The 1,153,433-nt window shown below is 43.7% G+C and overlaps 1 protein-coding gene, 1 non-coding gene and 1 pseudogene across 2 annotated transcripts; all 3 read left to right on the top strand.

Moving 5' to 3' along the window:
* The first annotated feature begins 254,833 nt into the window (after positions 1–254,833).
* LOC124622516 (zinc finger protein 236) lies at positions 254,834–1,101,052 on the top strand. Its single transcript, XM_047148276.1, has 14 exons — positions 254,834–255,455; positions 382,417–382,510; positions 644,153–644,407; positions 657,755–657,997; positions 670,102–670,536; positions 670,650–671,042; positions 683,514–683,846; positions 690,354–690,568; positions 701,590–701,950; positions 709,955–710,286; positions 888,615–888,800; positions 919,944–920,097; positions 1,076,656–1,078,106; positions 1,098,029–1,101,052. Exons 3-14 carry the CDS (start codon positions 644,165–644,167, stop codon positions 1,098,162–1,098,164), a joined length of 4,482 nt encoding a protein of 1,493 aa, XP_047004232.1. The 5' UTR covers positions 254,834–255,455; positions 382,417–382,510; positions 644,153–644,164; the 3' UTR covers positions 1,098,165–1,101,052.
* Positions 640,084–640,201, top strand: LOC124556810 (annotated as a pseudogene).
* On the top strand, positions 931,565–931,639 carry Trnaa-cgc. The gene has a single exon. It is a non-coding gene; the product is annotated as a tRNA-Ala (tRNA).
* Positions 1,101,053–1,153,433: the final 52,381 nt, after the last annotated feature.

The following is a 1,153,433-nucleotide window of genomic DNA, read 5'->3' as shown; positions in this document are numbered from 1 at the left end:
CATACAGTATGTACAAAATCAAGAAGGAACAACCAAGAACGAAGTACTTGGATTAAAAAGGGTGGAACACACGTAGGCAGTCTCTCACCCCAATTGCTCAATCTATACAGCGAAGAAACAATGGCGGAAATAAGAGGAAAGGTTCAAGAGTGGAATTAAAATTCCAGATGACAGGGTATCAATGATAAGATTCGCTAATGAATGGTGGCAATGTGAAGAAGAATCACAGGATCTGCTGAACTGAATGAACAGTCTGATGTGTACAGAATATGGATTAAGAGTAAATCGAAGAAAGATGAAAGTAGTAAGACGTAGTCATAAATGAGAACAGCGAGAAAAACTTAATATCAGCGTTAGTGATCACGAATTAGATGAAGTTCTGCTACCTAGGCAGCAAAATAACCCATGACGGGCGGCGAAAGGAAGACATAAAAAGCAGACTGTTACTGGCAAAAATGGAAGTCTGCTAGTGTCAAACATAGCCTTCATTTGAGGAAGAAATTTCTGAGAATGTAGGTTTGGAGCACAGCATTATGTGATACTGAAACATGGACTTTGGTAAAACCGGAACGACGGAGAATAGAAGCATTTGAGATGTGGTGGTATAGATGAATGTTGAAAAGTAGGTGGACTGACAGGATAAGCAATGAGGAAGTTCTCCGCAGAATCGGCGTGGAAAGAAATTTTTGGAAATCATTGACAAGAAAAAGGAACAGAATGGTACGATCTGTGTTAAGACATCGCGGAATGACTTCAGTGGTTCTAGAGGGAGCTATAGGGGCTAAAACCTATTGAGGGAGACATTGGAGTACATTCAGCATATAAATGGTTCAAATGGCTCTGAGCACTATGGGACTTAATATCTGAGGTCATCAGTCCCCTAGAACTTGGAACTACTTAAATATAACTAACCTAAGGACAACACACACATCCATGCCCGAGGCAGGATTCGAACCTGCGACCGTAGCTGTCGCGCGGTTCCAGACTGAAGCGCCTAGAACAGCACGGCCAGTGCTGGTCGCAATTCGACAGAAGACGACGGCCGATGTAGGAGACCAGCATCATCCATTACAAGCGGCAGACACTCGAGCACCCGCCCTACAGCCCTCATATCTCAACACGCGATTATCACACCTTCTCTCTCTTAAGAAAGCCCTTGAAGGCTCGACGATGGCGATTACGGACTTCTTCACGAAACAGGTCTAGGTGTTTTACCAAACCTGGTGCGTCGGTGGGATGAATGCCTCAATGCTCACGGTGATTTTGCCTGATTGGTACTCCGATTCTGGACTGTACGGCTTCTGAACGGAAGTTTTTTGATCGCCCCTTATGCCATGAGGTCACAAAAGGCACGGGATAGCGATATGCACATATACAGAGGGCGGTAGTATCGCTTACACAAGGTATACAAGGGCAGCGCATTGGCGAAGCTCTGATTTGTACTCGGGTGCTTCGTGTGAAAATGTTTCCGACGTGATTATGGTCGCACAGTGGGAATTAACAGACTTTGAAACCGGAATGGTAGTTGGAGCCACACGCATGGGACATTCTATTTTGGAAACGTTTAGGGGATTCAATTTTCCGACATCTGCTGTGTCAAGAGTGTGCCGGGAATGCCAGATTTCAGGAATTACCTCTCACCACGGAAAACGCAGTAGCCGACGGACTTCACTAGACGACTGATGGCAGAGGCGTTTGCATAAACAGTAAGTGCTAACATACGAGCAACACTGTGTGAAATAGCTGCAGAAATAAATGTTGGACGTACGACGACAGTGCGGCGAAATTTGGTGTTAATGGGCTATGGCAGCAGACGACTGACGCACCTCTGCTAACAGCAGGACACCGCCTGCAGAGCCTCTCCTGGGATGGTGCCCAAGTCGGTTGGACCCTAGACGACTGGAAAAACTTGGTCTGGTCTGATGAGTTCTGATTTCAGTTGGTAACAGCTGATGGTAAGGTTCCAGTGTGGCGCAGACCTCAAGTTGTCAACAAGGCACTGTGTAAGCTGATGGTGGCTCAATAATGGTACGGGCTGTGTTTAGATGGATAATTGATTGGAAATGGTTATGTTCGGCTACTTGAAGGTCATTTGCAGCCATTCATGGACTTCGTCTTCCCAAACAAGGATGGAATTTTTTTGGATGACAGTGCGCCAAGTCACCAGGCCACAACTGTTCGCAACTGAAGAACGCTCTGGTCTATTCGAGCGAAAGAATTGGACACCTGGATCAGCTGACATGGGATATGATCGAGAGATTAGTTTGTGTATAAAATCATGTACCGGCAACACTTTCAGAGTTATTGGTGGTTATAGAGCCAGTATGGCTCAGTGTTTCTGCATGGGCTTCCAACGACTTGGTCAGTCCGTGTCACGTCGAGTAGCTGCACTACGCAGGGGAAAATGAAGTCCGATACATCAGAAGGTGACTTTTGTCACAGTGTAAATAGCGGTCGGCGTGGAACGGTAGCTATGGCAGTCTAGTGACGCCCACTGCAGATGGTGTGAGATGTAAATCTTTTAGATGCAGAAATAGGAAAAGGAGAGTGTGCGGCCGAATAAGGCGTAGCAGGGTGGAGGTGGACAGGCAGGGCCAGAGGGGGCGCTCTTGTTCGCAGGCGGCTGGCGGTAGCAGCGGCCGGCGCGCTCTAACGAGGGAGACGGCAGGTCGCGGCAGTAAAGTTCACCGGATCACGCATCCCTTTGTCCCCGGCGCCCCTCCCGCGCCCACGCCGCCTCCTCCGGCGTCGCTCTCCTCCCTCCCCCCCCCCCCCCCCCCCCGGCCACTACCGCGCTTCTTTTTCCCTCTCCGCTCCCCGCGCAACGCGGTCGCAGGCCCGGCCGGCCGCGCGTTTTCGTTTCTTTCTCTCTCCCCCTCCTTTTTTTTTGTGCAGCTTCTCCTCTCTTTTTTAGGCCGTCGCTGACGCCGCTGCCGCGACTGCTGTTGGCCGCCAGCACGACACCAACTATATCAGCATCGAAACCACCGACACGTAACTATAAACACTCTAAAAAGGAAACCGGTTTGACTTAAAGACTGAAGAGAGCGGAGAGTGAGGCGAGGCCGGAGCGTCGCGGCCGTAAATCGCGCGCCTTCCTCCCCATCGTCACCAGCGCCGGTCACCTGCCCCCTCGCTTGTTACGGCGCGCGCCCATTAATGGACACGGCCGACAGGAATCCGGCCGGCTGGAGGCCGCGCCACGCCAGTGTCTTATGGACAAAGGACCGGCCCGGAGCGGCGCGGCTCTGCGCTGCGGACCGCCACCCATCGGCGTACGTCCTCTCCACACTAAAAGTTGTCGCATTTGTGCGAGGCGGCACCAGTAACTCGCGCACAGTGGTGTTGCTTGAAGCAATCTCTCACCTCCATTATTTATCACTTTCTGTAACAGCGACACATCGAAAACAATGTGCACCGAAATAAAATCTTAAATATATGGGATGGTTTTGTGATGGCGTTCCAAACATTCAGGGCTGATGGGAAAGAGCCCGGAAACGACCGAGTCGAAAGTTATAAAAAATGGTTCAAATGGCTCTGAGCACTATGCGACTTAACTTCTGAGGTCATCAGTCGCCTAGAACTAACAACTAATTAAACCTAACTAACCTAAGGACATCACACATATCCATGCCATTCGAACCTGCGATCGTAGCGGTCGCTCGGCTCCAGACTGTGGCGCCTAAAACCGCACGGCCACTCCGGCCGGCGAAAGTTATGAGACAGCATTGTTCTCATACCTCTACAGTGGAATACATGTAACTGAGCTATTGTTGCCAGGGTCGTAGGGTAGCCAACTTTCAGAGGTGATACTACGTGCCAAACAAGAAAAAAACTTCTAATAAACAAGGGCTCTAAAATGCATACGTTAATAGCTATGGGCACTTGTTCAGCAGAAGAAATGTGTTTCAGAGTAGCAAAGATGAACAAGTGGTCATAGCTCTTAAGGTAGGCATTTTAGAGCCCATGTTTACTAGACCTTTTCTTTTTGGCCATGCTATCACCCCTGAAAGTTGCCTACCCTGCAATGATAATAACAACAGTTATAATGAAATGAACACCCTTAGCTGCTTACAGGCGTTGACATACGTCAACGGGGACAGATGAAAATGTGTGCCCCGACCGGGACTCGAACCCGTGATCTGCTGCTTACATGGCAGACGCTCTATCCATTTTTCTTTTTTTTCATTTTGTCGTTGTTGATCGTTCTGTTTGGTTGTTGCGGACGTCACATGATATCCGTTCAAGTTCGTTTTGTTGATCCTTCTACTCAGTTATCCATCTGAGCCACCGAGTACACAGAGGATAGCGCGACTGCAGGGATTTATCTCTGGCACGCCTCCCGCGAAACGTATCGTCCCGCACTATATTCGTAGTGCCCCCGCCCATTATACTCATTACTCGCGGCGCGTCTGCCATGTAAGCAGGAGATCCCGGGTTCGAGTCCAGGTCGGGGCACACATTTTCATCTGTCCCCGTTGACGTATGACAACGCCTGTAAGCAGCTAAGGGTGTTCATTTCATTGTAATTTCATTCTAACGAGCTGCATGGTGACCGATGGTATCTGTTCTTTCGGACATGTCGGAAAGAACAGATACCATCTTAGTATATATAATAACAACAGTGCCACGTACATAAAGGGTAATTCTTACTGTCGTTTAAAAACACCTGAAGCCAAGTAGATGACGCTGAGACAAATAATTTAACGTACGACATATCGGGTCGCAAATGTTGGGAAGAACCCCAAAAATGGGTGAAAAGTGTTGAACATGCGACGTCACAAAATGACGTACCACGCCACGCGCGCAGTGGCTGGGCTTGGGCGTGACGGGATGATTGAGCAATTCAATAACTGCGTTCGAGCAAACAGTGCAAATTTCGATACATGTGACCTATTGTAAACTTAAAAGTTTCAAAATTATAGCTCTCATTTTCTTGTGACGCAAAATAGTAGGTTTTTGTTGTACTTTACTTTGCAATAAAACTGGTGGCCGCGAGACCTGCGTATAAAAATAATAAAACTTACCTGAATGTAAATATATAACTGTCTAATGCAGTAAAAAAAAAATTACTACCTACCAGACGCAAGACTCCAGCACTGTGCCCCTCGTCCTAAAGTAGTACGCGAGGGCCCAGGGCCACAGCGATGTGAATACTTGACTTGGGATGATCAGATGCGCAGACTGAAAAGGTCATGCGTTGCACGTGCGCCGGTGTACGCCATCTTGCGACGCCAACACTTGTCATCTACTTTTGCGGTATTTCCAAACGTTTGCGGCTCCACGTGCCTTACGTAAACTACTTGCCTTAGCGTCATCTACATCGCTTCGGGAGTTTTTAAACGTTAGTAAGACAAACCCTGCATGTACCGGTACTGTTGTTGCCCACACTGCAGGGCAGTCAACTACCTGAGGTAGTAGTATAGACCAAAATTTTAAAAAAATGTCTAGTAAAGATGGGGTCTAAACTGCCTATCTTAAGACCTGTGAGTACTTGTTCATCTTCGTTACTGTCAGAGACATCTCTTCTACTGAACAAGTGCCCATAGCTCTTAAGGTATGTATTTTAGAGCCTCGGACATTTTTTTCTTGTTTTGGTCCATATTACCACTTCTGGAGGGTGCCTATCCTACGGTCTCAGCGACAACAGTACCGGTACGCGTATTCCACGTACCAGGGTCCCTTACCTCACATGGATACATTTAACCTTCTCCATCAGCCTTGAAACTTAGTATCATCATCATAAATTCTCCCTGTAGTTTCAGACGGTCCAACTAAAGCCCCACCGCTTCACGGCACGTTTCGAAAATTTTGTCAACCTGTTCATTTTGACATCGTTTGCTTCTTTTGAATATGCAGCCTGTGTCATTAACAATAGGGTGAATGTATAAGACAGAGGAAACAAAAACGTTGACAGTATACGTGGGTCTGCCAACGAGCCGTTTGTGAGATAACTGCCAATCGATGGTTATGAGTTATATGAGGATAGTCAATATCTACGGTATAATCCAAGGGATGTTCTAAAGAACTGGTAATACACAGTAGAGACGAGCGCATCCAAAGCCAGGGTGAAGCGTGAAATACCTCTTGCAACACGTACAAGAATACAATAAATTGTAATGTGCTGCAGCAGTACTGAATTTCATATTATGGCAGGCGCTGGATGAAAGACTAAGGGTTAGCCACTGAAATCCAGTTTCGTTACTCACAGTAGTGGAAATCGTATTAAAAATTCAATATTATGAAGACATGCAAGACGCCCTTGATATGGAGAACAAAAAAATAAGTAGATAGTTTGAAATCAGATCATCTTCGGAGACCGACATGAATTCTTGGGCCGGGTTCCCGGGTTCGATTCCCGGCGGGGTCAGGGATTTTCTCTGCCTCGTGATGACTGGGTGTTGTGTGATGTCCTTAGGTTAGTTAGGTTTAAGTAGTTCTAAGTTCTAGGGGACTGATGACCGTAGCTGTTAAGTCCCATAGTGCTCAGAGCCATTTTAACCATTTTATTTGAATTCTTGGGAAGCGAACTGTCTCATCGAGATGCACATTAATCGCCCACTGAAGTTCCAGAATTGACGCCAAAAATTATCTTTTTTGTGTATTTCTGTTGGTGTTTCTGTTTATCATTGGAGGATACACTTGACTGGCACCGCCTTCAGGAAGCGGGCTCTTGATCAATTCAGGGTTTCTTTGTAGCTTTAGCTGCTATCTTTTAACAGAATTCTTGCCGTATAAGCTCTGGACGACGAGGGGGAATAACGTTTCTCCAAATGGCCAAGGTCGACAATCATTCTCTGTGTCCCGGTAATGGTCAAAATTACATCAAATGTGGACGGTAATAACCTGGAAGAAACAACCCGGATGTGGGTTTCTACGTTTATTGGACGATAGATTTGACAATCATTCGAGGCATGTCACGTAATTAGGTGGTACGGTATGAAGGATCTGATCCCGGCTTCGACTCCCGGTTCCAGCACCAATTTACAGCACTGAACAAAATTACGACAAATGATAAAATGGTTTACTGTATTTCTTCAAAGCAGAAATGAAAGGAAATAACCAAAACAACGACTAAAAACTTCACACGATGTTAACTTATAATTCTTAGCAGTCTGTTAATCTAAATTCTTGACGTAGATCACGCAACCCTTTTATGAAAGAGGATTTTAGAGTAATGGCTGGTTATATCATACAGAATCTAATCAAGACTACGATCTCAAAAAATTGTCTCCTCAGTTGTTACTATGGGAAACAAATGTGTATACAGTCGTGCTATTGCTGTTTTTTATTCTGTGTTTTACTAAAAGACAATAAAAATTCTAGCTGGAAAATGTAGCGATGGCTCCACATACATATCTAACTTCGGTTGTTCACGTTAGCTTGGATAATTAAGCAAATAAGAGACACCGTACGTCCGCAGAACCTTCTGCTACCGTAAATTTACGAAGATTTTCTTTTAAGAGAAAGTGAGTATAAATTAAAAATGTTCAGTGCAAGTACGTTTCACACTCCAAGATTATTCCGTGAAATTATTTTCAATCTCTTTCTAGAGAGGACACGAAGAGCCAATAAGTTGCTCTCCTATGCAGGCGTTGAAGTCTCCGTCTCGCCTGCGGCTTCTGTGGGTCGCAACCGTCTCTCGGAAAACATAATTTTCAAAGGAAGCCATTTCAAGGACAAAATACGTTTGTAATGGTTTTATAGAATAAGATTTAACATTTTTTCAGTACTCGTAGCAACATGAAGGCAATTATTATTTAGCAATAGTAAAAATGTCGAAACCAGCAGCAATTTATTAAAAAATGCAATTTCGCTAAAACAGACTACCCGTATCCCCCTTCCTTCATTCGCACTACTTGTGCAATATTTTCAAGTTCGCTGACAGGAGGCAACAGGTTACGACTTGGATCCAGTTTCATAAATGCCATTAACAAGGAGTGGTGTCCAATAAACGTATAGAAATGCTCAAGTAAAACGTAACGGAAGGTCGACGTTGACCGTGCGTTGCTTTCCTGCAAAATCGCTTAGAGCGCTCACTTCTTATACAACTGCACAGTAAATGGATCACCGTCACGTAACATTAGTAACTATAAATCTCCAGTTACCTGCGAACTTAAAACACAAACAGTAATTTAGCAGGACTTAAAAACAGTTTCATGCTACAGTAATAATTAGTGTCTACGAAAGAGTTTTTAGTTAACATTTACGTGACTAGCTAATTTTCATAACTTTTATTTGGAACGATTTGAGAAAAAAAAAGGTAGAGAGAATGTCGTACACATCGAGGACAACAAATGATAAACTGCCATCGTAAAATACAGTACCCATTATGCAGTAGTAAAATAGTGGGAATTCTCATCACTGAGTTGATTTATTCCTCATACATGAAGGTATCTTTCATCTATAGATGTGTTTACGAGAAATATTTTTGTTATTATTTTCATGAATGTATTACCGAGATATCTTGGAACTGAATCTATTTTGAAATCACTGGGTATGTCAGCGCGCGAAATGTGCGCATGTAAACGGCACGTGGGAAAAAGGCAGTTTTTTTAGCATGTCTACAGAAATCTAAAAACAAAAAATTACGGACACAGAGGTAACAATGGCGATTTTTGCGTATGGCGCCTACACTATTGTCATGTTACAAACTTTTGTACAGACTGAAGTTTGTAGCATTTGAGAAAAAATCTCTTTCTGCCTTCAATGTCAGTTGAAAGGAGTCTCTGACGTGCAATAAATCGCTAGAGAAATTAAATACCGACAACAGATGTTTTAAGGTTTCTCTGTAAAATCAAGATACGACATTTGAAATAAGTACGTAAAATGAGAGTTTAACGTCGCGTCAAGAACGATGTAACAATAAACGGAGTACAAGCGCCAATTTGATAAGAATGGGGAAGGAAATCAGCCGTGTCCTTTTCGAAGTAAACATCCTGGAATTTGTGTTAAGTGATTTACGGCAACTATGAGGAAATTAAACATAGATGGGCGGACGGAGATCTGAACCGCTGTCCTGTCGAATGCGAGTCCACCGCCTGACCACTGCGTCACGTAGCTCGCCTCAGCTAGTTTTGAAGCAACCTGTCGGAGACAAGAGTCAACAGACAACTGAAATGTAACGTACCGAATTTATGCCCTGTAGGCCCACGTTACTAATAGGAGCAGCCTATATAATTACAAGATTCTGATCACGCAACACTGCTTCTCAAGCACCCTGCCCAGTTACGGCAGAGAGTAGTTCGACTCGGGAACTGGGTTCGTATCTGCGCCTGAAGCGATTTCGCGGTGTTGAGCTGAATGCGAACGGTAATAAAACGGCCGTCACTGCAAACTGTCAATTAGATTGGGCAACGCGACCGGGAAAGGCGCACCAGCTGCCTGAAACGCGGAGGATAAACGCGTTCCTTGCGCACGCTGTTATTAGCGAACGCCGCCAGCAGCAGCTAGACAAATTAATGCCAGTACAAATGTCAATGTATGCGATATAAGCGGAAAGTATGGTGACAGATGTTACAATGAACACACCTGGACTGCACAATATCTACTGCGAAGAAACTGAACCGAAGTAGATGCTGTATTACAAATAGGTCGGGAACGGCAACAAACCTGGAAGAGAATATCGTACGTAGAATCACTTACGTTGAGACTTTTAAAGTGTAACAGAGAAGGAAATACGCAAAAGAATGGGCTATCAGTTTACAACGACTATTCCTTGTCGCTGCAATGTTCCGCGATAAATTCTGCATTTCTGCATCATTGTGAAATTTTGTTACCTCCAACAAATCGACGACTATTTTCTTCTCTGGTTTCCCCTAGTTTTTCTTTTTCATATCTTTTCGTACAATATAGTTGTTAAAAATTTAAGCGCAGGTGAAAGATGCGACAACTGACATATAAAATCATTTCCCCGATTAAAGATCGAATTCACTGCGTGTGAATAAATACACAAAAGGTTCTTGCTTTCTTTTTTGAATAAGAGCAAGAGGTATATCCTACATACGTTTTTGATTAACTGCTATTAGGGCAATGGCGGAAGTGGATGACATTCTCAACTGCAGAGAAGGCGGAATGGTCTTTTTTCCTGATGGCGGAAGCAATCCCATTAGTAACAGCAAAATGCAGAATACATGGTCGTCGTGACTGAATGCTTACTGACAGGTTCGGAACACGAGTCGCAGTAAAGTTACGACGTAGAAGGCAACAGGGCACCACCCCATCATTTCGTAGGTACAGTAGCCATGTAGTGTAGAAAGAATAAGACTAATGTGTGACATTTTTGAAGTATAGAATGATAAAACGAGACACATTACTGTAAGTCTGAAAATAAAGCATTACGGAAGATACTGTGGAACAAAAGCAAACTGGTGCTTTTCATTTATCATTACGGAAAAGATCCAAAAGTCAGGAATACATACAACGGAATAATTGGTAAGTGAACACTAAATCCAAACCAAGCAGAATGTGTTTAAAAAATATAATAATTTTTTTTAATAAATGAAAAGTGTTAGTTTGCTTTTGTTCTGCAGTAATACTTTTATTGCGTTAACTGGTTTTCGGCTTACAAGATGTGTAGCTTCTTTTCCAATGCTGTTTACAAACATTGTAATTTCAAAATGGCTCTGAGCACTATGGGACTCAACTGCTGAGGTCATTAGTCCCCTAGAACTTAGAACTAGTTAAACCTAACTAACCTAAGGACATCACAAACATCCATGCCCGAGGCAGGATTCGAACCTGCGACCGTAGCGGTCTTGCGGTTCCAGACTGCAGCGCCTTTAACCGCACGGCCACTTCGGCCGGCATTGTAATTTCTTTAGTGACAATAGTAAATGTCTAAAGACGGCCTTATAAGCTGACAACCCGTAACACTATAAAAGTAATACTGCACAACAAAGCAAACCAGCGCTTTTCATTTATTATAATGCTGCACTCATAGAACCGACGGAAAACTGAGTTAACATTTTTTTTAGGTAACAATCGAGATTTCTCTTAGAGGTATGAGCAGGAACGCAAGTACATATATACAAGCCGAATATTTACACACATTCTACCTGCAGTCAGAAGAAAAACTATAGAAAACACCAATACTTATGCTAAATGGAAATAAAGCAGCGCAAAACCCCCGTCAATGCAAAGAAATAAAATACACATAAAAAGAAAAAGTAAAGTTAAAAATTTAATTACTTTCCAGTCTCTGTCGTTTCAAAGGAAGAATGTGCAGCCCGAAATATGAAATGCGCAATACAAGCATTAGAAGGTATTAAGAGAATGAATTCAATATTCTGGCAAGAAAGGGCTCAAATGGCTTTGAGCACTATGGGACTTAGCTTCTGAGGTCATCAGTCCCCTAGAATTTAGAACTACTTAAACCCAACTAACCCAAGAACACCACACACATCCATGCCCGAGGTAGGATTCGAACCTGCGACCGGAGCGGTCGCGCGCTTCCAGACTGTAGCGCCTAGAACCGCTCGGCCATCCCGGACGGCCTCTGGCAAGAAACTAGTGTAAAAAATTATATATTAGCTCAGCGACTGTTTTTGGTCATCCTAGTGTTTTACCATACATTTTTCCGTTGAATGTTATGTGTCCCTGCGTTACTCCGTTCGAGGAAATTAGGTAACCCATTTCGTTACGGGAGGGTGTACATTTTAAATAGTAACTCGGCCCTTGGTGCGATTGGGCATTAAAAATGAATCCGGCTACTCATGCGAAGAAATATGTTATGTAGAGAAGGAAAAAGGAAACATGAAAGTACAGGTTGAACAAGAGATATAGGTGAACTATGTGGGACGAAGGCGTAATTGTTTCAGCTAATATAAGGAGCGTTGGAAGAAGATATTACGAGATACGTGCAGGAATATCCGGAAGAAAGGGAAAAAATCTAGCATTGGTAATGCAAAGATATTGTACCGCTCTTGTGGCCATCATCTCGTTCGAAAAATAACATCTCAGATAATAAATGCTATGACCTGAAAATCCCCGTCGTTTGCTGTTTTTGCTAGAGAAACGAAAACAAGCACCAGAATTTCTCTGCAAGCCGTGTAGTCACGGACGATCTATATATGACGACGTACAGGCACTGATTCATTGTAGTTTCGCTCCAGCAGTTGCTGGTGTGAAAGCGGCATTTCGCTCGCATTTATCAAAAGGAAAACTGCATTTCAGTAAGAAAGCAATCACGACGTGATTTCATTTATAATATACGACGGCACAAGAAATAAGCCAATGCATCAGATAAGGACAGGGCGCGTTACGAAATCTCTTTCTCCTAGGGCCATTTCCTCGCATTCTGTGATAATTAATTTACAAGTAATCTAGCCACAGAGCAGATCGAACCGATAGGCGACCACGCTTAATCACAACGACCCGGCGCCTGTAATTCTCAAATTATATCACGGCCAGTTGGTTTCAAAGTTTCTGTTCGCGTGTGGCCAATGTTCTCGGTGATTGAAAACTTTACCGACTACTGCTTATTGACCTCCCTTCAATCTAGTACATCAATTCTTTTTTTTAATTTTTGTGTATTTTCGATTTATATCGGCTAATGTGCATTTTTCTTAACGGTGCGTGTCCTATTACCCGTGCGTTAATAACGCTAAATTTCACTCAGACCTTTTTCTTAGAACAAAAAAGGATCTTGCTATCAATCACTTCTGCAGTTAAACGCGGCGTGTGTCAGAAAAATACGCCGTATATGCGAAATGAACTTGTTTTTCTGATCTTAATGAAACTCCAATATCTTGTTCTCCGAGTCGGCTTGCGTGATATAAATTATACACTGCGAGTGACGAAGCCTTTCAACACAGAGCGTAAGGGGCGTCAATATGTTGAATGCTGATCGCTTTTTAAAATGCCTTTGATACTGCCGGGCATAAATATTCGGGAAGGTAAGTGGTATGGTAATCGGGACTGTTATATCGCTGTCGCATATAAGAGGTGGTTAGCCAGCTGTGGACAGTCCTGGTACAAGAATATGTACCATCTCGACGTCGGTCCGCGCCATGTCTGGGGCTGGGACGACGACCGCGCTCTGCTTTATAGCGCCATGTAATTAACCCTCATTTTCTGATTTAACAAAGCACTGCGATAAAGTATCTTCGCCTAAAATTTTAACCGAAACCGTAAATAGGCGGCTATCTGTGAATTACGATACAGTTTAGATTACCGTGAGCAGCTTCTTGCCGCAAGCGGACCACTTACGTCGCTTAACAGGGACCGGCTAACGCTGCATCCGACGTTCGTTCACTAACGTACGCGTGGCTTCTTCGACGGAGAATTGCATCGAGCGATACGTCATGAACATTGAAGGGGCTGGTGCAGTGAACTGTCACTGCTAGTAGTCGTTCTGTATACATTAGGCCATTTCAAAAAAGTCTGCCAAATGCTGTGTGCCGTGCACTTTTCAAAGACTGACGTATTCGGAGACATTCTGTCATCACTTGTAAAATAAACTATGTTGTCTAGCTAGGGTACTTTAATTATTTTTCATGAAAATGACTGAATTCTGTTCACCTAAACCGCCCTCAGGTCAGATTATATAGGTTACAAGAGCTAACGCTCCCAACTTATCAACGAAAGTCTTGTATCCTGTGACATAGCATGCTAAATTCTGCTGATAAGTTGCACGGGTTACTCTTGTAACCGATGCAGACAGATCTGTGACTGTTTCTAGTGAACCGAATCCAGTGATGTTAGTAAAAAGACTAAAGCAATCTAGTCGGACAATTGTTTGCTTCCGCTTTAGTTTCAGAGCGACAGAGCAAAGACTTGCTGCATTAGAAATACTGGACTTTCGCAATACCTCTGAATTGACTCGCTCCCGTTGGAACACTCAATACATCTTTGAGTGAAGTCCTCCTTGGAAATATTGTTAGTTAAATATGTTTTTAATTTATTGCCACATCATATTCGTTACTAAACTCAAACTTTCAACAGCTTACTCCGTCGTCAGCGTTAAGAACGTACTTCTTATTACTAGGCTGTGTGGTGTTCCTTTGAGGAAATGAAAATATATTTCCCGCGCGTCTACCTATTGTGATTCTGTCATCGCATAAGGCGTTGAGATCAGAGTGTACTATAACAGTTTTATCTGGGACAGCGATTATAACCTTACTGGTGCATGGAGATGAGCGCTCGATGCATTAAGGGTACAGAGAATTAGCTTGACAGAGGTCAAGACATCACATACTTAAATCCGACGTCAGATATTTCAGTTGCGCCAAACATTAGTTTCTGGTGGAAGTCTTTTGATAAAAAATGCCAGCTTGCTTCATTTATGGGTGTACTAACATTCACTATTTAAAGCAACTATTGCGTGCACGCGACAGAAATTAAAACAAAAAGCAATCGCAAACAACAGTATGCTAATGTTTTGGAGCATCTGTAGAGCCCAAGTCTGTAGCTCAATCTCTCCTTATTATACCTCCATGTCCATCTCAGACATCGACATAAACGCATACAAAAGGCAGGTGACTTCGTATGCCTCCATGACATAATTTCGCTAACTAAATACACAAGTATCACATGATACATTAGTACGAGAGACGACAACAGAGGAAGTAGTTGAGTTTTGGGTTAACCAGGAATCTGACGCGGCAATTATCTGGTAAAAATTTATTCAAACATTTTTATTGAAACTTTTTGAAATATTAACGCCAGTTGACTTGTTCCCAAACCAAATGTGATGCATTTTGGGCACTCCTGAACATACACACAGCGAATCTGCCATCATTTGCACGAAACACAATTATTCACACGGGAATTACGATATTTTGAAGAGTCATAAGCACCTTCTTGTGTGTATATACTATTTTATTAAAAAGCTTGACCTGAACATATCATTGCCAGCATCCGACATCTTGCGAAGCGATACATCTGCAGTGTTCCGTAGATCCTGTCGAACGATATATATTTTTGCTTTCGGAGGTAGAGTAGGTGAAAAAGAAAGATGCAAGAGAAACACAGTAGCAAAAATTCCACCAAGTAATAGGGCTTACTAAGAATTAAAAAAAAAAACCTTGAGACCCGAAAAATCTGGCGAACAAAAGGATTGTTGGACCACAGTTTTTTAGCTAAAGAAATATTTCTTGAAGCGCCGAAATCGCGAGACTAACTATTCGCAGGACGAATTGGGTGTTAGTGATAATATAAAACGTGTAGTTAACATTATTGGAAATTCTACGGACGTTTCTAGATGGAAATCTTTTAAGACTCCACACACGGGGAAAATATAGTAAGCAGCATTTGGTCTCATTAAAATGTCACATCGTAGGATTCATTAACCAGCACATTATTTCTCACTAGAACGATTCTGTACAATGTAATTCACCGCATATGCCTTTAGCAGTTCTCCAGAGGTGGAACAAATGCAGCTAACAAATTGTTTATATTTGGCAGGCATGAATGTAGATCCTCTGTAAAGAATTATTTATGCTTAATACCTCGAGTTCTCACCTGTCTGATCCATCTTAATTTAATCTTATCTCTGACACTATCAACCACATTTGTCATGTGGGCACAGAAAGAAACATCAGAACATCCTACAGAACAGGAAAGCCACAACTTTAATGAATTTTGCTTGGTGTGATCCATTTTAGTCTTCTTAAGATTTGGAATCTCTGCAAAGCAAATTCCACATTCGACACTTACTTTGTAAAATTCGTCGCTTTTTTTCGACTAAACGCTACAACAAGTGAATGAATCACATGCTTAACTGTTCTCGTAGAAGTATTCTGAAAAAATGAGAAGTAAAGTGAATGGATATCTGCTAGCGCCTCTCTACCTGTAAAAAAGGTTTCGGAATTTCCTAACAGCTATATTGCATCCACTTGGGTTCAAATGGCTCTGAGCACTATGCGACTTAACTTCTGAGGTCATCAGTCGCCTAGAACTTAGAACTAATTAAACCTAACTAACCTAAGGACATCACATACATCCATACCCGAGGCAGGATTCGAACCTGCGACCGTAGCGGTCGCTCGGCTCCAGACTGTAGCGCCTAGAACCGCATCCAATTTGCTGAATCACTATTTGTTCCTTTTGTTCATGAGCTCAATAACAGGCCACCGTGTGGTGCAGCTGATTTTCTTATTTCTAGTACGCTGGTATAAAAGTGCGTTGTCACAGTTTGCACCTGTTCCAGACAGCTTCATTTAGATTGCTTTTCGGCAGCTTGAAACATTAATATAACTCGGGATGAGTACACCTCATTTTAAAAACTTTCAGGACTCCAAATCCAGGTCATCATCACTGATTGCTCAATTTCGTTTCTATAGTTCACCAGCAACATGAGTATTAATTGCACTTTGGCCTATTCAGTGATACAGAGGCGAGCTAGATTTTAAAATATGATAGCTGAGTCATTAGCGACAGAGGAGCATGGGAAACCTTTCTCTTTCAACCAATAAATTTTTTGTTCCTGTCCTTGAAGGTGCATATATAACATTTTGGGTCCAAAGACTAGTGACAGGGGCGTCCAAAAGTTTAGCCAACGTATTACTTGCATCGGAACTCGCTAACTGGGAGAAATTCACGATTACGTGACCTGGTCTGACGCATTTCAAGCCAGTTAAGCACCCGTCCGCCCATCTGGACTGCTATAAATTAAATATGGCAAAGTGTACGTTCTACTTAACGCCTTCTTTCGACAAGAGAAATCCTGATTAAGTGTAATGAGATTCAGCGGAACTAATGCCGCTCGTCCGGCTCAGCTTTCTATTTTCTGCGCGGTCAGTGTGTGCTCGCTGACGTCGAAGGACATCTGAAGACCTCTCGATTTTGCAGCTCCAACATGAACTTCTGGACGACCCATCTGCTATGACTATAGTAACACAGAATAACCTGAGTGGAAGCGTCGGAAGACAACAGTGACTGCATATGTAAATTCCGAAAACTACTCTAGTTTCATTCTTTTCTCCTTCCTTTTCCTTTGCTCATCAGTTTTCGAAGAGAAGTGGATTTATCCCCACGTACTTATTATAGCTATTCAAGTTCCAGTTTTGAGACTAATAAGTCTTTTTTTGTATTATGCTTCAATGATGATAACTTTTTGTGCTACATTTCATCCAGTATTCATTCGATCTCTAGTGGTTTCTACGTATTTTTTTCTACTTTATAGTTGCTTCATAAGAAGGAAACAGGCAGGTAACTAGAATAGCGGTAGGTTTGAACACACCAGCGCCTTGGCAGGCGTCATGGTTATAGTTTGGCTTGCTGCCACTTATGAACTAGTATTTTCTAGTTTCTGGAAGAATAGCAGTTTCTGTGCCTAAGATTCAAGTGACGATGCAACTTTAAGGTTTTCTTTAGATAATACTGCGTCAAAAATATAAGTCATGTAAGACCAGGAATTTCTACATATTAGGTGCCACAAACGTTAATCGGATGATTCAGTAAACCCCACAGGTCGAGCATCCATCTCATTCTGGCGTACGAGCTTAACAGTCTCTGTGTTCTGCAGAATTCTCGCTTTATAATGGACGGCTAGATGGATTCCGGTGCCTTTGTAAAAAATAAAAGATTTTATACCAGTAAAGTTGATTTACTGAGGGTTTATTGCCCCATCTTAAAAAATCCTCGTACTGAAACGTATTTGTTCTTCAACAACTGTAGTACATTCGGTGAAAAGAAACGAATGAATGACATCATTGAACCTGCGTCGTTGTGAATATGCAGGGCGTTCGGAAATTCTTGTCACAAACTTCCAGGACTTTTAGAGGGGACTGATTAGGTACTAGTTTGGACTGGAACTCATGTCTGGAAGCCTACCGTTTCCGTGCTTCAGTCATTTCAAAACATGTTGGAAACGCGACTACATTTACAAGTACGGTAATTCATTATTTATTAGCATGCCTCAGTAAATCACTTGTTTGACAGTTCCACTCATTAATAACAAAGAAACATAAAAGAAACGCAATCAGTTTTCACAAACACTACTTTTTACAGTTAAATTTCCAATTCGGGTGTGCGGCGTCTCATTGTCACATTACAGTCACGCCTGCTGAAGGTCTCGAAGCTGTTGTGTAATTGTGGCGAAAAGAGCATTCGATGGAGTCGGACGTTGCGGATAACGATCTCTTCCATTACCACAACTTCGCCCTACGGAAGGATCATGTCGGTGTATTCAGCAAACGTGTACTTAATCATGTTGTACTAACACTCACAGACAAGTGTGAATGAGACTAACCATGTCAGAGAGGTAGGATGGACGTCAAATGAAACGAGACGATCTGATGTAAGCCTCCCCCTTCCCCTCTCCCCCCCCCTCCCCGAATCATGTCTACACCCTTGTAGGACTGTAGAACGGAAATGGTACGTTTCCGGACATGAGAAGTTTGTTACGGGAAAGTTTTGATTACGACAACTGAACAAACAGCGCTATCAATTTTTAAAAACACCCTGAAGACCACACGAAGAGAGAAATACGAATCAGATGCAAAATCTGTAGTACCATGTTAACAAGAACAGCATTTCTCCTAACTTTCTAGTCAAGAAACCTTTCAATGGTAGCGGGTTCTCTTCTTGCCACGTGTTGCTGACTGGCAACAAGATCATTTAGTGAATACAACAGCACGCCGATCAGCAATAGTTAACATGGCGCTGAACAGAACGGGGGATGGTAACATAGATCAAGGGTGGTATCCGAGGATGAAGACACCGGCGTAGTACTATAGCAGCTGCAGTAGAAAGATAGATTACGTTATAAATATTTTTGGAGGTGTTGTACAGCTTTAATGAATGTTAACAACTGCATTATGCTTAGCAAAGCTGTAACGATATGTTTTATTAGACATGATCGATTTCGGTCTGTAATGAGTATACCACGATAAACATCTATTTGGTTAAATTGACATAATGTTACGTAGGTGCTGCTGATATAAATGATGGAACAATGTAATCTGATAAACGTTCTCCAAATACGCAAATGCACAGCAGAGACAGTTTTTGGACCAGATAATAGTCTGATCTTAACCCGAAATCGATCGTCCGTAGTAAAACATTCCGTTATAGCCGTTTATTGCATAATGCAGTTCTTAACTTACGAGGGCTATTCGGAAAGCAAGTTCCGACTGGTCGTGAAATGGAAACCACTGTCAAAATCAGAAAAGGTTTTATTTGTAATAGTTAGTTATACCTTATAGCTACTTCTCTACATAGTCGCCGCCCCAAGTTAGACATTTGTCGTAGCGTTGTACCAACATTCCAATACCCTCGCCATAGAACGCAGCCCTCTGTGCTATCCGCCAATTCCCTACGCTCGTCTACAGCTCGTTAACTGGCTGTGCTGTGGGTGATCAAACACTTCCCACAGATAACGCTGCGGGAGAAACTTCATTGCCCCTGCTGGCCAGTGTGGCCGAGCGGTTCTATGCGCTACGGTCGCAGGTTCGAATCCTGCCTCGGGCATGGATATGTGTGATGTCCTTAGGTTAGCTAGGTTTAAATAGTTCTAAGTTCTGGGGGACTGATGACCTCAGATGTTAAGTCCCATGCTCAGAACCATTTGAACCATTTCATTGCCCCTGCAGACCGAAAGTTGTCATGAAGAATGAAACGCACGACAGTTAAATTATCTGGGCTGCACGACATCAGGAGAAATCTTTCACCAGGCGCTCATGCTTGGAGGGAAACTATTTTCTAGGCATCTCTGTCTACATCTACATCTGCATGCTTCCTCTGCAATTCACACTTAAGTGCCTGGCGGAGGGTTCATCGAACCATTATCACACTACTTCTCTACCATTGCACTCTCGAATGGCGCGTGGGAAAAAGGAACACCTAAATCTTTCCGTTGGAGCTCTGATTTCTCTTATTTTATTATGACGATCATTTCTTCCTGCTTAGGTGGGTGTCAACAAAATATTTTCGCATTCGCATGAGAAAGTTGGCGACTGAAATTTCGTAAATAGATCTCGCCGCACAGAAAACCGCCTTTGTTTCACTGACTGCCACCCCAACTCTTGTATCATATCAGTGACACTCTCACCCCTATTGTGCGATAACACGAAACGAGCTGCCCTTCTTTGCACTTTCTCGATGTCCTCCGTCTATCCTACCTGGTAAGGATCCCATACCGCGCAGCAGTATTCCAGCAGAGGACGGACAAGTGTAATGTAGGCTGTCTCTTTAGTGGGTTTGTCGCATCTTCCGAGTGTTCTGCCAACAAATCGCAGTCTTTGGCTCGCCTTCCCCACAATATTACGTATGTGGTCTTTCCAATTTAAGTTTCCAATTTATGTGCTCACTGTACGCTCAGAATTGAAAAGAACAACGCGCCGCGATCGACGGGCATACTGGAGACACTACCCAACTCATATGGGCACCACTTCATCGGATTTTCATAGTGGTTTCCATTTCGCGACCGATCGGAAATATCTTTCCGAATAGGTCTTGTAGATGACTTTGCATACTGGGCACGTCTCCCTCCATGTACACGTGCAGCAGACGGGTGGTGGGGGCTCGTGCAGACGAGCACGCAGCGATTCTCCGTTACGGCCAGTGTGCTGATCAGGAAGCGTGGACACGGGTGATACACGTAGCACGGAGCAGCCGCCGCGGGATCACAAACAGACACCCCCGCAGCCACCGGCGCTGTGTAACGGCAGCGGGCGGCGGCGGCGGCGGCAGTGGCGGCACGTACGCCGCTTAGATTAGCATCACATTATTTTGTATTAGAACACATTTTTAGAGCGGAATACATCACGCCCTGCTAGCCAGCCAGGTCCGGTCATGCAAGTCGGCGCGCACACCTGCCGGCCGAGCAGCGGGCGGCGGACAGCAGGCGCCCTCCGCCCACGACGGACCGCCGACGCCGCCGACGCCGCCGGGCGGATCCGCTCCGCGACTTTCTCCACGAGCCGATTCCGGGGCGCGCCTCTCTCAACCCCGTCACAGTCACGCTCATAAAAGAATAGTCCCTTCAGTGAGACAATAGCACTCAGTCGTCAGGCCACGAGTGACCCACCGGGACCATCCGACCGCCGTGTCATCCTCAGTGGAGGATGCGGATAGGAGGAGCGTGGGGTCAGTACACCGTTCTCCCGGTCGTTATGATGGTTTTCTGTGACCGGAGCCGCTACTATCCAGTCGAGTAGCTCCTCAATTGGTATCACGAGGCTTACTGCACCCCGAAAAATGGCAACAGCGCATGGCGGCCTGGATGGCCACCCATCCAAGTGCCGACCACGCCCGACCGCGCTTAACTTCGATGATCTCACGGGAACCGGTGTATCCACTGCGGAAAGGCCGTTGCCCAGTGAGACAATAGGGATCATGAAAAACAGAAAGGGTCCAGAAGAAGATGAACTAAATACGGAGCTTATATAATATGCCAGCGACAATGTTATGATTTAGCTTCTGAACTTTATAAATCTATGTGGAAGAATTCTAAATTTTATAAATCTATGCTAGAAGAATGGCCATGTTGGTGCTGTATGAACCAAACAGTAGACAACCACAGAGAATTCAATCTCCCAGCGTATACATCTTTTGTGGAATATGAAACGATCTGTAACAATTACAATTATGAATAACTTAAATTGGGAAGATAACATAACACCGAGAGACGTGGCGTAGTGCTTAGCACACTGGATTTGTATTCGGGAGGACGACGATTCAAACCCGCGTCCGGCCACCCTGATTTAGGTTTTCCGCGATTTCCCTAAATCGCTTCAGGAAAATGCCAGGATGGTTCCTTTGAAAGGGCACGGCCGACTTCCTTCTTCATCCTTCCCTAACCCGATGGGACTGATAACCTCGCGTTTGGTCCCCTCCTCCAAATCCAAATCAACCAAATAACCATTGTACTTCACGTACTACTTCAGGAGAAAGACGGCTCAAACCCGCGTCCGGCCATCCTGATTTAGGTTTTCCGTGATTTCCCTAAATAGCTTAAGGGAAATACCAAGGTAGTTCCATTAACAAAGGGCTAATCCGAGCTTTCTCCGCCTCTATTGATCTCTTTGTCGACGAGACATTAAACACCAATGTCCTCCCTTCCTCTGAAAGGTCACATAGGTAATGTCGCGAGGAAAGCAAACTAAAGACTGCGATTCACTGGCAGAACACTCAGAAAATGCAAGACGTCTAGTAAACAGAATACTTACACTAAGCTTGTCCGCTCTATTCTGTAGTATTGCTCTGTGAAGTGGGATTTGCATCCGATAACATTGACAGATGACATCGCTAAAGTCCAAAGAAGGGCATCTCGTTTTGCGTTATCGCGAAATAGGGCAGAGAGTGTCACAGATACGATATGTGAATTAAGATGGGCATCATTAAAACAAAGGCGTTTTTCTTTGCGGCAGAAACTTACCATGAAATTTCAAATATCAGCTTCATCCTTCAAGTGTGAAAATATTTTGGTTCAAATGGTTCAAATGGCTCTGAACACTGTGGGACTTGACATCTCAGGACTTCACACACATCCATGCCCGAGGCAGGATTCGAACCTGCGACCGTAGCGGTCGCGCGGTTCCAGACTGAAGCGCCTAGAACCGCTCGGCCACCAAGGCCGGCTGAAAAAAATTTGTTGGCGCCGGCCTGTATAGGGTGAAATGATCATCATTATAAAGTAAGAGAGATCAGAGCTCACACGGAAGGATTTAAGTTTTCATTTTTCCCGCGCGCTCTTCCAGAACGGAACGGTAGAGAAAATAATTAGCCTTCAGCGAGACAGTTAAATTGTGAACTTTAAAGTAATCATGTAGATTTAGAACTTCGACAGCGTGCTGGGAACGAATTTACGGCTAATTTTAGGAGAGTACCGCATTCTTTAGCATTTAAGGTCAATTCAGAGTTTGTGTGCTGGTAAAAATATCAAGATATATTATAAGAATTTGAAGAATCACATACGCAGTCGGATAAGGGTCCCCCATATAACTGACATATATGTAAACAGCATTCGCAAAAAATTACAAAAGAAAATGGAAAATAGCTCCTCACCGAGTTGTACAATATTTAATCCACTGCTTTTTTGCAGATGACTAGGTTAGACTCCAGGATGCAGAAGATAACCTTCAACGAGCTGTATCGTCCTTACATGACAAAAGAATATAATTTAATCATAGCCATTACGAAAATTAAAGACATGGGCTTTTGATGAAAAGAACATCTTAGAGCTAAAATGATGACTGAGAATAACATATTGGAACAAGCCCAAATACTCAACTGCCTGGGGCTGTGATATCTCTTATCCTTATGACAAAGATCCTGAAAGGAAACTGCAAAACTAGTTCCACATGTTCGATACGATTGAGAGAACGCTTCTGAACAAAACCAGGAAAGAGACAGTACTTAAATTTTATAATCCTATGTACCTTTACAGAATTATGGATCCGAATTACCGACTTTAACGACCAAACATTTACAGAGAATCGAAGCGCCAGAAATGAGGCTTCTGAGACCTTTGGCAGAGTACAAATTAGAATACAATAAACGTAACAGTGAGATAACAGGTAAGACCAATGTTGTAGGAAAAGTATAAAAGTTGTAACACTACCGAAACGAATGGTATGATTGTCTGCTATTTATAGATCTAAGCCTGATACCAAGGAAAAACTACGGCGATATATCCAAGGGTAGTAAAAGGATAGGAGTACCGCGAAGAAGGTGGTACGATTAACTTTAAATTGCAAAGATGTTTAGCCCGAGAATGTGCATAATGACGAAGTAGGTACGTGTCAGGCTTCAGATACAAAAGTCTGGAGATGTAAGAAAGAAGACTGCAGTTTAACGTCCCGGTGACGATGGAGTCATTAGGGACAAGCTGAAATTGGGGAAGAAACGAATCCCTGTATTTGGCTTAAGCAATTTAGGGAAATTTGGATGGCCGGATGAGGATTTGAACCGCTGTCCCCTCCAATGCGAGATTAGCATCTTAACCAATGCGCCACCTTCAGATGGTTCACATAGCTCTGAGCACTATGGGACAACATCAGCGGTCATCAGTTCCCTAGAACTTAGAACTACTTAAACCTAACTAACCTAAGGAAATCACACACATCCCTACCCGAGGCAGGATTCGAACCTGCGACCGTAGCAGTCGCGCAGTTCCGGACTGAAGCGCCTAGAACCGCTCGGCCACCGCGGCCGGCAATGCGCCACCTCTTCGGTCAAAATGTCGGGGGTCAATCCTGAATCGTTTCTGGGATAATTTCAGTCCCTTACAGTTTCTCTTACGTGTGACAACGATGTGCATATATGTGACGAATGTCGCATGGAATCGTAGCTTCGAGTCCTCTTTAAAATGTATGCTCCTGTACAATTAGCTTGACCATCTTAACGTTTCTCTATTTATTTTATTAACCCAGTCTCGGACTGTTTGGGCTGTATTCCTCGATTCCTCACTCAACTCTTTTTCTTCAAACCTTGTGGTATACAAGGATATCAATGACGCTCTCCCAAGGATCAAACGAACGTGTCATCATCCGTGCTGTCCTCCATCGTTCAGTGTCCCCTGGTCTACTTGGTATAGGCCCCACACACTTGGACAATATTCTAGGATGGATCGGACGAGTGTTCAGTAAGGAATCCCCTTTTTAGATTCATTGCACTTTTCCAATATTCGACTAATGAAGTCTGCCACTTGCTTTACCTAAGACTGAGCCCCAGCAGAGAGATTTCTATGAAGTCACACAGATGGGAGGAAGACGTCCGACCAGGAAGATGTTGGTGGCTACTTGCGGCAGCAGTGTCCAGCGGTGACAGCTTTCTCCGCGTTACGACATCGCCAGACGAACATCTGTCACCTGCCGCGTCTCTCCCGACAGTGCTGCGTTCCGGCGGCGTTATATGGACAACGCGTCTCGACTGCGGAACCGAATCCGCGTGCAAAAGCGACGAGCGTACTATAAATGAAAGCTTCGCCCTGTCTAAAGTGGACTTAGTCTTGGTCTCAAAGACGATACGCTTATTGAATCGGATGTCTCCGTAGCAGACAACACTCAGGATTACATGAAACGTATTCGAAGTTGCCTATTACATGCCCATTATTGAGGTAGTTACCTCTACTACAGTAAACTATAAATCCTTAAAGTAGATTTATTGCAGGATCGGGGAGGGTGGGGGGGGGGGGGAGTGAAAGGAGGGAACGGGAGAGGGTTTGTAGCGTCTGTTAAAGCTGGTGACACTTTTGTACGACTAGCCTCGTTACCTTTCGATTCGGTTAAGAAAAATCGTACGTTTCTGATAGCTAAAACTTATTCCAGCTCATAACGAGGTTGGTAAAGGAGACATGAGAAAATGAGCGCTCTTGTTTGCTGTGTTAACTTTTTTTATTGTTTTCCAGTGACGTGTTTCATCTTTATTTAGGCATCTTCGGATTGTCTGATGTTTGGTAGCGTTGGGTACATGGGATACCGTGCATAAAGTATCCCAGCAGGTAAATGCCCCATGTCAAAGCTTTAAAAACACTGCACGATTTCCTTATCAAGGGATGTGGCGTAGTCCAATCCAAACCAAACGGGATCACGCCTGCAGTAATGTCTTGCATTATAAACCTGCAGGTGATGTAGTGCATATTCTGTATGTACACGTCACTCTGGATATGAACACTTCCGTAACTGCTTTTCTCATTTCGGCACTCTAATTCTAAAATATTGCATTTTACGCAATAATTCACATTATACCGCCGTACATATTTATTTGAGAATGCAATACGACAGTCAAAACAATTTTTGCTTGCACGGGAGTAACACTTTCCCGCTACATTCCGGCAATCAAAACAGTCCAACGACTGAGAACAATGAAACGGCGCTCTTTATTAGGCTCACTAACATGGCCGTCGCCTTCGTTCAGCAATTCAATTATTTTAATGCGAGAGAGTCTATAATGTTTTATGGTATTGATGTTTTCACGTCACCAAGTTCCACCAGAAGACATCCATTAATGGTTTCAAAAGGCGCACTTCCTCTTCATGTGCAGACATGTGAGACACAACGCCACAAAATAAAAATCGTAATACATCTTAAAACACAGTTATCTGTATCATTTCATATGCTGGCACAGTAGTTTTATCTATGGCAGAGGGTAACAATTGGACTTTATGTGTTGATGTAGAGCCGGCTGGAGTGGCCAAGCGGTTCTAGGCGCTACAGTCTGGAACCGTGAGATCGCTACGGTCGCAGGTTCGAATCCTGCCTCGGGCATGGATGTGTGTGATGTCCTTAGGTTAGTTAGGTTTAAGTAGTTCTAAGTTCTAGGGGACTGATGACCTCAGAAGTTAAGTCCCGTAGTGCTCAGAGCCATTTTTTTGTTGATGTAGAAAGAGAGATGTTGTATCTGCCGAATTAAGTTTGACCCTGATTATGGCGGTAATCGAAACGTATAACACTGTATTGGTTGTTTTTAAGAAAAGCGCGATTTAAAACGAAAATTGGTATAAGTTTTTTTATGGTTCCACCGACGATGTTGTCGTAAGGAAAGGCATCTCGGTCAATTCATAGGGGAGGAAGTGACCGTGTCTGTTTCAAAGGAATCGAACCCGCATACGTGATGACTGTTTTACGGAAACCTAAATGTAGACGGCCGTACGATCATTTTAACTAGGTTTGTGGTCCGATATTACGTATCTTTTACGTCACACTTCTTGTAACAGTATCTGTGTCTAGAATGCTAAACTCTCAACGGCAGCCAGTAACAATTTCCTGCAAAGATTCACTTAAGGAGTCATCTTTCATTTTCTACAAACCTTTGAGGCTATTATTTCTCTGTAGGAAACAAGTCAGTATCAAACTTTAACAGAAAATTGTTCAGATTATGTCGAACAATCAGAAAGCGACCTTCCACAACAATTTGAAGAGAAGAGTACGAAATCTAAGTCACATCTTCACGCTGGATGTTAGCACAGCTGGTATTTTTGCAACAAAACTGATAACTAAAAGGAATCAGATCAGAATCAGCCAATATAATTCAGGTGGTCAAAGTAGCAGCACCAATCACAAGGCGCACGAAGACAGCGCCAGCAAAAGGAAAATACGCCGAAAGTTATCGAACACTGAAGCAGGAAAAGAGATTATTAAATAAGCTCTTACGATTTTTTTTTATACCGAAGTCGGTGCTAGCTTCGTAAAGACACAACTTCCTGAACCTTTTTAAGCCGTCTCTCTGGCAGTAATAACGACCTACTGTACGTATAAGAATGAGGACGAGTGATGAAGTCCCGGCAGTAGCTGCTGTCATGGCGCACATAACGCCTTGACAAATTCGAGCGCCAACAGAGCCAAAATCGCACGCATTCTGGGTCAAAAATAAAAAGCGGCGTTTCTTCTGGCGCCAGGCCCGGGTCACCTTGCGCATGTGATGTGGCTTAAGCGTATAATACATGGCTGTCACCTCTTCTATTTTTATAAACACACAGCTCCACTTGTCGCATACTTCTAGTGGCCAGCCTGTAATAAAAGTATCTGTGACTGCTTCCGTTAAGTTCCACGACCTACCGCTCAACTTACCACAAATGTGGCGTATGATAATACGGCAACTCTTGAGGCAATGAGGAGACACGTCGTACACACAAAGTACGCCGCGTAGACTGGAGCACAAGTTAATCTCTTTTCGCAGTTGAGAGCTCGGGGAATGGGCGGCTTCGCTTGGAAGGTAGTTTGTGATGCCGCGAAGAGCAATACTGCGAAGCAGTGGCTTGACTGGTTCCCGTTCGCGCCGGCTAAGCAGCAATTCCCATTCAATGACACCGCCATAAAGGATGCGATGACCTCATATTTACACGAACAGGACGCGAACCCACTTACGCCTCGGCGCCGACGGAAAAATAAGAAACAGGAGCGCCGTATGGAAATGCTCGTAATTCGTCATCCAAATAGTGACATTATGTGCCAGCGGTAACAACTTCCCACTGCCAGACGATTAACTTAACTGTGGCTCCCGCCAAAGCAAGTAACAGAACGTACAGCTTTCTCGCGACTTGGTCACAAGCGAATTCAGATCAAATAAATTATTGATGATATAGACCAACTTATCTGCCTTTGCAGGGCAGACATGATGAAAAATTTTGAAGGCGCAAGGCTATTTTACATTCCAAGAGCCGCAGTGAATATATGACAGCTCTAAGTGCTGTTATTTGACAAGCCCCGTATACAGGACACCATAAAATAAGAGTAGTCGTGAAGCCGTATTTGTACTTTCACAGTGCGGGATTATTCCACGAAAGAACTTTTGATTTCCAGAACAAGTGAGCGAAAGGCGAATAAAAGAATAATAGTAATAGAAAAAATAAGAAGAACAAAAGTCGCAAGGACCGAACGGCCACTCGTAGCAGCAACGCAAAAAAGGAACCATTATCGCAGCATCTGGTTACCCACTATAACGCTAAAAAAATTTAAGGGTTAATATTGAGCCGCGATGCTGGCTGCGTTCCTAATTAAGGGTTAGAAATCATTTATTGGCTATTTTAATTATACTGAAAATGCATTCTGATTAACAACGTTATGGAATTTCGCTCTTTATGTGGGAATTCTAAACTCTAAGAGTGTATTATATATATGACAGAAAACTCCATTATAATTCTGTCGTCTAATAACATATTTCTTTTCTTGATTCTTTTATCCAATTCACTCTGCGTCATATACACTGTGACTCCTATTTCTCCTGAATCTTCAACTATGTACATACTTTGTGAACCATTGCATAGGGCGCACTCGTCCCTTTTTCTCTCCTTTATCGCAATGTAAAGACAAAAATATCTTTATGCGCCATTACGAAGTTTACTTTTTCTTTTGTCTTATGTTCTTGAGGAAAAATTGCGTTAAAGTCATTAAAATCATTTCCCCAACTGTAACTATCCTTTACTCTCTAATCTCAACAACCAGTCATCGCAATTAAAGTATTGTTTTCTTTCAAAAGATTCCACTCATCTTCCCCGAGCATCTCCATGCAATCTGCTCATTGACTAAGTAGTCTAGGAGCCCAACTTTCATATAGCCTTCGTACGTTCGATTAACAGAAGTTCTTACACAAACAATCCGTTTTAGTCCGAGAGAAACGTAAGGATTAGAAATATCGAACTGAAACTGCATAGGACTTAACGACAGTTCCACTTCGGATTGTGCTATGGATGAGTAGAAAATGACGGATATGACTGTGTAAAGTATAATTGTTTGCGTAGTCTGCTAATGTGTGTTCCTCCCTAAAGTGTGAGAGTCATCTTCGGATGTTTATGAAGGGAGCTAGGTTCTTGAACTAACGAATGAGGTCGTGGGACTTAGTGGTAGATTTCGTATGAAATTTGATAAGTTTCTGATGATTTGATGTTTGTAGTAAGTAAAAGGTTATAGCGGGGAACGACCGTTGTAACCCTGAAAACTTTATTCTGAGGAGCCTAAAGTCGCTTCAAGTGTGGCCACTGATCACATATTCTGACCCTAAGTAATGCAGTTGATAATAATACTGGTTGTACTCTTCACATTTATGATTGAGATAAAGAAAAGAGATAAAGAAAAGAAATAAAGAAAAGTGACAGAGCAAAATATTCAAAGGAGGAACAGACCTACAATTCAGTGAAAAATGTTCACCTTTGAATGAAGCGAGGCTAATTTCTCCTGTTGTTGGCAGGCTAATGCAGCAATCTATAGGCTAACGCGTGGGTCATCAAGCAGACAAATGCTGCCAAATGTAAACGGACAAAAGTAGTTGCATAATACAGGTGTTATGAGAAAGCATTAAAATAATAAAATTGCTTCAGAGTGAATAAAGATGGAGGAAAATGCTCAAGGCACAAAAAAGTTTATTACATACACATTGTCTTTACTTCAGAAGTAGGACATACAATATGACGCAAATGATATTGAAAGCAGATGGTGCCAAACTGAGAGCTCTCAGGTAAAAGAAGGGTTGGCCGGAAATGATATACAGCTTTTTTATTCAGACGAACAACTTAGACATTCTACGTGTAGCATCGACATATGGTTATAGTAACTGCTAGAAGTGTCTTATTTCATTACAAGATTGTGTACTGACAGAACTGAACTCCGTAATTGCGATTATTTGGCCTTAGTATTTGGACACATTGTTTATGATAAATATGTAACCATCGAGTGAGGTGCCGCAGTGGCTAGCATACTGGGCTCGCATTCTGGAGGACCTGATTTAGATTTTCCGTGATTTCCCGAAATCGGTTCAGGAAAATGCCGAGATGGTTCCTTCGAAAAGGCACAGCCGACTTCCTTCCCCATCCTTCCCTAATCCGATGGGACCGATGACCTCGCTGTTTGTTCCCCCCGCCCGAATTAGCCAGCCAACCAACCAACCAACCAAAGATGTAACTTCCAACTAATAGCTATTCTGCATACTATTATTTTATCCGCGAGAATTGTGGGTAAGTTCCATGGATGGTAATTAAATTACTTGAAAAAAAATACAGCAACTGCCTTTTTTTGTATTTATACTGAGAAGTGTTTTGGGTTGGCACCTACCACCAAACGAGGTAAGACAGCATTTTGAATGCTTGATATATCCATTTTCTGCCAACAGTTTCGACTGGAAATATTCAGCTTTGGATTTTCTGTCGTCAGTAGGCCTATAACATGAAATTAGTGGTTTGGACATGCAAAGAGAATGGAAGATGGAAGAATACCAAACCGAATGATGGTTCAAATGGCTCTGAGCACCATGGGACTTAACATCTATGGTCATCAGTCCCCTAGAACTTAGAACTACTTAAACCTAACTAACCTAAGGACAGCACACAACACCCAGCCATCACGAGGCAGAGAAAATCCCTGACCCCGCCGGGAATCGAACCCGGGAACCCGGGCGTGGGAAGCGAGAACGCTACCGCACGACCACGAGATGCGGGCAAACCGAATGATGGAGGCCAAATTTGAGGGCAGTAGAGAGTCCTAGAGCAAAATGTATTGACTCAATAAAAATGATTTTAAGAAGAAAGAATCTAGGCTGGAACAAAATAATTACAAAAGAAGGACGTTGGATAGACAGAAGAAAATCGGGAAGTAATTAAATTACTGGTGCTGAATAATGGGAAAATGAAGACGACGGTGGTTTCGAGCACTGTGCGTAGATTTAATTTCTTTTTCTTTTTTTCTTTTTTTTTCTTTTTTTTTTTTTTTTTTTTTTTGTCCTGAAGAAGAAACGCGTCAGCTGTATCTACACAAACGTGCTAAGTATATTCCAAAAATTCGTGTAGAAGGTCCGGAAACTGGAATATGTTTTGTGGTTGTCTGCTCAGTTTTTACGGGATAACTTCGAGCAGAAAACATTTAAAAAATTTTAAAACTGCGCGAATCTCTAAGACAAACTGACGTCTGTGCCTGGCATGTTCTTCGTACAGCCAAGATACTCCATCACCTTGGCTGCTCGGCTACGAGGTCGGCGCGTATCTCATGCGCGGACCGCTATGCACCGTAGAGAGCTTTCAAACCAGTAGTAATAAGCGGTCTTGATAGAATCGGATAAAATAAGAGCAGGGGCAATGTCCTTGTGTGTGGCGATCTGCCACGGGCGGTCCGCCGTACGTGCCAGCGAGAGCACTACGCGGAACCTGCACGGCAGGCGCATCGGGAGCAAGCTTCTTGTACTAGATAGTCCGCCTCCCCTCTCTTTACCCAAGCCCCCTCTAAAAAAAAAGATAAATTACCGCAACATCATATCTACCATGCGACTCACACGTTTGCTAGCCGAAGAGCTACCGGCAAGTCAGGCGTGCCAGGGTAGGCTTCCAAGCTGACGGATTCGAATTAATCCGAGTGAAAAAGCCCGGATCGAAGCCACACCCAAGCCGATTTATGCTCGCTAGTCGTCTTTGTCTTATTCAAATGACCTGGCCGAAAACATTCTCGGCAGCCGCTGTAGCCGACGTCCCAAATGAAAGACCTAAAAACAGAACCAAAATGTCCTCCTTCGGAGACCTAATGTGGAGAACTCGAGAATACAAGGCATCACTCACGCGTCCTGCCATGGGAAACATTGGAAGGACATTTCACGGGACTAAAAGCCGGAGTAGGAGTAACAAAAAAGGGAAGGGGTGGGGAAAAAAGAGGGGGAGGAGACAGAAATAAAAGCGAGAGAAAGGCGCAGGAACGCGGCTGAAACTGGAAGAAGCGGAGCCGGCGGGCAGAACAGGTTTCGGTGACGTGTCGGGGACCGCGACGCCAGTCCAATCCTTCAAGCGACAAAACTGCCAATTAAGTGTAGCTGTCAGCGCATCGGGCATCGCAGGGCGCCGCTTGGCGACTCACTCAGCCCGCCCTTCGAATCCTGGCCGCCGTCTTGTCACGGAGCGGGAAAATAAAATAGCGGAAAATGGTGAAATAGGGTGAGAGATAGCCAGCGCGGGTTTCCTCTACCTCAGGACACTTGCCTATGCCTCCTTAGCACGGACCAACGCTACTACTCTTCGAACTAACATTAACTTTGGCCTGGAAACTGCTTTGAACTCTTACTTGTGTAATGGGCAACCAAAAAGTTTCCGTTTGAGTGGGTTGCTCCAGCGTATATGAAACATAGTCCGAATTCGATGATGATATAAAAGCACAGATATGAGGGCAAAGGATAAGCGTAGCATTCGTGTCTTTCCAACGCGCGTGCGATAAACACGGAAACGTAAACTATATCGACACTATTACCAAATGCATCCAAACAAAACGAACGTGCTATTATTGTTTTCGTAGCTGCCTTTGACCAAACACCGGTAGACATCCATCGGAGAATGAAGAATGTGTGTATAAGTATTTTGGAATGGTGCGCCAAGTTCCGTACTGATTGCGATTCGGAACAAAACGGCGGTCGATCTGGGAGGCTAATCTAATCGATTATGGAGATACCCGAGCACCCGCCCTGTAGTCCTGATCTCTGATGGATGATGGATGGATGGAGAGGGTTGTATGGGCGCACGACGGCAAGATCTTCAGCGCCCGCTCAGTAACAGATTGAGACGGGTGTCAAGAAAACACTCAGAACAGTAAGATAAAACAGAACGTAAAACACAGGTAACGATCTTGGAAAAATATGTGCCTACCCACACCGATGCGTTGGACGAAGCATGCCGCCAGCAGTATTACATGGACAACACAGGAAGAAAGTGATAGAGAGAGCTAAAACAATATAGCAGATGGAAGTGGCTGGTTGACCGCAAGGAAAAAAGCGACGAGCCAGCCACTTTGCAATACACTAAAACATGTCGCCTAAAAGTTTAGGCCAGAGTCCAGACACTTTTTTTTTTTTTTTTTTTTTTTTTTGTCGTCAGTCTACTGACTGGTTTGATGCGGCCCGCCACGAATTCCTTTCCTGTGCTAACCTCTTCGTCTCAGAGTAGCACTTGCAACCTACGTCCTCAATTATTTGCTTGACATATTCCAATCTCTGTCTTCCTCTACAGTTTTTGCCCTCTACAGCTCCCTCTAGTACCATGGAAGTCATTCCCTCATGTCTTAGCAGATGTCCTATCATCCTGTCCCTTCTCCTTATCAGTGTTTTCCACATATTCCTTTCCTCTCCGATTCTGCGTAGAGCCTCCTCATTCCTTACCTTATCAGTCCACCTAATTTTCAACATTCGTCTGTAGCACCACATCTCAAATGCTTCGATTCTCTTCTGTTCCGGTCTTCCCACAGCCCATTTTTCACTATCATACAATGCTGTAATCCAGACGTACATCCTCAGAAATTTCTTCCTCAAATTAAGGCCGGTATTTGATATTAGTAGACTTCTCTTGGCCAGAAATGCCTTTTTTGCCATAGCGAGTCTGCTTTTGATGTCCTCCTTGTTCCGTCCGTCATAGGTAGCAGAATTCCTTAACTTCATTGACTTCGTGACCATCAATCCTGATGTTAAGTTTCTCGCTGTTCTCATTTCTACTACTTCTCATTACCTTCGTCTTTCTCCGATTTACTCTCAAACCATACTGTGTACTCATTAGACTGTTCATTCCGTTCAGCAGATCATTTAATTCTTCTTCACTTTCACTCAGGATAGCAATGTCATCAGCGAATCGTATCATTGCTTTCCTTTCACCTTGTATTTTAATTCCACTCCTGAACCTTTCTTTTATTGCCATCATTGCTTCCTCGATGTACAGATTGAAGAGTAGGGGCGAAAGGCTACAGCCCTGTCTTACACCCTTCTTAATACGAGCACTTCGTTCTTGATCGTCCACTCTTATTATTCCCTCTTGGTTGTTGTACATATTGTATATGACCCGTCTCTCCCTATAGCTTACCCCTACTTTTTTCAGAATCTCGAACAGCTTGCACCATTTTATATTGTTGAACGCTTTTTCCAGGTCGACAAATCCTATGAAAGTGTCTTGATTTTTCTTTAGCCTTGCTTCCGTTATTAGCCGTAACGTCAGAATTGCCTCTCTCGTCCCTTTACTTTTCCTAAAGCCAAACTGATCGTCACCTAGCGCATTCTCAATTTTCTTTTCCATTCTTCTGTATATTATTCTTGTAAGCAGCTTCGATGCATGAGCTGTTAAGCTGATTGTGCGATAATTCTCGCACTTGTCAGCTCTTGCCGTCTTCGGAATTGTGTGGATGATGCTTTTCCGAAAGTCAGATGGTATATCGCCAGACTCATATATTCTACACACCAACGTGAATAGTCGTTTTGTTGCCACTTCCCCCAATGATTTTAGAAGTTCCAGACACATCACAAAACCTTAAAACCCTAGACACACACATTTCATCATTAGCTAAAACATAGCGCAGATCCCCATCAACTTGTGCTTCTGCCCTTGCATCGAGGTATAAAATGCAGTCTGTTAAAATTTGCCGGACAGAGATGTGGACACCACAAGCATCACAAATCGGGGCATACTCCCCCCGTAATAGAAAGCTATGTGTGAGAGGACAGTGCCCAATCCGAAGACACGTGAGGGTCACTTCTTCCCGCCTGAGCAACCGGCAGGAGGAACGCCACGGCCGAGTTGTTGACCTCACCAACCGCAGTTTACTGGCCGTCAGCGCCAGCCATTCTTCCTCCCATAACTCCATGCACTTCTCTCGCTATGCGACCATCATACCTTCGGTTCCCTGAAATGGTCTAGAACGGTCGACGACTCTTGCCGGATGAGGATGTGCAGCAGACAGCTACGGACTTCACCACGCAGCAGAACAAGATATCTCAACAAACGGGCTTCTTCTAATCTGGTGCGCCGGTGGGATGGTTGCCTCAATGTTCACAACAGTTTTGCCTAATTGGCATGCGGCTTCTGGATTGCAAGGCCTTCGAAAGGAAACTTTATGATCGCCCTTGCGAATCGAAAGTCCGCAAGACAATATCCAGTGTGCTGCGAAGGGTACATCTGTCGCTGTTAGTTCTATTCCTCCCGTTCGGCTCGGAAGGGCGACCGGGAAGAATCTGTTGCCAAGCCTCTGGTCAAGTTCAGAGTTTACCATCATGGTCATACCTCGAGAAATATCTAAAAGTAATGTTGTCGGAATCTTCTTGGGACGTTTATTCCCGGGAATTTAGCATTAAATCCCTATATGATATGTAATGTTATTCTTGTAGCGATTGGCTCAAATGGTTCAAATGGCTCTGAGCACTATGGAACTTAACTTCTGAGGTCATCATTCCCCTAGAACTTAGAACTAGTTAAACCTAACTAACCTAAGGACATCACACACATCCATGCCCGAGGCAGGATTCGAACCTGCGACCGTAGCGGTCGCGCGGTTCCAGACTGTAGCGCCTACAACCGTGTAGCGATTGGAGCAGGATCTGCATGGACTACTCTGTGACTAAACAGACCAGTTACGGTATGGGCAGACAATATTCGGAATATCTTTGGGCCAGACATCAGTCGTCTATTCTACCGATTTCAAGTGTTCGTTCCATTTTATCTTTTCTCTAAACGTAAGATTCAAGATGTGTTGTGACTTTTACAAGAGACTGACTAGTTTCATCAAACTCTAATGGATTACAGCCCCTGTTAACGTTCCATGCATAACTTTTTTTATATTACGAGCCACTTGTAAGCCTTTACTAATTGTTATACAAATCTTCCTACATCTCGTTACAATTTTCTGACGTTGTCTCTTTCCTACGTGCAACAGACTCAACCATGAGCAGTTTCATGGTGGTCCGCATAAAATTCAGGAAACTGAGGCTACAATTCAATTTTTGATGCTGACAAACAATGCTAATATTCACTATAGGCATGATAATCTCTGCTATCTGGAGGTCAATTAACTAAGCGTAAGTTAATACATATGCAGTAGGCATAAATTCATAATCAAATAGAACAACTGCGCTCATCCTGACGGAGTCGATTTCAAGGTAAACTGCTTTCCCTCATCCAGTGACTTGACTGATTTTTGATCAACGCTGTCACAGCTTACCACAGTTAAAGACGGAAAAGTATTAACACACTAAAATGCTGCGAAATATAGTGTCTTTGTGACACGAATAACTTCGTTCGTCTTGTGTCGCACTAGTATGCGTAAAGAACGAATGCTATACACTGTACGTTCAGTAATGAAACATACAACAGAAAAATATTTTAGATAGCAAACCATATTTCTGTACCCCCACCCACCGTAGGTCTCTAGAAGAGCGTAGCGTTCCAAAGGATTGGAAAAGGACACAAGTCATCCTCGTTTTCAAGAAGGGACGTCGAACAGATGTGCAGAACTATAGACCCATATCTCTAACGTCGGTCAGTTGTAGAATTTTGGAACACGTATTATGTTCGAGTATAATGACTTTTCTGGAGGCTAGAAATCTACTGTGTAGGAATCAGCATGGGTTTCGAAAAAGACGGTCGTGTGAAACCCAGCTCGCGCTATTCGTCCACGAGACTCAGAGGGCCATAGATACGGGTTCACAGGTAGATGCCGTGTTTCTTGACTTCCGCAATGCGTTCGATACAGTTCCCCACAGTCGTTTAATGAACAAAGTAAGAGCATATGGACTATCAGACTAATTGTGTGATTGGATTGAAGATTTCCTAGATAACAGAACGCAGCATGTCATTCTCAATGGAGAGAAGTCATCCGAAGTAAGAGTGATTTCAGGTGTGCCGCAGGGGAGTGTCATAGGACCGTTGCTATTCACAATATACATAAATGACCTTGTGGATGACATCGGAAGTTCGCTGAGGCTTTTTGCAGATGACGCTGTGGTGTATCGAGAGGTTGTAACAATGGAAAATTGTACTGAAATGCAGGAGGATCTGCAGCGAATTGACGCATGGTGCAGGGAATGGCAATTCAATCTCAATGTAGACAAGTGTAATGTGCTGCGAATACATAGAAAGATAGATCCCTTATCATTTAGCTACAAAATAGCAGGTCAGCAACGGGAAGCAGTTAATTCCATAAATTATCTGGGAGTACGCATTAGGAGTGATTTAAAATGGAATGATCATATAAAGTTGATCGTCGGTAAAGCAGATGCCAGACTGAGATTCATTGGAAGAATCCTAAGGAAATGCAATCCGAAAGCAAAGGAAGTAGGTTACAGTACACTTGTTCGCCCACTGCTTGAATACTGTTCAGCAGTGTGGGATTCGTACCAGATACGGTTGATAGAAGAGATAGAGAAGATCCAACGGAGAGCAGCGCGCTTCATTACTGGATCATTTAGTAATCGCGAAAGCGTTACGGAGATGATAGATAAACTCCAGTGGAAGACTCTGCAGGAGAGACGTTCAGTAGCTCAGTACGGGCTTTTGTTAAAGTTTCGAGAACACACCTTCACCAAAGAGTCAAGCAGTATATTGCGCCCTCCTACGTATATCTCGCGAAGAGACCATGAGGATAAAATCAGAGAGATTAGAGCCCACACAGAAGCATACCGACAATCCTTCTTTCCACGAACAATACGAGACTGGAATAGAAGGGAGAACCGATAGAGGTACTCAGGGTAACCCTCCGCCACACACCGTCAGGTGGCTTGCGGAGTATGGATGTAGATGTAGATACCAATCTTCAACCATCCACCACTCACGCCCTTCTCATCCATGTTAACGAGACTGCACAGTCTAAACTGTTAGTTGGTTGTTAATTGTTCGCAACAACACAGTGGCCAAAACGCATGAGAAGGCATATGGTGTGTTGCCAGTAAACGACAGCTGAAGCCTATGCGGTGAATTTGTCTACGGACATTTCTGGTGGCCCCACCACCAAATCACGTCCTTCACTTGTTAGATAACTTGATTAATTCCGACGTAAGTGACACGCACCGTTGCTCCCCTAGCTGAACGAAGTGGTTCTATAGTGATGCATCACACGTGGCGGAAAAGTGGAAATTGTGCCTAGCGTAAATTCCGACAGGGTATAAATGATCTCCTCACGCAAACGAGCAGCGGTAGGCAGCTCGTAATACCAAGTACTTCACTGACCGTATCTAGAGGATAGGTCGATACCGCCCTGACATGTGCGATAACAGAATGCGCTACGTGGCTGTACTAGAACTGCCGGTGCAAGAGCAGAGGCAGTCTGAGCGGCTACAATGGCGATACCGCGGTCAGCTGGTGTCCACTGCGACTGCAAAAGGAATAAAAGGATTTGTCATCCATTTCGGAAGAAGTGACACAACGTGACAGACGCTTCTCGCACGACACATCGTGCGCCTGAGGTAAACAGCTCTCTCCCTCTTCGCAGAAGAGCTGTCATGTCATTTCCGTATTGATGAGGAAGTTTGACGTTCGCGACGTCCCCGTCACTTTCGAAACAACTCTGTGTTTTCTTCTGTGGGTACATCTAAATGGAGCGTACTAAAGAGGTGAACATCAAAATAGTTCCTCAAAACGTGACCTTTGTTTACAGTACAAGTGTCTGTACAAGTCAGTGTGTTAACGAACAGCATAGGGCCTCCTCGTTCGTAGGAGTAAGAGTTGCTCGTATGTACAACCGAGTCCCTTCGCCGGGTGGGGATCCTACGGAGAGAGAATTCTGCGTAGCCTGGAGTTCTTGATAGCATAAGTGGCATTTGGCAGGTAGCCTCAAGGAATATTTCTTCCCTGTCTAGCAGTGCAGTGTACTTTTACTAAGAATTAGTTTTAGTCGATTTGAAAAGGTGGAAACAACTACAACCTGTAATTTGTGTTAGAGTACTTTATTTTGATTTCCCCAGTTTCGAGTTAGTCTGACCATCTTCATCTTCAGACAAGGTCTAGGTTACGTTGGAATGTGAAAGTTTGGTTGTCAGTTGGCGAAGACAACGAATATCGAAACTAAAAACGCAGTTTTGGTGACGGGCTGACCTGTAGCTTATTGAGGTCTAGGTTAGCTTGTAATGTGACGGTCTGGTTGTGAGTTGGCGAAGCCAGTGAACGTGAAAGTAAAAAAAGTAACTGAACTGTCTTGCGCTTTGCAGAACTGTCAGCACCTTCGCACAAGCTTCACTACCTACAACGTTCACATGTTCCACAGGGTGTCCCTGGCGAGTAGGATATCTATTCCCATTTTAGCTAGAAGATTGTGGCGAGGACTCTTTTGGAAACCAGGTTGTTTAGCCGAGGTCCTAATGTACCTCGTGATGAGTAGTTAGTCGCTCTTAGTTTTGCTGACCGGAGGCTAGATAAAATTCCGTCACTCAGCTCTGATTTAGCAAAGTGTTTGGGAGGTGGCATCCTCACTCGTAAACACGGATACGGGCCACGCCTGTCAAATTTCGGCGAGTGTTCTGTCAGTTACCGTCGATGCGATGACAAACATAAAAAATACAGGACTGAGGTATTCGGGAAGAATAGCGAGAGCTGTCAAGCTGAACGCGCAATGAATTAGTTTGGAATCACTGTCTGACGCGTCCGGTTTACTGAGAACGTTGAAAAAAACGTGTAAACGCTCTCATTCCACCACCATATAGTTCTTTTCCTTGGATTAATCTCTCCTAAGTAAGGTGTACAGAGTGAAGAAAAACATAGCGTTTTCAAAAAAGTTTGCTGGTTGCGACTTTTGCTGAAGTAAGCGTTACTGTGATAAGCTTGGCAACACATTCGTGTTTAATGGAGCGTGAAAACTGCTCCGTTAGCCTTTTTGTGTCCTCCTCGAAGTGACTTATTCAGTAAAGCTACAGTGTCACGAAGAGTTCAGTCACGCGCTTAGCACTCCTGTTTCATTCTTTCGTGTTGCAGGACATATATTAGGAGGAAGTCTTTGATATGTCCTCGAATAACTCACTCAGCTAATGGCCTTCTAGGGCTATTTCCAAGTATTCTTCTACTTGCGATAATTATGGCCAGTAGGGTGAGAACTTCGAGTCGCTTTGTCTTTTCGAATATTTGATGTGACTAGCGTTGACATGTTCGAACAGAATCATCCAGGAATCCGTGTGAAGATCTGCCTACGTAGACATCATATGTCATTAGTTCCAAAGCAAAGAACGATACAATCACAGATTTCATTTGCGAAATTGTTTCCATACAACTTGTATATCACAATACAGACTCGAACAGCGGCCTTCTTCATATTAGAGTACAGCATTATTGCATCCGATGCTTATTATAAATAATCATTAACATCAAGAAATGAAATGATTAGAGAAACTTTGATGTGCCTTTGAATGATGCTCGAAATCGTGTACAGCAATTGATATGTTAGTGATTTAAGGAGATGACCGAGTGAAATTACACCAGACAAATATCTTATACTACCCTAAAATTCTAAGATTATAAGTTAAACATTGCAGTTTAAACTCTCAATCGGCATCATTCGAAGGCAACTCAAATGTTCCTCTAATCTGTGTTATTTCTGGATTTTAGACAAATCACTACACAAAAATATGACCTTTTTCAATTTTTTATTTTTCAGTTTAATCGTGAAAGTATAAAATATAATATATTTATATATCGATCGGTATTCTATTATATTTAAAAATATATAGATCAAGAGAAAGCAAGGACATTTCAATTTATGCTGTGATTTGATATATTTGACACAGTAGCAGGTGTTCGTGAAATATTTCAAATTTCCCTCAGATCACTAACTAAGTTTTTCTTAGTATTTCTGAGCATTTAAAAGCAATTAAATTCTCCCCTTTTTTCTGAAAAAAACTGGGTGCCATGCTGGTCAGTTTGATAGCCAACTATCCATTCCACACTCTTCGTTTGGCTATGAAAACTCGGACAAAAATCCATTGTGTAGTTTCTAGAGAGTCGCTCCCTCATACATAAGACGAGAAAGCAATCAATCGCAAGTGATGTTTAAATCTCTTATTCAGATATTCTTATGGTGATAATTGATTCTAAGTGTACAGTTACAGCAGAAGCTTTGTATAAACGCGATACGCCGTTAGTGCTGATTTGAAGGTATTAGGTGAGTAAAGCTGTCCTTTATGACCACAGAGCTTTGCTAGCTATGGTTCTATTATAGGTGCTATACCACTGTCTTCCTCCGACCTTTGAAGCGACTCACTCAGCATGTTATAAGACTAACTGTCGCCTATATAACGGCAGTCAAATGAAAATGAGACACGTGGATAAAACGCAGATAAATTGTTTATTATTTCAAAAGTAATCGCCGTAACTGTTAATACATTTATCCAACTGTGAGACAAAATGGTCAATGCCTTCATGGAGAAATGTTTGCTACTATCTATGGAGCCATGTTTGTACCCAAGCGTGCACTTCTTCGTACGAAGCAAATCGGCAGCTACGAATGTCTTTCTTCAGCGCTAGCCTACATTTTGGCAAGGCTGTTTCGACTGCGCTGCAGAGGTTTTACTGGGAAGCCCTTACACATTTTCTATACAGTTCCGATGTATCCCCGTGTGATTTCCATTTTGTGGAGCCCGAAAAAAAAAAAAAGATACTGGTGACCGTCGACTTCGGACGAAGAGGTGCACACCTCTGTACAATCATGGTTCCGTAGGCAAACGCAAACATTTTTCCATGAAAACATTGACGCTCTTGTCTCACGGTAGGATAAATGTTCGACAGGCATTCAGAGAGTAATGCAACACTTTTTTTCTCGGCCAATTTCCGTAAAAAATTCTAGATTTGTTGTGGGAAATCGTGGAATATTCCTGCTTCACTCCCTATAGTTTCGTGAGGTTCCCATCGGTGGCGGAGCTATACGTTGCCTTCACACTGGCGTCTGTAGCGAAGGTGCATTCCAAGCAGAGAGCCGTCACTGACTTTCTTTTGGCGGAGAATCAGGGCTCCGTAGATATTCAAAGCGCTTGCAGAATGCCTACGGAGACCTGGCAGTGAACAAAAGCACGGCGAGTTTTCGGGTGAGACCTCTGTCGTTACCGCACCAAGGTCGCACAAACCTGTCTGATGTCAAGCATGCCGGCCGGCCACACAGAGCTGTAGCTCCTGCAGTGTTGGTACGTGTGGACACTCTCATTTGAGACGATCAACAGATCACAGACACCTCGCTGCTCAACTAGTCGTCTCTGTTTGTGTTGTTGACACACTCGTCCACGAGTTGGATACTCAAAGCTGCTGACAGAAGATCGTAGAAAGCAACGAAGGACTATCTGCGCGGAATTGCTTGCGAGTTACGATGCTGACCGTGACAATTTCTTGTCGAACATCGTCAGGGGCGATGAATCATGGGCTCATCATTTCGAACCGGAAACAAAACAGCAATCCATGCAGTGGTGCGACACCACCTGCGCTTCGAAGAAAAAGTTCCAAGCCGCACCCCCAAACGGTGAAGTCATGGCGACGGTCTTCCGGGCTTACTAAATTTAAAATGCATTTACCTGTACTTGTAGTCTGTACTAGAGAACTGTGAAAGTTCTGAAGTTTTGTCATCATTATACAAAAACCACTTGTGAGTCATCCACAAAGCTTCTAGTTGGCTGGTTACTGAAAACGACAACTAGATACCAGATGCCAAGAAGAGCGCTTTGGGAAAGGTATACCCATCAGTGGGCGCGGACTGCGGTGGACAACCCTGGGCGGGTATCAGACGGTGATCGGAATGTCGCGCGCGTTTTTGGAGCGGGCCAAGGCACGCTGGCAGGAAAGACCCGTACCTGCCGCTAATGAAGACAGCCGGCAGCGATTCTACGGGATGACGCGCAAACAGACCTGGAAGCGCTTACTAGCACAAATGTGGACATAATTGAGGGTAAGCAGTCTCCTTAGCCGCTTCATCGACCATCTAAGTGAGGCATGATAAATTACCGGGAATCCCAGCTGAGATACTACTCAGATGCCCAGCCCGCTGGATTAGTTGTGGGCATTATACCTCGTCAGTCAAAAATTGTTCGGAGACTGCATTAATATATGACACAGAAAATTTAAGACGTAGGTTTTCATGCTTCAAGTGTTCTACTTACTACCCCCGACTACTTGAGCACGACCCACAGGACGTGCATACGACTACGTTAAACTGCCGGAAACGTCCTACTTTTGGGATGTTGTTCAACTCGCGCTTTACGTTGTATTGAATGTCGTTTATGTCGTGAATGCGTTGCCCTTTCATGTGAATTTCTGCGCTTTGTCATTTTATGGTAGCTTCGTACTGGTAACACCAAGTCGCGTCACCCGTGATGGTTTTTTGCAACTATGAGCTGCTCGCGGTTTGCATTTCAATCAACCCACGACAGACGTCCAAGAGCCTTTTTTGTTTAGGAGTCAAGGTGTGTGGAACAAAATCTGATACTAAAATGTAGACTTTCACGGCCGGAAATATCATGTCCATTATAATTAACCGGGCTGTTACGCCGTGGTCGGTTGATGAATTTGTGTCAATTCCCAACGTTTCGTCTCCGACTGCGGGAGAATCTTCAAGGGGGCTGTAGCTACAGTCAGTAGCGAGCCAGTGGGTGTGTTGGACCTTCCACCAAGCTACGGACCCCTTTGAAGATGTCTCCCGCAGTCGGAGACGAAACGTTGGGAATTGACATAGAATTCATCAACCGACCACGGCATAACAGCCCGGATAATTATAATGGACATCGAACAAAATCTGCATACACGTTTATCTCCTTCAAAACATTCTGGAGATATCTTGAACAGCTGATATAGATATCTGCTCCATAGAGGCTTATGACACAAGAATGGTTGCACGTCAACTATTTAACACTGCCTGCTCACGACTGAAGGGTCGAATATACATATGTTGTTTATAATTGTTAATTCAAACAGCCACCGTAGTCGCTGCTCTGACGACGCTTATACGCCAGGAATAAAGTCAGTGTCCCTACCTTTTGGACGGACGGTTCAGTAACCTTCCAACAGTGAAACAAAGTATGAAAAGTAGGCCTAATTCATCAAACGAAGGTTTGTTCGTGACGAGAATGTATAATTAAATGCACTATCAGGCGCCACGGAGGTCCTTTGTTGCCTACAACAAAATCGGGTTCTGAAAAGTCAATTTTATTAAAGTTACAGGGAAACAATTGCACGCCAATAAAGCCACAATAGTAGCCGTTATATCTAAATTAGCTGTTGCGCCCTTGTGGATTTACTTGGTTGACGGCTGATGATGTGACGTTGATGCAAAACACACTCACAAGGTGAGGCTGAAATTAAAATGAGGCTGAAATTAAAAATATGGGGATCGCTGTTGCATGTAGAACAGATACATGGATGGTACAGTCGTTCGACAAGCGCAAGACTCGATGTGATTTCGGAGATTAGCGACTGTAATTGAGCAACTTGGATAGATTTCGCGTTGCTGGATACCGTGATAAATTCATAGCACTTTCAAAATGATATGAAGTGTTTCTTTCGATAAATTTAGCTTATTTATGTAACTGGCAATGCTTTTGACATTTGCGGTTATATATTTCCTTTAGAACTCTACTGTAATTTCGTTGCTCTGCAGACATTCTCAAGCGAATGATTATTACCCTTTACAAATAGTTACACTGCATGCAGTAAGACATATCACGAATATTATGTTCATAATTTATCATATAGGTTCAAAAAATGGTTCACATGGATCTGAGCACTATGGGACTTAACATCTGAGGTCATCAGTCCCCTAGAACTTAGAACTACTTAAACCTAATTAACCTAGGGACAGCACACACATCCATGCCCGAGGCAGGATTCGAACCCGCGACCGTAACGGTCGCGCGGTTCCAGACTGTAGCGCCTAGAACCGCTCGGCCACCCCGGCCGGCTTATCATATAGGGGTGATCATATCAACGCTAGTGGAAAATAGTAACAGAGCAACGACATTGCAATACTGTCCAAAAGAAAAGAAAATAACATTCAAATGGCGAACTCTAGATGACTGTGATTCCTAATAATATGAAAATCAACAGATGTTATTCAGTTATAATATACAGGCTTTTTGGTTAATTCCAGAAGTTTGATACGTTGTAAGACAATGTTTAAGACAGATCATTCGATTATTGCATCGTATCGTAAAAATGTAATGCTTAATAATGATCTTCATAGTTTTCACAGTGTGCAACAGCTCAGAATTGCTACGCTAATTGCCGTGCTATTAAGACAGTGGAACAAGAAAATAAGATGCGCAACACAGATATTTCGAAGCTCCCATTAAATATCAAATTCCTGCACATGGTAGCATATAAAGAACAGTTAACTACATAAGAATATGGAAACGTATTGAAAGTTACATGCACGAGTAATTCGTATTGACATCAACATTGACCAAATGGAAAAAAATGAAAGGATAAGTAAAAAAGGAAGTGAAATCAACCGATAATTAAATGAAAAATTCCGTCAACTGTCTTATAATTCCGCATTTATTTCACGAATTTACATTTTGGAGCACAATTTTGTCTTCAGGGCTTCACAGGACTATAGCAGTTAGCTTCATCATCATGCCAACGCTGTGCAAATGTGAATGTACTGTTAGTAACGTGTCTTTAAATAAGACATCGCAAAATAATATGTCAAGTCACTTCAATTTAAGGGATTGCAAGCATACCATTTTGCACACGCTTTTCACAAAGAAGACACAAAAAAGACTGGTTAATTTATTGGAATATATATACATTTCCAAAAAGTAGCTTTAGAGAGGTGGCATCCTGCAAGCAAACAGAAAAAATAACAGAAATCACTGGACCATTTAGTCGGCGCGAAAAGTTACGGAGATGCTCAACAGACCCCAGTGACGAACGCTGCAAGAGATGCGTTGCAATTACAGAGATAGCACAGATAGATTCTGTGCTGAAATTTCGCCGGCCTTGGTGGCCGAGCGGTTCTAGGCGCTACAGTCTGGAACCGCGCGACCGCTACGGTCGCAGGTTCGAATCCTGCCTCGGGCATGGATGTGTGTGATGTCCTTAGGTTAGTTAGGTTTAAGTAGTTCTAAGTTCTAGGGGACTGATGACCTCAGATGTTAAGTCCCATAGTGCTCAGAGCCATTTTTTTTTGTGCTGAAATTTCGAGAGCATGCGTTCGAAGAAGAGCCTGGTAACACACTAGTTCCTCCCTTTACGTCTCTCAAAATGACCATTACAACGAAATCAGAGATATTAAAGCTGATACGGAAGTTTAACGACCATAATTATTCTCACGTGCTATTGGCAGATGCAACAGGGGAGGGAGGAAAATGAGGGGAGGGAGGAAAATGATATCGGTACCAGAAGTACCTTCCGTTACACAGCGCAGTCCAGATCTTGTTCAGTGGTTCGGCTAACGTCCGCTTACCCCCTCCACTAGCACCTACTATAGCTTGTTGTCACCCCAAATTATGACGTGAGTCACACTTCAAAGATTTTAATACAATAACAATGGAACTTATAATATGTCTCAACACAATAATACACTACTGGCCATTAAAATTGCTACACCACAAAGATGACGTGCTACAGAGTCGAAATTTAACCGACAGGAAGAAGATGCTGTGAGATGCAAATAATTAACTTTTCAGAGCATTCACACAAGGTTGGCGCCGGTGGCGACACCTACAACGTGCTGACATGAGGAAAGTTTCCAACCGATTTCTCATACACAAACAGCAGTTTACCGGCGTTGCCTGGTGAAACGTTGTTGTGATGCCTCGTGTAAGGAGGAGAAATGCGTACCATCACGTTTCCGACTTTGATAAAGGTCGGATTATAGCCTATCGCGATTGCGGTTTATCGTGTCGCGACATTGCTGCTCGCGTTGGTCGAGATCCAGTGACTGTTAGCAGAATATGGAATCGGTGGATTCAGGAGGGTAATACGGAACGCCGTGCTGGATCCCAACGGCCTCGTATCACTAGCAGTCGAGATGACAGGCATCTTATCCGCATGGCTGTAACGGATCGTGCAGCCACGTCTCGATCCCTGAGTCAACAGATGGAGACGTTTGCAGGACAATAACCATCTGCACGATCAGTTCGACGACGTTTGCAGCAGCATGGACTATCAGCTCGGAGACCATGGCTGCGGTTACCCTTCACGCTGCATCACAGACAGGAGCGCCTGCGATGGTGTACTCAACGACGAACCTCGGTGCACGAATGGCATAACGTCATTTTTTCGGATGAATCCAGGTTCTGTTCACAGCATCATGATGGTCGCATCCGTGTTTGGCGACATCGCGGTGAACGCACATTGGAAGCGAGTATTCGTCACCGCAGTATCGTGTTGAAGCTGCATGGGCAGCTGTACCTGTACACGCCATCCAAGCTCTGGTTGACTCAATGCCCAAGCGTATCAAGGCCGTTATTATGGCCAGAGGTGGTTGTTGTGGGTACTGATTTCTCAGGATCTATGCACCCAAATTGCGTGAAAATATAATCACATGTCAGTTCTAGTATAATATATTTGTCCAATGAATACTCGTTTATCATCTAAATTTCTTCTAGGTGTAGCAATTTTAATGGCCTGTAGTGTAGTATGTCTCAACACAATAATAATTTCTTTGCATGAGTGCTTAGCGTATTGCTTTAGTCTAACTTCAGAAACAGTTACTAAGAAAAATGCACCACGTAAAAAGCGTTCGTCTGAGTATTTGAGAAGTACATGTAGCAATTTACTGTTTTAAGAGCTACAATAGCAACAAACTGGAACAATTTTGACAACATCACAATTTAAACGATTTAAAATTGAAGTGAGCACCCACCATTGCATGTGTTTCACTCTGTATTACAGTAAATGGTCGTGTTGCTAGCAGGTAAAGTAAGCCTGTGAATGGGAGGTTGTTTTTCTTTTACCATGTGAGCTAGCCCTCAGGGTCTGTGCTCAGTGTAGATCTAGATGTAGGTCAAACTTGCAGCAGTCGTAATACGTGACGTTAAACGGTAATCCCAAAGATTTAACGATTACTGTTTGAAGTTGTGCAATGTCATACATGGTTGAAAGTATGCATTAGTTTATCAGTTTACCTTAGCGGTTAAGTGGTGCTAAAAACGGTGCGCCGTGTTTCAGAATGGTTGCGATATATACAGCTAACACACAGATTATCTTAAACGTTTGCGCGCGGCAGCCTTCGGGAAATTAGAGGGCACTTTGTGGGTTCCTATGGCGGCGCTTTGCGACTAGAAGTCGGCCGCTGCGCGGCGATGACAGCGCGTAGCTGTCTGCAGTCAGGAGATTACAGACTGACTGACACGGCTGCCATTACGCGCAGGCAAGTTTCGGCAGTGCCGGCTTTGCGTGCCGACTGGGAACTAACAGCGTGCTACCGAAACCTACTGCCATTAAAGGTGCGATTCCGGACACGGCGACAGCGGCTGACAACAATTCTGACGCCAGGCGGCAGCGCTGTCTGTGTGCAGTGGGTGCGTTGCGGAACGCAGCGACAGACAAGCAGTACACTCGCTTGTAAGCGTAGCTAGGCGACGTTAACTTTTTGATTAACTTTGCTGACCGTTAATCCGTTACTGGAAAAAGTTCGTTTCTTTAAACGTCAAGCTCTCACTTTACAGGAAATTTATCGGAAGTTAAACGTTAATCGTTAACTCGTAATAGTAAACTCTATGCTCTGGGTATAGTGAAATGAGCCAATGCATCGAACGCAGTTGCTCAACCAAAAAGTTTTTGGTTGGGGTAGTTTAGGTATGGTATCCAAACAGTTTAATCGTTTAATCATATATGACGATAGTATCTGTTCCCGAAAGAACAGTTAGCGTTGATGACCATTCAGCTTTGCTAGAAATGAAATGATGAAATGATACTTAAATGGACGCCCTAGCTGCAAACAGGCGTTGATGTACTTCATTGGGGACATGTTGAAAATGTGTGCCCCGCACGGGACTCTAACCCGGGCACTTCTCGCGACTGCTACGGTCGCAGGTTCGAATCCTGACTCGGGCATGGATGTGTGGTGTCCTTAGGTTAGTTAGGTTTAATTAGTTCTAAGTTCTAGGGGACTGATGACCACAGATGTTTAGTCCCATAGTGCTCAGAGTCATTTGAACCATTTGAGCCATTTTCGAACCCGGGATCTCCTGCTTACATGGCAGACGCTCTATCCATCTTTTTTTCTCTCATTTTGTTCGTTTTCGTTCGTTGTATCTGTTCTGGGCGGACGTCGAAAGACACGCGTTTCAGTTCGTTGTTGATCCATTAACTCAGTTTTTTTTATTACAGAGGGCAGCTAGCCCTCTGACCGAACACGCTGAGCTACCGTGCCGGTATCCAGCTGAGCCACCGAGGGCACAGAGGATAGTGCGCCTGCAGGGTCTTATCCCTTGCACCCTCCCCTGAGACCCACATTTCCAACATGTCCACACCACTACATTCGTAGTGAGCCTAATAGACGTTTGCCCATCATTCATTACTCGTGGAAGATTAATCTACCAAGTCCCGTACGAGTTCGGGCATAGCGTGTGCGTTCGCACAAGAAGGTCAACGGCCGGGAGGCCATATTTTAACTATATATGACGGTAGTATCAGTTCCCGAAAGAACAGTTACCGTTGATGACCATGCAGCTTTGCTAGAAATGATATGATAATTAAATGGTCACCCTAGCTGCAAAGAGGCGTTGATGCACTTCTATTAGGCGCACTACAAATGTAGTGGTGTGGACATTAAGTTGGGAATGTGGGTCTCAGGGGGAGCTTGCAAGGGGTAAGTCCCTGCAGGCGCACTATCCTCTGTGCCCTCGGTGGCTCAGATGGATAGAGCGTCTGCCATGTAAGCAAGAGATCCCGGGTTCGAGTCCCGTTCGGGGCACACATTTTCCACATGTCTCCTATGATGTATGTCAACGTCTGTTTGCAGCTAGGGTGTCGATTTAATTATCATTTCATAATCATTTAATCACTTATTTTTATAATTATTTACTTATCAATATTACATCACGGGAGGATCAAAATACAGGAGCAAAAGACAGTATCTGATTCTCGGTGCACATTTTTCTTCATAAATGTTGCTTTAATCGAATATACTTATCAACGATGCATTTGCCCAGTATTCTACTCGAAATTGAACTTTTAAAATTTTTATTAATTTCTCAAATGATTTCGATTCGTCGACGTGTACAGAAATCATGTTCGTAACAACAAAGCTTACTATGTACTGCTCCACACCGCTACCAACTGCTGCAGTGTCAAAAGTCATTTGAATGCTTCTCTGTCGCATTCTTCTAGTCGGATTACTGCTACAGGCTCCGCTGCCGACATCTGAATTCCCAAGACGGATTTCTCTTTTTGGCTTTTCTCGACCGGACGATGTCTTCACTATTTCTTCAAACTGTACAAACAGCGATTCATCTGCTCTCCTTATGTGTTGTTTCAAATTCCTAAGGCTTGAAGTGTGAGCCCTAATTTCTGATATTTTGCAAAGCCCATTTTACACTCGAAAAGAATTTCTCTCGTTCTTGATACAAAATTACTATAATCATTTTAATACGCCCACGAATTTTCGTCGGTTGTAGAGCTTGAATGCGACTCAACGATTTAGGTTCCACAGTCAATCCACTAACAGAAAGTAGTTCTTAACGAGAACTCATTAAACAAACAACAGTAAGCAGCCAACGCCAGTAGCAATTCTCGCTCGCATTCGATTTTTTAGATCAGGCGCTCAATCCCGTTGTAACCACACACGTACGTGATCCGAACTTTTCAGAACACAATTTCCGCGGGTGACTCGGCGTCATTTTTGTTGTAATTAGTAGATACCCAATAAACGGTTAATGTAATCCAAGAAAGTTCACGGCAGTTAAACAGCCCGTTAACGTTTTTCAAAATTAACTTGAAAGTTAAACTGTCGCTCAAAAAAAATGGTTCTAATGGCTCAGATCACTATGGGATTTAACTTCTGAGGTCATCAGTCCCCTAGAATTCAGAACTACTTAAACCTAACTACCCTTAGGACGTCACACACATCTATGCCCGAGGCAGGAGTCGAACCTGCGACTGTAGCGGTCGGGCGGTTCCAGACTGTAGCGCCTAGAACCGCTCCGGCCGGCCCTTTTCCACACTTCAGTACACATTCTTTCTGATTTCGAGCTTTACCTGTGTTCAGTTTTTGACGGGCTATCCGCTGGAACGTTCTAGGCGCTCAGTCCGGAACCGCGCGACTGCTACGGTCGCAGGTTCGAATCCTGCCTCGGGCATGGATGTGTGTGATGTCCTTAGGTTAGTTAGGTTTAAGTAGTTCTAAGTTCTAGGGGACTGATGACCACAGATGTTAAGTCCCATAGTGCTCCGAGCCATTTGAACCATTTTTTCCGCTGGAACATCTTACCACTAAATCTAAGAGGTTAGGGATGGTGAGGTCCTCCTGTTGGGTTGGGCCGACAGAGATGTTTGTTGAGCTTCCTATGATTAAATTTCAGCCGTGCTATAATTGACGTTAAAGTCTTTGATGTTTGTGTCTTACTATACTACAGTACTCTTTGAATCGTAGGACGAATTAAGGCGTAGTGACTGCCCTTAATTTTAGATGTCCGTGACCATTCCTCTCGCCAGCATGAAGAAAGCTTTCTGACAAGGGAACCTCCCCATCGCATCCCCCTCAGTTGGCACAGTGGATAGGCTTTGAAAAACTGAACACAGATCAATCGAGAAAACAGGAAAAAGTTGTGTGGAACTACGAAAAAAATAAGCCAAATATACAAACTGCGTAGTTCATGCGGAATATATGCAACATCAAGGGTAATGTGAGCTCAGGAGCGCTGTGGTCCCGTGGTTAGCGTGAGCAGCTGCGGAACGAGAGGTCCTTAGTTCAAGTTTCCCTCGAGTGAAAAGTTTAATTTTTTATTTTCAGACAATTATCAAAGTTCAGGCACTCACACATTATCAACTTCGCTCTCCAAAATTCCAGGACATGTTCAGATTTGCTTGGACATATGCAGGAATTGACGGTGTACACGCGGAAAAATTTGAAAACGTTAAAAACATATGTTTTGACAGAGCACAGGGAAAACTGTGCGACTGTGAAACTGTTGAATTCGTTTGTTGCAGTTTATGTGACAAACTCTGATGTTTTCATCACTTTTTTGGGAGTGATTATCACATCCACAAGAAAAGCTAAACCGGGCAAGGTAGAAGAATCTTTTTACCCATTCGCCAAGTGTACAAGTTAGGTGGGTCGACAACATATTCCTGTCATTTGACGCACATGCCGTCACCAGTGACGTATAGAATATATCAAACGTGTTTTCCTGTGGAGGAATCGGTTGACCTATGACCTTGCGATCAAATGTTTCCGTCTCCCATTGGGGAGGCACGTCCTTTCGTCTACTAATCGCACGCTTTTGCGGTGCGGTCGCAAAACACAGACACTAAACTTATTACAGTGAACAAAGACGTCAATGAACGAACAGACAGATCATAACTTTGCGAAAGTAAAGAAAGAAAACTTTTCACTCGAAGGAAGACTCGAACCAAGGACCTCTCGTTCCGCAGCTGCTCACGCTAACCACGGGACCACGGCGCACCTTTTTTTTCCATTTTTATTCGATATAGTTCGTTGCGTTTGGTCTGGGCGGACGTCACAATACATCCGTTCAACTTGATCGTTGATTCCTTGACTCAGTTTTTTTATTACAGAGAGCACACAGCCCTCTGACCGAACACGCTGAAGTACCGCGCCGGCATCCTGAGCTCATACTATCCTTGATGTTGCCTATCTTGGGCATGGACTACTCAGTTTGTATATTTTGCTTACTTTTTTCATAGTTCCACAGAACTTCTTCCTGTTTTCTCGATTGATCTGTGTTCAGTTTTTCAAGGCCTATCCACTGTGCCAACTTATAACTAAATCGGAAGGGGGTGCGATGGAGAGGTGCCCTTGTGAGCAGAGATGCCTGCTCTGCTAGAGCATCTGACTCGTGGAAGTCCGTCGTCGAAGAGTCGGACCACCAACGATCGGCGCTGCCGGGTGATCAGGAAGCGCGCGGACTGCCGCCTCGAGGCCGGCGCCCCGGGCGCGTCCGTCAGGGCTCATTAACATGTCGCTCACGTAAACATGCCGGCGCGGCCACCCGGTAAGTACTGTCACCCGAAAAGGAGAGCGGCCAAGTAGGCCGCGGCTGGCCCGCCGCCAGCGCCGCTAATGGCTATATTAAAATACTCGCCTGCCCGGGCCCGCGACCGGGACAACGCCCAGGTGGATGCGCGTCACCACCCCTCACCAGTGCGTCCCCCGTCAGCTGCCGCCGAGAGGGACGGCGTGGTAGAACCGTGAGACGGCAAACCGCAGGGCCGGCCTAAGCGCCGAGTCCTGGCCTCGCCGTCTCTAGGGCGACATAAGGAGAGCGCACATAAATCGGACATCAGTAATTTTTGATACGGAGTGACTCAGAAGAACGTGAAATTGTTGATCGAAAATACGAGGACAGTTCATTAAGTAATGCAACACATTTTTTTTCTCGGCCAATTTTGATTGAAAAAACCGGAAATTTCTTGTGGAATATTTTCAAACATTCCCGCTTCGTCTCGTATAGTTTCATTGACTTCCGACAGGTGGCAGCGCTGTACGGAGCTGTTAAAATGGCGTCTGTAACGGATGTGCGTTGCAAACAACGGGCAGTGATCGAGTTTCTTTTGGCGGAAAACCAGGCCATCTCAGATATTCATAGGCGCTTGCAGAATGTCTACGGTGACCTGGCAGTGGACAAAAGCACGGTGAGTCGTTGGGCAAAGCGTGTGTCATCATCGCCGCAAGGTCAAGCAAGACTGTCTGATCTCCCGCGTGCGGGCCGGCCGTGCACAGCTGTGACTCCTGCAATGGCGGAGCGTGCAAACACACTCGTTCGAGATGATCGACGGATCACCATCAAACAACTCAGTGCTCAACTTGACATCTCTGTTGGTAGTGCTGTCACAATTGTTCACCAGTTGGGATATTCAAAGGTTTGTTCCCGCTGGGTCCCTCGTTGTCTAACCGAACACCATAAAGAGCAAAGGAGAACCATCTGTGCGGAATTGCTTGCTCGTCATGTGGCTGAGGGTGACAATTTCTTGTCAAAGATTGTTACAGGCGATGAAACATGGGTTCATCACTTCGAACCTGAAACAAAACGGCAATCAATGGAGTGGCGCCACACCCACTCCCCTACCAAGAAAAAGTTCAAAGCCATACCCTCAGCCGGTAAAGTCATGGTTACAGTCTTCTGGGACGCTGAAGGGGTTATTCTGTTCGATGTCCTTCCCCATGGTCAAACGATCAACTCTGAAGTGTATTGTGCTACTCTTCAGAAATTGAAGAAACGACATCAGCGTATTCGTAGGCACAAAAATCTGAACGAACTTCTCCTTCTTCATGACAACGCAAGACCTCACACAAGTCTTCGCACCCGAGAGGAGCTCACAAAACTTCAGTGGACTGTTCTTCCTCATGCACCCTACAGCCCCGATCTCGCACCGTCGGATTTCCGTATGTTTGGCCCAATGAAGGACGCAATCCGTGGGAGGCACTACGCGGATGATGAAGAAGTTATTGATGCAGTACGACGTTGGCTCCGACATCGGCCAGTGGAATGGTACCGTGCAGGCATACAGGCCCTCATTTCAAGGTGGCGTAAGGCCGTAGCATTGAATGGAGATTACGTTGAAAAATAGTGTTGTGTAGCTAAAAGATTGGGGAATAACCTGGTGTATTTCAATGCTAAATAAAACAACCCCTGTTTCAGAAAAAAATGTGTTGCATTACTTATTGAACTGCCCTCGTAGATGAGCACAATTACTTCACACACCTTTATGTCGACGTAGACTACTGAGAATGATATTATTGAATGTGCCGAGCTTCTTTATTTCATTACCGAGTGAGGTGGCGCAGTGGGTGGCACACTGGACTCGCATTCGGGAGGACGATGGTTCAATCCCGCGTTCGGCCATCCTAATTTTGGTTTTCCGTGATTTCCCTAAATCGCTCCAGGCAAATGCCGGGATGGTTCCTTTGAAAGGGCACGACCGATTTCCCTCCCCATCCTTCCCTAATCCAATGAGACCGATGACCTCGGTGTTTGGTCTCTTCCCTCAAACAACCCAACCCAACCCTTTATTTCATTGATATCACATCCGATACATGACCTCTCCCTTCGCACATTCCTACAGCTTTTGTTGTTGTTGTTGTGGTCTTCAGTCCAGAGACTGGTTTGACGCAGCTCTACTCTATCCTGTGAAAGCTTCTTCATCTCCCAGTACCTACTACAACCTACATCCTCCTGAATCTGTTGGTGTATTCATCTCTTGTTCTCCCTCTGCGATTTTTACCCTCCACGCTGCCCTCCAATACTAAATTGGCGATCCCTTGATGTCTCAGAATATGCCCTACCAACCGATCCCTTCTTGTAGTCAAGTTGTGCCACAAATTTCTCTTCTCCCCAATTCTATTCAGTACCTCCTCATTAGTTAAGTGATCTACCAATCTAACCTTCAGCATTCTTCTGTAATACCACATTTCCAAAGCTTCTATTCTCTTCTTGTCCAAACTATTTATCGTCCATGTTTCACTTCCATTCATGGCTACACTCCATACAAATACTTTCAGAAACGAATTCCTGACATTTAAATCTACACTCGATGTTAACAAATTTCTCTTCTTCAGAAATGCTTTCCTTGCCATTGCGAGTCTACATTTTATATCGTCTCTACTTCGACCATCATCAGTTATTTTGGTCCCCAAATGGCAATACTCATTTACTACTTTAAGCGTCTCATTTCCTAATCTAATTCCCGCAGCATCACCCGATTCAATTCGACTACATTCCATTATTCTCGTTTTGCTTTTTTTCATGTTCATCTTATATTCTCCTTTCAAGACACTGTCCATTCCATTCAGCTGCTCTTCCAGGTTTCTGCTGTCTCTGACACAATTACAATGTCATAGGCGAGCCTTAAAAAGTTTTTATTTCTTCTCCGTGAATTTTAATTCCTACTCCAAACTTTGCTTTTGTTTCCTTTACTGATTGCTCAATATACAGACTGAATAACATCGGGGAGAGGCTAAAACCCTGTCTCACTCCCTTCTCAACCACTGCTTCCCTTTCATGCCCCTCGACTCTTATAACCGCCATCTGGTTTCTGTACAAATTGTAAATAGCCTTTCGCTCCCTATATTTTACCCCTGCCACCTTCAGAATTTGAAAGAGAGTATTCCAGTCAACTTTGTCAAAAGCTTTCTCTAAGTCTTCAAATGCTAGAAACGTAATTTTTCCTTTCCTTAATCTATTAAGATAAGTCGTAGATCGTTATTTCAACATATCTACGGAATCCAAACTGATCTTCCCCGAGGTCGGCTTCTACCAGTTTTTCCATTCGTCTGTAAAAAATTCGTCTTAGTATTTTGCAGCAGTGGCTTATTAAACTGATAGTTCGGTAATTTTCACATTGTCAACACCTGCTTTCTTTGGGATTGAACGTTATGCAGGGCTCTACCTAACATTTCAGTAGGAATCCTAGAGATTTCCTGTCGTATTCTTACTTTAATTTCTTCGGTGGTAGCAGATCGAGTAAGGTAAACCACCCCACAAAAAAAAGATCATACACCTGTTATGTCAGGCGATCTTGCAGACCATGCAGTGTAACGGTGCCTTGAAATGACACGGTTATCAACCAAACGACGCACGGCTTCTGTCGATATCGGTGCCGTATGTGTCGTTGCTCCGTCATGTTGAAATCAGCGGTTGGCACCAAAATGGTGCAGTCCATGTGCAACAAAACTTTCCATCTTGGCAACATACCGAACAGACATTATGTTGATATTTCGGTATTTATTATTAAAAAATTAATAAATCTCTTACAACCGGGACCGAAAAATACCAGTTTTTCAGAACTAAAATACCGGTATCGGTTTTTAACAGATCGGTTTTCCGCACCCGTAACAGAGAGGCAGCAGACGGAAGATCGCGGAATGTAGCAGCCTGCCCAGTTGGCTGCACCCTCCTCTGCCGTTCCTCCAGCGGTGTAAGACGGAACGGAGCGGAGCGGCCCGGGAGGCGGCGCCATTGGAGGAGCCAGCGACGCCTGTAGCACCGTGTTTATGCGCCATTACAAACTCCCGCGGCGGCCGTAAACCGCGCCCATTAACACTACAATCACTGCCTAAGGTCCGCAGTCGCACTGTGGCGGCACAAAAAGTCAGCCGACCGATCGCAGCCTGGCAGGGATGCGGCAGACACGGAGCATCACACGACCGTTCGCTCGCTTTTCTAACTTTGATGCAGACTTCATTCAACTGCCCTTAGCGTCCTGATGCAGGACTGAAACAGCCACCATTCAAGATTAATTATGAAGCAATCCAGATCGCGAAGGCACATTTACTAGAAGGTGACCGGTTTCGATCCTCAGGTGGTCATCTTCCCCCGTTCGAAACCGTAATATCATATAGGATATAAATGAGAGAGATACATAAAAAGAAGTTAAAATTAACTATAAAATTACAAAACATAGATATATCGATATTGAAGGACAATGTCTGTACAAGGAGAAGAAACCGCCGAATGACGATAGTCAACTGCTGGAGAGCCGCGCGGGGTAGCCGCATGGTCTGCCTCCATGCGGAACGAGCAAATTATAGCACACAAAATGCTTTCTCCGCCTGATTCGCCGCCATTTTCAGTAACTATAGTAGGTGGCGAAGCTCCTGGCGTTTTTTCCAAATTAACTTGCCCGCGCTATGTTAAAATCAACAACTACTTTGACAGTTTGACTTTCACGTACTATATCATTGGTTACGTTACGTTTATACATATTTTTGAAACGTTTCATGGGCTACATGTTATTTACCAAATTTAGTGATGAGCAGAAAAAGTTTGCTGGCATTCAGGAAGAATGTTGTTCAAATACTTATCATGTTATCTAGATGCGAGTTTTCTAGGGTTTTCGTAAACTACTTAAGATGAATAGCGGGAAGGTTCCTTAGAAAAGGTCGCGGCGATTTTCTGCCCATATCTTCGTGCAATTCGTGTTTCTGTTCCGTCACTAACAACCTCACCGTCGACGACACGTTAAAACCTGATGATCAGTTTCCTTCCTGTAGCATGTTTGGATACAATAATTAAGTTTTGCTTGGAGATAGAATCACAGTTCCTGAATAGTGTGAGAGTTTATGTATTTTGAAACTGTGAAACTTAGCTGGTATTAGAAGAATAAAAAGACATCTCAGGAAAAATGGCACACTTTTATCATTTAGTCACACACTCAGCACAATCGATTCCGTACTACACCATCCTGGTTGGGATATCGAATCATTTACTGTTCCATCACTCACACTAATACGTTGAATCAAAGGACAGAAGCCAATTAAACCTCAGTTCACCGTACAACATAAACTCGAAACCGAGACCTGTAACTGATATGAAAGTCGCTTGGACTGTCTACAATCACTTACTGAGAACTACACATGACTGACGAACTCAAGACACACGTTCTGAAGAACAAAATAATTTCATTCAGGAATACATACCTGGGGCTACCCGCCAGCTCCGATGTACTCGTAGAATTTTCCCGAGAATTATAGTTACGCAGCATCCTTTAAGTGCGCCCGAGGTCAAACTGAACGGATAGAAATCAGTGGGTGTAGGAAGTTTCTAGACACTTCTCAATGTGTGGAGGCGTTATTATCAGAGGGAGGTGGGGGTTAACTCAACTGTAACAGTTTCAGACGAGAAATCCACGTCTCCCGGTTCGACTCTGGGTGCGGCTCGTAATTCTAGCTTGTTACAAGTACCAACGCATCGGACTTGAGAAGAATTCAGTTTTAAAATCTTCAATAATAACTTGCAATAAATGGCTTCACAATTCCTTTACCTGTTAATAATAATGCTTGTACGTTTTTAGTGACGATAACAGTTCCTCTACTACTTCGCGTGAAAAATAAATTGTTATCGGTAGCAAAATCACTTAAGAGAGATAGATCTTTTCAAATATGACGCAGAAAACTAAGCTTTGGTGATTTATTAGATAATACCTGTAATACACGTAACAGTGTAGTGCATGTGGCTTGCCGTCGAGTCGAGTCATAGATTAGCCTAGGTAGAACAGGTTGATCAAGTGGTCTGTGCGGTCGCTTCGCTTAGTGAACCGGACCAAGCAGAGTTTCTCTCTCTCTCTCTCTCTCTCTCTCTCTCTCTCTCTCTCTCTCTCACACACACACACACACACACACACACACTCACACACACATATATATAATTGTATCTGCTTTCATTAAAGTACCATAAATGAAAACTGAGAAAGGACAGTTCATTCAAACTCTGTTTCTATCGTGACAGTTGGTTTAGTTTGACATAGAGATTCCTTCAGAAAAACTTACGACTATTGAACATCGTCACTAAAAGAAATTTAAGATACCTTTCGATGTCATTTTTGCGTTGCTCCCTTCGTCCCAGTTCTGATATTAACTACTACAATCAGGCATAAGGGCGCTTCGTATTTCGTGTGACGGCTCCATGACTCTCGTCAATGCTTCGTGTATACTGTAGGCGACAGGTTTCACAATGATTTTGATTCCTCTTTTATCTGCTAGTCTCTTCAGAGCCCGTAGGGACGTTCCTAGGAAAAGGGAATAAAAACAAAAGCGTAGTGACACGAACATAGTACAGGCCACTGCCGGTCTTGTGTTGACAGAGCATTATTTTTGTTTTGTTTCACTGTGGTGGCTGCACTGATATGGAACGTTGACTGTTTGATTGTACTCCTGTAACTTGCATGCGACATGGTTTTCGCTGTGGTTCTGCAACCCAGTTCTAGCATCATCACGCTACTGAACGTTTTGCCGCGAAGATACAATTTTCGCTACTGAATTACGAATAGGGTGGACGATGATTTCGCAGCACAAAACCCGCATGGAAATACTGAACCCAGAGAAGGCTCCAGAGGTTATTCGAATCCAACATTAGACACCATCGAGTAAGCCGGCCGCGGTGGCCGTGCGGTTCTGGCGCTGCAGTCCGGAACCGCGAGGCTGCTACGGTCGCAGGTTCGAATCCTGCCTCGGGCATGGGTGGGTGTGATATCCTTAGGTTAGTTAGGTTTAAGTAGTTCTAAGTTCCAGGGGACTTATGACCTAAGATGTTGAGTCCCATAGTGCTCAGAGCCATTTTTTTGAACACCATCGAGTAAACATTTTTCGTGACAGACAGCACCGACTTATCTTCAGACTGGTCGACTGCGCAGATCATAGAGGCGGAAAGGGATAGCAATAGTGCCGCTGCCTTACCTGACACGCGATGGGTTATTTCATGCAACGTGGGCAGAGAGCCGGTGATACAGCATTTCAGGCAAGGCTGATTCTGCAGTTCTGTATGAGCTACTTACTGCACTCGCAGCCATCGATACAGGAGCGTCTCTACGGGTGCTGTCCTGTGGCAGAACATGAAATACACTGGCATGCACCTGAGTGTCCTTCCGGTCACACTTCGTGCTTTTGAGAATACAGAGGAGAAACGACGATGTTAATTTTTTTGCAAAAAAAATAACGAACAAACAAGTGAAGAGAAAATGTACGTTAAAATTGCCTCTGTGACACGAAAGATGATTCTGAAAAATGTCGAGAGGATCCTTCGAAAAATTTATGTTGACTGCAGTCGTCGTTTCCCACTGCGTTATTAGTAATAATCCTCTACCGTCCGTGCTCTCGTGCGACTATTGTAGCCATAGGAAAAAAAAGGGGCTTTGCACTCAGCGAGATGGGGAAATGGGAGTAGCAGCGTACGAGTCCTCTTCTGGCCATCTAGATTTGGTTTCGCTAAATCCATTCAGCCGAATGATGGGATGGTTCCTTTGACAAGAAAATCACATTTCGCTTCCCATTCTCCTTCTATAACAGACTCGTTGTCGAAAGTAAGTCGACATTCACAACTTCACCATTCCTTCCCCTCTTCTAAACCTATGCCCATTTACGTTTAAAGAACGAAACCATACCTTTCATTTAGTAAACTAATGATGGTACTGGGTACAGCCTTCTTACAAATATAATAAGAAGTTTCAGATGGCATTATCTTAACCACAGATACACTTGTGATAAGCTAGTGAATGCAGCCTCTGCGCTCTCTTCTCGTCAGATCCCAGTATGGGCGCTAAACACCCCGACGTCGTGCGCCAAAACAATGATCAGCAGCAGGGCACCCTGTGTGGTAGGCGGATATGATGTCACACAGTATTTGCTGGAGAATCTGGAGAACAATAATTTCAGCTGTTCAGTTTCGCCAGGCACGAGAATGGCACTATAGTTGCTGTATGGGCGATGTAAATAAACTGATGGGACGTTTTTCGCAGAGTGGTCTTTTTATGCTGCTGACGTCAGTTCTAGTAAGTCAACGCCAACCACATAGTACGAGATGATTAAGCCACAACTGAAATAACAAGATATGAAATAATTTTGTTCTTAATTAAAGATTTGTTCGACATTTTTTAACTATGTTAACTTGGATTCAAAAGAAGAACATGTATTCTCACACTTTCAAGTGCTGTAGGATCTAAATACGCATGAATACAACTGACTCTTCTGCAGTCATCTGCATTGCCATCGCTAGGAAATCGCAAAATAAATCTTAGTTACATGGCAGACCATGTGAAACTTAAATTGTATAGTATTATAATTTTCTTGGAGGCCTTGTTCAGACTCAGTCAGACACTCAGTACATTGTTCACACCGCTTTTTGGCAATAGGGGACAAGTTGTAGATGAAGACATTACATTGAAGGGTGAATAGTACATGTGCTTCAGGATAAAAGGTATTCTTCACCAATGTATTTTCCATTCTTGGAGGTAGGTCCTACAACACTTGAAGTGGGGATAACGCTGTGGCGTGAGATATCTGGTCCATTTAAACGTTTCAGCGCAGACATCTCTGGAACGACTAATTATAGTTATTGAAAAACGACTTTCACGGGAATGAATGCAGGGGGCTCACGAAAGTAAATACTCCGAGACATCCTAAAACGTAATCAGTTATTATTTTCAACACAAACTTAAGTTTCTTTAAATGTAATGTTGTTGTTGTCCAAAGACTGGTTTGATGCAACTCTTCATGTTACTCTATCCTGTGGAAGCCTCTTCATCTCTGAGTAACTATTGCAACTTACATTCGTCTGAATCTGCTTAGTGTGTTCTCCTCTTGGTCTCTCTCTATCATTTTTACCCTCCATGCTTATCTCTAGTACTAAATTCTTGATGCCTTGATGTATCAAAAAGTGTCCTACCAACCGAGCCCTTCTTCTAGTTAAGTTGTGCCACAAATTTCTCTTCTCCCCACTATTATTAAGTACCTCCTCATTAGGTACGTGATCTTCTTGTAAATGGACACCTCATATTATTTCTAGCACAATCAGTAACACGAAAAATCACTAAAAGAATGGCGTTTGTTGCATCCCAATACGCCTATTAGACCCCGAGAAGTTTCAAAGTGAACTGAATGCTCGAAAAAAACGAAACGCGCCGCTATTGCACACCCCCGAAACGCAAGCGTAAAAACCAACTTGCTCCTAATCGCGATGTGAGTGACTTATTACGATTCAACGGTAGCTGCATCTGTTGCTATTTACACTATTAAGTGGACTGGAAACAGTACAGATGTCCAGCCACACAGCTACGTACAACTACTATTTACCCCTCTCGTTAGATCCTTGGCCAGCCATTAATTACGTTTGCCCTGGGAGGTGATATCCGGTTTTTCGTTACCCGTATGTGCATCCTAGTACTTCAGTTATGATCAATAAAGCACAAACGGGTAACCCCTTTCCTTATTTGTCGTTGTGTGCGACTGGACATCTGTTTTGTTTCCAGTCCACTTAATAACAGTTTAAATAGCAATAAGCACAGCGTTTGTTGCATCGTGGTACGTCAATTACATTGTAATTACGAGCAACGTGGGGTTCACTCTTGTATCTCGGGATGTGCAATAGCGGTGCATTTCGTTTATTTCAGGCATCAACTTCGCTTTGCAATTTCTCGCGACGTAATTGCAACCAACGCCATTTTTTGTGATTTTTCATGTTATTGATTGCGTAAAAAATAATACGAGGTGGCCATTTAAGAAAAAAAATATAAATCTGTGTTGAAAATAATATTTGCTTACGTTTTAGAATGTCTCATAGTATTTACTTTCACGAGCCTTACATTAATACCCGTGAAAGTCGGTTTTCAACACCTATAGTTGTTCCAGAGATATTTGCGCTGAAATGTTTAAGTGTACCACCCTATGCATTCTCCTATAGAATCTACGCACAAGGCATGGCTTCTTGCCTGACACGGCCGTTGACCAAAGACTGAGGATGCGTGTGATACAGTCACTTGGCAAGTACCCAGTGTAATCGAGAATGCAGTACCAATGAACTGCGGTACAGGATCGAAACAAGCGATAAGCAATGCTCCAACACAGCCACGCTTCAATGCTTTCACGCCACGCCCCATAATATATGCGACTGTAATTCTGAAAGACAATTTTTTTTTTTCTTTGCGATGTGGCCGAACTGATATAAGAAGTCAGTTGTCTGTTTGTACTCCTACTGGTTGCACGTAGCGTGGTTGTTGCAATTTCCTCCAGGTTCGTTCATCGCAATGATCGTTTTAGACTACAAATGTTGTAGTTTCATAATAAGTTATGTGGCAAGCTGCTTCTGAATACGTACCGCATACGTTTGTATTCTCAAAGCTTCTATATGTGCCTCTCCGCACGTGCGGCTAGCGTCCATGAATTATTAACAACGACAGATTGAATATTTTGTTTCGTGCAATATTACGTAGCTAATGTGAAGAGCAATCGAAAGTTCATCACTTACACTGGTCCACAGCTGAACTGTACAAAGAAATCCTCAGCGAAGGAGCGATGTATGTTCACAATCCATTAAGAAGTCCTCTTATGTAAGAAGAGAATCGTGAGACGATAACACACAGCATTTATTCTTAGTTCAGGGCTCTCTTTCTCTCTCTCTCTCTCTCTCTCTCTCTCTCTCTCTCCCTCTCCCTCTCCCTCTCCCTATCCATTCATCTATCTATCTCTTGGCGAGAAAGTTTGTGGAGAGGTGAACAGTTTCAGTACTGAAATACTGACCTGCCCCGGCTTCGCACCTGTGGCCCCACGACTTGTCTGGTGTAGAGGTAATAAATTACATACACAAACTTCTTGATGAATCAGGATAACTTAGTCGATAAGGGCATCGCCCGCGAAATGCAAGGAGCCCAGTTCGGATCCCAATATGGCACACAGTTTGACCTGCTAGGATCCTTGCGTACAGTTTGCTACAGATACAAAGATTCATTCTGGACTAATTTATTCACTGCTTCATTTTCCCTGTGCTCCGGTACCGGAATAGTCTTCCTGTCCCTGTTCAAACGATAACAACATGGTGCTGCTCTCATCGTCAGCCAGACACTTCGTTTGCCCGAATTACAAACAAGTGCTCTTCGTCGTCACCGACACGCCACATCCAAATGAAAGCATACGCCCTTGGGTAATCAATGGAGAGGTACTCAATCGAATTGGGAAGAAAATTCACCACATAAATGGACTAAAAGGACGGGTTGGTTGATACGACACATTCCGATGCTTCAAGGTTTCGCCAATTTAATAATGGATGTGAGAACAGGTACGAGAGGGTGGGGGGAATGTAGACGAGAACTATGTCTTAACAGTACTCAGCTGTTTCAAATGGATGTACACTATTGGCCATTAAAATTGCTACACCACGAAGATAACGTGCTACAGACGCGAAATTTAACCGACAGGAAGTAGATGCTGTGATATGCAAATAATTAGTTTTTCAGAGCATTCACGCAAGGTTGGCGCTTATGGTGACACCTACAACGTGCTGACGTGAGGAACGTTTCCAACCGATTTCTCATACACAAACAGCAGTTGACCGGCGTTGCCTGGTGAAACGTTGTGGTAACTTGTGTAAGGAGGAGAAATGCGTACCATCACGTTTCCGACTTTGATAAAGGTCGGATTGTAGCCTATCGCCATTGCGGTTTGTCGTATCGCGACATTGCTGCTTGTGTTGGTCGAGATCCAATGACTGTTAGCACAATATGGAATCGGTGGGTTCAGGAGGGTAATATGGAACGCCGTGCTGGATCCCAACGGCTTCGTACCACTAGCAGTCGAGATGACAGACATCTTATTCGCATGGCTGTAACGGATCGTGCAGCCACGTCTCGATCCCTGAGTCAACAGATGGAGACGTTTGCAAGACAATAACCATCTGCACGAACAGTTCGACGACGTTTGCAGCAGCATGGACTATCAGCTCGGAGACCATGGCTGCGGTTACCCTTCACGCTGCATCACAGAAAGGAGTGCCTGCGATGGTGTACTCAACGACGAACCTCGGTGCACGAATGGCAAAATGTCTTTTTTTCGGATGAATGCAGGTTTTGTTTACAGCATCATGATGGTCGCATCCGTGTTTGGCGACATCGCGGTGAACGCACATTGGAAGCGTGTATTCGTCATCGCCATACTGGCGTATCACCCGGCGTGATGGTACGGGGTGCCATTGGTTACACGTCTCGGTCACCTCTTGTTCGCATTGACGGCACTTTGAATAGTGGACGTTACATTTCAGATGTGTTACGACCCGTGGCTCTACCCTTCATTCGATCCCTTCGAAACCCTACATTTCAGCAGGATAATGCACGACCGCATGTTGCAGGTCCTGTACGGGCCTTTCTGGATACAGAAAATGTTCGACTGCTGCCCTGGCCAGCACATTCTCCAGATCTCTCACCAATTGAAAACGCGTGGTCAATGGTGCCCGAGCAACTGGGTCGTCACAATACGCCAGTCACTACTCTTGATGAACAGTGGTATCGTGTTGAAGCTGCATGGGCAGCTGTACCTGTACATGCCATCCAAGCTCTGTTTGACTCAAGGCCGTTATTACGGCCAGAGGTAATTGTTCTGGGTACTGATTTCTCAGGATCTATGCACCCAAATTGCGTGAAAATGTAATCACATGTCAGTTCTAGCATTATATTATTTTTCCAATGAATACCCGTTTATCATCTGCAATTCTTCTTGGTGTAGCAATTTTAATGACCAATAGTGTACGTAGTAATTGTTGTGCAAAGCTGAATCAAACCAGTATTTGGGCTGAAGACCTCTATGACAACTAACACATCACCGATGTATATCTGCAGAGTGAAGTGACACAACATAATTTGTACCAAGGCTGGGTTTCGAACTCGGTCTCCTGCTCACTAGGCAGATGTGCTAACCACTACACCACCCTGGCACAGTGGCTGCGCGGACTACCCTAGCACGCCTCTCTTCTCAGTCCAAATTCCTATTTACGCCTCAGCCCACTTTATATTCACCCCTATACTCGAACAGCCTTATAGATTGAGGAGGGAGCTGCGCTAGAGTAGTCTGTGTCTGTGAAGTTGTGCAAAGCCACTGTGCCAGGTGGCATAGTCTTTAGCACATCTGCCTAGTCGGCAGGAAACAATGGCCGTCGTACACATCTTAATTCGTCGCTACAGTCATATACATCATAGGTGTTTCAGACTTGATCTCTGGAACCAAACAGGCTCATTTGATTAACACCTAAATGTTTCAGGTAGCCCAAAAAACACACGAACATGGATGAACTAATGTCGACGCTAAAGAAGTAATTGTGCGTCACCCTGACGAGATACTTGTCACGGAGCCAGAACTTACAGCATAGAGGCCAAGCTATCGGATGCGCAGCCATAGTTCTGCCGCGCGACCGTCTCTAAATTTTTGGCGCGGGTAGGCCGACAATAAGTGCAATCAGCGAGCGGTGGGGATCGCGACCGCAGCGAGAGTAACGACGCTTTGTTTCCGACGAGGTATCTTTAGGGCCAGACCGCAGAACGGCGCGCTTTGCACCTGTTACAACTAGCCGCCGGCTAGCATAATTACAAAATATATATCCCCAAATACAAACGCGAATTTTTGTTTCAATTACCCGCTCGGTAATAACGTAATTATCGGTGCGGCGCCCGCTGATTTACGCATGCGCAGCAACCAGTGATAGGCACCGCACATAAAACCGCTATTACGCGACTGTTGAGCACACATTCCTACCTCTAATGGTGAAATATGGGCCTTGCCGCGCCGTACACAAACCGCACACATGTCAATTGCGATGATTAACAAGTGCAATATAGGCCTTTAATGACCAGAACGTACACCCGCGCGTCCTGGGCACCGCAGTAGCTGCTGCGCGCGGGGGGGGGGGGGGGGGGGGGGCGGAGGGGTTGAAAAAAGCAACAACAGCATTCCACCCGCTAGCCACTCCCTCTCATCGAAATTTGAATCATGCGAGAATATTGTTCACTTGGTGCGGTCGATTGTTATATTAAAAACCGCCGGCGCATTCAGCAGTCGCGGCGACCAATAGATTTTTTTTTTTTTTTGTTGGTACGTCTGTTTGGGCCGCAGCCATTCGCTGCCAGTCGACAGTCAGTCTGTATATTACCGTAACTGGCGCACATGCCCCAATTCAGCTGCTTGCTATTACAATTATACCAATTGACTCTGTATCATTTTTATGTCTTTCCAGCATCCTCTCTCCTCCCTTCCACACCACTGTATCTATTCTCATTTAACTGGGTGGCTCAGCAGAGCATTTTTGAAAGAAGTGTTTCAAAACTTTGACATCGACACAACATATATTAGGTATTAAGAAAATATAATTTTATAAAGTCCAGAAGACATTAACTATCACCAGTAACACTGGAGACTAAGAACAAAGATATTGAAACTAATGCAGAAATACAAATCAACCTCTTAGAATAAATACCCAAAAAAGCAAGTTTAAGTATTTTTGTAGCAAAAAAAAAACAAATTTATGGAATTGATTATAGCAGTCAGGTTCAGATGTACGAGGTGCGGCTAGAAAAAAACCGGACTGATGCTGGAAAAAACATTTATTTACAATTATTTACAATTTCATGTTATCTCCTTCAATGTACTCTCCTCCTCGGTCTCTACACCGCTCCATACGAATTTTCCACTGTTCATAGCAATGCTGCAGATCATTTTCGGTAAGTCCATACATTACTTCCGTCGCTTTTTCTTTTACTGCTTCGAACAGTCTCAAATCTAGTTCCTTTCAAAGCTGAACTTGACTTTAGGGAAAAGAAAAAAGTCACAGGGGGCCAAATCAGGTGAGTAGGGTGGATAATCTAAGATGGGAATGTTGTGTTTTGCCAAAAACGTCTTCACTGACAACGCACTGTGAGCTGGGGCATTGTCTTGGTGAAGGATCCATGACTTTTTTCTCCACAAATCGTTCCGTTTTCTCCGTACTCGCTCACGTAGGGTAGCCAGGACGCTAATGTAGTAATGCTGATTCACTGTTTGTCCCTCTGGTACCCAATCAATGTGCACAATCCCTTTGATGTCAAAAAAAAACAATCATCATTGCCTTGAATTTCGATTTTGACATTCGTACTTTTTTTTTTGTCGTGGAGAACCAGGAGTTTTCCGATGCACCGATTTTGTGAGAAGGTGGTATCACTTTCAATGTTTTCCAGGATGTCAGAACAAATCATTCTTCGGCGTTCCTTCTGTTCAATTGTGAGACACTTTGGAACCATTTTTGAACACACTTTGTTCATGTTGAAACTTTCATGAAGAATCTGCCTAACACTTTTCTTGTCAACTCCTGTTAACTCAGACGCTGCTCTGAATGTTAAACGGCGATCTTGTCGAACAAGTTTACCGATTTTTTCAATGTTTGCATCAGTTTTTGCTGACAATGGTCTGCCAGTGCGAGTGTCATCACTGGTGTCTTCGCGGCCATCTTTAAATCGTTTAAACCACTCAAACACTTGTGTTCGCGATAAACAATCATCGCCGTACACTTGTAACATTACAAACGTTTCACTTGCAGATTTTCCTAGTTTGAAACAAAATTTGATGTTAACACGCTGTTCTTTCTGTACACTCAACATTTTCCGACGCACAGACAAAACGTCAACTACTTAAAACAGACGCCACGGGCAGACTGAGTGCAGGAGGCAGATGAAACTCGAGCAGTAGGCGGAGCGAGAGTCACGTGACAGACCACGCGACTTTCAGCCTTATTGCGTTTGTTTTATTGTTTCACCAGTACTAGTCCGGTTTTTTTCTAGCCACACCTCGTATGTACTACTTATGCTGAGATGAAGAATTTTGTCCAGAGTGGACGAGTGTGGAGAGCTGTTTCAAACTTTTTCGAACTGGATAGAACAACAACAACAACAACAATAACAGTGGAAATCGTGATTTCATTCCACCGTTCTGTTCATTAAAAACCGTCAGTTTGTTTCAAACAACGAGATTTAGTTTCGCGAATGATGTAAGTCACAGTCGCTATTGTGACCAATTCTCCAGTAAAAATCCAGCGTTCAAGTCGTTATAAAATCGCCATGAGAGCAGAAATCGAACTAATTCAGAGACGCTCTGTTAGGAATTATAGAGCCCGGAAAATATTGTGGGAATTCATGGGAATTCTTGGAAGGAAGGCAACAATGTCCTCGCGAAACAGTGTCGTAAATTCAGAAAACAATTGTTAGCATATGACTGTGCGACAAATTTGCTGTCACCGAAGTCTATCTCGCGTAGGGACGATGAAAATAAGGTAGGCATATAGACAGCCACTTGTTCCCACGTTCAATACGAAACTGGAATAGGAAAGAATTCGATAATATTGGTACAAAGTACTCTCAGATTTTTTTTTCGCGTTTAGTCTATCAACCCAACTGCATAACCCTCAACCCACGTAGGACCATATATTTTGTAATCGAAGACCCCCCCCCCCTCGGCCCCCAGCCGTTGGTGAATCAAAACCCCTACAGAAAGGGTACCTACTTTAGTTGTATGAGCCATGGTGTGTGTTTCTTGACTTCACTTTCCCTCCTCGGCGGTTGTAGCCTTCACTGCAACCCCGACAATGGGCCCTTACCAGGTGTTAGCAGGTGAACCAAAGTTTTTGAAAGAGGTGTTACTCCCCTCCTCCCTTCTGAAACGGGCTTGGGAACGGCTATGGTGGAACAACACAAACAAAACAGGAACATCTGGAACGACTGGATGAAACAATGTTTCGATAGGCGGCCTTACAGTACATAGCAAAAGGAAAGAGGAACATAGGACAGAAATACGGTCAGAACAGGCGGATAGACCTAATCTGTGAAAGACACGAGAAAAAGAACTACAGTTTTCATAACAGAGCCTTGACGGCTTGTCTGTGCATGAATGAACTGTTCACTGAGCGCTTATGAACGGACAACATAGCTGAATTTTTAGCGGCAAAGAAGGTGACTTATTTGAGTGCGACAACTAAGAATGTGGTATAGCTTGAAACTTTATTGACATGGGAAACTCACAAATGTAGGTTTAAAGAAGTCGTATAAAATGAATAAATTGGAATCATTGGTCTTGCAAACGTAAACACGCAGAGCGTGGAACGGCACTTACATTTGTAGACGAAGTTGTCGAGAGACGCGAGAAGACCCTGCTCCATCCGGGACGCGGCATGAACTCCTTTTGCTGGGCTGGTGCGCGTCCGCCGCTTCACGGCTAATTACGGTTCTTTTGTTCTCACAAAAATAAATCCATATACTCAAGTTGTTTGCACGTGTCTCAAGCACGTCTGCCGCGGCTACAGAAAACAACCGCGCAGATAAAGAGGCGAGGCTCAAAGTTTCAGCGGCGACATCGCGGCTCTGCGGGCTGCTTCGCCTGCTGTTCCCCTCAGCCAGAATGTAAACATTCTTCTTAGCCGCTACCTTATCACAAGACTACGGCGCATTAACACAGTAGATTATCTGTACACTTTCAATAAAAACCTCGTGACTGTACAGAGATTGCTATCGCTGAGAGAGCAAAAATTTCTATTCATTTCGTTCAGAGACCTCTTCTGTAGGTTCTTACATTCCGCCGGATGCACAAGTTACACACAGTCAAATGTCTCGTACGCTAGACAATCAACCTCACAGGAATGAAAATAAACAGAGAACGAATGACAGAAAGAAAGACAAACATATTTTCCTCTAGACGAGGACAGACACCTTCCCCATTACTAGCACTCTCTGGCTGCAATATACATTCTTCGCGATTACCATCTATTCCACAAGGATATTTCTTTTTTTAACACAAAGCAGAAGGAGTTGCTTCAAGTCACCTCCCAATTTTTCTAAATTCATTTAATCGAAGGCACGGCTCAGATATTTCGTCCTAGAACGTCTTAAAAACTGACTAAAGATTCGAAATATAACAGCCACGATGTACTGAAAATTCGAAAAATGTCATATTATCGCCTTGAGCTGCTGGGAAAATACTTTATTTACACTATGGATTTCAGTCGTCTGACCATCATCACGCTCATAGAAGTATTCACAGCATAATGTTAGGCGAAGTTCAAAATAATTATCGTCAGGTGATAAATCATGAATAATACGTTGTTATCTTATCATAATATAAATTACGTCTTCAGTCTACATTTACAGTTTTAACGTGAATATGTATACCCCCTAGCACAGATTTTATAGATTGACGACGTAATTTATATTACGATATGATGGTTTGATCACCTGGTGATAACAATTTTACATTTCGCCTAATATAGCGGTGTGAATATTTTTATGAACCTGATGATGATCAGACGACTGAAACTGGTTGTATAAATAGCAACTCAAAGCGATAACATGAAATTTTTCGAATATATAAGAGCTGCAGGTTACCATCTCCTGAAAATGTATTGAATGTGCACAAAAAGACTTTCGAAACGAAGTGGGTGTTGCGGGAGTCCAGTGCATTGAAACTGCAGTACCGAGTTTCAGTTGGAAACTGTTACCTAATACCACCAATTTAAGCTTTTTTTCAATTTGTCGGAGATATGACTACGAAAAGAAATAAAATCAACAAATAACAAGACCGTTCTACACTGTGCACACGACCTGACAGCTTAATGAGATTTATCTTCCTTTAGTAATTTGAGAGTAGCGCCGCTACAGTTGCTCCCGCGAAGGCCAAGATGTTACTCGGAGACGTTATGAAATCCGCTGCGGGAACCGACAGAAACCGGTTACGTGTACTACTCCTAAATCAGTGGGTGCCTTGATGTAGCAGTTCCCACTAGTAGGTTCGTCTTGTTAGTTACATTACCGCCTAATAAATGTTACTCATTATGTTTACTATTTTAAAAAATGATACTACTATCATTGACTTTGTAGTTCACACGGTCGTTATCAATACCAGCATTATTGTTTTTTATTGTATAAGCCGTTTTGTCTCTCACATACGAACGCTTAAACATCATCAAAGTGCAATGATCTGAAACAGCTCTTCGACTTCCAACAAAGGCTTATATTGCAATTAACTAGGTAAGATAATTGCGACCAATCCTCTCTATAGATCTCCTGGGGAATCTTATGCTTTGTGTTCCATAAGAAAGATGGTTCGTCAGGGTAAACTGGTTAGGTTCGAACCCCTTTCCCAGCTCTCTCTCTCTCTCTCTCTCTCTCTCGCTCTGTGTGTGTGTGTGTGTGTGTCTGTGTGTGTGTGTGTGTGTGTGTGTGTGTGTGTGTGTCGCGCGGAGTAGCCGCGCGGTCTCGGGCGCCTTGTCACGGTTCGCGCGGCTTTTTCAGGCTTTACAATGAAGTAAGGTAGCATAAAGTGCCACAGAGGTCATAAGCCGCCCTCACTGGTCTTACATTTAAATGAGATGATATTCCGAAGGGCTTCATATAACACAACCGTGTATTTGAACTAACATACGTTTCGTCTCATCATATTTTTGGCTCTAACGTAGGGGTCATTACAGATTTTTAAGGAAGTACATTTTAAACAATATATTTGAGGAAAAATGTTGAAGACCACAACAACAGTGACACTGCACAGGACATGGACACAAGGTAGGTTTTTCATAATCGAAAGAGGTCAGTTACTCCGATGACATAGTCTCAAGTCATCCATTAGCATATAAAAACTAAAAGCATGTGGTGAAATACTAATAAAGTTACAACTAGTACACACCAATTTATGTTCAAAACAGCATAGAATACGAGGGAACAATCATTTGGAAGACAAAACTGAGACTAGATTAAATGCAAATAACCTGCCGTTCTGCTGTATAAGGGACGGGCTACGGATTCATTAAACTTTTAACTTATGGGTCGAGCCGCCTCTTCTTTTTGACAAGGTGGTCTTCAAAAAGCTTCCAAAACTGCAAGACCATCGAACAGATAGACGCCAGAAGATCTATGATGGCAAAAAAAATTAGTACCGATGATACTATGGAATAGCAAAAATCTAGATCTGATCCAGTAAATGACAGATTTTGCGACTGATTGCTGTCCTAATACTCAACGGTCGCTGCGCACACAAGGACCTAATGGATACCAACTTAGTTATTCTTCTACGTGTTATCCACGGATAAATAAAACTATTGCTACATTTCTCGTGATCTTCCCGAGTCGCTGTAAACTAATGGTGAATTGAAACTTTCTGGCAGATTAAAACTGTGTGCCGGACCGAGACTCAAACTCGGGACCTTTGCCTTCCGCGGGCAAGTGCTCTACCAACTGAGCTACCCAAGCACGACTCACGCTCCGTCCTCAGAGCTTTACTTCTGCCAGTACCTCGTCTCCTACTTTCCAAACTTCACAGAAGCTCTCGTGCGAAACTTGCAGAACTAGCACTCCTGAAAGAAAAAATATTGCGGAGACATGGCTTAGCCACAGCCTGGGGAATGTTTCCAGAAAGAGAATTTTCACTTTGCAGCGGAGTGTGCGCTGATATGAAACTTCCAAGCCATGTCTCCGCAATATCCTTTCTTTCAGGAGTACTAATTCTGCAAGTTTCGCTGGAGAGCTTCTGTAAAATTTGGAAAGTAGGAGACGAGGTACTGGCAGAAGTAAAGCTGTGAGGACGGGGCGTGAGTCGTGCTTGGGTAGCTCAGTTGGCAGAGCACTTGCCCGCGAAAGGCAAAGGTCCCGAGTCCGAGTCTCGGTCCGGCACACAGTTTTAATCTGCCAGGAAGTTTCATATCAGCGCACACTCCGCTGCAGAGTGAAAATCTCATTCTAATGGTGATTTAGTTCATTCAAAGAAGCCCCGATAGTTTCGTTAATTCTTCGATGCAGAAGTGAAACTCTTTTTTTATATACGGCAACTGGAGCTTTTTATCCGCGGGGAAATGAAATGGGCAAGATGTATCGTAGGGCCTAGCTGGTTCGCCGCGAGATGACAGGCCTAAGCTTACGCGAGGCCAGCGACTTCTGCAACAAGGAGGGCCAAGGTCGCGCAAGGTCGGCGGGAGGCCGCGTCCCGCCCGTGCAGTGCTCCAGCTGCGGCCGGCACAGGCGCCGCTGACGCTGACCTGGGGCTCACCGGCTTGCAGAAACTCCTAACTTCTTCCTCAGCTGGCAACAGGTCACAAGTAAAGCTAAGGCCGCGATTCGAATCCGGGTCTACGCGAGTGGGAATCTGGATTGAAGAGGGAGGCGTGCCAGTGTAGTCTGTGCAGTTGTCTGGTTAGCGCATCTGCCTGGTGAGCAGGAGATTCGGGTTTGAATCCCGCTCATGTTACAAATTTTCATTCGTCGCTTCAGTCTGCATGTATAAATCATAGACGTTTGAGACTTGGAAGTTGTGCTGCCGTAAACTGTCGCCGGCACACCGCTCGGCAAAGATGTAGCATAAAGATCAATAGTAGGCGCTGGATCAGATCGACAGTAGGCGCTGGATCAAGCGCGCCTATCAGAAAGCAGGCCAGACAGACTCGCAGGCAACGCGCCGCCAAGGCGCTCTCGACTGCAAGTATTTAGATCCCCACAGCTGACCGGTGGGCTCAGTCTCAATTTCAGTCACTTAGTCTCAGTCACTAGCTCAACCACTATTCTAGTTGGCGTCTGTCAGTTCACATCACCGGCTACAAGAGTGTACAGTGACCGGAGTAGTGTTTATAGTGGCACTTGTACTTCAACAACAGTGAGGCTAACGTGTCTTAATACTGTAGAGTTCATACCACAACACGTGGACTCTCTTAAAGATAAGTAGCTTCCTGTTTATGTAAATAAAGAACCCTGTTAATACCTGTGAGCAAATGTGTTGTAGATAGGGGATACCGGCCATCAAACAACATCTTCTCTTTTGATTCCTATGGTACAAAACAACAGTGGCGACGAGGACACGGCGGAAATGGTCTCTACAACCATTTAGTTTCACTTGATTACAAGTATAACCTTCAGTTAAGAAGTGGAGAGTTCGTGAAATGACAGTGACTTCCATCAGCGGGTGAACACTCAACGGAACAATGGTCCGTCAGTAGCCCAGACCCTCGTCCACCCCGCCTCCCCTCCGTCTCCAACGATTCTTTAAAGAATCGACGTATCATATATGAAACAGCTTCAAACGTCCTGCAAAACTGGTACTAAATAGAGTTAGTAGCAAAGAAACACTAAATTAAACGTAATGTCTGAAGCTCAAGTTTTACCACACACACGACGAGCATTTAATAAGCGACAAACTGTTTTTTTTTTCGCTAAATTTATGAAGCTGTGAGCGACAAAAAGTTTACGAGTTGTTGGAAGTCGCTAGGTGCTCTCATTATCAAACACTTGATAAATATAGACCGGGTAATTTGCGCGCTCTGAGTTATGCAGCCTCACGATATACAGGCTCATTCCATGATGATGTTACAACTTACAGGGATGACGAAGAAAGATAAATATATCAATCTTAGGTACGGGACCCTGGTCCGGAAACGCCCGAGTCGAAAGTTAAAACTGAAATCAGTTCTGATACTTCTGGCAGTGGTATACATGTATCGGTGCCGTTATTGCTAAGACTGTAAGGTAGGCACTCGTGGCGAGCATTTAGCTGTAGAGGTTCCAACATAACGGAGCCTCACCTTACTGGATTGACGGTTCGTGAATGTCTAGATCAGACATTCCTCGAAAAGTGGATGGGCCGACGAGGTCCGGTTTTGAGGCCAGCACATTCACTTTGCTTTCTTCTTGTGCACCCATTTGAAAAGTCTTGTGAACGAGTAGCTTGGCGAGACAAGATGATCTCCCGGCACGAATTACCATCGCGCAACTCGTAAACTAAGCCCCCCCACCCCCCAAAATTCCGAACCCCGATCAAATGGTTCAAATGGCTCTGAGCACTATGGGACTTAACATCTATGGTCATCAGTCCCCTAGAACTTAGAACTACTTAAACCTAACTAACCTAAGGACATCACACAACACCCAGCCATCACGAAACCCCGATCATGCCGCTGAATACTCTCCAATACCCTCAGATAATTACCTCTGTTGATAGGCTAGTAACAGCGGACGAATCCTAACGTCGGAGAAATCAGAAATCCTAAATTTGCATTATAGTAATAATGGATTCCATTTACCTGCTAAAGTTATAGTAGCGGCTACATTTACAACAGTTGTAATGCAGGTATGGCATCGTCGCAAAATTTCTTTTGTGCCCTATCTAATATCCCCAGTGTCGTTTAAACTATGTCGCGGCAACACCCTGTATACAACGTTTCGAACTTTAACGCTTTCACTATGACTGGGTCGTCTGTGTCCCATGATAGGTTATCGTAGAACTAGCGAGAACTTGTTGAATGTTATTGCTGTGTATGAAAATCCTATTCGTAGAGGCAAGCATAGTGGAAACGTGTGTTCTTAAAACTCCTGATGGCGTCACTGGTGAACTCTCGGATTATATTTCAAGACATAGATAGTAAAAAAATCGCCAGTGATTCATTTTTTATCACACTTAGTAAAGAAACACGTGATTGCCGAAAGAAAGAGAGTTATTGGACGCCCTAGTGATGCATACAAATGTTGCTGAATGTTGGCGACCATCTAGCAGCTGAAGTTACAACAAGAAGATGGTACGCCGGATGAATTAAAACAAAAGAGAGCAAGAGCAAAGACTTTATGCACTAACTGTCAAACTGTTTTGCGCAAAATCTGTTACCGCAGCGGCACATATATTCTACAGCAAAATACCACTGGGGAACACGTTCCCACACCCCTGTACGTTGAAAAACGAAATGGCGGGAAATGTTTTATCGTACTGTTATTTCCGTCAACGACATTGCCGCGCGTGGTAGCCGCGCGGTCTAAAGCGCCTTGCACGGTTCGCGAGTCCTTCCTTGGGCATGTATGTGTGTGTGTGTGTGTGTGTGTGTGTGTGTGTGTGTGTGTGTGTGTGTGTGTGTGTGTGTGTTTTGTCCTTAGCGTAAGTTAGTTTAAGTTGGATTAACTTAGATTAAGTGGTGTGACAGCAGATTGGTCCCATTGGGCACTTACCTCAAAATGCAACAAGAGACGGCGCAACTTTGTGCGGCAGATATTAAGCATCTCGGACAACGCCGGGCGCTGCAACTAACACTGTATGTATGCAAAAAAAGTGGAAATGTCATTTGCAGAATAGCGCGTTCTTCAAAGTTGAAGTAGTCATATGTTTGACCTCAAAATAGTCAGATCCGAGTTCGAGTCTTTTATACCGACCGTCATGTCTTTGCGGTCTCTCTCGACGGCCCTTTCTGAGCAAAGCCAGATACAAATCGTGCATATTTCGACGAAAGGAAAGGAAGATAGGGTTTAACGCTCCGTCGACGTCGAGATCATTGCAGACGGAGCACAAGCTCGGATTGTGTCAAGGATGAGGAAGGAAATCGTCCGAGCGCTTTGAAAGAAACCATCCCGGCATTAGCCTGGAGTGATTTAGGGAAATCACGGAAAACCTAAATCTGGATGAAACTTCTTGGCAGATTAAAACTGTGTGCCGGACCGAGACTCGAACTCGGGACCTTTGCCATTCGCGGGCAAGTGCTCTACCAACTGAGCTATCCAAGCACGACTCACGACCCGTGCTCACACCTTTACTTCTGCCAGTACCTCGTCTCTTACCTTCCAAACATTACGGAAGCTCTCCTGCGAACCTTGCAGAACAAGCACTCCTGAAAGAATGGATACTGCGGAGACATGGCTTAGCCACAGCCTGGGGGATGTTTCCAGAATGAGATCTGGATGGCTGGATGCCGGTTCGAACCGTTGTGCTCTCGAATGTGTGTCCAATGTACTAACCACTGCATCATCTCGCTCGCTGCAGATTCCGAAGAAATCATAAATGTGGCCGACGAGTGTCGTAGAACTGTCGGTAATAACATCATGGCGAACCATTATTACCGGTCTGACTTTCTCCAGTAAACAGAGTGAAAGCGAGGGTGGACGACACAACAGCACCGGCCTGGACAAGCGGAAGAGAGATTTTTTATTGCAGGAGCGCAACAGCAGCGACATGCAGCGGGCGAAGCGGCTCTCAATTACCGCTTGGTGTGTCAGCGCGGGTCCGCGCGCAGAACAACGGTAATTACCGGGGCAGGAGAGCGCTACGGCGCTGGCCGGCCCGAATCAAAGAGTGCACTCGCTCACGCAGCCAGCAAAGCGCAGTGCACAGATCCGCAACGCGCGCGTGCGAGCACGCATAATGAAAACCTGATTAGCTGTATGGCTGGAAACACTTAATTCATTCCAGTCAGTGTTAATTAAAATTGAACACGGGCACGTGGAGGGGAGTGCGAGGAGTGGTAGTCAGGGGGGGGAGGGGGGGGGGGCTGTGGAGGGAATGGAAACAAAAAAAAACAAAAAAAACAGGCGAAAAAATGCGGATATCTGGGTATTTGGAGCGGAGGACGGGTGCGGTACGGCTCCAGTACACAGGGATTACGATTCGGCGCGGTCGGCGGTTCTGATGTATAGTAGATCACTTAACCGTATGTGGCGATGCGGCGCGCCGCGCACTCTAGCCGCCGCAGCTGGTTTTATTTTCAATTCTATATTACCGAGAATTGATGGGATTTGCTTCGCGGTTGTACAATATTAGCACCCGTATTGACGTACGCGTCCGCTCCTCACTCCGGCGCGGCGCGCACACCCCCAAAGCCGCGCCAAGCTGCTGCTGCCCCAGCTGCCGGCACGCCGGATGCTAATAATAAAAATTACAAAAAAAAATCGACAACAAAAAAAATTAAAAATGAAAAAAGCGCCCAACTAATGCGCGCTTCACAAATATAAAACGGCCGCGCGCCAGAGAATTGGTGGAAAAACGACGCTAAATATATAGTTAGCGGTGACGCGTTAAGTAAAAAGAATGAAAATTTGTGGTCGTAAAGTTTTACTCTCAACCGGCGGCCGATATCTGGCCGATAGATACGTTAATCTAAACGTCAACATTAATAAATTCGCGAGTGCCGTGCGGATTCATAATTGCCGGACTGCAGTCTCCCGAATTTTATTCCTCGCAAAAGCTGGCGGTACAGGCGCGGCTGAGGCGTTATTCCCTTGATTGATCCGACGACAGTAAACATTTATGGTGTATCGATGGAGATAGTGAAACAGTACACATTTTTTGTGAACTTAATCATTTTTTGAGAACCGGGATACACGTGTTCGTTCTTGCTGAACTAAAAGTAAAGCTCTTCCTATCATTTAGGAAAAATACTGCAACACGCACTCACTACTTCAAAGTTTTCGTCCCTCAGAACACCCGCACTATAGAGAACGTAACAAGCACATACTGCCAACTACTACGGCACAACAGACTCGTCACAAGTTGTTTTGCTCACTGCAGAGCGGCGGACTCCATGGACCAAGAGTTCAAAAATGGTTCAAATGGCTCTGAGCACTATGGGACTTAACAGCTGAGGTCATCAGTCCCCTAGAACTTGAACTAACCTAAGGACATCACATACATCCATGCTCGAGGCAGGATTCGAACCTGCGACCGTAGGGACCAAGAGTCTCCATTCCGGAAGGTTACCAGCTGCTCTTAGAACCTGCTGAAGTGGTAGATCCAAGATCCTGATTTGGTCAAGCCATCTGTTCAGTGCTCTTCCTCTCGGGCTGTTGCCCTCGATCTTCCCTTCCGTGATTATTTTCTGCAAGCTTTCTCCGTGTCCTCTCACAGTATGGCGAAACAACTAGAGAATTTTTGGTTGACATAAGAAGAAAGGTGAGTGTACACAATGAGGTGCTCAATCATGGACACATTTTTTCTTCTTTCAGTCAATTTATTGCGCACAATCCTGCACCAGCACCAAACCTCAAATGCATCGATGCGATGTTTGTGTCTGGTCTCTACATATCTCGCAACGTAAAAGAAGCTTGTCGTTCAGACTACGTATACTAAAAAAAAAAAATAAACAAAAAAAATGAGGAAAAACTGAGACTGCCATTGTGTTAATGGAATCGAATTGATTTAACCGCTGTAGAAAAATGGCGTGTAAAATGTGAAAAGCCATCATCACGCAAAGTACATTAAAAACTCCAGTTTCAGACAGTACACAAAAATCTAGAAAAGTAATAGGTCCCGTAATGCAGAGGTACATATAAATCAGGACTTCCTGTAATGTTAAGGGATTGCCTCATACAGATATGTGAATGGTCAAAGGCCGTGACTCCGTGGTAGAAGTGTAAACATAAATGGGCATGCTGAAAACTAATGCCTCCGTACTATTTGTGTGAAAACTCTTAAACCTTTTTAAATAAAACAAACGTTGTTAACATTCTACATTTTTATTCTTCACGTCTCCATATTTGTAGCTGACTGCCGCTGGAGGGCTCTGAATTGAAGTGAGTAACATGGCTGTGTATAACGTAACAATGTCGGTGCGTGAGAAACCGCGTTCTGTAATCGAGTTTCCATTTCGAAGAAGGGAGCATCCTCTTCTTCAGCGTGACAACGCCAAAAGACACACGAGTGCTGTCACATCTGCAACAGTCCGACGCCTTTGGTTCACAGTCATCGATCACCTCCATACAGTCCCCGACTCAGCCCCATCCGATTTTCATCTGTTTCCGAAATTTAAAACACAAAGCCGAACACTCTACAGTGATGCTATCCACAAACTGGTCTCTCGTTTGTACAAATGTGTTCGGAGAAACAGATATGTAGATATAAAATCCACCAACAAGTATAAGACGTTTGTTGCCAGTAATAAGTTCAAAGTTGCGAAAGAAGTGACAGATGCACAGAATAAATCAGATCCTTTTATGAAATGCGGGATAGTTTCATGACTCTTACGGCATTAGTGCACCTTCCATCTGACATTTGCGAGCGACGACACGCGTTCACATTTAACGCCTGAGAATCCATAGTAAGGGCTTGGGGTCAGGTGTTAGTTTCCCACATACGGAATGAGCAGAACTGGGATGTCGACACTCCATCGTGATTATCAACTCTAGTTTCTATACCAAGCTGAACACTGACGCAATTACGTAGAGCTCTTATTTCTGCAACCACTTTGCGGAATCCCTTCTATGGAGACGCAAGATATTTCTGTACGTGCAACCTCCACTCCCTTGGACAGTATCACAATACCTGTGCCGAGACTTTTGTCGAAACGCTATTGTAGGAGCATGTAGCCCACGTCCACGTCTTTATGACGGTTTCCGAAAACATACCACTAACTTCTTAAAGTAGCTCCTTTGTTATCTACATGAGACTGGGTCCCGTTCCACTACGGAAAACTGTCGCTGCTGCCATCGAATCAGGGTCTTCAGTGAAGCGTTCGGATTTGTTACTTAAAAACGGCAATACGTGTTGTATTAACAGTTAGTTTTTAGTCACAGCGTATTGGCGAGCATCTGATTTCAACCTTGACCTGCGCTGAGATATCAAAATCTGCCCATTGACAGTGGACGAGCAGAATTTTAGAAAAGTTTCCTAGCGAATACTCAGCCTCACAGAAAACATGCCGAAATATTTTGAGCTGTGGAAAGGAAGAATGCCAATGTGTGTGGAATCAGTTGGTCTTACCTTGAAAATGGCTGCTGTTAATTTAACATATTTGTCAAGGACGTAAATGTGCTGCTTCAATCGGTTTCGTTTGTGTCAGAACGAGCATGTGACATTCTGCTGAGGAACACAAACCAGGGTAGTTTCTTCAAACCGATTGCGCACTACGACAAAGATTTCAGTGTCCGGAGCCGACTACGTTAATAAAAATGCAAGGTGTATAGCTCATGATCCCATTGTGTTAGGTATTTGTTTCTGGCAATAAACTTTCCGTGTGAAAAACAATGACGAAACTTACTTTCGGAACGTCCCTCGTACACGCCAAAGTGTGTCCATAAAAAAAATAACTTTATGAATTAAGTCAACGATTGCAACAAACCTCATAGCTGTATCTAATTGACATCCTTGGAAATTTTTTTTTGTAATTATGGAAGGACACACACCATTTAAAAGATGCACCAAATCCACAATATTGATGATACAGCCACGAAATTTAGTGCCATGCTTTACATGACATTAACACGTTTACTGTTAAGTTCCTTCGATTATACTTTTATGAAATTTTACTTTTTTATGGAATTAAAAAATTATTTTCAAAAAATAATAGAGGTACTTTTTTCACAGACCCTATTTTAGAGATGTCTACACAATTTTCTCTGGTTAACCTGATTGCAAATAGTAAGCTTCTCTCATGAGGTTTCTTGACTATATCGAATAGAAGGATTTTAATATTTTTAATTCTAATTATGAAAGTATATCACAAAATCCATGAAAAATTTCAAGCGCTTTCCCTAATCTCTCACCTTACACTCAGAATTTCAAAATTTACTCATGAGACAATGTTTATTGGATTTATAGAAATAACTGTAGAAAATTTTATAAATCTAGCCTTCATAGATTGTGGGAAGCAGTACGTAAATTTTAAACCACGTAATTTTCAAGAAATGAAATTTAGAGTACAACCTAATGTTTTTTCTTATGTCATCCCTTCAGAAGGCCCCAGATTTGTACTCAGGGTCCTTTTTCCCTTTAAGGCTTCTCTTCTGGTTTCTTGTTTTCTGGCTTATTTTCTTTACCAGGTCTGCAACAAACTTTTCACCAGCAGAGAGGCGCTGTAAATCTATTTTTCTCAAGACGTCTTCAGTAAAATTACCTTTCTTAACGCCCACTCCCTCTAATACCTTCGTCCTCACTGCGTTCCAACTGTTAAAAACAAGAGCTGAATCATAAGCTGCAATTTGACAACTGTTGCAGATGAAAATATGGTTTTCGGGCACCGTTTCCACATGAGTGAATTTAGTGGCTCATTTGGATTCTGGGTTTTACCGTGAACACTCTGTTAGAAGTTCAGGATAGGCCAGAAACCTGGAAGTGAGCTTGACAACATGGAGGATACACTTTGAAAGCCTCTACTTGTGAATGCGGGGTTGTTATCGATATGAGCCTGTAGGTATTTACACCAGCTAATGTGACACGATGTGTAAATATGTAGCCCTTACTACACTTTTTATGTCACTAACAGTGGACAGGATCGATCTGATAGCCTTGTCATAGCGCAGCTGAAGAGAAGAGAGAGCACAAGGCAAAACAAGAATTGTTCCTTTATAAACAAAGAAGATATTTGGTATTGTTTCTAGGATACGAAACAATCACAGATGATGTATAATACGTCTAGGTTACCATCGTCGCTGGCGGCGCAGTGTACCTGTGTACAGGTCGTTGAAGGCCATTAATATTGATCTGGCTGGGCAGTTTTCCAAGCAGCAATTGATTGGTGGACCAAGTGTTTTTCGTGGACTGCATCTGAACTTCACTTGTGATGTAGAAGCTGTGTTTGGAGGTTCGACATGGTTTACCTTGGCTGTTGTTTGGGGCAATCATGCAGACTATGGTGGCCTCGAAACATTTCCAGATGCTAACATTCTGGCCTGGAAGACTTGGAGTATAGCTGAGACAGCTGGAATACTTGCAAAAGTCGCATATGATACTCTTGTTCCCAGCATGCCATTTGTTCTGTCTATGAGAAGAAAGAAGAAGTTGAATGCTGATGAGTACCTTTTTATATGGGCTAAAGTGGGCAATAATAACTGTAAAATAAAAATAAATGGTGACTGTATGTTGTACTACAGACAATAAAAATTCCTTATCCTCTTTCCTTATCTCCTCTTTTTAAAAAAAGAATAACAGTTATCATATTACTGGTCTGGACTTGGTGTCTTGCTAGGCAGTGCGTAACCTTGAAGTGCATGTAATATCTCTGACTTCGAGTATTTTATCTGTGGCGTTGAAACTCTTTGACCAAGATGGCGGCGCCCACGGCGCGCGGGCTGACGATGCTGGTGCTTCTCTGCCTCGTGATAACTGGGTGTTGTGTGCTGTCCTTAGGTTAGTTAGGTTTAGGTAGTTCTAAGTTCTAGGGGACTGATGACCATAGATGTTAAGTCCCATAGTGCTCAGAGCCATTTGATCCTGGTGCTGATTCCGCATTTAACATTTGACGATGCCACTATGGCTGCTGTAGATTAGGACTTTGTTTTTATGAAACAGGTATGCCTCTTCATATTTAAAGCGCACATACGCAAATTTTGTCAGTACTCCTTTTCATTATGGTCTATGTATTGTTCTTAAGCTGTATACAGTTTGCGAGTGTATTTATGTTTTTCCCACTTTTGCTGCAGATCTGATGATGGTCATTAAAGACCGAAACCGGTAATCTGTTAACAAAAAGTTTGTGACCATAGACGTAAATTAAATAAATAAAAAAATTGAAAATTGACATTTTCGATCAAATTCATGAAAATCCCCGCCTAAGCTCATCCTCTACTATACCCAGGTTGCGTCTGTCGATGGGTTTGGGCATACTCGTGAGCACGGGCTACCGCTCATTCCCGTGGCGCGCCTTTACTCTCGGACGGGAGCACTGAGCGGAGGACGCGCCCACTGCGGGTTAGCCGGGGGCCAGGTGCAGTAGCAGCGACTCCACGGCGGCTGCACACGTAGACGGCTCCGTGTGTCGCGTAGCGCAGTAACGAGGGCGGCCGCTCGTCAAACAGCGCGCCCGCAGATGCGGCGTCGCGTATTCACGATTCAGCGGCTCGAGGCGGCAGGCGCTACAAATTACACGCCGGCCGCGGCCCTGCGCCTCCGATAAGAAGCGACCGGGCGGCGCCGGACGTCTCGACGCTTTTTGCTCGGCCCGCAGGGATTTGTATGCCAGCCAAAGCCTGAGTAATAAGTTTTATTTACGGCCGCGCCCTATCACGGCTCTGCAGTGTCTGTCCCCTTGTCTTCTGGGTGTTATCCACAGAATGGTGTAGTGTACAAGCTAGCTATCCGAGAAAAATCACCAGGCACTAACATGCATCTACCTCTCTGAAAGTAAAAATTGCAGAGGAAAAATGATTCAATTGGATCACCAAAGAGGCAACTACAAAAAAAGCACTCCGTCTTCAGGCCACGAGTGGCCTACCGGGACCATTCGCCCGCCGTGTCATCCTCAGTGGAGAATGCGGATAGGAGGGGCGTGGGGTCAGCACACGATCTCCCGGTCGTTATGATGGTATTCTTGACCGAAGCCGCTACTATTCGGTCGAGTAGCTCCTCAATTGGCAACACGAGGCTGAGTACACCCCGAAAAATGGCAACAGCGCACGGCGGCTGTATGGTCACCCATCTGAGCGCCGACCACGCCCGACAGCGCTTAACTTCGGTGATCTCACAGGAACTGGTGTATCCACTGCGGCAAGGCCGTTGCCAAAGAGGCAACTATTCTCCTGTTTATTAAAAGACTCTGGCTCAAAAGAGGAGAACCTTCTGCCTCATTCTACCTTCCTTAGCACCTTTAAAAATTCTCCCAAAAATTGTGCTCTGCGAACACACTCACGCTCTTTCAACATGCAACTCAACGCCCACAAGCTCCCCCAAACTGTAATTCGCGCTAGCCCATCGCTGTAAGTCACCCATATCCATCACCTGCCACTTGCACATTATCACTAACTTATTCAGCACAACTCACTGTCATTATCTCTTTGTGCCTCTCTACGTCGTTGTCCCGTGTCTCACAGCCACAATCTCCTTCTGTTAAACTACTAATGTCTCCTCTCAATGTCACTGTTTCCCTTGCTCTCTCTTACTGCTACTATCTCATTCGTCCCTCCCCACTGCTGTCGTCTCTTACCTTTTCACCATCTCTCTCTTCCTTGTCGTCGTTGTCACAGGCTCTGTCTCTCATTATCACTGGTTCTCTTTCACCTCCGCTTAATCTTTCTCTTTATTCCTCTCTCTTTGGCACTGTCCCCTTCACTCTTCTCTTCGGACTGTTCTTTCACCGTTAACTACGTGCCACTGCTACTGTGTCCCTCTCTTTCCCTCACACTACCAGTGTCTCATTCCCTGTTTCTATACCACAACCACTGTCTACTATCTTCCAGTTTTATTACTTTTCCGTCTCTTTCCCACTGCGCCTGTCTCCTTCTCTCTTAGCATATAAAAGCGCCATTTTTAAACGTTCTGAGGAAGGCGGAATGAGACAGCTGGTACCGCACTTTTCTGTCATCTTCTTTTAAAGAGGAACATATTCGCGTTTTTTGTGCTCCGATAGGAGAATTTTAGCTGGTTCCTACTTCTCGTTGCTACAACAGCGCATGCCATATGAAAAAACTTTATGGGTCAATAAAATTTTGATAGTGTACTTACGTGAAATTGAAATATCGCAGAACTACATAATCTTACACTGCAGACTCGATTCTAGGTAGACAAAAATTTTCCATGTGTTTCAGAAAGCTACTACATGTGATTCCCAAAAACCTTCTCACGATAACGGAAACACTTTATAGCATATTCCTCTGTGTTATGTCGATTTACAACTACGTTTTCGCCTCACACAGCATTTTAAGTGCGTATTTTAGGTGTACAAGTAGGATAACTTTGAACCTTTGTTTCTCGAAAACCTATAATTTTCAACATCGTTCGTGATCGGACTCTTAGGAATATAAATTAAAAATTTCAGCCATTTACTGCGCATAGCCGTCTTGCTATCTGCGGTTCGGCTTTGGTACAATCCCCCACTGCGAGCGCCTGCAGTAAACGATGGACAACGACGCCTGGCTTACGAGATTGACTGACACCGCGCAAAGACTCGGGACATCTTTATACTGGATAAGACGGAACACTTTTATTTCGTTAAGGGTTCAGTCTACCGAAATGAGATTTTCGGCAAATGACAGGACGCAGGAGAGGCACGTAGTTTTGTTTATAGTTAATATTCTTAACTGCAACAGAAATACTGAAGCAGGTTGGTTTAACAAATTGGCACACTTTCCCAATGCCATTATTAAGTTCTTAGAAAGCCGACTGCAAACTCTTGTTAATGCTGGCGTTGGAACTTTTCACTACAGTACCTGACAAATTTGATAAAAGTAGGGCTCCATCGTTACATGCAGCAAGCGGATAAGCGGACTAAAAAAAAAAAAAAATGGCTCTGAGCACTATGGGACTTAACATCTGAGGTCGTCAGTCCCCTAGAACTTAGAACTACTTAAGCCTAACTAACCTAAGGACATCACACACATCCATGCCCAAGGCAGGATTCGAACCTGCGACCGTAGCAGTCGCGCGGTTCCGGACTGAAGCGCTTAGAACCGCTCGGTCACCGTGGCCGGCTTAAGCGGACTCCGACTGCGTTCTTTCTCAGTCTAATAATCAGTAGGAGAATGCCACTGAACGTATTTGCTGTTGGTCGGTTACAGGCCAATGAACTCGCACAGACGGAATGGCGTATGTCTCTGACTTTCCTGTTTCTGGTGTAATTTTCATTGACGACTCGGCACTGTTTCAGAGGACAGAGAGGACAGACCGCGTTGCTGAGGAATTGGAGAGGGAGGCCATCAGACGAATGGCGCGGCTTGATCTGTAGAGATGTTGGGCAGAGGGTTCCATGGCCAAGGATTCTTCAGAAATTGTAAATCCCACCGAGGAAAGGATAAAGTGTGTATAGAGTCACTGTAGAGGCTCTCGTAGTAGGTCGCATGCACTCAGTGCTTTATTGTCTGCAGTGGAGATTCGCCACTCCAAATAATGTCACCATCACACGACAGTGTTCCGACCATATCTTTTGTTATTATGTAACAGTCTACAGTGGTGAATTTATGGCTCTTCCTCCCTCCCTCCTTTCCTCCCTCCCCCCACTCTCTCTCTCTCTCTCTCTCTCTCTCTCTCCCCCCCCCCCCCCCTACCTCTCAAATCTCCCGTCGAATGGAGACCACTGTGTACACGATATGCCAATTTTTTTTTTTTTTTGTAGCCGCCGGTTAGTGACTTCCTGGCTTTTGGTGTAAATACAGTTGTTGTAGATGTTTATAGAACCTTCACGTTCATATTAACACAATTCGATCGACACACTCTTGTTCCTTAGCCACCATCCAGTAGTGTGTGTCTCTGTGCGTCACTGCCTAATCAAGCAAACCGTAACTGTAAAACCGGCTCTGCAGTGTTCATGTTTCTTGCAACTTATAAGGCAAATTTTGAACAAACAGTAGGCATACGAGCTCTTCTTTCTCATATATGTCCATACGCAACGGAACGCCAGTGGCTGACGGCAGCTGAGCGACGTAACTTTCTCGTGGTAAGCTTCCTCCATCGGCGCCCGCCTTCAGCAGCGACTATTTACAAACTGTGCGAAAGATACTGTGTGCAAACTTGACACAAGATTTTAGCACGGAGTTCTCAGATACGTCACCGGGGGACTTAGAAAACACCATCCATTATGATATCGAGACAATGCAAGCTTGTAAATCACGCGCGCCGCAGGCGTCACGTCAGACCGCCGTGCTGGCAGCGTCACTCTACTTTCATTGTTTAGCGGCGAGGCGCGCCAAATATATGGCTGCCGCCTTACCGCCCGACCTCTAAACTGTTGCCCGTGATTAAATTACGGCCAAGTCCACGGCGGCGTTTCGGCGCCCGAGCCCTGCGTGATTCATCAGGGACTCTTTCTAGCTTCCTAGAAGATATAATCTGTATCGGTTCAATACATACGAACCACGTACGCCTCGGCGTGGATCAGATTCGAATGCAGGGCAGAACAGTTTTACTCGAAGTTTGTTCTGAGATCAACAGAGACAAACATTGCACTAGTTCGTTAACAGGTACGAAGCTCTATTTTGAGAATGTAGCCTGTACGCCGTGAACTTCTGTGTTTGAACTTGCCGGTGTTGAGTATGCGCAAGTCACTGTATAGTGCAAGGCGCAAGGTACATGCTACCAGTATCTGACATCGTATCGACAGTGGCAGCAAAACTGTAGAACAGTCTTCCTTGAATACTGCTTCTCTGAATTTCCCCCTAGGTGTCAGGGAGAGTGGAGAGAAAAATTACAGTTGAAGTTCTGCGTGCATCTGTATTACACTTTCGTACGGACTACACCGCCATGATGCAATCCCAGCAGCGAGACTGCCATCATGCCTACTTGGTTTCTCCCCAACCGCTGGAACAGTACTCTAGCATTATTCAAAGATTTTCAGCGACGTTGGCCGCAGACACTGATATGAATCAACGGCAACAGGTGAAAATTCGTGCACGACCAGGACTCGAACCCGGATCTCCTGCTTAACGCGAGCGGTCGCCTAAGCCACCTCGGCCATCCGAGCACGCTTCCCATCAGACCCAAATTCCCAGCCTGTTGAACGCTAGTAGCGTAGACTTATCTACCTACCAACACCTCACTCGCAATTTCGGATTCCCGTAAGAGATCGTGCTTTGTACGCATCTGCACTGGAAGAATGGATCATGGGTCATCGCACCATAGCGCACATGTCCGAAAGAACAGACACCACATACACATGGTGTAACACGTATAAGCACAGATATTTTTATATGTGCTACCTTAATATGTACACACATCGGTGTTCACAAGCTGCGACATCGTCGCGAAAAAACAATGACCCGTATATGTAACAACTTTCCTTTAATTTACATCTATGGTCACAAAATTTTTGTTAACAGATTACTAGTTTCGGTCTTTAATGACCATAATCAGGTCTGCAGCAAAAATGGAAAAAACATAAATATACTCGCAAACTGTATACAGCTGAAGAACAATACATAGACCATAATGAAAAGTGGTACTCACAAAATTTACATTTGTGCGCTTTAAATAAGAAGAGGCATAGAAGAGGCATACCTGTTTCATAAAAACAAAGGCCTAATGTACTGCAGCCATAGTGGCATCGTCGAACCTGCGACCGTAGCGGTCTCGCGGTTCCAGACTGTAGCGCCTAGAACCGCTCGGCCACCCCGGCCGGCCTCAAACAACCCTCAGGTATTACGGAGATGCTTCGAGAAGTCAAGTAGGAATCCCTGGAGGGAAGGCGACGTTTTTCTTTTTTTCAGAATCATTCTAAAGAAAACTTAGTGAACAGGCATTTGAAGCTGACTGCAGTACGGTTCTACTGCCGCCAACGAGCATTTTTCATAAAGACCACGAAGGTAAGAGAAGAGGCTCGTACGGAAGCATATAGACAGCCGTTTTTCCCTCGCTCTATTGGAGAGTGGAACAGGAAAGGAGGTGACTAGTGGTGATACAAGCTACCCTCCGCCATGCGCCACACGGTGGCTTACAGTGCATCTATGTAGATTTACGAAAGGGTTGCCTTTTCTTCGCTCAGATGAGACACTTTTTACCTCTAAAATCCTGAGGTTTATTTGTGTGTTCTGTTGGCGTGCCCTACTCGCGATACAACGAACCCTCTAATACTGCTTCGTATACAGGAAAAATACAAAATCTACTGGAGAGACTTATATGTAACAGAATAAGTCCAGATATCCTAAAGTGTATCCCTGTGGAACAAGCAGGCTTCCGGCCAAACAGGAGCTGCATAGATCAAGTCCTCTCACTAACTCCCTACATAGAGGCAGGCTTCCAAAGACAAGAAAAAACATCCGTGGTATTTATAGACCTGACAGCGGCTTATGATGCTGTACGGAGGCAAGGCCTGATTTACAAACTACTCCGCATCGTGCCATGTTTGAAAATGGCTAACCTTATCAACGAGATGCTCTGCAACAGACCATTCCAGGTGATACTTGGAAATTATAGGAGCAAAACAATGAAGCTCAATAATGGCTTGCCCCAAGGATCAGTCCTGGCACCGCTACTTCTCAGCATGTATATAGCCAATATGCCTAATACTAAATCTGAAAAGTTTAGATATGCAGATGACTGGGCCATAGCTACACAACATCGAGATATGGAGCATACTGAGACTGTCCTGACAAGCGACTTGTCCTTGCTAGGAACGTACTTTCGTGAATGGAGACTACAACCTAGTCCAACTAAAACTGAGGCTATGTGTTTCCACCTGAATAATAAATTGGCTAACAGACGGCTTAAGATATATTTTGATAACAATACTCTGCCTTATAATAAAAATCCAAAGTACCTGCGAGTGACATTAGATAGAACCCTGAGCTACAAACAACACCTCATCAACACTGCTGCAAAAATCCGTACTAGGAACAATATTATTCAGAAACTATGTGGTGCTAGCTGGGGCTCCTCCGCCTCTACCTCGCGATGCTCTGCTTTGGGACTTGTCTACTCTGCGGCAGAGTACTGTTCCCCTGTTTGGCCAAAGAGCGCTCGCACCAAGATGGTGGACACAGTACTGAACAAAACTATGAGGATTATTTCAGGTACAATAAAATCAGCCCCCATTCACTGGCTACCTGTACTGAGCCACATACCGCCACCTCACTTACGAAGAGAACATGCGCTTCTCAGAGAATTTAAAAAAATACGAGACAACCCGCAACTTCCGATTCACGCTTTGAGCAATGGCATTGACAGAGATAAATTGCGCTCTAGACATCCACCTCTTATAAGGGCCAAAGATCTGGAGGAAAATGGTTTCTATCTTGAAGAACGCTGGAAAATGGAATGGGAAGAATCAGCACCACCACAGGTAAACACCTTACTGAAACCGTCGAACAGACCTCCAGGCTTTGGCTTACCACGTAAAACCTGGACCATCCTCAACAGGATCAGGACGGGCCACGGTCGATGTGCGGACTCTCCACACAAATGGGGAAGAGCACCATCCCCAAAGTGCGACTGCGGCGCTGAGAAGCAGACGATCCGGCACATCATTGCAGAGTGCCCTCTGAGAGCCTACTCAGGTCAAACAACGGACTTCCTGGATGCGACTAGAAGTGCAGTTCAATATATTAAAAACCTAAATGTTAATTTGTAATTATATATATGTTGTTCATGACATAACTGTATTTAATTCTTTATGTCTTGTTTTTAGTGCCAAAGTTATAAAGTTATTGTAGCAGCTTATTTCTCTATAAACGTGATTTGTACTTTCCATACGCTAAATAAATAACGAAATGAATTGTGGCATCAGCCAGAGATCTAAGAGCGAAACTGTCGGACGCCTTCTCAAGGAGGAGATTGACGGCTTCTTTTCCAATCAGCAGTGGCGCAAGGCGCACCTGAGAAATATGCAGGCAGGCAGTGCCGTGTGTCGTTGGGCCTCCCGGATGTGACCCCGTGACCTCGCGTGGCTAGATTTACGACCGTCCTCCGCCGCCCAAGCCGCAGGCCCAATGCCATAATCCCGCCAGCTATTCGGGCTGGGACACTGTTCTCTCTCTCCCTCTCTCTCTCTCTCTCTCTCTCTCTTAATTACTTGAGTATTTTCGCTGCGAGAGGCGCAACTCCGCTTTGACACCGTGAATCATACAAGTAACATTATCATTGGCATCATTAATTTAAGTAATTCATAGTCGGATCAGGCTTTTCGCTAAAACCACACACACACACACACACACACACACACACACACACTGCGGAAGATAAACTACGTCTGCATTGGCACTACGGTGAAAAACAGCCCTTCATCTGTTAGAAATCCTTTTCAATGGTTTATATAATTGTTGCAAAAAGAAAAGAATTAGCACGACTTTGCTATTAATTTAGGGGCTTGAATAAAGATCCGGTACTTTCGATATCGTCACATTAGTTGGGCAGGAGGAAGGCGTGGAGGGAGGACGTTATTAATACTAACTCAAATGACTTATTTCGTCAGCATCTCGAATATCTGAAATGAATTTAATCCGCCCCCAGAATAGAATGAAGGTGTACTGCATCTAATACGGTACAAGGAGAAGTGATGATTTCATGTGAAACTGTAGATCTCACAAGAAACATTGTCAAGCTATTACTGCCTCTCATATATGCCTATATTTCACAATATGACCACGATAAATTCAAGACAAAAATCAGCCTTACAGTCGATCCTTCCGCGCACGTTTTGCAAGTGGAATAAAAAAAAGAACGAATAAGGGGGGAGATATTGGTATATGATTGCTTCCTCCCCACCCTATGATGTCTCCTTCCGTCATTGAACGTGCTGCACAGAAATTTTAACAGAAGGACTTTTCGCGATGATCTTGTAACGTCCGAGACGCTAAAATTAGAGAAATTCCGACCTATGCATTCGACTGCTGACAGAATTTGTTTCCTCGTACATCGAGGAAGCAGCGACGGAAATGAAAGCAAGGTGAGGAGAATTGGCATTAAATTCAGCGCGAAAGGAAATCAGCGACAAGATTCACTGATGACACTTTATCCTCGGTGACAATAAAGAAGAATTACAGGATGTGTTGACTGGAATGAACATTCTAACGAGAAGCCACTGTGTACTGAGAGTAAACCGAATAAAGACGAAAAGAATAAGGAATAGCGGAGATTAGTGATAAACCTGACATCAAAATTGATGAGCACGAGGAATTCCGCTATCTTTGATGCAAAATAATGTATGGCGTATAAGCTAGAAGGACATTAAAAACAGAGGATCAAAGGTAAAGAGGGCATTTCTGGCCAAAAGAAATCTGCTAGTATCACGCATAGGTCTTAAATTGAGGAGGAAATCTTTGAGGTCGTACTTTGCAGCGCAGTACTGTATGGTAGCGAATCATGGACTGTGGGAAAGGCCTTTCAGATGTGGTGCTACATGAGGATGTTGTATTTTATAACAGAGATGCATGAGCGTTTCCAAGACGCTCTTGCTCTTTCTAAACGGGCAGTGATCAAAGGAGCAGATCTTTTCAGGACTGTTATCTTCTGTTACGAATCGTACTTGATAGGTGACCGGATTTATCTTCTTTAATGAATCGTACCTGATAGGTGACCGGACTGAGATGCATATTTCGAACCAACAAACGTTTTACAAGTTATCGTATTCATGGACGAGTTACATTTGCAGCAGAATTCTTCTCATGAACCTGAGTTTGCCATTGCCTAAAGCTAGATTTATGTATTTGTTCCGCTTCAAATTGCACCGAACGCCCAGCTATTAGATATTTTACAGACGGATTATTTCCAGTGACCGGTTGCGAAAGAAGCAACGACGCCATAATGTCTCTTTTCAACTACTTACGCGCAATGAATTACATTGTTTACGTTGAAAGTCAGATGCTGTGTCATTTAGCTAATGTCGATCGTCTGCTAGCCTAGTATTTTCGCCACAACTTTCAGGCCTTGCAACGACTTGCACAAGTATATCCCGAATATCTACAATGAACTTCCAACGCTATTCACCAGATTATAGACACATTTATGAAATCCTCGGCAGCTTTTTCGCAGCTGGATAGAGGCCTCCTCTAGACTTCACGGTCGTCAGCTATGTGCACCACGGTTGTTATTCATCCGTAAGGTCGCCCTCATCTCTCAGAATTCAACAAAAACCTTAAGTGCTTCATCTGCCGTCCTGCATGCTCCACCCAACATCATTTCATTACCATTACGGCCATAATCACGCTCTGCGCTGAAATCTGTAGCCTGATACACCAGCCTTTCTCGGTGATTATTAACATTTTCCCAATGCTCGCTGACTAACACTCAGTTTTTGAATGGTTTTCGCATTACCATCAGTCAAAACGCTATTAAATACAAAATGTTATAGTCTGGTTCTGTGACTTCACTGTTAATTTTTACTATTAGTATTTCAATCTGTACATTACACATTATTTCAGTCTCACTGTAATTTATTTTCTAGTTTTAGATGACTTCACCACATATTATTTTAGGCGTACGTTTACGCAGAGGGTTCCACAATTCCTATCAATGGCTTTCAGGCGTTGTAAAGGGGAGACAGTAAATGAAGTTTCGAGAAGTAACCATGTCCGAAAAAGTACCATGAGGATGTAAAATAAGTTTGAAGATCAGATAACTTTCAAATTTTACGCAAGAAGTTACGCAAACAGTGGAGATGACGAGCTCTACCGGAAACCACGGTTTGGGCAATGTTTAGAGTACTCGTCTAGGGTTGTCTTCTACGTGACGAAGGACGTTGTCTTCCAAGTCGACAGCACGGCGTGTCCGTGGAGCACCACAGCCAACCCTCCTGGTTGCGAGCGTACCAGTTCCTCGCATCCGTTGTTGTAATCCGACGAAATTGGTGTGTGAAGTCACTATTACCTAGGGGCTGAAGACTGAGCCCTCTTCTCAGTTTGTGTGCGTAGCATAAAACGCGAGAGGCGAAAACGAATCTGTCCTCTAATCTATTTTACATTTCCGGAAAATGGTTCCTCATCAAAATTTTATCCACTGAGTACTTTCTACAGCCCCTAGAAACCTGTAATAGGAATTGTGAAACTTACTGTACAGATACCTGAAAATAAACTATAATAAGACAAAATTAATGTGCCATGAACACATTGAGAGATGAACAGTGTCAATGAATAATGAAATGACTAAACTAAATGAAATATTTGAAGACAACTGCGTGGAAAGCAAGAAGTTGGCAGTGGACTTTTAATGTGAAAACCATTCGAATAAAGTCAAGGAGAACACGGCAAGTGCCCAAATTCGATTTTCTTGAAACTTTGCTCAGTGGAAGAGAAGTCAAAATACGCGAAACGTGTCTCGGCTTATCCGTAGACACTCAACCGTTTCTGATAAAACGACGGTTAAAGGTTTCGACCATCTTAGATGCCTTTTGGCGCTCAATAATCTCATCTTAAGTGGTGGCACATTGGCTAGCGTCACGGTCTCTCAGTTTTCGGCCCCGCGTTCGAAACCCGACTACCATTTTTGTTTCTCATTTATCTAACCATGTCCGTAGTAGATTACTGCACAAATATTTTCCAATGCATACTGAAATAACTGTCTTCTTATTCGTCTATAATTGATTTTAAAAAAAGGAATAATAAATGTACGAGAAAATTATTTGAAATTGTTTTCGGTGAAATTCCAGTAGTGTATCTTGATTCATAACCAACTGCAAGCGCTAATTTTCGGTAAAGTGATCCATTATGCGTCGTTTTCTACGAAATTATTGGTATTGTGTGAAATCTTCAGCAATATTAACGGCGTTTCTTTCCGGAGTGAGATTAATACAAGAATTGTCATAGTGGCAAACTTGCCTTCGAGCGAGGCAAGGTACTCCAATTCTCTGTGTCTCTGCGATCGGTATCATCCAAGTGAATGCACCAAATCTTCCTGAACAATAAACATAAGTATAAAGTACAAGAATTGATATAAGAATGAAATATAAGAATACTAGAATTTAAAAAGAGTGTAACCCCCTGAAAATACCATAAAGACATATACAATAAATGTATGACACTTATTGTGAAATCCAGTTGTAATTTTACAATTAATGTAACGCTCTTGTATTTAGTAACTTGAAAAGAAACATTCGCGTACTGACCTTCTATGGACTTGGGTAGGTAAATGAAAAAAAAAACGAAATAATATAAAATAAATACACACATAGTTCGGTATCGAATGCGAGGCGCAAAACTGAGAGTCCGTAACACTGTGCCATCATTTCAGCAAGAAAGATTGCGCCTTACAAGGCATTTAACTAGCGTCGTAAACTTTGACCGTCGATTTCTCAGGAACGGTCGAGTATCTACGCAAAAGCCGAACCACGTGTCGGCATATTTTGACTCCTCTTCCTCTGAGCGAAGTTTCTGGCAAACTGATTTGTGGCACTTGCTGTGTTCCCCTCGTGGGTGTTGCTCAGAAAGCGACAGATACATGTTTGCAGCTGACCGGAAAACAAACACATGTCAATGACCTGGTGGGTGAAGACAGATGTTTATAGCAAACACGGGAAACGTCACAATAACTTTAAAGAACGTAAAGACAACGCGCCTATTGCTGCAGATTGTACTGAAAGCAGCAGGTAGCAGAGCGAGGCGGTGTGAGTCGTGCGCGCGCTGGCCAGCAAGTGGCGCTGAGAGGGGCCGAGCTTGGAGCAACCGCCGACAAGAGCGCGCTGCAGTCTACTCGGAGCGCCGCTGATCCGCCGTGTTATCAATAGCAATTTGTCGGCGGCGGGCAGCGACAAAGCGACCATCTCCATATGAATGCACGCCTCCCGACCCCGGCGTGCGCCTGCTTCAGAGTGCTTACGCTCGCCAGAAGTTCCTGCGGCCTTTTCTCCCTACAGTTGTGCGCTTAACAGTTGTTTGGACAGTTCTCCGAGAGTTAAACTCTCTGCGTAACGTCTGTACTGGCTCCTCTCCGCTGATGAAACTATCAGTTTAGAAGTGAAAAATTTATCCTCGTAATACATAGAGGTAAGTATCGCCTACGAAACGTCGTTCTCGACAGGAGGAGAAGCCGATTCGGAATCTAGCAATTTACATTTTGCGGAAGGAAGATGTCGAATTTATTAGAAACGAAGCATAAGTCGGCCTGAGCGAGGACGGAGAGGGAAATCGGTTTGTTCTCTCCGAAGAAAGAAACACGTTTCATCGGCGTTTGGCTTGGCGGAGGGGGGGGGGGGGGGGGGGGGGAGGGAGAGGGGGGCGGGGCAGCAATAAATCTAAATAACACGGGGATTTGAACCCCGCTCCTTTCGAATCATGTCGAGTGTCTAGTCACTACCGCATTTCTCACTGTTCAATGTAGCGTCTTGTTAGTTTTAAGCAAACGACCACTGAAGAGAGCACATGTTGTTGTTGTTGTTGTTGTGGTCTTCAGTCCTGAGACTGGTTTGATGCAGCTCTCCATGCTACTCTATCCTGTGCAAACTTCTTCATCTCCCAGTACCTACTGCAACCTACATCCTTCTGAATCTGCTTAGTGTATTCATTTCTTGGTCTCCCTCTATGATTAGTTATGTGATCTACCCATCTACTCTTCAGCGTTCTTCTGTAGCACCACATTTCAAAAGCTTCTATTCTCTTCTTGTCCAAACTATTTATCGTCCATGTTTCCCTTCCATACATGACTACACTCTATACAAATACCTTCAGAAACGACTTCCTGACACTCAAATCTATACTCGATGTTAACAAATTTCTCTTCTTCAGAAACGCTTTCCTTTCCATTGTCAGTCTACATTTTATATCCTTCCTACTTCGACCATCATAAGTTATTTTGCTCTCCAAATAGCAAAAATCCTTTACTAATTTAAGTGTCTCATTTCCTAATCTAATTCCCTCAGCATCACGCGACTTAATTCGACTACATTCCATCATTATCCTCGTTTTGTTTTTGTTGATTTTCATATATATATATATATATATATATCGGGATAAAACATAAACAGACTGTTCGTTGTATAAGGAGGAAATTCTCTCCAGTTTTCCAGTACGGAAAGTAAGAAGAGCTACAACATTCAAAAGATAATTATTAACAAACAAATTATGATCTGCTGAAACTGGGTATCTGGCTGCTTTTTTATATTTCGACCAAGATAAATTTGGGTTATACAGGATGTTCCAGGAGGAATGGTCAATAAAAAAATGCTGACCTTCAGAGTTTTGAACACTTCTACGTCTTCGCTACTGCGAAAGACATCTCTTCAACTGAACTAGTGCCCATAGTTCTTAAGGTATGCATTTTAAAGCCCACGATCACTAGACGACTTTTCTGCTTCGAATGATCGGTCTTCTCATATTCCAAAATATTGACAATTCCTCCTGAGAGACCCTGTACTTACATTCTGATAGCACTGAGGGGAAATTCTAGCAGCCGCTCTAACCGGACAATTGACATAACTTCTGAGCTCGGGTTTCTGATTTGCAGGGACTTTCAGATAACACACGTGTGTTTTTTCCTTCGCGCAGAACTAGAAGCGATGCTGTGAAAGGTGGAATAATTGTTTATTAACCTCTTCCGCCGAAATTCTTCTCCGTGTATAACCTCTCACGTTGTCCAGATACGACGTTGTGCGGCGTTACGCTGCCTGCCGGATTGGCTTTAAATAAAAACAGTTTTAGCAGACGTCAAGGCGTCAGTTTGTCGGTAAAAAAATGTCGTAGAAATTGTAAGTAGGCTGTTTAGGTTTTTATGCTGGTAACGCCATGTGGCGCTCAGTATGAAAATCACTGACTGTGCTGTGTGCAGCCTGTGGCTGCTTTGTATTGTTGGAATTTGCTGTTGTAGTGTTGGGCTGCTGGATGTGAACAGCGGGTAGCGTTGCGCAGTTGGAGGTGAGCCGCCAGCAGTGGTGGATGTGGGGAGAGAGATGGCGGAATTTTGAGAGCGGATGATCTGGACGTGTGTCCATCAGAGACAGTACATTTGTAAGATTGGATGTAATGAACTGGTATATATATTATGACTTTTAAACACTATTAAGGTAAATACATTGTTTGTTCTCTATCAAAAATCTTTCATTTGCTAACTATGCCTATCAGTAGTTAGTCCCTTCAGTAGTTTGAATCTTTTATTTAGCTGGCAGTAGTGGCGCTCGCTGTATTGCAGTAGTTCGAGTAACGAAGATTTATGTGAGGTAAGTGATTTGTGAAAGGTATAGGTTATTGTTAGTCAAGGCCATTTTAGGGATTTTTGAAAGTCAGATTGCGATTTCCAAAGATAAGCCTGATTCTGTAGGAAGTTAAACTCATCACTTAAGGTAGGAATGAGCTTTCACTTCAGTTCAGGGGACGTGACTAGCAATATCACGGCCGGTACGACAGTTTTAAATCATGTATTCCCACTATTACGAAGGCTTTGACAAGAGAAAAAGATAGAACTGTCGTCTCCGACGTGTCGTAAGCACAGATGCAGTCAACGTCGTGAATTAGGGGAGAATTATATAGTTGGATCCACACCTACGTGCTAAGAAATTAAAAGACTTACAGTAGAAACAATGCAACACCACGAAAGAGTAATAATGCATTTATAACCATGCTGTAACTTGCCTTGAGTAATACATTATAATACCCATAGTAATTTAATTAGATAATGAGATGCTATTAAACTATCTGTAGAAGGACAGCCATTCATCAGCTAGGTGTCGATACTTGTTAGGAAACAAATGCAAATTATTTCAAGACATTATGAATGACAAGTTCACCCTCTCGTCAGAGAAGCCTCCTATTAGCGCGTTGAATACTTAGGAGCGTGTAAGTCATTTCTGTTTTCATTGTCTGCCCCGTCCAGCGCGAACGCTTTCTGCTTTCCTTCATTATGAGATGTATTACACACCTCTCCCCGGTAAATGAACTGAAAATTAATAATCCGAGACCGGCTGAGCACTGATCTAAACACAAGACTTGTATTCGGAAAGGGCTTTTCAGATTCCTGCCTAGAGGTCCCAAACCGCTTTAAACCTCTTGAGAAAAAGTTATTAAAAACATAAAATCAGACAGGGATATATACTAATTCCTGCTTGACGATGACCCTGCACCTTGCTCATTTGGCATCGAGCACTGATGGTGCATTGCGAAGAGAAAAAAGAATGGAGAGTGTTCACCTCTGGGACTAGATATTTTATAAGTTTTCTTGCTCCTTAAAACTGTTCTCTTCGTGCAACTCCAGAAGGGGTGATGTGTTCAGTATCCATACATGTTGTCCAAGTTTAGTCTCTCGTGTCGAGGCAAATTCCTCAGAGGCTTCATCTTCTTTTTCATGTTTCGCTAGCTACGACAAAAAGTCTGAATTTCACTGCTCTTCGGAGTACTTGAAGACAAATAAACAGCCATTTATTTAGCCGCAGAGGCGTATCATATATACTGAGTAGTCAGTAATAACCATTTTCTTTGCCACATTTCCCGCTCCCCTTTCTCATGCTGAGAGGACCTCTCTTAGGTAGACTTGAAGACGTGACTATTTCATTTCAGAGTCCAACTAGTATAACCATTTTGCATCAAAAGTTAAAATAGTAAAAACTGTTTTGAACACCTCGCAAATCACTTTTTTCCAGCGTCCGATGCCAAAAATCAACGACTGTGATTTCGGCTCGATGGAAGATGTCGTATAGAAGCACCAGTAGATTTCTACATCTGAGACTCCAAGCAAACTCTTGTAAACCGCTTCCGCTCCCATCCAAACACCACTAAAAATGGTTCAAATGGCTCTGAGCACTATGGGACTCAACATCTTAGGTTATAAGTCCCCTAGAACTTAGAACTACTTAAACCTAACTAACCTAAGGACATTACACACACCCATGCCCGAGGCAGGATTCGAACCTGCGACCGTAGCAGTCCCGCGGTTCCGGACTGCAGCGCCAGAACCGCACGGGCACCGCGGCCGGCAACACTGCACTAATCTTGTTGACCGGTGCAGCAGGAATCCTCATCAACGATGCTCGTACCATTCAAATACAAGTTATCCGCGATTTCCCTGAATCACTAAGACAAATTTAGGGTGTGGTTCCTTCGAAACGGAGACACGGACAGTTTACTTCTCCATCCTTTTCTCTGTTCTCCTCAGTGGCAGACCTATATTAAGGTTCAATGAAGAGAGAAAGAAAGGAAGAGTGATGAAATTTTAACCTCCAGTCAACGATGTTGTCATTAGAGACTGCACACTGTCTCGTATTCGGAAAGGAATTCGGACGTGTCCTTTTCAAAGGTTACATCCCCAGAATTTGTCCTGGCGATTTAGGAAAGCCAGTGGCACCATATATCTGGATGACAAGACGGGGAATGAATCGCCGACATGCCGAATGTGATTCTACGAGTAGTAGCTTAACAACCTCCCCCCCCCCCCCCCACGCCCCTTCACTGCTTCTTGGGATCACCTTGTGAGCTTCCCGAAGGAGGAAAAGTGACTGCAAGACAGAGGTCTCCGCTTATTACAAGAGTAATTCTTGGCGAAGTGGCTGATGGGAGTTGCAGAATCGAAAGAAGTCGAATGACATCGAAAAGTAATGACTGCTTTCTGGTCGGTTTCCAGCTGGCATAAGACATAGTGTTTAGCGCATCAGAGCCGACAAACTATGAGTTTCATGCGGAATGAACGATTGCCGAGCTGACATTTGTAATTAGTTTCAAATCATCTTATTTATTGGCTTGTTAGGGATATTAAGCACAGCTGTATCTGCTAGCTGAAGTTAGTTGCAACAGGCAACCAGTCAATATCGATCAAGACGAACTGATTTCTGTATTCCTGTCAGACACCTTGCCGATGATCTTAGAGAATCTGTTGTAGCACTATGGAACATGTTTTATTCACCCGCATTAAAACATTTGGACGAAAACCTCATCAATAAATATAGGTCGCGCCAACATCTCACTATTCGTCTATAAAATTCAGACCACTATGTTACTTGAGACCCGGAAAGCATTCGGCGCAGTTCCGCACCGTCGTTTACTGAATAAAAATTACGAGCCTACAGTATATCGGAGCAGATTTGTGACCTGGATTAACGACTTCTTAGCAGACATAATTAAAAATGTTGTTTTTGACTGGCCGAAACCGACAGTTTTAACTGTAATTTCCGGAATACCCCAACGAGGTGGTAAATACCTAAATACCAGTAGTTTGTCTGCTACTGATGTGCGGATTAGCAGCGACAGCAGCTAAAACACCTACTTGGGCATCATCATTTGTTGCAGGGCGTGGTTGACATTCCCCACGTGGCTAAACTCTTCCTGTTTCCTTAAATAACGTAACTATCCGGCGAACGGTCCGGACACTTGGATGATGTCGTCCAGGATACCGAGCAGCACACATAGCACACACCCGTTGAGCATTTCGATCACAATAGCCATACATCAACACGATATCGACCTTTTCCGCAATTGGTAAACGGTCCGTTTTAACACGGGTAATGCATTACGAAGCAAATACCGTCTGCACTGGCGGAATGTTATGTGATACCACGTACTCTTTACGTTTGTGACTATTTCAGCGCCATCTATCACAAAGCGAAAAAAGTGGTCCAACTAAAACATTCATATTTCTTTGCGTACTACACGAATATGTAATAAAAAATGGGGGTCCCTATTTAAAAAAACGCAGTTGATATCCGTTTGACCGATGGCAGCGCCATCTAGCGGGCCAACCATAGCACCATCTTGTTTCCCCCTTCAAACTAGACGAGTTTCGTTCTTTGTAGCTTTTTCGTTTGATGCTTATTTCGTGAGATATTTGGCCCGGTCACTATCAATGGACCACCCTGTATAATAAGAGGAATAGCTCTGTACGAGACCTATGACAACATTCAGTGGCATCCAACATTTTACTGCCACTTGCTGCCGAAATTCGATATGTTCATTACACATTGCACGTGGTACGTGCACTTGCATTTTCCGTGGTTCCGAAGCGAGCGGGAAGCAGTGATTATAGACCAACATCAATCGATTTCTGGTGATTTAGCCACTCCGATAAATCACCTCGCCGAGTGTGATTTTAGAATGCGCTTGCGGTGCGCGAAACGGGACGAATCAACAAGTGACGGTTGAACTCGTATGCGGACGCTGACCTGTGGCAATCGACAGGAGCGGCGCTCCTCGGTCTCGGCAGGAGAGGAAACCGGAGGAACAAAAAGCGAGGGCGAGGGCAGATGCCGTCCGCGGTAACGAGCCGTCATTAGCACCAGGTGGCCGCGGCGCAGTCATATTTCCGTGAGGTAAATAACGCCGCGCAGCTGACAGCGACTGATTCCCCGGCGGGCCCTCAAAGGAGCCCACCGAACCCCGCGCACTAAATATTAATGTTAACGACAGCCGCGCCGTGTAAAGCACTTACTCCCAATTATGTATGTGCTTTGCGTGCCGGCGGTCGCATGTTATTAAACATGCTCCGTTGTCCAGATACTGCCGCGCCGCGCCGCCAAACTCCCTTCAAAGCTCTGCTCATCGTCGCCGGCGCTGTCCGACCAGATGGCTGTCAGGCCGCGCTGTAATTGTTGTTTAAACACAGGCCAGACAGTATTCCTCACTGAAAGCACAGACGTAAAAAACGACTGCGCGCCGCGACGTGCGACAGAGGCACGTATTAACTCCGGCAATAAAGCGCCGGCCGAGCTTCGTCGTTCCTCCAGTGCGCCAACGTCAACAACAGCTCTGGCAAAAGCACGCTTCTTTGCACGGCCCTCGCGAAACGAAACGAAACTGCATTCTGCATGTAACATCAAATGAATGGAGGAGCACTTACCGACACAGAGAAGCTCTATCAGAGATGGTGTACCCTTATCTTCTCCTATTTCAGACGAGGTTCATCCCGTTAGTTAAAGCAGAATTTATCATGCACTGAAGCACCAAAGAAACTGGTACAGACATGCGTATTGAAAAACAGAAAAAGAAACAGGCAGAATACGGCGCTGCGATCGGCAACGCGTATATAATACAAAGTATGGCACACTTGTTAGATCGGCTACTGCTGCTACAATGGCACGTTATCAAGAGTCATGTGAATTGGAACATGGTGTTATAGTCGGCGCACGTGCGATAGGACACAGCATCTCCGAGGTAGCGATGAATCGGGGATCTTCCGGCACGATCATTTCACGAGTATATCGTGAATATCAGGAATCTGGTAAAACATCAAATCTCAGACATCACTGGGACCGGGAAAAGATCCTCTAAGAACGGGACCAACGATGACTGAAGAGAATCGTTCAACGTGATAAAAGTGCAACCCTTCGCAAATTGCTGCAGATTTCAATGCTTGGCCATCAACAAGGGTCAGCGAGCGAACTATTCAACGAAACATCATAAATATGGGTTTTTGGAGCCGAAGACGTGTACCCTTGATGACAGCACGACACAAAGCTATACGCCTCGCCTGGGCCCGTCAACACCAACACTGGACTGTTGACGGCTGGAAACATATTGTCTGGTCGGACGAGACTTGTTTCAAGTTGTACCGAGCGGATGGATGTGTACGGGTATGTAGACAACCTCACGAATCCATGGAACCTGCATGTCAGCAGAGGACTCTTCAAGCTGGTGGAGGCTCTGGAGTGGTGTGGGGCGTGTGCAGTTGGAGTTAAATTGGACCCCTGATACGTCCAGATGCGACTCTGACAGGTGACACGTACGTAAGCATCCTGTCTGGTCACCTGAACCATTCATGTGCACTTGGGCAATTCCAGCAGGACAATGCGACACCCCACACGTCCAGTATTGCTACAGAGTGGCTCCAGGAACGCTCTGAGTTTAAACACATTCGCTGGTCGCCAAACTTCCCAGACATGAACACTATTGAGCAAATCTGGGAGGCCTTGCAACGTGCTGTTCAGAAGAGATTTCCACCCCATCCTAATCTTTCGAATTTATGGACAGCCCTGCAGGGCTCATGGTGCCAGTTCCCTGCAGCACTACTTCAGACATTAATCGAGTCCATGCCATATCCTGTTGCGGAACTTCTTCGTGCTCGCGGGGGCCCTACACGATATTAGGCAAGTGTACCAGTTTCTTTGGCTCTTCAGTGTACGACGTGGAACCCAAGGCACGGTGCAACTTACGTGCTTTCTTTCTTTTTTTCTGTGAACAAAAAGAACTGCCAGAGGTGAAAGTCACGTCAAAAGCCACAAAATATCTGAAACTGTGACTCTAGAAGTCACTCATTCCACTTAAATCCAATAAGTACCTACATACAGAGTTAATTTAGTTAAATTTCTTATTGGGGTATGTTTTCGCTGGAGGCCATGGTGTTTAAGGGTCACTTTTGTAACTTTTTCTTAAATAATTCGAGAACTATGGCCTCTAGCAAAAACTTATCCCAGTACAAAATTTAACTATATTAAATTTCCTTCAAAAATGCTTGATTCATTTGTTCTATAGGACTAACAGTTTTCACGCAGCGAGCGAAAGAATATGAAAATCTTGCACGTGGTATTTGAAAGCGTTGCAAGTTGTATAAAACCCACAGGTAAGAGTAGCTGAATCATCATGGTATTGCAGGGTAGGTTGTGCTGAGAAATAATTGTCGAGATTCGATACGCTGCGTCGTTTTCAACTTCATTAGCATTGAAATTAGCCAGTCAGATAGTCGCGCGCGTAAATTCAAGCGGCCCGCCAGAGACGGTGTCGCCAAACGTGTCCTCCGTTTGGTTTCCTAAAACCGAGAAAGAGAGCGATACAGAAATTAGGTGTGGGTCGGTGGTAAGGATAGAGCCCGAGAAACGAGCTACGGTCTAGTATCCGGGCTCCGATTCCCCGTCTGTTGAGTAGTTGAATTCCGACGGTGCCTTAGTACTGCCAGTGCTGGTTCCCATGCCTTGCTTAGCTGAAATCCCGTGTCTACGTCTCCCTGTAGTTCTTGCTGTGTCTCGTGTCAAGACAGTGTCCAGCCACAGCAAAATTTTCTGGCTGACCCAGTCTGGCGTGAAGTCTTTGTTCAGCGCATCTATCCTTAACAAGGCGACACGTCTGGTCAGAGTATGTCTTCCTACAATGGCATATGACTTTATGTACTTTATTTATCAATCATTTACTTAGAACTACGTTGTCTGTAACAGAACCCAGCATCGTTTGCGCCCGCGCTAGATGGCGGAAGACACATTTTATGTGATGTTTCTTGAGCAGCCTGCCGATCTTGAAGGACACGCCACCAACATAGTTGTTCGCAAGCACACTTCGCCGCTGTTAATACATGATAGCCGCAACATGTAACCCACGTAAATCCACATGACTACGCATGAATAGTCTCGAATGGTAACTCGGTAATTTGCAGAAAATAACATTAAAGAAATCAGTGGTAACAGTTTATCAGATCTCGAAAACTTTCCAGTATCCTCTCACATCTCAAGAAAATTTGGGCAAGATTACACTTGGAAGTTCATCGCTTTTGCAGCGAAGTAACTGTCTGATTTGTTTGTTCATTCGGAAGAATAAAGGAAAAGGAAGCGCTTCAATTATTGTCTCTCACTAACTGAATAGCACTGGAATAAGGGTTATAAATCAAATCACCCCCTAGTTAACAATGTTATATCCAAAATACGAAAAAGGAAACAGAAATGTCATGCATGAGAACTTGCAGGAAATGAAAGGCAAACCCTATCGGCAATGCAGCGCACAGAAACGTTTTGGGTCACTTATAAACTCACCTGTAAGCGAGAATGATAAATAGTGGCAATACCACATCCACAATTTTCGCAGGTAAACCAGCATCTTAAAAAAACTGCGAAACTGGTCCATCAATTAACAGCGAGATATGGTATTATATCAGCAGAGGAAGGTAACAACGTTATGTGTCTGCAACTTTTCACCCAGCTGACAGCCATATGGCAGGCAAACGCGAAATGGTACCATATGTTACTTCGCTTACGTACGGGTGAGACGTCATCCTTCAGAATCTTGCTTTATTTGTCGGTGGTAATGCGAGCCTCCTTGTTTTCCTCTTATTCCAGCATAGCACAATTTTCAGGAAGCCTACGTCATATGTTGCAGTCTTTACAATTATGTTATTCTCCTAATGCTTTCATCGGTTATTTTTCCAACACCGACTTCCAGGGGTCGATCAGGACGACGCTTGATTTTGGAACCGATACGATGTTTTCACCAAAATAACAAAAAATTACAAGACTCACTTACTGCGTTTATCGTACACCCTTAATATTGTATTATGTATTTTTAAATAAAAACCTTGCACCCACAGCACGTTACACGACACCGACGGAAGGCATTCGGAGAATGCGAGGGCGGTTGGTGTGGGTATTGAATATCTGTGGGTTTATTTAACGATTGTCATTTTTTATTTGTAGTTCACTGTTGCAGTTTGATTTACATATTGTCATTTGGAGATAGTGAGTGGAGCTGTGGACACTAGAAAATGTAGTGTCAAATGAAGAAATCGGAACACTTTCGACATGTTCTTCTGTTAGAGTTCAATAGAGGGATGACAGCCAGAAACATTTGTGCTGTGTATGGGGGAAATGCCATTGGACACTATCACGGCACGAGATTGGTTTTCTCGTTTTAAGGAGGGTCTTTTAACATTAGTGACGCTCCACATTCGGGAATACCTTCGGGGTACGATGAAGATCGTTTAAATGCATTAATCCACAATATCACGTCAGTGCACGCGAGAACTGTCAAATGTGATGAACTGTGGTCGTCCCATCAACGCGTGGCAATTGCATGCAATGAGGAAGATTCAGAAGTTGGATGTATGGCTACCGAATGCTCTAAGCAAAATCACAAAACTCGGCTGGTGGTCATATGTGCGCTTGCTCGTCATCAATTGGATCGTGAACAACACCGATCATTCCTACCATGTATCGTTACTGATGACGAAGAATAGTGTCTTTATGTTAATATAAGGAAGAAAAGGAATGTTTGAGCTCAAACGAAGCAGCGCACCCACAAAAGATAATGCTACGCATCTGGTGGAACAGCGACGGTGTCGTGTAATATGAACTGGTTCCCCGAGGAGTACCTATCACTGCTCACATTTATTGTCAACAACTGAAACGTCTTGCAGACACAGTCCAAGAACAACGCCCACTATGATCGTGTGACCTGGTGCTATTCCACGATAATATCCGCCGCATTCTGCTAGACTGACAAAAACTCTATGCAGGAGTTGGGTTGGAAAGCGATAGACCCCTAGATTTTCACCTTTTCCGGTCTCTGTCGAACAACTTTGAAGGGATTTTAGATGGTTCAGTTGGTTCTGAGCACTATGCGACTTAACATCTTAGGTCATCAGTCCCCTAGAACTTAGAACTACTTAAACCTAACTAACCTAGGGACATCACACACATCCATGCCCGACGCAGGATTCGAACCTGCGACCGTAGCGGTCGCGCGGTTCCAGACTGAAGTGCCTAGAACCGCTCGGCCACATCGGCCGGCTTCAAGGGATTTCCTTTCCGGATGAAAATGTGCTCCAAACATGGCTTCGCCTCAGAACCACGTGATTTCTGCTGTGGTGGGATGGAAAAGTTGCTCCAGCGTAGGCAGACTGTTGTAAATAGTGAAGGAGAATATGTTATTGACGACTAACGTCTCTCTTACGCGTATCTGTTGTGTCTGTTAAACTTACGGAAAAAAAGCCATGAACTTACGCATCAATCCAAGAATGGTAACGTGCTAAGTTGCTGCAAGAGAGAGAACCAGAATGAAGTGATAAAGCGAATCATGCCTCCCTTATTTACAAATGACTGTCGTAATTCACATCAGCGATTGCTGTATTAATTTGGTAGCAACATCTTAGGTTCACTTTGATAACAAAATTCGAAATATTTACTTACAGTGAGCTCGAGAGCATTACGGAAAATGCAGATCAAATGACAGACGTAACAAGAGACGCGTTGTGCATCACGGAGAGGTTTGTCGTTAAGATTCCGAGTGCGTGCCTTCCAAGAAGCGACAGGAGACTAATCCTCGGGTATAGATTCCCCGAAATGGCCACGACGGGAGAATTAGCGCTTTTTTTACTGCCGTCTTTTCATGTAATAATTGTGAATGGATCAGGATTCGTGGTGGGGGTGTTGAACAGAGGGGGGGGGGGGGGGCAAAAGTACCCTCCGCCACACACCGTAACGAGGTTTGCGGATTGCAGATGCCGACGATGATACTCAGCGAGAGCAGCCAGCGCTAGTGGATCTGATGTTTGACGGAGCTCCTTGGCGCGGTGTGGGTGTGTGGAGTAAGCAGCAGAGAGGCCGTCGCGGTCCGCAGTTAACGTAGCAGCCTCAGAGGTCAGCGGCGATGCGGCGATAGCCTTCGGGGTCAGACCGGCCGGTCCCAAACCGCCGGCGGTCGCCGCGTTCCCACCTGTTCCCTCCAAGTCTCGCGCACGCTGTCTGCAGACACTGCGGCAACCCTTTCGGATCCACTAGCTTCCTCTAGCCGTTGCGGTGTGCAAGTAAGAAAGCACGTGAAACTTCCTGGCAGATTAAAACTGTGTGCCGTACCGAGACTCGAATTCGGGATCTTTGCCTTTCGCGGGCAAGTGCTCTACGATCTGAGCTACCCAAGCACGACTCACGCCCAGTCCTCACAGCAAAGGTCCCGAGTTCGAGTCTCGGTCCGGCACACAGTTTTAATCTGCCAGGAAGTTTCATATCAGCGCACACTCCGCTGCAGAGTGGAAATCTCATCCTGGAAACATCCCCTACGCTGTGGCTAAGCCATGTCTCCGCAATATCCTTTCTTTCAGGAGTGCTAGTTCTGCAAGGTTCTCAGGAGAGCTTCTGTAAAGTTCGGAAGGTAGGAGACGAGGTACTGGAAGAAGTAAAGCTGTGAGGACGGGGCGTGAGTCGTGCTTGGGTAGCTCAGATGGTAGAGCACTTGCCCGCGAAAGGCAAAGGTCCCGAGTTCGAGTTTCGGTCCGGCACACAGTTTTAATCTGCCAGGAAGTTTCATATCCACACACACTCCACTCCAGAGTGGAAATCTCATTCAAGAAGGCACGTGCTTGATGCGTTCTACGTAGACGGGCGGAACACACTTCCCTCAGTCTCCGCCCCACGCCACGCGCTCCAGCCTTTGACTACACTGGCATAGCTGGGTAACGTTATCAAAAAGTTAACTCCACTAATCATTAATCCGCTACTAAAAAAGACAACTTCGTTAAAGGTCAAAGCGTTACTTCACAGATTTATCGGAAGTTAACCATCAATCTTTAACTCGTTTTCTACTCGTTGGTCCGCACTAGCTTGAGACGTGGCGCTGCCAATTGCTGCAATGCCGAAAGATTCTCCAATGATTCTCTGTTGTATTCTTTCAACCCGACTGTTGCTACAGGCTCCACTGTCGATATCTGAGTTCCCAAGATTGATTTTTCCTTTGCCGGCCTTGTGACCAAGCGGTTCTAGGCGCTTTAGTCTGGAACCGCGCGACTGCTACGGTCGCACGTTCAAATCCTGCCTCGGGTATGGATGTGTGTGATGTCCTTAGGTTAGGTAGGTTTAAATAGTTGTAAGTTCTATGGGACTGATGACCTCAGATGTTAAGTGCCATAGTGCTCAGAGCCATTTGAAACATTTTTGATTTTTTCTTTTGGCTATCCTTGACCAGTCCCTGGCTTCAATGTTTCTTCACTGTTTCTTTCTCCGCGATTCATGTGCAGTCCTTATGCTTTGTTTCAAATTGTTAAGGCTCGAGGTGTGAGCTTTAATAGTTGAACTTTTTTGCAAGCACAGTTTGCTATCGAAAAGTATTTGTTCTCCCGATATGAATACAAAATTAACTAGTTACTTAATGCGGCCACAGATTTTCGTCAGTTGTAGAGCTAGAGTCCGAATAAACGATTTAGTTTCCACAGTCAACAAACAAAAACTAGTACTCAACGCGAACGCAGTTAACAAGTGGCAATAAACAGACGACACCTTCTTATTCTCGCTCGCACTCGATTGTTTATGTCAATCGTACATTCTCCGCTGTAGCCACACACCTACTTTACTTGAACTTGTCCGAAAACTATTCCTGCGGGCGACAAGGAGTCATTTTTGTCATAAATAATAGGTAACTAATTTACGATTAATGGGTCGTACGATTAACGGATTAGCAGTCCTGTGTCCAGATATCTTCACTGGTAACCGGCAGCGCTGGTAAGTGCTACGTCCGACCACTGTTTCTGGTTCTGACTCTCTCTAGAACTACTTACGTGCTTGCAAAACTAACGCTGTCGCCTCTTCTACATCTGCACTTCGCAACACACCTTACGGTACATGGCGGAGGGTACTTTCCGTACCATTGTCATTTTCCCCCCTTTTCTGTACCAGTCTGATTGGTTCGAGGGAAGAAAGATTCTTGGAGCTAGTTCGAATTCTTTGATTTTATTTCCATGGATATTCCCCGAGATATACGCAGGAAGAAGCAATATAGCGACGTGAACTCTCGGAACTTCAACACTAAACCACACTGCAATGCAATAATCAAGTACGAGGTATGTTCAGAAAGTAAGTGTACTAGATTTTTATATTTTTCAGGCAAAAATGTACACACATCAACAAACGTTTTGCATCAGCCCGGTTCCCAGAACTCCTGAAGACAGACGTTGACTGTGGACATCATATCACGGACACAGTCCCTTTGACTGTTCGCAGATGGGTCCGACGGCCGATCAGTTCCAGTCATTCCGCCAGGAAGGAGGTTCACGGCTCGTGTTGCCTGTAGATCAACCATGCCTAGACGGTCAATACCGCGGTTCGATCGCGTCCGCATTGTTACTTTGTGCCAGGAAGGGCTAGCACAGGGTTACATTGATGTTTTAAGCACCTTCTTGCTTCCCACAGTTGAAGAGCAATTCGGGGATGGCGATTGCATCTTTCAACAAGATCGAGCAGCTGTTCATAATGCACGGCCTTTGCTGGAGTGGTCACACGACAATAGCATCCCTTTAATGGACTGGCCTGCACAGAGTCCTGACCTGAATCCTAACTGTGGGATGTTTTGGAACGCCAACCTCGTGCCAGGCCTCACCGACCGACATCGATACCTCTCCTCAGTGCAGCACTCCGCGAAGAATGGGCTGCCATTCTCCAAGAAACCTTCCAGCACCTGATTGAACGTATCGCTGCGAGAGTGGAAGCTGTTATCAAGGCTAAGGGTGGGCCCACACCATACTGAATTCCAGCATTACTGATGGAGGGCGCCACGAACTTGTAAGTCATTTTCAGCCACGTGTCCGGATACTGTTGGTCACATAGTGTATTTTGTTGTTATTAATATTAAACCATAGGCAACTGTGGTACGTCGAAAGTAAAAGTGGCAGTAAATTATGTTTGCAGGAGAGGGGAGGGGAGAAAGAAACTGTGAGCCCTACCCAGAACCCAACCCTGTATCCGAGCCTACAATGAACGACAGCAAGGAACAGTGCCAATAGAGGCATTTAGCGTTGATCTTCATTTAGTGTTGGTATGGCGAGGGTACTTATCCATTGCAGTGTTTATGGGGACATTAAATGAGCACAAGTATTATGTTAAGACAATGTGTTGCTTCACTTCCAGAAGACGTTCGATACAGTCCCGCACTGCTGTCTAATGAACAAAATACGAGCGTAGGTAAAGTCAGGCCAGCTGTGTCACTGGACGCAAGAGTTCCTAGAAACCAGAACATAGCGCGTCATTCTCAATGGAGAGAAATATTCACACGCAACAGTAACATCGGGCGTGCCCCAAGGGAGTATTATAGGACCATGTACTTTACACCAAACACGTATAATCCCTAATGGTTACTCGTCAGGCGAATAACTGTATAACTCCATTGAGGTAACTACTACATCTGGAGCTTAACCAAAGTTAGGTAATCAAGATGTCGGCACATCCACACGTGCTGCCGTTTCTAGAATCTTTGCGTCACCACGATTGGCAGAGCCAGCTGCCGGTCGAACCCCACCGCATAAACGCAATCTAACGACCCACCGGTGGGCGGTACTACAGAACGGTTATGAAAACTCGGACCGTGATAGCGACTGCGCTTAACGGGGTGCCTAGCTCTAGGCTGAGGCGGCACTGCCATTGCTGCTAAGACCGGAACTGCCTTGCCACGGAATGATCGAATAGCCAGGTCGAACATACTAAAGTCTTTGGACTGAAGGCGCATGTAAAACTGTCGTCGGACCAGTTTAGAGACTTTCTCTTTTATGCACAGCATCGAAAAAAACTTATTTTTACGAGGATTCCGTGAAGTTCTTACCGATAACTGGCTGACAAAGCAAGTTTAGCTTCCATTGCCCACGGAAACAAACAAAAAAAGAAAACAACATAGTATAAAATATTTTCTGCGTGTCGTTCCTTGCTGTAAAAAAAAAAATGAATGTATCTTGAATGAGCTCACGTTATAGTTGCACCAATATGTTATTTATCAAGAATCGCATATGTTTCGTTATGAAATCAATATCAGCAACCAGACAAGGAAACATCCAGGGTCAACCAGTTTTTGCATAAGACGTCATGGTTCGTCTCAGCCATATTACAACGAAAAGCAGAACACCTGTCAAGTAAGTACGCTCAGTCATTAGCTTGGTACGAATTACCGAACACACGGAACAAATTAGAAATGATTAATTTTAATGAAAGTTAAGGCTTCGGCGTGTATAAGCAGCGTAATAATAACAGCGGGAGAAATTAATACTTTATTTTCCCTCCTTTTCTACGCTTTCTTAACATTTTACTGCTCTCATATTTGTTAATCGTCTAAAAGTGAAATTAAAAAAAAATCGTTTATGCACCTGTAGACTTCGAACAATGGTTTTTTTAGTCAAAATGCTGTTAAGTGAAAAAATCGACTTAAAACTCGTAACGCGAGAACTAGTATTATTTCCTTTTACGCACGGAATCAGACGATTATCACAAAAAATCTTAAAAAAATTCAAAGAAAGCTCATTTACTAAAAACCAGAAAAAGCTTAAAAATACTGAATAATAAAAAGTTAAATACTTAAACATTTTCAATTTGTTAAATGGTGTGACCCGAGAAAAAAACTATTTCAAATATGTTTTCTATGTAGTCACAGAATATAACACAATTTTCCTAATACCTAAATAGTTCGGTTAAGGTTTGGATACCTTCAGACTGTTACTGATTACGACAAGCTATAAAGCAACAACAAAAATATTAGCTCTTGTATTGTTGTTCAGGAGGCTGTATATAGACTGATGGTTTAGTTTCTTACAGAATAACAATCGCTACCACTAGTTTCATTTTTCTTTATTTTTTGCACGAAGCGTTCCGGAAAATAATTACTATTATCAAGTGTGTTCACCGTGTACTACGACAATGTTAAGCGTGATGTTTGCAATGCGAGCGGGTGCTTTATTCTGGTAACATTACTGTATTGTGAAAACGCGAAATTTTGTAAATGCTAATATATAGTTAACGGCGAATTTCGAAATAATTTCTGGCTCCGGATTGTTTGTTGTCTTCTTATGTAGAAGTACACACACACATCCTGCACTATTTACGCAAACGACAGGTTCTACACAAAGGGACAGCAAGAAATACGTAAGTAAGATTTAGTATCAAACTTGTACAGAAGGATACATCAGTAATCACAAAATTACGAGTGTTTCTGTTACGGTAAAGTCATCAGAATAACGCAGCAGCTCAGAACACACACATAAGGCCACAAGGGGCATTATATATGGAAAACACACTTGATAATGGGAATTATTTCCCGAAACGCGTCGTGCAGAAAACAATGGAAAATCGGACCTGACAGCTGCAAATGTTATTTTATAAGAAACAAAGCCATTTTTACAGCCGCAAGCTTTCGCTACAATTTATAATGGATCAAATAGAATATATTACAGATTAGAGGCATTCTCTGAAATCAGATTAGAGTCCCGATTTGTTAGTTCCAGTACTTGAAAAAGGTTATAAATGTACACCAGTAACAGATAATAAACAAATGAGATAGATGACCATTTTTAAACATAACATTTTCAGTGAAAAGTTATTAAAAAGGGTATTAACTATTTACCAACAGATCTTGGTAGTTGTTCCTACCAGTTGAGAATTCTGCAAATAGGTACAGCAAACTCATAATAAGAAACTATAGAAAGACTTTTAAAAATTCTACTTCAGCCAAGCCCGAATTATCGGTTCGTTATTTGAAACATAAACTGCGTTACAAGAAGAAGCAGATTTTAGTTTTGGAAGCAGAATTCTTCGCAGATCTCCCGGGAGAAGGTGAAGTGTCGAGTGCTATCGTTAGAGACCCGCGGACGGTCGTAAAACGGCCAAAGTATTTCCGCGAACCGGTTGCCGCGCACACGGCACACGGTAAGGCGAGGTATGCCGATGAGCGGAGGGGCGGATAATTCCAGCAGTTCGACCGCCCTTCTAACCTATAGTCTCTCGCAGGCAAGGCACAAAATTGCCCGGGTGACTTTTTACACCGAGGTAACCCCACAATCTCGGACCATCATAAAAATATTTGATGGTTCATCACACGCCGGAAAAGCGAAAAAAAGGCACTCGCTGCCAACCGGCGCAACTGCCAATTTGTCATAATCGAGGCGGATATTATATATCAAAAAGGCAGCGCGGACGAATGCCCGCGCAATTGGTCCAATGTGTAATAGACGTGAGTTCTGGTAATTGGACAGTTCTCGGTTTTGCTATCCAGGGGAAGGCATGTCGCCTTCGTTTTTCCCTAATATTGTCTTGATCGATAGTTCATTAACGGAGAAATTGATATGGCAGCGCGCGGCCGGCCGGCCGAGCCCTCAAGGTCGCCATGATGGCAGTTGGCGATAGCTGGCGCGTCCTCATGTGCGCCGCCATCTTACCGCCTCCATTGTCTCGGCAGCCACCCGCGCGGCGCGCAAACCAGCACCTCCTCCGGTATGCGCCACTGTGGTTAGGGACCTTTCGATAGTACTGACATCGATACCACACTCTAACAAAACAGTCTCGTTTTTGTTACCCGTGGTGATTGCAGCGCCCCAAGCGGCTAGCAAACGACACTTCTGAATATGTTTACTATAGGGAGTGCATTCAGTGTCATAAAAATCTTTGATGAATAATATTCTTTCCCTTAATAACAAAAAATTGCTAATAAACACCAGAAGACCTGATCTGCAGAAAGACGTCGTATGTCTACCCAATAAAGCAGAGTTCTCTACGCTTTCAGCGAAATCAGTGAATGTGACACGTGGGAAACCTACACGGGATGTAATACCTACATTATTTAACGTATCAGATAAGCCATCACAACTGTAGCTTAAGGAGAAAACCACGCAGACGTAATAATAAATCGTCAAAAGTAGTAAAGAAGAAATCAGTTCCGCAATTTTTGCTAAACCTGAGCCACAAACGGTAAAAAACCTTCAAAACATTCGCTTATGAAACAAAAGTAATTATATTTACAAAAATATTCGTGTATTAGAAAGTCAAGTGAAGTGTAAGAGTGGGCGGATCATTAGACTCTTTAAGACCTTTAGTGTCAAGGAAAGTGCCTATGATAACAACAACAGACACCAACAGGTTGGTGGTTCTGAGCACTATGGGACTCAACTGCTGAGGTCATTAGTCCCCTAGAACTTAGAACTAGTTAAACCTAACTAACCTAAGGACATCACAAACATCCATGCCCGAGGCAGGATTCGAACCTGTGACCGTAGCGGTCTTGCGGTTCCAGACTGCAGCGCCTGTAACCGCACGGCCACTTCGGCCGGCACACCAACAGGAATGTGTGTTTGTCATACATGAAATATGTGTTTATATTGTCTTGCTTTCAGTGAAATAATCTACAAATATAAACATACCGAGCGAGGTGGCAAAGTGGTTAGCACACTGGACTCGCATTCGGGAGGACGACGGTTGAAACTCGCATCCGGCCATCCTGCTAGACATTTCCCTAAATCGCTTCACGCAAATGCCAGGATAGTTGCTTTGAAAGGGTACGGCCGACTTCCTTCCCCATCGTTCCCTAATCCAATGGGACCAATGACCTCGCTGTTTGGTCCCCACTCCCAAATGAACCAAACAGCCAACCTATACACTTATTCGAAATTTTTTGTTCATGAGTAAATTGTAGCTTATGTCAATGAATCAGTGTGATTCGGATTTTTTTAGGTGTATTTCGCAATATTTCGTGTCTCTTGGTAATTTACTAACGCATGCAACGCAAAACATAACAACTGTTTCGTTATTTAAGTAAAAAATAATTAAAAAGAAACACTATCCTTAAGATGCATGTGTCTGTCTGATTTCTCGTCGCTTGCCGTGCTTGTGTCGCTCGAGCTATCAAACGGCGAGTACTTTCGCAACAGTGTGTGTCATGTCTGTATGTATGAGACTGCGCCGATATTTTTGTGCCTCGAATCTTGATGGGACAACAAAAGCCTTCAGCTACTAGCGTAATGTGAATTCTAACTATTTAGTACACACCGTGACTCTTACTAACTTTTAAAAAACGTGATGCGACGTAGATTACGCTGAGACAAGTAATTTAATATATGACACGTGATGTCACAAATTTCGGGAAATACCCCAAAAGTGGATGAGAAATGTTGAACATGTGACGTCACCAGATGACGTAAGTCGCCGCATATGCAGCGATTGGGATCGTCTATACTACCCTCGCCAGTAAGGGGCAGTTTTACACATCGCTCCGCTAGGTTAATCTATTTTCGAACATCTTTTGTAAATGTGATCTGTTGTAAACGTAGACTTTACGAAATTGTAGACCCCATTGCAACCAATAAAAAGTTGTCCTTATTTTGTGTTCATTTCGTTTCGTCCCTTCTTTTTTGTTTCAAGATTTTATTTGGTAAAGAACATGTAGGTCATTTACTGGTAGTGATGCAGTTCTGAAGTTTATACTTATTTACTTGTGATGCAATATGAGAGGCTTTTGTTGTGCTGTACTTTGCAATTAACCAGCGGAGGCCGCGAGACCGGTATATAAAATACTGAATACTACCTCAAAGTAAACACACAGTTGTCTAACGCAATGCAAAAAAAATACTGTCTGCCAGACGCAGGACTCGAACCCTCATCCCCACGCACTAAAGTCGCGCACGTGCACCCAGAACTACACCAAAGTGAATACTTGGGTTGTGATGATCAGGTGTGACAGACCGACAGGCTCAACCGCATCTGGTGACGTCACATATTCAACATCTGTCATCAATTTTCGGGGTATTCCCCGGCATTTATGACCCCATATGTCTTATATTAAATAATTGTCTCAGTTTCAACTACGTCGCTTTGGTTTTTTTCAAACGTGTATAAGAACGACCTTGTATAGCAGACACGCCTTCACACACCATGTGCAGTCGATAATCAACATACCACAATTCAGCAGCTTGCATCAGTGATGTTTCTTATCTGCCCATTACATTAGTAAAATAGTTCAAGTACTGATTGTATCCTCAAGTTGCGTCATGCAAAAACAGCATAATTCCAATAATTCATCTTACAGTCAAATACGTCCTTTTGTGGTAAAAATTTAAAAATATTTAATGATGCAGTCAACGCCCAACGATACCGTTGGTATCGAAACAGTGGTTCCGATATTACTGCCGTAGTGAAAAAATGCTAGACACTGGCATCGATGTAAAGTGCCGTATTCCGTCTAGGACGAAGAAGGAGGACATAAAAGGCAGACTAGTACAGATAACGACGGCAATTCTGGCCAAACGAAATCTTCTAGTATCACACACTGGTCTTAATTTGATGGCGAAATCTCGGAGAATGTACGTTTGGAGCATCGTATGGTAGCGAGTCATGGGCTGTCGGAAAACTGGGACAGAACAGTAATGAAGCGTTTGAGATGTAGTGCTACAGAATGATATAGAAAATTAGGTGTAATGATAAGATATAAAGAACGAGTGAGGCTCTCCGTAGAACTGGCGAAGTGAGGACCATGTGGTGACAGGGAGAAGGGACAGGATGGTAGGGCATGAGTTAATACATCAGGGAATAATTTCCGTGCTACTAGAAGGTAAAAACTCTATGGGAAGACATGGATCGGAATACATACAAAAAAAAAGCGAAATGATCGTATGGCATTACTTGTGTGGTAGCCTAGCGCAAGTCTGTTTAATGGGCGCCATTTAGGGCGACTTTCGCGTCGATGATGATGAAATGATGATGAGGACACCGCAACAATCTGTGCCCGACCGAAGAAAATCTCCGAACCCGCAGGGAAACGAACTCGGGACCCCTCCCACGATAGTCAGCCGTTCTCATCACTCAACTACGGATGCGGACTACTTACAACAAATTACTGAGAACATTGGTTGCAGATGCTACTCTGACGGGAAGAGGTGGCGTAGGAGAGAAGTTGGTGGCTGGCCGCATCAAACCAGTCAGAAGACTTATGAGAAAAAAAAAAAAAATCAGCACGCAGGACGCCGATATAAGCGTTGGAATGTGCTCGTCATTGTTACAATCCAATCCAAGTACATCTATACAGCACATTTGTATTCGACAAGCCACTAGATGGTATGTGACGGAAGCTGCCATAGTTCTTTTATATTCTTGCTGGTGCATTCGCGGAAGGCACAGGAAAAATACGAGTAAAATGATCGGTACACTTCTGCAAGAGACCGAACTACTCTCGTGGTCATCAGTCAAAATGTATGTTACAGTAATTAATTTATTTTTTTTTGCCTCTTTTTGGAACCAAAACCATCGCAGTCTTGGGAGTAACGACGTATGCGATGCACAATGCCTAATGTAAAATGAAGCAGTCATCAATACGAAGATTGTTTTGAATACCACAGTGGTTTACCAGGCATAGTCCTGTTGAAGATGGTATGAGGTTGCCTTTTTCCGACCATTGACCTAACTTATCCATCCAGTTGTAGGGGGACCGACGCTTTAACGTAGATTCCCGAACCACTGTATTCCTAGGATTGACCAGGGCACTTTACCACTGAGCCTCCGAAATACATTGAGGGGTAGATCTCTCTTTCTCACTTGAAATAACGAAAATGTTCAGTGACAGATAATAAAAACTTGTATATGTTAATAACGACGTATTTTAGAGTATTTTTAACTATGGTAAACGGTGTAAAGTTCGGGTAATGAGCTGTCCAGCACTATACATTAATTATGATGTATAATTTAAAAATAACTATCTTCTACTGAAACATGGATCGTTTTGTCATCTGTGCGCCCATTAAAAGGTGTAGATGAACCGTGATCAGAAGAGTGAATCATATGAGAAAGCTGGTGCAGGTGTCCATTGGCCATGATTCGAACGCGACCTTAACAGGCCCTGTAATGATCACTGTGGTGCACAATGCCATTACAACTGAATTAAAATGGAAGCGTGCACTCTTACACAGAACAATGGTGCATCTCATAGTCACTCTCCATGCGAGAGTATTGCAAATGTGCTCAACAGATCTGCCCGACTTGAACAAAGGGGGCAACGAGGTAACTCAGTGGCAAGACGCAGCACTCAAATTCGGAAGAACTGCGGTTCAGATCCCCGTCCTCCCATCCAGAAGTACGTTCACCGTCGATTGACCAAATCTCTTATGGCAAATGCCGGGACTGTTTCTCTGAATATGTCATGACCTATCGCCTTCGCCCCTATTATCTTCAGCATCGTTACTAATGACCTAATTGTCGACGGGATGCTAAAGCCTAAAGGTTCTTCCTTCCAATCATTTAGTCGAGGGCACTGACAAAATTGCAAGAATCAGTTTTCGATGCAGATTAAAAATACGCAAGAGGAGATTATGATCATCATTCATGTTTACATGAAAATATAAGTTAAATAACGAAAAACACAGCCATTTTCCTAACACATCAACCCAGAATAATCTGAAAAGTGCATTTTCCGGTCCTGAAATAGAGCCACTATCTTCGAAAACTCTCATATCGGGTTTTCGGTCGCTTCTAGATGAAAACGGTAACTTAATTTCTACATGGCTACAAATTTTGCCTCTTTTGTTCACAGCTAAAAAAATGGTAAGGGATTAAGTCCTTCATTGATTTGAAAATCATAATCCTTAAATAAAACAGCTAAAATGTCCGATTCGTGCGAGATAACAGGATAGTTGCGGCAAGTGCGAAGCCGTTACTGTAGCACGCTGTACACCAAACAGTGACCGATGTAACATACTAAAGACTCAACTGAATACCGGACCCATTTTCTTCGACTGATTGGTCTACCCTTGGGTTATGATAAATTTTCCTTATTACCTATTGTTTAATCTATATTTATGCTTGGTTATCACATGAAACTGCTGAGACTATCCTTGAAATGAGGGTGGCAGCCTGTTGTACCTCTTCCATTTACCACCACACATTGTGAATATAACATGATATTATTACCTTTAGTACATAAGTGGCACCGAAAGACAGATGCATGAGCTATACCAGAAAGACAGGGTTTTGTCTGGCGGCGAGAGTCGGTAGTTTAATGCAGAGATATTTCAATGTTGGCACTGTCTTTGGGTGCAAGGAAGGCAAGTAAGGGATAATTAATAAATCTTACTTAACCGCTTAGGTTGTACCTATTTACTGAAATTACCTACAGTAGAAACGTTTCGCAGAGCTACAGAATACACGTCAGTTGCACACTTTTCGAATGTTGAATGTAACAGTGATTTTACGCTTATGTCTTTTCGATATAAGAAAACAAAGAGCATTCACGATTCAATGCGTAAAACTGCTGCTGGGTTATTTTCTGTCGTCTGAAAATCCTCCGCCCAAAATTAAATTGATGTTGACGGGCCGTTAATCTCTGACCTTCGGTTGAACGAGGTTTTCACGATTCAAAAATTAAAGTCTAAGATTATAATAGGATGCTAGCTAGACATATTCACGAAGCTAATGTTGGTAGATTAAGCATTTCAACAACTAAAATAATAAAAAAGCTCTTTGGAAAAAATATCGTGGTTTATATTGAAATTAAAATGTTAATTAAAAAGTATTGGTAATTCTTCAGTGTCAGGCTAAATACAACAGAGGTATCAGGTTCAGATATTTAGCGCCAACGTCATAGTTAAACTATTTCGCGTAAGTAGTTTCAGTGGAAAACCACTTATTAAAATAACTTTTGGTATGTCGCTGTAATAAAAGTGAGTATATGGAACGGGATTTTTCTTAACTTTTTCTACAGCACCCTTAACCGGAAGGAGAAGGCAGCGGACGTGAATGCGCACTTTGCATGACAAAATTAAAGTCCTTTCTTTCTTCCCGCAATCAGCAAAATCTGCAATTTATCACTGCCGAAGTCACAAAACTGGAACGACAATATTTCAAGCACAACGTGAAATATGCTAGTGGTTTTAATTACAAAGTGACCGCTATCTGGCAACTACCCACCGTCAACTAAGAATGATGGATATCACTCACGATTGTTTTCTCAAGTAATTGCTTTCGCTTTCCCTGTTTCGAACGCTCACTAAATGGCAAGGTCGCATAGCTACATTTTTTTTCGAGTATTCTTTCTCTAGTGCAAGTTACCGGAAAACATTTTCCTCCAGTGGGCAGAGCTAACTGTACCCGAATTCTCAAGTAAACAGCTTTGTTAGTCTTTTGCCTCTTTTGCTTCTTTTATCCAGCTCTTCTTTACTTCACAGGTCTCTGGTAGATCACACAAACATCCGTTGGAAATCTCTTTTCTTTCTTTTGTTACTAGAACTAACATATTCTATTGTCACGCACGCCACCGAACTCTGCCATTCAAGCTTTCTTTTATTCGTTTTCCTTTGCATTCGCATTTTATTATTATATTGTTGCTCTTCTTTCCTAAACCATCGCTAATGGCTGCAAGTGCATTTGCATACCTGCATTGAATACGAAAAAAGAGCACAACAGATATCTTAAGCGACTTCCGAAAATGGAAGCAGTCTTACTTGTACTACACACAAAAGTCACAGGCACCTACAGGAATAGGAGATATGTCATTGCAATAATCAGTCTTATAAAAGCGTACACTACAGGAAAGGAGGTTCAACTCAGCAGCAATAGCGCACTATCGATAAATCTAGAAGCCACTCAACTATAGGACTGTGGTCCGTAAATCAGTAAGTAGAAAGAGGTGGGATGATGAAAATCCCCGAATATTTTCACTGTTAATTCTAATATTGTTCGAATCATTTGTAATTTATTAAAAACATCACGTATCACAAGAAAACTAATTTTTCTTATCAAAAGCCAATTACATAAAAATTACCATGGTAAGTAACGTCACAAAACAATTAAATATCATTGGAATGTTGTTAGCAATAAAAAGAGTCACAGCAAAAGGCGACGCAGATAATCGTGTTCAGAAGATTTTACTCTCTGACACACGTATGAATTTGGTATAATTTTTGACAGCATTAATACCACATTGCAATTAAGACACCTTCATTAATTATAGCTCAATGGTCATGGTCACTCGTAGATTTGTGTGCTCAAGAAACACCGGTACTCTAGGCAAAAATCCGCGTGTGATTACACAAATACAGAGCCCAGGCTTGGACAAAATTAAAACTGGCATGGCGTAATGCCTTCTACATCGAAACCGGTTGTGAGCTGAGATCGATACAAACAGGTTTCAGCGACATATGCGAAGTGCTTTTACTAGAAACGCCAACAAGTCGGGAAATGCGCCCAGGAAGCGGACGAATAAATAACTGAGGTGCACAAAAACGGAAATCTCTACAAAATACGTTTATGTATAACGTCCTGCCGTACGTGAGATGAAACCGAAAAGAATACAATGTTTCGGCACGTTGCAGGAGAAAGTGGTAATTTAAAACAAACAATAAAAAAACTACAGTAGAAAATAAAACTACAGTAGAACTGTACCGCTTGTGGTCCTCCTCTTTTTAATTTTCTTTATTTCTACGAAGACATCTTTTTCGGCGTCTGTCTTCAACCTTCTGTCTCTCATTTAGTTTTTACTATGTTGTGTTTTACCATACTAAACAAAGAGAAAGATTCCATCAGTAACAGGAAAAAATACCTGCAATCTTGCCAACTAATGAGAAAGAATGAGGCATTTGATTGTCTCCTACAGCTGTGAAGTTACTTCTCGTTTCTGCATAAAACGAAAAATTTTTCACTCTACAAAATACGCCGTGTCCGTAATTTTCCACTAGCAGTGCTATCGACGTTTTCAGAGTTTTTGGCATTCTGACTGCATCATGTTCAAAAAAATGGTTCAAATGGCTCTGAGCACTATGGGACTTAACTACTGTGGTCATCAGTCCCCTAGAACTTAGAACTACTTAAACCTAACTAACCTAAGGACATCACACACATCCATGCCCGAGGCAGGATTCGAACCTTCGACCGTAGCAGTCGCGCGGTTCCGGACTGCGCGCCTAGAACCGCTAGACCACCGCGGCCGGCCCTGCATCATGTGTCTGAATAAGATGCCCACAGACTGCATGTTTCAAATCTTGGAGCTTTACGTTTTCAGTAATTAATTTATGTTAATCTGCACCATTGTGTGTGTCGCATATTTAAATATCTAATTTATTTCTTTATTTCGATGTCACGGGAATACATTCTTATCTGGCACACAGAGCACAAGAACAAACACAATGCCATCACTTCACACTTTGTCAGTTCTGTGCATGTAAACAACTCTATGAGAGAGTATGAAGTGATGGCGTAGTGATCTGTGTGCTAAATAAGGATATCAGACACACAAATAAATATATCTATGAGATGAATTTCCGGCCTAAACTTCGCACTGGAATTCTTTTTTGTTTAATATTCCACGATCGTCGGTCTTAGAAATGTGTTTTTACTTCCGTTACGTACTTCGGGGCGAAAGTTCCATCGGCAAGGTTTCCAAGATTCACTCGAAGTTTTTCATCGTAACCTGGTGAAGAAGTGCCACGTGCATACTGCGAGAACCTGCTTCACTGCTTCTGTAAAACCATGACGATGGAGCTTTCACTCCGAAATAACGCTTCGGGAATAAAAATCTGAAAAACCGAAATAAAGACAATCGACAGTTATTCATAAAATATATATATCTTTCAGTGTCTGTGTGCCACAGGAAACCGTTACGGTTTTGTTAAAAAAAAAAAAAAACTAAATTTTGGTTCGAGAGCATCAGATTTAAAGATTACGGAAAGAGCCTAAAATTCCAAAATAAAATTATTACTATTGAAAAATAAGAGGTATGTCCAAAAAGTAACGAGTATTCTTAATTCAACGTATTGTATTAGTCCGATTCGCGAGATTTTTTCGTGTTCGTTTTGGTAAGCATGTAAAAAGTGTTTGTACAGTGGTAGCGATATCGGATATTTAGTCTGTTGTCAGGTATCGATCCCAGCAGGGGTATGGTCCACTTCTTAACATGACAGGGCTCTTATCCCACGCCCACATCCCGTGGTCGTGCGGTAGAGTTCTCGCTTCCCACGCCGGGGTTCCCAGGTTCGATTCCCGGCGGGGTCAGGGATTTTCTCTGCCTCGTGATGGCTGGGTGATGTGTGCTGTCCTTAGGTTAGTTAGGTTTAAGTAGTTCTAAGTTCTAGGGGACTGATGACCATGGATGTTAAGTCCCATAGTGCTCAGAGCCATTTGAACCATTTTCTTATCCCACGCACTTCAACCGCGTGAGTCTGAGGAAGACACCAACATCCACATGTGGGGAAGAAGGCTATCCAGAACACATCGTCTTTTTCTGCGGATGATACGCCAACATCAGACACACAGTATACTTAAACCTCAACAGTATTCAAGGCATCACACACGCAATGCTAAGACGCGAAGACCAATGGATCATGTTAACACAATCACTGACTATATATCCAAAGCGACCTATAGAGAGTATGTCCGAGCCAGACAACAAGTCTATATGCAGAGACAGGAAGGAATCCACAAGCTGGAAAATAGCGCTGAAACTGACATGGAATCAGGTGATAACACTGACCCCGACGTGACCGTAAATAATCAACACAGCAGCCAAAAAATTTAGAGTAGATGCTTGATTTAGATGAAGAGCTGTGATCGGCATCGGTTGCTTGATGGACAATTCCAAGACACTCACCGTCATACACACTTGGTGAAGGGACGTTCTTCAGCTATCATCTTTCATTTCTTCTGTTCTCATTCTTCCTAAAAATATGTTTATGGTTTATAACTCGATTTTCCAAAATTTAGTAAATTTCATAAATGTTTATTACCTTTCATCTATCCTTCTTAAATGTAAGAATCTTGTTTATTTTAGAGAAAATTTTCCGAATTTATGACATGTCTTAACGTTATAATATGTCGTAACCTGTTCTCTGTCTTCATAAATTCCTATCTTCCATTCATAAATCGCTAATTTTAAGATTTTAGTTTTTTAATTACTTTTAAATTTATAACTATTTAAAGTTGCAATATTACTAATCCTTTTCAAAAATAAGAAATAACGAAATAAATAACACATTCTGTACATGTACAATTTCGTATTGTGTAAGTGCGACCTGTCTTTGCAGGTCATTCGTAAATGGCAGCAAATAAATAAATAATAAATATCAAGAAGGTTACGTATGTTTTAACAGTATCGCTGATTATTTATTTTGTATAAAAAATCGGAATATTTACATAACATTTTGCTACGATTAAGAAATAAAGCGCAGAATGTTTTATAAATATTAAATATTTCTTCTACGAACAAAAATAAGGCTTCGCGTGGATAAGCGTTTCGAACAAGGCAGTAAAGTGGTTGAATATGACGAGTGCCTTCGGCCCCTCAACATATACCGGCTGAAGAAATTGTGGAAAAAGTGAAAGAAATGGCGACCTACCGCCAGGTCACGGTTCAAGAAGTAGCTACTGATGCTGACATATCAACTGGCTCACAGCATGAAATTCTTTCGAATGTTTAGGGTTTGAACTGTGTGACCGCACTACTTGTTACATATTTGTAGAATTCAGAACAAAAACAGCGGCGAATACAAGCTGCTCAGACTCGCTAGCTGAATTTAACAACGATGCATCACTAATGAAACACGTCATAGCCGGTGATGAAACATAAGTTTACGGATATGACGTCGAAACTAAGGTTCAGTCGTCCCAATGGAAGCATTCCATCTAGCCATGCAGGAAACAAGCTGGACAAATGCGGTCAAATGCCAACGTTGTGCTGACTGTGTTCTACGACTTTACCTGTGTAGCGCATTGTGAGTTCTTGCCATAAGGTCGAACTATTAGTAAGGAGTTCTACTTACAAGTTCAACGCTTGAAGCGGTACGAAAAACAAAATCGCCAGAATTTGTGACAAAATAAAAGTCGTGGTTTTCGCGCTTTGGTTATAATGTACCTGTTCGCACTTCGTTGCTTATTCGTGAATTTGTGGCCAAAGACAAGGCTACACATTCTCCATAACCAGCAGACACGGCCCCATGAGAATTTTTTGTTCCCAAAACCGAAGTAAATCTTACAGGGCCATCGTTTTAAAAGTACAGATGAGATTAGAAACGCATCGCTGAGAGAGCTAACAGGTATTCCAAGGAACGATTTCAAGACGTGATTCGGAGATTTGAAAACACGCTGGCATAAGTGTATCATATTGAATGAGAACTGCTTTGAAGGCGGATAACAGTAATGTAGGGGAATATATCAAATTCTTATAAAAAACACAAAAATTCTCTATTTTATATCCTCTGGAAATGGCAACGCCTCCGGTCCAGATTGTTTTGATAGACTAATGCGGAGAACTGCTATGAAATAGTAGTGAAGCAGCTTAAATCACTCAATAAAACCATGTCTTCCGGTCCATATAGTATACCAGTTAGGTTCCTTTCACAGTATGGTGAGGCAATAGATCCATACTTAACACTCATATTCAGCCGCTCGATGGATGAAAGATCCGCAACCCAGGACTGGAAAGCTGAACAGGTCACACCAGTATTCAAGAAGGCAATAGGAGGAAGCCACGAAATTACAGGTCCATAGCATTAACGTCGATATGCGACAGAAATTTGAAACATATACTGTATTCGAACATTATGAATTGCCTCAAAGAGAACGGTCTATTAACACGTAGTCAACAAGGACTTAGTAAACATCGTTCTTGTGAAACACAACTAGTTCTCATGAAGTAATGAGTGCTGTTGAGAGGGAACGTCAAATTGATTCCATATTTTTAGATTTTAAGAAGGCTTTTGACAGAGTACCTCGCAAGCGACTTGCAATCAAAATGGGCGCCTATGGGGTATCGTTACAGTTGTGAGACTGGATTCGTGATTTCCTGTAAGAAAGGCGACAGTACGTAGTAATCGACGGAAAATCATCGACTAAAACAGACGTAATATCCGGCGTTCCCCGAGGAAGTGTTACAGGTTCTCTTCTTTCCTGATCTACATGAACACTTAGGGGGCAATCTGAGCAGCTCTCTTGGGTTGTTTGCAGATCATGCTAACAAAAAAAGAAAAAAAATGGTTCAAATGGCTCTGAGCACTGTGGGACTTAACATCTGAGGTCATCAGCCCCCTAGACTTAAAACTGCTTAAACCTAACTAACCTAAGGACATCGCACACATTCACGCCCGAGGCAGGATTCGAACCTGTGAACGTAGCAGCAGCGCCGTTCCAGACTGAAGCGCCTAGAACTGCTCGGCCACAACGGTCGGCTGCTAATATTTAACGTGTTATAAAGTCATAAAGTGATAAAAGAATTGCAAAATGATTTAGACATATATCGGTAAGGTGCGAATAGTGTCAATTGACTCTCAGTAATGGGAAGTGTTAAGTGATCTATATGGCTACTAAAAGGAATACGCCAAATTTCAGTTACACGATAAATCACACAAATCTGAAGGCTGTAAACTCAACTAAATATTTAGGGATTACTATTGCAAATAACTTAAATCGGAACGATCACGTTATTAATGTTGTGGTGAAAGCAAATCAAAGACTGCGATTTACTGGCAGAACACTTAGAAAATGTGACAGGTCTACTAAAGAGACTGCTTGCACTAGGCTTGTATACCCTCTTCTGGAGTATTGCTGTGAGGTGTGGGATCCATACTAGATACGATTGGCGGAGGACATCGAAACAGTTTGAAGGGGGGCAGCTCTTTTGCATTATCGTGAAGAAGGGAGAGAGTACCACGGATATGATACGCGAATTGGGGTGGCAATCAGTAAAACAAAGATGTTTTTCGCTGCAGCAGGACCTTCTCGCTCATGAAATTTCACTGAATCTTCTCATTATGAGAGTATTGCAGGGCGCTCTGTTTTAATTGTTAAAAACCATTCTAAAGCCAAGATCGTACAAACTGTTTTTATTCAAGACAACCGTTTCCAACAGTCTCAGCTGTCATCTTCAGGTGTTAAACATTTTTCTGCAGTAAAACACGTTCATTTTACGCTGGAAAAGATCTTGTACATGAGGTGCAGCGTATGATGAACATGTTTTACTACAAAAAAGAATGATTAAGACCTGAAGATGACAGCTAAGACTGTTGAAATCAGTTGTCTTGAACACAAAAAAGCATTTTGTGTGATCTTAGCTTTTGAATGGTTTTTAACGTGAAATTTCAATCACCACATTTGATCTCAAGTTCAAATGGTTCAAATAGCTCTGAGCACTATGGGACTTAACATCTGGGACTGCTGACCTTCGCTGTTTAGTCCCCCTTAAACATCCCAACAACAACTTAACATCTGTGGTCATCAGTCTCCTAGAACTTAGAACTACTTAAACCTAACTAACCTAAGGACATCACACACATCCATGACCAAGGCAGGATTCGAACCTGCGACCGTAGCGGTCACGCGGTTTCAGACTGAAGCGCCTAGAACCACACGGCCACACCGGCTGGCTGTTCTCACGTACGAAAATATGTTGTTGGTGCCTACGTACGTAGGGAGAAATGATCATGATAATAAAATATCAGCTGGCCGGAGTGGCTGTGCGGTTCTAGGCGCTACAGTCTGGAACCGAGCGACCGCTATGGTCGCAGGTTCGAATCCTGCCTCGGGCATGGATGTGTGTGAAGTCCTTAGGTTAGTTAGGTTTAATTAGTTCTAAGTTCTAGGCGACTGATGACCTCAGAAGTTAAGTCGCATAGTGCTCAGAGCCATTTGAACCATTTTAAATAAAATAACAGAAATCAGAGCTCGCAAGAAAAGAAAGTTTTTCCGGCCGGACTGGCCGAGCGGTTCTAGACGCCACAGTCTGGAACCGCGTGACCACTACAGTCGCAGGTTCGAATCCTGCCTCGGGCATGGATGTGTGTGATGGCCTTAAGTTAGTTAGGTTTAAGTAGTTCTAAGTTCTAGGGGACTGATGACCTCAGAAGTTAAGTCCCATAGTGCTCAGAGCCATTTATTTGAAAAGAAAGTTTTCGTTTCTCGCCTGCGCTATTGGTGCGTGGAACAATAGAGCAACAGCTTGAAGGTGGTTCGATGAGCACACTTCCAGGCACTGTGAACTGCAGAGTAATCATGTAGATGTAGCACTCACCCCGTATACTTAATCAACGATGATATACTTAGCGTAGAAGCTTGTCACTATTCTGACAGATACGATGTGTCGTGACCAGAGAAAGAACAGTGTTTGGGTGCAGCGCGGGCACCTGTGCGTGCCCCACAAATAGACCCACTTTATGAATGGGGGTTGGCCGCTTGCGGGTCGGCGGCCCTTGACTTCCCCGGCTGTGGGGCAGCGTGCGCGCTACGGCTGCGCTACGCCTCGGAGGGAATCGCTCGCCCCGTAGGCGAGGGCGGAGGGTAAAGGCGGCAGGGGAAAAAAGAAAAATATAAAAGGAAGGCCGCGGCACGGCGCTGAGGAGGCGAAAGCCTGTTGAATGGCCACGCCGGGGCGCGCGCGCTCCTCCGCTATGCGGCAGCGAGCATAGTGCGCGAAGCGGGCGCCGAGCGCCTTGCTCCCTCCCTCCTACCCCCACCTCCTCGCTCCCTCACCGTTCTCCACTCACGATACCTCCGTCCGGGTTTGATACTTCAATCAACATTCTCACAGTAGTGCAGGATTTTGTAACTAAAAGTTGCTACAGTCCGATCGAAATCATTTGACACTTTACACTACACGCGCTGCAGCTGCTTTCCTCCAATCAGAGCACTCACTGTCACTGCGAACCTCTCGCCGTTGGTAAATTGCCACAACAGTTGGTCAGTTCACCTTGTCCGGCTTCCTTTCTTGATGTGCTTGGATCCCGAATCCTGACGGCCAAACTTTCAGGAAACATTCCTCACACACAAAGAAAGAAAATATGTTATGTGGACATGTGTCCGGAAGCGCTTAATTTCCATGTTAGAGCTCACTTTAGTTTCGTCAGTATGTACTATACTTCCTCGATTCACCGCCATGATTTCATACGTGCTGCTAGAACATGTGCCTTTACAAGTACGACACAACATGTGGTTCATGCACGACGGAGCTCCTGCACATTTCAGTCGAAGTGTTCGTACGCTTCTCAACAACAGATTCGGTGACCAATGGATTGGTAGAGGCGGACCAATTCCATGGCCTCCACGCTCTCCTGACCTCAACCCCCTTGACTTTCATTTATGGGGGCATTTGAAAGCTCTTGTCTACGCAACCCCGGTACCAAATGTAGACAGTCTTCGTGCTCGCATTGTGGACGGCTGTGATACAATACGCCATTCTCCAGGGCTGTATCAGCGCATCAGGGATTCCATGCGACTGAGGGTGGATGCATGTATCCTCGCTAAAAGAGGATATTTTGAACATTTCCTGTAACAAAGTGTTTCAAGTCACGCTGGTACGTTCTGTTGCTGTGTGTTTCCATTCCATGATTAATGTGATTTGAAGAGAAGTAATAAAATGAGCTCTAACATGGAAAGTAAGCGTTTCCGGACACATGTCCACATAACATATTTTCTTTCTTTGTGTGTGAGGAATGTTTCCTGAAAGTTGGGCCGTACCTTTTTGTAAGTGCTAATGATACAGACGCGTTTCATAGACAGCATTAACCAAACACTACTGCATCCTTTCGCACAAGACGCGATTCAGTGTCACGTAAGTCCGCCCCTGGTAGCTGAGTGGTCAGCGTGACGGAATGTCATACCTAACGGCCCGGGTTCGATTCCCGGCTGGGTCGGAGATTTTCTCCGCTCAGGGACTGTGTGTTGTGTTGTCCTTATCATCATCATTTCATCCCCATCGACACGCACGTCGGCGAAGTGGCGTCAACTCGAAAGATTTGCACCAGGCGAATGGTCTACCCGCCTGGAGGCCCTAGCCACACGGCATTTCCGGTGTCACATATAAAGTTATTATAATCAAAGAGATCGGCTTACTTCAGATAAGCTTCGCACTACATTACGTGAAGCTGCATATTTGAAGGCTGCAATTCACAGTTGCTACTGGGGCGTCATAGTCGTAAATGATGGTGTTGGATGGTGATGGTTTGGACTGTGGGGCGCTCAACTGCGCGGTTATCAGCGCCCGTGCCGGCCGCGGTGGCCGAGCGGTTCTGGGCGCTTCAGTCCGGAACCGCGTGACTGCTGCGGTCGCAGGTTCGAATCCTGCCTCGGGCATGGATGTGTGTGATGTCCTTAGGTTAGTTAGGTTTAACTAGTTCTAAGTTCTAGGGGACTAATGACCTCAGCAGTTGAGTCCCATAGTGCTCAGAGCCATTTGAACCATTGTGAACCATTTTTCAATCAGCGCCCGTACAAATTCCCAACCCAAGTTTTGCTCAGTCAAATCTCACCACTTGCATGAATGATGATGAAATGATGAGGACAACACAAAGACCCAGTCATCTCGAGGCAGGTGAAAATCCCTGACCCCGCCGGGGTCGTAAATGTAACAACCTGACACAGCATACTGCCATAGAGCAGTGGTTAGCGTATAAACCTGTAGAGAAGAAGGTCGCAGATTCGAAACTCTTTAAATAAACCTAAATCCTTTTATTTATAAATCTAACAAAAAAAATCCGTTATCATTTTTATTCGATTAATTGGTTTAAATTTAATTTTTTTATTTATAATATTTTGCCGCATCGTTCTTACATCGTATTGACTTTGACTGTTTATCGATTGGTAACTCGCGTGTAGCAAGTGTGAGGATAGTTTCCGGTAACCAATGACAGCGAGAAACTAGTTTACATTTAGCGAGGAAGCTCATATGTTTCTGTCTGGAGCTCGCTCTTGGAGATTAGCTTCAATCAGTGTGAACAAAGCGACCGTGATTTTAGTTCTGCCGCAGACTGTTCGCCACCGTTTGCACATTGCACATCACGTTGTTAGTGTACGACATGAGTTTAAATTCAAGGTTACAAAACACGTTACCTGCCGCAATTCAGTCATTGGTCTCTTAGAATCAGCTGTCCACAGAGCATCTTGCATTTCCGTCACACATCGCGGTCCGCTGTTTCCAACACTGCTCAGCGTTATACATTAACCGCATTTGTGAAGTGACCCGTTGTGTAGGTGTGTCGCCTGTTGGCAAGCGATAGCCGGCAGCCGATGTGGCAACACTACCGCGGCAAGTGACAGACGTTAACTATAAAGTACTTTTAGTCGGATTAAAGTCATCAGCTTGGAACTGCAGTTTGCCCGTAAAAAAATGTATGACACTGAGTTTTATTTTCAACATTTCAGTACTAGTCTACAGAATTTAAAAATTTAAAAATTAATCTACTCATTATCAGGTTTAAACTTTCGTTGATGGTTTAACACAATACGTCAAGCACTACAATTACAAATTGTGTGTATGCCTTGATGTAGCGTAATTCACTATGCGTAAATCACACATCCAGTATTTGAGAATGATAGCCTTAGCGACTTCCAATGAACTTTAAAAATAAATTAAAAAAACTTTTCGAAACTTTTTCTCTCTGACTCCACACACAAAATAAAGAAAAGTTATAAAAGTTTGTCGCTTACTACCGGATTGTTGTAATTACAGTGCAACTACTACAGAGGTCCAGTGTTGGCTGCAATTATCGTACGACAGCGAAGCTAGTTAGATATTCTGATGTGTTAATACGAAACAGATTTACGCTGGAAAAAATGCAGTCCCAACTTTGGCCACCAGGGGCAAATCTGGTGCTGTGAATGTCAGAAAGACGTATAGAAAATATGGTTTGATACGTAATGGGTTAGTGAGAAACGCATAATGTTGATTTTATTGTTAACCGCCGCTTACACAGTGTGTTCAATATCAACACGAGAGAAATCGACGAGATACTGAATAGCGCCAGATTTGCACCTGGTGGCCAGAATTGAAACCAATTTTTTTGGCGTAAATCGGTCCCGCATTATCTCATTGTGATATCTACCAAGTTTCGCTGCCACAGACCTCACTGGAACTCCGTGAGTAGTTTCCTTTTAATTGTAATCACCCGCTACATTTTCACTGTTCATACATTAAAACTTTGGCATCAGGCATGACGTTTTACTTTATTACTTCTTCACTACTCCGTTCGCAACGGATTTTGCAGATGGTATCCACATATACTACTTAACGCACAAGTAAAATTATATCATTGTACGACATGTAGTTCCTTAGATATGGCATCATAAATGTTGAGATGCGTCAACAACTATTTGAGTATCTATAACCTTTCTTTTTAATAAAGAAGAAGGAAGCATAAAGAAATGGTCATTATATTACTAATTCAGCCAGCCGGAGTGGCCGAGCGGTTCTTGGCGCTACAGTCTGGAACCGCGCGACCGCTACGGCCACAGATTCGAATCCTGCCTCGGGCATGGATGTGTGTGATGTCCTTAGGTTAGTTAGGTTTAAGTAGTTATAAGTTCTAGGGGACTGATGACCTCAGATGTTAAGTCCCATAGTGATCATAGACTTTTTTTTTTACTAATTCAGCAAAGCAACATAATTAGGGTTTTGCATCTTCAGCCATAAATGTTTTACATGCTTAACGTGAAATATTTAACACATTCACTCATTTGTGAAGCAGTAAGACGTTTGCAGCTATTTTACTCAAGAAAGTTCCATTCTTTAAAGAATCGCGGTTTGGAGGGAGAGGGAGGAGGTGGGGAGGGGTTACTGGCTGGGAGAGAATAAAGAAAATCAGCCGTGCGCTTTCGAGTGAACCAGCACAGCATTCTCCTTTAGCGATTTAGAAAAATCAGGGAAAACTTACATACAAATTAGTGGGCTGGGATTTGAAGTGGCGCCGGCCGGTGTGGCCGAGCGGTTCTAGGCGCTTCAGTCTGGAACCACGCGACCGCTACGGTCGCAGGTTCGAATCTTGCCTCGGGCATGGATGTGTGTGATGTCCTTAGGTTAGTTAGGTTTAAGTAGTTCTAAGTTCTAGGGGACTGATGACCTCAGATGTTAAGTCCCATAGTGCTCAGAGCCATTTGAACCATTTGAAGTGGCGTCCTCCCGAATACGAGTCGAGTTGTGTATCGCTGCTCCATCTGGCTCGAAGTGAACTGTTGGATGGACGTCACATTGCGTATAACAAGTAGAAAACATAGCTCTCCTTGAATTTGCTGTCTTCAAAAGAACTTTCGAAATAATTATAGCGATAATACCGATGTCCTGGATCTTCTCCTGAATAGGTAATCAAATGAACATCGCAAACAGCTCACATATAAAGAAAAAAAACGTAGCTCTAGTGTGTCACAATAAAACAAACGTTAGGAAATAGGTGTATGTGTCATTAAACGCTATGCGTGGGGAAGCAAAAATGCTTTAATGACGAGCAATTTCTGTCTTTTAAATTTCAAACCGATAAACCGTTTAAAAATAGGCACACCTCGAAAATTTATTGTCGTTTCATATTAGGAAGGGAGTTTGCGTCAGTATCGTTCTCACATTCGTGACGACCGAACGTAGCGAACTGTTCACACTCCGAGTGAGGCCTATGAGTCTCGAATTTACGGTTATTTTATTTATTTTTTATTTCTGTTATCGTACGATGCCTCGTACGCTGCTAAGGCGTTGGTTCTGTGTTACCGATTTCTGTTTCCCGACGCTAACAAAACGAATTATCTTTTCTTCATATATTTTTTGTATTAGAAAACCTAAAGTTTTAAAACAGTAGAAATCGTGAGATCACATCGCCTCGACCATGGGTGAAAATTCATACTATCCTTAAAAACCGTACCCTTAATGTTTTAAGCAAAATATTGTTATACTTTAACCTATGCAGACCAGAATTGGGAGAGAGCTGTCAACCATGGCGTTACTTGCGTGTTTCATTTTCAAATATATGAGGCCAAAGAGCCAGTTGAATAGCAGAAACTCAGATGACAAGAGACACCATTTCATCAACAACACTTCGTGAAATAAAAAAGAACGTGGCTTTGCAGGTAATCAAGACTGTGATGGAGTACATGGTATCCAAGAACGTTGATGGAGGACATGGTATCCAAGAACGTGCAACAAATTAGCTAACGGACAACCAAGCTGATACTTTTGCACGTGCATCTGTTTTACGTTTTGATGATTGCATATTAGAATCTCATTTGTTCAGGTCCTAATAACTTAAGTTTTCGGTGTATACTACCAACTTTATAAAGTATTTTTTCTGTAAAAATGTTTTATCATTTGTTAATATTGTTTGGATGATTAACCAGCCCAGCATTCGCTTGGACGAGTGATACCGCAAATAAACCATTGTCAGATTAGCAGGCGGAACCGACGAAAAGACTACACACAGATTTCACCTGAAAAGAAAGATTGAATAATTCAGTCAATGTGCAAAACTAGATCCGACTGAATCGACTGCTTTCGTTTGGTTGCTATTATGGGGTAGTTTCACCCGAAAGGCATTAAGTAATAACAATGCAACCCATACGTGAAACAACAACCGAAAGAGTCAATTGTTTTATAATGACTGACTGAATCGATTGTTTTCATTCGATAGTTCCCATCACAATCAGCTCCAGAAGGTATTTGTAGGGATAATATGGCAAGCTCAATGTGCAGAGACCTTTCCGTCGTTTATGCCGAGTGTTTTCGAAAAACAATGGGAAATGCGAGCGAAGATAACGAGCAGGTGCGACAACCTGGTTCACGCCGCTCAGTAGGTAATCCATCGCCTACTGTACTATAGCAAAGCACAGCGCAGGTGCCGATACGCCACTACTCGCGTGCCGTACGCTCCCGCCGACCAACTAATTTTTAGTCCACACGCTTTTACGGCTAATTAAATATCTCCCGAACAATTAGTCACGGAACACTTAGGAAATCGTTAATTTACGTCCAGGTATTAGTCTCCGCGAGGTCCCGGAACCAGAAGAAAGATGATAATGAAAGTTTAAGCACGCTACTGACGGCAGTAACAGAATCCCCGGCTGGCGCGCGGCGCGGCCGGCGGCAAAAAAATGAAAGAATAAAAAAACGAAGCGTGGCCCATCACCTGGCCGTGATGGCGTGAATACAGATTGAGACGGGGTCAGGACCTGACCCGCTCGCCGGGGAATAACCACACTGCCACAATGGATCAGTCTATTACCCTGACATAATGGAGGAAAACTCCTTCCTCGTAAAACGTGACCACGTCGCAACTGCCCTCTAAACGTTTCCCAAAAAAGTGCGCCCGCCAACGAAAATTCGGTCCCACGGGTGGCGCAAGACTCTGTGCGTGAAAGGAAACGTCTCTAAATGCGCCATATTTCTGTCACGCTAGAATGTAACGACGCACGGCAGCAGCTGCGCTCGCCATCCCTGCGAGGCCGCATGCGGGGCACAGCTTGATACTGGATAACGTTAAGAAAAAGAAGAGGAAAATTGCTAGGTATCTAAGATCGTAAGTTATGCTGTTATCCCATGACGGTGCAAGCATCTCCAACGGGTACAATATATTTCAAACAACATTTATGTATAAAAAAGAGGGAGATACATTTGGCATCTAGAGTGTGTCTAATGACATACAAGAGATCTAACGAAATACCTAAAATGTGTGTACGACGCAGCGATCGCTTTGCACTTTTTATTGATGAATTAAGTCAAAATTTTAATTTTTATTGCTTCACAGGTTACTACTTTCACCATATTATCCCGTATGTTGATATGTGATCAAGTATACTGTAACGACATGTGACGAAATACACTGCATCAGATGACGACCTATAAGACGATGAGATCACGGCAAATGCCGAAAATAGTAACGCGGGAAACACGTACAGATAAGATCTCGACTGAACTTATTAGTCAATAGACCCGAATAATAACAACTGCAATTTTATCACGTATACAGATACCAAAGCTACAAAAATGCTCTGAAGGCTGACTTGCGACATCGTTTTCATTTACTGTAGTACCAGTCTCCAATGGAAACACATGTACAGCGAGACACGGGCAAAAAAACAGAAAAGATCATTCACAAGAATACGATTTGTATCTTCAGTATGAGCGTGTGATCAAGTATACCTCATTTCATAGTTACCGGTGAAATGGTGTTGTGGACATGACAAATTCCTTCTTATAAGGGGCGTTCTTTTTAGAAGATTGAGTTTATTCAGGATTCCAATAACACACTTTCTTCCCAATTCTTTTGACCACAAAACCCTATTTTTCAACATAATCTCAGTTCAACGCGACGGCCTTACGTCACCTTATTGGGAGGGCTTGTATGCCTCCATGGTACCACTCTACTAGTTGACGTCGGAGCTAATGTCTTGCCGCACCAATTACCTATCCATCAAGCATATAGTGCTTCCAGTGGAGTAGTGCTTCTGTTAGGCCCCGAGGAACTTAAAGAGAGACGGCCAGAGTGGCCGAGCGGTTCTAGGCGCTACAATCTGGAACCGCGCGACCGCTACGGTCGCAGGTTCGAATCCTGCCTCGGGCATGGATGTGTGTGATGTCCTTAGGTTAGTTAGGTTTAAGTAGCTGTCGGCAAGACTCAGCGGAGCAGCGCCTCTGAGGAAGTCCAGCGCAGCCTGGACGTAACGTAAGGAGCAGAAAAGTTCTTGGACCACGACCTCACATCCCGAAAAGTATATCAACAGCTATGTCATCCGGTCGTGAAAGCCTTCATTCTAAGTTTAAGTAGTTCTAAGTTTTAGTCGACTGATGACCTCAGAAGTTAAGTCCCATAGTGCTCAGAGCCATTTGAACCACTGTTTACGAACGGCTGTGCGAGTCGGTGTATACCATAAGACTTCTAGCAAAATAATGCAAAAGTACCTAACGAGCGGTTAGTTACAGAAGCGATTTTGAAAAGCAGAGGGTCTTTGAAGTTGAAGAGGAAACAAAAAATATCGTAAAAAAAATTAAAAATGGAGACTACACTGTTTACTTTTAAAGTAGGGAATATACTGGAGTAGGACAAAAATCGACCGCTGTGAAGATAGATGGCGGTCTTTTGTGGAGCCGGAGACGTCGAGAGGAAGGCAGCATGTACAGCTGCAGAAGGTTTCCCGTCCTAAGGAGGTGCTTCGAGAGCCTTTTCCCGACAGTGAGCCGCGCAAGGCTCTGACCGACAACCCCGGCCCGGCGTGGCAGCTCCCAACACGTGTCCGAAAAGCGATTCGAGGAGGAATCGACGACCCCGGCGATAGCGCGCCTCGGACGCCGCGGCCAGCCGTCGCGCTCGCGTCGCCGGCCGAAGACGTATTTGTTGGCGTCGGTGGACAGGTCGGATGCGCGTGCGGCCCATACGCAAGCGGCGCTGGCGCCAGGGAGGCGTGCGTGCCAATCAGACCCCCCACCCCGCCGGGCGGCGCCGGGGACGGCCTACCCAGTGGCGCCTCCTCCCGCACGCTTCCGCACCTCCCGTTCCAGCGCGCAAGTTCCTGATTGACAAAGGAATACCAACTCTGAAGTCCAATTCCTGCTTTTTCAGCACTGCAGTTTCCATGTCGCGTTAGCACCTGATTTTAATTCCCGGCTTATACTTTATCATTGGACACTGCATTCCACGAGCCGTTCTACCTAACCCTTTGAGTATCAGTAGTCTCTGCCTGAAACTACGATTTCAGCAATTTTTTTTAAAGTACTAGTGATGTTAGCATGTGGTTGCAAGACAGAGACATCTAGTGGTACGCTGAGGTACTTCTACGAATGTAGTTCATTGTAGCAGTCACTTACGGCGTTCAAAGCAACAGTCGGCGCAGACATTGTGCTAAGTGACTGTAGGAAACTGTGACATTTTTACAGCAACCATACTGAGGAGATCACTGACAATGAAAGTAAGTATATCTAATGTTACTGTATCGTTGGTCGGTCTGGTACACTGGTCAGCATGAATTTTCCTTGTAGGTGATTTTCCACGTTCACGTAGATAAATGCAGGGATAGTTCCCATCTCCACCTTTTAGAATACGGTAGACAAACAGTTAAAACACCCATTTCAAGAAATTATGTATATGATGGGAGGAGAGATTTCAGAAACATATTGTCATAAAATTTTCGAACGCTTCAATAGTCCTTCAAACCATTTCATCGCTAACTGCTTTATAATGAGTTTAGCACAATCTCGTCTTTGTCTCCTCTACAGCAGTTGAATTCCATTGCTCCTTTCTTACCTTTGGCCAAGTGTGTTAGGTCGTTAGCATTGCTATCTGTTTCCTTCCAACTTTTAACAGTCTCCTGGTAATGTTGTTCTCTTCCTTTCCTACTCATTCCTAAAGAAAGTTAAATCACACGAACGACAAACAGCAATATTACCCCTTTCTTTCTTAATGTATTTTTTTTTTTTTTTTTGAAGTCTCCACATGTATTGTATAAAAGTTCCTAGCAGTTGTGTAGTGCCTACTGTTGTGATCTGCAATTTATTTTATTTTATATATTACTGCCAATTTTTGTTCTCGTGTTTATAATTTTTTTACCACCATTAAGTGAACTACGCAGTAATTGTCCCGCGACAGATTACAAAGGGTGACATTTAAAATGAGAAGAAAAGTTTAAAAAATAGCTGGAACGAAAGCGATAACGTGTAATGAAAAAAAGGAAAGTGACAATTTAAACGTCAATTTATGGAAGGCAAAGAAGTGAAATTATACTAACCAAGGAATCTGTAGTACACGACGTTTCCAATCACAAATGTACTTATGTTAATAAATTCGATAAGGAAAGAAGATTGGGGCCTACCGTCTTGTCAATGACGTCGTCATAAAGGGAGGTGCACCAGCATGCAGCAGACAGCGTTAGGGAAGGGAAGTGAATGTGTCCTTTCGAAAGGAGTCGTCTCTACAGCCCCTTTAAAACAATAAAGAAAACGTAGAAACGACAGAATCGGGATGGTCTTGATAGAGCTTATTTTTTTCGTCCTTCACTGTCACGTGTGTGTACAAAATAAAAGTTTGTTACTCGAAAGTGAAGCAAAATACAAAAAATAGTATTCTACATGAGGGTGGTGGTTGTGAAAATCCCACTATGTAATCCTTTATGCATTTCTTGCTTGCCATTGTTTTATAGCTACTGTAAACGTATCCTCTCTAAATACTAATTTTTCATACTGGACAGACCAGTTTAACAGTTTGAATTATCGCTGAGATGCTGCCTGGCATGCAATCCTTCAGGCGTAACAGAAGGCTCTCCCATTCTGGCATCGCCGTCACGTATCCTGAAATTACTTTCGCGAAGTCGAGTCGCATCTATCACCCATAAATCAGGCCCTCGCGGTCTGAATGACAACAACGGCAGAATTACAAAACCAGTGGATAGAACGTGAATACAGTTCTTCTCAAGTCCAAAACTACAATGAACTGGAATCTTTCGGATATCAATACTTCAAAGTATACTTAGTGCGCAGCACGGAGAGACATTTGTTGGAACGCAAAATAGAAATGGATTAAATACAAAGCTAAAATGATTCCATGGCTGACAGAAACATCGCCTTCACTTCAGATGCAGATCGTTAATAGGAAAGTTCCTTGCGTCTTTAGAAACCTTGCAAACCTTGCATGGTTTTGTTCTATCAAACTGTATACTGCTGGAATGGGAAGCAAAGACAAGTATTTCACCATAAATTATGCCTCTGTAAATTAGTCTACGCTACTCGTGACCCCAAAAGAGAGCCATGAGGTGTAGTATCGCTCTACCTGTCTTCAAACAATCAATCAAATTCCCGGGGAAACGCCTATGCGACGTAAGAACTGGACATCTATTCCAGGTATCTATCTCGAGTTAGCAATTTCATGTTGTAGGACTGTTCACAACTGGAACGTTGCTAATGATGTTAGTACATACAATTAACACACCATTCCCAACCTTTTTGGGCAATACGACTCTGCGCTGATTCTATAAATGTGATCTGTCAACCCCTCTCCAATATTCCTTTCCACATGAGTGTCCTTACCAGTGTCGAAAGGATTCTAATCGTCCGCATATGTATTGCGATATTTACACAGAAAATTGCAAAACAGGTACACATTACTAAAAGGGCCTTTTAAAATTTCCAAAATCTCCATCGGATACGGTACAAAATCCATCCAATCTTCATGTGGTTACCTTTTTGAAAATTAGAAATTAAATGGCTCTGAGCACTATGGGACTTAACAGCTGATGTCATCAGTCCCTTAGAACTTAGAACTACTTAAACCTAACTAACCTAAGGATATCACACACATCCATGCCCGAGGCAGGATTCGAACCTGCGACCGTAGCGGTCGCGCGGTTCCAGACTGAAGCGCCTAGAACCGCTCGGCCACGCAAGACTTCCCATTTAGCTTCTACACTGTAACGTTTCCTGTAGAAGAGTTCTCTTTCTGTTTCTGCATACAACCACCTCACTTCCAAGTATCTTGATCCCCACATTCTTCTTGTAATCTTCCATAGAGCTTAGTTCCCAAATGTGTCATAAGGCTACCGCAGCGATCCTCTAACTTCATTTCTGTCTTGGCCATTCTGCCGAAATCTTCCGGGTTTCCCGAAAAATTCAGGCGATATGGGTTTCAACACTGATGTTGTAGACGAGCGATACACTCGCCATTGCCTAATTAATGACCTAGGATGTGATTAAAAAGCTTCCTCCACCACATCTTTATTTATTTCGTCAATAATCCTCAAAAGTCATCAGAAATGCATCTGCAGAGAGTGGATGAGAACTGAAGAGCTGGAGTATAGTGGAAGTGATCCGTAAGGCGTGTTCGAAACGCTAAACTGGAAGAATGGAAAGCAAAGATCTGATTTAAATTACTGTTCTAGCACACACATGTAACAAAGAAATCTGATAGTAACAATTTCTGATAATGATATCCTGACACATGCTGAGTCTTTAACGGGTAACCGGTCTGTTTATAGTCATCCAGTTTGGTCATTGGTTTCAGTCATATTGACAACTGCCCGAGTATTCACTGGCAGGTGCTGAAAGCAATAAAATTGAAATATTTTTTTTCCAAAATATGTACCCGTTTTGTATGTAATCGAGACAATATATTCAAACACTGATTTTCACGTCAAACAAAGAACACATTTAAGGCAAGAATTAAATAATCATGGCAGAGTTAAACATTTAACCCACATGTTCTAGATTCCAGGCCAGAATTTCTTTTCCTCCTTTCACCTCTGGCAATGCTTCGCTAATGTCAACAATGCCATTATTAATTTGTTTGGTTCACAATTTAAACTGTAAGCACCACTTACAAATTGGTGGACTGGGGAAGGAAGAAGATGATTAGGCTTTAATTTCCCGTAACAGACGATGATCTTAGAGGAGGAAAACAAACTCAGATTGCAGAAGAAAATCAACCGTGACTTTCGCGAAGGAAGCATCTCGTTATTAGCCTTAAACGACTTAGCCAAATTACGGAAAACGCAACTATGCGTGGATGGACGTAGATTAGCGCCGCCCTCAGTTTGAATAAAATCCCTTTGAATGTCAGGTCACGTCGTTATGAAACACTAAAATAACTGCACTCAACGTTTCGATCGTCTACGCAGTGGTCGTCTTCAGGGCGACATGACTATAGTTTATTTTGAGACCTTCACCAAATACCCCCGCCCCCCTCCCTCCGGTACACATTCAGTTCTTTAAAGATTCGAATTCCCATGAACAGCCAAAATGTAAAGAGCGATAAACTTTCTTTCTTTCATTACTTTTTCAGAGTTTCGAAAACGTTGGGAATTACGTGTAAAATTTGCTAGGTCTCTAAGTGGTTTCCTTCTCAAACACTGCATGAAGTGAGTTACACTGACTGAAATTTTAATACTTGTACCGGGTCAAGTGTGGACTATAATTATCGTATGGCAGCGACACTTGGTAGAAATGCAAAAGCGTTAATGTGGACTCCGTTTACGCTGAAAAAAAAAATCAGTTCCAATTTTGGCCACCAGGTGTAAATCTCGTTTCTTGTCTCCGGTGCTCATATCGAACAAACTGTGTAAGCGACAAGTAATAATAAAATCAATATTATACCTTTTCCACTTGACTTATGTGCTCACGCCCACTCCTAATCAATTGCGTTTAAAGTGTCATGTTTGCACCTGTTGGCCAAATTTGGAACTAATATTTTTTCGCGTAAATCTGTTCAGCATTAACGCATCAGAATATCTACCAAGTTTCGCTGCCATACGTGCTACTTCACGTATTGTGATAAGCCTTTAACGTAAGATTATACCGCTTAACTAGTTGATTATGACATATTTTAAATTTTCTAGACTGGTCAATAATTACATGAATTAATCGAAATCAAATATTTCTTGCCCCTGGAAGCACTTAGATAGGCGGCCTTCAACTGGCCGTTTAGTAATAAAAAACGGATAATGACACGGGCTAACACGCAAACGTATTTTATTCAAATGTGTCGGTTGCACTGAGCGCAGCGCCACCTCGCTTTATATACCAGGGGAAGGAAAGTGTGTACGCCTCCAGTTCGATCGTAACTAGTAAAGCACAGTGGCGTTAAACTATCTTATGGCATACGATCGCTTTATGTGAACGCTCGTAAGGGCGAAAAAAAAAAAGACAGCTCTTCCTCAGAACTCAAAGAGAGCACACTCTGAAAAGGCTACAGAATTTATGTCGAATTCGTCATTATCCCAGCGCGGCGTGCGTTGAGGGAAATCCGAACCGAAGCGGAACTGTTGCGGCGTCGCGTCCGCGCCGGCACAAAGCGACCGCCGATCGGAGGTGAGAAAGCTGGGCTAGAGTAAACCCGGATTTATTGCCTCAGTTCTGTACGCCTGAAGGGCCCCTCTGACAATGGCGCCAAGGTGGGGACATATTTTGTGCCGCTTTGTGCCGCCGCGGTGAACTATGAGCTACAGATGTCGAGCACTATTTCACTGTCTTCCCTCCCCTCGCGCCGAATGCAGCTGTGCGTCAGCGGCGGAGATACGGCGCGAGCGACAGCCGAAGTCGCGTCGTCGCCGCGGAGAACCGCGAGCCAACTTCGAAAACTCGGGATGGACGCCACAGTTAAGTCAGACGGTTCCAGGTTCTATCTAGCAGAAGTGCTCCACGGCGGAAGTATAATAACGTCTGACATATATGCGAATTTCAGTGATGATGCAGGCGAATAAGTTGACTCAGTCTTTCTAGATGTGGAGTGAGTGTTCGACAGTGTGTTACAATCAAAGACACGATCTTACGGTGTATCTTAGCACACACGTGATTTGTTCGATGACTGGCTGACTAACAGAACCCTGTAATCTACACTGGACGCCGTATGTTTTACATAAACAAAAATTATGTAAGCTGTGCAGCAAAAGAGCATACAGGAACAATCTTTTTACAGATCAGTGCAAAATCTCGCCTCTGCCCATGACATCCTTATAAAGAATGTTGCACAAATCAAGTTACACACTTCTAGGGCTTGTAGAGGGGACTTAGCAGATCAAGTTTTGCGTAGGAACCCATGTCCGGAAACGTCATCCAACAGCGCTACACAGCGTCGAAGTTATAAGCGCCGGCGCAAGTAAATGTATATATACCGGATGATCAAAAAGTCAGTATAAATTTGAAAACTGAATAAATCACGAAATAATGTAGATATAGAGGTACAAATTGACACACATTCTTGGAATTACATAGGGTTTTATTAGAACCAAAAAATACAAAAGTTCAAAAAATGTCCGACAGATGGCGCTTCATTTGATCAGAATAGCAATAATTAGCATAACAAAGTAAGACAAAGCAAAGATAATGTTCTTTACAGGAAATGCTCAATATGTCCACCATCATTCCTCAACAATAGCTGTAGTCGAGGAATAATGTAAACAGCACTGTAAAGCATGTCCGGAGTTATGGTGAGGCATTGGCGTCGGATGCTGTCTTTCAGCATCACTAGAGATGTCGGTCGATCACGATACACTTGCGACTTCAGCTAACCCTAAAGCCAATAATCGCACGTACTGAGGTCTGGGGACCTGGGAGGCCAAGCATGACGAAAGTGGCGGCTGAGCACACGAGCATCACTGAACGACGCGCGCAAGAGATCTTCCACGTGTCTAGCAATATTGGGTGGAGCGCCATCCTGCATAAGCATCGTACGTTCCAGCAGGTGTTTATCAGCCAGGTTGGGGATGATCCGATTCTGTAACATATCGGCGTACCTCTCACCCGTCACGGTAGCAGTCACTGACGTTTTGCTGTCCAGCGCCATCCGTCGTATATTTTGTGAACTTTGTTTTGTTTGGTTCTAATAAAACCCCATGTCATTCCAAGCATGTGTGTCAATTTTTACCTCTCTATCTACATTATTCCGTGGTTTATTAAGTTTTCAAATTTATACTGACTTTTTGATCACCCGGTATATAGGGTGACTCCGTGATGACGTTACAAACTTTCTAGGACGGTGGAAAAGGATAAATGTATCAATTTGAGGTACGAGTCCCTGTACCGGAAACGAACAATACAAAAGTTATAAGCGTAAACCGTTCTGATACCTCTGACAGTGGATTGTATCTGTCGGTACTGTTGTTACTAAGATTGTAGGGTAAGCAACTTCCAGACGTGGCACTGTGGACCAAAACAAGAAAAAACGTCCAGTAAACATGGGCGCTAAGATGCGTACCTTAAGAGCTATGAGAACGTCTCCGGACATGGGTTCCTATATAAAACTTGGTCTAGTAAGTCCCCTCTACAAGCTCAAACTGTAACTTGAATTGTGAAACACAATGTAGATATAGTTGTAAGAACTCGGAAGACAATGGAGGAGGCATTCAGTACAAGCGGGATACATGGGACTCAATAAAACCAAAAGAAAACAAAATATATGCTGCCGGGAAATCACGCAAGGAGAAAATGTCACCCTCAATAACACTGGACAATTAACCTTTTGAGAGAGCTGAGCAACCTACATATCTGGGATCGAGAATCTAGTCAAATGGCTCCTCTTATGAAATTAAACAGAGATTAATAGCAGCCAAAAGAGTCTATTTTGCTAAAAAGAAGACCATTTTCCTCAAGGATCTTACCTGGTATCTCCAAATTAACATTTAAAAAAATACGTATCGTACCAATGCTTAACATCGGAACATACTGGAATGCTAGATATCTTTTAGAGAACGGTTCCACGAAGAATCATGATCCCAGGCTGTGAAAGAGAAAGATAGAGGATGAGGTACAATTATGAAGTGTACATTGTAACAGCTATTTCTTTTTTTCATTTATTTTTTATTTTTTCAAGAGCGGATCGCTTGCGAAATGGAAACCATAAAGAAGATCAAAAATGTTTTATGTGCAACATGATCTTCCAACTACTTCTCTATATAATTGCTGCTCCAACTTAGACATTTTCAGAGCTTGCTATTAACTTTCCAATACCCTTGTCATAGAAGACAGCTGCCTGTGCTTTGCGCCAATTCCCTACGCTGTTCTGCTGTTGTTGCCTGTGCCAGTATACTGTCATAGACAGTAGTTAATGTTTCATGTGAGCAAAGGGATGAAAACCAGAGTGAGCCAAATCCGGGGTGTATTGTGAGTGACCAAGCACTTCCCATCGAAAACGCTGGTGGAACATTTTCACTGCCCCTGTAGAACGCGATCGCGAGTTACGTTATGTAGGCTGCATGAAAAGATTTTCCCTTGGTACAATGCTAACACCATCCACCCCCGGAAAGAAGAAATCGAATAACAGCACTTGGCGGAAGATTCTATTGCTCTAGGCATCTTAATGTGCTCAATGTGTGCTTAAAACTGTAAAATGTGACGCATTCGATGGGCGTACTAGAGACAGCGCGCAACACACCCGCGCAAAGCTTCATCTGATTTTCACTGTGGTTTTAACTTGACGAGCGATCGGAGCTTGAAAAAAAAAATATTCCCTTGGTACAATGCTACGAAGTTGTACCTATTAGAAGAATAGCGAAATCAGCCAGATTCAGATGGGCGGGGCACGTGGCAAAGATGAGTGATATGGAAATAACTAAAAGTATGTTAGATGAAAATCTAAGGCATCAGAGTGGACGGAGTCAACTAAGAACCAGCTGGACGGATGGATTCACAGAGGACCTGCAGAAAATAGGCTGTACAGGATGGAAAGCTGTAACGTTGGAGCATGATAACTGGTGGAGAGGCTAACGTTCACAATGAACTGTACAACTATAGGAGAAGAATAATGTTTTCATGGCGTATACATTAACGATTTGTCGGACAGGATCAGCACCACTGCAAGCATGTTGTGTACGAAATGTATAACCGTTGGATATCAAAAGGAAATGCAGAAAGATTTGCATAAAATTTTCACTTGCTGTAATAAATGGCAGTTGACTATAAATGTGTATAAATTCAAGAGATTGCCTATAACGAAGAGCAAGAATCCGATAGTGCCCGATTACAAGATGAGTGGTGAAAAACTTGAGCACGTCATATATTGTATATAGTGGCAATGCTAAGAAGCGATATGAGATGGGCCTATTACGAAATATCGGTAGTAAAGAAGGAGAATGTAAGACTTAGATTCGTCGCATGGGAAAATACAATGCTCCTGTGCAAAATATCGATTCCCAGACGCTAGTGCGATTAACTATTGAGTATTACTCCAACGTATGGAGGCCTTATGAGGTAAGTATGACAACAGACATAGAATTAATTCAAGCACGTGCTGGTAGGATTGTTTCAAGTCGGTGCCGTATTTCTCAGTATTACAAAAGAAATGTCTTAATTACAGTCTAGGGGTGTTCCGCTGGACAAGAACTACTGAAATTCGCCAACTATTGCAAGAGAAATACCTCTAAAGATAATAAAAAAAACGGAGCACACAGACTATCGAGAAAACTAGACGGTACCAGGCACAATATCTGACAAATCGAAACTACTACAAGGTCAATAGTTCGTAGGAGATGGTACAGGTACAAAGTACCCAGACCAATAGCAACAAATGGCAATATCTAAGATAATATCAAAGTAAAACAGACTCTTCATGCAACCCTACAATAGGTAAACCTAAACAATACAGAGTGGTCAATGACCCACCTGTGTGACCAAACTACCTTTGAAACTACAAATAAAGATAAAACACGCCTCCGCCCATCAGCCTAGCCTCATATATTTCGCGTAGGGGGCTTGACGACAACGTTAAGAGAGACTGTCTTCAGGTTGCAATTTACTGACACGAGACTGTCAATGTGCAGAATTATTTAGCAATCGAAGACCGCAGTTAGCCCGGGCAATCGCTGCCTCCCCGCGACTACATCCTTGGATTCGTCCGCTGCGGGCAGTAGGAAGCACTAGTGAACTTTCGTGCAGAATGCAGGGGAATTAGAGAAGCGTGCTCTTGGGCTATGCAGATTAGCCCTAGACAGTAGGCGGAGGCTCACGACATCTGGGGTCGCGCGTCAATGAACCGCGGAAAGGTGACGGCCGGCACCAAAGATCATTCATCCTCAGCATCCGGCTCAAGAAATTTTATTATTTCCCGTCCTCGCAACAGTGAAAACAACAACTGTGTCCAATCTTCTTACATATATCTTTTCAACTGGCGAAATATGCGACTATTAGCGCTACATTCCGCAGATTTCCCCTCTCCAGCCCCTTCTTCTGGAGTTGCAGAGGAACGTCTCAATCGGTGCAGGAACACATGACATTTTGCAGACCGTGAACATGTAATAAGATAATTGACGATGAGCACAGTTGCCACAAACCAATTATGACGATAATATAAAACTTGTTCATAAGTTTTTGTGGCTGGTTGCGGTACAGTAATATTTAAGTTAACTACGGCCATGGAGTTCAACAAAATTCACCGGGAATAAGATAATTGTTTTTCCACTAGAGCGACGAGGAACAATAAATGGAACCAGCTATTTTTACTAACACTCAAGCATGTTTCAAAGATTTGCAATCTCATCTGAATTTCTACATGACAGGTGACATCAACACATGTATTTCCAGCGGAAGTTATTCGTCTGGGAAATAAAAAAATTGAAGCGAGTTACTGAGCTACTTCGCTATCTCCTCACGTCCAACGTGGACGAAACAAAGCGAGCAGAAAACTATGTTTCATCATCACCGAGAAGGGAAGGATGCACCCATCCCGCTAGCAATTTTGCCCATTTTCCACACGATTGCAGTGCACACTTAGATGACATAAATGCTGCTCTACTGCGATCCGCTTCTCAAGCGTTTTCCAGAAATCGAAATTTCACCAACCTGTTAAATACCGTATGGGAGCACCAGCCATCGGGAAGAGACTTTAGCACTACTAGCTAAGGAGACAGACCAGAATTCTGCGTGCACTGAGTCCAACTCCCGTACTTTTTTTCTTTTTTTCCCCTAATCTTCTACCAGAGTCTTGTATCACTATATCGAATCTGTTTTTTTTTTCGGAAAGGAGCAATAATAATGATAACGACAATCACAGGTGACGTACACTGAGGCGAGAAAAGTCATGGGATATCTCCTAATATCGTGTTGGACTTCTTTTTGCCTGGCATAGTGCAGCAACTCGACGGTAGATTAACTTCTCATAGTTGGGATTCACAGTCATATAATATCGGATCTTGTGGGACTCCCACAGTCAAAAGGCTGCATTTTGACGACGACATGTACTCATGTCAGATAGTTTTATATTCTGACAGAATGTAACTTCGCAGTGTTACTTGAAAATGGCCATAAGGCCGAAATTGCAATAGTAATGTAAGTAGGCTGTTTAGGTTTTTTTATTGGTAACGCCACCTCTGTATGAAAATCACTGGCTGTGCTGTGTGCAGTCTGTGGCTGCTTTGCATTGTTGTAATACTCGCGATTGTAGTGTTAGGCAGCTGGCTGTGAACAGCGCGTAGCGTTGCGCAGATGGAGGTGAGCCGCCAGCAGTGGTGGATGTGGGGAGAGAGATGGCGGAGTTTTGTAATTTGTCATGAACTGCTACATATATTATGACTATTAAGGTAAATACATTGTTTGTTCTCTATTAATATCTTTCATTTGCTAACTATCCCTATCAGTAGTTAGTGCCTTCCGTAGTTTGAATCTTTTATTTAGCTAGCAGTAGTGGCGCTCGCCGTATTGCAGTAGTTCGAGTAATGAAGATTTTTGTGAGGTAAGTGATTTCTGAAAGGTATAGTTTAATGTTAGTCAGGGCCATTCTTTTGTAGGGATTTTTGAAAGTCAGATTGCGTTGCGCTAAAAATATTGTATGTCAGTTTAAGGACAGTCTTGTATAATTGTTCAAAGGGGACATTTCATATATGAATTGTTCAAAGGGGACGTTTCATATATGAAAATGACAGCTTCGCCAATGAACTGCCATTTTATACCTCGTGTGTGCGGTAGTACCCCCATCTGTGTATGTGCATATCGGTATCCGACGACTTGGTCATCTCAGTGTATGTTCACTACTGGCCATTAAAATTTCTACACCATGAAGATGACGTGCCACAGACGCGAAATTTAACCGACAGGAAGAAGATGCTGTAATACGCAAATGATTAGCTTTTCAGAGCATTCACACAAGATTGGCGCCGGTGGCAACACCTACAACGTGCTGACGTGAGGAAAGTTTCCAACCGATTTCTCATGCACAAACAGCAGTTGACCGGCGTTGCCTGGTGAAACGTTGTTGTGATGCCTCGTGTAAGGAGGAGAAATGCGTACCATCACGTTTCCGACTTTGATAAAGGTCGGATTGTAACCTATCGCGATTGTGGTTTATCGTATCACGACATTGCTGCTCGCGTTGGTCGAGATCAAATGAATATGGAATCGGTGGGTTCAGAAGGGTAATACGTAACACCGTGCTGGATCCAAACGGCCTCGGATCACTAGCAGTCGAGATGACAGGCATCTTATCTGCATGGGTGTAACGGTTCGTTCAGCGCCGGCCGCAGTGGTCGAGCGGTTCTAGGTGCTGCAGTCTGGAACCGCGAGACCGCTACGGTCGCAGGTTCGAATCCTGCCTCGGGCATGGATGTGTGTGATGTCCTTAGGTTAGTTAGGTTTAAGTAGTTCTAAGTTCTAGGGGACTAATGACCTCAGAAGTTGAGTCCCATAGTGCTCAGAGCCATTTGAACCATTTGATCGTTCAGCAACGTCTCGATCCCTGAGTCAACAGATGGGGACGTTTGCAAGACAACAATAATCCGCACGAACAGTTCGACGACGTTTGCAGCAGCATGCACTATCAGCTCGGAGACCATGGCTGCGGTATCCTTGACGCTGCCTCACAGACAGGAGTGCCTGCGATGGTGTACTCAACGACGAACCTGGGTGCACGAATGGCAAAACGTCATTTTTTCGGATGAATCCAGATTCTGTTTACAGCATCATGATGGTCGCATCCGTGTTTGGCGACATCGAGGTTAACGCACATTGGAAGCGTGTATTCGTCATCGCCATACTGGCGTATCACCCGGCGTGATGGTATGGGGTGCCATTGGTTACACGTCTCGGTCACCTCTTGTTCGCATTGACGGAACTTTGAACAGTGGACCCTACATTTCAGATGTGTTACGACCCGTGGCTCTACCCTTCATTCGATCCATGCGAAACCCTACACATCAGCAGGATAATGCACGACCGATGTTGCAGGTTGGTTCAAATGGCTCTGAGCACTATGCGACTTAACTTCTGAGGTCATCAGTCGCCTAGAACTTAGAACTTATTAAACCTAACTAACCTAAGGACATCACACACAATCAGGCCCGAGTCAGGACTCGAACCTGAGACCGTAGCGGTCGCTCGGTTTCAGACTGTAGCGCCTAGAACCGCACGGCCACTCCGGCCGGCTGTTGCAGGTCCTGTATGGACCTTTCTGGATAGAGAACATGTTCGACTACTGCCCTGGCCAGCACATTCTCCAGATCTCTCACCAACTGAAAACGTCTCGTCAATGGTGGCCGAGCAACTGGCTCGTCACAATACGCCAGTCACTACACTTGATGAACTGTGGTATCGTGTTGAAGCTGCATGGTCAGCTGTACCTGTAAACGCTATCCAAGCTCTGTTTGAGTGAATGCCCAGGCGTATCAAGGCCGTTATTACGGCCAGAGGTGGTTGTTTTGGGCACTGATTTCTCAGGATCTATGCACTCAAATTGTGTGAAAATGTAATCACATGTCAGTTCTAGTATAATATATTTGTCCAATGAATACCCGTTTATAATCTGCATTTCTTCATGGTGTAGCAATTTTAATGGCCAGTAGTGTACTACGATCGTGAAAAAGATGTTGGATGTAAGCTTTCCTTGTACGTTTCTAACGGTGCCATGGGAAGTCTGTAAGAGAAATTTTGGTTCGCTTCCTTTAGGGAGCCAAGTTCCCTGTTTCGGCTTTCTAGGAAACTGGCCTGCGACCTCCCTCGCTGGGTGGTCTGGACTCAGCGGTCCAGCCCCTTCAATGGCGCGGAACAGCGCAACGCTGGAAAACGGCGCGCTGCACTAACAAAAGGGAGACAGTGTGTCCACTTGACTCGGCCTCGCACCATTGTCACCCTGGGCCGCCGTTCCCCCCGCCTAGCAGTAAATTAGGCTGGCCGTTGTTTGAGCGACGCGTCGCGGCGCGGGAGCCGATGGCGCCGGGGGACGCCGCGCCGCTGCAGACGACATTTCTTTCCTCGGGCTTAAAAAGAACCTGGCCGTAATAATTCTTACTAAGTATAATGGCCGCCGGCTGACAGTGACGCGGGTGAAACGCGGGCTGCAGTGACAGAAGGACAGCTGTCCCGGCGTGAGGGGTGCGGGGGCGTGATGGATAGGACAGCACCGCCGAGCCGCGCCGTGCCACGTCTGGCGTCGGAGACAGACACCACCTCCCGGGGGAGGCGGGCGGCGGGGGCGGGCGGGCAGCGCAAACTCTCGCACTGCCGTTTCAGACGTGGCCTCACGCACCAGCCAGCCCCCGCTCCTACTTCAACGATCCGTATACAGACGCTACCATTAATTCTTCTAATAATTTCCGGGTGTGCAGCCGGAGATTCGACAAATTCGGAATAAATACCGCGACTGCACCTGGGCTCTTCAGTAGTTGTGTTCTCACCTGATGGTGGCCGGATGTCTCTGGGCCGAAATATCGCGGCAGAATGTCGACGGGATCCGGCTGCACACCCGGAAATTATTAGAAGAAGAAATACGCCGGGAAAATTTCAGAAGCTACCATTAATATTCGGTCAGCTGCTGTTTTCAATAGTTTCCGATGTCAACTGAGCAATTAGACGTCAGTAAAGACACATGTTTTTCCTGATGATGATGATGAGGTCCCATACTCCGAGGAGCGTAGGGGACGATGCGGGAGACCGCACCGCCGACAAGGCAAGGTCCTAGTGGAGGTGCTTTGCCATTGCCTTCCTCCGACCGTAATGGGGATGAATGATGATGATGAAGGCGACACAACAACACCCAGTCATCTCGAGGCAGGAAAAATCCCTGACACCGTCGGGAATCGAACCCGGGACCCCGTGCGCGGGAAGCGAGAACGCTATTCCTAGTGCGCGAAATTGCGAAATTTCAAAAACTTCTGCTCAAAATGCGAAACTATTTATCTTTAAGCAAAATAGCGGAATAATCGACGAAATTGTGTGGAATTACATCATGTGAAGTTAACGCCGGAAATTCGATTCTAGTTATGGCAATTAAATCTGAATATCGATGTCAATCGGTTCTTCACCACACCGATATTAGAGAACAAGAGATCATTAATTCATGTTCTACAATCTAAGATGAGTGACCTTTCAAACAGCTTTACATTACTAGAGGATACAATTTTTCAGTTTATTTATTTATTTTTTGAGACAACCTCGGATAAACTCAGTAAACAGCTACATTTACGATGGTTCAGATGGCTCTGAGCACTATGGGACTTAACTTCTGAGGTCATCAGTCCCCTAGAACTTAGAACTACTTAAACCTAACTAACCTAAGGACACCATACACATCCATGCCCGAGGCAGGATTCGAACCTGTGACCGTAGCAGTCGCGCCGTTCCAGACTGAAGCGCCTAGAACCGCTCGGCCACTCCGGCCGGCTACATTTAAGATCCCGGTTCCAGTCCATAGGTAGCGCAAGCCTGATAAAGCTGAACCACTTAATGGAATGTAACACACGAAAGAAATAAACAAAGGTTGAAATCTCGCAGCTAATGGAGCAAATTCCCATTCTACAGGAATTTTTAACATCAGACTATCTGACCCATACAGAGTGTTCTAGGGATTTAGTTGCTAGTTCTTGTAAAGAACGTAAAGATGTTGATGTGATTTGCTATGCTTCTTTCCCTGAAATCAGTTTATGGGCATTTTTGTGGTTGCAGTGAAGGCTAAGTGGCTCCCCGCCGGTTATGTTGATAGTGGGATGTCATTTTCAACACAATGTAATACAGTATCTGACACGAGAAAAACTCAAATTCCCGGTAATATGGAATTCTCGGTATTCCAGTTTTTTCAGATTGATCCGGGGAATATGTACACTGGCTTGGCCCTACTTATTAATGTGGCAGGGTTAATGTTTTCAAAGGATTCATGCTTTGCTGCATATGTTTTCATCGGATGTTTAATTTTAAAGCTTTTTAAATTTATGTAAAAGCAAAAGATGTTTCATCGCAGATGTGCTATCAATAGTTTTTGCTTTAGATTTTGCTGCTGGAAATAAAATGTAGCGAAATTATTAATGCAATGATATAAAAATAACGAAAAATATTCCGAAATAGTTTTTTTTAAAGGACCAAATCACACAAAAATTTCACAACAAACAGGTGCCTCTGCTCATCAGACTTGCTCAAAAATTCTTGGGACTAGTAGAGAGATGATTGCCACAGTACAAAGCGTCACTGAATCACTGTAAAGCCGCGCGGTTAGAGGAGCCATGTGACGCATTGCACGGCCCCTCCCGCCGGAGGTTCGAGACCTCCCTCGGGCATGGGTGTGTGTTGTTCTTAGCATAAGTTAGTTTAAGTAGTGTGTAAGTGTAGGGACACATGACCTCCGCGGTTTGGTCTCTCAGGAATTCATATACATTTTTTTGAATCGCCGCAAAGTGTTAAAAAGACAGCTTTAAAGTAATTTGGTTGGTTGTTTTGGGGAAGGAGACCAGACAGCGTGGTCATCGGTCTCATCGGATTAGGGAAGGATGGGGAAGGAAGTCGGCCGTGCCCTTTCAGAGGAACCATCCCGGCATTTGCCTGGAGTGATTTAGGGAAATCACGGAAAACCTAAATCAGGATGGCCGGACGCGGGATTTTAAAGTAATTTATTTGGAAGGCCCGCAAAAGATTAATCTATAATACTCGATCACGTAAGAACAGGACTTCATATCACTTCTGTAAGTGCGTATTTTGCATGATGTAATACAGTCTGTTTCCTCATATCCAATCGCTTGTTAATATTCCGTCCTGCCGCGTGGTCTACGGTGTCGCAATCAGACGTAAGGGAACGAACGCGACGTTCCAATAGCGACAACTCAACTTTCACTGTACGAAAGATGGCGGTCACAGATATATTGCTAGTTTGCTGAGTACACCCAGAAAGTACAGTTGCAGATGTTTTAACACTCTGTCCCATAAAAAGGGCAGCCAAAGAAGCTGAAATAAAGAAAAGAATGGTTAATCATAAGAAATATTAAGTGTAATCATCGATTAAGTGTGCCTAAAATTGTCATCTAGCTGCTGTGAGAATTTGGTGAGATAGCAAGTGAAGCAACTGGCTGGAGGATTATGAAAGAGAAGAAGGATGGAGCAGTGGCGATGAAAAAGCCGTTCATGAACAAAATAAATCGAGGAAATCGGTGTCTGTGGGCAAGGGTCCCCATGAACAAAGGGCCAGAGCGGTGGAAGAATTTTATACTTAAGAATTGCGCTGTACAATATACAGTTGCACTACCTTATTTTTATTTGAAGACAATCGATTACGCTCCTGCGTCAGACCATCTTCAGGCCTCAAAATTCAAATTAGTCATGCACTGTCCAGTTGAAATGAGAAATATAGCTTTCAGAATGTTCCGTTATTATCATTATTAATCGCTTATGAGTAACGGTTATGCTCTGACAACACAGTGACTAGTCCGTTTTCTCACTTTGAATTGCTCAGGACCGAAATTGATTGCCCTTAATAGAAATATAGTAGTACAGTGTATATTCTAGAATTCAGTTCTTGACCTTCCTAACAGCAGTCCAGCACCGCCTACACAAAATGTTATATTTGCTGATAACAGCACATATCCAGTGTCTTTCGTACCAAAAGCCAAATGTCGAGGTGCAAGCAAAACGTCTGCAACCTACTGCAAAATACGGTGAGGGAAATATTTTGGTATGGGGATGTATTTCGCCATCAGGTGGGAGATAGATTACTTTCAATGACAGTACGTTGAACCAGGAGGGATATCTCAACATTCTGGAACAGAATTTGCGCAGAAATGCAATACATAATTGGAGATAAGAGCTACATTCATTTTTTTTCCAACGAAAGGACCCGAAATACCTTCTAAAACAATGAAATAACTACCCCACAGTTATTCAGGCAACACATCGGTCGCCAGTCGATCAAGCCCAGCAAAAATCGTTGTTAACTTGCAAGACCGTTTGAAAGCGCAGAAGGTGCAACAAATGGCTCTGAGCACTATGGGACTTAACATCTGAGGTCATCAGTCCCCTAGAACTTAGAACTACTTAAACTTAACTAACGGAAGGACATCACACACATCCATGCCCGAGGCAGGATTCGAACCTGCGACCGTAGCGGTCGCGCGGGTCCAGACCGTAACGCCTAGAATCGCTCGGTCACACCGGCCGGCAGACGGTGCAGCCAACAAAGTATTGGCGTTGCACCTTCGACGACGATGGATACTGTGGTGTCACCGCCAGACACCACACTTGCTAGGTGGTAGCCTTTAAATCGGCCGCTGTCCGTTAGTATACGTCGGACCCGCGTGTCGCCACTGTCAGTGATTGCAGACCGAGCGCCGCCACACGGCAGGTCTAGAGAGACTTCCTAGCACTCGCCCCAGTTGTACAGCCGACTTTGCTGGCTGTGGTTCACTGACGGATTGCGCTCTCATTTGCCGAGACGATTGTTGGCATGGCCTTCAGCTGCGTCATTTGCTGCGACCTGGCAAGGCGCCGTTATCATTTGCTGTTTATCTTGTGGTGCATGTGCCGTCAGACCGATGTTCACCAGTTGTGGATCAGAGTTGAGTATTCCAGAAGCTACGTACGTTTTTTGCTAGTCTCTATTCCTTTAACTGTTCCAGACCTCACACCAGCCTGCATGGGCTTGAACGCGTGCCTTTCGGCTGCCTCACGGTGGCTTGGCTGTCTTGCCAAGTCACAACAGAGACAATCATCGAAAGCTTAAGATGTTATCCTTGTTTGATGCGACAAGTTAACCGAGAACTTTTTATCCAAGGACCCAGTCGCGAAAGACGTCATTTCCATATATTATGTGAGACGCGCGCATCGCTGAAACCTTATCACATGATGAAAACTATTATTTAAATTTCAGTCAGAGGTTTCTCTAATACTGATACAATCTTATTTACTTTCCAAACACAATTTAGTTTTCTAGAAAACTCTCAGCACGTCAAGCACTCCAACTGCCGTCCTAAAACTGGTTTCACATCTTCGTCTATCTCACAGCGTTATAACCGCATATTTAAACGCGTGGAGAGCTACCTCAAATGAGTCTTCGGAGTGGGGGCCACATCTGAAAATACACAAACTTTGTTTTCTCGTATTGTAACGCTGAAACCACAATTTAAATTAAGCAAAATCTGAGAAATTGTCAAAAAAGAGTGCAGTCGGGAAACATATACTACTGTAAGCATATGTTTCAGTAGGATGCAAGACTTCCAAAAAGAAAACATACGTTACTTCATATCACTATTACTGCAGCACAAATGGCTTATTTCTGTTTCTTTCTTGCAACGTCGAAACTAGTAAACAATATTCATTAGAACTGAAGAGAGTTACGCCCGCAGTGACGGAAATGAATTCTGCGGACTTAGGAGGAACGGCCAGGGAATTCCCAGCCACAAAGTTGGCAGCGCAAGGCACGTTGTAGTTTTACGGCGCGCTGGAAGAACTGCCTCCGTGCGACACTTTATCCCTCCTCCCTGCCCCCCCCCACCGTCCCCCCTACAACCCAAGCCAATATAAACGATCGCCGCGGGCGAGTAACGTAGACTTCCCCCCCACCAAGTCGTATCCCTCTCCTCCGCAATGTCGAGGATCAGAGATGTGAGCGTCGCATGTCCTATACGCGGTCACAAAAGGCTCCTCAATGACGATGCATTAATGAAAGGAAAAAATACCGATAACAATATTTTATTTTCAGTGATGCAGATTGTTACAATAATCTACATCCTCTCACATCCAACCAATCGTGTCCAATCACCATTTTAATCGTAGGGGCATTGTGGCAGTTACAATCATGGTTCACACATCCACGGAAATACTGAAACCAACCCTGCTATACTAAGGGGAGGGGGGGGGGGACAGAATGGTACATTGTTACTTAACAACCGTAAGTTTTATTGTTGCATATTTTATTCAGTATAAGATTTCGGTAGAAGCCGACCTCGGGGGGCTTGAATTTGGATTCCGGAGAAATGTAGACACATGCGAAACAATACTGACCCTAGGACTTACCTCAGAACATAGGTTAAGGAAAGGCAAACCTACGTTTATACTATTTATTGACTTAGAGAAAGCTATGTTGACTGGAATTCTCTATTTGAAATAATGAAGTTACAAAAGGTAAAATACAGGCAGTGAAAGGCTCGTTACTACTTGTAAAAAAATAAAATGAAAATAAAAAACTGACAGTAACTATAAAGAGTCGAGGGGCATGATAGGGAAGCAGTGGTTGAGAAGGGAGTGAGACAGGATTTCAGCCTATCACCGATGTTATAGTCTATACGTTGAGCAAGCAGTACACGAAACCAAAGAAAAATTTGGAGTAGGAATTAACGTTTAGCGAGAAGACATAAAAACTTCGAAGTTTGCCGATGACATTGTAATTCTTTCAGAGACTGCAAAAGGTTCGGAAGGGCAATTGAACGGAATAGACAGTATTTTCAAAGGTGTAAGATAAATATCAACAAAAGCAGAACAAGAAAAATGGAATGAAGACGAATTAAATCAGGTGATGCAGAGCAAATCAGTTTAGGAAATGAGGCGCTTAAAGTAAAGATGAGTTTTGGTATTTGGGCAGTAAAATAACTGATGATGGCAAAAGTCTGGGAATGGCAAGAAAAGCATTTCTGTAAAAGAGAAGTCTGTTATCATCGAATATAGAGTTAAGTGTTAGGAAGTCTTTTCTGAAAGTATTTGAGTGGAGTATAGGCATGTATGGAACTGAAACGCAGACGATAAATAATGAGGAGGTGCTGAATAGCATTGTGGAGAAAAGAAAATTGTGGCACAACCTGACTAGAAAAAGAGATCAGTTGGTAGGACACATTCTGAGACGTCAAAGGATCAGCAGAGAAATGTGGGGGTAAAAAATCGTAGAGGAAGAGCAAGAGATGAATACAGTAAGCAGATTCAGAAGGATGTAGGATGCAGTAGTTATTTGGATATGAAGAGACTCGCACAGGATAGAGTGACATGGAAAGCTGCATCCAAACCAATGTTTGGACTGAAGCTCACAACAACAACATTTTATTCAAAGGAGATCATAATTTACAGTTTAGGCATTAGTTAATTACAATTATAAGGTCTCCAATGATGTCACATACAGAATAAGTACAAAATGCCGTATTAAACCGTGCACTACAGTATGAAATTGGCGGGACCTGCGAATTTGTACCAACTGCAATCGTAAATTTTACGACGGTTTAGTACCGCAGGGTTATGAACGTTTTCAAAATCTTAAAGTTTCTACAATCTCTACCTGTTTCAGTCAGCTGTTGAAAGTTGTGTCTGCAGTTTTGCAGAATGTTGGAATGTTCTCATTTTCCTGAAGAAGCGAAACATAATTTACTTCTTAGATCTGTAGCTGTACTGGCAGCAAAAATCGTCGTATTTGCACAGTCTTGGCAACACATCGACACAGTAACTGCTTAAAAGCGTATGGACAGCGCAGCACTTAATACGAAAGTTGATGTTGATTTTTCGTGGCAACTCTGTCTAGGTGCCGGATGGTTTTCAAAAGAATGTTCGAGGTAAAATAATTCATGCGTAGGCAAACGGCAGTACCACCAAAGCTTTGCCGTGAAAGCTTAGCTTCATCTGCAGAAACTGCAAAACTATGACAGTGTCCCAGGAGCTTAACCACACATACATTTTCAATTCCTTCCTATGTTCTAAACATAGCTGCATGTCTTAGACGGTAGTGCTGTGCAGGGGCGCCATCGTCCTTGATTTTCGGCGGAGTGCCAGTACATAACGATATAATGAACTGCTCGTCCACTACCACTCTGACGAATACATTTACATTATTTTACGCTTTTATTTTTCGAACAGCACAATGTATCCCGATATTTTGGTTTGTGCTGTTGTATTTCTACAAATTTGTAGAGGACAGATACGTTGGGATAACTGAAACAGAATACCGTCGAGAACAACAGGTTTTCTCAGCTGTATCCTTCCTTGTCATTCACAAGCAGCGAGAAGACGCCACACTGAAAAATGCAAGCGAATGCTGCAGCTGCGCTCAAGTTATTTTAGGACACAAAGGTCCATATTACTCGGAAATGCTATAAAATGTGATGGATGTGAAGAATCTCAACGGTTGCCAGCAAGTGGCTCCTTTGCTGAGGAATAGCTCTCACATCCTGTGTTCCTCGTTCTCCACGTCGTCTCGCGTCTCCGTCTCTTCAAGGGTGGCAAGTCGTTCCTGCGGCAGGCACTCGAGGTGGGGGTGGGGGTGGGGGTGGGGGTGAAGGACGGAGTACTCGCTGAGTCATCGTACAAAGCCCTTTTCTCCACCCGGAAATTTCATAAGCGTAGGGTTTCGGCCGAATTCGCAAATTTGGAAGGTACTAAACGCAGCTGGTGCATGCTAAGCGTCCCATATGAATTACTACCGCCTTTGGTTGCATTTTAAGCACTCAACCATAGTCATTTAGTATATAGCTAACAATTTCAATGACATTTCTTGTGCCATTCTATTGCGCATAAAGGACAGAAGAGCCACATATGAGTGGACGTACAAAAGCCTCCATCGATATAGTGTACTGGCGAAATCCCTACACGGTCATTCACATTGTTTTCCATCTTTTCTTCAAATCATTTATGGCCACAAATGACCTTCGAATAGGTCACACGTATCGTCCAGTCCTGCTCGAATGGCCAAACCGTCGATGAGATTTCAAATACTAATTTGCTGTTTTTGTTTGTACGAAATGCCTTAACTGGACGCGCTTAAGACAATGAATTGTGCTGTTGTAAACGTGCGACAAATACGTAATCCTTTGGCGATGTCACTTCTTGAAGGACGATTTTTCCTTCGACTATCTGCCTTATTTCAGATACGTAATGGAATATCGCTGAAATTCAGGGTGGTCCGAAACAGTCTGAAAAGCTTATAAGGGTGCTGCAGGGTATATTTTGCTGAGAAACAACAGTTAAGAAAAAACTTCGATATGTTGCGCCTTTTCCGAGTTAATGAACATTGAAGTTAGCCAGTCAACTGCTGCGTGCGCAGAATTCAAAGGGCCCACCAGAGACGGTGTAGCCAAACATGTCCTTCACAGGTTCTCTAAAAGCGAACAAGATGCCGATACAAAAACTGAACGTGGGACGGTAGCAAGCGTCGAACCCGAGCCAAAAGCTGAGCAGTCTACGAGAAAAACTGCCACTAAATTTGTCTGGCGGTCCGCTTGAATGTGCACACTAAAGGGCCTGATTGGATAACTACAGTGCTAGTGAACTCGGAAACGGCGCAACTTATCTAATTTTTTTCTCAACTGTTATTTCTCCGCACAGCCTACCCTGCAAAACCCTTACAAGCTTGTCAAACTGTTTCTGACCACTTTCGATATCAAGTAACAGCGAGGGAATTAGATTAGGAAACGAGACACTCTAAGCAGTAGATGAGTTCTGCTATTTTGGCATCACAGTAACTGATGGTGGGCGCAACAGTGAGGGTATAAAATGTGGACGGGAGATATCAATAAAAGTATTCCTGAAACAAAGGGACTTATTAACCTCTACATCAATTTAAGTTTTCTGAAGTCTTTTCTGAAGATCTTGAGTGTAACCAGGTGCGAAAGGGACATGTGGACGACAAGCATCTCAGACAAGAAGAGAATAGAAGCTTTTTAAATGTGGGGCTGTTGAAGATAATATGGGTAGATCGAGTAACAAATGAGAAGGTACTCAACCAGACTGGCGTAAAAAGAAGTTTATGGCGCAGCTTGACCGTAAGAACGGATCGGATGATACTACACATCCTGACGCGAGAAGGTATTGTCAGTTAGTTAATGGAAGAAAGTGTGAGAGGCAAAAATTGGAGACCAAGGATTTGATACAGCAAACAGGTTCAAATGGGTGTAGGTTGCGGTACTTATGCGCAGAAGTAGAGGCATGCACAGGACAGACTAGTGGAGAGCTTCATCAAACCAGTTATCTAACTGACGACCACAACAGCAACAGTAAACCTGATAAAGGTGGAAAACCAGTGACAAAGTTTGTAACCGGCCTGGAGACGTACTGAGGTAAACTAGCGGTTAAGGCGACTGCTCACCAAAGCAAGAAACCCGGGTTAGAGTTCCAGTCTAGCACACATTTGCAATTGTCAATTTGCAATTTCGACGTAGGGTGATTTTCAGGTGAAAGATTTAGTGTCTACGCACACATAAAAAAATTTAAAAATTGTGTGGCACACAGAAAAACATTACGTGTCATAGTGAACACGGTTCAAACAGCAGAATCCAACAACATTACCGCAGCAACTTTACAAATCTCATCAAGCTGCTTTCGTGAGATTTGTTAAGTAGGATTCTCCTGCTCCAGTTGTGTTGACTGTGTGATTACCTGAAGTCGTACGTGGGCGAGACACCAACAGAAACTGTAGGGCCCCACAACACAGCATTTGCGAGTTGTTTAAGTGATAAGACTTTTACTGTTTGTTCTCTTACTTTCTTTGGAACACCATTTCAAGTTCGCTTTCCAAATATTTCATTGTTATGCTACGGTAATTAACCGCATTGCATGCTATAGCACACAACAGTAATTACCATAGAATTATAATGAAATACTTGAAAATGGGTATAGAATCGGAATTGCACCAATGCGCAATAGGCAATAAAAGGTCGAAAGGCGAAAGTACTATCATTCAGAGAATTCTATAAGACTGTGGCTTTCAAAAATGGGAAAATCATATTCGAGCGAATGTCGTAAAATTTTTTGCACCATCACAATCCTGAATAGTTTCTATGAGCTTAAGTTGTTGTTATAAAGCGTAAGTTGTTTTAAGTCCGCAAAAAACTAAATATTGATTTCCTACCATTCGTATCAAATTATTCAGTGTTGGAGCTGATATCGTTAGTATAATTTTGACCTTGTATATTAATTCAGATTTACGTAATACTAGCTCAAGTGTCCAGTGTTTCCCGGGATGTTTAATGTCTGCCACACAAAGCGATTGGCCGTATGTCCTGTCCGCCCAAATGTTCATTAGAGGAGCTACGAAGTAAGTCGGCCAAGAAATTTTAGAGACTTTTTGTTCAAAATGGCTCTGAGCACTATGGGACTTAACTACTGAGGTCATCAGTCCCCTAGAACTTAGAACTACTTAAACCTAACGAATCTAAGGACATCACACACATCCATGCCCGAGGCAGGATTCGAACCTGCGACCTTAGCGGTCACGCGGTTCCAAACTGAAGCGCTTAGAACCGCACGGCCACACCGGCCGGCTGAGACTTTTGGTAAGTCAGATTACGTAATTTTATGCAGACAGTGTTCTTCCTCTTTTCTTGAAGGTAATGTGCAAAATTTCATCAAGACTGGAATAAAATTGCAGATTTGTATGAATTACAAACAAACAAACAAATGGGCGCTCTCACCGCCATATCATTATGTGATGAGTATGTGGAAGGTAGTTGGTTAGTAGCAAGTAGCATGACTACTTTCGTAATGTATATTTCCGGAATTTTAATTTTGAGAGTAATCCTTTCTGTGCCGCTCAGCACCATAGTCTAGTCCTAGCCTACACCATAAGAATCCGCTGAGCGCAATAGTGAGACACTAAAACAGTGAACGGCGCACCTCTTCTTTGAACGTTGCGTGAATCTCGCTAAATAGGAGATGGTGCTCTTCGCGCAATGTAATCCAAGTACCTACCGCTTTTCTGTGCGTCCTCTGCTATTAGGCCGCGTCTGTTGATGGCAGTGGTGGGAGGAATTGGGCTGGGGTGGAGGGGAGGGGAGGGGGGGAGGTGCCATGTGGGAAGGACGCCGCCAAGGACGCCTGAAAAGAGCACTGCGGGTAGAGTAGTCGGAGGGGGGGAGGGGAGGAGCTGTGGCGCTGCTGGATGCGGAGAGACGGAGAGGAGGCGTCGGTTTCAAACACATCACGTAAAGAAGACGACAACGATAGTGGCCATCTAATAAATCCTGGTTAGAATGGGAGTGAAGCGGCCGTGGCCGCGGCCGGGGTAGGAGGCCAGATAAACAGAGCGAGAGGGCTGCGCCGATAAGGGCTGCCCCAGACCAGGCGGGGCAGGGCGAAGCAGCGAAGGCAGGCGAGGACCGCCGCTAAAAACCTCCACGGGAATTGACGGCCGCTGCGTCGCGTCGCGGTACCTAGCCTAGGCGCCCCGCACCAGAAATGCACGCCTTTATTCCTGGAACGTATCCAAAAGATCACGCGCCCGTCACGGTCTCTCTCTCTCTCTCTCTCTCTTACACACACACACACACACACACACACACACACACACACACTCAAGCGCATGAGAACAACAACAAGAAAACTGGCTAAAAGAGGAAGCAACTCGAGGTCCGCCTTCCGTAAATTAAGCGGAGAGCGCAGATGACTCTTTCGACATAGCCCGTAAGGAAGTGCACTATGTTTCTTAATTTTCTCAACATACATCAGCGAAATATCAGACACGCCCAGTACCACCCAGATAGTTAGCTGCTAACTAAAAGAGAGTATGGCCACTGGACGACTTTAGCAAATTGCTGTATTGAAAGGCAGGTCGACTTAAATGTTGATCTTTTCGTTATGGTATCTCATCAAAAGTCTGATGCAGCTCTCCACGCTAGTCTATGCTGTGGAAGCCTTTTCATATCTGCATAACTACTGCAACCCACATCCACTCGAACATGCTTCCTGTAATCAAGTCTTCGTCTCCCCACGCAATTTTCAGTCTCACACTCTTCGCTTCATCACATAATTAACTATTCTTTGAGGCATCAGAATTTGTCCCATCAACCTGTAACTTTTTTTCATTCACATTAAGCCATACTGCTCTTTCAAGAAATGTTCAAATGTGTGTGAAATCTTATGGGACTTAACTGCTAAGGTCATCAGTCCCTAGGCTTACACACTACTTAATCTAAACACACATACCCATGCCTGAGGGAGGACTGGAACATCTGCCGGGACCAGCCACACAGTCCATGACTGGAGCGCCTCAGACCGCTCGGCTAATCCCGCGCGGCATACTGCTCTTTACTTCCCAATTTGTTGCCGTATTCCTTCATTAGTTACCCAACTATCCAACTAGTCTACAGCGTACCTGTAACACTACATTTCAAAAGATCGTCCTCTATTCACGTCTGTACTTATAACAGATCACATTTAAGCATATGCATATATGAAAAAAGATGTGTGCACGTATGTGTGTTTCCAGCATTTTCTCCAAGACCATTGGACTGATTCCAACCAGATTTGGTGCACACAATACTTATTATCTGGGAAGAAGTACTGTGAGCGTAAGAGTATCAGAATGTTTTCCAGGAGGAATACGTGTGGATGGAATGGGTGAGCAGGGAGAGTGGGGAGGATAGTGAGAATGGGAGGATGAGACGGACAAAGAAAAGGGAAGGAAGAGGATGTGTAAGAGGCAGGTGGAAGCTGAAGAGGCGTGATGGTCAGGTGGAAAAGGAAGAGGAGGGAAAGGGGATGGGGTGGTGGGGGAGATGGACAGAGAGAAGGGAGTATGAGATGGACAGAGAGACATGGAGGAGAAGATGGGCAGAGAGAAGTGGAAAGAAGGAAATGGGAAGAGAGATGGAGGAGGATGAAAGAGGGGATAGTGAGATGGACAGAGAGATGGGGAGGAGGAGATGGGCAGAGAGATGTGGAAAGAAGGAGATGGAAAGAGATGGAGGAGGAGGAGATGGATGAGAGAGGGGAGGGTGAGATGGACAGAGAGACGGGGAGGAGGAGAAGGGCAGAGAGATTTGGAAAGAAGGAGGCGGAAAGAGAGATGGAGGAGGAGGAGATGGAAATAGAGAAGAGGGAGGAGTAGATGTGTGTTATAGGTCTTGTTCGCGTCCACAAGCAAAGATGTGAGTAAAAGGTGAGTTTCCATTTAAACCTATACTCCATGCTGACTCTTTCAAAAAACACTTTACATTTATATTCGAAAATGCAAATGCGTCAGAAATGTTAACACATTATATCATATTCACATACTAAACACATGAAAATGGCCTTCGCCGCCAAAATCAGTTGACTTTGTGTGGCAGGTATAGTCAAAAAAAGGATCAATGACTTTGCCTTACAACTTTGTACAGGCTGTGCAGTCCACAAGGAAGAAAATAATTCAGATATCACTTGCATAGATGTGGTCAGCTGCTTCGGCATCACAGAAACAGGCAGGAGTAATAATGTTCTTAGTGATTTCGTAGCCCATCGAATGTCCTGTACTCAGTCGGCAGAAAAATAATGGAAGAAGAGAAAAATAAAAGAGAGAAAAAGACAAGCGGAAAGCAGAGACATGTTAATGGCAAGATTAGTAACGTCATTGAGAGGAAATAGAGCTTAGCATTTTCTTTCTGGCTGAAGTTACACAAAAAGGTACAACAAGAAAGCGTAGCAAATCTGCACCAGTTGACATATTAGCGTGGCCATTATTTCCTCAAGAGGCCATAGAAACGATCTTTTCTGTAGGCAATCGAAACGATTGTGCCGGAGCTCAGGTGTGTCGCCCAGTAGTGACCTAGTCCTTGTGTTGTTTCCGGGTAAAGTAGAGCGCACACCACCTTTTTTTTTGTTTTAATCTGAGCTACTCGATGCGAGTGAAAGCACTGCAGCTCCTAAACCGTATCGTTATGGCTCAAGCGGCGGGCATAACAATGGAAGGATAAATCAGGTCATAAAACACGTACAGAAGTCATGTCGCCGGCCGGTGGTGGGACGTCGGCGCTGCGCTGACGGAGAAGTAGGCCGCCGTCGCATAGCTCATCGGGATCAGGCACGCGCGCGCGCTGAGTCATTGCGCGGCTCTATTCCTAGCGCAGGTTCTTAATTACGGGCATTCGTTAGGGCGTCGGTGCGCCTTGTTATTGTGTTTATGTAACGGCGCGGGCGATCGCGGGGCGCTGTGCTGGGACGCTGCCAGGCGTCGCTTGTCCCCCGCCTTTGACACCGGCCGCCGCGACGCCGCCAGCCGTCCATCAGTGTCCGCGGACTCAGAGCCGCTCTGTGCGCCGCGCCCGAGCTGCGGTAGAGCCGCCGCACACAGACAACCGAGCCTTATGTGCTCCCTGCCCTGTGCGCACCTGCCCAGACGTCGCCCGACAGATCCGTCGAGAAACGTCAGTTGTCTAACACATCTAAATTTTCGCAACTGGGTTCGTACTCAGATAGCATTTTTTAAGCGAGTTTAATAAGTCACAGCTGCAAAATACTGACGCGAATTCTCTACAGACGAATGGAAAAACTGGTAGAAGTCGACCTCGGGGAAGATCAGTTTGGATTCCGTAGAAATACTGGAACACGTGAGGCAATACTGACCTTACGACTTATCTTAGAAAAAAGATTAAGAAAAGGCAAACCTACGTTTCTAGCATTTGTAGACTTAGAGAAAGCTTTTGACGGTGTTGACTGGGATACTCTCTTTCAAATTCAGAAGGTGGCAGGGGTAAAATACAGGGAGCGAAAGGCTTTTTACAATTTGTATAGAAACCAAATGGCAGTTGTAAGAGTCGAGGGGTGTGAAAGGGAAGCAGTGGTTGGGAAGGGAGTGAGACAGGGTTGTAGCCTCTCCCCGGTACTATTCAATCTGTATATTGCTCAAGCAGTAAAGGAAACGAAAGCAAAGGTCGGAGTAGGTATTGAAATCCATGGAGAAGAAATAAAAACTTTGAGATTGTTAAGCCTTTCGTGGCTACTTGTTGACAAACTGCCTATTGGCTTCTGTCTCGGGTTCTTCGGCCGACGTTCATCTAACGATTTTTGTGACGTTTCGCCAGCACGAGTGGCTGGCATTGTCAAAGCTTCACCCTCCATTGCCGGTGGTGAACTGGCAATGGAGGGTGAAGCTTTGACAATGCCAGCCACTCGTGCTGGCGAAACGCCAGAAAAATCATTACGTAAACGTCGGCCGAAGAACCCGAGACAGAAGCCAATAGGCAGTTTGTCAAAAACTTTGAGGTTCGCCGATGACATTGTAATTCTGTCAGAGACAGCAAAGGCCTTGGACAGTGTCTTCAAAAGGAGGATATAAGATGAACATCAACAAAATCAAAACGAGGATAATGGAATGTAGTCGAATTAAGTCGGGTGATGCTGAGGGAATTAGATTAGGAAATGAGACGCTTAAAGTAGTAAAGGAGTTTTGATATTTGGGGAGCAAAATAACTGATGATGGTCGAAGTAGAGAGGATATGAAATGTAGACTGGCAATGACAAGGAAAGCGTTTCTCAAGAAGAGAAATTTGCTAACATCGAGTATACATTTAAGCGTCAGGAAGTCGTTTCTGAAAGTTTTTGTATGGAGTGTAGTCATGTATGGAAGTGAAACATGGACGATAAATAGTAGGACATGTTCTAAGGCATCAAGGGATCACAAATTTAGCATTGGAGGGCAGCGTGGAGGGTAAAAATCGTATAGGGAGACCAGGAGATGAATACACTAAGCAGATTCAGAAGGATGTAAGTTGCAGTAAGTACTGGGAGATGAAGAAGCTTGCACAGGATAGAGTAGCATGGAGAGCTGCATCAAACCAGTCTCAGGACTGAAGACCTCAATAACAACAACAAGCGACTGCAAAACTATAAGGAGCAATCAAAAAGTTTCTGTTCGAAGACCGTACAGTCCGGTATCGGTACGGCAATCGGGCAAAATCGCCGTGAGCTGTAAGACAATCAGCGTACAGATGCACCACGCCGAAGTACCCATTTTGTGTTGTCACTTATTGAAACCACCCCATAGACTTCCGGAAGGCGTTCGATACAGTTCCGTACTGTCGCCTGATAAACAAAGCAAGAGCCTACGGAATATCAGACCAGCTGTGTGGCTGGATTGAAGAGTTTTTAGCAAACAGAAGACAGCATGTTGTTCTCAATAGAGAGACGTCTACAGACGTTAAAGTAACCTCTGGCGTTCCACAGGGGAGTGTTATGGGACCATTGCTTTTCACAATATACACTCCTGGAAATTGAAATAAGAACACCGTGAATTCATTGTCCCTGGAAGGGGAAACTTTATTGACACATTCCTGGGGTCAGATACATCACATGATCACACTGACAGAACCACAGGCACATAGACACAGGCAACAGAGCATGCACAATGTCGGCACTACTACAGTGTATATCCAACTTTCGCAGCAATGCAGGCTGCTATTCTCCCATGGAGACGATCGTAGAGATGCTGGATGTAGTCCTGTGGAACGGCTTGCCATGCCATTTCCACCTGGCGCCTCAGTTGGACCAGCGTTCGTGCTGGACGTGCAGACCGCGTGAGACGACGCTTCATCCAGTCCCAAACATGCTCAATGGGGGACAGATCCGGAGATCTTGCTGGCCAGGGTAGTTGACTTACACCTTCTAGAGCACGTTGGGTGGCACGGGATACATGCGGACGTGCATTGTCCTGTTGGAACAGCAAGTTCCCTTGCCGGTCTAGGAATGGTAGAACTATGGGTTCGATGACGGTCTGGATGTACCGTGCACTATTCAGTGTCCCCTCGACGATCACCAGTGGTGTGCGGCCAGTGTAGGAGATCGCTCCCCACACCATGATGCCGGGTGTTGGCCCTGTGTGCCTCGGTCGTATGCAGTCCTGATTGTGGCGCTCACCTGCACGGCGCCAAACACGCATACGACCATCATTGGCACCAAGGCAGAAGCGACTCTCATCGCTGAAGATGACACGTCTCCATTCGTCCCTCCATTCACGCCTGTCGCGACACCACTGGAGGCGGGCTGCACGATGTTGGGGCGTGAGCGGAAGACGGCCTAACGGTGTGCGGGACCGTAGCCCAGCTTCATGGAGACGGTTGCGAATGGTCCTCGCCGATACCCCAGGAGCAACAGTGTCCCTAATTTGCTGGGAAGTGGCGGTGCGGTCCCCTACGGCACTGCGTAGGATCCTACGGTCTTGGCGTGCATCCGTGCGTCGCTGCGGTCCGGTCCCAGGTCGACGGGCACGTGCACCTTCCGCCGACCACTGGCGACAACATCGATGTACTGTGGAGACCTCACGCCCCACGTGTTGAGCAATTCGGCGGTACGTCCACCCGGCCTCCCGCATGCCCACTATACGCCCTCGCTCAAAGTCCGTCACATACGGTTCACGTCCACGCTGTCGCGGCATGCTACCAGTGTTAAAGACTGCGATGGAGCTCCGTATGCCACGGCAAACTGGCTGACACTGACGGTGGCGGTGCACAAATGCTGCGCAGCTAGCGCCATTCGACGGCCAACACCGCGGTTCCTGGTGTGTCCGCTGTGCCGTGCCTGTGACCATTGCTTGTACAGCCCTCTCGCAGTGTCCGGAGCAAGTATGGTGGGTCTGACACACCGGTGTCAATGTGTTCTTTTTTTCATTTCCAGGAGTGTATATAAATGACATAGTAGATAGTCTCGGAAGTTCCATGCGGCTTTCCGCGGATGATGCTGTAGTATACAGAGAAGTTGCAGCATTAGAAAATTGTAGCGAAATGCAGGAAGATCTGCAGCGGATAGGCACTTGGTGCAGGGAGTGGCAACTGACCCTTAACATAGACAAATGTAATGTATTGCGAATACATAGAAAGAAGGATCCTTTATTGTATGATTATATGATAGCGGAACAAACACTGGTAGCAGTTACTTCTGTAAAATATCTGGGAGTATGCATATGGAACGATTTGAAGTGGAATGATCATATAAAATTAATTGTTGGTAAGGCGGGTGCGGGGTTGAGATTCATTGGGAGAGTCCTTAGAAAATGTAGTCCATCAACAAAGGAGGTGGCTTACAAAACACTCGTTCGACCTATACTTGAGTATTGCTCATCAGTGTGGGATCCGTACCAGATCGGGTTGACTGAGGAGATAGAAAAGATCCAAAGAAGAGCGGTGCGTTTCGTCATAGTGTTACATGGTAAGCGTGATAGCGTTACGGAGATGTTTAGCAAACTCAAGTGGCAGACTTTGCCAGAGAGGCGCTCTGCATCGCGGTGTAGCTTGCTGTCCAGATTTCGAGAGGGTGCGTTTCTGGATGAGGTATATTGCTTCCCCCTACTTATACCTCCCGAGGAGATCACGAATGTAAAATTAGAGAGATTCGAGCGCGCACGGAGGCTTTCCGGCAGTCGTTCTTCCCGCGAACCATACGCGACTGGAACAGGAAAGGGAGGTAATGACAGTGGCACGTAAAGTGCCCTCCGCCACACACGGTTGGGTGGCTTGCGGAGTATAAATGTAGATGTAGATGTAGATAGGCATCGTAGCAACGGAATTGCAAGTTTCCGTCTGACTCTGGCAGCCGTCCCGCGGGATCTGGTGGACACAATGGTGCACGCCCAACGAGCCACACCTATAATGGCTCCGTACCACGGGCGTCCTCTGCCGCCGTGGTATAGGATGGTCGGCAGCAGCGACACAATGCACTCGCTCTTGAAGCCTCTTCACTAAGGGACGCTACGCTGACGCCGCGTAATACCTCATCCGTCTTGACACTGACAGCTGACTTTCTTGCTGCAATATTTCTAATGAGTCTTCGATTCCAGAATGAGATTTTCACTCTGCAGCGGAGTGTGCGCTGATATGAAACTTCCTGGAAGATTAAAACTGTGTGCCGGACCGAGACTCGAACTCGGGACCTTTGCCTTTCGCGGGCAAGTGCTCTACCAACTGAGATACCCAAGCACGACTCACGCCCCGTCCTCGCAGCTTTACTTCTGGCAGTACCTCGTCTCCTACCTTCCAAACTTTACAGAAGCTCTCCTGCGAACCTTGCAGAACTAGGAATCCTGAAAGAAAGGCTTGCAGGAGAGCTTCTGTAAAGTTTGGAAAGTAGGAGACGAGGTACTGGCAGAAGTGAAGCTGTGAGCACGGGGCGTGAGTCGTGCTTGGGTAGCTCAGTTGGTAGAGCACTTGCCCGCGAAAGGAAAAGGTCCCGAGTTCGAGTCTCGAATCTTCGATTGTTTGGAAAAATGCCGGTTAAGTAAATCTTCTGTGCACTGTGATTTCTTTGCAAATCATTTCTGCTACCGTACAGCTTTCCAGCGATGACTGTTACTACACCACTACTTATAGCCCACCTCTCCTTACTGTTGTGTACGAAGTGATACACAATGTGTTTGCTAAAACATCGTGTCCTGCTGTGTGAAGAAGTCCGTAAATGTTACTGCACATTCTTGTCAGACAGGAATCGTCGACCTTTCAAGGCTCTTTTTAAGGGACTCAAAGCTTCATAATCGCAGGGGAAGAGATCAGAACTATAGGTAGGTTCTCGAGTATGTTCTACTTGAGTAGTTGTTGTCCGTAATGGATGAGGCGGCCTGCATCGAATCGCGACCAGCAGGACACTAGGGGTACTATTCCACAGTTTTGGCTTCAGGCACACATGTTCTCAAATGGTGCAAATGGCTCTGAGCATTATGGGACTTAACATCTTAGGTCATCAGTCCCCTAGAACTTAGAACTACTTAAACTTAACTAACCTAAGGACATCACACACATCCATGCCCGAGGCAGGATTCGAACCTGCGACCGTAGCTGTCCCGCGGTTCCGGACTGCAGCGCCTAGAACCGCACGGCCACCGCGGCCGGCACACATGTTCTCCACACACATTCTTCATTCTACAATGCATGTCTACCAGAGTTTGTTGTTCTGCAGCCAATAAAAGAAGAACATTTACCACACACACACATCAGAGAGACACAAATGCTACACTAATCCCTTGATTCAATGTCGCTGCTTATGTACCTGCAGATTGTGGTATCGATAACTACTATGCCACGCCGTAGGTACACGTTCTTAGGTTGGCACTACGACACCGACACCGACGACAGCGCCCTCTAGCCAGCGCTGTGCAGCTCTACGAGCGCCGCTGCGGATTCTACGATTCCGAGCCGACGACCAAGCAACTTAGATTCTACTTCATAGGAGGCTAGTCATTACAGACTTTGTTACTTCAGTTACTTCAATGATAGTTTGTCCAACTACGAGTTGCTGTTAGCATTGATACCTGTACGGCCGCCGCGCGGGATTAGCCGAGAGGTCTTAGGCGCTGCAGTCATGGACTGTGAGGCTGGTCTCGGCAGAGGTTCGAGTCCTCCCTCGGGCATGGGTGTGTGTGTTTGTCCTTAGGATAATTTAGGTTAAGTAGTGTGTAAGCTTAGGGACTGATGACCTTAGCAATTAAGCCCCTTAAGATTTCACACACATTTGAGCATTTTGAGCAACTACGTGCTCATCTCAGCCAAAGTTAACCAACCATTATGCAATCATAATTTTGACCACAGTAAGCTTGTAAAATCTACAAGCAGTACCGAAGTACTTCACCTATTCCTGCTCCTGTTCGCTTCCTACATCCGGCCTACCTTTCAATTTACAGGAGCACACCCACCCGCCGCCTATCCGGGCGGGATACAAAACAGATGAGTCGCGCTATGTTGCATATACGCTATAGCAATGCGCTCAGTCCAAAACTTTTCGAACATTTCTTATATTTCCTCATACAATCCACTATTGCAGCCGGCCGGGGTGGCTGAGCGGTTCTAGACACTACAGTCTGGAACAGCGCGACCGCTACGGTCGCAGGTTCGAATCCTGCTTCGGGCATGGATGTGTGATGTCCTTAGGTTAGTTAGGTGTAAGTAGTTCTAAGTTCTAGGGGACTGATAACCTTATAAATTAAGTGCCATAGTGCTCAGAGCCATTTGAACCACTGTTGCAAGTTCCAGCCCAATGGCCACAAGAAGTGGACAACTGGGAGAATTTCACTTCACTACATGTCACTGCTTTAATGTGTGAATCTTAATTTTCACTGTACCCCATTCGATTATTACTACATGGCCAAAATTTTAATAGTGGATTTTTTTAAAAAGTATTCTTTATCCATGTTGACCTTGTTCAACTCGTTGACCATTATTCGCGTAAGGATTGTTCGTACATGAAGCAAACAGTTAAAAAGTTTTATTTCATTTATCATCCATCAAGGATTCTTATGAATAAATAGTTTTACAGTGAAAGCTTTCAATGATTTTCGTTAAAAAAACACTTAGTTTCCTACATTTAGCTGTCCCACAAAAAAAATTGAAAAATCGTACTCTGGCATTTGGGAATCAGGAAGCTGTCTAGTAGAAATTTCTACCACTCATAATTGTGCGATTACTCTTTCGAAGCCGACAAACTTGGCGAGGCTCAGCTATGGAGGTGTAACACTCGATGACAGCAGATTGTGTAGCGTTCATCTTTTATGTGATACTTAAAGCAGAGAGAAAGTGCACATATCTGGGCTCTCCTCCCAAACCCCTAGATCTGCTTCAACCAAATTTGGTTGCCAACAGCCAGCCTCACAAGTATCAGCAGGGTGGGTTTATAACCTCCTAGCTCCAATACGGACAGAGACATGGGCAAAATGTGTTTTTCCCGCCTCTGGCGTATAGGCAGTCCTGCACAACAGACATGTTGCGTAGTAGTAGTATGGCAAAAAAAGTGGAAATTTGTGGTAAGGTTTTATGGGACCAAACTGCTGAGGTCATCGGTCCCTAAGCTTACGCACTACTTAATCTAATTTACACTACGGGAAACACACACACACACACGCACACACACACACACACACACACACACACACACACACACGCCCAAGGGAGGACTAGAACGTCCGACGAGGGGGGAGCCGCCCAGACAGTGACAAGACGCCCTAGACCTCGCGGCTACCCTGAGCGGCCAATCAGGAGCAAACAACAATTTTCGAGCCCCTGATCTGCAGGCTGCCCTGCACAACTGATGTGTTGTGGGAGTACCACTGGCCTGCTTTATCGATCTGTTGTGCAGGGGTTTCATGTGCAGTTGGGCATGGTTAGTGAAAGGCTGAGATGGAGAGATGAGGGAATGAACAGAGAAAGGGGCTAGTGAGGTGCGAGACAGGGAGAAATGGGGCAGGAAGCAATGGACAGAAATAGAGGAGGAGGAGAAAGATAGAGACAGGGAGAACAAGGTGAGGACAGAGAGAGGGGAGAATGTGTGGACAGAGAGAGGTGGGTAAAAGGGGATCAACAGAGAGTGGGGGAGTATGACACATATACAAATAGTGGGTTGAAAGAGATTGACAGAGTGTGTGGAGGAGGATGAGGAGATGGGTACAGATTGGTGGAAGGTTGATGTAGACAGACAGGGTTAGGAAGACGGGGAAGGGGGAGATGTGTGCAATATATGTGTATAAAGAGTATGAGGGCCGAGCCACAGAAAAGGCAGGTAATTAGTAAAACTGTCATGCAGGGCATTTTCTATCTGAAAAGATCTGCCAGTATTTCTCCCTCTGCTGCGTCTTTACCTGTCCTGCAATGTGGTCGTCTCGAACACAGACGATCCACTCCTTCGCTCTTCAGGCTTCTTTGGAGATGTCTGCTGCCATCACCATCACCCTTCTTTAAATGCGAGTACTCTTATTGTGCCATGTACACCGAAAAAGTGTCATCTTGACCTCCGAAAGCTGCTAAGTTGAATCACTTTATCTTACTGCCATTTTCAATCACAAACTATTGTCGTCATAGAGAGCATTCATCAGAACTTCGGCTACGAGTTAATGTCGATGCACGTCGCACCACAGTGCTGAAACGTGTATGGTCAATAGGGAAATAAATGAACCGTGCCTTGAATTATGTGGAAATTTTCACCAGCCAATGCATTATTTAATGATTTAATGATTTAGGAAGAAGACCCTACGAGGATTAATAAGTAACGTTACAGTGTAAACAGATAATAAGGAGAACTTCCACATAGGCTCTTTTGTTAATAAAGCTAATGGGAATTTTTCTGTTACTCGCTCCTGTGAATGGGAACGCGTTATGCAGATCTTGGTGTCACTCGCGTCCATCTAGAAAAGTTTTTTCTGAGTTTAACGAAGGCGATGTTGGCTTGATATATTCTACGATGCCCTTTCGCTACACTGACTAAAGGATCCTTCTAAGAAATACCAAATTAAGGTAACCTGAAGATACCTAAATAAGGCGAAACGCGTAGTTGAAAAATAGAAAACTAAAATTGCAACCAAGACTGTTTTCAACCAATACTGTTAAGCACTGGTTTGCTGTATGCCACACATAGATTGGACGGAGCCGGCCAGTGTGGCCGAGCGGTTCTAGGCGCTTCAGTCCGGAACCGCGCGACAGCTACGGTCGCAGGTTCGAATCCTGCCTCGAGCATGGATGTGTGTGATGTCCTTAGGTTAGTTAGGTTTAAGTAGTTCTAAGTTCTAGGGGACTGATGACCTCAGATGTTAAGTCCCATAGTGCTCAGAGCCATTTGAACCATTTTTTTGATTGGACGGACAAAATAGTGCACGCTAATGTACTAATCATTGTGGAGAGGGGCAACCGTATTTCGGAACATTACCTCATTAGCACATGCAGTCCATGTTTAAGAACTGATGGATACCTAACACACACACACCGTTGGGTGGCTTGCGGAGTATAAATGTAGATGTAGATGTAGATCTGATCGTGCCACAATGCCGCTGAAACGCGTCACGCCGTTAAGTATTGGAAAACAAACGTCACTCAAGCTGAAAATATTTTTTTATATATTTGGTACTGCACCTGCAGATCTCAAAGAATTCCATTGATCTTGCACTAAGTTTGGAAATAATAGTAATACACTACTGGCCATTAAAATTGATACACCAAGAAGAAATGCAGATGATACACGGGTATTCATTGGACAAATATATTATACTAGAACTGGCATGTGATTACATTTTCACGTAATTTGAGTGCACAGTCCTGAGAAATCAGTACTCAGAACAACCACCTCTGGCCCTAATAACGGCCTTGATACGCCTGGACATTGAGTCAACTAGAGCTTGGATGGCGTGTACAGGTACAGCATCCCATGCAGCTTCAACACGATACCATAGTTCATCAAGAGTAGTGACTGGCGTATTGTGACGCGCCAGTTGCTCAGCCACCACTGACCAGACGTTTTCAATAGGTGAGAGATCTGGAGAATGTGCTGGCCTGGGTAGCAGTCTAACATTTTCTGTATCCAGAAAGGCCCGTACAGGACCTGCAACATGCGGTCGTGCATTATCCTGCTGAACTGTAGGGTTTCGCAAGGATCGAAAGAATGGTAGAGCCAAGGGTCGTAACACATCTGAAATGTAACGTCCACTGTTCAAAGTGCCGTGAATGCGAACAAGAGGTGATCGAGACGTGTAGCCAATGGCACCACATATCATCACGTCGGGTGATACGCCAGTATGGCGATGACGAATACACGCTTCCAATGTGCGTTCACCGAGATGTCCTCAAACACGGATGCGACCATCATGATGCTGTAAACAGAACCTGGATTCATCCGAAAAAATGACGTTTTGCCATTCGTGCACCCAGGTTCGTCGTTGAGTACACCATCGCAAGCGCTCCTGTCTGTGATGCAGCGTCAAGGGTAACCGCAGCCATGGTCTCCATGCTGCTGCAAATGTCGTCGAACTGTTCACGCAGACTGTTGTTGTCTTGCAAACGTCCCCATCTGTTGACTCAGGGATCGAAACGTGGGTCACGATCCGTTACAGCCATGCGGATAAGATGCCTGTCATCTCGACTGCCAGTGATGCGAGGCCGTTGGGATCCAGCACGGCGTTCCATATTACCCTCCTGAGCTCACCATATGCTGGCCGGCCGGAGTGGCCGTGCGGTTCTAGGCGCTACAGTCTGGAGTCGAGCGACCGCTACGGTCGCAGGTTCGAATCCTGCCTCGGGCATGGATGTGTGTGATGTCCTTAGGTTAGTTAGTTTTGATTAGTTCTAAGTTCTAGGCGACTGATGACCTCAGAAGTTAAGTCGCATAGTGCTCAGAGCCATTTGAACAGTCATTGGATCTCGACCAACGCGAGGAGCAATGTCGCGATACGATAAACCACAATCGCGATAGGCTACAATCCGACCTTTATCAAAGTCGGAATCGTGATGGTACGCATTTCTCCTCCTTACACGAGGCATCACAACAACGTTTCACCAGGCAACGCCGGTCAACTGCTGTTTGTGTATGAGAAATCGGTTGGAAACTTTGCTCATGTTAGCATGATGTAGGTGTCGGCACCGGCGCCAACCTTGTGTGAATGCTCTGAAAAGCTAATCACTTGCATATCACAGCATCTTCCTCCTGTCGGTTAAATTTTGCGTCTGTAGCACGTTATCTTCGTGGTGTGGAAAATTTTAGGTTGGTTGTTTTGGGGAAGGAGACCAGACAGCGAGGTCATCGGTCTCCTCGGATTAGGGAAGGACGGGGAAGGAAGTCGGCCGTGCCCTTTGAAAGGAACCATCCCGGCATTTGCCTCGAGCGATTTAGGGAAATCACGGAAAACCTAAATCAGGATGGCCGGACGCGGGATTGAACCGTCGTCCGCCCGAATGCGAGTCCAGTGTCTAACCACTGCGCCACCTCGTTCGGTCGTAGAAAATTTCAATGGCCAGTAGTGTATTTTCGTGACATAACCAGCTCCTGATTCAATATTTGGCTGCTACCAGCCTTCATCTTTTCGCGGCATTTCTGAGCTACAAAGTCACAGCAGCTGGCAGGCCCTTCAGCTCGCCACAGTTACAGACTGCGAACATTTTCGGGGAGCCCCTCCACGCCGCGCCGGGAGGCGGCAGACCGGCCGACCTGGCAACCTCCGGGCAGCGGCGGCAGCCATCACGGCCGGCGGCCGGCGCGGCCCCCACGATCAGTTTCCGAGCCGGCTCACAAATCAGCGCATCTCGACAGCGCGCCGCGGCTTAACAGAATTTTCCTTTTCCCCACTCCCCGCGGACGAGAAAAGAAAGATACTACAGGCGCGCCCCGGACGGGACGACGGACGGCCAGACAGGACAGAAGAGAATCGAGGTCTAGGACGTTTCTCACGGAGAGGAGGGCAGAAATGAGCATTAAGACGGGGGCTGCTGCTTTGTGTCTAGGACCACAAATCAAGCCGGCGGCCGATAACAGCGGCAGGCAGCGAGGCCCGGCGTGGCTGCGCCGCAGAGGGAGGAGAGAGAGACTGGCGTGCTTTATGACGCCTGTTCATCACGTCGTCATAAATTAGAAACCCGAATCTCGCTCCGCCCTCTGTAGCCGCACTTCCCCTCCTGCGGCCGAGAGCGCACTCTGCCGACAGCCGCAGTAGCCGCGCCAGCGACGCTCTTTTCTCTATTCCTGGCCGCCGAGCTGCGGCTTCGGTGAAAGACCACGCAAAGGGCCACTCACCGGTCACCGATCTGACATATCACACATCCAAGCTACTCTGAAGAGTTAAAGACCATAGGTTTTCAAAGTCTCCCTACTACGGTCTCATCGAGATTCCAGTCACGTGCTGAGTGTCTAGTATACGATGGAATATGTCAGCCTTCCGTTGTCTAACGGTTAGCGCTATTAGCTAATGACGCCGAGTTCGATTCCTGGTAAACTAAAGGCCAGTATGTTTTCATATTTCCCAGTACTATGACGTTACCGAAATGGTGAATACAGGTTCCAGCCACGCACCGAGTGTCTAAAACGACACCGGGAGAACATCCGTATTTTTTGTCTCCGTACTCAAGTGGTTAGCGTAATTGGCAAGGTCTACAAGAAACACAGGCCGCGGCGCGTACGTCACGAAGGTGAACCTGAGAGCGCTCGCTCGCTCAACTCAGCAGACAAACTATGTTTCTATATCTGTTAACTCGTAACTAAGTGTGTACGTACAAACAAGAACTGCATTTTCTACTGGAATCCGCTATTATGGACTCTTACTGTTATTAATCCTACAATGATCGGGAGTCCATAGGCCTACATATAATTTGTTACGGCTGTACTGGGGTACAATAAACTTAAAAAAAAAATGTCAAAATGATTATCAGCTGCGTAAGGCATCACTTCTTGTGTGAAATGAGGACTTTTAAGCAGAAGAGACTGAATGCTGTAAACCAGCCGTTATACCATTCATATCGAGCACTGATCTTAAATTAAATTTTGTTGTAGTACTGTTATCAGTAAGACTTTACAATAGCAGATTCCAGTACAAGATGCAATTCTCTCTGCGAGTTAACAGCTTTAGAAACGCATTTTGTCTGCTGAGCTGAGCGAGCGAGCGATTTCAGGCCTACCTTTGTGACGTACGCGCCGCGGCCTGTCTTTTTCGTTGGCCTCGGTTATTGGCTAGTGACGTGATGCTTCCGGGTTCGGTTGACGATACCAATATCAGGTTTTTTTATGATGGTAAGTGGTGAAATAAGATCCGCTTATTCTCTCGACGCCAAATCGGTAGCTACTTGAATGATAATAATAAACCACCAGCGAAACTGACACGCAAGTCGCCATAGTGTCGTCGATCGAAAGGCACGCATATTACGATCTTCCTCGTGTCTCACAGACGCACGTTACAACTTAATATTAGCTTTCCATTTAGGAACGTTTGGAATTTCTTCCACTGTCCAACCGCTCGTCGTCTCAGCTTCCGTAAGTATACGAATTCGTTAAGTAGTCTATTAATTTACAGTGTCTTCCTTCCAGCAACTTTAAAGTGCCAAGTCGATATATAGTGAATGCCATATCTACAATGTCTCGTTCGAAACATTTGATTTACAGAAAAGATTTTATTTCTTTCAGTCACTGTTGCTGGTTTTCGGAGTATTCTCTGAGCGGTTCTTTTCTTCATCGAAAGCGAAGTCACTATTAGAATAATATAATAATAATATATTACTATTAGAATAATATATCCATCGACAAGCAGCATGCTTCTGTGAAAAATATGAACCTCTTTGATAACAATACTTTTTCTGGTAATGTTTAACGTCTTGGATTATATCTAAATCAAACTATTTATTCACGATGCAAATAAGTAAAATAAAAAATACTCACGAAATCTTCAGAACATGCCAACGGAGGCAGAGACATATTTTTGCTTCTCCCTCTAATCTTCAGACGCATAATTTAGAGAAATAATGTGTTATCTAAGAATGGATTGGCCGGCCGCGGTGGTCTCGCGGTTCTAGGCGCGCAGTCCGGAACCGCGCGACTGCTACGGTCGCAGGTTCGAATCCTGCCTCGGGCATGGATGTGTGTGATGTCCTTAGGTTAGTTAGGTTTAAGTAGTTCTAAGTTCTAGGGGACTGATGACCACAGCTGTTAAGTCCCATAGTGCTCAGAGCCATTTGAACCATTTTTTTTAAGAATGGATTCGAAGCTAACATACAGTTTCAAGCAAGCCTTCCCTATTGCTGCAGTTGTACGCACATTAAACTATGCGTATAGCGTATATTTCTGAATAATGTTGGCCGAGGTAACGTGGTGCAACATGCAATTAATTTGCATGACTGGGTAAAATCATGGAATTACTACATGGAACTAAACAAGTAGAGTATACACGTCAACATTTTGACCGCAAATATGGGTAGGAAATATGCGATAATGACCTTGGGTAGGAAATATGTGTTAATGACCTTGGGATTACACTGAGCGATAAAAAACACTGCAAAAGCCAAATCAACATGACTCCCACAAAAATGTAAGCTGAATCTAATAAAACATAACAGATTCACTTATCTACAAACATCTCATTTTTAAGAAATAGAATCTGTTACAAAAGTATTTTCTGGTCTTGAGTCAATCAAGGGTCGTGTCGCTTCTCCCGTAATACCAGTCGCAGAAAAATGCGCCGATGCCTGTGACTCAGCACTGTTGACTGCCACACTGCATAGCAACTCTTCGGCGAGCGGCGCGGCCTGCTCCAGAGGCTACTATTGTTTGCGGCAGAAGAAATATTGGCGTATGGTTACTCATTAATATTTCCAGGTATCAGTTTGCCAAGTAGATCAGTTGTGTTCTGTGACCAACTTTTATCGCAGTCGACTTTTTTAAATGATTACCCATTAGAGCCTAGAACGCTACTAGAGACGTAACTACGCACATTGGTCAGCAGAGACAAGATCGATGATAACAGAAGGCATGTTATTCTTCTTTAGAAAAACACGTCATCAGAAGAAAAACATCAAGATCTCATTTACCTCCATATTTCACTGCTACAAGAGTGGTGTCTGACAGGCCCAGGCACCCCAATAACTACGATAATTCTGGAATAATGCCGTCTAACTTTATTTGGGAAGAACTGTAAATCTATCTTCAGCTACAAACATAGGCCGGCTGTGGTAGCCGAGCGGTTCTAGTCGCTTCAGTCTGGAACCGCGCGACCGCTACGGTCGCAGGTTCGATACTGCCTCGGGCATGAATGTGTATGATGTCCTTAGGTTCAAAAATGGCTCTGAGCACTATGGGACTTAACATCTATGGCCATCAGTCCCCTAGAACTTAGAATTACTTAAACCTAACTAACCTAAGGACAGCACACAACACCCAGCCATCACGAGGCAGAGAAAATCCCTGACCCCGCCGGGAAACGAACCCGGGAACCCGGGCGTGGGAAGCGAGAACGCTACCGCACGACCACGAGATGCGGGCTGTCCTTAGGTTAAAGTAGTTCTAAGTTCTAGGGGACTGATGACCTCAGATATTAAGTCCCATAGTGCTCAGAGCCTACAGCTACAAACCTTAAAAGCAACTGTGAAAGTTTCAACGCACATGGATACTACATTAATCTACATTTCTGATGTTTTCGGCTCTTCCAGAATTCCATTTATTAATAAACCAGCTGGATAAATAACTGGGATTTGAAATATTTGTCAGATGATAACGACTTCTCTTCATTCCAGAGGAACGTTGGGCAGTAGTGCCACTATGGATTCCTATAGTACTCATTAGCTCTTTATCTTACGCGTATGGCATCTATATCCGAATGCCGTAGCGTGTATAACGGAATGACATTGACAACTGAGTACACCAAAACTCACTTCCATTCTGGTCACGCCTTATGTAGGACAACTTGTGTATTAATATCTAGGTTCTTGTATACGGCGTCAATGTTCTCTCTCTCTCTCTTCTCTCTCTCTCTCTCTCTCTCTCTCTCTCTCTCTCTCTCTCTCTCTCTCTCTCTCTCTCTCTAGTACATGCTTTTGGACTGCATTGTATGGAGCCAGTTTCTGTACAAAATTTCTGTTCCGCCACTCATCGGTAAAATAACGTGTAATTTAGGTCACAGGATTGCTGGGAAAGATTTGTGATAGTAACACATCCATGTCACGCATCTCAATGTTTATTACGCAATACCTCTTAAATTATGTGTCGTATAATGATATATTTTTGCTTGTACTTCAGTGGTATGTGTGGATACAGTATGCAAAATATGTGTTGCGAACAGAGTTAGCAGTTAAGACGTAATAAACTAAAACGTCATACCTGATGCTGAAGTTCTACTGTATGAACATCGAAAATGTAGCAAGCGCTAAACTTTTTCTGTTCAGTATTGTGCGTCCGTCTGTTGGGAAATGGGGAGGGGGTGGGGAGGCTGTGTCACCGAGAAAAAGTCGTCTAGCCCACTAATTACTGTAATACTGTATGAATATCGTCTTGTTAATTTGCGCGGCATGAGTTACTGTCCTCAAGACACATATTGTTTCTAACTTAATACTTGACTTATTATCATAAGCCTTTAAGGTAAGAGTATACCTCTTAACGAGTGGATTGTGGCAGCATTTTAAATTTTTAAATTCGGTCAGTAATTATATAAAATACTGGGAATTAAATTTTTTGTGACTAGAAGCCGATAGACAGGCAACCTGCAACTGGCCATATCTGACCGTTTTAGCCGTTTAGTAATGTAGAGTATGGTGGAGTACAACAATATTTACTGCTGCCATCTGAGAACTTACGTCAGGTTGCACTGTGTCCTGGTGTTCGCATTAAATTGAGGCTACCATTGTAACTGGCTGGGTAAGCCAGTTCAAGGATCAAAGGAATGCCTGAGCATTCCATAGTCCATGCCTGTTGCAGTGCCTTGGTGGTTGAACCAATCCGAAGGTTAAGGTGGACTTTAGTTTTCATCTCTCGACGCCAGCTTCTACCTCGCTTAGAAGGACAAAAGGTGTAGAAATATACACCATTCAGCGACGAATTTCTAAAGGTACGTTCGAGTTCAACGCCTCGGCGTCAATCACATAATTAATTATGGGAAATTAGTTCAATGGAGTAGGATGAGGAAGTGCTGTGGCCTTATCAAAGCATCACCTCAAGTGACAGTAGAACCAAGGGAAGCCTCCACCGTAGTAAATGGAGTGGGATCTGAACCGCGTTCCTTTGAATCCAGAGCTCTGACTGCAGCGGCACTTAGCTCTGTACAAATGTTGCACATACAGGATGTAACAAAATGGTTCAAATGGCTCGGGACTCAACATCTGAGGTCATCAGTCTCCTAGACTTAGAACTACTTAAACCTAACTAACCTAAGGACATCACACACGTCCATGCCCGAGGCAAAGCGCCTAGAACCGCTCGGCCACAACGGCCGGCCAGGGTGTAACAGAAATAAGTACAGATACTTCTACTGGTATCTGAGGTCAGTGTACTGAACAACATTACATCATCATTTACACCATTTCCAGTTTAATCATTACAGCTATTCACAAGTCGTGTGTTTTTATGTCGGTTAGCAGCTCCAAGTACATGTGGCAAGAAGAAGCCATTACCGCTTACTTTCTCCTGGGCAGCAGGGCAGGTGTCGAATTACGGACACGTGCACGCAAAACAGTTAGCGTATACTGCCAGACGACATTCACTTGGTGGCCCAGGTATAGCCATGCAGAATACACTACGTCATACAGTCTGCGACGTATTTGGGGGAAAACTGTTCGACGCAGAGAGAAACAACCGACACACTGTTATATGTACATATTACAGTACCACATATACAAATATCTACATTCATATCCGCTACATACTGTATGGTTCACTACGTGTCGTACGGTGTCCCGTCGACACAACGTGGTCATTAGTGATGCAGCACAAACTCGTGTGGGGAAGAATGGGAAAGGGAATCAAACGAATCATGCCGTCATTTCCATAGAGCGATTTGTTGGAACCACGGAAAGCCTAAATCTGGATGGCCGGGCGGGGATTCAACCAGCCGTCCTTCAGTGTCTTCACCACAGGTTGCGTGGTAGAAGCTCTAGCAGACACTTGCGGAGTGCTGGCGCGGTAGGGTGGGGGCAGGCAGGTGACGGCCGGGCTCGGCCAGTGGTCGCGATGCGAAGCCGGCCCCAGGCTGGCCGAGGTGAACGATCTGGGGCCATAAAGTCGCTAACGGAACCCAGCCGCCAGCTACTCTCACTAGACGCCGGACGGGCCGGCACCAAGGCCGCGGCGCCGAACGCCGCCTCCGCTGCCCTTGCCGTATTCTTGGCAATGCCTCGTTCGTTAAAAAAAAAAAATTAAAAAAAAAATCACACACTTTGATTATCAGAAAGATGCACCAGAATAGCTGCTTATAATAATTAATCTTTATTAACGACAGACTGTTTCGACACTTACCGGCATTGTCAAGCACCTATGAACACACTTCTGGCGAGACTGTGTATAAATGTGAGCGTCAGTTATCTTTTTCCACCTACATGGTGAACTGAATATTACTGTTGATTCCACTGAGGTGTTGCAAAAACTCGTCTAGTTTCTCGCGTCCGTGTGGCCAAATGACGAACGTGTCGTCAACGTATCGAAAGAAACACTTCGGCTTCAATGGCGCAGTATCTGGCCACACGGACACGAGAAACTAGACGAGTTTTTGGAACACCTCAATGGCATAAACAGTAATATGCAGTTCACCATGGAGGTGGAAAAAGATAATGCATTGCACTTCCTCGACGTCCTTGTCCACCGTAAACGAAATGGGTGTCTTGGTCACAGCGTCTACAGAAAACCCACCCACACAGACATGTACCTGCACGCCACCAGCCATCATCGTCCAGCACAGAAGCGCACAGTATTACAAACATTGGTGCATCGTGCAACAGTAATACCAGACGACGATAACCTGCCCCACGAACTGAGCCACCTACGCAAGGTTTTCAGGAATAACGGCTACAGCGCCGATCAAGTGAAAGAAGTGATTTCTGGGAAATATCAGAATAAGACCACCGACAAAGAGCAGGAAAAGAAACTTGCTTTGCTGCCATTCTGTGGCTCTGTGTCGGGTAAGATAAGCCGCCTGTTGAAAAGACACAAGATCAAATCAATCTTCAGGCGTCCAACGAAAATCCGTCAATTACTGAGACCAGTTAAAGACGCAGTAGGTCTCAGAACACATAGAATCTACGAAATAGCTTGTGAGTGTGGCCAGAAGTACATCGGACAAACAGTGCGCACTGTGGAACAACGCAGCAAAGAACATGAGAGGAATTATCGCCTACACTATCCAGAGAAATTTGCGTTAGCTGAGCATGCGTTAGAAAACGGTCACCACATAAAATTTGACGATACCTCTGTCGTGTGGGTAACGCCTTCTGGGACAGTTTAATAAAGGAAGCTATTGGAATAAAAATTACCGCAAACACCCTGAATAGAGACGGTGCTTTGCAGCTCAGCGCTGCGTGGGATCCAGAGATCGCGCGGTTGAAGAGGGCACATCGAACGCCGACTCAAAAACATGCCCATATATGGCAATGTCACGGGCACCAGTGACGTCACAGCCGGCAGCTAGCGTATATAAGGGCGCACCAACAGCCCACTGGCAGTTATACCACTTGACAATGGCCAAGGAGTGCTTGGCCGAAAGCTCGTGTAGTTTTAAGCAGTTGACGCGGTTGGAAACCCGAGAACATTTTATTCAATGTCATCGCCGCGAGATTCTGCATTCATACGTGGTTTGACAGTAGTTTCACTCCTTCGACCTTATATATTTATAATGATTATACAGATATTAAATTCTGTCACGATTATCTTTGCCTGTTGCTTATGTTATTTATCACTTATCCTTTCTCGTGTTCTAAAAGTTCAATAAAGTTTTTGAGATAGTATCTCTGTCTAAATTCTATACTGTATGTTCGTTTAATACGATACCTCAAATGCTTAACTTTTAGAAAACAAAAAAGCAAAATCGGAATTAACATGTGCAACGACCAAAGATACTCGTAACAAGATTTAGTTAATAAAATAATATTGCTGTTCAATAACGTCGTAAAAGTAGAACTGTCAGACTACCGTTAAACCGTAATTAATGAATTATTTTCAATATATTCACATCATTGACCATGCGACGGAAACACTGACAGTTAAAGACAGTTCACTAACGCCATAATATGCACGTCACATCATTCTAGACGTGAGTACAATATAGTCACTTAAATATAAATGATATTCACAGCTATACACGGTCTCACCAAAAGTGTATTCGCAGGTACTTGACAATGGCGATAAATGCCGAAAATTCTCATGTCATTAATGATTAATTATTATAAGTAGCTATTCTGGAGCATCTTTCAAGTAGTCATGGCATTATCTGACCTATTATGCTGCTGGTCCTAAAGAAGAAAACATACACTTTGATTATTTCTGTCGTATCCTTTAGTCCGAAAACTGGTCTGATGCAGATCTGCGCGCTATTCTACGCAAGTTTCTTCAGCCCTGCTAACTACTGCAACTTACATCCTTTAAGCACGCTTACTATCATCATGCCCTTGTCCCCTTTTGCAGTTTTTACCCTCCCACTCTTCCTTCATAACCAAATGAACTATTCGCTGGGCCCTCAGAAAGTGCCCTTTCAATCGACTTCTGCTATTAAGCTCTTTTCTTCCCGATTTCACTCATTACCTCCTAATTAGTCATTCGATCTACTTATCTAACCTTCAGCATTCTTCTGTGGCGCCACATTTCAGGGCGTTCTCTTACCTTCTTGCTTGTATTGTTTATCGTCCACGTTTCGGTTCCAAGTAAGGATACTCTCCAGACAAATATTCCCCTAAAACAGTTCCTAACAGTTCATTTTATTCTAAAATCATGAACATAGCTGTAACGTACCCTTCCTACAGCAGAAGGTGGGAAAAAAACCAGCCAAATCAGTTGCAATAGTACAAGGTTTATTGGAAACCCCTTGACCTAGGTTTTGACGTCTTTAAAAACGTTTTCTTCAGACAGATCAGTGATTAACACCTCATCTAATTCCCCTAGGATCACCTGCCTTCCATATAATTCAGTTCACTACCCTCTGTTAATCAATTAACTTTATGAAGAAGACTTAAAGACGTCGAAAACTAGGTCAAGGGGTTTTCAATAATCTTTTGCAAAATGATTTGGCTGGTGTTTTTCACCTTTTGCTGCACGAATACTTAATTTTGTATACAGTGTTACATACTGCTTTTATATTCCAATTTCCTAATCTAATTCCCCTGGCATTACCAGTCCTCCATACAATATCATTCGATTACACTCCGTTACCAGTGTTTTATTTTTATTGAGCTTTATCTTATATCTTTTTTCAGGACACAAGCACTTTCCCGTCCCCTGAGACCATTACAAAGTCATCGACAAACATTAACAATTTTATTTCTCCCCCCTAAGCTTTAATTCCTTTGCCAAATCTTAGTTTCCAAATGCTTGCTCAATGTACTTATTTGATATCACTATGGTTAAAAGACCGAAATAAACAGCTGCATCTCCGTCTCGACGCCCTACGCCTTCGGTACGAAAATAGTGTCGTATCGTAGAAAAATGGTTCAAATGGCTCTGAGCACTATGGGACTTAACATCTGAGGTCATCAGTCCCCTAGAACTTAGAACTACTTAAACCTACCTAACCTAAGGACATCACACACATCCATTCCCGAGGCAGGCTTCGAATCTGCGACCGTAGCAGTCGCGCGGTTCCGGACTGAGCGCCTAGAACCGCTAGACCACCGCGGCCGGCTCGTATCGTAGCTTATCGTTATTGCCGGAGCTGGTGCCTTGAGGAATATTCCTACGGACACTGTGAGCGGCGCTTTGAACATCAGTACCAATGGAAAACCTCCACGCCGCCGACCAATGAAGACCGCCAGGACGATGTTATAAGCGGCGGGCACCTGGGCACCTTCTCCTAATTCGAGATTAGTTCCGCGTTGCTAGTTGGTGCCGAACATCATTGCACAGAATTGTTGATAGCTAGATCTATCGGCAAACGTTGTATACATAGACGCACGCCCGTGTCGGGGCTCTTTCTATAGATATTCGCGTCTCTCACAAGTTGTCAGCCGTGCAGCATTTCTTCACCCCACAAGTTGAGTTCAAGATATTTATTTAAAGCGCACTTGTGTCAACTAATCTTTTGCTCGCCTGACCAGATCACTAAGTCGACAGATCCCTTTGTCCAACTTATCCATTTATCATTAGCAACGAGGACATAACATTTGGTTCTTCGGAACATAACTGTGGACGACTCACATCGTAACAAATAGCATTTTTATTTTCCTTAGCCCTGCTGTTGCAACAATTGTGTGTGGATTCGAGCAGCGGCACATGTAAGCCAATTAACAAGTTCTTACTTGAGTTACTCGTAATTCTTTTTTAAAATAAGTATACGTGGCGCAACAAGGTGATAAACTCAGCATGCAGAGTAACGAAGGAGTAACAATCCAAGGATCAGAAAAGCAACCGCATCGTAACAATGTTAAATAGCCACATGCAGCACTTAGGGGTAACCAAATTAGATACATTTCTAGAGGTCGTTTCAGCAAAAGCTCTGCATTTCGCCGTTTCTGTATCGAATACACGTCTCGCATATATTAAAGACCACAATATGTATTTGCACGAATATCCTTATGAACTAAAAATGAGAACAGAACTTCACTTCGCCCAGTCGAGGGTCTAAAGCTTCGCTAACAGATTTTTGCTCGAGTTCATAAGTCGTTTAGTTTGCACATCTTCATATAAATACCTGTATGGACTTCACACTTAATTTTATTTAACCGAACCCTAGCTCTACGGTTCGATGTAAATGGGTGGAACATATACTGTTAACATTTTAAGAATATCACCTACACGTCGCACAACAGTAAAATCGTGTTTGAGCTTCACCTGAATTCAGCGTACATGTGTAGCTTCATTAAAAACCTGTAGACAGACACCGTAATTATTGGCAGAATCTCGCACTGAAATTGCTGTAGTTAGTTTCCTCACCTGCATGTTTATTGTTGCTTAGTGAAGAGGGTGTGATTACAATAACAACAAAACACAGCGAGAAAGGTCGAGGGTCACTTTGAAGCGTTACAGTAAGAGGAAGAAAGAAATGGGAGAGAAGAGAGATTTTCCTTTGTCACCTTTTGACAAGTCACCATTATCAAGCATGAGATATCCTTAGTAGCAACTACTTCAGTGAAAAGAGATGAGTTTTATTAACGTTCGCTATTGTTCGATAATCTCGCATTCTTGTCAGGCAGCAGCGATGTCCTCTGATGCTCGCGAGGTGCCTCATCTTTAATTTAAAGCGCACGTGTTTTCGCTAAAAAGAATGTGACATTGACACAATGCGACAATGGCAGGTGGGGATTTTGTCAAGTCACGGTATGTTGGCATACAGGCCGCACTGTCGCTGACCACAGGTGTTTCTAATTACGGATGCGCCGGGCGGCGACCGTGCTTATAGCAGGGGCTGCGTTGTGCGAGACAAAATACTCTTTAATACTCTCCTCTAAACGATCGTACAACATTATACTTCAAAGTCACGTTTGCGCTAAATTATTTATGACGCCTGAAGGAAGTGAGAATCCGTGTTCCCGATATGCTCTTCGCAATAAGAAATAAAGGCAGGTCCAGCAGCAAGCTCCACTGCGGCCCTAGCCTGTGTCAGTACACTTTTCACAGAACTATTGCTATGATGTCGTTTGTAACTGGCGTCTCTACAAGTCTACAGTACGATAATGGGCATGAGAAGGTTTTGTATTCACACTTTATTATGTTAGTTTGGACAGCAAGGTACACTCCCTTTTAACGCCTTTTAACGAATCCAGTAACAATAACTTCATTATCTTTGAAATCGAGAATTCAGATGTGCAACTTTTCATATAATGTTTACTTGTATGTTATGGACGTCGACTGAATACGATCTGAGAGATCCATAATTATTTAGTCGTGGTGAGGACTGCGACTGTTATTTAAATATCAATAATACAGTTTACTGTGGCGTTCACATTTCGATTGTACCATTATGCATTTAGATGGTTCACACCATCACTCTTAGGTCGAAAATTACATATTTACGATCTTCAAGTTAATCCAAAGCACTGACATCTCTTCACAGCACACTGCCGCCACTGCTATGAAGAGGCGTCTGTGATCTATACTAATACCAAGAAAGTTAATACGAAACCAAGACAATATAGACAGGCCACTGATGCGACGCACACGAAAGGTTGTAGTCTGATGGATCAGATAAACGAAGATATCAGAGCTGAGTTGGGAATTTATTTGGTTAACGAGTTAATAAAACAAAAGAGTAAAATGAACAGAACATTTCGAAGGATGCCAGAAGGAAGGACAACGAAACAGATACTGAACTATACAACACAAGGGAAACGAAATCCTGGAAAACCACGGGAGAGTGTTTAAGTCGAATGTCAAAACATGTTTAGCCATTATTGTATAAAATTTTATTGTTGTTATTTCCTGCACTTTGTTGCCTAGCGTTCTTAGTAACGTACGACACGTCACCAGATATTTATTTCATTTCTTATGTAGGTCTCTTAAGTTACTAGTTTACATCGTAATCTAAGAAGTTGGAACGAGGGACTTGTTCTAATGCATGACCATTTAACATTATTTTGTAACGTACAGGGTCTTTTCCTTTAAAACACATAATCTTTGTCGTTCTGAGAGCAATATTGAAACCGTAGAGTTTCATAACCAGTCCAAGCACTATATTGCCACCAGCAGATAGTCCTCACTCTTATTTTGTCATCAGGGAATATCTTGGTGTTTAACCATTTGCCTGATTCTGTTTTAATGCTTCGTTTTGTCTTGGTTTCCCACTGTCTAACAACATCGTCAATACAGATATTAAAAAGTGTGGGCGACAAGATACACCCCTGTTTCACACATCTATTAAATTTTGTGGTTCCAGTCTTCTACGCAAGCGTATTTTTTCGTGTTTTAATTGTCACTTTTTATAAATTTTCTAAACAGCACAATGTGAAGTATATTATCAGATCAAAAGTATCTGGATACCGCACTGTAATGTGCAATTGACCCCTAGATATCACGATAGGCGGATTCACCGCTATAAAAGGAGGTGGGGAGTATCATGTTGTCAGCAGAAAAGCAGCAACGGCAAAATGGATCGGCAAGGAGAGGTCAGTGACTCCGAATGTTAACTAGTCACTGGGTGTCACGTGAATAACAAATCCAACAGGGAGATTCCAACCCTTCTAAAACTGGCCAAGTCGACTGTTGGCGATATGACTGCTGAAGTGGAAACGCGAGGGAACAGCCACAGCTAAAACAAGAGGAGGCAAGCCCCGTGTACTAGGGCACAGGGACCGTCGAGAAATGCGCAGTGTGGTTGTAAAAAAAGAGCATGAACTCGGCGGAAGGAATCATTAGTGAGGTCCAAAGTGCTAGCAACAACCCAGCTAGCACAATGACTGCGCGTAGGGTGTTGAGATGAATCGGGTATGATGGTCAAGCAAAGTCGCACATTCCTGTAGTCATTGTTAAATGACACTTGAGGCCGGCCTCTGTGGCCGAGCGGTTCTAGGCGCTTCAGTCCGGAACCGCGCTGCTGCTACGGTCGCAGATTCGATTCCTGCCTCGGGCATGGATGTGTGTGATGTCCTTAGGTTAGTTAGATTTAAGTAGTGACTGATGACCTCAGATGTTAAGTCCCATAGTGCTCAGAGCCATTTGAACCATTTGACACTTGAGGTGGTGTAAAGAGCGACGGCACTGGGTAGTGGATAGCTGGAAACGAGTGATTCGGATTGATTAATCACACTGTGGCGATCTGATGTAAAGTTCTGGGTTTCACGTACGCCTGTCAGAGTCCCGAACTGAACCCAGTGGAGAACATTTGGGATGAGTTATAACGTCGACTACGCTCCAGATTGCATGGTCCAACATCACTGCCTTCTCTGGTTTGAGCTCTTGAAGAAGAATAGGCTGTCATTCCTCCACTGAGAGGCAGAAACCTCAGTGAGAGTGTCCCCAGCGCAGTTCAAGCCTTCGTAATGGCGAAGGATGGACATAACTCATATTAGCTTCCAGATACTTTTTATGAGTCGTGTATGTACTGACTCATTCTGTGGTCAAGTAGCCTTGGCTCGGCTATTCACAAAAAAAAGTAAAAAAAATGGTTCAAATGGCTCTAAGCACTATGGGACTTAGCATCTGAGGTCATCAGTCGCCTAGACTTAGAACTACTTAAACCTAACTAAGGACATCGCACACATCCATGCCCGAGGCAGGATTCGAACCTGTGACCGTAGCAGCAGCGCGGTTCCGGCCTGAAGCGGTTAGAACCGCTCGGTCACAGCGGCCGGCAGATCGTCGCACAGAACGTGATAAATAAACAAATAAATGGAAGAGAAGTAACATATGAAACAGCTTTCACATTTAGGAATAGAAAGGAAATGAAACGTTTGTTGTGGTCGCGACTTCGCCCACCTGGCGCACGCGGAACTTCACAGGCGTGGATTGCACAGTCGTCCCCCGCGGGCTCCGAGTCACAACAGTGCAGTAGGCTACAAACGCGTATGGCTCGTGGGCGCGTGGCGTTCAGGTTTCATCAGAGGTGGGCCGAGCGCGCTAGCTGGCCAGTGTTTGCCGGGCCGCGCTGTAGATTGGTATCTGCGCCGGTAGCAACGACACGGTTATTAGCGTCACGCCGACGCGGCTGGGGGAAGGGTGTCGCGCGCTTCGATGTCCGGGCCGCGCCAGCCGAGTTTCATTAAGTCCTCGGGAATCTAATTACATAAAGTGGCGAAAACTGCTGACGGCCATCTACTAATACCGGTCTGATCCTAGAGGGCAAAACTGGCCATTGTGACACGCCAAAGAGGCCGGATGCAAAAGTCTTATTTATGGTACATATTTCGCGTACACTACAGTAAACTAAGGATGTCTTAGATGATGATCAGCTTGGCTTTAGGAAAGGTAAACACACCAGAGAGGCAGTTCTGACATTGCCGTTGATAACGAAAGCAGGACTGAAGAAATATCAAGACACGTTCACAGGATTTGTCGACTGGGACAAGCATACGACAGCGTCAAATGGGGCAAGCCGTTCGAAATTGACAGAAAAATGGGGGTGAGGTTAGGGAAAGACGGGTAATATACAATATGTACAAGAACCAAGAGGGAATAATAAGAGTGGAATGCCATGAACGAAGTGCTTGGATTAAAAGGGTATAAGACAGGGATGCAGTATTTCTCCCCTGCTGTTGAATCTATGCGTCGAAGAAGCAACGATGGAAATAAAAGAAAGGGGCAATAGTGGGATTAAAATTCAGCGTTAAATGATACCAGTATTAAGATACGTTGATGACATTGCTGTCCTCACAGAAAGTGTAGAAGAATTACTGGATCTGTTGAATGGAATGAACAGTGTAATATGGACTGAGAGTAAACCGAGGAAAGATGAAAGTAATGAGAAGTAGCAGAAATGAGAACAGAGATGATGATCGCGAAGTAGATGGAGTTAGGAACTATGCTACCTAGGCAGCAAAATAACCCGTTACGGACGGAGCAAGGAGGACAGAAAAAGCGGACTAGCACTAGCAAAAAGGACATTCCTGGACAAAAGATATCTACCAGTATCAAACATAGGTCTGAATTTGAGGGAGAAATTTCTGAGAAATGTACGTTTGGAGCACAGCATTGTATGGTGGTGAGACATAGACTGTGGGAAAACCGGAACAGAAGAGAACAGAAGCACCTGAGATGTGGTGCTACAGAAGAATGTTTGAAATTAGGTGCACTAATGAGGTTTCTAATGAGGACATTCTCCGTAGAATCAGCGAGGAATGTAGTATATGGAAAACACTGACAATAAGAAGGGACAGGATGATAAGACATCTGTTATGACATCAGGGAATAACTTCCATGGTACTACAGAGAAGTGTAGAGGCTAAAAACTGTAGAGGAACAAAGAGATTAGGATACGTCCAGCAAATAACTGAGGGTGTGGGTTGCAAGTAGTACTCTGAGATTAAACAGCTGACACATGAGAGGAAAAAAAACAAAAAAAGCATTGCAGAAAAAGACCATGTTCCCCTCATATGGTTAGCTGCTCTGGTGTTTGTGGCCTTCATCTTCATCATTCGAGCCTCTCCATATTCATGCCTATTCATTTGAGGCTCATACTTGCGGGTTATAGGATGAAAATCAACAAAAGTATCATGGTATCGTTGGTTGGGAGACTCCAAATGGTAGGTTCAGATCCCTAATGGGAAAGAGTTCCCTTTCTTTGCGCCAATGACACCTTCCCTTCACGAAATGTGAGTGGTGTGTGCTAAGAGTATATAACGAGTATAGTTAACTGTAGTGTGTGTGTGTGTGTGTGTGTGTGTGTGTGTGTGTGTGTGTGTGTGTGTGGTTTAGAGTTGTAAAACTACCATAGGCTTCCATAGATTACCATAAGTAAGTGCAGACGACAGTAGTTTTCCTAGTCTCTTTGGTCAGTTAATGTCATACCCGTGATACCAGTATGTTGGTTGTGTTGCATACCTATCGGGCGTTACCTCATAACGATTGTTTTCCTTATGTATACGATTAGTGTCTTACCAGATTGCCATAAAAATCGAATGTAGTGAACGGTCTAGGAACTGTGTGAGGATATATAAATGGCCAGGTAATCTATGGAACATTTTTGTTCTGCGTAGTTATCCTCCTATCCGTTATTTAAAAATAAACACTATTTATAGTATAACTAAAATTGTTAGTGTTTAATTCACATTTTATTCGACAATTCTTGTTTTGTCATGTGAAACAGAGGGATGCTGTAAAAAAATAAAAGAAACAATACACATTTATAATATAGTGCTAGCAAACGAAATTTCCCCAGTAAAAAGGTAAAATAAAACATCATAAAACAAACCTATATAAAACATCACTTCAGTACTTTCTCGAACTTATATAAACATGTTCCCGTTATTAGTAACACACTTTCCCGTTTATCAGTAATAATAGAAAATTCTTCCCTTTGATCATGATGAAGAACATTGCATTGAATAAAAAATAACAACAATAATTACAAATACTCTTTATATTTGTGCATGTAAACTGTAGTTGCATCAAAAGTAATTGTTTTAGTTCCATAAAAGCGCAGAAGTTACGGGATCAATTAATTTTTGTTACTTATAATACGCAATTCAATAAAAACACAATTCAGTTACTTATAAAACGCAATTCTGTAAGGACATAAAATGCACAATGGACTGAATGATGTGCGGTTCTAATTATGTGCAAAACAAACGACCAAACAAACAAACAAATAAAGGGAAGTCGTCGGCTCCCATTTTCTCTCTCACACATTCATTTATGTTTCTTTTCCTTCAAATTCTACCTATTCTAATGATAATCCTACTATTTACTACATCATTTACGTAGAGTACGAAAACTGCCGAACCACAGTTTTAGTAGAAATTAATATTTCGTTGAATAATATCTGCGAACGATCGATGTTTAGCGCAGAATGGAAGTTGGTTCTCAGCCAAAGTACATACTGCGCTCAAATAGGAGAGAAGAGCCGTTATTGTTTGATTACACTACTAGCGAAAAATCACTCGAAAAATGACAGCAGTAAAATCCCTGCGTAAACGTCCAGAATGATCTGAAACAGAATAACCACACAAAACTAGCCTTTGTAAAAGGTGACAGACTGAGATTCACTGGAACAATTCTAACGAAATTTAATTTACCCACGAAATCCGTAGCTTGCAAAAACCTGGTTCGATCGGTTATTGAGTACTGCTCCTTGGTCTGGGACTCTTACCAGGTAGAATGGGTACTAGACACAGAAAAAAATCCGAAGAAGAGCAGCACTTTTCGTACGGGTTCATTTAGAAAGCGCGAGAGCATCACGCAGTTCAATGACGGCAGCTACAAGTGGGGCGTTGTCCATAATGGAGAGATTTTCAGGTAAAATTTAGAGAGCTTACGTTCCAAGACGAGTCCGACAACTGTTTATTTCGTCCCACGTGCGACTTGCGTAATTGCTATGACGGGAAAATACGGAAGTGTTCACCATTCGCCAACAGAACAGGAAGGCTGTCGGTACAAGTCCCTTCCGCCACAAACTGTAAAGTGGTTTGAGAATTGTCGATGTAGCTGCAAATATAAATGAGATAGGAATTAATATTTATAAAACAATGGCACAATCAGCATTAATCTAAAGGGCTTTTTGTTTCACAACTGCAACCCAGAATCCTATATATGACGTACATTACTTAATATCACTTGCTCCCTTTATTGCTTCATATCGGATATCTCGCAGGAAAAACTGAGTTTTTAAGCACATTGTCCAAGGAAAATTGAAAAGCATGTATACAGCTGGATGTTACTCATTTCGAGTAGTCTGCTATGCTTATTCTTTGAACACCAGAAGGGCGTTTAATTTGGAGCCCAGTCAGTGTATTTAATGGTTCAAATGGCTCTGAGCGCTATGGGACTTAACATCTATGGTCATCAGTCCCCTAGAACTTAGAACTACTTAAACCTAACCAACCTAAGGACATCACACAACACCCAGTCATCACGAGGCAGAGAAAATCCCTGACCCCGCCGGGAATCGAACCCGGGAACCCGGGCGCGGGAAGCGAGAACGATACCGCACGACCACGAGCTGCGGACTGCCCGAGGCAGGAATCGAACCTGCGACCGTAGCGGTCGCGCGGTTCCAGACTGTAGCGCCTAGAACCGCTCGGCCACACCGGCCGGCTCAGTTTATTTAGGAAGTGTATATTTTTGAGGTACAGTATCAGACGTGAGGTACTAACTTTTAAGCAAACCTTATTTCTGAACGGTATTACAAGCGTTTTGGTCACAGTGCAGCCATGTGGCTAAGGAAATTTAATTCAGATTATGGCTACGTGCTACGGATACTGTCAGATGATTATCGAACTGGAATAGGTAATATCGAAGTGCAGCTAGTTGAAAGGCGGCAAAGTAGGATGCTCAGTACATAAGCCTGTAAAAAATTATCAAGCCACATATTCCCTCCCTAAGGAGGTTACAATCTACTACGCGGAAGCCATCGCAGTTAAGATAGCGGTAAAGTATGGAGCAGTATAGTGCTATTAACCGACTCACTAAGTGTACTGAAGAGCCCCAAAAAACCAAACGGAACAGAAGTGTGTGGCCTATAATCATAGACACTATTAAAGAAGTCGCTACAACTAAGCAAGCCAGAATAGTATTTAAGTAATTGTGGATTCCAGAGCACAGTGGTATCTTTCATCAGGATACAGTAGATAGAATAGTGAAGCGAACAATGAACATAGAAGAAAACTTAAATGAAAATGCTATTTTGTCGAAAACAAACATTCTGAGCCCATGTCTGTGTACAAAATACAGGTTGACTCTCTCAGAGAAGACAACAGCAACCAGCCAGTGGCTGACGGACTTCCTTACCAAGAAAGGCTGAGATTAATCAAGGAAGAAATGAGAAACGACAGACAGATGCAACAATGAGATTCGAGAAATATTTCTAAAGTTTTGCTTTCGGCCGGCTGCAACTTAAAATTATATTATCTCTTCTATTTATCGATTGGAATAGAAGCAGAAAATTCGTAACAACGATTACGCGCGTGCGCTTAAACCGAGGTAAATTTCCAACCCACCTGCTCCGAATAGGATTGAAGGAATATCCATTGCGTGTTATATGCAGTGAACAGGGAGACGTGAATCGTCTTCAATTCTCGTGTACCAGGTACAAGACACAACAAAATCCTTTTATCCGAGCACTGAGTAACGCAAAGGTTCCCCTTCCAACATCAGCTTCAACACTGCTGTCAACCCAAAACACTTGAACTAGTATTAAATGTAATGATAAAGAATTTAAATGTGTGTGTCTGTCTAGATATACTGTGGACAAGATGTCTGGGTATGCTATGTTGTTTCTTTCTATGGTATAATTACTTTATTCGTAGTTTCTAGTGGTATAATGTTAATCTGTATCTTGTGGAAAGAGGACGTGTTGCTAGGCCGTCGCTCAGAACGTATTGTTACATTTATTGAAAATTGATATTCTAGTGATAAAACCGAGTAAAGTATGTGTAAGCCGGCCAGAGTGGCCGAACGGTTCCAGGCGCTACAGTCTGGAACCGCTCGACCGCTCCGGTCGCAGGTTCGAATCCTGCCAATGGCATGGATGTGTGTGATGTCCTTAGGTTAGTTAGGTTTAAGTAGTTCTAAGTTCTAGGGGACTGGTGACCTCAGAAGTTAAGTCCCATAGTGCTCAGAGCCATTTGAACCATTTTTTGAAAGTATGTGTAGGAGTTGCCAAACATTTATGTATACAAATTTTCTGGAAGTGAAGAATAGAAATATCTTCTTTTTGGAAAAGGAGGTGAACTTCATTGTCGTCGTCGTCTGTCAATCGACAGAATGGTAAGTGTAAAGTTCACTAAAATACAGGAAAATAAATGCATTCTCTATAGTTTTCATTCAATAAAAACAACCTCTCATAATTTCTTAATTACAGTAACTGGATTATGTTCTTGTACAATAGTATGGTGCTGAACTCCACTGACCAATTTTGATGTAGCAGGGCCTGTAGTTTGAAGGAAGTTTGTGTGCCAAGCAATCTCCTTTTCTCACCACAAGCAGATTGCTGTTTGATCTTATTTACTCGTACTTACAACAGTGGTCCCTTAGGTATGAAAAGCTACGGAAACTTGGGTTCAAATGTCTCTGAGCAATATGGGACTTAACTGCTGAGGTCATCAGTCCCCTAGGACTTAGAACTACTTAAACGTAACTAACCTAAGGACATCACACACATCCATGCCCGAGGCAGTATTCGAACCTGCGACCGTAGGGGTCGCGCGGTTCCAGACTGTAGCGCCTAGAACCGCTCGGCCACTCCGGCCGGCTACGAAAACTTGGGCTCAAAGCTATCCGCAGTACGGCCAAGTAACTAACAGAGTCGTATTTTAAACCTTAAAGAACAATAACTTCTTCCAAATTGTCACCAACTGGTGCAGAAGCTGATCATTCAAGGAGGCAGCAACCAAAATTCAGGTACCAGTTACGACTTAAAGTAAAAATCACAATCAAAAATCAATCTCTCTCTCTCTGTCCAAGAGATAAGTCACTTTATAAGAGGAATTCGTGACCGACCGCTTCGAACCAGTCAGGAGACTGAAAGAGGAAAATTCGCTCACTACTAATACATCGACTATATTGGAGAGTATTTACTTGAGGCGAGGCGGTATCCAATAGTGTTGGCATGACATCTCCTGGGGGATGACTAATTTTTTGTCTGGTGAGCTTATCAGTTGTCTTGGAGTAACAGAGGTGAAGCTGGAAGCTCTGACTAGGTTGAGGCGGTGCGAGTGTGCGCGACGGCGATCTTGCGAGCGGCAGGGACAGCCAGCCGAGCCCTGCTCCCTGCTCTGCTCTGGAGGGGCGAGCGTCCGGCGCACTTGGCCCTATCTCTTAGCGCCGATCCTTCTATCGAGCTGTCCGTCACCCACAGTGCTCCCATTGTGCCTGCCGGATGATTGAAATCGTCCCTGCCGGACCGACCCGCCGACGACGTCTTCGCTGTGCTGCGCTGTGAAAACACGCCGCCTACAAACAAGTGCTCCGCAGAGCGTAAACAGTGGGCGCTACACAAAGGTGTCTGTGGAGGGCCAACTCAATCTGACAACTTGCGCGAGCGTACGAGATGCGACCTATACGTAGCATCTTGAAAATATTCAAGCCATCCACAGTGCTTAGTCCCAAAAGTATCACCATTCCGAATTATAACGTGTCCAATACATTTCAAGAAGTAGAAAACCGCATTTCTACAATATAAAGCATCTCAGTATGCTAGTGACGTCAAAGAGGCTATATACGTTCAAGCATGCTTGAACAGCACGCTTGCACAAGCATGCTTGAGCATATGCAGGATAAAGTTGTTCAATCATCAGACTTGTGCAAGCGTTCAAGGGTGAGTCTGCGCAATGTGTCTTGTGCCATAGCCAGCGCACTGTCGACTGAGATCGACATTTTCCAGCCTAAATACACAGCTTCTTTTCTATATACATTCAAGCATGCTTGACCAGCAATCTTGCACAAGCATGCTTGAGCATATGTAGGATAAAGTTGTTCAATCATCAGACTTGTGCAAGCGTTCAAGACTGAGTCTGCGCAATGTGTCTTGTGCCATAGCCAGCGCATTATTGACTGAGATCGACATTTTCCAGCCTAAAAACACAGCTGCTTGTGCAAATATACTTGACCCGTATGGGAGCGAGCGGATTTTGTGCATGCTTGCGCAAGCACGCTTGTCCAAGAGTGTTTGTCAAGCATGCAGTTACGTGTGTAGCCGCTTTAATATCCTTCATTTCCTTCGGCACGGAAGCAACCAGATCTGGCAAATATGGCTCGAATCCACAAAGGGCCGGCCGCGGTGGTCTCGCGGTTCTAGGCGCCCAGTCCGGAACCGCGCGACTGCTCCGGTCGCAGTTTCGAATCCTGCCTCGGCCATGGATGTGTGTGATGTCCTTAGGTTAGTTAGGTTTAAGTAGTTCTAAGTTCTAGGGGACTGATGACCACAGATGTTAAGTCCCATAGTGCTCAGAGCCATTTGAACTTTTGAATCCACAAAGACGATACGATGATAGGTTGCCTACAGCGTCGTTGATATGATCACGACGTCGGCTACAGGGTCACACTCCTTAATATGTTATTATACCGTGGTCGGATGAATTTCTTGTTGAAGCGAAGCAAGCCAGGGTGAGCCTCGTGTGGTATCGTCCGCAGAACTAGATCTCATGCAAAAGTTGGTACGACATCACAAACAAAGACAGTCGCTGCCAGACCCATCAACGAATCGGCGACGTCGGAGTAAGCACGCCCTCATATGTTTCCTAATGTCGCCGCAGCCGGAAAACTATTTATCTCCGAGCACAGTGCCGCTCAGCCCAGTCTCTATGTAATCAGCGACCTCTTGTAATCACTGCTAATGATGACAGTATCGTCTTAGCACAGATCTGGCTGTGTGCCAATAAAACAGTTACTCAGGACTTTATACAGACAATTGTACTCTGATGTGAATTATCATTCTGCAGTGACGAAGTGTTAAATGTTATAAGTGTCAGCAGCAGCCTCACATACATGTCATCTGTGTGGACACTAATTGTTACCAAAGGTAAGTCTTTACCACGTTCAAGTTTTAATATATTACTAATAATTTGTGTGTGTGTTTGTGTGTGTGTTGTAGTATCTGGTCGACCTCCTACTGAACTACTTTAGTTGCTACAATACACCACAGCTCGGACCGTCTAAAGAGCTAAATACCCCTCTTGACGATGTCCTCCGCAGGGGGGACGAAATGTTCGGTTTCAACAAGAAATTCATCCGACCACGGCATAAAAGCTTGGTTCAAATGGCCCTGAGCATATTGGGATTTAACTTCTAAGGTCATCAGCCCCTAGAACTTAGAACTACTTAAACCTAACTAACCTAAGGACATCACACACATCCATGCCCGAGGCAGGATTCGAACCTGCGACCGCAGCGGTCGCGCGGTTCCAGTTTGTAGCGCCTGGAACCGCTCGGTCATCTCGGCCGACTAAACTGCTGAGGTCATCGGTTCCTAGACTTACGTACTAATTAAATTGACTTATGCTAAGAACAACACACACACCCATACCCGAGGGAGGACCCGAACCTCCGACGGGTGGGGCCACGCAAACCGTGACGTGGTGCCTCTAACCACGCAGCCAGTTCGCGCAGCCCAACAGTAGGGAATGCATTAATTCCAGACGTGCTCCAAAAGGGTGACACCAGATTGATAATCGCAAGTATGCTTGTCATGCAACAAGTGGAAGGTACACTGAACATATTTTGAATAGTAGATGAGCACTTCGATCCTGAGTGTAACCGTAAGTTTAAACACATGTAAGGGATATAACATTCTAAAATCGAATGATTCTTTTGAAAATTAAAACCTTGTAGATCAATGTGTAAGCCAACGGCTTGCCGCAGTGGTAACATCGGTCCCCGGCAGATCACCGAAGCTTAGCCCTGTCGGGATTGGCTAACACTTGGATGCGCTGTTGGCAAGCGGGGTGCACTCAGCCCTTGGGAGGCAAACTGAGGAGCCACTTGATTAAGAAGCAGCGGTTCCGGTCACGAGAACTGACAACAGCAGGGACAGCGGTGTGCTGACCAAGCACCCCTCCACACCTGCATGCAGTGCCGCCTATAGGCTGAGGATGACACGGCGGTCGGTCAGTGCCGTTAGGGTCTTCCGAGACCTGTTTGGACTGACTTTACATTCAGTTTGGTTCTATACGTAAGCTAAAATTCATCCAAAGTCACTATCTTCATTCATGTAGAAGACACAGTCTTGTGAAACCGGATGAGTCTTTTTGAAACACGATGTAGTTCTTTGTAGCCTCTCTGCGCCGAGCACCCACTACCACACGTTGTTGAGTTAGAAGCCCTAAAACAATTATGTTTGGTGACGTACAGTCTGACTTCCATAGCCTCAATAACTGCTGAACGGTAATAATTTGGAAGTGTGTGTCGGAATTCGTCTCTCCTCAACTAAGATCTACACTATCTGATCAAAACTAGCTGCGCACCCCTATGTAACGTGGAACTGACCGCTGGATGTCAGGGAAGGTCGACCCGCCAATATAAAAGGAGTCGGGGAGTCAGTAGATAACCAGTAATAGCAGAATTGGTCAGTCAGTTAATTAGTCACTGGACGTGAAACGAGTAACAAATTCGTCAGGGACATTTCCACCCTCCTAAAGCTGACCAAGTCGACTTTGGTGATGTGATTGTGAAGTGGAAATGCCGGCCGCGGTGGTCTTGCGGTTCTAGGCGCTGCAGTCCGGAACCGCGGGAATGCTACGGTCGCAGGTTCGAATCCTGCCTCGGGCATGGATGTGTGTGATGTCCTTAGGTTAGTTAGGTTTAAGTAGTTCTAAGTTCTAGGGGACTGATGACCTAAGATGTTAAGTCCCATAGTGCTCAGAGCCATTTGAACCATTTGAAGTGGAAATGCGAAGGAAAAACTACAGCAAGACTAGACCTTATCTACTTGCACACACGAATCGTCCAGTATCACGGACGGCGACTGTAAAAAATCGCATAAAATCCGCAAAATGCAACCAGCAGACCAGTTAGCAGGACGAATGCGCCTAAGAGCTAAAAATAATGTAGTACAATGGCTGAGCAGTTCGTAACAACCCACACATTTCTGTAGCCAGTGCTAAGGAAAGTTATTGCGCTTAAGAAACCGCTGAATGCGGACAGGTGTGAACAATTTTACAGCACTGAGTCCTGGTTACAATAGAGGAACAGGTCGGAGACGGTGAGTGTTTGCATCAGCATGACAGTACACTGTTCATAATGCAGCATCTATCTGGCAATCGTTTGTCGACAATTATATTTCTAAAACGAGCTGGCCTGCCCTTAATTCCAATCTAAACCGAGTGGAACACTTTTGGGATGAGTAACAACCTCGACTTCGCTCCAGACCCCAACGAGGAACATCACTACCGTCTCTGGTTCCGGCTCTTGAGAAAGAATGGACTGCCATTGCTCCACAGACATACAGACACCTCACTGAAAGTGTTCCCGGCAGACTTCTGGCAGCCATAAAGATGAAGAGTGGAGGCACTCCATACTAAAGGTATGCGGATACTTTTGATCATGTAGTGTAGTAATTATTACTAAGCATCCGTCTAGACATCACAGATTTTTCCCAGTTTTCTGTACAATGTGTCATGCTGGTGTTTGATGGCAACGCCGGGAAGCGGTGCGACTAACCTGTTTCATGTAACTACTGTAACATTCATACGGAGCATTATAAATACTTAGTGCTCTTTGGGCAAGATTGCCATTCAGTATTTTCATCTACTTTTTGTAGGAGGCTATTCATGACGCAGAACATCTCCATATTTTACATAATTCTTTATTACTGTCTGAACATGAATAGTTATGAACATTTCAAAAGAAATATGTACCTACATATCTATTTACAAGTTTGTGAGCAAATACTTGTTTTGATATGATAGCAAATATGGCAGTGAATTGTCATCAAACAAAAATATTTATTTTACAACTAACGACATATTGGCAAGCTGTTTGCTGTCATAATGGCTACTGCAAAGCCGTTAACTTAGTTGACAAATGGAAGTTCTGCATACAATCAAATATTGTATTTATTTTATCACAATGGATCGGCAAGCTGTTTATTCACTGCTATAATGGTGAGTGTAAAATGATTACTGCAAGATATTCCTTAGCAGTCTGTAATAACAATTCTTGACGGATCTGTATCAATCTGCTTAAAGTAACTTTAGAAAAACGTGAGGATGTGACACTTATTCCCAAAAGTCATACAGAGCTTGTGTGTTATCTGGCGTACAAGTTTTAGTTCAAAAATGGTTCAAATGGCTTTGAGCACTATGGGACTTAACTACTGAGGTCATCAGTCCCCTAAAACTTAGAACTACTTAAACCTAACTAACCTAAGGACATCACACACATCCATGCCCGAGGCAGGATTCGAACCTGCGACCGTAGCGGTCACGCGGTTCCAAACTGACGCGCTTAGAACCGCACGGCCACACCGGCCGGCAGTTTTAGTTCCTACTATCCTGGACAGTCGTATTAAAACTCGTTACTAAATGGCTGGTCAACTTTGAAGCTTTAAGTTTAATGTCATAATGCTATTCTATCTCCTAATATCGTGTTCTGATACATGTTAAAACAAAACAGTAAACAAATTAGGAAGTAATCTGTTCGACTGGGCTGTCAAATGTCTCTGGATATTATATGCCACAAATAAGAATACTCAGGAAGACAATAGACATTATTCGCCATATAATGAGGACTCCCGTAATTTTCTCACAATAGAAATAAAAACTGATTAACAGCTTGACATTATGTCCAAATAAACCTTAGGAAAGTATTTCAATATAGACTTAGTTCGCGCAAGTAAAAAATATCCATTTTCACAGCTATGAGACTGTAAATATTAGACTAGAGGCAATGCGTCGGTGAAACGTGAGACGATCACATGTAGTGCAATTGTTAGATCTTATACCTAAAATGCAATTGTTAACCTGAAAAGTAATACTAAACTGAGGCGAATAGAAACAATATATTAACTAAAAGAATATTTTAAACACATGTATGTAATTAGAGCGGTGTAACAAAATCCATTTCGACAACCATACAATGGCGGGCAACCGATTATAAGGCGATGTACCCCTCGCAGACCATATGTCACAGACTAGGGCTTGACAAAACATTTGTCAAAAGCGACACAGGTCATTGTAAAAGGCTCGCCTGATTTATTTGGATTGCCGTACCAATAGCAATAAATAATCAGCCGCTACGAAACGAATATACTAATTAATAGCACGGAGAGACATTGCTCATAGTTATTTGACAGCGGAAAAGCGCGGTCGATACGGCACACCGTAATCAGTTGGCTCCAAAATATTTTGTTATTGCCGCTAAAATGCACTTATTCAAGCAACATTGCATTACACGAATACTTTCATTTGAATATTCCAATTAGGCCGTTATTCGCCCGCGTGACATCGAAGTGAAGACCACCCACGTCGGTGAGGTACGCCTGTTGCCGTATGCAAGACAGTAATTACGGGAACCACTAACGAGCCAACAGCGACCATCGATGAACTGCAGAAGTAATATCACTATGTTTGCTGAAGACTCGTGTAAAAACAGCCTCCTGTTGGCTGGCTGGTAACCCTTATCAAAGCACAGAACAATGCAGAGGTTCTTAGCGCAAGTTAACAAGGAATTACGTTTGAAATGAAAAAACAACACTATTCGCGGATTTAAGGCAGTCGCCCTGTTTGAAGTTCAGAGATTACATAAATTTCCCCCGCTTTACATCGAGTCACGCTCCCGGTGTTTTTATTTGCACGAATCCTGGTGCGCTGTTTGCCGGAGGATATTTATCTGAAGAATATACGGGATCTTGCATTACATTATTGCGCACACACGGGCTCCAAAATCCCGCCCGTCGCCACCGCTGGGATTTCCGCCCGGGGGGGAAAATAATTCATACGCTCTTTGTCTGCCTGGCCGTCAGCATATGAGGCCTTATTTAACAAGGAACTATAATTTGCCTCCCGTATGCTCGTGTCCTACTGAACTCGTACATCCGAATTAGCGAGCTCAAACAATATAACAATTGTATATTCAGCAAATGGATTTCGTGACGCAATGTCTGCGCAACTTTACGTAGATGAATTCTGCAAACAGACGTAGCTACAAAGCCGTTCTTCAGCTCCTGCGAATTAATTTCCCTGTAAACAGGAGATGTGTGCCCCAAAATTAACTCTGAATTCGTGTAATTACAGTTCCGTTCCGCAATTACCGAGGTACGACACCAGATGAAACCAGTTAACAACAAGTCATGACAAACTTGGCACAAGAATTGCATTCATTTGACGCTAATCACTTATTTGTCGTGGCTCCTACAAATCCGTGATAGCACTAAAGTACTCTACAACGCCTCACTTTTCACACTGTAAAATTCAATACACATGTTGGCAAAAGAAATATGGCGATCCCCTCGTCGCCAACAGGCAATGTACAGACGACCAGCAGATTTCAGTCTGTCATTCTGTTCGAAGTCAAGCACAAAGGACGATACAATTCAATACGTGATCTCTCAATTATTCTTACATTTTGCTTGGTCCCCAATTGCCTCAGTTTGTATTACTTTACAACTAAATTTTATGTTTGCAAGTTAACGTTCGGAAGGTTCATGTGCGAATGATTATAATTTGAATTAAGATTGTGCCACCGTGAATAAAGTGACAAAGTTTTCTCCAAAACACTTTAGACGAGTACCGAAACTGTGCCTTATTGAAGATTATGATCTGTTTGTTCTCCAAGCTTTAATAAAACTAGAGACAAGCTTCTTTGAAAATATGGTTACGAACAACAACAGGGAACACGAAGCCTGGAAGCCGTACCTTTTCAAATGAAATGCTGAAGGCTTGTTGGTAGAACCTTGTCAGTATTTCGTTCCATTATATTCTGCCATCATGCGGGAACACGTTTCTGATGGAGTGAACACGATCGACATAGGTCCTTCGTGTGCAGATATTTCTTCTGCAGAGTACATAGAACAAACGCGAAAATCTGCTCATGATAAGAAAATAATTCTTAATATCAAAACGATGTTAATAATCAGCATGTATGGTTTGGTATTATAAAAAAATGCTGCTATGTTACAACGCAGTCACATACACCTTTATCAAAATGCCAGCACGAGAATGATGACTGGAATATCTAGTCGCGTTTTCAACGCAACGGTTACTCTTAAGTACAGCACTCATGCACTGTAGAGACCTGCCGGATTCAAATCGAATGATTCTTTGCCTTTCTGTTTTGCTTAGAGAACAGCTGATACTTGTATTTTGCGTTTTGACCTCGGTAACGTCTGAATACGATGAGATTTGAAGAGCGCTCTACAACATGATGACAAGAAAATATTTACTGTTAATTTATAAAAAGACCGACCTCTAGTGGCAGTGTATGAGAGTATTATCTGGGATCTAGGACATGAATCAGACGTAGAATATGCGACGTAACAAATGCAGAACACTCTCGCGTGCACGCAGAAATATATCAAACGTCTCATAAGACGGAAAACATGGGAGATTTTGCATTAAAAATCAAGACAAAGATGTGGACATACAGAATAGTTATGGTGAAGAAGACAGAAATTGTTCAGTTAAAAACAAATCTCTGAAAATTTTCACCAGCGTTGCAGTTTTCTTCTTTCGCTGCCTAAATCTCCTATAGACAGTCTCTCGAAAATGCAAGAATACATAGAAGACATTCATTATGAAATCCATGTTTTCGAAAAGCTGAATTGCAGAAGACAGAAGCACTGTCTTCGGTCTCACTGGAGAGCAGCATTCTCAGTTAATATAAATTACGGAAAAAATTGTTGTTTGGCTTGCAAACTAACGCATCTCGTTTACAACAAGAAGCAATATCCACCATCTAAGTAAGGCACTAGAACGCAATGAGGATGCCAGAGGCACATGACGCATCCAAATGTCTTAATTCACAATAAGTAAAAGAAACCATGGAGCTAAGAAAGGTCTAGAGGTGAACACTAAGGAGGTTATTTGGCCCCTTAAAGGAGGGCGATTTTTGGATGAAAGGGCAAAATAAGAGGCTATACACATGTACCAATGAACTAATAAACAAAATCCTTAAAAAAAAAGGGGAATGAAGTCTGCAGGGCAGATGGATGTAGATATCTATATGACGCACAATAGCAGAATGACCACGAGGATCTGGGAATACAGCAAGAAATGCAAGACCAACAGGATATGGATGAAAGAAGTTATAGAACAATCGGAAGAACTAGGCTTAAGGACAGGTAACATAATAGATAAATGCGTGTACATAAAAGTGACAGACGTTCATCAAGAGTTAAAAAACAGAACAAAGAAACACCAGCGTAACTAAAGGACCGAACGAGGAAGGGCAGAAGACAGATGAAGAGGTTTTTGGAGTGAAAATGGTATAAAAATTGAAACCATAAACGTGGATTGAAGAAACGCACCTATAAAATGTATGACTGATCAAAGATCATGTCAGTTTGTAACGGCGGCCAAGAAGGAGATGTGATTGCGACGTAACGCAGAAGCAAATTTGCCTTATTATCAATGACGCCACAATTATTCCGTCACCGGCCGCAAAAGAGGAATACGACACCGTTAACAAATGGGAAATCTTTCTAAAAAATATGTTCTAAGATTTGCTGCAACGTGTACAGCGTATTAAGGAGGACTTTACAAACAGGGGTCATGTACGGGCAATGGTAGACAATGTAAAATACCTATTACTTTTTTTATGGTCACGCATGAATGATTAGCAAGTAATATTTTCTACATTAGCATGGAGTTCTTTTATTAAAACAACCCATCATAAAACTGTGCAGCTTCGCTTCGCTACAGCGAGTGCTCAATAACTCTTGGGCATCTGGTTTCTTTTTACAAAGTAGATAGTCCGATGGCGAGATGCAAATCCTTTGTATTTCTAGCATTGCCTGGTGGATTGTACAACAAGACAAAACATGAAAGAGGAATTGTAAATGTGTCAGAAATATTATTTTCAAATTATCTGTCGACCATCTGTTACTCAGACAGGTCGCTTAAATTGTAGTTAAGTATCTCTCCGACAGCTAGAACATAGAGCCAACATCAGGTTCCAGTAATTAAAGGCTTCTGCACATTGCTATTTAGTCAATTTTCTGTGAACACTGACAGTTGAAGCTTTACTTTTTCTTTCTCTATTGGAAAAACCTTTTAGATACGTTCCGCAAAAAGTGTTAGATATGGCCTATCAGCTGTAGCTGTTAAGTGCATCAATGAACTGGTAATTAAGATGTGACGAATGTTGAAGGATCAAAAGTAGCGTGTCACGAGCAACAATTCTATTACCATTTCTATAATTTGCCTCTTACTACTATGCTTCAGTTCCGCGACGAATTTTGCACATTCTTAACGAATCCGACTAGCCTACGAGTGTTGCACACATTTTTTAAAAATGACTTAAACCTATGAGTCAGCAAACTGAAGTGGAATATTATTATTGAAAATAATTAATATTTCACTTTCACACGTCAGCCCTGAAAAATTAAGTCCATAGTTTAAAAAGTTTTGTCTCTGAGCAACTCTGGTCAAAAAAGAGTACCCGTGAAAGTTTGAATTTACAAAAAATGTCATTATTATTATTATTATTATTATTATTATTATTATTATTGCCTGAAGATTACAAAACAGCAAACATATATTTTTATAATTCACAACCTGAGTATCAGAGCTGAGAAAACATGCAGGTTGAAATTCGCTTCTGACGTATTTACTTTTACTATCGTATTTACTCAATTATTCCATAAGTCAATCGTAATTTTACCTGAAGCGCTGCCTTATAGAAGGTGAATAGTCAAGAGGGGTCCACAAGAGTCTTGTAAGTTAACGTGTTGCGCCACCAAAATGTAATGCTCCTATCGATATGTTACAAAACCGTAACTTGCGAGGTATTAGGTACGTGCTGAGGAAAGTGACTTGCAATGCTGCCCCGTTGTAAAAGGTCTGTAGGGTTTTAAAAGCACAGACTGGTCCTGTAGGATATGACTATTTTGTAGGGTTTTTGGGGATCGGAAATAAAAACCATATGAAATGGCGAATCCTGGCGCAGTCACGGATTTGTAGAAACTTAGAAACTTGTAAACAAAAACTGTGCTCGGATGTTTCTTAAAGCGAAATAATGAAAAAATGTCTTCATTTTGAATCTAATTCAGAAAACGAGGAAATTTCATGGTTAGGAACCAAATTTGCTTTGACTTAGCCAGAACGATACTTGGAAATCTGCAAGGCAGAACAGGAGTGTTTTCGATATCTTTAAGCAATGTTTTGTGCTAGGGAACGCCATTTTCAACACGGCTTAACAATGCTGAAAAAACCCTAGTTCTTCTGTATACACTTCCAAGTATCATTCTGGCGGTGTCATAGCGAGTTTAATTTCTTTCCAAAAAAGTTTATTTATTCTAGTTCATAGTTTCCGATAAGCCGAAAAGCTCGTAGTTTTCCACAATCTGAAAGGAGGAATTTAATGTCAGAGTGGGCGAACAATTTTGCATGATGGTCTGTCCCTCTTCCTCTTCCAGCGACAGGATCCAGAAGAAAGTAGTGATCGTTGATTTCATACAACAGGGCGCCACATTTTAGGAGAATGATTGCTAACGACAGGGCAAAACATAGTTTCGTTAAGCGCTTTTTCTCTATTTTGAGCTATGGTAATGTAAAAACCTAATTTGGGGCGTTTCTTTCCATTTCATGACTAAAGTGTTAGGAACTGATATGTACTGATATTCAGTCAGTGAATCTACCAGTATATTCCGTTTTGGGAATGTTTAATAACAATTGCCCAATATTTCTACACTGCTCACTCGATTTATAGAATATTTCCTACTCTTCTTTTACTACTACTACTACTACTACTACTACTACCATTGGTATTATTACAATAAACTGAAAGTCTAATTTTAATAGACCTTGTTAATTCCCGAGTCATTCTGCATTTCATCCCAACAACAGCAACTACTGTAAACTTTGCTTTTCGAATTCCGCCGGATATGTAATGGTATGGATCACGCACGTTATGTGTTAAATGAGTGGCTGTTCCACCATCTACCAGAGGCTGAGCACCATGCAAAGTTTGTTACATTAAGCAGAGCGCTGTCCCCTGTACGATCTACTCGCTGTGGTAGTTCAAATGGTTCAAATGGCTCTGAGCACTAAGGGACTTAACATCTGAGCTCATCAGTCCCCTACAACTTAGAACTACTTAAACCTAACTAACCTAAGGACATCACACACATCCATGCCCGAGGCAGGATTCGAACCTGCGACCGTAGCGGTCTGTGGTAGTTCTCACTATGGTTAGTAAGGCACTGTCATACTCAAACCTACCTCCGCGACAATGCACTTTTCTTATAATTGAATACGAATAGGCATAATCTTACAATTTTGGTTATTTCTCCTCCTCTTGTTAGAGACGGCCTTCAACTAGAAAGCAAGTATCTCCAGTGTCTTTGTATCCCAGAGGGGCTATGTTGCATGTTTACATATACGAGGGCAGTTCAATAAGTGATGCAACCTTTTTTTTCTGAAACAGGGGTTGTTTTATTCAGCATTGAAATACACCAGGTTATTCCCCAATCTTTTAGCTACACAACACTATTTTTCAACGTAATCTCCATTCAATGCTACGGCCTTACGCCACCTTGAAATGAGGGCCTGTATGCCTGCACGGTACCATTCCACTGGTCGATGTCGGAGCCAACGTCGTACTGCATCAATAACTTCTTCATCATCCGCGTAGTGCCTCCCACCGATTGCGTCCTTCATTGGGCCAAACATATGGAAATCCGACGGTGCGAGATCGGGGCTGTAGGATGCATGAGGAAGAACAGTCCACTGAAGTTTTGTGAGCTCCTCTCGGGTGCGAAGACTTGTGTGAGGTCTTGCGTTGTCATGAAGAAGGAGAAGTTCGTTCAAATTTTTGTGCCTACGAACACGCTGAAGTCGTTTCTTCAATTTCTGAAGAGTAGCACGATACACTTCAGAGTTGATCGTTTGACCATGGGGAAGGACATCGAACAGAATAACCCCTTCAGCGTCCCAGAAGACTGTAACCATGACTTTACCGGCTGAGGGTATGGCTTTAAACTTTTTCTTGGTAGGGGATAGGGTGTGGCGCCACTCCATTGATTGCCGTTTTGTTTCAGGTTCGAAGTGATGAACCCATGTTTCATCGCCTGTAACAATCTTTGACAAGAAATTGTCACCCTCAGCCACATGACGAGCAAGCAATTCCGCACAGATGGTTCTCCTTTGCTCTTTATGGTGTTCGGTTAGACAACGAGGGACCCAGCGGGAACAAACCTTTGAATATCCCAACTGGTGAACAATTGTGACAGCACTACCAACAGAGATGTCAAGTTGAGCACTGAGTTGTTTGATGGTGATCCGTCTATCATCTCGAACGAGTGTGTTCGCACGCTCCGCCATTGCAGGAGTCACAGCTGTGCACGGCCGGCCCGCACGCGGGAGATCAGACAGTCTTGCTTGACCTTGCGGCGATGATGACACACGCTTTGTCCAACGACTCACCGTGCTTTTGTCCACTGCCAGATCACCGTAGACATTCTGCAAGCGCCTATGAATATCTGAGATGTCCTGGTTTTCCGCCAAAAGAAACTCGATCACTGCCCGTTGTTTGCAACGCACATCCGTTACAGACGCCATTTTAACAGCTCCGTACAGCGCTGCCACCTGTCGGAAGTCAATGAAACTATACGAGACGAAGCGGGAATGTTTGAAAATATTCCACAAGAAATTTCCGGTTTTTTCAACCAAAATTGGCCGAGAAAAAAAATGTGTTGCATTACTTATTGAACTGCCCTCGTAGAACAAAGGTTATGGGTACTGGAAAAAAAATCGCGTCTGTAACCAGCAGTTCCTTGTAGGCAGTGGTTTACTTTCCACTTCAGTTGATGGTATTTCACTTGTAACGATGAGAGTACAGCGGTCCACGTTTTTCAAAAGTTGCTGATGGTCGCGACTGCCAGAAAGGCCAGAGCCTGTAAAGCAAAGGCGCTAGGGCAGCAGAGGCGGCAACTGCAACCGTCGGCGAGGATCTTGCCGGCCCCAGTCTGCAGGCTGTCGCGCCTAAGTGGCGCTGTGACCGATAAGTAACGGCGTGATTGATAGCGAGCGCGCCTGTCAGATACGTCAGTGTCGTGAGCGCCCGGCCACGGCCAGCCCTCGCCTGCCAGGCTCTTCCCCAAATTTCTAGGAAACACCGCTGAACATAATTATACACACTACTTCCCAGAACGGCCGCCGTAAGATCTCGATTCTTTCGAAAGACAGTCTTACCAAGAAAAAATTATTTATTTGACAGATTATGCGGAAAGCCTTGCAGCCATTACAGGTTAGGAATATAATTTATTGCTACGGTATAAGGAACTACAGCCACCAGGAACCAAACCGTAAAAAGAAGCCAGTTATCGCAATGCAATAGAGACTGTCCATTTATGGTCACGCTCTGCTGGTCTTATACGCTTTACATCACCCATACCATACGAAACTAAACGAAAACCTCCTTATAAGTGTTATTTGAATAACTACGTTGTTGCTGTTTGCCACGTCTTTGCATGTGACTAGTTTTATCTTAGTTCTGGCAGGGCATACTAAACATTTTTCGTATATGGTACAATTAATTGGCTCTTACTATACTGTGCTAACGTCACATCAAAATAAAATGTCTTCGGAACACAAAGCATTCGTTGCAAGGAGTTTTATCTTAAAATGTTCAGGTGCCAATTCACTGCTATATCCACGTGTTCAAGAAGTAAACACAAGTATCTCTGGAGTTACTTGAGTGTTTTAGTTGCTCATTTTAATGTTAGGGATTGCCCTAAAATATACGATTAAGATATTTATTTATCCACGCAATTATTCCCCTTGACAAAGATTACGGCCTTCAGGTCCTCTCTTATTACATCTAAGCAGACTTCCTCAGTGAGTTAACATTACAGTCTGTAACATTACAGTCTGTATGGTACCTGGGCAATATATAGTAATAGCAATAATAATAATAATAATAATAATAATAATAATAATAATAATAATAATAGTGACAATATGGTGTAGTAATGAATACCAGTGGCTTAAGAAATGTCGATCTTAATAATATTACGGAATTTATTCAACTACGTTCTTGTCGAATGTAAATAGTCACATCAGAGACGTGTAACAGCAGTGCAGAAGGAATCACTGTGGAGCAGTTGATTGGTCAGACGAAAAGCGAGAGATATTAAGGTAAGTTTAGCAAATGAATAAAATAGCAACAGAAACGAAGACAAAGTTTTAATCTTCTCTTATTGCGCAGCGGTTGTCAATAAGCTGCATGTTAAAGGGAAATTTGTTTCATAGTCGTAGCATTGAAATGCAGAAGGAGACGAAGAAAAATTGCCTGTTGTGCTAAGGTACAGCCAGGTTGCTACGCATATCAGATATAGTCTATCTATAAAATTAGACGGGCAATATCACGGTTCGGTCGCGTCCGCATTGTTACTTAGTGCCAGGAAGGGCTCTCAACAAGGGAAGTGTCCAGGCATCTCGGAGTGACCAAAGCTATGTTGTTCGGATGTGGAGAAGATACAGAGAGACAGGAACTGTCGATGACAAACCTCGCTCAGGCCACCCGAGGGCTACTACTGCAGTGGATGGCAGCTGCCTACGGATTATGGCTTGGAGGAACCGTGAGAGCAACGCCACCATGTTGAATAATGCTTTTCGTGCAGCCACAGGACGTCGTGTTACGACTCAAACTGTGCGCAATAGGGTGCATGATGCGCAACTTCACACTCCCGACGACCATGCCGAGGTCCGTCTTTGCAACCATGACACCATGCAGTTCGTCGGCACAGGTGGGCCCAACAACATGCCGAATGGACCGCTCAGGATTGGCATCACGTTCTGTTCACCGATGAGTGTCGCATATGCCTTCAACCAGACAATCGTCGGAGACGTGTGTGAAGGTAACCCGGTCAGGCTGAACGCATTAGACACACTGTCCGGCGAGTGCAGCAAGGTGGAGGTTCCCTGCTGTTTTGGGGTGGCATTATGTGGAGCCGACGTACGCTGCTGGTGGTCATGGAAGACGCCGTAACGGCTGTACGATACGTGAATGTCATCCCCCGACCGATAGTGCAACTATATCGGCAGTATATTGGCGAGGCATTTGTTTTCATGGACGACAATTCGCGCCCCCATCGTGCACATTTTGTGAATGACTTCCTTCAGGATAACGACATTGCTCGACTAGAGTGGCCAGCATGTTCTCCAGACATGAACCCTATCGAACATGCCTGCGACAGATTGAAAAGGGCTGTTTATGGACGACGTGACCCACCAACCACTCTGAGGGATCTACGCCGAATCGCCGTTGAGGAATGGGACAACCTCGACCAACAGCGCCTTGATGAACTAGTGGATAGTATGCCGCAACGAATACAGGTATGCATCAATGCAAGAAGAGGTGCTACTGGGTATTAGAGGTACCAGTGTATACAGCAATCTGGAGCACCACCTCTGAAGGTCTCACTGTACGGTGGTACAACATGTAATGTGTGGTTTTCATGAGCAATAAAAAGGGCGAAAATGATGTTTATGTTGATCTCTACACCAATTTTCTGTACAGGTTTCGGAACTCTCGGAATCGACGTGATGAAAAACTTTTTTTTGATGTGTGTATCTTCAAGACACCTTTTTAAGTAATATATACAACTGCTTACACAACAATATGTATCTCAGCTTCGGTATTACTAAACTGAAAATTTACAGTACTGTATATAAAACGGCAGTTGTAGCCTATACCCTGTTTTCAAGTTACTACCGCGATTCCATACCTGCCAACGCAAATGGCACAAAGCGTACAATGATCACTCTTTCCCATCAGATGATGCGTATAATTACGTGCAAAACAGCTTTTGTTACTGTGGTTCCAGTGCGATGAGGCAAAATTTAGATGTAAAATGTATGACTACCATAAAAATACCAATGATTCTTTAATGGAATTATAATGAGCTTCAATCAAGGTGTATTTTTGGAGTAGAGGTACGAAGAAAACACGTCAGAGCTGATCGCGTAGTTCTCGAGGAGATCTTGAAATTTACTACAGGGGAGTGAAAAAGTCAGTGGAATCACTTAGGATTAAGAAGATTTGCAACGCAAAACAAACAGGAATATATCCAATCGGAGTTACAGCTGGACTGACATGCGTAAGGGGATAGGCTATTTATGGCTGGTGGGGAAAGCTGGAACATACCTCCCTCAACCCCCACCCTCCACCCCACCACCGCCCGCCCGCAAACTACAAAAATCGAATATGTAAGCAGCGAAATCAGTGAGCCTGTAAAAGCCTTGTTAATATGCCCACAGCAACCATCGCGATAGATCATATGTCACTTACAGTAAATGAAGCACGTGGAACAAAAGTGACAAAGTAGGTGTAACCTTCTCGCCATACCACAACAATTTCTATGATGCCACTCTATCCAGCCTTCATTCCAACTGTACCACTTGTCCTCCCCTCCATCTCCTCCACACACACACTCTCAGTTTGAACTAAAATAGCCAGCTGCATGACAGCCGACACTGTTTCTGAAAACATGGGTGACGTGAAGTTTAGTATATCAATTGAGATCTGTTTCATGTCATACAAATACTACGGGTAACGTGACAGGGGAAAACGATTTCAGTAGTGACTGAGACAAGTAGCAGTGCTAGCTCCAATGGTTGGACAGTGGAAAACCCAAGTTCCTCAGCGAAAACGTTTTTTAATGAAATTAACGTTCCATCTTAGTATCGTTGGAAACAGTCACAGAGGTAAACGAGACGGTCAAATACCGACGGGCGTCTGTCCGGAGCCAATTGGTGTGAAACAACCCTATCAATCTATGTATCAAGTATCAAACTGAGATCTGTTGAAAGTATACATCCATCCTATACGCAACTCTTGTCCGACTAATTCTCGAGCATTGTTAGTCAGGGTGTTCCTCCGTTAACTCAACAAAATGTAGAAAATTCAAAGAAGAGTTGGAAGACTGGTGAAGGTTTGTTTCGTCACTTAGTCTCCAGTGGGAGTTTCAGCTGGAAAGTAGACCATCTGAACGTTTTTTTTTTTTTTTCTTCGATTAAATGGGCAGACATTCCAGGATTAGTTAAGAAACAGATACTTCCCTCTCACATACACGTCGTTAAATGACCGTGCCTTAAAATTCGAAACAACAGTCTTGTTAACATGAAGGACTATCCACAGTCGAACTTGCCTCGTCTCCGTGAACGGCATAAGAAGGAGGGGATGGAAGACGATGTCAATACGAACACGAGTGAGAACAATAAAAGCGAAAGGTCAAGAGAAACAAGTTCGTGTTGAGAAAGATGTATTTGGGGTACAGATGCCCTACGGGTTTCTGTTTTCAGGAATATCCCCACCTCCTGTTCCAAGATCAGAGCTCTCCTGTACGTCTAGAATAAAATTCTCAAGAACGCTCAGCCATCCATTCATCAAGATATTGCGTAAGCAGAACACGAACGCTTGAAATAACGGAAATCATCGTGGCTCACAGTAAACTATCTTGTTGTGTCCTCTTCCAGTACCAAACATTCATGGAAAATCCAGTGTGAGCAGTCATCAGAAATCAACGAACATCTAGTTCAGAACTCTTCCGTGATATGGACTTGATCGCCCCAGGCGTCAATGGAGGATCATGAACTGTATTCAAACAAGGTAGATGTGGTTACCTAATGCACAAGTAAGAATGGAATGGCTTTGCAGACGGTGACTGTGGTGCCTTCTTACAGCCCGTCCATCACTTCGTTGATGACTGTCATTTTCCAGCGTAAATAGAACGATAATGGACAATCACCACGCATCGGATGAAGCCATCGAATGGATCAGAGAACTTGGTTTGGAGATGTACGATTCTACGAACATTTGATTGTATACATTTGTCTGTAAATTTTGTGTATCTATATTTGTTTTCGTCGTACGATAAATAAATAACCAATGTTGTTCAATTGTACGTCGAAGAAGCAATGAAGAAAGTCAAAATTTCAGAAGTCGAAAAAATATGTAAGGAGCACATCTGCAGCCATAAAGTAAAGCTGACATAGCACTTCTTGCCGGATCTAAGAATGACTTATCTTTAAAAAATATTTGACAGCATCTGTATCAAAGAATATGGTTTACGGATAAACGAAGCAAAGATGAAGGTAATGAAGAGTACAGTAACGACTTGTTTAACATCAAAATTGGGAAAGAAACAATAGAAGCAGTGGAGTAATCTTCCTGTCTGGTGAGTAAAATTACACAGATTGGCGGAAATAAGGGAGATATCAGACGCCGACTGATACAGTCGAAGAAAGTTTTCATAATTTAAGGGAGCTACTGGTACCAGGTTTTGATATGGAAATGAGGAAGAAGCTGCTAAAACTGTACATCTGGAGTACAGTACCGTATGGAAGTGATACCAGTACCACAGGAAATCTGGAGAAGAATAAGCTGGAACCATTCGACATACGACGTGTTCGAAGAATGGCAGATAAAGTATTAAACGAAAAAGCAAAAGAAACAACTGGATAGCGAAGAAATCTATTGAACGCTTTTGTCAGGAGGTGGATTAGATTTGTGGGACATATGCTTCGGCATCCAAAAGCCGTGCACGACACTGCCATCAAAATTTCTTATCACTTACCCAGGGGCATAAAATGTTTGGCAGATGGCAATGTTAAATTTGAAAATAAATTGAAAAAAATTCTCCTCACTAACTTGTACTACGTAGAAGGTCTACTTTTGTAATCTGTAGAAGGTGGTGGGTACGAATTGTCAACACCGGCACAGATTTACACAGAGTTGTTCTAGTCTGGGAGATTATCGCAGAAATGATTAAAAGTAGACATTACCTTGCAATAACTTCCAAGGAAATATTTCCAGAGCCAGTTTTGATATGGAGGACAAGCCTGACACAATAACACCTGTAGCAACATGAAGATAAGGTGAGACTAATTATACATACACGTAGGCATATTAACAATGTCGGCCGAGGTGGCCGAGCGGTTCTAGGCGCTACAGTCTGGAACTGCGCGACCGCTACGGTCGCAGGTTCGAATCCTGCCTCGGGCATGGATGTTTGTGATGTCCTTAGGTTATTTGGGTTTAAGTAGTTCTTTTAAGTTCTAGGGGACTGATGACCTCAGAAGTTAAGTCCCATAGCGCTCAATATTAACAATGTTTCCTTGCACGCTGCATCCGTGAATAGCATGGGCACGTCTTAACACGAAATAAAAAAAAAATGCCCTCCGCAACACACTTTATTGATTCAGCTGTGGACATAAGGGCCAAAAATAGAAAAAAAACATTGGATTTTAATCAGATAAAGGAGTAAGCTGGCATTAGAAGTGCATAAAGCACAACAGGCCAAAATCTGTACCAGCAACATTTTAGAAACGAGGTATTCATTCAACTTATGTTTGTATATTGGAGAATGTTTACATCAATGTTACAGCGTCCACTACACTTCATCTGGATAATGAGAAATTCAGAATTGAAAGAGAAGTCAGGCTACAAGATGCAGTATCACCAAAACTTTTCTTGACGGCCCTAGATGAAGTTTAAATTGGGGAAACTAAGAAGAAATATATTTTAATGGAAAACATCTCAACCGTTTTTCGTTTTGTCCATGACATTGTCCTGTTTACCTCCATTTCAAGTGAGCTCCAATAACCTAACCTAACAAGAATATCTTGACGGACAGAGTTTGAAAGTTGGCTTGAAAAACCGAGTTCATTGAGACTAAAATAATGCATAGCGAATAGACTGAAAAGAAATTACTACAATTTATGAATGAAGTTATAAGAGCACTGGAGACCCTTTTCTAATCGGGGCGCACCAAGGCAGCGACTGGGTGGACTGGGAAAGAGGTAAACAGGTGAATAAACATGTATCGGAACTGGTTTTCGTAAAGTAAACACGATTTTCAGAACGAAGTCTGGAAAGGAAAGCTTACGACGAATTTGAGTTGCCGATTTTGATTGATGCCGGTGGGGATTATCCAGCGAGCAATGGTGAGATGTTTGTTGAGAATTATTAATAGAGACAGGGAAACAGACAAATGGCGCAAGCAACAAACTGGAGTGGAAGGCATAATTAGGGCCGTAGTGCAAATCAAATGAAGGTGGGAGGTAGATGTAACAGAGCGACATAGTGGTAAATGGACCGAGATTGGTGGGGAAGACGCAGTATTTTATCCTGCGTGGAGAGTCATCACAGATGTATGAGTGCCACAGAGAAGTTTGTTGGGACAGTACTGTTCGTGCTGTGTAGATCTGGCAGACAATATTAAATGTAACTCTAGACTTTTTGCAGATAATGCATATAATAAACTTCGGTCTGAAAAACAGCATAAAGAGGCAGATATTGATAAGATTTCACATAGGTGCAAAGATTGGCAACTTGCTTTAAACGTACAGAAGCATAAAACTGCGCACTAGACAAAAATCAGAAATGTAGTGTCCTATACAATACCAATGAGTTACAATTGCAATCGCTCAGTTCATGGCAACTTGCTTTAAACGCACAGAAGCAGAAAACCGTGCAATGGAGGAAAATCATAAATGTAGTGTCCTATACAATATCATTTGGAATCACTCAGTTCATACATTGGATAGGTAGATCGAATCACAAATGAGGAGGTACCTAATCGAATTGGGGAAGAAAGAAGTTTATGGCTTAATCTGACTAAAAGAGCGGATCGGTTGAGAGGACATTTTCTAAGGCATCAACAAATTATCAAACTGGTAATGGAATGATGTGTTGTGGGTAACAATCGAAGAAGGTTTGAGTACAGTAAACAGGTTCAAGTGGAAGTAGATTGCGGCAATTATGTAGAGATAAAAAGGCTTGCCCAAGATAGTCTAGCATGGAGAACTGCATCAGACCATACTTCCGACCGAGGATCACAACAATTCGCACAGATACCTGGGGTTTTCAGTTTTCATTGGTATGAAATGGAATCGTAACGTAGACTCAGTCGTAAGTAAAACAGATGGCAGATTTCAGTTCGCTGGTGGGAAAATGCAGTCACTCTACAAAGAAGACTGCTTGCAAATAACTTGCGCTTGCTGTGTGGGATTAATACCATACAGGATTAAGAGAGTACGGTCAGCGTATTCGAAGAAGGACAACATGTATGATTAGGTTACATTATTGTTTGACTAATGGGAGAAAATCACAGAAATACCGAAAAACTTGAAACTGGCTATCGCATTCGTTACCATGTTTCGATATGCGTGGTACACCGCAAAATGGCGTGACGACCCAGAACCGCTTCTGAATGTAAAACAGTTTTGTTTTGCAAATAGGCACATTGAAAAAACCAAGAACATGCAAAAAGCGGGCGTCATTATTTGTGTTGTATGTCGCATAATGATTGTTTTCTGTGCTTTGCGATCAGTATCATCCTGATTTGCGCAGAGCTCCGTAGATTACACATTGTACTTGTCACAAGGGTAGATACAATAATATAAATAAAATGACTATATGAATTTGACTCAAAGTTCTCGTGTATTATTTTTCATTTCCAAACTCCTTGAGAGAAAAAACTCTCAATCCTTTTTTCATGCTAAACATTAGGTAAATAGTAAATGAATGATTAAATATTCATACTTTGCACAGTCATAATAAATCTATTCTTAGAATTACGTGGGGGTGAAAGAAAAATTACTGACAGCGAGAGTCGATACAGAGACCTCGCCCGTATCAAACCAAGCGCTTACTCACTCGGCTCCGGACTCCTCGAATAATACCGCTCCTACAAAGAACACAGCATAAGCAACATTACAGTTTTCAAACTCTATTTTCTCAAAAATAGTTGAGATAGTTTCTTCCTGCTTACATATATTACAATCTTAGTCGTGCACTGTGCACACTGTCAAATCGATGACGGGAAGTTCGTATTGTCCCCTCGTAAGTACTTTGTGTCATGCATTTGACAGTCCTGCAAAGTATGGATGTAGGTGTAGAAGCTCGCTGTTAGATTCCAAGAGAAGTTCGAGACAACGATCTAGAATGATTGCATGACGTCAGAAAACATTGGACGTTACAACTGACACTATGATCAGCCAATTTATAAGTTTTTTTTTTTAAAAAAAAGAAAAGACCTTCACTCTTCCATTGGCTACCTTTCCAGCCATATCAGACCCATCCTCAAATGGTAGGCCCGGGAGGTGAAAATATTTCAAGTTTTTATATATTGTACCACTTTATGCAAATAGATAAAGGACTTTGGTGTGATCTTATTACTTATACGTTATGTAATTTCCTAAGTTGTAAGTTCAGCACTTTAAGGCGTCGCAGTATTCACCAGCGAACAGCACTTAGATGCACATGGTTTCATAGCTTCTGTACAAACAATCGACTTAAGCGCCAAGGATTACAAGATGTGAGATGCGAGACTTAGCAACATAAAGTCCTTTGGCATGTCAGGGTCACCTGTCGAAAGATACTCAGCATAGTTACGCCGACGTCTTCTCTTGAGCGCTAAAATGAAAAAAGAATATGATTTTGCTACCCAAAATGTACGGACAGATGCAGTTGGCTTAAGTACTACAATAATGTTCAGGATACATAAATAGTAAATGAGAGTTTCAACTAGGTAATCGTGATTAGTATATTGTACTCCATCTCAGGCAGAGATATTCAGGAATGTAAATCCAAGTAATCCACTTTGCTCTTAACACAATTTTTTTTTAATATTTACTTTTTAGTGTTAAGGTGTGACATAACATACTTTTTTTTGCCAACACATAGCAAAAGAAATAATGGGTCACATAAAGGTACAAGATACATCGCAGATATAAAAATTGTCAGGTGTTTGCAAACTTGATAGGAAGGTATAAGTAGATAGCTGTGAGCTGATAGAACAGGGATCATTTTCTACAGCAGGGGTGTCCAACCCGCATTTCAACAGCCGCGTGTGGCCCAAAGCAAGTTTCAGTGCGGCCCAGGAAGTGCGCATCTGCCAATAAACATAAATAAAATTACTTTTATGTAAAGTTATGAAAGTAATTTAATGAAAACTCATATATAAGATGTCAAATTAATAGCGTCTTGCTTTTCTGGAACACAATTTTTTTTGTTCAGTTGTTATTGTGTTAAATACATTACATGAGGCCCAAAAATACTCGTTCTTTTTCAGTGTGGCCCATGTAAAGCGAAAAGTTCGACACTCCTGCTCTATAGAAATAGTTGTAGAAAGGGTGGGAAGGACGTACCTTGCAATATATTAACTGTATATTCATCATTAATTCCACGAGATTTAATACAATTAAGTTGGGACTACTATCCCTGCACTACTGCTTTTATTGGTGCTATTTGTTTTTTGTTTTTATTTTGGTTTCAGGATCGTAGCTCTACTCTCAACCAATCATTCCTGCCCCCAGCCAGTCCAACTGGCTGTGACCCGGCGTCAGCACTGGTCACAGCCAATGGTGGTCCCTGACGTCTTGGCTGCTGACAATGAAAATGAAGTTACAACCCCGAAACTAAACTACGAAAGATAAAAAAATGCAACAAAATCCGTATATGTGTACCGGCTCTTTCCAGAATAAATGATGAGTTGCATTAATGTGTCTTACGTGTATGATATTCACTAACGGGTGATGCCTTGTAACCTTTTTTTTTTATTTGCATCACGATTGCAGCCAGTAGGTTCGCCTCGTATAAAACAAGGTTTTGGAAAAAGCCACGTTTTAGTCGAGCTGGAGACGCACAATGAATGGTGATTTAACGGGTAGCACGACCACAATAATTCCAAACGAAATGACCAGTTTCTGCTATTGGCAATAGTCAAAGTGGTTTCAGCAGTGATGGGACTGAACCACGGCGTGTGTTTTATGAACTGCGGATAGTCGTTGCGCCGGACAATAAATTATTTATAAAACAAAACGTCTGCAGAGTCCTCTGCTGGAATATTGTTGTCCGATATGGGACCCTTACCAGCTAGTATTGACGGAGCACGTCCACAAAGTTCAAAGCAGGGAAGCTCTTTCTATACTATCGAGAAATAGGGGAGAGGGTGTCATGGACATGATATGCGACGTTGGGTGGCTATAATTAAAACAAAGACGTCTTTCGTCGAGGTGAGGTCTTTTCATGCAATTTCAATCACCGGCTTTCTCCTCCGTATGCGAAAATATTTTGCTGGCGCCCATCTACATAGGGATAAATGATCATCGCAAATAAAATGAAAGCAATCAGAGCTGGCACGGAAAGAGCTAAGTTTTGGTTTTTCGAGCGTGCTGTTCGTGAGTGGAAAGGAAAAAAAAAGCATTATGAAGTGACTGAGCACAATCAATACAAAGCATCCGACATATGATCCAAAGTCGCAAGTTCACTGTTCATTATGGATAAGATAAAATTGGAAGTAGCACGCGTATAGCTGAAGAAATGAGTGGAAGTGAATAGAGAAGACCTGTATCTAGCAATGTAACATAGTTAGTGATGGTGATGGTGGTAGTGGTGGTGGTGGAGGTGGTGGTGGTGGTGGTGACGTCATTGAAATTCGCAGCCCCAGATGTGACACTGGAGACACAATGGTTCAAATGGCTCTGAGCACTATGGCACTTAACATCTGAGGTCGTCAGTCCCCTAGAATTCAGAACCAATTAAACCTAACTAACCTAAGTACATCACACACATCCATTCCCGAGGCAGGATTCGAACCTGCGACCGTAGCGGTCGCGCGGTTCCAGACTGAAGCGCCTAGAACCGCTCGCCCACAGCGGCCGACAGTAATCTTGTTGCTGTTGCAGATGTTCTCTCTGCGTTCCGTGCAGAGGGTGGCTGTTGTTGTGGCTGTCCTCACCATTTACTGATGCCTGTGCTAAGAGATGGCGTTCCAGCCAATATGAAATACTTAGCATCCGCTTTAAAGAAAACTACAGGTGTCAACTAAGAAAATTATTTTTGCATGTTTTACAGTCTGATCTCTTCTCTCGATGAGTGACTGAATTTCTTTCCGTTATCTGCCATAGTTACTGTTCAATGTTTGTGAATTCCTAGGGGACCAAACTGCTGAGGTCATCGGTACCTCGACTTACACACTACTTAAACGAACTTATGCTAAGAACGACACACACGCCTATGTCCGGAGGGAGGGGCCGTGCATTCCGTGTTATGGCACCTCAAACCGCGCGGCCACTCCGCGCGGCCCATAGTTACTGCGCTGCATCAAATTAAGCGGAACGTTGCGCGAAATTTTCAAGATCTTCCAAAGGTAAAAATGCATTTTGTAAACTTAAGCTCATAGATTTCTGTAAATGAAATGTATATGAGATATAGAAACATTATTTAAATTTGAAAACAGAACGATACCTCATTTCGTCCTCGAGTTATTGGATTTTACATCCGACGGAGGGTCGCGCGCGACGCGCCATTTCACCTCCTCGCGCACTGCAAATCATGTGGTCATAACAATCGTCATATTTCGTAAACGACTAAAGATATCGAAATGTGGTTTTTTTGCAAATGGTAGCACGCAATGAGGTACATATGTTGTACGATAAATACTCGAAACTTTCTCATTCGCCGAGTTAGGGAAGGAACTCGCCCGCAGCAGTGAGAGATCGGCGGTTCTGGATCCATACAGACGTCCATAGCACTACAGGGAAAACCAAGAGGCGCGCGTGTACAGGTCCACAGCACCTGGGGAACGGCGTTGCAGGATCGACAACAGCGAAAGGGTGAAGACTGTCGACGTGGAGGCAGGTTGTGCCCACTGGACGCGAGCAAGTAGCGAGACGAGTGAAGCGCCCGGGCAGACTTGGGCCGCGCCGGCAGGTCGCGTCCTCGGCTGGGCGGCGCGCCTCGCTTCCCACCTGCGGGTGGGGCCCCTCGCTCCGCGGCTAAAATTAGGCGCCCTGCGCCGCCCGCCGCCCCCACTCGCTGCCGGCTCCTTTTGATGACACAAATTGTGCCGAACGCGCCAATTTACATCGCACACGCACTCGCCATCGAGATCCTATCTCACGGCGGGGACAACCGGCGCGCGTGTGTTCCTATTAAAATAATTTCCAGCGATGGTATCGGTAGTCAGTTACAGCTAGACTTTCTGGCGCGACTGCGAATTACCATTTGACATAGGAAATTTGCTGAACGGCCGTTACGTGTACATTGCTCTCACAGTAAGTTCCGTATATTATCACCGAGGTGGTGTGTCCAGGCCCTATGCACGGCACCTTATACCATTTTGGATGAGATCTCTGATTGCTTTCGCTACTCAATTTCATCGTACGTGAACTTCATATCGTCATGAAAATTAAGCATGCGTTCACAGCCCCTTGCAGGAAGGTTTGATCGAAACTTTACGATCGGCGGGGCCACCAGCTCTGAATAGACGCTAACAAAGTTAAGAGGTCTAATTATGTAATTTGGGATTTTCGGATAACTGTTCTTCCACCAGAATAAAATGAAAGAATATAGTATCCCGTTCCTGCTTACCCCGTTCATAGCATTTTCTTTGTGAAATTTTAACTTCATCTTATTTTACACCTATTATGTACTAGGTCGCGTCTTTGACGGCACGTGAGTCTCTGTTCTGTTGTGAAACTGAAATTGTTGCCTTTCATTTGTGAAGTTTTAACTTTATCTAATGTTGTAAGAATGTGTGTCGGATGAGCAATAACCCGTGAACTTTTACTTTGTAATGAAAATGGAAATGTATTTTTGTGGTTACATAGCCAATTTGTACTGTGACAGATTTCAGTTGGTCATATCTTGATAATTTGACGTATGTATACAAACAAAAAAACATTGTATAGAATTTTATATGCTGGTTTCATGATAACATGTCACTTGAATTTTTGTAAGTTAGGGTTATTGCCTGTGTGTGGGCAAGCAATTTTTAAGTGTTTGTACATTGACACGCACTTTCCGCAATTGTTTCTTAAAAATTTAAATGTAATACTTTCATGGGCCACGAAACTGTTTGGCACTCTTTAAACCTGCACCGACATAGTTATGCCACCTAATGTGAGTGAGCCTTCATCCCAGCATACGGTGGCACTGAGATTACGTGTGTGGTACTGCAATAGTTAGGCTCGAACGGTGCAACTAATAGCACCACCTGTCATTCTGCATATCAGTAATGGCAGTATTTGACGTCTACCTCAAATTCTCATGTATTAATATCTAACATGATATATATTTCTGTATCAAAAGGGGTTTTTGTTTTTGACTATTGTTCGTTTAGAACTGACTTTTATTAAAAAAAATGCGTTTCTGTAAAATTTGTGACATAGCCTCTGTTACTTTTGTCTGTTTATAGTAGGTCATCAGATGATGCGTCAAACCAGAAACGCATCATTGCAGTTAATATAAAATTCAAAGAAAACCAGAGACTCTTTTTAAGCAACCGCACAGCTTTTTTAAATTCCTTCCAGTAATTATAACAGTGGTAGGCAATGAAAACCTCGTAACTCCATTGTCTGTGAAAACTCGTAATTACAGTAACCAGTAACTCCATAATCAAAAGGAGGTTTGAAAGGGCATGGATTTATCTAATCTGTCAATAACTAGGCTTCTACTAAACAGTTCCACATGTAGCAACTTTCTGTATCACTTAACATTATTTTTTAAGAAGCCATTTTTGTTTCCCCTGCAAAATTTAACGAAAAGGAGTTGCGAGGTTTTCATTGCCTACCATCGATTATTCCTAATGGTTGCATGCATCTACAATGATTTTCAGTCTGATTACGTGTAATTCTCCACATCCTCCAACATACGAATGCCGCCAGAAACCAAAATCAAACCTTTACCATACATCTGCACAGTTCCAGGTCACTATCGGTATCACACAAATTGTTTACAAATTTTTCAAAACGTTGCCCAAAATCCAAGAGAATAACTGAGTAGTACTGATGCGTTTTCTATAGTTTTTGCCAATACTACGAAGAAACATTACCCATTTCATACAAGAACAACAATGTCGGAAGACAACTTCGTTTAATAAGAATATCAACACGATGGCTACTCTAGTGAATAAGTACAGTGAGGAAGTTACAGGAGCAACACTGAATTAGAGAATATGCACAGGTAATCAGCATACGTGGGCAGTTAAGACTAACAGCACGCTATCACACGAAAAAAGGTTACACACTGATGTGATTAGCATACAGCACAAAAAAAGAACGGAAAAAGCAAGTTACGTGGCGATAAAACCTCGAATATACATCATTGCTCTAATGCCAGGAAACTGCTACGTACTTAACACGTAATTGTTAAATACTTACATAATAAAATCCTCAAGAATGTCACAGACGTCTTAATAGCTTAAGAACAGTCCCATCACTGAAGCTGCTAATCGACATGCAATCTGTTGTAGAACGCATGAGACTGTGACTTCTGTTCTTGCACAAGTATTCGCCTTTGGCTTTCCAGCATCTACCTCAGGAGAAAATAAAATCTAAGTCGATTCTAAGCCTGATTTAGAACACCGGCGTATAGGTAAACGGCGTTATCGCTAAAATCTGCATAACTCTCGATACGGACTTAATTAAGTCTTGATCCGTGTTCCTATCGACGCAGAATAAGACATATGGGGGAAAGCATGGTATGCTTGTAACTTCAGTGACAACCTCAGATCGCTTGTACGATCAGTAGTATTTTCACAGCTGTTAGCACTATCGCTCGAAGAGGAAAGTTGGCGCCTTCCAAGAGGCAGAAGCGTGAATCTACCAGCGATTGCTTCAGAGACGGGTTTTGCGAAGGCCGTGCATCTGAGTGTCTTTTTCTCTAACTTATCTTTAAGAGACGTGTTGTAAGGTGACTTCCAACGAGATCGATGACATTTCAGTGTAGTGGCAGCCAAGGGCAACCGAAACATAACTTTATCAGACTGTACGAAACCCAGCACTCCAGCTGCTGGTAGTTCAGACGATTACAACGTTCATTCATACGATTTTTTTTCACAGAGCGAAGTTGCTATGGAAACAAAGAGTAAGCTAGTTTAGTAACTAGTAGTTTTCTAGTCACAATAATGACAAATGTGTACTTGGTTCCATACAGTTTTCGCATGTGGACCAGACTATAAATTTCCTCTCCAGGACATGTTGTATAATCATGCGAAACACTATATACATACAGGAATAAGATTGCGAAACGCATGCACACACTGCACTCGCGCATGGTCACCATGTTGAACGAACTTCTCCTTTCGTGGAAATTTGTCAAAATAAATTCCGAAAGAAACAAAATATGAACTTTAAAATAATGTACAAGCTTGAAAGACTTTCTTTGTCCAAGTTGTGGGCGGAGATATATGCAAAAGACATTTTTATGTTTCCCGTTATCGTCACGTAAGACAGCATTTTTTAAAAAATAAATAAATACAAAAAGATAACTTGCAAACGGTGCACTGCAGATGTAACATTGTCAGCAACTGTCAGCGTAAACGTATTGTGGCAGTTTATTATTTACTAAATTGGAAAACTGGTGTTCGGAGAGACCGTACGGCAATTCTACAGTCTTCGACGTAGTTCCTGAGTAGAAATAGCAAGAATAAAGTGAGAGAGGGCAGAGGTAAGTCATTCTTTCCTAGCCCTACACACGAATGAAATAGGAGAACAAATCACTAGTACTGGTAGGAATTACCAGCACTGTAAAGTGACTTGCGGAGTCTGTTTGTAGATGTATGGCAGGAAAAATGTTCCGATCCTTCTGGTAGAAGCACCTGACTAGTATACATCTCCAGCAAAAACACCATCTTCTCACAGTACTCTAAGTAGTCTCGGAAAGAAAACAGTCTTAAGCTACTGAAGTAAGCTTTTGTTATTAATTTTTGACTAATATGCTAATTACTATGTGGAATGCAAAGGTACAAAAGTTAATAAAAAGGGGCAGTAGATAAAAAAACACAGCGTGAATTATAGTCATTGTGAGTTTCACTCTTAAATAGGAAATTGTTTTACGACAGAATTATGCAAGAAAATATCAACACATCTGTAAAAAATGGTGAATAAGACGACAAAAGGCCAATGTATTCTATGAAGGGACGCTTTGATAACATTGATATAAGTATTGATAGAAGGCTTTTGATAATTTCATACTTTTGCAAGAAATATCAGAGAATCGGTGACGAAGTTATCGAATAGTGTGCGGGAAACAATAACTTGACACTATATTGATGAGAATTGTATACAGCGTCTGTGTAATATATAGGACACAAGTGCAGTAGTAAAGCCTGCATGACATAAGCAGCTCATTGCGGATGTATCAGACTTCAGCAACAATACCGACAATATAAAGTACACACCCATTAACTTATAAAATTAGTTTGAGTACTCAAAAGGAATTTATGTACTCAAGATGGCAAGTTCAACTTTACTGTCATGTGTATATCTTTGCTCGCAATTTGGAGCCAGAGTCCTTGAACAGAGTATTCAGCTTCATGGTAAACATCTAGAAAAGTTAATTTTTTTAGGTAGTTTATCAGAGAAAAGAATAAATGAATTAAACGTGACATTCCATAGCAAAAATAGTTTTGTTTGTAGTAACGGTACATGGGTGAAGCATAAATTTCAAAGTATGACATGTTTTGTATTTCCTGTTGGATTATGTCTCTTTTTAATGCTTGTGGTTGCGGAAACAAAAAAACCGTAGTGTCCAATGAACGTAATTTCAGTGAATCGCAGTTGGAGCCGGCCAGCTCATACAAATACCTGATTCTAACATTTTGTAGGGATATTAAATGGAATGATCACATAGTCTCAATCGTGGGTTAGGCAGGTGGTAGACGTCGGTTAATTGTTAGAGTATTGGGCAAGTGAAATCAGCCTACACAGAAGATTCCCAACAAATCGCCCGTGCGATCGGTTCTAAAATACTGCTCACGAGTGCGAGACCCGTACCAGATAGGGTTAACAGGAGATATTGAACGTATGCAGAGAAGGACAGGTTTGTCTGATCTGTGGGAGAGTGTCACAGAGGTACTGCTCTGGAAGACTCCTGAAGATAGACGTAAAGTATCACGAGAAAGTATATTAACAAAGTTCCAAGAACTGACTTTAAATGATGTCTCTCTAGCAATATTTTACAACCGCCTGCGTAGCGCTCTCATAAGGATCGTGAGGATAAGATTAAAATAATTACTGCACGCAGAGAGGCATTCAAACAATCATTCTTGCCGCATTCCATACGTGAATGGATCAGGAAGAAACCCTAATAACCGGTACAATGGGACGTACCCTCTCCCGTGCATATCGCGGTGGTTTGCAGAGTATGGATGTAGATGTAGATTTGTTTTTAAACTCAATTTGATTCATAATTTTCATATTTCAAAAAATGGTTCAAATGGCTCTGAGCTCTATGGGTCTTAACTTCTGAGGTCATCAGTCCCCTAGAACTTGGAACTACTTAAACCTAACTAACCTAAGGACATCACACACATCCACGCCCGAGGAAGGATTCGAACCTGCGACCGTAGCGGTCGCGCGGTTCCAGACTGTAGCGCCTAGAACCGCTCGGCCACCCCCGGCTGGCTTTCATATTTCGTTTTGTAGTCTAAATAAGAACTTTTGCGCTAAAGTAAGTTCAGAAATATGTAAAAATGCAAACAGTATCTTGCAATATTGTCGATATCGACACTTTTGTTCCGGTATTATCGAGGTATGGATAGAGCGTTACGTATTACTGTCGATACCAAAAATATCGTTCCGAATCAGGTACTGTAGCGTCCTTATTGGTGAGGGGCGATTGTCGGGTTGTGAAGGCCTGTAGCCCTGAAGGAAGAAGTAGCGTTTCATTCTGCGACAGAATTACGAAACAGGGCGTCCTCTGCATTCCGCCCCCGCGCTAGGAGGGCGCCGCCACCGTTTGGTGGGTCACTATGTTTTGACGTCTTTATTCAGTGAAGCCAGCCTGCTTCCAGACGGGGGGAGAATATGCAGCGGGAGAGGGCAAGGAGAAAAGAGTGAGAGCTCTTTGGACAGAGAGAGATGCGGAAGGGGAGGAGGTGGAGGCAGAGCGGGAAGGAAACGTCGGCGTGTCCAGCCGGCTGGAAGTGAGGCCCTCGGCGTGCCGGGACGCAGGAATGTCGCCTGGAGTCCAGCGGTGCGCCAGGTATGACAGACAGGAAAGGGACGTCGGAGGTGATCGATCCGCGATACCATCTCGGTACTGCACACGTCACCGCCCACTATTTTTTTCTCTTCCTTCTCCTTCCGTTCCTTACCATTTTACCCGCTCTCCCGTTCTCGCACACTCTTCCCCGCGGCTCGGCGGCGGTCTCAATGAGGGAGTCCTCTGGTCTCGGTAGCCGCCGCCTGCCCACGCACACTTTTTGGTCGATAAGGCACAGCGTGGCGGGCGCTTGTTGAATGAGTGTGCCGCCGCCGCCGAAGAAGAAGTAGTAGAAGAAGACGGCGGCGGCACGGGCCGGCCACAGGAAAGTGGGAGGGGGAGCACGCGAAGAAAGGAGACGAAAGGGAGTCGCCGAGGAGAGGAGAGGAGAGGACTTTGGGCTTTCAAAGAGCGGCGCGCGCGCCTGCACAGACAGCTCCGGCTGCAGCGTGCACCGCACCGCACCGGCCCCTGTGAGGACCGAAGGGGGGGCGCGATCCGGGCTGCAGGCTCCGTGCACCCTTCTGGTCAGGTACACAGCCGCCGCGCGCCATTCACCCACCGGCGCCGGTCTTTAAAAATATATTACGCGGGAACGCCGCGCCACGGGCTGGCACCGGGGAGGGGGGAAATTGTAAAAAGGCGCGAGGCTTGGCGCTGCCGGGACCCACTTCTTCACGGAGCTAATACACTTACTGCGACAACACTTTTATAACCGTGAAATGATTCTGCTCCCGCAGCATGCGTGAAACCCCGCCCCAACCCCCTCCCCACGGAAACTTCTTCACACTTGCTAATCCGCACTGACAAAGAACTCGTCCGAATATCATAACACTATTTCTTTCTTCCCGTACGTAATTTATTTATTTACTGGTTCGCTATAACAAATGCACCCATACATTTTGCAGAGCATACAATGTAGCATAAAATGCACAATGAGCGAGCAATAAAGGAAATCAAATTGATAGAAGCTGACTTCGGGGAACACCAGTTTGGATTCCGGAGAAATGTAGGAACACGTGACTTCACGTAGAAGATACTGTAGGTTAAGGAAAGGTAAACCTACTTTTGTAGCATTTGTAGAGTTAGAGAAAGCTTTTGACGACTTTGACTGGAATACTGTCTTTGAAATTCTGAGGGTAGCAGAGCTGAAATATAGGAAGCGAAAGGCTACTTAAAATTTGTGCAGAACCCATATGGCAGTTATAAGAGTTGAGGGGCATGAAAGGGAGACAGTGGTTGAGAAGTGAGTGAGACAGCATTGTAACTATCCCCGATGTAACTTAATATGTACATTGAAGAAGCAGCAAAAGCAAACGAAAGAAAAATTGGAGTAAGAATTGATGTTCAGGGAGGAGAAATAAAAACCTTACGGTTTGCTGATGTTCAAAAATGTTCAAATGTATGTGAAATCTTAAGGGACTTAACTGCTAAGGTCATCAGCCCCTAAGCTTACACACTACTTAACCTAAATTATTCTAAGGACAAACGCACACACCCACGCCCGAGGGAGGACTCGAACCTCCGCCGGGACCAGCCGCACAGTCCATGACTGCAGCGCCCTAGACCGCTCGGCTAATACCGATCGGCAAAAACCTACTTTTCTAGCATTTGTAGACTTAGAGAAAGCTTTTGACGACTTTGACTGGAATACTGTATTTGAAATTCTGAGGGTGGCGGAGCTGAAATAGAGGGAGCGAAAGGCTGTTTACAACTTGTGCAGAAACCATATGGCAGTTATAAGAGTTGAGGGGCATGAAAGGGAAACAGTGGTTGAGAAGTGAGTGGGACAGCATTGTAACTATCCCCGATGTAATTCAATCTGTACATTGAAGAAGCAGCCAAGGAAACGAAAGAAAAATTGGAGTAAGAATTCAAGTTCAGGGAGGAGAAATAAAAATCTTGAGGTTTGCTGATGACATTGTAATTCTGTCAGAGACAGCAAAAGACTTGGAAGAGCAGTTGAACGGAATGGGCAGTGTCTTGATTGGACGATACAAGATGACATCAACAAAAGCAAAGCAAGGATAATAGAATCCAGTCGAATTAAATGTGGTGGTACTGAGGGAATGAGATTAGGAAGCGAGACACGTAAAGTATATTATAGGTTTTGCTATTTAGGAAGCAAAATAAATTATAACAGCCGAAGCAGAGAGGATATGAAATGTAGAATAGAAGTGGCAAGAAAAGCGTTTCTGAAGAAGAGAACTTTGCTAACATTACACATAGTTTTAAGTGTTCGGAAGTATTTTCTGGAGGTATTTGTCTGGAGTGTAGCCATATATGGAAGTGAAACGCGAAAGAGTTTAGGCAAGAAGAGAATAGAAACTCTTGAAACGTGGTGATACAGAAGAATGCTGATGATTAGATCATTAGACCACGCAATTGAGTGTTTCTGACAAGATGACTCTTGTATATACCTTTATTTATATACATTTGACGATGCTGGGGCTGATTTTATGTTTAGCACTTGACGATGCCACTACGGCTCCAGTATATTAGGACATGTTTTTATAAAACAGATCTGAAGATGGTCATTATATACCAAAACAGGTAGTCTGATGACAAAAAAATTGTGACAGTAGACATAAAGTCATGCAAATTTATTCTCTATTCGGGTCAGTGTTCAATTCGCGACAATGTCGCACCTTGTGAGACCACGTAATTAATGATTAAGTACTGAATAGAATTGGGCAGACAAGGAATCAGTGGCACAACTTGACTAAAAGAAGGTATCAATTGATAGGACACATTCTGAGGCATCAACAGGTCACCAATTTAGTATTGGAGGTAAGTGTTGGGGGTAAAAATTGTAAAGGGAGACAGTAAGCAGATTCAGAAAGAAGTAGGTTGCAGTAGTTATTCGGAGATGAAGAGACCTGCACAGGATTTAGTAGCATGGAGGTGTAAAACCAGTCTTTGGACTGCAGACCACAACAACAAAATGTAACAATAGGAAGATCCAGTTATTCTATAGTATTGCACCCGTTTTCTCCAGCCAGCACAGCGTCGTACTTGCGAACTAAGGTGATGGTTATCCATCCAGTCTGTATACGGAGCACGCTAGTAATGTCCTATGTCTCATTCACTGCAATCATATAAATAGTTGTTTTGTAAGCTCCACACCACCATCATCTCCATCCACCGCCATCTTTATTCGGTTCCCCTACGCCCATAGCTTTCTATTGAGTTTGGTCCTTCAGGTGATACAATTTAGGCCACGCTACATGATAGGTTATGTTTCTTAGGATCGTTTTGTGCCTTGCTATCATCTTCCAATCGCATAAGAATAATACACCAAAGAATGAAGAAAATGCTGGACCAATCCAGACGGTTAAAGCAAACTCAAACTGCATTACATAAATATAAATGCTCTTCCGCGATGTTCGACGAAAATGGTATTAATTGGGGCCATTTTTATGCTCACATTCAATTTTAACAATAGCCTGTTAGTGAAAACTTGTCAGTACCATATTAGGATTTATTGGAGTAAGGATCGACGTCAAAATCATTGGACAGGGGATGTGAGCTCAGTTAAAAAATGATGGCAAAAATCGCGGTCGTGATAAACTATTCAGTCATTCGCTGAAGTTACTTGGTGAAGCCCCGAAAATAGTATGATCAGACGGATCTTTAAACTCCACTTTTGCATTATGCGAATCCAATATGTCAACCGCTCCGCTGTTTCACCCAGTCCGGCGTAAGTACACTGATAAGCCTAGTAGACATGCTCCGAACGGAAAAACTAAAATTATTATGGAGAGCTTCTACTTGTTCAAAGTGTATTCAGAGCCGATCGTTTATTCTCCGCTCATTGTGCCATTAAGAAATATCATGTATTGAGGTTAGGGAATTTACTGAGTGTTATGTGAAAAATGTTCTGCAACACACTCTACGGCAATAAAGTTCAGTCACCCCATAAGCTGGCAACTTGCCGTAAAATAACCGCGTTTCTGCGTGGCTGTTGAGCTATGTTCAGGAACAGTGATACAACACACACACACACACACACACACACACACACACAAGAAAGGAAACAGGCTCTCGAATTTCTGGAGTAGAATTCCACAATTATCCGTATCTCTTACCACTAAAAGCTTAACAAGAAATATTATTAAAATGTTCTTCGTTATTTACATGGAGTAGAATAATAAGAAAACGTTAAATTTTGCAATGTCTTCGAGCTTAATAATGAAAGAATTCCACCGTCAGCATCATACTGGAACTGAAGTCCTTATGGAAAATACATAGAAATATGTACACATGATGAGCAGAAAACGATTACTCAAAACAAAGGAGCGTTAGAGTTTTATACTGAAGAAGTACAAGAGTAGCATTTTGCGGGACTTAAAATTGTCTTTCTTTCTTTCTTAAGGTAGAATAAATAATTGTGTCTAGTTTTGAGCTAATTATTACTTCTTTCTGTTGTCGACTAAGAAAATCGGAAACAGACTGATGTATCAACCTCTAATATCTCGTTACTTATTACTAGTTTTCGAAAGTAAGAGGTACATACGCAAGTGGAAATTTTTGTTTACGTCAAATGAGTCTTCGATGCTTTCAATGTACATTTCTGCAAACACTGAATCGCTTGTATTGTGCCCCACATATTTATTTTCAAACATTAACAAATTTATATATTTATTTGCTGTGATGTTCTTCTATTTTTTAAATAAATTTACCTTTCTTACGCGATCAATAACGATTAGCAGCGCATCGAAATTATTGTACCAATTCGCTATAAAAAAGTAATATTTATGAATGGGCAAATTCAAAATTTTGTATCCCATTGAAGAATACAACTTGATCTGTACTTTAGAACAGAGTTTCCCAAACTGTGTTCTGCAGTTCTGAGAGAAGTGAACGAATTCTCCTCGAAAAACTATAAATAACATGGCGTTTTTTTTTCTTTGACATTTGGCCGATACTAATTATTATTTAAAATTTCATTATGGTTTCTGTGTTATTTGCTATGATATAAACTGAAGTAATCATTGCATACAACGAGTTTTTCTTATTTTTTAAAATTTTATTAACCTTCAATATAAAAAAAAGGTAAGCAACTCATTATATCAGTGTTCTCAAAGTATTCCGTCAATAGAAAAGTTTGGGAACGCCTGCTCTAGGCTTAAGGGGGCTGTGATGTCAGAAATCAGATTATTTATTTAAGTTGCTCTTTATTGTTTCGATTTGTGCGTCATTTTTCTGAGATCTGGACTGTAAGCTGACACGAGGATTTCGAAACCAATCTCTAGATACAATTTTTTCACCTTCTGTTCAATATTTTTCGCTTCCTGGTAAAGAGCAGCATGTTTGGAATGCGGTGTAAATCCTCCTGGGCGCTGCACAACGTATTTGAACGAACGTACAAATAAATATCTGCCACAATTGTCTTAAATTATGACTTTTCCACAGCTTACCAAAGATTCATTAAATCCTTGAGCATTAGCATTGTAGCTTTAATTGTTTGTCTGTTTTACGATATGTATATATTAACCACACATTGAATTCTCTGCAAGTGTTACGTTTCTACAAAATTATGTCTGCGCTTGACGCTCCCAAAGCTCAAATCCTTAGAAGTTCTGAACCAACAATATTATTTCCATTCTCTCGTAACTGACGATACTAGTGAAATATTTCAGTCCTATTCTGACTCTCCAGAAGAAGCCGAATAATCATAAAAATACCTGACGAACTTCCAAGACGAAATGAAGACGCTGATGTTCGAAATGACAGTGGTGAAATATTTAAACGAAACATCATTTGGTATATTACATGACAGGTTTGCAAACAGTGGTAATGGACCTTAATGTGCGATGATTGAAACCCATAATATAAATGCCGTTCAAAATTCTGGTCAGACTTACAAACCGGAAACATAAGATGAACAATTACAAGCGGACCTCAGTATATGAAATATTCTTTGCAGTTAAAACTAATGGGTCGAATATAGTAGGATTTCCATAACAATAAATTAATTAATAAAGATGATGAAGATACCAGTTGTGAAAGAGACAATGGTGGCATGCAAAGTAAAGAAAATCGAGGAAGATCTACACAGAAAAAATAAAATAGGAATACTTGTTAAATTTTACCGAAGCACTATTTTACATGACCTACAAAGGGGAAGGATTATGAAGATTGTTCCTAATAGCTTCGAGCAGAATTCGCTAAAATAAAGAGTTATAGTACCGTTTGAGGCGACTGTGACTCAATGAATAAGACGAACGTAACCGCTCTATTATACAGTGCCACTGAAGTTACAAAACAAAACTAAGAAAATAAGAAATAACAGTTTGGGAGAAAAGCTTGTAGAGTCGAATATTTTGGGCTTAGAAACTGTTCGACATTAGCTTGTTCATTGAACAGGTTGTTGAATGATGTAATTTGAATATAATTCTTGATGAAATAAAAACCGTACTTGCTTTTATGCTGGAAATGTTAACTTGTTTTAAAAGTTCGGCAGACTCATCAACTGATGATGTTATCCGCAGTAGATAAAAATGTAAACATTTGAAAAAAGCTTCAGTACTTTGTAAAATACGTTCAGATGGAGCCTGATACAAAAATAACGACGTAAAATTTGGAGCGGAATCGTTCTAATCATAGCAGTAACAAGGAAGTGCGAAATTCATAAAGTCGGAATCATCGCTACAAAAATGTAATATTTTAAATCTTTGAAAGTTTTCTAATGTTATTCTTGTTTCTATATGGCGTAATGAGAAATAATACTTCTGATCGGAGCCTTCCGTGATTGTTTCGGTGGCTGTTTTAAAAATCACAGTTTTTGCCCTGATTTACTTGTTGTCTACTCTCTGTAGTTTACTCTTAATTGTCATCATCTGATGATGAAGAAAAAAGCATTTGGAGAGAAAAGTCGCAACTGGTCTCGATTTTTTTTCGAATTATGCTCAAAGGTTGAATTTTATTGCATAATACGGAGCTGTTGAGCTACCTTTTATGTTAAACTGCCTTAAAAATCTAATGAAAGGGAGAAAAGATATATCACTAGATGCAGCGTTATTAGTCCTACGAGGATGATTTTGAGACCAATATTTTCAGGGTTGGCAAGTTCCAGCTTCACATATATCAGCCTCAATTCAATTTTATTACTTGAATGGCAATACTGCATCTGCGACTTGTCTCAGAAGATCGTCTGAAGAAAGGAAAATCCACGTTTATAGCATCTGCAAATTTAGAGAAACCTTTTGACAATATTGATAGGAATACACTCTTTTGGATGTGACAGGGATAAAACGCATGGAGTGGAAGATTGATTACATCTAGTCAAAAAAGAGAACAGTAGCTGAGAAGGGGGTGAGACAGGGCTGTGGCCTGTCCCTATCTGATATATGCCGTGAATAAGCAGTAAAGTAAACCAAGGAGAAATTTGAAAAAAGAATTAAAATTCGGTGGGAAAATTTTTATAAAAAGGTAATCTGTCATGGACGGCAAAACGACGTGGAAGATCAGTTGAAGGAGACGGTTAGTGACTTGAAAAATATGTTATAAAATGTACGTCAGCAAAAGTGAATCGAGGGTAACGGAATGTAAACAAATGTAATAAGATGGTGGTAGCAGCATTAGGTTAGGAAATTGAAACACTGAAAGTAATTGATGAGGATTGGTACCTGGACAGGAGAAAACTGATGATAGCCCAGCTATAGCAGATATCAAATGCTGACTATCAATGGCAAGAAAAGCGTTTCTAAACGAGAGAAATTTATAATATCAATAGTAGGAGCCTCGTATGGAAGTGAAACTTGGACGACGAAAGTTCACATAAGTCGAAAATAGAAGCTTTTGAGGTGTGGTGCTACAGTTAGATGGTATGCCTAAGATTAGATGTGACAACAGAAATTAATTGCACAATTTGACTAAAAAAAAGGGATCTTTGTGTCCAACGTTCCACAGATGGTTGTGGGACCTCGACTGTTCAGTACAGGATGTCAAATCGAACATTTTGCAGTCGTATGTATTTCGAAATTGTTATTTTATTGGACGACCAGTTTCGGCGATACATTAGCTCATCTTCAGGCCCCATGGCAGACGTGTAAAAAGATTCACACCTTTCGTCGGGTCAAAGTAGGGGCCCGCTTTCCAAGACCGCTTTTTGAGGCCATGATCACTTCAAAGTCACCTGCCGACAACAGTCGACAGGTGTTTGACATTCTGAAAAGAAAGTTTCGGGGATGGGACAGATTTTGAAACAAAAAGGAATAGTTAATTCCCTTATGGAGGGGTAAACAGTGTAGAGGGGACAACCGCCTGACTCCACTAAGCAAATCCAAATGGATGTAGGTTGCGGTAGTTATGCAGAGATGAAGAAGCTTGCACAGAATAGGGTAGTGTGGCGTGTTGCATGAAGCCAGTCTTCCCACTGAAGACCTCAACTTGAGCAAACACAAATTCATCCTGTTTAACAACCAACGTGCTTCGATGAAGTTTCTCAATCGTCAGTGGGCCCTTTCATCTTATTAAAATCACATAATAATGTTTATGTGGCTGTCTGACATCTGTAGTACAGACTATTTTTTAATTACGGCAACCACAGCTTAGATTATACATTGTTACTGTAAAGAAATCTTCAAATCTTCTCCAAAATAAAGAAATCCTTTCTAAAACTCGTGGTCGGGACGCGTTCAGCACGTATTAGTGCCTCTCAGCGATCTATTCTGCTGTATGACTGTCATAACAACCCACTGTAAAGGATACACAAGAGGGACTCCCAATAGCCTGGTGCAAGAACCTACCACCGAATGACCACTCCAAACTTCCTTCAGCAATGTTTTAGCACAGTTGGACTGGTAAGTGTCCAAAAAGCTTTTTGTTATCATTTCTTCCCGGTTAACAAGATTGCGCTTGCTGCCCCATTTTTCCCTATTTGTGCTCGCCTACGATCATTTAAAAAGAAAATCGGTTCATGTTTGTCTGTAGATGATTTACAAGAACTGTAGTTTTATGCACGCGGCGGAGGAGATGTTGTGTGTTCTAACTGCACTCCTCGCGGTCCGCATTTTAGCTCTACATTTAATGAGTCAACATTTTACTGCTTGAGTCAGTCACAACACAGTCTTGGGTGAGTGACATTTTTCACTAAACGGCGTCCATTACCACTGTTTCTGCTCTGTATGTTTTAATGTTCAGTGATTTGCTCTTGTTCCTTATGCATTTTTATTGGAGTATGAGTCTCCAATGCCACTGTTTTCGCCTTATATGCTCTTATTTGCAGTGGTTTTCTCTCGTTCCCCAGGTATTTTATTGACGCTTTCGACGTCCGTCTTAGAATAGTGCAAATTCCAAGTTTAGCCATTCGATGATTAGCCTTTTGAGGTTAGGCAATTAATCGATATACAACTTTAACGTTGGGACATGACATATTCTCTCTAGCCTTATGAAGTGAAAGGTTGTCAGTAAAAACCTGTTCCTTTTTCTCGCTGTTATATACCAGCAAATTTATAAAAGCACTTTTTGTATTCAATACAGATTATAACCTGAAGATGCACCTGTAATGGTCTAGAACAGGTTGTGTTGCCTAATGAAGGAACATGTATGGAGCAAATGAGGCCTTGAAGAATTTTCATTCATTTTTTTTAAGGATGTTTTAATATTGTTTTGGAGAATCAATGGGAATTTATTCATAGTACCAATTTGCAGTACAGTTGATATTTTGTTCTAGTATGTCATATTCTGTGGACTCTGCAATTTCATCCACTACAGGGAATTCACTTGCGACAGCTCGAGATAGAACCGTACCTCTATAATTATATGTTAAATCAGACACGGACAAGCCACAAGATGAAGAGGGGAACAGCTGTTCTGCCTAATATTTTTTACACGTTCACGATTTTTCCCAGCGATTTCTATTTTATTATCTTCGTATCTTAGAAGGTACTGAGATTGGAGATTGAAATCAGAGGGTGAGAAAGGGAATGACAACAAATGATCTAGAGTGCGGGCATGGAAGAAAGCAAAGAGGAGAAGGCAAGAACAGTCGTGTTTTACCGTGGTCGCCGTTTGTCCTAGGACGGCGCTCCCTTTTCCTAAGTCGGTGGCCAACACGAGCGGGGGCGGGCTTGGCCCGTGCTACTAGCCGTGCCGAAAACATGCGGCGGCGCGGTCCATTTCACTTGGCGTGGCGCCTCCGCCTCCACTCCACTTCTCCGGCATTCCTGCCGCCGCTCCATGTAACACAGGCGCCGCTGCACCGCCACGCACCTGCGTGTCGCATCGCTCGCTTCCCCCGCACAGATTTCGGAAAGCCTACGGGCCTTATCTGACTGCCCGGCTCTCCGCCTCTACGCCAACTCCTTGCGTCTCGCCTGCATCGCTACACCAGCATTTTTCCTGCTGGGCTGCGCATCACTCGAAGATTCCTCGAGATTCAAGTTCTTTTATCTGAGCGTGGCAGTGCTTCATGCCCTAAGTGCTAACTGCCAGAGGAAAAATATAAAATTTTACCATGTAAATCAGGGATGTCCAGCCTTTTAGCTTATGTATGTCGCCCTGGAAGGTGACGAGTATTTTTGTGCCGCCCATAATATAATTAACTCTAACAATAACCGCTGACACGGAGGAAAAAAAAGTGTCGACCAATGAGAGAATAGCACTGTGTGGCTGGAGTTTCAGACTGAAATTATTCAATTCGTGATAACTCTAGATTAACGGAATTTCATGGAATTTTTTTCCCCTGACGGATCGTGTGATAGATGCTCACTTCTTGGGCCGCATGCGGTCCACGGGCCGCGGGTTGGACACCCCTGATCTAGATGAACTAGACATGAAAGGAAAGTTGGAAAAACGCAGAAGCAAGCAATTTTGCGAACTAGATCAACTGCACATGCTAGGAAGGGACTACAAAAATTGTGCGTGGCACTGCAGTTTCTTGACGCTTATGTCATTTCAAGACCATAATATTTCCGCAGGGTCTTTTCCTCTGCTTTGAGTTTTATACTTCAGTGACTAACTTTCTTGTCAGACCTATTAACATAATACTGTGTTGTTCGTCGAAATGTTACCGCGGCTTCAGTTTTACACTAAGCTATGTGTTTTGCTGTAACTGCCGAGAGAGCTGATTCATAGCTCTAAAGAAAGCAAGGGTATACCAATCCAAAGTAGCAAGCTACCTAGTGGCTGACGATTTTTTCTCCATTTTCTCATACAATAATGCAATTATGATCGGAAAAGATAAGCAACGAGTGTGGCTTCGAAAGTACATAACTACGACGCTTTGAAAATGAGATACGCATGTGGCGGAAATTTTACAGCCTACAGCCCTAAACTATAAATTTTAAATGCATGGAATCAAGCGGTATAATCGTAATAGCCTTCATGATATAATGACTCTTTTTATTCTGTGGGCGACCGTTGATAAGTTACGTATATTTTAGAAAAAAACCTTACAGATAATTTTTACTTGCTAGCATCTTTTTGAGAGCCACGAAAAATTGTAAGCAACTATAATACCAGAAGTTATCTGCAAAAGTGTAATGGTCAGGTGATGTTTCATGACGTACCGTTTCATAGCGATATTTCTACTGACAATATGCCTACAGCGCAACAATAGCAACAACTTTGTTTCCTTAATATTACTGATTGCAAGAGTACCAGTACGTACTGTCATCACACTTTCGTAAACCACCTACCCGCCATGTAATTCTACGTCAGCAGTAAACTAGAAAAATTCCTTGTTAACTACTTTGTGAAAGCCTAAAACAAGGACTCTTCGGTATAGACATGTACGCAACGCATAGTTTTACTGATTCACGTTTTGGCGATATTAATTACATTTAAAAATGTAGTAGATGCAGTTGTCCACAAAAATTAGTTGCTATAAATATCAGTTATTATTAATTATGACAAAGCTGAAAAGCAACAAATTAAGATATAAACGTAATGTAATGTAAGTAAAAATGCTAAAATGTACTATGCCATATAAATATCTTGTTTTAAATTTTTATTCACATTTCAAATACGTGGTTTTAATCAAATTAATTATTTCATTAACTTATTTCTAAAAAAAGTACGACATTTGATTGTACAGTACTTCTCTTCACGACGCATATTGTCAGGTATGTTACTTTTAGTGTTAAGAATTATGGAAAAGTCAAACAGCATTCGTGAAAACAGAAACAACTGCAGTTGTGAGAAGTCTAAGAATATATTTTGCGTGCTTTTAAGGCTCCACAATTGTTATTGCCAAAAGACTTTGCTGTTTTAAAACAGTTAAGTCGCAAGGCTAAATTTACCGCCGTTGTAAATGGTTGACGTATTTTAATCTGGAAAAGTTCCTTATACGATCCAGCGAGGCTGTCTGTCGTCTAATAATGCTCTGTCAGGTAGTGTGAAAATAAATAATCCCCCAATTGCTACCAGTAAATTGCATTTTTTGGTAGAACACGCGTTCTCCGTAAGGCGTTGGCTATGAATTGCATTGTAATGGGAAAATACTTTTTCTAAAGTCGAAATATTGAAAATTTCATCAGCGACGTGATGCATAGAGTATTGTCGTATATACGTACTAATCGAACAGTTCACCGAAGAGCGTGTCCAGTAGTGTTGTCACTAGCATTTACGTCATTACTTGTTTTTCTGTTCCCCTGACGATTCTGGGACAGGACAGAAATGCTACAAAATTAACGTCGTTATTGTGCTTTATGTACCACCAATATTACCAATAAAATAGTATTACTAAACTATGCCACTAATGAGCTTAAAATGGCATTTGCGCCCTTACGAAACTAAGCGAAAAACCTGCCACTCTACCGCTGCTAGATCCATGCAAAAGCCTCAGAATTCCACAGTACTTTTTTACAGAAATTTACACAGGAAGCTAGTGACTGTGCAAAACAATTTCTTTCGTCTCCACTCAGCTTACCATACTTGTACTTTATAATGGATTTGTATAAAGATTATGTTTCCTTAAGTGGCGCGAAGAGACTGAGATATTTGTTTCAGAGTGTTTGTCTCCAGTCTTGGCGATATTTATTACGCGTGGTCGACGTCATAGAGAAGTCAATTGTGACTTATGTGGGCAGGCTAGAATCAGATTGCTTCTCTTGAACAATCGTATGCAGTCAATGTAATGTGTCAGAGATATAATTCCTGTCAAGTCACTGTTAGTGCTATGTCAGAGCAAATAATCTCAGCGTGACAAACAGTCTTTACAAACATTTCTCTAAATTCTATTTCACATAACGCACAAATTTACCGTATATTGGCGCCTAAGCACATTCAAGCTGTACGCGAATACGGAAGACAGCTTCTCTCTTTCGCACTTGCACGCTTCTTTCCCAGTACAGTTGTGATTTCCCATTAAGCACCGCTTTCTGCGTAGCTGAACAAGGCATCAGTAATTTTGTTTGTTCTAACACGACACTAAAACCTAAAATTTGCTCACAATGCCTGTCTGGAGATTCCTTCAGCACTCTACGATGGTTACCAGAGTTTCGTTGTACCGGTTCAGACTACTGACAAAGTGAAACAGTTTCTGTAGCTACTGCTGTAATGACAGCCACACAGATTAGTAAAGGCAACATTTTTAGTCTTTCTACATTATCTTTTTCAAATTTTGGATGAAACAGCGGTAAATCACAGACGCGCTTACGGCTACGATAAGCTGCCTCATTCGTTTCTGCTAAGTGCGACATATATCAGTACTTGCTGCTAAGTGCGACATATATCAGTACTTGAGAGATGACAGCGATGGAAAAATAAGAGCTTTCTCCTATCACTACTGCGTACAGTGTTTACTATAATTAAGGATTAATTTCTGTTGTCGGTACAATGGCAAAAATAAAAAAAGTGTCAAATTGTATTTTAGATGGTTGCTACTGCTTTATATCGCATCGCGGACGATTTATACCGAAAGTGAGTGATATCTTAAGGGTCTTAGCAATTTGAAGTTGATAGAGACGCGACGAAGTCTACCACACATTGTGATTATTTCTTCTTTTTCGTCCGGTCCAGCAGTAACTTCACATAACAGTAATGCTCGGCCAGCGTTCATAGGAATCCGCCAGTACCTTGACTGGACCTATCAGGTGTAGTACTGATACAAAGTACTGACAATGTAAACGGTTTGTGTGGCTATTGTTGTAATGACATCCAGATGGCAGATTCATAATGACAACATTTGCAGGCTCTCTACTCGATTTGTATTTAATTATGGATAACGTAGCTGTGAATCATACGCGCTAGCGGTTGCGAAAAGCTGCCTCTTCGTCTCGTTTCTGTGCGACATACATACAGTAATTGAGAGATGACAACGAGGAAAAATTAAGAAATTCGTCCTGAGACCACTGTGTGCAGGGTTTGCTGTAATTAAGGTCTGAATTCTATTTTCGCTACAGTGGCAAAAGTATACAAAGTGTCAGATTGCATTTTAGATGGTTGCTACGCTTTTGTATCGTATCGCGGACGATGAAAGTGAATGATACCTTAAGGGTCTTATCCATTTCACGTTGATAGAGATGTGATCTGTCACACATGGTGATTATTTCTTCTTTCTCGTCCAGTGTACCGATAATTTCACGTAACAGAGTATTCCTCGGCCAGGGTCCACCGGAGTCTGCCGGTAGCTTTTGACATTGGCCCTATACGGCGCAGTTGTCGCGTATCGCCGGTGTTTCGAACGCCTGGAGCGGGGTCGCCGCGAGGCCCGGGGTTTTTGGCGGCAGCTGGAGCCGTGTTAATTCGGAGCGGCGACAAGAGATGGATGAGGAGCGCCCGCCACAAAGACAGCGGCTGACACCTGATTGGCAGGCGGGCGCGACTGATGGATGGACACGTGCGGCGCTTATCTGGTGCGGCCTTTTGTCCACGAGGGCCTCCAATTTCACGGCGCGCGTCTTCTCTGGGGGCGAGCAAACAGCCGCCTTCCCGGAACCGACGACTGGAATGCGTCGCGACCCGCACTAAGTTCTCCGAGTGGCAGGAACAGACCAACTAACAAGGCACTCGCCTGCTCTATTCCACGCCGTGGCCTCCTCAGAAAACGGCAATATTCAACGCGGCAGAAGTGCCATTCAGGACGACACGGGAACGAAATAACCATTGTCACCCTCCTCTCCAAACTGAAAGGAAAAAGAACGCGATAATGTTACTTGTTCAAAGACTAGAGCATTATTGGCGGTATCTACGTTATCTTGAAGAGGCAGTCTTCGTGATACAACACAGGAATGCGTTTCATGAGGTAAATTATACAGCGATTTGACTGTAGAAAAAGTTGCTGGTAAAGGTATTTATTCCTCAGCAGAAGACGAACTGTACATCAGCGTAAAATATGAATACCAGAAATTAAAAAAAAAATCCTGTTTCTTCCAATAATAATCGCTTCAGTTTATTTGGCAATGCCAATCTGGAGATTCCTTCAGCACTCTACAATAGTTCCCAGAGTTTCGTTGTACCGGTTCAGAGTACTGACAATATGAAACAGTTTCTGTAGCTACTGCTGTAATGACACAGGAATGCACAGTAGTGGGTAAAAAATATGCGTTTCATGAGGTAAATTATACAGCGATTTGACTGTACAAAAAGTTGCTGGTAAAGGTATTTATTCCGCAGCAGAAGACGAACTGCACATCAGCGTGAAAGATAAATACCAGAAATTAAAAAAAAGAAAATCCTGTCTCTTCCAACAATAATCGCTACAGTTTATTTGGCAATGCACTGTGATGGACTCGAGGAAACTAACGATGCTAAAACTCTTGATCTCTTTGATAGGGCACAAAACTAATATGCAATGACTCGCAGTAAATATAAGCACCAGGAGAAAAGCAAAGATTCATCTGGAAAGCGGAATCATGTATACATTGCGACTTTTTCTTGTGCTCTCAAGAAAACTTAACAGTTCTCAATAAAGTACGTCTCAGTCCACAATGTAGGTATGATCTGCCTGGAAATATTTTAGGACGCGATAAAATGAAAAGCAGAAGAAAAAAACTGGTTGAAGTGCTCAGGCATGAAAAGACGACTGTTTCAGCAGTGACAGAAAACTGAAATTTCACAGAGATTCACTGGCCCGATGTTGTCACAGGTGTTGGCCTAAAATGCGACAGATGTTGACGGTGTAAGGAAATTCACGAACAGTTTGGGGCTTTATCTGCAAGTATTTGCGTCCTTAAAGGAGGAAAGGGTGGCGAAAATTTATTTAGTGCGGAAATGAGATTTGGTACATAGTCGTGACGATTTCTTTAGCTACACACGTTCGAGAACTTGTTTGGAATTTCCTCCTAAACTATGTTTGTATTACAACGTATACAGATAGAGGAGGTGGTGCGGTTACCAAAATTACCTACGAAACCCACGTGGTAAGCTTGAGATGACGTACAAACATGAAGGGAGAAGGTTCATGACACTTTTTATTTTTGTTTTACTCACACCACGAGGGCGATCACGTAGATTCCAATACCTACAGTAAAAAGTAAGATTTTTCCAGAAATATTTTGGTATAAACAAAGGTAAGGTTGCCAATACTGAAACACGACGGAATACGAAATGGGCAAATACATCTGTTTTATTTCCTTTTTTTGCTTTTTTTAAGGTAAGACTTAAATTGGCAAGATTATTAAAATTTTTGGGATGCTCTAGGATGTAGTAGGAGCGAAAGAACTTCAACAAAAGAGGACTGGCGAACATTTGCCTTTTTTTTGCCGGGAAAAGAGTCCGTGCTCACGACGCTGGTTGTGTATCGTAGCTACAGAAAAGCAAAATGCCTTCTGTACAGTGAAACCGTCTCACGTGGCGCGGTTTATTCTGTCGCACTCACACAACGTAAATTTCCGTGTCGTTGCGATTATTGCCACGTTTACCTAAGAAAGAAAGTCGTCACGCGTTTTGCATTGGATTAGGGGTTATCTGCTTAAGATCGCCGACGGTAATCGGCAGTTTACGGCAAAGCGAAGCGTTCCATTCCCGACTTTAATTTTTGCTGTTTGACTAAAACTAATAAGCATATCGCGAGAGCTGCTAGGCATGTTGGGGCGGAATTGACAATATTGCTAAAATTATTAGTAAGTCAGAAAAACAACGATGTAGAAAGATTTCGCCTGTGAACTGTAGAGGCGCATTTTTATAGTTCTTTTTTGTTTGCTTGAAAACGGGAGTATATTCACGATGCTGATTATAAATCTCAGTAGCTACAAATAAGCAAAATGTCTGTCTATAGTAAAGCGGCTGATGTACTACAATTTATTCTGGCCGGTTTCGCACAGCCTAAAATTCTTGGTTGTCGCGGTTATCAAAATGATTGCAATGACGCGTATATCGAATAGACAACGATGTCACGAGGGTTGTGTTGAATTAGGGTTAATTGCGTTACGCAATCCATCACCCTTGCACCTTTTTAGTTTACTGATATGAACTTAGTATATATCAAAATAATTGTCTAAGACTTCTCCATTATCTAATATATGTTTTCTGGAATTTACCTTGCTGTTTCAGTTTTTATGACGATAAGTGCGTTAAATATGGCGCAAACGTAAACGTTAGGTTACGCTACCGGTCTATCTGTTACAACAACCTAAGTTTGGCGATCGCATTCGTTGGCTTTGCCAACTCAAAAGTCAGAGCTAACGTAAGTATCGGGCTATGCTACAGACGAGATTGTCATCACAACCGAGATTTCAGGGGGGATCCAATATCAGTATCAACCTTCTAGCCAAAACGATGGCAGTGATAGGCAGCAACAGAAAAGCGAAGCGGTCTCCGAAAGTAGAACCGGTATTTTTTTTGTTTGCGAAACGTATCCACTCAGTAAAACTACATCGCGTAGCTGGTTGGTTTCATACGATCTAAAATTCTAGGTTGTGGCAGCTGCAGAAAGCTTTGCAGCGCGACAGACGTCCAATAATCAACGACATTACGGGACTTGCTTGTCAGCGGTATACAGAAAACCGAAGAGGTCTTCAGCAAGTAAATTGCTCCGTACTCGAATTTATTTTTAGGAATTTGATGGAAACTGAAGAGCGTGTGTAGTGGAGGGCTGGGTAAACGTTAGAAGACGGTAAAGACCGGTCTTTCTTTGGCGTCACATTCGTTGGCTTCGTTAACTCACAAGTCAGAGCTAATCTAGATCTCGGGCTATGCTACATATCAGACTATCACCACAACCGAGATTTGAGGGGGATCAAATATCGCACTCCAGCCAAAACGACGGCTGTCATGCAGCTACAGAAAAGCGAAGCGGCCTCCGAAACCGAGAGTACTTTGCTGACTGTATATCGCTGGCAACAGTCATGCAAAATGCGTTTACACAGTAAAACTGCCTCACATCGCACGTTTTACACTGGCCGGTTTCGTACAATCTAAAATTCTAGGTTGTCACGCTACTGAAAGCTTTGCAGTGCCACAGATGCCCAATAAGAGACGATATCACGCGGTTTGCTTGAAAACTACAAAGGTGGTCAGCGGTCTACAGAAAATCGAAGCAGTCTACAACAAGTGAATCGCTCAGTATCCGAATTTACGGAAACTGGAGGGCGTGTATAGTGGAGCGCTGGTAAGCATGTGGCGTGTGGCGTGGCGTTATCGCCGGCGCTGCGCCGCGTCTCCACGTGAGCGGCGGTCCGCACGTGTGCGCGCGCGCTACATTGCATCGACCTGCGCGACCTACAGCTCCCAGCCATGTGCTCGGCGCGCGACAACAAAAGGGCCCGCCCGGTTCTCCCCCGTGGCCCCGTCACTCAAGTGTCACTCACAGCACAAAGAGGAAGCCGGCGGGCGCGCCGCGCCGGGCCGGCGCAAAAATCGAAACTCCGCGCCGGGGAAGGAACACAGGGCCGCGTACTTACATTTCATGCGTTTCGGACAGTCCTGCTTCCTCCTCGGCATGGCTGCAGCGGCGGCGACGACGACGACCTCCGGCACTCGGGCAGCTGACGGCTGTCGGCGAGCCAGTTGTGACGGCAAGTGTCAGTTTCAGCAGCGCTTCATCACCATGACGACGGACGCCCGCGACAAACACTGAGCTGTGTAATTACTCTTCCACTCTCCCCTACACTTTTCGTTTCTCTCTCTCTCTCTCTCTCGCTCTATTTTTGCCCCTTTTCCCTGCCTCTCCTCTAGTTTTCACCGATTTGTCATAGTGACGCCACACATCACGCGTCGCTTCTCACTCGCGCGGGGAAACCCCCCCACTCCGCAGAGAGCGCGGCACGCAACAATCACATTAAAGCACAGAGCGCGCCGGTGGTGGTGGTAGTAGCTCCTCCTCGGTCACCTGCGCGCCGACAACTGAGCGGCGTGGCGTGGCGACGCAACGCTGGCCGGCTGTGGCGGCGGCGGCGGTGGCGACGGCGGGGCGAAGCGGTCAGCCAGCCTCGACAGACACTGACTGACTGACTGACACGGCTCCGCTACAGTAGACAGGCGGCCGGCGGGCGGACAGATAGACCCAGGCCGGCCGACCGGGCGGCGCAATCACCAGCCACTCCGTAGTCCGCGCGCGCGCTGTCTCTCTCTCTCTCCCTCCCCCTTTCTTTCTCTCTTTCTCACTCGCACGCCCTCCCCTCTCCCTCTCTCTCACTCTCGACACCTTCCCCCCTCTCTCGCTCACTTCGTGCTCCCTCACGCTCCGCGCGGCTCCCGCTGTCAACTCCTCGTCACCGAGTATTCCGAAAATCTAAACGTCGTCGCGTAGCAAACACCGCCACCGCGCGCTGCCGCGGTGCGAGTAACCTCATGGGTCTGCTGGTGACGTCACGCGTGCTGGGCGGAGCTTGCGCCAGTCACCGCCCATCCCTTCCCCTCCGCTCCCCTCCACTGCGCGGCCAGTCCATTCGATCACAGCGAGAGGGGGTTAATACAGTGCTACGAGAAGCATTTCCCCGAGTTTTTCCTGACCTCGAAATCACAGGTAAGTGATACTACATTATTTCTGGTGTCACAGTGATCGCAGTTAGCGTATTTCCTCCCTGTGAATCTTTCTGCTGCTGACATACGTCGTGTGAAACGTTACTCGTGTCATTTCACTCGCTAGCGGGCGTCCATGTTGGGCACCGTATATTGCTCCGCAAGCGAAACAGATAGCTTCTGATAACCGGTGTTTATCATTTATTCCGACAACACCAGATCATCAACTCAGTTCAATTTTTGCTCGTTTGCCTTGAAAGACGACGTTATCTCTTTTTACTAAGCAGTTAGAGGCAACATAACCTCAACTCGTAGCAGCCTGGGTTGGTCGGAGCGGCGGTAGGCGGCGCTGAGAATACCCGAGCTCCCGCTCGCGAGGCTAGCGCTAAGATTTATGTTGTGTTTGCCGCGCCCGGTGCCAGGTGGCAGCAGCGTCCGAGACAGAAGAACATTTAGAGGCGGGCCCGGGCCAATAGCGGCGCGACGCTCCAGCGGTGCATTGATTGGCGCACGTTTGGATTACGATTGCCTTTTTTTTGTTAAGTGCACATGTGTTTTACTGTCACAACAATACACATCTTTCACCAGTATGATTACGATACTGTAGCGAAAGAAATAATTCGTGAATGTCGGAACTGACGTAGTTTCATGTGTAAAAAAAGTGTGAAAGTTACTATAAATGTGCTTTTAAGCGAAGTGACATTAATAGTGAGCACGGTGTCGAACTTGTTGGACAGTTTCCGAGCATTTCTTCAGTTCTTGTCATTCAGATACTGTTTTCCGTGTGCGATCGGAATGACGTGATCGTTTTTGCGTGTTATTCATATGGTGTATTTTGTAATGTTTTTATTTTCGTTGTCTCTAGTTGTTTAAAATGCGTCTTTACCAGGGTTTAGTAATCTGTAGCTTCGGAGTTAATATTTTCGTCACACACGAAATCACTGCAATAATTAAAATCTCTCTTTTTAAGAAAAGTGTATCACGCTGCGTCTATTTGCATTATTTTTGTGTATTAGTACGTTTGAAAATATCCGCTACTAAGAATATTTGACTTTGAAACAGCTTTACCACAATTAAGAAATAAATTAGAATTTATAGTTTCGCGCAGCATCTTCACGTGAGCAAACTTTATACCAGTAATAATTTTGTTTTGTTTTAAGAAACTTTCATAGAACAAAGCGGGTTATGAATCAGATTATTTGTCATGCGTTGCAGTGTTCATCGCATTATTTCGTGTTGAAACTGTTTGCATTTTTAATATATCATGATTAGTTACGCTTCATAGTCATTCTCACATTTTAAACGTATGGGGTTTTCCTTTCCTAAAGTTTTTCTTTAAATTTGGATACCAATAGACGTCTTGTCAGAATCCTTAACGTGTCATAAATTTAGAAGCATTGCCAACATGCGATAATCGAAACCAAAATATTCAGAGAATGAACCAGTCCATTGTTTGTGAATTATGTTGGTTGATCTTACACAGTATAACGTACGGCCAAGAATAAATTCTTTGTTACGGCCTATTTTCCCAAAACCACATGCTCGTGCATGGTCCTTGGTTAGTACTTAGACCTTCACGAAAAGAAGTTCTTTCACTGTAAAAAATAAATAACAACATAGCCCGTCAACAAGGCAGGTGAAGTTTTTCTTGGGATATTTTGTGGTGAATCACGTACAAATGTGGTTATTAACGTCTTCTGTGAGAACAAACATCTCAAATTGTGGTGTATATTTATGCAGGATAATCTTGTGGATCAACTGTCAAAATTTTATCAACGGAACGCGACACTGGTCACGTGTGGAGCGCTTGCGTTGAAATTTATATTCTAAGGCTCATAGGAAAGATCTTAATTTTTCTTTGCGAACTCTGATTTTTGCCGTTAGCTTCTTTTGAATTGTAATGTGTTCCTTTTGTTGCCAAACCAAAGGACGTGATTGAAAACTTTAGTATAAAATCTGATGCAGCTCGCTAATTATTATATTTTTTTGTTTGTGTGTTACATTGTCTCCCAGTAAGGAAACTGAAGCTTTTTCTCAACAGTGCTTTCAATAGAGAGCGCTTGCACACGCATTTCTATTTCTCAGAAAACTAGACTCTACGCGCTTTCTCTCCTTAAATTTTTCTAAATGGTGTGGTTGTGTTACAACAAATGTTGCAGATAATTATAACTGCTACTAGACTGTTGTCGAACAGTTTTACGCTGGAGGTGGAAATAAAAATATTGAAACAATTTACCGTCTGCATCGAGACCACGCTTGGAGTGAATGATTACTTCAATCGGTGGAGTTCTTTGCTTCTCAACAGGGGAAGAGCACCACATAGTTGACACTGGAAGAGTGTGTATGATACACAGATACAATGTTGGTGACAACTCTCAGCAGTCGTATACACAGGGCGATTTTTACTTTTCTAAGTAAGCATCGGTTGAATTTTCTTAGTGCAGTATTGCACAGAGAGAATGTTGGGTTATCCGAATTACACAAATATATCTCCTGTGCTGCTTGAATCATATCTTGGCACCGTCATCGGGCATGAACAGCAAACCAGATGCCTTTCATACCAGAAAAGCAGGTATTTTTAGTGGTAAGAAAATAGGGTCGTTTGCCTCTCTGAAGGCTCCTCCAGAGAAGTCATAATAGTATTACACGCGGAATGTATAGCCTTCCTTTTGGTGTTAAGTATTTACTGCTGAATTAGTGTACATGGGCTGCACGACGAAAACAAATTCACAAATTTATCACTTTAACGGGAATATTATAACATTATACGGTGCTACAGAAATGACAGCTGTGCAGTAAACAGCTAAAATAAATCCAGTTTTTTGTTTACAACGTCGACGTTTTGAAATAACGATTTCTACTGGGAGGCTGTGTCCGAATTCTTCCATTACAAATGATTCAACATCTGCATAATTCATTTTGATAATGATAAAAAAGAGAATCAGTGAATTTAAACTTGAACTGCCAAGTATTTATCCCGCTGCTTATCGTGAAGTCGATGTTCGTCAACAGTTCGGAAGCATTACTATATTGCTTGCAAAGGGAAACAATTGATACCACTGAGCATTTTATTTTTCACGACTGCGGCAACATTTTTGTTTTCGGTTTGAAATTTGTGGCATCAGTTTCCTGTAATTCCAAAATAAAATAATATGATTTCTCATTGTTTGAATATGTCGACAAAAATTGCTCTGTACCAGGTTTCAGAAAACATGTCTGTGAAGAAGAAGTAAGCTTCCACTAAGATAATTTTGCATGCAGCTACTTCAATAAGCGGGGAGGAAAATATTAAAGGTCTTCGATTTGTTAGTTCTGATTTCTGTGCTTTAAATTAAATTGGAAGAACAAAACATCATCAATAGACTTTTTGTGTCAGAAGTGTACAGTAACAATGCAAATCATTGGGACAAATTGAAGAGACCGACTTCGTCGACGAATACCGACATAATTACGATAAAAATACACTGTTTTGCGAAGAGATTGCTCTAGACGTAAGCACGTTTATATGAATGTAGTGCGTGACTTTAACCCGTAATTGTTTAGTGAGAATAGAAACAATAACCAATACAGTCGCCGTATCTTTTATTCATACTGTGTTTCGAATCCATGCTCCATTGTCAAGCCATCATAAGTATACGTAGCAGCATGTAACAGAAGCGGACGACGATGAATAGAATTCTACTTTCATGATCTGTCGACGCACTATCAATACAAAGCGATATCAAAATTATTTTTATCTCAGTAATAAGCACGAGTCTTACGATGAAATATTTTATTCAGTGTAGTACACACTTTCAAATTTATGATTGGAAACCCCAGATCTTTATCAGCATTCCGTCGACAGGAGGATTGTTTTTCACTATTCATTTCACGCTACAAACCACCTCGCTGTTATTTTAACGCTAAGTGTGTTTGAGCAAAGGAGGTTATAAAACCGGAATTCATCGCTGGACAGTATTTCTAGGAATTCACCAACTATACTTTTATGTGGTGAGAGGTACCTGTTGGACAAATTCTATAAGACCATCGTCCGTTTTTGCGATCGACGTACTGTTTTCCTTATATGCATATTTTTTGCGTGGGTGGGGGGGGGGGGGGGGGGGGGAGATGCGAGGCACATGCCTTGCAGGAGCTATGAACTGGTACCGATGCCTTGTGAATCCTTATCTTACAGTACAGACTGGAATGCAGTCCTGTCTTCACAGACCTAATTCAGTTGTTATATTTAACAGTCGATCAATGAAGAATGGAATGACAACTTAGGTTACATACCAGTTCCGATACTTGCCTAAGTTATTTAATGTTTAAGCTAGGCTCAGGCCGAATCTTCTGCTCCAGATTTTAGCAAGTCTTCACTGTTCAATTCATAACAGAAACTCTCCATCTAGAATTGGCATTGGAAATAAATTGTGCTAATACACAGTCTCATATCTGGTCTTACTAATAATAAAATACATAACTGCCTTACGCTCTACGCTGTTGTGCGCTGTATTTTTCCAAACCAAATGTTGTTCTTCTGATTTTCAGTCCGAATACTGATTTGATGCAGCTGTAGACGCCAGGCTATTCAGTGCAAGTCTCCTGCATAGCCCGGTGCAACCGAGATCAACTTGACCTTCTTACTGTAGTAAAGCGTTGGTCTGCCTCTGGTATTTTTACCCGCTCCCCCACACTTTCCTCCATACTTCCTACCATCTATTCTTTGACGCATCAGTATGTATCCTATCAACCGATCCATTATTTTAGTGAAGCTGTGCCATAAATTTATTTTCTCCTCAACTCTATTCAGTAGCTCTTTAATTAGTTATCCGATCTCCCCTCCTAATCTTCAGCATACACCTGTGTCACCGTGTTTAAAACACTGTATTTTCATCCAGTCTGTTTTGTTTGTAGCCGAGGTTTCACTTTTGCTTAAGGTACATTATAGACAAACACTTACAGGAAAGACTTTCTAACACTTAAATTTATGTTATTTAATTCTTTGGAATGTTGTACTGGAAACGTCAATAATTGTTCAAATGGTTGTTTTGAAACTGACAAATATTTATTTCATTTGGAAAAGTATTCTTACTACTGTCAGCCTCCATTTTTCTTCTGGTATTGTCATTTTATTTTGCTGCCCAAATGCCGGCCGCGGTGGCCGAGCGGTTCTAGGCGCTTCAGTCTGGAACCGCGTGACTGCTACGGTCGCAGGTTCGAATCCTGCCTCGGGCATGGATGTGTGTGATGTTCTTAGGTTAGGTTAGTTAGGTTCAAGTAGTTCTAAGTTCTAGGGGACTGATGGCCTCAGAGCCATTTGAGCCATTTGCTCCCCAAATAGCAGTACTTGTCTTCTACTTCCAGTGTCTCATTTCCTAATTTAATTTCCTCAGCACTGTCCGATTTAGCTCGAATATATTTCATTACCTTTATTTTATTGAAATTCATCTTATTACCTCCTTTCAAGACTCTCACCATTCCGTTCAACTGACTCCCTAAATCTTTCGCGGCCACTGACAGAATTTCAGTGTCATCGCTAAACTAGGATTTTTTTTCTCCTTGAACTTTAATCCCCCTTCCAAACTGCTCCTTAGCCTCCATTACTGCTCTCTTTCATGTTCTTCGCATCTTATATCCGCAGTTCGGTTTCTGCACAAGTAGACACCGTTCCGCCCTCTGTATTTCATCTTTACTACCCTTAGGATTTCAAAGAGTGTGTTGCAGTCATCGTAGATAAAAATTCTCTTAATTTAGAAATGCTGTAAATGTAAGTGTGTAATTCTCTGCCTCGTGATGACTGGGAGTTGTGTGATGTCCTTAGGTTAGTTAGGTTTAAGTAGTTCTAAGTTCTAGGGGACTGATGACCATAGATGATAAGTCCCATAGTGCTCAAAGCCATTTGAACCATTTTGTAAGTGTGTAAGATAAGTCGGAGTCAGTATTGTCTTACGTGTTACTACATTTCTACGGAATACAAACAAATTTTTACTGAGATCGGTTTCTGTTAGTTTTACCACTCGTCTGCAAAGAATTTGTGTCAGTGTTTCGCAACCATGGTGTATTAAATTGACGGTTCAGTAACATTCACACTTGCCAGTACCTGGCTTTTTTGGAATTTGTGCTATTACATTCTTGTTGAAGTCTTAAGCTATTTCTCAAGCTCAAGTATTTATGGTGTTAGTTTGCCATATTCTGGGACCCTGAGTCACTTGAATGCAACTCACTACCATCTGCGCATTTCACTTACATTGCATATCTCAGCACCTTTTTCTGAAACCATCTGTCCGGTTTGCGCCGGTACTACTGCTGTTGTTTTTGACATAACATTTTTGTAGGTTTAAGCTGTTTATTACATTTTCTCTCCGCAGCGTGTGGAAGGCTTTCCGTATTAGTACTGTAATTCAGTCAGACTGAAGTTGGATGGCATGGAGTTAAGGAAAATTCCAGCTTTGTAAGCTTATCTATTTAATTCTACCATACCGGTCACATCCAGTCATTCCTTGATTTATTTACTCTTATTTGTTTTCAGTAACTGTTGTAGCATTTTAGCCCTCGCAAACAGGTGCCCTCCTGGTGACTGTCTTTTCTAAATTGCAGTATCAGTCACAACTGCCCCTTCCCATTCACCCAACTTGTCGTATTTCCAGCTGCCACTCTCGTTTTCATGCCCTGCTGGGACAGCAGAGAGGCACGTAATTAACTGGCATTAAGGTAGGTTCCGGTTAGCTTTTTTTAGTGGGAGTTTTGAGGAAACACGCTATATGCACCTCGCAAAAAGTGTCTGCACTGCGTGATTGGCAGGGATTGTCATGACGCGCAGTCGCGCCGTGCATACTATCTTCTGCCCGCCACTAGAGGCCGGATTCCCACGTGAGGGAGATGTTCACTGCAGGACGTATGTTTACATTTAATTTTGGAGTAATCACGTTAAGACATCTTGAATGTTCAGTTTTCAAACATGCGCGTTATTTGGTTCTTCATCAAACGCTTAAACATGCGGGTGGCGTGTATAGTAAACGTTTGATATATATCGCAAGTGATTTTCGGCACGTTTTGATACTACTCCTTATCGAATGATGCTTAACTGAGCTTTTACGTTTAATACTAACTTGATGAGAAGGGACTACCTAAAGAAGACTGACTAATACAACTGTTTTCTTCTTCTTCCCATTAATCGATGACATTCAATTATCAAGAGAGATAACTCTGTAGTCTGCTCATTGAGTTTAAATCCCATTTTGCCTTTCTGACTAAACACAGCCCGACTTCTACTGATAAAATTTCGGCGGTAGTATAGGGATATTTTCTGAATATTTTGATATATGGGACCCGTTGTCTCTGGTGACTCGTTACAAAGTAATAATGTATGGTCAAATTATGATTTATTGGGTCTTCTACCCCAGTTACATAAATTTCTGTGAGAATACCTTCGAAACAGTTAAAAAGCCTGTAATATGCAGTTACCGTAACATACGACACAAAATACAGAGGCCCCATCTCGTGGTCGTGCGGTAGCGTTCTCGCTTCCCGCGCCCGGGTTCCCGGGTTCGATTCCCGGCGGGGTCAGGGATTTTCTCTGCCTCGTGATGGCTGGGTGTTGTGTGCTGTCCTTAGGTTAGTTAGGTTTAAGTAGTTCTAAGTTCTAGGGGACTTATGACCACAGCAGTTGAGTCCCATAGTGCTCAGAGCCATTTTTTTTGAAAATACAGAGTAATGCAACAACCTACAGGCGAAACACACACACTTTTATCACAGGATGTTCAATCAGCACCGCAACTGTGCAGTACAGTCGAGACAAATGCAGACCGGTTCCCTTAGAAATATTGTTCACCAGTTGACCTGTCCATACTGCCATTCGCTTGTCTGATGAGTTAGAGACCCCTATTTGTCTCGAAGGATCGCATCTATTTACATCCATACATTTTATCTAACACGCGGGGTCGCGAAAATGATTTCATGGTAGGGTTATGATTATACGAGGGTTGGAACTTTAATAGTGGCAAATATTTATTTACAGCTCGTACAAAATATATGTGTTTCAAAGTTTTACTGACCTTCAGAGCAGTCACCAGCAATGTGCATAACCCGTTGCCAGCGATGTGGAAGTCGTAGGATGCTCTTAGCAGTGCCAGTTGTGTTGACAGTTCGAGCGGCGCGGTCTATTGCCTGACGTATTTGTAGCAGTTCTGAAGCGAATGCCGTGAAGCGTTTCCTTCAGTTTAGAAATCGAGTTGAGCTCATGAGGGCTTAAGTCAGGGGAGTGCAGTCGGTGGCATAGCACTTAGCAGCCCTGTCAGTCAAACAAATCAGTAACAGCTTGCACTGTACGTGCTTGAGCGTTGTCCTGCAAAATGATGGTCAGGTCCTGCAGAAAGTGTCATCACTTCTGTCTCTAAACTGTTCATTTATGCAACACAACCTACGACCAGCTTAGAGACAGAAGCGATGACACTTCCTGCAGGACCTGACCACCATTTTGCAGGACAATGCTCAAGCACGTACAGTGCAAACTGTTACTGATTTGTTTGACTGATGGTGCTGCTAAGTGTTATACTACCTACTGAACTCCCCTGACTCAAGCCCTCGTAAGTTCAACTCGATTTCTAAACTGAAGGAAACACTTCACGGCATTCGCTTCGGACCTGCTACAAATTCGTCAGGCAATAGACCGCGCCGCTCGAATTGTCAACACGACTGGCACTGCGAAGAGTAGCCTACGACTTCCACATCTCTTACAACAGGTTATACACAATGCTGGTGACTACTTTGAAGGTCAGTAAAACTTTGAAACACTTATCTATGTTGTACGAGCTGTAAATAAATAGTTACCACTAGTTAAGTTCCAACCCTCTTATATACCTGACATTGTATCGGCTTGTGGCGATTTGCGGTAGTGTGGACTCTGAATAAACTTTCAAACGCCAAGATCGCTAATAAGGCATTTATTAGGCCTAGATAACCGGTTTCGGCAAGGCTATTTCGCCGTCTTTGGATCTTATGTTTTATAACATACATCATTTTTTTCATTGGCACCTCAAGTGGTGTTACAACACGCTCACACGTGTCAGTGTATTAAATTTGCGTTTGACAAGCCGATCTCTAGTGACGTGTATACGTCGTGTAATACACCTGCAGCACAGATGCAAAAGATGATGTAGTCTTATAAAACATTAAGACCCGAAGATGGTAGTATAGTCTTCCCGAAACCGGTTATCGAAGTCTAATAAATAAATTCTTTAATACCGATCCTTGCATTTGAAAGTTCCTTCAGACTCCATACGGTCGTGAGTGTTGCGTACTGTGTTGCTTATTGCTTCATTTGCAGAATATGAAATATGCTGGTTGGGGTCATTTTGGGAAATTTTGCTGTGGGGTCTGATTTACTGATTCCATTGTTATGCTTGAGCTTCAGAGGACGGTAAGGGAGTTGTGTTGAAAATTTTTCGTCGCTATGCCTAAATGATATGAGGGATTTTGTCAATGTTTACTGTTTTTCATTGCTGTCAACGTACAACTAATGCTTCAGGAAAAACAAAACCAGTTGCAGAACTGAGCTGTACCGAATGAACGCGTGAGGTCGAAGAGTAAAGTGACTGGAACAAACTGGTGGTTAAACAAGACACACAGCGTTTACAGTCGACACTTCTACTGTTGTGTGGATATTTTCAGCGCAGTACGCTTACAAAAGTAAATGGGGTTCAGAATGTTCAAATATGTGTGAAATCTTATGGGACTTAACTGATAAGGTCATCAGTCCCTAAGCTTACACACTACTTAACCTAAATTATCCTAAGGACAAACACACACACACATGCCCGAGGGAGGACTCGAACCTCCACCGGGACCAGCCGCACAGTCCATGACTGCAGCGCCTTAGACCGCGCGGCGGTAAATGGGGTAAGAGATCAAAGGAAATGCAATGGCTCAGAAACAAGCTGCAGGAGACACGTCTTCCTTATGCTAAAATACTCTGAAGATACCACTGAACAACCTCTGAAATTGTATTGGTGGAGTCCGGGCCACACACAAGACCTGTACGTACAAAACAACACATGTACAATAACACGTACCGAAAACAAACAGAATAGATACAAAGTGAAACACCAAAATAGTTCACGTCAGTATTGCGTACCAGTTTCGGTGAAGGTCGTGCATGTAGCTTCCCGTCAGTTGAGCTATGGAAATGCCCCCCCCCCCCCCCCCCCCCCCATGGCGGCGCTAGAAATTACTTTTATGAAGCAAAAAATATTTTTAGCTAAAGCATCGAATAAAATTCTACAGTCCTCCAACGAAAACTTATCGATCCATTATCTTACATCTATTGGGACTATGCTGGTGAGATAGCTATCGACGGGAAAATGCATCAGGTAACAGCAAGTAATTTGAGTAGACATATGCAATGTCAATAATCGGTCTTGTACTGTCAGTCTCAGTGAGGTAAATGTTTAATAAACAAATGTCGTCGTCGTCGTCTCCTTTTCAAGAATTATGCTATTGCCCGTTCCGATCTCACAAACAAACTGTAACACGTAAAATATAACCAGCCACTTTATAATGGACTGACTGTTGAAATGAACGACTTATAGACTGAAAGTATAAATATTTCACGAATATTCGATACTTTGTGCTTCTTGTTTGGATAACCCTATTATAAAAAATTAAGCTGTAACGCTTCGAACTGGAGCTCGAAATTGTGTCGTCGTTTATTAGAAGAATGTAAGGTAAGGTTGTCTTCAACTCCAACGGTGGTTTGGACACCATAGTACTTTACAAGACATTGTCGCATACGAGGTGGTAAGCCCAGAGCCGGTCGGAGGTCCAAGTGACACAAACCGCGGCTTGGGGCGCAAAGTTGGGACGGGGCGACCGAGTACAAGATTTGTGTAGAGTGCGTATGGTGTTTAGCAGCGAAAACTGACACAGTTTTAAATGTATGAGGGAAAAGGAGGAGGGGGGGGGGGGGGACACCAAATGATAAATCGCTTTTCTGGAAAATACTTCCGAACCGGCCTTGGGTATGCTTTTGCCTTCATGCGACCTTTGATCTTATTTAAATAGGGAGACCTACAGTTTAACGTGGAGTCAGACCCGTAATGCTACTTGGTCTTTTCATACGTACCAGACATTGGCAGAAGTGAAATAAGTGGTAAGTGACTGAAGGAAACCCCCGGAGCGACCGACGATTGGACCGCAAACCTTCCTTTCCTAGTCATGTCTAGATATGACAATTTCCGTAGTAGCTTATGGCTCTCACTGTCAATGGGGTGTTGGTTCTTAATATAATACATAGTACCTTATACAAATTGAGTGTTGATTTTATTAAGTTGAAGACTAAGCTGAGCTAATTCAGTAACATATTGAGGGGATTAACTGATTTTCTCGATAAACAACCAGTTGTAGATTATTCTTACAGTGGAAAAATGTACGCCTACACCGAATAAATGACGGCGGATTCTTGTAACGACTCACTGTTTTACATTGGGCCTTGTCGGGCAATGTGTATGCTTGTGTGTGTTACGTACAGCCTTGCAGAGCGAGAAGGGGCTGTGTTTAAAACGCTGGGTCGGTGTAGGAGAGAAGCACGGCTGAAACAGCCTTTATTCATCCAGATATACTCGTAGTTTTTCCGTAATTTCCCTAAATTAATCGAGGCGAATGTCGGTGGGATGGTCTCTGTGAAAATGAAACCGCTGATTTCTTATATCATCCCTTTCCTAACGGAGCTAATGTTCTAACTCTAATGGTCTTGATGACGACGGTACTTTAACCCCAATCTTCCTTCCCTCCTCTTTTCAGTATATACAATAAGCCATTCAAACGGCCGGATTTGTAAGAAAATTGCCGGCCGGGGTGGCCGAGCGGTTCTAGGCGCTACAGTCTGGAACCGCGCGACCGCTACGGCCGCAGGCTCGAATCCTACCTCGGGCATGGATGTGTGTGATGTCCTTAGGTTAGTTAGGTTTAAGTAGTTCTAAGTTCTAGGGGACTGATGACCTCAGAAGTTAAGTCCCATAGTGCTCAGACCCATTTGAACCATTTTTTTGTAAGAAATTTTTGTTGCGCCATTTGGCGCTGTCCCCAAAGCGCGAGACAGTGGAAGGAAGAGGAAAAGCGCAGTTACGGTATACTGTGGAGGTGTTGTTCTTTACAACATTTGGACGAGTTATGTTTTTCGGGAAACGGGAAGAAGGATGAAGTGTGACGACTGAAGCGCATGAGAACAGATTAGTCTGAGGAATGATTCTGGGCGTAACCTCATATGCACCCAGGAGCATTGGCGTAGTTTTGGTGGTCCAGGTGCTGCATTATAGCGAGGCATAATGTTGCATGGCTACCGACCTCTAGATGTTTAAACACTGCACATTCACCGGTCAACGTTATTGTCACACTGTGCTCCTTTCCCGTGTGCGTCTTTTCAGGAATGCACTTGGCCTTGACGTAATTTTTAAGAATGACAATGCGCGGCCCCAACGACGAGCCCAATTCGAGGAGCTCTTGGAACGATACAATACTCGGTTAATGGACTGCCCTACCCATTCCCCCGACTTAAAGCACATCGGGTGCTTGTGGGGTGCGTTCGGGAGATGTACTGCAGCACGTTCCTATGCACAAACGACCATCCAGCATTGCCAACCGAGCTGGTGGAGAAATGAAACTCCCTGCCACAAGAACTCCTTACCAACCTTGTGCCCAGTATGAGAGGACGTTTCAGAGCATGCATTGCTACCTGTGGTGACCGCACAACCTGTTAAGAACCATGACCTGCCTTTCGTAATGCCAAGGGAACCATCATGAATCGCGGTCACTTCAGTGCACTTTTTGCCTTCGAATAAAAGTCTCATTTCTGTTCGTTTCATTGCGTATTTTTTTCAGTTACCTTCTGTACTGTTCAGTAGCACTTGTTTCTATGTATGGTCCAAGCTTCATCGAGTTATATTATTTGGCAATTGATACATCATGTGAAAGCTCCTTTCGTCCTCAAGTTTTGCACACCTGAGTAATTAAACCTTATCTTTTAGCTCGTGTTCGCACACGCCAGCGCAGTCCGGCAGACATATGAATAATTTTAAGTGGTTGTCACTTATTCCATTGTTTTCGTGCGAGCGTATACTGCACTGCCGATCGTTCATATGTCTGTAGCTAGCTGCAGATATGCAAACTTACGCGCTAAGCATGCCTAATCATTGAATTTTGCATGTGTATCGACTCTGTAACAACAAAATAACGGTACTAGTATTCTACCATACAATAATTGTGTTACTGCAAAGACAGAATAGGGGGTTCTGTAAGATGAACTACTGGTGTTTGTTCCAAGGTAACTTCTGGCAATATGAAGTTTTTTTTTAAATTTGTGGTAAGGTCTTATGGGACCAAACTGCTGAGGTCGTCGGTCTCTAAGCTTACACACTACTTAATCTAACTTAAACTAAGGACAACACACACACTCACTCATGCCCGAGGGAGGACTCGAACCTCCGACGGGGGGAGCCGCGCGAACCGTGAAAAGGCGCCTCAGAGCGCTCGGATACCCCGCGCGGAAATACGAAGTTTAACAGATCGCGAATGCGGTAACGCTCTACCGGAAAGCAACCTGCTTTAATTCCGATCATGGAAGAAATCTTCATCGCAGATTTTTGAGTCGCATCGAGCAGGGACTGGGACGTACAGCTGCTTTTCGCAAAAGGAAGTCTATCAAAATCATGGGTGAAGCCCCAAGATTCTTCGCTGTATCTCACGGAGTGAGAGTAGGTGACGCTGTCGACAGTACTTCATTGAGTGGCGTTGTTAAATCAGGGGCCTGGTTGATGCTATTCTAGAAGAGTAGGCTATGTGCTGGCATTGTCCCTGCCCCGCCTTTCTGTTCCTTTAATTTCCATAACAATACAGCATTGCACTGCAAATATTATCGCACTCGTCAATGCGATACAGTTACACTTGCGATACATCCTCAGATAGAAAGCAACAGCAAACAAGCCAAGAGAATAAAATCACTCCCTCTCCCCCTCCCCTATTATCTAAACTCTCAATAATTAATGCATGGATTTAACCATCGTGATAATAACGCATTTTGTGTTACTCGTAGCATTAACGAAAGTGTGACGTGACCCGCCCGGATAGCCGCGTGCGTTAACACATCGATTCTGGGTTTGCGGAGGAGCACCGATCCCAGCGGATCAACAACGACTGCCAGTATGCCGGCCAGCCTGTACGTGGCTTTTAGGCGGTTTCCCACATCCGACGAGGTGAATACTGCGTTAGTTATACGATTCGCAATATTTAGACAACTTTGGATCATTTTCACGTTAGATTCCGGTCCGAGAGGGGGGATGAGACTGGCGGGGGCGGGGGGGGGGGGGGGAGGAGGCAAGGCGTGGCTACAGGCTACAGGAAGAGCGTCCGACCACCCTCTACCACTAACACTGCCAAATCCAATAATTAACATGCTGATACCGTGTACGAAAAAGAGAAAGTTAAACAAAGCAGCTGTGACGTGGCAGTGCTGTTGCAATCCTCGACTGTATTATTTTGCAAGTAAATTTGCTTATATTATCATGTAAGTCTCTTTTCACTCTCGGTACACTAATTTATTGGCCATATCATACCATAAAATAAGGTACCGCTACAAATTTACGCTATTTGCTGGAAAACGGGACACTGTCTGCTGTAAGAAAGGCTACGTGAAATGTAATAGACTGCAATAATCCAACTGAATAAGATCCATGGCAAAATCCGTGGGAATGTTGCTCTGGGTGCTGGATCGATGATAGAGAGTTGAAACCCCTTTCCCCTACCCATTACCTCCAGGTCAATGCAAGGACCCTGAATACAGTACTGAAGCTAAAAGTTTTACCTATTTACTTTTCGCGTGAAAAGATTAAAAACAGAAAGATTGTAATTTGAGATTGCACCAAGTGAAGGCTCTCCTGTCTCACCGAAGATGAACTGCCAAGTGGATTCTTAAACAACCGCCAGCAAATTAAATGCTGTCACTCTGTACGCGCTTTAATACTGGTCACATTGGTTTTAAAGCAGTCACTCTACATCATAGTGAGAAAGATTATTTGGTGGTAAATTATGTCGGCGTCTTCCACAAGCATTCATAATTTATACCGCAACATGCTTTTAAAATTTACCGAAAAATGGTCACGTAGATGCTACCGTCATTCATATACATTAGGATAATTTTAATTAAGACACATTCCTTCGTTAGGCCAAAATGGGGAGTAGAACGAACACAGCGCCTAATAAAACTGGAATAATTTGGGCAGAGCAACGTCAATACGACAAACTTAAAGGCGTCGTATTTTGAGTTTTTGGAGTCATATTTTTCTATAGAGCAAGAAGAACCGGAGAAAGAGATAAATAGGAGATATTCAGAGAGAAAGAAGATTAATATTTAACGCCTGGTCGAGAGGTTCCGAAGCTAGTTCACGAGAGACAGGCAGTGCATCAGTGGGAAATGCTGTTCAACTGGTGTGCTGCTCGCCTCTGCGTTTCGTAGAAATACGTTTTAATTCTTCCCATATCCATTAGCAAAACGAGGATAATGGAATGTAGTCGAATTAAGTCGGGTGATGCTGGGGGAATTAGATTAGGAAATGAGACACTTAAAGTAGTAAAGGAGTTTTGCTATTTGGGGAGTAAAATAACTGATGATGGTCGAAGTAGAGAGGATATAAAATGTAGACTGGCAATGGCAAGAAAAGCATTTCTGAAGAAGAGAAATTTGTTAACATCTAGTATAGATTTAAGTGTCAGGAAGTCGTTTCTGAAAGTATTTGTATGGAGTGTAGCCATGTATGGAAGTGAAACATGGACGATAAATAGTTTGGACAAGAAGAGAATAGAAGCATTCGAAATGTGGTGCTACAGAAGAATGCTGAAGATTAGATGGGTAGATCACATAACTGATGAGGAGGTATTGAATAGAATTGGGGAGAAGAGGAATTTGTGGCACAACTTGACAAGAAGAAGGGACCAGTTGGTAGGACATGTTCTGAGGCATCAAGGGATCACAAATTTAGCATTAGAGGGTAGTGTGGAGTGCAAAAATCGTAGAGGGAGACCAAGAGATGAATACGCTAAGCAGATTCAGAAGGACGTAGGTTGCAGTAAGTATTGGGAGATGAAGGAGCTTGCACAGAATAGAATAGCATGGAGAGCTGCATCAAACCAGTCTCAGGACTGAAGACCACAACAACAACATATCCATTAGTCTCCTGATAAAGAGCTCTAGCTGTGAAAGCTCGAAGTTGGCGCCAGTAACATTCCATGTTGCTGTCAATTTCGACCTGTTGTTGTTCTTCTATAGCCTCGTAAGGAAATTTATTTAATCAATTACTACTAAACCCGAGACCGCAACTCGTGGTCTGGAGGCCGGGTCGGACATCATCACCCCTCTGAGACTGGGTGTTCGTGTTGCCCTACGGGCCAACAATGTCTGACCACCAGTTTCATTTTCACTGAATCGTATTTAATCAATTTATTTGATCACCGCCACTCCCCCAAAGCTCTCCCACACCCCTCCCCCTACCTCCTCCTGCATCCCACACACTGACATGCGCATACACACATTTCGTCCCGTAACCGAACGGACTATTCCTTGATGGCTGAGGATGTCAAGAAAGAAATCCAGACAAGGAAGTGAACTGACCAGTCGTAGCAGTCTTGCAAAGCCGAATGGTTGGGGCGTGTCGTTGAGCGTTCTGACTGGAGGAAACCAGCTCCATCGCGTTATGTGTCAGCTATCAAGTAAACGCATTCATTTGCCCGAAGTTAGAACTGAATTGTATTGAACACTGGAGTGAAGAGAAGCTGCTCAAATACATCACTATCATCCACTAAATTAATTGATATTACATGCCTGAAATTCTGTGTAGCTAGTGCACTTAGTAGAGACATTATTGGCGCGAAGATCTATAAAGAATTAGTACATCACCTACCACTTAACATATGAATTTAGCTGATACAACATCAATAAGTATCTGAATGTGTGATTGTCGCAACAAGTAACTACGCATTTTTTTTCTACTTTCAGAAACTTTCTCGCAGAACAACAACTGTGTTTTTTACCAGTCGTCTGTTTCGGTAGTGCTGTGCACTACACACCTTAAATAAAAATTCCTCTGTGCACACATTTCATCTCATCCTTGTGTTGAAAATTTGTTGATAGACATAGTCGGAGCTACAAATTTGTGCATGGCTATAGAACTGGAGGTAGTAATGACTAGAAATTATATTATATGTCAAAGATACCGTTTGGTAAATGTCAGGTATTGTCTCCCTTTTTTAACTGTTTATGTTGAATCAAAAAATTCCTGTCAACACTGGAAAGAAGATGAAAAATAAAAACGGGGGGAGAAGTCTGGAACCCTGTTGCATTGGTATGGTTGAGATAGCTTTTAAATGACTGTTCATCACAAAAAATACTAGCTTGGAATTTTAATCGCCGTATTTGAATCATGACAGTCATAACTGGTTCAGGTTTAATTAAGAAAGACGTCTACATATCTCATTCCGTTCGTCGCAGGCATTAGCTGCTAGAAAATGGTAATTAGACACTCCGAGTCGGAAAGAATTTTAACATAATCTCTGATGTCTTCCAATGCAGGTTCAAGCTGCGTGCTCACACTGGGTTTCGGCAGAACCGGTTAGCACACCAGAGAACATTCTCGCGGCTGCGTTGCGTAGCTTTCGTAGGGGCATGACTTAATGTGCCGCATGTTCAGAAAAATGTTAGGCGACCTTGCCAGTAGCGTAGGGAAACTATTCATATTACTCCATGTGTGCTGATTAGAGGTACAGCGTTTTAAGAGATGATGATTTACCTGTGAAATCTTATTTCTAGACTTCCATACGAAAATAACAGTTATTGTCTGACGTACGGAAAGTGTCATATAATTAGCTTCAGTAGCGTAGTTTTTGCCTTAGAACACTCAGTGATATAACCAAGCTAATCGGTGCCGAGGGCAAACTTATACACTGCACCCCTTCCCCTTCTTTCCTATTTCTTTGTTTAATATTCATCGCTGCTTCACCTATTTATTCGCTAATTGAGATCAATGCAATTTTACGAGGAAGTAAGAGGTACACATTTCAGCAATTCTTTTTTGTGTGATACAGTTTAGGTGCTGACGGTATTAATATTACAGAACCTTAAGTTTAATAAATGAAGATAACAAAATACTAATTCGAAGTGTTTGCAGAAGACTTATAGAAGTCGACCTCACCGAAGATTAGTTATGGCGCCGAAGAAAAGGAACACTCGTGGCAATACTGGCCTTACAAAAAAATGGTTCAAATGGCTCTGAGCACTATGGGACTTAACATCTATGGTCATCAGTCCCCTATAACTTAGAACTACTTAAACCTAGCTAACCTAAGGACATCACACACATCCATGCCCGAGGCAGGATTCGAACCTGCGACCGTAGCGGTCACGCGGTTCCAGACTGAAGTGCCTAGAACCGCACGGCCTCACCGGCCGGCCTGGCCTTACAGTTTATCTCCATAGAAGATAAGTTGAAGAAAAGCAAAGGTAGCAGGGATAAAATAATAGGAAGCTAAAGGTTGTCTACAGCTTATACAGAAACCATATTGCAGTTACAAGAATGGACCGACGTAACAAGTGTAAGTAGGCTGTTGGTAACGCCGCGTAGCGCTCTGTATGAAAATCACTGACTGTGCTGTGTGCAGTCTGTGGCTGGTTGGCATTGTTGGAATATTCGCTATTTTAGTGTTGGGCAGTTGGATGGGAACAGCGCGTAGCGTTGCGCAGTTGGAGGTGAGCCGCCAGCAGTGGTAGATGTGAGGAGAGAGATGCCAGAGTTTTGAGAGCGGACGATCTGGACGTGTGTCCATCAGAGAGAGTAAACTTCTAATACTGTATTTCATGTACTAATATATAATGATGACTTTTGGATATTATTAAGGTAAATACATTGTTTGTTCTCTATCAAGATCTTAATTTGCTAACTATGCCTATCAGTAGTAAGAATCTTTTATTTAGCTGGCAGTATTGGCGATCGCCGTATTGCAGTAGTCCGAGTAACGAAGATTTTTGTGAGGTAAGTGATTCATGAAAGGTATAGGTTATTGTTAGTCAGGGCCATCATTTTGTAGGGATTTTTGAAAGTCAGATTGCGTTGGCTAAATATATTGTGTGTCAGTTTAGCGATTATCAGAATAAGTAAAGAGAAAACTGTTTGAATATGTTGAGTTTTGCTCAGCTGTTTGAAAGCAAATAACGTAGAAGTTTACCAGCACAGTCATGTTCAAGTTTTCAAAGGGGACGTTTCGAAAGGAAGCAGCAGTTGAGAAGGGATTGAGACGCTCTATCTCCAGTGTTATTCAGTTTGCACATTGGGCAAGCAGTAAAGGTAACCAAGGATAAATTTGGAAAGATAATTTAAGTTTAGGGAGAAGGAAGTGAAACGTGATGATTTGTCGACTACATTGTAATTCTGTCAGATAGCACAGAAGTTAGGTGTTCTGTCGAACGGGATGGAAAGAGGTTATGAGATGATCATGAATGAAAGTATACCAGAGGTACTGGAATGGAACTGAATCAATCTATTCTGAGGGACTTAGAGACGCTGAAAGCAGTCGATACGGTTTGCTGCTTGGGCAGCAAAGTAACTAATGATGGCAGAAGCAGAAACGCATAAAATGCAGATTTGCAATAGGAAGAGCAGAATTTCTAAAAGATATAAATTTGTTGGTATCGAACATAAATTTAAGTGGTAGGAAGTCTTTGCTGAAGGTGTTTTTCTGGAGTGTTGCGTTGTAGGGAAGTGAAACGTGGATGATAATCAGATAAGAAAATCTTTTGAAATGTGGTGCTACAGAAGAAAGTTGAGGAATGGATGAATAGGTTGAAGAGAAATGAAACGATACTTAACCATATTGAGGAAAAAATAAATTTATGGCACAAGTTGACTAAAAGAAAGAATCAGTTGATAGGACATATCCGGAGGCATCAAGGGGTCGTCAGTTTCGTAATGGAGGCAAACGTGTGCGTGTGTGTTGGGGGAGGATTCTAGAGGAGAGGCACGAAACTTGATACACTTCATACCGTTTGAAACGGACGTAGACTGCATTAGTTACGCGGAGATATAGAGGCATATACGGAATAAATTAGTATGGACAGCTGCATAAAACCAGTCTTCGAACTAAACACCGCAACAACAAATTAAAACACGGAGCAGCACTCAGTTCATTGCGTAGTGTTTCCAACAACACGTTCGATTTTCATTGTTCGTTAACGATCAGTGCGAAGCGTGTTATATGTCGTGTGAAGCGTCATGCGGCCAAACGTTCCAACTTTTCGGCCGATATGGCAGGTACCCTTCAGCATGATATTCAATAATGGGCGAAGGGAATAATTGGTACATTTTTGCCGTATGACGAAATCTACGGCCCAGATATTTTTTAACGGAATTAGTTCCGTCCCTCAAGGTATTGGCCCGTCTGGAATAATGAGAGTGACTCCATCTGAAAACCGAAAAAAGAAGCAAGTGTCTCCGTATCGGGGAGAACTATGTCTATTGAAACTGTTCTTCAGCACAGTCCACTCCGTATTTCTACATAATTTTATTTCTCTGCCGTCTTTTCCCTTCTTCTTGTACTTATTCTTCCTTCTCGCTCTACTACGTCTTCCTCCCCATTGTCTTTTGCTCTTCCTCATTTTTTCGCCTCTCACAAAACTACACTCCAGGGGAGGAGGTACACGGGGCATGTGTACTTGTTGTCATACGCTAGTTATGCTGTTAAGTACACCCAAATGAAGATCACTCTCCACATATTGCTCCAAAAGAGCCCTCTTCATTTCTGTGATTGTGTACATCTTGTATTGCTTTGACAATATACACTAACATGAAAGGTATTTCGTAAGGATTACGATCTTTCCTGACATCTTCATAATAAATGAAAAAAATGACGAGAGTCCTTTCTTGGTCATTATGGTCCACACATCCGTTATAGTCGTGTTTTCAGTATTAGGTCATAGAGCGCAAGATTAAGGATATATTCCTTCTGTTTCGCTGTACCGTCCAGTACGGACACGTTGCGGGAAATAATCCACCCTTAACTTTTTAACTTCCTCCTCTGCTCTTCCTTACAGAGGTTTTCGCTTTTTTAACGTATTTGCTGTTTGTAATAGTTTGTATATGCTTTCAGTGACGTAACACCAGAAAGCATTTCTCACCTACTTTGGAACTAGCTGATACCTACTATGCATTTTATGCGTACTTGTAGACCCTGTATTGTAAAAACTAGACATCGATAATTTCCGGACAAACCCAGTAAGTCAGAGGTGAAAATGTGCAGAATTCGCAGTATTTTTATGCTGATGCCACAATGTCAGTCTCAAGACGTGTACATTCGATTTTAGTTTACTTATCAAGAAGCACAAATTATTCAACATGTGTATGTTGTTAAATAAACGGATAATTGTCTGTTTTTTCAGTCTACTACAGTTAAGAAATACTTGTAACATGATATCTGTATGTAATCAATGTCAGTTCTGAAAATTTTCAGACTCGACTGTTGATAATGGGTTTGTCCAGACGTGTCTTACTCAATCATGTTAGGTTCCACAGTCAACTGAAATTTCTTGAAAGACATCAATTCTCCCGAGACTCTTATGTACATAGAACAACATTTACTGAAACCACTACTTGCCAGTTTCGCTAATACAGCCGTTTGCAAGTGGACAAATCCACCAATGCTCACCATCTGATCGAAAGTATCCGGACACATAATAGTGGACATTATTATGGGGTGAGTCCACCCATAGTCATTATAGCGGCTTGAACTCTGCCGGAGACACTATTAATGAAGTGTCTGAATATCTGTGGAAGAATGGCAACTTATTCTTCCTCAAGACCGAAGTCGACCCTCTACCTCATCCCAAAGGTGTTCTAATGGACCGAGCGAGGTGGCGCAGTGGTAAGCACACTGGACTCGCATTCGGGAGGACGACGGTTCAATCCCGCGTCCGGCTATCCTGTTTTAGGTTTTCCGTAATTTCCCTAAATCGCTTCAGGCAAACGCCGGAATGGTTCCTTTGAAAGGGCACGGCCGATTTCCATCCCCATCCTTCCCTAACCCGATGAGACCGATGACCTCGCAGTCTGGTCTCCTCCCCAAAACAACCTAACCTGCATGCATGTTCTAATGGGTTCAAGTCACGTCTCTGGGCAACCCAGTCCATTTCAGGAACGTTGTCGTTCACAAGCCATTGCTGCTTTATGACAGGGTGCGTTGTCATGCTGATGCAATTATTGCCTTCAAAGTGTTCCTCTACTCTATGCAGCACACGATGGTGTTAGATATGTTCATACCCGTCAGCATTTACTCTTTTTGGTAGCACAATAAGGGGACTACACACTAACCACTAAAAACATCACCATGTTTTAACACTACCTCCTTCGTGGTTCACTGTTGGCGCTACACGTGGACGGCAGGAATCGTTCTCAGAGCTTTCATCAAATCCAAGCTCTTCCATCTGATTTTCACAGAGCTTAGAGGAATTCACCGCTCCAGATCTCTCGCTTCCAGTCATCCATTGTCCCGTGCCGTCGTTGTTTACACCACCTCAAGCGTAACTTAACCTTGAGTGCTGAAATGTTTGGCTTATGAGGAGGTGTTTACCCATTGTACTCCATTCCTTTTAACTCACTACGCACAATTATTCTGCTAGCTGGTTGCTGGTGCCACTTTGGATTTCAAATGTGATTCATTCCGCTTATTTCATGCGATTTTTTACAATGGCCCTACACAACGATCGAAGGTTCCTTTCCGTCAGTACATGAGGTCTGAGTGGTCTTGGTGTAGCTGTTGTTGTTTATTCACCTTTCCGCTTCACAATCCCATCACCAACAATCGACTCTGGCAGCTTCAGAACGGCTGAAACGTCCCTGATGGATTTGTTACTCAGATGGCACCAAACGAGTTGTCCACGTTCGAAATCACTGTGCAGTCCTGACCTACACAGTACTCCTCGTGTCCTTTTATACTGGCGTGTACACCTTTTGTGCCACCCAGCGGTCAATTCCCCATTACATGGGAGTGTCTGGATGTTTTTGATCAGACAGTATATATCATATACATCCGTCCATGTAGCAACCAGGCCATCTAATCATTCGATACATTACACAGTATTAATTGCACGTCAAATCATAGGACAATAGCTACCATACATTCGCTAAACATGTAAGTTTTTGTTTTGCAAAACTGAATTAGCACTAGTTTTTGTGTCTTGCCACATTTTATAGGTAAGATTTCTGTTTATTGTTCCTCACGTTGCTTGTAATTTGTGCAGATTTTCGTCTGTATCATTCCCTGAATCATACATCGTGTCACAGCCCAAATATTTATAATGTGACACTTAGTTAGTTACTTTGTTGCTAATTAGTAATGTATGCTGTAAAATGTTGGAACCGATACTATATAAAACAACAATCAACCGGAATATTTCCACCATCAATATGTCCTTTATCACGAACGATCTATAAACTTCTCGATCTGGTAATTAAATACACTACTTGTTGAATATCACAGTCTTCACAAACATATATTGAAGCCCCACTATTATGTGGAAGAACTCCACAGCGCACCTCCATTTTATCAGTAGACCGCGCTACTTTTCTTTGGTTCCCCTAACAGGATGCTACGTACTATGCCGCGGGGTTTCACTGCGCGCCAGTATTTCAGACATAACCTCGAAACAAACAAAAAATTAATTCCGTAACTTTTAGACGTGATGAAATTTTTTGACTATCTATCGTATGCAAGTACACTGACGGAAAAAAACCGCAAGACCAAACAGGAGATGTCCAAAGAAAACGAAAGTTGTATGCATGTTTCTATATTTGACAGGTGATGTCTATTCATATTCGCGCAAGTCGCGTAAGAGTGGCGCTGGCAACACCATTATGAAGATGCAAATCAGGTTTGCCTTAAATACACGGTGTAACGGTCGTGGAGATTGGACGTGATCACCTGATGTTAGTCAAGAATGCCTTTAAGACGACAAAGACGCTATAATCAACACCTCACAATTCGAATGAGGTCATCTAATAGGTCCACGAGAAGCTGAATGTTCCTTCTGCGATACTTCTGAAAGACGTGGCAGGAATGTAGCCACTGTACATGATTGCTGGCAGTGGTGGTCACGGTAATGTACGGTCGCACTCTGGACGGCCACGTGGCACTGCATAGACGGAAATTTGGAAATTTGTGGCAATGTTTTATGGGACCAAACTGCCGAGGTCATCGGTCCCTAAGCTTACACACTAAACTGAAACTAACTTACGCTAAGGACGACACACACACACACACACCCATGCCCGAGGGAGGTCTCGAACCTCCGATGGGGGGGGGGGGGGGGGGGGGGGGAGCCGCGCGGACCGTGGCAAGACGCCCTAGACCGTGCGACCCTAGAGGGAAGATCGTCTTTTCGACGTGTGGGACTGGCGCATCGTACTGGACCTGCAGCAGCAATTTGAGCAGCAGTTGTCTTCACCGTGACACAGCGAACTGTTACTAATCGGTTACTTCAAGGGCAACTCCTAGCCAGACGCCCTGTTGCGTGAATTCCGTTGGTATTCACAATATACATAAATGACCTTGTGGATAACATCGGAAGTTCACTGAGGCTCTTTGCGGCTGATGCTGTGGTATATCGAGAGGTTGTAACAATGGAAAATTGTACTGAAATGCCGGAGGATATGCAACGAATTGACGCATGGTGCAGGGAATGGCAATTGAATCTCAATGTAGACACGTGTAATGTGCTGCGAATACATAGAAAGAAAGACCCTTTATCATTTAGCTACAATATAGCAGGTCAGCAACTGGAAGCAGTTAATTCCGTGAATTACCTGGGAGTAGGCATTAGGAGTGATTTAAAATGGAATGATCATATAAAGTTGATCGTCGTTAAAGCAGATGCCAGACTGAGATTCATTGGAAGAATCCTAAGGAAATGCAATCCGAAAACAAAGGAAGTAGGTTACAGTACACTTGTTTTCCCACTGCTTGAATATTGCTCACCAGTGTGGGATCCGTACCAGATAGGGTTGATAGAAGAGATAGAGAAGATCCAACGATGAGCAGCGCGCTTTGTTACAAGATCATTCAGTAATCGCGAAAGCGTTACGGAGATGATAAACTCCACTGGAAGACTCTGCAGGAGAGACGCTCAGTAGCTTGGTACGGGATTTTGTTGAAGTTTCGAGAACATACCTTCACCGAGGACTGAAGCAGTATATTGCTCCCTCCTACATATATCTTGCGAAGAGATCATGAGGATAAAATCAGAGAGATTAGAACCCACATGGAGACATACCGACAATCTTTCATTCCACGAACAATATGAGACTGGAATAGAAGGGAGAACCGATAGAGGTGCTCAAAGTACCCTCCGCTTGCGGAGTATGGATGTAGATATAGATGTAGACACCAAACCACCGCCATCTGCGACTTCAATCGTATCAAGCAAGAGCTCCTTGGAGGGTAAGGTGGAGGTCTGTTGTGTTTTCTAATGAAAGCTGGTTCTGCCTCGGTACCAGTGATGGCTTTGTGTTGGTTAGAACGAACCTGCAACTAACCTGTCTGCGTGCTAGACATACTGGCCCTACACGTGCAGTTGCGGTCTGGGGCGCGATTTCGTATGACAGCAGGTTCATTCTCGTGGTGATCCCACGTGCTCTAACGGAAAATCTGTACGTCAGTCTAGTTGTACGACCTGTTGTGCTGCCATTCATGAACAGCATTCCAGGGAGTGTTTTCCAACAGGATAACGCTCACCCACATACAGCTGTTGTAATCCATACGCCCTACAGAGTGTCGACATGTCCTGGCCGCGTGGAGTGACAACGTGGTTAGAGCTCCCATCACGAAATGCGCCCCCCCCCCCCCCCTCCTCGAAGGTTCGAGTCCTCTCTCGGGCAAGAGTATTTGTGTTGTTCTTAGCATAAGTTAGTTTAAGTGGTGTTTAAGTCTTAGGGACCGATGACCTCAGCAGTTTGGTCCCTTTGGAATTGGCACACATTTGTTGTCTTGGCCTGCTTGATCGCCAGATATGTCTCCAGTCGAACACATATGGAACATCAGACGACAACTGCAGCGTCGTCCGCAAACAGCATTAACCGTCCCTGTATGGTTCGACCAAAAGCAACAGGCATGGAACTCCATCCCTCAAACTGACATACGGCACCTCACAACACAATGCAGGCATGCTTGCGTGCTTACTTTCATCATTCTGGCGGTTAGATCAGTTATTAATGTACGAGCGTTTCACAGTTGCGATGGCTTATCTGGGGGTTGCTTTAACTTGTGATCTTGCAATGTTAATTATTGAAAAATGTTTCTTAAACAAATGTATTCCTGAAATTTCATTACACTACATTAATAATGTTTTCGTGTCGCTGTTTTTTCCGTCCGTACAGTATTTGCGAAGACGTCATTCAATAACTAGTTTATTAATTACCACTTCGTGCAGGTTATAAATAGATGCTGATTGAAGGCGTACGGAAACAGGAAGGACCACCTGAATACAGTTGGCGAGCGGGATTTAATCAGTGAAGTGCGCGTGTGATACGCGGCTGAAGTGTCTAATAATGAGCAGGTGCTTTATGTAACACGTACGTTGTTGGAACGCGCATGTCTGCAGATCGCGCGCGCGTCATTCCGCGCAGCGAGTCGTGCAGAGCGGGCGCGCCCGTAGGCAGGTAATTAACTCGCGACAACAAGTGCCTTACAGGCGCCACGAATAACATGTTTTTCAATCATCAGCGCGCAATATATTGGTTGGATTTCACCGCAAAGGGAGTCGACATTTTGTTAGACCGTGTTCGCCGTAGCAGTAATCAAAGTGTTCGGCAAATGTGTAACTTGTGATTAATTTTTTACGACCAGCTGAAACAAAAAGCCTCAGTGTTATTGCCAGTAGAACAATCCAATGACCGCCGGTGTATTTCTTTCATCAAAGGGACGAAATTTGATACATTTTAGAGCTTTGAACGTGTATATGTGTTTCCACGTGTCGATATGTCCCCCTTCTCTTTTTTTCCCTTTTTTACACCCATACGCGCAAACGCTGTTTTGGGACCGAGCTGCGTCTGTTTTGGTACTGACGGCGTTTAATGCATCTGACGCTGAAATTCACAGAGTTTCAGCCACGGGGCATCATATGCTGCCAGTAGCGGCAACATGTTTCTTTCTTGCTTGGTTCTATGAGTTCTTGGTCACAGCTAGCACCAAATATCAGATCATAGGAAGCCTAGTGTTCTTTCATGAGCAAACAACCTATTATTTTAAAGATAAGTGGCCAAAACAATGTATAACGCTTAAAGATAACTTGTACACCGTTGGTATATTGTTGTTAATATACTGTGAAATTCTCAGCTCATAATTTTTTATTGTCCTTCACTGACACTTCAAAAATGGTTCATTCAATATGGAGAGGGCTCCTATTTTTGATTCTGCCTTCGGATTGTCATCTCGTTGTTGTTGTTGTGGTCTTCAAAGTCCGGAGACTGGTTTGATGCAGCCGTCCATGCTACTCTATCCTGTGCAAGCTTCTTCATCTCCCAGTACCTACTGCAACCTACATCCTTCTGAATCTGTTTAGTGTATTCATCTCTTGGTCTCCCTCTACGATTTTTACCCTCCACGCTGCCCTCTAATAATAAACTGGTGATCCCTTGATGCCTTAGAATATACCCTACCAACCGATCCCTTCTTCTAGTCAAGTTCTGCCATAAATTTCTCTTCTCTCCAATTCTATTCAATACCTCCTCATTAGTTATGTGATCTACTCATCTAATCTTCAGTATTCTTCCGTAGCACCACATTTCGAAAGCTTCTTTTCTCTTCTTGTCTAAACTATGTATGGTCCACGTTTCACTTCCATACATGGTCACACTCCATACAAATACTTTCAGAAACGACTTCCTGACACTTAAATCTATAATCGATGTTAACAAGTTTCTCTTCATCAGAAACGCTTTCCTTGCCATTGCCAGTCTACATTTTATGTCCTCTCTACTTCGACCATCATCAGTTATTTTGCTCCCCAAATAGCAAAACTCCTTTACTACTTTAAGCGTCTCGTTTCCTAATCTAATTCCCGCAGCATCACCCGATTTAATTCGACTACATTCCATTATCCTCGTTACTATTGTTCTATTGCGATCCAGACGACGAGCAACTGAGTATCATCTGCATCAGCTCCATTAAGTGATGGAAGGTTCTTTCGTATTTACTTATCACAACAAAACGAAATTTAGATACAAACTATGCAAAATAGAAATGTGTTTAAGGTTATACAGATTTTCGAGACTGCTGTTGCATTATCTCTTTTTTACATCAACTTTATATCAAAGCTCTTTTCACATCAGCTACACATGAAAGTGATTCTTGCTAATTGTTACTGCGTTATTTGATATTTTCGAGCTAGTTAATTTACACGAAGCTGCAACTGCATAAATAAGTAGCAGTATCTCAGAAAATAGTAACTGCATCAAACAGTGCTGAAACAGTTAAAGCGAATAACTATGATGTAAATTTGCAAATTTGCGGGCGACGGTCAGGTTATATCCAGCGCTGTCTGGCGCGCCTCCAGACAAATCTTCGCCGGTTATCGGGGTTCAGTTCCCAGCGGGTCTCATCAGTGAAGAGAATACTACTCCAATCAATGAGATTCCAGGCCGAAGACATGTCTCGAGGCGCTCCGGGTGTCAGTGGGGTATGAACCTGACTGTCGCCTGCCATACAGCCCGACAACGAGGAGTTGGGTTCGATTTGATTTCATTTCATAGCGGGACGCCTTTCGTTGCCATCCGAGACACCCTTACAGCACAGCCGTACGTCGAGCATATTCAACGTCCCGTTTTGTTGTCCTCCATTGCGAGCCATCCTAGCTTACCTTTCAGCAACATAATGTCCGCCTGCGCAAGGCGATTGTCTCTATTGATTAACCTCCTGCTTGCCAGACCCTACAGTGGCCAGAAAGGTCTCCAGATCTAATTGAGGACATTTGGAGCATAATGAGCATGGCCCTCCAACCAGCTCGGGATTTTAACGGTCTAACGCGCCATTTGGACGGAATCTGGTGCGATTTCCCTAACTAGCACATCAAACAACTTTGTCAATCAACGCCAAGCCGTATAACTATTTGTGTAAGGCCCAGAGTTTGACTAACGCGTCATTGACTTGCACGATTTGTGAAGCTTTTTCTCTTGAATAAATCATCCAATTTTTGTGATATTGTTTGTCTGTAGATGTACGCCACATTTACCTACTCCCATCCCATTGGAATAATTCCTTCGTGTTGCGCCATTTTTTCTATATTTCTTTTTTTAGCGTAGTTCTGAGAAATCAGCAGAGAGCGGACGACTATTTATCGGGTCAGAAGGTAATGACAATTTTTTGGGATTGTTATGACGTAATCCTGATGGAATGTTTGAGTCAGAAGTAGGTTAAAACAGTCTAAATTGGCGCGGAATAAAATGCTCTTTCATCGAAGTTTTCAGTCTGCCCTTCTAATTTCTATATTAGTGTAGTTGCCCTCAAATTCGTGCGCGAGCCTTCTGTGACCAACTCAGGTTATAAAAAAAGCCATAAAAGATCAGTAAGATATAAAACCTACATCTGCATCTACATAACTACCCTGTAAGACACAGATGAAGTCATGGCAAAGCGTTCATCGAACAACTGTCGAGCTATTTCTCTTACAATTATTATTCGCCGTATATAGGTGGGCGCCAAAGAAATACTTTTGCATTAGGAGGGGAAATTTGGTTACTGATATTTCTTGAAAAGATCCTGCCGCAACGAAAACCGCCTTTGTTTTCACGATTGCCACCCCATCTCGCGTATCATATCTAGTGATGGGAACAACCGAATGAAAACAGTCGATTCACTTGATTGTTGGAAAATAGTCGACTCATTCGGTTGTAGTTACATGTATTGGTTGTATTATTTATTCATTCTGTTGGGTGAAACTAGTTTGTGGGAGCAACCGAATGAAAACAGTCGATTCAGTCATTGGACTGCTCATTCAAACTTTTGTGTGAAACCAGTATGAGGAAGCAACCGAATGAAAGCAATCGTGTCAGACAATTTTAGTTTTTCCTGTCGGTTGGGTTGTAATTCATTTACCTTTTCCTAGTAGAAGCAGTCAGTGGTAGCAATCAAATTAAAAGATTCGACATCGTTGAAGTTTTGCGTATTGAGTTATTCATTTCTTTATTTCAAATGAAAAGAAGTATTAATTTTTCTGTCGGTTGAACCGAGTGTGCATGCTTTTAACTGAAACCACTCTTCAGGGTTTTAGATGACGGAGCGATCCATTCATTCTTAGGAGTGAAACCAGCCTGCAATAATATAATTAGTTGAACTAATGCAGTGCTACATTATATTGACAGAGGGTGGTCCTAAGTGAAGACGTGTGTCAGCCGTATGCCAGAGTTAAAATAAGCAGTATACATGTTCATTTAATTATGTACTGGATGGAGTAATTTTTCTTTTCATCTTTTAAAACTGATTCATGTATTGTTGTGGATTAAACTGTTCCAGGTGCCATTAACGCGTAACTAATAAACCTGAGTATCACTGGTGTAGGCCTGCCATCACCTAAATTGCCGCCGGCAGGTGTGGCCGAGCGGTTCTAGGCGCTTCAGTCTCGAACCACGCGACCGCTACGGTCGCAGGTTCGAATCCTGCCTCGGGCATGGATGTGTATGATGTCCGTAGGTTAGTTACGTTTAATTAGTTCTAAGTTCTAGGGGACTGATGACCTTCGATGTTAAGTCCCGTAGTGCTCAGAGCCATTTGAACCTAAATTGTCGACCCCAGACAAAAACTTCGAAATCGAATTATTTTCCTGCACATAAACAGCATGTAGACGATAAGGTGGTCCATGGTCACGATGTTGCGCAGAAAGCAGGGACATGAGGGGGGGGGGGGGGAGGGAATGTTTCCTCGCTTGCGTTTCAGCGCCGACAACGCCAGCGGTCGCACGCCTCCATCCGACCAGCAGATATAAATTACACCTGAGAGTAACAAGGATTTGTGAAACGCGCATTATAGAGAAGTTCATGTTCAGACGTAATATGAATTCGCAGTAACGAAAATGATGGTAAATTAATTCCGTTCTATACAGCTCAGTGAGTGGAAGGCAAATGGTGGCATTTTAGACATTCAGTTATCTGACCGGGGGGGGGGGGGGGGGGAGGCGTATGCGATCGCCCATTGTCGGCGACTTCCCTTTGCCTCAATAAAAAAGTATGGAAAATACAATGTTCCAAAATTGCCTTTGCAACTTTGATCACATATATTTAAAAAATGGGGAAAGGTAGAAAAACGCCGTTTGCTTCATGATGTCCATACGTACCCAAGGTTCTAGTAGCCGCTGAGCAGAGTTGAGTGTGTTAAGGTGACCAGATTATCTAGAGCCAAATTCGGGACATTAAAAAATTTTGATATTTAAAAAAAGTCTTAATTGAATGTAATAAATGCGAACTTTCACTTTAATTAATTATAAAAAGTACATTAATTTATATCTTGTTAGTACCTTCTAAGATGAAGGGGTGCGAGCAGACATACAGTATTCATCAGCGCTGTCAATTTTCTTCAGCTTGTCTGTATTTTTTAACACCGTTATGAAAACATTAAACTAAAGTTTCACCATAATAAACTCTCGTCATTGATATGGCTGTCGTAGTGTCTACAACAAATTGCGTTTTGTCACTGTTTCATACATTACTCATTTGGGAAAATAACCTTTCAGTAACAGCATTCCGATACAGGTGAAATGAACATATAATTCCGGGTAAGTATTTTTATAATAGTTAAATCCCGGGCAAATAGATGTCCCAAATTACTTTCGAAAAAATTCGGGACAGAGCTAGGAAAATCGCGACTCTCACGAAAACAGGAGGGATGGAGGGACGGATATCCGCCTCAAATGTGTGCGTCGTCTGTAGCACGCAGCTTAACGAAACGACATTCCAGTTCCATGACTGGCCTAGGACGGCCTCATTAGAGTGTGCTGTGAACAGACAGGAGTACCGACGAAGAAGTAGAAGATTTCTGTGAGAAACTAGATGACACATTAGAGAGATGTCAGTCACCAATAAACCTACTAATAGGAGACTTCAACAGTAAAGTCGTCCCCCGCAGTAACGATGATGGAGTCCCAGTCGGACCACATGGCTTTGGTACAAGGAACAGGAGAGGAGGAGAAAGAATGGTACAGCTTGCTCAAGAACACAAAGTGGAAATAACCAACACCTTCTTCAGCAAAAATCAAAAGCAAAGATGGACTTGGCGCTCGCCAGATGGCAAGACGAAAAACGAAATAGATTACATTCTAAAGGAGAAACAAAACATAATGAAGAACATCCAAGAAATCTCACAATTAAAATTTAGTACAGACCATTGAATGGTGAGAGCAAAAATAAAAATTCCAAAGAATCGAAGAAACGTAGGAAAAGCAAGCAAACCAGAAATAGAAAAACTGAACAGAGACAAATTAAAACAAGAAATACAGAAGCAATTACAACAAGTAAAGATCAGTACAAAACAAGACACTCAAGAAATGTATAACGCACTAGAAAAATGCATATACCAAGCTCATAAGGACACAAGCAAACACGAGCAAATGAAAAAAAGTCGAGGCAAATTAAGCCAGAGTACCATACAGCTAATCGACCACAGATCGATAATGTTAAAAACTAGAGATATTTCAGATCGGAATAAAGAAAAATATGTATAACTATAAAAAAATTCGAAATGGGAAATACGAAAGATATCCGCGAGCACCAATCAGCAGCCGGCCGGAGTGGCCGTGCGGCTCTAGGCGCTACAGTCTGGAGCCGAGTGACCGCTACGGTCGCAGGTTCGAATCCTGCCTCGGGCATGGCTGTGTGTGATGTCCTTAGGTTAGTTAGGTTTAATTAGTTCTAAGTTCTAGGCGACTGATGACCTCAGAAGTTAAGTCGCATAGTGCTCAGAACCATTTGAACCAATCAGCAACAACGAGACAAATACTAGGAACAAACAAGTCAATTAGAAAAGCGAGGATAAGCGCCCAGGCCGGGAAACATTGAATACTAGGAACGAAGAATCAGGCGGGAGAACATCTAAACACAAGAGAGGATATAATCAAATCAGCAACGGAATTCTACAAAGCAAGTTCTCTACCAAACAAAGCCACAGATCGCAACCCTGTCGATCAAGACCCAATCACTGAAACCATACCCGTTATAATACACAGCGAGGTTAGAACAACCATCACTGAATTGAAAAATGGGAAGTCACCTGGAGAAGACAACATGTACAATGAGCTCTTAAAAGAAGCCCAAGATCTCCTAACTCCAATCATCACAGAAGTATTCAAAAAATCGTGCAAACTGAAGACATTCCCTATCAGTGGAAAACAAGTACGATTGTAGGCCTACTTTTGCACAAAAAAGGTACGAAAGATGACATGAACAATTATAGGCCCTTAGGCCTGATGCCTGGCCTATATAAACTGCTCACGGAAATACGAACAAGGCGATTAACAAAAACACTAGACGAAAACCAGCCCTCAGTACAAGCAGTATTCCGCAAAGGATTCAGCACTGTGGACCATATTTAAACCATTAATCAGGTAACAGAAAAATCGGAAGGTCGCCGCTTCAAAATATACCTTGCTTTTGTCGATTACAGCAAAGCATCCGATACCATCGAACACCCCAATATACTTCAAGCACTAAGAAATCAAGGAGTAGAAGCAAAATACATCCAATTACTAAGAAACATTCAAAACCACAGCTTCGCTAGAGTTAAAACCGAAAAGATGGATCAACCTTTCCGCGTGGAAAGAGGAGTTAGACAAGGGGATCCCATCTCCCCAAAACTAATTTCCTGCATATTGGGGCACATATACAGGAAACTAAAATGGAATATGAAAGACGGAATGTGCCTCAACGACAAGAGACTAACAATTTTAAGCTCGCTGACGACATAGTCATCTTTGCCAAAATTGCAAGGGAACTGCAACAATGCTCCAGGAGCTTAACACACAAAGCAAGATGGCAGGACTCACAGTGAACAAAGCTAAAACGCAGGTAATGACAAATGGATTAGAAACCCCAATATATCTTGAAGGAAAGGAACTGATTTATGCATCACAATAGATATAACTAGGCCAAATAATTTCCTTTAACAACAAAATGGAAAAAGAAATAAAACGAACAGTTTTCTTAGCTTGGAAAGCTTTCTAGGTCTTAAAGTTCATATTGCTAGGCAGAACCATGAATAGGAGGCTCAAAATGGAGGCATTCGAAAGCTGCGTTTTTCCAGTGTTATTATATGGTTATCAGACATGGGCTCTCAAAGGCAAAGAGAGGAACACTTTGCAGGTATGCCAAAGGAAAATGCAGAGGGATATCCTTGGCATCTCCCTGAAAGACAGAATATCGAACACCTCGATACACAAGATGTCAGCAACAATAGACACAGCACAGCAGGCTACGAAGACCAAATGGAAATGGGGCGACCACGTAGCGAGGCTGCAAGACGACAGATGGAAGGCACGAGCTACCATATGGGACCACCAACATCGACAAGAGACTCCCAGGCAGACCAAGAGGCAAATGGCCGGACTTATTCAGAAAAAAATGGTTCAAATGGCTCTGAGCACTATGGGACTTAACTTCTGAGGTCATCAGTCCCCTAGAACTTAGAACTACTTAAACCTAACTAACCTAAGGACATCACACACATCCATGCCCGAGGCAGGATTCGAACCTGCGACCGTAGCGGTCGCGCGGTTCCAGACTGTAGCGCCTAGAACCGCGCGGCCACCTCGGCCGGCCCCCACTTATTCAGAAAACAAGCAGGAAGACAGTGGACCAGCATAGGCTGAGACAGAAAGGAGTGGAAAGAATTAGAACTGCAACTAAGTGAGCAAGTGTAATTCAGTGTGTAGTGTGCATTAAGTGCTGTGCCCTCTTATGCGGACTAGCTCACCGCGTGATTATTTAAAAGCAGCTACCCCTACTTGTAGGAGGCCTTTGCCCTCAATGGGACAACGCAGGCTATTTTCATTGTTTCATTTTAATTAATTAATTTTCATTCATTCATTCATTGCTGCTGTGATGTGAGCTCACACGTGGTGCAAGTTTCGCCTGAAGAAAAAAATGTAATGTGGTTCCGCAGGACCTGGGTGTTAAATCTGGTCTCTACCAACCATTCCACACATTGTGTCAACTGCTGGAGGGTAGCCAGTCAATAATTAACATGGGAAAATAAGAAAAAAATCAGCTTTAGGTGTGTGTAAATATTATGCCACAAGCCGCACCTTTCTACCTACTACCATATACGTGAAAAAAGTTGTAAAGATCATTTTTCAACTTACTGTATGCGTATAGGACAGCATGTAAGGGTGCTTGGCGTTGCGTTTTTAACAGATTAAAGCGAAGAAACTGTCTCTGCTTCGCTCCTCCTATAATAAATTTTACTTAAATTTTATTATCATCTATTTTCAGTCAATCGAATTTCCACAGACACGGAAGAAGGTCCAGCCTTACCCGGTCAGTTATATTAAAATTCCTGCAGCACGCTTCTGGTCGCCTACAAGATTAGGACCAATCCGCGGAAATCCGGACGTATTACAGCCCTAACTTGGGATTCAAAGATGAGCGCAATGGTTCCCTGAATAAGAAAGGAATCTTGACTCCTTTTAGCGACAGTTTGCATTCCTTTTTATAGGCAGTGTTTAACGATGTCGACGAATGCTGAAAAATCATTTGAATATTCAGCCAGTTATTTGTGTGGAAGATAAATATTTTGTACAGAAAATCATGTCAGCTACATACACGCCCCCTGAATTTTTCCGGTTTACAGGTAGTGTCATAGCTATAAAAAATTCGAAAGCACAGATTTTCAGTGCTACCCGTATGACGTTAGGAATCTGTAAGGGGCTAGGAGAGATTACTTAATACTTATTAGGACGTTTTAAAATAAACTTCAGGTTTATTTCTTTTCTTTCCAACTGAGTCAATCAATATATTGCTTCCTCATAGACATATGTCGCCAAAAGACCGCGAATGTAAAAATGAGAGAGATCGAGCGCCCAGGGAAGCTTAGCAGCAGTCGTTCTTAACTGCGAAACATTCCAGACTGGGACATGACAACAGGGAAATCGCTGTGGTACACCAAGTACCTACTCTCCGCCACACACAAAAAGAGAAGGCGTGTTAATATTACATTGTCATCCACTTCTGAGCTGAGCTATAAGTTTTAGTCTATAGCTGATCAGGAAGTTAGTTTAAGATCAATTGTAAAATTTGTACTGTACAGACAGGCAGACGGACAGACTGACAAATATACCGAAAATTAAGGTACGCTCCGCAACACACCAGAAAGCGAGTTAATATTGCATTGTCATCCAGTTCTTGGTTAAGTTGAAAGGTTCAAGTCTGTAGCTTACCAGGAAGCTAGTTTAAAATCAATTGCAAAATTTGTAGCGAAAAAAAAAAACAGAGAAGAAACCGACCAAATAAAAACGTATTAAACTAGCTTCCTGGTTAAATCGCTTTCTGGTGTGTTGCGGAGCGTACCTTATTTTTCGGTCTCTTTGTCTGTCTACCTGTCTGTTCGGTACAAATTTTGCAATTGATCTTAAACTATATATATAATTGAATTCAGAACCGTTAGATTTGTGTCATCCATTTAGCGGATTCCTTTTGGTACTCATGTAGATGACTTCACACTTTTCATTATTTAGAGTTAATTTCCACTTTTCACGCCGTAAACAAATGCCGTTTAAATTAATTTGGAATTCTTTTTGATATCGTGATGACTTTACGAGACGGTAAATGACGGCATCATCTACAAACAATCTAAGAGCTCAGGTTGTCTCCTGAATAGTTTATAATAGATTAGGAACAGACAGTGCCTGTAAAACGTGCTTGGTGAACGCTAGCTATCATTTTATTTTTCTTGATGACCATCCGTCAATTACGACGAAATTTAGATTAGGATTAAGAGAGTGCCTTTAGCACTTACCTGGAAAACGCCAATTATCACTTACGTTTTTCTCGACGATTTTCCGTCTGTTACTACGATTACTACGAACTGTGACCTTTCTCTTCTGGTAAACCTTCCGGGATGTAAGGTCGTGGTCCATGAAACTCTTCAGCTCCTAACGTTTCGTCCAGAGCTGCGCTGGACATCTTCAGAGGGGGGATTTTCCTCCGGTGAGTCTTTCTGACAGGAAATCACGAATGCAGTTGGCTGTAGGCACGCACGTTGTGGTTCTAAACGCTGCAGTCCGTAACCGCGCTGCTGCTGCGGTCGTAGGTTCGAATCCTGCCACGTGCATGGATGTGTTTGATTTCCTTAGGTTAGTTAGGTTTAAGTAGTTCTAAGCCTAGGGGACTGATGACCTCAGATGTTAAGTCCCATAGTGCTTAGAGCCATTTGAACCATTTAGTAGGCACGAAATTTAATTAGAAGTCGCTTATGAGTAACGATGTCAAAAGGCTTCTGGAAGTAAACAAAATATGGAATCAGTTTGGGTTATCCTGTCGATAAAACCCACTGCTTCGTGTGAATGAAGAGCTAGATTTGTCGAGAAAACTATTGCCTTCGTGTCTGGCAGGTTTCCATGGCATCCACAAGTCATTCTAGGTGAAACAGTAGTTCTCAAGCAAGACACGAGCCCACTGAAGTTACATCCGAAAACACTTGTGCTGCTGTTGCCACGTCGTTGTGTACGGAACGCTAACTTCCTGTGCGCAGCTTGTCATTTGCTCACCATGTGTGTATCACAGAACACAGTGGTAGCACGCGGCGTCTCGTATTTCCTTTCCGCTTCACGCTCCCAGTGCTGGACAATGCACACGGTACATCGCAACAAACGCCAACGGACAAGGCGGCACGATCGCTCGAAAGAAACTACTACACTCCGTAGTTGGTGCATATTTATTAGTCCCCTTGTCACCGCGGCGCTGGCGCACGCAAATGAACATAATACCGTACGCTGTTACCGACTCGCCACATCGGTTCTACTGCTGTTTTATGACATTATTTGCGCCTCTACAGTCGCCCGTTGACAGGATCTTTACCTTCAGTATACAATACGGAGTCCTACTGCAAGCAGTCTGCTTTGTTTCTGTGGCATAATGAGATAGTACACTGCTCTGGTATGCTAGCTTATCTCCGTAACGGACAGACCTCAACTTCTGTGAAACCATCACAGAAATGAGAATTCAGTTGCAAAGTAATTAGCATACGAGGAGAAATCAATAACCAAGGGCAGTTTTTTTCTGTGTTCTTTACGTTGAAACAACTGACTCAACCTTTCTGTTGTTCCTGTGCATTGGTTGCATTGATTCAGTGAATTTCTCCAATCTAATTTCGGAGGTTTTATTTCTTATTTTTTTTTATTTTTTTAAATTTTTTTATGGGTCCTCCGTTGTCCGTGCGCACCAGAGAAGAAATGATGGAGTGTTTCCTCTTCTGTACGCTGAACGGACTGAAGTTCGGATATTATTCGAAGAAAGCAGCTATAATAATTGTAGTGGTAGCTGTCTTGGTGAACGAAAAAAGTACTGGTGGATAAATCACTTTAAAACTGGACGAGTACCTGTCTTCGACGAAAAGCGTTCGGATAGGTCATCCATTTCGAAAACCGGCCACATCATCGAGACAGTTAAGTGAATGATTCGTGGCCGCGCCAGGATTGATTATATTGACGGGAGTTCAGCAGTACCTAAAGTTTTCATTTGCTAGCTCCAAAGATATCGAAACTATCATTTTTTGTACTTGTTAGGGACGGTTTGAGGAAAAAGTCGGATAGTTCATAGTCCATTTCTACTAATGACACAATAACTATACATATTGGATAATAACCGCTCGGCTGCTCTTATAATAATTTATTAACGACCGGTTTCGTAGCCTAGGAACCACATCACAGGTTAAATCCATTAAATTACAAAAAGTGTTCGCTACAGTTTGGGTCGAATTAAAGTTACAATCGCTAGTGAGAAATAGAGCAAATTACTTACATGGTCAATCATGAGATTAATGTTGCAACATGGACGGCACTGAACATTCCATGTCTATGCATAAATGATGCCATTAGCAGATCGTCAGATAAGCGGGAAGTATGGGTCCACGATTCCTCCAGCGTACCTAATTTTTTTTAACTATAAAAACCGATATGAAATATGTGTTTTTAAATTTTGACTGAGTGTTCTATTCTAGTATTGGTTTTTTGCCGCGTTAGGTTGAGAGGATACTTCATGACGGTTCTTATACCTTTTTTTGTAATTTAACCGATTTAACCTGTTGATGTGATTTCTAGGCTACTAAAACGATCGGTAAATAAATTATTTACAAGAGCAGCCAAGCGGTTATTATTCAAGGTGTCTGCTTACGACTGTCGTTGTCCCTCACACAAGCCAGTGTGTGGTAGAGCATGTTGAGGAAAGATCCGTCTTCGTCTACAGCATTCAGACTCAAAACTCAAACTTCTGCAAGAAAGTTGGTGACCATAGTGCGTATTTTGGGGTGTGAAATGTCACACTGCTGATTCATTACACCCCTAATGGTCGAACAGTTAATAGTGACAGTTGGTGTGAGCTGTTGCGATATCTGAAACCCAGAATCTTAACGAAGGTGTGATTTTGCTTCAGGATAGTGCCCACACCCACACTGATGGGAAAACAATCCAGTGGATTCAGAATCTTGGTTCTGAGTTACTGGAACACACACCATACAGTACTGACCTAGCTGGAAGTGAGTTTCACATTTTCGGTCCGATGAAGGAGCAACGCATGAATCCAAGTTTTCGTCCCATGACGACGTTGTGGAGGCAGTGCAGGATTGGATATGACGATGCGATAAGGCCTCTTCCAGGACGGAGTTACGAAGCTTGTCAAGATATCAACCAAGTATACAGGGTGGTCCATTGATAGTGACCGGGCCGAATATCTCACGAAATAAGCATCAAACGAAAAAAACTACAAAGAACGAAGGGGGAAACCAGATGGTGCTATGGTTGGCCCGCTAGATGGCGCTGCCATAGGTCAAGCGGATATCAACTGCGTTTTTTCAAAAAGGAACTCCCATTCTTTTTATTACATATTCGTGTAGTACGTAAAGAAATATGAATGGTTTAGCTGGACCACTTTTTTTGCTTTGTGATAGATGGCGCTGTAATAGTCACAAATGTATAAGTAAGTGGTATCACGTAACATTCCGCCAGCTCGGACGGTATTTGCTTTGTGATCCACATTACCCGTGTTAAAAATGGACCGTTTACCAATTACGGAAAAGGTCGATATCGTGTTGATGTATGGCTATTGTGATCAAAATGCCCAACGGGCGTTTGCTTTGTATGCCGCTCGGTATCCTGGACGACATCATCCAAGTGTCCGGACCGTTCGCCGGATAGTTATGTTATTTAAGGAAACAGGAAGTGTTCAGCCACAGGTGAAACGTCAGCCACTACCTGCAACAAATGATGATGCCCAAGTAGGTGTTTTAGCTGCTGTCGCGGTTAATCCGCACATCAGTAGGAGACAAATTGCACGAGACTCGGGAATCTCAAAACCGTTGGTGTTGAGACTGCTACATCAACATCGATTGCACGCGTACCATATTTCTATGCACCAGGAATTGCATGACGACGACTTTGAACGTCGTGTACAGTTCTGCCACTGGGCACAAGAGAAATTACGGGACGATGACAGATTTTTTGCACGCGTTCTATTTAGCGACGAAGCGTCATCGTGATCCACCGACAACGGCTGACAACATGCGTCAGCGCATTTCAATGCATGTGCGAACATTACGGAAAGCGAACCACTCGCTGTTGAGAGGAATGTCGCTACACGTATTGCCAAATGCATTTATTGCATTAATGTGGTATTTACAGGTAATCACGCTGTAGCAGCATGCGTTCTCAGAAATGATAAGTTCACAAAGGTACACGTATCACATTGGAACAACCGAAATAAAATGTTCAAACGTGCCTACGTTCTGTATTCCAATTTAAAAAACCTACCTGTTACCAACTGTTCGTCTAAAATTGTGAGCCATATATTTGTGACTATTACAGCGCCATCTATCACAAAGCGAAAAAAATGGTCTAACTAAAACATTCATATTTCTTTACGTACTACACGAATATGTAATAAAAAATCCGGTTGCCTATTTAAAAAAACGCAGTTGATATCTGTTTGACCTATGGCAGCGTCATCTAGCGGGCCAACCATAGTGCCATCTGGTTTCCCCCTTCAAGCTAGACAAGTTTCGTTCTTTGTAGTTTTTCTGTTTGACGCTTATTTCGTGAGATATTTGGCTCGGTCACGACCAATGGACCAACCTGTATAGAAGCTGAGGGAGATTGTGTATAGAAATGTTATTTATAATGCTATTTTCCCAAGAAAAAGCTTTTTTTTAAAATTTTCTTAACTTTCTAACTTGCCGTGTTTCCCTCTTGCTATGCTAATGCTCATTCCTTTGGTAATATCATTATTTCTAACCCTGACTGTGCTTTTGAGCGTTTTGATTCCACTTAAATAATATTAAATATGGCCGCTTCGTTCCAAAAGTTTCAAACTTAACGATTAACTACCCAAAACACAAACTTCAGAGCGCTGTCGTTTACGAAACCTTAATCATTCTACATTTTAAGCGCAATGTGTCATGCAGAGTCTGTCGATAGTGTTTTGTAAGTGTGTGAGTGTGTTTCTGGTAGCTACAGTCGTGGACAAGCAGCGTATTCAGTTTATCATGAATCTCCAGTAGTGGCGCTGGGGAGCGCGAGTGCGCGCCGACACATTTGCACTTAAACGAATGTGTGGCGACATTCACTCTAGGCGCGGACCGTTTCGAGTTGAGCGGATTAAAGTGAAACTGGCGCATTGTCCGGCGCAAACACTACAGCGGCTTGCAGAATTGAATGTAGTTGGTACTAGTCCTTAATTTGAGCGTCGTAAGTTTGAGAGCAGAGCAGTCCCGTGAATTTTATTTTGTGTCTTTCATCTGTCAGCCCGCATCTCGTGGTCGTGCGGTAGCGTTCTCGCTTCCCACGCCCGGGTTCCCGGGTTCGATTCCCGGCGGGGTCAGGGATTTTCTCTGCCTCGTGATGGCTGGGTGTTGTGTGATGTCCTTAGGTTAGTTAGGTTTAAGTAGTTCTAAGTTCTGGGGGACTGATGACCATAGCTGTTAAGTCCCATAGTGCTCAGAGCCAGCCATCTGTCAGTTGTTGTTCTGGCAGCTATGTGTGCAGCCACAAAGGTCCACGTTGTCTTCGAGCTGTGACTTCGAGAAATATGCTGAAATATGGAAACACAGATAGATAACTAGACAGACGGAGTAAACGGATATCAGAACTTAATTCTCGGAGTTATTGTTGCGTCTCAGGTCCCTGGAAATGAACTTACTTGCGAATTTCAGGAAGTAAGTTTCACATGTCGACCCATGCTAAGACAATTGCGCCCAAGAGCGGTTCATTGTCAGAGAAGAGTGCGTGTTCCGTGTTTCCTTCAACCAGGGTTATGCTGCGGTACGGGTAACGGGTAATAAAAATGGCGCAGGAAATGGGAACGCACTCCACAGCTGAAGAACGCGGGTCAGTACGATGCTTGTGAGCAAAACGTCTAAATTTCAAACAGACTCGCCGTGAAAATCTGGCTGTGTATGGGCCAAATGCAAAGTCGCATCCAGCGTACTGAAACGATGCCGACAATCTGACCAATGTAACATGGCTGATCGGGAAGTCCAGATCTTCCACAAGGTGATTTCTATCTCTTCGGCAAACCGAAACAACATCTAGTGCGCAGTGGGAAGGGCGGGTGGGGGGGGGGGGGGGGGGACGAGAGATTTTTCAGTGGTGACAACATTCACATAGCTGGGCTCGAATGGCTCCGTCACCAAGGAGCGAATTTTTCCCGTCAAGGAACTGGACGACCAATAGCATTGCATGGGGGCTTAATTAAATATAAGATGGAAAATATTTTCCTTTTTTTAGTAGCTGTTTGTCCGATTACGCAGTGTCTCGTAATCGGTTGGCCCTGTCTAGAATTGTTACGCAATCTGACTGCAACAAACAATGTAAGAAAATTTTCGTAAACACAGTTAATTAATTAAGTCCCCAGCAACTATAAAACCTACAAAATCCAAGCACAAATGTAACTGTTCTGTATGTGGGAGTGTGACTCAACGTCCACATCTGGCACGGTTCTTTTCCAACAAGACAAGAATTTTTAAATATCAACTATGCTGACGTGACAAAAGAAATTTAGAAAAACTATAATTACGCAAGAAAACCAGAATTCACTCTAATACAAGAACACAAGCCAGATGCTTTGTTGACTGAACCTGTAGTGACGCATTATTTCAGACACACAATTAATAAAAGAACATTGTAATTTTTACCTTCATATATATTGACGAAATGCACTCATTACAATAACATCTGCTATCTCTCCCATCAAATAACTGCATAAAACATGGAACAACACTCTTTACTACCACATCTCACTCCGACTTCACGACAAGCAGTGCCCACTAGCACATCTCGGTACGACTGACTACAACGAGCTCTCAACAAGCACTGACTGCTACGAACTCTTAACACGCACTGAGGAGGCGGCTTAATAGTACTCTTTGGCGCAATCTCTGGCGCAGTGGCACAGTGTAGCCACCTTTCATATGCCCCTCCTCCACAGGCCAGAATTTGATGGTATTTTTGCCAGCATTGGTGCTGAAAATACCACCAAATTCGTCCAAAAAAATACAGACAAAAATAAAAGATAATATTAATACCTAAATATCACATAATTAATTAAAATTTTGGCTTTGCACTGACCTTTCACTAACCTAATATATGAAATACAGTAAGCAATACAACTTCTTTTCATACATGTGACTTTACATAATAGTTTACACAATATACAAAAAATCAGTTTATACAAATGTTCACATAAAATGCTTTCAATGATTAGTTTATACAAAAAAAAGGACACCAACAGGTAACATCTTTTCAGTAAAAGCAGTCCATCAGTGGCACCCAGTAAAGTTTAGCAGGTACACCCAGCAACAAGTCACATTAGTTCAGTAGAAGCAGTTCATCAGTGGCACCCAGCAATGTTGAGTTGGTGCAGACAGCAACAAGTGACATCATTTCAGTAGAAACAGTTCATAAGTAACATCATTTCAGTAGAAGCAGTCAACCAGTTGCACCCAGCAATGTTGAGCTGGTGTAGACACCAACAAGTGACACCATTTCAGTAGAAGCAGTCCATTAGTGGCATCAGCAATGTTGATCAGGTGCACACAGCAACAGGGGACATCTCTTCAGTAGAAGCAGTCCATCAGTGGCACCCAGCAATATTGAGTAGGTGCAGACAGCAACAAGTCACATCTCTCAGCAGAAGCAGTTCCATAAAATTCACTAGCACTGATCACACTGTTCATCAGAGTTTATGAGCGGAAATTAAACATGTCCTAGTGGCACCAATCATGAAGAAAAGGTACAAGTAACAGTCCATAATTTTTTTACAATTACTGATCACACAGTTCATCAGCAAAAATTAAACACGACCAAATGTCACACATCATGTTGAAAAGTGCAGGTAACAGTTCAGAATATTTATCTTCACTAATCAGACAGTTCAGGCATGAACAATAGTTTGAATGCACATACAAATGCTTTTACAGTAACATACAAATCATAACAAACACACAAATGATGTCAGATAATTGTCCTATTAACTATTACAATACACAAATACCAGTAAACCTATAATATTCATGGGTGTCAGTGCAAGCCACTACCAACAAATAAAATAATATTTAGGAGATATGTGGGTAGGATTAGGAAAGGAAAACACACAGAACACACTCACTCATCTTTCATCCACATTAAGTACTACTGTGTAACTGAATAGTGTTAACTGTGTAAATGTAATTCTGTCAAAATCTGATGTTCATCATGTGTATCAAGTAGTACTGGCAGCAATGTATAATAGTCAATAATAGTTAGGTCAACGTCATAGTCATCATGTCAAAACTAATGTTTGCCAAGCCAGATCAAAATGTACTGTTGTTGAACAACTGTCAGTGACCCAAGATATGCAATTACTTCCTTTCTCCAAAAAAAGTATATACTGCTTAGTGATTTAACAAAGTGTGTGTATAGACTATCTTCCTTCTATTTTAGTGTTCTAGTCTGCTATCTTCATCCTCCTTGTTCCATAAGACCAACAAAAAAAATATGCTCCTCACTTACTTTACCTCTTATACACCAAAACTCCAACAATCATCAGCTTCACACAATCTCAATAATACCTTAATAATACCTCTTCAATACGTCTTATCATCAATATCATTTACCTTACCTCTTGTCCACAAAAACTCCAATAATCATCAACTTCATATAATCTCTATACCTCAATAATACGTCGATAAATATAAACCTCAGCACCAATATCATTTCACTTCCATAACAACTCTTTCCTCTAGTCAGTCTCCTCGAACAAGTACAGATAAAATCCTAATGCAACTTCAATTCAGCATCCCATACAATCCGAAGACACAGTGTCCACACACAACCTCTGTGTAATCCATCTGACCCAAATTTTCTACTCATTATAAATTATAAACAAAGAAATGCATACATGACCTCTAACAGACTTAGTTCGAATAACTCTCAGTAATTAAGTACGATTACGGAGTGTGAATAATCATAATGTTTCACAGTGTGTACACCACTTCAAGAATCATAGCAGAAGCAAACATGTGGAGTATTTTTGTGTCAAGTGTCACTTCCTATTTCAATTGCTCACAAAGAAATGCAGTGTAATAACTGTCAATGGTCTAAACCTAGCTTTGGTCTGTCATGTCGTTAGCTTCCTTCCTATTAGCATAAAGTTATACAGCTTCCATAAAACCTCCAGCTCATGTGACTTCTATGACTTTCTTGTACTAATGTCGTTCGTCGAATTATAGCAGTTAATTTTCTTATCTTAAAACTATAAGGCACTGAGCGTAAGCAAAACTTGCAATAGCGATTAAATATACCAGTAGAGAACAGAATGTCAACAAGTGGATGCAGCACAATTCCTACAACGAGGCTCTGCCAAGCGAGCAATCTATAATTAATACAGTAGCGTGACCTAAACTCTATGTTTATACACAGTATATCAGCATTTCTATACACCAAATTAAAGAGCTGTTGTGACGACAAACAGAAATGTGTAATTATGTAATCCATACGCATAGCAGTAAACATATATCTTACGTAATAAACACGTCATTATCATCATATCAGCATAAGCAAATAAATGTTCATATGTCATCTTAATAAGTAAACATGAAGGCACAAGCAGATAAATCACAAAGTATAACTTACATACATAATCACAGTCAGCACCATTAATCAGATGACAATTATAATTTAAATAAATAAGCACAGCAGGCACATAATAGAAAAATATGACATCAGTGAAAAAGCAGTGCAGCCAAGCGATGCAGAATATATACAAGTCACAACCCAGTTCATTAATAATCATTGTCAAAATCAGTTAACGTACGCAAGCACGTCGCTTCACACGTAAATTCATAGAACATGAAATTAGCACAAAGTATGAATCACGTAATCGCGAGCAGCAAATTACGTCTAAAGTACGTACCTAAGTGGAAATAGGTTACCTGTAAAATGAACTCAATTAATAGTTACCTTTTTTAGTTAATTAGTTTCTTCTTCGAAATTACATTCTTCCTGAAAATTTTCTCGATAGCAAGTCGTCTTAACGTCGGACACGCACAGAATTTACCTGAAGTTCTTAAATATTTTATACAACCGTATCCTGCAAAATACTGAATGTTAATAACACAATTCAACAAGTCCTTATAGCTTTATACAGAATTTAGTTGGAGAAATTAGACTGTGTATTTGTTTACGTCTGTCAGTGCATTCGCACTGAGCGCTCGATCAGCTGTAGGCGCGTGACGTAGGAAGCTATTGTTTGCGGTCAACGACTGCCTTGTGCGGCGCGCAGACTTCACTGTTGCTTTGAGTATGTGCCGCCGCCAAAACACAGCGCGGTATCCTTGTGCTCTCCGCATGTTTACATCTAGCTGTTGGTTTCTCAAAAGTATGTCATTCCACAAAAATCTTTACGTTTGATATATGATGTACTCCCTTAGAGCGTCGTGATTTAAGAGTTTCTACTTCAACAGTGTTATCATGTATAATTTTACGAATTCTATATGGACCGTTATAAAGCAGAAAAAATTTGCGACACAAGCCTTTTCCTTTGTGAGACAAACGATGAGACTTAATTAATACCTTTTGACCAACTGACAAGATTTTTGAACGACCAGGACGTTTGGCTGATTTCTCTCTTCTAGCAGCCGCAGATGCAATATTTTGCAGAGCCAGGTTGACAACTTCAGAATGTCGCAGTTTCCGTGAAGGCGGAAAAGGAACTATTTCAGAAATGCGATTTGTCGGTGCTTTGTTTTTTAGTATCAATAGAGGCGGTAAAGAAGTTGAGTCATTAGGAAGTTCATTCAGAATGTTTTGAAAAATATGAAGATACTGATCCCAAGTTCTGTGATTCTGATGACAATAAAGACGGCACAATTTATTGATTTCCTTCATCCATCTCTCTGAAGCGTTAGATTGAGGGTGAAAAAGTGAAATGAAAATTGGTTTAATTTTACGACGCTGTAGAGTACGAAGCCAAATTTTAGAACGAAACTGTGATCCATTATCTGATATAACCTTATCAACGTGACCGACTTCTTTAAGAAAATGTTTGATAAAAGCGTTAGATACTGAACGAGCTGTTGCTTTGCGTAAAGGTGTAAAACACACATATTTTGACGTCAACTCCACTGCTACGAAAATGTACGCAAAACCATTAGTAGAACGAACCACTGGACCAAACAAATCGACTGCAGCCATCTCCTTTAATTTCGCTGGAATGATGGGAAACAATGGTGCTCTGTGAGAAATCGTTGGAGGCTTAGCCATTTGACATAATTTGCATTTGGCAAGAACAGATCGAATACGTTTTTCCATATTACTGAAGTAACAATTTTCTCGTAATTTATGAAAGCATTTTCTGGGACCAAAGTGCGCATAACTGAAATGCGTATACCAAATCAATTTATTGACCCACTCATCAGGAATACAAACTAACCAAACAGAGTTGTCGAGCGATTTTCGTTTAAAAAGAATGTCATTGCGAACTAGATAATGCTGTCTAATCGCTACGCTTTCCTTTCTCCTCCACTTCTCCTTAATGTCCTTCCAGATTGGATCCTTATTTTGCTCCTTAGCGATGTCCTGGAGCGAAGACGAAATAAAGTTCTCAAACGCAACACCTTGAATATACATCAAACAATAATTGTTTTCCTTGCAGTCCTCTTCAGCACTTTGTTTCAAACCCATAGGTGCACGTGATAAAGCATCGGCAACAATATTTGAAGAACCCTGTATGTAAACAATACTAAAGTCAAATTCCTGTAGGTACAACGCCCATCGTGACAATCTGCCGTGAGTTAATTTTGTTGACATAAGAAATTCCAGAGCTCGATGATCGGTGTAAACCTTAGTATGTCTGCCAAACAAAAATGTGCGAAATTTTGTGAAAGCCCACACAACAGCCAAAGCTTCAAGTTCCGTAATCGAATAATTCTTTTCTGATTTAGAGAGAACACGACTTCCAAATGCAATAGTCTTCTGTACTACAACGCCGTTTTCTTCTATCTCTTGAAATAAATGTGCACCTAGGCCCTTGTATGATGAGTCCGTCGCCAAACAAAATTCTTTCGATAAATCCGGATGTGAAAGAAGTGGAGCAGCAACTAAAGCATCACGAAGCTGTTCAAATTCTGACTGAGCTTCCTCATCCCAACACCAATTAGATTTCTTTCCAGATAGTTCACATAAACGAGGTGTGGCCAAATCGTCTAATCTAACAAAACGTCTAAGAAAATTACAAACACCAAGGAAACTACGAACATCACGTTTTGTGTTAGGAACAGCATAATTACGAATAGCGTCTAGTTTCTCTGGATCAGGGAGAATACCTTGTGTAGAAATAATATGACCGAGAAATTTCACCTGAGAACGACCAAATTCAGATTTTTCCAAGTTCACTGTCATGCCAACTCGTGCAAAAATACGTAACAATGAGTCCAAAATTTTGTTGTGCTCACTCCAAGAACGTTTAGCAATAAGAATGTCGTCAACATAAGAAGTAATGTTGTCACGAAGATAAACAGGTAAAATTTCATTTAAACTACGAATGAATGCTGCTGAAGATACAGTAAGTCCAAACGGTAATTTCCGAAATTGGTAACAGTTACCAAAGGCTAAGAAGGCGGTGTATTTTCTACAGTCAGGGTGGAGTTCTATTTGCCAAAAACTTGCGCGCATATCAATCGTGGATAAAACTTTAATTCCATGGAAATGTTGAAGAAGTTCATCTAAATTTTGTGGGCGGTCAGTTTCAGGAATGATGATGTTATTTATCTGTCTGGAATCCAGAACCAGACGAATTGATCCATCCTTTTTAAGAACAACGTGTAATGGGCTAGTATAAGGACTGACTGCAGGCTCAATAATGCCCTGATCTAACATGTACTGAAGTTCATTCTTAACCTTGTCTCTGTAAGCCAAAGGAATAGCGTACGTTTTTCCGCGAAATGGTGTGTGTTCTTTTACTTTAAATAAATATTGTAAGCCTTGTATAGTTCCTGTGTGATGACTAAACACTGTAGCATGTGAAGTCAAAATGTGGTGCAGCTCTTCTCTTGCAACGTCATCTGGCACTTCAGCTTTCTTAACCTTTTCGTTAATTAATTCTTCGCTATTAATTATATCATCCATCGCGTCTCTGTATCTGTTGTCATTATCATGAATAAACACATTGTCGTCATAATGCTCAACGAAAACATCAGAAGTAAGAAACCTTAAACATTTTGTATCTGACTCAGATCTTGTTAAACACTCGAAAAATTTTAAACATTTCGGCATTCCAGCAACAGTCAAATTTACACTTCCTTCTTTAAAGTTCAAAATTGCCTTATGTGCGTTAAGAAACTCCATACCTAATATAATTTGTGTACTGAGTAATGGAACAATAATAAAATTAGCAGAAAATTCGTATCCTTGACAAATGAAATTTAAATTGGTCTGTTGTTTGACTTCCACACTTTTTCCAGAAATCGCACCTCGAATTGTAGTTTTAGAAATAGGTAACACAGGACAAGCAATAGTTCTTTCACATATACGAAAAACTGATTCACTAATGACATTCAATGGGCTCCCAGAATCTAAAACTGCAGTGAACTTATTCTTACCCACACATACTTCAATAACAGGATGTAAAAATGCGTCTACATTATTTTCCTTTTCATCTAACAAAATGTCTCTCATGTCTTCCAGGCGTACGTAGTGTAAAGTCGTAGTGTCATTACTTTCTGAACCGTCTATATTGCTGCCAGAAGCCGAAGCTGCAAGTCATTGTCGATTGTTTGCGTCACGTCTTTGATTATTCGCGTCATTTCGCTGATCAATTTCTACGATTTGCACTTGTCTCTCAGAAGTTCTGTCACGTGGAGGATGCCAATTAGGTCCCTCCTGTCTGTTGGATGCAAATTCTTGGCTGTGTCTGTTATTAAAATTTCTGTTTTCCTGTCTGTCTGCATAACTACTCCTTGTGTAATTTCGACTGTCACTTCTGAAATTATTGTTGTATCTACTACCCTCATTGTTTCTGTAGTAAGAATTTCTATTACTGTTTGAATAATTTCTGTCTTGATAATACCGATTACTGTTTCCGTATGATTGATCATTCCGATACGAATTACCGTTGTTATAGTTGTCTGTGTAATTTCTGTTAGAACGTCTGTTATTATCATAAGGCTGGTATCTGTTGTCCTGTCTGTTACGTCTGTCATTCTCAAAATTACCGCTATAACGTCCGTTCCGACCACTATCACTTTTCTCTGAAAATCTATTGTAATTACTGTTACTGAAAAAGTTACAAGAGGTCCCGTCGTCGTTGTCATACTCCAGTTCTTGCAACAAAGTCTTAAAAGTCTCAATGTCATCTTTACATCTTCCGGCCAAAGCAATTTGTCTTATGGATTGTGGCAGCTTAGTTAAACAAATGCGAATTAATTCAGTCGGGCTATAAGGGTTGGACAAGAACTGATTCTTTCGAATCTTCAAAGTACTCTGCCGGCGTGCGGAACTCAGACTGTTTGAAATTACGCTGCATAATAAGACTGTGTTTGACTCTGTCTTGCGTGTTTTCGGACCAATATGCCGATAGAAATGCATGATAAAAATCATTTAGATTATTACAATCTCTAATGAGTGCGCGCATCCGCGTCGCTGGTTCGTTTTCTAAATATCCACACATAAATTCCAGTTTGTGACTTAGTGGCCAATTTGGTGGAAGTGCGTACATAAATTGATCTAACCATGCACATGGATGTATGTCATTCTTAGAATTGCGGAAGATCTTAAATTTCCGGACAGTCAAAAAGTGTTTATAGTCAAAGTTTTCGCCTCGTGGCGACAAAGACCTACCGCGTCTGTCCCAGTCCGAATGTCGATTATTGTAAAGTTCGCGCGCCTGGCGCTCTCTTGTTGCATCCCGTAAATGAAACAAATTATTTTCTTCAAACCCTTCTGCTACCTGTAATTCTAAATTTCTTCTGCTATCTTTTCCTACAATTTCGCCTTCGATCTGCTTGACTTGCTTCCGTAATGCCTCAAATTCCCTTTTCACGCGTTCATTAAATTTTCCCTGATTCTCAACATGCTTATTTATGTTCTGATACTCTTCGGTTTCTGCAAATGGTAATGGAGCTGTATCATCCGAATCTCTGTCCCCATGTAAACTAAGATTTGTCAGTTTATCTGAAATTTCCTCAACTCTTTCCGATAAGTCACCTATTTTTTCTTTCTGTTTATTTACGTCTTCCGTAAGTGTCGCGACTCGGGTTTCAGTACTGACACATTTGGTAGTTAACTGTTCATATTGTTGTGTTAGGTTATTTAATCTGTCATTTGGCACGGATTCCTCGATTCTCTCAAATATTTCTTCCTTATCCTTTGCACGTTGTAAATTTAACTCTGAAAAATTCTGTACTATCACGCGATCTCTTTCTTCCTGTTCTCTATCCTGTTCCCTTTGTCTGATTTCTACTGCAATTAATCTATTATTGTGAGAATTCAAAATCGGTTGTACTTCCTCTCTGATTTCTTTCTTTAATTCATCTTTCATATCTTTGAAACATGTCCCTATTCTTGAATCTAACCGTGTTTCCAAAGTTCCCATCTCTGTTTTAATTGTTCCTATCTCTGTTTTAATTGTTCCTATTTGTGAGTCTAACCGTGTTTCCATACGTGCTCCCAAATTTAATATAGCACTCATCAACTGCTCCATATTAAATTGTTCAGAATTCTTTTCGCCCCTAACATTTCCCGCAAAACTAACTTCCTTCTGCATAGCCATAAGGCTATCTGTGTTCGATACTATTCCAGAATCTTCTGTCGTTAATCTTAGATTCTGCGAATTTTCTGATTGAGAAAAATTTTGAAATGGTTCCGGACTATTTTCCCGACTTATTACATTGTTTTCCACCTCATTATCCACCATACTGTTTTCCTCTGTTGGCGAGTTCGCCATGTCAACAATTTCGTCATTCTCACTATTCATCATTTTTCCCTTTTTCATCGATCGCGTAATCATTTGCAAAACATACAAAAAATTCGTCACTGTACGAAAATTACACACAATGACTCTTTATCTCCAACAATACCATTCAAATGCAATGACTCCCTCAAACACGATCAATCGAACAATTGAAATAATTGCACTAAATTGTCAAACCCGTTGACAAGACAACAAATTCAATTCTGAGAAAAAAATACCATTAGAAGAATGACAATTACCAAATCTACACACTCAATACAGACTACAATCACTAAACTCAAAATTACTACAACAATACTACAGTCTACTATTTTTACAGTCAGAAGATTCCAAGGGACGATCCGAAGCAGCGGTCGCCACGTGCATGGGGGCTTAATTAAATATAAGATTGATTGAAAATATTTTTTGTTTTAGTATGTCTGTCCGATTACGCCGTCTCGTAATCGGTTGGCCCTGTCTAGAATTGTTACGCAATCTGACTGCAACAAACAATGTAAGAAAATTTTCGTAAACACAGTTAATTAATTAAGTCCCCAGCAACTATAAAACCTACAAAATCCAAGCACAAATGTAACTGTTCTGTATGTGGGAGTGTGACTCAACGTCCACATCTGGCACGGTTCTTTTCCAACAAGACAAGAATTTTTAAATATCAACTATGCTGACGTGACAAAAGAAATTTAGAAAAACTATAATTACGCAAGAAAACCAGAATTCACTCTAATACAAGAACACAAGCCAGATGCTTTGTTGACTGAACCTGTAGTGACGCATTATTTCAGACACACAATTAATAAAAGAACATTGTAATTTTTACCTTCATATATATTGACGAAATGCACTCATTACAATAACATCTGCTATCTCTCCCATCAAATAACTGCATAAAACATGGAACAACACTCTTTACTACCACATCTCACTCCGACTTCACGACAAGCAGTGCCCACTAGCACATCTCGGTACGACTGACTACAACGAGCTCTCAACAAGCACTGACTGCTACGAACTCTTAACACGCACTGAGGAGGCGGCTTAATAGTACTCTTTGGCGCAATCTCTGGCGCAGTGGCACAGTGTAGCCACCTTTCAGCATGTTCCGGACATTCTTTACCGAGACTTGGCGACTATGATGAAAAATAATGTCATGTATCTGTTTGGCTGTGAAGTGAATTTCAGTTTTCAGTCAAAGTTACTCGGGCAGCATTGATAATGTGTAAGTTTCTCTTTTTGAACTCCTCTCTTAGTTGGAATTACCAGTATATGTATTGAATACAAACAAATAATTACATGATTCTGATTAAGTGGATTAGATGTCAGGCAAGCAGATTCCATATAGACAGACCTATTCTCACCAATCAGAGATAACCGTTTATGATTATAAAATCAGGAAACAAAATAAGGAATACTTGCTGATGGAACATATCTAAACCACTTTAATTTTGCTGATCACTTTGGATACTTTGGTTCTTTCGGAAATATACTTCATCAACCAATGGAAAAGCGTAATAGTTACACGGGCATTCGGCTGTGGTCTAAGGCATGTTTCAATGGTTAACATTTCGTCTCCTAATGCTGGAGTCACGGTCAGAGACTACAAAGACAGCGTTAGTTGATTTTTTGTCTCAGGCAATGTGAGCAAGCCGAACCGTTTATACGTAACCGCACAAAGCTCTGATCGTGAAGTCGTTCGACCGCTGACAAAGACCATGGAGTCACGTCGGCGTTGTTACTGAAGTTTTTACTGCAGGAAAGTTGCTAGTGTTTCCTTTGTTTCGCACCAAGTTCGGCCACTTTTTCTATTAAAATTGTTTTTGTGTTTTTCTATTTCTTTGGCCTTTCTGTTCATTCTGCGTTTCTGTTGCAGATAATGGCAACTACACCGTTCGTTGAGAATTATGTTTATGAGCTTCAAACCGAAGCGATTTGTTTCAGTTATCTGTTTGGATACAAGTTTAATTTTTTAAATTTCTTGCGTGTTTGTTTGCTTACTAGACATAGTTTTTCGTTTTAATGCCAGTGTAGTGTAAAGCATCCTGCTTCCATCGACCCTCATATCGTATAGGTTTTTGTTTATTTGTTTTAGTGAGATCAGATCAGTGTCCGTTAGACCTACAGTGAGAGAGGACAAGCGTTCCTGCTGCACACAAAGGCGAGTACGCCGTTCGTTTGAGAATTATGCTTACGAGTCCTGTAAGTTGACACAGCTCTTCATTAGAAGCGACTTACTTTAAATTGCATCAATGTTCCTTAGTTTCAACTCCAATATTTTGTGCGTATGTGTGTAGTTATCAGGCCGTCTTTAGTACGGACAGAAAATGTGATTACTGTGTTCAGCTGCGAGCCTAGTTGGTGACCCATCGCTCACAAATCCAGACGGCGTTGGCTTCGGTCGCGCAGCTTGAGGCTGTTGCCAATGGGCATCATTGTGGGGAGCCGGTCGAGGCGATCCGAGGGTTGCCCAACACGATCCACGTGTCCCCCTATCGGTCCACTACCGTGGCCGCCCCGGGTGCTGCCCGCACTAACGTTGGCCCCTCGCTCGTGGCCGAGTGAGAGGTCGTTCCAAGATACGACCGGCAGCGAAAGACTTTCTGAGGGGCCGATCGAAGAGCCTCGTCTGACGAACGTGTTACACGCGCTCTGTGGCTGGCGAAGTCCCTGAACCAAATGGAATCGTCACCCTGTTCCAGGAGAATCATCTCGGCCTGCAAGGTGTGGGCATATACAGAGGGTAACATTACTGGTAATTGGGAGTGTCAACGTTAGATGGGGCCCCTTGGGCATATAGCTGCGAAGGAAGGGAAGGAATGCAGTGTGCATTCTGTGCGCATACCAGGAGCAGTCATTCCAGTTGTGGAATGGGTGCTTTCGGATGCCATGTAGAGCACAGGGTGCAGCCAGTTGCAGGTGGTGGCCCATGTTGGGACTAACAATGTGTGTCGCTTTGGATCAGAAGATCTCTGGTTTCGGGCGACTAGCTGAAGTAGTAAAGACTGCCAGTCTTGCTTGCAAGATGAAGGTGGAGCTCGTCATCTGTAGTATCGTCGTCCTCAACGAAACTCCGTCTCGAAATCTGGCAGAAAACCCAGAGAGATCCTGGTCGTACGTACACCAGAACCAAGACGCACTGCATGATAATAATGGTGATGTTGGTCCTTTGCTACAGAGCCGAATGGAGGGTCTGAATCAGGGGCTCAGACGGTTCTGCGACCGTATAGATTGCAGATTCATCGACTTGCGCCGTAAGGTGGTGGGTTTTTAGGTTCCGCTAAATAGTCAGGGGTTCACCACACACAGGAAACGGCTACACAGATAGCGGGGATTGTGTGGAGGGGACTGGACGGTTTTTTTAGGTTAGAGGGTCTCCGGAATACGCAGAAAGGGCTCCAGTTTCAATGGGTGCGGAAAGAAACAATAAATATTGTTGTTGTAAACTGTCGTACCTATTTTCGGAAAAGAACCAGAGCTTCAAGCGCTAATAGAAAGCACTGAATCTCAAATCGTTATAGGTATGGAAAGCTGGCTAGAAGTGGAAATAAGTTCAGCTGAAATTTTTACAAAGGGCTTTATCGTCTTCAGAAAGGGTAGGTTAAATATAGCTGATCAAATGGTTCAAATGGCTCTGAGCACTATGGGACTTAACTCTAAGCTCATCAGTCCCCTAGAACTTAGAACCACTTAAACCTAACTAACCGAAGGACATCACACACATCCATGCCCAAGGCAGGATTCGAACCTGCGACAGTAGCAGCCGCGTGGTTCCGGAGTGAAGCGCCTAAATGTAGTTGACGATGGGGTGTTTGTTGTTGTTAGAAGTAGTTTACCTTATAGTGAAATTGGAGTAGATAGTTTCTGTGAGATAGTATGGGTAGAGGCTACACTTAACAAGCGGAATAAATTAGTAGTTGGTTCATTTCAGCAACCATCCATCCCCCCCCCCCCTCCTATACAGATGATATAACTGCTGAACAGTTCAAAGGAAGCTTGAGTGTCATTTCAAATAGGTGCCCCATGCACATAATTATAGTTCGCTACCCTCGATGGTAGGCATAAAACGTCGTCCGAAGTCATACTGAATGCCCTCTCAGAAAATTTTTTAACAACTAGTTCAGGAGCTCACTCGAAGTAGAAATGATTTCGAAAACATACTTGACTTCTTAGCAACAAATAATTCTGATCAAATAAGGAGCATCATGAGAGAGACAAGGATTAGTGACCGCAAGATTGTTGTGGCTAGAGTGCATACCTAACATCCAAACCTAACCAAAGCAAACGCAAAATACATCTATTTAAAAAAGCTGATAAAAATTCGCTTGAAACTTTCTTAGGAGACAGTCTTCACTTCTTCCAATCTGACAAAGTAAGCGTAGACCATATATGGTTTAAATTCAAAGAAATAAAATCGACGGCAGTTGAGAGATATGTTCCAAACAAATTAATGAATTAATGAGAGATGGTACTGATCCTTCATGGTACACAAAACAGGGCAGAACACTATTGCAGAAGCAATGAAAAAAACATGTCAAAGTTACAACAACGCAAAATCGCCATAATAGGCGAAGTATTATAGACGCTCGAAATTTAGCGCGAACTTCAATGTGAGACGCTTTTTAATTAGTTTTCTCAACGAAACTCTGTCTCAAAATCTGGCAGAAAACCCAAAGAAATCCTGGTCGTATGTAGAGTAATATTCCAGTATTGATGAAAAGTAGATCGAATGTAGTGGTTCTTTGGTCCCCACGCAGGCCTCGCTGTTGCCGATTTATCCGTGTCTCCTAAACGACAGTTTCTGTATTTTTAAGGTACGAGTGATGCTTCTTCTGGTCGTTCCTACATACACCTGATCCCATGTACAAGGAATTTGCTATACTCCTGCCGCGATAAGCGTTGGGTGCAGGTCCTTACAATACTCAAATATTCGTGTAACTTTCTTGCCCATTTAAACACTGTGCCAATTTTGTGTCATAGGACTGAGCTGATGCGATCTGTGACCGTTTTTAATAATGGAAGGAAAACTTTCGCATTAGCTGTTTTTTAATTCACCAGAAGTTCCAGTTATTTTAGGGTAGAGTATCCTATATTTTTTGTTTCTGCCGCACAACAACGTCCCATATCATTCTGTCCAGGGCATGCTGCTCCCTCTTTCATCATATCATCCTGAAATGGCGTCCAGGGACTTCTTCGTTCCTTGAATGATGACAGCATTTAGCGACAGATATTTCTGAAATGACGACGATGTAATTTTCAAAGTTTAACGTTTCATGGACACCTAAAACGCAGACTTCTACGCCTAATGTCTGCGTCAAGTAATGTACGTTTGAGAAAAATTTGTCGCATTGAAGAGTAAATGTGCGGGGAAGCACAGCATCACTATCAAGTTTCACTCTCGCATTTTCATTTTTTTTTTTTCGAGGTGATAGTTAAAATTTTTCGGTTTCCCCGTCCTCTAACTGAAAACAGTATTGCTTGTAAAAGCCTGTCGGTCGACTTTATCCATTACTTCTTTATCGTAATGTATATCTACAGACAAAGAAGAGATTCCAATTTCAGAAAAATTGCTTGATTCATGCAAGAGAAAGAGCTTCACAAATTGAGTGAGTCAATAAAGCGTTGGTCCACCTGTGGCCCTTATGGAAGCAGTTATTCGGCTTGGCATTGATTGATACAGTTCTTGGATGTCCTGCTGATGGTTATCGTGCCAAATTCTGTATAACTGGCTCCTTACATCGTCCAAATACCGAGCTGGTTGGAGGGCCCTTCAAAATGGTTCAAATGGCTCTAAGCACTATGGGAGTTAACATCGGAGGTCATGAGTCCCCTAGACTTAGAATTACTTAAGCCTAACTAAGGACATCGCACACATCCATGCCCGAGGCAGGATTCGAACCTGCGACCGTAGCAGCAGCGCGGTTCCGGACTGAAACGCCTAGAACCGCTCGGCCACAGCGGCCGACTGCTGGGCCCTGTTCATAATGCTGCGAACGTTTCCAATTGGTGAGAGACGTGGCGACCTTGTTGGCCAAAGTAGGGTTTGGCAAACACAAAGAAAAGCAGTAGATGGAGGTATGCGCGAAGGCATTATCTTGCTGAAATGTAAGCTTGAAGTGAAGGGCAACAAAATGGCACGTAGAATGTCGTCGATGTACCGCTGTGCTGTAAGGGTGCCGCACATCAACCAAAGGGTCCTGCTATGAAAACAAATGGCACCGAGACCATCACTCTTGCTTGTCGGACTGTATGGCGGGCGACAATTAGGTTGGTATCGCACCTCTGTTCGGATCGCCTCCAGACACGTCTTCGATCAGGAATGTCATTTACGGCAGTAGAATTGTCTTCAGTGATGAATCCCCCTTCGAACTGACCCCCGATGACCAGCGAAGACGCATTTGGAGACACCCCGGACAGCAGTGGGATACTATCCTGCTGTCGCCCATCATATGGCGGTATCTGGGGCGTAATTTCTTTTCATAGAAGGACCAACCCTTCTGGTTGTGATCAGCTGTATATCGGTACGTCGACGATATCGGTACGTCGACGATTGTTTCCATTTACGGCAAGCCATCATTGGCTTGAATTTCAGCAAGATAATACCCGCCCACACGTGTCGTGAGTTTCTACTGCTTGCCTTCGTGCTTGTCAAACCATATCTCAGCCAGCAAGGTCACCTGATATCTCCCCAGTTGAGAACATTTGCTGCATTATGGGCAAGATCTAGCAACCAGCTAGCGATTTTCAAGATCTAACATGCCAGTTACACAGAATTTGGCACGATATCCCTCAGACGACATACAACAACCCCAGTCAATACCAAGGCGAATAACTTTTTGCTTGAGGGCCAGAGTGGCACCAACGTGTTAGTGACTTGCCCAATCTGTGAAACTCTCTCTTTTGAATATATCATACAACCTATCTGAAACTTTAATTTCACTACTGGCCATTAAAATTGCTACACCACGAAGGTGACGTGCTAAAGACGAGAAATTTAACCGACAGGAAGAAGATACTGTGATATGGAAATGATTAGCTTTTCAGAGCATTCACACAAGGTTGGCGCCGGTGGCGACACCTACAACGCGGTGACATGAGAAAAGTTTCCAACCGATTTCTCATACACAAACAGCAGTTGACTGGCGTTGCCTGGTGAAACATTGTTGTGATGCCTCGTGTAAGGAGGAGAAATGCGTACCATCACGTTTCCGACTTTGATAAAGGTCGGATTGTACCCTGTCGGGACTGCGGTTTATCGTATCGCGACATTGCTGCTCGCGTTCGTCGAGATCCAATGACTGTTACCAGAATATGGAATCGGTGGGTTGAGGAGGGTAATACGGAACGCCGTGCTGGATCCCAACGGCCTCGTACCACTAGCAGTCGAGATGACAGGCATCTTATCCGCATGTATTCGTCATCGCCATATTGGCGTATCACCCGGCGTGATGATGATCGTGCAGCCACGTCTCGATCCCTAAGTCAACAGATGGGGACGTTTGCAAGACAACAACCGTCTGCATGAACAGTTCGACGACATTTGCAGCAGCATGGACTATCAGCTCGGAGACCATGGCTGCGGTTACCCTTGACGCTGCATCACAGACAGGAGCGCTTGCGATGGTGTACTCAACGACGAACCTGGGTGCACGAATGGCAAAACGTCATTTTTTCGGATGAATCCAGGTTCTGTTTACAGCATCATGATGGTCGCATCCGTGTTTGGCGAGATCGCGGTGAACGCACATTGGAAGCATGTATTTGTCATCGCCATATTGGCGTATCACACGGCGTGATGATATGGGGTGCCATTGGTTACACGTCTCGGTCACCTCTTGTTCGCTTTGACGGCACTTCGAACAGTGGACGTTACATTTCAGATGTGCTACGACCCGTGGCTCTACCCTTCATTCGATCCCTGCGAAACCCTACATTTCAGCAGTATAATGCACGACCGCATGTTACAGGTTCTGTACGGGCCCCTCTGGATACAGAAAATGTTCGACTGCTGCCCTGGCCAGCGCATTCTCCAGATCTCTCACCAATTGTTAACGTCTGGTCAATGGTGGCCGAGCAACTGCCTCGTCACAATACGCCAGTCACTACTCTTGATGAACTGTGGTATCGTGCTGAAGCTGTATGGGCAGCTGTACCTGTACACGCCACGCAAGCTCTGTTTGACTCAATGCCCAGGCATATCAAGGCCGTTATTAAGGCCAGAGGTTGTTGTTCTGGGTACTGATTTCTCAGGATCTATGCACCCAAACTGCGTTAAAATGAAATCACATGTCAGTTCTAGTAATATATATTTGTCCAATGAATACCCGTGTATCATCTGCATTTTTTCTTGGTGTAGCAATTTTAATGGCCAGTAGTGTATCATCCAACCTTTCTGAAACTTTAGCTATTTGTTTGTCTGTACATGAACGCCACGAGTACCGCTTTCTGTCCATTCGATTAATCACTTCGTGGTGCGTTTTTTTTTTTTTCTTAGTGAATTCAAGTTGGTATGACTGAAGTGGCTGTTAGCTTGCCAGGTACTCTACGAAAGTAAATACCGAGCCTCCGGCGGACACAGACGCGGTTTCGACAGACGGGGCCGAAAAAATAGGAGCCGTCCCTGAGATGAGATAAGGCGAGCGCTGTGTGGCCCGTTGTGTGAGAGCGGCCCTTAATTCTGCCGTTGGCAGGGGCGAGGCAAGGGACCGGCGGCGGCCCCCGGCCAGGCCGATGGCTATCTCCGGCGCGGACGCCTCGCGCACCGCCGCGGCCGCTGCCGCTGCCGGCATTTGGCGAGCGGCTCGCACTTTCCCGGCACGCCTCACCTGGTCACGATCGCCCCAGCCCGCCCACGCCCTCATCCCCCGCCTGCCGTCCCTGCTCGCCGATTCACGTCTTGCGACGTCCGCCTGCTCGCCTTGCCTCATTCCTCGCCTCGTCATACCACCCTTGTCTCCTACAAAGCTGTCCTCAAACGGAACGAAACGGCTAACGTTGACGCCGATGCGAACGGGACACCCGACTTCACGAGCGACTGCGCCGTTGGTACTCTGGACGAGCTGGGTAAAGTGATGCGCTTTTGGCGCTCTGCAGCGGCCGTTAACGGCTTTATTTGGCTCACAAACCACGCAGTTTTCTTACGACAATGAACGCCCGTAAAATAGCTGCGTCAAATCTATTAGCGATTGTCAAAGAAGAGCGGAGAAAATCGCGAAGCAGATTCTAGACTAGCCGATGGCTTAAACAGCGATCTGCTGGCTGATGATTCAAATGGCCCCGAGCACTATGGGACTTAACTGCTGAGGTCATCAGTCCCCTAGAACTTAGAACTACTTAAACCTAACTAACCTAAGGACATCACACACATCCATGCCCGAGGCAGGATTCGAACCTGCGAACGTAGCGGTCGCGCCGTTCAAGACTGAAGCGCCTAGAACGGCTCGGCCACAGCGGCCGGCTGCTGGCTGAGGAACACTACATAATGCTGCAGAGAAATTTGAGATACATACTAGTAGAAGCTATTCGCTAACTCCACTGAATTTTCACCCCACATTCGGAAATACTTATCACATTTTCAGTGAATAGTGTCTAATGCAAGTTTGCGCGTACTTAATAGCCATATTCAAAAATGTTCAAATGTGTGTAAAATCTTATGGGACTTAACTGCTAAGGTCATCAGTCCCTTACACACACTACTTAACCGAAACTGACAAACACATACACCTATGCCCGCGGGAGGACTCGAACCTCCGCCGGGACCAGCCGCACAGTACATGACTGCAGCGCCATATTCGAGACGTTGCATTGACTACCCACACTCCGAAGTAACGTATTTTATCAAATAGATTTCAAGATCGAGATTCGTTTCGTTGGTTGCTTGATGTGGGGGAGAGGACCAAACACCGAAGTCATCGGTCCCACTGGATTAGTCAAGGAAGTTGGCCGTGCCATTTGAAAGAAACCATCCCGGCATTTGCCTGAAGTCGTTTAGGGAAATCACCGAAAACCTAAATCAGGATGGCCGGACGCGGGTTTGAAGCGTCTTCCTCGCGAATGCGAGTCCAGTTTGCTAACCACTGCCCCACCTAGCTCGCTGATCCGTTTCGTAATTTCATTCGAACCGGGGAGGAGATTTCTCGAAGCTGCTCACCATGATTGAAAAAGATATTTACCGGAAAGATACAAACAAGAAGCAGCACATAAACGCAGAGGTAGGTACTTATATTTCACAGAAAGTTTCATAATAACCACTAGGGAAACATTCCAGATGTTGGTCTTTGTAACCAGAATAGTAGCAAATACATTATTTACGATAAATAACATCCATTTTTGAGATAATATTTCTAGTAAATGAGTAAGAAACATACAGAATCTCTTAGAAAAGGAAAGTTGAAAAAACATTTTTTTGGTATACGGTGCACACGAACTTGCTACGTTGCGCTCTTCAACGCAGTGTTCACGGTGCTATGCACTGCGCTACAATATCGACATTTCATATATGGTTTAGAGTTTGTAGATACTGTATCTACAAATGTCATTATCTTATATTTAATATGCAAATTGTACCAGAAAGACGCGCTTGTGATTGATCATCATTGTGCCGTAGAATTGAAACGGTATATTTTCGTAGACACAAGTTATAACAGTAAAAGCAAATACAGGAAGTCTATGAAGTTTTCCTTCATTTTATTATGATAAATCATACCTAAAAGGACGCGTTTTCGACAGATCTTCAATTTTCTGATGCTTCGAAACGGCTTATATCTGTACCACATTTTGTGAGAGAAAGAAAATCCATGAAATACGATGTTCAACGCCATACAGTTCCGCGGTTCCTACGTTGTGCTTTAAACGTAAAACGATGTCGCATCTCATTTGGTAACGTTCCTCTGCACGACGCTAACCTCTGACAAACCAGTCTTTATTTCGCGTTCCACAGTGCAGTGGAACGTGGAATTACACGCCGTGACGTCACCAGCTCCTCGTCCACGTGCCTTTTCACGTTCCGTGAGAGGGTGGCTTAAGGTCGCTTTTACACGACAGCTGATACATCTGGATACCTGCCTGCCTGCTTCTTTATTTTATTTTTGTTTAGGTCAAAACTATGAAATAGTTTGCTATGTTGTTAATATTTAGGTATGATACTATTCTATTTCAGATTTTATTAGGTGAAAAAAAAAACACTTAAAGAAACCTGAAATTTAACACATCTCGCTCTTATAAATAAATAGACAAATTTCACACGCACTAGACAGAAAAATTATTACTGAAATAAAAATAAATTTTTAATATACCACGATTTTAATGTGGACCAAAAAGTATAGTATAATTTCTTCTAGCCCCATACTGATTCTTAAACACAATCAGGAAGTCCTGAAAATTATGGATTTTTAACAGCTATGAAAACACTTGTGAGATTTAAAACGACAAACTTGGGGCGCTTGCAGTACATACTTCATGCAACAACAATTCACGTCCTTACTATTATTTACTGCATGCACATCACGTTTTTCGTTTGAAATCTTACAACCCTTTTCACAACTATTTCAAAATTTGTTGAAATTAAAAAAAAATATTTTTTCACAAAAATCTTTTTATGCCTAGCCCGCATTAACATAAGACAATTAACATATGATTACTATCTAGTTTTGGTTGTAATTAAGAACCATCTTCAGATCTGAATCAAAATATAGAAACTCCCCTTAGGTAGCCTTTTTACAACGTAATATTTAAGATGAAAATGTTTGGAGAAAGTACAAAATACAAAGGTGAAACCTAGTACTCTAGTAAAAAATGGCACTGTGTAACATCGTATGTAAAAAACCATCATATGTAAAAAATAAACGTGCTTCACAACGCCTTTACAGTGTTATATCGATAAAAGTTTTTACAGGCTTTTAATATAACAAACCATGCACATATTTAATAGGGGTTGAATACAAACTGGATGTACCAGCAATAATAAGAATTCATTTGTGTAGAAAGCAACATGAATAAGAAATTTGTTGTTAAAGAGCAACAAGAAAACTGAGCCAGGCTGTACACCAGTTTCCTCCATACCAGATAATTTTAAATTTCTTTAAAAAAATTGTTGTTAAAATCGACTGAAGGATGCATTATCGCAGAGCTAATTTTTTTTTTCTTTTTTTTTTTTTTGAACGAATTCCTCAAAGATAGACACAGATTATCTTTGTGGGGATAGTGGTCTGAACGGGGCTAGGAGAAATTATTTTATAGTTTTTAGTCCAATTTAAAATGTGGTATATTACAAATTTATTTTTACTCAAATAATTATTTTAACTTGTTTGAATAGTCAAGTAGGGGACTGTCCCGCAGTACTAGCCCAGATTGAACTTCGAAACTCTCTACACCGAGTAAGGCCACTATTTACTACATAGTCAGATACATACAAAAAAAAACCTTTATTACACAGTACGCTAGTGATAAACAGTGGGCAATGAGTGAAAAGAATACAACTGCAGAGTCGATAATGTGACAAAACGGCGCGAGAAGGGCGCTCCACTATCTTCAAGCTGCTCACCGCCCCCCTCCCCTCCCATGCCCCCCATGTGATGGGTCCCATTTGTTGACTCCGTGTAAATCGAAGAGCAGCAAATCACTTGAAAGCAAAGCGGCATGGCGGCCACAAAGGCAGCTAGACGAAGTTTTGCGACTCTTGTGTGAAAGGGCCCACGAGGTTCTGTGCACATCTAATCGCTTCGGCACACTGAATCAGGCTGTACTGCGTCCTGTGTGAATGGGCCCCAAGCCGAGAGGTTGCCCTGTTTCCGTTACGGTTGGCTTTAAAAGTCTAGACAAATTTTGCGGAACTGGTAACTGATTGCACATATCAAAGTATTTGGAATTTACCATTATCATCATCACTATCGCCATCAGTCGTGGGTATCATCTGCTGTAAAGACAAGCTGCGCACCATTTTGTATCTTCCCATTTCTTTTTCTCGTCCTTCACCACGTTCCATTTCCTTCCCTTCCTCTCTAGACTTTCCTGTACTCCTTTCAGTCCTCTATCCCTCCGTCTTCCTCTCGATTTCGTTCTTGACGCTCCACTTCGAACATCTTTCTTGATATTTATCTCTTTCCACTCTTCTCATGTGTTCATATCACTCTTTTGTCTTGTAGGGGTTATCTTCTGTGTTCAAGTTCTCCGCGATGCTGGCAGAGAGCTTCATTTTTTTCCTTTATTGTCATTTCACTCCCCATAATGGGGCAGGCTGGCAGTGGCACAATACGCCTCTCTGCAGTCAAGAGAGTTACAAAAAACATAAGGACATGAGAAAAGAATACATAAACGGAAATGGTAAAAATGGGTGAATAAATGATAACAAAAACAGATGAGTATAAAAGGTACATTTAAAAACATAGATAAGAGCCACACACACATGTGGAAAATGAGCACTGTAGACCGAAGCGAAAACAAAGAAGCACCACAGGGGGAACACAAATGAGTGACAGTGGCGACACTGTTGTGGCGATGTAACATAGCACTGCACATGGCACTGGAGAAACACTGCAACACCCCAAAAACGTAAAAAATCACTGCACCGAAGGGGGGGGGTGAAGAAAAGGGAGGGGTAGAGACGGTAAGGGGAAACCAGGAGGGGGGAGGAAGGGGGCGGTGGAGGGGAGAAGGAAAGGAGCCGGAAGCCCCCAGGGGGGGGGGGGTGGAAAGGAGAAAGAAGGTGGGTGGCAGAGGAAAAGGAGAAAGAAGGGAAGAGGGAAGTGGGGGAGAAGGAGCCCTGAGGAGGGGGAGGGGTAGAAGGGGGGATTGGATTTGGTAGGACGGGTGTATGGAAGGCGCGAGGACATTATCCAGGAGGGGGAATTGGTGGAAGCCACCTTGGGCAAGAGTATGGAGTGTGTGAAGATGGAGACCAGGTGGGACACTGTGGTACAGGCACAGCAGCGGGCTGGGGTGGGAGAGGATGGGGGAAACCAAAGGATGGGGAGGATCCAGTTTGCAGGAGACATATAGGATTCCGTTCAAGGAACGAGAGGAGATGGGGGAAGGGGATCAAATCGTAGCATGGGGGAGACGGATGCAATAAGCGAGGCGGAGTGCATGGCGCTCAAGGATTTGGGCAGAGAGCTTCAGTGAGCGCATTACTTTAATAAGGGGCGATCAAAAAGCTTCTGTTTGAGGGCGTTGCTGCAGCCTATGTGCAATGTAGCGCGACACCGATACGGATATATAAGCTCCGACATGTAGGCAGAGGATTAGTGCGGTATTCGAGTCTTTCCAACGTGCATGCGGTAAATGCGCAAACGCGAACTGTGACGACGTTATTACCATATGCGGCCAATTAGGACCAACGTGCTGTTATTCTTTTGTTGGCTGAAAGACAAACACCGGTAGACATCTATCGGAGAGTGAAGAACGTGCATGTATGTCGAAGACCACTGTTATAGAATGGTGCGCCAGTTCCGTGCTGCTTCATGATAACGTACGCCCCCATGTCGCCGACGTCGTAACTCGGAAGCTACGCCAACTCAAGTGGGTGACACTGGAGCACCAGGCCAATAGTCCTGATCGCTCCCCATGCGATTATTACGCCTTCAGTACCTTAAAAAAGGATGCGCAGCAGGCAATTACGGACTTCTTCAGTCAACAGGATACGGTGTTTTTCCAAACGGGTATCTTCAACCTGGTCTATCAGTAGGATGATTGCCACATTGCTCACGGCGATTGCCACATTGCTCACGGCGATTGTGTCTGATCAGCGTACTGATTGTATGATTTTCGAACGGAAACATCACCTCTCACAGTATGCTATTAGTACTACACTCATGGTCATAAATTAAGGATAATTGCAGAATCTGGTGCCACACAACGTGGCACTACACGAAACTGGCGCTAATAGCATAGGCACGTAGGGAACACAAACGACACAGATCTGTAAGTCCACGACCTTGGTGATAAGTTAAGAAAACAGTCCCGAAACACATGTGCTACAAAACGCCACTGTTTCCTGCGCCTGTACCCCGACATCAATATGGGATATGATCGCTATGCACGCATACACAGGCCGCACAACGGGTTGGCATACTCTGGATCAGGTGGTCGAGAAGCTGCTAAGGTATAGCCTTCCATTCTTGCACCAGTGCGTGTCGGCGCTCCTGAAGTGTCCTAGGGGTTTGAAGACGTTAAGCTATACGTCGACCGAGAGCACCCCGGCGTGCTCGATGGGGTTTAGGTCTGGAGAACAGGCAGGCCATTCCTGTCGTCTGATATCTTCTGTTTCAAGGTACTCCTCCACGATGGCAGATCGGTGGGGCCGTGCGTTATCATCCATCAGGAGGAAGGTGGGACACACTGCAACCCAGAAAAGGCTGACATACTGATGCAAAATGACGTCCCGATACACCTGACCTGTTACAGTTCCTCTGTCAAAGACATGCAGGGATGTAAGTGAACGAATGATAATCGCACCTCGCACCATCAAACAACGCCCTACATACAGGCCCTTTTCAAGGACATTTAGGGGTTGCTATCTGGTTCCTGGTTCACGCCAGATGAAACCCCGGCAAGAATCACTGTTCTGACTATATCTGGACTCGTCCGTGAACATAACCTGGGACCACTGTTCCAATGACCATGTACTGTGTTCCTGACACCAGGCTTTATAGGCTCTGCTGTGACCAGGGGTCAGTGGAATGCACCTTCCAGGTCTCTGGGCGAATAAACCATGTCTGTTCAGTCGTCTGCAGACTGTGTGTCTGGAGACAACTGTTCCAATAGCTGCAAAGTAATTCCATGTCAAATCAACACACTTTAAATAAAAATTTTACCTCACCCTCTTAGATTTTGCTGAAAGTTGGTATACTTATAGTGGGTGCTGAAACTAAGAAAAATACCAGCTTTCAATTTTTTACCTCAAAACATTCCTGAAATATGGCATGTAAACTTTTCAAAAACTGGCCAAAAATGTGTGAACGGACTTTATTTAAATTGCCCTAGGAGCTGCTCTAATTGAGCTAGAGAACTGGGAAAGGTGTCATTTTGCAGCATTTTTCATGCTGTTTCCAGTGATAGACAAAAAAAAACATAGCTTCTAATTAATAACCTTTTTCAAAATGGTAATTAATATTTTGATTTAATTTTTTTACAAAAAGTACATAATGGAAAATTTTCAAAATATTTCCATAACTATTTCATACTGTTGTAAATCACATGGCAAAATATAAATGTGGGATGATGATGGGTTCATCGTTAAAAAAAAAATTATTCCGGCCTCTTGTTTTTCACTAACGGCCCTAGTTTGACCAAACTGACCTTTAAGGTAGTACGTCAGTAGAGGACCGTATACGTAGTAGGGCTTGATGTCTGTACAATAATTCAGAGACTGGAGCCATTGTTGAGATGATGTAGTCTGCATTGTTACCTTCTAAGGCTTTGTGTGCCTACAGCATTATTGTGCACTGTGGTTTTAGTGCAAATCAATTGTTACCTCTGTGTTGACCAGTCTGTATCTATTATATTTAATAGTTCATTTTCAAGTAAATCTATACATTGAAGGACAGTTTATAAGTGGTTTTTGTATACATATGGAACCAAGTAAAAAGTGCAGTGCTGTAAGAGTGAAGTGTTGTAATCCATTGAAGAAGTCAAATCATTTTATCAGAGACAGAAAAAAACTGAGAAATGTCACAACATGGATGCCCAAGTTATTTCCTCAAATACCAAGTGGTGCCAAGATTTGTGATAAATGTAGGAAAGATGTAACCAAACTGAAAAATACACCAGAGCCCATCAGTGATGAAAGTGTTGAAGAAGAATCTTCTGGATCAGAGATAATCATCTGAGACCAAGACCCTGACTTCACTCCAACTTCAGTAGCTGTTAAAACATTTAACACAACACTTCAAGAACTAGGTGAGTCCCCAATTGACAAGAGAAAACTAACATCTAGGCACGCCAAATCAAAAGTGAAGAAAATCTCATCAATGACATGTAAACTTTTTGTTGCTCCTGAAACTTCTTCGTCAGATACTGATACTGATGAATCTGTTCTTGAAAATCTTAAAAGAAACTTTAAAAATTCTATAAGTATAGCAAAAAAACTAATGATTCTTACAAGTTTACCTGAAAAGTGGAGTGTCAGGAAAATAATGAGGGAATTTAATGCTCCTAATTACATTTTTCGGCAGTCCAAAAAAATTTTGAAAGAGAAAGGATTCATGGAAGGTCCAAACCCAAAACCAGGGAAGTGTTTACCAACAGAAACTGTCAAAACTGTACATTCATTTTATGAAAATGATGAAGTTAGCAGGGCAATGCCAGGTATTAAAGACTGTGTGACAATTACAGAAACATGTGGAAATAAAACAAAAATATCAAAAAGACTTATTTTGTGTAACCTTAAAGAAGCTTACAAGCATTTTAAAGGCAAGACTAACATAAAAATAGGTTTCTCTAAATTTGCAGAGTTGAGACCAAAACATTGTGTATTAGCTGGCCAGAGTGGCACACACACTGTCTGCGTGTGCACAACTCACCAAAACATAAAATTAATGATAGAAAATGCCAAACTAAATACAGTAACAAACAGCCGCTTAAACAATTATAAGCAGTGCATTGCAAAAATGCTTTGCAGCTCATCGTCAGTTGATTGCAACATGGGGAAACCGTGAATACTGCCCAGGAGAAACTGTCACACGTAAAATTTTAAAAGACTCTTTTCATGGAAACTTAATTGAACAAGTTCAGTTCCGACAGTGGATGTCAGTTGACCGATGTATTCTGGAAATTGTTCAGAAAACTTCTGAAGAATTCATAGATTTATTTTGTAGTAAGATGTCGACTTTGATTCGGCATGACTTCATTGCCAAGCAACAACGAACATTCCTAAACTTCACAAGAGAAAACCTTATGGAATCTGAATTTGTTGTCATATGTGATTTTTTCAGAAAATTATAGTATAGTTCTACAGGATGAAGCTCAGAGTTTCCACTGGACAAGACAACAGATTACCATTCATCCTTTTGTTATATATTACAAACAGGAGGACAAAATTGAGCATATGAGCTTTGTCATTGTTTCTGATTGCCTGGAGCACAATACAACTGTGGTTTACACCTTTCAAAAGAAGCTAATTTCATATCTAACAAATAAATTTCAAAAGATTCCAAAAAAGATATATTATTATTCTGACGTTTCTGCCGCTCAGTATAAAAATAAGAAAAACTTCCTGAACCTTTGCCTTCATGAGGAAGACTTCAACATAAAAGCTGAGTGGCACTTTTCAGCCACAGCGCATGGGAAAGGGCCTTATGATGGAGTAAGGGGTTCAGTAAAGAGACCGGCATCTCGTGCAAGTTCGCAAAGGCCATACCAAAATCAGATCCAAATCGCACGAGATCTATTTGAGTGGGCAGTAGATAATATCACAAATGTTGATTTTGCATATTCCACTCAAGAAGACTACGCTGCTGCAGAAATATTCTTAAAAAGCCGACTTGAAGAGGCATTGACAACCAAAGGAACACAGCAATTTCACGCTTTCATTCCCAACACTACATGAAAATTAATGGTCAAATACTTCTCAGGTGATATGCAGAGTTGGGAGAGGGAAGTAACTACATCACCAGACCAACTGAAGTTACAAGATGTATCAGGCTATGTCACCACTGTATTTGGCAGAAACTGGTGGCTTGGGTACATTTTAGAAAAAAACAAAGAACTTGAAGTGAAAATAACTTTTCTTCATCCATGTGGACCAGCTAAGTCATTCTCGTATCCTGCACATGCAGATGTCCTGTGGGTGTCAGTTGTAGATGTTCTCACAAAAGTGAATCCACGTGCTCCGACAGGGAGAACATACATTCTTAATGAAAGTGATGTAAACCAAAGCCAGTCAGCTTTATTAAAATGTAATATGTGAAGTTCCAAGACAATTTATTGGGAAACTGCTTTCAACTCAAAACTTAATTTTTGTCTCAGGTTAGTGTTAATTTATATTTTATAGAAAGTTGTTTCAAAATTATAGTTAGTACCTATTGTGTTAAATTTAGCTGTGTACAGATACCTGTTACTAAAAAACAAGCATTACGTATTTAATTTGTTCAAACATCATGGACCAGAACTATTATGTAAATACTTGTACTTATTCATACTTTATTTCAGTTTGTAGGTAAGTGCTCAATTTCTTGTTTTTGTTATATCGGTTAATATACTGTTAGTGAAGTTGTATGAAATTAAAATAAGCAATCAACTTAATTATAAAATATGCTGATTAGTTTTCGTTTAATGAGGTGATGTTTTGATATTTCTAATACTTTTTTTACTTACCTTTCAGTATATTTTAAAGAAATTCCTGTTTGTTAAAGGTCAATTTGGTCAAACTAGGGCTGTTAGTGAAAAACAAGAGTCCAGAATAATTTTTTTTAACAATGAACCCATCATCATCCCAGATTTATATTTTGCCATGTGATTTACAATAGTATGAAGTAGTTATGGAAATATTTTAAAAATTTTCAATTATGTGCTTTTTGTAAAAAAATTAAAATTAAATCAAAATATTAATTAGTATTTTGAAAAAGGTTATTAATTAGAAGCTATGTTTTGTTGTATGTCCCTGGAAAGAGCATGCAAAATGTTGCAAAATGAAACCTTTCCCAGTTCTCTAGCTCAACTGGGGCAGCTCCTAGGACAATTTTAAAAAAGTCCGTTCATACATTTTTGGCGAGTTTTTGAAAAGTTTACATAGCCATATTTCAGGAATGGTTTGAGATAAAAAATTGAAATTTGGTATATTTCTTAGTCTCAGTGTCCCCTATAAGTATACCAACTTTCAGCAAAATGTAAGAGGGTGAGGTAAAATAGGTGTGTTGATTTGACATGGAATGACTCACGTGGTAAGGTCCCGGGCAAGGCTACCTGCAGTACTCCTTGGCCATCTGCGGGCACTGATGGTGAGATATCGGTCTTCTTGTGGTGTCGTAAACTGTGAACCGTCCTGTACTGTAGCGCGGCTTGACACGTTTCCTGTCTGCTGGAATCGTTGCCATAATCTTGAGGTCACACTTTGTGGCACACGGAGGGCCCGTGCGACGACCTGCTGTGTTTGTCCAGCCTCCAGTCGCCGTGGTATTCTACCCCTCATAACGTCATCAATATGTGTTCTTTGAGCCATTTTCAACACACAATCACCATTTGCACGTTTGAAAATGTCTGCACACTTACTCTCTGCACCGTACTCTGACATGCACCATCACACCTCTGCGTATGTGGACTGCTGCCAGCGCCACCGTGCGACGACTGCAGGTCAGATGCACCGCATGTTCATGCCCCGAGGTGATTTAAACCCGCAAACCGCCCACCAGAGCGTTGTTTCACCAAGTATCAGCATTATCTTTAATTTATGAGCATAAGTGTAAATTACGCATCCTGTAAACCTCTACATCATCTACAAGTTTAAACATGTGCTCTTCAGTATACGCATAAGAACAAAAATTCGTTACTGCAATTTTAACACATTCAACAGTGCCGTCTTTTAACACATTCAATAGTGCTCTTTCCTTCTCGACTGCGGAGGTGAACTGGCGATTTTCTACCAAACTGAAACAATAATAACACAATAGCATCTTAACCCTATACATTACAGATGAAGGAATGCGCTAGCATATATATATGTACTCGCGTCAGTGCTGGTGTATTGGCGTTGCCAAGAACATGAATAAATTTCCCCTGAAAAAAGTTTAAAACTTCATAGGTGCATAATTATTTCACTTCAAAAAATGATTGCATGTAAATTATACAAAATGTAGCTCCAAGTTGTAGTCTTCAAAACATTGTGATATACAAAGCCCAACGTTGCAGTCTTTGTATACCCTTCTGCTGCCTGTCTTTTTTGTTCCTGCCAGTCTCTTTCTGTCGTTTGTCAGAACAAACTTTACAGTAGCATGTGGCGTTTACTTTCTTGGCAGTGGGTGGTATATTTTCTGGAAAATGGCTCGTGTTGGTTGCAATTATCGAATAGATCCCCCTGCAACTACTAAGTTCATGCAAGCTTTTCTTATAAATTCCAGTAGAGCTGTCTTTTGCTTGGTGATATGTTTGTACAAAATTAAGCCATCCGCAGCAGAATTGAAAAAGGAGAAAGATAAGTTTTTTCCCCCAGTTCATTGTTTTCTTGACAATGGATCGGAGCTGTAAAGTTGATTGACACTGTCTGTACCAGTCTTGTTCAAGTTAGACTATGAAAATGTTTGGCTTTATTATCATTCTAAAACCTCCTTTAGAACATATTTTGCGAGGACGATATATATCATGTATATTTTTCCATTTGGTCGCTAGACTAGGATCCTTCATTAGAAGAAATAAATAAATAAAAACCGAATTTTTAAAGCCAATACATTTTGCTTCAGCTTCGTTGTTTTGAAGCTTGTTGGTAGGCTGTTTTGGTTCTCAATGACACTCCTACAGCTAGTCTCCGATGTTCTTACAGCATGTTCAGTAAAGCCACATTTGTAAATCAACTCTTGCTGCATCTAGCAGACAAAATACACCTCTCTCCTACAGCCGGCAATCGTGTAGCATGCGAAGAAACACATTTAGACGAATGGAAAAGCTGCGCCCATACATGTTGTTGTTGTTGTTGTTGTGGTCTTCAGTCCTGTGACTGGTTTGATGCAGCCCTCCACGCTACTCTATCCTGTGCAAGCTTCTTCATCTTCCAGTACCTACTGCACCTACATCCTTCTGAATCTGTTTAGTGTATTCATCTCTTGTTCTCCCTCTACGATTTTTACCCTCCACGCTGCCCTCCAATACTAAATTGGTGATCCCTTGATGCCTCAGAATATGCCCTACCAACCGATCCCTTTTTCTAGTCGAGTTGTGCCACAAATTTCTCTTCTCCCCAATTCTGTTCAGTACCTCCTCATTACTTATGTGATCTACCCATCTAATCTTCAGCAATCTTCTGTAGCACCACATTTCGAAAGCTTCTATTCTCTTCTTGTCTCAACTATTTATCGTTCACATTTCACTTCCATACATGGCTACACTCCATACGAATACTTTCAGAAACGACTTCCTGTCACTTAAATCTATACTCGATGTTAACAAATTTCTCTTCTTCAGAAACGCTTTACTTGCCATTGACAGTATACAATTTATATCGTCTCTACTTCGACCATCATCAGTTATTTTGCTCCCCAAATAGCAAAACTCCTTGAGTACTTTAAGCGTCTCATTTCCTAATCTAATTCCCTCAGCATCACTCGATTTAATTCGACTACATTCCATTATCCTCGTTTTGCTTCTGTTTATGTTCATCTTGTATCCTCCTTTCAAGAGACTGTCCATTCCGTTCAGCTGCTTTTCCAGGTCCTTTGCTGTCTCTGACAGAATTACAAAATCATCGGCAAACCTCAAAGTTTTTATTTCTTCTCCATGGATTTTAATTCCTACTCCGAATTTTTCTTTTGTTTCCTTCACTGCTTGCTCAATGTACAGATTGAATAACATCGGGGATAGGCTACAACCCTGTCCCACTCCTTTCCGAACCGCTGCTTCCCTTTCGTGCCCCTCGACTCTTATAACTGCCATCTGGTTTCTGTGCAAATTGTAAATAGCCTATCGCTCCCTGTATTTTACCCCTGCCACCTTCAGAATTTGAAAGAGACTATTCCAGTCAACATTGTCAAAAGCTTTCTCTAAGTCTACAAATGCTAGGAAAGTAGGTTTGCCTTTCCTTAATCTATTTCCTAAGATAAGTCGTAGGGTCAGTACTGCCTCACGTGTTCCAACCTTTCTACGGAATCCAAACTGATCTTCCCCAAGGTCGGCTTCTACGAGTTTTTCCATTCGTCTGTAAAGAATTCGTGTTAGTATTTTGCAGCCGTGGCTTATTAAACTGACAGTTCGGTAATTTTCACATCTGTCAACACCTGCTTTTTTTTGAGATTGGAATTATTATATTCTTCTTGAAGTCTGAGGGTATTTCGCCTGTCTGATACATCTTGCTCACTAGCCGGTACATACGCACCCGTAATGCGTACGGGCTTAGTGCTGAAAGTGTTAATGACCAGCAGCGTAGAAAACAATGAAATTTGGGCGTTACGAGTCCATCCCTAGTCTAACGATACATAATTACGTTATATTTTGCCATCCAGTTGTGTCGAGAAAACCCGAGTGGCATTTGCGAGCTGCACGCAGTGGCGAAGATTCCCGTCAGACACGACTGTCTATACTCTATGTGGTCCGGAGGCGGGTTGTGCAGCTGTGTCCGGCATCCGGCACGTGCGGGGAATGAGCATAGCTTCCGTCTGGCTGGGGCGTGACTGCCCACAGAAAACGCGCTCATCAGACGCCGCGGGCCATGGCAGGCGCCGACCGCTTCGTCTCAAGGCCGGCGGCACATCGCCACGCTTCGCCACGCCTCACTTCTGGCCTCCTATCCCTCCCCCTCATCCTGCCGCCCTTCTTGGGAGGGTTGCTTCCAGTGTTCCCTCCTATGTGGAATTTTCGTATACGACTACGAGCACAGGTTTGTCAGTGTGACCATACTGCTCGAATCAGTTAACGCAGAGAAGGGCGTCAATGGTCATAAAGCTGCTGAGAGGCTCCTATACCCTCACGCTTCATAAACGTCGCTTTTGTCATTTTACTATTGAGTTCATTCTGCGTATATTGTTATATCTCTCTAATCGCGCAGCACAGATAATTACGATGCGCCGAGTGCTAAAATTACGTTGAAGTTTTTATCGGTATTTTTTACTGAAAAATATTAATCTCTTCACTGTGTAATTAGGATTTTCCCAAGGCAGCTGTGGAAGAAGGTAGATCGACGGTTGTCGCTGTAACTTCTTTCAAGAACGCGGAATTAATATGTCACCGTGATCCTTACAGGTGTTATTATACTGCATCGTAGGGATTAAAAAAAATTTTTTTTGGCGAAATTATAATTATCTGAAAAATGGCCATTTTTGGACCCCTCTTTTTGTTGGCAGAAAAAAAAAACCTAGACAACATCATAAAAACAAATCGGCTGCGACAAACTGAAGAGAATTCAGTTTGCTTCAAGGGCGACCAAAAATCATTAAAATCGGATGAAAATTGCAACGTCGGCGAGGACAACCATGCCGAAAAGCATAGTTTAGAGCGAAACGCGTTTAAAGTCTGACAAGTATTTTTCGTATAAAAAAAGGACAAAGCTTTAAACTTGCGGGATATTACTGATGTCTCGTCATGTAGCTATCGCCCCGGATACTGGATGGTTGCTTTCTGCTGCTTTGACCTGACAAGCCCTCATTTTCATCCTCAAAGCCCTTTTCATCGCTGAGCGCGTCACCGCTGGCGTGTCTATTTTCACTGAATCGGTGTATTTCAGCGCCGATTGTGATTTGAAGGGAATTTGCCCCGTGCGTTAAATGTAAAAATACCAAGAAAAATTGATTTTCACTTTACGCCGAACAATAAAAAAAACCGACGTCTCTGAATGACGCCGACTGACGCTAACTCGGCCACGAAACAGCTGTCTCAGCGTCTGCCAGGCGCCAACGAGAAAAAAGTCGACTATGTGTTCGTGAGATTAGTAAACATTTGCACCATTAGAATCTGCCCTAAGAATGTCACGGACTCAACGAAGGGAGCGTGAGCGCGGAACCCGTTCTCTAACGCCGAGGCATGCCGTGCATGCGCGGCTTCAAACGCTAACGCTTTTTGGAGTTCGTACATAATATTTTGGGGAATATTTCTTCAATATATGTACATTCAAAATCCGTGATTAAAAAAATTCGAATTTTTGCGATCGTCATCCTGTCGTTCCCCGTTAATCGTTGTTGTTAGCGCTGTCCGCATGATAGGAGTCTGTAGCGAGCTGGGAGTCGTAACTTGCAGTTTATTGCATTCGTGACATGTGGACCCGTCGATTTGTGTCGTGGCACCTTATACTATCGATTATTATTCCAGATAAAATACTCGATAGTAAATTAATTAACTGCGACCGAATTTTGGTCTGAGTTGGTGTTTCAATGTGAAAAATTGTCTGGGATTTCGTGACGTTTTGGCAGTTTTCAGCCATTTCATATTTCCGTTATTGGTGTTCGTATAATAAACGAGAAAAATGAACTCGAAGTTTTTTATCCGTAATTGGTTATTTAAAATTACGTTTTCTAAAATCTACGTCGTCATCCGATCCTAACTTCAAAATTCGTAGCATTACTGAAGCAATATAATCATATCCAGCAAAATACGGACTTTGACCTACTATTTGGGAATGGATGAGATAAGGTAGGAATAGGGGAAGAGAATTAATGCAACAGAGACGTGTGGGAGCGGATGTTACATTTTGATAGCATTATTAAGCTCAGGTGTTATAAGGCATGTTAAGAAAGATAGGAAAATAATTTGTTTACAAAGAGCGACAGTACACAAATTGCACAGTATGTAAGTAGTCCACATCCAATATTTAGCTGCAAAGACGAAGATGTAGAGCACATATCTTAAGCATTCAAAAGCATTGATCAATACGCCTCAGAGCAGTACGTCCAGCAGGTTTGTGAGGGCTGGGAGAGACCCTCCGTGTGTGGTAGCCGTGTCAGATAGTTGCTACGAAAGCAAAGAGAGCTCCGTCACAGATATGCGTGAAGTCAATGCCAACCTGACAAACCAACGCTGAGCGACGACAGAGTGCGTAAGACGAGCAATATGCGAAGCCTTTGATGAACTCGAAATTTTCTCATTAAATTCACGTTTTTCATAAAAGAATAGTTGAAGTTTTATTAAAGTATAATTCCAAAGAAACGATTTAAAGTATTCAGCCTTGAAGTTTGTTCTTAATGAAATCTCAGTACAGTATTACAGCTATTTGCAAAAACTGTCATCATTCTTAAATACTGGCTAGTAGACTTCGAGGGCCAACTTAAGGATTAATTATTGTGCAGATTTGGAATTAACTTTATTTACATTAGTATTTACATTCCTGTCAATGAAATGTTTTTCTGATAACTGAGTACTGTTTGTATCTTCAAGGAGCATTCACTTATTTGTACTATATAATTCAAATAGGACATGTGATACCTGGATCCAGTGTAGTTTGAATATTTCTAGCTATTTGCTTATTATAGTAAAAAATGTTAGAAGACTGGCAAATGCACTTTATTAATGCTGCAGTTGTACTGTGACATTGAAATCTAGCTCAACAATTAGCATGAGGACCCAGAATCTAATCTGTCAGTACTATAATAAGCATATAGCTACAACTGTTCAAACTATGCTAGATCTAGGTATCGCATGACCCATTTGAGTTATACAGCAAAAATAAGTGAATGCTCCTTGAGGATACAAATAATAAGCGTAACAGAGAAATTTATTATCAGAAAACTATTTCAGTGACAGTGTTTTCCAATAATTAAACTGGTAAAAGAACCGTTTGTCCAAGTTCGTACTTCCCCACCATCACTAAATCATTTACTTGTTATGTTCGTCAGTATGCTGCTTTAATATACAGATAGCTATCGTTATTGAGAGCTAGTTGTTGCCAAAACGTGTTAATATTTCTCCTGTGTAGTTCATTTCAGTGGTACATTACTTGCTAAATTGCGCTACTATCTTATATCTTACTTGCAAAACAAAATTTCAGTATCAAGTAAAGTCAGTCTTAATAGTTAACTATCTTCATGAACGGTGTTAGTACTTTGCACAACTTTGCGTAATTCGCCTGGCAACCGTTTCCTTCTGCGTAATTACAGTTAATTTATTACTAATAGGACCTTTGTTCCATTCCCGTTAGTTTTACTATTGGTTCCTTTCAACAGAAATCTTTAGAGAGACTTAAAACAGTCCAATCCCTTTCCATTACACACCGTCACTGTCAAAAATTAAAATATTTTCAAAAAATGGTTCAAATGGCTCTGAGCACTATGGGACTTAACATCTGAGGTAATCAGTCCCCTGGACTTAGAACTACTTAAACCTAACCAACCTAAACATCACACACGTCCATGCCCGAGGCAGGATTCGAGCCAACCTAAACATCACACACGTCCATGCCCGAGGCAGGATTCGAGCCTGCGACCGTAGCGGTCGCGTGGTTCCGGACTGAAGCGCCTAAAATCCTTTCACAGGAGGAACATTATCGGTGTATTGCTAAGTCTGTACTAACCGACAGTGTTATATGCTCAATGAACTCCAGTGGTAGACACTAGAAGAGAAGCGTTACGCACCAAGAAGAAGTTAACAGTTTAAATTCCTGGAGTGTACGTCTCTTGCGAAACAACCACGACGAGAAAATCAGAGAATTTGAGCTCATACGGAGGTTTTCCCGCAACCATTCTTCCTACGCACCATTCGCGAGTGGAACAGTGGCAGGGGAGGGGGAGGCAAAATAGGGCCAGCAGAAGTATCCCCCACCACACACCACAAGGTGCCTTGCAGAGTAGCAAAGAATTTTGTGTCAGCACAAGAATCTTGCATAGACCAGGCAGCCTTACATAGACTAAGTAGTGAATAATGTAAGAGAGGGATATGGTGATCGTATTATTAACAGAATTATTTTAGTATATTTTTCGAGCCGCGGAGTGTACAAATTTTATCATATCCGATTTCTGTTTCTTACAAACTCGTTATCAGGTGGTCTGTTCAAAAAGAAAGAGAAAAGGAGTATAGTAAACTACCAAGAATATTACGTAACACAGCAATAAAGTAAATTTTTGAAAAATAAATCGTGAACGTAATGTAGGACGCATAAATCTGTCACTATTTCTTCAAGGATACCATTTCCAAACATTTCAACAATTACTGAATTACTGAATTAAAAAGAGAGAGAGATAGTCACGCCAGTTGCTAAAAATGAACAGAATGTTTTCAGAAATATTTTCTCATCTGCTATGACATATGTTCTGTCTGTTCATTGCCTTTATCCTCTGTTGCCGTTCTTATGCCGGTTTAGCCTATTTTTGTAGTAATTTGACTAACAGATGTTTGATATCGACTGTTTAGTGCACACTTGTGGACGCCGGTGTTCACTTTCCCACTCCTGGGTTGTGTCTAAACGCGGTAGTTATCTACCACGCTTCCAATGAACGTCTAGCTTACCTACACCAGTTTTAACTAATTTCTCTTAATTCATACTTTAGGAAGTGTGTATCTTACAACCAGTTTTATATTGTAAATATTTTGACCTTATATTTACGATTTAAGACTTACACTGCTGCCGGCCGGAGTGACCGTGCGGTTCTAGGCGCTATAGTCTGGAGCCGAGCGACCGCTACGGTCGCAGGTTCGAATCCTGCCTCGGGCATGGATGTGTGTGATGTCCTCAGGTTAGTTAGGTTTGATTAGTTCTAAGTTCTGGGCGACTGATGACCTCAGAAGTTAAGTCGCATAGTGCTCATAGCCATTTGAACCATTTCTTACACTGGTTATGCTATTATATAGTTAAATGTAGCCTTCAGTTCATTGAGGGCGCAGATAGTTTTCCTTAGTGAGTGCTTCTCTAGCCGTACGTCTACCATCGTGCTGTACACATTTTTACGCTTTGCAATTCAAGGTATTCGTGTTCGTGTTGGTTTAAGCTGTAATTTAATTTGTTATTATTGTTATTATTATTATTATTATTTTACTTCATTTAGGCCTGCAGTCGGCCACGCCATTGTTAATTCTTGCGAGCTTTCCTCAGCTTTGGCAATGGGTGTTTTTACAGTCTTACGTCCGTAATTCTCCACTCCGGGAACGCAATTTTACTACTGTTAATGACTGGCGAGAATCTGATGTTCTGATAAATATACTACACTGCTCCCAGTCTGAATGTCATTATGGTCAACTTTTAGCTGATCGAGGTCTTTCCCAAATAGTCCTGGCCATTTATCGTTAGCCAATTCCCCTCTAGAAACGGTGGTCACGACGTGTGTCTCGGGTTGTCCTTCCTGGCCTCATGACTGTAAAAAATTAGCCTCTTCTTTCTTGTTGCAGTTGTAACGCGCTCTAGGTGTTAGTAGAGTTCTGATACTGTATACCCATCTTCTTTGATGAGGCCCATAACTTCTCTCAGAGTATTTTGTGTTCTGAAATTCTAGTTTCTGAGTTGTCCTTTTTGACCATGTTCAGGCCTTCTCAGGCGTATTGTAATGAAGCTTTCAGTACGATATTATAGTTCCAGAGACCAGGCGACAGCAACTGAAAGAGTAATACCATATGGGCTTTTCTCTGTTTATTTATGTGTGTTTGCTGTATATGCCACTTAATTACATAGTTGGTACATTTTATAACTGAAACACTTTTGTACGGACTTGTGGGGCATATAACAACTATCAATAGATCTTAATAACACATCTTGGTAACGTATATAACAAATACATTTCTTTTAGATTATTGCACAACAAAGATACAATATAGTACAAATACACGAGCGGTTCTAGGCGCTACAGTCTGGAACCGCGCGGCTGCTACGGTCGCAGGTTCGAATCCTGCGTCGGGCATGGATCTGTGTGATGTCCTTAGGTTAATTAGGTTTAAGTAGTTCTAAGTTCTAGGGGACTGATGACCTCAGAAGTTAAGTCCCATAGTGCTCAAACATTTGCTCAGAGCCAAGTAAAAATACACTACGTCGCCACGTAATCTCTTAGTCATACGATGGATTATCTAAGCTAAGGATTAAACAATGTGCAGATATGGCTTTAAATATTCGAAACCTGTTTGTGGAATATACTGTGAAAAATGTCAAGCTGAGACGCAATCACGCATGTGAGATGCCGAGGAGATACCACGAGAGCATTTGTTATTTATCATTGTCTTGCCTGACGTCGCTTCCAATACTGCACGTACGTTTAAGCTCGTGAACCCGGAAATACTTACAGCATATATGTTTCATAGTTTATGAAGACAAGCTCGCTATTAATAATGTGTGTACGTCGACAGTTATGGAGGAGGCTTGTTAGTAAGAGACTATTGATTGAAGCCAATTCGCTTTACAATCTTAACTATTGTCAAGCTCTGTCGTAAATCACCTTTACGTAACGTAAGGACAAGACGACAGTGCTGATAAAATAACTCTACCCAGACATAACACAGTGCTATTGCATTGTTGGTTAGACACTGCAGAAATTGTTATTTTCTTAGAATTTGCCTTTTTGTCTTCACAGAGTGAACACCTGCGGCTACGAGGAAAGCTAATACATTGTCATACATGAGCGTAAGATGTTTTATGTAAGGATGTTTATTGTATGCTGCCACGGCCTCTCATCTAGTGGTAAATGAATAAACAGCAGTTTGGGTCTCTTCAGGCCGACGCTAAGACACTGAACCAGCATTCGAGAATACGACTGTTCAAATCGCCGTGCGACCACCCAGATCTAGGTTTTCCGTGATTCCCCTAAGTGCCAGGATTGTTCCTTTGAAAGGCCACGGCCCATAACTTGCCTCATAGTTTCCTTATCCGAGTTAGTGCTCCGTATCCAACAATCATCTCATCGACAGGACCTTAAACCATTATTTTCTTTCCTCCTTCCTACCATTCCAAACAAGTTAGGCACGACAAACACACGTTGGAAGAAAAAAATCTAGCCCTTCAGTTCTCTGTAGAGGTCGGAACGAGACAACGCCCTGACGTCGATTTAGTAGCCTTTCGTCCACTTAAGCCACAATGATGTCGCCTTCGATGTACCACGCTCCCCAAATAATGAGGCGCATAAGCCACTTCGCATACTTCAGCCTGCTGTATGTTAATAGAATGAAACTGGTTATGCCAATGAAATAATGCCACCACTTCCCAACTCGATCGCTGCAGTCGATCTGGAGGCCGTGTTCTGATTATGAACCGATATACGTTTTTAATTCAGGTTTAGTTAGTTAGTAGCAAGGATATCTACATCAGCGATCATAGGTCGCTACTTTACGGTGTATGGCGGAGAGCGCATGGTAAAAGCGTTACTTATCCGTTTCATCCATTCGTGGAAGCTGTAAATGCGGTATAGTTGTGAAATACGGTGTATCTCCTATAGTGTCGTCACACCTCAACCATTAATTTTACTTGTAATGAAACGTAATATCCACATTTACTGCTGAAAATCGTCGAGGCTGTGTGGTACAGAACGCGTTATTGGGAGCAGTGGGATACAAAGCTTGCACTGACTTAAGTTTCCGTGTTTTCCCTAAATAATCACAAGGTGACGCCGAGGTGATTCCCTCTACCGTCCATGGCCGAGTGGTTGCTTTGAAAACTACGCTGTCAGTATCCTTTCACTACCTATCCAATTCAAGCTTGCGTTACGGCCTCGCCTTAAATGGTCCATTGGATCTTAACCCGTCCTTCCCTGCCATTCAAAATCGTAAAAAATATTGTTTAAAAATATGCAGGTAGCTTCTGAAAGCAAGTAAAAAAATGAAAAAAGCTACCATTGGATTATCTTTTCATTGAAAAAAAAAAAAAAAAGCACCGTTACCGATTTAGAACCGACAAGGTCATCTTCGGACGCTTGTTCACATTTATCTTATGTCATTTATATAATGATAACGATATATAGTATCTGTTTCCAGATATGCTGGTGCCTTATAGCGAGGAACAAAATTAGAAAAAGGATTATTTTTATATTTGATTTTTAAAAGGCCAGTTAACCTGTTCGGTTACTTATTTTGCGCGTATTTCGAAAATGTTCCGATATTTTTGCGAGGGTGACGTCTGCTGTAGCAAGGCTTCATATTATGCCGAATAGTAGTCCATGGTATAAAATTCTTCTGATTTTGAAGACACACTTCGTGGATAGCACCACTCCACGAAACTTTTAATCATAGCCGGTTACTGATGACGTGATATGGTTAGCACCATGTATAGGACACATGATAAATGTAAATAGTCATCGGAAGGTAACATGTCCTTTCGAAAAGAATAACAGCACAATTTGTTTTTATCAGTTAGAATTATTAGTAGTGTCTGGTACTAGTTTGTGCTTCCTGTAAAAAACCACTTGTACTTTCACACCAGCCAAGGTTTCACAATGTAACTTTATGCTAGAAGGCTTTAAAGATACCCGATTTAAAAAAGCCAGTACACCCATAATATTTGAATATATTTTCTTAAAAATCTTATCCCTGAAACACGTCAGTTGCGAAGGATGGAAGATTGTTGACTCTTGTTCCATAATATTTTACGGATAGGCAAAATGGTTTCTGAAGTTCTTGGTCAATAAAAAAATTTACTAATATGTTGGCTTATCTGGAACCATTAACGAACCTAATTTTCTACTTAAAAATTGCTGACTTACGAATTTCCAGTAGCTGTTAAAATTTTACTGAATCGTGCAGTGTTTCGACTGCAGGAAAAGTATGATACCTACCGGATACTCCGTGTTTGTAGTTACTACGCACTTATACTCTTTTTGAATTTTTTTATTGGTGTTTAAAAAAGTTATGAGCAGTGGTGCTGTTATAGAATAATGATATTGTTATATATATATATATATATATATATATATATATATATATATATATATATATATATGTATATATAATAATAATTTACAGCAGCTGCTTGCTGTTTTTCCTTTCTGGAAAAATGCATCTTATTTTCAGACAGTATGGAACACACGTCCATCAACCTGTCCCTTTTTCTAGTCCCTGTCTTCTGCACAGAACATCCTCTATTTTTGTCTTACCAGTCCATTGAATTTTCAGTATCCTTCAGTAGCCCCACATCTCAGACTCAGTGTTTCTCTTCTTTTCCGGTTTTTGCACAGTTGCATGTTTCGCTCCCGTAGAATGCTGTGCTCCAAACGCACATTCTCAGAAATTTCTTCGTCAGATTAAGGCTAATGTTTGATACTTCCATTCTTCTTCTTGCCTTTGCCTTTGCTAAACCGTTTTCTAACTGTTCCTTGCTTCGTCCTGTGAGTTAACGAGCATTTCGCTCTCATTGAAGTATATGGCCGTAAGAGCCAGCCTTCAGGAAGTGTAAAACGAACCTTGTCGTCCAGGACCGTGTGCTACAAAGGGCGCAGATTCACCACGAGATGGGTAAACTCACAGGCGTCTACTGTCTATAGAGGCCTAAGCGCTGTAGTGTGTGAGTGAGACGGACGAGAACATACGTCATAGGGAAACCCAGCAGAAGGCTTTTGTGGCCAGGGATACGTAGCAGTGTTAAATATGGCGGACGTAAGATCGGCCACAAAGGGAAATATTTATGGGAAATATTTAATTCTGTAGTAATTCAGGGAATCAAGCCGCAGTAATTTTGACCTGCCATCCTCCATAAATTTTCGTAGTGATCCCAATAAAACTTGAATATTGATGATATCTATAATAGTATAGGATTTACTGTTAAAGTGTAATTAACAAGTTTTGTAACAAAAACCTGAATACTAAAATCTGAACGCTTTAGTCGATCTTAAGGATCGACATTTCATATAGAAGCGCACCATTGATATGACAAACGTTGTAAATATCAACTCTGTAACTTTATTTGTTTAAAAGATATAGTAAATTTAAATTATCAGTATTTTCAGTTAAGCGCCGGATAATCATTTCCTCCACACAAAACACATTGAACGATGACAGCATGACACCTTATTGAATCGTTAGGTAATAGAATATTTGTTGTAAAGTTTAGTGCATAATAGTTACTTTTGTTCTTTATTTATTTATCAGAAAGCACATTGATGCAAGGGTACTGGCCGTGGCATTCAAAGTTAAGAAGGAAATTGTATTGGTTTTATCCAAAAGAATTTAACGTTTATTATGTAATGGATATTATTGTTACTTTATTTAGAACGTGAAAGTGGTCAAGCTTTGATTATTTAAATATGTTAAAATGTAAAGTAATGTATAATAAGCTGTAGCCAATCAGATGGACGGCTTCAGGAAAGGGAACTGCGCTAGTCAGTTGCGCGAGGACGTTCGGCGCGCTGGAAACGCGGTCGGAGAGGGGCAGAGAGGGACAGTTCTGGTCGAGAAGTCAAAGGTTACAGTTCGGTTGGAGACGCGAAAACGGACAGTTCGGCTGGAGACACCAAAGTGTCTAGTTCGGATTGAGACGCGAAAGCGGACAGTCGGTCTTTAGGCAGTTAGCAAGTGAAACGACTTAGAAAATTTCGCGTTATGTGGTAACGCGGGACTTCGTTTCTGAGCGGTGAGCAGTCGCGCACCTGGTGTGAACTCTTTAACTTTTCGGGTAAATATCGAGGTAGAGTGCTTGTGCTTCGCGATGACATTGTTAATGATGGAACTGTGTCAAATGGAAATACGCTCGAGTGTAACAGTAACTCTAAATACGACCACTTTCGCTATTAGTTTGCTTTCTGAATAAACATTATTCTAACCAAATCCCTACTGTGTGGCCTACATCATTTGTGGATCGTTAATTTAGCTCCCTATATTATTATTACTGTTGTTATATGTTATATTAACGTTGTGTGATTTCATACACTTTCTCGAACTTGCCATCGGCCAGACAATTTAAGCAAAGGGTAACAAGTGTCTAATTTAGGGTGTGTAATACGACACGTGCTGTTCAACCCCTAGTCGAGTTTGAGCCAAGACATTTCGACGAAGAGGAACCGCATGTGAGCCCGAACATGTATGGAATGTTAGCTCGCAGTCCGTCATGGGCTATATTGCTTCCAAGGGAGCAGCATTCCTCCACTTCGTCTCTTACTGGATCCCTCAATTTCACGTTTGACGCTATTTTCATTTCAGATGTCGTCATTACTTTCCGCTTTCTTCGATTAACTGCCATCCGTTTGCTGTGCTCGTTAGAGCATTCACTCCTTACTTTGCCCGCGCATTGTAGCTGAGTGGTCAGCGCGACGGAATGTCATATCTAACGGCCCGGGTTCGATTCTCGGGTGGGTCGGAGATTTTCTCCGCTCAAGGACTGGGTGTTGTCCTTATGATCATCATTTCATCCCCATCGACACGCAAGTCGCCCAAGTGGCGTCAACTCGAAAGACTTGCACCAGGCGAACGGTCTACCAGATGGGAGGCCCTAGCCACACGGCATTTGCATTTTTCCTTACTTGCACCGAGGTTAACAATGTGATCAAATGCTGTATCATTTTAAAATGTGGCCGTCGAGTCCCTTTCACCCTCCGAATTCTCCTCGCCTATAATTCATTATACGAGGGGCGATCCATAAGTAATGCAACAGTTTTTTTTCTAAAAGCACATTGGTTTTATACAAGAATGCAATACACCATAATATTCTCCACTCTACTGGCCACAAACCCTTTTTTCAACATAACCTTCGTTGAATGCGACGGCCTTGCGCCACCTTATTTGGAGAGCCTGTAAGCCCACATGGTACCACTCTACTGGTCGACGTCCTACCGCATCAAAAATCTCACCATCGTCCACGTACTGCCTCTCGCCGAGTACTTCCTTCATTCGGCCAAACAGGTGGTAGTCGGAAGGTGCGACCTCTGGGCTGTAGCGTGAATGAGGAAGTACAGACCAACGAAGTTTTCTGTGGTCCTCTCGTATGCGCACAGTTTTGTGAGGCCTTGGGTTGTCATGTTCTAAGGAGAAGTTCGTTTGCATTTTTGTGGCGACAAACACGCTGAAGTCGTTCCTTCCGTTTCCTGATGGTAGCACAACACACTTCAGACCACGTCATTTCGATAACACAGCCGGCCGTTGTGACCGAGCGGTTCTACGCACTTCAGTCTGGAACCGCGCTGCTGCTACGGTCGCAGGTTCGAATCCTGCCTCGGGCATGGCTGTGTGTGATGTCCTTAGGTTAGTTACATATAAGTAGTTCTAAGTCTAGGGGACTGATGTCCTCAGATGTTAAGTCCCATAATGCTCAGAGCCATTTGAACCATTTTTCGATAACACACTCCAGCTTACCGAACCCAACCACCGTGAAAGACGCCGAGGACACAGTGCACTTCAAAGTTGATCGCTGCATCATGTGGGATGACGTCAAACAGAATAACCGATTTAGAGTCCCAGAAGACAGTCGCCATGACTTTACCGTCGGACGTTGCGGCTTTGAACTTTTTCTTCGGAGGAGTAATTGTATGGCAACATTCCGTGAATTGCCGTTTTGTTTCCGGTGCGAAGTGATGAACCCAAGTTCATCGCTTGCGAAGATGTTGGACAAAAAACTGTCACGATCAGCCTCGTAACATGCAAGCAATTCCCCACACATGGTACTTCGTTGCTCTTTCCGGGCTCCTGTTAGGCAGTGAGAAACCAGTGGGCACACACCTTTGAGTTCCCCAGCTGTTGGCCGAGTGTGTCAGCTCAGAGCCGTCAATTTGAGCAGCGAGGTGTTTGATTGTGATACGTCCTGTGTGCGGCCGGCCGACACGCGGGAAAGTGAACGGGACCTTGTTGTGATGATGACAGACGCCTTGCCTAACGACTCACCGTGCTTTTGTTCACTGACAAGTTTCTGTAGACACTCTACGAGTGTCTATGGATATCTATGATGCTCTGGTTTTCCATGAAAAGGAACTCGGAGACAGCTCTCTTCTTGGGAGGCACCTCCGTTACAGACGCAATTTTGAAGGCTACGTATAGCACCGCTACCTATCGGAACATCATGAAGCTGCAGGGGCTGAAGCGGGAATATTCCACCATGTTCCACAACAAATTTCGCATTTTTTTCATTCGAAACTGGCTGAGAACAATATGTGTTGCAAAACTTATTCAACGCCCCTTGCATCAACCCTCCATCTCTCTCTCTCTCTCTCTCTCTCGCTCCCTCTCCCACTCTTCCTCTCTCTCTCCTCTCTCTCCTCTCTTCCCCCTCCCCCTCTTCCTGCTTCTCTCCTCCTGCGACCTCCGTTACTGACTTTCACTTGCATTTTTAATCAGTTTTCCATAGAAAACCAAGCAGATCACAAAAACGCTACTGCTGTGAAGCGTGAATTTCTCAGTACGCCCCACCGTGCTCACCGTTCTGCCGACACCCACACGCAATATAAATGTCCGTGAGGACCTCCAGCAACGTGTTAGGCATTACGAATAAGCGAAACTCCTCAGTCGTTACTGCAGGAATGATGCTCACGGACGTTTGCGCAGTGACGCAAGACGCCTTTTGGAGAACCGATGGTCTTGTCTTATACTGTTCCCTGACTTGTGTTAATGGCAATTTGCCAGTCGTGGCACGAGAAGAGGGAAGGGTGTCCATAAACGAGGACGATTCTGTTCTACCGATGTAAGAATTCGTTTCCGTTCCACCCGTGATAAAAAGTCTGAATATAGTGTCGGAACTCAGGAACTCACTACGATCAAATTTATTAATGGCCAAAGCAAACTTCGTAGCGGATATTCTTGATTTGTTGATAAATTGCTGAGAAGTGAAAAAAAAGTTTCAAAACGTCGACATTTATTTGAAAGCGAATATAAATTTACATACTAACACAACAAGCACTATTTATAAGAAAATACTTAGAGCCTGTTCACCTCCTCAGCCGTTATGTTTTTGCCCACGAACCAAATAACGTCATAAACGACTGTATTTTTATCTTTCAATAGAACTGCCTTTTCCACTTAATAAAAGGTTATTTAATGAGAATTACTTCATCAATCCGAATCTAATTGGTTACAATACGATAAAACACTCAGGGCGGATGTGCAAGATACACAGGTGATAATGTCTAACCTGTTAGAAATGTAGACTTGCTACAGGATGCAGTAACGTCAAGAAAGAACAGGAAGACTCCATGGTGTGATAAAACCTATACAGAACTGATAAAATTTGCATCAAATATTGCGAAAATAAGAAACCCCGATGTCGTGAATATGTACTGGCAAAGTGCTCATATACCTGCAGAGTGGCATTTATCCCAGATATGCCCAGTTTATGAGAAAGTAAACAGACATGAATGTCAACTAGAGAGGTATTAGCCTTCTGAATTCATGGTATAAACTGTAAGCTAGAGTTTTAACAAAACGACTGTCGCCAGTTGCTGAACTGTACTATCTGATGCCCAGCATTATTTTCGAAAAGTCGGATCATGTTCGGACTGTATCTTCACCCATGACACAACTAACAGAAAAAAAAAAAATCTTGAATTCAATGTACCAATTTTTCTTGCATTCATTGACTACGAAAAGGCGTTTGATAAAGTAAATCGGAACAAGTTGTGGTAAATTTTAAGAAACAGGTGGATTTTATGTCAGCATATAAGACCTGTACAGAGTTTATATATGAATAACAAATTACAAATAAAAATAGTTGGCAGCGACATAATATGGCTGAAATAAACCAAGAAGTTAGACAAGAGTGTCCCCTCTCACCCGCTGTTTGCCGGCCGAAGTGGCCGTGCGGTTAAAGGCGCTGCACTCTGGAACCGCAAGACCGCTACGGTCGCAGGTTCGAATCCTGCCTCGGGCATGGATGTTTGTGATGTCCTTAGGTTAGTTAGGTTTAACTAGTTCTAAGTTCTAGGGGACTAATGACCTCAGCAATTGAGTCCCATAGTGCTTAGAGCCATTTTTTTTCACCCGCTGTTTATAATATGTATATCGACGATGTAACCAGAAATTTGGTAGACAGTACAACATTTTAAAATTAACATTGTGGATGTTAGTAACCTACTTTTTGCTTACGACCAGTTAATTATTAGTCAGAATGAAAATGACTTACCAGAAGCTGCCTTCAATATAAGTAAAATAGCCAGAGAATACAATCTGAACGTCTCCATCACAATGACAAACTCAATTGCACTTGCAGGACGCCAGCCTATGCGATTTAAGATTGAGTTTGACAGGCAGATAACAGAGCAAATTAATACATTTAAATATTTATGGTGCGTTATTGCATACAGGACAGACAATGAAATACAAAATAAGTTAGACCTATTTAACTGTTACTGTGGAACTTCACGCAGAACATGGGAAAAGAAAGTCCACAGAGATACTCTACTAAAATTTTATACGGTTAATGCTCTACGACCACTGCTCCATGGATGCGAAAAATGGACCCTTAAGAAGAGAGATGAAAAGAGAATATCACCGTGCGAAATGAATTTCTGTAGGCACGTGGCCGGATATATTTTGATGGATAGAAAGATAAATGATGGCATCCAAGCTGATCTGAATATGGAAAACACAATTGACATAACAAAACAATACCACTTAGGATGGAAAGAACATATTGATCACATACCAGACGCAAGAATCGCTAAAGCCATAAAACAGTACAAACCAAGAGGCAAAAGATCTCTGGGAAGTCCAAGGAATAGATGACCTGACGAATTATGAAGGAGACGGAACGGACCAGATGATCCAATTTTTTATGCAGATGTGTAGATTTTCTTCACCAGTTTGTGTTCTTATTTATAAACTTTGTAGGCGTGGGTTCTGTTCTGTTATTATAAAACCTACAACATTTTTCGCTTTCAGATTTATGGCCTCGTGTATGGAAGAATGCTCAATGGAAAAAAATCAAACTGGTCACTGAAAATTTGAAATTTGATACGAAAACAGAGTAAAATGATAACACAAAGATCAAGAAAACACAAAAGTATGAAATCGACTACTTCAAAATTAGTAAGTGCGGCGAAATATGTTCAATTCCGATGTTAACAGACATCGACACTGTTCCTCTCACTAATGTCCAAGACAAAACTTCTTTCCCGAGAAACGATGGCGGTGTTGTGACGTGACGGATGTGACGCGACGTGACGTTCTGTGCCGTTGCTCGAAATGCACTGAGCAATGGTTTCATGTTACGTAAAGTGGCATGACATTCCGTTCCATCAAGTGTGAATCGACCTTAAATGTGTCCTCCAAAGTACTACATACATTACGGTCTTGAAGAATACATGTACATGTTCCTTAACGTCAACTTTTGAATTCTCCTTGTGTGATGGTCCCGGTGTTTTCTTAGCCTCTCGAATCCGTAAAAACTTTTTTGATTCCTCTACCAGACATGTTCCGCTTGGCGCCATTTTCTTTTTATTATGGTCATAATTATGTCTTATGTAGAAGCCTGTTCCGTGATCGAGTTGTTGGTTTTCTCTGTTTCGTTTCGTACTTGCCAATATTCGTATCTTCGTTTCTCGCCGAGCAAGGACGGGGCGTGAGTCGTGCTTGGGTAGCTCAGTTGGTAGAGCACTTGCCCGCGAAAGGCAAAGGTCCCGTGTTCGAGTCTCGGTCCGGCAAACAGTTTTAATCTGCCAGGAAGTTTCATATCAGCGCACACTCCGTTGCAGAGTGAAAATCTCATTCTGATTTTTTTTTTATTTCTGGCTGTCATAACTCAAAGCTAATAATGCATAGTAACTGTATACTTTCTCTCTCAAAATACGTTCTTAGATATCTTAGTTTGGTGCGTCCTGTATTTTTCAATATTTTACTGTTGTATGTTTGCAAGGAAACTGTCAGTTATATGGAGTATTATTCGAGAATCAGAACATTCCCTCCCTCTTTTTGGCTTAGGTCGCAGAATATTTTGAAAGCATTCACTTTCTGGTTACAGGGCCGACGTGAAAAGAAAAAACAAATTGAGGTAGGGGTAACAGTATTGCACGGACCCACTCGTCGCCACGTATCGCGGGAAACGCCGAGTTTCCTGCGGGTGCTCCACGTCATACGCGCTAATCATTGCGCGGGGGACACGATTGCCTTTTGTGCTGGCCGAGTAGCTAACAGCACCGGAGCGCGGTGCGCATCGGTAGACTTGGAATTACAAGACTGGCCAGGGTAGGGGGGAACTATAAACAGTATCGGATAAGCTGAGTCGTTCTTTATTATTTCCTCCCCCCACCCGTCCCTCTCTCGCCCGTTCTTTTTATTGTACCTGCCGGGTTTCTCCTTTTCACATTGCTCGCCGGCTCGCATACAGACGTCAGGTGCGTCGAATAACGTACGCAGTTCGGCGGCCGATAATGTGCCGGACGCGAGGGCCGTCCGCGCTGTCGCGTTGTCGCCTAAAGTCGAAGAAATACGGCGCCGGCCGCGCCTGGAAAAAGGCGCGAATACCGACCGATACCCGCTCCGACCTCCGATGCGCTCGCCGTCTTTGTTCTTTCGAGTAATTTTCGCAAACAGCGAACTGCCGCGAGAGAGACGGTAGTGGACAGAGTTGGGGGGGGGGGGGGGGGGAGATTGGAAAAGAGTGGAGAGGGGCGCGGGGGGCAGGGCGAGCTGGCCGAGGGGGCAGGGAGGGGGCTGGAGAAGCGAAAAAACCTTTTAGCATGTTTTGTTATCAGCGCGTATAAATCGGCGACGGTGGCGTTGACGCGCGCTCTTAAATCGCGCGCGAGTGGGGGGACCGAGGTAATGAGCTGGCCAGCGGCCGGCTCCCGGTAAATCAGTCGCCAGTCGTTAGGCGGCCGGTCGGTCGTTGTCCGGAGGAAGCTCTCGGCTCAGCCGGCCTCAGCGCCGCGCCCTGGAGCTTCTGTCCGCCGGAGACCTGCTTCCGCTCTCATTACCACAGGCTGCGGAACACGCGCCGAGCCAGGGCTCTGTTCTCTTCGTCATTTGAGATGGGTTTCCGAATATGGTTTTCTTCGCCGTTTCTTTTGGAAGAGTGTGTGTGTGTGGGGGGGGGGGGGGAGGGGTGTCATGTGATTGTGCTTTTGTTGTTGATCAGTATGCAGTCAACTTTCACTGTCTGTCACCCTCCCCAGTTTTGACATGTCATAGGTAGTGTATGAGTCCATTCCCTGATAATCTCCATTCTGCAACTGAAGAGCATGCACGAAAAGCCATCACAGTCTCTAACTTGTGTTTGAATGGCGAAAGTTTTACAGAGCTCACCTCTAAATTTGACTTTGGGGGTGGTGTTTCTCAGAATGACCTGGACTAGTCTGATGGTCTACTTACTTTGGCCTATTTCTCGTACGACGGAGATCAGGCCCTTCCTGTCTACCGAACAATATGTATTTTGAAAGTTTGCTACGATGGCTACCCCGAGATATCCACCGTGCCTTCAGTATGTAGGGATGATCTTGGGGTTCCGTATTTGCTCTGTGCAAAATATATCAATTCGAAAGCCAGCCGCCCTGGGCATGGATTGACAGTCTGTCTTGCTGACCACTCAGCTACCGGGGGCATGGATATGTGTGATGTCCTTAGGTTGGTTAGGTTTCAATAGTTCTAAGTTCTAGGGGGCTGATGACCTCAGAAGTTAAGTCCCACAGTGCTCACAGCCATTTGAACCATTTGTCTGGGTTTGTGATCGCATAGTCAATATGTAAAACTACCGACGTTTCGGTCTCTCTTGCAGGTGACCTTCTTCAGGGTGTGCCATGCGGTCACAGATCCAAAAAAATTTTATTGACAAAAATGTTAATGTTCGTTTGTTCAGAACCGTTACTCTGAAAGTTCTTGACCGATTGCTTTGAAATTTTTACACAATGTTGAATTAAACAGTCATATTTTTAGGTACTTAATTCCATTTAGACCTTCTGGTGACAAACAGACCCGAACTATTTGAAACAGTTAACGCAGAACAGGGAATCAGCGATCATAAAGCGGTTAATGCATCGATGATTTCAGCCGTAAATAGAAATATTAAAAAAGGTAGGAAGATTTTTCTGTTTAGCAAAAGTGACAAAAAGCAGATTACAGAGTACCTGACGGCTCAACACAAAAGTTTTGTCTCAAGTACAGATAGCGTTGAGGATCAGTGGCCAAAGTTCAAAACCATCGTACAATATGTGTTAGATAAGTATGTGCCAAGCAAGATCGCAAGAGATGGAAAAAAGCCACCGCGCTACAACAACCGAGTTAGAAAACTGCTGCGGATGCAAAGGGAACTTCACAGCAAACATAAACATAGACAAAGCCTTGCAGACAAACAAAAATTACGCGAAGCGAAATGCAGTGTGAGGAGGGCTATGCGAGAGGCGTTCAGTGAATTCGAAAGTAAAGTTCAATGTACTGACTTGGCAGAAAATCCTAAGAAATTTTGGTCTTATGTCAAAGCGGTAGGTGGATCAAAACAAAATGTCCAGACACTCTGTGACCAAAATGGTACTGAAACAGAGGATGACAGACTAAAGGGCGAAATACTAAATGTCTTTTTCCAAAGCTGTTTCACAGAGGAAGACTGCACTGTAGTTCCTTCTCTAGATTGTCGCACAGATGACAAAATGGTAGATATCGAAATAGACGACAGAGGGATAGAGAAACAATTATAATAGCTCAAAAGAGGAAAGGCCGCTGGACCTGATGGGATACCACTCCGATTTTACACAGACTACGCAAAGGAACTTGCCCCCCTTCTTGCAGCGGTGTACCGTAGGTCTCTAGAAGAGCGTAGCGTTCCAAAGGATCGGAATGGGGCACAGGTCATCCCCGTTTTCAAGAAGGGACGTCGAACGGATGTGCAGAACTATAGACCTATATCTCTAACGTCGATCAGTTGTAGAATTTTGGAACACGTATTATGTTCCAGCAGCCGGCCGGTGTGGCCGTGCGGTTCTAAGCGCTTCAGTTTGGAACCGCGTGACCGCTACGGTCGCAGGTTCGAATCCTGCCTCGGGCATGGATGTGTGTGATGTCCTTAGGTTAGTTAGGTTTAAGTAGTTCTAAGTTCTAGGGGACTGATGACCTCAGATGTTCATCCCGTAGTGCTCAGAGCCATTTGAACCATTTTTTATGTTCGAACATAATGACTTTTCTGGAGACTAGAAGTCTACTCTGTGTGAATGAGCATGGGTTTCGAAAAAGACGATCGTGTGAAACCCAGCTCGCGCTATTTGCCCACGAGACTCAGAGGGCCATAGACACGGGTTCACAGGTAGATGCCATGTTTCTTGACTTCCGCAAGGCGTTCGATACAGTTCCCCACAGCCGTTTAATGAACAAAGTAAGAGCATATGGACTATCAGACCACTTGTGTGATTGGATTGAAGAGTTCCTAGATAACAGAACGCAGCATGTCATTCTCAATGGAGAGAAGTCTTCCGAAGCAAGAGTGATTTCAGGTGTGCCGCAGGGGAGTGTCATAGGACCGTTGCTATTCACAATATACATAAATGACCTTGTGGATGACATCGGAAGTTCACTGAGGCTTTTTGCGGATGATGCTGTGGTATATCGAGAGGTTGTAACAATGGAAAATTGTACTGGAATCCAGGAGGATCTGCAGCGAATTGACGCATGGTGCAGCGAATGGCAATTGAATCTCAATGTAGACAAGTGTAATGTGCTGCGAGTACACAGAAAGAAAGATCCCTTATCATTTAGCTACGATATAGCAGGTCAGCAACTGGAAGCAGTTAATTCCATAAATTATCTGGGAGTACGCATTAGGAGTGATTTAAAATGGAATGATCATATAAAGTTGATCGTCGGTAAAGCAGATGCCAGACTGAGATTCATTGGAAGAATCCTAAGGAAATGCAATCCGAAAACAAAGGAAGTAGGTTACAGTACGCTTGTTCGCCCACTGCTTGAATACTGCTCACCAGTGTGGGATCCGTACCAGACAGGCTTGATAGATGAGAGAGAGAAGATCCTACGGAGAGCAGCGTGCTTCGTTACAGCATTGTTTAGTAATCGCAAAAGCGTTACAGAGATGATAGATAAACTCCAGTGGAAGACTCTGCAAGAGAGACGCTCAGTAGCTCCGTACGGGCGTCTGTTGAAGTTTCGAGAACATACCTTCACCGAGGAGTCAAGCAGTATATCGCTCCCTCCTACGTATATCTCGCGAAGACACCATGAGGATAAAATCAGAGAGATTAAAGCCCACACAGAGGCATACTGACAATCCTTCTTTCCACGCACAATACGAGACTGGAATAGAAGGGAGAACCGATAGAGGTGCTCAAGGTACCGTCCACCACACACCGTCAGGTGGTTTGCGGAGTATGGATGTAGATGTAGATGTGGATGTAGATCAGTATGCAGTCAACTTTCGCTGTCTGTCACCCTGCCCAGTTTTGACATGCCACTGATGCCTAGGATTTTTATAATAACAATAATGGCTTCCGAGGCCATTGTACAGTCAATAAATTTTTTCTGGTTTGGGACCGCATAGTCAATATGTAAAACTACCGAAGTTTCGGTCTCTGTTCCAGGTGACCTTTTTCAGGGTCAAAAAATTTTATTGCCAAAAATTTAAATGTTCATTTGTTCAGAATCGTTACTCTGAAGTTCTTGACCGATTGCTTTGAAAGTTAGACACAATGTTGAATTAAACACAGTCATGTTTTTAGGTACTTGATTCTAAAGGAAAACGTAGTTACCAAAAATTTCAAAATGTAGCTTTCCGATTTACTTCAAATTTTTACACCTTACTGTAATAAACTTTCAGACTCATATACACTACGTACTTTTTAGTGAAACGTTTTTAGCAAACTGGATTGTTGTATTTATGGCTTATTGGTTTATGATTAGAATACTATTGCAGAATCTGAATTTGTAATGACAACAAACAAGGCTCAAGATCAGGGAGAGTGGGGAAGAGGAGATGGACAAAGAGTTGGGAGGAAATGGACGTAGAAAACGGGAAGGAGGACATGGAGAGGGAGGGCAGGAGCAGACGGAGATAGAACGGGAGAAGGAGAAGATGGACATAGAGAGGGAGAGAGTGGGGTTAGAAGGAGATAGAGTGAGGAGGAGGAAGTAGAGAATGATGGGTGGAGATGATGGACTGAAAGAGGGAGAGAGAGAGAGGGCAGGAGGAGATGGAGAGAGAGGGGGCAGGAAGTGTTGCACTGAGAGAGGAGTAAGGAGGAGGAGGAGATGGACAAAGAAAGGAGGAGGGAAGATGGACAGAGACAGGGGAAAGAAGGAGATTAGGACGTATACTTAATTTCCATACATATTAGGACATATGCTTTCTCCTTTCTTTCTTTTCCATTTGAGCAGACTGAGCCACAGAAAAGTGTGGCCAGGTATAGCTAGTAAATAAATAAATACATAATAATAATAATAATAATAATAACAGTCTCTACAGAGTATCAGTCAGATTATAGAGGACGTATGGGAAACAGACACCTTACCAGAAAGATGGACCTCAGCTGTGACCCATCCTCTTCACATGAAGGATCGTAAGACCGACCTCGACAATTACACCGCCCTATCTCTGATATCAGTCACCAATAAGATTTATTGTAGAGACCTGATACTAGATCCGCCAACAAACGACACTCAAATGGTTAAAAGGCTCTGACGACTATAGGACTTAACTTCTGAGGTCATCAGTCCCCTATAACTTAGAACCACTTAAACCTAACTAACTTAAGGACATAGCACACATCCATGCCCGAGGCAGCATTCGAACCTGCGCCCGTAGCGGTCGCGTTGTTCCAGACTGTAGCTAGATGAATATCAGAGTGGCTTTCGAATTGGTAGATCTTACACAGAGCAAATACAAAACCATGAGATCAACCTTACATGCTGAAGTCATGGCGGATATCCCAGGGTAGCCATCGTAGGGAACTTTCAAAAGGCATTTTGTTTGGTAGACAGGAAGACTCTGATCTTCGTCGTACGCGAAGTGGGCCAAGGTAAGTTGACCATCAGACTAGTCCAGGTCATTCTGAGAAACGCTTCCATCAGGAAGTGGAATGAAGAGTGGATACAATAAAGATCTACATCTACATCTACATACCCACTCCGCAACCTACCGAATGATGTGTGGCGGAGGGTACCTTGTACCACAACTAATCATTTCCATTCTTGTTCCATTCCCAAATAGAGCGAGAGAAAAATGACACACACTATGTATCACAGCTAGAAAACGAATACTTTCTGGTTCAACAAAAAAGACACGGAAAACCCCTGTAAATAGTCAAAACGAACCGTGTGGTCCTAAGTAGGTCCAAACGTGAAGAAGGAGTAAACGAAGAAGAAGAATAAATAACAAAACATACACAAAACTGTACGTTACAACACAGTCTTTAAACCAACGTGTGTTTATAGTGCTGAAACACTCTGAAACGTATAGAGAGGTATCGAAAAAACCCAGAAGAGATATCTAAAACTAATTAGAAAAATTTTCGGGCCAAATTATACGAAAGAAGCAACATTAGACGAACAGAAAATAGTGAAATTAAAAAGTGTACCTACATTTATTCGGATAAGAAAAAAACGCTAGCTAAAATTTTATGTGTATGTTAAAAGAATGGAACCAAGCAGATTAACTAGGCAGGACGTGGCAGTAATGCGAAAATTGAAACTCAAAAAGGGATCGGTGCAGTAACAGAAGACGTGAAGGAAGAAGGAATACCACAACTTGATATATAAGACAGCAAAATTTTTAGGCAGGAAATCCACGACTAGGTCTGGCAGAGAAGCCCAAGAAGACCGGAACAACTTGATCTGACGAGTGGAAAAGAGCCCTTTCTAAGAGAATGAATGGAAGGTAGGCACAAAGAAAAAATGTAACAGAGCTTTGAGAACATTTTAATGTAATAACAATAAATTATTAATTTGTTTACGTCAGTGCCTATTAAATCACTGTAACATAACTTCAAGGAGTTTGCAAATCAGAGGAATACAACACTTGGAGTTTTGAGAAATATGCGGGTCACGCAACTGGTGTAAGAACCCTGATCTTTCACAACAGTGACAACATCATAATGACCATGATGTAAAAATCAAAGTGTGCACTCACCGTTATCAGTATTTTACCTAGCACTACGATAGTGAATACTGGTGTGCGTACATCGGTTTTTAAAGTGTTGACTGGGGGAATACTGGTTGTTTCTGTCGTCTCTGCCCACTTTTGATAGCGCTCAGTTTTTCTCGTTTTTTTCCCCCCCTTAGTGTAAAGTCTTTCCCTTTAGGTCCTGGCCTACTCAACATTTTGGACTCACGAACATGTCGCATATGTTCTGGGCTGTAAGTATCGTCAGCTTGCAAATGGGCACCTTCAGCTGGCTGGAACGTCCTCTGGAGCCTGTCACGCTGACAGTCCCCAGGGAAGTAACTACAGTGTAACAATTCCCTCTCATTTTCTAGACCTTTAGTTTTCATGGTACATCATAGTCCATAAGTCGGATATAAATTTGGAAACTGGCATACGTAAAAATATACATTGTTTTGGTTGGTTAGTTGATTTGGGGAGGAGGGGACCAAACACCGAGGTCATCGGTCCCATCGGATCAGGGAAGAAAGCCGGCCGTGCTCTTTCAAAGGAACCATCCCGATATTTGCCTGAAGCGATTTAGGAAAATCACGGAAAACCTAAATCAGGATGGCCGGACGCAGGTTTGAGCCGTCGTCCTCCCGCATGTGAGTCCAGTTTGCTAACCACTGCCACCTCGCTCGGTAATGGTTTTGGTAAATTTTCTAGAAGAGGAGGCGGGGTGGCGGGGTGGCGGTCATCATCACCATAACCTACGTTTCTAGCATTTGCAGACTTAAAGAAAGCTTTTGACAATGTTAACTGGAATACTCTTTCAACTTCTGAAGGTGACAGGGGTAAAATACAGGGAGCGAAAGTCTATTTACAATTTGATCAGAAACCAGATGGCAGTTATAAGAATTGTGGGGCACGAAAGGGAAGCAGTGGTTGAGAAGGGAGTGAGACAGGCTTGTAGCCTATCCCCGATGTTGTTCAGTGTGCGTATTGAGCAAGCAGTAAAGAAACAAAAGAAATCTTTGGAGTAGGAATTAATATCCGTGGAGAAGAAATTAAAACTTTGAGGTTCGCCGATGACATTGTAATTCTGTCAGAGACAGCAAAGAACCTGGAAGAGCAGGTGAACGGAATGGACAGTGTCTTGAAAGGAGGATATAAGATGAACATCAACAGAAGCAAAACGAGAATAACGGAATATAGTTGAATTAAATCATATGATGCTGAGGGAATCAGATTAAGAAATGAGACACTTAAAGTAGTAGATGAGTCTGCGATTTGGGGAGCAAAATAACTACAAATGGTTCAAATGGCTCTGAGCACTATGGGACTTAACTTCTGAGGTCATCAGTCCTCTAGAACTTATAACTACTTAAACCTAACTAACCTAAGGACATCACACACATCCATGCCCAAGGCAGGATTCGAACCGGCGACCGTAGTGGTCGCGCGGTTCCAAACTGTAGCGCCTAGAACCGCTCGTCCAATGCGGCCGGCTAAAATAACTAATAATGGTCTTAGTACAGAGGCTGTAAAATATAGACTGGCAATGGCAAGAAAAGCGTTTCTGAAGAAGAGAAATTTTTTAGTAACGAGTATAGATAAAAGTGCCAGGAATTCTTTTCTGAATGTATTTTTATGGAGTGTAGACATGTATGGAGTTGAAACAAGGACGATAAATACACTCCTGGAAATTGAAATAAGAACACTGTGAATTCATTGTCCCAGGAAGGGGAAACTTTATTGACACATTCCTGGGGTCAGATACATCACATGATCACACTGACAGAACCACAGGCACATAGACACAGGCAACAGAGCATGCACAATGTCAGCACTAGTACAGTGTATATCCACCTTTCGCAGCAATGCAGGCTGCTATTCTCCCATGGAGACGATCGTAGAGATGCTGGATGTAGTCCTGTGGAACGGCTTGCCATGCCATTTCCACCTGGCGCCTCAGTTGGACCAGCGTTCGTGCTGGACGTGCAGACCGCGTGAGACGCTTCATCCAGGTCCCAAACATGCTCAATGGGGGACAGATCCGGAGATCTTGCTGGCCAGGGTAGTTGACTTACACCTTCTAGAGCACGTTGGGTGGCACGGGATACATGCGGACGTGCATTGTCCTGTTGGAACAGCAAGTTCTCTTGCCGGTCTAGGAATGGTAGAACGATGGGTTCGATGACGGTTTGGATGTACCGTGCACTATTCAGTGTCCCCTCGACGATCACCAGTGGTGTACGGCCAGTGTAGGAGATCGCTCCCCACACCATGATACCGGGTGTTGACCCTGTGTGCCTCGGTCGTATGCAGTCCTGATTGTGGCGCTCACCTGCACGGCGCCAAACACGCATACGACCATCATTGGCACCAAGGCAGAAGCGACTCTCATCGCTGAAGACGACACGTCTCCATTCGTCCCTCCATTCACGCCTGTCGCGACACCACTGGAGGCGGGCTGCACGATGTTGGGGCGTGAGCAGAAGACGGCCTAAGGTGTGCGGGACCGTAGCCCAGCTTCATGGAGACGGTTGCGAATGGTCCTCGCCGATACCCCAGGAGCAACAGTGTCCCTAATTTGCTGGGAAGTGGCGGTGCGGTCCCCTACGGCACTGCGTAGGATCCTACGGTCTTGGCGTGCATCCGTGCGTCGCTGCGGTCCGGTCCCAGGTCGACGGGCACGTGCACCTTCCGCCGACCACTGGCGACAACATCGATGTACTGTGGAAACCTCACGCCCCACGTGTTGAGCAATTCGGCGGTACGTCCACCCGGCCTCCCGCATGCCCACTATACGCCCTCGCTCAAAGTCCGTCAACTGCACATACGGTTCACGTCCACGCTGTCGCGGCATGCTACCAGTGTTAAAGACTGCGATGGAGCTCCGTATGCCACGGCAAACTGGCTGACACTGACGGCGGCGGTGCACAAATGCTGCGCAGCTAGCGCCATTCGACGGCCAACACCGCGGTTCCTGGTGTGTCCGCTGTGCCGTGCGTGTGATCATTGCTTGTACAGCCCTCTCGCAGTGTCCGGAGCAAGTATGGTGGGTCTGACACACCGGTGTCAATGTGTTCTTTTTTCCATTTCTAGGAGTGTAGTATCGTCATAAAGTGTGAACACACTGTCAGGAAGAGAAATTCGTGACTAGAAGTTTTGTGGTCAGGGGTGGCGGTTCATCAATCTTCAGACTAGTGTGAAGCAGCCCGCCACAACTTGTCCCCCGTCCCCCTCTTCAGGTCAGAGTAACACTTAACACCGAACATCCTCGATTATTTGCTATATTATTATTTTTATGTATACCAATATCCGTCTACCCTAGCGTTTTTGCCCTCTACGGCTTCCGCTTGTACCATGGCCTATTATTTATCCTGTTCCTTCTTTTAGTGTTGTCCACATCTTTCGTTCTCCGCATTTCTATCAGTTTCCGTAATTTTCAGCATCCAAGTGTAACACTACATCTCAAAAGCGTCGATTCTCTTTCGTTACTTTTTTTCACAATATACGTACGATTGTCTTCCGTGCAGTGCTTTCCTCCAGGTGTACATTCTCAGAAGTTTTTTGCTTAAATTAACGTCTTCGCTTCATTCCTGTAGACTTACCTCAGCGAGACTCTTTCTCTTTACCTGCTTATGTCTCCTTCTTATACCCTTCTTTCTTCGTCCATCATACATTATCATGTTTCTAAGGTAGCGCAAGTCCTCCACTTCGTGGGCTCCAATATTTGTGTTAAATTTATAATGACGCTCATTTGTGCTATCCTATATTACTTTCTCCGTTCTTTGATATACTCTCAGTGATTATTCTGTGACCATTAGGCTCTTCATTTATCCTGTAATTTTTCCTTACTTTTCCTGAGGATAGCAATCTTATCAGCTAATGATATCATTGATATCATTTCACTCATCATCATCATCATCATTTAAGACTGATTATGCCTTTCAGCGTTCAGTCTGGAGCATAGCCCCCTTATAAAATTCCTCCATGATCCCCTATTCAGTGCTAACATTGGTGCCTGTTCTGATGTTAAATCTATTACTTGAAAATCATTCTTAACCGAATCCAGGTACCTTCTCCTTGGTCTGCCCCGACTCCTCCTACCCTCTACTGCTGAGCCCATGAGTCTCTTGGGTAACCTTGCTTCTCCCATGCGTGTAACATGACCCCACCATCTAAGCCTGTTCGCCCTGACTGCTACATCTATAGAGTTCATTCCCAGTTTTTCTTTGATTTCCTCATTGTGGACACCCTCCTGCCATTGTTCCCATATACTAGTACCTGCAATCATCCTAGCTACTTTCATATCCGTAACCTCAACCTTGTTGATAAGGTAACCTGAATCCACCCAGCTTTCGCTCCCATACAACAAAGTTGGTCGAAAGACTGAACGGTGCACAGATAACTTAGTCTTGGTACTCATTTCCTTCTTGCAGAAGAGAGTAGATCGTAGCTGAGCGCTCACTGCATTAGCTTTGCTACACCTCGCTTCCAGTTCTTTCATTATATTGCCATCCTGTGAGAATATGCATCCTAAGCACTTGAAACCGTCCACCTGTTCTAACTTTGTTCCTCCTATTTGGCACTCAATCCGTTTATATTTCTTTCCCACTGACATTACTTTCGTTTTGGAGATGCTAATCTTCATACCATAGTCCTTACATTTCTGATCTAGCTCTGAAGTATTACTTTGCAAACTTTCAATCGAATCTGCCATCACAACTAAGTCATCCGCATATGCAAGACTGCTTATTTTGTGTTCACATATCTTAATCTCACCCAGACAGCCTATTGTTTTCAACATATGATCCATAAATAATATGAACAACAGTGGAGACAGGTTGCAGCCTTGTCTTACCCCTGAAACTACTCTGAACCATGAACTCAATTTACCGTCAACTCTAACTGCTGCCTGACTATCCATGTAAATACCTTTAATTGCTTGCAAATGTTTGCCCCCTATTCCCTAATCTCGTAGAACAGACAATAACTTCCTCCTAGGAATCCGGTCATATGCCTTTTCTAGATCTATAAAGCATGGATACAATTCCCTGTTCCACTCATAACACTTCTCCACTATTTGCCGCAAGTTAAAGATCTGGTCCTGACAACCTCTAAGAGGCCTAAACCCACACTGATTTTCATCCAATTGGTCCTCAACTAATACTCGCACTTTCCTTTCAACAATACCTGAGAAGATTTTACCCACAACGCTGATTAAAGAGATACCTCTGTAGTTGTTACAATCTTTTCTGTTTCCATGTTTAAAGATTGGTGTGATTACTGCTTTTGTCCAGTCTGATGGAACCTGTCCCGACTCCCAGGCCATTTCAATTATCCTATCATTTCACTATGGATTTGGTGCTCCGGTGTTTGCACCAAAGTCAATGACAAAGCAAACTACGTTGCTAATTACTGGGAAGGGAAGATATAATTGGTGCATCCGGATACGGAAGAAGAAGAAGAAGAAGAAGACTATGGATTTTAATCCCACTCCTGAAATTTTCCTTTATTTCCGTCATGTCTTTTATTATAGTTTAAAGTCGTGTTTATTGTTTGGAGTGGTAACCGATTTCGCTCAGTTACAGAACACCTCCAGATAAGAGCATGGAACATACCCTAACTTCGGGGCAGGGGCGAGGGCAATTCGTTAGTTTCATGGAAGGGGGAAGGGACGAAGGAAATGATGCACTATTTCTTACAAAGTGAAATGCAGAACTATTGAAGAGCTGCATTTACTAATCACCGATCAGAGTAATGTTACTACTTTATAATGAATCCCCGTACACCCTACAATGGACTTAACTGACAGGCAAGTTTCTACGGCTGTAGCCTCCTGGCTTTCTTCATACTGATACTGAAATGACACGTCTTTTTTGTGGAGGGCAAGATGTGAAATTCTTTTATGAAAGTAATTTTTTCCCTGTAGTCGAGGTGATGGGGCAGTAGCCTTCCCCTGCCCCTTGCTGGGTATTACCTGTCTTATGATCATAGTAACTGCTGAGTAACAAATCATTTTCAGGTGCTGTGTACAGCTACCATGACTCTCACAGGTCACTAAGATGGTTCATGAAAGCTGTACACAGCACCTGAAAATGACTAGTTCAAAAAATTGTTCAAATGGCTCTGGGCACCATGGGACTTAACTGCTGAGGTCATCAGTCCCCTAGAACTTAGAACTACTTAAACCTAACTAACCTAAGGACATCACACACATCCATGCCCGAGGCAGAATTCGAACCTGCGACCGTAGCAGTCTCGCGGTTCCAGATTGTAGCGCCCAGAACCGCTCGCCCACTCCGGCCAGCAAATGACTAGTCGCTCTGCAGTTACTATGACCTTAAGATATTCTGCGGTTCATCGAAATCGGTTATCAATTTGAAGAAGCGCGACTTTAGACTTAATAAAGCACATTTTACTAGTTCTCTATTAATTTGGTAATATCTACAAGATTCGATGTAAGATTTCACATCGCCCCGGCGGCGAAGTAATCGCAAGAATCAAGAATGAAACAACAGTGAGAAAGCTTAAAAGTGTCAACTGCAGTCGCCAGCCGAGACAGTGCATTGGTTTCCGTAACATAAAAAAAAGTCGCGTAAGTAGCGAAACTTACAAGCGTGGTATGGTTAATGTGCTACAGGTTAGCCAAAGTGTAGAATATATAACACGGTACCAATAAAGAAAAAAAATATTTTAGATGGAAGATATTCATCCATCGGACGACACTTCTCTGGTCATTTTGTAGAATGAAATCGTTATCCACGGCACAGCCGGAAGAATGTACATAAGCACATCCATAGATCTGCGTAATTATAGATATAGGAAGATGTGGAAGCTTGTCATCTACCTCGAGATATTCCATCACTCACAAAGACACTATTTCATCCAAAAAGTATCCCTAAAATTACTTGAACTGTGTCCAGACTCCCGCAGATGTGGCGCAAATGTTTTCCGGCATAGGAGTAGAGAAGCTGCACCTACTGTCCTATCTGATTCTCCTACACATTAACCTAAATGTGATACACAAGATTATCATTGATAGTTCAACATTTTTTTCTCTTGTAGCTGTTTCTGTTCTATCAACATTCTACTCAGTTTAGTACAAACGTAAAACCTAGGCAAACATTTTTGAGATGTTTCTGTATGTACATTACATTATAAGATGATGATGTTTAATAAGTGTAGTGTACCATGGATAGCTGCACGGTATATTTAATACCAAATGACAAAGAACGGTAAATAAATTCTTCCTCTAGTTACAGTACTGAATATTTTGTTTACTTTGTAGGGGCTCGGGAATTTCAGAATTTGTTAGGGGTCTGCCTCTAAGAAACTTACATTTAATTTCAGCAGAAGGTATAGACTAACATCGAGCACCGCAGTTGTATTGTGGCGATAGAAAAGTTCCTTTTTTCGACTGTGTTGCAATTTTTATTTGGGAAAAATTAATTACATAAATTAATCAGTAGTATGCTCTATATTATCGGAGAACGTCTATTGAGCCAGATGGAAAAACAGATTCTTTATCGAAAGAATTCCTTCTATACGTTTTGCATAGAAAACCAAGAGACGCAAACCTAAGGACTGAAGTATAGGAAATGAAGAATCATGCGTTAACTAAGCTCTTGGGTACCTGATTTCGTCGTGGTAATGACGTACAAATGTGTAATATTGTACGAGTATTATGGTATGCGACATTCTCAGTCCAGTGGCCACCCCTAATTGCTTCGCGCCCACGTCAACAACTCAGTCGAGTTTCTTTCAGTGGCGTAGCTACATATACCTTGTTGCAGGTTCTCTGTTACGTTACTTATAGTTGCTGACTCAGAAGTTTAATTGATTGCTCCAAATTACAGGACCGTTATGTTATGGTTGATTAACTTAGAAAGTATACAAGCCACACTGTACAGATGAGCTCTAGCACCCGCCACTACGGATTCTCTCACACCTGATCCAAATAGCTGACAGGCAAGTAGCCAACATCAAGATTGCTAAAGAGTATTCCTCTAACAGTCGGTGACAAATATCACAAGCAGCATGTGATCTAGTCTTCCCGGTCGTTTTTTCTCTACTGCGGCTGAAAGGCATTTGGGTTGGTAAGAACATATGACACTGCTTATCCGATTATCTGTTCGTAGAACGTGGCACGTTTTTTTCATGCCAAATGCGTAACACCATCTTTTATCAACAGAGGGAATGTTTTGTAGGGAAATGTTGTCTTTTTGACACTGCTCTGCGGTATTTCCTGTTTGTGAAATTTACAAGTGATACCATTATTTTTCACTGGTAATGTTTTTCGATAGAGTCGATGTTGGTTTTTGGCAACAAAAGTCATTGCTATACATGAACTAATAACCGATAAAAAACAAGCAGAGACTTACGAAGATACCGCAGATTTTTTATTTTGTACTTAAAGGACGTGACACATATAAACGAGTATTTTAACCTTGCCCATGAAATGACTGATCAAAATTAGTCATATCAACTAAATAATGGCTTGACCAGCGTGAGTCATGATGGTTTAAAATGTTAGGAATGCCTCCATCCATTTAATATGCCTGAACGTGCCGTACCTTGCGTTAAAAGTGATCCTTTTAAAAACGATGGAATAATTTTCTTACTTTTTCCAAAATCGTTATCTCTGAAGAGGCTGCAAATGTTTTCAGCGACTTTCTCTAGTTTTGTTCACTAATTGTGGAAAAAACGAAGAATTCGTCAGGAGATTTCACTTTTCCCTCAACATACAATTTGCATATATTTTCTTCAGATTTTCGAAATCCATGGTATATTTCTGTGCACAGTGCTCCAAATACCAAATGAGTGACAGTAAACTCTAGGCAATGTGCTATCAACGCTTAACTATCTAACGGAAATAAGATTCGAATTTATGCAGCAACCTAGCAGTCCAAAATCAACTACAGAAGGATCGATTTATTGCTCTTTATTACATCGCTTTAAACGAAAGACGTATCGAGACAGACTGTACATGGTCTGTATCGGATATACAGCGTGATCTATTACCAACGTAAACAGTAACTGGAAGAGGTAAAAAATATTATTTAGATAAAATCGTAGCGAGGTGCAACTCTTACGAATACGTGGAATTTTTAGCAGAAAGCAAAATCTACAAAACGCTTACCTCTGTTGTGCAAAGCGACAATAAGGTATCGTCAAGGTCGCTGGCGACGTGTGTAAGACAGAGTCTCGGGGGATTCTGAGCCATAACTTCAAGGTAACAGCAAACTTACAGCTCTATATGTTGAGTAGAAACAGCGACGACAACCTACTGAAACATAATGTCCAGTCCCAGTCCATCGGATTTTACGGAAATTTTTGATCGTCCTACTGGAAAACACTAAGCCTGGGCCTTTGTGAGAGGCCGTGATGCGGGTCGATAGTTTCCCAGTAGTAACTGGGGTGACCTGGAGACTGCTCAACGGATTAACTTAGTGGACCACTGAGCATGCCGTTCATCGCAGGTCGTAACAGTTGCGAACGTTTTTCGGCCGCCTGTGTCCAGTAATAATAAGTTGTTTAATGTTAAAAAGGCTACAGATCGAGATACTTTGGAACTTAGTTGTTTAACCAGTTTTCCTCACGATTTACAACCCATACGGCATTAATGACACGAGCGTGATCCTATCTCCAGAAAGCGCTCTGTTTTAGCGTAAACCTGTTTGAGAACAGTCTTCAATAAGGAACTGCGCCCAAGTTCTTATGCACACCCACAAAAGGAGCTCTCTCCGTTGAACAGTAAAATACGCATCAAGTACCACTTAAACTTTTACCCAAGGATTCCCGGTTACGTATATCTCAGTATGGCATGTTCATCTGAGGCATTGGATATATTGTTCACGACATTACGGAATATTGGGCGTGCTTTGTGACTGGATTTGGGACTTCGCAGCAGAGAGAAGTCCACACGTCATCCGAAATGGAGCGACATAATCAGGTAAAAGCTTTTTAGCGCCCTTACTCTTGACCATACTCAACAGTGGAAAACGCTAGAAGCTCTCGTCGTCGAGAGGACATTGAATCCTACGCCTCCTTCCATTGTGGGGCTGTTCGTACATCAAACTTCTAAAAAGTAGGAAGTCCTAACACCAGGAAATTGCACCAAAATGTAGAAAAACATGCAGAGGATCAATGTTTTGTACGGGAACTGGCAGTCAATTTTCAACGACGTAACTGTAACACATTGCGCAAAAATACGCTTAAAATGCTTGGTTGATCGATTACACTAATGGCGATCCATAACTGGAAGCAGTTAATAACCGTTAAAAACAAGGTGACAGTTACTGAACTGTATGAAAAATGAGTAAATTAGTTACAAACCACGGCGTGCACACACTTTATTCGTGTTGTAAACGTCACTATAGATATTCGTATTTAGGTTATGACATGTTCGACATGCCTGCCATCATTGGCGATGATGTGGCGCAGACGAATAGTGAAATTCTGCATGACCCGCTGAAGTGTCGGAATATCGTTGCTCTCGATGACCTCCTGAATGGCTGTTTTCAACTCAGCAATGGTTTTGGGGCTATTGCTGTACACCTTGTCTTTAATATAGCCCCACAAAAAGGAGTCGCATGTGTACATACCAGGAGAATATTGCGGCCAATAGAGGCCCTTGCCAATAGCCTCTGGGTACCCCAGAGCCAGAATGCGGCCCCAAAGTGCTCCTCCATGACATTAAACACCCTCCTGCTTGGATGGGGTGCAGCTCCGTCTTGCATGAACCACATCTTGTCGAAATCGGGGTTACTTTGGATAATGGGGATGAAATCATCTTTCAGAACTTTCACGTACCGTTCGTACTCACCATGCCATCAAGGAATATCACATCGATTATTCCGTGACTGGACACTGCACACTACACATCACCCATTGAGGGTGAAGAGACTTCTCCATCGCGAAATGCGGATTCTCAGTCCCCCAAATGCGCCAATTTTTCAATTTTCACGTGCAACTGGCTGACAGCAACGAGGCGCGTGCGCATGCGCAAATTAATTCCCATCATGCCCCGCGGCTTGTTACGGGTAGTCACGTTTCTTCCTCCTCAGCGCAGTACTAATCTGATGTGTGGAGTAACCATTATCAGAAGTTATGACGATTTTATTTCATATAGTTCAATAATTGTCACTGTGTATGTCTGTGAAGAAATTCGCGAGGCGTGAATACAGTCTAATCTTCGCGGATGTCTTTCTACATAAGAACGCAGTGTGAGCACGGAGTCTCCAGAAGGCTACTCCTTCTCTTTCCAAGTTCCATTTTCTCCAGAAGATGGAAGAACAGATATCGCCACGCTATGCTCGACGGCCTCTGTTCGTCAGTACATGAGATCTGCCTGGTCTTGCAGTAGTTTTGGTTGTTTCTTCGCGTTTCCACTTCACAGTCACATCACCGCCAGGCGAACTGGGCAACTTTAGAAGATTCTATAAGGTTTCGGAATTGTAACCGACTCATGTTGACTTCTTGCCACAGTATTTCGGCAGGCAACCGTCTAGACATCTTCAGGTTAGTGTCTGCCAGAAGAGACTACTAGTCCACGGTGTTGGCTTTTTAACAAAACTTTGTGCAGAAATGCATGCGCAATGGCAACCGTCACAGGAGCATCCTCTATCGAAATCTACGCCCTTTGTGAATACTATGCGCCCTCTTTCAGAAAGCGCGCTCGCATCGCTAAAAACAAATGTCGCGAGAGGTGTCAGTGTGTATAAAATATTTTGTCTCAGAAGAACTTAGAGACATCACCGGGTCCCGAGCCTTGTCCAGATGAAAGCCACCGTCACAATTTATAAGATTTTGTACTAGATGTATTTCCATAGATTCTTGAATTATTGAATCCCAAATAGATCTCGCCGGGGCCAAGATTTTTACGGCTGAATAATCCCCAGAGCGTCGCGCCATGCACTACGCCTCGCCTTCCGCATACGCCTCCCGCCCCTCATGCGGATCCTCTACGACCTGATTCCTTTCCCCCATCTGCTCTTTTTCCTCGAACATATCCATCTCCTCTACACCTCCCGCCGACGTGATGCCCCTCATCCCCTGGTTGCTCCTCTCCTCTCCTCTCCAAACCCCTCCTCCCCCTTGCCACGCCTTCACTCTTATGTCCCCCCTACCCTCCACCTTTACACACTTCAACTCCTTTTCCAAGGTGGCTTCCGTCGACTCCCCCTCCCGGGTGATGCCCTCTCTCCTTTCATTTATGCCTCCTATCAACTCTGATCCTCACCTCCCCCTCCCTTCCTCAGTCCTTTTCTGGGCTTCCTCTTCTCCCCCTCCCATCCTGTTTTTTCCCCTCTTCCCTGCCTACACTCCCTGTGACTCCCTTCTCTCCCCAGAGTCCTTTTGCATTCCCCTCCACTGCCTTTCCCCACTCCCTTTCGTGTCTGCCCTGCCCCTTCCTTATGAGTCCTCTCTCCCTCTGTCGCCCCCCCCTCCCCCACCCCACTGCGTTTTTCCTCTACTTCCACCTTTTTTCCCATCATCTGTCCAGGTCCCCCCTATCTGCCCTTGCCTATAGTGTGTCATCTTCGTGCCAACTTTTTAGTGCAGTGTGTTAAGTGTTGTGTGCCTTTTCCGAAGTGTTATGAACAGAAATCATACTGTCGCTGGGTGTGATTTTTGACATCACTTGTGAACAGAAACCAGACTGTCGCCGTGTTTTTTTAATTGTCTGTCTATTATTTTACCTGTCAGCTTCCTGTGTATTTTAATAGTATCGCCAAGCCTTTGTTTTATGTTTTAACTTCCACAATTTTCCACCATTTTACAATTTAAGTCACCGTTTTTATCACCTGCTTTTATTGTGTATTATCTTTTTCTTAGGTTTTAAAAATTCTGTAGGCTGAAGAGCGGCGTACTAAGCTGCTGCCAGCCACCCCTTTCGGGGGGAATCGAAACTCAATAAAAGAACAAAAAAAAGCTCAGAGTGTATTGTGGTAGTACAGCGCACAGCTACTGCGGACTTACTGAGCACGTAAGGCGAACTGTGGCGTTCATGTGCAACGCACCTTTAATGTACTGTGCGCATCGTCTGACCTATGTAAGTTGTGCCACACTGGAAGGTAATTTTGTAAAAAGCGGCACTAATCTTCGCCGGTGGCCGGAAGATTACGTTAACTTGATGTTGCCTTGGGATCCTGCCTACTTTAGACGAAAGGTTGCCGAGGTATGGAAGGAACGTCCTGGACTTGACCAGCTCCTTATCTTCTAGGTGTTATGGGTGGTCACGTTTCTTCATCCTCAGCGCAGTACTAATCTGATTTGGGGAGTAATCATTATCTTTGAACACCGGCTGTAGATGTTCTAGCTCCTTCAAAACCAATATGAGCTTGATGCACCGACGTTCTAAGGACGCCTGTAGCTTCTGAAGCGTGATGGCAGCTCGACCTTGCAGGTAAAGGTGCGTATGTGTGGGCTTAGGGTAGACAGAATGCCATAATAACCCATCCACTCTCCTTGTAAACAAGAAGTCCAAAAACGGTAAGCAACCATCCTTCTCTATTTCCATCGTAAACTGGATGTTCTTGTGGATTGAATTCAGATATTGGAAGAAGCGTGGCAGTTTTTCTTCACCATGGAGCCACACTACAAAAGAGTCATCTACATATCGCCTGAAGACACCTGGTTTCAGTTCTGCCGAATCAAGTGTCCTTTCCTTAAAGTCTTCCATAAGGAAGTTTGCTACCAGAGGGGAGAGAGGACTGCCCATGGCAACACCGGCAGCCTGCTCAAAATATTCGTTGTTAAGTAAAAAGCAGGATGAGGAAGTGACACGATGAAAAAGTGCTGTTATATCGGCTGTGAAATTATTGCTGATGAGTGACAAAAAGTCCGTAAGAGGAACTTCAGTGAAAAGTGAGATGACATCGAAGCTCACCAGTAATTCAGTTTCACTGAGTTGACTTTAGTCTATTGATAAAGTTAGCAGAGTTGCAAGAACCAGCTTTAGACGAGTTGAAATGTGCCTGATGGATTTGTTACTCTGGTGGCATCCAATTAATAGTCCACGTTCGAAGCTGCAGAGCTCTCCTGATCGACCCCTTCTCTGCTTACGGCAGAATGCTCGCTGCCTCTCTTTATACTAGCGATTCCGCCTTTCGTCACGCCTAAGGATCAGTTCCGTATCGCAGGGATGCCCGGGCTCTTAAGAAGATAGCGTATATTACGTGTTGGCAGTTCCAGAACATTGACAAAAGTGAGTGTGAGTGCTACTACGGGTTTCTTTCTGAAAGCTCCGTTCAAACAAGAAAACAGCATAATGTCGTGATTGACACTGTTTTCTATTGCCTCTCTAAATGGATGTTCGTAATAGGTCACTTTTACAAGCTAGTTGTGAGGAAGCGCATTAGGTCTGTTAGGTTTGCATTACTTGCGACGTCCTGCAGCTAACTCCTGTGTTCCAATTTCCACATCTCTCTCGTGTCAGGAAGGCATAGAAAAACATGTTTCAAAATTTTCATTAAAGGACATCTTCCACACTCTGTGAACTGCACTAGAAATGTTTATTTGCGAAAACCGGTTTTTGGGTTTATAACCCATCATCAGTGGCATCTGATATATAATTTACATATATGAATGCATGTCACAGCTGTACATTAATATGATCTTAGAAATAACGAAAGATAGGTATTGTAGACTGTTCGACCTGTCAGTTGCATGTTTACACTATATGACAGTTAAATAAAATGTGATCAGGGATTGTCACTGCCTAAGATTTGACAGCAATAACACACGACAACCTGTGTACTGTACGATAGGACAGATTTCATATACTATGGTATTAACTGACACGCATGTCATGCTGTAGAGGTACATAATGTAAATAGACAGACGTCCGCTACTGAATACGAGGTGCGACAATAAAGTAATGAGACTGATTTTCTTTGCGAGATGTGGCAACCCTGCAGGCTTGCGTAGGCACAATATCTTTGACCTTGGTCTATAAGCTGCTTCTAATCCAAGCAGTACATCGATGCAACTGCTCAGTCGTGAGTTGTGCTGTAATAAGTTAACACGTGTTTGTGTCTCTCGTCACAGAAATGGAGCCGCATAATATAGCGCATCGGTATGCCATTTCTTTTTGCGTTAAATTGGGCAAAAACCCCACGACAATTTACGGTAAGCTTCAGAAGGCTTTTGAAGAGGAGGTTATGTCAAGAGCTCAAGTTTTTCCTTGGCTTAAAATGTTTGGTGAAGGCAGAACGAATGTTGAAGATGAAGACCGCAGTGGACGACCAACAACCTCACAGACATATGTCAGCTTGGCCAGGGTGCATGAACTCGTACGATCTGATCGAAGATTCTGCGTGAAAATGATTGCAGAAGAACTGAACATCAATCGATAAACGGTTCGTCTAATAATAACGGAGGATCTTAGTATGAGAAATATTTGTGCAAAAATGGACCCCAAAAATCTCACACCACAGCAGCGAGAAAAACGGAAAAATGTGGCAGCCGAACTGTTAGAGCAAACGGAAATAAATCCAGAATTGTTGAGCCGTGTTATCACTGGTGATGAAAGTTGGCTTTTTCAGTACAATCCAGAGACAAAACGCTGAAGTTCGCAATAGTGCTCAAAGGGATCACCCAGACTAAAAAAAGCTCGCATGTCAAAGTCAAAAGTGAAATGCATGCTTGTGTGCTTCTTTGATTCCAAGGGAATTGTTCATAAAGAGTGTGTGGCTCCTGACAAACAGTTAACCAATATTACTACAAAGAAATTTTAGAAAGACTTCGTAAAAGAGTTCTTCGTGTCCGTGCCAACATTGCTGATAACTGGATTCTGCATCACGATAATGCACCATCCCATACTGCTCTGTCAGTACAGCAATTTTTAACCTCAAAACAAATTTCAGTACTACCACATCCACCTTATTCACCAGATATCGCTCCGTGCGACTTTTTTCTATTTCCAAGAGCCAAAACTGCGGTCAAGGGACACCATTTTCAAACGACACAAGGTGTCCAAAAAGCTGTGATGAGGGTCTTGGAAGATATTACAGAAGATGAGTTCCAGAAATGTTACCATCAATGGCAGAAGCGCTGGAAAAAGTGTCTGCATTCAGAAGGGAACTACTTTGAAGGAGACGATACTAAACTTGACTAAAACGGTAAGCAACATTTTTTTTCACATCAGTCTCATTACTTTATTGTCGCACCTCGTGTACAGTTGACGTTTTGTAGAAATCGATGTACACAGAATTGTTCGTTTCTTTGTATCAGATGCCGCTATGATGCGTTGTCAGCCCGAAAACCGGCTATGACACATAAACTTTTCTAGTGCAGCTCTATCCTTCAATACATATCTTAAAGCTGCGAATCACCCAATATTCAAGATTTTTATGTTTCGAGATTGAGAACGTCTTAGTTATAACATTTCAATGAAGTTAAGTGGCCTTGAATGTTCACCTCGCGGTTGCTTTGCAGTGTAGACTCCCTTGGATGTCAAAGAACGAAATAGCTTACAAACGCCTCTACAACCGATTGTTGGGTATATCTCCGTCAGTTTGTCATCCTTAATAGGTAAGGTTGTAAGAGTAAATGCAAAAAAAAGTGGCACATTTCGTCGCGGGATCATTTTGTAAACACGAAATAGTGTTTCAGAGGTGCTCATCACGCTCCAGTGATACAAGGAGAGGCACCGGGTTTCACAGAAAGTTTGTTGAGAACGTGCATTCTAAGAAGAGGCAACCAACATTGGTTTCTCCCACATACACCCTGCGAAATGACCTGGACGGTAAAAACCAGAAAAATCTGAGCTCGTATGGAGTCTTAAACGTCGCTCTTCCTTCGCGTTATTCTCAAGTGGAGCTGAAAATGGGAAAAAATAACGGTATCACAAGCACTTTCCGAGCCACACACCGTGGCTTCTGGAATAAGGTGTAGATTGTACTCAGAAAAATTCGAGCTCATACGGAGCCTTAGCATAGTTCTCTCTTTGCGCTCTTCAGAAGTGAAAGAGAAAAAGGACCAAAAAAATGATGTTAGTATCAGAAAGACTCTCCGCCACACACTTTGGCTTGCGGAGGAAGAAGCAGATTTGGATGTAGACTCCCCTAAAAACAGAAGACAGAAGCAGTGCAGTCGTATTTGGTCGTTATAAAACGCACTGCGTATACGAGTATAATTTCGGATACTACTCACAGTATAGGAAGTTACGGAATTTTTTTTTACAGTTAAAAGTTACATAAATGCTTACATGTTGACCTTGGCAGGTTTCTACTATTTAGCGGAGTGCATGTTGCGACGAAGTCTTCTGACAAAACTTGAGCCCGATTAACTTTCGAACCGAGATCGCTGCCTTTCTTACGCTATCAGTCTCACGGACTGCGTAAAAACTTCATCGTATCTTCTAGTTCCTCTCCATATCACCTAAACTTCAAAGAGGCTCTCCCATTATTCCTCAGGATTAACACTAAATCAAATAGATTAGCCTTAGGCTTGCCGTATATCCATTTTTGCCCTTGCAAATTTACGTTCACAGGTTCAGTAAGATCTAGAGCAAAACTGGGCTTGACTCAGCCTGACTGTAAAGCCATGTCACAAATATCAGCTTGCGCATATGCAGCTGGGAATGCAGACTGGTACTTGCTGGCACACACATGTACTGTGATGTACGGCGACGTTCGTACGTCGCGCTTAACGTAGTAAGGTCCTTAGAATTACCACAGATGCAAGCGTATGTAATGTAATTTGTCTGGCTGCCAGTCTTGGAGGGATAATTACGAGTATATCACGAGGATAGCAGAGAGCACTAAGTCCTTGTCTCCTGCGACGGGAATGCGGGCCAGAGCTGTTTCGATTCGGCTAACCCGAGTAACAATCGATATCTGTCTGGCCGCCGAGGTTGATTGCATTTATTATGCGGTTGTCGATGCGTCTTAGGCAGCTGTGATCTGTTTCCGCCCCAACCCGTGCTTCAGATCCTCAGACAGCATGAGAGAAGCAGAGAACAACTCTACGTGTTCGCAGGCCGATGCAGTTAACGCTCATCCCCATCGACAGAGGAAAACAAACATAGAAAAAAAGTGTTGAACACTAAAAGCAGGTTACTTTAAATCACGCGAATTAGACAGCCGCAGTCGCAAGACGAGCTCTTGTTCAATGAGAATGGCGATTCTGGAACACCTTTGGCTACCCAGATTTAGGTTTTCCGTGGTTTTCCTAAGTTGCTAAAGGCAAATGCTGGAATGGTTCCTTTGAAAACAACACAGCCGCACCCTTTCCACGTCCTCTCTCTCTCTCCCCCCCCCCCCCCCCCCCCCCCCCTCCTCGCCCATCTGATCTTGTACTCCGTCTTTAATGACCTCATTGGCCATTTAATATTAACTTAACTCCTCCCGAACAGACCACGAAGGCCCAATGGTACCGACCAGCCGCCGTGTCGTCCTCAGTTACAGGCTTTACTGGATGCGGATACGGAGGGGCATGTGGTCAGCACTTTCTGTTACATACGTTATGCAAGCTCGGACTGCCTCTTTACAGGCGACACACCGTGACAGCTTAGCTGATAACTCGTCAACAATGAGGATGGAAGTAACTGCCGAACATGAACTGCAAGTAAGATGGCACTTTCTGTATAGATAAATATTCAGATGAGCCGCAAATTACTGAAGGCGTGAAACACGGGTGAACAAATTTTTTTCCATTTCTCAGTTGCATGAGATTTTTTTTTACTGATTCTTATTCTTTTTGATCTATTGATTTCAAATATGAAATCGGTTTTGCTCTACATGCTCTGGTTTTTATGCAATTCTAACTTTTCCATTCCAGCTGTCTGCGGTTAGATTAATTACTTAGAAGGGAGATGGAACAAACATATGATGGTACACCGTTGCTGGAGTATTAAACGAGATCTCCCAGAAGTTGCTCACAACGGAAGAGTTTGAAACGAAACTGTGTCTTCCCCATACTTGCAGTTGAAGTGTCAGCTTCTGTCATATTATGTCATAAATCTGTTTATTGCCATAACGTCTGAGGTCTTCTCCAGGAATTGGAGATTACATTGTACAGTCCTGATGACGCGTTTATTTATAGACAGTTCAAAAAGCAGTTCATTACATAATGGAAATATCTGTGCACCTGTTCCGATTAGTCATTTTGTTTATTAATGACATTAAGATTTTGATTACCCCACTAAAATACCAAGAGCACTCCTGGACAATATTCGTGGACCTCAAAGTGGTTAATTGGCAGAAAGTCTAACAGGACAGGTTTGCAAAGTATTCCTGCTTTATTTGCACGTAGGAAAGCGACGGACGAGTTAGGCACTGGAGCTAGAAGGATTAGCCTAGACTTGAAACTCTGCAAGCCGGTACACCAAATGCTCTGAATGATCCAATTCTCAGCTGAGAAAAATAAATTTTCCGTCCACTCCATATCATATTGGGTTTGATTAAAGAATTTGTTTAAGCATTTGATGGTGACGGTGAGTGCTTCCAAAACATGGTCTGCTTTGTCCCTTGAGTAGATCAAGGCAGGAGTGTTTAACGGACGCCAGATTCAGGCACTTGTACCTCATGAAGAATTTACATCAAGGAAAGAGTTTCATCGGTGTCATCGTGGCGCTAATGTAAAACTTTCTTGGTAACAAAAAAGCTGCTAACTGTCAAAGTCTCATAGCTGATTTGTTTTCAGCTTTTCATGTCCTACGATGTAATGAGTGTCAAACTCCAGCTCCTGTACAGTCATGTAGATAAATTCCCTGATAGGTTAGGAGTCGTCGGTGACGACCAAGGCGAACGGTTCCCTCAGGACCTCGCGACAATGGAAGGAAAGTATCGTGGGAGTTAGGACCAGCATATGAAGGTAGACTATAGCAGGAGTGTTAAACGAGATCTCCTTGTAGTAGTCCACAAACGGAAGAACTTGAAACGAAAATTCCTCCATCAATGGAATGTCTATATAAGTCACTGTTATCTAACTGTAACTTTCTTGATGGTGGTATGCTTTGCAGTTTGTATCACTGAATATATTTAGGCTGTGTTTCTATTCGATTTTTATTTAATTTGTGTTACCTAGCTACGTTCAAGACAGTTAAATCAAATATTTATACGTCCACATTATGATTTAATGATAGAAATATGAAATATTGGCATTTGGCGATTGCGAAAAAAGGAGCTTTCAGCAGAAAATCGACCTCAGATCTGAAATAACCACCCTTAAATGTAGGAAGAACAATTACTGATAGCAATGCAACAAAAATGTTGTTGTCTAGTAGCGTAACCCATTGGTACTGCCTCATCTACATTTACATCTAAATATATACTCCGCTAGCCACCAAGCGGTGTGTGACGGAGGGCACAATTCGCGCCAAAGTCATATTTCTCCCGTCTGTTCCACTCGCCGATCGCGCGAAGGAAATACGACTATCTGAACGCCTCAGTACGAGCTCTAATTTCCCTTATCTTTCAAAGGTGATTATTGCGCGATTTGAAAGTTGGTGGTAATAATATATACTCTACATCCTCGGCGAAGATCAGATTTCGGAATTTAGTGAGCAGCCCCTTCCGCTTAGCGCGCCGTCTATCTACAAGTGTGTCCCACTTCAAACTTTCTATGAGATTTGTAACGCTCTGGCGATGGCTAAATGTACCAGTCACAAATATTGCCGCTCTTCTTTTGACCTTCTCAATCTCTTGAATAACATCCAACAGGTGAGGGTCCCATACAGACGAACAATACTCTAAGACTGGACGAACTAACGTATGGTAAGCTATTTCCTGTGTTGAAGGGCTGCATTTCTCCTCCTTACTCGAGGCATCACAACAACGTTTCACCAGGCAACGCCCATCAACTGCTGTTTGTGTTTGAGAAATCGGTTGGAAACTTTCCTCATGTCAGCACGTTGTAGGTGTCGCTACCGGCGCCAACCTTGTGTGAATGCTCTGAAAATTTAATCATTTGCGTATCACAGCATCTTCTTACTGTCGGTTAAATTTCGCGTCTGTAGCACGTCATCTTCGTGGTGCAGCAATTTTAATGGCCAGTAGTGGAGGTTTCCTGACATTTATTTTGATAGACTCCTTAATTCTGGTGCCCCAAAAACTTAGCGTTTGCGCCACGTTGCTGGTCTCATCATATTTCATTTCATGATTACACTCGAGGCAGTGCTCGGTGACAGCTGATTTGCACGGTTGTTTTAGTCGCTTGTGTCGCTGCTGTTCCTTATACTTCCCCTGTTCTGATAGTCTGCCCCAAGTAAGACATGCCACATTCGCATGGGACACCCAGCGTTAGGAGACCTAGATCGCCTTTAACGTTACAAACAAAATGACGGGAGCGAAATACACCGGATGCCATGTTTCCGTATGAGTTTACCGATCTTTCCGGATATTGGGCCAGCATAAGGCAGACAAGCGATTCCGGGTTAGTTCTTTTGAAAGGGCACGGCCGACTTCCTTCCCTATCCTTCCCTTCTCCGATGGGATCGATGACCTCGCTGTTTGGTCTCCCAAAATCAACCAACCAACCAGATAAACGATGTTTGAATTCTCTTCTTTGTTCTCTGTCTCAACTTTTCTCTCAGGTGTTCTTTATCTTAACTGCATCGCTCGTTCAATTTGAGGCTGTGAATACCTATTCCTTTGCAATATCAGGCTCTCCTTGTCTGGAAGTTTCGAGCTCTATGGACCAGAATCTTTAGCACCGAATTTCTTTGTGATGGACAGTGAGGTCGAGACGTGGAGATAGAGGTCAGTGTGTGTAGGTTTTATACATGCACTGTGACCCAGAGATCCGTCTAGTCTCTTAACTAACACGTCGAGGAATGGTAATTGGCCCTCTTTCTCAGGTTGTATCGTGAATTTTATGTTACCACAGATGTTTTTTAAATGTTCCATGAACTCTTGAAGCTTTTCGGCTCCATATGGTCACACGACATACCAGCAGAAACACGTGGGTTTCAACTTGCCGTATTCTAATGGCTTCGTTCCTAAGTGTCCCATGTATAGGTTCGCCACGATAGGCTATGACGGGCTATCCATGGCCACGCCATCGGTTTGTACATAATATTTTCCGTCGAACAGGAAATAAGATGATGCCAGAACGTGTCTAAAAAGTTCTGTGAAACAATCTTTGAACTATCCCGCGAAGAGTTCCAAGAAACTAGAAAGTGGAAATCTCCTAAAGCGGGAAACTACATCAAAACCGGCCGTAATGCCGGTAACCTGGAGGCGGAGTTGACAGGCGGTGTACAAACTCGGCGGAGTTGCGAATGTAGTGCTGACACTTCTCCTCATATCCTCTGAGAATGCGTTCGACGTATTTCGCCAACTGGTATATAGGAGCACGAATATTACAGTGGTTCTTAGAGGAATTCTTTCTTTGTGTGCCTTAGGAAGGCCATGCCACATTTGCAGACTGTTTGCATTTCGGATTTATCTGCATGTTTAGTAACATAACAACCCACTGGCGATGGCACAGATATACCGAAAGACGTTCAGGGGACATAAGTAAGACAAGAAGAATTAGTGTTTTGCATAAACAGGTGGGTACTAATTGTAATATAGAGGGTACTGTACACGCCTATAACCAGTTAATGTACTTTTAACGTTCGTTCAATATCTCTGCCGAAGTGGTTCCAGATTTATTAGAAAAGAATGTAAATTGTAAACTGTCTGACTGTGAAGACTATACAGGTAATTGAAAGTGAGGAAAGTAGGAAGGGATCTATCCCCTCAGTTACGGTGTAAGAAGGGGAATTAACAGTAATGAAGAAATTAGAGTAAGCCGCTTTTCACTACTGACAAGGAGCATATTGTGCATGCAGATAGAGGGTTGCTCTCCAGCTGAAAAAATAAAAGCTACGACTAAGAAGGGAGCAAAGAAACGGAAGAGGAAGATCACTTAAAACGAAGAAAACAATGCCGCCGATCCGTTGTGATTCCTTATAAGTTATTAATTTTTCACTTCTATATAAAGTGCTTTAGTTTCAGTTTACCTTAACTTTGATTTTCACTACTTCAGCTGCAGATTACACTAGAACTACTCGTGATAAGCTTCTATAACTAGTGTACTGCTTCATCCATTGACAGACTTTGAAATGAGTAGAACACTTTTCCGCAACTGTTTCTAAAACTGTATCCGGAAGTATAATGAGTATTTGCATACCACATATTTTGTTTTCTTTTCGTCGTGTCCTCTTGAATGATCGGACGTAATATCGTTCCTTTTGTCGTTTCTTGTGTTGTTATTACTTTGTGTAAATTTCTTTATTCTAATTGTGCAGTTTCTCCTGTACAGCTAAATATAATCAAGTCAATCAAAGTTATAGGTTTCGGAGCAGTGTGAGCTAGATAAGACATAACTGTTTCAACGTCATCTCAGTATTTTTGTGAGTGCAGTAGCTTCTGTTAGTTACAAGTGAAAAAGTTTGTATTATGCAAATCCCTCAAAACCAATGATCTAAACTTCCCGATGCCCCCCCTCCTCCCCCCAGATTTTTGCCTGACTTGAGAAAGTGCGGATTCATGCTTTTGTGTGTGTGTGTGTGTGTGTGTGTGTGTGTGTGTGTCTGCGCGCGTTCGTGCTTGCACGTTCTTTTACATTTGCAGAGAGAGGCGATTTACAACTTTAATAGGAAGCCGAGATAGAAGAACTTCCACTAACGATTTTTCAGTGCCAAGGTACAGCAAATGTTGGAGCCCTCAAATAAAATTTCTGGCTGTGAAATGGCTGTTAATCTGTTATTATCGCATTCAACCCATATAAGAACGTCTGTAACACAACTCGAAGTTTTGCTCTGCGCCGTAAAAACATGATTGTAGATCGTTACGTTTCTTTTCGTCTCCAGTGCCTTGATTTGATGTTCAGTCGTAAATCCAGGACCCTCTTAGCGGCATCAGTGCCAATGACGGTCCTTAAACCAGTTAAAATGTATACGCAAATGCCTATGCGGCTTGATAACAGCGGTGCCTTACATAGGGTCAAATCGTCCATTACGTTGGAGATACATGACGTGTCTTCTTGACCCGTAGCGAAACATGTCTTCCGGAGTAGCGTAGAAGGTGTAATACACTCGTACATAATATTGCTCTAGTGTTACGTCAGCGGACTCTGTGACACCTTTTTCCAAGGTAATCCTGAGAATTGAAGGTCGGCTGTTGACCGCGATAATAACGCATCGCATTTATCTATCTTCTGTATTGATGATGTATAACTGTTTCTGTTTTCTCCTCTTGTTTGACTTATGTGGCAGTGGTCCAACATTTGTCCTATTTTTTTTTTACAAGATCCGACCAAAACTTTTTATGATACCTGAAGTAAAGGAGTCCATTTTACGGGAAAAATATTTGTAGCATGAGTCCGTAGGACACCTGTTAATAAAAAGGTAAACATCTTAAACGTGGGCATATACTCGTGATAGTGTCATACTAGTTCATATTTCTAACTTGCCATGTGTTGCATATTACTTGAAGTTTCGGCAAAGTAAACGAGTGCCAACTAATGATGGCAAGGGATAACAAAACATCATATTTACGCGTTTAAGATCCACTGCTGGATCGATGTTTCACTGAAACATGTTTAGGTTTTTATGTAACAAGAAAAACATCTTAAATCAGTCGGAAGATTTTTCTTTTCTTATGTAACTCAGTTTTCAGAAAGTACGACTTGAATGTTAAGCAGAATCGAGACGCTAGAAAAGTTAGATGTTTTCCAAATACCATGTTATCCCAACTCCAAAAATTTAACAAAAAGAATGTTATCGTATATAATTTACAAAATTAAATGTTACTGTACTTTTCATATCTTGGGTAGATACTTTTCAACAAGCAGAGAAAGAAGCTTTGACGGCCGGTGTGGCCGAGGGGTTCTAGGCGCTTTAGTCTGGAACCGCGCAGCCGCCACGGTCGCAGATTCGAATCCTGCCTCGGGCATGGATGTGTGTGATGTTAGTTAAGTTTAAGTAGTTCGTAGTTCTGGTGACTAATGACCTCAGATGTTTAGTCCCATAGTGCTCAGAACCATTTGAACCAAATAAGCTTTGGTACCGAGTGCATAACACTATCGAGAAAGAAAGCATATCAAAGAAAAGTGAATGTGCTGTGACGATCAACAAGTCAATACTGTAATTTTAAATGGGAACATTTTAGGCTAGGCTTTATCGTGATTGTTATTGATATCGAATGAAACAACCAGTTTACTGATACCAGCCACTGTTTATTTGTATCCACGACGCGTTTCGAAGGTTCAAATCTCCATCATCATGTAGATTTGCATGTGTTAGTGTTTCATGTGTGTGTGTTGTGTTACGACTTTGGGGTAACTTGTAGCACTGTGTACAGTGGTCACATGTTCGTTTCACTTTCTTAACACATTACCTGCAAAATATATTTTGTAAACAAAGGTCGATACTGGTTGTTATTTTCAAGTTATCGCAGAAATGAAGAATCAAGTAACTCTTGGAGGATGAAGTCCTCAGTGTTGTGGTACTATTATAATAAACAGGTCTTTGAAGCACACTGCGTTGTCGGTAAAGTAGAACAGAAGGTCTACGAAGTGCTTGGTAGGGAGCATATACATTATGAAACGAACATAGCGTTATTTGACGCACAGAGCTGAAACTTGTCGCCGAGGAAATATCTCTCGAGTTTCTTGCCCGTGTGAGTCATTTAAACTCTGTGAAATATGACAACTTCAAATTAAATGAAATGATGGTGTGGCACTGATGGCCGGGAGGCCTCATCCGGAGACGTTCGACCGCCGGGTCACAAGTCTTCAAAATGGTTCAAATGGCTCTGAGCACTATGGGACTTAACGCCTGAGATCATCAGTCCCCTAGAACTTAGAACTACTTAAACCTAACTAACCTAAGGACATCACACACATCCATGCCCGAGGCAGGATTCGAACCTGCGACCGTGGTGGTCGCGCGGTTCCAGACTGTAGCGCCTAGAACCACTCGGCCACTCCGGCCGGCGTCACAAGTCTTATTTCAGGTGACGCCACATTGGGCGACTTGCGTGTCGATGATGATGATGAGAGATTGTGATGACCACAACACAACACCTAGCTCACGAGTATAGTAGTCAATTACTTTATCAATCAGCTAAGCAGGTGGACATAACAGCTTCAAATTTAAATAGTCTGATCAGATTCCGTGCGCAAAAGACGGATGAAAAATTAATTTTTTGAGGTTGAATTCCATTGGGAACCATCTGCTCGACAACCCCAATATTAGTATTGTAAACAAGAAAATTGGTAGCTTGGTCGTAAGACGTTTAGAATCATTTAGTATATCTGACTTTATGTCTTACATTTTTTTTAGCACTGAAGATGATTACACAGTGATAGAAATCGATTTGTTGTAATAAATAATTTCATATCTCTTAAGACCGATGTTGCCAATTTTCTCGCTTACAAGAAAGATCATTGTTATTGTCCTGTAGAAGATGCGGTGGAAAAGATCGGAATGCAAGATATGAAGCAGGAAATCGGACGTGACCTCTTCAAGGGACCTCCAGGGCATTCTTCTTAATGAAAAGAAACAGCGGAAAATCTAAATTTGAGTGGTCGGACGGGGTGGTAAATCTGCTTCTCCCAGACGTAGTTCCGTTGCCTTAATCAGTGCATTACCCCACGCGGTCAAGCTCTTTGAATTAACGATGTTTTGTGGCTTCAGTAGTGCGACTGCTGTTTCACTACAGAATAGGTTTGGCCCGTTATCACCCAGAGAGTAGAGAGAGATTTTTTTTTCTCTTACGGCACCTTTTATTTCATTGTTTTATTGCAGTTTTTCTTACTTGGGATTTCTCTTCTTACAGGACTGAAATTTCCCCCTTGGTGTGATGGAGTGGTGAATTGCCCTGACAACAGCCTGCCAGCTGAGAGAAGTGCACCTTAAAAACCACAGTTCAGGTACGTCATGAGTTGCTTTGTTAATACCTTTGTGCTCACAGTGCTCTGGTAACATTCCTTTTTTCATCTTTCTTTCCTGAAGCATGAGAACAGATCTTTGTTCTTTTTAATACGACGCTACCGAGCGTCGAAGTTATAGGAACCGGTGTCTGAGACTAGGCCATCCCTTTGGCAGCAAACGTGTCTGTGTATATTAACCGAATGTAGGGGAAACATCTGGAAATGCTGTTTATTATTCGGTGACTGCGAATGAATACTACGATTGGCAGTGGAGTAGCTGTTGCGTAGACAGGCCGTATCTCCTATGAATTTTGTGCTTCTGTGACTTGATGGTAGACTGTTTAGGACACGGGTTTCCATCTGTAGTTTATTTTTCTCCTGTGTAGCAAAAAACAGGAGATTTTTAGAGTGAACGATGAAACAATCGACTGGCCACCAGTTGTTGAAATGAGTCTGTTACCCCATCTCTAACCAATCGCCCTACGAGTTAACAAACAGCCTATTTATCAACAGTATCGGGGTAGCCACACGGGGAGAAGGGTTTGCTAGGTAGACGCGTAATGGACCCCATAGGGAAGCAGCGTTCAGGATTGGAAGAACTTCACTGTGCACTTGGTACATCTGCCGGGTACCTCATCCGAGATGTGGAAGAGGCCCTGCATGCAGCTACTGAAGATGCAGGGTGCAGTCATCTTCAAATTATGGCCCATGTCGGTATCAGTGACTGTTATCGCTTGCTTTCTTAGGTCATCCTCAGTTCGTACAGGCGGCAGGCGAATTGGTAAAGACTTTGGTCCTTGCTCGCAAGCTTAAGTAGAGCTTGCAGTTTGCGGTATTGTGTGTGTGTGTGTGTGTGTGTGTGTGTGCGTGCGTGTGTGTGTGTGTGTGTGTGTGTGTGTGTGTGTGTGTGTGTGAGTATATAAAGGGTGAACGTACGTTGTATTTAGCAAAAACATCCAAAAGTACTTGACTGATTTACTTCAATTTTTTACACAATACTCTAATAAACATTCAGACGGACGTAGGCCATATATAATGAATGAGTGTAATATTCGAAATTCGAAGGGGGAACCGTTGTTAGGAAAACCCTCGGAGAGTTTTTGACCGATTTACTTCAAAATTTTCACACGATTCTCTAACAAACTGTCGGACGGACATAGGTGGTATAATTTTTTATACAATGTGCAGGTTTTCTGCTAAAACCGGCTGCGGGAGGGAGACTGCAATACTGTGCAAATATGCAGCTTCGCTCTCTTTCATTTAGTTGGTTGTAATTAATATAGTGGGGCGTCTGAACCATTAGACAAACTGTTTTCTTATGTATATTGTTTTTCGTAGATATAATTTTATACAAAAACTGTGTACACAACAATGTGCTATTTTGTTTTGTTCCTGGCAGTCAATTTTAACAGAGAACCTGTATATTAGGAAAATTACGTGTGTCTGATACTAATGCGTATTCTGAATCTTCAGAAACTTTGTGATTCTACCCGTTCGCGGATTGAAACTCGAAATAATGTCGTTGAAGCTACAATATCGACAGACCCAGCAGCTGGAGAGGTCTCTCTCATACCCCCTATTCTAGTTACTCCTATCGATTTACCCATTCAGTTTAACCGAATCAAGATTTTGGTTTCAGTAACAATAAAGAATGATCATGGTCGGCCACTCAGATTCGTTGGAATCGATTTACGATAAGTGTGTTTTTATCGTGGCCAGTTTTACGCTGCCGTTTCACTGGTTCGTTGTCCGCCTGCTTAGCTGGGTGGTAACGCGCTCATGCAAGCGGGCCCGGGTTCGATTTCCGGCCGGGTTGGAGATTTTCTCCTTTCGGGAACTGGGTGTTGTGTTGTACTCATAATCATTTCATCCTCATCATCGGCGCGCAAGTCGCCCAATGTGGCGTCGGATGAAATAAGACTTGCATTTGGCGGCCCAACTTCCCTGGAGGGAGCTTCTCGGCCAACCACGCCATACGCTCATTTCATTTCACTGGTTGTCACACCGTATCTAAAGCGGAAAAATTGACTGTGTACAAAAAATCTAAAAAACCTTAAAAAGGAAATTAAATATCGTTTGTCTGGAAATACAGGGTGTCCATAAAGTCCCTTTACAACTTCAAAATTTTATTACAACGGCAGTTGTTGACATTTTTAACAACATTTCTTTTATTGTAATAAGTGTTTATAAAAGGTTTTTTGACAGTGTTTAATAGACCTCTATATGGGCGCCTTTAGTTGCACGAAGCACGTCACGACGATACTCGATTTCTTGGCATGTTCGCTGTAGCATAGCGTCATCAGTGGTGGCAATGGCATTACGAATCCTTTGCTTCAAGTCAGCAATGTTCCGTATCTGTGTTTGATACACGATATCTTTTACATACCCCCATAAAAAAGTCCAAGAGAGTGATATCTGGCGAACGCCGTGGCCAAGGAATTGGCTCATCCCTCCCAATCCATCCGCCTGGAAATGTTTCATTGAGGAACCGACGAACATGCAGTCCCCAATGTGGTGGTGCACCATCTTCCTGGAAAATGGTAGTTGGTTGTAAGTCAGTCAGTTGTGGTGCTACATATTCGGTCAGAAGGCCAAGGTAAACATCTGCACTAATTGTTGACTCGTTGAAGAAAAATGGACCACTTATTCGGCTGCACATGATTCCATACCACATGATTCCACACCACACATTCACTTTTGGACTATCCCGGTGAAGCTCCCTAGTGACATGGGGGTGTTCACATCCCCAGTTTCTCATATTGTGTCTTTTTAATGTCCCAGAAACATGAAAAGTTTCCTCGTCTTTGAAACAAACTTGCTGGAGGAATGCTTCATCCTCCGAAAGGCTTCCCAGCATGTTGAGTGCAAACTCTGTCCGTTTTGGCTTGTCATTTGTCTCAAGTGCCTTTAACAGTTGCAGTTTGTAAGCGTACAACCGTAAGTTCTTGTGGAGGACCTTAGGCACAGTTGAACCTGGTAGTTGCAATAGTTTGGCAGCAGTGCGGATGGACTTCGTAGGTGAACGAGTGAAAAGGTTTAAAACGAGATCGATATTTTCCTCGGATGTTCTTGTCACCCGCTCCTCCCTTTATCCAACACTGTCCCTGTCTCCATAAATTTTGTGCCATGCACGTATTGAAGGGCGCGGTGGTGGGTCTCTTCGATACTTCGTTCTGAAGTTTCGTTGAGTCTGAACATCCGATTTTTTCTCAATAAACCAGGACACGCATTGTGCCTTCCCTTGAGGAGTTGCCATTTCATAGAGGTTCAGTTCCTTCCATAACAGAGTGTCTGAAACACAAAAATGTAGTATATATAAAAACTTTTTTAAACAGTGATTACAATGAATGAAATTTTGTTAAAATATTTCAACAACTGCCGTTGTAATAAAATTTTGAAGTTGTAAAGGCACTTTATGGACGTTCTGTATGTTCTCGAAGCGGCCCTGGCCCTGTTTATTATAATTTCGAGTTCCATACCTCAAAATGTGCCAAGTCGCAAGGAGGAGCCGAAATGTATGTCCTGACACAATTCCCAGGGATACTCCAGATTAAACCGTATATCCAATTCCCACACATATTTAGCAATTAGCCAAACATTACTGGGTTCGCTAGTGTGCTGTATGACTCAGTCATTATAAAAGCTTTGGAAATTACTACCGCACTGCGTGTACACAGAACTAAGCCGAATGATCAAAGTCACGTTCCACTTGAAGATGCGTATGACGCGAGCATACACATGGCAGGAAGGCCAGTGCCTTCATGAAAAAATGTTTGCGGTTCGTACGAAATCGTAATTGTAACCGGGCGTGCACCTCTTCGTCTGCAGTAAATCGACGCCCACTAATTCGGAGCACCAAAAATGTGGAAATGAAAGGGGGAGAAATCGGTTCTGTATGGTTTCCCAGCGAAACTTCAGCAGCGCAGTCGAAGCAACCTTGACAACATGTGGGCAGGCATTGCCTTGCAACAGCATGACGCCGTCCCTCAACATTCTACATCTACATCCATACTCCGCAAGCCACCTGACGATGTGTGGCGGAGGGTATCTTGAGTACCTCTATCGGTTCTCCCTTCTATTCCAGTCTCGTATTGTTCGTGGAAAGAAAGATTGTCGGTATGCTTCTGTGTCGGCTCTAATCTCTCTGATTTTATCCTCATGGTCTCTTCGACACTGGACTCGCCTTCGGGAGGACGACGGTTCAATCCCGCGTCCTGCCATCCTGATTTAGGTTTTCCGTGATTTTCCTGAATCGCTCCAGGCAAATGCCGGGATGGTTCCTTTGAAAGGGCACGGCCGACTTCCTTCCCCATCTTTCCCTAATCCGATGACCTCGCTGTCTGGTCTCCTTCCCCAAAGACCCCCCTCCCCCCCCCCCTCTCTCTCTCTATCATGGTCTCTTCGCGAGATTTACGTAGGAGGGAGCAATATACTGTTTGATTCCTCGGTGAAGGTATGTTCTCGAAACTTTAACAAAAGCCCGTACCGAGCTACTGAGCGTCTCTCCTGCAGAGTCTTCCACTGGAGTTTATCTATCATCTCCGTAACACTTTCACGATTACTAAATGATCCTGTAACGAAGCGCTGTGATCTCCGTTGGATCTTCTCTATCTCTTCTATCAATCCTATCTGGTACGGATTCCCCACCGGTGAGCAGTATTCAAGCAGTGGGCGAACAAGTGTACTGTAACCTACTTGGCGTTTGGATTTTGTAGTGCGCTTCAATTTTTGCGAAGTGTTCGCGTACCGCTGAACGTTCATTATGCCGCCGTGTTCCAGAAAGCCAATTAGCAGCGGTCCCTTGCAGCCAGAGAAAAAGGTCATCTTGATTTTGGCAGAGCTGCATTAGTTTCGCTGTGAAGCCCGTACACATCCTCCATACACTCCCTGTATCTCCCCAAGTGATTTCAATCTTTTTGGTGTCCTGAGGAAAGACATTCACGGCGATCTATTTCCTCCGGACAAAAAGGTGCACGCACGCCTGGACATAATCACGGTTCCGTAGACAACCGCAAACATTTTTCCATGAGAGCATTGACCGTCCTGTCTCACACTGGGATAAATGTGTTAACGGTTATGGTGGCTACATTTGAAATAATACACAGTTTACTTACTTTTTCCATATATCTCGTTTTCATTTGAATGTCCCTAACAGTACGAGACGATACAGGAAATGTTTATTTAGACGTGTAACAGGTTTCATTACTAGAAGGAGCTGTAGATGTACTATTTGAAGTTTCCAGAGTGAGCGCGCCAAGTTTCCATCACTTCCGACAGAAGGCGTAGCTGCAGGACAGTTTCAAAATGGCGTCTGTTGGTGATGTACGTTACAAGCAACCTACCGTCATTGAATTTCTCACTGCAGAGAAAGAAATTGTGGAGAATATTCATAAGCGCTTGTACAAAGCCTGTGGAGCATCAGCTGTCGACAGAGGTACAGTTAGCCGCTGGGCACGGAGGGTGAGGTCATCAGAAGACGGTTCGGCGGAGCTCCACGATTTGCAGCGGCCGGGGAGACCATCCATGGCTGTCACACCTGACTTATTGCAGCGAACTGATAGTGTCCTTCGCGAGGACGAACGCATTACGACTCGGCAGTTGGCGCTGCATCTGTTAATTAGTAAAGGAAGTCTGGAAGCAATTATCCACCTGGACAACGGTTAGTACCGACAGGGCATACACGCCCTTGTTTCGCGCTTGTTGAAGGCCATAGAACGGAATGGAGATTACGTGGAAAAATAGCGTGTGTAGATAAAACACTGTTCTTTCGTGTGTGTAGATCTCATTATGTTCAATAAAGAATTGTTGGAAACAAAAAATGCGGTGCACTACTTTCTGAGAAACCCTCGTACATTCAACGAATAATTGAGGATGTAGGGTGGAAGTGCTGCTGTGAAATGAAGAGGTTGAGACAAGAGAGGAATACGTGGCGGACCATACCAGACCAGTCAGAAGGCCGACGAGTCAAAAACAAAAGTGTCATAGTAGACAGAATTCGCTGTAACCATACAATTTTTGTATATGTTCTTTAAACTTTTCCATTAACACTACAAGGCATTACTGACTGGAAGACATCGAGCAATATTGAGAGTACATTGTATAGATACATGGTTTCTCCAGCGTTATGAACGATGATGACTCTAAATGCGTGTTGCATAGGAACCGCCACTTTCCTCTTTTTACTACAGCATTATTTCCTGCGTGCAGGGACTTTGTAACGTCCCCTTTGGAAAATTATAAATGACAGTGCTGGAAAACCTCTACGTTATTTGATTTTCAAACAGCTGAGCAAAACTGAAAGTACTGACTTTTCTCTCTTTACTTATTCTGATCATCGCTAAACTGACACACAATATTTTCAGCGCAACGCAATCTGACTTTCAATAATCCGTACAAAAGAATGGCCCTGACTAACAATAACCTATACCTTTCATGAATCACTTACCTCACAAAAATCTTCGTTACTCGAACTACTGCAATACAGCGAGCGCCAATACTGCCAGCTAAATAAAAGGTTCTAACTACTGAAGGCACTACCTACTGATAGGCATAGTAAGCAAATGAAAGATTTTGATGGAGGACAAACAATGTATTTAAAAAAATGGCTCTGAGCTCTATGCGACTTAACTTCTGAGGTCCTCAGTCCCCTAGAACTTAGAACTACTTATACCTAACTAACCTAAGGACATCACACACACCCATGCCCGAGGCAGTATTCGAACCTGCGACCGTAGTGGTCGCGCGGTTCCAAACTGTAGCGCCTAGAACCGCTCGGCCACCGCTGCCGGCCAATGTATTTACCTTCATAGTGTTCAAAAGCCATTATATATATATATCAGTTCATAACATACAGTCTTACAAATTTCCTTTTTCTGAAGGACGCACGTCCAGATCATCCGCTGTCAAAACTCTGCCATCTCTCTCCCCACATGCACCACTGCTGGCGGCTCACCTCCCAACTGCGCAACGCTACGCGCTGTTCACATCCAACTGCCCAACACTACAATAGCAAATATTCCAACAATGCAAACCAGCCACAGACTGCACACAGTACAGTCAGTGATTTTCATACAGAGCGCTACGTGATGTTACCAACATAAAAACCTAAACAGCCTACTTACAACTATAACACTCAGCATTTTTAATATACCCTACGACAATATTGAATGAAGCAGTATGTTCTCATTAATTTAGAAACGCTAATAAAATCGGTTTTTCGTTGTTAACACACATAACTCAACTGTATTCTGTAAAACGGGAACAAAATGGTTCAAATGGCTCTGAGCACTATGGGACTTAACTACTGTGGTCATCAGTCCCCTAGAACTTAGAACTACTTAAACCGAACTAACCTAAGGACATCACACACATCCATGCCCGAGGCAGGATTCGAACCTGCGACCGAAGCAGTCGCGCTTTTCCGGACTGCGCGCCTAGAACCGCTAGACCACCGCGGCCCGCACCGGGAACACAAGAGGAAATTTAGAAAAGTGTTGCGATTAATCGAGCGAGTCAAATGTCGATCTTTCACTTATCTCTACTCTAATGTTATAAGATCTAACCGTATGATATCGAACAACTTCGGTCTCCGCGTGGTTTCTAGTTGAAATTTGAGATGAATACCTCGTGTCGTTAACATAGGGAACTCGCAGTTTAGAACGAAAAACATTTACGTTACCCTGTTAACCGTGTTAGATGGTTATGCGTGAACGTAATATTCATAAAGATGGCATGAGGATTCCAGAAAATAATGGCTTGCTTCTTAACAACATGTAATTTGAGTTAAATTTCACGACGGTACTGATAAACATTTCTCGAGCGAATTCGCAGAAGACTGCTAGTGCATTTGAGTACAAAATTACTCGTCATTGCTGCCTTTCCGAGTGTTCGAAGCTTCCTCTGGGCAGTCATAACACGTGTGACTGCGGGTTCCGTTTTCGGCTGCACTGTTTACGATCTAAACAGGAGCAGTAAAATAGTCAATTCCCTCTTGCCGACAGCGGTCGAGCAGTAATTTACACTCGCAACATCAGGTTTGGAACTCGTTTATCCCTTAGCTCGTGTGTTCTCTCTGGGACATAAAATGTGTAAGAGTCCATTGGAAGACGGAAATCCAGTGTAGCCAACGTTGTACAATGAAATCCGGCATCGATAGTTAGAGCTCTCTTGTTGGCCGCGAGACACCCACACTGCTGCTCTGCTCATTTTGAGAGGCAGCATAATATCTGGCACTAAATTATCTGCTGCCCTCATTCACAAGGGGAAAAAAGAGAATGACGCAAAGCACCAGGATTCATTGATCACGACGGCGAGGGACACTATTGAAACGGCAGTCCTGGGCTGCTTGCTGTAGGGTAATGTAATTCAGGCGACAGTTAAAACAGTTATATGAACTTCCTTTCTTCCAGAATCGTGTAATGAACTTAAAAATTATGTGCATCATATGTCAACTGCGTATTTCACTCACTACTGGTCATTGCCGTTGTAATGGCAGCACTGAAACTGGTCACGGAAGAGTATGCTGTCCCCCATGAACGATGTGTGTGTGTGTGTGTGTGTGTGTGTGTGTGTGTGTGTGGGTACGCGCGTGTATGTGATCAACTTACCAGACCTACTCATTTACGGCGACCAAAGTGGTAAAGTTGTAATTAGAGGACGGTATTCTCCACGTACTAAACCGAATTTTTAAAAGTACGTTGGTGTTTCTCCGATCGTGCCTTCGTCTTAGTTCAGTCAAAGTATTCGTCTTCTAACGACGTCCCTCTCAACTGAACTTAAACTACTATGAAGACAGAAATGAAAATTCAGTTTTTTTCTGTACTAATCCCATAAGCATCTTTGTTCTTTGAATGTTGACGCCCCACTGTTCGAGTAGAACGCCGCACCATTAAGGTCTCAAACATTCTGTTACGTGCACAGGCAAGTCAAAAATCAGTGCTGACTATGTTAACTGCTATACATAAATGATTATTACCTGACAGACCGGCCAAAGAACAAAGTGAAAAATTGTTACAAAAAGGTATGTAAAGGTTAAAAAATCGCTTTGCAACAAATATTTTCCTTTAATTTCATTTCCGTTATACACAGTAAAGGCATAAGTTGAAAGTAGAACCTTAAAAAAATGAAAAAATACACGTATTTCGGTTGCCTGTTGGTATAAATAATTTAAATACGATGTTGTAATGAGCGAATTTCAAAATAGCAGCGTTTATATTTCACGGTCAGCTACTTCTTCCACATATAATGTGAAGGCTGGAAGATCATGGGTAAACTCGCGTCGACGACTATGTCACTAGAGACCAGCACGAGCTCGCCTTGCGAAGGGATGGGGAGGGAAATCATCTGCGTTCTTGAACCATAACGACTTTAGCCTTAAGCGATAACTCGTGGAAGACCTAAATCTGGATGGTATATTTATCCTTTACTCAGTTTGTTTCAGGGATGTGATGGGACAGTTTTCACAAAAAAAAAACGACTTTATTTTTCCATTTTTATATCCTTCAAGATGATTTGAATGTGGAATTCTGCAATGGTTGGGGTGCAACTTGGAGGGCGTACTGATTGTGCAACGTCTGTCTCACTTGTTCGCTTGCAACTGTTGCTCTTTATCCAGTCAAAAGAGTTCACAGAATAGAAATGAGGATTTTTTTACTTTGGTGTTAGATTTATCAAATCAGTACCAAACTAAAAATAAAATGTAGAAGCTCTCAATCTGTTAAGATGGCATCTTGTTGCTGTATCATATTAATCACAAAACTAATTTCTATTTGCAGCACATACAGTATACACAGAGTTGTCGTTTGGAAGTTCACACTCCTTCCCACACTCCCACACAATCGCTGTCAGTTTTGCAGATTTTACTTCAAGAACTACAGTACACCTTACGATGATATTTTCAATATTACTATCTCTCTTCCTTTTGTCTTTTCTAAACCGTCCACTGTCTCACTTACACATCTGCGACAGTAAGGAAAGGTTGCAGTAGTTGGAATACCGAACGTGAGCGGTAGATAGATCTTTTTTGGCGATGCAAGTGTTGCAGAATCTGAACTTTAGCTTTTGTTTAATAGTCCGTGAGTACATCAAAGAGCTACTTCAAAATTACAATGCTGCCTTTCCACAGAAGTCATTAATCCTTAATCCTCATTCATTGTTCCCTCCAGTTGCAAATTTTTAATTAGATTACATGTTTCGATCACTGTGGGTCATATTATGATCCAAGTAGTGGCGTCAGCAACCCGTCTTATCTACACAGAACCATATGTCAGAATACCTGATATATAGTCCTCAGTAGACTCAGATCTGAAGATGTTTCAGAGTGGTAGACACATTTAATCTAATTAAAAATTTGTACAATGAGAACAAAATATCAACACAGTTACTGAAACTCGCAAGACGATTATGTCAACTGTAATCGTTAGTCTGTCTTTTCCGTTTATAAATGAGTAATTTAAAACACAAATTTCAGTAAAATTAACGCTAACACTCGTAGTTCAATAAGTTTATTGACTAAAACGTCTCTGCCTCTTAGATTGTTCAAATGTGTGTGAAATCTTATGGGACTTAACTGCTAAGGTCATCAGTCCCTAAGCTTACACACTACTTAACCTAAATTATCCAAAGGACAAACACACACACACACACATCCATGCCCGAGGGAGGACTCGAACCTCCGCAGGGACCAGCCGCACAGTCACATCTTAGATTAACAAAGTACTTTCTAAATATTTGTGATTACCATAGGCATACATCACACACACACACACACACACACACACACACACACACACAAATGAATTACTATTTAATGCCAACGTCTAACAGGAATTTCACGATCAGTTTAAAAATGTCTATTATTCTCTGTGCCAAGAGTATCAAGACACTGGAGCGAAACTCTTGTCTTATACAAACCAGCACCGTTAGTGGCCAGTCAGATTCCTTTCTGTGTCTAGAGCAGCCATTGTATATAAATGAAATGATAATTGATTCAAGACCCAAAGCTGCCGATAGGCATTGATATACATCAACGGGGACAGCTGAAAACGTGTGCCCCGACCAGGGCTCGAACCCGGGATCTCCTGCTTACATGGCAGAAGCTCTATCCATCTGAGCACCGAGGGCACAGAGGAGATTGCGACTACAGGGATTTATCCCTTGCACGCTCCCCGTGAGACCCACATTCCCAACTTAATGTCCACACACTACATTCGTAGTGCCCCTGCCAGCTACACTCATTACTCGCGGCAGACAACCTTACCGAGTCCCGTAAGAATTCGGGCAGTGCGTGTGCATCCGCACAGAAGAAGAAGGTCAATGGCCGGTTAGCCTTAACTATATGGAGATGGTGTCTGTTCTTTCGGACTTGGTTGACGTTCTAGATCTCCCCACAGTCGCAGTTTAGCGATGGTATGCCGTGAGCTCTAACGATTTGTTGTCGGTAGCTGGTGCGTTTGAATTTCAATGTGGGAATGGTTAACGGTTCTTACTAACCGTCTCTTGTTTCCCTTGCCTGTGCGGTTATCTCACTTTTCAGCGCACCACTGTGCCTTCGGTGTATGTGAGTGGGTTTGCCTGTACCAGGTGCTGCTGTGTAGATGTCTGCCGCACCTTGTTCCGTTCGCTTTTGGCCATGTCTCTGAATGCAGCTACTAATATAGTCGCGGTAAGCGTTGACCGCTGTCGGAGAGGCGAGGAGCACGGTAAGAAGAAATGCGTACAGAGATGGCCTTGCATCACACGTCTCATTGTTAGCGAGCTAAAGTAGGCCCATGCTGGTAGGTCACTGTAACATCGGCGTCAATGACAACCCTAAGCTGCTGCGCATCTAGTGGCGCGCGCATAATAGATCCCAGCTGGGATGCATCTGTGTTGTACTTCGTTCTTTGCAATGTTCTTTGCCATCTGGTCGGCCTCTCATTCCCCACAATCCCAACATGACTCTTGGTCCATGAATAAGTCATGTTTGTTGACATAGTCAGCATTGGAGACGAGCAGTGTGTCATAATTTTTTGTTATACATTAAGGATTAAAAATCCTCGAGGCAACATCACAAACTAATTTTATTGTGATTATTAGTTTCACCTACACACGAGCCATTTTCAAATCATAAAAAACATTCTTGATCAGTAAAACTGCCATAACGACTTAACACATCGTCATAAAATTTTAAGTCACAGTATTCATACATAAAGTACAGCTCGAATAATTTGACATATCGTTCATGTACAATCAATTAGAACGAAGATCATAAAATTACGGCATTATTTCGCTAAAGCTTAGTAACTGACACACATAATCCGTAATTGTGTTCTCTAGTTGCAAAGATCATTGTGAGTGCGTTATTACAACGTGGTACTGCAGCTGACGGCCAATACAGCGGTTAAGTAATTTATTTATTTATTGTTCATAACTACACCACATTGTCTGAAAAGCTAAAATAGGCCATACGAATCACAGTTTCTTGGATACTATTAAATTACGTATTAATTATTTATTTCTGATACTCTTAAGGTACTCTCTATATTTTTGATACATACATTCATGTAATATATATATACTTCAACTATTTTTTCTACTACAAAACTACATTAATCACTTAACCAACTACCCAGGTACTAATCTACCAAAGTGTAGTGCATTTAACTTGTAAACTGTTGTCTCTGCTACTGGATTCCGCCTCATACTACCCTGGTCAACAGCCATAGTCTGGAGGATTCCTTGGGCGTCGGGCAGCACGTCAGCAGCGTTTCCACTGTATCATAAAATTTCACCCATCACTGTTACTTCTTAAAGTCCACACTTCCATGATCACTTGCACCAAAGCAATGTAGATTCTTTGGGCCAGTATTTCACTCTATAGTCGCCGACCTCAGTTATCTTCTCTCCATCTGCAGAGTATGTTGTCTAGCCTGAATAGCAGCATGATGACTTATGGTTGAAAATACCTCGTGAAGTCTTCCTGTATACGTGGGCTGCAGTATCGTTCAAGGTGCGCCAGGTAGACTCGCTCCTTAGTGCTGCTTTGGGATCCAATATCCTCAATACATGACGTCCATTACCCGCTGCATCTTCATAGACCGTTCAGTCCCACAATGTGTATTCTGATGTGCCCACACTGCCACAGGCACAGCTATCATTCAGATGTCTTCTGATGTTGTATAGATACATGGCATAAGGGGCGTGGACAGTTTAAAAATGTATTAGTCCACCCGATGGGGTAAGAAATCTCATTTTTAACCTCTCCCTGATGTTAGGGAGACATTCGCATGTTCTCTTGCCTGTGCCTTAAGTGTCCTATTCAAACCATCAAGTAATATAACATTTGTAGTACACACCATGTAAACGTGTGTGGCCAGGTCTGCAGTGAAAAGGAGTTCCGTGTCTTGGCGGTCTTCAATGGCCGACATCAGCCGTGTAAACTGACACCTCTTTCGGTAGATGTAGCTTGAACAGTGGGCAAAGAAAGATGACCATTGTGTGTTTCTGTCGCCGCCATGCACAAGCCGCGTGGTTCGTACCCTTTTATTCTCCCCACTCGTGGTCAAAGTTCAATATATAACGTCCTTTCGAAAGCAAGCTACTTATAAGATAAAGCATAGCCCCGGAGTGAAGACTTTGGCAGAAAATTTGCTTTCGTCTTGTTTGAAGAAGCATCTAGGTGTTCACCAACCCGAATAGATAAACCACATAGAATTACACGATGATGCTATCCAGTGTCTCAACTCAACTACTATTCAGTACCGGTCATGCATATGCACTGTGTCACGTCTCATTACTAGCTCGGTCATTCAGACACATAATCAGGTAATTTCAAACTGTGAATTACCCTCCAGTATTACAGGGTATGTTCAGACAATAGTGATACGAGGGAATATCTAAGCTAATTTCGTGAGTACTTCAAATGAGCCGTTACTGTTTGCAATATACGAAATGATCTAGTATAATAATTATAACATCGAAAGCTCCATTAAGCTGTTGTCTATTGGAAATTTGTGACTCCAGAATATTGGAGCGAAATGTAGGAAGACCTGTGGAGGATCAATAATTGATGCACGGACTGGCAGTTGATACTGGAGGTAAAAAAATGTAACATAAACTCCTAAATAGGCGAACAGATCCATTAATATTTTATTACGCTATTGATGGAAAATGCCTGGAAACGGCAACTACCGTATCATACTCACGAGTAGCCGTCTTGAGCGACCTAAAGTGGACTGATCACATAAAATTAATAGTAGGAAAAGGACATGTTAGGCTGAGATTAATTGGAAAAATGTTAAGGAAAGAAGTGGCTTACGGAAGACTTGTTCGACCGACTCTTGAATATTGTTCATCATTCTGGAACCCTTGCCAAGTTGTCAATAGAAGAGGTCCAGAAGATGCAACGAAGAACGGAACATTTTATCAATGGTTCGTTTAGTAAGCTCAAAAGCGTGAAGGAGATGCTCACGAACTTAGTGGCAGACGCTACAAGAGAGGCGAAGAGTACCGCAGACAGGTTTATTGTTCAAATTCCGAGAGCATGCGTTCTAATAAGAGGCGGGTAACATAGTACTCCACATACGTGTCCAAAGTAACCGCGATCAATACGGCAGAGAATTCAGAGCTCATACGGAGGTTCACGGATAGCTGTTCTTCCTATCGTCCAATGATGAGATGGGGAAGGAGGAAAGGGTAGTGTTACCACATGTACCTCATTATTACAGTTAAATGGTAGTCGGAAATGGCATGTTATTTATGAGATTTATGAGGGGGGTGGGAGGCTAACTGTGAACCTCTACCAGAACCGAACCCAGGACTCATGCTTGATAGTAATGTACCACGCTCATGAACCTAAATCAGTTTGGTTCTACATCTACATCTACATAAATATTCCGCAAGCCACCATAAGGAGCGTGGCTGATGATACCCTGTACCACTTCTAGTCATTTCCTCTCCTGGGGGGAGGAGCGAGGGAAGAACGGTTGTCTGTATGCCTCCGTATGAGCCCTAATATCTCGCATGTTATCTTCTTGGTCCTTACGTACAATGTGCGTTGCGACAGTAGAAGCGTTCGGCAGTTAGCTTAAAATACTAGTTTTCTAATTTTCTCAATAGTGTTCCTCGAAAAGAAAGTCCATTTGAGCTCCCAAAGCATCTCCGTAACACTTGCCTGTTGTTAGAGCCTACCGGTAACAAATGTAGAAGCCAGCCCCTGAATTGCTTCGATGGTTCCCTCTAGTTCTAAGTTCGAGGGGACTGATGACCTCAGATGTTAAGTCCCATAGTGCTCAGAGCCATCCGAGTAGCAATCTAGAATAGGTCGCATCAGCGTCCTATATGCAGTCTCCTTTACAGATGAACCACATTTTCCCAAAATTCTCCCAATCAATCGGAGTCAACCATTCGCCATCCCTACCACAGTCTTCACACACTCGTTCCATTTCATATCGCTTTGCAACGTCACGCCCGGATATTTAAACAACTTGACTGTATCAAGTAGGACACTGCTAACTTTGTATCCGAAAATTACGGGTTTGTTTTTCCTACTCATCCGGATTAACGTACATTTTTCTACATTTAGTGCTAGCTGCCATTCATCACACCAACTACGAATTTTCTCTATGTCATCTTGTACCCTCCTACGGTCACTCAACTTTGATACCTTACTGTACAGCACAGCATCATCAGTAAAAATCACTGATTACTATCCGCCCTTTCCGCCAAACCATTTATATACAGAAACAATAACAAACGTAAGTGAAATCTGGGTCCGTGTGTGAATTCTATGCGTCGTAACGTGGCGAGCGATGAACGCTGCTGACGACAAAGGATCCTGGGAGCGGGGCGCAGAAGCGGCGGAGACTGCGTGGGTTCGGCGGCTGGCGGGATCCGATTTAATTGCCAGCTGACGCGCCGCGAGACGAATAAACAGCGTTGCGAAAGCGCCGTCCCGCGGGCCGCCGCTGACTGATGCGCCGCTCACCTGTTGGCGCGTGACGTCACACGGCCGGCGCTGCGCAGACGCGCTATATATAGCCGCGCGACGGCAGCGCCACCGTGGCGGGGGCGTCCGCAAACTCCGATCCTCACTGTTTTCATCCGCAAACTGTGGACAAGAAGCTGAAAGATATTTGTAAATTTAGCCCGACACTCTGAGCTGCAATCCCTTGCAACCCCAGTTCGGTGGAGAGCCTGTGACCATCGTACGTTGGCTGGGGCGAGGCAGCACACGCAGGGTTGAGATAAGTAATATTATTGACTTGGTACTATGTACCGTGTATTTGTAAAAAAATTTTATTGGGACTTGCCGCTGTAGGTGTTGATTTTAGCGGGTTTAGCGTTTGACTAGGCCTATTTAGGCATGCTGTTTCATATTTGTTCTGAAGAAGGCGTGGTTACCCACGCTGAATCCTAGGTAAACACCAGGTAGATTTATAAATATCTGCGATGCTCAGGTTTTCCGCCAAAAGAAACTTAGTGACAGCTCTCTGCTTGGAAGCCACCTCAGTGACGAACGCCATTTTGAAGGCTGCGTATAGCGCTACCATCCAGCGGAACTTCATGAAACTATAGGGACTGAAGCGGGAATATTCCACTATATCCCACAACAAATTCCACTTTTTTTCGACCGAAATTGGCTGAGAAGAAAAATGTTGCATTACTTATTGAAAACGCCTCGTAGTTACAAGTAATGGCATCTACATTCTGTACCAGCTGTTTCACTATTCCTGTTGCAGGCGTCTAGGGGTTATAGAAGGGACTTAGTAAAAAATGGCTCTGAGCACTATGGGACTCAACTGCTGTGGTCATAAGTCCCCTAGAACTTAGAACTACTTAAACCTAACTAACCTAAGGACAGCACACAACACCCAGCCATCACGAGGCAGAGAAAATCCCTGACCCCGCCGGGAATCGAACCCGGGAACCCGGGCGTGGGAAGCGAGAACGCTACCGCACGACCACGAGATGCGGGCAAGGGACTTAGTAGATAAAGTTTTGACAAGAGACCATCATTACTTAATTGTGATCTGACTATATCCGCTCCTGAGCACAGCAGATTTCAAAAATCGCTGACGGAAATCGCAAGCAAACGACTATTCAAGTTGGTGTGTAGATTCAATGATGTGTAGATTCAATAAGCCTGGCGAAGAACTTTCGGAAAAATAGCAATCATACAATTCTGAAGATTATAAGGGTACACAGGCGCGAAAACTATTGCACTATGATTAACATCTCACGCATCCAAGCTGTTGACAAGAACAATATACACATGAATGGAAAATAAAATTCAGCATCTGTTAGATGACGATCAGTTTGGCTTTAGGAAAGGTAAAGGCACAAGAGAGGCGGTTCTGGCCTTGCGCTTGATCTTGTATCCAAGAGTGAAGGAAAATCAAGATATGTTCGTAGGTTTTGTCGACTTAGACAAAGCGTTCGATAATGTGAAATTGTGCAAGATGTTCGAGATTCTGAGAAAAATTAGAGTAAGCTACCAGGAAAGATGTGTGGTATGAAATATGTACAAGAACCAGGAGCGAACAATAAGATGGAAGACCAAGAACGAAGTGCTTGTATTGAAAATGGAGTAAGACTGTTCAGTCTATACATCGAAGAAGCAATGGTGGAAATAAAACAAAGGTTCAAGAGTGGGATTAAAACGTGAGATGAAAGGCCATCTTCAGTGAAAGTGATGAAGCATTACATAATCTCTTAAATGGATGAACAGTCTAATGGTTACAGACCATGAACTGAGAGTAAATCGGAAAAAGGCAAAAGTAATGAGAAGTAGCAGAAATGAGAACACCAAGAAAAACTGGTGTTCACAAAGTGGAGAATTAAAAGAATTTAAATGGCTCTGAGCACTGTGGGACTCAACATCTGAGGTCATCAGTCCCCTAGAACTTAGAACTACTTAAACCTAACTAACCTAAGGACATCACACACATCCATGCCCGAGGCAGGATTCGAACCTGCGACCGTAGCAGTCACGCGGTTCCGGACTGAAGTGCCTAGAACCGCTCGGCCACCGCGGCCGGCTCCAAGTGGAGAAAGTTGATGAATCCCAATACCCAGGAAGCAAAATAACCCACGATGAACGAAATATGGCATGGACATATGTGTCAAGTATTAGTCGTGAGGTTCACTTCTATGTGAGGAAGAACGTCTTCTTCAAAGTCCAGACTGCAGCGCGTCCGTAGAGGATCACAGTCAACCGTTCTAGTTGCGAACGTACCGGTTTCTCGCAGGCATTGTTGTAGTGGAACGAAAATGGTATATTATGTCATGACTGTCTGTTACGATATAATCAGTAATGTTCGCATGCTGAGTGATGGTGAGTAAGTCAGCTGTGGTGTGTACAACAGCGTCAGCTGCTATCAAGTGTCTGGCTGTTTTGGTAAGCATAGCTCGTGATTTCTGCCATCCCCCTACTGCCCAACGCACGACGACGCAGCACTTACAGCATCGCTGCTGATCGGCCCGTGCAGACGGGCGTAGGGATCTATACATTATACAATGTGTACATAATGCAACAAATTTAATCTACTATTATGGGCTACAGCAGAGAGTGACGACGGCGCTTTCTTCTCAGACTGTGTGCGTACCGTGAAGTGGGAGATTTGAAAGTGGTCTGATCTTACAACTTATTTTAAATCCAGACGGTAAGTTTCTACTAAGTTCCTAAGTTCCCTCTACGACCCTTACACACCTGTAATTGGAAATGTGAAACACTCTATATATGAGGAAAGGTTACGCAGCGGGTTTCTCATTTAGGGATCACATTTGAATGTTAGTTTTTTGTGAGAAGATTGTGTTATGGATCGTGTAAGAAGAAGAATCGTTTACCAGCACATGGAAGGATTCGATAGCGGCACGATCGTCGCCTATTGGCACTGTGGTTTGTCGTTTCACGATATTACTGCTTGCGTTGGGCGGAATTACACTACCGTTATGCGGATATGGAATCGATAGGTTCCAGAGGGTAATACTCAAAGCCATGCAGGGAATTAACAGCCCTGTGCATTTAGCGCCAAAGAGGACGGACGTTATTGATCGCTCGGCCATGCGGGGTAGCAGCCACGACATGTTCCTCGAATCAGGAAGTGGGGTTGTCTGCAGCACAAGTACCCATCCAGACAGCCCGCCCGGCTAGCCGCGCGGTCCAATGCGCTGCTTCCCGAACGGGAGGGCGTGCCAGTCCCCGGCACAAATCCGCCCGGCGTATTAGTGTAGAAGTCCGGTGTGTCGGCCAGCTTTTCCATGTGCCTCGGCGAATGCGGGCTGGGTCTCCTTATTCCGCCTCAATTACACTATGTTGGCGATTGCTACGCAAACACTGACTCACTGTCTCCACGTATACGTACACCATAATTACTTTACCACGGAAACATTTGGGGTTACACTCATCTCGTATGAGACATGAGACGTTTCTGGGAGGGGGGCGGGGGCGGGGGGGGGGGGACACTGGGGGCCGAACCGCACAATGACCCTGGGTTCGGTGTGTGGCGGCGGTGGGGTGAGTGGACTGCTGTAGCCTGTTGTGGGGTTGTGAACCACTGAGGGTTACGGCGGGGACGAAGCCTCTCCATCGTTTCTATGTCACTGGTTCAATACGCAGTACACAATACACACCCATCCAGACAATATATAAAATGTAGAACAACTGTAGACTGTCAGTACATTTACCATTGTTCAGCTTCCCTTTATGCGACAACAGAGAGAGAGACACGCATCTATATTTGTGCAATTCACAACAACAGTGAACACAGGATTAAATTTTTTCATTATGAGAGTATTGAAGGGGGATCTGTTTTAATTGTTAAAAACTTATTTGAACTGTTTAGTATGTGTCTAGCGTATGTAAACATATGTACTATTGTGTACCGTATTTGTATCATGTAACAAGCATCTGTGAGCAATGTGCGTATGGACATGGTCTTTTGCAGAAGATGCTGTGCGTTTTTAAATAAATTAGCTGTGACAGACGTTTTAATGTGCTGAGTTTTATCCACTTGACATCACTTGCATGAGATCAGCGTAAAATGATCGTGTTTTCCGACAAAAAAATGTATGAGACATGAAGATAACAGCTAAGACTGTTGAAACCGGTTGTGGTGGTGGGGGTGGTGCGTCGTCACCTTCACTAACATCACCATCATCATCATTATCATCAATATTACCACACAAGATGTCCAAGACAAGTTGGCGGAGGCAAGTTTTTTCGGCATTTCCTGACAACGTAGCCTTAACAGGAAAGAGATCATTAGAAAACTATTCTGAACCGATTTAGAATACAGGAAAGCATTGCGTAACTGGAAGCACGTAGAGAAATTGAAACGTCTGCTAACTGTGCAAGTGGGAACTGAAAGTGCTAATCTTCAGTTTAGTACGTATTAGTCTGATCACTTTATCTATTGTATATTCCGATGCATCACTTGCAGGTAATAAGTAATTCAACGCGTAACTCTAGAAAGTACTGTTTTCTCTGCAGTCTGTGTGTCTGTGAATTAAACCAAGCATATAGCATGAAGTAACTCCAGATACGCTCGTGTGAGTTCAGCACTTTATCCGCCGACCCCTCCAACTTACAATATAGTTATGCCAGAGCACTATCAAAAAGAATCAGCGCGTTACTGTTGTGCGTGTGTTTAAGTTTCGAGACCAGCCTGCGCGTGTTGAATTCTGGCACTGGTTTCTGGATGAAGTGGTATTGGGGCATTTGGAGCCTCAGTCTTCTTCAGACTCAAAATCTCATGTATGGATTGTTGCTCTCAGTGATTATAATACAGCATATTCCACTCTTAGAGAGTTTACAGCATTTCAGCTCTCATGTGAAGGTTACATTAAATAAATCAGCACCTCTCCATAATAGGTATGATAACGTCCAAAACAAGTGAAGGAAATAAGGTGAAGATGAAATGCGAAGTCGTGTCTGCTTGTTAATCCTCTCATAAAAAAATAGAAAAAATAGCAATTAGCCTGCGTACATAACAAAGAATGTTGTCTCAGTTGATACTGCTTTTCGTTGACGACCTCCACGAGATTGTGAACCAAGACGGTTGGTAATGGGCACAAGCACGTTTCCGAAGGTCACATAGAGTTTTTCGAACGAAACTGGACAATTTTTGGAGCAGATAACGACGTATACCGCACTGTAGACGGGAAACTGCTTAATAGTTGCCCAAGGGAAACCCCGAAGAGCTAGGCTCTAGAATCGGTCGAACTAGGATTTTCAAGCACCCTCTTTGATGAAGCAGTTACATTTTCTGAAGATTCTTCCAATGAATTGCAATAAGTTGGGCGCTTCAGATGCATACTGATAAATATTTTACGTTGATACTCTTTTCAGTGGTTGATTGTCAGTCGTGTATCGAGCAAGAATGGCTATTTTAGCTTACGTAGCCGATTTTTTAGGAATTTTTAGGTCATCATTCGTTCGACTGGTTCGGTGCTGTCTTCCACCTTTTCCTGCTTTGTGTTGATCTTGTGATCTCTGCGTATCTGTTACACCCAACATCTATATTACTAAACGGCCAAAACTGTCACCCGGTGTCTGTTGCAGGTTGCCTAAATAACGGCTTCCAGGGACAACAGGATGTAGATTTTCAGTATTTCACATAATTATTTATCGAAACATTTAAAATGGTGTCATAATCTGGTCATTAACAGGTATAATCTTACTTTAAAGGTTTACAACAGTAAGTCAGGTATTACATCTACATCTACGTGATTACACAGTAAATCACAGTTAAGTGAATGGCGTAGGGTTAATTTTATTATAATTATTATATCTCCCTATGTAGGTGGGCTCCAAAAAATATTTTCACACTCTTGGGAGAAAGAAGGCGATTGCTCCTGCCGCAAGGAAAGACGCCTTTCTTTTAATGATTGCCACCCAATTCGGGTATCAGATCCGTCTAACTCTGTCCCCTATTTCGTGATAATACAAAACGAGCTGTTCTCCACTGAACTTTTTCGATGTCCTCCGTCAGTACTATCTGATACGAATCCCACGGCTGCAGCAGTACTCCAGAAGACAGCAGACAAGCGTAGTTTTAATCAATTTCTTTAGTAGATCTGTTGCGTTTTATAAGTGTTCTGCCATTAAATCACAGTCTTTCGTTTGCTTTCCCCACAACATTATCTGTGTAATCGTTCCAACTAAGTCATTCGTAGTTGTAGTCCACAAGAATGTAGCTGAATACTCAGACTTTAGATTTATCGTGAAACCGAAATTTAGCAGATTCCGCTTAGTACTCACGTAGATGACTTCGCACTTCTCATTATTTAGAGCCAGTTATTACTTTTCGCACCATACAGTTTGCAAATGGTTTTGATTGTGTGTTGACTTTAGAAGACGCTAACTGACAGCATCATATGGAAACAAAATAAGAGGTCTACTCAGATTGTCTTCTGAATAGTTTATGTAGATCAGGAAGAATAGAGAGCCTATAACACTTCCCTAGGGAACGCCAGATATTACTTCTATTTTACTCGATGACTTTCTCTCAGTTCCTGTGAACTGTGACCTTTCTGACAGGAAGTCATAAATCCAGTCGCACATCTTAGACGGTACTCCATAGGCATGCAATTTTATTAGCAGCCGCGCGGGGTAGCCGCGTGGTCTGAGGCGCCTTCTCACGGTCCGTGCGGCTCCCCCCCGTCAGAGTTTCGAGTCCTCCCTCGGGCATGGGTATGTGTGTTGTCCATAGTGTAAGTTAGTTTAAGTCGTGTGTAGGCTTAGGGATCGATGACCTCAGCAAAAAATGGTTCAAATGGCTCTGAGCACTATGGGACTCAACTGCTGAGGTCATTAGTCCCCTAGAACTTAGAACTAGTTAAGCCTAACTAACCTAAGGACATCACAAACATCCATGCCCGAGGCAGGATTCGAACCTGCGACCGTAGCGGTCTTGCGGTTCCAGACTGCAGCGCCTTTAACCGCACGGCCACTTCGGCCGGCCTGACCTCAGCAGTTTGGTCCCATAAGACCTTACCATAAGTTTCCAAATTTCCAATTTCATTAAGAGCTGCTTGCGAGGAACGGGGTCAAAAGCCTTCTGGAAGTCTAAAAGTATAGAATCATTTCCTATCGATAGCATTTATTACTTCGTGAGAATAAAGAGCCAGTTGTGTTTCACAAGAGCGATATTTTCTGAATCCGTGTTGGCTGTTTGTCGATAAATCGTTTTGAAAATGTGTACATGTCTGGAGACAACTAACTCAAGGGGCAAAATTTCCCAGATTACATTCATCCAGTCCGCCGCTCGTGGTCTCGCGGGGTCCCGGCTTCGATTCCCGGCGGGGTCAGGGATTTTCACCTGCCCCGAGATGACTGGGTGTTTTTGTGTCGTCTTCGTCTTCATCATTCCTCCCCATTACGGTCGGAGGAAGGCAACGGCAAACCACTTCCATAGGGCCTTGCCTAATACGGCGGTGCGGGTCTCCCGCATCGTTCCCCTACGTTCTCTCAAGAAGCATGGGACTTCATTTCCATATTCATCCAGTATTTGCGAATGAGAGCACTTAGCGACTTCCAACAAACTTTACATAAATTTCAAATCTTTACGAAACTTTTTCACGCTGACACCCCGCACAAAAAATGAAAGGGAAAAAGTAACTGGTTGCTTCGTAATAGGAGAATTTCCTCACTTCTTCCAATACTATGTCGTTCGAATTTTTATATTAAGCAGGTCTTCTTCTTCCTTTCTTCCTCGATTGAAACCTTTGTTCTTCACTACTTCGCAGTCTGTTTTGAGGTTGTCATTGTTCACTACTTCTCAGTCGGTTTTGAGGTTGTCATTCCACTTTTTCCTTAGATGGCTTATATTTCTTTCACCAGCTGGTGATTTATTTCTTACGATTTTCACAGTCTTCCGTTCATCCATCCTGTCTATGTTAAATCCATTTATACTTTCTCTTATGCACCCAATCATTAATAGGGCCCACTTTATATCCTTTTTCTAATGCTTTCACATTTCTCTCTATCCCTCAATGTCTTCCCTGCAGTCCTCCGCAGAATTTTCATTTCCATGGTTACCAACAGTTTCAGGTTTTCTCTCAGTTGTGTATATCGTAATTGGTCTCACTATTGTTTTGTATATTCTTTCCTGTGCATCCTTTTTCTTATGGTTCATGTCTTGTCTCTGCTGTGTATATCTTAAGTGGTTTCACTATTGTTTTTTATATTCTTGCCTTTGCATCTTTTCCTATACGCTTTATTTCCAAATGGCTCATTTAAATACCCCGCGACTTTGTTCGGTTTTGCCACTTGTTCGCTAACCATTGCAGGACAATTCAGTAGCAAGGTTTTTAAATGTCATTACGTACTGAGTACTTTTTTAAATTTTTTAAGCGTTCGTTATTGTTTTTTATACTATCCATCATCGCCTTTGTCTTTGCCCTGTTGATTCTCAAGCCACATTCTGTGCTAACTGTGTTGTCCATTCCTCTCAAAAGTCCTCTAAGTGTCCTTTATATCCAGTCAGAAGCGCTAACTCATGTGCAAATATTATCATTGATTTCTGTTTACCTTGGACTTTTATTCCACATGCAAAATTTTCAACTTTTCGCATTGCTTCTTCAACGTACACATAGAACAGCAGTGATAGCTGCGATGATTCCCTTTAGCCTTATTAACAAGACCGTTACATTTGTTTATGTTGAGGGATCTTCAGTGTAAGTCGTTAGCCACCCCATGCACCAAGCTTTGATCCACTGTAGATTCTTGTTCCGATGTTTTCTTTGTACAACGACATCACGTTTCATGAGCTGCTGTTCTGGCTCTGATACCCTCTATGTTGATGGGATGTTAAATCTAACATCCTTTTTTTCGTTCCAGTCACATATGAGGTAGTTTTTATTCTCTGTGGTTGCAGTCTTACTGCTGTGGTCTTCACAAACATGATAGTAATCTAGCTGCCCATGTGCCGTAGTGTGGAGCATATGAGCATCTTATTTATTGGCTATCATTTTAATAGTAAGTTTTTACTTGCAGATCAAGCGAAATGCTGAACCAAAGATGGGAATGTATTCGTCAGATAACTTGCTCCTACTGCTAAAAATTTTAAAATTTTTATATCGTTGGCCAGTGCGGAAAAAGGTTCATTCATGAAGGCTTTCATAAGACGATCGACGGCGTGTTATCGGCAGAATTATCTCCAACTGGCATCAGTACTGAGCAGCGGTACTCACTGCAACACAATGGCAAATATCTCCTCTTAGAGCGTACACGTGTGCCAGTCTATGGACGGAGATGTGTACTTGGGCGTTCCGAAGTGACAGTTACTAGTTATAAATTACTGCCCACTCAATTACTCCGATGAGTTGGACAGCCTTAACAGTGACTGCTGCAGCATACTCCAATTAACTATGAGCGTTCCCTCTTCTTGTGGCGCTCCCACATCGGCCGTCAAAAAACCACTCGACGCAGCGTGTAATTCTTCTGGCGGTGCTAGTGTTATCTTGAAGTCGCTATAACATTTGCTTTCTTTGAAATAAAACATAGTAACTCACGATTTACCGCTTACGCGGTGTCAACTGTTGCTCGTAAAACAGCAGCTCATATTTATGAATCGAGACCTAAACGACTAAACTCGAAAATGACGGAAAGGTTTACCGTATCTCAACTACAGCTATTTCAAGGCTGTTGTCTCTGTTCGCTGGCTAAGAATAATTTTTGACTACTTCTATACCTTGAGACTGCTTAACGAAGAAATAAACATCCACCGTTTACTTTTATTGTGAAGTCATATCCGTTTCAAATAAAGCAGAGGAGAGAAACACTCATAAATGCTTTATTTCTTGAGGAACAAGGCACTGCTTTAACAACAATGGATTTAGCAGCAATAAAGAATAGATTTGTGATTGATAGCGTAGTTCATTTCGTCAAAGAAAATGCAGTTTTATGTTCGCTTCTAAACCGAGTGGCGAGTTAGCCATTGGTTTAGTATTTGGGTTGCTCATCAGGTTGTCCGCCGTTGGTTTTATTTCTGTTTTCCATAAATTACATGGTGAAGTCTGATGCTTCCTTCAATAAAAGCAAAGAAGACTGAGTTATTTGACTGTGCCGTTGTTATTGGTAGAATATTTTACGTATTCTCAATGAAGAAGCACGCGACACAGATACAAAATTCTACAACATTACTATTTTAAAAACCGGTGTGTGATTGTGAAATTTTTGTGGGATCTAAGATTTAAAACTAGTGCGTCTACAGAGTATCTCAGATCGTTGCCAACGATGACAGTTGTTAATTTTGGATTTAGGGCTAAAACGAGAGGAATTATTACAGTAAAAATGAGATTTAGAACTATTTATCTTGGATAAAACACATTAAATATTAAACTACATGAGAAATTACAACATTAATTCTGAGAAGAGAAATAAGTTGAATGACACAAGATAAATTGATATTCCACAGATCCAATATTACAAAGAGGTAAAACATAACAAGTGAGAGGGACGACTTTTCGAGCAACATCTCTGAAACAATAATCATCACTCGAAAGTTTGAACATCGTCTCTGATCATCAGTAGCGTCAAAATCTTCATTGATCCTTAGAGGGAAAAGATGCACCTGTGACTTTTTTTATCACATGAAAAAGTTTCTTTTTATCTCCGCTAAACACTTTAAAATTTTCTGTATGTAATTTTTTTTTTTTTACACTCTATATGTTGGTCACTTGAAATGTGCGTTCAGTAGAATTGGGAACTTAAGAATAGTAAGAATATGGAACTAAACGGAGTTAGTGGTTTACTGTTCTGTCGGTATGTGAATAATCTTACACAGCGCTAAATTTGGAAATGGTTAAAGTTGTAGGAAGAGAATGAGCAGTTTACTCAAACAATAAGCGCTGTGATGGGCAAAAATTAAGTATGACGTGCATGAAGACTTGTTTTGCGTGGACGGTTATTCGCAGTTGGTGGACGAGTAAACCAACGTTTAAAAACGAATCGTTCATACTGTATTTAAGGCGAATGACAAGCTTTTCTAATGAAATCTTCCGGTATGGTACCAACATAGATTCTTTTATTTATTCTGTATTTTATAATTTCATTTTTCTCCTGCGACCAGTTTTCTGTTGCTCATGTCCACAGTTATATCAATCTGCATATTACGGCAGAGTAAGCTAAATTTCGTGTTTCCACTCTTGACTGATGTTACCTTTGTATCTTATCATATTTCCGTGTATCAGGAACCACGATTCACATTATGTCTGAAAGCAATGTGCATCCTATTTTGCATTTCAGTTTCGTAAAGTAACTTCGTTTCATACCTAGTAACCTATCAGCAGTTTCTTCTATGAAGTAAAAAGATCGTTTTCATGTCAGGAGCTTGCACTGGAATTTTTTTGACTTCCTACACATGTCTCGTTGACAGAACTTCGCTGCACATTGATAACTCAAATCAAATATGGCTGTCAAAGAATATGTCACGCCAGCAAAGGACGTATGCAGGGAAAAATGTCGTGGAAATTATTTGTCGTTATAGGCAGTGCAAGAAATCAGGACAGTCGTATCATTTAACATTCATAGTTCCTGGTTTGGGTACTCGAATTTATTTCCATAGTTAATTTGTATACAGCGCACGACCTACAGTCAGGCTGACCGAACTGTCAGATATCGATTTCGAGCCTTTCGCTGGTAAAATAGTCTGGTGCTACCTTAAAACGACGTGATATGCAATAAATTCAGAAAATATGTTTTCTCAAATTACAATAAACTACAACGAAACGGTCATAGGACACTTTCGCAGTTAATGTCTTTCCTCATACTTGGTTACGTTCATGTTACGATCTACTTGTAAATTGTGATGCGTTATGCAATTTTTTTAGGCGAGGCAGTTATCTGTGCAAAGAAAAGCAAACTCTGCGCGAACATTACAGTTGTGCATACTGCCTAACATTAGTGATGATATTAAAGGGAATCCATGAGCATGTTAGCGATGCGAGGTGGTTCTCTATTTCCGTTTCGGACGCAAATCGCGCAGAGATTTTACGTAAGAATCCTTAGAATACCTGTTAGATGGGTCAAGTACATAATCCCCAAACTAATTTTATTTATAAATCTGTGGACGCTACATATTAACTGGCTAGTCGTTATATCAGCACGCATCATATGGACCGTTATTCAAAGTTATTCAGATGTTGAGACTGAAAAAAGTAGTTAATTCAAAAAGATATTTTGTGATAAAATATGAAACGCATAGTTACGTAATAAATTGCCCTGTGTAGATAATGTGATTAATATAACATAAATCTCAAAGGTCTTGTACGGAGGATTTTTATAGTGAAGCATCAACCAGCCACAAATTAGTTGCAAATACCTTAATTAAAAAATAGCACCGTCACCAATTTCGAATTGCAACGGTTCTTCTTTAAACGACATAAATGCCTTAAGTTAAAAGCTTCATGGTGCTTCTTTTTCGCGGTAAACAGAAATAATAGGATTTCAAATTTTAATGCAAAAAAAGGACGTGCTTGCTTTTGAACAGTATATTTTAAAAATACTTCGTTTCGCCCTCAAAAATATGACACAGCTTCGTCCTTTTCCTTACTAATTCGTAAATTTTTCTAGATTTGGCATGTAAATCTCGATTTGCTCCAGGATATTGATTGTGTGAAATGTCATACTTGAAGGCAACCAGACGTGCAAGGAAACTTATACCAGTTGTGACTCTTCGAAACTGATATTGATAGTTTTTTAAATAAATGATTTAAAACCTTTGAATAGATGATTTTTTTACATTACAAACACTTTGTATAGGACATGAGCGCGCCCACCTACGCAGACACACATATCGCTTCAGCATTCCTTCAACCTTTGATTGTGAATATAAAACTTGGTTTTGGGCACAATTTATATCAAGTGTTTAACTGCAACACTCCCTAGAGGACTGATTGTCAGCAACTTCAGCATCAAAAAGCCATGGCGATGGCCAAATGCTTTACGTACGATGCTCGAGGCCTATTTAGTGACAAGAAGATATTGTAAATGCATGCGCCGTTTTTCCACTGATTGGTCAAAAGCTAATGAGCAAGTTCCAGTTCCGAGATCCTTAAATTTCTTACTTAATCATTTTGGGGAAGAGATTGCGCGTTTATGGACCAACGTAAAAGGACTTACCAATGCTGAAACTAGAGGAGATGTGTTTTAAGTACGAGTGTGCGTCCAGACAATTTTCATTCAGCGTCCGTGTGTGGGAGTTGACGCCTCGGTAACTGTCGGCTGATGGTGCTCCTACTGCTTGTTCAATAGCCTCTGGAAGGCATGTCAGGGGCCAGGGCAGCAGCGGCCGAGAAAACGACCGTTCGAGGCGGCCGTGAACTGCCGGGTGGGATATAAACACCTGACGGGAACACCAGCACACGCCTGCGTGCCTACATACCGTCTCCTCTGCTTCCGTGGCTGCTCACCTTGTCTTCCCGCTTACTTCCCATGAAAATTACGATACCCCTATTGGCACCGTTCGAAATATTTAGTTCCTTTATTAACCAGTTCGTACGATCAAAAATGTAGACTAGTTTTAATGGTAATGCTGTAGTTGTGACCTTCAGTCCGAAGGCTGTTCTGTTCTGTGTAAGTCTCTTCATTTCTGTATAACTACTGCAACAGACATCCACTTGAAACTGCTTTCTGTAGTCAAGCTTTCGTCTTTCAGACGCCCGCTAAACCCGCTGGGCAGAACAGGTGATTAGGATTGTGGAAAGGGCCAAATAAGGTTGGGGTCAGTTTCACCTTAAAATTGTAATTTGTTGCAATTTAATAACACATTTACAACAAAAGCGGCACATAGCCGATCTTTTACAACTATGAGTTTCAAACTCCAAATCTTTCACGACTGAAGGCCTCCAAAGAAGAAATCTTAAAAATCAACAAGGTAAATTTCAAGTGGCTGAAAACAGGCAGTTACAATTAAAAATAAAATAATTAAAATATATATATCACAACTAGGCTGAAAGCCTCAAGCCAAGGGCGGATAGACAAACGTAAACAAGATGCAATACAAACGGCTGAAGGCCCACAGTATAATTTTCAAGATTTTAAAATAAATTACCACAACTTTTCAAAGGTAGAAGGTTTAAGCTTGAAAGTTAATTTTAAGAATAAGGTTCCAAGCCGCAATGTTTAAGCTTGAAAGTTAATTTTAAGAATAACGTTCCAAGGCTGAAGGCCCACAATTAATTTTCCAAAATTAAAAAGTTAATTTTAAGAATAACGTTCCAAGGCTGAAGGCCCACAATTAATTTTCCAAAATTAAAAGAAAATATAACCATAAGCCTTAAGTTTTAAGTAGCTGAAACCGGACTAAAAGAAAACACAGCGCAGCGGCAATAGCCTTTCAGCAAATATCCACTTGCCGGAATACAAACTTACTTACATAAAATAAAGTTAAACCAAGAATTTTTCTTTTATCATTGGGTATGATAGATTATAAACAGACAAACACCGGTGAGAAAGACAGTAAAGACAACAGCACTCAGAAGCCTCCAGGGGGTCGGTCTGCCCTTGTTCACGTAGGTGAGACAGGAGTTGAGCCCAGCTACACTTGATCCGTCGGAACCCAACCAAGGGACAGCCACGGACCGACCGACAAACGACTTGCTTGCCACCAATCGGTACATGAGAATTCAAACACAAAATGTTATGGGCGTGATTATCCACAATCAAATATGTATATGTATTAAGCTGTCAAAACTACACACCGTGTTGGACAGCGACAACACGTGAGGAAAAGACACTGCCTGAACTTACGTTGGCGGCCACGGGAGGTAAACGGAACACTAACGGCCACAAGGCAGAAAAATTCCGCTGGTGCACTTGAATTGTGGTCAACCAATATAGTTAATTCCACCGCATGGTGGCTAAATTTCAGCGGTACAAACACCCGGTGTTGCTCACAGAAAGACCTCCCCAACAGCGAACCACCGGAAGAACCACACAATATGAATGGACGTGGCTTGGGCAACTTGAAACCACTACTGAACTTTGACGTCCTGGGTCGGTGAACCACGAAGCTCGTAGCGATCGGACAGCTCCACACACGCTCCGACACTACGCAGGGACGACCAGCGGACCTAGCCGACTTTCCATTATGTAATTTACTATTCCTTGATGCCTCAGGATGTGCACTATCAGCCACACCCTTGTTTTTGTCAACTTATGCTATAAAGCTCTTTTTTTCTCCAATACAATGAATTACGTCTTCATTAGTTGCTCAGTCTGTCGATACAATCTTCAGCATTCTTCTATCGTACTTCATCTCAAAAGCTTTTTTCTTCTTGCCTGTAATATTCATCGTCCACGTTTCGCTTCCTTATAAGGCTAAACTACAGACAAAATTGTTTGTTTTGGAAATGTTTTTCTTACTATTGGCGCTCTAAATTTTATATCTTCTTTATTATTTGCTATCGTTGGTTATTCTGCTGCTCAAGTAACAAAACTTATCTACTACTTTTAGCATTTTATTTCGTAACTTAAATCCCTCAGTATGACGTTATGTAGTTGGACTATAGTCCAGTAGCCTTTTCTTAATTTTGTTGATGCCCACCTAGAACTTCTTTCCAAGACACTATCCGTCCTTGATCAGATTGACTAACATTGGGGATAAGCTGCGACCCTGTCTCATTTTCCTTTCTACTATTGTCTCCTTCTATGTTCTTAGACTCATATCTGCAGTCTGATTTTAGTTTAAGTTACAACTCAACTTTTCCTCCCTCTGTTTTTTCTCTAACAGTATATTCCACTCAGCATTCCCAAAAAAATGGCTCTGAGCACTATGGGACTTAACTTCGGAGGTCATCAGTCCACTATAACTTAGAACTACTTAAACCTAACTAACCTAAGGACATCACACACATCCATGCCCGAGGCAGGATTCGAACCTGCGACCGTAGCAGTCTCGCGAATCCGGACTGAAGCGCCTAGAACCGCACGGCCACCGCGGCCGGGCAGCATTCCCAAAAGCGTGTCTAAATCTAAATGCTATACATTTGTGGCTTTCTTTCTTCAACCTATCTTTCAAAATAAGTGTAGGGTCGTTATTACTTCGCGTCTTACTACACGTTTATGGAATCCAGATCGTCTTCTACCAGTAGCTCTATTATTCATTACATAATCCAATAATCCTGTAGAACCAATAACTTGAAATTTGGTCTTCATAATACTGGTTCGAAATGTCGCAATAGACATCCAGGAATAACCGGCAACGAAGCCCCAAAATGAAAGGTTTGCTTCTGATTTCAGAAAATTTATGTGAGGAAATTCTGACGTTTGAGTCGCAGACTGAAACTGATATTCTGAAGAGCCTGAAAACATCAGTAGTATTGTTGGGTTTACCGAGATTTTCATCTACTCTCCTTCTCAATAATTTAAATCGTTCGACTTCAACGATTATTTGATCACTCTACACTGGTAAAATTTCGCTTTTACGGAATTCCCGCATTAGAAGCTATTTGACCTGTGTTTATTTTAGTTAACCCTTTCCTGCCCAAACTATGAAACTCTGCACCAAAGGATTTAGTATTTGGAGACCATGTTACGAATACAGATAAAAAATAGAATAGTACATTGTAAGACATATGTTTGTTTTAATTTATGGACAAAACACAGGTTGAACTTCTGAGTTCCGCCAGGATATATTCATCGTATGTGATCGAGTTATACACTTATTGCATTAGTAATATCGGTTTATATTAACTGAAACAATACAAAACTAGATTATAACATCAAAACACAATAATGTCCTTTCACGTCAGCAGCACCTGTAAACTCTTTCGGCAGCGGTACGACAGTCTATTAATTTTTTTCTATCTTCTATGGGCAGAAATACTGAATTATCATAGCCAAATTATTTCCTGTGCTACAGTAGAAGTACACAGATGTCCCAACAGGATTCGAGTGTCAGTATTTAACTCTGTGCTGTTTTATGATTCTAGAAAGTGGATAGGATTCTAAGCACTGTCGGGCATGAAAGAATCTATGCCCTGTAAATGGAGAGAACTGATGTTTTCTGAGCGACTTCGTTCGAGTATGATTACATTTCCTTATGATTTTTCCATTGAGTCTCAGGCTGACAGCTGTTTTTCCTGCAACTGGTTTAAGTGGTAGTTCACCTTTAGGCTACTCCGGATGTTTACTCCTAGATACGAGGCGTGTACCGTTTTGAAATTTAAAAAAAAGAAGTGCTAAGATATCTCAATAATTTTATTTTTACATTAAAGCCTGTATCTTTTCTACATAATTTCCGTCAATATTGAGGCACTTGTCATAACGTTGTACCAGTTTTTGAATACCCTCCTCATAGAAGTCTGACGCCTGACTTGTTAACCACTGCATCACCACTGTTTTGACTTCGTCATCGTCTTGAAGACGCTGACCGCCCAGGTGTTTCTTCAAGTGCAGGAACAGATGGTAGTCACTGGGCGCAAGATCGGGGCTGTACGGAGGATGATCTAGAGTTTCCCATCGAAAAGATGTGATGAGATCTTTGGTCTGATTCGCCACATGCGGACGGGCATTGTATTACAGCAAAACGATGCCCTTGCTCAATTTGCATGGACTGTTGCTTTGATTCCGGCGTGACGTAGGCCACCAATGTTTCATCGCCCGTAACAATTTGGCTTAAGAAATCATCACCGTCGGTTGGCACCGCTCAAGGAAAGACAATGCACTGCCTAAACGTTTGATTTTTGTGCACATCCGTCAACATTTTCGGTACTCAACGTGCGCACAATTGTCGGTAATTCAAGTGCTCGGTCACAATGCCATACAAAACACTACGAGAAACATTAGCAAAGTCATCCTGCAAGGAGGAAATCGTAAAGCGTCTGTTTTCTCTCACCTTATTGTCCACTTCCTGCACCAAACTTTCATTAACGACCTAAGGACGCCCACTCCGTTGCTCATCATGCACATTTGTGCGGCCATCTTTAAATGCTCTCACCCACTTTCTTACCATTCCATCACTCATAATGTTTTCTCCGTAAACTGCACAGATCTCACGATGAATATCGATCGCTTTTAGGTCTTAAGCACTAAGAAATCTTATAACAGCCCGTACTTCACAGTCGGCGGGACTCACGATTATCGGAGGCATCTTAAACACTCAGTACACAACGTAAACAAGGAAGAATCAGACTGTAATGACGTCAGTACGTAGATTAAGGTACAAGCTTTCATGCAAAAATAAAATTATTGAGATATCTTAGCACGTCTTTTTTTTTTAATTTCAAAACGGTACTTACTTAAGAAACACGCCTCGTATTTTGTAGTTAATGATTTGAAAATTAAGCGTTGGGTGAGTTACGTTTTTGACGTTTCGGTAAATTGTTTCCATTTTCAAGTACTATGGGACTGTAGTTGATTAACTGGTGCAGTACCGACATTCTTCCCCAATACGAGCTTGTGCTTCGTCTTTGAGGACCTCATCATTGACGGGATGTTTAACCAAATCTTTTTTCGTACTTAGCATCGTTTGATGTGTAGCTGCGGGGAATTGTAAAGGAAATGGCAACTATGTAAATAAGCACGCAGGCATTACTTCGGAAAGCGATTCGAACAGCACTTGGAGGATTCAAAGAGGACATTTAGCTAAACGCTGTTCAAGCAGGAATTCGGCGCAATCAGAAATTTCCGTGCAGTGATGAGCAAAATCTGAATAACCACAGTAACCCTGGATGTCATAGGGGACTATAATATATTTTGCTGTTTGCGCATGAATCCAGTAGCACTTGGAAAAAGAAAATAAATTCTTGAAACACGTTGTGGTATACATGTGAAACGGAACAGGTGAAGTACTTCATTATTTCAATTATTAGTGACACACTTGCAGGCTTTCGAAAAAACCATGTATGAAAGACAAAATTAAATATTTTATTGTTCTTATTATTACCAGTGAATTAAAGCCAGTAGTGTTATCGATCAAGAAAAAGAACTTCACAGTGTGAAATGGTGCAAGATATTGAAAAGATGGGTCATATGCAATATGTACAAGAACTAATAGTGTATAATAAGAATGGTAGGTGAGAAAGAAGTGCTTAGATTAAAAAGGGTGTAAGGCAGGGATTCAATATCTCTCTCCTAATGTGCTTCGAAGAATCAATGACGAAATTAAAAGAGGGGTTCAGTGATAACATATGCTGATTACATCGCTATATTAGGTGAAAATGTTGAAGAATTACAAGACCTGTAGAATGGAATCAACAATTTAATGAACTCGGAATATGAATTGAGAGTAAACTAAAGAAAAACTGAAGTAATGAGGAAAAGCAGCAATGAGATTAGCGATAAAATTAACATCAAAATTGGCTACCACAAAGTAAACGAAGTGAAGGAATTCTGCTACCTTGGAAGTTAAACAACGCATGACATGTATCGGTACTACTCACGGTAAAGCCTAACGTGTTCGCTTTTAGCCTTGGTTTTACTGAAGGATGCTGAAAATTAGATAAACTGATAATATAACAGATTGGGGGGGGGGGGGGGGGGGTGGAGGATTCTGCGTAGAAGGAACACGATGATAGAACGTGTTTAAACTCAGGGAGTAACTTCCACAGTACTAGAGGTAGCTTTAAGGATAAAAACTGTGTGGGAAGAGAGAGATTGGAATAACTGAGGACGAAAGCTGTTACTCTGAGCTACAACTCAGAGAAGTCATTTTCACGAGACACTTAACCATATGTGATGTACATGGGTCAGTTCTATTGTGGTAGATACATGGTAGGAAGTATGTATTTAGCGAGTAGACTATGTGGGGAAGATTATTGTGCTGTACGGAAGTACACTCGCTGGCACAACGGTGGGTTCTTTGGTTTGCTCTGCAAGGAGACGAACTGGAACTATAACATGTAAAATACACTCCTGGAAATGGAAAAAAGAACACATTGACACCGGTGTGTCAGACCCACCATACTTGCTCCGGACACTGCGAGAGGGCTGTACAAGCAATGATCACACGCACGGCAGAGCGGACACACCAGGAACCGCGGTGTTGGCCGTCGAATGGCGCTAGCTGCGCAGCATTTGTGGACCGCTGCCGTCAGTGTCAGCCAGTTTTCCGTGGCATACGGAGCTCCATCGCAGTCTTTAACACTGGTAGCATGCCGCGACAGCGTGGACGTGAACCGTATGTGCAGTTGACGGACTTTGAGCGAGGGCGTATAGTGGGCATGCGGGAGGCCGGGTGGACGTACCGCCGAATTGCTCAACACGTGGGGCGTGAGGTCTCCACAGTACATCGATGTTGTCGCCAGTGGTCGGCGGAAGGTGCACGTGCCCGTCGACCTGGGACCGGACCGCAGCGACGCACGGATGCACGCCAAGACCGTAGGATCCTACGCAGTGCCGTAGGGGACCGCACCGCCACTTCCCAGCAAATTAGGGACACTGTTGCTCCTGGGGTATTGGCGAGGACCATTCGCAACCGTCTCCATGAAGCTGGGCTACGGTCCCGCACACCGTTAGGCCGTCTTCCGCTCACGCCCCAACATCGTGCAGCCCGTCTCCAGTGGTGTCGCGACAGGCGTGAATGGAGGGACGAATGGAGACGTGTCGTCTTCAGCGATGAGAGTCGCTTCTGCCTTGGTGCCAATGATGGTCGTATGCGTGTTTGGCGCCGTGCAGGTGAGCGCCACAATCAGGACTGCATACGACCGAGGCACACAGGGCCAACACCCGGCATCGTGGTGTGGGGAGCGATCTCCTACACTGGCCGTACACCACTGTTGATCGTCGAGGGGACACTGAATAGTGCACGGTACATCCAAACCGTCATCGAACCCATCGTTCTACCATTCCTAGACCGGCAAGGGAACTTGCTGTTCCACCAGGACAATGCACGTCCGCATGTATCCCGTGCCACCCAACGTGCTCTAGAAGGTGTAAGTCAACTACCCTGGCCAGCAAGATCTCCGGATCTGTCCCCCATTGAGCATGTTTGGGACTGGATGAAGCGTCGTCTCACGCGGTCTGCACGTCCAGCACGAACGCTGGTCCAACTGAGGCGCCAGGTGGAAATGGCATGGCAAGCCGTTCCACAGGACTACATCCAGCATCTCTACGATCGTCTCCATGGGAGAATAGCAGCCTGCATTGCTGCGAAAGGTGGATATACACTGTACTAGTGCCGACATTGTGCATGCTCTGTTGCCTGTGTCTATGTGCCTGTGGTTCTGTCAGTGTGATCATGTGATGTATCTGACCCCAGGAATGTGTCAATAAAGTTTCCCCTTCCTGGGACAATGAATTCACGGTGTTCTTATTTCAATTTCCAGGAGTGTATTAGTTCACTTTTTTGCAGTATAGACTTGACGATTTTCTTAACTTTGTATAACGCATTTCCATGGGAATGTTCTGGGTATTTACAACTGTGACTGAATATTAAAGTCTCACTTGATGCAGCAATTTTACGACTCTTTTTGGTCGTAGAACACCTGACATAATGGTCACATAAATGCTGCCTAAGACAATACTCTGGTGGCATATCTAAGACGATGCTGGCGTCTCGATCGTTGACTGTGAAGACGGGCGAATGTTCCTCTGCTCAGCCGTAAGTAGACCATTATGTGTATTGAACTGGTGACCTAGAAACGACGGAGAGGCTTCGTCCCTGCTGTAGCCATCAGTGGTTCACAGCCCCACAACAGGCTACAGCAGCCTACTCACCCCACTACTGCCACACACCGAACCCAGGGTTATATTGTGCGGTTGCCCCCCCGGCAACGTCTCATACCAGACAAGTGGAACCCCAAATGTTTGCCTGCTAGAGTAATTATGGTGTGCGCATACGTGGAGACAGTGAGTCAGTGTTTGCGCAGCAATCGCTGGCATAGTGTGACTGCAGTGGAATGAGTTCTAGAAGGCGTGGCAACACTGGTATGTCTCATTCGTCGGTGCGGCATGCAGCGAAAATACTTTCTGTGGTTTCCTTGCGAGTTGCCAACCTTGCTTTCGCAGTCTGCCTACCATTCGATTACGTTTTACCCCTCATTGTGTAATTAAGCCTAGGTTTGGAAAACTGGCCTAGACGATGAGTGATAACACGTCAGATATCGCCAGAACGATGTATAGTAAGACGGTAAACTACGGTGGAAGCGAGAGACGGCGTTACCTGTAAATACACTGCTCATAAGAATTAGTGTAACATAAATTTAGCTTCTGCAGTACTCCACGGAACAATAATTGAGGACTGGATATGTTAACCAAATTATATCTTTATCTTTCACAAATTAATAACGTGATTATATCCTAGTTCATTCACGTAATGTTCGAAATGTGTCGAAAACAAGGTGAAAACATCATTCAACCCGTCATCCTGGGTGCTTTTCGTTGGCCTTTGAGAGCTTAAGTAACGTATTTGCCCTTCGTGAGCTTTTATCACCACCTGACACTTGCGCGCCATGCGCCGTATAGGTCTACAGAGGTCACCCTGTAGTACCTGTCCCCCTTCTTAAATGAGAGTCCATGAGAGTTCCTGATCTATGGTGGAACACATCTGTCGAGCATGTCCCACACATACCCGGTGGACTTTAGGTCAGGACTCACTGCTCGCCATTCCATTACTTCAATGTGCAGGCTCCGCAAGACAACCCTGGTGACGCCCGACACATAGGCCTTAGCATTAAAAGGAAATCAGGGGCACCTCCGTACGCAGCACCCACCACATTTCCCAACTGGATCTTTCTGATGTACTGTCTAGCGGTAAGGCGACGGTGGACAACGACAAGATCCACACGGCTGTCAACAACGATGCCTCCCACGCCATCACAGAACCGTGGCCGAATATGTCGATTTCCCGGACAACATTCGGCAGGTAACACTCAGCACGGCGTCTCCACACACGAGCACGGCCGTCACCTTGTGTCAGAAGATCCCTGGACTCGTCTGTGGCTACAGTGGCCCTTTTAGCAACTGACGAAGTTGCCATTTAACATGGGGAGGGTGGAACTGAAGGCGAGCTGCTACATGTAGATACTCGAACAGGACGTCTGGGTAGTATGGTCCTTTCTAGTAACCTGTTCCTTACAATATGATCGGATACAACGGCTACAGTGACCCTTCTGAGACCGTCTAGCAGTGCAGGGTAGTAGCCGTACGACACCACAACGCAGAGATGGCCAGTATGAGTCTTCGCGTGGGTTATATTGCCTCGGCGACCTTCTGTATTCACTTGTCTCCCGTAGTGTGTCCGTAACCTGTGGATGACTGACGGAGAGACATTGGCAACTGCAGCAACGTGATAGATGTCCATCCTCTTTTGGACCAAACAAAATGTCTTTACAACTTGCATTGCATTAAGATGTCGCATTGCGTGTGTTTGATTGAATGCAGTGTCCACAAATGAGAGCTACCGTCCGTGTACCTCACTAGAGAACACTGGGTCATCGATGAGTCCTTCCTTCCGAAGAGTCACCTGATACTGTAATGCATAACACGGCCAATAGATGGCGAATGATATGAATGTGTGGTGCACACAGAATCCACAGCTGTGATCCATTATATGTGAACTGAAGGCGGGTAGCGGGGAGAAAGGAAAGGAAACAGGGGGGATCATTCCTGTCAGCTGCATTGAGACATCACGGGGAATCAGCGGCGACAAGTGCACCGGACTGGGGTTCGAACCCGGGATCTCTTGCTTACTATGCAGGTGCGTTAACCACGGCACGATCCGGGACACAGTGTTGTCGCAACTGCGCCGACTATCTCGGCTAGCGCCACTTATCCGCAGCCCCTGTCCATATAAATAATTAGCCTGTCTGGGCAACGGATCTACCTTCTTCTGTGCGGTTGCACAACCACTTCCGACCTCCTGTGGGAATCTCAGAGCAGCGATCTTGGAGGAAATGGACAGGGGCGTATAGGTGGAGCTCGAAGAGAGTGTGCATCGGCCGTGAGACGGGCCGAGATAGTTCGCGCAGGTTCGATAACGCCGTGTCCCGAAGGCACATGGTTAATGCACCTGCCTAGTAGACAGGAGATCCCGGGTTCGAATCCCTGTCCAGTACATATTTGCACTCGTCGCCATTGATTCCACGTAACGTCACAATGCAGCTGGCAGCAATGATCCTGATCCTTTCCTTTCCCTTCTCCCCCTATGCACCTTCAATTTACATAAGACGGCGAATGATTTTAATTGTGGCCTAAATTGAAAGCTATGCAATAAGACGGGCACCGCCTGTACCAAAATAGATTTAACATACCGGACGTTGATATTTGCGTTCCCGTAATTCTTTCGAGGAGTGTATACAAATTTAACATCTAGTATGAAAAGATGGCGAGGGCATTTATCGGAGCTCGCGAGCTACCACCCAGAGCCGCTTTTGCGAACGTGAGCGAACAGCTTAGGCCTGCGCGCTTTAAAGCCGGAAAGCCCACAGCGCGCGGCATTTCCCCCGCAAAAACGGGAGGACTCCAGCCAGCGTGACGGACTGGGACGGCGGACAGCTGAAATAAAAACAAAGGCCGCGTCCTTGGTGCTTTAGCACTTAATTAAAATGTACAAAAGGCAGGTGGCGTGCCGGGGTCAGCTTGTTTAGCGGGCGGCGCGCCGCGGGCTGCGGCCCGCTGACGTGGGGGCGCGCAGCGACAATCTGGCCCGCCTCTGCCTCTGCCGCTGCCCGGCGCGCCACTTGTGAAGGATTAACGTCAAGTCCGGCCGCGGTATTCTTCCGCCTCCTTCCTGGCCGCGGGCGACCCGCCCGCTCCCAGATTGCTGCGCCTGCCGCCAAATAAAGCGGACCGTCTTGAATACACCCGTCCGTCACTTCGTGATGAAGCTCCAGCTCGTCGCCGGGACTTTTACTTTTTTTTTTCTTTTTTTTTTCTTTCCAGATTCACGTGTGGGGAAAAAAGTACTTTTCTGCTGCTAGCCGTAGTGGCTGTTCTCGGCAAAACGGAGACTGTTAAATGACAAGGAAACTTAATAATAAACTCCACCTGCTGTCTTTCCAGTAGCGAGCGATTTCATTTCGCCAACGCACATTTCGAAGTTGCAGCTTCAGGGCTTCGTTCACTATGTGAGGACTTTACCTGTCATGTAGGATCGACCTTGAAAACTGTGTAAACACCATGGTGAAATTACTTGACTTTGATGCCTTGCGAGACAGAAATCAGCAAAATTCGCAGATACGCATTTCGGGGTTTTAAAAATCGTTATGAAACTTCCTACATACGAACTCGGGCCATGATGAGTTTGACATGTACACTGACGAAGTTAAAACTCTATTGATAAGACAGCAGGCGCTTTTTGTTATTAAATTTTCTAAAAAAAAGTACTGTTAAAAACGACTATGACTATCCATTTTCCTGAGAAATTAAGTGTTTGTTGATTTAAGGAAACTTGTATATCAACAGGTAACATTTTCACCCCACAGTTTGAGAATATCTTACGCCTATTGTTATTTATTTGTATTTTTGCTACCAGTAACTTTTGTTTTATGTTTAATTCAACATCAACGCGTTTAGAGCACGTTCTGACCATCTTTTTATGCATAGAGAAAATTTTTTACTTAAAAGTAAATTGTCTTAAACTAGAGTAACATACAACTCTTTTTTACTGGTAGCTGCTGGAGATGGGGAACTGTTCCCGTTGTCTTACGACTGACACCACAGCCTGACGTGCTAAACAACGAGATTAATCTCCATAACAGCAGAAGATATCACTGGTCATCAATTTCATGCCAGACACTGTCAGCGAACAGTGAATAAAAAGTTCCATATTAATTTATTTCAAGGTCACTTATTTTTAAGTAACAGTTTTCTGTATGCATAAACACCCGAAAATGGGCAGAACATGCTCGAAACGGGTCGCCTTATGTTATAAAACAAATAAAAGTGACTGGTAGCAGAAAATACAAATAAATAATTACTCCACAACTTCACGGTTCCATTACGTAGCCAGTAAGGCCAAAATTAAATAAATTCTTCTTGGTCTCATAAGACCTAGGACGTTGCGATTTTATGTCAAATAAATTGTCGTTACTTACTTATACTACTTGATCCGTCTGTTACGTGAAATAAATTATAGTTATTTCGTTAGTTATACTCCAAACCACAACATGTGAGGCACAACATATACTATGAATGTTGTGAGAAGCCTAGCACATTTTGAGTGCCATTACACACATTACGCCCGAGATAAGGATAACGAAAGCGAAAAATGCCTTCAAATTAATCTTGTAGACAAATTGTAATAATACGTGAACTATCATAGCTAAATCATTGTCTGCATTACTGAATGCCTAAAAATGGGAGCCTAATCACCCCTTCACCTAATCAAAATGGTTCAAATGGCTCTGAGCACTATGGGACTTAACATCTGAGGTCATCAGTCCCCTAGAACTTAAAACTACTTGAACCTAACTAATCAAAGGACATCACACACATCCATGCCCGAGGCAGGATTCGAACCTGCGACCTTAGCAGTCGCGCGGTTCGGACTGAAGTGCCTAGAACCGCTCGGCCACATGGCCGGCTTCACCTAATCCAATTTGCTAGCTGCCTACCTATCCGCTTCAAGGGAAAGTTAGATGTTGCGTATATGCCTTCAGACAGCGTAACTCGTAGCTCGCAAACCAGCCAGACTACATCCATCCAGTATTTGAGAATGAGACCACTTAATGACTTCCGGTAAACTTTACACGTAATTTGAAACCATATCTAAACTTCTTCTCGCTGATACCTCCCACAAAACAATGAAAGGTGAGAAAGAGGTAATCGCTTGTCACATTTTCGCTGTTTATGCGGTATAACTTCGACATCGGACCTGCTATTTTAATTTATCACTTCTTTATTACTAACACTATTCGCAACATATTTTCCCAGTATGTACGTATACCGCTGAATATACTTGCAAAATTATAGCACTGTAAGAACCATAGTTAAGGAAATATGATGTCATAAACATTAAGGCGCGTGAAAAAGTAACTTTTATTATAACTGAGCGCAAATTGCCCAGACTATACTCATCAAGTGTTTGAAACTGCTTTATACACTGGGGTCCGATTCTTTAAATGACTGGATGTGGAGGCCTATTGGTAATTTCTAATACTGCTTTACCTAATGTTAATGCAGTGTTGATATAAAACCACAGCATCCTAGATCGAGAGTACGAAATTTCAAATGTGTGTGAAATCTTATGGGACTTAACTGCTAAGGTCATCAGTCCCTAAGCTTACACACTAGTTAACCTAAATTATCCAAAGACAAACACACACACACCCATGCCCGAGGGAGGACTCGAACCTCCGCCGGCGCCAACCTCACAGTCCATGACTGCAGCGCCTAGACCGCTCGGCTAATCCTGCGTGGCTCGAGAGTACCGTATTGTCATAGTATGTCTAGGCGGTTTTGAATATTTTCTGGAACTTTTGAAACTGCATTTTATAATGCGCGACTGTACTGTGGCTTTACTGTAAAAATCGGTTTCAGTCCATACTGCGCCCATTTTCGGATTATGTGTTCTTCAGGAAAGTATTTAATATCAAGTGCATAAGATTATAGACGGTCTTTCAGAAACGAGTCTAGGATATGACAGGAAAGACTATTCGAAACAAAAAAGTCAAGTAAACATGAGCTCTAAAACGCATACCTTAAGAGCTATGAGCAATTCTTGATCTTCAATACTCTGAAACAAATGTATTCTACTTCAGGAAATGGTAATATGAACCAAAACAAGAAAAAAAATCTACTAAACAAGTGCTCTAAAATGCATATCTTAAAAGTTATGAGCACTTGTTAATTAGAAGAGTTGTGTTTCAAAATAGCGAAGATGAAGACGTTTACTGGACATTTTTTTCTTGTTTTGGTCCATACTACCGCTTCCAAAAATAAGGAAAGCAACGAGCTTGCAGTAGAAGAGATTTGTTTCACAGTATCGAAGGTCAAGAATTGCTCATAGCTCTTAAGGTATGCGTTTTAGAGCCCATGTTTACTCGACTTTTTTGTTTCGAATAGCCTTTCCTGTCATATCCCTAAATATTGATCACCACTTCTGCAACACCCTGTATAGTAAACTGTGCTTCATAGAAACAAACTAAAATATACTTGCAGGACTATCAGTCAGCTGTGTATCCCATAAATGCAACTGGTTTAACATATTCCGGAATATTCGTAATTTCGCGCCATTATTATGCGAAATGCGGTTAGCATCCCTGCACACGCCTGTATACAGGGTGTTACAAAAAGGTACGGCCAAACTTTCAGGAAACATTCCTCACACACAAAGAAAGAAAATATGTTATGTGGACATGTGTCCGGAAACGCTTACTTTCCATGTTAGAGCTCATTTTATTACTTCTCTTCAAATCACATTAATCATGGAATGGAAACACACAGCAACAGAACGTACCAGCGTGAGTTCAAACGCTTTGTTGCAGGAAATGTTCAAAATGTCCTCCGTTAGCGAGGATACATGCATCCACCCTCCGTCGCATGGAATCCCTGATGCGCTGATGCAGCCCTGGAGAATGGCAAGGTTTAACGCAATACGCCAAGTGCCAAAGTTAGATTTTGCGTATATGCCTTCAGACAGCGTAACTCGTAGCTCGCAAACCAGCCAGACTACATCCATCCAGTATTTGAGAATGAGACCACTTAATGACTTCCGGTAAACTTTACACGTAATTTGAAACCATATCTAAACTTCTTCTCGCTGATACCTCCCACAAAACAATGAAAGGTGAGAAAGAGGTAATCGCTTGTCACATTTTCGCTGTTTATGCGGTATAACTTCGACATCGGACCTGCTATTTTAATTTATCACTTCTTTATTACTAACACTATTCGCAACATATTTTCCCAGTATGTACGTATACCGCTGAATATACTTGCAAAATTATAGCACTGTAAGAACCATAGTTAAGGAAATATGATGTCATAAACATTAAGGCGCGTGAAAAAGTAACTTTTATTATAACTGAGCGCAAATTGCCCAGACTATACTCATCAAGTGTTTGAAACTGCTTTATACACTGGGGTCCGATTCTTTAAATGACTGGATGTGGAGGCCTATTGGTAATTTCTAATACTGCTTTACCTAATGTTAATGCAGTGTTGATATAAAACCACAGCATCCTAGATCGAGAGTACGAAATTTCAAATGTGTGTGAAATCTTATGGGACTTAACTGCTAAGGTCATCAGTCCCTAAGCTTACACACTAGTTAACCTAAATTATCCAAAGACAAACACACACACACCCATGCCCGAGGGAGGACTCGAACCTCCGCCGGCGCCAACCTCACAGTCCATGACTGCAGCGCCTAGACCGCTCGGCTAATCCTGCGTGGCTCGAGAGTACCGTATTGTCATAGTATGTCTAGGCGGTTTTGAATATTTTCTGGAACTTTTGAAACTGCATTTTATAATGCGCGACTGTACTGTGGCTTTACTGTAAAAATCGGTTTCAGTCCATACTGCGCCCATTTTCGGATTATGTGTTCTTCAGGAAAGTATTTAATATCAAGTGCATAAGATTATAGACGGTCTTTCAGAAACGAGTCTAGGATATGACAGGAAAGACTATTCGAAACAAAAAAGTCAAGTAAACATGAGCTCTAAAACGCATACCTTAAGAGCTATGAGCAATTCTTGATCTTCAATACTCTGAAACAAATGTATTCTACTTCAGGAAATGGTAATATGAACCAAAACAAGAAAAAAAAATCTACTAAACAAGTGCTCTAAAATGCATATCTTAAAAGTTATGAGCACTTGTTAATTAGAAGAGTTGTGTTTCAAAATAGCGAAGATGAAGACGTTTACTGGACATTTTTTTCTTGTTTTGGTCCATACTACCGCTTCCAAAAATAAGGAAAGCAACGAGCTTGCAGTAGAAGAGATTTGTTTCACAGTATCGAAGGTCAAGAATTGCTCATAGCTCTTAAGGTATGCGTTTTAGAGCCCATGTTTACTCGACTTTTTTGTTTCGAATAGCCTTTCCTGTCATATCCCTAAATATTGATCACCACTTCTGCAACACCCTGTATAGTAAACTGTGCTTCATAGAAACAAACTAAAATATACTTGCAGGACTATCAGTCAGCTGTGTATCCCATAAATGCAACTGGTTTAACATATTCCGGAATATTCGTAATTTCGCGCCATTATTATGCGAAATGCGGTTAGCATCCCTGCACACGCCTGTATACAGGGTGTTACAAAAAGGTACGGCCAAACTTTCAGGAAACATTCCTCACACACAAAGAAAGAAAATATGTTATGTGGACATGTGTCCGGAAACGCTTACTTTCCATGTTAGAGCTCATTTTATTACTTCTCTTCAAATCACATTAATCATGGAATGGAAACACACAGCAACAGAACGTACCAGCGTGAGTTCAAACGCTTTGTTGCAGGAAATGTTCAAAATGTCCTCCGTTAGCGAGGATACATGCATCCACCCTCCGTCGCATGGAATCCCTGATGCGCTGATGCAGCCCTGGAGAATGGCAAGGTTTAACGCAATACGCCAAGTGCCAAAGTTAGATTTTGCGTATATGCCTTCAGACAGCGTAACTCGTAGCTCGCAAACCAGCCAGACTACATCCATCCAGTATTTGAGAATGAGACCACTTAATGCAGTGTTGATATAAAACCACAGCATCCTAGATCGAGAGTACGAAATTTCAAATGTGTGTGAAATCTTATGGGACTTAACTGCTAAGGCTTACACACTAGTTAACCTAAATTATCCAATTATTTGGTAACCGTGATAGCGTTACGGAGATGTTTAATAAACTCAAGTGGCAGACTCTGCAAGAGAGGCGCTCTGCATCGCGGTGTAGCTTGCTCGCCAGGTTTCGAGAGGGTGCGTTTCTGGATGAGGTATCGAATATATTGCTTCCCCCTACTTATACCTCCCGAGGAGATCACGAATGTAAAATTAGAGAGATTAGAGCGCGCACGGAGGCTTTCAGACAGTCGTTCTTCCCGCGAACCATACGCGACTGGAACAGGAAAGGGAGGTAATGACAGTGGCACGTAAAGTGCCCTCCGCCACACACCGTTGGGTGGCTTGCGGAGTATAAATGTAGATGTAGATGTAGAGCCGTCCACAATACGAGCACGAAGAGTATCTACATTTGGTACCGGGGTTGCGTAGACAAGAGCTTCCAAATGTCCCCATAAATGAAAGTCAAGAGGGTTGAGGTCAGGAGAGCGTGGAGGAATTGGTCCGCCTCTACCAATCCATTGGTCACCGAATCTGTTGTTGAGAAGCGTACGAACACTTCGACTGAAATGTGCAGGAGCTCCATCGTGCATGAACCACATGTTGTGTCGTACTTGTAAAGGCACATGTTCTAGTAGCTCAGGTAGAGTATCCCGTATGAAATCATGGCGGTGAACCGAGGAAGTACAGTACATACTGACGAAACTAAAATGAGCTCAAACCTGGAAATTAAGCGTTTCCGGACACATATCCACATAACATCTTTTCTTTATTTGTGTGTGAGGAATGTTTCCCGTACCTTTTTGTAACTCCCTGTATAGTGTGTAGCTGCCGGAAGTTTCATTGGTGTGTCTCTTTGTTATTGTTCAGTTCTGTACTGAGTAGAACATTGGTCGCACAGTTTGTGAGTTTCGAGGTAGCCGAGTTAGAGGAGGAAAGCGTCTGCATTAAATTTTGCGTGAACCGCAAGAAAGCCTTTACAGAGAAATGGTTCAAATGGCTCTGAGTACTATGGGACTTAACATCTGAAGCCATCAGTCCCCTAGAACTTAGAACTACTTAAACGTAACTAACTTAAGGACGTCACACACATCCATGCCCGAGGCAGGATTCGAACCTGTGACCGCAGCGGTCGCGCTGTTTCAAACTGAAGCGCCTAGAACCGCTCGGCCACCCCGGCCGGCGTTTACAGAGTCACCAAATGATGCAGGAAGCCTATGGTGATGAGTGCTTAAGCCGTATTAGATGTTATGAATGGTTCGTACGGTCTAAAAAAGGCCGGACGGAAGTTAAAGATGACCCTCGTTCAGGACGCCCTTCGATATCTTCCGACGACGCTCATGTCAGGAACGTCAACGAAATTGTGCGTGCCAGTCGAACACTGAGTGTCCGAGAGATTGCAGAAGAATGTAACGTTTCAGTTGGATCATATCATGATATCCTGTGAGAAGGAAACGGTCTGAAATGTGGCGAGGCAATTCGTTGCTCTTACATCACGATTACGCACCTGCACATTCATACCTGTTGATGCGTGACTATTGCACAAGAAACGAAATCACTGTGCTGCCTCATCCTCTGTACTCCCCAGACCTGGCCCCTGCGGAAATTTTTTTATTTCCATAGTTGGAAAGCCCGTTGAGAGGGCGAGGATTTGCAACGACAGACGAGATAAAAGAAAATTCGCAGACGGCGATCCAGCAAGAGGCGTACCAAGATTGCTTCCGGAAGTGAAAACGTTGTTGGGAGCGGTGTATAAATAGTGGAAGAGATTATTTCGAAGGAGACCATGCACAATAAGTAAAAGATAACCGCAGAAATTTTTTTTGGGGAAAGTTCCGGAATTTTTTGAGCAAACCTCGTAGGTATGAAATGTACTGTTCTAGGAAACTCTAGAGAAAATCTAACGTCCCACACAATATCCACTACTCAGTGTACAACATGAGTGGCATTAAACCACGTGACGTATCTACTGCCGTCTGTGGACTCTTCTTATAAAATAGGGATTTGCTGCTGAGTTTCAAAAAAATGGTTCAAATGGCACTGAGCACTATGCGACTCAACTGCTGAGGTCATCAGTCGCCTAGAACTTAGAACTAATTAAACCTAACTAACCTAAGGAGATCATACACATCCATGCCCGAGGCAGGATTCGAACCTGCGACCGTAGAGGTCACGGGGTTCCAGACTGAAGCGCCTTTAACCGCACGGCCACACCGGCCGGCCTGCTGAGTTTCACCCTTTGCCTCAGATGGAGACGTTTTTTATGAAACTAAGATAGTTTGATATAGCGGGACAATCGAGGTACAATAGGGTAAGCGAGTGTTAGGCATACGAGGAAAGTGTGCCTAGAGCCCCGTGAACAAGACTACTGTTATCTCGCAGAAGGCCCATCCTGTTAGTTGCTGTGATACTTTCTGCCACTGGTAGCCTATTCTCTGCTTGGTACAATCTTAATATTTAAAGGCGTCTCTGCCTTCAATACTTCAAGAGTCAAGCCGGTGTATTCAGTTTATGATAAAACGTTGTTTTTCAGATGTACCAATGGTTACTTAAGTTTAATCAAAGACTCTTTCCATTAACACAAATGACCGTGTTTATCGATAGGACCACGTCTCATACGAAAATTTCTTTATAGGTCATTCATATCTTGTTTAAGGAGAATTATATTCCTATTTGTTGTTTCTTTGTGTATATCAGATTCGTGTGGTCTGCCTAATTGAGAAGGGACTGTTTTAAATTTCTAATAAATCATCTTAGTAGTGTAAATATTGCTTTTTCGATTCTCTAAAACAATGGCACATCAACTTGACGAAATTCGATAGACCACAGATATTCTTTAACAGTTTTTCTGCGGAACGTTACAATATATTACTTTCGATTACTCTCTCCTTATATATCGATCGATAACTGATTAGAAACAGTAAGAATTATTCCTAATCTAAATTTCTATGTTGAGTTTCCCACCACACACCTCTTTAATCTCCAAGGTCAAATTTGAAGTTAAGCAATCAAACGAAACTATTTAGCTCATTGTTTAGAGTTTGCCACTTTACAGAAGGTTAATTTTTTCAGTGATATAACACTAACCGAACCTAATTGCTCCGCTTTTCACAAATCTTGCTCTATGTTCCATCGTGCATTAATTTACAAAATAGCTTTGCCCGTTAAAAACGTCCTTGCAAGAAGTTCAATTTCAGTAACTTCATTATGTTTAAGCGATACAATTACTATGCTAATCAGTAGACGTAGTTGACATAAATTTAGTTAACATTCAGTTTATATTGCCAACGTTGATAATGTGGTAAGGTCATACAAGCTCAAGACTTTTATCTGAACTGAAAAATTTTCATATATTCATTTCATACATCAGTTTTTAACATTGTAGAAAGGTGATGCTGACAATAGTGATCCGATGTTCTCACCCTCGCGGACCGTCGGCGCTCGTGTGATTGATAACCCGCACTGAAAATTTGCTGTGTCGGTGAAACACCCATGAATTACCTGCCAGGATCTCTTCCGTGCAACATTAAACGCCGGCCGGGGTGGCCGAGCGGTTAAAGGCGCTACAGTCGGAACCGCACGACCGCTACGGTCGCAGGTTCGAATCCTGCCTCGGGCATGGATGTGTGTGATGACCTTAGGTTAGTTAGGTTTAAGTAGTTCTAAGTTCTAGGGGACTTATGACCACAGCAGTTGAGCCCCATAGTGCTCAGAGCCATTTGAGCCAACATTAAACAGACAGAAAACGCCAACATTTCAGTACACACATCGTACAAATAAATTTACATAATTAAAGCATATACTGATACAGCTTACCTGATGTTGCTCTTGCGAAAAATAAGGACGCTGCTGCTCATTTAATTTGGAGCACCAAAGTGATCGCTGTAATCTGAATAAGCGGGCCCAATACAAAACACGAGCAACACCCCTACAACATTACAGAACCTAATCCATTCAACGTGGTTTAAAACGCCTCTTAGGGTCTTCCGTGAATCGACGCCTTACATTATTTGAAAAGAGGCAAAGTCGCGATTGGTTGGGCCGCACTATGTTTCCGTTGAACTACTGTCCAGTTTCTGTGTTATTTGGCCCGTTGAAGACGTGCGGGGTATTCGATCCCAAAGATTAATTTCAAACAAATGTTCGCCCGGAAAGGGTTGAGATGGACCTCCATTCTCCGTCGGTAGCAATTCCTGTTGAGTATGGAAGCGACTGTTATCAACTCATCGGTTAGGATATTTTTGCGACGATTTTTCCTATGCCACGTTGCAGCGTTGCGAGTGAAACCAATCCTTGCAGATATACTGGACATTCACGTTGATACACTAACAAATCGAGGAATGTATTACGTTGTCGTCAGTGACACGTCCAAACCTCACAGCGATCTTTTGCTATTCGGTCACGTTTCCACGGTGACTCACGTGAGTTTGCCCAGTCCACTCATTCGACTGTCACATGTACAGTATTTTACTGCCATGACTTGCGTTAGAGGTCACATGATCGCCAAATCAACACCGTTTGGGGAACCAATGTGCTGGCTAATGTTTTGTCTGGTGAACTAACCATATCGATCGTTGCGTTCATCGACACGGAAAGGGAGATAATTTCTTCAATGAATCGTCAGAATTGACAACTATTTCGGCGAAGCGAATAGATTACAAATAAATGCACGTTCTCCACGTTCGGTAAACTGTATAAACATATAGTCCCCGGCTATGTTATTAGACGCACCCGATTTTTTGACAAATTCATTTATTTCTGGAGTTTGATTATGTAAGCTGGCTCACTAATCACTGTTCCTAGGTCGAATATTGTTAAAGAACTATTATTGAATGAAATGAGCGCATTTTTGTGCTGTATCATCCTTGTGAGAGGTGATAGTTGCCAGTTACAGTTTGAGGACATTAAGAGCTCATGTCTTTAAAGTGTGGGTGCATTATTAACATTTAATACTGTTGGTTTCCTGGTGTATTTACCATCTGTAACCTCTAATGGCAAGGTTTGCTGATTAATGAGTGATTTTACATACAATAAGGTACGAAAATAATGGGTAAAGTAAGTGATTTGATGCTTCGGAAAAAAAAACTGATGGCACTAATATGGATTCAAATCGGCAGACTTCTCGAATGTTGGGCAAATCAGAATCATCCATAAGGCGTGTAAAGAGGAAACTTGATTTTGGTGAAGAATTAATTCCTCAAAGGAAGAACAGCTGTGGCAGGAGACCAATACTCGTATTTTCATTGAAAAAGGCATGCCGTGAGAATCGGTGTGTTTGTACGAAAGAAGGTGAAACTCGAACACAGTGACGTTATTGCATCTGAAAGAATTCTAAAACGCAGAATTTCACAAATGAACTTAAAGGCTCGTAGGCCTGCCCGAAAGCCAAAATTAACTGCTGCTAAGATCTCAAAATGTCTTGCATGGACAAAGAAGCACGAGTATTAAGATTTGAACTTCTGTAAGTCGGTGAGTATCATTAAATTACACAGTATTTGCCTTCATACGGTAGTGATAAATACGTTTTCAGAGTTCAAGGCCAATCCTAAAGCAAATCTTAATGGTTTTTCCATTTCCTTTCAGGTTTGCTTTAGTGATGAGTCTACATTTAAAATTTTGGCAGATAAATGTCAGTTCGTACGAAGGCACTCCGGTGAAAAGTACAATCTCGTCTGTATTGTGCAGACTGAAATATGCCACCTAGGTTATGATATGGTCTGTCATCAGTGGAAAAGCCACTGGACGTCTATACTTGGTTGAGGGAACGATGCGGCGAGACCGGTACAAGGAGGTGTTAAGGAGGGTAATACCTCAAATAAAAGAATTGTTCATTAAAGGACAGCCTTTTGTATTTATACAGGACGTAGCTCCTTGCCACACAGCACTGTAAGTAAAAACCTTTTTGCGGCAAGAAAACGTCCCTTTGGTACGGAAATCCGCCCTACTTAAACCCAAATGAAAATGTTTGGAAGCTGGTGAAAAGGGAAATGCAAAGGAAACAAGCACCACAGAAATTCGTCTTACTGAAAAGATAATTCGAATGTGGTGTCATCACCCACAATGCAGAACACTGTACAAGCCTGTATTAACAATATGTCAAAGCGAACTGAACCATTAATAGCTGAAAAAGGCGGCGAGACAAAGCTTTAAGCAGACAGGCTTCGTTCCGCTTATTGGACATTTTTTAAAAACAGCAAAACTTACCATTTAAAGTGTGTGGTTTATCGATGATTAATAATCTATAATGTTTAAAGATATTAAATCCATTTAGACTGCTCAAAATAATACTTGCAGCATTTTCGTTCCTAATCTCGTATTATGTTAAAAAGCCAAGATGCACCTAATAATGTGGCCAGAGACTGTACATTAATTTCAGTTCGCCAGCTTTTCTCAAAACAGCTTCCACCGTTCCGTTTACGCTGAGGTGACAAAACTCATGGGATAACCATTAATTAAAATTTCCTCTTAGGCCTTGGTCGAACAGTAGAAATTCTTCCTCTTTAGGTTCCGTTCCCAACTGCGGGTAACATCTTCCCGCAGTTGGCAACGAAACGTCAAGAGGAAGAATTTCTACTGTTCGACCAAGGCTTCTAAGCCCGGAAATTTAAATTAATGAAGACGCAGGCCGTGAGAGCCTAACGTTATGATCATGGGATATCGTGTTGGAGCTCGTACTGCCCAGTGTAGTGCAGCAGCTCGACGTGATATGGACTCAGCAAGTCGCTGGAAGCCCCAGCAGAAATATAGAGCCATGCTGCCTCTATAGCCGCCAGTAGCTGCGAAAATGTTGCCGGTACAGGAATATATCCAATAAATGCTCGATGATAATCTGGGTGGTCAAACCATTCGCTCGAATTGCGCAGAATGTATTTCAAACCAATCGCGAGCAGTTGTGGCATCGTGACGTGGCACATCGTCATCCATAAAAATTCCATCATTGTTTGGGAACACGAAGTCCATGAATAGCTGCAAACGGTCTCCAAATAGGCGAACATAACTATTACCAGTCAATGATCCATGAAAACACAGCGTCCACAGCTCGTGGTCGTGCGGTAGCTTTCTCGCTTCCCGCGTCCGGGTTACCGGGTTCGATTCCCGGCGGGGTCAGGGATTTTCTCTGCCTCGTGATGTCTGGGTGTTGTGTGATGTCCTTAGGTTAGTTAGGTTTGAGTAGTTCTAAGTTCTAGGGGACTGATGATCATAGATGTTAAGTCCCATAGTGCTCAGAGCCATTTGAACCATTTTTTGAAAACACAGCCCCCGCCATTACGCAGCACCACCAGCTTGCGCAGTGCCTTGTTGACAACTAGAGTCCATGATTTCTCGGGGTCTGCATCACACGCGAACCCTGCCATAAGCTCTTACCAATTGAAATCGAGGCTTATCTACGCAGGCCACGGTTTTCCAGTAGACCGATATGGTCACGAGCCCAAGAGAAGACCTGGAGGCAATGTCGAGATGTTAGCAAAGGCACTCGCGACGGTGGTCTGGTGCCCTAGCCCACTGACACTCAATTTCGCCACATTGACCTAACGGATACGTTCGTCGGACGTCCCACATTGATTTCTGCGTTTATTTGACACAGTGTTACTTGACTGTTAGCACTGACAGTTCTACGCAAATGCCGCTGCTCTCGGCCGCTACGTGAAGGCGTCGGCCACTGCGTTGTCCATGGTGAGAGGTGGTAGCAGAAATTTGCTATTCTCGGACACTCTTGACACGGTGGATCTCGGAAAATAGAATTCCCTGCCGATTTCCGAAATGGAATGCCCCTTGCGTGTAGCCCCAACTACCATTCCATGTTCAAAGTCTGTTGGTCCCCGTCGTGCGGCCATTAGCACGTCGGAAACCTTTTCACATGAAGCCCCCGAGTACAAATGACAGCTTTGGCAACGCACTGCCCTTTCATACCTTGTGTACGCCGTACTACCGCCATCTGTATATGTGTATATCGCTATCACATGACTTCACTGTACATAGTCTTGACGAAAATTCAACCGCCGCCATCTGGGAGAACACAGGGACCACGGGAGGGGGAGTAAGGGCTCAGACAGAATGCTTGGCGCGTGACAGGTCGTGATGCAAGGTACAGCGGGACCCTGGCCGGCGCAGGGCAGCATTCGGTGGCTAATACGCACCTTGATTTACGCCGCATTCCAGCGCCGCGGGCGGCCACAGTAAAATGTTGAAATATCGTCGGCTGGCAGCTGGGCCTCTGGGAACACGAACCTCTCTCGTCACACGGGCCGCTCCTCTCTCCCTGCATCCCACACCGGCGTGTCCTGCGTCGTCCGCTGCTTCTTGTACTCTTCATCACTCCGAAACAGAAACAGTCGAGCTCACTGATAGGGGAGGCATACACCCAACGTGTCGCGGATTCTGGTCTTCTTTTGCAGAATTGTGGTAAATTTTTTATTTTGTTTATCGTATAACGTACAACATAATACACGTATCGAGTGTGTCTACAAAGAGCCGTCAGGCTTATTTTCTCCAGCATTTCGGTAGATGTTCGCAATTTCGTTTTTGAAATGTGTAGCTGGAATAAGTCCGTCCAAATACTGCTCATCATGTTTTTCATGCGACGCCCAGTGCCATTGCAAAGCGTCGGTTTGTTCCCGTTACGAACAAAAAAATTTTTAACGCGGAATTTTACGCTCCTTTCGATAGACGCCCCAGATTTTTATCGATATGTACTAAGAGGGACAGTAAAACAGGTTCTAAAAACCCTACCACAACAAAGGTCAAAAATTAATTCTAATTGTAGTGTTGCTCACGCTGCTAAATATTGCATTTTCGGGCAACAACCAAGTTATATCATGTGGCAGGTGTCATTAGAGCACAGTCAATAAAATCATTTCTTGAAATAATGGATAAACTAGACATTCATCTTTTCGTGTTTCCCACGCTGGTCTCGTTGTGAACTCATGGCTCAATCGTCGAAAATCTAGGTAGTGATGATTCCAAGCTCGGATGCAAAGAGGCCTAGGTGTTATTCTGCGATATTCAAAAGTTTTATAGATGTGCTTCATAAACCGTTCTTGAAGATTAAACTTTTGCAAGTTAGTACAATGGTGATATAAAAAAGTAATCAGCACTCCGTGTTTAAGTTACACTACTTTGTTATTACTTTTGTTGCAATATCACGTAACTCACAAAACATCACTTCACAATATAAAACATACTTGAAAATATCTTCCTCACTGTTAAAGTTCACATTTCATAAACTGACTACAATTTGCGTCTTTTTAACATGACGACAAAAGCTTGACTCTCTAATAACCGCTTACACGCCCAAAAATCAGAGTTACAAGTACGTCAAAGATCATAGTGACAAAAGAAAGAATACACATAAGAATAATATCATTGCAATATATACATATCGATGTATCGAAGTACCTCTACATTAATGAAATCAAATTTGAATGTTGTCACAGAAATATGTTAACTATTTTACAGAAACACAGTAGAATATTGCTGGTATCGAGAGGTTGAGGAGAGGTGCCGTAATGGTTACGTTGTTCAAGTACCATTACAAGGTTACACCAGCAACGACTGAGTGGCGCTGCTGCAAGGCTGTAGCGGACTGCGAGGCAGGGCGGCACACGTGTCTCTACTGGAGTACTGGTAATTCTTCTAGTTTTACTGTCCCTGTTAATATGAATCGACAAAACAAACGTCGCATAGGAGTGTTCCGGGAGCGCTCTATCGAAAAATTCACCTTTAATAATCATTTTGTTTGTAACATGAAGCAAACCGAAGGTTTCCTTTGATCGCCCGTCGTGTCTACCTCTGCCAGTGGCATCGTTGTATGCGATTGGAGGAGCATGAGGTCAGCTCTCCCGGCCGTTTTTGGCTTTCTTGACATCGGAGCCGCTACTTCTCACTTGGTTATCATCTCAACTGGCATTAAGAGGCTGATTTCACACCATTCCACTTTCCCCACCGTGGAAAAATCCTTGGCGGTACATGGAATCGAACTGGGTCCCTCCTGATAGCAGCCTGGCCCACTGACCACTGAGCTACAGAGGCGGTCGCTCATAGGAGAGATGCCCTGTATATCCAGATAACAACTAACTCAACATAGATCATGTGCACGTGTACACATTATGTACCAAACTTAATTACAAATTAAACCCAAGCATTGGATGTAATCAGTTGCTGCAAGGAAATCGGTGAAGGCTCGTCGTGGGCTCGCTATGGAAATTCTCCCACTGAATGTTACATTGTTTGCATTTCGGCTCCGCAGTCACATATTGGACATGGTATCTTCACCAATGTATGCAGAGCGTCGGCATTTCTACTACGGCCAGAGCGTATTCGGTTTAATGTTGTCAGCACATTACGCAAATGGTTGAAACCTTGTTTCTCATCATAAAGCACGCCAAAGGTTGTTTCTATCGTTGTTGATGTCACGAGCTGCTACATCACAAGGAATGTGCTTCTCATCGTGAGTGGCGCCTGCAGCAAACTTCGGCGGCAGTTGACGGCTGTAGCAGGCGTGTACACCACACGGTTTGTGACGCGCTTAATATTGCTACGACAGCGCTATTAAGACGCACATTTGTTTCCTTCTCTGTATGATTCCATGTTGTTCTGTCTGTGGTTTACGCAAACAAAAACTTCAGTATCCGTGAACATGATACAAGGCAAACATAACAGTTCCATATCCAGTCAGTAAGGACACCATTACAAATAGTGTGATACAACTTCACAATAATCTTCCACGTTACATAAAAATTATTACATTATTCTAATTTCTTAGTAAACTTCTACAAACATTTCTGTTAGATCAATTCTTCTGTTCAGTAGCACGTTTTTAGAACTTGTGAAATACAAGAGAGTTGTAATATAACGCAAAAACTCCTACTACAAGCCGTGCACACTTTCCTGTAGATGGTAAAAAAAATCATTCATTTATTGTAATTTTATTCTTAAATTACCTGTACTTTGCGTGTGTGTGTGTGTGTGTGTGTGTGTGTGTGTGTGTGTGTGTGTGTGTGTGTGGTGTGTATGTGGTGTGTGTCACAATCTGGTGTGATTTTTCGATGAATAAATACACTGAAGAGCTAAAGGAACTGGTACACCTGACAATATCTTGTAGGGCCCCCGCGTGCAAGCAGAAGTGCCGCAATACGACGTGGCATGGACGCAACCAATGTCTGAAGTAATGCTGAATGAGACTTACACCACGCATCCTGCAGGGCTGTCCATAAATCCGTAATAGTTCGAAGGGGTTGAGATCTCTTATGAATAGCACGTTGAAAGGCATTCCATTTATGCTCAATAATATTCATGTCTGGAAAGTTTGTGGCCAGCGGAAAAGTTTAAACTCCGAAGAGTGTTCCTGGAGCTACTCTTTAGTCATTCTGGACGTGTAGGGTGTCGCATTGTCCTGATGGAATTGCCAAGTCTGTCGGAATGCACAATGGACATGAATGGATGCAGGTGATGAGACAGGATGTTTACGTACCTGTCACCTGCCAGAGTCATATCTAGACGTATCGGGGGTCCCACATCACTCCAAATGCACGCGCCCCACATCATTACAGAGCCTCGTCCATCTTGAACAGCCCCCTGCTGATACACAGGATCCATGGATTCGTGAGGTTGTCTTCATACTCGTACACGTCCATCCGCTCGATACAATTTGAAACGAGACTCGTCCCACCAGGTTTCCAGTCATCAACAGCCCACTGTTGGTGTTTACAGGGTCAGGCGAGGCGTAAAGCTTTATGTTGTGCAGTTTTCAAGGGTACACGAGTTGGCCTTCGATTCCGAAAACCATATCGATGATGTTTCCTTGAATGGTTCGCACGCTGACACCCTTCGATGGCCCAGCATTGAAATCTACAGCAGTTTGTGGAAGGGTTTCACTTATGTCAGGATGAACGACTCTCTTCAGTCGTCATTGGTACCGTTTTTGCAGGATCTCTTACCGGCAGCAGCGATGTCGGGGATTTGATGTTTTACCGGATTCCTGATATTCACGGTACACTCGTGAAATGGTCGTACGGGAAAATCCCCACTTCATCGCTACCTCGTAGATGCTGTGTCCCATCGCTCGTGCACCGACTATAACATCACGTTCAAACTCACTTAAGTCCTGATAACCTGCCATTGTAGCAGCAGTAACCGATGCAACGACCGCGCCAGACACTTGTCTTATAAAGGGTGAGTCACTAACTGTTGCCACAAGAATAACGCCGGAAGTATGATAGTAGCTGAAAAGTTTGTGGGACAAATGATGCATGGAACAACGGGGCCCATAATATGACGCTGGTTTCCTGTTGCTAGGTGGGGTCGCGTCAGAGGTATGAAGGTCAATATTGTTTTCTTTTTTTGGGGATGCTGTAGTTTGATACTTATTTTCTGACAGCGGCTATCGAGACGAATCGAATGATGTGTAACAGTAAGGTCTTTGAAGGCCAACGAATTTCAAAAAGGTGGTATGAATGTCCATCTGCAGAAGGTGTTCGAAGTGATGACCATTGGTACCAATGCAGTGCTGCAATATTCTTATCATGGATTGAGTAGTATTCCTTATCACTTCGGCGCTTATCGATGCACCTGCTCTGAAAATTCTCTCTAGTATATCTTGCAAATAGTAAATATTCGCCAAATACGGTGTATCCATCTAACGTACCATTGACATGTAAACACCATTCGACGATTTCGCAATACAACACTAATACGAACAGTGAGACTAGTATCTTCGAATCAAGCGGATATGAATGATGTATTCCTTCGAAGAACAAGTCGATATGCTTCTCATTTACGGCGAATGCCAACGAAATTCAGTGAGAGCTAGAGACTTATACGCTGAATACGCTTGCCTATACCAGTTTCTTTGACTCTTGCATGTAAATACTGAATTGCTAGCGAGTAAGGTAGCAGTGTAGACAACAGTCCCGAAGTTCATTGGTCGATGTTCCCAGGTTAATCTCGCTCCTGAACAGAGGGCACATTTCTATAGCTTCACATCGAATATCGCAGATCATATTTTCCTCAAACTGACAAGAGAGTCCTGTAACCTTAAAGAAATGATGAATTTGAGAAAAATGTGTTTGGGAAGCAGGGTGCTGACCAGCAATCTTTCACCCCGCAGTGCACGCCTCTGTCCAGTATCCCGCAGTTAACGTATGTCAGTTTTAGTCTCTGTGATCTTGCCATGTCCTCAAGGCTTTAATCACCGTTTACTATTAATAGACATCGGAGTACAACAAATCGTACCAAAAATGACGAGTTTTGAGTGCCAGTGTCTTAAAGCGGCATACTTTCATAGCTCGGGGTTGCAGTACTAAACGTATCAAAGACGAAGAGACTTTACCACCATTACGTGGTTTCCCGTCACTCTATTATAATAAACCGTGCCAGAAACGAAGCGTTTTCAGAGATCCACAATGTGCTGAATCTTTGAAACGACAGATATTCATAAGATGTGAGTTACAGCATAAACCCACCCAGTTGCAAAAGGCGTAATCCAGTACGGCGTCTCCTAAGTTCTGATTATCGTTGACCACTTTCCTCTCAACGAAACATAAAACTATTGTCTCAATCTGCTTTTCATGCTTGACAATGCTCTGAAATGTGAAATTATTCGCACTGATGTCACCATATTCTACCATTTCCTCGATCACGTTGGTCCCACGTTTCGGGTGAGGACAGCATAACATTGCATCGCTAAAATGAACCATGTTTCTTCGGAGGGAACAATTATAATAATAATGAGTTACTCAAATGACTTCATGCCCTCTTCGACTGTTAATTTGTAATAATAATGGTACATTCTTGACGAGAAAATAATAAGGAATCATGAGATTGATACATTCATACGCGTATTAAAAAATTATCGCAGTGAAGTCTTTGCACATATGAATCTTCGTCGTCATTGGAAAGTCGACTGCGCTTGGCAGTGTATCTATAATAAGAGCATGAAAAAAGTAGTACTGACTTGCACCGAGCGCAGTTTATAAATTTCACTTTCTGACACAGACACTTCAGTTTTGAATACCGGAGCTGTCAATGTTGTGTCTAGACAAGACAGCCTAGACACAATGAGAGGAAGCCGAAAGGCACGCGCTTAAACTCACGCAGGCTGGCGTGAGGTCTGAAACAGGATACGTAATGAATGCTATAAAGAAAAGTACGTAGCTTCTGGAATACTTAACTTTAATCCACAATTGGTGAACATTGGTCTTGTTGATACAGTATTATCATCTCAATATAACTTGGTGATGGCGCCTTGCTAGGTCGTAGCAATTGACTTAGCTGAAGGCTATGCTAACTATCGTCTCGGCAAATGAGAGCGTATTTGTCAGTGTGGCGTCGCCAGCGAAGTCGGCTGTACAACTGGGGCGAGTGCTAGTACGTCTCTCTAGACCTGCCGTGTGGTGGCGCTCGGTCTGCGATCACTGACAATGGCGACACGCGGGTCCGACTTATACTACCGGACCGCGGCCGATTTAAAAGCTACCACCTAGCAAGTGTGGTGTCTGGCGGTGACACCACAGTCAACTTCTGCAGCACCAGAAAGTGGTGAGAAAAGTGCAGTCTTCACGAATCGATCGTTATCTTTGGCCCTGCAAGAATCTAGAAGCGTTCTGCAAACGCTTAAGGAAATTTGTGACCGGTTGTGCTAACGCTGATGTTCGACGCTTGACTCTCTCGTATGGTATTCAACAGGCTCGTAAAACTTTGAGCCTTCAAAAGACTTGAAAATCTCATCACACCAGAGTAACATTTGTCAAACTAAAAACTGTATGTATTACAAATGAAGTAAACACGTGTAAAACACTCAGCAGCATAATTTTCCTTGACATTTAACAAAATGTGCTTGAAATAGTGTATCAGACTTAGTCTGATTTTACTTTTATTATTTGGCAACATCTTAACTCAAAAGGCAAGTGTCCAAACATTTTCAAGTACAAGAACAAGGTTAAGTTATAGATACTGTAGACTATTTTTGTTCCCAGTGTTAAATTTATGAAATCTGCTCTTATTTTTTAATTGTGCCTGATTCATCACAACAAACTTCTTTAGGGAGTAATTGTATTGTGAGACTGCTATTAGCATTCCTAATTTTTTAAACAGTTGCCGAAGATGGACGCCAGATATTATCGTTCCAGCACGTTTCTGTCAACGAATGCGTTATGTCTTTGTCTGGAATTCCCCTAGAAAGTTATTCTATATGTAATCAGGGAATGGAAGTATGCATCGTAAGATAAATTTCTAATACTTTCGTCGTAAAAAGCAGCAATTACGCCTATATGTACAACAAATATTGCTGAATTCAAACGTTTGATAACGCCCGTAGTAGGTGATTTCCGATACAACTTCTGATCAATATATCATACAATCCTGTCACACGGATCGTCTCTATCATCGAGTACCAATTAACTGAACTTTATTTGCTTAAAGATCAGCTGATTACTTGACGTTTCTCAGTTACGTGTTTACCACACTGTTGTTCTAAATAGGAAAAGGAACGAAATCTGTCTCTAGAGTAAGAGTTGTCTTATGCAAATAATTTATTTGTATCGGTACTGAATCATGTACATCTCAAATTTTGTTGAAAGTGCTCCAGGATCATTCTTACAAATCAAAATGTAATCATAATCGCCTCGACTCCCACAAGATAGGAGTGCTAGAAGCGTCTTACCCGTAGGCCTAAAGTATTATTTTCCTAGATAATAAGCCAGTACGTACTAAGTTTTGTTGAAAGTCCTCCAAGTATTCTGGAGGTATACTTACACGTCATCCCCTTATGTTCATCCCCATCCCTAGGAGTTCTGGGTACGTTCTAGCCCACACTATGTTTTTTTCTGGGTAGTAAGTCATATGTGTAGCAAGTCTGGCTGAAATTGCTCTAAGCGTTTTAGTGTTGTACTGATCCCCGAAAACTATGGACTCGGCAGTAATATTCGTTTCCATTAATTCTACATTTCACTTGTTTCACACATTTTGATGCTATTATGGCTGCACACACAAACACACAAGCAAACAAACACACACACACGCACACACACACACACACAGATATTTCTTATTTTTAATTCATTTTCCCAACACATTGCGCGCGGAATTTCATCGGAACAAAACATCAAAGAACACTTTCGTTAGTATGACACATCTAGGTAATTACTGCACAAGGAAAGAGTAATTTAATAACCCAATGTGCATGTGAATCAATGCAGTTTATACCCCCGTTATCATTTCGTCTTTGTATACGGTAGCAGCTGCTGGAAAACTGTTGTGCTATTTAGACTCTGCCATGAAGTACTTATTTCTGTCTTTCCCACTTATAGGTAGAGAAAGAACTTCAAGCTCAATAATTCCATGAATTCTGGACAGAAATGCAGCACTTCTTTTTTCCTTACATTTTACATTTATGGTTAAAGCGCAAAGCAGTAAAGTAAACTTCTACAGTTTAAATCGTATTACTCACGTACCCACTGCTTCCGACGACAAACCCGCTTGAGTGTAGAAAAGGGGCACTAAAAGTCTGCATGTTGATAGCGGCATTGGCGGACTTGTGCTTCATAAAGACTTGAATATTCACTTACACAGAGATAGTGATGAGTACTCTGTGAACAGTAGCGCTTTTTTTTTTTTTTTTAATTTTCAGATAGTTTCGCATCTTTGGCGCCTTGAGTTGTAATCTCTGATGCTAACACTTTTTACAGATTTCTTTGAGAGCCATACGACCTTACTCCCATATTTATTATCATGTGTTCACTTAATGAAAACTTGTTTGTCTGTAATATTAGTTTTCCGTAGATTCCCTCATTACATCACTAGTATCATTATTAGCGATACGCTGTTTTGTTAGTACATAATATAAAGATCTGCATCCCATGATAGTTAATAAGTTAAAAATTGTTTTATTAATTATTTCTCTGCAGCAGAAGACTCCTCTTTATAAGTGATAAAAAACGTTTTCAGCGATAGTAAGAAATTCATTTTGCACGACGTTTATGACTCATCGCAATGCTTAGTCCTCACCTTTTTGCAGAATATGAAGCCTAAAAGTAGGCAACTAGGACGCTTGTATATTACATTTTTACAATTATGCACCCGTTGTTAAATACATAACATGTGATTTATAGGACCTGATGAAGTCGATTCATTCACATTCTGTTTATCATACCTGTTAATTCTGAGTAGCTTCACATGTACATTTCATGATATATACAGCAATAACAAAGAAACACCGCGGGGAAGGGGGATATGCGAGTGTTCTGGGGAAAACATTTCATAAAACATTTTACGCAGTTTTAGCTTATTCTTAGGAAAATCTTCATACAGTGTGCGTTAAACCGAAGGAAAAAGGTGTTTTGATATTGTTGCAAGCCTTTACTGCAAGCTGGCCGCTGTGGCCAAGTGGTTTTAGGCGCTTCAGTCAGGAAGCGCAGCTGATACGGTCGCAGGTTCGAATCCTGCCTCCGGTATGGATGTGTGTGATGTGCTTAGATTAGTTAGGTTTAAGTAGTTCTAAGTCTAGGGGACTGATGACCTCAGATGTTAAGGCCCATAGTGCTTAGAGCCATTTGAACCATTTGAACCTTAGTGCAATTACACAGCGGGTTTAGTTGTGTTTCCGACTGCACCAACAATCTGACAACACACTGCGTTAAGCAATATTGGTAAGTTGCCCGTGTGTGCTGAATAACAGCTAACGTTGTTTGTCGGTTCCACAGTCGCTGGATTCTGTACAAAGCCTAGCATTCTTCCATGCCAGCGAGACGCAAGATATACCGCAACACATACGCCACCATTGCTAGGAGCAGAGAATAGTTACTTATCTCCATCCCCCATTCCTCTGCCCCCATCATTTCTCCCTTCCCCTTCCCGCGCTTTTCCACTTCACCTCTCATTAGCAGACAGCAGCACATGTGCTAGGCAGCGATCGCGTGCTTACAAACCCAGTGTCCCCCGGGGAATGTGACGTGTTATATTGTGCGTATAATAAGTGTCTTTGGTGAACCGAAAATATCTGGGCATGACGCATCCTTCCAACGAGTGCGGTAGCGCAATGGATTCATATTTCGCAGGAGATACGTGCAAATTCCAACCTGGCTATCCACGTGTAGGTTTTCCGTGATCTTCCTTAAGCAGACGTCACATGAGCCGTGGCATCCAACGTGTAACGTGCTAACCTGATCTCTACCGTCCTGCTGAACGCTCAGACAACGACCTAGCTTCTGCGTATGTTACGTGTGCTTCAAAGTGATATAAATAATCGCAGCACGTTCGAACGGCAGTTGTCGGCTGTATCTGGCTCGCAAATCGCACAGTTTGTTTACGAAATGGATTCGCTAGCTGTATGAAGCACACATATCCCGCCTTGTCCATATGCTAGTCATGTTGTTCTGTCTACAGTACACATAAATACGAACTGCAGTATCCATGACCATGCTATAAGGCAAAAAGGGAGGTTCCATATCCAGTCAGTAAGCACAGCAGCTTCTGAAAGTACCATTACAGATAGTGCGATACAAATTTACACTAACTTACAATAGTGTTCCACACAGGATAAAATTCAACTTTTGTAGTCCTGTCTTCCTCAGTTGCGTGTAATATTACGGTATATTGATAATTTTTACTTATGGACCGTCTGACAGCAACTGAATAAAACACAATTTTAGTGCCATACGCGTTTCGCCTTTATTTTCTGCAAGGCATCATCAGTGGCCTGGAATAGCTAACATATGTACATATTCCAGGTCACTGGTTCAAATGGTTCAAATGGCTCTGAGCACTATGGGACTTAACATCTATGGTCATCAGTCCCCTAGAACTTAGAACTACTTAAACCTAACTAACCTAAGGACAGCACACAACACCCAGCCATCACGAGGCAGAGAACCAGGTCACTGGTGATGCCTTGCAGAAAATAAAGGCGAAACGCGTATGGCACTAAAATTGTGTTTTATTCAGTTGCTGTCAGACGCTCCATAAGTAAAAATTATCAATATACCGTAATAGGATAAAATTCTTTCATCATTCTCAAATTTTAGTAATACCCGAAGGTTTATAACTTTCCATTCAGTAGCAGAAGCTTTAGAACATGCGAAATATAAGACTTTAAACCAGAAAGTGCAAAATATCCTGTGCAACAGTGCAAGCTCTCTTCTTGATGAAGCCAGTCGATCAAAGAATATTATCGAATACGTTTCTATTACATTAGTAATAAAGTTTCAGAATCTGTTGAAAAACGAGTAAAAATAAATTGAGAGTGAGATGCGAACTAGCTACACACGACACAAAACTTTGTAACTCTATGTCCTATTACTTACGCTTCCCTGAACTTTATATACTATAGGAACTTGTGTTGTACATTACTGTCTTCTAAATGCTTTAATCGCAGGTCTGTTACTAACTGGCATTTAACTATCACAAATAGTACCAAGAAGAATGTGTTTTTGAAGTATCTTCAATGTGCGTTTGCGCTGCAACGGCAGACCTTCCGAGCATGCAAGTAACAATTCAAAAATTCTGTAACATCGATATGACGTCCCCAGTCCTTTTATTACAGCAGATCGAACCAATTACGGACCGGTTTTCGCGAGGTCCTCAATCTGCTAGTGCTCTGAAACAGCATAATTCATAGAACGTAAATTATAAACCCACCAATAATTGGCTTTAACTGAAAACCAATATGGCGTCTCCTGTCTCTGCACTGAAAAGAGATGGCGTGTATGTGACGTAGTTAGCGTTCTCCGCTCACATTGGTCTACGTTCAGATACACGTCCAGAATATCTTTCATGCTCGATATAGCCCCAAGCCAGTGCTCGTCAAACTCTGGCCCAAATCAATTGTTCTAAGCCATATTTTATAATAATATGGATCTAGCAATTAACAACCGAATCCCAAAAACGTCACCTAACATTAAGAGCTTCTGAAGAATGCGTAACAAACAATAATACTTGCAGCGACAGTAATATTACATGATGGACTTAATTGTAATTGACGTTGGTGAATTCGGCCATGAGCTAAGTGAAGTTCGCCGTTTACCTTAGGGGCAGAATGATAAGTAGCTCGGGCACTGTGGTGTTAAAGGATGTGACAAGGGGAATGTGTTATTGTTTGTCTTCCAGTACTGACAATTCGCGGGCGTGTGCGTCTCGTATCGATCAGCTGTCATTGTTTAAATTTGAAATAGAAGGAGCATATATTCCTGAATTCGCATCATGGATACGGTCATCTTCAAAGGCGGTACATATTTGTAGCAAGAAATGTGGAATTAAATTAAATGTGTTGTGATACAATGCACTGAGTGGAAGAAAAATGAGGTTAAAAACATTTAGTAAACATTTGTGATCGTGTGTCATATTTAAATGCATTATGCAATGTTAGTACAGTTACTGGTATTCAACAGACAGTCATGCAGTCACTCAAACAACACAACACTTCGTCAGGCAGTTGCAGTCTTACAATTTTGGGGTCGCTGAGCCTGGCAGCAATCTGAAACAGAGAACAGCCGACACGAAGTGTTACGAATAGACCGTCTTTTAACGATCAGTACTTGGGCATGGGTGTCGGCGGCCATCTTACCGCGCCCTTACAATAGTAGTCTATTGAGGGCTGACAACACACTATTTTATAAACAGTTTTTGATGTTGGTGAGCAACAGTCATACAGTAATTTTTAAATGAACCCACCGCCATTTGACTATATTGTTGTTTATTTAATTACGACCTATTTTTTTATTAAATGTGACAAACTCCCACTATTATTTGCTGAAGTTTTTACAAGATGATGATTTTGCATCTGTCTTCTGAGACGGAAACTGGAAACTAGCCTAGCGTCTGGCTAAAGCAGCGTGGGAAACCGCCCGAAAACAACAGGCAGGCTGGCTGTGCACCGCCCACGCTGGTTAATCTGGCGCGCAGATCCGACCCTGGTGTGGGTTGCCATCGTGTCTCGCTAGCTACGCGTTACGCCATAGGAGCAGGTTCTTCTGCCCCATTTGTACAACATTTACAGGGGAGAATCTTGCAGTATCATCCGGCTTACGCTAGCGACCACTACTGTTATTTCCCTTTCCGCGTCCAACTAACAGAAGTATACAGTTAAGTAGAGCAAGCCTGTGTATCCATGTGAGACGTATATCTTCTTCCCTCTGTTCAGTGCTTTGTCTACTCAGGGTTCTTGATGATGGTTGCTGGAACTCCTAGTGTACGGAAGATTTTTCGAGGTCTGTGCTACCTCTTAAGGTAAGTGATTAATTCCGACGCTATGTTTCGGGTATCTGTGTTATGTAAGGACTGACAGCTAACAAAAGTTTCATGACAGTCTCTATAAAAAGAACGTACAGTATGAATAGATCCTACGATGTGTTCGTCGTGAGGTACCGGCCCACGTCTTTCAGTATCGACCAGAAGTAATTCCAATTTTCATATTCCTCCTTCTTACTTATTTTCCGGCTGATTTGGCGGAAAGTGAAAAAAAAGAAATGGAATGAAAACTGCATAGAAATGGCTGTGAGCAATGTTTTTTGTAAAGAAGTGACCGCGAGAGAGGCAGCTGAACCGTTTTCTGTACCTCGAAGCATACTTTGAGACAGGATGAGAGGAATTAAGCAAAGTAATTCCGCAACGCTAACTCCTCAAACGAGCAGATTCAAGAACACTTTTGATGAAGAAATTGAAAAACACCTTGCGGACTATATGAAAGATTTAGTTAAGAAATTCATGCTCCCCAATAAAAAGCAATTCTTGCAACTTTCGTCTGCTTTGGTTCAACATCTGTAAGTGCCTCGCCATTTCAGCAAATGGAATAAGTTTGCTGGAAACGAATTTTACTACAATTTCATTTCGAGATATCCTGATTCCTCTCTAAGAAAGGCAGATTCTTCAAGCCTCTAAAGAGCTATATGTTATATAAGGCTCCAAGTGAGCTGAAATTGGTGAACTGAGCTGAAATATTAATTTCCCATTCATATGTGTTCTGTTATTTAGCAGCAAGCATCAGTGTAGTGAATCATTAACAACCGTTATTACCAAAGAAAAGGCAGTGAGCGGCCAATACTGCAAGACACCTTTTACAAGCCTAGTAAGTCTAGCTCTTCTATTTTCGATGTAATTAAGTACTATAAAAAACCATTGCACAGTACAATTCATGGGACACATCTTCAGGTAATAATAAGAGGAGCGTGCAATAACTAACTCATTTTTTTTCTGAAAGCACTTTGGTTTTATTGACGATGCCAGTACACGATATTTTCCTCCCTCGTTTGGCTACAAAGCCCTCAACATAATCTCAGTTCAATGCGACAGCGTCATCCCACCTTACTGGGAGGGCCTGTATTCCTGCATGGTACCATTCTGCTGGTCAGCCACGTACTCTTTCCCTCGGAGTGCATCCTTCATTGGGCCAAACAGATGGAAGTCGAGAGGTGCGAGGTCGAGGCTGCTCAAAATGGTTCGAATGGCACTGAGCACTATGGGACTTAACTGCTCAGGTCATCAGTCCCCTAGAACTTAGAGCTACTTAAACCTAACTAACCTAAGACATCACACACATCCATGCCCGAGGCAGGATTAGAACCTGCCACCGTTGAGGTCGCGCGGTTCCAGACTGTAGCGCCTAGAACCGCTCGGCCACCCCGGCCGGCGTCGAGGCCGTAAGCTCGATGAACAAGAACAGTCCAGTGAAGTTTTGTTAGCTACTCCTGGGTGCGCAGACTTGTGCAACAGATGTCCAATTGCGCAGTGAGGTGTTTGATCGTGATCCGTCGATCGCCTAGAATGAGAGTGTCTGCACGTTCCAACATTGTAAGAATCACAGTTGCGTGCGGCCGGCCGGCACGCGAGAGATGGGACATGTTCGCGTGACCTTGTTGGGATGGTAACAGACGACTCACCCAACAACTCAGTGTGCTTTTGTTCACTGCCAGGTTCCCATAGACATTCTGCAAGCGCCTGCGAATGTCTGCGATGCTCTGGGTTTCCGCAAAAAGAAACTGAATGACGGCTCCCTGCTTGGAACGCACCTGCGTTACAGAAACGTTTTTAAGGTTACGTATAGCGCCGCAACCTATCGGAACTTCATGAAACTACAGGGGTTTCAGCGGGACTATTCTCATGTCACACAAGTTCGCGTTTTTTCAACCAAAAGTGACCAAGGAAAAGACAAATGTGTTCATAACTTACTGAACGCCCGTCGTACACGGTCCAGTCTCTTTCATGTAACCACCGGCAATGTTAATGCACAATAACCATTCGGAGACGGCAGTAGCAGCACTAGCAGTGGAGGCTACACAGAGCGTCTGGAGGATCTCGGAAAACAGTGCAGTCGTTGCCGTAATGCGGAAACAGTGCCATTTAGCTCGCGTCCAAAAGGCACGGTAATTGGCTCTCTGGCAAAGTGTGGAAGCATTTCTGAAACGGTTAAGTTTGTTACCTGTTCGCTTGTTTCCGTGGTTAAAGTATACCGTGCGTGGGAAAAACGTGCTATCCAAAACAGGTGCTGAGGCAAGTTTGGCGCACGACAGGCCATAGATGACAGGAGTGACCGACAGCTGCGGAGATGTGTAAGGGCGAATAGACGCGCAACTGTTGGGCAACCGAGCGCCCAGATGAACCTATGGGCTACCAACAGTATCTCCTCAACGACTGTTCTGCGAACGTTGTTGCGTATGGGCCTCCGCACCAGGTGCCTGGTTCATGCACCCATGCTGACTGTTGTTCGTCGGCGACGAAGGCTGGAATATGTGCGCCAATGCCGCAACTGTATATCCACTGAGTTGCGACGGACACGGCATTGGAGTTAGCATGGCTCCACATCCCTGTCGGTACCACCCGTAACCTCACTGACTTAATTATTTTCGGCCATGATGGCTATGTTTGTGAACCGTGACTCTGTGGGATAATTATTTATTTCTAATTTCCGCTACCAGTCACTTTCTTATCTTGTTTTTAATCTAACATAATACAACGCGTTTCGAACATGTTCTGTTCATGTTCAGTCGTTTATACATAGATCCATAAATGCAGAGAAATGTTACCTAAAAAGAAACTATATTAATCTAGAACTCTTTGTCCATTGTTTGTTACTGTAGCGACTGGTGTAGCATTTGGGGGGGAGGGGTGCAATGTATGGCTAGAAATCGAAATCAGTGGTGTCTTCTGCTGGTTTCCTTCCTTGTGGTTGACTATGTATGATATGTAACACATAACTGATGCAAATCTATCTGCATCTTATACAGGCTGTGATATCATACATACAGGCTGTGATACCATACGTAGTCAACCAAAAGGAAGAAAACCAGTTATGTGTTACGTAACTGATGCAAATCTATCTGCATCCTGTAAGGGGTCCGTAGGCCCTTACTATAACTATGCACTCGGCACAGGTCGAAAGGGCGAACAATCGATTGTGTCGTGTTGCGAGAGCGAGTGTCGAAATGCGCCAGAGTGGTTGGCGGGAATCGTGTGTGTGTGTGTGTGTGTGTGTGTGTGTGTAGGCCATTATTGGAATACAGGGTTTTTAACCGAGAAGGGTGTCACCATCGCCGTGGTTAGGCGCCTAAGTAATAAATAAATACCGGGAAAGTGATGAAGTATCTTTATAAAAGTGATCAGTGACGTTACTAGTGCCGATATTTAGTTTCGCGTCTACCGCGACGGCCTAACCTTGGATTGCAGTGTTGGATGATGCAGTGATGGATTAGCGTGTGACGGTAATGGCAAATGAAGAAAGCCTGTGCTGAGATTAGCCGTAATTAGATTGTATGACGAAGGCAGTGGCTGTCTCCTTTTTGTGTTTTGAGAAGAATATAAGTTCGTAATTAGTAAAACTGTGTTGGTGTTCCTTATTACCATACATTCAGTATTATAGTATTGAACAGGACGAACTGGGAAGTAACAACTTCCGTAGCAGTCAATTCCGATTACCAGCCCCATTAGGTTCATGGTCATGTTAATAATAAATATTGGGCTGCTATTCGATCAGATCAGGTCGGGATAAAAACGGAGGTGTTACAATCCTATACAGGATGTGATATCATATATAGTCAGCCACAAGGATGTAAACCTGTTATGTGTTACATAACTGATGCAAATGTATCTGCATCCTATACTGGCTGTGATATCATACATAGTCAACCACAAGGAAGAAAATCAGTTATGTGTTACATAACTGATGCAAATCTATCTGCATCCTATACAGGCTGTGATATCATACATAGTCAACCACAAGGAAGAAAACCAATTATGTGTTACATAAATGATGCAAATCTATCTGCATCCTATACAGGCTGTGATATCATACATAGTCAACCACAAGGAAGAAAACCAGTTATCTGTTACATAACTGATGCAAATCTATCTGCATCCTATACAGGCTGTGATATCGTACATAGTCAACCACAAGGAAGAAAACCAGCACATAACATCACTGATTTCGATTTCTAGCCGTACACTGCCCCCCCCCCCCCGCCCCCACCCCAAATGCTACACCAGCCGCTACAGTAACAAACAATGGACAAAGAGTTCTAGATTAATCTAGTTTAAGACTTTCTTTTTAAGTAACATTTCTCTGTTGTATGTATGTAAAAACGCCTGAAGATGAACAGAACATGTTCGAAACGCGTTGTATTATGTTAAATTAAACATAAAATAAAAACTGACTGGTAGCAGAAATTAGAAATAAATAAATACTCACTAAGTCTCTCTCTGGACGTCTCGCGCTGCGAAAGGTGGTTATTTATACAGACTTTTGACAGAAGATCGCACGAATTTGATAGATTTTCGCGACGTGCCGATGGAATAAAGTCTTCTCGGGATACTTCAGTAAAACACGGGAAGAGAGACTGTGCGTACCAGGAAATTGAGGATATCCCAAAGATTAACGCGGTAAAAATACCAAAATGTTTTTGCTTCATCAGACAGATGGCCGTTGTCGTGTACGGCGTGAAACGGTACTGGAGTTGCCACTGCTCCATATCTTTGTCGGTATCTTCCGGAACCCCACTGACGCACTTCCTGTACGTCTCGAGCTGCAAAAGGTAGCTATTCAAGCTTTTGGCAGGTCGTCACATTAATTGGATAGATCTTCGCGACGTCCCGACGGAATAACGCCTTCTCGGAATTCTTGAGTAAAACACGGGAGGAGAGGCTGTGCAACCCAGAAAACTGAGGACATCCCAAAGATTAATACAGTAAACACCTCAAAAGATTTCATTGATGAAGGTGTTATTATCTTATATTTTCATTGACATTTTGAGAGTAAGGGGAAAAATTCATATTTTTACCGTTAGATTTGACTTTTTACTTGAAAAATTACCACGTTATTTATTTAGTGAAATCAATATAAAAATTACTGTGCTAAGGGCTGCTATTGTATTTAGTTTTGCGTGGTGCCCCCTAGTAGATACAAACTACTCATGGCAATAACTTAATCTCTACGGCAATTCTTTATGTGTCCGTATCTATTTGGCACTTAAGGTCGATAGGGATAATCAGTGTACAATTTACTTAGGCAGGTGTTGAAAACCAGCACTAACACGTATCTAAACTTACTGTCTCAAATAATCGATCACGGATCCAGAACGATTTTTTCATCCAACTCTGATTCGCTTCACTTTCACGAAAACACGTACTAACTTGTGATTTTAACCAATCTAAAAAGGAGTCTTTGAAATTACGTCTACGACGTCTGTCTTTACGACACCGAAAACTGCGCCTCGAAGTATTCAATCAATCATGACCTTCATTTCAAAGAGGACCAGCGCATAACCTTGTGAAATACCGATAAGACACTTTCACAGTAATGTAAATTTCTGTTTTGAAATTCAATTTATGTGACAGTTTGAGTCTAATGCAACTCGATATCCTTCGTCACACTCTGTGAAATGTTACCATACTGGTCTCTTGCGGGCGAGGCCGATTATTAAGAGGTAGAAGTAGTGAAGCAGGATAAGGATTAGTTTTTTTTAGAACCTGACCACAACATTAGTGTTGCAAATGCATGTTCATATGATAGGAAATGCTAAATTATCTAAAGAAGTCCGCTACAGACAGAGCCCTGGATATATATCTGGTTACGTCAGTAACGGCTCATTTGGTTTTCTCTTCTGACATATCTCGTGGTCGGGGCGCGTAACTTCTCGTTAAATGCAATAGAAATGACTGGGGAATGTGTCAGTTACAGCATGGCTTCACGTCACTTGCCTTCCTTGTTCCTCTGGTCTGCTCACTCTCTCTCTCGCTCCTTCCTAACCTTCCCATCCCCTTCTCTCTCTCTCTCTCTCTTTTCCTTCCCTCCTCTCCTCTCCTCCCATTCACACACACACACACACACACACACACACACACACACACACACACACACATATATATATATATATATATATATATATATATATATATATATATATATATATATATATATATACACACACACACACAACACACACCACACACTGATGATGCTGTAGTATACAGAGAAGTTGCAGCATTCGAAAATTGCAGCGAAATGCAGGAAGATCTGCAGCGGATAGGCACTTGGTGCAGGGAGTGGCAACTGACCCTTAACATAGACAAATGTAATGTATTGCGAATACATAGAAAGAAGGATCCTTTATTGTATGATTATATGATAGCGGAACAAACACTGGTAGCAGTTACTTCCGTAAAATATCTGGGAGTATGCGTAAGGAACGATTTGAAGTGGAATGATAATATAAAATTAATTATTGATAAGGCGGCGCGTTTCGTCACAGGGTTATTTGGTAAGCGTGATAGCGTTACGGAGCTGTTTACAAAACTCAAGTGGCAGACTCTGCAAGAGAGGCGCTCTTCATCGCGGTGTAGCTTGCTGTCCAGGTTTCGAGAGGGTGCGTTTCTGGATGAGGTATCGAATATATTGCTTCCCCCCACTTATACCTCCCGAGGAGATCACGAATGTAAACTTAGAGAGATTCGAGCGCGCACGGAGGCTTTCCGGCAGTCGTTCTTCCCGCGAACCATACGCGACTGGAACAGGAAAGGGAGTGTGCCCTGCGCCACACACCATTGGGTGGCTTGCGGAGTATAAATGTAGATGTAGATGTAGAGAAGAAACGAGAGGCATACGAGGAAATATGTTGCAGTAATAGGCAGTTACAGTTCTCTCTCTCTCTCTCTGTCTTTCAGAGCTCACAGTCGGGAGTAAGACGGTTCAAACCCTCCTTCGGCCATCCAGATTTTTGTTTTCCATGATTTCCGTATATTGCTCCTTGCAGATTTTGGGATAGCTCCTTTGTAAGGGCAATACCGATTTTCTTCCTGATCCTTAACAAAAAAGAAACCGCCCTTCTGCTCCAGCGGGACGTTGAACCGTACTCTTCATTCCTTCTCTCTCTCTCTCTCTTTCTGTTCTTATTCTCCCTCCCCCATACCCCACTCTCTCCCTCTCGGGATGGGAAAAACGTATCGGTTAAAACCAGTACCAGTATTTTAGTTCTGAATAACCGGTATTTTTCGATATTTGTTTGGTCTCGGTTATAACAGTTTTTTTTTTTCATTTTGTACTAATAACCGTGTAGAAAACAGGTATATCAGTTTGCCACAGCACCAGTGCTAAAATATTTGGTTTTCAAATCAAACCGTTTTACGACCGAGGTATATATATTCGTAAAGTTTTCATTACTTCGAAATATTGGGTTATTATAGGAAATGGGTAAAGTGACCAGTGCTATTTTAGTAACGACTCCAACAGTCAGAACCTAGCAATAAGCACATGACGTAAGGATCGGTACAGCATTGCTGAGACAATGATGTACATGTTGCTATGTGACGTGGCCTATCAGACGGTACGTGCAGGGAGCAAGCGCTGTTTCTTACTGTCGTTATCGGACATCAGTTGCGTTGCAGAGTAATACGAACCCTAGGTTGGAACTATTTTACGAAGTGCGGTAGCCATGAAGTACATTGCTCCATTTGTTCTAAAAGATTTAAAACTGGAGGAAGCACAATAGACTTGTGACACATTATAAGGAGAACGCATCCACAAAATTCGTTGCAAGTGAAGGCAAATTTGATCGATGTACCTGTAATTTTACTGCCATGCTATAAACTTCGAATAATAAGTGAACTCTTAATTTTGTGGTTGCTTCAGAACGAAAAATTGATACCGTCCAAAAGTGACGAAGCAGGAAGGTCATCAATCTATGTTCTTTCGCTCTCACTATCGCCTCGCCCAGATTAGATTAGATTAGTTTTTCGTTCCTTAGATCCGTGTTGAGGAGATCCTCGTGGATGTGGAACATGTAACTTTTTTTTTTAAAGCTGAAATAACAGTACTAATAGTATGAATATATACAATACATCATTTGTTTCTATTAAAAAATTCGTCAATGGAGTGGAAGGAGTTGGCCACTAGTAAGTCTTTCAGGCTCCTTTTAAACTGATCTTTATTTGTAACTAAATTTTTTTATGTATGCTGGCAAATTATTGAAGATGAGTGTTCCTGAGTAGTGGACCCCTTTTTGAACTAAAGTAAGTGCTTTTAAGTCCTTGTGCAGATCATTTTTGTTCCTAGTATTGTATGTATGAACTGAGCTGTTTGTTGGAAAAAGAGATATATTATTTAGGACAAATTTCATTAAGGAGTAAATATACTGAGAGGCAGTGGTTAGTATACCCAGTTATTTGAAGAGGTTTCTACAAGACGTCCGTGAGTTTACTCCACAAATAATACGTATTACACGCTTTTGGACTCTGAAAACTTTCGTTTGACTTGAAGAGTTACCCCAAAATATTATACCATATGACATTATGGAATGAAAGTAGGCAAAGTATGCAAGCTTTTTCACTTTTATGTCGCCTATGTCTGCTAACACTCGAATTGCAAATACAGGTTGTTAAGGCGTTTCTGCAGTTCTGTGGTGCGCTCCTCCCAACTGAATTTATTGTCAAGTTGTAATCCCAGGAATTTAAGACTGTCAACCTCTTCTATCTGCTCTTCTTCGTGCTTTATGCATATGCTGGGTGGAAGCCTCTTGCAGGTTCTGAATTACATATAGTGAGTCTTTTCGAAATTTGATGTCAGTGAGCTGGCTTTAAACCATTTATTAATATCCACAAAAATATCATTAGCAGATCTTTCTAGAACTACACTCGACATACTATTTGTTGAAATACTTGTGTCATTTGCAAACAAAACGAACTCTGCTTCTGGCAGTGTAACTGATGAGAGATCATTAATGTACACAAGAAAAAGCAATGGCCCTAAGATGGATCCTTGTGGGACACCACATGTAATTTCTTCCCATTCTGATGATGACTGATGACTTAATTCGCTAGTCCCTTGCACTGACACCCTTTGTTTCCTATTAGCGAGGTATGACTTGAACCATTTTGCAGCACTGCCCGTGACACCATAGAATTCTAATTTATTTAAAAGGATGTTGTGGTTTACATAATCGAATGCGTTTGACAAATCACAGAAAATACCTGCTGCTTGCAACTTGTTATTTAATGAATTAAGTACATTTTCACTGTAGGTGTAAATAGCCTTTTCGATATCAGAACCCTTCAGAAATCCAAACTGTGTTCTTGATAATATGTTATTTGTGGTCAGATGGTTGAGAAGCTGCCTGTACATTACTTTTTCTAAAATTTTTGAGAATGCTGGCAATAGTTTAGTCGGTCTGTAGTTTGATGGCATCCCTTTATCCCCTTTCTTGAATAGAGGCTTAACATCTGCATATTTCAGTCAGTCAGGAAATGTACCAGTTATAATTGACTGGTTACACAAGTAACTTAGAATTGTACTAAACTCACAAGAACATGCCTTAATTAACTTTGTTGATATTTCATCGTAACCACTAGAATGCTTTGTTTTTAAAGATTTTATTATGGAAGTTATTTCTTTTGGTGAAGTGAGTGACATATTCATGTACCTAAAGCTATTTGTAAAGGCTAGTTTCAGATATTCAAGGGCATTATTTACTGATCCTGACAATCCCATTCTATCAGTAACGGATATAAAGTACTTGTGAAATAGATTTGTCACACTATGGCCATCGGTTACTAATGTGTCATCTACCCTTAGTGCTATTTGCTCCTGTTCCTTTCTGGTTCTACCAGTCTCCTCTTTCACTATATCCCATATTGTTTTTATTTTGTTCCCTGACATTGCTATCTTCTTCTCGTAGTGCATTTGTTTAGATGTCTGAATTACTTTTTTTAATACACTCCTGGAAATGGAAAAAAGAACACATTGACACCGGTGTGTCAGACCCACCATACTTGCTCCGGACACTGCGAGAGGGCTGTACAAGCAATGATCACACGCACGGCACAGCGGACACACCAGGAACCGCGGTGTTGGCGGTCGAATGGCGCTAGCTGCGCAGCATTTGTGCACCACCGCCGTCAGTGTCAGCCAGTTTGCCGTGGCATACGGAGCTCCATCGCAGTCTTTAACACTGGTAGCATGCCGCGACAGCGTGGACGTGAACCGTGTGTGCAGTTGACGGACTTTGAGCGAGGGCGTATAGTGGGCATGCGGGATGCCGGGTGGACGTACCGCCGAATTGCTCAACACGTGGGGCGTGAGGTCTCCACAGTACATCGATGTTGTCGCCAGTGGTCGGCGGAAGGTGCACGTGCCCGTCGACCTGGGACCGGACCGCAGCGACGCACGGATGCACGCCAAGACCGTAGGATCCTACGCAGTGCCGTAGGGGACCGCACCGCCACTTCCCAGCAAATTAGGGACACTGTTGCTCCTGGGGTATCGGTGAGGACCATTCGCAACCGTCTCCATGAAGCTGGGCTACGGTCCCGCACACCGTTAGGCCGTCTTCCGCTCACGCCCCAACATCGTGCAGCCCGCCTCCAGTGGTGTCGCGACAGGCGTGAATGGAAGGACGAATGGAGACGTGTCGTCTTCAGCGATGAGAGTCGCTTCTGCCTTGGTGCCAATGATGGTCGTATGCGTGTTTGGCGCCGTGCAGGTGAGCGCCACAATCAGGACTGCATACGACCGAGGCACACAGGGCCAACACCCGGCATCATGGTGTGGGGAGCGATCTCCTACACTGGCCGTACACCACTGGTGATCGTCGAGGGGACACTGAATAGTGCACGGTACATCCAAACCGTCATCGAACCCATCGTTCTACCATTCCTAGACCGACAAGGGAACTTGCTGTTCCAACAGGACAATGCACGTCCGCATGTATCCCGTGCCACCCAACGTGCTCTAGAAGGTGTAAGTCAACTACCCTGGCCAGCAAGATCTCCGGATCTGTCCCCCATTGAGCATGTTTGGGACTGGATGAAGCGTCGTCTCACGCGGTCTGCACGTCCAGCACGAACGCTGGTCCAACTGAGGCGCCAGGTGGAAATGGCATGGCAAGCCGTTCCACAGGACTACATCCAGCATCTCTACGATCGTCTCCATGGGAGAATAGCAGCCTGCATTGCTGCGAAAGGTGGATATACACTGTACTAGTGCCGACATTGTGCATGCTCTGTTGTCTGTGTCTATGTGCCTGTGGTTCTGTCAGTGTGATCATGTGATGTATCTGACCCCAGGAATGTGTAAATAAAGTTTCCCCTTCCTGGGACAATGAATTCACGGTGTTCTTATTTCAATTTCCAGGAGTGTAGTTTACAGTATTCCTGTATTTAGCTAAATCATCAGCATTGGAGCTATTCTTGGTCGACAGATACATTTTCCTATCTGTCTTACAGTAAATCTTTATTCCTTGTGTGATCCGTGGTTTTATTATAGACTTCGGTTTAATTTGAGTAACTTTTAGAGGAAAACAGTTTTCAAACATGGTACTGACATTGTTCATGAATGTGTTATATTTTTCATTCATGTCATGAGCACTATAAACATCTCCTTCGTATTCAACATCTTTACTGGAAACACTGAGAACGATTTCTGCTACAGCCTCAACCTCATATCGATCCTTCACCTTCATTAGAATAATCCAATCTTTGTAGGAAGCCTATGTGTATTGCTGGAAATAATAGCAACAAAAATAAATCGAAAATCGGTTGTTTCGGAAACCGGTCCTTCTGATCATTTTTAACAGTCAGGTCAAATCGGTGATGAAAAAATTCGATATAACTGAAAACTCGTTGTTTCTACTGTAACTGCCATCCCTATCTCCCTCCCTTCGTTAAGACTATCGGTTTACCTTCCGTTGATAATGACGACATTAGGGTCGCAATCTAGCTTAGTTGGAAACGTATAAGGAAGAAATTGGAGCCAGTGCAGAGTTCGCCTGACGTATTTAAAAGGAGTCATGGAATAATGACATAACCGTAGCTATAAAGAACTGTTGAAAGAAACGGAAGGCACAGGAGTACACAATCATGTTTAAGGATCAACAAAACAAAGACGAAAGTGACGACATACGGTGGAAACGAGAATAACGACGCAGAAGTTGGGCATGAAAGTTGGTGGAAGAATTCTTCCCTCAGAAAGAGATTGGCGTAGACGAATAAATTGTTCTTCAACAAAATTATTTCTCAGATATTGAAACAGAAATGAGGCAGATATTGAAACAGACATGAGGCATAAGCCCCTGACGGAGTACGTTTGGAGCACAGCGTCGCACGGGAGTGAAACGTGGAGTGTCGATCATCTGGAGAAAAAACTGGAAGCATTTGAAATCTGGTGCTACTGAAAAAAGATAAATATTAACTGTATATATAAATGTCGAAATGGAGAAGTGCTGAAAAGAATAGGCGAGGAGAAACTGTAACCGGAAGAAGGATCACTTTAGTGGGGCATGTGCTACCGTCCGCAGAAACAGTTAACGGGCGATAGAAGGTAGTGTCGAGGCTAGAATGCATAAAACAAATTATACAGGATGTTGGTCTTAGTAATCTCGTTGATATGAAGATATTAGCATGCGATGGGAAAAGATGGACGACGCTTCTGTCAAGTCGAAAGACTGGTAACTCAAAAAATTAATGAATGAATCTTACCGGTGAAAACCACTGCATGCGAGTAAAATCCGTTAGGGCCAAATTGATGAAGGAATTTTCGACCACTCTCCAGAGTAACTACGTACGTTGTAATTGTGGAGCGAGAGACAACGGAAGTCAGTGAGAAGAAGGAAATCGTCCGTTGGGATTTCCAAAAGAGATGCCGAACTGCACACAGTTGCGGGGATACTCCTTGTCTACATCTACATTTAGATGGATGTTATGTTAACCGGGACTTAGAAACGACGGAGAGGCTCCGTCCCCGCCGCAGCCGCAGTGGTCCGCAACCCCACGACGACTACCGCAGTCCACATCACCCCTCTGCCGCCTCACACCGAACCCAGGGTTATTGTGCGGTTCGACCCCCGGTTGACCCCCCAGGGAACGTCTCACACCAGACGAGTGTAACCCCTATGTTTGCGTGGTAGAGTAATGGTGGTGTGCGCGTACGTGGATAACTTGTTTGCGCAGCAATCACCGACATAGTGTAGCTGAGGCGAAATAAGGGGAATCAGCCCGCATTCGCCGAGGCAGATGGAAAACCGCCTAAAAACCATCCACAGACTGACCGGCTCACCGGACCTCGACACAAATCCGCCGGGCGGATTAGTGTCGGGGACCAGGCGCTCCTTCCCGCTCTCAAAGCCGTGCGCTAGACCGCACGGCCAACCGGGCGGGCTTTAGATGGATACTCTGCAAATCTTAAAATAATTCTGTATTATTCTTCTCTCGAACAGCGCCCGGAAGAAACAAGCACCTATATCTTTTCGTGCGACCTGTGATTTCCCCTTTTTAATTATAATCTTTTCTCCCTATATAGGTCGGCGTCAACAATATATTTTCGCATTCGGAGGAGAATGCTGTTGCTTGAAATTTCGTGAGAAGACTCCGCCGCAACGAAAAACACCTTTGTTTCAATGGGTGTCCATACCAAATCCGTGACACTCTCTCCCCTATTTCGCAGTAATACAAAACGCGCTGCCCTTCTTTGAAATTTCTCGCTGTATCCGTGAATCCTGCCTGGTAAGCATCCCAGACCGCGCAGCTGTAGTCCAAAAGAGAATGGACAAGCGTAGTGTAGGCCGTCTCTTTAAAAGACCTGTTACATTTTCCAAGTATTCTGCCAATAAAACGCAGTCTTTGGTTAGCCTTTTTTGTGGGTTCTTCGAATTTAAGTTGTTCGTAAGTGTAATTCATAGGTACTTGGTTGAATTTGATTAGATTAGACTGATTTATCGCGTAGCGGAAGTTTAACGGATTCCTTTTAGCAATCACGTGGATGACCTCACACTTTTCAATATTTAGGGTCAATTGCCAGTTTTCACACTATATATGTTTCTTTTCTAAATCGTTTTGCAATTTGTTTTGATCTTCTAATGACGTTTACTAGACGATAAACGACAGCATCTGGTATCTGTTCTTCCGGACACGCCCGAAAGAACAGATATCATCTTCATGTACAGTTACGGCTACCTGGTCAGTGACCTTCTTCTTTTGTGCTGGATGCACACGCATTGCCCGAACTCTTACGGGACTCGGTAAAATTGTCTGCCGCGAATAAAGAGTGCAGTGGGCAGGGGCACTAGGAATGTAGTGTGTGGACATTAAGTTGGGAATGTGGGTCTCACGGGGAGCGTGCAAGGGATAAATCCCTGCAGTCGCAGTATCCTCTGTGCCTTCGATGGGTCAGAAGGATAGAGCGTCTGCCATGTAAGCGTGAGGTCCCGGTCGGGGCACATATTTTCAACTGTCCCCGTTGATGTATATCAACATCCGTCAGACACTAATGCTATTGATTTAATTGTAATTTCACTGTCGTAGGATGTCAGCAGTTGAAAGACGTGCCAGTGAATGAGAAAGAAACGCACGTCCTTTCGCATACACTAGCAAGCCTTTCACATTGTCAAAGATTGCGAAGAAAGATGTCCTGATTGAAATATTTTCCTCGGCCACCCACAAGAAACCTGCGTGATTTCAGCGCTACGCGTTACTGAACTGAATCGCAGAGGCGTAAAAAGAGGGGGTGAAATGTGGGTAAAAGGGGGTATGACGACCTTCTCATCGTGTGATGCGTCCACGGTGGTGCTGGACTCAATTGTGGTGATATTCGGTACCAATGTGACTTCACTGGTCCTCGTTACACTTCACATTAGTTTCTGTGCTGTGGCCTTTTTTCCGGATGTGTAGAAGCCTTGCTGTTTGAAGCGTCGCAACGGGAGAAAATCGCGGAGTGTCGAAAATGTGACCATTTTATTGTGCTGCGCAGTTAATTCTGTCAGACACGCCTTGTGTTCGAATACCAGCCACTAGCCTTGTAGAGTAAATAGCTGAACAAGTAGCAGAATTTCCGCAAGTACACCTACGCATGTACAGGGCTATTACAAATGATTGAAGCGATTTCATAAATTCACTGTAGCTCCATTCATTGACATATGGCCACGACACACTACAGATACGTAGAAAAACTCAGAAAGTTTTGTTCGGATGAAGCCGCAACTTCAGGTTTCTGCTGCCAGAGCGCTCGAGAGCGCAGTGAGACAAAATGGCGACAGGAGCCGAGAAAGCGTATGTCGTGCTTGAAATGCACTCACATTAGTCAGTCATAACAGTGCAACGACACTTCAGGACGAAGTTCAACAAAGATCCACCAACTGCTAACTCCATTCGGCGGTGGTATGCACAGTTTAAAGCTTCTGGATGCCTCACGGTTTAAAGTTTACGACCCCCTCTTCTTCTGCGAAAAAAACGTTGCAGGACACGTGTATCTGGACATGCTGGAAAATTGGCGCATGCCACAACTGGAGACCGACAGCGCCGAATTCATCTTTCAACAGGATGGTGCTCCACCGCACTTCCATCATGATGTTCGGCTTTTCTTAAACAGGAGATTGGAAAACCGATGAATCGGTCGTGGTGGAGATCATGATCAGCAATTCATATCATGGCCTCCACGCTCTCCCGACTTAACCCCATGCGATTTCTTTTTGTGGGGTTATGTGAAAGATTCAGTGTTTAAACCTCCTCTACCAAGAAACGTGCCAGAACTGCGAGCTCGCATCAACGATGCTTTCGAACTCATTGATGGGGACATGCTGCGCCGAGTATGGGAGGAACTTGGTTATCGGCTTGATGTCTGCTGAATCACTAAAGGGGCACATATCGAAAATTTGTGAATACCTAAAAAAACTTTTTGAGTTTTTGTATGTGTGTGCAAAGCATTTTCAAAATATCTCAAATAATAAAGTTATTGTAGAGCTGTGAAATCGCTTCAATCATTTGTAATAACCCTGTATATGCGGCTGCAAAATAGACACCGTCGGACGAGCACATTGCATCTTTCATTTCAGTATCAGGGACAATACTAAGCGAAATAGTTCCGAACATTCTGTGGCGACCGCGACGTAACTGTGGCGTGTGTCACAGGAAGATTCCGTGACAGTGCTCCGCCGCCGCTTCAGTCACGGAATGTTTGGACGGCACATTCATCGGCTGTAACGGACTGAATCACCCTTGCGCGTACAGCGTGGAGTAGGACAACAGCCACGTCATCATTGGCCCCCATCTGCCACCGCAAGGGAAATCGTTTGCTTCAGAATGTAGTGAAATCAATACAGCAGTTACCCATTAGTGTGAAGGCACTGTTAGCAGCTAATAATACGGTGATATAAATCCGCAGATGGATTTAGCAACTGGACAAATGATGTAATTTTGTGGTATCTAAAGACACTGCCTGACAAAAAAAGTGAAGCACACAGAAGACACGGTCGGATGTCAATGTAACCTTCGTGCGTGTACACGTCATCAGTGGGTAAGTAGAATTTTAGAGCTGCAGTTCTCTGTGACAGAAAGTTCGACAAAGTGCGTTAGCGTTTTTCGGGTTTAGTATTGTTTTCACGCCTGGTGGGGTATATAAGGAGAGTGAACGGTGTTACATGTTTAGTCACTGTGAAGGACACGGAGACGCTGCGTACTTGTGTGAGTCGGCGTTACTAGCGCCTGACAGTATCTGAGAGGGGGCCTCATTGTGGGACAGCATTTGGCCGGGTGGTCGAGTCGTGCAATATCCAGGGTTGTGGATTGGACTGTTGATATTTTTAAAAATACCGGGAATTCGATACATCGATATTTAAGAAGTATCATAACTGGCTCGCGATATATCGAGAAAATAGTCGATACATGGATACATCGACGGAAAAAGATTGACGTACCGCCCTATAAAAATATAGGCTGCACATTGTAAATATACTACCGGTTTTAGAGTTGTATATTTAAGTACATCAACAGGTTAGCAGCCTACCTTTCCCCATTAGAGCCAGAATAGAGAGGAAAATTATGGACGTTCACTCTTGGCGATAACCACTTTGCTAACTATAGTAACTGTATGTTAGTGACAAGTTAAAAGATGTCCTATGGGTCCGTCGTTCGGTTTCGTCACATATCAGATTTGTCCGGAACACTTCGTATCGACTTCCCTATTTTTCCATTTATGCCAACGCCAATGACCTAGGAGCTGTAGTGTCAAAATTGCATGGTGAAGCTAAACGTTACAGTCTCTGTTAGTAGCCCGAGCACCGATTACGTCAGCGTTTCACCTCATACGTCACCGCCCACCAGAAAGACCAATCTTATCATCTACAGTTTTGCTCATCATTTTCGGCAACTGTTTTTGAAGAATGCCGATGTGAAGAAATAGCACACTAGTTGCATTGAAACTGTTTTTTAACGCCACTGGTGCGCTGTTTTGTCACATCGGAAATATTTTTATTCCGTTCAGACCGCCAGCCCCCAGGACAATCGGAGTTCTTCATCTTTTGTACCACAATTACTTGCTTCACTCAGTGAAAGTGAAAGATTGGACGTGATGAAAGCTCAAAAAGTAGTAAGACTCCTTCACACAGTGAAAGTAAAATTATGTTCTACTACAATTTCTAAAGGAACAACTTCAAATGTTTGCTGAAGACTGTGAAAAAATGTAAAATAAAGATATTGGCACTCAGTATTTCTATTTTGATATCGCTGTCTACGTGGGCAACAGAGTCGCCGACATGTATACTTATTTTCATATAAAATATCGATAAGTCGATATTTTATCTACAGCCCTTGTTGTGGGGCGTTCAGATGCGATAGCGGCTCGAATTTGGGCTAAACGGAGCGCGAGCGCAGGCATATTCGTCGTCAAGATGCAGGTGGACCACATTTGAGCACCGCCGTATTGTTCACTAGGCAAGTCCTAACTCCTTCAACTTGAAATTTCCTACCGATACAAAAAAATCTGGACTGACTTAAAAAAAAAGCTAATCACGTATTGGGTAATAACATTATCCCTTTACGAACAATTCTGTTCACTGAACAGTCACTGTTTTCAAACAAAATATTCACAGTGTTATTTGGAAAGCTTGCTGCGGTTAGACTGTATGCTACGTGCGGCAGTACATCATTTTGTGCTTCTTACTAAAGGCGCCAACGGACGCAGCGAAATGGGCTCTTTGTACTGGAACTGACGCACTGTTTCCAGTTATTCTCCATTGTAGGCGTCTAAAGAGAAAAGACTCACTTTTAGTTTTAATTTTTAATTTTTATGTATTTTTTAAGTTTCATTATCTGTTTCCTTTCTATAAGGCTGTCGGATTCTTGGGAAGCCCACGGATGCGAGTAAGGATTCGACGAGGAATAGATGGTACTCATTATACAAAGAAAGAAAATTAACTTTCAGATGCAAATTTTTATCTCTTCAGTTGACTAGTCTGGGCTTTCACAAAGTCTTAATCTTCAAATTATTGTATTGGGTAACCCCGAAACGCGTATCTGAAGAAATAAAATTTGCATCTGGAAGCTGACCTTCATTTTTGTGTATTGGTGAAACAAAGCAGGTGCATGATAAGCCCTGAAACCAGTACCACTGCCAAGATTCTCAAGATGTTCCGCAGTTCTAATAACTTATGCACCTCATGATTCTTACCGAACACTTACTCTGATTGAAATGACGCATTGAAGTATCAGTGTTTCATAAAAGTATGTTACAGAGACGTTTATGCACATCTGTGAGGTAAATAAGAACGTGGCAGCTGCTTTTTGTAGACCATTTTACATTTTAACACCATCGGCCTTGAGTCCAAAGTTACGCCCTCCAATAACGTACAGCTCGTGGTGAAACACTAACAAGGGAACCTCCCCATCGCACCCCCCTCAGATTTAGTTATAAGTTGGCACAGCGGATAGGCCTTGAAAAACTGAACACAGATCAATCGAGAAAACAGGAAGAAGTTGTGTGTAACTATGAAAAAAATTTGTAAAATATACAAACAGAGTAGTCCATGCGAAGATATGCAACATAAAGGACAATGGGAGTCTAGGAGCGCCGTGGTCCCGTGGTTAGCGAGAGCAGCTACGGAACGATAGGTCCTAGGTTCAAGTCTTCCCTCGAGTGAAAAGTTTAATTTTTTATTTTCAGTTTATGTGACAAACTCTTATGTTTTCATAACTTTTTTAGGAGTGATTATCACATCCACAAGAAAACCTAAATCGGGCAAGGTAGAAGAATCTTTTTACCCATTCGCTAAGTGTACAAGTTAGGTGGGTCGACAACATATTCCTGTCATGTGACGGACATGCCGTCACCAGTGTCGCATAGAATATGTCAGATGTGTTTTCCTGTAAAGGAATCGGTTGACCTATGACCTTGAGATCAAATGTTTTCAGTCCCCATTGGAGAGGCACGTCCTTTCATCTACTAATCGCACGGTTTTGCGGTGCGGTCGCAAAACACAGACACTAAACTTATTACAGTGAACAGAGACGTCAATGAACGAACGGACAGATCATAACTTTGCGAAAATAAAGAAAGTAAAATTTTCAGTCGAGGGAAGACTTGAACCAAGGACCTCTCACTCCGCAGCTATTCACGCTAACCACGGGACCACGGCGCTCCTGAGTATATTTACTCCGTGATGTTGCCTATCTTGCTCATAGACTACTCGGTTTGTATATTTTATTAATTTTTTTCATAGTTCCATACAACTTCTTCCTATTTTCTCGATTGATCTGTGTTCAGTTTTTCAAGGCCTACCCACTGTGCCAACTTATAACTAAATCGGAGGGGGGTGCGATGGGGAGGTTCCCTTGTAAGCACTTGACAAAGTAAAGGTGTGTCCACACGAAGCGTCTTTCGTCGTGAGGAACAAAAGAGCATGCACAAAAATTAGTAGAAAGAACTCACGTAGTTGGGCGCTCTCGTGTCCAAACGTTGCCTCAATGAGAAAGTGGTATGCTGCCCATTTATTACTTTGCTCGGCACTTTGTGCTGCATTTATTTGAAAGGCGATAAAAGATGTACACACACAAGACGACTACGGATAAAATAGTATCTAAACAACGGCGGTACGAGATACAGAAAGTGACGCTGACGTTTTGCTCGCATTTCACCAGGAAGCTTGGTCATAGCGAGATTTAAGAATTTCTGCTTAGGGAAATTAGCGATAAGGCTTACTTCCGTGCGAAATTTGACCTTAGCAGGCTGCAGCTCATCGGTACGAGAAGGGCTAAGTAAGAAACCCGTCAGTATTTCCCCTCTCACGTACGCTCTCCAGACATGGACTAAAATACTTCCCTTCTACACCCCGTTTCGTTCCTGAGGTACGTCTTTATAGGCCTACTTTGCGTATGCAATGGTGACGGACATATACAATGTTTTAAATTTATACAGTTTTGCAACTTTTTCTTAAAAATTTATTATTTTGTAGTTTTTCTTTCTTGTACAAAAAGTCCCTACGTTTTACAGAGAGATCGGAAATCCGTCCTACATACTTACATTATGGAAAAAGAACCAAAGTTATTACGCGCAAAGATATGTCCCTACGGTTGGAAACTTTGCTCTCAGTGGTCTGGTGTCTCAGTAATTCGGCCCACATCATGTCTTCTAAAAGGAAACACATTGCGCTATACCTCGAGCAGATCTTTGGATTTAATAAAGTATACCCCCCCCACCAATGTTCTTAAAATAAATTTCAGACACCCTCAATAACTCGGCACTTCCGCTGCCCCTGTGCCTGTATCTCAGTGCTTCCCAACTTAAGGGTAATTACCCCCTAAGGGATAGAATTAAGCTCTCTGAGGGGAACAACCAAAATGGGTTCATTGATGATTTAATAACCACTCAAAATGATTTTTTGAAAATAATCGCTGTTGTCGCTATAAAGGTACACTCTGATATGTAACTGAGGATGATCATCAGCCATTTGACATCCACTGCTGCATAAGGCTTCCTCTAGATATTTCCACGCACTGCGACTCTCAGCGATACGAATCCTTGCGTCTCCTGATTATTTTCTGTTCCCCTCTACCTATCTACCTTCCGTTTGTTGTTCTCAGTCTTCGGTTATTTCTAGGAAACCATAAGAGAATTTCGTTTAGCCGGCCGCGGTGGTCTAGCGGTTCTAGGCGCTCAGTTCGGAGCCGCGCGACTGCTACGGTCGCAGGTTCGAATCCTGCCTCGGGCATGGATGTGTGTGATGTTCTTAGGTTAGTTAGGTTTATGTAGTTCTAAGTTCTAGGGGACTGATAACCATAGATGTTAAGTCCCATAGTGCTCAGAGCCATTTTTTTAGAATTTCGTTTGGCCGTGTACCATCTACCTTCCTGTCTGCTATCCACCCCACATTTTTCTATCTCTATCATAATTACATCTTCGACTTTAGTCTGTTCCTAAGCCATTTTTCTGCTTTCCTGTCTTTCCCAGAAATAAGCAACGTGCATCTGTCCATGTGTCACTGAGTAGCCCTTGAAGTTTTATTGGTTTTCATATTAAAAGACTAGGGCTCACTGTAAAGAGTCATTTGCATTCGAGACCATTTTAAATTTCTGTATATTTCCTTTGCTGTCCATCCAGTGGTAGTAGTTATTACTCGCCATCATTAATTAATTCTAATAGCAACTTATTTTTCTAATAGGGAAAACTGGTTTTTTAGGTCAAATTCTGTGACTGACGGAATATTTTGAGACAATGAAATTCGTACGAAAGCACTATTTCTTGCACCTCGAAAAGGCAATACGAATCTAACAGATTTCCTTGAAACGGAACAGGTATGAATTTAGTGAAAGTTCGGTGATTAGTAATTATTATTAGTGAATGAACTCTGAAGAACACCGATTCCGTCGCAACATGCAGGTGTGAACGTACACCTTCGACTACGGTAGCATCGGAAACAAAAGCTTAGAACTGAATTAACTGTATTTCTTTATGCAGTGAAAAACTTAAGGAGAGCATGGGAGTTTCAGTTGTTTGAACATTAGCTAAGAATTGAAAATCATTTGTTATTTTCAAAGACGAGTGTTAATTATTTACAATTTAATGTTCATTTACGTCCCAAGCCATGTGCATTTACGTCCCAAACTTTGCTTAGGGCATAGGATATCATCTGATCTCGTTCAGGGGTAATGGTCCCAGAAAGATTAGGAAACCACTGCTCTAACTAGTACCATAGAATTTATTCCCTGATGCTATAATACCTAAAGTAAATACGAGCCACTTCTGTAGCTTACGGCTAATAAGAGCGATCGGAAGTCTCAGCAAGGCTGGAGTACCCGTTATTGTCTTATAATTTTCATTTCATAACCTATCTTCGTGTCACCCTCATTCTTCTTGCGTAGTGCTGCTGTTGTTTTCACGAACTACGTGAATGAGTAGTGACAGACCGGAGAAACTCTCTTTCAGTTAAAGTGAACGTGTCGAGTACTGCCTCCTAAATTTCATCAGCATGTGATGCGCCGCGCTCCGGTGGCGGGGGAGAATCTCATTAAAAATGGCGGTGTGCTGCCGTGAGGGTCACATCGCGATTAGTGCCTGTTTCCGAAGTGATTAACGCCGAAAGAGATTCGCACTGGCAGGCGGAAAATATTGCGGGACATTGATCCACATTACACTACGTTACGTCGAGCTGGTGGGCGGCTGATTCCGAAAGCTGACAGCTCGCGATACAACCTGCGACGCAAGTTGCGGCAGACGTGGAATCATTATCACGAAAAGCGTCAGCTGCGCCGACCTGACACCACAACCGTTATTTGTCGACACGTTTCGGATCCTACTACCAGCGTTGCCGCCTAGTGAGATCTGCGAGGTGTAGTTCGTTATTGTAAACAACTGTGATAACAACTACTGACATCTGAATTTTCGGGTTTTCACCTCACTGACGAAGTGGTGTTTATTAGTTTTCAATATAACATTATTAGTTTACAATATAACATTGTTATTCTCCTTTCGAACAGATTGCACGGACATAGTAAGACCAATCGGTAGTTAGGTCAGTAGACGTGCTGTTTCGAAAATGATGTTCAAAACGAATGGAAACCTGTTGCAAAGATTAAAACCAATATTGTACGCTGAGGGGTTGGTAGAGACGCAGGCGATGGAGTAAGGCAAGGGAGTGGTCTCGTGACCAGAACCGTAATTCTAGTCTCTACATACAGAAAGGCTCGATGCACCATATACAGCTCACCTTACTACAATTACAGTATTTACTTCGAAATTTAAGATTGTTATAGAGTTTAGTAAGGTGGGTTATTAATGGCTAACTAAACGGTATGTCGCATTAATATGACCACCGCCCTTGTTCGACGTTAACGTGCAATAGCTACTGACAGACACAGGTGGCAACGCTAACAGTGGAGGGTATATAAAGCTGGTAGGAGGAGGATATGGAAAACAGTGCAGTCCTCGCTATATTGCTGATACGGAGTGATATATCTGACGTCCAAATGGCAAAATCATTGCTTTCGGGTCATGGAAATGTTTCCGAAATGGTAAGTTTGTAAAATGTTCGCTTGTCGCCATGGTTGAACTACATGGTGCATGATAAAATGGCTCTATCCAAAACCGACGCAGGGACGACTGTGGTGCACCACAGGCCATAGATGACATGGGTGAACGACCACTGCGGAGATGTGTACGGGTGAATAGTCGTGCAACTGACGGCCCACATGAACCAAGAGGCACCAACAGTGTCTCCTCATCGACCCTTCAGCGACTGTTGCTGCGTATGGGCCTTTGCAACAGGTGCACCCATGCTGACTGCAGTTCACAGGGACGAAAACGGGAAGTTTCACGCCAGTACCTTATCTAGGCGTCCGTTCAGTTACGAGATGGCCTTTTCAGATGAATCACGTTATATTCTCCGTGGGCGTTAAACGTCCGAAAGCAAACGCGCTGCAACAATCGTCTAAAGGGCCCAGGGAGAAAGGAGCGTTATGGTCTGGGAAATGTTTTCGTGGCATTTCCTGCACGATCTTGTCATTTGGGGAGGCACAGTGGACCAACACAAGTATGCATCTATTCTGTGGGATCATGTTTTCCCTTCATGCAGTTAATTTTTCCTTGGCACGATGGGCACCAAACTCTTCGGGATTAAACCCTGGACTCTCAACCGAGAATCCTAGCGTAGCTGCCCATGGCATTCGGATTGGTATGGTTCCACATCCTTTTCCGTACCTTCCAGAACCTCACTGACTCTATTCCCTATTTTAAATGTAATTACGCAGCCTTTGTAGACTTACATTTTAATATGCAACTGAAGATGGGACATATTTCCTGAAACCGAGTGGTGCTTTCCTTTTTAGATAAATTTTTACGACTTTAGCGCATTTTATCACTGACAGTTAATAACACTTGCGAATGTCCCATGAAGAGAAGCGTGTGGTACAAACGTGTGGTACATTTTCATTATTTCGTTTATGCTGTTCTATTCCAAGTTAGATCAGTATTACTGAAAGTACAATTTTCCCCACAAATCGTTACAGATGATTAAAAAAACTGTAATTTGGTGAGCAACCAAGATACCAAAGACCAACATGTACACTAAACTGATGTTACAGATAACAGCACAAATGCAGTAAACGAAAATGTAACACGTGATGATGAAGGTTCCATTATGATTTTCATCGTGAAACTAGAAAGCAAGTTTTTTCTTTGTTATAAAATTGACTTGCTGTCAGTGTTCGTGTATATTCATAAAGATGAATTATGGCTGTAATGCACAGACATATATGGACCCGTGAGTTATCACTTTTTTCAGATACTCATTACCAGTTAAAATGTGCCTTTTTCGGAAGTGATAAATTTAAGTTAGTAGAGCAAAAGCGGAATTTCTTCAGTTTGACGAAAGCAAACGAAAAACCAGTTTGGGGACACAGTCTCTGACAGGCGCACGTTGACTTGATTGACTAATAACACCAATGCTAAATGGCTCGGAAAGGGCGCAAGGTATCGATTTTTTTTGTTAGCAATTATTTCTTAGCACAGTCTCTCCTACAACACCCTACCAAGCTTTCCAGACCGTTTCTGACCACGCTGTATACAGGCGTTATTACACACTATGTAGCCAATACCTTATTTGTTGAGACGGTACGTGTGATGTAAGAAAAAGTACTGCGTAAAGAGTTAATAGAGCAAATAATAGCTGATGACAACACATTATTGACGCAGATAGTAAATGATATTTTTTAAACAAGTGAAGACAAAAACTTTGTTATTAGACGACTTTTTAAGACGAAGATCGAACAATACATAGTCGAGGCACTGTCGCCTTCGTAAGATTGTACAAAAGCTGCCCTTGGGACTATGCATGTGCATACATGTGCAGCTTGCAATACCTTGTAAATTTCGTGATGATTCTGTAACCTGTCGCATTCCCTGTTGCTGCTGATAACAAACTCTTAATAAACTAATGATGATTCTGTAAGTTGTTTTTATTTTACAATGCGACAATACTGATGACACTAGTGGAAAATTGGTGTTTCAGCTTGGCTAGCATCCACTTCAGGGTAGCACCACCGCTCGATCGAAAAGATGGGATGATTTAATAAACTATTATTGATGTTGGGATTCATGACAAGTTTTGAATCTCTGATAACTATCCTGCGGATCTGACTGGGGAACTCGCTGCTATGGAAACGCATACCGGCGCTGGATTGGAGTGCAGGTTCCTGATTGTGGTACTATCGATCTCCGTCCCATCGTTTTTCTTCTCATTCGTACAATGCATGCCCTCGCTTTAAGATCACGGATGAAGTTGGATGCATTGAAATCAGGGATGAACGTGAACGGGTTGTGTATTGCATGCTTTGCGAAGAAGCCAAATTATATTTTTTCGTGGGTGCCTTGATGTGCTGGAATCCAGAGATAGTTAGGTTTAGTTGTAGACTGCTGCAGCCGAACTACGATTTGCATTAAGGTATTTTTCAGTGATTTGTTGCCAACAGCATAATCGAATAGTAATGAATCCCTTCACTTATTAGTACATAATACAGATTTGTTGACATACCGGGTCAATTGCCAGTCCCAACAATATTCGTCGATCATTTGCAGATCTTCCTGCATTTTGCCACAGTTTTCGGACGTTGCAGTCTTACAGCTCGATCTGTTCCTCAACGAGAGCCGGAAATTAATGGACACAGGTGCCCAAGTGGGTGCCTGTCCCTTGATCTCCGGAAGGTATTTGATACAGTTCCGCGTTGCCTCCTGATGAAGGAAATATGAGCGTACAGAATATCAGATCAGCTCTGTGATTCCATTCAAGAGTTTATAGTAAACAGACCTCAACATGTCATTCTCAACGGAGAGAAATCGTCGGACGTAAAAGTAACTTCTGGCGGGTTCCAGGGGAGTGTTACAGGACCATTACTTTTCACAGTATATATAAATGACCTAGCAGATGACGTCGGAATTTCCAGGAGGCTTTTCGCGGATAACACTGTAGTACACAGGGAAGTCGTGAGGCTAGAAAATTGTAACGTAATTCTGGAAGACCTGCCGAGGATTGACCTTTGGTGTAGGGAGTGGCAACTGACCCTCAACATAAACAAATCTAACGTACTGCGAATACAGAAATACCCATTGTTATATGATTACACGATAGCAGAAGAATCACTAGAAGCAGTTAGTTCCATAAAGTATGGAGCGATCTCAGATGGAGAATTAAAAGTGGGTAGTAGGAGAAGTATTCTCAGGAACTGTAGTCCATCAAGAAAGGAGCTAGCATATAAAACACACGTTCGACCGTTACTTGAATATTGCTCGTCGGTATGGGATCCGTACCAGATAGGACTGATACAGGAAATAGAGAAATTACAAAGAAGAGCCGCGCGTTTCGTTACAGGTTCATTTAATAAGCACGAATGTGTCACAGGGATGACCAACCAATTCCTTTGGCAGAAGGTGCAAGAGAGGCGTTCAGCATCACGATATGGTTCCGAGAGCGTACGTTCCAGAAGAGTCAACAAATGCTACACTTCCTATTACGTATATCTCACGATAAGCACATGAAAATAAAGATAAAGACAATCGAGCCTACACGGAGGGTAACTGGCAATCCTTCTTCCCGCCACTATTCCCGACTGGAACAGGAAAGGGGGGAACTGACAGTGGTACACAAAATAGTCTCTGGAGTATAGATGTAGAAAATGGTTCAAATGCCTCTGAGCACTATGGGACTTAACTTCTGAGGTCATCAGTCCCCTAGAACTTAGAACTACTTAAACCTAACTAACCTAAGGACATCACACACATCCATGCACGAGGCAGGATTCGAACCTGCGACCGAAGCGGTCGCTCGGTTCCAGACCGTAGCGCCTAGAACCGCTCGGCCACTTCGGCCGACTATAGATGTAGAGGACAGTATCGTCTGCGAACAGCTTCACGAAGTTCCGACGACATCTACCAGCTCATTTATATGGTGGAACTTCAAAAAGTAAGTTACACTTTATTATGAACACTCAGCTAACTTCAACTGAATGATGCACTGCACTTCAAAGTGACACGCAGATACATGACTGTATTTTTCAGCAAGGTCACCATGTCAGCGCAAACAACGGTCGGAATGAAAATTTCACTCTGCAGCTGTCTGTGCGCTAGTACGGAACTTCCTAGCAGAAGTTTGGAACATGAGAGATGAGGTACTGGCGGAAATGAAGCTGTGAGAACGGCCCGTGAGTCGTACTTGAGTACCTCAGTCGGTAGCGTACTTGACCGCGAAAGACAAAAGTCCCGAGTACGAGTCTCGGTCCGGCACACAGTTTTAAGCTACCAGGAAATTTGAACGGTCGGATGCTCAGCCGATCACACAGCCTCGAAGATAGTAATCTGCTCCCTTGCACGCAGACATTGGAGAAGTTTGAAACTTCTTAGTATAATATTTTTTTTATTAAACTTCAATAACTGAGAAGGTGAAACTTGTACATTATTTAATTCTGAAACTGCTGAGTGAAACTGGCGTACTGTCACTTTGCTTGTCTTTATCGTTTCATTTCAACACTGACCTACAGAATTTTCTTTGACAAATACAACTCAAACTTCTCCTATTCATTAATTACCCACAATATTCAAGGATAACGCGATCTGACTGCTTTAAAATTAACTCAAAAGAATAGCCCTGAATTAGAAGAAATCCTAACAATAACCCATACACTTCATAAGTCACTTACCTCACAGAAAAGCACCAATACATCCACCTAAATAAAAGGTTCAAATGCCTCTGAGCACTATGGGACTTAACATCTGAGGTCATCAGTCCCCTAGAACTTAGAACTACTTAAACCTAACTAACCTAAGGACATCATACACATCCATGCCCAAGGCAGGATTCGAACCTGCGACCGTAGCGGTCTCGCGGTTCCAGACTGCAGCGCCTAGAACCGCTCGGCCACACCGGCTGTCTGAATAAAAGGCTCTACTCTAGGCTCTAACTACTAATATGCATGTGGTTAGCAAAGGAAAGATTTTGTGGCAGAGCAAACAATGTATTTAGCAGATCTTACCGTAATCATGTGGCATCTAGTTCAAAACTTATATAATCGTCCGTGACGTCCAGTTCCAAAAATTATATAATCGTCAACAAAATTAAATTTACATGACGGACACACGTCCAGACCGTCCGCTCGCGCTAGCACTTCAGACCTCTAACTTCCACCACTGCTAACTATTAACTTCCAACTTCCATCACTGCTGGTTATTCACCTCCAACTGCGAGTCCGACCAGCCACAGAGTCTCTTACAGAGGGCAGACAGCGCTGTCAGAGTTATTAATGCAATCTATGGCGCTGCATAGCGCTGCCAACACACAAACACATAAACAGGCTACTTATATGTTATTTCAGGTTGCCGAAAAGATGAAAATCGAATGCTGCAAGATGTGGTCTGTATAGTGGATCAGCATCACCTTTTCTCCCGGACTATTCCTGCGTGGGATGGGATTCGTATCAGATACGATGGACGGAGGTCACCGAAGAAGTTCAAAGAAGGACAGCTCGTTTTATAGTATCGCAAATTAGGTGAGAGAGTGCCACGGATATGATACGAGATTTTGGGTGACAATCATTAAAACAAAGGTGATTTTCGTTGCGGCGAGACCTTTTCAAAAAGTTTCGCTCACCAAGTTTCTTCTCTGAACGCGAAAATATTTTATTGGCGCTCGCCTACACAGGGAGAAGTGATCATCGTAATAAAATAAGTTAAATCTAAGCTCGCACGGGAGGATTTAAGTTTTCAGTTTTCCCGTGCGCTGTTCGAGAGTGGAACGGCTGAGAAATAGCTTGAAGGTGGTTCAATGAATCCTCTGCCAGGCACTTATTTCTGAACTGCAGAGTAGTCATATAGATATGAATGTAGATGTCTGTCGGGCTATGGTGGAATTGTTGGTACCATTTCACTATTTTTTTCATTGCATTTAGTGCGTAAACCGCGAGAATTTTGCGGTGAATCTGTGTACTATTTAGACATTTTGCTCACAAGGATGTACTGTTCCGCGTACTTCAGCCTGAAAGTTTCCAGTAGCCACGCCATCTCAATTGCGCACTCTGATGCACCTGTTATCCGCACCGGAGCAGAGCTGTATCTCTAGGAAACTCGTTACGTGTACTCTCTTCTGGCAATGCGCCGCTCTTTTTTTCAGTGGTCTCTGCTTGGAACCACATGTGTAACTTATTTTCTAAAGTTTCTGCGTATACAGGTTATCCCAGAAGGAATGGTCACTATTCATGGATATGACAGGAACGATCATTCGATGCTCCAAAATAGTACCTTAAGAGCTGTCAACACTCGTTCATCTTCACTCCAGTAAACACATCCCTTCTACTGAACAAGTGTTCAGAGCTCTTAAGGTATGCATTTCAGACCCCGTGTTTGCTACATATTTTTTCTTGTTTTCTTGTCCATACTACCTCCTCCCAAAATATGGAAAGTAAAGAGCTTGTAGCAGAAGAGATTTGTTTCATAGTACGGCAGATAAGGAAGTGCTCGTAGGTTTTGAGGTATGCATTTTAGAGCCAAAATTTAATAGCCCTTTATTGCTTCGAATGATCGTCCTTGTCATATCCGTGGATACAGATTATTCCTCCAAGGACGCCCTAAATATTGTAAACCAGAGCGTTACTCAACCTTTTATTACTCGTGACCCTATTTTCAAATTTTCATCGCGCTTTCCCCACTCCCCACTCGCCCCTCTCGACATCGCTCGTCCTCTCAATTACCCCCCCCCCCCCCCCCCCCCCCCCCAAGCCCCGGCCCCCGCCCCTAGACACCCCCCCACGAGTCCCCCCCCCCTCACTTTCTCATACGGTAACAATATAAACATAATAAAGTATTGTGAATATCTTGACGCAAAGCTATGCAGGTACAAATCTTACATACTACCAGTAACCAAGAATCAGTAAATTTACTGTTATTTGGCAACATCGACCCGCTACATTGACAAACCCAGAATCGATAGCTCTCTATTGCTCTCTGTCTTGGAGGCAGCGCGCAAAAGGATGATGGAATGCATCAAGGGAGTGCGGGGTTTACAGAGAAGACAGCTGCCTTCGGAAAAGTTTGCTTTGCGAACCAGACCGAAAAGAATTACCAGTAATTACTAAAATAATTTTTATGCCGTATTGAGAAGTTTAATTACTGAATGCATTGTGCCGTCCTACTTGTCAATGCACTAGTCTAGCGCTCGCGTAAACTATACTGCCTGCAGAGGTTTCTTTTGTTTTTATTTAACCGAATGTTTTATGTTGTTCACAAACTGCAATACTTCCTAAGCTTTACATTCTAATTAAGGCCATATAATCAAGGTCTTCTCCGAATGTACTTCTGACCAAAAAGCGATTCTGGTAGCTGGAGTCCAAAGCTTTCGTTAATCATGCCTTTTGCGTTCTTTTGCAAATATTTCCACAGCAACTTTCACCCCCTAACCGAGAAGTGAAATATCAATTTTTGTAAATTTAGCTTTAAAATTTTTTAACGTAACGAAATATTTACTTAAAAATTTTCTTTCCCAGCTGCACTCACTCAGGGGCTTAATTTCCAGAAACATTGAAACATGTATTTTTTAAATCCCAAACCGAGAAATCAAATATTAGTTATCATAGATATAGTCTTGAAAATCCTTTAGTAGTTCTTTAGCAACTATTTATTTTCAAATAAGCTTTCACCCACTATTTTACTTCCTTAGTGGTTAAATCTCCAAAAATTCCGAAACACGTATTTATTTTTTGACTTAGAAACCAAATACCAGTTTTCGTAGTTTTAGCTTCAAAATTCCATTAATAGAGACGTACTTTCAAAAAACCTTTCAGCCTCTATTTCACCCCCTTAGGAGTGGAATTACGGATAATCGCTTCTGAAATCATGCCTACAGTATAAGTCCCGCATCTCGTCCAAACTTCAAGTACCTATGCTTAGCGGTTTTAGGTGGGCGGTGATGAGTCAGTGAATCACTGTTTCACTCCCTTAGGGACTGGATTTCCAAAAACTGTGAAACACGTATTTTTTCGTGTCCAGCGGAGAAGGCAAACACCAATTTTCAAAAATTTTGCTGTAAGAATGCTTTCGCAGTGAAATATTTTTATAAAACTTTTCACCCTCTACGGTTTGTATTTCCAAAAACAGTGACATGTGTATGTTTTATTTCTATCAGAAAATCCAAATACAGATTTTCATAGATTTATCTTAAAATGGATGCACAATGAAATATTTCCATATAAACTTTCATCTCCCATTCCATCCCTCTATGGGTTGAATTTCCAAAGGCAGTGAGACTCGTATTTTTTTTTAATTACTAACTCAGAAGCCAAATTTAAATTTGTCATAGATTCAGTGTTAAAAATGCTTTGATAAGAAAATATTTTCAAAAAAAAATCTCATACCGTATTTCAGCCGCTTAAGTATTCGATTTCCACAAACAGTGAAACACGTATTTTTTAATTTGTAACCAAGAAGTCAGTTACAAGTGATACCATACATGCAGCTTTAAAAATACTTTAGTAGTTCTTCAATAATTATATACTTTTTAAAAAAGCTTTCACCCCCAATTTCTCCCCCATAGGCTTAAATTTTCAAAAATGCTGAAACACGTCTCTCTCTATTTCCGACCGAGAAGCCAAATGAAAATTTTTCTAGGTCTAGCTTCAAAATTACCTAAATAGCGATATTTTTCAAGAAAAAAAACTCATTTCCCATTTCACCCCCTTACGGAAGGATTTTCGAAAAATCCCTTCTTAAACGACGCCTACAGTATAAGATCCACACCTTCTCCAGATTTCTAGTTTTTATCCTTAGTGGTTTGGGCTGGGCAATGCTGAGTGGGTCAGTCGGTCAGTCAGGACATTGCATTTATACAGGGTGTTACAAAAAGGTACGGCCAAACTTTCAGGAAACATTCCCCACACACAAAGAAAGAAAATATGTTATGTGGACATGTGTCCGGAAACGCTTACTTTCCATGTTAGAGCTCATTTTATTACTTCTCTTCAAGTCACATTAATCATGTAATGGAAACACACAGCAACAGAACGTACCAGCGTGACTTCAAACACTTTGTTACAGGAAATGTTCAAAATGTCCTCCGTTAGCGAGGATACATGCATTCACCCTCCGTCGCATGGAATCCCTGATGCTCTGATGCAGCCGTGGAGAATCTACATCTACATCTACATTGATACTCCGCAAGCCACCCAACGGTGTGTGGCGGAGGGCACTTTACGTGCCACTGACATTACCTCCCTTTCCTGTTCCAGTCGCGTATGGTTCGCGGGAAGAACGACTGTCTGAAAGCCTCCGTGCGCGCTCTAATCTCTCTAATTTTACATTCGTGATCTCCTCGGGAAGTATAAGTAGGGGGAAGCAATATATTCGATACCTCATCCAGAAACGCACCCTCTCGAAACCTGGCGAGCAAGCTACACCGCGATGCAGAGCGCCTCTCTTGCAGAGTCTGCCACTTGAGTTTATTAAACATCTCCGTAACGCTATCACGGTTACCAAATAACCCAGTGACGAAACGCGCCGCTCTTCTTTGGATCTTCTCTATCTCCTCCGTCAACCCGACCTGGTACGGATCCCACACTGATGAGCAATACTCAAGTATAGGTCGAACGAGTGTTTTGTAAGCCACCTCCTTTGTTGATGGACTACATTTTCTAAGCACTCTCCCAATGAATCTCAACCTGGTACCCGCCTTACCAACAATTAGTTTTATATGATCATTCCACTTCAAATCGTTCCGTACGCATACTCCCAGATATTTTACAGAAGTAACTGCTACCAGTGTTTGTTCCGCTATCATATAATCATACAATAAAGGATCCTTCTTTCTATGTATTCGCAATACATTACATTTGTCTATGTTAAGGGTCAGTTGCCACTCCCTGCACCAAGTGCCTATCCGCTGCAGATCTTCCTGTATTTCGCTACAATTTTCTAATGCAGCAACTTCTCTGTATACTACAGCATCATCCGCGAAAAGCCGCATGGAACTTCCGACACTATCTACTAAGTCATTTATATATATTGTGAAAAGCAATGGTCCCATAACACTCCCCTGTGGGACGCCAGAGGTTACTTTAACGTCTGTAGACGTCTCTCCATTGATAACAACATGCTGTGTTCTGTTTGCTAAAAACTCTTCAATCCAGCCACACAGCTGGTCTGATATTCCGTAGGCTCTTACTTTGTTTATCAGGCGACAGTGCGGAACTGTGTCGAACGCCTTCCGGAAGTCAAGAAAAATAGCATCTACCTGGGAGCCTATATCTAATATTTTCTGGGTCTCATGAACAAATAAGGCGAGTTGGGTCTCACACGATCGCTGTTTCCGGAATCCATGTTGATTCCTACATAGTAGATTCTGGGTTTCCAGAAATGACATGATACGCGAGCAAAAAACATGTTCTAAAATTCTACAAGAGATCGACGTAAGAGATATAGGTCTATAGTTTTGCGCATCTGCTCGACGACCCTTCTTGAAGACTGGGACTATCTGTGCTCTTTTCCAATCATTTGGAACCCTCCGTTCCTCTAGAGACTTGCGGTACACGGCTGTTAGAAGGGGGGCAAGTTCTTTCGCGTACTCTGTGTAGAATCGAATTGGTATCCCGTCAGGTCCAGTGGACTTTCCTCTATTGAGTGATTCCACTTGCTTTTCTATTCCTCGGACACTTATTTCGATGTCAGCCATTTTTTCGTTTGTGCGAGGATTTAGAGAAGGAACTGCAGTGCGGTCTTCCTCTGTGAAACAGCTTTGGAAAAAGGTGTTTAGTATTTCAGCTTTACGCGTGTCATCCTCTGTTTCAATGCCATCATCATCCCGAAGTGTCTGGATATGCTGTTTCGAGCCACTTTCTGATTTAACGTAAGACCAGAACTTCCTAGGATTTTCTGTCAAGTCGGTACATAGAATTTTACTTTCGAATTCAATGAACGCTTCACGCATAGCCCTCCTTACGCTAACTTTGACATCGTTTAGCTTCAGTTTGTCTGAGAGGTTTTGGCTGCGTTTAAACTTGGAGTGGAGCTCTCTTTGCTTTCGCAGTAGTTTCCTAACTTTGTTGTTGTACCACGGTGGGTTTTTCCCGTCCCTCACAGTTTTACTCGGCACGTACCTGTCTAAAACGCATTTTACGATTGCCTTGAACTTTTTCCATAAACACTCAACATTGTCAGTGTCGGAACAGAAATTTTCGTTTTGATCTGTTAGGTAGTCTGAAATCTGCCTTCTATTACTCTTGCTAACCAGATAAACCTTCCTCCCTTTTTTTATATTCCTATTAACTTCCATATTCAGGGATGCTGCAACGGCCTTATGATCACTGATTCCCTGTTCTGTACATACAGATTCGAAAAGTTCGGGTCTGTTTGTTATCAGTAGGTCCAAGATGTTATCTCCACGAGTCGGTTCTCTGTTTAATTGCTCGAGGTAATTTTCGGATAGTGCACTCAGTATAATGTCACTCGATGCTCTGTCCCTACCACCCGTCCTAAACATCTGAGTGTCCCAGTCTATATCTGGTAAATTGAAATCTCCACCTAAGACTATAACATGCTGAGAAAATTTATGTGAAATGTATTCCAAATTTTCTCTCAGTTGTTCTGCCACTAATGCTGCTGAGTCGGGAGGTCGGTAAAAGGAGCCAATTATTAACCTAGTTCGGTTGTTTAGTGTAACCTCCACCCATAATAATTCACAGGAACTATCCACTTCTACTTCACTACAGGATAAACTACTACTAACAGCGATGAACACTCCACCACCGGTTGCATGCAATCTATCCTTTCTAAACACCGTGTGTACCTTTGTAAAAATTTCGGCAGAATTTATCTCTGGCTTAAGCCAGCTTTCTGTACCTATAACGATTTCAGCTCCGGTGCTTTCTATCAGCGCTTGAAGTTCCGGTACTTTACCAACGCAGCTTCGACAGTTGACAATTACAATACCGATTGCTGCTTGGTCCCCGCATGTCCTGACTTTGCCCCGCACCCGTTGAGGCTGTTGCCCTTTCTGTACTTGCCCAAGGCCATCTAACCTAAAAAACCGCCCAGCCCACGCCACACAACCCCTGCTACCCATGTAGCCGCTTGTTGCGTGTAGTGGACTCCTGACCTATCCAGCGGAACCCGAAACCCCACCACCCTATGGTGCAAGTCAAGGAATCTGCAGCCCACACGGTCGCAGAACCGTCTCAGCCTCTGATTCAGACCCTCCACTCGGCTCTGTACCAAAGGTCCGCAGTCAGTCCTGTCGACGATGCTGCAGATGGTGAGCTCTGCTTTCATCCCGCTAGCGAGACTGGCAGTCTTCACCAAATCAGATAGCCGCCGGAAGCCAGAGAGGATTTCCTCCGATCCATAGCGACACACATCATTGGTGCCGACATGAGCGACCACCTGCAGATGGGTGCACCCTGTACCCTTCATGGCATCCGGAAGGACCCTTTCCACATCTGGAATAACTCCCCCCGGTATGCACACGGAGTGCACATTGGTTTTCTTCCCCTCTCTTGCTGCCATTTCCCTAAGGGGCCCCATTACGCGCCTGACGTTGGAGCTCCCAACTACCAGTAAGCCCACCCTCTGCGACTGCCCGGATCTTGCAGACTGAGGGGCAACCTCTGGAACAGGACAAGCAGCCATGTCAGGCCGAAGATCAGTATCAGCCTGAGACAGAGCCTGAAACCGGTTCGTCAGACAAACTGGAGAGGCTTTCCGTTCAGCCCTCCGGAATGTCTTTCGCCCCCTGCCACACCTTGAAACGACCTCCCACTCTACCACAGGTGAGGGATCAGCCTCAATGCGGGCAGTATCCCGGGCAACCACAGTCGTAGTCCGATCAGGGGATGCGTGGGACGAGCTGGCCGTCCCCGACAAACCCCCATCCCGACCCCCACAGTGATGCCCATTGGCAACAGCCTCAAGCTGTGTGACCGAAGCCAACACTGCCTGAAGCTGGGAGCGAAGGGATGCCAACTCAGCCTGCATCCGAACACAGCAGTTGCAGTCCCTATCCATGCTAAAAACTGTTTTGCTAAGAACGTCTGAACTAATCTACAGAGAGCGCAAACAAATCGACAAAATTTAAACGGTTATTAAAATACAAGATTGCCTAGTAAATGCAGTAATGCTGCTACTTGCGCACTGCTGACACTGCTCGGCGGCGGAAGGAGACTAAGCGAAATTACACTATTCAGGTACTAAAACACGATGCTACACTCTCAAATACTATAATACGCTCGAAATTTATGAATGAAACAATGCAAGTACCAAAAACACGCAAAGAAATTAAGAATTAAACTATGTAACAAATGAGTGAGCTAGGAGTATACGACTTGCTGCTCAGCTGCTTATCCAACGGCGGCAGGGAGCTATTGCATCACAGCCGTCCACAATACGAGCACGAAGAGTCTCTGCATTTGGTACCGGAGTTGCGTAGACAAGAGCTTTCTAATGCCCCCATAAATGAAAGTCAAGAGGGTTGAGTTCAGGAGAACGTGGAGGCCATGGAATTGGTCCGCCTCTACCAATCCATCGGTCACCGAGTCTGTTGTTGAGAAGCGTACGAACACTTCGACTGAAATGTGCAGGAGCTCCATCGTGCATGAACCACATGTTGTGTCGTACTTGTAAAGGCACATGTTCTAGCAGCACAGGTGGAGTATCACGTATGAAATCATGGCGGTGAATCGAGAAAGTATATTACATTCTGACGAAACTAAAATGAGCTCTAACATGGAAATTAAGCGTTTCCGGACACATGTCCACATAACATCTTTTCTTTATTTGTGTGTGAGGAATGTTTCCTGAAAGTTTGGCCGTATCTTTTTGTAACACCCTGTATACAAGCTCTACCTCCCCCGTCCTCCCTTCTCTTAATTGAGTGTCATCAGTCCCCCTTAGGGAAGCGCTGTAACACCTCTTTGGCGTACTACCGAAAATACGTCATCTTCTCGATGCGATCAGTACTAGTTCATTAATTACCTGATCTACCAATCCAGTCTTCAGAATTCTATTGAAGCACGACATTTCAAAGACGTCTAGTCTCATATTACCTGTACTTTTTATCGCCCACTATTCATTTACATATATGGGCTACAATCATGAGATATACTTTCATGAGAGGGTTACCAACACTTAAATTTGTATTTTTCTTTGCCAGAATCGCTTTTATTCTTATTGTCAGTGTGCACTACTTACTTCTAGCATGGTCAGATTTGCAAGTATGTCTGTCGAGATTACAAAACTCGTGTACTCGAATTAGCGTCCCGTTGTCTAATAAATTATCGCTGCATCACCGCACTTAACTCGACACCAGTCCATTACCCTTATTATATTTTTTAAAAATCTTTTACGTCTTTTCAAGAAATTGTCCATTTCGTTGAACTGAATTTGGAGTGTCTTTGTTGCCTCTAACAAAATTCGAATGAAAACAGGAACTATTAGCATGGAAGACTAATTTTTAACAAGACATATGATGAAACTTCCTGGAAGCTTAAAACTGTGTGCCGGACCGAGACTCGAACTCGGGACCTTTGCCTTTAGCGGGCAAGTGCTCTACCAACTGAGCTACCCAAGCACGATTCACGCCCCGTCCTCACAGCTTTACTTCTGCCAGTACCTCGTCTCCTACCTTCCAAAGACATGGTACTGGCAGAAGTAAAGTTGTGAGGACGGGGCGTGAGTCGTGCTTGGGTAGCTCAGTTGGTAGACCACTTGTCCGCGAAAGGCAAAGGTCCCGAGTTCGAGTCTCGGTCCGGCACACAGTTTTAATCTGCGAGGAAGTTTCATATCAGCGCACACTCCGCTGCAGAGTGAAAATCTCATTCTGAAAACAAAATGGTTCTTTTTTTTTCTTTTTTTTCTTTTTTTTTTATGGGACTCAACTGCTGAGGTCATTAGTCCCCTAGAACTTAGAACTAGTTAAACCTAACTAACCTAAGGACATCACAAACATCCGTGCCCGAGGCAGGAGTCGAACCTGCGACCGTAGCGGTCTTGCGGTTCCAGACTGCAGCGCCTTTAACCGCACGGCCACTTCGGCCGGCCAAAATGGTTCAAATGGTTCTGAGCACTATGGGACTTAACTTCTGAGGTTATCAGTCCCTAGAACTTAGAACTACTCAAACCTAACTAACCTAAGGACACCACACACATCCATGCCCGAGGCAGGATTCGAATCTGCGACCGATGCGTTCGCGCGGTTCCAGATTGTAGCGCCTCATTCTGAAGACAAATGATATTTCCTGTGGGGCTGTCGTGAGGGAAGCGTATCAGTACGCTGCAGTCTAGGTGCGTATTCAATTCCCAGACCACTAACTTCTGAAGGAGGTCATGTAGACCAAGCTGCCAGTGTAAGTTTTTATGTTACCGGCCTTCGGAACGTACCCATACATCCATCTCAATAGTCAAATGAGAAATACGACTGTACGAACGTGAAGACAACACAACACCCATTCCCCGACCGGAGAAAAATCTCCAACGCGGCCGGGAATCGAACGCGGGTCCCTTCGGTTAGCAATCCGTTGTGGGGACGACGCCGCTACCGAGGCGGACAGTGTAAGTTAATCGCAGGTTTGCGCAGAGCAATTCTGACGAACGTTACCGCAGCATCACCGGACTTAATTCAACACCAGTCCATTACCCTTATTATAATTTTTTTAAATCTTTAACGCCTTTCAAGAAATTGTCCATTTCGTTGAACTGAATTTGGAATGTCTTCGTTGCCTGTAACAAAATTAGAATGAAAAGAGGAACTATTAACATGGAAGACTAAATTTTAATAAGACAAATGATGTTTTCTGCGAATCCTGCCTCGGGCATGGATGTGTGTGTTGTCCATAGGTTAGTTACGTTTAAGTAGTTCTAAGTTCTAGGGGACAGATGACCACAGATGTTGAGTCCCATAGTGCTCAGAGCCATTTGAACCATTTGATATTTTCTGTGGGATTGTCGTGATGGAAGGTCATGTAACCAAGTTGACAGTGTAAGTTTTTATGTTACTGGCCTTCGGGACGTACCCGTACATCCATCCGAATAGTGAAATGAGAATTACGACGATACGAACGTGAAGACAACACAACACCCATTCCCCGAGCGGAGAAAAATCCCCAACTCGGCCAGGAATCGAACGCAGGTCCCTTCGGTTAGCAATCCGCTGTGCGGACGACGCTGCTACCGAGGCGGACAGTGTAAGTTAATCGCAGGTTTGCGCCGAGTAATTCTGACGAACGTTAACAACGAGGCGAACCCGTGCAGGAATTTAATAGGACGCGTAGTAACGCGGACAGCGGAAAGACTAATGCCGATTCGGCCGATCGACGCGGGGTATTCGCGCGCTTAAAACAAACAGCGGGATACGCGCGGGAGCGCCGCGCGGGTTGACACGGCACAGATAGAGGGCGCCGCGGTGCGCTAACGACCGAGCGGTCGAGCGTAACCCTGGCCGCGATAAATCGCAGGTGGCGGCGCCGGCGTCGCGACGCGTCCGACGGACAGGCCGACAGGCGGGGCGCGGCCGACGCCAGGCATTATGTCAGCCGTCGTGAATTAATCCCGGCCGCCGTTTTCGCTCTCTCGCCGCCGCCGCTGCGGTTTATTTGTGCGGCTATCCTTGTGATGTCTCCGGAGACTAATTGAAACCGGATTGACTCGTATGCCGCGATGCCGTTAAAAAAATAACACACACACACACACACACACACACACACGCACACACACATACACACACTCACACAGTGCCGTGTAAAAAAGTTAGGCGAGTGCGGGGGTGGAGAGACTCGAGCCCCGCGTATCAAACGTAATTGATTTATCTCTCTCTTTCGCACTGACGCGGCTCGCGGTGTTGTTTTTAGCGATTCCGCACCCTAATGTCTCGTTAACATGCGAAAATGTATCCTTCCGCGCGCCGGAGCCGCCGGCGGACAATTTCAGGTGGAACTGTTTTACAGTGCGCGTATAATAACTGTAACGACGTATGGCGTTTTATGTCGGAGCAGTTTCCAGCCGTAATGTCCTGACGTGGCGTGGAAAACAAGAACAGAAAATCCGCCGCTGCTGAAATCAGTTGCCGCCGTAACGGTCGCAGTTCTGAGGACGCGTATACACTTTGCTACTCTCAGCGGCAACGTAGCTTTTTTTTTTTTGATAAGTCCATTACGACCTCGAACTATGTTTCCTGGATCTGACGCGCGATAAATAGAACCAACTTTGTAAGAACATCGCGCACTCTCAGTTTCGTGTTTGTGAGGCGCTGCATGTCCATTTCTCGCATCATAGTGGTCAGTGAATCATCCTCTAAATTTCAGCCCACTCTCTTTTTCAGTTCTTTTAAAATGAAATAACTTACGACCTTAAAAAATGGTATCCTTGAATATAAGTTTTTTTAATTTATTATTAAAATATTGCAAAAATTACTTACTCGTTTTACGGTTACCAGCGAATATCAGTCAATTGCCTCTTTCAAATCTTTGAAAATAGAATATCGTTAATTCGTAGACAAGAATGTCCAGTTTTTTTAAATTCAGGATGTCACTGAGAAAGTGCAATAACTGTTACCCACGCAGTTTAAAATTGCCGACGCCACATAATACTTTCGGCAAATCATTTTGTCTCGTCTGTCAGTTTGGCTCTAAACTATTTCCACTAATATAGACTGCAGTGATTATTAACTACTTTCTGCTTGCTTCTACTGAATCGTAACCTTTTATGTATTCTGAATTCTTCCTCATATCCCTATGTTTTACTGTTAAAAATCGACGGTGTCAGCAATTCTATATATAAACAGTAAAAGTCGTCTTTAGTAATTGTAATTGTACACGCAGTTTTCCCGTATCTGGGCACCAACATTTTCGGAAACAAAGTTTTTGTTATTTAATACATAATTTTGTTTTATCTTCACCAACCACGTCTCAACATTGCTGTACCGGCATCATTACATTTTTACACACTGATTACAGAATACACACTGTAAGACAAGAAAAAGGCGCACCACGAAGGAATTATCCGAATGGGACGGAAATTGGAAGATTTGATGTACACATAGGGACATACAAATAACCGTAATTTCAGAATCTCACTCCAGTTGAGAACTTTTGTAGCATTATGGGCAGGTCTCTCCAGACATCGTAGGATTTTGACTGTTAAACGCGCCAGTTGGATAGAATTTGACGCGATACTCCTCAGGAGAAAGTCCAACAACTCTTTCAATCTTAAAAATATCGAGTTTTTCTGAAACTGTAATTATTTGTTTGTTCATCCACATCGCATCTACCGATTTCCGTCCCATTCGGATGATTCCTTTTTTTTCTTAAAATATATTACAAAAATGGTCCGCTGGTGATACTACAGCATTGAACAAATATATTTGGTGGAGATGATGCGAAACTGTACCAAATTTAACTGACAGCAATTTACAAAATTGCAGTGAGAAACTCTGAAATTATATTGGTTTTCCGTGAAGTTCAAGTTCAACATTGCCGCGCGGCTGCAGTTCTCGACGTAAACCACACGAATATCGGTAATTTAGTCATGAGCTGTGAACGGCAGGTGACTTATTTGTAAACATGAACAGAATCAAGACAGGTAGCACATACAGGCACTCATTGATCGTTTTGGAATCAGTTAACGCAAGCAGCAGATAGTCTTAGAAGTGAAGTAAGACGAGGCCATGTGTGAATAAATCATTCGTAGCTGGGTGCTACCCGTGGTCTAGGGGTAGCGTCTTCGGTCCCGGGTTCGATCCCCGCCACTTCCTAAATTTTGATAAATAATCAGCATTGGCGGCCGAAGACTTCCGGCATAAGAAGTCAGCCTCATTCTGCCAACGGCCTTGTCAAAGAGGGCGGAGGAGCGGATAGAGGTTCAGGGCACTCTCTTGTCCTAGGGGTGGGAAATTGCCCCTAAAGGCGGAAGAATCAGCAATAATCAACGACATGAGGATGCAGAAGGCAATGGACACCACTGCATTAAAGACACGTAACGTGTATCCACAGGACATGTGGCCTGTAATTGAAGAAGTGTCATGATGATCTCTCCATTGGCAAAAGATTCCGGAATAGTCCCCCATTCGGATCTCCGGGAGGGGACTGCCAAGGGGGAGGTTATCATGAGAAAAAGATTGAATAATCAACGAAAGGATAACGTTCTACGAGTCGGGGCGTGGAATGTCAGAAGCTTGAACGTGGTAGGGAAACTAGAAAATCTGAAAAGGGAAATGCAAAGGCTCAATCTAGATATAGTAGGGGTCAGTGAAGTGAAGTGGAAGGAAGACAAGGATTTCTGGTCAGATGAGTATCGGGTAATATCAGCAGCAGCAGAAAATGGTATAACAGGTCTAGGATTCGTTATAAATAGGAAGGTAGGGCAGAGGGTGTGTTACTGTGAACAGTTCAGTGACCGGGTTGTTCTAATCAGAATCGACAGCAGACCAACACCGACAACGATAGTTCAGGTATACATGCCGACGTCGCAAGCTGAAGATGAACAGATAGAGAAAGTGTATGAGGATATTGAAAGGGTAATGCAGTATGTAAAGGGGGACGAAAATCTAATAGTCATGGGCGACTGGAATGCAGTTGTAGGGGAAGGAGTAGAAGAAAAGGTTACAGGAGAATATGGGCTTGGGACAAGGAATGAAAGAGGAGAAAGACTAATTGAGTTCTGTAACAAGTTTCAGCTAGTAACAGCGAATACCCTGTTCAAGAATCACAAGAGGAGGAGGTATACTTGGAAAAGGCCGGGAGATAGGGAAGATTTTAATTAGATTACATCATGGTCAGACAGAGATTCCGAAATCAGATACTGGATTGTAAGGCGTACCCAGGAGCAGATATAGACTCAGATCACAATATAGTAGTGATGAAGAGTAGGCTGAAGTTCAAGACATTAGTCAGGAAGAATCAATACGCAAAGAAGTGGGATACGGAAGTACTAAGGAATGAAGAGATACGTTTGAAGTTCTCTAACGCTATAGATACAGCAATAAGGAATAGCGCAGTAGGCAGTACAGTTGAAGAGGAATGGACATGTCTAAAAAAGGGCCATCACAGAAGTTGGGAAGGAAAACATAGGTACAAAGAAGGTAGCTGCGAAGAAACCATGGGTAACAGAAGAAATACTTCAGTTGATTGATGAAAGGAGGAAGTACAAACATGTTCCGGGAAAATCAGGAATACAGAAATACAAGTCGCTGAGGAATGAAATAAATAGGAAGTGCAGGGAAGCTAAGACGAAATGGCTGCAGGAAAAATGTGAAGACATCGAAAAAGATATGATTGTCGGAAGGACAGACTCAGCATACAGGAAAGTCAAAACAACCTTTGGTGACATTAAAAGCAACGGTGGTAACATTAAGACTGCAACGGGAATTCCACTGTTAAATGCAGAGGAGAGAGCAGATAGGTGGAAAGAATACATTGAAAGCCTCTATCAGGGTGAAGATTTGTCTGATGTGATAGAAGAAGAAACAGGAGTCGATTTAGAAGAGATAGGGGATCCAGTATTAGAATCGGAATTGAAAAGAGCTTTGGAGGACTTACGGTCAAATAAGGCAGAAGGGATAGATAACATTCCATCAGAATTTCTAAAATCATTGGGGGAAGTGGCAACAAAACAACTATTCACATTGGTGTGTAGAATATATGAGTCTGGCGATATACCATCTGACTTTCGGAAAAGCATCATCCACACAATTCCGAAGACGGCAAGAGCTGACAAGTGCGAGAATTGTCGCACAATCAGCTTAACACCTCATGCATCGAAGCTGCTTACAAGAATAATATACAGAAGAATGGAAAAGAAAATTGAGAATGCGCTAGGTGACGATCAGTTTGGCTTTAGGAAAAGTAAAGGGACGAGAGAGGCAATTCTGACGTTACGGCTAATAATGGAAGCAAGGCTAAAGAAAAATCAAGACACATTCATAGGTTTTGTCGACCTTGAAAAAGCGTTCGACAATATAAAATGGTGCAAGCTATTCGAGGTTCTGAAAAAAGTAGGGGTAAGCTATAGGGAGAGACGGGTTATATACAATATGTACAACAACTAAGAGGGAATAATAAGAGTGGACGATCGAGAACGAAGTGCCAGTATTAAGAAGGGTGTAAGACAAGGCTGTAGCCTTTCGCCCCTACTCTTCAATCTGTACATCGAGGAAGCAATGATGTAAATAAAAGAAAGGTTCAGGAGTGGGATTAAAATACAAGGTGAAAGGATATCAATGATACGATTCGCTGATGACATTGCTATCCTGAGTGAAAGTGAAGAAGAATTAAATGATCTGCTGAACGGAATGAACAGCCTAATGAGTACACAGTATGGTTTGAGAGTAAATCGGAGAAAGACGAAGGTAATGAGAAGTAGTAGAAATGAGAACAGCGAGAAACTTAACATCAGGATTGATGGTCACGAAGTCAATGAAGTTAAGGAATTCTGCTACCCAGGCAGTAAAATAACCAATGACGGACGGAGCAAGGAGGACATCAAAAGCAGACCCGCTATGGCAAAAAAGGCATTTCTGGCCAAGAGAAGTCTACTAATATCAAATACCGGCCTTAATTTGAGGAAGAAATTTCTGAGGATGTACGTCTGGAGTACAGCATTGTATGGTAGTGAAACATGGACTGTGGGAAAACCGGAACAGAAGAGAATCGAAGCATTTGAGATGTGGTACTATAGACGAATGTTGAAAATTAGGTGGACAGATAAGGTAAGGAATGAGGAGGTTCTACGCAGAATCGGAGAGGAAAGGAATTTGTGGAAAACACTGATAAGGAGAAGGGACAGGATGGTAGGACATCTGCGAAGACATGAGGGAATGACTTCCATGGTACTAGAGGGAGCTGTAGAGGGCAAAAACTGTAGAGGAAGACAGAGATTGGAATACGTCGAGCAAATAATTGAGGACGTAGGTTGCAAGTGCTACTCTGAGATGAAGAGGTTAGGACAGGAAAGGAATTCGTGGCGGGCCGCATCAAACCAGTCAGTAGACTGATGACCAAAAAAAAAAAAAAAAGCTGGGTGCTGTTGAGTCGTTGAGAATGACGGGATATTTGCGACGGTTTGCGAAGTGGACAGCTGTGAAACGGACCTGAGGAACCGACAAGATGGTTTGGCCGATTGACCAAGGACTATGCGTGTTCTTATGCCTACATACATACTCCGAAGCTCATTAGCTCATTGTGCAAGACGTTGCGGGGGGGGGGGGGGGGGGGTGGAAGACTTTGTCCCGCGTCCGTCATTCAAAAAATCATAGAGGAGGTCGCATATTCTAATTTACTTCATATTGTGATATCTCGGTTGTAAGTCGATGTGCAGTCACATCTTTTTACTATATACTCCGCAAACCATTCAATGGTGCATGGTGGACGGTATCTTGTACCACTACTAGTTATTTCCTTTCCTGTTCCACTCGCAGATACAGCGTTGATCGAACCTGCCGGTAACAAATCAACCAGCACACCTGTGAATTCTTTCGATATCTTCCTTTAACCCAAATCGGTTCAGATCCCATACACTCGAGTAATAGTCAAGAATGGATCGCACTACTGTTCTACACACATCAAAATAAGTTTTGCATCACCCCGGTTCCCAGAACTCCTGACGATATACGTTGACTGTGGATACTGTATCACAGACACAGTCCATTTGACTGTTCACAGATGTCGCTAAACCCGCCCAAAGATGTACACAACCATGCTTGAGCAGCGCCTACTAGACGGAGGGGGTCCGAGAGCCGATCAGTTCCAGTAATTCCACCAGGAAGGAGCTAAACGGCTCGTATTGTCTGTAGTTCAACCAAGCCTAAACGGTCAATACCGCGGTTCGATCGCGTCCGCATTTTTACTTTCTGCCTGGAGGGGCTCTCAACAAGGGAAGTTTCCAAGCGTCTCGGACTGAACCAAAGCGATGTTGTTCGAACATGGAGGAGATAGAGAGAGACAGGAACTGTCGATGACATGCCTCGCTCAGGCCGCCCAAGAGCTACTACTGCAGTGGATGACCGCTATCTAAGGATTATGGCTGAAAACAACGCCAACATGTTTAATAATGCTTTTCGTGCTGCCACAGGACGTCGTGTTACGACTCAAACTGTGCGCAATAGGCTGCGTGATGCGCAACTTCACTCCCGACTTCCATGGCGAGGTACAACTTTGCAGCCACGAAAAGATGCAGCGCGGTGCAGATGGCCCCAACATGCCGAATGGACCACTCAGGATTGCATCATTTTTTTTCACCGATGAGTGTCGCATACGCCTTCAACCAGACAATCGTCGGAGACGTGTTTGGAGGCAACCCGGTCAGGGTGAACGCCTTAGACACACTGTGCAGGAGTGCAGCAAGGTGGAGGTTCCCTGCTGTTTTGGGATGGCATTATATGGGGGCGACGTACGTCGCTGGTGGCCATGGAAACGCCGTAACGGCTGTAGGATAAGTGAATGCCATCCTCCGATCAATAGTGCAACTATATCGATAAAATATTGGCGAGGCATTCGTCTTCATGGACGACAATTTGCGCCCCCATCGTGCACATCTTGTGAATCACTTCCTTCAGGATAACGACATCGCTCGACTATAGTGGCCAGCTTGTTCTCCAGACATGAACCTTAGCGAACATGCCTCGGATAGATTGAAAAGGGCTGTTTATGGACGACGTGACCCACCAACCACTCTGATGGATCCACGCTGAATCGCCGGTGAGGAGTCGGACAATCTGGACCAACAGTGCTTTGATGAACTTGTGGATACTATGCTACGACGAATACAGGCATTCATCGATTCAAGAGGACGTGCTACTGGATATTAGAGGTACTGGTGAGTACAGCAATCTGGACCACCACCTCTGAAGGTCTCGCTGTATGGTGGTACAACATATATGTGTGGTTTTCATGAGCAATAAAAATGGCGGAAATGATGTTTATGTTGAGCTCTATTCCAATTTTCTCCACAGGTTCCTGAACTCTCGGAACTAAGCTGATGGAAAACATTTTGTGATGTGTGTATATGCGCCTCCTTCAGAAATGTGTAATACTTTCCTAAAATTCTTCCAACAGATCAAAGTCGACCGTTCGCCTTCGCTAGTGGCGTCTGTACGTGCACTTTCCGTTTGATATCGCTTTACAGGCGTTACACCTAGATATGTAGTCGACGTGAGTCTGTCAAGCAGTACACTACTGATGCTGTATTCTTACATTACGGCCTTGTTTTCCCTTTTCATCTGAATTAACTTACATTTTTCTACATTTAGAGCAGGTTGCTATTTATCACACCAACTAGAAATTTTGTGTAAGTTATCTTGTATCTTCCTACAAACACTCGACGACAACGGTGGGGATATACAGTGTCGAACGGCTTTCAGAAACGGAAGACGACGATGCCTGCCTGTTAGTCTACAGCTGCTGCTCGCAAGGTATCATGTAAGAATGATAACACTGGTGATTCCATGATTAGGATGAAATGGAAGTTATTGTCATTATCTGTTTACTATAAAAGGAGGAACACAAATGGATTCAGAACGAATTTTCTCTGGAAGATGATTGGACTTCCACTTTCTCTTGAGCTTTTGTTCCTTCTCCAATGACCTCGATATAGACGGGACGTTAAACTCTAACGTTCCTTCCTTCTGATTTTTTTCTTGATATCACGCAGTCACATCAAGCGAATACTGGACTGATTCCCTAGTCTTGCTCAGTCCGAGCTTGTGCTCCGTCTCTAATGAGCTCAACATGGAAGGCAAACTCTAATACTCCTTTCCTGTGCGTTACAATAAATACCATCGTTAATATTGCTTTGTTTCATTTATTTTGTATCAAATGGCTTCGGAGTATGGCATACAACGAAGTAAAGAACTCAGCCACGTCAGATAGCATTAAATTGAAGTTATTTCATATATAGGACATGAAAATTCTGAAATTTGTAATGTATTTTCTGTACGCTTCATTATCACGAACAGATGAAGACATTATGTTATTCAAAGTTACAAGTTGTTCCACTCTTCTGGCCAGCGCGTTCGTTGCCCATTATGCGAATGCGACTTGTTATCCACTGGAGAGAGATCGATGTATGGAGAGTTTTAGATATCGTAATATGTCTTTAAATTTCCCCGAAGCAAAGGACACTAGAACATTCATGGGATCGGTACATATGAAGTCTCTGCCGAGTTGTAGCTGTGTTTCTTGTGGTATGGCCTGTAAAACAGCAAATGACTCAGCTGTTAGCACTGATGTTTCTCTTGGTAGCGAGAAGAATTGATTATGAGCATCTACCTCGTGATATTTATGCTGCAAGTCAAAATTATGTTGCGTATCGGGATTCGATCTCTGGTCTCCTGCCTCTGACCACCAGTGCACTACTAAATAGCGGCTACGAGCACGCCTCGAAGACCAGCTGAAATCAGGGGATGCTTCCAATTCGTTCCAAACTCACCAGGCGATCTCCCACAATGCTGTCAGGTTAACTCACGAGGGAAAATTGGTTCAAATGGCTCTGAACACTACGGGACTTAACTTCTAAGGTCATCAGTCGCCTAGAACTTAGAACTACTTAAACCTAACTAACCTAAGGACATCACACACATCCATGCCCGAGGCAGGATTCGAACCTGCCTCGGGCTTGACCTGGTAGACTTCACGTACTAATGGACAGGGACCGTGGGCTACTGCCGAGGGTGGTAGTAAAATAATCACATGAAATCAGCAGGAGGGATCATTCGCCAGTTCCAAAGTGCTACCAGTACTCCAAATGGCACAACGACTGTGTGTGGGGAGTTCAAAAGAATGGGTTACAGTGGTCAAGCAGCTTCTCATAAGCGTCACACTTCCGCAGTCGTTCCTAAGTGAGGCTTGAGGCGGCGTAAAGACAGACGCTACTGGACAGTGAACTATTGGAAACGAGTGGTCTGGAGTTATGAACCACGGTATACTCTGTGGCAATCCGATGGAAGGTCTGAGTTTGGCGACTTCCTGGAGAACTTTACCTGTCATCATGTGTAGTGCCAACAGTAGAGTAAAAGTGACGTGGTGCTATTGTACAGTTTCTTTTTCGTCGTAAGATGTAGCCTCCCTATTGCGCTTAAGGAAGCGCTAAATACGAAAGAATATGAACACATTTTACGGCACTGTCTACTCACTCTACTGCGTGCAGTAGGGAAACAGTTCGGAGATGCTGCGCGGGATTGCCGCGGGGTCTCATGCGTCTTGTCACGGTTCACGCGGCTCCTCCCGTCGGAGGTTCGAGTCCTCCCTCGGACATGGGTGTGTGTGTGTGTTGTCCATAGCGTAAGTGAGTTTAAGTTAGATTAAGTTGTGTGTAGCGTTAAGGACCGATAACCTCAGCAGTTTGGCCCCATAAGACCTTACTACAAATTTAGAATTTTTTTAGTTCGGAGATGAAGATTGTTTGTATCAACATGACAAAGAGCCCTGCCATAAAGCAGCAGTTGCGAGACAACGGTTTGTGGACAATATCATTCCCCAAAGAGATTGGCCTGTGCAGAGTCCCTACATGAACCCAAAGGGACACCGGGATCAATTAGAACGTCAGCTTCGGTCCAACATCACTATCTTCTCTGATTTGGGCTCTTGCGGAAAAATGGGCTACCATTCCTCCACAGAGATTCAAACACCTCACTGAAAGTGGAACCAGCACGGTTCAAGCCGTCATAAAGACAAAGGGTGGAGCCAACCCATACACTAATAGGTGTCCGGATACTTTGACCAGACAGCGTAATATTGTCACTGCTCGCTTTTGCGCAAACGTTACTTACTTTCTGAGTGATGAGTGACCTCATAAAATTATTCCATTAGACATTACTGAGTGGAAATAGACACAGCATATTAGGAGGTTGCTTGTAGCCGAGACTAACAATCACACTAAGAGCAAAATTAGCTGGACTCAACTCTTTCAGGATTAAAATTTATTTAGCATGTACCGGAAAAATAAGAGGTCATAACTTGTCTTCCTTTGTGATAGTACACTACCAAAAAAATTTTAAGCTGGCCAATTTTGAAAATCCGTGAAGAGGGACAGATGTGTCTCATGAACCTAACTAGATCCATGTTTTCATGTGAAACTGGAATTTTCAGAGTTTAATTTTAGAAAGATTTTATCTGAATCACGATTACGGAAAAAGTATAAAAAAACAGAACCAAAACACATTTATTCTCCTGACAATGAAAAACATGAAGCATCCCACACATGTTTTCAATATAACAGTTGAAGATGGTTTAGATCTTCCACACACCAATGTTTTCTACATTCTATAAAGTTTTATTGGTCATATATGCGCCGCTATATACAAATTATGTACAGTCCAGCAGAATTACCGTGGTATGTAGTAATGTTTCACAACAATGTGTATGATGTACATGCTGTTTCACATTTTGTTACTCACTTCTAGATGTTGTAGAGGGGATTTAGTAGGTCAAGTTTTACATAGGAACCCATGTCCGGAAACGTCATACAGCGACGCTAGACAGCGTCAAAATCATAGTAGCCGGTGCCTGTAAGTGTGTATATAAGCAGCGTGATTCCGTGATGATCTTACAAAGTTTAAACGATGATGGAGAAGGTTAAATATATCAATTTGAGGTAAGGGTTCCTAGTTCAGAAACGAACGAGTCCAAAGTTAAAAGAGAAAATAGCTCTGACACCTCTGACATTACATGTAGACCTACAGGTACTGTTGTTGCTAAGATTGTAGGGTAGACACCTTTTAGAGATGCTGGTGTGGACCAAAACAAGATAAATGTTTAGTAAACATGGGCTCTAAAATGGATACATGAAAAGCTACGAACACGTTTTCAATAGAGGTGGTATGATTCACACTAGCGAAGATAAACAATTGCTCACACCTCCTCAAGCACGCATTTTAGAGCCATGTTTACTAGACGTTTCTTCTTGTCTTGGTCCCTACTGCCACCTCTGAAAGTTTCCTACTACATTCTTTGGAAATCTGTGGTAAGTTCTTATGGGACCAAACTGCTGAGGTCATCAGTCCCTAGGCTTACACACTATTTAATCTAACTTCAATTAACTTACGCTAAGGACAACACACACACACCCATGCGTGAGGGAGGATCTCCGACGGGAGGAGCCGCGCGAACCATGCCAAGGCGCCTGAGACCACGCGGCTACAACATTCTTAACAACAACAGTATTGTTACATGTATTCCACCGTCAGATGTGTCAGAATGATTTTCACTTGTAACTTTCGACTTGTCCGTTTCCGAATTAGGTACCGTCTCTCAAATTGATACATTTATCCTTCTCCATCAACCGTGAAAGTTTGTAACATCATCACCGTACCACCCTGTATACAGTATGATTTTTTTTTTCCACCGTGTACAAATTATAGGGATTGATCGTTGAGAGGATACGGAACAAAGAAAGTCTAACGAACTTATGTCCGGAAATGCATGCTACAAATCATTTATTCAGTCATACATCGTTACATAGACTGCGGTCTAATATGCACTCTCGCACTCTACCAAGCAACCACAGTTACAGTGTGTGTTGAAAATGATTTCCATGTCCCTCAACGTGTGCGTGTTCGCGCCGTAGCATGTTCTGCCTCACACGTTGATATCGGCCAGGCTACATCCGAACAGTGTCAAAGGCAACATGTGAATACGCTGCTCCAGTGTCTCGACATCAGGAATAGACTCCGCGTACTCGATACTTTTGAGACAAGGGAAGACACTGTTGAGATGCGTCCGTACCTTAACGGCGAAGCACTGTCACGTAGCAGCCATATAATCTACATTGTATGATCAAGCCACATAATCCAATGAAACATCAAAGACACTTCTTCCAGCAGGGGAGGCAAAGTCACTTGCAAGAAACGGCGATAGTTCCGGCTTCTTAGGCGATATGAGAGGAAGGCTGGTCCCAAAAAACGATCGCCAGTTATCACGGCCCACACATTCCGGCTACACCGATGCTGATGATTCGCTATCGTCATACCATGGGAGTCCTGCGTATTGTCCCATAGATGACTGTTATGAAATTTGATGATACCAGTCCTCTAAAGGTGATCTGTGAACAGGATCGACGACACAAATACCGGAATCGTGGTTGCCTGGTGAAGAAACCAGTGAGAAAACTGCTCCCTATGTGGAAATTCTATCGCTAGTAAACCCTGTTGTAAGTGATATGGTAGTAACAATTGTGATGGAGAATGTTTCACATGTCGTCTGGCTAACACTGTAGTGGCGGGCCAACTGCCTAGTACTGACACGGTGATCGTCTTCCACCTTGTTAACCACATTTTCCTTCAAGTCTGGTGTCCGAACATTTCGGGTACGCACTTCATGATTTCCTGCACCCTGAAACGACCCTCTCTCAGACACACGGCGGAACGCCTTTGCAAACATTGAACGCTGTGGTTGTTGTCGGCGGGCATAAGTAAACACCATATCGGGAAGCTCTCGATTCGATAACGGAATCACTGTGTACGACGCTGTGTCACATCCACTACAAGGTAAATCGGCAAGAGAAGTGAATTGGACACAACATTACCAGTTACTATGGTAGGAGAGGGCGGTAGGTCGTGACGTATGAGGAACAGTACCACCCTCTAAGAGAAAACCACTCATACGGTTAACAGTGGCTGCATGGTACAGTGCGTATTAGACCTCAGTTCCTGTAACAAAGTTTGATTGAATAAATGGTCTCTAGAATGGAAACCATGCATTTCCGGACGTAAGTTCATTTAGATCTTTTTTGTTCCGTATTCTCTAATCGATCAGTCCCTAGAGCTTGGAAACAATAACCCTGTATACATACACTTAGAGGCGCCGGCGCCTGTAATGCTGACGTTGGATGACATTTCCGGACACGGGTTCCTACGTAAAACTTGATGTACTAAGACCCCTCTACAGTCTCTAAAAATGTGTAACATGAATTGTGAAACATCCTGTATAAGAAAACAAAATTAGTTGCTTCAAAAATTCTTGAAGGAGCAAGATAGTGATTTGATCTGATTTCCGTGAAAAAGACACACTATAAACACTCACCGTCCCATTTGATAACTCACAGCGCTCTATACGCCCACCCCATGGTACCTATTTTTCTCCAATTTCCGACTACACCTCGCTGCGTCCTGTCACTAGACAGATTTGCCAACGCTGAAAACTGCTCATTACTTCAGTGCAGTGGTTCCCTACCTCGGTTAATTACCCCCTGAGGGGTAAAATGACATTTTACAAGGGGTGAAAACTAAACCATTCGATTCTATTTCAGTTACGAAACTAAATTATTTTCAAAAGATCATTACTATTACCACAATTTTGAAAGACTCTAAAATTGATTATATAAGTTATCAATAATTACATTTTTTTAATTAGTAGCATTAATGTGGTGGAGGTCACAAGTTACTCACATAGTCCACACACGACACACATATGTTGTGCTTTGTCTCGTACATCGCTGATGATAAAAGTGAGACTTGCACGTAACAAGCGCTCAGTATCTCAAGAAAATGTTTGCTCCAAGTTGTAGAAAGTCCCTGCAGTAGGTCAGAAATTGCTTCATGACTTCTGCGAAAGAGGTAAATGAATTAATTGACAGCACGACACAGCATTAACAATGTAAGGGCTACTATAGTGCTGTACACACTGTTATTATTATTGTCCTTGGAGTGGTTAGACACAACGCATTAACAGCCTGAAGTCGTCCAATTTTTGCCAAGTCAGAAGTAACAAGTGCAGCACTCAATTGATTTACAAACAGTAAGTATAGTGCACACTTCAGAACTTTTTTATTTTAAATGGGGTTGCAGTGTGCAGGTCAAGTAAGTGCCTCAGTGTACAGGATTAATGCAGTGCATGTATGTCTTGGAACAAATATCTGCCCTCTCTGTGGATAGTTAGCTTTCTGATCTGAGAGTCACGGGTAGCACTTGCGATACACCATGGTTTCCTTTGTCATTCACTCACTCACACACACACACACACACACACACACACTAAATTTCATTAATCTTGCATCATTTTAAAAATAAGTCTTTATTTCTGCAGTTTAGTTAGGTGCCGTAATTGGTGACACTGTGGGGGAAAGGGGGTGCAACAGACGGTAGGGGGTGGAGAGGGTAGGTGGGGAAATGTCTAATGTTTGATTGCACACAGGGTAACGGTATAAGAAAGTTTGGGAAACACTGCTATAGTGGGACGTATGTATCCCATCAACTACGAAAGAGGTAATTGTTTGAGCACCTAATTTTTGTACACTGAAGCACCAAAGAAACTAATATAGACACGTGCGTATTCAGATACAGAGATATGTAAACAGGCAGAATACGGCGCTGTGGTCGGTAACGCCTATATAACTGTCTAGCGCAGTTGTTAGATCGGTTACTTCTGCTACAATGACCGGTTATCAAGATTTAAGTGAGTTTGAATGTGGTGTTATAGTCGGCGCAAGAGCAATGGGACACAGCATCTCCGAGGTAGCGATAAAGTGGGGACTTTCCCGTACGACCATTTCACGAGTGTACCGTGAATATCAGGAGTCCAGGTAAACATCAAATCTCCGACAACGGTGCGGCCGGAATAAGATCCTGCAAGAACGTGACCAACGACTACTGAAGAGAATCGTTCAGTGTGACAAAAGTGCAACCCTTACGCAAATTTCTGCAGATTTCTATGCTGGGCCACCACTAAGTGTCAGCGTGCAAACTATTCAACGAAACCTCATCGATATGGGCTTTCGGAGCCGAAGGCCCACTCGTGTTCCCTTAAGGACTGCACGACACAGCTGCGCGGGATTAGCCGAGCGGTCTCAGGCGCTGCAGTCATGGACTGTGCGGCTGGTCCCGGCGGAGGTTCGAATCCTCCCTCGGGCACGTGTGTGTGTGTGTGTGTGTGTGTGTGTGTGTGTGTGTGTGTATTTGTCCTTAGGAGAATTTAGGTTAAGTAGTGTGTAAGCTTGGGGGCTGATGACCTTAGCAGTTAAGTCCCATAAGATTTCACACACATTTTTGAAGTGCGTGACACAAAGCTTTACGCCTCGCCTGGGCTCGACAACACCGACAATGGACTGTTGATGACTGGAAACAAGTTGCCTGGTCGGACGAGTCTCGTTTCAAATTGTATCGAGCGGATGGACGTGTACGGGTATGAAGATAACGTCATGGGTCCACGGACCCTGCATGTCGGCAGGTAGGGGCTCTGTAGTGGTGCTGTTGGAGTGATATGGGACCCCTGATATGTCTAGATACTACTCTGGCAGGTGACACGTGCGTAAGCATCCTTTCTGATCAGCTGCATCCATTCATCTCCATTGTGCATTCCGACGGACTTCGGCAATTCCAGCAGGACAATGCGATACCCCACACGTCCAGAATTGCTACAGAGTGTCTCCAGGAACACTCTTTTGAGTTTAAACACTTCCGGTGGCCACCAAATTCCCACAGAAGAACATTATTGAGCATATCTGGGATGCGTTGCAACGTGCTGATCAGAAGAGATTATCACCCCGTCGTACTCTTACTGATTTATGGACATTCCTGCAGGATTCATGGTGTCAGTTCCCTCCCGAGTTCATGCCACTTCGCGCTGCGGCACTCCTGCGTGCTCGCGGGGGCCCTGCACGATATTAGGCAGGTGTACTAGTTTCTTTCGGTCTTCAGTGTAGTTCAAGTTTTCATCTGTGTGTTACATCCAAGGATTAGGGAAGTTTAATACGAAACGTAATAGGAGTGACAGGTGTGATGCGGTAGGTGGGGAGAGGGTTTGCCGAGAATTGTGTGGTGAAGGGTGGCGCCGTCTGTAAATCTGTCTCCAGTGCTGGTCGGCCTACTGCTGTGACGCAGCGCGACCCGGGCCGCCCTGCCAAGGCAATGCGACGCGACGCGGCCTCGGGGCCGTACGGCCATTATCGCAGCGGCGTCTCGTCATCCGAACGCGGGCACGCAAACGCGGCCGTTACTTACGTCCGCCCTGACGTCGCTCTGACTTGTACCAACTTGGCGCTGCTGCCGCCGCCGCCGCTATTTAAAACTTTGTTCTTGCGGACACCGATCCAGACATGCAATAAACCCCGGGCGCATTCGCAAACCGGCGTCCGGGCCGCTACTTTCATTACGTGCATGCGGGCATTAACTAATCCGACTTCGCCACAGCGGGCGGTCGAACTTTGCGTCACTTGTACCGTATACATTATACGACCGGGTGCTTCCGACCGGAGTACGGTGTTCCAGATCCATCTGCGCGTTTAGGTCGTGTAAACGCGAGAGCGCCGGCGAATGGATTTTTATCGAACGTGTAACTCGTTAATGACTGCCGCAGTATTCTGCGCCTACGTTTCGCTGCGTGCGATACCAACTTCGCCTCCGTCTCTTCCGTTACCGATATTACCTCGCCCACTGTTAAAGGGTGTACCTTTGCGTGTCGCTGTGGAGCGAAGCGTGTATGAACATCTTAAACGGCACTACCAACTGATTCCGCGTCAGTCCTGTAAGAGATAGAACAATAAGGAAAAAGTTAATTTTTACGCAGAACGAGCAGAAAAATAAAAATTTATGCAAGAAGTGTCGTTTCGTGTTTTAATGCGCAATGGTTGTAGAAAATAGTGATTTCGAGGCAACGATTTAGTCATCCTCGCCTGAGAATGTACGAGGGGCGTTCAGTATACGTGGGGGAGTTGGAAAATAAGTTTTCCCTGTCGACTGCGGTTAGAGTTGTGCGTGATAGGAAAAAAAGAGAATGAGATATTAAAGATAAGACATATCTTTATTTTTCTACATAATTTCCAAGCACATTGAGACATTTCTCATACCGCTTTATAAGCTTCAAAAAGCCTTCCAGAAAAAAATCAGGGCGTTCCATACGGAAGCAGCGTTGAACGGCTTGTTTGACTTCAGCATTGCTGCCAAAGCGCCTTCCGCCGAGAGTCTTCTTCAAAGCAGGAAACAGATAGAAGTCACTTGGTGCGAGATCCGGGCTGTAAGGCGGATGGTGTAGCCGCTCCCAACCAAGAGTTTCAATATGGTTTTGCGTTGCCGTCGCCGTGTGTGGTCTCGCATTGTTATCCAACAGCAGAACGCCAGATCTGAGGAGGCCAGGCCGCTTTTTCCGAATCACCTCTTTCAGTTTCGACAGACTGGCACAGTACCGCGCACCATTGATGGTTGCATCCTCCAGAGAGTCTAGCAGCAAAACTCCTTTAGCGTCCCAGAAGACGGTGAGTAGCACTTTACCTGCAGACGGAGTGCTCAAAAAATGGTTCAAATGGCTCTGAGCACTATGGGACTTAACAGCTATGGTCATCAGTCCCCTAGAACTTAGAACTACTTAAACCTAACTAACCTAAGGACAGCACACAACACCCAGTCATCACGAGGCAGAGAAAGGACGGAGTGCTTTTGAACTTCATTCGGACAGGTGATGACAGATGTTTCCATTCCATGGATGCGGCCTTCGATTCGGGCATGTAGTGGTGGATCCTCGTTTCATCCCCCATCACAATCCAAAACAGAAGGTCAGTGCCAGATTCGATTCCCGGCGGGGTCAGGGATTTTCTCTGCCTCGTGATGGCTGGGTGTTGTGTGATGTCCTTAGGTTAGTTAGGTTTAAGTAGTTCTAAGTTCTAGGAGACTGATGACCATAGATGTTAAGTCCCATAGTGCTCAGAGCCATTTGAACCACCAGTGCCAGATTTGTGGTAACGCACGAGCTGTTCCAGGCTTGACGCCATGCGTTGTTCCACGTGTGTCGGTGTCAGTTGGCGGGGCACCCATCCTGCTGACACCTTCCTGTATCGAAGAATGTCGTGGATGATCTTGTGAGCTCGCTCATGTCCGATTCCAAATTATGACGCTACTCCATCGATGGTGATACGACGCTTCGCTTTAATCATGTCATCCACCTTCCTTACATTTGCATCTGTAGTGGCCGTGCGCGTCCGTCCAGGTCTCGGTATGTCCTGCACTTGCTGACGTCCATCACTGAATTGCTGGCACCATCTCCGCACCATTTGCCTCGACATCACACCTGACCCATACACCTCAACAAGGCGGTTATGAATTTCTGTACCAGATAATTCACGTGCCCATTCATAGCGGATAACAGCTCTCACTTCCGCCTTTGACCACGACTCCAAAACGCACCTTCTCTCCATAGCTCCGGGAAAAGACTGAGCGGGTGGCCTCCGCTTTGCTTGATCGCAGTCGACCTCTACCCAGTGGTATATCGGTGTCTTGCACGTGCGCGTTTACCTACCGTATCGTCTTTCGCCCATATCGTACAACTCTGCCCATAGTCGACAGGGGAAACTTATATTCTAACACCCCCTCGTATAATGCAACATTTTTTAAATTAGGTTCGCTTTATTCACGATTCCACTAACACCATACTAGTTCCCACGCTTTTAGTTACAAAACCGTGTTTTTCAACATTATTTCTGTTCAGTGCGACGGCCGTACGCCACCTTATGGGAACGGTTTGTATGCCTGCTCTACTACTCGACGTCGGAGCCAACGTCTTGCCGTATCAATAACCTCCCATCATCCACGGTGTGTATCCCTTATTGGGCCAAACAGATGGAAGTTGGAATGTGCGCTATCCGGGCTGTAGGGTTAGTGAGGAAGGACAGTCCGAAGAAGTTCAAAATGGTTCAAATGGCTCTAAGGAGGTCACACACATCTATGCCCGAGGCAGGATTCGAACTTGCGACCTTAGCAGCAGCGCGGTGCCGGACTGAAGCGCCTGGAACCGCTCGGCCACAGCGGCCGGCTATGAAGTTCGGTGAGCTCCTCTCGGGTGCGCAGATTTGTTTTTTCATGGAGAAGGAGAAGTTCGTTTGCATTTATGTTGCGACGCACACGCTGAAGTCGTTTCTTCAGTTTCCTGAGGGTAGCACGATACATTTCAGAACTGATCGTTGCACTATGAGGGAGGACATCAAACGGAATAACCCCTTCAGAGTCTCAGAGGACCGTCGCCATGACTTGACCGATGGTGCGGCTTTGAACTTTTTCTCCGGAGGAGAGGTGGTATGGCGCCACTCCATGGAATGTCGTTTTGTGTCAAGTTCGAAGTGATGAACCCATATTCATGGCCAGAATATTCTCTCGATCAGCCTCGCAACGTGCAAGCAATTGTACACAGATGTCCCGTCGTTGCTCTTTATGATCTTCTGTTAGGCGGCAAGGACTCCAGCGGGCACACGCCTTCCTGTACCCCAACTGGTCGTCGAGTTTATCGACACTTCCAAGAAAGACGTCCAGTTGAGCAACAAGGTCTTTTATTGTGATACATCGGTCAGCTCGGATGAGAGTGTCCGCACGTTCCAACGTTGCAGGAGTCACAGCTGTGTGCAGCCTGTCGGCAAGTGGGAGATCGATCAGGTTTGCGACAAATGCCTCGCCCGACGACTAACTGTGCTTTTGTTCACTGCCAGATCTCCGTAAACTTTCTGCAAGCGCCTACGAATATCAGCGGTGCTCTGGTTTGCCGCCAAAAGATACTCAATGATAGCTGTCTGCTTTGAACACACCTTCGTTACATATGCTTGCGTCATATGGCTGCGTTAGTAAAATGTTGTGGCGTGAATGGGACAATGTTATCGTTTATTGGTGGATTGCGTAGCAGAATTTCCGTGTGATGTCTAAATGCGTTTCAGATTTCGATAATCAGCTTGCTGTTTTGTTTGCTGTCTGCATGGCATACTGCGTGGCGAATAGAAAGCTACTAGCACTCTTCGCTTTAAGGGGAACAAACATAATGCAGACTCGATAGTTAAATTCCTAGTATGAACTGCGGAGCTGAAGTAGATTTTAGAATATGAAACATGCAAAATGCTGTGAGAAAAAAAATGTAAAGTACTTTCTTTCAAAATGGAAAAATTATGGAATATCATCTCTAGCCGAACAAATTCTTAATTCGTTTTTACGTAAAACCATACCTCATTGTCAGATTTAGCTACATATGAAAATATCTAGCGTATTTTTTTAGCAGGTGCGCCCGAAATGTCAACAGTAGGACTGTAGGTAATGCTAAAGTAAACAAGCCCCGAAAAAAGTCACATGCGCAAAAAGTTGCTGTGCAATATCTATTGCAATTTGCGAAATACGAGGGCAGTTCAATAAGTAATGCAACACATTTTTTTTCTCAGCCAATTTTGGTTGAAAAAACCGGAAATTTCTTGTGGAATATTTTCAAACATTCCCGCTTCGTCTCGTATAGTTTCATTGACTTCTGACAGGTGGCAGCGCTGTACGGAGCTCTTAAAATGGCGTCTGTAACGGATGTGCGTTGCAAACAACGGGCAGTGATCGAGTTTCTTTTGGCAGAAAACCAGGGCATCTCGGATATTCATAGGCGCTTGCAGAATGTCTATGGTGATCTGGCAGTGGACAAAAGCACGGTGAGTCGTTGGGCAAAGCGTGTGTCATCATCGCCGCAAGGTCAAGCAAGACTGTCTGATCTCCCGCGTGCGGACCGGCCGTGCACAGCTGTGACTCCTGCAATGGCGGAGCGTGCGAACACACTCGTTCGAGATGATCGACGGATCACCATCAAACAACTCAGTGCTCAACTTGACATCTCTGTTGGTAGTGCTGTCACAATTGTTCACCAGTTGGGATATTCAAAGATTTGTTCCCGCTGGGTCCCTCGTTGTCTAACCGAACACCATAAAGAGCAAAGGAGAACCATCTGTGCGGAATTGCTTGCTCGTCATGTGGCTGAGGGTGACAATTTCTTGTCAAAGATTGTTACAGGCGATGAAACATGGGTTCATCACTCCCTGCCGCCGTTGGATAAGCAGCTGAGCAGCAAGTCGTATACTCCTAGCTCACTCATTTGTTACATAGTTTAATTCTTAATTTCTTTGCGTGTTTTTGGTTCTTGCATTGTTTAATTCATAAATTTCGGGCGTATTATAGTATTTGAGAGTGTAGCATCGTGTTTTAGTACCTGAATAGTGTAATTTCGCTTAGTCTCCTTCCGCCGCCGAGCAGTGTCAGCAGTGCGCAAGTATCAGCATTACTGCATTTACTAGGCAATCTTGTATTTTAATAACCGTTTAAATTTTGTCGATTTGTTTACGCTCTCTGTAGATTAGTTCAGACGTTCTTAGCAAAACAGTTTTTAGCATGGATAGGGACTGCAACTGCTGTGTTCGGATGCAGGCTGAGTTGGCATCCCTTCGCTCCCAGCTTCAGGCAGTGTTGGCTTCGGTCACACAGCTTGAGGCTGTTGCCAATGGGCATCACTGTGGGGGTCGGGATGGGGGTTTGTCGGGGACGGCCAGCTCGTCCCACGCATCCCCTGATCGGACTACGACTGTGGTTGCCCGGGATACTGCCCGCATTGAGGCTGATCCCTCACCTATGGTAGAGTGGGAGGTCGTTTCAAGGTGTGGCAGGGGGCGAAAGACATTCCGGAGGGCTGAACGGAAAGCCTCTCCAGTTTGTCTGACGAACCGGTTTCAGGCTCTGTCTCAGGCTGATACTGATCTTCGGCCTGACATGGCTGCTTGTCCTGTTCCAGAGGTTGCCCCTCAGTCTGCAAGATCCGGGCAGTCGCAGAGGGTGGGCTTACTGGTAGTTGGGAGCTCCAACGTCAGGCGCGTAATGGGGCCCCTTAGGGAAATGGCAGCAAGAGAGGGGAAGAAAACCAATGTGCACTCCGTGTGCATACCGGGGGGAGTCATTCCAGATGTGGAAAGGGTCCTTCCGGATGCCATGAAGGGTACAGGGTGCACCCATCTGCAGGTGGTCGCTCATGTCGGCACCAATGATGTGTGTCGCTATGGATCGGAGGAAATCCTCTCTGGCTTCCGGCGGCTATCTGATTTGGTGAAGACTGCCAGTCTCGCTAGCGGGATGAAAGCAGAGCTCACCATCTGCAGCATCGTCGACAGGACTGACTGCGGACCTTTGGTACAGAGCCGAGTGGAGGGTCTGAATCAGAGGCTGAGACGGTTCTGCGACCGTGTGGGCTGCAGATTCCTCGACTTGCGCCATAGGGTGGTGGGGTTTCGGGTTCCGCTGGATAGGTCAGGAGTCCACTACACGCAACAAGCGGCTACACGGGTAGCAGGGGTTGTGTGGCGTGGGCTGGGCGGTTTTTTAGGTTAGTTGGCCTTGGGCAAGTACAGAAAGGGCAACAGCCTCAACGGGTGCGGGGCAAAGTCAGGACATGCGGGGACCAAGCAGCAATCGGTATTGTAATTGTCAACTGTCGAAGCTGCGTTGGTAAAGTACCGGAACTTCAAGCGCTGATAGAAAGCACCGAAGCTGAAATCGTTATAGGTACAGAAAGCTGGCTTAAGCCAGAGATAAATTCTCCCGAAATTTTTACAAAGGTACAGACGGTGTTTAGAAAGGATAGATTGCATGCAACCGGTGGTGGAGTGTTCATCGCTGTTAGTAGTAGTTTATCCTGTAGTGAAGTAGAAGTGGATAGTTCCTGTGAATTATTATGGGTGGAGGTTACACTAAACAACCGAACTAGGTTAATAATTGGCTCCTTTTACCGACCTCCCGACTCAGCAGCATTAGTGGCAGAACAACTGAGAGAAAATTTGGAATACATTTCACATAAATTTTCTCAGCATGTTATAGTCTTAGGTGGAGATTTCAATTTACCAGATATAGACTGGGACACTCAGATGTTTAGGACGGGTGGTAGGGACAGAGCATCGAGTGACATTATACTGAGTGCACTATCCGAAAATTACCTCGAGCAATTAAACAGAGAACCGACTCGTGGAGATAACATATTGGACCTACTGATAACAAACAGACCCGAACTTTTCGAATCTGTATGTACAGAACAGGGAATCAGTGATCATAAGGCCGTTGCAGCATCCCTGAATATGGAAGTTAATAGGAATATAAAAAAAGCGAGGAAGGTTTATCTGTTTAGCAAGAGTAATAGAAGGCAGATTTCAGACTACCTAACAGATCAAAACGAAAATTTCTGTTCCGACACTGACAATGTTGAGTGTTTATGGAAAATGTTCAAGGCAATCGTAAAATGCGTTTTAGACAGGTACGTGCCGAGTAAAACTGTGAGGGACGGGAAAAACCCACCGTGGTACAACAACAATGTTAGGAAACTACTGCGAAAGCAAAGAGAGCTCCACTCCAAGTTTAAACGCAGCCAAAACCTCTCAGACAAACAGAAGCTAAACGATGTCAAAGTTAGCGTAAGGAGGGCTATGCGTGAAGCGTTCATTGAATTCGAAAGTAAAATTCTATGTACCGACTTGACAGAAAATCCTAGGAAGTTCTGGTCGTACGTTAAATCAGTAAGTGGCTCGAAACAGCATATCCAGACACTACGGGATGATGATGGCATTGAAACAGAGGATGACACGCGTAAAGCTGAAATACTAAACACCTTTTTCCAAAGCTGTTTCACAGAGGAAGACCGCACTGCAGTTCCTTCTCTAAATCCTCGCACAAACGAAAAAATGGCTGACATCGAAATAAGTGTCCAAGGAATAGAAAAGCAACTGGAATCACTCAATAGAGGAAAGTCCACTGGACCTGACGGGATACCAATTCGATTCTACACAGAGTACGCGAAAGAACTTGCCCCCCTTCTAACAGCCGTGTACCGCAAGTCTCTAGAGGAACGGAGGGTTCCAAATGATTGGAAAAGAGCACAGATAGTCCCAGTCTTCAAGAAGGGTCGTCGAGCAGATGCGCAGAACTATAGACCTATATCTCTTACGTCGATCTCTTGTAGAATTTTAGAACATGTTTTTTGCTCGCGTATCATGTCATTTCTGGAAACCCAGAATCTACTATGTAGGAATCAACATGGATTCCGGAAACAGCGATCGTGTGAGACCCAACTCGCCTTATTTGTTCATGAGACCCAGAAAATATTAGATACAGGCTCCCAGGTAGATGCTATTTTTCTTGACTTCCGGAAGGCGTTCGATACAGTTCCGCACTGTCGCCTGATAAACAAAGTAAGAGCCTACGGAATATCAGACCAGCTGTGTGGCTGGATTGAAGAGTTTTTAGCAAACAGAACACAGCTTGTTGTTATCAATGGAGAGACGTCTACAGACGTTAAAGTAACCTCTGGCGTGCCACAGGGGAGTGTTATGGGACCATTGCTTTTCACAATATATATAAATGACTTAGTAGATAGTGTCGGAAGTTCCATGCGGCTTTTCGCGGATGATGCTGTAGTATACAGAGAAGTTGCTGCATTAGAAAATTGTAGCGAAATACAGGAAGATCTGCAGCGGATAGGCACTTGGTGCAGGGAGTGGCAACTGACCCTTAACATAGACAAATGTAATGTATTGCGAATACATAGAAAGAAGGATCCTTTATTGTATGATTATATGATAGCGGAACAAACACTGGTAGCAGTTACTTCTGTAAAATATCTGGGAGTATGCGTACGGAACGATTTGAAGTGGAATGATCATATAAAACTAATTGTTGGTAAGGCGGGTACCAGGTTGAGATTCATTGGGAGAGTGCTTAGAAAATGTAGTCCATCAACAAAGGAGGTGGCTTACAAAACACTCGTTCGACCTATACTTGAGTATTGCTCATCAGTGTGGGATCCGTACCAGGTCGGGTTGACGGAGGAGATAGAGAAGATCCAAAGAAGAGCGGCGCGTTTCGTCACTGGGTTATTTGGTAACCGTGATAGCGTTACGGAGATGTTTAATAAACTCAAGTGGCAGACTCTGCAAGAGAGGCGCTCTGCATCGCGGTGTAGCTTGCTCGCCAGGTTTCGAGAGGGTGCGTTTCTGGATGAGGTATCGAATATATTGCTTCCCCCTACTTATACTTCCCGAGGAGATCACGAATGTAAAATTAGAGAGATTAGAGCGCGCACGGAGGCTTTCAGACAGTCGTTCTTCCCGCGAACCATACGCGACTGGAACAGGAAAGGGAGGTAATGACAGTGGCACGTAAAGTGCCCTCCGCCACACACCGTTGGGTGGCTTGCGGAGTATCAATGTAGATGTAGATGTAGAACCTGAAACAAAACGGCAATCAATGGAGTGGCGCCAGACCCAATCCCCTACCAAGAAAAAGTTTAAAGCCATACCCTCAGCCGGTAAAGTCATGGTTACAGTCTTCTAGGACGCTGAAGGGGTTATTCTGTTCGATGTCCTTCCCCATGGTCAAACGATCAACTCTGAAGTGTATTGTGCTACTCTTCAGAAATTGAAGAAACGACTTCAGCGTGTTCGTAGGCACAAAAATCTGAACGAACTTCTCCTTCTTCATGACAACGCAAGACCTCAAACAAGTCTTCGCACCCGAGAGGAGCTCACAAAACTTCAGTGGACTGTTCTTCCTCATGCACCCTACAGCCCCGTTCTCGCACCGTCGGATTTCAATATGTTTGGCCCAATGAAGGACGCAATCCGTGGGAGGCACTACGCGGATGATGAAGAAGTTATTGATGCAGTACGACGTTGGCTCCGACATCGACCAGTGGAATGGTACCGTGCAGGCATACAGGCCGTCATTTCAAGGTGGCGTAAGGCCGTAGCATTGAATGGAGATTACGTTGAAAAATAGTGTTGTGTAGCTAAAAGATTGGGGAATAACCTGGTGTATTTCAATGCTGAATAAAACAACCCCTGTTTCAGAAAAAAATGTGTTGCATTACTTATTGAACTGCCCTCGTATATTCTCCGTTTACTCTGTGTTTGCATTTGAAGAAGGATTCATTCATACTGTAAATGGTATTTTTTGCGCGTAAAATCATGTAAAATTTACCGCATTTTGTCACCCTTATCTGATTTCGAGATGTATTTGCTGGGCTCTACTTAAAATCTGATGACTTCTATGGTACGCAGAAGAGGGATGTAAGCATAGAAAGGACTGACACCTGGCGCATTGTTGAGTTTCATTTATGAATGGTCTGTCGCTTTTACTCTCTCTCTCTCTCTCTCTCTCTCTCTCTCTCTCTCTCTCTCTCTTCATAGCCTTGGACCAGGTTCATTCAGTATCACTATTTTTTTACCTTTGATAATCAGCTCATCTTATGGCCGACTCTATCACCAATCTCTCCAATACCCTGTCCGTCCTCTCGTAAACGTTTTTCTAAGTATTCCTCCATTCCTCCCTCCATTTCCAAATAAGATGCTGATGGATACTTTTTGGATAACGTTGTAGTTCTGTAAGAGATGGTAATGGACTAGTGTCATCATTTCAATGGAATGGACTGTGCCTCTTCAGAGAAGCTATAAGATAAATATCAACGAACGTTTAAAGAGGGTAACATATTGTACTCGAATTAAATCAGGTGCTGCTGAAGGAATTAGAGTGAGAAATGTTTTAAATGTGATTTTGCTATTTGGTAGAAAAGTACTGATGATGGCCCGAAGTAGAGAGGATACAGAAAGCAATCCGTTCATTAAAAAGAGAAATTTGTTAAGTTCGAATACCAGTTTACGCTCTAGGAAATTTTTTTCTGAAGAGATTTGTCTGGGATGTAGCCATGTACGGAAGTGATACCTGGAAGCGAAGCAGTTCATACAAGCAGGGAATAGAAGCTTTTGAAATGTGGTGCTACAAAAGAATACAGGAGATTAGATGGGTAGCTCGCATAACTAACATAAAGGTACTGATTCGAAACGGGGAGAAAAGGAATTAATGAAACAACTTGACCAAAGAGAGGGATCGGTTGATAGGACACATCCTTGAGATACCAAGGAGCCGTCAGTTTGATAATGGAGGGAAATATGGGAGATAAAAGCTGTTGACGATGAGGACATGATTGCAGCAATCGTGTCCAAATGGACGCTGGGAGGCGTACTTATGCATGGAGAGGCCTGCACGGGGTCTACTTCCTTGCAGAACTGCATCAAACCCCTTTCCTTCTGCCTGTACACCGATAAAGTAGTATGGTGACATGAACTGCTGTGAGTTTGTAGGATTATAACTCACTCAAACGCGCTTGCTGGACACGCAAGAATAATTTAAAAAACCATTGGGATTGATACTGACTGCTGTGTTCCTATCCTTCCTTGTAATATACAGTGCTGTGCACGGCGGGTCGGTATGGAATCAAAGCCGGTGCATCAAACCAGTTTTTGGAGAGGAGACCACAACAGCCACTTCTGTGGTATTATGCAGAATCATGAAGAAATACAGGATTTTAATTAGCACTCTGCGCTCTTGAATCTCAGACTGATAAATTAAAAGCTGCGTTGACGGATCGAGTCTCCAATTTCCTTTCCAAGGAGCCTGCACCTTGCATGAGGAAGAAGAGCGACATATTTTATTTTAAGTACAAGTTTTTGCTGCACTATTTATTTATTCACTCGTAGTGATACAAGTCACACGAAGAGCTCGTTTTGGTGTTTTGCCCTTATCAAGTGTACCTTCGAAGATGGTATAATAGATACAATATTATCCGTTACGTCTATGGTAGTTTGTCTGTACATATCGCACCTTATGCTTACGACTTTAGGGTATGACGTGGTCCGTATAACGTCTTGGAGCATAAATGTCGGTTGTCTTTTTGTTACGAAATGATCATATCATTTGTATGTTTACATTTTTATTTGGGTGATTTTGTAAAGTTATTTTTGACAGATTCGGCTGCAGCGATGCCGTATGTTTCAGTGGAATTGCTATTTCGCGGAAAACCAGTGATTACATTTAACTTTTCATAGATAGTATTTTGTAGTTTTGACGCAAATGATGAGAGTTCTATGTTTTCTGTTCATTTATTTACCCTTTCTTCTTTTATAATTCGATTAAAATTTTAGAGTTAATTTAAGAATACCTCGAAAATTTTATCTGCATTATAAAAGCAAAAGGTAAATTATTTGCGATAAACACAAAAAAATAGAATACTTATCATTTACTTAAAAACATGGACGTAAAAAAGGAGATGGCACTGTAGACCGTGGAAGTTGAAAAAAGAAGGGAGAGAGCACTATAGAGATATGCTGTGCGTGGTTTTGGAGCCAGAGTGGGCGAAGCCTGCCGCTATCTCAAACAGCCCAAAACATTAGCAGACTACTGTTTACGTTTGCTTCTTGTTCATTATTTCTGTCGTGTGCACGCAACAACTCTTTCATATACTAAAACTTACAGTGCTTACATGAATAACGTAGTGTCAGGAATACAATTTCGAACGTTTTCCTGTTCTAAAATGAGTATTTGCTCTAGCAATACAACACATTTGGTCTCGTTAATGTAACTTGTTTTTTGTTGATATTTTTCGAACAGCCTGGAAGAGAAGGAGGTGAAACGCATGCTTTCATAATCCATTTAATTCCAATTTGATGTTTTTGAGACGAAAGCAAATGAAGCTGAAACTCCAAAACCAAGCTTGTTTGCTTAATGGCACTGCGCCTTGTTCATTACATTTTCGGCTGTCAGCTCGTTCGCACAACAGTTTTAATGTTCCATTTGCAGAACACTTTCCTACGTGTTCTTTGCTAGCCCATAGATGTGTGCAACGAGGAAAGAAGCAAGGTATACTATCGTGTCTTGTGCATGTCCACAAAGTGAACGATTATTGAAAAATCAAACACACAGAACTGCTTAGAGGTATGCCTCCATGCAGAATAGAGTTCCTATTTTATTAGATTTTGAGTGCATTAGTTTCACTGTAGTTTACACATCTTCTCACTTTGAAATCTTACTTAGGATGTATCATTCAGTATGTGACCAATAATAGTGATTTACAAGGTAAAATAGCGATATAATTTTTTTAAACATGTGCCAGTATTATGCAATACTGGAAATAAGATTAGGGAAACTGTCTCAAACGCTTAGACCCCGTAAAATATACATTTTTCTTTGACAAGTAAGCAAATCATTTTTTAAGTAATTATAGCCTAACCCTTGTAACGTATAGGCCTACCTTTCCATCAGTAGACTATTTACTTTTTGCTGGAATGTTTCTGGACAGTATGTCTGTCAGTTTCACAGGAATAACCAAACATATCAAATTGTAATGTGCGTCTGTTTTGATCATCTGCTTCGTTTTACTTTTGGATTTCATTTTGAGGTTCTCTAAGTATATAAATATATACCACGCTTCATGAGACCTGTAACTAGTTAGTTGTTTGATGTTCCACGTATCATTTGTACGATAACTCGTAACGATGTGGAACGAACCATTTTATAATAACACCAATTTTTTTTGTAAATGTGGCTCTATACTGATCTTTTATTAATATTTTCGTTTTTTAATTAAAAATAGAAGTGTTAGTCAGGGATTCCTGACCATCGCCATTCATACGTTGCGATAACAGATAGTCTACTGCGGAATAGAAGGAGTTGTAAAGAGAAATGTTTTCCGTTTAGTTTCAACTTTTACTTTGCTGTCTGTTTGGGATTTTATGTTACTGGGCAGTGATAAAAACTTTTGATTGCAGCATTGTGAACTCCTCTTTGTGCTACAGACGACCTTAATGTGGCGTAATGAATGTAACTTTTTTTCTTCAGACACTGCAATTATATACATCATTGCTCCTGTTGAAGTGCAGTGAACTATTTACAACAGACTTCATGGGGGAATAAATATACTGTGATGCGGATATATTATACTCACACGCCGAGCAGCAGGCAGGCACGACGAAAAGAGTGTTCACGTAAGTCTTTGGCCAAACCCTTTTCTCAAGGAAGCAAAGCGCGCGCGCGCGCGCGCACACACACACACACACACACACACACACAATCATGGACACGAAACTTACACACACACATGACTGCTGTTAAAGCGAGAATACAGTAGTTTTTAAAGATGGAGGAAATGTGAGCAATGAATAATTATCGGCCGGAGGAATTTAGGGCATGGATGCTACACCAACAATCAGCGTGGTAACGCGGTGTTGTGCGGGGACGAGACCGTTACTACAACGTGACTCGGATTCGGAGGGTTTGCTGTTTTGAAGATAATGAAAAACACAGGAACGAAAAAAGTAAACGGCATAACTATAGTTGATTTGTACAAAAGAAAATATTGTTCAACGGCTCCACTTATGAACGAAATGTGATTCCTTTTTAACTGAATCAACTGAGAGTTCTTGGTGAAACATTGTAAATTAACTGAACACACACTCTTTTTTGCCTTGTTTCACAAATTGTATTATGATTACTGCGCAACCTAGGTTTCGGGTTATAAGCACATTTTCAAGTATAGCACTGCTTTCATAGATTATTAAGCATAGATAAACATGATGATAAGGCAAAAATACTCATCTCAACTTCTTAATGTATCGATCCTTGGCTTAATACAAACTTACTTCAATGAGCATTTTTGACAAATTACATATGTAATTACACAATTCAGTAATTACAATAACATCACTAAAAATACCTAGGAATAAAGTTGTCTTCAACCTAGAAGTTTTTTATCTACTGGTGGACTGAGACCCCATGTTTTACTTCAGTGCCGGCCGTAATGGCCGAGCGGTTCTAGGCGCTACAGTCTGGAGCCGCGCGACCGCTACGGTCGCAGGTTCGAATCCTGCCTCGGGCATGGATGTGTGTGATGTCCCTAGGATAGTTAGGTTTAAGTAGTTCTAAGTTCTAGGGGACTGATGACCTCAGCAGTTAAGTCCCATAGCGCTCAGAGCCATTTGAACCATTTTTTTACTTCAGTCTAGGAGTTGCGATGTCTAAAAGAGGTGCGTAACTGAATAGGCTTTGCTCATTTAATAATATGTGTGGAGACACTTTTCTTTTAATTTCTAGAATTTCTAACATTGAGTTTTGGCCTCTTTTCCTCTGTGTGTAAGAATTGTACATCTATTATGTATTTGTGATTTTGGTTAAGGCAATGTTCCGCAATCTCCAGCCTCTATGATGTTCTTTAAGCCCAGTCGGTCCAATATAGCAAGACTGACTCTCCCAGCGTATGATATTATAAATCCCACCTTTTCGTTGGCTGGCTGTTTGTCTTTTGCATTGAACAGCCAACTACCGATATTCTGAGGGATACAGAAAAGCGCTGAGAAACCCTCTGCCTTCAAAATGTTAGTTACCGAGTTTGACGTTTTCACTATAAAAGGTAATCTCCACCATTTCATTTCCAGTTGGTCAGTGTTGTTCAGTGGGGACAGTAGAGACCTGGCTTGCTTCTGCATCTTTTTACTTAGAATTTTGTCTATGATGTTGGGGTCAAATTCGTTATTTGTGGCTTTTGTTTTTATTATATTAAGTTCCTGGTCAAAGTCTTCCTGGAACATGGGGATAGAAAGGAGACGGTGGATCATGTGGTGGAATGCCGCATGTTTATAGTCTGTAGGATGTTGGGAGGGAGCCAGGATGAATGTGTCAGTGAAAGAATCTTTCCGATAAATTTAAATTTTATGGCTGCTGTCTATCTTTAAGCTAATGTCCAGGAAATTAAGCTAGATCCCCCTAACTCCACGCTGACCTTTATATTATAGCGCCACTGGTTCATATTTTCCACATATTTGTGGAATTGTCTATTGGAGCCTTTCCACTTACCAAGAATATCATCAACATATCTGCACCAACATACAATACGTTTTGCCGATGGCTCCTTCTTAAAAATCAGCCTCTCACTTGCCCATGAACATTTCTGCTAGTAAGGGGAATGAAGGTGAGCCCATTGCCAGACCATCTGCTTGCTTAGAATAGCTCCCTTGAAAACAGAAATAATTTTCATTTAAACAACATGCCACTGTACTAAAGATGCTCAGCTGTTCTTCTTGATTAATGTATTGCAGATAGAATGACTGTGACACAATGTCTACACAGTCTTTCGATTGAATACTTGTCATCAAGCTCTGAACATCAAAAGAGAATAATTTTACATTTGTTGGAGACTTAACATCTGTTAACTTATTAAGTAAATCTAAACTAATCTTAATGCTATATTTCGATTTGAAGTTCAGTTTCTTCTTCAAGATGTTGTTGATCCTTCTGGCGATACTGTGTACCAGAGCTTTTGCAGATACCACTGGAGGGATTGGCACTCCTGGTTTGTGGAGCTTGGGTAAACCATACAACTAGGGTGCATTTGCAAATGATCTTACAGGCCGAATAGAAAAGATGTTGGAGCACTTGCTTACTGTCTGCTTAGCCTGATCATTGTAACTAGCTGTTGGATATTTCAGTAGTCTTTGTAGCTCCACTAACTGGAATAAATCTTCTACTTCAATTGTGTAATATGTTTTATTTATCAGCACTACAGTCTCTCCTTTATCTGCCTTATTCACAATGACGTTATTGCTTTCAGTCCTAAGTCTCTTCATGGCTAACAACTCGTTCTTCCCATATTGTGCTTGTTGTTGTTGTTTCTGTGCTTACTTAATTTCTTGTATACGTTGCACTTTCGTTACTATATCTTTCTGTACGGCTAATTCCAGGTCTACACGTCGATGGTCTAACACTTGGGGTTTTGTTAACATGTTTGGAGCCTTTTGACAATAACTTTTCTTCTAATTCTGAAAGGGTTAATGCTGATAAGTTCGCGATTCTCTCTGCAAACTGGATCGACATTTTTGGGGGTTAGGGTTCTCTTCTTAATAGATAGCAACTGTTCTAACTTCTTCTTTTGACAAAAAACTTATTATAAATGATGTTTGACACTGATTCTCTAACAGTATTGTCCAACCACATAAATTCACATGGATCTAGCAAGTGACTAAGCTGCATATGTACTAATTTGAGGTGCATACTCACATTATCATGAACTCTGTGCTAATTCGACATTTATTGTTGTATCCATAGTTTTTCTGCTGCCTTCTCCACATGTCTTATGGATGCTGAGGGCTCTTTGATCTTGCTGGTAGCGTATTTGGCATAAGTTCGTAATTTAGGCACTGCTTATTAAACCATATACGAGGGCTATTCGGGAAGTAAGTTCCGATTGGACGCTAAACGGAAACCACTGCGGATATAAAAAATGTTTTAATTACAATAGTTAGCTACACCTTACAGCTGCTTTTCTACATAGTCGCCGCTCCAACTTGGGCATTTGTCGTAGCGTTGTACCAACTTTCTAATACCCTCGTGATAGAAGGCTGCCGCCTGTGTTTTCCGCCAATCCTCTACGCTCGTCTACAGCTCGTTGTCTGTGCCAAAATGTGATGCTCATAGCTAGCGGTTCATTGGAGCAGAGCTGAAACTCGGGAAGACCAAATTACCGGCTGTACTGTGGATGATCACATCCCATCGAAAACGCTGCAGGAGGATCTATATTTCCCCTGCAGAGTATGGGTGAGAATCATTATGAAGGACGAAACGCATGACAGTTATGTAATGTGGGCTGCAGGAATCAACCGAAATCTCTTATCAGGTCCTCATACTTGGCGGGAGACATTATTCTCTACGTATCTTTACGTGCTCACTATGCCCTCAAAATCGAAAAGAGCGACGTGCTGCGGTCGACAGGCATACTAGAGACACTACCAAACACATCTGTGTAAAACTTCATCAGATTTTCACAGTGATTTCCATTTCGCCACCGTTCTGAACTTACTTTCCGAACAGCCGTCGTATATTGACATTTTTTCGCCTTCGCCGTCTATAAAGCACCGTTAATGTTGATTGGCTTGCTCTCAAAATAATTTTAATGGAATCAACCGCAGGTGTTTGTGAAACATTGTAAACCACCTGAACAAACACGCTTTTTGTCGCGTTGCACAAATTTTATTATGATTACTGCACAACCTAGGTTCGGGTTATAAGCCCATTTTCAAGTGCATTACTAATTCCAAAGGTGATATGGGAAGGAGAAACATGATGATAAGGCAAAGATATGTTTCTAAAATAAACATGTCGACTTCTTACTGTATCGATCTTTGGCTTAATCTAAAAGTACTTCAATGACCATTTCTTTTTGACAAATTATACATTGAATTACGCAATTCAGCAATTACGCTAACATGACTAAACATACGTAGGAAAAAGTTATGCATCAGACTAGAACTTTTTTATTTACTGATGGACTGAGACCTCAAGTTTTACTTCTGTCTAGGAGTTGTGATATCATCTAAAATGCTACGGTCGCCGGTTCGAATCCTGCCTCGGGCATGGATGTGTGTGATGTCCTTAGGTTAGTTAGATTTAAGTAGTTCTAAGTTCTAGGGGACTGATGACCACAGAAGTTAAGTCCCATAGTGCTCAGAGCCATTTGAACCATTTGAATCATCTAAAAGAAGTGAATAATTGAATTGTGTTTAGTCATTTAATCTCCACATTTATCCCCACATTTGTTATTAAGTGAGCAAACTCAATTCTCCTCTTTTAGAGGATATGACAACTACTAGAGAGATGTAAAACTTGGCGCCTGAGTCGATCAGTAGATGAAGTCCCAGGCTGATGATAACTTTATTCCTGGGTATGTTTAGATATATCTGTGTAATTGTTGAATTGTGTAATTCCGTATGTAATTTGTGAAAAATATGATCGTTGAAGTAATTTTACCTTAACCCAAGGATTAATACATTAAGAAGTTGAGATGTTTATTTTTGCTTTATCATCATGTTTATCTTTGCTTTATGACGTTTTGAATCAGTAACGTACTTCAAAATGGGGTTCTAACCGGAAATCTAAGTTGTGCAGTAATCATAATAAATTCTGTGAAACAAGGCAAAAAGGAGTGCTCGTTTAGTTAAATATGATTCCTTTAATCCTTAGCTTATGGTCGGACCGATTATCATACCCTTAAACGACGCAAGCTGACATTTTTGATGAAACAGCTACGTTTACGTCTCCACACAATCACAGCACCAGATTCTATTTTAGGATACGACCACAAAAGTCGATAGATATCCCCAACTGGAGAAACTGGGCACATACACGTTAGAGTGACATCACAGGGAAGTATCACTGCGGCGAACCGTGTAAGTATAAATGCTGTGAACCTAATATTTTGGGCTATGTAAGATAGTGGACGTCGGCTTCAAGTTTGTGACGTAATGACAACTCCCTTTTCTTTTACTTCCATGTGTAAAAACGACAAAATATTGTCTCTGAAAAACAACGTAATTACTGACTTCCCACGGTTTACAAGTTGCATAGTAAACATATAGGTTCGCTGGAGCCGAAATTGTCAAAAAAGCTGTCGAAAATAATTTTACAAGCTACGCATGCTTCTAACCAACAGACGACCAGCGCTGGCGCCGAGGGAGATTAAGCTGTCATCAGATCCCCACCGTCCCCTCCAATGAGATCTCGCTTGACACCACTGAAGTCGCAAGTGGCGGTGGTTTGCACGGTACAGGGCGTTTGGCTCGAAGCTATCCTTGAAGTAACCAATCTGTGACAATTCGTTGTGTGACTATGCCGCAAATTGCTGTTCAAATTGCTGCTGCAGATGGAGTGGGACGCACCAGAGCTGTACCCCGAAGACGATGGTCTTCCCTCTCGGCAGTGCCACGTGGGCGTCGGGAGCCCAGTCTTCTTGCGACGATACTTTGTCGTGAACACCGATGCCAACAATCAGATACATTGGCTAGTTTCCTCCCAAGTCATCCCGCATTATTGCAGCAGGAATATCCAGCTTCTCGTAACCCAGTTGCGCGATCTCGTCCAAACTCATTGAGCTGTTTATAATGGCGTTTTTTTCACCTTAGAGGCATTCTTGGCCAACATCAAATCACCACGTCCAGTCTCAAAGGTACACTACTGGCCATTAAAATTGCTACACCACGAAGATGATGTGCTACAGACGCGTAATTTAACCGACTGGAAGAAGATGCTGTGATATGCAAATGATTAGCTTTCCAGAGCACCTACAACGTGCTGACATGAGGAAAGCTTACAACCGATTTATCATACACAAACAGCAGTTGACCGGCGTTGCCTGGTGAAACGTTGTTGTGATGCCTCGTGTAAGGAGGAGAAATGCGTACCATCACGTTTCCGACTTTGATAAAGGTCGGATTGTAGCCTATCGCGACTGCGGTTTATCGTATAGCGACATTGCTGCTCTCGTTGTTCGAGATCCAATGACTGTTAGCAGAATATGGAATTGGTGGGTTCAGTAGGGTAATACGGAACGCCGTGCTGGATCCCAACGGCCTCGTATCACTAGCAGTCGAGATGACAGGCATCTTATCCGCATGGCTGTAACGGATCGTGCAGCCACGTCTCGATCCCTGAGTCAACAGATGGGGACGTTTGCAAGACAACAACTATCTGCATGAACAGTTCGACGACGTTTGCAACAGCATGGACTATCACCTCGTAGACCGTGGCTGCGGTTACCCTTGATGCTGCATCACAGACAGGAAAGCCTGCGATGGTGTACTCAACGACGAACCTGGTTGCACGAATGGCAAAACGTCACTTTTTCGGATGAATCCAGGTTCTGTTTACAGATTCATGATGGTCGTATCCGTGTTGGCGAGATCGCGGTGAACGCACATTGGAAGCGTGTATTCGTCGTCGCCATACTGGCGTATCACCCAGCGGGATGGAATGTAGTGCCACTGTTTACACGTCTCGGTCACCTCTTGTTCGCATTGACGGCACTTTGAGCAGTGGACGTTACATTTCAGATGTCTTACGACCCGTGGCTCTAGCCTTCATTCGATCCCTGCGAAACCCTACATTTCAGCAGGATAATGCACGACCGCATGTTGCAGGTCCTGTACGGGCCTTTCTGGATACAGAAAATCTTCCACTGCTGCCCTGGCCAGCACATTCTCTAGATCTCTCACCAACTGAAAACGTCTGGTCAATGGTGGGCGAGCAACTGGCTCGCCACAATACGCCAGTCACTACTCTTGATGAACTGTGGTATCGTGTTGAAACTGTACCTGTACACGTCATCCAATCTCTGTTTGACTCAATGCCCAGGCGTATCAAGGCCGTTATTACGGCCAGAGGTGGTTGTTCTTTGTACTGATTTCCCAGGATCTATGCACCCCAAATTGCGTGAAAATGTATTGACATGTCAGTTCTAGTATAATATATTTGTCCAAAGAATACCCGTTTATAATCCGCATTTCTTCTTGTTGTAGCAATTTTAATGGCCAGTAGTGTAACTAACGCTCACGACCGTCACAGCGTGCATTTAAAGCAGACGTGATTTCCTGATTTGCATTCTCATAGTGGCGCTAGTAGCGCCACTCTTATGCAAGTGGCGTGAAATTTTTAGGGACATCATCTTCCAGATGTAGAAACACGCCTACCAACTTCGTGGCACAACTCCTTAGTTCTGCGATTTTTGTTCCCGCCAATGTAAATTGGTTCTGCTTACGACATAAAAATGTTTATTCAAAAATGTGTACCCGTTGATCATTATGTTGGACTTTCGATACAAATAAATAAGCAGTGGCAGGATATCGCTGTTTATGCGCAGAGCGTGGCTTTTCGTACCTCGGACGCTTTAGAGAGCCAGGGACCCGGTGTCCGGCGGGGCTCGGACGCATTCCCTTGAACGCAATCCTACTTTTATCGAGTGGCGGGGGCAGCGGCGGCGTCGCAGCGCGGCGCCCCCACTCCGCCGCCTCCGCCGCCCCCGGCGCTCCTCCGCCTCCGCCGCCCCCGCGCCGCCCCTCCCCATTGTATTGCGAGGCGGGAGCGGCCGGGTCTCCCCCTTACAGGAAAGCTATTAAGGTGCGTAATGGGTGGCGAGTGGTAAGGCAAAGCGGCGCAGACACCGCATCGATTAGACGGCGGGCCTCGGCGCGCCGCGCCGCGCACAGCCGAGCAGCGCGGCTCGAGACGCTGGTCCTCGCGGCCTGACCTAGCGTAGCCGAGCCGGCATCCGCGCGCCCACACCACACAGCACCTGCTGCCTATAAAAATGTAAACATCCTCACTTCAGGGTCGCCTTTCCTACCGAGATGCCGCTAAGCAAGCGACAGCGGTCGATTAGCCTTTTTTGTGTTTATTTATTGATTTACTATAGCAGCCGGCCGGGGTGGCCGAGAGGTTCTAGGCGCTGCAGTTTGGAACCGCGCGACCGCTACGGTCGCAGGTTCGAATCCTGCCTCGGGCTTGGATGTGTGTGATGTCCATACGTTACTTAGGTTTAAGTAGTTCTAAGTTCTAGGGGATTAATGAACTCAGAAGTTAAGTCCCATAGTGCTCAGAGCCATTTTTTACTATAGCAGGGATGGTGGTTGCCGCAGAAACAACAGGTTTCCGGATATATCAGTTTTTTACCACATCAATTTTACCTGATGTTAAAACCGCTCAAAATAACCATTTCTGAAATAACAGACTTTCGATTTTTTATTACTAATATTTCCTGCAATAAACACAGAAATAGAATAAAGACTGAAAAATCAAGACTTTCAGTTTCAAGATACATAGAATCAAAATATTAAATTAAACAGACAAATAAAGGAACACTTATACCGTCCACCGTTCACTGCTTTTCTCGAAAAAAGTGGCTGAATATGACAAAGAATCATCAGTATTCTCCTATCGATTCTAACTTTTTGAAACAGGGCTCAAAAATCATGTTGTAATCGAGCATCGTACCACTATTGGGCCGTTGGGAATATTCAGTGTTAAAGGGTGTAAACTGAGGCTGAAGACCTCTGTTTTTCGTGTAGGTAGATAAAGGCGTTTATGTAGACACAGGCAACAGATTACCTACTTTCTATTTTTATTGTTACTTCATTGACAATACACTTCGTAAAATACTTCCAGACTAAGGGTGGTTCACAATGGTTCAAATGGCCCTGAGCACTATGGGACTTAACATCTGAGGTCATCAGTCCCCGAGAACTTAGAACTACTTAAACCTAACTAACCTAAGGGCATTACAAACATCCATGCCCGAAACAGGATTCGAACTTGCGACCGTAGCGGTCGCGCGGTTCCCGTATAGACCAGATGGGGCAAGTCCTCCACACTGCATGTACACATCTACCATCAAATACACCATGGTACGTGGTAACAGGTACATTATTCTCACAGAAATGGTGTACCAATTCTTATGTTATGTGTTTGTTGCTTGTTTGTATTGGCAATGTTACTAAAGTAACATTGATCGCTTTTCCCATTTTCTGTTACAAGGCAACATTTAAGCCATGTTTATATTACGGGTAAAAATTACTCGTTTTTTTTAAAAAAATATGTTTCTTTAAAAACAAAAAATTTTAACACTGTCGCTAGGACAACTGATATTTCGTTTTTTTACGTGCTATTAACGTCATAAAAAACAAACAAAACACTTATTATAACCAAGGCCATACAAATACCAAAAAATATCGATCTTCAAAACTAAAATATCGGTTTCGGTATTAATCGGTCAGTTTTTCGTATCCTCACACGTTGCAGCTGGTTTCCTCCAATTAGAGCGCTCTACGTCACCTCCGAACCCACCTCTGTTGCCAAACTGCCACACAGTTTACTTCCAATTCGTTGTCCGGCTTTATTTTATTTTATTTTTTTTTCGTGATGTGTTTGGATCCCAAATCCTGGGTCTGATCCCTTTATTTTGTATTTCACCGCACATAACAACCACACCAAAAACAATACACACACACACACACACACACACACACACACACACACACACCATCGCTGCTAACGAAATACACACCTTTCACAAGAGGCGATCAACGTCACATATACAGTTACTATAATCACAAAGATCGTCTGACATTAGATAAGTTCCCCATGACACTGCGTGAAGCCTAATTTTTGAAGGCTGCAATCAGTCATAAATGCAACAAACGTCTGCAGTAAAATGGCGCAGCGCAAATGTTATCGCATAAGCGTGGTGTGGGAGGTCGTGGTTCAAATTTCGTCACATGCAGTGAAATTTTTGATTTTCTAAAACTTATCAAAACACTTTATTATTTGCCCGCATCTCGTGGTCGTGCGGTAGCGTTCTCGCTTCCCACGCCCGGGTTCCCGGGTTCGATTCCCGGCGGGGTCAGGGATTTTCTCTGCCTCGTGATGGCTGGGTGTTGTGTGCTGTCCTTAGGTTGGTTAGGTTTAAGTAGTTCTAAGTTCTAGGCGACTGATGACCTCAGAAGTTAAGTCGCATAGTGCTCAGAGCCATTTTGAACCACTTTATTATTTGTATTCAATTAATTAGTCTAAATGTCGTTTCTTTCTTTCTTTCTCTGCCAAGTCATTTTTATCATCGTGTTGACTTAGTTATTTCTTGTTTTTCTTCCTGTCTTCTTTTTTCGTTTGGAATCCTATTGTGTCGCCTATGATCTGCAACCTGATGCTATCCAGGACTGCCCATCGATTGATAACGCGGGAGCCTGTGTAGCCAGCGTGAGGATAGCTTCAGGTAACCAATGACAGCAAGAAATTACAGTTTGCTTTTACCGGTGAAATGCTCGCATAGCCTTTCATTAAACGCCTTGAACAGAGAGATCGTGATTTTACTTCTGCCGCAGACTGTTGATCGAGGCCTTCTCGGATACGTTGCGTAACACGAGGTTGTGGTTAGGTTAAGGCTACAAAAAGCGGCCTAAGCCGCAGTCCAATCATTGGTCACTTTAAGTTGGCTGTCGACAGAGGATCTCGCATTTCCATCATAAATCGTGGTGGCCACTTCCAGCATTGCTCCGGTTACACATTAACAGCATTTGTGAAGTGACTCGCCGTGCCCAGATTTATGCCACAAGAGTAGAGACAGCGACTTCAGATTGGAGGGCTTTTCGCAATTTTGGAACAAATTACTTTTTTGGGGGGGGAGTTTTGGAGAAACGAAAACTTTGGGGAAGTTTCTGGGGAAGATAATTTCGGTATTGCGGAAATTGGGGAAGTATTTTATTTTTGTAGCCTTACTGCTACTGCCCTATTTTAGTTCAAACAGCACATACTCCGTTTTCTAGATATCCACTAGATCCTTCAAATTCATCGGTACACCTTTCGTTTCGTGGGAGACGGTAGGTTCACCGCAGTTGTACCTCTCCATGATATCGCTATGCCGTGTACAGGCCCAGTTTCGATCGTTTGAGATGTCTATCGACCTTCGTGGTCGTACCGAGCTTTGAGGAGACACCGTATTGGACTTCGTCGTTTGATTTGAAACTTTTATTTAGTGGGTTTTATACGTCATATAAATATATGCTGTTTCAAATACTGAGTATCACTCGCAAATGCTTTCATACTTTGTTACTACAAAATGTAAGTAATGATAAATTTGCGGTTAAGAGACTCCAGGAGATGTAAGTGAAAATCACAAACGGATTTTATTTGCTCACAGTAATGCAGCGGATGAAGCTGTCGAGATCTAGGTGGTGAGATAATGGTAAATCAATAGAATAATGAAAAACCCACGAATAAAGCAAATGTGGCGATCCTAGAGCACGTTTGTTTTATTTTCTGGTCAGACTATGTCCTTTTATTTACAAATTTAAAAAAAGATTAAGTTTATGTACTATAATGTTTTGAGTTGTACGACGATTTTGTGGCTCTGAACACGCAGCTACCCTTCTTCAAGCTGCTAACACTGTTAAAAAAATGGTTCAAATGGCTCTGAGCACTATGGGACAACATCTGTGGTCATCAGTCTCCTAGAACTTTGAACTACTTAAACCTAACTAACCTAAGGACATCACACACATCCATGCTCGAGGCAGGATTCGAACCTGCGACCGTAGTGGTCACGCGGTTCCGGACTGAAGCGCCTAGAACCGCACGCCCACAACGGTCGGACACTGTTGACAAATAATAATTTATAGTAATAGGCATGTCTAAGATATTTCGTGAGAAGTTACTGAAATGCTATAATTTTGGAGAAGTCTTTTGCCTGCTGTGGGAAATTTCGAGAACTCAGTCTGAAACGCTGAGCGGAAGAGTAAGCAGTCAGGCAAGATAATGACTGGTGCAGAAAAAGCATATGCAGTGCTTGAAATGCTTTCACTTTTATCTGCCGTAACAGTGCGATAATAAAAATCCATCAACTGCCAACTCCATTCGTCGATGGTATGCACAGTTTAAAGCTTCAGGATGCCTCTGCAAGGGGAAATCAACGGATGAGGAAACAGTTGATCGCGTGTGGGCGAGTTTAGCACGTAGCCCATAGAAGTCGACGAACAGAACAAGCAGATACCTGAATATATCACAACCGACCGTGTGGAAGTTCTTAAAAAAACTACTCAAGCTGAGACCTTACCGCCTGCAATTGCTGCAAGCCTTGACTCCCGATGACAAAGTCATACGCTTTGAATTTTCAGCACAGTTGCAACAGCTTATGGAAGAGGATGGATTTTGTGAACAACTCATCTGCAGTGACGAAGCAACATTCTTTGTGAATGGCACAGTAAACAGGTACAGTGCGAGCACCTGGGGGACAGAGAATCACCATGTTATCGTGCAGTACGTTCAAATTCAAATGACTCTGAGCACTATGGGACTTAACATCTGTGATCATCAGTCCCCTAGAACTTAGAACTACTTAAACCTAACTAACCTAAAAACATCACACACATGCCCGAGGCAGGATTCGAACCTGCGACCGTAGCAGTCGCGCGGTTCCGGACTGAGCGCCTTAACCGCTAGACCACCGCGGCCGGCTGCAGTACATTCGATATTCACCAAAAGTTAATGTGCTTTGTATAGTCTCCTAGTTTAAAGTTTATTGTCCTGTTACAGGAAACGTGTAGCTGGACATGCTGGAATATTGGCTCATGCCACAACTGGGGACCGATAATGTGGACTTCATCTACCAATAGAACGGCGCTCCACCCCACTTCCATCGTGATGTTCCTGTGTTCTTAAACAGGAAATTAAGAAACCAATGTGTGGGTGTCGACGATCAGCAGTTCACATCATGACTGCACGCTCTCCCGACCTAACCCCATGGTTTTTTTTTTTTGTGTGTGCTTTCGAATAGCTCGATAAGGATATGCTGCACCAAACGTGGGAAGATCTGGTTTATGAAGTTGGTATCTAAAGACTCAATAGAGGAAAATAAGTCAACAAAGTTTTTGAGCTTTTCTATGTGTGTGAAAATCCCTGTGTCAATATGTCAAATAATTAGCTGCAGCAAATCTGTGAAATCGCTTCAATCGTTTGTAATAACCCGTATATTTTTGGTCTTTCTGTCTTGTGCAAATTGAGCATGCAACACATAACTGAAAATATGAAAAGCATAGATTTTCCGGATTTAATCCGCACACTTGAAGCGATTGCTCACGAACAGGGAACTGTAGCTGTGTGAAATGAAATGGCATGTTGGTGGGAACGATAGGACTACGTGGAATGAGAACATCTTCTCGGTTGACGTGCTGTTCGTAAGTACTGCTTCAGTGAAGTTTGACATAAGTTTCGTGACGGCGAGCCTAATACTATTGCAAAATAGAGTGGGATTAACGTTCAGCGAAATAAATACCGATGCCCTCGATTTCGACTGACAATGTATTTGGTGGGACACCAGGAAGATCCAAAGAATTCAAATCTCAACTGGATAACTTAAGATACTGTATGTCTTCAGGACGATGTCAATCGACTTGGGAAGCAGGTTCGCCAGCATTTCGTTCATGGATGGCCCAATTGCTTGCAATGACATCGGTGTTTGTTCTTGCCAAAATAGCGTGTTTGCAAAACCATTGACACTTTTTGAACTGTCGAGAATTGCAGCATTGTCATTCTCGCAATCCGGTTTAACGGAGCACCGATACATTAATGCTGGAAAACATGCAGTTAATGTTGATATTTCTCTGCCATAAGGAAAGCGGTATTGCGACAACAACCGGTTTTTAGCTATAACTTTGTTTCAACACCAGTTTAACCTGACAATAAAAACAATCGTTTATCGGATATATCTTCTTTTTATTTTTTTAACCTAGTCAGTTTAATTTGATTTTAAAATCGATCAAAATAACCGACTTTCGGTGTTTTATTCTCACTATTTCCTGTAATAACTGCACAAATCAATCAAAGACTGAAAAATTTTGATTCTCAGTTTAAAGATACACAGAATCAAAATATTACGAGGTTCATTCAAGTTCTAAGGCCTCCGATTTTTTATCTGATTAACTACTCACCCGAAATCGATGAAAAACTGGCGTTACTTCTCGACGTAATCGCCCTGCAGACGTACACATTTTTCACAACGCTGACGCCATGATTCCATGGCAGCGGCGAAGGCTTCTTTAGGAGTCTGTTTTGACCACTGGAAAATCGCTGAGGCAATAGCAGCATGGCTGGTGAATGTGCGGCCACGGAGAGTGTCTTTCATTGTTGGAAAAAGTCACTAGGAGCCAGGTCAAGTGAGTAGGCAGCATGAGGAATCACTTCAAAGTTGTTATCACGAAGAAACTGTTGCGTAACGTTAGCTCGATGTGCAGGTGCGTTGTCTTGGTGAAACAGCACACACGCAGCCCTTCCCGGACGTTTTTGTTGCAGTGCAGGAAGGAATTTGTTCTTCAAAACATTTTCATAGGATGCACCTGTTACCGTAGTGTCCTTTGGAACGCAATGGGTAGGGATTACGCCCTCGCTGTCCCAGAACATGGACACCATCATTTTTTCAGCACTGGCAATTACCTGAAATTTTTTTGGTGACGGTGAATCTGTGTGCTTCCATTGAGCTGACTGGCGCTTTGTTTCTGGATTGAAAAATGGCATCCACATCTCATTCATTGTCACAACCGACGAAAAGAAAGTCCCATTCATGCTGTCGTTGCGCATCAACATTGCTTGGCAACATGCCACATGGGCAGCCATGTGGTCATCCGTCAGCATTCATGGCACCCACCTAGATGACACTTTTCGCATTTTCAGGTCGTCATGCAGGATTGTGTGCACAGAACCCACAGAAATGCCAACTCTGGAGGCGATCTGTTCAACAGTCATTCGGCAATCCCCCAAAACAATTCTCTCCACTTTCTCAATCATGTCGTCAGACCGGATTGTGCGAGCCCGAGGTTGTTTCGGTTTGTTGTCACACGATGTTCTGCCTTCATTAAACTGTCGCACGCATGAACGCACTTTTGACACATCCATAACTCCATCACCACATGTCTCCTTCAACTGTTGATGAATTTCGATTGGTTTCACACCACGCAAATTCAGAAAACGAATGATTGCACGCTGTTCAAGTAAGGAAAACGTTGCCATTTTAAGTATTTAAAACAGTTCTCATTCTCGCCGCTGGCGGTAAAATTCCATCTGCCGTACGGTACTGCCATCTCTGGGACGTATTGACAATGAATGCGGTCTCATTTTAAAACAATGCGCATGTTTCTGTCTCTTTCCAGTCCGGAGAAAAAAAATCGGTGGCCTTAGAACTTGAATGCACCTCGTAAATTAAATAGACAAATAAAAGGAGACTTAGCCAGTTCACTGTTCGCCGCTTTTCTCGAAAAATGATAAGTATTTCAGTATTAGCAAGAATCACCAGTATTCTCCTATTGATTCTAACTTTTTGAAACTCCGCTCAAAGATTTTGTTGTAATTGAGTATCGCACCACTATTTTGCCATTAGTGATAGTGCTAAAGGGTGAAAACTGAGGTTGAAGATCTCTGTTTTTAATATAAATTTGTCCGTTTTCAAGGGCTACAAGTAGATAAAGGCGTATTATGTATAAACAGGCAGAAGATCAGCTACTTCCTATTTTTATCGTTAAGTGTGAAAGAATTTTTAATTATTATGTTTTTTTAAAAAAGTTTATTTAAAAACCAAAAAATTTAGCCCTGTTGCTGTGGCTAATTGATATTTAGGTCTTTTGCCGGTTGTTTGTTATAACGGATGCCAAACAAATACGGAAAAATACCGGTTATTTAGAACTAAATTCTGGTATCGGTTTTACTGGTCGATTTTTCCTATCCATACTGTGAAACAACTGCGCGAAATCGACCCATTCCTATTTGAAATTGTGAGTTCCGAACATACAGACAAACATATATTTGTGTGTAGATAAGAATCTACCCTGGTAAGATTCAGGCCAACAGTCCATCTCTTATATCGAACCAGACATTCTACATTAATTGCATTAGGCCATGCAGACGCACTTGTTGTAAAGAGACTACAATACGTAGCAATATTTATAACCTAAGTAGTGCAAAATAGTAGTGTATTTTGAAATTTCCGTCTGCAGCGGAATGTGCACCGATCTGTAACTTCCTGGTAAATTAAAACTGTATGCTAGATCGGGTCTCGAACCCAACTTTTTTAAACAGGATGCACTGTGTAAACTTACCCTCCCACACATCACCAGTAAATTTTCAGTCTCTTCATTAGTTTCAGAAACTTCGATAGGTGTAAGATATACAAAAACTTTTCTTACTTACCTTCATTTTCCGTTATCTGCTGCAGCACGTCTAGGGGTAGGCGCTTGAGGTTGCAATTTTGACTTTGTAGGTTCCAGTTGACATAATAATTGACGAATTACTTTCTGTTTCTATGACTTTTTTAATTTTATCACATTCTTCTATATCACACTGACATCACAACCTCCGTTTTCATAAAACCAAAAGTCACATTATTATTGCAAAATTAAAAACACGTCCGTTTCCATCAGAGCCATGCCTACTACTACTAACTCAGTCTGCAGTACTAACACGTTCCAGAGGGTTTAGAAAACAAAAGAGTTTGCAAACTTTCCCGACAAAAGAAGAATCATCACTAAATTATATCATTGTTTTGTAAATGAATCCAGAAATAAATTTAATAATTAACGTCAGATTGTGCAATCAACAATATGAATTTTAAGTATTCCAGATATTTAGTAATTTCAAATGTTTCTAAAATAAGAATAATTTTAGCTATACAAACAGAGCTAGTAAATATCGATTGCAACAAATTAATTTCTTTTTATACGTTTTAGCCTGAAATACAACACATCGTATACAAACTAATATGAAATTCTTTCAGTGAAATAGCCTAGATAATGTTCACCTATACGAGAGATCCCTGGTATTGACTATTTCTATAAAGAAAGATAGTGTCAGAGGAGGGTGTCGCATTACAACTGGCAGCAGTGGGCGTGAGAGATGGGGTCGGAGATGGAGAGAAAGAGCAACGTTATCGATAAACTCATTCCAGAGGCGCACAGCACAAGCAGAGAACGATTTTGTATAATTATTTTCAGCCGTAATGGCTATGTTTGTGAACCGTGACTGTGTGGGATAATTATTTATTTCAAGTTTCTGCTACCAGTCACTTTTTATTTTATGCTTAATTTAACATAATGCAACGCGTTTCGAACATGTTCTGTTCATCTTTAAGTGTTTATACATACATACATACATACATAGAGAAATGTTACTTAAAAATAAACAGTCTTAAACTAGATTAATCTAGAACACTTTGTCCATTGTTTTTACTGTAGCTGCTGGTGTGGCATTTGGAGGGAAGGAGGGGGGCAGTGTATATCTAGAAATCGAAATCAGTGATGTCTTCTGCTGGTTTTCTTCTTTGTTGTTGACTATGTATATCACAGCCTGTATCGGATGCAGATAGATTTGCATCAGTTATGTGTTACGAAAACAGTGTTAAAGGCTTTTATATGACAGTTGATCACTTACAACTTCATCTTCTTGCTGCTTCACTTGCATCACTGGTGTAATGGCGGAGCTGTTGATTGACATTACACTATTGCACATTATATTTTGTTACTGATTGCCACTGCACAAATTGCTTCGATGTTATACACACAACACAAGATGGCAGACTGTAGCATGTGAGTCTGTATCAATTATTGTATCGATATTCTTGGCTCTAGTCAATTATTTACATTGACATTTCTTGAATCTATTGAGTTAGAACTGGCCTAAGACTGTTGAAGAATTTTGAGTTTTTGAATACAGTTATTTCATTAAGAATTTTACCTCCATGCTTTGTGTTATGTATGAAAATTTCCATTTCTTCCATGATATCCATTCTTTTAATTTTTTCTTAAAATTTCGAGATCGTCTTCGATTTTCAAAGGGTGGCCTTTGTCTTTAATGTGAGTTGCTACTGCTGATTTGTTACAGTTATCAAGCCTGTAGCAGTCTAAATGTTCTTTGAATCGGGTTCTGAAATTTCTGCCTGTTCGGCCGATATAATATTTATTACATTGGCTGCAGATAATTTTGTGCTCTAATCTCTTAAGCAAAGCATTTTAGAGCTTATGTTTACTATGCAATCTTCTCTTGTTTTGGTTCACACTACCTCATCACAAATATGACAAAAAAGAGCTTGCAGTGGAACAGATTTGTTTCACAGTATCGAAAATGAAGAAATATTCATAGCTCTCAGCGCATTTTAGAACCTGTGTTTACTAGACTCTTTGGCTTCGAACGATCGTTTCTATCGTAACCCTGAATACTGCCTGTTCTTCCTGGGACACCCTGTATATATGCCATCTTGTGTTGAGGTTATGGTGAGTTGACAGGTGCTTAATTCCTGATGTGAGATAGTATTATGGCAGCACACAAAGGAGCCAATGAAGTAGACGCAGCGTTTGGTAGTTTCGAGAATGTTACAGATGTAATTCATGGTCGGTTCTAACAGCCTAGAATATTTACCAATCACGCTGCGTTCGATTACACCCCAACAGTGGAGGCCCAGCAGTGTACTTATCGTATCTTGTGGAAACACACTGCCTAACAAAGAAATAGAAGCACCCGAAATGGGAAGAGGAAACAAAATGAAATTTCACAGGTTGAGAGCTATGTGATGTTATTTCAGTGATCACAAAATAAAGTCAAATTTACAAAGAAATTAGGAGTATGACAACACTTTTCAGTGTGACATTGCACCCGCTTTGCCCTGGCTGCAAGCACCGATTCGGTTGGGCAGGGTTTCACAAAGCTGTCCTACTCTCTCATGGGGCATGCTTGCCCACAACTGTTGTAACTGGTTCTTTTCCTGAGTACTAGCACTGAAACGGAGTTGTCATCCGAGCTGGTCGCACATAGTTTCCATCAAAGGCAGATCTGGGAACGTTGGTGACCACGTGAATACCTCAGCATCAGGCAGACAGTTCGTAGTCACATGCGCCGTGTGTGGACGAGTATTGTCCTGTTGAATAACGACAGCACGTTACTGTCGCTTTAGAGGTAACACCGAGAACGCAGGAACTCCGTGACAAACCGTTGCACCCTCAGAATTCTCTCGATCATTACCAGCCGTGATCTGAGTTGTACCCGATGGTTGCCCATATCATGACGCCAGGAGTAACAATGGACTCGCATTCGGGAGAACGACGGATCAAACCTTCGTCCGGACATCATGATTTAGGTGTTCCGTGATTTCCCTAAATCACTTAAGGCAAATGCCGGGCTGGTTTCTTTGAAAGGGCATAGCCGATTTCCCTCACCATCCTTCCCTAATCCGATGGGGCCGATGACGTCGCTGTTTGGTCCGCTTCCCCAAGCCAACCAACCAACCAGTAGTAACACCGCTGTGTCCCGTCAGAGCATTCAGACAATGGAACTTCTCTTCAGTTCGCCGCCATACTCACCGACGATCGTCATCCGCTGTAGTGCAGAACCGTAAGTCACCTCTGAACACAATGCGGTATCATTCATAAGCAGTCCATACTTCCTGCAGCCATTTCTGTTGTGGTGTTAACAGCGTACTACATATGGTACGGTAATTCGCTGGACCGGCTGCTGCTGGCCTACGGCGAATGTTGTGGGATGACACAGAAGCAGGGTGTATGGCAGGCGCAGATGCGAATGTGTTGGGATGTAATTGATGCACAATCCGACAATCCTCTGTTGTGGTGGTCGGGAGTGGTCGACCGAAACCTTTGCGATGAGTACGTCTGTTTTCACGTTTCCAGGCAGTCCAATGTAGGGCCACTGTCACATTCGAGTGCTCCACAAAGACAGCACGATTCGACTAGCCGGTCAAATGGAGACGTACAATGACGCCCCTTTCAATCCCTGTCAGGTGTTGATAACGCTGTCTCACACTAATACGCGCATTTCCGTGTCCTTCACAGTGAACATCTGACGCTTTTCACACCCTTTATGTACCCTATCTGACGTCGTAACAACACTAAACACAAACAACACTGATGCACTATGGCGGCCGTTCTACCTGTCACAGAGAACTGCAACCCCTAATCATTTACATTCCCGCGATGGTTTGTTCGTATACGAAATTACATTGACATCTATGTCTTCCGGGTGCTTAAGTTCTTTTTATTTCAGGCAGTTTATGTTTCGAAACTTTTCGAGATCATAGAGGCAAACGAAAGTCTTCCTGCTCCTAGATACTGTATTAACTGCTCAGCTGATATGTAAATCCAAAGTTGCATCCAAGTTCTTCACAATGTCCTGATGTAGCATTGGGATACCATCGAGAATAATGGGAGGCAATTTTTCGTGGAAGTAATAACTAATTAAAGTTTCTCAGGATGCTAAAATAACTTGAAACTTCTTCGCATTTAGTTTAAGTGTTAGGTTTTGCTACCATCTGACCACTGAAGACAGATCTGTATTTATCTGAACAGTGGTAGTATTGGTATGTTCAGTTCTGATACATAAGTAAAGATGCAGGTCGTCGGCAAAGAAATGATACTTACAGGAGAACAGAATCGACGAGATGTCCTTGACGTATGAGAAGAACAATAGTGGACACAGGACTGACCCCTGGGGCACTACAGTGAAAATATGCTTCTGGACGACCTTTCATTCCAACAGACAATACGCTGTTGTATAATTCTCGAGTACGTTTCAAACAATATCAGCGGGCTATATGAAAATGTAAGCTGTACATTTCTCGGAGCAGTATGTCAGAATTGGCAGTATCAGATGCTTTTGTTGAAATTTAATAGAGTCATTATATAGTCTCACGGTTGTCTGTGACATATTTCAGTTGAGCGGTTTTCTTAATGAGAGCAGTGTTAGCGTTATGATGTTTAGGAAGACCGGACTGATAACTGTCATGTACGTTTAATTAATGTTTGAGTTTAGTAATTTAGTTGTGAACATTATATTCTAAGGTCACAAGGCAATTGTGGATTTTCGTTCTTAGAAATAGCTCGAACTATACTTCTTTTACAGTAATGAGAGACTTCCCATTTATTATTAAAATTAAATTAGTCTCTCAAGACTGTTACTAAGCAATCTGCAATATTCTTTATCATGGTAATGCTGATCTCGTCGCTGTCTATCGCTTCAGAAAAGTTTCTCATTTTTGCTTTGGTGTTGTGCATACTGACAAAGTGCAGCGTGTGTTAGGTGAGTAGTGGCATGGTTAGATGAGTGATGTGGGTACACTTCTGGTGATGGTGGGGGAAGGGGGGTTTGAGTAGCGCGGAAAAAAAGTTAAAGCAATTTGTCAGCTAATACCTGAAAATTTGTTTCTAATTTTGTCTCACTCATTTACAAACAGCGGAGATTCTTAGATAGAATCACAGGCTCGTAGAGCTGTACACAACGGAAGGAGAGTGCCTGATTTTGAGTGACAAAATTCAGTTTTCAGCCACACGGTATGAGTTTTTCTAATTCGAATTGTATGCATAGCTTTCGGATTAGGATTATCCAAACAAGGCTTAAATATTTAATCACCGAGTAAACCTTTTAACTACGTGTAGTGCTGAGCATTTTTAGTAGATTTCTGACTATTGTTATCGGTAAACTGTCTTAATACATAGCTAAGTAAAATAAAGGCAACCTACAAATAAAGGCAACCTACAAATAAAGGCAACATTTGAAACATTATTTCTGAAAAAAGAGAGCAGGTGTTTTTGCCACATATACCCCATCCCCTCCACACACACACACACACACACACACACACACACACACAGCAGGCAGAAGAGCAGACTTCTTCATAAACATCTTGAACTACGATTTTTTGCATTTATTTGTTTACATCTTTTGTTTGCTGAGACCCTTGAAGTTGATGTTTAATTATCATGGGCCGGGACACAATGGAACTGCACTAAAAATAGCAATCAAAGGCAGATTCGTTTAGTGTTTGATGCTCATAGGAATTACTTGACTTCTCATATTCTTGGCTATTCCTGTGTAATACTAAATGTCTCCATCTCCTTCTCCATTTAAGTCATATGACTGTGGAACACGCTACCCTACAACTTTAGTCTTATCCAGGAGCAATCTTTGTTCAAGAGGTGGTTCAAGTTTTATCTGTCATCACCGGCGTAGCTTCCCTGTTAGCACATCCCAGCTGTTTCCTTCTAAACTACCTATGCTTTCCTCATGCCCTTGCATGTCTTTTTTAATCGTTCCATCTATTCTGCTAATCTTACCCCATTATTTCTCGCACTTCCTCTGACGAGCCACCTTCTTTACCACATTGATTCCTTGTGTATCTTTGGCGCACGCTTCTGTTAGCTGTCACTACTCACACTCGACAAGAGCATAATGAGAAAAATGCTTAATTTTAATAAGACTGAAATTTTAAAATTCTTTCTTTCTTGAGCCTCTGTCCCGCTCCAACGCGGGGTCGGCTTTGTTATGACCGATTTGGCAGTGTTACTTTCAGAGGGTGGCCATATGCCCTTCCTCCCGCCACCCTTAACCCCACCCCTCCCCTCCCCTGGGACGGAAGTAGTGTACCCCAGCTGTCTGCATCTAGAGTAAGTCATGAAATAGTGCGAACGTTTTCAAATGTCTGTGAGTCGTGTAACTGAGGCGGAACTTGGGGACCAGCCCGGTATTCACCTAGCGGGATGTGGAAAACCGCCTAAAAACCACATCCAGGCTGGCCGGCATACCAGCCCTCGTCGTTAATCCGCCAGGCGGATTCGATCAGGCGCCGGCGCGCCTACCTGAGTCCAGGAAGCAGCGCATTAGCGCTCGCGGCTACCCTGGCGGGTTTCAAAATTCCATGTATACTCATTACTAATACTTTTTTCATTGTAATAATAATATTTTATTGTTACTGTAATTCTCATATAGTAAACAAATTGTAATTTTGACTCATTAAGCATGTCTGGTTAGATGTGAGAGTGTTGCTAAATAAGTGCATAAATAAATAAATAAATACACTGCCTGACAAAAAAAGTGAAGCTCCCAGAACAAGAGAAACAACAGAATGAAACTTAACAGCCTGAGGGTGGTATATGGCGTTATTTCAGTGATTAAACAATCGAGTCCAGTTTACAAAGAACTTGGCACTATGAGCCCAGTTATCTCTATGATGTTGCACCTCCTCTGGTCTGGATGAATGTACTGATTCGGTTCGGTGACATAACGCCTTTGTACCCTGTCCTGAGACCAACGGGCCCACAATTGTTCTAACTTACCCTTCATATCGTGCGTACTAGCATTAGAATGGAGTTGACATCCGTGCAGTCCCACACATGTTGTATCGGAGAGCGATGTGGAGATCTCGATGGCCACGGGAGCACCACTACATCACACAGACTGTTCATAGACACACGTGACGTGTGCCGACGAGGATTGTCCTGTTGAAAAATGGCACCGCAGTACTGCCAGTTGAGAGGTAACACATGAGGACAGGACGTCCGTGACGTACCACTGTGCCACCAGAGTTCCCTCAATCGCTACCAGCCGTGACCTGAAGTCACATCCGATGGCTCCGCACACCACGATCCCGGAAGTAGACCACTGTACTTCTCGAAAGCATTGGAAGATACTCGCCGATGATGGTCATCCGGGGTAGTACAGAATCGCGATTTATCGCTGAACACAGTGCGATATCATTCATAAGCAATCCATGCTTCCTCCAGCCGTTTGTGTTGTGGTGTCAACAGCATACTTCGCATGGGACGGTAATTCAGATTTTTTGCTTTCAGCGTCAGGCTAACATTGCTTATGAAAGAAATTTATTTTCATATAGGAATGTTTTCTATCTCCGTTACTTAAGCCTTTCGGGATGTGAGGTCGTGGCCCAAGAAACTCTTTTGTTCCTCACGTTTCACCCAGAACTGCGTTGGACATTTTCAGGGGCGCTCTTCCGCCGAGTCTTGCCAACTGATTGGTTGGACGTCCGAGAGCGACATATATACTGTAAGAAAGGGGGCGTGTTGAAGTAACACGTGATAAGCAGAGATAATCCTTCTCAAAGAAAAAACTTAACTATCGATTGTCGACTCGACAAAGACAAAATTTTCTCTCCAATCTGCAGAGCTAGACAATTTTATCTTTGACAAGACGGCAACCGATAGTTATGTTTTATCTTTGAGAAGGATTATCTCTGCTTATCAGCGGAGGAGGGCCTCTGAACATGTCCAGCGCACTTCTGGACGAAACGTCAGGAACAGAAGAGTTTCTTGTAACACGACCTCACATCCCGAAGGTTTACCAGCAACTGTGTCATCCGGTTGTGAAAGCCTTCATTCTATGATCCGTTACTTAAACTTGTTGGATACGTTTGATACGACGGGTATTCAATAGGTAATGCAACACATTACGCAATTTTTGTCAGCCACTTTCAGTTGAAAAAAACACAGTGTTTGTTGTGGGAATATTTGTGCTTCAGCCTCTATAGTTTCATGAAGTCCGATAGGTGGCGGCGCCATATGAACGCTCCAACCTGGTGTCTGTAACGCAAGTGCGTTCCAGGCAGAGAGTTGTCATTCAGTTTCTTTTGGGGGAATACCAGAGCATGGCAGATATTCATAGTGAGTCATTGTGCAAGGCATCTGTCATGATCGCAAGGTCACAGAAACCTGACCGATCTCCCACGTGCCTTCTTGCCGCACACAGGTGTGACTCCTGCAGTGTTGGAACGTGCGGACACTCTCATTTGAGGTGTTACCAACCATCTTCTTCTCCATGACAACGCAAGTCTGCGCACCCGAGAAGAGCTCGAAAACTTTAATGGGGCAGATACAACAAACAGACAAACATGTAATAATTTGGCAGCGAAGAAATAACAAGCTAATGGAAGCAACAATGGCGAAACAATCGATGATGATGTGTAGAGAGCTGGAGAAGAGAACATGAAAATCTCACGCGACGCGCATGGGCTACAGCACATGTCGTCTTGTAAACCTGTTGGTGGCTGTTTCCCAACTTAATAGACCACAAGTGTCTTGTATAAAATTCTGCGTTTCGACTTCCACTACATAGCTATGCTACGTTGTAAACAATAATCGTTTACACCCGATATATACTTCACGTTGTCTCTGAGTTCGTAGGTGAAGTAGACTTTATGGAAGCATAAAATAAAATGTGGTTTTCTCATCATACTTGCGTAACACGCGTAGTAAAAATTAGGTTTTTATGTTGCATTATGAAAGTTAATGCAGCAATAATAATAATAATTAAGTTTGCAGTAATAAAGTTTTTGGTTTGAAAGATCCTTCTGAACAAATGTTTTTGAGATAATAAGTAAATATGATTTTATGGCAATCTATGTCTTTTCAAATGGAGAGGCACCGCTTTTCCTACTGAGCCAAAATGACCCACAACCCACTTTTTTTTCAGAGAAACCAAACTAGCAGGTAACGCAAATTGGAAACAACCAAACTTAAAAATGATTAGAGCCTTCCTAAATATGTTTTGTGTATGAAAGATACACGAAAATCGTTTTATATGAATTTTCTTACACTAAAAATTAAGCAAATTATTGAAAGTTAGTTGCTAAATCAAGTTGATGAAACCAAAAAATATATGAGTAACAAAAAAGCTTGCCTTATTATAAGTATGTCTTCTGCTGTTCATCGATATAATGAAGTGAGCTGATATGCCCTTTTGTTACCCCTGAAAAGACGTACCTATTAGATACAACGTAATTTTTATGTAATTTACGTAACTATAAAATACTTTTTGATTACCGGTCGTGGACGCTGAATAGCCAGAACCAAGTGCAAGAACACTTTGGAACACATGTAAGATAGGCGCGCGCAGTGAACGAAACGAACACCTGGATAATGAACTAACTAGGAGCAGTCGGCAGTGGAACAGAGACAGGTGGTCATGAGAAGAACGACGGGTGCGGCCGAGGGAGACCGAAACTGAGACGACCACGCGACCGAGGCTGGAACGAGAACTGCCGAAGTGACCGCCGCGACCGAAGTGAACTAGTGAACAATGAAACGATCGTTCCTCGTTCCCGGGAACTATAAGTAGACCGCCGCGACCGAAGTGAACTATGAACCGATCGTTCCTTGGAATTCGTTCCTCGGTCCTTCCGTTCATCTTGGTGAACCGTTCCTTTGCACCCGTTCTTTCTGGAACTACCCATCTCTAGTGTAGAAGTCGTTTTAGGTGTAATTCCTCATCGCTCCAGCACACGCAGAAGAGGGAGGAGTTGAAACCAGCAGCCCGAGCAACACACGGGCTGGGAGCGGGTGTTTAGCAGGTGGCAGTGGAGGCTGTGTGTGTGAGAGGTGCCCCAAGGAGGGGCGGGCAGCTCGGCGTCGCCCGCGGCCAATCGATACACTGAGAGCGGGGCGCGCTGACCCTCCCAGGTGACACGTCGGCGAGGCGCCTCCTTAGCGGCAGGCCACGCCGCAACACGCCACTGGCCGGGGCGTCGCCACCGGTCCGCGTCGACAGTTGGGGCGGCTGGACGCTGCCTGTTATAGGCACGGACTGGAGGCGCACGACGGTGCCACAATTTGTATCATTCTATAGGCCCCCGTAAACGATCAAACAGTTTGTCAAATTTTCTATGTTTGTCAGCTTTTTGACCGCGTATGGCGCTGTTTTAAATGTTTGTCAGACACAGAGCGTATTTAATGTGTTTGAGGGAAATTGTGGCTGACGGGAAATTTGACAAGATGGCAGGTGTTTGTGGCGATGTTTCGCTGCATATGTTTAATTAAAGAGAATTCTGTTCCGCTACCTGCTTTTGACCGCATGTGGCGCTGTTTTAAATGTTTGTCAGACACAGAGCGTGTTTGATGTGTTTGAGAGAAATTATGGCTGACGGGAAATTTGACAAGATGGCAGGTGTTGTTTGTGGCGATGTTTCGCTGCATGTTTTCAATTAAAGAGAATTCTGTTCCGCTATCTGTTAAAGGCGTGTTTTTTCTAGGTTTGTCAGCTTTTTGACCGCATGTAGCGCTGTTTTAAATGTTTGTCAGACACAGAGCGTGTTTGATGTGTTTGAGAGAAATTATGGCTGACGGGAAATTCGACAAGATGGCAGGTGTTGTTTGTGGCGATGTTTCGCTGCACATGTTCAATTAAAGAGAATTCTGTTCCGCTACCTGTTAAAGGCGTGTTCTAGAGGTGCAGGACGGTGCGACAATTTGGAACATTCGAAAGACCCTCATAAATGATCAGTTTATCGAATTTTTCTAGGTTTGTCAACTATTTGACCATATCCAGAGCTGCTCGAAATGTTTGTGAAACACAGTGTCTTTGAGAGAAATTCTGACTGATGTAAAATTTGACGAAATGGCCGGCGTTGTTTGTGCCGAATCTTTCGCTTCGTATGTTTACTGAAGAAGTTTTTATTCCAATTTATCTCAATGTATCGCAAATTTCCACAACTGTTCAAATGGTTCAAATGCCTCTGAGCACTAGACTTAACTACTGAGGTCATCCGTCCCCTAGAACTTAGAACTACTTAAACCTAACTAATCTAAGGACATCACACACATCCATGCCCGAGGCAGCATTCGAACCTATGACCGCGCGGTTCCAGACTGAGGCGCGTAGAACCGCTCGGCCACAACGGCCGGCTCAACAACTGTGGAAACCACGATCAAGGATGAAAACAAAATAGCACTAGGAATTACCAAGATAGTAGAAGTGTAACATCTTTCCCATATGTTAGGCAAGAAGAGCTTAAGAAGAAAATCAATATTCTACCCATAACATAAAAGCGGCAGTGCAATAAAATTTTGAAAAATCAAAGCTCTCCGGTTCTTCAGTGGACGATGTAGACTAGATGCTCCCAAGTTGTGGTATTTCAATGAAGGGACCAAGTAGGAGAGAATAAATTTTCGCATACTTGTGTCTTTCTTTTGCAATGTGAGGACGAAATAACTCTAAACAACTTATTGAAAATTTCGCTGTCTGTTGGGAGAAAGTTGATGAAATTGTCGTGTTCCGAGTGTAACTTTTCCTTTAACAGATTTTCATGCGTATATTTTTCTCTCTTTTGAACCATTCCCTGGGCCACTCTCGTGTTGTCATCTTCAACTTCTTCTTCTTCTTTAAACAGTCCCAGAGTCAATGTCCGAAATGTTTTACCTGCGTTTGTAGCCATTCCCACTAGTGACAAGATACAGGATACACGAACAGCGTCTGATTTTGAAGTGAGGTTACATCGAAAGACTTTCTTTGTTTGTGTACGGGCTTGTTGACAAATCCGTGCGAATTTGACAAACAAGTTTGATCATTTACGAAGGCCTTAAAGGCTTTTCATTCGACACTTATTGTAGGAGCCCCCGTGGCACAAGTCGGCTTAATGTCGTGCGCCATAGAGAGCCTGTATACAGAGAGAGTGGCCATAGGTGAAGTTGCCCGTGATTGGTTGATTAGCTTTGGCAGAAAAATGGCGCCAAACGTCTCTCGCGTTTCGTATGTTCACCGTGCTTTTGAGTTGAATTGGAGTTCGGAGGACTTTTGGAAACGATTAAAAGGTATTTGAATTATTGAGAGACATGTTATGCGTTGTGCATGCATATTCGATTTAATTGTATATCGTTTTTAGTACGTAATTAGCGTTTGCGATCTTAAATACGAGTTGAAATAATGAAGCATTTTGTGATGAAGTCGCTAGGCCTACATGTTTGAAGTAAACACGTCAGTAATTGTACAGTATTGTTTTTGACATCTGTAATTCGTTCTGCATACGGTCGTAAACGATGCCAGGTTGTGCTGCATTTGGTTGTTCCAATAGAGGCGAAAGTGGATTTCGCATGTTAGCATTTCCACGCAATGAAGAAAGAGGAAAGCAGTGGGCAGTTGCAGTCAACAGGGCTGACATAAATCAAACAGGAGCCTTGTGGAAACCAACTAATTACTCTATGCGAAGTAAGTCGTTTTTGCTTTTTACTACATATAAAACAACTTGCAATATACATAGTTAAATGTGAAAACAGACCTGCAAATTGGCTGTGCGAAAATTATTATAACACATTATTCTTATAAACAAAGGAATTTAACGAATGATTCCGCTATATTGTCTTGTGCTTTTGATTCGGTCATTCAAAAGTCCCGCCCGCAGTTTGGCAGAAAAATGGCCGCCGTATCGTCCGGTTGGCCACTCTCTCCCTATACTGGCTCTCTAGTGCACCACGGTGCTGCGCGCCTCACCACACGTCAGCCACAGCGCTGAAATATTGCCGTGCCCGGTATCGGTCATTCGACTTAATTTCATACTTCCGTGCGATGCGGTTTTAAGGTGCTTGTTTTCGTGCAGAGCAATAGCGTGCTTGGAAAATAAGCACACTAAACAAAAAAAGACACCCACAGTAGTGAATACGGTAATATCGTGCAACACTGCCACTAGTCGTTATAACGCTCTCACTTTGGCGAGGAAGATGGTCGAGGTATGCCATTTCCAGTTGAAGCCGCTCGATTAAATCCTGTAGACGTACCAAATTGCCGAAGTTGATTATTGCACTGTCTCATCAAAAGCGTCCGGCCACCTATTCGTCGACATTAATATGGGGTGTTTCCACCATTAACCTTTATGATGGCTTGAACTCTGCTGCGGATACTTTCAGTGAGGTGTCTGAATGTCGAGGAATGGCAGTCCTTTCTTCCTCAATAGGGGAAACCAGAGAAGATACTGATGTTGGGCGCTGGGATCTGGAGCTTTCTTTGTATGCAATGTTATAGTGGGTGCACATAGGAGGACGCATGGGAGGCGATGTAGAGTATCAAGGAAATAGTGTACCACGTGACACACCAGCTAAAAGCGTCACTACTGCACGTTCCTTGTGCCTGTGCTTCGGGATGCACGTACAGCGTTTAGCGTTGGTCTATGTACTAGCGTAGGTATGGCGAGGCTCGTTAGCCACTGTGCTGTTGACTGTTGGTGGGCCCGGACTTAACAAGTATTAGCGGGAGCGCTGGTTTTCGATAGAGTCAGAAGCAGGCGCAATATTCTCTTGTGCATCACAATCCAGTCATGTCCGAAGGAACAGACATCACCTATATAATTAAGGCGAGGCTGGCCAATGATACCTCCAGGGCGATGCACACCACGCTGGAACTCTTGCGGGAATTGGCGAAACGCTGCGAGTAATGAGGATAATGGGGAGGGTCATTAGTCAGTAGTATGTGGATAAGTTGAAAATTGGTGTTGCTGGTTGGCGTACTAGGGTAGTCCGTGCAGTTGCAATGATCACTGTGTCTGGATGGCATAGCGGTCAGGGCGTCTACCTAGTAAGCAGACTTGCGTTATACTACCGGTTCGGCACAAATTTGCAACTTCCTCACTAGAAGCTAAATGTCATTAACTCCTCTGTGTCTGTTTCATTGCGTCAGTGAACTGAATGACATTTCCAACTTCACAATGACATTTTTAGTGAAGCAACAATAATATTTATCTTTTTTCCTGTACCCAACTGTTATTCCGTTGCAGCCTCCTTTCCAACCCGATATTCTTCATTCCAGTGCTCTTAGCTGGTGTTGTCTACCTAAATTTCTTTCCATTAGAACCCTCCATGGGTATCACTTTTGTACACCCATCAACACCTTTTGTGTCTGCCACTGTTATTATTATTACAGCAGCGATAGCAGCAGTCCTGCTGACTTTAACTTTATTAGTTCTTAGAACTGTTTATTCACGTTCTCTCTCCATGCATTCAAATAATTTTCAACTCTATTACTACAAATTTATTACTATATATCATATTATAATTACTGTGGCTGCTGCTCGTGCTGATATGAGTTTAAGGCGAATGAATACATAAGGTCATCAATCCCCTATTCATTCCCCCCCCCCCTCCCACGGAATCGGCGTACTACATCTGTCAGCATCTAGTTGTAAACTATATGTGCAAGAGGAGAACATTTTCTAAATATTTGAAAGCGAGGCGGACGTAGTTGCTAGCCCGGCATTCACCTAGTCGCATGTGGGAAACCACCTAAAAACCACATCGAGGCTGATCGAAACACCGCCCCTCGTTGGTAATACTCCGGGCGGATTCGAATCGTGGCCGGGGCGCCTCCCCGTCCCGGAAGCGGGTGTCTTTTTTTCCCTTCATTTTCATCGTCGTTGTTCTACGTATTTGGCTCGTCTCCAGCTCAGCGTTGTTCTTCAAGTTGAGCGTTGTATTTTTCTTTTTTTACTACTTAATGCTCACACGTAGCCGGTTGGGTGAAATTACTGTTACTTCTTAGATAACGATGTGGTGAAAAAAGTAGTGTACGTGTGAAACCGTGGTCAGATATAAAATAAAGGCCCGATGGCCCTAATCTGATCAGGTTAAGTAAAACAATCAATCAATCAATTAATTAATCTCTGCGCTACATCGCGCGGTAGAAGTACAGTGGGACCCTAACAAGGTCCGAACTGGACAGACAGAATATTAGGTGTAATTGATCGTCCGCCTCCGGCCTGAATCTGCAGGCAAAGTGACAGACAGGTCTTTCACACTTAGCTGAGGTCCTTCCACGCTCAGAGAGCCACTGCCCCTTCGTGCGGAAACAGCAAGTGGGAGGCGTACAGACAGAATGTGCCGGCAGCCGCCTTGTTACCTGCCTGTTTTAATATTAGAGCGAGTCCACAAGTCCGCGGGCGGCTGCTTAATCAAGTCGCACTTAAGTTTCACGGCGTCTCATCGCTTCAAACTTTAATGAAATGGCACTCTCCGAACACGAGTTCGTCTGGAGCCCTACAAAAATTATTAATAAATGTGACTTCCATAATACACTTCCAAAGAAAGTTGCCACCATTGCGTGTTTACTTATTGCGAGAGAGTGGCCAATATCGGGGAAAAACTGTCGAGGATCCAGCAGCTGTTACCTTTCTGTTTCCATCTCAGATTATTATTGCGAATGGAGTTTGTTTAATAGTGTTAGATCGCAATTTCAAAATTCGCACATAGTAATAAAATTTTCAAGTTATGTACCAACTGTGTTTCAGCTTCTTAGTTTCAAAAAAACATGACGCTTTTCCCAGGGTTACATCGCTGATGGGTGGGCATGAGTCGTATGGACACTTTGGCTCGTGAAAGCATGATTTATAACCGCATCAGTGACAGCATACGAGTGCGTAACTTACGTCATAGCCAACGAGCATCACCATATACCATTGCACAACTTCGAGGCACAGCAACCGAGACAGATTGTAATTTCCGGTAACGCGCACTCGTCTACATTGTTTAGTTGGGAAAGTTCATTTCTTCCGACTATTTTTCGGGATGCGCCAGTGATATGTTTCATTTAAAAATACTTAATGTGATGTCAGCGGATTTATTAAACCAACAGTGACCTGAAATGAATCTTACGGGAATTAGGTACAAATAAATGGAAAACACCTTTTAGCAACTTTTCTGTTAGGTGCAAATAAAAATTGTAGCACTTGTCCTGTAGATATTATACGCACTCATGAGCAATTTACTTAGACATTATCATCTTGAGTTTGAAGCTCTTCTGTCCTTGCTGGCCGGTGTGGCCGAGCGGTTCTAGGAGCTTCAGTCTGGAACCGCGCGACCGCTACGGTCGCTGGTTCGAATCCTGCCTTGGGGCATGGATGTGTGTGATGGCCTTAGGTTCGTTAGGTTTAAGTAGTTATACGTTCTAGGGGACTGATGACCTCAGATGTTAAATCCCATAGTGCTCAGAGCCATTTGAACGATCTTCTGTCCTTGTCTGCTTGTAAATAGATTTGTTTTTTGAGAGGGTCCGCCTTGAGCAAAAGACAATTTCTGTTTTTCTTTATATTCCGCGGACATGTTTCGCTGAAGTTTCAACATCATCAGTGGTTTTTTTGCTACTGTCTATAAAACAGGGTTGGCTTGTTTTTGGGGAAGGAGACCAGACAGCGAAGTCACCGGTCTCATCGGATTAGGGAAGGACAGGGAAGGAAGTCGGCCGTGTTCTTCCAAAGGAACTATCCCGGCATTTACCTGGACCGATTTAGGAAAATCACCGAAAACGTAAATCAGGATGGCCGGAAGCGTGATTGAACCGTCGTCCTCCCGAATGCGAGTCCAGTGTGCTAGCCACTGCGCCATCTCGCTCGGCATTTGAAACAGGAAAAATGCTTTTTGCTACTTGTACACATGTAAAATTGAGTTTTTAAGACAGTATTTACATATTTGAAAAACTGACAAATTTTTTATGGATATACCTTATTATCACAGGCTGTGCATTTCCGAGTTTTTATGTGATTTAATGCTGTTTTTTTTCACAATTTGTCCTCATACAGAACTGAATATAGAACAATTATTTATTTCGACAATTCATGACTGCGCATGTTACGGTCATGCCTACCATTAAATAATACTGTGTAGAAGACTCTGTGTGTTTGTGTGTTTTACAATGTATTTCACTTACTCTTGCTGCTTTCCCCATTATCTTCACTGTGAAGGCCTGCGCTAAGCCACTTATTATGTCACTGTTTACAAACTGCAGTAGCAAGATGGCGGAAAGCTGTACAAAATGGTTCAAATGGCTCTGAGCACTATGGAACTTAACTTCTAAGGTCATCAGTCCCCTAGAACTTAGAACTACTTAAACCTAACTAACATAAGGACATCACACACATCCATGCCCGAGGCAGGATTCGAACCTGCGATCGTAGCGGTTACGTGGTGACAGCTGTACAGTTGAATGGTTTTTGGGCGGGAGTTTTGAATCTTTATGAGGTGTATCTGTCATTTTGTGCTATATATATATATATATATATATATATATATATATATATATGTGTGTGTGTGTGTGTGGGTGTGTGTGGGTGTGTGTGGGTGTGTGCAGGTGAATGGGTGTGAGTTTATTTAATTTTTTAAAATTTTTATTTCATTATTTATTTATCTGTTGTGTGTGTGTGTGTGTGTGTGTGTGTGTGTGTGTTTTACTCTGGCGTAGAGCGAGCATTCCTGTGCCACGTCGAATACATCAGCCCTCCGTGTAAAGGGAGTAATAAGTCTGCGTGTAGGAGAGGCAATACCAGAGCGTCTGAAGGTGGCTGGGTCGTGTCCGCCTATATACATAGAATTATCCATCTATGAAGGCGAACCTCTATAAGGGGCGTTCAAAAAGAAGCGAGCCGGAGGCGTAATTACAGAAAGCAGTACGTGTGTGTTACAAGTATTGACCCTGGCTGTTGAGACACTTGTCCCACTGTGACACTAGGTGGTGAATGGCTGTCGCATAAAATTCCTGGGTCTGCGACGTTAACCAGTTCCGCACGTACAGCTGGACGTCGTCGTCCGAGGTGAATCGTTTGCCCCTTAGAGGCTTCTGAAGAGGACCAATCACAGGGAGAGAGGTCCGGACTCTATGGAGGGTGGCCGATAACCTCCCATTTGAATTTCTGCAGGAGTGCGGCGACTGTGTTGGCCGTACGAGACTTTGCATTGTCGTCGAACAGAATGACCCCATGGGTGAGTTTGCCTGGTAGTTTTGATTTGATGGCTTGGCGAATTTGTGGTCAGGGTTTCACTGTTTCACTGGGCATTCACTGTTGCGTGCTGCAGGAAGTGAATCAGAAGGGTCCATCTTGGTCAAAGAAGAACGTCAGCATAACCTTTCCTACACTCGTGTGGACGATGACATCCAGCTGTACGTGCGGAACTGGTTAACTTCGCAGACCCGGGAATTTTATGAGACAGCCATTCACCACCCTGTGTCACGGTGGGACAAGTGTCTCAAATGCCAGTGTCAATACTTCTAACACACAGGTACTGGTTTCTGTAATTGTGCCTCCGGCTCTTTTCTTTTCTTTTTGAACGCCCCTTATACATGCATTGGGTGTCTCAGGAGAAAGGTCAATATCCAGGGATACGACAGGAACGATTATTCGAAGCAAAAATGATCTAGTAAACATGGGCTCTAAAATGCGTACCTTAATAGCTATGAACATTTCTTCATCTTCGATACTTTAAAAGAAATCTCTTCTACTGCAAGGTCTTTGCTTTCCATGTTTTGGGAGGTGGCAGTATGGACTAAAACAAGAAAAAAGGTCTGGAGAACATGGGTTCTAAAAATCATACCTTAAGAGCTATGAGTATCTGTTCATTTTCGCTAGTATGAAACCCATCTCTTCTACTGAACAAAGGCTCATAGCTCGTAAGGTAAGCATGTTAGAGCTCATGTTTACTGGACCTTTTTGCTTCGAATGATCATTCCCATCATATCCCTTAATACTGAACATTTTTCCTGGTACACACTGTATACTTCGCAAGGCACCATATGGTGTACGGGGGAGGGTACTTTCTAACCCACTTCACTTGCCGCTATCTTGTTCGATATGCGAATGGTCTGCATTGGGTTCAGTCTGTCAACTTTACTTCGTGGCCGTTTCGCGAGATGTATACAGGAGGAAGCACTATATTGGTTGACTCTTCTAAGAACATACGCTCTCAGAATTTTGACAGTGAGCTACACCTTGATGCAGAACTCGTCTCTATTAGCGTCTTCTACTGGAGTTGGCTGAGCATTTGTGTGACGCTTCCTCGCTTACCAAACGGTCAGTGACGAAACGTGCTGCTCTCTTTGTACCTTCTCTATTTCCTCTATCAATGTTTTCTAGAACGGGTGCCAGAATGACGAGCAGTATTCAAGTGTCGGCCGAACGACCCTTCATGTGTGGACTACATTTCGTGGTAATTCTTTCAATGAATCTCAGTCTGCTATCTGCCTTACCTACTATTCGTTTTATATGCTCGTTCCACTTTAAACTGGTCCGTACGCATACTGCCTGAGATTTAGTGGATCTGATTGCTTTCTGTGATTGTTCGGCAACCATGAAATCATACAATTACGGGGATTTCCTCCTATTTATCCGCATTCCTTTACGCGGAATGTCAAATTCCAATCTGTGCACCAAGCATCGATCCTCTGCAGGTCTTCCCACATTTAACTACAATTTGCTAGTGTTGCGACTTACGTGTCTGTACACAACAGCGTCATCTGCAAAAAGCATCATGGAGCTTCAATCGGTATCCGCCAGGTCATTTTTATGAACAGTAACGATGCTATAACACTCCCGTGGGATAAGCCCGAAGATGCGTTTAAATCTTGCAATGGGACATCCTCCTCTAGCATTACTATTCCTCAACAGTGGTTGTCGATACCAGTATTATTTTTCGAATTTGGACAGGTCAGTATTATCTCAGCTGCTTTTCTGAAAATTTCATGTAATTTTATACGCAATACGGTATATTTCAAGAAAATTTATAAAAAGGAATTACTTTATTCGCGATGTTACGGTCGATAAGTACTTGCACTGAATGTATAGTTAATTTTTTTTGAAACATTTGAAATTACGAATTATTTGGTACACCTCAAATTTGATTACGCAATCTAGTACTGTTTACTACGTTTATTTCTGGTTTCATTTGTGAAATAATAATCGAAATTAATAGAAATTCCTTTGTCAAGAAAAATTGTAAACTCTTTGGAATATGGTTATTACCACAGAGTGAGGTAGTAGTACGCTTGCTTCTGATGTGATCGGATTTATTTTTGTATTTTGGACGAACAATATAATTTCGGCTTTCTGTATGTGAAAATTCAAAAGACTGTATAATATACTAAAATGCGACAACATATAGTAACGTAGCAACAAAAATTCTACAACAGTAATCTTCAAATTTATTTAGATCAAATCAACCACGAGGACCTAAAATGTGAGAATTTCAGCTTCAAGAATCAGACCCCTACACAAGAAGCACTGGAGCCAGCTCTACATGAAAAGCCAAGTAAACTAGAAAGTTTATTGAAATCGTCGGGCATGTTATTGTGGACAATAGCTGGAATTAGGAAGGAGAGGAGAGATTACAATCTGAAGATTTCTGTCACATACGAATGACATTCTGTGTTCTTTTGTCAGAAATTCTTTTAGGAACTCTTAAATTCAGTATGTAAAACTTGTCAGGTATTATATACGCTCTTGTTTTATTTTATTATTATTGGGCGACAGCACTGAAACGCATCTAACAATCTCCAGATGTCAAGGAAAACCATCGATTTCGGCGCCATTTTCTACTGTCATCTTGCAGAGTGAGCTCGGTTTCATACGATGTTTGCGGAAATCTCATCGACTACTGAAGAGGTAATGATATGCGAGCATAAAACGTGTTCCAAAAATGCACTCTGTCCCGCAACCCTTCTCGAAAAGTGGAAAGACATTTTTGCTGTCAGTAGGAACGCTTCGTTCTTCCAGTGACCTACAATAAACAACAAGAAGAGGAGCAAGTAACCTCGTGTCAAGGGTGTATCGTGAGTTCTTCGACTCGAGGAAATTCGCCACTACCATAGTCGTGCAGGAGAGCCAGATGCTGACAGGTGTCGCCGCGGCAGTTGAAAGAAGATTCAGTGGACTCCGCTTCCCAAAAGCGTACCGTTCAGGAAAAATGATGGAATACTCTCGTGTGGAGAACGTTTTATGTGTGATAATATGGGTCCAGTGAGTCTTCTGTATCCTATCTCGCCAGTGAACAATACAGGAACCCAATGTACGATCAGCTAAAGCACGCCATAGGCAGCTTATACTTTAGAAAGAAATTACACCACTCCGTCACTCCTGAAGTGTCTCAGGATGGTCTGATGTACACATAATGAGGTATGCCTATGGCTTCATATGCACTTGGATGCAGTCGTATTAAGTTCACATTGGTCGCCTTCGGACGAGATGGGCGCGTCTTCGACCCAGCATCGACCAGTACGTGTGGACTGTGGGCGGTGGTTGAGGGTTAATCCCAAATGCTATGGATGTCTTCTGAAGTCCATGCCGGCAAGCCACTGCCACCGCATTCAGACGGGTGCTACATGGTTGTGGGTAGGTGTCTCCAATTCAGTAACTGAGAAATGAACAACGTTGCATAATGTACGAAAGTTTATACATAAGAATCAGCTCACAGACCTCTTCCACGAAGATCCAAAACTATAGTCCGTATGGCGAGAAAAGATCCCTGACAGTTAACGTAGCTAGTTACGGCTGCTTCTCGTGTCTGTCGTAACCAATCATGTCTGTCGTAACCAATCAAGTCTGTCGTAACCAATCACGTCTGTCGTAACCAATCACGTGATGCGATTTTATTTATGTATCTATGGTAACGTCTCATTGTTGCGAGGCTCCATACGACTGTGGTTTAGATCGATTACTGACGGCAGCCTTTTGCGCCTCGTAGTTGAAAGCTGGCGTCACGGCTGCCACCTGTACGAATTTTCTTCCACTGTCTGGAATAACGTCAAGGTACTATTCATTCTGGAAACTGTTTTTTCTTGTTTTCGGTGTCAATGTAATACTCTCCAATTCTTATATTTAATTTAATTACACATGAAAGTACCAGTTTCAATGAAGACCCAAAGAAACTGGTAAACCTGCCTAATATCGTGTAGGGCTCCCGCGAGCACGCAGAAGTGCCGCAGCACGACGTGGCACAGACTCGACTAATGTCTGAAGTAGTGCTGGAGGGAATCCTGCAGGGCTGTCCATTAATTCATGAGTATGGTTGGTGGAGATCTCACGTTGCAAAGCATCCCAGGTATGCTCAATAATGTTCGTGTCTGCGGAGTTTGGTGGCCAACGGAAGTTTTCCTGTGAAGGGCATTTGCTTGACTGAAGAGTGAGTTTGGAGTTCCAGCTCGCCCTGCAATTGCCTCCTTATGGGGCTTTCTTGGCGTTAAACTCAACCGGTATTCACTTAGGCGTTGTTTTCAGCTTCGATACGGTGCCTCCTGAAACACCAAACACTTCAGCTCCCTTTGTCACGGAAGCACGCACCATACGAGCGCCGACAATTTGCCCACTTTCGAATTCACTTGACTCCGACATAATGCACTCACAACTATACGGAGCATTATTTTGACGTGGCCGAGTGGTTCTAGGCGCTACAGTCTGGAACCGCGCGACTGCTACGGTCGCAGGTTCGAATCCTGCCTCGGGCATGGTTGTGTGTGGTGTCCTTAGGTTAGTTCGGTTTAAGTAGTTCTAATCTAGTGGACTGATGACCTCAGATGTTAAGTCCCATAGTGCTTAGAGCCATTTCAACCATTTGTTCTCGCGCACTTCGGAATTACGTGTAGGTTCTGTTCATTCTTGAAATCTGAGAGATACCTGGTGAAACAATTTCGACTAGAGCGGCTGCAGCTCTGTACTCCACGAGGAGAATGCAGAAGGTGGGGTCAAGCTACGACCACCAACTCTTTTGAAGCAGCTAGTCCATCGAAAACACGAAGCTCTCGAGAAGGCATTGCCAAGCCGATATTAGCAATATAAAACCGTTGCTCTCTGCAGAGTCTGCGTTGGCTTACTGCAGAGTCACCGGGAAGGAAGACAGTTTCTTGTGGCTACTGCTGTGGCACTGTTTGGCACCGAAGGACCCGTTGCTTACATCACCTCTGACTGAATGTGGTTGAAATGGGTAGACAAAAACGGCTTTTCGATAATGGTCGCCGCTAACTACTAAATCAAAATCTGAAACGATAACCATATACAATATTACTGGGGAATTCTCTTTGTGAGTGATCTTATAACTTACCGTCACCTCCAACAGGAGCATAGACTGAGTGGCCCAAAGTCACGGGAAGGGTGGTCAAATTTGAAATATGACTTATATGACACCCGAATGTTGCAGCTACAGCGGGTGGACAAAAACACGGAAACACCAAAAATACAACACATTACCATGTGTAATATGGTGTAGGGGAATGAATGACAGCTTCTAGTCTTCCCAGAATGGATAAATACGGATCCTAGGTGGTTTTAAAGAGGAGCTTATAGCATTCTTCCAGCAATACAGTGGCAAGTTGAGATAACGATAATGGATGAGGATAGTGACCATGCACCCTTCTCTCCGAAGTACATCACAATGACTCAGTACTAGTGAGATGTGATGTCCAGGGGAGATGCAACAATTCGTCGTCGTGCTCACAAAACCAGTCCCGTACGATGCGAGCTGTGTGTATAGGAGCCCTGTCCTCTTGGAGCATCGCGTCAGCATTGGGGAACAAATATTATACCATGAGATGGACCTGTTCAGTCAAAATGGACACCTAATCCTTGGCCGTAATGTGACGTTGCAATGTAACCATGGGGCCCATGGAATACCACGATATGGCTGCCCCAATCGTCACTGAATCCCCGCCATGTTGTACTCTTCGGACGTAAACTAGGCCATAAGTTGCAGACAGTGAGAGTCATCTGCCAAATCACATTCTTCCATTGCTTCATAGTCTATATTTTATGGCTTCGGCACCACGTTTTCCTGTGAAGGGCATTGCCGTCACTGATGAGTGATTTTGGAGTTCCAGCTCGCCCTACAGTTCCCTCCCTATGGGGCTTCCTTGACGTTTTTTTCAGCTTCGTTACGGTGCCTCTTGAAACACCAATCACTTCAGCTACCTTGGTTAAGGAACACCAACAATTTGCCCACTTTCTAATTTACTTGGCTCCGACATAATGCACTCACAACTACACGGAACACTATTTTGACTTCTACTTACTCTTTCAACATATTGAGGATATTGCGTAGGCACCGTTCATGGTCAAATACAAAAGAGAAACCTGCAGGCTTGGCTAACATCTACCTTTATGTTGAAGTATGCATTCCTCGCGGTGTCTCCTTATTGTTCTCCAGTCCCTGCAGATGCGGCGTACGGCACTAGTGTAAAACGATTTCTGATCCGTCTGTTATAAGCATGTTTGTAGTGACGATGGCAGCACATTGGAAATTACATAAGAACTCGAGTTTCCTAGGTCAACAACGTCGAGGGGTGTATCGTCAATATCGGAGAGAGCATGTTTCTACATGCGTAAACCGTCGCGTAGAACGACAGGTGTTTGACGATCGGGTGTCACTTCAACTCCCCAGAATCATACGGGGTGACCGACGGTCTACTCTGTGTGAGTCAGCTCGCCGCCGATGTGAAAGTGGGGTTGCCAGGAAGTCATATCCACCAGAACTGCTCGGGCACAATTGCATCGCAATGGCTTCAGCAGCCGGCGACCGGATGTCTGATCCAGTGCGTACCCATGATTTTTGGACACTTACCGTCAGTTAAATTACGTTTGAATATTATGCATTAGGAACAGATTTGCCTAGCAAGTTTGCAGCTATCTCAGTATCATCAAGAAGTCTACATCTACATCTACATTTATATTCCGCAAGCCACCCAACGGTGTGTGGTGGAGGGCACTTAACGTGCCACTGTCATTACCTGCCTTTCCTGTTCCAGTCGCGTATGGTTCGCGGGAAGAACGATTGCGGGAAACCCTCCGTGCGCGCTCGAATCTCTCTAATTTTACATTCGTGATCTCCTCGGGAGGTACAAGTAGGGGGAAACAATATATTCGATACCTCATCCAGAAACGCACCCTCTCGAAACCTGGACAGCAAGCTACACCGCGAAGCAGAGCGCCTCTCTTGCAGAGTCTGCCACGAGTTTGCTAAACATCTCCGTAACGCTAATCACGCTTACCAAATAACCCTGTGACAAAACGCGCCGCTCTTCTTTGGATCTTCTCTATCTCCTCCGTTAACCCGACCAGGTACGGATCCCACACTGATGAGCGATACTCAAGTATAGGTCGAACGAGTGTTTTGTAAGCCACCTCCTTTGTTGATGGACTACATTTTCTGAGGACTCTCCCAGTGAATCTGAACCTGGCATCCGCCTTAACAACAATTAATTTTATATGATCATTCCGCTTCAAATCGTTCCGTACGGATATGCCCAGATATTTTACTGAAGTAACTGCTACCATTGTTTGTTCCGCTATCATATAATCATACAATAAAGGATCCTTCTTTCTATGTATTCGCAATACATTACATTTGTATGTGTATTTGTATGTGTATCAGTCGTGAAATTTGGCAAGAAAAATGTGTCGCTGCAAGAGGTTGTTGCCCAGAGCGCGATGGTGAAAACGCCAGCAGAAGCAGCAGCAGATGTTGGGGCGCCGTTAAAATTGGCAGAATCTTTTTCGTATCGACGCGGCGGCCATCGGACGCGTTCCATCATCTGCCGGCAGCGCGGGCTCCTCGTATAATTCCTTTTCTGCCGAGCAGCTTCGTCGCCGCTCAAGCGGCCATCCACCTCCGCCTCACCCCCCCCCCCCCCCCCCACCACACCTCCGCACCGCGCTCCACCAGTAGATACGAGTGGAAGCAGGCGTCCTTACGAGATGACCGCGAAAACTAATTTCTACTGCTAGATATATCCGAGGTTTCTAATAATTACCGGCCTGGATCTCCTGACAGGACCAAAGTAATGGATCCATCATCCCGAGAGAGGCTGAGGAGTCGTAAGAAGAGCAACCGTAGAAGGCAGAGAGAGAGAAAGAGACAGGAGGAAAAAGGAAGCGGTGTGTCGGCCAGGCCAGGCCAGCTGCCTCTGCTGCAGCGCCACTCGGTTCTCTGGCAGCCGATTCCCAGCCAATCAATCAATCACCCGGTGCGGCGGATGCGCCAGCAACAATGGAGAGCGCGGTTCGTCTGCGGCCGCTGTATGGCGACAGCGGTGGCTGGCGGCCCCCTCTCCCGCGCCTTCTTCATCATCCCAACGACTTGTTTCTTCACCTATTGAACAAGTCTTTTTTCTCGAAACTATTTCTTCCTTTACACTACTGTTTGTAACGAAACACTCAGTAGTAATGGTCTGCTACGAGCCACGATAAGAGGACGTGTAGAACAGCGGAATCGTAATAAGTGATTTAAATGGCTGAGAGGTCGAGCGCACTAGGCCCAAAAGCGCCCTCTGTGTGAAAGAACAGCAGGCCAGTGTTAGGCAACACTCAATCGTTGCGAAGCCGTCATTGTAACAAGGGAAGTATCTTGTCTCGAACAGGAATTCAGTGTTCCAATTGTATTTAGAAGCTTTACGTACCCCTGTGATTAGGATTTTGTTGCTCTTAGTTTGCAACTAGCAGAATTTAAAACTGTACATGACGCTCCGCGACCAAATGAATAAAACAATATGCAGAATTATTATAGGCACATTTGGCGAAAGCAGATCTGGACCATCTGAGTTGTATTATGTACAGACTGGAGCAAGGCAACTGTTGATTTTTTCCGTTTTTTTAGAAGAAGCTAGTCTATAATCAAATCCACTTTGATACAGTGTAACTATATCGGGAACTTGCAGGTTCCTGGTTTACTTCTTCGACAAAAAAGACTCCCTCGATTCTCTGCCTCGTGATGACTGGGTGTTGTGTGATGTCCTTAGGTTAGTTAGGTTTAAGTAGTTGTAAGTTCTAGGGGACTGATGACCATAGATGTTAAGTCCCATAGTGCTGAGAGCCATTTGAACCATTTTTTTGAACTCCCTCGATTAGTGAATATCGTGATTTCCTGCACATCTCTGGCTCTCATGAAAGCGGTGATGTGTCTAGGGCACAATCTGTATTATATGAAGGCGAGGTGTCTGTTCTTTCAAACATGTCCGAAAGAACAGGCGCCACCCATTCATAAATTGATTTGCGTCAGTGGGAAATGGATCAACCACATTCAGTGCGAATGCACTATTACGTCTGAACTCTTGCGGGAATCTCAAAGCAGCGAACTTGGAGGACACGGACAGGGATTGTGGACAGGTGGTGCTAGTTGAGAAGGTGGGCCGGCTGGGATGCGTGCCGAGATAGTCCGCGCAGTTGCGCTACACGCTGTGTCCGGGTGGCGCAGTGCTTAATGCAACTGCCCGGTAAGCAGGAGATCCCGGCTTCGACTCCCGGTCCGGACTCATTTTCACTTGTCGCCGCTAATGCCGCATAAAGTCCTGACGCAACTGGTATCAATTGTCCTTTCCCTTTCCTTTCCTTTCTCCCCCACCTCTTCTTTCAATTTACCCAACATTCTGTAATCTTTTTTGAAGTTCGTGAGGCCGGCCGGAGTGGCCGTGCGGTTCTAGACGCTACAGTCTGGAACCGAGTGACCACTACGGTCGCAGGTTCGAATCCTGCCTCGGGCATGGATGTGTGTGATGTCCTTAGGTTAGTTAGGTTTAATTAGTTCTAAGTTCTAGGCGACTGATGACCTCAGATGTTAAGTCGCATAGTGCTCAGAGCCATTTGAACCATTTTGAAGTTCATGAATCACGAACTTGTACCCTGAAAGGTTTAACAGCAGCAGTGAAATATCCTGAGAAAGACCTTGCAGGATAACATCGCTGTAATCAATAATCGGAAGCATAAGTGTATGTACAAGGGAAAGAGCTTTTCACATTTTTGTGGAAGAGATGGTGGTACCTTCTTGCACTTTGCGGTTACGTGCTGAGTCCAATTTAGATTTTCAGCTATTATTACTTCTAGGTACGTTGCTGTGGGAGAGATGATGATATCTGTCCCATTTAGCGTTAAAGAAGGTGCAGATTCCCGGCATATCAGGATAATGAGCTTACAGTGATCAGCCAACATCGCTTGGGTTTTGGATGGGTTGAGCTTTAACCCTCTGTCCTGCTCCCATTCTGACAGTGCGAGCATCTAGGTATTGAGATTCTCAGTAGCTGTCTTCAGGTTTACTGGTTTTGCACTTAGATACAACTGGAGGTCATCAGCGTACGTGTGGTGTTTGCAGTAGGACAAAACTGATGACACAGCACTGACATACAGTGAAAAAAGTGTAGGAAATAATACAGAACCGTGGGGAACATCTTATACTATCTGTCTCCAACACATTGTTGGCGAAACATCTGTTATGAGCGAAACAATTGCACTGGACTTTGCGAGAAATTTAGTCTGCTACGTTTAGGAAGTAAAATGTTGAAGTCGACAGTGTCAAAGGTTTTCCTGTAGTCTAGGGAGTTCATGATAATCGCTCCTTGTGCATCCATGACAACCTACAGGTCATCTGTTATCTTTATTAAGGCAGATGTTTTTTGGTTTTAGGGCGCAAAACTGCTATGGTCATTAGCGCCCGGAGGCAGATGTGCTGTGATGTTTTTGGAAACTTTGTTGATATTCGTTTAGGAGTTTGCTTGTAGTCACGTTGTTTGTTACGTGCTCGTGGGATATATTAAGGCCTTAGACAGTACAGGAAGATAGGCCACATTCTGAGACATCAATGAATCACGTACTTGGTAATGGAGGGAAGTGTCATCATCATCATCATTTTCGTGGGTCTTTGTACCACTTCAACGTGGGGTCAGCCTTGTTACTATTGATATGGCGATGTTAGTGTCGGAAGGCGGCCAGATGCCCTTCCTGTCGCTATCTCATACCTCCCATGATGGAAATAGTGTACCCCAGCTGTCTGCATATAGTGTAAGCCATGAAAGAGTGCGAACGTTTTCTAATGTCTGCAAGGCGTGTAACTGAGGCGGGACATGGGGACCAGCCTGGTATTCACCTAGGGGTGTGTGGAAAACCGCCTAAAAACCACATCGAGGTTGGCTGGCACACCAGCCTCCGTTGTTACTCCGTCGGGCGGATTCCATCCGGGGCCAGCGCACCTACCCGAGTCCAGGTAGCAGTGCATTAACGCCATCAGCTAACCTGGCCTGCTAATATCGTTCCGGACTCTTTTTCCCCGGCGTAGCGCAGCAGCTCGACGTGACGTTGGCTGAAGAAGTCGCTGGAAGTCCACCTCAGAAATAGTGAGCCATGCTGCCTCTATAGCCGTCCATAATTGCGGATGTGTTGCCAGTGCAGGATCTTGTGCACGAACTGACCTCTCGATTGTGCCCCTTAGATGTTCGATGGGATTCATGTGGGACAATCTGGATGGCCAAACCATTCGCGCGAATTGTCCAGAATGTTCTTCAAACCATTTGCGAACAATTCTGGCCCAGTGACATGACTCATCGTCACCCATAAAAATTCTATCGTTGTTTGGGAACGTGAAGTCCATCAGTGCCAGCAAATGGTCTCCAACTATCCGACCATTTCCAGCCAGTGATCGCTTCAGTTGGACCAGAGAATGCACTCCATTCCTTGTAAACATAGTAGACATTATGGAGCCATCGCCAACTTATACGGTGCCTTCTTGACAACTTGGATACATGGCTTAATGGGGTCTTCGACACTCTCGATCCATACCATGAGCGCTTACCAACTGAAATCAGGCCTCGTATGAACAGGCCACACCTTTTAGGTCATCCGGGATCCAGTTGATATGGTCACAAGCCCAGGAGATGTCGTGCTGTTAGCAAAGGCATTCGCGTCGGTCGTCTGCTGCCATAGTTGACTAATGCCAGATTTCGCCGGACTGTTCTAACTGATACGTTCGTTGTGCGTCCCACCTCGATTTCTGCGATTACTTCACGCAGTGCTGCTTGTCTGTTAGCAATGTCAACTCTACGCGAACGCCGCTCCTCTGGGTCTTTAAGTAGAGGCCGTCGGCTGCTGGGTTTTCCGCGGTGAGAGGTAATGTCCGAGATTTGGTATTCTCAGCACACTCTTGATACTGTGGATCTCGGAATATAGAATTCCTTAACGATTTCTGAAATGGAATTTCCAGTTGCGTCTAGTTCCAACTACCATTGTGCGTTCAAAGTCTGTTAATTCCCGCCGTGCGTCGGTAATCGCGTCGGAAACCTTTTCACATGAATAATCTGATTACAAATGACAGTTCCACCTTGTTTATGCGATACTACCGCCGTCCGTATATGTGCATATCTCTGTCCCAATACTTTTGGCACTTCAGTGTATAGAGTCATGTGGATGTGGGTAGCAGTAGTTCTGAAGGGATGAAGATGCGCGAAAGGATACACTAGCATGGAGAGTTGCATCAGACCTGTTTTTGGAATGAAATGAACTGCAACCCGGACCCCCTCCCTCTTCCCATCCAGCCGCCCGAAGTGGCCGAGCGGATCTATGCGCTACAGTCTGGAACCGCGAGACCGCTACGGTCGCAGGTTCGAATCCTGCCTCGGGCATGGGTGTTTGTGATGTTCTTAGGTTAGTTAGGTTTAAGTAGCTCTACGTGCTAGGGGACTGATGACCTCAGAAGTTGACTCCCATAGTGCTCAGAGCCATTTGAACCATAAAACTTTGAACATAGCTGCTAAGGTTCAGTGACCGTGTCAGAATTATATTAGAACAAATAAGCCCTCGGTCACAAATATTAAGTCAAAATTGACCAAGTTTCGACGCTACTATGAGCGTCGTCTTCAGAATTAGTCTAACTGTTCTAAAACATATTAAGTTCTAAAACATATTAAGTATATAATACATTAATAAAATTAAAGTTTGTACTGACTGGAAAAAGATGCAGTACTTACAAGTCACATATTAAAAAAGATCTAAGCAGGAAAGGCGACGTCATGAATAGTTGTAAGTAAGATGGCGAACCGCTAAGGGCTGCTCGTACTTGTTCACTAAAGTACGAACAGCCCTTAGCGGCTCGCCATCTTACTTACAACTATTCATGACGTCGCCTTTCCGGCTTAGATCTTTTTTAATATGTGACTTGTAAGTACTGCATCTTTTTCCAGTCAGTACAAACTTTAATTTTATTAATGTATTATATGCTTAACATGTTTTAGAACAGTTAGTCTAATTCTGAAGACGACGCTCATAGTAGCGTCGAAACTTGGTCAATTTTGACTTAATATTTGTGACTGAGGGCTTATTTGTTCGAATACCATTTGAACCATTTTCTTCCCGTGCACCGTAAAAACACACGCTGCAAATGGAGGTCAGTGCTGTACCCTGTAGCTCGCGCGCACAACTGTTAGATCTGTGCACTGTCACTTGCTCCAGCAACAAACTCTGGGTTCTGTTTGCAACCCTGGGGTAATGAAAACGTAGAATCCTTACGCATCATACATTTAGACAGAGTTACTCGTGGTGTGTCACAGACTGTTGACAGAAAAAAGGGTTAATTACGAGGCATGCTCAAGCAGTAATTGCCGTCATTCGAAGCGAAAGAAGGCGGTGCAGCAGTCGCGCCTGGGCGTGCTGCGTTCGAGGCGGCGATGTTAGAGATGTAATTGGGAATGGACGCGGCGTCACCCGCAGACACAGACGGGACACGATGGCTCTCGAGGACAGGGTAGCGGGCGGTATCCGCGTGCCAGCGTGTTGGGCTGATTGATTGATGCGCCGCTAACCGGTGACGAGAGCCGCGAGCCGCGCTCAACGACCTCCGAGGGCGGCTCCATCGACAGCGCGTGTCACTCACTGTAGCTGACTGACGCCGGCGCTGTTAGAGTGATGTGCTCCGGGGTGCCGCGCGCTCCGATACATAATTCAGACGCTACCAGTCCGCGTGCACCAGCCAGCCGTGCGTGCGAGCCGCAGAACACTGCGGTTCACACACAGGTTACCATTCCCGTAATGTGCTCCCTGAACGCAGCACGGCAAGAACTTTATGGATCCTCAGGGTGAGAAAGCGAAACAGGAGATACATGTTAATGAGTGATACCAGAGGCAGTGATACAGTTTTAACCCTCCCCTCGAAAGAAACGAAGTTTTGACACTCTAACTCGGAGTTAGTCTTTCCTTACATATTCGCACTTGAACGTCACACATTTTCAACAATGATGGGTGATTGGCGCAGAGAAAGGTTGTAGACGTCTGCATTCTACACTACTGGCCATTAAAATTGCTACACCACGAAGATGACGTGCTACAGACACGAAATTTAACCGACAGGGAGAAGTTGCTGTGATATGCAAATGATTAGCTTTTCAGAGCATTCACACAAGGTTGGCGCCGCTGCCGACACCTACAACGTGCTGACATGAGGAAAGTTTCCAACCGATTTCTCATACACAAACAGCAGTTGACCGGCGTTGCCTGGTGAAACGTTGTTGTGACGTCTCGTGTAAGGAGGAGAAATGCGTACCATCACGTTTCCGACTTTGATAAAGGTCGGATTGTAACCTATCGCGATTGCCGTTTATCGTATCGCGACATTGCTGCTAGCGTTGGTCGAGATCCAATGACTGTTAGCAGAATATGGAATCGGTGGGTTCAGGAGGGTAATACGGACGCTGTGCTGGATCCCAACGGCCTCGTATCATTAGCAGTCGAGATGACAGGCATCTTATCCGCATGGCTGTAACGGATCGTGCAGCGACGTCTCGATCCCTGAGTCAACAGATGGGGACGTTTGCTAGACAACAACCATCTGCACGAACAGTTCGACGACGTTTGCAGCAGCATGGACTATCAGCTCGGAGACCGTGGCTGCGGTTACCCTTGACGCTGCATCACAGATAGGAGCGCCTGCGATGGTGTACTCAACGACAAACTTGGGTACACGAATGGCAAAACGTTGTTTTTTCGGATAAATCCAGGTTCTGTTTACAGCATCATGATGTTCGCATCCGTGTTTGGCGACATCGCGGTGAACGCACATTGGAAGCGGGTATTCGACATCGCCATACTGGCGTATCACCCGGCGTGATGGTATGGTGTGCCATTGGTTACACGTCTCGGTCACCCCTTGTTCGCATTGACGGCACTTTGAACAGTGGACGTTACATTTCAGATGTGTTACGACCCGTGGCTCCACCTTTCATTCGATCCCTGGGACACCCTACATTTCAGCAGGGTAATGCACGACCGCATGTTGCAGGTCCTGTGCAGGCCTTTCTGGATCCAGAAGGTGTTCGACTGCTGCCCTGGCCAGCACATTCTCCAGATCTCTCACCAATTAAAAACGTCTGGTCAATGATGGCCGAGCAATTGGCTCGTCCCAAAACGCCAGTCACTACTTTTGATGAACTGTCGTATCGTGTTGAAGCTTCATGGGCAGCTGTACCTGTACACGCCATCCAAACTCTGTTTGACTCAATGCCCAGGCGTATGAAGGCCGTTATTACGGCCAGAGATGGTTGTTCTGGGTACTGATTTCTCAGGATCTATGCACCCAAATTGTGTGAGAATGTGATCACATGTCAGTTCTAGTATAATATATTTGTCCAATGAATACCTGTTTATTATTTACATTTCTTCTTGGTGTAGCAATTTTAATGGTCAGTAGTGTAGCTGTTCTCAGAACATTCATATCTAAAATCACCTCGTCGTCAATCTTGAAATGGCCATCAGAAATGGTTCCTTCATCTGACGAAAGGGGAAGAGGAAGATGTCAGGGGACAGATTAGTGGGGGGGGGGGGGGAGGGGGGGGCTGAGAGCGTGTGAGCTGAGGCAAAATTTCACAGCCCAGACAGGCACCATGTGTGACTGTGTCCCGTGCAGAATGAGGTGGGACGTAGTCGTTAAGCAATAACACATCTTTGGATGCTTGTCTTCACATCCTCCTGTAACCTGCTGCTCTGCTCCTGCAATCATATTGAGCTTCCAGTGTCGCATACTTGGCCTAGACTGTTCAAAAGAATTAGGGGGTGTATCAATGTCCGGTATATTAAACCTGTATTGATACAAGCAGTACCTGTGATATTACTGCATGACTGGAGATCTTCGCTTTGAATGTAGGCAACAAAATGATTCGCCATCTGTTGGCTGCGTTATGCATTAAAGTATCAGGTGACCACACACAAGGAAGTTAGTTCAATTGTCCCAGTGTTCCCTAGTGAGCTACACAGATGCCAGTTGTCATTTGTGGGCGTTGCATTCACTCAAGCGCATGCAATGCGGCGTCTTAATGCAGTGCAAGTTGCAAGGACGGTCTGTTTGATCCAAAAAGGATGGACTTTTGGTCGTGTTGCTGCGGATTCCAGTACTCTATATGTGTCATCCACAGGTTGTGGGCACGCTACAGGGAGACAGATAAGTACACAAGGCGAGTTGGGCAAGGTCGCCGACCTCTGGCCATCTCTACTTTGCGGCGTCATACGGATACCGCCAGAGCACTGCAAGACAGTCTCAGAAGGGCTGTGTCCGATCAGACTGTAATGAACAGTTTATGACCGACATATCCTGTTCGAGTACCTCGTTTGACACTACAACATCTTGCAGTTCGTCTTCAGTTCTGCCTTTCCAAAGTCAGTTGCTACTTAGTCACTGGCGAAACGTGTTATTCGCAGACAAGGTTGCCCGTGCGATAGTCTGTAGCGGGGGAAGGAAGGGGGAAGGACGGTACCTGGTGTATGGAGTACTTAGATATTATGGAAAATGAATGGCGACTTATAAGTAGCCATAAAATAGCTCCAGTTGCGGTCCTGTTAAAAGCTACGTAATGCTGAATTTTGAATCATCTTCGTGAAAGAAAAACACCTCATTACGCTAATTTTTTTCCTTTCCCTGAGCGACTGTGGGGGGAGGAGGGCAGCCACCCTCCCTTTGCTCACGGGCAAAGCAGAGTTACTAAACATAGTCTTTCGAAATGCCTTCACAAAAGAAGACGAAGTAAATATCCTCGGAGTAGGGAGGCAACTTAAATCACTTAATAAAAGCAAGTCTTCTGGTGCAGACTGTATACCAATTAGTTTCCTTTCGGAGTATGCTGATGCATTAGCTCCATATCTAACAGTCATATACAACCGTTCGCTCGACGAAAGATCCGTACCCAAAGACTGGAAAGTTGCATAGGTCACACCAATACTCGAGAAAGGTAGTAGGGATAATCCACTTAATTACAGGCCCATATCGTTAACGTCAATATGCAGAAGGAGTTTGGAACATATATTGTGTTCGAACATTATGAATTACCCCGAAGAAAACTGTCTATTGACACACAGTCAACATGGTTTTAGAAAATGGTTCAAATGGCTCTGAGCACTATGGGACTTAACTTCTGAAGTCATCAGTTCCCTAGAACTTGCAACTACTTAAACCTATCTAACCCAAGGACATCACACACATCCATGCCCGAGGCAGGATTGGAACCTGCGACCGTAGCGGTCGCGCGGTTCCAGACTGTAGCGCCTAGAACCGCTCGGCCACACCGGCCGGCCATGGGTTTAGAAAACATCATTCTTGTGAAACACAACAAGCTCTTTATTTACATATAGTGTTGAGTGCTATTGACGAGGGATTTAAGTTCGATTCCGTATTTCTGGATTCCGGAAGGCTTTTGACACTGTACCACACAAGCGGCTTGTAGCGAAACTTCGTGCTTATGGAATATCGCCTCAGTTATGTGACTGGATTGGTGATTTCCTGTCAGAGAGGCCACAGTTCGTAGTAATTGACGGAAAGTCATCGAGTAAAAGAGAAGTGATTTCTGGTTCAAAATGGTTCAAATGGCTCTGAGCACTATGGGACTTATCATCTGTGGTCATCAGTCCCCTAGAACTTAGAACTACTTAAACCTAACTAACCTAAGGACATCACACACATCAATGCCCTAGGCAGGATTCGAACTTGCGACCGTAGCGGTCATGTGGTTCCAGACTGAAGCGCCTAGAGCCGCACGGCCACACCGGCGGGCAGTGATTTCTGGTGTTCCCCAAGGTAGTGTTATAGGCCCTTTCCGTATCTGTATAAACTATTTGGGAGACAATCTGAGCAGCCGTCTTCGGTTGTTTGCAGCTGACGCTGTCGTTTATCGACTAATAAAGTCATCAGAAGATCAAAACAAATTACAGAACGATTTAGAAAAGATATCTGAATGGTGCGAAAATTGGCAGTTGACCCTAAATAACGAAAAGTGTGAATTCATCCACATGAGCGCTAAAAGGAATCCGTTAAACTTCGGTTACACGATAAATCAGTGTAATCTAAAGGCCGTAAATTCAACTATATGCCTAGGTATTACAATTACGAACAACTTAAATTGGAAAGAACACACAGAGAATGTTGTAGGGAAGGCTAACCAAAGACTGCGTTTTATTGGCAGGACACTTAAGAAATGTAATAGATCTACTAAGGAGACTGCCTACACTACGCTTGTCCGTCCTATTTTAGAATACTGCTGTGCGGTGTGGGATCCTTACCACATATGACTCACGGAGTACATCGAAATGTTCAAAGAAGGGCAGTACGTTTTGTACTATCGCGAAATATGGGAGACAGTGTCACAGAAATGATACAGGATTTGGGCTGGACATCATTAAAAGAAAGGCGTTTTTCGTTGCGACGGAATCTTCTCACGAAATTTCAATCACCATCTTCCTCCTCCGAATGCGAAAATATTTTGTTGACACCGACCCACATGAGGAGAAACGATCACCACGATAAAATAAGGGAAATCAGAGCTCGTGCGGATAGATATAGGTGTTCGTTCTTTCCGCGCGCTATACGTGATTGGAATAATAGAGAATTGTGAAGGTGGTTCGATGAACCTTCTGCCAGGCACTTAAATGTGATTTTTAGAGTATCCATGTAGATGTAGATTTGGAGAGTAACCACGTAGATGTAGATGTAGACGCCCTTGTTCGCAGACAAGTCCAGATATCCTTCGACGCAATATGATGGCCGTGTTGGTGTGCAGAGACAGGTGTTGAGCCGTACTTGCCAAACGTTGGCCAGGAAATCGACAGATTCGGCCAAGGTTCCCTTATGGTGTGGGAAGACATTCTGCCAAGGTTCCCTGATGGTACGAGGAGGTATCAGCGTTGACAGTCGTACTCATCTTGTCGTAGTCCATGGTCGCCTTACCGCCAGGCAGTATATCCTTGTTGTCCTTTCGTATTATACTGACGGCACTAAACTTAATCCAGTGACCATTTTCAACCACAAAGCAATGTCAAAAACTTCTGAAATACCGCCAGGTATTGGTGTTCACGTACATGAAAAGGTTGGATGGACGAGGCTGGTATGAAATTACGAGTTAACGGAGTGTGGGAGAGAAGGAAAGGTGCTTTATCGAAGAAGAGTTCTGTTCTCGTGCTAGATCAGTTTAGTAGTCATTTCAAAAATTCTGTGAAGGAGAAAGTTAGACAGGGAAATAGAGAGCTTGCTGTTAATCTGGGAGGATTTACTTCAGAACTGTAACCTCCTCATGCCTTGATGAATAAACCATTTAAAGTGTATATGAGAGGGAAACGGAACAAATGGATGGTGAATCCAATCGAACATGAATTCAAGTCGAAGGGAGCTTTAAAACGACCTACAATGAAACAAGTGTGTTAGTGGATAAAACAGTCGTAGTCTAGAGTGAGAGGAGTGCGGCGTAAGTAACGCTCTCGGCGGCAGTGAAGACCATCATTTATATGAAGAGGACAGAGACGATGACGAAGAGGAAGAACAAAACAAGAAAAAGAAGAAGAGTGTTCAGATGACAGTTTTCACGGATTTTAAAGGTCAGTCCTGTTTTATAAACTAATAATTTTCTTAAATCTGGCTTTGCAATCTGATCATAAAAATGGTAAAATTTTATTTAAAAAAAATTAATGCTTGAGTATTAAGTGCTTGCTAGAGTCAGAAGCGTATTATAGTCGGTAAAATACAGTATGTACCTATGAGGCTACCGATTTTTTTTACGTTTCAAGGATTTTATACTTACCCTGTACTCCTTCAGTTACTAAACTAATTATTGTTTTCTGTGATGTGAACTCATCTATAAATCTGTATCTGTCAACAGATACGTCTTAAGGTTCACTAACCGCCGTGCAGTATGTGGCGGAGGGTAACTCATATAGTGTATCAGTGTAATTATTGTGCCGGCCAGAGTGGCGGTGCGGTTCTAAGCACTTCAGTCGGGAACCGCGCTGCTGCTACGGTCACAGGTTCGAATCCTGCCCCGAGCATGGATGTGTGTGATGTCCTTAGGTTATTTAGGTTTAAGTAGTTCTAAGTTCTAGGGGACTGATGACCTAAGAATTTGAGTCCCATAGTGCTCAGAGCCATTTGAACCATTTTTTGTAATTATTGCTGTTCCCATTCTATTCCTGAAGTTACAGCGTCTAGTTATTACGCGATTTTTGTGTTGAAGATCGTAATATATTCCTTGACTCGTTCGGGAACGTGAATGCTTGGAACTATTTGAGCATGTTTCTCCACGATATCGCGTTATTTCTAGCGACTCCCTCCCCAGATTGTTCATAATCTTTCTGATTCTCCTTCGCTGACGAAACGAGCCTGTGGCGAATTGTGCAGACCTTCTTTTGAGGTTTCTTGTCTCTTCCACTGCTCAAAAATCAGCGATATCTATATGCAAATTAAGTTAATTATCTTAATGAAATCGTCTTGGAATGCAAGTATCGTCATTTCGAAAGCTTGCGAGCACACAAGTTACACTGAATGGAAACAAAAAAAGAAAATGCCAAGCACCCAGAACACGAAATGATGACGGTTTGCGAAGGGTAGAAGACGTCATTCCAGTGGTTACAAAATCCAGTTAAATTTACACAAAAAAAAAAAACCTTGGCAGCAAGGGGTCACTTATCATTGTGACCTTACTCTCGCTCTGACTTGGATGCATGCACTAATTCGGTTGGGAAGGATGTCGTAAAGCCGGGGCAAGCTTTCCTGCAACTACTGTAACTGTTGATTGGCATCATGGATACTAGCAAGGGACGGAGTTGACGCCTGAGCTATGTCCCACACATGTTATATCGGAGATAGATCTGAGTGTCTTGCTGGCTATAGGAGTAGCTCAGCATCACGCAGACAGTTCATAGATACTCGCATCTTATATTGAGAATCATAGTCCTGCTGAAGAATGACGGTACGAAACTGTCGCATGAGAAGTAACACATGAGGTCACAGGAAGCCCGGGGTGTACCGCTGTGCCATCGGCGGGACGTACCGTTGCGCCATCAGAGTTCCCTCAACCACTACTGGCTATGACCTGAGATCATACCCGATAGTTTCTCACACCATGACGTCACTGCGCTTCCTCAAAACCCAGGAAGAATGGGGCCTCTCCCCAGGTCGTCGCCGTACTTGTCGACGAGAGTCATCTGGGGCGGAGAACAACCTCGAGTCATCGCTAAACAGAATGTGATGTCATTCATCAGAAGTCCATGCTTTCTGCTTCACGGTACCATTACAGTCACAGCCGTTTGTGTTGTGGTGTTAACGACAACCAACGCATGGGTCAGTCCTGCTGTTAGTCTCCCGACAATGGTACGGGATGAGACAAAATGCTGCATGGAGTCCATTACTACTATTTGGATGGCAAGTACAGGTGGGAAGGGATTACAATGTGGCTGGTGCACAGTACGCCGATCATCTCTTGTGGTGATCAGCCGTGCTCGGCCGGAACCTTGACGACGAGTAAGCCTGCATTCACATTACCATCCAGTCTAACACAGAACCAAAGCCACATCCGAACGCATCGCAATTATAGATATTGCTCGATATGGGCAGACGACCAAATTGAGACCCGCAAGGAGTCCTCTTTGAAACTCAGGCAGTTGCTGATTACGCTGTCTCACTCGAGTACGTAGCATCTCCTTGTCCTTCACAGTAGTCACTCAATATCTGATGCTACGCTAAAATTACAGTGATGTCATTAATTTGTTAAGATCACAAACTGTTCCACAGACAGCACTATCGTAAGGTATTCGACTTGTGGCTCTGCAAGGAAGAAAGTCCCGCCGTTATGGTTTCAGGTGGACCAATCGGGAGAGACCGAGCGCCGTGTTAGCCTATGCCCATGGCGACATTCGGCTGCAGTATGGAGTGACGTGGCGTCAACGCATCGCTCTCCCGACCGTTGCCGGTTTAGCAGATCCTGGAGCCGCTACTTCTCATTCAAGTAGCTCCTCATTCGCCATCACGAGGCTGAATAGACCGCTTTCCAACCCTCGCATCTAGGAAAAACCTCTGGCAATACCTTGGAAATGAATGCGGGCCTTCCGTATGGCTATACTGACCACTTATAAGGGAAACTCCCCAACGCAACCCCCTCAGATTTAGTGCTACAGTGGCCCGTCAAAAACTGAACGCAGATCAAGCATGAAAACAAGAAGAAGGTGTATTGAAATGTTGAAAAAGAAGCAAAACGGAGACAGTGAACAGCCAAAGTGCAAGATCTGCGACATCGAGAGACTTCTGGCAACGGCGGCGTCGTGGTTCTGTGGTCACGGTGTTGGCCTGTAAACCGGTAAATCAGTGTTCAACCCTCCCTCGTGCCCAATTTTTTTTTCACAAACTCATCCTGTCACTGACGTGTCTGTTCTCCTTCTGTAGTCTTGGCAATTGTCATACTATACGTTGGTTATAGAATATGAGACATGTGGTAAGGCTATTTTACCGTCGCAAGTAAATGTGACGAACAGTGAGAGCAGGTGGGATGCCGCATAGACCTCTCACAGAAATGAGAACAACAAAAATAAACGGGTGTGAACTGTGTTACAATGAAGGAAATGGTGCAAATGGCTGTGAGCTTCAAAAATGGTTCAAATGGCTCTGAGCACTATGGGACTCAACTGCTGAGGTCATTAGTCCCCTAGAACTTAGAACTAGTTAAACCTAACTAACCTAAGGACATCACAAACATCCATGCCCGAGGCAGGATTCGAACCTGCGACCGTAGCGGTCTTGCGGTTCCAGACTGCAGCGCCTTTAACCGCACGGCCACTTCGGCCGGCGGCTGTGAGCAATATGGGACTTAACATCTATGGTCATCAGTCCCCTAGAACTTAGAACTACTTAAACCTATCTAACCTAAGGACATCACACAACACCCAGTCATCACGAGGCAGAGAAAATCCCTGGCCCCACCGGGAATAGAACCCGGGAACCCGGGCGCGGGAAGCGAGAGCGCTACCGCACGACCACGAGCTGCGGACTACAACGAAGGAATTCAAGAGTCAAAACTTCCTAAACGGAACGCAAGAGTCATAAAGTGTGGTACTTGTATAGAACGAATAGGAGAAGTTGCAAACGGACGTTACACACAAGTTTGAATAAGCGAACAGTCACATCAATGACCGGACGGACAGTTCATAATTTTGTGGAAAAAAAAATTAGGCACGATGGAGACCTGGACTCGGCTCTCCTCCTTCGCGGTCCAACACCGTCACTACATTATTAAGACGCCACGGCCGTTCAAGAATGCTCGATCTTGCACATGGTAAAATTTGACCGTTCACTCTTTCTGTTTTGCTTCTTTTTCCCATAATTCAGTATATCTTCTTCCTGTTTTATTCTTGATCTTTGTTCAGTGTTTGATGGGATGTCCTATGGACTGCTTACTGCTAAATGTGAGGGGCTGCGATGAGGAGTTTCGTTGTTAGCTACGGAGGTGGGTAGTGGTACTGTAAGGTACAATTTTACTAACAATGAAATCGAAAAGCAACATATTTTCATTTTTGCTAATTTACGCAGAGCACGAACGAATTTATAGTCTAACAAGTATACTGGATCATAAGTGTGAACGAAGACTGATACTCTCCTTTTTCTTCAAATCAAAATTTTGGCAGAAAATGTTCGAAATTTGTGCGTCCAACATCGCTACAAAGTTGATATCGTCGAGGAACAGTTCAGGCTGCCTCCTGCCACTGAGGGACAGGACAAACCCGATTCGGTTAGCGGACAAACTTCCGCGCTCGTCGCTAATTGGCTCTGAGCACTATGGCACTTAACATCTGAGGTCATCAGTCTCCTAGAACTTGTAACTACTTATACCTAACTAACCTAAGGACAACACACACATCCATGCCCGAGGCAGGATTCGAACCTCCGACCGCAGCAGTAGCCCGGTTCCTGACTGAAGCGCCTAGAAACGCTCGGCCACAGCGGCCGGCCGTCGCTGATTGGCTGTTGCTTTATGGTTACACAACAGTGCGTTTCTAACCTGCGTTTATTTGGAAAATTTTCCTCGATTTGAAGTACCGTAGATTGTCAGGTTGTTTTTCTCTCACCAGCATTCTTGAAGTGAAGCATAGAACTCGCAGTTATGAGAGGTGTTCAGTAAGTCATGCAAATCATTTTTTTTGTTGTTGTTGTGAAAGTTGGTTGATTTGATTCGGGATTCCACTACATCGTATTGTTCCCACTCCTTTGGGTAGAAAGCCAATTTTTCAACATAATCTCGGTTCTATGCGACGGCCTTACGCCAAATCACTGGGAGAATCTGTATGCCTGCGTTGTACCACTCTGCTGGTCGACATCGGAGCCAGCGTCTTGGTGCACATATTGTCCTCTGCTGCTCTTTATATTCTTCTGTTAGGCGGTGCGGAACCCTATGGGCACACAATTTTGAGCTCCCCAACGGGTGGACGAGTGTATCCCCAGTTGTTCTAACAGACTTAGGGTCTTACCATTGGATTCGTTATGTAGTATTACCGAATTGTTTTCTAGAGTGTTCAAAAAAATGGCTCTGAGCACTATGGGACTTAACTTCTGTGGTCATCAGTCCCCTAGAACTTAGAACTACTTAAACCTAAGTAACCTAAGGACATCAAACACATCCATACCCGAGGCAGGATTCGAACCCGCGACCGTAGCGGTCACGCGGTTTCAGACTGAAGCGCCTAGAACCGCACGGCCACACCGGCTGGCCTTTAGACTGTTGATGACATGTTTAGTTTCCAACATATGTTGTGTAATGACTGTTTTTTGAAATTCTTGAGCCTGAAAGCATATACATGTTCCTGAAAGCAGGTCTTGAAGTTTGTGTCTGTTTTCCCTGCATAGTAGGCAGGACAACTGGGGAATGATACTTTGTACACTCCATTGTTGCGATGAAGACAGACGCCTCGGCTAGCGACTCACAGCGCTTTTGTTTACTGCCAGTTCCTTGTAGACATTCTGCAAGTGCCTACGACTATCTGCGATGCTCTGATATCCCGGTAAAAGACACTCAGTGACAGCCCTCTGCTTGGAAAGCAACTCCTTTACAGACGTCGTTTTGAAGGCTTCGTATACCGCTGACACCTGTCGGAACTTCATGAAACGATAGAGGCTGAAGCGAGAATATTCCACGATGTCCTACAACAAGTTCTGATTTTTCAGCAGAAATTGACCGAGAAAAAAGTGGTTGCATTACTTACTGAATGCTGGCCTGCCCGGTTAGCCGTGCGGTCTAACGCATTCCTTTCCGGGCGGGAAGGCGAGCCGGTCGCCTGAACGAATCTGCCCGGCGGATTAGTGTCGGGGTCTGGTGTGCCGGCCAGTCTATGGATGGTTTTTAAGGCGATTTTCCATCTTACTAGGCGAATGCGGGCCGGTTCCCCTTACTACACTTTGTCGGCGATTGTTGCGCAAACACTGACTCCACGTACTCGTATACCATACTTACTCTACCACGCAAACATTTGGGGTTACACTCGTCTGGTGTGCGACGTTCCCGGGGCGGGGGGGAGGGGGGGGGGGAGGCGAACCACACAATAACCCTGGGTTCAGTGTGGGGCGGCGGTGGGGTGAGTGGACTGCTGTAGCCTGTTCTGGGGTTGTTAACCACTGAGGGCTACGGCGGGGACGAAGCCTCTCCGTCGTTTCTAGGTCCCCAGTTCCATACAGTACAATACAATACAATACAATACTGAACGCTCCTGTAACTAGCTAGGCACTAGAAAATCGAAACACAATATAATTGCTAGAGGGCGCTAACACGTTGCTCAATCTAACGTGCTTCTTGACAATTACTTGTCTTGCATTGTAAATCACACCTGTGAAAACTTTGGTCTCACAGTGCCGAAAAACCCAGACTTACGCCGGAGATTGAGTATTCCAGTAGGTGCGGAAAGAAAAGCAGTGAGGAGGACGAGGCTGGCTGGCCCCGTATCCTGCCAGAGAGCGGCAGCCGTGACGTCGCAGCTCGTGGCTCGACGGATGTTTTATGGCTTATTACTTCCTCCCGGCCAGCCAAAACTTCCTGATTGGGGTCGCTGCGCTTCGTGCATAGCCTGTGCTGAAGGACAGGTTCGATCACAGGGCAGTTAGTTATGACAACCTACGTTTGGCAGTACACTATGTCTTACGGGATTAATCTCTGTGTACTTTGCTGGTCACTAATACTTTAGCATAATGAAAGCGGGGTGTATCATGTACAGTGCACGCTTGGGCAAGCAAATGGCTAGAATTTCAGCGCAACCACAGAAAGCAGGTAGCGGTAACGCCATGTATATGCAACGAGCGATTACGCAGTGTTTTTCTCATTCATAAGTAGCATTTCAATGTTACTTGTGAGAAAATCGTGCTATGCCTCGTGTAAGAAAGGGCAGGATTATGGTCTGTTCAAACTGTGGTTTACTATTCCGTGATATTGCTGTTCCTGTCGGGCGTAACGCTTTGACTGTGATGCGAGTATGTAGTCCAGGCGTTCAGTAGGGCCATACCAAACGCCATGGAGAATCTCATGCTCCCTCGCGCAACCATCACGCGAGAGAACAGGTATATTATTCTCTCAGCTGTGCAGATCCTACAGGCATGTCACTTACCGTGAATGTACATGCACACCTAGGTACAGGGTGACAATTATTGAACAGTATGAAAAGAAACGTAAATTAGTTACAAACTACGGCGTACACAAACTTTATTCAACATGTAGACGTCACTACAGATATTCGGATTTAGTTTATGACATATTCGATATGTCTGCCATCATTTGCGATGATGTGATGCAGATGAATAGCGAAATTCTGCGTGACCGCTGATGTGTCTGAACATCGATGCTGTCGTTGACCTGGCTGTTTACAGCTCAGCTATGGTTTTCGGGTAGTTGCTGTACACTTTGTCTTTAATAAGGCCTCACGAAAAGGAGTTGCATGTGTTGAGATCCGGAGAATGGCGGCCAATCGAGGTCCATGCCAGTGGCCCCTGGGTACTCCAGAGCCAGAATGCGGTCACCAGTGGGCTCCTCCAGAACAACAAACATTCTCCTGCTTCGACGGGTCGAGCTCCGTCTTGCATGAACCACATTTTGTCGAGATCAGAGTCACTTTGGACAAGGGGGATGAGGTCATCTTCAAAATCCTTCATGCACCGTTCGGTGATCACCGTGCCATCAAGGAATATCGCACCTATTATTCCGTGACTGGACATTGCACATCACACAGTCACCCGTTTAGGGTGAAGAGACTTCTCGATCGCGAAATGCGGATTCCCAGTCCCCGAAATACGCCAATTTTGGTAATTGACGAACCTATCCAGATGAAAATGGGCTTCCTCGCTAAACCAAACCATACAGCGCATACTGATTGGCCGCGCGGGGTTAGCCGAGCGGTCTAGGGCGCTGCAGTCATGTACTGTGCGGCTGGTCCCGGCGGAGGTTCGAATCCTCCCTCGGGCATGGGTGTGTGTGTTTCTCCTTAGGATAATTTAGGTTAAGTAGTGTGTAAGCTTAGGGACTGATGACCTTAACAGTTAACTCCCACAAGATTTCAGACACATTTGAACATTTTTGAACATACTGATTGCCATCGCGCCCCGCGGCCGGTCGAGCAGTTTAAACGTCGTAACGCAAACCGTTCAGAAGTTATTACGATTTTATTTCATACAGTTCAGTAACTGTCAGTCGGTACATACTCCACAAGCAGCCATTCGGTGCATGGCGGAGGGTATCTGTTAACACTTCTAGTCATTCCGTTTCCCGTACCACTCGCAAACGGAACGAGGGAAAAACGACTGTCTGAGTACCTCCGTGCGAACCCTAATTCATCTTATCTTCCGTCTGCGGTGCTTACGTAAAAGTAAAATGGCGGCATTAGACTCATTTTGCAGTCAGTCACCGTATAGAGGTTTTCTACATTTTCTCGATTGTATTACGGTCTGTTGATTTTTTTACTTTTATACCGTCTATTTATAACTGAATGAAACACAATTTTTGTGTCACACGTTTCGCCTTTATTCTTTGCAAGGCATTTTCTATGGCCTGGAAAATGTACATATTTTTGTTTATACTATTTAGTTTATATTAAGGACGATGTCTATATAGGTTGTAAGTAGTTCTGGCAGTTTGTTTTTTTATGGTGTAGTGATAATTTAAAGTTCTACTCAGAGGGCCGGCCGCTGTGGCCGAGCGTTTCTAGACGCTTCAGTCCGGAACCGCGCTGCTGCTACGGTCGCAGGTTCGAATCCTGCCTCGGGCATGGATGTGTGTGATGTCCTTCGGTTGGTTAGGTTTAAGTAGTTCTAATCTAGAGGACTGATGACCTCATACACTCCTGGAAATTGAAATAAGAACACCGTGAATTCATTGTCCCAGGAAGGGGAAACTTTATTGACACATTCCTGGGGTCAGATACATCACATGATCACACTGACAGCACCACAGGCACATAGACACAGGCAACAGAGCATGCACAATGTCGGCACTAGTACAGTGTATATCCACCTATCGCAGCAATGCAGGCTGCTATTCTCCCATGGAGACGATCGTAGAGATGCTGGATGTAGTCCTGTGGAACGGCTTGCCATGCCATTTCCACCTGGCGCCTCAGTTGGACCAGCGTTCGTGCTGGACGTGCAGACCGCGTGAGACGACGCTTCATCCAGTCCCAAACATGCTCAATGGGGGACAGATCCGGAGATATTGCTGGCCAGGGTAGTTGACTTACACCTTCTAGAGCACGTTGGGTGGCACGGGATACATGCGGACGTGTATTGTCCTGTTGGAACAGCAAGTTCCCTTGCCGGTCTAGGAATGGTAGAACGATGGGTTCGATGACGGTTTGGATGTACCGTGCACTATTCAGTGTCCCCTCGACGATCACCAGTGGTGTACGGCCAGTGTAGGAGATCGCTCCCCACACCATGATGCCGGGTGTTGGCCCTGTGTGCCTCGGTCGTATGCAGTCCTGATTGTGGCGCTCACCTGCACGGCGCCAAACACGCATACGACCATCATTGGCACCAAGGCAGAAGCGACTCTCATCGCTGAAGACGACACGTCTCCATTCGTCCCTCCATTCACGCCTGTCGCGACACCACTGGAGGCAGGCTGCACAATGTTGGGGCGTGAGCGGAAGACGGCCTAACGGTGTGTGGGACCGTAGCCCAGCTTCATGGAGACGGTTGCGAATGGTCCTCGCCGATACCCCCGGAGCAACAGTGTCCCTAATTTGCTGGGAAGTGGCGGTGCGGTCCCCTACGGCACTGCGTAGGATCCTGCGGTCTTGGCGTGCATCCGTGCGTCGCTGCGGTCCGGTCCCAGGTCGACGGGCACGTGCACCTTCCGCCGACCACTGGCGACAACATCGATGTACTGTGGAGACCTCACGCCCCACGTGTTGAGCAGTTCGGTGGTACGTCCACCCGGCCTCCCGCATGCCCACTATACGCCCTCGCTCAAAGTCCGTCAACTGCACATACGGTTCACGTCCACGCTGTCGCGGCATGCTACCAGTGTTAAAGACTGCGATGGAGCTCAGTATGCCACGGCAAACTGGCTGACACTGACGGCAGCGGTGCACAAATGCTGCACAGCTAGCGCCATTCGACGGCCAACACCGCGGTTCCTGGTGTGTCCGCTGTGCCGTGCGTGTGATCATTGCTTGTACAGCCCTCTCGCAGTGTCCGGAGCAAGTATGGTGGGTCTGACACACCGGTGTCAATGTGTTCTTTTTTCCATTTCCAGGAGTGTATTTTAAGTCCCATAATGCTTAGAGCGATTTGAATTTTTCTACTCACAGGTTCCATGGATATTGTTCTATATGTTGTGTTTTTGTTCCGTGTGAGTGTGTGTGTGTGTGTGTGTGTGTGTGTAAGAGAGAGAGAGAGAGAGAGAGAGAGGGCTGTAACTGGACGTCCAAAAGTAAAAATTATGTACATGCCTAATATTATACGCAACTCAGAACGACAGCCCTACAAAAGTTGAAAATATTTGTCGCTAGTGTTTCGCGAAAGGTCTTCATTCCAGAGATCCCCCATTGAGTTAACTGAGTATTTCCGTAATACTAGCGTGATGATCGAACTTACCGGTAAGCAATCTAGTAGCAAACCCCTGAACTACTTCGATCTGTTTCCTTATTTTGATTTGATGGGTATCCGAAACACAAGAGCAATATTCAAGAATGAGTCTCAGTAGCGTTCTATACGTGGCCTCCTTCATAGATGAGCTACAATTTCCCAAAAATTCTCTCAGTAAACCGAAGTCGACCGTTCACTTTCCCTACTACCTCGACCATTCGTGTTCTCTACTTTTGACGTTACGTTCTAGTTCAAATTCATATCACTTTCCATCGTTACGCCTAGATTTTAATCGACGTCACTGTGAGAATCACCACGTCACTAATACTGTAGTCCAAAGTAACAGGACTGTTCTTCGTACTGATCTTCACTAACCTACATTCTCCCTTATTGAGAGCGACTACCACGCATCACACCAAATAGAAATTCTGTCATCCTGTATGCTTCTACTGTCACTCAGCAACGGAGTATTAACGCACTCTATAGCGCCATTAGCGAAAAGTCACAGATTTATGCTCACCGTGTCTGTCATATAGTTAATGTTCATAGAGATCAAGCGCGGCCTTATCACACTTCCCCTGGGGCACTCATGACGTTACTCTTCTCTCTGACGAATAATTGCCGTCCAGGACAACATGCAATTGGTTTGTTTGTAGAACGAAGAGTATCCACACGAACAGAGAGCATATAGAGCTTCAAGGGCAGTCAGAAAGGCGACCATTGCTGGATTTACACTTTACGTGACACCAGAGACGGCATCACGGCGGACCACTTGGAGTGTGGAAGCTCCCAGCAGAACGAACGTTGCCAGACTGCATTTGTCAACGTGATACGGGCACTGCACCTGGAGTGATGGTGTAGGGGTGCAATTACGTACACGCTATCACTTAAGGTTTGCATAGCCGATAAGTTGGAGGACAGCCGTTACGTTCCTGAAGTGTTAAGGTTAATGGCTGTGCCCTATCTTAGAGATCTCTGTTACATTCTTTCAACTAGTAATGCAAGATCACATGTTTCTCGTGCTGTCCTGACCCACCTCGATATAGAGGTTGTTCGACAGTTGTCTTGTCCAGCACGTTCTCCAGATCTCTTAAAAGTGGTTGTTATCTATGGCTGGTTGATTATATGAAGGTGGCTCACTATACAAAAGTAGCCAGTATGTGTGGGTTGCGATGCGTGTGGCCGGCTGAGACAAAACTGAATAAAATAAAACTGTCTGCTGACGAGAAGAACACGGCAAGTGCAGATCGCTGCAAGTGCCATAACTCGATTTATCAGAAACTTCGCTCTGTGGAAGAGGAACCAAAATAAACGAACACGTGTTTCGGCTTATTTGTGGTTACTGGACCGTTTCTGAGAAAACGGCCGTCGAATGGTTCAAATGGCTCTGAGCACTATGGGACTCAACTTCTGAGGTCATTAGTCCCCTAGAACTTAGAACTAATTAAACCTAACTAACCTAAGGACATCACACACATCCATGCCCGAGGCAAGACTCGAACCTGCGACCGTAGCGGTCTCGCGGTTCCGGACTGCAGCGCCTAGAACCGCAAGGCCACTTGGGCCGGCACGGCCGTCGAAGTTTGCGGCGTAATTTAGATGCTTTTTACCGCCCACTCAGTTCAATCCAACTGGTAGCATGGGGGCTACCATCGTGGTCCCTCACTTTTGCGTACCGTGTTGGTAACCCGATTATTGTTTCTGTTAATTTCATTTCATTTTATTTTTTCCTTTATTCACCTATGTCCGCAGAAGGTTACTACACGATTGTTTCTGATCTAGTTAGGGAACACAAGGGCGTTATATTAATTGCAAAATTACAACTGGTCTACGCAGTAACTTTTACATATTTATTATATAATTTTTGTGTGTATGGTATTTTCAGGAGCTATAATCTTTTAAATTGTCGTATCTTATATTTCATTCTTATAACAATTTTTAATTTTTATATTTTATTCTTATGTTTATTCTTCAGAAAGATTTGGTGCATTTCCTTGGATAATACAGATCTTAGAAACACTGTTAACATAGAAATTCCCACCGAGCGAGGTGGCGCAGTGGTTAGCACACTGGACTCGCATTCGGGAGGACGACGGTTCAATCCCGCGTCCGGCCATCCTGATTTAGGTTTTCCGTGATTTCCCTAGATCACTCCAGGCAAATGCCGGGATGGTTCCTTTCAAAGGGCATGGCCGACGTCCTTCCCCATCCTTCCCTAATCCGAGCTTGTGCTCCGTCTCTAATGTCCTCGTCCATAGAAATTCCCAACAGCACGAGCATCGCACGAAGAGAAGTTTGCGCAGTGGCATTTCTTCACTTAAATCTCACTCGAGAAAGAAATGTTGTTAACATTTCTGAAGATTTCAAGCGTTATCAATAATTTTGCGATAAACTGCGCATAAGGATCACGTTTCTGAAAATGGCGCTTGCAGTTGATTATGAGCCAAGATAGACTATAGGTGAGACACGTGTTCGCTTATTCTGACCCCTCTTCTACTGAGCTAAGTTTCTGGGAAATCAGGTTATTGCATTTGCTGTGTTTTCCTCGTGAGCGGTCAAGCCTTTCATAGCACTCTATGCTATATGGTCATAACATCAAGTAGCACAAATTAACGATTGAAAGTAAATACCAATACAGCCACACTACAGTCTCATTGAGAAACACTTAAGAAGCTAATCCTCGTTACACCCAACCACATCTAGTAATCTATTGCGACCCCTTCTGGCGAGGTCGAGAGGAGTTATAATCTTAATTTGTCGATGTCGTATAGAAGTTCGTCGTTGCCATTAAAACCATTACCAACTTCAGCACATTTCAAGTAAATCGAGTAATTTCTCAACAAAATATAAGACACTTACATTCCCTATCATGAATTGCTGAGACAAATTGGGATGTTTACAATGAACATTTACTTGCATAAAAACTGGCATTAGCATACAAGAAAGAGCAACCTAAACCTAACGGTTACTTGTGCCTAATTTATTAACGAGATTACCTTAAACTGAAATCACTATAGATGCCGAAAAGAGCTACTGTTTGTTGAATCACATATGAAATTCAAGGAAAGGAAAGAATAGATTAGCACACTCATAACTGGATTCATAGAGAAAACATGAAGGATAGGTACACGTTACACCATCATCGTAGACACTGTTGTGGCGAAGAGTTTCGTACCGACTAATCTCTTATTGACAATAAATAAAACAAGCACAAATATGGAATGTAATAAGTTTTCCGAAATATATTCACACGCAAAAACAAGTGAAAGAATCCACGTGGTTGAGTAACTTAACAAAGGTGGCAAGCACATGAATTATCATACAAGTTGAAAATTGACTAAGTAAGCAACACACGTTCGAAAAAGATTAAGTGAAATGCAATAGTGCCAATTAAATAATGAGTAGGGAAAGCTGAGTATTCGACCAGTTCGTAGTAACACGTGGTACATACGAAAAAAAAAACAAGTTTCAGAAACACAGAATCCTGGATTAATTTTACTTGGAAAACAGTTTGAACACTGCATTCAGTGTAACGAGAGATTAACACAGGAATTAGGAAAAGATGTTAGAAAAACACTTTAAACATTGCATTCAGTGTAACGAAAGATTGCCATGGGAATTAGGAAAAGATGGAACTGAAGAATCATTGAGGGAAATGTGAATACAACTGAGCCCAGTGGAAAAAAGGCACCGGATAGTGTATACAAAGAAAACTCAAATAAAATTTGAAGGTACAGCATGAAAATAATTACACACACACACACACACACACACACACACACACACACACACACACACACGAAGACACAGTTACTCGCATATTCACATTAAAAAGAGTATTCTTCTCACACAACTTAAGTCTCACTAGGTATCTCACAGTTTCACATCTCAAAGTTCCAATAGAGCAAAGCAAATCCCTGAATAAATCAATAAGTCAAGGAAATTGCGTCCGGCCATCCTGATTTAGGTTTTCCGTGATTTCCCTAAATCACTCCAGGCAAATGCCGGGATGGTTCCTCTGAAAGGGCACGGCCGACTTCCTTCCCCATCCTTCCCTAATCCGATGAGTCCGATGACCACGCTGTCTGGTCTCCTTCCCCAAACCAACCAACCAACCAACCAAGGAAATCTTATCATTCCTTACTCTAAATAAATCATGGAGTATGATTCCGAAAACCTAATTGCGTAAGAGGATGATTAAATCCTTCAGTAATACCGAAGACTTATTCACCCTCATCACGATTCTAAATTACCAAGCTCGGTCTTGACCGACAATGCCGACAATGTTCACTCACCAAACCCCAGCAGCAGAGTGCGCGAACACTGTTGCTGACCAGAGAACCGCGCGGGTAAACGGAAGTGACCAAAGGAGTCCCTTCCTCCACCAATCTAACAGTCGAATGACTTCCGCACAGAGGACCAAACTCTTTGCCTCGGTCAAGTTACTCGATAAAAACCATTCAAGAGCCAAGATCACATAAAATATTTTTTATTTAAGACAACCGGTTTCAACACACTACTGGTTATAAAATCTTTTGCTGTAAAACATTTTCATTGTACGCTGACCTCACACACAGGATGTTAAGTAGATAGAAACAGCACATTATAAAAGGTTTTTAAATATTTTAGCGATGAAAAACCTTCTATAATGTGCTTTTTATCCACTGGACATCTTGTGCGTGAGGTCAGCGTAAAATGAACATGTTTTACAACAAAAGATTTTAAGACATGAAGATGACAGCATGATCTGTTGAAACCGGTTGCTTTAAATAAAAAATATTTTGTACGATCTTGGCTGTTAAATGGTTTTTAACAATTAAACAGATTGCCCTTCAGTTCTCTCAAAATGAGAAAATTCGATCAAACTACTCGACGTTGGTCATACTGTCATGGTAGCTAACGTAAAACGGTACACTACAACCTCCTGGGAAATACAAAGCAGGCACGCACTTTCACTCAGTCTTTCATGCAAGAGGGGAGGAAAAGTAAAGAATGTAGGGAATATAGGAATAAAAGATACAAGTTATATAAAACAGACGTGTGGATTACGTGGGAAACAATGGATAATTGCTACATATACATAAATATGTTTTAAATTGATGCGCATCGAACATGTCGTTTGCGTCATAGCGTTATCTATCGCTGAAATAATTATTCCACTGCTCAGTCTTCTCCCAGGTTAAGTTAAGAAGCGCACCGTAAAACAGAGGTACTAATATGAGATGGGATAGTAAAGTAAACCAATCAAAATATGATGAAACGGTTACAAAGACTGGTTTCACTCTTACCCACTGAAAACATGGGCAGTGGCCGAGCGGTTCTAGGCTGCAGTCCGGAACCGCGCGACTGCTACGGTCGCAGGTTCGAATCCTGCTTCGGGCATGGATGTGTGTGATGTCCTTAGGTTAGTTAGGTTTATGTAGTTCTATGTTCTAGGGGACTAATGACCTCAGATGTTAAGTCCCATAGTGCTCAGAGCCATTTGGACCATTTGAAAACATACGGTCATGCATTTCAGAGAGACTACTTCGTCACCTCTCGCTATCCACTGCGTTTGATGAACTACGGCACAGACTTAAAGCAGCGTGGAATGACACGCCCTTATCTTTCATCCAAGGTCAGTTCGAGTCGATGCCCAGACGGATTAGAGCCGTTGTTGCTTCAAGAGATTGCCGCTCTGTCTATTACACTGCACACCCTATAATTTTACCCTCAAATCACCTACAAACGTACACTGAGGCGAAAAAGTCATGGAATACCTCCTAATATCGTGTCGGACCTCCTCCTGCCCGACGCAGTGCAGCAACTCGATGTGGTGTGGACTCAACAAGCTGTTGGAAGTTCCCTGCACAGATATTGACCTGAGTTACCTCTGTAGCCGTCCATAATTGCGAAAGCGGTGCCGATGCAGGATTTTGTGCACGAACTGACCTCTAGATTATGTCCCATAAATATTCGATGTGAATCATCTCGGACGATCTGAGTGGCCAAATCATTCTCTCGAATTGTCCAGAATATTTTTCAAACCAATCGCGTACAGTTGTGGTCCGGTGACATCGTGCATTGTCATCCATAAAAATTCCACCGTTGTTTGGGAACATGAAGTTCATGAGTGGCTGCAAATGGTCTCCAAGTATCCAAACATAACCATTGCTAGTCAGTGATCGTTTCATTTGGAAAAGAGAATCCGTTCCATTCCATGCAAAAACAGTCTACGCCATTATTGAGGCACCATCAACTAAGAAAGTGCTTGTTGATAAGTCTGCGCCACACTCGAACCCTACCATCACCACGTACCAACTGAACCATCTGTCCAGGCCACGGTTTTCCACTCGTCCAGGGTGCAACATTTGTGGTCAAGAGCCTAGGAGAGGCGCTGCAGGCGATGTCGTGGTGTTGGCAAAGGCACTCGCGTTGTTCGTCTACTGCCATAGCCTATTAACCCCAGATTTCTCCGGACTGTCCTAACGCATACGTTCGTCGTCTGTCTCACTCTGATTTCTGCAGTATTCCACGCAGTGTTGCTTGTCTGTTAGCACTAAAGACTCTACCCAGACGCCGTTGCTCTCGGTCATTAAGTGAAAGCCGTTAGCCACTGCGTTGTTCGTGGTGAGATGTAATGCCCGAAATTTGTATTCTCGGCACATTATTGACACTGTGGATCTCGGAATATTGAATTTTCTAACGATTTCCGAAATGGAATGTCCCAAGCTTCTAGCTCCAACTACCATTCCGCGTTCAAAGTTTGTTAATTCCCGTCGTGCGCCGATAATCATGTCGGAAACCTTTTCACGCGAATCACCTGAGTACAAATGACAATGCACTGACCTTGGATACCTTGTGTACACAATAGTACCGCCACCTGTATACCTGCGTATAGCTGTCCTATGACCTGTACATGACTGCAGTCATGTACAGGTATTCTTCCTACTACATTGTGTACCCATAATAAGTAATATTCCGTTATTTAGCCGGCCGATGTGGCCGTGCTGTTAAAGGCGCTGCAGTCTGGGACCGCAAGACCGCTACGGTTGCAGGTTCGAATCCTGCCTCGGGCATGGATGTTTGTGATGTCCTTAGGTTAGTTAGGTTTAACTAGTTCTAAGTTCTAGAGGACTAATGACCTCAGCAGTTGAGTCCCATAGTGCTCAGAGCCATTCCGTTATTTGCTCGCTTCCCTCCTGTTCCAAATTCAATGTCCGGCAATGTAGATAATGTGGAAGAAAAACAATTGTGGTAAGGTCTTACGGGACTAAATTGCTGAGGTCATCGGTCACCTAAGCTTACACACTACTTAAACTAACTTACGCTAGTGACGACACACACACCCATGCCCGAGGGAGGACTCAAACCTCCGACGGGGCGATCACGCGGACCGTGACAAGACGCCCTAGATCGCGCGCCAATGTGGAAGAACATGCTCAAATTATAGCAGCACGTTGATGTAGAAGCGCTCCAAATGATTGGAAAAAGGCGTAGGTCATTCTAGTTTTCAGAGGATGTCCTAGCACGTATTCCCACAATCGTAGGCTTAAATCACTTATGTTAATCTGTTGCACAATTCTGGGATACATTTTAGGTTCGCGTATTAACGGTGCCCAGGCTGTATTGCGTGACTTATGGAAGACCAGCGATACAGGTCGCTTCGAAAACAAGATACGAAGTTATGCAGTATCCGACAAGCTTTGTGACTGCATTCAAACCCGTCTACTAGGAAGGAAGTTCCCACATCTGTTTAGAGAGGAGAGATCTTCAAATGGAAAAGTAACTTCAGGAATAACCAAAAAGTTCGTTATATCACCGTCGTTAAAAAATATCGAGACTGCGTTGCTAAAAAATATATATATAAACATTAAGATGTGTTCTTCATAGTATCCCTCCACATGAGTACAGTGCGCAGAACGTTCGTGTAACGGTAAGAAACTGTCCGCATCACATTGACTTGAATATCGATTTTGTCGTCAAAGCGTTGACTCTTCATGTGAATTTCTACACTTTGTAGCTTTGTGGTAGGTTCGTATTGGTAACTCCAAGTCTTGCCACCCGTGACAATTTTGACCTGAAAAGAACTGTCCGCGTTTTTTATTTCAGTCAAGTCGTGGTAGGCGTCTAAGCGTCATTGTTTTGTTCGAAAGTAAAGGTGTGCGGGGACCAACTTAGTACACTCTTTTCTCTTCTTCAAAATATTCTGGAAAATGTCTCGAACACTTGATTGAGATGTTACTGCACTGCGATCTGTGACACAACAACTTCGACATACTATGTCAGCACGTCCACTGTTTATCGCTGCCTGCTCACAACTGTCTTGTCGAATGTACACCTGTTGTTTAAAGTTAAGATATGTCTACACGAGGCTCTTTATTCGTGCGCAATCGTTGACACACGGAAACAAAAGCGCATGCACAAAAAATAGTGGAACGAACGCACATAGGTACGTGTTCTCGTGTTCACACGTTGCCTCATTGTGCAAGCAGTCTGCTATACGTAAATGTTTCTACTCGGCAATTTGTGCTGCGTCTAGTGTCATGAAAGGCGACAGAAAAAACTTCAAGCGATCATGGGCAAGGCAGTATCTAAATAACAGAAGTAGGAGAAACTCAGAGTGATGGCGACGTTTTGTTTGCCAACTTTAGTAGGAGGTAACAGCGAATATTTAAGATTTACTGCTTGAGAAATTGCGGTGATAAGGTTTACAGTAACATTTCGTTAGCTGACAATCGGCGACTTAAATATAACTATGAGGTAGTTTTTTCGTATTTCGAAACAAAGCATTTCAGCGATTGTTCCAAAAACTGAGAAATACTTACGGGAAGTACTTAGATATTTTGTGAAGCTTAATTAAGTTTCCCAATTTGTTTTATAAAAGGTTGTTTATGCAGATTGAATCGTAAGAGATTGCATATAGTTTAACATCCTTGTTCTCCACAACTCCGGTATGTTTTCCGATTCTGAATTCAATGTCAGCCAATTTCAAATTCCAGTATTTTATTGAGTAGCTCTTCATATGCCACCTTTCCTTTTGTTCAGATGCCAGGATTACCAGTTGTCGTGCTATTAAGTCGTCATTTGATGAATGTTCACCCACAGCTTTCATACGCACTTTTCAATAGGTTATCAGATTCTTCTTCTCTGTTTTTCTACTGCGATACTTATTCTTTATTGTGATAGGTTCGAAGACTATTCGTATAATTCTCGACTCTCAGGGCATTACATCCCAATTTTTCACTCAAATAATTTCTAGAAGCCTCATTCCACATGACTTCTCGTTGTTTGTAGTTGTCTAGAAATTACGGCATGCTTTCTTTGGAGTCAACAGAAATTATTGCACATAAATCGTCTAATAGCATAACCACAACGCACTACACAGCGAAACACACCAGTTGCCTGTCGTTTAGTAAACATTGCAAGAGACTTCCACCTAGCCTCGGAAAAGAATGCGATTGTACGCACGGTCACAGTGTCTAGGAAATCACGCATGCGTATTTGCACTGTTGGAAATGTAAGTGCGTGCGGGAAGTTGAATAGAAAAAACCGCATTGGTGGACTAAGTTTTAGTTTCAGCTGCCACCGTAGTTACTGCGCTTACGTCGATATACGACAGGAACGAAACCAGTCTTGGAACTTTATATATAAATATATATAAATAATCAGTTGGCCGACGGCAGTTCCGTAAGGTTGTTTGCGGATGATGCTGTGGTAATACGTCATCGTCACCAGTACGTTCGCAAGCACGTGAAACAATGCATTTTATCACATTGAGCACTTTTTAATTTCATTTTTAGTCATCAGTCTTCTGACAGGTTCGATGCTGCCGGCCACGAATACTTCTCCTGTGCCAACCTTTTCGTCCCAGAATAGCACTTATAATCTACGTCCTCAGCTTTTGTTGGATGTATCCGCCGGCCGAAGTGGCCGTGCGGTTAAAGGCGCTGCAGTCTGGAACCGCAAGACCTCTACGGTCGCAGGTTCGAATCCTGCCTCGGGCATGGATGTTTGTGCTGTCCTTAGGTTAGTTAGGTTTAACTAGTTCTAAGTTCTAGGGGACTAATGACCTGAGCAGTTGAGTCCCATAGTGCTCCGAGCCATTTGAACCATTTTTTTGGATGTATCCAATGTCTACGTTGTTTACCCTCTAATACTCTCTCTAGTACCATGGATCTCATTTCCTGATATCTTAACGGATGTCCTATCATCCTGCCCCTTCCTCTTGTCAGTGTTTTCCATATATTCCTTTCCTCGCCGATTCTGCGCAGGACCTTCTCGTCCTCTATCCTATCTTCCCACCCAATTTACAACATTCTTCTGTAGCACCACATCTCAAATGCTTCGACTCTCTTCCGTTCCGATTTTCCCGCAGTCCATATATCACTACCACACAATACTCTGCTCCAAACGTACATTCTCAGAAATTTCTTTCTCAAATTAAAACCTCCATTTGATACTAGTAGATTTGTCGTGGCCAGGAATACCCTCTTCATCTATGATAGTCTGCTTTTGGTGTCCTCCTTGCTCCGTCCATCGTGGATTATTTTACTGCCTAGGTAGCAGAATTCCTTAACTCCATCTACTTCGTGATCACCAATTCTGATGTTAAGTTTCACCGTGTTCTCATTTCTGCCAAGTCTCATTACTTTCGTCTTTCCTCGATTTACTCTCATTAAAATTCTGCACTCATTAGACGGTTCATTCTGTTCAACAGATCTTGTAATTCTTCTTCACTTTCACTGTGGTTAGCAATGTCATCAGCGAATCTTAGTTTGACATCTTTTCACTCTAAATCTTAATCCTACACTTGAACCTTTGTTTTATTTCGGACGTTGCTTCTTCAAAGTTGGATAGTTGGGGTGAAAGATGCGTCCGTGTCTTTACCCTTTTTAATCAGAGCACTTCGTTGTTTGTCCTCCAGCCTTATTATTCCCTCTTGGTTATTGTGCGTGTTGTACACCACGCCTTCTCTAAAGCTTGCTCCTATTTTTCTCAGAATGTCGAACATCTTGGACCATTTTACATCGTCGAACACTCATTCTAGATCGACGAATATGATCGTGTCTTGGTTTTTCTTCCGTCTTGCTTCCATTATCAAGCGCAACATGACAACTGCCTGTCTGTTTGCTTTACCTTTCGTAAAGCCAAACTGATCGTCATCTAACTGATCCTCAATTTTCTTTTCCGTTCTTCTGTATGTTATTCTTGCCAGCAACTTGGGTACATGAGCTGTTAAGCTCATTGTGCGGTAATTCTCGCACTTGTCAGCTCTTGCAATCTTCGAAGCTGTGTCGGTAATGGTTCAAATGGCTCTGAGGACTATGGGACTTAACTTCTGAGGTCATCAGTCCCCTAGAACTTAGAACTACTTAAACCTAACTAACCTAAGGGCATCACACACATCCATGCCCGAGGCAGCATTCGGACCTGCGACCGTAGCGGTCACGCGGTTCCAGACTGTAGCGCCTAGAAACGCTCGGCCACTTCGGCCGGCTTGTGTGGGTAATGTTTTTCCGACCTGATGGTATATCGCCAGTCTCACACAGAGACACATTTATCAAAGTAAAAGGTAGCCCGCCCGGTTAGGCGAGCTGTCTAACTCACGTCTTTCAGGAGTGGTCCCCGGCACGAATCCGCCCGGCGAACTTGTGTCGAGCCTGTCGATGGTTTTTAGGCGGTTTTCCATCTGCCTCGCCGAATGGTCCCCTTATTCCGCCTCAGCTACACTATGTCGGCGATTGCTGCTCAAACAAGTTCTCCACGTACACGTACACCACCATTACTGTACCACGCAAAAATAGGGGTTACACTCGTCTAGTGTGAGACGTTCCCTGGGGGGGGGGGGGGGGTCCACCGGAGGCCGAACCGCACAATAACACTGGGTTCGGTCTGGGGCGGCGGAGGGGTGAAGTGGACTGCGGTAATCGTCGTGGGGTTGTGGACCACTGCGGCTACGGCGGGGACGGAGCCTCTCCGTCGTTTCTAGGTCCCCGGTTAACATACAATACATACAAGTAAAAGTTATTGTTTTTTCTTAAGTTCTTCCCTTATTCGGCTTCGAAGTTCAGATGCATATTTTCAAAGAAGCATTACAAACGCCACGGCCTGGAACAGTACGCTTGCTTGACAAGCGCAGGATGTGGACGTATCACATCATTTTCGGTGTATGTGTACTGTGGTGGTGGAGTATCAAGAACCACAGTGACTACGTTCCCAAGCCTCTGCGACGAACTGTTGCATTGCATTGCGTTTTAATCTGCATTTGAACATCTACAACTGATAAGGTAAGGAGGTACGACGATACAGGAAAGAACACAGCGTAAAACCAGTGTGCATTCGGACGAAGACGTGCTGGCGCAGCACGTGCAGGCCGTCGATCCCGGCAGAGGGCGAGGTGACGGGCACCTGCCTTATCTGCGCCGGGAGGCGCCGGCGGTGACGTCTTTCCGGGCGGGCGCCGCCATGTTGCGTCTACGGGCCCTGAGACGGTGACGCGGCCACGTCCGCAGGAAGTCACAGCCCGGCCGGCGTTTACAAACAATCGGAACCGAACGCGCGCGCCGCCGCAGCCACACCGACTTCTACCCGCAACTGCCATCTCCGGGGGGGCTTCCCTGCACTTCGCACAGTGCTTGTCTAAAGTTTGTTTTAGAATTTGATGTGCCCCGGTTAGGGACGTCTTCTAAGGCAACGGAATAGACTATCATTCGCCAGGACGTTTTTCTAATCGCATTTGGCCTTCAATGACTACTACCACGTGCGACTCTCGTAATTAGTCCGTGTGATTGCTTAGATGAGTTTACAAGAAGGTAGAAAGAACAGACCAACTTCGCTGACATTCGTCTATTGCAGTATTCTAAGCTCAACATTCCTGCAGGATAAGAAACTTCTCTCTAACAGAACGGGTATGTATAAAAAGATCATTTATATATCCACGGTAAGAAGATACAGATGAACACGTAGATATGGTCTACCCAGATTCCCGAAAGTCGTTCCACGCTGTACCACATTTTCGAGTCCCAAGATATGTCCATTGACTGTATGTTCACATGTACAGTTAAGAGCCAAAGAAACTGGTACACCTGCGTAATACTGTCTAAGGTCTCCGCGACGTGGCATAGACTCGACTAGTGTCTGAAGTAGTGCTGGAGGGAACTGACACCATGAATCCTGCAGGGCTGTCCATGAGAGTACGAGGGAGTGGAGATCTCTACTGAACAGCACATAACAAGGCATCCCAGATATGCTCAACAATGTTCATGTCTGGGCAGTTTGGTGGCCAGCGGAAGAGTTTAAACTCAGAAGAGTGTTCCTCGAGCCACTCCGTAGCAGTTCTGGGCGAGTGGGGTGTCACATTCTCCCGCTGGAACTGCCCAAGTCCGTCGGAATGCACAATGGACATGAATGGACGCAAGTGATCAGATAGGATGCTTAGGTACATGTCACCTATCAGAGCTGTATCTGGACTTATCAGGGGTCCCATATAACTCCAAATGAACACGCCCCTCACTATTACAGAGCTTCCACCGGCTTGTACAGTCCCCTGCTAACGTGTGGGGTCCATGGATTCATGAGGTTGTCTGCATACCCCTATGCGTCCATCCGCTTGATACAATTTGAAACGAGACTCGTCCGACCAGGCAACATGTTTCCAGTCATCAACAGTCCAATGGCGGTGTTGACGGGCCCAGACGAGACTTAAAGCTTTGCGTCGTGCAGTCATCAAGGGTACACGTGTGAGCCATCGGCTCCAAAAAGCCCATATCGATGATGTTTCGTTGAATGGTTCGCACTCTAACACTTGTTGATGGCTCAGCATTGAAATCTGCAGCAATTTGCGGAAGGGTTTCGCTTCTGTCACGTTGAACGATTCACTTCAGTCGTCGTTGGTCCCGTTCCTGCCGATCTTTTTCCGGCCGCAGCGATGTCGGAGATTTGATGTTTTACCGGATTCCTGATATTCACGGTACACTTGTGAAATTGTCACTTCATCGCTACCTCGGAGATGCTGTGTCCAATCGCTCGTGCACCGACTATAAGGCCACGTTCAAACTCACTTCAATCTTGATAACGTGCCACTGTACAGCAGTAGCCGATCTAACAACTGCACTAGACACTTTTTGTCGTATATAGGCGTTGCCGACCAAAGCGCCATATACTGCCTGTTTACATATCTCTCTATTTGAATGTGCATGTCTAGTCCAGTTTCTTTGGCGCTTCAGTGGTACATGAGTAGCTCGGTGCATATTTGTCTACTAGATGACAGTACTTTTTGTTTGAGGATAAGACCGCTTCAGCTGCAAGTTCTTTATTTATAAGGGCGACCGGTTTAAATTTTTTGGGGGATGAAAGAAAATTTAAGATCGAATAACGGGGGTTTATACCAGTATGTTTGTCAATTCTCCTTAGGAAACGATGAACCGTGAGCAGCATATTTGTTCATAATCCTATATATATGATCATACGTGGTCGGTTTTTTTTTCACTTTTTCAGTACACGGGAACCCGTGATACCTTTTTTTATTAGCAATTTCTTATATTTAGCTTTTGTCCTTTCTACGAATCACGGGAGCCTTCTACGTTATTTCATGTTATTTTATATCTGACGTCCGCTGCTTAGCGAAAAATTGCTGACTATGAACGCTAGGGCATCCCTTTTGTCTTTTCTCGATCGGAACATGACTTGACTTTGTAAGTTTGTTCATCCTGCATTTGTTTTGTTTGTTTTGTTATTTTTTTTCATTTTATTGTCTCACATGACCTTTTGCCTATTAATTTGTGCAGGTTGCACCTGATAACGCAGCTAAAATGCTGCGAAAACGGTCGAACTTATAAATAATGGACGTTTCGCCGATGTAGTCTTTTCTTCGAAATGATATATGCAGGTTATGGCTACCCTGACTACGAAGTTTTCTGTAGTATCCAGCGCGTTCTGTAGTCAGAAAATGCTGAACAGAAGTGTAGGTAATATTGGGGGTTCCCAATAATTGTAATTTCGCCTTTAATGTTATCAATATGCATGATGTAAGCGGTAACTGTTTACTCCGCACCACGGCGCTGAAGAGAAAGTCGAGGCGAATAATTTGATTTAGGATGTCTGATGTATTAAGTCAGGAAACTACCTCAAACTGGCTCACATAAATCACGTTAACTACGGCGCATGTGCATTGTGCGAAATTTTCAGTATTTTGTAGCTCTCATCTTCTAAAGAAAAAATGAACACGGCTTTTTTTTATAGAACATTTAATGTAGATTCATTTTGTACTGAGATACGTTTTCGCTAGACGCCGCGATTTCTGATTTATTCAAGAAAAACGTAAAGAGTGACCTTCACACGCAACCTCTCCACCACACACTCACTCCTCCTTCCCCATCTCTCCTCCTCCCCCCCCCCCCCCCCCCATGCCCCCGCTATCGATCAGGATTTCGTGGCACTCGCTCCTACCACTCTGCAAAAATTTACGTCTACACGAATTATTTCTCATATTCGATATTTTTTGGTTCTGATTGACTAGGCTATTATACCTCCTGTTTACTCTTGCACATACAAATTGTAAAATTGACATTTCTCAAAATTTTGCATAAAAAACTTGTTTTTGCGGCTGTCGTACTAGAAAATCACTGTGTCTCTACGTTTAGATCGAAATGCAAAGGTAACTAGTTTTGCATAACGTTTGCAAAAGATGTTTTCTTTCATTATCTTCAAGGGGAAGTTTAAATTAAGAACGTTAACGAAACAGCCGAGTAGTACGATCCGTTATTGCCAATCAGTCAATATCAAAAAAGGTCGAACGTGGGAAATAATTCGCGTAGCCGCAATTTTTAGTACAGTGGTAAGTCGGAGTGGCACGAATAACATACCAAAAATCCTGATCGGTGGTGTGTGTTTGTGTATGTGTGGAAAGGGGGGGGGGTGCTTCTGTAGGTCACTTTTTTACTTTTTTCTTGAATGTCTCGAAAACCAAGGCCTCAAACAAAATCGTATCCGAGTATAAAATTAAACTACGAGTATACTGAATTTCCTACAATGAAAGTTTTACTCAATTTTTTCCTCTAGAATTAATTGTTTGCATCAAAAGAGCGACAGGTAATAGAAAATCTCGGGGGAGGTGCATGCGCTGTAGATTAGGTCATTTTTGTAGGGCAATGTGGATAGCTCGATAGACCACCAATCGTAATCGTCTGGTATCAAATTATTGGCCTCGACCTCGGCTATGCCTGTGTGGTACATTGCAAACAGTTATCGTTTATAGAGCATTTATGTTGCGCGACCAAATTTGTCTGGCAGTGTCTTCGTATACAAAGAAGTATCGCGTTGGGCGATCATAAGGAGGTACAGAAAGAGCTGGACAACATTTCCACTTGGTGCAGAGAATGTAAGCTTGTTTTAAAGGCAATGCACAAAACTAAGGGAAAGAAACCGATAGTATACGATTATAAAATCAGTGGAAAACGCCTTGAGAAGGTCACATTGTTTCAGTATTTGGGTGTAATAATTAAAGGAAGTATCTGTTATACTGTACGAAATTACACTCGCCGGCAGAACGGTTGATTCGATGGTTTGCTCCGGGAAGAGACTGAGCAGAACTATAACAGATACAATATTGGTTTACTCTATTATAATATAAATACGAAGATTTATTTAACATCGTACAATCCATTTCTGCAGGAATGTTTCCAATATTTACAACTGTCTCTGAATATTTAAGTGTCGCTTGACACAGACAAGTTTACAACCATCCTCACTTGAAGAAGTGACATAACGTTCACAGTGATTTCTGCCTGAGCCACTTAATGTACTGATGACGATTTTAAGACGTACTGGTCGTTGACTGCGAATTGGGTCTGAACGTTTTTCTGCTCAGAAGTAAGAAGACGACCCTTTGTAGTGGCGAAGAAAAGTTTTAGGAGGCGTGGCTACAGATGGCGTTTCTCATTCGTCAGTGCGGCATGCAGCGATTATATTCTTCCTCGATTTCGTTGTGAGGTGCCAACCTTTCATTGGCACCCCTTATAAAAAATGAAATTATCGTATGGCATTGATGGCTGGGAGGCCCCATCGGGGAACTTGGGCCGCCGAGTGCAAGTCTTATTTCAGTCGACGACACACACAGTCTACGAGCGGAGAAAATCCCCAATCTGGCCGGGAATCGAGCCCGGGCCCGCTGCATGGAAGGCAAGCACGTTACAACGCAGGTATGCAGGTGGACGGCATCCCGATAATCGTATGACACCACAGTATGGTTCAAATGGCTCTGAGCACTATGGGACTTAACTTCTGAGGTCATCAGTCCCCTAGAACTTAGAACTACTTAAACCTAACTAATGTAAGGACATCACACACATCAATGCCCGAGGCAGGATTCGAACCTGCGACCGTAGCAGTCGCACGGTTCCAGTCTGTAGAGCCTAGAACCGTTCGGGCACCCCGGCTGGCACACCATAGTATCCTAGCTCGAATGACTAAAAGCGAACTTTTTTTCTTTAATACGAAGATGCGACTGTTGTCTCACCCGTCAAGTTGATTTATCGGTAAAACTTTGCATATTAGTACAATCGACCTCTGAAGGCGAAAGACTCCCCGACAATACGGACACAAATTGCTGAAGAAACAATACCTCCTTACTGGCTGATTTCATTCAGCAGGTTCACAAGAGCCACGAATGAGGCTTTTATTAAGACGTTATATTCTGGTGCTATATTCTGTATGAATATCAAGAGCTTAGATGGAAACCCAGTTCTAAGCAAAGAAGGGAAAGCAGAAAGGTGGAAGGAGTATATAGAGGGTCTATACAAGGGCGATGTACTTGAGGGCAGTATTATGGAAATGGACGAGGATGTAGATGAAGATGAAATGGGAGATATGATACTGCGTGAAGAGTTTGACAGAGCACTGAAAGACCTGAGTCGAAACAAGGCCCCGGAAGTAGACAACATTCCATTAGAACTACTGACGGCCTTGGGAGAGCCAATCCTGACAACACTCCACCATCTGGTGAGCAAGATGTATGGGACAGGCGAAATACCCTCAGACTTCAAGAAGAATATAATAATTCCAATCCCAAAGAAAGCAGGTGTTGACAGATGTGAAAATTACCGAACTATCAGTTTAATAAGTCACGGCTGCAAAATACTAATGCGAATTATTTACAGACGAATGGAAAAACTAGTAGAAGCCGACCTTGGGGAAGATCAGTTTGGATTCCGTAGAAATATTGGAACACGTGAGGCAATACTGACCCTGCGACTTATCTTAGAAGCTAGATTAAGGAAAGGCAAACCTACGTTTATAGCATATTTAGACTTAGAGAAAGCTTTTGACAATGTTGGCTGGAATGCTCTCTTTCAAATTCTGAAGGTGGCAGCGGTAAAATATAAGGAACGAAAGGCTATTTACAATTTGTATAGAAACCAAATGGCAGTTATAAGAGTTGAGGGGCATGAAAGGGAAGCAGTGGTTGGGAAGGGTGTTATTCAATCTGTATATTGAGCAAGCAGTGAAGGAAACAAAAGAAAAATTCGGAGTAGGTATTAAAATCCATGGAGAAGAAATAAAAACTTTGAGGTTCGCCGGTGACATTGTAATTCTGTCAGAGACAGCAAAGGACTTGGAAGAGCAGTTGAATGGAATGGATAGTGTCTTGAAGGGAGGATATAAGATGAACATCAACAAAAGCAAAACGATGATAATGGAATGTAGTCGAATTAAGTCGGGTGATGTTGAGGGTATTAGATTAGGAAATGAGACACTTAAAGTAGTAAAGGAGTTTTGCTATTTGGGGAGCAATATAGCTGGTGATGGTCGAAGTAGAGAGGATATAAAATGTAGACTGGCAATGGCAAGGAAAGCGTTTCTGAAGAAGAGAAATTTTTTAACATCGAGTATAGATTTAAGTGTCTGGAAGTCGTTTCTGAAAGTATTTGTATGGAGTGTAGCCATGTATGGAAGTGAAACATGGACGATAAATAGTTTGGACAAGAAGAGAATAGAAGCTTTTGAAATGTGGTGCTACAGAAGAATGCTGAAGATTAGATGGGTAGATCACATAACTATTGAGGAGGTATTGAATAGGATTGGGGAGAAGAGAAGTTTGTGGCACAACTTGACTAGAAGAATGGATCGGTTGGTAGGACATGTTCTGAGGCATCAAGGGATCACCAACTTAGTATTGGAGGGCAGCGTGGAGGGTAAAAATCGTAGAGGGAGACCAAGAGATGAATACACCAAGCAGATTCAGAAGGATGTAGGTTGCAGTTGGTACTAGGAGATGAAGAAGCTTGTGCAGGATAGAGTAGCATGGAGAGCTGCATCAAACCAGTCTCAGGACTGAAGACCACAACAACAACAACGCTTATTTTGCTTCCATGGCTGTTTTCGAGCTTCCTGCAAACGTACAGAGTTGTTAGTGCATCTATGTACGTCTATTCGTAACAAATAACAGTTTTCTGTATATCTGTTGCAGTACTTACCTCCATGGCACATCGTTAACGCTATTGGTGTTTAATACCGTCGATTGCTTCGTTCTTAGGTGTAGCGCAGACATAATTGTTATTATATAGATGCGTTACGTCTCAGTAGCTGAATTTGTTGCTGAGCAATATTCGTTACAGTTTATTTAACATTTTCGTAAGTTTCAGTTGACAGCTAAGTTAACGATGTTCATGAGTAAAGACTTTACTACTACCACATATAGCTCCTTAAATAAATAAGACAACTATGTAACCATATAAGATCGTTGATTTAGCTGCTAATGGAAACGTAGCAAAATATTAAATATGTGTTAGTGAATATTACTCAGCAACAAATTCCACTACTGAGACATTACATAAGTGCAGAATAACAATTATGTCTATGCTACACCTAAGATACGCAGCAATACAAGGTATTAGATAATGACTGCGTTAACGATGTGTCATGGAAATAAGTACTACAACAGATAGAAACCAAATTTTTTATTAGTTGCTGACAGACAAGGATGTATGCATAAACAACACCATATGTTTGCAGGAAGTTTGAGAATGGCCATGGAGCCGAAATAAGTGTATAGCACCAGATAATAACATTTCAATAAAAAGTCTTCAGTATAGCTGCGTTTTGTCTTACTGTATATATACTGTCCTTACAAGACATATATAAGACTGCAGGCCCAGAAGAATTAAAAATACAAATGAAGTATTATTTGGAAAAGCAGATAACTTATTTGAAACAAAGTATGTTAATAGATGAACTACTTACAGAGTCATATCTCCCAAAATACGTTTTTTTTAACGATACGTTAAGCAGATCTTCAACCAAAGCTGTCATAGAGAATAATTCAAAACATCATCTAAATGAACTGACGTTTTGGAAGTTATTAACATCTCGTGTCCTGCTCTCCAGCGTATACCCTGAAGAAGTAATGGAGGAGGGGCATTAAAGAGTAGGATAAAATTTTAGGTGAATAGATGTCAGTGATAACATTGATTTCGTCAGCGCAAGTAAGAGGAATTGCAGGACTTTTTGAGGGGAATGAACAGTCTAATGAGCACAGAATACAGACTGAAAGCAATCTGTAGAAAAGCACGATAACGAGGACTAACAGAAACGAAATTATTGTTAAACTCAACTCCAAAATTGTGAACCATGTAGTAGTGGAAATGAAGCAATTATGCTACTTCTGGGGCAATATTTTGTCGAACTAACCAAGGAAGATATAAGAATCAGACTATTACAGTCAAAGAGGGCATTTTTCGTTAAAATAAGTCTACTAAAATCAAACAGGATTGATTACAGGAAGAAATTCCGTAGACTAAGCATCTCGCGCATGGCATTGTATGGTAGTGAACCATCTTCTGTGGGAAAACTGGAACAACGAGAATCGAGGCGCTTGTATTGTGTTGTTACAGAAGGCTTCTGAAAATACTGATAATGTAATAAATGATGATGTCCTCCACAGAATCGATGAAGAAAGCAATATTTAAGAGGATGAAAGGACAAGTATTAAGATATCAAAGAATAACTTCCATTGTACTGGATGGAATTGTAGAGGCAATAATTGTAGAGGAAGACAGGTATTGGAATAAATGCAACAAATAATCGAGGACGCAGGTTGTAAGTGGTACTGCACACTTTAGGCCAGTCAGGAGACTGACTAAATAAAATCCCTAGCTTTACTGGGAAGCGGTTGCCACATTCGTTGTTACTGTGGCAACTCCAATAAATATCTCGAATTCTGACGATGTGGAGATGATGTTTTCGAATCACGTGGTAGTTATTAGAGGATAGGAATGTGATGTGCAGGTATATCGAAGTTTCCGAACATTGCTACAGTTTATATTCCGAATTAAATGATAAAGGTTGGTCTAACACGATTTTAAGGAACATGACGAGCTATGACTAAACTCATTTAACAATACAGTTGTTACCTGTGATTACATGAACGTCGTTTAGAGATTTCGCTGGCTACAAGTATCCCAAAGTGACTACCAACATTCGACTGTGCTGCTTCAATCTACGTATGTAACTTTCACAGAAATGCATTGGACTATTTTACACAGAATGATTAGCACTGATGATATTACATCGCAACGAGGTAGTCACCAAACTTTATTTTGTCGTCTTGGGTGGTTGATTTGGGGGAGGGGACCGAACAGAGAGGTCATCGGCCCCTTCGGATTAGGGAAAGATGGGGAAGAAAGTCTGCCGTCCCATCCCGGCATTTGACCGAAGCGATGTAGGGAAATCACGGTAAACCTAAATGAGGATGACCGGACGCGGGTTAGAACCGTCGTCCTCCCGAATGCGATTCCAGTGTGCTAACCACTGCGTCGACTCGCTGGGTTTATCGTCTTCGATCGTGTGTTTTAATGGCGACTCTTGTTTGTCCTGCTACACTCCAAAATTTATCTACAAGGTTTCTTCAGACCATTCATTATCTTTTTATTAATCTTAATTGGTTATTTAACCTGATCTGATTAGAGCCATCAGGCCCTCTCTTACGTCGGACCTGGGGTTCACACATACGGTACCTTTTTTACATCATAGTTACCCTAAGAAATAACAATTTTAATATGACAATTAACATTAAAGTGATTTGAGTGTCTGAAGTGGCAGTGTAAGTACTTTATACTGACTATGAACTAACACTGACGTTACTTGTATTACTGCAGCTGCAGTCGCTAATAACGATAATAGTAATAGTAATAATAATAATAATTTTATTTATTTGTTTTATGGCCTACATTGGACCACATTAGTCAATATTATTAACTATGTTCTGTTTTTATGTTGATCCAATACTTTTTCAGTCTTTCAGATTGTGCCCTTCTCTCCTCATCCTAAATCACCCTTCCCATTCTCTGTTTGTTAATTTTTATTGGTTGTGTGATTTGTTTGTCCTGAAATATCTTTAGTGCGTCTGCCTTGCCTTTCAAATCCTCCATCGTAATCTGTAATTTGATCCTGTTTTCCTTGATCTCTGCGATACATCTAATGCCCCTCTTACTGTTCCGTAACTTTTCGATTATTCTCCTGCTAATTCTGTTTTCTGTTGTAATCATCAAATGTCCTAGGAAAGAGATACGTTTGTTTTTCACTGTGCTTGTCACTGGTTCTATTTATTTATAAGCTGTTTCGTTTGAAACTATTCTCCACTCTCCGTCTTTTTGGAATTTTTTATTTATACATGTTCTGATTATCCTTCTTTCTATTTAGAGTAAACTGCGTATTGTTAAAGTATTGGTTGTTTTAAATATAGTTTCGGTAACATTCGTTGTTTACCTGTGTGGCTATTTTGTAGTGTTTCAGTTTTGTGGCTGTTGAAAGGCATTTTTTGTTATAAGTGTTCTTGGTAACACAACGTAGTAGTCGTGGTAGTAGTGGTAGTAGTAGTAGTAGTAGTAGTAATAGTAGTAACACCAGCAGTAGTAGCTTTATTCATCTGTAGATCTCCTTCTGCAAGGATATAGGACATGTCAAAGTATTTAAGAGTTTAGACCAATTTAAAATTAGCTAATTCGTACACACATATATTTACAGACTTCTAGTTAGAGACAGTCATTAGATTTACTCCTGATATACAATACATTTTTTTTACAAATAACTTATTAAATAATGTAATGCCACACTGTTCACCCATATCTCACTATCAGTCACTGCATACACTATACACACATTGTTTCATAACACTTCACTCACTACACACACAAACACACACACACTGGTGATATCTGGACCATTTTCTGTACCACAACCTCCTATTTGCTACCCTGAAAAACTGAGCATCCCTCTATAATAAGTGAGATGTTGAGCTCAAAGAGAGGAAGAGGTGCCAGCATTGTGCAATGCATAGCTTGGGGGTAAGTTTTTCTAGAAAAGGAAAAAAGAAGGAAAAAAACTTAGTATGAAGGCGTTATGTGGAATATTGGATGTTTTATAATCATTATTATTATTATTATTATTTATTTGTAATACTTTTTTTATCAAACCCCTACTCTGTTTTATCTAAGTAATCCTTTAATGTATAAAATGTATTGCATAACAAGTACTTCTTAGGTGCGTTTTTAAGTAGGCGTATTTTTGCAATTTCTTTAATCTCTTTTGGTAATTTATTGTACAGTTTTATTCCTTGGTAAAAAATGCTGTTTTGAGTGTTAAGTTTATTTTTTCTTGGCAAATGTAAGTTGAGTCTAGCTCTTGTTCCATGGTCATGGACAGAACCGTTTGTGCAGTAATTATCAATGTTATTTTTTATGTGCACAACTGACTGGTAATTGTATTGACTCAGAGCAGCTAAAATCCCCAGTGTTTTGAACAGATCTTTACAATGAGCTCGACTACCATTTTGGGCTATGATTCTTATGGCTCTTTTCTGGTTTGAAAATTGTGTTCGTATTTAATGCAGTTGTTCCCCAAAAAAGAATGCCATAGCTAAGAATTGAGTGTACATATGAATAGTATGTAACTAAAAGACACTGCATGTTTTATACTGATGTTTCATACTGATGACAGGATTCTAAGGACATAACATGCTGATGACATTCTGTTTGCAAGTAGCTTTGTGTGTTCACACCACTTCAACTGCGAATCGATATTCATTCCTAGAAATTTTGCATTTGTTACACAGTCTGTAGATGTGCCATCTATATTTAATTTAACATTGTCATTTTTCCTCTTCAAACTCTAATTAATGGTATTAGCTTTTTTTATGTTCATTGTCACTTTATTGCTTATTGACCAACCATAAATTTCCTTGAGAGCTTCATTTGCTTTCTCTGCAAGGAGTTCTCTTGTTTTCTCAGTGACTATAATATTGCTGTCATCATCACTTTAGCTGTAACGTCCCTCTTGTTCCTGTAACTCATGTTTTCGTAGTCAACGAAAATCTGTAGAGGTCTTTCGTCTTAATTATTCATTTCAAACACGATAATAGACATGAAACTTGCTACGCTTGGCGATAGTTCAGGACTGCCACAGCAAAGGACTGAGAGTAAGGCAGAAACCACCTCTGCACTCAGTGCTACCTTAACTCTCGACGGTGCCGCTAGATTGCAGCATAAGCCGCGTCGCATTTCGCTAGCTGCGAAAACTTGCGCGCTACGTGCAAAAGTTCACTCGAATTGAGTCAGTATTTTAGATCTCAACAATGACTCACATGGAACGCACATATAAACGAGTGAATAGAGTCATAATAAGCACAGCGCTGAATTTTCCGCCAAATACAGGACATGAAATTGAAGTAATTGTTTCAGTGTCTTCGTAAATGAGTGTTTCTATTATCCTGGTTCCCTTAAAATGCGTATGCAGAAATAGCAATAAGCGAATTTGTATGTGTAAAACCCGGGTCCAAAGTAAGAGAGTGCCTGGACCTTCTATTCTGGTTAGGTTAATCAACAACATGCGACACTCAGAGTACGTCTGTGAGGTGATTTATTTATTTTTAATTCTTGTCAATGACACGATTATAAAATTCGTCATATATATCGAGAACTCGTAGAAATAGAAGATTACAAAAACGAAACGTGGTCGTGTGAAAGGTCAAAATGAATATAAAAATAATAGCAGTTTAACCTGCACACTATGTGTGTTTCTGTATGAAATTTAGCCCAGAATTACCTCCCATTCTATAAAAAAAAATCTACATATTACAAAAACTATGCACCCACAAACTGTTATCCAACTCAGACTCGTATGGTAACCTTTGACTAAACGGAAACTAATTTGAACTGAATTGTAACTGGACTGATAACAACAAGTCTTTATATTAAATGCGCAACTGAAGTAAAGCAATTGTCTGGCCCTAATCAAAATTTCCACTTTACTTCCGTCTGACGACTTGTTGCAGATTTCTCGAAAGCACAGCAGCAGACAGGAAGCAGGCAGTGGCTAAGCTAGATTTCTATTTCTAAATAAATATCCAAACTGTTGCGTACCACCGGCCGGACTGGCCGAGCGGTTCTAGGCGCTACAGTATGGAGCGGAGCGACCGCTACGGTCGCAGGTTCGAATCCTGCCTCGGGCATGGATGTGTGTGATGTCCTTAGGTTAGTTAGGTTTAATTAGTTCTAAGTTCTAGGTGACTGATGACCTCAGAAGTTAAGTCGCATAGTGCTCAGAGCCATTTCGAGCCACTGATTTTACGTAAGACCAGACAGATTGACAAAATTTTACTTCCAAAGTGACTGAACGCTTCTCTTGTTGATCTCCTTATGCTCATTTTCGTTTCGTTCAGCTATTGTTTGTCTACTAGGCTTCGACTTCTGCTGAATTTGTGATGAGGCTCTCTTTGTTTACGTAGCAGTTTTCTAACACGGCTATTAAGCCATGGTGGGTCTTTCCCATCGCTGGAGATGGTGTGACCCTAAGATTCTTTCCTCTCAACATCCTTCCGCTACAGTTTTCAGCAAAAACTAATGCCATAGTACGTATGATTCCATCTTCTCCATTCCTTGTGCTTTACATTTTTTCTTGTTTACTCGTTGCAAGCCGTCTTCATTTATTACTCGATCAGTCCATCTTATCTTCGATAGTCTTTTGTAACAGAACATTTCAATACTTTTAATCGTTTCATCTCTGTCTTCCCCATTGACACCGTTACCCTACTATACTGCGCTCCGCTCCAAACATAGCGTTTTACGGAATCTCTCTCCAGTCTCATAGCAGCAACCATCTGGCGTTTGTTTGGAATGATTTGAGGACGTCTATGGAAGCCCGAATAAACGGGACCGGGTCAGGTAAATAAGTCTCATTCCTCTTTACATGCACAGTTTTTGCGGAATGACACAGAAGTGGTCTACACAAGGAAATGAGCTCTCGTCAAAGCAGGACTTTTTGGAAATTTTCATTGTTTGGCGGCACTTTTCTGAGACCAAACAATTAAATGATGTAGATTAATTGCATGTTGGTTATAAGAAGAAGTGTCATAGCGCACTGATGTTGTTCCAGTGGTTGCCAGATACTCCAGAGTAATCTTGTGGTCCGAATTTTGACAAACGTCCTTTGCCGCTCTCCGTACGCGTACCGGAAGCTGTTAAATGATTTTTAACCAAGGATATCTTTATTTCGCGTTGTATGTTTCACTCTGTCACAATCCTATTGGTGCCGATAATACTCTATTATTTTAGATACTTCAGACAAATATTTTGTAGTGCCTATTGTGCGCTTTAAATTACAGAGATGCTGAGCACTAGCTGTTGTGCTTACTAAAGAGTCAATTGTCTTGCACGTCACTTGTAGCGTCTGCAGAACACTCCCTATACGGGCCGTGTGGTTTCCTCGAACGAATCCGCTAAATTTTAATGAATGCCGCCGCCTATCTGCTTCCTGTCGTCGTTCTTGTAAACATGAATTAGCATACTAACGACACGTTACCCAGTCGGACTCGTGAGCGTTCTGCCTACGCGCTTCAGAACGTCACGAGAAGCTCGCACATGTCAAATGTACATCCGGAGTATGTCACCGATTGTCAGAAACTGATTCTCATTCGCTATTTTCTGTCTGTGGTTTCTTTCAAACAAACGGGATAAATATCATTTAAAGCTGTGCCTAATGAAAATGTTCCAATTTGTGCAAACTGCGGCCGCGGTGGTCTAGCGGTTCTAGGCGCTCAGTCCGGAACCGCGCGACTGCTACGGTCGCAGGTTCGAATCCTGCCTCGGGCATGGATGTGTGTGATGTCCTTAGGTTAGTTAGGTTTAAGTAGTTCTAAGTTCTAGGGGACTGATGACCACAGTCCCATAGTGCTCAGAGCCATTTGAACCATTTTTTTTGTGCAAACTGATTTACAAATACCAAACAAGTTCTGGCTTCTGAGTACGGTAACACGTAAGCAAACTGTGTATTTACGTGTGTATAGCTCATTCATAAAACAATACATAAAATGTCTTCCGAATTTAAAATTTACTTTAGGACGTTCTTATTATAAATGATGAAATCAGGTGTGCATAAGAAAAATACGCAATTTTAAATGGACCTCGTGAAAAGATCGAGGCAGATCCGCGACATTGTTCCATGTACGCTGATGCCTCACGCTGCAACGAAGTCTGTACTGAGGTTTAATGTTATCAGAGAAATGCTCCATTTTTCCCCCCTGCCCCCCTCCGTATGCCCCTGAGCAGTAGAACAGTAGATGTTAATTGTGCAAAAACGTTATTCTGTTCGAAAGCAAGGAAGGAACGAAGGAAGATTATAGTTTATCGTCCCGTCGACATCGAGGTCATTAGAGACGGTATTCTGCTTAGATAACCACTAAATGGGTGTATGAGTGTCAAACTATTTGCTTTATCACATGTTGTTTATTCCTGGATACAAAACTTCAAGAAACTACTATATCCAGTTGAAAACTTAGGTGAGATTTGCACTCAATGTGTGCAGACTGTAGGAGCTGACAAAGCTAAATTCTTGGTATAACGGCTTGCTAATAATTCTAGTTGGTAGGGATATTTCACGAGACTACCTAAACCACTTAACAGAGTCCGAAAGCGTATAGTACTACTTAGGTATGGTGTCCTCCAGAACGATGTTCAAAGAACTGTGTTCCCAAACTGGTGTTTTTCAGTACATTTACTCCTTAATCAAATTTAAATGATGTATCTGGCTTTTAACAACTCCATATACGGAATAAATTCGAGGGTTTGAACTTAAATAGTGACAACTATGTATTCACAACCGATACAAAAAAGTTACGTGTCTGCACCTGTTACTGTCCGTCAAAGTAGTCACCAGCGTTGTGTGGAACCCGTTGCCAGCGATGTGGAAGGCGTAGTATACCGTTAGCAGAGCCTGTTCTGTTGATGGTGCGAATGGAGCGATCTACTGCCTGTCGAATCTATGGAACAGTTCTGAAGTGAATGCCACGAACTTTATCTTCGGAATCAAATCAAAGTCACAAGGACGTCCCAGTCCCATCGACCGAACAGAGCAGCCGCGCATTGTCGTGCAAAATGATGGGTGGGTTGCGCAGAAAGTGTCGCCGCTTCTTTCGCAAAACTGGTCGCAGGTGATGCTCCAAAAACGAACAGCAATACTGTGCATTGACGGCCTGTCGTAGAGGAACGCAATGTGTTAGGATAACACCATCACAGTCGTACACGAGAATCAACATAACTTTCACCATACTGGGGCTCTGACGCACTTTCGACTTTCGCGGCGACCCATGTTAACGCCGTCCGTTGGATTGGCGTTTCAGTTTTGTCTCTTACGATGTGGCCCATGTCTCATAGCGCTCCAAGTGCGTCTGAGCAGCGTCGTAACGCATCCATTTCTGCATTTCCGCCAATTCATGCGGAACCCATCGTGATGCAATTTTTCGACTGCCCAGGCGTTCCTTCAGGAGGCGAAGCACAGTCGTATGCGCTAATCCGGTTTCGTGGGCGAGCTCACTGATCGTATAGCGTCGATCATTGTCCACTAACGCGGCAACACCATGCACTTCTTCTTCAGAGACGCTAGGACTACCTGCCCGATGCATGTCTGCCACAGTTTGCCGACCTTCGTTGAGGGCTTTTACCCAACGTGCCACTGTTCGGCCGATTCCCGGCACGCCTCTTGAAGACCTTGATGACACTGTCGTACTGTACGACCTCTGGCACATTCAATCTTGATCCAGCTCCGTTGTTCCTGTTTCGAAATCATAGTGACGCCGTTACGTTAGACCGCTCGCTCACAAGTGACTGTGTTTCCCTCGATTGTGCCCACGTCTGTGACGTGGGATGGGCGAGTCCATTATCTCAGAGGTAAGATAGGTATGTCAACAACGTGTTCATCAGCGACAATAGTAGATTTCATTGCATAGTGTCTTCATAGCAGTTTTTCCACCATTTAAGTTCCAACCCTCGTATTAGGATTGAAAACTGTCTACATGAAAGTACTAAATCACTGCCTTTCGCCTAGAAATTTGGCTATTATTCAAGAACATTGTTTTCAATAACTTGTACGCAGTTAGTTGCTTATAGAGCAAAGCTGAAGAAGAATTAAAAGATTTATAAGTGGTCAAATCTTTCTACTCCTACTTAGCAGAGACAATTGAGGTACATTGGGTGGACAATAATATGGGAACACCAAAACCACAACACGTTACCAAGGCCTAATGTGGTGCAGGTTCAAATAGTTCAAATGGCTCTGAGCACTATGGGACTTAACTTCTAAGGTCATCAGTCCCCTACAAGTTAGAATTAATTAAACCTAACTAACCTAAGGACATCACACACAGCCATGTCCGAGACAGGATTCGAACCTGCGACCGTAGCGGTCACGCAGTTACAGACTGTAGCGCCTAGAACCGCACGGCCAACCCGGCCGGCAATGTGGTGCAGGAAAACCATTGGTATTCAAAGCAGCTTCCAGTTTTCTCGGATTGTACAGGTATAGGTCCTGGATGGTTTTCAATGGAGTCATACCATTCTTACTGCAAATCAGTGGCAGGTCCAGCTACCGATGATGGACATGGATAGCGATCACATACGCATCTCCCCAAAGTAGACCAAGAAAGCTGAATAATCTTGAGTTCTAGTGACTTCGACGGTTAGGGGAAATACGAAAATTCATCCACGTGCTGACAATGAGAGCTTTGTCAATCGGGGCCCTGTCGTCTTGGAACACAGAATCACTTCTGGGGAACCAACACTGTAGTGTGGACGAACTGATCTGCCAAAATGATCACACAGTCGTTGTCAGTAATGTGGCCTTGAAGGGAACACTGTGATGTGGTTGCCCAAATCACCGAACCCACGCCATGTTCCAATCTTGGGATGTAAACGCGGCCAGAAGTTGGAAACAGTGTGAAACAAGAAACATCCGATCGAATGACACTCTTCCATTACTCCATAGTCCAGGTGCTATGGCTTCGGCACCACATTTTCCTGCTATGGCCATTTTCATCACTGATGAATGATTTTGGGATTCCACCTCGCCCTGCAGTTATAGAGTAACCTTGCTCTTTTGGAGTTCTCTTCTTGTTGTTTTGTTGCTGACAGGGTTCGCGAGTCCGACGTTCAGCTCTGGAGTGACTTTTGCAGCTGTCGTCCTCTTAATTTTTCGTTACAATCCTCTTCAGTGATCGTCCTTGCGGATCATTCAACACCCAGTTTCATCCGCATTCTGACTTAGTGCATGATGCTTTTCCGCTTTCCCTGTATGTGCTACAAATCTTCGGTATGCCGTCTCTTGAAATGTCAAACACTTTGGCTACCTCCTCTGCGAAAGCACCCACCATACTAGCACCAACAATCAACCCACTTTCATATGCGCTAAGCTCCAACATAATGCACTCATTACTGCACAAAACACTGTTATGACCATGGCTGATGCTTGCAACGTGTTGAGGACATTCATTGTACAGATGCCACTCGTGGTCAAATACAACAGCCTAGCCTGCAAACTTGGTCAGCATCTGCATTTATGTTCAGGCACGCATTTCTCGCGGTGTTCCCATATTTTTGTCCAACCACTGAATACACTGTACTGTTGTTGTGAATTCTGTGTGATTTCTAACATTCGCGCATTTTTAGCTCGTTTTAAGTTATTTCGGCGATGCTTGTCTAGAATTGCCTAGTCATGCTTTGTAGTGACAGAACTAAACCAACTCATTGTCTGAATTTTCATTTAACAACAGCGGTGATACAGTTGCTGCAGTCCTATTACTGTAAACTCATTTTTTACATTTTCGTGAAAATTTATATTTGCTTACAACAAATGGTTATTTACAATGAGAATTACCATCAGTTCCACGTAACTAACCTACACTACTGGCCATTAAAATTGCTACACCACGAAGATGACGTGCTACAGACGCGAAATTTAACCGACGGGAAGAAGATGCTGTGATATGCAAATGATTAGCTTTTCAGAGCATTCACACAAGGTTGGCGCCGGTGGAGACACATACGACGTGCTGACATGAGGAAAGTTTCCAACTGATTTCTCATACACAAACAGCAGTTGACCGGCGTTGCCTGGTGAAACGTTCTTGTGATGCCTCGTGTAAGGAGGAAAATGCGTACCATCATGTTTCCGACTTTGATAAAGGTCGGATTTTAGCCTGTCGCGATTGCGGTTTATCGTATCGCGACATTGCTGCTCACGTTGGTCGAGATCCAATGACTGTTAGCAGAATATGGAATCGGTAGGTTCAGGAGGGTAATACTGAACGCCGTGCTGTATCCCAACAGCCTCGTATCACTAGCAGTCGAGATGACAGGCATCGTATCCGCATGGCTGTAACGGTTCGTGCAGCCACGTCTCGATTCCTGAGTCAACAGATGGGGATGTTTGCAAGACAACAACCATCTGCACGAACAGGTCCACGACGTTTGCAGCAAAATGAACTATCAGCTCGGAGACCATGGCTGCGGTTACCCTTGACGTTGCATCACAGACAGGAGTACCATCGATGGTGTACTCAACGACGAACCTGGCAAAATGTGCACGAATGGCAAAATGTTATTTTTTCGGATGGGTCCAGGTTCTGTTTACAACATCATGATGGTCGCATCGATGTTTGGCGACATCGCGATAACGCACATTGGAAACGTGCATTCGTCATCGCCATACTGGCGTATCACGCGGCGTGATGGTATGGAGTGCCACTGGTTACACGTCTCGGTCACCTCTTGTTCGCATTGACGGCACTTTGAACAGTGGACGTTACATTTCAGATGTGTTACGACCCGTGGCTCTACCCTTCATTCGATCTCTGCAAAACCCTACATTTCAACAGAATAATGCACGTCCGCATGTTGCAGGTCCTGTACGGGCCTTTCTGGATACAGAAAATGTTCGGCTGCTGCCCTGGCCAGCACATTATCCAGATCTCTCACCAATTGAAAACGTCTGGCCAATGGTGGCCGAACAACTGGCTCGTCACAATACGCCAGTCACTATTCTTGATGAACTGTGGTATCGTGTTGAACCTGCATGGGCAGCTGTACCTGTACATGCCATCCAGCTCTGTTTGACTCAATGGCCAGGCGTATCAAGGCCGTTATTACGGCCAGAGGTGGTTGTTCTGGGTACTGATTTCTCAGGATCTATGCGTGAAAATGTAATCACATGTCAGTTCTAGTGTAATATATTTGTCCAATGAATACCCGTTTTTCATCTGCATTTCTTCTTGATGTAGCAATTTTAATGGCCAGTAGTGTCTTTTCGACTACCAGATGAAAAGTCCAGATATCTTCAACAGTTAAAAAATGTGCGACATCTATAAATTATAATAATTTATCAGACAAATCTTAGGCACTTTCGTGTCTCTACATTCATATGTTTGAAATGTGTTCTATTAATTTGTAAACGGAAAAGAGTTTAAAATTTTTGTTTATTCCGCATAATCAAGTATTATTTTACTTTGAGATACCCTAAAAGAACATTAGCATATTAGTTATTTTGTAATTATTTTTTCGTATTTTACTGTTTCTGAACTTGTATTCAATGGCCCTAGAGTATCTAAAAGTATGGATATCTGAAACGAAACCGCGTATCTAATGTAATGTAATGTGTCTCACACTTTGTAGTGACAGAACTAAATTAATTCATTGTTTGGTTTTTCACTTAACGACAGCGGTGATACGGTTGCTGCATTCCTATTACTGTAAAGTCATTTGTTAATATTTTCCTGAAAATTTATATCTGCTTATTACAATAAATGGCTACGTGGATTGCGAAATTAATATCAGCTCCACATAACTAATGTATTTTAGATTACTAGATGGAGAATCCAGCTATATGCAACAGTTTAAAAAAGTTTGACATTTATAAAACTGTTATACAATAACTTATCAGATAAATCTTCGGTCGGTCCAATTACAACTACAGAACACGTTTCTTTCGTAACATCTTCAATAACTGCCATAACACTTGACGTTAATTGATGTTCTTTATCTAACTAAGCAATTGTTATTCTCTCCTAACATTGTATTCAAATACTTACGATTTCATGACTTTACAACCTTGTGGTTCGTTAGTCAATCGTTCTTCTATCCATTATAGTGTACTGTGAACTCGTGGCATGCTTGTGATACACGACCCGATTGCAGTTACTCGTTTGTCGATGCAAAACCATGTCAAAAACGAATGTACAACGACTGTGGTGGTTATCATTTACTTCATGTTTTTATTACATTAATTGACAAAAATGAATTTTCCTTATATTCACAATTGTAGTGATCGCAGAACTCCAGTTAGCCACTTCGAAAGAAAAGCAATTGAATCGTCTGTAGCAGTGTCCTTATGTTAACTATAAGAAATTCATTAATGCATTTGTAGCAAGGAGGAGGAAAACAACTCTCTGGTTATATTGACTGGCTTATGATGGCATCGAGACTTGTGAATAGTCCAATGGTTATTGTTACATCATATGAGTGAATATGGTAATCTTCTAATAGAATAGCTCCGATTTCCACAGACTTGTGTCTGTCTATTTAGTAAGCGCGCTGTACTTTTCCCGTGGAACTAAAAGAAATCTCGATATCGTACATCTTTATATGGAAAAAGCACTGCATATCGCATCTTTTCATAGTAATTTTGCAGCAATGGCTGCAATAGCCATTATCCCGATATGACAGCGAATCGCTATGAAGAGCTCCTAACAGAAAATCTAATATTCTGTTACCCGTGCACATCGAAGAAAAACGTCAGATTTAAGTACTGTTCTCGAGGTTTCAGTAGTACCACTCTCAAGACTACGTAAATTTATATTTCTCTCCGGAAGTCTTAACTGAATTACGCAGCCACTCTGTATTTCCTGCAGTAAATGGCATTGCCATCACTCAAGAAAAATTTCCTCATATCGCGCCACACGTATATTAGTGCGTCCAGCCCTTATTCCTTGCTGCTAACTAAATATGGAAAGGTGGCGTTATTTCGAAGTTACCTTTATGCAATGCAGTCACTTATTCGGAACCATTTATACTCATTTTCATTTTTAGGAGTGAAGATGAAGCAGTGAACGGTTCTCATTTCCTTCGTTGCTTTTACCGAATACGACACTTACTTTTCAGTACAACGTTTCATTTTCTTTCCGTTGCGATAAAAATTATTTCTGTTACCAATGGATCGAGGTCTTTGCGGAAGTCGTTTTCAAGACAAAAATAGATTTTGAAACTACAAATATCTTCTGTAGAACGTTAGAAGAATAAGATTTTTAACGGCAGACGAGTATCGTAAACTTAAAGCTATAAAAAACGGATGACAAATGTAGGAAACCTTTCGTTTGTGCATAGGTTTGTGCATGTGCTTGTGCATTGTTGTGCGAATCTGTTACGAAAGACGAGGTTACCGTGGAAGTCGTATTGGAAGTGTAATGCAACAGTTGTGTGTATTCAAAGAAACCCACACCGGATTTTGACTTTTGCAAATAAGTACCTCTCATTGAAAAATGATGTGTATTGCAAAGTTAAAATATTTTCAGCAGAAATTGCTTCAAATACTTGTCATCGGTAGCTGGTAAATGCACGTATGAATCCACCAGTTTCACTGGATGCAATTTGATATATTCGTTTAACAAACTATTTTATTTACTGCTTTTTTTAATTTGCTGTGCAAAGGTAATCCATTGACGGATTGGAGAATAATAGGCTAGGCGCTTTCTTTTCATTTGCAAGCTGAATGATTTGTACAACGATCACTCAAGTTCATCCAGGCACACGGGCGACATGTACGCCATCTCTGACCCCTTTACTGCCATTTTTGTTATGTTTACGTCAGAATCTTCTACTTGGTGAATTACTCACATAGTAAGTCCAGTTCCGCAGAATGCTGTTTGTAGTACGGTTTAGGAAATAACATACGATTATCACAGGTAAACATCGAGCAGAATTCGTATAAGACATTGAACGGATTGCATATGCTTACAAAGTAAATTTGCGCTATTGATTCTATCGGTTTCAAGTTTTTTTTCCATATAGAGTTTGGACTGCTACAGTTACCAGAGCGGGCAAGTATGAAAAGAGAATGAGTTTTTTTAAACTCGAAGTAAGAAATGTTATTATTTAACTTTCCATTGGTGTAAATGCTGTCAAGGGCGGAGAAACAACCGACTTTTATTTTTTCTAGCATTTATTCTGTCCATCCGCACAGACATCTTTCTCAGTAATTCTCGATATATTGTTGGAATGTTTAAGGATAATGTTAGAGTTGTTAACAATTTTGTTTCTGTTTTTAATTTCAGTGCATCAATTTGTTATTAGAAGAAGTTGATTTTATGTTATCAACAGTTGTAAAACCTCTGTTTCTGTGTTTTACATATCTTACGTGCGAAGAAAATGTTACGCCATCAAGTCCACAGTAAGATTTGTTTGGGTGCAGGAACTGCAGATTAAAGCGAAAGAAATAGCAAACAAGTAGGACACAGGAGAAATATGAACAAATTGGAGGAACTAGAGGATGCAGAGAGGAAAAGAAGACAACAGAAGACGGATAGTTGTCTTTGAGAGTTGATATAATGAAGGCAGCAGAGGATTAATCGATCTATACATCGAGCAAGCAATAAAGGAAACCAAGAAAAAGGGGGAAGAAATAAAAACTTTGAGATTTGCTGAAGACATTGTACTTCTGTCTGAGATGCGCAAAGGACTTAAAAGAGTGGATGGTGCCTTGATAAGAGGTAATAAGCTGAACATGAACAAAAGTTAGAAAGTGATAATCGAAAGTAATCGAATTCAGTCAGGTCAAGCTGGGGGAAATAGGTTAGAAAATGAGACAGTAAAAGTAGCAGGTGACTTCTGATATTTAGGCAACTAAATAACAGATGGCGACCGATGCAGAAAGGATATAAAAGGAAGACTGGCAATAGCAAGGAAAACATTTTTGAAAATATATTTGATATAAATTTACGATTTACGAGTTTGGAGGCCTTTTCTGAAGGTATTCCTATGGACTGTAGTTTTGTATGGAAGTAGAACGAGGGCAATAAGAAATTGAGACAAGAATTTAATAGAAATTTTTTGGAATATAGCACTGCAGAAGAATGTTGAAGATCAGATGGATAAATCTATTAACTGATGAAGAAATACTGAATCAAATTTGGGGCATCAAGAAATTTATGACTCGACTAAAAGAAGGGATCAGTTGAAAGGGCACGTCCTGCGACATCAAGGAATAGTCAATTTGGTAACGTTGGGAAGCGCGTGGAGTAAAAATTGTGGAGTGAGACCTGGACATGAAGTTGTCAAATAGATTTAAATGAGTGTAGGTTGTAGCAGTTATTCGGAGGTGAAGACGCTGTCACAGGACAGAAGTGTGTGGAGAGTTGCATGAAACCAGTCTTCGGACTGAAAACCGCAACAGCAACAACGGCGGACATGACTGGAAACGTCCGTGATTAAATCTCGTGCGTTATTGAACTTACGTATTTCTTGTATTTATGTACAATATTTTCGTTCACTTCTCTTCGATACCGCTCCTAGTGCCTTGATAATAACGGTACTGAAAGAGATTCATGAAAAGCTATGTTTGGAACTGTTGTGAATAATGGGGAAGACAAAAATGAAACGACTGAATCCTTTGAATTGTAATGTTTCAGGAAGCTCTTGAAGATCTGATGGACTGATCGCGCAGGGAATGAATATATTGTAAAATGTATGAATGGTAAAAAAATTGGCGAGGAATCGAAGAAATAGAATGTATGGGCACATATTGCTACAGATAGCTGATTAGTGGCAGGACTGGATGAAATGCATCGACCGAAACAGCCAAAACAACCAGTCTTACTACCATCACCAGGAACGGTTTCATACAGGCATTATAAATTAATGAGAGAGCTCAGAGGCTATTGCCTTCTTAAGGGGCCATTCGGAGGAATTATGGTAGAGTTAACGGCCGCTTCCCAGCAGCTGACAATTGTTTTGTGACAAAAATTTGTTTCGTGGGTGACCTTTTCTGCCACTAGTACAGTAGCAAAGCAGGACGTAAAATGTGGAATAAAGAAGGTCTAAAAGTGTTGTTAATTAACTGCACTACTAATGCTTGTGTAAAGTCCGAATGAGATTTTCATTCTTTTCAATCGCTTAGCGTATTAAAATAGAGAAATGCTATTAAGTTTGGTAGCAAAAATTCCACGTCAACACTTCTGTGCCCGATATCTAAATTCTAGTCTAAACTGTGTTGACGAAGGAGGTTACGTATATCAACAGCAAAAAATCAGACTAAGAACAGCCGACCAGTTGCAAAGGATAAAGTAATCTTTACCTAGGTTTCAATAGATATAAATCTATCTTCTTCAGAAGACGGCAGTATTATAACATGAAGTGATATGTCCTTATCGTTTAGGCAAACATCCGCATAGTTACATTAATCATATAAAATATAGCCCTGAAAACAGGGTTTGTCAAACAAATAAAATAGGTACATAGAAGTTGCAGAGCGCCTAAGCTCTGCAACTTCTATGTACCTATTTTATTTGTTTGACAAACCCTGTTTTCAGGGCTATATTTTATATGATTAATGTAACTATGCGGATGTTTGCCTAAACGATAAGGACATATCACTTCATGTTATAATACTGCCGTCTTCTGAAGAAGATAGATTTATATCTATTGAAACCTAGGTAAAGATTACTTTATCCTTTGCAACTGGTCGGCTGTTCTTAGTCTGATTTACGTGGAACCGTTGCTGTAGCGCAGCTATGTTTAAAGTACTATATCAACAGCTGTAGCACGTAAGAAGTAGTATACTACTAGCTTTTAGCCTTGACACACGCACACACACACACACACACACACACACACACACACACACACACACAAACACACACACACGGTCGTCATTCTAACTATCGACACCGCTACTGAACAGTCATACCAGTATCAATCTTAAATGGGGTAATTCTGAATTTTACCGGCTTTTAGACGTTCATGTTTTCGTTTTTGCTTGCATAAAGTGAAGGACGAGCCCGTCAAACAGTGTTTACAAGAAAAAGCACAGTCTGCAGCTGACGTATCATGCGCGAGACTCTGTCATTACCCCTCTGCCCTCATGAAAGGAATTCTCGTTAATTTTCGTCGTTTCTCGAATAAATACCTAATAGTATGAAATGAGGATCTTCGATGCATATTTCTGTTAATATTTATTGGATTTTAGATAATTCGTGTCAGACACTCAGGAATCGAACCTAGGATCTTTTCGCTACTGCCAACACCAGGAGTAAAGAGCGGAGGCAGCCACTGTGTCATTACGACAGTAACATTATCCTCGACAGAATTCCGGTAATGAGGGGCGTCATCAAATCTCTGCAGCGTTAAACGTGAAATTCACAGTGTAGGTATTTCGATTTGTGTGTATATTAGTCTGCTTACTGAAACTAGGAGCTTCTCGTTCGTCTACATTAAAACACATTTTATCTTAGCAGCATTTTACTGCTTTAGCAGGGAAGCGTGATAGGACCTTTATTGTTTACAATATACATAAATGACTTAGTTGACAACATCGGTAGCTCCGTGAGGCTATTTGCAGATGACACGGTTGTCTACAAGAAAGTAGCAACATCAGAAGACTCGTACGTACTCCAGGAGGACCTGCAGAGGATTAATGCATGGTGCGACAGCTGGCAGCTTTCCCTAAACGTAGATAAATGTAATATAATGCGCATACATAGGGGCAGAAATCCATTCCAGTACGATTATGCCATAGGTGGTAAATCATTGGAAGCGGTAACGACCGTAAAATACTTAGGAGTTACTATCCGGAGCGATCTGAAGTGGAATGATCTCATAAAACAAATAGTGGGAAAAGCAGGCGCCAGGTTGAGATTCATAGGAAGAATTCTAAGAAAATGTGACTCATCGACGAAAGAAGTAGCTTACAAAACGCTTGTTCGTCCGATTCTTGAGTATTGCTCATCAGTATGGGACCCTTACCAGGTTGGATTAATAGAAGAGATAGACATGATCCAGCGAAAAGCAGCGCGATTCGTCATGGGGACATTTAGTCAGCGCGAGAGCGTTACGGAGATGCTGAACAAGCTCCAGTGGCGGACACTTCAAGAAAGGCGTTACGCAATACGGAGAGGTTTATTATCGAAATTACGAGAGAGCACATTCCGGGAAGAGATGGGCAACATATTACTACCGCCCACATATATCTCGCGTAATTATCACAACGAAAAGATCCGAGAAATTAGAGCAAATACGGAGACTTACAAGCAGTCGTTCTTCCCACGCACAATTCGTGAATGGAACAGGGAAGGGGGGATCAGATAGTGGTACAATAAGTACCCTCCGCCACACACCGTAAGGTGGCTCGCGGAGTATAGATGTAGATGTAGATGTAGATCGCGTCTTTGATGGGCCTCTTTCTGATTAAACCCGGATCAGTCACCGGGTACAGGTTTATTAATCACGTAAATAGCAAACGCACAGTACATCCACCAAAGTTCGGAGGAAAGGAAGAAAAATTAGACTGCAAGGTTCCGTCGATGGCTACATCTTTATTTATTTATTTAACCAGTTCTGATTAGGACCATCAAGCCCTCTCCTACATCGGATGACGGTTTCACACATGCAGTACCTTTTTCACATTACAGCTGCCTAAGAAATAATAATTTCAGTATGAAAAATAGTGGTAAATGGTTTGAGTGTGAACAGTGAAAATCTGAGTAAGTGATACTGACTTTTTGTACTACTGCTACCAGTAATAGTAATAACGATAATAATAGCATTAAAAGCAGAGCACAAGCTTCGATTGTTTTTTTTTTCCCCTTCTCAAGCTGTTGCCCCCCCCCCCCCCCAGCTCCGTTGCCCGTCTCTGGGCACTTGAGGCGGACTTTGTCTTTATTTTTTTTCTTTATTCTTTATGTGGCACTTATTCCAATTTGATTAACAAAAATACACACGAATTGTGAAATAGGAAATTATAATAGTTGTTTTTAAGAATAGAAAAAGAAACAGATGATAGGATAAAGTATACAACGGAGTTTAATTCCGCCACTTTGGCGTCTGAAGGTGAAACCATCGGAATGTTTCCGCGAGCCATTGACGTCCGGTCTCCTTTAATTTTCCTTTGTTACTTTGTTTATCCTAAGAGTTGAACCTAACTGCGTTACTGTGTTTAGAATTGTCATTATCTAAATCTAATATATACGAGGGCGAACTGAAAGGAAATACCTAACAACTTTTAATGTGAAAATTCTCAAAGCTTTTTAAATGGAACTAATGTTATTAACATTCTACGTCTTTATTCTTCATGTCTACGTATTTCGAGCCCACTGCTGCTAGAGGGCTCCGAATCCTACTTGTAGTGTGTGACATACCGGTGTTTGACGTAACTACGTTCGGTGCGTGAAATACAACGTCCTGTAATCGAGTTTCAAATTCGAAGAGTTCGACCACACCCTCACCTCTCTCCAGCAATCCGACGCCTTGGGTTCACTGCCGTCGATCATCCTCCATACAGTTCCGATTTGGCCCCGTCCGATATTTCCATCTGTTTCCAAAACTTAAAGTACACCTTCGAGCCGGCCGTTGTGGCCGAGCGGTTCTAGGCGCCTCAGTCCGGAACCGCGCTTCTGCTACGGTCGCAGGTTCGAATCCCACCTCTGGCATGGATGTGCGTGATGTTCTTAGGTTAGTTAGGTTTAAGTAGTTCTAAGTCTAGGGGACTGATGACCTCACATGTTAAGTCCCATAGTGCTGAGAGCCATTTGAACCACAACTTCGAGGACTTCACTGTAACACTGTTGAAGCAATGCAAGCAGATATGTGGCTGTGGCTCCGTCAACAAAGTCAAACATTCTACGGTGTTGGTATCGCGAAACTGGTCTGCCATTGGGAGAAATTTGTTCATCGCAGTGGTGACCATATTGAGAAATAAATATGCAGACATGACGAATAAAGACGTTAAATCTCAATAACGTTTGTTTTATATAAGAAGCTTTAAGAGTTTTTACATAAAAATTCAGAGGTATTACTAACTTGTACTTGTAGGTACAAGTTTTGTGGTGACGCCAAGTACAATACCGGTCGGTACCTATGTTTGGCGTATACGTCTATTTACACGTTTATAGCGACACTTGGGAACAATACCTGTAACCGGTCATTGTCTGTTTCTAGATTACACCTATTTATTTACAAGGAGAGACCACGACGTTCGGAGCAGGGATTTACTACAATCTTTATACACTTTTAGTAGTCCATTAGGACCATATAATTTGCAAGTAGTAAGGCGTACTACATAGGCGATTTCGAGAAAATCACAAGAGAAGTTTTACGCTTCAATGACATAGAGATGCATTGCTACCCTGAACACGAAATGGCGGCGGTCATATGGTTCGAGTTACAGCTCCGTAATCGATAGATCGCTGGATCGAGTCCCGCTCAAGTTACATTTCTTATGTTTTTTCAACGCTAGTCATATTATTTAATAAATACTACATTTGAAAGGTAATAAGATGAAAAGACATGTCTATTTGCGTGAATGTTTATTGAATTCCCAATATTATTTGGTTGTTTGCTAGTGTTTATTATCACAACAAATACTGTAACTATCGACAAGTAGATGACCAAACACACAAAGTTTCCTGAAAATGTATGCCTGTCGTGATTTCTGAAATCCCATAACCTGTAATCGGGTAAGGTACCTAGAATTGATTCTCACCTGGACACTACGTTCTGCAGACACAGGTTTCAAGGGCGAAGAACAGACTTGGAAAGTCCAAATCAAACATCAATAAATAAAGATGTAATTTGTTCAGTAATGCAATAAGTTAGAGTATGCCAGAATATGAGGGTAATGTACGATTAATGGTCGGATGCGCTTTCGACATTCCTAGTTGCAAGCTGATATTTTTCGTACAAACACAGAAAAGATAAATTAAAACCGCACGTGCTGTTTCGAATGAATGCAATTTTCCCGTATGAAAAAGTACTCTTCGGATTTTCTAAGGAAAAACAAAGCTCTTTGAAATTTGGAAAATTTATCTTTCTTCCGACAATTTGGATGCAAACCATACGTAACGCATTTTCGTAAATATCAGTGCCGAAAATTGACGATGTACGATTGACTGAATTTTAGTATCACGTTCACGAGAAAAAATTTCTCGTTCGTTTTCAGTCAAATATGAACAAGCTTGTAAATGCTTGATAAAGTTTTAAACTTGTCTACAGAAATATAAGTCGCATACTATTTGCTGTGGTAATAAAAATTAATGGCTCTGAGCACTATGGGACTTAACATCTACGGTCATCAGTCCCCTAGAACCTAGAACTACTTAAACCTAACTAACCTAGGGACATCACACAACACCCGGTCATCACGAGGCAGAGAAAATCCCTGACCCCGCCGGGAATCGAACCCGGGAACCCGGGTGCGGGAAGCGAGAACACTACCGCGCGACCACGAGCTGCGGACAATAAAAATTACTAAGCAGCCAAGTAACATTGGAAATTCAACGAATGTTCGTGCAAATAGATTTGTCTTTTCATAATATTACATTTCACATGTAATATGTATGAAGCAGTGTTGAAAACTGTGAAATAAAAATAAAAAAATTCGAGCTGTTCTCGGTCCAGCGATCCACCTATTACGGGGCTTGAACTCCAACCACGTAACGGTCTCCAACTCACGCACAGGGTCTCGACACATCGGTACATCATTGAGCCGTAGAACTTCTCCTGCGATTTTCTCGAAATCGCCTGCGTAGTACAACGTCACATTATGTTGTCTGAATGGACTATTAAGTGTACAAAGTCTGCAGTAAATTTTTGATCCGAACATCGTGGCCTTGTAACGGTCCTAGGATTCACCAAATTCAACAGGAATGTTTTAGATAATATACGGGAAATCAAAACCTTAATGGCCTGGACCTTGCTATCGCCTCTGTAGCTCAGTCGCCAACATGTCCAACTGCACTGATTGCAGTGCGGAGGGCCTGGGTTCGATCCCCGGTACTTGGTGAAAAGACTAGAACTGGGTGCATTCAGGTTGGAGGTGCGTACTGTGGAGATACTTTAGCGAGAAGTAGCGGCTCCAAGGTCAAGCAAACCGACGACAGCCGGGAGAGCCGTTTGCTGAACCCCCCCCCCCCCCCCTCCGCCAAAAGCGCATCCCAGACGCCATTGGCAAAGGAAGACACGGCGGTCGGTCGGTCGATCCAGTTTTGTTCATTACGGCCAAAACCTGGAGCTTCGCTTTACATGTTCGCTACTTCACGTGATCACTGCCTGACCTAATGCGCCATTTAGGTCGGTACTGGGAATTGAATCCAGGGCTTACATGGTCGTATCTGGAAACACTGAATATTTGTAACCGTTAAAGCAGTCACTTTACATTTACTACGTCACTATAGACCTTAGGAAGTATATATGCTGACTGAAGCGATGAATCGAAATTTGTACCAACTCCGGGATCTGAACCCAGGTCACCCGCTCGCTAGGCAGATACGCTAACCACTACACCACCCTGGCACCGTGGCTTTGCAGAACTGCACAGAATACCCTAGCACATCTTCCTCCTGAAACCAAATTCCCATTCATGCGCTGGCCGGTGTGTCCGAGCGGTTCTAGGCGCTACGGTCGCAGGTTCGAATCCTGCCTCGGGCATGGATGTGTGTGGTGTCCTTAGGTTAGTTAGGTTTAAGCAGTTCTAAGCTCTAGGGGACTGATGACCTCAGAAGTTAAGTCGCATAGTGCTCGGAGCCATTTTTTTCAACCCATTCATGCCTCCATTTTGCATACCCCTGTACACTCGAACAGCGTTGCACAGGCTCTCCAACTGTATGGGAATTACACCTCAACATCGAACGGAATGGGCGATCCTGCCTAAAACCCAGACATAGCTGCTTTAATCAAATGGAAATATATGGCTCCAGAGACGTTTTCAAATCTCAGACATCTGCGATTTTCATAAATGTTTGAGACATGAAAATGTCTCTGGAACCGTGATAGATTCATTTGCATTAGGAAGTCCTCTCAGTACTTTCTTGCAATTGTTCTGACATTTCACGATCTTCCCTTCTCGTGCTGCAGACCACGGGCGCCTCTCGCGTATGTGGATGTGGCAGAGCAGTAGAAGGCGGCAGCAGAAAGCCACGGGCGCGAGAGAGTGGGGACCCGCTTAAGCCGGCGTTCCAGCGCGTGATTTCGCGGCAGCGTGTGCAGGCGACAGAAGGAGCGCGTCCTCGCCTGGCCTGCGTGAAATCCTCCGAGCAGTATATTTCACGCCCACCTGCATTTGGTCGTTGCTTAAATCCGGTAGCTCGAATTCTGATAAATAGTCGGCGGCCGATATTTTAATGCTGGCTGGCTGGCTTGGAGGGAGGGAGGGGGGGGGGGATCGGGTCGCGCCGAGGCGTCCGCAGCACTGCGCGGCTTTGTTTGGGCGGCGGACAATGGGCGGCGCCGCCCTAATTGTGGCGGCTGAGTTAGGGCGCAGGTGGGAGAGGGGGAGGCCAGCGGCGTGCCGTATCGCGGCAGCCATCTGGCGCGCGGGCTCGCAAATCATTAGGCAAGACGCGCCACAGGACTCGCTCGCCAGCCCGGCGCTGCCTATCTGCGCGCATCGCGGCACCTGCCGTGTGCTCCGCACCCAGCGCTGCCAAGTGCACGACTGCTCTGCCACTGCAAGAGGCGGCTGGCACCTTCCCGAGGAGCCTACTGACCGAGGTCGTCAGCGTAGTTCTCTGCACACGTCGATGTCCCACGTGAAGTTTACATCCGTCCTCCGCAAACGAAAAGTGTTCATAGCATCGGGAACTTCCGATCGTACCACGTATCAGGGCGCTCACACTCTGGGGATTTGCTCGCGCGATTAACACGCAGTTCCCACAAGGTACCACGTATCAGGATAACGTCAACTTTGCTATTAAAGAATAACGTCAGCTTTGGTAATAGTGCCCGAGCGGTTCTAGGCGCTTCAGTCTGGAACCGCGCGACCGCTGCGTGCGCAGGTTCGAATCCTGCCTCGGGCATCGATGTCCTTAGGTTAGTTAGGTTTAAGTAGTTCTAGGGGACTGATGACCTTAGCTGTTAAGTCCCATAGTGCTCAGAGCCATTTGAACCATTTGGTAATAATTATTTTGACAGCCCGCCGAGTATAGTAAAACAGAGTAAGTATACTCATGTCGCAGTTCCATGTAGCGTTCAGATGGCGATCCAGTAACAGTAAAAAAGATGAGGAACAGTTTTGGGTTATTGCAGGTAACGACTGATGGCCACGACAACGACACGTTCTATGTTTCGTCGAAATAATCAGCAAATCACTTTTAATAAGCAGCATTTAAATTTGTATGCGAAGATTGTGCTTATTATTATTGAGAAAGAGAATTAATTTCAAAGAGAAGATTTCATTTGTTATTATTAAGCAAGAGATAGAAATCCTAAGGGAAGGTTTCATAGGTTTTTTAGAAGGGAAGGTTGCGTACCAAAAGAGATATAGAGGAGACGGGAAGGTTTCACAGAGATCGGGGGTAAACACTTTCCGACTCGCGTAGCTGTGTTGCATATGTCGTTTCTTAGCGCTTTGTGAATCAACTGCAGTTTTTTCCTCTTTTCTGCTGCAAAAATGACTTTCGACCTGGAACATCTTTGATGTAATTTGAAACTCAGGAAATAAGGATATCAGCTAAAAGATAGAAAAACGTAATTCTTGCAAGGAGATTTGTAAAACATCTGTTCATGGTTTAGAAAATAAACCAACTGATATAGTCATTTTTGACAAAATGAATTAAGAACTGTGTTAGATTCTATACATGCGTACGTGAATACACCCTTCTGCATGAAAAGGGCTTTGTTCCTCACGTTGTAAATGCGTCTTTGCGGCTTCGTTACAGCGACGTAATTTCTGAAACAGCTTTGTTTCTGTAATAATGCCCTTTCAGTCGTGATCATCTTTGCATGCCATCTATGGGATACCTAACCCAATGTGCGTCACAGTCCGCTTTTCATAGTTCAGCTGTTGTTATTTCCGAACAATGTTGTGGAATGTAAAATGACGAAGTATTGAATTGAAACGTAGTGAAAGTAACAAGGACTTTTTATTTTCGGAATCTGTTGCTTCTAATTTTGAAAAGGCTTGATGATCAGTGAAACCATTTTGTTTGTAGGCCTACCTCGATTAGAGTTACAATACTATGAAAAAGTATGAGGAAAAAATAGAAACGACTTGAAACACTACTGAAAACGTAACTTGACCATGCGAATGAACCATTTCCTCAAGAAAATGACCTCCTTCCAAGATTTTGGATTTTTTTTTCAAAGTGAATGCAAAACTTAGCAAATGGCAAAATATCCATTTCATTCTTTGGTTTAGACATTGGAAATCCAATCCTGTTACATACCAAAATTATAAATTTTTCTTTTCTCTGTCAAATTACACTCCTGGAAATTGAAATAAGAACACCGTGAATTCATTGTCCCAGGAAGGGGAAACTTTATTGACACATTCCTGGGGTCAGATACATCACATGATCACACTGACAGAACCACAGGCACATAGACACAGGCAACAGAGCATCACAATGTCGGCACTAGTACAGTGTATATCCACCTTTCGCAGCAATGCAGGCTGCTATTCTCCCATGGAGACGATCGTAGAGATGCTGGATGTAGTCCTGTGGAACGGCTTGCCATGCCATTTCCACCTGGCGCCTCAGTTGGACCAGCGTTCGTGCTGGACGTGCAGACCGCGTGAGACGACGCTTCATCCAGTCCCAAACATGCTCAATGGGGGACAGATCCGGAGATCTTGCTGGCCAGGGTAGTTGACTTACACCTTCTAGAGCACGTTGGGTGGCACGGGATACATGCGGACGTGCATTGTCCTGTTGGAACAGCAAGTTCCCTTGCCGGTCTAGGAATGGTAGAACGATGGGTTCGATGACGGTTTGGATGTACCGTGCACTATTCAGTGTCCCCTCGACGATCACCAGTGGTGTACGGCCAGTGTAGGAGATCGCTCCCCACACAATGATGCCGGGTGTTGGCCCTGTGTGCCTCGGTCGTATGCAGTCCTGATTGTGGCGCTCACCTGCACGGCGCCAAACACGCATACGACCATCATTGGCACCAAGGCAGAAGCGACTCTCATCGCTGAAGACGACACGTCTCCATTCGTCCCTCCATTCACGCCTGTCGCGACACCACTGGAGGCGGGCTGCACGATGTTGGGGCGTGAGCGGAAGACGGCCTAACGGTGTGCGGGACCGTAGCCCAGCTTCATGGAGACGGTTGCGAATGGTCCTCACCGATACCCCAGGAGCAACAGTGTCCCTAATTTGCTGGGAAGTGGCGGTGCGGTCCCCTACGGCACTGCGTAGGATCCTACGGTCATGGCGTGCATCCGTGCGTCGCTGTGGTCCGGTCCCAGGTCGACGGGCACGTGCACCTTCCGCCGACCACTGGCGACGACATCGGTGTACTGTGGAGACCTCACGCCCCACGTGTTGAGCAATTCGGCGGTACGTCCACCCGGCCTCCCGCATGCCCACTATACGCCCTCGCTCAAAGTCCGTCAACTGCACATACGGTTCACGTCCACGCTGTCGCGGCATGCTACCAGTGTTAAAGACTGCGATGGAGCTCCGTATGCCACGGCAAACTGGCAGACACTGACGGCGGCGGTGCACAAATGCTGCGCAGCTAGCGCCATTCGACGGCCAACACCGCGGTTCCTGGTGTGTCCGCTGTGCCGTGCATGTGATCATTGCTTGTACAGCCCTCTCGCAGTGTCCGGAGCAAGTATGGTGGGTCTGACACACCGGTGTCAATGTGTTCTTTTTTCCATTTCCAGGAGTGTATTTCCACTGGACTGATGTTGTATGAACAAAAGCTTCATCCCCGACGAAGCAACGAAACAGAATGGAAGAGCCTCACCTGAGTCAGAGAAATGTCGAGACTTTGACAAGTTTAACTCAACAAGAGGAAAGCCTCAAAAAGTGGTTCTCCTGTATAATCAAAATATATGCACATATATTCTTTGATATGCTACCTTCCCTTTCACCGGTAGTTTCCACTATACCTAGGAGAATGCATATTGATACAGAAAATGATTCTGATCCTCAGGATTTTCATATGAAACAAAGGATGACAGGAGGGGGGGGGGGGGGAATCGTTTCAGTAAACATCAAGAAAAAAAATCATAAAAGCCCAAAGCAGATAACCCTGATAAATATTTTGTACTATTATTATTAGCTGATTTGAAATCTGTGTCACAGCATCTGAAGATGAACTCAAAATTTGGAATAATGTAATTTTGTGTAAGTGGAACAGGTCTTACAGTTCACTCGAAAACAAATTTTCAGTTCACTCCACACATAACTGTATCTGAATATTCAAATCCATCCATCCAACCCCAAGTACATCAAATTGCGATGCCACACTTTCACTTACATCATCGGATTCACCAGTTGTCTCTGATTTATTCTCTGGGTAGCGTAAATATTAAAGAGCTGGTTCATCATATTTTAATGATACATCGGAACAAATTACTGTTAAACCTACCTCAAAAATAAATTTATATGAAAAATAAACATTTTATTTATGTAGTAAAATAATTTTACAGAGTTTTTTCCAAAGTCCTTATAAAGTGTAAAAAAACATCTCCGTGTTTTTCTCGAGTGGTCAGCATAGGATGAATCCAGTATTTTCGTTGACATCGGTGGCATCTGTATTTCCTTTTCATGAATAAAGCGAAGAGCAACACTTCCCCGTCAGAATTCGTTTGGTAACTGCGTCGCACAAGTGCACAGACAGCTCTCGCCACAGAGCTTCTGGCGCGCGGTTCAGCCGCATGCTCGGCGATTCAGTCGCGCGGCTCAGAGGCGTGATAGTCGCTCACTGCAGCGATTGAACCGCGTGGCTGAAACGCCGCGATGAAGTCGCCAGTCTGAGAGCTGCGTTAAGGGTTTCTTTCCAATGGATCCGCGTATGAAGCGCGGGAAAGCTGACTCCGTGCACGCTGCAACAAGCCTATTGAAGTCTTGACAGCCCCTACAGGAACAATTCAGGGAGGGCTCTAGTCTATTCCTAGGTTCCTTAGTTAATACTGACGAATTCAGGAGGTGATTGCCTGTCTGACGATTACCGATGCAGCGGCAGTTAATTATATTTCAGTTAACTCTCTGTTAACATTGTCCTCTTCTATCCTACTTCTTTTAATCTGCTTACCAATTTGGTCATAATTACTTATTGTTTTCAAATACGTTCCACCATGAGCAAACATATTTTTTCTCGTTTTTCTCCCCTGACGTGTTTCGCTGACACTGGGCCATCATCAACTTTTTTTAAATTTTCTTTGTACTTTGCATTATAGCTGTTTATCTTTTGAAGTTTGCTGTCAATAGCCACACAGAACACAATATTCAAAATTTATGACTACGAATGTGAAAGTGTTGTGGTTAACATTATTTTATCTGAAACATTTCGTGTGTGGGGGGGGGGGGGGGGGGAGGGGCGCAATATATTTACTCTTTTACAGGTTTCCATGTTGTCTTCACACTGTGAAACTGCATTTTAAAACACTATCTAACTCTTTCCAAGTTAGGAAAACAAGGTGGCGAACAGTTTCATATCTTATGGGCAAGAATTTCGAATCTTGTTTTGCCTTAGCCTTTGAGCGGTCTCTCTATCTGTCTCTTCTTTTTCTCTGCGGTACGACTACGGCACCTGCCCGAAAGAAACTAACAGAAATATTTGTTTCTTTAACGTGGTAACATTAAGGCACTAAACCCCCTTCTCTTTTATTTGTCCAGGCTTTCACTATAGATTGTCATTACATATAATGTCATACGTCCTTGTGGTATAATATCAATAGCCGCGCGGGATTAGCCGAGATGCAGTCATGAACAGTGCGGATGGTCCCGGCGGAGGTTCGAGTCCTCCCTCGGGCATGGGTGTGTGTGTTTGTCCTTAGGATAATTTAGGTTAAGTAGTGTGTAAGCTTAGGGACTGATGACCTTAGCAGTTAAGTCCCATAAGATTTCACACACATTTGAACATTTTTATAACATCATTAGTGACATCTGTTTTCCATGGAAAGTGGCTGGAGTTCGTATGAATACTGCTAAATAACATTAAAACTTCAGACACCACAATCATGTAACAGTTTTCAATCGTCTCGCACTTGCACGACCAAAACATCATCCGGGCAGGTATTCCGCTGACATAAAGCAGTTTGTGACTGATGGGAAGTCGATCGTGAAGTGACTGAAACGTATGTCGACAGTTGAAATCCATGAAAACGAATCCAAAGGAGACCCAGCTCACGAGAAGGTTGGGGATGAGGGGGAGTGACTCACGATTTCCAATTTTCACCCACATCTTTAATGCCATACATATGTCTATCCTTACTATTACATAATTGCAAGTCGTTTAATATTGTACCAAAAATCTCGAAAAGCGATTGACCAATTTACCTCATACTTTTACGTGATACTCTAGTGAATATTCAGGCGGACATAGGCTACTTTTTTTTAATATATACGAATACACACGCAATATATAAAGGGGAATCTCCAGACTGTAGCGCCTAGAACCGCACGGTCATACCGGTCGGCTGTGGCTAAGTGACCATTTGAGTGGGGGAGGGGTAGTGCTGCATCTTTAGTTACTTGCCAGTACTTTCGGGGTAGTCAGTCTTCCTGCTATAAACATACATATATATTTTCCTAGTGAAGGGTGTGACGGGTTTCTTATCGTCAGTCTATACCGTCAGCCTGTGAAGTGTCCCTTTTCGTGGTTCCAGTCTTGACTGCAACCAGTCAAGCTGCAATCGAATGGGCTAGCCATCAGAAAAGCAACTGAAAAAGTATCCTCTGTTAAGTGAATTGCGCAATAAAGTAGAGTTGCTTGCTGTTTTCCAGACTCTTAATTTTTATGATGCATCATTTTCTAAACATTGCCCTACTAATTTGGATATCAACATAATGTAAAAATATAAACACTTCAGTGGAATACCCAGAAACGCCCGATTCTTTAAAGAATCGAACTCCCATGTGCACTGAGCCATTGCAAACAGTGGTTGCAAACGCACGCGGAGCATTTCTATACAGAGGCGGTATTGAAAAGCTTGTGCCACGATATGGTTCAAATGGCTCTGAGCTCTATGGAACTTAACATCTGAGGTCATCAGTCCCCTAGAACTTGGGAGAACTACTTAAACCTAACTAACCTCAGGACATTACACACATCCATGCCTGAGGCAGGATTCGAACGTGCGACCATAGCGAGCGCACCGAGCGAGGTGGCGCAGTGGTTAGACACTGGACTCGCATTCGGGAGGACGACGGTTCAATCCCGCGTCCGGCCATCCTGATTTAGGTTTTCCGTGATTTCCCTAAACCTCCACAGCGGCCGGCGCCACGGTATGGTAAGTGCCGTAGTTTGAATGGCGTTTATGTAGAAAAATAGCTGAAGAGTGTACCTTTAAAATGTGTGTAGTAAAATTTGGTGTTCGATACCCTTCTTTTATTTTAAAATTTTGTTACTCTCTGGATACCCTCGTATTCGTACTCTGTTTCTAGTTTCTTGTGTCCGTAGTCGTAGAGTCCTCGTTCTGCTGAGATGACGTCGGCTTACTGGATACAGAGTTGTTATGTGTGCGAGTGTTACATAACAATGATTCATAGTTCAGGTACTACAGATTTTCAATATCATGCAGATCAGCGTTTGCAGTTGCTTCGTAGAGTATTTGCGGCGATTTAGGAGTTATATAACCCAACTCTTGTGATCTATAATCACGGCAGATTGGTGAGCTACAAAAGATAAGCGTTCTTTCAGAGGTAAATGAAATGTCGTGTTTATTTACTCTGTGTGTTAATTCATTAACTGTTCACCATGTCCAAACGTTTGTGTAAAAGAAATGTACAGCAGTATCAGTATCGGTCATCCAACTTCAGTTTCATCCTACACTCCTGGAAATGGAAAAAAGAACACATTGACACCGGTGTGTCAGACCCACCATACTTGCTCCGGACACTGCGAGAGGGCTGTACAAGCAATGATCACACGCACGGCACAGCGGACACACCAGGAACCGCGGTGTTGGCCGTCGAATGGCGCTAGCTGCGCAGCATTTGTGCACCGCCGCCGTCAGTGTCAGCCAGTTTGCCGTGGCATACGGAGCTCCATTGCAGTCTTTAACACTGGTAGCATGCCGCGACAGCGTGGACGTGAACCGTATGTGTAGTTGACGGACTTTGAGCGAGGGCGTATAGTGGGCATGCGGGAGGCCGGGTGGACGTACCGCCGAATTGCTCAACACGTGGGGCGTGAGGTCTCCACAGTACATCGATGTTGTCGCCAGTGGTCGGCGGATGGTGCACGTGCCCGTCGACCTGGGACCGGACCGCAGCGACGCACGGATGCACGCCAAGACCGTAGGATCCTACGCAGTGCCGTAGGGGACCGCACCGCCACTTCCCAGCAAATTAGGGACACTGTTGCTCCTGGGGGTATCGGCGAGGACCATTCGCAACCGACTCCACGAAGCTGGGCTACGGTCCCGCACACCGTTAGGCCGTCTTCCGCTCACGCCCCAACATCGTGCAGCCCGCCTCCAGTGGTGTCGCGACAGGCGTGAATGGAGGGACGAATGGAGACGTGTCGTCTTCAGCGATAAGAGTCGCTTCTGCCTTGGTGCCAATGATGGTCGTATGCGTGTTTGGCGCCGTGCAGGTGAGCGCCGCAATCAGGACTGCATACGACCGAGGCACACAGGGCCAACACCCGGCATCATGGTGTGGGGAGCGATCTCCTACACTGGCCGTACACCACTGGTGATCGTCGAGGGGACACTGAATAGTGCACGGTACATCCAAACCGTCATCGAACCCATCGTTCTACCATTCCTAGACCGGCAAGGGAACTTGCTGTTCCAACAGGACAATGCACGTCCGCATGTATCCCGTGCCACCCAACGTGCTCTAGAAGGTGTAAGTCAACTACCCTGGCCAGCAAGATCTCCGGATCTGTCCCCCATTGAGCATGTTTGGGACTGGATGAAGCGTCGTCTCACGCGGTCTGCACGAACGCTGGTCCAACTGAGGCGCCAGGTGGAAATGGCATGGCAAGCCGTTCCACGGGACTACATCCAGCATCTCTACGATCGTCTCCATGGGAGAATAGCAGCCTGCATTGCTGTGAAAGGTGGATATACACTGTACTAGTGCCGACATTGTGCATGCTCTGTTGCCTGTGTCTATGTGCCTGTGGTTCTGTCAGTGTGATCATGTGATGTATCTGACCCCAGGAATGTGTCAATAAAGTTTCCCCTTCCTGGGACAATGAAGTCACGGTGTTCTTATTTCAATTTCCAGGAGTGTATATCCAGCGAGGTTAGAGCCAGTACTATGTAGCAAATTTCGCACCCCGCATTACCAGAAATGTAATCACATTTCTTTCGTATATTCTGTACTAGCGACCCTACCAGGATTCACACTGCTGGCGCTAGAAAGGTTGACAAAAATATGAAAACAGCGCGAGAAATGCGTGATTGAACATAAATGCATGTGCTACCCAAGCGTGCAAGTTGCGCCGTTTCAGTCGACTTCGAAAAAAAATCAAACCAAAACAACAATTTTGTAGTGTCTCAATATGTTTCAGTATGTTACAATTATCAGTCGTGGTCATAACAGTTTTCTGTGTTGTCGTAAGAGCGTTATGTCGAATGTGGACAAACTGTAACTGTTCGTGTGGTGGGTGCTTCTGTACCCAAGGGAGTCGCGGTGTTCTGTGTTTGAAGAGGCACAGTGACAAACATTTACACAGAATACAGACAAACCGGACAAACGTCGTCCGCTAAGTCACAATGCGGATGGAAGTGTATGCTAAGTGCTCGTGATAGACGTCACTGAAGAAGATTGTGACGAAAAATAAGGGGACGACAACTGCAAAAGTCACTGCGGAATAGAATTTTGCACTCGCGAGCTCTGTCAGCACTAAAACAACGCGAAGGGGGCTCCATTAGCAGAGTACCGCAGTAATGCAATTGCTCGTAACGTGAAAACGTGGTACTGAAGCAATAAGACCTGGTTTATGGGGCATTGGAAAAATGTTATTTGGTCAGATGAGTCATGTTTCACAGTGTTTCCAACTTCTGGCCGAATTTACCGCGAAGAGTGACATCTGGTAGGGTTTCGGGGATGATTTGGGCAGACACTGGGTCTCTTGTGCACTTTGCAAGGCCGCATTACTGCCAATGATTATGTGACCATTGTTGCTGATCAGGTCCATCTCTTGGAAGAATGTTTGTTCCCCAAGACGACAAGACCCCTGTTTATAGAACTTGTTTCGTCCAGGACGAGGATGAACTGTCGCATCTCCCCTGGGCACCACAGTCGCCAGACATCAGTATTATTGTGCTTTCAGGCGTAATTTGGAGAGAAGGGTGCGTGATTTCTGCCCACCTCCATCATTGTTACTTGAACGTGCCACTGTTTTGCGGGAAGAATGGTATAAGATTGCCAACGGCCTTGTCGCAGTGGTAACAGCGGTTCCCGTCAGATCACCGAAGTGAAGCGCTGTCGGACTGGGCTAGCACTTGGGTGGGTGACCATCCGGTCTGCCGAGCGCTGTTGACAAGCGGGGTGCACTCAGCCCTTGTGAGGCAAACTGGGGAGCTACTTGATTGAAAAGTTGCGGCTCCAGTCTTGGAAACTGAGATACGGCCGGGAGAGCGGTGTGCTGACCACATGCCCCTCTGTATCCGCATCCAGTGAAGACTATGAGTTGAGGATGACTCGGCGTCCGGTCAGTACCTTTGGGCCTTCATGGCCTGTTCGGGAGGAGTTTAGTTTTAGTTTTTATGGTGTAAGATTCCTTTGGAAATCGTACAGAACCTGTATTTATCTATTCTGAGATGACTGGAAGCTTTTTTGAATGCTAACGGTCTTTTATGCCGCATTGAGTATGGTAATGCATTGTGTTTGTGGCGTTTCCACATTTTTGTCTACTATCTGTAAGTATTTACGGCTCGACGACTCGTTTGTAATATGTAGTCGTAGAGAGAAACTTCATGTTAATCGGTGTATCTATCAATGAAAACCGTATCAGTATACAGCAGTTCCTGAGATTAGCTAAAACATTCAGAGACAAAGACAAGGCAAGGGAGTTTACAATAGCCGCAAGCAAAATTTCGTCATTTGCTATGGTCCTAGTATTGCAATTTTAACGGCTAACAATATACTTTTGGTAGTCCACTATACACTGTACTGACAGAAATCATAGGACACCTCTTAATATCATGTCGGACGTCCTTTATCCCGGCGTAGTGCAGCAACTCAACGTCGCAGGGTCTCCATAAATCTTTGGAAGTTCGCTGGAGGAATATTGAATCATGCTGCCTCAATTTTTTTATTTATTTACTTTGGCTTTGGGTTACAAGGACCATACAACCCATAACGGTTATAATGTGCCAAAGAAACATAATCGGAATAAATCAGAATAGTACAAAATTACGACGTTAGCATACGAACATATTCTTAAAGTTAAATAAAGGGGCAGTTAGACAAACACCAGACAGCCAGCGGAAGTTATATCAATGACACTGGAGCATAATTACAAACAGCAGTATACAGCAACATTATGACAAACATGCATATGCTCTTATAGTAAAAGACAAAGCATGAAAGGGCAAACACTTAACGCTATACAATAAGTACAACAATAGGTAAAGAACAAAATTGCAAATAACACATATAACAGTGTCAAAAGTGTAGCACGCAGACAGACGCATTTAAAATAAAAGAGAAACCCGAACTGACAAACACAATACAACCAACGATATGTACAATAGCACCAGTAGAACAGTGACATAAGGTGCACAAAGGAGCAATAATCAAAATTTAATGAACAAATAGAGGTCTGTACGCAAATTAAAACACAAAATTACGCACCGGATTACGAACAAGGCTGATGCCATGCGAAAATGAAGAACTCGGCAACTCATAAATGTAATGTAGATGCCAGTGGCTTTCAAATACTCTGTGTGCAAGTTATATTTATCAAAATGGTAGCGTACAACAGCAACACCGGTGAGGAGGGGGTGAACTCTGGCAACCAATTTCTTATACAAGTCTGATTGTGCAGTCGTGTACTTGAAACATGCCAATATGATGTGGTTAAGACCTGCTACTGCAGTTGTGTCCTTGGCACAGTGCCCAGACTTGATAATCTTCAACCGATATAGGTGCGCGGGGTAATACCGATGTCCCAGCCTCATGCGAATGACAAAAGTCACATGACGTCTACGAAGCTGCGCCGAGGCGAACCGTGGTCGAAAAGAGATGTTAGATTGTATGGCCACCAGGTGGCCGCCCTTAGAGTGCTGAGAGACATGCCATTCACAGTTCCAAGCCTGATAAGCAGCCTTCAGTATCGTCGATGTGAGATCCGTATGAGATCGACGTTCGGCATAACTGGCCCTCTCTAATAGTCCTCTCGGCAAGGCAGTCGACACAATCATTATGAAGAGTGCCATGATATCCTTAAATCCAGAGTAATTGAACGGCAATGCCCAGGAACTGCGCCTCTCTTACGGTCAAGACGTCCAGAAGATACCTAATGGTCTGTTTATCAAATGCGGGACGTTCTACGAGGGCTGGAACTTTAATAGTGGCAACTATTTATTTACAGTTCGTACAAAATAGATACGTGTTTGAAAGTTTTACTGACCTACAAGGTAGTCACCAGCATTGTGTATAACCCGCTGCCAGCGATGTGGAAGTCGTAGGATACTCTTGGCAGTGCCAGTTGTGTTGACAGTTCGAGCGGCACGGTCTATTGCCCGACGAATTTGTAGCAGTTTTGAAGCGAAAGCCGTGAAGCGTTTCCTTCAGCTTAGAAATCGAGTTCAACTTACGAAGGCTTAAGTCAGTGGAGTGCAGTAGGTGGCTTGGCACTTAGCAGCCCCATCAGTCAAATAAATCAGTAACAGCCTGCACTGCACGTGCTTGAGCATTGTCCTGCAAAATGATGGTCAGGTCCTGCAGAAAGTGTCATCACTTCTGTCTCTATGCTGTTCATTTTTGGAACACAAAAATTGTTCAAATGGCTCTGACAAGGGAACCTCTCCATCGCACCCCCCTCAGATCTAGTTATAAGTTGGCACAGTGGATAGGCCTTGAAAAACTGAACACAAATCAATCAAGAAAACACGAAGAAGTTGTGTGGAACTATGAAAAAAATAAGCAAAATATATACAAACTGAGTAGTCTATGCTCACGATATGTAACATTAAGGGTAGTGCTACCTCAGTAGCGCTGTGGTCCTGTGGTGCCAACTTATAACTAAATCTGAGGGGGGTGCGATGGGGAGGTTCCCTTGTGAGCACTATGGGACTTAACAGCTGTGGTCATCAGTCCCCTAGAACTTAGAACTTAGAACTACTTAAACCAAACTAACCTAAGGACACCACACGTATCCATGCCTGAGGCAGGATTCGAACTTGCGTCCGTAGCGGTCGCGCGGTTCCAGACTGTAGCGCCTAGAACCGCTCGGCCACGCCGGCCGGCACCTTGTTGACAAAATGGGTCCATGGCTTCGGGGGTCTGCGCCACACCCCAAGCCTAAACCAACTCTTACCAACTGATATTGGGTCTCATGTGAACAGGCCACGGTTTTCCAGTCGTCTAGGTTCAACCTATACGGTCACGAGATGAGGAGAGGTGCTACAGGCGATGTCGTGCTGTCAGTAAAGGCACTCGTGTTGATCGCTTGCTGCCATATCCGACGCCTTTAGCTTCAAGTATCTGTTAGCAAAAGAACTCATGTCGGTAGTTTGCTGCCGTAACCGACGTGTTTAGCTCCAAAAGTACCAATGCGCGATCAAGCTCTGTTAATTCCCGTCGTGCGGCTATAATCCCGTCGGAAACCTTTTCACATGACCACCTGAGTACAAACGACAGCTCCGTCAGTAGGACCTATACTTGAGTATTGCTCATCAGTGTGGGATCCGTTGACGGAGGAGATAGAGAAGATCCAAAGAAGAGCGGCGCGTTTCGTCACAGGGTTATTTGGTAAGCGTGATAGCGTTGCGGAGATGTTTAGCAAACTCAAGTGGCAGACTCTGCAAGAGAGGCGCTCTGAATCGCGGTGTAGCTTGCTGTCCAGGTTTCGAGAGGGTGCGTTTCTGAATGAGGTATCGAATATATTGCTTCCCCCTACTTATACACCCCGAGGAGATCACGAGTGTAACATTAGAGAGATTCGAGCGCGCACGGAGGCTTTCCGGCAGTCGTTCTTCCCGCGAACCATACGCGACTGGAACAGGAAAGGGAGGTAATGACAGTCGCACGTTAAGTGCCCTCCGCCACACACCGTTGGATGGCTTGCGGAGTATAAATGTAGATGTAGATGTAGACTGCCCTTTTACACCTTATTTACGCGTTAATACCGTCTTCTTAATATGTGGATACTGCTATCGCGTGACATTTTTCACCTCAGTGTAGCGAAAAAGCGCGGAAGTTTAGATGGAATGACAATGCCCCCCAAGTGTGCGACTGCGACTGCAGAGGCCGGTGTTGTGTTGGCAGTGAGCAGCGCGGATGGAGGAGGAGGACGACGACACGCACCTGTGCCTCAAGTGCCGGGCGACCATCACGGGGCTGGACAACTACGTGCAGCACCGCAAGGCGGGCTGCCCGCCGCGCCAGGGCCAGGAGCTGCGCGCCGACGACTTCTTCTCCTCGTTGGAGCTGCAGAGCTCCGCCAAGAAGGCCGCCGCCGCCTCAGCCACGCCCGGCACCGCCGCCGCCAGCAACGAGCGCACCGGCCGCGACACAGACGAGGTACTCACCCACCAGTAGCCTCCACTACTGGGGCTGTTAGCTCTGTTTCTAATCCATTAACAGTGGTTAACTACGCACTCCTCGAAGCGTCGGAATTCTACATCTACATCTACATACATACTCCGCAAACCATCATACGGAGCGTGGCGGAGGGTACCTCGTACCACAACTAGCATCTTCTCTCCCTGTTCCACTCCAAACAAAACGAGGGAAAAGTGACTGCCTATATGCCTCTGTACGAGCCCTAATCTCTCTTATCTTATCCTATCTTTGTGGTCTTTCTGCGAAATGTAAGTTGGCGGCAGTAAAATTGTACTGCAGTCAGCCTCAAATGCTGGTTCTCTAAATTTCCTCAGTAGTGATTCACGAAAAGAACGCCTCCTTTCCTCTAGAGACTCCCACCCGAGTTCCTGAAGCATTTCCGTAACACTCGCGTGATGATCAAACCTACCAGTAACAAATCTAGCAACCCGCCTCTGAATTGCTTCTATGTCCTCCATCAATCCGACCTGATAGGGATCCCAAACGCTCGAGCACTACTCAAGAATAGGTCGTATTGGTGTTTTATAAGCGGTCTCCTTTACAGATGAACCACATCTTCCCAAAATTCTGCCAATGAACCGAAGACGACTATCCGCCTTCCCCACAACTGCCATTACATGCTTGTCCCACCTCATATCGCTCTGCAATGTTACGCCCAAATATTTAATCGACGCGACTGTGTCAAGTGCTACACTACTAATGCAGTATTCAAACATTACGGGATTCTTTTTCCTATTCACCTGCTTTAATTTACATTTATCTGTATTTATAGTTAGCTGCGATTCTTTACACCAATGACAAATCCTATCCAAATCATCTTGTATCCTCCTACAGTCACTCAACGACGACACCTTCCCGTACACCACAGCATCATCAGCAAACAGCTGCACATTACTATCCACCCTATCCAAAAGATCATTTATGTAGATAGAAAACAACAGCGGACCTACCACACTTCCCTGGGGCACTCCAGATGATACCCTCACCTCCGATGAACACTCACCATCGAGGACAACGTACTGGGTTCTATTACTTAAGAAGTCTTCGAGCCACTCACCTATGCTCGTACCTTAGTTAGGAGTCTGCAGTGGGGCACCGATTCAAACGCTTTCCGGAAGTCAAGGAATATGGTTCGCAAGATATCATGTGAAAAAAGGGAGAGTTGCGTTTCGCAGGAGCGATGCTTTCTAAAGCCGTGCTGATGCATGGACAGCAACTTCTCTGTCTCAAGGAAATTCATTATATTCGAACTGAGAATATGTTCGAGAATCCTGCAACAAACCGATGTTAAGGATACTGGTCTGTAATTTTGAGGATCTGTCCTTCTGCCCTTCTTATATACAGGCGTCACCTGCGCTTTTTTCCAGTCGCTCGGGACTTTACGTTGGGCAAGAGATTCGCGATAAATGCAAGCTAACTAAGGAGCCAATGCAGTAAAGTACTCTCTGTAAAACTGAATTGGAATCCCAACAGGACCTGGCGATTTATTTATTTTCAACCCATTCAGCTGCTTCACAACCCCATGGGTGTCTATCACTATGTCCTCCATACGGGAATCTGTACGAGACTCAAACGGCGGTATGTTTGTACTATCCTCCTGCGTGAAAGATTTCACAAATGCTAAATTTAAAATTTCAGCTCCCGCTACCGTTGAATGCATGTCAGTTGAGAGCAAAGACTGCAGTTGTTGAACATCTACATCTACGTGATTACTCTGCTATTCAGAATAAAGTACCTGGCAGTGGGTTCAATGAACCACCTTCAAGCTGTCTCTCTACTGTTCCACTCTCGAACGGCACGCAGGAAAAACGAGCACTTAAATTTTTCTGTGCGAGCCCTGATTTCTCCTATTTTATCGTGATGATCATTTCTCCCTAAGTAGGTGAGTGGCAACAGAATGTTTTTGCAGTCGGAGGAGAAAACTGGTGATTGAAATTTCGTGAGAAGATCCCGTCACAACCAAAAACACCTTTGTTTTAATGACTGCCACTCCAATTCACGTATCATGTCTGTGACACTATCTCCCCTATTTCGCGATAATACAAAATGAGCTCCCCTTCTTTGTACTTTTTCGATGTCATCCGTTAGCCCCACCTGATGCGGATCCCACACCGCACAGCAATACTCCAGAATAGGGCGGACAAGCGTAGTGTAAGCAGTCTCTTTGGTAGACTTGTTGCACCTTCTATGTGTTCTGCCAGTGAATCGCAGTCTTTGGTTTGCTCTACCCAGAATATTATCTGTGTTATCGTTCCAATGTAGGTTATTTGTAATTGTAATCCCTAAGTATTTAGTTGAATTTACAGCTTTCAGATTTGTGTGACTTATCGCGTAATCGAAATTTAGCTGATTTCTTTTAGTACTCATGTGAATAATTCTACAGTTTTGCTTATTCAGGGTCAATTGCCATTTTTCGCTCCATACAGATATCTTATCAAAATCATTTTGCAAGTCGTTTGGATCATCTGATGACTTTACAAGACTGTAAATGACAGCATAATCTGCAAACAATCTTAGACAGCTATTCAGATTGTCTCCTATATAGTTAATATAGATCAGTAACAATGGAGGGCCTATAACACTTCGTTGGGGAACGCCGGATATTACTTCTGTTTTACTGGATGACTTTCCGTCTATTACTACGAAGTGTGACCTTTCTTACACGAAATCACGAATTCAGACGCACAACTGAGGCGATACTCCGTAGGCACGCAGTTTGGTTAGAAGACGCTTGTGAGGAACGGTGTCGAAAGCCTTCTGGAAATCTAAAAATATGGAATCAATTTGACATCCCCTGTCGATAGCACTCATTACTTCATGAGTACAAAGACCTAGTTGTGTTTCACAAGAACGATATTCTCTGAAACCGTGCTGACTATGTCAATAAATCGTTTTCTTTGAGGTACTTCATAATGTTCGAATATATTATATGTTCGAAAACCCTACTGCAAATCGACGTTAGTGATACAGGCCTGTAATTCAGCGGATTACTCCTACTTCCCTTTTTGGGTATTGGTGTGACTTGAGTAATTTTCCAGTCTTTAGGTACGGATCTTTTTGTTAGCGAGTGGTTGTATATAATTGCTAAATATGGAGCTATTTTATCAGCATACTCTGAGAGGGACCTGACTGGTATACAATCTGGACCGGAGGCTTGCCTCTGTTAAGTGATTTAAGCTGCATCGTTACTCCGAGGATATCTACTTCTATGTTTCTCATTTTTGGAGTTGTTCTTGATCGGAATTCAGGAATATTTACTTCGTCTTCTCTGGTGAAGGAGTTTCGGTAAACCGTGTTTAATAATTCTGCTTTAGTGACACTGTCATCGGTGACTTGTTGTAGTTTTCAGAATGAATGTTTCAATATGCAGTGGAGTCCGCGCGGATTTGGAACGGCGCACTCACCGTTGCAGAGTGAAACATTTTGGAAGCAATCGCTTAGGCTGTGGCTAAGCTAATTCTCCTCTTTGCCTTTGCTTCCACGAGTGGTAGTCCCGCAATATATACAGGCTACCTTCTGTGTGATTCGGAAGGCAGGTGAGAGGTACTGGTGCAAGTGAAGCTGTAAGGGCGGGTCGTGAGGCGTGCTTGGATAGCTCAGTCTGAAATGTGCTTTCAGCTTAGAGAAAATTGCATCATAGGATAATCCTTCAAGCGTGCGACATTTATAGATGGGAGAAATTTAGGGGTTTCCCGTACATACACTGCTGGAAAAAAATTATTACACTATTTTAGAGGTTTCCGATTCACTCAAGATTCATTGTTGCAACAGTGCATATGGAGCACAAGTTATGATTACATTTCCAGACCAATAGTACTAGCGGTTCCGAGATACCAGTTATCGACCCATACTGAAACACACATATTACTGCGTGGTGTAGCGTCCATAGGCTTCAAAGCAGTCGCTGACTCTGGCATCCAGTCGATCGTATAAATGACGAAATTTGTGCTGGGATATGTTCGATCTGTTCACGTAGTTCTGTAAGAGTGCTTGGTTGACGAGTCGCACGAGTCACTTATCGTTCCATCAAATTCTCCATTAGAGACAAGTCCGAAGATCATGTCGGCCAGAGAAGTTGCCGTACGTCTTGCAGAGCACGTTGAGTTTCACGGGCAGTTTGGCGGAGCAGTATCCTGTAACACATCACCTTCCCGTAGCAACAACGGCAAAAGAACAGGTCCAACAACCTTCTGTACGTACGGAGCCCTAGTTACTGTCCCCTCCAGAAACACCAAACAGAACGACAGTTGTAGGTTACCGCATCCCAGACTATAAGGCCTGGCGGGGGGGCCACTGTGTCTTGCACGGATGCACTCAATGACACAGCGCTCACCAGGTCTACGTGGCACGCACAAACGACCATCGCTTGCGGAGAGACAGATTCTACTTTCATTGCTGATGATCAAGGCGTGCCATTCCATCTTCCAAGTGATCCTCTGACGGCACCACTCGAGTCGTGGTCGTCGACGCTGTGCCTGCTCGTTGCGCCACATCTAATAACGTATTCGCAACAGTACATGTTGACACGTCTGGGCCCAAAAATGGTTCAAATGGCTCTGAGCACTATGGGACTTAACTGCTGAGGTCATCAGTCCCCTAGAACATAGAACTACTTAAACCTAACTAACCTAAGGACATCACACACACCCATGCCCGAGGCAGGATTCGAACCAGCGACCGTAGCGGTCGCGCGGCTCCAGACCGTAGCGCCTAGAACCGCTCTACCACTCCGGCCGGCGTCTGGGCCCACAAGCCGCCTTTCTGTGCTGTGCTGCCCGTACGACCTGCCACTGGTGTCCTTACAACACGACTATCCTGGCGGGCGTCTGTGCTGCGTGGACTTTCAGAACCGCGTCTGCGGATGAAAGGAAGATAACATGACCACTGACACGAGCATCGTTGCAAAACTGACCCAGCGGGTTCAGCTTGTGTGGCAGTTCTCTGAAAGGAGCATCCCGCCGCTCCAAAAGAATGCTCAAATGTGTGTGGAATCTTATGGGACTTAACTGCTAAGGTCATCAGTCCCTAAGCTTACACACTACTTAACCTAAATTATCCTAAGGACAAACACACACACCCATGCCCGAGGGAGGACTCGAACCTCCGCCGGGACCCCGCCGCTCCCAGGCCACAATTTGACCCCTTTCAAACTCGCTCAGTTGGCTGCAGGAAGCACGTTGCGTCTCTGTGGCATAGTTGCCTGCTTGCTTCACACGTTTGCGCCACACTAAGCCTTCTGGCTGTGAGCCTTCCATATTAAAGGGTAGACACCGGTGACGCTCTGGTACCTATGCCACTACGCTGTCTCTTGGCGGACGATGTTAAAGCAATTTATCAGTAGATCTTCTATAGCCCAGGTGACATACGCCGTCATCGGATCAAAATCGACGTCGTGTTTCCAGGTGTAGTACGTTTTCTCCGGCATTGTACACTCCTGGAAATTGAAATAAGAACACCGTGAATTCATTGTCCCAGGAAGGGGAAACTTTATTGACACATTCCTGGGGTCAGATACATCACATGATCACACTGACAGAACCACAGGCACATAGACATAGGCAACAGAGCATGCACAATGTCGGCACTAGTACAGTGTATATCCACCTTTTGCAGCAATGCAGGCTGCTATTCTCCCATGGAGACGATCGTAGAGATGCTGGATGTAGTCCTGTGGAACGGCTTGCCATGCCATTTCCACCTGGCGCCTCAGTTGGACCAGCGTTCGTGCTGGACGTGCAGACCGCGTGAGACGACGCTTCATCCAGTCCCAAACATGCTCAATGGGGGACAGGTCCGGAGATCTTGCTGGCCAGGGTAGTTGACTCACACCTTCTAGAGCACGTTGGGTGGCACGGGATACATGCGGACGTGCATTGTCCTGTTGGAACAGCAAGTTCCCTTGCCGGTCTAGGAATGGTAGAACGATGGGTCCGATGACGGTTTGGATGTACCGTGCACTATTCAGTGTCCCCTCGACGATCACCAGTGGTGTACGGCCAGTGTAGGAGAACGCTCCCCACACCATGATGCCGGGTGTTGGCCCTGTGTGCCTCGGTCGTATGCAGTCCTGATTGTGGCGCTCACCTGCACGGCGCCAAACACGCATACGACCATCATTGGCACCAAGGCAGAAGCGACTCTCATCGCTGAAGACGACACGTCTCCATTCGTCCCTCCATTCACGCATGTCGCGACACCACTGGAGGCGGGCTGCACGATGTTGGGGCATGAGCGGAAGACGGCCTAACGGTGTGCGGGACCGTAGCCCAGCTTCGTGGAGACGGTTGCGAATGGTCCTCGCCGATACCCCAGGAGCAACAGTGTCCCTAATTTGCTGGGAAGTGGCGGTGCGGTCCCCTACGGCACTGCGTAGGATCCTACGGTCTTGGCGTGCATCCGTGCGTCGCTGCGGTCCGGACCCAGGTCGACGGGCACGTGCACCTTCCGCCGACCACTGACGACAACATCGATGTACTGTGGAGACCTCACGCCCCACGTGTTGAGCAATTCGGCGGTACGTCCACCCGGCCTCCCGCATGCCCACTATACGCCCTCGCTCAAAGTCCGTCAACTGCACATACAGTTCACGTCCACGCTGTCGCGGCATGCTACCAGTGTTAAAGACTGCGATGAAGCTCCGTATGCCACGGCAAACTGGCTGACACTGACGGCGGCGGTGCGCAAATGCTGCGCAGCTAGCGCCATTCGACGGCCAACACCGCGGTTCCTGGTGTGTCCACTGCGCCGTGCGTGTGATCATTGCTTGTACAGCCCTCTCGCAGTGTCCGGAGCAAGTATGGTGGGTCTGACACACCGGTGTCAATGTGTTCTTTTTTCCATTTCCAGGAGTGTATTTTTCTGCGTCACGAAAGCCCGTTCCAACAGCGATGGGACTGTTTCCTATTATCTGAGTAAATGCTGCAATGAGAAAAAGTGCGTGTGTGAATTTCTAAGGGACCAAACTAATGAGAAAACGTATTTGAGTGTTAAGTAATTAAATTTTCTCCTGTCGCTGAATGTTATGGCAATGCGTGACAGGTATCTCGCGACACTGTTCAGTGAGCTTTTGACCGCGAGACATTCATGAAGTTCTTACATCATGGGAGTGTAAAAACGAAGTTAATATGATCGGACTTCGGCTTACACATAGATAGGTTCTTTCTTTAGTGAGTGAATAATTAATGAAAAAGGCAAGGATGAGACTGAAATCGTTTCGACACTGAAGAATGGCTGTCGCAATCCTTTTGAAAACGGCGTCCTATGAAATAGTAGCTTAGCATTGCAAGATAAAATCATACGAAAAATAAATGCTTCAAACATTTATGTTAAATAAAGCATTGCTAAGAAATTTAACTAAATAATTGTTCGAAAGAACTTTTTACATGAGCAACACTTACAATATCCAAAACGAAGACGGAGAGACAACTGACACCAGTCAAGGCAGAAGTAGTACAATAGCCTCTCATTGTTTTAACAGATAAATGATAAAGATATGCAAGGAGCACCTTAGATTTCGGGAACCAATCTCTGCTTTACAATTTCTTTATATTACGTAATTGAGTAAGCAGATACGTCGTCTCTGCTTAGGAGCCGAAGTGAACGCTGTTTTCAAGCAATACGGTAAGAAAGAACGAGGTTTGACTACAAAAATAATCGCATCGGTGATACGTTCTTTATTGTTTTCTGCTTCACAAGTGGTCCTTTATCCCCTTCAAAATACTCTTCTCCACGATCCTTACACGCTCCATGCGAATTTTCTAGTTCAAATAGTTCAAATGGTTCTGAGCACTTAACATCTGTGGTCATCAGTCCCCTAGAACTTAGAACTACTTAAACCTAACTAACCTATGGACATCACACACATCCATGCCCGAGGCAGGATTCGAACCTGCGACCGTAGCGGTCACGCGGTTCCAGGCTCAAGCGCCTAGGACCGCACGGCCACTCCGGCCGGCGAATTTTCTAGTGCTCAGAGCAGTGTTAGAAGTTACCTTCTGAAAGCATGTTTATGGCGTCCGTCGCTTTTACTTTCACGGCCTCAAGTTGCTCACTACTAGTTTATTTCAGTGTAGATTTCAATTTCAGGAACAGAAAAAAGTCATACGGAGCAATATGTGGCTCCAACGCAGGCATCTACATCTATATCTATATAGATACTCCGCAAGCCGCCGTACCGTGCTTGGTGGAAGGTACCCTGTACCACTACTAGTCATTTCTTTTCCTGTTCCACTCACAAGGAGAGGGAGGGAAAAATGGTTGTCTGTCTGCCTCCGTATGAGTCCTAATTTCTCATATCTTACCTTCATGCTCCCCACGCGCAATGTATGTTGGTCGCAGTAAACTCTTTCGGCAGTCAGCTTCAAATACCGGTTCTCTAAATTTTCTCAATATACTAAATCCAACGCTACATCAGCATCAACTAACATTTTTCTACATTTAGACCTAGCTGCTATTCATAACACCAACTAGAAATTTTGTCTAAATCGTCTTGTATCTTCCTACAGTCACTCAACTTACACGCCTTACCGTACACCACAGCTACAAACAACCGCAAATTGATGCCCACCCTGTCCGCCAATTCATTGATGTATATAGAGAACTTATCTTAGAAGAAAGATTAAGGAAGGGAAAACCTACGTTTCTAGCATTTGTAGACTTAGAGAAAGCTTTTGACAATGTTGATTGGAATACTCTCTTTCAAATTCTGAAGGTGGCAGGGGTAAAATACAGGGAGCGAAAGGCTATTTACAATTTGTACAGAAAGCAGATGGCAGTTATTAGAGTCGAGGGGTATGAAAGGGAAGCGGTGGTAGGGAAGGGAGTGAGACAGGGGTGCAGCCTATCCCCGATGTTATTCAATCTGTATATTGAGCAAGCAGTAAAGGAAAGAAAAGAAAAGTTCGGAGTAGGAATTAAAATCCATGGAGAAGAAATAAAAACTTTGAGGTTTGCCGATGTCATTGTAATTCTGTCAGAGACAGCAAAGGACTTGGAAGAGCAGTTGAACGGAACGGACAGTGTCTTGAAAGGAGGATATAAGATCAACATCAACAAAAGCAAAACGAGGATAATGGAATGTAGTCAAATTAAATCGGGTGATGCTGAGGGAATTAGATTAGGAAATGAGACACTTAAAGTAGTAAAGGAGTTTTGCTATTTGGGGAGCCAAATAACTGATGATGGTCGAAGCAGAGAGGATATAAAATGTAGACTGGCAATGGCAAGGAAAGCGTTTCTTAAGAAGAAAAATTTGTTAACATCTAGTATAGATTTAAATGTCAGGAAGTCGTTTCTGAAAGTATTTGTATGGAGTGTAGCCATGTATGGAAGTGAAACGTGGACGATAAATAGTTTAGACAAAAAGAGAATAGAAGTTTTCGAAATGTGGTGATACAGAAGAATGCTGAAGATGAGATGGGTAGATCATATTGAATAGATCGTATTGAATAGAACTGGGGAGAAGAGGAGCTTGTGGCACAACTTGACTAGAAGAAGGGATCGGTTGGTAGGGCATATTCTGAGGCATCAAGGGATCACAAATTTAGTATTGGAGGGCAGCGTGGAGGGTAAAAATCGTAGAGGGAGACCAAGAGATGAATACACTAAGGAGATTCAGAAGGATGTAGGTTGCAGTTGGTACTAGGAGATGATGAAGCTTGCACAGGATAGAGTAGCATGGAGAGCTGCATCAAACCAGTCTCAGGACTGAAGACCACAACAACAACAACATATAGAGAACGACAGCGGTGTTGTCATACTTCCCTGGGGCAGTCCTAAAGATACCCTTGTCTCTGATGAACACTGTCCGTCGAGGATAACCTACGGGTTCTGTTACTTTGGAAGTCTTCGAGCCATTCACATATCTTTGAACTTGTTCTGTATGCTCGTACCTTCGTTAGGAGCCTATAATGGACACCGTGTGCAACGCCTTCCGGAAATCTAGAAATATGGCATCTGCCTGTTGCCCTTCATCCATAGTTCGCAGCATATCATGTCGAAAACGGGCAAACTGAGTTTTGCAATGCTTTCTCAAGCCACGCTCATTCGTGGACATAACCTTCTCTGTCTCAAGAAAGTTTATTATATTCGAACTGAGAATCTGTTCAAGTGTTCTGCAGCAAATCGAAGTTAGGGGTGGCCGCTGTGGCCGAGCGGTTCTAGGCGCTTCAGTCTGGAAGCGCGCGACAACTAAGGTCGCAGCTTCGAATCCTGCCTCGGCCATGGATGTGTGTAATGTCCTTAGGTTAGTTAGGTTTAAGTAGTTCGAAATCTAGGGGACTGATGACCTCAGATGTCAAGTCCCATAGTACTCAGAGCCATTTGAACCATTCCGAAGTTATGGATATTGCTCTGTAATTTTGCGGGTCCGTTCTTATACCCTTCTTAAGTACTGGAGTCACCAGCGCTTTTTTCCATGATAAATGCAGGCTAGGTAAGGGACCCATGCTTTGCCAAAAACGAGGAGGTGGAGGAGGAGGAGAGTGGTGTTTAATGTCCCGTCGACAACGAGGTCATTAGAAACGGAGCGCAAGCTCGGGTGAGGGAAGAATGGGGAAGGAAATCGGCCGTGCCCTTTCAAAGGAACCATCCCGGCATTTACCTGAAGCGATTTAGGGAAATCACGGGAAACCTAAATCAGGATGGCCGGAGACGGGATTGAACCGTCGTCCTCCCGAATGTGAGTCCAATCTGCTAACCACTGCGCCACCTCGCTCGGTGCCAAAAACGACATAACAGGGCTCGTGCTCTTGGGGAACAATTTTGAACAAACTTCATTCACGTAAAAATGTTTATGTGAAGTCTGCAAAGTATTTCTTTGTCGAATCTTACAGTAACAGCAACCACACGAATACTCAACCGACGGTTCAAATGGCTCTGAGCACTATGGGTCTTAACTGCTGAGGTCATCAGTCCCCTAGAACTTACAACTGCTTAAACCTAACTAACCTAAGGACATCACACACATCCATGCCCGAGGGAGGATTCGAACCTGCGACAGTAGCTGTCGCTCGGTTCCAGACTGTAGCGCCTAGAACCGCTCGGCCACTCCGGCCGGCTCAACCGACGGTCTTTTCGGATTAAACCTCCAGGTTTTTAAATGTTTTCACTTTCTGTTGTCGCCGAGTGTCGCTAAAAACGTGGCTCACTTTCAATGTTTTCTCGTCCCCCCATCAACCGCTGAAACCACTAAGAAACATGAGTGCGTGAAACACGTCCATCACCAAAGCACTGTTTCAATAAAGAATGGCATATATATGTGTGGCCTCAGTTCTTCCTACATATGCATAAAAAAACTCAGTTCAGATTCACATCAAGTTCGAACTCTTAAGGGAATTGGTATCACGCTGGTAGTAATAAGGCTAATGAGCTAGGGCACTGCATCAGTAGCGTGTGGTATAAGTTGAGGATTTGGGTCTGACGGGAGGCGTGTTGTGGTAGTCCGTGCGGTTGTAGTGACCACTGTGTCCGGATTGGCGCAGTGTTCAAGGCGTCTGCCTGGTAAATAGGAAACCCGGATTTGAATCCCGGAACAGCACAAATTTCAAGTTGCCCCGTTGATACACACTACTGGCCATTAAAATTGCTACACCAAGAAGATATTCAGATGATGAACGGGTATTCATTGGACAAATATATAATACTAGAACTGACATGTGATAACAGTTTCACGCAATTTGGGTGCATAGATCCTGAGAAATTAGTGCCCAAAACACCAACCTCTGACTGTAATAACGGCCTTGATACGCCTGGGAATTGAGTCAAACAGAGCTTGGATGGCGTGTACAGGTACAGCTGCCCATTCAGCTCCAACACGATACCACAGTAGATCAAGGGTAGCGACTGGCGTATTGTGACGAGCCAGTTGCTCGCCCACCATTGACCAGACGTTTTAAATTGCTGAGAGATCTGGAGAGGCCAGGGCAGCAGTCGAACATTTTCTGTATCCACAAAGGCCCGTACAGGCCTGCAACATGCGGTCGTGCATTATCCTGCTGAAATGTAGGGTTTCGCAGGGATCGAATGAAGGGTAGAGCCACGGGTTGTAACACATCTGAAATGTAACATCCACTGTTCAAAGTGCCGTCAATGCGAACAAGAGGTGACCGAGACGTGTAACGACTGGCATCCCATACCATCACGCCGGGTGACACGCCAGTATGGTGATGACGAATACACGCTTCCAATGTCCGTTCACCGCGATGTCACCAAACACGGCTGCGACCATCATGATGCTGTAAACAGAACCTGGATTCATCCGAAAAATGACGTTTCGCCATTCGTGCACCCAGGTTGATCGCTGAGTACACCATCGCAGGCGCTCCTGTCTGTGATGCAGCGTCACGGGTAACCGCAGCCATGGTCTCCGAGCTGTAATCCATGCTGCTACAAACGTCGTGGAACTGTTCGTGCAGTAGTTGTTGTCTCGCAAACGTCCCCATCTGTTGACTCAGGGATCGAGACGTGGCTGCACGATCCGTTACAGCCATGCGGATAATATGCCTGTCATCTGGACTGTGATACGAGGCCGTTGGGATCCTGCACGGCGTTCCGTATTACCCTCCTGAACCCACCGATTCCATATTGTGCTAACAGTCATTGGATCTCGACCAACGCGAGCAGCAATGTCGCGATACGATAAACCGCAATTGCGATAGGCTACAATCCGACCTTTATCAAAGTCGGAAACGTGATGGTACGCATTTCTCCTCCTTACACGAGGCATCACACCAACGTTTCACCAGGCAACGGCGGTCAACTGCTGTTTGTGTATGAGAAATCGGTTGGAAACTTTCCTCATGTGAGCACGTTGTAGATGTCGCCATCAGCGCCAACCTTGTGTGAATGCTCTGAAAAGCTAATCACTTGCATATCACAGCATCTTCTTACTGTCGGTTAAATTTCGCGTCTGTAGCACGTCATCTTCGTGGTGTAGCAATTTTAATGGCCAGTAGTGTAAATTAGTGCCCACTGGCAGCTAATCCTTTAATTCTTTTGTGTCTTGAATAAAGAATGGACCTCTGCGACAGTATTTACAAGTTCCACTCTTAATTCCACATTCATGTGTTGCTCTTCCAACCATTTTCGACGGGCTGCGAATACGCGGTCTGACACAATAGGAGGCCAGCGTCCGACTGAGTGATCGGCGGGTGAACAAGCAGCGGAAATGGAGAGAGGGGATGTCACATGACTCGACCGTATATCGTTGAGCTTCGAAGGCAGTGGTGTTTGTTAAGTGGTGAGTCGTGTTATTTTTTAGCCAGACCTCGCACACACACAACTGTAGTGACGTGTTGATGGTTTCAGGAGGAAGAGGAGGAGGAGTACAGTGACGGAGAGGAGTTCGCGGACTTTGAGGAGGAGTGTCCGCCGCGCGGCCACACAGGGGGCAAGTGGCGGCCTAGCGCCTGGGCTGGGGGCGGCGCCGCGTCGCCCCTGCCGCCCCCGCCACCGCTGGAGCCGCCGCCCTCCTTCACCGGCGGCAAGTGGAGGCCGCAGCTGTCACCCCAGGAACACCGACCGGGCTCACCTCCCCATCACCAGCAAGAGGTAGGTATCGTAGCCAACTGTAATAAATCACGTTTCGTGGACGAAGATACACAGCGTCGTTAACATCATCCCACCGCACCGCCCCCTATCCACCCCCCACCTGAAACGAGAAAGACAAATATGCCAGGATGCGATACTTAAAAAAAAAAAATCCACCCCACAGGGTGGTTGAAAAGTCCAGAAGTACCCTCACAAAATCCGAACGGAGTAACAAGCAGTAAAACTACATCCCTTCTCGCGTCCGTAATTAAATATATTATTATTCTTTATTTTGATTGTTGCCGACTTACGTGGTAGGCCTTAATAAAAATGATATTTCATTTTGTTTTGATTTACGATTAAATGCTTTTGTGAAGCTTGAAACGTCCCCTCAGAAATATTATTGAATTACTGTGCTGATAAACCTCTTACATTATTTGATTTTCAAACAGCTGAGCAAAACTGAACGTACTCAGACATTTCGCTCTTTACCTATTCTGATCAACACTAAAATGACACACAATATTTTTTTAGCGCAACGCAATCTGACTTTCAATAATCCCTACAAAAGAATGGCCCAGACTAACATTAACCTATACCTTTCACAAATCACTTACCTCACAAAAATCTTCGTTACTCGAACTACTGCAATACATCGAGCGCCACTACTGCCAGCTAAATAAAAGATTCTAACTACTGAAGGCACTAACTACTGATAGGCATAGTTAGCGATTGAAAGATTTTGATAGAGAACAAACAATGTATTTACGTTAATAGTGTTCAAAAGTCATAATATATATAGCAGTTCATGACATCCATTCTTACAGATATCCTGTCTCTGATGGACACACATCCAGATCATCCGCTCTCGAAATTCTGCTATCTCTCTCCCCTCATCCACCACTGCTGGCGGCTCACCTCCAACTGCGCAACGCTACGCGCTGTTAACATCCAGCTGCCCAACACTACAATACCAAACAACAATGCAAACCAGCCACAGACTGCACACAGCACAGCCAGTGATTTTCATACAGAGCGCTACGTGGCGTTACCAATAAAAAAACCTAAACAGCCTACTTACAAGTTCTCCTTTTTAACAATATTAATCTTAAATTATTTGTTACGTTAATGAATGCTAGACTCGCTGATTCTAAAGATTTGAGCATACAAGTTGAACAATGGAATAAACTTTTCACATTAATTTCCTCGGCTAGTCAGTTCACTTTAAAGCAAAAATCTTTAGTTATTAATTACAATTGCGGCCCACACACACGCGAGAGTACTTTTTCTTACCTCCGTTAACCATTGTATTGTAGTCGGAGTCCTGGCTCTGGCTCTCGACTATAGTACTGAAAATAAGAACCTTAAAGCTATGTATTTTCTGCAACGTCCGGTGACTGTGGAGATAAATGTGTATTCTGTCAATAGCGGGCGAGTTTTTCGCTTCTGCTAAATTTTATAAGTTAATATCGCCATGTAATGGCGTCGTTGGCTACATCGGCCGCTGCGATTGTTGAACTGTAAATTACTCGAATGCAGGTTAATTCAAGGAAGGCGGACATGAAATCGGGATCACCTCTTACAAATTAAAAGTGAACAATAATATTAAATCAATATATTATCTTCTTAATTAGTACAAATATGCTTACATTTGCCAGCACTTGCAAGATGTCCGTCTACACGCAACCAAGACAAGAGAAGAAGTGAAGACGACTAAAAAATTAACAAAAGAGCGTATCTTGTCGTCTCTTTAGATCATTTTGTTACATTTCTTTGCTCTCAAAACTTACAAAGAGAAATTATTACAATATGGAGAAAAATTTATGTTCGCCTGAGCGGCTAGTGTCCACTTATTATTCAAATTTTAAATGTCTCTTCTTTATAAATACTGTCTTTTATTATTATTATTTCGCTGGGGACGCTATACCCTACACATAAGGAAGCGAAAGGGGAAAAATCTAATAGGCTATGTCACCAATATGGCGGCCATCTTGAAAGCCAACGTCTTGGAGTCAACTCAAAATTTCCAGTGGGAATGTGGTCATATCAGACACAGAGAATTTTACCAAAAAAACGATGACGTTGTTGTTTTGAACATAGCTTTATTCGTTGTCGAGTTATGACTAATTACGTGTGGCAGCCGTGATACGGTCGGCAGCGTGAGTATTACGTTCCGCAATGGCATTAAGCCGAAGTTACACACTCCCGAGAGAACACCAACAATCACATGAACGGTTCGATATGCTGTCCATTATGGCAAAGTGTTAATGCCATTCTCCGAACCCAGTGCTAATGAATTTTGAGCACCATATCATGCTGAATTTGCCCGCACCCGTCAACGGTGAGCTGCTTAAGGTGAACCAGACCCCGTACTTTCACGGTACAAAACCAGAGCTTTGACGAGACCCCACAGATATAAATCGAAAGGAGTTAAATCTGGTGATCATGATGGGCACTCCATTGCATCCCAACGACCAATCCATTTCTGGAGAATCTGAACATCCAGGTACGCCCGCATACAGCGTCCACATTGCGGCAGGGCTCCATCGTGTTAGAAGAACTCCAGAGATGTCCCGTCCTCCATTAACAGCGAAGGAAACACTTCGTCATCCAACAACCTCAGATAACCGTAGGCTGTTGGGTCGCGGCTGACTTGCCAGCGGACCTGCCATCTCTTTTAGGCAACACTCGGACGAATGTGGCTAAGGTTTTAAAGTTCTGTGCCCTGTCAAATGTTTTTACAAAGATTGTAGGGGGAGGATTTTAATTTGCTCACTGTGTGACAAGCTCGTCCATATTTTATGTAAGTGGCCAGCCAATAACAATATCCTGTGACATTCTTGTTGCTATGTTTCCCCTTTCCTTAGGTTTTACTTTTTTAGGTAGCATTTTCCTTCTTTTCCTGCTTTGTTTGAGTGTGTGCTTTAGTTTTCGTAGGTCTGTCCACATTCGTTCCTTTTAATGTGTCAGGGCGCTGATGACCTCGATGTTGAGCGCCCATAAGCCCCAACACACCACACCACTGAACCCCCAATGAAAGAACTATCGCACCACTTGGGTACCCCATACACCACACCATACCATCACCTTTTGCTAGCCGAAAGTTTTAGATGCATCAATCCGGATTTGTATCTGATCAGTGATCAGTACATGTGATTCTACTTGTTCACCTCACCATTGATAAAGAAATTGTTTTCATCGCTGAACAGTGCTTGATAGAGAAAACGAGGGTTTATCTGCAGTTGCTGCGGCACCCATTCTGCTAATTGTACCCGACGGTCTTGTTCATCCTCGTGGAGGTGTTGGATGAGTTGAATTTTGTACGGGTGCTATTATTAGTGCGGTAAAATTCGCAGAATTGAGATTCGGCTTATCCCACATTTTTGCGTTAGGCGACGAATGCTTCTTTTTGGATTCTTGCTAAATGATGCCAGCACACTCACTGTTGTTACTTCTACATCTACATCCATACTCCGCAAGCCACCTGACGGTGTGTGGCGGAGGGTACTTTGAGTACCGCTATCGGTTCTCCCTGCAATTCCAATCTCGTATTGTTCGTGGAAAGAAGGATTGTCGGTATGCCTCTGTGTGGACTCTAATCTCTCTGATTTTATCCTCATGGTCTCATCGCGAGATATACGTAGGAGGGAACAATATACTGCTTGACTCCTTGGTGAAGGTATGTTCTCGAAAACTTCAACAAAAGGCCATACCGAGCTACTTAGCGTCTCTCCTGCAGAGTCTTCCACTGGAGTTTACCTATCATCACCGTAACGCTTTCGCGATTACTAAATGATCCTGTAACAAAGCGCGCTGCTCTCCGTTGGATCCTCTCTATCTCTTCTATCAACACTATCTGGTACGGATCCCACACTGGTGAGCAATTTTCAAGCAGTGGGCGAACAAGTGTACTGTTTACATACTTCCTTTGTTTATCGGTGGTGGATTTTGGTTTTCCAGCTTTCGGTTTATTTTCGATGGAACTTGTTCCCCGAATTTGGTGAAAAGCTTGGCAACTACACTGTGACAAATGGGTTGTCTGGTCGGGTGGTGGCTGTTGAAATCCTCAGAAAAGACCCGTGTGCTTTGTTCTCCAGACATCACAATGATTTCGATGCTTTCTTCTTGTATTAATGAAATTTTCGTAAGCTGTAAATTTGGAAACAACGGTTAAAGGGTGAGAATGAGTAAATATTACGTAACATTTAAACACATCCAACAAAACTGCATTTGATGCCTTTTTGGTACGTAACACTCACGCTGCCGAGTACATCACTACTGTCAACCATAATTAGTTATAACTCTAGAATGAATAGACTATGTTCAAAATAACAACGCCATCGTTATGGTGATGAAATTCTCTATCTGTCTGATATGTCACACAGCCAGCTTCCACATAGGAGATTTTGACTTGAATCCAAGCTGGCGACTGTCAAGCCAACAACCATGTTGGTGAAATTACCTGTAAGGATATCCCCCACTCCTTTCCTCATGTGTACGGTCTGCTACTGATTTAATGAGTGTTTCCGAGCGTTAGAATCACCCTGTACAGCGTTACCATTGGTAGTATGAATGAGAATGATGACACTATAGCAAATATATTTAGTGATGTGGAAGATGTGACTGCGAGTGATGCGTTAGAAAATGTGTATGCGGTGCCAGGATCACAGCACCATAACAGTCAGAACCTACAGTACCACATAAGCCACGTGCGTGCACAACATCAGTTGCACCTTAGCGACTGTGAAAGGGAGCTAAGCGTCAGAGGAAAGGGCGTAACACATGAAATATAATACAGTCCTGCAAGCAGTCCCGTTGCTTTTCTCAGAATGGCTTCTAAAATAGCAGAGGTAGAACGGGAGTGTGCTCTGATGAAATTCCAATCTGTATTCAGAGAGTGTCAGGAGGTATAGATAATATTCAAGAGTATGACAGGAACGATCATACAAAGCAAAAAGTGTAGTAAATATGGGCTCTAAAACGCATACCTTCAGAGCTATGAGCACTTGTTCTTTTTCGCTACTGCGAAACAAACTTCTTTTAGTGAATAGGTGGTCATAGTTCTTAAGCTATGGATTTTAGAGACGATCTTTACTGGGCCATTTTTTTTTGTTTTGGTACATACTACCTCGCCCAAAACAATGAAAAATTGGAAATTTGTGGTAAGGGCTATGGGACCAAACTGCGGAGGTAATTGGTCCCTAGGCTTACGCACTACTTAATCTAACTTAAACTAACGCTAAGGACAACACACACAACCATGCCCGAGGGAGGACTCGAACCTCCGACGTGGGTAGCCACGCGAACCGTGACGAGACGCCCTAGACCGCGCGGTTACCCCGCGCGGCCCAAAACATGGGAAGCAAAGATCTTGTAATAAAGAGATTTGTTTCACAGTATAGAAAGTGAGGTACTCATATCTCATAAGGTATGCATTTTACAACTCATGTTTACTAGATTCCTTTCTTGGAATGATCGTTCCTGTTATATCCGTGAGTATTGACCATTACTAATAGACAACAGGCGCATTCGTTCTAATGTTTCGTCAGGTATTTGCAATTTTGTTCTTGCAATGTGTAGCTGGAGTCAGCACAAACAAATACCGGTTATCATATCTTTCATAAGACGCCCCGTGTCTACAGCAAGTGGCGGCTTGTTCCCTGTTAACAACAAAATTATTCTTAAAATGCTATGCTGAAAGTGGAATTTTATATGCCGATTCGAGAGATCGGTCCCAAATTAGTGTAGTGCGATATCCGTTTCATCGATGTATATTAACTGCGTCAGTAAAAGAGGAAGAACTACTGCTACTCCAGCAATAACGACGCAGCGTCGCTGCATGGTGGTAGCAGGCAGCGCGGGCCGCTTACCGTCGACACTGGGTTCAAATGGCTCTGAGCACTATGGGACTTAACATCTATGGTCATCAGTCCCCTAGAACTTAGAACTACTTAAACCTAACTAACCTAAGGACAGCACACAACACCCAGCCATCACGAGGCAGAGAAAATCCCTGACCCCGCCGGGAATCGAACCCGGGAACCCGGGCGTGGGAAGCGAGAACGCTACCGCACGACCACGAGATGCGGGCTCGACACTGGGTGTCGTATGCAAGATGTGATCGGCCGTATTTATTTGGGCGACTCCGGCTACGCATTGCAAAGAATAAATTACATATCTACATCTACATCTACATCCATACTCCGCAAGCCACCTGACGGTGTGTGGCGGAAGGTACCTTGAGTACCGCTATCGGTTCTCGCTTCTATTCCAGTCTCGTATTGTTCGTGGAAAGAAGGATTGTCGGTATGCTCCTCTATGGGCTCTAATCTCTCTGATTTTATCCTCATGGTCTCTTAGCGAGATATACGTAGGAGGGAGCAATATACTGCTTGACTCTTCGGTGAAGGTATGTTCTCGAAACTTTAACAAAAGCCCGTACCGAGCTACTGAGCGTCTCTCCTACAGAGTCTTCCACTGGAGTTTATCTATCATCTCCGTAACGCTTTCGCGATTACTAAATGATCCTGTAACGAAGCGCGCTGCTCTCCGTTGGATCTTCTCTATCTCTTCTATCAACCCTATCTGGTACGGATCCCACACTGCTGAGCGTTATTCAAGCAGTGGACGTACAAGCGTACTGTAACCTACTTCCTTTGTTTTCGGATTGCATTTCCTTAGGATTCTTCCAATGAATCACAGTGCGGCATCTGCTTTACCAACGATCAACTTTATATGATCATTCCATTTTAATCACTCCTAATGCGTACTCCCAGATAATTTATGGAATTAACTGCTTCGCCGGCCGCCGTGGTCTCGTGGTTTTAGGCGCGCAGTCCGGAACCGCGGGGCTGCTACGGTCGCAGGTTCGAATCCTGCCTCGGGTATGGATGTGTGTGATGTCCTTAGGTTAGTTAGGTTTAATTAGTTCTAAGTTCTAGGGGACTTATGACCACAGCAGTTGAGTCCCATAGTGCTCAGAGCCAATTAACTGCTTCCAGTTGCTGACCTGCTATTTTGTAGCTAAATGATAAGGGATCTGTCTTTCTATGTATTCGCAGCACATTACACTTGTCTACATTGAGATTCAATTGCCATTCCCTGCACCATGCGTCAATTCGCTGCAGATCCTCCTGCATTTCAGTACAATTTTCCTTTGTTACAACCTCTCGATACACCACAGCATCATCTGCAAAAAGCCTCAGTGAACTTCCGATGTCATCCACCAGGTCATTTATGTATATTGTGAATAGCAACGGCCCTATGACACTCCCTTGCGGCACACCTGAAATCACTCTTACTTCGGAAGACTTCTCTCCATTGAGAATGACATGCTGCGTTCTGATATCAAGGAACTCTTCAAGCCAATCACACAATTGGTCTGATAGTCCATATGCTCTTACTTTTTTCATAAACGACTGTGGGGAACCGTATCGAACGCCTTGCGGAAGTCAAGAAACACGGCATCTACCTGTGAACCCGTGTCTATGGCCCTCTGAGTCTCGTGGACAAATAGCGCGAGCTGGGTTTCACACGACCGTCGTTTTCGAAACCCATGCCGAAACACCAGAGAAAATGCGCCTCACAACTTTCAGGAGGGAGATCCTGCACATACTCGTATACTTTAACAACCGTCTACTCAAGTGGTGGATTGGAAGGGCGTCAACGACAAGGTCGGGTGGAACCCTATCGGGGTAGTGTGTACCACAGACCAGCCGACCTCTTCAGTACTACGGGCTAGAAGGATACATTAGCTGGGGGTGAGACCTGAGCTACATCGCGCGTATGCACTAAGGAAAATATGGCCGGGGTGGTTTTCCATCCCACCTTGTGGGCAGAGGCTTAAGAACAAGCTTTATAATGTTCGTTACTGTTCAGTTTTATGCATCTAGTATTTACCAGTGACACCCCCACCTATGTTATTTTAAAGACAAGAACTCCTCTGATGCTCTAGTTCTATTGCCTAAACAGGAAAATTGTAGCAAGGGACAACCCTTTTTCATTTCATTGTTTTGTGTGATGCGTCAGCGAAAAAAAGTTTCGAAAAGGTTTGAAATGAAGTGTAAAGTTTGTTGGAAGTCGCTAAGCGCTCTCATTCTGAAATACTTGATGAATATAGTCTGGGTAATTTGCACGCGTTTAGTTACTCTGCCTCAAGACATAAGCACTGTTTCTAACTTAAATATTTGATTTATTGCGTTAAACGTTTGACGTAAGTTTATACCTCTAAATGAGCAAATTTTAACAACTTAAATTGTTAAATTTCGTCAGTAATTATATGAAACAAAGTATATAAAATCCAATTTTTATTGCCTCTGAAGGCAGTTAGATATGCAACCAAAATCTGAAACGAGGTGTTTTTAGCCGTTTGGTAAGATATATTCTTCTTTTTAAAATTTCATTCTCTTTATATTCAGGCAATACTGTATATATATTCCCGCAATTAATATTGCCAATAATAATAATTAATATGGCTACTAACAACATTTTCACTATTACTTTATTATTATTATTATTGTTATTATTATTAGTACTATGCTGAAACACAACTTTCTAGTCAGTTGCAGTATGTTAAAGAGAGTTATAAACACGACATATTATATACAGGGTGTTACAAAAAGGTACGGCCAAACTTTCAGGAAACATTCCTCACACACAAATAAAGAAAAGATGTTATGTGGACATGTGTTCGGAAACGCTTAATTTCCATGTTAGAGCTCATTTTAGTTTCGTCCACCTACGCTCAATGGAGCACGTTATCATGATTTCATACGGGATACTCTACCTGTGCTGCTAGAACATGTGCCTTTACAAGTACGACACAACATGTGGTTCATGCACGATGGAGCTCCTGCACATGTCAGTCGAAGTGTTCGTATGCTTCTCAACAACAGATTCGGTGACCCATGGATTGGTAGAGGCGGACCAATTCCATGGCCTCCACGCTCTCTTGACTTCCACCCTCTTGACTTTCATTTATGGGGGCATTTGAAAGCTCTTGTCTACGCAACCCCGGTACCAAATGTAGAGACTCTTCGTGCTCGTATTGTGGACGGCTGTGATACAATTCGCCATTCTCCAGGGCTGCATCGGCGCATCAGGGATGCCATGCGACGGAGGGTGGATGCATGTATCTTCGCTAACGGAGGACACTTTGAACATTTCCTGTAACAAAGTGTTTGAAGTCACGCTGGTACGTTCTGTTGCTGTGTGTTTCCATTCCATGATTAATGTGATTTGAAGAGAAGTAATAAAATGAGCTCTAACATGGAAAGTAAGCGTTTCCGGACACATGTCCACATAACATATTTTCTTTCTTTGTGTGTGAGGAATGTTTCCTGAAAGTTTGGCTGTACCTTTTAGTAACACCCTGTATACGTAGACAATAGCACGGAGGAAGTAAATAAAATCTCCACCATGCGAAAGCTTGAGCGGGGAGGAGAAGAGCCATTCAGCAGTCCGAGCATGTAAACAAATACACAATTGGACAAGTTGGAGAGGAAGGTCTGAGGCTCTCTGTTTCAGGAATCTTTACAGAACTAATATCACCTGATGTAGTGCATTAAAGCACTATCTATAGGGGGCTGGGAAGATGACAAATTAGGACAGCATTCTTCCCATACACGAGACTCATTAAAATGTTGTCTTCACCCATGTGGTAAGAGAGGAATGGTGACTACTGAGCTGAGCCGGCCGCTGTGGTCGAGCGGTTCTTGGCGCTTCAGTCCGGAACTGCGCTGCTGCTACGGTTGCAGGTTTGAATCTTGCGTCGGGCATGGATGTGTGTGATGTGCTTAGGTTAGTAAGGTTTAAGTAGTTCTAAGTCTAGGGGACTGATGACCTCAGATATTAAGTCCCATAGTGCTCAGAGCCATTTGAACCATTTTGTACTGAGATGATGTGTATGTCTCCTCGACCCAGTTACCAGACGTAATCATCCCATGAATGACAAACAGACCACCTCTGTGTCCATTAGATTTTGTTAAAAAGAGTTGGCAGCCACAATTTGCCCCACATACCGTGGTATAACTAGGTTACGGCCGCCGGGGCGCCTAGCCTCTGTGCCTTTTCCGGGGGACTTCAATGTGTGATAGTCCTTAGATTGCAGGTTATTTGTAAACTTCACAGTATATATTTTTTAAAAAATCCCCACCATCAGCTCTTCTCACGGCATAGCTTAATGAAGGTTGCAGCTCCCTCGCTCGCCTTCATGCAAGCAAACTCTGGCTGAGTGCGATCCAAAAGGTATGTGCTCCTTCCACGTGGCTAAGGAAACAAGAAGGCTGGATACGTCAAAAGACAGTGCAAAGTAGTAGTGAGTAGAGGAAACATATGGCATCTGCGCTCTCTGAAACTTCAGAAGTGGGTTCATCTTGGTGAGTGCTGCATGTCCGTACAAGCCCAGCACGCAGCTATGTCATTAGGCGAGGCGCTACCGGTCATCTTGGCGAACTACCACCAAGCTATCCGATGTTTCTTCGCCCTGTCTCTCGCGCACTGCAGTCGACTCAGCACCATTAGGGCCGGTCTCACACCTGCTGTCCTTAGGTTGATGGTGGGATTATGTTATCTTTGTTGAGTTCTTCAACACTTGTGTATGTGGGACATAAAAAAAAAGAAGTCGAGATGGAGGTTTGCAAACGAAACCTTTAACTTTATTTCAAAAGTATTGCCAGACCTGTTGTGGTATCTGTCCCACTGCGACACAAGGCGGTGAGTGGCGGTCTTCTAAAATTCCTGGAGCTGCACTGTGAACCAGTTCTGAACGTACTACTTGGCGTCCTCGTCTGAGCGCATTTGCCTCTCAGAGCCTTCTTTAGCTAATCAAAAATGGCATAATTGCAGGAGGACAGATCCGAACAAAGTGAAGGGCGGAGCACGATGAGTCAACTATCTTTGCAGCAGTTCTCTTCAGGCAGTTTCAGTCGCTCTGAAGAGAACAGCTCCAAAGAAGGCCGAAGCATCGGTTTTAATGGTGGTTGTACGAGGAGTGTTCAATAAGCAATGCAACAAATTTGTTTGTGAAAGAAAGTTGGTTTTATTCAGGATTCCGACATCACCAACACTCGTTTAGTTAGAAAACCCTTTTCTTTGAAGACAACCTCCATTCAGTGCAACGGCCTTATGCCATCTTCCTGGGAGGGCCTGTAGGGTACCACTCCATTGATAGATATCAGACCCAGAGTCTTGCTGCATCAGTAACTTTCCCATCATCCACGCATGCAATTCTGGACAGGTGGCCCTTCGTTGCTCTTTGTGGTCTTCTGTTAGACGGCGAGGAACCCACCGAGGATATACTTTTGACTATTCCAACTGCTGGTGGAACGTGGCAGCAGTACCAACATGTAGTGCCTCCACCTATTGGAAGTTCATGAAGCTACACTACATGATCAAAAGTATCCGGACACCTGCCTGAAAATGACTTACAAGTTCGTGGCGTCATCCTTCGGTAATGCTGGAATTCAGTATGGTGTTGGCCCACCCTTAGCCTTGATGATAGCTTCCATTTACGCAGGCATACATTCAGTCAGGCGCTGGAAGTTTCCTTGGGGAATGGCAGCCCATTCGTAACGGAATGCTGCACTGAGGAGAGGTATCGATGTCGGCCTGTACACTTTTGTACTGTACGTGTTCCTTCATGTTTCCACTTCACTATCACATCGGAAACAGTGGAACTAGGGATGTTTAAGAGTGTAGAAATCTCGTGTACAGACGTATGACGCAAGTGACACCCAATCACCTGTCCATGTTCGAAGTCCATGAGTTCCACAGAGCGCCCCATTCTGCTATCTCACGATGTTTAATAACTACTACTGAGGTCGCTGATATGGAGTACCTGACAGTAGGGGCAGCACAATGCACCTGTTTTGGGGTGTCCGAATACTTTTGATCACATAGTGTATAGTGACTGAAGCGGGAATGTTGCACCATGTCACACAATAAATTCTGCCTTTTTCAACCGAAATTGGCTGAGAAAACAAAATATGTTGTATTACTTGTTGAACGCCCCTCGTGGTTTCAAAACGACACGGTCTAATTTCCAAATAAATTTTATTCAAATTGACACTGGCTGTGGAATCCTTTACATTGTCGGTTGTACTTTTACACGTCAACGTCGTCTGCAGGCTTCCGGTGGCAGCAGCGCCAGCGGTCGTTGGCCGGAGACCGAGCAACCCAAAGAGCAGCAGCAGCAGCAGGCGAGGAGCCGCCAGGAGCCGGAAGATGACGACGAAGAGGAAGAGGGCGGGGGCGGTGGCCCGCCGCCGGGGCACACGAGCGGCAAGTGGGTGCCCGGAGGCCGCGCGGTGCGCAAGCAGGGCAGCACTGTGCAGTACTGGTGCGGCGCCTGCTGCCGGCGGCTCAGCTCGCGCGCGCTCTACCAGCGCCACCTGCAGTCCGAGCTGCACTTCAAGCGCACCCTGCTCGAGCGACAGCTGGAGAGCAGCCGCCCGCCGCAGCTGCAGCCGCAGCAGAGGCCGCGCGCCAAGCGGGTCGTGCGCCGCACCGCCGCTTACATCAACAGCCACCTCTGGGCGCCCAGCAAGCGCCGCCGCCTACAGGTACACACCGTGCTGCAACAGTTCTAATCTTTCTTCCCCTCAGCACGCAAGCAAGTGCCGACACTTCCATTCCTGGTCTGGAGAGACATGATGGCAGCAAATATTGTGTGCAGGAAGAGGCAGACCGCCAGGCGGCGTCGCAAGCCGTGGCCCCCTCGAGCCCTCCGCCGCCTGCCACCACCACCGCCAAGCAGAGGCCAGCAGCAGCTCAGGAGCCGCGGCCGCAGCAACACCAGCGCCAGCGACAGAAGCGGCTGGCGCAGTGCGAGGCGTGCCGCGCGCGGCTGCAGCGCCACCAGTGGGGCCAGCACCTGCTGTCGCACTACCACTGGCAGCGCGGGGCCGCCGCCGCGCCGCAGCTCCACCGCCAGCTCGTGCTGCGCCACATGCCCGCCATCGCCAGGCTGGCGCCCTTCCGCTGCCAGCCCTGCCACTTCTACTTCAACACTTCCCACGATCTCGAGCAGCACGTCCGCTCCCGCGAGCACCGCCAGCGCGACACAGAGGTAAGTCGCTGCAACTGTCGCTTCTAGGTTTGTGGTGTGTAGTGGTTCTTTATTGTACTGAATGACTGACAAGGAACCCCTTGAGTGCAGGGTCTCAATTTAGTCTTTAGTAAGGCTCTTTCGAAGTGTTGTGTTCACAATTATGACATGAAAAATATTAGCTGCTAATGACTCACCATGTCCATCAGGAAGACAACAGGAAATGAGTGTCCAGGAGGTGCAGAGATCAACCTTCTATGGGATGTATGTATTGCACTACACTAAATGGACATCATCAACATTCAAGAAATGTTCAAAACAAACCTTTAACTTGCACCATGAACACTGAATGAAAAATGGCACGCCACAGTGAGCAACAGATTTGCACCATCAAGATCGAAGGCAAACTCCTTGGGAGTTACAAACCATGTGGGACGTTCAGTTGGATGTCCACTCCTAAAGAATCCATATACAGACATCAAAAAAGTTTTGCATCACCTCAGATCTGAGAGTTCAGGAACCTGCACAGAAAATTGGAATAGAGATCAACATAAACATCATTTCCGCCCTTTTTATCGCTAATGAAAACCACTCATTGCATGGTGTACCACCATACAGGGACACCTTCAGAGGTGGTGGTCCAGACTGCTGTACACACTGGGGCCGGCCGCGGTGGCCGAGCGGTTCTAGGCGCTACAGTCTGGAGCCGAGCGACTGCTACGGTCGCAGGTTCGAATCCTGTCTCCGGCATGGATGTGTGTGATGTCCTTAGATTAGTTAGGTTTAATTCCTTCCAAGTTCTAGGCGACTGATGACCTCTGAAGTTAAGTCGCATAGTGCTCAGAGCCATTGGAACTGTTTTTTGTACACTCTGGTACCTCTAAATACCCTGTAGCATATCCTCTTGCACTGATGCATGCCTGTATTCGTCGTGGCATACCATCCACAAGTTCATCAAGGCACAGTTGGTCCATATTGTCCCACTCCCCAAGGGCGATTCGGCGTAGATCTCTCAGAGTGGTTGGTGGGTCACATTGTCCATAAACAGCCCTTTTCAATCTATTCCAGGCATGATCGATAGGTTTCATGTCTGGAGAACATGCTGGCCACTCTAATCAAGCGCTGTCGTTATCCTCAAGGAAGTCATTCACAAGATGTGCAAGATGGGGGCGTGAATTGTCGTCCATGAAGAATGCCTGGCCAGTATGCTGCCGATATCGTTGCACTATCGGTCGGAGGATGGCATTCACGTATCGTACAGCCATTACGGCGCCTTCTATGACCACCAGCGGCATAGGTTGGCCCCACATAATGCCACCCCATCAGAGAACCTCCACCTTGCTGCACTCACTGGACAGTGTGTCTAAGGCGTTCAGCCTGACCGGGTTGCCTCCAAACACGTCTCCGACGATTATCTGGTTGAAGGGATATGCGACACTCATCGGTGAATAGAACATGATGCCAATCCTGAACGGTCCATTTGGCATGTTGTTGGGCCAATCTGTTCCGCGCTGCATGTGCCGTGGTTGCATAGGTGGAACTCGCGATGGATGTCAGGAGTGAAGTTGCTCATCATGCAGCCTATTGCACACAGTTTGAGTCGTAACACGACGTCCTGTGGCTGCACGAAAAGAATTATTCAACATAGTGGGGTTGTTGTCAGGATTCCTCCGAGCCATATTTCGTAGGTAGCGGTCATCCACTGCAATAGTAGTCCTTGGGCGGCCTGAGCGAGGCTTGTCAATCACAGCTCCTCTCTCTGTATCTCCTCTATGTCTGAACATCATTTTGCTTCACTCCGAGATGCCTGGACACTACCCTTGTTGAGAGCCCTTCCTGGCACAAAGTATCAATGCGGACACGATCGAACCGCGGTTTGACGGTCTAGGCTAGGGTGACCAAACATCCTGGAAAACCGGGATTGTCCTGGTTTTCGTTCCTGTGTTCCGGTGTCCCGAAAATTTGTTTCGGGACGCTCAAAAGTCCCGGAATTCAGTTTTTAAATACATTTCCTGAAACTTTCTCACATTTTTGGGATTTCACTATATTAAAGGAAATACAACACAAGAAATTGATATATTTTAGCTTATTTGTCTCCTCCATTGTCCCATACTAGTAATCACAGTATCAGTATTGATACACTCAGGCAATAATTTACTTTGAGCGGTACTTTGGCCAACAAGTAGTAAGTTGTATTATTGTAACAGAGCTATGAAACCGTCCGATTGTCGCGCCACTTACTCACACACTCATTGTCAGAACCGTGTAGTAGTTGATGTTTTGTCAGACAAACTGCAATAGTTTTTTCTAATATTAGTGGTATTATTGCTGCAGCACTGTGAAATGCAATGCCGAAACATGCCTGCAAGTTCAGTGACTATTATTCCAAGGAATGGAATTTCATTAAGAAAGGTCGTTTTGATTATGAAGCAGTGTTTTCCATATGTAACTGTTTTATTAGTATAAGTCATGGTGGACGTTCCGACATAGTTGATCACATCAGGTCAAAGAAACCCATTAACAGATACAGTGCACCGAGCTGCAGTAAAACTCTACAAAACTATTTTGTGAAACATCAATCAAGTGAAGAGACGGAAGTTCGAGCAGCCGAGCTTACACTAGCCTACCACACGGTAAAACATCACCAAACTTATATATCTAGTGATTGTGCTAATAAGCTTAACAACATTATGTTTGATGATTCTTCCATTGCAAAAAAGTTTAGTTCAGCAAGAACTAAAGTGTCAGCCTTAGTGAAAGGAGTTATTGCTCCCCAGACTGTAAAGGAAAGCCTTGAATACATCAAAAAGTCTTCTTTCTACGGGATATCCACTGATGCCAGCAATCATAAGGTCACTAAAATATTTCCGTTTGTTGTTCAGTTTTTCGATATTAATCAGGGAATTCAGAACGAAATTTTGAAGGTGAACACAAACTCTGGTGGTTTAAAAAGACAAGGCAAATGCAACGTATTTACCAAATTAAAGGCAACATTTCATGAAAACATTGAAGGCATAGGGTGCCCTGCATATGTTTTACACAATAGCGTTCAGACATCTGCTGACAGTTTAAGCTGTGATGTTGAAACTGTCGTCATGAAGGTATACTCACACTTTTACATATATACTGTTAGAACAGAGAGGCTAAAGGAGTTCTGTGATTATGTGGGAGCTGAATATATGAATGTAATGTCACTCGAAAACTCGCTGGTTATCACTGTTTCCAGCAGTTGAAAGAGTAATCCGCCTGTTTGAACAGTTAAAAGATTTTTTCCTAAATGAAGACAAAGCCCCCAAAATATTGGTTCAGTTTTTCAGTAACCCTTTAAGTGAAGCCTACTCATGGTTTATTCACAGTCAGCTTAGCACTTTGCAGCATGGGATAAAGGAAATTGAGGGAAGCACGAAAAGTGTAATAGAGGTAAATGATGTTTTGAAAAATACTCTGGAAACTGTTACTAAGAGGAGAGAACAGCAGTTCATTTCTCTTAATGTTAAATCTGTCCTTAAAAGAGCAGAAGTATCAAAAGCAGCGGAAAGGAGTTTTAGAGAAGTAGTTAACAAGTTTTATGACACTTGTGTAGAATATCTCAGCAAGTGGAGCGCCTCATATTTACCCTCATCGCCGGTGTTTGATTGGATGTTACTGAAGAGAGTGCCAAAATGGGAAAGTGTTGAAGAGACAGTTTCTTATTTGAAGAGTAAGGAGATTGAAATGGATGATTCCATTCTCTTTGATCAGTTCGGCATACTGACAAATTTTGTTGAAGAAAGTCTTCACAAGTGGAATGATGAAAAAAAAACACCATTGGAATGTCATGAGAAGTGGGTGAGTTTTTTTAGAAGCTGTGACTGTCTTCATCATTACTCTGAGCTGCTTATAATTGCAAGGTATTTATTTGCAATCCCAGCCCATAATGCCTATGTGGAAAGAATATTTTCGTTCATGAATATCCAGTGGACTGATGAAAGAAACAGAATGGAGGTGGACTATCTTGAAGCAATCCTGCAGATCCTGTACAACTAAAAAATGGATTGTGCCGAGTGTTATCACTGTGTCTCAAAGAACAACGACATGATCAAGAAGGCTGGAGGCAGTGAAAAATACCCTTTTCCAAAATGTATCAACAAAACATGAATATTTAAAATTGAGAAACCTGGGTACATGTGGAATGAGGTGTCCATTGGCACCCGGGTGAATGTGTCCCGGTTTTAACCGAACATAATTTGGTCACCATAGTCTAGGCATAGTTGTTCTGAAGACAACACGAGCCGTGTACCTCCTTCCTGGTGGAGTGATTGGAACTGATCGGCTGTCGGACCCCCTGCATCTATTAGGCGTTGCTCATGCATGGTTGTCTTCGTCTTTAGGCGGGTTTAGTAACATATCTGAGCAGTCAAAGCGACTGTGTCTGTGATACAGTATCCACAGTCAACGTCTACCTTCAGGAGTTCTGGGAACTGGAGTGATGGAAAACTTTTTTTGATGTGTGTTGAATCATATTGGTGTAACAGAGTGATGAGAAATGATGGAATGTACTGGCATGCAACCGAACGCAAAACAGACTGCATGGATCTTATCGTGAAACTGGCTATACTTTAAGGTGTAGCTGTAAATAGTCCGAAAATATGTTTAATGGGCATGGAAAAACAAACATCCAGACGCTGAATCTGTCCTAGGGATAGTTTGCTCTAAAGGAATGTAATGTTTATATGTACCCCAGGAATCAAGCAAACGGAAGTTATTTTGACCGGCTATTGACCAAAAGCAGTGCTCATACCATAATTGTAGTTTTCTTACTCCTTTTTTCCCACTCATGCTTGCTGTGACGTAAGTATTCCGTACTGTGCTTGCAAGATCACGCACATGATAAAGAATGGTAGGGGACAGGGCACCATCATTTTCTCACTGCACAATAAATAACTTTCCAGTCAATTTACCATCCAGATTAACAGACGTAATTGTATACAAAGGCATTAAGGCATTGATGTTAGTTGACCTCGATACAACTCTCTGTACCTCTGATGCCCAGAGTTCATTTTGTATGCGTTTCTGTGCATTTCCTGTTCAAATCCCGATTGGTCGGAGCAGAAACCATACTCCTTAGTGAACGATGGGATAAGTTTTTTATCTCATGTACAAATTTTTGTGCCGATTCTGCAGTTTGCTGTCCATCGTCAAATCGACGCTTTGCTTGGAACTTCGTCGTCCTACGTCTTCCAATTCTGTAGCACTATTTGAAGTTATGCAACTATCCACTGGTTCCACAGAAGTCACTGTAATCTACCTTGCACAGTTTGATGTGCATAACGTAGCAGGCCAGTCATGCACATCCTACAAATTGTATCCAGCATCCTCAAACGCGCAAACTCCAGTTTTTGTAGTAAGTGCGCCTTGTCATCCCTTGAATATCCGTAGGCTTCCTTATGCACTACGTGGTCTTACTGCTGCAGACATATTCGAAATCTATTCATAATGTTGTTTTTTTTTTACTGTGTTGCAGGTGATCGTCCATGAACCTAACTACGTTTAGTACCCGCTTCTTGCTCAACGATTGTCCTTTAATGTGTTTCACTGGAGATGCGATATGTGGCTCCTGGTCCGACAAGGATGATGAGCTACAGGGCTCGACACCTGTTCCAGTATCACTTGTATTGTTGAGCACTTATTGTAATCATTGTACCCCTCATGTACATTCTCCACACAGTCTAATGAATACGATACCACACTTTCCAGTGACTCATCTTGTAGAAACGCTAATATTTCATCTGCCACTTCTTTCTCACTCTGCCAAATTCTTTGGGTTCCTTTCTGACAAAATGTCAGCTTCTGCAGTTGTTGCTGTAGGTAAAATGCAATATTTTCTTTGTTTATCGTTGCTGTTGCTCTGGTTTGTATCAACACCACTAGCACTGTAGCACTGTTGTGAGTTACGCGTCATTTAAGCAGTTCAACTACACTTCATAGCCTCAGGCCGTGCTCACTACTGGAAATCTATAGTCTCGCCGCCTGTTGCCATTGGCCGCCAATATTGCTATTGAAAGGTAGACAATATGTGGGGTGTTGAGTATCGTAAACATCATTGGTCGTTTGCGACCTCACACACGAGGAATTCCTTATGAGTTTATTAAAAAGTACTTCAGCTTACACTTCGAGAGTGTATCATAAAAATTAAAGTTTATCTCACGTAAAGGTGTACATTAGGTACTATTCGTAAAAATACCCTAAAAATATTAATGTTCGATGACTGAACTGATGATTGGGGCCCCAAAATATGCATATGACTGCGTAATGGACTTGCCAACTCCCTACAACGTTCTAGTTCCACCACCCTGGGTGTGACTTGTAAAAACAAAGAATACTTTGTCACAAAACTACTAATAAAGGAGTGTCACAGTTTCATACAGCAGATACTAATTAAAAATACTTCACTGCACTCAGTTGGAAATGAAATAAAATAATCTCAGTTTAACTCAGTTTCGTAGGTTTATAAAAGAGACGATTGACTATGGAATTAACAATGAATTATGTTACCCCTCTTCGTAATAACTTATGTCATTTAAAAGAATTAAATCAGTATAAGCTTCAGTAGACCTGGATTGGTGGAAAAATATAAAGTCGTCAGTCAGCAATGAATAGAGAGCAAAGACTGACGGATACATTTTGTAATATTCTTCTCAGAAGCTCTTAGCCAACGAGAATATGAAACAGATATTCACAAAACGCCGAAAAAATATTTTGTTCCCATTTCCCGCCCTGCCCTATCATTCAGCAAACGTTTGTAGTACATTATGTAGTCTTGCGTTTGGAATTAATACCTTAGGTGGGAAAAAGGATCTAACTGAGCTGATGCATGTTTACTGTCAGATGAGCACATTGTACTGCCCAATGTAAGCATTTAGTGGTTATGGAATTAATTTGGACTTTCCTTTTTCATAATCAGAGTGAACCGGTACCACAGCTGCAGAGAATGAGAATTTCAAGTGGATTGGCATAGATAGATTTGTGCTAAGGGATGACTTGTTCTGTACTGCATGTATGTACACATAATCACCTTATTTTATAGCTATATGTAATACTTGCACTAAGCACTTTGATGCAGTTGAGGAAGAAGAGACTTCAGTAAGGAAGGAAGGAAGATTCTTTAACATCCAACTAATGACAAAGTCATTGGAGTTGGAACACAGATGGGGAAGGAAATTGGCTGCGTTCTTCCAAATGGAACTGTTCTGCATAGAGTAACGCACAGTGCAGTCTTCAACTCATCCAGCTCTTATCTCAAACAGTGGCCCATACAGGCTGCCCCTTATCCCACCAGGCAGCTGAGCTGTATGCAGCCTTCCATACTACAGGCAATGGGTTTGCAAGCCAGCCCATCATAATGTCGGCTCACCAGCCTACAGCTCAGTATTCTCTGTTTATAAATTACTGGTCCTCTCTGGCCTGTACTGCAGCTTGCCTTGTGCCTGCCCCAACTTGCTGAAACTCAGAGGAGAAAGTATGTGTTTGACATCTTGTACTATCTGATTCCTGCTCTGTGTCAATGGATTCTTACACTGTGATTTCACCCTACAAGAAAGAAACGTATTTTATTTTTGAATGTGTGCTATTAGAATATTAGATATTATAATATTAGATATTATAGTAGTTATTGCTGCCACATGCGTTCTTATAATCATTTACATACCAACAAGGATACTGTATCTGGTTGGCTCTAAGAAAAACCTTGGGAACTGGCACTTCAGTGAGTATTGCAGGCAGAAAGATTGATTGAAGCCGCTGCCAACTTGCCTTTCGAAATTTGATCAAAGTAAAAACAAGGGAGAATAGATACAGCGCTATAAGACAGAAGCAAAATTTACACCAGCAGAGGCAAGAAGCTGGCCCACCAGATAACCAACTCAGCGGGCTGAGGAAGCGATGAGCAGGTGAGAGATGTCAGTCTGGCCTGGCTAACCCAGGAGGCTGGACATCGCTGTGTGATCTCGCAAGAAATCTCTACTGAACCAGGACGCAAAATACTGCCTGAAGAAGGTGAAACATTCACCATGAACGACTCTAATCCTGCCTCAAGCGTTTTAAGAAAACTACAGAAAGTCTAAACCTGAGTATCTGGATAGGTATTCGAATTCCTCCCAGTTGTGGGTCTACTGTGAGAATTACTCTGGGAGATTAATGTCACCCAGGTTGCATATGAAACTGAGCGCTAGCGAGATGTTATATTGTGTGGATAAATCAGATGAACCTTCATACAGCATATGCTTTTGTTTACAGATTAAGGTAGAATAAAAAGAAGTAAGGTGTACAACCTCAGTGCAGAGCCCTAACTCCAAGAAAGTCCCCAGGTCCTACATTTGCATCAAAGTCCTAAATTTTTTATCAAAAGATTCATACACTTTCGCTCCACAGGACACTACAGAGAGCTTTATGCCTTAACAGTGGAACATGGCACAATGCCTGCTGACTAGAAATTGTACACTGCCAACTGTTCTCTCTATGGTGCCTAATTGCAGGTGATGAATGTACAAGGTATTTTTAAAAAAAAGACACATATTCCTACAGGAGATATTATTGGTCAAAACTAGAAAAAAAATCCCCATAATGATATACACCTGTTGAGATATGGACCAATCTGTCCCTTCATTCCCATTTGTGTTGTTATCTAGAAGCAGACACTATAAGAAATGTTGCTTGTGGCTACCATGCGTCCTGACACCAGATTTGGCCCCTCTTTGCAATCAGTTACACACTCTTTTATATACTTCTGACGCCATACCGACTGCCATATATGGACTGCTCACTTGCTCCTGTAATGGCTGCACATTATTGATGAGTTGGATATTTAAATTTCCCCATACGCAGAAACCAAACGGACTCAGGTCTTGTGAATGGGAAGCCCATGATACCAGACCTCTCTGACCAGTCCATCACACATAAAATGGTGTGGTAAGTCTACCTTGCGATCCATAGAAAATGAGATGGTGCACCATCGTGCATACACGTAAATCACAAAATTGTCTTTCTGAAAGGGTAACGTTCTTCATTAGCACTGGTAATTGATTTGCAGAAATCAGCCACATATTGGGTCTGATAATATCTTTGGTAAAATGTATGGTCCTATAAGTCTGCCACCAACAGTTGCTGCCCATACACTGATGTGTATTGTGGTGATCTGCTATGCTGTCTCTTGTGATGACTGAGTACTACACATTATTCATGACAACTTAAGTGGCTCATATCTCAAGAGGCACTGGCTCCCAGATATGGAGCTTCTCTTTTCAAGTTTTGACCAGTACTACTTCCTGTAGAAATGTGTGACAGTTTTTTTTTCCACACACAATATATTCTACCACTCCACCACCAGGATATGGACCTGATACCAGCAAGTCAAGTTCCCAGAGTGTACTTGTGTGCCTCTTACCTCTTGTATGAAGGAAGTGACTTAAAACAATATAATTCTCATTGGCAAGTTCTGACAGTGTAGTTCTTTTGGCTGTGTGACCACATCCATTACCAACACATCAGCTTCTGTTGCAAGATGATTTCTTCTAGGTAATCTAGTTGTCACATGACAAGACATCTCAGCATCTTGTGTGTTGATGGGAAAACAATACAAAAGAGGGAGTGTGGAATCACGTATTGTAGCTAAGTACCTGGAACAGACACTTTTTAGTTTGCTCATCATACATTTAAATATGCTGTCAATCAATTAAAATGACGGTTTTGCCAAGTCATAACTCAGTGTGAGTAAACAGATTCTATCATGATAATGTTGATAATGTTTATGTAAATAATTTTTCAGTTTTGTGGAAATAGCTACTGTGCAACTAAACGCTCACATGAAGTTTTAATTACATTGAAAATAATTTTACAATTTCGTTAAGAAAAGCTGTCATGAAACTCAAGGTTAATTTGAACACCCCTTTGCATAACTGGGCTTGGTTCTATACACTTACCATCCTCTGATGTCTGAACTGATTAACCCTAACAGTTAATGAGAAACCAGTAGTTAAACATGGACTCTGACACACAGGGTAACTTTAAATTTTTCACTTGTTTCTGAATTTCCACAAGAGATAGAAAAAAAAACTTATAGGCCTCAATTTAATTCCAAAGCTTTGGTTCTGCGGTGTTACAATTGGCCACCATTCCAAGCATAAATTATTCTATATTAGTTAAGTTTATGTCAAGTAATGTATCTATTATATCGATTCATAACCTTTAACTCTTTTATTTATCTTCTGTTATAAAGTCCCATCTGACGGAACTAAGACAGCGTTGTGTACTAAAATTTGCTTCTTCAAGATGTAACCAACACTGCTGACATTTATTGTGAACAACTAAGTCATCTTGCAGACGCAATCCAAGAACAACGACCAGGAATACTGCATGAAGTGATGCTTCTCTACCATAAGTCTACTCGCATTCTGCTATGTTTACAAAAAATACTATTTAGGAGTTGAGTTGGGAAGTTACTCCACACCCACCATATTCACCTGATCTTGGCCCTCAGATTTTTCCCCTTTTCGGCTCTCTATTGAACAGCCTTCAAGCAATTTCTTTGCTGGATGAAACTGCTCTGCAAACGTGGGTCAATAGGTTCTTCACCTCAAACCCACATGATTTATACAGTCGCGGAATCGAAAAGTTATCCTAGCATTGGCATTGTAAATAGTAAAGGAGAATATATTATTGACGACCACAGTCTCTGTTACACGTAACTGTTGTGTATATTAAACTTATGGAAAATGCTATGAACTTACGGACAAACCCACTACATACACACTACAGACATAAAGAAATGGAACATGTGCCTAATGTCATGTAGGCCCCCGCGAGCATGCAAAAGTGCTGCAACACCACGTGGCATGGACTCGACTAACATCTGAAGTAGTGCTGGAGAGAGTTGACAGCCACCATGAATTCTGCAGGGTTGTTTGTAAATCCGTAAGAGTACGAGAGAGTGAAGATCTCTTCTGAACAGCAGGTTTCAAGGCATCCCAGGTAGGTTCAATAATGTTCTGGGTAGTCTGGTGACCATCGGAGGTGTTTAACTCAGAAGCGTGTTCCTGGAGCCACTCTGTAGCAATTATGGACGTATGGGGTGTCGCATTGTCCTGCTGGAATTGCCAAAATCCATCGGAATGCACAATGGACATGAATGGATGCAGGTAATCAGACAGGGTGCTTACGTGTATGTCACCTATCAGAGTCGTATCTAGATGTATCAGGGGACCATAACACCCCAGTTGCACACGCCCCACACCATTACATAGCCTCTACCACCTAGAACGGTCCCCTGCTGACATGCAGGGTCCATGGATTCGTGAGGTTGTCTCCATATGCGTAAAGGTCTATCTGCTCAATACAATTTGAAACGAGACTCGTCTGACTGGGCAACATGTTTCCAGTCATCAACAGACCAATGTCAATGTTGATGAATCCAGGAGAGGCATAAAGCTTTGTGTAATGCAGTCATCAAGTTTACAGGATTGGACCTTCAGCTCCGAAAGCCCATATCGATGATGTTTCGTTGAATGGTCCACACGCTGACGCTTGTTGATGGCCCAGAATTGAAAGTTACAGTAATTTGCGGAAGGGTTGCTGTTCAGTCACATTGAACGATTCTCTTCAGTCATCGTTAGTCCCGTTCTTGCAGGACCTTTTTCCAGCTGCAGCGATATCAGATATTTTATGTTTTACCTGATTCCTCATATTCACAGTACACTCGTGGAACAGTCGTATGGGAAAATCCCCATTTTTATCGCTACCTCAGAGATGCTGTGTCCCATCGCTCGCACGCCGACTATAATACCACGTTCAAACTCACTTAAATCTTCATAACTTGCGATTGTAGCAGCAGTAACAGATCTAACAATTGCGCCAGACATATGTCTTATATAGATGTTGCCGACTGCAGCATCATATACTCCTTGTTTACGTATCTCTGTTGAAAAAATTTGGAAATTTGGGGTAAGATCTTATGGGACGAAACTGCTGAGATCATCGGTACCTAAGCTAACACACTATTTAGTCTGACTTAAACTAACTTATGCTGGGACAAGACACACAAACACACACACACACAACCATTCCCCGAGGGAGGTCTCGAACCTCCGACAGAGGGAGCCCCGCGGACTATGACAAGACGCCTTAGCCCGTGCAGCTTGCCAGCCGCTGTAGCCGACCGGTTCTAGGCGCTTCAGTCCGGAACCGCGCTGCTGCTACGGTCGGAGGTTCGAATCCTGCCTCGGGCATGGATGTGTGTGATGTCCTTAGGTTAGTTAGGTTTAAGTAGTTCTAAGTCTAGGGGACGATGACCTCAGATGTTGACTCCCATGGTGCTTAGAGCCATTTGAACCACACGGCTACCCTGTGCAGCCTTGTATTTGAATACGTATGCGTCTTCAGTATAATTAATGAATTCAAAAATTTTTCTGATAAAGGGTTAAATCGTGAACGAGAGGGTGATGTGAGAGGGGTGCCGCACAGTTGCAGGGCGACTACTGGTGCTCGCTGTGCCGCGCCTCGTGCGACAGCGCGGCCGCCCTGCTGGGGCACCTGCGCTCGCAGGCGCACGGCGAGCTGGTGGCGGCGGCCGCCGGCTCGCTGCCCGTCGAGCTGCGGCGCCGCCGCCTGCCCTGGTGCGCCGACTGCGGCCGGCGCTTCCAGCTGCGCGCGCAGGTGCTGGCGCACGCCCGCCGCCGCGGCCACTTCCGCGCGCTGCGGCTGATACAGAGGGTGGCCAGGCCGTGCCTCCGCAGCTGCGCCCAGTGCAGCCTGCGCTGCCAGTCGTGGGCCGAGCTTCAGCGACACGTCAAGAAGGTGAGCCGCCCCCCACCACTGCAGCTGTAATACAGAAAGCTTTAGATGTGGAGGAGGCCCTCGGTCGTGTTTGACACGATGGCACAATACACAAGCTACATTAATCAGATATCCCCTTCACATAATCAAAACTCTGACGACTTTCTTAGGCAATAGGAAATTTTTTCTTGCATCAGACTAGTGAAAAAGTATCATTAAGCCAAGAGATGCAGGGGAACCCCAGAGTTCTGTCCTGGATCCCAAGCTATGCAGCATTTATACTAACGATATCCCAAAGAAAGCAGGTGTTGACAGATGTGCAAATTACCGAACTATCAGTTTAATATGTCACAGCTGGAAAATACTAAAGCGAATTCTTTACAGATGACTGGAAAAACTGGTAGCAGCCAACATCGGGGAAGAGCAGTTTGGATTCCGTAGAAACATTGGAACACGTGAGGCAATACTGACCCTACGACTTATCTCAGAAGCTCGATTAAGAAAAGGCAAACCTACGTTTCTAGCATTTGTAGACTTAGAGAAAGCTTTTCACGATGTTGACTGGAATACTGTCTTTCAAATTCTGAAGGTAGCAGGGTTAAAATACAGGGAGCGAAAGGCTATTTACAATTTGTACAGAAACCAGATGGCAGTTATAAGAGTCGAAGGACATGAAAGGGAAGCAGTGGTTGGGAAGGGAGTGAGACAGTTTTCTAGCCTCTCCCCAATGTTATTCAATCTGTATATTGAACAAACAGTGAAGGAAACAAAAGAAAAATTCGGAGTAGGTATTAAAATCCATGGAGAAGAAATAAATACTTTGAGGTTCGCCGATGACATTGTAATTCTGTCAGAGATAGTAAAGGACTTGGAAGAGCAGTTGAACGGAATGGACAGTGTCTTGAAAGGAGGACATAAGATGATCATTAACAAAAGCAAAACGAGGATAATGGATTGTAGTCGACTTAAATCGGGTGATCCTGAGGGTATTAGATTAGTCATTGGATGTCAATTGAGTAACAGATCCATCAGGGACATTTGAACCCTCTCAACGCTGCCCAGATCAACTTTTGGTGATGCGGCTGTGAGGTGGAAATGCATAGCAACAATTATGGCTAAATGAAGACCAGGCAGACCCTATGTACTGACAGACAGGGAGTGTAGAACATTGTGGAAGGTGGTTGTAAAAAAAAAATTGCATGAGATCGGCAGGATGAGTCATTCATCAGTACCAGAGTGCTACCAGCAGTCCAGCTAGCACTATGATTGTGTGTAGGAAGTTTTAAAAAATGGGATACAATGGTCGAGCAGACCCTCTTAAGCAATACATTGGTGTCATCATGCAAACTGACATTTCAGTTGGTGTAAAGAGCGAAGCCACTGGACTAACCAGAAGTCGTATTAATGAAACAATCAGCTGATTTGATGCTAGTAGCTTACACAGAGAATACAGTGTGAATACAAAACACGAATAGTGGTTGGATACAAATAAATCTTTGTTAGATTACGAGTGACTTTGTGCCAATACGAATTCTGTGTCATTTCAGTTATCACATGGTATAATGAGTACACTAGGTGATGGTAATTTAACTATATGAGAACATCGGAACATGGTTATAGACAGATTTATTCTCTGTCACTAGGAAACTACGAGTTTGGACCAGATAATATCTTGTGAAGTGATACGGTGTATGAAGTTCTTGAGAAAGTAGGACTTTTATTTTACATTTTCAGTCGCTTATTTCTACAGCTATAGGTGTTCAGAACCATTCTAAAAGCGCTCGAGTGTAAAATGTTATCTCATTGCAGTAAGATCTAATGCTGAGCAACAAATCATTCTTCTGTTCAGCTGTCATATTTTGTCTGCCTCCACTTAGCTAAACTTCCGAAAACCCACATTATATGCAGTTCAAAGCTTATAAGACTTTCACTCAGCTTATGTCTGTATTGTGGTGATGAGCAAATAAAGTGGTTGACAGTATTAAATTCTTGGGATTACGACTTGATAAATTTAGCGGGGACGAGCATACCACAGGAAAAGCGTAAAGAATTACGTATATGCAGTGCGGATGTTATCAGACATATGTGACATAAAAATAAAAAAGCTAGCGCACTTTGTGTATTTTCTTTCCATAATATGGGAGCATGTGTGGGGTAGCTCATCATTTCAGACGAAAGTCGTGCGGTTGCATTATCGTGTAATATAAATTATTTGTAAGAATGTATTGCAGATGCCTGTTCAATGAACTGGGTAACTAAATACTGCTTCCCAGTACATTTATTATTTAATGAAATTTGTCACAAATTAGATATCCGTTTTTGAAACTAACAGTTTAGTTCATGGAATCAATACTAGAAATGAGGGTAGTGTATACAGTGCTTCTCAGAAGAAATGATTAATATGCAAGGATATTACAGAAATGATCATTCGAAGCAAAAAAAGTATAAACAGGTGCTTTAAAGTGCATACTTTAAGAGGTAATAGCACTTGTTGATCTTCGCTACAGTGACACACATCTTCTCTACTAACGTGTGCTCGTAGCTGATAAGGTATTTTAGAGCTCATGTTTACTAGACACTTTTTCTTGTTGTGGTCCACACTACACCCTCTCAAAATATGGAAAGCAAAGAACTTGTAGCAGAAGGGACTTGTTTTAACGTATCGAAGATAAAGTGCTCGTAGTTCTTAAAGTGTGCCATGTAGAGCCCACGTTTACAAGACTTTTTGTTTCGAATGTTCATTCTTGTCATATCCATAATGTTGACCATTGCTCTTGTGACACCCTGTATAAAGATCAGAAGTCACCTACTTAGCGCAGTTAGGGTTTCATCATGCAGTAACACTTATTTTCAAAACTTGCATACAGCCATAAGAAGTTTAACGACTAGTAAAGTACAAAACCTTAAGGATTTATCGGTCTCCATCGCCTACCTTATTGACTAATTTCTTTGTAGATCCAACTGACGTCTCTCTTTCTTTGTATTTATGCTGCATATACGTTGGAATTTATATTTATCTCAGATGTCAACTGTCGCCTGTCTCTACTTGAGCCTGCGTATCTGCTGGCTTTCAGAATGGTCTTCACAGTTTGAGGTGACTGGATGCTAGGTATTTAAAATGCGTGGTCTTTTAATAGCGTTGATAACTGATTTGATAGTACTATTGTTGTATGTATTATTAATAATGTGTGTTCTGCACATCTGCAATACAGTAATGCGGTCTGTATAAGTAAGCATTGCAACTGTTTGTGCATTGGCCAGTTTACGACAATTTTGGTTTAAAATTTTAAATGGCAAAATGTTTTAGATTTTTGGTGTGTTCTATTTTCTTAAGGATTTTTCCCTGTGAATATGTGGAATTACAATTTGCGTATCTCTTCTGTTGTAAATATATATTATGCATTTGGTTTTAGGATGTACTGCGCGTCTTAGAGGATCTCCTGACTATGGATGTGTGTCAGGAAAAGCAAATCCATCTCTCGATCTATCTGTCTGTTTACCTGTCTGTCTATATATCTAGCTTCTAACTTGCACAGTGTAAAACATATTGTAAGTTTACTGTATATGTCAGTGTGCCTTCTTCAGAGTTAGTTGTAAATTAGCAATCTCATAGGTTAGAAATGTTTTCTAGCAATACATCTTCACTGAAAACATTTTATTTTAATGTTTTAGTCCAATGTTTTTTGGAACAACTCCAGCCCTACCGTGATAATATTGATTCACGAGATATTCAAATGTATACGTTATGTATTCATCAACAGAAATTGGAAAAATCGTAACAATTAATTTAGGAATATTTTTATTAATGGTGCATATCTTCAGTGAAAATAATTCGTCTTGCTCTTTTAGTCCAACATGTTTTGGAACTTCAGCTATGATATTGCCATGATAATATTGATTCATAGGGTACCCTAATGTATAAATTATATACATATCAATGAAAATAGCAAAAATTGGGGCGAGTAATTTAGGAATGTTTTTATTAGTTATACGCCATATTCAGTTAAATTATTTTATTTTACTGTTTAAGTCCAACGCGTTTTTGAACTACAACTGCAACTTTAAATTGATAATACTGATTCATAAGACAGTCAAATATATAAATTATGTATTTGTCAATATACGTAACAAAAATTGTGACGAGTAGTTTTAGTCAGACACTGTGCTAGTAAGCATGAGAAATCATGTGCAAGAATGTAAAATATTTTTAACTGTCACTGATTTGAATAACTTTGTTCAAACTCACCTGTTATGCAAACAGTGATATTACGAGCTCTGATTCTTTAATACACTCTAGATTCACACAAATTTTAATGTAATACAGTCATAAAAGTGTTACATTATTTGAATGTGAAAGTTTTTGACCGATGGAGGAGACAAATATTTCGTGGGCAGATGAACAACTATCATTTAAAAAATGTTCAAATGTGTGTAAATTCCTAAGGAACCAAACTGCTAAGGTCATCGGTCCCTAGACTTACACACTACATAAACTAACTTACGCTAAGAACAACACATAAATGCATGCCTGAGGGAGGACTCGAACCTCCGGCGGGAGGGAACTACACTACTGGCCATTAAACTTGCTACACCAAGAAGAAATGCAGATGATAAACGGGTATTCATTGGACAAATATATTATACTAGAACTGACATGTGATCACATTTTCACGCAATTTGGGTGCATAGATCCTGAGAAATCAGTACCCAGAACAACCACCTCTGGCCGTAATAACGGCCTTGATACGCCTGGGCATTGAGTCAAACAGAGCTGGATGGCATGTACAGGTACAGCTGCCCATGCAGCTTCAACACGATACCACTGTTCATCAAGAGTAATCACTGGCGTTTTGTGACGAGGCAGTTGCTCGGCCACCATTGACCAGATGTTTTCAGTTGGTGAGAATGTGCTGGCCAGGGTAGCAGTCGAACATTTTCTGTATCCAGAAAGGCTTGTACAGGACCTGCAACATGCGGTCGTGCATTATCCTGCTGAAATGTAGGGTTTCGCAGGGATCGAATGAAGGGTAGAGCCACGGGTCGTAACACATCTGACATGTAACGTCCACCTTTCAAAGCTCCGACAGTGCGAACAAGAGGTGACCGAGACGTGTAACCAGTGGCACCTCATACTCTCACGCCGAGTGATACGCCGGTATGGCGATGACGAATACACGTTTACAATGTGCGTTAACCGCGATGTTGCCAAACACGGCCGCCACCAGCATTATGCTGTAAACAGAACCTGGATTCATCTGAAAAAAAAATGTCGTCTTGCCATTCGTGCATCCATGTTCGTCGTTGAGTACACCATTGCAGGCGCTCCTGTCTGTGATGCAGCGTCAAGGATAACCGCAGCCATGGTCTCCTAGCTGATAGTCCATGCTGCTGCAAACGTCGTCGAACTGTTCGTGCAGATGGTTGTTGTCTTGCAAACGTCTCCATCTGTTGACTCAGGGATCGAGACGTGGCTGCACGATCCGTTACAGCCATGCGGATAAGATGCCTGTCATCTCGACTACTAGTGACACAAGGCCGTTGGTTGGTTCAAATGGCTCTGAGCACTATGCGACTTAACTTCTGAGGTCATCAGTCGCCTAGAACTTAGAACTAATTAAACCTAACTAACCTAAGGACATCACACACATCCATGCCCGTGGCAGGATTCGAACCTGCGACCGTAGCGGTCGCTCGGCTCCAGACTGTAGCGCCCAGAACCGCACGGCCACTCCGGCCGGCCACAAGGCCGTTGGGATCCAGCACGGCGTTCCGTATTACCCTCCTGAACCCACCGATTCCATATTCTGCTAACAGTCACTGGATCTCGACCAACGCGAGCAGCAATGGCGCGATACGATAAACCGCAATCGGGATAGGCTACAATCCGACCTTTATCAAAGTCGGAAACGTGATGGTACGCATTTCTCCTCCTTACACGAGGCATCACAACAACGTTTCAGCAGGCAACGCCGGTCAACTGCTTTTTGCGTATGAGAAATGGGTTGGAGACTTTCCTCATGTCAGCACGTTGTAGTTGTCGCTACCGGCGCCAACCTTGTGTGGATGCTCTGAAAAGCTAATCATTTGCATATCACAGCATCTTCTTCCTATCGGTTAAATTTCGCGTCTGTAGCACGTCATCTTCGTGGTGTAGCAATTTTAAAGGCCAATAGTTCTTTCTCTGAGTCGCTTTTTCGCGGGAAAGTAGCTACTGTGTGGTACATTTGCTACTGAGTCATTAACTGAGGAGGCAGATATAACCCTAAATTGTAGTCCGTGAGAATGGGGCGATACGTCCGAAACGCATTGCTTTAAAACAGAAAATATTTTCGCTGGAGACGGCATATCACAAATAAAAATACTCCTAACCGGTAAGTTATCTCAGGAACAGCTGTTGAGGAAATGTCTGTTAATAACGTATCAATCTCTCGTTTGACAATGTCACCCAAGGGGAGGATGTCGTCTCAGGTAGCAGGTGGTACTACCCCTGAAAGCCTACCATGCAGGTGTCGATGTCGGTCTGCGCAGGCGCACGGCCGGGAGCTGTTCTTCTGCTCGGCGTGCTCGCTGGAGTTCGGCAGCAGCGCGGAGGCGCTGGCGCATCGGCGCTCCACGCGGCACCGCCACACGGCCATCCAGCACCTGGCGGGCCCCCGCCGCTGCCACTTCTGCCCGCTCACCGTGGACGGGCTGCCCAGCCTCCAGCAGCACATCCGCGCCGTCCACCCCAACCTCATGAGCGCGTGAGTACTCTGCACTCTGGCCTCTACACGTGGGTGGGTTCTTAAGCACAGAAGCGGGGTGCGTCCAATAAGTATGTTGTTGTTGTGGTGGTCTTCAGTCCTGAGAATGGTTTGATGCAGCTCTCCATGCTACTCTATCCTGTGCAAGTTTCTTCATCTCCCAGTACCTCCTGCAACCTACATCCTTCTGAATCTGCTTAGTGTATTCATCTCTTGGTCTCCCTCTACGATTTTACCCTCCACGCTGCCCTCCAATACAAAATTGGTGATCCCTTGATGCTTCAACACATGTCCTACCAACCGATCCCTTCTTCTAGTCAAGTTGTGCCACAAACTCCTCTTCTCCCATCTAATCTTCAGCATTCTTCTGTAGCACTAGATTTCAAAAGCTTCTATTCTCTTCTTGTCCAAACTATTTATTGTGCATGTTTCACTTCCATACATGGTCACACTCTATACAAATACTTTCAGAAACGACTTCCTGACACTTAAATCTATACTCGATGTTAACAAATTTCTCTTCTTCAGAAACGCTTTCCTTTCCATTGCCAGTCTAAATTTTATATCCTCTCTACTTCGACCATCTAAGTTATTTTGCTCCCCAAATAGCAAAATTCCTTTACTACTTTAAGTGTCTCGTTTCCTAATCTAATTCCCTCAGCATCACCCGACGTAATTCGACTACTTTCCATTATCCTCGTTTTGCTTTTGTTGATGTTCATCTTATATCCTCCTTTCAAGACACTATCCATTCCGTTCAACTGCTCTTCCAAGTCCTTTGCTGTCTCTGACAGAATTACAATGTCATCGGCGAACCTCAAAGTTTTTATTTCTTCTCCCTGAATTTTAATACCTACTCCGAATTTTTCTTTTGTTTCCTTCACTGTTTGTTCAATATACGGATTGAATAACATCGGGGAGAGACTACAACCCTGTCTCACTCCCTTCCCAATCCTAACTGCCATCTGGTTTCTGTACAAATTATAAATAGCCTTTCGCTCTCTGTATTTTACCGTTGCCACCTTCAGAATTTGAGAGAGCGTATTCCAGTCAACATTGTAATAAGTAATGCAATAAGTAATTGTAATAAGTAATGCAACACTTTTTTTACTGAAAGCAGGTCGGTTTCATTCAGGATTCCAGTACACCGTAATACTTCCCACTCCTATGGCTACAATATCTTATTTTTCAACATGATATCCGTTCAATGCGACGACCTTACGCCACCTTTCTGGGAGTGCCTGTATGGCCGCATGTTACCACACACCGATCAACGTGAGAGCCATCGTCTTGCTGCATCAATAACCTTCCCATCATCCACGTTATGCTTCCAGCTTGGGGTCAGAGATACAGAAGTCGGAAGGTCCGAGATCCGGGCTGTAGGGTTGGTGAGGGAGAACAGTCCGATGAAGTTTTGTGAGCACCTCTCTGGTATGCAGATTTATGTGAGGCCCTTTGTTGTCATTTGCATTTTTGTGATGACGAAAGCGTTGAAGTCGTTCCTTCAGTTTTTTGAAAATAGCACAGTACAGTGTTGACAGTTGCACCATTAGAGAGGACATCAAACAGAATAGCCCCTTCAGAATCCCAGACGACCGTCGCTATTTACCAGCTGAGGGAGAGGTGGTGTGGCGCCACTCGATGGACTGTAGTTGTTTCATTGCCTGCGACGATGATGGACAAAAAATTGTCACGATCAGCCTCGTAACATGAAAGACAGATGGCCCTTCATTGCTGTTTATGGTCTACCGTTAGGAACCCAGCGGGCGCACATCTTTGAGTACTCCAACTGGTGGACGAGTGTGTCAGCGCTACCAACACAAATGCCCCGTTGTGCAGCGAGGTGTTTGATTGTGATCCATGGATCACCTCGAATTACAGTGTCCGCCCGTTCCAACATCACAGGAGTTACAGCTGTGTACGGCCAACCGGTTAGCGGGAGATCGGACAGATTTGCACGACCTTGTTGCGATGATGACGAACACTTCGCCCACTGCCAGTCTCCGTAGACATTCTGCAAGCGCCCATAGATATATGCGATGCTCTGGTTTTCCACCAAAAGAAACTCAATGACAGCTCTCTGCTTGGAACGCACCTCCGTTACAGACGCCATTTTAAAGGCTACATAGAGCCACTTATCGGAGCTCCATAAAAGTATAGGAGCTGAAGCGGGAATATTCCACTGTGTTTCACAATAAATTTCGCATTATTTCCACCGAAAAAAAGTGCTGCATTACTAATGGAACGCTCCTAGCACATTCATGTTCTGCAAGCTACTGAGAAGTGCATGGCGGAAGGCACTTCCTATTTTACCAGTTATATCTTTCGTTTCCATTCTAGTAGGAAGCACGAGAAGACTGACCGACTAAATGCCTCTGTGCGTGCTAGCTAATGGTGTCCTCACGACCCGTACGAGAGAGATAATGTAGGAGTTGTAGTATATTTCTAGATTCATCAATTAAAGCTGTTTCGTGGAACTTTCTAAGTAGACTTTCTCCGCATACTTTGCATCTATCTTCAAGAGTCTGCCGGTTCAGTTTCTTCAGCGTCTCTGTAACACTCTCCCACGGATCAAACAAACTTGTGACCGTTTGTGCTGCCCTTCTCTGTATACTTTTAGTATCCCCTGTTAGTCCTGTTTGGTACGAGTCCCACGCACTTGAGCAACATTCTACAGTGGGTCGCACGAAGGCATTGTAAGCCATCTCCTTTTGTTGACAAATTACAGTTTGCTAGTAATGTACCAATAAACCGAAGTTAGCTACCTGCTTTACCCACGACTCGGTCTCATTCCGTCTCGTATCCCAAAAAAGTGTTACACCCAGGTATTCATAAGAGATGACCAGTTATAAGTGTGATTCGATGATATGGCAGTCATAGAAGATATTCAAAAAAATGGCTCTGAGCACTATGGGACTTAACATCTATGGTCATCAGTCCCCTAGAACTTAGAACTACTTAAACCTAACTAACCTAAGGACATCACACAACACCCAGCCATCACGAGGCGGAGAAAATCCCTGACCCCGCCGGGAATCGAACCCGGGAACCCGGGCGTGGGCATAGAAGATATTCTTTTTCCTTTTGTGATGATCAGAATTGTACATTTCTGAACATTTTGTTACGACTTCTGCACCACTTGTTAGCAGCAGACACAGTGGCTGCGCCATAGACTGAGACGGCTTGGAGTTTTACAATTATTTATTGAACTTTCTTTACAATTTCTCCCTCGTCGCCGCTGCCCATCCCTGCAGATCCCTCTGCCTGGCTGCTGCTGTGTAGATTCTCTGACAATGCGCGCAACACGCGCCGCTGATCGCACTCGGGAGCCTCAGGCCACCAGTGATCCGTTGAAGCCAGGATGCCCTGTGGTTGAGATAAACTCGTCGCCGTGAGGTCAGCCGCCGACGCCTGCTGCACCGGCGGTTGGGAAGCCATCAGTCGCGATGTCCGCGAGGTCCCGTCACGGACGGACCACGCGCCGTGGGGCCAGGTTGCCGTGAAGTCTGGGCGTCAGTCCCCGGAGGCGCCTGTGACCAAGACCGCGCTGCGGCCGGTCCTGCTGGAAGTTCTCGCTGTAGTTAGTCAGCCATGGTGCCGACCGAACTCGGGCCGACTTCCAGAGCTGAAGTTGACATCTGGTGGCGAACGGATGACTCCAGCGAGCTGGAACAGACTTCTGGAATCGTCACTTACGAAGATTGAACATTCGGACACAGACCACGTCTGTCCTCAGATCCGAACTGCTTCCTAATGGCTTCTGTCTGTTGCTGCCTGCACTCTACTATTTATATCCGGCAGGAGGACGTTTTTTACCCTCGGTGTTAGCTTCTTGTTATTACTCCCACAGTATATTGCATGCTGGCCTCACTTCCCCATACTCAGCACTCTCCAGGTTTCGCTCGGCGCTCGGTCTGTGTGCATCCTTGCGTCAGTCTGTTGGTAGACTGCTGCTGTCAGCCAGGCTATCTGTGCGTGCTTACTTCGCAATGCCTCAGTCGCCGGCGTGCCTCTATTTTGCCATTCTCCACTGCGTGAAGCAACGCTTACTACATGTGGCCGCAACAATTTAAAGCATGGTACCGATCTTAGTACTACAATGAAATCTTATTAAGATCTGACTGAATATTCTGCAGCTTCTTTGAGACTGAATTTTACTATAGATATCTGCATCGTCTGAAAAGAAGCTATTAATATTGCCTGCAAGGCAAGAAAAAAGACGCACCGCGAAGGAATTATGCATATGGTACGGAAATCGGTAGAATCGATAGATATGATTTACGTGTACAGACAAATAAAAGATGACAGTTTCACAAAAATTGGATGATTTGTTCAAGAGAAACAGCTTCATATGCTGAGCAAGTCAATAATTCATTGCTCCACCTCTGGCACTTATGCAAGCAGCTATTCGACTTGGCACTGACTGATAGAGTTTTTGGATGTTCTGCGGAGGAATATCGTACCAAATTCTGTCCAGCTGGCACGTTAGATAGTCAAAACCCCAAGATGGTATAGGGCCCTGCTCGTAATGTTCCAAACGTTCCCATATGGGGGATAGATCTGGCGACCTTGCTGCTGAAGGTGGGGTTTGGCAAGCACGAAGACAAGCTTTAGAAATTCACACCGTGTGCGGGTGGGCATTATATTCTGAGATGTAAGCCTAGGGTTAGTTGCCATGAAGAGCAATAACACTGCATTGACTGATACAGGGCGTAGAATATCGTCGACGTACTGCTGTGCTGCAAGGGTGCCGCGACTGACAACGAAAGGGGTCCTGCTATGTAATGAAATGGAACCCCAGATATCACTCCTGGTTGTCGGGCCATATAGTGGGCGTCAGTCTGGTTGCTGTCCGATCTCCGTCCGGGGCGTCTCTGGACACGTATTCGATGTTCTTCGTGGCTCAGTTCGAAGCGGGAGTCATCACTAATGACAATAGTAGTTCTGTAAATGAGATTCTGGGCCGAAGGTGTTCTGGAGCCGCCCCAGAGGGTAGTGGGATACCGGTCTGTCTGTGACTTTCCATATAGCCTGGCAACCAGCAGTATTGGTCTGAGGTTCCATTACACTTCATAGCAGGACTATAGCCTACAAGTGAACTGTGTACTTTTATGGTCGTCCGGGCTGTTTCACAACAAAATGTACGCATGATTCTGGTCCTGCAAGAGAATGTTTAAGTTTTGAGTGTAGGGTGCGAGAGATCTCACTGCCCTCCCCTTATTTCGCTCCACAATGACGAGACAAAACACAACTTTTTATATAAAAATACTTTGTTCTGTAATTATTATAAATAAGTGTGTCCGCTGCAGTGCTTGGCTGGCTCAGACGTTCTCCATGCGCTACAGTGTCTCCAGGCTACCTGCGCGTCAGCTCACTGCGGGCGCTTACCAGTACCTGTGTACACAAAGGAACCGACAGGCCCCGTTACGCACACTCAGAGTCACATTTTCCGACAGGGAACACGTTATACTGGACAACCTAACATGCCAAATTTGTAAAATGCCACTAGATGGCGCTTGGAGTGGCAAAGTGAGTTACGGAACTCGACGCACTAGTCTGAAAAGAGATGCTTTCTACCAGGATTTTCAGAATTTTATTTCAAAGACCAGCTGAAAAAAAAAACGTTCCTTCATGGGCAAGGCACTCGCTCTTAAGCATCTATAATATGCACCGACCATAATGGGTTTACAGAGATTGTGGAAAAGTTGACCACCTTGTCCAGCTGTACAGAAAACAGCGCTGGCGTGCACAACAGTCACGACGACAAGCCGACGAACATGGTCCGAAATGATACTCGTATGTTACAAGCTGGGGCACACCCTCCATTAGTTCGTTTTCTCGAACACAATGACGTTATGGTTGCACAGCTGGTCAGCCTATAGATTTCAAGTTTCTTTAATTTTTCGTCAGAACCACAACCTTCGTCGATGGTAGGCGTTGGGAACGAATAGAATAGGATATTTTTCACTTTTGAACTAGCTTGAATGCAATCGGCGTCCTCATATAAAATTTATATACACTTGTATTACAACATAAAGTGATTTTACATGAATCCTTATTTAATTATATTACAAGGCGACTTTTACCCGAGAACCTACTTTAGGGAAGTACTCTTTGCAAACCTAATAGAGTAGACCACAGTGAATCAGCAAGTCACGTTAATAGTTTTGTTTCTATACAGGGTGGTCCATTGATCGTGACCGGACCAAATATCTCACGAAATAAGCGTCAAACGAAAAAACTACAAAGAATGAAACCTGTCTAGCTTGAAGGGGGAAACCAGATGGCGCTATGATTGGCCAGCTAGATGGCGCTGCCCTAGGTCAAACGGATATCAACTGCGTTTTTTAAAATAGGAACCCCCATTTTTATTACATATTCGTGTAGTACGTAAAGAAATATGAATGTTCTAGTTGGACCACTTTTTTCGCTTTGTGATAGATGGCGCTGTAATTGTCACACACATATGGCTCACAATTTTAGACGAGCAGTTGGTAACAGGTAGGTTCTTTAAATTAAAATACAGAACGTAGGTACGTTTTAACATTTCATTTCGGTTGTTCGAATGTGATACATGTACCTCTGTGAACTTATCATTTCTGAGAACGCATGCTATTACAGCGTGATTACCTGTAAATACCACATTAATGCAATAAATGCTCAAAATGATGTCCGTCAACCTCAATGCATTTGGCAATACGTGTAACGACACTCCTCTCAACAGCAAGTAGTTCGCCTTCCGTAATGTTCGCACATGCATTGACAACGCGCTGAAGCATGTTGTCAGGCGTTGTCGGTGGATTACGGTAACAAATATCCTTTCCCCACAGAAAGAAATCCGGGGAAGCCAGAACCGGTGAACGTGCGGGCCATGGTATGGTGCTTCGATGACCAATTCACCTGTCATGAAATATGCTATTCAATAGCGCTTCAACCGCGCACGAGCTATGTGCCGGACATCCATCATGTTGGAAGTACATCGCCATTCTGTTATGCAGTGAAACATCTTGTAGTAACAGCGGTAGAACTTTACGTAGGAAATCAGCATACATTGCACCATTTAGATTGCCAGCGAGTAAATGGGGGCCAATTATCCCTCCTCCCATAATGCCCCACCATACATTAAATTGCCAAGGTCGCTGACGTTCCACTTGTCGCAGCCATCGTGGATTTTTCTTTGTGCAATAGTGCATATTATGCCGGTTTACGTTACCGCTGTTGATGAATGACGCTTCGTCGCTAAATAGAATGCGTGCAAAAAATCTGTCATCGTTCCGTAATTTCTCTTGTGCCGAGTGGCAGAACTGTACACGACGTTCAAAGTCGTCACCATGCAATTCCTGGTGCATAGAAATATAGTACGGGTGCTATCGATGTTGATGTATCATTCCCAACACCGACGTTTTTGAGATTCCCGATTCTCGCGCAATTTGTCTGCTACTGATGTGCGGATTAGCCGCGACAGCAGCTAAAACACCTACTTGGGCATCATCATTTGTTGCAGGTCGTGGTTGGCGTTTCACATGCGGCTGACCACTTCCTGTTTCCTTAAATAACGTAACTATCCAGCGAACGATCCGGGCACTTTGATGATGTCGTCCAGGATACCGAGCAGCATACATAGCACACGCCTGTTGGGCATTTTGATCACAATAGCCATACATCAGCACGATATCTACCTTTTCCGCAATTGCTAAACGGTCCATTTCAACACGGGTAATGTATCACGAAGCAAATGCCGTCCGCACTGGCGGAATGTTAATTGGTTCAAATGGCTCTGAGCACTATGGGACTTAACATCTATGGTCATCAGTCCCCTAGAACTTAGAACTACTTAAACCTAACTAACTTAAGGACATCACACAACACCCAGTCATCACGAGGCAGATAAAGAATGTTAATTGATACCACGTACTTATACGTTTGTGACTATTACAGCGCCATCTATCACAAAGCGAAAAAAGTGGTCCAACTAAAACATTCATATTTCTTTACGTACTACACGAATATGTAATAAAAATGGGGGTTCCTATTTAAAAAAACGCAGTTGATATCCGTTTGACCTAAGGCAGCGCCATCTACCGGGCCAACCATAGCGCCATGTGGTTTCCCCATTCAAGCTAGACGAGTTTTGTTCTTTGTAGTTTTTTCGTTTGATGCTTATATTGTGAGATATTTGGCCCGGTCACTATCAATGGACCACCCTGTGTAATCTGTAAATAATTGTAATAAACTTTATCTCTGTATTGCCTTGTACAGTATGGCACCGTGAATGAATATACTGCTCTGGTAGGTGAATGAATATACTGCACTAGTAGCCTCATAAAATATTACAATTTATAATTTTGTATAGTCCCATCTCAAAATTCCGAGTCATCTATTGTACATTCTTCAAATTATTTCACTGTATAGAAGGCTTTACTTTTTAACCACTTTGTTACTGCGCCTTTGAACGTACTCAGGAGTTCTGGGTGGGCATTTTTAGGTAGTTTGTTAAAGTGTTGAGACCAAGATTGCGGACCTTTGCTAGTCTGGCTTGTGGCTTGTCTGTTTGTGTCTGTCTAGTGCTATGACGGTGTATTGACACCCTAAGGTCAAAATTATTCAGGCATTTGGCGTATAGTAAAAAAAAAATAAATAAAAGCGGACAAGCCTTGAAGGCCCAACGTTACGACCAGCCGCCGTGTCATCCTCACACTTAGGTGTCACCGGGTGTGTGTATGGAGGGGCATGTGGTCAGCACACCGCTCTCCTGGCCGTTGTCAGTTTTCGTGCCTGGTATCGCTACTGCTCAATCAGGTAAAGCTGTAAAAAAGCGCTGGTCATTCCAGTTTTTAAGAAAGTCCGTAAGACACATCCACACAATTATAGACTTATACCGTTGACAAATATCTATAGTAGAATTATGGAACATGTTTTATGCTCAAGAACTATGGAGTTTTTGGAAAATTAACAGCTCTTATATAAAAATCAACATGGATTCCGCAAACAGAGACCCTGCGAAACTCAGCCCTCTCTGTTCCTCCATGAGATCTACAGCGCAGTGGACAACGGCGCTCAGGCTGATGCCGTGTTCCTTGACTTCAGTAAGGCATTTGACACCGTCCCGCATTGCCGTTTAACGAAAAAATACGAGCTTGCGGAGTATCGCAGCAGACCTGCGATTGGATTCAAGACTTTCTTGCAGATAGAACTCAACACGTCGCTCTTAACGGAACTGAATTGACAGAGGTAAAGGTAATATCCGGAGTATCACAGGGAAGTGTGAGAGGACCGTTGCTTTTCACAATAAATGTTAATGATCTACTAGAAAGCGTCGGATTCTCTTTAAGGCTATCCGCAGATGATGCAGTTGTGTATACCAAAGTAGTAACGCCAGAAGATAGTAAGAATTTGCAGAACGACCTGCAGAGAATTGATGAATGGTGCAGACTATGGCAGTTGATCCTGAACGTAAATAAATGTAACATGTTGTGCATGCATAGGAAAAGAAATCCACTACTGTACAGCTACACTATTGATGACAAACAGCTAGAGACAGTGTCTGCCGTAAAATATCTCGGCGTAACTATCCAGACCGACCTTAAGTGGAATGACCAACTAAAAGAGATGGTGGGAAAAGCAGACACACAGTACCCAGATTCATCGGAAGAATCTTAAGGAAATGTAACTCATCGACGAAAGAAGTGGCTTATAAGACGCTTGTTCGTCCGATTCCTGAGTAGTGTTCATCTATCTGGGACCCCTGTCAGGTAGGGCTGATAGAGAAGATAGAGAAGGTCCAACGAAGAGCGGCGCGTTTCGTCACGGGGTCGTTTAGCTGGCGAGAGAGCGTTAGGCAGATGCTAAACAAACTCCACTGGCAGACGTTGTGCATCACTGAGAGACTTACTATTGAAATTTCGGGACAGTACTTTTTAGAAGCACTCAGACAACATATTACTTCGACCCACATACGTCTCGCGTGTTGACCACGAGGAGAAAATTCGAGAAACTAGAGCCAGTACAGACGCTTACCGACAATCATTCTTCCCACGCATTATTCGCGAGTGGAACAGTGTTGGAGGGATCAGGTAGTGGGACCGATAGTACCCTCCGCCACACACCATTAGGTGGCTTGCATAGTATGATGTAGATGTAGCTCCAGCTCCTCAACTGGCATCACACGGGATGAGTGCTCCACACTTGCGTACAGCACTCAGCAGAACCTAACAGTGACTAAACCAATTGCTAACCAAGCCCGACAGCACTAAACTTAGGTGATATGACGGGAACCGGTGTTACCACTGCGGCAAGGCCGTTGGCACTTTGGTATATGGTAGACAACTACAATTATATATGGAACCGCGCGACCGCTACGGTCGCAGGTTCGAATCCTGCCTCGGGCATGGATTTTTGTGGTGTCCTTAGGTTAGTTAGGTTTAAGTAGTTCTAAGTTCTAGGGGAATGATGACCTCTGATGTTAAGTCCCATAGTGCTCAGAGCCATTTGAACCATTTGAACAATTATATAAACTAGCTACTGTAATAATATACATTTCGTTGAAGTAGCGTCCACATGATTCTCCTGGTGTGAGCCGCGCAATGTGTATGATGGGCTTTTTTGCCATTTAAAAATGGCCTTAGACGCAGGTGAGTTTCCCCATAGCAGAATTCCATATGTCAGATGGGAACTGAAAAAAGCAAAGTGTGTATACAACACCAGAGTTTCATTTATACGGAAAATTTGGAAATTTGTGGTATGTTCTGGAGCACCAAACTGTTGAGGTCATCGGTCCCTTAGCTGACACACTACTTTATCTAACTTAAACTAACTTACGCTAAAGACAACACACACACACACACCCATGCCCGAGGGAGCACTCGAACCCCCGACGGGAGCAGCCGCGAGAACCATGACAACGCTCCCTAGACCGCACGGCTATCCCGCGCGTCATTTACACGACCTCTTAGCTTGTACAGCAGACATATCACAAGTGTGAATCCGTACGTGTATCCCAGCTTAGACTTTCGCTGTTCCAGGTGCGCGATGTGCGGCATGAAGTTCGCCCTGGCGCAGCAGCTGGCCCGCCACGTGCGTGACAAGGCATGCGCGTTCCCCGCCCAGGGCGCTGCTGCAGAGCAGAGCAGCCAGCAGCAGCCGGAAGCAGCGGAGGCGGCGTCGGCCGTGGCAGACGCGGACCCTCCTCAGCAAGTCACCGAGGAACCTCAGCAGGCCCCAGAGGAGACGGCCGGGTCTCCGCCTGCCTCCGCCGCAGACCGCGACCCGTTGTCCACGGCAGTCGCTGTCGAGTCCGAGGCACCGGAGGGGCTACTCAAAGAACACGCGTGCAGCCAGTGCCCGTACCGCTGCTCCACGCGGGTCGATCTCTTATTCCACACGGTGAGTAGCCTACCTCCGGCCAGCGTTACTCGACTCTTCTGCCAGCAGTCTCCATGCTAATAATAAATCTGTAAAACTGTCGTGCCTGTCTGCTTGTGTGTTTGAACAGGCTAATCTCCAAAAGTACTAGAGGAACTTTAATGACGTTTTCCACGGTAACTTGAGCATAGCTTCGGGTAGCGTTAGACATTGTTTAAACCAAAATAGGATCACGGAAAAAAGGTATCATAACTGAAAACTTTATCCATACTACACTGAGGTGAGAAAAGTCATGGGATTGCGATATATTCCGGCCGGTGTGGCCGAGCGGTTCTAGCCGCTACAGTCTGGAACCGCGTGACCGCTACGGTCGCAGGTTCGAATCCTGCCACGGGCATGGATGTGTGTGATGTCCTTAGGTTAGTTAGGTTTAAGTAGTTCTGAGTTCTAGGGGACTGATGACCATAGATGTTAAGTCCCATAGTGCTCAGAGCCATTTGAACCATTTTTTGAACTTTTTTTTAAATTGCGATATGTACATATACAACTGGCGGTAGTATTGCGTACACGGGACACGAAAGGACAGAGCATTGGCTGAGCTGTCATTTGTAGTCAGTTGATTCATGTCAAAACGTTTGCGATGTGATTATGACCGCACGATGGGAATTTTAAGGCGGGATGGTAGTTGTAGCTAGACGAATTGGATGTTCCATTTCGGAAATCGTTAGGGAATTCTATATTCCGAGATCCACAGTGTCAAGAGTGTGCTGAGAGCAGCAAATTTCAGGCGTTACTTCTCACCACGGACAACGCAGTGCTCGAAGGCTTTCACTTGACGACCGACAGCAGCGGCGCTTGTGTAGGCTTGTCAGTGCTAACAGGCAAGCAAGACTATGTGAAATAACTGTATAAATCAATGTGGGACTTACGACGAACGTATCCGTTGGGGAACTGTGGCGAAATTCGGTGTTAATGGGATACGGCAGCAGACGACTGACGCGAGTGTCTTTCGTAACAGCACTACATCGCCTGCAGCTCCTCTCCTGGGCTCATGAGCATATCTGTTAGATCCTAGACTTGGTTACGGGGCTTCCTTATTAGATTAACAGAAAAAGTTTTTGTAATACTCAAGGTTATGGGAATATAAGTGGGCTTCATCTCAGGAGTCATTTGTCTTATTTTTGAAATTTTATATGATGTCGTTGTTCACTGGACATGGAACTCCGTTTTTGTCTTATAACATGTTCATGGATATTGAATTTTTTATTTATGTACTCTACAGACAGTACAACATGATTAGAATATGGACAAGAAAGGTTAACTTCCATGAATGTAGTCTGTTCACAGAAAGACCTTCAGGAAAGACTTCCTAACACTTACATTTATATTAGATGTTGTTTTTTTGGAAATTGATTACTTACTATTGCATTTTATTTCCTTTCTACTTCGGCTATTACCAGTTATTCTGCAGCCCAAACAGCAAATCTCAAGCACCACATTTAGTGCCTCGTTTCCTAATCTGTTTCCCTCAGCTTGGCTTTATTTAATTCGACTACATTCCATGACCCTTGTTTCACTTTTATTGATGTTCATTTTAAGCCCCTTTTCAAGCCACTATCCATCCTGTACAACTGCTGTTCGAAGACTTTTGCATTCTCTGACAAAATTACAGTGTTATCGGCAAAAGTCAAAGTTTTTGTGTATTGTTCCTGAACTTCAATTCGCATTCCAAATTTCTCCTTGGTTTCCTTCACGGCTTGTTCTGTGTACAGACTGAGTGACATCGGCGGCAGGCTGCAGCCATGTCTCACTCCATTGTCACCTACTGCTTCCCTTTCATGTCCTTCGACTCTTACAACTGCAATCTGGTTTCTGTACAAGGTGTAAATAATCTTTTGCTCCCTGCATTTTATCCCCGATACCTTGAAAATGTCAACGAATGTAGTTCAGTCGAAATTGTCCAAGGCTTACTTTACATCTATGAATGCCACGAAAGTATGTTTGTCGTTCTTCTACTTATCTACTACGATAAGTCGTTGGGTCTGTTATATGTATGTTTTATCTCATTCTGTGGGTAAATGTATTTTCACTTATATACTTTTCCAGTATTTCCAGTCATACATGATCCACGACTGGAGTTTCGATAGAACAAGTAGCGTACCTTATTTTAGAATAACGTAAATAAAAATATAGTTATAAAAATTAACTATTTTAATTTTTTTAAATTTGTGTATTTATTTGCTTCAATACATGTTTTTCGCACTTCTGTCACTGAATGTCAGTGTTTGGTTCGTTTTAAAATTTTGATGTTTGTTTCTACATTGTATGTTTGTGTTTAAATAAATAAACAATTACTTTTTTATTTAAATTTATTCAAGCCGTGTATCTCTCAACCCGCCAGTTTACTTTGATCACCCGTAATTCTGTTTCTGAGGGGACGTGAACAGGAACCATAGAGGAAACATTTTTTCAGTTGTTTGGTGGCTTAATCAAACTGCCTTTTAAGCACCTAGTGCCACCTGTCGGAAGTATTTTTGCCACGATTCGTTACTTTTCTTTGAACTTCCCTAATTCAAAAAAATTTGACAATGTTAATTTCTTCCTTGCTTGCACCTCAGGGAAAGTTAACACTCAACTTTATGCCCCCAGCGATTCATCTGCTTAATTAGTTATACATTAATTGCTCCTGGATCAATTTAATCAATAGCAGTATATTAATTGGTTTTAAATGATGAAAAGAAGAATTAATCTATTCAGTGCATACTTAAATGAACATGTATAAATGCTTATTTTTACTATGATGGACCCCCTGAGATCTCTTTAGCTACCGCAGGGTGTGTGGGTTCCCTTCAGGAGTATGTGTACCCTGTTGTGAAGCACTCGATAAGTTTTACCAGTGAAGGTACAACAGACAGCTTTCACACAGATGAATGAATGAACGGATATCTCGGTCGACTAATAGGCTAAAAAGAGTTACCGTTGAAAGAACGAATATATGGTTCAGTCGACTAAAAGTCTGTAGACTGCTTTCACTTGAAAACAAAAGAATGAATAATTTAGTCAATATGCAAAACTACAGCAGACTGTATTGACCATTGTCATTCGGTCGCTCCCACAGACTATTTTCACTGAAATAACGGATGGCTAAATCAGTCAATACGTAAAACTACAACCGAATGAGTAGCTGCGGTTATGAGCACTTTCGCGACGAAGTCCTTGGATAAAAGTTCTCGGTAAATCTGCCGCCTCCAATTCTAATAAGATCCAAAGCTTTGCATAACTCCCTCTGTCACTATCGTCAGGGGATGCCTGACTTCGTGAAACTGGCGAGGCTCCCATTTTATGCCAAAAAAGACGGCATCTGATTGTCTTAATTATTTAATCATGACGTTTTGAAAATGTCGCTTACTGATGTGGCGCCCTCTTTCCATTAGTCTGGTCCTTACTTTCTATTTTATTTATTTATTTACTTTTTGAATCTAGTGTTTCTTCACACATGCCCCCTAATTTTTTTCCTTTTACTTCAAGAAGAATTTTACGGCTTGCTTCGTTGAAACTGAAGGCGAGTAACCCATGCCGCAGTGCCGAGCAGTTGTATCACGTAACTACATCCTGTTTATTACAGCTTATGTGTGTGATTAACTGCTTTCAGCTGATAGTGGTCCATTGAAATCTTACATTAACTTCACTTTCTGCCGTAATGTATATCACCTTCAGACTTTTCGTAGCCTCTTTGTCACTAAGACAGGAATTTTCTGAATCCTAAGAAAAAGGAACCTTGTTTAAGAAATCTAACTCTGTGCTTAACTTATTCGTAATGTCCAAACTCTTGACTGAAGAGAACTCATCACTTCGCCGCAGAGTGAAAATTTTATTCTGACAACATTCATCAGAATGTGGCTAAGCCACGTCTCCGCTGTATCATTTGTTCAAGGAGTGGTAGACCCGCAAGTTTCGCAGGAGAGCTTCTGTGAAGTTTGGACGATAGGAGACGAGGTACCGGCAAAAGTAAAGCTGCAAGTCGTGCTTGGGTTTCTCAGTCGGCTGACAAAATACATGAATGTCGCAGGTGGGCGGTCCCCTAAAACAACGGGGGTGCCTATTGACAAAGATCCCACAATCCAAAATTTGGAGGTGCCGTTCAATAAGCAGTTTTCGCCGCACAGCGGTAGCTACGTACCGCCGACTACTACACCAGACACGCGCTGTGTTGCAGAGCAACAAACTGCGTCGAATTGACATGCTCCTACGAACACGTTACGTCAACACGTCTCAAAAATGAACCCTTTCGCGGACGTCCTTCCCTTGACGGTTCCGATGGCCGATAGATTTCAAGTAGCATATGGACATTCCGTGCCGGCCAGTGTGGTCGAGCGGTTCTAGGCGCTACAGTCTGGAACCGCCGACCGCTACGGTCGCAGGTTCGAATCCTGTATCGGGCATGGATGTGTGTGATGTCCTTAGGTTAGTTAGGTTTAAGTAGTTCTAAGTTCTAGGGGACTGATGATCTTAGAAGTTAAGTCCCATAGTGCTCAGAACCATTTGAACCATTTTGGACAATCCGTGAGCGCCGGTCTCTTTTTTGAAGTCTGATACGCCACCCTAACACTGCTGCAGCGGGTGGGCGGTATCGTTTAATTCGTGTCTATAACCGTGTGCGAGAGCTGTACCTAAACACTGGGTCGCAGGTGGACCTCTGCACTCGCCGGTCTAACGGGCACCATGATAGCTGAAGTGGCACTGTGCTCTCTAGATCTACCGGTTTCTGTGGAACATGTTTCACCGCCACTCACCCACATCAGAAAGTTCTTGATTGACCTCATTTACTTACCAGTGGACCTTCCTATTATCGCCTTTACTAACAGAAACAACCCATCAATACGGTTGCTCAACGGCACCCCGATGTTGGCTGGAACACGGTGTGACGTACGGCCCAAATGGTTCAAATGGCTCTGAGCACTATGGGACTTAACTTCTGAGGTCATCAGTCTCCTAGAACTTAGAACTACTAAAACCTAACTAACATAAGGACATCACACACATCCATGCCCGAGGCAGGATTCGAACCTGCGACCGTAGCGGTCGCGCGGTTCCAGAGTGACGTACGGCCTACTCGCCTTTCCTACCTACGTCGGTGCGTTCGTTGTGGAACGTGGCTGTGAACGGGAAGTTCGCTACTCGTCAGCGGCTACAGTCCATTCATCTGACGGACGACCCTGTGTGTCTGAGGTGCTCATTCGTTGATTTGAATGCGCACCGCCTGACCCGTGACGCGACTGGCGGTTGCTGGCTGCACACGCCGGCATTACTGTTGCGTAGATTGCCGGAGTCTGTCTGATGATATACTGCACCCCGTTAACTCGCTAAAAGGCATGGCCCTCTACTAAATATTTCGTGATGCACACACTAGTTTTGGTCCATGCTGATGGGGACACACGCGGCTTCCAGCCGCCACCCGAAGTACAGGACCCACTCCACTAGTTATTTAGGTTCTTTATTCGCGGACCCACGTGTTCATTGGAGCTTTCCAGGCACGAGACGCTGTTACAGAAGAAGATATCTAGAGCACATTGATCCCCTACGGATGGAATAGGGGGTGAACCCCTACCAACAGACGAGAAGACGGCTCAGACGCTCGTCACGGCAGTCGTGACGGCGGGATAGCCAGGCCTCGGGTGTCAGCCGGTGCCCTACCCACCGTCCTGCTCTGGGAGGTTCCCTTTCAAGAAGACAAAACAAACAAGACGAAAACAAAAGTCAGTTAAACGCAATTATGCGGTGACAGAGATCCTGAGTTCGGGTTCGAGTATCGGTCCGGGGGACAGTTTTAATCTGCCAGGAAGTTTCATATCAGCGCACACTTCACTGCAGAGAGAAAATTTCATTGTGGAGTATGACAGCAGTCAAGCACGCGCAAAAGCAGTAATAAGCAACGCGTAGTGATGTGATGTAGCCCCTCGGCCACTTCGGCATGGGTTCCTCGTCTTCTGTTCCAACAAAGTAGGTCCTAAAATTCTTCTTAAGACAAAAGGAATGAAGCTAGGGGGTGTGCGTGAAGAAACACGAAATACGAGAAAATAAGGACCGCGCTAGTGTCAATACAGTGAGTTCGTGCACTCTATCCAGTGTTTGTCAACTGCACCCTTCCATGCATCGCTAAGTGCGTAACCGGTGTCTGTATTAAAATTTTTATCACAGACTCCTAATAGTCCGGAACACGGGATGTTACGTAAATACAAGATTATGTTTGACTGTACGAGTATTGCGTGCCCGTGCTTCACTGACGTCTCTGTTCACTGTAATAAGTTTAATGTCTGTGTTTTGCGACCGCACCGCAAAACCGTGCGATTAGTAGACGAAAAGACGTGCCTCTCCAATGGGAACCGAAAACATTTGATCGCAAGGTCATAGGTCAACCGATTCCCCCGCAGGAAAACACGTCTGATATATTCGATACGACACTGGTGACGGCATGTGCGTCACATGACAGGAATATGTCGTCGACCCACCTAACTTGTACACTTGGCGAATGGGTAAAAAGATTCTTCTACCTTGCCCGATTTAGGTTTTCTTGTGGATGTAATAATCGCTCCCAAAAAAGTGATGGAAACATAAGAGTTTGTCACATAAACTAGAACAAATGAATGCTACAGTTTCACAGTCGCACAGTTTTCCCTGTGCTCTGTCAAAACATATATTCTAACAACGGAACATCACCATCGCACCCCCCTCAGATTTAGTTATAAGTTGGCACAGTGGATAGGCCTTGAAAAACTGAACACAGATCAATCGAGTAAACAGGAAGAAGTTGTGTGGAACTATGAAAAAAATAAGCAAAATACACAAACTGAGTAGTCCATGTGGAAGATAAGCAACATCAAGGATAGTGTGAGCTCAGGAGCGCCGTGGTCCCGTGGTTAGCGTGAGCAGCTACAGAACGAGAGGTCCTTGGTTCAAGTCTTCCCTCGAGTGAAAAGTTTAATTTTTTACTTTCAGACAATTATTATCTGTCTGTCCGTGCGACCGATGCGAGGTAACTGCGCCATAGTATGGGGACGCTACACCTAAACAAACCTCGAAACACACGACGTCAGTCGACTACAGCGCACAGAAGTATTTCTGCTAACGAGGCTCCCTGGCTGGCAGTTGACTGTTAGCCACTTTGGACGAGAGTGCATTAAATACGTGAGATGTATTCCGTGGGCAATATGAATCCAGCAAATACAGCTCGCGACTTCAATAACAAGGTCAATGAATATTTTCCTGTGGAGGAATCGACTGACCTATGACCTTGCGATCAAATGTTTTCGGTCTCCATTGGAGAGGCACGTCCTTTCGTCTACTAATTGTACGGTTTTGCGGTGCGGTCACAAAACACAGACACTAAACGTATTGCAGTGAACAGAGACGTCAATGAACGAATGGACAGATCATAACTTTGCGAAAATAAAGAAAGTAAACTTTTAACGTGAGGGAAGACTTGAACCAAGGACCTCTGGTTCTGCAGCTGCTCACGCTAACCACGGGCGCGCCTGAGCTCACACTGTCCTTGATGTTGCCAATGTTGCGTATGGACTACTCAGTTTGTATATTTTGCTTATTTTTTCATAGTTCCACACAACTTCTTCCTGTTTTCTCGACTGATTTGTGTTCAGTTTTTCAAGACCTATCCACTGTGCCAACTTATAACTGAATCTGAGAGGGGTGCTATGGGGAGGTTCCCTTGGAAGTATAACTCTGTGATAAAAACAGGAACCACACTGGTGCTACGGTCGCAGGTTCGAATCCTGCCTCGGGCATGGATGTGTGTGATGTCCTTAGGTTAGTTAGGTTTAAGAAGTTCTAAGTCGAGGGGACTGATGACCTCAGACGTTAAGTCCCATAGTGCTTGGAGCCATTTGATATGTGGAGACATCGGTTATGAGCTGTACGATAGTCAGACATGGCCTCTGTCGACGACGACGGAGGTAGTCGTCGAAAGCTTGGAATTGTATCCGAACTTGACGCAGCTCTTCGCCTGCGCAGGTGCTGCACGGCGCGCCGTCCAAGTCGCAGCTGCAGTGCCCCGAGTGCGGCGCGGTGGTGTCTAAGCGGGCGCTGCGCTCGCACCTGCGCGTGCACACGGGTGAGCGGCCGTTGTGGTGCGCCGACTGCGGCGGCGAGTACCCCAGCCGTGCCGCGCTGCTGGCGCACCAGCAGCGCGCGCACTCCAAGTTCGCGGCGGCCCCGGTCGCGCCGTGCGCCGTTTGCGGCTTCCGCGCCGCCAACGCCGTCACCATGCGGCGGCACGCGCGCCTCCACGCGCCCCGACCCAGGAACTTCGTCTGCGCCAAGTGCGGCAAGGCCTTCTACGACAAGTGAGTACGCCAGCCTGGCTGCGGGCATTCATTACAGCATTAAGACCATCAAACTTGTTTGTCAAATTCTTTGTCTGCTATCCACAGGTTTGTCAAACAAGCGCTGACGTATCAAAAATGTTTGTCAAATGTAACCGCGTTTTTGAAGCAGCAGTCGCTAAGTACGAGGGTCACTCCAAAACAAATGCACACTATTTTTTTAAAAATCCATCTTTTATTCTACATGTTTGAAAGTTTTACAGTGTGTAGATACATCCCTTAGGAACAATATTTTCATTTCTCCACATAATTTCCATCCCTCTCAACTGCCTTACGCCATCTTGGGACCAGCGCCTGCATACCTGCACGGCAAAACTCTGGACCAACCTGTTGGAGCCACTGTTTGGCAGCGTGCACAAGGGAGTCATCATCTCCAAACCTTGTTCCACGAAGAGAGTCTTTCAGTTTCCCAAAGAGATGATAGTCACATGGAGCCAGGTCAGGACTGTAAGGCAGGTGTTTCAGTGTTGTCCACCCGAGTTTTGTGATCGCTTCCATGGTTTTTTGACTGACATGTGGCCGTGCATAGTCGTGCAACAGCAAAACATCCTGCTTTTGCCGATGTGGTCGAACACGACTCAGTTGAGCTTGAAGTTTCTTCAGTGTGCCGGCCGCGGTGGTCTAGCGGTTCTAGGCGCTCAGTTCGGAGCCGCGCGACTGCTACGGTCGCAGGTTCGAATCCTGCCTCGGGCATGGATGTGTGTGATGTCCTTAGGTTAGTTAGGTTTAAGTAGTTCTAAGTTCTAGCGGACTGATGACCATAGATGTTAAGTCCCATAGTGCTCAGAGCCATTTGAACCATTTTTTTTCTTCAGTGTCGTCACATATGCATCAGAATTTATGGTGGCTCCAATTGGCATAATGTCCACAAGCAAGAGTTCTTCAGAATCGAAAAACACTGTAGCCATAACTTTTCCAGCTGAAGGAGTAGTTTTGAATTTTTTTTCCTTGGGTGAATTTGCATGATGCCACTCTATTGATTGCCTCTTCGTCTCTGGTGAAAAATGATGGAGCCATGTTTCATCACCTGTCACAAGAAATTCATCTCCACCATTCTCGTACTGTTCGCTGCATACCGTTTTCTTTGTTTCTTTGTGAGCCACTGTCAACATCGTGGGAACCCACCTGGCACAAACCTTTTTTAATGCCATCACTTTCAGTATTCTGCAAACACTTCCTTCTCCTATCCCAACGTAGCGTGACAATTCGTTTACTGTGATGCGTCTGTCAGCAGTCACCAATTCGTTAACTCTCTGCACATTGTCTGGAGTGTGTGCAGTACGAGGTTTGCCGCTGCGAGGACAATCATCAATATTGCCGTGCCCGCTTTCATCACGTTACCTGCTTGCCCATCGACTAACTGTACTGCGATCGACAGCAGCATCTCCATACACCTTTTTCAACCTCTTGTGGATGTTTCTCACTGTCTCGTTTTCACAGCACAGGAATTCTATGACAGCACGTTGTTTCTGACGAACGTCAAGTGTAGCAGCCATCTTGAAGACATGCTGTGACGGCACCACTCACGGGAACAGGTTGAACTCAGTTTGAAAACAAGCGGGAAGGATTTATCTACATACTATAAAACTTTCACACATGCAAAATGAAAACTGTATTTTTACAAAAATAGTGTGCATTTCTTTTGGAGTGACCCTCTTATTTCGACCAGACTTGTGCTGTGCCAAAACTACACGTCAGTAGTTTTAGTACCCTACACAAATGACGTAGAAAATGGTAGGATTACCGGTAGTATTGGTACAATGGTTGGAAAAGAAATATAAACGAACACGTATGATAGAAAATGGGTGCCGATGACTTCTCATTCTCTTTTTGTTTTTTTTCTGCTTTTTTTTGGTTGTTTGTTTTCATGTAATTAGAACTGCACGTCGTTCAGTGTTAGTTCATTGTGTATCTTACATCCTTAAAGAATATAAATTGCATTTTAAACCTAATAAAAATTAGGTGATCACGTAACTTTTACGCTTTTGTGCAACCAAAGCAATTACTTTTGATGCATGTACTGTTTACTTGCACAAACATAAGAGCATAAATATTTATTGTTATTTCGTACTCAATAGAATGTTCTCGTCACTATGAAAAGCAAGAGTTGATAAATGCAAAAGCTTTGTATCAATAACAGAAACATTAGTTCGTCGAAATATTGAAGCGATGTTTGATATATTTTGGTTTTGCGTTCTTTTTTAATTTTTTTGTTGAGGAGATTGCGTTTTTTCTAGCGCTACATGATAATTTGTATCTTTTTTTCCTTATTTTTACTACAACATCCATCTGTTTCATATTATGAATCAACAATTTTCGTATAAAATCTGTATCAAACCTTGATAGTTTCAGTTTCGCTAAAAATTCTCTTTATTCTTCAATAACAGACATTAGGTTAAGTTTTCAGAACAAAAATGTTCCGTTGGTTACTTGGCCCTTTGCATATTCTCACTCAGTTTCTAGACTGTTCACTACTTTCAGCTTTTGGCGAATTCTAGTAAGAGACTGGTCGCATAGAAACAGATCGTTATGACGTAACGCCTGATAGGTATGCAACACACTCAGCGCACAGGTAACACAATACGACCTTAACTGACAGAAGCTACTAGGAAAGCTATCATAGTCTACGCATACTTATGGCAGTCTACAGAAGCTAACAGTAGTTTTACAACTCCGATTTTGATGGCAGTGGGAATGACTACCAATGCAGACGAGACATTTCTTGTATTGAATTTTGCACTGTGTATAAATAATAAAAAGAAAAAAAATGACGCTGGTCCAGAGACTGGTTGAAATTGAGATAGAAATATACTCCTGAAAATCTAAAGAAATTTCTTTAAAATGTCACATCGGGGTAACATATACACTTTCTGATCAAAAGTATCCAGACACCCGTATGTTGTGCGGAATTGACTGCTAGGTATCACAAGAGGCGGACCAGCCAGTATAACAGAAAGCGGGGAGTGTTGTTTTGTCAGCAGAGAATCGGTAGCATTGGTCGGTTTTGAGGGCTCAGTGACTTCGAACATGGACAGTGTCACCTGAGTAACAAATCCATCACGGACCTTTGAACACTTCTAAGGCTGCCTGAATCAGTTGTTGGTGATATGACTGCGAAGTGAAAACGCGAAGGAACAACCACAACTAAACGAAGACCACGCAGTGGTCGAGCAGCTCCTCATAAGCCACAATTTTCTGTGGTCCACGCCTTGCGACAGTTGAGGTAGTGTAAAAAGCCATGCCACTGGACAGTGGATGACGAAATTGAATGACTTGAGTGATGAATCACGCTGAACTCCATGGAAATCCGATGGAAGGATTTTGGTTTAACGAATGCTTGGAGAACAGTACCCGCCATCATGTGAAGTGTCAATATCGAAGTACAGAGGAGATGGTTTTACGGCATGTGCATATTTTTCTCGGTTAGGGTGTGGGGCTCTTATTGAGCTTAAGAAAACGCTAAATGGGGAAGAATATGAACACATTTTACAGGATTGTGTACAGTAGAGGAACAGTTCACATACCATGATTGTTTGTATCAGCATGAGAATGCACCCTGTCATAAAGCATCTGTGAGGCTGTGGTTCGTGGACGTAACAGTCCTGGAATGAACTGATCTGCACAGAGTCCCGTCTTGAACCCCAAGGAATACATTTGGGACGAGTCAGAACGTCAACTGCGCTCCAGATCACAGCGTACAACGTTAGTACGTTCTCTGGTGACGACTCCTGAGGAACAATGGGCTACCATTCCATCACAGACATTTAGCACCTAGAACGATTTCTACCCATCTTCGATTAACACCTTCTCCTCAATGGTCAGGTTGAAACCGAGCCAGTGCTAGTTTGTACAGAGTGGGCATCAGTTAATTAAATTTGTAAGTTGATACACAATTGAATCAGTCAAGAACTATTGGAGATAGTCAAATAACAACCACTTAACTAGTGGAGAGTTATGTCCCAGATTAGCGTTTGATTAAATTAAAATTAAGAACAGTCATATTAACACACTAAATAAAATACTAAAAATCAAATAGTCACTGATAATGAATTAGCTCTGAAGAAGCCAGACTGGAAAGTTGGATGGAGTGCACTAACAAGGGGACCCTCCATACTGTAAATCACGGATTTGATGCGCTTCACATATGCTGTAGAGCTACTTACCCTGAGTACCTGGCTATCCGTTTTGTTTTTTAGCGACGGGCCTTTGTATCTGAGAAAATCGATTTTGAAGTTCATTACGGGCTTTGCATACCCGTAACATTACATATATTCCAACAAGTCTGCGTAGCGTAGTGGTAAAGGTTCACGGATACTGCGTTGGAGGTACCATGTTCGAATCCTGCTCCCATTTTTTTTATTTATGCAAGAACCGTTCGGAAAATTTGGTCCTAACGTTCAAAAACGCGTAGACGAATTAACTCGGAAGTACAGAAATGTAGTCGTGTTCTGCACAAAATTCGGGAAGTTCACGAAACTGGTGTATGAAGAATTTTCGCGTTCTGTAATTCTTCCGTATGTGGAATAGAAACATTTTTTCTACATTATCGATTCGTGGGGAGGGCAAACCGGTTCAACATTATACAATCATCTATTCACTGATGACAGGAAAGCGAGCACCTGCACCCTAAAAGTGTCCCATCAAAGTGCACTCCTTATTGCCAGCCCTGCGATGTCTGTTTTTACCGACAGGTGAAAATCTTCACGAAAATTATTCTGAATGTTCTCGACTTGCTGAAAGACAATAGAGAGATCGCTTCTAGGGAAGATTCGATAAAATTACATTCGCTAACTCTACATCAATTCAGCGCACCTAATTTTGAAAGCATGATTAGATACGCATTGTTCGTATCGAAATTAGCGGATGAAAGAGAAATCTTTTTGAATGCAAAAGAATTGTGTTTCCCGGTATCGCTCTGAAAGAAACCGTGCGCCTGCAGGAACGTTGCTTTCATAAGATGAGCGTGGTGCTGCGAAAATTTGTGCTTTGGTTGTTTCTAATCACCCACAATATTGATCTGGCACATCAAGCAATGTGGACGATGAAAAATAAGATTTTGCAATATTGTATGACAGAAAACATTAATAACTGAATATATCTTTATAATTTCGCACACCTTACATTGTGTTGATATTCTTTGAAATAAAATTGAAAAATTCGGTCGATTTTTCAAAAAAAAAAAAAAAGTACACGAGCAGGATTAGAACACGGTACCTCCAACGCGGTAGCCGTGAACTTTTACCACTGCGCTACGCTGACAGGCTCGGAATATACCTAACGTTACGCATATACAGTTCGCGCAATGAACTTCAAAATCATCGATTTTTCTCAAAAACCAAGACCTATCGCTAAAAAAACCGAATAGCCAGCTACTCAGGGTAAGTGCCTCTAAAACATATTTGAAGCGCATCAAAATCCATGATTCACAGTATGGAGGGTCCTCTTGTAAGTTACGTTGAGATCACAGTGTAGAAACCAGGGAGCATTTCTCAAATCCTTCTGACAAGGGAACCTCCCCATCGCACCCCCCTCAGATTTAGTTATAAGTTGGCACTGTGGATAGGCCTTGAAAAACTGAACACAGATCAATTGAGAAAACAGGAAGAAGTTGTGTGGAACTGTGAAAAAATAACCAAAATATACAAACTGAGTAGTGCATGGGCAAGATAGGCAACATCATGGACAGTGTGAGCTCAGGAGCGCCGTGGTCCCGTGGTAGCGTGAGCAGCTGCAGAACGAGAGGTCCTTGGTTCAGGTCTTCCCTCGAGTTGAAAGTTTATTTTCTTTATTTTTGCATAGTTATTATCTGTCCGTTCATTGACGTCTCTGTTCACTGTAATAAGTTTAGTGTCTGTGTTTTGGGACCGCATCGCAAAACCGTGCGATTAGTAGACGAAAGGACGTGCCTCTCCAATGGGAACCGGAAACATTTGGTCGCAAGGTCATAGGTCAACCGATTCCCCCACAGGAAAACAAATCTGATATATTCTATACGACACTGGTGACGGCATGTGCGTCACATGACAGGAATATGTTGTTGACCCACCTAACTTGTACACTTGGCGAATGGGTAAAAAGATTCTTCTACCTTGACCGATTTAGGTTTTCTTGTGGATGTGATAATCACTCCCAAAAAAGTGATGAAAACATAAGAGTTTGTCACATAAACTGAAAATAAAAAATTAAACTTTTCACTCGATGAAAGATTTGAACCAAGGACCTCTCGTTACGCAGCTGCTCACGTTACCACGGGACCACGGCGCTTCTGAGCTCACAGTGTCCTTAATGTTGCCTATATTACCCATGGACTACCCAGATTGTATATTTTGCTTACTTTTTCACGGTTCCACACAACTTCTTCCTGTTTTCTCAATTGATCTGTGTTCAGTTTTTCAAGGCCTATCCACTGTGCCAACTTATAACTAAATCTGAGGGGGGTGCGTGGGGAGGTTCCCTTGTGAGAAAGAACATGTGCGGTGGGGCAAGTATAGGTTATGTACAAAGATATGTTTACATGTAACATATCAATTGTAAGTAGCCTGTACTACGCACGTTCGGCACATACAGAACAACAGATGGATGCATTAGTAGGACAGAAGATGAGCGTAAGTGAAAACCACAACCATATAGCTGTAAATATAAATAGCTAGATTGAACTGAGCTGCCAACAATCACTACATATCTCATATCTAAGTGTGTATAATTAAATATTTTTGTTTCTATTGTAGACCACTGAAGATGCCTAGCGTGAATAGGCGAAACGTTTTTGGTACACACAAATCAGTTCAGTGGAAAAATAGGGAATTTTCTTATCTACATGATAATTTGTACATATTGTTTTTATTTTTTTATGCTTGCTGTCCTGACGTAGTGACAGTAAGGGATTTGCGGCTCACTAACAAGTCTGTACGCCCCTGCTTTACACCATATAGTCTGGAGACGTTTCTTCCACAAACGATAGAGTTCACCAAAACTTTTAACAAATAGTCAAGAGAAATTAAAAAGTAAAAAAAAAGTCTTATTTCTCGTTAATAATTGAAACAGGAGCCGAAATTTCACATACTGACCTTTTTTAAGAGGATACACGTTATATTTCGAATTGTTACCAGTGTCCAGAAATCGAGACACAAGGAAATCCGTGTAAGGATTATGCAGAACGAGTCATGACATTCCAAAAAATCGGAGCTTCACGCTTGGCCTGGACACGCGCAGTCGGAAGGGCAACCGTGGGCAGTGCGGAAGTGGTGGGCGTTACAGGCAGGCGATCGGTGCGCTATGTGGGAAATGCCAAGCACTGGAGCGGAAGTGCCGTTCTAAACTGAACCCTACGCTCATATTTTTCTGCAAATATTAAGTGGAGCATCCCTACGCCCACACCTGCATCGTAACCATTCAAAAACATCTACTGACTCCCCTGCTTTGGTGAAATTCCGCTGGAAGCAACAAGAGAAGCGATTTATTTTCACCTGGCTTGTTAACAATTTCGAACTTTCTGAGAAGCGTCACGAGGGACGAATTTTGAGGAAAAAATACATTTCTCTTGTTGCTATGTTAAAATTTGCTTTCTTTGCCAAAACGCACCGGAGTTTACGAATGTCACTTCACTAACATGTTTATCAAGTGAGAAACTAACAAGGGAACCTCCCCATCGCACCCCCACCCCCCCCCCCCCCCCCTCAGATTTAGCTATAAGTTGGCACAGTGGCTAGGCCTTGAAAACCTGAACATGGATCAATCGAGAAAACAGGAAGAAGTTGTGTGGAACTATGAAAAAAATAAGCAAAATATACAAACTGAATAGTCCATGTCCGAGATGGGCAACATCAAGAATAGCGTGAGTTCAGGAGCGCCGTGGTCCCGTGGTTAGCGTGAGAAGCTGCGGGAAAAGAGGTCCTTGGTTCAAGTCTTCCCTCGAGTGAAAAGTTTACTTTCTTTATTTTCGCAAAGTTATGATCTGTCCGTTCGTTCACTGACGTCTCTGTTCACTGTAATAAGTTTAATGCCTGTGTTTTGGGACCGCACCGCAATACCATGCGATTAGTAGACGAAAGGACGTGCCTCTCCAATGAGAACCGAAAACATTTGATCGCAAGGTCATAGATCAACCGATTTCCCCACAGGAAAACACGTCTGATATATTCTATACGACACTGGTGACGGCATGTGCGTCACATGACAGGAATATGTCGTCGACCCACCTAACTTGTACACTTGGCGAATGGGTAAAAAGATTCTTCTACCTTGCCCGATTTAGGTTTTCTTGTGGATGTAATAATCGCTCCCAAAAAAGTGATGGAAACATAAGAGTTTGTCACATAAACTGCAACAAATGAATGCAACAGTTTCACAGTCGCACAGTTTTCCCTGTGCTCTGTCAAAACATATGTTTTTAACGTTTTCAAATCCTGCGTATGTCCAAGCAAATCTGAACATGTCCTGGAATTTTGGAGAGCGAAGTCGATATTGTGTCCCCATACTACGACGCAGTTACCTCGCATCGGACGGACGGACGGACGGACAGATAATAATTGTCTGAAAATAAAAAATTAAACTTTTCACTCGAGAGGAGACTTGAATCAAGGACCTTTCGTTCAGCAGCTGCTCACGCTAACCACGGGACCACGGCGCTCCTGAGCCCACGCTATCCTTGATGTTGCCTTTCTTGCGCATGGACTACTCAGTTGTATATTTTGCTTATTTTTTTCATAGATCCACACAACTTCTTCCTGTTTTCTCGATTGATCTGTGCTCAGTTTTTCAAGGCCTATCCACTGTGCCAACTTATAACTAAATCTGAGGGGGAGTGCGATGGGGAGGCTCCCTTGTAAGAGCAACTGAGATCAATAGCTTGTGAAAAAATACATCGTCGGTACAAATATTAACGTGTAATATCTTCACTAATGGTGAAATTCACAGCATTTCTCTTTGGACCAGTTATCGATATCCTTTAGAAATTACATTCCTTCTTCGAAAAAATCTGTACTTAGTGGAATAACACCAAGTTTCGCTTAGTACCCATATGAAAAAATACTCTCCTCATTACGTGGTCTTTTGCCAAAATCCCGTTTAGATATCCCAAAGCGTTTATGTGATACGAGGAATTTTATGGATATTTCATTTTGGCTTTATCGCTATCGCAGATGAGTGAGCTATATAAGATCAATTTTATCAAGACTGGTGACAGATAGAAGGAAGGAAGGAAAATTGGGTTCAGCATCACATCGACATCGAAGTCATTACAGACAGACCACAGACTCGGATTGTGTCAAAGGTAGGGAAAGAAATGAGCTGTGCACTTTCAAAGGGACCTGGAGCGATTTAGGGAAATCACGGGAAACCTAAAACTGGGGAGCAAAACAACGGTCTTCCTGAATGCAAGTCCAGTGTAGTAACCACTGTTCCATCTCGCTCGGTGGTGAGAGGTAGACCTCCATCCAAGTCTAACGAAAAATTCAATATTTTACCTGAGCTTCAAATAGCTCTGAGCACTATGGGACTTAACATCTGAGGTCATCAGTCCCCTAGAACTTAGAATTACTTAAACCTAACTAACGTAAAGACATCACACACATCCATGCCCGAGGCAGGATTCGAACCTTCGACCGTAGCAGTCGCGCGGTTCCGGACTGAAGCGCCTAGAACCGCTCGGCCAGCGCGGCGGGCTATTTTAGCTGAATTTCATAAACAACAACATATTGGGTGGGGCAAATAACAGTTCCAAGATACAAAGAAAGATGGTAGAGGAAAAGAAATATGGTACTAACTTGACTATAGCAGATGTTGCAAGTGACCACTATCTATCTCTTAGCACTTTTGGGCCCTGGTCAGCAATTTGCTGAAAGCAGGTCAAAGCTGGAATGCAGGAATTTCTGCAGTGTCATCCGATATGTTCTGCTGCAGTTCTTGTTGCGACTGACCTTAGACTTGCGAGCTCCCCATACAATATAATCACACACAGATCATTTAAGCTGGGTGGCCAGCTAAGGCCGCGAACAGACTGACCCCTGCCAACAACTCTCTCAGGTGTGAAGATTGCGTAAATGTGCTCCGTTGGTACGACCGGTTGCTCCATTCTGTTGGAAAATGATCACTTTCAGCATCTCCTATAGTCAGGTTAGTAATGTATTTCCTTCCCTCCGCTGTGTATTTTTTGCATCCTGAAACTCTGTTCTCTGGGCCATTTATATTGGCCCTACCCTGTTTTATGTAATATGCACCAAAAGCAAAATCATGTTGTTGTTGTTGTGGTCTTCAGTCCTGAGACTGGATTTGATGCAGCCCTCCATGCCACTCTATCTTGTGCAAGTTTCTTCATCTCCCAGTACCTACCGCAACCTACATCCTTCTGAATCTGCTTAGTGTATTCATCTCTTGGTTTCCCTCTACGATTTTTACCCTCCACGCTGCCCTCCAATACTAAATTGGTGATCCCTTGATGCCTCAGAACATGTCCTATCAACCGATCCCTTCTTCTAGTCAAGTTGTGCCACAAACTCCTCCCCACTTCTATTCAATGCCTCCTAATTAGTTATGTGATCTACCCATCTAATCTTCAGCATTCTTCTGTAGCACCACATTTCGAAAGCTGCTATTCTCTTCTTGTCCAAACTATTTATCGTCCATGTTTCACTTCCATACATGGCCCCACTCTATACAAATACTTTCAGAAACCGCTTCCTGACACTTAAATCTGTACTCGATGTTAACAAATTTCTCTTCTTCAGAAACGCTTTCCTTTCCATTGCCAGTCTACATTTTATATCCTCTCTACTTTGACCATCTAAGTTATTTTGCTCCCCAAGTAGCAAAAGTCCTTTACTACTTTAAGTGACTCATTTCCTAATCTAATTCCCTCAGCAGTATTTAAACTAATTTGAATTTCGTGCAGTGTCTTACTTAAATGCGAATATCACAATAACTTTGAGCATTAACGAAATAATGAACACTTCATCATGAAGCTGACATTCAATGCTACAAGTAACATACAAATGATTTTTTGAGCGGAATATTATCTGTAAAATCGTTTGACGAAGATGGCAGGGCGTCCACCTCGTTTCTGCTATCGCAACCTGTCGAAAGCGGGCAAAAAATGTCGGGCTCACCTTCTGAACAAACGAATGAACTTGCCCAGCGCATCGGACGAAAAGTGGACACTGCACATTAGCCACCGTATCCTGCGTGGACACTACGGTATGTAAAAAGTATCACCTCCAGCCCCCTGCTCCCCCACCCATCCCTACACCACTTGTAACGAGTCGTGCGATAGCTCGCGGCGTACAGATGTAATGGTGGAGAGCATTTTTTGGTTTTTGTTTTTCGGTACAGGCTGGACACCACAGCCATGAAGTTTGGGGAAGAGGCGACCGCGTCCCAAGGGCGCAGCGGCCAGAGACTGCAACGCCTTTGCGGCCGGCTAATGGCGGCGGGACGGATACAGAGTAATGGATGTTGCGTTTTATTTGCCTCGAGCATACTTAACGGCGCGCTGCCCGCGCTAATGTATCAGCTCGATTGCCGGCGCGTCTATAAGCTGCGAAGATCTAGCGATTTATTATTTTGCACATTAGGCCGTAAATAAGGAGACGCTTTAGCCCTGCCCTGCGCCGTGCCGTGCTGCCGCGCCCGCTATCGTTGCCACAAATTACGACGGCGGAAGAAAAGACTCGGCCAGATACTAATCGAAGTATCCCGTAGATTCTCCGCGGCTGACTCTAACTCTCGCTAAATGACGCTCCGGCGTGAACGGCTGGCGGTACGGGTGGTCATTAAAGCGGCGACTTGTGGGTGGGAGACCGCGTTCTAACGCGCGCCGCCCCCTCCGCCATGCACCGCTTTTACTTTCTGTCAAAGTGAGAGAGCGTAGGACGTAAACCACTTTTGGAAATTTAATTACGATTCACCATAGCTGCGCTACATACCAGATAAATGTCGTTTAATTATGTGTTGAACTCAAAGATTACCAGGAATATTTCAACTATTGCCACGCAATAATGGGTGTTGATCATGATGGTGTTGATGATGATCATGATGATGATGATGAGTTATCACGAGCACATGGTGGTCTTTACAGGTTGATCAAAGCAAGGGGACAATTTTGGCTTCCTATTACCTTCCCTCATTCTGTTATTAAAATCCGCCTACCAAAACACTTCTCTGTGTACTACGCAGATGTATGGACAATCAAGGAGGCATTGGAGCATATGAGTCTTCTTGGTGGATGGTAGCTTCTTGTCTGCACTGATTCTCTTAGTGCTCTGTTCCCAGAAGATAGGATATCTCAGATGGTCCAGCTCACTAACCACCTGCTGCTTAGGCACAAGAAAAACGTGGACTTCTGCTGGGTTCCTAGACAAATGGGAGTGGAAGGGAATGAGGAAGCTGACAGAACGGCGAAAGCAGGTTGCCAGGAAAATACCAGAGTTCACCGTAACGTCCTCCAACAGCAGGGCCAGCCACGGCGTGCCAAACGGCACGAGTGTGTAGTGCGTACGGGCTGCAGGCAATCCAAAGTTTGGCCTGTTTCGGAAGTTCTCGATACAGCACGACATTTGCCGGCCTGAGTGGCCGAGCGGTTCTAGGCGCTACACTCTGGAACCGCGCGACCGCTACGGCCGCAGGTTCGAATCCTACCTCGGGCATGGATGTGTGTGATGTCCTTAGGTTAGTTAGGTTTAAGTAGTTCTAAGTTCTAGGGGACTGATGACCTCAGAAGTAAAGTCCCATAGTGCTCAGAGCCATTTGAACCAGCACGACATTTCATTTAGTATTCCGGAGTGGCATTTTTCAGCCGGCCCAACCTCTGTTCACTTCGGCAGAGTCACAGCGCTGTTTTTTGCTCTTCGCTATTTGTTCATTGTATGACGGACGTCCACAGATCTAGTGGCTGTTTGCACAAAAAGAGGCAGTCTATCGATCTATCGTCACCAGGCTTTAGAAATGAATGTGAATGAAAGAAGAGAGGGATGAGAATTCTTAATATCTGTTGTGCAGTAGCATAATCGATATGTACTAAGTCTGCCCCGATAGCTGAGTGGCCAGCGTGACGGATTGCCGTCCTATGGGCCCGGGTTCGATTCCCGGCTGGGTCGAGGATTTTCTCCGCTCAGGGACTGGGTGTTGTGTTCATCATCATTTCATCCCCATCCGGCGCGCAGGTCGCCCAATGTGGCGTCGAATGTAATAAGACCTGCGCCAAGGCGGCCGCACCTGCCCCGCAAGGGGCCTCTCGGCCAATGACGCTTATCGCTCATTTCCATTTCCATCCATATGTACTGCAAATTTACTATGATACGACGTTACAGCACCATGCAGAGATAATTAAAAGACCTATGTTACAATGAAAGAGCAAAAGACTACGACTATCGGCAGATGTGCTTTGTTATTTTGTGCACCAAGAAACATGCAAAATTTCGCGGGCGTCGAGCACATGAAGAAACTGAATTTAATTTCTGCAGTCGCATGGTTTTTCCACAGTTGCAATACTTTTCGAGGAACTGAACGAAGAGTATGGAGATTTTTTATGTTACTGCAAAGTACGCTGATTAAGTCAAAGGCATGCCTGGAAAGGCTTTACTGGAAAGTACGTTGATTAAGTCAAGGAGCATGTCTGAAATGATTTTTCGCTTAAAAATCCGCTATTGTTTAATTTATGAAAGCAAATGGAGAGGAGGAACGAATATTAGAACATCCGGGACGGATTGCAGACTTTGTATTTTAAACGGACTTGAATGGGCACTGCAAGGTGAGAAATAACGTACTCCTGATATGATGCGGATGCATTTAAAAACAAAATCGCATTTCAGAAGGGACAATTCTAACAAGAAACACAATCCAGTTTTCTCAGCTCTCAGACGTTAAAGAAAATACGAAGTATGAAGTATTCATTGTGGCCTTTGTAAGAATTACAAGGACGGTTTTTCAAACGTGTTTGAGGACACTGCCAATATTACCTCTTTCTCGAATTGTTTGTTGAAAGCGACCCCGTGCTTGTGCAGATGTAACTGATGGATCCGGAATTTAATTCCCCTTTTGAAGACAAATCTTTTTAAGTCAAGACTGTCCAGGACACCCATATTGTCTTCCTCAGGCAGAGTTTCGACGTATCCATAGTGAGTATGGAAGTGTCATAACATATTTTGAACAAAATATGGGCCGGCTGGAGTGGCCGAGCGGTTCTAGACGCTACAGTCTGGAACCGCGCGATCGCTACGGTCGCAGATTCGAATCCTGTATCGGGCATGGATGATTGTGAAGTCCTTAGGTTAGTTAGGTTTAAGTAGTTCTAAGTTCTAGGGGACTGATGACCTTAGAAGTTAAGTCCCATAGTGCTCAGAGCCATTTGAACCATTATATGTATGTGGAAGGCTTTTTTACTATTGTGAAAGTAAATGAGTCACGATTACGTGGAAACCTGAATACGTAATTCTGTGATATTGTCTCCGTCTGTCTGTATGCCAACACTTCATACCAGATAAAAATTATATTAGGTCTTAAGAGTGTCATAAATAATAGTAACACTGAAAGATTCTTTCGGTTGTGATCTCTGTTGTTGACAAATATGAAACCAAGTCATATGCAGCACGTCTACATTGCCATTCAAATACAGCGCGTTCGCCGTTTACCCCTCTTCCTCCTCTTCGCGCTCAGACTGCGTGGCTTGGCAGTGGGGGAAATGTGTAGTCTCGGTGAGCGCTGTGGCACGCAGGCCAGGGCACGGTGCGCGAGCCCAATTCTTGGCCACCCCTGTCCCACAGGCTATCGTCTCGTGGGTTACAACGAGAGAGGTGTATGAATGGGAAAAACGGTGGTGGGAAGTGGCCAACGACAAGCTACGTGCTATCAGCCCATCTGTGCTACCATGGCGCACTTCTATTCAAACTCAAGAAGATATGAAGCGGTCCTCACGCGGCCTTGCCTCGGACACTGCCCAACGACACATGCGTATCTTTTGCTGCATGAAGACCGACCAGAATGTAGTGTTTGCGGCGTCACACTCACGGTGAGCAGCTTTAACGCCGTGTTTTTTGTAAGCTGGTCGGAAGGAAGACTTTGGTTTACCGAGACACGTATCATCAGTCTTAGGCGCTGACGAAACAACAGTAAGAAAGTTGTTGACTTATTGTGAGGCGTCAGGACTCTTGCCTGATTGAATAAGACGACGGTTTTAATGTGTTTATGGATGGTGGACTGTTCATATTATTTTCTCTGTAAATCAGGCATCTTAATGCAATCTATTGTTATGTTAATACCATTAGAGTATGACAGCGGTATGAGTAGATATTCCGGAGATTGTGTGTGAAAATTTTTATGACCGAGGCTGTAGTTACATGGTTTTTGCTTTTCATTCTGTGAAGAGTAATTATTCATACACCAGTACCACGATGTTAAAGCGCTGTTTAGCAGCCAACAATTTAAAACCCTTTCAATCATTCTGTGGCTCACCTTTCGTAATTGTTGGGGATTGCGTGCCATGTTGTGACACTTCTTCAGTTACGGAAAATGTGTATATTTTTGCGGAGCCCAATACACTTCAAGTAGCTTTTTGCTTTGGCATTCGTTGGCTACCTACGAAAAGCCGGTTAACCCAGCAAGAGCTCCAGGCTCCGCAGAAATTCCTATACGCAGAAGACTCACTACGCACAAGAGTTCCAAACCTCTGCCAGCTTAACGTCCCCACCCCACAGAGGATCACCGTCAACTGTACCACATTCCTTCATTCTATGAGACACTGCGGAGAGGACTGGCTTAGGGTCCGGTCATCAGTAACAGTTCATCATCTCCTCCCCACACCGCCCGAATACTGCCAATGAAAACTGCGATTGCAACAGCGATTCCGACGATGATGATTGCCATATCACACCACTGGCGCCATTCCGTTCTCAGGCTTGCACAGGAACCGATGCCCCATGCAGCAGGAACACCGCTCGGCGCCAAGTACGAGTACATTCACATGGCGCGGACCAGTAGTCTCCAGGGCCGCGTAAGAACCCTCCCACAGCGAGTTTCACCAGATTTCTGTACTTTCACCCTTAATCGTTATTAGCTACGATCCGAGCGCTTCTTCTAGAATGACTGCAGCTACGTCTAAAGCCGTTCTCTCACGGGACGTGAAAAGGCACGTGGACGAGGTGCTGGTGCTGTTGCAGCTTGAAATTCCACCGTTCACTACACTGCGAACGTCCATTAGTTACGTGAGGGTCTTCTTTTTTTTAATTTGGACCGCCATCCTTGCCCCCTTGGTGAGATTTAGTGAGATGTGGTGGGACGCTCCCCCCTCCCCCCCCCCCTTCTCCCACGCTTGGTGTTTACCCTGTAATTTTTAAATAATTAAATTTATTTTATATGTTCATGTTTTTGGTTCATACCATTAGGTTTTATGAAACAAAACGTTATCCGTTATAATAATGGACATTATCTGCCATTTGGCAGCTTTCAAGGCAGCTAATTTAATTAAACTCATTATAGTACATCATAGTGTTATCATTTTCACCTCTAATTTCTAGCCGGCCGCGGTGGCCGTGCGGTTCTAGGCGATGAGTCCGGAACCGCGGGACTGCTACGATCGCAGGTTCGAATCCTGCCTCGGGCATGGATGTGTGTGATGTCCTTAGGTGAGTTAGGTTTAACTAGTTCTAAGTTCTAGGGGACTGATGACCTAAGATGTTAAGCATAGTGCTCAGAGCCATTTGTCTAATTTCTAATTTCAAAGGATAAATGTAGTACCTACATTCACAAAGCGTATTAACAATATTTTTAACCCGTAATTAAGAACACTTTATTTTAAACATGACAATCTTGAGTGGTGTTCGGACGGACAGGCAGACTTAGACAGACAAATTGGTTGGTTGGGGGGAGCGCACCAGACAGCGGTCCCATCGGATTAGGGAAGGATGGGGACGGAAGTCGTCTGTGCAATTTCGAAGAAACCATCCCGGCATTTGCCTGAAGCGATTTAGAGAAATCACAGAAACCTAAATCAGGATGGCAAGACGCGGGTTTGAACGGTCCTCCTTCCGAATGCGAGTCCAGTGTGCTAACCACTACGCCACCCCGCTCGGTAGGCACACAAACAGACGGACGAAAGGCTGCGCGGGAACAGCATTAATCGTTTTGATGGCTTCCTAAGAAAGTGACCTCTATTGATATATTATAGCCACTAAATGTCACTGAACCTTTACATATTTTGAAGCTGAAAGACAACATTGTCTCTATCTTCCTTCATCAGACTCAAACACTTAGCTGCTCAACTGGTCGTCTCTATTGGTGGTTCTGACGGTCTTCTGGGAATCTGAAAGAGTTATTCTGTCTGGTGTCTTCCCTCATCGTGTTCCAATTAACACTGAAGGACGTTGTCCTACAACCAAGAAATTGAAGACACGACTTCAGCGTGTTCCTCACTGCAAAAATGCAAACAAACTTCACATTCTCCATGACAAGCACACACATAAGTATGTGCATTCAGTAGGCGCGCACAAAACTTCATGGACTGTTCTTCTTCATCCACCCTACAGCGCGGATCTCGCACCCTCCGACTTCCGTCTATTTGGCCCATTGAAGTATGCACCCCGCGGGAAGTTTTGCGTGGATGATGGGGAGGTTATTAACGCCGCGAGACATCGGCTCTGACGTCGATGAGTAAGGTAGTGCCATGCGGCATCTCTCCCTATAGAGGAAAGACTGCGCGTCCGCTCAGTGACGTCACGCACAGTGTCTGGTGCCGGCTCTCGCAGTCCGTTTGGCCACAGCAACATACTGTAAAGGGATACAGATGTCGAAAATTCGTAAAGAAATCTGATATACCTCTCTCATGAAACACAAGATTTCATTTCTTAAACGACTCAGTTCTTTTGACTGTAACTTATTTTATATACTGCTTCACAGTACATTTACTCAGTAATGAAATTTTTTCTCAACAACGTGGACCAGTTTAAATCAACAGCGACATTCATGATTATAATACCAGAAAAAAGGAAGACCTACACTATTCTTTACATAACCTATCTTTGGCACAGAAAGGGGTAAAATATGCTGCTATAAAACTTTTTGATAAATTACCAGATGAAATAAAATGGTTCAAATGGCTCTGAGCACTATGGCACTTAACATCTGAGGTCATCAGTCCCCTAGAACTTTGAACTACTTAAACCTAACCAAACTAAGGACATCACACACATCCATGCCCGAGGCAGGATTCGAACCTGCGACCGTAGCGGTCGCGCGGTTCCAGACTGAAGCGCCTAGAACCGCTAGGCCACACCGGCCGGCGATGAAATAAAATGTCTGACAACCAGCAGTAATAGTTTCAAAAACAAATTGAAATCATACCTCCTTGACAACTCCTCCTATACCATAGATGAATTCTTGAATATGAGTAAATAAATCTGGAGATATAATACACTCCTGGAAATTGAAATAAGAACACCGTGAATTCATTGTCCCAGGAAGGGGAAACTTTATTCACACATTCCTGGGGTCAGATACATCACATGATCACACTGACAGAACCACAGGCACATAGACACAGGCAACAGACCATGCACAATGTCGGCACTAGTACAGTGTATATCCACCTTTCGCAGCAATGCAGGCTGCTATTCTCCCATGGAGACGATCGTAGAGATGCTGGATGTAGTCCTGTGGAACGGCTTGCCATGCCATTTCCACCTGGCGCCTCAGTTGGACCAGCGTTCGTGCTGGACGTGCAGACCGCGTGAGACGACGCGTCATCCAGTCCCAAACATGCTCAATGGGGGACAGATCCGGAGATCTTGCTGGCCAGGGTAGTTGACGTACACCTTCTAGAGCACGTTGGGTGGCACGGGATACATGCGGACGTGCATTGTCCTGTTGGAACAGCACGTTCCCTTGCCGGTCTAGGAATGGTAGAACGATGGGTTCGATGACGGTTTGGATGTACCGTGCACTATTCAGTGTCCCCTCGACGATCACCAGTGGTGTACGGCCAGTGTAGGAGATCGCTCCCCACACCATGATGCCGGGTGTTGGCCCTGTGTGCCTCGGTCGCATGCAGTCCTGATTGTGGCGCTCACCTGTACGGCGCCAAACACGCATACGACCATCATTGGCACCAAGGCAGAAGCGACTCTCATCGCTGAAGACGACACGTCTCCATTCATCCCTCCATTCACGCCTGTCGCGACACCACTGGAGGCGGGCTGCACGATGTTGGGGCGTGAGCGGAAGACGGCCTAACGGTGTGCGGGACCGTAGCCCAGCTTCATGGAGACGGTTGCGAATGGTCCTCGCCGATACCCCAGGAGCAACAGTGTCCCTAATTTGCTGGGAAGTGGCGGTGCGGTCCCCTACGGCACTGCGTGGGATCCTACGGTCTTGGCGTGCATCCGTGCGTCGCTGCGGTCCGGTCCCGGGTCGACGGGCACGTGCACCTTCCGCCGACCACTGGCGACAACATCGATGTACTGTGGAGACCTCACGCCCCACGTGTTGAGCAATTCGGCGGTACGTCCACCCGGCCTCCCGCATGCCCACTATACGCCCTCACTCAAAGTCCGTCAACTGCACATACGGTTCACGTCCACGCTGTCGCGGCATGCTACCAGTGTTAAAGACTGCGATGGAGCTCCGTATGCCACGGCAAACTGGCTGACACTGACGGCGGCGGTGCACAAATGCTGCGCAGCTAGCGCTGTTCGACGGCCAACACCGCGGTTCCTGGTGTGTCCGCTGTGCCGTGCGTGTGATCATTGCTTGTACAGCCCTCTCGCAGTGTCCGGAGCAAGTATGGTGGGTCTGACACACCGGTGTCAATGTGTTCTTTTTTCCATTTCCAGGAGTGTATATGCATTTTGTGCCATTTAAGGGAATGGGATAGATAATAGAAATATTTAGGTATAACACTATAATGTAAACAGAAAATCTTGTTTCCTGTGCGCATTTCTTGTGCATTTAACATGTTCCACATCATAACGGTTTTTCCGTGCTATTGATCAATGGAACACGTAACTAACTAACTAACTAACTATATTTTTTAGCTTCGACGTGAAAATTGGTTGTAATAACTTTCACTATCTGAGGCACCAGAACACCCAAATGAATGGCCAGCCGCGGTGGCCGTGCGGTTCTTGGCGCTTCAGTTCGGAACCGCGAGACTGCTACGGTCGCAGGTTCGAATCCTGCCTCGGGCATGGATGTGTGATGTCCTTAGGTTAGTTGGGTTTAAGTAGTTCCAAGTTCTAGGGGACTGATGACCTCAGATGTGAAGTCCCTTAGTGCTCAGAGCCATTTGAACCATCTGAACCCAAATGAGTGGACTGATCTGGTTGTAGTTTATTTTATTCTGAAGTTGCTTTAATGGGGATTGTTACTTGTTTGATCACAGTCTGGTTAACCGTTCAAAGATCGTCAGCTATATAAAAGTAAAAGTATTTGCCGCCAGTGTACTCTTTTTCCAGTATCATTCCTAAACTGTAAGTGCTACATCATTCGCTGTAGTATAAATTGTAGATCTCATAAGGACATACCTAAACATCTGCAACAGTATAGATTTATCTTTGTGGTTGACCACCGTTCACCATTCTTCCGTTTTGTAATTGCTGTGAATGACGACTTTTAATGACAAAAATTTTGATTGAAAGCCAGCCGCATAAGATTCTCGTATGCTCTCGCGAACTCTCTATTAGGTTTATTGAAAATTTCAATTAAATATTGTATCATTTTGACGCAGGTCTAATGGTGTGGGCGGGGTTTTGCAAAATAGCGCGGCTAACATTTTACGGACTTTGTTCACTGTTATTGCCGCTGCTTGTTCCTTATGTTACGGAAAATAGCAAAATCTATTTTAAAGCCCGGTCAGAGAATATACATGTGAATTAAGAAAAGAAACACGAAAATTGTGCAATGGTGGTCGAGATGTAATGCACCCCCTATAGAGGGATGCTGGTTATAAGTAATTGTAAGAGTCGTTTCAAAAACCAACACTGCCATGAGAGAAATGTTCTACAAGCCGTGTCTGAGAATATACATGTGAATTAAAAAAAGAAACACGAAAATTGTGCAATGGTGGTCGAGATGTAATGCACCCCTATAGAGGGATTCTGGTTATAAGCAATTGTATGAGTCGTTTCAAAAACCAACATTGCCATGAGAGAAATGTTCTACATATGTTGTTAGTCCACTATTCAGCAAGCTTGTATTTATGCTTTTTTAATTTGAAGAAATTCCTCCTGTTAATAGTTTTTAAATGAAATACAGTTGTAATAAATGATTGATATGATCTCTCTTCACAGTTTGTGCACCTTTCACTAAGAAACTTTTTTTTTCATTAAGAAAAGCTCACTGGCTCAAGATGAGTATGTAATGGTATTGCCAGAAAGTTTCTGCAAGCAATTACAAATTTCAATAAATTCTGTTTTCTCCTTAAGTTAACTAAATTTCAATCAATGTATTCAAGTGATATTAGGTCTCGAAATACAGATTACCAGGTTAGAGTTTCCCTGCTCTAAACTGAACACCTTTGAAGAAATAATGTTTTCTCATTTTTAAAACTGTACTAAGAAATACATACTTTTGAAACAAACTGTTTGCGTGAGTTAAGTGTAAATAAATTTCAACTACAAAGTTAGCTTCCATTTCATATATTAAGAAGTTTTGTCAAGTGCTGTTTCCTGTGATGAAATAATTGCTAAAAATGTACACTTACATATATTTGGCATCACATCTGGGGTGCACTGACCAGTGGCTTAGATACTACTTCCTTCCATAAGTTGGGGAAGGGGGTCAAGGTGGTGGTTCAGTTCTGTTTAGTTGAAATACATTATCAGATCATCTTCCTAAAATATATATACTTGTAAAATATCAGAAACTGTTTTATTGTTTAGAAGAGGAACACAAATTGCATCTACTGGCCATTCTGACATGAATGAATGCAAATGAAAGTACAAAAATTCTGTGTATGAATGAATTTATTTATTTCTTTTATTCCTCTTCCATATACCCTTGTTGTCAATAATCACTAACACGTGCAATGAGAAAAATTTTAGATTATAGTGACATACAATAGAAAGTTATAGATGTACAGTATGAACACTATGTAGGTACAAAATAGTTAAGTTTTATGGACACTAAGTCAAAACATGAACAATAAGCACATTCTTGAGACAGAACTTTCATAATTTTGGGAATAATAATGACAAGTTTTGAACAATAACTAATAAACCGCCATTTTATAACGTCCAGGGTAGTAATGGAAGCTCTTTAAGTAACTGGGACACTAAACGAATGCAAATAAAACACTGCAGAATAACGTTTTGTGTGGGAGGAATGCATATGAAAGCACTGTAGTATGGCAATGCATATAGACATTATAGTAGGACACACTGTAAATTGCAAGTACTTACCATCTATAAGTGTATGTTACGTGTGAAAAATGTGTCAAGTGGTATTGGAATATGCTCAATAATGCACAAGTTGGATCTGGACACATTACTCAGATTATGTCAGTGAAAAGCAGTTGTGTTAGATTTAAGCTTTTTGAATATTCAAAAAGCCAACAGGAGGGCATATCTGCCAGTCCACCTAAAATGTTTTCCTTCTCAACATAGATGAGCCAGAAAGAAAGCACTTTATGGCACAGAGCAAGCATCTGAATGAAAGAGCTCAATCATTAGTTAGCCTGAGAATTAGTGGCACTGAATAGTGCTTGTCCTAGACATGAGAGTTGTTTCACAATTACATTACCATTAGATGAGGAGACCTGCCAATCATCATACATAAAGGCGGCCATCAAATAACAAGAAGCCCTCCCCTACTTCTCCATTTGTAATGGTAGTAAAATGTTCACAATCATGATCTACAGAAGGAAGTGTTCGGAGAACAACAGTTATAACAGCTGTAGAAAACCAATAACCTCAGAAGGAAAAAGAGGACATTGACACAGCATGCACATCTGCACTCAAAATAATGACACTGGAAGAAGACAGAGGAACACCACAAACAAGAGGAAACAACAGCAAATAAAATGTGCAATCTAAAATACAGTGCCTACACCCCATTTTAAGGAATTTTTATCCAAGAAGAGGAAGCCACCACATTAAGTAAAACTAGATTCTTAACAGTCTTTCAACAAAACATAAAAGCTATACAAATTAGTGTTTAACAACTAGATATAGAAACACTAGTTCAATTGTCTGTATCAATGACGACTTGTGCAGAGGGAAGTATATGAAGTTGTATTTTTAATCTTAAACTCATGTATTTATATGAGGACAGGTATTTTAATTCTACATAGAAACGCGTGTATTGCATTAAATGGGAGTAAATATTTTGGTTTATTATCTGTTCATATAATGGATCATAAGTTGTCAAAAAAATCATTTTATTTTGGATGTACTGATACCCAAGAAGTAATTTGAATTTTTTTTGAAAACTCAGAATGTAGGCAAGGTATCTAGCCCAGACACTATCACACTCATATGCAGCGATGTAAAAATCAATGCAAAGGGTCAGGTGAAGTTAGTAATATCTATATACCTATTTTGTTGGGTTGTGACATATCTCAGCGCCTCCTAAATGTGGTGCTATATATCTTCACACGCAAACAGTCAAACAAGAGAAAGTGAATCATCTTCTTCAGTTAAGGGCGATTATCAACAGTTGTAGACTTAGCAATATTTTGTGTACATGCTCAAACTCTGTGTGTATTAAATCATTTCTGTCAGATATTAGAAAAAAGTTATGTTGAAAACACTGTTAATTTGAATACATAAGAAAATCATCTCAAAATGAAATCTATGAAAGTTTAAATCCCAGTTAGGACATGGAGAGTGGGACAACATGGGGGTAGAAGCAAATGTGAACAAAATGCTTCTTAAATTCATGTCAGTATTTACACTAAACTTTGAATAAGTAGTTCCAGAAAGGCTGTATTCCACTGGAGCATAAGGACGAAAAATATATCGGTGTTGAAAAGTATCAAAAACCCTCTGAAACACTTAGCGAGGCTGCAGTAGTATTTAAGAAATGCACTGCAACTGAAGGCAAAAGCAACTCAGTTCGGAATATTACTAAATAGTAGACACCAAATGTCAGGCAGAAACATCTGAATTCACAAAGAAAGAACGGGTGTATTTAAATAAACCACCCAAAGCAATTAGTTAAATGCATCGCATCACTGCAGACCGGAAAGAAATTAAGAAGAAATCTCCAGGCATCAAACAAAATGGTGCTCTATCCAACAACTTAGAAAGATCTGGCATATGTACTATGTTAATTAAAAAACGCACATGACTAGATGAAATCAAAATTTGTCTTCTTAAATAATGCGTAAATACTATAATAACTTCTTCAACAGTAACAGTTAATGAATCATTACAAATTGGCAGATTTCTCACTTGTATCACAATGTAAAGTAATAACTTCAGTATACAAAAAAAAGTCAGAGAATGTAGAAAACTGTAGACCAATTTCGCTCTTATCTTCCATTTCCAGAAGAATGTGAATTATAATTAATCATCAAAACAAATTAACCTTCTCTGTGAAAGAAGTGGAGTCTGCTGTAACACAGTTTGCGTAAATTGTAGTCAAGGTGATAAAAGAAGCTGATCAAAATGGCATTTTCTTGGTTTTGTCAAAGGCATAAGCCATGTTGGGTCACATCACTTTATTACACAAATTAGAAATACTATGAATAAGACGTGCAGCAAAGAAGCGATTTAACTCACACTTGGAAAACCAAGTGAAATGATTTTTAGGTTTCACATACTATAAAGAGATTGCTATTGGACCTCTCTGCCTGCCACACCCCCTCCCCTCCGCCCTGTGTGTATGGTTTGCCACCCAGACTTTAACTGAGAAAGAATTAGTGTAATATTCTTTACATTAAAGATTAATACTTTCGATAAAAATTTCAAGTTAGGCTATCACTGTTGAACTGTTGATAGCTGGATTTGGATTGTTTTGGGGGAAGAGACCAAACAGCGAGGTCAGCGGTCTCATTGGATTAGGTAAGGCCGTGTCCTTTCAAATGAACCATCCTGGCATTTGGCTGGAGTGATTTAGGAAAATCACAGAAAACCTAAATCAGGATGGCCGGAGGCAGGATTGAACCGTCCTCCCGAATGTGAGTCCAGTGTACTGTTGATAGCTGTTAGCAACTGTATGTTAAAATATTTATTAAAACCCTCAGCCATAAGTTGCAATTTGGTAAGTTTTATTGCTTGACTAGTTTCAGATTAGCTTAAGTAGTTCAGTGTAAGAAGCATTTGTTGATGTGGCTATATTATTGATGACAGGGTGTGTATTAATGATTTAGAAAGAATGCAAGACAAAAATTTCAAAATTCCATAGTAGGAGTTTGCAGTTTTTGCTGAGTGTTTTTTGAAATTTTTTCTGTTAACCTTTTTACAGTATTTATTAAAAATTTGTTGACTCCAACCCAAACAACACTTTTCATCATTGCCTGGGATGAATGTCCATTGCAGCAAAGCCTGTCATGCAATAAAAAGTCATTTTCTAGCAAATGATACTACTCAGGCAATAGCACATTGATTTGTATGGCAAGAAAATCGCTTTCATGTTCTTTGAGAAGTTTGCTGATGACAATGTAAGTGTAGACAATCATATTGAAAATAGTGTCTGCTGGGTATTTCAGTCCCCCTTCGTCAAGTCTTTGTATCAAACTAAAATGTTCATTTGTTTCCAGCTCCTTTTCAATCACAATTTCATTAAGACAACACTGACAGTTCAGCTTCTTAATCATCGCATGATCACAGTAGCCTGCAATGAAAGTTAAAGGTGTTGCAATATCTTTTACTGAAAGAACATCATCTACATTTACACTGACTTCAGTGTCTAATGTCTAGGTCAACATCCGAGGCGGATTCTTTATATTATTAAATTATTCACGATTGTTGACGTACTGCAATGTTAAAAGTTCTCTAATGTGTCTGTTTCTTCAACTTCAGAAAACATAAAAATTTTTGTGGCCCCCACTGTGATATTGACATAGGAATGGGAACATAAAGGCATTACTCTCTGAATGCAAAGCTTCTTTTCTGCTTCATAGACTCGTGTCACTGAAACGTTGTATTGGGAACCTGCAAGCTGTCTACACTTACCAAAACGCCGTTCAAGCACACCTATTTGAAGCTTGGCTGTCAGTAAATAGCTCGTACGTAGCTCTTCGCTACAAAATTCTACACTGGCATATGTTGCATGCTGAATAGCAAAAAATGTTTCTTTTGTAAGGACCCCACTTGGCAGACCCTTTGCTTTCCCCACGTCAAGCCAGTCTAGAAAATCTAGCAAAAACTGCATAGATACACTATCAGTTATCACCGGATTCATATAAAGATTCTGCTAGAGTTTCCCATTAAACACGGATTTCTCATTCATGACATCTAACTATTTTGTTATTATTCGAATGTATTCTGCTGTTGATGAACCATATCTGAAATCAAATTTATCACTACCTACCGCAAGGCCCTTTGACACATGTCGATGGAATATCTGCAACACCAGTTCCATGCTCTGTTTCTTTGATCACGTAGGGCAAAGTGATTTGGGAGAAAATGTGTGACGATATTTTACTAAAGAGTTGGAATCTATGTCATAAATCTGTTTCGGCGTTTTAAAAGAAGCTACACAAAACATATTTTCTTACACTCATTTGCTAGCTGAAAACTAAGGATAAAACATATTTTTAACAATGTTTATGGCATCAATTAAAAAGAAAAGTGGGCGATTAGGAGCAGATAGATGTTTAAAAACCATTATCAGCAGCCTTATCGACAGAAAACATGGACATAGTTTTGCTGTTGATTTTGTTGTTGTCAGTTATAACACAAAAAAGCCTATGGCCTATTAGTTCAAGTCCATTTATTATGACCAATAGCACATCATATAATAAATTAGTTGAAATGGTTTTCTCTGGTAAAGTACGAAGACTTGACACTCTGCAACATAAACTACAGATGCTGAATTTGCAGCATATCCCGAGTTATATGACATGCCTAAAACGCTGCCTCCTCTATATTTCAAATAAGAATTTAGATGAATTTCATCTACAATCAAAAAACATTGACATCATCATTGTTCAAGTACTGAAATTTCTGTCTTGCATACGACAGGAAATTACTTCTCCCAAGACTTTTCATGAGATGGATTCACATTAAATCTTCTGCAGATCTTACGCAGAGTGCTTGGTTGTGGCGTTTTTATCAATGAACTGCTACTTAAACATTTATAAGCATAAGAGGAAATCGAAAACAGCAAACACCACAGTATCACAAATGTAGAACTAAATCTATGATTTAATTTTTTTGACATTTATAAGACCAACTTGTTCATATATAAAGTCTTCCATCTCCTTTTCACACTTCTGTACATTGTCTTTTAGCACTCCTAGACTTTCTTTCACTATCTCTACAATGCTGTCTATACAAGTTTCTGAGTGCCCACAATCTGTCTCTGAAAGCACTTGCAGTACACTGACAATATCATGAATATTAGTTATAATTAGAGGAAAAGACCTTTTTCCTAATGTCTTAATTAGTGCCTCTTTCTTAAATAACGACCGAATGTGTCATGAATGGTGCTGGTTTTCTTCTCATCTTCAAAAATCACACAAAATCACTGTTTGTTTTTCAATCGCTTTCCACTCGTATGGCGATTCCACTTCCTTGGTACGCAACATCAACTCTTCTGAGGAACTGAAGTTGAAGGTGTCTTCATAGCACCTCTGGGAAGCTAAATTATATTGTAATGCTGCAGCTAACCGCTCGTTTTCAAGCCTCTGCTTTTTCTCCTCTGGCCCTTCACGTCTGCTTTCTTCCATTGAAAGGTAGGAAGGACAGTTTGGGAGTAGTGACGGAACTATATCTAGTCCCAAACGTGGATTTCCAAGGGGGCACTTAATAACTGGCCAGTTCTTTCATCCACAATTTGTATTTCCCGAATAACATCATCCTTGTGGATGTGAACATGGCATACCTGTAATTAAAAATGAATAAAAGATGAAAAGGTGCCGATAAATGAATGTAATTACAATACTAATAGTGTGAAAACAATTTATGTATATAAAATTAGTTTCTAGTTGTAAAATACAAATAAGACTCCCAACAACTCAAATGCTAAGAAATACTCAAGAGAGAAATGTGGCCATGGCGCAGTAACTCCATAAAACAGTAGCACTGCAAAATCATGACACATGCAATCACACATCATGGCAACAAGCTCTTCAAAAGGTGATGAAATGAAGAAAATACTTGTCCCATCAATAATTACAAACACTGACTAATGTGTGAAGCATAATTCAATATCATTGATAATTTTTTTATAATTTTGCGTTCATACTAATATATTCACAAGAGAGGTGGGATTTTTGCTCAGTCCTCTGACTGTGGGAACACACACACACACATACATTCCCTCCCCCCCCCCCCCCCCCCAACACATGCCTCACATACACGAAGGCATGACGACACCAAACTCACACAGGTGTGTTCCATAGCAGCAACTGTGCAACAAAGAATAATTTGAAGTAACTCTCAGACTTTGTGTATCCTGTAGAGCCATGAAGTACTTAATGGTAGTGCTTTTTATGAGATAGAGACTGTTTAGCATCTGTATTTCAGCTGCTATTCCCTATTCGATACATCACGTCATAGCTTACATAAAAACTGACAATATAATGAAGCTAATAAATTGCCAGTTATCTGCTGTCCATTAGGCTAAACTTGAGGACACAATTGTTTTCAAGTACGTGTTGTGTATTTATAAGACAGCAGTGTAGGCCAGTAGCATATATATGAAATTCCAGACCCAGAAAGTAAAAATTTGTAAAATACACAAGAATTTTTTTTGCCTGTGTTTTCACAGTTTCTTCCTTTGTATTTTCTGATGGCTTATTAATCCATTCATGTACTCACTCATTTCTCCTTTCTATGATTTTAAAGCAAAATATTTATGTGTGCATTGTAAAGTCGGAAGCTTACTGTATTCACTAATAGTACCATTCCGTGCATTGAACTTCAAATTCACATCAAAAATTTATTAAAAATAAGTGAATGAGACACTGCTTTTACCACGGGCAACTTCCTGAAAACTTTTACAGCAGAAAGAAACAGACCAGAATACTAGAGCCAGAATACATCGAAACTTGTCAGTATATTATGTGTATATACTTTAACATAAACCGACTTTTATTCCTATCAACAAACAGCACAAAGAGAAAGTATAAAGATATACTGAAGTATTAATGTACTTACCTATGACTATGCTTAGGTTATACAGCTTGAACCTGCAGAATACAGAATTCATATAACCTAAACCAGCTAAACTGCAGAATCGCCATGACAAGAAAACGAAGCTTTGTTTTCTTCGGCACTTACGGAGCTACGATCGATCTTAAATATTAGTCAAAATGCCGCTGACCTTGCACAATGCCTATTCTTTGTTAGCGCATTTAACCTCTTTTAAGAACTAAACAAAACAAATACTCACCCTTGAACTTGAAGGAGTAAAGTTATCTCTGCGAATACTAGACAACCATTTCCTCGTCGTTGCTTCATCCTTCGGAAGTTTAAATACAGTTACTTTTGGTCCACCGTCGTAATTTCCTCTACAATTCGGCACAGAGCAACGAAATGGCATTTTGCAGGCAACGAATTTTTTACAGGCAAGAAGAACAGATCACCAATATGGTGCACAGAAAGTAAACAACTAAATCACGTACACTAAATCAGGAACACCATTCACTATAATAGTAAACTGACGTGAAACTCACTGCACGACTGTTCACAAGCTCACAGAATTACAATGTCATGGACAAACTGGGAAGCTTTTATTTCTTCTGTCAGAGTTTTAATGCCCTTTTCAGATTTCTCCTTGGTTTGTTTTACAGCTTCCTCAACGCACAGATTGAATAAGACAAGCTTGTCTCACCCGATTCTCAACTGCAGCTTCCCGTTCACGTGTTCTACTTTTTATAACTGGAGTCTGGTTTCTGTGCAGGTTGTAAATAACCTGCCATCCTTTTTTCTTGTCCCTACTGCTTTCAAAATTTCATACAGTGCACGGCGTAAAAGGCATTCTCTGAATTTGCAAATGCTATAAACGTAGGTTGTCCGTCTCTATAGCTGAGTGGTCAGGGCAGATAGCTGCCATTCGAAGGATACGGGTTCGATTCCCGGTACTGTCAACGACTTTTTCCTCGGTGAGAGGACTTGTGTACGTGGTGCTGGTGCACATAACCTCGTGTGCCGATTGAGGAACTGTTTGCCGTAGAAAAAGCGGCTCCACTTTGTGGAAATCCGGCGAAATGGCCAAAGTGCAGGTCATACGCCCCTCCGTACCGCATCCGCGTAACGCCATAAGACACAGGACGACCCTGCGGCCTGTCGACATCCCTTGGGCTTTCAAGGCCTGAATGACGATCTCGTATAAACCTAGGTTTGTCTTTCTTCAACGTATGATCTAAGAAGTAGCGCCGACGTGTTCCTACATTCCTCTCGAACCCAAAATAATCTTCCCCAAGGTCGGGCTCCCCAAGTTTTTCCATTCTTCTGTAAATCCGGCATCGACGCGTATAAGGCGCGAATGGCGTCTGTGATATATCCGTCCGTGCTGCATTCATCTGGTTCCAAAGTTCATCTGTGACGGGGTTGGCACTGTCACACATCGTTTCACCATATCCCACATATTTTCGATTGGTGACAAATCTGGTGATCCGGCGGGCTAGGGCAAAAGGCTGACACCAATAAGGCAAGTGTTCGTGCAGCAACATGCGGTCGTGCGTTGTCTTGCTGCAAAATGGCGTCTTGGGTGTTGTGCAGAAAGGGTAGGGGTACGGGTCGCAGGGTGTCATTCACGTAGGTCACACTGGTCACAGTGCCCTGCTCATGAATGATTTGTGGTTGTGCCCAATAGAACCCCATACCATAAGGTCTTGAGCTGGCACTGTAAATCTTGTGCGAATGCAATCACTGTGATGCCGCTCCCATTGTCTGCGGCGAACCAAACTGCTACCATCATTTTCAAACAAACAGAACCTAGATTCGTCCTAAACTCTATCTGATGCCATCCCTGTCCCCAGTGACGTCATTCCAGACACCATTACCGTCGAGCATGTTCTGCACATTCGTCTAAGGTTGGCGGAAAAGAGGACGACGCCCAGGTAACCCATGCCTTAATAAAAGGCGTCGGACTGTCACTCTTGATAGTGTTCGATGTGTTACAATGTTGTACTGTTACGCCAGAGTCGAGGAGGACGCAGATCTGTCGTGCAATGGCATTCGGACGGTGTGTCGATCTTCTCGGCGGGTTGTCTGGGTGATGCGACTTGACCCATGTCGTCGTGTTCTACGTTCTTCCTTGAACCGTTCTGCGCGCATCCGTTAGACTGCTTAAACACTTCGTCCCACATGAGGAGCAGTTTCCCTAATGGATGCATCACATTCTCTCGTGTCAATATACGCCCTCTTTCAAACTCTGTGATTTGACGGTACATTTCGAGCATTCGTTTGAGAGGCATCCTGTACGTCTGCTCAAGTCACACTGACCCATTACCTTTGGCTTGTATCGGCAACGAGATCCACAGGCATATGTTACCGGTAGTCCGTGATCCGCCGCTATATCTATGTTGTGCTTGAACCTGCTGGCCGACATGGTTCAAATGCTGTTTATTTCTGCAGAACATACTAATGTACCTGTCCTGTGAACATGAACGTCCTATCTCTAGTCGTTCAAAGTGTTCTGTTTTTATATAAACATGAGTGTACTATGTATTGGTTGGGAGAAACACTAGAAAATGACACAGCGCCGAAATCAGCTGTGCACGCAATACAAATGACTGTGCTTAAATAATAGCCAAGGTGGAAAATGAGGTTGGCTTTTACAACTGTAAATTACCTATGTCAAGCAAAAATACCCTCCGAAGCGCATGTTTTAGAGAGGCAGCACAAGCCCAGCGTGGGTGAGATAGCCCGTTCATTGCTGAAGCAACCTCTGTATGTCGCTAACTCAGCAGCACTTAGCTTCTTCGACAGATGTGCGAACCACAAAATTTTGTGCGAAGTATCATGGATGAAGAGTTTATAGAGGACGGTCCGTTCTGATTGACTGATCGCTTGAAGATATTTATTTCTTACGTGTCGTATTACACTGTGAGTCATAGCCGCTCTTGTCTGTCCGTGACTGCGACTAATGTGTAGCTACCTCCGCCCATAGCAGTGAAATATGACTTCACTGTTGTATTGAATTTGCACCATCAGTGGCTCTACCTGTCACTGTTAAATGAAGAACAGACATCAGCAACTGTAAGCAGACTGCTACAGTAGGTTAAGGTAGGATATGACTTATTCAATACAACCGGACAAATAAAAGAAAAACACTCGTAAGGGGAAAACGAAATGAATCACAGCTTGTGAGGGTATGGGATATTATTTCAGTGACTCTAAAATCAAATAACAAAGTACTCGGCTGAGTGAGCTATCAGTAAGACATTCTCCCCTTTCCCCTCCCACTCCTGGCTTGGATGTATGCAGTTGGGTGGCTGTCATAAAGTTCTTGTATCCTGTCCTGAGGCAAGCAGGTCCGTAACTGTTGTTACTGGTCTGTGATATCCTGAATACTGGCACTGGGACGGAGGTGACGACCGAGCTAGTTCCACAGTAGTTGTATCAGAGAGAGATCTGGAGATCTTGCTCACCACAGGAGCGCCTCAGCATGACGCAGACTGTCCGTAGAGACAAGTGCCGTTTGTGAACGAACACCGTCCTATTCAAAAATAGCACCGCGGTAATGTTGCATGATAGGTAACACATGAGAACGCAGGATGTCCGCGACGTGGCATTGGTCTGTCAGAGTTCCCACAGTCATTACCGGCTAACATCTGAAGTCATACTCCAGGGCTTGCCACACCACGTCACCAGGAGTAACACCGTTGTACGTCTCGACTGTAGTGGAAGAATGGAACCTGTCCTCATGTCACCGCCATACTCGCTGACGGCGCTTATCAGGGGTAGTCCAGAATGGCATTTCGTCGCTGAAGACAACACAACGCCATTCACCAGCAGTCCATGTTTCCCAGTCACGGCATCACTCCAATCGCTGCCATTTGAGTTATGGTAACGGCAGCCTACGCAAGGGACGGTAATCCCCTTGTCTGGCTGCTGCTAGTGTTCGACGAATGGTGTGTAAAGACACAAAACGTTTCCATTGCTTGTTGAAGGACGTCAGGTGGAGATGTGGAGCGGTTACCATCTGCTTCGTGCGAAGTACGGCGATCCTGCCTTGTGGATATCACAAGTGGTCGACTGTGGCCTTGTTGACCACTCCTGGCCTCACATTCCCATGCAGTCCAAAAGTGCGCCACTGTCACAACCGAGTATCCAAATGGATACCCGCAGTGAGGCCCCTTTCAAAGCCTCTCACGTGCTCATAACGCTGTCTCACTCGACATCTCCTTGTCCTTTACAATGCTCACTCAACATATGACGCTATTCACTCCTCTTACATACCGTACCCGGTGCGGCAACAACACTAAACACGTACGGTAGTAATGCAATCTGGTGTCAATTCTACCTATCACAAGGAATTGCCACTCTAATCAATTACACACCCGCCGATGTGTAAGAAGTTTTATTGACATCTGACCATGTCTTTAATGTATTTTACGTTATGCATAAGTGTTTTGTGTTAGTGTCATGCAAACAAGGCGCCATATGATGGACGGAAGTCCTAAAGGAGTAATGCGATATCCACATAAGCAATAAAAGCCTTTTAATTAGTAATTTTATGTGACTTATGTGGGTCCTAAACGTAGCTACACTTCCATACCCTACTAGTATAAGAGGAGTGAATAGCATCAGATGTTGAGTGAGCATTGTAAAGGACAAGGAGATGTCGGGTGAGACAGCGTTATGAGCACGTGACAGGATTTGAAAGGGGCTTCACTGCGGGTATCCATTTGGACCTGCTGGGCCAGTCATGCAATGTCCAGATTTCAAAGGTACCCGGTTGTGACAGTGGCCCAGCTTTGGACTGCATGGGAATGTGAGGTCAGGAGTGGTCGACAAGGCCACGGTCGACCACTTGTCATTTTGCAGCTTTTCTGTGACTCTCTGTGACTGTGTGCTTGAACGGAACTCGAACCCAGAACCTTTCTGTTCAACGGCATTGCATTTACCGATCAACATATTAAATGACGACTCGCTGCCTGGCGACACAGCTTCAGTTCAGCTAATAACTCTTCACCTACCTTCCATACTTCAGAGAAGATCTTCTGCATGCATTTCTGGACTAGATAGGATTATTGCGATAAATACTTAACAACAGCATATGAGTTGCTTCCAGAGTGAATCTCTCACTCTGCCGTGGAGAGAGCGCTATTTTTAATCTTCCTGACATTTCCTGGCAGGTTTCTGTCTTTCAAGAGTGTTGATCCAGCAAAAGCGTAATGGAGCTTCTGTGAAGTTTGGAAGCTAGCAGAGAGATAATGGCTGACGTGAAGCTGTGGGTTTTGAGTCTGACAAGGAGTTCTATTCCACACCCAGTCCCAGTATCGACAGAGAGGCGCGGTCAGAGATCTTCGCACTGTACAGCCACCGATGACGCTCGGTTGCGAGGAGAGCGCAGACGGCTTATGGGGTGGGCGTGGCTGCGAACGTGATGCCGCTGATAAATACCGCGGCCAGCCGCTGGTCATTCCCTCCCTCGTTTAGTCTGTGGAGCCATTGCCTACGCGCCAAACGATTATTCTGAGCTCGACGTTGCGTGTTCACATTTCTCAATTTCGATTACTCTGTGGACGGGTTTACCATGTTTTCCGTAAACATTTGCTGTATTCGATTCTGGTCATCCATTCCTTACCGAACTGTTTCGTTACCGACCACCAGCAGGTGCTTCTTTATTCTCTCTCCAATTCGCTGACTGTACGAGTGACCTCTCCCTTTGTTTCTACCTATATCTCAGTATGACAGAAAACCGTCTGATAGTCGTGCCTGGAGAGCTGTGTCGTACATAGCGTTGACCACAAAGTCAAAATTCTGAGTTCCTGCTCCACGCCAGCATACAGTTTTGATCTGGCACGCACTGCACTGCAGAGGGAAAGACTTTTTTTTGGGATGCTTGACAATTTTGGGTTCTGTACTGGTGGACAGCGTCGTCATTCTTTCACCAATTAAGAAGTGGCTTTGTGACAGTTCTCAGGACGATCATGGACGATTGGTCTTCTGCTTCTACCAATAACATTATTACATGGTCTACTAGTTATTTTCTGAAGAACTTTGCCGCAGCAAAGATCCACTGTTCCTGCCATATTCTCCAGACAGCTTCTCATTATATGTCGTAGATTAATTTATTCGACATTATGCCCATTATAAATTGTTTTATGACAGTCAGAGGCATATGCAGTGCTGGTCAGAAGGAGAGCAGAGAACGAAACCGTGGTTATCGTTCGTGTACAGTATGCAAGAAAATAGGATTAAATTTTTGTATCTGATTTGAGGGTATACAAGATGTGAATTGGAGTACACAGAGTTACCACCACTGGCAGTAACAGTGGCTCTAAAGTGTTAACGCATAGAGTCAAACTGAGCTAGAGTAACAGGTACAGGCAGGCCATTCCATGATGTTTCCACTCTATGAAAGAGTTCATGTGTCACAATGCCTGGCGAATGGTTTGGTGCCAGTGTCCCGCTGACCCTTGCACAGATGAATTCAGTGGGTGAGAGATATGGAGAATGTGTGGCCAGGACAACAGTCATATAGCCACTCTACTCAGTGGGTCAGGACGGTATGGGAACATGTGGGCTTGCCTTATCATGTTGATGGATAACACCCCGGAGAACTCGACGTTTGGCGCAGCCAACGGGCTTAACATGTCAGAAATGTAGTAGCTACTGTTTAAATTACCATCTATGCGCACCAGAGATGACAGTGTTGAGTATTTACTAGCACGCCATACAGTCACACCAGGTATTGTACCAGTACGATAATGACAAATGCAGTCTGGTAACGTTTCTTCTCCCATGGAACCGATATTCTCCTGGGAAGACATCGTGCTTCCACTCTTGTGTTCAATGGGACAGTTAGCCCACCACTGTCTGTGCACCTCTTGCCCTGCTGCGATCAGGAAAACCCAGAACAATCGTCGCTGGACTGGCGACACATGGTACTCCACACGTCGTCGTACTGTTCGTGTGGGTACTTAGCTTGCTGTAAACAGGTCCATTTGCTGAGTCATGGTGTGAGCGCAGCCAAACCGGGACCGTGGAATGGTTCCATTAAAAAATAATCACAACACGCCTTACGACATTTAACCCACTGGGAGATGAGACGATCAGTTCCTGTTTCGCAGAGCACGGTCGGCCGCTGACGGATGCACAACCGTATCCACTCTTGCACTTTCTCGTCCGACTGAAACCGACCTCCACGAATGTCTTTCTTCAGGTCACCAGAGATGTGAATTTCACACGGTGAAAGATCTAGGGTGAACAGAGAGTGTTGCAGTGTTTCCAACCCAACTGGTGAAGTGTACCCTTCGTCAGATTGATGTTGTTGGGGCAACAAGACGATTCCATCCGACAACATTCTTGGGCGTTTTGGCTTTATGGCGCTCCGCAGTTTCTGCAAAAAAATGGTTCAAATGGCTCTGAGCACTATGGGACTCAACTGCTGTGGTCATAAGTCCCCTAGAACTTAGAACTACTTAAACCTAACTAACCTAAGGACATCACACACAGACATGCCCGAGGCAGGATTCGAACCTGCGACCGTAGCAGTCGTGCGGTTCCAGACTGTAGCGCCTTTAACCGCTCGGCCACTTCGGCCGGCGCAGTTTCTACAGAGTGTCTTCAAAGTGATGAGCGTTGATTATGATTTCACGCTCGAATAACTCGATGAGCAGAGAGCCCTTGCAGTCGAAGAAGAATATCATTATGGCCTTAGCGCATCGTGCGTAAACAAATTTTGATTTCTTTGGTGGGACAGACCTGAGATGTTACCACTATTGGCTTTGCTGTTTGCCCTCGGCCTGTCGGAACGATCGTCTCCCAGTGGGATGAATATTTTAACACATGTTCTGACTACTTTTGAAAAGGAACCATTCCACGATTCTGCTGTGACAAGTGTTCGGTTTTCATTTGACTACCCCTATTACGAGTCGTGCAGCCAGGTCTATCCTCTCGGGCGCTAGTCAAGTGAATTTTTGAGATTCTGCATGGGATTGAGACACGTTTCTAACAAACATCCAACATCCAATGCGATTTTTGAGTGATAAATCCGCTGCGTAATGTTTCCTTATAAACAGAAATTTGATGACTATACGCCAACCTGCTATGTGCGGTAGCACAGAAAGCCGTCATTTGTACACCCAAGCACTTAGTACCCTACATGCCAATTTGACGCCTGTTGCTTCCCGACTTCACGTTGCTGCACTTTTAATGGCCAGTTGTGTAGTACAAAGCTGATAGGTTCGGAGGTCAGTCACGAACAAAGTATTTACCTCCAATTGTCTGGTAGGTCCACGCTTGACGTCGCTAGCTGTCGCCGACACAAAGCTCGCTAGCGGGCACAAGCAGCGTGGCGGACCGCAACGGAAGCCGACGGAGCGCAAGGCGCAGGCCGCACTCGCCGCAGAAAATCCCAGAGTGCGCACTTAAAGCGCCGTAAATTGCGGCACACAAATACTAGCGACGTTTACTGTCTGTAACCGTAAAACGGCCGCTGCACGCCGCGAAGCGCTGAAAGAGATGGCCGCACGGCGCGCGCAAACTATTAACTCGTAATGATTTGCCAGGCGGTGCGGTGCGCTAACAGAGTGCTGATAGCTGCGGTTTAACTGTTCGCTACCTGTTCGCGCCTGCCCACGGCCCCCGGGTTTCCGCCATCGCCGGGCGCGGGGTGCGCCCGCTCTGGCGGGCTGTTAGCTGCTCCCTTAGGATAATATCGCCCGCCGGAGATCTTGGCAGCGGCCATTCGGGTTTTACGAGCTGTAGGGTTGTCCCCCAAGGCGGTGCCGGTCCCCATCGTGCTCCTTGACTGTTGTACGCGAATACATAGGCACTGAAGTGTTCATATTGGGACTGGATCGAATGTTGCAGTGTCCTGTATGCCAGTGGGTTTCCGCCACTCAATTTCAATAACAATCATCCGCGCGTGTGACCACATCGTAATACTCCAACATAAGTCACCCATTATTGCGTTATGCTTCTCTAATGTGCTGGTGTATACTCTTTGTACACTGATGAGCCAAACTGCTACACCTGCCTAATATCGTGTAGAGCCCCCGCGAGCCCGCCGAAGTGCCGCAATACGACGTGACATGGATATGAGTGAAGTCTGAAGTAGTGCCGGAGAGAACTGACACTATGAATCCTGCAGGTCTGTCCATAAATCCGTAAGAGTACAAGTGGAAGGAGATCTCTTCTGAATAGCACAATAGCAATTCTGGACGTGTGGGGTGTCGCATTGTGCTGCTGGCATTGCACAAGTCTGACGGAATGCACAGTGGACATGAATGGATGCAGGTGATCAGACAGGGTCCTTACGTATGTGTCACTTGTCAGAATCGTATCTAGACGTACCAGGGGTCCAATGTCACTCCAGCTGCACACGCCCCACACCATTACAGACCCTTCACCAGCTTGAACAATCACCTGCTGACGTGCAGGGTCCACGGATTCGTGAGGCTGTCTCCATACCCGTACACGTCTATCCGCTCGATACAATTTGAAACGAGACTCGTCCAACCAGGCAATATGTCTGCAGTTATCAAGAGTCCAATGTCGGTGTTGACGGGTTCAGGCGAGGCGTACAGCCTTGTGTCGTGCAGTCGTCAAGGGTACAAGATTGGGCCTTCGACTCCGAAAGCCCACATCGTTGATGTTTCGTTGAATGGTTCAAATGGCTCTGAGCACTATGGGACTCAACTGCTGAGGTCATTAGTCCCCTAGAACTTAGAACTAGTTAAACCTAACTAACCTAAGGACATCACAAACATCCATGCCCGAGGCAGGATTCGAACCTGCTACCGTAGCGGTCTTGCGGTTCCAGACTGCAGCGCCTTTAACCGCACGGCCACTTCGGCCGGCTTTTCGTTGAATGGTTCGCGTGCTGACACTTGGTGATGGCCCAGCATTGAAATCTGCGGAAATTTGCTGAGGGGTTGCACTTCTGTCGCGTGAACGATTCTCTTCAGTTGTTGCTGATCCCATTGTTGCAGAACCTTTTCCGGCCGCAGCGATGTCGGAGATCAGATGTTTTACCGGATTCCTGATATTCGCGGTATATTCGTGAAATGGTCGCTACCTCGGAGATGCTGTGTCCCATCTTTCGTGCGCCGACTATAACACCACGTTCAAACTCACTTAAATCTTGATAACCTGCCATTGTAGCAACAGTAACCCATCTAACAACTGCGCCAGACACTTGTTGTCTTATATAGGGGTTGCCAACCGCAGCGCCATGTTCTGCCTGCTTACGTATCTCTGTATTTGAATGCGCATGCCTATACCATATTCTTGGTGCTTCAGTGTATGTATCGTGAACCACTCACGTGTGGTCAGATGCAGATCCTCGAGCAATCATGGACATAAGGCATCATTGTATAGCAGAAACCGGTTAAAGACTCACAGGTGCAAACACAGTACCAAATTCTTACTCTGTATGAAAGTAGTTTGATACTTCTAGTAAAAAAGAAAGAAAGAAAAGTTTCTTTAGTAAACAACTCACCTTACTTCTCGACATAGTTTCCTTTGAGGGGTATGCACTTGGTCCAGCTTTTTCGTCTCATTGGAAAAATCTATTCTGTCAAACTCTGTAAAACACTCGTTGAGTGCATCTATAACTTCATGCGATGAAAATTTCTTCCCAGCAAACCAAAGTTTCAACTTAGGGAACAACAAGAAGTCGCTTGGGACTAAGTCTCGTGAATAGAGTGAATGAGAAACTAATTCTAACCTGAATTTATGCACTTTCGCCATTGTTATCACTGATGTGTGGGATGGTGCATTATCCTGACGAAGGAGCACCTTTTTGCGCGTCAACCTTGATGTGTTTTCAGCTAATGCAAGTTTCAAACGATATAGCTAAGAAGCATAAGAGGGTTCGACTTGGTGCTGCCTTTTTCCAAGAAATCTACGAGAATTATTCCTTGGCAATACCAAAAGAGAGTAGCCATCACCTTACTGACTGACAAAATTGTCTTTGCCCTCTGCGGTGCACTCTTACCAGCCTTTGTACTTTCTTGTGACTGTCACTTTGACTCTGGTGTGTAAAAGTCACTTTTAAATTCAATAATCAAAAATTAAATGGTCTTCAATATTATGCAGAATCCGCAAGATGTCTTGCAAATTGCAGATAAACATCTCCAGCTATTGTGTTGAAATGTTCTGCCAGATGCGTTTTTGGTCGACTTATGCACTCGCTCAGATGAAATACCTGTAGTCTCAGATATCTCACGAATTTTAATTCAGTGCTCTTGCATTATCATATTCGAGTTTTGTCAATGCTTTTCTTTGTGGTGACATCAATTGGACGGCCAGAGCGCTCTCCCTTTTTTGTGCTTGCACGACCACATTTAAAATCCAGTTGCAGTCGACACACTGACCAACTCAGACAGCTTTCAACAATGAACCGTACGCTGTAGATTGCTGAAATTCCTTACAAGATCCTTGGAATAATCAAACTTATCAACCATGAAGGCAGAACAAAAATGTTGCATTCTTTCGTAGATATTTACCAGAATCACCCTCTTGTATGCACTCGTTTCTCTCACATCTGGATTTATGGGGTCGTTCCGGTATTGATATTTCTGGATATTTCACGTTTGTGATTGTGCCCTGTTAATGATCGGTGATGGTGTTATCAGAAATTATAATACAAGTGTTTCGCATCCCATTGATGCCATTACTAATAGAGCCTTACCTTGGGATGGGCAGGTATAGGGCAAAATTGGCCCTAGCCGTGAAAAGTATATTTAATGATTTGGGGAAGTTAAGGGGTTTTTACAAAATTTTGGGGATCTGAATAATATCGGGTCACTTCAGGTAATATGCGCGCGTTGTACCAACTGAGACGTCAGTATTTGCTCCGAGTATCCTTCATCTGCTGTTCCACCTTTCCTTCGCAAGAGTATTCTGATGCCGTGACTTCGTTGTATGCAGCTGTATCGCCTTCTAACACAACATAACGGACTGACACGACCTAAATAATTCTGTTGAAACTACAATGCTGTTTTTATTCAAGAAAGCTACAGCGTCCAGCCGCAAACTGGAATAAGACATACATTGTTTTTGCTACGGGAGGCCAACAAAAAGCTTTGTGTTGGTAGTACCCCCAGTAAATCCTTCAGACATACCATTTCAATGCACATGTTAGTCTATTCGTAAGTTCTTATAGCACGTTTCGATGAACGCACGAATAATACGAAATTTAGAATGAACCTAGGAGACCAATAAACATAAAACTTTGTCTGTACATACCTCTAAAATGAATTTTATTTAGTTGTTTCTCTATCAATTTTGTTCTGTAAATTTAACGATCTTGGTTAACTTTGTCCCACAGTGTCTGCCTCTATAGGTAATTACCTGCTTCGTTGCTGATGAATAGTTCTGCGTAGCGTCTGAATTTGTTTTGAAATATTAAGAATGGACCGGAGATTTTCCAAATCTTTAATTTTTTATTGTGCGACACTCTTATATAGGTCGGCACATTTGCGTCTAAGGATTTTAATGACGTCTCTGATAAAGGCAGTGTTGAGTTTCCTAGTCACACGGTAATCGTTTCCATCATCTGTAAACTCATGTTATCACTACTGATAAGCTGTCACCTGTGACGAGGGAATGACACTGTAGCATTTACAGTGAGCCTCTGCATGCCTTTGTAGCTACAGAAGAGGTGTAGGTTTCTTTCAAGTTCCTAATTCGCATTCAGTTCATTTCTTATTTTGTTTGATTCAAGTTAATATGAACTTCTCAACCAATAAAACACTCCACATACTTATTGGTAGTGGTTGCATGCATTGTATTTTATTTGTCTTTTAATTTGTAACAGTCGTTTGTAATAGCCGCAGCTTGATAGTAAACTCCAACACTAATATTATTAAAAGAAGTGCACATTAATTGAAATAAAAACCATAAATTACCTTAAAATAGAAATTGCAGAGAAATAATCAGCGCAAAAATTACTGAGGTCATCAAAATATTCCAGGAAATAATTACAATTACGCGTTCCTTGCTGAGAATATTATGATGGATCATTTCTGTGAATAAAATAAATGACTCACTATTCTGCTTGAGATCTGAATGCAGAACGAAGTTTAGTTTGTCCCAGTGGACTTTCAGAGGGCAGCAGGGCCTACAGTGGACTCCTCCCCCATGTTCTTTCATATCTTTCCTAGACTCCTCTGTAGTAACTGAGACTTTTCATCTCGAACAGTCGGACTTCCAATGCGGTCAGCTCCGTTTTATCTGAGGCTGGAAGTCAGAACTAGCAATTGAGGCTCCACACCAATAATGCAGTAGAATCGTGCAACGAATGTGCATTCCATTTTCACTACACGTATACTCTACATACAGAAGCATCGAGCCAGCGAGAGAGAACGCTTGCAATAGGAAGAGCCCGCTGCACTCCGTGGTGGCACTAAATGCTGTCATAGGTGCTAGCAATGTTACTGGAAAATGGCCACAGCCACTATCTCGCTCTAAAAACATCGCCTTACATTCTAATCTTCGCTAAGGCTGTCACCTGACGGTTCCAAGAACACAAAGAGATGGCCAGAATACCGCGAGATCACATAGTCGAGTCTGACTTCCTTTTGTAATGGGGTGGCTAGCAGAAACCAATGTTCGCCATCTTTTAGCGAGTAAACAATTCTACGATGACTATTTTTCCGCTGGTGGCTTGTAGACGAAACTTATATGGTAATGATGGCAGAGTAAGAGGTTCAGAGTAAGAGGCAGGGCAGAGTGTCGGGGATTCAGTTTGCAGCAGGGATTAGAGCAGATAGGTGCGGGAGGAATCAGAAAAATTATGATGCAGGTGTTATATGGTGGAATATATAATGCCAGTGTGATTTAAGTCGGAGAGTGGTGGTAGAGCTAAAAGTAGACAAGGATCGATGGAGAGGATTAAACATTTTTAATTTCTCTTCTGGCTTTAGCTCAGGTGAAGTGAAACTATTAAGTAAAATACACGCCTGGAAATGGAAAAAAGAACACATTGACACCGGTGTGTCAGACCCACCATACTTGCTCCGGACACTGCGAGAGGGCTGTACAAGCAATGATCACACGCACGGCACAGCGGACACACCAGGAACCGCGGTGTTGGCCGTCGAATGGCGCTAGCTGCGCAGCATTTGTGCACCGCCGCCGTCAGTGTCAGCCAGTTTGCCGTGGCATACGGAGCTCCATCGCAGTCTTTAACACTGGTAGCATGCCGCGACAGCGTGGACGTGAACCGTATGTGCAGTTGACGGACTTTGAGCGAGGGCGTATAGTGGGCATACGGGAGGCCGGGTGGACGTACCGCCGAATTGCTCAACACGTGGGGCGTGAGGTCTCCACAGTACATCGATGTTGTCGCCAGTGGTCGGCGGAAGGTGCACGTGCCCGTCGACCTGGGACCGGACCGCAGCGACGCACGGATGCACGCCAAGACCGTAGGATCCTACACAGTGCCGTAGGGGACCGCACCGCCACTTCCCAGCAAATTAGGGACACTGTTGCTCCTGGGGTATCGGCGAGGACCATTCGCAACCGTCTCCATGAAGCTGGGCTACGGTCCCGCACACCGTTAGGCCGTCTTCCGCTCACGCCCCAACATCGTGCAGCCCGCCTCCAGTGGTGTCGCGACAGGCGTGAATGGAGGGACGAATGGAGACGTGTCGTCTTCAGCGATGAGAGTCGCTTCTGCCTTGGTGCCAATGATGGTCGTATGCGTGTTTGGCGAGGTGCAGGTGAGCGCCACAATCAGGACTGCATACGACCGAGGCACACAGGGCCAACACCCGGCATCATGGTGTGGGGAGCGATCTCCTACACTGGCCGGACACCACTGGTGATCGTCGAGGGGACACTGAATAGTGCACGGTACATCCAAACCGTCATCGAACCCATCGTTCTACCATTCCTAGACCGGCAAGGGAACTTGCTGTTCCAACAGGACAATGCACGTCCGCATGTATCCCGTGCCACCCAACGTGCTCTAGAAGGTGTAAGTCAACTACCCTGGCCAGCAAGATCTCCGGATCTGTCCCCCATTGAGCATGTTTGGGACTGGATGAAGCGTCGTCTCACGCGGTCTGCACGTCCAGCACGAACGCTGGTCCAACTGAGGCGCCAGGTGGAAATGGCATGGCAAGCCGTTCCACAGGACTACATCCAGCATCTCTACGATCGTCTCCATGGGAGAATAGCAGCCTGCATTGCTGCGAAAGGTGGATATACACTGTACTAGTGCCGACATTGTGCATGCTCTGTTGCCTGTGTCTATGTGACTGTGGTTCTGTCAGTGTGATCATGTGATGTATCTGACCCCAGGAATGTGTCAATAAAGTTTCCCCTTCCTGGGACAATGAATTCACGGTGTTCTTATTTCTATTTCCAGGAGTGTATTTATGTACTGCTGCACAAACAAATGAGCAGAGTGTCAGTTATGGTAGTCCTTGAGCACGAACTCAAGTAAACATCATTGACAGAACACATTGACAATACTACAGATTGTCTTTCTAAGCGCCGCGCCACAGGCCTGCTGGCGGAGATCTCGTCAGCGGCAGAAGGCCGGCATTCTCTCATCTTGCAGTACCGCCTGTACAGCGAAGCGTCGGGTGGCGGCTGTTACGTCCCACTGCGGCTGTCGACCCATGTACTCCGGCAGCCTCCAGCTCTACATATCTATCTCCGAAGTGCACTCATTGACGTCGAAGATTTGAAGTCAGGAGTCAGGCTCCAGATCTGCCTGAAATACTTGCTGGCTCACAGGGTCCCGCTCTCAGCCCCTGTTTAGCGGACAGGAACTGATAGCATCGGTGGGTTAGGACAGCATCCAGGTCATGCATCTCAAGCCTCCAGCAGACGTGCAGGATGATGGCGGCCACAGCGCCCCATAAGTGTTGCCTCGGAAGTTGGCAGTGAAGCAGGCAGCCGCGGAGTCCTTCCAGCCAGACTCGTGGTTCCGTAGACCATTGAATACAACTACGCGTTTTGAGGGTCGACCTCTCAGTGGATAACTGAAACTGACACGAAGGCTGAGACTATGCACTGGGCAGTCACCAATCGGCACTCAACAATCCGACACTTTTTAGGAAGGGTAGGGTATTTTGCCGCTTCCTGTGTGCTCTGCGGCGTTGCGGATGGCTTTGACATCATGTGCCCTGGTTTGTCCTCGCTCTCAGCTCTCCTAGTGACTTCAGACTTTCGCAACTTCACCTTTCAGAGGCTCTTTTCTGCTGTTTGGGCACCTAAAGATTTGTTGTGGCGTTGTACTTAGCCTTCCTTATGGCACTATGGTTTGTCACTAGCATGACGGTATTCCTCTGCTTCCATGATGTCGCAAGCAGACTTGGCGCACTGTCGTTCACCCTTGCTATGATAGCTTCCGTGTTTGCAGCAACTTGCCCAGCATTTCTAGCTAGCTTACAGTCTGTTGGTTATTGACACAGGCGGTGCGGAATCTGGGAGTGCAAAGGTAGAACCAGGACGATTTTTTGGTGTCTACCGGGGATAATATCCTTGGCGTAACACTTATAAGAGTAATCTACGAGAGAAGAGTTATGAAAGTGAGGCAAGATTCCCTCGCGGTCCTCACGGCATGTTCGGACCCATAGAGAACTACTGACAAGAGTCTGGCGTATCAGGTAGACGCAAAGAGAGCAGCATCAGAAGTCCTCGTACTTAGCTCATCACTCCTGCAGTACTTTTTACGAGTGATCGTTCTCGATAGAGGCCCCTCCTAAGACGTCCTCTCTGCTTGTCCTTGAGGTAGAAACGATAAAGATACGTGATAAGGAACAATCATCAGGCAGCATCTTCCATTGTCATATGTTTTTGAACACAGCAAGGACAAACTAGGACAAAAACTCTCTAAGTACCTGCAGAGTATGTGTTTTGACTGTCGCCTCGAAAAATAAATTTACGTAACTGATTTTTTGTTTGATTCAGACGTATACCTGCAGTCGTGATACACACTGAAACCCCGACGCTAGAGGAGGCGAACAGAAAGGGTTCAGCCCATTTCTAGTTTATCACTTTGATGTACTTCTCCGCGAGGAGACTGCCGACTGCCGACACGCAGCTACAGTCACACAAAAAGAATCGATTATGTAACTTTATTTCGAGGCGAAAATTATCACTTTGTAACTAATCCTACTATTTTCTGCGTCGATTATACACTGGTACACAAAAAATAAGAGCGAAAGTTTCGCATGAAGTGTGACTACCAAGTAACACAGCTCGATGAAACTAGGAACGTACATAGAAAGGACTGTTTTATTACAGTACAAAGGTAACCGAAAGAAATACGCAATCAGACGAACAGAAATGTCACCTTTATTGATAGACATTAGTTGCACTGAAGCCACCTAGTTTCATGGTGCTGTCGTCGATATTACACAAGGCAGACTATGGCGTTAATAGGGTGTGTGATCACCAAGAACGACAATGCATGCTCTGGAATGTGCTCACATGCTGGCCACAAGGGTGGTTAGTAGTCCTTGCTGTATCGCATTCCATCCCTTCACCAGAGAGGTTGACAACTGCTAGTGGTTGTCGGTGCAGGTAAATTACGCTTCCCATCCGACTCGTGCTCCATGGAATTTACGTCGGGTGAACGAGCAGACCTGTCCGTACGCCGTATGATCTCTCGTTCCAAGGGTTGCCCTGTATGCGTTGATCCATGCGGTCGCTCATGGTGAACCATAAAAGTGAAGTTAGTACCAAATATACTTCTGAAAAGAGGCACAGGGGGAAACACCGATCGTGTGAGACCCACGTCGCTTTATTTGTTCATGAACCCAGAAAATATTAGATACAGGCTCCCAGGTACATGCCATTTTCTTTGACTTCCGGAAGGCGTTCTATACAGTTCCGCCCTGTCGCCTGATAAACAAAGTAAGAGCCTACGGAATATCAGATCAGCTGTTTGGCTGGAATGAAGAGTTTTTAGCAAACAGAACACAGCATGTTGTTCTCAATGAAGAGACATCTACAGACGTTAAAGTAACCTCTGGCGTGCCACAGATGACTGTTATGGGACCATTTCTTTTCACAATATATATAAATGACCTAGTAGATAGTGTCGGAAGTTCCATGCGGCTTTCCGCGGATGATGCTGTAGTATACAGAGAAGTTGCAGCATTAGAAAATTGCAGCGAAATGCAGGAAGATCTGCAGCGGATAGGCGCTTGGTGCAAGGAGTGGCAACTGACCCTTAACATAGACAAATGTAATGTATTGCGAATACATAGAAAGGAGAATTCTTTATTGTATGATTATATGATAGTGGAACAAACAGTGGTAGCAGTTACTTCTGTAAAATATCTGGGAGTATGCGTACGGAACGATTTGAAGTGGAATGATCATATAAAATTAATTGTTGGTAAGGCGGGTACCAGGTTGAGATTCATTGGGAGATTCCTTAGAAAATGTAGTCTATCAAAAAAGGAGCTGGCTTATAAAACACTCGTTCGACCTATACTTGAGTATTGCTCACCAGTGTGGGATCCGTACCAGGTCGGGTTGACAGAGGAGATAGAGAAGATCCAAAGAAGAGTGGCGCGTTTCGCCACAGGGTTATGTGATAAGCGTGATAGCATTACGGAGATGTTTAGCAAACTCAAGTGGCAGACTCTGCAACAGAGGCGCTCTTCATCGCTGTGTAGCTTGCTGTCCAGGTTTCGAGAGGGTGCGTTTGTGGATGAGGTATCGAATGTATTGTTTCCCCCTACTTATTCCTCCCGAGGTGATCACAAATGTGAAACTAGAGAGATTCGAGCGCGCACGGAGGCTTTGCGGCAGTCGTTCTTCCCGCGAACCATACGCGACTGGAACAGGAAAGGGAGGTAAAGACAGTGGCACGTAAAGCGTCCTCCGCCACACACCGTTGGGTGGCTTGCGGAGTATAAATGTAGATGTAGTAGGTGGAGTACAGTGTCACAGCAACGTTGATCGGTGAGAGATCTGGAGATCAACATTATGCCTCCCCACATCATAAGACCTGGACTAGCGAAACGGTAATGTTCGACAATGTTGCTGGAAGCATTACGTGTCCACTTCTCTCCCACATGAGGGTGCGTCCAACATTACCGGCTATGATTGTTTTGGTGATCTAGGTGTTACGGTGCAGGAAGATATAATATTGAGCACGACACACTCACTGATTAACGTTATTGTGAATCCCATGCAGCAAGTTTGGGATGCATTGAGGAAACTTATTGCATGACGTCTGTATGTACTAACAAAGGTCCAGCCGCTGTCATCCTCGCTGGTGGAGGAATGGAACGCCCTACCTTAAGAACTACTTAACACCCTTGTCGCCTGTGTAGAGTCTTGTGCCGTAGGGAAGCAAAGGAAGCCAGTATGCACAAGCGCACACATGGATTAACACTGTTATTTATTTACTTGTAATATGTACTTAATTTGAATGGGGTCCAAGTTCGTGCTACAAGCTCATCAGTAATAGTCCTCTTGCAGACAATATCGGTAATCATGCTATTACTAACTTTAGTCTCACTGCTTGTCCTGCTGTGTCACTAATCTGGTCGCTATGTACTGTCATAGCCTGAGTGAGTCAGGGAGTCGAATGAACTGAGCCCACACTGAAATTATCTGACAGACGCCGACTGGAGTGCGAGTTATTGAGGCCCTCCAGTCAGCGGCGGCGGCCTAAATACTTGCTGTCGAGAGTGCGTTGGCGGCGTGTTGCTTGTCGGTGTGTCTCTGGCCTCTCTCGTGAGAGGCGCGCTTGATCCTGCGCCTGCCTATCGTTTTGAGCTTCATCTTTGCCGACCGGAGTGCTGGCGCCAGCTTACGCCAGCACAGCCAGCAAAGGAGTACTGATGACACACCCTATTAAGAACCATGTCCTGCCTTTTGTAGCGTCCAGGGACCATCATGAATGGTGGTGATTTTAGTGTAATCATTGTCTTCAAATAAAAGCGTCCTTTCTGTTCATGTTACTGCGTATTTCTTTCAGTTACCTTCTGTGCTGAACCATACAGTAGTGTAAGAGTTCTCTCAATGTGCAGTCCAAATTTCTCAAGTTATCTACTTGGCAGTGACACATCGTGCTAAAGTTACTTTCGTACTTAAGTTTTGTAAACTAGTTATGTGACAAATTGAAGAGGTTGGGCAGACTGATATCTTAACATGGTAGTTGATATTTGTACTGTCCTCGAAAAACAGAGAATGGGCTCGAATCACAGTCAAATTCATAGTTTTATCTTGTCACTCACTCCGTCTTTGGGCCACGGGTGGCCTACCGGGACCATCTGACCGCCGTGTCATCCTCAGAGGAGGATGCGGGTAGGAGTGGCATGGGGTCAGCACACCCCTCTCCCAGTCGTAAGATGGTATTCTTGGCCGAAGCCGCTACTATTCGGTCGAGTAGCTCCTCAATTGGCATCATGAGGCTGAGTGCACCCGAAAAATGGCAGCAGCGCATGGCGGCCTGGATGGTCACCCATCCAAGTGCCGACCACGGCCGAAAGCGCTTAACTTCGGTGATCTCACACGAACCGGTGTATCCACTGCGGCTAGGCTGTTGCCGCTATCTTGTCACACATAAGAAAAAATTGTAGACAGACCACGAGCGTAATTAGAAAGTGATTTTTATTCCCAAGATATAAGAGATAAGTATTCTGAAAAACCATGTGATATTTCAATCACTTATTCCGTCTCTCCCTCCGCCTTCCCCTCTCACTCATATCCAAGCCAGCCTTTGCTTAGTTCCACGCGCACTCCGTAACTTGTTTAGTCGACTCGTTTGTCTTAACGTCTCACGCTATAAACATTGCGAACAAAATTTATCCGGACGTACTCGTGTTCGTGGTCTTAGCGCGATCGTTATAAAAAAGTGTCCAAATTCAGTCTCCAGGTCGCTTTTCTTTATTTCCACATAGTACGGATACTTTTTCGATATAGTATGGAAATAAAGGAAAGCGGTCTGGGAACGTAATTTGGACACTTCTTTATTACTAAACGTGTAATATTTGCGCCGAAAGTTGCCGGCCAAGACTGACTGCGAGAGATAACGGTAATGGCCTTTTCGCACTCTTGCGGCGTTGCTCGGAAGCTGAATTCCGCCGCGGGACAGAGAGCGGCCGGAGAAAGTGAGTAATGAATATTGTCTCAAAAATAAAAACGTCGCGCACACTCCTATCGCATTCCTAACTGTTTAAACATATCTCTTCCGAAAAGCTGCCGCGCCCGCTGCCCTCTGCGGTCGCGATATTTCTTACGGAACAACTAGGAGCGCGCGCTGTTAGCGCCGGCCACCTTGGCGGCCCGGCCGGCCGGAACAAAAGCCGACCCGCCAGGGCTGCTGCTGCATTAGAAACGCCACGTCCCGCAAGGTGGTGGCGCCGGCCATCGCTTATCGATAACTGCGGCGCGCGTGTTTAGCGCAATAACGCCGGCGACCGCTGCGCGGGGGCGGGGGAGCTGGGGTGGATGACGCCGCTGGCGGCGGAGGCGGCGGCGGCGGCGGCGTTGGAGGCGGAGGAGGCCGCCATAGATCGCCGCTGCGCCGCGCTGCGGTGGCCGTAAGCCGGAGCGCCTCGCTTTTGTCCTGGTCGCCGCTGCCGCTGTGGTGCGCGGCCCTTAACCGCAAGCCTGTTTTATTATATGAAACGCCATATATCTCCCGCGCGCGCGCGCACGACGGTAGCGTACCGCCGCCGCCGCCGCCGCCGCCGTCGCCGCTGCCGAGTGCCATTCTTTGGCTAACCAGAGGTCCCCCTCTCATTCCCCGTGACGAGAACCCCGCCCCGGGATTTACTACCGCCGGATAGAATATTGCGAGAGCTGTTTGGCTTTAGCGGTTTACTTTATGCCGACATTGCTCCTGTTTCCGCCTAAAATATTGGGCGCCGCTAAATGATGTAAAAAAATGGGTCCCCTCCGGCTCGCAGTGGCGCTTCTCGGCCGCAGCGCCAGCGGCCTTGCTTTTTTTTTTAATCTACCACCCCCTCCCACCCCCACCCGCACCCCTACCCATGTGTACCGACGACACACAAGTTACAGTAAGAATGCGCCCACTTGCGCAATGTTTCCGCCGGCCGAATATTGTGCGCCCCTACATCGCGGCGGCGCGCCTCGCCCCGTCGCAGTAATAACGTCTGCGCGCACTAAATGAAGGTGGAAAGCTGTCGCCGGTCGGAAATTATTTAGAAAGCACATTTTTGTAATTCCGCCGCGTCTCCAACGTAAATACTTGGGCGGGAGCGCGCGCGCCCCGCCACCGCGACCGCCTCGCGCGTATCAGCGCTGGCTCGGCGCTGTCGCTGAAGCGCACGTTGTGTGCTTTCGCGTATATCAGTCTCGTACTAAAGTTCCCCCGTGCCTGCTGCGCGTATGTGGAGTGCAGCTATTTTTCTTTCGCAGCGCTGCTTCTTTCTGAACAACTACACTGGGCCGAGGATTCATTCACATAAATGTTCACTATCTACGGCCTGTATTTGCTGCAATAGTAAACTGGAACGTTAGCTGATTTGAGACAGCGAACATATGGCCCCTGATGTACTGAGTAAAGCTATCCTGAAACGTTTGTTAAGCGGTACCGTGTTTTCCTGCGTGTAGTTCTGCTGGAGATGGTTTGTCCTTTCCTTCTACGTCCACATCGACATAGATACTCCGCACGTGGCGGAGGGTTCCCCGTAACACTGCTAGTCATTTCCTTCCCTGTTCCACTCGCAAATAGAGCGAGCAGAAAACGACTACCAATATGCCTCCGTATTAGCCCAAATTTCTCGTATCTTATCCTCGTGGCCCTTACGAACAATGTGTGGTGTCACCGCCAGACACCACACTTGCTAGGTGGTAGTTCTAAATCGGCCGCGGTCCATTAGTACATATCGGACCCGCGTGTCGCCACTGTGTGATCGCAGACCGAGCGCCACCACAAGGCAGGTCTCGAGATACGGACTAGCACTCGTCCCAGTTGTACGGACGACGTAGCTAGCGACTATACTGACGAAGCCTCGCCCCTTTTCCGAGCCGATAGTTAGAATAGCCTTCAGCTAAGTCAATGGCTACGACCTAGCAAGGCGCCATTAGTAACATTGCATGTATCTAAAGAGTCTCACTTGTATCGCCACAATCTCCAGATGTACCAAAAGGATGGATTAACGTTAAGTATTCCAGAAGTTACGTACTTTTCTTTATAGCATTCATTACGTATCCTGTTTCAGACCTCACGCCATCCTGCTTTAGCTTAGCGCGTGCCTTTCGGCTTCCTCTCATTGTGTCTAGGCTGTCTTGTCTAGACACAACACAATGTATGTTGGAGGAAGTAGAATAGTTCTGCAGTCAACTTCAAATGCTGGTGCTCTAAATTTTCTGAATAGTTTTCCTCGAAAAAAATGTCGCCTTTCCTCCAGAGACCCCGATTTGAGTTCCCGAAGCATCTCTGTGACACTTGCGTGTTGTGCAGTTACAAATCTAGCAGCACGCCTCTGAATAGCTCCGACGCTTTCTTTTAATACGATCTGGTACGGATCTCAAACACTAGAGCAATACTAAAGATTAGCTCTCACTAGCGTCCTATTTGCGGCCTCCTTTACAGGTGAATCATTCTTCCCTAAAATTCTCCCACTAAAACTGAAGTCGACCATTCGTCTTCCCTACCACGGTTCTCACATGTTCGTTCCATTTCATATCGCTTTGCAGCGCAATGCCGAGATATTTAAACGACGTGATGATGTCAAGCAGGACACTAGTAATACTGCATCGAAACAATACAGGTTTGTTCTTCCTACTCATCCGCATTAAGTTACATTTTTCCATGTTTATAGCTAACGGGGATAGGATTCGTTATGAATGCGAAGGTAGGGCAGAATGTGTGTACTGTGAACAGTTCAGTGATAATGTTCTTATCAGTATCGACAGCCAACCAACACCGACAACAATATTTCAGGTATACATGACGACGTCGCAAGCTGAAAATGAAGAGATAAGGAAACTGTATGAGGATATTGAAAGGGCAGTACAGTATGTAAAGGTGAAAATGGGGGACTAGACTGCTGTTGTAGGGGAAGGAGTGGTAGAAAAGGTTACAGGAGAATATGGGCTCCGGACAAGGAATGAGACATATGAAAATGGTATCTGTTCTTTCGGACATGTCAGAAAGAACAGATATCATCTTCATTAGTTGAGGCTAATCGTCCATTAGCCTTCTTCTTCTGTGCTGGATGCACACACATTGCCCAAACTCTTACGGGACTCAGTAAGATTGTCTGCCGCGAGTAATGAATGTAATGGGCAGGGGCACTACGAAGGTAGCGTGTGAACATTAAGTTGGGAATGTGGGTCTCACGGGGAGCGTGCAAGGCATAAATCCCTGCAGTCGCACTATCCTTTGTGCCCTCAGTGGCTCAGATGGATAGAGCGTCTGCCACGTAAGCGGGAGATCCCGGGTTCGAGTCCAGGTAGGGGCACACATTTTCAACTGTCCCCGTTGATGTATATCAATGCCTGTCGACAACTTAGGGTCTTGATTTGCTTATCATTTCATTCACAGGAATGAGGGAGGAGAAAAACTAGTTGAGGTCTGTAATAAATGTCAGCTAGCAATACCGAATACTCTCTTCAAGAATCACAAGAGCAGGATGATTGGAAAAGGCCGGGTGATACGGGAGGATTACATTTAGATGACATAATGGTCAGGCGCAGATTCCGAAATCAGATACTGGATTGTAAGGTGTTCCCAGGAGCAGATATAGACTCGGATGACAATGTAGTAGTGATGAAGAGTAGGCTTAAGCATAAGAGATTAGTTAGGAAGAATCAGAACGCAAAGAAGTGGAGTACGGAAGTAGTAAGGAATGACGAGATACATTTGAAGTTCTCCAAGGCTGCAAATACAGCAATAAAGAATAGCCCAGTAGGTATACAGCTGAAGAGAAATAGACATCACTAAAAAGGACATTCACAGAAGATTGAAAGAAAAACATAGGTACAAAGAAGGTAACTGCGAAGAAACCATGGGTAACAGAAGAAATACTTCTGTTGACTGGTGAAAGAAGAAGGTACAAAAATGTTCAAGAAAATTCAGGAATATAGAAACACAAGTCGCTGAGAATGAAATAAATAAAAAGTACAGGGAAGCTAAGACGGAATGGCTGCATGAAAAAGGTGAAGAATTCGTAAAAGAAATCATTGTCGGAAGGACTGACACATCGTATTGGAGAGTCAAAACAACTTTCGGTGAAATTAAAAGCAAGGTGTAACATCAAGAGTGCAACGGCAATTCCTATGTTAAATACAGAGGAGAGAGCGGATTGGTGGAAAGAGTACATTGAAGGTGTCTATGAGGGGGAACATTTGTCTGATAGGATAGAAGAAGAAACAGAAGTGGCAACAAAACGACTATTATGTTGGTGTTTTGAATGTGTGAGTCTGACTACGTACCGTCTGACTTTCGGAAAAATATCATCCACACAGTTCCGAAGACTGCAAGAGCCGACAAGTGCGAAAATTATCGCACAATCAGCTTAACAGCACATGCATCGAAGTTACTGACAACAATAATATACAGAAGAATGGAAAAGAAAATTGAGTGTTTGTTAGATGATGATCAGTTTGGTTTTAGGAAAGGTAAAGACACCAGAGAGGTAATGCTGAAGTTGCGGTTGATAATGGAAGCAAGGCTAAAGAAAACTCAAGACATGTTCGTAGGATTTGTCGACCTGGAGAAAGCGTTCGACAATGTACAATTGTGCAAGATGATCGAATTTCTTCGAAAAATATAGGTATGGTTTAGGGAGAGAAGGGTAATATACAATATGTACAAGAACCAAGAGATAATAATAAGAGTGGGAGACCAAGAACGAAGTGCTCGGATTAAAAAGGGTGTAAGACGGGGATGTAGCCTTTCGCCCCTACTGTTCAATCAGCACATCGAAGAAGCAATAATGCAAAATAAAAGGAAAGGTCAGGAATGGGATTAAAATTCATGGTGAAAGGATATCAATGATACGATTTGCTAATGTCACTGGAAGTGAATTAGCATTACATGATCAGCTGAATGGAATGAGTAGTCTAATGAGTACAGAATATGGACTAAGAGTAAATCGGAGAAAGACGAAACTAATCAGAAGTAGTAGAAGTGAGAAGAGCTAGAAACTTAACATCAGGATTGACGGTCATGAAGTAAATGAAGTTAACGAATTCTACCTAGGCAGCAAAATAAACAGTGACAGACGGAGCAAGGAGGACATCAAAAGCAGAGTAGCACCGGCAAAAAGGGTATTCCTGGCCAAGAGAATTCTACCAGTATGAAACGTAGGCCTTAATTTGAGGAAGACATTTCTGAGAATGTACATTTGGAGCACAGCATTGTGTGGTAGTGAAACGTGGACTGTGGGAAAACCGGAACAGAAGAGAATCGAAGCATTTGAGATGTGGTGTTACAGCGAATGTTGAAAATTGGTGGATTGATAATGTGAAGATTGAGGAGGTTCTGGGCAGAACCGGAGAGGAAAGGAATATGTGAAAAACACTGACAAGGAGAAGGGAGAGGAAGATAGGACATCTGTTAAGCCATCAAGGAATGAATTCCATGTTACTAGAGGGAGCTGTAGAAGGCAAAAACTGTAGAGGAAGACACAAATTGGAATACATCCAGCAAATAATTCAGGTTGTTGGTTGCAATTGCTACTCTGGAATGAAGAAGTTGGCACAGGACAGGAGTTCATGGCGGGCCGCATCGAACCAGTCGAAAGACTGACGACTAAAAAAAAAATTTTTTTTGTTGCTAGCTGCCATTCGCCTCGCCAACTAGAAATCTTGTCTAAGTCATCTTGTACTCTCCCGTAGCCACCCAACTTCGACACATTACTGGTATAGGCATGCGTTTTCAAATGCGATGATATGTAAGCAGGCAGAATATGGCGCTGCGGTCGGCAACGTCTATATGAGACAACAAGTGTCTGGCGCAGTTGTTAGATCGGTTACTGCTACTACAATGGCAGATTATCAAGATTTAAGCGAGTTTGAACGTGATGTTACAGTCGGCGCACGAACTATGGGACACAGCATCTCCAAGGTAGCGATGAAGTGGGGATTTTTCCGTACGACCATTTCAAAAGTGTACCGTGAATATCAGCAGTCCGGGAAAACATAAAATATCCGACATCACTGTGGCCGGAAAAAGATCCTTCAAGATGGGGATTAACGACGACTGAACAAAATCGTTCAGTGTGTCAGAAGTGTAAACGTTCCGCAAATTGCTGCAGAATTCAGTGCTGGACTATCAACAAGTGTCAGCATGCGAACAATTCAACGAAACATCATCGATATGGGATTTCGAAGCCGAAGGCCCACACGTTTACCCTTGATGACTGCACGACACCGCTACGGTCGCAGGTTCGAATCCTGCCTCGGGCATGGATGTGTGTGATGTCCTTAGGTTGGTTAGGTTTAAGTAGTTCTAAGTTCTAGGGGACTGATGGCCTCAGAAGTTAAGTCCCATAGTGCTCAGAACCATTTCAACTGCACGACACAAAATTTTACGCTTCGCCTTGGCCCGTCAACACCGACCTTGGACTGTTTATGACTGGAAACATATTGCCTGGTCGGACGAGTCTCGTTTCAAAATGTATCGAGTGGATGGACGTGTACTGCATGTCAGCAGGGGATTGTTCAAGCTGGTGGAGGCTCTGTAATTGTGTGGGGCTTGTGCAGTTGGAGTGATGTGGGAGCCCTGATACGTTTAGATACGACCCTGACAGGTGACACGTACGCAAACGTCCAATCTGATCACTTGCATCCAGTCATGTCCATTGTACATTGCAACGGATTTGGGCAGTTCCAGCAGGACAATGCGACATCCCACACGTCCAGAATTGCTACAGAGTGTCTCCAGGAACAATCTTCTGAGTTTAAACTCTTCCGCTGGACCAAGTCCCCAGATACGAACATTATTGAGCGTATCTGCCCCTCCAGCACTACTTCAGACATTAGTCGAGTCCATGTCACGTCGTGTTGCGCCACTCCTGCGTGCTTGGGGAGGGGGAGGGGGGGCGGCGTTGAGTCTAAACGATATTAGGCAGGTGTACTAGTTTCTTTGGGTCTTGAGTGTATACTTCCGTACAGGAGAGACATTTTACTTGAAAGTCGGTTTCTAGGTGTCGGCGGATAACCATAAACCGCCTCGATCGGACTGTTCGCTCTGTTGATCCTCAATCGAGGAAGCTAGCCCGGCTGGTCACGGCACTATAATATCGTAAGGTGATAGGGGTGAACGATGGCTGCGGAAATGTGTATTGGGGAATAGACGGGTGCAACTGTTGAGGAACTGGCCACCACATAAACCAAGGGACTACCAACTACGTCTCCTCAATGACTGTTGAGCGAACGTTGCTGCGTTTGCGCCTCCTTAGCAGGTACTTGGTTCATGTACCCATGCACGTTCGATGACGAAGGCTGGAATTTGCACGGCAGTACCGCAACTAGATGTTGACTGAGTAGCGACAGGTGTCCTTTTCAGGTGAATCTTGTTTTGCGTCCCATCAGACAAATGGTCGATGGCGTGTACGGCGTGAAACGTCTGGAAGCAAACAACCTGCAGCAATAACAGTATAGGGAATCTTTTCGCGGCATTCCCTGGGTGATCTCATCATTCTGGAAAGCATGAAGGATCACCACAAGAATAAATCTGTCCTTGGAGATTATTTCCATCCTTAAACGTAGTTTGTTTTTCTTCGGCACGATGACGTATTCCAACAGGACAATGCAACGTGTCCCACAGCGCGTGTGGTTCAAATGGCTCTGAGCACTATGGGACTCAACATCTGAGGTCATCAGTCCCCCAGAACTTAGAACTACTTAAACCTAACTAACCTAAGGACATCACACACCTCCATGCCCGAGGCAGGATGCGAACCTGCGACCGTAGCAGTCACGCGGTTCCGGACTGAAGTGCCTAAAACCGCACGGCCACCGCGGCCGCCGTGTGTGGTTCGAAGAGCACCGTACTCCTCTGGCTAACAAACTCTCCGGATTTAAAACCAAACGAGAATCTGTGGAACTATTTCGATCGGGCTGTTCGCACCATACCGAGCCGAGAAACTTAGTCCGTCTGACCTCGGCACTGCAGTCGGCTTAGCTCCGCATACCAGTCGGTACTTTCCGAAACCATATTGTCTTCCTGCATGTCTCGCAGCAATCCGCTCTGCAAGAGGTGGTTATTCAGGCCTTTGACAGATATGGTCACGTTAATGTGACTGGACACAGTATTTTCTGCCGAAACGTTAAGCTGCTTTCCGGAACCTGTGTACGGTGAGTCAGGCATTCACGCCTCACGAACAGCTGGCAGCGTAGCTAGCGTGACAGATCTGCCATAAAGACGGACGCTGCCACGTCACGTGCGCGAGATAGGAGGAGGTGGCGCTTGGCGGCGGCTTTGCGTGCGTCCGCCGGCCGGATTGATGGCCGGGACGAGTGCGGGAGGCCGTGCCGCCTGACGGACGGCGCTCTATCAATCCGCCTTAGCGTCGCAACGCATCCCGCCCACCACGGCGGCCGTGGCGTTTCAGGCAACCGGCGCCCCCCCGCTGACGCCGATAAAGCAAGTAATCGCCGGCCTGCTCCCGCGCTGTTCAATCCACTGCAGGTGCCTGCTGTCCGCCCAATCGTTCAAACGAACCGCCAGCCTCAACGGGTAGGTTCTGATTATCTTTGGTCGTCGCTGGTGACTCTCTGATACGTGTCACTGTCAATTTATATATTCCTTAGCAATGAAGTTATTCGATGGTGCTTTGTACCCATGTACAGAGTATGAGTACCTATTTATAAATCCTGAAAAATGAATTTTTTTGCGAAAAAATTTTATTTCACCACACAGCTTAACAGAAAGCGCACAGCATCAAGCAGGAACGGAATTGTATTGTATGTATTGTATTGTATGTTAACCGGGGACCTAGAAACGACGGAGAGGCTCAGTCCCCGCCGCAGCCGCAGTGGTCCACAACCCCACGACGACTACCACAGTCCACTTCACCCCTCCGCCGCCCTACACTGAACCCAGGGTTATAGCACTGTTCGGCCCCCGGTGGACCCCCCCAGGGAACGTCTCACACCAGACGAGTGTAACCCCTATGTTTGCGTGGTAGAGTAATTGTGGTGTGCGCGTACGTGGAGAACTTGTTTCCGCAGCAATCACCGACATAGTGTAACTGAGGCGGAATAAGGGGAACCAGCCCGTATTCGCCGAGGCAGATGGAAAACCGCCTAAAAACCATCCAAAGACTGGCCGGTTCACCGGACGTCGACACAAATCCGCCAGGCGTATCCGTGCCGGGGACCAGGTGCTGCTTCCCGCCCGGAAAGCCTTGCGTTAGACCGCACGGCCAACCGGGCGGGCAGGAACGGAATTAGTGAGAAAAGACAAAAGAATTAAAAGTAGCTGGAGAACACGAACTGGTAGAAAACAAATTGAAGGGAAGTGCCCTCCCAAAGTTTAGCACTGAGTAGAACTAGATTGTTGCAAACACCTGCTTTAAAAAATCATGAAAGAAAGTTGTGCATGTAGAAAAGAGCTGTAGCCACCAAAGGGTTTCACCTATATCATACGACAATAAGGCAGAGATTACGATAATAGATTTCAAAATACAAAACATTTCCAGTGTGTGATGTGGACTCTTAACCATAATTTATTCATTATGCAGATTAAAACTGAAAAAATTGTAGAAAGATAGGAGATGGGCTCTGATAAATTGAAAGAACCAATGGGTGTTGACAGAGATTATTATGATACGATTGGCCTCGGGGGAAAGGACTACAATAGGAGACAAATGGGTAGCTACAGCAAATGAAATGGTGGATGCATCGCAGAATCAGATAGGCGACAGGACGAGACTTACTACAAATCCCTAAATAAAAAATGAAATAATAAGGAGAAAACATAAAAACGCAGCAAATGAAAAAGGCATAAAGGAATACAGAAGTCTAGAAATGAGAGTGACAGAGAGTGCAAAATAGTTAAGTAGTATGGCTAGAGGAGAACTGAAATGCTGTTGAAGCATGTAAAGCTATGGGATAGGTAGATGCCGAGCAAAGGAAAATTGAAGAAACCTTTGGAGAAAAGAGGAGCAGATGTGTGAATTTCTAATATTGTAAACACGGTTCTGACTTTAGCAAACACACATTCTTCTTGTTTAACACATAAACATCTTTTGGTGAAGTTTCACCATTTTTGACGTGTAACATGTAAAGAAATTTTGCGTGATAATATACACAGTTTCGAGATTATGAGTTTTACGTTTCTAAAATTATGAACAGAAAAATATGCAGCTTAGTATCGCATAGTCAGTTTTATGTAGTTATCTGAGATTTGCAGTAATATTTACCAAAATGTTAGGTCTAAAACGAAACTATTGTATATTTCTGCTTACTAATGTTAGATTGTAGTACTGCCATTATATTACATTCTGCTGTCAACACTGATCTGTTGATTTGTTCATTAACTGTGGGCAGTGTATGTAAGTTGAGTATACTAAGTTTTTTGTTTTTTTTGGTGCTTTTTCGTGCCTCCAAAGGGTAGGTAAACCGTGCCTTTTAACACGCCCTGCCACTGTTCACCAGAAATTCACTTGTTCCGGCGTGTTGTTTTGTATGTTCTGAGCGCAAATTTTGTGTGTGTGTGTGTGTGTGTGTGTGTGTGTGTGTGTGCGCGCTAGAGCGAGTGTAAGTATATGTGTCTGTACGTGTGTGTTTGTGTGTTTTTTGTGCCTTGACCTTCTGACAGATCCTTCGGAGGAGAGAACAGGTTTCCAATGCATTCATTATTATTTTATTTCTTTCTGCTATATGGCAATTTGTTTCTATTATATGTTTTTGTGGAGGCCTGTTGCAGCATTTGAGGAGTTTTAGGTCAGTGTTGATATCTGTTCAAATGTCTCTGAGCTCTATGGGACTTAACTCCTGAGGTCGTCAGTCCCCTAGGACGTAGAACTACTTAAACCTAACTAGCCTAAGGACATCACACACACCCATGCCCGAGGCAGGATTCGAATCGGCGACCGTAGCAGCAGCGCAGTTCCGCACTGAAGTGCCTAGAACCGCTCGGCCACAGCGGCCGGCTTGATATCTGTTGATATGTACATGTCCATAAGGTGCTCTGCAGATTAGAACGATTTCTGTTATTGTTAAGTTCAGTGCAGCTAATGCTGAAATTTGTACGTGCTTCTCCGATACAAACTGAGTTGCATGCTTGTAATGTGAGTTGGAAGATTCCAGATGTGTCGTGTTTGTCTGTTATTTATCATGCATTTACAAGAATCTGATATGAGGTGCTATTGCTGAGTTAATAAGTGAGCAGATAAAGTACAAAATGAGGAGCTAAGAAGAGTACGTGATATAAGGTGTCTGTAGATGACCCTTACCAGCACTTGTCACTGGTCGGTGGAATGACTGTTACGGTACCCGGTAATAATTAATTTGAACGTAGAAGAAGCAGTAAATGAGGATAATAGAAGCAGGGATAGGATACTCATACAATTTATAGAGGATATTGGGGGTAGTAGGTACGTCGATATGGAATCAAAGGCACAGGATAGGACGTTGGTTTTGACTCGTGTCGTATTGATCTGACGTGTGACGTAAAACGTGTGCTAACAGAACGAGAATCGAACACTGGCAATATCTGTTTTTCGTGTATATTATTTTCTTGCAAGTCGGTTGTTATGAGAGACTGATCTGTATACTAGCCCCACATATGGATTAGACTGACATACAACAGTTTCGTTCTGAGTTAGCGAAGGCAACGAATATGAACAGCAGATTTTAGTTGAAATGAGAGTCCGGTCTATTGCGTAGACCGAGACCTGCGTTATGTTGAAAGGTGACGACTTCATTGGGATTTGGCGAAGCCGACGAGTGTGAATATGGAATCTGCATTGTGGATACATACTGATCTGTAGCGTAGCGCGATGTCTAGGTTAAGTTGAAAGGTGGCAGTTCCCGGCGGAGCGGATTCGAAGGCTTCAATTTACCGAAATCCAGCCCTAGAAATAGCGCCATCGCCACGAAACTCGTGCAGACAAGAGAAATCGGCTGCGGGCTGCGCTCGCAGCAAAAGAGACGTTGCCGGCGGATGGAGGCGCGCGTACTAACTGCGGAACACCTTTTAATATGCGGCCTTCATATCTCGGCCGTAAGTTAGCCGTGTTAATCTGGCACGCCGGCCGTTTGGTCCGGGGGCAGCCCTGCGAGGCAGCATCGCCCTTAATCGTCGGTGGTGGTTAACGAGGCCGCTAGCTAACGCCGCTAACGGGGATGTACGGCGACGCGGCGGGCGCGTCTTCTGCACGGAGGCTACGCCGGCGGCTGGCTTATGAAGGCGCGCGGTCTCCAGAATTTATGGGGGCGCTGCGCTACATTTCATTTCGACATAATTAGCAGCTGTAAGCGCGCTGTTGATTGGCTGTTGTCATGGTAATGCGTGCCCGCTCCTCCTTTTGTTGCGGCTGCTGCTGCTAGTGAGCTGCTGGAAGAAGCGCTATACCGCCCATATCTGCTCCGTTCCAACTTGCGGCGTGGCGCCCGTCCAAAAACGAGCCGAGCGAAAATGCTCCATTGTTCTCCGTAGCGGGACCTTTCAAAGCGCCCGGAAAGCAGCTGGTAACGCTAGGCGCTGACATATATTGGGGGCTCACATAACGTCGTTCTGAGGTCCAGCAGAAAGCGGAGAATCTGGGCCTCAGACAATACTTACACCGCAAGTACCAAATTTTTCGCTATCCTACCCATGACGCGTCGGTACGGTGTATCACGACCAGGAGCTAAGATACTCGTGCACACACACTCACACTCACACACACACACACACACACACACACACACACACACACACACACACACACACACGACAAAGAGTAACTAGTGAATTATTCCTATCTTACCAACAGAGCAAAATGGGCAAGTAAATTTTGTAGCTAATCTCCTACATCTAAATCTATACAAAGCTACCGTAGAGTATACGGCGGAGTTTGCTTTTTCCCCTTCAATTTACATTCACGGATGACACGCGGAATGGAACACAGTCGACGCCCCATTTAATAAGTCTGAATTTCTACCGTCGCGGTCGTTAAGTGGGATGTGTTTTGGAGTAAGAAGCATGTTACAAGACTAATTCTGGAACATCGGCTCTCACTGATGTTCACAGCAACACACACACTTCCAGTAGCACTCGCACGTAACTTTTTTGACCACATCGAATAAACCATCAAAAAATATTCAGGAATTAGTCGGGGGAGAATTCTGTAAGCGGCTACGTTCACGTATGAACACTACTGGCCATTAAAATTGCTACACGAAGAAGAAATACTGATAAACGGGTATTCTTTGGACAAATATATTATACTAGAACTGACATGTGATTACATTTTCACGCAATTTGGGTGCATAGATCCTGAGAAATCAGAACCCAGAACAACCACCTCTGGCCCTAATAACGGCCTTGATACGCCTGGCCATTGAGTCAAACAGAGCTTAGATGGCGTGTACAGGTACAGCTGCCCATGCAACTTCAACACGATACCACAGTTCATCAAGAGTAGTGACTGGCTTATTGTGACGAGCTAGTTGCTCGACCACCATTGACCAGACGTTTTCAGGTGGTGAGAGATCTGGAGAATGTGCTGACGAGGGCAGCAGTCGAACATTTTCTGTATCCAGAAACGCCCGTACAGGACCTGCAACATGCGGTCGTGCATTATCCTGCTGAAATGTAGGGTTTCGCAGGGATCGAATGAAGGGTAGAGCCACGGGTTGTAACACATCTGAAATGTAGCGTCCACTGTTCACAGTGCCGTCAATGCGAACAAGAGGTGACCGAGACGTGTAACCAATGGCACCCCATACCATCACGCCGGGTGATACGCCAGTATGGCGATGACAAATACACGCTTCCAATGTGCGTTCACCGCGATGTCGCCAAGCACGGGTGCGACCATCATGATGCTGTAAACAGAAGCTGGTTTCATCCGAAATAATGACGTTTTGCCATTCGTGCACCCAGGTTCGTCGTTGAGTACACCATTGCAGGCGCTCCTGTCTGTGATGCAGCGTCAAGGGTAACCGCAGCCATGGTCTCCGAGCTGATAGTCCATGCTGCTGCAAACGTCGTCGAACTGTTCGTGCAGATGGTTGTTGTCTTGCAAACGTCTCCATCTGTTGGCTCAGGGATCGAGACGTGGCTGCACGATCCGTTACAGCCATGCGGATAAGATGCCTGTCATCAGACTGCTAGTGATACGAGGACGTTGGGATCCAGCACGGCGTTCCGTATTACCCTCCTGAAGCCACCGATTCCGTATTCTGCTAACAGTCATTAGATCTTGACCAACGCGAGGAGCAATGTCACGATACGATAAACCGCAATCGCAAAAGGCTACAATCCGATCTTTATCAAAGTCGGGAATGTGATGGTTCACATTTCCCCTCCTTACACGCGGCATCACAACAACGTTTCACCAGGCAACGCCGGTCAACTGCTATTTGTGTATGAGAAATCGGTAGGAAACTTTCCTCATGTCAGCACGTTGTAGGTGTCGCCACCGGCGCGAACCTTGTGTAAATGCTCTGAAAAGCTAATCATTTGCATATCACAGCATCTTCCTGTCGGTTAAATTTCGCGTCTGTAGCACGTCATCTTCGTGGTGTAGGATATTTAATGGCCAGTAGTGTATTATACAGTCCTAGGATGTCGAGGTAAAGTTAATTGCGCGAGCACCCTGAAGGAGTGTAATAGGGTTGTTGCTGTTTACGATACACATAAGCGATCTAGTGGATAGCGTTTGAAACTGTTTAAACTTGTTCGGAGGCGATGTTGTTGACTATAGGAAGTTTGTAACTCCAGAAATCAATAGCGAAATACAGGAAGACCTGCGGAGCTCCTATGATAGGTGCATGTAGAGTCAGTTTGGTCAACGTAAATAAAGGCAAAGTGGTATGCATAACTAGACAAAGAGATCCATTAGTGTTCGATTACAGTATTGGCAAAAAGTGGCTGGAAACTACTGTAAATTATCGAGCATCCATGAAACGTGCAAATAACAATTTAAGTAGCAAGTGCGCCTTTCCTCCCTTGATCCCTTGAATATCCGTAGTTTTTCTAATGCACTACACGGGAATATTGCTGCGAAATCCGTTCATAACTGTCTTTTTGCTACGCTGAGGATGATCTTCCTTGTACGTTATTACGTTTGGTATCCGCTCCATGGACAACGACTGTCCTTTACTAAGTTTCACTGGAGACTGGGTTTGTGGCTTCCTGTCCAACACCATTGATTAACTAGATGTGTCGACACCTGTTTCAGTATCACTTTCATTCGTCATGACCGTATTCCTCAAGTAAAATGTCCGCGTAGTTCAACATATACGACATCGCACATTCCGCGTGCTTATCTTGCAGATCCGCTAATATTTCGTCTGCCAGTTCTTTTTCACTCTGCGAAATTCCGTGGGGTCTGTTCTGACGAAACGTCAGTTTCGGCTACTGTTATTGTAGATATAATGTATGTTTGGTTTGTGCTTTAGTACCATTGCTGTGCATTGTCTCAAGACTTCTAGCACTATAGCACTATTGTGAATTACTCGTCGAATAAGCAGTTGCCGCTGTGGCCGAGCGGTTCTAGGCGCTTCAGTCTGGAACCGCGCTGCTGCTACGGTCGCAGGTTCGAATTCTGCCTCGGGCATGGCTGTCTATGATGTCCTTAGGTTAGTTAGGTTTAAGTAGTTCTAAGATCTAGGGGACTGGTGACCTCAGATGTTAATTCCCATAGTGCTTAGAGCCATTTGACCCATTTGACTAAGCAGTTCAGCTACGAAATGGTTAAGGCTTTCGTTGCCACTTGTTGACAAACTGCCTATTTGACAAACTGCCTATTGGCTTCTGTCTCGGGTTCTTCGGCCGACGTTCATCTAATGATTTTACTGACGTTTCGCCAGCACGAGTGGCTGGCACTGTCAAAGCTTCACCCTCCATGACAATGGCAATGGAGGGTGAAGCTTTGACTATGCCAGCCACTCGTGCTGGCGACACGTCAGTAAAATCATTAAATGAACGTCGGCCGAAGAACCCGAGACAGAAGCCAATAGGCAGTTTGTCAAATTTTACACAGATATGTGCCGCGAAAGTTGTGAGGGATGGAAAAGAAGCACCGTTGTTCGACAACTTGTTAGAAGGCTGCTACGAACGTAAAGACAACTTCACTGCAAATTTAATGTTAGGAAAAGCCTCATCGATAAACAAAAACGAAACGGAGTAAAAATTGATTGGAAAAAAGCTCTGGTCATTCCTGTTTTCAAGAAGGATGGTCGAACAGACGCAGATACTTTTGAGGCCTATTATCTCTGACATTGGACAGATGTAGAATTTTGGAACGCGTTTTATGCTCGCGTACTGTGACATTTGTGGAGACCGAAAAATTCTTCTGTAGGAACCAACACGGGATCCGAAAACAAAGACCATTTGAGAGTCACCATGCCGTTTTCGCCCACGAGATCCAGAAAACAGTTGAAACAGGCGCCTAGATAGATGCCGTGTTCCTTGACTTGCGGGAGGAGATCGATACAGTTCATCACAGCAGCCTAATGAACAAAATACGGACGTAGGGAATATCACACAAACTGTGTGATCGTGTTAAAGAATTTCTACCAAACAGAACACAGCATGTCATTCTCAGCGGAGAGAAATCTTAAGATGTAAAATCAACTCTGAGCGTACACCAAGGGAGTCTTACAAGAATATTATGTTGCATGAGGGTTTTCAGGGATGCTGTCGCATACAGAGAAGTCGCAACATTAGAAAATTGTAGCGAAATGCGGGAAAACCTGCAGAGGTAGACACTTGGTTCAACATAAACAAATCTAACTGATTGCGTATACGTAGACAGAAAGACCCATTGTTCTGTAAGGACACAGTTTCAGAACAATCGCTAAAGCAGCAACTTCCATAAAATATCTAGATGTATGCGTACGGAGCGATCTGAAATGTAACGACCACATGCAATTAATCGCGAGTAAGGCATATGTTAGACTGAGATGTACTGGAAGAAGCCTGAGGAAAAGTAGTTAAAGTGAAATGCCTTGGTTATTTACTTACATTTTCACTTTACTAATATGTTTACGTCGTTTAAAATCGTTGTGAGGCAGAATTACAGTTAAATGGACATTTTCTCACATCAGGTTTTGATTGTAGTCAGCACCACCACAAGGAAATTTCGTCAAATGCGTCAATAAAAAGTGAATACTAATTTACAAAAAATCTGTTGTACTGTGAGCAGTCCATCTGGTGGACCTGTCGCTTCTAAACCAGTGACAGCGCTATTTATATAAATAAATAGCGCTATGTTGCTGTTATCTTCTTTGCAAGAATCATCCTGTATTTTGTACACAGCCAAAGACTCAGAATTTCAGTTTCTGACAAAATAACACTGAGGAAACCTCAGAGATCAGGAGTTTTATAAGTTAGTGAAGACCTGATTGGAATCTATACTGACGCCAGCAGTATAAATATTGGATAAACATTGGTTGGAAGTATTGGAATGTGCTGGAGATGGCACTCGATGCGAATATTTCTGCACAAGGAAAGACACTCGCCAGCAGTACACATATGGCTTGAGTGTATTTGAATGTGCTCGAGATGACATTCGACGCAAATAATGTTGTAGACAAATAAAAACTCATTCGGGATACGTGTAGGGACAGCGTTCCATGTTCCTCAGCGATGCTGCTATCACTCTTCGCATCAACTCTTTTGTTCGAGTCATACCGCTGCACCCTAACTTGCTCGCCCATTCCGATCTGTCCGCCCTCACCCTTTCATTTCCTGTTCCCCGTCTCCTCCTACAGTCCCTCCCCCCCTCCCCCCCCCCGACTCCACCCCCTCATCGCGCGCTGGCGAGCCCCTCCTTCCACGCACGTCCTGCTTCGCTTGACGGTTCGCTATATTTATTCCGTGGGCGTCAATGAAATATCGTTCTCATCATAATGAACCGAAAGGCGGGGGCCGGAGAAAAGGAAAACACAGGCTAGTAATTACTATTTATCACTCGTTGGAAACTATATCGAATCATGCCAATCTGCAGGCGCGGCGCGAGGTGAGACGAGAAGCAACAACGCCGCCGAGGTAGAGTGGGGGGATGGGGGGGGGGGGGGGGGGAGGAAGACTGAAGGGCGGGAAGGGGAAAAAAAAGGCCGAGAGAAAAATCCAAGCAGTGGGGATTTATTGCATACTTTTAAGCCCGAGATGGTCGTAAATTTGGAGGTGGCGGTAGTGGCGGCGGCGGCGGTGCAGGCCGCAAGCGGAGATGAACTGCGCATCGCATCGCATCGCCTCGGTCCGCGGCAGGCGCGCCTGGCCGGCGGGCCGCGACAAGCATTGTTCCAGCGGCGGGGGCGGCGGGGGCGGCAGCGGTCAGGCGACGCCCCGGCCGTCGGGGGAGCTTCTCCCGACCGCTGTCTCCAGTCGCATTCTTTCCCAGTTTCTCTGGTGCACAATATATCGCCATGCACGCTACCGCTCTGTTAATTCGCGTCTTCAAGTCAGCCTGTAGAGTACCTGACTCTAGCTTTACACGCCTTTGCCACGTTATCTGACTTTTAGAATCTGTTACGTGACTTAACCGAAATATTTAGGTGTCTTTTTGGATCAGAGATTCAGTTTTAGCGCTCTATAGAAGTGGTACGAGAGGGACAAAAGTGATGCAAAATATAATGAGCTTAGGCACGCAAGATAATTGTTACATTAAGTGTCAGGAAGTCGTTTCTGAAAGTATTTGTATGGAAGTGAAACATGGACGATAAATAGTTTGGATAAGAACAGAATAGAAGCTTTCGAAATGTGGTGCTACAGAAGAATGCTGAAGATTAGATGGGTAGATCTCATATGTAATGAGGAGGTATTGAATAGAATAGGGGAGAAGAGGAGTTTCCGGCACAACTTGACGAGAAGAAGGGACCGGTTGGTAGGGCATGTTCTGAGGCATCAAGGGATCACAAATTTAGCATTGGAGGGCAGCGTGGGGGGTACCAATCGTAGAGGGAGACCAAGAGATGAATACACTAAACAGATTCAGAAGGATGTAGGTTGCAGTAAGTACTGGGAGATGAAGAAACTTGCATAGGATAGAGTAGCATGGAGAGCTGCATCAAACCAATCTCAGGACGGAAGACCACAACAACAACAACAACAACATTATATTATCCTGCAATGTCTTCCTCAGCAAATGTCATGCCACTTGGAATTGGCATTGAACGGCTGTGTGCAATATATCTGTGACGTTTGACTTTTCGATTACAGTGGATGGGAAAAATAAAACTGCATCAAAAAATATTTCTTACGCCTTACGGTACGCAACCCAACTTAAGTGCTGTTCTCACTGAGGTAATATGATATGCTATATGAAATGACACAATAAACAAAATGAAATTATATGGTTTCCAAGACCTTTTCGAGTATCAAATATTTATGATGTATGTATGGAGACGGAACTTGTACCAAGGCCGGGATTCGAATCTAAGTCTCCTGCTCACTAAGCAGATGTGTTAACCACTACCCCACCCTGGCGCAGTCGCTTTGCAAAATTGCGCGGCCCTAGCGTGCATCCCTCCTCGATCTAAATGCCCATTAATGCCTCAGCTCATCTGCTTTTCCTCCTACTGCAATAAAAGTCATGTGACAAGATAGAGTGCGATACTTTCGTTCCCAAAGGAGCACTACAACACGCAGCAAGGTAGAACAGGTGGCGACAGCCTTGCATGTGGTGCGTCACTGCCAGTCTAGTCACAGACAACATAGAAATACGTCACATACTTACTCGAGAATCCGCAGCTCGTGGTCTTAAGGTAGTGTTCTTGCTTTACGTGTACGGTGTCCCGGGTTCGATTGTTTGCGGGGTCAGGGATTTTCCCTGCCTCGGGATGACTGGGTGTTACTATCTTCATCATCATCATTCATCTCCATTACGTTCGGAGGAAGGCAATGGCAAACCTCCTCCGATTCGACCTTGCCTAGTCGGCGGTGAAGATCTCCCGCATCGTCCCCTGCGCTCCTCGGAGTATGGGACCTCATCATCATCATCACTTACTCGAGAGTGGAGAGTGGTATGGCTGTCCGAGCGTTAAAAACAGCGGCACTGTACGACCTAAAAGGCACCAAAACTGGCATCGTTTCAAAATATGATAGTGAAAAGAAAATCAGTTTATTATCATGCTGTCATGTCAGACTATAAGATGTAAAAAAAAAAAATTATATCCAATATTTTCGTCAGAATCGAATCAGACAAACTACATAACACAGAACACAAACGAATCCAAAAAGAATGTTTTATTTTTTTAATTTAAACGTAAAAATTGAAAGCTTGACAGGAGAACTACCTTCAGCGGCGGATTTAACATTGCTTTATCTACATAAAGCAATTTGTTTTAGGCTCATCAAATGACTCGAAGCTTCCCTTCCCGTGTGCCATATGATACAGCTGTGTGGCACAACGTGCATTCCATGCTGTGATGGGCACCAATCCAGAGAGTCATCTTGGTATTTTATCGCTTTGTTCTCAGTGTGAACCAGTTAAATCGCTTCAATTTCGTTTCCACACAGAACACCAATGCTGATTCCTTGTGGGTCAAACTGCGAGTTGCGTCACGCGTGGTATCATTCCAGATGCATGTGATGCAAACTGGGTTCCCTATATTAAGACGCATTTAATATTTTCTGGGACAATTTTATTTTGGCCATTCTACATTTTACCATCTTATGCACATCTATACCGGTTAGATGCAGAAAAGCGCGGAGATTTCCACACACGTGTCCCCTCCACCGTATTAAAATGGTTCAAATGGCTCTGAGCACTATGGGACTCAACTGCTGAGGTCATTAGTCCCCTAGAACTTAGAACTAGTTAAACCTAACTAACCTAAGGACATCACAAACATCCATGCCCGAGGCAGGATTCGAACCTGCGACCGTAGCGGTCTTGCGGTTCCAGACTGCAGCGCCTTTAACCGCACGGCCACTTCGGCCGGCCTCCACCGTATTAACAATGTACTCGTATACCATCCCCCATATATCTACTAGGTCTTAACGCTGTTGTATGAACAACAAACAAGAAACACTCTGTCCCCATCAGAGAAAAGTCCGTTCTCCACTCAATCACTTAGACGCCTTCTCTAAAAATTTACCAGTAGCACCAACTAGACTCTGAAATGGTCTCTAAAATGGCCTGAAATAACCAATAACATCGTACTAAAACACTTTGTTCTGTACACACCACGTACCCCATTACAACTACACTGATAAGACAGAACATGCCCACCGCGATGTCGGATTCTGCCAGATGGCGTTGCGGGCATCTGAGGCGTTAACAAAAGTATGTGAGCGGAGACGGGAGATCACCCTAGCGAAGATATGGGCTGCAAATGGGGAAATCCACTGATACAAGCGACTCTCACAAACGGTAGATTATTAGTAAGCATAGCCTGTGAACAAATATCTCAAAAACGGCGAAGCTAGCTGAATGTTAACGTGCTACTGTCGTGCGCATCTACAGAAAGAGGTACAAGGACAGTGAAACTACCGAGACGGGCTAAATGGTTGGACGTCCACTACTCTTCAAAGAACGTGAGTTACGGAGGCTTGTCTGATCTGTATTGTAGGATAGATGATGATCTGTGACATCTCTGCCGAAAGAGCACAATGCTGGTGGCAGCACAAGTGTTTCGGAGCACGTCGTTCATCGTACATAGTTGAACATGGAGCTCTGCAGAAGACCACTCCCAACGACATCATCAATTGAGATTACAGTTGACACGGGACCACTGGAATTCGACCGTCGATGAATGGCAACGTGTCAGCTCTTCGGGTGAATCACATTTATGCTACACTAGGTCGACGGTCTTCTCCACAAATACCGTCATCGAGGTGAACGACGGCTCGAAACGTGTAGCTCGCCACGAGCACAGGTTGGTGGGAGCAGTATTATGCTATGGGAGACATTCTCCTGCGCTTGTATGGGACCTGTGTGGTAGTAATCAAAGAGACGCTGACAGCTACGAGCCACCTGTATCCCGCGTGACCGCTACGGTCGCAGGTTCGAATGCTGCCTCGGGCATGGATGTGTGTGATGTCCTTAGGTTAGTTAGGTATAAGTAGTTCTACGTTCTAGGGGACTGATGATCTCAGAAGTTAAGTCCCATAGTGCTCAGAGCCATTTGGACCATTTGGACCACCTGTATCCGTTCAAGCTATCATGTAAATCCTACGGAACCCATCTGGGTCGCTATCGGGCGCCATCACCGCGTAGATGAATCAGCGGCTCGTTGTTGACTTTAATTAAATTACTGCAGACATCTAATGCCGCATACCGTCCACTAACCTGTTACCAAACTGTCGGACCCGTTATACGCAGAATCAGTGATGTATTTCATGCCACAGACGGACAAAAAGCTATTAAGAAGGTGGTCATAATGTTTTGGCTCATCGGTGTAAGTACTTTTCTTGCCAGCCAGAATTCTGTAATTTACCAAAGCTCTCAATTGCTCCATTCTACCTAAATTCCTCTCCCTCAGTACTCGCTGTCAGGAAATATAACTTTTGTACAGCTATAAATACATTTTGTACTTGATAATATCACTATTTTTACTGTCTGCAGCAGCAGCCTTAGCATTATAAAAGGCAGCAGCAAAATACATTTTGTACCTGCTAATATCACTGTTTTTATTGTCTGCAGCAGCAGCAATAGCAGTATCAAGCGCAGCAGCAGTAGTACCACCGATGTTAACGCTATTGGTTCTTGCTCAGTATTCACATTGTATTAGATACATTCATTTTAATTCTATTAATACTATTTTACTACTACTCATGACATTAAAATTACTGCCATATGTGAAGTATCTAAGATGTACAAAGTATTGTACATGTAAAACGCTGGTCCAATGTAAGAGAAGACCTGAAAGAATCTGATGATATTAAATAGGTAAATAAATAAATAAATAAAAATACAAGGGTATTACAAATGATTGAAGCGATTTCGCGGATTTACTGTAGCTGTATTATTTGACATATTGTCACAGGGCGTTTCACTCACACAGAAAAACTCAGAAAGTTTTTTCGTCATATTGCAAGTGCCTATATGTGCCCCTCTACTGATTCTGCAAATATCGAGTCGATAATGAATTTTTCCAACGTTCGGCACAGCATGTCCCTCTTAGTCTATTCAAAGGCCCTGCTGATGTGCACTCGCTGTTGTGGTAGGCTTGAAGAGGAGATGTAAACACTGAATCTTTCTCATAATAACCCCACGCACAAACATCGCATGGGATTAGGTCGGGAGAACATGGAGTCCATGATATGAATTGCTGACTTTCAATCCAACGATGACTGAATCATGTTTCTTACCTGTTTAAGAATTCACGAACATCATGATGGACATAAGGTGGAGCAGCATCCTGCTGGTCTAAAGTTGGGGCACGAGCCAGTTTCCCAGCGTGTCCAAGTATCCTGTAACAATCTTTTCGTAGAAGAGAAAAGGACCATAAACTTAAAACCTCGAGACTGCACTGAACACATTAACTTTTCGTAAATCTCGAATGTAGTGTGGGGATTCTCTGTTCACCCGATTCACACAGTATGCCTGCTCACTGCGAAATTCACAAAAAATGTTGCTTCATTACTCAAGACGAGTTTCTCATGAAAGCTATTCTCTTCCATAAACTGTTACAACTATGGCGAAAATTCAACGCATCTAACTCTGTTATTGGGAGTCAGGACTAGCGGCAATTGCAAGCGATAAGGCATCATCTACAGTCGTTTCCTTAAGGTATTCCAAATGGCCGGTTCGGCAATGTTCATCTTTCTACTTGCTCTGTCCGTCGACTTGTGTAGACAACGTGAAAACCTCAGGAGATGTTATGAAATCGCTTCAGTCATTTGAAATAACCTTATATACACTCCTGGAAATTGAAATAAGAACACCGTGAATTCATTGTCCCAGGAAGGGGAAACTTTATTGACACATTCCTGGGGTCAGATACATCACATGATCACACTGACAGAACCACAGGCACATAGACACAGGCAACAGAGCATGCACAATGTCGGCACTAGTACAGTGTATATCCACCTTTCGCAGCAATGCAGGCTGCTATTCTCCCATGGAGACGATCGTAAAGATGCTGGATGTAGTCCTGTGGAACGGCTTGCCATGCCATTTCCACCTGGCGCCTCAGTTGGACCAGCGTTCGTGCTGGACGTGCAGACCGCGTGAGACGACGCTTCATCCAGTCCCAAACATGCTCAATGGGGGACAGATCCGGAGATCTTGCTGGCCAGGGTAGTTGACTTACACCTTCTAGAGCACGTTGGGTGGCACGGGATACATGCGGACGTGCATTGTCCTGTTGGAACAGCAAGTTCCCTTGCCGGTCTAGGAATGGTAGAACGATGGGTTCGATGACGGTTTGGATGTACCGTGCACTATTCAGTGTCCCCTCGACGATCACCAGCGGTGTACGGCCAGTGTAGGAGATCGCTCCCCACACCATGATGCCGGGTGTTGGCCCTGTGTGCCTCGGTCGTATGCAGTCCTGATTGTGGCGCTCACCTGCACGGCGCCAAACACGCATACGACCATCATTGGCACCAAGGCAGAAGCGACTCTCATCGCTGAAGACGACACGTCTCCATTCGTCCCTCCATTCACGCCTGTCGCGACACCACTGGAGGCGGGCTGCACGATGTTGGGGCGTGAGCGGAAGACGGCCTAACGGTGTGCGGGACCGTAGCCCAGCTTCATGGAGACGGTTGCGAATGGTCCTCGCCGATACCCCAGGAGCAACAGTGTCCCTAATTTGCTGGGAAGTGGCGGTGCGGTCCCCTACGGCACTGCGTAGGATCCTACGGTCTTGGCGTGCATCCGTGCGTCGCTGCGGTCCGGTCCCAGGTCGACGGGCACGTGCACCTTCCGCCGACCACTGGCGACAACATCGATGTACTGTGGAGACCTCACGCCCCACGTGTTGAGCAATTCGGCGGTACGTCCACCCGGCCTCCCGCATGCCCACTATACGCCCTCGCTCAAAGTCCGTCAACTGCACATACGGTTCACGTCCACGCTGTCGCGGCATGCTACCAGTGTTAAAGACTGCGATGGAGCTCCGTATGCCACGGCAAACTGGCTGACACTGACGGCGGCGGTGCACAAATGCTGCGCAGCTAGCGCCATTCGACGGCCAACACCGCGGTTCCTGGTGTGTCCGCTGTGCCGTGCGTGTGATCATTGCTTGTACAGCCCTCTCGCAGTGTCCGGAGCAAGTATGGTGGGTCTGACACACCGGTGTCAATGTGTTCTTTTTTCCATTTCCAGGAGGGTACAAACAAAACGACTTTAGCTGCTATTGTTGGTTATTAGTGTGTGGTCTCAAATGCTGCAACTACACCAGTACAAGCAGTGGAGAGTGCAATGGTGCGTGCTCGTCAGGCTCAAACTGTCAGGAGCTTTTACCAGCGTATCTGCGAGGCACTCCTAGTAATACTCGTAATATGTCCACTTGACCTAGAAATACGGACACAAGCAGCTACCTACTAGTTGAAGATGAACGATTACAACCATGCACAGAACGTCACAGGAGTGCAGACCACAGAGTAAAAACAAGAAAGAAACCGGAACTGCCTCCTTTGCCAGGAATGCTGGTATGGCGCGCAAACATCAAACAAAGGCTCGAATTACGACACTTGATCTCCTCAAGAAAGACATCCACTTTCTGACGGACCAGTTTCCATATGCTCCTTACTTGCTCAAGAGCAGAAGAAAAGAAAGAAACGAATGTGTCTGTGGAGAAGATGACACTCCAAAGTGTGGGAATGTCGTCTGTATGCGGGCTTGGCTAGTGCCGGACAGCATTCAACATGGAACCCTAGAGGTGAAGGAGACGCTGCCCCATGACTCAGCCTGCCGGAGCCTCGATAACATTGCTGACGCATTAATGAAAAAAGCATGGGAGGTATACACCATCATCTGAACCAACACGGTCCCTCTGCTCTGTGAGAACAGTAACGCCGCCGAAGTGCAAGCCTGTGCACCCATAGAATCCGAGAGACGGAGTTGAAGCGAGCCCCTATGTAACGCGCCGTAAACAGGAGATGCGCATAGGGAGCAGAGGAGGAAACTGGACAGACAAAGACTGAAGTTTGATCTGAAATGGATGAAGATTTTAGATTCCTCCATAGCGTATCCTGCAATTCTTGCGATCTAATGCACGGAGGAATTAGATAGTGGCCTTTCTTCTGTGTGTGTGTGTGTGTGTGTGTGTGTGTGTGTGTGTGTATGTGTGAGAGAGAGAGAGAGAGAGAGAGAGAGAGAGATAGAGAGAGAGAGAGAGAGAGAGAGAGACTAAGACTGATTTGCAGTTACAGAACCCACTGATCACACTGGTACTCAATCGCGGAAAATTCTAAGATAAATACACGAGTAAAGTTAATTTCAAAAAGGCAGATAGTTATTAGTTACCTCTACAGAGATGAACATCAAAGAAAATTACCCGGTGCAGGTGAAAACAAAGGAAATACCTGCCGTAAAGGTGTATCCTGAGACACGTGTACGATTAATGTCAAATATCACTTGCACCGTTGCAGGTGAAGAATTAGCAAAAGATACTAGACGTAATTTCTCACAGAGAGACATTAACTTCCCACATATTACGGAACTACGTGTCATTTTTGCCAGCGAAATAGTGCCGAGCTATAAATCACAATCGAAGCTGAAGTTTTTATCGATGGTCGTGAGCGATCTGCCTTTGCGATCAAAGAGGTAATGGAGAGTACAAGTGACCTTTCAGTTGCAGAACACTGCGTTATTACGTGTCTGGATGACTCATAGTGGGAATCGCGAGACAACTGCGTGACAACTTCCGTTGCTCTCCACAGACATTTAGATTATATGAGTGTTATTTCTGTCTCCTGCAAACACATCCAAATACTCATAAAACAGTTTTAAGCTATTGCTTAAAACATAGCATGTGTGCTTAACACCTAAAATGCACAGAGATTGAAAACCTAAATGCTTTACACCATGTTAATTTATAGGAAGAAGGTGTCACTTTTGTTAGATCTCTGCTTAACTGTTTACTATAAAGCGAGGACCATCATAAAGACGATGGAATTACATTTTTGGCATTAATTTTTTGATCTTTTTTAGGGATGATTATATACGTAGTTTTGTCAATATGGTGTGTGTCGTCTGTGATAAAAACGAAAATTTAGAACTTATCCCTGGCTGTAAAAACACTCGAAAACATAAATTGATGTAGAGGTAAGTTACACTATACGACAGAAACGTTCAGCACACGGAAGGCATGATGTCAATGTAGCCTTGTAGACGTGCACACCATGGTTGCTTATTTAAAGTTTTAGAGTTACAATTCTTTGTGGTAAGCAGAACAGCTACTAGAGTGCATTGATGTTGTTAGTGTTTACTGTAATTACTAGGCCAGATAGAGTACATAAGGGCGGTGAACAGCATCAGATGTTGAGTGGTCACTGTCGAGGACATGGGGATGCCACATATTCGTATCAGACAGCTTTATCAGCAACTGACATTATAATGGGGGTCTCATTGTGGGTCTTTGGCCGGATGGTCGAATCGTACAATGTCCGGATTTGTAGGGCATTCGAGTGTGACAGTGGCCCAGTGTTCGACTGCATGGGAACGCGATGGTAGGCATAGTCGCCGTCAAGGTTCCAGTCGATCTCGTCTGAGCACGTCGTAACCCCTTCGCATCTGCATCTGTCGTCGAAGAATCATTAGTGGACTGCCTTCAATATTCTGTATCATCGCACATCATTGGCCAGAGGCAAACAGCATGATAACTAGGGAATTACCATAACGTGCGTAGTTCGTCTTAACACCACAACATAAACGGCTGCATTAGTGCCGCGACCGGGAGGCATGGACTGCTGATGAACGTCGTGATAACATGTTCAGCGATGAAACGCAGTCCTGCACCTCACGAGTGAAATTGTCAGCGAATATCACGGTGACCTGGGGAGAGGTGAGAGGTCCCACTCTTCTTTCGTGGGGCGCAGCTGTGTTTCTTCTGGTGTTGTGGTGTGAGGAGCTTTCGGGTATGACTGCAAGCCACAGGTCATGGTGACGAAGGAACTCTGGCGGCACATCGGTACGTCACGGACCTTCTCTGTCCTTGCGGCTTAATGCGACAGTATCGTGGGGCCATTTACCATGAGGGTAATGTTCGTCCACACATGGCGCATGTCTCTATGAACTGTCTACGTGATGCTGAGATAGTACCCTGGCAAGCAAAGTCCCCAGATCTATACCCGACATAACGTATGTGAGACCAGCTCGGATGTCATCTCAATCGCAGTGCCAGTACCGAGCACATCAAGGACCTGTTACAACAGTCGTGGACCAGCTGGCGACTGCAGAGGATACAATGCCTTTACGACGCTCTTCCCAATCTATCAAATGCACGCACCCATCGTAGTGATAAATTGGTTCATACTGCCAAATTCTTTGTAAATTTGACTCGATTTTGTAATCACTGAAATAACACCACATACACCCCCTTCGTGAGAAGTTTCACTTCATTTCCTCTTACTGTTCTCGATGCTTTAATTTTGTGTCAGGTAGTGCATATTTTGCAACAAAAAATGAATGTCATCTTGCTCCCAGCTTGTTACAAGCTTCAGTTTTGAGACTGCCTCGGTGGCTTATTTACTTAAGGAGCCCGTCAATACTAACCAGCAACTCTGACGCTAGACCACGGAGGCGGCCAGGAAAAATATTTACACCAATAAAAGGCGACAACACAGCATTTTTAAGATATGACTTTGGCTTAGCCACAACCAGCTAATGCAAGCAAGATAACGAACGGAAAATCAGGCAGATGGATTTCAGCGCCTTAAGCATGATACGGAAATGCTGGGTCCAGTGGCGTTCACCGCATTGTCATCAACTCCTCTGACAAGGATCTTGACGAAGTCACCATCTCAGTTCTGAGTAAAGGACTGAATTTAGGTCTAGCTCCACGTAGGCTACCAGTTGCCAAGATTATTAATGGAGAGGACCAACTAGTGAGGGATCTTTCTCAGGAAGAGGCGGATGAGGTGAAGTTTGGTGCTAGCCAGATTTTAGCGACATCCAAGCCCTCTAAGTTCAGTATTAGCAGGGTGGAGAAACAAGGACTGGATTTGTTAGAGAAAGATGAAGAATTAGTCATATTACCTGCTGGCGATGGAAATGCTATGGTTATCCTTGTTACCATAACAAAATGTTCCTATTATTGGAGAATAGGACATACTGGATACTAAATGAGAATCCATACTGACACTGAACGCTACTAAAGAACTCTGGCCTTTCCAATGAACATGTGAAGGCCACAGGCACGTAGACCAACCAGGTTGTATGGTCTGCCTAAAATACACAAACTTGAGAACAATCGTTTTTGCTATCGGCTCTCCCAAATACAGGCTGGCAAAGAACTCAACTAAATTTTTGGCAACCATAGTTAGCCACTGCAGACACAATATTAATAAATGTCAAACGTTTGTAGGAGCTGTAAAGCTAATGAGGATAGGCTCAAATGAAATCATGAACAGGCTCTACTTGGTCCCTCTTCCTACAAAGGCACCAGTAGAAGAAACATTAACACTATTGGCTGATCTCTTACCCCCTAATATTTTAAAACTGTTTCTACGTATCATGATGATCACGTATATTTTATATGGTGGAAGTTATTATGAAATGATCGACAGAACAGCTTTGGGTTTCCCAGTGTCACCAGGCATAATGATTTCTTAAAGGAAGACTTTTAAGATCGAGCATTGATTACTCCTCACTGTTCACTGCCTCAGTCCATTCATCCTGCTCTTTCAGGTACGGTGAAGATACATTTATGATCGTGTCACGTGACAGTGAGGCTCTGAAGCGAGTCATTGATTATATGAATGGTACACGTCAAACCACACGGTTTACAGCGGAGATGAAGAATGACGGAAGGTTGCCTTTCTCAGATGTGTTAGTCGAACGGAAATCAGATGAATGCCATGGAATTTTATGCGCATATGAACCTCTGTCCACTCGGGTGCATCTTTCACCATCCAACCTGCTGAACACGCTACCATAAAGAACCAAGACTATTTCGTATAGCGAACTTCTCTGACGTTATATTCAGCCTGCGACATTAGGCAATCTATGTCGAGAGAAGCAAGGCGTAATGTTGTTCAACCAATCCAGGAGCTCAATACATAGTGCAACTACATTCTACGGTGCATCAAGTAATATCGGCAGAGTTTTAAACAAAAAGGAATCGGACCAGTCTTCTGGACACTCACAAATATTAAATTAAAGACCTGTTATAGATAATCTCGATCTGAGAGTACCAGGGATTTATAATATTCATTGCTAGGGCGCAATTGTGTGTGGCAGTCATACAGACTGTTGCCAATCGCCGTGTAGAACATCAGTCTAATCAATAAACACAGGATTATGTTTGGACACACGAGGATTCTCCCTAACACTACGAACTACTGGAACTCTGTTATTTTTCTTGAACAGAGACAGCGACTACGTACTTAGCATCTCATGGAAGCGTGCTCTCGAAAAAGAAAGACCACAGAGGAAGACATTACGCAGTTTATCACCTTAAATCAGTAGTGGCGCGGCAAGCTACGTTGAACAGGGAACAGAAACGTAATCTATCCATGCAGAAGCCGCCACCTCAGCTTTCGCTATTTCCGTGATGTCATCTTAACGTATCCGATCAATCAGATGTCCTTCTTTGAGCATAAAATAGGAGCCTCACCAGCTTGACAGCAGTTACTAACGCAAACTTCTACGGGACATGCCTTCAAAGTGCAACGCCCGGCGCATCCAATGCAGTAGCAACCAGTCAGAACTACGACGCTGGTAGTGCTGCATTCAAATATAAATACGAAAGGAAATGTTTCAAGGTAGATTTAACCCCTTAAAGTGACGATGGACGCATTCATCAAAAGCTTGGAATTCTATCCTAATCAGATGCGATCATTTAACAAAGAACTTTTTATGCAAATTTTTTGTCTACAACAAGGAAAAAGTACTGGTGCTTAGAAATTAGTCTGTATTTAAAAAAACTGCCCCAATTAAATTCTAATAAGTCGTAAATAACTGTCATTGTGAATAAAACAAAAAAGAAACAATTTAACAGTTGTTAAGGAACAACCTGTGACATATTAGAAGTTCCTTATCAGAGGCGAACTATTTAGTTTCACCTGAGTGCTTCGGTAGTTAGGTTTTTGAATCTCTGCGTATTAATCTAATTTATTAGACACATTTCCTGCGTTTTCATCAGGGTACAGTAGAGTTCCACAGCACATGCTGATAGTCCATTTATCCGGGTAGTTCAGTTTTCCACGGTCTTTAGTGTGGATAGGGACTGATTGTTGTGTGCAGATGCGAGCACGGACGTCCAGCACATCTGAGTCCTCTGAGTGGTCCTCATCCTCACTGGTGGCCAGCCCAATTACTGCTCGAACTGAGGTTTACCCCTCACCTGTGGTCGAGTGGAAAGTCGCCCCAGGGCGTAGTAGGCGGCGAAAGACTCCCCAGGGGGCCGCACGTAAGGCCTCCCCAGTTAGTCTGACAAACAGGTTTCAGACGCTGTCTGTGACTGACACTGTCGCTGAGCCAGATGCCAATGCCTGTCCTGTTTCAGAGGAAAAATCTCAGCCTGCGAGAGCAGGGCAGTCACAGAGGGAGGGAGTCATTCCAGATGTGGAACAAGTCCTTCCAGATGCCATGAAAAGCACAGGGTGCATCCAACTGCAGGTAGTGGCTCACGTCGGTACCAATGATGTGTGGTTCTTTGGATCAGAAGAGATTCTCTCTGGTTTCGAGAGGCTACCACAAGTGGTAAAGGTTGGCAGTCTTGCTTGTGAGATGAAAGCAGAGCTGACCATTTGGAGCATAGTCGACAGTACCGACTGCAGACCTCTGGTACAGAGGCTCAGACCGTTCTGCGACCGTTTAGACTGCAGATTCCCCGACTTGCGACATAGGGTGGTTAGGGTTCGGATTCCGCTCAATAGGTCAGGAGTTCACTATACGCAGGAGGTGGCTACACGGGTAGCAGGGGCTGTCTGGCTTGGACTGGCCGGTTTTTTAGGTTAGAAGGTCTCAGGAAAACACAAAAAGGGCTTCAGTCACAAACGGTGCAGGCCTAACACAGGACGAACGTAGATACAGGTACTATCATTATAACAATTGTAAATTGTCGTAGCTGTGCTGGGAAAGTACCAGAGCTTCAAGCGCTAACAGAAAACACTGATGCTCGAATCTTTATAGGCACTGAAAGCCGGCTAAAGCCGGAGATAAGCTCAGCTGAAACTTTTGCGAAGAACCTAACGGTGTTCCAAAAGGATAGGCTAAACACGGTTAGCGGTGGCGTGTTTGTTGCTGTTAGAAATAGTTTATCTTATCGCGAAATTGAAGTAGATAATTCCTGTGAGTTCGAATGGGCAGAGGTCATTGTTGGCAAGCGCACAAAATAGCAATTGGATCCTTTCACCGACGTCCCAATTCAGATGATACAATAGTTGAAAAGTTAAAGAAAACTTGAGTTTCATCTCAAACACGTACCCGACTCATACGATTGTAGTTGGTGGTGACTTTAATTTACACTCGATATGTTGGAAAAAATACATGTTTAATTCCGGAGATAAGCACAAAATATCATCCGTAATTGTGCTAAAAGCATTCTCTGAAAATTATTTCGAGCAGTTAGTTCATGAGCCCATGCGAATAGTAAAGGTTGTGAAAACACACTTGACCTCGTAGCAACAAATTATCTTGAGTTAATAACGAGCATCAAAACGGATACAGGGATTAGTGAACACAGGGTTGTCGTGGCGAGACTGAATATTCTAACCCCAAATCGACCAAAAATAAACGAAACATATACCTATTCAAAATAGCAAATAAATATTCACTTCGTGAGAGACAATCTCCACTCCTTCCAAATTAATAATATAAGGGTAGACCAGATGTGGTTTGAATTCAAAGAAATAGTATCGGCAGCAGTTGAAAGATTTATACCAAATAAATTAACAAACGACGGAGCCAATCCTCCTTGGTACACAAAACAGGTCAGAACACTGTTGCAGAAACAACGCAAAAACCATGCCAAATTTAAACAGACGCAAAATCTCCAAGATTGGCGATCTTTTAAAGAATCTCGAAATTTAGCGCGGACTTCAATGTAGGATGCTTACAATAGTTTCCACAACGAAACTTTGTCTCGAAAACTGGCAGAAAATCCAGAGATTCGGGTCGTATGTGAAGTATGCTAGTGGCAAGACATAATCAATGCCTTCTCTCCGCGATAGCAATGGAGAAACTATCGAAGACAGTGCTGCCAAAGCAGAGTTACTAAACACAGCCTTCCGAAATGCCTTCACAAAAGAAGACGAAGTAAATATTCCAGAATTCGAATGAAGAACAGCTGCCAATATGAATAACGTAGAAGTAGATATCCTCGGAGTAGTGAAGCAACTTAAATCACTTAATAAAAGCAAGTCTTCTGATTCAGTCTGTACGCCAGTTAGGTTACTTTCGGAGTATGCTAATGCAATAGCTCCATACTTAAAAATCATATACAACCGTTCGCTGTACGAAATATCCGCACCCAAAGACTGGAAAGTTGCACAGGCCACACCAACATTCAAGAAAGATAGTAGGAGTAATTCACTAAATTACAGGCCCTTATCATTAACGTCGATAGGCAGCAGGATTTTGGAACATATATTGCGCTCGAACATTATGAATTACGTCGAAGGAAACGGTCTACCGACAAACATCGTTCTTGTGAAACACAACTAGCTCTTCACTCGCATTAAGTGTTGAGTACTATTGACAAGGGATTTCAAATTGATTCCATATTTCTGGATTTCCGGAAGGCTTTTGACACTGTACCACTCAAGCGGCTTGTAGTAAAATTGCGTCCTTATGGTATATCAACTTAGTTACAAGACTGGATTCGTGATTTCCTGTCAGAGATGTCACAGTTCGTAGCAATTGACGGAAAGCCATCGAGTAAAACAGAAGTGATTTCTGGCGTTCTCCAAAGTAGTGTTATAGGCCCTATGCTCTTCCTTACCTATATAAACAACTTCGGAGACAATCTGAGCAGCCGCCCTAGGTTGTTTGCAGATGACGCTGTCGTTTATTGACTAGTAACGTAATCAAAAGAACAAAACAAATTGCAGAACGATTTAGAAAAGATATCTGTATGGTGCGAAAATTGGCAATTGTCCCTAAATAATGAAAAGTGTGAGGTCATCCACACGAGTGCTAAAAGGAATCCGTTAAGCTTCGGTTACACCAGAAATCAGTCATATCTAAAGGCCGTAAATTCAACTAAATACCTAGGAATTATAATTATAAATAACTTAAATCGGAAGGAACACATAGAAAATGTTGTGGGGAAGGCTAACCAAAGACTGTGTCTTATTGGCAGGACACTTAAAAAATGTAACAGATCTACTAAGGAGACTGCCTACGCTACGCTTGTCCGTCATCTCTTAGAATATTGCTGCGTGGTGTTGGATCCTTACCAGATTGGATTGACGGAGTACATCGAAAAAGTTTAAAGAAGGGCAGCACGTTTTGTATTATCACGAAATATGGAAGAGAGTGTTACAGAAATGATACAGGATTTGGGCTGGAAATCATTAAAAGAAAGGCGTTTTTCGTTGCGACGAAATCTTCTCACGAAGTTCCAATCACCAACTTTCTCCTCCGAATACGAAAATATTTTGTTGACACCGACCTACAGAGGGAGGAACGATCACCACGATAAAATAAGGGAAATCAGAGCTCGTTCGGAAAGATATAGGTATTCGTTGTTTCCGCGCGCTATACGAAATTGGAATAATAGAGAATTGTGAAGGTCGTTCGATGAACCCTCTGCCAGACGCTTAAATGTGATTTGCAGAGTATCCATGTAGATGTAGATGAACTTAACGAGCCACAAATACTTTTAAAACTCTTAATTTTACTGCCATAAACGGGATATCACGCCCTTCTTCAGATGACTACATCTGTTTCAATATACTGTCAGAATTGTCAGTAGCATGCCTATGCTTCTGTAATTTGTTTTAAGGAATGGTGTTTTGTTTCGTTTTAATCCTTAAGCATTTCTGGGGGTAATCACGAAGTGTATAAAAGTAAACATCACGCACATATTACACAATTAGCTGTTCAGATGCGTCACACGAACATTTCCCAATATTCTTCATGACAATTACTGCTTCAGAGATGTGCTTAAATGTAAGCAGTGATAATCCGTTTTCAGAAGCTGGGTTCGAACCGGATGTCTGCAGCTCGAGCGCCATGGCGCTAGCGTTAGAAATTTGGAAATTTGTGGTAAGTTTTATGGGACCAAACTGCTGAGGTCATCGGTTCCTAGCCTTACACACCTTCCAAGTGTTCTTTCAGCTTGCCAAAATGATGGAAATCGCACGGTGCAAGACATGAATTTCCCGATTAATATCATTCACGACAGTGCGGCCTTGGTCAAATTGTTGGCACCATTACGCTGCAGCGGGGAGAGACAATGTATTCGATTCATATACCGTCAGAATTTCACGGTCAGTTAGTGTGCAAAATAAGACGTAATGCTTCCAAGTATTATCACACTTCTTGCGCAATGGTCTTAACGTGGAACAGCTTGTGTAATTTACTTTTTGAAATTCCTGCGTGTAATAAGGAATCGTGATGAAATGTTATAACGTAAAACGTAAACAGCACTCCCGGATTTGACGTTAGACCCCTGTTGAGTGGCCGACTGGTGCCTACGCGGCGGTACGAGGAGAGACCTGTCATCGAGGGACGCGTAATCATCAGGTTGCCAATCCCTCCAGCAGTTATTGCCAGCAGATTAATCCTGGTGAAAGCGCTGCTTCTTTATTCAAACAGCTCCTCATTTTGCCTTTATGAGGGTCAAAGGATCCCGTTCCAGACCCCCCTACGCCAGAACAAACAGAGGAGATACCGGGAATCGAACCCGCGTTTTCCATACCAAAAACAGCTATTGTAACCATTCAGCTGCGGAGTCCGTCATGAAAATTTATTTATCGCTATACTCACCAGCGTGTAAAACCTATACAACAGTGAAGTCAGACTTACACGAGCATATTTTATGATGGACGTTTTTTGACACGCTCGTTAGGCATTTAATAATGGTAGCGGAAAACACATCTCATTAACATTTAAAAGGATGACCGATCAGAAATAATTTTTGGCGAGAACTAAGAACTAAGTGTATTCCAACATAGGTGGCAGGAGGGTCAACACAAGAGAGGTTAAAGTTGAAAGCAGCGTTATACACTACTGGCCATTAAAATTGCTACACCAAAAAGAAATGCAGATGATAAACGGGTATTCATTGGACAAATATATTATACTAGAACTCACGTGCGATTACATTTTCACGCAATTTGGGTGCATGGGTCCTGAGAAATCAAAACCCAGAACAACCACCTCTGGCCGTAATAACGGCATTGATGTACAGGACCTGCAACATGCAGTCGTGCATTATCCTGTCGAAATGTAGGGTTTCGCGGGGATCGAATGAAGGGTAGAGCCACGGGTCGTAACACATCTGAAATGTAACGTCTACTGTTCAAAGCGCCGTCAATGCGAACAAGAGGTGTCCGATACGTGTAACAAATGGCACCCCATACCATCACGCCGGGTGATACGCCAGTATGGCGATGACGAATAAGCGCTTCCAATGTGCGTTCACCGAGATGTCACCAAACACGGATGTGACCATCATGATGCTGTAAACAGAACCTGGATTCATAAAAACATGACGTTTTGCCATTCGTATACCCAGGTTCGTCGTTGAGTACACCATCGCAGGCACTCCTGTCTGTGACGCAGTGTCAAGAGTAACCGCAACCATGGTCTCCGAGCTGATATTCCATGCTGCTGCAAACGTCGTCGAACTGTTCGTGCAGATGGTTGTTGTCTTGCAAACGTCCCTATCTGTTGACTCAGAGATCGAGACTTGGCTGCACGATCCGTTACAGCCATGCGGATAAGATGCCTGTCATCTCGACTGCTAGTGATACGAGGACGTTAGGAGTCAGCACGGCGTTCCGTACTACCCTCCTGAACCCACCGATTCCATATTCTGATAACAGTCATTGCATCTCGACCAACGCCAGCAGCAATGTCGCGATACGATAAACCGCAATCGCGATAGGCTACAATCCGACCATTATCAAAGTCGGAAACGTAATGGTACGCATTTCTCCTTCTTACATGAGGCATCACAACAACGTTTCACCAGGCAACGCCGGTCAACTGCTGTTTGTGTGTGAGAAATGGGTTGGTACCTTTCCTCATGCCAGCACGTTGTAGGTGTCGCCACCGGCGCCAACCTTGTGTGAATGCTCTGAAATGCTAATTATTTGCATATCACAGCATCTTCTTCCAGTCGGTTAAATTTCGCGTCTGTAGCACGTCATCTTCGTGGTGTAGCAGTTTTAATGGCCAGTAGTGTAGAAAGGGAAGAGGACACAGACGGTTGAAATGGCCGTGCGGTTCTAGGCGCTGCAATCTGGAACCGCGAGACCGCTACGGTCGCAGGTTCGAATCCTGCCTCGGGCATGGATCTGTGTGGTGTCCTTAGGTTAGTTAGGTTTAACTAGTTCTAAGTTCTAGGGGACTAATGACCCAGAAGTTGAGTCTCATAGTGCTCAGAGCCGTTTGAACCATTTTGAAGAGGGCAGAGGTGAAGATGAGATGGGAAATATAATATTGCGAGAAGAATTTGACACAGTACTGAAAGACCAAAGTCGAATCAAGGCTCCAGGAGTAGACTACATTCCATCAGAACCACTGTTAGTCTGGGGAGCGTCAGCCACAACAAAACTATTCCATCTGGTGTGCAAGATGTATGAGACAGCCAAAATATCATCAGACTTCAAGAAGAATGAAATAATTTGCTAAGAAAGCAGGTGCTGACATGTCTGAATATTACAACTACCAGTATAATAAGTCAGGACTGCAAAATGCTAATACGGATTCTTTATCGAAGAATGTAAAAACTGGTAGAAGCCGACCTCGGGGAAGATCAATTTGGATAGCGGAGAAAGGAAGGAACACGTGAGGCAATAATGATTCAATGACATCTCGTAGAAGATAGGTTAAGAAAACGCAAACCTACGTTTATATCATTTGTAGACTTATAAAAATCTTTTGACAATGTTCACTGGAATACCCTCTTTTCCAACTTCTACAGTAGCCAGACGACTGCTAGAAGAGTTGAGGGGCATGAAGAGGAAGCAGTGTTGAGATAGGTTTGTAACCTGCCCCAGTGTTACACAATCTGTACGTTAAGCAAGCAGTAAAGGACGCCAAAGAAAAATTTGGAGAAGGAGTTAAAGTTGAGGGAGATGAATTAAAAACTTTTCAGGTTTGTCGACGACACTGTAATTCTGTCAGAGACAGCAAACGACTTGGAAGAGCATTTCAATGGAATAGACAGCGTCTTCGAAGGTAGATATAAGATGAACATCAACAAAAGCAAAAGAAGAATAATCCAATGTAGTCTAATTAAATCAGATGGTGTTAAGGGAATTAGAATACAGGTTTAAGTCTTAGGACGTCTTTTCTGAAGGAATTTGTCTAGAGCGTAGTCATGTATGGAATCGAAACATGAGCGATAATCAGCTTGAACGAGAAGAGAATAGACGCTTTTGAAATGTAGTGCTGCCAAAAACTGCTGAAGTTTAGATGGGTAGATCATGTAACAAATGAGAAGGTACTGAATAGAATTGGGCACAACCTGACTAGAAGAAGGGATCAATTGATAGGACACATTCTGAGACATTAATGGACCATCAGTTTAGCATTGGAGGGAAGTGTCGGGGATAAAAATCGTAGATGAAGACCAAGAGATGAATACAGTAGGATGATTCGAAAGGACGCAATAATTATTCTGCAGCAATTTTTCTGAGATGAAGATGCTCTCACGGGATAGAGCAGCATGGAGAGCTGCATCAAACTAGTCTTCGGACTAAAGACCACAGCAGCAACAACACGAATATCGGAGCTGTCAATTAGTTCCAGTAACAGGGAATAATGTGGTCTAGATGATGGTGTTTATCTCTACTTTGCAACAATGCAGAAGCATTCTGCAATGGCTTCAGGAAATTCTGACCGATTGCGCTAAGGTCACTGTTAAGCGAGTGGCATTTTTGTACGGTCCTCAACAGGCTGATAAAACTTTAACCCTCGATTTCTCCAAAACGCTTGAGAATCGCGACGTACTAGAGCCGCTTTTGTTAAACTACGTAGTACTACAATCGTGCGGAAGATGAGCATAATGGATGGCCTTTTGGCTGCAGCTTCCCTCATGAGAGCAATCCTGTGCACTGTATCGCAGTCTCCAGTGAGGTCTGGTAGCAGAACGCAAGCAAGTCAGTCTTCAAGGACGAAACCACTGGACTCGGACGAAGATTAGGAGGCGAGATGGGATCACAGAGATAAAGATGCAGTAAGAGAAGCAAGAGAGAGAGAGAGAGAGGAGGTGGAGAGGGAAAAGGAAAGGATGAGAGAGTGGCACGGTTCGATTAAAAGCTCGCGAGTGATTGGTTAATAAGGGAGCCATTGTTGAGGGGCGTGGACCGCTGAGTTACGGCGCCGAGGTATCCTCGAAGGACGCACAGGGCAGCCGGCTGTCGGGCAATGCATCACGGGCGGCGGGATTACGGGCCTAAACTATTTATCCGCGTCATTAACAGCTATCATTAGCGCCGCACAGATACTCGTGACACTTGTAATATTATTCTTACTCCCGCCATATTTATTCGCCTTTGCCCGTGGCGCGAGCGCTTACCGGACAAAAAGAGGCCCAAAACTGGGAGCGAGGCAGTCGGAAAAGCGCTCGGCTCTGCTTCCATCTCTCCCGAGGCACGACGCGGCTGTCCGCGAGACAGCGCCATATGCCAATAATTTAGGTTAAGCCCCCAATTAAAGGCAGGCCTCTTTTTTGTGGCGACGAGATCGGCTTTATGATGGTATAATAAGAAATAGAGGACCAGTGACAAGAAGAGGTTGCTGGTATGTGTACGGGCGTCTGATGCCAGTACGGCGACGTAAAAGACGTGAGCGGCGTGGGTGGAGGGGGCGAGGGAGGGGGGGGGGGGGTAAAATTTACGGCGCGTCACGTGCTGAGGGCTGGTGCCAGATGTCCGGTGCAAGGGATGGGAGCACAGGTGCGCGCAGTGCTTCATTTCGTTACGCGTAGGAAGACATCACACCCCTCATTAGTGGAACAGAGCGCTCTTGCACTATTTCCACAGATCTTTGTGCGGTTTAGTGGAACCACGTTTCTTCTCTCTGTCTCGCTTATCTTTAAGCAAGCATAATTCAGTCTTGATCTGCAGAGAAGACCTCAGTGAGCCCGTGGGGACAATACATCGCCTGAGGCCAGGTGTTGGTAATAAATCTGTTGCGACGTGTAACAGTGCATGAAATAGGGGAAAAAATAAATGACGACTGCACCGCTATGTAGGCGTCTGGGAAAAGAGCACCCTCGGGGATATTTAGTGCGGTCAGTTAACTCATTATGCGAGGAACGAAAGAAGAGAGAGGGAATTGAAATGAATGGTCAAACTTCTGGAAAAGTGAACGCTAAGAACGTGAGAAATGTAATACAGGATACAAAAAGAAATAGCCACTCAAGGAAGAAGAAAAAACTACATAAGTTATTTTAGGTGCCATTCAAGTAGAAGTGTATAGCGTCGTATTCCAAAATCTTATTCATGGCCTGATACCAGGCCGGATTGTGAGCGAATTAACGCAATATTTCTCGGACACGGAGAGGCGAGGTTGAGGGGGATCGAATATGCCTTGCGGATTAACGACGAGAGCTGGTGACCCCAACAGCCTGATGTGATTTTAGGTGGTTGTCCACAGCCCATTAGGTGAATATTAGACCGGTATCCATGTCCCGCCTTAGATACACAATGCGCAAACATTTATAAAACGTTCTCACACTTGCATATGGGATTTACTATAGACACAGAAAAAAGCGGTACACAGATTCTGTCACGGAGCTCGAACAGGAGACTGATGACAATAGATATTTAGTCTCTTTACACCCATAATCATCATTATCTCTAATACATGATTTTTCTGCAACAATCGTTCTTTGCTGTAACTTAGTTTTCCGGTTACTTGTTAACCTGAGTAATGTACACAGTGTTCCACAACGTTTCGACGATTTCAGATACGAGTAGCAAACAAACTAGTCGTGAAACAAAGTTGAACATTTTACACAAGATACACCATTTATTCCATTTTACTCATGAACTACTACACTGATGAGTCAAAAACATCATGACCGCCTGCTTAATAGCTTGTTGTCTGTCTTTGGAACGGAATACAGCACTGTTTCTGCGTGAGGAATCCGACAGTTTGTTGGTGGGTTTGTGGAGGTATGTGGTATTAGATGCCTACGCACGGGTCATATAATTCGCTTAAATAACTGGCCACTGATTTGCGCACTCGGTGCACTCGATGATGGCACCCGATAGCGACCGCGATGGGTTCCATAGGATTTACATCACGCAAATTTGGTCACCGATATATCAACGTGAGTTCACTATACCTTAAATTGTGTGTTCTGCCTTACGGCAGGTCTTGTCATGTGGGAAGCCTCGTCAGAGAGGTCCACCGCATGAACGTCTAGGGTAGTGATTCCAGTGGTGGTTTCCCGTTGCCTTCCACTGATGATGATGAAATGATAATGAGGACAACACAACACCCAGTCCCTGAGCGGAGAAAATCTCCGACCCAGCCGGGAATCGTACCCGGGTCCCTTGCCTTTGTATCATATCCGTATTCAGTGATACTGCGACGGCCTTATGATCACTGATCCCCGGTTCTCCGCTAAATGAGTCGAATAGTTCTGGTCTGTTTGTCACCAGCAGGTCTAAGATGTTCACGAGTCTGTTCTCTGATTAACTGTTCAATGTAATCTTCGAATAAGGCACTCAGAATAATTTCACACGCTTCTCTGTCGCTAATCTCTTGAGTCTCCCAGTCTATAGCTGGCATATTGATAGCCCCACATAAAAATATAGCGTGACCAGGAAATTTATGCGAAGCATTCTCCAAGTTTCCCCTCAAATGTTCTGCTACTACTGCTGCTGAGACAGGAGATCTATGAAAGCATCAAATGACCATGTTTGATCCACATTTTAACACTTATCTTCACCCAGATTATTTCTCATCCTGAACGTGTACTGATCTCATTAGGTAATGTCGTAATCTTAGTGGCTGCAAACACGCCTTCAACATCAGAGTTCACCCCATCTCTGCGATATACATTCCAGTCGGAGTTCAGAATTTTATTGCTATTAGGTGTGATTTCAGTCAGCTTTCTGTCCCCAGTACTATGTAGGCATTATTACCATTTATACAGGGTTAGCAGTGTGTGGCACAAATTGCAGGACACATTCTTCACACGCGGACGAAGCATGTATGCTATATGAACATAGGTCTGTAAACGCTCTGTTTCCGCATTACAACTCATTTTGTCCAACCCCTCACTCATGGGAAACGCACAGGAACAGAACGTTAGAAGTGTAGGGAAGATAAGCTCTTGGGGACGTCTGGTTACGTTGTGCACCGACCGTGTTTTGTTTTACAAGTTCTGTTACCATGCGACGTACATCATTGCTTGTTTACAGGCAATATCAACTGTTTCAGCGATCAGTACGAGCGCTGTAAGCACACGAGTTGCTACGTAGCGTTGATGCGGACTTGGCGCGTGCAATGGCAACATACAAAAAGATAGCAGATGCCTATTTGACGTATGGATTAGCTGACGGCAATGGAGCTCGCGCTCAACGTTTCTACCGGAAGAAATTTGCAGGAAGAAGGTGTCCGGACAGGAAAAGGTCTGAAGCGGTTGATCGACGACTTACGGAACATGGGGCATTTGAGCCTGCGGAGGCCTAAAAAGACGAGATCACCGCAACAGGAGGCACATATTCTTCATGCAGTTGAAGAAGGTCCTAGTGTCAGTACAAGACATGTAGCTGCAACATATATGACGCTCTGGCGAGTGTTACACGAGGAACAGCTGAGCCCGTACCATTTACGACGTGTGCAGGCAATATCAGCGGCTGATTTTCCTATGCGGGTACTCTTCTCAAACCCTAATTTTAGTGCCACGGTGCTGTCCACAGATGAGGCGTCCTTTCAACGAGACCAGATTGTAAATTGTCAAAATCGGCATGTATGGGCAGATGCCAATCCTCATGTAACTGTTAAAGCAAGTCATCAACAAAAGATTTTCTGTCAGTGTTTGGGCCGGCATTGTTGGTGCCTGTTTGGTAGGAAGTCACTTTCTTTCACCCACACTCAGCGGATGTAATTATCATAATTTCGTACAGAATGTTCTACCTGAACTGTTAACAGATGCACTCTTAGTTGTGCGACAAAACATGTACTTCATGCACGATGGAGCACATCCTCATTTTACTATTAATGTCCGTCGGCTCCTAAATAACAGATTCGGAGACAAATGGGTAGGTAGAGATGACCTATTGCCTGGGCTCCACACTCTCCGGACCTAATCCCACTGGACTTTTATTTTGGGGGCATTTGAAAGCTCTTGTGTATGGAGGAAGTTGAGAGTCTCGTGCTTGTTACACTACTGCCAATTAAATTTGCTACACCAAGATGAAATGCAGATGATAAAGGGGTATTCATTGGACAAATATATTATATTAGAACTGACATGTGATTACATTTTCACGCAATTTGGGTGCATAGATCCTGCGAAATCAGTACCCAGAGCAACCACCTCTGGCCGTAATAACGTCCTTCATACGCCTGGGCATTGAGTCAAACAGAGCTTGGATGGCATGTACAGGTACAGCTGTCCATGCACCTTCAACACGATACCACAGTTCATCAAGAGTAGTGACTGGCGTATTGTGACGAGCCAGTTGCTCGGTCACCATTGACCAGACGTTTTCAATTGGTAAGAGATCTGGAGAATGTGCTGGCCCGGGCAGCAGTCTAACATTTTCTGTATCGAGAAAGGCCCGTACAGGACCTGCAACATGCAGTGGTGCATTATCCTGCTGAAATGTAGGGTTTCGTAGGGATCGAATGATGGGTAGAGCCACGGGTCGTACCACATCTGAATTGTAACGTCCACTGTTCAAAGTGCCGTCAATGCGAACAAGAGGTGACCGAGACGTGTAACCGATGGCACCCCATACCATCACGCCGGGTGATACGCCAGTATGGCGATGACGAATACACGCTTCCAATCTGCGTTCACCGCGATGTCGCCAAACACGGATGCGACCATCATGATGCTGTAAACAGAACCTGGATTCATCCTAAAAAATGACGTTTTGCCATTCGTGCACCCAGGTTCGTCGTGATTCAGCGTCAAGAGTAACCGCAACCATGGTCTCCGAGCTGTTCGTGCAGATGGTTGTTGTCTTGCAAACGTCACCATCTGTTGACTCAGGGATCGAGACATGGCTGCACGATCCGTTACTGCGGATAAGATGCCTGTCATCTCGACTGTTAGTGATAGGAGGCCGTTGGGATCCAGCACGGCGTTCCGTATTACCTTCGTGAACCCATCGATTCTGTATTCTGCTAACAGTCATTGTATCTCGACCACCGCGAGCAGCAATGTCGCGATACGATAAATCGCAATCGCGTTAGGCTACAATCCGACCTTTTTCAAAGTCGGAAACGTAATGGTACGCATTTCTCCTCCTTACACGAGGCATCACAACAACGTTTCACCAGGCAACACCGGTCGACTGCTATTTTTGTATGAGAAATCGGTTGGAAACTTTCCTCATGTCAGCACGTTGTAGATGTCGCCACCGGCGCCAACCTTGTGTGAATTCTGTGAGAAGCTAATCATTTGCATATCACAGCATCTTCTTCCAGTCGGTTAAATTTCGCGTCTGTAGCACGTATCCTCATGGTGTAGCAATTTTAATGGGCAGTAGTGTATAATGGAAGCTTTCGGAACTATACGCAGTGCTCCACGGATTCATCAGCGCATCCGAGATTCACTGAGACGGTGGTTTGATGTATGTGTCAGTGCCCACGGATGACGTATTGAACATCTCCTGTTAGAAAGAGATACACCTGGTATGCTGGTGCGTTCTGTTTGTGTGTATTTCCCAGATTAATAAGTTGGAGAAAATGATTAGTAACATGGAAACAAAGCGTTTCCAGACCCATGTTCATATAACATAAATTCTGCGTCTACGTGTGAGGACTGTGTGCTGCAATTTGTGCGATACATTTTTGTTCCATCTTTTATGCGAGAATAAATCCGCGTCCTTTTCGTAGCGCTCCTCCAGTTAACTAATACTACAGCACATTCAACACACATGTACGTGGAACAGAAAGCCACAAGACGTGATATGTTTGAACAAAGTAACAGCTGTACTCCTTAGAAAATATTGAAGGAAGCCCATTAAATGGAAATGTGAGGAGTTTAAGTGCCCTTTTATTAAGATATATTAATGGAAACCCGATTCCATACCGTGCTTACGAAGCCATTAACGTACCGTCTCAACACAGAAAGCACTCGCTACAGTTCTGAAAACACTGTGAAAGTCACGAAGCCTAGCCTTGCAATACGAGCCAGAAAATGAGCGAACATAAACAGCACGAAGTCTGCGAGTGAACAGCAGACTCTGCCCTTAGTGTTCTCAGATGTTACACAACTATGAAGCATCTTACCGCGCGTGGCCACCTCAGGCCACAGCGCCTAACTAGACTCCACACGACTCTGTCTATTCAAGCCCACTGTTCTCTCTCAGCCCACCTGCCACGCTCGTTTCTCATTGGCTGGCAGATACAGGGACCTCAAAGAGTTTCCTCATGCCATAATGGCGAACCTGACAAAGACAGTCGTGCTTTCAGGGACAAATGAAATGAAATGATCGTGTGGCACCGTTGGCCGGGAGGCCCAGTCCACGGCCGGATAATGTCTCCAACTCGGCAGGGAATCGATCCCGGGCTCGCTGCATGGTAGGCAAGCACGTTAGCACTCAGCTAAGCAGGCGGATTTCCAGAGACAGATAGCTCAGTACAGAATACGTGCCGTGCGGTTAAAGGCGCTGCAGTCTGGAACCGCAAGACCGCTACGGTCGCAGGTTCGAATCCTGCCTCGGGCATGGATGTTTGTGATGTCCTTAGGTTAGTTAGGTTTAACTAGTTCTAAGTTCTAGGGGACTAATGACCTCAGCAGTTGAGTCCCATAGTGCTCACAGCCATTTGAACCATTTTTGAACAGAATATGTGGTTACAGTGTGTCTGCGGTTTAAGAACACTCGCGACATTCAGTATTATAAGTTGTGAGTGCGACAGATAGCTTTCTTTCAAGGTCGCTAAAGCCATAAGTTACTATTCAGAGGTAATGAAAGAGGAAGCCGCCTGGTAGAATTTTGCACTGACTATAACTTAATCATAGCTAACACTTGGTTTAAGAATCATAAAAGAAGGTTGTACACATTGAAGAATCCTGGAGATACGAGAAGGTATCAGATAGATTATATAATGGAAAGACAGAGATTTAGGATCCAGGTTTTAAATTGTAAGACATTTCCAGGAGCAGATGTGGACTCTGACCACAATCTATTGGCTATGAACTGTACATTAAAACTGAAGAAACTGCAAAAAGGTGGGAATTTAAGGAGATGGGACCTGGATAAACTGAAAGAACCAGAGGTTGTACAGAGTTTCAGCGAGAGCATAAGGGAACAATTGACAGGAATGGGGGAAAGAAATACAGTAGAAGAAGAATGGGTAGCTTTGAGGGATGAAGTAGTGAAGGCAGCAGAGGATCAAGTAGATAAAAAGATGAGAGCTAGTAGAAATCCTTGGGTAATAGAAGAAATATTGAATGTAATTGATGAAAGGAGAAAATATAAAAACGCAGTAAATGAAGCAGGCAAAATGGAATACAAACGTCTCAAAAAAGAGATAGATAGGAAGTGCAAAATGGCTAAGCAGGGATGGCTAGAAGACAAATGTAAAGATGTAGAGGCTTACCTCACTAGGGGTAAGATAGATACTGCCTACAGCAAAATTAAAGGGACCTTTGGAGAAAAGAGAGCCACTTGTATGAATATCAAGAGCTCAGATGGAAACCCAGTTCTAAGCAAAGAAGGGAAAGCAGAAAGGTGGAAGGAGTATATAGAGGGTCTCTACAAGGGCGATGTACTTGAGGACAATATTATGGAAATGGAAGAGGATATAGATGAGGATGAAATGGGAGATATGATACTGCGTGAAGAGTTTGACAGAGCACCGAAAGACCTAAGTCGAAATAAAGCCCCGGGAGTAGACAACATTCCATTGGAACTACTGACGGCCTTGGGAGACGCAGTCCTGACAAAACTCTACCATCTGGTGAGCAAGATGTATGAGACAAGCGAAATACCCTCAGACTTCAAGAAGAATATAATAATTCCAATCCCAAAGAAAGCAGGTGTTGACAGATGTGAAAATCACCGAACTATCAGTTTAATAAGTCACAGCTGCAAATTACTAACGCGAACTCTTTACAGGCGAATGGAAAAACTGGTAGAAGCCGACCTCAGCGAAGATCAGTTTGGATTCCGCAGAAATGTTGGAACACGTGAGGCAATACTGACCCTACGACTTATCTTAGAAAATAGATTAAGGAAAGGCAAACCTACATTTCTAGCATTTGTAGATTTAGAGAAAGCTTTTGACAATGTTGACTGGAATACTCTCTTCCAAATTCTAAAGGTGGCAGGGGTAAAATACAGGGAGCGAGAGGCTATTTACAATTTGTACAGAAACCAGATGGCAGTTATAAGAGTCGAGGGGCATGAAAGGGAAGCAGTGGTTGGGAAGGGAGTGAGGGTTGTAGCCTGTCCCCGATCTTATTCAATCTGTATATTGAGCAACCAGTAAAGGAAACAAAAGAAAAATTCGGAGTAGGCATTAAAGTCCATGGAGAAGAAATAAAAACGTTGAGGTTCGCTGATTACATTGTAATTCTGTCAGAGACAGCAAAGGACTTGGAAGAGCAGTTGAACGGAATGGACAGTGTCTTGAAAGGAGGATATAAGATGAACATCAACAAAAGCAAAACGAGGATGCTGAGGGAATTAGATTAGGAAATGAGACACTTGAAGTAGTAAAGGAGTCTTGCTATTTGGGGAGCAAAATAACTGATGATGGTCGAAGTAGGATATAAAATGTAGACTGGCAATGGCAAGGAAAGCGTTTCTGAAGAAGAGAAATTTGTTAACATCGAGTATAGATTTAAGTGTCAGGAAGTCGTTTCTGAAAGTATTTGTATGGAGTGTAGCCATGTATGGAAGTGAAACATGGACGATAAATAGTTTGGACGAGAAGAGAATAGAAGCTTTCGAAATGTGGTGCTACAGAAGAATGCTGAAGATTAGATGGGTAGATCACATAACTAATGAGGAGGTATTGAATAGAATTCGGGAGAAGAGGAGTTTGTGGCACAACTTGACAAGAAGAAGGGACCGGTTGGTAGGACATATTCTGAGGCATCAAGGGATCACAAATTTAGCATTGGAGGGCAGCGTGGAGGGTAAAAATCGTAGAGGGAGACCAAGAGATGAATACACTAAGCAGATTCAGAAGGATGTAGGTTGCAGTAAATACTGGGAGATGAATAAGCTTGCACGGGATAGAGTAGCATGGAGAGCTGCATCAAACCAGTCTCAGGACTGAAGACAACAACAACACCACCAACAACAATTGCCGTCACTTTTTTTTTCAAATACAATTTTCGTATTTCTGAGCTCTCTGTCATTGCGTTGTATTGTATTATAAATGGAGTGGCCGGAAGTCGCTGGAAGGGTTGTCCCGTCTGTTACAGACAGCTGTTTAATGAACGTGGCAGCAAGTTGCGAGTTAGCCCACTTTCAACGTGGTGTAAGAGGCAGGATTCGTAGCATACTGGAGTCTACACGTGAGTTACGAGGTAAACGGTGTCCAAGCTGGATCTTCAGTATCGCAGAGGCAGTGTCTCCGCAGCAGTGTTTGTCTAAAGGACGTCACGTCGCCTTCGCAAAGCCTACATGGAGCGATCGCTGATTTACTGTTGATCAGATCGCTGCCGTTTTTTGAATGTGGGGTGTCAGGAAGTAATTTCTACCGGGAGTGTAAGGAAAGAGTCGCATAGGCTTCACAATCAATGTCGGACATGTGCTCGAGATTTTTGGCCACTCAATTTAGGCGAAGCACTTGCTCATAATCGTTATGCGATGACTTTTTTGTTGTTGTTGAATGTGGCCTTCAGCTAGGCGGCCAGTGACAAAATTACTTTTCAGCATATAACTTAAGTTTTTTTGGTTCATTTGTACGAGAGGCATCCCTTGTTACTATGTAACAAATGCCTCATTGTTGCTAGATGTGGTACATTAGCGTCGTGTGGGAGACGTGCAGGCAATACTAAACACTTGAATTGGTGTTTCTTTAATTACGATGACGAAGACAAAAAAAGTCTCAACTGTGTTGTCTCCGCTGGCAGCAGCTCCTTATGTCTATCTTCTTACATGATTTCCTGTTTAGCGGACTACTCAGTGCCTATATTGGAAGTCTCGCGCGTCTTTACATCTTGAGAATTCCATAGTGTTGTCTAATTTCTGATATCATCGTGTGATATACATTCTCTGTCGAATGCAACGCCGTATCACTCGCTCTCAGTGATATGCCTTGTTTGATGTTTCTCGTGTAACAGTTGATCTGCGAGCTCCCGAGTAGGGGATTGGTTCTTCGATCAGGCGTAATTAGCAGAATGGCATAGGGAGCACCTTTATCCTGTGGAACTGTGGAGGGTAGGAGCTGTCGTCTTTCTCATCGTGATTGGTATTGTTTTATGGGGACGGGAAAGTTTGTTATCTGAAAATCACGCCCAAAATGGGTCGAGGTTTTCTGAAATGTCGAAGTAACATATAATATTATCAACAACGTAGTGATGCTTAGACTACTAATGGGAATTAATATGAGATGTGTCTGCCCTTCGCCTTTACGATCTCTGCTGCGTACATTTTAAATGAGGTGTGTGAATGTCTGTGTAGAAATAGCAGCGCATTCTTCCTTAAAATCCGAAACCAGAATATCTAGTGATCCTTTTATTTTATTTCATTTTTTTTAGTTATTACACATAAATTTGCTACTAGCATCTAGAAAATTTAAAGCAGGTTGCAAATATTGCATGATGGAAACAACAGTTACGTAGCACTTAGAGAGTTTTGCTTTGAAGCTATGTAATAATTCTACTATCGAGTTGTCCGTCCCTCGGGTCTTGGACCCATACTGATTTCTCCTAGTTCTCCACTACCAAACATTCAGTCTAAACTTTTCATTTGTATCCATTGTCATAGAAGAATTTCACCTCAAAAAGTAAAAAAAAAAGGGAAAGAAATGTATTTTCTTAACTAATTATGGTAATACATTTATGCACATATGATACGCGACCGTCTCGGAACTACCTCGAATCCTACCTACACCTTAGTAAGATGTAACTACCTATAGTGATGCTATTATACCAGCCTTCCTTGTGCGGCTTGGAAGAACTCCAGCCAACAGAACTCCACACGCAACTACTGTAATTAATCATGGAACTGGAAATTATCTCTATTACTGCAACGCAATGCATGTAATAAACTACTTCAAAATATACGATTGATGTAAAACGACAAGGATTTTGTGTGACTCTGCTACACTAAAGTCCATATAAAATCTGCTCGGTTCTGTTCTAAACGACTAACTCATAATAATGACAATCCAAACAATGAAAACAAAGACAGTTGAAATTTAACAATTGAAATTTAAATCTGCTACAATTATTTTTAGATTTAAACTGCACAAACTAGACTGTTCTACTTCAGATTTTTCAGATAATTTTTGTTCAAAACTGGGTCCATCATCATCAGAATTGGAGTCGCCATCTTGAATAATTCCAGGTGCAGTAAATCGCGCACGCCCTCTAAGCGAAACCCATAGGAATCGTCTCCTGTTAGTTCCTACAGGCAACAGTTCCTGTGGTTGCTGACTTTGAGACGAATGAGACATATCCGCAGTTCCTCTTCGTTTTCTTGTTCTCACATTATTGCTGCTCCCGGCTGCAAATGCTTCGTCTGGTTGCATTTTTGTGCGACTCTCCCTTGATGACACATCCCATGTGCTACCCCAACTAGTCTCTTATCTCCTAGATTTTTTGTGCTGTCATTTTGATAATATTTCACCATCTCAAGTGTTGATATTTTGCTATGTTACCTGCTAGATTTGATAAGTCTGCATCTTTCGAGTATATCCTTTACCCTTATGTTACTGCTGAAGTCTGTCCTGCGTATGTCATAATTGTGAGACTGCAGATAGTGATGGACGTTGGGCGTCTGGAGCGAAGTCGACGATCTAACTATTCCCACAGGTGTTCCATTTGGTTCAGGTCGGGACTCTGGGCAGGCCAGTCTGCGTCAGGTATGGTACTGTCCACAAACGATTGCCTCACATATACTGTTTTATAACAGAGTACATCGTCCTTCTGACACAGACATAGACTCCACAGTATGCACTGTACAGCAGTGTAAAATGTGTTTAAATCTTTCCGCATGTAGCGTTTTCTTAAGCGCACTGAGGGGACCACCCTCTAACCACGAGAAACACCGCCATAACATAACACCACCTCCTCCGTACTTCACTGTTGGCAGCACACATGATACCAGGCAACGTTCTCCAGACATTGGCCAAACTCGAACCGTTCCATCGGTATGCTCCAGGGAATAACGTAATTCATCACTCCAACTCGCTGGTTTTCAGACATCCGCTGTCCAGTGGCATAGCTCTTTACATCACCTCAAGCGTCGCTTGGCACAGCTGTTATCCCAGACGGAACTCACGAGTGATTCCTTCCGTTGACTTCATTCGATGTTTTACGACCACCATTTCCAAATCTGAACGGCCCCTGCTTGTCTGCACATGAGGTCTACCTTGTCTTAGTTTACCTGTGGTTTTTTCCCATTTTTCGACTTCATATTCACATCATGTGTTACTCAGGCGACGTGCAATGAGTTGAATGAATTTGAAACCACTGGGCGTTCGTTACCGACCCGCTCTGCTGTTACTCATTTGGGAAATGCACTGAGATGACAAAAGTCAAGGGGTACCATCCAATATCGTGTCGGACCTCCCTTTGCCTGGCGTAGTGCAGAAACTCGCCGTGGGATGGACTCTTCAAGCCGTTGAAAGTCCCTTGCAGAAATATTGAGCCATGCTGCCTCTATACTCGTCTATAATTGCGAAAGTGTTGACGATGCAAGATTTTTTGTACGAACTGATCTCTCGATTATGTCCCATAAATGTTTGATGGCATTCATGTTGGGCGATCTCGTTGGCCGAATCATTCGCGTAAATTGTCCAGGATGTTCTCCAAACCAATCGCCAACAGTTGTGGCCTGTTCAGATGGCGTATTGTCATCCATAAAAATTCTATCGCTGTTAGGGAACGTAAAGTCAAGTGGCCGAACAGAACCATTTCCAGTCAATGGTCGGAACAATTGGAACAGCGGACGTAGTCCATTCAACGTCAACACAGCCCACACCAGTATGGAGCCATGACTAGCTTGCACAGCCCCTTGCTGAAAACTCGTGTCCATGACATAAAGGGATCAGGACCAAACTTAAATCCTACCATCAGCTCTTACCAACTGGAATCTGGATCAGGCCACGATTTTCCAGTCGTCTAAGGCCCAACCGATATGGTCATCAGCCCAGGAGAGGCGCTGCAGGCGATGTCGTGCCGTTGGCAAAGACACTCGCGCCGGGCGTGTGCTACCATAGCCCTTTAACGTCAAAAGACACGTTCATCACAAATCCCACATTGGTTTCTGCGGTTGTCTCACGCAGTGTTACTTGTCTGTTGCCACTGACAACTGTACGGAAACGCCGCTCCTCTCGGTCGTTAAGTGAAGGCTGTCGGCCACTGCGTTGCCCATGGTGAGAGGTAATACCTGAAATCTGGTATTATCAGCACACTCTTGACACTGTGGACCTCGGAATTTTGAATTCCCACACAATTTTCGAAATGGGATGTCCCATGCATATAGCTCCAACTACCATTCCGCGTTTAAAGTCTGTTACATCCTGTCGTACCGACATAATGACGTCGCAAACCTTGTCACATGAATGACCTTGAGAACAAATTTCAGCTCCACCAATGCACTGCCCTTTTATACCTTGTGTAAGCGAAAATAACGCCATCTGTAGGTGTGCATATCGCCATCCCATTACTTTTGTCACATCAGTGTACAAATTCCTGTTGGGCAACATTCAGTACCTCATTACTCCACCCAGTGCATTGTAACACGTCTAGATCCTGCTGTCCATGAGCTGATCGATACACAGCTACTCGACGCCGCTACCCTCCCCGGTGAGGCTACTCCTGAGCGCGGTTACGGCACAGTGCAAGTTCCAAGTGGTTACGAGGATGCTGAATCGGGTTCATCTTAGCTGACACCGCAGTCCATACCGTTCAGTTGATTTCTACCTCCTGGAGGAAGGTGTCCAGTTAATGGCTGCAGTGTGCTGCTACATTATGGAAATAAAACACGAACAGATATCCGAAACTTTGACTGTACGAGGTCTATTCGGGAAGTAAGGTCCGATGGGATGCGAAATGGAAACCACAGTGAAAATCCGATGAAGCTCTGCACAGATGTGTTGGGCAGTGTCTCTAGCATGCCCGTCGATCGCGTCACATGGCTATTTTCAGTTCTGAGCGCACAGTGAGCACGTAAAGATGCTTAGAACATTAGTGTCTCACACCAAGTGTGAGTGCAGGGTGTGACAGTTCGTCTCATGTCATGCAGTCCACATAAGACAACTGTTATGCGTTTCCTTCTGCATGACAATTCTCGGCCGCACTCTGAAGGGGCTACTGCAGCGTTTTCGATGGGAAGTCTTTGATCACCCACGGCGGCCGTGGCGGTCGAGAGGTTCTAGGCGCTTCAGTCCGCAACCGAGCGATTGCTACGGCCGCAGGTTCGAATGCTGCCTCGGGCATGGATGTGTGTGATGTCCTTAGGTTAGTTCGGTAAGTAGTTGTAAGTTCTAGTGGACTGGTGACCGCAGCTGATAAGTCCCATAGTGCTCAGAGCCATTTCAACCATTTGAATCACCCACAACAGTGCCCTTAATTGACTCTCCCTGCGTTTCATCTCTGCTCAAATGAACCGATAGCTATGAAGATAACGTTCTGTCACAGACAGCGAGCTGTAGACGAACGTAGAGAATTGGCTGGAAGCGCAAGTGGCTTCCTTCTATGATGAGGGTGCTGGAAAGTTGGTACAACGCTACGGCAAATGTCTAAATCGGAGCAGCGACTATGTACAGAAGTAGCTGAAAGATGTAGCTAACTGTTGCAAATAAAACATTTTTGATTTTCGCGGTGGTTTCTTTTGCGACCGATCGGACCTTACTTTCCGAATAGGCCTCGTATTGCTGGGAAATAGGTTGGAGGATACTGCACAACCTTATGATTACTGCCAATTGGGATGACAAGCGTCCGACGACCACACATGAAACCAACTGAAAACATGACCGACCCAAATCCCTGCTGAACGCGTGGGACTGCAAGCTGGCTGCCTCTGCACTCTTCAACGAAGATCATCAGGCGACAGGCAAATCCCGAATTCTTTCGTGGCCGTTGTCATTGAAGATAAAATCAAGTCTTTTCCAAGACGAAGCTGACGTATATCATTAACGTCTATACTGCGGAAGCCAAGGAAGTGATGTGTGGCTGTGGCAGATTGTATATTGGCGAAACGGGAAGGACTGTAAAAGAACGCATCACGGAGGACGTACGCCACGAGCTGTTAAAAGCGTGTGTGAAATCAGCGTAAGAGGAACATCAGTACAACGGTGGCCAAGACACTTATTTTTTACATCGTATCTGAGGACATGCCCGACAGAACAGACACCACTCATTGTTTCAGTGTGGATGCACTAATATTGTCAAAACTCTTACGGGAATCAATAATTTGCAAGTAGGATGTTAATGGACGAAAGAAGCTGCATTGCTGCTTCCGATAATTTGGGAATTTGGATCGGTCTCAAAGCATCTCTGGACGGCCGAGGCGGTTAAGGCAGCTGTTCTAGTGAAGCAGAGCATCCGGATTCGAGTCCTGGTCTGGCACAAATTTTCTAATTTTGTCATTGCATTCCCAGAGGACCCTGTGCGGTTGAAAGTCACGAGTTTCCCACTCGTCCATTCCCTTTCAGTTCCCATTCTCTGTTCTATATAAATTTATAAAAGAAAAATACGAAAAGCGATTGAGATTTTCAAGAAAGAAAGTATCTTCAATAGGGAACACGTCTGTAGGCTTTCAGCTTCGTGCCTGCCCCCATCAAGGAAGTAAATATCCATCCATGATCCGTTGCTATCGTCTTTCTTCGCTGTAGTATCATTCCATATTCTATGATCGTAAGACCATTCATTCCATTCAATAGGTGCTGAAATTCTTCTTCATTTTCAGCGAGGACAAGAACGTCATCAGCGAATCTTATCGTTCTCGAATTTCAGTCCCACTCTTGTACGCTTCTTTTATTTCAGTCATTGCGTGTCAATGTGTAGATGGAACAGTAGGGACGAAATACCACCTCCATATCTTCTACCCTTTCTAATCCCAGCACTTCGAACTTGTCTTCCATTCTTATTTTTCCATCTTGGTTCTTGTGGATTACTCGTCTCTCCCTGTAGATTAATCTATTTTCAGCATTGCAGTCGCAAATCTATGTAACATCGCTTTTAGTATATATTCAGGAAGACATTTCTGCAACTATTTGAAAAGCGCGTTCATGAAACAATATCTCCAATTGATTCAGTATCCGTTGATTTCTCTCCTGAAACATATTGTGTGTCGTGGTAGCTTGAGCAACGTCATTGTAACGAAAGCTGGAGCACGTGTAGCAAAAACGATAAAACTGTCAGTTTTTTACGTGTTTTCTAGTTCAACGTTGCATGCAAAGTCCGTTACGAGCGAATGCAGCTACCAGTGACAGTAAGCGGGGGGTACAAATAATGAAAGGTTTACAGATGTGAGTTCATTTAGAAATATCGTGTCCTTCCATCATAGCAGCACAGAACGATAATTTGAACTTGGAAAAGGTTTCGTATTTGTTTTACTTTTTTAAGGCGACAGTTTATTAGCGCTCGTGAATTAAAAGTAGTCGTGAAACTCACGATGTATTATGAAGATAAGCTTCAACTGCTATATTGGTTCGGTAAGTTACGACCCAGTGCGCTTCGCCGATCACCGGGTAGTATATTCGGCGCTGCAGCGACAGAACTTGTTGAGTAGCGGGGAACCTGTTGCTTATCGGAAACAGGTACGGCCGCTCTCAGAAGCCGAAAATATCCTTCTGAATTACTCGGCGGCTACTTCACGGGAACGCAGCACGGTGCCGGCTGACGCATTTGAAATTAGAGCTGCCGCATTTTTCAGAGCCAGCGAGAGGGGTCGCCGATACTATTTCATCAGCACGGGGAGTCCCGTAATTAGGCGAGGAAACGTCAGGAGTTTGTTCTGCTATCTTAGATCGCAAAAAATTGTCCTGTGAGCTTGGAAGATAAGTCTACACATAGGCTACAAAATAAGCTCTATATAAGCTACAAAATATGGGATAGATTACCAAAACTTACGTGATGCACTAAGCGCACAGTTTGGACCACTAACAGCGGCCTACATCTATATCTGCATCTACATCTATACTCCCCAAGCCTCCTCACGGTGTGTGGTGGAGGGTACTTCTCGTACCAGCTACGTTTCTCCCCTCTTTTGTGCCATTTGCGAATCGCGGGTGGGAAGAACTGTCGCTAAGGGCACCATTTTTTTGTTTATGTTTCCATCATTGTCATTTCGCGAAATGTGTACTCTCCGCCACACACCGTTGGCTTGCGCAGTATAGATGTACGTGTCTACATGTACATCTATACTGCGCAAGCCAACGGTGTGTGGCGGAGAGTACTTTTATGTAGCACTGTTCCTTCCGCCACCCCAGCTTGAGCTCAAAACTCTCTAATTTTATCTTCATGGCCTTTTCGCGACACATACCTAGGAGGGAGCAATATATTGGCTAAGTCTTCTATGAATGTACTCTCTGGAAAGTTCAACAATGACAAAAGTCATGGGATAGCGATTTGCACATGTACAGATAGCGGCACTAATTCGTACACAGGGTAAAAAAAGCCAGTGCATTCTCGGAGCTATCATTTGTACTCTGGTGATTAATCTGAAGAAGTTTCCGACTGATTGTGGCCACACGACGGGAAGTAACATTGTTTGAGGGCGGAGCTAGAGGTAGAGGTTTGAAACATTCCAGTTTGGAATTTGTTAGGGAGTTCAATATTCCGAGAACCACAGTGTCACGAGTGTGCCAAGAATGTCAAGTTTAAGGCATTTTCTCTCACCATCGCCAATGTAGTGGCCGACGGCCTTCACTTAACGACCGAGAGCAGCGGCGTTTTTATAGAGTTGTCAGTGCTAACAGACAAGCAAAACTCCGTCAAACAACCGCAGAAATCAATGTGGGAGGTATGACGAACGTATCCGTCCGGACAGCGCCGCTGTGCGGCTGGTCCTGGCGGAGGTTCGAGTCCTCCCTCGGGCATGGGTGTGTGTGTTTGTCCTTAGGATAATTTAGGTTAAGTAGTGTGTAAGCTTACGGACTGATGACCTTAGCAGTTAAGTCCCATGAGATTTCACACACATTTGAACATTTGACAGCGCCGCGAAATTTTATCGTTAATAGGAAATGGCATCCGACGACCGACCCCAGTGCTTTTGTTAATAGCACGACATGGCGTGCAGCGCCTTTCCTCGGCTCGTGACCCTATCGGTTGGAGGCTAAACGACTGGAAAACCGTGTCTGGTGAGATAAGTCCCGATTTCAGTTGGTAAAAAATGATGGTAGGGTTGGAGTGTGGCGCAAACCCCACAAAGTCTTGGACCCAAGGCACTGTGCAAGCTGGTGGTGCTTCCATAATGGTGTGGGCTGTGTTTACATGGAATGGATTGCGTCCTCTGGTCCAACTGAACTACTTGGAGGCAAATTGCACCCATTCATGGACTTCATGTTCTCAAACAACAAAGGAATTTTTATGGATGACAATGTGCCATGTCACCGGGCCCCAGTTGTTCGTGACTGGTTTGAAGTACTTTCTGAACGGTTTGAGCGAATGATTTGGCCACCCAGATCGCTAGACATAAATGCCATCGAGCGTTTATGGGATATAATCGAGAGGTCAGTTCGTGCACAAAATCCTGCACCAACAACACTTTTTCAATTCTGGACGGCTATAGAGGCAACATGGTTCAATATTTATGCAGGGGCTTCCAGCGACTTGAGTCCATCCCACGCCGAGTTGTTGCACTACTCCGGACAAAAGGAGGTCAGACGCGATGGTAGGAGGTATCCCATGACTCTTGTCACCTCAGTGTAAATCGCTTCTTACGTGTACTCGTAGATATTGCTGATGTGACTGCTCCCAGTGATTGTCCAGCAGTCCGTAACCACATACCAGTGGGTCTTTCTGAATATTTATGCGCAGAACGTTACATTTATTTACGTGGAGAACAAACTGCCGGTCCTGGCACCAAGCGTCGAACCTCTGCATATCTTTATGCATTTCACTACGGTGTTGTAACGTCACGACTTCTCTGTATACAACTGCACCATCTGTGAACAGCCTCATGGAACTTCTGCTGTTCTATGAAGCTTTTCCCGGATATTGCTGTTGTATAGAATACGTGGGAGGAAATAATGTGTTGCCCACCTCTTCTCGGAACGCTCGCTTTCGGAATTGTAACGGTCATCCGCTCCGTCGAACACCACACCTTCATTATAGCATCAGACGTTGGAATTTAATGAATATCTCTATAATGATATCGCGCTTACTAAAAGTAACGCGCCGCTCTTCTGTGGATCTCCGCTATCTCCTGTATTAATCGTGCCTGCAAGAATCCCAGGCCTATGAGCTCTTTGTGTCCACTTCTTTTGTGGATGAGCGACGTTTCCATAAACTTTTTCCAGAGAATCTCAGTCTGGGATCTAATTTTCGTAGATTTGTTTTTTTTGTCGTCTTTCCACTTTCTGTCGCTCTTTCATATTTAACATTTGTTGCTGTTTCCATTGATTTATCTGCAATAGTGAAATCGAACAGTACTAGTTTCTTCACCTATTTATGTGGAATGTTGTTGTTGTGGAGGTCTTCAGTCCTCAGACTGGTTTGATGCAGCTCTCCATGCTACTCTACCCTGTGCAAGCTTCTTCATCTCCCAGTAACTACTGCAACCTACATCCTTCTGAATCTGTTTAGTGTATTCATCTCTTGGTCTCCCTCCACGATTTTTACCCTCCTCGCTGCCCTCCAATACTAAATTGGTGATCCTTTGATGCCTCAGAGCACGTCCTACCAACTGATCCCTTCTTCTAGTCAAGTTGTGCCACAAACTCCTCTTCTCCCCAACCCTATTCAATACCTCCTCATTAGTTACGTGATCTACCCATCTGTTCTTCAGTATTCTTCTGTAGCACCACATTTCGAAAGCTTCTATTCTGTTCTTGTCCAAACTATTTATCGTCCACGTTTCACTTCCATACATGGCTACACTCCACACAAATACTTTCAGAAACGACTTCCTGACACTTAAATCTATACTCGATGTTAACAAATTTCTCTTCTTCAGAAACACTTCCTTTGCCATTGTCAGTCTACATTTTATATCCTCTCTACTTTGACCATCCTGAGTTATTTTGCTCCCCAAATAGCAAAACTCATTTACTACTTTAAGTGTCTCATTTCCTAATCTAATTCCCGCAGCACCATCCGATTTAATTCGACTACATTCCATTATCCTCGTTTTGTTTCTGTTGATGTTTTATGTGGAATAAAGCGTGTGACGCAAGAAGAGCTGCAGATGACCGATCCTTAGTGCAAGGTCTGGCACTTGACAATATGAATAAATTTAATAATTATGTGTAATATATTAAATTTATTCGTATTGTCAAGTGCCAGACCCTGCACTAAGGATCGGTCATCTGCAGCTCTTCTTGCGTCACCCGCTTTTGGCGTTGTTACTTACCCATGGACAGAGTTGTAAAACTACTGTAGGCTACCGAAGACTGACTTAAGCAATCATAGACTATGGTAGTTCTCCTATTAGCTTTCGTCAGTTAAGATCGTAACCGTGTTATCTGTACGTTAGATGTGTTTCATACCTATCGGGAGTTACGTCATTTTGATTGTTTTGTTTGCGTATGTGGTCAGCGTCTTACTAGATTCCTCTAGAAACCGGAAGCTTTATACCGTCTAGAAACTGAGTGGGGATTTATAATAGACCGCGTAACCTACGGAACATTTTTGTTGTACATAATTTTCCTCCTGTCTCTTACTTAAAAATAAAACAGAATGTATTTCAAAATTGGAATAGGCAATGTTTAATTCACGTTTTTCTCGAAAACTGTTTATTTCTAACGTGAAACAGCGGTATTTTGAAGAAAAAAATTCAACTGTGTCATATAGCGATAGAAAACGCAATTTCCTAAAAAAATCGCAGAACAAAGACAAATCACACATCACTTCAATACTTCGTCGAGCTTATATGAAAAACGTTTCTGCTATTGCTAAACAACTTTCGCACTTAACAATAATAACAGGAAATTCTAGCCTTTGTTCATATTGAAGAACAGTCTGTTGAGTACAAAATAACAGCAACAATTATGTAGATATTTTATGTTTGTACATGTGTGTGGTCTCCTCCCCACTCGTTTCTTATCGGGTGGCTAGGAAGCTGTTTTCTCGGATAGCTAAAGAACAATTCAAGCAAATCACATAAATGGTTTTTATTACAATAAAGTAGACTGACAATGAATAACTTTGGGTCGGAAGCAACTGGCAACTTACAAGTAATCGATGCCTTTCCACATATACAATTTCCATGTAAGCAATGAATCACAGACCACACAATTTCATATGGATCACAATTCACGGCTCTTCTAGTGCTCTCTTCTAATCCGGGTCTGCTAGCGTCCCGCCGAGGCTGGCGGGAGCAGGAGCTTCGGATAGAGGCCGTTGCCGTCGTGTTGCGGTTCTACTCGGCGGACTATTGGCTGACGTCATCTCACAGCCTTCTCTGCGGCTATGTTCTTGATATTCGTGCTGGCGCTTGTCGTTACGCCGGAACAATGTGAACTGTAATTGCATCGAGACTAATTGTTTTGGTTGTACAAAAGTGCAGAAGTGAGCAGCTAATTTTTATTATTTATAAAAGGCAATTTATATTTTGTAAGGATATAAGATACACAATGTTCTAGCACTGTACGATGTGCGATTCTAATTATGTGCAAAACCAACAAACAGACAAAAACAAAGAGAAGTCTTCGGCTCTCAGTTTCTGTCTCACACATTCATTTATATTTCTTTCAATGCTGCCAGTACTACCGGTAGTCATACTATTTACTAGCAAAACTACCGAACCGTAGTTTTGGTAGAGCGGAACTCTACCTATGTACAACAGCAAACGGCCTCACGAAGCTTCCAGTTTATCAACCATATCACTTACACACAGTGAAGATTAGCCACTGAACAGTAACGGCCCTACAACACTCTCCATAAATCACTTTTAAATCAGACGATAACGCTCCGTTGAGGAGGCAGTGCTGAGTTCTGGCTGTTTGGATTCCGGAAACTACTGTCAGAGGTGGTTCGCTTTTCAGGAAGCTGTAATTCTGTTCACGGAGCGACAATGTGGCTAGTTATCGAATAGGTTTTGGTACTTGGGCAGCAAAATGGCCGAAATAGAGAAGATACAAAAAGCTGACGAACAATATCAAGAGAAGTATTTCTGTAAAGCATGAATTCGTTAACACCTAAATAAACTTTTAGCCTTGTGCCAATGTGAAACACGGAATATAAGCAGTTCAGACAAGAAGAGAATAGAAGCTTTTGAAATGTGATTCTGTGGAAGAATACTGAAGATTACGTCGGTAGATCGTGTGGTTAATGAGGAGGTACAAGTCGAGTTGGGAGAAAAAATTGTAGCATAACTTGACTAACAGTAGGAATCCGTAGATACGAGTCATCCTGCGGCATAAAGCAGTCATCAGTTTGGTAATGGAGGGGACGGTGGGTGTGAGAGTCCTTTTGAAATGTATGTGGGTTGCAGTAGTCATTCAGAGATGAAGAGGTTTTCAAAGGTTTGATAAGCATGGAGAACTGCATGAAACCAGTCTTCGGACTGAAGACCACAACAACAGCACGTCAACATTATTTGTTGACAAATACTGGTGGATTCACCCCAAGATGAATATTATTTGCAGTGTACTACTGCGATGCCCCGCCACTGTTGGACTTCAATTAATTAATTTCATTGATTTTTCATTGATAATGATAATCATAGTTTGTCGTAATAAGTCAGTTTTATAATATATACACTTAATTAGACATGGCTTATTATTGGAACACTAAAATGAAAAACGACTACTCTGTTTATTTTTGGGGGTGAGCGTTATCCGCCTTCAAACTGATTTGATGCGCCCCGTCACTGCTTGCTCTTCGTCTCAGGGTAGCTAACACGAAATCTTTTATTAGTGACGCGACCATCACGACACTTTCTCAGTTACGGACAACATTTTCTATGGATACACATTATGTTTCTTTAATGTTTTGGGGATTTTCTCTGCCCGGGGACGGGTGTTTCTGTTGTCCTCATCATTTCATCATAATCGTTCGTAACAGTGGCAAGACTGGACTGTGTAAAAACTGGGACTTGGTACGGGGGTTGATGACCGTGCAGTTAAGCACCCCCACAAAACAAACATCATCATCATCATCATCTTTAATTTTGTGGTTTCCATTGCCTTCTGTATCCTCACGCCCTTGATCATAGTTGATTCTTCCGCATTGGTGGCAGTTTCCCACCCCAAGGGCAAGAGGGTGCGCTGAACCTAACCTCTGTCCGCTCTTCCTCCTTGTATGACAAGGCTATTGGCAAAATCAAGGTGACTCCTTATAGGGGAAGTTTTCGGACACCATTGTTGGTTGTTTTCTATTCGATGTCCAATCAGTGGCTGGGAGCGAGCCGAGGACTAAGGATCTTTTCATTGGTAGTCAAATACTGTACCCCTAGACCTCAGGATTAGTGGTTGCACATAAACGAAGTGATATTGACGTATTGTAGACGTTGGAGATCATACTTTATCAATGGGCTATATCTTAATGGACACATTGTCTTGAAGAATGATTGCAGTTTCTTTTCTTGCTGACTACAAAATTTTTCGCTACCTCGCTTAAACAACTTCATCACATTCGGCACATACCGGGTGATCAAAAAGTCAGTATAAATTTGAAAACTGAATAAATCACGGAATAATGTAGATAGAGACGTACAAATTGAGACACGTGCTTGAAATGACATGGGGTTTTATTAGAACCAAAAAAATACAAAAGTTCAAAAAATGTCCGACAGATGGCGCTTCGTCTGATCAGAATAGCAATAATTAGCATAACAAAGTAAGACAAAGCAAATGGTTCAAATGGCTCTGAGCACTATGGGACTCAACATCTGTGGTCATAAGTCCCCTAGAACTACTTAAACCTAACTAACCTAAGGACATCACACACACCCATGCCCGAGGCAGGATTCGAACCTGCGACCGTAGCATAAGACAAAGCAAAGATGATGTTCTTTACAGGAAATGCTCAATATGTCCACCATCATTCCTCAACAATAGCTATAATCCAGGAATAATGTTGTGAACAGCACTGTAAAGCATTTCCGGAGTTATGGTGAGGGATTGGAGTCGGATGTTGTCTTTCAGCATCCCTGGAGATGTCGGTCGATCACGATACATTTGCGACTTCAGGTAACCCCAAAGCCAATAATCGCACGGATTGAGGTCTGGGGACCTGGGAAGCCAAGCATGACGAAAGTGGCGGCTGAGCACACGACCATCACCAAACGACGCTCGCAAGAGATCTTTCATGCGTCTAGCAATACCTTGTTTTTTTTTGTTCTAATAAAACCCTATGTCATTCCAAGCATGTGTGTTATTTTTTACCTCTCTATCTACATTATTCCGTGGTTTATTAAGTTTTCAAATTTATACTGACTTTTTGATCACCCGGTATATAGCACAAGTTTGGTGACAGCACGTTCGAGATTTTTTACCAGTAGGAAAACAGTAAATATTTGAGTCTAATTTTACCATTATTATGCCCGAAATTTTACAAATGATTGATCAGTCCCACAGCATGTCATCCGTAAACCACATGACACAGTTTACTTCAGGGTAGATTCTTGGTCATCTCTGTTTAGTTGTTCAGTAATCAAATATGAAAAAGCCATATCGCGTATCAACGGCTGGCCTCACTTCAGCATCCAAAAAACGAGGACAAAATGTGTTATTGAATAAGGCAAACAATATGTCATCTCACTGCAGTGTGGTTTGCATTGGGTTCAGTTGCCAAGAAAAACTGCCAGAATGCACTTTTGTGACGATATACACTTTTGACAATTAAAATTGCTCCACCATGAAGGCAGCATGCAACAAAAATCAAATGACATACTTGGATATGCAAATAATTAGCTTATTATATGTGTCGTGTCTGTTCTTTTAGATATGTCAGAAAGAACAGACATAGTTTTTGATTCGGTGGCCTCATATTCACTGAGGTGTCAGAAGTTTTGGGATACCTCCTATATCGTGTCGGACCTCATTTCACCCGGCGTAGGGCAGCAACTTGATGTGGCATGGACTCAACAGGTCGTTGGACGTCCCTTGCAGAAATGTTGAACCATGCTGCCTCTATAGCCGCCGCTAATTGCGAGAGTGTTGCCGGTCCAGGATGTTGTTCACGAACTGACCTCTCGGTTCCGTCCCATTAATGATAGATAGGATTCATGTCGAAAAATTTGGGTGGCCAAATCGTTTGCACGAATTGCCTAGAATGTTCTTCAAACCGTTGACATGGCGCAATGTTATCCACAAAAAATCCATCGTTGTTCGGGAACATAAAGACCATGAATGGTTGCAAATGGTCTCCAAGTTTGCCGAACATAACCATTTCCATCAAATGATTGGTTCAGTTGGACCAGAGGACACAGAAAATTTCACGTAATCACAGTTTACACCATTATGGACCAACCGCAAGCGGCCGCGGTGGTCTAGCGGTTCTAGGCGCTCAGTCCGGAACCGCGCGACTGCTACGGTCGCAGGTTCGACTCCTGCCTCGGGCATGGATGAGTGTGATGTCCTTAGGTTAGTTAGGTTTAAGTAGTTCTAAGCTCTAGGGGACTGATGACCACAGATGTTAAGTCCCATAGTGCTCAGAGCCATTTGAACCATTTGAACCAACCGCAAGTTTGCACAGTGCATCGTTGACAACTTTGGCACATGACTTCGTGGGGTCTGCGCCACAACCGTACCATCAGCTTCTACCAACTGAAATCGGGACTCATCTCACCAGGCACGGTTCAAGGTTTTCCAGTCAAATAGCCACGAGCCGAACAGAGCCTCTACAGGCGATGTCGTGCTATAAACAAAGGCATTCACGTGGGTCGTCTGCTGCCACAGTCCAATAACGCCAAATGTCGTCGAACTGTCCTGATGAATACGTTCTTCTCACGTTCCACATTGATATCTGCGATTATTTCACGCAGTGTTGCTTGTGTGTTAATACTAACAATTCTACGCAAACGCCGCTGCTCTCAGTCGTCAAGCAAAGGCCATCGGCCACTGCGTTGGCCGTGGTGAGAGAAAATGCCTCGGCACACTTTTAACACTGTGGATTTCGAGATATCGAATTCCGTAAAGAATTCCGGAATTGAATGTCCCAAGCGTCTAGCTCCAACTACGATTCCGTGTTCAAAGTCTGTTAATTCCAGTCATGTGCTCATAATCACGTCGGAAAAATTATCACATGAGTCATCTGAGTACAATTGGCAGCTCCGCCAATACACTGCCATTTTATACCTTGTGTACGCGATACTGTCGCCATCTGTATATTTGTATAACGTTATCCTATGACTTTTGTCTCTTCGGTATACACACGCTCTTGCGACTGTGGATTTCGAAATACTGCATTCCCGAACGATTTCGGAAATGGAATGTTCTATTCGTCCAGCGCCGAATATCATTCCGAGTTCAATATGCTTTAATTCTCGCCGTGCGGCCGTAAAGGCGTCGGAAACTTTTCACTAAATTATCAGAGTACAAATGATAGTTCCGCCAGTGCACCGCCCTTTAATACTAAGGGTACGCCGCCGTGTCATCCTCAGTGGAGGATAGGGATAGGAGGGGTGTGGGGTCAGCACACCGCTCTCCTGGTCGTTATGATGGTATTCTTGACCTAAGCCGCTACTATTCGGTCGAGTAGCTCCTCAATTGGCATCACTAGGCTGAGTGCACCCAGAAAAATGGCAACAGCGCATGGCGGCTGGATGGTCACCCATCCAAGTGCCGGCCACGCCCAACAGCGCTTAATTGCGGTGATTTCACGGGAACCGGTGTATCCACTGCGGCAAGGCCGTTGCCACGCGATACCAGAGTTATCTGTAAATGTGCGTATCGCTGTCCCATGTCTTTTGTCATCTCAGTGTATTCACAACGTATTGCCGTTAAGTGCATGTATATCATAATATGTGAGTGTTGTGCGTTCGTTCGGGAAGTCCGAAAGAGCAGAAGCACACGTATACACGTGTCTTGACAGCGAATAAAGATAACATCTGTGCAGATGCACGCTATGTCCGACTCTTGCGGGAATTGGGTAAAGCAGTGAGGGTAACGGGCAATGGACACTATATGCACAGTCTGCGACGAGTTGAGAATATTGGGTGGACTCAAAGCGTACTCGGATAGCCGAAGCGTTTAAGGTTACTGCCGCGTAAAGCGGGAAATCCGGGTTCGAGTCCCGGCCCTGCACAAATTTTCACTTCTCGCCACTGGATTTATTTCAGTGTGCGATTGCGAGTGAGGTCTTAGTTTCTCTTAAGTCGAATAGTTAGCGTTTCGGCGATACTGCATAAAGTAGTCAGAAATAATGTAGATTTAATGTATAAGGAGAGATTACGTAATGTGGTTCTCATTCATAAATCGCGTTTGAATGTTGTTTATTTGTCATAACATCATGTTACGCGTCGTACAAGAAGGAGAGAAGAGCACATCTCGGAATTCGACAGCGGAAGGATCGTTGCCTGTCGAGAGTGAGATTTATCGTTACACGATACTGCTGCTCTCATTTCTGGAGTCCCACGACTGCCATACGAATAAAGAATCACTAGATTCAGGACACCCACGCTCAATTTCATACATCCGGTGGCTGTGCTCTACCTTCGAGGTCTCAGTGACATTACATTTCAAATAGATAATACAAATCGCATCTTGCCGTGCTCTTCTGATTTTTGTGGATTCAGAGGGTGTTCATCTGTCACCCTGGCCAGCACATTCTGCTGACTTCCTAGACACTGAAAATATATCATCAGGCGTTGCCTAGAGGATGTTAGGGCGCTATTCGCCAGCCACTGTGATTAACATCCAAGTTCTGTGTCGACTCCATGCCTAGTAGGGTTAGAGCCATCATTGCTGCCAGAGATATGATACATATACACGATAATGGGACAGGCAGCAATGCCCACCATTGTGGCTCAGAAGTGTGAAATTTGGCACCTACAAGCTTCCTCTGTAATGGTACAAAAGCGTGGCGCCTTGCGACGTAACTTTCGCGCTCAGTGATGCATCACACACCTAGGTGTCCACACATGTGAAAAAAATGCCAGAGCACAGAAGTTCATGTGATGTGTAAGGTGGCTCCAAATTTCGTTCATCTCTACCTAATGCCACTGTGGACGTCTCACATGATGAGAAAGTCGTCAACTACCCTTTCCCTCCCCCCTCCCCATCCCCCACCTTACCCACATCTCACTCCTTCTCTTGACGCCTCTGCTTGGAGGTCTGAGCCACGATCCCCAGCGTTGAAATAACGCGATTTTCTCGTAGATGACCGAGGAAAACATTTCGGACACACCACCGCTCAGAACAGACACGCAAGGGCTTACGAAGGTGGCATAAAAGCGTCAATGAAACCAACGCTTCCCTTGGGGCATTTATACATTTTCGCGGTAGAAAATGACAATTTGTCTTGTTTTGTGAAACAGAACGACGTTTTTGACAGATTTTTACATTGCTGACACTCCCCGAATGAATCAACACTTCTCTATTGACATCGTGGGGCTGCAACACCACTGCGCATGATCTGATCTCTTTGGAGTGTGGTGCGACTGTGAAACGTCCCCTTAGAAAAATTATGAACGACTGTGTTGGTAAACTACGTTATTTGATACAAAGACAGCTGAGTAAAACTGAACGTACTCAGACGGTTCTCTCTTTACTTATTCTGATCATCACTAAACTGACACACAATATTTTATAGCACAACCCAATCTGACTTTCATTAATCCCTAAAAAAGAATGGCCCTGACTAACAATAACCTATACCTTTCATGAATCACTTACGTCACAAAAATCTTCGTTACTCGAACTACTGCAACACAGCGAGCGCCAATACTGCCAGCTGAATAAGTTTCTAACTACTGAAGGCACTAACTACTGATGGGCATTTAGTTAGCAAATAATAGATTTTGATAGAGAACAAACAATGTATTTACCTTAATAGTGTTCAAAAGTCACAACATATATATCAGTTCATGACATCCAGTCTTACAATTTTCCTGTTTCTGACGGAAACACGTCCAGATCGTCCGCTCTCAAAACTCTGGCATCTCTCTCCCCACATCCACCACTGCTGGCCGCTCAGCTCCAACTGTGCAACGCTACGCGCTGTTCACATCCAACTGCCCAACACTACACAAGCGAATATTCCAACAATGAGTCCAACCAGCCACAGACTGCAAACAGCACAGTCAGTGATTTTCATACAGAGCGCTACGTGGCGTTACCAACATAAAAACCTAAACAGCCTACTTTCAACTAAACTTAAAAAAAGTTTTATATTTAGTATGCGAGGAAGAACGTTGGAATCTCAGCTGCAGACCTGTCCATCGGCCAACGACTGTCTGATTGCTTCGAACCTGGCTATATTGCAGGATGAAAGCGTGGGTTGTGGTCACGCATGCGCAGTCCGTGGGAGGAACAGTAACACGGACATCTGGGAACTGGCTGCAAGGGCGCATTCATCGCCGTCCGCGCCGCCCTCCGACAGACGGCGTGCAGTGTGTGTGACCCACACGCCGTACATTTCCATGCGGACGCGCGGGGCCATATTTCTGACGTCTCGTTGCACACGGGGCACCGTAAACCGCATACGACGCATCCTGTGGGGGAGGAAGTGGCGCTTGTCTTTATTCGCACGAGTGTACCGGTACTTTTTTTGCACTTCATGTCCAATGCTCATCCATCGGGAGGTGCTCTCAACCTCGGTGGAGCTTTCCTTCATTTCTCAGTGACAAGTTCGCCAGCTACTGCACACATTCAGTTTAGTATGTCAACGTTCTGATGAAACGGTGACGATATCATACACGCACTGGAAGAAAAGTGATGATATCATTCTAGATGCTGATTCAACGTTCAAATCGTTCATTGCTAATACACTGTGCAAATGAATTAATGTTCACGTTTTTGAAACCGTGTCATTTTCCTTCATGAAATTTGAAACTCGGCTGAAAGGTCCCTAAAACCATCTTCTGTAATGGTGCACTGCTCATTGTGCTGCCACGTACTGCGAAGTACTCCATATCAGCGACATCAGTAGTCATTAGACATCGTGAGAGAGCAGAATGGGGCGCTCTGCGGAACTCACGGACTTCGAACGTGGTCAGGTGATTGGGTGTCACTTGTGTCATACGTTTGTACCCGAGATTTTCACTCGCCTAAACATCCCTAGGTCCATCGTTTCCGATGTGATAGTGAAGTGGAAACGTGAAGGGACACGTACAGCAAAAAAGCTAGTGGCCGACCTCGTCTGTTGACTGACAGAGACCGCCTACAGTTCAAGAGGGTCGTAATGTGTAATAGGTTGACATCTATCCAGACCATTACACAGGAATTCCAAACAGCATCAGGATCCACTGCAAGTACTATGACAGTTAGGCAGGAGGTGAGAAAAGTGGGATTTCATGGTCGAGCGGCTGCTCATAAGCCACACATCATGCCGGTAAATGCCAAACGACGCCTCGCTTGGTGTAAGGAGCGTAAACATTGGGCGATTGAACAGTGGAAAACGTTGTGTGGAGTGACGAATCACGGTACACAATGTGGCGATCCGAAGGCAGGGTGTGGGTATGGTAAATGCCCGTGAACGTCATCTGCCAGCATGTGTTGTGCCTACAGTAAAATTCGGACGCGGTGGTGTTATGGAGTGGTCGCGTTTTTCATGGAGGGGGCTTGCACACCTTGTTTTTTGTGTGGCTTTATCACAGCACAGGCTTACATTGACGTTTAAAGCACCTTCTTGCTTCCCACTGTTGAAGAGCAATTCGGGGATGGAGTTTTCAACACGACCGAGCACCTGTTCATAATTCACGGCCTATGGCGGAGTGGTTACGTGACAATAACATCCCTGTAATGGACTGGCCTGCACAGAGTCCTAACCTGAATCCTATAGAACATCTCTGGGATGTTTTGGAACGCCGACTTCGTACCAGATCTCATCGACCAACATCGATACCTCTACTCATGGCAGCACTCTGTGAAGGATGGGCTGCCATAGCCCGAGAAACCTTCCAGCACTTGACTGAACGTATGCCTGTGAGAGTGGAAGCTGTCATCAAGGTTGCGTTTGGGCCAATACCATATTGAATTCCAGCATTACCGATGGAGGGCGCCACGAACTTATAAGTCATTTTCAGCCACGTGTCTACATCTACATCTACATTTATACTCCGCAATCCACCCAACGGTGTGTGGCGGAGGGCACTTTACGTGCCACTGTCATTACCTCCCTTTCCTGTTCCACTCGCGTATGGTTCGCGGGAAGAACGATTGCCGGAAAGCCTCCGTGTGCGCTCGAATCTCTCTAATTTTACATTCGTGATCCTTTCGGGAGGTATAAGTAGGGGGAAGCAATATATTCGATACCTCATCCAGAAACGCACCCTCTCGAAACCTGGAAAGCAAGCTACACCGCGATACAGAGCGCCTCTCTTGAAGAGTCTGCCACTTGGGTTTGCTAAACATCTCCGTAACGTAATCACGCTTACCAAATAACCCTGTGACGAAGAGCGCCGATCTTCTTTGGATCTTCTCTATCTCCTCTGTCAACCCGACCTGGTACGGATCCCACACTGATGAACAATACTCAAGTATAGGCCGAACGAGTGTTTTGTAAACCACTTCCTTTGTTGATGGACTGCGTTTTCTGAGGACTCTCCCAATGAATCTCAACCTGGCACCCGCCTTATCAACAATTAATTTTATATGTTCATTCCACTTCAAATCGTTCCGTACGCATACTCCCAGATATTTTACAGAAGTAACTGCTACCAGTGTTTATCCCGCTATCATATAATAATACAATAAAGGATCCTTCTTTCTATGTATTCTCAATACATTACATTTGTCTATGTTAAGGGTCAGTTGCCACTCCTTGCACCAAGTGCCTATACGCTGCAGATCTTCCTGCATTTCGCTGCAATTTTCTAATGCTGCAACGTCTCTGTATACTACCGCATCATCCGCGAAAAGCCGCATGGAACTTCCGACACTATCTACTAGGTCATTTATATATATTGTGAAAAGCAATGGTCCCATAACACTCCCCTGTGGTACGCAGAGTTTACTTTAACCTCTGTAAACATCTCTCCATTGAGAACAACATGCTGTGTTCTGTTCGCTAAAAACTCTTCAATCCAGCCACACAGCTGGTCTGATATTCCGTAGGCTCTTACTTTGATTATCAGTGACAGTGCGGAACTGTATCGAACGCCTTCCGGAAGTCAAGGAAAATTGCATCTACCTGGGAGCCTGTATCTAATATTTTCTGGGTCTCATGAACAAATAAAGCGAGTAGGGTCTCACACGATCGCTGTTGCCGGAATCCATGTTGATTCCTACAGAGTAGATTCTGGGTTTCCAGAAATGACATGAAAGGCGAGCAAAACACATGTTCTAAAATTCTACAACAGATCGATGTCAGAGATATAGGCATATAGTTCTGCGCATCTGCTCGACGACCCTTCTTGAAAACTGGGACTACTTGTGCTCTTTTCTAAGCATTTGGAACCTTCCGTTCGTCTCGAGAGACTTGCGGTACACGGCTGTTAGAAGGGGGGCAAGTTCTTTCGCGCACTCTCTGTAGAATCGAATTGGTATCCCGTCAGGTCCAGTGGACTTTCCTCTGTTGAGTGATTTCAGTTGCTTTTCTATTCCTTGGACACTTATTTCGATGTCAGCCATTTTTTCATTCGTGCGAAGATTTAGAGAAGGAGCTGCAGTGCGGTGTTCCTCTGTGAAACAGCTTTGGAAAAAGGTGTTTAGTATTTCAGCTTTACGCGTGTCATCCTCTGTTTCAATGCCATCATCATCCCAGAGTGTCTGGATATGTTGTTTCGATCCACTTACTGATTTAACGTAAGACCAGAACTTCCTAGGATTTTCTGTCAAGTCGGTACATAGAATTTTACTTTCGAATTCACTGAATGCTTCACGCATAGCTCTCCTTACGCTAACTTTTACATCGTTTAGCTTCTGTTTGGCTGAGAGGTTTTGGCTGCGTTTAAACTTGCAGTGAAGCTCTCTTTGCTTTTGCAGTTCTTTCCTAACTTTGTTGTTGAACCACGGTGGGTTTTTCCCGTCCCTCACAGTTTTACTCGGCACGTACCTGTCTAAAACGCATTTTACGATTGCCTTGAACTTTTTCCATAAACACTCAACATTGTCAGTGTCGGAACAGAAATTTTCGTTTTAATCCGTTAGGTAGTCTGAAACCTGCCTCCTATTACTCTGGCTAAACAGATAAACCTTTCTCCCTTTTTTTATATTCCTATTTACTTCCATATTCAGGGTCGCTGCAACGGCCTTATGATCACTGATTCCCTGTTCTGCGCTTACAGAGTTGAAAAGTTCGGGTCTGTTTGTTATCAGTAGGTCCAAGATGTTATCTCCACGAGTCGGTTCTCTGTTTAATTGCTCGAAGTAATTTTCGGATAGTGCACTCACTATAATGTCACTCGATGCTCTGACCCTACCACCCGTCCTAAACATCTGAGTGTCCCAGTCTATATCTGGTAAATTGAAATCTCCACCTAAGACTATAACATGGTGAGGAAATTTATGTGAAATGTATTCCAGGTTTTCTCTCAGTTGTTCTGCCACTAATGCTGCTGAGTCGGGAGGTCGGTAAAAGGAGCCAATTATTAACCTAGCTCGGTTGTTGAGTATAACCTCCGCCCATAATAATTCACAGGAAGTATCCACATCTATTTCACTACACGATAAACTACTACTAACAGCGACAAACACGCCACCACCGGTTGCATCTATCCTTTCTGTACACCGTCTGTGCCTTTGTAAAAATTTCGGCAGAATTTATCTCTGGCTTCAGCCAGCTTTCCGTACCTGTAACAATTTCAGCTTCGGTGCTTTCTATCAGCGCTTGAAGTTCCGGTACTTTACCAATGCAGCTTCGACAGTTTACAATTACAACACCGATTGCTACTTGGTCCCCGCATGTCGTGACTTTACCCCACACCCTTTGAGGCTGTTGCCCTTTCTGTACTTGCCCGAGGCCATCTAACCTAAAAAACCGGCCAGTCCACGCCACACGGCCTCTGCTACCCGTGTAGCCGACTGCTGGGTGTAGTGGACTCCTATCCCACCACTCTATGGCGCAAGTCGAGGAATCTGCAGCCCACACGGTCGCAGAACCGTCTCAGCCTCTGATTCAGACCCTCCACTCGGCTCTGTACCAAAGGTCCGCAGTTAGTCCTGTCGACGATGCTGCAGACGGTGAGCTCTGCTTTCATCCCGCTAGCGAGACTGGCAGTCTTAACCAAATCAGATAGCCGCCGGAAGCCAGAGAGGAATTCCTCCGATCCATAGCGACACACATCATTGGTGCCGACACGAGCGACCTCCTGCAGATGGGTGCACCCTGTACCCTTCATGGCATCCGGAAGGACCCTTTCCACATCTGGAATGACTCCCCCCAGTATGCACACGGAGTGCACATTGGTTTTCTTCCCCTGCCTTGCAGGATACTTTTGATCACGTAGTGTATACCACTGAATTTAATAGAAAAATTATATCATTGTACGATGTATAGTTTAGGATAAGCACTGTCATGTGTGAAAAACTGATTATTTTATACATGGTATTTCGATTTTTAAAGAAATGTGGTTGCGGTTACTGGTTTCATCAGACAACAGAAAAAATAGTAGACAATGCCATGATTAAAGTGCACCCACCTACACGCGAAATCCTGGTTTCTTCATGGCTACGAAGAAATTACGGGAATAATGATCGTTACGGAAAACGAGAACAGAAGGAGCATCTCAGTCGCTACTAGGGTGGTTTAATAAGTCTGGTAAACAAGCAAGAAAAAAATGTGTGTTTCGTAAACAACTCATTTTACTTTTCAACATAGTCTTCCCTGAAGGATATACACTTGGTCCAGAGATCCTCCAGCTTTTTCATCCCATCGCAAAAATAGTTTCTGTCAAAGTCGGCTAAATACTCATTGACTGCAACTGTCACGTCCTCATTGGATGAAAATGCATTCCAGCAAAACAAAGTTTCAAGTTAGGTAAAAGGAAGATGGCACTTGGGGCTAATGGTGGATAGGGTGGATGAAGAACCAATTCAAAGCTCAGTTCATGCACTTTCGCCATCATTATCGGTGATGTATAGGATGATGCATTATCCTGGTGAAAGAAAATTTTTCTGCATGCCAATCTTGATCTTCTTCCAGCCAACGGAAGCTTCAAACGCTTCAGAAATAATGCATAATAGGATCCGGTTATGGTTCTGCCTTTTTCCAAGTAATCTGTCACTATTGTTCCTTGTCCGCAGCTCGTGGTCGTGCGGTAGCGTTCTCGCTTCTCGCGTCCGGGTTTCCGGGTTCGATTCCCGGCGGGGTCAGGGATTTTCTCTGCCTCGTGATGACTGGGTGTTGTGTGATGTCCTTAGGTTAGTTAGGTTTAAGTAGTTCTAAGTTCTAGGGGACTGATGACCATAGATGTTAAGTCCCATAGTGCTCAGAGCCATTTGAACCATTTTTGAACCCTGTTAATCCCAAGAAACAATGGCCATCACCTTATTCAGTGACAAAATGGTCTTTACCTTCTTCGGTGCACTGTAATCTGCTATTGTCGATTGTCTTCACTGCCGTTTTGACTCTCGTGTATAAAAATGGATCCAGGTGTCATCAGCAGTCGCAAATCGGCGCAAAACGTTTTGCGAATTGAGATTAAATATCGCCAGACGTTGTGTTGAAATGTGCCGGATGCGCCTTTGGTCGACTGTGAGCAATCGCGGCACCCACCTTGAACACAGCTTCTCCATGTAGGATATTACGCACTTGTTCAGTTGAGATGCGTAAGTCTCAGCATTCTCTCAAATTTTTATTCGGCGATATTGTATTTCCACGTTATGGATTTGAGCAGTTGCTTCCTTGATGGTGACCTCAGTGGGGCGGCCGGACCGCGCTTCCCATTCGGTGCCAGTCCGACCACGTTTAAATTCATTAATCCAAAAGTAAATGGTCTTCAGTTATAGCGATGAATGCGTGTGAACTTTGTCGATATCTGTTTTGATTTGTGCGGCTGTCCAGCCCTTCAAATGAAAATGTTTAACAACTGCGCGCAACTCCGTTTTTTCCTTTTTCATTCGTGGTTGACACACTGAACAATTCAGACGGCTGTCAACAATGTACTGCACGCTGTACATTAGTGAAATTCTTCATACATGCGTTGCAATAATGAAGCTTACCGAACATGGAGGCGCAACAAAGATGTTACATTCTTTCGTGGATATTTACCAGACTTATCAAACCAGGCCGATCGCAACGGAGGACGAGAGCAGTAGCAGTTTGTCTGCCGCTAGCAGTTAGGTCCTTAGCTGCGGCAGGCCTCCAGCTGTTTGCTTGGTTCAAATGGCTCTGAGCACTATGGGACTTAACATCTGAGGTCATCAGTCCCCTAGAACTTAGAACTACTTAAACCTAACTAACATCACACACGTCCATGCCCGAGGCAGGATTCGAACCTGCGACCGCAGCGGTCGCGCGGTTCGAGACTGAAGCGACTAGAGCCGCTCGGTCACACCGGCCGGCAGCTGTTTGCTGTGCGCGCTCCTGTGCAGGCGAGAGGGCTGTGACAGAGACACGGGGACACACACTCACTTTGGCGGCACTCAAACCTCCGCTGTCTGTTGGGGTGGGGGCTGATGTAGGCTACCCGGCTACTTATCACGTTCATACTCTTTTATGATTTGAGACTCTCCATACCCGGACATCCCTGTGGAAATGGCTCTGAGCACTATGGGACTCAACTGCTGTGGTCATCAGTCCCCTAGAACTTAGAACTACTTAAACCTAACTAACCTAAGGACATCACGCACATCCATGCCCGAGGCAGGATTCGAACCTGCGACCGTAGCAGTCGCACGGTTCCGGACTGCGCGCCTAGAACCGCGAGACCACCGCGGCCCGGACATCCCTGTGTAAAGTATAAATGACCACTAGATGTCATGAGAGACGAATCCACCAGTACAAATGGGGCGATGAGTATTGCGTTGTCAGTAGAGAAGCAGTAACATCAGAATTTGTAGAGCTGTGCCATCGAACGTAGACTGCAGTCCGATTAAAATTACTTGATGGTTGACACTGCACGCCCTGGAGTTGGTCGGTTCACACTGTGCGGTTTTTTCTCTTGTGTTTGGATCCTGGATCTGGCCTTTTTATTTCGTATTTCATCACACAAACACACACACACACACACACACACACACACACACACACACACACACACACACACACACACAGCGCGCGCGCGCACGCACGCACGCAACGATGCTAACTATACATGTTTCATTCACAGCACTAACAAAGAATTACTGGAGTCTTCCGAACTGGACGGTATTCGTTGTCACGTTTACAGTTATAATCACAGATTCAAATGGTTCAAATGGCTCTGAGCACTATGGGACTTAAGATCTATGGTCAACAGTCCCCTAGAACTTAGAACTACTTAAACCTAACTAACCTAAGGACATCACACAACACCCAGTCATCACGAGGCAGAGAAAATCCCTGACCCCGCCGGGAATCGAACCCGGGAACCCGGGCGTGGGAAGCGAGAACGCTACCGCACGACCAAGAGCTGCGGACAATCACAGATTTATGGAGGTATTTTCCGTCTATGCATGTAATTCAAGGCAGTTTGTTTGTTGCCATATGCGTTTCGCTTCTTTTATTTGTGAAGCATCTTCATTGCCCTGTTTCAACACATCGCTTGCATCACTTGTGGGTGAAAGAGTTCCAGAAATCGGAAAACTGGAGCATGGAGGCTAATGAACACGTCTCCAGGACTAACAGCGCTGGAAATCGTAAGTAACACCGAACGTTAATTTCACGTCACGAAATTTGTGCTTCAAAAGTTGATTCCAACCTGAAAAATAACAGAAAAAGATAACATAATGTAACGCACTAACATATTGAAACTACCACTTAATAATTTATCAAATGTGTAAGAAGGAACGTATTACAGGCCACTCAAAATGCTTCTCAAGTAAAAGGAGCGAAACGCGTATGGCAATAAACAAACTAACCTAAATTAGTTGCATAGGCGGAACACACATCCATGAATTTTTAATCATATAAGGACCGTCGGAAAACAGAAAAAATGACTATAATCACAGATATCAACTTACATAAGTTCTGCGCGACATCGTTGTTACTGCCGATACAAGAGTCATAAATGTAAAACTTTCACACAGCGTAGTGTTTTCATTCTAAACCTAATGAAAAGACTTTCGTTATTATTTATATTCAGTTAGCTGATTTTATTTTTTCACACTGCTGACACGATCGAAAATGCAGTTCAGATTCTGCACAAAATACCAAAAGGTTTTGCAATGAACACGCTTGAGGAATTAGAAATTTATATGTACCCGAGAAAATATCCACAGGAAATATTGAACGGACATACAGAATTTAGACACAAACACTTCCTTAAAAACTTTATTGAACTTTTAGAACACGAAAATGGATACATCGAAAGTAACATATGCAACAACCAAAGATAATCGTAACAAATTTTAGTTAGTAAAATAATATCGCTGTTCATCTGCACAATCTTTGTAAACATATAGCGTCGTAATAGTGGAACTGTCAAACTGCTGTCACGTCGTAATTAACATATAATTTTAACACCTTGACAACAACATTTACGATCTTATTAAAGCAGTGACAGTTACAAGACAGCTACTTTAATATGAATGACATTGACATCCATACCTGTTCTCACCAAAATTGTAATTGCAGATACTTGAAAATGCCGATAAAGCCAAAACAGTCTGTCGTAATTGTAAATAAAGATTACTCATTATAAGCAGCTATTTGGTGTATCTACTGTAACAACCATTGTTTTTTAGCGTTGAAACTAAGATTTTTCTGTCTTGAGTTAGCACGTAGAAGTTTGCTTTAATCACCGTGAAGAAAGCTACCGTGATTTGACTTCTGCCGCTGATTGTTGACCGTAGATTTTTCAGATACATTGCACATGACGAGATAATGATTAGGTTAGGACACGAGTTTAAATTCAGGACTACAAAACGTGTCGTCTGCCGCAGTTCAGTCATTGGCAACTGAAAATCAGCTGTCGACAGAGCCTCTCGCATTTCCGTCGTACCTCGCGGCGGCTCTGACATTGCTCCGCATTTCACATTAACACCATTTGTGAAGAGACCTGTCGTGTCCGTGTGTCGCCTGTAACAGGGCGATAGCCGGCAGCGACACTATAGCGGCCAGTGGCTGACGTCAGCTGTCAAGTAATTTTAATCGGACTGAAGTCATTGGGTGTCACCTGTGTAACAGAACCATGAGGGACATTTCAACCGTTCCGTCGGTAATGTGACTGTGAAATGGAAACGTGAAGGAACAAACATCCATAAATCGAGAAAAAGCAGACATGTACCGACGGACAAGGGCCGTGAGGCATACAGAAAAGTCGTTGAAAAAGTCGCATGAAATCACTGGAAGGAATCACTCGTGATGTCCAAAGTGCTACCAGCAGTCGATTTAGCACAGGCACTGTGTGTATGAAGTTAAAAGGATTGGGGCTGAATGGTCGAGCGGCTGCTTATAAGCCACAAAATTCTGCAGTCATTCCTAAGCGACGCATTAAGTGGGGTCAAGGGCGGCGCCACGGGACCGTAGTGACTGGAGGCCTGGGGTGATTAATCACGCTGTACCTTGTAGCAATCTGATGGAAGGGTTTGGGTATCAGGAATGGCTGGAGAACGGTACCTGTCATCATGTGTAATATCAACAGTGAAATATGTGAAGTTGGTGTTACGGTATGGAGGTGTCTTTCGTGGATAGGGTGTGTGGTCCCTTCACTGCGCTCAGGAAAGCGTTAAATGCGGTAGGATGTGAACACATTTTAAAACATTGCTTACTGCGTTCTGTAGAGGAACAGTTCGGGGACGCTGACTGTTTGCCGTGAAGCAGCCTCAGTGAGGCAGTGGTTTGTGGACATAAATATTCCTGAAATGGACTGATCTCCCCAGAGTCGTGACTTGAACCCACCAGAGCACACCTTTGGTGCACGTCGTCTTCGCTCCAGACCCCAGCATCCAACGTCATTACATTTTCTGTGTTTGGTTCTTGAGGACGTTTGGATTACCACTCCTCCACAGATATTAAGACACCTCATCTAATGTAACTCCAGCAGTTTTCACGTCGCGACAATGACGAAGCATGGACATATGCGATATTGATATCCACCAACAGGTGCCCAGATGCCTTTTGTCAGATAGTGTACGTCGTTTTCGATGTCGATGGTATCGATACTAGGAGGAACAGGTGACGCTATTTAAAGAGATATATTGGCCTCATCGTCCCCAGATGACGCCTCGGCACAAAACTGCGCAATAAGTTTCTTTCCAGCTGTATACCCATCCACCTGGGGCCTTCAGAGAAAGGCTTAAGACACTAAGCTCGCCATGTTGGTTCTTTGTTACCTCAACCTGTTTTGGCCTGTTGGATAATGAAAACCGTCTACAAATAAATGCCTGAAACCATTTCCTAGACGGAAAATGGTCTTCACTACGAGGATACCGGTTAAGAACTGCCGCAGACCTCATATTTGAATTAAATTAATGAGAATTAGACATATTATAAGTGTGAATAATGAAATAACTGTAATATAAGAGTAAGGCACTCGCTGTAGTCGACGACAACATCCATACATTTCATTTCAACCACAGTTCACCGAGGTGTCTTCTAGTTAGGCAACTTCTTGCTCCTGTCACGAAAACCAGTCGCGGTTCTACATGCATATCAACATCTGTAGTCTGCAGACGACTGTGAATTGCATCACAGGGGGTATTTTGCTGTTCCATTCGCGTACGGAGCGCGGAAAGAATGATTGCTTAAATGCGAGGGTAATCCCAAAAGTAAGGTCACCTATATTTTTTATAAGTACATAGAACTGTTTCTTTCTACAATTGTTTACATCAGTTTACAGCTTGAACATTTAGCTATTTTTCGACATAATCACCATTTCTGTCAATGCATTTTTGTAGACGCTGTGGCAGTTTTTGTATGCCCATGTCATACCAGCTCAGAAAGTTATGAACCTCTTCTTTCACCACCCAAGTTTCGTCACCCGTGACAGTTGAGTCCAGAAAGTTGTCCTGTTCGGCTGCAAGGCCGTGAACAAATGAGAGGGGCAGTGGTTTGTGGACATAAATATTCCTGAAATGGACTGATCTCCCCAGAGTCCTGACTTGAACCCACCAGAGCACACCTTTGGTGCACGTCGTCTTCGCTCCAGACCCCAGCATCCAACGCATCCCGCATGTAGTCCTCGGTCAGCATGCGTGGCACCCATGCTGTGCACACCTTTCGGTAGTTCAATGATTCCGTTAAAATTCTGTGAGCGGTGCTTCGGGAAACCTCAGGAACCAACGTGCAGAGATCATCCAGGGTGATCCGCCGATCTTCACGCATACTCTTCTCAACCTTCAGCACTGTCTCCTCAGAAATTGACGGTCTCCCACTCCTTTGTTCGTCGTGAATTTCGGTCCGACCAGCTGCAAACTCTCTACAGGACTTAGGAACATTTTTAACATCCATGCACGACTCACCACACACTTCCGTCAATGGGCGATGGATTTCAATCGACGCAGTGCCCTTTGCGTTCAAAAACCAAATAACTGCGCGCAGTTCGCACTTGGCGGTAACATCCAACGGGAGATCCATTCGCAACGGCTGCCAAGCCAAGACTGAGCGCCTCAGCGCGGCGTTCGCATGTTTACACACAGCGCGTGAAGCACTCTTCATAACAGTGTGACCAACTGCCACACAAACAGAGTTCTGTACTTATAAAAAAAATAGACCTTACTTTTGGATTACCCTCGTATCTATTCTCTCGCAGTGATTAATCTAATGTTGTCCCTGGGATCCCTACGAGAGCGGTGCGTAAAGGTTGGAATATATTCCTAGATTCATCACCTGAAGTAGGTTATTGGAATTTAACCACGTACGCTTTCACGGGATAATTTGCGTCTGTTTTCAATCGTTAGCCACTTCAGTTCTTTTAGCTTGTCAAACATTGCCTACTATGTTACTTGTTGCAGGATTTTCATCATATTGAAATTATGCTTTATTAATTGCTCTGTGAAATATGAAACTTCGTTAACTCTTAAAAGTACTGGTATACTGAATATCATATTTTTTAAAATAAAACTAGTCCCATCGATCCCAGACTGGATTTATGCCACAGTAGACTTGGCGAAAAGCACGGACTTAAGCGATTCTCGAATGGGACGAGGACGTGGAAATTGACACATTTTATAACATTACAACGTGTCCACTTTGTCAAACGTTCCCAAACTTGAAAAGCAGAATGCGACACTTCAAATTTTTCATTCATGGAAAGGGACGTGGCCAATGGAAAGCGTGGTTGTTTTTCACGTCACAAGCAGAACTTAAGAAACGCCATATTGGGCAATATTGTTTATAGTTGAAGCCTGTATTTGGTGGTCTTTATATTATAACGTAGGCACTACGAATATATGCTGTTTTAAAGCGCTGGCACACTGAGAACCTCTCGAGAAAGCTTCGTTTTTGGTACGACTTGTAGTTAAATCTTAGGTAAGTACATAATGGCATTTAAAGACTTCAAGTCATTGCAAAATGAAAGATAAGTATTCATACAAAACTGCTGACTATAGCGTAGTAGATAGCGGTGTGCGTTAGGATGTCGAAGCGTGCTCATCTAATTTCTGCAAATGTTTCTTATTCTTTTTCCCGTTTTCTAAATGAATGTGGGACTTACTTATTAATTAAATAGAAGAATGTTCTGGAATGTTCGACTTCAGTCATAAACAAGAGCGCTCTCCGTTCAGGGCTGAGTGTGTTCGAGTTTGTGGCGCCAGGGAACATGGATCAATGTACTACAAAAATGGTGTCTTCGCCAGTGGCTGATGCTTCTCCGTTCTTTAATTTGTACACTACAGACAGAATAGTGGATTTAGCATGTCGACAACGGGGCAAATTAACGTTTTAATCAAAGACAGAATACTCCATCTCTTTGGTTTTAATAAACATTTTTAAAGAGGAGCAGTGTTTTTACAGTGTTAACAGTAACAATTACCACAATAAGTATTGCCGAGCCGAGGCGCTTTCCCACGTATCTGGGATTTATGACTCCCAAGGGAAGCCAACGCAAAATTTTAAATATGTGCAGAAATTCGTTGCTCAGTCCGTCGACGTGTCCACAATTTCTTCGCGATTTTCTCCGCTCATCTAAGACTGTCTTTAACTCAACTAATATAGCTAACATGCGCACGCCTATTTTGGTAAACAGTGTGGTTTGCGCACCAGATATAGCTGATAACTGCTGCTGGAGAAAGTTGTGAATCTGAGGGACATGTTCCGTGTGACGTACCAGCTCATTTCTGAACGTGCACCAACTATGTTTGGCATGTTTCACGATGCGTAGCACGTCCCACCTGAGGACGGGTTCAGTACACTTGCACATAACTTTCAAAGAAATGATACTCACCCATCATATGAAGAGTGAAGCCAAGACAGCCTGTTTTGTGTTCAATATTTCTTTTTGAAATGCTCGGAATATTTTTATTAGCGATATGAGTCTCTACACTGGAGGTGGAGACATTGTGGAGCTTCCAAAAAATTGAAGTTGTTAACACAAATAAGATGTTTACATCAATCTAAAAGACTTCTTCCCGAACTAATGGAGACGCTAAAGCATAAAGTTAACACGTTGTTTTAGAGCTACCCTTTATGGCCTGCACTGAAGCAAACGTTCATGGCTACTTCGCTTCATGGCATCTTACACCAAAGCCATCATATCAGGCAGTATAAAAGTAATGAGTAATTAAAAACGATTATAACATTTGCGTGTCGTGCAGGTTATTAAATTAAGCTGCGTTTACGATGTCGGCATATTTATAACTCAATCTTTGAAACAAAATTTGGGGGCCATTCCAGCAGACGATCGTAAAGGAAATGCGCGGTGTGAAGCCTTAGTACTCTTGGTTGAGGCCTAGGCATAAAAGCAAGTAGATTACGTTACTTAAAGACTTAAAATGCACCGCCTGACAAAAATGGCGTGCACCCAGAAAACATCGTTCGAAGTCAAAGTAGCTTCGTATACGTGCACACAATCGGCGGGAACGTAAGAAAGAGAGGTATTCGGAAAGCAAGGCACGATCGGGCGCGAAATGGAAGCCACAGCTAAAATCCGATGAAGCTTTGCACAGATTTATTGAGCAGTATCTCTAGTATGCCTGTCGACCGCGACATGTTGCTCTTTTTAGTGAGAAGGTAAAGATCCTTAGATCAATAGTGCCTGCTGCCAAGTATGAGGGCCAGGTGAGAGATTTCGCCTGATGTCATGCAGCCTGCATAACATAACTATCGTGCGTTCGCCTCTTCATGACAATTCTCGGTTACACTCTGCAGCGGCAATGAAGATGCTCCTGCAACGTTTTCGGCGGCAAGTGTTTGATCACCCACATTCCAGACAGTAATTGGCTCCTCCTGAAGTTCAGCTATGGTCACATGAACCACTGGCTATGAAGACAACATTTTGGCACAGACAACAACATGCAGACCAGCGTTGGAAATTGTCAGAAACCACAGGTCTTCGGTGACGAGGATATTGGAAAGCTGGTACAACACTACGACAAATGTCCAAATCTGAGCGGTGATTATCTAAGGAAGGAGCTGGAAGGTGTAGTTAACTGTCGCAAATAAAACATTTTTGCAACAATCGGACCTTACTTCCCGAATGGCTCTCGTTATTAGAGGTGCAATTCTCTGTGGCAGGTAGAACTGCCAGCACAGTGCATTAGTATTGTTATCTGTTGTTACCAGTCCTGGTAGGACATTTAAGGGACATGGAACGTAAGATGTTGCGTGATTACTGGGGACACGGAGATGCCACCTACTTGTCTGATGATGATGTTTCGTTTGTGGGGCGCTTGTACAAATTCCCAACCTTTGCTCAGTCCAATCTCGCCACTTTCATGAATGATGATGGAATGAAGAGGACAACACAAACACCCAGTCATCTCGAGGAAGATGAAAATCACAGACCCCACTGGGACTACTTGTGTGAGACAGAGTTATCAGCACATGGCACTGTTTGAGAGGGGCCCCATTGTGCCTTGCCATTTGGCTAGCTGGTCGAACCGTGCAAATCTGTGGGGCACTGACATGTGACAGTGGTCCGATGCTAAAGTGTGTGGGAACGTGAGGGCAGGCCTACTCGCCGTCAAGATTCTGATCAACCACACCTGACCGCCACAAGGAAGGATCGCTGCGTTGTGCTCCAGCCAGATCGTAACCCTCTCGACATTTGTGCCTCCCATTCGACAACAACTAACAGATTCCCTGCGACATTCTGTGTCATACCGTACGTTAGTCGCAGACTTGCAGCAACCAGACTAGGAAATTACTCTACCTTGCGTTAGCTGACGTTGATATCACAACAAATACGGCTGCGTTTTAAGTGATGCCGGTAATGAATGGCGTCGCAACGGGGAAGCATGGACGGGTAATGAATGGCGTTTTCAGCAGTGAGTCGAGATTCTGCGCCAGCCTGGGTGGCAGTCGTCAGCAAGTATGGCAGCGACATGGGAAGAAGTCCCATTGTTCCAACGTTTTGCAGAGGCACTGCGTTGATCCACCTTTCGTCATGGTGTGAGCAGCCAGTGAGTACGATTTCAGGTCACGGAAGGTAGTGATTGAGGGAGCCTGCCGGGACAGCGAATGGGGCGGCGGTTGGATTATATCTATTCGTCGCCGAGCGATGGAGAACATACTGACCATAATTTCTAGTCTACAACTCCACGTTATTCTTGTGCTCACTCAGCGGGATCAGACACTATGGCTATAAACAAAAGTTTTGAGTTCGAACTGCTTACTAACTATAGTAAAAGTTCACATGCACAAACAAAATAATATTCTTGATAATAATAGTGATGTCCCTATCAGAAACAGCACTATTAGGAGTTCAGAAGCGATCTCTGCGGTAAGTTCCAAGTAAAATTGTCTTCTAACCACCAAAGGTACTTGCCCGCCACGAAAGTGGAAAATAATCTCGCCACTTGCCACGCGGTTTTGTCAACATTACGGGCGGCACACAAACAATTACTTTGGTGGAAGCTAAGCGATCCAGGACGGGGTACAGTTCTCGCTAGTTCACTTCCCACTTTTACCGAAAACATGCGTTTGGTAGGTGCCTACCATTGACGTCATCCGAGGCACAGCGTACGCCGGCGTATGACTGACGCGGGCAGATTGATAGCTCGGCGCGGAGTCTCTCTTCTACTGTCTCCCTTTGCGTATTGATATGCGGGCGCAGCGGACCGCCGAACGGAACACCTGCAATCAACCGCTGTAGGCGCCGGCAGAAGCATCTAAATGACCACTTTCTCGGACACTTGTTATATAACAACTCTGTCGTGCAATAATCTTCATAATTTTTGTGTAATTAATGTTGCGTTTGCTTCAGTTGCTGAAGAAGTTTGAGCTCGACTGCATTTAAACTTTTCTGGCTATAATTTTTAGACCGGAACCGACAGCAGAACATGACCTCAGAACTACCTCTTTAAGAGTCCTTGTATTGATTGTTATTTACACTAAAGTCTTGAAACTTGGTACAGTTGTGCTATTTAATGAATGTAATCGGGTGCTGTAATTAGAACTTTCTATCATACGAATCTTCATCTTTCTGAGTCTAATATTTAACGCCTACAATTTTTCGTAAGAGCGCCGATTTTGACCTAAATATTTAACTGATCCAGTTGAGACTTGTAACTTTTGACTGTGACATGCATTTGAAAATTGTGAACAATTTTTAGGTTTCTAGTTGCATTATTTAGCACCACTTATTTTTTCTTAAAATAATATATTCAACGAAACATATTCATTAGATCATTCTGCGACTCAGTATATTAACGTTAATATACTGAAGTACACACTGACAAAGTTTCGGAAAGCTACTTCAGTTTTTAGTTTCACCCTTAAGCCTTGTTTAAACGACGAAATTGGGTTGCGCCACTCGTTGCGTGGAATGAGTTGCACGCAAATGGTTTCATATTTGATTGCAGACACGGCGAAACCAGTATATACTTCAGTTTCGTCATTTTGTTGGTTCCTGAGTCGTGCCTGAAATGGAAGTTTTGGCAGCTGCACGTCGCACGAGTTGTGATGGAGTTAAAGCTTGTTGAGTGCAATCACGGCATAAAAAAAAAGAAACATGTTTCGATTCGTGACTGGATGAAGAAAAGACGTCAGCTCGATTGCTCAGCATCCTTGCTGAAATAATAAGTAATGGAAGACACAAGAAGTTCTTTTAATTATCTTAGGAAGTCAACACCAGAATTGTTAACGTTTCTTCTAAATAGAGTTAATTATGCGATAAGGAATAAAGATATTGTAATGCATGAAGCACTGTCGCCAGAACTGCAATTTCATATCACAATGCATGCATTACAATCGAGAACACTCGGCATTCTATAAGATGCGGTTTCTGTTGGTGATGACACTTTTTCATTAACACCGATAATTAAATTAACATTAACAGTGACAATTATTATTATTGACAGCAGTAATTATTCCAAGCAGGCCGCATTAAGAAGAGAATGGTTGGCAAACTTCTCTCTTGGAGATCGATCTGTACAGTGGCAATATTTCAAAATTTAAACATGTGTCAATGGGGAGCACTGCTGCGACATGTTAAATAGATGAATATTGAATAAAATCTGTAGCTTCTTGATTTGGGCAGCCTTCCCTCCTGTCTACAATATTCCTTAAAAAAGGATTGAGCCAACTCGAACGTGGTATTTTAGTCTTGTAGTCAAGAGCATTTCTACAGCTAGAATTACATTTGCTTGTATTTTTGTTAATTCGGTTGTATATGTGCTCCTAATTCAATAAATTTTGCCCTGAAGCTCAGATATTGTCAAACTATCTATGTTCTGATCGCACATGAAGGTCTCAGGAGTAGCACTGTATTGCTTATTTTTTGTAAACAGCATCACTGAAAATCCACAAACACCTATGCAAAGCGCATCTATCCAAAAAGTGAACATTATTCTAAGTTCGCCACTTCATATTTCAGTTTGTCTACAATCTACGAACACACATAATCTCAAAATCCGTGCAATTAGTGTCGCCAAAGTTGGAACACGCCGAAACTGTTTAGTTTCACCGACGAGTTGCTCAAACGCATGGCGCGCATGCGCAGTGGCCGGTAGCGCGGTTGCCTGTAACCTAGTGTTGTGTAAACTAGGCTTTAGATTATGGCGCAATACTCTGTATGCTAGCGCAGGCGCGTTACGATGACGTGAAGCTAGTAGCAGTCAACTGGGGTAAGTCCCGGCACACTCGCTCGCCTCTGTATCTCTCACAATGATGCAGTGCTTGTTTCGCCACAAGCGGGACTTCGTGGAGGTTCAGAGTCCTCATGTGTTAGCTCTCATGCGACAGTACAGTGATGCCGCTTTTCAGAAGGAAAATCCTCGTCCACACTTGGTACGTATCTAGTGTCTGCGTGATGATGAGGTTCTCCTGAGGCCAGAAGATCCATAATTTGTCCACAACAGAACCTGTATGGAACCAGCTCGGAAGTGAACTGTGTCTCATTACCAGTACCCAGGATGTCATGTACGACTTACAACGGTTATGGGCTATCTTGCCTCAGGAAAGGGCACGTCAGCTTTATGACACCTTTCCCAACTGGTTGAGTGCATGCATACAGGACAGAGGGGATATAACGTCGTACTGATGATTCGGCTGATACCACCAAGTTCATTACAAGCTTGATTTGGTTTTCTAATCACTGCAATAATATCACATACTCCATCAGCGCGTGAAGCTTCATTTCGTTACCCGCTCAACTTCTGCGTGCTTCACTTTACTTTTTTTTTTTTTTAGGCAGAGTATAATCCGTGAGAAACGTGCAAGTATCTAAATATCTGTCGCCATGAGTACTGCGAGGTGTTAGGTTTACAGGATTTAAGATGATTCTGAACTGCTCTCGGGTATTCCACCCTATAGAGGCAGTCAGATGTAACGATATTTTGGCAGGTGACTTGTGCATTGGACGTCAAACTGCGGCCCGCGGGCCACATGCGGCCCGAATCAAGTTTTCGTAGGGCCCGTGGTTCTCAGCTGTATGCTATAATAATATGTATCCAGCAACTAATAGCAGAATCCTAATAGGTCAACTGACGTTAAGGGCTTTTTAAGAGTGTAGGTTTCCCGCTCAGTAACAAACAAAAATACGCAAAGAGAGAATAATATTAATTTTAATTAACGTTGGGGAATTCGGCTGTGAGCTAAGTAAAGTTGGCCGCTTATCTCATGGCCGAGAGATACGTAATGCAACCGCTGCAGGGTTGGAGAATGCGAGAGGGGGAATGCCTTATTAGAGGAAATGTATTCGCAGTTATGAATATGAACCACCTTCGGCTGTATACTGGAATCCCGACAGTCAAAATTTTTGCCGGGTCGCGATTCAAATCTGCATTGCCCAATTTACGTGAGCGGTTGCCTTAACCGCTTCGGCGATTGGAGCACGAATCTCGAGCAGACTCAAACGTCCATATGTCTTCGTCCAGGCGTCACAACCTGCTCTCGTACGTTACGTGTATTCCCGTCCGGGAAGGGTATGTTTATTGAGACTTGAGGGCCTGGTATTGGCAAATAAATACGAATAGCCTCTGTTATTAAGAAGTACGATGCAATGTTCATCTTAATAACACAGGCACTGCTATTTCGTATTCGAATGTTGCATTGTTTGTCTTCCAGCAACGATAACTCACAGGCATATGACACTCGTACCGATCAGTTGCTACATTTTCTATCTGGTGCCCTCGTTTGCAACCCCAGAATATCTAATGCCGCCCTATGTTTATTTATTTATTCATTCGCTTCTTTCGAAAACTTTGACAGTAATCTGCTATTCACACTTCAGTAAAAGAGAGTTTTCAAACATAGAGTAATAGAAAACTATAGTGTTTCAGAAGACGTGGTAGCATGTTTCTGATTTCTTCGGAATTTTTGTAAATTGTCTGCGTGTCCCCCATAAATATCCAAGCTGCCCTCCCACCCTCCATCACAACCACATGGGGTTGCGCCTGCTCCTCCCTTTCATCTTGGAAACCACTGGTATAAATTTTGACACAGAATTACCAAGGATTTGCGAATGCTCATTATACAGGGTGTTACAAAAAGGTACGGCCAAACTTTCAGGAAACATTCCTCACACACAAAGAAAGAAAATATGTTATGTGGACATGCGTCCGGAAACGCTTACTTTCCATGTTAGAGCTCATTTTATTACTTCTCTTTAAATCACATTAATCATGGAATGGAAACACGCATCAACAGAACGTACCAGCGTGACTTCAAACACTTTGTTACAGGAAATGTTCAAAATGTCCTCCGTTAGCGAGGATACATGCATCCACCCTCCGTCGCATGGCATCCCTGATGCGCTGATGCAGCCCTGGAGAATGGCGTATTGTATCACAGCCGTCCACAATACGAGCACGAAGAGTTTCTATATTTGGTACCGGGGTTGCGTAGACAAGAGCTTTCAAATGCCCCCATAAATGAAAGTCAAGAGGGTTGAGGTCAGGAGAGCGTGGAGGCCATGGAATTGGTCCGCCTCTACCAATCCATCGGTCATCGAATCTGTTGTTGAGAAGCGTACGAACACTTCGACTGAAATGTGCAGGAGCTCCATCGTGCATGAACAACATGTTGTGTCGTACTTGTAAAGGCACATGTTCTAGCAGCACAGGTAGAGTATCCCGTATGAAATCATGATAACGTGCTCCATTGAGCGTAGGTGACTGACGAAACTAAAATGAGCTCTGACATGGAAATTAAACGTTTCCGGACACATGTCCACATAACATCTTTTCTTTATTTGTGTGTGAGGGATGTTTCCTGAAAGTTTGGCCGTACCTTTTTGTAACATCCTGTAGAGACAGTCATCTTCAAATGCGGTACCCATTTGGCGCGAAGAGCAATTAATTAAGGATGTTGTAATAGAACGCAGTGAGGAGAAGGAAAATGACATTCAAAACATTTGGGAAGCATTTGTGATCATGTCTAATAGTGCATAATGCATTTAAATATAAGTACAATTACTACTATTAATCAGTTAGTCATCTCCTAACAACATAGACTACATAACAACACTTCATCAGGCAATTACAGTGCCACAACTTGGTTTCTGAGGGTGGTGAAAGTCTGAAACAGAGATCAGTCCACACAAAGTGTACCGAATGTTTGCGACTTTGGACGATCGATTCTTGTTGTAGGTCCAATTTATCACGCCCTCTCTACAGCTAGTCTATTGGAGGGTTATAACATACTAATTTATATAGCTTATCAATCGGATATAATATCAATAGTTACGCGGCACGAGGTGCCTACCCACAAACTCAGTATTTGCTCTTGGGCTGTCCGACGACCCCTGGATTAAAGCGTAGGCTTCGTTCCGGATACAGCGGTGTTGAAATTCCCGTCTTGTCAACCTCATTATGTTTTCCGCCATTTCCTTAAGATCACTGAAGTGGAAAGCCGGGATTGCCTTTACAACACGCTGCGCCCATTTTCTGCCCTGTCTTTCTCCATCTCAGCTCTCGTCCATCTACAATAACATCTATAGACGAGTCGCAACAGCCGGCTGCTGTGGCCGAGCGGTTCTAGGCGCTTCAGTCCGGAATCGCGCTGCTGCTACGGTCGCAGATTTGAATCCTGCGTCGGGCATGGATGTTTGAGATGCCCTTAGGTTAGTTAGGTTTAAGTAGTTCTAAGTCTAGGGGACAGATGACCTCAGATGTTAAGTCCTATAGTGCTTAGAGCCATTTGAAGCATTTGAACGAGTCGCAACACATTTTTTTCTTAATTTTCGCAAATCTATTATCAGAAATATGCTTCGTGAAACTGTCTTAGTCACTCTTGACCGAAGGCAGGTGACTGAGAGGACAGTAGTGCGAATCTAGATAGTGATGCTCATTTTCACTGTCGATGTTTTGGATATATCGGACGCTAGCGCAAGCTGTTGTTGAGTACTGCTTGAGTGTTTGGGATGCGTACCAGTTCGGATAAAGGAAGACCCGGAGATGGTTCGTGAACTCAAATGGGAATCCCTGGAGGGAAGGCGTTATTCTTTTCGAGGAACATTATTGAGAAAATTTAGAAAACCGGCATTTGAAGATGACTGCAGGACGATTCTGTTGCCCCCAAAATACCTTGCGCGTAAGGACTACGAAGAGAAGATACGAGAAATTACGGCTTATACGGATGCATATAGACAGTCATTTTTCCCTCTTTCTATTTGCGAGTATACAGGAAAGGAAATGAGTAGCAATGGTACTCTCCGCCACGCACCAAAAGGTAGATTGCCGAGTATCGATGTAGAGGTAGATGTAGATGGTACGCGATAAGAACAATTGCATGTCATTGGTTTTTTCATCAGTCTTCTGACGAAGTAACTTCAGTTGTCTCGGAAACTTCAGCTTTCCGGGGCAACGCTTACTGTAAACTGTTTGATTCTATTATTTTATCAGTTTTCGCTACTAATTTTGATACACCCTGTGTTTGGTAAAACTTCAAGTACCCTCTGCCATATGCCTATAAAGACTCTCAGACTAGACAATGACGTCGGGAAATATTTTCTTGTTTCGTTGCTGATGCTTCATCTGGCACACTTTGTCCAAATAAGTGATATAGTGTCAAAATGAAATAACGAAAAAGCTTAAATCGAGAAACTAAACCAGATAATCGTACACACCAAAATGTTATTGAAAGTGGCGTCCCAAATGGAGCTTCCGAGGTACGGACAAGCCCTCGCTGCTGTTGGAGGCGAAGAGAAAAGGGTACGAGCCTAGAAGTGTGGGTAATCCGCTCCCAGAAACCGAGAAACTGCCGCCTAAATGGTGACCCTTTAATCCTGTTCTCGGGAAGGGATAAAGGACGAAAGGTCTGTCTCCTCCTCGGTGTTTAAACCTCCTCTCCCACCGGGAAGCCAACAGCGGCCAGTTTTGCGGGTTGCAGGAGCTTTAAATGTTCGTCTGTTTCTTCACGAGGGAAGTGAACCTCTCTGCGGAGTTAGCGTCGACAGCATCGCCACTAACACTGTACATATGGGATAGTGCCGGCCTTGCTGTGTCATTCTGATTTAAAATTAAAAGACCGCACGTTAACGGATTCAATGCGATCAGAAGTTGTTAAGAGAAGCACCTGGATTCCGTAGCAGATGTCACATTAGCCTGACGCTTCTTTTATATAGTGTTTCATAGTCTTCTTCTATTTAATAGCTTGTCATGCCCACGCAATTTTTAAAATTCTTCGATACACCAGCTTTCAAATACTCATAGATATTTCTTTCCCGGATTTGTTTTCAGGAACTTTCTCATTTTCCTGTCAATACAGGGTGAACAGTAATAAAATCAACAAACTGCAGGAACGGGTTCCTGACTGGAAATAGAGGGAAAAAGTCCTATGAACTTGTGTCCAGAAATGAACCGTGTACGTTCAAAGACCACAAATCATCCCAGAAAACACTACAGAGCTGCATCGCACCCGTGTCACGACAGACTAATAAAGTCATCAGAAGATCAAAAAAAACGGCAAAACGATTTATAAAAGATATCTGAATGGTACAAAAATTGACAGTTGCCTCTAAATAACGAAAAGTGTGAGGTCATCCACATGAGTGCTAAAAGGAATTCGTTAAACTTCGGTTACATAATAAATCAGTCAAATCTAAAGGCCGCAAATTAAACTAAATGCATAGGAATTACAATTACGAACAACTTAAATTGGAAGGAACATATAGAAAATGTTGTGGGGAAGGCTAACCAAAGTCTGTGTTTTATTGGCATGACACTTAGAAAATGTAACATATCTGCTAAGGAGACTGCCTACACTACGCTTGTCCGTCCTCTTTTAGAATACTGCTGCGCGGGCGCCTGGGGGGTCCTTACCAGATAGGATTGACGAAATACACCGAAGAAGTTCAAAGAAGGACAGCACGTTTTGTATTATCGCGAAATATGGGAGAGAGTGTCACTGAAATGATACAGGATTTGGGCTGTCCATCACTAAAACAAAGGGGTTTTTAGTTGCTGCAGAATCTTCTCATAAGATTTTAATCACCAATTTTCTCCTCCGAATGCGAAAATATTTTGTTTACACCGACCTACATAGGAAGAAACAATCACCACGAGAAAATAAGGGAAATCAGAGCTCTTACGGAAAGATATAGGTGTTCGTTCTTTCCGCGCGCAATACGAGATTGGAATAATAGAGAATTGTGAAGGTGGTTCCATGAACCCTCTGCCAGGCACTTAAATGTGATTTACAGAGTATCCATGTAGATGTAGAGGTTTATAGTGGCCTCTGTGGGACGCGACGCAAGCGTTCACACGTCGCATCATGGATCTCTCTTTCTCTTTCGCACGTTCGGCCCTCTCTCCGAGTAGCGTCGCAGGGGTTGTGAGCACGGTCTTGAAGGATCTGCGTATCAGGAAATGTTTCAGAATACACAACGCGTTTCAGATGTCCCCAGAGGTAAAGGTCCAGTGGTTTAATTCCGGTGATCTAGCTGAAAGTGCTTCTCGTCCTGTCCAACGTCAGGCGAAGATGGTGAATTGTCGGCTGACTGCAAAGCCAGGGTGGGGAGGTGCTCCGTCGTGCAGAAACCACATAACCTCTCGTATTGCCAAAGGCACATTCTCAAGCAGCCCATCCAGAGCATTCTGCAGAAAATCCAGGTACGTTCTTTCGTCGAGGCGTTGTGAAATAATAACCCGGCCAAGTATGTGTTCGCCAAGAATCCCTGCCCACACACTGAAGCACACTGAACCGATGCAACTGAGACACCTCAATCATTCCTCGGGGATTGTCTGCAGCCCGCAGATGACGATTATACATATTGATTATACCAGTTCTGATAAAGATTGCTTCGTCGGAAAGATGATAGAAGTCCAATAATCGAGATGGTCTGGTGCCAAAACCATCGGCAGAAACCTTCCCGTAGAGGAAAATCCGCTGCTGATAATGCCTGCACTCGTTGCAGGTGTTAAGTACAGGGCTATTACAAATGATTGAAGCGATTTCATAAATTCACTGTAGCTCCATTCATTGACATATGGTCACGACGCACTACAGATACGTAGAAAAAGTCATAAAGTTTTGTTCGGCTGAAGCCGCACTTCAGGTTTCTGCCGCCAGAGCGCTCGAGAGCGCAGTGAGACAAAATGGCGACAGGAGCCGAGAAAGCGTATGTCGTGCTTGAAATGCACTCACATCAGTCAGTCATAACAGTGCAACGACACTTCAGGACGAAGATCAACAAAGATCCACCAACTGCTAACTCCATTCGGCGATGGCATGCGCAGTTTAAAGCTTCTGGATGCCTCTGTAAGGGGAAATCAACGGGTCGGCCTGCAGTGAGCGAAGAAACGGTTGAACGCGTGCGGGCAAGTTTCACGCGTAGCCGCGGAGGTCGACGAATAAAGCAGGCAGGGGGCTACCACAGCCGACGGTTTGGAAAATCTCACGGAAAAGGCTAAAGCAGAAGCATTTCTTAAACAGGAGATTGGAAAACCGATGGATCGGTCGTGGTGGAGAACATGATCAACAATTCATGTCATGGCCTCCACGCTCCCCGACTTAACCCCATGCGATTTCTTTCTGTGGGGTTATGTGAAAGATTCAATGTTTAAACCTCCTCTACCAAGAAACGTGCCAGAACTGCAAGCTCGCATCAACGATGCTTTCGAACTCATTGATGGGGACGTGCTGCGCCGAGTGTGGGAGGAACTTGATTATCGGTTTGATGTCTGCCGAATCACTAAAGGGGCACATATCGAACATTTGTGAATGCCTAAAAAAACTTTTTGAGTTTTTGTATGTGTGTGCAAAGCATTGTGAAAATATCTCAAATAATAAAGTTATTGTAGAGCTGTGAAATCGCTTCAATCATTTGTAATAACCCTGTATAGCAACGGTTGTCATGCGGGACACACATAATCTTACCTTAGCTTTCATCGTGTTGGCGAGCCACATGCCTGGAGCTCGTACTGGGGTTCGTCTCCATATCTTGTAGTACCCGGTCCTCCAGATCTCGTGTACGCACAGTCCGCCGCCTCCCTGCTCGTTCATCTGTCTGAAGGGACGCATGATGACATTGTGTGATTTTGATAGTGTTAGTGGGGGTACTTGCTTTGGTACTGCCGTGATGCCTCTCGACGGTTTCCATCTGCTTGGTCGTATGTAAACACCATCTCGGCTAGTTCCCGACATGAATACCGGACCAATCTGCTGCTTACAGTACGCTGCGCCAATCATACAGCCTGCAACACACCAGGAAAACACGGCACGTGGTCAGAGGAACTTCTACTCGTCAGCGCCATCTACCGTGGCAAGATACATTTCCGGACACATATTCATAGGACCTTCTTTCCTTTATTTCCAGTCAGGGTCCGTCCCTGCAGTTTGTCGGTTTTATTAATGTCCATCCTGTAGATCATCCTCTTTTTTTAAAAAAATAATCGGTGTTATCTGCTGCTCTACATATTTTCCTATTTGTGCTACTCATTTCTACGTAACATGTGTGATACGCAATGGATAGAAACGTCTCTTGTCATAATTCCAGGTTGCCCGTCTGACGGCTTCTAGGGTAAACAAAAGTCAAATTTTCAGTTTTTCATGTAACTATTGACGGAATTTAAATATTTAATAAGGCATCATTATCTACGCAATAAGAGGTATAACATTACGTTGAAGAATTAACACAGTACATCAAATATTAAAATAATAAACTGTTTATACAGGGTGTAATAGGTGTAAATACAGATATTTCTACTGATGACTGAGGACAGTGTCCTGAACAACATTACATCAGTATTTACTTCATTTTCAGACTAATAATTATAGCTATCAGGAGTAGTATGTTTTTAGGTTGGTTAGTACCTGCAAGTACATATGGCAAGAACAAGCCATTAATGCTTATTTTCTCCTGGGGTGCATGTCAGGTGTTGATGTGGGGATACATGGATTCAAAAGGGTTAGTCTATACTGACAGACATAGTCCACTTAATGGTGCAGTTACGGCCTTGCAGAAAACATCAGGTCGTAAAGTTTGTGATGTGTTTGTGGGAAAGCTTCTTGACGCATAGAAAACAACAACAACAACGAACACACTGATGTGTGTACATATTTAGGTACCACATATGAGAGTATCTGCGCTTATATCCATTACATCCTGTACATCTTTAGGCATCATAACATGATGCACACATTATGGAGACTATATTCACCCAGTGTTTGATAATGAGAACACTTAGCGACTTCTGATAAACTTTACACATAATTCTTACCATATCGAAACTTTTCCAATTGGCGCCCTCGCCCCACAAGTTAATGAAAGAGGAAAAGTGGTTCAGTTACTGCATTATCAGTGTTCATGCAGTAAAATACAGCATTTGTATGACGTCTTAATTTACGAGTATTACATCTTTACTATTAACTGTATTGGTAACAAATTTTGCAGATGGTACACACTTGTACCACCGAATGCACCTGTAAAATTATATTAGATATGATGTCGTAAACAGTGAGATGTGTGAAACACTAGCTTTTCTTACAAAGGAGCTGTTTCGTACATACGATCGAGGGCACTCCACAGAAATTTATGCAAGTGGAGGGCAGGATTCGATAATTGTCGTTTTTGATACCAGAAAACTTGAGCAATCTCTGTTGATTACTAACAAAAATAATTAGCAAATATGTCTCTATTTAGCACTCCTCGAAGGGAAGATAAAAAAATAAATTTTAAAATGGTTATTGAACTTTTGCCGTGTATAACATTGTTTGCTTGATAAATTTCACATCTGACCATGTTGATGAATTGATTCCATTTTCATGTCTTCTAATTTTGAAAGTGAAGTGAAGTAATTAAAGTTCAATATTTTAAAGCTTCATTTTTTGTTGTTCGTGTAATGTGTAACCCAGGCCAGCAGTCGACGAAATGAATTTGAGAAAAATTCAAAAACAATCACAGATTGTCTTTCACAATCGAGTTTTAATGGCCTAGAACTGAACCAGGTTCTCTGCCTCGTGATGACTGGGTGTTGTGTGATGTTCTTAGGTTAGTTAGGTTTAAGTAGTTCTAAGTTCTAGGGGGCTGATGACCATAGATGTTGAGTCCCATAGTGCTCAGAGCCATTTGAACCTGAACCAGGGTGATAGCTTGTTGTGCTGTGTTTCACCCCCTGGCGTTCGAGAACACCAGATTTCTTTAAGTGGAGACCTTCACCACCTTAATTTTTCACATTTATCCTTTCTTCTAGTGCAGAAAATACGCATATCTCTTTTCGATTGATGTATTTGGGTCCATCGCTTAAATATTGTACTCCTATGATATAGCAAAACCGTCTTCCTCAGAGTCTGCTACAGTCGCTCTTCAATTGGACAACTGAATGTTGTTTCAGTACACAGTGATGGTTGTTCTTTGACCACAGACAAATGGTAATATTTAATAAACACTTGTGAGTAAGACTTTCGGCAGTAGGATAAGGGAATATCATTCTGGGAAATGGGGACGGATGTTGGGCAGATACACTTGGTGTGGGAATTCGCGCGTCAGCATGTTGGAACACAGTACTGGAAATCAGTGTAAAGACATGGATATCTGTAGGAAAATTAACATTGTCAGCTGAAGAACTTAAACACGGCGTACATGCAGTAATAAGAGCTCCAGTATACCGACAAATGCAGTCATATGGTATCGCATTTGATGTCAGTAGTACAGTATACAATAAGACATCAGCGATTCAGATGATAGGGGGTAGAACTCGGTATAAAGGCAGTCGGCTCTGTGTGATGTTAGTGTGTTCGTATGTGCCTTTACTGCAGAGAGGAAACAGACACAATTAGTAACAAATCATATTCTGTTCATAACCCATGATTGTGACAATGCCACGCAAAAACAATTATCATGAGATGGAAAAGCAAGAATCGGTGCGTACAAGCAAGCGTGACTCTCTGATCGTCAAATCACCAAGAAGTCGAATCGATCAAGTACAGTGACTGATAATTTTGTTGTACTGGACTCACGATATGGAGAGACTAGAATATGCGGGCTAAGGAGAAAATTATTTGAAGCAGTGAAACGGTTCCCTTTGCTGCAAACCTTTATTCTTCTCATCTTTTTTTGCAAATGTCAGTAACTGCCAGACGTGTGCGACAAATTTTGTCAGATGACAAACATCTTACATTCAAGAACCGACCGCAGAAACGCGCTCTAACATTCAAATCTAAACAGGCTAGATTGGAGTTTGCTGGAAAAACATATGTCATTGCATTTAGAATGGAATAAAGTGACATTCAGTGATGAAAAGTTTACTTTATATGGGCTAGATGGATTCCTATATTATTGCCCCTGAGAATAGAGCAGCAAGTAAGAATGCGCAGAAATTTTCGTGTAGGGAGTGTTATGATTTGGACAGCCTTCTGCACTAAAGGTATATGACGCATTGACTGACTGAAGGCTACAACGAACTCTTAACTTATGCACTGGGATGCTAGAGGCAGAATTGATTAGAATGTACGAGGACATAGGAACCGAAAGTCTAATGCTTCAACAAGATAACGCATCTATGCGTGTTTCTGCTACAACCAAAATTTGTTTGAAGATAAAGATATCGATGTCTTGCACGTTGCCCGGCTATGGATCCTGTAGGAAAAGTTTGGGGAATATTTCCAAGGCCTGTTAATCGCATTGGAAGACATATTAAGGTCGCATGTGAGTTGAAAAGTGTGATATGAGAAGAGTGGGCGACAATTTCAATGCAAGAACTACAAACGCCAACAAAATCAATTCCGAAGGGACTTTTTGTAGTAATTATGAAAAACTTGGGTTGGAAAAAGGTACTAACAATGCTATTACACAACAGGACGGTGAGTGGCTTTATGCCAAATTCCATCAAGGAAATGCTAACGCCTTTTTTGTTAAAATGCTAACGCCTTTTTTGTTACTGTGTTATGAAAGGAACTATGTAATTCAGTTATGATTGTCTGTCTCTTACGTATATCTACTACTTTCAAAATAAATTAGATACAGTATGCTATAGACATTGTACTGTCACTTAAGTGGGAACCCTGCCTTTGTACTATTTCTACTACTGTAGTCCTTTTGATTTCAATTACGAGTGAAGGAGTGTATGAGGAAGGGACAGAGAATGATTTGCTGATCTGTTGTGCCGATATTCTGGAAAACTTCACATCCGCCCTGAATGCAGGACGACACCGAAATCTCCGCCATGCTGAAGAAAAGGCTTAATTTACCTTGTGCTGCCTGTGTGAGAAGTCTGTACCCGGATTCCAGGAGGGGTCAAGTGCACCCTCATGTTTCTTCCTTCCCCCCCTCCCTCATGCCACCTTAGCGGACGCCTATGAATGGAACTTTCATTCTTAAAAGAACCGTGAGGTGTCTGGGGTAGGGGAGGGGTACTGGTTCTTTATAGTCTGTTTTGAATAATCTAGTCATGGTGTGCCTCTCTCTGCTCATTCCAGCGCTAGGTTAACTATTCTTGGACGACATAGCACGTTTACCGCTAAATTGGCCACTCTTCTAGTGTTTTCATGATTCATTTTCTCTTTTTTCATTTTATATTGTTTTTAGTGCTTCTCCATTTCATCCTTTATCTGTGCAGTTAATTTTTATTAGCGTTCTTCTAAACGACAACGCGTTTAAGACTACCAGTTTATTCTGCTCCAAACTTACGATCATCCACGACTCACTCCCATGCTATGCTCCAGCTGTACACTCTCCGAAACATCTTCGTAATTTCCATATCAGAATCTGATACCAGCAGAGCTTCTGTACTGAAGGAATATTTCTTCTCCTGTGCCATCTGCTTCTGATATCTTCCTCAATACGGACATTCCACTAGTGTCCACCCCCAAATTCGATGTTAATTAAGTCGCTCTCCTCTTTTCAATTTCTCAGCGTCATCTCCGTCTCAAGTTTACTTCGTCTCGACCGATATCTAAATTACTAAATGTCTAAACCGGTCACCAACCTCCAGTTGCAGATTATCTGTATAAAACGACTTTCAGGGCAACAGCATTTTAATTTTCAGTGTTTCGAGTAATTATTGGCCGAACTTAAAAATTTAAAATCCTGTCAAAATCTGCTCATTGAGAGACATAATCTGTCTCAACTTATGCAACAAACTGCAGAGAGCGGTTAAAGTTTCAATTTTAATTGCCTGTATTACTTAATGACTAGTTTCGAGCCTAAGCCTATTATCAAATCAACCAATGAGCTATGCAGTAAAATGCATTGTAGTTAAAGACATCTTTAGTATAAAGCAGTGCGGGGCTCAATTTCATTAACCTGAATGATACGTGAATGAATTTCAGTCCTGTACAGCTTTATGTTAAAGATTTGTTTAACAACAATGAATATTCAGTTGGCTGTTGAAACGCATCATTCCATACGTTATAGGATGATTTGATAATGAACTTAGTCTTGAAGCTAGTAATCAAGAAATTAATGTTGCAACTTTGATGGTTCACTGGAATTTATTGCATAATTTGGTTAACCAGAATAGTTACTAACGTAATGCCTTCCAGAATGCTGGAAATTAGTAAACACACTACTGGCCATAAAATTGCTACACCACGAAGTTGACGTGCTACAGTCGCGAAATTTAACCGACAGGAAGAAGATGCTGTGATATGCAAATGATTAGCTTTTCAGACCGTTCACACAAGGTTGGCGCCGGTGGCGACACCTACAACTTGATGATATGAGGAAAGTTTCCAACCGATTTCTAATACACAAACAGCAGTTGACCGACGTTGCCTGGTGAAACGTTGTTGTGATGCCTCGTGTAAGGAGGAGAAATGCGTACCATCAAGTTTCCGACTTTGATAAAGGTCGGATTGCAGCCTATGGCGATTGCGGTTTATCGTATCGTGACATTGCTGCTCGCGTTGGTCGAGATCCAATGACTGTTAGCAGAAATGGAATCGGTGGGTTCAGGAGGGTAATACGGAACGCCGTGCTGGATCCCAACGGCCTCGTATCACTAGCAGTCGAGATGACAGGCATCTTATCCTTATGGCTGTAACGGATGGTGCAGCCACGTCTCGATCAGTGAGTCAACAGATGGGGAAGTTTGCGAGACAACAACCATCTGCACGAACAGTTCGACGACGTTTGCAGCAGCATAGACTATCAGCTCGGAGACCATGGCTGCGGTTATCCTTGACGCTGCATCACAGACAGGAGCGTCTGCAATGGTGTACTCAACGACGGACCTGGGTGCACGAATGGCGAAACGTCATTTTTTTGGATGAATCCAGGTTCTGTTTACAGCATCATGATGGTCGCATCCGTGTTTGGCGACATCGCGGTGAACGCACATTGGAAGTGTGTATTCGTCATCGCCATACTGGCGTATCACCTGGCGTGATGGTATGGGGTGCCATTGGTTACACGTCTCGGTCACCTCTTGTTCGCATTGACGGCACTTTGAACAGTGGACGTTACATTTCAGGTGTGTTACGACCCGTGGCTCTACCCTTCATTCGATCCCTGCGAAACCATACATTTCAGCAGGATAATGCACTACCGCATGTTCCAGATCCTGTACCGGCCTTTCTGGACACAGAAAATGTTCGATTGCTACCCAGGCCAGCACATTCTCCAGATCTCTCACCACTGAAAACGTCTAGCCAATGGTGGCTGAGCAAATGGCTCGTCACAATAAGCCAGTCACTACTCTTGATGAACGGTGGTATGGTGTTGAAGCTGCATGGGCAGCTGTACCTTTACATGCCATTCAAGCTCTGTTTGACTCAATGCCCAGGCGTATGAAGGCCGTTATTACGGCCAAAGGTGGTTCTTCTCGGTACTGATTTCTCAGCATCTATGCACCCAAATTGGGTGAAAATATAATCACATCTCAGTTCTAGTATAATACACTCCTGGAAATTGAAATAAGAACACCGTGAATTCATTGTCCCAGGAAGGGGAAACTTTATTGACACATTCCTGGGGTCAGATACATCACATGATCACATTGACAGAACCACAGGCACATAGACACAGGCAACAGAGCATGCACAATGTCGGCACTAGTACAGTGTATATCCACCTTTCGCAGCAATGCAGGCTGCTATTCTCCCATGGAGACGATCGTAGAGATGCTGGATGTAGTCATGTGGAACGGCTTGCCATGCCATTTCCACCTGGCGCCTCAGTTGGACCAGCGTTCGTGCTGGACGTGCAGACCGCGTGAGACGACGCTTCATCCAGTCCAAAACATGTTCAATGGGGGACAGATCCGGAGATCTTGCTGGCCAGGGTAGTTGACTTACACCTTCTAGAGCACGTTGGTTGGCACGGGATACATGCGGACGTGCATTGTCCTGTTGGAACAGCAAGTTCCCTTGCCGGTCTAGGAATGGTAGAACGATGGGTTCGATGACGGTTTGGATGTACCGTGCACTATTCAGTGTCCCCTCGACGATCACCAGTGGTGTACGGCCAGTGTAGGAGATCGCTCCCCACACCATGATGCCGGGTGTTGGCCCTGTGTGCCTCGGTCGTATGCAGTCCTGATTGTGGCGCTCACCTGCACGGCGCCAAACACGCATACGACCATCATTGGCACCAAGGCAGAAGCGACTCTCATCGCTGAAGACGACACGTCTCCATTCGTCCCTCCATTCACGCCTGTCGCGACACCACGATGTTGGGGCGTGAGCGGAAGACGGCCTAACGGTGTGCGGGACCGTAGCCCAGCTTCATGGAGACGGTTGCGAATGGTCCTCGCCGATACCCCAGGAGCAACAGTGTCCCTAATTTGCTGGGAAGTGGCGGTGCGGTCCCCTACGGCACTGCGTAGGATCCTACGGTCTTGGCGTGCATCCGTGCGTCGCTGCGGTCCGGTCCCAGGTCGACGGGCACGTGCACCTTCCGCCGACCACTGACGACAACATCAATGTGCTGCGGAGACCTTACGCCCCACGTGTTGAGCAATTCGGCGGTACGTCCACCCGGCCTCCCGCATGCCCACTATACGCCCTCGCTCAAAGTCCGTCAACTGCACATATGGTTCACGTCCACGCTGTCGCGGCATGCTACCAGTGTTAAAGACTGCGATGGAGCTCCGTATGCCACGGCAAACTGGCTGACACTGACGGCGGCGGTGCACAAATGCTGCGCAGCTAGCGCCATTCGACGGCCAACACCCCGGTTCCTGGTGTGTCCGCTGTGCCGTGCGTGTGATCATTGCTTGTACAGCCCTCTCGCAGTGTCCGGAGCAAGTATGGTGGGTCTGACACACCGGTGTCAATGTGTTCTTTTTTCCATTTCCAGGAGTGTATATTTGTCCAATGAATATCCGTTTATCATCTGCATTTCTTCTTGGTGAACCAATTTTAATGGCCAGTAGTGTATAATCTTACATTACAGGTTTAACACAGTAAGTCAAGTATTAACATTAGGAACTGTACATACACTGATCAGCAACAAGATTGTGACCACCGACCTACTGTCGATAAAAATCCGTCCAGGTAATTGTAGTGGCACCTGTGCTGATTGTGATGGCCCGGAGTCACAGCTGTGTGCGGCCGATCGGCAGGCGGGACATCGAACAGGTTTGTGCGACCTTGCGATGATGATAGACGCCTCGCCCAACGATTCAGCGTGCTTTTGGTCATTTCCGAGTCTCCACAGACATTCTGCAAGCCTCTATCAATATCTGCGAGGCTCTGGTTTTCCGCCTAAAGAAACTCAATGACAGCCGTCTGATTGGAACACACCTCCTTTACACATGCCATTTTGAAGGTTACATATAGTGCCACCACCTGTCGGAATTTCTTGAAATTATAGGAGCTGAAGCGGGAATATTCCACGACGCCCCACAACAAAGTCCGCTTTTTTTTTTTCAACGTAAATTGGCAGAGAAAATATAGGTGTTGCACTACTTATTGACACTGTGAGCGTTACTTCTGTGTGTCGGCTTTTTCTTTAATAACTCGTTTAATTAAACCCTGCAGTGTTTGTCAGAGGTAGCCGACCATGGAGTTCTAAAATTTCATATTCTGTCGCCACGAAAAGACAGTTCTATCTTGTAGAAATCGAAGAATGAGACAAAATTTGGCAACAGATGCGGGAAGCTAGATTATGGCGCCACTGTGTTCGCCTTGATCTTCTAGCGCTGTCAGGACTCTTTCATCACGAATGTGCTGAGCCTGAAGTCGAGTTTCGTCAGCTGAGCGCGCAATTTACTATTCAGTAACGTTCGTATATTGCTGAGTCTATAAGGCGTCATTAGCTGACACTAACAACGTCGTTTCACTTTTAAGCCACCATGTGAATGGCGCCTTCGAAACCTGCGGGACACATTCCAGATGCCATTAACTAGTTTTATGCGCCTATTGCTCGCTAACGTCTGCGGGCTCACTGCACTGCCACGCTGCCCTCATAAATCTGCTTAGGCAGGCGGAGCAGTCGCGAGGCGGATTTAACAGGCTTCATTAGCCACTCTTTGTCCTGCGTACCATATGCGTGCCCGATCTGGACTTGCCGTTGTTAAGTAGCCAGTATCTCTCTGTCTCTGATGGAACAATATGCTTTCAGCTTCTTATAGAGCTGGTTAATAAATTAATAGGTATTTACGACGGGTGGCACACACACACACACACACACACACACACACACACACACACAGAGTGAGTGAGAGAGAGAGAGAGAGAGAGAGAGAGAGAGAAAGAGCGACATGTGATGTTTCATAACTCAGAACATCCTCCTGTCCTACTTCACAAATGCCATTTTTTTTTAATGTTTACAATGTTGTTTAGGTTATCTGTGGCAAGCAATACTGCACAGTCAGAGTTTCGTATTAAGGAACGTGGCTTAAAAGACAAGCAAAATACACTCCTGGAAATTGAAATAAGAACACCGTGAATTCATTGTCCCAGGAAGGGGAAACTTTATTGACATATTCCTGGGGTCAGATACATCACATTATCACACTGACAGAACCACAGGCACATAGACACAGGCAACAGAGCATGCACAATGTCGGCACTAGTACAGTGTATATCTACCTTTCGCAGCAATGCAGGCTGCTATTCTCCCATGGAGACGATCGTAGAGATGCTGGATGTAGTCCTGTGGAACGGCTTGCCATGCCATTTCCACCTGGCGCCTCAGTTGGACCAGCGTTCGTGCTGGACGTGCAGACCGCGTGAGACGACGCTTCATCCAGTCCCAAACATGCTCAATGGGGGACAGATCCGGAGATCTTGCTGGCCAGGGTAGTTGACTTACACCTTCTAGAGCACGTTGGGTGGCGCGGGATACATGCGGACGTGCATTGTCCTGTTGGAACAGCAAGTTCCCTTGCCGGTCTAGGAATGGTAGAACGATGGGTTCGATGACGGTTTGGATGTACCGTGCACTATTCAGTGTCCCCTCGACGATCACCAGTGGTGTACGGCCAGTGTAGGAGATCGCTCCCCACACCATGATGCCGGGTGTTGGCCCTGTGTGCCTCGGTCGTATGCAGTCCTGATTGTGGCGCTCACCTGCACGGCGCCAAACACGCATACGACCATCATTGGCACCAAGGCAGAAGCGACTCTCATCGCTGAAGACGACACGTCTCCATTCGTCCCTCCATTCACGCCTGTCGCGACACCACTGGAGGCGGGCTGCACGATGTTGGGGCGTGAGCGGAAGACGGCCTAACGGTGTGCGGGACCGTAGCCCAGCTTCATGGAGACGGTTGCGAATGGTCCTCGCCGATACCCCAGGTGCAACAGTGTCCCTAATTTGCTGGGAAGTGGCGGTGCGGTCCCCTACGGCACTGCGTAGGATCCTACGGTCTTGGCGTGCATCCGTGCGTCGCTGCGGTCCGGTCCCAGGTCGACGGGCACGTGCACCTTCCGCCGACCACTGGCGACAACATCGATGTACTGTGGAGACCTCACGCCCCACGTGTTGAGCAATTCGGCGGTACGTCCACCCGGCCTCCCGCATGCCCACTATACGCCCTCGCTCAAAGTCCGTCAACTGCACATACGGTTCACGTCCACGCTGTCGCGGCATGCTACCAGTGTTAAAGACTGCGATGGAGCTCCGTATGCCCCGGCAAACTGGCTGACACTGACGGCGGCGGTGCACAAATGCTGCGCAGCTAGCGCCATTCGACGGCCAACACCGCGGTTCCTGGTGTGTCCGCTGTGCCGTGCGTGTGATCATTGCTTGTACAGCCCTCTCGCAGTGTCCGGAGCAAGTATGGTGGGTCTGACACACCGGTGTCAATGTGTTCTTTTTTCCATTTCCAGGAGTGTACATTGGGCAACAACAATAAATGATCACTTTTTAGAAAACCAGTAATTTTCTCCCTTTGCGACGCATAAGTCTGAAATTTGTCTAAAAAGTGCCTAAAACGTTCCTCTGCAATGCTTCGAAAACGTAGTACCCTGTGGCGTCATCATCTGGCTCGGCGGCACTTCAAACAGCAGGGGGCCGACACAAGCGAAAACAAGACCAGAGCTCAGAAGTTCATTTGAGATGTAAGGAGATCTAATGGAGTCACATTGGATCTGTCCAACGCCACCGTGAACGTGTCACTCGATGAGAAAGTCCTCACAACCCCTTTTACCCACATTTCATCCTTTCTTTTGATGCCTCTGCGATGGAGGTTGGACCTACGGCGCCTGGTGTTGAAATCACGCTGTTTCCTTATGGGTGAGCCGGGTGAATCCTGTATCGGGCATGGACGATTGTGAAGTCCTTAGTTCTAAGTTCTAGGGGACTGATGACCTCAGGTGTTAAGTCCTATAGTGCTCAGAGCAATTTGAACCTTATGGGTGGTCGAAGAAAACATTTCACACACACCGCTGCTCAGAATCAACATGAAAGGCCACAGGGGGTGGCATAAAGGGCGTCAAAGAGACTTCTCCTTCCTTTGGAGCGATGATTTCCACACATTTTATAGTCTAAAACGACAGTTCGCAGTGCTACAGGCGACGACTTTCTTGACAAGGTTCAACACTGCTGCCAACTCCTGGACAATTCAACCCTTCTCTAATGACATCGTGGGACTGCAATCCCACCGAATGCGATGTGACCCCTTCCGAGTATAGTGCGAGTGCAATGTTTGCTCTGGATACAGGGTGGAATCACTAGGGACTGTTCAAAACAATTAGACAGTTGTTGAATGCGATTCCAAGCAGCTAAGGGCGTTTATGCTTTTTCAGCCCTATTTTTTCACACCCTCCTGAGGCGTGATGGCCGGCCGAAGTGGCCGTGCGGTTAAAGGCGCTGCAGTCTGGAACGGCAAGACCGCTACGGTCGCAGGTTCGAATCCTGCCTCGGGCATGGATGTTTGTGATGTCCTTAGGTTAGTTAGGTTTAACTAGTTCTAAGTTCTAGGGGACTAATGACCTCAGCAGTTGAGTCCCATAGTGCTCAGAGCCATTTGAGCCATTTGAGGCGTGATGACATGGGGGTGCCACCTTAAGATGTGCATCAATAAAACAGCAGAGTGTCCCTTTAGGACACCCCAGTTGGGCAACACCCACAGTGTCACACAGACACGCCTTTCTTGAGCAGATTAAAAATGTGCCTGTATGAGTCTTCAACACTCATTCAGCCTTGTGGCTGCTCTAGCGCCTAAGGGTAGGCAACCCCATCTAAGGGGCATCGAAGTAGTTGTCTCCTTGTGCCACCCCAAGAAAACTGGAAGCGGTTCTGTTACTGCTGCTCACACGGTGCCAGGTGCACCCTCTGGTAGACTTAAGTGCCTGAGCACTACTCTCCTGGCTGGTTGCGCAGGTGGGAAGACAAACATGCTGTGAAATTCAATTTCATGGCACCATTTCAAAACATTTCTCCCATAGCAGAGGTAGTTTCTTAGTATAAACTCAAAGTAATCATCTACATTATAGTGAAATAATAAGTAATATGAGTAATTACACAATATTTCACATTGCAGCATCGAGAACATGTACACCACTACATATTGCTTGAATAACCAAATACTAGAGTTTACAATAGGCATGCACGGTTTGAAATACACTGCCTGATAATAAAAACTGAAGCACCAAAAAGAGGAGGAGGGAACAAAATTGGCAGTTTGAGCCTACTTATCAGTAAGATATTGCATCCTCTTTGGCTTGGATGCATGCACTGATTCATTTGGATAGGGTGTCGTAAGACCGTGGTATTCTTTCCAGACGCAAGCTGACCCAAAACTGTTGTAACTGGACCTTGATACCCTGGAGACTGTCACTGGGATGGAGGTGATATCCGAGCTGAGCTGGCCCCATATACAGGGTGGTCCATTGATCGTGACCGGGCCAAATATCTCACGAAATAAGCGTCAAACGAAAAAACTACAAAGAACGAAACTTGTCTAGCTTGAAGGGGGAAACCAGATGGCGATATGGTAGGCACGCTAGATGGCGCTGCCATAGGTCAAACGGATATCAACTGCGTTTTTTTTAAAAATAAGAACCTCCATTTTTTATTACATATTTGTGTAGTACGTAAAGAAATATGAATGTTTTAGTTGGACCACTTTTTTCGCTTTGTGGTAGATGGCGCTGTAATGGTCACAAACATATGGCGCACAATTTTAGTCGAACAGTTAGTAACTGGTAGGTTTTTTAAATTAAAATACAGAACGTAGGTACGTTTGAACATTTTATTTCGGTTGTTCCAATGTGATACATGTGCCTTTGTGAACTTATCATTTCTGAGAATGCAAGCTGTTACAGCGTAATTACCTGTAAATACCACATTAATGCAATACATGCTCAGAATGATGTCCGTCAACCTCAATGCATTTGGCAATACGTGTAACGACATTCCTCTCAAAAGCGAGTAGTTCACCTCCAGTAATGTTCGCACATGCCTTGACAATGCGCTGACGCATGTTGTCAGGCGTGTCGGTGGATCACGATAGCAAATATCCTTCAACTTTCCCCACAGAAAGAAATCCAGGGACGTCAGATCCGATGAACGTGCGGGCCATGGTATGGTGCTTCGACGACCAATCCACCTGTCATGAAATATGCTATTCAATACAGCTTCAACCGCACGCGAGCTATGTGCCGGACATCCATCATGTTGGAAGTACATCGCCATTCTGTCATGCAGTGAAACATCTTGTAGTAACATCGGTAGAACATTACGTAGGAAATCAGCATACATTGCACAATTTAGGTTGCCATCGATAAAATGGGGGCCAATTATCATTCCTCCCATAATGCTGCACCATGCATTAACCCGCCAAGGTCGCTGATGTTCACTTTTCGCAGCCATCGTGGATTTTCCGTTGCCCAATAGTGCATATTATGCCGGTTTACGTTACCGCTGTTGGTGAATGACGCTTCGTCGCTAAATAGAACGCCTACAAAAAATCACGTAATTTCTCTTGTGTTCGGTGGCAGAACTGTACACGACGTTCAAAGTCGTCGTCATGCAATTCCTGGTGCATAGAAATATGGTACGGGTGCAATCGATGTTGATTCCGCATTCTCAACACCGACGTTTTTGAGATTCCCCATTCTCGCGCAATTTGTCTGCTACTGATGTGCGGATTAGCCGCGACAGCAGCTAAAACACCTACTTGGGCATCATCATTTGTTGCAGTTAGTGGTTGGCGCTTCACATGTGGCTGAACACTTCCTGTTTCCTTAAATAACGTAACTATCCGGCGAACGGTCCGGACACTTGGATGATGTCGTCCAGGATACCGAGCAGCATACATAGCACACGCACGTTGGGCATTTTGATCACAATAGCCATACTTCAACACGATATCGACCTTTTCCGCAATTGGTAAACGGTCCATTTTAACATGGGTAATGTATCACGAAGCAAATACCGTCCGCACTGGCGGAATGTTACGTGATACCACGTACTTATACGTTTGTGACTATTACAGCGCCATCTATCACAGAACGAAAAAAGTGGTCCAACTAAAACATTCATATTTCTTTACGTACTACACGAATATGTAATAAAAATGGGGTTTCCTACTTTAAAAAGAAACGCAGTTGATATCCGTTTGACCTATGGCAGCGCCGTGTAGCGAGCCAACCATAGCGCCATCTCGTTCCCCCCTTCAAGCTAGACGAGTTTCGTTCTTTGTAGTTTTTTCGTTTGATGCTTATTTCGTGAGATATTTGGCCCGGTCACTATCAATGTACCATCCTGTATGTTCTATCAGGGTTATATGTTGAGATCCTATTGTACAAGGAAGTACCTAACATCACGCATACATCGGATCACATGCCGTGTGTGAATGAGCATTGTTTTGTTGAAAAACGGCACATGATACTATCGCATGAGAGGCATCACATGATAGTGCAGGAAGTGCCGTCAGACTTGCCTCAGTCAGTACCAGTTGTGATCTGATGCCATACCTCGTGCCTCCCGACATGATAGCAGGACTAACACCACTGTACCTATGCAAAAGATTCGAAGAATGGGACCTATTCCCAGGTCGTCGCCATATTCGCCATACTGGGGTATTACTAAATCACGGTACACCACTGAAAACAACGTGATTCCATTTATCAGCCGTCCATGCTTTCCAGTCATGGTACCACTCCAAACGTAGCCATTTGTGTTGTGTTAATGGCAGCCTACAGTAGTTAATTCCCAGTCCAGCTGCTGTTAGTCTCCATCCAATGATGCAGGATGACACAATGTTACAGGGAGTCCATTACCTATTCTCAGACGTGCTTACTAAGCCGTGATCATCTCATGTGCCTACACAATCCAACATCAGATTACGGCCATATCTGAATGCCCAACAAATCTGGATACTTCCAAGGTTCCACGCAAAATGAATTCGTTTCCAACTGTCAGGCCCTGAGTATGCTGTGGCATCTGAAAGTCCTTCACAGTGATCACCCAACATCTGACGTTGTTTGCGCCCCTTATATACCCAACCAGGCCTAGTGCCAATACTAAACAAGAACAACACAAATGAACTCTGGTGGCCGTTCTACCCATTCCAGAAGAATGCAGATCCGATCATTTGCATTCCCGCCGATGAGTTGTACGTGTATGTAGTCCCACTGACATCCGACCATGTCTCCTGGGAGCTTCAGCTTTTTGTCAGGCAGTGTAGCCGTGGAAGGTTATGTGATGCAGCCAGCTGGCCCGGCCTGCTACATTGTAAACTGCTTTTCTGTCATCTTCTGTCTCCTCCCCCTCCTCCGCCTCTTCGTATTCTTCTTCTTCTTTCTCCTTTTCTGCTCCTTCTTCAATCGCTTCTTCGCCCTCCTTTTCCTCGTACTGCGTGCTCTCCTCCTCCTCCTCTTTCTCTTCTTGTTCTCTTCCCAATACTGATTTTTCTATTTCTCATCATCCTTTTTCTTGTTCCTCATCCTCTTCATCTTACTACTCCTATTTTCTTTTTTCGTACGTGTTTAGTCTTATTTTTCTTCTTCTTCTTCTTCTTCAAGTGTCTCTGTTTGTTCATCTTCCTCTTCTGTTGCGTCCTCTTGTTGTCTTCTTTTTCTTCTGTTCTCTTATTCTCCTCTCCTCCTCTTTTTTCCTCTTCGCCGGCCGCGGTGGCCGAGCGGCTCTAGGCGCTTCAGTCCGGAACCACGCGGCTACGGTCGCAGGTTCGAATGCTGCCCCGGGCATGGATGTGTGTGATGTCCTTAGGTTACCTAGGTTTAAGTAGTTCTAAGTCTAGGGGACTGATGACGTCAGATGTTAAGTCCCATAGTGCTTTGAGCCATTTGAACCATTTTTTCCTCTCCATCTCCTTTTCAGCTCCTTCCATTTCCTTTTAATCTTATTTCTTGTCATTTTGTGCCCCCTTCTTCCATGGTGAAATGAGAGCTCACTTGTACTACTGAAATCTTAATCATTTGTACGCTACTGCGTACCTGATCAGTACATTTCAGTCGTAGGTGTTCTTACTTTCGTAACTGTTATATCAATGGATTAAAAGAGTAATGTTTTTCCGATATCGCCAGTGGCTCTTTACAGCCCCCTAAATGCAAACTACAGTAGAAAACTTTCACTTGACCGTGGACACTTGTGGAATGCAAGACTGGGTCTTTTCCCTTTTTCAGTCTCAGGTCGTCTAATAGAATGGTGCAACTAAAAACATACAGTATACTTGACATTCATTGTACTGATTTTAAGATGTCGACCGCACCATGTCTGTTTTTAAGAGATACGCTGACTATGCTGATGTACAAGTATACTGGTGTGATGGCAAAACCCACATGTGGATTGCACTCTTTTTGTTCTACGTATCTAACTTGATATCTGAGTTTGTAATACCCATACCTACCATAGTTGTGTTACATTTCTATTAGAAAGACCATTACATGTCGTTGTTTCCACATTGTTTTATATATCAGGACGTGATGTCGTTTGATATTGCCTAAGGGAGCGAAATTAGTAAATAAAAAATGAAATGCAATTAAAAAAACGGTCTCTCACAGGAAAATTTCTTTCACTCTTCCTATTTTTCTCAATGGTATGGACCCATGAGACTCACGACCAACCATTGTCCAACGTCGTGATGCATAGCTATGGGACTAATATTTGTAATAAGATAGTATTGGAGTAGAACAAAAATGGAAATTTGTGGTAAGTTCCTATGGGACCAAACTGCTGAGGTCATCGGGCCCTGGGCTTACAAACTACTTAATCTAACTTAAACTAATTTACGCTAAGGACAACACACCCACACCCATGCCCGAGGGAGGACTCGAACCTCCGACGGGATGGAGCCGCGCGAACTATGGCAAGGCTAGCCCGCGCGGCAGAGCAGCACAGAGAAGTTAAAAACCTTATGTTTATTGAACTAAATATAGATAGTGGGAGGTCGCAGAGGTGATGCCATAGTCGTTGAAACAGCTGCCTTTCTGCGATGAGTGATAACGATCGCATTCAGAACGTGTCGAGATGATGAACACATATACGGATTACTGGGAAAGTTTGGTAGATGAAAGGACCTCCCTTGTCGGTGGCTGGTATGTGCCAAGAGACGCTGCACTATAGATCTAGATCTTCGCCCCACACGAGTGGTCATCTCACTCGCATTTGATAGGTATTCATGAGCGAAAACAGCTCGTTAACTACAACGAGGAAACGTATTTCATTGTTGGTGGATAAAAATGTCTACAACGCTGACGAGTTACGAATTAAGGGGGGTAGGACGTCAAACGGGCCGACTTGGAGCAGGAGAGGCATCACAGGACCTTTTAATTTCCAGTGTCTATACTTTTACAAATAAATTCATAAAACTTTGTCAGCACCACCAGGAAGGATTCAGGATTCACACGCATTGCAGTGGAAGTTCGAAAACATAACAAAATAAATTTTTTTTACGTGGGACATTTCATCATTTTTTCACTTACTAATGGCTGCATTTGTTGCTATAGGTACACTTTTCTTCATAAGTTAGAGAGATTCTTCGATGAATTTTGCACATCATACATACCATACTCACAGGTGCATGAAACTCTAGAATTTATTTAATTTATGAAAAAATGAATGAACTGTTATATTTTAAACTTCATGTTTAGGAAAAACCCAAATTTTATAGTTAATTACCATAATTTTTACCACAGTTTTTAATAGATTTCGAAAATTCTAGAGTTTCATACACCTTTAAGTATGGTTTGTATGCTGTGCACAATTCATTGAAGATCTCTCTTACTTATGAAGAAAAGTGTACCTATAGCAACAAATACTGCCATTAGTAAGTGAAAAAATGATGAAATTTCACATGTAAAAAAAAATTATTTCGTTATGTTTTCGAACTTCCACTACTATGAGTGTGAATTCTGAATCCTTCCTGGTCATGCTGACAAAGGTTTATGAATTTTTTTGTAAAAGTATAGACAGTGGAAATTAAAATGTCCTGTGGTGCCTCTGCTGCTCCAAGTCGATCCATTTGACGTCCTACCCCCCTTAACTAATCCGGTAAGTCCGAAATATGCATTTGTATTCGTAAAGAGATATGAATAACCCTGTGTATATATGTATCTATACGTATGATCTCTGTTAACTTGCTTAGGTTGTCCATATTCTCCTTCTGAAGGAGAAATTTTTATAAATGTTGAAACCATGGTGAAGGGGTTTAATAAATCTTCCAGTTTGCAACTGTTTGGCTGTTTCAGTATTTCTACAATAAGATAATTCTCATTTATTGTTGCGTTGCAGCTGCACATTTTTAGACTACCTTTTTCGATCAGTCGGGATCATGTGCAGTAGTCTAATAGGTGGTTCTAAGTAGAGGAGGCGGGTAGCTGACGCAGCTACTTAGATCTGAAGATGATCCTGAGTGATCGAAACATGTATTTAGAAATGAACAACTGAGACGAAACAATAAATGAGAATGAGAATTCTTGCCGGTCGAGTAGCGTAGCCACATTTGGTCGACATGTTTTATGAGGTCGGTGAGGGTTTGTTTATTGGTGTTGTCCTTTATAACGTCCGCGTCTGCACTGTTGTGACAGGCGGAGGCGGACTGGAGCCGGAGTTTTCTCAATACAGATTCAACGCCTTAACGCTGACTCAAGTCGCCCCGCCTCTAAATTTAAGCCCGGGCGAGTCAGTTGGCGAGTCGGAGCGCGAATATATACGTCGGCCGCGGCAGATACGGGGACAGCCAGTACGCCCTCGTCCGCTCCGTCCACAGAGCAGACGCGGCCGCGTCCGGCGCTGGCGGGCGACGCGCGATTGCGCATAAACGTCCGCGTGAGTTACCGGCAGGCGAGCGTATTTCACCGGCTCCGTAGTCGTCAATTAAATATGCTAATGAGCGGGATTACGCTCCTCTGTACGTCTATAAGTTAGCCGCAGCGGCGGTCGCCGGGCCGCGCGGCGCGGCGCGGACGAGGCGGCGGCGGCGGCGGCGGCGTCAGCCCGTTTCTTATGGAATGGAAGTCGTTTGGAAGTTGACGTTGACGATGTGTGTGCTTGTCCTATATATCACCCGGATATATGCGCCTGCTTTAGCCGGGAAGGAGAAAACCCTTCATGTTGGAAATGAAATACATGATATAGGTGAGATGTAGTTGTATACGTTATCCCCACCAGTCAGAGAGAGCACGGGGGCGGTGTCAGGGGCGGGTGGTGGGAGGAGGCAGAGTGGGGGGTGGGGAGGAGGGGGAGGGAGATAAGTTTGGGCCGCGGTGCTTAAGAGCGGGCGCCTGTTTTTCAGGCGCTGGCGGGCGGGGAGTGCGCGTCCCATCCGTCATGGAGCGGTCTCCGCGAGCGGCGGGGCAGCAGTGCGGACCCGGCGTAGCAGGGCCGCAAGAAATCAAGGCTGGCCGCGGCCGTAGCTGCCTGCTGCCTCCGGCTGGCCCGCGCTCTGTGGGCGGACGCGGCAAGCGCGATGGATATATGCAAGCTCCGCTCCGCGCCGCGCCGCGCCGCCCGCGCCGTGAAGTATTGGCACGTGCCTTCATAAATTCCGGGGAGGCGTGAGCCTTTAAAACCAGCCGCAGGAAACTAAAAGGCTCTGCCCTGCTCTCCTCTCTGCTCTCCTTTGCCCCAATTCGTTTTTTCTGTATTTATTTGCCGGCATTACATAATATTTTCGTATGCTGGGGCGGGCCGCCGCGTATTTTTGCCTACGCTTTACCTTTGCCTCCTCCCTCCTCAGTTTCTTTTGTCGTGCTTTCGTCGCTTGCCAGGAAAGAGAGCTGTCCCTCCGATGATATTCGTTGTTTCTGGTCGAATCTACATCTACATCTACATCCATACTCCGCAAGCCACCTGACGGTGTGTGGCGCAGGGTACCTTGAGTACCTCTATCGGTTCTCCCTTCTATTCCAGTCTCGTATTGTTCGTGGAAAGAAAGATTGTTGGTATGCCTCTGTGTGGGCTCTAATCTCTCTGATTTTATTGATCCTCACTGTCTCTTCGCGAGATATACATAGGAGGGAGCAATATACTGCTTGACTCCTCGGTGAAGGTTGTTGTTGTTGTTGTTGTTGTTGTTGTTGTCTTCAGTCCTCAGACTTGTTTGATGCAGCTCTCCATGCTACTCTATCCTGTGCAAGCTTCTTCATCTCCCAGTACTTACTGCAACCTACATCCTTCTGAATCTGCTTAGTGTATTCATCTCTTGGTCTCCCTCTACGATTTTTACCCTCCACGCTGCCCTCCAGTACTAAATCAGTGATTCCTTGATGCCTCAGAACATGTCCTACCAACCGATCCCTTCTTCTAGTCAAGTTGTGCCACAAACTCCTCTTCTCCCCAATCCTATTCAATACCTCCTCATTAGTTATATGATCTACCCATCTAATCTTCAGCATTCTTCTGTAGCACCACATTTCGAAAGCTTCTATTCTCTTTTTGTCTAAACTATTTATCGTCCATATTTCACTTCCATGCATGGCTACACTCCATACAAATACTTTCACAAACGACTTCCACACACTTAAATCTAGACTCGATGTTAACACATTTCTCTTCTTCAGAAACGCTTTCCTTGCCATTGCCAGTCTACGTTTTATATCCTCTCTACTTCGACCATCATCAGTTATTTTGCTCCCCATTAGCAAAACTCCTTTACTACTTTAAGTGTCTCATTTCCTAATCTAATTCCTTTAGCATCACCCGACTTAATTCGACTACACTCCATTATCCTCGTTTTGCTTCTGTTGATGTTCATCTTATATCTTCCTTTCAAGACACTGTCCATTCCGTTAAACTGCTCTTCCAAGTCCTTTGCTGTATCTGACAGAATTACAATGTCATCGGCGAATCTCAAAGTTTCTATTTCTTCTCCATGGATCTTAATACCTACTCCGAACTTTTCTTTTGTTTCCTTTACTGCTTGCTCAATAGAGGGATTGAATAACATCGGGGAGAGACTACAACCCGGTCTCACTCCCTTCCCAACCACTGCTTCCCTTTCATGTCCCTCGACTCTTATAACTGCCATCTGGTTCCTGTAAAAATTGTAAATAGCCTTTCGTTCCCTGTATTTTACCCCTGCCACCTTCAGAATTTTAAGAGTATTCCATAAAATTTCAGTATTGCAGATTGAGTCGTCGCTTGCCAAGAAAGAGAGCTGTCCCTCCGATAGAATTCGTCGTTTCTAGTCTCGCCGGGAATATGATTTTCTCTTAACCCCATCTTGTCATTCCGGATTGGGACGATACATCAGAATTATCGGCCAAGATGAAACTAATTATCTCTCTCTCACGGTTCACACAGCGTATGTCGTGCATGTGATTCTTGAAATGTTCCCGCCATAAGGAGTATTCCATAAAATTTCAGCATTGCAGACTGAGTCATCGCTTGCCAGGAAAGAGAGCTGTCCCTCTGATAGAATTCGTGGTTTCTTGTCTCGCCGGGAATCTGATTCTCTCTTAATCCCATCTTCTCATTCCGGATTGGGACGATACATCAGAATTATCAGCCAAGATGAAACTAATTGTCTACATCTACATCCATACTCCACAAGCCACCTGACGGTGTGTGGCAGAGGGTACCTTGAGTACCTTTATCGGTTCTTCTGTCGGTTCTTCTATTCCAGTCTCGTATTGTTCGTGGAAAGAAAGATTGTCGGTATGCCTCTGTGTGGGCTCTAATCTCTCTGATCTTATCCTCATGGTCTCTTCGCGAGGGAGGGAGCAATATACTGCTTGACTCCTCGATGAAGGTATGTTCTCGAAACTTCAACAAAAGCCCGTACCGAGCTACTGAGCGTCTCTCCTGCTGAGTCTTCCACTGGAGTTTATCTATCATCTCCGTAACGCTTTCGCGATTACTAAATGATCCTGTAACGAAGCGTGCTGCTCTCCGTTGGATCTTCTCTATCTCTCCTATCAATCCTATCTGGTACGGATCCCACACTGCTGAGCAGTATTCAAGCAGTGAGCGAACAAGCGTACTGTAACCTACGTCCTTTGTTTTCGGATTGCATTTCCTTAGGATTCTTCCAATGAATCTCAGTCTGGCATCTGCTTTACCGACGATCAACTTTATATGATCATTTCATTTTAAATCACTCCTAATGCCTACTCCCAGATAATTTATGGAATTAACTGCTTCCAGTTGCTGACCTGCTATATTGTAGCTAAATGATAAGGAATCTTTCTTTCTATGTATTCGCAGCACATTACACTTGTCTACATTGAGATTCAATTGCCATTCATTGCACCATGCGTCAATTCGATGCAGATCCTCCTGCATTTCAGTACAATTTTCCATTGTTACAAACTCTCGATATACCACAGCGTCATCCGCAAAAAGCCTCAGTGAACTTCCGATGTCATCCACAAGGTCATTTATGTATTTTGTGAATAGCAACGGTCCTACGACACTCCCCTGCGGCACACCTGAAATCACTCTTACTTCGGAAGACTTCTCTCCATTGAGAATGACATGCTGCGTTCTGTTATCTAGGAACTCGACAATCCAATCACACAATTGGTCTGATAGCCCATATGCTCTTACTTTGTTCATTAAACGCCTTGCGGAAGTCAAGAAACACGGCATCTACCTGTGAACCCGTGTCTATGGCCCTCCGAGTCTCGTGGACGAATAGCGCGGGCTGGGTTTCACACGATCGTCTTTTTCGAAACCCATGCTGATTCCTACAGAGTAGATTTCTAGTCTGAATCTGATTCTCTCTTAACCCCATCTTCTCATTCCGGATTGGGACGATAGATCAGAATTATCGGCCAAGATGAAACTAATTGTCTCTCTCTCACGGTTCACGCCGTGTTATGTCGTGCAGTGATAATGATGTGATTCTTGAAATTTTTCCGGCATAAAGAGTATTCTATAAAATTTCGGTATTACAGACGGAGTCCGTCGAATGCTTTCCACGGTGTACATCTACATCTACATGGATGCTCTGGAAATCACATTTAACTGCCTGGCAGAGGGTTCATCGAACCACCTTCACAATTCTCGTATAGCGCGCCGGAGGAATGAACACCTATATCTTTCCGTACGAGCTCTGATTTCTCTTATTTTATCGTGGTGATCGTTCCGCCCTATGTAGGTCGGTGCCAACAAAATATTTTCGCATTCGGAGGAGAAAGTTGGTGATTGGAATTTCGTGAGAAGATTCCGTCGCAACGAAAAACGCCTTTCTTTTAATGGTTTCCAGCCCAAATCCTGTATCATTTCTGTGACACTCTCTCCCATATGTCGCGATAATACAAAACGTGCTGCCTTTCTTTGAACTTTTTCGATGTACTCCGTCAGTCCTACCTGGTAGTGATCCCATACTGCGCAGCAGTATTCTAAAAGAGGACGGACAAGCGTAGTGTAGGCAGTCTCCTTAGCAGGTCTCTTACATTTTCTAAGCGTCCTGCCAATAAAACGCTGCCTTTGGTTAGCCTTCCCCACAACATTTTCTATGTGTTCTTTCCAGTTTAAGTTGTTTGTAATTGTAATACCTAGGTATTTAGTAGAATTTACGGTTTTTACATTGGACTAATTTATCGTGTAACTGAAGTTCAACGTGTTCCTTTTAGCACTCATGTGGATGACCTCACACTTTTCGTTATTTAGGGTCAACTGCCACTTTTCGCGCAATTCATATATTTTTTTCTAAATCGTTTTACAGTTAGTTTTGATCTACTGATGACTTTATTAGTTGATAAACGACAGCGTCATGTGCAAACAACCGAACACGGCTGCTCAGATTGTCTCCTAAATCGTTTATATAGATAAGGAACAGCAAAGGGCCTATATCACTACCTTGGGGAACGCCTGATATCACTTATGTTTTACTCGATGACTTTCCGTCAATTACCTCTCTGGCACGAAATCGCAAATCCAGTCACATAAATGAGACGATATTACATAAGCACGCAATTTTACTACGAGCAAGCTTGTGTGGTACAGTGTCAAAAGCCTTCCGGAAATCCAGAAATACGGAATCGATCTGAAATCCCTTGTCAATAGCACTCAGTTCTTCATGTGAATAAAGAGCTAGTTGTGTTTCACAGGAAAGATGTTTTCTAAACCCATGTTGACTGTGTGTCAATAGACCGTTTCCTTCGAGGTAATGTTCGAACAGAATAAATGTTCTAAAATCCTGCTGCATGTCGACGTTAACGATATGGGCCTGTAATTTAGTGGATTACTCCTACTACCTTTCCTGAATATTAGTGTGATATTTCGGCTGACAACCATTCAGCCATCTTCAGGTGAGTCTAGTCTAGAACGAACAGACAGAGGTTTATCAATAAAGAAATTAGTAAATTGGTCCTGTGGCAGCTCATGGTTCATTTATCATGAAGATGCGATAGGTAATTACGTCCCTGGGTGGATAATTCTTCAAAGTCGTAGCCAGTGAACGTAGAGCTGAGTCAATGAGGACAATGGCGGCGGTAAGCTATACTTGGTCAACGTCGGCAGAAACATCACTAAGCGCAAAATCGACACGTCCGCCACGGAAAACACGTCCATATAGAACGTCGATTGTCTTGGCAGGATCAACATTCATATCATATTCGGTGTCGACGCCCACAACTGTTTTGTAAATCGTAGGTCGCCGTCGATACACACGATGCCTGCGATGGCGTGGCGTTTTGCCGACTGCTGCCGTCCAGCCAGTATCATCACTTATATATCATTGCGCCCATTGGATGACGTCAGAAACTGATAACGTACCTAGAAACTTCTCGCGGCATCGGAGAAGCCCTATCCCGGACGCTTGATGTAGTGATGCATATAACTTTATACCAAAAATTGACCCAGAGACATATGCGCTACGGCATCCGCTACATGGGCGACCTCTGTCGAGTTTTGCGCTCTCTTCGAATATTGCTCCATCTATGGCGCGCAGGCGCATGCGTACTGGCGATACTACATGTGCGCTCTCTGTCGGAATACAGGCATGCCGAGTTAAAAATTCAGATGTCAAAATGAAAAAAAATTACCTGTCGCTAGACGTTGCACTAACCATAAAATGTTTTCTTTCTGAAGAAATAAAATAAATCAATAGGTCCCACGCCTCGTCCAGTTGAAAGCCGCCATCACGAATAATAAGATCTTGCGCCAAACGTATTTTCAGCGTTTCCTTAATAACTCAATCCCAGAATCATCTCATCGAGGCCAAAATTTCCGTAGCAGAATAATCCATGTCCCTTGGAGATGCAATGCTCGGCTGTGGCTAACTTACTGGGCTGCGAAAAACGAGTGTGGCGATCATGTTCAACGCATGTTTCACGGACTGTGCGCGTCATGTGGTCGGTGTAGGCTTTGCACACTGGCAAGGTATTCTGTAAATCCCAGCCCTCCGCAGTCCCAGATCATCCTTTGCCGAAAAGAGAAGAGCAGACGTCTCTGTAGGTGGGAGGAAGACGACTGTATCCATAAGACACTACGACGAAATATTGTCAACGTACGGGAGGAACGCCCTGGACTTATCCAAGTCGGAAACGTGATGGTACGCATTACTCCTCCTTACACGAGGCATCACAAAAACGTTTCACTAGGCAACGCTGGTCAACTGCTGTTTGTGTATGACAAATCGGTTGGAAACTTTCCTCATGTCAGCACGTTGCAGGTGTCGCCACCGGCGCCAACCTTGTGTGAATGCTCTGAAAAGCTAATCATTTACATATCACAGCATCTTCTTCCTGTCGGATAAATTTCGCGTCTGTAGCACGTCATCTTCGTGGTGTAGCAATTTTAATGGCCAGTACTGTATATTTTGAACCCAGTCTACTACTTCCATTTCACATACACATTATTTCAAACCTTTACGAAACTTTTTGTCACTGACAATCCCCACAGACTGATGAAAAGAAAAAACTTTATCCTTCACTACATTTTCGCTGTTCGCGCAGTTAAACCGCCACATGAAGCAAGACTTTTAATTTATTACTTCTTTATGACTAACTGCATTCATGACACATTTTCCAGACACATACACCACTGAATGTACCAACAAAATATATCAATGTACAACACGTAGTTCAGCAGATCTCACGTCATAAACACCGCGATGCGTGAAAAATTGCCGCATCACGCAAGGCGTTTAAATTTATTACTTCGTTGCTACTATCTCTATTCGCAGCACTTTTCGCGTACAGTATCGACATAAGCCGCTGAATTTATCCACAAAAATATATCATTGTACGGCACATAGTTCACCAGATATGACGTCAAATATTAATTTATTTCTTCTTTACTACTAACTTTATTCGCAACCTATTTCGCGGACAGTATTCACACATGTCGCTGAATGTACCTACAAATTCTCTGAAATTTAGTTCAGAAAATATGATGTGAAATACAGAGTTGCTTGAAAACACGATCATTACTGTTCTCACTTCCACAAGTTGACAACTGCACTGAACTAATCAAAACAGCAGCAGAAGTATTGTCTAGGTGAAATACATAAACACATATACACGTTGTTTAACAAAGTAGTAGACGAGTGTCAATGTGAGTTATTTAAATATTTCTCAGGCCCATGGAAACTATTAGATATTACATTTTTCAGTTATTTCTTAGTAAACCTTTAGTTTTTTCCTTCATTACTGGTTGCATTGCCGGCCGCTGTGGCCGAGCGGTTCTAGGCGCTTCAGTCCGGAACCACGCGGCTGCTGCGGTCGCAGGTTCGAATCCTGCCTCGGGCATGGATGTGTGTGATGTCCTTTGGTTAGTCAGGTTTAAGTAGTTCTAAGTCTAGGGGACTGATGACCTCGGATGTTAAGTCCCATAGTGCTTAAGGCCATCTGAACCATTTGAACTGGTTGCATTTCGATGAACATTATTCCAGATTGATATAGTTTGGTTCTGTGATGTACGAATAAAATCCCAACTTATAGCTTCGTAATTGTGAATTTAACTGTGTAGCACTATCGTTTTACACAGACACCTTGGAGACAACCAGAATATACTATCTAATCAAATGTATCGGGACACCTATTAGTAGAAATTAATATGAGGTGTGTCCACCTTTCTCTTTTATGACGGCTTGAACTCTGCTTGGTGACACTTTCAATGAGGTGTCTGAATGTCTGTAAAAAGGTGGCAGACCAAACCTTCTCCATAACCGAAATCGGAGAAGATAGTGATGTTGAACGCTGGAATCTGGAGCGAAGTGAAGGTATTAGGCTGGCTTCAGTTCGGGACTCTGGGCACGTCAGTCCATTTCAGGAATGTTATTGTCCATAAACCGTTGCCTCACAGATGCTGCTTTCTGGCAGGGTGCATTGTCAAACTGATACAAAAAGCAGTCATCTCCGAACTGTACCTCTGTTGTACGCAGTACACAATGCTTCAAAATATGTTCATTTTCCTCTGTATTTAGCGTTTTCTTAAGCGCAATAAGGAAGTCACGTTCTAACCATGGCAAACACCCCCATACCGTTAGACCACCTCCTCCGTACTCCACTGTTAACTCTATTTAGACGGCACATACACTGTGTGATAAAAAATATCCGGACACCTGGCTGAAAATGACTTACAAGTTCCTCCATCGGTAATGCTGGAATTAAATATGGTGTTAGCCCACCCTTAGCCTTGATGACAGCATCCACTCTCGCATGTTCAATCAGGGACTGGAAACTTTCTTGGGGAATGGCAGCCGATTCTTAACGGAGTGCTACTCTGAGGAGAGGTATCGATGTCGGTCAGTGAGGCCTGGCACGAAGATGACGTTCCAACACATCCCAGAGGTGTTATATAGGATTCAGGTCAGGACTCTGTGCACGTCAGTCCATTACAGGGATGTTATTGTTGTGCAACTACTCCGCCACAAGCCGCGCATTATGAACAGATGCTCGATCGTGTTGAAAGATGCAATCGCCATCCCCGAATTGCTCTTCAGTGTGGGAAGCAAGAAGGTGTTTGAAACATCTATGTAGGCCTGTGCTGTGATAGTGCCACGCAAAGCAACAAGGGCTGCAAGCTCCTCCATGAAAAACACCCTCGCCTCCGAATCTTACTGTTGGCACTGCACACGCTGGCAGATGTCGTTCTCCGGGCTTTCCCCGGACCCACACCCTACCATCGGATCGCCACATTGTGTACCGTTATTCATCACTCCACACAGCGTTTTTCCACAGTTCAATCGTCCAATGTTTACGCTCCTTACACCAAGCGAGGCGTTGTTTAGCATTTACCGGCTTGATGTGTGGCTTATGAGCAGCCGCTCGAGCACGAACTCCAAGTTTTCTCACCTCCCTCCTAACTGTCATAGTCATCCTGATGGCAGTTTGGAATTCCTGTGTGACGGTCTGGATAGATGTCTGCCTATTATACGTTACGACGCTCTTCAACTGTCGGCGGTCTCTCGTCAGTCAACAGACGAGGTCAGCCTGTACGCTTTTGTGCTGTACGTGTCCCTTCACGTGTCCACTTCACTACCACATCGGAAACAGTGCACCTAGACATGTTTAGGAGTGTGGAAATCTCGCGTACAAACGTAGTCTAATAACTACTGAAGTCGCTGTTATGGAGTACCTGGCAGTAGGTGGCAGCACAATGCACCTAATATGAAAAACGTACGTTTTTGGAGGTGTCAGAATACTTTTAATCACGTAGTGTAATATTCTCCAAGAATTAACTGAAACCCTTCCGTCGAATTGCCACAAGGTATAGCGTGATTCATCACTTCAAATCACTTGTTTCCAGGTATCCACTGTGTACTGGCGTCGTCCTTTGCGGCTTATGCCATCGCAAGCATCGCTTAGTATTGACTGCAGAAATGTGTGGTTTATGAGGAGCTGCTCCTTCATTGTACCTATTTTTTTTAACAGTAATTGTGCTGGCTGGACTGCTGGTAGCACTTTGGAACTCAGGAGGAATTTCTTTTTCTGATTTCATCCTATTTCTTTACAGCCTTCCTCCTCATTGCTCGACTGTCCCCGACCGTCAGTACATGAGGTCTACCTGGTGCTGGCTTAACTGTGGTTCTTCCTACGCGTTTCTGCTTCACAGTTACATCACCAACAATTGAGCGGGGTAGTTTGAGAAGCGTTGAAATGTCACTTATGGCTCTGTTACTCAAGAGACATCCAAGGACTAGTCCACGTTCGAAGTTACTGCGTTTTCCTGACCGACCAAAGCACGGGGTCCCGGGTTCTATTCCCGCCGGGGTCAGGGAATTTCACCTGCCTCGAGATGACTGCGTGTTTGTGTTGTCCTCATCATTTCATCATCATTCCTGAAAGTGGCGAGATTGGACTGAGTAAGGGTTGGGAATTTGTACGGGCGCTGATAACCTCGCAGTTGAGCGCCCCACAATCCAAACATCATCATCATCATCATCTGACCGACCAATTCTGCAGTTGTTGTTCTCTGCTGACAGCACATTACTCCCTTCCTCCTTTTATAATGACGTGTCTGCCTCTTGTGGCATCTCATAATCAAATCCACATTACACCGTGGTATCTGAATACCTTCGATCATGTAGTGTACCTTTAATTTCAAGCTCCATAAAGTAGGCCATAGCAGCTACTTGTCTGTCAGAAATTACTACACTACTGGTCATTAAAATTGCTACACCACGAAGATGACGTGCTACAGACGCGAAATTTAACCGACTGCAAGAAGATGCTGTGATATGCAAATGATTAGCTTTTCAGAGCATTCACACAAGGTTGGCGCCGGTGGCGACACCTACAACGTGCTGACTTGAGGAAAGTTTACAACCGATTTGTCATACACAAACAGCAGTTGACCGGCGTTGCCTGGTGAAACGTTGTTGTGATGCCTCGTGTAAGGAGGAGAAATGCGTACCATCAGGTTTCCGACTTTGATAAAGGTCGGATTGTAGCCTATCGCGATTGCGGTTTATCGTATCGCGACGTAGCTGCTCGCGTTGGTCGAGATCCAATGACTGTTAGCAGAATATGGTATCGGTGGGTTCAGGAGGGTAATACGGAACGCCGTGCTGGATCCCAACGGCCTCCTATCACTAACAGTCGAGATGGCAGGCATCTTATCCTCATGGCTGTAACGGATCGTGCAGCCACGTCTCCATCCCTGAGTCAACGGATGGGGACGTGTGCAAGACAACGACCATCTGTACTAACAGTTCGACGACGTTTGCAGCAGCATGGACTATCAGCTCGGAGACCATGGCTGCGGTTACCCTTGACGCTGCGTCACAGACAGGAGCGTCTGCGATGGTATACTCAACGACGAACCTGGGTGCACGAATTGCAAAACGTCATTTTTTCGGATGAATCTAGGTTCTGTTTACAGCATCATAATGGTCAGATCCGTGCTTGGTGACATCGCGGAGAATGCACATTGAAAGCGAGTATTCGTCATCGCCATACTGGCGTGTCACCCGGCGTGACGGTATGGGGTGCCATTGTTGTTACACGTCTCCGTCACCTCTTGTTCGCATTGACGGCACTTTGAACATTGGACGTTACATTTCAGATGTGTTACGACCCGTGGCTCTACCCTTCATTCGAAACCCTACATTTCAGCAGGATAATGCACGACCGCATGTTACAGGTCCTGAGCTGGCCTTTCTGGATACAGAAAATGTTCGACTGCTGCCCTGGCCAGCACATTCTCCAGATCTCTCACCAATTGAAAACGTCTGGTCAATGGTGGGCGAGCAACTGGCTCGTCACAATACTCCAGTCACTACTCTTGATGAACTGTGGTATCGTGTTGAAGCTGCATGGGCAGCTGTACCAGTACACGCCATCCAAGCTCTGTTTGACTCAATGCCCAGGCGTATGAAGGCCGTTATTACGGCCTGAGGTGGTTGTTCTGGGGACTGATTTCTCAGGATTTATGCACCCAAATTGCGTGAAAATGTAATCACATGTCAGTTCCAGTATAAAATATTTGTGCAATGAATACCCGTTTATCATCTGCATTTCTTCTTGGTGTAGCAATTTTAATGGCCAGTAGTGTATATCATGCTGCAACGTGTGCGAATGTCTTTGATAATTGGTCTCTGTCTGTCTCTCTCTCTCTCTCTCTCTCTCCATACTTCTTCTCTCATTCTACATGTATTCCCCCTTCTTGCACTTCCCATCTGCCTCTTCCTCTTCCTCTCCATTTCCATCTCTCTCTCTCTCTCTCCCCCTCCCTCTCCCTCTCCCCTCTTCTCTCTCCTTCCCACTCCCCCTGTGCACCTTAACTGTCCTTAATCCCTCCTTCTCTCTCCCTCCCTCACACTGTGGTGTGTGTGTGTCACAATTAAGGTTTCCCTGTCTTCTCAGGACGACGCTGCAGCAGCACGAGAAGGTGCACTCGGGCAAGACGGTGCCCTGCGACCACGCCGGCTGCATGTACCGCTGCCGGTCGCTCTCAGAGCTGGCCTTCCACCGCCGGACGCACTCCGACGAGCGCTCCTTTCATTGCGACGCCTGCAACTTCTCCACCAAGACCAAGTCGCAGCTCGTCCGGTACGTGCTCTCCGGTGGTGGCCGTGCACCCTGATTACCACATCTGTCCACGCCTTTATCTGACACTAATACACAGATCGAAAATAACACTGTAACCCTGCTTCAACTTAGCTCATCGGGACCTAGAGGCTCATATACTCAGGTGACAAAAGTCATGGGATAGCGATATGCACATATACAGATGGCAGTAGTACTGCGTACACAAGGTACAAAAGGGCTACGCATTGGCGAAGCTGTCTTTTTACTCACTCAGGTGATTCACATGAAAGGTCTCCCATGTGGCTATAGTCACGGGAATTAACAGTCTTTGAACGCGTAATGGTTGTTGGAGCTAGATGCATGTGATATTATATTTCGGAAATCGTTAGGGAATTCATATTGTAAGATCCATAGTGTGTGCCGAGAGTACCAGCCATTACCTCTCACCGCAGGCGACGAATTGGCCGACGGTCTTCACTTAACGACCAAGAGCAGCGACGTTCGCGTAGAGTTGCCAGTGCTAACAGACGAGGGTAGTACTGAGTGAAGTAACCGCAGAATTCAATGTGGGACGTGCGACGCACGTATCCGCTAGGACAGTGATGCGAAATTTGGCGTTAATGGGCTTTGACAGCAAAGGACTGACGTGAGTGCCTTTTCTATGAGCATGATATCGCCTGCAGAGCCTTTCCTGGGGTCGTGACCTTATCGGTTAGACCCTAGACGAATGGAAAACCGTGCCCTGATCCAGTGAGTCCCAATTTAAGTTGGTAAGAGTTGACGGTAGGAACTGAGTGTGGCGCAGCCGCTCATGGACTTCATGTTCCCAAAAAACGATGCAATTTTTATTGACGACAATGGACTGTTTCACCGGGCCACGACGGTTCGCGATTGGTATGAAGAACATTCTGGACAGTTCGAGAGAATGATTTCGCCACCGATCGAACATTTGTGGGAGATAATCGAGAGGTCACTTCGTGCACAAACTCCTACACCCGTAACATTTTCGCAGTTACGGACGGTTATAGAGGCATCTTTGTTCAATATTTCTGCAGGGGACTTCCAACGAGTTGTTGTGTCCATGCCACGTCGAATTGCTGCACTACGTCGGGAAAAAGAAAGTCCGAACGATATTTTGAGGTATCCCGTGACTTTTGTCACGTTATTGTATACCTACCACTATAATTAAAGATTGTAGGTATTCTCCTTGAAATTCAAACGGTATCAGAAAATACCTTAACAAGCAGAACTTCCTGCGCGGTAGTTGCAAAGAGGAACAGAACACCACAGATAGGAAGATCAGATGTAAACCGAAACAGAAACTACCAGGAGAAGAACTTTCAGTAACTACTGTAGCAGACTCTTATCATTGCATCGCTCGCAAATATCTAAGAAACTTTGGTCGTGTCGTGATAGTTATTTATTTTATTAGGAATTTAAGCTAAATATATAAAAAATCCTGCTTCTAGATTTTCTGTGTAACTCATAGACAAGAGTGAAACTAATATTTGTTAACAATATTCCTACTTACTTTTGATGACGAACTGCATTTTCAAACATTGAATTTGTTCCTGAAATTCGACTTAACTGTAATAGGAATAGAAGCACTACCTAAAGTGACGCATGAAAATTTGTGCTTGACGAAGGCTGAAACCGAAATTCCCGTTTATCGCGAGCAGTCGTCTTACCACTTAGACTACCCGAATATGCTCCCTGGACTGACCCAAACTTCCATATGTCACACATCTATCTATTTACTTTCACCTGCACAGGAATCACGAGATGTGTGAGTGTGGGTAAATGAATTAATGGTCTATGAGAAGAAACAGATAGATATGTGACATGTGAGGAAGTGTGTTCGGATATCCAATGTGGTAAGGCGATCACTCGTGATAAAGGGAATCTGGGTTCGGGCCCCACTCCAATACAAATTTTCATGTGGCACTTCATGTAGTACATCTTTACCTATTACAGTTAAGTTCAGTTTAAACAATAAAATTTTTCCATGTACTGAAGAGTATTTTTTGGCCATGTTATGTTATAGGCAACTCATTCAAAGTGGAATTACTGGTGGTCGCCAATATGGTAGTGACTGTTCGAGAAGCGCCTTGGTTTGGAGATTGACGCCAGGAGAGGAGTGCAGGGAGGTAGTTCGCATTTTGGACCAGCCAAGCAATGACAACCTAACAGATCTTGGGAGTTCCCTCAGAACTCGCTGGTAAAACAGGCACAGCTCTGCTGTTTTGTTACTGGGGCAGAGTTGTTAAACAGCACCTCGCAGGGTTGCTCAGCCTTACTTCCCCTGTGTCATGCAGAATTTAACACACACCATCTGTGTCCATCACAGAGGACCTCATGGATGACTGCCGGCCACCATCAGCACAATGCGGTGAAATGCAGCGGCCTTCAAGTTAGGCAGTGCGCAGTTATGCTCACTGTTGCTTCTCATTGCTAGCATTCCTCTCTCTAGCTCGTCTCAGTCTTGTGGGGGTTTCATTGATTAGATTTTCGTAACTTCTTTCTAATTGATGCTCGATAATATGTGAACTTGATATACAACACTAGTGCTCTCTTTCCTCCCAATCTTGGTGCTCAGATGTTCAAATGTGTGTGAAATCTTATGGGACTTAACTGCTAATGTCATCACTCCCTAAGCGTACACACTACTTAATCTAAATTATCCTAAGGAAAAAAACACACACACATGCTTTTTCTAATTTTCGTGTATTAGAAGCTATCTGAAGAGATGAGGCCCAGAGAAGAAATAAAAGCTGTATTAGCTGTCTGAGGCATCACGTTTACAAGCTGTAGCTCCTCAATACATCGTTGGTGATATGCTGGACTGTCATACTGGATATAGGATGGGCATCATTCCCGGTAGTATAGGTCGCTGCCGTGTATCACGTGGCAATTGGAAACCTGCATTCAATGGATTCCTGATGCTGAATGCCATTCTGATACTGCCTATTGTCACACTGTAGTGCATCTTCAATACTTTTTTCCTGTACAAGCGAATGAATTCATTCTTCATCGACCCATTCACTTTACCGGTCGCCCTTTGAATCTGTCTGGAATTTAAATTTTCGGTAGCTGGCTCGTCCCACACATAACACAGTCGAACGGTAAACAAGAGCTGAAACGAGAGCTCTCATAGAAACTATCTGCAATGTCATTCGTCAGGGATTGAGCCCGTTCGTTTCGATGCCAATGTATGTAGAGGTTCTTCACTAAGAACTGCCTTTAACATTATTGTCTCTCTCCGTATATGTTACTATTTATCCCTGTACATTTATTTTTCATTTTTCTTACTAGTTTGATGCAGTTCTCCACGACTTAATCTTCTGTGCGATCCTCTTTATCTCGTGCACCTACGCTAACCTCTCGCTAATCTGGCCCTCAATCAGCGTAGCCAACTCATTTTAAATCACATCACTACACGACATGCGGAAAGTCCCTACGTTCACCTTGAAATTTTCTACCGACGCGAAAATTCTAGACTGACGTAAAAAAAACTAATCACGTATTGGGTAGGGACATTATCACTTTAAGAACAATTCTGCTCACTGTGCAGTCACTGTTTTCAAACAAAACATTCACAGTGTTATTTGGGAAGCTTGCTGCAGTTAGCCTGTATGCCATGTGCGGCAGTACATCATTTTGTGCTTCTTACTAAAGGCGCCAACGGACGCAACGAAATGGACCCTTTCTATTGGAACTTACGCACTGTTTCCAGTTATTCTCCACTGCAGGCGTCTGAAAAGAAAAGACTAATTTTTAGTTTTAATTTTTAATTGTTATGTCCTTTTTTAATTTTATTTTCTGTTTCCTTTATCTAAGACTGTCGGGTACTTGGGAAGCGCAGGGATGCGAGAAAGGATTCGACAAGGAATAGATGGTACTCATTATACAAAGAAAGAAAATTAGCTTCAAATGTTCAATTGTGTGTGTAATCTTATGGGACTTCACTGCTAAGTTCAAAAATGTTCAAATGTGTGTGAAATCTTATGGGACTTAACTGCTAAGTTCATCAGTCCCTAAGCTTACACACTGCTTAACCTAAATTATCCTAAGGACAAACACACACACCCATGCCCGAGGGAGGACTCGAACCTCCGCTGTGACCAGCCGCACAGTTGGCGCTCAGTACTCGTGTTTTGCTGGTTTGTAAATCTTGAATACGGACTGTATCACAATTAAGGAGTCAAAAAGGGCTCTTCCCATTGTTATGATATCGGTACGGCCCTTCCTGTTCACCTACATCCCCATGATTAGCTACGAATCGCCAGTGTTCAAAGTGACTGCTTGATTAACACCTGCAAGTAGGATCATGTCAGATGCTTCCAAAACCACGCGGTATGACGTCACCTTCATTGGGTTCCATCTGTTAGCTGAAGAAGTGGGCGGGCGAAGTGTAACACCACATTGTGAAAGAGCTGTGAGAGAAAGAAAAATTCATGTTGGGGTCCTCGGTGTAGACTCAGGTACCTATATATGCAATAACTAAACTGAAACGAAAATGTTGATTCTGGTCTCAAAGAGTGCCGTACAAGGGAGAATCAAGGCCGTAAGTAGAAGTAGGAATGTGTGGAGGTATGATGTGGAATGATCAAACACGCATAGTTGTGGGTAAAGAAAATGGACGTCTGCTGTTTATAGTGATGGCAGTGGCAACTTGCAGTTTGTCTACTGAAGATGTAGCTTGCAAAACAAAAGCACGACAAGTATTGAAATACTGTTCAGGTGAGTGGAATTTTTAGAGAATACTACAGAGGGTTGTAGGTGTGGTCGCAGGTATGCTGCAAAGGTCACAAGTTGGAGATTTTACTTACTAGTCTTGCCTTCTTCGGGACAGTTGCAATAATAGTAACCGTGATCGAGGGAGTTCATCAATACAAATAAAAAGTATTATTATTATCATTATAGTTATTACTACTGTTCAGGTGAGTGGAGTTTTTAGAAAATACTACAGAGGGTTGTAGGTGTGGTCGCAGGTATGCTGCAAAGGTCACAAGTTGGAAATTTTACTTACTAGTCTTGCCTTCTTCGGGACAGTTGCAATAATAGTAACCGTGATCGAGGGAGTTCATCAATACAAATAAAAAGTATTATTATTATCATTATAGTTATTACTACATTCGTCTACCCAGCCGGGTAGCAGAGGGTGCTAAATCACAGGGAAGCGAGCCGGTGTTGGATCAAATCTGCCTCATGGATTAACAACGAGGGCTGAGTAACTGGCCAGCCTTAGCAGGAGGTTTGCCACACCTAACTAAGTAAATACTGTTGCTGTTTGCTAACCGCCTAAAAGACAACAGATGATAACACATTGACTTAAAGTGGTGAGGCGAGCAGTGGAGAGTAATCCACGGCCTGTCTTCTTCATATCCAGGTCTTCTACGCACGGGCGGCTCGCAGGTGCAGAGCTGTTCTGAAACGAGCAGCCAGTGGGTTTCTGCGCCACGTATCTCATACGCATGTGCATCTCTCGTGATGCCCTCATTTCTGGCTATACCATGCTGTATACCCGTGCACTTAACAGTCGAGTTCTTGACAATCCGACGACGATCTTCGTGATATAAGAGACTGTCTATACAAATGGCATGAAAATGAATACGGAAGAAGATAATCGCAACATTATGTGAGTAAATGGGACTTACTTAGAAAGACTCGGAACCCACGCCATTAATATGCTGTAACGACAGGCTGCGGAGGTCCGCACCGGCAGGGAACCTCGCTGGCAGCAGACTTTGCTGCGTCTCACTCTGGTAATGAGGTCGCATCCTACAGGAACACGCCAAAAATTGGGACTCGCGGTTGCGTGCTGTCAGTGCCTAGCTGGTGGCAGTGAGGCTCGTTGAGTCTACTCGCATCGCTCTGCTGTGCACTCGCGAATGTGTGCGTACACTACCAGACGAACTCGGCTACCAACGTCAACACTTATATGCATTAATATGGTCAACAATACTTGATGTAGACATAAAATCACCAAGAAAAAAATCAAGTTGCGACCTCGAAATATGGCGGTAGTCATCAGTTACATCCTCACTCTTCAACGCGACTCATTTTTCCCAACGATGAATGATCTGTAAGAGACCTGACAGTAGACGGTAAATCAGTCTGTCAACAGTCAAGTCTGAGGGTACCCATCGCCAGTTTCTTACACCACGTCAGAAATTGATTCAGAAAATATCATCAACTTAAAGGGACATACTCTCCGAAAAGGAGAACCTTTGGCTTGTAGCAAAATACACTGGGTTAATGTCCGCAGGGTACCACAGGGAGGCAGTGATATAGAAGAGTAGACCCCAGGTCAGAGCTGGCCTATTCCGCCCACTGCCCAGAACGGGTTTCCCCAGGTTCTCAGCCAGGTCGCTTGGAAGCTGTAGTGTACTCCTACTACAGTACTCGTTTTCCGGTTTTCTAGCATATTAAAACTGTGTGCCGAACTGGGACTCAAAGCCAGAATCTTGCCTTTCTCGTTTAATGCTCTTATCAACTGGGCTGTACAGTCCCTCACATCCCACACGCCTTACCCGCAATATCATTTCTTGGAGGATTTCTAGCACCACAAGGGGAACTGTGATGTCTAGACGGTAGCCGATAGTTGTCAGAAATAAAGGTGCGCGGTCAGATTTTGAGTTGCGTATGGATAGCTCAGTCGGTGAGAGCAGTGCCCGTCGAAGGCGAGGTTCAGTACCCGAGTCTCTGCCCGGCACACTGTTTTAATCTTCCAGGAAGTTTCAAAACAGCGCACACTCTACTGTAGAGCAGAAGATTCATTCTAGAGTACTCATGTTGGCGAGTCTTACTTCTCTGCACTAGATGTTATATTGTTATTTTTATGGTATTTTATGGTGTTAGGGACAAAATTAACATGCATTCTTGGTTTTCTAACTGTATATTGAAACGTCCATAGAAACTAAACTCGCCGTGTGTGTGTATTGTCGGGTGGTAATGTGTCGGTAAAGAGCTGTGGCAGATTTCTTGCTGTGCTCTTGAGTCCGTTGAAAGTCGCAAGTTTATTTGCAGTACTCCTCTCCAGCGTCTCTCCAGCTCCACGTCGACGTAGGGTAGCTGAAACTTTCTGCAGTAATTAGGAGGACTAGAAACAGTAATATTTATGTTCGAGGCTCACCTCATTGTTTATCAGAGATGAGCACTCGTTTGTTTCTTTCTCGAATACAACTTTTACTGTTACTGTCGAGTTGCAATACGTAATATTCATGTTCAGTTATCTAGAAATTAGCACTAGAGCATGTGTCAACTACTGTTTCTTAACTCTTCCTATTTTTATCAATCGTACTTTTGTCGTGTTCTTTTTCATTGCTTTTTATTACTGTAATGCTTTATATACGTTATTAGCTCATTACAGGCATGAACTATTGTATCCCCTTTTATTTTCGCTGTGCAATTAATTATTGAAAACTAATGTATGCCGACATTAGCGACATCTGGTGAACTTCCAACACAAACAGCTTGTGGCTACTGTACGAAAAAATGGCTCAGAGCACTATGGGACTTAACGTCTGAGGTAATCAGTCCCCTAGAACGTAGAACTACTTAAACCTCACTAACCTAAGGACATCACACACATCCATGCCCGAGGCAGGATTCGAACCTGCGACCGTAGCGGTCGCGCGGTTCCAGACTGTAGCGCCTAGAACCGCACGGCCGCTACTGTACGGCAGCTTGTGTTGAACAGTAGTGCTACTGACGACACGACTCGTGCATATGATGTTATTTACATATATTTGACGATGCTGGTGCTGATTCTGCATTTAACATTTGACGATGCCACTATGGCTGCAGTACATTACGATTTTGTTTTTATAAAACAGGTATGCCTCTTCATACTTAAAAGCACACGCATGCATATATTTGTCAGTAGTACTTTTCATTATGGTCTATGTGTTGTTTTAAAGCTGTAGACAATCGGCGAGTATATTTATGTTTTCCCATTTTTGCAGCAGATCTGATGATGGTCATTATCGATCGAAACCGGTAATCTGTTAGCAAAAGGTTTGTGACCATAGACGTAAATTAAAGGAAACTTACTACATACGTGGTCTGGCGCCTCAAACGCCTGTCATAGATCGCACCGCATACAACTCTACTTGCATATTGACCCACTCTCTAGAAGCCGTGGAGGGTCATGCGTGCTTTACAACTGTAAACAGTGCAACAATCAGTAAGTAATTGTAGAATTACTTTCTCAATTACAGTATTAATTTTTAACGTATATGATGTTTCACAGACAGGCCTCTTTTCTACTGCAGCCAGACACGTGTTGCGCGTACGCAGATGGAGATGGACTTACGGCGATAGTAGGAAATCGAGGTACTGATAGTGGTAGTAGTAATGCAGTACAACAATTACAAGAAAAATGATTTACAAGCTGTTTTTATAAAGCAAATAAGGAAAAACCTACAATAATTGCAAGAAACATGGAAAACAATATGCTGTTATTAGAGCAGAAATATAGAAACCTATTAACTACTGGTAGCGTAATCAGTAGGCTTAACCTACACACATTACATCTGAAACCAGTACTAACTATTCCCCCACTGTGATATTAACATTGTAGATCAATGTCCACCAACACCTCAACGAGAAACAAATGGACTTACCGATAAATGTACTGACACTTGTACCTCACGTACGTCGGCTCAGTTCTTGGCGATCTTCATTCGCGCCATCAAAGCAACAGTACGAATGTATTTCGCTGCTGTCCCGTTGTCCCAAATTGGCGTACAGTAAATTATGCAGTACTCTCCTCGTATTAATATCATCGAGAAAATTAAGTTCGTTCCACCGCGCAGAATACGGAGTAAAGTTCAAAACAATATGTGACTCGGTACGGGAAACAATAAGGTCTCGTACCATATATTGTGCTATCGTTCAATGATTTTTCTGGAGATCGCATAACTCTAAACAGAAGCAAGCACCGATCGTATGGTCCCCAGCTTGCTCTGTTCGTTCATGAGATCTACAAGGCAATAAACAGCGCTCACGTGTACCCGGTATTTCTTGGCATCCAGAAAGTCTTCGACTCACTCACACACCGTAACCCGTTAAATGATATACGTACATACGGCATGTCCGATCACACAAGTGATTGTACTGAAGACTTCCTAGCAAACTGATTGCCGTTGTTAGTGGAGAGGCATCGTCATAAGCGGTGGTTGCTTCCGGTATAGGTCACGGTAGTGTCAGAGGGCCTTAGTTGTCTACAATACGAGTAAATGACCTAACGAGTACATCTGCACCCTTTAAGGTAATTCACAGACGATGCGATTGTGTACCGGGAGGTGACGTCGTTGGTAACGTGTTTCGAGACGCAGAGGAACTTACTGATGATCAGCGCCTCGTGCAATGGTTGGCAGCTATCTTTCAATAGAAAAAGATGTAATTTATTATGCGTAAATAAACGAGAACTGCTATATCGTTGACTGCGCGATCGGCGATCAGTCACTGAATTCAGCCATAATATTCAAGTATCCAGGAATAACTGTCAGTAACAGTTTAATACGGATGTCGAAATATAACAGACAGGGGAAATATCTTCACATTTCAAGAAGAACGTAATAATTCCAATTCTAAAGAAGGCAGATACTGACATGGGTGATCTTACCGACCATCACGGTCACAAAATATTAACACGAATTATTTATAGAAGAACGGAGAAACTGGCAGAAGCCGACCTCGGGGAATATCAGTTTGGAACCCGGAGAAAATATGAGGCAACGTTAACCACATGCCTTATCTCCGAAGATATGTGGACCAAAGGCAAACCTACATTTATAGCATTTGCAGAATTAGAGAAAGCTTTTGACAATGCCGCCTGGACTACAGCCTTTGAAGTTTTGAAGGTGGCAGGGGTGAAATACAAGGGGATTAAGTTGTTTACAACTTTTATAGAAACCAGTCTGTGGTTATAAGGCTCAAGAGACATAAAATGCTAGCGGTAGTTAGGAAGGGTGTGGGACAGGACTATCCCCCGAGTTATTCAATCTGTACACTGAGTAAGCAGGAAATGAATTTGGAAAGATAATTAAAGTTCAGTGAGAAAAAATAAAAACTTTCTATCAGAGCCGACAAAGGAGTTGAAAGAGCAGGTGAACGGAGGGAGTAGTGAATTGAAAAAAAAAATATGGTGAGCATCAACAAAAGTAAAAGAAGGGTAACTGAACGTAGTCGAATTAAATCAAGCAATGCTCAAGGAATTATATTAGGAAATGAAACACTAAAATTAGTAGATGGGACCTGCTGTTTGTGCAGCAAAATAACTAATGATGGTCGGAGTTGAGAGGTTGTAAAATGTAGACTGGGAATAGCAAGGAAAATATTTCTGAAAAAGAGAAAATTGTTATCAGCTAATGTAAATTTAAGTGTTAGGAAGTTTTTTCTGAAGGTACCTGTGTAGAGTGTAGCCTTGTACAGAAACGAAACGTGGACGATATGCGGCTCGGAGAAAAAAATAGAAGCTTTTGAAATGTAATGCCACAGAAGACTGATGAAGATTGGATGGATATATCGAATAACTAATAAGGGGATACTGAATGGAATTGGGGAACAAAGGAAATTTATGGCACAACTTGACTGAGAGAAGGAAATGGTTGAGAAGGCACATCTTAAGGTATGAAGGAATTGTCGGTTTGAAAATGAAGTATGGGGAGTGAAAATTGTAGAGGAGGACGTGACATGAACTCAGTAATCAGGTTCTGGCGGATAAACGTTGCAGTAGTTATGCAGAGATGAAAAGGCTTGCACAGGATAGTCTAGCATGGAGAGCTGCATCAAACTAGTCGTCGGATAGTAACATCAACAATAACACACTCACAGCGGTGGAGAGAGCAGATAAGAACTCATACTTATTGTAAAAAGTCTAAGGCATTCACGTTCACGCACGATAGAGCTGACTTGCAAAGTAATTGTTCGCCCAGTTCTTAAATATTGTTTGTACGGATTGGACCATTACGAAGTAAGATTACTTGAAGAGATAGAAAACATGGAAAGAAGAGATGCACGACTTGTAACGAGTTTGTTTAGCCTTCGTGAAAGTGATACAGAAATGCTCCACAAACTGTAGTGGGGTAAGTTACAATAAGTAGTCTTTGGATTGCCACACAAAGTTGTGGTAACCTAGAAACATCGATGAAACGCCAGACTTGTACTTCACAATAGTAAACTGACACCTGAGATATTGTGTTCTGTTACTTGCCGTTCTGCCCGGAGAACATTCAGAGGTTAAAATTAGAAATTCGGCTTCAGCGTTGACAGAAAACTGGCAGTGAAATAGACACATGTCTCTCAGGAATCGTGTTACCATCTGAAATATTCTTACCTTTTTATGTTTTAGATCACGTAATTCAATTAATTATTTTTGGCAAGCTTCCATGTGGCGTTTAATTTGGGATATCGTATTTTATATTCTAGAGTTGACAAGCATGACTTCTTTGTGCAGTGAGAAGATGTGTAAGACATTAAGGCAGTAATTGCGCAACCGCGTTTCTTTGATGTATGTAATGAGCAGTGGATGTCGAGAAATTTCTAGCTTTGAGATTAATACGAAGACGTTAATATAAAACGAGCTGTTTTCTTTGAACTACTGGACGAAGTATCAGCAGCTGCGTCAGCTCCGTGGGCGGAGATCGCGAGGGAAGGGGTGAGAGTGAGGGAGGAGGGTTATCTACGACTGCATCTCTATCCTTGTGGCCAGCAGATATAATCGCTCCACAAGTGACTGCAAATGAGATATGCATTTTCAGATGCTGCAGTCAGAAAAATTAATTGAGAACTATTTCTCTGAAGACGTATCTACAGTGACATTCGCCCAATGTCATTCTGCCTAGACGTCTTCGAATGCGTTACAATGACAGTGCTTAGTTTGGAATTACACATGTTTTATACTGGGTGGTCAGAAACGGCCTGAAAAGTTTGTAAGGTTGTTGCAGGGCAAATCTTGCTGAAAAATAACTATCAAGAGAAAAAATCGGTACGTTGTGCCGTTTCCGAGTTAATTAGAACGGAAGTTAGCCAATCAGGCCGTTGTGAGCGCAAATTCAAGCGGCCTGGCAGACACAATCAGTTTTCCTCGTGGCGTAGACGATAGCGCACGAGACTGCCCAGCCTTTGGCTCAGGTTCGATCCTTACTGTCGCTCCCTCGTTCGATTTTAGTAAACAAAACGAAGAATGCGTGTAGCCTCATCGTCTCTGGTTGATTTTCAATCCTAATTAATGGGAAACGGCGCAACTTATCGAACTTTTCCTTAACTGTTATTTCTCAGCACAAACTACCCAATAACACTGTTTCTGACCACCCTGTATAACCTATGGTTAACATAAAATCATACGTCTGTGGAACAACCGAGTAAAATGCGTGTTCAGAACAAGACGAAAGCTTTCCACGTTGTTACTGACGCAGCTTCCCGCCGTAGCAAATCCAGCATTCCCTCCTTAATTAATCTTGCTACCAGTAATGACCGTATTCACTCAAAACATATTGCAGTATTCTAAATATTCTATTAAATAAAAGTGAAATCTGGCGAATAGTGTTAAAGAATGGTGAAGAAACATGATTTCTCACTAACGAAATTAGTAAAAATGTGTAGTATTTAATACTGGAACAGCTAGAAAATATATGAAAATTGGCTGTTCTCATAAGTTACCGAACTGCAGTCCCACTTTGAATATAATAATAATTAATAGTCATCGATACAAGCTGACAATTTCCCTCTATGACTCTGGACTACTGAAATATGTTAAATTCTTCTATGAAGAGAAACTATATTCAGCACGAAGTTACGCAAGTTAAAGCTTTCCCGCCGTCAAAACACGGTATCAATTAAAATCCATCTCCTCTGCTCCGATTAGTCGAAGCTAACTGGCTTAACGGTATCCACTTCACGCGTTTTATTAACGCATCGAATGAGATGTTGAATAAACCACTGCAGATTTCACTAAACATACCAAAGAAAGAGCAAAGTGCACGGACACTGCTGATACTAATTTATATGTAATACGATAAAACAAAATAACAAAACGGAATACTTTATACTACTGTAGGTACTCAAGAATGTGTAATGTATGCAAGTACTATTACAGTAAGTACTGTTACACAAAACATTAATACCTCGTCTCATTCTGGAAACATCCCCCAGCCTGTGGCTAAGCCATGTCTCCGCAATATCCTTTCTTTCAGGAGTGCTAGTTCTGCGAGTTCGCAGGAGAGCTTCTGTTAAGTTTGGAAGGTAGGAGACGAGGTACTGGCAGAAGTAAAGCTGTGAGGACGGGGCGTGAGTCGTGCTTGGGTAGCTCAGTTGGTAGAGCACTTGCCCGCGAAAGGCAAAGGTCCCGAGTTCGAGTCTCGGTCCGGCACACAGTTTTAATCTGCCAGGAAGTTTCATAGCAGCGCACACTCCGCTGCAGAGTGGAAATCTCATTCTCTATACCGAGAGATGTTAAGATAACACATTAAATCCAAATCTCTCTCTCTCTCTCTCCACTACTTCTTTCGTTATTTCTACTGCAGACTATTATCTACCATTTTCGCCGTTCCCCGAGCCAGTGTACTTCTTCTACGAGTACATATGAGATTCTATCGGCACTGCTGCCATCCTTTCTTTTAGTTTATAGCTTCCAATTGACTGGAAACTCATACTATCGGAAATGTTCTTAACACAATGTTAATGAGACTAAAGTTATGCCGTAATTATGTCCATTACTCTAACATCATCTTAATAATTCTTATTGTTGTTATTATTATTTGTGTAACTCATTTGCTTTCCACGTTGCAGTCCAAACAGAATCCGAAACACAACTGGTCGGATGTGAGAGGGTGCTTGAAGGCCATAATCTTGCCAGGTAAGGTGTTGAGTGTTGACCACCGGGTTACGCGGATGCATGTGCGAGGGAGCGCGTGAATCAATGGCGGCGAAATTTGACTTGAAGATTAGTGTTTAACGTCTCGTCAGCGAGACCAGTACTCCCCCTCCCTCCCCCATGTTGCTTGGGCATCATTGCTGAACCTAGGACCATCCAGTCTGAAATTATTCACCCGACAGTTCTTTGGCCCACTTGCAACTCAACAGCGCTGTTCTGTTACGCTGACTATACTAAGAGCAGAAACAAAATATTGATATTGCTTATCTAATATATAAAAATCGATGGTTATTTGTTTGTTCGTATTTTATGCGCTGCCATACCGTTAATTCGCTTGCAAAAAAGCTTTGTCAACTTATTGCTTGCACTTGCGCGAAGTTTATAGGCACAGCGCAATTAAATTACATTAAGTGGCGCGCGTGATGTATTTGAAAGAGCATGGAAGAAGTGAGATGTTTCAGTGTGACAGAAACAAGCAGATCAGTGTTTTATTTTGCCTTTCGCATCTCGATGCCGATAAATTTGAGTTATATCTAATCGAAAAATAGGTGCGCCAATTATTCTCTTTCGTAACATTAATCCACCCCTATTGTGTAATGGAACAAGACTCGCTTTGAAGGAAGTGATGCCGAATGTCATCAAGGCAGCTATTCTTAATGGAAAGTCGAAAGGAGAAGATGTCCTTACTCCATGCATACCATAATTCCCATAGTGATTGAATCTAGAAAACCCATTTTTTCGTATTGCCAGTTGTAAGTAGATTTTAATTGGTAGAGTGTTTAGACAGCGGGAAAGCTTTAACTTGCATAATTTCGTTCTGAGAATAATTTGTTTACATACACGAGTCGGACAGCCAAGGAATCTATATGTTTTTGCTGAGGACGGAAAAAAATATTGTCTACCTTAAAGAACTTCAATAATAAGGCCAACGAAATAAAATAAATAGCATTTATACTTCTCCATTATATATATTCTGTCTGAATAAATGTATTCATTATCGACAGTAAAGCAAATATCGTTGTACCATTCCTAATTAAATAAGATGACTCTTTCAAAGTTCCACAATTATTTCGTCTGTCGATGGGCCGCCTAAAGAAAATGTGTAATAAAATACTTGGATATTGTAATAAATGTTTTATTTTCGATGTTACTCGAAGATTATCATTTAAATTTCAGTGTGGTAACAATAAAGACACAAATATTCATTTTTAGTGACATATTTCAATAATAAACGCATGTGTCATCGATCCATTCAAGGTGGCTGATTTTTTTCATTGAGCCAGGCAGTTTTCATGAGAATGGCTTACAGCGAAATAGCTTTTGAATACCATACACATGTAATTAATTTTAAATACATTTCAGTTTTTTATTGTTAGGTGTTTTTGTTGGAATCTAAAACGAAACAACACGTATTCGACGCCAAGGAAGCTAAAAGTAGCATTTCCCTCTTCGAAGGTAAAAAAGTGCATATGATTGAGTATCAAAACAATTACAAACTAAGTATTAGGAAAAGTATAATGAAAACATTACTTAAAGGTTGTCCATAGTGGCCTGTTTAGGCCTAATATTAGACAAAATTCGAAATGGCTCAGTCAAGGGAACTCGCAAGGCATCGCTTAAAACACCTGATCTCCGTCCGCAGAACATAACTTTGAATTGTGAATATGACAAAATGGTGTTAGTTGCTTGTACTTTTCAATGATGAGTGTAAAAATTTAATCAATATTACTATGTCAGTACGACATTTCACTCATTAATACTTATTAATTACAAGTACGTAGTGCAAGTCTTACCTTCTTTCACTGTTGCTTTTGTCTTCGTGGCACTACTCACTACTAAAATGGCGAATATCTTGGAACATGAGGTAACTTAACGACTGCTGGACTGCACGTATTGTCAGTATCTACAGAGAAATCGAACGGACCCATCGATGGATCCGGTGCATCGATAGCAACCTTTTGAAGCTAAAGACGGAAACATTACAAATTACAAACAATAAGTAAATTTACTGATATTTCGCAACACCGATCCGCTACATTGATAGCCGCGCGGGATTAGCCGAGCGGTCTGGGGCGTTGCAGTCATGGACTGTGCGGCTGATCCCTGCGGGGGTTCGAGTCCTCCCTCGGGCATGGGTGTGTGTGTTTGTCCTTAGGATGATTTAGGTTAAGTAGTGTGTAAGCTTAGGGACTGATGACCTTAGCAGTTAAGTCCCATAAGATTTCACACATATTTGAACATTTTTTCGCTACATTGATAAAATCGATGGTCCTCTACTGCTCCCTGCCTTACATGTAGTGCGCGAAAATCTCCCCGAAGATCCCCCTGCTTCCGAAGAAGAAATCTTCATAGACTTCATGGCAAATAGCGAAGTCAAAAGATAATTTAATAATCGCTCTTTGAATTTTTGTTATGGTTGAATGGTGTTTTCTCCACTGAAAACAAGAGTACGTCGTACCATTTTCAACAACCTACCTTTGCGAAACCGGATTTTCTGCGTTGGCTGTACTGAAGACAAAATGCACAGCGAAGCTAAACATGAAAAATGTCCTCAGAGTGTCTATTTCTAATATTAAACCCTTCTCCGATAAATTATACTCTGAAAGCTAGGCCCAAGGGAATCACTAATAATTACTAAACGTCACAAATGGATTACAGACATTGGCCGCGAGTGGATATTGGTTGAAATCAACGAGGAAATTTGAAAATTTGTGTTGGGCAGCTATACGAACTCGGGTCTCCTGCCTCTTACGCGGTTGATCTGACAACTTTTTTTTTCTATTTCGTTCATGATCGTTCGTTGCTTTTGGTCTGGGCATGGGCGGACATCACTTGACACACGTTCAAGTTCACCAGTGATCCATTCACACAATTTTTTTTTCTTACAGAGAGCAGCAAACCCTCTGACAGAACGTGCTGAGCAACCGCAGTGGTCAATGAAGTTGCACGGATTACTTTAGCACAGTCCGTCACAAAAAGTGTGGTGATTCGACCTGTTGTGGTGCCATTCATGAACAGTATTCCAGGGCGTGTTTTCCAACAGGATATCGATCGTCCACGTAGCGGTGTTATAAGCCAATACGCTCTACAGAGTATCGACAAGTTGCCTTGGCCTGCTCGATCACCAGACGTGTCCACTATGGAGCACATGTGGGACATCGTCAGACGACAACTCCAGCGTAATCCACAACCAGCATTAACCGTCCCTGTGTTGACCGACCAAGTGCAACAGGCATGAAACTCCATCCCACAAACTGACATCCGGCACCTCAAAAACACATGTTCTAGAGACACTTGAGGAAACTTAGAGAACCGGGATTTGAAGCTGATTTCCGAACGATTCTACTCTGCCAACATACACTACTGGCCATTAAAGTTGCTACACCAAGAAGAAATGCAGATGATAAACGGGTATTCATTGGACAAATATATTGTACTAGAACTGACATGTGATTACATTTTCACGCAATTTGGGTGCATAGATCCTGAGAAATCAGTGCCTACAACAACCACTTCTGGCCGTACTAACGGCCTTGATACGCCTGGGCATTGAGTCAAACAGAGTTTGGATGGCGTGTACAGGTACAGCTGCCCATGCAGCTTCAACACGATACCACAGTTCATCAAGAGTAGTGACTGAAGTATTGTGACGAGCCACTTGCTCGGCCACCATTGACCAGACGTTTTCAATTGGCGAGAGATCTGGAGAATGTGCTGACCAGGGCAGCAGTCGAACATTTTCTGTATCCAGAAAGGCCCGCACAGGACCTACAACATACGTTTGTGCATTATCCTGCTGAAATGTAGGGTTTCGCAGGTATCGAATGAAGGGTAGAGCCACGGGTCGCAACACATCTGAAATGTAATGTCCACTGTTCAACGTGCCGTCAATGCGAACAAGAGATGATCGAGACGTGTAACCAATGGCACCCAATACCATCACGTCGGGTGATACGCCAGTATGGCGATGACGAACACACGCTACCAATCTGCGTTCACCGCGATGTCGCCAAACACGGATGCGACCATCATGATGCTATAAACAGAACCTGGATTCATCCGAAAAATGACGTTTTGCCATTCGTGCACCCAGGTTCATCGTTGAGTACACCATCACAGGCGCTCCTGTATGTGATGCAGCGTCAAGGGTAACCGCAGCCATGGTCTCCGAGCTGACAGTCCATGCTGCTGCAAACGTCGTCGAACTGTTCGTGCAGATGGTTGTTGTCTTGCAAACGTCCCCATCTGTTGACTCAAGGATCGAGACGTGGCTCCACGATCCGTTACAGCCATGTGTATAAGATGCCTGTCATCTCGACTGCTAATGAAACGAGGCCGTTGGTATCCCGCACGGCGTTCCGTATTACTCTCCTGAACCCACCGATTCCATATTCTGCTAACAGTAAATGGATCTTGAATTCAATAATCTGGTTGTTACACCGGTTTTTAATGTACCAGCATTTCACATTTTCTATGGCCTATCTCGCTCTTACATTAACCTGTGATCTTGCAATGTTAATCACTGAAATATGTTAGCTAGACAGATGTATTCCCGACATTTAATCACTCTACATCAATTATTTTTGATTGTTAGGACATTTTTTTCGTCACTGTATTATTATCATCAGTAGAATTAGGTACATAATCAAAAGGTAAAGTCAAAAACCATTCATAAGCCAAGATCGCACAAAATATGTTTCAGTAGAACGAAAACCAGCCCAAGTTGCAAATTTTTACTTTCTGTTCATTCGACGAGTGTTTTCAGGCCGAGACCCGTATTCAAATCATCATAACAGAGTCCAAAATGGCATTTCCGAAGATGTCAAAAATGTGCAATGAACATTTACGGTGCGTTCATGTTTGGAAATGCCATTTTAGACTATGTTACGATGATTCAAAAATGGGTCTCGGGCCGAAAATAGTCATCGATGTCCAAATACATACTGCTCATAGATGCTTGTTACATGACATTGTTTGGAGAAGGTGCTTTGTGTTTTTAAATATTTTAGTGATGACAAACGTTTATAATGTGCAGAGTTTTATCCACTTGACATATTGTGCATGAGGTCAGCATAACACGAACATGTGTTACTAAAAGAAAGGTTTTAGACTGTTGAAAGCGGTTGTATTAAATAAAAAGATATCTTGGCTTTTGAATGGTTCTTAACAGTTAAAGCAGATGGTCCTTCAGTACTCTCATGATGAGAAATTCAAAAGGTAAAGATTGTGAGAGACAGAGAAGGACTGCTCAGAGCAAAAAAGCGCTGCCTCTATTATCTAACGATGCTGAGACGTTACCTCGAGTGTCTCGTATCGTGGTAATATTCTCGTATTGGCGCTGAAATACTAATAGTTTGTATGTAGTGTTCGCAGCTCGCTTCTCGAGCAGGGGTCCCGGGTTCGATTCCCGGTGGGGTCAGGGCTTTTCACCTGTCCCGAGATGACTAGCTGTTGTTGTGTCGTCTCCATCATCACCAGTCATCCCCATTACGGTCGGAGGAAGGCAACGGCAAACCATCTCCATTAAGACCTTGCCTAGTTCGGCGATGCAGGTCCCTCGCATCGTTCCCCTACGCTCTGTAAAGAAGCTTGGGACTTCATTTCCATTTTGTATGTAGTTCACTTCTTGCGAATTTGACGCTTGTTACATACCACCTGCACTGTGTTGCAGAGCCAGCGGTATAGTTGCAGGAATAAAAGCAGCGTAGGTGGTATATTTAGCGCATTTAAAAAAAAAGAAGATATCAATGCGTGATAGTGAATGATTTGGCAGTCACACCAGGTGGTTGTCAGCTGCGTTGTGACATGCGTGTGTTTCGTGTGAGATGCGAGGGCACGGCTAGGGAGTGGCGCAGAGACAGGGCAGGCAGCCCCAGCCAGGGCGCTCCGTCACGGCTGCTGAATGTTGCAGCGGCCACGTGCCGCATAGATAACAATTAGCCAGCGGCAGCAGCAGCGGCTGCAGCGGCGGCGGCGGCGGGCCCAGAGCACCTCGCGAATAATTACGGCCGAGACGCGACTCCGGACTCGGCAGCCTCCGGCCGGCTGAGCGGCGTGTGCCGGGCGGGGCCGCCTCGGATTCCGACGTCTGCGTCATGCCGTCTCTCCTGTGCAGTAATCTACATCTGCATACTCCGCAAGCCACTTTGTGGTGCGAGGCGGATTTTACATTGTACCACCACCTTTCCTTTTCCACTCGTAAATAGACCGAGGGAAAAACGACTATCTATATGACTCTGTATGAACCCTAATTCCTCGAATATCTTCCTGATCCTCACGCGCAATTTACACTACTGGCCATTAAAATTGCTACACAACGAAGATGACGTGCTACAGACGCGAAATTTAACCGACAGGAAGAAGATGCTGTGATATGCAATTACCTTTTCAGAGCATTCACACAAGGTTGGCACCGGTGGCGACACCTACAACGTCCTGGCATGAGGTAAGTTTACAACCGATTTCTCATACACAAAAAGCAGATGACCGGCGTAGCCTGGTGAAACGTTGTTCTGATGCCTCGTGTAAGGAGGAGAAATGCGTACCATCACGTTTCCGACTTTGATAAAGGTCAGATTGTAACCTATCGCGAATGCGGTTTATAGTATCGCGACATTGCTGCTCGCGTTGGTCGAGATCCAATGACTGTTAGCAGAAATGGAATCGGTGGATTCAGGAGGGTAATACGGAACGCCGTGCTGGATCCCAACGGCATCCTATCACTAACAGTCGAGATGACAGGCATCTTATCCTCATGGCTGTAACGGATTGTGCAGCCACGTCTCGATCCCTGAGTCAACAGATGGGGACGTTTGCAAGACAACAACCATCTGCACGAACAGTTCGACGACGTTTGCCGCAGCATGGACTATCAGCTCGGATACAATGGCTGCGGTTACCCTTGACGCTGCATCACATACAGGAGCGCCTGCGATGGTGTACTCAACGACGAACCTGGGTGCACGAATGGCAAAACGTCATTTTTTCGGATGAATTCAGGTTCCGTTTACAGCATTATGATGGTCGCATCCGTGTTTGGCGACATCACGGTGAATGCACATTGGTAGCGTGTATTCGTCATCGCCATACTGGCGTATCACCCGGCGTGATGGTATTGGGTGCCATTGGTTACACGTCTCGGTCACCTCTTGTTCACATTGACAGCACGTTGAACAGTGGACGTTACATTTCAGTTGTGTTACGACCCGTGGCTCTACCCTTCATTCGATCCCTGCGAAATCCTACATTTCAGCAGGATAATGCACGACCGCATGTTGCAGGTCCTGTGCGGGCCTTTCTGGATACAGAAAATGTTCCACTGCTGCCCTGGCCAGCACATTCTCCAGATCCCTCATCAGTTGAAAACGTCTTGTCAGTGGTGGCTGAGAAAGTGGCTCGTCACAATACGCCAGTCACTAATCTTGATGAACTGTGGTATCGTGTTGAAGCTGCATGGCCAGCTGTCCCTGTACACGCCATCAAAGCTCTGCTTGACTTAATGCCCAGACGTATCAAGGCCGTTATTACGGCCAGAGATGGTTGTTCTGGGTACTGATTTCTCAGGATCTATTCACCCAAATTGCGTGAAAATGTAATCACATGTCAGTTCTAGTATAAAATATTTGTCCAATGAATACCCGTTTATCATCTGCATTTCTTCTTGGTGTAGCAATTTAAAGGCCAGTAGTGTATCTTGGCAGAGTAGAATCGTTCGGAAATCAGCTTCAAATGGCGGTTCTCTAAGTTGTCTCAAGTGTCTCTAGAACAGAACATCGCCTTCCATCCACGGATTCCCATTTCAGTTTCCGTTGCCTGTTGTTGGAACCTACCGCTAAAAATCCTAGCAGCCTGCGTCTGAATTAGTACGATGTGTTCCTTTAATCTGTCCCAGTGGAGATCCCAAAAATTCTAACAGTACTCAAGAATGGGTAGCACTAGCGTTCTATACACTGTCTCCTTTATAGAGCTACATGGTCCCAAAATCCTCCCAGTAAATCGACCATTCGCCTTCCCTACTACCAGACAAGTGCTCGTTCCATTTCACATCGCTACGCAGCGTTACACGTACATATTAAAGTAACTGTGTCAAGCAGCTCACTACCAATGCTGTATTCGAATCTTAGAGGATTTCTAGGCGCTTCAGTCTGGAACCGCGTGACCGCTACGGTCGCAGGTTCGAATCCTGCCTCGGGCGTGGATGTGTGTGATGTCCTTAGATTAGTTAGGTTTAAGTAATTCTAAGTTCTAGGGGACTGATGACCACAGATGTTAAGTCCCATAGGGCTCAGAGCCATTTGAACCATTAGCCATTTTCTTACAGGATTGTTTTTCGTTACTTTGGATCAAAATGGTTCAAATGGCTCTGAGCACTATGGGACTTAACATCTGAGGTCATCAGTGCCCTAGAACTTAGAACTACTTAAACCTAACTAACCTAAGGACAGCACACACATCCATGTCCGGGGCAGGATTCGAACTTGCGACCATAACAGTCGCGCGGTTCCAGACTGAAGCGCCTAGAACAGTTTGGCCACAGAGGCCGGCCGTTACGTTGGACAGTAACTCTTTTAGGATGTCTGCGACCATGTTTTGGCTCAGTAACACACTCTTGTCTTGATCGCTATATGCAGGGTGTTTCCGTAAGAGTGCGCAAAAGTGTAACGTGGCATAGAGAACGCTCCATTGAAGAATCTGAAGTAGGACACCTGGGGTCAGAGAAGACAGCTTAAGGAGATATGGAAGTAATATTGCCTACAGCTTTGTCTAGCATTGCTGTTTTCCAGCTTATTTACAACAAACAATGGTACAGGTTTACACGTACTGTGCTGTTTATTTACATGTAAATTATTTATTTCCTGCAAGGAAACAAGGAATTGCCAGAATTGTGTTCTGCCTGTGATGTGATTCGAAACAGGGATATTTGTCAGGTTGCGTCAGAATCTTGTTCGCCGATGTTACGCTTGCATTGAGGTTGACGGCCGTCAGTTTCAGCACATTTTCTAAGATACATTACAAATGGTACGTTCATTGTGTCAGTGACGGTATTTGCTGTTAAATGTAATTAAAGTAAAAAAAAAGTACACAGTAATGTGATTTTATTTCTATTGTCTCCTTAAGCTGTTTTCTCCAACGCCAGGTTCTCTACCTGAAATGTTCAGTGCAGCATCCTTATGTCCTGTCGCTTTAACAATTTCTTCAGATGAGATCTGTTGTACAGAGAACTTACATTAAAAAGATGGAACAAACTGTTATGTAAACAAATGCATAGAGTAATTATAGTGACACGTAAAGTGATCATATATCTTATGGATATATAGTGTTTAGTTAAACTTTAAAATGTCGTAGTCAACAACAGGAGTCGAACCGGCTTTCGCCGTGCGGCGCGTTACAAAGTAAATGTATTCGGACACCAGGTGGTTTTAGCGAACGGCTTATAGTAAATACGATTTCCCACTTTAATTTTTAATATGAAACAATTATTCCCCTCCTTAAATATTCTAACTACAGCATGCCCATGACATTTTAAAATCATTTTGTAGTGGTTTTTATTATGCATCGAAAGATGTGCGACTTGAATCACGTGACGCTGCATTTACAGAATCAACTTTTAACAAACAAGACTGTTATTGTTACATGTGCAGAAGAAATATACGACTGCAGTATTAATACATAATTATAGCTAGCAGTGTTATCTGTATAGAGGAGAAAAGAGCTCTAGTTAGAGGCCGGGAGAGGAAACAAACTTTGTATGCGACATCTTAGATATGGGATCATACAAGAAATAGTTATAACAGTAATAGCATAATGATCATATGACACTAAAAACGCCTGGTGACATTAGTGACTGTACAATATTAACAACGACATTTCGTATGTGACACACCTATAGGTATTGTCTAAAGTCCGACATTCTTGTGTGAATTCATATGTACTACATATAACATTCCACACAGATTGAAACCATAGTTGATACACAACCGAAATTACTTGTAATAATAAGATGTCTACGAACCATTCACAAGTCTGGGAACCTAATCCAAACGCTCGGACCTTTGTCAATAGCCTGCCGTGTGGCACCGTGTTAAACGTTTTCCGGAGAAATAGGAATACACAGTCTGCTGGTTGCCATCCGTAGTTCGCAGGATATCGTGCGAGAAAAGGGCAAGCTGAGTTTCGCGCGGGCGATGCTTTCTAAATTCGTGCTGGTGTTAATATTTCTACATACGTATCGGTGCAGGTAATACTGGCTGTGTTATGGGATACCCCGTACATGCTTGCGCCCACAACGGGTCAGCGTCTTGATCGTGACGAGTCACAATTAGCAAGGATTATGTAAAGCAGTCCTATATTGCTCAAGTGATATCATATTAGTTTACAGAAGCTGCATTTCACGTATTTTAATATTCATTTTTCCTTATCGATTCTTAGTTTCCTAACGTACGAAATGAACCGTTTTGTATTTTACCTTACATCGTTTTCGATTTGCGGCACATGGCGCTATAACCGACAAATATCAAGTGTACATGTTTCTGAAATGAAGAACAGACGCAAACTTCTTTGCAGACTAAAGCTGTATACCAGACCGAGACTCGAACTCGGGACCTTTGCTTTTGTGGGCAAGTGCTCTACCAACTGAGCCTACCAAGCACGACTCACGTCCCATCCTCGCAGTTTTACTTCTGCCAGTACCTCGTCTCCTACCTTCCAAACTTCACAGAAGCTCTCCTGCGAAACTTGCAGAACTAGCATTCCTGAAAGAAAGGATATTGCGGAGACATGGCTTTGCCACAGCCTGGGGTATGTTTCCAGAATGAGATTTTCAGTCTGCAGTGGAGTGTGCGCTGATATGAAACTTCCATGCTTGGGTAGCTCAGATGGTAGAGCACTTGCTCACGAAAGGCACAGGTTCTGAGTTTGAGTCTCTGTCCGCCACACAGTTTCAATCTGCCAGGAAGTTTCATATCAGCGCATACTCTGCTGCAAAGTGAAAATCTCATTCTGAGAACTGACCCATCGTTTATGATGCAAATGTAATCCTTTGTGTTCTAACGGTCAATACTGATATTCAAACGTTACCTGAGTGTTGCAAAAGTGATTCTACACTACAAAAATATGGCTAAACATTGATGTTTCTGGTAAATAAGCCACTCTTATGGTCACGTAGTTTTCTGTATCCTACAGCGTTGATTGTCGTCAGTCCCCAAATCAACAGAATGCTTGATTTTGGTGGATGCCCTCGAACTAGGACTGTTGATATTTTTAAAAAGTATGATATCCGATACATCGATATTTAAAGAAATGATATTATCGTTATTTCAGTATATCGAGGGAAAAAATATCGACTGTACATTGTAAATACACTGACAGTTTTAGAAATGTATAGTTAAGTACTGATTTATTATTAGAGATTTTGTACATCAACAAACTAGCAGCTTGCTTATCCCCCTTAGAGGAACAATTGAAAGGAAAACTTCGCTAACAATGGTAACTGCATGTAAGTGGTTCAATGAAAGGTGTCGATGGGTCCATTTTTCGGTTTCGTCACGTATTGGATTTGTCCGGAACACTTCATGTCGACTTCCCTGTTTTTTTCATTTCTGTAAAAGCCAGAGACCTAGCAGTTCTAGTGGCAAAATTGCGTGATGCAGTTAAATGTTGCGCTTGTTTTGGTAGCGCCGAGCGCCGATTGCGTCAGTACCTACCCTCACAAGTCTCAGCCCATCGCAAAGACCGTTCTTGTCATTTAGATCTTTGCTCATCAGTTTCGGCAACTGATTTTGAAGAATGCCGATGTGAAGAAATAGCTCACTAGTTGCGTTAAAAATGGTTATTTATTGCAACTGGTGTGCTATTTCTTCACATTGGATATCTTGTTATTCCATTCACGTCACCACCCCTCAGTGCAACCGGACTTTTAATTTGTGCCACCTATTCTTCCTTCACACAGTCAAATAGAAAGACAGGACGTGATGAAAGTTCAAAAAGTAGTAAGACTCCTTCTCACGGCGAAAGTAAAATGTGTTCTACTATAATTTCAGAGGTGTAGTTTCAAATACTTACGGAAAATTGCGACAAAGATATAATATAAAATAAAAATATCGACAGCCGTTTCGATATCGATATTTCGATGTACCAGTGTATGTTTCGTCGATACATAGCGATAGTTTTTGAAAGAATTCCGTTATATCGATATTTAAACAGCAGCCCTACCTCGAACCCCACCATCAGTGTGACTGATTTCGGTGTGTTTTCCTCCAGCCGCCGTAACTGTCTCGCTGGCCGCTACCCAGCAACCGGCGGAATACAAACCACGACCATTGTAATAAGGTGAAATGTCCGTGAAGCGATAAAGACGGACGCACCTCCTCTAAATACACACATATCGTGTAAACTCTCGCACACTCACCGAAATCAGGCTTCCCAGTGGTGAGAGACAAGAGGACTCACTGATACCAGGCATCCCGATGGAACAGAAACCTACTGCATCAACGTCGTTGTTCCTTGATCACGTCAAATGTAGTTTCTAAGCAGACATTGAAACAGCTAACCACATTGTACTGTACAATCAAACTTACAACATTGAAGTAAATTTGGAACGTTAATGTCAACTGTTAGAACACAGATCTTTAATTTACATCGCAAGTGAAATGTGAGTCAAATGCGCTGATTTTCAATTGCAAAAAAAGACACACTTGATATTTGTCGATCAGAGCGCCATCTTCCACGAAAGGGAAACAATTTTTTAAGTAAACGGTACGTACTTTTTGGCCTAGATACAGGAAATAAAGAGAAATCAATACATAGCAAATCTTATCCTTACAAGTTCATTTAATAAGCGCGAATGTGTATGTAGATGTAATCATTACTAATTTACCTATTACACTGCCCTCTACCAAAAATGATAAAAATTATTTTTGTAACAGTAAAAGAGAACTAGTAATAATAAAAGTTAGAGAGAGGGACCAGAAAGAACAACAGAAATGAAAAAGAAAGAAATTAGTCATAATTAGAAAAATTGTGGAGAAAGTGACAAGTACTGTGGCAGTTTCTGGGTGATCTTAAGTAATCTCAGTGGCTGCCGTGCTTGACATTAGTTTCCTTTTCTCATTATCCTTAGGTTCGTGGTGGATAGTGTTCTGAAGTATTTCCCGTTTGAGCACCTGTGTGGTAGCTTAGGTACTGAAGATCCAGTTTTCCTTTTAGAGCCGCCTTCGGTTCAGAAGACAATCTCACGGTTTAGTATATCTGTTTCCCTTCGTGGCTACTTGTTATCTAGCGTTCTCTCCCCCCCCCCCCCCGCCCCCCTTCCGACCCCTTCTCCCCCGCCACGGCACATGGAATCACTATGTGCCTCAGGGGATCAGTGCAAACTTCAGTAGCTTCTTAGATACACAAAAAAGGAGACGTTGGCAGGCCACGTAAGACGGACAAACACTCACATGGCCTCATTATGTCATCATCGTCTGACTTTTATTTTGTTTTCTAGCCCGATAACGTTCAGGACAGGTCGCTAGTAAGTGTAAAATCTTTCTTCCTCTACACAGAGCTAAAAACTGGGCCATTGATTTACCTCTGGGAATAACTCCCCAACTGAAGCGCATATAGCGCATGTGTCGACATAAATACCAGACCATCGGCAGAAATGAACAGAACTTTGATACAGGAAATTTAATGTAGTAAATTTTTTACTGGGATACGTTTTCGCTAGAGACCGTAGTTCTCAAATTAGTCAAGACAAACAAACAAAGGTGATCTTCAAACGAACACCCACTCCGACATTCAGCCCCCACCGGACAGAATTTTTGCTATGTTGTTAATTTAATTCTCTCCTACCACTGTGGAAAAATTTGCGATTGCGTGAATTATTTCCCACATTCGACCTTTTTTGGACTTCGTTGGCTGGTCTTATTATGCCACCGGCTTAGTGGACTATTTACTAATTATAAATGTGTCGTTTATGTAAATTTAACCTAACTATTTTGTTAATTTTAACAGCATAAAACAAACAATTACATCTTTGTACTTGTCAGGCCTTCTGACTACACAAGTACTATGCTTGTAAGAGTTAAGTTTGAATCAAATTATGAACGTAGTTTTAGCGTGACTTTTACAAAAGTTACTTTTATTTTAAAATCTTTACGGGCACGTTTAAATTATAATGTTTACGAAATATCTGACCAAGCAGCTGGCATAAAAATCCAAACAATAGAGACCAAAAAAGATCGAATATCGGGAGTAGTTCGTGTGGTCGTAAATTTTGTGAGTTATAGGAGCAAGCGTCACGAACGACATATTAGAAATTCTGACTGATGAGGAATGGAGGTATATTTGAACGTCATTTTTACACATATTTCTTGAAAAACTCGAAAACCGTGGCCTCCAGCGAAAACGTGTCTCAGAACAAAATTTAACTAATTTGGATTTCCTACAGAAAGGTCCTCCTTATCGAGCGAGAAAATATGAAAATCTCGCGCGTGGTTCTAAAGGCCACATATAACATTACATATTGCATAAAACGACATTGGTAGGAGGAGCTGAATAGCCTTGTACTATATGAGTGTACTCCACAAGCCACTCTCTAGTGCACGGTGACTCGACAGTAAAATTTTCCCAGCATATCACTAACAGCCATCACTGACATCGACATCGATGCCTTTTTTTTTTTTTTTGCAGCAGCTTTTCAAGAGTGCATCTGTTTGTGGGATCGAGCCACAAGCTGCTTGCAAATGGTTCAAATAACTCTGAGCACTATGGGACTTAACATCTGAGGTCATCAGTCCCCTAGAACTTAGAACTACTTAAACCTAATTAACCTATGGGCATCACACACATCCATGTCCGAGGCAGGATTCGAACCTGCGACCGTAGCAGTCGCGCGGTTGCAGACTGAAGCGCCTAGAACCGCTCAGCCCAAGCTGTTTGCAGTTTGACTCTTTATCTCTTTGAATTACTTCACGTGGCCACCATCAGCACTCAATGATCACTCAGTTGCTTTGTGTTTTCCGAGATAATTTATCAGCTGTGTCCTGCATGAGTTTTTTCTTAGATTTGAAGACAAATGATTGACAGGATCGCACTTGGTGGCAAGGAACTTCCACGAAGGCGAAGCGAAAGGCCCGCGTATCGATTCAGTGTTTTCGTCTTCGACAGCCGTCGCTATCATTAAGTTGGGTCGCATATTTACGGCCCCATTGCTGTAAACTGTAGCGGAGCCGATAAATAAGAATTCATTGGAGGCCCTTTTCCTTTATGGAATGGCGTCCAGACACGAATTCTTCGCCTCGCTGTCCTAATGTTATTGAAAATCGACACAAACGCCCAGTGCTGCGAATGTTTACTGACGCGGCTGTATAAAAAAATTACGCTGAATTCGCTCCGCTGGTGGGCGGAGAAATTTAGTTTTGTCTCGGAATTAGGAAATAAGTCCTCGCGGTTATTATGACTACCAGTGAGATAACTGCGGAAACGGCGGCGCTTTTTATTCCATTTGGCATTTATTGCTAGCGAAAACTTCATCGTAGTCGACGATAAATATTTAGTGGAAACAGTGTGCAGAGAAATACTCGCAAAGCGGGCTCGCTTAAGAATTGCGCTGGAAGTCGCCGCTGCACATCATATCTGTGTCAGTTCAGCTGAGCTGTCGTCGGAATTGAGAGTTTACAAGAGAGCAACTCAATGAAAATCTGAAGTTACGTTATTTGACAAAAAATGTTGGCTTCTATTTTATCATTGTATTCGTAACTTTCTCTAATGTTTCTTCTTTCACACAGGAGCTCGGAAAAGGTCATTAAATATGGCCCACGTAAGTATGAAACTAAATCGAGACATCTTCATTCGTTACTTGATAAACTTATCTGATTTTCAACCTCTTATTGTAGCTCCACGTTCCAAAAGGTTTCTAATGGTTTCATTTCTGTTTCTCCCAGAGTCCACTCATAGAGAGCTAGCTGTGCTCCAAATATAGCTTTTCGTGAATATTTCTCTGGTATCAGGACTTACGTTTTTTGAAATTAGAAAATACGTATTATTCTACTTATTTTTCATATAAAATACCTTTGCCTTTTACAGTATTTGCTACCATGTTTAACCTGCACCTTCCTTCCTTAGCTATTCTGTTTCAGAGGTAGCAGAATACATCCACCTGTTCGAGCGTCTCTTCTTCACGACTGACACTGAGCCATCCAGCTTTCTTTATGTTTACGTGGGTCTTATCAGCTAACGCATTTCCATTTCATTAAACAGCCGACACAATTTTGTTTAGAGAAAAGTTTCATGCTGATTTTTTGTCCATCACAAACAATAAACAACAACGTCATAGTCTTTCAACAGTAGGACTGGTGCGAAGTAGTATACCTTCTTCAGGTATGGCGGATTCGAACAAAACAATGGACTTGCCGTCATTTATTCTTTTTTCTCTTTCTTTGTCTTTTTCTTAATTAGTCTTCTGTCTTTTTTTATCTTTCTGAGTCCAACTGACGACAGACTGACCATGGACTTAGGTTCCTTCCACCACTATTTAATGTTTTCAGTATTTGTTTACATAACTGTTAACTTAGCTAACATCCACATTTATCAATCAATCTGTTAAGTCATACTTTATCTTATGTGTTACTGATTCTGTTGAAATGAAAGGTAACTGCAATGTATTAAAAGATACCGCCTTCTGATTCACAGAAGTCGTCACATACGTTTCTTGTCACCCCAAACTTATACCCATATATAATGGAAATTTCAAAGCTTTTGTAAGCTGGTGTACATTTCTGCCCCATTCAGAAGCTACTGTCTACAGACTGGCCATCTCCCTCTGACTACAATCACATAGCCAGTTACTCTATTTCTTATTCTGACTGATCTGCAGTGAGTGAGTGTGTATCGTGTCCCAGACACTAAGGGATGTACCTGAACAAGTATGTGCACTTCTACCAGCCCTGCATTTCAGCACACAGGTGTGTTGTGTTTCAGGCATGCGAAGATGCGTCTGAATGAGATCGCGCGCCGCTGCCAATTCTACTCTTTCAACACGCTGATGTATTGCGTTTCAGGCATGTGAAGATGCATCTGAATGAGACCGCGCACCGGTGCCAATTCTACTCTTTCAGCATGCTGGTGTTTTACGTTTCAGGCATGTGAAGATGCATCTGAATGAGACCGCGCACCGGTGCCAATTCCACTCTTTCAGCATGCTGTTGTGTTGCGTTTCAGGCATGTGAAGATGCGTCTGAATGAGATCGCGCACCGCTGCCAATTCTAATCTTTCAGCACGCTGGTGTGTTGCGTTTCAGGCATGTGAAGATGCACCTGAACGAGCGCGCGCACCGCTGCCAGCACTGCTCGTTCAGCTCGAGGGTGTCTTCCCACCTGCGCAGACATATGCGAGTTCACACTGGGGCCAAGCCCTTTCGCTGCCCTCACTGTACCTTCACCTGCAGCAGCCTCGTGAGTACACTGTAGTTTAGGCTGATTTCATGCCGACCGACATATGGCAGCGACATATAAGGAACCACTTGTTGCCACACACAAAATAATCCATGTCACATCCTGTTCCACACATGCCACAGCAGCTGACAACCATTCAGTACATCCTGTGGCTGCTAGAAAATGGATGGGCTGTGACATATAAGGAGCTACCAACATAAGATATTGTGCATATCCTATGAACAGAACCGGTAACCAGAAAGCAACATTTATATTTCTTTAACGGAAAGTGAAAGGTTATTCGGGTATGTGGATCAATTATTAACTAAAATTTATCAGAATTTCTTGTCATGCTGCTGAGGTGGCTTTCTTGAAGTTACCTGTATTCCTCGCGCACCCTAGTCATTCCCCCTCTCTGTCACTACCTGTTATTGCCATATATCCTGTGAAAATGGCCCGTGAATTGTAGTCTTAAGAATTTTACACAATAACTCCATCTCTTCTGAATAAGCGTGGGAAAATATCATTTTACAAGTGAACGCAACACTGATTTTCGAAAGTGTTCAGCCAACTGGAGATTCCAGAAGAAGACCCCAGCAGAGCCGTCAGAACGTTGACCAGTGAACAATTTTGAAGATGAACATGGCGTGGCCTAACAATCCACAAGACCTTACGTTCAGTGAAAATGGCGACGAAAGATTGCAGCCTAAAAAGAAGAGCAGTTATTTGTGATTTAAATAATGAAAGCTGCTACATTTACTTATTTTTTGCTGCTTAGCACAACGCGTTTCGAGAACTGATTCTCGTTTTCAAGTGCATTTGCTTACATGAATATGTTTCGTGTTGTTTGCAAGCGTGATTTTCTACCTCGCTTGTGTCTTTTATAAATTAAACTGCAGTCGTAAAATCGGACACAATGAATTTTTGAAGGTTTTTAAATGTTGATGTTAGAAATAGTGTTTTTGATTGTTTACTTACAGGTATTGTGTCTCTTCCATAATACAGAATATCACTCACACGCAAGTCATCACTTACTCTTGCTGTTTACAAAACATGTTAGAAAGATTTTGTGATACTATGGCTTCACAAAGAATTTGTACTCAGAGTTGTTACAGTATTTTGGATTACACACACCCCGTGGCAATCAGATGGATGGTTTTCCCCTATTGTGCTTAAGAAAACGCTAAGTATGGAAGGATGTGAACAAATTTATGCATGGACTACGGAGACTAAGATTGTTCTTATCAGCATGAAACTGCACCCAGTCATAAAGCTGTGAGGCAGTGGTTTTGTGAAAAAAAGATATGTAAGACAGTGGTTTGTGGAAAGAAATTCTGAGAAGGATTAGCCATCCAAGAGTCCTGACCTGAATGCGACCACACCTGAATGCCTTTGGGATGAGTTAGAACATCAGTTTCGCTGCAGGACCCAGCTTCCAACATCAGTACCTTCTCTGGTTTCGGTTCTTGAGCAAGAACGCGTTGCCATTCCTTTTCAGACATTCCGACATCTTACTGAAAGTGTCCCTATCTGAGTTCGAGAGATTATAAAGGCAAAGGGTGGACACACCCCATATTAATATCCTTTAATAGGTTTTCGGATACTTTCGATCACATAATGTAGGTCCGCGTGGGAGTTTTCCTACTCCCTGTAGACAATACGTCGCTGATACCTGCATAGAATAGGAGATACGATATTTCCCAAGCTACGACCTTCATGAGCTTGAGTTATTGTTGATAACTTTCATGCATTTTGCGAGTAAGGTGTTAATTTTAGAGGAAGCAGCTCATGGAATATTTGTAATGCGGTATGTTTACGTCGAATTAATTTTATATTTTTCGACGTGCCTTTTGTGAGCTACAGAAAAAAGTGACAGCCCCAGAGATATTGGTTTGCTTAAGAACTGGTATATAACACTTCGATTTCTTTCAGCGTTATGTGTACGTTGTCTGATTTATACATCGAAAAGTCAATCCGTATATGTTACCCAAAGCGAAATACTGACTTTTTCCTCGGTTGTTTACCGAGCATCTCTTATGGCATCATCTTCTATTTTGGAAGATTGGGATTGTGAAGAATACGGGACTCGACGCTTAAGAAACGAGTCTTCTCACATAAATACTACACGACGAATAGCCTACACTCTCAGTAATGTAAACATTTTTTATCTTTTGTCAAGGACCAATAAAAACAGGGAGCTAGTGTCTATGGATTACTGTCTATGCTACTGGTACAACCACCAGACAGCATATTAGCTACCTCTAAAATTGCAACACTCGTTGGATTGGTATGCTGTAGATGGTGAAGAAGGGGCACCAGACAGTCATGTGACTCTCCACTGCTGACGTACGTCATGGGAGTGCAGTGATAAAATGATATAAGGGGCTACCAGAAAGTTCCCGTTTGAGAGCGTTGCTGCAGAGTATATGCAACATAGCACGACTCCGATGCAGTTATATAAGCACCGACATGTAGGCAAGGGATTAGTGTGGCATTCATGGCTTTCTGACGTGCGTGCGGTTAATGCGGAAACGTGAACTGTGGCGACGTTATTACCAGATGCGTCCAACGTGCCGTTATTCTTTCTGTGACGTCCAAAGGAAAGGCACCGGTAGGCAACCATCAGAGAATGAAGAGCGCGTTGGGGCAGCGTATCTGGAGAAAACTACCTCTGTGGAATGGTGCACCAAGTTCCGTGCCGGTCGAGATTCGGGACAAGACGCCGGTCGATGTGGGAGACCAGCCTCATCTCTTACGCAAACTCAATAGGGAGACAGCCTAGTTCCCGCCCTATAGTCCTGATCTCTCCCCGATGTGATTACCACGCCTTCGAGCACTTAAAAAAAGGCTCTGAAGGGTCAAGGATGATGTGCAGAAAGCATGTGTTTTTTTAAACGAGCATCTTCAACCTTTTACGTCGGTGGGATTATTTCTTCACTGCTCACGGCGATTTTTCCTGACTGGTATACCGATTCTGGACTGAACGGCCTTAGAACGAAAACTTTTGTATCGCCCCTTAGATATATGCGCCAGCCAACGCAGCAAGACAGGTCGATGTGGTTAACAGACGAACTGACACAAATGAGCTATTTTGTTTGATCGTGCCCACGACCACATCGTGAGCGGAGTTGCCCAGTTTCCTGGTGTCCCAACGCGGACTTGTCTGGAAGGAATGGTCTACCACTCGCAACCATGTAACACTGCGTAAGGGCAGTGGCCGTAAAAAGACCCTAGCCGACGATGACTGGACACGCCTTGTCAGTGATAATCGATTTCAAATCCGACGGAAATTGTTGCTATCAGTGAATGACGGTCAATATCAACGAGTTTCCGAACAAACATTGTGAAGAGACTACGTGAAAAACACGTCTGGAGTCGAGTACGTCGCTAAAGGCCACTCCTGGCAGCAGCACATAAAGCTGCACGCCTTCAATGGACCAAATAACTCAGAAACAGGTAAACAGCTGATTGTAGACGTGTAGTGTGGTCCAACGAGTCGCGATTTTGCCTCTTTTCAACCGATGCGAGGCGTCAACTGTACTGACAGCCCAATGAGACGAAGGGTTTGGTGGATTCAGTTCAGGCCAGATATAGTTCTCGGATTTTTTGGCGTGTTTTTCGTACCGTGACTTGAGCCAGATCATTCAGGTTGGTTCAAATGGCTCTGAGCACTATGCGACTTAACTTCTGAGGTTCAAATGGTTCAAATGGCTCTGAGCACTATGGGACTGAACACTTAGGTCATCAGTCCCCTAGAACTTAGAACTACTGAAACCTAACTAACCTAAGGACATCACACACATCCATGCCCGAAGCAGGATTCGAACCTGCGACCGTAGCAGTCCCGCGGTTCCGGACTGCAGCGCCTAGAACTGCACGGCCACCGTGGCCGGCCCAACTTCTGAGGTCATCAGTCTCCTAGAACTTAGAACTAATTAAACCTAACTAACCTAAGAACATCACACACATCCATGCCCGAGGCAGGATTCGAACCCGCGACCGTAGCGGTCGCTCGGCTCTAGACTGCAGCGCCTATAACCGCACGGCCACTCCAGCCAGATCATTCAGGTTGCGACCATACTCAGGAAGTGTATTTCGACGTTCTCGGTAACCAGATGCTGCCATTTTATATACATCTTCATGACGAGTGTCCACCTCCGTAGCTGAGTGGTCAACACGGCGCACTGCCATTTGGACGACCCAGTTTCGATTCCCAGTATTCCCAGTAACATTTGGGGCTGGTAGTGCTGCTCTCAGCCTCGTGAGGCCAACCGAGGAACCACTCGAACGTTTATTAGCGATTTCAAGGTCAAGAAACCCGACAACGACCGGGAGAGCTGTGTGCTGACGACATGCCTCTTCATGCGTCCAGTGTTGCCATTTGCAGAGGATGACACGGCGGTCGGTCGGGCTTGATTGGTCCGTCTAGGGTCAGAATGCCAAACTTTAAGTTTTTCATGATGACTGGGATAACACCCTGGCGCCCTGTCGCTCCTCCACTGGCGTGTTAAACTCCCAATCTCAATCCTATAGAATGCCTGGGACTACTTGGAACATTGAATGAAACGAGGTTATTAACATCCCCACAATTTGATAGCTCTGCAGGATCTTCTCATCAGTGAGTGACTTCCTTTGGTATGGCATGCCTGAAGAAAGTCATGGATTCTCTTCTTCGCTAAACTGAGAACTGAGAGCATTATTAAGGCTAGAGGCAGTGCTACAGAGCGTCAGCGTGTGCCATTACTGCTGGTTTCCTTCACACTGCTGCAAGTCTCCCAGTATGCGAGGTTATTTGTCCCTGTTATGAGGCAGCTGGTGAGGCTGGAGCAGTAAAAACAAAAGACTTTCATTACATACGTTTATTACACTAAGAATACAGTATATTCAACTATAATAAGTAAACATGCAGAACCATCGTATAAATAATCTGAATCGTAAAATGCAAGTCGATACACAGTCAAGCCTGTCTATGTGTCCATGGATGCCACCGTAGTTCTGAGAAACTTCATACTTAGAATAAGTGATGTTTCACCTGAGGCATGTCCGACACATCTCAAGGCATCTGAAGATGGCAATATAACGTTGCTGGAACTAGTAATCAGGTCTGCAATCTGGACAATAAGGCCGGCCGAGGTGGCCGAGCGGTTCTAGGCACTACAATCTGGAACCGCGCGACCGCTACGGTCGCAGGATCGAATCCTGCCTCGGGCATGGATGTGTGTGATCTCCTTAGGTTAGTTAGGTTCAAGTAGTTCTAAGTTCTAGGGGACTTATGACCTCAGAAGTTAAGTCCCATAGTGCTCAGACCCATTTGGACGATAAACCTTCTATTTTGGAAGACTTTTTACATGTCTGGACGCTGACATATTCCATAAATTCTGCCAGTGGATGCACTTAACGGGATCTGTCCTGTTATTAGTTACTTTTACAGTTTATTGCTCCGTTTCTCACAGTTCACCACCCCCACCCCGCCACACACTCGTAATGGCTACAGGAATCTCACATGGACCAGGAGAAGCCTATTTTAAATAGTAAGATATTGAGTAACCTATTAGTTTCCTCCATGAGGCGATTCACTCATTAGGACTACTCGATTTCTAATCTGGTATGGAATTTATGCTCTGTTTTGTTCTTCAAAATGCCAACCAAAGCGTCTTTCAGGTGAACGTGCTATTCACAGATGAAGTTTTTTTTTACGAATAATGGTTATTTTAACAGTTCAAATGGACACATGTGGAATTACGGGAAATCACGTGTATAGCTATTAGATCTCTTCAACAAAGTTTCCTCTGACCGTCTGGCATGAAATGGATGCTAATTATCTCAAGGAACTGTACATCCACCATGACACGTACCTGGAACAGCTTATCATGTTTCCGCATAACATATTTACGGAACTGCCAAGCACAACACTGCTTTCTGAGCCCAGAAACCTCCCGTCCCCAGAATGATGAGACCCCAAAATACTGCAGGGTTACGCAGTAGCACGGTATTACCAAATAATTTCTGAAGGTATTTGTTTGGAGTGTATGCAGCCTTGTAGAGAAGTGAAACATGGATGACAAACGTGTGAGACATGTAGAGAATGGAAGCTTTTGATGTGTTGTACTACTGGACAGTACTGAATACCACATAGGTATAACAGATAGCTAAGGAAGATTTGATGACTCGAATCGTGGAGAAAAGAAATTTACGTGTTTGTGTGTGTGTGTGTGTGTGTGTGTGTGTGTGTGTGTGTGTGTGTATGTATGTGGAGGGATGGAGGCAGTTTAAAACTGCAGAGGAAGACTAAGGCTTGACTGCAATAAGCAGCTTCAAATGGACGTGGGTTGTTGTAGAGAAGAGATTTGCACAGGATAGACTAGCGTAGAGAGCTGCATCAAACCAGTCTGAAGACCAAAACAACAACAACAATGAAGCCGTTGTACTGTGCAGGTTGTTGTCTGCTCTACTGGTATGTGTTCACTCTTAGGTACAGTTCGTGCAGGTTAATCGCTTCTATGAGACGTTTGTGCGTACGTTTTAACTGTGCACTGAGATATCACAGTTCACTTAACGAAGTGCCTTCACTTGATCACTGTTCCTGTCATCAGCGTGTCGTTCGTTTGGTTTCCTGGACATGTCGGCATATCGGGCTGCTGCTGCCAGGGCTGCAAACTGTTGAACTTTTAGCACGTCGTTGTTACATGTAGGAACATCCCATCACTCTGGTACAAACACTCGTCGTCTCTGTATGGGACAAAGCTCATGGAGATTAAACCCTCCCTATGGCTTGGACAGCTTCTTATCGTCTGTCTGGTCGCGACGAAATAATCTTAACTACACTACGTATAAGACACTGTGTTTCCAGCTATCACCGCCTGTTAAGTGGAGACCCTGCACCAGTTTCCTCTCTCTGTAATGGAACACTGACGCTGTGTTTTAACCCTTTGAGTGTCAATAATACGAAAAAATATATAATTTTAAAGTTTTCACAAAATTAAAATTTTTATCATAGTAAGCAACAAGTACAAGCAGAAATTGAAAAAAAAAACAATTTGTTGTTTTAAGAAGATGGTTTCACTTTGAAACCACTAAGTTATATAGTTTTCGTCCACCTGTCATTTCATGTGATACATCTAACAGCACTTTTCCTAAACACAGTCCCATATGTCGAAACTTCTGTGACTTCATAATGAGTAAAACAAATTATAGTCCTAAATAAAAGGCAAAAATGGGCCTAAAATTTAATAAATCTGCATCAAAATTACATAATTCTCCAGTGGTTTCATTTCGAAACCATTCATAAAGGCAGTAGTACAAACTAGATTGATGTTACAATTACTTTAGATTCACTTACTTTCACTGTCAATGATCACCATTAAAAAACTACATGTCACAATTTCCTCCAATCACGTAGCATAACCTCCGTGCTGACTGTTGTTCTGAATGCTATATGTGACTGCCACTACCCGATCACGATATTATTGCCCTTCGCCTCCCGTGGCCTTTCTCGGAAACACGCAGTGACGTTACAGTAAACAAGTACAATGGTGACTAAGGAAAACCCATCATATTGTGAATGATTTCAAGATAGCTGTACATATACCATCAAGTGGTCCAGCGTGTGCTCGTGCAATACCGCAATAAAAACTTACGATAAGCCGATTGAACTGCTCTCGCTTCCAGGTGCAATAATGTTGTGATCGACTAATACAGTGCACTACATTCGTAGAAGTATTTTAATGTACCACTAGACGTCTCGACCTTGCAATAGCATAAGTGGTTTCATGCACAAGCAGTGATACTTTAAAAAAATAATAAAATGGCGATTTGAGGCAGGAACTAGTATTGCTCAAAGAGTTAACCCGTGTCAGTTTTTTAACTTCTCGTCCGAGTTATCTGAGGTTTTAGCAAATACACAACATACATGCTGTAGAATGCGTTCTACTCTGTAGTCGCCGTAGCAACATGGTGAAGCAGACTTAAATGGTTCAAATGGCTCTGAGCACTATGGGACTTAACGTCTAAGGTCATCAGTCCCCTAGAACTTAGAACTACTTAAACCTAACTAACCTAAGGACATCACACACATCCATGCCCGAGGCAGGATTCGAACCTGCGACCGTAGCGGTCGCGCGGTTCCAGACTGTAGCGCCTAGAACCGCTCGGCCACCCCAGCCGGCGAAGCAGACAAAAAAAAAAAAAGGGGGGACCGATGAGCGTAGCAGTCTGTAATCCCAGAAACCAACCAACCTTGAAAAAAGATTTGTTTGATTGTTGGTTTTTACCATTACTCATTTTAGTTTTACTCACCTTTGCCTGCCTATTATTCGTTATACTTTTACCTACCAATCAATATCTTTTAGGTCCTAATAGTCTGCTAACTTCTAGAACCTCTAAGTGCTTTCCCTAGAAGACAGTCTATTTTAATTCGTGATTTGGATGCATAAGAACTCAGCTGTTTTGTTCACCAAAGCCCCAACAAACAAACAATAAAAAATATTCGAGATGGTAATACTTTCAACTGCTCTTCCGAGTACTTTGTCTCACATCCCAGGTTCTATCAGCACGTGACGTCGTCGTCATAGCTAGAGCTCCTATATAACAGGCTGAATCGTCCACCATGTTTTCTCCAACTCTGAGGATTCGGCAACGTTTACCTTATGGGTGGTTAACCTTTTTACGCAACTCTTTGCAATATTTCTTATAAAATATTTTATATTGCATGTGTGAAGTGTGCCGAACAGCAATTAGAGGTATTTATAATGCTCCTCTCATATAACAGAAAATTGAAATTAAATATTACGCGGTAATTTGTAAATTCTAAATGTAGTGGGTTAAGAAATCGCTACAAACGTCTTCAAATATGGGTGCTATGCGTTAACAACATGTGTCAATTTATTAGTTTTTGCCTGTATATAGACCCTTGTAAAAGTGTTTATTTTTTAGTCATAGGTAGGTACTTAAAGAAATTCGAAATTATATTGTACAGAGGGGGGTGAAGTATAGTTTCTTGATACAGTGAAACGAATTTTTATTAATAGCTTCGTCTATCATTGAACAAGTATTCATTCTGTGTACTTCATGACAGGCTTGTTGTAGTAAAAACATTATTCTTTGAAGGTTATGTTACTTGTCCAGGTTCCCTCACAATGTGACTCGTATGTAAACATACACTGAAGCGCCAAAGAAGCTGGTATAGGCATCCGTATTCAAGTAGAGAGGTATGTAAACAGGCAGAATAAGACGCTGCGGTCGGAAGGCCCATATAAGACAACAAGTGTCTGGCTTAGTTGTTAGATCGGTTACTGCTGCTACAATGGCAGGTTATCAAGATGTAAGTGAGTCTGAACGTGATGTTATAGTCGCCGCACGAGCGATGGGACACAGCACCTCCGATGTAGCGATGAAGTGGGGATTTTCCCGTACGATCATTTCACGAGTGTATCGTAAATGTCAGGAATCCGGTAAAATATCAAATTTCCGACATCGCTGCGGCCGGAAAAACATCCTGCAAGAAAGGGACGGACTGAAGGTAATCGTTCAAAGTGACAGAAGTGCAACCCTCCCGCAAATTTGCTGCAGATTTCAATGCTGGGCCATCAACAAGTGTCAGCGTGCAAACAATTCAACGAAAGAACATCAATATGTGCTTTCGGAGCCGAAGGCCCTCTCGTGTACCCTTGATGACTGCACGATACGAAGCTTTACGCCACGCCGCCACGCCTGGGCCCTTCAACACTGACATTGGATTGTTGATGACTGGAAACATGTTGCCTGGAGTCTCATTTCAAATTGTATCGAGCGGATGGACGTGTACGGGTATGGACACACCTCACGAATCCATGGACCCTGCATGTTAGCTGGTGGAGGCTCTGTAATGGTGTGGGGCGTATGTAGGTGGTGTGGTATGGGACCCCTGATACATCTGGATACGACTCTGACAGGTGACACGTACGTAAGCATCCTGTCTGATCACATGCATGCATTCATGTCCATTGTGCATTCTGACGAGCTTGGGCAATTCCAACAGGACAGTGCGATACCCCACACGTCCAGAACTGCTACAGAGCGGCTCCAGGAGCACTCTTATGAGTGTAAACACTTGCGATGGCCACCAGACTCCCTAGACACGAACATTATTGATCTGCGATGCAACGTGAGAAATCTCCACCCCCTCGTACTCTTCCGAATTTATGGACAGCCCTGCAGGATTCATGGTGTCAATTCCATCCAGCACTTCTTCAGACAGTAGTCGAGTTCATGCCACGTCGTGTTGCGGCATTTCAGCTTGCTCGGGAGGGGGGAGGGGTCTACATCCTACGTGATATTAGGCAGGAGTACCAGTTTCTCTGGCTCTTCAGTATATATAACTGTCCTATATTTTGGGGAAAACACGGCTCAGGTTATAGGAGTCCCAGTCATAGCTGGCTGCATCCGCGACCTACGTAGCGAGGAATGCGCGCGAGCCGACAAGTTGAGATAGGCAGGCGGCTGAGGCACCACCTTGCGATGCAGCGGGCGGCGGAGGTCTGTAGGGCCGGTAGCCGGCAGCGACTGGACGGGACGATACGGCGGACAGGTTACACTCATTAGGCGGCCTGACGAACCCAGCCGAGAAATACAGCCGCGGGCCGTTTATTAATTGCGCGCCGTGCGGCCGCGCTCTCTAATTGGCCACCAAAGACGCGGCGGCTGCCGCTGTCGGGTCGCCTCTCCTCGCCTCGCCTCGCTGCTCCCCCCGTCAGCAAATCAGCGCCCGGCCGCCTTCCGCCGACTGCCTGCCTCCGCCGTCTCCCGTGACGGCGGGCGCCGCATTACTGCGCTATTTCCATACTGCTGGCGCCGACCGGCGGAAAGAGAGCGCAACTACACGACGCTGCAAATTACACGTAATTGCAAACTGACTTGCAGGGAAGTGTAGAGTACAGAACCATTGGCAAGTTGAATGCACTCGTAAGAATATAACGAAACTAACTGACGTTCGACATCTGTACCCAACAACGAAACAAATGAAACTTTCTGGCAGATTAAAACTGTGTGCCGGACCGAGACTCGAACTCGGTACCTTTGCCTTGCGCGGGCAAGTGCTCTACCAACTGAGCTACCCAAGCACGACTCACGCCGCGTCCTCACAGCTTTAATTCCGCCAGTTCCTCGTCTCCTACCTTCCACACTTCACAGAAGCTCTCCTGCGAACCTTGCAGAACTAGCACTCCTGGAAGAAAGGATATTGCGGAGACATGGTTTAGGTCACGAGTTCGAGTCTCGGTCCGGCACACAATTTTAATCTGCCATAAAGTTTCATATCAGCACACACTCCGCTGTAGAGTAAAAATTTCATTCTAGAAACAACCCGCAGGCTGTGGCTAAGCCATGTCTCCGCAATATCCTTTCTTCCAGGAGTGCTAGTTCTGCAAGGTTCGCAGGAGAGCTTCTGTGAAGTTTGGAAGGTAGGAGACGAGGTACTCGCGGAATTAAAGCTGTGAGGACGGGGCGTGAGTCGTGCTTGGGTAGCTCAGTTGGTAGAGCACTTGCCCGCGCAAGGCAAAGGTCCCGAGTTCGAGTCTCGGTCCGGCACACAGTTTTAATCTGCCAGAAAGTTTCATATCAGCGCACACTCCGCTGTAGAGTGAAATTTCATTCTACAAACGAAACAAATGCCAGGAGTGCACGCAGTAGTCCACACACTGTCTCGATGGCCTGCTCCCTGAAAAGCAAGGAAAATGTGTAAGGAAAAGCTCTCATTTCTGTGGAAGCAGGCGCATCTCCCCAAAAAAAAATTTCCTCCCAAGAGACATCAGGCCTGTTGACAGATAGCGGGTGCGCTGGAGTGCCTATGTGATCCCACAATGGTGGTGCCGATTTGGCGGGAACGGGACAACTGGGAGTGAGGGTGTCGCATTCCTACTTGTTTTTTCCGTTGGAGAGACCGCTCGGACACGTGCGAGCCAGTCTCCCACATGCCAACCCCAGAGGAAAGAGAGAGTTCCAAACGGAATTTCTTAATCGCGGGAAACTAATCTGGTAGGAAACTCCAGTGTTCCTACATACTAAGCCGGCCGCGGTGGTCGAGCGTTTCTAGGTGCTTCAGTCCGGAACTGCGCGACTGCAGGTTCGAATCCTACCTCGGGCATGGATGTGTGTCATGTCCTTAGGTTAGTTAGGTTTAAGTAGTTCTAAGTTCTAGGGGACTGATTACCTCAGATGTTAAGTCCCATAGTGCTCAGAGCCTACATATTAAAGTTTCATGCTCAGTGATCGCCCTAACTTAATAGCTAACAATACAGAATCCAGAATATAGATGAATAAGGAAATTAAATTAATATTGAGTATAGTATAGGGCAGCGACGGCCAAGAATTCGGCACACAATCCAGGCTCTGTCTCGCGTGCCGCAGCTCTCCGCCTGGCTGCATATTTCCCCCACCACCACGCCACGCTGCCTGAGTGTGAGGAGAGTCAACAAGGGGAAACTTGGGAACACATTGCATTTAAATGGCAGTGCTGTCGCACTGCGTGCATCCTGATTTCAGATTTCATATTTCCTAACAACAAATAGTACTGAAAGAAATTTTCAGCTTGATTCAATTATTTTTGGCCCGCAGAAGACAGAAATTTTATCTACAGGGTGGCGCACGAAATGTGTTACCATTTTGTTTTTGAATATAAACTTTATTGTCAATATAATCTGAAAGGAACATATACTACAATGAAGAGCCGTCCATGGAGATTTGTTCTAACCCAGCACATGCTCAATATGTTCACCATTTCGTTCCCTAACTTCCTTCAAACGAACACTGAAGTTAGTGATTACCCTACGGCACATGTCTTCCGTAATTTCACGGCCAGGTTGAAGAATAAGTCTTCTGAGCTCCATTAAATCAAGTGGACGTTTCGGGAAAATTTTTTCCTTTAGGTACCCCCAAAGAAAAAAGTCACATGGCTTGAGGTCTGGACTATTGGGGGTGGGAGGGGAGCAATTTTGTCCGTCATTGAAGCGACCTTGATACCTGAATGAAATGATCCGCATGTCGAAATGCTCGTGCAAAAACTGCAACACAGTGTTTGCAGTATGTGGTCTTGCTCCATCTTGCATGAACCACTGCGTGTTGAAGGGCAAGGTAGTAGCATGAAGCTGTGGAATGAAGCTCTTGCGAAACATGCTCTAATAACGCTCGCTGTTCACAGTTTCTTCAAAGAAAAAGGGTCCACTAAGTCCGTGACTGGAAATTGCTGCCCACGCTGTAATCCTCGGAGCATAATGTTGTCGTCCATGAAGCACTTGTGGGTTTTCAGTGGCCCAAAAGCGTACATTTTGTTTGTTAACCACACCGTCTAAATGAAAATGCGCCTCGTCTGGAAACCAAACGTTGTTAGTTTCTTCCCTATCCTCCGCCCGCTGAGCAAACAGTAGTCTCTGTGGCTTGTGTTATTCAGTGAGCTTCTGTGCACAGGTCATCTTGTATGGGTACATATGGAGGTCACTTTTAAGAATGCGTTGAACGGAGCGTCTGGATATTCCCAGTTGCACTGCTGCCTTTCTACACGATTTCCCTGGACTTCTCTGTACAGTAACTCGTACCACTTCAATATTCTCCGGCGAACAAATAGGCTTAGTCCCAGGTCGCTTCGCTTCCAATACTGTTCCTTCCTGTACAAATTTATCGTACAACCTGTGGATGGTCTTCTTGTAAGGGACCCATCATGTGTTAAACTGTTGTCGAAAACGCCTCTGAGTCACAACAAGGCTTTTCGTTTCATGAAAAAGGAACACAATATCCGATCGTTGCTATGCCGTCAGTCTTCCATTGCCAGCCATTGCTGCTTACTAGTCTCCTAGCGGCAGTATCGTGAATTACACGTTTTTCGTAACTCATTTGTTTTTCCAAGCTCTGCTGGTCCTGCTGCAGAGATCCCAGCGGGATATCTAATGTGCGTCGTAAATTGTGAAAGAAACAATTGGTAGCACATTTCGTGCGCCACCCTGTATGTATGAAGATGGTATCTGTTCTTTCGGACATGTCCATCTCTATTGACCGGCCATTTGACCATCTTCTTCTTTGCGGATGCACAAACAGTGCCCGAACTCTTAGGGGAATCGGCAAAAAGCCGCGGGTAATGAGTACAATGGGCAGGGGCACTATGAGTATAGTGCGGTACAATAAATTTGGGAATTTGGGTGTCACGGGAGGCGTGCCAGAAATAAGTCCTTGCAGTCGCACTATCCTCTGTATCGCTCAGGTGGATGGAGCGTCTGCCATGTAAGCAGGAGATCGCGGGTTCGAGTCCCGGTCGGGGCACACATTTTCAACTGTCCCCGTTGACGTACGTCAACGCCTGTACGCAGCTAGGGGTATTCATTTCATTGTAAGAAATTTTATCTGTTACAAACTATTGGCATACGGATAAATGCAGACAATTTCACAGATTTTCGTATTCCGGCTGCCATATAATCGTGACATATGTAGTTCCATGTTCAGAAAGAGCCTTCCAGACACAAACGTTGATCGAAATATTTTATCACGTTTGCAACCTTATTAAGGTGACCAGAAAACTCCTCGATAGTAAAACAACGTAGTCCTCCCACACAGATTTAGCGTAAAGGAACTTGTCTTTTAAACAGGAATTACACTACAGATCAGTTAGTTCCACTACACATGGGCAGGAGCACTTTCAACTGAAAAAACATATATTCTCGAAAACAGAAAACATATACATTAAGAAACTTCCTGGCAGATTAAAACTGTGTGCCCGACCGAGACTCGAACTCGGGACCTTTGCCTTTCGCGGGCAAGTGCTCTACCAACTGAGCTACCGAAGCACGACTCACGCCCGGTACTCACAGCTTTAGGTTAGGTTAGTGTTGTTTTAACGTCCCGTCGACAACGAGGTCATTAGAGACGGAGCGCAAGCTCGGGTTAGGGAAGGATGGGGAAGGAAATCGGCCGTGCCCTTTCAAAGGAACCATCCCGGCATTTGCCTGAAACGATTTAGGGAAATCACGGAAAACCTAAATCAGGATGGCTGGAGACGCGATTGAACCGTCGTCCTCCCGAATGCGAGTCCACTGTGCTAACCACTGCGCCACCTCGCTCGGTCTCACAGCTTTACTTCTGCCAGTAGCTCAGTTGGTAGAGCACTTGCCCGCGAAAGGCAAAGGTCCCGAGTTCGAGTCTCGGTCGGGCACACAGTTTTAATCTGCCAGGAAGTTTCATATCAGCGCACACTCCGCTGCAGAGTGAAAATCTCATTCTGGAAACATATACATTAGTTTGGTGCATAAGTTCATAGCGTTTTTGTTTTGCATGTTTTGGTATTCCAGTTGCTGTGGGATGAGCTGCCGATTAACATTTTTTATTTGTAAGTCAATGTTGCTATTTGAGTTTACATTTTGTCATTTTCTCATTTGGAGATAGTGAGTGGAGCTGTGGACGCTAGAAAAATGAAATGAGCGTATGGCATCGTTGGCCGGGGAGTTCGGCAGACAAGTGCAAGTCTTACTTCAGTCGACGCCACATTGGGTGACCTTCGCGCCGGTGATGAGGATGAAATGATGATGAGGACAACTCAACACCCAGTCCCCGAGCGGGGAAAATCTCCAACCCGACCGGGAATCGAACGCGGGCCCGCTTACATGGGAGGCGAGCACATTACCACCCAGCTAAGCAGGCGGACAGGACGCTAGAAAAAGGAGGGCTGTTCCATTTGAGTTTGGTGTAGGGGTGACAGCAGTGGTGGCTGCCAGAAATATTTGCGCCATATATGGAGATAATGCCACTGCACAGAGCACGATAAGAAAATGGTTTTCTCGTTTTAAGGAGGGCTGTTTCGACATTAGTGATTCTCTGCATTCAGGAAGAAGTTCGGGGTTTGATGAAGATCGTTTCAACGCATTAATCCCCAGTGATCCACGTCGGTGTGCTCGAGAACTATCAAATGTGATGAACTTGATCATTCCACCTACATGCGACGTTGCATGCAGTGGGGTAAGTTCAAAAATCGACTGTATCGGTACTGCATGCTCTTAAGCCAAAATCACAAATATCAGCAGGTGACGTATGTGCATCTCTGCTTGCTCATCTTCAATTGGCTCATGAACAACGCCAACCTGTATCGTTACTGGTGACGAGAAATGGTGTATTTATGCTAACATAAGCAAAAGAAAAGAATGGCTCAGCCAAAACAAAGCCGCAACTCCCTGTACAAAGACCTGTGCACACCCACAAAATAGTGTTACGCATCTGGTGGAACAGCGACAGTGTGGTGTACTCCGAACTGCTTCCTCGAGGTGTAACCATCTCTACTGACACTGTCAGCAACTGAGACGTCTTGCAGACGCAATCCAAGGCTGCGTAAAGTGATGTTACTCCACTATAACGCCCTCCCGCATTCAGTTAGACGGACAAAAAGCACTCTACAGGAGTTGGGCTTGGAAGTCGTTCGGCACCCACCTTATTCACCTGATCTTGCGCTTTCAAATGTTCACCTTTTCCTTCAAGGAACTTCTTTACAAGATGAAAATGCGCTCTGAGTTCTTCACCTCAAAACTACGTGATCTCTACAGTCGTTGGCAGAGTGTTGTAAGTAGTGAAGGAGGATATACAGGCTTATTCTAAATGATGGACCCATTTTCAAAACTTCGTATTCATTCGAGCACAAATCTAAAATGAACAAGCTTTATACCAATGAAAAGAAGAAGTTTCAAAGTTTTTTTCATAATGTTTGACATCAATTTAATAAATTTAATAATTTGTAATAATTTCTAATTAATTAGTTTTTAATACTTATTTAATAATTGTAAATGTGATAAATGTTATAAATATTCAATGTGGCCACCGTTGGCTGCACGTCAGACATCAACGCGGCACCAAACTCGTCCCACACACGCGCAAGCGTACCTTCTGGTACTGTAGCAGTGATCCGGTTTTGCAGATCATTCAGAGTGGGTGGTAGGGTCGGGACGTAAACAGCTTCCTTCACATAACTCCATAAAAAATAGTCGCAGGGTGTGAGATCAGGATATCTCCGTGGCCAGAAGTGCAGAGCCAGGTCCTCGTGCCCCCTGCGACCGATCCAGCGCTGAGGAAGGGTCATTTAAAAAGCCTCGTACATCACGATGGCAATAGGGCGGAGCTCCATCCTGTTGGAAAATAAAGTCCTGGTAGTCCTCCATAACTTGAGGGGACAGCCATTGTTCCAACATGTCCAGGTACGTGATTCCCGTTACATTTCTTTCCACAAAGAAACAAGGTTCATAAACATTTGTACTGGATGTGGCACAGAACACGTTGATCTTTGGTGAGTCTCTTTCGTGTTGCAATGGTCGATGTGGATTTTCCAAACCCGATATGCGAACATTGTGTTTGTTGAATTTTCCACTAAGGTGGAACGTCGCTTCATCGCTAAAAATTATACGCTGCAGAAATGCGTCATCCCCCATCTTTGCTAGCACATAACCACAAAATGCGAGACGCTTCTCTTTGTCCTTGAACTTGAAAACCTGCACCAGTTGTAATCAGTAGGGCTTGTACAGCAAATGCCGTCTCAGAACTTCCCATACAGTTGGTTAGGGTATTATAGGTTCTCGCCTGGGTCTATTGGTAGACTTACTGGGATTGCGCACAAAACTCTTTTGAATCCATCGGACATCATCCTCTGAAACGCGCGGTCAGCCTGTGCTTTTTCCTGTGCACACACTCCCAGTCTGTTTAAATTGTTTAAACCAACAGCTAATGCTTTTGCAAGTTGGTGGTTGAATACCGAATATGGCACGAAATGCCTGCTGCACTACGATTTCGCGAACACAAGAACGCAGAAAACCTTACGCTCCACAGTCGCCATCTCACTCACAACTGACGGCACTATTGCCGGGCGAACTCTATCGGCCGCATCTGAAACCATCACCGCCCGCCCGCCGCCACCAGCGAAAAACTTTGAAACTTCCTCTTTTCATTGGTATAAAGCTTGTTCGATTTGGATTTGTGCCTGAATACATACGAATTTTTGAAAATGGGTCCATCATTTAGAATAACCCTATATTACTGATAACTAAAGTCTCTGTTTAACTTATGGAAAAACGCTACGAACTTACGCACTTGTCAGAATTTGTCTCTTTCACAATGCGGTTTTCTTTTTAGATGCATCCCCATCAAATCAGAAATAAGTTGTTTGTCAACTTGCAATGTCTTACAGTGGGCAGTGGGTAGTCAAATCCACTTAAAATGCGAGGGATGCATGCCATGCTGGATGTTCTAGTTTTTACGATTGCTCATTTTTCGTTCATAAATTCAACAATAACACGTTCTAAGTAGAAAACTTATTCCAAAAATGCCCCTTAACTCAACCATCGTAGTTCAGAATATTCTACAAAGACTCCATATCCTTGTCCAGTTACATCGAAAACTGTTGCAACTGAGAGCGGAAGTATGCGTTCCACTTCAGAAACTTTACCATTCATCCCACTAGTTTCTTCACGTCCTGTATGCTTATAAATTTAGCACAAAATGCTTCTTGATGTAAAGAACAATAAACCCCTTCTGTCGATCGTTGTAATTTTTTAAACTTTCATTGTCGATTACGGCTTTTTTGCATTGATATAGACATCGCTCTCTTTCTGACGATTTTAGGTAATTACAGGCCAGACATGTACATAGGTAAATTGAGAAGTACAAAGTTCCAACGGAAGGGAGATCCATGTGTAAGTAGGCTGTTTATGTTTTCTTATTGGCAACGTTACGTAGCACTCTGTATGAAAATCACTGGCTGTGCTGTGTGCAGTCTGTGGCTAGTTTGCATTGTTGTCTGCCATTGTAGTGTTGGGCAGCTGGATGTGAACAGCGCGTAGCGTTGCGCAGTTGGAGGTGAGCCGCCAGCAGTGGTGGATGTGGGGGAGAGAGATGGCGGAGTTTTGAAATTTGTAAGACTGGATGTCATGAACTGCTATATACACTCCTGGAAATGGAAAAAAGAACACATTGACACCGGTGTGTCAGACCCACCATACTTGCTCCGGACACTGCGAGAGGGCTGTACAAGCAATGATCACACGCACGGCACAGCGGACACACCAGGAACCGCGGTGTTGGCCGTCGAATGGCGCTAGCTGCGCAGCATTTGTGCACCGCCGCCGTCAGTGTCAGCCAGTTTGCCGTGGCATACGGAGCTCCATCGCAGTCTTTAACACTGGTAGCATGCCGCGACAGCGTGGACGTGAACCGTATGTGCAGTTGACGGACTTTGAGCGAGGGCGTATAGTGGGCATGCGGGAGGCCGGGTGGACGTACCGCCGAATTGCTCAACACGTGGGGCGTGAGGTCTCCACAGTACATCGATGTTGTCGCCAGTGGTCGGCGGAAGGTGCACGTGCCCGTCGACCTGGGACCGGACCGCAGCGACGCACGGATGCACGCCAAGACCGTAGGATCCTACGCAGTGCCGTAGGGGACCGCACCGCCACTTCCGAGCAAATTAGGGACACTGTTGCTCCTGGGGTATCGGCGAGGACCATTCGCAACCGTCTCCATGAAGCTGGGCTACGGTCCCGCACACCGTTAGGCCGTCTTCCGCTCACGCCCCAACATCGTGCAGCCCACCTCCAGTGGTGTCGCGACAGGCGTGAATGGAGGGACGAATGGAGACGTGTCGTCTTCAGCGATGAGAGTCGCTTCTGCCTTGGTGCCAATGATGGTCGTATGCGTGTTTGGCGCCGTGCAGGTGAGCGCCACAATCAGGACTGCATACGACCGAGGCACACAGGGCCAACACCCGGCATCATGGTGTGGGGAGCGATCTCCTACACTGGCCGTACACCACTGGTGATCGTCGAGGGGACACTGAATAGTGCACGGTACATCCAAACCGTCATCGAACCCATCGTTCTACCATTCCTAGACCGGCAAGGGAACTTGCTGTTCCAACAGGACAATGCACGTCCGCATGTATCCCGTGCCACCCAACGTGCTCTAGAAGGTGTAAGTCAACTACCCTGGCCAGCAAGATCTCCGGATCTGTCCCCCATTGAGTATGTTTGGGACTGGATGAAGCGTCGTCTCACGCGGTCTGCACGTCCAGCACGAACGCTGGTCCAACTGAGGCGCCAGGTGGAAATGGCATGGCAAGCCGTTCCACAGGACTACATCCAGCATCTCTACGATCGTCTCCATGGGAGAATAGCAGCCTGCATTGCTGCGAAAGGTGGATATACACTGTACTAGTGCCGACATTGTGCATGCTCTGTTGCCTGTGTCTATGTGCCTGTGGTTCTGTCACTGTGATCATGTGATGTATCTGACCCCAGGAATGTGTCAATAAAGTTTCCCCTTCCTGGGATAATGAATTCACGGTGTTCTTATTTCAATTTCCAGGAGTGTATATTATGACTATTAAGGTACAGGGTGTTTCAAAAATGACCGGTATATTTGAAACGGCAATAAAAACTGAACGAGCAGCGATAGAAATACACCGTTTGTTGCAATATGCTTGGGACAACAGTACATTTTCAGGCAGACAAACTTTCGAAATTACAGTAGTTACAATTTTCAACAACAGATGGCGCTGCGGTCTGGGAAACTCTGTAGTACGATATTTTCCACATATCCACCATGCGTAGCAATAGTATGGCGTAGTCTCTGAATGAAATTACCCGAAACCTTTGACAACGTGTCTGGCGGAATGGCTTCACATGCAGATGAGATGTACTGCTTCAGCTGTTCAATTGTTTCTGGATTCTGGCGGTACACCTGGTCTTTCAAGTGTCCCCACAGAAAGAAGTCACAGGGGTTCATGTCTGGCGAATAGGGAGGCCAATCCACGCCGCCTCCTGTATGTTTCGGATAGCCCAAAGCAATCACACGATCATCGAAATATTCATTCAGGAAATTAAAGACGTCGGCCGTGCGATGTGGCCAGGCACCATCTTGCATAAACCACGAGGTGTTCGCAGCGTCGTCTAAGGCAGTTTGTACCGCCACAAATTCACGAAGAATGTCCAGATAGCGTGATGCAGTAATCGTTTCGGATCTGAAAAATGGGCCAATGATTCCTTTGGAAGAAATGGCGGCCCAGACCAGTACTTTTTGAGGATGCAGGGACGATGGGACTGCAACATGGGGCTTTTCAGTTCCCCATATGCGCCAGTTCTGTTTATTGACGAAGCTGTCCGGGTAAAAATAAGCTTCGTCAGAAAACCAAATGCTGCCCACATGCATATCGCCGTCATCAATCCTGTGCACTATATCGTTAGCGAATGTCTCTCGTGCAGCAATGGTAGCGGCGCTGAGGGGTTGCCACGTTTGAATTTTATATGGATAGAGGTGTAAACTCCGGCGCATGAGACGATACGTGGACGTTGGTGTCATTTGGACCGCAGCTGCAACACGGCGAATGGAAACCCGAGGCTGCTGTTGGATCACCCGCTGCACTAGCTGCGCGTTGCCCTCTGTGGTTGCCGTACGCGGTCGCCCTACCTTTCCAGCATGTTCATCCGTCACGTTCCCAGTCCGTTGAAATTTTTCAAACAGATCCTTTATTGTATCGCTTTTTGGTCCTTTGGTTACATTAAACCTCCGTTGAAAACTTCGTCTTGTTGCAACAACACTGTGTTCTAGGCGGTGGAATTCCAACACCAGAAAAATCCTCTGTTCTAAGGAAGAAACCATGTTGTCTACAGCACACTTTCACGTTGTGAACAGCACACGCTTACAGCAGAAAGACGACGTACAGAATGGCGCACCCACAGACTGCGTTGTCTTCTATATCTTTCACATTACTTGCAGCGCCATCTGTTGTTGAAAATTGTAACTACTGTAATTTCGAAAGTTTGTCCGCCTGAAAATGTACTGTTGTCCCAAGCATATTGCAACAAACGGTGTATTTCTATCGCTGCTAGTTTAGTTTTTATTGCCGTTTCAAATATACCGGTCATTTTTGAAACACCCTGTAAATACATTGTTTGTTCTCTATTAAAGTCTTTCATTTGCTATCTATGCCTATCAGTAGTTAGTGCCTTCCGTAGTTTGAATCTTTTATTTAGCTGGCAGTAGCGGCGCTCGCTGTATTGCAGTAGTTCGAGTAACCAAGATTTTTGTGAGGTAAGCGATTTGTGAAACGCATAGGTTAATGTTAGTCAGTGCCATTTTTTTGTAGGGAATTTTGAAAGTCAGATTGCGTTGTGCTAAAAATATTGTGTGTCAGTTTAAGCACAGTCTTGTACAATTGTTCAAAGGGGACGTTTCCATGGGGTAAGTACATTGACTTCTGCAGAACTTAGCTTTCGGAGGACGATAACTACGACACTTCCACAGAGATTATGTTGCAACAAGATGCACAGTGTAGCGCTACAGTACACGTATTTGAGTGATTAATTTTATACTTAAAACATTTATTTTTAAAGATTTTTGAATTACAAAGAAAGTTTTCCGTGATACATTTCATTCCATTGCTCTAATCTGTAACACCTGATGGTATAATTACATTAATCCTCAGGGGGGTACACGCTTACTTTGTGTACCATGTGTTTGGCAAGCACAAGGAGCCCTAGCTAATATCGTATTTGCTTATACAACATTACACATCGGTACCATATTTCTGTAACACACAAATTACACAGCTATCTGATCATTTAACTGAGAGATAAACATTTTTTTTACTACATCAGTGACACATGTTTACGCAATTACACAGTTGGATAACTTCGCACTTATGAAATTGTATTTTGTCTGTACATTGTGAAATGTTCATATATTTTCGGAACCATTGTGATACTATGAGAGCTTTGAATGATGTATTTGGTATGGGATCATGATTTTTAAAGTATGTTGGAGGTAGATGACACTGTTGAAATGAGCAGAGGTTTTTTATTTAGGTTCTGACATTATTGCAGAAAGCTACGACATTTTTGAGATTTGACTGAGGTGTTATGATGTTATTTTTACGATGACGATGTGTATTATGCTGTTGAGGTATGTTTATGATCAATAAGCTGATGCTATATGAGTTATTTGAGTATGCTACGTATCTGTTACGATGAAATATTGAAGAAGTGTCGACAAATAAGGTAAGGGATAATGAGTAGTGGTTAGGGACTCTGGTTTGTGAAAAAGGTTGTTGGAAACCAAGAATTGTACTTTAAGAGTTATGAAATGTATGTAAATGCGTGAATGTATTACAATGCCGACGAAAATATTTTGGACTCTGTTATATCAATAGGATTTTGTTTCTACAGATTTGTAACGCAAATTCTTGACCTGTGAAATATTTTTATGTGAGACTGTCACTGTAGTGGAAACTGCTGTCGTAAATATTTCCGTAAGAAAGTTAAGTGACCACCTGCACGTAATGCGTCGTGGGCACCCAGCTGTGTCAGACGCCTGGAGAAAAAGCCATTAGTGTGTGCCTTTTCAGAGGCACAGGTAGAAAATAAAAGGGAGGCCATTATCCTCACTATTGACATTCCTTTGTAGAAAGCATCGCAAATACGACACGCTCAAACTTGAAAATATATGATTATACTGTGGAGCTTTTAATTTATGATATTTACTAAAATGCCTTATGAACTGATGAGAAACATTTTACATCTCTTGCCTTTCTAGTTGAGAGTTTGCTCATTTTGTTTAATATCAAGTTTCTAGCTGCACTGGAGCATTGGTTAAAATAAAATTTAGTAGATGTACTAATATAAATATTTTATGCCTACAGATCCAGTAAATAATTTTATGATCTATTCAAAAAAACGAAGGAGCATAAAAAGACATTCCCCTTCACAGGAATTGCATACGGAATTTTCTTTTCAACTACTTGGTAATTTTTTTGGTAGAATAACTTCTTGTGGTGCACCACTTTAATTACATAGACATCAAGATGTGAATATACATTTCCCTTGTCTGCATTGTTGTCTTTAATGTAATATTTTTTCTGCTTGAGCTATGTCATGTTTAGATATAAGTTATTTCATTTGCTGCTGCTGTTTGCCAGGCATAGTGTTACTGAATTTGACTTTGTGTTACGCTGCTAAGCCAGTTTACTACTGATTTATTTTTCTTGTTTGCTGCTCATTGCCTTATATTAGTTGTAATATTGTTGCTTACTTTGCCAATTTGTATTTTTTTTTGTCCTTGCTGTTTGTGTTAATTTGTTATGTGCTGCTGCATTGCCTCGTCCCTTGGTATATATATCTGAGCTCAGTAGATGTAAGTTAGCTTAAGAGGGGGTAGACTATATAAGAAACTAACTATAATGAATTGGAAGAAATGCATTGAGAAGCTATAAGAAAATGGTTTGGCAAAAAAAAAGTACTATACAGTGGAGAAAAACTATTTTTGAAAGAGGATGTGAACAAAATACAGAAAGCATGTTTGGATAGGACTTTTTGGAAATAATGAACAACGGAGGGAGATCTCCAAGAAGTAAAGAAAGTTTTGTCTGCAAAATAATGCAGTAAAACAAACCCTGTCCTTTCCTTGTGTAAACCCACTATGTGTTTGTGTAATCTTGTGTATTTGTCTTTATCCTGTCTTTATGTGTTTAGCTAATAAGATTTATGTTGTAGAATTTTTCTGATAATATGTTATTTACCTTGTAAAGATGCTTAGACATTATTTATTCTGTTTTGTTTTAATGCTCATGTGTGAAGTTGATGTTTCAAAAGTTATTCTGATCTTTTATGTATTTACTTATGTCATAATTCCTGTAACACTGATGTATATGTCTATTTCTATTCTTTTGTAAAGCCTGTACTACTACAAATTTATCTGTATTATTATGTTTTTAATGATGTATTTTGTACCTTTGTTATTGTATTTTTATGTTATAAAATTGTAATTTACACCAGTTCATCAAATTATTAACTTGTAAGTTACATTTACTGCACACGTTTTTGTTGGTCATAGTATATGGACAATATGTGAGAAGTTGGGACTGTTAGTGCTTGCACGTGTGTTAATAATTCAGCAAGGGACTGGTTAACAGCATTGCTGGTTCTAAGGAAATTCCAAAAACTTTGTGAGTGCACAAGTGGTGGTTTATGGACTTGCTATATTCTCTGCAACACTCTTCGATGGTGATTGTGCTCCTGCACAGTCGCAACAGATGGCTGTTGGCCGTCTCTACAAGAACTACGGTGGGTCTGCACCTTTGATGACCCACCAATACCATTATTTTTACAAGGACTACAGTGGGTCTACACCTTTGCTGAATCACCAGTACCATTATTTCTACAAGGACTGCAGTGGGTCTGCACCTCTGATGGCCCACCAGTACCGTAATCTCTACCAGGACTACAGTGGGTCTGCTCTGTGATGACCTATCTACCAATACTCTTCAAAATTTCGACTGACTCTGCCGTGGGTTTGCTCTGTTGTGGACCAATACCTGTCTGCATGTCAAGAGTCAGCACTGTCTTTTCGTTGGAAGGACAACACTACTTCTTCAAGATTGCATGGAAATCCACTACTTCCGTGTGCATTTTCTTTTACTGCTCAGACTTTGAGAAAAACACTGCAATGTTACTGTGATGAATGATCAGGACTGTCTTTATGGACTGTGAGAAAATTTTAGCTTTTGACCAACATTGTATCAATAAGTGGGTGCATTTGATATCTTTGTTATTGTAATTATGAAAAATTTTATCAAATCATTATTGGCCACTGCCCAAAACAATTTGTAAAATTTTTTGTGAGGAGCATGGGGGCTTGTAAGTAGGCTGTTTATGTTTTCTTATTGGCAACGTTACGTAGCGCTCTGTATGAAAATCACTGGCTGTGCTGTGTGCAGTCTGTGGCTAGTTTGCATTGTTGTCTGCCATTGTAGTGTTGGGCAGCTGGATGTGAACAGCGCGTAGCGTTGCGCAGTTGGAGGTGAGCCGCCAGCAGTGGTGGATGTGGGGAGAGAGATGGCGGAGTTTTGAAATTTGTAAGACTGGATGTCATGAACTACTATATATATTATGACTATTAAGGTAAATACATTGTTTGTTCTCTATTAAAATCTTTCATTTGCTATCTATGCCTATCAGTAGTTAGTGCCTTCCGTAGTTTGAATCTTTTATTTAACTGGCAGTAGTGGCGCTCGCTGTATTGCAGTAGTTCGAGTAACCAAGATTTTTGTGAGGTAAGCGATTTGTGAAACGCATAGGTTAATGTTAGTCAGGGCCATTTTTTTGTAGGGATTTTTGAAAGTCAGATTGCATTGCGCTAAAAATAATGTGTGTCAGTGTAAGCACAGTGTTGTACAATTGTTCAAAGAGGACGTTTCACATGAAGGATATACAGCCTGAGGCCGAAGATTTTACAGCTCATAACAGTCGTATCTCTGCTGCGGCTCTCATACTGTTTTCTATAACCACCGACGCACTGTTAAAATTGCCTGTTATTCTGTTTCGAAGTTTGTGTCGTCGTCGTCTTCGTCGTCGTTGTTGTTCGCCAGACCATTTTTTTCCATTTTAGCTACTTCTATTTAATTTTTATTGGCACGTCAGACTGAGGTGTTGGGTGAAGGTGCAATGCTAAACGTCTCTTTTACAAAATCCTCGAAACCCGGTCTGCTCATATCACCCTTTCCACCGCCAACATGACGTACTGTGGTGTTAGAGTTTCCTGTTAGGAACCCAGCGGTTGTAAGTACCGCATACGCCTTTTCCATTACCTCTCTCCTCAATGGAATACGCAGTTGTGTCATTGAGCCTCAAACAATTTGTAATTCGTCCTGCATCCAGAAATTCGTATGTAAGCAATAACTACAAGTTGTCTATGATACGTTGCATACTTTGAGCAAAGCTCGTAATTTAATCACATGACTAATAAGCAACTGCTTTAAAGACGATCTACCCCTTAAAAAAAAAAATTGGCCAGGTACGAGTAGGATTCGCTCACTGAGCGTTCAGTAAAAAATTAATGACGTATATAGACAGTTGCCGGCTGTTGTGACCGAGGGGTTCTAGGCGCTGCTGCCGCGGTCGCAGGTTTGAATCCTGTCTTGGGCATGGACGTGTGTGATGTCCTTAGGTTAGTTAGGTTTAAGTAGTTCTAAGTCTAGGGGACTGATGACCTCAGATGTTAAGTCCCATAGTGCTTAGAGCCATTTGAACCAATATAGACGGTTCATCCATTCGATGATTTTTGGCTATTATCGACACTAATACTGGCAAGATATCATTCCCACAGATTCCAAGACTTTCTAGAATGTTTTAATTTCAAGTTTGAAGTCCGATAGCAAATAACTATTTTTTCTCTGATATAATTCCAAAGTAACAATTTTCGGATTTTTTCCTTTGTACTGTTTGAACCTCGCTTCCAGACGAATTTCATGATCCTAGATCCACGGGAAGTACCTTATAAGTTTTGATGTGTTAGTTTCCGAGTATCAAAGTATGTGAAATAAATTACCGTATCTTTTCATTTCATTGACTCAGAAGCTTGCATTTATTACACCGCCAAGTTAATTTCAACTTGATACGTCCACTTGTTCCTGAGAAAAAGGAGTTTTATATACGGACGGACAGACTGACTGTCAGATAACAAATGAGAAGTTTATTTTCGTGTGATATGAGAACAAATTCACTGTTTTAGTGTTTTTTTCCTTAACTTGTACAGCGAAAAGTTGCTTCTTGCCAAACTTCATGATTCTAGGCCAACGGAAAGAACCCTACATGTTTCGATAACTGAGTTAGCGCGTATCAAAAAGTGGCATAAATGGCCGTATCTTTTGATTACATTGATTTAGAAGCTTCACCTTTTTACATCGCCGAGGGACCGTAGAGCTTAATATGTAACTTAAATTTTAGCTTGTTACGTCTACCCGCTCTTGCGAAAAGGGGTTTTGAACAGCATAACAGTGAAGAGGAAGACAGACAGACAACAAAGTGACGCAATAAGATTTCCGTTTTTACCGATTGAGGTACGGAGCCCTAAAAATGATTGTGTTTGCGTGAGTTCCTCTTTTTCAAAGTTTGGTTCAAATGGCTCTGAGCACTATGGGACTTAACTTCAGAGGTCATCTGTCGCCTAGAACGTAGAACTAATTAAACCTAACTAACCTAAGGACATCACATACATCCATGCCCGAGGCATGATTCGAACCTGCGACCGTAGCGGTCGCTCGGTTCCAGACTGCAGCGCCTAGAACCGCACGGCCACTCCGGCCGGCTTGAAAGTTTGTTGTTAATGTACTGATACATCTTAAGAGTTTGGTTACACAGCAAGTATGTTAACCGCGTAAGACAAATAGTGTTCATCACAGGAATAGAATATTTCTGGTGAAACTAGAACAGCAACTAGCACCACATCATGCATTCTGCCGTTTTAGTATTTTGTCAGAGGTAAAGCTCAAAGGCCCTGTTTTTATCAGCGATTATTCTAAGGAAAAATTTAAGAGACAACAGACCAAGTGATAATTAATATGTTCACACTAACAAAGGTTAAAGCGGAAGATATTTCACAAACTTTGTTACTTGCTGCCGTTACGAAACTGTACGAAAGTGTGTTCATACATCTTTGTATGCGCTTCAGGTACGCGAAGTGAAGGTAGAGGAGCGTGTGTGTGTGTGTGTGTGTGTGTGTGTGTGTGTGTGTGTGTGTGTGTGCGTGCGTTTTTGTGTGTTTTTGTGTGTGTTGAGAGAGAGAGGTGGGGAGAGGGGGAGGTGTTGCTCATCTTCAGTCACGAGATACTTCCACGTCCCATTGCGGACGCTGCAGAGAATTTCAAACGCTGGAGTAACGTCAGAAACAAGTCACCATCTGCAGGCAGTAATAAGAGTTACGCCGATTAACTATGCTGAGGGCACTTCATCTCTATGCTCGAAAGCGGCAGAACAATCCGTTCCGGCTGCCATTCCTAAACATTCTACCTTCCTTATAACGTTCCCGCGTGACAACAGAAGGAATAAAGAACTCGATGTATGGCCTTTGTGAGACAAAAATACTCCCTCTTAACTGTGACAAAACCTGGTCGGCCTGAAGGTCCTGCTTGAAAATCAATGGCACAATCGTCATTTACGACGGAATTTCACGTTGCGTCATGTCTTGTATTCATGAAGTATTTTAGGAAATCATGAATCTTAAATTCATGATGTCTGTTCGTCATAGCAACCTCAAAGTTGAAAATATTGCCTGGATACCGCACTGAACATTCGACTTAGCATAATGAGGACAAGCCCCGTTACGCTTGCTACGTCAACAATGCGATTTCTTTGAGACGCTTGCTGTAGTTTTCCTGTTGTTGCTTTTAATATTTAAGATTTTTCTTTTTTCAGTGCTACTTATTTTGCTTTACCACAGTAACAACGGTACTAAAAATTAGGAGGATTGTCTGAAAATTTAAAGTACGTACGAAAAACAAACATTGCATCACCATAGGTACGTATTAACTTGATATGTTCTCAGTCGAATATATTTTTGGTTATCTTTCCACGTTATCGCCACTGGCGTGTGCACACTCTGAAGTCAGAAGACGTTCTTTTTTGCAGAAGCGCCCCGACTCTTTTCTCAGTCCTTTATCATTACTTTCTGAACCTCAACGTAGATGTTTACGTCTTTCTACGCAGGTACTACTCCAATTCTGGAAACAAGTGTAAGTCATCTGGACTGTAGGCTGAAATCGCGACAATTTCCCATCTTAAGTACTGTTACATCTTGTGCATAGTCAGTCTGTGTGCAGATGGACACTAGTGTACACAAGAAAAAAAGATCACATCAGATGCGTCATCGAGCAAAAAGATCAACGATCTGTACTTTTCTGACTCAAAATATTTTTTCCAGTATTCTGTGGAGTGCTACGTTTCATTATTTTCTTTGGTGTGTGTGTGTGCGTGTGTGTGTGTGTGTGTGTGTGTGTGTGTGTGTGTGTGTGTGCGTGCGTTTGTGCGTGCGTGCGTGCTTGTATGCATTTCCACCAATTCACTGCTATTTCTTGTCAGGAGTGTGACGAGCTAGCCAAGAACTACCTTTCGTTTCAGAGTCGATCATACAATCGCCTCCTTTCTTTGACACAGCAGAAACCTTCCAAACCTTACAGTGTTTGATTTCGACAGGGTCACTGTGGTCGCACAGTTTGCACCCTGAAGTGCTGTTGGGCCAGCGGACGATTTTCCTGCCCAGTCCGGAAAAGTGCAGATTGTGGGTATGCTTGTCATTGGGAGCTCCAATGTTAGGCAGGTGATGGAGCCGCTCAGGGAAATAGCAGGTACGTCGGAAAGAATGGCAGCGTGCACTCGGTATATTTGCCGGGGACTCTCGTCTGTGATGTGGAGCAGGCCCCGCCGGCAGCTACCGAGCGCAGTTAGTACAACCGGCTGCATGTAGTGGCACACGTCGGCACGAATTACGCCTTCCGCTTGGGTTCTGAGGGCATCCTCGGCTCTTTTCGGCGGATGGTTGATCTAGTGAGGGCAATTAGTATCGCACACGCGGTGCAGGCTGAGCTGTCTTTTTGTACCATCTTACTAGTGTTGATCGCGGTACTCTGGTTTGGAGTAGAGTGAAAAGTGCAAAACAGAGGGTTAAACGACTCTGCGACGGTATCGGTTGCGAATTTCTCGATCTACGCTATCCGGTACAGAATTGCAAGGTTCCCCTTAATAGCCGGTCGGTGTGACGGAGCGGTTCTAGGAGCATCAGGCTGGAACTGCGCGAACGCTACGGTCGCAGGTTCGAATCCTGCCTCGGGCATGCACGTGTGTGATGTCCTTAGGTTAGTTAGATTTAAGGAGATCTAAGTTCTATGGGACTTATGACCTCAGATGTGAAGTCCCAGTCCGCAGCTCGTGCTCGTGCGGTAGCGTTCTCGCTTCCCACGCCCGGGTTCGATTCCCGGCAGGGTCAGGGCGTTTCTCTGCCTCGTGATGACTGGATGTTGTGTGATGTCCTTAGGTTAGTTAGGTTTAAGTAGTTCTAAGTTCTAGGGGACTGATGACCATAGATGTTAAGTCCCATAGTGCTCAGAGCCATTTGAACCATTTGTTTAGTCCCATACTGCTCAGAGCCATTTTCTTTTTGGTTCCCCTTAATAGGTCAAGCGTCCACTACCCACAGGAAGCGGCTACTAGGGTAGCGGAGTACGTGTGGCGTGCACATGAGGCTTTTTTATGTTACAGAACCTCCTCCCCCCTACTTGGTATCAAAGACAAAGACAATTTGCCTGATAAATTAGCCACAATGTCCTCAGAGAACGTTCGTCGTTGCACGTCGGAGGTTGAAAAGGTTAATATGATTTCAGTAAACTTCAGGAGCATCCAAGGGAAGGTCCCAGAATTATTATCGCTTATTGAAGGTTGTAAAGCACACATAGTATTAAGAACAAAAAGTTGGTTGAAACCGGACGGTAAATCCTAAGTTCAAAAATGGTTCAAATGGCTCTGAGCACTATTGGACTTAACATCTGTGGTCATCAGTCCCCTAGAACTTAGAACTACTTAAACCTAACTAAGGACATAACACACATCCATGCCCAAGGCAGGATTCGAACCTGCGACCGTAGCGGTCACGCGGTTCCAGACTGAAGCGCCTAGAACCGCACGGCCACACCGGCCGGCTCCTAAGTTCAGATTGGAATATTTATCGTAAGGATAGGTTAGTCGTCGGTGGTGGCGGCGTGTTTATTGCGGTAAAGAATTCGATAAAAACTAGCGAGGTTATCATGGATGCCGATTGTGAATTAATCTGCGTGAAGTTAAGCATTAAAGATTGGTCGAAAATGATAATCGAACGCTTTTGTAGGCCGCCTGGTTCAGAAGCTCTAGTGGTAGAGCACTTCAGATATAACTTGCAGAATATCGTTAGTAATTTTCCTGCTCATGCCGTTGTAATAGGGGGTCACTTCAACTTGCCAGGTACAGGTTGTGAGTGTCGTACTATCAAAACTGGTGCCAGAGACAGGGATTCGTGTCACATTGTTCTGGATGTCCTGTCCGAAAATTACTTTGAGCAGTTAGTTAGAGAACCAACCCGTAGGGGTATCATATTAGACCTCCTGGCAACAAACAGGTCTGAACTTATCGAATCAGTTAACGCAGAGTTAGGTACCAGTGATCATAAGGCTGGGATAGCATGTATGACAACAGGTCTGACAAAGAATGTTAAGAAAGATTGGAAGATATTTATGCTTAACAAGACTGACAGGATACAAACTTCAGAGTACTTGAGCTGTCAGCGTCAAATTTTCGGTGATGAGGACGAAGATGTGGAAAACAAATGCAAAAAATTGCCCTAGGCCAATGTGTTCCGAGTAACATGGGAAAGGCCCATCATGGTATAACAGCGTTGTTAGAAAACTGCTAGTTAAACAAAGAGAACTTCACCTGAAATTCAAGAGAAGTAAAATTCCAGCTGAAAAACAAAAGCAGAACTAAGCTAAAATGAACGTAAGGAAAGCAATGAGAGGTTTAGGTCGTATGTAAAATCAGTAAGAGGGTCAAAATTATCTATTTGTTCGTTCCGTTTCGGAAGATGATAGAGAGAAGGCAGAAATACTGAATTAGGTCTTCAAAAATTGTTTCATCGTGGAAGATCGTAACACGGTCCCTCCTCTCAACCGGTCTTGCCGGCCGGAGTGGCCGAGCGGTTCTAGGCGCTACAGTCTGGAAACGCGCGACCGCTATGGTCGAAGGTTCGAATCCTGCTTCGGGCATGGCTGTGTATGATGTTCTTAGGTTATTTAGGTTTACGTAGTTCTAATTCTAGGGGACCGACCACCTCAGATGTTAAGTCCCCTAGTGTTTAGAGCCTTTGAACCATTTGATGCTGCCTCCACTGCTGGAAGAAGTGCCTTTGGTGGTACAACGGGTAGGGTGGCTACTACATGACGATGCTCCATCTCACTGCCCTCTTGTGCTGAACACTAATATGGACAGAACATTACCAGTTGCGTGGTGTTTACTCAAGTGTACTTTCAACCATTGGAATCCATAATGTGAAAGATCTATTATCTCCGCCTTGAAGCGGATGTGTCCCCCTTGAAATCCAGTCCCGGCTATATGTCCATATGACATTGTTTATCCTCTTGCAGTATATTGTAACCTCCCAACAGATAAAAAATATAATATATCATTCAAATTAAGCGTAACCTCCCAAGACTAAAAAAAATAAATATATATAGGATTCACATTCAGCGTAACCTCCCAACAGAAAAAAAATATAATTATATAATTCACTTTCAGCGTAACCTACCAACAGTTTACTTCCGTAACCTTGGAATAATAAAATGTGACTAACCTCTCAATAAAATTGTGGCTTACCTGTAACCTCTCAATAATTAACTGACTGTGAATCTAAACTGGTAAATTTGAACGTCAGCAGTGCAGCGTCATGGCCCTGAAAAATAATTCTGAATAAATTGAAAATTCTTACCTCAATAAAGTCGCCGGATAACGCATATATATCTGCGCGTATAAGAAATTTTTCTGGCACAGCCCAGCGCATGCTGGCCGATGCATTTGTCATGTATAAACAGAAACAACTGATTTTTCTTTAGAATAATCGGGATGACCATGGATTGGAGAAATTAGTAAATTCTTTAAATTGAGATGGCCGGCCGGAGTGGCCGAGAGGTTCTAGGCGCTACAGTCTGGAACCGCGAGGCCGCTACGGTCGCAGGTTCGAATCCTGCCTCTGGCATGGATGTGTGTGATGTCCTTAAGTTAGTTAGGTTTAAGTAGTTCTAAGTTCTAGGGGACTGATAGCAGTTAAGTCCCATAGTGCTCAGAGCCATTTGAACCATTTTTTAAAATTGAGATGAATGATTGTCAAAAGTTAATTTTTATAAGAAAGATTATTATTAAGAAATTTTTTTAAAACATTTACATGGGACTTGATATAACAATTGTACATATGCGCGAGGCTGCTTTTGCCTTATACTACATCGCTCAGGCACCGCCATCGCTCCCCACCGGCCCAGCCAACTCCATACACCAGACTGCAAGCTACGTCTTACTTCTACTGCTACTGACACTGCTCTTACTGCATACAACACTGCTCTCTGGTCTGAGATTCTCTTATAGCTTACATATCGCAGGCAGTGCGTGAGCAATCCATCGCAATTACATCTGCTCGAGTGCGCTAGCAAAAAATTCCTTAGTCATAGAAGTCTTACAATATCCCCAATTAGTAAAACCACTCTGTAATGCACAGAAGTGACGACTATAGATGGTGAAATGGATGTGATTGGTCCGCAGATCGTGGTCGTGCGGTAGCGTTCTCGCTTCCCACGCCCGGGTTCGATTCCCGGCGGGGTCAGGGATTTTCTCTGCCTCGTGATGACTGGGTGTTGTGTGATGTCCTTAGGTTAGTTAGGTTTAAGTAGTTCTAAGTTGTAGGGGACTGATGACCGTAGATGTTAAGTCCCATAGTGCTCAGAGGCAATTTTTTGCATGTGATTGTGCCTATGCGTTTCATACGATACGGCGAACACTGCATGTCCTCTCCTACACAACTGTTCTCCCTGCGCCCAGCCTTTCCTGCAAAGTTTGTGCAGCTGTCTCTGGCAGCAATCGTGAAGGAGCGTACAGTTTTCCTCTGCTGCAGCGACACTAAACGACGCAGTGGGACCATAATTAAGCTCACACCACGTGTCTCGATTGAAGCACTCGGCGCGCAGATAGCGCGGCATGTTCTGTGGAGGGGGGGAGGGTACGCGACGCGGGGCGCCCCTGATATATTGGGCTGCTACTGCGAGGCTCCGGCGGTGGCGGCTCCACCCATGCGGCGACCGGCGGATGTAATCAGATCGTTTCATTAACGCTGCTGCGGCCGCAGTTCGCGACGCGGGACAGGTTTATACGTCGGTCGGGCCGTCCCTCAAGGGGTCCGCGTCCGTCTGTCCGAGTTACGACCCCGGCTCTGAAATCGCGAAGGACGACACCGGGGCAGCGGGAAAAAGGCGGGATCAGTTAGCGACGTCGTAGGCCGGCGGCGGGCTCTCGTTACGTGGAAGGGTTGAGATACTGCGCGACACGTGTAGGCGATCCGGCGCCGAGGCGTCTCGCGTGTGGGAAAGCGGCGCGCGGCGCCCCGCCCAGGCGCGGCGACGTCGATTTAAGGCCGCGCGCGCGTCATTACGCAGGCGGCCGGAGCAAATCAAGCCGGCAATTAGCAGGCGGGCGGCTACCGTGCGGGCTGCCGGCGCCGCGGCCGCGGCGAGCGCCTAGCTCAGCCTAGCAGCCCCGGCTGCAGCGGGAGGCTCGTTAGCGCGCCGCCAGAGGTCGCCGGGTCGCCGGTGCAGGCGTCTGCGCCGGCCGTGTTTCTCCTCACCTGTCCGCCAGGTCATTACCAGCCTCTGCGGCCCTGCTGAGATTGGGCCTGAAGATGGCGCGCGCCGTCTCCGTGTCTGCGTATACCGGAAGCGTTTCTGGGGCACTGAGGAACATTACGTTGGAGACGTCTGGCTTGAATTATGTAGGTATGCTGAAACTGCAGTCGAGCTTCTCGGTATTCTCCATAGCGAACACAGGTGGATGTTCGAGTAACCTCCTCACTCCTCAGATAAGATTTTGTGAATTAAAAGTTTATGCTTGTCATCAAAGCGTGGCAAAAGAGACTAAATACTATGAAACCTCCCCTTACAAGGTAACCTCCCCATCGCACCCCCCTCAGATTTAGTTATAAGTTGGCACACTGATCAATCGAGAAAACAGGAAGAGGATGTGTGTAACTATGAAAAAATAACCAAAATATACAAACTGAGTAGTCCATGTGCAAGATAGGCAACAACATGGATAGTGTGAGCTCCGGATCGTCGTGATCCCGTGGTTAGAATGAGCAGCCAGTGAAAAGTTTAATTTTTTTATTTTCAGACAATTATTATCTGTCCGTCCGATGCGAGGTAACTGCGCCGTAGTATAGGGACGCTACACCTAAACAAACATAGAAACACACGACGTCGGTCGACCACAGCGCACGGAAGAGAGAGTGTTCCTGCTAGAGAGGCTCCCTGGCTGGCAGTTGACTGTTCGCTACTTTGGACGAGAGTGCATTAAATACTCGAGATGTATTCCGTGGGCAATATGAATCCAGCAAATATAGCTTGCGACTTCAATAACAAGGTCAATGATAATAATTGTCTGAAAATAAAAAATTAAACTTTTCACTCGAGGGAAGACTTGAACCAAGGACCTCTCGTCCCGGAGCTGCTCACGCTGACCACCGGACCACGGCGCTCCTGCGCTCACACCATCCTTGATGCTGCATATCTTGCGCAAGGACTACTCAGTTTGTATATTTTGCTTATTTTTTCATAGTTCCTTACAACTTCTTCCTGTTTTTTCGATTGATCTGTGTTCAGTTTTTCAAGGCCTATCCACTGTGCCAACTTATAACTAAATCTGAGGGGGGTGCGATGGGGAGGTTCCCTTGTTAGAAAAATTTATGAATGATTGTGCTGATAAACCCCTTACGTTATTTGATTTTCAAACAGCTGAGCAAAACTGAACGTACACATCTCTCTCTTTACTTATTCTGAACATCACTAAACTGACACACAATATTTTCAGCGCAACGCAATCTCACTTTCAATAATCCCTACAAAAGAATGGCCCTGACTAACAATAACCTGTACCTTTCATGAATCACTTACCTCACAAAAATTATCGTTACTCGAACTACTGCAATACAGCGCGCGCCAATACTGCCAGCTAAATAAAAGATTCTAATTACTGAAGTCACTAGCTACTGATAGGCATAGTTAGCAAATGAAAGATTTTGATAGAGAACAAACAATGTATTTACTTTAATAGTGTTCAAAATCATAATATATACCGGGTGATCAAAATGTCAGATAAATTTGAAAACTTAATAAACCACGGAATATTGTAGATAGAGAGGTAAAAATTGACACACATGCTTGGAATAACATGGGGTTCCATTAGAACAAAAACAAACCACCCCATATTGCTAGACGCGTGAAAGATCTCTTGCGCGCGTCATTTGGTGATGATCGTGTGCTCAGCCGCCACTTTCGTCACGCTTGGCCTCCCAGGTCCCCAGACCTCAGTCCGTGCGATTATTGGCTTTGGGGTTACCTGAAGTCGTGTCGTCCTAACCGCCGTCTGCTTCACGTCTGCTGTGCAGTGAGCTACCTTAATTTAAGTATTAACTGTATTTTTCTTACTTGTCACTTCTTCTTCCGTGTGTTTTTGCTTTTAGGAAGCTTTAATTGTCGAGTGCTGGTAATAGTGTTCCATAGATTTCGTGTTTGTGTTGAATATAGTCAGAGAGAGTCCCTTTTGTCAGCCATAGTGCCAGTAGTGTCAGTGTCGTCCTAACCACCGTCTGCTTCACGTCTGCTGTGCAGCGAGCTACCTTAATTTAAGTATTAACTGTATTTTTCTTACTTGTCACTTCTTCTTCCGTCTGCTTTTGCTTTTAGGAAGCTTTAATCGTCGGGTGTTAGTAATAGTGTTCCATAGATTTTGTGTTTGTTTTGAATACAGTCAGAGAGAGTCCCTTTAGTCAACCATAGTGCCAGTAGTGCTAGTGTTTGTTTTCAATACAGTCCAGAGACAGGTAGTGCTATTTTCATTGTTTTCTACAAGAAGTGGCTAGCAATCAGAGTTTAGTCAATAATCAGCCGCCTTTAGTGAATTAGCAGTCTAGTTAAAAGTTGATTAACTTTCTTCAGTAAATTGATTCCTTAGAATGGATAGGATGTGTGACTGCTGTGTACGGACGCAGGAGGAGCTGGCCACTGTTCGCGAACAGCTGAACGTGTTGATGGCCGCGGTCAGCCGTCTTCAGGCTGCTGCCTCGGAGTGTAGCGGCAGTGGGGAGTCTGGTGCGTCGCAAGGTACACCCCAGGTGTTACATGCTTCACCCACTGTCCCTGCTGTAAAGACATCTTCGCGGGTACCGGGCGCGGTTGGGCCACCCTCTCCCCAAGGGGAGTGGCGGGTTCAGCGGTGTTCGCGGCGCACGAGGCGGAGGGTAAACGTGGAGGCTGGCCGTGTGGCATCGCCCGCTCTGCCTGTGAGTGGACATGTGGCCGCTCCTTCAGCAAGGTCCGAGCAGGCACACGGGGGAAGGGGTTTATTAGTTATTGGGAGCTCCAACGTTAGGCGGGTGATGGAGCGCCGTAGGGAAATAGCGGAAAGGTCGGGAAAGAAGGCCAGTGTTCACTCTGTCTGCTTGCCGGGGGGTCTCATCCGAGATTCGGAGGAGGCCCTACCGGCAGCGATAGAGAGCACTGGGTGCACCCGACTGCAAATTGTTGCTCATGTCGGCACCAGTTACTCCTGCTGTCTGGGTTCAGAGGTCATCTTTAGTTCATACAGGCGGTTGGCGGAATTGGTGAAAGCGGAAAGCCTCGCTCGCGGGGTGGAATTAGAGATAACTATTTGTAGTATCGTTCCCAAAACCGATCGCGGTCCTCTGGTTTGGAGCCGAGTGGAAGGCTTAAACCAGAGGCTCAGACGATTCTGCGGAGATCTGGGGTGCAAATTTCTCGACCTCCGCTATCGGGTGGAGAAATGTAGGGTCCCCCTGAATAGGTCAGGCGTGCACTACACGCCGGAAGCGGCTACAAGGGTAGCGGAGTACGTGTGGAGTGCACATGGGGGTCTTTTAGGTTAGAGAATTCCCTCCCTAGGCCCGACAAGACGCCTCCTGAGACGCGGCAAGGTAGGAGTAGGCAAAATGCAACAGGGAATAACAATATTAATGTGCTAATAGTAAACTTTAGGAGCGTCTATAGAAAGGTCCCAGAACTGCTCTCATTAATAAACGGTCACAACGCCCATATAGTACTAGGGACAGAAAGTTGGCTGGAACCAGACGTAAACAGTAATGGAATCCTAAACTCAGATTGGAATGTATACCGCAGAGACAGGCTGGACAGTGAAGGGGGAGGCGTGTTTATAGCGATAAGAAGTGCAATAGTATCGAAGGAAATTGACGGAGATCCGAAATGTGAAATGATTAGGGTGATGGTCACGGTTAAAGCGGGCTCAGACATGGTAATTGGATGTCTCTATAGGCCCCCTGGCTCAGCAGCTGTTGTGGTTGAGCACCTGAAGGATAATTTGGAAAATATTTCGAGTAGATTTCACCACCATGTTATAGTTCTGGGTGGAGATTTTAATTTGCCGGATATAGACTGGGAGACTCAAACGTTCATAACGGGTGGCAGGGACAAAGAATCCAGAGAAATTTTTTTAAGTGCTTTATCTGAAAACTACCTTGAGCATTTAAACAGAGAACCGACTCGTGGCGATAACATATTAGACCTTCTGGTGACAAACAGAAACGAACTATTTGAAACAGTTAACGTAGAACAGGGAATCAGCGATCATAAAGCGGTTACGGCATCGATGATTGCAGCCGTAAATAGAAATATTAAAAGAGGTAGGAAGATTTTTCTGTTTAGCAAAAGTGACAAAAAGCAGATTACAGAGTACCTGACGGCTCAACACAAAAGTTTTGTCTCAAGTACAGATAGTGTTGAGGATCAGTGGACAAAGTTCCAAACCATCGTACAATATGCGTTAGATGGGTATGTGCCAAGCAAGATCGTAAGAGATGGAAAATAGCCACCGTGGTACAACAACCGAGTTAGAAAACTGCTGCGGAAGCAAAGGGAACTTCACAGCAAACATAAACATAGCCAAAGCCTTGCGGACAAACAAAAATTACGCGAAGCGAAATGTAGTGTGAGGAGGGCTATGCGAGAGGCGTTCAATGAATTCGAAAGTAAAGTTCTATGTACTGACTTGGCAGAAAATCCTAAGAAATTTTGGTCTTATGTCAAAGCGGTAGGTGGATCAAAACAAAATGTCCAGACACTCTGTGACCAAAATGGTACTGAAACAGAGGATGGCAGACTAAAGGCCGAAATACTAAATGTCTTTTTCCAAAGCTGTTTCACAGAGGAAGACTGCACTGTAGTTCCTTCTCTAGGACGTCGCACAGATGACAAAATGGTAGATATCGAAATAGACGACAGAGGGATAGAGAAACAATTAATATCGCTCAAAAGAGGAAAGGCCGCTGGACCTGATGGGATACCAGTTCGATTTTACACAGAGTACGCGAAGGAACTTGCCCCCCTTCTTGCAGTGGTGTACCGTAGGTCTCTAGAAGAGCGTAGCGTTCCAAAGGATTGGAAAAGGGCTCAGGTCATCCCCGTTTTCAAGAAGGGACGTCGAACAGATGTGCAGAACTATAGACCTATATCTCTAACGTCGATCAGTTGTAGAATTTTGGAACACGTATTATGTTCGAGTATAATGACTTTCCTGGAGACTAGAAATCTACTCTGTAGGAAACAGCATGGGTTTCGAAAAAGACGGTCGTGTGAAACCCAGCTCACGCTATTCGTCCACGAGACTCAGAGGGCCATAGACACGGGTTCACAGGTAGATGCCGTGTTTCTTGACTTCCGCAAGGCGTTCGATGCAGTTTCCCACAGTCGTTTAATGAAAAAAATAAGAGCATATGGACTATCAGACCAATTGTGTGATTGGATTGAGGAGTTCCTAGATAACAGAACGCAGCATGTCATTCTCAATGGAGAGAAGTCTTCCTAAGTAAGAGTGATTTCAGGTGTGCCGCAGGGGAGTGTCATAGGACCGTTGCTATTCACAATATACATAAATGACCTTGTGGATGACATCGGATGTTCACTGAGGCTTTTTGCAGATGATGCTGTGGTGTATCGAGAGGTTGTAACAATGGAAAATTGTACTGAAATGCAGGAGGATCTGCAGCGAATTGACGCATGGTGCAGGGAATGCCAATTGAATCTCAATGTAGACAAGTGTAATGTGCTGCGAATACATAGAAAGATAGATCCCTTATCATTTAGCTACAAAATAGCAGGTCAGCAACTGGAAGCAGTTAATTCCATAAATTATCTGGGAGTAGGCATTAGGAGTGATTTAAAATGGAATGATCATATAAAGTTGATCGTCGGTAAAGCAGATGCCAGACTGAGATTCATTGGAAGAATCCTAAGGAAATGCAATCCGAAAACAAAGGAAGTAGGTTACAGTAGCTTGTTCGCCCACTGCTTCAACACTGCTCAGCAGTGTGGGATCCGTACCAAATAGAAGAGATAGAGAAGATCCAACGGAGAGCAGCGCGCTTCGTTACCGGATCATTTAGTAATCGCGAAAGCATTACGGAGATGATAAAGTCCAGTGGAAGACTCTGCAGGAGAGACGCTCAGTAGCTCGGTACGGGCTTTTGTTAAAGTTTCGAGAACATACCTTCATCGAAGAGTCAAGCAGTATATTGCTCCCTCCTACGTATATCTCGCAAAGAGACCATGAGGATAAAATCAGAGAGATTAGAGCCCACACAGAAGCGTACCCACAAATCTTCTTTCCACGAACAATACGAGACTGGAATAGAAGGGAGAACCGATAGAGGTACTCAGGGTACCCTCCGCCACACACCGTCAAGTGGCTTGCTGAGTATGGATGTAGATGTAGATGTAGAAGTCGCAAGTGTATCGTGATCGACCGACATCTCTAGGGATGCTGAAAGACAACATCCGACGCCAATGCCTCACCATAACTCCGGACATGCTTTACAGTGCTGTTCACATTATTCCTCGACTACAGCTATTGCTGAGGAATGATGGTGGACGTATTGAGCATTTCCAGTAAAGAACATCATATTTGCGTTGCCTTACTTTGTTATGCTAATTATTGCTATTCTGATCAGATGACGCGCCATCTGTCGGACATTTTTTGAACGTTTGTATTTTTCTAGTTCTAATAAAACCCCATGTCATTCCAAGCATGTGTATCAATTTGTACCTCTCTATCTACGTTATTCCGTGATTTATTGTTTTCAAATTTATACTCACTTTTTGATCAACCGGTATATATCAGTTCATGACATCCAGTCCCACTTCTGATGGACACACGTCCAGATCATCCGCTCTCAAAATTCTGCCATCTCTCTCCCCATATCCACCACTGCCGGCGACTCACCTCCAACTGCGCAACGCGGCGCGCTGTTCACATCCGACTGCCCAACACTACAATAGCGAATGTTCCAACAATGCCAACCTGCCACAGACTGCACACAGCACAGTCAGTGATTTTCATACAGAGCGCTACGTGGCGTTACCAACATAGAAACCTAAACAGCCTATTTACAACTAAACTTAAAAAATTGTTTCGAGTAACTAAAATATTGGGACACACAGTACGTGGTCAGGAAAGTGCTCCTAATGGAGCGCAAAAAACGGTGCATATGCTTCTGTTTAAAAGACATTGAATGAAAAGTGGGATACCAGGTACCACAGTCTACCTTCCTCAGCACTTCAAAAAATTTGCCCATAAATTTTGACATGGAAACATATTTGCACTCTTTTTAAGTTGACCTCTCACTCATAAGCTTCCCTAACTATAACTCGCTAACACCCACTATTCCATCGCTGTACGTTTCTCATACTCATCCATTCCCACTTGCTCATTCTCACTCAGTCAGTCGGCCCAACTAATTGTCATTATCTCTTTCTGTCTGTCTCACTGTCACTGTCTCCAGCCTCACAGCTAGTCTTCGCTCTGTCCTACTACCAAAGTCTTATCTCACCATGTCTCTCTTGCTCTTTCCTTCCCATTGCTGCTGTCTACATCTACATCTATATGGATACTCTGCACATCACATATAAGTGCCTGGCAGAGGTTCATCGAATCACCTTCACAATTCTCTATTATGCCAATCTCGTATAGCGCGGAGAGAATGAACACCTATATCTTTCCGTACGAGCTCTGATTTCCCTTATTTTATCTTGGTGATCGTTCCTCCCTATGTAAGTCGGTGTCAACAAAATATTTTCGCATTCGGAGGAGAAAGTTGGTGATTGGAATTTCGTGGGAAGATTCCGTCGCAACGAAAAACGCCTTTCTTTTAATGATGCCCATCCCAAATCCTGTATCATTTCTGTGACACACTCTCCCATATTTCGCGCTAATTCAAAACGTGCTGCCTTTCTTTGAACTTTTTCGATGTACTCCGTCAGTCCTATCTGGTAAGGACCCCACACCGCGCAACAGTATTTTAAAACACGATGGACAAGCGTAGTGTAGGCAGTCTCCTTAGTAGGTCTGTTACATTTTCTAAGTGTCCTGCCAATAAAACGCAGTCTTTGGTTAGCCTCCCCCACAACATTTTCTATGTGTTCCTTCCAATTTAAATTGTTCGTAATTGTAATACCTAGGTATTTAGTTGAATTCGCGGCCTTTATCGTGTAACCGAAGTTAAACGAATTCCTTTTAGCACTCATGTGGATGACCTCACCCTTTTCGTTATTTAAGGTCAACTGCCACTTTTCGCACCATTCTGACATTTCTTCTAAATCGTTTTGCAGTTTGTTTTGATCTCCTGGTGACACACTACCTTGGGGAGCGCCAGAAATCACTTCTGTTTTACTCGATGACTTTCCCCCAATTACAAAGAACTGTGACCTCTCTGACAGGAAATCACAGATCCAATCACATAGCTGAGACGATATTCCATAAATAAGCACGCCGCGCGGGATTAGCCGTGCGGTCTTAGGCGCTGCAGTCATAGACTGTGCGGCTGGTCCCGGCGGAGGTTCGAGTCCTCCCTCGGGCATGGGTGTGTGTGTTTGTACTTAGGATAATTTAGGTTAAGTAGTGTGTAAGGTTAGGGACTGATGACCTTAGCAGTTAAGTCCCACAAGATTTCACACACATAAATAAGCACGCAGTTTCACTACAAGCAGCTTGTGTGGTACAGTGTCAAAAGCCTTCCGGAAATCCAGAAATACGGAATCGATCGGAAATCCCTTGTCAATAGCACTCAGCACTTCATGTGAATAAAGCGCTAGTTGTGTTTCATATGAACGATGTTTTCTAAACCCATGTTGACTGTGTATCAATAGACCGTTTTCTTCGAGGTAATTCATTGTGTTCGAACACAATATATGTTCTAAAATCCTGCTGCCTATCGACGTTAGCGATATGGGCCTGTAATTTAGTGGATTACTCCTACTACCTTTCTTGAATATTGGCGTCACCTGTGCAACTTTCCAGTCTTTGGGTACGGATCTTTCGTCGAGCGAATGGTTGTATATGATTGTTAAGTATGGAGCTAATACATCAGCATACTCCGAAAGGCACCTAATTGGTATACAGTCTGGACCAGAAGACTTGCTTTTATTAAATGATTTAAGTTGCTTCACTACTCCGAGGATATTTACTTTTCACTGTCACTGTCTCATTTTTCCTCGTTGTCGTTGCCAAAGACTGTCTCTCTCATTATTACTGTCTCTCACCAACTTGCTCTTTCTGCTTCTCCTTATTGCTCTTCCGCTGCCACTGCTTCCCTCACCGTTTTCCTAGCACTCTTCCGTCACTGACACTGTCCACTGCCACTGTGTCCCTCTCTTTCCCTCACACTGCCAATGTCTTCTTTGTTCTTTCTATACCACAATCACCGTAAACTATCTTCCAGTATTTCTTACTTTTCCGTCTGTTTCCACTGCTTTCTTCTGGCTGTGCATAAAAGGAGGGATTAAGAACAGTTAAGGTGCACAGGGGGAGTGGGAAGGAGAGAGTAATGGGGCGGGGGAGGGGGAGAGAGAGAGAGAGAGAGAGAGAGAGAGAGAGAGAGAGAGAGAGAGAGCAATTATCAAAGATATTCGACACGATTCAGCACGATATACACTACTCGCTATTAAAATTGCTACACCACGAAGATGACGTGCTACAGACACGAAATTTAACCGACAGGAAGACGATGTTGTGATATGCAAATGATTAGCTTTTCAGAGCATTCACTCAAGGTTGGCGCCGGAGGCGACACCTACTACGTGCTGACATGAGGAAAGTTCTCAACCGATTTCTCATACACACACAGCAGTTGACCGGCGTTGCCTGGTGAAACGTTCCTGCGCTGCCTCGTGTAAGGAGGAGAAATGCGTACCATCACGTTTCCGACTTTGATAAAGGTCGGATTGCATGCCTATCGCGATTGCGGTTTATCGTATCGCGACATTGCTGCGCTCGTTGGCCGTGATCCAATGATTGTTAGCAGAATATGGAATTGGTGGGTTCAGAAGGGTAATACGGAACGCCGTGCTGCATCCCAACGGCCTCGCATCACTAGCAGTCGAGATGACAGGCATCTTATCCGCATGGCTGTAACGGATCGTGCAGCCACGTCTCGATCCCTGAGTCAACGGATGGGGACGTTTGCAAGACAACAACCATCTGCACGAACGGTTCGACGGCGTTTGCAGCAGCATGGACTATCTGCTCGGATATCATGGCTGCGGTTAACCTTGACGCTGCATCACAGACAGGAGCACCTGCGATGGAGTACTCAACGACGAACCTGGGTGCACGAATGGCAAAACGTCATTTTTTAGGATGAATCCAGGTTCTGTTTATAGCATCTTGATGGTCGTCTCCTTGTTTATCGACATCGCAGTGAACGCACATTGGAAGCGTGTATTCGTCATCGCCATACTGGCGTATCATCCGGCGTGATGGTATAGGGTGCAATTGGGTACACGTCTCGGTCACCTCTTGTTCGCATTGACGGCACTTTGAACAGTGGACGTTACATTTCAGATGTGTTACGACCCGTGGCTCTACCCTTCATTCGATCCCTGCGAAACCCTACATTTCAGCAGGATAATGCACGACCGCATGTTGCTGGTCCTGACGGGCCTTTCTGGATACAGAAAATGTTCGACTGCTGCCCTGGCCAGCACATTCTCCAGACCTCTCACCAATTGAAAACGTCTGGTCAATGGTGGCCGAGCAACTGGCTCGTCACAATATGCCAGTCACTACTCTTGATGAACTGTGGTATCGTGTTGAAACTGCATGGGGTGCTGTACCTGTACACGCCATCCAAGCTCTGTTTGACTCAATGTCCAGGCGTATCAAGGCCGTTATTACGGCCAGAGGTGGTTGTTCAGGATACTGATTTCTCAGGATCTATGCACCCAAATTGCGTGAAAATGTAATCACATGTCAGTTATAGTATAATGTATTTGTCCAATGAATACCCGTTTATCATCTGCTTTTCTTCTTGGTGTAGCAATTTTAATGGCCAGTACTGTATATGTGATGGAATAGAATGACCATGAGAGCAGTTGTTTGTTTTATTTTTTATTTCTGTGACAAAAATGATTTTATATCAGCTGGTCAGCCTCATGTATCGTTATATCCAAATGGTTTTTAAATGTTAATCTACATTCGCATCCGATGATGCCACGTTTAGTGTGTTAAAACCGGTCATCCAGTAACAGTATTTAAGCGATCTTGGCTTTGGAATTATTTCTAACACGTAAGCGTTACGGAGATGCTGGGGGAACTCAGATGGAAATCCCTGGAGGGAAGGCGACTTCCTTTCCGAGAAACACTATTGAGAAATTTTTAAGAACCGGCATTTGAAACTAACTGCTACGTGACTCTACTGCCGCCAAAATATATTGCAGCTAAGGAGCACGAATATAAGATACGAGAAATTAGGGCTCATACGGAGGCATATAGATAGTTGTTTTTCCCTCCCTCTCATTGCGAGTGGAACAGTAAAGGAAATGGCTACTAGTGGTACAGGGTACCCTCCGCCACACACCGTACGGTGTATACAGGGTGGTCCATTGATAGTTACCGGGCCAAATGTCTCACGAAACAAGCATCAAACGAAAAAACTACAAAGAACAAAACTCGTCTAGCTTGAAGGGGGAAACCAGATGGCGCTATGGTTGGCCCGCTAGACGGCGATGCCATAGGTCAAACGGATATCAACTGCGTTTTTTTAAATAGGAACCCCCATTTTTATTAGATATTCCTGTAGTACGTAAGGAAATATGAATGTTGTAGTTGGACCACTTTTTTCGCTTTGTGATATATGGCGCTGTAATAGTCACAAACGTATAAGTACGTGGTATCACGTAACATTCCGCCAGTGCGGACGGTATTTCCTTCGTGATACGTTACCCGTGTTAAAATGGACCGTTTACCAATTGTGGAAAAGGTCGATATCGTGTTGATGTATGACTGTTGTGATCAAAATGCCCAACGGGCGTGTGCTATGTATGCTGCTCGGTATCCTGGACGACACCATCCAAGTGTCCGGACTGTTCCCTGGATAGTTACGTTATTTAAGGAAACAGTAAGTGTTCAGCCACGTGTGAAACGTCACCCACGACCTGCAACAAATGATGACGCCCAAGTAGGTGTTTTAGATGCTGTCACGGCTAATCCGCACATCAGTAGCAGACAAATTGCGCGTGAATCGGGAAACTCAAAAACGTCGGTGTTGAGAATGCTACATCAACATCGATTGCACCCGTACCAATTTCTATGCACCAGGAATTGCATGGCGACGACTTTGAACGTCGAGTACAGTTCTGCCACTGGGCACAAGAGAAGTTATGTGAAGATGACAGATTTTTTGCACGCGTTCTATTTAGCGACGAAGCGTCATTCGCCAACAGCGGTAACGTAAACCGGCATTTTATGCACTATTGGGAAACGGAAAATCCACGATGGCTGCGACAAGTGGAACATCAGCGACCTTGGCGGGTTAATGTTGGTGCGGCATTATGGGAGGAAGGATAATTGGCCCCCATTTTATCGATGACAGGTGGATTGGTCGTCGAAGCACCATACCATGGCCCGCACGATCACCGGACCTGCCGTCCCCGGATTTCTTTCTGTGGGGAAAGTTGAAGGATATTTGCTATCGTGATCCGCCGACAACGCCTGACAACATGCGTCAGCGCATTGTCAATGCATGTGCGAACATTACGTAAGGCGAACTACTCGCTGTTGAGAGGAATGTCGCTACATGTATTGCTAAATGCACTGAGGTTGACGGACATCGTTTTGAGCATTTATTGCATTAATGTGGTATTTACAGGTAATCACGCTCTAACAGCATGCATTCTCAGATATGATAAGTTCATAAAGGTACATGTATCACATTGGAATAACCGAAATAAAATGTTCATACTTACCTACGTTCTGTATTTTAATTTAAAAAACCTGCCTGTTACCAACTGTTCGTCTAAAATTGTGAGCCATATGTTTGTGACTATTACAGCGCCATATATCACAAAGTGAAAAAGGTGGTCCAACTAAAACATTCATATTTCTTTCCGTACCACGCGAATATGTAATAAAAAATGGGTGTTCCTATTTAAAAAAACGCATTTGATATCCGTTTGACCTATGGCAGCTCCATCTAGCGGGTCAACCATAGCACCATCCGGTTTCCCCATTCAAGCTAGACAAGTTTCGTTCCTTGTAGTTTCTTCGTTTGACGCTTATTTCGTGAGATATTTGGCCCGGTCACGATCAATGGACCACACTGTATAGACCATTGTGCTATTTTTTATTAACTTACAAAAAATAGTTCCTTTTTTCTGTGAAACGAAGGAGTATTTTGCATTTGGTGCATTGTACAACTGTGAAACCCTTACATCCAGGCAAACCACATCTGAAACGACTTTTCTGGCTTTTAATCATCGTTTCAAGTAGATGCATGGCATGCAACGTCCTTGCTATTGGTGATGCCACAGGGTTTGGTGTTCTGGGGCGTTTCTTCATTGGAAATGCGTAATTTTTCTCATCATATTCTTCATTTTCTTCTTCTTCTTCACTCTCTTCTTCCTCTTGTAATGTTCTTTGTGAATGTGGAACTGTAAGTTGTTGTCGAGTGTAGACTCAGTGCTACATCGAAAAAATATTTCCCCGTGCTATTGTGAGGAAACAGTCATTTATTCGTTAGGGTAGGCTATATTAAGATATTACCGCATGTTCCAAACACTTTCTAGTTCAAAATTACTAAAAACAAGCAGAAATTACCTTTAGTTCTCGAAACCAAGCAAACTCTGCGATGAACAGCTTTCTTCAGTCAGTTGCTGAAACCCACAGGCAGCTTGCAGAAACGAAAACAAACGATACACAGAAAGAACATAGCGTAAAGTACCGTTATAGTCAGGCACAGTAAGTTTCGCTAATTGCCTGAGGTAGAGAAAAGAGAAAGTTGGCTGTAGTATACAGGGTGTTACAAAAAGATACGGCCAAACTTTCAGCAAACATTCCTCACACACAAATAAAGAAAAGATGTTATGTGGACATGTGTCCGGAAACGCTTACTTTCCATGTTAGAGCTCATTTTATTACTTCTCTTCAAATCACATTAATCATGGAATGGAAACACACAGCAACAGAACGTACCAGCGGGACTTCAGACACTTTGTTACAGGAAATGTTCAAAATGTCCTCCGTTAGCGAGGATACATGCATCCACCCTCCGTCGCATGGAATCCCTGATGCGCTGATGCAGCCCTGGAGAATGGCGTATTGTATCACAGCCGTCCACAATACGACCACGAAGAGTGTCTACATTTGGTACCGGGGTTGCGTAGACAAGAGCTTTCAAATGCCCCCATAAATGAAAGTGAAGAGGATTGAGGTCAGGAGAGCGTGGAGGCCATGGAATTGGTCCGCCTCTACCAATCCATCGGTCACCGAATTTGTTGTTGAGAAGCGTACGAACACTTCGACTGAAATGTGCAGGAGCTCCATCGTGCATGAACCACATGTTGTGTCGTACTTGTAAAGGCACATGTTCTAGCAGCACAGGTAGAGTATCCCGTATGAAATCAGGATAACGTGCTCCATTGAGCGTAGGTGGAAGAACATGGGGCCGAATCAAGACATCACCAACAATGCCTGCCCAAACGTTCACAGAAAATCTGTGTTGATGACGTGATTGCACAATTGCGTGCGGATTCTCGTCAGCCCACACATGTTGATTGTGACAAATTATAATTTGATCACGTTGGAATGAAGCCTCATCCGTAAAGAGAACATTTGCACTGAAATGAGGATTGACACATTGTTGGATGAACCATTCGCAGAAGTGTAGCCGTGGAGGCCAATCAGCTGCTGATAGTGCCTGCACACGCTGTACATGGTACGGAAACAACTGGTTCTCTCGTAGCATTCTCCACACAGTGACGTGGTCAACGTTACCTTGTACAGCAGCAACTTCTCTGACGTTGACATTAGGGTTATCGTCAATTGCACGAAGAATTGCCTCGTCCATTGCAGGTGTCCTCGTCGTTCTAGGTCTTCCCCAGTCGCGAGTCGTAGGCTGGAATGTTCCGTGCTCCCTAAGACGCCGATTAATTGCTTCGAACACCTTCGTTCTGGAAATCTGTCTCGATACAAACGTACCGCGCCACGGCTATTGCCCCGTGCTAATCCATGCATCAAATGGGCATCTGCCAACTCCGCATTTGTAAACATTGCACTGACTGCAAAACCAAGTTCGTGATGAACACTAACCTGTTGATGCTACGTACTGATGTGCTTGATGCTACTAGTGTAGAGCAATGAGTCGCATGTCAACACAAGCACCGAAGTCAACAATTCCTTCCTTCAATTGGGCCAGCTGGCGGTGAATCGAGAAAGTACAGCACACACTGACGAAACTAAAGTGAGCTCTAACATGGAAATTAAGCGTTTCCGGACACATGTCCACATAACATCTTTTCTTTATTTGTGTGTGAGGAATGTTTCCTGAAAGTTTGGCCGTACCTTTTTGTAACACCCTGTGTATGCTACATGAGAACTGATGAGGATAAAGGCAGACAAGGAAATAGAGGGATAAGCCGTGCCGAAATCGCCCATAATTTTTTTACAGTAACTATAACTGCTGCTGTTGTTCTAGAAGGACGAACACCTGTGAAATAATAGTGCTCGCCCTCCACTAAAGCTCTATACCGGGAAAGCAAGGCTACCCTTTTCCCGTCCATCTGCCGGCGTGTCCAGTTTGCGACTGGCTGAAGCGGCGACACGTCACACTTCTGCCAGTACTGGATTCTCCTGTTACGTTCGTAGCATCATCACCATTCACTAGAGTCAACGCGTTATTGGTGAAGTCGACCTGTCTTACCATTTGGTTGTAACTTGTGTTTATTCCGTTGATAACACTTTTTAACACGGATGTTTTAGGCCTGTCTTGTGATTTTCTTTTTTTCCCTTGTGATTGTCTTTTTTTCTTGTGATTTTTCTTTTTTTCCCCTTCTTCAGTGTTCGAAGATCTTGCGCTGAATTAGATTTCCAATTAATTGAGCTTTCCTCCTCTGTATAATATTAGTCACTGCTCTTTTCTCTTTAATTTCTTTTAGAATTTGTTCATTGCATTTTCTTTCAGTCCAGGATGGTTCTGTGGTTTCTATATGAGGGTGGTTGTATTGGTATCCCTTACACCTCTGTCGTCAGCTCATATTCTACATCTCAAGGAGAAAAAGTCATTTACTTGGATTAGTATTGTATTACTTATCTTAATGTTTGCCATTACTTTCTTGTTGTGTCTTCGCTTTATCTTTCAGAATCACTTTAGTATTTGTGTTTGTTTTCAGTTTTTGGTTATCGAAGGTATTAGACAAATTTTTGAACATATACTTCACGTCCTTTTCATAATCTTTTAAGATACTGTATCAGCAAATCGAAGACATTGTACACTGAAGAGCCAAAGAAACTGGTAAACCTGCCTAATATCGTGTAGGGCCCCAGCGACCACGCAGAGGTGCCGCAACATGACGTAGCATGGACTCGACAAATGTCTGAAGTAGTGATGGACGGGAATGACACCATAAATCCGGCAGGCCGGCCGGTGTGGCCGAGTGGTTCTAGGCGCTACAGTCTGGAACAGCGCGACCGCTACGGTCGCAGGTTCGAATCCTGCCTCGGGCATGGATGTGTGTGATGTCCTTAGTTAGGTTTAAGTAGTTCTACGTTCTAGGGGACTGATGACCTCAGAAGTTAAGTCCCATAGTGCTCAGAGCCATTTGACGCATAAATCCTGCAGGACTCTCCATAAATCCGTAAAAGTACGACGTGGTGGAGTTCACTTCTGAACAGCACGTTGCAAGGCATCCCAGATCAATAATGTTCATTTCTAGGGAGTTTGGTGGCCAGCGGAAATGTTTAAACTCAGAAGAGTGTTCCTGGAGCCATTCTGTAGCAATTATGGATGTGCGGTGTGTCGGATTGTCCTAACCGTATTGTCCAAGTTCGTCGGATGCACAGTGGACATGAACGGATGCGGGTGATCAGACAGGATGCTTACGTACGTGTCACCTGTCAGTCGTATCTAGACGTATCAGCGGTCCCATATCACTTCACCCGCACACCCCCACACCATTACAGAGCCTCCACCAGCTTGAACAGTCCCCTGCTGATATGCAGCGTCCATGGATTCATTAGGTTGTCTCCATATCCGTACACGTCCATAGGTTCGATACATCTTGAAACCAGACTCGTCTGACCAGGCAGCATGTTTCCGGTCATCAACTGTTCAATGTCGGTGCTGACGCACCCAGGCGCGTAGGAAACCATTGTGTCGTGCTGTCATCAAGGGTATATGAGTGGGCCTTGGGCTCCGAAAGGCAATATCGATGATGTTTTGTTGAATGGTATGCAGGCAGACATTTGCTGATGGCCCAGTATTGAAATCTGCAGGAGTTTGCGGAAGGGTTGCACCTCTGTCACGTTGAACGATTCTCTTCAGTCGTCGTTGGACCCGTTCTTGCAGGATGTTTTTCCGACCGCAGCGATGTCGGAGATTTGATGTTTTACCCGATACCTGATATTCACGGTACACTCGTGAATTTGTCGTACAGGAAAATCCTTACTTCATCGATTCCTCGGAGATGCTGTGTCCCATTGTTTGTGCGCCGACTATAACACCACGTCCAAACTCACTTGTATCTTGATAACCTGCCATTGTAGCAGCAGTAACCGATCTAACAACTGCGCCAAACACTTGTCTTATATAGGCGTTGGCGACCGCAGCGCCGTATTCTGCCTGTTTGCATATCTATGTATTTGAATGCGCATGCTTATACCAGTTTCTTTTGCTCTTCAGTGTATTTATGATACATTTTCATAAGTTTCCACTGAAATAATGCCACGGCGATGAGCTTTTAGCTGCAAGTCAGAAGTGACGGAAATTTTATAAGATTTCTGTTGAAGGTAGAGATGCAGCAAGAAGAATTTTTATGCATTAATGTAAGTCTTATCAGGATTTGAGATTCTTGTACGGTATATCATGTAACAAAGAGATACATTGTGCTAACTTCGTGATCAGAGTTCCCACATAGTGATGTGAGGTTAAAATCCTGACGTACCATTGCTTGTTATTCGTCTGCAGATGGCTGAAACACTCAAACAAAGACGACCTCTAACTAAACCAGCATATATAATTACTGTATATTTTAGTTTCGTAGTTATCGTTAAATTGATGAGGTCTGCTGCATGCTTTTCTCAGTCGCTTTCTGTTATGTAACGTATCGTTACAGTAAACAAAGAAAGATAAAATAAGATGAACACAAAAGACAGACAAATGCAGACGGAATAATAAGTCGATTTTTAAATCCTCGCTCTCCTTATTAGACTAAGCAGTTTCGAAAGCAATTGTTGGGGGCATATGTGCATCAAACTATGTTTGTTACATATTTTTACAGAACATTCACAAACTAAATACGTTGATCTGCACGTGACTCCTGTATCGGCTGCACTCTAATCAAGAGATGCATGCATGGTCTGATAAATACCAAGAAAGGATTTGTGAATGCTTCAAGCTTGATTGCTACATCTCTTCAGTGTATACTCCACGCCCATTATCAGTAAGGCATTTATGTTTTGGTCAATACTTTGCTTCAGTAAAAATATTTTGACATAAATACTACACTATTACTACAACCATGGTATATAATGCCCTGTGATTCGGTCTCGGTAGTAAATGAATGCTTCCGAAAGCACTGCAATAAGATACCTTGCAGGAGAAGATCAAATGATTCAAATGGCTCTGAGCCTATGGGACTTAACATCTGTGGTCATCAGTCCCCTAGAACTTAGAACTACTTAAACCTAACTAACCTAAGGACATCACACACATCCACGCCCGAGGCAGGATTCGAACCTGCTACCGTAGCGGTCACGCGGTTCCAGACTGAAGCGCCTAGAACCTCACGGCCACACCGGCCGGCAGGAGAAGATCCGTTAATCTGATCTTGTAAATAAAAATTTGCAGCTGAAGAAACGTAGTTTCTGTACTAATAAATTAACTAGTTTCCTTTAAGTTTCGTTAACGAAAAATGATCCAGAAATGGTGTTTGTTCTGCGCCCTTGATTTTTCCTTGTAAAAACGATACTTAACGTCTAATACTGATTTCCTTTGCCTGTTGCTGTTGCTGTTACTAGAGATTTGAGTTACTGCACTTTAAGTAATTTACAACAAGATTAGGTTTTTGAGTTCGCTAACGTACCGTGAAACGCGAAATCTTTCGCTGTTTTCGTTCATGAAGATGAACGGAAACTCGAGTTCATCAGAAAACATTCTTCTCAACATGTTGTGCTTACATTTCTTCTTGCTTAGGTTTCAAGAGGTACAGACTGACGCTAGTGCTCTACATGAGCAACATCTGAAGTACTTGAGCTCACTTCTTTAATAATTACAGCTATCTGTACCGTAAAGGTCAATGTATGAGCAACAGCACTATGTCCCCAAAAGCTGGCCTCATACCTGCCCCATCCTCCCTCTCTGTCTGTCGTTTTCTTGTCATCAGTCTTATGACCGGTATGATGTGGCCCACCACGAATTCCACTCCTGTGCTAAGTGCTCTTCATCTCAGAATAGCACTTGCGCTCACCATTCTCAATTATGTTGGATATATTTCAGTCACTTTCTTCCCATACCCACGGCATCTCAATCTCGTTTCGTGGAAGTTATTCCATGATGTCTTAACACATGTCGTGCCACCCTGTCCCTTCTTGTCGCTGTCATTTCTCATCGTATCAGTTCACTATTCATATTATTCCCTCCGCAGTTGAAATGGCCCACGTAGCCGTCGATATTGTATACACAGCAGGCTATTACTTACAGTGATAGTAGTCAAAGCATCATCACTGACAGAAAAAGTTAAGCACCTAGAAAGAGAGAAAGAGCAAAATAATCCTTCACACACATGGTTTAATTTCAGCGGTTACGAAATCAAGTCAGGAGGGGCACACAGCTGGTCCTTTGTCATCTGGATGCTACGCCCTCTTGGACCTATGATTCAGAAGACAGGGTGTTGTACATCCATTTTATCCACATCTGTGATAAGGTGGCAAACATTGGTTGTAACTGGCTCTAGTGTTGGCAGAGGGATGGATTTGATGTCAGAGCTGGTCTCACATCTGTGTATAACAACAACAAAAATGATATATATATGAAGATAGTAACTGTTCTCGAGAGAACAGATACCATTGATGACCGTGCAGCTTCTCTAGAATAAATTATAATTAATTGAAACCTTCAGCTGCCGACAGGTGTTGTTGATATACCTCGATGGGGACAGCTTAAAATGTGTGCCCCAATCGGCACCCGAACCCGGGATCTCCTGCTTACATGGCAAACGCTCTATCCATCAGATCCACCGAGGACACGGGAAGCGTGCAAGGGATAAGTCCCTGCAGTCGTGTTATTCATCTGTGTCCTCGGTGGCTCAGTTGGATAGAGCGTCTGCCACGTAAGCAGGAGATCCTGGCTTCGAGGGTCCCGGTCGGGGTACCATTTTCAGCTTTTACCATCGAGTTATATCAACAACACCTGTCGGCAGCTGAAGGTCTCAATTAATTATCATTTAACAAAAATAGTAGTTATAGTAATAATAATAATAATAATAATAATAATTATTATTATTATTATTATTATTATTATTATTATTATTAATGTTACTGTTGTTAATAGATCTGTTGGGTCACACTTGCAAACAAATGTTTCTTTCAAATTTTCTATTTTGCTGATCTAGGATCTAACAGTGTATGTATATGTCACAGTCATAGCTCTTGATCATTGTAGGAATTGTCACATGTGGTGGACATAGAATTAATGTTGTAGCATGCCCCTCCATATACACTGGAACACATCCTCACTCTGAAAAAATGTTGAGTACATCTCCCAAGGTCTCATTCTGTCAACCAACCATTTGTTACAGATGTATAACCAAGCTACAGCATTATCCCAATGTTTTAGCACAACTGGAATAACAGTACTGCAGAGTCCAATAAATATTCCTAATTTCACTAGCAATAAGAATTAAAAGTACATGTATTTTATCATACTGTGTTAATTAATTACTAATTTATTGCGATTTTAATTAATTTAAAATGTTTATATTATTATTCAACAAATGTAACCACCAGCGGCCTGGCACAAAACTAACGTCTTAATATTGTTGTCTAATGCCTGAGGCTAATTGGCTCGGAAGACACCACTACACCAAATCCATCCTTCTGAAGGCTGGCAATCAGCTACATACTTAAACCCATATGCGTGAGAAATTTTGCAGGTATTTAAAGATATTCACAAGTGTTCTGTAGTACACTTATTGTATTGGCGATCTTAACTATATATGAAGCAGAGTGCATATATGTATGCGTGTATGTCTGGGGTCTCCTCCAAAGTCCCCATATCGATTTCAACCAAATTTTCCACAGAAACATCAGGTCTCACAGGTATCACCACTGTGGTGTTTATAACTTCCTAGTTCGAAGAGGAATGGAGATATTGGCAGAAACATGTTTTTCCAGCCTCTAGCATACAGACTGCCCTGCACAACAGCATGTTGTATAGGAATGGCCTGCTTTGCGGGACAGCCTGTTACAAAGCAAGCTGGGATATTTTCATTTCCCCTCCTGTTTTGTCATCTGCCTTATTAAATTCGTTTTTTCACTTTTAACTAATTACAATTAACATATGTGGGTATAATTTGCATTTCGTAAAAGAGAAAGGTTGGTCCTCACTTTTAAAGAATATAACACCAGATCTAATTGTGTGCTTAGTTTTATGTACATAATTGATTTTCTAATTTATTTTGACCATTCCTAGTTAGTATCTTTTGTTATAGGGTAAAATCAGTAATTGTTTCATAACTTAAATTATGTTGTTGGCATATAAACAAACATAAATTCTGTACTAATTATTAATGTTTGGAAGACGAAACACTAGCATTATTAAAGTATTTATTTGGCTCTATTCAAAAACGTGTTAGCAAAGCTGGCTCCTAATTAGTTCCAAAGTAATTAACAGTTTTGTCTGAAGTATTGTTTGCGTTCTTATATTTGTTAAGTTCATGATTTAAACAAATAATTCGTCCTAACTCTTCTAGTTAGTAAATAATTGTAAATTTACAAAAGGATATTGTAAATGTGCTAAAATATCTGCTCAATTTCACAGAGCTGCTGGTGATCCTAAGTAGTACTACCATTGCCAATTTTCGTCGTTCATTTCTCTGAGCGGTGCTAACGTTTCTTTACTAAGCAACAAAGTTAACTAATTCCTCTTCTATATAATTTTATTTCACATAAATCTGAGGAATCACCCATTGCTGTGTGGAAACGTGATTTCTCGAAAGTCCCTGCAAGGTATTCATACGTTGATATGTGTCAGAATAGCGCTGTTAAAGTCTGGCGATTGTTGTTTGTAATTGACAGAGCGATTTGGCTTAATTGTTAAGTTAGTGGAAGAGATTCAAATCCCCGAGTGGAAATTTAGATTTATGTTTTTCGGGGTGGCCCTAAATTGTTGAAGGTAGATTTCCTCCTCCACCCTTTCCCAATTGGTCTTGTGCTCCGTCGCCGACGATCTCGTCGTAGACGGGACGTTACACGCTAATCTTATTTCCTTATTCTCTTCCTTAGTTGAGATAACAACCGCATCTGTCCCCAGCTGTGCCCTTTTTACTGCCAGTATGTAACAGATAGCGAGAGACTGACAGTGAACAAAATCAGATCTCACATCAGCGGAGGGGTAGTAATTCCACGCGTCCTGATGGCGGCCGTACTGTCTTGCTCGAACGAGAATGTCACCATCACTGTCAGTAGTAGAAGACCAATCGTCAGCGGTAGGGTCGTGAATCTGGATAACTTTTGGCTCATCACGTAATAATCTTTGGCGTTTAGTTAGAGCGCTGCTTGATTTTAGGGTCAGGACAGTAGAGGAAGTGTGTGGGTAATGACAACGAGCGTATTCTCACGCTGCCTCGAGAACTGGCGAGGTCTCCCGTGGGAGCAGGAGACCTGCGACGATAAACTTGGCGTTGAGCCGTTAGGAAAGAGTTTCTTATTACCGCTTCAGTCACAGTCGTTTCCCCCTAGCCTATAACGATTCCTCACGTGTCTCACTCGTGGCGCGTCGAGGCACCGTCTTCTCCTGCCTGGTGTCGTATGTCGTGTCTCGATAAGAACCAACATCACGGCGCCGCTCCGTACTTAGGAGTAACGAACTGTTGGCAGTCGCGCGGGAGATTTCTTGACTAGCCGCGGCCGCGGTACTTGAGAAATTCTGCTTACCGATATACTCAATTTGTTTGTTGTGTCGGAAATACCCACGATTTGCATGAGGAGAACACGTTGGCGCACGGAACAAAAAGAGCGCGCGTACTGGACGACAACGAAATATATTCTTATTACGTTATTGCAGTGTCTGTAACAGCTTTATCCTCGGCTCTCCGAAAAGCAAGTGCTGCGGAAAACTGCACAGCACATCTGCGGCGGAGTTAACTGCTGAAGAAGGCCTCACACAGACCTATATTTCACTTTAATTGTCATCGTCTCGGAATGTGCATTTTTATCGCGCTCTGCAATTACCGACCTGAAGAGCAGAATATATCTCGTATGCCTTTTTAGTTGCTGAAATGCATTTGTGGCAAAGCTGACGAAGACCTGAAAGTGGCTAATGTGCTCTCGATGTCGCCTCTACGTTTCCCGAAAAGAAAAGATAAAAATCTCTTTGCATAACCTGCGGTAAGTTATGGCAGGACTTTTAGAATATTCCGCAAGGGCGTTCAGCTCCTTCTTTACTTTCCTTTTTGTCAGCAATGTAAATGATATTCGACAGTATTCCATAATTACTTCACTTTTATTCTCGTTGCATCCGGTAACACAAGGAGGTACGTAAAAATGTTTAGGTTACTATTTAACTAATGTCCATAGTGAATCAGCTCTCATGTCGCCTTTATGCAAGAATTTTTAATCCTTATGTGTATTCGTCTTTCGAACTATCAGACTCACTATGTTTTCAGAACTCACGTCGTTTCTGTGTATGTCCATCTTTTCAGAGATTGTTGAGGGACTCGGTCGTTCGGTACAGCCGTCTAGTTTCCAAACTGTTATTTTATTTGGCTACCAGTTTCGGCAGTTTACTACGCCATTTTCACGCTCCCTGACCGACATGTGGGAAGATTCCAACCTCGGTTCCGGTCAAAATACCAGTGTTTGAACGCTGGCTCCTATTTTGAGCGGAACCGAGATTGGAATATTCCCACACGTCGGTCAGGGGGCGTGAAGATGGCGTAGTAAATCGCCGAAACTGGTAACCAAATGAAATAACAGTTTGGAAATTAGCCTGCTGAAAGGTGTTTGATTTGACATCCTGTCGTTTCATCCAATTCCCTTTCAGGATAGTATCTTGCGATAGGTGTCAGACTTAACTAGGTTAGTACACAGATTCCTCCGCGCTCAAATGGTTGCAGCAATATTGAGCTTTACTGTATCAACAGCTACACACAGCGCTTGGAACTATATAATGGAAGATTCTGGGGACGAACAGGGGTCTCCGTCGCATCCCATAGATGCGCGTTGGGACTGGATCTCACGAACGCAGTGATGATACCACTGCTTTAATTAAATTAGTTCGAGCATCCTACTCCTTCTGAGATGGTTCATAATGTGTAAGAACACAGTCATCTGTGGTATGTCACGATTTACGACATAAGCTTTGGTGTCCCGCATGTTTTACGATTTATGTTCTTTCATTGGTGGTTCGTTAGAAGTTGGAGTGCTGACACATAACTTGGGAATAACAGGAATGTACTGTCCTGTCGTGGCTCGTACCTCCTTTCTTCAGTGTTTCATCTTTATCCCATACTGATCTGTAGACAGGATGGGTGTCCTCATCGATGCTTATCTTACTGCTGTTTCCAGAAGGATGTTACGATTGAGGTTCTTGTCTTTGTTCCTCCTATTATGATGTTTGACTCATTTCTCTGACGTAGCCGGCCGTTGTGGCCGAGCGGTTCTTGGCACTTCAGTCCAGAACCGCGCTGCTGTTACGGTCGCAGGTTCGAATCCTGCCTCGGGCATGGATGTGTGTGCTGTCCTTAGGTTAGTTAGGTTTAAGTAGTTCTAAGTATAGGGGACTGATGACCTCTAATGTTAAGTCCCATAGTGCTCAGAGCCATTTGAACCATCTCTGACGTAAACAGCCGTACGCTTTCACCCGTAAACTTTAATCTCTTTATTAAGCTACTGGTTTCAATGTGACATTACATCATTATCAGGACCTTTGACAAAAGTAGATGGGCTAAAATCCAATTGCGTGTAGTCATTGTAGCAACCACAATAAGATACATAAGAATACATCTAAGCTCACAGAAGCGACATCTATGAAAGATGTAGGCAAATAGATTTCTGGTAGCTACTGCAGCTCAGTAGGTTTTGTGCAAAAACGGCAGATGCAAAATGACTGTGTGGACGTTGTGGCCTATTTTAAACCATATTTTAGATCTATATGACGATGCTGTGCTGAGTGCATTTATATGTTTTGACGATGCCATTACAGCTCTATCACATTAGGACAGGTGTACAACAGGTACGCTTTATCTTAATTTATCTGTACATTTCCCAGTTTGTATGTTAGTATATTGTGATATGAAATACTGTATTGTGTTGAAAGGTAGCTTGCCGACTAGGTGTATATAATTTTTATAGTGTAGATCTGAAGATTGTCATTACTGACTGAGACCGGTCATCATTATAGGAATTTATATTGTGATGAAAGACTGGAATAAAAAAAATAAAGAAAACGTTTGACAATAAGATAATCGATGTCCGCAGATCTCTGATATAAACGACGTGATCTCTCCGTGCATCCGTGCAACTGTTCATTTCTGTTTGACGCCTCACAGTTATATCTCCAGTACGGTGGTTGATGTTTTATCGGTCACTGTATTCTGCTTGTGTAACAAACCATTATCATTGTTATACTACCGACAATTTTTCGAAATACGTCCTGGCTCTTGATTTCCGTCTGTGTGGTCAGGAATTCATTCAAATGTGTGTCTGGTGATTTAATATAGTATTAGTATGTTGGTATACAGCTCATTGTCAGTAAAATATTGAATTCCACACTTGGTCGGCGAAATAAATAACGTGTTAGATCTATCCCTTTTTTTAGGAAGTAATAATTTCTTCTCCTTATTGGTTTGGTTTGTTTTGGGGGAGGAGACCAGACAGCGCGGTCATCGGTCTCATAGGATTAGGGAAGGAAGCCGGCCGTGCCCTTTCAAAGGAACCATCCCCGCATTTGCCTGGAGCGATTTAGGGAAATCACGGAAAACCTAAATCGTCCCCCGAATGCGAGTCCAGTGCTTCTCCTTATTCCTGACTCATCCTAGATTCGTGCCATTCGCTGCCGATCCATGCTTTTGTTTCATTCTTAACGTAGTTCTTGAACGCATTATTTCATTCTTGCCCTCTTTGTGCTTTGTTGAGCTAACATAGTTCACCACTCGTTTTCATTGCCCAGCGTACCTATTTCCAATATCATTAAGAGCACCTCGTCCTGTACAATTCTGTACGCGCCTTTGAAGCCCAAGAGTACCTTTCATTGCGTCCAATTGAAGAGCCTTTTATTGCTGTTATAGTCTCGTAGCCCACAGTTACGGTAAAGATTGCTCCGTGATTTATTTTTATTATATTCCGGGAGACCTCAAAGCTTCGTTGACCAGTTGATACTATTTTCTTGACGACTTCCATTGAGCTTCCATTGAAAGGTAAGTATGGAAGTTGTGTTATTCGTCTATCTTTATACCAGCTCCGATTGTGAATTATATTCCTGTCACCTAGTTTCCTTTCAGCAAAATTTAAACTGATTTATGTATTGCTGTAGTTGTTATGATCATTAACTGTAATGTTGATTTTGATGACTCCTGTCACTTTCCGGTTATCTTCTGTATTTCATCATAACTCCTGCAACACATATCGTTATGTACGCGTTTCTCGACTTGTACCTGCAATTCCTTCCTTCTGCTATTGATTCAACTACTGTTTCTGTTTTCAGTAGCGAACTATATCTAACAGCACTATGGGAGGCTATTGAACGCGTACAGACAAGGGCAGCACGGATGGTCTCACAGGCTGGTTTTACTCACAGCGACTTGGTGCGGGGTGGTGGGAGGAGGGGGGGGGGGGGTTGTGAAAAAGTTTGAGCTGGCAGATGTTTGAAGTCAACTACATGGCCTCGCGAAAGCCTGCCGACAAAGTTTCGAGAACTGGTATTTAGTTAGTAATCTAGGAATTACAGCAGCTCCTACTAATCGCTCCTTATGTGACGTTAATTGCAAAGCGCTCGGACGCTTTGAATCATATATAATTCCCACGTTCCGTACGCGAATGGAACGGGATGGAATTCCACTACATGTTCCTCTGTAAAGTAGATTCTGCCATGTGCTTCGCACTCATTTGCAGAGCATAGGTGTAAATGTCGTAATATATGCCAAACCATTCTATTTTTCCTTTCATTATGCTCCTTATTAGGCGCTCCTTACTTTGCCGATCATTCTGTGCTTCTAATCATTCTTTCCTTGCTTCCCAATTTATATCTCGCACCCATACAGAACTCTGCTCCAAAGACAGCTTACCATGAATCTTTCTCTGGTATCGCGTTTTATATTTTTGGATGGTAGTAGCTGTTCTTTATAACAGAAAGTGTTTTTACCTCGTGCAGTACTTGCTGCTGAGTCTTTCTTGAATCTTCCTTCAATAACTGTTCTACTCCAAGATAGAGAGATTTGTTTCCGTCTTCAAGAGCCTGCTGTTAACTTATTGTCTCCACACCAGCCATTTAATGTGATGAGAACGTGGCGTTTTCGTCACCACTCACGAATTACAATGACAACTCTTTGCAACGAACAAGAGTGAACTACTGAGTATGTCTGGCAAGATCAAATCATCGCTGTTAAGGATGATACCACAAAATCATCGAGCAACTCTGCTACTTTTAACATGAAAAATTCATCTAAATCGGTGGTATTCAGCCTGGTCTCTATCGCCTATTAATGGGCGTTCTAACTTTTATGGTAAGCAGCAGGCGGAATTGGTTTAAAACAGTTTTTTTAGGTTTTTGTAAAACTTTACCGTAAAGTACGAGTAAGTAATTCTTATTACATAAACTTGCTTTAAGGTGGCTTTGTAAATTTTATAATGTAAAGTTACTTATAAATCACCTTTACTGTGGAACCAGTGAGCGCTTAGAGATTTTGGAATCGTCCGACCCACTGGTGAATGCTGGTCGTTACTGACGGACGCCCCTTGGGAAACCTGTGTAAGACATGTCATGAGTGTAGCTGTATCGCATAGGTGACTGTAATGTTTTGTTGCAGTGCAGTGCCATGTTTGTGTTGTTGTTAAGGATGGTTTAACCTGTTGATGGGATATAGTCCATTCCTCTCAGATAGTAACTGAGATTAACGTCCCCATACGACCCATGGATCACCTTCAATAGGCATCTTGCCTTCACTCCACGAAACACTGTATAAAGGTTTCCGATTTAACCCAGGAAAATTACGATGACGAACTGTACGAAAATGGTTCAAATGGCTCTGGGCACTATGGGACTTAACATCTGTGGTCATCAGTCCCCTAGAACTTAGAACTACTTAAACCTAACTAACCTAAGGACATCACACACATCCATGCCCGAGGCAGGATTCGAACCTGCGACCGTAGCGATCACGCGGTTCCAGACTGAAGCGCCTAGAACCGCACGGCCACACCGGCCGGCCACGAACTGTACGCCACCACCACCACCACCATCACCACCAACAGCCATCGTCTGTCAAACACTGACAATGAAAATGTTCTCAGGATTCGAGCCTGCTCCTCCAAATCAGGCCCCTTCGGACAACCATGCGATAGCGATGTCGACTACTGAGTAGTGGCGGGAAGCAGTGGCAGATAACGTGATGCATCATCGGAATTTTAACCTTCGCATCGCAGTGAAAGAATTTCCTGTTCTTTACCTTTTTGTACTATTTATTACCTTTCTTTGTTCTTCTTTTTCCTGTCAGTGTTCCGTCGCGGGTGGAATTTTACCGCTACTACCTCAGTTGGGAACCACTCCGCGTTCCTTGGTAGTACTTCGGAAGAGCGCTGTCTGATTTCATGTTTCCTCCAACAAATTTATCGTCATTGGAGGGAAACTCATTTACAGTTGCCCACGAGGAGCGCGCAGCTCTCGGAGCACCAAAAGGAGGAAAGTACCGGCGTGAAGCTCGTGCGGGCAGCGGAGTACCGACGCGCCGCCGCCCCTACCGTCGCACCTCGGCGAGAAATGCCTCGGCCGGCGCCATTCTTCCGAAGCACTTAGGCCGCGTACGTGGACAGCTATCGCAGTTTCAATAATCATTCCGTGAGGTGCCGTAAAGATAGTTAGCGACGGGCGCGCTCGGAATAGTTTACGTCAGCGGGGACAGTAACGGGCCGGGGCTCCTCTTTTTGTCACTCGCGGGACATGCTAATTGGCCGATAATTCGTGGAGCCCAGCCGCCGGGGAAGCCGCCCACATTAGTCAGGGCCGACACCCGCCGACCTGCCGCCGCCGCCGCCGCCTCGCAGGCGCGCCGCAGGTGCAGGGGCGGCCGCCTCCCTAACAGCAGCGCTAATGGGGGCGTCCCTCCACCACAGACTTTGCTGTCTCCTCACCTTATGATGTGCGTCCAGGTTGCAAAGTCTCAGAGTCACCTGCTCACTATTGGAAGCAGCTGGCAACGCGCAGTTAAAAAAAAAATGGCTCTTGGCTATCTCTGTTGACTGCCATCACCACTGTCTTGGTCTTGCTGATGTTGAGGTTATATTTCTGGAACTGAGACTTCCATTCATCGAGTATGATCTGTACTTCCTCTGCAGTTTCACCCCATATCACGATGTCAGCAAAGGCAAATGCATTCAGTTCACCTGAATTCTCTTGACGTTCTTCATTGCAGTATCCATAACAGTGATGAATAGTAGTGGGTTCAGTGCACTTCCTTGCTGATCTCCACACTTGGTCTCAGACCATGACGATCGGACTTGCCTAATTTGTACACAGCCGGTACAGTCTCTGTACAACATCCGAATTTTTCTTATTAGTCCTTCAAATGGTTCAAATGGCTCTGAGCACTATGGCAGTTAACATCTGAGGTCATCAGTGCCCTAGAACTTAGAACTACTTAAACATAACTAGCCTAAGGACATCACACACATCCTTGCCCGAGGCGGGATTAGAACCTGTGACCGTAGAGGGCGCGCGGTTCCAGACTGAAGCGCCTAGAACGCGCAGTTTAGCTTCAAATCTTGGATGGAGAGTCTTCAATAGAACTAGAGTAGAGCGTCGATTACACTGGACAAGAGAATGTAACTTTTTTGATGCTTCGGAAACAAAAAATGTATTTTCTAATGAAATATTGGCTACTGTATACGAAAATGACAAAAAAGCTGAACTGGTCTGAGTTTAAATAACTGCAAAGGGACAGTATTATGTAGTGTTAATGAGAAATAAATAGAATTGCTCAAAATGGAATCGATAAAAATGCAGCGGCGCCATTTTGACTTTCGTTTGCATTGTGGGTCTGGACTATCTTCACCGATCATCCAGCAATAATCAGCGAGCCCAATAGCTCCAATAGCCCGGATTGTTGCTGTTGTTGTGGTCTTCAGTCCTGAGACTGGTTTGATGCAGCTCTCCATGCTACTCTATCCTGTAAAGCTGCATGTCCTCGGGAAAAATTACGGCTGTAGTTTCCCCTTGCTTTCAGCCGTTCGCAGTACCAGCACAGCAAGGCCGTTTTGGTTAATGTTACAAGGCCAGATCAGTCAATCATCCAGACTGTTGCCCCTGCAACTACTGAAAAGGCTGATGCCCCTCTTCAGGAACCACATGTTTGTCTGGCCTCTCAACAGATACCCCTCCGTTGTGGTTGCACCTACGCTACGACCATCTGTATCGCTGAGGCACGCAAGCCTCCCCACCAACGGCAAGGTCCATGGTTCATGGGGGGATAGCCCGGATATCGTTTTTAATTGTATATATCACTTGCTGTAAATGTTCCCCTTGTGTTCGTCGCTGATTGCTCTGTAATTTTCCGAAGTCTATGCGGGAGTGTAACATGTGTATTTGTAGACAATCTCATTCGCCCAGAAGCACTAATATTTTGTGCAGCCGAGCTGGAGGCCAAGAAATATGATAACTTTGAAGCCGCCACAAATATTCCAGTTGTATTTACTATTATTACACTGATCACCAGAACATTATGGTTCAAATGGCTCTGAGCACTATGGGACTTAACTTCTGAGGTCATTAGTCCCCTAGAACTTAGAACTAGTTAAACCTAACTAACCTAAGGACATCACAAACATCCATGCCCGAGGCAGGATTCGAACCTGCGACCGTAGCGGTCTTGCGGTTCCATACTGCAGCGCCTTTAACCGCACGGCCACTTCGGCCGGCCCAGAACATTATGATCACCCACCTAATAGCCGGTTGGCACGGACAACAGCGGAAACTCGGCGTGGCATGGTAGCTACGAGGTCTTGGGAGGGCGCTGGAGGGAGCTGGTACCATGTCTGCTCACACAAGTCACCTAATACCCGCAAATTCCGGGGATGAGGGGGATGAGCTCTGACGCCACATTCGAATCACTCCATCACACTCCTGGACTTGTGATAAGTCGCACTATCTTGTTGAAAAATGCCACTGCCATTGTGAATGGGTGTTCGTGGTCTGCAATCAGTGTACGATACTCCTTGGTCGTCATGGTGCATTGCACGAGTTCCTATGGATGCCCAAGTGAATATTCCCCAGAGGACAATGCAACCACTTGTCTATGTCCTGCAGTACAGGTGTCAATGAGCTGATCCTCTGGAAGAAAATGGATTCACGTCCACCCATCAGCATTATGAAGAAGGTATCGAGATTCATCAGATAATGCAACACGCTGGCACTGCGCCAACGTACGAGGTGCATTCAAGTTCTAAGGCCTCTGATTTTTTTTTTTCTAATTAACTACTCACCCGAAATCGATGAAACTCGCGTTACTTCTCGACGTAATCGCCCTGCAGACGTACGCATTTTTCACAACTCTGACGCCATGTTTCCATGGCAGGGGCGAAGGCTTCTTTAGGAGTCTGCTTTGACCACTGGAAAATCGCTGAGGCAATAGCAGCACGGCTGGTGAATGTGCGGCCACGGAGAGTGTCTTTCATTGTTGGAAAAAGCCAAAAGTCACTAGGAGCCAGGTCAGGTGAGTAGGGAGCATGAGGAAGCACTTCAAAGTTGTTATCACGAAGAAACTGTTGCGTGACGTTAGCTCGATGTGCGGGTGCGTTGTCTTGGTGAAACAGCACACGCGCAGCCCTTCCCGGACGTTTTTGTTGCAGTTCAGGAAGGAATTTGTTCTTCAAAACATCTTCGTAGGATGCACCTGTTACCGTAGTGCCCTTTGGAACGCAATGGGTAAGGATTACGCCCTCGCTGTCCCAGAACATGGACACCATCATTTTTTCAGCACTGGCGGTTACCCGAAATTTTTTTGGTGGAGGTGAATCTGTGTGCTTCCATTGAGCTGACTGGCGCTTTGTTTCTGGATAGAAAAATGGCATCCACGTCTCATCCATTGTCACAACCGACGAAAAGAAAGTCCCATTCGTGCTGTCGTTGCGCGTGAACATTGCTTGGCAACATGCCACACGGGCAGCCATGTGGTCGTCCGTCAGCATTCGTGGCACCCACCTGGATGACACTTTTCGCATTTTCAGGTCGTCATGCAGGATTGTGTGCATAGAACCCACAGAAATGCTAACTCTGGAGGCGATCTGTTCAACAGTCATTCGGCGATCCCCCAAAACAATTCTCTCCACTTTCTCGATCATGTCGTCAGACCGGCTTGTGCGAGCCCGAGGTTGTTTCGGTTTGTTGTCACACGATGTTCTGCCTTCATTAAACTGTCGGACCCACGAACGCACTTTCGACACATCCATAACTCCATCACCACATGTCTCCTTCAACTGTCGATGAATTGCAATTGGTTTCACACCACGCAAATTCAGAAAACGAATGATTGCACGCTGTTCAAGTAAGGAAAACGTCGCCATTTTAAGTATTTAAAACAGTTCTCATTCTCGCCGCTGGCGGTAAAATTCTATCTGCCGTACGGTGCTGCCATCTCTGGGACATATTGACAATGAATGTGGCCTCATTTTAAAACTGCGCATGTTTCTATCTCTTTCCAGTCCAGAGAAAAAAAATCAGAGGCCTTAGAACATGAATGCACCTCGTACAATGCCGATGGTCACGTGCCCCCTTGTAATCGTAGTTGCCAATGTCATGGTGTTAACATTGGCACATGCATGGCTCAGCTGGGAAGGCCCACCGTTAGGATTGTTCAGTGTAGTGTATGTTCATACACGCTTTTACTATGCCCAGCATTAAAGTCTGAACCCATGATGTCTGGATATGGTTTCACTTTGGTTTCTCCACGTGATGAAGACACTAACCACAGCACTCCTTTTATACTCGACAAATTTCCGAAACGCTCATGCTGAGGCTCTGGGCCATCACAATCTGCTGTTGGTCAAACTCAGATAGATCGCGAGCCTTTTCCATTCAACACACAGACATCCCACTCACTGATACTGCATGCACTGTGCATGTGTATGACTAGCAGTTATTCCTCGCCAGGTGACGTTTCTATCGCCTGGAATGGTTTATATCGATAGTAAGTCGATGATCATAATGTTCTGGCTGAACAGTACATAGCTCTCAACAGTTTTTCCATGCTGGCATATATGTCTCCTTCAAGTACACTGCAAAACCCACTGGAATTGGTGGCAACGCAGTTCCATTGCACAGTAGCACAGCTTTCAGCGTTGATGCGTCTATGAAACATCACCAGTCAGTGGGATTATGTTCTATGTTAGGTTTACTCATAAGATCAGTTACATTTTTACAATACACTAGCTTACTTTCCACTGAAAAATAAATTTCCAGCGTCTTTTGACGTATCTGAAAACATATACCTTAACGTCTTCAGAAAGAGCTCCATTTCAGCTCGAATCTAGATGTCATCAGTTCTGCACCACTTTTTGTCAACCCCAGGTCCCTTATAAAATCACTTAATTCTTTTTGAATTGTCATATGGCGATTAGCTGTGAACTCAGCATCAGAGGATGACGACGAATGTACAACAGCGTTTGGCTTAAGTACGTCGAGTTTGTCTGGGTCTTGCTTTACATCAAATGAACCGCTGGAGTAAGGTTTGGGAGGCTGTGGAACAGGTAGTTTTTTAGAGTGTGTCACAGGACGAATAGCTCAAGGGATACTGGGATAAGTCATACTCAACCTTTTTCTGGATATGCCCTTAATTTTAGGAATTGTGCAAAAATAGCAGTTTGAAGAATGATTACTCGGCTCTCCTTATCATGGGTGCAGTAAACAGCATGCTTGATCTTTTTCAATGTAGCCAGTTCCACAAGTTTGTAGCAAACATATTACAACTAACGTATGTTGCTCACTTCTTGTCCACATCTCCCTCTTTACAGTCAAAATACAAGTAGTAGGCTTTCTTAACGATTGGCGTGAAATTCTTTTTTTGATTGGAAAATGTTACCTCACCACAGACATGACCAAAATTGTCCATACTGTCCATATATTTACGTGACACATTATTCACAAGTGCAAACTCTCACTGCAACCACTACAAACACAGAATTTTGATAGGCCTTTCTTATGGGCACCAAATTACCTTTTTGATGGTCTAGTGTCACGTCAGCACAAACGTAAATTTTGTGTGCAGTGTTAACACATTTACGCGATATGTGTCACAACACAATAACCTACTATCTCACCACGACCATCTCTGGTAATGCAAATCGTAACTACAATACAGCTCTACACAATACGTTTTCTCTGGCAAAGTTTTTAATGCAAACTGAAGCATGACTTTCAATGTTGCTCATTAATTTCAAGCGAAACCACCAAAAGCTGGTAAAAAATATGATAACTTTCACATTTTCAATGTAAAGAAATATGTTTTTCCCCTTAGCAACAAATTAAAAATATGCTCAACTACCATATAATCTACGGTAACGACAGAAACTCAGGAAATGGATGAACTAAAATTCGTACCACATCCAGGACCTAATATAAACTTCAGTTAATGTCTGCAGCTTAGGGAGGACGTTGGACTACCTATACTGCTGCGACGATGTAATGGCTAGCACACGTGCATAGTAATCAAGGAGACCTGGGTTTAGGTCCTTGCCATTGCACAAATATTAGTTCATTTCTTCAGCTTCTATCATCATCACAGATAAAGTTGAGACTCAAATGTCTCACGGAAACGTACGGAGACCAACGCTGTGATCTGGATAAAAGGCCTCTCGATCTCTTATTTGTTCTGTGAAGGTGATAAGAGTGTTCTTCATTCTTGGACGTTCCTGCAAGATCGCTTTACTTTTCTCGTGCGCCATCCGCGATACCGTCAATACTAAGTGCCTTCTCCGATCCCCCCTGCAGCTGGGGTGTCACAGGTATGAGAAGGTGATTTCAGTGAGATTGTGTAATACCAGGACTCGGTCCAATGTACAGGCAAAATGCAGTATTCTTCGTGAAGACGTGCCTGGAACATGCCTGACTGCCTTGGGATTCAGTGTGCGTCTACCCACAAGTTGGCGGGACGCCGATGCCATTTTTTCTGTTCTGCCAGGAGCACGTTTTCTTTAATTTCTTTGATTCCCCTTATATTTTGTTTGTTATTGATGGTAATTACACATAATTGTTTTTCTCCTGGAGGGCGTCCTATGTCATCTCAACAAATATATAAAAAATAAATAAATAAATTAGTATGATACATGATCTGAAAACAAAAAACCTGATCTCGAAAAAGTATACTTACTTACAAGAAATATTTTTATTTTATTTTATGCAGAAGGCCGTCATTTATATTAGAAAAAAGATGGTAGAATATATAAAAGTGGTTAACAAAAAAAAGAAGAAAAAAGGAAAATTTAATTATATCAGATAAAAAAAAACAACGCAAATTTAGGAGTATTGTTCCCACTGAGGAATATTCCAAATCCACTAGATTTATTGGCAACACTGTTAAGGTTATTAATTTTCGTTTATTAGTGTTATAGTGCTAGCGATAAGAATAGCGATGTAGCTGACAGCCAAACGACGGATATTTATTAAATAAGCAGACAACTGTAGTTGTCCTGAACTCTTATTTGCGCACTCGGGCATATCCGTGAGAATGTACTTCCTTGAAACCCGAACCAGTCTTCAAAAACTAATGACGTATTCGTTATCACTGCCATCAAATGAGTAAGAAATTGTTACTTTTATCGGTGAAGCGTTTTGACTGTTGAGCAATGTTATCCGAACGCAGGTCAACAGAACGACAGCTTAATAGAACTCTTGCCAGCGCATCCCGCAGTCCCTTCGCTATGGTCCCCCGCTCCGCACCATTGCCGAGTTACCGACGGTAGTAACTGTTTACAATCTGTTACTATCACTTGTGTCAATTTTGTCACCTAAGGTAAACTTGCGATATAAATTACCTAAATGTAAACGTCTTTTTTATGAGAGATAAATACGAGATTAATACAAGTTTAGACAAGGTACATCTACAACCAAGTTATATAATGAGTACAAGGTTGGTAAATCGAATATCAAGGATACAAGAAAAGAAAAATCTGAGCACGAGCATCACAGATTTTATATCTAATCTTGAGTCTAATGACATGTCAACACGTTGTAAGACTATGAAGCTCGCCACGTACACAGATCTGGATGATGCTGTTTACAAGTGGATTGTACAAAAAGAGATCGCAGAGAGAACCTGTCGCTGGTCCCATTCTATGTGAAAAGGCGATTCAATGTAACGAGAATCTGGAGAGCCGTCGAATTTTAAAGTGAGAATGGGGCTTGTTAAAATTCTTCAACTCAAGACACGGCATTCCTGAGCTTCAAAGACAAGGAGGAAACTTGTCTGCTGATTCTCCAGCAGCTGATTCTTTCAAAATTAAGCTAAGGGGCTTACTGAGGGGAGAAGGTTATGCTCTCGAAAACATTTAAAATGTCGACGAAACTGGGCTGAATGAGACTTCTCTGCCAAGAAAAGCTCTTACTTCACATCGTGGATTAGCAGCACCTGGTCCTGAAATAAACTGTAGCTTGTCCTGATGTTACTGGTAGCCATTGGATGCTTATGCTCATCATTAGTGCAAGTAAGAAACAGCGTTGTTTCAAACACATTAATACTTCTGCAATGCTTATTGTTTACACCTCACAAAAGAGCGCCTACATGAGGAGTACGATTTTCTCTGAATGGGTTATGGGAGTTTTTGTACACTCTGTAAAAGCTTGGCAACGGCCTTGCAGCAGTGGATACACCGGTTCCCGGTGAGATCACTGAAGTTAAGCGCGTGGCCGGCACTTGGATGGTTGACCATCCAGCCGCCGTGCGCTGTTGCCATTTTTCGGGGTGCACTCAGCCTCGTGATGCCAATTGGGGAACTACTCGACCGAATACTTCGGTCACGAATACCATCATAACGTCCGGGAGAGCGGTGTGCTGACTCCACGCCCCTCCTATCCGCATCCTCTGAAGATGACACGGCGGTCGGATGGTCCCGGTAGGCCACTCGTGGCCTGAAGACGGAGTGCTGTAAAAGCTTATCAGTTAAAGAATGGCAAAGTAGAGGTGGGAGGGGAGAGGGGGACATTACTGCTCCTTAGCGTCGCACCAACTCATCCATCATGAGATATCTTTAACAAAAAGAACGGGTTCATACAAGTGATGTTTCTTCCACCCAACGAAACCTCCTTATTACAGCCCATGGATCAAGGTGAAACTGAGATTTTCAAATGGTATTGCAGACAAATTTTTTAGAAAGAGAAGAGAAGTTGGCTTACGAAGCACACTGTGACCCAAGGAACCCTCGTCTTTTCCGCGGACTTAGACATCTAAGAACGGGAGATCTGCATTTTTCTCCCTTTCCATGGTGAAGCGAGTGGAGGGAATTAAGGCGGTCCAGAAATGCAGGAAGCGTAGCTGTCCCATATGGCCATACTACAAAGGTGCTGTCCACATATCTCCAGAAGCATTTAGGTTTCAACACCTCTGGCTGAAGAGTATAAGCGCCAGTTCCACTACGACTTTATCGGCTGCCTACAATCCATAAGGAAGGGGTTCCGCTTCGGCCATTGTGAGCGATAGGTGAGCCATTCGACAACCTCTACCACTAAACATTCCCGGATAGCTGCTAATCGTAGGAAATGTTAACATGCCGACCACATGAAGATCTGGGATAAAAGTCAGAAACAAAATAAGAATAAGAATTTTCCAGGTGGAAAACGTTGTTAAATCACATGGCAGCATCGTGGACATCAATAAAGAGCCAATAATCTCAGCTCTTAGAATTGTCCAGCGTCGATACTTTCGCGCTGAAATCAGCCCTTTCTGGCAGTCATTTGTATTATTTATTTACCTGGTAAATTATTTATAAGTATTTTCATAGGGTTTTCAAGTTTTATCCATTTTGCTGATAATCACTCGTGTTTCATGTTTATGTATTGGACTCTGTACATCGAGAAGTTTTTGAGCCATTCGGCAACCTGTGAACATAGTTCCAAATTCGTACCACTTAACTGGCGCCGAAAGATTTTCAGAGATCCAGGAAAACATGTTGCACCTGTTGGCCTGAATCTCCAAACTGGTAGATCTCAGTTTCAAAGAAATTGATCTGCATTTCGGTTACTATTATTCAGTAATTATAAAAAAAATTACTTGGCTTACTAAATTTCGAACGGAGAAAAGGGAAGTAGAGATCACTAGCAAACATATAGGACCTTATTTGGAGTCTCGCGTAAATGTTATCTCCCCGCATGACCTGAGACACCCATCGGCCAAGAAGTATTTATGGGATACTGAAAATAACCAATCAGTTGAAATCGATGTAGCCATTAAATTATTTATTCTATTATTTGACAGCGATAAAAATTAATAACTGAAAGTAAGGTACTCGCTGCTTGTCCTTGACAACTCGTTGGTTCAAATTGTTCAAATGGCTCTGAGCACTATGGGACTTAACTTCTAAGGTCATCAGTCGCCTAGAACTTAGAACTACTTAAACTTAACTAACCTAAGGACATCACACACATCCATGCCCGAGGCAGGATTCGAACCTGCGACCGTAGCGGTCGCGCGGTTTCAGACTGTAGCGCCTAGAACCGCTCGGCCACCCGAACTCGTTGTCCGTTGGTACATAACGGCAATACACTTTCTGATCAAAAGTATCCAGTCACCCCTATGTAATGTGGAATTGACCACTACATCGCACAAGAGGCGGACCACCAGTGAAAAATATTACGGGGAATGCCGTGCTGTCAGCAGAGAAGTAGTACTAGGAGAATGGCTCGGTCAGGAGAGCTCAGCGACTTTGAAAATGGACTAGTCATTGCATGTCACCTGTTTAACAAATCCGTCAGGGGCATTTCATCCCTTCTACAGCTTCCCAAATTGACTGTTGGTGATGTGATGATGAGGACGAAACGTCAAGAACCAACTACAGCTAAACCAAGACCACGCAGACCCCATCTACTGAGGGACACGGACCGTCGAGCATTGAGGAGGGTTGTAGTAAAATAATCGCATGAAATCAGCGGTAGAAATCACTCGTGAGTTGCGAAGTGTTACCAGCAGTCCGGCTATCACAGTATATGCTTAGGGAGTTAAACAGAGTGGGGTACACGTCTCTGTAGTGAGTGCTAAGCGAAGCTTGAGGAGGTGTAAAGAGAGACGGCCCTGGACAGTGGATGACTAGAAATCATTAACTAGCAGTGTCCTGTGGCGACCCGATGGAAGGGTTTTGGTTTGGCGAATGCTTGGAGAACGTTATCTGCCGTAATGTGCAGTGCGGGCTATCATTCCCCCACAGACATTCATTGAACGTGGCCCCAGCAGGACTGAAGGCGAAGAGTTGACATCCTCCATCCCGTATAAATACCTGCTAATACGTGTCTGGATATTTTTGATCAGAAGTTATATACATACTCATGTGTGTAGCTATAATTATATCTGTTTATAAACACACTCTAGCACAATTAACGATTCTTTTAAACCATCAGGTTACCTTAGATTCAGAAGGCTGTTGCATGCAGCCACTCTTACACTGACTTGTAAATAATAGATTTCAGCTATCAGCCGTCCTTTTTAAATTTTATTGGCAGATCTAGATTTCAGCTAGAAACTAGCGATTCTCAATGGACTATCGTATTCAATGCACTGTGGATAAAGCCCTACCAAAAGGCATTACATGCATTGATCAAAAAACGATAGTGCATTGAGAATCGCTAGTTTCTAGCTGAAATCTAGATCTGCCAATAAAATTTAAAAAGGACGGCTGATAGCTGAAATCTATTGTTTACAAGATTCTTTTAAAATCTGCACACACACACACACACACACACACACACACACACACACACACACATATATATATATATATATATATATATATATATATATATATATATACGGGGTGAGTCACCTAACGTTATCGCTGGATATATTTCGTAAACCACATCAAATACTGGCGAACCGATTCCACAGACCGAACGTGAGGAGAGGGGCTAGTGTAATTGTTTAATACAAACCATACAAAAATGCACGGAAGTATGTTTTTTAATACAAACCTACGTTTTTTTAAATGGAACCACGTTAGTTTTGTTAGCACATCTGAACATATAAACAAATACGTAATCAGTGCCGTTTGTTGCATTGTAAAAAGTTAATTACATCCGGAGATATTGCAACCTAAAGTTGGCGCTTGAAATCTCCGACGTTCAGTTGCATGTTGTAACAAACACGGGCCACGGTCGGCGAGCAGCATCTGCAGGGACATGTTTACGATGACGACCGTGTTTACGAGTGTGGCTGTAGTGCACTGTTGTGAATTGGTCTAGCTGTCGCAGTGTCCGCATGTAGCGCTTGCTGCTATTGTTATTCTGCATTCGTCTCCGCACGCAGACCAACTGTAGTACACCGTGTTACCAGCCGTCTGGGATAGTGTAGTGTTGTAGGAACTGTGACCATGGTGTATTCGAACTCTGAAAAGGCGGAGATGATACTCATCTATGGCGAGTGTCGACGAAATGCAGCTGAAGCCTGCAGGGTGTATACAGAACGGTACCCGGACGGAGAGTATCCAACGTGCCGCACATTGCAAAACATCTACCGCCAACTGTATGCAACAGGTATGGTCGTAGCACGCAAACGGGTCCGTAACAGGCCCGTCACAGGAGAAGCGGGTGCAGTTGGTGTGTTAGCTGCTGTTGCCATGAACCCACACATGAGTACACGGGACATTGCGAGAGCCGGTGGACTGAGTCAGAGTAGTGTCATGCGCATACTGCATCGTCACCGCTTTCACCCGTTTCATGTGTCGCTACATCAGCAATTACATGGTGATGACTTTAATCATCGAGTGCAATTCTGTCAATGGGCATTAACAGAGAATGCGTTGCAGTTCTACCTGTTTACCGATGAAGGGGGTTTCACAAACCACGGGGCAGTGAATCTACGGAACATGCATTACTGGGCCGTGGACAATCCTCGCTGGCTCAGACAGGTAGAGCGACAGCGACCGTGGACTGTAAATGTATGGTGCGGAATCATTTGCGACCACCTTATTGGTCCTCTCTTCATTGCAGGGGCCCAAACAGCTGCAACATACATCGCGTTTCTACAGAATGATCTGCCAACGTTGCTCGAAAATGTCCCACTGGAAACGCGTCGACGTATGTGGCATCAGCATGATGGTGCACCCGCACATTCCGCAATTAACACTAGGCTGACCCTTGGCAGGATGTTCGACGGGCGTTTCACAGGACGTGGAGGACGCATAAATTGGCCAGCCCGTTCTCCTGATCTTACACCTCTGGACTTCTTTCTGTGGGGTACGTTAAAGGCGAATGTGTACCGTGATGTGCCTACAACCCCGGAGGATATGAAACAACGTATTGTGGTAGCCTGCGGCGACATTACACCAGATGTATTGCGGCGTGTACGACATTCATTACGCCAGAGATTGCAATTGTGTGCAGCAAATGATGGCCACCACATTGAAAATCTATTGGCCTGACATGTCGGAACACACTCTATTCGACTCCGTAATTGAGAACGGAAACCACGTGTGTACATGTACCTCACCCCTCATGGTAATGTACATGTGCGTCAGTGAAAAAGACCAATTAAAAGGTGTTAGCATGTGGACGTAATGTGCTGTTCCAGTCTCTTCTGTACCTAAGGTCCATCACCGTTCCCTTTCGATCCCTACGTAATTCGGTGCTCTCCGATACACACGATCGAACAGCGGAGGAGTGGTACTCAAGCGTCAGCTTTAGGTTACAATATCTCCGGATGTAATTAACATTTTACAATGCAACAAACGGCACTGATTACGTATTTGTTTATATGTTCAGATGTGCTAACAAAACTAACGGGGTTCCATTTTAAAAAAAACGTAGGTTTGTGTTAAAAAACATACTTCCGTGCATTTTTTTATGGTTTGTATTAACCAATTACACTAGCCCCTCTCCTCACGTTCGGTCTGTGGAATCGATTCGTCAGTATTTGATGTGGTTTACGAAATATATCCAGCGGTAATGTCGGGTGACTCACCCCATATATATATACATATATATATATATATATATATATATATATATATATATATATATATATATATTATTTTAAGAGACATCCGTAATTGCCTTTGTAGGCAAAAGAAAAATTTGGCGTACGAATTAAAATCCATAGAGAAAAAATAAAAACTTTGAGGTTTGCTGACGTCATTATAATTCTGTCAGAGACAGCAAACGACCTGGAAGAGCAGCTGAACGGAATGGACAGTATATTGAAAGGAGGGTATAAGATAAACTTCAGGAAAAGCAAAACGAGGATAATGGAATGTAGTCCAATTAAATCAAGTGTTGCTTAGGGAATTAGATTAGGAAATGAGGCACTTAAGGTAGTAGATGAGTTTTGCTATTTGGGGAACAAAATAATGATGATGGTCGAAGAAGAGAGGATATAAAATGTAAACTAGCAATGGCAAGTATCAGGAAGTGTTTTCTGAAAGTATCTGTATGGAGTGTAGCCACGTATGGAAGTGAAATACTGACGATAAACAGTGTAGATAAGAAGAGAGTAGAAGCTTTCGAAATGTGGTGCTACAGAAGAACGCTGAAGATTAGATGGGTAGGAGGTATGAAAATAATACTGAGAAGAGGAATTTGTGGCACAGCTTGACTAGAAGAAGGGATTGGTTCGTAGGACACGTTCTAAGGCATTAAGGGATCACAAATTTCATATTGGAGGTAAGCGTGGAGGGTAAAAATCGTAGAGGGAGACCAAGAGATGAATACACTAAGCAGACTCAGAAGGATGTAGGTTGCAGTAGGTACTAGGAGATGAAGAGGCTGGCACAGGGAAGACTAGCACGGAGGGATGCATCAAACCAGTCTCTGGACTGAAGACCACAACAACAACAGCAGGTAGCCAAAAGTAGTTGGACCATGCCGACTAATTATGTTTCCAAAACCATCCAGACGATTTGAAAAAAAGAAAAAAGTTCCTTTTTACAGGAAAACATCTTGTCACGTCCAGGAAGGCCTTTGCCTATTACTGTATAGATCACTACTGATTTCGTCACTTAGAAACCACGATTCTCTCGTTCGTGACGTTTGTAAGACTGTAAGGTTTCGGGAGAGCGATATACAACCGGCAGCAACGAGGAAGTAATTACCCTCTTTGCACCACCGCCGTCAGAGGTCAACGAGAAACAATTTCTTCGTACACTCCCGGAAGTCCTCTCTGGCGAGATTTTTCTTTTTTTTTTGTGAAAATAAAAGAGACACCCCTGTGATATGTGACACGGGGAACCTGTCTCCGCAATCAATAAAATTACTTTCCGTAATCAGCGCGGTCCGAGAGGACGCGAGAATAAAACCGCCCGCCCGCCCTGACGTATCTTCGAGCGGCGGCAATAACTTTGTGATATGAACTTTACTACCTACTCACTGCCAACTTGTTTTTCAGGCGCGCCAATCAGTAAATCGTAGCCTCTCAGTTTAATTGGCAGTAATTCTGGCGCCGGCTCGTAACTCGCGGGCCCTCACGGTTCCGTGCCTGTACCAAATATAAGTTACCTGCCGACGCGGCTTGGCGCCAGAGGCCGGCCCCGCCGCCACGGCCCGCTGGTACAACAGCGGCCGCCCGGCTTCCGATCCCCCGCGCGTAAAGCCCCGCGGTTTTCCTTTGTAAAATTAAGGCCGCCGCCGTATTTACGCGCCGCTTTCACGCAGGCGGCTTCGGCTGCTCGCTCTGCTAGAGCGGCGCGCGGCGATGGACGGCGGCCGCCGGCCCAGATGTTTAGTGCGCAGGCGCGCGCCTCCGCTCCGCCGTATCTCGCAGGTAGCCGCGCGACTTCCCAGCCCCGCGCACTTTGTTATTCGGACAAACGGGCCGTGCGTGAGGCCCGGGCCTGAGGCTGCGTGCGTCGCTGCGCCCCTGCCACACCCAGTTCGGACAGTCTTCCTGGACAAGTGTCTCGCGGAAGTTGATGCGCTTCCGAGCCCCGAAAGACGTAAGTTGGAGTAAGATCTCTGGAGTAGACGACATTAACGCATAGCTGTTGAGACAACCATGACAATATTATTCTGTCTGATGCGCAATACTGCCTAGTTCTTTCTCTCTTGCTCTTCAAATGGTCCAACTGGCTATGAGCACTATGGGACTTAACATCTGAGGTCATCAGTCCCCTAGAACTTAGAACTACTTAAACCTAACTAACCTAAGGACACCACACACATCCATGCCCGAGGCAGGATTCGAACCTGCGACCGTAGCAGCAGCGCGGTTCCGGACTGAGGCGCCTATAACCGCTCGGCCACCCCGGCCGGTCTCTCTCTCTCTCTCTCTCTCTCTCTCTCTCTCTCTCTCTCTCTCTCTATTATTATTATTATTTCTTTCTTGTCTCAGACGTTATGTCTGGTTAAAAATGGAAGGTGACGCGGACCTTGATCAAGCGTGACTTCCTTTTAACTGTATAGTATATGTTACATTGCATTTAGGAACTTTCGGGTAATTGAACAAGTGTCAATAATTACAGATTTCTGTAGTTGTATGTATAAGTTTGGATGTAGCTGTATTGCATTGATGCACTGGTGGATATTGTGTGGTATGACTCCTGTAGTTGATAGTATAATTGGTATAATGTCAACTTTAACCTGATGCCACATGTCTTTGACTTCCTCAGCCAGTTGGATGTATTTTTCAATTTTTTCTCCTGTTTTCTTCTGTGTATTTGTTGTATTGGGTATGGATATTTCGATTAGTTGTGTTAATTTCTTCTTTTTATTGGTGAGTATGATGTCAGGTTTGTTATGTGGTGTTGTTTTATCTGTTATAATGGTTCTGTTCCAGTATAATTTGTATTCATCGTTCTCCAGTACATTTTGTGGTGCATACTTGTATGTGGGAACATGTTGTTTTATAAGTTTTGTGTTGTAAGGCAAGCTGTTGATGTATTATTTTTGCTACATTGTCATGTCTTCTGGGGTATTCTGTATTTGCTAGTATTGTACATCCGCTTGTGATGTGATCTACTGTTTCTATTTGTTGTTTGCAAAGTCTGCATTTATCTGTTGTGGTATTGGAATCTTTAATAATATGCTTGCTGTAATATCTGATGTTTATTGTTTGATCCTGTATTGCAATCATGAATCCTTCCGTCTCACTGTATATATTGCCTTTTGTTAGGCATGTGTTGGATGCGTCTTGATCGATGTGTGGCTGTGTTAGATGATACGGGTGCTTGCCATGTAGTGTTTTCTTTTTCCAATTTACTTGCTTCGTATCTGTTGATGTTATGTGATCTAAAGGGTTGTAGAAGTGGTTATGAAATTGCAGTGGTGTAGCCGAAGTATTTATATGAGTGATTGCTTTGTGTATTTTGCTAGTTTCTGCTCGTTCTATAAAGAATTTTCTTAAATTGTCTACCTGTCCATAATGTAGGTTTTTTTATGTCGATAAATCCCCTTCCTCCTTCCTTTCTGCTTAATGTGAATCTTTCAGTTGCTGAATGTATGTGATGTATTCTATATTTGTGGCATTGTGATCGTGTAAGTGTATTGAGTGCTTCTAGGTCTGTGTTACTCCATTTCACTACTCCAAATGAGTAGGTCAATATTGGTATAGCATAAGTATTTATAGCTTTTGTTTCTTGCTGTCAATTCTGTTTTCAGTATTTTTGTTAGTCTTTGTCTATATTTTTCTTTTAGTTCTCCTTTAATATTTGAATTATCTATTCCTATTTTTTGTCTGTATCCTAGATATTTATAGGCATCTGTTTTTTCCATCGCTTCTATGCAGTCGCTGTGGTTATCCAATATGTATTATTATTATTATTATTATTAATAAAACAAATTTACTAAGTGCAACGCGGATTTGCGCACTGAAGGTTCTGTACAAAGCGTTGACAGACTTCATGATGCTGCCTTGGGTTGTTGTGCCTTCGGGGCACCTGAGGCGAATGCTTTGGCACCTCTTGAGCTCATTGCGCTGCCTGGGTTCCCTGATACCGTTGCGCCCTCCCTGCTGATCAACACGTTCCTGAGGGTGAATGTCGAACAGTGGTGGAGTTACGAATCTCTGAAAAGAAGGCAAAAGTTGATTCCGGCCTCAAAAACAGGTTCGAGACATTTGCCCACTGCTGAAAGAACAACGGAGCCAGCGCAGGATGCTTCGCATGTTGGGACTGTGGCCGATCTTCCCGGAGATATTCTGGGAAATAGTGGGCAAGGTCAGAAAGAAGGCCAGTGTTCACTCTGCTTGTGCTTGCTTGGGGTGGGGGGGGGGGGGGGTCTTATCCGAGTCGTGAAGCAAAGAAGGAAAGGTGAAGGCTCTGCCGGTAGAAACTGAACGTACTGGATGCAGCTGGCTGCAAATCATGGCTTATGTTGGCACACCTGGTTTCGGAGGCCATCCTCAGTTCCTACAGGTCGCTGGTTGATTTGGTGAAGACAGCTATCCTTGTTCTTGGGTCAAGTCAGAGCTACCTTTCTGTACAGGTTTTTAGTAAAACAAATATATTAAGTGCAAGTCGGACTTGTGCACTCAAGGTTCCGTATACAGGGTCGACAGACTTCAAGTTGCTGCCTTGGGTTGTGGTGCCGTCGGGGCACCTGAGGCGAATGCTTTGGCACCCCTTGAGCTCATTGCGCTGCCTGGGTTCCCTGATACCGCAGCGCCCTCCCTGCTGGTCAACACGTTCCTGAGGGTGAATGTCGAACAGTGGTGGAGTTACGAACCTCTGGAAAGAAGGTGAAAGTAGATTCCGGCCACAAGGCCGTCCTCTCACGCCTCAAAAACGGGGCCGAGATATTGCCCACTGCTGAAAGAATAACGGAGCCAGCGCAGGATGCTTCGCATGTTGGGTCTGTGGCAGATCTTCCCGAAAGGTCTTCTGGAAAATAGTGGGCAGGGTCAGAAAGAAGGCCAGTGTGCAGCGTGCTTGCTGGAGGGTGGGGGGGGGGGGGGGGGGGAGTGGGGGGGGGGGGGGGAAGGTGAAGGCTCTGCCGGCAGAAACTGAGCGTACTGGAGGCAGCTAGCTGCAAATCGTGGCTTATGTTGGCACGCCTGGTTCGATGGAGACAGCTACCCTCGTTCTTGGGTTAGTCAGAGCTACCTTTCTGAACAGGTAATTTTTTTCTGAAAGCATGTTGGTTTTATTCGTGATTCCAATACACCATGGGATTCCCAACTCTTTTGGCTACAAAACTCTATTTTTTAACATAATCTTTGCGGTACCACTCTACTAGTCTACGTCAGAACCAAAGTCTAGCTGCATCAATAACCTCCGCAGTATCCACGCACTCTTTCCGGTGGAGGGCATCCGTCATGTTTATGGTCTTATGTTAGGCGGCGAGGAACCCACCGTATGTGGTGGATGAGTGTGTCAGCACTACCAACAGAGACCTCCAGTTGAGCAGCAAGATGTTTGATTTGGGTCCGTCAGTCACCTCGAATGAGAGTGTCCGCACGTTCCAACATTGCAGGAGTCACAGCTATGTGCGGCCGGCCGGCACGCGGTAGATCGGACAAATTTACACGACCTTGTTGTGATGATGGCGGACGCCTCGACCTATGACTCACAGTGGTTTTGTTCGCTGCCAGGTCCCCGTAGACATTCTGCAAGAGCCTATGAATACTTGCGATGCTCTGGTGTTCCTCCAAAAGAAACTCAATGACAGCTCTCTGCTTGGCACGCACGTCCTTTACAATGCCACTTGGAGGGCTGTGTGTAGCATCACCTATCAGAACGTCATGAAACTATAGGGTGTGAAACAGCAACATTCCATAATGCCAGACAGCAAATTCTACATTTCTTCAAACGGAATTCGTCAAGAACAAAACATATATTTCAGTACTTATACTCATCCAACCTAGGAATCGAAAATCTCGACGATATATGCCTTTTATCGATACCGATATGGGCAACATATTAGTCTCAAGAATCCCAAGACAATATCAAAAACCGTACAGAAGTTGCTAGCCAGACATATCATAAGAAGCGAGCAGGGGACTTAAATTTATATGTGTAGAGGGATAAGATATTATAAAATATTTTTAGGTACTTACTAAAACATGACTGAAACTTACATTTTATGTTTGCATACAGTTTTCTATTGTGCTGTTGGCGGATTTTGACCGCAATGTAAGTTCTAATGGAAAAAAGATGTTTTATGTGAGATAATTCCAGTTTGACAATTCTCGAATTTTTTTCTTTTTCTTGTACTGCAAAACCTTTCTTCTTACCAAATTCCATGATTACAAGTCAACGGGAAGTGCTCTAAAGGTTTCAACGAGGGAGTTTGCGAGTATCAAAATATGTGACATGAATGGCTTTATCTTTTGATTGCGTTAACTCAGAAGCTTAAATTTTTACGCCCGCAAGGGACCATAGACCTTAGTACGTGACATAAATTTCAACGTTATACGTATACGCGTTCCTGTGAAACAAGGTTCTTAACCGTTTTGATCATTACGACCTTACGACCTTCTGTAGAAACATGTGACACATATTTTAAACCGAGCGAGGTGGCGCAGTGGCTAGGACACTGGACTCGCATTCGGGAGGACGACGGTTCAATCCCGCGTCCGACCATCCTGATGTGAGTTTTCCGTGATTTCCCTAAATCGCTCCAGGCAAATGCCGGGATTGTTCCTTTGAAAGGGCACGGCCGACTTCCTTCCCCATCCTACCCTAATTCTATGAGACCGATGACCTCGCTGTTTGGTCTCTTCCCCCAAACAACCCAATCCAACCCCACCCAGCTTATTTTAAACCCCCTGAGATGGGCAAAATACCTCCAAACTTGAAGAATGTAACAATTCCAAACCTCAAAAAGGCAGATGCTGACAGGTGCGAATATTAACAAAATATCGGTCTACGAATTATGGTTGTAAAATGAAGAGTTTGTAATTGGTGCAAGGTAGGTCATATATTGCTGTGTGTGAAATGTAGCTAACATATTGAATTTTTCTTGAAACTTGGAAGATATGTACAGATTTCCACACTTGAGAAAATGAATTGCATGTAGTGCACTAGCTTCCTCCCGTGCAACCAAGCATTTTCCAGCAAGGCAATGCACGACCACATGTTGCTGCACGAACACTTGCCTTCTTGGTGTCACAGGATGTCAGCGTTTTCCCCTTGCCCGCTAGATCGCCAGTTTTGTCGCCAATCGAAAATGTATGAGGTATGGTGAAATGACAGGTGCAGTGCTGTGACCCAGTGCCAAGCACCACAGATGAATTTTGGAACCAGGTGAATGCAGCTTGGATGGCTATGCCACAGGACGCAATTTGCGCCTGAAACTTTTGGTCAGGTGAATACAGGGTTATAAATACAAAATCAAATAGAGGTAATGCAGGAATAGGTTTAATAATGAATAAAAAAAATAGGAGTGCGGGTAAGCTACTAGAAACAGCATAATGAACGCATTATTGTGGCCAAGATAGACATGAAGCCCACGCCTACTACAGTGGTACAAGTTTATATGCCAACTAGCTCTGCAGATGATGAATAAATTGATGAAATGTATGATGAGATAAAAGAAATTATTCAGGTAGTGAAGGCAGACGAAAATTTAATAGTCATGGGTGACTGGAATTCGAGAGTAGGAAAAGGGAGAGAAGGAAACGTAGTAGGTGAATATGGATTGGGGCTAAGAAATGAAAGAGGAAGCCGCCTGATAGAATTTTGCACAGAACATAACTTAATCATAGCTAACACTTGATTCAAGAATCATTAAAGGAGATTGTATACATGGAAAAACCCTGCAGATACCAGAAGGTTTCAGATTGATTAATTAATGGTAAGACATAGATTTAGGAACCAGGTTTTAAATTGTAAGACATTTCCAGGGGCAGATGTGGACTCTGACCACAATCAATTTGTTATGAACTGTAGATTAAAACTGAAGAAACTGCAAAAAGGTGTGAATTTAAGGAGATGGGACCTGGATAAACTGACTAAACCAGATGTTGTACAGAGTTTCAGGGAGAGCATAAGGGAACAATTGACAGGAATGGAAGAAAGAAATACAGTAGAAGAAGAATGGGTAGCTTTGAGGGATGAAATAGTGAAGGCAGCAGAGGATCAAGTAGGTAAAAATACGAGGGCTAGTAGAATTCCTTGGGTAACAGAAGAGATACTGACTTTAATTTATGAAAGGAGAAAATACAAAAGTCCAGTAAATGAAGCAGGCGGAAAGGAATACAAACGTCTCAAAAATGAGATCGACAAGAAGTGCAAAATGGCTAAGCAGCGATGGCTAGAGGACAAATGTAAGGATGTAGAGGCGTATCTCACGAGAGGTAAGATAGATACTGCCTACAGGAAAATTAAAGAGACCTTTGGAGGAAAGAAAACCACTTGCATGAATATCAAGACCTCAGATGGAAACCGAGTTCTAAGCAAAGAAGGGAAAGCAGAAAGGTGGAAGGAGTATATAGAGGGTCTATACCGAGGCGATGTTCTTGACGACAATATTATGGAAATGGAAGAGGATGTAGATGAAGATGAAATAGGAGATATGATACTGCGTGAAGAGTTTGACAGAGCACTGAAAGACCTAAGTCGAAGCAAGGCCCCAGGAGTAGACAGCATTCCATTAGAACTACTGACAGCCTTGGGAGAGCCAGTCCTGACAAAACTCTAACATATGGTGAGCAAGATGTATGAGACAGGCGAAATTCCCTCAGACTTCAAGAAGAATATAATAATTCCAATCCCAAAGAAAGCAGGTGTTGACAAATGTGAAAATTACCGAACTATCAGTTTAATAAGTCACAGCTGCAAAATACTACCGCGAAATCTTTACAGACGAATGGAAAAACTGGTACAAGCCGACCTCGGGGAAGATCAGTTTGGATTCCGTAGAAATTCTGGAACACGTGAGGCAATATTGACCCTACGACTTATCTAAGAATCTAGATTAAGGAAAGGCAAACTTACGTTCCTAGCATTTGTAGACTTAGAGAAAGCTTTTGACAATGTTGACTGGAATACTCTCTTTCAAATTCTGAAGGTGTCAGGGGTAAAATACAGGGAGCGAAAAGCTATTTACAATTTGTACAGAAACCAAATGGCAGTTATAAGAGTCGAGGGACATCAAAGGGAAGCAGTGGTTGAGAAGGGAGTGAGACAGGGTTGTAGCCTCTCCCCGATGTTGTTCAATCTGTATATTGAGCAAGCAGTAAAGGAAACAAGAGAAAAATTCGGAGTAGGTATTAAAATCCATGGAGAAAAAATAAAAACTTTGAGGTTCGCCGATGACATTGTAATTCTGTCAGAGACAGCAAAGGACTTGGAACAGCAGTTGAACGGAATGGATAGTGTCTTGAAAGGAGGGTATGAGATCAACATCAACAAAAGCAAAACGAGGATAATGGAATGTGGTCAAATTAAGTCGGGTGATGCTGAGGGAATTAGGTTAGGAAATGAGACACTTAAAGTAGTAAAGGAGTTTTGCTATTTGGGGAGCAAAATAACTGATGATGGTCGAAGTAGAGAGGATATAAAATGTAGACTGGCAATGGCAAGGAAAGCGGTTCTGAAGAATAGAAATTTGTTAACATCGAGTATGGATTTAAGTGTCAGGAAGTCGTTTCTGGAAGTATTTGTATGGAGTGTAGCCATGTATGGAAGTGAAACATGGACGATAAATAGTTTAGACAAGAAGAGAACAGAAGCTTTCTAAATGTGGTGCTACAGAAGAATGCTGAAGATTAGATGGGTAGATCACATAAGTAATGAGGAGGTATTGAACAGAATTGGGGAGAAGAGGAGTTTGTGGCACAACTTGACACTAAGAAGGGATCGGTTGGTAAGACATGTTCTGAGGCATCAAGGGATCACCAATTTAGTACTCGAGGGCAGCATGGTGGGTAAAAATCGTAGAGGGAGACCAAGAGATGAATACGCTAAGCAGATTCAGATGGATGTAGGCTGCAGTAAGTACTGGGAGATGAAGAAGCTTTCACAGGATAGAGTAGCATGGAGAGCTGCATCAAACCAGTCTCAGGACTGAAGACCACAACAACAACAACGCTTCGGTGCCATGACGCATGGAACAAATTATCAACCCCCATGCGGACCCTGGGCCAACTAGGCAACATGAGACGTGCTTAACCGAGGTGAGTGAAATTTTAATCATTTCTGCAGAACGTGCTAGTGCACTAATGAGCATTCACATGAAAGTGAACGTCGTATCGTTCAAGGTGTTCTGCTTTTTCTGAACAAGAGTGTATTAAAAAGGTAGGGGTTGTTAACAACTACTCGGGAATAAGACGAGTGCGGAATGAACTCGTCATTTCGTTGTTACTAAAGTACGTGCCACTTACGAAGACAGTTGGTCCAAAGAGAGAGGGTGACAGGTAAGAGTGGTGGTGCTGGAACTTGCTCTTGCACTGTAGTAGAGTGAGAGGAGGCACCTTGTACGTAGACCGTTCTCACAGAGTGGTGCTGCGGACAAACATGAGTGAAACTGTATAATGACGGAAATGTGGCCGCCGAGCTGGTCTGAAAAGCTAGTAACGTGTTGCAGGGTATGTTGTGCTCAGAAATAATTGTTACAAAAAACTAATTCGTTACGCCATTTCCGAGTTAACTAGCACTGAAGTTAGCCAATCAGACAGTTGCGCGCGCATATTCAAGCGGCCCGGCAGATGCAATTGGTGTCAATTGTTCTCATAACGTAGATGATTGTACACGAGACAGCTCAGCCTTTGGATCCGGTTCGATCCTTACAGCTGCCCCATGTCCAATTTTCGTATCGCTATGTTTTTCGGTTTTAGGAAACCAGACAAAGAACACTTTTGGCAACACCCTCTGTGGTGGGTCGCTTGAACTCATACGCGCAAGGTCCTGAGTGGCTAACTTCAATGCTAGCTAGCTCGGAAACGACACGACGTATCGAATTTTTATCTTTCTCAACATAGGCTACCCTGAAAGACTCTTACAATCTCTTCAGAATGTTTCTGACCACCCAGTACACAGTTTCTAAATTTAATAAGTGCCTTATTGTCTTAAATACCTTCATCGTAACATTATAGCACTCCATCTGCAGGCTGCAAGTGGCGCATCGAGACCTTCCGACCGCCGTGTCATCCTCAGTTGAGGATGCTCATAGGAGGGGCGGGTGGCCAGCACACCGCTCTCTCAGTCGTTATGATGTTTTCTTTGGCTGGAGCCACTACTATTCGGTCGAGTAGCTCCTCAGTTGGCATCACGAAGCTGAGTGCACCCTGAAAAATGGTAACAGCGCATGGCGGGCTGGATGGTCACCCATCCAAGTGCCGGCCACGCCCGACAGCGTTTAACTTCGGTAACCTCACGGAAACCGGTGCATCCACTGCGACAAGGCCGTTGCCATCGTAACATTATACCTCTTAATAAATAGATTATGACCTTTTTTAATTCGATCAATAGTTGACCCTAGAGACATGTAACCTGCAACTGGGATTGGGTGGCCGGCCGGAGCGGTCGAGCGGCTCTAGGCGTTTCAGTCTGGAACCGCCGACCGCTACGTCGCAGGTTCGAATTCTGCCTCGGGCATGGATGTGTGTGATGTCCTTAGGTTAGTTAGGTTTAAGTAGTTCTAAATTCTAGGGGACTGATGACCTCAGATGTTAAGTCCCTTAGTGCTCAGAGCCATTTTAACCATTATTGGGATTGGGTGACTCAAGTCTTTTAGTAATGTAGATAGCTAAACGAATCAGAAACTGTGAATACGGATTGCATAGAGGAATCTCTCCTTTTGTTGCGCACCTTGCACGCTTTAATAAGCCACGTTGCAAAGCGGCGCCTCGACCGAGCAGCCGCGTCGGCAGAGAACGGCCAGGCCGTAGCGTCTGCGCGGAGCTACCCCTCCGCGTGTCTGTGTGTGTGTACAGGTGATTCAATCCCCAAGTTATTAGGTAATTCTCAGATTAAAAAGATTTATAATAAGTGTGGCGGAAATGCGGAGGCGCGGATGATGCTTTGAAAATGCAAAGTAGGCGGCGGGCGGTGGTTTATCGCGCCCTTAGCGCCGGCGCGAGACGCCTGCCTCTGCACTGCTCCCCGCTTCGCCTCGCCGCGCCTCGCCTCTCAGGGCGGGGGTTGGGGCCGCGAGATTAACAGCGCACCGTGCCAGCCATTTCGTTAGCCGCGCGCAGCCATCGGCAAACCGCCGACGCTCTTACTAAATTCCTTTCTGGCAGCCGTATGAACACATCGTTATGGTTGTCGTTAATGAAATTTACAGTTTCAATATTGAGATCCCTCGCGCGCCGATATTAGAGTCGCGCGCCTCCTCGCGCGGCAGATACGGCACCGCGCCGCGGGCATTCTTATGCATGAAAATACGCTGTTTGACTTTGCCCGCCGAGCAGCCGTCGCGATACCCGAGAGCCTGCCGCCGCGGGCGCGCCCCGACCACACCTGCAGTCGATTCGCTTGTCAGGTCGACTTACGCTCGCGACTGCAATATCGCACAGCCAACCCCCCATTTGACATGTGCTCCTCGTCTCCTAACACCTACACAGAAATTGATTCTCTTGCTCCGTGTAAAGAAAGATAACACTGTTAATGTTGAAAAATTTATGTAATATAATTGCATCTGGGAGAAAGAATATCGAGGATGGTTTTGAGGGGGTTTGGTTCAAAATGCTTCAAATGGCTCTGAGCACTATGGGACTTAACATCTGAGGTCATCTGTCCCCTACAACTTACAACTACTTAAACGTAACTAACCTAAGGACACCACACACATCCATGTCCGAGGCAGGATTCGAAGCTGCGGCCGTAGCGGTCGCGCGGTTCCAGACTGAAGCGCCTAGAACCGCACGGCCACACCGGTCGGCGGCGATTTGGTCACAGGAGCAGTATTCGTTCATCTCTCCGGAGGTTATGATACAATGCAGCACAATATCATGTTGCACAAACTATACCAACTAACGAGAGGTTAAGAATTTACCAGCTTCATAGGAACTCTGCTTCAGAACCGTAGATTCTAAGTCGAACAAGTCGCAAGAAAAGTAGATGGAGAATACAAAAAAGCGGTCTGCCTCAAGGTAGCGACCTAGTACCTACATTGTTTAACCTCTATACTAACAATCAGTCACAACCTCTTAACACAAAAAGCGTCGCCCCCCCCCCCCCCCCCTCCCGGTAGCTGAGTGGTCAGCGCGACAGAATGTCTATCCTAAGGGCCCGGATTAGATACCCGGCTGGGTCGGAGATTTTCTCCGCTCGGGGACTGGGTGTTGTGTTGTCCTCATCGTCATCATTTCATCCCCATCGACGCGCAAGTAGCCGAAGTGGCGTCAAATCGAGAGACACTCAGCAGCTCGGTACGGGCTTTTGTTGAAGTTTCGAGAACATACCTTCACCGAGGAGTCAAGCAGTATATTGCTCAAAAAAATGGTTCAAATGGCTCTGAGCACTATGGGACTTAACAGCTATGGTCATCAGTCCCCTAGAACTTAGAACTACTTAAACCTAACTAACCTAAGGACATCACGCAACACCCAGTCATCACGAGGCAGAGAAAATCCCTGACCCCGCCGGGAATCGAACCCGGGAACCCGGGTATATTGCTCCCTCCTACGTATATCTCGCGAAGAGACATGAGGATGAAATCAGAGAGATTAGAATCCACACAGAGGCATACTGACAATCATTCTTTCCATGAACAATACGAGACTGGAATAGAAGGGAGAACCGATAGAGGTAATAAAGGTACCCTCCGCCACACACCGTCGGGTGGCTTGCGGAGCGTGGATGTATATGTAGACGTAGACTTTCACCCGGCAAACGGTATACCCGACGGAAGGCCCTAGTCACACGATATATTTTTAACACAAAAAGCTTCGTCCATGCTGACGATCTGGAGCTAATATCTCAAATCAAAGACTTCCAAACAGTAGAGAGACATCAGACAAATGGACTGCGCGGCATAGTAGCAAAATAACTACCTGAACCGAATCCGGCTAAAACTCAAGTATGCGCTTTTCATCTATGAAACGTGACGCCAATAGAAAATTAAATGTCGTATCGGTTGGCACGGAACTGGAGCACTGTCATAATTCAAAATATCTCGGGATCACTCTGGGCCCTGCAATGACATTTAGGAAGCACGGCCTAAGCACTGACTAAAAACAGTATGCGCCCTCAATAGCATCATCAGAAAGTTCACAAGTAGTAGATGGGGGCGCCCAGGCGACAGTACTCAGAATATCGGCACTTGCATTATGTTACTCTGCCGCTGAATACGTCTGCCCTGTTTGGTGCAGTTGTTTCATGCTAGGTATGTTGATGTTGCCCTCAACGAGATGTAAAATAACATCAGGATACCTGAGAGCAACGCCTGTCTACAAAAACTACAGCCTAGCGGGATTAGCGCCACCAGATATAAGACGGGAAGATGCCGCAAACACAGGGAGAAGTAAAGCGGAACTCAACGCTGCTCACATTTGCGTGGACAACAACCTCCTCCAAGCAGGCTGAAGTCTAGGAAGAACTTTCTAAAAACTTCCATCAAAGACAGTACACCACCGTCGATGGCACGACAAAACCTGTGGACAACCAGAAATACAGGTATCGCATCATGGATCCCACCTTCGGAGGCCCTCCAAAATGGTTCAAATGGCTCTATGCGCTATGGGACTTAACATCTGAGGTCATCAGTCTCCTAGACTTACAACTACTTAAACCTAACTAACCCAAGGACAGCACACACATCTATGCCCGAGGCAGGATTCGAACCTGCGACCGTAGCGGCTGCACGATTCCAGACTGAAGCGGGAGGCCCTCCCTCCCCATGCGAAAACCTGCAATGGAAAATTTGGAAGTTCCTCAACAGACTAAGAAGTGGTTTGGGTAGAACAAAGGATAGTATGGCCAGATGGAACTATCTTGGAGACCCATCAGCTGTATGCGAATGTGGGGCCAAACAAACCACCAAACACCTGTACAACTGTCCTCAGTGCCCAGTTTTCTGCACGGTATTGTCCCGTCCAGGAGCTGTTGTGGGCACGGGACAATACCGTCGAAGTCGCTAATTTTGAGCCTGATTATATTAGTGTTTGTAATCTGCTTATATATAACTATTATTGTATGGCTCTATTTGCATTTCCTTTGCACGTATTAATTTTATATATTTCGTCTGCTTTTCTCTTTTAGGCTATTTTTTATGCAACGCTTTTGACACGAATAAATAACATGGAAGTGAGGGTGCTTCTGTCAGCTTTTCGTGAGTTTTTACCGTGACATTTCACGAGCACATGCAGAACCCCCTGATGGTATATCCATAACTGTCTTAAAAGCATTCGCAGTGCGGTGCGCTGTCGTTAGTCACCACTGTACTTGTTTACTGTAACGTCACCTCGAGTTTCCGATAGCGGCCACGGGTCGCCAAGTACAATAACATCGTGGTCGGGTAGAGTCCGCGCAGTATACGGTGACCGGTGCGGAGTGACGAATTTTCGTCCGAAGCGCTGGGGGAGGTTATTCGTTTGTTCGGCCAGATACGGTGACAGGGTCGAGGCTCACGCCCTGCAATCATTCTCCAACGATTTTACAGAAACTATTCGGTAAAAAAAATCATTTTTGGATTACTTACAGATTTATGTGTCACCCTCATGATGAAGTGCACATGATTTCGTTAATGCTTATAGTTATTGCGACATTTGCAATTATGTAAGGCACTGCACTGAATTACAAAAAGTTTACAGTGAAAAATAGGTTTCGCTAAGATTTTGAATTTGGTGCATATTACGTAATATGTTGCTGCATGTGAAATTTAAATAAGATACTGAATTGTTCATTACACTTGGGTGGGCATCTCTATCCGTCACCAATTTCGAAGAACCTGACCTTATTCTTATGTAACTCACCCATTTGGGATCACGTTAAAGTCAAAATGAAATATCCGTAGCATTCCTCATATCTCATAACGATGGTAACCAATAAACACCTTGTAACTTCCTTTTGCTTAATGTTTCAGTAGAAACAAAAACAATTTCTTAAAAAATATACCGCTACGGTCGCAGGTTCGAATCCTGCCTCGGGCATGGATGTGTGTGATGTCCTTAGGTTAGTTAGGTTTAAGTAGTTCTAAGTTCTAGGGGACTGATGACCTCAGAGGTTAAGTCCCATAGTGCTCAGAGCCATTTGAACCATTAAAAAATATACAAAGTGATACAGATAAACTTGCTACATGTGCGACTAAATAGTATAAGCATATTTATTGACACATTATAGAAATCTACGCACTTTCAAATCTCTCTTTGATCATGGAATTAACTGGTTACTGAAATTACAAGGTTTTCACAGAGAGATGGAGTTACGAGGTTTTTCTTTGCTTACCATCGACAAACCGTTTGTGATATCGAAACAAGATTTTGACAAGTGATAGCATGCAAAGAGAGGATATTATTTTGGCAGATGGTTATTATGCGAAACTTCGTTATCTATCGTGTTACTCCACTAATTAAAGCCTTTTTCTGCGAAAGTATGTGACTTTTAGCGGCCACCGATACCTGGTCAAAAGAGAAATGCTGGGGATTTTGGAATAACATTAATGAAGACATTACACGTTTATTTTTGTACCGAGGATCTGGTTTTCCATAAATCTTACTTGTCCTCTGTTCCTCTCATAATAAACCGCTGCTTCTGAATTCACCACCGTGCGAGACGGCGCAGTGGTTAGCACACTGGACTCGCATTCGGGAGGACGATGGTTCAAACTTGCATCTCGCCATCCTGATTTTTGTTTTCCGTGGTTTCCCTAAATCGCTTCACGCAAATTCTGGGATGGTTCTTTTGAAACGGCACGGTGGACTTTCTTCGCCATCCTTCCCTAATCCGATGTGCGACTGCACAACATGTTAGTGGGGTAACATTGTGTAAACTCCGATGTGCTTTGGCGAAAAAAGCAAATTTTAACATGGCAAGAAGAGAAAAGTAGGTTTTACATAAAAGTCGCCGTTCTCGACACTTCTCTGTAACTTACAAATATTTATCAAGCCGGGTGAAAATAAATCGATGCTTTTGTTGCATTATCAGCGGAATTCTGTTTAGATATTAACGACAGCAGTGGTAACAGTACATCGTTTCGGATGGTCGCCATACACTGTGAGGGTGGAGATGCTCCACTTAATATTTACAAAAAATATGAGCGTAGACTTCAGTTTAGAGCTACAGTTCTCTCCAGCGCTCAGCATTTCCCCTGCAGTTCACCGACTGCCTGCCCCCCAACCCCCACCACTACCGCTCTCCGTGTGCTTGCCGCAGGTGAACTACTTGTTGATCTAAAGTGATAGTCGAAAAGTCATAGGAACGATTATACGACGCCCAAATGTTGCGGCTAGATGTTATGAGACACAACTCAGGGCAGCCAGGTTGATTGGTTGCTATGGGGGAGGGGACCAAACTGCGATGTCATTGGTCCAGTTGGATTAAGGAAGGACGAGGAAGGAATTTGGCCATGCCCTTTCAAAGGAACCATCCCGCATTTGCCTGAAGCGATTTAGGGAAATCACGGGGGCAGCCAGGGTAACGCTCATGACGTCATAAGAAAGGCAGCGTAGTTGTGCAACACCGACAGATATCTCTGTGGTGATCCTGCAGCAGTTCGCTGTATCTTCAGGTGGTACTACCACTGCAATTTTCGAGGTGTAGCGTGTTTGTTTTTGGCTTCAGAGAGATCGAAATTAAACAAATAAATGAGTTCTGTTTGCCACACTTCCCTACCATCAAACTGGTACCTCACCTGGTGTTCTGCTGCTCTCTGGACGGTGATGGCGTCAATTCCTTCACTCACAGCAAGGATTTCGATTGCTGATTGTTATTAATTGATTAATGAAGAGAACAGAGGGAGACTTCAGACCAGTACCAGACAGCTAAAAGAAGAGCAGAGTAAACACGTGGAAATGAGAGGCAGGCGCGATACAAATAGCCTAATTACAGACTACATAGGTGATCTGTGGGCCAAGTCGCAAGTACGTAAAAAGACATAAAATACGAACCAGTCCATAGAGCGAGCTTTTACCCGTTGAAAACGAAGAGAGGTAGGAAGATTTTTCTGTTCAACAGAAGAGACACGAGACAAATTTCAGTTTATCTGACAGTTCAACACGAAAATTTCGTCTCCAGAACTGACAATGTTGAGCGTCAGTGGGCAAAGTTCAAGTGCTTCGTACAAAGCGCTTTAGACAGGTTCTCCACACGATAGCGGAGGCCCAGATACTTGCGTCGAAGATCGTCACAGAATCGTCTGGGTCGCTGGTTTAACCCCTCCACTCAGTTCCAAACAAGAAGACCACGATCGTTTTCTGGGAATGATGCTACAAAATGATAGTTCTGCTTACATCTTTTGATCTTCATCAAATCAACTAGCGGCCTGCAGGAACTGAGGATGACCTCTGAACCCACGCGGCAGGCGTCATTCGTGCCAACATGAGGCACGATTTACAGTTGTGTGCATCCAGTGCACTCGATTTCTGCCGGCAGAGCCTCCTCCACGTCCCGGACGAGGCTCCCCTGCAAGCAGGGTAAACACTGGTCTCCTTTCCCGCCCTGCCCGCTATTTCCCTGTGGGACTCCATCACCGGCTAACACTGGAGCTCCTAATGACAAGCAATCCCATCCTCTGTACTAGTCTGGACCTCTTGGAAATATCGACCACGATCCCAACATTCAAGGTGTCCTGTACTGGCTCAGATGTGTTTTCAGCAGGGCAGTACCTCGAATCTGTTTTTGAGGAGTAAAGGACAACCATGTGGCCGGGGCCAGCGTTCATCTTCCTTCCAGAGACTCGCGACACTGTTCGCCATTCACCCTCAGGCAAATGTTGACCAGCAGGGAGGTGTGGTTCGGGAAGCTCAGCGGCATCAGGGATCTCAGGCAGCGCTATAGGCTCCAGAGGTGCAAAAGCATTCGTCTCAGGTGCCTGAACGCCACCGCAGCCCATGGCAGCAGGCTGATGCCTGTCGACCGTGACCAACACAGCTTCAAACTGTTTTACAGACAGTGGCCAATTCCACATGATCCGTACATAACAGGCCCTGTCCCTGTCCGTCTTTAACCAGTTTTTGTCTTTATCACAAGTAATGTAATACTAACTCAAGAAGTCACTGGGAGAAATTTGCGTTGTGCTGCTCCGCTGTCTTTAGTCTATACTACCAGAGAAAGTCGGCTCACACACAGCCAATGCACTAAAATTTACGCAGAAAACATTATTCTACACAGCAAAACACACAAATAAAATTGTCTTATTCCCAGAAGTAGGCGAAAAACAGAAACTAATCTAAATTACTGCGTATTAGACAAACTGCCACTGCTATAGGCGCGTCCTCTCATTTCCGTGATTGCCGCTACATTACCTGCTGAAGCATTGTATCCAAAGGTCAAGAAATTCAAACTGGATCAATTAAAGTGGCGCTTCTGGCGGCAGAAAACTACACGAAAAAATTGCCTCACACAAAGATGTGCACTAAAATTTACGCGGAAAAACTAGTCTAAACAGTAAAACACAAAGGTACAGTTCACTTCCTCACAGACTTACATGGAAAACAGCGGTTAAACTAAATTACTGTGTATGAAACAAGGAGCTATAGCTGCTAGAGCAAGGAGAATGTTATGAAAAGTTTACAATTATGCTTAAAGTTTACTGGAAGTTGCCAACCGCTCTCACAAGGGAACCTCCCCATCGCACCCCCCTCAGATTTAGTTATAAGTTGGAACAGTGGATAGGCCTTGAAAAACTGAACACAGATCAGTCGAGAAAACAGGAAGAAGCTGTGTGGAACTATGAAAAAAATAAGCAAAATATACAAACTGAGTGGTCCTTCCGCAACATAGGCAACAACAAGATGAATGAGAGTTTAGGAGCGCCGTAGTCCCGTGGTTAGCGTGAGCGGCTGCGGAACGAGAGGTCCTTGATTCAAGTCCTCCCTCGAAATATTTTACATTCTTTCCCGTGGTTAGCGTGAGAGGCTGCGGAACGAGAGGTCCTTGGTTCAAGTCCTCCCTCTAGGGAAATATTTTACATTCTTTATTTTCGCAAAGTTATGATCTGTCCGTTCGTTCATTGACGTCTCTGTTCACTGTAATAAGTTTAGTGTCTGTGTTTTGCGACCGCACCGCAAAACCGTGCAATTAGTAGACGAAAGGACGTGCCTCTCCAATGGGAACCGAAATATTTGATCGCAAGGTTATACGTCAACCGATTCCTCCACAGGAAAACACGTCTGATATATTCTATACGATACTGGTGACGGCATGTGCGTCACATGACACTAATATGTTGTCGACCCACCTAACTTGTACACTTGGCGAATGGGTAAAAAGATTCTTCTACCTTGCCCGATTTAGGTTTTCTTGTGGATCTGATTATCACTCCCCAAAAAAAAAAGATCGCATCGGACGGACAGACGGACTGATAATAATTATCTGAAAACAAAAAATTAAAATTTTCACTCGAGGAAAGACTTGAACCAAGGACCTCTCGTTCCACAACTACTCACGCTAACCACAGGACCACGGCACTCCTGACCGCGCATGACCCTTGAAGTTGCATATCTTGCACATGGACTACTCAGTTTGTATATTTTGCTTATTTTTTCATAGTTCCATACAACTTCTTCCTGTTTTATCGATTGATCTGTGTTCAGTTTTTCAAGGCCTATCCACTCTGCCAACTTATAACTAAATCTGAGGGGGGCTCGATGAGGAGGTTCCCTTGTCGGTATGAAACGCCGGATGAATATAATCTCGGTGTTTGCACTCTGTTTTAAGCAAAAGCTAGTTTTTCAGGCATCTCAGTGTTTGTGGTGTCTTTATTTCCTGAACTACGTGTCCCACTATGATAAAATTTTACACATACATTCCAAGACAAAAAAAAAGAAAAGAAAAGACAGACAACAAAGAAATTATCAAAATAGGATGGAAATCGGTAGATGTACATGTAAGGACAAACAAATGATTACAATTTCAGAAAAATCCGATTATTTATTCAAGAGAAAGAGCTTCACAAATTAAATAAGTCAATAATGCGTTGCTTGACCTCTGGGCAGTTATTCCGGGCCGGTGTGGCCGAGCGGTTCTAGGCGCTTCTGTCTGGATCCGCGCAACCGCTACGGTCACAGGTTCGAATCCTGCCTCGGGGATGGATGTGTGTGATGTCCTTAGGTTAGTTAGGTTTATATAGTTCTAAGTTTTAGGGGGCTGATGACCTCAGATGTTAAGTCCCATAGTGCCCAGAGCCATTTGAACCATTTATTCCGCTTCACATTGATTGATGAAGGTATTGGATGTTCTCCTGAGAGATATAGAGGCAAATTGTGTGCAACAGGCGCGTTGGAGCGTCTAAATCCCCAGCTGATTGGAGGGCCGTGCTCCAGACGGTAACCTTGCTGGCCAAGGTAGGATTTGGCAAGTACGAGGCAAACAGTGCCGGCAGCATTATCAAGCTGAACTGTAAGCCCAGGATCGTTCGTTATGAACGACATCAAAACGGGGCGTGGAATATGGTCGACATACCGCTGTGCTGTAAGGGTGCCGCAAATGACAACCAAAGGATTCCTGTTATGAAAAGAAATGTCACTCAAAAACAACACTCCTGCTAGTCGGGCTGTATGGCGGGCGACAACTATGTTGGTATCCTACCACTGTCTGCGGCGCCTCCAGACATGTCTTCGGCCCGGAATCTCATTGACCGGTGTGTAATTGTCTTCAATGATGAATCCCGCTTCAGAATTAGCCCCGAAGATGAGCGAAGATGTGACTGGAGACGCCCAGGACAGTGATACGATACAACCCCGACTGTCGCCGACCATACAGCACGGCAACCAGGAGCAATTCTTTGGGGTGCCATTTCTTGTTGTAGAAGGACACTTTTGGTTGTCATCTGTGGCACGCTTACATCGTAGCGGTATGTAGACGACATTGTAGACCCCTTTTGGTGCCCTTTATGGCAAACCATCCCGGGCTTACATTTCAGCAAGATAATGCCTGCCCGCACCCGTACACTCCGAGAGTTTCTACTGTTTACCTTCGGGCTTGCCAAACTCTACCTCGGCCAGCACGGTAGCCGAACACTAGTGCGCCAGTTGGACATAATTTGGCACGATATCCCTCAGGAGGGCATCTAACAATACCATCAATGAATGCCAAGTCGAGTAATAGCTTGCATAAGGGCCAGGGGCCTACCCAGACGTTATTCACTTGCTCAGTTTAGGAAGACCTTTCTCTTGAATGTTCTGAAATTGCAATCATTTATTAGTCTGCACATATGCATCATATCTCGGTCCACCCCCGGTAGCTGAGTGGTCAGCGTGACAGAATGTCAATCCAAAGGGCCCTGGTTCGATTCCCGGCTGGGTCGGAGATTTTCTCCGCTCAGGGACTGGGTGTTGTGTTGTCCTAATCATCATCATTTCATCCCCATCGACGCGCAGGTCGCCGAAGTGGCGTCAAATCGAAAGACCTGCACCAGGCGAACGGTCTACCCGACGGGAGACCCTAGCCACACGACATTTCATTTCATTTTTTACCGATATCCACCCCGTTAGGATAATTTCTTTGTGATGCGTCGTCTTTTTTGTCTTATAGCGTATATTTAGCGATACATGTAAACATTGTGTACAAAGTTTGACAGTAGTAAAGAACTAACGAATTAAAACGCCATCTCAGACAGTGAAATTTTATTGCATGAATAGTGAAAATATAGTAAGCTGTAAACTTTTTTCCTTACATCAGTTTGTGTATCGTGGGGCGAGGGGAGGAGGGAGCGAAGGAGGGGTATCAGCGAGAAGCAGTTTTATAATGGTTTGAAATTATATGTAAAGTTTGTTGGAAGGCGTAAAGTTCTCTCATTCTCAGATACTGGATCAATAAGGTCCAGGTAGTTGCGTGTCCTCTGTCAAGACAAATCCACAGTTTCTAACTGTAGTATTTGTATTATTGTGTCAAACTTTTAACATAAGATTACACTTCTTAACGAGGTAAATTTTTAATCTGGCCAAAATTACGCTAGCTATTCAAAATTAAATTTTTATGCTCCTTGAAAGCCGTTAGACAGGCAACGTGCAACTGGTATTGCGTTCCGGGATAGCTGTTAAGTAATATAGAGTACTGTGTGATCGAAATTAGCTGATCGTGCTACAGAATAAAGTATGGTTCGAAGCAACAGACAACCTGTACGGAAACATGACTTCCATCACTAGATGAACGAACCTAAATCACTCTGGCCGGGTGATGATTTAACCCCTGCACCACTTCGCGCAGAGGACGAATAGAGACGAAGGTGTGGTGACCGGTTTAGTTTTCTACCCCGTTACACGTTTAGTTTGCTATTTTCCTTTTTTAACATCTCTAGCGGGGGGGGGGGGGGGGGATCATAACTTGTTTTGTTTCTTCTTCATGACTTTAAGCCACTGTTTAAACAGGAGAGAAATCTAGAGGCTTGGCTGTCTTGTCGCTCGTTCCATTAATGGCTTAAGACTCGTTTTGACAGATGTACTGCTATCTCCCTCCGTCTGAATCGACTGTCGAACGTGTCAGCTTCCGTATCACAACTGCACGTCTTTCACAGCGGCGACTGTAGAGCTTCACTGATGCTGTCTGACACCAGAGCGTCACAGGTTGTGTTCAAGTTTTTCAAAAAGAAGTCTCAGTAGTTTTGTTCTATGTAAGCTGATATTTCGTCCTTAACCTTCGTACAAAAAAATCAATAGTATCAATAAATTGTACGGAGAATTTCAAAGGTGACAGGCGTAGGTAAGTGTGGTATTAAAGATTAATTAAATGTACAAGTAGTAACAGAGGTATGCCTTCCAATTATCAAATGAGAGCTCATAAAATGCGTGTATAGTAGGTACGGTCATTCATCTGAAAGATGAGTCTTCAGCCTGACGTCATTCATAAAAATTAGATCGTCATAAGATGCACTCCAAAAAGGACCAAAAATTGTCGACCGCGGATCTTGTGTTGAAATTCTCAGGAAATTTTGTATTTGCAGTAATTGCCTAGTTCTGAGTCAGAAAACTGATGGAGTCACGACTCGTACTGAAAGTTGTTTGTTTAATATTTGTGGACGTTTTAAGCCATAACAGAATTGTGGAAATAAGGTGATCACTCCCAATTTTCAAAGAAAATTATAATGAGAAATATGCGATGCGTTGTAATGATACATAACATAGCGTGTGACGTTCAGTCGTTCTAATACAGCCAGTGATGTCACACGTTTTGCAGACAGCTACCAGACAGCGATGAAACAACCTGACGCATCACGAGAACGACATACAGAAGTAAGACTACTAATCTTCCTCGAGAATACGGATGTAGATGAATGAAACAATTCTATGAGGGCGTGTTCAAAAGTAATGTCTCCGAATTTCTAGTGTGAAAGATTTTTACTTTCTTAACATTCTGCGTCTTTATTCTTCATGTCTTGATATTTGCAGCCTCTGCTGCTAGTGGACTCCAAATTGTATTGTGTAACATGGCGGTGTGTAACTTAACTTTGTTAGTGCGCTAGAATCAGCGTGCTGTAATAGCGTGTCGAATTCGAGGAGTTCGTCTATACATGGAGCGCCATCTCCTCCATCATGGCAATGCCAAACCACACACGGATGTTGAGACATCTGCAACAATATGACGCCTTGGGTTCACTGTCATTGATCATCCTACATACAGTCCTGAGTTGGCCCCATCCGATTTCAATTTGTTTCCAAAATTTAAAGAATACCTTCGAAGACTTCACTTTGATAGTGATGAAGAGATTCAGGCAGAGGTGATGTTATGGCTCCGGCAGCAAAGCCAAACATTCTACAGTGACCGTATCAACAAATTGGTCTCTCTTTGCGAGAAATGTGTTCGTCGCCAGGGTCACAAAGTTGAGAAATAAATATGTAGACATGAAGAATAAAGATGTAGAATGTTGATAAAGTTGGTTCTACATTTAAAACGCATTAAGGGTTTTCACGCAAATGTTTTGGAGGCTTTACTTTTCAACAAGCCCTCGTAATCAGACAGTCGATTCATGTATTCGGCCTACTTGTTTTCTAAAGATAATCATCACCAAGATGCATTTGTGTGCTTGCTCTCCGTCTCGTGACAGTATGTCGCAATCCTGGCGATTAGAAGTAGCTTTCCTCACGCATATTTGGTTGGTAACGGATGGGTATCTAAGCTGTGATCGTTAGACTAAGTTTTCATATTTTGAATCATCTCTCAATACGTCTGCACAGTTCCTCGAGTAATGAAGCAATGTGATACTGTTCTTAACCTGTCCTTTGGATAGGGAGATTGCGGTGGCCCCCTTGGTTCTATTCGAGAGGAGCAGGCTGTGCATAGCCGTGCACTGTCACCCTCGTATCTTTTGTAATCATCATTAACACCATAGTCTTATGCACTTTAATAATTGCACTTTAGACACAACATCCGCGTTTTGCGAGGTAAAGGAGCAGACCTGCGGGAAGTTTTTCAAACATACCTCTCGTGGTCTTCCAGCCAACCTTGTCGTGAAATTTTTACGATGTTCGTATACTGCCAAAATAAGCATATAGCTATTAAAAGCTATTAAAAAAATAGAGTTCGTCGAATAACTCTTCGTCATAGCCGTGATGAGCATTTCGATACGCGAAGCAACATGCAGTCTGCTATACTTTCTACCGTACTACGGTATTTTCATCTCGGCTGCTTTTTAGAAAAGCGTTAGTGAGACATCATTAAATATCTTTCAAATAGGGTGTAAGGATCAATCTGAGTTACATCACGGTACTGTCTTTTTATGACTGAAGGGGTCGAGAGAAGTAATTCTAGCTATTCTCACTAACAGAAAAAATGATACGCTTTATCGCTCTAAAAGAGTAGAGGATACCACTTGTGCTTAGAAGCAGATTTAAATTAGTCGTTAGTTTTGTGCTTCACTGGCTGAGTAAAAATGTGTGCCGAAGCATCGACGCAGGAATCTTTCCTTTTTCTGGTAATACTTTTGCCGACTGAGGTATACACGCGCTACTTCCGACCCACCCTCACAGCTTTCGTCTCTGACGCAGTTTTAATCCGCCACAACGTTTCAGAAGTATCGGACACTCCGACGCAGATCAAAAGCTTCATCCTTTAGTTACGTCTTCGATAACGTATCTTCATCTTTGTTTCTGTGGAAGATATTTTTCATAAGGCGAAACGGTTACACGGAATATCTGCAACGGCATCCAAGAATAATTAATTTGGTACATGAAGAGACAGTGGAGAAGTAGAGAGGGATAAATCGTAACAACGGACAAAATTTAGAAAGAGATTATTATTTTCAGTGTAACTTTAACTTTGTTATTTTGTACATCAATGTTCTGTTCCTTTTTTTTATTTTTTTAAATCAGCCCTCGATATCTGGTTTCGTATCCCCTGACCACAGGCGCATAAATCCAATCAAATAAAAATAAAATATGCAAAATAAATGATTACGGTGGATATCGTATGTTAACAAATATGGAAAAGATCCAATCAACTTAACGACTGACGTTTTTAATAAAAATCTGTAGTCTTCAGATGATGCAATTAATAATTAGTCGTGTGTTCTTGGTTTGGTCACTAATTTAATATAATTTGAAATTTTATTGATGTTACTGCAAGTGTGAGATATTCGACAGCGTGCTGAAAAGTAATCCATTCGAATTTTTTAGATGAAAACTCTTAAAGCTTTTAAAATAAAACAGACTTTATTAACATTCCACGTCTTTATTCATCATGTCCACGTACTTATTTCTCACCGCCTTGGCGACGAACACATTTCTCCCAACCAGAGACCAGTTTGTTGACACCGTCACTGTAGAATGTTTGCTTTGTTGACGGATCCACAATCTCACCTTTACTTGCATTGCTTCATCACAATTAAAATTAAGTCCCCGGAGGCGTTCGTTATGTAGGTTGGTACCATATGGGGGCTACTCGACGACCGTGAACCCAAGGTGTCGGATTGTTACCCAGCTTACAGTGCTCGTGTGTCGTGCTAAAGGAGAGGGTGATCCATGTGGGGACGAACGTTTTCTGCAGTTAGAAATCTATTACAGCACGCAGTTTCTCACGCACCGACATAGTCATATCACACGCCGCCATGTTACACGCTACATGTCTAGGCTCTCTTCTGGCATCGGGTTGCAACTTGGCGTCAGCGAATCGCGAAAGCGGACCGAGTAATATGCAAGTAGTGTAATACCTCAACCGATATTGAGAACAGGATAAAAAATTCGGAGGCATTATTTTTCAGAATGACCTCGTATTTAAAACGTGAAATTCTATGTTCCGATCAGTACTGGAGACGATGTAGCGTACTTAAATTAAAACTAGCAATGCTGAGGTGATTAGGCCAGGAAATCAGACACTGAAGGTGGTGGTAGAATGACAAGGTAGAAGTATAGAGAGTATAAACTGTAGACTGGCAATAAAACGAGTACTGGAGACGATGTAGCGTACTTAAATTAAAACTAGCAATGCTGAGGTGATTAGGCCAGGAAATCAGACACTGAAGGTGGTGGTAGAATGACAAGGTAGAAGTATAGAGAGTATAAACTGTAGACTGGCAATAAAACGAGTTCTTTTCTTAAAAAGATAATTATGTTAGCATTTAATGTACACTGACGAACGTGGATAATGATACACTATGAGGCACCATTCTGATATTAATCGAACTTTGTGGAGATGTTCATTGCGTAACGAGTATTAAATCATTAAACTCTCATTCCTTTCTGTACTAAATACCTCATCAACACGACAATGTGGGGTAATGCTCACGGGCATGAAGAGTCTTGTATTCGTTGTGGTATGAGTGGGAATGACTTGCCATTCCTGAATCACACAGCTGGTTACAGGCTGGTATGAAAGTATGTCTTCCCATCGATTCCCGCACGAGCTCAAGCAGTGACAAATTAAGGGGCCAGGCAAGCCGGTCAAGGATCCGCGCGTTCCTCATGGCTTGAACTGCGTTGCGGGGTCTTGCATTATCCTGCTGGAATATGCCATTAGGTACCTGGTCATGTAGGATATGACAATAGGGTTTGCCATTCTGGACAGCATTGAGCCTCTCTTTAAAAAGTACAAACCGTCATATTCAATAGCTTCTTGCACCATAGCTCAAGGAATAGGAGAGGTATGGGCCTCGAGAATCGCTGCTTTTTTTCACCGCCCACCAGACCGTCTACGGACACGCTGCCGTCGATCTGATCAAGACAAGCAGTAGCGAGACACCACAGAATGCCGCTCAGTGTTCCATATGACTTGACTCAATCCCAATCAAGTCACTGTTGTCTGTGGTGTGGTGTCAGCAGTACGCAATGCATTTCAATTAGAGATATCAACCCAGTTTCTAGTAACCTGTTCCCGACGGTTGGTGGCAAAATACTGATGCAGCCTCTGCCTGGAATACAGCTGTTGTCATCCATCTATTCGTCAAGGCCAGTCGAACTATGCCACGATCTTCTTGAGTTGTTATCCTTCTGGAACGACCCGTACCTATCCTTCTTGCCTGCCTTTGTTCTTTTGAATCCATCTCGTCACCAAATGTCTGCAGCCATTGCAGTACATTCAGTGACCAGGGCGATCTGACGGTACGATGCTTCCATTTCATATTCATGCCAATAATCTGACCTTTCTCAAAGTTCAAAACATTGTTATAAGCTGCAAGTGTTCGTCCTCTGGGTATGCTCTGTGGCTGTCTCCACCTGAGAAGATCCAGTAACACCAGACACACTCAATATCCATCGTGTAATGACACTACTCCCCAGTAGTAGGAATGTTTCTTTATCCAAACTTAAAATACTGAAAATAAACTCACATAAGGATGGAAATTTAATCAACATATCCCATATGCGTGACAATACTGGAGTAGCAGATTGCTAGATTGGTAGCGTTCATTAATAATGTTCATTGTGCAACACTTGCCATTTCCATCAGCATAAGTTTTAGTGGTAGGAAGTCTTTTCTGGACGCATCTATCGGGAGAAGTGGACGATAAACAGTAGAAACAAGAAAAGGGCAGAAACTTTAATAACAACGTGCTGCAGAAGAGCGCTGAGGATAAGGTGGGTTGATCAGGTAAATGATCAAGAGACGCTGAAATGAATTGGGAAAAAGAAGCTATTAGTTGGACACATTCTGAGACATTCAACCAGACCCTCCTCATTTCTCAATAATTTTAGCTAGAGGAGTCTCTTTAAATTTTATTTCCCCAGAACTCGCTATATCAGAAAACATTTTTTTTGTATACCTATAAGTTCTTTTTATACCTGCCACTATCATCATTGTCATTATTATTACTATTATTATTATCATTATTAGTGGCAGCAGCAGCAATGGTAGAAGTACTTCCAGTATTAACATGATTAGTTGATAGCAATATTATTTATTCAGATTGTCACTATGGAAATTCAAATCATTTTTAAACCATTTGTTACATTAAAATTGTTATTTGTTAGGTAACTAAGATGTAACAAAGTACTGTATACGTGAAACCATGGTCCGACGTAAGAGAGCGGGTGTTGACCTTCATCAGATCAGATTAAATAAATCAATAATTAATTTAATAATGTAGGGAAATGAGTATGTATGGGGGAGGAGTTTGGGGACATTTTAGTGGGAGACCAAGGCTTGATTTCAGCAACCAGTATGAAATCGGTGTAAATTGCAATAATTGCGGAGACGTGAAGAAACTCTCGCGGGATTGACTTTAAGAGGTGCATCAAAACATTTTTCGGACTGAAGATGACCCCACCCCACCACCACCACCACCACAACCACAACAACAACGAAAAACCAGAATTCAGTACAATATTACGCCTTTTACCGGTACGCCTGTCTTCCACTATTATTTGGACAACTTTGACAGATGTGTCGAAGAAACTACACTTCCACATTATCGTACCTTTTACCATTTGTACGTAGGCCTTCCCGAGTTTTTAGTGATGCAAAGGTTGATGTGGAATGTGATTTACGTTTCACTTGAACGTCAGAAAATTTTTGAAACACCAAAAGTACAGCACATTAGCATGCTAATACTGCCTAGGGCACCACCTGGCATTCAGAACAGCTTCAATCTGTCTCGAAATACATAAATACAGGTGCTGTATGGTTTTCAGTCGAATTTTATATCCTCACGCACCTTTCTCTCCGATGCAAACGACAAAGGTTCAACGACAGTGAGACCTGGTGACGGTGGTGGCCAGAGAAAAGGCGAAAATTCATCCTCGTGCTCAGAACATCAGTACGGGATGGTGAGAGCTGAGAAATGAAATGATCGTACGGCATTGTTGGCCAGGAGACCCCATGCGGGGTGTTCGGCCGCCGAAATTGCAAGTCCTTTTTAGCTGACGCCACTTCGGCGACTTGCGAGTCAATGAGGATGAAATGATGATGAAAGACACACAACACCCAGTCATCACGAGGCAGAGAAGATCCCTGACCCCGCCGGTAATCGAACCCGGGACCCCGTGCGCGCTACCGCAAGACCGCGAGCTGCGTGCGCAGTGGTTAGACACTGGACTCGCATTCGGGAGGACGACGGTTCAATCCCGTCTCCGGCCATCCTGATTTAGGTTTTCCGTGATTTCCCTAAATCGCTTCAGGCAAATGCCGGGATGGTTCCTTTGAAAGGGCACGGCCGATTTCCTTCGCCATACTTCCCTCACCCGAGCTTGCGCTCCGTCTCTAATGACCTCGTTGTCGACGGGACGTTAAACACTAATCTCCTCCTCCACGAGCTGCGTACGGTGAGAGCTGTGTGAACAGGGTACCTGTTATTTTGGGACGCAGCGCCACCACTACGGGCCACCCACTGTACCATGGGATGGACATGTCAGCCAAATGGTCACATAAACCTTGGCAATAATGTGAGCTTGCAGAGTAATCATGGGGCCCATGGAACAGCACGACATGGCTGACCCAGTCGCCACCCTCCCCCCGCCGTGTTTCACTCTTTCGACGTAAACTGGACTACAAGTTGGAAACAATGTGAAACAAGACTCATCCGACCAAATAACATTCTTCCACTGCTCCATAGTCCAGGTTTTTTGGCTTCAGCACTACGTTTTACATTCGTATCACTGCTGAGTGGTTTTGGAATCCCAGCTCGTCATGCAGTTTCCTGCTTGTGGGCTCCCTCCGTGCCGTTCTGGTGCTGACCGTGATGCGACTGCGACACTCACGTCTGCAATGACTTTTTGCAGTTGTGATTCTCTTGCTTTTCTTCACAACCCTCTTCAGTGACCGTTCGCCACGAACACTCAACACACACTTTGGTCCGCATTGTGACTTAGCGGATGATGTTTTTCCGTTTTCTCTGTTTGCGGTGTATGTCTTCGGTACGGTACCTTTGAAACGCCGAACCCTTCGGCCGCCTTGGTTACGGTACCGCTCATCATAAAGCACCAATAATTTTCCCATGTTCGAATTCACTTAGTCGCTCCGTTATATTTCATTCACAAATTCACAGAACCCTATTCTGACCACGACTGACACTTGGAACGTGCTGAGGACACAGCACAGGTGCCGTTTGCTGTCAAATGCAACAGCGCAACCTGCAGGCTTGGCTACGATTTGCATTTATGTTTAGGCACGTATTTCTCGCCGTGGTACTCATTTTTGTCCAAATCCTGTAAAAGTCATTAATATTATTATGAAATTATTGTTAATTGTGCGCTGGCGAACCCCCAACGAGGAGTAGGAAGATGGTAGGTGCCATTGCACTCTTTCCTGTCGTTCCCGACAGAAAGGAATCTTCGGGAGCCGAACCCGTATCCCATCAAACAGACTGCGATATCTATCTGAACAAAGCTAGTGTGCTCTTTTTTTTCTTTTTTTTTTTAGGAAAAAATGGGGTTGAGCCCCTCCACGCCCACACCGACGTGGTGACCATCTAGAAGATCTACCGCCACCTCTGTATTTGTTAGTTACTAATCGAGGATGTAGGGCCGTGATGTTATCCGTGCGCCTGGGTAGGATTACCGAATAAAACGGTCACATGGAGCAGATAGGTACTGGGCGAGAAGCGAACGAAGGGTAGCAGTTTCAAGGGCAGGGGATAAAAAGGCAAGCACCAAGGGAAAAAAAACCTCTGCGACGTCTGGTCGGGTAGTAATAGCGGTAGCGGTTTCTTGCTATCTGCGACAGATCATGCAAGGGTAGGATGATTGTTAGTTTTGGGTATCGTGAAATGCTCGGTACAGTTGTCATAGATTAGGTAGTCACAAAAAGTGTCGGTAATGCTGGGTTGGGCACCTGCGAAGTCTCCTGGGCCAGCTGCAGCGTCTGTAACTGGAACATACCAAAACTGTTACGTAAGTGGTCGATTGGTCACAAATAGAACACTGTGTACGGGTTTTGGTTGGATTTGTTTGCCTTTAGTATGCCGACTAATGTAGACCTGGCGGTGACAGTTAATTTTGCCGTGCTACAGGGTTTCACCAGTATTTGTCATGTCTGTGTGTCGGTGTTATCCATAGATGTTTAATTTTCCCTCAGCAGTAGCGTCTTTGGGCGGCTGTGTTTCCACCAGTGGTTGTGATCGTATTTACCCAGGTAAAGGATGAAAGGATTGTTCGAGTGTCTCGTTTCCTCGTACATATGTGTGGCAAGTTTTCTGAACACCTCCGTGAGAGTCTCAAGACAGTATTCTCTGTGAAGGTCTGCGGTACGTGTATGTCATGGAGCGTTGATTATGATACGTAGCACTTTGTTCTGTATGATCTACAGGCAGCGCAGACGTGTTGGAGCTGCGCATCTGCAAACTCGAGATACTGAGATACCTGAGATTCTTACAGAAACGTATTGGGCGTGTGTGTACTGTTATTTGTCTGCAGTTAGTGGTGTTCGTGCAGGTGTTTCGGTTTGCGTGTAAACAGAACAGCCTCCCACTTGTCGACGTTTACTTTAACACACCATCGTTCTAACCAAGGCTCGGCAGTTCTGAGTGCTGCCTGTAGTCGTGAATTAACAAGTGGGTACTGACTATGAAGTATAAACTACCAGCCATTAAAATTGCTACACCAAGAAGAAATGCAGATGATAAACGGGTATTCATTGGACAAATATACTATAATAGAAATTACATGTGATTACATTTTCACGCAGTTTGGGTAAATAGATCCTGAGAAATCAGTACCCAGAACAACCACATCTGGCTGTAATAACGGCCTTGATACGCCTGGGCATTGAGTCAAACAGATCTTGGATGGCGTGTACAGGTGTACAGGTAAAGAATGACGTTTTGCAATTTGTTCACCCAGGTTCGTCGTTGAGTACACCATCGCAGGCGTTCCTGTCTGTGATGCAGTGTCAAGGGTAACCGCAGGCACGGCCTCCGAGCTGATAGTCCATGCTGCTCCAAACGTCGTCGAACAGTTCGTGCAGATGGTTGTTGTCTTGCAAACGTCCCTGTTGACTTAGGGATCGAGACGTGGCTGCACGATCCGTTACAGCCATGCGAATAAGATACCTGTCATCTCGACTGCTAGTGATACGAAGCCGTTGGAATCCAGCACGGCGTTCTGTATTACCCTTCTGAACCCTCCGATTCGATATTCTGCTAACAGTCATTGGATCTCGATCAACGCGAGCAGCAGTGTCGCGATACGATAAACCGCAATCGTGATAGGCTACAATCCGACCGTTATCAAAGTCTGAAACGTGATGTTACGCATTTCTCCTCCTTACACAAGGCATCACAACAACGTTTCACCAGACAACGCCGTCAACTGCTGTTTGTGTATGAGAAATCGGTTGGAAACTTTCCTCATGTCAGAAAGTTGTAGGTGTCTCCACCGGCGCCAACCTTGTGTGAATGCTCTGAAAAGCTAATCGTTTGCATATCGAAGCATCTTCTTCCTGTCGGTTAAATTTCGCGTTTGTAGCACTTCATCTTCGTGGTGTAGCAATTTTAATGGCCAGTAGTGTATATGCATACTGAAGCGACGAATGGAAATTTGTACCAAGGACGGAAGTCGAACCTTGCACTCCTGCTCACAAGACCCAGTTTCAAGTCCCGGCCTGGTAAAAATTTTCTTCGCCCCTTCAGTCTGCATATACACATAATAAATGTTTGAGATTTGAAAAGGTCTCTGGAGCCATATAGTTTCTTTTGACATTGACTAGTTAGAGGAGCATCCAGGTCCTGCTTCGTCTTCCACCATGGAACTAATTAGAGTTGCCTTCCCCTGTCCCCCTCCCCAGGCCAGGTCCTCGGTACGCTGTTGAAGGCGTATGATCGTACGTTTTAATTGGAAGGTCAGTAGGATAATAAGTTTAGAAACTGGTCGTAGTATTTGTTTCTTTAGGCGTGAAACATGTGCGGCGGGCGCTGGCAGTACTTTGCTCGTGAGTGGCTTCCCACACAAAGGAGCGCACCGGAGGACGAGTAGGGGTCATTGCCGGAGACAGAGAGGAGTGTGGGACTGGAGATTTGTCCAGGGCAGCGACTGCGGCGACGGCGGCTGCGGAGCGGCGAATTTATCTGCAGCCGGCGCTCCGCCGTCTGGAAAAAAATAAACGCAAATAGAATGTATATCTCAGGTTGCCGCAGGAACGCCGGTCGCAATAGCCATTACGCTAATAAATGGTTGACGCGCCAAGGTAAATGGGAGGTTTCTCGAGGCGTCAATACTATAAAGTCCATCGGCGCGACGCAAATGCGCCGGCTGGAAGGATGGCCGCGTCGCTCGCTGGCGGCCCGAGCCCGCTATAATGATGAGTAAAGGACAGCCGTGGCAGCGCCGGATTACACGCGAAACGCTCAGAAAACTCCGGCGATAAAGCGCCACTCCGCGCCTCTCCTGCCCCCGCCTACTCCCTCTCCCTACTCGCCGTCGAGTTGTGTCTCCGAATACCGAATGTTGAGTTGAATTGTTTCGATGTTTATGTCTCGTCTCTGTGGCCCTCCCTCCTTCTCTCTCCCTCTCTCTCTCCTCCCTCCCGGTACGTTCTCGCTTGCTTCGTAATCTACCTTCCATTTTTCTCAGCACCATCATTTCTATCAGAAGCGAAAGGACAGAAATCACTCTCGAGGTTAGAATTATTCACGCCGACTGCATATTTTCTCATTCGGAATTCATTTGCTTTTGGCAAGGTCGGTGCTGTAACTCTGGCACTTTACGGGTCGTTTCTTGTCAGCCGCGAGCCAAAACGAAAGCGCGTAAGAGCTCTGCTGTCTGAGGACAGCGATTAGCGTTGATTATCGCTCCTAGACTATACGGTGCGCCGCGATGAATACTCCTCTCCCCTTTTCTCCTCTCCCTCATGTGTAGTGGACCTGATCTGGTGTGAAATCATTATCGATGTTGCAAACTTGGTCGGTATGTATGCAACAATAGACTTTCCAGTCGCTTCGCTTCTTTTTTATTTTATTTCACACGTCCAGTTCCGCAGGACCAAATTGAGGAGCAAATCTACAAAATCATGGAACGTGTCAGTACATGAAATTACAGCATAAAAGTAATAACAGACAAAAAAGTTTATGAACACAAAAAAGACAAGCCATATGTTTATGTAAACACAATCAACAATATAACACAGCCGGCCTGTGTGGACGAGCGGTTCTAGGCGCTCCAGTCTGTAACCGCGCGGCCGCTGCGGTCGCAGGTTCGAATCCTGCCTCAGGCGTGGATGTGTGTGATGTCCTTAAGTTAGTTAGGTTTAAGTAGTTCTAAGTTCTAGGAGAGTGATGACCTCAGATGTTGAGTCCCATAGTGCTCAGAGCCATTTGAACCATTTTGAACAATATAACACAGGAATCAGTTTAATTTTCCAAGGAACTCTTTTACAGAATAGAAAGAGTGACACATGAGGAAACTCTTCAGTTTCTATTTGAAAGCGCGTGGTTTTCTGCTCAGATTTTTGATTTCTTGTGGTAGCTTATTGAAAATGGCTGCGGCAGAATACTGACGCCTTTCTACACAAGAGTCAAGGAAGAGCGATCAAAATGCAGATTGGGTTTCTGCCTAGTATTAAATGAGTGAAAGCTGCTAATTCTTGGGAAGAAGCTGATACTGTTAACAAAACTGAACACCACTTATCTTCCGAACCGTCCGCTTCTGAGTCAAAAATATCCTTTGATAATGTGAAGAGTTACCTCAAAAAGTAATATCATGCGCCATAAATGTATGAAAGTAAGGAATGTAGACTGCTTTTCGAGTCGATCTGTCACTTACTTCAGATACCTTTCGAATAGCGGGAGCCTTAAGTCTTTGAACAAGATCCTGAACGTGGGCTTTCCATGACAGTTTACTGTCTATCTCAACATCTAGAAACTTGAACTGTTCAGTTTCACTAATCATAAGCCCATTCTATGAAATTAAAACGGCGGGTTTGGTTGAATTGTGTTTTAGAAGCTGTAAAACCCGAATTTTACTGTGATTTAGCGTTGGTTTATTTTCTACAAGTCATGAACTTATGTCTCGACTGCACTGTTTGAAACAGTGCCAACGTTGCACACAACATCCTTCACTAGTGTTATCAGCAATCAGCAAACGGAAATATTTTAGAATGACCTGTAACACTGGGAGGCATATCGTTTATATAAATAAGGAACAGGAGTGGCTCCAGCACTGATCCGTGGGGCACCCCCCTCCCCTTCATTTAACCACGTCTCACTCAGAACCCACACCATAGCCATTCTTAACACTGCGGAGAATGGCCTTTTGCTTGCTGCCTGTTATTAAAGTGAGAGGTGAATCAGTTGTGAGCTGCTCCCCGTATTCCATAATAGCCCAAATTCTGGAGCAATATTTTGCGATCAAAACAATCAAACGCTTTAATTAAATCAAAAAAGATGCCTAGCGTTCGAAACATTTTGTTTATTCCATCGAGTACCTCACGGAGAAAAGAGAAAAAATCATTTTCAGTTGTTAAATCACTTCTAAAATCGATCTGTATGTTTGATGGCAAATTATGAGAAATAAAATGATCAATTATCCTTCCACATACACAGCCTTTCCAATAACTTAAGCAAACACTGATGGCATAGAAATAGATGTTAAACTGTCTACATTATCCCTTTCTCCCTTTTTATACGGCCGTTTTACTAGTGAGCACTTTAATCGTTCAGGGAAGTGACCATTCTTAAAGGAAAAGTTGCAAACATGGCTAAGTACAGGGCTAACATGTGCAGCACCGTACTTTGATATTCTGCTAGGTACTCTTCCTGTAGCATCGACATTCTTATCAGTGTTTTACTATTTCTCTGATATCAGTTTATGTCGCATTGCAAGAGCTGAGAACTACTACTCATAATAACAAAAACGTTCACCTGTGATACATAAGAGACGCCGGGTATGACTTGTTCGTTTAGATTAACCACTACGTGCTACGATGTCTGACTGTGAGCGAGGGCGGAGGAAGGGGGGGGGGGGGGGGGGACCGGAAAGGAAGGGCAGTGGAAGCACATGAGACAGTCTATTGTCAAATCGACGCGCTGCATACTTTAATTTAAACTGTTTCTCTCGGACAATTCTGGTTTCCAATGGCCTGTGTATGAGCGGTAAGAGTGCTAGTGCGTTTTAACTGGGTTTCGCTCTGGCATCAACCGGCTATGTACAGGCGGCAGCGCGTACCGTGTGGCACGTATAAAAGGGTGTCTCTCCTAAGACTCGTCAGGCGCATTTCCTTTGGTGTGTTAGCAGATTTTTGCAATTCCCTTCTTGAACTGTGGAGCTTGAGTCAGCCGAAACAAATACTCTCACAAATACTCTTCATCACGTCTTTCATGCGACACCCAGTGTCGACCAAAAGCGTTGGTTTGTTTTGCCTTACACACAAAACGATTTTAAAGTGAAATCTTATTTGCCCATTCAATAGAGCGGTCCGATGTTAGTCTGCTTCGATATTCGTTGTATCGGTATTTATTAACAGGAACAGTAAAACACTAGGAATAGATAGCGCGCTGAGTGCTACCGCCGAGCATGCAGCGGTTAATATAAACTGTTTGGAAAGCCCTAACGTCAATAGTGGTTTCCTCTGTACATATACCGATGCTTCCAAAACTCCGCAGGAACAGTATACCTGGATGTGCATTTCTCTGCCCTCAGATTCAGATCCGGAAACCCTTCAAACAGCCCCAAAGCGTTTCTATATTTACGATGGAGACAGTGGCGCTTTTGGAAGCTCTTAAGTCGTCCTTCAGAATATTCAACACCGGAGATAGAACAAAACAACTAACCGCTATATCTTGGATGTGGTTTCGGAATATATTCCCAGCGCACGGGTGGGGAGGACAATCCATTTGCTGTGGGTTCCTTCCCACGCATGTATCCTACATAATGAGGAATCTGATGCATTAGCCAAGAAGGCGGCGTCTTTAGGTACTGTCCTGGATCTGAAATTACCTTACACCGACTACTTACGTGAGGTCAAGGGTCACGCAAACCAACAATGACAAGAGATGTGGAACGTTTCCCAAGCCGTTATTAGGCAGTGGTCCAACCTCAGAGTCCTTCACAGCCGTGGGTCATGGGGACACATTTGGACCGATACACGATTTCTGCTATCATACGACTTCGCTTCAATCACGCCTCTTTTCCTCAACATCTACATCGGATCAACGTTTACGCTTCGCCAGCATGTGAGTGTAGTACTGAGTCGGAAGCTGATGTCAACCGCATCTTATGTGTCACGAATTTGACTGCGAATGGTTGGCCTTTCTGAAGACATTGCTGAGTATGGGATTCCACCTTCCTCAGTCAGGTCTTCTCTATTAATTACCAAAGACCTTCACATTTATAAAGTGGTTGTTAAGTTTCTTAAGAGTTCTGGGCACAGTCTGTAGGTTTTAACGGTGTACATATTCGGTTTCCTGTCTTGCTTCTAAAGATGTTCAGGAATGGTATCAACTATAACTCAACACAATTTTAACTACCTTTTAATCTAATTGTTGCAAAAGTATAGTGGATACAGCTGCGACGGTTTGAGCTTTCTCTACTTAAAATAAGCATTTCTGTATTCTTTTATTCAATTCTATGTACATTGTAACTGTGTGTTGTTGACGGCTAAATCGAATTGCTACTCGGAAGGCCAAATAAATAAATAAAGCATGCAGCGCTACTGAGTCTCTGCTGGACAGCTATTTATCCATCGTGTTTTACTGTCCCTTTCACTCGTATCGATCAAACAAATTTGCAGTAGACTAATTTGGGATCGCTCTATCGAATATGCATATAAAATATTCTGGTTTAAGAATAATTTTGTTTGTAACCAGACAGACGCCTTCTGTTGACACTGGACGCCGCATAAAAGAGGTGGTGAGGAGTGTTTGTTTCTGCTGATTCCAGCTTCATAATACAAAAACGAAATTGCAAGTATCTACTGAAAACCAGAAAAAATGTGTCTGAGTATTCTTTGGGGAGACAGCCTCTTTAGCTGGCTCAAAATGGCTCTCAGCAATATGGGACTCAACATCTGAGGTCATCAGTCCCCTAGAACTTAGAACTACTTAAACCTAACTAACCTAAGGACATCACACACATCCATGCCCGAGGCAGGATTTGAACCTGCGACCGTAGCGGTCGCCCGGTTCCAGACTGGAGCGCCTAGAACCGCTCGGCCACATAGGCCGGCTTCTATAGCCCGTTGCATGGAAACTGTAAGCTGCCGGATTTTTGTTTATTTATTTGTTTATTTTTTTTTTAGGACGTCCTTATTCTGAAAAACAGTTCACGTAAAACAGACCTTTCATTATTCACACAAGACATCCTACAAATAGTAGATGGAGGTGAGCAGACTCACTCTGCCTTCCTGCATTTCGGAAAGTCGTCTTAACTTTGCCACATCTACACTTATTATAAATTACAACAGCTCCCGCCGCGTTTTCTGTCTGTAAGTGAGAGATAATCTGAGAAATTAGTATAGGGATTTTGATATGGTTTTTAGTAAGAGAGAGACTGATTCGCGAGGAAGCTTTCTGTATGTGAGTTATAATTATGATAAAGATGAGTGTGTAATATGTCTGTTGTTATGTGTTCCATATTTAATTGGCGTTTGGAGTGCCATCTCGTGTTAACTCACCACATCCAATCTCAAAGGTAACTACCGCTCACAACTGTTACAGTGTGTATTTGAGGCAAATCTGATTTACATCCTCATAGTAGCGCTACTGGTGCCAGTCTTATGCAACGGGCACGAAATTTGGAAAGACATCATCTTTTAAATACAGAAACACGACTACCAACTTTCTTTTTATGACGCAACGCTCCTTTTTGGGTTGCATTATTTTCCGTAAATTTATTTGGGGACCCTATTACTAAAACACATGAAATGGGATTAAAAGGTAAAATCTATAGTACGGAATCTAATGGAAGGCTTAGGTTTGTCGAAAGGATACTGGAGAAAGGCGGTGCGCTTGTAAAGAAAATTCCGTAAAAGCCGCTAGCGCACCAGGTATTAGAGTTCCTATCTACTTGATAAGGAGACATCTGAAGAATTCAGAATGGCGTTTGAAGGATTGCAATAGATATGTGTCTACTTCTTCTTTTTCTTTTGCCTGTGAGCAGCATCAGCGCAGCAACGTTATTAACGTATTGGGCATGGTTAATTTAACGGGTGGCCGGATGCGCTTCGTATCACCATACCGTTACTTTCCGGGACGGAATATTTATACTCCAACGGTCTGCGTTTAAATCTATTCATGTGAAAGTGAGCCAAATGTCTGCTTGTAAATGAAGCGGGACTTGGGTATCAGCCCTGTATTCAGTTTCTGGGACGAAGGAATGTTGTGGTATCCAGTCCGAAGACTAGTTTGTTGTAGCTCTCCATGCTACTCCATCCTGTGCAAGCCTCTTCATCTCCGAATAACCACTGCAACCTACATCCTTCTGAATCTGCCTACTGTTTTCATCTCTTGGTCTCCCTCTACAATTTTTATCCCCGACACTTCCCTCCAATGTTAACTTAGTGATACACTGATGTCTCAGAACGTGGCATATCAACCGATCGCTTACATTAGTCCAGTTGTGCCGTAAATGTCTTTTCCCGCCAATTCTATTCATTACCTCCTTATTAGTTACCTGATCTACCTATGTAATTTTCAGTATTCTTCTGTAGATCCACATTTCAAAAGCTTCTATTCTCGTCTTGTCTAAACTGTTTATTATTCGCTTTTCACTTTCATACAAGTCTGCACTAAAGGCAAATATCTTCAGAAAAGGCTTCCTGACATTCATGTTAACATTTTCTCTTCTTCAGAAACACTTTTCTTGCCATTTTCAGTCTACATTTTATATTCTCTCTGCTTCAGCCATCATCAGCTATTCTACTGCTCAAATAGCAAAACTCATCTACAGATTTCAGTGTCTTGTTTTCCAATCTAATTCGCTCTGCATCGCCTGATTTAATTCGATTACATTCTCTTATTCTTGTTTTGCTCTTGTTGATATTCATCTTGTTTCCTCTTTCCAAGACACTGTCCATTCCATCTAACTGCTCTTCCAAGTCCTTTGCTGTCTCTGACAGAATTGCAGTGTCGTCGGCACTCCTCGAAGTCTCTCTCTCTCTCTCTCTCTCTCTCTCTCTCTCTCTCTGAACTTTCAATTCCTGCTTCAAATTTTTCTTTGACTTCCATTACTGGTTGCTGAATGTACGGGTTTAATAACATCGGAGATAGGCTACATCCCGTCCTCACTCCCTTCTCAATCACTTCTTCCCTTTCATTCCCCTGAACTCTTATATCTGACGTCTGGTTTCTGTTCAAGTTCGAAATAGTCTTTCGCTCCCTGTATTTTGTCCCTCCTACTTTCAGAATGCCGAATAGAGTGTTTCAGTCAACATTGTCAAATTCTTGCTCTATGTGTAATACTATAAGCGTAGGTTTGCCTTTCCCTGACCCGTCTTCTAAATGAAGTCATTGGGTCAGTATTGCCTCGCGTGTTTCTACACTTCTCTGGAATCCAAAGTGATCTTCCCTGAAGTCGGCTTCTATCAGTTTTTCTATTCTTCTGTAAATAATTCGTGGCTGTAGGAAACCACCGAAAGAATAACCATCCAAGCTCGCCAGCACACCTGCCCTCGTCCTTAATCCGCAGGGCGGGTTCATCCTGGAAGCGGCGCTTAAATAGGACAGTTATCCGGGCAGGTATCGTAACCGGTAGGCACAGAACATACAAAAGTCTAACAGATATATTCAGGGAACTTAAGTGGAAATCATTTGAAGAAAAATTATGTTGTTCTCGCTAACACTTTTTATTAAATTTAGAAAAGGGTTATTCGTGGAACACTGTAACGTTTCCATTGCTTCTATTCTGTATCTTCCGAAACTAATATAAGATATATTACTGTGTGTACGAAAGATGAAGACAACGATTTTTCCTCGCTGAATACGTCAGACAACATACAGTATACGTGTAGGTTTAAGGCACTATTTGAATCCTGTTGTTCTCAAAGAGAAGTCGCATGTCGAAGCCACTTTAACGACTCACGTTCTTGAACGTGTGGAGCAGATATTGGTAAATGACAGAAAGAGAAACAGGACTAATTTGGAACTGACGGATTGGTGGTATAGTTTCGAAACATCAACAGTATGTATGTGGAATTGGCGGGGAAGTACTCTGGGAAAAGCGTTTGCTACTAAAACATTCCAGAAGACCGCTATTCATTCCCGTTTGGGCGTGCAGATTTACATTTTCCGCAGTTAATTCCAAATCGATTAAGAGAAAATGTGGTTCCTTTGAAACGGATACGGAAATTTTATTCTCTATCTTTCCCCAACCCGTGCTTGAGATCCGTCGTCGACAGAACGTTCGATCCTAATCTCTCTTCCCATTTTTCTTCTACGACGTAAATGTACAATTTGGTGGGAGGTATGGAAAGGCTTTTGTTAGTAGGTTATTTGTATTTAGAGGGAGAGCTAGAGGGGACAAACCGTAAAGTGAAAGAATCGTCGAATGCATCGGGCAAATTATTGATAACGTTGCTGCTCGTGGTACGTCTATTGAGATGAAGACAATACATCAAACAAGAGGAAGGCGGAATGAAACAAATCGTCGCGAAAAGAGAGATGGGATTCATCTTCGAGATATTCTTTGCCACAGCTGGGTGAGATATGTATCATGGGTAACGGATCTTTCAACTCGGGTAAAAAACGAAAGCTGCAGTACCAGACGGGATCTCGAGAAACAGCGTAAAACTTACGGCCTGCACGTCGCGCAGATTTCACATAAACATCATCTGAGGCGACCACAGGCGTCTCCGCCAGCAATGTACTGTCTCCTTCGAATCAGATAGCCGTGTTCCTTGTGACTGGAATCTAGACTCGCGAAACTGCGGCCGATGCAGATTTGTGGGGGCTGTGAGAGACGCCAAGCGAGAACGGGTCTCGGAGACCTCGTCCCTCGCGTCGCGACGTCGCTGCGTCGCGATGTAGCCTCGTCCCACGAGCGATACAGTCACTCACATTAGTTGGACCGAGAAACTGCACGCCAGTTGCGGATAGCACTCAACTGCCTCCCACACGTTCTCTAAATGCGTCTTACAAATACAAGATGCTGTAATTTCACTGAAACTGTAATGTCTAAACTGCAAAGGATGCCAAGTCCACAGTGGAATTGTGGAGGTAAATTGGGCGGAGATCCATCGACATACTTCTACGTTTCATTCCCGTGTGATCATTTATAATATTCTCCTGTGTCGACCTTCCCTCTGTTTTCTCCTTATCCACACTCTTTTATTCGTCTCTGTTTCATTCGCGCTTTCCGCCCTCACACTTCCGTGTGTGACTGTTCACCTTACTCATTCCCACATTCAATACATCTGATCGCATCCATGAAAAAGCGAAGGCGTATAATGCATTGAAAGTGGGAAGTGGACCCCATTACTCTGAGCTGACAAGAGTCGTGGGATGGCGACATGCACATATCAGGTGGTGGTAGCATCACGTACAAAAAAAATGGTTCAAATGGCTCTGAGCACTATGGGACTTAACATCTGAGGACATCACTCCTCTAGAACCTAGAACTACTTAAACCTAACTAACCTAAGGACATCACACACATTCATGCCCGAGGCAGGATTCGAACCTGCGACCGTAGCAGTCGCGCAGTTCTGCGGCCGGCGACGTGATTATGACCGCGCAATCGAAATTAACAGACTTTGTACTTTTTTCCTTTCTTTTACGTGTGCCGTTTTCCCCGCGGATACGCAGGGTCGGCTTGGTTAACCGGATGTGGCAATGTTAGTTCAAGGGATGGCCGGATGCCCTTCCTACCGCCACCCCATACCCCCCGGGAAGGAATTAGTGTACTCCAACTGTCTGCGACTAGTGTAATCCATGGAATAGTGTGAAAGTGCTCACAAGGGAACCTCCCCATCGCACCCCCCTCAGATTTAGTTATAAGATGGCACAGGGATAGGCCTTGTAAAACTGAACACAGATCAATCAAGAAAGCAGGAAGAAGTTGTGTGGAACTAAGAAAAAAAATAAGCAAAATATACAAACTGAGTAGTCCATGAGCAAGGTACGCAACATCAAGGGGAATGTGAGCTTACGAGCGCCGTGGTCCAGTGGTTAGCGTGAGCAACTGCTGAACGAGAGGTCCTTGATTCAAGTCTCCTCTCGAGTGAAAAGTTTAATTTTTTATTTTCAGACAATTATCAAAGTTCAGGCACTCACACATAATCAACTTCGCTCGCCAAAATTCCAGGACATGTTCAGATTTGCTTGGACATATGCAGGAATTGACGGTCTAAACACGGAAACATTTGAAAACGTAAAAAACACATGTTTTGACAGAGCACAGGGAAAACTATGCGACTGTGAAACTGTTGCAGTCATTTGTTGCAGTTTATGTGACAAACTCTTACGTTTTCATCACTTTTTTGGGAGTGATTATCCCATCCACAAGAAAACCTAAATCGGGCAAGGTAGAAGAATCTATTTACTCATTCGCTAGGTGTGTAAGTTAGGTGGGTCGACAACATATTCCTGTCATGTGACGCACATGCCGTCACCAGTGCCGTATAGAATATATCAGACGTGTTTTCCTGTGGAGGAATCGGTTGACCTATGACCTTGCGATCAAATGTTTTCGGTTCCTATTGGAGAGGCACGTCCTTTCGTCTACTAATCGCACGGTTTTGCGGTGCGATCGCAAAACACAGACACTAAACTTATTACAGTGAACAGAGACATCAATGAATGAACGGATAGATCGTAACTTTGCGAAAATAAAGAAAGTAAAATTTTCACTCGAGTGTAGACTCGAACCAAGGACCTTCCGTTCCGCAGCTGTTCACTCTAACCATGGAGCCACGGTGCTACTCAGCTCAGATTGTCCTTGATGTTGCTTATGGTGCACATGGACTACTCAGTTTGTATATTTTGCTTATTTTTTCATAGTTCCACACAACTTCTTCCTGTTTTCTCGATTGATCTGTGTTCAGTTTTTCAAGGCCTATCCACTGTGTCAATTTATAACTAAATCTGAGGGGGGTGCGATGGGGAGGTTCCCTTGTCAGATGTGTGCGAGCCGTGTAACTGAGGCGAGATGTGGGTACCAGCCCGGTATTCACCGAGGGGGATGCGGAAAACCGCCTAAAAATCATATCCAGGCTGGCCAGCACACTGGCCCTCGTCGTTAATCCGCCGGGCGGATTCGATCCGGGTCCGGCGCGCCTACCCGAGTCCAGGAAGGAGCGCGTTAGCATGGGATATTCCATTTCGGAAATGGTTAGGCAATTCAGTATTTAGAGATTCACAGTGTCAAGAGTATGCCGAAAATACCAAGTATCTGGCATTACCTCTCACCGCGGTCAACGCAGTGGCCGACGGCTTTGACTTAACGACCGAGAGCAGCGGCGTCTGCGAAGAGCTGTCAGTCCCAGCAGACAAGCAGCACTGCTTGAAATAACCACAGAAATCAGTGTGGGACGTATGGCGAATGTGTCTGTTAGGACAGTGCGACGAAATCTGGCGTTAATGGGCTATGGCAGCAGACGACCGACGCGAGTGCCATTGCTGAGGGCACGACACCGCCTGTAGCGACTCTCCTCGACTCGTGACCATATCGGTTGGAATATAGACGACTGGAAAACCGTGACCTGGCCAGATGAGTCCCGATTTCAGTTGGTAAGACCTGATGGTAGGGCCTGTGTGTGGCGCGGATCCTACCAAACCATGGACCCAAGTTATCAACAAGACACTGTGCGAGCTAGTGGTGGCTCCATAATGGTATTGGCTGTGTTTACATGGAGTGGACTGTATCCTCTGGTCGAACTGAACCGTTCATTTACTGTAACTGGTTATGTTCGGTTACTTGGAGACTGTTTTCAGCCCAGTCATTTATGGACTTCATGTTGCCAGGCAACGTTGGAATTTTTATGCATGCCAGTGCACCCTGCCACTTGACCACAACTGTTCACGATTGATTTGAAGAATATTCTGGATAATTCGAGCGTATAAACTGGCTACCAAGATCGCCCGCATAATCGAGAGGTCAGTTCGTACACAAAATCCTGCACCGGCAACATTTTTGCAACTTAGATGGCTATAGAGGCGGCATGGATCAATATTTCTGCAGGCAACTTCCAAGGGCTTGTTGAATACATACTATACCCGGCCCGACCTGATATTAGGAGATATCACATGACTTTTGTCACCTCAATGTAGTATTATGTGCAGCGTGCTCCCCCAAGGAGATTGTGGTTTACTGATTGGACATCTAACTCAGTGAGAAGGATGCATTCCCATCACGGCGGAGGCACAGCCCACCCCCCAACTTTCTCCTAAAACTTGTTCGTGCGACTCAACGTCAATAGGTGATTTTAAGTCACATAGCGTTGACGTGTGACTGGTACAGCGATCAGCGAGCAACCTGTGCAACAGACTGAGAGAACTGAAACACAAGTGTTCCATTAATGGTTCAAATGGCTCTGAGCACTATGGGGATTTAACTTCTGAGGTCATCATTCCCCTAGAACTTAGAACTACTCAAACCTAATGAACCTAAGGACATCACACACATCCATGCCCGAGGCAGGATTCGAACCAGCGATCGTAGCGGTCGCGCGGTTCCAAACTGTAGCGCCTAGAACCGCTCGGCCACTCCTGCCGGCTTTCCATTAATGTTACCACTTTCTTCGCTTCAAAATTATCATGGGAGTACTCAAACGCGCAGTATACTTTATACCATTTCGACGTTTGTCGCACACCGCTTTCATAGATTGGACAACAGTGCACTTCCGAAGCAAATTAGAGGAATACGAACGCCAACCAGTTAACAATGCGAGTGAAATGCCGTCGAGGCGACGTCAGTGTCAGGCGTTTTACTGCGCAGCAATCAGTCACCGACCAGCTACACGAGGGGAGGGAGTCAGCGTTACCTGACGGCTGCATTTACTTTGCGTTAGGTCCTAATATGCGAGCGCGCGTGCTGCGTTCGGCGATATTAAAAACTGCCGGCGCGGCGCGTGCGAACGCTGGGGGAGAGAAACTGCAGTAAATCGTTAAGGAAAATTGGCTTTCCCGCGGCGGAAAGCCGCGGCGGCCGCGTCTTTGAGCGCCCCGTGTCTTGTAAATAAAATCTGTTGCGAATAAACTGGCGGAGGCGGCGCGAGATAAGGAGTGATGCGGGTCGCGTGCTGTGGGGCGTGTTCTGCGGCCGACTTGTGGTATGCGTCTGCCCGTACCTATGTCTGCCCGCTCGCCCTTCATAAAGCGCTCTGCAGCCTGAGAGACGCGCGAAATACAAGGGCTGCGTGTCCTCTTAACGACGCCGATTAAACGCACTTTTTAAATTATTCGCTTCATTCCGTCCCACAGATGTCGGCGAGGGAGGACGGAGAACAAACATACTGCTTCTCTCCCACCTCATGATATTAAAATTTGTCATATAGTTTTGTAAAGTTTAAAAAGAATAAAATAATGCGATTAAAATACATAGAGAAATTATTTATTTTTGTGATCATCGTCGTCGTCGGCTGATACTCGTAGTCTAGTTTTCATTTTTCTCCTCCATTTCCATCATTGCAGCGCAGTTCAAGTATAAAGATGCCTATGTTGGCTTAGTAGACCAATCCGGGCACTAAACATGCCGCCTCGTACGTTACACATAATAGACGGTGGTGGGCGTTACTGGACCAGGCGAACTTTGCATCTCTGACGTTTTACATTTTCCTGTTTCCGACATTCCAGCTCAAAATGTAAGACAGCGGCTGAAAAAGTTGTGGGTTAATGTTTACGACCTGCTGCAACGCTCCAATTAATGGGGTTTAGACTCTTTAGGTTCTTATTGAATAGGTACTTATAGAGCTTCAGAGAAGCACCACGCCGGCCGGTGTGGCCGTGCGGTTCTAGGCGCTTCAGTCTGGAACAGCGTGACCGCTACGGTCGCAGGTTCGAATCCTGCCTCGGGCATGGATGTGTGTGATGTCCTTAGGTTAGTTAGGTTTAAGTAGTTCTAAGTTCTAGGGGACTGATGACCACAGAAGTTAAGTCCCATAGTGCTCAGAGCCATTTGAACCAGAAGCACCACGGCCGGCCAGTGTGGCCGAACGGTTCTAGGCGCTTCAGTCTGGAACCGCGCGACCGCTACGGTCGCAGGTTCGAATCCTGCGTCGGGCATGGATGTGTGTGATGTCCTTAGGTTAGTTAGGGTTAAGTAGTTCTAAGTTCTAGGGGACTGATGACCTCAGATGTTAAGTCCCATAGTGCTCAGAGCCATTTGATTTAGAAGCACCACGGGACCATCCACCTGTGCTCACTTTACCATACAAAATCTATCGAGGAAGTCTGTCGTTTCTTACTCGTCGGCCATCCCTAATTCATCTGAGTTGGGGATGAAAAACGGTGGCTTCCGTACTATGCATCTTTGTCTTCTCAGGAACAGTGGTGTTTGATACGGAGTCATTCCACTTGATGTTTATAGTGTATCTAAGCTTCTGTTGGTTGAAGCGCTCTGTTTCTTAAGATCACGAAGACACTGTGTCTAGGTTTCGCAGCCACAGAGCAGGGTAGAAATCACAACTGCTCTACACAGCATCAGTTCGGTGCATAGTGTCAGATCTTTATTCAGGGAGACCCGCTGTAGGAGACGTCCAAAAGAAACATGTGTGGCATGCATCCTGTTCTCCACGTACTTTTCCGAAGAGAAAGTAGTTGATAATATATAGGGTGTTTAAAAAATGACCGGTATATTTGAAACGGCAATAAAAACGAAACGAGCAGCGATAGAAATACACCGTTTGTTGCAATATGCTTGGGACAACAATACATTTTCAGGCGGACAAACTTTCGAAATTACAGTAGTTACAATTTTCAACAACAGATGGCTCTGCAAGTGATGTGAAAGATATAGAAGACAACGCAGTCTGTGGGTGCGCCATTCTGTACGTCGTCTTTCTGCTGTAAGCGTGTGCTGTTCACAACGTGCAAGTGTGCTGTGGACAACATGGTTTATTCCTTAGAACAGAGGATTCTTCTGGTGTTGGAATTCCACCGCCTAGAACACAGTGTTGTTGCAACAAGACGAAGTTTTCAACGGAGGTTTAATGTAACCAAAGGACCGAAAAGCGATACAATAAAGGACCTGTTTGAAAAATTTCAACGGACTGGGAATGTGACGGATGAACGTGCTAGAAAGGTAGGGCGACCGCATACGGCAACCACAGAGGGCAACGCGCAGCTAGTGCAGCAGGTGATCCAACAGCGGCCTCGGGTTTCCGTTCGCCGTGTTGCAGCTGCGGTCCAAATGACGCCAACGTCCACATATCGTCTCATGCGCCAGAGCTTACACCTCTATCCATACAAAATTCAAACGCGGCAACCCCTCAGCGCCGCTACCATTGCTGCACGAGAGACATTCGCTAACGATATAGTGCACAGGATGGATGACGGCGATATGCATGTGGGCAGCATTTGGTTTACTGACGAAGCTTATTTTTACCTGGACGGCTTCGTCAATAAACAGAACTGGCGCATATGGGGAACCAAAAAGCCCCATGTTGCAGTCCCATCGTCCCTGCATCCTCAAAAAGTACTGGTCTGGGCCGCCATTTCTTGGAAAGGAATCATTGGCCCATTTTTCAGATCCGAAACGATTACTGCATCACGCTATCTGGACATTCTTCGTGAATTTGTGGCGGTACAAACTGCCTTAGACGACACTGCGAACACCTCGTGGTTTATGCAAGATGGTGCCCGGCCACATCGCACGGCCGACGTCTTTAATTTCCTGAATGAATATTTCGATGATCGTGTGATTGCTTTGGTCTATCCGAAACATACAGGAGGCGGCGTGGATTGGCCTCCCTATTCGCCAGACATGAACCCCTGTGATTTCTTTCTGTGGGGACACTTGAAAGACCAGGTGTACCGCCAGAATCCAGAAACAATTGAACAGCTGAAGCAGTACATCTCATCTGCATGTGAAGCCATTCCGCCAGACACGTTGTCAAAGGTTTCGGGTAATTTCATTCAGAGACTACGCCATATTATTGCTACGCATGGTGGATATGTGGAAAATATCGTACTATAGAGTTTCCCAGACCGCAGCGCCATCTGTTGTTGACAGTTGTAACTACTGTAATTTCGAAAGTTTCTCTGCCTGAAAATGTACTGTTGTCCCAAGCATATTGCAACAAACGGTGTATTTCTATCGCTGCTCGTTTAGTTTTTATTACCGTTTCAAATATACCGGTCATTTTTGAAACACCCTGTACTTCCTAGAAAGTGATCTCGTTCCAAAGGTGTGTTGGATATAGAGATATTTAAATCTCGAAATGCAGTTTCAGAAGCTAGCTGTGCTAGCTTTGCTTTTTGGATTTTGAGGGTCAGGCCAAACCCTTTATATGCAGCACAGAAACAATTTACAGACAATTAAAGCTCTGCGTGTGTGTGAGCTGGAGAAGCATTGTCGTCAGCGTACTGTAGTTCAGTTACCTGAGTGAGACTTTTGAACCTTTCAGAATGCAGTCTAGAGTGATCAAATAGCCCTCCGTTTGGAGACAATGCCTCATAAAGCATGGCTCCTAGGTACCGAGCGAACAACGTTGACGCCAGGACGCATCCTTTTTTGACCCCATCAGTAACAGGGAATTCGTGAAACGATTCATTCTGGTACAGACCTTGCTCAGACATGTCATCATAGAAAACTTGAATGAGTGTTCAGGGTAGCCAAAACGTTTTAAGTCTTTCCACGTGGCTTCTCTGGCCACCGTATCAATGGCCTTTTCTGGATCATAGAACACAAATAGCGAAGGCTTACGTTGTACCGTGCACAGATCATATCAATAATTCCTCTGGAGGGGTGAAATCTGCACTGGTGTTTTGTGATATTATGGCGCTGATGTGGCTTATGCTGTGATGTAGATGACGTTGCTGGCGAGTCCATGGAGGTCAGCTTTTAGTAAACACTGTCACAGATATCTTTGTCTGTGACACTGTACACCTGTAACAGATGGAAAGTTGGAAATAAGGGAGCAAGGATTGGGAGCAGTATGTTCGGATCGCCAATTGTAGAAGAGGAAAGGGAGTGGGTTGGAGGGTATTGTCTGTGCATAAAAGCTGTCTGGAACAGAAAGGAGCAACGGTGGGTCTTGATACTGGTGTGTGTGTGTGTGTGTGTGTGTGTGTTGGGGCCTAAATTGAAAAAGCAAGAGACAATATGCAGACTGTAGCTATAGCTGGCTCACTGGGTAAATGTCGTCTCGATGTTCTTGGTTAAGAAGAGCAAGCCTACTTATGTCTACTAGGATACGGAGGTATAGCGGTGGAGGAAGAGGTGGGGGCATGTTCGTGTAGGATTGGCAGCATTAAATGTGCTTGTTCCAGCAGTAATCTTTTTATAGTAATTTCAGATTAAAACGGATGTACAAACGCTACACAGATATTTCGATGTTCATCTTGTGGTGTCACCGCCAGACACCACGCTTGCTAGGTGGTAGCCTTTAAATCGGCCGCGGTCCGTTAGTATACGTCGGGCCCGCGTGTCGCCACTATCAATGATTGCAGACCGAGCGCCGCCACACGGCAGGTCTAGTCTGGTCTAGTGAGACTCCTTAGCACTCGCCCCAGTTGTACAGCCGACTTTGCTAGCGATGGTTCACTGACTACATACGCTCTCATTTGCAGAGACGACAGTTTAGGATAGCCTTCAGCTACGTCATTTGCTGCGACCTAGCAAGGCGCCATATTCTTCAAGAATGTATTCTGAACTGATAATATTGTGAATCATGTACCGTCAAGAGCGACGTTCATCATTAATGGATTAAAGTTAAGTATCAAACTAATTAAGTCCGCTTTCTGAATTCTAATTCCTTGTCATGTTCCAGACCTCACGTCAGTATAATTCTTCCCTCCTCACGCCAGCCTGCGTGAGCTAAAACGCGTGCATTTCGGCCTCCACTCGTAACACGGTGTTGGCCCTTCTGCCAACACAACACATCTCCTTTGGGATGCAGGACAGCCTAAGGTATACTGTACATGATTCATATAAGTCCTGAATATCGATCACACAGAGGCTGATAATATTGCTTGAGAGATGCTCGAGGAAGTAACGAAACGTTCACCCAAGTCCACGCATTATACAAGAATACTGAATGGCACTTGCGCTTATGTTCTTCATACGTTAAAATGTTGTAAGTTAGGGAGTAGACTTGTTCCACCGCATGGCATTTTTCCTTTAGTTTAGGTATTGTTCTCCTTGCACCACTGAACCCATTTGTTTACTTCATCTGTTTTTACAGAGATTCGTCGACAGCAACTGTTCCATTATTAGTTTGTTTACGCAGTTCTAACACACACTTTGACTTCTAAATGCATATTGAATTTAACACTTAGAATCATGATGATGGACTTGTTACAGATAACAATCATCTGTGAGTCTCTCTTGTCTCTATTCGTAAGTTTATCTATGCGTAAGTTTCTTTCTACTGATGTACAACCTTAGTTAACCTAGTAGACATGCGTCTGTTCTTATGGACGCATCAGCACACGCTACCTTGGACGTTTCGTTACATTTGACTTGCCAGCTCAGATTCTTCGCCTACCCAATGGAATTATGTATAGCAGCTTTTATTCGCATTTCGTAGTATCCGCTTTCCCGATGTTAAATGAAACATACACTTGGAAATGTTTACTGTACGTTCTGACAGGTCTTCTCTTCAAATTCCCCGGTTGTCCAGTAGCATTCACGGGTCGGTCAGCCTTGGGTCCGGATCCTTGGAGCCGAAACTACGACAGTGCTGTTGGGAAGGCCTCTATGGCATCAGTGTCTGGAGCGATTGCGTTCTCTCCTGTATTTTGATATCTTCTTGTGCGGGCCAGTACTGATAAAGTGTGTCTCGTGGACGTCAGCATGTCATCATGCTAATAGGCATGTGTTCAAGGATATTTATTTATTTAACCTGATCGAATTTACATTCACAGTGAAAGTATTATTCAGGCACCACCGGTCCTCCGTGAATTAACACGAAAACAGTTGAGTGGTGCTATGGTACTCTGTACAGATATGCAGGTGAGGGATGAAACCCTTTCTGGAAAAGTATCCTCGTGATGGTCGGAGTGATTTTGAAAGGCCGTTCTCTTTCAACCTAGAGTGACCTAAAATGTCAGGGGAACAGTAGAGGAGGGAGTGACTAGCTGGGACCGCTTGGGCATTTGTGATGGAGTGTTGGTTGTTTGGTTGATTTTGGGGAGGGGACCAGATAGCGAGGTAATCAGTCCAATCGGATGAGGGAAGGATGGGGAAGGAAATCAGCCGTGCCCTCACAGAGGAACGATCCGAGCATTTGCCTGAAGTGGGTGGTGACACCTATTGTGGTAAGTTGACTGATGTGGTTTGCTTACGGATTTAGTGAAATTAGACATCATTTTAGTGACTAATTTCTGATCGTGATTCAGTAGGAGTTTCGTCTCTGACAGTAGGTACTGGTTTGCATACGGTCTTTGTTGGACACCTCCCAACGCTTATGGAAATTGTCACCTTGAACTGTTGGTTCATTCCTCCTGCGTAAAGGCTTCGCATCAATTGGAGGATTATCTTGCTCCAACCTCTCCTCAAAGGAATTTGTCATTTAATGGAGAAAAGAGACCAGTGCCGCCAAACTGTCCAGCGGAAATAGTAAGTTGTTGCAGTATCATTCCACTAAGCAGGAGAATGAAGCAGGTGTACCCTATGATATAGACAGAATTGTGATAGACGTACTATACGCCTATTCTGGGTGTTGTCTTGTGATTCTGAATACTATGAGCTCATAGCGTACGAACGTCTAATGTTGCATGGGCACTGTTTGACAGCTTCTTTAACCACAACGGTGTTTAATGGACACTGCAAACGAGTAGGGAACAGCGAAGAATTCTCTTACGATTAATTGATACACAACTGCTAAATATATTCCCATTACTCGAACCGTACCACATAGACGGGTAATCATTTCATGAGGTCTTTACTTTGGTGACGCCGCGTGTGTGGAGCGGCGTTTAAGGCAGTTGACCCGTGTTGTAAGGGCTAGGATTCGAATTCAAATGCGACCATCGTGATTCGGGTTTCCCTAAATCCATTTAGACAAATGTCAACAAAGTCCGATATAACATATTTCGTAACGTAAAAATTATCTATATGTATGCATTTCATAAAAATAAAAGACAAATATTTGCAAAAAAGTGGTACCATCCTTAAATCATTATTATTTTCTGCCAGGACGGGAAATGAGCTCGAAATTCCGATACGATAGTATTTCCTGATGTCTTAACATATTTCTTATCGTCGGGTCTCTTCTTCTTGTCAGCGTTTTCCATATGTTTCCTTCTTCCGCGATTCTGCGGAGAACCTTCTCATTCCTTACCTTATCACTCCATCTAATTTTCAACGTTGTTCTGTAGCACCACATCCCAAACTCTTCGATTCTCTTCTTTTCCTGGTTTCCTACGGTATGCTTAGCCATGACATATTCTGTACCAAGACCATCACTGTAAAAGTGTTGGAATACAACAAGAATATCCAATGCCTGTTCATAAACTTTCAGAAGGCCTACGATTCAGTGCACACCAGAGTGGTATAGGAAACCATGGCAGAATACGGAATCCCTAAGAAACTCTTCAGCCTGGTTCAAACGTGTATTGAGAAGGCGGTAAGCAGGGTGACGTACTGCGGCTCGTTATCGAATTGCTTTGAGAACAAAACTGGACTGAAGCAAGGTGATGCTCTGTCCCCACGTATCTTCAACCTTGTCATGGAAAAAGTAGTGGGAGAAACCAAGCAAGCAACAAATGGAAGCATCAAAGAGAAACTTGACCTATGCAGATGAAATACTTTTTAGTGGGAAATAAAAGTGGTGAAACTGGAACGCTGTTCAAGAAAGTAAATGAAACCACCCGGAAAATAGGTTTAAAAATTAATGAAGAAAAGAGAGGATAGATGATCATTGAAAGGGAGAACATGATTACAGAACTATGTCATGACCTTCACATGCAAAACTACACTTTCAAGAACACTTCCAGCTTTAAATACCTTGGCGTATATACACGGTCCAGTCAAATTAATGTGACTTCCACCTATGTTCGAAGTCAACGTGCTCTAACCAATGACAGACGGCAGGTGGCAGCAGCTGCAGTTCAGCGTAGCATATAAAGCATGTGGGGGGGGGGGGGGGGGGACGCGGAAAATAGCGTAGTCGTAATGCGGAAACAGAGCGATATGTCTGACGTCCAAACGGGCACGATCATTGGCTTTCGGGCCAAGACTGGAGGCTAACAGTCATAGAAGGAGAAATCATGAGTACAGAACAATGTGCTGACCTTCACACATAAAACGAACTTTGTAAACTGTTCCCAGGCTGCCGTGGTTGAAGTGTACCATGCATGGCAAAATGGCGCAATTCAAAACCGGCGCCGAGGTACATAAATGACAGGGGTGAACGGCGGTTGCGGAGGTGTGTACATTATTTATTTATGATGGAAGACGTCGGAGACGTGTACAGGCGTTTAGACGCTGAACAACTGACTGCCCAAATGAACCGAGAGCCTGCCAATAATGCCTCCTCAGCCACTGTTCAGCAAACGTTGCTGTGTATGGGCCTTCGCAGCAGACACCTGGTACAGGCAGGCATCCATGCTGAGTGCTGCTCATCGGCGACGAAGGCTGGAATTCGCTCGCCAGTACCGTAACTCGACTTCTACTGAGTGGCCAGAGGTGGTCTTTCCAGACGAATCACATTTTGTGCTCCATCCGACAGAGAGCAAACACGCTGCAACAATCGTCGGGGTGTCCAGGCCAGAGGAGGGAGCGTTGTGGACGGGGAATGTTGTCAAGGCATTTCCTGGGTGATCTCGTCATTATGGAAAGTACATCGGATCTACATCTACATCTATATGGTTACTCTGCAATTCACTCTTAAGTGCCTGGTAGAGGGTTCATCGAACCATTTTCATACTATTACTCTACCATTCCACTCTCGAATGGCGCGTGGGAAAAAGGAACACCTAAATCTTTCCCTTCGAGCTCTGATTTCTCTTATTTTATTATGATGATCATTTCTCCCTACGTAGGTGGGTGTCAACAAAATATTTTCGCATTGGGAAGAGAAAGTTGGCGATTGAAATTTCGTAGATATATCTCGCCGCAAAGAAAGCCGCCTTTGTTTCAGTGACTGCCACCCAACTCGTGTGTCATATCAGCGACACTCTCACCCCTACTGCGCGATAACACGAAACGAGCTGCCCTTCTTTGCACTTTTTCGATGTCCTCCGTCAATCCTACCTGGTAAGGATCCCATATCGCGCAGCAATATTCCAGCAGAGGACGGACAAGTGTAATGTAGGCTGTCTCTTTAGTGGGTTTGTCGCATCTTCTAAGCGTTCTGCCAACAAAGCGCAGTCTTTGTTTCGCCTTCCTGACAAATATTATCTATGTGGTTTTTCCATTTTAAGCTGCTCGTAATTGTAATTCCTAGGTATTTAGTTGAATTGACAGCCCTTAGATATGTGCGATTTATCGTATACCCAAAATTTATCGGATTTCTTTTAGTACCCATGTGGATGACCTCGAACTCTTCTTTGTTTAGTGCCAATTGCCACTTTTCGCACCATACAGAAATTCTCTCTGGACCATTTTGTAATTGGAATTGATCGTCTGATGATTTTACTAGACGGTAAATTACAGCGTCATCTGCAAACAATCTAAGGGGCTGGTCAGATTATCACCTAGATCATTTATGTAAATCAGGAACAGCAGAGGGCCTATGACACTGCCTTGCGGAAGGTAGATATCACTTCTCTTCTACTCGATGATTTACCGTCTATCACTACGAACTGTGACCTCTCTGAGAGGAAATCACGAATGCAGTCACACAACTGAGACGATACTCCATATGTACGCAATTTGATTAATAGTCGCTTGTGAGGAACGGTGTCAAAAGCCTTCTGAAAATCTAGGAATATGGAATCGATCTGAGATCCCTTGTCGACAGCACTCATTACTTCATGGGAATAAAGAGCTAGCTGTGTTGCACAAGAACGATATTTTCTGAATCCGTGTTGGTTATGCATCAATAAGTCATTTTCTTCAAGGTGATTCATAATGGTCGAGTACAGTATATGCTCCAAAATCCTACTGCAAATTGAGGTCAGTGATATGGGTCTGTAATTCAATGGGTTACTCCTATTTCCTTTCTTGAATATTGGCGTGACCTGTGCTACTTTCTAGTCTTTAGGAACAGACCTTTCGTCAAGTGAGCGGTTGTATATGATTGCTAATAAAGGTGCTATTGTGTCTGCATACTCTGAAAGGAATCTGATTGGTATACCATCTGGACCGGAAGACTTGCCTTTCTTAAGTGATCTGAGTTGTTTCGCAACACCTAAGATATCTACTTTTATGTGACTCATGCTAACAGCTGTTCTGGTTTCGTATTCTGGAATATTTACTTCGTCTTCTTTCGTGAAGAAATTACGGAAAACTGTATTTAGTAACTCCGCTTTAGTGGCACCATAATCGGTAACACAAGTATGCATATGTCGTTGGGGACCATGTTCATCTGTACATGCTGCCTGTTTTTCCTCGACATGATGGCATCTACCAGCAGGATAATGCAACATGTCACACAGCTAGCAGTGTACGTGCGTCGTTCAAAGAGCGCCAGGGCGAGTTTTCCTGGATCCTCAACCTGGAAACCTAGCACAGCCGCCACAGCACTGAGGTCGGCATACCTCCACTTACCTATCAGTACATTCCAGAACCCCCCTGACTCTCTTCCTGCATAGCTCGCAGCGGTTCCAGCTTCAAAAGATTGTTGTTGAATATTTTAATAAGTGGTCAAATTAATGTGACACGTAAAAAAAAGTGTACTTTTCCTTCCAAAAACTTCTGTTCTCTAAACTCTTTACAGGAGAAACAGACTTGAAACTCTACAACGCAATCTTCAGGTTAGTATGCTGTATGAAGCAGAAGCGGAATAAAAAAATAAAATAATGATGTGTAACCTTTCCGAACAGAAAATAAAAAGTAAAAATAATTGAAATTGGATAATTAAATTCTGACGTATGAAAACTGATAAATCTTAACTCATGAAAAACTGACAAATTTTGACGTAAGCAGCGCTACGCCATGGCCCTGAGAAATCAATCTGAATCTGTTCGTGACGAATAAACTGAAAAATTCGTACCTCGTGATGGTGTCGCAGGATAACGCTGTCTATATATCTGCTCGTAAATGGCACAGCTTAGTGCAATGCTGGCCTATCTACTAATACTCGATAACATTTGTCTAAGATCTGAATTACGAGAAAAACAGACTTCACTAAGTGACACAGCTGCACAGCTGGTCGTCTGATTACTAAACAACACGTGACTATGATATGACAAAAATTCTGGAATATTTTAATTTAGATAAATGACTGGATCGGAACTGGCAGTGACTTAAGGGGAAATTATTCTTTTATAGTTGACTGGTAAAAACAATTACATTCTGAAATTTTTTTACGTTATTGATAAAGATCTACAATCCATTACACGGGAAAATTGAACATATTACAAATCTGGGTCAACTGGTGCTGACGAATCACAAAAGAAGTGATTGAAACAAATTCATATTAACATCTCAGACAAGTGACTTAACTACGCGCATGCCAATAAAAATAATAAAGTTTACCTTACAATAGATGGTTGACTTAATTACACTGTTGATTTTTCATTATATTAACAATTATTCATTTGTTCATCATCATCTCATTCCATGGTATCATTTAGCACTGCGTCTGATCACAATTAGTATTCAGGTCCATATAATAAAATTTTACAGTTTGTTCTGCACTGTGACTTTTAACAACTACTAACTGTAAACTGCGCTGTACCAGCGACAGACTACAACTACACTGTAGCAGCGAGCGACTGCAACTGCGGCAGAGACTGCTCTGACCTGCGACTCTATTGCAGATCTCTCTTAACTAGGGCGAAGATGTTTTATGTCTCAGGCAGGGCCCGTGAATTGTTCTAGTAAGTGAGCAATACATCGAGATGACATTTGCTCCAGCAGGGTGGTGAACCCCTCACAATGGAGCATGGCTTAAAGAAAAGAGTTCCAACTCTCAGTCCTCCAAAGTAAGGTGTACAGAATAATCTTTGGGCCAACGTTTGACCAAGCAACACAAACGTAGATTTGGAGGCCCACTGAAGAACTATTTAAGCTAGCCGATCAACTATAGGCAGTGAACACCGCCAAAGCGAGACGTTTGCAATAAACAGGCCATGCTCTCAGAATGGACCCTAGAAGAATATTTGTCATGTACATGATACAAAGATGCAAGGCTCAAGTCCCCTTGAACGACCAAGAAGCAGATTGCAAGTTGAGGTGAGCTCAGACTGCAGAGTATTGCGTATCCCTGAATGGAAGGAAGCGGGACAAGACATGGAGAAGTGGAGACACAAAGTGTGAGGGGCGCTGTATAGTCACGTCCGAAAGAAGCTAACGGAGCGAGTGAGTGAGTGAGAGAGTGACGATCATTTCTCTCTACTGTTGATCAATATGAGAGAAAGTTCAACAGTATCATTATTGACGTAAGTCCGAAACACATACACAGGGAGAGAGAAAGAGAGAGAGAGAGAAAGGGGGAAGGGTGGGAGGGAGGAAGTGAGAGGAAGAGAGAGGTAGGGAGGAAGGAAGGATGGAGGGAGGGAGGCAGGCGGGATTGGGAAGAGGAGGAGAGACAAAGATACGACAAAATACTGTCTCATTATTTTTGACCCCTTAAGGGGAGGTGTACTATCTTTTGGTTCAAAAAATCGATTTTTTTTAACTTCATTTTTGCATCCATAAAAGTGTTTAGAATCCACCCCTGAAACGGTTTTTCCGAATACGGAACGGAAATGTTTGTTATTCGCGGTTGAACAAAGAAATGCACCTGCCCGAAGTTGGCCTTTTTCACGCACCAATTTTTTTCTTTCGGAGGACGAGTTATTGTACCGGTGCTTCGGAGGAAACACACAAAATTCTAATGAAAGTTTGAACGCGTGTGTTTGGAAGTTAGCCCCCAAGCATTTGCATTCTGTTGCGAAGACTGTGGATATTGCGACTTTCCTGGCAGTGAGCAGCTGCAACGGAGGGTATTCAGCAATTCTGAAGACCATGACAACGATGAACTTCACCCTGGGTCTCTATTCGACGCAGTTCGCCAAGCATTCGGATGACCACCGGATTCAAGCGGCCGAAAACCGCTTGTCACGGGCTTACGAGCGGCTCTGGAGCAGCGCAGGATGGCCGAGATCGAGCAGAACGCCCTCTATATGGAAGAGGAAGGACTAGTGTATGGACCCGGAATAGCAGATTGAACGTACGTTGCATAATATTGCATTTATATTTAGTCAAAACTTCAAACGCGTTTTTCTCGAAATGGCGCTTTTTTTAAATCACTCGGTATGGTAACTTCAAATCTACTGAACCTACTGGCATGATTCTTTGTTTCCGACGAAGCTAACTAAATTGTCTAGGAGTTTTACCACTTTTATTCCGATCCATCAACTATAAATAATTTTACTTTGACCAACGAAGTCTAAAAATCGATGAAAAAACCCTATTTTTTTCAAATGGCTGCCGTTTTGTTTCCTATGCTCCAAATAACTTAAGTGAGGTACAACTCCTAAAGCATCTTATATACTTCGCTAACATCAACTCAATTTTGATTTCAGACGGGCCGGCTGACCTGTGACATACCGCGCGTGGAGGTCTACATCGATATTTTGTTTCGTTCCGACAGCACTTCCGCCTTTGCTCTTCGACATTTCCGGTCGAGAAAATTCCAGTTTGTAGAGGAAATGTCAATCAACATTTTGACCAAATTTTACATTGATATGTATAATATATCCTAAGAAACAAATTCTCAAAGAACGTGCTTTTTTCGGGCCAAAGATAGTAAACCTCCCCATAAGCCTTAGGAAACTTGGCGGTTATTCGACTAGCAGGCGATACCGTTGTCTTCAGCTAGTCATCTGTCTGTACACGAACAACCCAGCTCAGCCATACAAGTGCAGCCCCAGACCCAACCTCCTCCACAGTGACAAAAATCTGTTGCCAGCATGTGTGCTGTGCGGTACAGGTTTGGTTAAGGAAAACCTCCCTCTTTTAACTAGTTAGCCTCAGAGCCCGGGATGCCAGATATACATTAAGCGGCCTGTATCTGGAACGATAAAGTAATAAACTTATACTCGACGCCGACCGATTGCGATCGTGTGGGATCCCAGAGCGGCTGCGGCGCGTCCACGTCCAGCGGCGTGGGAGGCTGACTTACGCCCCTCGCTTGCCTGCGAGGCGATTGTCGTCCGCCGCGGATATATACATTTGAATGGCGAGTATATAATTTCTTGTTACTGCTTGTCTGATGCGCAGCGCCGCGTTAAAAAATTATTGCCCAGTGATGTCAGCCGCTCCTCGAGGTCCAGGTAGAACCGGCGGTAATCCAGTCACGCTTACATTAATCTGAGGTACAGTCCAAGCCAGCGTCCGGCCGCGGGATCTGCCGCGACCGCGTCGCCAGTTTCACCAGCGCTGCTGCTGCTGGTAATGGTTGCATATTAACCTATTACACTACTGGCCATTAAAATTGCTGCACCAAGAAGAAATGCATATAATAAAAGGGTATTCATTGGACAAATGTATTATACTAGAACTGACATGTGATTTCATTTTCACGCGATTTGGGTGCATAGATCCTGAGAAATCAGTACCCAGAACAACCACCTCTGGCCGTAATAACGGCCTTGATACGCCTAGACATTGAATCAAACAGAGCTTGGATGGCGTGTACAGGTACAGCTGCCCATGCAGCTTCAACACGATACCACAGTTCATCAAGAGTAATGACTGGCATATTGTGACGAGCCAGTTGCTCGGCCAACTTTGACCAGACGTTTTTAATTGGTGAGAGATCCGGAGAATGTGCTGGCCAGGGCAGCAGTCGAACATTTTCTGTATCCAGAAAGGCCAGTACACGACCTGCAACATGCGCTCGTGCATTATTCTGCTGAAATGTAGGGTTTCACAGGGATCGAATGATGGGTAGAGCCACGGGTCGTAACACATCTGAAATGTAACGTCCTCTGTTCAAAGTGCCGTCAGTGCGAACAAGAGGTGACCGAGACGTGTAACCAATGGCACCCCATACCATCACACTAGGTGACACGCCAGTATGGCGATGACGAATACACGCTAACAATGTGCGTTCACCGCGATGTCGCCAAACACGGCTGCGACCATCATGATGCTGTAACTAGAACCTGGATTCATCCGAAAAAATGTTTTGCCATTCGTGCCCCCAGGTTCGTCGTTGAGTACACCATCGCAGGCGCTTCTGTCTGTGATGCAGCGTCAAGGGTAACCGCAGCCATGGTCTCCGAGCTGATAGTCCATGCTGCTGCAAACGTCGTCGAACTGTTCGTGCAGATGGTTGTTGTCTTGTAAACGTCCCCATCTGTTGACTCAGGGATCGAGACGTGGCTGCACGATCCGTTACAGCCATGCAGGTAAAATGCCTGTCATCTCGACTCCTGGTGATACGCTGGGATCCAGCACAACGTTCCCTATTACCCTCCTGAACCCACCGATTCCATATTCTGCTAACAGTCTTTGGATCTCGACCAACGCGAGCAGGAATGTCGCGATACGATAAACCACAATCGCGATAGGCTACAATCCGACTTTTATCAAAGGCGGAAACGTGATGGTACGAATTTTTCCTCCTTACACGAGGCATCACAACAACGTTTCACCAGGCAACGCCGGCCAACTGCTGTTTGTGTATGAGAAATCGGTTGGAAACTTTGCTCATGTCAGCACGTTGTAGGTGTCGCCACCGGCTCCAACCTTGTGTGAACGCTCTGAAAAGCTAATCATTTGCATATCACAGCATCTTCTTCCTGTCGGTTAAGTTTCGCCTTTGTAGCACGTCGTCTTCGTGGTGTAGCAATTTCAATGGCCAGTAGTGTACGAACATTTGCGGATCCAGTGTTCGGTTCATTGGGGAGATACAATTTGCTAAAGTCACTCTCTCTCCCCCTAAATTTAATTTGTGTCTCAGCAGGTGCACTTCTTTTGGGGTTCCTAATGCCAGATCCTCTTGCATCACGATGCCTGAGGAGATGGTGTAAGCAGGATAGTGAAGGAAATGGATCATCGCCTGTTGTGACACATTTTGGTTGTCGCCGAGCCCCATTTTAACATGCCAGTTTTACTTCGGGCAATGCCCGCTTGAAGCGAATTAAGTGACCTCCATGTTGGCCATAACAGGCTGTTTCCCGAGGGTAGCTCCTCTTTTGGTAGTATCCAACCACTTTTGGCTCTTCCCTTCCAGCGTCGAAGCTTCTCTTACGCCTTTGATTCAGTAAGGAGATGGTACTTGAGATTAAGCCTGTCCTGCTGTGAAGGCGTCGAAACAGGATGATTCCCATGAAGTGGGCGTCTTCGTCAGTGTTGACTTTGCCCCTTTCGGATTTCTCTGTTACTCTCTACCTGATGTCAAGTGGCTCTACTCCTGCCATAGCACTGATCTTCTCGAATGGGGTTTGATGCCAAGCATCCTGTCACCTGGCAGCTTGGTTAAGAGCATTATCAACTTGTTTCGAGTGGCAGGACAGGTACCGCACAGGGTACGCATACTCCGCTGCCGAGTAGCATAAGGCTGGAGCCGATGTCCTAAGTATGCGCGTGCTTGCTCTCCAATTTGTGCCTCTGAGATTTTGCAAGATATTGTTTCTTGCAGCGACCTTCATTCTGACATTGTCATAATGTTCCCTGAATGTTAGACTCCTATCAAGAATACCTGGTGTCTTTAGGGGTAAGACCTGTGACTGAGAGGAGTTTCCAACCATGAGACTTTCAGCCAGTAGTCAGTATATTTGTTACGGACAAGGAAAGGGCTTATTACTGCTTTGCGTGGATTTGGCTTCAGCCTGTTGGCCTTCTAATACTTTCCCACTATAATAGCAATAAATTATATACAAAATGTTTTAGTGGAATATAAAGGGTAAAGCTGTGCTATACCAGGCATGATCCGATATTTGATCTGACTTACGTAGCCAGTTGTAGACGGACCTACAGTTTAATGTGGATTCCGAACCCCTTCGCTGCTCGACATTTCTGACATCAACAAACATTGATGGAGGTGAAAGAAGTCAAAAGCGACAGATAAAGGTTTTCCAATCGAACCAGAAATCTTTAGATCTGTTATCAGGCACTTCAACAATTTTTTTAACTGAAGATTTTATTGAATTGAAGTACAGGAATTGCAAGGTTTTACAAATGTTGATATACAGCTTAACCAATATCAGCATATCCTTTAAATTATTTACATTAAAAAAGAAATTAATAATAACAATGTCATGGTGATAAAAGGGCAAACATATCAGCGAACTTTTTGTACCCACAGTAACATCTTCTAGACAACTTTAATTGTTTTTAGTTCTTCTTGTAGAACATTTTCTCTTTGCTATGTTATATATTTGAACTGCTTTTAGATGTAAATTAGAGAAATAAAACAGCGGAATTGCAGCAATTAGTATGGGATTTAACTTTTTCCTAAAATAAGGATTTCACGATTATTACAAGAAAATCAGCAACCGACATTTATGTTAATGGTATGAATGACGTTTTCAGATGTTTTATAAATGAAAGTAACCTGCCCAATTTTTGTTAATCAAACTGCATACATTCAAAATTACACGTTACATGCAAAACATATTATTTCCTTCGCTTGCATATAAAATAATAATAATAATAATAACATTGTGCTAGACAAAGTCGTCACAGAGTGGGATAAAGACTGATGATCTGTCTATCGTCATTAAAATTAATGAGGAAAGCAATTACGTCATAGGGAAGTTGCACAAGATAGCATCAACGACACGATTGCAAAAATGATACCAGAACATTCATTTGATGGAAGATTTACATAAAAATAGCAGGACATCCCTACTAGAAGCGATATGTGGGGCAGTTTCATCTCAGTCTTCTTAAGAATATCTTGAAGTCGTAGCACCATCTTGACCAGACAGTAAAGCCAATTTAGAAACAGCCACCAAAGTCCAGAAAGCGTTCACAATAACATGGGAAAAAATGATTTCACGTAATGAGAAACTTCGGCATTACAAGAGAATTATCTTCCCTGAAGGACTATACGCCGCCGAAACTATGTGTCGAGGACGGTATTCATAAATTGATGACATTCTAAAGGGACATCGAAACATTCTAACAAAAATTTATGATCCCACTTATATAAAATACACATGGATTAAAAGAAAAACTGCAAATCTATACACAGCAATGGACAAGTTCATTGACGCAATATGGACGCAGAAGATGCTAGAAGTTCTGTTTTCACAGCTGCAGAATCAGAAATGGTCGAATCACATGGGGAGAGATGTCACAGTAGGGACCACCAACAGCGAACGCAAAGCCTTTGGAATCGTTGTTGCAAATCACATATTTATATTTAATATAAAAAGAACTGAAAAACAGTGGACAAAGGAATGCAAGGAACAACGTAGCGATTTCATGAAGAGAAGGAAAGAGGAGAAGAGAAAGAACCTGCCACATAAAGCTAACAACTTCAAACCCGCTCTAGGACTGTATAAATGAACAAAGAAGAGGACTTCCTTGGAGATAGATCTCAAGACGTTCCTTTTAACCGGACAAAATCGACAAAAGTAAAGGTAATTTCAGCAGTATCCCAGGGAAATGTGATAGGACTGTTACTGTTCAAAAAGTGGGCCTACGTAACTGATCCAGTAGAAAGCGCTGGGAACTCTTTAAGACAATTCGTAGATGATGCCGTTGTATACAGGTGAGTCACTAACTATTGCCACCTGGAATAACTGCGGGCCTATGATAGGAGCTGAAAAATTTGTGGGACAAATGTTGCATGGGACATCGGGGCCATATTATGACGTAGGTTTTTTGTTGCTAGGTGGCGTCGCGTCGGAGGTATGAACGTGAACTTAGTTTTTTAAATGGGATGCTATAGTTTGGTACATCTGACAGGTGGCTATCGAGACGAATCCAATGATGTGTAACAGTAAGCTCGTTGAAGGTCAACGAAGGTCAAAAAGATGGCATGAACTTCCATTTAGGGAAGGCGTTAGAAGTGATGACCAATGGTATCAATGCAGTGCTGCAATCTTCTTATCAAGGATTGAGTGGTATTCCTTATCACTTCGGCACTTACCGAATCACATGCTCGTACATCGTACAAATAGTAAATATTCGCTGAATACGGCGAATCCATCTAATGTACCACTGATATGTAAATACAATTCGACGGTTTCGCAATACAACACTAATAGGAACTGTAAGACTAGTATCGTCGAATCAAGCAAATGTGAATAATGTATCTCTTTGAAGAACAAGTCGATATGCTTCCCATTTACGGAGAATGCCAACGAAATTCAGTGAGAGCTAGAGACTTATACGCTGAAAGATATCCTCAACGTACTCACGCTGCACGTCGTACATTTAAATATGTGTATGATAAATTGAGAACCACTGGGTATTTAACGCATCGGAAACATATCCGGCAAAGGAACGCTACTAATGCGGAAACGGGAATTAGTACTCTTGCCACTATGGTTCGAGATCCTTGTGTTAGTTTGCGTGAAATCGCAGTGGAATCTAGCATGAGCCAGAGTAGTGTTGTTCGTGTTCTGCAGCGCCAGAAATATCATCCTTACCATATCAGTCTCCACCAAGAATTAACTGGTACGGATTGTATGCTTCGCACTGAATTCTGCCGATGGGCTCAACTTCAGAATCAGAGGGATGGCCCACTTATTAATTTGATTTTATTTACTGACGAGGCTACATTCACGAACCATTAAAATGTTAATTTGCATAACATGCATTATTGGGCAACTGATAATCCATGTTGGCTGCGGCAAGTTGCACGCCAAAAACCGTGGTCGGTGAATGTATGGTGTGAGGTTCTAGAGGACACAATCACAGGCCTCTATTCCATCGAAGGAAACCTTAATGGTAGGAAGTATACCACATTCCTGCAAGAAACATTATGTCTATTATTGGAAGAAATACCTTTAGGAACAAGGAACAGAAAGTGGCATCAACACGATGAGTGTCTGCCACATTTTTCGCTGATGGCTAGAAATGAGTTGCAGAGACAACTTCCAAATCGTTGGATTGGACGCGGAGAAGATGTGACGTGGCCGGCTCGTTCGCCAGACTTGACGCCTCTGGATTTCTTCTTGTGGGAATTCGTAAAATACATTGTTTATAAAAATGTTCCAACTGCACCTGAAGATATGCGAGAGAGAATTGTCAGAGCAAGTGCTTCAATAAGTGTCCATGTGATAAGGAATACCACTAAATCCATAATAAGAAGATTGCAGCACTGCATTGATACCAATGGTCATCACTTCGAACACCTTCTCTATATGGTCGTTCATGCCACCTTTTTGACCTTAGTTTACCTTCAAAGACCTTACTGTTACGCATCATTGGATTCGTGGCGATAGCTACTATCAGAAAACAAGTATCAAACTATAACATCCTATTTTAAAAAACAAAGTTGACCTTCATATCTTCGAAGCGACCCTACCTAGCTACAAAGAAACCAACGTCATATTATGGCCGCCGTTGTCCCATACAACTTTTGTCACACAAACTTTTCAACTCTTGTCATACTTTCGGAGTTATTCTTTGTGGCAATGGTTAATGACTCACCCTGTTTAAGAAAACAGCGACGCCAGAAGACAGTATCGTATTGCAGAACGGCCTGCGGAGTATTGATGAATGATGCAGGGACTGGTAGTTGTCTCGGAACGTAAATAAATGCAGCGTATTGCCCACACACAGAAAACGAGACCCACTACTGTACAACTACACTATTGATGACAAATTGCTGAAAACTATAACTATATATATATGTATATATATACATTACTGCTCATTAAAATTGCTACACCAAGAAGAAATGCAGATGATAAACGGTATTCATTGGACAAATATATTATACTAGACCTGACATGTGATTACATTTTCACGCGATTTGGTTGCATAGATCCTAAGAAATCAGTACCCAGAAAAACCACCCCTGCCCATAATAACGGCCTTGATACCCCTGGGCATTGAGTCAAACAGACCTTGGATGGCGTGTACAGGTACAGCTGCCCATGCAGCTTCAACACGATACCACAGTTCATCAAGAGTAATGACTGGCATATTGTGACGAGCCAGTTGCTCGGCCACCATTGACCACACGTTTTCAATTGGTGGGAGATCTGGAGAATGTGCTGGCCAGGTCAGCAGTAGAACATTTTCTGTATCCAGAAAGGCTCGTACAGGACCTACAACATACGGTCATGCATTATGCTGCTGAAATCTAGGGTTTCGCAGGGATCGAATGAAGGGTAGAGCCACGGGTCGTAACACATCTGAAATGTAATGTCCACTATTCAAAGTGCCGTCAGTGCGAACAAGAGGTGACCGAGATGTGTAACCAGTGGCACCCCATACCATCTCGCCGGGTGATACGCCAGCATGGCGATGACGGACACACACTTCCAACGTGCGTTCATCGCGATGGCGCCAAACTCGGATGCGACCATCATGATTCTGTAAACAGAACCTGGACTCATCCGAAAAAGTGAGGTTTTGCCATTCGTGCCCCCAGGTTCGTCGTTGAGTACACCATCGCAGGCGCTTCTGTCTGTGATGCAGCGTCAAGGGTAACCACAGCCATGGTCTCCGAGCTGATAGGCCCTGCTGCTGCAAACGTCGTCGAACTGTTCGTGCAGACGGTTGTTGCCTTGCCAACGTCCCCATCTGTTGACTCAGGGATCGAGACGTGGCTGCACGATCCGTTACAACCATGCGGATAAGATGCCTGTCATCACGACTGCTAGTGATACGAGGCCGTTGGGATCCAGCACGGCGTTCCGTATTACCCTCCTGAACCCACCGATACCATATTCTGCTAACAGTCATTGGATCTCGACCAACGCGAGCAGCAATGTCGCGACACGATAAACCGCAATCGCGATAGGCTACAATCCGACGTTTATCAAAGTCGGAAACGTGAAGGTACGCATTTCTACTGCTTACGCGAGGCATCACAATAACGTTTCACCAGGCAACGCCGGTCAACTGCTGTTTGTGTATGAGAAATCTTTTGGAAACTTTCCTCATGCCAGCACGTTCTAGGTGTTACCACCGGCGCCAAACTTGTGTGAATGCTCTGAAAAGCTAATCATTTGCATATCACAGCATCTTCTTCCCGTCGGTTAAATTTCGCGTCTGTATCACGTCATCTTCGTGGTGTAGCAATTTTAATTGGAAGTAACTGTTCAGGGCGACCGTTAGTGGAATGACTACATAAAACAAGTTGTGGGAAAAGCAGACGCCAGACTAAGATCCACAGGAAGAATCGTAAGGGAATGTAACTCATCCACGAAAGAAGTGGCTTACAAGGTGCTTGTTCGACCGATACTTGAATATTGTTCACCAGTCTGTGACCCTTACCAGGTAGAACTGATAAAGACAGACAGAGGGAGGTAGAGAGAGAAGGTCCAACGAAGAGCGGCGCGTTTCGTCACCGAATCGTTTAGTCGACGTGAGAGCATTACCGAGACGTTCAACGAACTGCAGTCGCATACGCTACAAGAGAGGCGTTGTGGATCTCGGAGATGTTTGCTACTGAAATATCGAGAGAGTACTTTCCAGGAAGAGTTAGCAACGTATTATTCCTCCAACATTCATATAGCTAAAAGACCACGATGAGAAAATTGGTAAGTGAGAGACTTACCGACAAACATTCTTCACACACGCCATTCGCGAATGGAAAGGGGAAAAAGGAGTCAGTCTGGTGTCAGAAGTACCCTCCGTCACAAGCCGCCAGGTGGGCTGCGGAGTATTGATGTAGATGATGTGGATGTAGAAAGAGGAATAATTATAATAATATTAATACTGGTACGAAAAACAAAAAGTTACACGAAACAACTGAGCCACGAAGCCTCTTGTTATAGAGGAATAATTGTTCAAATGGCTCTGAGCACTATGGGACTTAACTGCTGTGGTCATCAGTCCTCCAGAACTTAGAACTACTTAAACCTAACTAACCTAAGGACATCACACACATCCATGCCCGAGACAGGATGCAAATCTGCGACCGTAGCGGTCGCGCGGTTCCAGACTGTAGCGCCTAGAACCGCTCGGCCAAGAGGAATAATAACAATATGCATACGTCAGTGGTTAGTACACTTTTTTAGCGTAATTTAGAAGGGACTGCAGTTCAGAGACGCCGCGCGGGATTAGCCGAGAGGTCTGGGGCGCTACAGTCATGGACTGTGCGGCTGGTCCCGGCGGAGGTTCGAGTCCTCCCTCGGGCATGGGTGGGTGTGTTTGTCCTTAGGATAATTTAGGTTAAGTAGTGTGTAAGCTTAGGGACTGATGACCTTAGCAGTTAAGTCCCATAAGATTCCACACACCAAAAAAAAAAAAAGAAAAGTTCGGAGACATACAACGTTTGAAAAGCATTCGTCCAAATAATTGAGAGTAGGTGAGTTACACGGTTGATTTTAGTAATAACAGCAAGAATTGCGTAGCTTTGACGTCATCGGGTTTTACACGGTATAAAATCGAAGTGTGAATTTAGCAATTCTCTTATTACTAAGAATATGAACACAGGTTTCAGAATGTGGCTACGCGAACGTGCATATGGCGAGGAAAGCTGCTGCTTTCAGTCATTTCCGGCGGCCGGGGTGGCCGAGCGGTTCTAGGCGCTACAGTCTGGTGCCACGTGACCGCTGCGGTCGCAGGTTCGAATCCTGCCTGGGGCATGGATGTTTGTGATGTCCTTGGGTTAGTTAGGTCCCATAGTGCTCAGAGCCATTTGAAACATTTTTTCAGTCGTTTCCGCCTGCGTTCCGAACGTCATTTTCTTAGTAGGCGCATAGGGGGGCGGGGGTTTCTGTCTCCTCTTACCGCTTTTTCTGTTGAATGTCGATCCTACTGGTAGACCCCCTAACCGTATCGGCTTTGTTCTTAGTAGCAGGTACTGCCGTCATATGGATGTACGCCTTCATCTGTCTGGAACGTTCCACGCAGATGGTATGGATGCAGGAACATCCATGTGGGCAAGAAACTGGAAAGTATCCTTTGTTAGAAACATAGCTTGTAATTTTCTATAACTGCTTGCCGTTTTCGAGACTCTTTGATTTCATGTTACTTTATTCTTTAACAGTTAGATAAAAATGTGAAAATTGACACATAAAAGTATAAACGCTGTTACGAAAATGTGAGGGGGGGGGGGGGAGGGAGGGGAAGGGTGAGATCTCATATCCACACGATAACGCTCTCCCCCCCCCCCCTCCCAACCCCCTGTCAGGAGGAAACATACCTAAACCACGAAAATATTTAATCTGTATAGCCAGGCGGAGATTTGAACCTCATTCAACCAGAATGCGAGTCTGTTGACTACCGCATCACTTCGGTCGAAGCATATTTAAACTCAGGAGTTTTAGTGTGATTTGACTTGGCCTGGTCATAGTTGTGGCGCAGGGAACGGTGGGAGTCGTAAGTGGCTTGCGCCTGAGGGGACGCAAAGGTTCAAAAATGGCGCTGAGCACTGTGGGACTTAACATCTGAGGTCATCAGTCCCCTAGAACTTAGAACTACTTAAACCTAACTAACCTAAGGACATCACACACATCCATGCCCGAGGCAGGATTCGAACCTGCGACAGTAGTGGTTGCGCGGTTCCAGACTGAAGCGCCTAGAACCGTTCGGCCGCATTGGGGGCATAAGGCTTGTCAGTTTTGTTGTTATTTATTAATAACAAAATTCAGCAAAACATAGCATATAAGTTTAAATAACACAACAAAGAAATACTTACTTGCTCTCAAATCCAAGAAATAAAAATGAATATGGACGTATACTTTCAACTAAATCTCAATTTAACAAACTCCGGACACGTTAAATAAACGTTGGTTTACAATAAAAGGGATCACAAGGCAAATATTCATACCTACAACTAATTAAACGTACAAAATGGACAGAGCAATAAATACATAAATCCTAAATAAAACGCAAATGAGAGCTGACAAAAATCACTCAAAAGCTAACATTAATTTTGCCAACTCACTAAAGCTAGCAAGAATTAGACAATTTAGCAAGACACAAAAAACCGATATTGAGCATGTTACGCGCCATTTGTCAAACGTGCGATGCTATTATCAGAATATGTTTCGGAATTACGTTACCCAATTATAAAGTGCCAAAAAAGCAAGGAAACAAATCAGTACATCGCAAAACCGCATGTACTGAGAACCATGTAAATATTCATCTTGTCCTATAGCATAACATTTCTTAGAGCTTCTGTGCCATTAGGCTCCGTCTGAAGTAAAAGCCCTGCAGCAAACATGAATTGTCAGACATAAAACTCTTCGTAGAGCATCACATGTTGGTATGTTATACTCTCAAGGCACAGCTCTGAACTAAAGGCAGCAGACAGTACATTTTTGCAACGCGTATGTCTCACCCTCAGCGATGCTACTGTCCCTGACAGAATCTGTGATCATTATACGTCAAGCCCTAGTAAATTACAACATAGGTGTAGCATTCGTTTTTAAAATCTACTAGGACTTGACATATATGTTCACAGATTTTATGATAGGCAGTGGCATATTTAAGGCTGTGACTTACGCGTTGCGGAAAAGTATTATCTTTGGTAGGTGAAGGCAGCTGCCTTTAGTTTTGAGCTGTGCCACTATGTTTGACGATGTATGTTTTCAGCTGGCTTTTGCTTTTGACGGTGTGTAATGGTAGCTTCAAAAGCAGTAAGGTATGTTGTACTAAGGGACGGTATACTGAGGTGTATGTAGTATTTACGATGTATTGATTATTTTCCTTCTTTTATGGCGTTCGATAGCGGGATAACGTAGGACGAAACATGTTGTTGTGAAAATATTACACGTTTGACAACCGATGCATAACGTTCTCAGTACCGATTCATGAGATAGTTATACAATGGCTTTACGATAGATAGCGCTGTGTTAGAATATGGACACTAGGCCAGCAGATTACATCTAAGAAAGGTTAATCTAACCTGTTGAAGATAGCTTTTACCAACAGAATAAGAACACATCTCTCCCCCCCCCATCCTCACCGCTCTCACTCTCTCTCTCTCTCTCTCTCCCTCCCTCCCTCCCTCCCTCCCTCTCCCCTCTCCCACCAACCCCACCTCCCACTCTTCAGTTAGGACAATGGTAAACAGGAAAACACTGAACTTTTCAACTGCTAGCATAGCGTGAATGTGAATTTCAACCAGAGTGTTCAACCGATGTTTCCGTCAAGCATCACCGCCACGACACTCTTCTTGTGCACATCCGTTCAAGAGCACACACCACAGGCAACATCCACTTGTGCACCGTCGGCAAGATCTTCCCTGCAGCCAAGACGCCAGGACCAGGAATCAGTGTGTCCGTGTTGACAGCAAGTTGACTCTAATTCACGCACAGACTTTACCACGCTGCCGGCCAAGCGAGGGCGTAGCTCAGTCCGTACTGATCACACCAATCTCTATTGTTCGCTTCTTGTCCTTACTCATTAGCTCTCCACCACAGACTGGTCTGTTTCTCCGACTGAAATTCTGCACTGCTCAAGCGTGGCGACGTTGTAGAGAGACTCCCACACTTGTTGCGAGTTCTGGACGACCAGGCGACCATCAAATGCTTGTCACGCCCATCACATTAGGCGGGGATTCAAAAATGCTGTAATTGAAGGGAAATAGTTCTTAGGGTTCCGCACCTCATCGCTAAAAACGGAACCGTTGTAGGACCACTTTGTCCTCGATCCGTCTGTCTGTCTCTACGATTGTTAATACCCCTTTTTTTCAGGAATACGTTGAGGTATCAAGCGGAATTTTATGCTACATGTCAAGGTCTACGGACTTTTGTCGGTGTGAAAAATTTAATTTTGTAAGCCAATGTGATCAAAAGATACGGCCTTTTATGTCACGTATACTCGCAAACTTTCTCAGCAAAACACATACACGTTGCTTTCCGTTGACTTAGAATCATGAAATTTGACAAGAAGAAAGGTTTTATAGTACAAGTAAAGGAAAAATTCCGGAAATTGTTAATTTTTAGTTATATTGCATAAAAAATACTTCTTTTCCCGTTTTTTGTCCATCTGTCGTGTCTGTCAGTTCAGACCATTATTCTCAGGAACGGTAGAGGTATATAATTTGAAATATATATCGAATACTAAGGTTCATGGCTGTATAAAATATTTAAGCATGTAAGTCAATACAATAAAAAAATACGGCCCTGTATGTTACATATTTTGACACTCCTAAACTTACTCATCAAAACTTGCACTGTAGATGAATTGTCTACATACACGTCGGGCCTCGTGGTGTAGCGATAAAACTCAAGCCTGGAAACGCAGAGGTCACAGGATGGAACCTCGGTCGGGCCACTCGTCTCCATTTATTTTGTCAACCGAAGTTTGTGTGTCTATGTTTGTCAAACCACGTTTATACTGATATCCTCGTTATTATTGTTATTATGACAAAGAACGACAGCATGCAGAACAAACTGTTCAGAGCAACGTGGGGAGAGAAGTTTAGCAAAATTTGCGAAAAAACTGCAGACTAGGTGGTCATTCAAAAAATGAAATTTTTCGTGGCAGCATTTTTAAAGTCATTTATAGTTTTCGCCAACTTACGTTATTGCAATGAGCAGCTCATCAGTAGTCTCAGCAGAAGAAATAGCAAGCAGCAAATCTGTGTCCCGCTTTGGCAGAGCAGCTGATAGAAACTGATTCTGTAGTATTCGCGGGATTTGTGAATGTGCTGAGAGACATCACAAAAACCTCAGGCGAACTATCTTTGTATAGCATTGTACCGGCGCACCGAGTACTGTCTTTTCTTTTTCAGTTGTTTGAGCTTCGAATAATGATAAGCCACAATAATGTTATCTTCAGAAAAGCTCATGATTGCGGCTGAAACTGTAACAGAAACGTGATTCGTGCTGTATTGTTGCTTGTCATCTGGCGAGTCGCACTGCATGTCTGTCGTATATCATATCGTTCCAGAGGGGACACAAGTGTCGGACGAATAAGCGTCGCGTCAGGCGATTTTTATTGCAAATGTGTCGTATCGCTATCGATGGACTCAGTGTGCACCACGCCTAACTAGGCAGGGCAATGCCACGAACCATGAAATGTGTGGAATACAAGATCGGCACTAATTACATAGCCGGAACTGCAGAAGAATGCTGTCATGTCGACTGTAAGCAATATGAACAGTAATCAACATTGACGAATGTAAGCCAGAGTCGTCGTAACTACATGTAATCCAAAAGAGTTCCTAATCAAAATATATGTCCAGAAGGCGTATCTATGCCATTGATCGATATGAACTCCTCGTTCCACCCGCCGTAGGACTGCGGCTGCTGAAGGCGAAAGTACGAGCCGTATGAACAATGTAGCCGCGACCATGAATCCAACTGCATATCACCCGAGCGGCGGATTATTACACAACTGGCCATTAAAATTGCTACACCAAGAAGAAATGCAGATGATGAACGGGTATTCATTGGACAAATATATTATACCAGAGCTGACATGTGATTACATTTTCACGCAAAGACCCTGTGAAATCAGTACCCAGAACAACCACCTCTATCCGTAGTAAGGCCATGATACGCCTGGGCATTGAGTCAAACAGAGCTTGGATGGCGTGTACAGGTACAGCTGCCCATGTAGCTTCAACACGATACTGTGATACTGTGATGAGCCACTTGCTCGGCCACCATTGACCAGACGTTTTCAATAGGTGAGAGATCTGGAGAATGTGCTGGCCAGGGCAGCAGTCGAACATTTTCTATATCCGGAAAGGCCCGTACAGGACCTGCAACATGCGGTCCTGCATTATCCTACTGAAATGTAGGGTTTCGCAGGGATCGAATGAAGGCTAGAGCCGCAGGTCGTAACGCATCTGAAATGTAACGTCCACTGTTCAAAGTGCCGTCAATGCGAACAAGAGGTGACCGAGACGTGTAACCAAAGGCACCCAATACCATCACGCTGGGTGATACGCCATTATGGCGATGACGAATACACGCTTCCAATGTGCGCTCACCGCGATGTCGCCAGACACGGATGCGACCATCATGATGCTGTAAACAGAACCTGGATTCATCCGAAAAAATGACGTTTTGCCATTCATGCACCCAGGTTCGTCGTTGAGTACACCATCGCAGGCGCTCCTGTCTGTGACGCAGTGTCAAGGGTAACCGCCGCCATGGTCTCCGAGCAGTTAGTTCATGCTGCTGCAAACGTTGCCGAACTGTTCGTGCAGATGGTTATTGCCTTGCAAACGGCCCCATCTGTTGACTCAGGGATCGAGACGTGACTGCACGATCCGTTACAGCCATGCGGATAAGATGCCTGTCATCTCGACTGCTAGTGATACGAGGCCGTTGGGATCCAGCACGGCGTTCCGTATTACCCTCCTGAACCCACCGATACCATATTCTGCTAACAGTCATTGGATCTCGACTAACGCGAACAGCAATGTCGCGATACTATAAACCGCAATCGCGATAGGCTACAATCCGACGTTTATCAGAGTTGGAAACGTGAAGGTGCGCATTTCTCCTCCTTACACGAGGCATCACAACAACGTTTCACCAGGCAACGCCGGCCAACTGCTGTTTGTGTATGAGAAATCGGTTGCAAACTTTCCCCATGTCAGAACGTTGTAGGTGTCGTCCCTGCCGCCAGCCTTGTGTGAATGCTCTGAAAAGCTAATCATTTGCATATGACAGCATCTTCTTCCTGTCGGTTAAATTTCGCGTCTGTAGCACGTCATCTTCGTGGTGTAGCAATTTTAATGGCCAGTAGTGTAGATAAGTAGAGTTCAAATAAATTGACCGAAAAAAGATCGCGAGACCTAAAGCAGTTGTGCGACATAAACGAAAGATTGCAGGCAGGCGTCTTTCTACATGTGAAAGATTATGTCCATTCAAATTTCGCGCCAGTTGGATAAGAGTGGCGCTAGTAGTGCTTTAAATCACGCCGTAACGGTCGTGAGCATTAGTTACCTTTGAGAATGGAAGTGGCGACTTGATGCCAATCAAGAATGCCTTCAAGGCGACAAAGATGCCATAATAAATACCTCACTGAGTTTGAACGAGGTCATGTAATACGGTTACGAGAAGCTGAATGTTCCTTCTACGATACTGCATAGAGATGTGGCAAGAATGTACGTGATTTCTGGCTGCGGTGGTCATGAGAGCGAGCAGTCGCAACAAGACCGGACGCCGAATGGCTGCGTGGTACTACCGGGAGGGAAGACTGTCGTGTTCGGTGTATGGCTCTGGCGCGTCGTACTGCATCTGCAGCAGCTATTTGAGCAGGTTTCCACCACAGTCACACAGCGAACTGTTAGAAATCGTTTACTTCAAGTACAGCTCTGTAGCAATCATTCCAGTGACCACAAACCACCGCCATTTGTGACTTCGGCCATATCAAGTGAGAGCTCATTGGAATGCAGGGTAGAGGTCTGTTGTGTTTTGTGGTGAAAGCTGGTTCTGTCTCAGCTCTAGTGATGGCAGTGTTTTGGTTAGGAGGAGAGCAGTTGAGGGCCTGCAAACAACCCATTTGCGTGCTACACTCATTGGACCTACACCTGGATTTATAGTCCGAGGTGCGAACCCGTATGTTAGCAGGAGCGCCCTCGTGGTTATCCCACGCAGCTTGACTGCAAACATGTCCGTCAGTCTGGTGATTCGACCTGTTGTGCTGGCATTTATGAACAGAAGTCCAGGGGGTGTTTTCCAACAGGATAACGCTCGCCCACATACCGCTGCTGTAACGCAACATGCTCTACATAGTGTCGACATATTGACTTGGCTCCTCGATCAGCAAATCTGTTTGTAATCGAGCACGCATGGGATATCATCAGACAACAACTCTAGCATCATCCACAACCAACATTAACCGTCCCTGTATTGAGCGATCATGTCCAACAGGCATTGAACTCCATTCCACCAACTGACATCCAGCACCTGTACAACACAGTGCACGCACGTTTGCATGTTTGCAGTCAACATTCTGGCGGTTTTTATAGTGCGAGAATTTCGCATTTTCAACAGCGTATTTGCATATACATTAGCCTGTAATCTTGGAATGCCAATCTCTCATATATGTTACCGAGACAAACGTATTCCCGAAAATATACATTAATCATTTATTGTGTTTGATTTTTTATGCAGATAGCGTTCAGCAGGATGCCGGAATTGCTTTGACAAGATATCTTAGATTTTAGTAATCGCTGTGTTGAATTGTTGTTTATGCTACTGTGATCTATTGTCACTTGATACTAGAATACCATAATACGTGTTCAGATCTTTGGCTTATTCTTGCACTGATCTTTCAACCTTAACTGCTTCTGCTCGCAGGAAAACCTACGGAAACACGTACTGAGCACCGCGAAGCACCAGGGGAAGTACATGTACCAGTGCCACCTGTGCGACTTCGGCTGCAACATGGCGGCCGACTTCCGTGCCCACCTGGTGGTCGCGCACCCCAACGCCTTCCCCGACAGCGAATGCGCCGCGTCGTACGCCACGGGCATCTACCAGCGCGCCGACGACCCAGTCTCCGTCGACCATCCACTCGAGCGCCAGCCGCGGAAGCGCAAGAGGCAGACCAAGTCGGCGGGCAGCTCTGAAGACCCGCCAGTGGCGAACCCAGCCGCACTACCTACTGTGCAAGAGCCCGAGAGCTGCGTCGCTTCTGGTGGATCTGCCGACAACCTCAAACAGCTGCAGCCTGGTGAGATGACTGCCCAGCCAGCCAACGAAGAAGTCTCATCTGTGAAAGTGAAACCAGAGCCCACAACACTGCATTCTGACGATCGGACTCTGCTGGAACCCGAGGAACCAACAGTGGGGCAGTGCCTGCCCAAAAGGAAACTGCAGTCCTCGACACCGAAATCAGCTACCTCAACAGCTTCAAACTGCTCACCGCCAGGGCATCAGACGACATCCCAGACGCCACAGGCGAAGCACAGAATACGCCTCGTGACTGCGACAAAGTCAGCGGCACAGCATCCCGTTGGCAGTGTTCGTCAACTGACTCCTTCAGTACCTCCCCCACTCCAAATTTCTCCACTGTCGATTCAGATCCCAGTGGTACCGACGGTGACGACACAAATACAACCGAAAATAGCCATTCCAGCCATCAGAAATTCTACAGCTGCTACAGCTGCGCGTCCGCTGATTGGAGTGCCTGTTCCTCAGCTGCAGACATTTCGGGCCACAACTGGCTGTCAGGTGCCACAGCTGCTGGTACAGCCGGCACCGTTAGCATTCATTCTGTCACAGCCGGGCAACGTCCTTCAGAAGTCTACAGCCACCATTCAGCCCAAGAGTACTGCTAGTCCAACACTAGTGACGGTACGTGCGGAAAGTCCCAGGCCACTGACACCTTCTGTGATCCAGCTCTCACCATCTGTCATCTGTACTCCACAGCTACAGTTAGCATCCAACGTTTCTGTCGGTAAAACAGTACGACCTTTATCCTTGACAACATTGTCCTCAGTACCAGGAACCAAAGAATCTTTGATCACTCCTGCTACGATCTCTTCCAAAGCCCAGACTCAGGCAAAATTTACAAGAAACGTTGTAGTAAAATCTCAGTCACTTCAGAATGCAGTCCAATTAAAGAAAGCAACAGCATCAGCTCCAGCAACGGGAAAAAAGTTTCCACCACTTCTGAGGCCGGCTTTGGGTGTGACGTTCCAAAAGACGGCCCAGTCTTCAGTGACAGCTACAACGTCAGTGGCCTCGCTGACAACACAAATGAGTGGAACGCCAAGTGATCATCGGGACTATATCAGTCAGACAAGGTACTGTTCACAGACGTATCATCTAATCAAAAGTAATTTTACTTTTTTCTTATTATATACTGCAGTTGTTACTGGTATCGCCAGGTCCATATAGTTTGAAGTCCTTGAGGATGCAGGATGCGGCAGGTTAAAAAGCTAGATGAGAAAATATTGACATGTTCTTATACTGAAGAACACAGGGCACAAGGATACCAAAGCTTTAGACTAAATTTATTCAATATGATTTTACAGTTAGCAGCTTATTTTGAAGAACGACATTTTTCACCAGTCTGTGTACAATTTCTGTTTTATTTTCCATACTATCAGTTTCAGGCATTGCCTATCTCAAGTGTGTCTGAAAACATAGCAACACACAGTAGCAAAAACCAGCTGAACACAGATCATGTAACTAATTGTATGACCCATTACACAACGCTATAATTACCTCGAGTAACGTATTTCGTTACATTGTCGTCATTAATTTAAAATTCGCGCGCCATTTCGTCATCTAAAATGTGCATGAGATGAAAGAGCTTGTGAGAACAAAAGTATTTCCACGTTATTTAAACGTCACATCCAGCCAGAAGTACTATGAAAACAAACCTTGCAATATTTCCTAGGAAACATGCTGTTTGCACTCACTCAACGAAGTGTCAAAAGTGCAATTCACATCGGAAATTTTGAACTGTCACTCAGAGGATAAAAGCACACGCATCTTACAATTGATATGGTTTGGGGGGTTGGGTTGTTTGGGGGGAAGAGACCAAACAGCGAGGTTATCGGTCTCATCGGAGTAGGGAAGGAAGTCTGACGTGCCCTTTCAAAGGAACCATCCCAGAATTTGCCTGGAGCGATTTAGGGAAATCACGGAAAACCTAAATCAGTATGGGCGGGCGTGTGATTGAACCGTCGTCCTCCCGAATGCGATCCAGTGTGTTCTCTTAATAGTTATGTGAAAAATGTTTTATATAGAAATATAAATCAATTGGACGTGAAATTTAAGTAACGTGATAATACTTTTGTTCTATTGAGCACTTTCATGTCATGTACCTTCATATTTTAAATACGGACGCTTATGAATAAAACGCGATTTTTAAATTAATGGCGACGATGTACCACGCATGTTACTCGAGGTAAATATTATCGTCGTGTAATAGTACGTCATATTAGTTACTTTATTGGTGTTCAGCTGTTTTTTGTGTGTTGCTATTTTTTCTGGCTCACTTGACAATGGACAGTGCCTGAAACTGGTAACGTGAAATAAATAAATAAATAAAAGCTGTACACGATCTGGTGAAAAAATCTCGTTCTTCAGATTTATTGAGCCTGTGCGAGCCACGTAGAAGAAAATTTACTAGCAGCTGTATGCAATATTGTTACAAATTATTCGATGAATGCGAATGGCTCTAGATGTACTAGCCAGTTGTAACATATGAAAATTTGTGCTGGACTGGCACTTGAAGGCGGATTTCCAGCTTATCGCCAGCAGCCATCCATTCCACGCACGCTCCCCGGTCCTATCCAGACCTCCATATGTCACTGTCCGCTTCCTTATGTCGTAATCTTATGTACGTCTCCTTTTATGTTCGCGACACTACTTGATTCCCGCTCAGGGAGAATGATACGACCAAAAGGAATCGAGTCCACTTTTATCGTCATATGCCCCGTCTCGGCTGGTTGAAGGCATATGCGATACTCATCGGTGAAGAGAACGTGATGCCAATCCTGAGCGATCCATTCGCCATGTTGTTGGGCCCGTGTGTACCGCGCTGTATGGTGTCGTGGTTGCAAAGATGGACCACGCCACGGACGTCGGGAGTGAAATTGCGCATCATGCAGCCTATTGCGCACAGTTTGAGTCGTAACACGACGTCTTGTGGCTGCACGGAAAGCATTATTCAACATGGTGCCGGTGCTGTCAGGGCTCCTCCGAGCCCTAATACGTACGTAGCGGTCATCCACTGCAGTAGTAGCTCTTGGGCGGCCTGACCGAGTCATGTCATCGACAGTTCCTGTCTCTCTGTATCTCCTCCATGTCAACATCATCGCTTTGGTTCACTCCGAGACGCCTCGACACTTCCCTTGTTGAGAGCCTTTCCTGGCAAAAAGTAACAATACAGTCGCGATCGAACCGAGGTATTGACCGTCTATGCATGTTGAACTACAGACAACACGAGCCGTGTACTTCCTTCCTGGTGGAATGACTGGAACTGCTCGGCTGTCGCACCCTCTCCGTCTAATAGACGCTGCTCAGGCATGGTTGTTTACAACTTTGGGTGGGTTTAGTGACTTCTCTGAACAGTCAAAGGGACTGTGTCTGTGATAACAATATCGACAGTCAACGTCTATCTTCAGGAGTTCTGGGAACCGGGTGATGCAAACTTTTTTTGATGTGTGTAGTTGCCGGGTAGTAAATATGATTTTACAACCAGTAGCTGTACGGAATATTATTCCAATTTTCATAACACCACCTGCAACAGACATAAATGATTACCTAAGTGTGACATCTTAAAATTTGTGCCGAACAGGGATTCAACCCGGCTTTCCCACTTGTTGTAACATTCCCCTCCAGTTTTTACACTCACAAATCTGTCTCTAATGACATCTAGTGGTCATTTCCGCAATTCATAGGGGTGACCGGATACTTTTGATCGGATAACTTATACTTTTACTCATTGCAGTTCAATTTTAACAAATAGTTTTTGTTTATCTTCGTGTTACAATTAAATATGAACTGCCTCAGTTTTCGATCATTTTTGATCTGGAAACCCTCTCTCCCGTTCGTTCTGTCTTTCCCTTTCGCAAATGTAATAAATTTTATATTAAACAAGCATGAGGGTAACGTTGAATCAGCACCAGTCTCATTACACTTAGTTCGTAGACCGTATCACAGTCTCATGACATTTGTTCCAAATTATTCGCTAAATGCGAATTTTGTGACATCAGCTGCAATTGTGGCACCTTGACTCGAACCCAGATATAGGGCAGTAGATAATGACATATGGAGTTTTTGGTCGGTCTGGTGAGCGGGCATGGACAGCTGAATTAGTTAAGACGACCACTCATAATAAACGGGAAGTCCCGCTTCGAGTCCCTGTACGGCACAAAATTTTCAAGTCACAATTGGGTAATACGTACATCTATAGCCATTGCAGTTGATGTCATATGTTCATACAGCTGTTGATTGTCAAATCATATTTGTATAATAAGCCGAGACGAGCCATACTATGAAAAAAAAAGGTCTCGATTCCTTGTGGTAGTGTCATTCTACCAGAGCGGCAAGAATTTTGCGAGCTTGAAGGGAGACAATGATATAAGGAAGTGGAAAGTAGCACATGGAGGTTTGGATCGGGGCAGGGAGCGTGCAGAGCGTGCACGTAATGGTTAAGGCCGCCGCCCACGATAAGTGGGAAATATGAGATTGACTCATCGCCCGGCACAAATTTTTGTCTGTCATAATTGGGTAATATATGTGTACCCATTGCAGGTGATGTTACAAAATTCGTATTCAACGAATTATTTGGAGCAAATTACTTAATTCTATTATTAAAAAATCTTTAAATTACGACTTACTGCCGTATATGAGTGGTTACAATGAGCCCCCCGGACTGGGGACAGTGAACGTTTATTTCACTGGCTTCAGTGCAGAAGGAACCAGAACACTTAAGTTTTCCATTTTTGTTTCCTCGATAAATGATGGAATCTTAAATATTTCATTGCGAAAGTTACAAGAGCCTAACAGGATGCTCAACTATGTACGTTCACTTACGCTACCTATGAGAGAAAAAAAAAATTGCTCACAAGTTAAATTTTTCAAGTAAACAAAGAAATCCACATGAGCTTAAACAAGTTGCTTAGCTAAATTTGTTCAACTATTCTGTATGATAGCCTACACTGTTGCCCATAGCCTAATCTTAAATATTTCCTGGCTGAAACTAAGTGAACTTGTACATTTTTGCTCATTAAATGATTAAGTTACGTACACGCGGAAAATGTCATAAATATTTCATTTTATATCCTATTGAGCCTAATAATTTGCTCATTAAGAATCTCAAAATTTTTAAAATCGCAACATAATCATTAGCTCGTCATTTTTATATACAGTGAATATACATTTAATATTTTCGTTCGCTTTTTTCTTACTTTTCATTGTCGTTTTCCAGTGAGTGGAAGATAGGGTGACAAGTGGCGAACGTTCTAGGTCTGTGGCTGGAAGTTATATTAATCGAGACCGGGTATGATCCTTTCTCGAGGAACTAATAGTGAGTACCAGGTAGCGGACCTGCTAGGTCTCTGACTGCGGTTATACGAACCGAGGCCCAGTAGGACTCTTTCTCGAGGAACTCCTGCCCCCCAAACTGCAAGGTGCATAGGTTGGGTACAGCAGTCTCTGTTGGACAATTTCCAGCACTCCAACATTGAGACATGGAACAATCGTACGACACAATTTGAATGGTATAATTCCTTTGAATTCGTGGAATACACACAAATTTAAGGATTAATTTCTTTTATTCCAGATGTGCACTTTAGTTACGTCTCTCATATTTATACCACCGTCAGTATAGATTATCGTTCACCGATTCATTTTGTCACAGTTTTATCATCTCCTGCCTCGTACATCCCTGTAAACACTGTAATTACACTGCGTTTCACAATTTATGTCACCGAGAGTTCGTATTTCCTTCTGCATTCTTCTCGCACGCTTCAGCGAGTCAGTGATTCGTGCAAGATCTGTTAGTACAGTCTGTATCCGAAGTATTGCATCGGAGCGTAATATAAGAGTTTCGTTGCAGTTTGAGATTTTAAAAGTTCAAATTCAAGTTATTTATAAACATTTTAAAAATGACAAAGTTTCGGTCACTATCGGTTGAGTACACATAAGCAATTGCAGAGTTGTAGTCATTTATCGAGAGCTTAGCGGGCGTTGGTACTCGCGGTTAGCCTTCCTCATCAAACACCGCGAACAAGCCACTAGCCTTGAAATGAACTAGCGGAAAACTCCTTTAGCAAAATAAGCGTCAGATCCGAAAAAACCTGTCCTGAACTTAAGTTTAGACTCTAGCCATGACGAGTCATTATGCAATTTTACATATGACACATCTTCAACAGTCTCTTGCGCACCAAGCGCTTTTCGTTTACACAAATAATGATTCGACTGTAGTTTCGAATTAATGGGACATCTACACTGAATCCATTAAGACAAAGTAACAGAATATTTATCATAATAACTAAAGGCTCATCAATGCAAAAATCATAAATTACTTAAAGTAAGAGCTGAAGGTCCACCAAGAAGAAATCGTAACCTGATTCAATTATGAGTTGAAAGTTCGTCAAGACAAAGTCATCACTGGTTTTAAGTAAGAGCTAAAGGCTCATTAAGACAGGATCTGAAATTATTTCAAATACGAGCTCAAAGTTCATTAAGACAGAATCATACAATTAAGAGCTGAAGACTCATCTGTCAGTAAAACAGTTCATGGAATTTTATTCCTTATCACCTCCGTAGGAAATTATGCCCACAGTTCTTTAAACTACAATCACTATATTTGATTTAAATTCATGCTGAAGAACTAAGAATATAAATATGTTTTCTGAAATTGTGCACTTAATAGCTACAGACATAATAATAAGAAATAATAATAAGAAATTTTCGTACTTGTTCTCTTTCATCACTCATTAAACATATAAAACATCTTATTCATAATATTTTTAACGTCTTTGTGAGGATATAAGGATATAATCCCATCATTCTCCTCGTTTCAGGGTATATGACTAAATAACTCCCTTCACGAGGGACGTGAAGAATGGTATAGGTTCCAGAGCACATAGCTTGCCATTTTTTATTTTGTTTCTTCATTAATGAAGCCTTTGGTTGAATCCTAAGCAAAATCTTATCTCCAGTCTGGTATTGGAGGATAGAACTTAACTTTTATCATATTGTAGTTTTCGCTTTGGCGCTAAACTGAAATTATTGGAGATCTCATTGTAGTTGTTCTGCTTTGTTGCCGACTAACTTAGGTTCCTTCGGGAGTGAATCTATCCAGTCCTTTCTTTGTACCTCATTTAGCATCATTTCACTCAGTGTATGCTTGGTGGAAGAGTGTGAAAAATGATTAAAAAGACTTAGAAAACGGACACACACTTAATCCATTTGGTTTGGTGCTTGGCAGTATATGATCTGGTAAACATACTGAACTCCGCAAACATACGTTTCACAGGACAAGATTCGGGATGAAATCTGGGCGTTAAGATATGCTTTATGTTCTGTTCAGTTAGAAATTCTTTCTACTTATGTCCCGTGAAATATGAGGCATTATGAGGTGTAATTTCATCGGGTTTCCCCTACTGCGGAATATAGTCTTTAATAAATCGTCTGATGATAAAGATGACTGTTGCTACCCTCATAGGTACAGTTTTAGTTACTTAGTGAACAGAGCATACACTGGTGAGTGAGCCAGAACATGATCACCTACTTAATAGCTTCGTTGTCTGATTTTGGAACGAAATACATCACTGATTCTGCCTAATCTGTCTTATATTCATACACACAGTCACGTTCTGAAGCCTAAATGGCGAGTTCATTATTAACAGCACTTTAGAGCTAGACGATTTTCCAGCAACCTCATGGAAGCTTAATAAACGTTGCAGTAATCGTGAAAGAGCATCTGCCACAACGTTTTCTTTTCCCTTCACATGAATCTTTTCTGTATCACAATTTTGCAACACTTCCGCCGAACAGGCAAGTCTCGTATGAAGCAATCCACAAAATAAAATAAAACTTACAGACTGGTGATCACAATACACTTTTACATGCTTTCCGTATATAAAGTAATTAAATTTTTCCATTGCGGCAAATACTTCTATTTCTGTTACTGTATAACTCCTCTGGCAGGCAGAAAGAATTTGGCTGGAGAAACTTATAACGCTAATTCCCTGTTGTTCGTCCACTGTTACTAATTGAAATACACGCAAACCAGTTAATGATGCATCTGCAGTCAAATAACGTCCTCCCTCATATTTGGATGATACAATATTTTAGAATTTACTAGAGCAGTCTTAATTCGTTCATATGCCTCTGCCCACACGGGCGTCCAATGCCATTCCGTATTCTTTCCAGCTGTCTTAATAAGTGATCATTCTTTAATAACTGATTATGCACGAATTTTCTAAGAAACGATGCGAGACCAAAAAACGACTTAAACTATTTTTATTAGTGGAATGTCGAAAATTTTGATTATATCTAGTTTCTTGGGACCACCTCGTATCCCCTAACATGATGTGATATGTCCTAAATATTTAATCTGATTCTTACCGAACTTTGACTTCATTAGGTTCACAGTAACACCATATGCCTCGAATGTTTTAAACATTCTGTCAGGCAGTTCTGTGTGCTCATTCTCGTTTCTGTGGCTGTTAATAAATCATCCACACGGATATCAAACTTGTCTAGCCGTTCTGGTATTAACACTTCGTCCAGTACTGCAGTAAATACACCTCCACTTATATTCAATCCAAAAGGCATAAACTAAAATTGATAACTCCTTCCAGATAAGATAAAAGCAGTGTGCCTCACAGTTTCTTTATCTGACATAATCTGCCAGTAAGAAAATTTTAAATCCATGAAAGTCAAGAATTTTACACCATAAAATTTTTGTAACAATTCTTCCAAGTTTTCTGGGCACATACATATGGGCACAATGATGTAATAAACTCTTCAAAGGTCTTATGAGGATAAACTTCCATATGATAAACATAATGCTTTATGATGCCAGGTGTGTCATGGAAAACTGTAATGTACCTAGACAACAAGTGGTATAGTTCCTCTTGTTGTTCATTTGTCAGATAATCAGTTCAGCTACATTACTTCTAATAAGATCACTTATTTCTAATCCCTGTTCTCGAGCTGAGTTCTCCAAACAAAAATCAGCTGCGATTTGTCCCAACTTGGGACCAACACATCTGCTATTAATACACTGACAATAATTGCTACACAACTCTGGCATTTTCACTAGGTCTGGCTTTACGTTATTACTGTTGCTTTCTAAACAGAACACTCCTGCCTCGAGGCCCATTACGCTTTTCCTCTCACACAGGAAATCCCACCCCCAAATATTGGATACCAACAATTTATTTACAACCAAGATGTTTTTAAGTAGTTTCTTCTGGACTATTACATCTACCTGTATCTGAAGCTTTACAGTCTGTGACTGTGCCCCAAAAACTCCAGTAACAGTACAATTGCGTACCGAAAAAACCGGAATTTTGCTACTCATACTCATCTCTTTGCAGAAAATCATAATTATCATCGATGTTGTAGCTCCAATATCTATAATTACGTCTACAGGAATATCTTTTATTGACGCTTTAATCTTGAGTTGTATTATCTTACTCTTGCCAGATTTCCATTCCCTCGGTGCACAATTTAGCTCATCCTGAATTTTAATTCCATTATTATGCAGTAGCATTAACACACTAATAGCAGCAGTGTCTTCTTCATTCTCTTCGACGAGCCTCAGAAGGCTAAGAGTGATCAGGTTACTTCGTCTACGTTGCCTCTCATCAGTGACTTCAACAATTTTAACACTATGATTTGGCTGTGTCCAGGATCTTGCTGGACCTTGTACAGGTTGTGAATTGTTAACATTACTATCTGTTTCTTTCTGCATCTGTAAATTCTGATCGATTGCTGTTGCAGCAGCAGATGGCTGTCAAGAACCTCAGTTGTTATTACATAACTGGCTATTAAAATACCTATTACTGCTACAGTTACCGGAATTAAAATTATCATCAAACCTTCTTTTGCCGAAATCATTGTGCTGCATAACATTATTGTTATTCAGATCGTCATAAGGACGGAAATTCTGGTTAAATTGTACTTTTGAGGTTGGAGGAGATACAAAACTTACATACCCATTACCATAACGACTGTCAGGTCCATTCCTATTACGATTCGGATCATAATTATTAGCTCTATTACACTGGTACCATTATTATGGTTCCCCAAGCATTTCCAGTAGAATTAGTATTTCCATTGTCGTTGTTTCAGGTTTAATGAATCAATCATTTACAAAAAATGTTCCAGATCCGTGTCTGGCACATAAATCAGTTTTTCTCTAGTGTTAATTAGTAATTTTGTCTTAAGGATTCGGATAACTTCTCTGTGCGAAATTGGTTCATCCCAGTATCTAATTTTATTAATAGAGTATTCGAAATATTTTCTAAATCTACCTTTTTCAGGTTGTAATATTCACGACTATATACCTCTTGACGTAATTTTTCTTGTTTACTCGATGACCAAAATTTGGCTGCAGGTATTCTTTCGAATACTTCGTACACTCTACGATGTTTTGCTGCGACGGTAACCCACAGAGCAGCATGTCCGATTATATGGGATACAATAAATCATATTTTATGGTATTCAAGGAAAAGAATTCCTAAAGCTTTTAACGAATATTATGGGATGTGGATTGTCATCTTCGGACAAATAAGTTTGTCGTTTTTTATTATCATCTGTTCCAATTTTAATAACGAAAGCGATGGAACATTGTTTCGCATATCGTCGATTGGATCAGAATACGTGCTCAAACACGTTTTGTTCATTCGCATATCTGGTGTCTAATTTAGATACAAGAAAATAACTTTCGTCTGTTTTAAATTTACGTGGAAACGCGTTTCGCTCTTCCTTTTTTCAGCCGGACTTTCAGTTTCGATTAATTCCAACTTATGCCTTTTAGGAATCTCCAAACGACTTTGTCCTTGATTTGTTTCAACTCGGCTTTAAACTCTTCTATGATTTCTTGGGAACGCGTTGCACTTCTGACGTTATCTCAGAGGTCGCACCCGTATTTATTTCAGTATTTTTAGTCTCTGTCCATTCGGACGTTTCGTCCTCCCACCTTTTCGATTGCTTCACTAAATATTCGTCAATCTCTTTCTTATTTTCTGCTTCCATATTTTCCATTTTCTAGGTAAGAGATTCTACTGCATTTTCTACTTTAGCCTGCAATACTTTAAAATCTTTATCTTCAATCTTTAATTGTTTTACTCCCTCAGGGAGACTTTCATATTTTCTGTTTACTTTGGCTAACTTATTGTGAATCTATTTCAAATCAGCAAAGATTTTCTGGCCTCTTTCAACTAACTCCCTACCCTGTTCCTCTTCGAATTCGACTAATCTTCGATCTCGAGCGGCTTAATGTTCGACTTGCTTCCTATTATTTTCTTATCCCTTTTCTACAATTTCATTACAATGGAGGTAAATGGATCGGAAGCTCTATACCAAATCGTTACATTTTCTGATTTTTCGGCAATTCCCCCAGTTTCATAGGGTAATTTATGCAAAATACTCTCGGAACCTGCATAACTACATTCTATAGCCGATGCATTCATCAAGCTTCTACGTTTCATTGACAGTTACTTTATTTTTTACAGACATCGGAATATTTTCGATTCCAGGTTCATCCAAAACTGTTAAATTCTCTCTCGATTAATCTATCTCCATTTTTCCTTTCCTTGTTTTTCCTTTTCAAAAATGAATTTTATTCCTATAATTACAAATGCTGTTACTCGTAATCACAAAATCCAAAACCACGTTACGGAAATCTCTCTCACAAGGTACTTCTCAGAGAATCCAACACAATACTCCTAACAAATGCTTTCAGAACAATCTAACTATAACTACAAGGACTAGTTAATGTCTCGCCTTATTTAACACGAACTATTCTACACTGCCTAATAACTGATCATGTTAAAGTACGGCAAAAGGCAGATTATCCGGATAGTAACCGCGTTACCTTTGGTACACGTGGCCAGATCAGCTCAACTGCAGGTCAGTATTCAGTTAGGTCCTCACTAAGTGAAATGCATTTAGTGAGTCTCGTTTGGTTCACAAATCAAATATACGGGATACATGAAACAGATAAATTGCAGATTAGTTAAATGCACATACACGAGTATATAAACTCCAATCAGAAACATTTACTTAAATATTTCGCAATAATTCATAATCCACAAATTGTTTTAAGATAAGTTGCTTACACTATTTCTTCTTTCTTGGTTCGTGCCGTACGTTGGGCGCCAGTTGTGGCGTCTCCTCAGATGCTGCCTGTGCGAAATCTCTCTCAGATTTACTTAATCCCTGACCTCTGATAAATATAGTCACTTCTCGGCATTGATCAGATTTAAAAAGAGTTTTAATACATTTTTCAAGTTTCAGTATCATCGGTAACAATGCTGGTCAGAGATATCACAAGAACTCGAGATTCGGCAATCTAATGAGACAAGTGAACTGCGCATACATTGTTTAGCGTAAATTTGTCAATTAACATAGTTGGATCTTTCACTTAATAAAATCATTGCCTATAATGCCTATAAATGTCCAAAAAACTGTTTCAAATTATTTATCCTTTCATTAAGAATTGAAAATATTAATTATCTGTCCATTTATATTCGCAGGCTTTCGCATGTTGATGCTTTGTCAAATGAAATCCAATATTTTCTCCCTTTGCAATGTATTACCACAGATCGGAACTTTTCCAGTACAGTAACAAATGTCTTTGCTACCCAGAGCGACACTCGCGCACACGAGGAACAAGTACAGGAAGAGAGAGAAACGAAGGGTTACATCCCTATTTATAAGAAAAGGGAAACAAACGATGTCACATCCTTAGCTTCCGTAGCCTAATTTTTCCAATGTTAATACTGTAGGTTAAACATTTGTTAAATTATGTGAACTAAATATTTTTTTATTAAAAAATCTTAAGTTACGACTTAGGGCCGTGTTAGAGTGCTTACAAACCATAGGAGATAATTTCGCACGTGAAATTCTACATTGTGTGATTTCATTTACCTTAGTTCGCATGAGTCGAAGCGTATGCACCCCTATCCCAGTGTAATGCACGTTCTTCTACATCTTCTATGAAGAAGGATAATCCATTCTTCACAGAACAACTCTCCGCTTGTTTACAGACGAAGCGCTAACTTTTCAGAGGTTTCTTTATAAGGACCGAAAACGTGGCGATCGCAGTAGGCGGGTGAGCCAGAAACCCGCATCGGAACGAACGAATGCAGGGCGTAGTGTGTTATATTAGCAGCATGCAGCCTTGCACCGTCGTGAGGGAAACATTATCCCTGTGACAGTAGGTAGCATTTCACAAGTTCTTCGCAACTGTGTGATGTCACCAGCTCGGCTCTGCTGCCAGCTCGTGGACGAGTTATAAATATTCCCGATGTTACAGGCTTGGTCTCTGTTTCTATTTACCTAACCTTACGTTATTGTTAGAGCGTTTATTTGTAATTATTACTGTGGCACCAGTTAGAAAATTCCAAGGAATTCCTTCCATATTTCACTCCCCCTTCAAAAAGAGCTGAAGTTGCATTATTCATCATCATAAACTAAAGGCTATGCCTTGTCGATTTAGCCACGTCCCTCTCTGCATTGTCACCCTCTTCAATCCTTCATACGATTTTATCCCCATATCTTCTTTGATGTTATTAAAAGACGTTGCTCTTGTCCTGCCTCTTGGTTTTTTCCCTAAAACTTTCCCTTCAAATACATTCTTTGGGAACTGGTTGTGTCTCATTATGTGCCCTGTTATTTTTTATTTTCTTCTTCCTTTAAAATTTAGCAACGTTCTGTTCCCATTCACTTCTCTTAGGACCTGTTCATTACTGTTTCTATCTATCCAGCTTGTTTTCGTCATTCTTCTCCATATCCACATTTCCATTGCTTCCAGTCTCTTTTTCTCTGCCTTTCCCAGAGTCCACGCTTCACATCCGTCTGTTAAGACACTTCCAGACAAAAGTTTTGGCAAACTTATTCCTACTTTCTAGGCTTATTTGATTGTCTGTTAGTAAATTTCTTTTGTTTTGGAAAGCTTCCTTTGCCAAGGCTATTCTTCTCCTTATGTCTGTGATACATTTATTGTCGTCAGTGATTGTGCTCCCCAAATAACAGAAGTTCTCAACCTGCTCTAGAACATCATCTTCTAGTTTAATATTAACTTTACCATTTTCTTTTGTCTTCCCTACTACCATAGTTTTTGTTTTCTTCTTATTTATTTTTAGATTGAATTCTCTTAGGATTTTGGTAAATTTTAGCAACATAAACTCCATTTCCTTTACTGAGTCAGCAAGTACTACTATATCATCTGCAAAACGGATACGGTGTATTTGTTCCCAGTTAATTTTAATTCCTTTGGTTATTCTTTTCGATTTTTCAATTGTTTTTTCAATTAATAAGTTGAACAAATATGGTGATAATGGGCATCCTTGCCTTACTCCCCTCCTTACTTTTGCTTTCTTCTTCACACCATTCATTTCTATCTCTGCTTCCTGCCTTTTATACATATTCCAGATTAATCTTTTGTCCCTCCAATCAAGATTTATTTCCTTCATTGTTCGGAATAACAATTTCCAATTAACCATGTCAAATGCTTTTTGTAAATCTATAAACGTCAAGCAAGTTTTCCTATTAACTCCAGTTGCATCATTACAGCAGTGAAATTCTGAATCAGCCGAGTACTGCTTTTCCAGGTGCACAAATTTTGTTGCTAACTTGAGTGCGTAAATACAGTGAGTTTGCCACAAATTAGGAGACAATCAATAAGATATCCATTTGAAACAATCTGAAGTGCTCGGTTATTATTAGTCGTATTACATACTAAGATCTAAAAGTTACAAATTACAGATAAAAAAGGAAACATGTTACAAATCACAAATTTTACAAGGAAAAATTACAAATAACAAATCTGAGAGAATAAAATCTAATACAAATCAGAAAACTACGAAAGATACAGAATTCCTCATTCACAGGTCTACATGTTGTACCAAAAATATTGCGACAAACTTCGAGAGGCTGTAGAGGGTGTCTTGAGGAACAAATCCAGGGGCAGGAATCCGTGTCCAAAAACGTCAACTAACGACACTGCAGTGCGCCAAAGTTATAGCCTCTGGCGCCTGCAATTAGGCCATCCCTTCGGCAGCAAACGTGACTGTTGTTGCTGACAGACTGTAGGCGGAGCGTCTCGTACTGTTCTTCGTTATTCAGTGATCGCGACTGATTGCCATAATCGCCAGAGGAGAGGGTGGAGCTAGCTGCTGTGTAGACGAGCATTGTCTCCTATGAATGCGATGCTCTGTTACCTCAGTGGATGGTGGTTTCAGGCATGTGTTTCCATCCACAGTTTATTTTCCTCCTAAAACCTTCTAAATTCCCCAATGTATTTCAGTACACAGGAGAAAAATAAGCTGCTTACAGAAACCCATTTCCGAAACCGTCATCCACCAATGCAACAGAACGTTCCATTCAGAGTAGACAAGGCTTGTCTACATCTTCTCCACTGCCGAGCATGGCAGTCAGTCGCGATCACTGAATAGCGAACATTACATGACGTTCCACATCCGGTCCGTCAGCTTACAAAATCACGTTTGCTGCCGAAGGGGTGGGCCAGTGTCATGTGCCGGCACCTATAACTTCACGGCTTTGAAGCGTCGTTGGATGACAGTCCCGGAAATGGGCATTTATTCTCAAGATACCCTCTACAACCCCTCGCAGTTTATCACAACAGTTCTGGGAGGCCCTATATATCAACATTCGATGTCCAGTTAACAGCTTCGCTGTAGCTTGCTGGGCGTCACCCGACTTCGTAGAGACTTTTCTCTTTGAGTTCTGTTCGACGATGCATTCCGCCATCTGCCCTGTTGCTCTGCAGGACTATAGACAGTGCCATATGTGTGTAGGATAGACCTAATTCTGGCGTCGCGTTTTCGCATCCTATTCAGGCGGCACCAAAACCTACTTCGATAGTTCGTACCATGGCATTTGTTTGGTCAGGTCTTCATGGCCGTTTCAGGCAGATCTCTGTTCGTCTTCCGTCTCTCTTTCCAAGTTTCAGCAGTTACCTCCGTATCTTGAATATGCAATACGTACTGAATATTTTGCCAGAGAGTGCACACAACCACTTGCAGACTCTTTGTTTGCCGTTCCATTCTTCAACAGCACATGCGAAAAATAAACTCCTAAATCTTTCCGTGCGATCTCTGATTTATCTTACTGTATTACGATGGTCATTTCTACCTATGTAGGGTGGAGTCAACAGAATACTTTGGTATTTGGAGGAGAAAGTTGGTGATTGAAAGTTTGCGAACGATGTCGCCTAAACGAAAAATTCATTGTGATCTCTAATCTTTTCTTGGAGCGATTGATTAATAGTGAGCTCCCGGGTGTTTGTTGTCTCCATTTTCTGCACAATATTTCCACGACCGACACAGCCATTTTTTTCAGGTGTCGCGAGTTTTGTTGCAATGTGTACTCGCCGACTATGTGTACCAGACTGTGAACTATTGTTGGTCACTCGCCACTATTTATAGCCGAGTTCGATTCCTGACGCCCACTACGCCTTATGACGCTGTTTCATTTCTCAAATTTCGCACTGATATTCCGTGCACAGCAAATTCTTTCAGCATCTTCCAATTGTGTTGGACGTGACGACCGGTCAGATGTTAATAGAACTGAGAGGCGGACTCTAAGCGTTATTTAAATTGAAACCGCCGTCCCTGTTTATTAAATTTTTATTTTGATAGGCTCCTTAATTATGCTGTCTCAGAAACTTGGCATTTCCAGCAGGATACTGCTCTCATCGTATTTCAATTCATGTCTGTATGCGAGGCAGCGCTCGGCCACAGCTGATTTGCTTGGTTCTTTTAGTCGAATACGTCGCTGATGTTCCTTGGATCTTTACTCGGCCGTTCTTGTAGTCTAGCCCAAGTAAGAAATGTCACATTCGCATAGAATACAATACACACCCAGCTTTCGGAGACCTAGATTGTCTTTAACATCACAAAAAATACTTTTTAACTTATTTGAAGAGAGCAAAATACATTGGACATCATGTTTCTGTAGTAATCTACCGATCGTTCAGGATATTGGGCCAACATAAGGTAGAAATGAGATCACTGCATTTTCTTCCTCGTTCACACCAGTCTCAACCTTTTTCTCAGACGTTCTTTATATTGTTTGTATTACGTCCAGCCTTGTCGTCAAATATGGGGTGTCTAGGAATCCTTCCTATTCGGTTCCCTAGATAATCAGATCAAACAAGTCGTATTAATGAGTTTTATTATAAAAAGAAGAGACACAATACTTAACTTTGACAATTACACAGAAGTGTCGCAAGCAAAGGGTGACACACAAAATAAGCAATCCTCTTCAGCATAAACAATTCCAAGTCTGTGCTACATAGAGCGTACAAGCGAAGTAACCAGGGTTGAGGCTTCTGTCCAAGTCGCTAGTCTTCAGGTTGTTATTCAACTGGGCGCTGCCAGTCGGTCGTGGCACTTATGTCCTCTTCACACAGGGGCACTGCTATCGCAATGTCGTCCCGGAAGGAGGTCCGGTCAACGTATGATTGGCTGACTTCTCACAGCCATCTCTTCTCTATCGGTTCCGACTGGCGTGCCAATGCTTGACTTTACGCCGTAAAAGATTTCATCACCCGTTCAATTTGATAATGATGGAGCGGAACATGTTCAACAGTCCCTGGAGCATTTAAACTCCATCAATTGTAACATAAAACTCACGATGGGACTTTAAAAAGAGAACCAAATATCTTCCCTCGACGTGTTAGTCAAGAGAATAACGGACGGGTCCCTAGGCCACGGTTCATATAGAAAACCTATGCACACTAACCTCTGTGTCTTCGCTTCGAGCCATCACTATGCGCCACAAGGAACTTCAGTGCTAAAGACCTTAGTCTATAGAGTTCGAACACTTTCAACCAAGCGAACCTCGCCGAAGAATTACAACACCTACGAATAGTGTTCCGAAGAAATGGGTTCTCAGATCACCAAACTGAATGGGCGATGCAATCAAAATCAAGAATTCTTGAGAAAGAGGTTGAGACGGCGTTCGAGGAGAAGAAGATGTCAGGAAAACCTAATGAACAGGGACGGAGAATTCTGCTTAAATAACGCTGGCACTCAATTTATATAAAATCTCGCCGACCATCACATCCACAAGAATTAGATGACGGTACACAGAATATCAGTGCGGGTTCTCAAAAACTAAAGAGAGTAAAAGGACGTAGTAAGCATCAGGGATCAAACTCGGCTATAAATAGCGGCCTGAAGCCAACAGTAATTCACAGTATGGTTGGCAGTCGAGGCAACTAGTACACATATCAGCAAAACTCGCAACACCTGATGACTGGATCGGTCAAAGAAATACTGTGCAGAAAATGGAGGCAACAACTCGACAGAACATGCGGAAGCTCACTGTTAATTATACAACGCTTCGATTGATACCCCAATTGGCTTGTCATATTCGTTCCACTGTCAGCGATAATACACTACTTGCCATTAAAATTGCTACACCAAGAAGAAATGCAGATGGTAAACGGGTATTCATTGGACAAATATATTATACTAGAACTGACATGTGATTACATTTTCACGCAGTTTGGGTGCATAGATCCTCAGAAACGACTACCCAGAACAACCACCTCTGGCCGCAATAACGGCCTTGATGCCACTGGGCATTGAGTCAAACAGAGCTTGGGTGGCGTGTACAGGTACAGCTGCCCATGCAGCTTCAACATGATACCACAGTTCATCAAGAGTAGTGACTGGCGTATTGTGACGAGCCAGTTGCTAGGCCACCGTTGACCAGACGTTTTCAGTTGGTGAGAGATCTGGAGAATGTGCTGGCCAGGGAAGCAGTCGAACATTTTCTGTATCCAGAAAGGCCCGTACAGGACTTGCAACATGCGGTCGTGCGTTACCCTGCTCAAATGTAGGGTTTCGCAGGGATGGAATGAAGGGTAGAGCAACGGGTCGTAACACATCTGAAATGTAACGTCCATTGTTCAAAGTGCGAACAAGAGGTGACCGAGAGGTGTAACCAATGGCATCCCATACCATCACGCGGGGTGATACGCCAGTATGGCGATGACGAATACACGCTTCCAATGTGTGTTCACCGCGATGTCGCCAAACGCGGATGCGACCATCATGATGCTGTAAACAGAACCTGGATTCATCCGAAAAAATGACGTTTTGCCATTCGTGCACCCAGGTTCGTCGTTGAGTACACCATCGCAGGCGCTCCTGTCTGTGATGCAGCGTGAAGAGTAACCGCAACCATGGTCTCCGAGCTGATAGTCCATGCTGGTGCAAACGTCGTCGAACTGTTCGTGCAGATGGTTGTTGTCTTGCAAACATCCCCATCTGTTGACTCAGGGATCGAGACGTGGCTGCACGATCCGTTACAGCCATGCGGATAAGATGCCTGTCATCTCGACTGCTAATGATACGAGGCCGTTGGGATCCAGCACGGCGTTCCGTATTACCCTCCCGAACCCACCGATTCCATAATCTGCTAACAGTCATTGGATCTCGACCAACGCGTGCAGTAATGTAGCGATACTATAAACCGCAATCGCGATAGGCTACAATCCGACCGTTATCAAAGTCAGAAACGTGATGGTACGCATTTCTCCTCATTACACAAGGCATCACAACAACGTTTCACCAGGCAACGCCGGTCAACTGCCGTTTGTGTATGAGATATCGGTTGGAAACTTTCCTCATGTCAGCACGTTGTAGGTGTCTCCACCGGCGCCAACCTTGTGTGAATGCCCTGAAAAGCTAATCGTTTGCATATCGAAGCATCTTCTTCCTGTCGGTTAAATTTCGCATCTGTAGCACGTCATCTTCATGTTATAGCAATTTTTATGGCCAGTAGTGTAATTTGTCAGTAAAATTGTCATTGTGAAGGTTCCGTGGTTGGGATAAACTGTAGTGTCCGGACCCACTCATTGGCTATGGGCAATGCACTCAAACCAGAGGCAACGACGCGACACAGACGGAATCTTTGAAAATAGCGTATGATATTTGTAAACAAAGGAATGTAGCATATGATAAACTTACAATCACAATTAACGCGATTATTTCCATCGATGAACCAAAAGTTTATGATCACCTGCTTAATAGCATTTTCGCACGCCTCTGGAACGAAATACATCACTGATTCTGCGTATCAGAGATCCGTTAGTTTGTTGGTAACTTTGTGGAGGTATGTTGCATTAGATGTCTACGCCAAGATCATGTGTGTGTGTGTGTGTGTGTGTGTGTGTGTGTGTGTGTGTGAGTGATGTGAATTCCTAAGGGCCCAAACTGCTGAGGGCATCAGACCCTAGACTTACACGTTGCGTAAACTAACTTAAACTAACTTATACTAAGAACAGCACGCACACCTATGCCCCAGGGAAGACCCAAACCTCCGGCGGGAGGCGCCACTAACCGCACGGCCATTCCGCGCGGCGCACAGATGATATAGTTTGCGTAAACAACGGGCCGCTGATTTGCGTATGCGGTGTCTCATAGCGACTCTGATGAGTTCCATAGGATTTACATCAGGCGAATTTATTTGCCTCACATCAACGTGAGTTCACTATAATTCTCCTCAAAGCACGGTTCTGGCTCAGAGACACGGACAGATATAGTGCTGAAAGATGATATCGCCATTGGGGAAGCTTCGTCGTTTTCGAGATACTTGTTGACAGCCTCTGCGTAACAATAATCTACCCTTTGTCAATGTCGCTTACCTCAATGCATTTCCCCATTAGCAGGCCGGCCGCTCTGGCCGAGCGGTTTTAGGCGGTTCAGTCCGGAACTGCGCTGCTGCTCCAGTCGCAGTTTCGAATTCGGCCTCGGGCATGGATGTATGTGATGTTCTTAGGTTAGTTAGGTTTAAGTAGTTCTAAGTCTAGGGGACTGATGGCCTTCGATGTTAAGTCCCATAGTGCTTGGAGCCATTTTTTTTAAAGGTCAAGAGTGTCCAGTTCTAAACTATGTATATTTTTTAATTCCTTATTGAATGATGTAACAGAACGCTACCAACATTAACATATATCTAACGTTTTTTTATTTACCGTCTATGTATGCAGGAGTGGCGTTGCGAGGGTCCTTACGACAATCGACGACGCAGAGCGTCCTGGCACGGCATCGAGCAGTGAGACACAACCGAGCAGCAACATTAAAGTGGAAGACAGCGATACGGACGAACCAGCTGACCAGCGGTGACGTCACCATGCTGCGGACAACCTCATCGTGGGAGTGACGTCGTAATGCGAAGTCCCCACGTCACGACGCAGGTCGTCAGAGTATGTGCAGTGAAAGACAATCCATTGCTTTATTTTCTTTGTTAACACGCGAGGAAATCCGTCAGTCAGTCAGTACGAAACAGAAACAGCAACATAATCAGTCGAGCACTACAGCCGACAGCAGCGTGTATTAGTTTTATGAGAGCGATATTTCAAATCCAGCCTGTCTTCGTAAAAAAGGATACGTGAAGCCCCGCAATGAAAATATCGTCGATATTAAATAAACTTCATTGCAAGGGATTGGCTCTGTAAATTTCTTCTTTTTTCGCAACTGAAATCGTTGTTTTGATCTGCACCAGAAAACGAGAAACTCGTGTGATTTCCGTGGTTAGCGGGATTTGTGATGATTTATTTTCGGGGTTCCTTGCCCTATTGATGACTCCATTCTGCTTGCAGAACATTTCGACGTCTGATCTAGTCGTCTTTTTGAGGTTGTGACATTCTTGGCCAGTGGCAACACTTTTTATGTCGAAATTTGTCTGGATAACGCATCAAGTGCCGGTATAACCATTTTCACATTCATTAAAAATACTTATTTTCTGATCGACTGTGCAGTCTAAGGTGGAAAGTCTCAGGCTGACTATACAACAGTTATTGCTTATTGGTTGTTACATCAGTTTTAAAAAAAGAAACAGTTACATGTTTCCAATAAAAAATAAAAACCCTGCTTCTCAAGTCAACGTGGCTACCATCTTTCCAGTCACAAATTTATAAGAAATATCACGGAGCCGTCGGCACTGACTGACATTCGGCCTTGTTCATACAAGAGATCAGCAATTTCCGTCACTTCTCTCAGAAGCGGTTTTATTTAAAGACTGCGTCATTTACGTGATTAGTTAGGCGTAAAAAGCCATTCCAACAGATTTGTTGGTGGAACGCCAAAAATACGCAATTAAGGATTTTAAATGATGTCCTTCGCAGAATACCAGTTAATTTGGTTTAGAATCGCCATTTATAATTGTTTATTGACATTGGATTTGCTAGAAAAAGACATTGGTATTGGTGACATTTAAAACCAATTACTTTTCCCCATTACAAAAATTGTAATAATAATTTTGTTGATGTAAGTCATTCACTGTGCGTAAAGGTTGATATGGCGTTAAAAACTTCCAGTGATGAATGTGCTGGAGGTAATAGATGATTTTATATGGCTATATTAATTCTTTATTATTAAAATATAGACTTTTTACTTGCATTCACTTGTGTGTGCCGAGTTAGTTCTATACTCTGCATAGTCTGCAATAACACAGTCACTCTGATGTGTGGTTCGATCAAAATGATGCAAAATTACCTACGAAAACCACCATATATCAGATGTGATGGGTCATTTAAATGAAGCAGTCCTCTACGAAACCTGTTATGTCACTATGAATTGTGCGACCTCCCGTTTTCCAATAAACGTTACTATTATTTGGCGCGTACTCGAAACTGAGAATTGGACGCGAAAATTCGGATGACTCAGAGATACTAATACGAGTAAGTGTATTTAGTATGTCTGACATTAAATGAATCAGAAAATTACAAGAAAAATTAAGGTCTTGGCAGCACTACGTTACGCGAAATCGAAGTCTGACTGAAATGTTCGGTAATTTTACGTTACGTGTCAGAGACTACGCTGAAGGCAATCGGTTATGGGCTTAGTGTATGCTGTCAATCTACTATCCATGAAAATCAGAAGGTAATTCGAGCTACATCAGAAGATATTCAGAGCAGAGATTTTATTTTTGCTCACTGCCAGAAAGTCTCGTTTGTCTTTTATTGTGTGTAAAAATGGAGGCGTCAGTTAGAATGGAAACGCGACAACGTGCCATCAGTCAACAATTCGTGTCGCTTGTAATAAGTCAGGTTAGAGCTTCCGTTTCATAATGGATGTGCCCAAACTATTGACCTTCGTTGTTTTACTACCTCGATTCACACAAGCAGCAGCTACCCACTGCGTATGAATTGCGTATGAAACAGCAGATGTTTGATTTCCATGTATCAAAACGTAGAAGTGTTACATATATATCTGCATGTCTTTCGAAATATATTGGTCATTCGAATGTGTGTTTGAATTTACAATAGTAAATGTGGTTATGAGGTAGCGGTAAACAGGTTTGTTTTATAACGCACAGCCTTGAGAAAAGTGTTAATACAGAGGGCGTTAAGTTCGTTTTTGAATATCGAAGGACAACTCAGACTCAGTTTCGAAATGTTTCTTCAGAGTTGCACATAGTTGTAAACGTCGCTAGTGTTTATAAACTCTGCTTTTAAAGTAAACACATGTTATTACCCTTGATGCTACCTGCGAAAGAATGGATTTTTGACGTTGTTCTCAATTTCCCTGTTGTGGCTAACCAGCATCCGGGCAGAACTCCATACAATATATATTCTGTCGCGGACTTTGTAATGTCTTTCATTCATAATAGAATATGCTACATGCGGGCTGCTCATAGGAACGCATTTACTACAAATATTCCCTGAAGTCGTCACTTGAGTTGACAGCTACAAACAACTGCGCTTCAGCCTTTATAACACTGCCTCCTGTCTAAAGCTGTTTCTCAGAAATGTTCCAGCGCTGGAAGAAACAGTGACCTTTCAGCTTCCACCGAGAAGACATTCCAGTTCAACAGCAATGTACACCATGATCCCTGTTACTTGCCGTCGTACGTATATCACCAGCTAGCCGACGTGCAACACAGTCCAATTGAAAATAACATAACGACCTATTTTGTAACAGTTGAACCTTTAAATATTGTGTCTTTCATGTTCCTCGTTATTCATTGCTTTGAAATGTAGAATTTTGTGAATAAAATGTTTAAATACAATGACTAAACGTCTAAAATAATGATTTCCTTTCCCGTGACTAATCGTTCCTATGAACTGTTGTGAAAATTAAGTAATATAATAAGATTTTGAGAATATAAGTATTTGATTTTCGAAATTTTTTTCGGGGAATTTGTTAGAAGGTATTTTTCGAATATCTCACCATAATGCAGATCCATCTACACCTAAACACACACACTACCCAGGTCACTGTACAGTGTATGGCGAATAATGCTATTTACTCACTTTACTGTTCCACCCACAAACGGAGTGAGGGAGAAATGATTGTTTGTATTCCTCTGACAGAGCCCAAACCTCTTTCGTCTTGTCTTTACGACCGCGCGACGTGCGTCGACGCATTAGGACAGTTCTGCAAATGTTAGTTCCCCAGATTTATTCAACAAAGTTTCGCGGAAAGAATTTCATACACTCTTCCAAGAATTAACATTTAAGTACACATAATTTTTATATTTTAAGTACGCTCATAGTCTGCCAAGAAAGCAACACGTCTGAGGGAAAAATAACCGCATTATTTAAGCATATACTAATCTCTGTTTACTTTTTGTTTGATAAGTAATATTTTGAACAGACTCACCCATGGTAGCTAATTTTGGCGGATTTTGAAGAAAAAGTGCTCAGTTCTGTCGTTTTAAAACCAACGGCGTTCTGAAGGTATGTCGAAGACACATTGATGGCATTTCTTGAGTATCTTGACTCCATTCATGAAAGTATGAAATTTACGATGGAACGGGAAATGAGTGGCTGTCTGCCATTTCTGGATGTATTAGTTCGACATAAGGAGACTTGATTTTTAGGGCATTGCGTGTGCCTAAGTCCACCCGTATCGACTTATACTACCAAATGTCTAGCTGCCACCATCCTTCGCAAACTATGTGTGTACTTAAAACTTTAGTACATAAGGCTCATGTGGTGTCCGACACTGACAACCTACATGGTGAACTAGCACACTTCGAAGAGATATACAGTAGAAATGGATATATAATACAACAAATTAACATAGGTCTGTAAGCGAAAACGTCAGGCCGGCCGGGGTGGCCGAGCGGTTCTAGGCGCTACAGTCTGGAACCGCGCGACCGCTACGGTCGCAGGTTCGAATCCTGCCTATGGATGTGTGTGATGTCATTGTCTTAGTTAAGTTTAAGTAGTTCTAAGTTCTAGGGGACTGATGACCTCAGAAGTTAAGTCCCATAGTGCTCAGAGCCATTTGAACCATTTGAAAACGCCAGACCAACCAAAGGAAGAGCAAGAAGAAAGTGAAGTAAAGCCGACGGACTTCCAACCGTATATAGGAAATATTTCTTCAAAAATTGACAGAATGATGAAAAAACATACAGGGAATCTGATCTTCCTCACACTGGCCAAGACTGCAGCTCTGCTGAAATCTGTGAAAGATGATCTCTTTTACGGGAGGTGGGTATATACGAAATTCCTTGTTGTTGTTGTTGTTGTGGCCTTCAGTCCTGAGACTGGTTTGATGCAGCTCTCCATGCTACTCTATCCTGTGCAAGCTTTTTCATCTCCCAGTACCTACTGCAACCTACATCCTTCTGAATCTGCTTAGTGTATTCATCTCTTGGTCTCCCTCTACGATTTTTACCCTCCACGCTGCCCTCCAATGCTAAATTTGTGATCCCTTGATGCCTCAAAACATGTCCTAACAACCGATCCCTTCTTCTAGTCAAGTTGTGCCACAAACTTCTCTTCTCCCCAATCCTATTCAATACCTCCTCATTAGTTACGTGATCTACCCACCTTATCTTCAGCATTCTTCTGTAGCACCACATTTCGAAAGCTTCTATTCTCTTCTTGTCCAAACTAGTTATCGTCCATGTTTCACTTCCATACATGGATACACTCCATACAAATTCTTTCAGAAACGACTTCCTGACACTTAAATCTACACTCGATGTTAACAAATTTCTCTTCTTCAGAAACGATTTCCTTGCCATTGCCAGTCTACATTTTATATCCTCTCTACTTCGATCATCATCAGTTATTTTACTCCCTAAATAGCAAAACTCCTTTACTACTTTAAGTGTCTCATTTCCTAATCTAATTCCCTCAGCATCACCTGACTTAATTCGACTACATTCCATTATCCTCGTTTTTCTTTTGTTGATGTTCATCTTATATCCTCCTTTCAAGACACTGTCCATTCCGTTCAACATCTCTTCCAAGTCCTTTGCTGTCTCTGACAGAATTACAATGTCATCGACGAACCTCAAAGTTTTTACTTCTTCTCCATGAATTTTAATACCTACTCCGAATTTTTCTTTTGTTTCCTTTACTGCTTGCTCAATATACAGATTGAACAACATCGGAGAGAGGCTACAACCCTGTCTCACTCCTTTCCCAACCACTTCTTCCCTTTCATGCTCCTCGACTCTTATAACTGCCATCTGGTTTCCGTACAAATTGTAAATAGCCTTTCGCTCCCTGTATTTTACCCCTGCCACCTTCAGAATTTGAAAGAGGGTATTCCAGTCAACATTGTCAAAAGCTTTCTCTAAGTCCACAAATGCCAGAAACGTAGGTATGCCTTTTCTTAATCTTTCTTCTAAGATAAGTCGTAAGGTTAGTATTGCCTCACGTGTTACGAAATTCCTTATGAGTGTGGTAAAAAGTACATAGGAAAAACAATACGCACTGTACAGGAACGGTGCATCGAACACCAGCAGTACTCCCGTCTCCAAGAGTCCCCTGCATGGCTAACCACTGTATTTCCACTAACCATTCCGTGGATTACGAGAAAGTCAAGATACAGGCGAAAGCCTCATCCTTTAGGATTCAGTGGCGAAGGAAGCAGTGAAAATAGAATTAGCATAGGGCCTACAACCTGCTCAAACCTGACGAGTGATTCCAGATCGACGGGTGGTAGAAACACCTCATTTGAAGCCTGCCTTCTCAGGGAAGCTATTGTTCTGAGTCTTCACTACCTGACATTGCAACGTCTGCCATCCATAATATTCAACTGCATAATTCGTAAATACTGTGGATTTTCTGTCTCTGCACTTGCTAAGCTTCACTCTTAGACCATTAATGTTGCATTAGTATTATGCGGGCACTATATCGTGGCAGTTTTGGATGGGGAGTGTTTTGAACTGTAGTTGCGTAAGATACCGGTAGAGGTCGGGCCTGAACTACCACCACTGCCAACGCAGCAAACATTTGCGTCGTAGCCACTACCAAACGCTTCGTGTACTCCAGTGAGCTTTGTGTTGTGTATTGCATTTTTTCTTTTTTTATGAATGAAGAGACTAATCCTGGTGCATATAGGGATTTGAAAGCGACGCTCACCACAACAAAAGGAATCAACGATCCCTTTGGCCGTTACGTCAGTTCTGCTCTCGTAGAAGCACAGAACGCGGACGTAGGATGGCAGCCCTTCGAGAAGGAGGCAGGGCTTATTTCCTCGCACTGTTCCTATCCCCTCGGGCAACCTTAGATCTGATTTGTTTACAGCCGCGGCCGACTGCCACGATATACTATCCGCATAGTAACTGACACTGTTGTTAACAACAGTATACCTCTGACGCACATGCGTTTACTCCACGGTATTCCCTAAAGTTGTTTAAATCCTGCCAGTGACTCACCTTCAAATCATTCGAAACGTTGGAACTAGGAATAATACTATCCAGGATGCACACCCGAAAAATCATGGAATATCAAACACTCTCCTACTATTTGACTCGATGGGTAGCAAATCTGGCAATGCGCTTCAGAACTAATTCGATGTCTTACTTTTATCCGACCTATTGAGGCCCCTTAACACTTGAGCATTACTCAAGAGCGGATTGCACAAGAGTTCTGCATACGGTCTTCTTTATTGGTGCATTGCATTTTCCAAGAAGTGTGTAATTTAACCGAAGTCGGCAATTCACCTTCCCTACAACTGACGCTTTGTGTGATCGTTCTATTTCATGTTGTTTCGCAACGTATCGCTACGAATAAATACGAAGGGACTTAAAAAAAGGAACACCGTCCGAAAAGGCCTCAACCCTTAGGCGTCACCCGATGCGGATACTCAGGGGCATGCGATCAGCATAGCGCCCTCCCGGCCACTGTCAGGTTTCGTGGCCGCTGCCACTGCTTCTCAGTCAAGTAGCTCCTCAATTGGCCTCACGAGGGCCGCGTGCACCCCGCTTGCCAACAGCATTCGGTAGACCTGGACAGTGATCTATCCAAGTGCTAGCCAGGCCCCACAGTGCTTTACTTCTGTGATCTGACGGGAACCGGTTGAACAAAATAAGAACTTCTTTATCTGAATTTGCACAAAATGGCACTTGCCCACACTTAAAGTCAAACGTGCCTTTCATAGTCTACTAAAGATATCCTCGAAACGTCTCTCATGCTCCGGTAAATGTTTTGAACAGACAGTTATGTCATCGAGATAGACTGGACAAGTTTTTGCCTTTAATCCTCTCAGTACCCCATCTAACAGCCGCTGGAAAGTTGCCGTTGCGCTCTTTAGTCCAAATGGCATGCGTTTGTAATGAAAAAGTTCTGCTGGGACGGTAAACACTGTTTTCGACCTAACTTCAGGCGCCACCTTCAATTGACGGCATCCACTCCTCAGGTCCATAGTTGTGAACATCCAACACTATCCTAGAGTATCCAAAGTTTCCGTGATGTTTGGAACTGGATAAGCATCCGAAGTGTTTCGCGCGTTTAGATACCTGTAGTCGTAGCAAAATCTGTATTTCCGTGTCCCGTCCACCGATGACGATAATATTTGCGCTCCAGGACCTATCACTCAATTGTATGATCCCATCCTGTAGCTGCTTTGCTGTACGGTATGGCTTCCTATAAACTGGTGCACTGTCCCCTGTCGATATGTGATGTTGCGTCAGCGGGGTTGTCGGTAACCATCCGTTCGCACAAAATAAATCACTAATTCTCAACAAGTTCTCCATAGACATTCGATCACTGCACCTCAAATGACCTGCTTTCCCTCGTAACACTTCCGTATGGACGGTTTGCTTGTGGCTTCCCTCTAGGCTCGACCTATCGAAGTCCTCAACTTCCACGACTTCCAGAGTGGCTATTGTTGTACCCTTTGACTGAGACACCTCCCCTCTGCCAGAGCTATCCACACTAACCGGAATCATCTGTTCCCCATTAATGTCACTCACATGCGCTAAACTTCTGCGGGTAAAACAATGCGAACTATCCAACTCTTCATTGCTTCAGAGCGATTCAATCACATATAATATTTCCCACTGTAAATCGCTGTCCACTGAAACCCACAGTATTCCCACTAATTCCACCCTATTATCGCCAACCCCACGTAACCTATACTGTAGTGGTCCCAGTATCCTCTTTCCCACGAAGTCCAGACTGACCACAAATACATTCGCACCTGTGGCCACCAAAAATCTCTGTTTCCTGGCCGCGCATGGTAGCCGCGTGGTCTGTCGTGTCCTGTCACTGTTCGCGCGACTCCTCCCGTCGGAGGTCCGAGTCCTACCTCGGGCATGTGTGTGTGTCGTCCATAGTTAGTTTAAGTTAGATTAAGTAGTGTGTAAACTTAGGGACCGATTACCACAGCAGTTTGGTCCCATAAGATCTTACCACAAATTTCCAAATTTCTGTTTACTGCCACCCACTAAGCCCCCTTAATTTCATTCCGTCTGTGCACTAACTTGTGCCGAGTTACGGTCTACCAGCACTGCCTTCCGACGGTTGAAGTAATCCATTTTGCGTTTAAGAGTTGTTTCCCTTGCCGGTACTTTCCGCCCTACGTACCTCTACACTCGTGACCGGTGGCCCACTATGCCACACGCATAGCACTCTGGCCGCTTAACACTGCTTTATTACATGCCCTTCACGACCGCATCTATAACACTTACAGAAGCGAACACGCGGTGGTCCACTTTCTGCCGTTGTGGCCTTATCCACCTCCTCTATAAGTGTTGCAATACTGAGAGCTCACTCTTAAGTCCTCCGTGACATTTCGGCGGATATACCTCGCAAAAAACCATCCACTGCTCTGTTTTCCGCCTCCTGTAACAGTACCCTATTAGCTTCTGCATTCTGGGTCTGTACGAGTTATGTCTTTGCATTTAGCTTACGGATTATAACCGAGGATGCTTCCACGAATTCGGTGCACTGCATCGACAACGTACATAATTTCTCCTGAAAAAATCGCGCTCTGTTCTGCTTTTGGTACCACTGGCACAATCCAACGGACTGCTACGGTCGCAGGTTCGAATCCTGCCTCGGGCATGGATGTGTGTGATGTCCTTAGGTTAGTTAGGTTTAAGTAGTTCTAAGTTCTAGGGGACTGATGACCACAGTAGTTAAGTCCCATAGTGCTCAGAGCCATTTGAACCATTTTTTGCCACAATCCATCGGCCCACTCCTGGAACGAATGTGCTTTATTTAATGTTTTGTGGTAGACAACATATCCTGGACGTTTCCCGCCAAACACATATTAGCAACATAAAGGGCTACTTCATCTGAGACCCATGTACTTCCCCAGCTTCCCTAAGAACCTTAACAAAAATTGTCACGCCCTCCGTTGTCTTGCCCGAGAAGGGATTAATCAGCGCAACCACTGGCGGGTCAAACGAAACAGAAGTCGATCTCACTCCAGATTTACTATCCCTTTCACTGATTGCGGCTGATCATGACTCTCCTTACGAGCCTCTCACTCAAGATTAAATTCTAAATTTCTCTCCTTCGTGCTCTCAAACTGCTCTGTTAACACTTGCACTTGCCGAGTTAAAGCAGCAATTGCATCCGAAGTAGTAGCACGTGTTTCCACCACTTTACATACACTACTTCCACCTTAACTCATCCGATTTTTAACCCATTTAACCCTACAAAAAATGTAATCACAAATTAATTCCTCCCGTGAATCATCAGCACAACTACTACACAGATGACCACAACGCCTACATACAGAACAAACAAACATCTGCTACAGCTCTGGTACATGGCAACTCGTGCCCAGACAAAGTGTAAAATGAACGCTTCACTGGCACTAAAATATTACGTCTACCATTACAAAGATAACACCGTCGGTTCATGTGGCTTCTCAAAAGTATCTCTTAACACCTTGCGCCCTAGCTCACACAAGTGACTCTGACAACGAGAGCTAACATCAAAAATAATATAAAGAACACTTAGACTCACCGCACCACGTTACGCTGAGCTGCTATCTACGCCACTCACCACTCACCACTCACCAAAACCAACTCGCTCACCAAAATGTAGTGTTGGACGTTGGGGACTCCAAATGGTTACAACCCCCTGAGCTCAGTTGTTGTAATACGTCAGAACGTTAGAGAGGTACGATTTGGCTGAGAGGGGTGACTCACGCCTAATCGTGCAGAGAAACACCGGCAAGTGTGTCATCGAGGGTACGCAGCGGCCCGCCGCTTAACTCGGCGATGGCGCCGCACTGCGTGCGTGCGCGGATCAGCGCCGATGCCGATGCCGGGATCAACAGTCGGCGTTGGGTTGGGTCGCCCATCCTCGCAGACGTAGCGCACCTCCTCAGGTCACGGCTGAGTGGCTGCCGCTTGTGCTGGTTGCTCCCGTGGCCCGGAAAACGGCTGACTGTTCCCTCACGCGCGGCTCCAGGACCCAATGTAGAGCGTCGCAGGGAAGCAGTCGTCGTTGTAGTGAGCCTTAGCAGATTCGACCGTACACCCAGGGCAAAGCTGTTAGTGACCGCAGACAGCCTTGCACCAGTGTGGCCTCGAGATCACGTCCCGGCCCCGCTCCTGCAGTCGGCAGCTTGCAACCCGTCGGATGGCGTCACCTAGAGAGAGGAGGCCAGCAGCCCATTCGCTCCTCGCGCCGGTGCAACTCAAGTTGTGGCGCGCCCCGCCACAGCTATGACGCACCTGTGCAGCGGAGGTGGGAGCTAGTCTCAGCGGCCCGGTTGGCAGCCGATAACCACCACCAAAAGGTCGTCGTGGTTGGCCCGCAACTTAAACAATCATCATTCTCTCCAGTTCTAGAGGCGGACAGAATGGCAATACGTCTGCCCGATTTGAGCCTCCGAGCTATATTATCGGCTTCTCGTATATCTCTTCCCAATGCCTTTGACTTCTTCTGGAGGGGACAAGTGGAGTGTTCTTTAATAATTACAAAGTCAGCTTTCCTCAGCCAGTTTGGCACCTACACTCACGTCACTAGGCGCTGTTGTAACTGCGACTTACGGGTTCTCCACAGCACGTCAGTGCCTTGTGCTGCCCTGATTACTTCACACTTGCATACAGTGCCTTGTTGCCTTGTTGCCTCTGGGCGGTGTCATAAACCTGCCTCGCAGAATCGTTTGCAAATTATCAATATTGCCCGCGCCTGCCATACGATGTGCCTTCCAACAACAGCTGCGCGAAATTTACAAGAATTTCCCAAATTCACGCCTGTGCTTATTTTTGGCGCAGCATTCGGGAGGACGACGGTTCAATCCCGCGTCCGGCCATCCTGATTTAGGTTTTCCGTGATTTCCCTGAATCGCTCCAGGCAACTGCCGGGATGGTTCCTTTGAAAGGGCACGGCCGACTTCCTTCCCTAGTTCGATGAGACCGATGACCTCGCTCTTTGGTCTCTCTTCCCCGAAACAATCCAACCCCACCCTCTTGGCGCAGCAAGCTGATGTTAGGGTTCGAGTGTTGCGCAGACCCCACGAAGCCATGGACCCAAGTTTTCAACAAGGCGCTTTGCAAGCTGGTGGTGGCTCCATAATTGTGTTGGCTGTGTTTACATGGAATAGACTGGGTCCTCTGGTCCAGCTGAGCTGATCATTGAGTGAAAATGGTCATTTTCGGCTACATGGAGACCATCTGTAGCCATTCATGGACTTCATGTTCCTACACAACGATGTCACGTCACCAGGCCACAGTTGTTCGTGATTGGTTTGAAGAACATTCTGGACAATTCGAGAGAATGATTTGGCCACCCAGGTTGACCAAAACGAATTCCATCGAACATTTATGGGACATTATCGACAGGTCGGTTCGTGTACAGAATGCTGCCTGGCAACACTTTCGCAATTATGAATGGCTGTAGAGGCAGTATGGCTCAATATTTCTGCAGGCAACTTATTGATTCCATTCCACATCGAGTTGCAGCACTTCCCCAGGCAAAAGGGGGCCCGACACTACATTAGGAGGTATCTCATGACTTTTGCCCGGCGTGGTGCAACTCTTCGACGTGGCATGGACTCACGAAGTCGTTGGAAGTCCGTTGTACAAATGTTGAGCCATGATGCCTCTATGTTGTTGTTGTGGTCTTCAGTCCTGAGACTGGTTTGATGCAGCTCTCCATGCTACTCTATCCTGTGCAAGCTTTTTCATCTCCCAGTACCTACTGCAACCTACATCCTTCTGAATCTGCTTAGTGTATTCATCTCTTGGTCTCCCTCTACGATGTTTACCTTCCACGCTGCCCTCCAATACTAAATTGGTGATCCCTTGATGCCTCAGAACATGTCCTACCAACCGATCCCTCCTTCTGGTCAAGTTGTGCCACAAACTTCTCTTCTCCCCAATCCTATTCAACACTTCCTCATTAGTTATGTGATCTACCCATCTAATCTTCAGCATTCTTCTGTAGCACCACATTTCGAAAGCTTCTATTCTCTTCTTGTCCAAACTATTTATCGTCCATGTTTCACTTCCATACATGGCTACACTCCATACAAATACTTTCAGAAATGACTTCCTGACACTTAAATCTATACTCGATGTTAACAAATTTCTCTTCTTCAGAAACGCTTTCCTTGCCATTGCCAGTCTACATTTTATATCCTCTCTACTTCGACCATCATCAATTACTTTGCTCCCCAAATAGCAAAACTCCTTTACTACTTTAAGTGTCTCATTTCCTAATGCCTCTATAGCCGTCAATAATTGCGAAAGTATTGCCGGTGCAGGATATTGTGCACGAAATGACATCTCGATTATGTCCAATAAATGTTCGATGTGATTCATGTCGGGCGATCTGGATGGTCAAATCATTCACTCGAACTGTCCAGAGTATTCTTCAAGCCAATAATGAACAGTTGTGACCCAGTGACTGGACATCGCTGTGTGGGAACGTGAAGTCCATGAACGGCTGCAAATAATCCCCAAGTAGCCGAACGTAACTATTTACAGTGGTCGGTTTAGTTGGACCATTGGGCCCAGCTCATTCCATAGAGCCATCACCAGCTTTCAAAGTGCCTTGTTGACAACGTGGGTCCATGACTTCGTGGGGTCGGCCACAGTCGAACCCCGCCATCAGCTCTTACCTAATGCAGTTGTGTGCCATCTGATTAGACCACTATTTTCCAGTCATCTAGCGTCCAACCGATATCGTCACGAGCCCAGGAGGGGCACTACAGGCGATGTAGTGCTGTTAGCAAAGGCACTCGCTTCGATCGTCTGCTGCCATAACTTATTAACGTCAAATTTCTCCGCACCGTCCTCCGCTCGTTTTATATCCCAAATTGATTTTTGGATTTATTTACGCAGTGTTGCTTGTCTATTAGAACAGACAACACTACGCAAACGCCGCTGCTCTCGGTCGCTGAGTGAAGGCCGTTATCCTCCGCGTTCTCCATGCACATTCTTGACACTGTGAATCTCGGAATTTTGAATTCCCTAAGGATTTCCGAAACAGAATGTCCCATGCGTCTAGCTCCAGCTATCATTCCGCTTTCAAAGTCCGATAATTACAGTTGTATGCATGCATATTCTATCCCATGTCTTTTGTCGCCTCAGTGTATAAAATAACACACAAAAGCTTCTCGGCATGCCTGTAAGATACAGCCCTATGAAATCTATGTATACATTCATAGCTGCAACATAAAATAAGCCAAGCAATATGCACACGAAACACAGATGCGGTTGTCATTATGCTTCAATTCAAACACAAATATCATGTAAAGGATTTGTTAAAACGGCTAGGGAAAACAGAAAATAATAAACTAAAATTTGCCTGTACACCTTAAACACTTCATTTAAAACTGTAATACAAATCTATATAGAGAAAGATTTCAACTCATGTTGAAATATGCCACTGAAATTTCTACCCGACGGATTATTTTAAAATAGGTGCGCCCACCTTTTTCTGAGAAGTGTAACACACGCGCACTGTTGACTTTTTCTACTGTGAAATACTGAGCACATTTATGCGAAATAATGAGTTCATCAAATTCACGAAGGACAATTTTCAGAGCACAAAAAGTTTCATTAACTACACATTGTCGTAGTCACTTCCGTATGTTAATTTAACACTACTGTTGTGAGACGCAGAGCTGTGTGTAAAATCAAATTACACAATTTGAAGTCACAAATCTGTGGGGCAAGGTGGACGTCTCTTCCACGAACGTGTGGAACTCTGCACGAATGTAGATGTGACTGACAGCAAAAACGTTATTAAAGACAAAGGATAAGAGGCAACATTTATTACGCAATTATCATGACAACTCTCCTTGAACGCTATTGACAGTGAGCCTGACATTGCGTTGTGAAGATGTTGGTGGCCCTGTTGGACCTTCTCGAAAGGAATATGGCGGAGGGGGCCATGGAGGATAGGGTAAGTTAAGGGAAACATAATGAGAGACTAAATGCCTCTCCAATCTTCTGTCGTTATAATGACTTGTATTTTTTTGTGATAAGTTTTATGTCGATCTCTTTCGTGTCTGCACATACCAGTATCCCAATAAAAATATTGTATTTGCACGAAGAGGCAAAAGTCCTAATGAACAACATACATTTTCGCTGTAAATGGTATAAGTGTTGTAGAACTTGCAGAGTTTCCTGCGGCACATAGACTTCCACCCCACAATTATGGGAATTTTTACTGTGTTTGTGAACGGCTGGTCTATGTGATTTTCGGCGGCGGTCAACTAGCCACATATAACTGTAGCGGAGTAATAGGCTTTCATTAGCGGTTTTTTCTTGTATCAAATTTAATTGCGTGACATGTTTGTTTAGTCGTCTCAAAATGGTTCAAATGGCTCTGAGCACTATGGGACTCAACTGCTGTGGTCATAAGTCCCCTAGAACTTAGAACTACTTAAACCTAACTAACCTAAGGACAGCACACAACACCCAGCCATCACGAGGCAGAGAAAATCCCTGACCCCGCCGGGAATCGAACCCGGGAACCCGGGCGTGGGAAGCGAGAACGCTACCGCACGACCACGAGATGCGGGCATTAGTCGTCTCGAAGCGCCAAAGAAACTGGCATAGGCATGCGTATTAAAATATAGAGATACGTAAACAGACAGAATACGGCGCTGCGGTCGGCAACGCCTATAAAAGACAAACAAGTGTCTCGCGCAATTGTTACATCGGTTACTGCTGCTACAATGGCAGGTTATCAGGATTGAACGTGGTGTTACAGTCGGCGTACGAGATATGGGACACATCATCTCCGAGACAGCGATGAAGTGGGGATTTTCCCTGTCGATCATTTTACGAGCGTATCGTGAATATCAGAAATCCGGTAAAACATCAAATCTCCGACATCGCTGCGGCCGGAAACAGATCCTGCAAGGATGGGAACAACGACAACTGAAGATATTCGTTCAACGTGACAGAAGTGCAACCCTTGTGCAAATAGCTGCACATTGCAATGCCGGGCGGCCAACAAGTGTCAGCGTGCGAACCATTCAACGAAACATCATCGATATGGACTTTCGTAACTGGGCGCCCACTCGTGTATCTTGACGACTGCACGACTCGAAGCTTTATACCTCGCCTCGGCCCGTCAACACCAAAACTGGACTGTTGATGACTGGAAACATGTTGCCTGTTCAGACGAGTATCGTTTCAAATTGTATCGAGCGGATGGACGTGTACGGGTGTGGAGACAATCTCATGAGTCCATGGACCCTGCATGTCAGCAGGGGACTGTTCAAGCTGGTAGAGGCTCTGTAATGGTGTAGGGCGTGTGCATTTTTAGTGATATGTGACCCATGATACGTCTAGACACGACTCTGACAGGTGACACGTATGTAAGCATCCTGTCTGATCACCTGCATCCATTCATGTCCATTGTGCATTCCGACGGACTTGAGCAATTCGAGCAGGACCATGTGACACCCCACACGTCCAGAATTTCTACAGAGTGGCTCCAGGAACACTCTTCTGAGTTTAAACACTTCCGCTGGCCGTCAAACTCCCCAGATATGAACATTATTCAGCATATCTGGGATGCCTTGCGACATGCTGTTCGGAAGAGATCTCCACCTCCTCGTACTCTTACGGATTTAGGGACAGACCTGCAGGATTCATGGTGTCAATTCCCTCCAGCACTACTTAAGACGTTAGTTGAGCCCATATGCAGGGTGGCCCATTGATAGTGACCGGGCCAAATATCTCACGAAATAAGCGTCAAACGAAAAAACTACATAGAACGAAACTTGTCTAGCTTGAATGGGGAAACCAGATGGCGCTATGGTTGGCCCGCTAGATGGCGCTGTCATAGGTCAAACGGATATCATCAGCGTTTTTTTAAATAGGAATCCCCATTTTAATTACATATTCGTGTACTGCGTAAAGAAATATGAATGTTTTAGTTGGACCACTTTTTTTGCTTTGTGATAGATGGCGCTGTAATAGTCACAATCGTATAAGTACGTGGTAATACGTAACATTCCGCCAGTGTGGACGGTATTTGCTTCGTGATACATTACCCATATTAAAATGGACCGTTTACCAATTGCGGAAAAGGTCGATATCGTGTTGATATATGGCTATTGTGATCAAAATGCCCAACGGGCGTGTGCTATGTATGCTGTTCGGTATCCTGGACGACATCATCCAAGTGTCCGAACCATATATATATACAGGGTAAGTCACCTAACGTTACCGCTGGATATATTTCGTAAACCACATCAAATACTGACGAATCGATTCCACAGACCGAACGTGAGGAGAGGGGCTAGTGTAATTGGTTAATACAAACCATAAAAAAATGCACGGAAGTATGTTTTTTAACACAAACCTACGTTTTTTTTAAATGGAACCCCGTTAGTTTTGTTAGCACATCTGAACATATAAACAAATACGTAATCAGTGCCGTTTGTTGCATTGTAAAATGTTAATTACATCCGGAGATATTGTAACCTACAGTTGACGCTTGAGTACCACTCCTCCGCTGTTCGATTGTGTGTATAGGAGAGCACCGAATTACGTAGGGATCCAAAGGGAACGGTGGTGGACCTTAGATACAGAAGAGACTGCAACAGCACATTACGTCCACATGTTAACACCTTTCAATTGGTCGTTTTCACTGACGCACATGTACATTACCATGAGGGGTTAGGTACACGTTCGACGGGCGTTTCATAGGACGTGGAGGACGCATAAATTGGCCACCCCGTTCTCCTGATCTTACACCTCTGGACTTCTTTCTGTGGGGTACGTTAAAGGCGAATGTGTACCGTGATGTGCCTACAACCCCAGAGGATATGAAACAACGTATTGTGGCAGCCTGCGGCGATATTACACCAGATGTACTGCGGCGTGTACGACATTCATTACGCCAGAGATTGCAATTGTGTGCAGCAAATGATGGCCACCACATTGAACACCTATTTGCCTGACATGTCGGGACACGCTCTATTCCACTCCGTAATTGAAAACGGAAACCACGTGTGTACGTGTACCTCACCCCTCATGGTAATGTACATGTGCGTCAGTGAAAAAGACCAATAAAAAGGTCTTAGCATGTGGACGTAATGTGCTATTCCAGTCTCTTCCGTACCTAAGGTCCATCACCGTTCCCTTTGGATCCCTATGTAATTCGGTGCTCTCCGATACACACAATCGAACAGCGGAGGAGTGGTACTCAAGCGTCAACTTTGGGTTACAATATCTCCGGATGTAATTAACATTTTACAATGCAACAAACGGCACTGATTACGTATTTGTTTATATGTTCAGATGTGCTAACAAAACTAACGGGGTTCCATTAAAAAAACGTAGGTTTGTGTTAAAAAACATACTTCCGTGCATTTTTTTATGGTTTGTATTAACCAATTACACTAGCCCCTCTCCTCACGTTCGGTCTGTGGAATCGATTCGTCAGTATTTGATGTGGTTTACGAAATATATCTAGCGGTAATGTTAGGTGACTCACCCTGTATATATATATATATATATATATATATATATATATATATATATATATATATTTATTTATTTATTTCAGCCACTGTTTACCTATCTTCAGTTCAATTATTTCCTACGCATGATGACTCACCGTAAATAAAATCGCACATAGTACCACGTTGCCATTACAAATGTTATGGTCTGTTATCTATAATAACAGCGTGGTGCCATGTGCGATTTTATTTACGGTAGGTCATCAGGACTTGGATATGATTCCACTGAAGATAGTTACACAGTAGTGGTATCTATCTGCATCAAACAGTTTAAAAATTTACGACTTAAACTGTCCTTCCCCGTATCGTATATATAAGTACGCACACACACAACTTGCTAACTTTTGGCATCTTTTAGTTACACATATCATTCGCTTTTGTGCGAACGTCTTTCTCCTCTAATTACGGTCCTGCAATCGATGAAGAAGATGTTATGGAACGATACTAACTTATGACAGGCAGTTTGACACTGGAGTAGGGGAACAGAAGGCAAGAAACCTGTATGTCTGGTTTCGAGAAGCACTCGTTGTCAGGTAGCTCTTGCTATCTGACAACTGTTTCGTTCTGCAACGATGAGGAAGTATCGTCTACTGAACCGTCAAGTAATATTTAGATCAATGTAAAAGTTATTTAAATGATACCTATTACTACTACTGCATGTAGCTGGTGAGTATCATCGTAAGGCCATTCATGCAGAGCAGGTAGAGCACTGCTACATACTGGCCACTCCACATTTAGTTTTTAGATCACAAAACAAAGAAGCCGTAACACCTACCATGGAGCAAACCTGTACATACGACGCCACACTGGCGATGAAGTAGGTTCTGATTTAGCGTCCGAGGCTGAGGGAACTCCTTTCGTGATCTTCCGACGGCATGAAGAATACGAGTCGTCATTCAGAGACCTCTGCGTTAGCCAAAACCACGGAGGTAATCTATTGGGAATGATCCGTGCGCTGTGGATGGTTTCGTTATTTCCTCGCTTGCGGTCTGAAAATTGTTTCTTGGTACAGATACTTTGTTGTGTGCAACTTGCGGTTTCACGTAACCTAGACTGAATTGTCTGTTCCTTCCAGTAACGATTAATAGCTGCGTCCATGACGGGCGGTATGAAGTACTTCGTCAACGTATCATTGCTTGAAAGATACGTCATTGTGCGACTTACCAAATGCGTATTTTCAGATTTAACATGAATCCTGAACAAATACGGATGAGTCCTCTAAAATCCTCCTCATCATCATTATCACCATCTGCATCTTCGAGAGCATGTACCAGATAGGTTTTATCCTGATCCTTTCTTTCAATTTTATGTTGTTTTACCAACGACAAGTCACGTTTTAAGTTCTCAGTACAGAGTTCATATATGTCGCATTACACACAGCTTGGAGAAACGCAACGTAATGTCGTAGATAATTTTCTTGAGCATTTTGTCGGCATACATGCAGGTGGTATTGCTATGGCTTACAGAAACGTCGAGTAGTTCACTTACAATGAGGGGTCACCTGTCAGAGTACATATCAACAACAGGCAGCGCGGTCTCTGAGGGTGATCGGCGGCCACCATGTAAAGTGCTCGCCCCTTTATTTCCCGAATATTAAAATAAAAATACAAGGCCTTCAAGTCGTTTTGTAAACATTTCTCAAATTAGTACTTTATCCATATTATTTTTCCTACTTTATACCCAGTCACAGTCATACATCAGATACAAAATTGCGCTTTATAGGTGTCATACTTTCAGAATAACTGTATAGTGTCACTGAGTAAATCCAACACTTCGTTTTCGGTAAATAAGAGTAACAGCCCTGTTCACGTACTCTAAAAACACATTCAGTGCATTGACTTCTATTGCTGCCTTGCTAAACGTATGAACTCTTCGTTAGTGTAATTAAATGCAAGTAACAAGTGACATAGTATTGCTGATAATTTACGTACCATTACAATAGGTTAGAAATAAACTGTTCAAAAGCGGTTTTTCGCTATAAGAAAGTTAATGACACTCTATGCTTGGAATGCAGCTCTATTACATACGCCATTTTGAAGGTTAGGCATAGCGCCGCCACTTATCGGAACTCCGTCATGTTGGTTCCACACTGACAGTTTCATGTCCAGTGCGAAGTCTTCCAATAACTGCGGCAGCATGTCTGTCAGGAACTGTAAGTGCTTGTACCCTTTTAGAGCCCCATCAACTATAGAGATCATCATCACGCTTCTTGAAAAACTCGCACCATACTTCGACATACCAAGTTAATTGTTTATCCACGTCTCTGAAACGGAGTTAATGTTCAACTAAGCAGTAGCTCATGCTGCCAATATTGGTTTGTAAACGACGCTTCAATCGTAAACAAAATCTTGCAAAGACGGACACATCCATTTGCAGTTTTCGTAAAACCCATTCGGGGAACTGAACAGATTCTGAAAGTCATCGCCATGAAGCTGCTGATAGAGTGAAATGAGAAAAGGTGGAAATGCCTTTGCATGTGATATTCGCAGAACACTTATTTGGCGGACTCCACATGCACATTCAAATTACTTTGTAGTGACATTTAGATTGTTTGCTACGACTGGTGAAACTTTCATTGCGTTTCCCTCATCAGCTGCTTTTCTTTTAGTCGGAGGATTTTATTCTTTACATTTCTGTTTCTTGATTTTTCCGATAAAATTTGCAAAGATAGATCGTGAGAGCTTCGCACCAACAGGATTCGATTCAGCACCGTTACCTCAACATTTTGATAACAATAGCCATAAATGAGAACCATAAGCAACTTTTCGACTCTCGCATACGTTTTGACAGTGTGGACAACTTTACAAGCAAGTTACTATCGCCAGAACAGCACGGCACAAACTGATGGACTTCAGTCGCTTGGGTAACCACACTACAAACGCCACTGGGCTGCTGCTAAATCTAAACATTGCCTTTGATTTGAATCGAATGGAGAAAGTCAATATGCAGATCGCCTCTCTCCGACTGAGAAGTGTGTGATGAACTGTGTGCAATGGGAACGGATTGAAAATGAGTTGGCCCTGACAAGTGAATCGTAGGTGTGGTTATTGTTGAGACTAATAGTGACAACAGGCTTGAAGGTATTCGTCTCTAAATAGTGAATTGAAAGATCGGTAACTTAGATCATTGTTTATCACAAAATATTCCACAAGAGGAATAACAGGTGAAAAACAAATGTAATAGTTAACTGACTCACACAGTGGAGGTGAAATCTGAACACGAAATGCATACAGTAAAATGGCTAACATGAACTGTCCGCGGGGAAGGGAAGAAGATAGTTTGGTAACTAACTCACGAAATCAGTCAAGTAAATTAAGTGCACGGTTTCATATCTGACCTGATGAGTGCGTCGTTCTGGTGCGCTTCGGAAAGTACATTCAGGAACCCAAGAAAGTAAGTAACGGTCAGGCCATCGACTGCCAGAGCGTGATTTGAAACAAGATCCCCCTTGCTTTAACTTAAAACTCACCTACTCTTGCCTCAGCACCAATATCTCGCCTCGCTTTGCTGCCAGAACTTACCAACATTAAGAGACGAGAAGATCGTCGGCTACTACAGCAACTGCACAAGACATCTGCGATGCAAGTGATGCCCACGCCAGGCATAGAGGCTGAAACTCTCACCTCGGTCACTACACAGCCAAAGATTACTGCTATGGGTCGCCCCCCAGCCTACAGTACCGTTCAGCTTCCTTCCCTCTAATGACAGCTAGAACTTCTCCACTTTGCGACTCGCCCAACTCTGAACTTGCTGCAGAAAGACCGGGAAAAAATTCTGATTATCCAATGGGAGACCACGTAGCGAACATTTTCTCCTAAAAGTTTGTTACTACTAGAATCAGTCTATTAATTTTTCAGTTTAAACAAATTTACAATGATTCGGTATGAGACATTAAACCGAGAGAATGGTGGAAGCCCTGGCCAATGTGACAGAACTCTCGTTTCCGCCCGTACGAAAGGCGATACCTGTTCTCCCCTCTGGATAATTTTTAAGGCATGATCTAATCAACGAGTGCTCTATTTCGCAAGACAAAAGCCCCGGTCAACAACTCCCAAGCGTTTGCACCAGCGCAGCGGTGGCGAAATTCAGGAACGGGCCTCATGTCCTAAGCAAGATCTTCTATGCAGTCCAAACTACTTCCCAAATTTTCGAGAATCGTCTCATGCTCGCTGTACTGGCGCCATCCGCGATAGCGACTTTCGTGTACGCGACTGATCTCCTACGGCGTCCGTAACATATCAACTGCACCTGGCACATTTGCCCAGAATCTCTGGATACGATCTATGAGTTCGCCGCCGGCCGGTGTGGCCGAGCGGTTCTAGGCGCTTCAGTCTGGAACCGCGCGACCGCTACGGTCGCAGGTTCGAATCCTGCCTTGGGCAGGGACGTGTGTGATGTCCTTAGGTTAGTTAGGTTTAAGTAGTTCTAAGTTCTAGGGGACTGATGACCTCAGATGTTAAGTCCCATAGTGCTCAGAGCCATTTTTTTTGTGAGCTCGCCACCATGGCGCTACAAGCGATACGGTGAAATACCAAATCGGGCTTCTCACTTGCGTGAGTGCTCTCCCAAGACTCTTGTAAACTCTTATGTATACTACAGATACTCTTGACACGGCCTTTGCGCCGCTAAGCTGCCCCATTCACGATACTGAGACCACCCACACTCGCGACATGCCAGTCAGAATCCTCCAGGTAAACGCCGATTTCCTTGCTGTTCTGCATACAGGAAAAGCTTTCTGTCGATGACTACGCCTCAACTCAGCCAAAACTAGCCAGATACCACATGCTAGCCCGTACGCAGTTAACAGAAAATACAGTCTAAGGTTGTTGTTGTTGTTGTGGTCTTCAGTCCTGAGACTGGTTTGATGCAGCTCTCCATGCTACTCTATCCTGTGCAAGCTTCTTCATCTCCCAGTACCCACTGCAGCCTACATCCTTCTGAATCTGCTTAGGGTATTCATCTCTTGGTCTCCCCCTACGATTTTTACCCTCCACGCTGCCCTCCAATACTAAATTGGTGATCCCTTGATGCCTCAGAACATGTCCTAACAACCGATCCCTTCTTCTGGTCAAGTTGTGCCACAAACGTCTCTTCTCCCCAATCCTATTCAATACTTCCTCATTAGTAATGTGATCTACCCATCTAATCTTCAGCATTCTTCTGTAGCACCACATTTCGAAAGCTTCTATTCTCTTCTTGTCCAAACTATTTACCGTCCATGTTTCACTTCCATACATGGCTACATTCCATACAAATACTTTCAGAAATGACTTCCTGACACTTAAATCTATACTCGATATTAACAAATTTCTCTTCTTCAGAAACGCTTTCCTTGACATTGCCAGTCTACATTTTATATCCTCTCTACTTCGACCATCATCAGTTATTTTGCTCCCTAAATAGCAAAACTCCTTTACTACTTTAAGTGTCTCATTTTCTAATCTAATACCCTCAACATCACCCGACTTAATTGGACTACATTCCATTATCCTCGTTTTGCTTTTGTTGATGTTCATCTTATATCCCCCCTTCAAGACACCATCCATTCCGTTCAACTGCTCTTCCAAGTCCTTTGCTGTCTCTGACAGAATTACAATGTAATCGGCGAACCTCAAAGTTTTTATTTCTTCTCCATGGATTTTAATACCTACTCCAAATTTTTCTTTTGTTTCCTTTACTGCTTGCTCAATATACAGACTGAATAACATCGGGGAGAGGCTACAACCCTGTCTTACTCCCTTCCCAACCACTGCTTCCCTTTCATGTCCCTCGACTCTTATAACTGCCATCTGGTTTCTGTACAAATTGTAAATAGCCTTTCGCTCCCAGACGGAAATCGGTAGATGTGATGTGCATGTATAGACAAACTAATGATTACAGTTTCAGAAAAACTGGATGTTTTATTCAAGAGAAAAAGCTTCACAGCATCCACCTCTGGCCCTTATGCAAACAGCTGTTCGACTTGTAATTGATTGACAGAGTTATTGAATGTCCTCCCGAGGTATATTGTGCCAAATTCTGTCCATCTGGCGTGTTAGGCCGTCAAAATCGCGAGCTAGTTGGAGGACCCTGCCCATAATGCTCCAGACGTCCTCAACTGGGCAGAGATCCGCCGACCTTGCTAGCCAGGTAGGATTTGACGAGCACGAAGACAAGCAGTATCAACACTCGCCGTGTGGGCGGACATTATTTCAAGACCATCACCCCTGGTTGTATGGTGGGTGACAGGTGGGCATCCCCCTCCGTCCTGGGCGTCTTCGGTCTGGAATCTCATTAACTGGATTAGAACTGACTTCACTGATGACTTCCACTTCCAATTAAGCCCCGTTTAGTTTCCCTTCATGGCAAGCCATCCTGTGCTTACACTTCAGCAAGATATTGCCTGCTCACACACGGCGAGAGTTTCTACTGGTTTTCTTCGTGCTTGCCAAACCGACCTTGGCCAGAAAAGTCGCCGGATCACTCCCAACTGAGAACGTTTGGAGCATTACGGGCAGGGCCCTGCAACCAGCTCGAGATTTTGACGAACTTATGTTTCAGTTGGACAGAATTTGGCACGATATCCCTCAGAAGTTCATCCAACAACTCTGTCAACCAATGCCAAGTCGAATAAATGCTTGGATAAGGAGTGGTCCGAGGGGGACCAAGACGTTATTGACTTCCCCAATCTGTGAAGTTGTTGCATTTGAATATATCATCCAACTTTTCTGAAACTCTAATCATTTGTTTGTTTGTACATCTACAACACTCCGCTTCGTTCGGATAATTCCTTCGTGGTGCGTCGTTTTCTTTGTCATGTCAGTGTATCACAGTGTATAATTTCTTAAATGGTGACAACTTGTTTACTTTCCACGTCCACAGGGGGCAGCCAGCGCATAGCCATCTCGAGCTAATTGGTTGAGCTCGCCTCGTTATTCGTGTGCTGGAATGAATTGTGACACTTATCACGTATAGTGGGCTAGACCTGGTTCATTGCGACGTTCCTCTATGCTCTGACCGAGTGAGAAAGTTCTTGGCTCATTTCTGCTTCCGGTGCGTTTCCTGTAACCCAGGCCTGGCTGTTAACTTGGTGAAGCACCTTAAAAAGGAAGTTAACCGTGATTAAGTTTGGCACACCGCATCGGAGGCGACCCTAGAAGAAAATTATTCGGTGAGAACTTTGTGCTAAGCTATCATCGCTCCGAATCTCAACCCTAAATCGCCGCTGATTTATCTTTTCTGCTTACGAAAGTCAATATTTTCTTTGTTCACTTATCAATATACACTGAAGAGCCCAAAAAACTTGTACACCTGCCTACCGTCGTATAAGGTCCCATCGAGCACGCAGAATGGCCGCAACACCACGTGGCATGACTAATGTCCGAAGTAGTGCTGGAGGGAATTGTCACCATGAATCCTGTGGGGCTGTCCATAAAGCGGTAAGAGTACGAGAGGGTGGAAATCTCTTCTGAACAGCATGTTGCAAGGCATCCGAGATATGATCAATAATGTTCATATCTGGGGAGTTTGGTGGCCAGTGGAAGTGTTTAAACTCAGAAGAGTGTTCCTGGAGCCACTCTGTAGCAATTCTGGCGTGTGCGGCGTTGCATTGTCCTGCTGGAATTGCTCAGCATTGAAATCTGTAGCAATTTGCGGAAGGGTTGCACTTCTGTAACGATTCTCTTCAGTCGTCGTTGGTCCAGTTCTTCAAAAAAATGTTCAAATGTGTGTGAAATCTTATGGGACTTAACTGCTAAGGTCATCCGTCCCTAAGCTTACACACTACTTAATCTAAATTATTCTAAGGACAAACACATACACCCATGCCCTAGGGAGGACTCGAACCTCCGCCGGGACCAGCTGCACAGTCCATTACTGCAGCGCTCTAGACCGCTCGGCTAATCCCGCGCGGCGGTCTCGTTCTTGCAGGATCTTTTCTCGCCCGCAGTGATGTCGGAGATTTGATGATTTATCGGATTACTGATATTGGCGGTGCACTCGTGAAATGGTCGCACGGGAAAGTCCCCACTTCATCACTACCTCGGAGATGCTGTGTCCCATCGCTCGAGGACTGACTATAACACGATGTTCAGATTCACTTAAATCTTGATAAGCTGCCATTGTAACAGCAGTAACCGATGTAACAACTGCGCCAGACACTTGTTGTCCTATATAGGCGTTACCGATCGCAGCGCCGTATTCAGCCTATTTACATATCTCTGTATTTGAATACGCATGCCTATACCAGTTTCTTTGGCGCTTCAGTGTAATCTGAACGTCGATGTGAGTGATAGCAGTTACCGACGTTCGCAGTATACAGCTTATCTTTTTCTAAGTTGGTTGCTAAATGTTGAGTTCCGTGTTCAATATTTTTAATTCATTACCTCTGCTGAGGGCATTTAGAGTTACTGTTTTCCTAAAGTTTTTGTGATAATTTAGGAAGTGCCAAGCAGAACTTAGTTTTAACAATACTTAATCACAACTCTCTCTTATTTATATTCTCCTGTAGCCGTTTAAAAGTTTTCAGACCGTATCTGGCGTATTCAGTATTTGGTCGTATTGGTGAAACCTTACTAGTTGTTTGAATTGGTATTTTAACGATGTAAATGCTCTTTTTTAGTTGTGCTTCTCTCTCTCTGTTACAGTTTTGCATTATTTGTTGCTAGTATTCCAAGGCTCCAGTGGACTTGGGAAGAAAATTCAAGTGAACGTAATGATTTCATAATTATTTTTCTTTAATTTTGCTGAAGTAATAGTTATTTAGTGAATTTAATTAGTCATTTGAAGATCTTCATTATTTATATATTTCAAATATGTTGTATATCAAATGAACTGTATAAATGTTCTTTCTTGTTCCAGCTGAAATCTGTTTTTGAAAAAACGTTATATTGAGACATTTTGTTATTTTTGCGTAAGGTGAAGCTAATAAAATTGTTCGGGTTTTCGATCTTGGGGATCCTTAAAATTAGGTCTCGATCCCGAACTTCTGGATTCCCAAAAATAATGCTCGCCATCTGGACGGATCTCACTAAACTCTTCGCAGCTGTTAAGTATTCAGCGTAGGCTGTTCAAATTCTTTTCCATTTTACATGATCAGCTTATCATATTTTATGGACTTAGTCATCAATAGCGGTCGGGCCCGTGGCGGTTGAATCGGCCTATTGGAAAGTCAGGATGGCGCACAATCTCGCCACCTGCATGTGGCCTACAGGTGTGGTGGTGACTACAATCGTACGTCAGTAAAACATCCCTGGTTGTAGGTGTCCTTTATTCATGTCAGTTATGAGAATGGAGCCACAGTTGGAGAGAAGGTTGTTAGTCTTCCTGTAGTATGTGGTCACAGGTGAATGGTATGCCAAATCAGCGTTTCACCCTCCAAGCAGGCAACACGTACAGGAAACCATAGCTGCTTGCATCAGAGCTGCTGTAAAGACCTTATCAAATGCTTACCGTCAATGATGGATGACAATGGCAAGTCTCCACTTTTCCTTACTCTGATTTGGCGTAAACCACTTGCTTCATTGGCTGTATATTGATTTAAATGCTGGTTTGAATCGTCACTCAATAAAGTAGTAAAATAAAATTACGAAATGCTCTCATATAAAGAAATTCCTTAACAATCATTTAACAGCATATGGTTCCATTCAGTTTTTTTCTCATGCTCCGCATACTTTCTTGTATATCAGGTGGCTTCTTAAGGATGGACGTTCATGAAAAACACACACTATTTAAAAAATCCATCAAATCCACAATTTTGAAGAAACGTCAATGACATTTTGAACATGAAATTATTACATTTACTGTGAAATTCCTTGTATTACATTTATTTACCTTTTTATAGAATTTAAAAATTTTATTTACGTTTCTCAGAAATTGTTCAAGAAATTTCTACAAGATTTTCTCTGTTTAATCTCTTTGATATAGTAGTAAGCTTCTCTCGAGACGTTTTCTGAATATATCCAGTAGGGGAATTTTAATGATTTTTTAATCATAATTCTGTAAGTATAATATAAAATTTATGCAAAATTACAAGTACTTTGCCCAATATCTCAGCTAACACTCAGAATTTCGAAATTTACTCTTCAGACAACATTTCTTGGGTTTATAGAAACAAGTGTACAAAAATTCGTAATTGTAACCTTCATAGACTCTGAGAAGAAAGTACACAAGCTTTAAAAAGCATAATTTTCAGGAAATGCAATGTAAAGTTGAACCTAACGTTTTTGTTATGTCACCTCTTCCGGTTTCTTGTTTTCTGCCATCTTTCCTTTACCAGGTCTTCAACTGACTTTTCACTGCAGAAAGACGCTGTAAATATATTTTTCTCAATATGTTTTGAGCGAAATTTCCTATCTTTAATCCTATTCTCTCTAACACTTTCATCCCAATATGTTCCCATCGTTAAATAGAACAAGGGGTACATAAGCTGCAATTCTGACAACTTTAAAAGGTGAAAATGTGGTTTTAAGGCAGCGTTTCTATATGGGTACGTTTAGGGACTGATTTGGGTACTGAGTTTTACCTCGAACACACTTTTTTGGAAGTTCAGGATCGTCCCGAAACTTGTAAGTGAGCTTGACAACATTCGGGATACAATTTGGGAGCCTCTTCTTATGAATGTAGAGGTTGTTATCCGTCTGAGCGTGTAGATATTTACACGAGCTAATGAATACTGATGGTAGATGGAATGTTCATTTTGACACTATATGGAAAATGTAGCCTACATTGTGCTTTTCATGTCACTTACAATGGATAGGTTCTGTCTGAAAGCCTTGCCGTAAACAACGTGAAGAGTGTCTGCCATCATCTTTCTGAGTCTGTTGTGTCCACTAATGTCCTTTCCGTCTTCGAACGGAACAGAGTTCACAATTATCTACAAAACCAAAGAGTGCATCTCACAGCCTTTTAGATGTGTCCCGTGCAAGTTTGCTTGAAATTAATCCACGGAGTCGTTGTTCACAAGGCTAGTATTGTAACGTTGCTTCAAAAATTGGACGTGGCAGGAAGCACACGTCACAGATTTTCATATTTTGCAGGTGCTTCGGTTGCGATTTCATAATTGAAGCTTTGGGAACCTATTGCTCATGGGTTCTACTAACGAATAAAAAATAAATTGAAAATTGACATTTTCGTTCAATTTCATCGAAGTCCCACGATCAACTCGCTGTTTTGTTACATCATCCGGATTTTTGTTTTTACAACAGAAGCTTTCTCACGTTTTCTCTGAAAACACATCCTTAAAACTCGCCTCTAACGGAAACCGCACAATGCACCACCACACACAAGATGTTGGTCTATGGTCCTACTGATTCCCTTTAACGCTAACTGCACACTGATTGCTGTGCATCCTTGAGCTTTCTCTCACTCAAAACAACTTCCCTGTGCCCTGTGACACTTTACTGCGTGAACTGAATCTTAATGATTTGGTACGCAGTTTAGTTCGTTCTTCCTTCATGACAAGAAAACCTTGCAATAGTGTATCGTTTGCAACAGTTTCCCTCGGCCGAAACAATGTCTCCCCGAGTTCGACGAAGACGAAGAAGAATAACACGGCGTTTATTTTTAACATTGCAAGTATTATCAACATTATGAAGCTTCTTGTTCCAAGGCAGACAGTCCTGAAAAGATTCAGTCACGTTGGCACAATTATTAGTCTTGCAAGCAATTTTCCTCCTCTTTCTCCCTCCTATTTTACGAGGAGATCGTAGCATCGCAAGTGGAGACGAAACTGTGTCCTTCAGAAACAAATGCGTCTGTATTACCTTATCATTCACAACTGTTTAACACATTTAATACCACCAGTTTAATATCACCAGTACTTTCCTGTTCATTCCTCGCAGTATGTACACTAAAATTACCATCTGCTGGTACGCGCTGCTTGACACAAAAAACGTTGGTACGTATGCTTCCCTGTACATCTGACCTAATCTCCACAGTTTGTCACCAACACCCCTTATCACACAATAGATTACTACTGCACCTAAATCAGTATCATCTATGTTGCCACCCACACAGTCATTTACTTCGTTACAGCACACATTCCCTTCGTCTTCGTGGGATTCAGACTTAGCATTTTCACTAGATATTGTAGCTGAGAATACTGCATTACTCTCTTTAACTTCTACAACGTTAGTTCTATCTTCATCAATTAATTCACATTATCGCCTTTCTTCTCCCTACTTCCTGCTTCTATGCAAGTACTTCTCCTTTTTAATCTCTCAATAATTTGCAGAAACCAAGCATAACTTATCGGCGGTTAAGCATGCTTTTTCCTATTCCCAACCTATCAGTCGTCAAATTCACGTTGCTTCTTCTCTATATACTCTAGTCACACTTCACGGGGGCCGGACGTCTTGCCGCGAGCGAGCCAGGGCTCATTCCTACCCGGAAGTATTCGTTATAGCGAGACATTTCATTGGGGTGTGGCTTTTTTCGGTCTACACAACTTTCCTCATTTCGGCAGAATCATTGTGTCAGCGCTGCTTACTCTTCACGATTTGTGCATCGTATGAAGGACTTTCACAGGCCCAGAGGCTGTTTGCACAAAAAGAAGCGATCTAGCGCTCTGTCGTCACAAGCCTTTAAAAAGGAATGAGAAAGACAGAAGAGAAATCTCAATGTACATTATAAAGTCGCATAAGTGAGGGATACCAAAAATTTACTATGCAACAATATTAACAATACCGTGCGGAAAGAATGCAAAGATTTAGTTGGCAATGAAAGAGCAAAACATTACAATGATCGACAGAGGGGACTCATTATTCCGTTCATCAACAAGCACTTTTTGCTAAATTTGCAGGCATGCAGCATGTGAAGAACTTGGTGGTGGGAATAGGAAAATATCTTAAGTCGCGTGCGTTATAACACTGTCAGTTGCAACAGTATTCGATTGAACTGAAATCATGGTGTAGGGACTTTACATCTTATTGCAAAGTACGCTGTTTAAGTCAAGGGGCATGCCTGGAACGATCTTTAGGTTTGGAAATCGGTATTGTTGACATTATGAAGCAGAAAGGAGTGCGGGATGGAAAATTAAAACATCTGCAAATGATTACACACCTCGCACATTAAGTGGACTTCACTGCACACAGCTCACACTAAACACTGTAAGAAAAGAAGCAACTTCTTTTTGATTTGATGGGGATGCATTTGAAGAAGAAAATCGCTTTATAGAAGAGACATATTCAAGCAAAGGCAGTCCAGTTTCCTAATCTCACTGCCGTTAAAGAAAACACGATGTTTGAAGAATTCTATGTCGCCTTGAAAGAATTACAAGTACAGTTTCCTAAAATTTTTGAGGAACTGCCAATCGTGCATGTGTTTTACATCTATTTTCAAGACCGTTTGCCGTTTCAGTTGAAAGCGCCCCTGCACATGTGCAGATGTAACTGGTTGATATGCAACGTAATTCTCGTTTTAATGAGAATTCCTTTTATTTTAAAATGCCCAGGACGTTTACAGTGCTTCTCTACGTCTCCATAATGAAGTTGCAAAAGTGTTATTACCCACATCATAAAAAGTTTTGCATCACCTCGGTTCCGAGAATTCCAGAACCTGTACAGAAAATTGGAATAGACATCAACATAAACATCATTTCCTCCCTTTTTATTGCTCATGAAAACCACACATTGCATGTTGTACCACCATGCAGCGAGACCTTCAGAGGTGGTGGTCCAGACTGCTGTACACAGCGATACATCTCATACCCAGTAGCATGTTCTTTTGCTTTGTGCATCGTGCGTCGTGGCATACTATCCACAAGTTCATCAAGGCACTGCTGGTCCAGATTGTCCCACTCCTCAACGGCGATTCGGCGTGGATCCCTCAGAGTGGTTGATGGGTCAAGTTATCCATAAACAGCCCTCTTCAATCTGTCCCACGCATATTCGTTAGGGTCCATGTCTGGAGAACATACTGCTGAACGATGACTTATCCTGCAGGAAGTCATCCACAAGATGTGCACCATGGCGGCGCGAATTGTCGTCCATGAAGATGAATGCCTCGCCAATATGCTGCCAATATGATTGCACCATCGGTCGGAGGATGGCATTTACGTATCGTACAGCTGTTACGGCGCCTTCCATGACCACCAGCGGCGTATGTCGGCCCCACATAATGCCACCCCAAAACACCATGGAACCTCCACCTTTCTGCTCTCGATGGACGGTGTGTCTAAGGCGTTCAGCCTGACCGGGTTGCTCCAAACACGTCTCCGACGATTGTCTGGTTGAAGGTATATGAGACACTCATCGGTGTAGAGAACGTGATGCCAATACCGTGCGGTCCATTCGGCATGTTGTTGGGCCCATCTGTACCACACTGCATGGTGTCGTGGTTGCAAAGATGGACTTCCCCATGGACGTCGGGAGTGAAGTTGCGCATCATGCAGCCTGTTGCGCACAGTTTGAGTCGTAGCACGACGTCCTGTGGCTGCACGAAAAGCATTGTTCAACATGGTGGCGTTGCTGTCAGGGTTCCTCCAAGCGATAATCCATAGGTAGCAGTCATCCACTGCAGTAGTAGGCCTTGGGCGGCCTGAGCGAGGCATGTCATCGACGGTTCCTTTCTCTCTGTATCTGCTCCATGTCCGAACAACATCGCTTTGATTCACTCCGAGATGCCTGGACATCTTGTTGAGAACCCTTCCTGGCACAAAGTAACAATGCGAATGCGATCAAACCGCGGTATTGATCATCTAGGCATGTTGAACTGCAGACAACACGAGCCGTGTACCTCCTTCCTGGTGGAATGGCTGGAACCGATTGGCTGTCGGATCCCCTCCGTCTAATAGGGGCTGCTCATGCGTCCACAGCCAACGCTTATCTTCAGCAGTTCTGGGAACCAGGGTGATGCAAAATTTTTTTTGATGTGTGTGTATTCCGATAGACATAACTCGGGGAAAGACGTTTGTTTGATTATGAAACTAATTCACGATTCCATGGTAACATGAGTGTGAAAACCTGAAACTGTCTGCGTCTGTCCGTGTGCCGACAGTTTGTAACAGATATATATTATGTCTTCAGCTTACCAAAAATAAGTAAATAATATGGAAAATTAGTTTTGTTTGTGATCTACGTGGTTGCAAAATGTGCAATATAAAACCAAGTCGTATGCAGTGAGATAGGATTGCCATTTAGGTTTGGCGTGTTTGTTCCTCCTCTCCCCGTTTCTTGTGGTCAGATAGTGAGGCATGGTGGTTGGACAAGTGTGGAGCGAGGCTGAGCGCTACGGCACAGCTTGCAAGCCGAATTTTTGGCCATCCCTGCTCTCAGTAACTGTACCATGCAAGGACAAATTCTTTTCTTTCTGAACTCTTATTTTCTCTTCTATGTCTGTCTGGACTGCTCCCACAGTCTTTATTTTATAAGACATATTTGCACTCGCTGCTCGCAGTTGCGTTACTTGGTTCATTAAAATTTGCAATATTTCCTCTGGGGTTGCCCCCAAAAACGAACTGGTCAACCCCCTTTCAACTACCAAAAAAACGAGAAGAGAACAAAACAGAACGTAGTGGAGGACGCTTAACATGGTGGTCACAGCAGAACCTTATGCCTGACACCTTGTGGCTACTGGCAGCCACAGCAGAGGCTCACACCTCAACCCATTTCCTGGCCTGGCCTGGCAGTAAAATACACAACAACATGTGTGTGGCAGTCATTTTGTTAAATATACTACTAACATAACACTTCTTACTAAAAAATAATCTTTCTACCAGAATAACTGCCTGAATGTATTACTTTACATGCCTTCCAACAATGAGTCTTACTCCCTGCTCACAATAAGATATGAGGGCTATTCAGAAAGCAAGGTCTCGCCGGTCGCGAAATGGAAACCAAAGTGAAAATCAAAACTGTTTTATTTGCAGCGGTTTGCTACGTGTTCTGACTTAGACATTTGTAGTGTTGTACAAACTTTCCAATAGCCCGCTCACAGAAGGCAGGTGCCTGTGCTTTCCGCCACTTATCTACACTGGTCTGCAGTTCGTTGTTGCCACAGGTTCAAGTGAACAGAGATGAACATCAGAGGGAGTGAAGTCCGAGCTATATTGTGGATGATCAAACACTTTCAACCGAAAACGCTGCAGGGGAATTGGCTCTGAGCACTATGGGACTCAACTTCTGAGGTCATTAGTCTCCTAGAACTTAGAACTAGTTAAACCTAACTAACCTAAGGACATCATACACATCCATGCCCGAGGCAGGATTCGAACCTGCGACTGTAGCGGTCTCGCGGTTCCAGACTGCAGCGCCTAGAACCGCACGGCCACTTCGGCCGGCTGCAGGGGAATTCTCACTGCCCTTACAGTGTGCAGCTGAGATTGTCATGAAGAAGGAAATTCATGACAGGTACGTTATGTGAGGTTGCGTGAAATCAGGCGAAATCTCTCAGTGGGCGAGAGACACTATTGTTATAGTTTTTTTTTTTTTCACTCAGAACTGTAAGGAGCGACGTGGCGCGATCGACAGGCATGCTAGAGCCATGTCCAACACTTTTGTGCAAAGCTTCATCCGGATCTTCACTGACGTTTCCTTTTCTCGATCTATCGGATCTTACTTTCCAAATAGCCCTCGCACATTGTCCATTCCACCTGGCGCAAACTAACGCACAGCTTTATGATTTTCAGAACACCATCTGATTATACTGTCTTCAAACTTCACCATATTGTTTGTTGTCGCTGTGAGTTGCAGCTGACGATGTGGAGGTAGTAGTGATCACTTCTGTCCTAAAGTGTAGATATCGGCAGTAGACCATCAAGGACTGACACAATGGCGGCACAGGTAGCATGCATCAGAAAGTGGTCACTGGGGAAGATTGGTTTAAACCACAGACATCGGCAACAACCTAATGATAATGTGAAGTCTTGCAGTAACGAAAGTAAGCGACAATGACATGCACCCACCTTGGGTGATGGACAATGACAATATAGCCTCGTACAGGCCAGATGACAAGGGACAATGTAGCTGAGCAGCAAACCAGCCCATGCTCAAGTAAACAATTTACCAGAGAGGTGGTCGGCAACAGAAGGTAGTAATCAGCAGGTGACCCACTGGAGTGGAGACAGCAAGTTGACAGCAAGCAGACGGGAGAAAGGCCCATGGATGGTGGATGGCTGCATAATATTATTATGCAGTAACTGATCTCCATGTGATGGTTATCAGCTGCCATAGACTCTGTTACATGGCATACAGTACACACCTGGATACTGCTGTATATAATGAATATCTGAGAATAAAGATCAGTTTGTGGAGGGTGAGGGGTCACTTGTGTATGCTGGCTGGTTAGTATTTGTCCAGTGGCAGCACTTCTGCAGCAGGCTGTAGAGGTCAGGCGTCCCCTCTGGACGGCGATGACTCGATTTGCCCCAGGTTTCTTGTTTAGACAGGTCCTCCAGAAGGTCTGCTGGAACTGGAAAATTTCACAACTTCGGCTTTCATATTTCACTTTGCCATCTGTCTGAATGAGAGCAACGGCCGGAGTGGCCGAGCGGTCCTAGGCGCTTCAGTCTGGAACCTCGCGACCGCTATGGTCGCAGGTTCGAATCCTGCCTCGGGCATGGATGTGTGTGATGTCCTTAGGTAAGTTAGTTCTAAATTCTAGGCGACTGATGACCTCAGATTTTAAGTTGCATAGTGCTCAGAGCCATTTTCTTTTTTTTTTAATGAGAGCTCTTGCATTCTAAATACGCCTTCTTCCCCAATGACACCTGTACTTGAGGCTGGCGATTGCTTCCCTTTCTATGACATCGTGTGCTGATCTACTCAGAAAGAGTTCATCGACATGGCTTTCCTGACAACCGCTCCCCCCCCCCCCCTTCCCCCCCGCCACCAGCCACTACCCCACTCTTGTTCTCTATTTTCGACGACTGAATTTCAGTTTGCTATAACTGTTCAAAAACTTTGTAGTAGGCCGTTATTTAAGGTATTTTTAAATATTCGTCTTGCCAGCACTCTGTCAAATGATTGACAGACATCGATATGAGTACAATTTTCGGATACTTGGTTTGCTTGGGCGTTTGCACTTTCGTTTCCAGCGATCTCAGACTGGTCTTGCGCCGACGACGATGTTTTCCTATTGCCCAGAGCACATGATGTGATACACGGATGTTTTAGACAATTTTAATCTTTTACCTTTTCCTCTAAGATAGGCATGACGTCTTTATTCCATTCGTTTCAGTACTACATGCTTGGACAATGCTACAGCTGGACTCAGTAACATTGGATGAATTACAATTTACAAGTAATTTCTAACGGGAAATAAAAACGCTATCCAGCCATTGCTTAAGTTAATTTTATTCAGAAGCTGATGAGGAGTCTGTATAAGGTCGTGAGACTACATTTTTGTACATATCAACCCGCTTTCCGGGAGGAATCCAACATTTACTTACGGAGGGATAGAACGATTATTTAAGGAAAGAAACAGCCTAATGATAATGTGAACTCTTGCAGTAATGGAAGCAGGCGAATGGAAGTAAGTTATCACATTCAGATTGAGCCTATCCCGAAAGTTGTTCCGAGTAAAAAGCAGTATAAAAGTGGCTGGCAGTTGTTTTTAGCATTTGTTACGAATTAAAAGCTCTAGGCACGGAGATGGGCCGGAGAGAGGGCAATTATGTTGAAGCTTATGAGTAGCCATCAGCGTATATTACTCCCACGTCACGGACGCAGCCACGTCGTATACCCTCCTAATGGTCGAGCAGGGACGATAAGGACAAGACGTACAGTTGCGTAAATGAATATGGGGCGTACAGGGCGGCCGAACACGCATGTTGATTCTGACTTGAGTTACTGAACAGGTTTGTCCGCGCGGGAAGAGTTGGCTGAAGCATTTCACCGACCTGGGCGACCTTGGATCTCCTTGCGCTGCAACGTGCATAATGTGCAGGAGCTGGGCGAGAGGAGGAGAAAAAAAAAAAGACGCTGTGAGCGACGTGTTTGTGGTCAGAAGTCTTTGTCTAGTGGCCAAGGTCAACGAGATCGAGCGAAAATTGTATAGAGGAGAGGGCATCACAGAAAAACGAAAATAAAAGAACAGTACGGTACCGGTGACATCGGAATGCACAGCTGAAGTAAAGTAGCAGTACGCAGGCACCGTTTCTCGCCTGACAGCCAGACTTTTTAGAAACACAGCCGCAGTGACCAGCGGACACACTGCGTCGTATATATCTGAAAATACGACTGTTTTCTTAGACAATGATAAGGAAAGAGACGCAGTCACGAGGATTTTAAATGGACTGCGAGTTGGGAAGGAGAAATAAGCTATCGATTACTTAAAATGGTTACTATTTTAACGAGCATTCAGCAATATTATTGCACACTGCATCCATATCAGGATGTTCTCAACTGGTACAGGCACAGTTTCTGTCTCGTTTATGCCAAGAGAACGCCAAGTAATACAACATGTTGACGTCCTGTGATAATCCATCTTAGGCGACTCCGCATTGTTGGATCGTGTAACGATGCAGGCGACATACTAATACACACGGTGTCCCAAAACTTTAGGGTGACAAACTGTAGACGATTCTACACTCCTTACTGTGGGCTAAAGAACCACTCAAGAGCGTCTTCATAAAGAGAATGAGGAGGGCTGCTGCCTCGCGATTATGATCTTTACACCTCGAACAAGCTTCCTGTCAAGCCACACAGAAAAACTGATACTCGTTTAATACAATGAGTATCAGTTTTGAGAAAGCGAGGACATGAGAAAAAATATATACCGGCTAGTAGCTTAGGAGCTGACCGTTGTGGCCGAGCGGTTCTAGGCGCTTCAGTCTGGAACCGCGCGACCGCTACCGTAGCAGGATCGAATCCTGCCTCGGGCATGGATGTGTGTGATGATCTTAGGTTCGTTAGGTTTAAGTAGTTCTAAGTTCTAGGGGACTGTTGACCTCTGATGTTAAGTCCCATAGTGCTCAGAGCCATTTGTGCCAGTAGATTAGGAAGTATGTGTAGGTGTAGAAGTATGAAACCGGAATTTCCCTATAGATGGTGCTAACCGTCAGTGAAGGGTCCAAGAGACCGCGTCTACAACGCCATCTGCTTCCTGTAACGGCTGACGATGAATGTCAACACACAGTAACCCAAGTTCCATACATCGTCTGTTTGTAACCTGCAAACATGTCGACTTTTGTGCCTACGAACTACGATTTGCGGATAGCATTGGTTTTCTGTTACCATTTGAAGAAAACTGCTGCAGAATCGCATATAATGCTTGTCGAAGCTTTCGGCCTACATGCTCTTGGGAAAGCACAGTGTTTCGAGTGAAAAACGATCGGAATATGGAAAAAGGCAACACAAAGTCATATTGCTCCATGATAACCCCTCATCATACACAGAAAAACGGGTCAGGGAAATGATCGAGGAGTTCAGTTGGGAAATACTAGGGCTTATTTACCAGACTTGCCTCCGTCAGATAATAATCTGTTTGCATCACTGGGACACGCTGTCGCTGAACAACGCTTCAGTTCATATCAAAAAGAACGAAAGTGGCTTGTTGACTGGTTCGGTTCAAAAGAAGAGCTGCTTTTTGGGATGGCATTCATAGCCTACTGGAGAGGTTGGAGAAATGTATAAATGGTTATTTTGAATAAAATATTGTTTATCAGTTTCAAACAACAGACTTGTAATTATTGCAACGAAATTCAGGTTTCATACGTCTACACTTGGTATATGTCACCAAATCCCAAGTTTGTCACCAAATCTCGAAACTGGACAGTCCAGCCCCAGTAATGTGACCGCCTACGTTCGACGTCAACATGCCAACCACTCGTAGAGGACAGGTGGCAGCACTAGCAGTGGAGGATGTATGAAACGTGAAGGGAGAGGGGGATGGGGGAGGGCGACGTAGCACACAGTGCAGTCGTTGTTGTAGTTTGGAAAAGAAGCAATTTATCTGACGTCCAAAAGGGCGTAATCATTTGTTTCCGGGCATAGGGTGGAAGCATTTTCGAAACGGTTAACTTTGCAAACCATTCGTGGTTAAAGTATATCGGGCTTGGAAAAATGGCACTATTCAAAAACAGCACGGAGGCAACTGTGGAGCACCACGGGCTATAGACGACGGGGGTGAAAGAGACGGCTGCGGCGATGTGTACGGGTGAATAGACGTGTAGCTGTTGAGCAACTGACCGCCCAGATGTACCAAGAGGCTACCAACAGTGTCTCCTCAACGGTCGTTCAACGAAAGCTGCTCCTTATGGGGGTCCGCAGCGGGCACCTGGGTAATGTGCCCGTGCTAACTGATGTTCATCGGCGAAGAAGGAAGGAATTTGCTCCGGCCGCTGTCGTCGAGCGGTTCTAGATGCTTCAGTCTGGAACCGCGCTGCTGCTACGGTCGCAAGTTCGAATCCTGACCCGGGCATGGATGTGTGTGATGTCCTTCGGTTAGTTAGGTTTAAGTAGTTCTAAGTCTAGGGGACTGATGACCTCAGATGATAAGCCCCATAGTGCTTGGAGCCATTTTAACCAGGAATTTGCACTCCAGTACCGCAATCGGACATCCATTGAGTGGCGACAGGGGGCCTTTTAAGGTGAATCACGTTCAATGCCACATCGGACGGAAAGCTAACACACTAAAACGATCGTAGGAGGGGTCCAGCCCGGAGGAGGCTGGAATGTTTTCGTGGTATTCTCTGGATGATCTCGTCATTCTGGAAGGCACAATGGATCAACACAAGTGTGCTTGTATCCTTAGGAAACTTTTCCATCCCTACATGCCGTTTGTTTCTCCTCGGAACGATGGCATATAGCAGCAGGGCATTGCAACGGGACACACAGCACGCAGTGTATATGCAGGGTTCGAAGACCTTCAGGATGAGTTTACCGTAATGTGCTGGCCACCAAACTCACCGGATTTAAACCAAATCGACAATCTATGGGACCAAAACTGAGAAATCTACCGCAGCTGGCCACAGCACTGGAGTCGGCATGGCTCCACATCTTTGTCGGTACCTTCCAGAACTTCACTGACTCTCTTCCTGCACATCTTGCAGCGGTCTACATCTACATCTACATACATACTCCACAATCCACCATACGGTGTGTGGCTGAGGGTACCTCGTACCACAACTATCAGTTGTCTCCCTATCCCACTCCCAAACAGAACGAGGGAAAAATGACTGCCTATATGCCTCTGTACGAGCCCTAATCTCTCTTATCTTATCTTTATGGTCTTTCTGCGAAATGTAAGTTGGCGGCAGTAAACCTGTACTGCAGTCAGCCTCAAATGCTGGTTCTCTAAATTTCCTCAGTAGCGATTCACGTAAAGAACGCCTCCTTTCCTCCAGAGTCTCCCACCCGAGTTCCTGAAGCATTTCCGTAACACTCGCGTGATGATCAAACCTACCAGTAACAAATCTAGCAGCCCGCCTCTGAATTGCTTCTACGTCCTCCCTCAATCCGAACTGACAGGGGTCCAAAACGCTCGAGCAGTACTCTAGAACAGGCCGTATTAGTGTTGTATAAGCGGTCTCCTTTACAGTTGAACCACATGTTCCCAAAATTCTACCAATGAACCGAAGACGACTATCCGCCTTCCCCACAACAGCCATTACATGCTTCTCCCACTTCATATCGCTCTGCAATGTTATGCCCAAATATTTAATCGACGTGACTGTATCAAGCGCTACACTTCTAATGGAGTATTCAAACATTGCAGGATTCTTTTTCCTATTCATCTGCATTAATTTATATTTATCTATATTTAGAGTTAGCTGCCATTCTGTACACCAATCACAAATCCTGTCCAAGTCATCTTGTGTCCTCCTACAGTCACTCAACGACGACACCTTCCCGTACACCACAGCATCATCAGCAAACAGCCGCACATTGCTATCCACCCTATCCAAAAGGTAGATAGGAAACAACAGCAGACCTACCACACTTCCCTGGGGCACTCCAGATGATACTCTCACCTCCGATGAACACTCACCAGCGAGGACAACGTACTGTGTTCTATTACTTAAGAAGTATTCGAGCCACTCACTTACTTGGGAACCAATCCCATATGCTCGTGCCTTAGTTAGGAGTCTGCAGTGGGGCACCGAGTCAAACCCTTTCCGGAAGTCAAGGAATATGGCATCCGTCTGATAGGCTCCATCCATGGTTCGCAAGATATCATTTGAAAAAAGGGCGAGTTGCGTCTCGCAGGAGCGATGCTTTCTAAAGACGTGCTGATGCATGGACAGCAACTTCTCTGTCTCAAGGAAAATTATTCGAACTGAGAATAAGTTCGAGAATCCTGCAACAAACCGATGTTAAGGATATTGGTCTGTAATTTTTAGGATACGTCCTTCTACCGGTCTGTGCAGCAAAAGGTGGTCATTCAGGCTTTTGACAGGGGTCACATTAATGTGACGGGACAGTGTATTTCTCTTTGCAACCGTGGTGACGCAATACATTAAAGATCCAAAGGAACTGGTACATCTGCCTAATATCGTGTGGGGCCCCAGCGACCACAAAGAAGTGCCGCAACACGATGTGGCATTGACTCGACTAATTTCGGAAGTAGTATTGGACGGAACTGACACCATTAATCCTGCAGGGTTGTACATAATGCCGTAAGAGTACGAGATGGTGGAGATCTATCCGGTCGCTGTGACCGAGCGGCTCTAGGCGCTTCAGTCCGGAACCGAGCTGCTGCTACGGTCGCAGGTACCAATTCTGGCTCGGGCATGGATGTGTGTGATGTCCTTAGGTTAGTTGGGTTTAAGTAGTTCTAAGTCTAGGGGACTGATGACCTCAGAAGTTAAATCCCATAGTTCTCAGAGCCCCCTTGACGTTTGCAGCAGAATGGACTATCAGCTCGGAGACCATGGCTGCAGTTACCCTTGAAACGTCCCCTTAGAAAAATTAATGAATTACTGTGCTGATAAACCCCTTACGTTATTTGATTTTCAAACAGCTGAGCAAAACTGAACTTACTCAGACATTACTCTCTGTACTTATTCTGATCAACACTAAACTGATACACAATATTTTTTAGCGCAACGCAATCTGACTTTCAAAAATCCCTACCAAAGAATGGCCCTGACTAACATTAACCTATACGTTCCACAAATCACTTACCTCACAAAAATCTTCGTTACTCTGCTACTGCAATACAGCGAGCGCCACTACTGCCAGCTAAATAAAAGATTCAAACTACTGAAGGCACTAACTACTGATAGGCATAGTTAGCAAATGAAAGATTTTGATAGAGAACAAACAATGTATTTACCTTAATAGTGTTCAAAAGTCATAATATATATAGCAGTTCATGAGATCTGTTCTTACAAATATACTGTTTCTGATGGACACACGTCCAGATCATCCGCTCTCAAAAATCCGCCATCTCACTTCCCCACATCCACCACTGCTGGCGGCCCACCTCCAACTGCGCAACGCTACGCGCTATTCACATCCAGCTGCCCAACACTACAATGGCAGACAACAATGCAAACTAGCCACAGACTGCACACAGCACAGCCAGTGATTTTCATACAGAGGGCTACGTGGCGTTACCAATAAGAAAACCTAAACAGCCTACTTACACCCTTGACGCTACATCACAGACAGGAGCGCCTGCTATTGTGTACTCAACGACGAACCTGAGTGCACGAATGGCAAAACGTCATTTTTTCGGATGAATCCAGGTTCTGTTTACAGCATCATGATGGTCGCATCTCTGTTTGGCGACATCGCGGTGTACGCACATTGGAAGCGTGTATTCGTCATCGCCAAACTGGCGGATCATCTGGCGTGATGGTATGGGGTGCTTAGAGCCATTTGAACCATTTGGTGCTGATCTCTTCTGAACAGCACGTTGCAAGGCATCCCAGATATGCTAAATAATATTCATATCTGGGGACTTTTGGTGGCCACCGGCAGTGTTTAAACTGCGAAGAGTGTTCTTGGAGCCACTCTGTAGCAATTCTGGTCGTGTGGGGAGTCGCAAGGTCCTGGTGGAATTGTCCAAGTCCGTCGAAATGCACAATGGACATGAATGGATGCAGGTGATCAGACAGGATGCTTACGTACATGTCACCTGTCAGAGTCGTATCTAGACGTATCAGGGATCCCATATCACTCCAACTGCACACGCCTCACACCATTACAGGTTTTACTTTAAGTTCTTGTATACCGCAGCATACAAGTGGTCATTGAAATGAAGCCTCATACAAATCATTGTACGAGTAGCGGCAGTGTCCTCGGGATTTATGTAGTGCCAACGATGCCGGAACAAGACAGCCCAACACAGAAGGCAGCAGCGGAAAGCCGAATGCAGAATGGTTTGTCCTGCTATCTAAACTGGCGTGCGAAATTTAAGGACGAATGTATGTTTTGCATGATGTGTCACACCAAGTAATACAGCTCGAAGAAATTTGGGCCATATACAGAAAAAATTGCCAAATACACAATCAGACGAACAGGAATGACGCCTTTAATACAGAGACAACAATTACACTGAAGTTACCGCGGTTTATGAGATTCCCAGAACAACATAAAAGACGGGACATGATTCTCACGCAGCGAAGTGGTGCAGTGGTTAGCATATTGCATTCGCATTCGGAGAACGACGGTTGAATCCCGCATCCTGCCATCCTGATTTAGGTTTTCCGTAATTTCCCTAAATCGCTTCAGGCAAATGCCGGGATGGTTCCTTTGAAAGGGCACGGCTGACTTCCTTCAATAACCCGGTGAGACCGATGACCTCGCAGTTTGGTCTCCTCCCCCAAATCAACCCAATCCCACTTGATTCTCAATAGGATCACATCACCACGGACGTGCTCCCATGCTGCCCTCACGGTTGGTAAGGTGTTCTTGTGGCAGAGTGCCCTGGAACCCTGTCTGCTCCTCTGTTCTCTTTGACAAGGCCATTGGCAGAACAGTTGAAACTACATGTACTGGAAGTCTTCAGGCGCCACTGTTTGCGATTTTTTATTCAAAATTTAAGCACTGATTGGAATGGAACTTAGGAGTCAGGACGTACTGATTGCTAGTCAGTGACGCTAACCGTAGCTCACGCATACTTTAAGAAACCATATAAACGAAATTATTCCGCAGATGAAGTTGACATTTCACCTGCGATATTGCGCAACTTGTACCGTCAATAAAACAAAATTATATTGACTTGAGTAGTTTTAATTAGTTCTAAGTTCTAGGGGACTGATGATTCAAAAAATGGTTCAAATGGTTCTGAGCACTATGGGACTTAACTTCTGAGGTCATCAGTCCCCTAGGACTTAAAACTATTTAAACCTAACTGACCTAAGGACATCACACACATCCCTGCCAGAGGCAGGATTCGAACCTACGACCGTAGGGATCGCGCGGTTCCAGACTGTAGCGCCTAGAACCGCTCGGCCACCGGCCGGCCCTGGAAGATTAACACGGACCTAGGCTTTAACTCGGGACCTTCGACTTTCGCTTGCAATTGGTCGACTGCAAAAGACAAAGGTTTCGAGTTTTAATCTACCAGGAAGTTTCATATCAGTGCCCACTCCGCTGCAGAGTGAAAATTTCATTCTGGTAACATCCCCCAGGCAGTGGCTGACCAATCTCCGCAATATCCTTCCTTCCAGGAGTGCTAGTCTTGGAAGATTCGCAGGAGAATTAACAAACGATGCAACTGATCCCCCATGGTACACAAAACAGGTCATAATACTGTTGCAGAAACAACGAAAAAAAGCATTCCAAATTTAAACGAACGCAAAATACCCAAAATTGGCTATCTTTTACAGAATCTCGAAATTTATCGCGGACTTCAATGCGAGATGGTTATAATAGCTTTCACAACGAAACCTTGTCTCGAGACCTGGCAGAAAATCCAAAGAGATTCTGGTCGTGTGTAAAATGTGCTAGCTGCAAGATCTAGTAGATAGTGTCGGAAGTTCCATGCGGCTTTTCGCGGATGATGCTGTAGTATACAGAGAAGTTGCAGCATTAGAAAAGTGCAGCGAAATGCAGGAAGATCTGCAGCGGATAGGCACTTGGTGCAGGGAGTGGCAACTGACCCTTAACATAGACAAATGTCATGTATTGCGAATACATAGAAAGAAGGATCCTTTATTGTATGATTATATGATAGCGGAACAAACACTGGTAGCAATACTTCTGTAAAATACCTGGGAGTATGCGTACGGATCGATTTGAAGTGGAATGATCATATAAAATTAATTGTTGGTAAGGCGGGTGTCAGTTTGAGATTAATTGGGAGAGTCCTTAGAAAATGTAGTCCATCAACAAAGGAGGTGGCTTACAAAACACTCGTTCGACCTATATTTGAGTATTGCTCATCAGTGTGGGATCCGTACCAGGTCGGGTTGACAGAGGAGATAGAGAAGAACCAAAGAAGAGCGGCGCGTTTCGTCACAGGGTTATTTGGTAATCGTTATAGCGTTACGGAGATGTTTAGCAAACTCAAGTGGCAGACTCTGCAAGAGAGGCGCTCTGCATCGCGGTGTAGCTTGCTGTCCAGTTTTCGAGAGGGTGCGTTTCTGGATGAGGTATCGAATATATTGCTTCCCCCTACTTATACATCCCGAGGAGATCACGAACGTAAAATTAGATTCGAGCGCGCACGGAGGCTTTCCGGCAGTCGTTCTTCCCGCGAACCATACGCGACTGGAACAGGAAAGGGAGGTAATGACAGTGGCACGTAAAGTGCCCTCCGCCACACACCGTTGGGTGACTTGCGGAGAATAAATGTTAATGTAAATGTAAATCAATGCCTTCTCTGGGCGATAAATGGATATAATTTAGATGACAGTACATCTAAAGCATACGTACTAAACACAGCCTTGCGAGATGCCTTCACGAAAGAACACGAAGTAAATATTCCAGAATTCCAATCAAGAACAACTGCCAACATGAGTAACTTAGAAGTAAATATCCTCGGAGTGTTCAAGCAACTTAAATCAGTAAATAAAAGCAAGTCTTCAGATCCAAACTGTATACCAGCAAGTCTTCAGATCCAAACTGTATACCAGTTAGGTTCCTTACAGAGTATGCTGAACCAATTAACAATCATATACAGCTACTTGCTAGACGAAGGATCCGTACTCAACGACTGGAAAATTGCATAGGTCACAGCAATATTCACGAAAGTCAATAGCATTAATCCGCTGAATTACAGGCCCATACTATTAACGTTGATATGTAGCGGGAGTTTGGAACATATATTGTGTTCGAACATTATGAATAACCTGAAAGAGAACAGTCTACTGGCACACAGTCAACACGAATTTGGAGAACATCGTTCTTGTGAAATCCAACCAGCTCTTTTCTCACATGAAGTCTTGAGTGCTATCGACGAGCGATTTCAAATTGACTCCGTATTTCTAGGTTTCCAGAAGGCTTTCGACATCGTACCTCAAAAGCGGCTTGTAATAATTCTGCGTGCTTGTGGAATATCGCCTCAGTTATGTGACTGGATTCGTGATATCCTGTCAGAGAGGTCACAGTTCGTAGAAACTGACTGAAAGTCTTCTTGTAAAACAGAAGTGATTTCTGGCTTTCCCCAACGTAGTGTTACAGGTCTCTGCTATTCCTTGTCTGTATAAAAGATTTAGGAGACAATCTGAGCAGCAGTCGTAGGTTGTTTGCAGATGACGTTGTCGTTTACCGCCTAGTAAAGTTATCAGAAAATAAAGAAAAACTGCAAAACGTTTTGGAAAGGATTTCATAATGGTGCTAAAATTGGCAATTGACCTTCAATAATGTAAAGTGCGAGATCATCCACATGAGTGCTAAAAGGAATCCGTTAAACTTCGCTTGCAAAATAAATCAACCAAATCTACAAACGTCTAGGGATTACAGTTACGAGCAACTTAAATTGGAAAGAACACATAGAAAATGCTGTGCCGAATTCGAACCAAAGACTGTGTTTTATTGGCAGAACACTTCGAAGATGCAACAGATCTACTAAAGTGAGGCTTGTCCGTCCTCTTTTGGAGTACTGGTGGGCGGTGTAGGGTCCTTATCAGATAGGATTAACGCAGTACACCGAGACAGTCCAAAGAAGGGCAACACGTTTTGTATTATCGAGAAACAGGGAAGAGAGTGTCACGGACATGGTACAGGATTTGGGGTGGACATCATTAAAACAACGGCGTTTCTCGTTGCGGCGGGATCTTCTCACAAGAATTTCAATCACCAGCTTTCTCCTCCGATTGCAAAAATGTTTTGTTGACCCTGAGCTACCTAGGGAGAAACGATCATCATAATAAAATAAGGAAAATAAGAGCTCGTACGGAAAGATAGAGATGTTAGTTTTTTTCCGCGCGCTGTTCGAAAGTGGAATAATAGAGAAGTATTGTGAAGTTGGTTTGATGAAACGTCTGCTAGGCAATTAAGCGTGACTTGCAGAGTATCCATGTAGATATAGATGGAGATGTAAATGTGTCTTTTCGCGCATTGTGCGTCTTCTTCTTTCGTCAGTTGAAATGTATACTCTTTTCTCTATAGTCATTTCATTCCCCTCGCCCCATAAAAAAAAGGCGGAGGATGGGCTCTCAGCAGATAAAAGTCGCCGCCACGTGAGAACAAGGAGTTTCAAACATTGTATTAAACTAGACATGGCAGTTGACAGAATGAATGTTTAACTTAATAAAAATACATAGATTCATTTACTTAATTTAAAATATAAAAGGTTTATTAGTTAATTAATTGAAAGATTGAGGAAGATGAAGCGTCAACAGAATTTTTAACAAAAGATGAAAGACAGAGGGACAGGAGCATAAGTTATCATCATCATCATCATCATCATCATCATCATCATCATTTAAGACTGATTATGCCTTTCAGCGTTCAGTCTGGAGCATAGTCCCCCTTATAAAATTCCTCTATGATCCCCTATTCAGTGCTAACATTGATGCCTCTTCTGATGTTAAGCCTATTACTTCAAAATCATTCTTAACCGAATCCAGGTACCTTCTCCTTGGTCTACCCTGACTCCTCCTACCCTCTACTGCTGAACCCATGAGTCTCTTGGGTAACCTTGCGCCATGCGTGTAACATGCCCCCACCATCTAAGCCTGTTCGCCCTGGCTGCTACATCTACAGAGTTCATTCCCAGTTTTTCTTTGATTTCCTCGTTGTGGACACCCTCCTGCCATTGTTCCCATCTACTAGTACCTGCAATCATCCTAGCTACTTTCATATCCGTAACCTCAACCTTATTGATAAGGTAACCTGAATCCACCCAGCTTTCGCTCCCATACAACAAAGTTGGTCGAAAGATTGAACGGTGCACAGATGACTTAGTCTTGTTACTGACTTTCTTCTTGCAGAAGAGAGTAGATCGTAGCTGAGCGCTCACTGCATTAGCTTTGCTACACCTCGCTTCCAGTTCTTTCACTATGTTGCCATCCTGTGAGAATATGCATCCTAAGTACTTGAAACCGTCCACTTGTTCTAACTTTGTTCCTCCTATTTGGCACTCAATCCGTTTATTGAATGCCAAATAGGAGGAACAAAGTTAGAACAGGTGGACGGTTTCAAGTACTTAGGATGAATATTCTCACAGGATGGCAACATAAGCATAAGTTAATGGAAGCAAAAAGCCAGTGTGAAGTGGAGTGGGCCTAGACTGCTAGAAAGAGAGGTATCATGGGGATGTAGCAACTGGGGAAGTGCTAAACAGGGTGTCTGTGTAGGCGGAGGGATAAAGGAGGAATTCGAGAGAGTGAACAGAGATGCCATTCCGGACAAAGGCTTAGGATGTGAGTGAAGAGGAGCTGAGAGGAAGGACGCCCTGATCGGCGGAGGTGGGATGGGTTCTTTTAGATCTGGAGGATGGGTATTATCAGGGCAGATTTCATGGTCAGGCAAGGGATAGCGATTAAAGTTTCGTTGGGAGAGGACGTGATGTAAAAAAAAAAAAAAAAAAGTGTGTGAATTCCTAAGGGACCAAACTGCCGAGGTCATCGGTCCCTAGGTTTACACACTACTTAAATTAACTTTAACTTATGCCAAGAACAACACACACACCCATGCCCGAGGAAGAACACGAAACTCCGGCAGGAGCGGCCGCGCAATCCGTGACAGGCGATGTGGAGGTGTAGCGTTATGGGAATGTGGTGGCAGAGCCGTGGCAAAGGAGCGGAGAGCAGGTGAGAAATTAAGGTGTGGATAGTGTTGAGTTTAGAATATCCGAAGATGTTCAAGATGGAATATGAGGGAGGGAAATTTTATAAGTTGGTGGCGGATGTGGGTGGGGTAGGGTAAGTGGACAGCAATATATACGCAAAGTAATATGTAAGATTACTGTTGCCATGTTCCATATGAGTAGTGAAACCAGCCTGAGACCTTCAGAATAGATAAAAAATATATTTTTAGGCTACTCTTGTAAGTAGGCTGTTTAATTTATGTTGGTAATGCCATGTAGCGCTGTGTATGAAAATCGCCGACTATGCTGTGTACACTCTGTGGCCGGTTGGCATTGTTGGAATATTTGCTGTTGTACTGTTGAGCAGTTGGATGTGAACAGCACGTTGCGTTGGAAGTGAGCCGCCAGCAGTGGTGGATGTGGGGAGAGAGGTGCCAGAATTTTGAGCGGACGATTTGGACGTGTGTCCACGAGAAAAAGGACATTTGTTTAACTGGATGTCAAAAAAAAAAAAAATGGTTCAAATGACTCTGAGCACTATGGGACGTAACATCATAGGTCATCAGTCCCCTAGAACTTAGAATTACTTAAACCTAACTAACCTAAGGACATCACACACATCCATGCCCGAGGCAGGATTCGAACCTGCGACCGTAGCAGCCCCGCGGTTCCCGACTGCAGTGCCTAGAACCACACGGCCACCGCGGCCAGCTAACTGGATGTCACAAAATTATATATATATATATATATATATATATATATATATATATATATATATATATATATATATATAATGACTTTTGAACATTATTAAGGTAAATATATTGTTTGTTCTCTATCAATATCTTTCATTTGCTAACTATGCCTATCAGTAGTTAGTGCCTTCAGTACTTAGAATCTTTTGTTTAGCTGGCAGTATTGACGCTCACTGTCCTGCAGTATTTCGAGTAACGAAGATTTTTGTGAGGTAAGTGATTCATGGAAGGTATAGGTTATTGTTAGTCAGGGCCATTCTTTTGTAGGGATTATTGAAAGTCAGATTGCGTTGCGCTAAAATAATCCTGTGTCAGTTTAATGATGATCAGAATAAGTAAAGGGAGAAATGTCTGAGTAAGTTCAGTTTTGCTCAACTGTTTGAAAATCAAATAACTTAAGAGTTTTTCCAGCACTGTCATTCATAATTTTTCTAAGGGGACGTTTCATACTCTGTTATAAATAATTTATTTCATCCTGTCCCCTTGCGCCTTACGGCTATATCATCAGCTAGAAACCTGTACGTTGTGAACAGATGAAAAAATATGTTATGACATGAAGCTTACAACTGTTATCGCTGAATGTACTGTCCCTGATAAGTGCACAGGTGATCTAAAACTTGTGTAGTATTCTCGCACCAACGGCCTTAGTTTACATGTAAACAGTGTGCTAGAACATCGATTTGTCACGATTTACTTAAATGATGTTAACATAGATTACATTTCACGTTATATATATCATTTCACGACGTACAGAAGTTGGCACTCGTCCGATGTCACTGTATTCCTGGGGTGAATAGGCTTGTTTCTGGAGGATGGTATGTAACACATCCCATGAACGCTCCACCTGCACATCCTCTCCCAAGACAATTTCAACCATCTCTCTATCTCAGATCATGAACTCCACACCGAAATACACCACTCCTACCATCTCTGAATCAGCCCCCACCCCTGCACCCCCCCTTCCAGAAGGTCCCTCTCCCTCCTCTTCCCCTTCCCACACCTCCTCCTTTTCCCCTCCCAGTCGCTCATCACTCCCCTTTCCTTTCAAATTCACACTTCCCAGTGCCAGATAACCTTCTCTCCCTATCCGCCGAAGCCATCTCTACGGCAATGTCATTGTCACCTCTTACTTGCCCTCGGTTCCCATCCCCATCACTATGTTTTAGCGAAAGAGTGCAGTGCTTCGTTTTAATGGTAAGCGCCTCTTCTGTGTTGTTGGCTGTTGTTCCATTGTCTTCTCGAGTGTTTTTAGTTTTCTTCATGTGTTTTTTAAACTGTAATATCTGATATTTTTATCAGTGCTTTTAAACCACTCGGCCAGCCTTATTACTTTAGTCTTTCATGATTCTCATATTCGACACTATTTTAAAATCATTGTCATTATGTCTTCACGTTCATATGTATAGTCCCCTGGGTGAAGAGCGAGTTGAGTGTACCACCTGTGGTGAGGGGGAATGAAATCACAGTAAAGAAAATAAAAAAGGATGGTATGTATATATGTCGAAGGGTCGTAATGTCGACATGTGCTGAAACAAAATATAAGTAGTGTAATATTTTCAACGTTTTTGTACTACTGTCTACATAACATGCTTGTGTGGGTCTGTACATACGAGTACACTCTGTGCTTCACTTTATATTCTTTTAGGCCCGCCGCTGTGGCCGAGAGTTTCTAGGCGCTTCAGCCCGGAACCACGCTGCTGCTACGGTCACAGATTCGAATCCCGCCTCGGGCACGGATGTGTGTGATGTCCTTAGGTTAGTTAGGTTTAAGTAGTTTTAAGTCTAGGGGACTGATGACCTCCAATGTTAAGTCCCATAATCCTTAGAGCCATTTGAACCATTTTGTATTCTTTTAGTTTGTGTACTACCACTAGAAAATGGCCCAGAGGCCAAAATTGCAGCTGTGAAATAAATAATTTCTGTAATCAACGGCGAATATCATGTCCTTTGATCATCATCATCAGTGTTCTGCCTAAAGGCGGGTTTCACATGGTAGTTCTCCAGGCTGTCCGGTCTTCTGCCATCCTCTTCAGGTCTGCATAATTTCCTCTTCTCTTTATGTCGTCTGTCTCCTTCTTCCCCTCAGTCTTCTCCCACAAGCCAATCCTTCCAAAGCATCTACTAGCAAGCACTCCATTCTCAACGAATGACCCAACCAGTTGTTTTTCCTTTCTCTTACAACCTTCAGCAGACATCTTCTCTCACCAACCCTTTCCAACACTCTTGCATTACTCACTCTTTCCATCCAGCTTATTCCCTACATTCTCCTCCACATCCACATCTCAAATGCTTCTAACCTTTTTTCATCCTCTCGTCTCAGTGTCCATGTTCCTGCCCCATATAGTGCCACACTCCAGACAAAACATTTGCCAGGCCTTTTCCTTAGAACTTTATCTAATTTGCCACATAAGAGTCTCCTCTTTCTGTTGAATGCCTCCTTCGCTATGGCAATTCGAGTTTTCACCTCCAGGTGACATCTCAAGTGTTCAGTTGTTGTGCTTCCGAGATATTTAAATTCACTTACTTGGCTAATGGTAGATTGTCCTATTTTAATATTGGACAGTCTGCGTCTTGTACTGATGACCATACTTTTTGTTTTTGCTGTGTTTATTTGCATCCCATATGCCACACAAGCTTCATTCAGGTCTTTGAGCACTGTCCGCTCACTTTCTGCCACTAGTACCATGTCATCAGCAAATCTTATACTTTCTATTCTCTTTCCAGCAATACATATTCCTCTTTTCCCATCTAAACTTTTCGCAATAATCTCTTCTCTGATAAACACCTACAATGTTTCAGCGTCCTGCGATGTATTGAGCCCACCCTGTTTAACATTTTAATGTTCGGATAATAAGCTGCTGTACCGAGCGAGGTGGCGCAGTGGTTCGACACTGGACTCCCATTCGGGAGGACGACGGTTCAATCCCGCGTCCGGCCATCCTGATTTAGGTTTTCCGTGATTTCCCTAAATCACTCCAGGCAAATGCCGGGATGGTTCCTCTGAAAGGGCACGGCCGACTTCCTTCCCCATCCTTCCCTAATCCGATGAGACCGATGACCACGCTGTCTGGTCTCCTTCCCCAAAACCAACCAACCAACCAACCAACCAATAAGTTGCTGTCTCTTTAATCTAAGATTAGATGATCGATGCAGCTAGCCGCTATCTCTGTGTAATGTCTTGTCTGTATAGACGTGTATCTGTTGTCTTTAAGATACCTTCACCTTCACACATAAGTCTATACAGTAAAGTAAGGCCCTCCCAGTTCTTGGCTGATCCGTGATAAGACAGGCGACAAATTAGACTAATGGAGGATTATTAGTATTATCTCTATTTTCATTCGCTCTCTCTCTTTCTCTCCTTTATCTATGTATCGTTTTTGATATAAGATTTCATTACGTGATATAAAAGGAATCAGCCAAATAGAGCCATTGGTGGAGTCCTTCGACTTGGTAATCAGCGGCTGGCTTGCTGTAAGAGATCTTTACATTTATTATTACTGTTAAACGCTGCAGGCAGTCGGGAGAATCAATCGTTTGGACAATTTGTTCCTTTTACGAAAGATTGCGAATTCCAGATGTGTACGAAGCCTTCTTGGACGATTTAACACAGACTCAGTGATTCCAGGCTCTCTTCGACACAGCTGAAACTTCCCCACTAATTAAAGGGCCAACATGATCAACAAATGATTCAGAGAAAACTCATTCGTTCATTCACTCCAGAACAAAAAAGTCACAAACCTTATTTATGGAGGAAATCGTGTATCAAATCAATCTCCATTACATATCCAGATCTCCGGTGATTCCACGCCTTAATTATTTTCCTTTTACAATCTCTTTCTCTTCAAAACAAACCGCTAGCGGCACAAATGTTAATTGGCTCGCTTTAGCGAGAAGAAAAGCAGAATATGTATCTCTCAGAAACACGTCAATCCCTCAACAGATACTCCAGAAGCTGTCCTAGCTACCCCTTTAACAACCATGGAGAATGCATATCTGCATCTCTGTTATTTCAAAGAATAAATGCACTCTAAAATACTTTGGCGTCGACGAGCAGTCGCCGCATATATTACGAGAAATACAGATCAGATAACTTTTCCAAAGTGAATGAATTTGGGTGGTTTGATTGAAAATGATTAATTGGTGCGTGGTAGAGGGTATTTGCTGTGGGGACATTACAACTGCTCCAGTCGGAACACGGTCGGTTTAACTGTAACACACCGTTATAAAAATTAAGATATACCAGCTTCAGCGAAGTCGACACCACGAGGAGAGGCGATAGATTTCCCCAACGGTCCACACGTGCCGTCTCGGAGAAGTATCGCCGCGGTGCGGCTGACGCCTGCCTGCGGGCAGCGCACTGTGGCTCCTACCGGGTGGTTGGCGCCCAGGCAGGTCCTGATTGCAGCTCGACTATGGCTGTCCACCGCTCCGCGCCGCGCTGCCACCGGCGTAGCCGCAGCCTAATGAACACACGCCGTATATTACAGCGGCTGTAAATTTTTGTTAAGGAGCTCTGGGCGCCCATCAATATAAATCACACGTTCGTTAAAACTGCAAGAATGAGGCCCGCCGGGGGACGTCGCGCCCCGCTGCGGGGCCTTCTCCGTCTTTGTTCCGGTCGCCGCCCTGAGCTCTCCCGCCACCAACATCTGTATCGCTCTCTACTCAGGATACTATCAAATCCATAAACATACACTACTGGCCATTAAAATTGCTACACCACGAAGATGACGTGCTACAGACGCGAAATTTAACCGACAGGAAGAAGATGCTGTCATATGCAAATGATTAGCTTTTCAGAGCATTCACACAAGGCTGGCGCCGGTGGCGACACCTACAACGTGCTGACATGAGGAAAGTTTACAACCGATTTCTCATACACAAACAGCAGTTGACCGGCGTTGGCTGGTGAAACGTTGTTGTGATGCCTCGTGTAAGGAGGACAAATGCGTATCATCACGTTCCGACTTTGATAACGGTCGGATGGTAGCATGTCGCGATTGCGGTTTATCGTATCGCGACATTGCTGCTCGCGTTGGTCGAGATCCAATGACTGTTAGCAGAATATGGAATCGGTGGCTTCAGGAGGGTAATACGGAACGCCGTGCTGGATCCCAACGGCCTCGTATCAGTAGCAGTCGAGATGACAGGCATCTTATCCGCTTGGCTGTAACGGATCGTGCAGCCACGTCTCGATCCCTGAGTCAACAGATGGGGACGTTTGCAAGACAACAACCATCTGCACGAACAGTTCGACGACGTTTGCAGCAGCATGGACTATCAGCTCGGAGACCATGGCTGCGGTTACCCTTGACGCTGCATCACAGACAGGAGCGCCTGTGATGGTGTACTCGACGACGAACCTGGGTGCACGAATGGCAAAACGTCATTTCTTCAGAAGAATCCAGGTTCTGTTTAGAGCATCATGACG

This window comes from Schistocerca americana, chromosome 1 (genome assembly GCF_021461395.2).
Source record: "Schistocerca americana isolate TAMUIC-IGC-003095 chromosome 1, iqSchAmer2.1, whole genome shotgun sequence".
NCBI classification, from domain to species: Eukaryota; Metazoa; Arthropoda; class Insecta; order Orthoptera; family Acrididae; genus Schistocerca; species Schistocerca americana.
Note: the sequence above shows the minus strand (reverse complement) of the source record. Positions and strands in the feature narration are given on the sequence as shown.

Excerpts from the sequence above, each read along its gene's own strand:
- LOC124622516 (XM_047148276.1), top strand. The coding sequence starts at position 644,165 with ATGGAGGAGGAGGACGACGACACGCACCTGTGCCTCAAGTGCCGGGCG. Across the intron at positions 657,998-670,101 it reads CTCCCCATCACCAGCAAGAG|GCTTCCGGTGGCAGCAGCGC; the intron begins GTAGGTATCGTA and ends CGTCGTCTGCAG. Across the intron at positions 670,537-670,649 it reads GCAAGCGCCGCCGCCTACAG|GAAGAGGCAGACCGCCAGGC; the intron begins GTACACACCGTG and ends TATTGTGTGCAG.